This window comes from Platalea leucorodia (assembly GCF_965183815.1).
Source record: "Platalea leucorodia genome assembly, chromosome: 8".
In the NCBI taxonomy this organism is placed as follows: Eukaryota; Metazoa; Chordata; class Aves; order Pelecaniformes; family Threskiornithidae; genus Platalea; species Platalea leucorodia.
In genome coordinates, this window is record NC_138830.1 from 52,282,123 (window position 1) to 53,435,555 (window position 1,153,433).

The following is a 1,153,433-nucleotide window of genomic DNA, read 5'->3' on the forward strand; positions in this document are numbered from 1 at the left end:
TGAGAGCTGTTTATTTCAATTGGCCAATGTATCAAGAAATCAGATTTTGTTCAAAACCAAAAATCTACATAGAGTCGAAGTATCAGCAAATATCATACTAAACCCCAACTTCTGAAACAGTTGTTAGTCATTTAGCGCAGGCCTCAGAAACTAATGAAAAGTCCAAAAGAGTGATGAACTTGTTAATTTATTTCTCCTCCCCATATGGATGATAATGTTTAAAATCTCAGTGAAAACTCAGCTAGTGATGGGTCCGTAGGGATTTAGCTGAGCATTCCCTGGCCTGGATGAGATGAAGTAATGGCAGGGAAGAGCTGCGAGAGACTTGCTAGCACAGGGCCAGGCGGAGAGTGGTAAGTGATGCAGGGTGGGATTTTATAGCTGGTGTGATTTGTGATACGCGGCAAAGCCGTTGGAAAAGCGGGATTTGCCGGGATGCTTATCCTGCTGACAGCCTCACTCGCTCAGCCTTGCTCATCCAGAGGCACAGGGCCGCTTGGATCCTCAGCATGAAAGTGCTTTTCATTTTTTGTGATTTATGAGATCTCGTTAAAAACTCTACATTTGGTAAATTATTGTGCATCGTAATAAGAAAAACTCCTGTTGGATCTGATAAACAAATTTGAATGATTATGCTCAATTTAGAAAATGGCTGTGTTCTTGCTAGATATGCACCCAAAACATAGCTCTGCCATGGGGTCTCCTCCAGTAAGCGCTGTCGTGGGGCAGTAAGTTTTTCCACGGGATCCATCCGCCGTGATAATTGCTGCTGCCCAACAGTTTTAGTTTTCAGCACTGATTTAACTATTGCCTAACCCTATTCACATAGCGTGCAAAAAAGTAGGTCACTCGAGACAGCAGGTATTGCGCGGCTTGGAAATCCACTTCTGCGCGTTCACAGTTGAGCAGCTCCTCTAGAGGAGGGATCACATCCACCGCCACCGGGCTCCTCCTCGAGCCGCTTCTTCGAAAGAGCCGCGACCCGCGTTCTTCTCCCCGGTGCAACACGAGAGGGCTTTTCCTTTTCCAAGTGGACTGCTCTGAGGCAGGGAATGCCCCCTTCCATCTTCAGTGGCAATGATCTCCCGGTTTTAACTGAGAGCTAAGGATAAGCTCGCCTTGCTCTCTGAATTGGGGTCTGGACTTCCAGTCTCAAGCGTGGGAAACGACCTCCCTGCTGGAAGACGTCTCAAGCTGAACAGAGGATGAATTTCTCCTCCCATGCCTTGGTCTGCAGTTAGGCTGCGATGCCACGAAAGCCAGGCGCTGCCCGGGGCCAGGACAGGCCCTGCTCCCTGCGGCTGCCGAGGGCCAGCGGGGTGCACGGTGGTGTCCAGGGCCGAGGGACAACAGGGGAGTCCCCATGGAGATGGCCCAGGAGCTGGCTGCTCCGTGGAGCAGCGCTGCCCTGGAAGGCAGGAAAGTACGAACCGGCACCGGCAGGGTGGGCTTGTCCTGTGAGACTCTTCAGAGGAGTTCAGCTTTAGATTGACAACGCTGGATGTTTGTCCGCGACGAGCCGCTCTTTCCCACGGTGCTCAGGCATTCTCCTTTGCCTTGCTCAGAGGGATTAAGGCAGTTCACACGATCAGTTCTTGGCACCCAACCTACCGGCTCCGATATTTTGTGCCCCGAATCCTGCCTGCTGGGCTGGGGTTAACTGGCCCCAGCATCTGCAGGAAAGCAGACCCAGGCAGGAGCTTTCCACAGCTCCCTCGCAGCTGCGGTGCCACCCAGTCCCACACCCGCCCGGGCTTTCTCTCACCTTCTGCTCTTGCCTTATTTAAGCTCTCCAAGTGCGTGCCCGGCTGCTGGCCTGCATGGCAGACGGCAGACCCGTGATGGCACGTTTCTGTGCAATTGCAAACGGCGAAGCGTTTTTACTCCCTCAGCTAAAATACATCTACTTGCATCTTTATATGGATTGAAGAGCAGCGCTGGCATTAGGCCAGCGTCCATCACTGCTCTTCCTCGCTGGGTAGAGCAAGGGGCTCTCCCGCTGCACGTTTGTCAGAGCTTGGGGATCGATGTCATTTTAAAGCTGTGGTTAAGCAGTCATACAAAAATTACCTGTGTAAAAATACAGTGCAGGGAATGTTAGCTAAGCTTCGCTTAGATCACTGCAGATGTGTTATTTTGGGAGAGCATTCATACTGTGCAGTCCTTATTCAGACAAAACTGCAATTGACGTAATTTTTTCCATAATGTTGCTTTTATTTGAAATCATATCTATACATCTTGTACAAATCAAACTAATAATAAGCGTTTCCATGACAGACTCTACTTATGGATTAATTCTGGAATTTAGTATATAGGCATGATTTGACTTCAGTGGGATTTATGTCCCTAAAAGGACTGCAGCAACAGGGGACAAATGCTAGAAAGTGGCTTTTTGTCTATAATTCAACATATTTGTTTGTGGAACCCTGAACAATGTTCTAATCTTCCATCTGAAAACCGCCTTGTCACCTTTTGATTTACAGCGTTTTCCTTTGCCTTCCCTCTCTACGACTCGGTTGGTATTTCTCACAAGGCAGGTATTGTCAAATCTCTTTCTTCAAACATATAATAACCACCTTTTGTATTGAACAGGCATATAAATTACTCAGCTTATATGACAGAACAGAAAATAACGAGTTGAGTATCTGGCAGAGATGCCAAAGAGTGATGTTATTATAACCTGACTGTGAAAGATTTGCCAACAGAAGGTTACATATCAGTGATGTAACCGACGACAATATTTCCTTTATTACACCAAATATTAGAAAACATTACTGTACGATGTATTTCCAGAGAAACTGCACCTCTCTTATCAGGATGCTCAGTTGCCATCCTCGTGCATAACAGATGGGATTTATAGCTTAAATAGACCCCAGGCACCGAAAGACATACAATCGCAGGGTTTACGCCTGTCAGTATTACAGCCGTATTATTCAGACCTTCTTGGGAATTTTTCCAAGAGGTTTGTTTTTAAGTGGAAAATAGCGTTCCTGCAAAATTAAAATCTTGCAGGTTTTCAATTTTCCTTCAAGATAATTACACCAGGAATAGAATAGCTATTTCAAGGTGGAGTGCTCCAAACGGAACCAAATCACAGTGCTTGGCCTGGAGCAGTTTAAAACATCCACCCGTCCTTGCCTGTGCTGCCGTCAGACCTATGGGATTTATGTTCAGGTGCTTTGTCCCACCGGTTTCTGCAGACGGGCTCGGCTTCCCAAGGCACCTGCAGTCGTCTTCTGGGTGGAGCAGTGCAATCCTCCCCGGCAGCCAGCGCGCACGGTGCCCCTTGGGCCCAGAGGTGAAAGGAAGCACGCTGGAGCCTTGCCGGAAAAGCCAAAGTTTTCAGTTTATAGGGGAAAAGAAGATGACAGGGGCGAGGGGCAGCTTAGAGAAAAGCACCTGTAGCTGCCTCTCCACGCTGGGGTTTATCCACTGGAACCCGTACGGCCCTCTTTAAGCCTCGGAATAAAGTCGCCTTTCCGAGGGCAATCAGGACAGGACAACACAGCCGCTGAAACAGAAACCCCAAACCTTATCTCATCAGCTCGGTTCCCGGTAGCCGGCTGCATCCCGAGGCAACCCCGTTACCTAGTGACTGGTGGGAAGGGCTCACCCTCCCCTGAACAGCACCCACAGCACCCGATCAATAACGAGCAGCGTTATCAGCACCGCTTTCTGCTTGATTTATCGGGGCTTGTAAGCAATCAGCTGACTTGGATGGAGGCTTAGGATCAACCTGGCTGAACTGGGAAAAAAAAAAAGAGCTAAAAGGCCTTGGTAGCCGTTTATTCGCGGTTGGGATTTGGTGCTTTGGTGCACGGCTCCACCTCACGGCAACTGTACAAATGCGCAAGGAAGGAATTAGAGCTGTGGTTTGGTCTCGTGGGGGGATGAATGACACAGTTTCCTTCTTCGTAAAATAATCGCCGAGTGTCACCGAGTCAAACAGACTTAACTGAGACTGGAAATCAGGGTCAGGTGCAGCCCAAATCTTGGCGTTGAGCTTTTTCTACCCAAGGCGTGAAAGTCGCAGGCAGGCGTTGGCTGCTCTGTATCGTATCCCCTCTCTGTGTTACAGGTGGGTGAGTAGAGCTGCCCATCGTAAAGGCCACCCAATGCTTCCCATATCCTACTCTGTTTTCATGGATTTATAAATATTTGTTTACAAATTTTTGGAGGCTGAAAATTTGCAGGCTCAGTGTCTGCTTTGGAGAAACCTGCTGCTAAAGTAAACTAGCTGTTTGTGGACATGAGAGGGACGCGAACGTGTGTCTATTCTAAAACAGGCTTTCAAACTTTATTATTTTCCTTTTCGATCGCTTTTGTGCTAACATTTCAGCTTGGGAACGTGACATTTGCTGGCTTGAGGCAGAGCCGCGCTTTGTGCGTGCTTCTTGCCGTTCCCATCAGAACTAAATCAAAAACATTAAAAGTTTAAAATGTTGCGGCCTCAGCAGAGACGTATTTATCATCTTAGTCTCCGGACTCCGGCTCCGGCTGTGCATCCCATGAGATCATAGAATCGTTAAGGTTGGAAAGGACCTCTGAGATCGTCGAGTCCCACCGTTAACCTAACTGCCCGGTCCACCTCCAAGCCATGTCCCCAAGCACGGCACAGATCGCAGGAGTCCCTGCGGCTTGGCTTGTCCCCAGCGGCCAGGAAGGCAGCCAAGGCAGGAGGCAGGGTGGCCAGCGGCACCCTCCCGGCCAGGGCCACCCTCCTCCTGGCCAGGGCCACCCTCCTCCCGGCCAGGGCCACCCGGGCTCCCCGTTTCACAAGCTCTGCTGCCCTCGCATGGCACGTCTAGGAAAGAAAACGAACCCGTTTTGGGCAAATTCAAAGGCATGGTTTGAATACGACCTCTTTCATTTGTGAACGCTAATACAGGCTCGCAGGCAGTTTTGCAAGTGCTGCTGTAACCCCTTCCGCAGCAATAACACTGAAAATTGATCGTCGCTGGACTTCGGCACATTCAAAGCCGTGTTCAGTAATAAACCTGAGCTTCTGCAATCACAGGCTTTAAATAAATATATACCTAACAAACCAACCTATCGATCTGCGCTTCTCCAGGCAGGGAGTCCTTGTCTGCTCTTTGGTAAGCGGTTTTTTCCTTTATAATGTCATTTTGCTCTTCACTAATGCTCTCCATCCAAGGCTATCAGGAGGCCAATCAGCTAGGCCTCCCAAGAGCAAATCATTCCCTAGGAAAATATTACTCATCCTGAAGACCAAACACAGCCTCCAGACCTGCTTTGAATAGATATTAAAGAAGGGTGTTCCAACCTGATGGTAATAGTAAAAATTTTGTTTGCATTAAGGCCTTCCTGCTGTTACTAGTAAACATGTTTTTATTAAAAAAAAAAAAAATTATAGATCTAACTATCAAGAAAGTCTGAATTCCGTCTGCTTCTCAGCTATGAGAAACTCTGGTACTCTGACTGAGGTCAGTACAGTATCCCACATCCATTTCTGCTTATAACTTAGTAGACCTTTGCTTTCATTTTATTTAAGCCTAATTTTAGTACGAGGTTGTTCTTACTGTTCACCTCCCTGCTGTTAAATCCCGAGATAATATTTGCAATATGATGCACACTGTGTGTGTGCTCTTGTAGCCATTACTAAAACAAGCTCGTTGTACAACGGTGAGTAACATATAGCATGCAAAGCACTAAACCCGCCGGTCATGGGATATGTGCCATATTCAAATATAGGTCACATGTGCAAGAGCAGATTTGAGAAGATAAGCTGCTCAATTGGCCTGTCTCTGGGAGAAAGTCAAGCTGGCAGACTAAAACAGCTGAGCTAATAGCTAAGTTGATCTTTAATCCATCTTTGTTGTAAACTATCTAGAAAGAGATCACTAGGTGCTAAGTAGCCTGTGTGGATGAGTTAAATGCTAAAACCTGAGAAAAATCACTGAGAAAGTCAAGATTTCGAAGCCTAAATACTATTGTAATGGCATAATTGCATAAAGCGCAAGGCAGAAGAAAGGCAGCCCTCTTTTCTTGGTGCCAGGCAAACCAAACACAGCTGGTGCCACTCCGCATTAGCTCCTTGATCTGGTTTACCGCATGTCCGTGCAAACGCAGCACCCTTGGGAAGAGCAGATGTAACTGGTAAAGGTGGGGTGAAAGCGTTTGGTCGTGTTGTGCAATTTTATTTCCACGGATGAATGAAGGGCTGTGGCACAGACAGAAAGAGACCCTCTTTTCTGGTTGCTGTAAGGTTTTATAGCTGTCAGAGGGCTGGAGCAGACCTTGTGCTGTGGCTGTTGGGGTGTCTGGAGGTGACTTTGCTGATCCAGTTAGATTTAGCTGCTCAATCGTGTTTCCCCTTTGAAAGAAACCAGTCAAAAAGAACCAGTGGGTGCGCAGCATGAAGAAAGGCACTTTTAGGAGCCAAGCCAGAAACTTGTACGCTTCTGCTGAGGTAGCAACATCATTGCTGCTAAATGAATCCTGAGCAGAAAGTCTGCTAATACTGGATGTAGGCAGTGAGTGGCATCGTGGTATCACAGAAGAAGCGGCAGAGCAAAAAACCGAGATGATTAGACACAGCAGAGACAGGGATGAGAGGCTTAGGAGGGCTTATTCTCAGGATGGCGATCCTACCTGTATTTCAGTGTCCTGTTCACGTCCCCAAGCATGAAAAGCTGTATACACTGCAGCTTATGGCAATACAGTCACTGGCCAGTGGAGCCTGTGCTGCTCCTGCCTCTCTGCCCTGCAGTCTCCAGCGGTCAGAAAAGCACTCATGGCTCTCCTCTCCCCCTGGGAACCGATGTGCCTTATTCATGGCTCATAGACATGCACAGCATCAATAACAGATCGTGGTGATGGAATCCTCAGATGGGATGTTTGGACTCCATGAGCCATTACTAGTTTATCATTAAAAGGGAGGATGGCATAGACGGTACCAGAAGAAAGGGCGTGAATCTGGGATGTGTAACAAAACAAGTGTCAGAGTGCTCACAAATAGCATCGATGGTATTTAACCTCCTGGGAGAGGAGAACTTTAGGGATCTGAATAACGCAAAGATGCTCACTGGTGTTTCTGGGTCACTGGCTTGAAACCACGGCAGCCAGGAGCTCGTGGAAGGCTTGCGGATTTATCATAACTGAGACTGCTAGGCAGGAGGAGAGGAACTGGAGCTGGAGCAAGTTTGCTGACTGGGGCTTAGAGTCCACACGCCATAGTGTGCCAGCTTGAGGAAACGCAACAGCAGGGACACATAAATGTAATGTGACATATATGAATAGGAATATTACTTTGGCAGTCTCCTCCTGTGTTATATTCTCAGTGGCAGCACCTATAAATCTTCTGCTCTGTTATGTTTTACTATCTGTAAGTACATGCTAGGGCCAGTATTGTTTTAAAATTCAATTTATCACACTAATTTCAAATCTCAGAGCTGTAATATGGACTTTCTTTTTATTACATAATCCTTTGCCCTCAGGAAACCAGTATAGAAGACGTTAAAGTTGCCATAAACAACTGATGGTTTTAAATAGATTTCTTTTTTTTTCCAACATGATTCTATCATATGGTGGCTGAGAAAACAGAAATATAGAAATAGAGTTGGCATATTGGCCTCAGAATTACAGATTGTTTTTTCAGTGCTACACTCAAACAGATTTAGTTTCTAAATACAGCAATGTAATTTTTGTTAGCGTAGATTCCATTCCAGTAGTAAAAGAATAGTGATGATAATGCTAGCATTAGTGGTGTTATCTTGCTGATAAATACTGTATTCACAGATACTGCCTCCTGTTCCTGAAGCAAGAAGAGCTCAACAAAGAGAAGCATCCTCCATTTTACAGCTGGGGAAACTGAGGCACAGCATGACTTGCCCAAAGTCACCGAGGAGCAGTTGCAGAGCTGAGGAGAGAAGAGCGCAGCTGCGGCTGCGATCCCAGGAGGAAGCCTGCCCTGACATGCAAAACCCGCTCTGTGCGGACCACCTGCACCCACGCAGGGGCTCTGGCAAGGGGACGGGGAAGACCGCGTTGCAATAGAGATGTTTTGAGTCCCTTGAAAAAGGCTCACAGTCTTTTTGAGTGCTGCTGTTGTCTCCGGATGCCTATGCAGCGCTTCCTGCAGAAAGCCGGCCCTGTCTCCTTTGCTGTATCGCCCTCCATCGTATTTGCTGTCCAAACAGTTTGAGGCCACATGAGGAAAGAAAACGAAAGGCCAGCTGCTTTCCATAGAGTTCACTGGTTTTTCCTGGATGCTTTGCAAGAGCTTTGTTTAGCCTGACTCTGACCGCCGCCCGTAGCGGTAAGAACACGCAAATGAGCCACCACCATTCTTGTGTGCATATAAATGGCCCGACGGTGGTCACACAACGGCAGCACATCAGGTGGTGGTGTCGGAAATGTGACCCGATGCTACAAAACCACTGCACAGCCTCAGTTATGATGTCCTTCATTTTATTATTATGCTTTTTGTTCTCAAGGGCCTGTAGCAAACCCTACAGAAATAAAGAGTGACCGTGTTTGGGATTTTAGGGTATTTTTTTGAACAAGTTGTTGCAAATCAGCTGCTAAAAATGTGTCTGTAATTTCTTAAAAAAACACATTTCCTGTAAAATCAGCTAGGATCGTCACCCTGCCTGGCCTTTCTTCTCCTTCTGCAGTAACCCAGAACTTCTGCACATGAAGTACAGCCATTTTTTTCCTTGTCTTTTCTCAACTAAAACATATCCAGAAAGACTGCTGATCTTCTCCACTTCGAGGGAAGACTAATTAGAAAATACCTTCGTTATGCTGGAAGAACCAGCCTATCCCTAAAACATTCATCTTTCCTTTGAACAGTAAAAATGAAAAGCAAGTACAGTTAAACCAGCGAGATGTAGGAGCTCCACACACACTGAGGGGCAACCGCAGCTTGTTTTATCTTCAGCTGATCCTGATTTTTGATCGAATGATTAAACACCATTTTTGATCAGGCCTGGGAAGGCAGCAGATTTGTTCTCAGCACACACATAAATAAAGCCGTGATGTTCGAAGGTCTAAAAAAATTGTAAAAGGTATGTCAGCAAGTAATAGCATTTCCAAGGCAGCTCTACTCTCAACATTTCTGCTTTAATATTTCAATAGAAATTATTAGTGTGGATTTTTTTTTTTTTAATCACTATGGAGGTTTTCACACAACTTGGTGATTCTTTTTCTGTTTGCAAAATGCTCTTTTTTTAGGGTATCATTGACAAATTGCTCACTCTCTCTTTTTTTTTTTTTTTTTTGCAAATCAACTGTGCTACGTCTTAATGTATTTTAAGGTATTCATAGATGTCTTGGCACAATAGACTTTCTCTTTTCTCTTTGTCGTCACAAGAATCAGTCGTTCGCTGGCTGGGTGGATTTTTCATTAACAAATTTCAAAACACACAGTGCTTTGCTTAATTACAGAGTCACTTTTTTCAGCTTCCTCATCAGAAGCCAGATATAACTGACTGTGGAACATGCAGATCGAATTCCAGGTATTTCAGCCAACTATGCTGTTCAAGGACTATTGCTGTGAGCTTCTGAGTGGTTTCATTGCATTATTTTTTCATTAACATTATCAGCTACTTTACTGCTAATATGTAATGATCACGAAAGGCCAAATTAAAAGCTGTTTTGTAATTTAAAGAGACATACCTCCAGCTGATTCTCTCTTTTCCATTACTTGCAGTATTCACAATGCCAGTTTTGGATTTGTGTTTTCAGATGCCTTAGCCCTCTTCTTTCTTATCTACATGGGCCAAGTCGGGGTAGAGAGGAGGTCTGCAAGAAGCAGGCAAGGACCGCAGAAGCAGGAACTGCCTTTTTTCATTACAAGTGCTGGAAGAAGATGTACGTGAAACTTCAGCTTTAAACCGATTCTGCCTCAGCTCTTCGCCTGTGGGAACAGAGTTAATAATCTCGCATTGTTTTCCTGTCCTGTCTTCTGCTATTATCTGTGCTATGATCCAAAGGAGCACTGGTTTGAGCTATAATAATTGCATTTCTATAATAATTGTAGCTGCAGATGTATTCCACCTGTAGTGGCATTCTTCAGTGTGAAACACGACATCCATTGATAACTTAGCTAACTATATGTGAACTCAAACTTTGCATTTTTAGCTAAAAAAAAAAAAGTTTTCTTGTATGCTTTTGTTCTCTGAGAGAAGCATGAAGCAAAAATATCTGTCTTTTAAATACCCAGCCCCACACTTCCTGACTGACCCAGCGTGAACCACTGCTGCTCTGCACACATTATTTCCTCTCTTTGGAAAAAAAAAAAATTAAAAATTAGCCACAGCGTAGCAATATCTTGCTTTCCCATTGACCTTATCTCTCATCTTCTGGGGGCAGCGAGCTGCTCTTCACAAAGGTGCTAAGGTAAAGACAGAGCAGAGCAGATGCGTCACGCATGATGAGAAGGGTTTGAGACATCCGCTTCTCCGGCCCCGCTCTGTACCCATTCTGCCGGCTGGTCTCCTCCCTGACATCAAAGTACCTCGCTGATGTCTGCTGCAGGAGGAGGCTGAGCACCTTTTGGTTTTCTCTTTCTGTATGAGCAAGGATTTTCTTTTGCTGCTTTTTTAGTTTGGCTGCTTTCTTAGCAAAATACATGCTTTCTGCAACAATACAGCTATTGCAATGCCAAGTGCCACAGTCTGGCTATTGCCAGGCTACAGAGATCATCAAGAAGCAACTTCAGCTCCTGTCTTTGCTTTGTAACTGAGGCTTTCCTTCCACCGGAGCAGCCAAGGTCTCCTCTTCCCGCTGGAGGCTTCTGTCCTCAAGTCAGCAGCTCTGCGGGTTGCCTCCACCTGTGCTGCCAGCCCAGTGGAAGCTGGTGCCTCTCGCGCACAGGGAGCAGGTTTTTCTTACTTTTCTTTAGAGGTCCTATAAGGAACCACGTCTCCAGTTATATTTCTGCATGTTTGGTTTGGTTTTTTTTTTTTTTTAGTTTTTTGTGTTTTCTTTTCGGTCAAATGGTGTCATGTTTTGTTTTGTTTTCATAAAATACGTCAAAATATGAACTCTCTTTTGCCATATTTAAACACTGTTTTGATATAAATATTTGGATTTTGTTTTAATCTGTTAAAAATAATATTTATTTATAAATAGATTTATCTATAGGTCTATTATTTGCCTATAAATCAATAGAAAACTGATATTCTTCAGCTTCAGCATTTTCATTATTTTTAAAATAAAAAATAAAATTGGTGCAAATAATCAGTTGTTGACAAAGGGAACTTTCTTTTAATCTGTTTCTCTCTGGGATAATAAACCAGGAGTTGTCTTCTGGTCTAACTTTTAAACCCTTGGTTCCACGTGTAAGCCATTTGTGTCCTGACACCACATGGCTGAACACAGGCTGCATATACATATATATATATATATATATATATAAAAAATAAATGCATATTTTGAAACAGAAATGAGTGCTTTCAATTCTCTTTTTTTTTTTTTTTTTTTTAAGGATTAATGATATTAGATGTTTTCCTTAAAGCCCAGCTGCTGGAATCAGCAGAGTCCATGAGACTCCTAGTGTTTGTTAGAAAAGTAAATTGTGAACTCCCTTGGTTAGAGAGAAAATTTAAAAACAGGAAGAGAGGGCATCCCAAAGGTTTAGAAACCAGCAAGCAAAGAATTCAAAATTTGCCTAAGCCAAACCAGAAACTGTAACAATTGTTGCGTTGATCTCAGGTGGGGGCATTATTAATGCATTACTGCATTATTAATGCGTGATGCAAGTGACAGCATGAAAAGGGCTCAGCCCATGAAGACGGTAGGAGAGAGTCTTGCTGCTTGGAAGTGACATATTTCAGAATTAGTGTTCCACTTTCTTTCTTACGACTTCCTTTTTTTTTTTCCCCCTGTTAGCAACAGCCATAACAAAATCTGTCCTTGGGAGGAGAAGAGAGTGTCATCAAAGGTGACAGCTTTTTTTTAAATTTTAAATTAACTAAAAGGCCCAGGCTGCTGAAAACTTGATTAGAGATTTTGTATGCTTAAGGGGTCTTAACAGTGTGCTTTTACCCAGGTGGAATCAGAGTACAAAGAGGAAGAAACCTCCGTTTGACACTGACTCGCTAATCTCAGCGGTATATCATTCATTATTCTGCACAGGATTAAAGGTAAGCTCTGTCTTGCTGCCTTTGAGACTCAGCAGGGCAGCTATCCTTTGCAGAAATGGGGTTAAATAATTCCTGATGTGTGGCAAAAAGGTTCTGGAGAGAAGACAGTTGGGTTTAAATTACCTGGCAGAGCCTTCTGTGTTCTAGCTTTTGTCTTCTCTCCTGTAAAATGTTCTGTAGCTTAGCTCCAGAACAAAAGGACTTCTTAATCATAAAGCAAATGTAAAAACAATTTTCTTTGAAAGAGGGAACAGTACCTAAAAATTACTAGGCCAGTCTAAAAAAAAAAAGGTGGTGGAAACAATTTTTGTGTGTGTGAAATTTTTAATGTCATTAGGAACCACACAAATAAGGCATGGACGCTCCGCTGAAGATAACCGAGCTATTTTTAACTCATTCCAATTTGGAGATCAGGCTAAAGAAGCATTTGCAAATTCACATTGCTAGTTCTTTCTTCATTCTAGACATTGTCTCCTGTTAAATGAGAGAAATGTTAGAAATTTTCCTTTGAAAGAAAGTTGGTTGGTTTTTTAATGCCTTTCTCTCTGTTGGAAAAGTTCAGGTTTAATGTTTGTTTTTAAAACAGCTCATGCAGGGTATAAGTTCAGATTTTCAGTCAATTATTACTGATTGAGAAGGTGTTGGTAGCCGGTACTTACAAACATATTGCGAAGTTTCTGAATTTTGTAGCACAAATAAAATTTGTTGGGAGCTGCAAAAGACTTCTTATATATGTTTTTTAATATGATATGTGAAATAATATGAATCTACCTGCATATAACAACATATATTTGAGAAACAGAGCATGTCATGTGGTGGTTGGTATCTCCTTGAATTTCTGAAAAATGGTCCTTTGCCAACAGAGGTTCTTCTGAAGCTGCGAAGTTAAACTTGCTCTGCATGGTCCTCAGAAGACTGTGGGCCTCAGCGACTTTGCCCAGGTTGCAGTGTCACGTCTTCTCCGCCCACCAGCCCTGGAGCAGAGTACCCAGCAGACTCTAACGCAGCTACTCTGATTTAGTCTGCAAGCTGGAAGGCAGTTTGAAAGACTAGAAAACTTAAGCAGCCTATCCCAAATATCTAATTTATTCAGGATTTTAGCCATTAATAGATCTATTATCTAAATTTTCTCCCCCTTCATTTATGCCCTCTTTTAAATTGCTAACAAGTATGTTAATAAGATTGGGTCCCTATGCCAAGGTCTGTCGTACTTCACCCAATACCAACTCCTACCTCGATCTGTTGACGCACAGGGTCTCTAACACTGTATGTTAAAAAGATGCTTATCATAAAAAGTAGAACAGAAGGTTTTGACCCTTTTACGTGACTCATTCAGTTATGACTACAGTACATAAAGATAACAGCAGTTGCAATAACGATTTGCATTCTATACAAATATGCTGATCCTGGAGATACACCAGATGGACGCTCTTCCAAGGCACACGCATCTGCAATGCGTATCCCAGAAGAGTCTCTCTCATTCTATCCCTATTCAGAAAATATCAGGAAAAATAATTTTTCAATCATATTTTGATTTTAGTGAGATTTTTGACATGTGTTTTTACATGATTACATGCTTATCTGTACTGGGACCAGTGCGCTCTCTCCATCACCAGCTAATTCTAGTACTTTGATTTGCTAGAGGGCTTTTCTAAACTTTTCTGATGTAGCGTGTGACGGATTAAAGCTGATCTTTGCATGAGTGAGCACAGATGCAAGGAACTTCTCCTCCCTTCCTGTGCACCCTGAGGGGAGGCCTTAGACAATAATAAATCCCTGCAATCAGCCATGTATAACGTAGAGAAAGACTTGGGTGATGTCTGTTTAATGGTCCCAGAAGATCTTCCGCCAGCAGTACCAAAGTCAACGTTAAGAAGACTTCAGCAGAACGGGAGGAAAAGGGGAAATGACCAGCGAGCGAGCACGTCGCAGCAGCGCTCGGCGCGTGTTCCTCCTGCCCGTGCAGCGCGCCGTAAGATCCCACCATGGTCCCCCGTGACGTGTTCAGAGCAGTGGCTAAATGCTCCAGTTCAGCCCTGCTCATCGCTGCGCCCAGCCTGCCTTAGGTAATCCGTCTTTATGCCTCTCAGAGCTTACAGGGACAATGAGTGAGAGCGGGAGGCCAAAGCGGATGATAATAGAGCGCTTTTCTCTCCTAAACTCACCCGTGGTGCTACTCTGTAGTGGGACAGAAATCAAAGGCTGAAAGGTAGCTAGAAGGAAGATCTGGACTTTTTCTTGTTGAGTTGCAACTCACCTCACTCAAAACTATCGTCAAATGCCTCCTTTTTTTTCCCCAAGTGCTGCCCATCTGCAATCACATTGTTTCTATGAAAATTTTTCATTTTATTAGCTTAAAAAGCACAGGAGAAAGTTTACCTGGCTCCCTGCAGAGCCTCCTGTCCTTTTCCTGTTCTGCTGAGGCCTTGGTAACGTTGAATTTCTCACTGTTGATGGTACTGGTAACGAGCTGCTGGCATTTTATCGCTGCAGAGGTAGTATTTTACTTTTCATCTGAAGGTGTGATTGCAGGTGCAGGCCCTTTAAATATACTGGTGTTTGTGCAGCCACAAAAACCGGCCCAAGACACTGAGTAAACAGCTAGTTAGTTAGTGTGTGTATAAAAAACAACACTTCAGCACTTAGTTCAGATGTCCTCACGCGTATTTTTGGGTTTTTATTGATCATCCCAACTCACACAGCAGAGTTTCTGCTCAACCGAAACTTTAAAAAATGTGATTCTGACAAATGAAAAGTTTTCTTCTGGCATAGCTAGCTTTGCTGTGAGAAAACACCATTCCTAAGCCAGGACGCTAGTATAAGACCTGGAAGACCTGTTCTGCCCAAGGCATGCTACTGCTGTGAGATCTCTGGCAAACCTCTTCACTCTCTGGGCCTTGATTAATTTGAAAATGTGAAATAATGATTTCCATTCTTTTTTTTTAGATTGTTTTGACATCTACAAATGACAATTGTTACAGAAATGCTAAGGGATAGTATTGTATTGGGTGTATGAGGACAGAGGGCAGTAATCAGAAGTTTTTTTAAACATAGTGCTTGCAAATAACAAAGGACGGGCTGACTGAAATGAGTCACTTTGTAGTGAGTAGCTGAGTGTTTTAGGACTCAGACAAACATTGCAGCGGGCAACAGGCCAGCCACTTAGAAGTACAACCTCCCTTCCTTCATGTCAGCTTTTCCGCTAACGATATAAGTGGTTTACTTTAAATCAATATTTACTATAAATATTATGATTAAGTGACAATAATTTACCAAGATTAAAACGAAACTCTGATAAGAATGGAGCCAAGTATACACTAGAACACCTTTTTTCACGAAACGCCCTTTGCAAGGAGCCTGATCTCCGTTATGCTGAGAAGATGTGCTGAGGGCGTTGGACCCGTCACACAGCATGATTGTGTTGGAAGGTGGGTCCCCTGTGAAGTTCGTTCACTGAGTTGTGCTGCTCCAGCTGGGCAATATTCTCAAAGGTCAGCTTCATGCTACAAAGGCCCTTTGAGACACTAAAGGTGATCATTAAAACCCGATCAAAGCTTCCCAGCGTAGCTGAAGCTATTGCCATGAGGAGCTGGGATGGTACAGGACTGCTTTGCCAGTGACAACCGTCACTGGAAGGGACGTCCCTCCCCTCCCCGCTCCAGACTGCAGCAGTTGCTGCCATCTCACCTCTGGAATAGGGCAGCTGGGCAATGGCTGCTGGCCCACCACAAGCAACCTCAAGTCTAGGACTAGCCTTGATTACTACATCCTGTATATAAGCAATTTCATTGTCTTTGGCAAGGGAAAAACTTTGACAAAATAAATGACTTTTTGAATAAAAGCTATAAGAAAGCAACATGTCCTTTGCATTCACCGGCCCAGAGAATCCCAGCAGCCAGTTTGTGAGGACATGTGTGCGAGTGCCCGCTCATAAATCCATCCAAGAAGCAGTAAACAGTTCTGCAGAGGCAATACCACTCCACTTACAGGAACTGTCTTCAGCTAGTCCTGAATGATCACGGACTTCTCCCTCACGAACTGGCACTTGCTTGATAGGAAACTGGATTGACACCTAACCCTGAGATGGTGGTACGCACGTTCTCTTGACGATGAGTGTAAAACCTGCTTCAGAGTCCTGCAGATGAAAAGGTCATAAAAGAAAAGCTTGAAAATTAACTTTTCTCTACAAACCTTCTGCTTAAAGGTTTTGCAGCTCTAACCAGAAAATCTAGGTGAGCTAACGTACATGCTGCTAAGGAGTTGTTACTGGAGTGTTGATTGATTTTGGTTTACCCCTGTTTCTCATTCGTTTCTGTTGTGCGGTTTTGGTTGTTTTGTGCAATAAAGCTGTTTGAGTTTGTCTTTTGTTTCGGTTCGTTTTAGTGTACCTCCCTGACATTTATAACCGGCACAGCAAGCGGGGTGTCTGTCGATGGAGGGATTGTTACGGTTGTGACCCTTCTCCCTTAGGAACGGAATGGGCGAGGGAGAAGTGGCGTGAACGTGAGGCTGTTGTGGGGAGGACAGAGGAATGCCGTGGGAACAAGCGGGATGGCAGAGGCAAAGGGGCCGCGTGGGCCATACTGGGTGCCTGCTTGATGCAAGCGCAGGACCAGTACAAGTATTTTAGGCAAGTGGAAAAGGACCATTCTGAGAGTCAATTAGAGATCAAATGCTTAAAAGCAGAGTTACAACGAGAGAGAGCAGACGTGTTTACTAGAACGAAAGATCGAGATTATGTTAACCTAAGCGAAAAAGCCCCCCAGTGTTGTCCAAATTTGGAAGCTGATTGTGGGAACAGATCCTGAGGACATCTGGGGCGATTCTGATGAAGCCAGCGTTGTCGAAACCGAGGAGGCAGAGAAAAGGGATGTAAGACCTCCCATCAAAACAGAGAGGCATACAGGCCCACAGGGTGGGAACTCCCGAACTACCGTCTGTACCACCTCATGGACAGGACCTGAGCTTAGTGACTTGCATGTTAAATTTTCACTCAAACCAGGTGAGACGGAGATGGAATATGTGGTGTGTTTCGCTTACCGGAGGTGATTGGATGTTATTGAGTGATGATGAGGCTCGAGGGTTTTGGGGACGTGGTGTGTTTCTAAGTGATGGGTCAGCTGGCAACCAGTCTATAACTTCTCAGGTGGCTTACTGGGCTAGTGGTACAGACCCCAAAGAATGAGGAGAGCCTATTACCATTCGGATCACGGGATTGTCAGAATTGGCGGAAGGGGTACAAAAGGCTGCCTGTATACAGGCGATGTATGAGAGGGGGCAGCAAGGCATACCAATGGCTGTACTGGTAGATCCCGCCCACCTCAGGCCTCTCATTAGGGGCTTACCAGATGCTTTAAAAACACACGTGCAGTCCCTTAGAGAGAGAATTCAGACAGCCATAGAACACAATCAACAGAATGCCCCGAATCCGCCTGCACATGTGCCAACGTGGTCCGAGACACGGCGTAGCATAGTCACCCACGGGCGTGAAATGGGGTGGACACACCCAGGTGGTGGTGCAGATGGGAGCAGGAGGGCCCGGCAAGCCAGCCGCCAGCCTCGTTCCGGACGCCCGCCCCCCTCTCCGAGAGCCGGAACCCTTCCGAAGCAAGTCGGACCGAGCCGGCAGACTGGAGCAGAACGACTTGTGGTGGAAGGCATTAGCATTGGGGGTATCTTGAGCGCTGTTACATGGGCAGGCCACCAAACATATATGGAAGCTAGAGGAATTACTGGAGGGAAAGACTGGGAATGTAAAGGAGATGCCAGCAACCGCCCCTCCCCCCCAAGATGGAGGCGGAACCCTAACTCTTTCTCATCATTTTGAGGGAAATTAAGTGAACTAAAAAAACTAAAAATTGCGGTTCGGGGTCCAGGCCACCCAACCTGTTTGGTAAATTCCTGCCAATGGTCTGCCACTAAGGAATCCTGTTGGTCCGAAGCGGATAAGTTTAGAGTTTTTGATTGACACAGGAGCCCAAATTAGTGTTCTAAACAAGCAGCAAGGTGACGAGCTCAGAATCAAACCATCAAGAAAAGTCATCAATATAATAGGGTAACGGGTGCAGCAGAGAGGCGTCCTTTAGCCCGAACCCAGTTTTGGCTGCCTGGGGAGAAGCGGATGACAGCCGTGGAGGTCACTCTGAGCCCTTACAAGAGAAACATTGGGGTTTGACATTTTAGCAGGTAAGTGGTGGCGCCTGCCCGATGGCGGCGTGTGGCGTTTCGGAAGCCGTGGAGTGGGAGCCACCTGCATTAGGACCTTGCAGTCTGCTCCTGCACTGCCACCATCCAAAGTAACCTGTGTTTCCCAATATCCCTTGCCAAGTGCAGTAAAACGAGGTATCACAGAAGTCATCAGCCACACCCATTCTCTCTATAAGTTTATGGCCACAGTGGTTCGAGCCTGGGCTAGAGGGGAAGGTATAAAGTGGGTGTTCCATATGCCACATTATCCCCAGGCCAATGGGATCGTCGAGCAGACCAATGGTCTGATTAAAAAACATGCTGACGTCTCACAACCCAGTTGGTTGTGAGCCACATGGCTAACCCATGCAGTCCTTATCATCAATAACCATTGGGGGAGTTATGGAAGCCCCAAAAATCAAGACATTCTGCCCTGAGGAGCCACCAATGGGCAATGACCCTCTACCAGATGATAAAAAGGACCTGTTTCCACTAAGAACACATGTAGGCCAGCCTGTCCTGGTGAAACTACCTTCCATTGGCATCGTGCCCATGACCCTACCAAAGCCTAGAGGCCTGTACACTTGGGAGGCCCTAGGTGAAAATGGGAAGACCCACCATACCAGTACCCGGTGAATAGTCTCGGACTTCTAACCCGACAGCCCGGTCCCAAGGGACTGAGGCCACTTTTTTTGTGCTCTCTTACAGAACAATGGAGGGATGGACCAATCTGTTGCTACTATTGATAGCAGGACAACTCGGACCTGGATGGCAATGTGGTGGCAAAGATGATGGTGGGATTTGCGTGGATGATGAACCTAACATGGGTAACAGTCTGTTTACTCACCCCCAGGTCAGCGGAAGACCCCTTACCCATTTTTGTACAGGATATCAACATATCCCTAGCCCTTGAATTAACATGGAGTCAATATAACAATTATAGCTGGAAGTTCCGGGAAAGCCCAGGGGGCATAGGCTATACCCATATCGTTTATAGCTGGTCACCAGGCATGATAAATGCCAGTTCAGTATGGGATGCCAAATGCAATTACATTCTCCAGCGACCCATAAAGCCACAGGGTGGAGCATCAACGGCACACCCTGTCCCGAAGTTCCATGGGGAACCACTGAACGTGGCTCTCTATGGGATGTTGACAATCACTCGCTAGTGTATACCAAGCCACTGAATGCTTCTTGGTGTATCAAACATTCTGCTAGTGACAATAACGAATGCCCTAGCGCGTGTAATAACAACTCATGTGACTGCCCGCTGAATTGCACATGGGCCAGGTACACCTAGGCACTTAGCTGGTATGCGGGAAAAGATAAGGCACACCCGACAGGGGAATCTCCACTCTGGGACTGCCAAATGGAAATTGGGTGTCAGGACATAGATAAGATGCCCCTGTTGTGGCTATATCCACCAGCTCAAGAAGCCTTGGTACAAGGCTGCCTATGCAGCAATGCCAGCTATTCACGTCCCTCTGTCCTAAATTGCCAAAAAAGAGACTCTTGTCACCTCCTCACCACTATTCCAGGTTCGTGCCAAACATCTTTTGTCTCCGCACCTCCTAACTTAGTGTGGGCGTGCTTTGATGGCCGCCTATATTCCCGGCTGTACTCGACCATCCCAAAACTGGCCTGCACATTAGCTGTGTTTTCCCTCTGTCCTATCTGCCGGGAAGGGCCCATACCAAAGCAATGGAGGGATCGCGTGCCAAGGGATGTACAGAAGGGGTGGGAGAATGCTCCAGCGAGGACTGGGTGGTGGTTAGAGTCAGTCTTTGGAATGGGGATTGCTCCAGTACAAAACAGACACTCTATTCAAGAGCTGAGCCTACAGCTAGAGGCACTGATAAACTCTACACATGACAGCATAGGCTTTTCAAATCATCAATTACAAGAAAACAGCAAGATGACTATTCAAAACTGAGCCATGTTAGACTTAATCCTATTGAAGGAGAAAGGCGTATGTGGGAAGCTGAATCTGTCGGTAGACGACTGTTGTGTCCACATCCCAAACGCTTCAGTGCCACTACAAGACCAGATGAATAAGATGAAGGCAATAGCTAGAGACATGAGAGAAATCGCTACTGAGCTAAGGACTAATTGGTTGGGGAAAGATTTTAATGCATTTGGGTTTTCCTTGCCAGGGTGGCTGAGTAGCCTCCTTCCATCTTTGATAAGGATCATAATTGTGATTGTTGTAATTCATATTATTATAAGCTGTGTTAAGAGCACCATAACGAAATCTATGTCCACCGTGAAATAACACTCCTTTAAAACCCACTCTTGAAACTGATGCTCCCCTAAATCCCACCTGTGGCACTGACATGCCCCTAAAACCGACCCATGCCATTGACATTCCCCCCCAAACCCTATCCCTATGTTAGATGGCCCAGTACAACCCCAGGATGCTGCTCATATGTTCGCCCATTCCTACTGTTAATTGCTGCTATAACGTTGGATATTGTTACATGGTTGATAGTTTATTGTGGATTGAGCGTTGACTGGTTAAAGACGATCTTGAAGTATCAAGATGATCTTGAAGAATGATGATCCGCAGTGGGTGTTAAACTCACCAGCACTGTGCCCTTTTTAACTTTGGAGGCAAGGGCTGACTGTACTACCACTCCAAAGAAACTGGTGGGATCATGACTGTGGTCATGGGGTGGACTGTGTGACAGGTACGCTTCACCACCTGCCTATGAAGATCGGGGCTTTAACATGGCGATCACGGGCTTTTCATGTCTCATTTTGGCGCCTTTTGCGCTCTGCCGTGCCCCCAGGCCCGTGCACCTCTCGGCAGGGGGAGCAGGAGGAGCGGGGCCTCTCGGTTGCCAGGTGGGGCCCGCAGCCAGTGAGGCGCCTGGGCTCGGAGAAGCTTCTGGATCATGGCCAACGATGCCCACAGCGCAGATCCCACCCAGGGTATAAATGGGGAGCCGCCGGAGAGCCCCTTGGAGCGGTCTTCTCAGAGCAGCCGGGTCTGTGTTCGAAACCTCTCCCCCTGGGTCGGGACGCCACCTGAGGAAACTTCCCGGGATGGAGTGCCCTCACCTCCTGTGGGTGAGTGATTTTCTTCTGGGTATCCTTGAGTGAGCCCTCACCCCCCACCCCAGGGGTGAGCGATTGCATCCTCTGGGTACCCACGGGAGGCAGAGAGTTTCCCCCCTTTGTGAGTGCGTGAGTGCGTGAGTGTGTGCGCACATTGGATCATCATTGTCGTGTGTGTTGACGTGTAGTAACAACACCCCTCCCGACTGACACCTCGAACCTGTTACGTGTTAAATGTTCTCAGAGCGTTGATTGATTTCAGTTTACCCCTGTTTCTCATTGGTTTCTGTTGTGTGGTTTTGGTTGTTTTGTGCAATAAAGTTGTTTGAGTTTGTCCTCTGTTTCGGTTTGTTTTAGTGTACCTCCCTGACAGGAGTGCAAATGTTACGACTGTGTAGTAAATACTTAGGTTAGATAGACTGTCAGTGACAGTATCTAAAATATTTGTTTCACTTGCCTAATGACTCTTTACATTTCTTACAATCGAATGAATAAAGCTATTCAACTTCTACCTTCTACACAAAAGATACATTTTCTTTGTAGCTCCTGTGAGGAAGTGGCACCAGTTTTGTGACCATTATTTACCATAGCCTTGAGGCTGCCTCCTGTGATTCTCTTTCATGCCTTGCTTTATTCTTCAGGGGAAGTAATCAACACTTCACTACCAAATATGACAATAACACAGGGTTGAAGTTTCCAATGCTGTAATTGAGAAAGTGACAGTGTCAACACTATAAACTTCCTTTTTGAGGGATTTATGACTGAAACGTAAAAATGTACTCCCAGCTGAAAACCTCTCTTTTCAGATCTTATAGTATGAATTGTGATTATATTTTTTAACAATTCAAAGAGCCTTGTAAAATTATAAGAAAGTTAAACTGGAAAAAAAAAAGAAAGAAAGAAAAAAGAAAAAAGGAAGGAAGATTTTATCCTAGTGGCTAACCTTGTGTTTAAACACAGAGGCTTTGCTGGGGCCAGATACTTCAACTCCGAGAACTAATTTTCCCCACACCTTTCCTCAGCACATGTATACAGGCTTTTTTGCTGCAAAAAAGGACTGACCATGTCACCTGATAATTGTCTGTGGCTGTGAGGCCCATATTCTTTACAGGAAATTCTGCTGTCTGCCTGGAAGGTCCTGCTTTCGAGATTTGAAAGTTGGATGGCAGAATTGCCGATTCTGACAGTAACTTGAATCTTCTGTTGTGATTGTGAGAGTGTCTGAGTGAACTCTTATTTCTGGTGAAGTGGATGTGCTGAGTAACAGCTGGTGTTCCTAAAAGTTACTGTTTTATTGGTTTGTTTTTAAGGATTGCTTACTCCATCTATATGGCTGAGATTTTGTTACATCCAGCGATTTACAGAATTCAATGTTATGATCCCCACTGCAGCTATGATTTTCTTCCACATACATATTTTCTTTGACTATATGATGACTCTTCAGCTTTAAGAGAGAGAGTTTTATCAGGTAAGTCTAAGGTTGTGCAAGAGATGTTGGGAGTTGGTAGGTTTTAGCCTTCCTTCCAGGACAACCACTGAGGCACAACCACACTGGTGTACGTCTAGACCAAACTCCGGTCTACTTTGCAGCAGTGCTTAACTTCTGCAGCAAAGTCTCTGAGCATCACAAAGATGGTCAACTCCGTGCCTGTGCGGCTTGTGGGTTGTTCAAGGGTGGTTCCTGTGCTGAAGCTATGCCACGTGACTGGTGAGGAGACTGTTGGTACCTGGCCTAGCGAAGCAGAACCAGGAGGGGCTGCTGAAGCTATTTGCTGGAACTTAGATTCACTGTCGACATACCCAGATGAATCCTGGATCTGACAGCCACCATTCAGAGAATACTGTTATCCCCTGCTTGTAAAATGCCCAGGATCACCGTCACCCTTCAGCTCTCTGTGGTGTATGCCTTGTGGCTTCCACCAGATGACTGCTTTGGTGTTCAGCTTTTGTAGCTGGGGATGTTGGCCACTTGGAGCTAGTATTCTGTCACCATTCATATAATTTCAAAGGCAGCTTCAACATGAAACATTGAAGGTTTTAATGATGAAGAGCTAAAAATAAAGTATGGGAGAGACACTTTGGTGTGACTGATACACGTTCTGCTATTCTCATTCTTTTAGTATCATGTCTCCCATAGGATGTTGTTCTGTGAATCTGTAACTGCATCACACATGTTATGAAGAGGGAAACTTTTCCCAGGCTTGGCATCTGGAAAAACGTGTAGAGTCTTTAGCAAGATGGTTCATGAAACAGTAAACAATGATGAGATTGTAATGGTCATCTTTTTATTTTGCATTTAAAATGATCCACACCTTTCACAGGTATTGGGTTCTAAGCTTTTTTCCTTTTGTGGTGGTGTATTTTGGATGTGCTCTTCAGCTCTGTTCCTGATAAGTCATACTCATGTGAAATCTTCTGATGCTTTTAACTATGAAAAAGGCTCGCTGGTTTGCTTTTGGGAGGAGTCTCCCAAATTGCTCCTACAACTTTTGCTGGATACAATGGGTATTTTCTTCTCTTTCTGACCTAAGCATCTAGGCAATATTGCTGTCGGTGTTTGTTGCAGTACTTGTCGCTACCCCATTGCAGGTACTATTTTGTTTCAGTAGTTTCTGCATGTGTAGGGTGAAAGTATTAATCAAAAATAATCTTTGGCTCCTGTTCAACCATTTACAAAACTGGCTGAAATTATGGAAAACTTTTTTTCCGCTCAATAGATTAGACTAGATACTAGTCTGTTAAAAGACACGTCCTTTTCACTCCTTTGTGCCAGCTAGCTGTGTTGGAAGGAGGGGAGATGAAGAGCTATCTCTGCCAGATTTAACCTCAGTGTTTGGGAACCAGCATTTGGAACATGGGTTCTGCTGTTGTAACGTGGAGCGGCCCTTGCAAAAATGGCCAAGAGCTTCCTCTGCATGGGGAAATCTGTTCCTCGCGGACACCGTACCATCCCTAGCTTTGGTTTCTAGGCATTTGTTTTGTAGTCTTCTGAACTGGCATGACTTGTTCCCTGGGATGACTTTCATATTCTGCCTATGGATGTAGGAATTTTCCCCAGCTTTATCAAATAGGTCTGGGACAAGATCAATACCTCAAATTTCATGGCAGTATCTGGGCTTGACCTGAAAACAGCATATCATGTCCTGTCACTACTCTGCTAAATCCCAAACTGGGAAATATTTTTATATTGCCAATCTTAAGCTGAGGCGGTTGCGATATAACACGCTTCGTAGTGGACCCCATAAAGTGAGTCAATTTTAACTTGAAAATGTAACTCCAGTGACAGTAAAGTTTTAAAGCCTTTTTCTAAACTCTCTCAAGGTACTGTTCAATCATTTAGCAGCTGAACTAGTGAAATTTCACAGGCGAGCAGGAGAACGTATCAACCCCAAACGGCTGGGCAGCGGCCGAACCGCCCGCTCTGTCAAGAGGGGCGACACGGCGCCTCTCCCTCCCGCCTCAGGGGGTGGCTGAGGGGGACGGCGGGATGCGGCCGCGCCCGGGGCCCTGACGGGACAGTGGCAGCAGGGAGCTCGCCTCGAACCAGCCCCGGGGGGAGGAGGAGGGACGGGGGCGAGGAGTCCCGAAGAGCCCGGGCCCGGGGCCGGGCAGGGCGCCCGGGGCGAGCGGGCGAGCGGCCGCCGGCTGACGGGCGCCCGCGCCACCAACGGCCTCCGCGGCCCGTCCGGCCCCGCGCGCCAGTAGGTGGCCGCGGGGGGTCACGTGACCCCGCCCCTTCCCGGTTACGGCAGAAGCAGAAGTGGGAGCCCCGCAGAGGCGCGGCGGGACGCGGGCAGCCGAGGCACCGGCACCAGCAGCCGCCGGCACCAGCAGCCGCCGGCACGGCCCCGCCGCTGCGCAGGTGAGGGCGTCGCCGGGGCGAGCGGCGTGGCCCGGCGGCGGGACGCTCCCCGCGGCGGTGGGGGGCGGCCGCGGCCCCCGGCTGCGCTCCGTCCCCGCTCCGTCCCCGCTCCGTCCCCGGTGGGCAGCAGGTGCCGGGGCGGGGACGGGGCAGCGGTGTCCTGCGCGGTTTTGACCTGGCGGTGGGCGTGAGGGAGGGTCCTGCGAGGGCAGGCGAGGGCTGTCGGCGTGAGCGGGCTGGCTGCGAGGGCGGGGCTGCCGGCGAGGGGCTGCGGGGTGTGAGGGAGGGCCGTGCCGGGCGGTGGGGCCGGGCGGCGACTGGGAGTCCGGGGGCTCCCTGAGGGGACCCTGCCACCCGCACCTTGTGGCGGGCCGTTCTCCGCCGCAGGCCACCCCGCCGAAGAAGAAGGAAGGAAACCTCCGCAGTGCCGGCGTGTGCCTGACAGCAGCCCCGCGCCGCGCACGGCTCTGCCCCGGGGTGAGGGCCCCCGCCTGGGGCCAGGGCTCCGGGCCCCGCCAGGTCGTGGCAGGTGGGCAACCGTCTTGCTGCGGTTCCCCTCGCCTGCTTTTTGCCAGACCGCAGGGCTCCCAGGGCAGCAGCTGCACTGCAAAGCTCCGCGCAAAGAGCCATGCGTTGATTGTTATTTATTATTAGCGCTGTGGTGCTCAACTGGAGTTGCTGGTGGGTATCCATACTGGTGGTGCTGTGCTGAGGCAGTGCCTGCTCGGGTGAGGTGACGTCCTGAATGCGTCCCAAGGCAGAGCTAGGGGCGGAGGGTGCAACCACCCTTTTGCAGTGCCCAGAGCACATGGGAAAACTTAGCAATTGACTGGAGTCAAACTTTGAATCGCACTTCTTGGTTGACCTTGTGTGCCTGGAAGGCACCTGCCGTGTCATATGGGTGAAGTTATATCACTAATGATTCATCAGCGCTCATCTGAGATGTTCTTTACTAGCCTGTACATTTATAGCTTGCCTTTTCTACAGTTTTTCCTCTCTTTGTTTGTGTTATCACAAAAAGAGTTAAGAGTTGTGGACTGATCTTCAGATAAGAAGGATTTGTTTTTGAAACTCTGAAGTACTGTAACAAAGTAAAACTAAATATACAGGTTTTTGGATAGATTAAGTAGGGTTTTTTTTTCCATGTCCATGTTCACTTGGTTACTTGCAGTGAGCCTTTCTGACTTTTTAGTCCAAATCAGTCAGGCTTTTAAAAAAAAAAAAAAAACAGTATCAAAACTACTCTTACACAAACAGTAACAAATGGTCCCAATTCTGCATGTGATACAGGACACCATCAATTTTAGCTCCTATAGTACCTGCAATCAAAGGGAAAGAGTCATGTATTGGTGTCTGTGTCTAAACTAGAGCTTATGATATGTTTCTGTGATTATTAGCTCGCTTGTTGAATCGTGTAAGTGATGCTGGACCTTTCTACTCTTTCAATAACTCTTTGGTAGAAGAGCAGTAATGCTTCTGTTGCATGTAAGGGTGTCTTGTAGCTCATACCCCACTGGTTTAGAGGTATCCACATAATGGGGTGGTGAGGGTCATTACGGAGTTCTGCTGCATGAATGGGTAGAAATATTGTTGATTCAAATAGTTGTGCAGTGATGGGTGTAAGAAGGCTGAGGGGCACCTGTGGGTGAGTGTAAGAAGACTCTTAATATTTAAAAGGTTAAATCTAATATCAAGGGCTTCCATTAGTTCTTTTGGAAGGTCTAACGTTAGGAAGCTCTCTGTGGCATTATTCTTAAACTGGAGCAGGTAGCCAAAACACTCTAGAAGTGGTCAGTTAGATTGATCAAATATTATGATATACTTTCCACCGTTTCTGATGAAGTAGATATCCTCAGCTATGGTATTGTTTCATAATAAGTTAAAAACTTGGCTTATGACCTAGGATTTAAGTTAGACTAAAAACACCGTTCGCTCTGTTTTTGGAAGAAAGAGCTACTTTAAAAGGGGAAGTCCAGTATATTATATTCAGCGGAAACTGTTTAAGAAGCCACCTCTGAGAGGCAGTTCCTTTGTACTAAGGGACTAATCTCTCAAAAAACCTGCTGCATTGCCTTTTATTAAATACCTATATTTAGAAACTCTTTTTCTTTTCGTTCTAAGTCATGTTTCATTTTACAGCTACCCCTTGTACTGTAAAAGGCAGAGCAGATGTATTATTTTGTTGTAGTCTCCTCAAAAACTACTCATTTAAAAGTTGAGGTTTTTATTATTGCAGTGAAGTGTTACTAAAATGGTTAAACCTTGTTCCAAATCACAGCATATTCATTTTATTACAATTCTTAATGAAAAGAGCAAAGTGAGAAGACATGGTTTCTTTTTTTTTTGTCAGAAAACCACAAAGATTTTAATTTAATTTAATTTTTTATTTTCCCCCTCCTTTCATTTCTGTTATTACAAGTCATTGTAGCAAGACGAGACAATGATGGCTGTCTTGTCAGATGCAAGCCTGTGATAATTTAAATGATTATCTGATTAGTTCCAGGGAGTCCAAAAGGATCAGTTACATTCTGGCTAAAATCTGCTCTTGCTTACTACCCTTAAAAGTTGTCTGCTCCCTTTCAGTTGTAGGATTGGGGTATATATATATATTTTTTTTTTTTTTGGTCAGTATTATAAGGAAAGGGTACTCCATTTTCTTATTATAATAGCATGCCTATAGATATCAAATGCCAAATAACCTGTATAATGTTTTGCAAAACATGGAGTGAGACATGGTTCCTGCTGTAGAGCACTTCAGGTTCACTGTGGGCAATGCAGAAGAGGCCACCCTGCAGGTATGCAGGAACTGTTGTTTGCTTCTCTGTTAGCTTACAAAAAAAAAGTGTTTACTGAAGTCGTAGAATTTAAAAAGGGATTGGAAAGATTGCCCCGGACAGCTTCAAAGTCAGACAGATTGCACCGAAAGCAGCTAGTGACACAATGTTGAAAGACAGTTCTGTGGTATTAATGAGAGAGAGCAGAAAAGAGCGCTCTTTAGTGAAGAGCAGGTCAGGAGACTGCGACATGGGGTGAGGGGGAGGAGGGTTGGAAGAAGTTACGAAGGGGAAGCGAGAAGTGGCATGGTCGAATTAGCTATCAACACAGAAACTGAAACTGCTTGTGATGGAGAGTAGTGGACTGAGGAGAGAGGAAGAGAACCAGAGGAGATGCTGTGGCTGGTGGCTGCATGTGCACAGGGATTCTTCAAACCCGTCCTGCTCAGGGATGTGGTTAAGGGGGATGGTTGGGAACTGTGTGGCAGCAGCTCCTGCTATTTGTGTTAAGATGATGCACTTCCTTCTTTGTGCATGGATGAAAGAGCAGGTTCCAGGGCATCCTGCTTGTAAATAATCTTGCTGAGGAGTAATCAGGCTTGTAATTAGCTGTTTGATGCAATGATGTGTGGGAGACCAAAGCACAGAAATTTTCTAATATTTGTGAGAGCTGCTGCGTACGCATCTCTCTTTTGGCTGTTTTGCGCCAAGATGCGTCCCAAGTGTATGCCCACAAATACCTGCCACCTGACATGTGAGTAAGGAGAAGTAGACTGTGTAGGAGAAACGCAGCCATGAAGTTTTAAAAGTGCATAAACTGAGACTTTTTAGACATAGCCAACATTTGTTTCGGTATTTGTATTTACTCATATTTTCCTCATTTTTACCAAATTTACTCATTTTCTTTACAGCTCTCAGAAAGACAGTTAGCTGGCTTAAATTCTCGTATAGGTCTCATATGGGTTTAAATTCTCATATAGTGCAAGAGTTTACACAAACTGATGTCATTATTTCTTGTGTTATCTTGTCATTGGATTGCTAGGCTTCAATCCTGAGCGCTTCTTCGGCCCTCCTGATGTAATATCAAGAAGACAGCAACGCTGGCTGCAGAGCTGGTGATGCTTCTCAGATTTCAGAGGTCTCTTCAGGCAGCAAACTCATGCTTCTTTAGTAATACAGGGCAAGAAGAAGAACAAACCTACTGCAGTTCACCATGGGGACCGCATTTTGGTTATCTGAAAATAGTATTGGGAATATAAAAAAAAAAATCCTGGGAGAGAAGAAAGATCTTGAGTATGATTTAAATCTGTTGCAAATATCTCTTTTCTTGTGTTGATATCTAAATTGTCAATACTTACGACAAAATAGATTTCCAGATATTTCTTACAGTAGTGGAAATTAAATTATCCTCAGTTTTGGGAATGAAAAGTTTAACTTCCAGCTCACATAGAACTCATGAGGTTTTTATGGAACATAATTCTACAAATACCCTAAAACAATAAAGAAATTCCTATAGGAATGGTGATTTCTGATAAGAGCTACTTCTGTCTCTGTGGCAGTTAGAGAAAATCTCCGTGAGCAAAGGTATCTCACTCTGTATAAAATAAATAAAAGCAGATCTGATGCTTGAAAGGAATTTGGTAGGGTCAAAGTGCATGGTTTTTGATGTCTTAGGAGACTCTTGAAGTCATCAAATCAAGATACATATAGTCAGGGTGGGAACTTTGCGGAAGTCTGTCTTACTTTGGACCTACCAGTAACAGTTGCCATTTTCTGGGGAAAAACCAGTATTGCCATTTGAAGGCTTCAGAGGTGCACTCCTACTTCTTAGTGCGATGAGGTGCTGTTTTGGTAAAGGTGCATTTGGACAGAATACGTGGTGTGTTATGCTTACATTTTACATTTGATGTAGGTGTATAATTTGTAAGTGCTATACTTTACTACAGAAAACCTGCTAGAAATTACAGAAGAGGATTCTATAAATAATTGTACTAGGTACCATTTTTGGCTGTGTAATCAAGAGCTGCTTGTGTAACTGTCCCAGGAAGTAATCCTTCCTTGGCCACCAGTTATACTGGCAAAAAAGCTGGAGGCTTGGAAAGTCAAATAAACTGCCGTAGTCGGAGCAATTTGTGCAGTATAATTGCATTTACACTATTTTTTGGTTAGGAGAGAGTGTAGAAAATGTGGCAGAAAATGCTACAGAGATACCAAATATTGCCCCTTTAGAAGAGCTTTTTAACATAGTTCTGCTTTAGTTTGAACACTTTTTTTTTCATGTTTCTGATGTGTTCTTTAGTTTTATTTAGGCTTAAATGCTTTCTTTGTTATGACCTCGGTATTATTTTCTCTGGCATTTCAATGGTTTACATTCTTTGTGTTTTGTTCTTTTGTCCTTATTACTCAGGTATACTTACATTTGGTATTTGTTACAGGTCTTCTTTCTTGGTTTTTTTTTTTTTTTTTCTGTCATAATGCTGAGACTTTAGAGATGTAAATCTGTATTTGTAGCGATGGGGGTACACGCAGTTGAAGGTGTGCATGCATACGGGGCCCCTTAACGTGATTTTTATGTATTTGGACTAAACAGACCTTGGCTTACTTTATTTTGGTCTGGAACACTGCATACTTCCGTGTTGGAAGACTGAGGAAGCAGTTACTGGTACGGTGCAGCTAGAAGAGAGGCATTGGTCTTGCTGAGACATTTAGATCTCGCTTTATTGCATGTGGAGCTCCACCCAGCTCTTAGTTTTTAATAGATTTTGCAGCATCGAGTCTATCAAAGTGTCACTGGTACCGCCCTCTATGAAGACTGTTTGTACTTTCTTTCAGGATAAAACGGCAAGGATGCTGTTAATGGTAGCAATGTATCTGCCTTGTATTTGAATGGGCAGGAGTCTTTATTAGGTAGCTTTAACTTACACAAATGTGATTTTTAAAGAAATAAAACTGCTGTTGTAAATACTGAATTTTCTCCCTTTTCTTTCTTTTTTCTTTTCAGGACACTGAAAACCATAAAAGTTTGATTAAGAAAAAAAAAAAATGCCCAGAAAGAGTATAGACTATGGAGTGCTGCCGGAGTATGAGAAAAGCCAGATTAAAAGGACCTTGGAGTTGGGAACTGTTATGACAGTATTCAGTCTTAAGAAGAGTAGTCCAGAAAGGAGGACTATTCAAGTCATAATGGAAACCAGGCAGGTAGCATGGAGCAAGACAGCTGACAAGATTGAAGGTTTCTGTGAGTATTGGCAAAGTGTACCTGAACTTGGATTTACTAATAAATTGATGTAATTGTCAAATATTGATTTAATAAGCTTTTGTTAACACAATGAAGTTTTGGGCTGAAAAAGAGTTCAGTAATTTGCTGAGAATATTCTGAATAGTTGCAATGTAGGTGAAGAATCTTCTGCAGCTCGTTATTTAGGTACCTAACACTACTTAACTATGATTAATGTGCTTTTACCCTAAGCCCTGTTCTCAAAGTTTTCATCTTTGAATATGACGGTGCTTGTGTTCTCTATGAATTGAGTTACTGAGTGACAACTCTTTTCCATCATTAAGCATCAAGTTGTCTTATAAATTCAAGCAATTAGTACTTCTTTACCCCTTCTGTCTCCAAAAATAAAAAAAAAAAAAATCCAAATACAAGAAAACTGAATTAAAATTCCTGTTTTCTTAGGGAGTTTGCTGTTTCAGGATAGAAAGATTGAAGTCATTATTTAGGACCGTTATGGGAAAGTACCAATGACTTAGGAGGATGAAGCTGTGAGATGTAAGAGATGGTTTCAAGGTCCTGAGTTGATGCTGTTTCTTTAGCTGATATTTGAACTGGCTAAACCCACTATTTATAACAAGGTCGGGAAATAGAAGGGGCATGTAAAGCTACATAGGACTGCAAAAGCTATGGTAGAAGAATGAAGTGAGACTAATCTTCGGTTCTTACTGAACACGGCTGATGTCAGCCAAGCTCAGCCTGTGCTTTTTGGGATTTGTACAGCTCCTGTTAGTATAATGTAATTACAGTGCTTGCACATGACAATATGGTAACTTTTTTTATTACTGGCATGATTCTACTATGCAACTGCTAAATGGTGTTTGTCTTCAATAAAGGAATTTAATTGTTTGCCTGAATTGCCAGAATAATTTATTGGTCAGCCTCAGCTAATATGAGAAGGTTGGAGTTGAGGAACTGGAGCTATTTGGGAAGAGAATAATAAGTAGTTGGAGTTTGGAGTTGGAGAGCTGGGAAGGCTGAGCAGATACATGTGGTACTGTTTCAGTGCTGCCCCATACACAGAGCGACTGTGACTGGCACCAGTTACTCCAGTAGTGCAACAGACAGGGGCCGTGCTCCTGGTGTTCTCCCTGGATGTGAGTATGCGCTAATGTGAGAGAAACCGGGAAGGAGGAGAATGGAGTTTGTCTGTTGAGTTGTGGATTTTTAGAAGGTTTTTATTTTGGTTAATACACAGTAAGTTAAAAATGCATTGATCTGTGAGGTTGCAAAGACAGGCACTGAGAAGTTGCATGGTTTTTGGATTGTCTGTGCAGCTTCCCTATTTCCTACTGTTTCTATTGGTTCCCGTCTCATTCCTTAGTGCAGACTGGACCTGCAACTGGAAATATAATGTAATGAAATGAAAGACCAGGTGTCTGGAGGATGTTTTTATTATTGGTGGTGAAAATGTGGTCATATGCAGTGTTCTGGGAAAAAGCAAACAAGCCTGGACACCTTAATTAACAGGTACTCTGGATCGTAATCTTACAGTGCCCCAGTTTCTCATGTGGAAAATGAGGGTAATTACCCATCCTATAATGACACGTGTGAATGCAAGTACATTACTGGTTCTGATATGCTCAGATCCCAAAGTGAGGTGTGTCAAAAAAAAAAAAAAGTCCTGAGAGGAGTCAAATAATTCAGTTATGAGAGCATGGCTTGAATATGCTTAGCAAATAAAGCCTGGGGCTACCCACAGAGCAGTAGGATTAAAACAAAATAGCAAATGCCCACTTAGTGGGTGAGCGAGGCATTAGAGTCCTGGCAAAACTTATATGTGATCAAGTAGTTGAAGACTTATTGTAGCCATTTGCACAGAGGGGCCAAATTGAAAGCTGTGCAGACTGTGAATTCCAGATTTTGGGGTCAACTATTTTAGTGCTTGACTTGTCATCTTCTTTTATCAAAGCTTCCTGGGGGCGGTGTGTGTTTGTGGTGAAGCATCCTGATAATGAGTTTGCTCTATGCATAGATGTTAACACTTTTAAAAGAAAGCAAATATTGTAATTTGACTCTTACACCTGGATAATCCAGCAGAGTAATGACTTGCTTCCAGTTACACAGGCAGTCATTACTAGAACAGGGAATATAGCTATAGACCTGTGACTTACTAAAGGCCATCATCTGCCTCTCTCCCTGAAAATTGTAGTACTGTAGCAGTTTTTTTAATTGAGCAACATTTAAGTGACCTTTGTAATGATGGAAACTTTAGGTCTGAGAATATGTCATGCTCTAAAGCACGAATATGCAAAATATTGTTTTGTTGTCTTAAAAAGCAACGAATCTGACAAAAACCAAGGCGTATTTTGCAGGCATTGTTTCAGAATATGATGTGAACAGTTGTTACAATTTACCATGAACTGTATCAGATCTACTTGAAATAAAAGTTACTGCAGCTTTAACTTGCTGACAGTGTTTTTGCTGAAGAGGAAGGAAATATTTTATTTATTTATTTATTTAAATTTTGTTATTGCTTCTTTTAACCGAGACTCAGGCTTCCTTTTTGCTTGAAAAGTGGAAAAATTATGGATTTGAAGCTTTCATACTTGATAATTAAATGGACAGGCTTCTTGAATACCGATGACAGGGGAATTTAAAATTTATTTCTCTGGAGCTATACTGAGGAGATGGTGCCAACTTTGTAATGGGAGAAAAGTTGATTTCACTTGTATATATGAATGACTCCGAGTATTCACTGGTGAATTGTGTTGACTTTGTGAAAAATAAAAAGCACTTTGTTTTTTTTTTTTTTTTTTGAGTGGCTGAGGGCATGGAAGTATCATCTCAAGTATTGTTTAATATGCTTGTGCTGTACAAGAAATAATATTCATGATGCGATCTTAATGGCTGCTATTTGCATGTGCTACAATCACAGAATTAGTATTCAGCATGGGTGGGAAAGTTAAGATGGCTTCCTGTTGTGAGTGTGCCATTTTAACTCAAGTTTGACAACTGCTCTTTACAGAAGGCAGAAAGCTGCATGTTTGCATCTGCTATGGGGTTTGTGTTTCTAAATCAGAGAGTGAGGAGAGTTCTTAAGCTTTGGGATGCAAAAATAGGCTGCTAATAGATGGAGAAGATGGAGACCAACTTTTATACTTTATTTTAATACTCTTCCTTTGGAAATTAAGAAAAAAAGGGTTTTTTTTTCTCTCTCTAACCACCCTGTATAGTGTTGGGAATTTTGGATGTCATAGTGCTGATTTTCCTGCTGGTGGACTGTAAATGTGTGAAGGACACTCAAATTCTTCTAAGCCAGAGTTGCTCATAATTATTACAAGGACCTTTTTCAAGTTTGGTTAATATTATTTTGAAAGTGATTTAAGTTAAGCCTCACAATAACAAAAAGGCAGCTACTCTTATTCTGGAATAAATTGACCCATGCAAGGGAGATGTAGGATTAGCTATAATGATATAAATATTTAGACAACCCCATGGCCCCGAATATGGCAGTACTGTGTATAGTAAATTGCATTACTCTTGAAAAGGGTCCCTTTCATTAAAAACCTGTAGCACTTCTGTTTAGAATAGAGTGAAAGAGTTGCTAAAATTATGGCTGTTTCCTGCTCAGTGCAGATGTGTTTCTCTGGATGAGTAAGTAAAATGGAGATAGCTTTCTTTAGAAAACTCTTTCTAGACCCAGGCCTTTGGTGTGGTAACAAGTGAGGATATACAAAGGCTAGGAAATCTGGTTTAAACAGTCTCTGTCTTCATTGTGTGGCTCAGACCACACAATGTCTATGTACTGGAGATCTCACATTGACCTTCTGAAAGACTTGAGTTGCCATATACTCAGGTTGTTTGTGTCCTCTAGGGAAGGATACGCTATTTCAACCGTAGATCAAAAAGCCAAATTTTAAGCTGATACATATCAAGTAAGTCCCCTCACTTGAACAGAGCAACTGAGATTTTTGGTGACTTTTATTTTAGCTTGGGAGTTACTGCGGTGCTGAGAATGGTACTACACAATTTCTTAATTCTTCAAATACAGGATTTTAGTTTAGCTTCTGGTAAGTTCTAGCTTTACAAATCGGAGAGGGAGCATTACGTACCAGCTCTTCTGCTAGCGCTAGTCCTCCCTGCCCACCTGCAAGAGAGGGGAAGGAGCAACCCATCGGTGTCTGCTCACACCCTTCCTGAGTTGTTCTAGCGGTGTTAGTAACCTGTGCATGAGCAGTCTTTCTTTCCTGTAGCGCTGTGCAGCCAAAAGTTGTTCAAGTCAAGTGAGTTCTTGGGCGGTATTTCAGTTTTCATGAGGTCAAGCTAGCTGCTGAGCTTGTCCAAGCTAATCAGACTTGCTGAAGACCGTAGATTTTGCTGTTTGCAAGGAAATTCTGATCCTCTTGTACAATCTGCGTTTCTTGGGTTTACTGTGATTCTGCTGTTGTAAAATGTAATGCTTTGTAGGCCCAAACAAAGATTAAGTTAAGTGACTGTGGGGTGTCTTTCTTTTTAGCTTGTAAAGTTAGGAGAGACTGGTAAATGAGCACCTTTCAGGAAAAGAAAAGTTAAATAAATTTTGTCCATATTTTCCATTTTGTGGGGAGCTTCAAGTTTCCTTCTAGATGAAAGGACAAAGATTAGCAATGGAAAGAGAGGGGCTGCCCGTCCTGGAGTGTTTTTCAGGTTTAGTGGAGGCCAGGAAGCTTTTTAGTGCTGCTGCTCTTTTAGTCACCTGCTAAGACTGCAGAGTACCTTACGTATGCCTTTCCTACATCAGCGGGGTCCAACACAACCCATTCTTAAAACCAGAATGGATAGAAGGGAGCAATGCACCTTTGAGAAATGTTTTTATTGCGGATGTTTGGCATGCAGGGTTTCATTAGTGTATTAAAATGAATGCCAGCAACATGTGCTTCCTTATGTAGGCCTGCAGAGAGCTATGCAAATAGCTGAAGCAAGCAGGTCTGAGCTAGATGTGACTGTGTTCACTCATGCTTGGGCTTCTTTTAGTCAGCTTGCTATTCTATACATAGAGACATTTTAGATGCCCTAATAGCTCTAACATAGTCTGAGGGAAATACTTGCAGACGCTGGCTACAAAATGTCGGAGCTTTTTCTTCTGCCTCTTACTTATTAATGGCATTTCTTTGTATTCTGCATGACCTCATTTTAAACTGTTAAAGATAACCTAAAGTTTGCTAGGTGGGCTATGGGACTGCTCGTGGGGCTCAGAATCTCAGTGCTGTTGATCCTAAGTTACCTAGGTCATCAGTGCCAAAAGACTGGTTTAACTTCTGATGGCAAATGTTTTTCCCTTCAGGAGCTGTGTGGTTTGGTTTTGGGTTTTTTTTTTTTTTTGGTTGTTGTTGGTTGTTTTTGTTTGTTTGTTTTTTATTTGTTTGTTTTCCCGCCCTCTGTTGTGCTTTGTATGTTGCAGTGTGGTATTAATATTTCATCAGATCACCCATGCTTTGAAGCCACTGTGTTTTGTGTCCCCCCCCATTTCTATTTCTTGATATGCACACTAACCCTGGTTTCAGTGGAGCCCTTGTCATTCATTTCAGTAGGAGAAATTTGCTCCGTTTCTTGGATGAGAAGTAAGTTTTGGTGAGTGTTGCAATAGTACTGCCCCATGGATACACTGACCCGGCGAAAGGTTAGTGACTCTGACGCAGAGTGCATGGGGTCTTGGGGAGTGAGGATTATAAATAGGAATGGTATTTCTGACTCTGTGTGGGATGACTTTGCCGTGATATTCACAGCCTAATATTAAGCAGGTAGCTTACAAGGCTAGTCTCACCTGTCTGTCCAGATAGTCAATTGAGAGAATGAAAGGCCCCTCCAGTGCAAAGTTTAGCTCCTGCTCTGAATGTCTGTCTGCTGGAGTCTCTTGCTCTGGCCATTGAGTATATAAAAAGCATAATAACACCAGCCTCCTAACTCTGAGGTAGTGTGGATTTTTTGTGCTTTGTTTCTTCCATCTATACAGTTGGTTTAAATATGGGAGTTCTGTTGCAAAGCATTGTAAATGTAAACATGTAATTTGAGAGGAATTTGGCGTGCAAAAGACAGCACAGAAATAAAGGGGCTCTTTTTGCAGGGCCATGGGTCTAAAACCCATGGCACTAGATCTGCAGCTGGTAGCAGATACCATTGCTAGGAAAAATAAGCAAATCTGTTAGAAGTCTAGGGTGGACCACAGTCTTCCCCCCCCCCCCCCCCCCCCCCGCTTTTCCTCGCTGTAGCACAGGCTGGCTTAGAAGCTGCCTGGTGCTCTGGAAGCCATTTGGCAACTTTAATTATGTAGCAGGGGAAAGTGTGTGGTGGGGGAATGTGTTTTCCATCGAGTGATACCCTAGTGCAAGTGGCAGCCAGTATGACTTGGCTGTGGATCGTTTACCCATACAAACCTATTGTACATTCATGGGTTTGCAATTTAAGAACTATAGATCCTGGTGACTATAGTAGAGCTAAGCTAACTTTTGCTTTACCAACACATGAGAGAAGGAAGCTTCAGTTTCCTTGTACAGAGGGAAGTGATTTGCTTGTTTAATTTGTAATGGGCCCTTTTCTTGCAGAAACTAATTTATGCATACTAGATACAGGACTGTGAAGCTGTGACTTACCAGCATGATTTATTGCAGCGTGTTGCTCAGCGCGTCACTTCCTTATGGTTCTGCTGTGTATTTTTATTGTATGTTTACCCTTCACAACTGTGCGTGGGTCCGCGTGGTGGCCCTTGGGTCACACACCCCCCGTGTTGTTTGTCCCCACTCCAGACTGTCACAGGCTGGCCGCACGATGGATGTGTTGTACATCCTCATGGTATCTGGGGGTCACTTCTGCCTCCACGTCAGCTACTCTGCCGTGCTGTTTCTTTGCTAGGATACCAAATGGCCCACAAACGAGTGTACTGTCATAGCTGAGACAGCGGCGGAGGGAACTACTGGACAGCAGTGAAAGGCAGAGGGGAAGGAAGGGGTGGCCAGGAGCGAGAAGCGGTTGTCAGTACTCTGCTACGAGACATGTCTGTGCGACCGGCACCTGGGGTTTGCTGACTGAGAGTACATTTCAGTATTACCAAATAAGGCCTCCCAAATTTCCTTGTATTGTAGTATACACATTTATATGCATGTGAATAAATTAGGGCCCAAAGGGGTTATGGTATTTAAGCTTGTATAGCAAGTAGGTGGCAAGGTGTAAATCTCCAGGAAGCTGATCCATAATGGTTATTTCATTCTTTATCAGATGCAAAGTGCTTTAAGGACAATTATTAAGGGAAAGTTTGTGGTGACTAGAGTTTGATTAGTCACTGGAAAATATGTGAGTTTCTGCATACTCTTCCATGAATCCTTGTGTTAAGTGATGATTCACAGCCAGGAGAGTTTATGCTCCGAGAAATCCATGGTGCCTTCCTTGAATGTGCAAGTGTGTGTTTCTCTGGAATGGACGCATGCACGTTTCACGGAAGATTCTGTTGAGGACATAAGATGATTTCTCTTTTTTTGATTACCTAGGAGTTTTTTTTTTTTTTTTAATGTGAAGAGGTGACCTGCTTTTGTAAAATGATGTAAACCATATTTTAATCCCTTAATCTTTGGAAAAGAAAGATCACCTATCTTTTTTGATGTTCTTGATTTATTGCAAAATACTAAAAAAAAAAAATCTAGTGACCATTTAGTTGTGCAAGCACACAACAAGAAGTAGGTTTGAAGCATTGGAGGGCCATGTTTAGGAAAAGGTCATATAATATATCAGCTGTTAAAATGCTCTCTCTGTATGTAGACCAAGAAGTTAGGGTATAGGTAAGGTTGAAAGAGAAAAGGAATAGATGTGTTAGTATTAATGTATTCTGAAAACTTCTGTTTCTCAGAGGATGAAATACCTGTGTTTGGGAATGGCAGAGATGCAGACCTCTTGTCAATGTAATTGCAAAATTATGAAGCAGAGGAATAAAGGCTACTTAAATTGAGGCTTTTGATGCTAATGATATGCCTCAGTATAACACATAGTAACCATTTCTTTCTTCTTCAGTCCAGACTTTTATTAATGCAGTAGGACTATCCTATAGCTTTTTTCATTTTTAATAGAAAGGTATGACTGACAATGCACAGTATTTTATTTTAGGATTAACATGGACTGCTAATTTCACATTGTCTCTCTTCTGTTTTTTCTGTCATAATTTTCCAGAGTTTGTAGAACAAAATGACTGTGGCCCACTTTTTAAATGCATTTGTCATCTCAGATTCATTTAGTGTTACTGATCTTTCATCTAACCTATGAAAAAGAGTTATCAAAGATTGTTAAGTTCACTTGAGATTTTTTTCCTGCTGAAAAGAGGAGATTTTACAGAATATGTCCTCTGGAATATGATTTTTAAAAAAAACATAAAACCAAGTTGAATTTTCATGTTTCACAGGTATGTTAAGAAAGGGAGAGAATGGACAGAAAGAACTAATTTAGTACATTCACATTATATGTAGAATTAGAACCTGTGGGAGCTGCTCTGTTTTTCTCAATCTGCAAGATTGCACTGTGCTTGTGTTTTCAGACTGTGTTATATTGCCAAGCAGAAATTGCTAGTTTCTGCAAAATGTTGCACCTGGATATTTAATGATCAAAGCTCACTGGAGAAGCAGTGCATCTATAATATAGTCATGTAGATAACAGGACCAGATCAGGCTACATACAATTTACAGGGTGAGGTGAAATGCAGGGATGTATAATTTAGTGTAATGGTAATCTTATGTATGTTGGCACAGGTGGTGCTGTTCTAGCTAACAAGTTGGTTTTTTTTTTTAAATCTTAATTGTTGTATTTTGCAAATTTTATCCTGCAGTGTGTTTTCCCTGAAATTAAATTTTGCTAATTTTGCTTTTAAAATTTTTGCTAAAATGACCTGCCAAAGAGAGCAAATTTTGGGTCTATGCATCCTTTCTTAACTTAAAAAACTAACACCTAAGAGACTATTTATGCAAGTGTCTTACATTCTTAAACATAGATGAGGGATTTTTTTTCCCCCCCCCATAGGCTGAACAGCAAAGTCATTTAATTAGTAAAATTGTTAATGCCAATGTGAACTTCCTCTGTGGTAGAAAACTTATTTCTTTCCCTTTGGAGAAGGTGGTGTAAACATTTCCAGCATCTGTACCTTTCTGGGAGAAGTGATGAGTAGCCACATATTCTGTTGAGGAGTGTGAAATGAGTGCTTCTTTTGGCTTGAATGTTAGACTTGACCTTGCTAGTTTTCTGGTAGTGACTTTTTTTTTTTACTGCTATCAGATTTTCTTTCTGTCTGAATTTCCTTAGTGTTTCAGACATAAAGTAATAAATAAACTTAACTCACATTGGAAACCCCAAGTCCATATTCTGTCATTTTCTGTTTTGTATTCTGAATACTGTTAAAAAATAGTACGTCATTGTAAAAGTGAATCCGCTTCTTGCTCTTTGTGGAGTATCTTTCCAAAGGAACATTAAAATTCACCTTTTTTTCTGTTTTGAAATTGCTGTGTTTCAGCTGTTACCCAGGGGATCTTTGTGTAAGTCTTCAGCCGAGTATTTAGAGCTTGGTTTCTGTGGTCAAATGAAAAAATGAACGTGTGTAGCCTTTAGCTGTTTTCAAATCATTTCTTCCCTTTAGCAGCTCAGTTCTGCAATGTTTAGTGCTAACTTACAACGACCAGACTTCCTGTCACGGCCAGCCAGCGAAACAGGGATGGAGTGAACTTCATAGACCTGAGCACCCCGAGTGTGATTGAGCAAAGTGCGTGCAAGATGTAGGTGCTCCAGTACACTTTCCCCAAAGTCAAAGTTTTACATGGCAACATTTTTGTTTTGTTTTGTGGCATGGAGTAGAATGTAAACTTTTATGGGCACATATGTAAATTTTATCCTATTCTTACCTCATTTTGTGAAGGTGCCTTTTAATTTTTAATATGAAACCAATAGCCATTTGAGATGTGTGGCCCCTTGAATTCAGAGCTCAGACTGGGAAGGGCTGTAGTATGTTGTTGCTCTGCTGAGCAGTCCAGTGAGAAGTTATTAATTTAATGGTAATTTGTTGTTACTGTACACGACAGCTCTGTGTGACCTGATTACTTAAAAACCTGTGGGTTTACAAGGTGAACTTCTCTAAAGCTTCTGTCAGTCACACAGCTAAATCCCCAGAGGACCCCTTGGAAAGGTAGTCATGTGTGCTTTCTCAAGATGCACCGCACTGTTTCTCATGTTCCATCCTTGTAACTGTGTTTTCAGATAATTTTGTGGCTTACCTGTAACGAATTCCTTGTGCCACTGAATGTCTCACTAAATTTCACTGTTTGTATGAGCTTATTAATCTTTAATTACACAGAAGTGAGAACAAAACCATTGTCCTCACTAACCACCGTGAAGTACATTTGCAAAAGGATACTAAAGGCTTTCTTCATTCACTGGGCTCTCATTTGCACATAGCCTGTTGCATGGGGCAGTTTCTGCCTTTCTGAAAGGAAACCTTCTTTGGAATATTTTGTAATGCAAATTGTTGAAAAAAATGTGGATTCTGAAAACTGGTTGTTAAGTGCAGAATGTCGCTATATATATACATCCATGAAAATGTGAATATATTCGTATAGAGAATGCCTACCCCGTGTCTTGGTCCACAGCATTTAGGTGATCAGAGTCCCTTATTTTCCTCTCTGAAACATTGCCAGTAGTTTCCCTTTAGCCTTCTTGAGACTTATTGAAAATACCTGCTGAAGTAAATAATGCTCCTGGCCTGATTTCTGACTTTGTAAGCCTCCTTTGAATCTCTCTGTAGGCTTTTTCTTCTCCTCCATTAAGAACATAACTCTGAGCTCTGATCCAAGCATAGTTTGTGGCCACAGACACTGAAAGGCTCCTGAGGACTTGGAATCAGGAGCCTTATCTTACAAAACTCTGTAGTCCACCATGCCAGTCTCAGGTGAACTTTTACACTGTTTATCAAGACTTTTCTGTCAAGGATACCTTGCTAGGTCAACAGCCTCTAAGGTTTTCTGACTTATCCCATTCATATACAATCTGCCTGACTTTCCAGCTTTTCCAGGCAGAACTTCTCCCTTTGAAGAGCAGTGCTGGTTTGTTCTCCTCTTCTGGAATGAGGAGCACAGTGGTTTTGTGTACAACAATGTAATGTTTTTTGCAGTTCTCCTGTTTACGTCATTCTCTACCTGTGCTTACCTTATGTCTTGTCTTCTGCTCGGCTTGCACAGCACCTACTGTAGTGGAATCCAAGCTCTGGTTTTCCATCTGCCTCTACGTGTAACTGAAGGAAAGGTAACAACAATTCATACCTCTAAGTGTGTGACTAAATGTGATCACTACTGCCAGGTTATTTGAACAGAGATCAGTGGAGATGTAGAGGATTAAAAGTTTATTGTTAAGTTTATGGCAGTAAAGAGCTCTAGCAGGCGCTCTGGAAGGCACTGAGCAATTAATCTGTGCAGTCTTTGGAAAGTAGCTATGTAGTAGAGCAATGATCCATTGAATTAACTGATTTGCCGAACAACACACAACAGCAGGAGCTGAAGTTCAGCAGCTTCAGGCTCTGAACTGCCACGAACACTGCACGTCCAGATCAGAGCCTGAAAACAGGATGGTAATTGAAGGTGCCTTGGAGTCCGGTCTTGTTAAAGAGCCACTTGAGGGAGTTGTCAGAATCAATAGGTGACTGATGAGGCTGCCAAGGAGATCCTTTTAACCTGTGGAAATAACCACAGAAAAGAATGGATGAAATGTAAACTAGTATTGTAGGGTTTTTAGAGTGGCACTAGACTTCTAAACTGTTTGGCTGGGGACCGAAGGCGCTGGGAGTGTCCTTGTCTTGCTGGGTGTGAGTCGAGTTCTCTACAGGGCATACTTTGATTTATGTTTCCTGGGGAAACGCATTAATCTTCTTGCACTGTTTTATGGAAATCGCACCTGCAAGCATATTGGATTTGATCTGACACTGCAAGCTGTGTATGTCCAGGTCTGTGCTTTTTTCGGGTGTAGTGGGCCCCAGGAATAGCTGTCTGTGAAGCCAGGTCAGGATACGGCTCTGCAATTTGCACATGGGATTTAGGAGGAGGAAGGCTCCCGTACTTCAAGGCAGTGAGAAGACAGAGCGTCCGAGGCTCTGTGCTTGTAGTTCTGGCACAGGCATGAAGTTACATTTTAATTGTTCAGTGACAGATTGTGCTATATAAAGTTCACGGTAACTGCGTAACAGCTGGGTTGGAACAGTTGATTTACTAATCTGAGTCTGAAACACGTTGCAGCTTTTCCTGGCCTATTCCTTTCTCGGTTCAATTGGATCTGCCATTCTGGACTTACTGGGCATCATGTGGAGGGTGCAGCGTGACTCCAGACTACCTGGGGAGACAGCAGAGCTTAGCACGAGACCAAAACTTATGCTTGCTGTGCATGCCTCTCTTTTCCCCCTCTGATTTTCTGCCTTGGCTTTTATTTCAATTATGTAGGATAATACGTCGTAAATGACACTATAAAATGTCATTAAAATATATGCAGGTAGTTTCTATTCATTTTCTGAAACTATAAAATGTATTATGTCTGTCTTTCTGTAAAAATCTAAAGAATGTTTAATAAAACCTGTGTTTCGTACATCCGTTTCATATATTATTTAAGTAAACATAGTGATATCTTGCCAGAAGTTTGTAGGAAATATATAATATGTTGCCTGAAAAGTATAGGAATGTACAATTTGCAATTTGAGGGGTTTTTATAGAAATAGATTCTGTCTCTCTGCCCCCCCCCCCCCCCCATTTTGTTTTCTTCCTGAACCATTCCTCTGTTTACTGAATGTTTAGCAATTAGGGTATAGTAATCTCTTTTTCCAAAACCAGTCGGTGAAACAACAATATGGTTACCAGTGTGAACCCTGTGCATACAAAAATCCTCGTGCCTATATGTATAGACACGTATGTTCACACAGGAGAATGGGATGGTAGGGTTGAAAGGTTGTAATGCAAAGAAAAGAACTGTAGTGAGTATATGTAACTGAGGGGAGACATTGAGTAAGTTTGTGTGTTTGTTTCAGAGGTCAGTATGAGGTAAGAGCCACTTGAAATGGCAACAGCAGCGCAGGTTGTGAAATCTGTTTTATCGCTGCTTATAGTTTATACTTTGAGGGGGTCTTTGTGGTGTGGCGTTCATACGTGTGGATTTATAGGAGTCTCAAATGAAAGGTGTGCTTCACTTTGAAGTTAAAACTGTGTTTTTCAGCTGGGATTTGTTGGGTGAAGGGAAAGCAGAAGAGGTGACTGGGGTTGCTCTTGCCCATGATTAGAATGAGCCAGCATGGTGTGCAGTCCCATGCCGTTTATTGCAGCCATGTAACCTCCTTCCCTCTCCGTCTGGGTACTTTCTATCTCTGCATCCTGATTCTTCTCTGCTGATATTAACATCAATTGGTGGGCTTAGATCATCTTTTTCAGGTGGTGGCATTTTGGGATGGACATTTGGATACATCACTAGGAATCTAAGTGAGGCTCTGGATGGTAAGGGGATCAGAGTCACCAGTAGGAGCTTTTGGTTGCTGGTAATTTATAGTCATGTCATGAATTTATTTGAGAAGTTTGCATCTAAATTTAGGGGCCTTGGCCAATCAGATACACAGATCTTAGGAGATTTAGATCTTAGGACCTAAGATTAGGACCTAGATCTTAGGGGATCTTAGGTTTTCATGGTTTGAGAGGCTGGCTGAGACACAGAGGTTGAGACATTAAAAGCTGTATCTTGAAGGTAATTATACTTGGAAGAATTAGTTTAAGAAAGATGCTTGTGCCCTACGATTAGTTCAGATTAACCTTTGAGGTCCCATTTTCCTAAGGTAAGTTGTTTAATGACTGGGAGAAGGGATTTTCTGGTGAAACGTTTGGCCTGGGATACTTTGCAGAGAATAAGAAATTCCAAGATGAATTAATGTTTCATTATCAGGATTTTACTGATGAACTTACTTGCTTGTCTCTACCTCCTTTCCATGTTGGCATCATAGAAACCCAGCGTTACACAGGCCGAAGCTTTAATCAGTGTTCAGCTCCCCCTCCGTTGGCAGCAGAGTTGCTTTTTCATTATGTTATTAACTGTCTTCTGTTACTGATGAGGTGCTCATTTAAAACAGGGTTTTTATATTGTGGCATTCTTAAATGCATGGACAGAAACCCTCAGCTATTTTTCTTGGATCTTGCTAGGTCTGATAAACACATTTCAAGAGCAGCCATGAAATGTTTTTCTTCACTCTTCATCCTGTAGCTCGTAAGTCAAGACTGTCCAGAAGTGGGAAGAGCTGTTTGTCTGGTCCACAGGCAGAACAAAACCACTTCCTCAGTTTTCTAATAAGTATCTTATCTTGAGAGTGCACATATTTCTATTTCAGTGCTGTCTCGCTACAGTTATGCAGGCCATGTAGCAAGGGTTTGATAAAAAGGGAGCTGACTTGAGAATATGTGCGTCTGTGCAGTGTTCCCATTCTGCTATGCTCTAATACGTACCTGTGTCCTGCAGAAAGCAGCAAGTTGAAAGTGATACAGCAGGTTATGTTAAATGACAGATATCTCTTTGGAGTTGACCAGGAAAAAACCCACAAACATTTTAATTATAAGGCTGGATTTTCTCTTTATATTCCTACTTTAAATATTTTTCTTATAAGTGCCAGTGAGTATACTAGCTGACTAGCTGACAAGGTTAGCTGACTATCTAAGATCTGATGCATAATTTTTAGGTGGGTAAGTTAGAAGTTGTATCTTTTCTTTTTTGTCTCTGAACAGTTGTCATGGCAATTGGAAATTTCTTGCTTAGAGTAAATGCCATTTGTGAAATCATGTCTTCTGTAACCCAAAGGGGCTATGTGCATGCACTTTGTCCATGAATAATCAGTGACAGTGAAATGATAAAAATACGACAAGTTATTTTTCTTCTTCTTTTGGTCCTTCTCTACTGTTGTCTGTTAGTCAGTAATATATTTATTGCAAGCTGGTGCAATTTGCATTTGTTGCCCAATAAAGATCTGTAAGTTTATATATATAGATATTTTATGTATGTATGCATGCTTTGAGTTGTTCATCTTATTGTTTCAGGCTCTGCTGGAATGTAAGTGCAGTTGTACTGACTGAATGTTGTTTCCTTTCAGTGGATCTGATGGAAATAAAAGAAATTCGCCCAGGGAAGAATTCAAAGGACTTTGAGCGTTGCAAAGCAAAGCAAAGAGAAGAACACTGCTTTACTATTTTTTATGGTACCCAGTTTGTCCTCAACACCTTAAGCTTAGCAGGTACGCTTTCTTCTTTGTTTCTTCTTTAAAGCTACTGATTGAACGTATAAAATACATCGATGGAACAGTAATGCAAAGAATACCATGGTTTTGACTTCTGCAGTTCAGAAGTGCACCAGATGTTTAAAATCTGGAGATAGACCTTTTACTCAGCCCTTCATGTCTGTGAATTTCTGCGTTTGTAATGTTTTGCTTTCAGATAGTGTATCGTGTGAGTGTAGTTTCTGATTTGCTCAATCATTTCTAGCAAGGTAAACTTTTGCCGGTTAAATATCTCTAGTAAGGTTTTCAACACTGAAGAGCAGAGGCGACATTGTCCTCGTTAAAGTCAGCGAAGGATTTGCTGTTGTCTTCAGCGTGGCCAGAATATTGCCCTGGCATTTTTAGTCTGGCCAAAATGATTCTGGAAACAATAGCCATAAAGAGTTAGACTACAGCTGTATCACAGAAACTTTCCTATCACCTATGAGCAATTGCAGACTAATTTGGAAAAATGAAGTTCTAGTTTGGGTTATGTGTGTGCATGTCACCTGATAATACTAAACCTCTTCTAAAGAAGTACTAGGAGACCATAAATAAAATTGGAAGGTGATAAATTGAAAATGAAGAGAGCTGTGTGAAACAGAGGGAAGTTGTATCCTGTATCTGTGGAAAGGGTTGGGGCACTTCTTATTTCAGGTGAGATTATCCAGGGGCGCAAACCCAAAGATTTTGAAAAGAAAAGGGATATAAATTCTTACAGTGCAGGCTGAATACAGTTTCTAACTAGTGGAGTTTACAAAGAGATTTCTCTTCTAAAAAGTTTCTGATGGATCCTTGGTTTAGAATCCTACAGACGATTTACTTGGAGTGGTAGTTCTCACTGTCCTATGCAGGAACACGCTTCTCCATTTAAATCATTAAATTCATTGCAAAATCTTGATGGGAGAAAAGAGGAGTGCTTTGTAAGCATTTTAATGCTAACAGTAGCTTTATTTTTTAAATGGAATTGATTACTTATAGATTGTACTACTAGAAGACAGGTTTTTTTGCGTTCTGATGCACTGGAAATTAAAGGCCGCTTGTGACTAATCCATTGTTACAGGCTTTTAACTTTAAATAAGTTTTACCATTGTTGGCTGAAGTCTGTGAAAATTTTGAGTAAGCGGCTGTGCTTTAGTGCAGCTGTGCCAGGTACTTCAGATGGATTTCCTCTAACAACCCCCCGTCCCTCCTCTGTGGCAGTTCTCAAAACCAGGCCTCTGCCAATACTTTGAAAACACTCGGTACCATGAGATATGTTGCTGTAATGCTGAACTGCAGAACAACATGATATAACTTTCAGTTAAGGGGGAAATCCTTTTCCTTGTTAAAGTGCTTTGTCGTGGTTTCTTAAAACAATATAAAATAATTGTTACTTGAAGGGAATGGTAGCTGTCATAAAGGGCAGAATTGTCTTGGGAGAAGAATTGGTTTGGCAGTGGTAGTGGGTGTTCCTTCCGAAATTGTAACTAATTGAAAAACATTTCCATGGGGAGCTGAGGCTGGGCTCTAGCTTCATCCTTGGGGCATAAAGGATTGTTTGAAAGTGTGTTTAAATAAAATGTAATCTTAATCTTTTGAGAAACTGCTTTGCTTTGAAGGCAGTTAAAAAAATTTGCACAGATTACAACTCCTGTGTGAAAATAATTTTTCATAACTGGTTTAGTTGAAGAATGCCTTCATGAAATTTCAGAACCAGCATGCTAAAGCAAATGGACTTTGCCCAACTGAAGGCTGTAATGATAGCATCTCATCCAAGGCCCCCAAAATTGGTTTCAGCTTAACCAATATTCCCTAGGGAAGGCTATACCCAGCACGCAGTTCATCATCTTGCTTGTGTTGGGTCGAAGCGTTACCAAATGCAATCACGTTAAATGATGTGGAGGACTCTTCTGATTTGGGAAATGGAAAGGCAAACTACATTTAAAACAAAACAATACAGTGATAAACCAATTTGTAAGGCTGGGAGGAAGATGTACCTGGCTTCTAGCGTTAAGCTGTGTAAGGAATTTTAGACCTTTTTTTTAACTTGTATTAAAATGTGTTCTGTATAAGCTACACCAGTTTTGTACATTGCTTCCCTCCTGTTCCTCTTGCCTAACTCTAGTCTGGAAAAATCTATGTTTAGAGGCATGGTTAGGACAGACGGGAGGTGGTTATGTCCATCAAAAGCCGGTACTTCACAATTTTCTTGTAGGTTGCTTGGAATCCAATGAACTAGCTTTATGCTGTAACATATTGAGTTCTTTTGTCTGTGCACTTCAAGTTGCTCAAGATCTAGGGTCCTGGGCTTTTGCCACTTTGGAGATAGAAGATAAGAAAATGAATTTTGATTGTGTTACTACAAGAGCTCAACAGTAGTTTCATAGTCTTTCTGCTGAGATATTGAAACTTGCCTACCCTGATAAGCAGAATTCTAAAAGGTATTTTTTGACAGAGCTTCCAGAATTAACCCTCCCACCCCCAAATTTATACTTTTAAAAATTAGTTTTATTATTAGCAACATGAAGCTATGCAATGAGATTTATCAGAGAAAGGTTAATCAGCAGCTTTGTATACTAGGGTTTATCTAAACATCACAAGTTATGTCTTGGGTTTGTGTTGATTTTGTTCTGATGTTTCTCAAAGCATATTATTTTTTTCAGCTGACTCTAAAGATGATGCTGATAAATGGTTGTGTGGCTTGAATATCTTGTATCAAGAGGTCATGAGTGCTCCCACACCTGCAATCACAGAGAGGTATGTGGACATATTTTCGCTTTGTGAGACTTGACGTTTCTTTGGAATTGAAAGTGTAAAATCTGAAAGAAATATTTAAGGTGCAACAAGTGGTGCCTGCCAGTTACCTAAGAACAACTACTCTCCAGTTAGTAGATGATACAGAAAGCTCATATGGAAATTCTCCATGTCTGTTTTGCTATGTACATGTTCTGGAATTGCACTCTGCTCCATTCACCAATGTGGACTTGCAGTTTACCTTGTTCTGTATACCAAAATCAAAGCAAACCAAAAATCTCTTCATGAGATCACAAGAATGTGTGGTGTAAGTGTGTGTTTACTCCTTGGAAAATTCAAATGTCTTACGTGATCACAGTAGGCTTGCTCTAGTAGATGTCCGTGTGTCCTGTGTCCCAATAATTCTGAGGTGTGCTTTTGTGGTTTCTCCTTTTTATGAGACCCATTGCATTGTATGGCAATGTGATCAGCTGACTCAGAGCGCCAGGCTGAAAATGAACATTTTTAAGGATTACTTTTTAGCAGCTAGCCATGTGATGGTGAAACTGTGCCCTTAATGCTTCTGAGGTTGTTGCATATGAAACTACTCATGCTCAGAATGCCAGTTTTGTTGACAAGCTTTTAACGCTGTCTCCATACCTGATTGCTTTTCATCACTGCTGACGTTTTTGTTTGTGGTCACTGCTGTTACCTGTTGTGAGGATGTACCCTGTCCTCGCTTGCTACCTAAACCAAATCGTGGCTTTGACATTGATGTTGTCTTTACCTACTTGCTGTTCCTGGGGAGAAAGAATTCTTACCTATTGTTGTCTATTTTATGGTATTGCAGCGAGCTGCTATACAAAGTGCTACTGGATTCCAGGCTATGTTTGTGTAGCAGAGTGATTCCCATAGAGACTGAGCATAAGCTTAATAATGACGTGCTGTGTTCATCCTTTAGATCAAAATTGTGTGTGTGTATATTTACTATTAATGCTGCTAATAGTATTTGCTGTGCACCTAAAACTAACATTCACTCTAATGAGGATTTTCTTTAAAATTCTCTAAATCCCTCTCCCTCCCCTTTAATTTTTATGCATCTAACAGATCTTTGAGCCAGCAGCCTCAGCTGGCATAAATGATTGACTTGATGGAGTTACTCTAGTTTAGATAAGGTGAAGTTTTGGCTTGCTTTATCCACTTATATTTTTACAGCTTCTGGTTGCTTATTCTTTTCTGTCCTGCCCACCCTTCCCCTTCCTGTGTTGTTTATGTGACTTCGAAATGCAGTATTAAGCGGCAGAAAAGTATATATTTACAAATACGGCTATAAAACTGGCTGAATCCTTAGATGCTGCATTGGAAATGTTTTGACTTTATTAAAAGAGATGTATCTTATGACTTTTAAATATTTCTGTTGAACTTCATGTATGGATTTGGATATTTCATTGGCTGTGTTTTCTTTATAATTCTTAAATTAAACCTTCTTTTTTTTTCTCTTTTCCCCACTTTTCCACAAGCTGGCTGAGAAAGCAGATCTATTCTGTTGATCAAACTAGAAGAAATAGGTAAGAAGCTCTCTCTTTGTTCAGTTTGTTTTTAGTGAACTTTTGTTGCAGATTCTAACATGGAATGAAAAGAAATAAATACTACTTCCTCCAAGATATGAAATATGAGACCCCTGAAAATGGCATTTGCTCTTGCCTTAACTTGAGTTTGCCTTTTGCTGAACACAGTGTGTTCATAGCACTCGCTCATGTTCATGTACGCGGTATAATGAGGAAGCAAACGATGAAAAATAAGTAGTTTTGCTTTTAGCCTAGAATTACCCTGCCAGAATGAGGAAAGGGAGTTGTCTTCTCCTAGTTTTACCGTAGAGATTTGGCTCAGCTGTGCAGGTATGTTAGGTTGCTTGCTTTGCCCTTTCATAGCCAAGTTGGAGCCCAGCAGCTTGGACTGTGTAGCCTGCTGTGAGCTTTCCTGTGCAGCTATGCCACCGGTTCTTCGTTCATTGCTGAAGCGTGTTTGCATTGGAGTGACTACACTCTAATGTAGACAGACCAGAACCAGCTTTTAAAAGCTTGTTTGGGCACTAGTAGACAATGAAGCTGCATAAGCAGAGTTCAACATGGGCTGCTGAAGATCCAGGGCAGATGTTTAAGTGATTAGCCTTCCCTTGTTTCAGCCCTGATGGGGCCTGAACATGGCTAGTATGTGTGGTATCTAGTTTGAAACTAGGCATGACAGCAGTGTCAGATATATCCAGAGATAGGGTTGTCCCAGCAATAACATGAATTCTTCCCTGCAGGGGTCAGAGCTGTGAGGAGAACAGAACAGAATATTAAGAGGAAGAGGAGATAACAGAGATACCTGAGGATATTAGGGGAGAGGAGAAGGAAGACTACTGGTGTGACAGGGTAGTACCGTGTGAAAGAGTTACTTTAACAGTGGGAAACAGAAGATACTCTTGAGGGTAGATATAGCAGGAAGCCAAGTTAGTGGTTTGGAATAAGGGCAAAATCTGTCTTTTTTTTTCCTTTTTTTTTCTTTTTTTTTTCCCACCCCAACTGGCCTGGCTACGTGGGCTTGTCTCTGCCACATATTGAATAGACCAAAGCCATAGAGTTACCTCTGACATGGTGCTTCTCATGTGAAAGAAGTCCCATGGGTTGTAGCTCCCAGTGTGCTGTGTAGCTTTGTATGTTTGAGTTTTAGTAGTTCATTTCAGGTCTCTGTGTGATGTGGGTGTGTAGCTTTTGCACAACAAAGGTGACTTTTTTTTTTTTTTTTTTTTAATGAATTCAGTTGCATACCTCTCCTTAGAGTTGCCAGAAGTCATGCGACACTGAGAAGAATGTTAACCCCTCCTCCCCCGGGTCTATTGCTTTACCATGATTTTGCTCTTTGTCTGGAACATGCATTTTATTCTCAGCTGTAATTCGGTGTAGAAAAGTACATGCATTTCCTCTCATTTAAGCCTTTTCCTAAAAGCAAAATAAAGCGTTGTGTTTCATTGTGTGAATGAGACTGTGTTATTGCAGGAAATAACACCATTCTGCAGACAGCCTGTGGCGTTGTGCAGCTGGCTTCAGTGTGAGCTGAGATGCCATTTCAAAATGGGGTTTCCTAAGCTGGTCATAATGGTGAAGGGGAAAGTACCGTCCTTCGCTGGATATTGGCTTATACCTCCTGATGTATTTTGAAAAACTAGCCCTGCAATGGGGAGATGTTGGCGGGGATCATGAAGCGAAAGCAAATGTTAGGATAGAGAAGCTGTGGCTGACAGCGTATGTCTGCTGAAGAGGTTTCGTTTGCTGCTTTAGGGTTGTTTCATCACTACAAGGCAGTCTGGTTAGGATCAAGGGGACTTGCGCTGTGGAGAGGACAGTTTTTTGTTCTCTTGATAGATGATTCATGCTTTTAGAAAAATTCAGGAAAGGAGTTTGGACTGAGTTTCATTGTGTTTAGTGTTGCAGTTTCTAGGGAGGTTAATTGTAAAGGTTAGGCTTCCAGGCAAGTCCTGTTTCACAGGTTGAGTTTTTTCCAGTGGTAATGAAGTCCCAGCTCTTTGTTTTGGCTTGCACTTGTCTGGCCAGAGGAAATTGCTTGTGCTTGGTGTTTATGGTACAAACAGAGTGCTCATTCTTGCTCCTAAAAGAAGTGTTTTTTTCCAGAGGTCTGGCGACAAGGCGGAAAGCCAGGAATTTCCTGAGTTCTAATCTGGCTTTGGCATGGACTTTGGCGAAGTTCCTTCTTGCTTTGCCTCTTTCCCTCTCTACACAATGGAGATGAGAATATCTCACAGGGTAGTTGCTTGCATGGACACTGTAGAAAAGAAGTGTTACTTTTGTCTAGGTGCTAATTGTTTTTGTTGCTTTCAAGTGACTCTGTTCTGACCTTATGTTTGCAGAGAGTTAATGGCTTATGAATTGCACTGTAGGTCAAAACAGAGTACCTTAGCTTTGTTTTCTTGGGTACTGTTGGTATTGCATTAATGTTTTGTGGGCATTGGCAGTAGGACCCACGGACGTTGTGCCTGTGTTCTCTTGATTCTTCCCCGCTTCCTTTTGCTGCCCCTCATCTTCCACTCTAGGACATGTCCCTGTGCCCTTCACGTGTCCCGCTGTGATGCTGTGTCTTTCTCATTGAGACCTCACATCAGTGCCTACCCAGAGTACCCAGAGTTTGAGACTCTGTCCTAGAATATGTGCCCTAATTTCCATTCTTTGCTATCCAAAGACAAGTTGAATAGCGGGTGGCTGAAATGGGGCGACAGGAGATGGCTGAGTTGGTGTACCAGCTTGGTGCTGCTGAATGGATGAGGTCTCACTCTTTCCTTTTCCTCTGCAATCTCTATATGCTGCTAATCAGGCACTCCAGCCCCTTTTCTTATTCTGGCTATGATGCTGATCTGAGCATGAGGTGAGCTGGGTGACCTCATGAAGCCAGTGAAAAACTTGTTCTCTCTCTCTCTCAGCCACATAGTTTTCTGCTCACCTAGCAAGTTGAATCAGGTTAGCAGAAGGTTTGATGAGCATCACAGCTGGCCAATGGAAGCTGTGGGACCATAGCAACAGGAGAACGGGGTGGTGCACAAGGAGAGGAGTTGGGGTCGCTTCTTGTAACAGCAGTGAGCTGTTAGATTGGCTCACCTGTGCCTATGGCACATTTAAAGCATTTGGACACCCAGCTGCTTTAGAAATCACCCCTCTCTCTGTTCACACAGGAGTTATAGTAGCATTCCCCTACCTCCTATTTCCATTTTGATGATAAGTATAGTAAATATTGTGAGCTGCTCTGAGCTTGCAGTGAGGGATGCTATGGCAGTGGCACCTAGGACACTGGAATAAAATCTGAGGTTGATGTGAAAACTGGAAGATGTGAAGGAAATTGAGGTTTTAGAAATAAGCTATTTACAGGTTTGTTTCTAATACAAAGTCTTCCTTCAACAAAAGAAGTTTGATGTATACATCATACATGATCTGATGTATGGCCAGAAAGTATGTGTGGCCAGAAAGCGTTGCAGCAATTAATAAATTTAACTTTGTATGTAAGTATTGCTTAAGTACTTGGTGTATGTAAGCACTGTGTTGCTTAAAATCTGGAATAAGTGTGTCTTATTTGAAAGGTCTTGCTGTTTTATAGAAAACTTCCATTTTTGAGGTGTTGCTGGTATATCACTGGACATTCTGAAACTCTGTAAAAAGGGTCAGCAGGTCTGTGTAAATGGACCTGGAAGGCAGTCCTCTCTGGGAAGACTTGGTTGTGAGAGGAGGATGAGGTCGTGTTCAGATGTTGCAGAAGGGGAGAGTCTTGCTGCTGCAAATCAATTTTACCATCCAAGTGAATACCAGCTGGAGAAAAAGGTTATAATGGTAATGGAAACTGGAGCTTCTTCTTTTCTGTTTCTGCTTATCCGTTTGGTATATCCTTTGTATAATGTTTTCTGTGCCTGTATTCCAGTCCCAATGAAACTGGAATAATGGAAGAAAGGCTGCAGTTCATCTGACCATGTGTAAACATCTGCATTTGAGCTGATCATCTAGATCTGATTAATTGTGAATGGAGAGAATTGGGTGTCTCTGGAGCATAGTTCTTTTCATCCTAATATGGATGCCCAAATTAATTGAAATGCCGGTTTCTCCCCACTGACTAGGAAACATGTCTAGCTTGCTCATGTGTAGCTGTTATGTTTATAGAAGTTTACAATTAGATGAGATGAGCCCTACCCAAAATGTCTCAATAGTCACATTTTTGTGTTGATAGAAAATATACTAGTAGCTGACTAGAAACAGCAGAACTGTGGACTTTTTGCTATCTTTTTTTTTTTTTTTTAATCTTCTTTTTTTCCCAGTATCAGTCTTAGAGAGCTGAAAACTGTCCTTCCCCAAGTAAACTTCAAAGTGAGCAGCATGAAGTTCCTGAAGGATAGATTTGTGGTAATTACCTGATAACTTATATCTGTTTGGTATTATCTGATGGGTGTTGTTATTTCTTTTCAGGATACTGCCTGTATTTTTGCTTCTTACCATGTACGGTTAAATAAATTATATCGGTTAATTTCTCAGCTTGGCTTTGCCTATATCTAAGGCTGTAAGAAAAGACAGACATAAATGTTCCTTCTTTTCCTTGTACAGTTGACCAAAGACAACATTGGGTTTTGAGCTCCAGTGTTGATACTGTGCAAGTGCATATGAAACTGTTTTATGTTTAGGGTAAAATTCATATATGAGAAAAATAATTTTTTTGCAATATGATCAAGTAATAACCTCTTCACTCCAACTTGTGCTAATATTAATAACTTCTGAAGGTCCTTTCCATTCCTACAGGAATTTTAAATATCCCCACCTTTTCCTGCTTTCCAACTCTCCACCCTTAAAGCATACATTCTTGCTTCTGTTGCTCCAGCTAACAATGACTAAATGAGGCACTACTTCACTTCAGTAACAGTGGAAATGGAGTCAGAGTACAAAATGCAAGGCCAAAGATGTGGGCTGGGAGCACTATCTCCCAAACCAAGAATCTGTTTACTTGTTTGTATTCTTAAAAAAAATAAATAAACTAAAAAAATCCCAAGTGGTTAAAACAAATGAAATTGGAGTAGAACAGAATGTGTGAGAGGGTGGCAGCTGGGGTAAGAGTAACTTGTATGCTTTGCAAATGCAGTTCAGGGAATTCTAAATTCACTGTGTGCTACTTTCTATTGTAGGAAATAGGTGCTCACAAGGAAGAGCTTAGTTTTGAACAATTTCATTTGTTCTACAAGAAAATCATGTTTGAACAACAGAAATCGGTAAGCTTTTTCATAAGTAGTCTTCATACTGTTAAACTGCTTGATCAGAATAAAGAGTGAATGCTGGTTATTTTTTTTGTTTCTGTTTGTTAGTAATTTTCTTTTTTCCCCATTCTTGTAACAGAAAAAGGGTATACTACTGTACTTGATGTGTAGATAACAGTCAACATCAGCAATTGGCTTAAGAAGATTAATAAGTCATTCATGTTGCTTCTTGCGTGTTGGTAGTAGAGATACACACAGATATGATGGGGTTTCTAGGAGGAACTTTTCTCGTGAGTTTGTTCAGGATGTAGAATGTTTTTTCATTAGGCTTGCCTGATCTCTTCACTGATATGAGCAAGGTTTTTCCATACTTGTATTAATCTTTCATCACGAAGAACATTCTGTAAATCATGAGGATGTATCCTGAGCATCAAATAACAGCTTTTGTTCTCATCATCTCTCATGCTTTGAGGTTACCGCTGGTGAGCCTATTACAAGATGGGCATCAGACAGTCCTTGGGAGGCATGAGTGCAGTGGAATTACATTTTAACTAATTTAATATGAGCAACTGTCTGACTACTGTTTCCATGTTTTCATTGCATAGATTCGTGAAGTTGGTAGAAACTACTAACAATTAGTGACTCTGAATGTTAGGAACCCTTTAAAACGGTGTGAAAACACATAATTTGAAATTACTTGCATAAACATCTTTGTTGACGACGTGCTTATTGTTGATTCAACTTGCAGTTGCTAAAATAGAAGCTTCGATAGTGAAAGTCAGTGCTGTTTCTTTTGGCAATAGAGCTTTCTTGCGCTGTTTAAAAGTGATGCTGAAATCATTGTGAAGTAATAAAAAATCTCCATTTACTGACAGGGTTTTAGTTTTTTGGCCCTGAAAGTCGAGTTAATTAGCTTGAGCAGAAAGCTGAAGAGTAAAACACAGAATAAGGAGGCTATCTGACTTCCTTAAACTCTTGTTATCGCCCCTTGTGAATCATTTCAAAGAAACTCCTCAGTTTGCTCAACAACTGCTTTGGGTCAGTTGATAAGTTTCCTGTGATCTGTAACTATGCTGCTCCAAGCTGGAAGCAATTTAGGTTTTATATTCACATGAATAAATGTGATGGATGATATGTAATTCCAGTTTTTCTGGGTTATCAAACAATAAAACCTCTCCATAAACTTGACTGATTTTGCATATAAGGTGCCTTATCAATAGCAAATTTTTTACCTGAGAATTGTGTGTGTTCACACTGAAAGGCCTGAAGCGCAGTTGCCAGCCTTGGCAGTATGTTTTTTTCTTATGAGTTTAATTCAAAATGTGTCTAGCCAACTTGTATGCAGCTTCTCTAGAGCAGAAATATTGCCCCTTCCCAAACCAGTGGGCATTATTAGATGGAATTAGATACAAAATTGCATATTCTTTTATTATTTATGGGTTTTGTGTTTTTGTTTGTTTTTTTGTTTTAAGATTCTTGATGAATTCAAAAAGGATTCCTCTGTGTTCATTCTTGGGTGAGACTCTTCATTTGTATTATTTTTCCACATTTCCCTATGGCTGTAATGCTGCAGGATTGTTTTTTAATTACATCACTGTTTTGTTGTTGTTGTTGTTGTTGTTATTGTTCTTCTGATGCTTTAGTAAGTGAAAAGAAATTACACACCTTTTTGCATTCAGAATGGCGAATTTATCATGGAAATAACTCCTGAATATGATATGATAGATGTTTTTTACCTTCTGACTACAAAAATGGTGTGGATTTGAACATGCAAATTTGCTTATCCTCTGATTTTACTAAGAGCTGAACAGAACTATTGAAGGACAATTTGATGGAGAAATTTTAACTTCAGTCTGGAGAGTGGTGTGCTGCACAGGCTTTGCCTAGACTTGAGCAGAATGCTGGTAGTAACAGTTTCTGCATCTTTCACTTGGTGGACTTGAAAATTTAAGCAAGATGTGTACAGCATGAAAAGGGAGGTCACGGGCATTGCTAACATTATGACTGTCAATTAAACCAGTTTATCTTGGTTTTGAGTATTACATGAACGGATTAAGGAAGTTACTTAAAAAGTTTCCTCTGAGTGTATTGCGTATTTCCTTAGCCCTTGGCCACGTCATATGAATTAAACTTCGTGAGACTGCTTAAAAGCACAGATTTGTCAATGATGGATAGGTTATAAATACCTTATTGGTACCAGATGATGTGGCATTTGTGTCCTGCAAAAAAGAAGGCCGTTGTGCTGCTTTTTCTTGGTGCAGCTGCATCTTGCCTCCTTTTACAGGAGGTTCTGATCTATCACAGTAGATCATCTGAGTATTACATGGAAGGAGTTATTTGTGGAAGTGTGGCTCTATGATAATTTAAAAGAACAGTGTCTCCGTATGCCTCAACTAAGCTTAACAACACCCCTGTCAAGCAAATGCTGCTCATTTGCTACAAAGCAGTGAGCAGAGATTTGGTACTTTTCCCAGTGAATCATTATCAAAAATACATCAGGAATCCAGGAGGCTTTATTTAAAGGCTCAAAATACAGCAGTTAGATCATACACTATTACAAGCCTAATCTAAACTCCTTTGAAGTTATAAAAAGTTTCTTGGTGGCGGCAGCACATTTATACTGTAAATCCAAGATACAAATCCAAGTCACTTTCTGCTCTAACACTTGCTTTGTTAATTCTTTAGCTTCACTTTCCCTTTTTTTTTTTTTTTTTTTAAGAAATACTGACCGTCCAGATGCTTCAGCAGTTCATCTCCATGACTTTCAGAGATTCCTGCTACATGAGCAGCAGGTGGGAATGTTGCAGAAATTTTGAGTTCTTTTTCTTGAGGTTGTCTCACAGAATTCTATGCTCATTAAAAAGAAAGGTGATGTGTCATAGAATATGATTGATGTCAGCTGTGATACTAGGCTTTGGAAAGATTTCTCCTTATTTGTTGCCATTGAAGTTCACAAGAACTATTGTTTTTCATCTATATAAAGACTCTGAAGGTGCACCAGAGGATGAGAGGGTGGACAAAGTAAATAAGGTTTTAACAGCTCTCCATTTAGTCATATAGATAAACAGACAAGCTTAGAAATAAACACTGGATGTATGTCAAAGATGCTAGCCTGGCCTAGTTACAGCTGTTACAGCTAGGTGCATCTAGGGCAATGCCTTGGCCGTGGCCCCATTTTAGCAGCTCTTACATAAAAAGCTGAGCTGACTGCCTGCATTCGAGTCAAAGGTAATTTTGTATTGAATGGATCTAGTTTGATGTCCCATACCAGCAAGCGGATGAGGGTGGAGGCAGGGATTGGTATTGTGTCTTCATCACTTCTATAATATTATTTAGCACAGACACTATGGGAAAAAATTGTGCGATATTTGCTAGGCGCCGCTAAGCTCCAGGTTTGCAAATATGATTGAAAAGTGAGACCTACACTTCCTGTATAAGCTTGCTACTTTCTTTTTCTCCCTATTTCACTGTGTTAAAAGGATGTTCAGATTGCACTTAGAAATGAGAGGGATTATAGTTAAGGTATATCCTTCAAGGAGGCCAGCTTTTTTCCTGTGTGTGTGCATGCATATGTGTACATATGTAGTGTGTGTCTTGTGGGCCTCCAGTCTATATAAAGGTACTTAGATGGAGATCTTTTTCGCCCTTAGACATCATAGAGGAAACTCTTAAGATATGTGGGTGCAATAAAACACATTGGCAGTAAACTAGCCAGTTGAGAGAGAATTAAATCATATCTGTAGGTCTCTCTGTTCCTTATTTGATTGTATATAGCATAACACCACTTCTAAAGTTTTTTTTTTTTTTTTTACTGTATTATTGTTATCTGAAGGAATCTTGGGCGCAAGATCTGAGTAAAGTCCGAGAACGAATGACAAAGTTTATTGATGACACTATGAGAGAAACTGCTGAACCCTTCCTCTTTGTTGATGAGGTAAGATAATGATACTTTCTAATAGTTCCTCGTGGACTTTTTTTTTCTTTCACTGCTAGTTCCTAGTTTTTTAATTGGATGGCAGATCCTCTAGGCTTCTCTTGCTACATTGCTGGGTTTCTTTTAGTCTTGTACGGTAAAAACATTTAAATCCAGTCTCTCTCTTTGTATTGTAGTTCCTCACTTACCTTTTTGCAAAAGAAAACAGTATTTGGGATGAGAAATATGATTCAATAGATGCGCAGGACATGAATAATCCTTTGTCCCACTACTGGATTTCTTCCTCTCATAACACGTAAGTTACCAAAATGTCCCATTGTCTATCCCTGTTCAAACAGACCTAGCAAATGTTAGGAGAAGGTAATACTTGTAAATTATGCCAGAACTATACTGTGTGGATGTGTGAAACCTTCCTAAAGTTTGATGGAAATGTGCAAAGACAGTCTGTGGGACTCCTTTTCCCCCCTTCTCTTAAGATCTTAGAGGTTTTGAGATATAACCGAGCTCAGCTGCCAGAAAACCCAAACCTTGAATCCTGTTACAAAAATAAAAAGAAGTCTTGAGCTGAAACTGTTCCAGCCTCTTTGCTTTCAGAAATTAAAGTTCTTGAAGGAGCTTCCATTTTTTCCAAGCACCAACAGCCTCGTTCAGCTAGTGTCAGCACTAATTGTACCTGGACATAAAAATGCCATAAGGACCCCACTTGTCCTGTGGGAAAATCCCATACTGTTACTGTGATCTGAAGGGCAGTGGATTTGTTGCCTTGGGAAAGGAGGCAGTGAGGTGCGCTATTGATAGATACTCTGACAGTTTACAGTGTCACAAAGTGGAAAAGATTTGCTCCTGAGCAGGAAAGGAATACGGAGACCTTAAATTAGCTCATTTACTGCTCAGGACTTGGCTATTCATGGACTTTACCTGGATGACAAGGATTAGAGCAGACGGAGGTGCCTGAGGCAGAGGAAGAGTACAATTTGCTATCCATGCTCTTCTGTGTTATTTTGAGTTTATTTTACAGGCAGAACTTTGAAGGCCTGGGGACTGTATTTTTGTCGTTACTGTTTTTAGAATTTTATACTTAGTAACTTAGCTGCTGATTTCTGTAGTTTGTGTCTAAGGTATCCAGCCCTTTTCCGTGACAATCTGTGGTATGCAAACTCTTTAGCCCAAGTACAAACCTGTGTCATGATGAGTTTGAACTGTCTTCAGATGAAGGGGATTTGCTCACCTAGTATTGTAATGAAAAGAAAGAAGGTGTAAAGAGAGGGAGGAGACATGAACAAATGAAATATTGCAGGGCATGAAATAAAGTGGGTATGGATGTAGCTTATAGGTATATTTTGAAGTATAGGGTGTGGTATCACTAAATACCCTCCACATTCCTCCAACATGATTATGCCTCAGCGTGATGAGGTTTAGGTATGTTTCAAAGCGCATAATTTGCTCTCCGGAATCATGTCAGTTAGAGTTGGTTGATGTTTAGATTGATCCTTTAACCTCCTATAATTTGGTCCATTCAAAAATTTGATAGCATCATGTTCAGCAGAGTCCAGATCTTCCATCGCAAGTAAAAAAAATAATAAAAAAAAAATCAATATACATTCTCCATGACAGGAGAAAAAATGTCGCCCCGTGGGTGAGTGGGAAATGGTTGAAATTGGCTGCCTGTCTTTTACAATTTCCTTTTACTCCTTAGATACCTGACAGGAGACCAGCTTCGAAGTGAATCCTCCACAGAAGCTTACATCAGGTGCCTAAGAATGGGATGTCGATGTATTGAGTGTGAGTAAAGAGTTTGTGGAGTTGTTTGTAACATGCTGTCCATATAAGTAGAGTTTCCCCTGTTTACCAAGAAAGAAAAAAGAACTGAAATCAAGAACTAGTTTGTTTTCCGAAGTTGAAGTTAGTCATATAAAAAACACCGATTCCCTAAATTGTTTTTCTTTTGCTTCACTGTTGCCGTGTTCACTTGCTCTGATTCTTGTTCCCTTGGAATTTTAAGAAGGTCTTTCTAAATCTTATCTCACTGTACACCAAAAATTCTATCTTGGATCTACTGTATGAAAGCATAGGATTTAAACTGGAATTACTTGTGTAGCATAGACAGATAGTTTATTTGCCTTCATTGTAATACAGACGAGCCTAAGGCACATAGATTTTTGTAATTTGGTGCCATTTGTCATCCCATTTAACTTGCTTGTACATCAGTTGATGTCTTTGTGCATTTGTTCTCCACTAACTGTGTATGCACCTTCATCCCTGTGCTTGTGTACCTTATTGAAAAGTTTGACTTTAATTTCATGTTATTTCACCAGTTATTTCATAAAACTAGTTGTTACTGCCTGTTCAATTTGGCTAATGCAAAATGTATCTCAAATTAGAGTTCCAGGGTTAAAATCAACAAAATAGATAAGCTATCAACTTGCCACTTGCTGGAGTGTATTTATCCCTGGAAGATTAGTTTAAACTAGTAGACTGACAATATAGCTGCTGGAATCCCTTATTTCCGGATTTCCACATGATAATGCTTTGGGAAAATTTATATTGTATTTTATTTGTATTGCTCTTACTTAAGTGAACTTAAAATCCTCTGTGAGAGATATAAATTCATCTAATAGAATATTTTATTACAACATTAAAGTCTATGACGCAATATGTGGAACACTGAAGATTTGGATGTATTCTTTCTACTAGAGTTATTTAAGTAACTGCTTGGTCTCTTCCTTTTTCCACTGCTTGTCTTTCCTAGTGGATTGCTGGGATGGTCCTGATGGGAAACCCATCATTTACCACGGATGGACACGGACAACAAAGATCAAATTTGATGACGTAGTACAGGCAATCAAAGATCATGCTTTTGTTGCATCTGAGTAAGCTTTGATTTATTTTCATTAAGCCTGTTTTCCTATCCTTAGCCCTTCCTGAACTTCTTTTCTCTGCAACCTAGAGCAAAGAGTAATAGGGGAACAATGCCATTCTCGTAGTCTTCATTATTGCTGAATGTGGGCCATAGATCCAGTTTTGAGGAAAAGTCCCATTACATAACAATTTGCTGCTAAGGAAGATAGCGAGTACCCTAAAGTGATTCCCATCTCCTTGCTTGAGTCTTCTTTTATTAAATTGAAGTGTGAAACTGCAAATGCTGAATAGTATGTCTTAAATTAAAAAAAAAAAAAAAATACTACAAGTAACAAGCAACATATCTATCAGGTGATGTTCATGTTGTAGGGAAGGTCTTAGCTGAGAAGATGCAGAATTCATAGCATGCCTCCTGAACTGATAACACGGGTTTAAATCTGCGTCTCTGCTCTGCTCTTCTATAACTTGTGCTGAGATGTCCTTAACATGAAAAATATTGCCCCAAAACTGGGAAGGAGATAGGGCTGTCAGTGTCCTATTTTTCCACTTTACCAACTGGACATATAGGAGAAGTGTTATTTTTCTCATGTGGGACAGCGTCTGCACAGGCATGTTGTGTTAATAACAACCATAATACATGATGCATTTTGGTTTCAGACCATCAGAACTGTGAATGCAGTGTGGCGCTTTCCCTACTTGCATTAAGGGATGGGCTACCCAGAAGGAATATCGAAGTATTTCCTGCGTATGCAGGGACAAAATTAGAAAAGCCAAAGCTCATCCACAGATAAAATTGGTGAGGGATGTGAAGGACAGCAAGAGAGACTTCTACAGGTACAATTGCAACAAAAGAAAAATTAAGAAAAATGTGAGCCTGCTGCTGAATTGGACAAGAGCCGCAGTGACTGGAGAAGGCTGAAGTATTCAGTGCTTTCTCTGCCTCAGTTTTCAATATTGGGGCTGGAGCACATCATATCCAAGGGGAAGCTCACAGAACTAAGTTTGTTTAGCTTCAGGACAACATTAATGAGGGAGTCTGGTTGCTGTCTTCCACTACCTAGTGGATGATTATAGAGAAGATGGAGCCAGACTTTTCTCAGAGTGCGTGTGAAGGAAGACAGACAAAATTTTGAGGAGAAACAAATTTTCACGTAACGGTGCTTTAGCACTGAAGCTGCGCCCAAAGAGCTTGGACAGAATCTTTGTCCTTGCAGATATTCAAATCTTGGCTGGACAAAGCTCTGACCTTAATGATTCTATGATTGCGCATCTGCTATTATCTGTTGTGTGTCTGTCTATTTCTTTTGTCTTCCTGTTTGCTTTAAATATTTTATTTGATCTGGGGGGGGGGGTGGGGTGAGGGAGGGTGCTGTTTTCCTTGCCTTGCCAGTTGTAGGAAAAAGAAATTGTCTTCATTCACCTTTGTTTTCTCCATCAAAGGTACCCAGTCATTCTGTCAATTGAAGAGCACTGTAGTGTAGAGCAGCAGCGACACATGGCCAAAGTGTTCAAGGAGGTATTTGGGGATCAGCTTTTAATGAAGCCTATTGAAGCCAGCGCAGATCAGCTACCATCACCAACCCAGCTGAAAGAAAAAATAATCATCAAGGTAGGCTTGCTTTGTGTGCTGGTAGATAAAACAAAAACAAGAGCAGGAGCCCGAAATACTAATTCTGGCTTCACAGCCTGGCTGTTAGTTTCTGTTTGAGAGACAAGAAACCCCATGCTTGAAGTGTGTACTAGTAACATTTTGCAATATTGTATGGTGTTCTGTAACACTACATATTAAAGTGCTTGCTGTTGGTTTTATTTGCAATAAGTGTTGCTAGTTCAAGTGCCAGGTCTAATGTCAGCTCTTTTCTAAAGGTCTTCCAGCTCCTGAAATGTCACTGCTAAATTTCAGCAAGGGTTCACTGCTGCAGATGCTCATCATAGACTTCTTACGCAATGTGGCCTGCTTAAAAATGATAAAAGTACATTCTTGAATAGAAAGTTAGATTAGTGTAATTAACTTTTTTCCCCAAAAATGCCTCTCGTTCAAGTGAAACCCAAAGCACTTGCAGGCTGCACACTTGAGTTGTCAGGATTGCTTGCAAACTGCAAAAATTGATGGGTGTTTACTAACTCAGTGTGATTTACATACACAATTTAGTAAGCCGCTTGCGAAACATGGAGGTGCTCCTGTTAGAGGGCTGTCACTGTTAGAGTGCCTTACCTTCTGGGCAATACAGATGCTTTGCTCGGTGCTGTTGTGCAACAACACAGATAACCGAAAGAAGACTTCTCAGATTGAAACTGCAGTAGCACTTTTCAAAAGGCAAAATTAGGTGGAGAATCTGAGGGATGCTCATGATCTCTTTAGTAAAATAATAATTACTTTTGTCCATGCTTCAGTTTTCCAGCTCTTGTAACAGTACTGCATTCTATGTATTAAACTTCTGAACAGAAGAATTAAGGGCAGATAGATATAAGCATACAGCTCTTGAATGTAAGACTGGAAATAACAGCACCCCGCTATTAGGTGCAAAAGTTCTGTGCTTAAGTTTCAGGGTTTTTTTTCCCTCCAATCTGTCCGTTGTTACCTTGCAGAGCATAGAGGGGAGTTGCAAAGGCACATGAATAATAACGTGACAGATCAGATTTAAAGGGAATTACGGACTACTGTGAGCCTGCACAAGAGAACATCCATATCACTCTGTCCTGTCTAAAAGAGCCTTAAAGAGTCTTTAAATAGATCAGCACCTGCCAGCAAGCTAGTTGTGTTATTTGGCTTTTGTTTGGAAAATGTTGTCAGTAAACAGTCAGAGGCAACTCCTACTTTAGGGGCCTGTGGGATTTTTTCAGATAAGCCTGTCAAATTGAAATCTACCTACACTAGGCTATGCAGAACTGAATGTAGTTGAGAACTACTAGATATGAGATGATTAATCCCATCATTAACTGCAGTGAAGGATTTGATGTTACCCTTAGCTCCTTGAGCCACTGTTTTTTGTGAACACTCTCAAGAAAGTAGAACTTATCCCCTCTTTTCATAAAAGATTCCCCTTCTGCTCATTTTTCTTGTAGAAGAGCGAGTTCCCCGTTCCTTTTAATTCCTTATCTTTTTGTTTTGGTTTGGGTTTTTTTTGTTGCTTATGTCCTGCTCTCTGCAGAGGGATTTCTTGGTATGTGTTACTTTATGTTTTCTGTCCTCTAAAGAATGGTGAGCTCTTATCAAACTAGTTGTTTCTTCGTTGCTTGAATGATACCTCTACTAAATTTTTAACCTTTATTATGAGATTTAAATTTTAAAGAAAGAAATTCCAGCCCTGTTGCATAAGCCTTGTGGAACAGCTGTTGTTATGGTAATGACAGAAGAATACTGTGCAATGGAGGGAAATACTTCCAGTAATACTGAGTATGCTGAACTATTATGACCAATTTTGTACATGATTCTATGTGAGTGTGTGAATGTTGTGGGGTTTTTTTGTTTTTAGCACAAAAAACTGGGGCCAAAGGGAGACATTGATGTGAACTTGGAAGACAAGAAAGAAGAAAAAAAGCAACAAGGAGAACTTTACATGTGGGACACAATAGAACAGGTATCATTTATGTGGCATTTGCTACAGCTTGTTACTAGGTTGTGTAATACTGGAAATTCACATGAATTGTCTCAATATTTGTGTAAGTAATATTGTCACTTGAACAGATGTAAATGAGGGGAAGAAGGTATTTTGTTTATTGTTACACCTTGTTTTGAAATTGTGGTTAGTGAGTTTCCCTCTGTCTTGTTAATGGTTTTAATATCTCTCAACTTTTAGAAATGGACTCGGCACTACTGTGCTATTGCTGATGAAAAGCTTTCATTCAGCGATGATATAGAACAGAATGCTGATGAAGATTCGTCAAAGGTGATGGTTATGTTTTGTTGTTTAAGGATGGGGTTTTTTTATTCAGATTATTTCAGTGCCTACAGATGTGTATTTTTTTATGCTGATGTTGAAATTGTAGAGGATCTGTGTCAGATAACAAGTGTATCTGGAGACAGAAAATTTTAAAAAGGGTCTTTGCCAAGGTACTCCAGTTAACCGTATTTTTAATAAAATGACTTTTTCCCTTGGCTAATTGAGGACTTGCAAAGAGGAGTAGAAAGACAATGAAATATAATTTTAGTACTTAAATGCTAATGCTGATGCATGCGCTGACAATCAAAGTCTTTATATGCCTTTGGCTAAGTATTATTGCTATTCTCAAACTAGACAGTGTGATGAGCTAAGGTTTGTTGTGTTAGTAACAGCACACCTCTTACACAGTGCATGTTGTTCATTTCACATTTGCAAAGTGTTTGTCACAGGCAAGCAGGTATTCCTTGGCTGTTGTGCATGGTAAAGCAGAAACATGAGGCTCAGTAAGGGTTGCAGTAGCAGTGGTGTTCATCACGGTTTCTTGTTCTGACCTTTCGGGTTTCCATGCATGGTCTTTTGTTGCTAACATGTATGTGCATGCTTCAGAGATCTCTCTGCACATGCAGAACATTTTGCCCATTCACCTAGATGTTAATGTCAGTAAAATAGTTAATGTGTAAGGAATAACACAGATGAATCCTGGAAAAAGCTGATTAGAAACTCTGTGAATTAGCAGTAGGGTGTTTTGCCTTGAAAATATAAATCGGTGTTTGCATTGCTGCATTCTTTTACTTTCTGTTGATTACATATTTGAATAAGGCTGAAGTTGATCACTACTCCAAAGAAATGGCTTGACTGGGAAGGAGAATCAAGGGTGACTATAAAGGGGATTGGCTTGTTTGTGAAAGGATGGTTCAGGGCTTGGAAGAGCTGAAATCCTGAAATAGGAGATTGTTATATCAATAACAAGTACTTTGCTTCAAAATCATAAAATTAGAAATGCACTATAAAAATTCTTATTTTCTGGTCTAGGAGGTGAAACGTACTGAACTGCATTTAAAAGAGAAATGGTTCCATGGGAAAATGAAAGAGGGGAGAACAACTGCTGAGAAACTGCTCCAGGAATATTGTGCTGAAATGGGTGGCAAGGATGGGACATTCCTAGTTAGGGAAAGTGAGGCTTTCCCTAATGATTGCACCTTGTCATTCTGGTATGGTGATTGTCATAAACATTTTATGTGGGTTTTGTTTGTTTTATGGCATTGCACAAAAATATGTGTGTTTTTCAAGTATTCAGTTATAGCTGAGAGGAAATAGGAATAAGGAGTTGCTATAATTACTAGAATGTTATTGATGGGATTGTGAAAGACTACTTTCTAAATTAAAATTCAGTGTAGCATAGTGCATTTTGGCAGAGTAGGCTTTATTTGAAGTGTTACAGTTGTCAAGAGAGGACTGACTGGCTTGGTTTGATCCCCACCCCTCTTTTATAGCGCTCTGGCAGGATAGAGAATTTGTTATTTCCTCAATGAGTGGGCAAAAATTTGATCTTTTAATTTAGGGATAAATTACTGAATTTATTTACTGAATAGATTTACTGAAATCTATACTGAAAAGGTAGTCTCATGGGTGTACCTTTATTAGCAGAGATTCATCTTTTTAATGAAAGGATCCTCTAGAGGGAAAATAATAAAGAATTTTCAGGGGTGGTTTTGTTGGTTTTTTGGTAGTCTGTTTTCTCTTTTTTTTTTTTTTTTTTTTTTTCTTCTTCTTCTGGTTGGGGCATTATGAGGAATAGTGTATCAGATGGATTTCTGACCCAGAGAGCTGCCAGAGCAAATTTTGCAGGGAGTAAGTGTATGCCAGATTTTAAACCGTTGTGGGTTGAAAATTATTATTTTCGGTCCTGTAATCTTACTTCTCTGGATTTTTATTGCTGTTCTTACTTTGGTTGTTTTACGAGATGATACAGATTTCTTGTCTCTTCGCAAGCTCACCAAGTAGTTGACCAGGAACGGGAGAGGAAACGCTTCAAAAGAAGAAAACGTGTTATAAACCCTTTCTTTTCCTTGTGCCCCTCTTCATTTCTTCAGGAGGTCAGGTAGAGTCCAGCACTGCCGGATCCGTTCTTACAGTGATGGGGACACTGTGAAATACTACCTGACGGACAACCTCACTTTTGATAGCATCTATGATCTCATTCAACACTACAAGGAGGCTCACTTGCGATGTGCTGAATTTGAGCTGCGTCTGACTGATGCTGTGCCTAATCCCAGCCCTCATGAAACTAAAGAGTACGTACAGCAGAAGGCAAGCACCAGGGTTGTTATGTCAGTGTCCTTTGCATCGTTTTAGATGGTCTTAGATTTTTGCGTAGAAAATTCCCTGGATTCAGGAGCACACCTGAGTGTTGCTTTTCCCTGGATGTCATAGGAATAGGCTTCCCTGAAAGACGATAAGTAGGATCACTGACTTTTTGAGAACCTCGTGCAACAGAGAGCATTCACTGGGAAAGCGATTTACTAGCAGCAACTAGGAAAATCAGTGAGAACTGTAATGCTGTGGAAGCGTGCCAATTCCTTCTTTCTCTGCTCAGTGTTTTACTACACCCAGTGGGTTGGATTAGATATTTAGTAGTTGGCTGTGGTCTGGCAACTAAGCGGTCATGGTCTGTGCCATCTGGAAACTCTATTACTGGGGCAGTGAGCCCAAACAGTTACGTTTTCCTAATCCCGCCCTCCATCTCACCCCTGTCAGAGTTGGTTAGCCTGACTTCGCCCCATGCTGATAGAAGTAGTATAGCTTGGTGTTTATTTCCAGCTGGTATTTGCCTGATGTAGATCCTGGGCAGAGCTTGCTCTTGTTTGCTGGCAGAACACTGTAATCACCGGCCTTTGTTCTGTTTTCTTTGCAGTGAGAAAAAGTAAATCTCCTTTGCATGTGAAATATTGATCTGTAACTTTAAACATCTTTTTTTTTTTGCTCTCCCTGCCCTGGGATCTGGGAGTCACTGACCACCCATAGATAACTTTGGCAGCCAGTAAGAAGGGAGGGTAGAGTTTAAGGGTTAAGCTTTCCTGCCTTTCTGTATAAGGTGGAGATGTACTGCCAGTATAAGTGGCCACAGCTTCAGTGAAGGCATATTAGATCCAAGATAGGTCCATCCCTACAGTGAAAGAGAAAATCAAGCTCTGAATAAAAGAATTCAAATGCCTGGTGTTTTTCGTTTGTCTGCGTTTGGGCTTTTCCTTAAATCTACTATGTCAAAGCTGAATAAACTACTGAAAACTGAATGGCAGACTAAAAGCAGGATCCAGTGCCTTTGTTTCAGGAAGAAATGCAGATTAATGTTTTATAATTTCAGACAGACGAGGTGTTCTGATATATTCTTGTTGCTTTCATCCAAAATAAGATGCTGTGTTACAATGTTTTGTGATAAGCTGCTGTCATAGGTGGCAAGATGGGGAAAACCTAACGCATAATTTTTCTTGTAATGTTTGAAACTCTATTGTTAATAACGCTGCCTGTTATTCTTACTGAATGACATTTGACAAGCTTTTGTAATCCTTTTGTCCATTTTGATTTTTAACTGTTGTAGTTGGTACTATAGCAACTTGAGTCGGGGAGAGGCAGAAGACATGCTGATGCGAATTCCTCGAGATGGAGCCTTTCTGATTAGAAAGAGAGAGGAGCCTGATTCGTTTGCCATGACTTTCAGGTAAGAAAAGACAAAGACGACTACATTACCTAGTAGCCCAACAATGTTCTGTTTTTTCTTATTTAAAAAATACTGTGGTCTTTTTAGAGTCATATGCAATTAGCATGGTTGATTCGTGCAGCAGGTCCGTGTATGAGAATGTGTACCAGAGTTAATTTGTGACTGGAATAAACCTTTATGCTTTTATAAAGAATATTTGGGCACTGACTGTCCCTTTCTTCCCATACAGAGCCTTGCATGGCCCTTCTTCACTTCCTTGACACTCCTTACTACAGGGTGTTCTTTTGAAGTTTTCTTTGGTGCTGGTTCAGCAGTGATTCTAGGTCCTTATCACCTGGAAATCCTGCCCTGTCATATACCTGACCAAAATGAAATGTCAAAATGAAATGCTTGGCTTGTCTTGCCAGGGAAAATATTTTTGAAACTGTGGTTCTTGCAACGACATTAACAAAATCTATAGAATTGTGGTGTTCTCCATTGTGCCTTCAAATCAAATTGCGTTTCTCTGAAAATGCTTATTTCTGCAACATAGAAAATTGCTTTGGAAAAACAAATACTTGTTTTTCTCTTATTTACATGCCTTACTGTGTATTGAAGGTGTCCAGAATTCCCCAGTCTGCTGTGTACTTTGGTTTGAAGCTTTGTGCTGTTACCAAGGTGGATATTGAAGTAACCTGAGCTGCAGCATCTCAATAAAACCATTTCACAGTGGGGAAAACAAGAATTTCCAAAACTTCAGCGGCTTGAAAAGGATGCAGGGGTCTTCTGTGGGTGGGATGGTTGTCAGTGGATGGTTTTACTGCTATCAATGCAAGCACAAATCTTGTATTCAAGCACAAGGTATTTTTTTTTTTTTTCAAAATTGATTCCTGTAGTTATCAAAAATTATTGTAGGGAAGAGACACCTACTCATTTTGAGGGGAGTTTGTCTGTTGCTTAGGGACAGCGGGAGATCAGCAGCCGCGGATTCCAGAGGGACTCTGTCTGATAAGAGACATTTGTGTTAGTATGAAGATGACAGAGTACCTATCTGTAGGGGAGAAAAATAGGGAAATTTAATCTAAGCAAGACCATGGATTTGTCCCAAGGCCCTGCACATTGTAGAAAAGTGAGAATGTCTTTTTGTGAATTTAATCAGGCAACTGGAATTCAATTTGAATAGAAGAGGCTTTGGAAGAGGGAGAAATTATTTCACGTGGTTAAGATGCACAAAGCAGTTTTGATCCAGTTTACAGCACTGGTGCTCTCACTGCAAGTACCAATACCTTTTACAGCACCTGCACTTGTTTCACAGAGCGGAGGGGAAGGTGAAGCACTTCCGAATTCAGCAGGAAGGTCGCCATTTTGTGCTTGGAACCTCGGCCTATTTTGAGAGTTTAGTGGAGCTGGTAACGTACTATGAGAAGCATCCGCTGTACAGGAAAATGAAATTGCGTTACCCAGTGACTGAGGAGCTGCTGGAGCGCTACAGCACGGTAAGTGATGGTCTTTTGTACAAGTGCCAGTTGCTGTAGCGGACAGTCCCAGATCTAGCCCTGGGAGTGCTGGGTTTGATTCTGCCTGTGGTAGATGACTTTTGGGGAAGGTTAAGCAGGTAGCTTTCTCATCTGTGAAACTGAGGTGGTTATGCTGACTTCTCTCACAAAGGTTTCAAGATATGTGAAGGGAAGAGCTTCATCTTTGATTACAGGTCAACTCTTGCCTTCCTCATGACTTGATTAGAAAAGCTGCTCTGTGAAGTGGGGGATCATTGCTCTGCTGAAATGAGTTTTTGGTAATAGCCTTGCCTGCAGTTGGCCCGGTCTTGTATTGCTGGAGTGGGCAGACATCTTAAAATGATCATGCAGATGCCAATTGCTAAGCATTTCAGAAAAAATGAAATATTGTGCTGTGCCTCTCGCTCTGGATGGGCAGTGGCATTCACTTCACCGCACTGGAGCCATCTCAGGGACGGTGTCCAACTGCCTTCTGTGGTAAAAAGTGAGAAGTACCTGCGAAGCCGCACTCTTTGAGATAAGCATGAGGAAATCTCCCTAAGAGATACTTGTCCTTGTCCATTGACTAAACTAGGAGCCTGGATAACTAGCTTAGGATAGAGGCCTGCTTTCTGGATGGATGTTTCGTGACGGGAGAGTTTTGCTGAGGTAACTGGCTTTTGAAAAGCTTGAGATGCTGTCTTCTGTTTTCAAATATATGTGTGTTAGAAGCTGCAGGAAAAACACATCTTGCATGTTTGAGGAAATTAAAGTCTGGGTTTTTTGTTTCTTCTGGGGAGACTAAAAGAGACTGAAAAGACTTTAGCATCAGAATTTTTTATAATGTTGCCTGTAGCTAAGGTTCTGTATCCTAGGATCAGGTCCAAATGGGAACATGAGAAGAGAACAAAGTGAAAAATATGACTGTGTATATTGGTTTAGAATTTTTATCTACTAGTGAAACCAATACTGAAACTAAAGTACTGTAACACAGAAATCATAAGCGTAGGTATTGTCTTCTCTGGTTGCACATAGAAGGGTACTCACAATCTCAAAGCTATTTGACTGATTAAGAGATACCTCTGTGAGGTATTGCTGTTTCGCTGTGTTTTACTGTTCATTAAACTGAGGCATAGACAGGTTAAATAACAAATTCATGTTCAGCTGTGTTCAACTATGGAAATGAGCATAACATAGGTGTCAGGCTCCCCTCCTCTTCTGTTTGCCTATGTATTGTCAGAAAGGTGGTTTCAGCAATGAACGTTCTATTAACATTAAGTACTTTTATAATTTTTGATTCCTGTATCTTCATTATTTTTTTTCCTTCTTCCTGTTTTTAGGAAAAAGATATTAACTCCCTCTATGATGTCAAGATGTATGTGGAACCCAGCGAAATCACCCCTACAGTGGTATGCTTAAAGAGAGATATGCACGCTTAGTGCAGACTTATGAAAATTATGAGACTCGTTTGTTGATTTCCTGTTAGCAGTAATGAAAAGGATAATTGAAAGTGTTAGGCTGCTTGATTTATGAGGGACTGCACAGCAGCAATTTAAAGGGTGTGACTGTTTTCTAGCATCTCTTTAGAATTGTACCCACACGTTTTCTTGTGTGCAAATCCTGTATTGATTCATCCACACGGGGAATTTGAGCACTTTTTGCTATTGAGTCTGTGGATGTGATTCAATTCGGCATGCATGCTTATGCAGGTATGCCCCCAAATTAAATTACCTATGAGAAGATTCAATTTGAGAAGGCCAAATCTTCATGGAAAGAAAGTACAACATGTAAACCCGAGGTATGCGTGTCTGTGCATGCCTGTGGTGTCTGTGTGTTCATGAGCAGTGTTATTTGTGCACAAAATTGTCACAGTTCCTTTAGCAAACGTGGCCTGCACGCACAAACAGGTGCAGAGTTTATTTATGTGCTTTCTATCTAAAAATGGTGTCTTTGGTTTATTAATGAGTTATTAAAGTTTGTCTTCTTTTAAGATATATATCATGTTATGAAAACAAGAGGCACAGCAAACATCTATTTATCTCTAATTCTTATTAGGGCCTGCCTACTTGTGAATTCTCATAAAAGTTCACCTGCTTGTAAATTTTGTGGCTGTAATTCTTTTTAGTCTTTTTGGCCAATGAATTTGCATGGCTGCTGAAGAATTTGGGTAGTAGATAGAGAGAAAGACATTGCTTGTCCTGCTAAAACTGGATGTCTTCCTAAAGGAAACGTGACCAGCAGGATAGCTGATGTGGTTTTGAAGTGGAGGCTTTGTAGGCATCTAAGGCTACAAACTCCAACTGTGTATGAATACATGTAATGAAGATATTTCACTGTGTGGTTTTCTTTTCTTTTTTTTTTTTTTTTTCTTTTTTTTTTCCCCTACAGTAATTATGTTGCAGCACCCATTAAAGAAAGATTCTTTTTTTCTTTTTCTTTTTTTCCAAGCTGATACTTGAAGAATAGCAATTAAGTAGCATCACTTGCTTCCACCAATAGATGTCACTCTGGAACTTTAGTATTATGTTTTCTAGGCTTCATAATAAAAAATAATAAAAAAAAGGGATTCAATCTGCCCTTGTTTGTTGTTTTTTTTTTTTTTTTTTTTTAAGATTGCGTTATTGATTATTTTATGACCTGTCCCCCTAGATGACCCTGTTACTCTGTTTCTCTTAAAGCCTCAGAGAACAGTGAAAGCCTTGTATGACTACAGAGCCAAAAGAAGTGATGAACTGAGCTTCTGTCGAGGAGCTTTAATTCATAATGTCACAAAGGAAACTGGAGGCTGGTAAGGACAAAAATTCCTCGTAGGAGAACTTCTGGTGACTTACTAGGTGGAGGAAAAAATTGAGCTTTGGGTAGTAGTTTTTAAAAACTTTGCCTATTGTATGGTTGCTGCTTATTAACTGTGGCCTTATAAATCTTTAATGCCGGTGTATTTTTAAAAAAAAAACAAAAACAAAACAAACCCCCTTATCCTCAAGTCTCCTTTCATGTCTTTTCCATTTTTCTATCCTACAGCAATAACCTCAGCCTGCAGAACCTCCATAGCCCAGTGCCTCCAGTATTTTTCCTTTCCTACATTCATCTTTCCCAAACACTTGTGTATTCTGGGAAGCCACGCATCTATTACCATTGTTGTCATTGCTTTGTTTCTTTCCTTGCTCTGCTAAGTACTTCTCAGGAATCAAACCCACCTTTTTTAGTTATCTGTACGGTCTTTCATAAGAAGTTTTCTGTCTTAGCTGGCTTGTAAATTGCTTGGAAAGCTTGGGAATCTAATGTTCCCCTGTAGTTTCTGCAGGGTAATCAACCACATAATAGTATTTTTAGTACTGGAGGGGGAAAAAGCCTCTTAAGTCATTAATTGCAGTTTACAGTAACTGTAATCCCTCTGAAATCATCTGTTACTACAGTTAATGATCACTTTGTTAGAGCTTTTAGCTACTTCATCACTTATATTTTGGTGATAGCCAGCTAGACAAGCTAGTATGGGGTTTTAATGCCCAATTTCTTGAGGATTATTGCTTCATTAATGGCCTATTGAAGCTCTTTAACTATTTTTTTTTCTCTATATATACTTTCCTTTTTAAATTCAGGTGGAAGGGGGATTATGGCGAAAAAGTCCAACACTATTTTCCATCTAATTATGTTGAGGACCTGTCAACTGATAACTCTGCTGAGCTTGAAAGCCAGGTGAGGGTTAAGGTTTGTCTGCTATGTTTCCCTAGAAGATGCTACTACTGAAAGTGGAAGTCTGGTTTATAGAATTACAACTCTACATGCTGTGTTGGAGAGAACACAGAATAGAGAAAGGAAGGCATTCTTAGCTGTTCTCTGCTGCTGAAGGATTTTGTCAGGATACCCCTCATAGAAAACTACTTAAGGAGCTAGCTGATTTGATGGGGTTTTAGGAGATTATGATGATTTCCTGCTAATGAAAATCATACTAGTTTAGATTTTTGAGATAGTTTGGGTAAACAATAATGGGCCTGAAACTTTTAACCAGTTTGCCCGTATGATGACTGCCTTAATATTTGTAAATAAGAAAACTGCATCCGAACACATCTTACTAGCCATTTCACACTCCATTATTAAGCTTTTATGCATAACTAACCCTATACTGTTTGTCAAAGGTGTCTAAAAATCTAGTCCAGTGTCTTGGACAAAGAGCTCTTCAACATAAGAAAACAAAACTCCATAGTAAGCAGTTTTGACATTTTTGAGTTTTAAAAATAAAATGTTGAATTCTTTTGTTGTTCTGAAGCGCTTCCAATGATTTGCCCGGAGTCTTTGAAGGAAAACACGTGTATTAGATTTCCCACCCTGGTCATTGCAGCTTTAAGCAGACTTGAAAAATGAGCAGTTGTGTCAGGACAGAAGCTGCATTCCTCATTTTGACTACTCTCACTATAGAGATTCTCATGTGTTTCTCAAAATGAGAAATTCTTAATATGGAAACAGGCTTTTAAACATTATAGTGGGCATGCTTTCAGTGAAACTGACGTTAGATTTAATGGTGCATGTTTATTATTTGTTAATGTCCCATACATATTCACTCAAGAGAAGATTTAGGGTCAGATTTAACTCATGTTTTTCAGATTATCGAGGACAATCCATTAGGCTCTCTGTGTCGCGGCATACTGGTACTCAATACGTACAATGTTGGTATGTATTTTCTGATGCTTACGTGTGGACTCCTGAGCTTTCTGTGTTGAGCAGGCTTTTATGTTTAGCAGGAAAGATTTTTTTTTTTTTTCCCTTAAAAACAAAACAAAACACCTACTTATATTAATATAGCTGATACAATTAATATGATGAAACTTTATGATACTAACTGTTGCAATAAATCAACAATGACAGCCTTGAAGAACAATTGTTGGATTTTAGTATAAATTTCTTGCTGCTGTGTTGCCTAACAGTGAAAATGCCACAAGGGAAACACAAAAAGCCTTTTGTCTTCATTCTGGAACCTAAGAATCCAGAAGATCCATGTGTTGAGTTTGCAACTGATAAAGTAGAAGAACTCTTTGAATGGTACCAAAGTATCCGTGAAATCACTTGGAAAACTACAGAAGAGGTATTGATAGAAATCGATCCCTTTTTTTTTATAATGTACTGCTATAAATTTACAGTAGGATTTGTCTTTAGCTGCCATACACTGCTAAACCTTGCTAACACCTGCTCCTTCACTCTCTTGCATATTGCTCTCTATGTGTACATTTTACTGATGCTGTGAATCTTGTTCCCTAAACTCTTTTGGGAATGCTATGTAAATTAGCATTTTATGTAAATTTCTGTTAACAGGAGTTTTTCAGCAGAGTACTGTCTGTTTTGCACCCTGTATCTCAGTGGAGAAGTGTGCTTAGTAGTACAAAGTAGATACTGTTACCATTTGACATCTGGTTACACTGGTTCAATCCTAGTGTTAAGCAGAAGAAACTCAGATATCGGACTGTTCTGTTCAGAGTTGTGAATCCACTAATGAGTATATGTGAAATCTGAGCTGCCTTTGCCTAAACTCTTCTTAATCCTGTTTACTAACTCTGCTTTCCAGTAAATGCAGTGGCACTGATAGGGAATTGTTTCGCTAATACTTTATTTATTTGTAACTAATAGGCACATTCTGGATTTACCAGATATTCAATAGTAGTATTTCCAAATCCTTTGCTAAAGATTAAAGGGTTCTGCCTAAGTTTAGCTTCTATGTCCCTCAATGAGTACTGCCACTTAAAGACGTTCTTGAGGACATGCTTTTCCTGTTCTGATGTATTAATTTACCTCCCTGTCATCTTTTCTAGTATTTAAGAAGTCTTTGACATGACCAAAAAGCCCTTACAATGACTATACTTAAGTATACTCTTTCCTTTGTTGCTATTATTCACTTTTTGTTGTTAAGTTGGTGATATGAAGGATGGAAAATGTGTTTCAGTATCATGTTGGCTCATGCTGTTTATCTGTCATCCGGAGAGGTAACGCTCTGAGGGTCATCATAATCCTATTTATAGCAGGCAAGTTGGTGTCTCAAGCAGAGGACTGCAAATTCAGCAAGGGAAGAAGCAACAGGAGCTGTTGACCTGTTGTTGGGGGAGGAGAGATAGAGTTCTTATGCCAGGCTTTCATTTAGAAATAAAAACAAGAAAAAGAGAAACATGACCTAGAAGTGGTGTCTCTAAATGGAATGTTTTTTATGGCACATCAATGGCTCTTCAGGAGCTTGGCAGCTTTTTCTCTCTCTGTACAGTTAGAGGAGTATTAAACAGTCTGTGTTCAAAGATGCTTTAAAACTCGTTTCTGTCAATCAGGAGGCTTTTCTCACAGTGTGGCCTCCAGAAAGTTCACATGATAGACTGCTGTGTGGGGAGGGGAAAAAGATGAGGAAAGGTCCTTTTTGCCAGTACAGGTAACAGGCTGAATTTGGGGGAAGGAAAAAGCATAGAGAGTCAACACTATGCTACAATAGGATACAGGTGTTTTATGAGTTTATTTTGGGGCTTTGTCCATTATACACAAAAAGTAAAACTAAGCTTCACGTATTTTATCATCTCTGTTTAACACTGATACTGGCCATGCTCCTAGGAATGGTTGTTCATTGCTAGCTCTCCTGCTTGGTTATCACTAGAGGGTTATGTCTAAAAATGAGCTCATGGCATCTAGAAGTGGTCCTTTGCTATTTGGAGCTCTGATTACTGTTGAGCAATGTCTGGGAAACTGTGGTGGATCACCAAGTACCATGAGGTTTGTACAGCTTTTTCCTAAGGTTATTTCCAAGTCTAAACACCATATTCCTCTTTGCTTTTTGTAGACTTCAATGTATAATCTCTGGTTCAGTGAAATATTCTGGAAACCCATGGCTCCCAAGCTCCGATTTTCATTCCTATTGAGTTTGCCTTGTTGACAAATTCTTTTGGAAGACTTCCTAATTGCTGCTGCTTCATAACCTCTTGTACCAAAGCTAATCGCTGTTCAGTATGGGAATCTTCTAACATGTTTTATGCTGTAATTGCTTCTTATGTCTGAAAAGCCTCCAGCCCAAATGCCTCCACTCAGGACAAGTCTTGCTGATTTCAGTAGTTCCCAGTCTCTGGTTGCAGGGACCGTTGCTCAGCTTGCACAGAGGAGGTGCTTGCAAACAAGGAAGTGGATAGTGAGTTTATTACTGATGAGGACAACAAGATTGCACATGATTTTCCATACATAACATTATTGGTTTGGTGAGCAAATAGAAAACTACAGGAATGATGCTCATAGGGTTTGGATTTAGCTGTTTGGGAGTTACTAACAAAGACTGAAGTCCTGCTCAGGATTGTAAATAAATAGAGAGACACTTCACTACCCTTTTCATTTTTTTTCTGCATACATTTGCATTTATATGAGGTATAGAATTGAGAATGTAACTAAAATGGAGTAGAGCCATGTTAAAAAAAAAAAAAAAAAAAAAAAAAAAAAAATTGTTGCCAGGATTCTGAGTAGAACTGATCAGGGAAGCACTGAAACACTTGCTTAAAAAAAAACACCCAGCACAACAAACCCTCCAAAAAACGCACTCCCAGCTAAAGCCCAAAACCACTTGGTTAGCCTGTTCTCTGAATTGGGTCTTAAAGTACATTACATCTATGGAGGTGTCTACAGTATCAGAGAGGAATCTGGGCAACAAAGAATGCATCAACTTTGTCATTTTATTAGAGTATACCCTGGAGTTACTCTACCACAATACTCAGCGTATCCGTAATCTAAAACTTTGTTACATTTTACAGGAGAACAGGAGGAAATACTGGGAAAAGAATCAATTGATTGCTATTGAATTATCGGATCTGGTAATCTACTGCAAGCCAACAAGCAAAACCAAGGACAATTTAGGTATTGCCTTTAATATTACATCTGAATTTTACCCTTTCTACTGTCCTTAGAGATGCTCGTTGAAATTTTAGAACTGAAGACAAAATCTATTCTTTTCTCCACTGGAAAACAAAGTTCCGCCTCACCCGTGCAGTTTTCAGTGGCGCTTTGAAATTGTACACTGGGGAACTTGATGCTATTCAACTGTCACAAAAAAACTGTCACAAATTTCTAACTAGTTAACTAGAGACACCCTCTCGTAGGTGTCTTTTATGGGGAAGCTCACTAGTTATGTGTCAATTGACTTTTTTGAGATGAAAAACTCTGGCTGAACACTTGTGACTTGTTTGTAAAAACCTTCAAAATGGATTTGCTGTGCATTGTATAATTTTACTGTAAGAACCTGTTTGCCATTTATGTGAACTATTGGAATGGTATATGGTTTCATAATATAAATGAGAATTAGGGTCTGTGTAAGTGCGGGTGTGGAATCTGACACAGAAATATGTACTACTTATTCCAGTTTTTTGTCATTGCTGCTGGAGAAGCCAGCAAATGTGCCCTTTTTCTTTAAGTTTCTTTGCAAATGTTGTTTTTAATAAGCTGTCAGTGTGGTTAAGACATCATAATTATAGTAAATGTTTGAGGCATTGTTTAACCCTGGCTCACCCTTTCTTCTTCCCATTTAAACCCAGGAAAAGATGTCTCATTTAAATATGTGTTATAGTGGTCAGAAGTACATTATTAGCAATGATGAGATGAGAACATGACTATAGACTCTTATCTGCCCTGCTGCAAAGCATGTGGCAAGCAGGCAATTTTAACTTTCAAACTTGATGCCCAACCAATTTGCTGTGTCTGCATGAAAACTGTGCCAATTATTGCATTAAAGGACAAAGCAAAAGACAGTCAAAGAAAGTGTTAGTAGAAATGCAGTATAAATGTCGACTTCTTTCTTCCTTTAGTAACCACTCTTTTTCCTCCTTACCCTGTGTAGAAAATCCCGATTTCAAAGAAATCCGTTCCTTTGTGGAAACCAAGGCAGAGAGCATTGTTAAGCAAAAGCCAGTTGAGTTGTTGAAATACAACCTGAAGGGACTGACACGTGTCTATCCAAAAGGACAGAGGGTCGACTCATCCAACTATGACCCATTTCGCCTCTGGCTTTGTGGCTCCCAGATGGTGGCTCTTAACTTCCAAACTCCAGGTAATACTCTCTTTAAAAAAGGATCTAATCCACCTTCCATTTCACCATAAATGAGCTCCTTTCAGGCTCCTCTGCCATTATAGTCACTGTGGCTGTCCTATTTATTTGTACTTCTAAGGGATGTGCAAGAACTAAAGTTTGGTTTTGAATGTGTGGATCGCCTGATAGAGCTGGTCCCCAAAAATCAGTCTCCAAAAGCCCCGTCTCTGAGCCTAACTAGCGCCAAAGTCTAAAAGATTTATTTCACCTTGATCTCTTTGAGATAAGCAAGCAGAGATATTTACAGTAAGTTTCAGGTGGATGAACAGTTGTTCAGCCACAAGGAATGCTGTACTCCACTTTCTGGTAAGGGCCAACTAGCTTATAACACATTGATAGGAAACTAACTGTGAATGGAGACGGGTTTATTGGGATTAAAATTGGTGAGAAATGGCCTGTCAGGTTCAGTTGCTGAAGGGAAGCGAGTTTTCCAACTTAAATTTCCAGCTCTTTCTGATAAAGTGGTGACCAGAAAGAATTACAGAGAGGATCCATTAGTCTGGTACTTCCTTAACTTTATTCAAATGGGGATCTTCTGTTATGACTGTTTAACTCTCTCCCTAGATAAATACATGCAATTGAACCATGCCTTGTTTTCACTTAATGGACGCACTGGCTATGTTCTGCAGCCAGAAAGCATGCGAAATGAAGAATATGACCCAATGCCAAATGACTCGAAGAGGAAATTGCAGATGATTATGACAGTGAGGGTAAATCTCTTTTTGTAAATTATGTTTTTTACAAGTCATAAATATCTATAAAACTAAAAATAAAGCTATTATATTTCAGAGCAAGATCTGACAGGTTGTCAAAATACTGTTTTTAAATGTCCGTGTATTTGAGAATAAAACTAATTCCACTGGTTCCTGAAAAGAAATATATATCTTTATCATGCTAATGAAGCACGTGCTATAGGACTGAAAACACAATCCTGGGATAATTTTATAAAATTGCTAATCAAAATTCTAAATGAGCTAACTTGCATTTCCAATCTAATGACTTCTCAATAGAAGGGTCCTATTGTAGATTGGTTAGCAGCAGACTAACTAGTTCAGAGATTTCCAGCGTGGAAGAAAGATATTTGTAACGAAATATAGAAACTAAGCAGAAAAAAATAATAAGCTGACCCCCCCCTTCAGTGTAACTGAATCAGAGTGCCACTCTCATTTTTCATGAAGAGATGGGTTTATTATTTGAAAATTATGCCATGTTGTCTTCTGGTGCCAAACAGGAACTGAACTTGTTTCTGTTCTCAGTTGCTGTACAATAAGAGATGTCCTTTAAAAATATGTTGTCTGAGAAAGAAGAAACACATTAACTGCTTTTCACTGCAGTTTAGAGAAGAGGTAAACAGGGGCTGTGAATGTAAAGCAAGAATGTCTTAAAATAGATATGTAATAAAGACTGAGGAAAGATAACAAAACTTATGTTACAGGCCTGGTCTGGAACTGCGGACTGTGTGTAATGAATGGCAGCTACAGTATCTTACAATGAAAATCGTTGGGTTGCCCAAACAATGGAAGATATTATTATTGGTGGCACAGATAGTATGTTTAATACATGCAAACATATTCAAGAGAGGGAGTGTGTATTTTTGCATGTTCTGGATTGTTTTCCCCCTCTAGTTCTGTAGGCTTCCTTCTGTACAGAAATAATGATGCCAAGTTTCCTTTGGAGGTGGTTATAATTTACAGTTGCTTTTGCAGGTTTTAGGTGCTCGTCATCTCCCTAAACCTGGTAGAAGCATTGCTTGTCCCTTTGTAGAGGTAGAAATTTGTGGGGCTGAATATGATAACAACAAATTCAAGACAACAGTTGTGAGTGAGTATCTGCGGTTTTCTGTGTTGTAGGGATATGGTTATACTTCCAGTGCGCTTAAATAAAGCGAGGAGAAGATGATCATGAATTTGTGTTGTCTGTAATTGGCCAGCAACCTATATAGGGAGGAATAAGTTAACTGTTGCTCTGGACTGATGAGTCATACGATATTATTCTCTTGCTTGCCTCAGGATCAGTTAATCTGAGAAACTCCAATGTATATCAAATTTAGAAAAAAAAAAAAGGACTGTTGCAGTTTATTAAAAAAACCCAAAACCCCAAAAAAACCCCCAAAACTAACACAAACCAAAAACCCAAACCAAAACAAAAAAAAGTCGCAATTCTGTTATATTTTTGCCTATGCATAAGTTTGTGTATTTGCATATTTTAAAAAAATGCTGTCTTGAAAGTGCCTACAACAGTGCTAGTCAGTTCGCAAAAGTCTGGCCCAAATCGGGAGTTACTACTGTGAGATCCAGACTGGGTTTATTTAAACTCGGGTTCTAAGACTGGCATCCCCTTGCAGACAGCTTGGGTATATAGGGCTGTAAAGTAGTATAACTTGCAATGCAGTAGAAGTTTGATCAAAGCTCACTCCTCGTGAGTTCTGGATAAGGGATGTGTGTTTGTGTGCGCATGTGTTTGTGTGTACACAAGCTTCATTTAAGTGCGCTGAAATGGGGCAATATCTCAGCCACTTAATATTTCACCATTTAATATTTCTGGATGCAGCAGTGTTCCTGTAGTAGACAAGAGGCTTTGGTTCTAATTATCCAAACCACTGATACCAGTGGAAAATAAACACAGAATCAGGAGCAGAATGTGCATTTTGGCTTTTCGGTACTTCAGAGAAGAGGATTATGATTTTAAGTTTTTGTGGGAAGTGACCAAGACTTTAGAGAGCAAACTCCCTGGCTCTGTCACACATACCAAATTACTTGGTGTTCTGTACATGACTATAAGAATGGGGCCATTGTACATTAGTCTTCCCAGTGCTTTTCATGCTTTTACTCTGATACAGCGCATGAGGCTCATGAACATGAGCAATGAATTAGCTTTTTTTTTTTTTTTTTTTTTACAAATACATGTCCAAAGAGGTTTTATATGTTTAAATACAAATAATAGCCTTTCTTCAAGGATTTCCATCCCTGCCAAGTTTCCTCCTATCTCCCTTGCCCCCCCTCCAATAAACAAATACAAACCTTCTGAAGCAGGGTTACAACAGGAGACAGATGGTAAATAGGATTTTTGGGCCTTTGTATCCCCAGAAAATGTCCTAAGATACATACCCGTATGTGAATGAAGTGAAAATTATTGCTTTATACTGCAAATGTTTCCTTTTCCTTTACAGATGACAATGGCCTTAATCCAGTTTGGGCACCCTGTCCAGAGCAAGTGAAATTTGAAATTTATGATCCAAATCTAGCGTTTCTGCGCTTTGTTGTTTATGAGGAGGATATGTTCAGTGATCCCAATTTCTTAGCACATGCCACTTTTCCCATCAAAGGAATCAAATCGGGTAAGATCAGTGGGTATAATCAGGGGCTAAGTCAGAAAGATGCTGTTCAGCGTTGTTGTATTGTGGCTTTGCTCTCAGTAGCAGCTACAACCAAAGGACAAGTGCTCTTTTGATCTGAGTTCCTTTAATCCATTGTTTATTATGATACTGGGTGTGTAGCATATAAGTATTTAAAATAATCCTCTCATCCTCTTGAAATTCATTCTTATTAATTGAGATAGGAAAGCATTATGTAGAATAATTTGCACTGTCTTTACCACATACTCCATTTCAGCAACAGGGTGGTGTGCTCTGAGTAAAATCTGGGAAGATTCTTTTTCTGTTTTGGTGTCAGTGCATTTGTTTTATTAATTATCTTAGATGTGGACATACACAGAGTAAGCTTTCTGCTTTCTTCTGCTTCTGGCTTTAGTTTTCAAGAGCATGTGAAATCATGTGTTTCTCGGTTTTGCTATTCTTGCCTTTTGCTTCCCTGTAATTGTCATAGCAAAGCCCGCTCTCAGCAGCGGAGCATTTGAGCAATGAAGAATCTGTTAGCCCTCAGGACTGTATGCACCATTTTTGTGACTGCAGATAACCCTTTGCCTTGACTCTAACTGTCCTTTTTATATGTTCCGCCCCCCACCCCCAGGTTTTAGATCAGTTCCTCTCAAGAACGGCTATAGTGAAGATATAGAGCTGGCCTCACTTCTGGTTCACTGTGAAATGCAACAAGTTCTGGTGAGAACCACTGGGGGTTTTTTGTGCACTTAGATTGTATGTTATCAATTCTTTGTGGAAACCAGGAAATGAGGATTTAGTTTTCTGTTCTGTGTCTGATGTGCTGTTGTCAGGCATTTCTTCTGTAGGTACTGAGGAAGACCAATAACGCAAATTGAGTTACTCTCCCTCTGGGTGGACAGATTATATAGTTGTTAAAAGAAAGAATGCACTAACAAAGCCTCATTACCTCCACTAGTTTTTGCTGTAACGGCATGGTCATTGTCTTCCTCTGTTAACTGACTGATGCCATGCAAAGCTAGCTAAATTCAGCTTTGACTTCATAGAATAATCTTTTTTTAAAGGTCCTACATAAAGGGAAATCACTTTAGGAAGAGAAGATAGTAATTTCTCCCAGTATTTCATTAAAATAAACAACCCTTCAGGTGGAAGACATATTCTGGTTCCTACAGAAGTGCTAATCTGCTTCTTTTAAGCCTCTTTAAAATACCTAATTGAAGTACTAGTACTTTTAAACATAGATGGGAAAAAAATAATGATGCATCCTTGCTTATGAAGCCAGGCATTAAAGTGGCTGATCTGTGAACAGCATTTGTTGGTGTTCCAAATGTGCTATTGTGTGTGTTGATTTGAAGCAGGATTATTCTCAGACTCTCTCAATAATTTATGTAATTCAAATACACTCGTGTAGAGGCCACGTGATGGAAGTTTAAAGAGGCTTCTGGGAAGTGGGTATTTCAGGGTGCTTTCCAGTACCCTTCAGATTCAGAGGAAAAAAAAAAAAAAGGTCCAACGTCTTATTTGTAGTCTTTTACAACCATTCAGGCTTCCGCTGCAGTTCACACCAGTGTACATTATTTTTCCTGATTAAAACACCAACTTCTGCTAACTGTAAGTCATTATGTCTCTGGAGGGATTTGCGCCTGCAGTTGCGTACACTGAAATGGAAATTACTGAATTCAGTCACATTCTTCTTCACAAAGGAGTGGCAGCCTTTTTCAAACATCCTTTGTCAAGATTTTTACAAAGCCACCTTGTAACATGTGATATAAAATGACTGTCTGTAATGACAGTGTTTGGCAGCCATGGTAGGTTCCTTCTGTTGGCTAGCAAAGTCATGAGAGCAGGAGAGGGCTAGAAGCTGAGACCAAGTATGTGTGTGTCTGTGTGTGCGTAAACAAGAGAGACCTATGTCCTTTGAAGATAACATTTGAAATGTTATTTCATGGACACAAGTCTGATAGAGGAGGCCTAATAAACTGCTATTTTTTGGCTTGCTGCCTTTGAGAAAACTGGCAGCAACTCCCCATTGCCTAATATGTTGAGCATGGACATCACTTGCAGATATATTGCAAATTCCTCCTGCTGTGGTTTCTCTTCAGAAATTCAGATCATTATTTGCCTGGGGCAGGAGTAGCTCTTAAAGTGTTGTTCATAGCAGCAGTATGTCTCCCAATCTGTCAGCACCGAGTCCTTTGACAGTAGCACATTTCACACTCTTGAAGCCCCTTCTGCTTGTTAAGCCAAATGAAGATGCAGCACAGCTCTGTATTTTTACAGTGTCTGATGTCTCTGGGTGGTAATGCAGTGGCAGGAGAACTTTCAAAAATTTTCCCTTTTGTTTGGCAGTCTGCAACAAACAAGACTTGCCATAGTTAATCAACTTCTAGAACTTTTGCCAGATCATTCAAGAAGCATCAGAAAAGATCAAGGCTGTCTCCATCTGTTCTTCTGCCCTGGTTTGTTTTTTTTTTTTTTTTCTTTAAATGATGACCCTCCATGAAATGATATAATTTAATAACAGGCCTGTTTATATACAGAGCCCATCTGCATACTCTTGGAGATGAAATACAAAATTATAAAGGGGAATTACAGATGGCTGTGGAATTTCTCAGGAATAGAGAAGCAAGAATATTGTAGATGTAAGCATGCACATTTGTGAATTATTATGTGGGGCCTTATGCAGTTTTTGTTGAATTTAATCTGTTTTCTTGATACTGTAGAAATTGTACTATACTGAGGTTGTTGTTACATTCAGAAGCATGTCTTATTTGCTTGAAAATTGATTTACTTGCTTAATAAAGTGTGCGTATCTCTTCAGCATTTTCTGATTACAAACAGCCTCAATGGTGTATATGTTTTTAACATAAATCTTGAAGTGGACATTTTTAAATGGGGTTTTAGTCTAGCTTTGTGGATGCATTTATTTACAAGAACAAACAGTAGTACATATGCATCTTGATGATTACAGCTGCAAATTGTTAATCGGCAATCTGCTTTTCCCTTTGCTATTTGGGAATACAAAGTTTCCTTCCCCTTTAAAAAAAAAATTTAAATAATTACTTTTTAAATCTTAATCAGTAGCATAGCACTGAGGCTGTTTCAGTTGCTTCAACCCATACCTGGGTAGGAATGTGTTTCAGGAGGAAAAAGAAGGTTTAGGAAATGATCTTGTTGCCCTAACTGAAACCCCTTGGGTATGTTGCTAACCTATCAGTTTTCCTAGATCTGGACTGAGTACAGAAAGAGGCATTCTTATTAGTATGCTGCCTCTGAAAATGTTTGGATTTATTACATTTATTGATTGCATGTCATTTCTTGTAGGATGAGTATCTTGTTTTGCTGCTGATGTGAAAATTAAGACTTCAGTCCTGCCAGTGCTATTCCCCACTAGTAACTCTATAAAGGAGACAGCTTTTGCATCCAAAGTTTTGAAGTATTAAAATAATTTGAAGTCATAAAGGGAATCATGATGATTATTTTATGTTTATGGAGTATTTTGAGAGCTTCTACTGTGGGTTGCATATAACAACAGAAACTCAGACTGCTGCAAATTATTCTTCAAATACTTAAGTCAGTTCCTCTGCAAGTATTGAATTGCCGTAGCTACATAGAAACACAGGATCTGTCCTTCCTTCTCGATCATCTGAGTACTTGCTGGTATTAGGGGTCCTATTTACTAGTCGGTGTTTCGACCTTTAGTCTAGATTTCAGTAGGAAAGCACCAGGATTGGTAGTATGTCATGTAATACACAAATATGATGGAAGAGTCAAAAATTAAACTTTTTACGAAGTATTTTTAAAACTGTTATAGTCTGATAACCCATCATGATACACCATTTGCTCTCCTTTCCTCAGCAGACTTGCTTTATTAGGGAAAAATATTCCAATAGAGGTGTTTAGATATACACGTTTCATGACTCGTGCTGGAATGTCCCTGATGCCCCCATTAGAGGGTATGGCTGGTCATACTGTGGGGCTGAGGGGTTTTTTTAGTGCTTTCCTAGTTAGTTAGTGAGTTTGTTTCCATAAATATTCCAGAAACATCTTATGAAGCTAATTTTCTAAAACGTTCTATAAAGCTAATGGAATGTGTTTAGGAAAACAAAATAATCCTCCAAACTATGTTGATTCTGTGTCATTTTGGGTATGTGTCTTACAAGTTACATTGATTTCCAATATTCTTTTGAAGGAAAGTGAAGAAGAGCTTTATTCCTCATGTCGGCAACTTCGGAAGCGCCAGGAGGAGCTTAATAACCAGTTGTTCCTTTATGACACCCATATGAATTTAAGGAATCCTAACAGAGATGCTATATTAAAAGAATTCAATGTGAATGAGCACAAACTCCAGATATATCAAGAGACGTGCAACCGCAGGTGGGTTGATAATCATTCTCCTTTCCAAGGCAGCTCTATCTAGACGTGATTTATGGTAAGGAACTCTCAGATTTATTAAAATGAGCATCTAAAGAGTGGTGAGGGTAGAATGAGCGTGTCTGAAGCAAGGAAGGGCTGCAGTGAAGCAAGGAAGGGCTGCAGTGAAGCAAGGTTGGGCTGCAAGCCGCTAGAGGCCAGCAGATGCTGTGAAATGTCTGCTCAGTGAAATCTCAGTTTCAATGATCACAGTGAAACATGTAAGCTTGTGAGTTTATATTCCTCTCTTCTCCTGCTTTCCAGGAGGAAGTATACACAGCCAAATAAATAAACCGCCTCACTCCTTCTACACTATCAAAGTTCTGTCCCTGGAAATGCCAAATAAATAAACTGCCTCACTCCTTCTACACTATCAAAGTTCTGTCCCTGGAAATGTCATTAGCATATTAGATATGTGGGAACAGAAGATGCTTCCAGATACACAAACCACAAAAGATAAAAACAGTATTGAGTTGTAACAGCATAGAATTGTCAGTTAAGTGTCAGTACGTTATCCAAAGCTTAGGGGAAGGATCTTTCTCCTTTGCTGCCACCTTTGGGCTGGGTGTGAGGGCGACAGACAGAGGCTTCATGTACCAGGAGGAAGTCTTGAGTAGGTCTCAAGATTGGATGAGAGGAAGACTTTTCTTTAAATATTTTCCCCCTTTTTTATGTGTGCTGAACAGCTGTGTGAATCACTGGTTTACTCCCATTTGTTGAGGAAAAAAATTGCAATGCTTGTTGCTGATACATAATTCACCATTTCTATGTAAGTAAATTGAACTTGGTAGACTGTTTTCCTCTGAGAAATTCCTAGTAGACTTGACTTTTTCCTTTTCTTTTCCCTTTTAGATTAAAGGAGAAGAAAGTCAGTAACAGCAAATTCTACTCTTAAAGCAATCGTTCTTCGATGTGTGCTTTATGGTGCAGTTCAGGAAGAGATATTAATTTATCCTGGCCATCCTACTCAATGACGGTCTCATCAGACTGAATGACTGGAAGAAGAGCAGGAGGAGGAAAGATGGGTTTCCTTAATAATTTCTTGTTCTAAGAAAAACCGTTTTAATTCCTAATAATTTATATTCTGTACAAAGCATACCCGCTGTGCAGGCCAGACCTTCTGTGTATTCAAGATTTTTAAAATTTGAGGGCATGTAGTTGGATAGACCTCACTTCTCATTATCAATACCTGAAGTACAAGTATAAATCATCTACTATATTTGTGTACGCAGGCTCTAGATAAGACATTCACAACAATTTGCATGCATGGAATCACACCACTTTAGCAGCCTGGCTCCTTAAGATTAACTGGTAGTGAGTTATTAATTTATTAAATGCTGTAAAAGCACTTCTACACCAGCATTGTCACATCACGTATGTTACAGTGCCCAAGGCAGCAGATTGTACTTCTGATACTGTATAAAATATTTTGGGCAGCTGATAGATCATACTGTATTGTCTCTTGTTAAAAGTTTTCTGTTACATTTTTGAGAATTAGATAATATGTTAATTTTGTTGAAACCAAATATCCTCTGTGACTGTAGTTGCGTTTTGCCTGTTGAACACTTTGTAAGGGTTTAAGAAAAGAACAATGTGTGAACCTGTATTCATAGCCCCCGTGAACTGATGTTCACAACCTCAAGGCACTGGAAGGAAAAGTTTTAGGATATGCAGTAGGAAATATCTGTTTGTTTGCAGAAAGGAAGGATATTTCAAATTCTGAAAAGCATTTACTTTGGTATGTTATCATTTTGCAAATCCTTTCAGCTGCTAATGTGCTTAGAAATGAATTTTTTAATGAACTGTCCATGTTTAATCTTGCAATCCTGCTTAGACGATAGCATCAAATGATAGTGTTCTGTAAATGTAGACCATTTTCCCAAAATCTATCTAATCCAAGAATGATAGTATGCACAAATATAGAGGTACATCGTTCTTACGGCTGTAATCAAATGAAGAACATGGAGCTACAGATGAGAAAACTTGTTAGATTAATCAGTGTGTTTTCCTGCCGGAGCAGAACCAAAAGTCCTTCAATGGCATATTTAACACCGGTTGTCATAATTTGTATATGTGTTGGTTCTTTGTGCTAGCACTAAGTTCTTACTATCAAATTCCTAGTTGCTTTATCTCTACATGGGTGGAGGTTTGCTATCTGTATGCTTGACTTTAACTTTCAAATGTGTGCAGAGGAGTTAAGTTTTTCTGTCTAAGCGACTGCCTGAGGCATAAAATGCTGCATACATAGTGCTGTATTTCTGATCACAGAAAACTTGGATGGATTTGGGATTCACGGCCTGATGAAGCTGCCTCAGCAATTTTCCGTTTCTCTTGCTCCCCACGCTATGACTTCTGTCGTTTCAAGAGGCACTTAATTGATGCCATTGTGCATTCACAGATGGTGGTTTGAGGAACCCCCTTGAGGTTTTGGTTATTGTGTAAAGACAGTCTTGTCTTAGAAAGTGCTATAATAGTGTGTCCCATAATGGGGTGGCTTCTGTAATTTTTTTATTATAAAGAAATTAATTACTAATCACCCAGCTGAAAAGAGAAGAGGGCAAAGTTAAAGGCAATTCTCTGCTTTTCTTTATCCTGTCTGAAATCTCTCTAGTACCCAGTTGCGATTGACCTGTTCAGGGACTAGATGGGTGCAAACCCCCCTCAAACAAAGAAAAAAATCACATCGGCTGTGGATCTGGGAGCTGGAGCTGTAACCTAGACTGCTGCATAAAGCTGGGCTTACCTGCAGTGTCCAGGTGTAATGGGATGATCCAGTTGCTGTTCCTCGAGGAGGGGGACCTTTGGTGTGCATGCATTTTGTAGTGTGTTCCAGGACGTGGTTAGTTCGTCATATGATCAGTCCCTGTGCTATGTATTTCATTCAACAGCCTCCATGAGTCCCATTTAATGTTGTGAGAACGCTGCTGTCAGCGTTGATCAGACAAGGGTGGCCTAAAGCCTTGCCTGGAAGGTCCTGAGGTTGTTGCTACAGGTGGGACAGGATTTATAGGCAGCTGAGTACCAGCTAGGTTTGGACTGATCAGAAAAAAATAGGAGACTACAAGATGCTAGGGCTTAGGGAGATCAAACCCTAGAGCTCGGGGCTCTTGCTGTGGTGGGTTTTTGTTTCATTTTGTGGGGATTTTTTTTTTTTTTTTTTTTTTTTTTTAAGCTCAATTCCAGAGCAGTCATAACCAAATTGTCCATTTGTCCTGGCTTCTTTCATTGGTATGTATATTCCTGACCCAGGACAGCCATTGTGTGATGAACACAGGAGTTCCTTGTGCTGCTGCTGTGCAAATACTTAAGAATTAGCACATTGTGTAGTCCTTTGAAAAGTCCTGTGCACATTCTCCACGCATACATGATGTCAATAGTGACGAGGCATTCCCTCAGTATTTATGACAATGCATTTCATTTTACAGTAAGACTTTTCCCCAGAGTGTAATGTTACGCTGTATTCAGAAGGAAAATACTGCACTGGCTGTTTTGGTGACTTGCAAGTGATGGGCAAGGCTAGGAACTAACTCTTCTCTTGTTTCTTGCATTCTGTGTTTTAACTCCAAAACTTCACCCCTCGATTCTTTGTCAGGGCAGACTCTGTAGCAACTTTTTCACAGTTGCAACTGTTTTAATATGAAAGTAGGTTTGAATGTGTGTGCTAGTTTTATAATCTAGGAGGAAAAGTATCTATAAATTTTTTGAAGTTAACAATATCTGTTAAATTGTTATATTCTTATAGAAACTGTCTTAAATCCTTAAAATAACTTATTTTTAATAAATAATTTTTGATATCTCAGCAGTGATGTGAATGATGCCAGATGCTTCTTTCTTTAAGCGTTGCTCATTGAATTTCATTAATTTTGCCAGTCATTTCAGGCAGTATGAGTGAGTTCTTACTGAAAAGTGGTCTGCTGGTGTGTTACGGTGTGTTCTGCTGGAGGTTGAAGGAAGGGCATTCCTGTGTTTTTAAGATGAACTGACTTATTGATTGTTTCCATAGACATGGTTATTGTTGCACTTCATCTGGCTGCAAACAAGCGGGGCAGAAGGAAAAGGTCAAAGATCATGTTTAACTTGCAACTCCTAACCGACCTTTCCCAGTGATAGGTAGATATAAACTTCAGCCCTAGTGAGCATCAGATTTGTATCAACTCAAACAATAAAGTCTGAACAAGGCAAAGATTAAGTTTGTAGTAATTTGGAAGAACAGTAATCTTGATGTTCACCATAAAATTGTATCAGCCAATGTGCTTAGAAATGAATTTTTTAATGAACTGTCCATTTTCAATCTTGCAATCCTACTTAGACGAAAGCGCCAAATGATAGTGTTCTGTAAATGTAGACCGTTTTCCCAAAATGTCTCTAATCCAAGAATGATAGTATGCACAAATATAGAGGTACATCGTTCTTTTTGCCCATAAGGTGGCATGGGCAGAAGTGCTGCTGGGTGAATGCACGCTATCTTTATGTTGTGATTTTTTTTCATTGTTGGGAGTCTTGGGAACAAAATTTTTCTCAGTCTTCTGATAACAATTATTTGCGTATTGAACAGGAATCAGTATGGGGTATCTGCAGCCTAAGTCTTCCAGGAGGTCATTAGATGAGCCAAAGGGTCTTTTATCACCTTTGAATTTGTGAACATTGGTACACGTGAGTTCTGAAGTCCAAAAAATTTCTTCGTTCAGGTGTGTTGTTGCCTATATTCTCACTTTTTTCCATCTCAATGCATCTGTAAGTTTCTCTGTTGCAAGCATTTTTTTAGCTTTGCAGTTCTCAAACTAACCTTCTAGATGGTGAGATGGCATTAGCTGCGTACCAGGGATTATCTTTGAATTCTCCAAACTAGTTGTAAAAATCTGAATGCGGCGTGGAAACTGAAGTACAGTTGTTGAAGTCTGCTATAGTCGTGTGTCAGCATTTCAAAGTGCAGTCCAACTAGTTGACTTTGTTCCAGACTGAAATTCCATGTATATCATTAGAAACAGAAGTTAAATATATTGAAAATTAACCTGTGGAATCAGCTGGGAGCCAAATTTATCTTCTGATCCATAACAGTATTTATAAACATGCACAGTTATCAGTTTTAAAAGAATTTAAAGTGCAGTTTCATTCATTGCTAGCCTACATTCTTAGCTGTTACTCCAGCAAAACAGGGAATCATGAGCTTGACTAAAATAAAGCAGAAGTAGTTCCCTTAACACTTGTGTACTCCTGAATTGCAGTTTAATCCCCAGATCTTTTACAATATGTGTAAATTATCAGTGTTCAGGACACTTTTCTCTGAAGATCACATCATAAATTATTAAATATGCCACTATATTGTTGAAAGTATGTAGAAATTAGTAATAAATAGAAATGAAGGAAAATTTTGGTTGGGTCTCTTAGGAGAAGGCGCTATAAAAGTCTGGTCTACTTTAAGGATCATTGACATTTAAACTTCTACAATAAATATATTTAAATGTACATTAGAAGTATAAGTTGTTCATGTATATCTGGCAGAGTTTTACCTGGACATGCTGTGAATGTGAGGTTAAGCATCTGACCCAAGATCCTTAAACTATTCACTTACAACATCAGCATCATTCTTTATAGCGAGGCACTTATCAATTGTTAAATAATTTTGAGGACTAGGAAAAAATGAAGCTGTGCTACGTTTTCAGTTCTGCTTTTTCAGTTTTTAGATGCCTTTCTGGTAATTCACTTTCAGGTAATAGATTAGAATTTGGAAACAGACACAACACTTGAATTAATTAAGGTAATTTACTCAGCTATTCATGCAAGAGTAGTAATAACAAATAAAAAACAGGAAGAAGGAGAGAGAATTCTCACTGTAAAATACTTAAAATAGAGCAGATGTGACTGGCTTTATACATATGTAATTTTCAAGCAATTTTAAAGGATCTCCTTAAGCCACAGATTTCCTGTTTTCATTTTGGAAAGAGGAAAAGTATCCTTCACCTCTTCTGTAGTCAGGACTTTGCTTTTTTTTACTAGGTGGAGCTGCATGACAGGGAATTAACGAATATACCAGTACACTGTTGATGGGGTCTGGGGTAGCCATCCCCAAGCCGTGCCTTATTTCTCCTGACAAGCCCCTGATTTAGTACCCTGTGCTCGAGCAGAAGTCACGGGCTGTTGGGACAAAATAGTGCCTCCTGTTCTGTTATCAGTGAAAAGTTCTGTCCTTGACTCCAGACGAATGAGAAGGCTCATGTGTTGAGCTCAGCTTCTGCAGGAGTTCTGGTATTCGTGTTTTGTTTGGTTTTTTTTTTTTTTTTTTGGTTGTTGGTTTTGGTTTTTGGGGTTTTTTTTTTGTCTTCTTAGGAGCTTCCTCTTCTGTTGTACCTAAAAAGCTATCCAGGGCTTTAACCTCAGCCAGCATTAACAGTGTGAATTTAGGCTTCATGAGTTTAGGTCCCTTTCATAGATTTTTTCCACCAACCCCACCATTGAGATAATTATGAATGGCAGTAGCTGAGTTTTGCTAATAAAAAGATCACAAATAGCAGAAGAAATTCCTCTAGGGCACAGGAGTTTTGTTCCATACCTTAAAAGATCTTTTTACAAGACTTAGCGTGAAATACTGATAGTATGGTTCTGTGCAATAGGCTTGTGCAATTTCTTGTACGTGTTGTTTTTGTCCGTTGCTTCTGCTGGCATTAAAATTTCCTAATCTATTTCTGATAACATTGTGTCAAAACCAGAGAACTTAAAGGGGAGAACAACCAAGTGGTTTTCACGTGAAAAAAACAGGGCCTGTTGGAAAGAGAACAGCGGGCCAATGCTTTCGTGAGGTCACAACTGTATTTTTTTCTGGTTTATTACAAAGAAGGTTTCTTCTTCCTGCAGACTGTGGTGATGTGTATTAATGACTTCTGGAGAGCGGCCCTTCTGCCATCAGCACCCTGTTGGAGGCACATCAGCTCTTTATAAAGGAGCGCAACGCTCCTGCTACACAAACACCGCTGCCCCAGGCCCCCTCAATTTATTTGCAATTATAGGGAGGGAAAAAAAAAAGTTGAGTTCTCTCTTGAGCTGTCCCTCAAACTAAGTATTAAATTTAGTTTCTTTCATGGTGTACACACTGGTAGAGGAATGAAGGAGGAGGAAAGTCAGATTTCAAGCAAAACAAAATATGTCGTTATCAATAGTGATTTTTCTTTTTTAAAGGTAAACTTCTCAGGAAAAGAACTCAACATTCAAAAAATAATGCTATCTTCAGTCATCGTTAACTACAGAAATTTCCATCTTCTAAACACAGGTGGCAGTGGACTTTTAGCTGGGTTTCTCTATTTAGGCATTCTTGTTTTCTGAGAATCCTTTAACAACGCAGTAGAGCTACCGCCTGTCTCTGCCTCTTCACTTCCCCATTTAAATCCCAGTAGAGTTCAACAGAACTGAAGTAGTTGGACCTTACACAAAATTAATTTAAGATCAATGTAGTTCCAGCTATTAAAATGGAAAGACTGAAGTTTAAAGAGAACTGTGAGCTTCTTGAAGGACTGTCCTTTTATCAAGAAGTACTGAAACTGTAATGCAGATGGGTTAAGGGAAAACAACTTTGTGATTTAACATTTTGATGTGAAGTTTCTCAGTAGCTCTTCCTATATTAAACTGACAGAGATGAGGGAGTTGCTAGAGACAATAGTGACCTATACTTAACAAGGTCTTATTTTCTATTCTTAAAACTCCACAAAATTATGAGTTTCATTGCACCAAGGGTTTATCATCCTACTAGAAAGGTGATGTTCTATTCAAATGGTGTCAGGTGTTAAAGAAATATTATTAAAGGCTAAAAATGTTTTATAAACAGTGGAACATGAATGTAATCACTTACCAGATGTCTTTGATGGATTATTTGTTTAACCATTCAATAATGCTGGGAAAAAAATCATAGGTTTTATTTATGAATGCACTTTAGCTAGCTCATTAATTTTAAACAGGCATATTTTACTGTTAGAAAAATCTACAAATTTGTGCTGCTTCAAGCACTTTGCTATAACTTAGATTAACCATTGTGCATTTTCCAGAAATGTCATTAGATATCACAGAGTTAACTCAGAAAAGCATACCGGAATGTATTAATTAAAAAAAAAAAAAAAAAGGATTTATTTATTGTCTAGCAGTTTATCAGTTAATCTTGGTTAGACATATATACATCCAAGCTGGAAAGCAGAATTTGGTCTTGGAATGTGATCCAAGAATAAGTTTCTCCTCCTCTGGATCGTGTAGCACAAACTCTTTAAAGGGCAGGGACCAAGAGTACAATCCCATCACGGAGGAGGAAGGGTCAGTCTAAGGACATTTGTTCCATTCACTGTAGTGTGCTGTTGTACCTGAAAATAAAATGCTGTTGCAGTAATACTGAGCTTCATCTTGTTAGTGATCCGATCAATTTTACTTTGAAGAGGAACTATGTATAAAAATTACACCTTTTTACTCAGCGGTTCCATTCCTTGGGGATAAAACTGTTAGTGATATTTACCTGAATGACACAAATGTGTATTTCCTTGGGTTTTTTTATTACCTGTCTGTCAAAACCAAGAGTACTCAGAGAACATAACTAAATTCTGTCCTCCATACTCAGCGTTTCATCTTTCAGAGTGGAAATGTAACTGCAGATGGAAACCACGAGACCATCACAGCAATCAGCAGCAAGAGCAATCCTCCATCCCTAGCAAGGTGCATCATGGTGTACTTTCTCTGCTTTGGTCCACATCCCTGAGATCTAAACCACTCGACCACTTCCTTCAGGCTATATTGCTGAGGCTCATACCCCAGCTCCTTTCTGGCCTTCTCCATACTAAAATAATGCGTGACACCAGTTTTGTAAACCTCTGTGCGAGTGAGGAGAGGCTGAAAATTATAAACGCGACCTACAAGAAAATGAACTACTTCAGTAAGGAATGCAAAAAAATAGACAAGGGAGAGAGGAAGACGACGGGTTGGGAACTTGTAACCCAAACCTTCCACTAACGGTCGGAAAAATTCAAAGTTATTTACAGGCCTGCCGTCTGAAATAAAATAGGCTTGGCCTGCAGCTATGTGCTTTTTGTTGGCTTTGAGGGCCTCAGAGGCAAGGATATGAGCCTGAACTAGATTGTCTACATGTACAAATTCTACTAAACTAAGAGGATCTCCATATACAAATTTAAACAGTCCCCTTTCAATGTAACTAACTATTCTTGGAAGATGTCTTTGTTCTCCAGGCCCATAGATGCCTGCTGGTCGGAGAGCACAAGTCCTTAATACACCTTTCCCATTTCCAAGCTCAGCACCGTTTGCCTCCAGCACCTTCATTTCAGCTAAAGATTTGGTCCGGGAGTAGTGATCTGGATGAAGGTGAAGAGGTAGATAAGGCAGAGATTCGTCCCCATTTTCTATAATCTGACCTCCAAATATCACGTTATATGTACTTGTATAAACCAGACTCGACACTCCTGTGCTCTTGCAGGCTTGGATGACATTTTCTGTTCCTTTCACGTTAACATCTTCTATAAGTTTTCGGTTCAGCTGCTCCCTGCCAGACATCCCATAGGAAGCGATATGGAATACGCAGATTACATCTCTAAGAGCCTCTTCCACTTCAGACAGGCAACAGACATCCCCTTGCATGAACTTTATTCCCTCTGGCACGGTTTGAAGTGGCTTCACAACATCAAAGAGAATCACATCAACTCCCTTTTGGTATATGGCACAACCTAAACTAAACCATGATGGAAACCGTATGTTAGTATACATAGCATAACGATGCATGAAACATTTCATCTGGAGGTAAGAGAAGACTATTAACAATTTTAATACTGATTTTTTTTTTTTTTTTCCTTTTTTTTTTCTGATGGGAGTCTTAAATATTCAGCCATCTACTACGGAGAAGATTCAACTGTGATACTTCAGGTACTGAACTAATTTCTCATGCTCCATCAATACTTTGGAGGAAAAAAAAAGGAAAAAAGAGGCAGAACTGCTGTAAAGGAGAATTCAGAACACAAATAACTGAAGTGCTTTCAGCAGCCTTTTAGAAGAACCTAGCTATTTCTCTGCTTCTGTCACCTACAGATCAGCAATAGCAAACCTTTCAGATGTAAACCTGTAGCCAAGTATTTAAAAAAAAAAATTACTGGTTTTATCTTAATGCTTTTGTACCATCCCAATTCTGTCAGAACAATAGGTTGGTCTTCACCATTGCGTTTGAAAACTATGGAGAAGAGGAATGAGCGAGATGCTTCTAAGCTGGTATGAATACTTTGCCACATGTCTACATCTTACTCTAAGTCACAGGTAGAAACACAGGTATTGACACAAAGCATAAATCTGGTATTCCTCTCCCCCTTTCCTGCAACTGTCGTATTTCTATAGTGCTTAAAGGGGGAGACAGTGGAGGAAAAAGCCAAGCAGAAGTCGGATAGGTATCTTCTGAGATTTCCTCCCCCTCCCCACTTGAAATTTACTTTTTGGTCATGACTGTAGTCTCTCTCACCTATGTAAGCAGTTATAACTCTGACAGTACTCTAGAAGATAGTGTGGCGCTCAAAATAGGGTTTTTTCTTTACCTGGCCTGCTAGAGCCATCTACAGTAAGGGGAAATGGATTTCACTGAAATATGTACCTTATTAACAACTCTAATCCTAAAACATCACTGTCCATAAAAATAAATATATTCTTGAGAGTGGAGAGCAGCTGGATATTTAATCTATATGGCTAAGCACATGTGTAACTATTTGCAGGCCACGGCCTACTGTCCAAAAGAGGAAGATCTGCATACAAGTGTAGGCTTGCTCTTCAGAGTAGGCTGAAAGATGATGATCTAAATCCCCATTACAAAGGTGACCAGGCAAGTAAATGTCTGCAAGTCAGTTGATGCTTGACATTTGGAAGCAGAATAACATATTTACTTAAAACATGTGGAAACAGAATGACATGTTTGTTTAAAACTGAGGTCCAAGATGAATCGGATGGGGGTGAACTGGATCAGGCATCTCAGGCCCATGGTTTTCCCTTTTACAGATGGATTTTGTTGCCTCACCAGCAGTGATCTTTTACATTTATTCTTGTATGTAGTAACTATTTAATGCACTAACCGGAAGCCAAAATAACCGCCTCCTCCAGTAATGAGGACTGTTTCCTTGGCAGTATTCTCGGGTTCCATCCTCTTTCCTGTGGCACTATTTAAGGAAATTGACCTATAAAACACATTGTAAATACACACATTAAAATCAATCTGAGTTTTACTATCACTACACATTCAGTTATTCACGGATCTATTGAGGCCTTTCATTTCACCATCTGCTAGGGGAGGCAGAAACACATTCTGCCCTGGTGTTTCTCAAAAGAGAGGTTATACTTGGAGAAAAGATGACTGCTGTGGAAAAAAGCAAATACACAGCTGCCGTTACGAAGAGTTAGTTAAGTCTTCACCGTCCCTCCCCGGGCCTTGTTCTGTTCCGTGTACACCGGCTGCAGGCGGGGCGCCCTCAGCACGGCAACCCCGCACGGGGCACGGCCCTCTCGGAACCGACCGTCGGGGAGCGCAGAGCCGCGCTGAGGAGCCCCCGCGGGCGGGAAGGGGGCTCGGGGGAGCTGGGGGCTCGGGGGAGCTCCGCGCCCGAGGCTGGGCGGGCTCCCGCCCGTACCTGCTCTGCCGGCCGCCGCCTTCTCGGAGCGCCGCGCTGCTGCGGTGCCGGCGCCGCTGGGCTTCACGGGAAATGGAGTTTTGCGGGGGCGGTGGGCGGGTGCCGAGCGACAAGATGGCGGCGGGGCGCTTTGGGCGGGAAGCGCGGTCGGGCGGGTGTGGCAGTTTTGTCCCGGTAAACGTCGATGAGTTGGAGTTTGCCGTGTTGTGTCAATTTGCATGCCCGGAAGATGCTGCTTTTCCCGTTCCCTTCCCCAAGGACACTCGACCAGAGCTTGGCTCTCAGCATGAGGCACTTTAGAATGGAGAATCTCCTGTTGGCTTTGAAATCTGAGCCCTTTCCAGCTGTGTCACACCCCGATGTTTGTGCTCTTCCCTCAGTGCGTGCCTGCAAGTGTCATCCCAGGGGTGTGAGGCTCTAACCAAGTCTGGGACACTTAAGAGGGGCCTTGTGGCTAAAAAGCTCTTTAGTTTCAGGTGTTTTGGGCGGATGGGAGTTTCTGGCCTCGCTGCTGAACATGCTGGTATGAAGATACCTCAGCCGCCTTCGAGTACCCCACCATGTCCGGGAGAGCTGCGCCCTCGCAGCGTCTCGGGGCCATGAACGTGGCTGTCCTGCATCCTGGTGCATCCGTCGCAAGCCGCGTAACACGCTAACAGAAGTCCGCAGCGCCTCGTGCAGAGGCTGAAATGGTTTTGGGCCTGGGAAAACAGTGCACAGGGCTGACTGACTGCAGCAGAATTGCTCCCGAGTTAAGCATCAGCAGCTCGCTGCAAGCTGGCTGCGAGAGAGCGCCGTAACAGGAAAACAACAAAAAGAATTGCACTACCAAAGCCTGTTTTGTGGTATTTTCCCTTTTTCTTCTGCAGAAGTGTGAGTCACTTGGGGAATGTTAGAAAGAGCTCAAGAAGTGGATTCAGTGTCAAAACTACTTAAAACACTCAAGTTTCTGTTTTGCAAAACCTTGGCAGAAGTAGACACAGTATGTTGTGTTTTTATTTTGATCGATGGCTGGCAAGAATTAAAACTAAGCAGATTCTAAAAAGAATTCTGTGAGCATTAAAGATTTTTTTTAGCAATGATTTCTTACTGGTGAACCTCTGTGACTCTTCAATAGCAATTTCAGGCGTTGAGCTTGTGCTGTACAACCTGACTGTGCAGAGCTGCTGCATCTATGTAGATGTGTGGAGTGCCTGGTTTGGAGGGCATCCTTCAATCATAGCTGATTTCCCTGTCTGCTGTCTGTATGGGCAGAAGAGTGGGTTTGAGGCAGCCTTGGAGCATCCCTTAAAATGCCATGCAGACGTGTAATCAATGGTGTGTTCACAAAGGTATGAGAATTCTAGCTCAGAAGCAGAAAAATCGCTTATGTGTTCCCAAATACAAAATATAAGAATTCTGTAGCGCCGCATATGCCTTCTGGATTTATGCATAATACCTCAATCTACTTGATTAAGATTTTTAGAAAATTTTAATCACCTGGAAAGTACAAGAGAGTCCTGAATTTTCCCTGAGATCTGCTAACACAAAGTGTTTTATCTTTGAGGAATATCATAGTAGATGATGACAGTTGATGTCTGTGTTCTGATCAGACAGATTGCGTTTGAATGGAATATCGCAGAGCTGCAAAATGAGGTTGGAAGGAAATGCTCGATATTGCTCAGCTGAACCCCCTGCAGAAAGCAGGTTCAGCCAGAGAGGTTACTTGGGAGTGTGTTGGTGTTGAATATCTCCAAGACTGGAAACTTCACACGTTCAGCCACTTTCTCCTGATAGCTTATAGAGCTTTGTACTAACCTAACGGTGTCCCTGACCTTGCACTCCATGTTGTGTAGGTAAATCCTTGTATTTGAATAGGCAGCTGTTAACCTCAGGGTGGCGTCTTGTCCTCTGGGCTTTGTGATACGTCCATGCAGGACAGTTTGCAGGACTGAGACTTCTTTCTCCTTCCACATTCCGCTTTTTCTTACTTCTTGCCTTGTATGTTATCTACAGTAAGCGAAATGTTAGATTATCTCATAATTAGAGTAAATATTATGAATTATCTCATAATTAGAGTAAATATTATGAATATGAAAAAGCTGTCATTAAGATACTGTAAAGCTTCTGCTCTTAAACTACTATCAGTTTTATTTTTCATTATAGTAAATAGTCCTTTTTGGCTTCAAAGAATAGTAAGCAACATTCATTCCTTCAAAATGGTGACATCTGTGAAAGCTGTGGGTAAATGTTGTCCTCATTTTACATTGACAGATTTGATGTTAAGATTTGACACTCTCAAATCTCATCATTTTGCACAACCCATTTGTTCATGCTTTTTAATTTCCTATGAGACCCTACTTTACCTAAGACTTTATGGACTTTATTTATAAATTCTGTGTTCCCATCAAGTAAATGGACTTCCAGTTTTACTTTATATATAATGGAATGTTGGTCCTTGTTTCTTTTTTTTTTTTTCAAAAACATGTAAACCCGTTCTCCACTACCAATTTTCACTTTAAAGAACCAGGCATTTTGGAGCGTGCCTTGCATATATCCCAGCACGGAGAGAATCAGACTATGTTAGAGTCACTTGAAGAGAGTGCATTGATACGTGGAATGGAGGCTAGGGCAAGATGTGTCAGGATAGAATCGCTTGCAGTGTAAATGGGGTATTATCTGCCACAACCCGAGTTGCAATGAACCTGAAACAGGCTGCAAAGAAATCCTTAAATCAGCAACTAAACAGTGCTAAATAAGCAGCTGTAGTGAACAATGCAAGTTAGAAAGAATGAGCAATGAAATCATTAATTCTTCTTTCATAGTATGTCAGTTCATCTGGTTCCCTTTGCAATTTAAAATACTTAACTAGTAAAATTATTTTTGTCATAAAAATACAAAGTGTGCCGACAGTACTGCCTCAGGAAGCAGGGCAATATTTCATCTGGGGAAATAAACCTTATTCTACTGTTTTTGTATTATTTGATTGATTTCTTTTTGGTATTACTTAATTGTGCTTTGTTTTTCATTGAACAGTGGGATAAGAGAAGAGAACAAGACTTAAAACTAGGTCAGAACCAACCACATTAATGGTCTTACTAAAACTTATAAAGCTAATTGGTTAGAATAGTACTAAAAAGTTGAAAAATAATATCTACATTGTGAATGAAAGTAGAGAGAATTGTAATGTTCAAAATTAGAATCAAACATTCAATCTAGATTAGATTGGAATATCTTTAAAGGAGGATGGGGTTTGGGATAAAAATGCTAGTCTGAGTTTTATTCTTGGCTATGACAGAGGTTTCCTGAGTGACCTTCAGAAAATCAAATTTTGTTCTGTAACAAAGGTGGCATTGCACTTCTTCACTGCCCGAGGTTGTGGTGGTGCTTGTTTCATTTGTGTTTTTGAAGCTGATATCGGAGGTGCTGTACAAATATTAATAAAGCAGGAAATCAGTTGTATGGGGCTTAAAGACTTTAGGCAAGTATGCAAATTAGACCCTCTGAAAATGTTAACATTGACTTCTTCTTAGGACACTTGTTCACAGTACAGTATTGCTTGTGGAAAGTGTCATACATTTGGTGATGTGGAGATGACAAACCAAAGTACTTACAGTTTCTTTTTCTTGTGAATTCTAGTAATGGGAAGACTTACCCTGTCTCTTCCACACTGAGAAAAGAAAGGGATTTCAACATTAATGGTATTCACTGTTTAGTGAACACCATTCACTGAGGCTGATTAAAATTGTTCATCCAAACAGTTGCTTTATATCATTTGCCTAATCTAATTCTTCTGTGTTCTCTCATTTTAGGAGATAAGACTTCATAAACATTTCTAGTCCTGACTAGAAGGAGGTGCAGGGAGTAGTGGATTCCTTATCAAAATAGGAATTCACAAAATGGAAGGCGGTTTCTACTCAACCCCCCTTGCAAAGGGTCAAGCTGTTTGCAGAGTATTTTGAGACCTTTGGGTGAAGGAAGAGGTTAGGTTTATGTTGCACTGAAGATGTATGCCTTTGTTATATGAGCCTTCCTAATACTGTCAACCAATGGCTAAATTCCATCATCTTCTAGTTCTGGGATCCTCTTGAATGTGGATGCAGATTTTGGGATGAATGTTAACCTGTAGCTAGCAAGTTCCTTTTCAAACACGACCAGAAGGAAGATCCAACAGAGAACCCATAGAGGGACTCAGGTGTGATGTTGGCAGCAGCAGTGCAGGGACCTGCTCACAGGTTTCTGTCCCTCCTCGTTCGGTCAAGGCAGCTCTGCTCAAAGCTGTGCAGTCAGGAGCCGTTCGTAGCCTCCTTTCACCAGGGGATGGCAGCAGCTCTGCCCTGTGATGTTGGGTGTAGAGTGGTGCAGTCAGCTCTTCAGAAGGTGCAAACGGCTCAAACTTTGCATGTTTTCACCCCAAAGGATCAGGTTGGGTGGAAATATCGAGCAGTTGCCAGTTGAACCAGCTGCTTAAAGTGTCTGGATGATTCCTTTTGCAGTTATGTATTCTTCAGTGTGGCCTGAGTCCTATGGTGCTGTTGTAACATAGCGCTGATGTAGCACAGATAGTTGACATCGTTAATATCAGTGTTACATTTGATGTCATGGTTTCAGACCTTACAGCTTAGTTACCAACTAGGTATTTTGTGCAGCATATGTGCACTGTATCTTGTAAATAACAGGGTGACACAAGTCAACTTTCTTGCCAAATAGCTGTTCACAGATCGGAACAACCTAAGCTCGGTAGTCATGCCCTGACTCTCTTGAATTTTATGGCAGGGTTTCACTGTGGTCATCTTTAGTGCATTAGTTATGCAAAATTATTGCTATAAAAGACACTGAAAATACCTTGAATTATTTTCACAAGGATTCTTAAAGAACAAACTTGATTCTCAGGTGTCTGTTCAGCAATATGAAGTGATGCGTGCATTCTGTGAAGTCGTCAGAAATTAACTTCTTTTCCCTTCTGTAATGCTTCAGAAATGCAGATTATCATATTTGCAAGAGTAACATTTAGTTATTTATCCTAAAAGGAAGGGAAGAAAGAAAGTTTACATATTTTAGGATAAGTGAATGGTTAGAGCACAGGACTGAAAATAACCTGTGTTCTCCCTTTTTACGTTGGTAACAAATAGCTGTTTCTGGTCTGTGCCTCTCTAGGTACTCTGCAGGGCACATCGATAACCCAGTTTTCAGAACGAGTGGATGTTAATCTTCATAACCTCCGTGGAGTTAAACAGCGTCTCAAGGGACTCTTAACAGCCACTCCTAAGCATTTCAGACTTGGTGTCTGAAGTAAGTGGTTGCTCCAACAATAGTAATCTTAAGTCCCTTAAGCCTTGGGATTTTTTTTTAAATTGTAATTTGACCTGATGCGTTACCTGATGTTCTGGGGTGCTAATATCTGTTTACAAAATATGTTGCAAACTTATTAGTACTTAAAAAAGGCTGTTATCCAAGATAACTGTGGCACATTAGAGGCAAAAAGCCAAATTTTAGCCCGTCCTGTATCTTTACTTCATGAATAATTTCAGTAATGCAGAGGAGGTACACAGGACTGTAAGGGCTAAAGGATTGAGTCTCTTTGTACCTGAAAGGATTATATGCTTTAAAAGTTAGTACATTAAGAAACATCTTATGAAAAGAATAGCAAAATATTCTTGAAAAGACTTTCACAGATGTTTTTGCTCTCAGAGTGAGGGAGGACAGGTTTTGGAATGCAGTGCTGAATGTCTTTGATTCAGTTACTTAAAGTGAGTCTTGTAAGTCTTGGCAACTCTTTTAGAAGGTAATTATAGAATCATAGAATCATTTAAGACCTTTAAGATCATTGAGTCCAACCGTAAACCTAACACTGCCAAGTCCACCACTAAACCATGTCCCTAAGTGCCACATCTACATGTCTTTTAAATAGCTCCAGGTGTATATCATAGAATCATAGAATCATTAAGGTTGGAAAAGACCCTTACGATCATCAAGTCCAACCATTAATATATACTTATGGTTCAGTAATTGTCTGATTCAGTTTCATCCAGCTGCCCTTATTTACCACACTGATAATGAGGAATGGCTTCCCTGTCATAGTAATTTAAAATTTAATTCAATTATCCCTAGGTTTACAGAAATCTTACCGGCTTAGCTAGCAAAAACAAGATGAGGTTGGTCTGCTCTGCATCACTGACACTAATAATTGAACATCCAGTTGATGGTTGGAGATGTACTACTTAGATCTTTTGGAAGGATCTAAAAGATCTTTCGGCTTCACAGACAGCTAATCATGTGCTATACCATACGTAGAAAAAACTCAAGGCAAAATGTGTTCTTTAATCTGTATTTTCTACTGTGTTAATTTTCTGTCTGTGAATAAGAAGTCTGCAGGTACTGGTGGTGAGGATGAGAAGAGGTCTGTCAACAAGAGCACCAAAGCCTGAATTTGTTGTAGCATTTCTGTGGGTTTCTAGGTGGAAACTGTATTTGCTGAGGGAGAAAGGAAATATATTTGCTGAGGAAATATGTTATCCGTCTTCACGCTTACTTCTGGTGCTTTCATGTTCATGATACTGTGTTCAAGGTCTAGGCAGTGGTCTCCCATTTCCAGGCACTTAGAACAGCAAGAAAGCAGAACAGACACTGGCTTAAAAATGGTACTACCCATTTTAGTTCTGTAATTACCTTGAAAACATTGCAAAAATTACTTAAGTTTGCAAAGGAAGGATTAGGTAAGAGTTTGAGCATGTAAGTAAAGGAAAACAACTTCAATAAAAGGATGGAATCTCTTTCTTGCTTCGGCTGTGTTTAAATTAGATAATCTCTATAAGGCTTACTTAATGGCATCTTGGTATTTACAATAGCATAACATTCTTATGTATCCGTGTGCTGTTTATTCTGTTCCACAAAACTAATGATTGTAGAATTCAGAATTCATCAGCATTTTATCATGGCCTGATGTGTGATTTAATTCTGAGCTATTTCAAATCAAGTGGTTCTGGCACAAACCCGAGTTTTCCTTTGAAATAGATTTGTTCAGAACCAAACATTTTGAAGGCGGAAGGCACTTGGTCAAAACAAAATAAATCTCCTAACTCTACAATGGGGCAAAGTTACTAAAGTTACAAAGATGAGATAGATAGAACGTGCATTTATCTTCTGTTCAGAAGCCTTATTTGGACATGTTTTGTCCTGGAATGGTAACACAAAGAATATGTTCAAAGCGGGAGCTATTCAAATGGGAGTGTGAGAGTGCTGTAACTTAATTTACTGCAAGATATTCTTGCTCTTAATTGTCACTCCGCTTAACAGAAGTTGGTGGCACAGCATCAGGTTGGAACTAATTTTGAATTTTTGCTACTTTTGAGGGCGAAGCAAGATCTGAATAACCAGGGGATTCAAATATATGATTTTTTTTGTTTGATTCTTGCAGGGAAAGAATTCTGACTGAGCTTTGCATTTAAAGTGCTGCTTCTTTATCTTTCAGAGAGTATCCAGCCCACTGAAACAGAATTTATGCCAGTTGAAAATGCTGGTTTAATTCCAGGATGTACATCAGCTTAATTCTTCATTCATCCTAGGAACGCGGAAGAATCAAGCATCAAATGCATTATGGACAAGCTGTATAAACTGAAATGTTCTTCCAAATGACTTAGAAGTACAACATGTTCTAGTAACTGGATTTCTTGTATAATGAAAGTTTCTCAAGTCTAATACGTAATCTTCAAGTCACAAGAATGCCTGTTTTAGCAGTTGTCATTTTAGCACTTTCCAAGAAAAGGCATTATCTAGTACACTTCTTGGCCTGAGTCTGTCACTGACATTGCCTGAGCTCCTTTGCCCTTTTAAAAAATACTCAGGGAAAGCCTGGAAAAGCAGTTTGAGTGGCCAGTGAGAATCCCTTGAGTGCCATATTGTTAATAGTAAAGCCAAACAGACGTCACTATTTGAGTTTCTTGTGTAGTTTTGTTCCTGGCTCCTTTCCCTACCCCCATAAATAAAGGTAGCTGTCTCTGCTATGAACAGGCATCAACTAAAGCAGGCTGTTAATCACACTTAAGCAACATGCACATTATTAGCTTATCTGGCAGAATCATCCCACCTCCCATGATGTTTATCTGTTTATGAAGAAAATGCCTTCCATAATCGTAATTAAAACCCCCAAATGACTCACAGTTTGTAAGTGTTAATGAGCATATATTATGCAGCCAAACTCTCCTTGTGTGTTTTTTGCAAAGGGGTCACACTGCTTTTACCTTTTCAGTAAGCTTTTTGCCAGTGGTGGACTTCTCATCATGTCCTGAAGTTTATTAACATGAAGAGGATTTCAAAGTTGGAATGACCCTTGTGAGAATAGGCTACAAGGATTCCTCCCATTTAGGTAGGAAACCTATTCCCCTTATTATCTCTGGTAAGAAATGAAGCAGTCCAACCAGGACTGAATAAGGACGCAGGCCTCCAATTCCTGTAGATTATACTTTAAGAATGGGTCTCAGTAAACATCTGCTGCCACTGAATCCAGCTTTTATAGGTAATCTTGGTGCAATATTACATCATTAATGTGTTCCATAATTTAGACTTATTAAAATTAGAATTATTAGATTATTTGAGTTATTAAATTTCTTTAGCAAGTTGACCACTGGATGCTTCTGGCCATAATAGCTGACGTTAATATCATGGCATGGTATCTTGGGATGAAGGTGCTGTGGGTTGTGAACTTTTAATTTACTTTCTCCTTTTATGGAATAAAAAGAGGAATATTTAGTACAAAAATTAAGGCTAAACTAAACATATGTATGTAAATACTACAGAATATACTTCACGCATAGTGCCTATAGCTTGTTTAGTGCATCATGCTGGAGGGCTGCACAACAGCACACTAAGAAAGGTTGTCAGAGTAATTTTTTTTTCCTCTGCTGCATGTGTTCAGTAGCTGCATTTGCAGCCTTTGAGTTATGACTGTTGTATTTCAGTTGCACTTTCTGAAGTCTCTGGGTGATGGAGCTGTCCAATTTTGACTCTTTTAGTAGTTGAACTGTACTCTTGCAGGTGAGGTACCAAATGTAAACCTTTAATACCATTCAGCTAAGTCTTCATGTTCCTTTACTATAAGTACTGATTTTATAAAAGCTTTACATGTTCTCTGGCATTTTAGAGACTTTAGAGATTACAAAGAGACTTCTTTTTAATAACACAACATGCAAGTATGTAGTGGCATTCAAAAAAATGGATGAAAATAATTGTTGCCACTTCACACCTTTTCATTAAAAGTCTCTGTATTTTCCTCTTAATGTTCTGCTTGCATTACTGTAAACTTGAACTTTCATTTTACTGGATAATTTGTTGAGTGTATCCCCGTTTATGCAGGGCTGTGGTTTAGCCTCATGAGGTTGCAGTAGCTGTTTAACATGCTGACAAACTTTCAGAGAGTCTAAAGTTCTTGTTTTAAAGATTCCAGTATTACTAATTTCTGTCATGTATCTGATGATCTTAAGGGTCTTATCCAACCTGAATGATTCTATGATTTTATGATTCTTAGCCCTTAAAGATACTCATCTGCCTGAGCTGAGGCTCAGCTTTGTACTTTTTCCATTCTGTGAGATACCTCCTCTCTGACCTCTGTTGGTTAAATCCAAAGAGTTTTGCATGGAACATCCTTTCTCAAAAGGGACGCAGTGGGTGGCAAGAGTCCCACTCAGCTTCTTCTAACCGGATTTAGATTACAGGAAGATATATGAAAGATTAATAGAAAAGATAAGAGCGGGGTGCAAACAACTGCTGCCAGAATTGTGAAATTGAGGCAGTGCTCAGGACTGAACCTGTAGCACTTCTGCAAAACAGCATCCTGTAAAGAACCTCACTTGGCTTAGCATCTCACTGGTACTTTTCCCACAAATTCCAGCTGAACGTGGCTCTGATGCAATGTCGATACAGTTTGTGCCTGAGTGAAGATCTGGGATTTGAGACTTGTTCTAATAGCAAGTTGGTTCAAGTCCAAACACGCTGTGCCTTCAAAACAGAAAGAGTAAGTAGGAAGAGCCTCACATTTAGAATTTTTAGACTCCTGCCATTTTTTAAATTTAATTTATTTATTTTGGGTAATTATGCTTGCGTTTAGCAATACTGAAATTTAGTTTATGATAACAGATGTGAACCAAGTGGGGATGATAACATCAGAAAAAGTAAATAGCAGAAGAGGAATATCTTGTCTGGAGAAAACCCTTCTGTGAATCACACCAGTGAGGCCAGGTGTGTCATAGTTAGCAATTGCCCCTGGGCAATGTCTTCGTACAATAACATTTTTTAATGTCAACAATTCCCTTGGATTGCTAATATCTTTTTTCCTTGGCCTTCTTTGTAAAAGCATTTTTTTTTTCACTTGTGTCTGTCCATTTACATATGTATGTCTTTCCCTTCTACGCTTATCCCTGATTCAGCAGAGAGACGCTAATACCTTCTTCTGATGAGCCCACAATTCCAGTCTCCACTGCCCACTTCTTATTTTTTCAGCTAGGCATCTTCCTACTTTTTCTCATGTTTCATTCTCAAGAGGAATTCCGTACAAGCATCTACAGCATGATTCTCTGCTGACCTTTAAACTCTGTTACAATGTCTGTAAAACATTATTTGATGGACTTTAGGCTACTTGTACTCAAAGAGTACTTCCTGTCAAGTTGATCGCTGCCGACAGCATATTCAAGCAGCAGGGTCCAGGACTGAGTGCCATGATACGGGAGTTTTCATCTATGATTTTTTGACTAATTAGAAGATGACTTCTCTTTGCTTCAGTTCATTCATGTGTGCTGTGGGAACAGCATGAGAGCATTTATGACAGCTAAGTGCTTAAATATTCCTGAGGGAAAGGAGCACCATTTAAAGAGAGATCATGCCAGCATAGTTTTTCTTCAAAATAGCCCTTTCCTCTCTGTTTTCTGCTGTAGAGTCTGATATCTAGAGGTACTAAGGCTACTTAATTCTTGCCTACTTTTCCACGTATAGTTGGGTGCCTCATTTCTGTTTGCCATTTTGAATATATCTGTGGGGATAGAAGACTGATTGATGAACAACTTATCAGCAATTAAACATATGCAGGCAAAGTTACACAAACAGATTCCACGTTTTAGACTTCTGTAATTTTTTAAATTTCATTTGAATTTGACCTGTGAAGTTTGGCCAGTACCTGCTGATTTCCGTCAGTACTGCCTGTGGTCCAGTTTTCATGACTACTTTGAAAGCCCGCCGCCTGTCTCTTTTCTAGAGTCATTGAATAGCTTTCTCTGGGACAGTCTCTCCTTATTTTGCACAACTCATTTTCAAAAACTGCATTGTTTAATTTAAAGTAATAGTAGTCAACTCTTCTCTGTAGCAGTTATAAAGGTAAGGACTTTTAAACTTTTATATGACATTGAAATTCTAATTTTAACAGCACAAAGATATATTTGACATGAGCTTTTACTTTATTTAAAAATAAAATAAAAACCCAGTTTAAAGGAAGCAAAAATTGCTCCTAGGCTGGTACTTTTAAATCCTAGTTTCAGTCCATAAATTTGATTGTAGAGTTAAATTGAAAAACCAGAATATTTAACAAGTAACATAAAATTCTTAAGAATTGCAGATGCTCTCTGCTCTAAAATGTTAGAACTCAGAAAAAGGGAAATTAAAAACACATATGAGTTCATTATTAATAGTAGTCGAGATCTAAAAGCCACCTTGGATACTTGTGTATATCATTTTGAAGTTAATAAAAACCATACCATATATCTGAGAACTTTCCTAAAAACACGTGTCTGGAATAGTTGGTAGGCATGAACCATCTAATTAGATTCCAGCTTGTTAGAATATAACTCCTGTAACTTGGAACATCTTTAGGCTAATTCAGAACACTGTCGATGAGTTTACAAAAATTTTTGCCCTTCAGTTACTGGTAAAAATGTGTTTCAGCAGTGAGTCAAAGTAGCTGCCTTCTGGTGGCCATTTGCATCCCGTGTTTCAGTTCAGTTCCCAGAGACATTTGTTCACTGTGGAGGTGATACCCTGACTTGCATCCCTAACAGAGAGAGAAAAAATATACCTTATCAGAGAGCGTGGGTTCTCCTAATGCTGCTGTCATTGTGATGGGTTAAGAGCAGGGGCTATAGCTAGCTGTTAATTTTAATAATTGTGTCCCGAATCTGTCCATAGATATATATAAAAATAAATATAAAATTCCCAGAAATGCCAGGGACAAGACACAGAACCTGTATGCCATCTGACATTTTTGACAAGCTCTCCAGAATTAATCTGTCTAGGAGCTACTATGCTCAGCTTAATTATGGAAAGGCTGCATCTGTGTTCAAAGCTGTTGAGAGAGAAAGAAGAAAGTAAAAATGTCCACTAGGTTTGATTAACTGCTTTCAGCCTGATGAATAAAGACAGATGGTTACTAGTTATTTTTCCTTAATGGATTTTGGAGCTCCATTTGGTGGATGAATTAAAGTTATAGGTCCCAAATCTGCCTTTGAAGCTACGCCTGCATAGCCCTTAGTGACGCTAGCAAAGTTTGCATGCATCCAAGAGAGAGGTTTGCCCTAAGGCTGTCGTATAAGTTGTTAAAAAGCAGTTTTGAAATGAAAACCAAAAGTCAAGTGATAGTTTACAGTATTCATAAAACAAGTTACAAACTATGCACAGCTCAGGAAGGAATCCCCTGCAAGGGATGATTAGTGTGAAGTGCCTGTGCAGACTTATCCCCATAGAATCTGTGCGTGTTCAGGTATGACCTCCACCTGGGGCTTGACAATATTTTAATACTGACTTTAAAACTTGGAGAAGTTCATTAAAGTTGCACTTGGTAGTTTTGTCACCTGGAAAGCGGAATAAATAGTTTTATGGTGTAGGTTCATTTGCATGAATCTATTAGCATGTCTCAAATCCAGGTGGAGGAGGTCTTTAAGACAGGGTCTAATTCTGCAGGTGTGCACAGGTTTAAATACATGGGTATGCATATTTCTGTCCTTTTCTTGTGCATGAATATCTGTGTTTATTTTTAAGAATGTATGTAAGTGTCTGTGGGTTTGGGCTCTCAGGGAACATTTAGACCTAATGGGTATTGGGACCATCATTCAGCAACCTATTAAATCATCTGTCTAGTTTTATGTGAGGATAGTCATAGTGGTTTTAATGGGATTAGATATGCTTACATCTAAACAATTTTTGAGTCGAGGGTTAAGGTTACTGCATGTCTCAGATGGACAATATAATAAAGGGAAAGAAAACAACAAAAAATGACACTGAGTATACAGATTTTTCCATAGTTGGTGGATTGCCTAAAGAAAAAATACAATTTAACTAAAATGCTACCTGCCATAGAACCATCAAAACCCCCCACAGATCCTGAAAGGGACATTGAGAGGTCATCTAGTTTGTCCCCCTGCTCCACAGGAGGATCATCCATCACTAAGTCATTCCTGACAGAGAGCTGGTCTCGCTGACAACATTTGGACGTGATTGCGGCAGTTTACAAGCAGCACAAACATCGCTGAAAAGCGACGGGAATGCCCTTCAGATCAGCAGCATTAAAGGAGAAAGCGGTGACATTCAGTATGTAGCAAACACACATTCAGTCAAAATAATAACGTAAGTCATTGATTACACACAGAGTGAGGTCACGATTCCTCAACGGGAAAAATACATGGCTTCACCATTTGGAAGTGAGGGATTTGTCCTTCAAGTGGCAGAAAACAGAATGCGTTTAGGGCAGGTGACACTTTGTCATGGTTGATCACTTAATGCTTTTTGAATCATCGCTCATTTTTCATCTCATTTTGCTTCGGCTTTCATTTCAAAGACTAGCTGATGTAACTGTGAGGAAAATCTAAAAATAAGTGAATTCTGTTTGTGAGAGGCAGAGATGTTTTTAAGAGTTTGCAGATGGCAGGGGAGGCATGTCGCAGGTGTGCATAGTTAATAACCCAAGTGACGATGAGGAGATGCTACCACTCATTTTCTTTCATCTCCTTTGCAGAATCCGTGCTCAGAGCTCAGAGACATGTTGTGGGGCTCCAAGTTGTATGTGATTTATTTTTAATGTCACTATCTGCAACGGATGAACAGTTGTATTGGTGATGTAGCAAATCCCCCCACTTTGAAGGGACCCTTTTCTGGGGACAAAAGAGAGAAGTGCAGCTAGACTTGGAGTTGAGGATTTTTTTTTTTGTCAGAATCTTGCTTTGGACAGTTTTGGTCCATGTCTAGACTGCACTTAAAGGTCTGATTAAAAGTACATGGTTTCTGCTAGCTGCAAGGTAGCACTACTCGGTTAAATATTTATAAGGGTGCTATAGGGCCCACATTTCAATGGGAACTAATAATCTACTACGTGTACCTGGAGTCCCTGGTGAGCTGGGATTGCTGAAGTCTGCATCTCCGTCACTACTGTTACCTGTCTTAGCTACTCAGTTTGTCTACCCATGCTTTAATCAGACTTTTGATTACCACGGATGCCTAATTTTCTGTTTGCCTCCTTATTCACATTGCTATTTATGAATTTAACTACGATAAAAATTATGTGACTTTTGCATAGATAATACCTAAATATTTGAAAACACTTTGTGGTCTACTATTACATGTGGAAACGGTCAGATGTAAAACAGATGTTTCTCCAACCTGCCATTGTTCGGAGGCATGCAGGAGGAAAAGTTACAGAAAGAAGATGCAGAAGTGTATTTTTTTTTTCTGATGTAGATAGGGTCTATATGACTTATGGTTAGGAGAAACCATCTAGAAGTAAGGCAGGCAAAACTGCAGTTGCATTTCAGGAAGCACCTGCAAAGAAATGAGCAGACTGTGGGCTAGGAAAACGTGGAAATCCTGTGTGTTTTAGGGAATTAGAATTTTAGGGAAGAGTCTGTTGCTGTCACAGAAGTGGACTAAGATAAACCGGTATCTTTTCTTCTGATGGTTCTGTGAAAGCTGTTTCATGTTATCGGATGACAGAGGAAAGGCAGGCAAGTGTTATTTCTCATGAGGATAACCTAGAGATGATTCCTGGCTAACTTCCTAAAGAGTACCTAATTGCCTTTAGGTTTCTGATTCTATCCTCTTTTTGGAAAATGATGATAATTGGGCTGATAAAAAAATGACATTTTGGAAAGAGTGCAATCCACTTTTAGCTGTTCCTGAAAGTCTAGAGATCCATAGATGTCTGGAGAGTTAGAGAAGAAAACCTCCCTTGCACGGAAAACACAAAGGAGTGCTCATAATCTTAATGATTTCTCTGATTTAAGATGTTTTGTCTATTGCAGAAAATTTACAAAGGGTGATTAGAGTTCACGTAAATACCAAAGCAGAACTTACAGCCCATGACTTCATTTCATATGGCATGTTATTACAAGACCCGCTGCTTCAAACCAAAGATAGAGCTGCTGCAGGCATTGGATTCACATGGGAAATGCAGGTTGCAATAATTTGTTTTGAAGATTGTATAATGCTAAGGTGTGTGTTACATGGGTACCTGCCATTCAGTTGCACAGAATCTTTTTTTCCCCTTATTCAGTACATGCCTGTGAATTCAGAGATCTTAATTCACAATGGTACTTGGCTACTTTCTGGCTTTAGGCAGACTAATAGTTTTGTTGTCTTTACTGGGACAATTCATGTGCTTCAAGTTGAGTGCATGAATAGATAACTGGCTGAAGGCAGAGGATTATCTCAACCTTTGTATAGACAAGAGTTCAGTAGTATTTGTAAGAGCAAAGTCTGTTTGCCCAAATGAATTTTGTGTATGCAAGTTCAATAGCTTCTGCATCCAGGACTTATAGCCTGACAAGTGCTTGTGTAGCCATTAAGTCCACCAAAATCCAAATGTATGACGGTGTTTATGTACTCTCAGAAGCTGTAGTCAATCAAAGTAAATAATTTCATATTTTTTCTGCTCATGTATCTGTTTACTCATGAGAATCATTCTTCTGTCTTGGTTAATGACTCATTTGGTGAAACAGATTCCAATCTATTTTCTGCTGAAATCATTTTCCAAGAAAAGCCTTGTAGCCAAGAACCTCCCTACAGAACTTGAAATGCAGATCCCCTACCCAAGCCACAAAAGCACACAAAGCACACGGAGCGGGGGCTCTCAGGAGTGACAGTCATTGCGTTGCACAGCTGAAAAAGCCTGAATCAGCAAACAAAATAGAGCAAAATGGAAAACTGAAGAGTTCTGTGAGAAATTCTAGCCTGAACTGAAAAACAAATCTGGTCAAAAAGACCAGTTAGGGAGAGAAAGCAAAATTCTCCAAGGAAATCTTTAAGAAGATACCTTAACGGAGGGCAAGGTATAATTGACCTCGAGACCAGCATGTTACTAAAAGCAGAAGAAGCAAATGGCAAAGAGAAGTGAAAATAATTTATCCTTTATGCACTACTGGGAGGATGGATGAATGAGTGTTCACAATAGTAATGAATGACAAGCAGACCTCGAGGGTAATGTTCCTTTAAGAAAGTGACCTCATCGCTAATGTAAACTACCTGTAGAGGTATGTAAATGTTCTCGCTGACTGTAAAAATTTATATTCAACAGATTTGTCATCCCATAAAGCCCCAAAGGAATAATGGAATGGAAATGTGCTTATGTCTCATGTTAAGTTTGCACCCTGCACTTCAATCTTCTGGTATCTGTCTAAAATAAAATAGGTCAGCACTACATTTTCTTTCGGAAAACCAGCTACATCGTGTTAGCTGGTTGTGTGATAACTTAGGCTCACCTCTCAAACCAATTAGCAGGGATTTTTAAACAGGGTTAAGTATGCCTAAGTTGTATTTCAATCCTTTTAGCTGGATGGATTTTAAAGTTTTCTTATTGTTTAAATAACTTTCAGAGTACACCACAGTAGGTGTTAAATCTCTCAAATGTATTTAATTGATTACATTTTTTTTCCTGCAACTTGCTGTGGGTATTGAACCAGTGATTCCTGTCAAATCTAAGGTCAATGTCGTCACCGGAGGTGAACTGAAGACTCAGTCTCAGGTGTGTTACATGTGTTCACTGAATGATGTGCCCTTAATGGCAAACCAGCAATCACCCCTTCCCAGCCTCCCAGACCCCCTTGAATGTCAATTAACCGTAGGTATTCGCTGAATGTGGAGTAGGTAAATAGCCAAAGGTGTGCACTAAAGCAGGGAAGGTCATTTTGGGCTTTTTGTTGAAAGAGGAGGGTGGCCCATGTGTGATAAAGCCCACCGCTAACCACGTAGTTTGCACTACAGAGAGTAAATAACCCTGTCCTGACCCATTTTTTCCACTGCCCATCAAAAATCAGCTCCCCTGAAACTACACCCTAAGTTTTTAGGCAGGAAATTCCAACTATTTCCCATAAAGGAAACTGTTCTTTTTTCATTGTCTAGGAAAATGTAGTTTAAACATATAAAACATATAGCAGTTAATTTTTTCCTGAAGCCAGCACTTGCTACATCATGTCTATTCCCAGTGCTGTCAATCATTATCCAGCCAGCATACTGTTCAGAAGGTGGAGCTGTCAGGCAGAAGGAATAAAAGGTAAGAAAAGGAAGGCTTCTGCTTCTTGCTGATGCTAAGGGTAAGTGAGATTATGTCAAACCTTTAAACAGAGTCCTCTTTCTCTGCCCCACCCCCTGCTCCTATATAACACGTGCTGCATGTAGCAACACCTGCTTTTACCCAGCTGGTGGTGGGGTGTGTGTCCCTGCTTCTTGCCCCTGCTGATGGATGCTCTCACCGGCAGCTCCCTTGGATGGCTCTGTGCGGGCATCACCACGCTTTTTGGGGTGACCATGCTCCGCACAGCCAAGAGGAGCCCGGCGGAGAAAGCAGATGTGCTGGTCTGGAGCCTCCTGCCCGCCTTGCTGGGGCTGCTGTGCGTGGCCACGCTGGGCGCTGGCGGAGGGCTGGTGGTGTTTTGCACCGTGAGCCTCGTCTCCTCCGTGTACCTGGGTGGCAGGGCGCTGCTGCCCGTGGGCGACAAAGCCGTGCTCATCACAGGTAAGGTGCTGCAGATGTGCTCCGGGAAGCAAAAACTGGCTTTTCTCATAAGTGGGCTGGAAAACTTTGTGTCCTTGGGTTAGGTATCTATGGAACGCATGCTCATAAAGTTTCCTTTTATTCTTTTTACTCATTTTATTTGCTTTGCCAGAGATGCTTTTTCCAGGTAAATAAGTGTTCTGAAATTAAGTAGAAAAGCATCTTAATAGATGCTATTATTTTTTAGTGTCTCATTTAATCTTTACAAGTAGCTTTTTAGACATACTTGTGAAATTAACTGGTGCAAAAAGCATAAGACTACTTATGATGGTCTCGTTTTTTAGGAGAGACATTAATTTCTGGAAGCCCTCAGAACGCTACTTTCATACATTAGTTTTGTTTACTTGAATTTATTGCAGTGGTTACGGATGTACGGTTATCTTTTGGTGTGCGCGTTTACGCAGTGCACGCTTTGTATATCATGCATATATTTCAAGATGCTGGTTTGGTGCCACCTCTTTGAAACGATGTATGAAATCTTTCGGGAGCGAGTAATTTCCTTCACTAGCAGTGAAAGTTCAGAGCTAATGAATTCACTCTCTATTAACACTCTGATCTACTCAAAACCCCCTTTTAGTTTGCAGGGATGGCATTTTTGTAGTTTTATGGCTTTTCTCCTGTTTCTTCTAAAACTTTAAATGTTTTTTATTTGTGTTAATCAAACCTTTAAACTGGAGTGCCTGCCAATTGTGTCTTGCACTGTTAACTTGGGTTTTTTTGTTTTATTTTCTATTTTTCCCCTCTGGAAAGCTGAATTAAGTTGCTTTGGTTTGTATAGCTATTTCTTGCAGAATTTCATTTTGTTTGATAGGGACACCTGGAAATAATTTAGATTTGCCTAGCAAGCATTAATACAGGGATTAAATATAAAAGTTAAAGAGAGGACAAGAAAAGCAGCAGTTTTCCCCTTGCAGTTTATCTGCCAGCTGGGTTTCTCCCTGCAGGTGTATCTGATGAAGATGGGTATCAGGCAGGGGGGAACAGGGAGCACGCCTTTTCCACCCCTGCAGACACAGGGGTTGCACTTGCGCTTGGGCATCTTCTTGCTTTTGGAAGACTGCAGTTCTTCAGGAAAGAGCACTCTCTCTCAGTATAAGGGAGTGAAGAGCATTTGGGCATATTCCAGCAAGTGAATGTGTTTTCTTTGTACCTGTGCTGTAACTGCCCTGAAGAAATCCAGGTTTGGACGCTTCTGACAGCTGACGCATCTGAGGAGGCTCTTATTGCTCTTTATTTGAATCCAGACTGATATGCAATCAAAGTCTCCATCAACTGAAACGAAAGTTTTACACAGCACATTTCTTGGTTAAATTGCTCTGATTGTAGTACTCTTCCCTTTACCAACTATAGGATGTGTGTCTGCATGCATGTGCAGGTGCAAGGTGTCTTTAAATCAATTTTGGTGTCATTTTCTCCAATTTAGGCAAGACCTGAGGCAGGCATTTCATGGGAAATGGTGATTTATTTTCCTCTTTTCTCCCCCCTTTCAGCCCCACAGGGTTGAGGAATGCTGCTGTGCTCTGGGCAGCTGCCACTCGTGAGGCGGCTGCCTTTGGCCAGAGGATGGAGTAATCTCTGTGCTTCTCTCTCTGGGTCTTGTCAAATATTGTTCTGGTCCTCTTTGGGTGTCCCTTGTACGGATACTGCTGTGCGTTATTTATTTAAGCCGGCAGTTCATCAGAGTACCGTGATAAGGGAAAACTGTGCACAGTTGTCAAAATGCTTTTTCACGTGAATAACTGTGGGCATGTGAGCAGTCTTAAAGTCATTGGTGAAACATTTCTATTGATCCTCTTGCTAAGCGTGAATGCTTCAGTGTCCTTCAACAGAAGTTTCTGGGCGTGCGAACACTTTAGTGTAGTTTGGTAGACTCAATAGCCAGCTTCCCTAAAAATTAGATTACCATGAAGATTTGAAGTAGCAGGAATTGTAAAATTCTTGCCTTGGTTATTCTGTGTGCAGTGGCCTGAATTTCTCCAGTTAATCTTGGTCTTTTCATTCTTGGTGCGTGACTTGGTGTTTCTGATGCTCAGTGTGAGTGGATGATAAATTCTCGTTAACGATTCAGTTACAGTCAGTACTAACTGCTTTTCTTATAAGAAATCTTGTAATAGTTCACATGTTGTTATTTTTGACATAGAAGCAAGGGGGAGGTGGGAATTCTCTGTTTCTTCCCTATAGAGACCTAACTACTCTTTGAATTTGATGAGTTGAAGGGTAAAGTTTCTCTGGACTTCAATAACAGGTCTGAAACTCAAATCAGACTTGTTTTGTCAAAAGCTGGGGACAAACCCAGCGGCAGGCACAGATAAACACTGCTTTTTATTTCCTTCTCGGGGTTGCTATGCCCATCCTTAGCTGTTGAGCACTCTGCCCCTTCCCAAGTTACAGCTGCGTTGTAAAACTTAAGTAATATGTAACTCTCTGGCTGTGTACTTGCTGGGAAGGATGGAAGGGGAAGGATTTGATCCAGAAATAGGGTTTTTCACTTTAAAAAAAAAAAAAAAAAAAAAGAGAGAGAGGAAAGACACCCCACCCCCAAACCCAGAAATCTGTCATGTCTTTGGGATATTTGCAGGCCTCTTCATGTCTCTTTAGGGAATTCCAAGAATGCAGGTTTGTTCTCTTTCGGGTCAGGGCTGCAAGAAGCTAAATGTGATATATGTGGTGCTCTGGCGCACCTTCAACAAACTGCAGACTTCAAAAATGCCAAAAAGCGCCTTTTTTTTTTTTTTTTAAAGAATTAAGTAGAGCATGAGTAATTCTTTTCAACATTTTGCACTGATTGATCCAGGCATTTAGTACGTGTTTCTTTCAAGTCACCTGGAATTAATTTTTTTCACCTTTCAGGATAAAGCCCCAGTTAAAAGACAGAACCCAGAAATGAAGATCTAGCATGATTAAGATGAGTCTCTATGGCAGTCAAATTCTATTGACTATGGATTTTGAGTGCAGGAGCAGGCCTGTGAATAACTATGATATCTGCCTCAGTGTGTCAAAATCGCAGATTAACCCTAATAAGTTTCTGGTAGGGTTAAGCAGGGAGTATTGCAGCTCTTTCACAAATGAGGAAATAGTAAAAAAACTGGCAGGAGTCCCAGCCCTTTGTCCTGCATTCAGGTTTCCAGCCATGCAGGTGAGTTTGGAAGCTGAGCATTTATGTAATAAATTGCTATTGCAGGAGATAGCCAAACCCCGGGATAGCTCCACGGATCTCGATGCACATCAGCATCCAGGAGCTCTCTTTGCTGCAGTTACAGTGGAGGGTGTGGTGCAGTATTGTGGGACGTGCTGATGTATCTCTGTTTTACAGTGTAAAAACTGCATTAATTTCTTAAACTCCTCATTTTCCTCCTGATATTGTCCTTTGCAAAACTCCTGCAGCACAGTACCTATAAACTCTTTCCCTGTCTCTAGCAGAGCTCTGTGTTGCTTCATTGGGAGTCTTGGTGGGCAGATGGGTGAGATGTTTCCTCCTTCGCTAAGAAGTTTCTTTGCAGATGGGAAGAATGGAAACCAGAATTAAAAAAGGACACCAGGAGAGAAAACACTTGAAAGTATCTTAAGATAGCAGCAGCAAAATACTGTGCTCAAAGGGACAGACTTGTGAATCAATTGAATTATTTGTTAAATATTCATCATTGTTACCTGGTGGGAGGAATTGCACAATCACGATCGCAAAGATCATTTCTGTGTGTTTGCTTTAATAGCGCTTTCTGCATTTGGTAGTTCATTGCTCCATATGGACAAAGTCTGGGAATAAATTTGGAAGAGGATAGAGAGGATAAGAGAAATTCTGATGTGAGTTTGCATGAATTAAATAGCTGGTGCTATTTGGCTTAGCCTAAAAATGCCATTCTGAAGCTTTCTTAGGGTTTGAAAGCACTGAATTCCTTTGCAGGTAAAGAAACAGTTGCTTAGCTTTGGCTTGGTTGCAGCCTGTGACAAAAAAGTGTTTATCAGAAGGATCTGAATGGTAGATGTTTGAATAAAATAATGTTACTTCTTTGAATTAAGAAATAGAACCCAACAATTTGAATTCTAATGCCCTATAATTGCTTTGCCCATCTGAGATTTCGAATTAAAATATTTGTGTGGTTTTTCTTTTTTTTTTTTAGATACTTTTTTTTTTATCAGGTTTCAGTCTGAATATTTGTATAAACCTAATCTAGGGTTTTATTTCCTTCATATGTATGAAAGTCTTAGAATCTGTCAGTGGTAGAGCCTCAGCTGATACCATCAGCTCTGAGCCAAGAGGACATGGTCTATCAATCTCTGTGGAACATGCAAAGGTCCAGGTCCTCAAACCTTCAGGTCTGAACCTTTCTTCCTACTGTCATATGTATTTCCGTGACTTTATTTAATCATCCTTTTGGTTACATTTGCAAGTATTTCCAATGTGTGCCTTTTTTTTTTTTTTAATGATGGTTTAGGACAGACCCACTTTTCAAGTGTCTTTTTAATGCTTTCAGGAAGCGACACTGGGATTGGACATGCACTGGCCAAATACCTGGATAAATTGGGTTTTGTTGTGTTTGCTGGGGTTTTGAATAAGGATGGGCCTGGAGCTGAGGAACTGAGACGGACCTGTTCTCAGAGACTCTCTCTCCTGCAGCTGGATATAACCAATACCACCCAAGTCAAGGAAGCCTATCGGAAAGTCTCAGAGAAGGTGCAAAATACAGGTACAACTTTTTTCCATTATAATGGGAGTACTAATGTGGCTGCTTACAAGGTGCATCTCTTACCTGTTGGCTGCATTGTGGCTTATGTGTGTAGGTCATTTCCACACCACAGTCTGTGGACAGTCAGGGTATTTGTATTGATGACTCCTGCTTTCTGGGACATATGAAAAATGGCGATGACTGTTCACGGAGTGGGTATTGTGTATCTATCTGTAGCTGTAGATCATCTCTGCTTTGATCTGGAGGCACCATCCAGCTCATCAGTTTAACCTTCATGGAGTTGATTTTGTGCTGTATAGCAGCCCTGTGCTTTCTCCTCTTCCCAGGACTCTGGGGAGTCGTGAACAACGCGGGCATCCTGGGCTTCCCTGCCAACGGCGAGCTGCTCCCCATGAGCATGTACAGGCAGTGCATGGAGGTGAATTTCTTTGGGGCTGTGGAGGTGTCCAAGACCTTCTTACCATTACTTCGGAAATCCCAGGGGAGGCTGGTTAACATGTCCAGCATGGCAGGTGAGCTGAACTAAAGCACCAAATACATTTCTGGTGCAACAGAAAAAACAACTAACTTTCTTGGCAAAAATGCTGAGGAAGGTGTCAGTCGGTCTTGCTTGTCAATACACCTACGGAATTAATATCTAGGTAACGAGTGCAGGTTTTTCTTTTGTTTGGGAGACTATTTCCAGACTACAGCCCTTAAAGAAGAAGAGTTTAGTATGGCTAAAAATATGCTGTTATATACAAGAGAGTAAAATTCAGATCTTGTGTTATAGATGCTATGGGTGATAGCTTTGTGAGCTTCCAGAAGGATGGGTGGTAAATCACAGATGTTTCTATAACGTGTTCCAGCAGAAGTCTGTGACGACCTCAGTTTGTGTGTCATTGAGCTGCACCGTGAAGATGCCCAAAAGCTGTCTGCCTTTTGCAGAGACAGGCTTTCTTCCATTTGGGCTGCTTACACCTCAAGTTTCAACCTTTTTTTAATACTTTGCGTTAATATTGGAGCATAAATATCTTTGGGTGAGTTCATGACATTTGCCATTTGCAACAGTCTATAATAAATGTTAGATATTTCACTTAAGTAGCTCCACCTCTCCACATTTGTAGGGCTCAAGTACTATAGTTAGAGTGAGAAAGCACAATGATAAAACACCTGCTGAAGAGAAACATTTAATTCTTCAGGAGCAGGAGCCAGTTTTATTTTTTACAGCATTGTACAGTTGTTTCCAGAGTGCACAGTCCTAGAGCATGGTCTGCTAGTAACTTGGAATGTGAAGAGTGTGTGTCTTTATGTGTCTTTAAAAATATTTTGGATATCTTCTTAAAAATACTTTAGCCTAACTTATTAGCAAAGTAGTATTTTTTCATGAATAAAATAACTGTTTTAAAATTATTAACAGCATGTAATATGCTTTCCAGTTTTGTCCCATAAATTGGATCCTGTGCTTACTATATATATATATATGCCTTTATAACATGACCTTCTATTCTAGGAGGACAGCTGGGATGCTAAGATGTAGGAACCGAAGTAACACAGTATCTGGTAGCCAACAGCTGAGGAGCAAGAATGCTCCTTTGAAAATGAGACCTGCTAGAAGCAGGATGTCATGATGCCGGAAAGTATTTTGGCTTAAGACCTCTTAAAGGATTTACCACATCGTCTGCTTCCCAAACTTTCTTTTGCCCTGTCTCCTTGGACCCTTACTTTGCAGTTGGTGTCCACCCGGATGATGTGGTATTGCCGGGGTGGATTGTGAAGGTGTTACCTTGGGTTTGTGGCTTACGGTGAGGATGTGGCCTCAGCCTAGCTCCGACACTGGTGTGTTCTGTTTTCTTTTTATAATCCCAAGTATATTTTGTATCTGCATGCCTGTGTTTATGGTTCGTTGCTGATACTTAAAGAAATCGAGATGGAATTATCAGAAGGACCTTTCTGGTGCTGCTCTGGCCACCAGCCTTTGCAAGCACAGAGACAGAGGACAGACCTCTGTTTTCTCTGAGCACCCAAGTGAAGCTTGCATTCTTAGTGTTTTGGGGCAGATGTCTTAATTCTTGGCATGAATCCCCAGGCTGCCTTGCAGGGATAAATGAAGAGCTTCCCTGTGCTGAATAACTTGCCCTTACAGGAGTTGATAATGACCCTGCTTAAACTGTAGTTGTTCGCACAGATGTTCTTGCATGTGGGCCAGTTTGGGTAAATAGCTGCCTCTTAACTCGGGGTCTGAGGGTCCTTTGGTGAAACATTAGCAGAAAAGTTAGCAAGGTCTCATTGTGCCAAATGTATTCCTGTCTGTGTAGAGCTAATTTAGCTGGACTCAAGGTTAGCCTGACCTCAGAGGGGAAAAAGTATGTGATTCAATTGGCTCAAATCAATTGAAACTCAAACTTATTCAGATGCATACAGAAGAATAATTAACATATAATTGGCCTGACATCTTCAAAGCAATGATTCTGTGTATGAAGCTCCCGTGATGCCTTGGTCATTGCAGTACAAAACCGAATAAACGTCAGCAGTGGCTTACCTGAAAATTCCCCTCTATCAAAGTATTTTCTTCTAAAAGATTCAAATACATTGAGACAAATGTGTGATGCTTGAAATGGAGGCCGTACCAGAGGATGTGCCAAATTGCCCATGCAGGCAGGAGAAGGAGTGATGTGCCTCAAGGAGAAGGGTTGTCTGCTCTGTTCCCTCCTCCCTGCTGTGTCAACATGGCCCGTGGTGGCTGTGATGACCCCTCAATCTGGCAGTGATGCTCTGTGCGGTGATAATGCCAACCTTGTGGAGAAAATAGGGGGGCTGAAGAAGGGGAAGATGCTCAAATCAAAGCGTCTTTGGATTTTTCTAAAGCTGAAGAAGTTACAATCTGCCAGTTTTTGGAACAGAGGAAATCTCTGTATTTGGAAGATATTCTTTTCTGGAAGCTTTTGTAAACATATGGATTTATTTTAAATTCACCTGAAATATTGGCTGTTTTCTATCTTTTTCATGTGAACAAAAGCTGCTGGGATTGGAGAAGATGGGATATAACTGTAGGCATGGGATCTGCTTCCATGACGGGTCTTGGAGAGTCCTGTCACCCGGGAGATGTGATTCCAGCTTTGGTTTGTCCACAGGGGTTTTCCCCACTCTTGCACTGTTGTCTCTGGTCTTTCTGAAAGAACTGGAAGATAAGTTGGCTTTATAAAGCTAGAATTGAGATTACTTACCCTGTTGTAACTGTGGTTTATAGTAGGAGTTTGAAATTCGTGTTACGGTGACAAGAACAGCGGCATTAAACTATTGCTTCACTGTTTATATGAACTAAAACATTATCTGTGTTTCTGAAACCAACAGTCGTAATTTTCAGCAGTTTTTACCCTTAAATGCAATACAGTTCATTTTTTCTGCCATATAAGGTGTCTTATCAGGTGTTACTGAGCATAACTGCTATAAGCAACTGCTAATTTACAACTTTCACTTTTTTTTAACCTCCAGAAAGAAATTATTCCCTCACTGGCTTGTCTTTAACCTCAGTGAGAGCCGCATAATTTTGGTTGCGCTATAATCTTCCTTCTAAATCATGAAAATAAAGGCTGGAAAGAGCTGCCGTTGAGCTTTATCATGTTTATATTGCTCCTGCAGGAGGCATTCCACTACCAAGGTATGCTGCATATGGTGCATCAAAAGCAGCTCTGTCCATGTTTTCTGGAGTAATGAGACAAGAGCTTTCCAAATGGGGAATTAAAGTTGCTGCAATTCATCCGTCAGGCTTCCGAACAGGTTGGTATTTGACATTTTGGGTAGTTCTTTCTGCCTCGCCTCTTTCCCTGTAGTCCAGCATCCTCAAACAGAGCCCTGAATGATTCTCAGCAGTTGGACTTTTTTCCCATTCTTAATGTCGGTTATGGAAATTAAGATCTGCGTTTTTTTCAGAGAGCTGTTCCCTCCAGTTCTGCACACTGCCTGCCTCTGCCTTTCTCCTGGGCAGAGGGGAGAGCTCTCGTTGCTTTGAGACAGGGTGGTGTTCAGGCAATTGGTGCTTTCCCTCTGCTCTAGCCTTGTTGAAGTTAAAATAACGAGCATCACTGTGTGGTTGATTTGAATGTTACGGTTTGCTTGTCCTGCCTGAGAGCTTCAGGACTCACTGTCAGTCCTACCTTTCTCAGTATCAGAGCTCTCTTTATTGAGCTGCTCAGTCTTGCATTGAAGTACCTGCAGCAATACCTGTCAGCCTGCTTACTTGCTGTCAATATTACTCTATATAGTCCTGAGCTTCCCTCCCCACTCCTCTCTGCTGCGCTCCTGCTGCTTTCTATTCCAAATCCTCCCGACACTGCTCTGAGCACTTTCTGCAGAGCCCGTCTGGGTTACAGACTCATCTTCTGATGCACCCCATGCCCACCTGGGAGTAGGGTGGGCGTCACACAGGTCCCTGCTCTGTGGACATGCCTGGCAGCTACCTGAGGACAACATCAAGTCCTACTGCTGCCTACTCAGGAAGTCCTGGTGATTTCATGGAGACAATTGTTATGTTGATGAAAAGCAAAATGGTCTTTTTCATAAAAGCCCGCACCCTTGAATGCCTTCCCTCCTGGGGAAAAACCTGCCCAAGGTTTTTACCTCCAGGGCCCTACTTAGCCGTTGTCAGACTTCTGGATGAAAACTTCATGCATCAAAACAAGTCCTGGTATTTGAGATTTAAATATTTATTTAAAGATTTTTCTTTATTTGCAATGCTTAATTCATTATAGGCAATGAATGTGTTGGAAAAGCCATCGCTTCTCTTCTTACATGATGCAGATGGAGGAAACATAGAATTTTTTTTTTTTTTTAATCTGGCCTAATACAAGCCTTATCCTTCAAGAAACTAGTTATTGAAATATCAATGTCACTAGTGAAAGAGGAGCTTAGCACTTGGCCAAACCAAGTGAATCCTGTTCATCTTAGTTTGCCTGTCTTTCCTCAGTCACTCACATCTGTTAATAAATACTGATTAGAAATACCCACAAAATTAATAAGAACAGAATGGCAAGGGCCAAGGGGGGGAAGGAAAAAATGCCGGCTTGGCTATGAGAGAGCCTTTTTAGGTAGAGCTGGTAACCAAATGGTGTATGAATCCCATGCTTTTTGTGTAGTCTGTGCTTTGTGCTTTCCCTTCTCTTCCAGGTAAAAGCACTTGCAGATAACCACGTCTGTTCTTCACTGACCCGGTTTAGAACAACTGTGAAGCAGGGTGGTGGTGAAGAACAACTTACTGACTATTAATTATAGGCGATTTTTTTTTAATTCAACCCCAAACCCACTTGCTATCCTGTGATGTTGCTACTGCAGGTATACAAGGCACATCCGACCTGTGGGATAAGCAAGAAAAGGAGCTGATGGAGAACCTCCCAGCAGACACAAGGCAAGACTATGGTGAGGACTACCTCCTGGGGCTGAAGGACTACCTATTGCACATGCCCGCGTGCTGCGACGCCAACCTCTCCCCTGTGTTGAGTGCTATCCTGCATGCTTTGCTGGCCAAGAGACCACACGGCTTGTACACCCCTGGCAAAGGGGCTTATGTGCCTCTCTGCATCTTCTGCTATTTTCCTCTCTGGTTCTATGACTTTTTCATTAGTAAGATGCTGAGTACCGAGTCTGTCCCAAGGGCGCTGAGAACATCAGAAGCTGAAAGCAAGAATCTCTAAGGTATCCATCAACGTTTGTCTGTCTTGATGAGATAACTGGGAAAAACTCTATTGTAAGACATTGCTATTTATTGTAGTGTCTTTGTTAAATTGCATTTACACTGCCTTGCAAACAGAGGTAAATCTTTGTGTTGAGTAATGTTCAGGAAACGTGGTGGATAAACAGAAATGGAAAGCTATTCCCAGCTGGGGCCGTTGTGGAGGAATTTCGATGTTTTCCTGATGTCTTTGTATCCTGCCTTCTGTGTAAGGTATCTCATGAGGTTATATGGTTCCTGTCTGCTTCAAAAGGCACCACCAACATGCAGATGTATAACCTGTATTTTAAAACAAAACAAAAAAATCCTTGAGAGTCAACAACCTTCTTAAACATTATAAGGAGTTGCATATAGTGCTATCATTGGAGAGATTTAGAAATGTCTAATGCAAATCTTTCTTACTGCAGCTTCACCCTAATATGTGGGGTTTTTCGGTTGGTTTTTGTTGTGGTTTTTTTTTTTTTGTTCTGTTGCTGTTGGACCTAAGAAATGATTGACCTTTTTTCCCCCCAAGTTTTGTGAAGTATAGTTGTGATGTTTATAATGTGTCCTCTTTGCTAGACTAAGCAAAATAAATTGGTTGGGGGAAAAATTAACAAAGACAGATTAAGACCTTCACAAAGAAGCAAACAATGTCCTTCTTACAGTATTAGAAAAAGTAATAGTAAGTATATCAGCTGCTAATTTGATATGACTGTCTTGGTCATTCTGTGCATTGCCTGTATATGCCTGTGCTTCTTTAATTATTAGTAAACTCTGATCTCACTTCTGCTTTTTGTACAATTCCTTACTTGGTTCTGGGTTTATGAAGACCTCACGTATTTGCACCTTCCTGTGTCTCCCTCTGCTTTGGGAAGAATTTGTGCTCACTCCTCGAAGATCAGTCAGTCTTCAGGTTGGCTTTACTGGAGTCCAGTGTCCATCTTCTCATAGATTTTGGTCACTCCCACTGCCTAAATTCATTCTAGGAGCAACAGGTGCCTCCCTGCTTCTTGTTGTCCCTGCGCCCTACACCATAAAACCCTTGCCAATGCCAAGAGGTTGGGCAGCTCGCCTGTGTTTTCCCTACCCCACTCCCTTTTTGCATTGCCCTTCACATCCTCAGGCTTTGAAAGGCTGTGATAGTTTGAAAGAAAGCCTCATCCCCTTGAGTTCCCTGGTTTGGCCATCTGTCCTGTGCCTTGCTTTGACAAGATGCATTTGTTTTCTGATGACGAAAAAGTAAAAGTCATTACATTCTGGGCTTTAAATGTAGATACACTTTTTTTCCTTTCCTTTCTGAGCAACTTCCAGTCTTCTGTCATAATCCTATTTGTGTGATGTACTCTTGCAGTCAACTGAACAAAATCACAATTTAATTTGCATCTGTAGTATTTCTTCCATCTTTTTCCTGCATCTTTTACATCAATGCAAGACTCCTGTAAATGCACAGAGGATGCTCAGCAGACTTGGCCCACTGTTTTCATTTGTGCTCCAGTATGGAAATCCTCCTGTCCTGTACGTTTTGTCATGATTGCTGCTTTTGCTACGGAAGCTTAGCTCCTTGTGGGTTTATATCAGTCCCCTGATTAGACTTTTGCTTTCCTTTGAGAAAGTGTGACCTAAAATATTTTTCACTCAGAAAATCTGGGACTATTTCTATCTCTCTGCCCATTTCTTCCTTTATTTCCTGAATTTTTTATTTGTCAGCAAAAGTGCATAATAATTAAAAAAAAAAAATTAGTAACTGGATTGTTGTGGCTCTCTTTGTCTCGTCTGACCCTTTGTGCTTTTTGGGGACCAAGGGTACAGCCCCTCCCTTCCCGGGCTGCCTCGCTCCCGTAGTAGGAGAGCGCTGAGGAGGAAGGTGGTGGGGACCTTCTCCAGGGAAAAGGGACAAGGTGGCGCTTGGTGCCTTGTTTCAGGCAGGACGTGATCCCAAGTGGCTCAAAGGCAGCTTGTGAGCTGAAAGGAAAGGCGGGTGCCCTGGCGTGCAGAGCCAGGGGCGTGCTGGATGGCAACCTCTGAATTTTGGCTGCCTTCAGGGTGAGGGAACTTGCTGCCGTCAGCCTGTCTCCGTCTCCATCTTCGACAGAGGTGGTTGTTTTTCACATAACCAATTTAGGTGTAACTTAGATGGGCTGGAATTTTGCCCTTAGGTGCGTTTTACATTATACAACCAAAATTCCTCTTAGCAGCCACTTGGCTGTTTTGCATAGCAATCTTCATAACAATCTTTAACTGTTGCTTTGTTATTTGGCTGTGGTTATAAAATGTAATTTTTTTTTCTCCCCTTCGCTTTCTTAATAGGAATATTATCTTGCACATTGCAGACATATTAAACTAGGCATCTACATGGAAGATTTTACTTCCCAGGACGTTTGTGTTCTAAATAGTCATTTTACATCTCTTCACCTAACTACAAAGATATCTTAATAAGTCTCAAATAATTGTGATATCAAAGATTGTTATTGTTTTGTTCCTACAGGGATCTTACTTTGTGTTTTAAAGATAATTCTGTTGTAACACATTATTGAATTACGTGTCATTTAATGGGCTGTAGTATTAGAGGTAAATTTTGTTTGCTAATGGCTTGCATTGCAAATAATCCAAACTGAGGCTGGGAGAACTGCAGAATAAATCGTGGGTGCTTGTAGCCAACGCGCCCATGTGGATGTTAACGCTGATGCTAGCTCGTGCTCTCAAGTACCAGTGTCTGTGTTATGCTCCTTTGCTTGCTATAATGGTTGCTCTAATACAAAGCTATTTTAGGGGTGGGAAGAGAGGACGTTTAGTTCTAGCAGTGGAAAGTGATGTGTTAAAAACCCCAAACTAACCACCATGATTTGGGCCTACTTTCAAAGATAACAATTCTAACAAAATGCATATGGGATGAAGACAAGCATCTGAGAAATTGGCCCTAAAAAAGGGCTGTAATAAATAATACTCTAAAATGTCACTTAATGCCCCACACTAATCAAGTATGTATATATTAAAAACACACGTGTGTAGTTTAAAAGGGGTTACAAGCTGCAGAAATCATGACTAAAGAGTAGGTTTTATACACATCCCTCTGATCAGCCTCTGGAACGCAGGTTGTGACCAAGAAGTAAATGCTGTCGGATGCTTTTTGCCAAGCAAATCCCTGGCTGGTGTCCTGGGGCTCCCACTCTCCGACTCTGCATTTGTTAGTCTGGCTGACATCTGTTCTTACTTCATGTGAACAATTGGTTTTAAGATATGTAGCTTTGGTGAGACAAAAAGTGAATTAGAAAGCAATTTGTTTTTATAACTTTAGTCTGGATCCATTTGCCCTCTTTACGGGGCCCCCGATGACAACCATCTCTAATGCACGCTTCTAACGTTGCAAGTTGGGCAAGAGAGGTAAAATATCAGGCATTTTTGTGGTTATGTCACTGGCTGGCCATGGCAGAAAGCCGTGGTGGGGAAGATTTGGTGGCCACCTGCCAAAGGACCATCTTTGCATTTCAAGAAGTGTTAATGTGTGGGACTGTCCGTGTGGCTGGAGGTAAGGAAAAGGGCTGTGAAATTTCAAAGTGTGTTCAAATGAGAGCTCTGACAGTGAGTTTTGGGGTGGATAAAACCGGTGGTGTAGGAGAGTGGGGAGCTCTTTTTCCCTGAGGGTTGCGGACTCATGTGGGGACAGGGATTAATCCTAAAACTGCTTTCAACCTCTGTAGGAGGCTGAGCAGCCCCTCCGGCACCAGGCCATTTTATGCTGGCTGCCTTGGTAATGTTCATGCACAATTTTGTTGTTCAAGCCAGAGCCATCAATATAGCATCAAATACATACAGTAATCTTAAAGCCTGTTTTTCACTAGTAGAGGCCAAAAACAGGGTTGGGGAGAAAGGGAATAGTAACTTTTTCTAATTTAATGAGCATGAATGGAAGCTTAGTTATTTCTAAAGTATTTAAAATTTGATTGTGTGACTGTTAAAAATTACTTTTTATTGTTAAGATATACAGGAATATTAGAGAATGTCCAGATTTTGCCAGTTTGAGTCCCTGCTGTCCTGAGAAGAGAGGGAATAACTTCCATGTTCCTATGAGTGTGTCCCCTGGTGTGTACGAGGTTTTATTTTTTGTTTGTTTATAGTTGCATAAGAAAAGTTGTTATAATTTTTGTATGTATTCTTTGTATCAAAAGGATGGTTCCAGGGAACTTTCAGAGCTCAGTGATGTCAAAACACATTGGTTTTGCTGTAAATCAACTAGTCTGGGCACAGCATTGCACAGTTACAACTAAAATGGGTCACATTTCATTCGCTCGAATCAGGGAGTCCACATCTGGCCATCAGCACCCATCTGCGCACCAATCATATTTACAGCAAGTTTGGGACAAATACATGAGTTTGGTCATTTTTCCTAAAGACACTTGTTCTGGGATCCTTTCTGGGACAAAACATTGCCTGGTTTAGCCTTTTTATGCCTATGTTTTGGAAGTCAGCTGGATTCCCAAAATGATGCAACACCCAAGCGTATTGTGCATCATGGAGTCATTGTATTTCTAGGAACACACAGAGAAAATCCCTTTGAAATAATATTCATGCAGGCTTCAAAGGAAAAGCATTCAAACAAAAGATCTTGGCTCTTGCAAGGGAATTAACAGGAGGGTGGTGTTTTGTTTTTGGTTGGGTTTTTTGTTGTTTCTTAGAAGTGTTAGGATATGTAGATGGAAAGTATTGCTACTGCCAGGAAACACCCAGCACCTTGGATCCGGAGATGCCTGAGGCGCAATCGTTCCTGCTGAAACTTGTCAGCTGATGTAGTGCTCTCTGGTATGCAGACACCATCGTAGGCAGTATTTCAATAGCCAATGCTTTTGTTGTCCAAGCTGAAGATTAGAGCTGTTGCTGTTCAATTATAGATGTATTGTTGCACCTTGAGGCAGTGGGCTTTTACCATAGTAAGAGAGGTAATTGCTTTTATTTTTAAAGCGTGACCAAATCATAAATCAAGAATCACTGACAGCTCATGAAAGGAGGTGAGTTTTAAATCTCTTTAACAGGATAAATGGGTTTTAAGCATGTTGTATAGGTCATTGTAATCTAAGCTAATGAACCTGGCTTTAACAACCTGTATGAAGGTAATTACAGTGATACAGTCTCCACAGGTTTAATGCCTGGAATATGTAGGTTAACAATCCAAATTCATATCCCTGTTCATCTTGTTGCCTTTTGCTTTGGAAAGAGCACTGAATAAGATGGAAACTAATCCTGTGAGCTAAGAATTTGGATCTTGCCAGCTATCATGAGTGAGAAAATTAAGGATGACTCAGTGGTCAAAGGATGGCTTTCAAATCCTAGGGGAGCCAGCTCAGCCTTTGCTGCTACTCTGATAAATCAGGAGAGTTCTGTGAGGTGCAGAGTGTGTAGCTCTTTGTACAGAGCCTTTCAGAAGGGACCTCTTAATGAGACTATTTTTCTTCCGAGAGTTTCGCATTCCAGCCATGTTTCCACCCAGCCCATGTGGATTTGTGACTTTCCCCTTGTGGCATAAAAGGATGCATTTCAAACTTCAAAACAAGAGGTGAAAGACGAAGCAGGGATCAAGGGGTGTGAAAACAGAAGATCTGAAGAAAACAAAGCAACAGCAACTGGTATAAATGGCAGACAGTGAAGGAGGCGGAGGAGGGAAGGAAGCACGGTGATGCTCAGGAAATGGGTTTGAGGCGGTTCGGCTCCGTTGGCTTGTCACGCTCGTGTCACGTTAACCTACCTGCTGTCTTCCACACCTCCTCCACCACCCCCGTCAACACCTGACTTTAAAAAGTGCTATTTAAGAGACTGTGAACTGTGATAAAGTTATTTCCTTTGAAGCCTTACTTGTGTTACTCTGTTTTCTAGCATCCCATCCCACAAAACCCTGGGATGAAGGTGACCTGCTCTGATGTGAGGGGTTGCAGCAAGGACAGGGGTGGATGCTCCAAGCTTGACCTGCTCTCAGTGGCTTTGGGTGGTAATGGGAGAACCTGGTCTTTTATTTTCGCATCCCTGGGAGCGAGGAGTTGGCGGTGGGACGACGCACATCAGCGCTCCCACGCTAAGCCTGCGTAAGTCTGGCAGTGCTTACTTCTTTGCTCTCTTTCTTTGGGGGAAAGAATATCACACTGTGCTTTGTTTCATAATGGAAAAAAAAAAAACTTATTGCCCTTTGGCCATAGTGATTTCCATAGCAGCAATCTGTGAGAGTAGGCGGCGTGTCTGTCCCGGGTTTCCTGTGGGCACGCGCTGTCAGCAACAAGCGCTGACACCAATCCACCAGCGTACGTGGGAATCTGATGCGTGCATGACAAACAAAGCAAACAAGATGAAGAAGGTGATGTGCAGCTGAGAACGGCCCGAGGGTGATTTATTCCCCCTGCTGTGTGGACGGATCCTACCTTTTCAGAAAAAGGGTTAGAAATCACTGTTATGGCCTCTGCATATCTCAGAAAGTGTCTTAATGCCTTTAATTTCTCAAACTCAGTTCACTGCCTGAAGGACAAAATCCTAAAGGGCTAACTTAATTAAGAAGATGAATGGGGGAAAACAAAGCAAACGTGATATAATTATTGTGTTTTAATGTATATACAGCAATGTAATCATGTTGCATGCTTGGCATAGGTGAATTAAGGGAATAAGAGGCTTAAAAACTTAACATTGTTGGAAATGTTTTATTATGAAGTATCGTGTTAAAAGTTCATGTTGGGAGTTGGCTGTTTCGTAGTCTCATTTGCATTACCTCTTCATGCAATAATATAGTGCTGTTTATATCCCTTCACCCTAAATGTTGCCACTACGCTTGCAAACGTGTTGCCTTAGATGTTAGAGTGGGAAGCGCTATTCTTGAAAGGAAAAAAAAAAAAAAAAAGGGCACAAAAACATCCCCCAAAAGGCCACACTCACCAGCAGTGATCTGAAAACATGACTTTGGGCCATGCCATTGCTCCCTCTGCGTTTTTCAAGTGTTTTCAAGCATAGGAAAAGACTAATGGTAATAATAAAAAAGGATAGATGTTAGAAGAGAAATGATTCTGCTCAGCCTACTGGTTTAACATATGGTATGGAGAAGCAAATGGGACGTGGCGGCAGACCCACGTGCACTGTCATGGGTGGCCATGTCCAAGGGGCAGCAGCACAGCAGCCCGACTCCAGGGGTGTCAGCTGAATTTGAGCATCAGGCAGCAAAGGGTGCCTCAGCATCAAAGAGGGCAATGTGATGGATGTGCCACCTACCAGGTAGAGTTTAAAGCTAAAATCTAGCAAACTGGCTTCGTGCAATGGAGGTAAAGGGAGCTCGTGGTCACGGAGAGATTGTGTCCTTGCTGGTGCTGAGGCACAGCAGTGGCGAGCGCTGCATCGAGGGGCAGGGGGCTGCCTGGAGTGGATTTTTTGGTTTTGTTTGTTTTGAAGTCTCTTGAAAGCATTGCTAAGCATCAGAGATTTCCCCCATGAGGAAGGGAGATGTGAGCTTTCACCCTAAAGTTATCTGAGACTTTTGATCGCAGTATGCTGTGTCTGCACCCCACTCTCTGCCTTTTAGGGGACGAATGACTTAAGAGGTAAGCCTTTCTGTCTAGGAGGAAAACATTGTGGGGATATTTCCTGACTGTGTGAGCTGAGAGGCAGCTCTTATGACATTTGGTGTATCTTGCTGCAATAAAAATACCTAGTGCATGTAGAAAATACCCAGTCCCAACCGTTTTGAGGGAATTGGCTTAGAAGTGCCAGATTCCTCTGGAAGAGTTAATATTCCATGTAAACATTTGCACAACTTCCTGGTATCCACTGAAAGTAGGCATTGCTTTTGGTTTTCTCTTCTTACTCCACAGTGCTTGATCAGCTCAAGAGGACACTGTTCTGGCAGCGTGCGTATCTAGGTAAGGAGGGAAAACAGGGCTGATGAAATAGGGTTTGCCTGTGGTTGCCCCTCTATTGAGCTCTGATTGTCTCATATTCCTGGGGTCACATATGCCACCATGGAAACTGGTTCTCCAGAGCCTCTGCTTGGTCTTGATTTGGGCTGGTCTTGAAACGTCCTTGCTCGTTTGCTGTTTGGCGTGCATCTAGTGGAAGCAGTATTGCTAGGGCTGTCACGAAGGGACAGCCACTGTAAGACTGATCCTGGCTCTGCTACAGCTTGTGGCAGCTGTGAGGTACCTGGCAGGGTCCTGCCTGAACGTGTGACATACCTACACAGGCCTTTTTCCTTCCAGAGTGACATTACTACTGTTTGCTCAATCAGGACAATGCTGGCACGTCAGAGCCATGTTACAGCGGCCTCCATCTGACAGCTCCTGAGTGTATTTATCTCTAGGAGTGGAGTCACTGGGAGCGAAGATAAATGTTGGCTCTCCTGCGGGGAATGGGCAGTTAGATTGCGTCCGTCAGTATGTCACTGGCATGCGTGCAGCTGGGCAGGAACGCTGCCAGAGCACCAGCAACGTCTGCGGCGTCCCTGGGCATCTGCACCGGGACGGCCGAGGGCAGCATCCAATGCATGCCGCTATTGCAGGAGCCCCTAGAGAGAAAGCAAATACTTGCACAGAGAAATGAAAGCTCTTCAGGCTTGGTTTCTTTGACCTTTTGAAGCCCTGTTGTAATCTGGTTTGTTCCTGGTTCTTAATGGATGTTTCTACATGTAACAAATTCCTGGTGCCGTAATTAGGTTTTCAATACTGAAGCATTTAAGTCAAGTGTCTTAATTTTTACACTAATGAACTGGAATTCCCCATGGGTTGTCAGACAAGCTGTGTCAGCATCACAGAAATCTCTCCGTGCCAAATATCGCTGGTATCTTTTGGGAAGCAGTAGTGACAGCAGTTTCTTTCTCCTGTGACCCCTCCATGCCATCGAGCTGTTTGCTCTCCGCTTGTGTCAAGGGTGGCTTTGACGATCCAGTTCCCTCTAGGCAGTGGAGCTGGTTGCTAATTTTTCCCATGAGCAGCTTTCTACCCACTTCCAACCTAAACCAGCCGAAGCTCCTCTTTCTCCCCAATCTGATTTATTCAGAGACTGCGATATGACTTGGGACCAGTGGTAAAAGTGAAAAGTGGGTGTTGCTGGGGCACAACTCCTCTCTTGTGCGGACTATATGGAGGAACGTTGCTGGCACCTCCGTGCTGGTGCTCAGGGGTCCTGGGGGTAGGACCTTGCCGGCCAACACTCATCGGTAAAAATCCCCCTTCAGACAGCAAAACATGCTGCTGCCTGCTTGGCTGCAACCACTTAGATAGCTCTGTTTAGACAGCAATCAGAGCCAGTAGCTCTTTGCCAGCATATTAACTAGACAATTTACTACACTTTTTGCTAAATGTTTACAGCATATTTACACCTGAATTTTAGCAACAAATCCTCTCACATACCGAGATGCTTTGGGCTGTGAGGAAAGACTCAACATACCGAAAAAAAATCCCCAGAATCCCTAAAAGTCACATGAGTTTTACCCAACATAAGCATCTCCTCTGCATTTGAGCTATGGTCTCTTTAACTCCAATAATCTAATTGTTGTAAGACTAAACAGGGAGACAAGTAGGCGATTTAGCTCTTTTTTGATCGTAGTGGTAGATGAAGAGGAAAATCAGGCTGGTGTTGAGTGGAGGTAACCACTTGGAGAAGGTGAAGAAAAGCAGGGATTTCCATGGCTCAGCTGCATCGGGGCAGACTGGTGTTTTGGGGACATGTCACCTTGATGTGTGCTGCCAAGAGGGACAGGTGAAATGGTTCCCATCTCCAAATAATAGAGATGAAAATTATGAGAAGCAAGGGAACGCGTCCTGGCCTGTTGTAAGGAGCCGGCAGGAGCAAGCTAATGAGGCATCCCGAAAGCCAGGCGCAGTAAATTGAGCGGTAGCTGCAGGACATCTCCCATCAAAGCCTAACGCTGCCTTTCCAAGGCGCCAGGAGATGGCCTTGGCCCAGGGAGCACAACACACGTGGGCAGGGGGTACCAAAGGCTTGACTTGGTAAGAACTCAACTGCACCCAGCCCCCAGTTCTTACTGGTGTAATAATCTTATGGCTCTAGAAAGCAGAGGAAGGTCTCTGACTTGGCAGCTTCGAGGTCATGCACTTTGTAGAAAGATTTTGCTGTTTTTATAAAAACAGCGTTGTTGCCCTCATATGCATTTTTTGGGGCGGGATGTGTGTCCAGTTGCTGATATTACAGTGTCAGACCTGCAGCAGGTAATTCTCACTGTCTGCATGGGACTATAGGTAGCTGTTTGCAATGAGCAAGCCTGGGCTTCTTTTTCTTTTCAAAAAAAATGTATCTCTGTGCACTCCACGAACTTAAACCTGGTGGTAAAAACAGCGGGAGCCAATCTGAATGAACCACAGAGGTGGTTTGCAATCAAGTGTGCAGTACACGCTGTCCCAACTTAAAGCCTTAATTAGTTTGAACAGAAATTAACTCTGCAAATTTTCTTTCTTGGCTAAGGAAAGAGAGAAGTGCCAAGTATTCAGCCTCCTTGCAGTCACACAGCCTCCCCTCCCTTAGCTAAACTCACGGAGCTGAGGCGACTGATATTCTCATCCTGAGTAAATGCTTACTGCCAGAAGTACTCAGAATGGGAGTCACAGGATGTTCTGATTAAAATCTGCATCCTTGCAAACAACAAAGGCCAAGGGGAAAAAAAAAATAATATGGGGCTTGAATTTGCAAATGAAATCATATTTCATGCACAATTCAGAAGAAATTGTGAAATCTTCCCAGGCATGAAAACCACTGCAGTTTCATGCACATGCAGCTGGCTGTCCAGTCTTGCCAGGGCTCCTCGTTTATTTATTCCAAGCAAAAAGCATTTTAAGGAGAGGAAGCCGAGCCCCAAACACCAGCAGCCTCTTATCTTGTTCACCTGTGAAGCACGAAAGGTCTGAAGCCCATCAGCCCCTTGGCAGGACTTAACTCTTTGTTCATGTCTGAACAGATAACATAGGTATGAATTAAACAACACCAAAGCAAACAGGAAGAAATGAGAAAAACTGTCTCAGCTTACTGACGCTAAGGTTAAACTGGAGAGAGCTCTCTCCTCCTCCTCACCTAATCCTTTCCTGACAGCGGGCTCTTGGTTTCTTTCTTTGTGTCCATAATACCCCTCAGGCTGTATCTGGTGTAGAGACCCCCATCAGAGAGCATTAATTAAAGTGCATCTCTCTCTCCCCGGAGCCCTTACACCCCTCTCTTAAGTCCATCTAGGCAGATTCAATTCTTCACCTTGAAACTTCTTTTGCTGCTTCTTTACCTATGTGGCTGCCTGGCCGTGCTTCTTAATTAGATGACTGACTTTTATTCTTTCAAATCTTATCCAGAAATACAATTTTTAACAATTCTGCAGAGGTTCAGAGAAATATGAATGACAGCCTCTTACTATTCCATGATTTCGCAGCAGCTGCCACCGAGGGCTTGTACGATGATGGAGTTTATGCAGCCAGAAGGGCAAGTTGTTCAGCAGTTAAGCGGGAGATGCTGTAGTTGTGTCACAATCTGCCATCTGTCATGAAAAATACAGCTGAAAAGGCAGAAAGGGTGGAATTTACAGCATGATTGCATCCTTGCAGTGCCTGGTGTCCTCTTCGTCCTGCAGAAACACCACTCGGCTTCAATGAGGTAAAATTGTGGTTGGTCAAAAGTGATGGATGTCTGTGAAGGTGGCCATATGGTGGTCAGCGATGGATGGTTGGCCATCTGCGTGCTAATGAACGCTACGGGCTCTTCCCGAAGTTACTTCCCAGATGGCAGCAGGAGAGCCTCAGCCTTTCTGTGTCTGGAGGGACATGGTTTAGTGGTGGACTTGGCAGTGCTAGGTTAACGGTTGGACTTGACGATCTTAAAGGTCTTTTCCAACCTAAACGATTCTATGATTCTATGATCCTGTCATGGATTGAATGGCCAGGGTGCGAAGGGAAGGGAGAACTGAAGATAGCACCAAGATAATCTTAACAGACGTAGCAATTCCTGCAAAGCCAGCCTAGCCACTAGTTTGAGAAAGTGTCTTGCACTTTAGAGCAAAGTAATCTTTGCTTTATCTCATACAGAGACCCTCAGCTGGATCAGGAGAGTGAATTAGGTGTAAATTTTGGGTGCCAATAGACGCCGCTGAAACACCTACTTTGAAAAACCAGAAATAGGAAAGCTCCCAGAAGTCCTGGCAGAGCTAAGCTATGTCCCCTATCCTGGCTGTGAGATTCAGAAAAATGAATAGCAGCTCCAGCGTTTCCCCTGCAAGGTACTGACAGTGGGATTTCTTTTCCTTCTGGGACTTCAAATCCCAGGCAGCTGAAAGGATGATCTGACCATGCCACAGGCATTCAGGCTTCGTGCCGTGCACTGTTTGCACTGGGGCACACCGGGCTCTTTCTACCTGATCTTCTAAAGTGGTTTTCTAATTAAATTTAAGATCCAATTAATTTAAAAAGATCTCTGCATGCCAAAATTTTGAAATATGTTAATATGACTGGGGAGCCTGCAATTCAGCGCCTCAGAGCAGCAAATGGCCGGTTCCTTCCCACGGGGTGCTGATCTGCATCGTCAGGCTCCTGACTCTGGAAGCTGGGCTGTAGGAGGTGTACCTGAGCTCCCGCAAGGCACCTGTTTGGCGAGCTGGGACTGGGCGCACCTCTTCAAAGTCCTGCGTTAATGTCTCTCCCACCAGACTGTTCTCACCTTCAGGATAGCAATAACACTGTTCTTTTAGCAGTTGGGCTTGCCTGCATTTTCAAGCATGAAGCCAGAAGAAAGTCGGATAATGCAGTCAGTTTAAATGGACTGGTTCACTTAAAAAACCCTCTGTTAATTCCTGCTGTCTTCCAAGCTGCTAAAAAATTTAGAGAGACAATAATTTATGCTATTGTAGATAAGTAAAATAGCACAATTAATTGCATTTTACATTTTTTAACCTCTTTTGTCTTGCAAAATTGCAAGAAGTTTTAAAACTAGGTGAAAGGATGCGAAAGAGACTAATTAATAAGAGGTAGGATTTGCCTCAGAACACATTTATTGGTTTAGTGGGATGTATCAGGCATCTCCAGGTAGGAACATATATACCATTTTCTTTTTGCTTTTCCTGGATCTGTAGAAAGGGAAGGCCACTCGGTAAAGAGTGTGTAAGAAAACATAGTTATTCTCAGCTGTTCAATTCATTCTGCTGGGGCTGTTATAGCTTTTGCCAGCTGGGAATTGAATTTACCATCCCGGGAAGGCATGAGAAGTTCCTCGTGCTCCTGCAAACCATGGCGTGAGCTCCAGGAAATGAGATGGCACCTTCTGAGAGGAGCATGCTTGCCATCCCCCTCCCTTCGATAAGGTGTTCTTCAAATGAATAGCGTTGCTAGCTTTTGGCCAGGTGGGCTGCAGTGCCAGCAGAAAGCAACTGGAGAAGAGGGCTGTAACCCGTTTTCTGTGTTTACACTGTTTTTTACCTCCAGCGGTACAGTTGTTTGTATAAAATGCAAATGATCCTAGCTCAGAAGGACAGGGGTGCTTACAGAGAGCGAGCCAGCCTTGCACAACTGCATTTTGCTGCTGGGCTTGGGATCCCTGCGAGGTAGGGCAGCTGCTGGAGGTTTTGGGGACTGGATTTGTACAAGAGTGCATTCAGCCAAATGTCTCTCCAGTACACTCCAGTGCTGCATCTATACCAGACATGAACGAGTCACTTAAATTCTCTCACTTTTTGTAAATTTGTATAAATCCATAGATATTTAAGCTTGCTACAGATCACTAAGTAGTATAATGTGTCCTGCTGGCAGAGGCATTCATCAGTTCCTTTTTGTTGAGCCAAATGATTTGTGCGTGACTAAAACATATTCGCTGCTCCTGGTGTGAAGACGTCCAGAGAGGAAGGCTACGCTGCTGCAAGCCGCAGCCCAAGCTGTCCCCAGCCTGTGTCCCCACCCGAGCCTCCACCTCCAGGTACGGCACTGAGGCAGTGCCTGTGCTTTGTACAAGCCGTGATGTGCAGGGAAAAGGAAAATATTGTTTCATCTGGCCTTGGCCACCCCAGCAAATCTGTCTACGGGATGTAACTGGAAATTTGATGATGCACTTTAATTATTCAGCTAATTGGGAGATGAGTTAATTTTTGTGTCAAGCAAGCCATGCAAACTAGTCAATGGGTTTAGAATCATCCAAGCCTAATACCAGTCTGTTTGACATGGCTCTGATAGCCTTTTCCTTTTCATTTTTCCTCTACCCTAACAGAGAGGTTAATGTTATTTATTCTTTCCAGAAAGAAAAAACAATATCGAGTGCTCTAAAAGCTGTGACCTGAAGGCTTTCATTGTGTTGTGCAGTCAAGGGCAAGGCTTGTATTCAGAATTGCGGAGAGGTAGACAACAATGTGGATCAACATAATAAAAATTATTCATCTGAAAGAAAGAAAAAAAAAAAACCACACCAAAAACCCACAGACCAAATATTTGCTGGTAAATGCAGTGAAACAGGTATAAAGAGATGGTTGTGTTCCGAGTTCTAAAGACCAAATTACCTTCCCAGCAAAAGGGCCACTAAGTGAGGTTTCCATCCCACCAGCAGCTGCTTCTTGCTGACGTTGGTGGCTTTTCTGTGAAATAATGGGGCAATTACGCCTTGTTGACCTGGGGAGTGTTTGTAGGGAACAAGAGGAGCAGCTCAAGTCGGTCAGGGCACAGTGCCACGGCGGCATAGCATCGCCCGCTGGCAGGAGCTCCAGGGTGTCTCAGACAGGAAACCTGAATTTTATTTTTATTTTTCCCTTGCAAATAATGCCTCTGGCTGCTCTGACTCTGGCTGTTGAAACATGCTCAGTCCCACACGATAGCTTTGACCCGTGCGAGGTGTGTGAGTAGGTCCTCAGGCTGAACTGGGGTGGGTGGAGGCAGTTGTTGTCCTCTCCCTGCGCTGCGGAGCCGGGTGCTGCCAAATCGCCCTTTCCCGGCCGCGAAGGGCAGCGTAATGCAGGGACGCTGCAGCAGCGCAGATGGGCTGAGCTGCAGAAGGTAGCAGAGCACTTCCCCAGATTTTCTCTCCAGTGCCTTAGCTTCTGAGGCTAATGAAGCTTTGAGGGATAATGTGAATTGCTGCATAAATTGATATCCTTTGCTAATTGCATCAGCATTTTGCTTTGATGAAAGCCTAGTACAAGGTGCCAAGAAACTAATAACATACAGCATCAATAGCTACTTTACAAAAAACAAAAGTTGATGATTGATTGAACATCCGATGATTCATGGAGCGATGAGTCAGCTCACCAGGAGATGTTTTTTAAGGGTTCAGTGGAAGACTATTTCAACATGGTAAAGGATCATCCCTTAAAAAAAAAAAAAAGCAAATGTTGTCAGAACATCATTCAGGCTACTAAGATGAAGGTCACCTTGTTCTGCTCGCTGAGACGAGACTCACCACCACCCACAAGTTGCTTCAATCCTCTCTAGCTTTTCCCCCTCCTTGACCGCCAGCCAGTCGTCTTATCCTAGTCGCAGAAAATCAGGTGGCCAGGAACACTGTTGAAGGTCTTCAGAGCCAAATCGCTCGCAGGCCAGGGCTGCTGTGAATGCCTCACAAGCATTTTTGTGGCCAAATTGGATTGAGGCAGATCATCTCTTTTTAGTTTGGGGTCTAACAGAAGGAAAAGCCCTGGTATGCTTGTACAGCGCTGCCAAGCACCTCCGTGTCAGATGGTTGGTAGTAAACAAATTGTTATTACCTGGCAGTTGGTTGGAAATGGAAACTCATTCACCCAAGTTTTCTAAGGACATAAAAAAGCCCTGTAAAGTGGTGCCATTCACAGAGAGCCGGAGGCCGCATCCTGCATGGCTGCAACCATTCCTGCTGGCTGCAGTGTCCTCCTTTGCTGCTCGCTGCCAGCTTGTTACACCTATTTTGGACACTTTTATCTTGACCTCGTGGCAACCTCCTGTTACTGCTGCGGTGTTGACAAATGCATTTCATATCTACAACTTCTGTGCTCCAACGAGACCCCTCTCCATCACTGCTACGCAAACCAGAGATAATTGCACGGGCAGCAGGGTCACGCAGTGTTGCAACAGAGACATGAAAGCTAAAAGCTGATTTTGCTTCCCCACTGAGGGGAAGCTCAAAAAGGATTCAACACCCTTATTTTCTCAGGCATAATTTGTTATAAAAACTGTTTGTGATGGCCGTAAGGAAACAGTTGGTTCTCTGTCGGCGCGGGAGGCAGAGTGGGTGCTCGCTCAGCCAGCAGCGCAGGAGCAAAAACAAACACCTCGACAGATGCTGCAAATGCATAGCTCCCTGTTAACCACAGCCAAAATCACTGCTGCCTCGTGTAAATATTTAGTGACACCAATGAAGCATGAGAAAGTTTGAACGAGCAGAGAGTAGAAATGAGCCCAAAGGTGGAGCGCCGTGGGATGGCGTTTTGGGCACGTGCACGCACCCACCTGCCTGTTGGAGCCAAAGGTTGAAACACAGGTCAGCGCTCCAGAAAAATACACCCAAGGTGCAGAAAAGCATCGCTCATGTCTGAATGAAGCAAGAACTGAAGAACGCCATTGAAACCACACAGGGAACCACAGAGGGTTGTCCACCACAGTTTCTTCACCCTTCAGCTCCTGGCTCCACTAGTTCACCTGCATGACTTTTATTCCCATATATTCATTCTTTTTCTCTCATTGGTACCCAGCATGTTACTGGAAAGCCTTATTGAACAATACATAAATGTATACAGGAAAAAAGGTTACTAAACAGATTTCTGAGAACAAATAATTTCAAGCCAAACTAATTTATTTCTAAGATGGAGCTGCAGTACGTGTTGATCTGTCTTTATCTTTACAGGACTTTTGACGCTGTGCCTGTGACGTTCTTTTAAACCAGCAGAAGAAACACAGGCTAAAAAAATTTGCAACAAGGTGGCTGCATTAAAACTGAAAGACTGTTTACAAAGACCAGTGAGTAACGGTCCAAGCACTGCCGTGATTTAGAGGCAAAGATGTGTCCAGTTTTGTTGCACATCAGGAAGGAGGAGGTGCACTGAGGGGGAGAAAGGACCCCAGAGGAGAAACAACAAAAATAATTCAAGCTTTCTAAAAAAGAATCCCTTATCAGAAACTGCGGCTAGAACAGGGTCTGTTTAGTCCACGAGGGAGACAGCTGAGGAGGGATAACAAACTTTTTCATCTGAGATGACTGGAGGCGAGCGGTGAGCCGATGGGGAGCAGGGGGGAGCTGGCACGGCAGGAGCTGGGGCCGACGGGGTGGGAGGTACAGGGGTGAGGCAGCTCATGGGCTCCTCATGCCAAACCTGGGATTTGGCATTGCAATGTGAAGAATTTCTTTAATTCTTCTCCTGTACGGTTCAGGTGTGGTCTACTTGAACCTGCCCTAGTGCAGGGGGTGGGACCCCAGCAGCTCTTGCGGTCCCTTCACATCCTGCATCCCTGGGACTCTCATAATCTCAGATCTGAATCCCTAAAAACCACCCGAGGCAAACGTCTGGATGTTTTGTCCAGGTGCTCAGGCCATGATTGTACTGGAAGAAGTCAGTTCTCGGTTGCATAAAGTATAAGCTGATTTAAAAAAGTGTATTTGAAGTTTCTGTGATCCTGGGTAGTAGTGCCTAAATCACACTGAGAATTGCCTTTAAGTCCTGTCGACATGAAGAATCTGCTCTTGCTTAACCTGACTCCACTTTGCACATTAATTTAGTTAAATGAATGCAAGTCGCAGTGTATTGAAAGAATGGCTTATTTTAATTAATCTTAACCAGTTCCAGATCAAATGCAATAACTAGGAACAAGTCACCAAAACTGATATAAGTGTGTCTGTATAGGGATTTCCCTGTTTAACTAAATGGGGTTTAAGTCATGCTTTTATTTAAAATGATGCAACTTTTATGTGAAAAGGCTTGGATCATTTAAGCAATCTTAAAAATTTGACTCTAAAACCTTACAAATTAAAAAAAAAATAGTCATAGAAGCCACCAGAAAAAAGCATATGAGAGAGACCCAGGATGTTATTTTCATGATTCAGTTGGTTTAGTCATTGGGTTTCTCTGTCCCTGTCAGCCCTGCAAGCTGGGGCACTGCAGAATTGCACAAGGGAGGTGCAAAGGAGCTGAAATCTGGTCTTCAGCTTCTCTTTTCCTCCAAGTGTCTGAAACATCACGGGTTTCTTCTTGCTTTTTAAAACAGCATGATGAAAGCAGTGGCATTGCATGTACTTGTACAGTCTGAATTTGGTCCCACTGGGGCGGTGATGCTGATGTAAGCACATAACGTTGATGTACGATTTGCTGATACAGTGTGGGTGCTTTGTGCTGCATGGGTGCAATTCCCAAATGTGTGGATCCCAGCCCTTGTTCCCCCACAGCTAATTATACAGCTCTTATTGATTTTATGTGTTGTTTGTTTTTTTTTTTTTTAAATCCGATCCAAAGGAGGTGTGTATGTATGGATGATAATTGATAACAGCATCATTCATAACTCTTCTACAGCTTCCTTCATCTTCCAGTTTATGCTTCATCACTTGATGTTACCCATTATGCAGAGATCAATGTGTCAAAATGAGGTAGATTTATAGTGAAGACAATTCTGCTTCTGAGTTTGAAAAAAAAAAAGTAAGATATTTTCCCTGAGTTAATCAAAGGAATTCAAAGGGAGTTTAAATCTTTCAATTTTCTTTGGCTCATGGAGAAGATGAAAAGTGTTTGACCTCTAGTAAACAAACTGAATTCATACGGTGGCTCTGTAGATAAATAAAATGTCCACCCAGACAGAATATTGATTACTTAGGTACTATTTGCTGAATCACAAATAGGACCATCAAAAGCAACAGCAAGAAAGTATCATGAAATACATCAGGGCATCCAAAGTGTTGGGCTTAATGCAAATAGACAAGTTAAATAAGTGGTATTAAACTAAAAAGGCTGAGAAATAGCAAGATGTCATTGCCCCATTGCATTATTCATGTCAGCGGTAGGTCCTCTACACCAGCCACCTCCCCAGCATCCATCACTCACTTTGGCACTTGGTTTAGGGGGGGCAAACTGATAAAGGGACTAGGGCTCTCATGGAAAGTTTGGCCCCCCCATCTACCTGGCACGGAGACACTAGGCTTTTGACCAAGTGATTTACTAGAGAAGGAATCACCCATCTGTGGCCATTGCAGTTGTATTTTTTTGAAGTGTTGGTTGTGATTGCTGAGGTGACCATCTCCTGGGGCTTCTGATGATGCCAGCAGCATCATTACTTGAGGCAGAGGTTACCCCGGTGGTGGCTGCTCTCACCCAATGGTGTGATCAACATATAGGGAAGATCCATCACCTCTTGGTAGAGATCGGGAATAAAATGGTAGTTTTTTCCACCTCTTAAGAAACCATAGCCCTGGAAGAATATATCTACCTGGTAAAAAAAAGAAAAAAAAAAAAAAGGGCAAATCTCAGTGCCCAAATCTGTGGATTTTGAACAACATCTGATTTCTGAGCAGAGACCTTGTGACCCTCTTTCTGTGAGGGGTTATCACAGGGGGGAGTTGTGTCTCTGGGTGGGCCAGCATAGGGTATGGGATCACCTTCTCTGCCTGTCAGGTGGATCTTTTATATGTTGAGCAGGGTGGCATGGGAAGCAAGAAAAGAGAAGAGAGGATTATGGGAAATGTGGCATGAAAGACAGATATGCACTTCTTTTTGTCTTTCTTATGACAGCGAGATCTGGCCAGTCCTGCTGGGTATTATACACATTTTACTATCAGAGTGAATGGAAGATATTTTGTCAAAGAGGTAATTTGAAATGTAAATGAATTTCTTAATCCTAAAAGAGGGATACTTACTTCCTAATTCCTAAGGAAAACTGTGAAACGAAAGATAACCTACATCAACTCCGTAACCAGCAAGAGGCTTCAAAGTGACAAAGTTACAGATATACTTGCATGAAAGAAATTAAAATAAGCAAACTTTGCTCTTTTTATATTTGTGCAAGAAGTAGTGATAAAATGCATACTCTTTCACCTTCTTCTCTACAGAAAGTACACAAGCTGCAATTAATTCCAAGTGTAGCAGCACTGCTGGAAGAAGTGATCATAAACCAAACCTAAGACTAATAACCTGGGTAGTAATATTTCTAAGTTGAGATAATTTTGGACTTGTCATCTTTGGCTGAAGTTCTGAACCAGGCGTATTTTCTTTTGTATTAAATATATTATGTGTCATGAAGCAAAAATGAAAATAACCCCAGACTTAACTTAAAAAGCTGTCTTCAGACAGAGCCGTAAAGTCTGTTTTGTTTGACTTTTCTTGGAAGGCAGCGGACTTCAGATTGAAAGAATGTGTGCTGTAGGAGACCCAGAATGATGCTTTAAGCAGACATGGGCATCTCCAGTAGTTATTGCTGTGGGGTATATACCTTTACCTCTGAGCAGAGAAACGGGATGTAACTGGGGTCAACGGGGGGGATGGACACTTTCACCCTGCGAAGGGCTGACTATGGAAATCTTGAAGGAAAAGTATTCAGAAAGGGACCCCTATTTACAGTAATTTATACCATTCGGGGCTTATCCAAAGCCAAACAAATCTTACAGGGATCTGCTGAATTACTGCATGATTTAGGAAATGAGGTATCGACCTCAGCTCCTTTTGAAGGACTTTTATGTTGCTGGGCTTTTGTGTAAAAGTGAGGGGGATGAACTTGCGCAAACACCTTCTTGGACCCAAAGAAGCAGAACAACAACAGGACAAGGACGGTGTGATTAAAGAGATGAGCCAGATGGAGAATTTAACAGCTAAAGAGGAACAGGCAGGCATTAGGGCTTGTGCTAGTATTAGGCCAGTGGTGTAGGACTATGAAAGTACCTATGTTAAAAAAAACCCAACAGTTGGAGACCAGAGATTTTAAGAAAAAGCAAAGAATTCGGCTCAATTCAGTATCTAAATATCTTAAAAGCCAGACCTTAAGTTCAATGTCTAATGGCCAGACACATGAACTTGCATCAGTTCCTTAGTGTTAGAGAGAGAGAGAATCACCAAAAGCAAAGATCAAATTTTAGGCTTCAGCATGGCTATGGCATGGGCTGTGCCGCCCCCGCGGGAGGCTTCAGCACGTACCTGGTAGGATTTGCACGTACAATTTGCTTTGTACGTCATGTGTTTGAGCACATATCTAGGCAGGTTTCCTGCATTTTACGCTGACATGAGTGTAGAAGTTGGGAGATAGTGACCGGGCTCCAGCACTCACCGAGCCTGCGGTGCGCTGCCAAAATCCCACCTCTGCCTGGGACTGCTTTTTACATGACTTTGTGCCTGTGAGGTGAGAGATAAAGTGAAACCTCATGGGATTACGAACACAATTTCTAATCTTTATCCTCCAGATTATGAGTGGCATGGTTACAGGTTAATAATAAACCAGTGGAGGTTAATGAAAATGAATGTGTCAGCTGCACTGATGACTGGAGCCCTTTGTTTTCCTATGGCTTCACACATTTTGGAGACAGAGAGATTCCCAGAAATGGCTTTGCTGATTTGTTTGCATGTGGAGCCATTTGGTTCATCACATCCCCAAATCTTTGCTTGTCCACTTTACTGCCCAGGTGATGCTGCTCTTCGTTAGCTGCTTCTCTCCCGGCAGGATTACCAAGTTGGGGGGATAACTTTAAAGCTAGCAAGGTTGGAGAATTAAATGGGGTGTGATAAATGCATTAACAAAAGTAAGTTTTAGCCTGATGCCTAGCTGGAGAAACTTGATCATTACAATGTCAAACTATCCTCCTGCCATCAAGAAACAAGCTGAGACTTGTATCCATGCGTACAGGTGCTCTGTCTAAATACTCTCAGAGACGGCACAGACAAAAGCGGGAGTCTGGGTCACTTTTCTCCCTTCTCTGAGTTCATTGCAATAGGTCAATAATTTTTGATTATTAGTGATTAATTATTTTTTTCCTGTGTTCTTATGGTCCCCGGTTGGGTACGGACTAGAAAGCAAGTACAATCGTGGTGACATCTAGTGGCTGCTGGGAATTCGCAGTGATCCTAGAGGTGAGAATACCTTCGCTCTGGACGTGTAAGCATGCTGTGCACAAAACAGAGGGGGAAATATTGAGCCTTTCAAGACCAACAGACTTTTACACAACCTGAATGTAGAGACCTCCCCATCTTGCTCAAGGACAATATTGCTGGAATTTCATTGAATAGCGCAGCTGTCCAAGCAGTCCCATCACGCTCCCCTGCTGTCCCCTTGTTCCTGGTCATACCCAGCACCTGGAATGCTTTGGAGAGACCAAAAGTAGGTAACGTCACCAACGTGGCCTTTTGTCCCCCAAATCCTGCGTTCCTTTAGGACAGCCTCCCATGTCCCACCACCTGCTCTCCATGGGCGATGCACTCACCAGTACCCACAGACTGGCTGTTTGCTGGAATGTAACACGGGAAGATTAGTTTGCAGCTGGCTAGTGAGAGAAATTTAGGCCATATACAGACGTATTTTGAAAAGCCAATTGCAAGGAAAGTAATATGGCATCATGTGTTAATTAGCAAACACAAAAAGAACTATTCTATGAAGCTGGAAGTTTTGGGTTGGGGTGCTAGAATATGGACTGATTTCGTGCCAAGTAGAACTGGTACTTAGACAAGAAACACTGATGTGATTTGAGTTTAAATGCATAGGTTGTGCAGCCGGCAAGAACAGGCTACTGCCAATATATATCAGAGGTACATAGATAAGTATGGTTGAGGAAATGTTTGAAAAAAACAAATGCAGAAAGGAAGCAACATCTGTGTATTGGAGGGCTCTTGGCAGCTGGTTCCCCCAGGGCAGGCTCAGGGAAGGGCTGCCCACACTGGAAGGCTGCGTACAGATGCCAGGTTGGTCTTTTCCCATTGCTCTCCGCTCTGTGCCTTGAATGGGGAAACATACTTTGATTTTTGTAGCGATGAATGAGTGAAATTGTGTTTGGGTTCTGCTCAAATGAATCAGCAATAATTTCAGAGTGACTAATCTGGGGACAAGGCTGTTATGCATGGCAGCACTGTATTTCTGATGGTGTGCTCGCCGTATTTCAGCACGCAACCACAGTCTGTCGTTAACTGGGCACTGCCTCACCCAGCCAGTATTTCTCAGATTAAAACATAGAATAAGCACACGCACGAAGAAGAGCTAGCACCAATTAAATGTGGTGAAGTAAACAGATATCAGAGGTGTATCTACAGGCAGGTCGTTCCCCCCCATGCACCATCTGCCTCTGCAGTCACACGTCTCCACGCGCCCCCGTGGCCATCCAGCCGGCTTGGCTGCGGGTCGCTGGCAGCTGCTCAGCAGCTCGCGCGCATCCTGCGCTCATGATTTGCTGGAGCAGCTTGCAAGCGAGAACATTTGGGAAATTATAAGGGAAACTGAGGCTTGTGGCAATGTGCTTGGCAGGTTTCAGCATGGCCAGTCGATGCAACGTGTGATCCAGCTAGTAATGTGGGTGGCCCATTATGTATAGTTCATGAGGAAGTGAAAGTTGCATTTATTATGTGTTTGCACAGCAATATGCCTGTAATTAGTGGATATATTTACACTCATTACATCTCAATACAGAGAGAGATGTGAACTCTTTCCCCCTTTCTGGCTGGGGCACAGTGCTCACAGCTGCTGCACACATCCTCTGGCAAGTCAGGACTCAGCACCAGCACCTTTCTAGGAGGAAAAAGCAAGGCTGCTTCTTTTTAACAAGAGCCCCAGTTAAAAGTGATGATTAGGTACCATCCGGGTAGCAGCTGGGCTGCGTGGGAATACAAGGAGCCTACAAATCAAGAGGAGGGAAGAAAATCCCTGAAGGGAGGCAGGCCGCAGAGGTGGGAATGCAGCACATCCAAGGCAGCAGCAGAAGATGCGGCTGGAGAAGGCTGTCGCCTGCCTTCCCCCAGCTCCGCGCTGCGTGGCAGGGATGGCACCTCCTGATGGGAACTCGCCTCCTTTCTCTGCTGCAAAGCATGTGAAAATTGAAACTGCTGGAGGTGAGCAATATGCCCTCCCGCTCCCAAGCATTAGCCTAGTCTGTGCAAAACACTTTGATAAGTGAGATGCTGTTTATGGGGAGTATCATTTCATTCAGGGCTGCTTGCATAAAGTGCTAGTCCGAGTGAATTAAGGAGGCAAGATCTGACCATGAATAAAGGTTTTAAGACTGGGGATTCACTTTCATTTATAAGCACCTAATGTTATTTTTGCATTTAAGTCCAATTTTCAAACCAGAGTTGAGAGCAAGGAAGCCAGCAGCTCCCCGAAAGCCCTGACCTCAGGGCTTGTCTACTTGAGGAACTTTACCAGCATTTCTCCTGTAGTCAAAGTATAAGTGAATTAAAATAAATCCAATTATGGCCACATTTTCTCTGACAGAGCGCATCCACACAGGCTCACCATCTGCTTTGACTAATCTGTGCTATGAATTCATAGCCCTGTATTGTTCAAGTTAGTCTTCTGGGGTATTTCTGGGTAAACAAAGATTAAATCTGTTTAAAAATATGATTTACAGGATGTTCCACATAACTTTAGTCTTGTTTTGAACTGTTTTCCATGTAATATTAATCTGTTTTTCAACTGATGAAATGAAATGTGTGCTAACTCTTATGCAATCCCTCACTTTGGATTGACAATAGTTTATGTTGGGTTATGTTGAAAGGGTTCCTGATTGATCTGAATTATGTTGAAATAAGTCAATGACCTGGAGAGAGATTCTAGGTATAGGGTATTGCCCATGTTCAAACGGGGCTTAAAATTGTCACACCTGTAATTGAACTGTTTCAACACTTTTTATGTATGCACAGTCAGGCTCCTAGGTAATTTATAACCCCTCAAATAAGAAAATTCATGCAATTCCTCAAAAAGCATCTGCTATATATATGAAAATAGATCCAGGATGTCATTTTCATCAGTTAGTCGCTTCAGTCCTTTCGTTTCTCTGCCCCTCCTTACCTTTTTTACCAGTTATCTTGCTGAAAGACTTTTCACTGCTGGTCCCGGCAGAGGAACCCAACGGGAGAGCTGGCATAATTGCAAATGTCCATCACAGGCATCGGACCTTGGGCTCTGGGCTTGACAAGTGGGTGGGTGCAAAGCTGGGGTGCTGCACCCAACACACCCCAAACCCACTCCTCCTGCCCCAGGCAAAGCACCGGTGACTCTACATTAGCTTTAACCCGGGACTAAGGGGTCTCCAATTAACAAGGAGATACTTCTGTCTGCTGGCCTCTAATCTGACATAGATGTGGTTGTACTAACAAGGTTCCCAGCAATGTTTTAGGCTTAGCAGCATAGCCCTAACGTTTGTCTAAATTCAGTGGCAAAACTTTTAAAAGTCTCTTTACCTTCTGACTTGTGTGTTGCTGTTACTCATTAGGCAAAATGCGGTGTGTCCTGTTAGGCGAGATGTGGAGGAGATTTTCTAAACAGAGGACTGTGTCGCTTCAACTAATCAACAAAATTCAAAGGAAATTTAGGACTTTTTAGGCCATGGCTGGCACAGAAGATGAAAGACGTTTGACCTCATGGGAACCAACAAAGCTCCTCTGGTGGCTCCACAGAAAAAGAAAATGCTTGTCCAGAAGCATTATTGCTCATTTAGGCTCTTTTCAATGAATCCTGAATAGAAAGGCTCAGCAAAAGCAAGATGGTGTCGATACCAGAATGTAATGTATTAGAGCAGCTGAGATGTTGGGATTAATAGAGGTGGACAGGCTGTATAATTTGGGTGAAAGCAGCAAGCCAGAAGGTGTCTTTCATTTGTGGCATTACTCCCTGCCCGGACAGCCCACCTCTTGCTACCATTTGCAGGAGCAGCAGGCCCCCATGAGCCTTTAAAAACCTGCGGCCACCAGACTAGACCACTACAAAGTCAATGTGGACTAGTTCAAAGGGAAATATGTTGCTGCAGATATTGCAATTAGTTTCTACCCAGCGCACATCACCCCGGCATCCCTTGTACCGTTGTGGCTCTGTGTAACTGCTTCACAGCAGATCTTATTTTCCCTGCCTGCAACGCTCCCTCGGACACGGCCAGGTTCTGCCATCCATCCCTTGCCACTGCAGGGACATGGAGGCAGCTGTGGCCCTCGGTCCTTTCTCCTTGCTCACCAAAAGATGCCAGCAAAGAGCTTTGGTTCCTCGGGCTCAGCTGCCAGCGCTGTGTTAGGAGCCTCCGCGCTGCACACCCAATAACTGATTTTTCTTGAAAGGCCTGCTTTTGGCATATTCCCCAGTGGGACCCGGAGTACAGAATGAAGACATATTCTGCTGAGCAGGATAATGTTGTTGGATGGAGACAAATGATTTTTAACCGGGCCTTTCCACTAATTTCAGTCGTGAATTTTTTCCAATTAAAAAAAAAGAAATCCCATGTGTGCCTATGCAGGAGTGTGGTCTATAATATTTAAATTGTCATATCCCAAAGGCTGAGTACAACGGAGAAATCAACAGTGCAGGAAATAGGGAGTGTGGATTTGAGTTGGCCTTGAAGAAATATATTCTGTAAAATATTTCAAGGCAAGGGAAAGAGGCAAGATTCTTCTATAGAGATTTCTGAATCCTAAAATCTGTGTGATTAACTGAAGTTACAGTAGGAATGGGATGATTGGATGAAAAGGAAGGAGGTGGGAGCGCTCAGATGATGGTGAAGGAATTTGGGCTGTGTGTTTGGGAGAGAAGTGGGGGCATTATTAAAGAACAACAACAAAATTTTAAGGGCATTTGGTCATTAAAGCTACAGGGAAATCTGCAGTTGAACAGTGGCCTTATAGATGCACCAGCCCCGGTGAACCACACACAGCCCGGGGCGGTGCGTGTCTGCGCACACATTTTGCTGCATGCATGCACCAGAGGGATTTAATAACTCAGCATAAAATTAACAGGACTTTCATGTGTTGAGCAGAAACCTGTGTGTGCAGCCACGCATGATATGTACTCACACACGTGTGAGTTCTTGGCTCCAAAGTTGCATGGTTTTGCATTATTCACACTGCCACGGCCTAACAACTGCCCATAAAAACTCAGCCATAGCCCGGAGCGAGGGTGGTTCTGCCTTCCCACCCCAGGAAACCCTTAATCAGGACAGCGGCTGGGTATTTTTCTGATCACTAATAAATTCTTCAAAAGGATTTTAAAGCAAGCTTATTAGAGCCCAGGAATCCTGTCAGTTCATAGAGCTGGAGACAGAGTAAAATTACAGTGACATCTAGTGATCATAAATATTTCACAAAGTTGCTACCAGTTAAAAAATAAAACATTTATTGTTAGACAGCATTATACACACATAACACACAAAATCAGACCATTAATAGAGGCCAGGGAAAGAGGTGGGTTGCAAATGAGGGTAGATTGTGTGAATTAAAGTGCTGCAGGGATGACAGAGAGCCAAGTGCAGCGCTGGGGAAGGGCTGTGGGTGGGTTTCTGCAGGGATCTTTGCTAGGTCTGTGTTTCTCACGGTTTCAGTGGAGTTTGCTGAGTTTGCTGAGTTACTAAATTGCAGCGCATTCATATAAAAGAAGCTCGACATTTTGGAGACTGGGAATAGAACTAATAAAATGATGTGCAGCTTTGAAAAGTACGTGCTAGTCCCCAGGGAGAGGAAAGCAAAATGAACCCTATTTCATGGTAGGAATACGCGGTGCTGCAGCAGCTCTGCCTGCACGTCAGACCAACAATGAAGGAAAAAACAAATAAAGAGAGAATACCAATTGGGCATCAAAGCTACAATTCAGGTTTGCATCTTGAAACAAAACGGGATTTGGGTTTGATTTGGCAACAGTAGGAACTTACTGGTTTTGTGATGTTTAGATTGAGTACTTTCTATTCCAGGTCACTGATTGACTGATTATATAGTTTTTAAAAAAAAAAGCATTTTTCTTCTGGTTTTGAATATCAGATGGGCAGTCTGACCACAGTCATGCCCACTTGGTCAGGCTGGGCTTAAATTCTGCTGTCCTGCTGACGTACCCTGCTGTAGCTGAAGCCTTAGGTATGAGCAAATGGTTTGTTACTGAGCAAATGATTAAGAGAAACTCCTTCTCTGACGAGGATGGGGCCGAGCATTGCCTGTTCATGTCTTCATTGTGCAAAGCGATGGAAACCAAATCAGCCGGGTTAGCTGGAGTAACAACAGAGAGAGATTACTGATGCAGTTGGTGAATTGATTTTGTGGTTTTAAACCAGGTATCTTTGTGGCCATATAAATATGCAGTCAAATTTTCTTATGATGAAACATTCAAGAGCTGCTTCAATAAAAGTTGAGAAGGAAGCTCCCATCCAATTTCTGAGCCCTTCCCTTGACTCCCTAGCAGCCAGGTAGGCTTAGTCTCTCAATTACTAGCTGAAAGCAGAATGTACATTCCCACCCTATGATTTCAGATACTGCTGGAGAATATGCCTCGGATACATGCATAAGGGAGAGACAGATTCAGGCACATCAGATGCTACGGCTGCCTCTGACTGCTGTGAGCAATAACAACAGAACAGGTTTATTAAAAATGGTAGCCCAAATTAACTGCTGGGTTTCTATGATTAGGTAAGTGATTTTTCTAGATGGAAGAAATGTGTAATTGGACTTCAGGTGCTGCATTTCAGTACAGCTTTCAATACAACACTATTTGGAAAATTATTAGCTACGCTGGCATAGGCAGGAATTAGAAGAATAATTGCAAAGTGGGTAAGGACCTGGCAAAAGACAGCTGAGAGAGGACCGGCGATTGCTTTTGGTGAGGTCGCTTAGGGCTTTCATGGGTGATGAAGGGGATGGGGCTCGCTTTCTGAAGGGTTTACAGACCTGCTCACCCCATCTTCTCTGCAGGGCTGGGGAGCACCTGGTGCCTCTCAGGAAAGCTGGAAATCGGAGGAAAAAGGGCATTGCAGCTGCTTTGCTCACCCGGCCGGTTGCTGAGTCCTGCTACGTCTCAGAAATTTCCCAAAGGGTTTGCACAACTCTGATATTTTAGCAGAACGCTATCCTGAGTTGAAGGCACTTTCCTCCCTCACCTGCCCGGGTTCAGGGTCCCGCTCTCCAGCCCCAGTGACAACACTATAATTGTCAACATTACATTTGTCTCCGTTTGCTCTGGCCTGGGGGGATCGCAAGCTGCGCTGGGCAGGAGCTGCGATGGAACACGAGGCGCAGTGCCCAGCGCTAGGCAGGCTCTGAGCACAACTGCCGAGAAAGCAATTAAAAATAGCATTAGTGTGAATCGACAAATTTAGCATTGGGTTTGGTCTCAGTGGGACTTCGCGGTGTGTGGCTGAACTGTAGGCTTTTCTCCATGATAGGTCTATTTATTTTAAATAGGGGAGCAGCAGAGATGTGCCTCCAGCTGCTTAAAAAGCAGGTGGTTACTTTTCAAGGACTATTTCACCAGAAGTTCATACCACAGCTCCTATTAAATAAAGGTTTGGAAAGGCGGATGACAATCTTCCAGCATGACGGCATCCTCAGTGTCTGCCTGAGAAGAAACTCTGACCTGGATGTAGCATCAATTTGCAATGGTGTGACAAGGAAAAGAAAATACCATCGCTGTTGCATGGAAATTAGTTGCCTTTTACCTTATGGGATGAAAATGCATGGGGTCGGTGTCACTTTAATCAGGTTCATCATCCCACAGCAAAGGCCATTCACCAGTTCAGATGATCAAGGATCAAACTGGTCCTTGCTGGAAAAAAAAAAAAAAAATATTGTGAGTATCAGCCCTGGGGCAGCACAGCAGGAGTAGAGCTGGGTTTTGGGAAAGAGCTGCTGCTTGGCATAGCTGGATTCCTGGAAGACGATTAGATTCAGTAACTTGAAATTTTTTTTTACAAGATTCACTCAGTTCCCAACCAAGCAATGGAGAAGTAGATGTGATTTTAGATCCCACCAGCTACAGCAATTTACCTTGTCAATAGTGAATTTCTTTCTCCCCTCTGCTCTCCAGAATACAACTCCCTCCACTGACTGTATTTAAAATCTGCTTCCCAGCTTTCAGCCCCTCCCAAACCCCCGGAGGGCTGTGTTCCTCCTTCCATCCCTCCTCGGGTACAGCAGCGGGTAGGGTGCCAGCTGGCAAAACCACAGGTGATTTCTCCCAGCTCCATTTGCTCCCCTCCTGCTCCAGGTGTGAATATTTTGTCTCTCTTCTTTTCCATACACCTATATGTGGTGCACATTACTTTGTGGTGTATATACCAGCTGTGGGTGCATGGGGAGGCGGAAAAAACATGTGGAAAGGCCCTTTACGTGTCCGTGAATCCCTGCAGTGCCGCTTGGAAGTCACACCAGTGTCCCCAGTGAGTGTGTAGCAGCTGGGAAAGCCAAGAGCTCCAGAATCCGGGTTGCCACAGAAACCCTTGCTCTACCGCCTTTGGCTTTTACACCGGGAAAAACCTTTCACTCTGTAAACACCCAGCTCCATGGACATGCCTGACACCGATAATATTTGTGGTGGGGCTATTTATTGCCGAGAATCAATGAAGAGTCCCTCAGGACCATCATCTTGCTTCTGAATCTTCCCACATCTTCCAGCCTCTCCTCCCCACAGCCAAAAAAACCCCAATAAAGGTAAGCCTTGGGGAGCATTCTGAAACCACAGCATCTCTCCTTTCTTTTCCCCAGTTGCACTCCTGATTCAGCAGTGGGGTGGAGGGAGTACATTGTCATTGCAAACATATATATTATTTCTGTGATGCATGTTAGTCCGTTGTAATGAATATGTGTTTTCTGAAGGTGCAGTTGTTTTTTTTTTCCTTTGCTGTCGCTGTACTCTGTTTCTTTCTTACTCTTCACTGAGATAAAAGGTTTCCCTCCTACCTACCTCCAAAAAAAAAAAAAAAATCTGCGTAATGAGAATAACAGAACTCATGTAATTGTTCCTGCTTCCCATGTTTCCAGGCTGATTGCCTGCATTAGGGCTGATCCAAATTCCCACTGAAGTCAATGAGAGCTTTTTCACTGAAAAAACATCTTTCTTTTGGAGCAGCTTTTTGGAGGAGCCGGCTCAAAGCCAGGTGAAAGCAAGTAGCATTGCTCCATGGTGTCGGTAGAATAAGGACAATTTAACCCTGCTGAGGATGGGGCTTGGTAGGTTCATTGCAAGAATAACTGCATATAAATGGTGACTGCTGCTGCATTTAGGCATATGTAGAAAGATTGTTTTTTCAGAGCTAATATATGTGTGTGTGTGTGTATATATAAATATATAAATATATAAATATATAAATATATAAATATATAAATATATAAATCACCCAGTAATATAAATTAGATCCCTATATGGAGAACATATAAATTATAAAGCCAAGATATTTTCCATTTAGGAAAATAAAGGAATATTTCCCTTTGAGATGTTCTTTCTGTTGCTCCATATCGCAGTTGCAGAAATATTGCAAGTGTTTCACCAGTACCTCTCTGCTATCCCAAATGTCAGCTCACCAAAGGAATTTCAGAGGGCCGAGTGAGCTTTCATTTTTCCCCACTATATTCATACACATATATAACTCTCCTCTAGTCAGTGCACCTATTGATTAGCTGGGAATCTTTTCCTCTTAAAGTATCTTGCAACAATATTTTTTGCATATGCTACACAGGTTTCAATACCCAGGCATTTATGTGCCTGATGATGACAGAAACTGTTGGCTTGTGAATCCTCTTTGCGCATGCAGGTCATACCTAAATGGGTGGCATTATGTGTGCCCAGATCGTAGGCTGTTTTATGTATTTGTTTAGTGTCCTGGTTTTGGCTGGGATAGAGTTAATTTTCTTCCTAGCAGCTGGTATAGTGCTGTGTTTTGGACTTAGCATAAGCATAATGTGATAAAACACTGATTTAGTTGTCGCTAAGCAGTGTTTATACTAAGTCAAGGAATTTCCAGCTTCCCATGCTCTGCCTGGTGCCCAAGAAGCTGGAAGGGGGCACAGCCAGGACAGGTGACCCAGCCTGGCCAAAGGGCTACTCCATACCGTATGGTGTCATGCCCAATATAGAAACTGGGGAAGCTGGCTGGGGGGCAGTGATTGCTGCTCGGGGACGGGCTGGGGGTCTGTCGGCAGGTGGTGAGCGGTTGCATCACTTGTTTTTCCTGAGTTTTGCTCCCCTCTCTCTCAGGTTGTTTTCCTTTTCATTACACTTTTAAAATTATTATTATTATAATAATTATTATAATATTTTATATCAATTATTAAACTGTTATCTCAACCCACAAGCTTTCTCACTTTTACCCTTCCAATTCTCTCCTCCTTCCCACTGCGGGGGAGCGAGTGAGCAGCTGTGTGGTTGCTGGGGTTAAACCACAACAGTTTAGCAATGGTACAGAATTTTTACAAATGATCAGCTAATTAATTTTAACGGGATGTCTTATGTTGATTTTTGGACTAGATCAGCATAAAATCTTTGTTTTCAAATGAGGCCTTTCTGTCCCTGCATAGGAAAATTCATTGCCCTGCAATTACCGAGCAGCTACCGATAACGGTGAAAATGTGGTGAAATTAAAGAGAATTATAAACTGGTCCTTAGCAACTGAGTATTTCCCCATAGACCATCTGCTTTCTTTGTGGGCTCTGCCATGGATGCCCATTTTGCCTGGCTGCACCTCAGTAACATCACTTCAGCCCCAAATTTTTCCAAATTTCCAATTTTTCCCATTTGGAAAATGTCCAAAGGAGGCTTTTGACAGTGTGATGGACAGCTGTCGTTAGAAAGCATGAAGTGAAACTGTCTCAGGGTCCAGCCAGCAATGCCAATGCCCCATTACATACTACACTGTCATACTTCCCTTTGGCAATGACAGCATAACATGATGGCAATTATTAACTGGTTAATCATGGAAGCATTTATCTGCACAAAAAGCCAGTAACACAGAATATATCCAATTTCTAGATAGGACATTGAAATGAAGAGAGAAAGATTAATGTCCTGGGTCTCCAAAGGTGCTCTGGGTGCATATTACATACTGATTTGGGAAGCACTGGAATATTTTTGCGGCAGTGTGTGCAATGGTCAGATGCAGAGAGAGAGGGAGGGAGGTCATGCACTTCTTGCAAAGTTAAGTTGCAAAAGTAAAATCTCAGGCACAAGCAAATGCTGGATGTCTGAGCTCCCTGGGAGGCTGCCGAGCAACAATCCCTAGCTCCCTGATGATTTTGGGAGGGAGCCGAAGCCCTGTGCCCTGTGGTGGGACGGACCCGGTCTGCCAGGCATTGCAGGAAGCAGGGACGCTGTGTGATAACGCAGTGGTTTGAACTTTCAGGAAGGGGAAAAAAAACCACCAACACCATTTGCTGACATTCATGGTGGGGACGAATCACGCAGCCACCTCCTGCTTGCCAGGAGGGTGCCCTGGTTGGGGCAGCCCCACGGCTGCTGGGGGGCAGCTGCAGCCAGAGGTACCCTGGGCTGGGGAGGGAGCCGCTGGCTCTGCCCCTGGGCCCCAGGGAGGAGAGTTGGTTTCTGATCCTGTTCCTGCCACGCTGAATTTCTTGTTTGAAACCACTTACATGTGACCCTACTGGTGCTGTCTTAGCTCCGGTCTGGCAAGGAGCATTTTGGGTAGTGCTTGTTGGAGCTGAGGAAGGGGAAAATCAGACATGGCAGAAAGGAGTGCAAACTGCAGCTGTGTCTTGCGGATGTGCATGGCTCCAAACACTCAGCATGGAAAGGGCTGGGGTCTGCTGACCCTTTGCATGAGCTCCCTTCCCTGCCCAGGACAGGGGACTCCCCTCCTTGCCAACCCATACAAGTTGACCTCATGGTGCTGCCTTATCGGCACATCCAAGTGCCACATGAGAAAAATGTGTCCGAGTGTGGCAGAGTGAATTTTGGTTTGTTTTGCTTCCAGGATCAGTACCTGCACACCCCAGACCCCGGAGGACACCACTGCTAACTGCTGATCAGCTTGTCTTGAACCAGACCCTTCAGAAGGTAAAACCAGAGGAGTCTGTGGCCATGGAGATTGTCAACGTACCCAGTGGGCAACAGGAAAAGTATGTGAGCCCAGGTAGGACAGCATTTCTCTCATGAAGGGTCTAGTGGGGATGGGGTAAAGCTGACCAAAGAGCTGCTGTGAAAACCTGAGTTACCCAAAAGGTTTGGTAAAGAATTCACTGGCTGCAGCAGCCCTGGGCAAGGCACACAATCGGATACAGAAAGCTCCCAGGCTGTTAACCGGGCTGCTGGCTTCTGCTCCAGCCCTTTCTCCAGCTACCAGCTTTCATGTACACACACCATCTTGCTTTCCTTGTCTTCTTCATCCTCCTCTTCAGTGCTCTCCACCACTCCTTGTCACCAGATGCCAGCAAAGATGCTGCTACTGTGGCTTGGAACCTCCCTAGCCGCTCGCCAGCCCTCGCAGACCCCGCTATCAGAGGGTTCAGAGAAACCAGCACGACTCTCTGCTTTCAAATCTGCAGGACTTTCTCCTCAAAGTTTTCATAGTTTGACAACACTGCTGGCATCTCCAGGAGAAGTGGCCCACAAGATGGAGACAGTAATAGCATGTTGAGGGTGTGATCATTACTTGTGAAATGGAAGACAACTTCTCCTTCCTAATATGCACCCCGGAGCCTCACGCTGGGGTGGCAGAAGCAGCTATAGGGTGTTCCCGTGGTGCTGTGACCACACTTTGACAAGGATCCTGCCCCAATGTGTCCCACTGCAACTGTCATGATTCATGGGAAAATAATAGCCAGATGCACAGGCATGTTTTTCATCAAAATATTGACTTAAAATGTTTTTTTGCTTCAAACCCTCTATGAGATAAAGCCATTCATGTAGAAAAGCCGATTGTTCCCCTTGTAATGGAATTTAACTGAATTACCACCACTTACACATAAGAGATTTATGCTGAAACCCTCAGGACTGGAAGGCCGTACAGACCAAAGTGGTCTCCTCGGTCTGCATTAACACCCTTGGTGTTGGCTTGTGTGAAAAACCTCATATTGGCAGGGTAAAGATAAGCAGAGAAGATAATTTTTGACACTCACCATCCCTCAGAAAGGTGCCTTAGACAGTAGAAACACTAAAATTGAGATTTGATGTCTTCCTCACTGAAAAAAACCCAAGCAATATCTAGCACAGCTACTCCCTTCTGTAGCCTCATGGGCAAAAGTTGCTGCTGTAGTTGCAGGCTCATCCTTCGGCCGGTAGGGTGGACACCACCAAAACTGCATGTGATGGATGCTGTGGATACAAATCCAAAAAGATATGTAGCCACAGCTATTTGATATCTATAATTACATAAGGAAGGCAATGTATATAAAGCATGAGGGAGTTCTGCCATTATGAGTATGTTTATAGGCTGTGAATATTCCAAATTCCCTTTGGAAATGAAAGGCTAGAGACATCTGGGGTGTGCAACCAGGGTGAACATGGCTCAGGGTATGCAGCATTTCCTTTTCCAGTGACTCAGAGCTCAGCAGGATGGGAGTATCTGACCTTGTGTAAGAATTTAAGATTTTATACTGATTCCATTTAAAACACCTCAATTGTTTTATTACCTTAAAAGCGTCTCTTCTCTCCTCCCCACCAAGACCATCTAGTTAAGTAGACTACCATAGAGTTTGTATATTAAGCATAATATGCATAATATAATACAATATAATATATACCTTGATTGTTATACAGCCCGTCACAGAGGTCATTATAAAGAGGAGCTGTTTAACAGTGAGCAGACACTTGACTATTACCCCAAACAGGGCACCCTATGCTTTTATTTCCCTGGGCAAATATTGCAGCATATAGTACTCTCTTAAAGTGGGACGGGAGGGCTATTTGATGCAGCCTCTCAGCAGAGTTAGGATGAGAGAAGGATTTCAGTAATAAATTAAATGCTGTTGGCAGTTTAAATTTATAAATAAATAAAAGCGAGTGCAATTACATTGATGGTCTTCTGGAAAAAGCTCAGTCAGCTTCAGCTCCTGCCAAGGTTGGGAAACTGCGTCACCGTGCCCAGGTGGACAGCAATGCCCTTTCTAAGGACACTCCCGTTTGCACCTTCACCCTGCAGTCACGCTCCCCACAACCCAGCTGGCCCGAGCTGAGCTTTGCCCTTTGCTGCTTTTGGGGATGGGTGCAGGCACATTGCGGCCACATTACCCAGCAGCTGTGATTGCAGTTTATTGCCCCACTACGCCTGAAATTAGCCCCAATGATCTGGCACAGAGCTGAAATGCAAACAGACTCTGGCAAGGCTCCTAGGTCAAGATCAGCCTTTTCTTACCTTTAGCACTCATTGAGTGAGCTTTGCCTTCTGACGGCCTTGGGCACGCCCAAGAGAGAATGAGAGCTTGGGGAGAATGAGATCTCGTGGTTTTAATGGCTTGAGGAGCAAAATGTGCAAGATGGGAAGAAAAAGGAGAGTGGTGCAGGAATGATGGCATAGGATAGTGAGTTGGGATGAGAATTTGAAAGACTCGGGAAGAAAATATTCAATATCAGAGCTATGTTATAGGGAGAGGGGTTGACAAAAGCTGAGTATCAATTTACCAGGAGAAATGGGTTTTGCTCCTACTTGGTCAGAAAACACTTGTGTCTTAATGGGACCCCAAAGTTAGCTGGAACAGATTCCCAGCCAACATTTGACCAAGTGAGCCCAGCAAGTGTCCACTTCTGGCACCATCTGTGGTCCCAAATGACTCCAGGCAAGGAGCACAGCCAGGTCTCCTTGCACATCGCACAGTGACGGGTCCATGGGCTTCTTTTTGGTACAGTGCCCACCAGGACTGTGGGTCTGCCTGCTCAGATTTTGGCTTCTCTTTGTCAAAATGAGGGGCTCAGCCTGTGGGAAGAGAAGGGATTATTCCATGTACAGCAAGATCCACCCAGGCATATGAACTTTCTGTTTGTACCAAATTGGATCTGCCCAGAGGAGCCCGACGAGGGCAGGTAATCCATTCCCTTCATTGCTTCTCAGCCTGGGCATTGGTTCTTGCTTGTGGGGTCAAACACCGGCCACTGATGGGATGATAAAGAGCCACATTTTGATATGGGAGTGGAGCTGCGTAATGGGTTACCACAGACATCTCTGTTTGGTCTGATTTATTAGCTCTGCTAATTATTCCAATAAATCAGTGTTTGAATGAAGCTTGCCATTGATAGTAAATGGAAAGGACTGGAACTACTGTCGGGGAACTAACAGGAGAGAATCCAGCTGTATATATGAGAGAATTAATAAGACTTATCTTGGCAAAATACAAGCAAAATTTGCAGATACAAAAGCAGTATGAAACACACCGAAAGGATGGAGCTCCCTCTGTGTTAGCACTCTATAGTTGTCACTTTGCCAATAGCATCTTCACCACCACAACATCCTCAGGTGCTACTTGTGGGCAAAAACCAAAGACGACACACTGCTGTCCCAGTGCTTTCTTACATTCTATGAAATTTACTGTAATAAAAAAATGCGCGTAAATCATAGAGAGCAAATTAAGCAAAGGCTGTGCTGAAGTTCTTGTTTGTTCTGATTGGGGCAAGGGGGCTACAGGTGCCTGTTACTGTGCTGAAATCTTGCTGTTTTTCAGAAACAGTGCCAAAGCCTTCAGACTGAATGCATGCAAGATTTCTTCCCCACATTTCCAAACAAATAGTAATCTTATACCTGGGGAAAAAAAAATATATGTATTACCCGAGTGCATTCAGCTAGCTACTGAAACAAAAAAAATACCCTTTTTGTCACAGCCCAAGCTAGCCCCTGCAGAAAGCATGAAATGAATGAAAATGCGAGGCAGCCTCTGCTGTAATAAAAACCAGGTTTTGCATGCGTGTTGAATCAGTGCTGTTGGTTTTGCTTGCTCACTACAGATCTCATGCTCCACCCTTCTGTTTTTTTTCTTTCAGCTTTTGCAATCTGAAAGCAAGTTGAGGGAAAAGACCTTCCCCTGAAGAGAAGCTGAACAGTCCTCAAGCCCTGTCTGCGCTAGGTAAAGGACAGCCAGCCACACCACTTGCTTTAGCCTGAAACCATCCCCTCCACAGCCCGGAGATACATTGGCAGTTGAACTGATTTCCAGGTAAGCCTTATTTTTAAACCCCGAATCTTGGCAGCTGGGCGCTCCCTAACCAGGAAGTTAAATCTGTTTGAAGACAAAATACAGCAGAAAATGGTGTAAAGACAGAGAGGGGAACGCTCAGCTGCTTGGTGTAATAGATACGCTGTTAATCAGTTATCAGCCTCAAGCAGATCAGGCACTGGTGCCATCTGACTTATTTCAGATACCACAGTTGAAAGGGCCTTATAAGCACCCGCAAGAGATGGACAGACAGACAGAAAAAACCCCACAACAATGTTTTCCCTTTAAGTAAAAGTTACTACATGTGTTTTGCCTGCTGTGGCAAAGTGAAAGAAAGGGAGAAAGAAAGGGAAAAACAGCTCGCTGCTGGTGACGCTGGTTTAAAGTTCACACAGCAAGAACGAAGTTTCTGCCACGTTTTCATAAAGGAATAGAGTTGTAGTTCTGGGGCTTTGGGGAAAAGCTTGGGAATGAGCCCCAAGCTGAACAAAGAGAATCCCCTGAATAATAACCTGATGCTCTTAACCCGATGTGGGATCATTCACGCCTGCTTGTTGGATGTCGGAGACATGGTAGTGGCCATGAGGCAATAGTTCCAGATTTCTGTAGTTTCTATCCTAAAGGTTAGGAAACATGGGAAGCCAAATGGGGACACCCTCTCTTTCTGCCACGGAACTTTTTCATTTTCATTGCTTTGTTTATATACTGAAAGTATCTTTCCAAAATTCTTGTGCAATTTGGTGTGTGCCTTTTTTCATCAGATGATTGAGAATTTAATCCTGTTGGAACAGTTGGACCTTTTCTTATGATTTTTTCTTAAGAATCATACACAGGAACTTGAGAACATTTTGGGGCCTCTCGGGTCAATAATCTGAACATCATCGCTCTGTACTCAGAGATGTCTGAAATTTAACGGTGCCTGGGGAGGAAGTACAAAAGCATTTGGCTACATCAAAGTTCCTTTCTTGTTTCCTTACCGTCAAGGGCTGGGAGGGCTCGGGCTGCTTTCCGCCCCCGTGCTCATGAAACACAGCCTCTGGCTGAGCCCTTCTGCTGCGGCTGGGATGGGAGGGTGATGCCGGCTCCCTGTCACCCATGGGCAGCCACCCACCGCTGGCGAGACTACGAGTTGAAAGAGCAAATGCATCCCAAAAATGACGTCAGAAAATGGGAGGGCCCCTGAAAACACATAGTTTTGGGCCAAACCTTGGTTCCCTCCTGCTGCTGGTATAGGGCTGGGATTAGCCGAGCCGGGGGGCTAAGCTGTGCTGCGGGGAGGTGGGTCACAGCAGATGCAGCAAAAAACCTCCCACAGCCTTTTCTGCCCTGAAAAACCCCTTCTGCACTCGAGGTCACGTCTGCTACCGCCAGCACGGAGAGCAGGAGCAGGTGAGACCAGCTCGTGCCAGGCTGCCTAAATAATGAAGGAAATACCACAGCAGGGCAGATTTATTTCAGATTTGGTTGCAGAGGAGGCTCTGGATTGCTCTGCAAGAGTGGGAGGGTTTGTCTGCTGCTTTGGCTTTGCTGAGTCAAACCACGAGTAAAGCAGTTGAGGTCTGGAGAGTCTGAGTTCCTATAATTTCTAGCAGGGAAACAGTGCTTCTACCGTTTTTGTTCCTTCCTAGGGAGATTTGTAGCTTTGCTGGGCAGGAACTCTCTACTGAAATGTGCTTAGCACAGCTGGGGACTCTCGTCACAGCTGTAAAAGAAACAATTAAAAATAACATTTGTGCTCATCAGCAGTGTCCCATTGGCTTCCCTTGGCGCTAATACTCACACTCAGCTGCCTTTGACAGGGCCATTAGTCAAATCCCGCTCCTCTTCTGAGCAGGCTGCCCATACTGAGGAGCACCCTGTTAGAAGGCATGGGGAAGATCCTTCCGTCACTTCTGACACAACCTATTATTTTTTTTTCCACGCTTCTCTCAGAGGCAGCATGGACATCAAGGAGTATTTTGCCAGAATTTCTTACCAGGGCTCCTATGATAAGCTGGACCTGGCTATCTTGACGGATATATTCCAGCACCACATCCGAGCGGTGCCTTTTGAAAACCTCAGCATCCACTGCGGGGAAGGGATTGAGCTGGACCTGCAAGCGACGTACAACAAGATAGTGAGGAAGAAACGCGGGGGCTGGTGCATGGAAAACAACTACCTTTTATCCTGGGTCCTGAAAACCCTCGGCTACGACGTCACCCTTCTGGCATCAAGAGTGTATGTCCCGGAGTACGGCGCGTATGCAGAGGAAATCGATCACCTGCTGCTAAAAGTGGTGCTTGACGGCAAATCCTACATCGTGGACGGCGGGTTTGGGATGGTCTACCAGCTGTGGCAGCCCATGGAGCTGATTTCGGGGACAGACCAACTGCAGACTCCTGGGGTCTTTCGCTTCCTCGAGGAGAGCGGGACCTGGTACCTCGAGAAGGTCAAAAGGAAGCAGTGGGTTCCCAACCAAAGCGCCTCCACTTCCCATAACGTGGAAAAAGAAGTTTGCCGTCGCATTTATCTCTTTACCCTTCAGCCACGAGACATTGAAGAGTTCAGAGCCTGCAACACCCACCTGCAGACAGCGCCGAACTCGCTGTTTGTGACCAAGTCTTTCTGCAGCCTGCAGACCACCGACGGCGTCCGCGCTCTGGTGGGGTGGAAATTCACCGAGGTGAAGTACAATTACAAGGATAATATGGATCTGGTGGAAAGCAGAATCCTTGCAGATGAAGAAATTGAGAAAATACTGAAAGAGAAATTCAACGTAACACTAGACAAGAAACTTGTACCCGTCAACACAAGCAGGTTGTGTATGCTTTAACTCACCGCCTCAATTCTAACTCAATCCAGTGGCATTACATGCGATCCTTCCCCCTATTGCTGACAAGCAGCTAAAGATTAAGCTCTCTCTTGCCATCGACACCCGTGTAAGGCAGAACACATCATTAGCATGGATCTGGAAAAGAAATTGATTTTCACAACTGCTCCTGTGTCTCTTTTTGGTTTGGGTACGAATCATTTCTTCCTAGCTCAGTCAAATCACTCCCCTTCTGTTTGCGCTTAGCTGGAAGCAGGCTCTGCCCATTCCCTACTCCCTTCATCTCTTAAAAGCTTTTCCAAAGGCACCCAGAGTAGCAGGGCAGAGCGATGGAGCTGTAGGTCTCTTTCTTTATTACTTTGCTCTGTCACCTGGCGAAAATCATACCCACTTCTTAAATGAATACCGCATTCTTTTTGGAATTTAATAGCCAGAAAAACAAAGACATCCACTGCCGAGTTTGCTACAGTTAAGCTATAAGCCTGTTCTTGCTCTGGCATTCACAACACCCTCTCGCACAGCAGTCGGACAGTCCCACGCCTGTGCCGCACTGTGCGAACACTTACGGACGGGCTATTTACGGCCTAAAACCGATGATCAGAAATATTAGCGGCCAATTCGGCCTTGTTTCAGACTTTACACAACTCCCGGTCGCTCAGCGACGTAACCAAAAGGCGTTGTTTCTTTGAACTGAAAGGCTCTCCCGTGCATTTTGTTTGCTCCCACCCAGCAGCAGACTGCTGGGAACACAGGCTCCTCTCCCAAGAGTGCTCCTGCTGGCCAAGTGTTCTTGCACATTAATTACCATGGCCGAACTCAAACACACGTGCAGAATTATTCTTCTGAAACATATCTGTTCTACTGAGGATGTGTTTGCGGTGAGACTCGTTATATTGATATAAGGAGAAACGACGCATCTTAATCAGGTACCTAAAGGTTAAGATTTTTAGTATGAGAAATTACTCCAATGTAATCACTTTGCCCTTTGAGATGATGCTTGATGTTCCTTTATGTACAAATCATGGAAGCATTACAACTATGCACTTACAATTAAGTAAGTGATATGAGTGAATTACAATTAAATAAAAAAAAGCAAGAATTGTGAAGTAGAACTGTTCAGCTGTTTTTTCCCCAAGTTACAAGGTGTATCCCCAAAGTAAAAAATTCATTCATCGCTGCAGTTGTCCTGATTATTTGTATGTGCTGCTATTTTGCAGCTAAGGCTTTTAAAATACAATAACTCACCGATGCTTTTTTATTTGTTATGCGATATGTGCAGCTTTCTATAACTAGCAATTTATAGTCAAAAACCAGCTATTCTGCACGTTCACAAGGGATTTCATAGAGACAGAGTGAGGTCCCCGTCTTCCCACAGTCGTATGTATTTGGCTGCATGCGTGCAAGAGTCCCTTACGGCGCCATGAGGCTCCCTCATCCTATAGGCAAATGAAATGCTAACGGCTGACCCTGTAGGGGATTGCAGAAGGAAAAGGGGCTTCTTAGAGTGTGGACCAGCAGCTAGCAACACAGATGGTCAGAATAAACTGTCCCAGGATCTGGTTTGTTTGCAAGCTGTACCGGTCCCTGGTCCCCGCGTTAGTGGAAGACTGCACAGACCGGGTGGGTTTCTCCTTGCAGCAGCCTGGCAGCGGGGGCAGAGCAGCGGGACGGAGGCAGGAGCCTGGCCAGGTCTCGCAGAGGTGAAGGTCCATGGCAGAGCCAAGAAGCTCCATCATTTGAGGGCACACAGACATGGGAAACACCTAGACAGGGCTGTGCCGGTTCCTTTCCCTGGGCCTGGGTGTTTCTCACGCTTTGAGCTGTTCCGCAGGCGCAGGGGAAGGGGCAGGGCGTTACGTCCGTTGCCCCAGAGATTCAGCATGTGAAGGGCAAACAAGAAAAGGAGAAACCGCTTTCCTTTCAGCTGACTCATCTCCTCGAGCACGGGCCCCGTCGCTGCCTTGGCTGCTGCCCACTTCGTGGCACAGCTCAGTGCTTCTGGACCTCCTGCTCAGCACACCCACGGAAGCAGATTTTATTGCTGAGCAATCGAATGAAGCTCTCTGTTGGAAGGGGCAAAAAAAGAGGGTCTTCCTCTCAGATTGCACTAATGTGCTTTTTCCTTATCAGTAACTTTGGAGGCAAATCCCTAAAGGCAGAGCAGGCTCAGGGAGTGCAGCGCTCTCCAGGAGCAGCATCCTCGCTGCCGAAGGACACGGCTTCTCTTTGAACCCAAGGGGATTTAGACAGCTAAATGACTTTGCACATCTGACCTCGCTGCTTTGGAGGCCGAGTACCAGCCACGAAGCATAGCTCGGTGTGGTGTGCTTAATTCATAGAATTCTGGAATCATTAAGGTTGGAAAAGACCGCCGAGATCATCGAGTCCAACTGTTAACCTAACTGCCAGGTTCACCTCTAAACCATGTCCCTAAGCACCACATCTCCCCAGATTTAAATACCTCCGGGGATGGGGACTCAACCACTTCCCCGGGCAGCCTCTTCCAGTGCCGGACAACCCTTTCCGTGAAGAAGTTTTTCCTACTATCCAACCTAAACCTGCCATGGCACAACTTGAGGCCGTTTCCTCTTGTCCTGTCACTTTTTACTTGGGAGAAGCGACCGACCCCCCCACCTGGCTACAGCCTCCTTTCAGGTAGCTGTAGAGAGCGATAAGGTCTCCCGTCAGCCTCCTCTTCTCCAGGCTAAAGAACCCCAGCTCCCCCAGCCCCTCCTCACCAGCCTTGTGCTCCAGACCCTTCACCAGCTGCGTTGCCCCTCTCTGGCCACGCTCCAGCACCTCGATGCCCTTCTTGGAGTGAGGGACCCAAAACTGAACACAGGATTCGAGGCGCGGCCATTCCTGGCCAATATATCCGTGACTTCCTTGGCTTGGATTAGTAGCTCTCAATCCTACATAACCTCCTACGGGGATCCAGGCCACGTGACTGTCAACAATGTCAAATCCTTATCAAAATTTGAACCATTGCTTTTCTGCTTCAGCATGGGCACAGCCATCCAGTGCCCCAGAGACTGAAGCACCCGGGTGGCCTGCGCGGTTGGGGACGGGGTTATAACCACTTACAAAAGGTGCTTGCGATACCCACCCTGTATTTCTCCTTTGCGTTCCTGGAGGGCTTCTCTTCTCAAGCAGTAACGTGGGAGGTTTAAATCTACTCAGTATTGTAAGCAGTTGGGGGACTGGATCATTTTCAGCCTCCCTGTACAGCACCTAACCCAATGAATTGCATGACAAGGCTCTCTACGCACATGCCAATACAAATAAACCAATAAAACCGTCAGAATATAACTAAGTATAAAAGAGGAAACTCTCTCCCCTCTTTTCCTGCTCTGCTGGAGGCTAACGCTGTCCCTGCCAGGCAGTAAAGGCAGCCTGGACCTTTAAGAGCAGCAGTTCCCAGCACAACTCTTCCTGGGAGCTTTGGAGCAAAGCAGGGCGGAAAGCCTGAGCTCGCTGGCTGAGAGGTAAGCGCCGAGTGTCTGATCTTTACCTTCATCCTGCAGCTGTGGGGCAGCCTGTTTGGCAAAGCCCACCCCTCTGTGTCTGTATACCATGTGCTTAGCACCGTAGGCGTATTAGCAAAGTATAAACGACAGCAACCCCACGGCTGACAGCCTGCGTTGCATTGCAAGGACGTTGTCCAAGGACAAAGATCAAGCGCTCGAGACTTAAACTAACCCCTTTATGCTGAGCCAGAGCGTATGAAAACCCCAGCTCCTGACTCACAGTGTAGCTTAAAATCAAACAAATGGTATAGGCATGTGCAAGAGGATCCAACCTTGGAAGCTTCTCACCAATTTTAGCAGAGGAGAACTCTTCAGCCTAATTATGAAAGGACACAGCAACCCCCAGGGACGCTTGCAGACAGGCAGAACTAACGTCTGAATCTCGCTACCCACCACGCTGCTCCCGCAAACATGCACCAATGCTGAATGAAGCTTGGCCGCTGTGAGGGCAAAACTGAAGAAGGCGGAGATCTGGACTGAGGCTTCAGATAGTTGGCAGCCCGGTTTTGGAACGCAAGCTGTCCCCCGGGTGAGGGCTTGCTCGCTGCTGCAGCCCCGTTGCTAGCGCAGGGGGAAGCGTTGTGCCAAGAAGAAAAGCTGTGTCCGGAGAGGCGGGGGATAAACACTGATTTACGTGAATGCTCCCTAACGCCAATGCTTTTGTCCTGGAGCTTTATTATACTTGAGCCTCTTCTTAAGTATTCCTTGAGATCAGAGCCCATTTTGTCAGCCATGATGAGGCTGTCTCTACTCCACAGGCTTTAACTTGGTGAGGCCAGAGAAAGGGCAACTGGGGAAACTGAGCCACGGGCTGCGACTTTCCCCAAGTATGTTTTCCTGAAGCCTCACTGCCAGCCCCCCACGGAGGGTCTCAACGGGGAGGTTGGTCATGGCTGGAAGAGGGGAGCTGGTTATACGCTGCACTCTTGCCAGGGCGCTGGGGACACCCAGACCCAGGAGACAGGTTAGAGGGAGGGCCTCAGGTCTTCTGCTGCTGGCCCAGAGCAGGGGCTGATGAGTTTTTGCTTGAAAGCCAATTTTGAGCATATCAGACCCACCAGGCTAAGGGACCTGCTTGGGCCCCTCCCGGTCACAGAGGTTCAGCTCGCCAGCATGACAGGGAAAAGATGTTTCCAGCTGGCTACACAAAATGGCTAAAAGTGGGAATAGAAAGAAAAAGGAGGCAGAGGACCACAAGACGAACTTGCCAGCGTACACGTGCGCTGTCTGCTGCGGAGGGAATGGCTTTCTACAACCAGCGTTTCCAAGGAGATCCTGCCAGAGATGAGTGCCCTTGTCCTACAAAAGGGACGGAAAAAACCCATAAAATGCAGTATCAAAGGCCCATTACTGCTTTTTCACGTAGCCTCTTTGGGTCCTTTTGAAGTGAAAATGTTTATTTCTTCTTCCCTTCCTGGGATAGTCCTCTACTTTGTTACATTTTCCTGTGCTTTTGCATTAGCCAGTCTGAATCCTGGTGCCAGTGCAGATCCGGAGCGACACAACTAAGTCAAGTGAGTTGTGCTGCTGGCGTCAAAACTGGGGTTAAAGCCTAGAGATTAGGCCATCTGATGTGCTCACCTGCTGGGGCGGGGGTATTTCCACCTATGTATTTGAGGTGGGATTTTCAGAAGGTCCCAGCACTCGCTTGAGTGCTGGCACGGGCATTGGCTCAAGCTGCTGGTCACTCCGAGGGCAGCAGCTGGACCAAAGCTGAGAAGAGTCGCTGGAGGGTAACCTCTCCCATCTCATCTACATCAAAGGATTTTGGGAAAACCCTCCCAGGGAACGTGCGACCGATTTGAAGGAGCAAGAAACCCTCAGACCTTTTGGAAGTTAATACAGCCCTTAGCAGACTGTGAATTGTTCTGGAAAACAAATATCCTTGCATGGACAAAAGCCAAATGAAATCCCAATTAAAGGCAAAAGAAGTCCTTGCAGATACCAGATTAGTCAGTGGATTAGAAGTGTTATGGGGAACCTTTAGCACGTTGGCCACGCAGCCAGTACCAATGACAGTCTCTTTCTGCTAATGAAAGGAAAGGCGATCAGAGGCACAAAGACAAAATATTTCCAATAATTTGAGCTGAAACTAAGGCCTTTGGTTTGTAAAAGATGGTAAAAAAACCCAAAAGGCGATGAATACGCCTTGTATGTAATGTATTCTTAGTGATTATCAATTCCTCTGACCCTTAGGTTAGAAAAATTAACTCTTCCTTCCTTTCAACAGCCGGGGTCAAAGCTCTGTCTGAACTCCACAGGGAAAGCAAAGAGATTAAGAAAACAACAATCTACTTCACATGGAAGCCTGCCTAAAATGGTGACACACTGAGATGTTAATCCCAGTTAGCTGAAGCCATGAATGTAAAACCTTCCAGTTAAATTACCTGTGGGATAAATAAAGAATTGCTTACATGTTGTGGTAAAAGAAACAGTAAGAAATTGCTGTGACTTTTAGGCCAGCATGGTCTAGCAGCTTTTCTGCAAACCTGCTGTTTGTCAGTTTTATGAATTATCAATTTTCCCTTTAAGTAAAAGTTACTACATGTGTTTTGCCTGCTGTGGCAAAGTGAAAGAAAGGGAGAAAGAAAGGGAAAAACAGCTCGTTGCTGGTGACGCTGGTTTAAAGCTCACACGGCAAGAACGAAGTTTCTGCCACGTTTTCATAAAGGAATAGAGTTGTAGTTCTGGGGCTTTGGGGAAAAGCTTGGGAATGAGCCCCAAGCTGAACAAAGAGAATCCCCTGAATAATAACCTGATGCTCTTAACCCGATGTGGGATCATTCACGCCTGCTTGTTGGATGTTGGAGACATGGTAGTGGCCATGAGGCAATAGTTCCAGATTTCTGTAGTTTCTATCCTAAAGGTTAGGAAACATGGGAAGCCAAATGGGGACACCCTCTCTTTCTGCCAGGGTATTACACCAAATGGAACTTTTTCATTTTCATTGCTTTGTTTATATACTGAAAGTATCTTTCCAAAATTCTTGTGCAATTTGGTGTGTGCCTTTTTTCATCAGATGATTGAGAATTTAATCCTGTTGGAACAGCGGAACTTTTTCTTACGATTTTTCCTTGATTGCATCAAGCAGGCACCCGGTATGGCCCACGCGGCCCCTTTGCCTCTGCCATCCCGCTTGTTCCCACGGCATTCCTCTGTCCTCCCCACAACAGCCTCACGTTCACGCCACTTCTCCCTCGCCCACTCCGTTCCTAAGGGAGAAGGGTCACAACCGTAACAAACCCTCCATCGACAGACACCCCGCTCGCTGTGCCAGTTATAAATGTCAGGGAGGTACACTAAAACAAACCGAAACAGAGGACAAACTCAAACAACTTTATTGCACAAAACAACCAAAACCACACAACAGAAACCAATGAGAAACAGGGGTAAACTGAAATCAATCAACGCTCTGAGAACATTTAACACGTAACAGGTTCGAGGTGTCAGTCGGGAGGGGTGTTGTTACTACACGTCAACACACACGACAATGATGATCCAATGTGCGCACACACTCACGCACTCACGCACTCACAAAGGGGGGAAACTCTCTGCCTCCCGTGGGTACCCAGAGGATGCAATCGCTCACCCCTGGGGTGGGGGGTGAGGGCTCACTCAAGGATACCCAGAAGAAAATCACTCACCCACAGGAGGTGAGGGCACTCCATCCCGGGAAGTTTCCTCAGGCGGCGTCCCGACCCAGGGGGAGAGGTTTCGAACACAGACCCGCTGCTCTGAGAAGACCGCTCCAAGGGGCTCTCCGGCGGCTCCCCATTTATACCCTGGGTGGGATCTGCGCTGTGGGCATCGTTGGCCATGATCCAGAAGCTTCTCCGAGCCCAGGCGCCTCACTGGCTGCGGGCCCCACCTGGCGACCGAGAGGCCCCGCTCCTCCTGCTCCCCCTGCCGAGAGGTGCACGGGCCTGGGGGCACAGCAGAGCGCAAAAGGCGCCAAAATGAGACGTGAAAAGCCCGTGATCGCCATGTTAAAGCCCCGACCTTCGTGGGGGGTGGGAGGGTGGGGGCTGTGTTTGTACCTGTCACACAACATCAAAGTTCCTTTCTTGTTTCCTTACCATCAAGGGCTGGGAGGGCTCGGGCTGCTTTCCGCCCCCGTGCTCATGAAACACAGCCTCTGGCTGAGCCCTTCTGCTGCGGCTGGGATGGGAGGGTGATGCCGGCTCCCTGTCACCCATGGGCAGCCACCCACCGCTGGCGAGACTACGAGTTGAAAGAGCAAATGCATCCCAAAAATGACGTCAGAAAATGGGAGGGCCCCTGAAAACACATAGTTTTGGGCCAAACCTTGGTTCCCTCCTGCTGCTGGTATAGGGCTGGGATTAGCCGAGCCGGGGGGCTAAGCTGTGCTGCGGGGAGGTGGGTCACAGCAGATGCAGCAAAAAACCTCCCACAGCCTTTTCTGCCCTGAAAAACCCCTTCTGCACTTGAGGTCATGTCTGCTACCGCCAGCACGGAGAGCAGGAGCAGGTGAGACCAGCTCGTGCCAGGCTGCCTAAATAATGAAGGAAATACCACAGCAGGGCAGATTTATTTCAGATTTGGTTGCAGAGGAGGCTCTGGATTGCTCTGCAAGAGTGGGAGGGTTTGTCTGCTGCTTTGGCTTTGCTGAGTCAAACCACGAGTAAAGCAGTTGAGGTCTGGAGAGTCTGAGTTCCTATAATTTCTAGCAGGGAAACAGTGCTTCTACCGTTTTTGTTCCTTCCTAGGGAGATTTGTAGCTTTGCTGGGCAGGAACTCTCTACTGAAATGTGCTTAGCACAGCTGGGGACTCTCGTCACAGCTGTAAAAGAAACAATTAAAAATAACATTTGTGCTCATCAGCAGTGTCCCATTGGCTTCCCTTGGCGCTAATACTCACACTCAGCTGCCTTTGACAGGGCCATTAGTCAAATCCCGCTCCTCTTCTGAGCAGGCTGCCCATACTGAGGAGCACCCCGTTAGAAGGCATGGGGAAGATCCTTCCGACACTTCTGACACAACCTATTATTTTTTTTTCCACGCTTCTCTCAGAGGCAGCATGGACATCAAGGAGTATTTTGCCAGAATTTCTTACCAGGGCTCCTATGATAAGCTGGACCTGGCTATCTTGACGGATATATTCCAGCACCACATCCGAGCGGTGCCTTTTGAAAACCTCAGCATCCACTGCGGGGAAGGGATTGAGCTGGACCTGCAAGCGACGTACAACAAGATAGTGAGGAAGAAACGCGGGGGCTGGTGCATGGAAAACAACTACCTTTTATCCTGGGTCCTGAAAACCCTCGGCTACGACGTCACCCTTCTGGCATCAAGAGTGTATGTCCCGGAGTACGGCGCGTATGCAGAGGAAATCGATCACCTGCTGCTAAAAGTGGTGCTTGACGGCAAATCCTACATCGTGGACGGCGGGTTTGGGATGGTCTACCAGCTGTGGCAGCCCATGGAGCTGATTTCGGGGACAGACCAACTGCAGACTCCTGGGGTCTTTCGCTTCCTCGAGGAGAGCGGGACCTGGTACCTCGAGAAGGTCAAAAGGAAGCAGTGGGTTCCCAACCAAAGCGCCTCCACTTCCCATAGCGTGGAAAAAGAAGTTTGCCGTCGCATTTATCTCTTTACCCTTCAGCCACGAGACATTGAAGAGTTCAGAGCCTGCAACACCCACCTGCAGACAGCGCCGAACTCGCTGTTTGTGACCAAGTCTTTCTGCAGCCTGCAGACCACCGACGGCGTCCGCGCTCTGGTGGGGTGGAAATTCACCGAGGTGAAGTACAATTACAAGGATAATATGGATCTGGTGGAAAGCAGAATCCTTGCAGATGAAGAAATTGAGAAAATACTGAAAGAGAAATTCAACGTAACACTAGACAAGAAACTTGTACCCGTCAACACAAGCAGGTTGTGTATGCTTTAACTCACCGCCTCAATTCTAACTCAATCCAGTGGCATTACATGCGATCCTTCCCCCTATTGCTGACAAGCAGCTAAAGATTAAGCTCTCTCTTGCCATCGACACCCGTGTAAGGCAGAACACATCATTAGCATGGATCTGGAAAAGAAATTGATTTTCACGGCTGCTCCTGTGTCTCTTTTTGGTTTGGGTACGAATCATTTCTTCCTAGCTCAGTCAAATCACTCCCCTTCTGTTTGCGCTTAGCTGGAAGCAGGCTCTGCCCATTCCCTACTCCCTTCATCTCTTAAAAGCTTTTCCAAAGGCACCCAGAGTAGCAGGGCAGAGCGATGGAGCTGTAGGTCTCTTTCTTTATTACTTTGCTCTGTCACCTGGCGAAAATCATACCCACTTCTTAAATGAATACCGCATTCTTTTTGGAATTTAATAGCCAGAAAAACAAAGACATCCACTGCCGAGTTTGCTACAGTTAAGCTATAAGCCTGTTCTTGCTCTGGCATTCACAACACCCTCTCGCACAGCAGTCGGACAGTCCCACGCCTGTGCCGCACTGTGCGAACACTTACGGACGGGCTATTTACGGCCTAAAACCGATGATCAGAAATATTAGCGGCCAATTCGGCCTTGTTTCAGACTTTACACAACTCCCGGTCGCTCAGCGACGTAACCAAAAGGCGTTGTTTCTTTGAACTGAAAGGCTCTCCCGTGCATTTTGTTTGCTCCCACCCAGCAGCAGACTGCTGGGAACACAGGCTCCTCTCCCAAGAGTGCTCCTGCTGGCCAAGTGTTCTTGCACATTAATTACCATGGCCGAACTCAAACACACGTGCAGAATTATTCTTCTGAAACATATCTGTTCTACTGAGGATGTGTTTGCGGTGAGACTCGTTATATTGATATAAGGAGAAACGACGCATCTTAATCAGGTACCTAAAGGTTAAGATTTTTAGTATGAGAAATTACTCCAATGTAATCACTTTGCCCTTTGAGATGATGCTTGATGTTCCTTTATGTACAAATCATGGAAGCATTACAACTATGCACTTACAATTAAGTAAGTGATATGAGTGAATTACAATTAAATAAAAAAAAGCAAGAATTGTGAAGTAGAACTGTTCAGCTGTTTTTTCCCCAAGTTACAAGGTGTATCCCCAAAGTAAAAAATTCATTCATCGCTGCAGTTGTCCTGATTATTTGTATGTGCTGCTATTTTGCAGCTAAGGCTTTTAAAATACAATAACTCACCGACACTTTTTTATTTGTTATGCGATATGTGCAGCTTTCTATAACTAGCAATTTATAGTCAAAAACCAGCTATTCTGCACGTTCACAAGGTATTTCATAGAGACAGAGTGAGGTCCCCGTCTTCCCACAGTCGTATGTATTTGGCTGCATGCGTGCAAGAGTCCCTTACGGCGCATGAGGCTCCCTCATCCTATAGGCAAATGAAATGCTAACGGCTGACCCTGTAGGGGATTGCAGAAGGAAAAGGGGCTTCTTAGAGTGTGGACCAGCAGCTAGCAACACAGATGGTCAGAATAAACTGTCCCAGGATCGGGTTTGTTTGCAAGCTGTACCGGTCCCTGGTCCCCGCGTTAGTGGAAGACTGCACAGACCGGGTGGGTTTCTCCTTGCAGCAGCCTGGCAGCGGGGGCAGAGCAGCGGGACGGAGGCAGGAGCCTGGCCAGGTCTCGCAGAGGTGAAGGTCCATGGCAGAGCCAAGAAGCTCCATCATTTGAGGGCACACAGACATGGGAAACACCTAGACAGGGCTGTGCCGGTTCCTTTCCCTGGGCCTGGGTGTTTCTCACGCTTTGAGCTGTTCCGCAGGCGCAGGGGAAGGGGCAGGGCGTTACGTCCGTTGCCCCAGAGATTCAGCATGTGAAGGGCAAACAAGAAAAGGAGAAACCACTTTCCTTTCAGCTGACTCATCTCCTCGAGCACAGGCCCCGTTGCTGCCTTGGCTGCTGCCCACTTCGTGGCACAGCTCAGTGCTTCTGGACCTCCTGCTCAGCACACCCACGGAAGCAGATTTTATTGCTGAGCAATCGAATGAAGCTCTCTGTTGGAAGGCACAAAAAAAGAGGGTCTTCCTCTCAGATTGCACTAATGTGCTTTTTCCTTATCAGTAACTTTGGAGGCAAATCCCTAAAGGCAGAGCAGGCTCAGGGAGTGCAGCGCTCTCCAGGAGCAGCATCCTCGCTGCCGAAGGACACGGCTTCTCTTTGAACCCAAGGGGATTTAGACAGCTAAATGACTTTGCACATCTGACCTCGCTGCTTTGGAGGCCGAGTACCAGCCACGAAGCATAGCTCGGTGTGGTGTGCTTAATTCATAGAATTCTGGAATCATTAAGGTTGGAAAAGACCGCCGAGATCATTGAGTCCAACTGTTAACCTAACTGCCAGGTTCACCTCTAAACCATGTCCCTAAGCACCACATCTCCCCAGATTTAAATACCTCCGGGGATGGGGACTCAACCACTTCCCCGGGCAGCCTCTTCCAGTGCCGGACAACCCTTTCCGTGAAGAAGTTTTTCCTACTATCCAACCTAAACCTGCCATGGCACAACTTGAGGCCGTTTCCTCTTGTCCTGTCACTTTTTACTTGGGAGAAGCGACCGACCCCCCCACCTGGCTACAGCCTCCTTTCAGGTAGCTGTAGAGAGCGATAAGGTCTCCCGTCAGCCTCCTCTTCTCCAGGCTAAAGAACCCCAGCTCCCCCAGCCCCTCCTCACCAGCCTTGTGCTCCAGACCCTTCACCAGCTGCGTTGCCCCTCTCTGGCCACGCTCCAGCACCTCGATGCCCTTCTTGGAGTGAGGGGCCCAAAACTGAACACAGGATTCGAGGCGCGGCCATTCCTGGCCAATATATCCGTGACTTCCTTGGCTTGGATTAGCAGCTCTCAATCCTACATAACCTCCTACGGGGATCCAGGCCACGTGACTGTCAACAATGTCAAATCCTTATCAAAATTTGAACCATTGCTTTTCTGCTTCAGCATGGGCACAGCCATCCAGTGCCCCAGAGACTGAAGCACCCGGGTGGCCTGCGCGGTTGGGGACGGGGTTATAACCACTTACAAAAGGTGCTTGCGATACCCACCCTGTATTTCTCCTTTGCGTTCCTGGAGGGCTTCTCTTCTCAAGCAGTAACGTGGGAGGTTTAAATCTACTCAGTATTGTAAGCAGTTGGGGGACTGGATCATTTTCAGCCTCCCTGTACAGCACCTAACCCAATGAATTGCATGACAAGGCTCTCTACGCACATGCCAATACAAATAAACCAATAAAACCGTCAGAATATAACTAAGTATAAAAGAGGAAACTCTCTCCCCTCTTTTCCTGCTCTGCTGGAGGCTAACGCTGTCCCTGCCAGGCAGTAAAGGCAGCCTGGACCTTTAAGAGCAGCAGTTCCCAGCACAACTCTTCCTGGGAGCTTTGGAGCAAAGCAGGGCGGAAAGCCTGAGCTCGCTGGCTGAGAGGTAAGCGCCGAGTGTCTGATCTTTACCTTCATCCTGCAGCTGTGGGGCAGCCTGTTTGGCAAAGCCCACCCCTCTGTGTCTGTATACCATGTGCTTAGCACCGTAGGCGTATTAGCAAAGTATAAACGACAGCAACCCCACGGCTGACAGCCTGCGTTGCATTGCAAGGACGTTGTCCAAGGACAAAGATCAAGCGCTCGAGACTTAAACTAACCCCTTTATGCTGAGCCAGAGCGTATGAAAACCCCAGCTCCTGACTCACAGTGTAGCTTAAAATCAAACAAATGGTATAGGCATGTGCAAGAGGATCCAACCTTGGAAGCTTCTCACCAATTTTAGCAGAGGAGAACTCTTCAGCCTAATTATGAAAGGACACAGCAACCCCCAGGGACGCTTGCAGACAGGCAGAACTAACGTCTGAATCTCGCTACCCACCACGCTGCTCCCGCAAACATGCACCAATGCTGAATGAAGCTTGGCCGCTGTGAGGGCAAAACTGAAGAAGGCGGAGATCTGGACTGAGGCTTCAGATAGTTGGCAGCCCGGTTTTGGAACGCAAGCTGTCCCCCGGGTGAGGGCTTGCTCGCTGCTGCAGCCCCGTTGCTAGCGCAGGGGGAAGCGTTGTGCCAAGAAGAAAAGCTGTGTCCGGAGAGGCGGGGGATAAACACTGATTTACGTGAATGCTCCCTAACGCCAATGCTTTTGTCCTGGAGCTTTATTATACTTGAGCCTCTTCTTTAAGTATTCCTTGAGATCAGAGCCCATTTTGTCAGCCATGATGAGGCTGTCTCTACTCCACAGGCTTTAACTTGGTGAGGCCAGAGAAAGGGCAACTGGGGAAACTGAGCCACGGGCTGCGACTTTCCCCAAGTATGGTTTCCTGAAGCCTCACTGCCAGCCCCCCACGGAGGGTCTCAACGGGGAGGTTGGTCATGGCTGGAAGAGGGGAGCTGGTTATACGCTGCACTCTTGCCAGGGCGCTGGGGACACCCAGACCCAGGAGACAGGTTAGAGGGAGGGCCTCAGGTCTTCTGCTGCTGGCCCAGAGCAGGGGCTGATGAGTTTTTGCTTGAAAGCCAATTTTGAGCATATCAGACCCACCAGGCTAAGGGACCTGCTTGGGCCCCTCCCGGTCACAGAGGTTCAGCTCGCCAGCATGACAGGGAAAAGATGTTTCCAGCTGGCTACACAAAATGGCTAAAAGTGGGAATAGAAAGAAAAAGGAGGCAGAGGACCACAAGACGAACTTGCCAGCGTACACGTGCGCTGTCTGCTGCGGAGGGAATGGCTTTCTACAACCAGCGTTTCCAAGGAGATCCTGCCAGAGATGAGTGCCCTTGTCCTACAAAAGGGACGGAAAAAACCCATAAAATGCAGTATCAAAGGCCCATTACTGCTTTTTCACGTAGCCTCTTTGGGTCCTTTTGAAGTGAAAATGTTTATTTCTTCTTCCCTTCCTGGGATAGTCCTCTACTTTGTTACATTTTCCTGTGCTTTTGCATTAGCCAGTCTGAATCCTGGTGCCAGTGCAGATCCGGAGCGACACAACTAAGTCAAGTGAGTTGTGCTGCTGGCGTCAAAACTGGGGTTAAAGCCTAGAGATTAGGCCATCTGATGTGCTCACCTGCTGGGGCGGGGGTATTTCCACCTATGTATTTGAGGTGGGATTTTCAGAAGGTCCCAGCACTCGCTTGAGTGCTGGCACGGGCATTGGCTCAAGCTGCTGGTCACTCCGAGGGCAGCAGCTGGACCAAAGCTGAGAAGAGTCGCTGGAGGGTAACCTCTCCCATCTCATCTACATCAAAGGATTTTGGGAAAACCCTCCCAGGGAACGTGCGACCGATTTGAAGGAGCAAGAAACCCTCAGACCTTTTGGAAGTTAATACAGCCCTTAGCAGACTGTGAATTGTTCTGGAAAACAAATATCCTTGCATGGACAAAAGCCAAATGAAATCCCAATTAAAGGCAAAAGAAGTCCTTGCAGATACCAGATTAGTCAGTGGATTAGAAGTGTTATGGGGAACCTTTAGCACGTTGGCCACGCAGCCAGTACCAATGACAGTCTCTTTCTGCTAATGAAAGGAAAGGCGATCAGAGGCACAAAGACAAAATATTTCCAATAATTTGAGCTGAAACTAAGGCCTTTGGTTTGTAAAAGATGGTAAAAAAACCCAAAAGGCGATGAATACGCCTTGTATGTAATGTATTCTTAGTGATTATCAATTCCTCTGACCCTTAGGTTAGAAAAATTAACTCTTCCTTCCTTTCAACAGCCGGGGTCAAAGCTCTGTCTGAACTCCACAGGGAAAGCAAAGAGATTAAGAAAACAACAATCTACTTCACGTGGAAGCCTGCCTAAAATGGTGACACACTGAGATGTTAATCCCAGTTAGCTGAAGCCATGAATGTAAAACCTTCCAGTTAAATTACCTGTGGGATAAATAAAGAATTGCTTACATGTTGTGGTAAAAGAAACAGTAAGAAATTGCTGTGACTTTTAGGCCAGCATGGTCTAGCAGCTTTTCTGCAAACCTGCTGTTTGTCAGTTTTATGAATTTTTTGTCACGTGTGACCCTCATGTCAGCCCAGAGATTCTGTTCTGCCATGTGCCGTGTCTTCCCATAGGAAAGACATCCACCTGGGTTGAAGGCAACATCTGAGAGACAAAAAGCATTATTGTCACCTGCTCCTATCCTCATCTCTTTTTTAAGAAGTATAGATGACACAGGCAGGTCTAGCCTGCATTCATCTCCTGTCAAGGGCACAGATTTCTTTCAAATCCTCAATAAAACGGCCTAGGCTATATTTGCAGGCTGGTTAACCTGTGCTACAGAAATAGGAGTGAACCCCTTGACAGCTGCACAGCAGTAACTGGCTATTTTTCTGCTCACACAGGCAAAATGAACATTCAAGAGTATTTCGCAAGAATTTCTTATGACGAGTCCCATAAGGATGCAGACTTGCAAACTTTAACAGTCATCTTCCAGCATCACATCCAGGCAATTCCTTTTGAAAACCTCAGCATGCATTGTGGGGAGACCATTGAACTGGATTTACAATCCATTTACAATAAGATTGTGAGAAAGAAACGTGGTGGATGGTGCCTGGAAAGCAACTACCTTTTATTTTGGGCCTTGCAAGAATTAGGGTATGATGTCTGTATTCTTGGAGGAAATAGTTATGAACCAGCAGAGAGGGCATACACTGCTGAGATAAATCATATCCTACTGAAGGTGGTGATCAAGGGAAATTCCTACATAGTGGATGCCGGTTTTGGAGGTGCCTACCAGGCGTGGCAGCCATTGATGTTGATTTCTGGGAAGGATCAACCCCAGATCCCCGGCATCTTCCGCTTCATGGAAGACAATGGCACCTGGTACTTTGAGAAAGTCAAAAGGAAGCATTATATTCCTGAGCAAAGTGTCCCTTCCACTGATACTCCAGAACTGGGGAACATCAGAAAAATATATACCTTCACTCTCGAGCCACGACATATAAATGACTTTCAGGAGCTAAACACATACCTGCAAGTGTCTCCAGACACCATACTTCAGAAGAAGTCAATCTGCAGTCTCCAGACCACTGAAGGGCTTTATGCCTTAGTTGGATGGACCTTCACTGAGATGAAGTATAACTACATGGAGGACGTGGACTTGGTGCAGATCACAACTCTTACAGATGAAGAAGTTGAGAAGACACTGAAAGACAAATTCAATATAATGCTGGAGAACAAACTCGTACCAGTAAATGTTCGTGGCTTGCCACCCAATTTAGTGGATACAATTTAATTCTAATGCTGTGCTAGGTGGATCTTTAAATATCCAATATAAAAAGTTCTAAAATTAACATTAGTAACATTAATTTGATTCTAAAGTTGAGCTAGCCAGATGAACACAAAGCTTGGTAAATTCAGGTGCATTGTTAATTAACTGCATATACCAATTGCATATTTTTCTTAAGCTTCTCCTTCTTTAGAGACTAAGACTCTACTACCTCTCGTTTGCTCATATGGAAATTTCTTTTTGACTCCATAACATTTTGTTCCACCTCTCTGGATCTCATTTTATTTCAGACATATTTTGTGGCAAAGGAGACCAAAATGATACAGAAGGAGAAGCCGTGTTACCATTCTACACAAAAGACCTCTAACCTTTTTTGGTATTCCAATCTTCTTTTTTGGTATTTCCAATCTTCTCAGCAGAGTTTTACAAATTATTCACTTCCTTTAACAGTCTGAAATAGAAAGTTGAGCCAAATCTGGCTTTCAAAGACTTCATAAAAAAACCAAAGGTTAAGACTTTTTCAAAACAAGCTCCTATTAGGTGCTGATTAGCTTATGATGAAATAAGTTGAAAGACTTGAGTCCCATTCCTTTACCAGAAATTGACTTAAAGTGAGCTATTTATGCAAAGGCATTTAAAAAACCCCAAAAGCTCTCTAATATGAGTGTCCAGTTTTTCTGAGTCTGATTTTTCTGTGTCTTTGAAATCGAAACAAAATCAATAGAAGCTGAAACGATTGAACAGTTCTTAAAAATCAGGCTTTTGGTATCAAAAATGGAAACAATCAAAGTTAGATCAACCTTTACAAACTATAATCTAAATTTTTGGGGCCTAACCTTCTTGCGACGTCAAGCAGGCATGACAGTATTATAGATAAAACTCTTCATATTTATTATAAACAGTATTCTGCACAAAAGCTACCTTAAATAAGTAATACAGCAGATGCGAAAGAAAACACTGGGAAGCTAGGACATGCCACCAGTGTGGTTTCACAGCATGTTATATGTAACACAAAAGCCTTTTACCTTTATGATACCTGTGACAGGTACTGTATGGGATGTGTCATGAAAGAGGATGACAGAAGAGCATCAGTCCTCAGCCAAGGAAAAGACCTTGATGCTCCTATTAGTCAACCACACAGACTCACGGGGCACCTGATGCGCCTAAAACTCAGGTGCTCTCCCAGATGCAGTCCAATGTGCCCTTTGACTTCCCAAAAGGGACCTCTGACTTTCCACCTCCATCAAATGAAGAGGAGACATGCTTGACAGGGAGAGAATTAAATAAACAGCCCTGCAACACTTTAAGGATGCAGAAGGCCAAGTTTTAGAGAGGAAATGCATTTCTTTTTGCAAATAAATATTTGTCACGGTATTCGTTAGGTGTGGCAGCTCCAAAATAATTACCTGCTGCAGCGGCAGCTTTGAACAGATTGAAAAAGTTCCTTTGCAAGCAAAGAAGGATCATTTTGTGCATCTGCGGAGCCTGGAAAAATGCAGCCTGCAAGACCTTGGCAATTCAGTGCACCCACAAGGAAGCAGATGACCGTCCTCCACTGCAAACTGCTGGCTTGCAAAGTAACAATAATTTAATTTAAAAAAATTATGGAGCCTTTTGCAACTGTCTAGTGTAATTATTTTACATGGAAAACAAGTTCAGTCTGGTCTTAACCAGGGGAAAACATAAACATCTACTAATAGAGAAGAAACAAAGTTTAATTTGCTCATGGATCAGTGAAGTCCAAAAATGTGCATTCATTTTGGGTGGACTCTGCCCCTTCTCCACATTTAAGATTCAGGAGTGAGAGCCAGCGGAGCTTAAAGAGGAAGACAGCTCTCGCAATTTGTACCCATTCCTGACTTTACTGACTGCTGCTCCAGTAATAAACAACCCAGAAGCGGAACACATCAATAAATAAATAAGGCTATTTTAAGAGGTAAGTTTATTTTCTTAAAAAAGCTCCAAAAACCCAAACAACAAACTTGGTTTATTTATGATGGTAAAGGTCATGGGCAATAACATAAGCAGTATTCTCTTTAGGAAAAATGTTATAAAAATGTGTGGATATAGAGCTAAAATATTGCCTGCTAAACATAGGCTCTTAAAAGGGGCAAAAAAATGATACTGCGATATCAATTCTTCTGTCTTTCTGCTCCTCAGGAGGAGATTCTCTTGACTATGAGAGAGATGCTTTTGTTTAGATACAAGGGCTGATACAAATTTAGAACCACAACCTCTTCTTGGAAGTTACTCTTTTAGATTTTTAACTTTATTTAAAAATATTGCAAAGGCAAAGGAAGCAAAGAAGCAATCTAATAATCAATAGATTCTGCTTTATGGGAATAAAAATGTAGTCCTCTAAAAACAACTTAAAAAAATGAAATTAGACACTGTGATTTGCATACCCCAGAAAGTGCACGTGCTGACGTATTAGGATAAAAGTAAAGAGATAATGTATTTTAACAGTGGAATTGCTGATTGTGTCTATAGTCCTGCTAAGGAATATTTTTGCATGAGCACCTTCATTTGCACATTTAGAAATAGTTCTTTAAAGTTCTGCTGCTGATGTTTTTCTCCGCATAAATCATAGCCACATTTGTCGGATTACCTTTTCAGTATCTAGCTTTTCATCTGATCTGTGCACAATTCAAAAGAACTATAGCTTTCATCTCCTACAGTCAAGATCTAACGCTGATCAGTCATGTTATGGAGCTGCAGAGAGAAATTACAAACAATATAAACTCGAGAACCAGCTTTATACTGGTGTGATCTACTTAGCATTCACAATTTGAGTGGGTAGGATCGGATAGACTTGGATTCTTCAAATGAAAAGAAAAAAGTGCCAGAAGTCTTATGTTCTACTTAACAAATATTACATTGAGAATATCCCCCAACAATACACTTAAATATCACTGGCAGCTAAATTCCTTTCTGGGGAAGATAGCACACAGTTTTTGATGGGGCTCTCCATTCACTTTGGACAGCTGCTTCTATACCACGCATATGCACAACATGAATCTGTCACTGAAAATCATCTTGAGAAATTCCAGTTTGCAGTAAACATTCAGTGGTTCACTGCTGAATTTATCTGAATACAATAGTCTTCCTGAGTCGCTAATATTAAGTGTCTAAACCTCAGCTTACTGTATGTACAAAAGATTTCCAAGTAGCTTTGTGGGCTGTCAAGAAGCTAAATATTTGCAGTAACTCTAGACTGCTGAAATGTTTAGTGCTTTCTCTGCAAAGGTTCAAGCCTTCAAAGCATTTTGTGCCCATCTCCGTACCCAAGCAGATGATCTACAGTGTGTTTTACAAACAGTATCTATCAGATACTTACAAAGCATCCAGCTTGTAACGGTAGCCAGCAGACTGTGGTGGGCCGTTGCCGAAGCCAGATGACTGTGCGTGACTTTCCATGGTATTAGAAGGCAGAAAATAGTCGCATAGTTCCTCATCCAGCAATCTTGCTCATGAGGAGTCCTACCAAGGCAGGCCAGGAGGTTGGCGCTGCTGGAGGCAGGACAGACCGGGGATGCGCTGTACGAGGCTTCGGTAATTCGCAGGTACGCCTCCTCTGGAAGGAATAAAGTGAGTTTTGAGAAAGGCCCGGACTAGAGAGATGTAAAGCAGCCCCTGTCCATTTTCGGGGCACCCTGAGAGATGTGGGGCACAGCGGGGAATAGAGATGTGCTCTTTGTCTTTTAGGTCACTTGCTCCATTCAGATTCATTATTCCAACACCAAAATGAGTTTGTGCAACACTCAGAGCAGACAAGAGACTCAGTGGTCTGCTACTCTTGCAAAGGTCAGAGCGTTTTTTCAGTTATAATTATCTGAATAAAACTTGACACGTTACAAAATGTGCAGGGAGTATTATTTTAACTTTTTGTAAGTGGTGAAAAAGCAACGTGTACCGAACAAGCAATTCATTTACCGTCATGTAGATCAGTGGCAGACTCATGAAAAGAACATGTGAATCCTGGCTCAAATTATCCTCCCTCCAACTGGCAGATGACACTGCTTCCCCCCCGACACTCCTTTCACTGAACAGTGGATTTATACCGGTTTTCATGAAACCTCCTGAACACTCCCTAGCGTGATCTTACATGTCTTCTTAACCCCACTGTTACAATGCAAATACAGCATCCCCGTTCCGCAGCCACCGCATATCAAGCTGAAATTGCATCAGCTCTTTGCCATAGGGATGGCTCTCAGACAAAAAGCAAACCCTCACATACACTGCTCTTCTTTGCTCTGGGAACCACTTGATATGGATACTTGTTACCTTTAAAAACTGGTCTGATGAGGTTCGGTAGATTAAAGCATCTTTGCTGGCAGCAATCTGGGCAGTTTTTCACAGCATCATAAATCATTGATGTAAAGAAACAAAACCAAAAAGCAATTCCTTCCTTTACAGGTGACATGAACCTTGAAGAATATTTTGCGAGAACTGGCTATAAAGGTTCCCTTGAAAAACAAGATTTGGAAACCTTAACCGATATATTCCAGCACCACATCCGTGCTGTTCCCTTCGAAAACCTCAGCATCCATTGTGGGGAGAAAATTACTTTGGAGTTGGAGCACGTTTATAACAAAATCGTACGGAGGAAGCGGGGTGGCTGGTGCATGGAAAACAACCAGCTGTTGGGCTGGGTCCTGAAAAGCCTGGGGTACGACGCCAGCTTTCTGGGAGCGTATGTGTTCAATCCACATCAAAACACGTATGCCACCATCATGACCCATCTCCTTGTAAAGGTAGTTATTGATAGCAAAGCCTACATTGTTGACGGAGGCTTTGGTGTGTCCTATCAGATGTGGCAGCCGATGGAGCTTGTGTCGGGGAAAGACCAGCCTCAGGCTCCCGGCATCTTTCGCTTCATGGAAAAAAACGCCATCTGGTACCTTGAGAAAGTGAGACGGAAACAATATATCCCCAATCAAAATTTCTCTAATTCTGATCTTCTGGAGAAAAAAGACTGTCGGAAAGTTTATATGTTCAGCCTTGAGCCACGGACAGTGGAAGATTTCCATTTCCAGTGCACGTACCTTCAGACATCTCCAGACTCCCTCTTTACAAAGAAGTCCATCTGCACCCTCCAGACCACCGATGGCTTTCGAGCACTAATTGGGTGGACACTCACTGAGACCACGTACAACTACAAGGAAAATATGGATCTGGTGGAATTCATAACTCTTGAAGATGAAGAGGTGGAAAAAACACTCAAAGAGAAATTCAACATAACCCTAGACAGAAAACTCGCCCCAATTAACATCAAAGGATTTTACACAATCTAGATGACCAGAAAAACCCACAATAATGCTACGTATGTACAGTACCTTCCACTGTCTGTGCAGTCACTAGTGTAAGATTATGGGATTCTTTTGCAGGCGATTGAAGGAAAAATACATTAATACTAGATTAAAGTGAATTTCATTCTGGGAAAAATCAGGAATTTAAGACTCTTCTGTCAGGTAGATAGAATTATTTGCCGTGAGATGACTGCAGTTCGATTTTTGGCACCAATGTAGGATCTGATTTGAATCTGGTTATAAACTTGGGTAATAAATATGTCTGGGGAATTTTGGAGTGCCTATAGCACATAAATAGGAGTATGGATTATTAATTGTGATATGCTGCCAACACATTTTCTATGGTTATTATAGGGAGAAAAGTAATCTGTGAGCATTTAGACAATGAAGTACGTACTTAAAACTTCATTTTTCACAAGATCTAACCACTCACAGCTCATCCGATTTCTCTACATTTTGTGCTGGTTTTAGTTGGGATAGAGTTAATTTTCTTCACAGTAGCTAGTATGGGGCTGTGTTTTGGATTTGTGCTGGGAACAGTGTTGATAACACAGGGATGTTTTCGGTACTGCTGAGCAGGGCTTACACAGGGTCAGGGCCTTTTCTGCCTCTCCCCCCACCCCACCAGCGAGGAGGCTGCGGGGGGCACAAGGAGCTGGGAGGGGACACGGCTGGGACAGCTGACCCCGACTCACCAAAGGGCTGTCCCACACCGTATGGCATCATGCTCAGCACATAGAGCTGGGGGAAGAAGAAGGAAGGGGGGGACATTGGGCGTGATGGCGTTTGTCTTCCCAAGTCACCATTACGCGTGATGGAGCCCTGCTTTCCTGGAGATGGCTGAACACCTGCCTGCCGATGGGAAGCAGTGAATGAATCCCTTGTTTCGCTTTGCTTGCGCGTGCGGCTTTTGCTTTCCCTATTAAACTGTCTTTATCTCGACCCACGAGTTTTCTCACTTTTACCCTTCTGATTCTCTCCCCCATCCCACCGGGGGGGGAGTGAGTGAGCAGCTTTGTGGGGCTTAGTTGCCAGCTGGGGTTAAACCATGACACCTTTAATGTAAGTAAAACAATGTCATCTTTGAAAGGAGCATTAGGAGGCATAATTCTTTCACCGTCATCCTTAGACAAAACATAGTACAAAATGAAAATTATCATCATGTGTATCCCTTTTGTCATTGCTGCAGTAAACTGCCCAAAGTAATTTTTGGTATGTATCTAAGGAGATACCTACAAGCTTTGCTTCTGGTAAGTAATCATCCTATAAAGCATGAATGGTGCTTAAACATCACAACTGGCTTAGATTTACTTCTATCCCAAAAGGGGTGGAAATTTTCTATTTTTAGCATTGCAAATTATTTGCATAGCAAAGGCAGAACAATGAAGCTAACCCTGCTATGCTGTTAATGTTGCCCTCATTGTGTATAGCAAATACAGGAGTCCATACGGCTATCCTGAACAAGTACCGCTTAGCACAGGACCTTTAGTATCACAAGTGAGTTCACTCATCTGTGTCAAAGTGAAAAAAAATCAAGCAGCAAACCAAATCTAAAGCAATCTCTTTCTTTAGAATTATTTCACAATCACATTTCCCCATTTTTTTAATTTTTTTTTTTTTTTTCAAAAAGCCCAAACAAGGAAACCACTGAGAAAGGGGAAACATTCTCAAATGCATCAAAAAATAGCATTAACACTGAAAAACACCCTTTCTTTTAAGTGAATGAGGTCTGTTAATCATACTATTGATCTACTGGCCAACCCATCCCACCACAAACTTCTTGAATCAAACAGACCAATACTGAACAAATTTGACAGCAGTGTTGGAGATGGTAAGTTCCTACAAGTTCCTGGAAAAAGAGCTCATAGGCTGAGGAAGAAGACGATCACCAAAGAACAGGCCCAGTAGCTACCTCCTCTGCTGGGCTCAGCAGCCAACAGCTCTGGGCTGGCCACGGCACGTGCTGGCTCTTCCCCACTGACCGGCCGCGGTGGCAGCTGATGGCCTGGGTGCACGCGTTCTTGCACAGGGAGAAGGAAGCAAGGGCCAAGCAGGAGGTGACAGGGGACACTGACAGATCTTACTGAGGTGGGAACACAGCTTTTCTATAAATAATGGAACTAAGGACTTCGTTCTCTAATTTGTGTTCATATTATTCTCTCATACTAAGGTCCCGTTAAGGGTTTTTACCCCTTTCTAAATGATTGATCAAACCGAGGTGTCCCCCGAGACCCCATGGAACATTATGAGCTTCAAAACACTCACCGCTTCCATGCTAGCTGACAGAAATTCCCATCTGCATTCACCCAGGTCACCGAACCATATTTCCTTATGCAATGAATTACCGTTGTTTTCTGGTGCTGCTGCCTCTCGTCTTGAGGATAGCCATTAACAGACTGGTTATTTCGCCTCCGTACTTCTCTAGAGATGTTCCTGCTGTTGCTCCCAGGTAAGTGCTCAGGTTATGATGTTCTTGGGCAGAGGTCTATGGACTCGTATCAGCATTTTTAACTGTGCCTGCAATGATGGGACTCAACCCAGATACCCCCCTTCTACTATTCAGTTACTAAAAATCTACGGGGCTGCCAACGACTGAAGCTTCAACTGTCTCCATGACTCCATCTGTTGATAACCACTCTCTGAGCAGGATTTTTCCTCTTGATGTGACAATTATAACCAGGTCCTCACTGTGCAACATCAAATCACACAAAGAAAGGTCAACACGTACAGCTGAGGAACAGTTTCACAGTTTAACTAAAGCTCCCCAAAAGCTGACAAAAGCAGGTTATTGAGGCGTGGATGCCAGACCCAAAATGCCTCAAAGGTTTGAGAACGGTGTGAAAACAAACAAAACCAAAGAAACCCACAGGCCTCAAGCTGGGGTTCTGTTAGCAAGGCATTATCGTAGAAGGGAGATGCTCTCCCAGACTGAAAAAAAAAAAAGAAAGAATCAAGTCCTTAAAGCATCGGCTCTCAGAGAAACTTGTGTTCACATGCAGAAGGGAAACACGGGATGTTTGATCCTTTACCACCACTATGCTTTATTACTCTCTCTGAGAAAGGTTTAATGAGAGCCTAAGCTATTGTGCAGTTTTAGTTGCTGACTGTTGTTGAAATGAAGTAGAACAAATGCTTGTAACCCCCCACCCAGGACTTGTATAATTCCAAATACAATTTAAAAGTATGGTATTCCAATTAACAGAAATATGACAGAATTTCTTTTTAAGTCTGAATGTTGGATTAAGTCCCAGAATCCCAGCCCAGCTGCCCATTACACACACACGCAATGCCCAACGGCAGTGGCAGCCACCCGCGATTGTAGAATCGTGTAATGGAGTGTCTTATTACAAAACAAGACACACAACAGAAGAAACACGGTTCAAACTCCACGGCACCACTAAACATCCTCCCCTCGCCCCACAGAATTAAAGTTTAATCAGCTCATGCATTACCAAAGGGAGGATACAAGATGGCTTGCTTCAGCTGGACTCTAGCCCTGGACTTTTTAAGATCCAATACTAAGCAGAATAAAAGTAACAAAATGAGAAACATCAGCAAGAAAGATGAAGTTGTTCAATACTTCCATGTTTCCCACATCAGCAGTTATTACAGAAATAAACACTGTCAGCCTGTCAAAGGGAGGGGCAAAGCTTCCCCTGACAAGAGACACGCTTAAACTTCACACTGTGAGCTGTCAGTGAGCACGAACTACAACGCACGCTTCGCTTTGTTCGCTTTAGTAGGTACCTTAGTGTAACAGGCACAAATGCTTCTGCTGTCCGGTAACTTTTTACCCATTACATTTTGCAGGTAGCCATTTTCTTTAACAAAAATGCTTACTACCTATCCCAACTTGCCTTTGTTCTCAAAGCAGAAATGCTTTTCCTTTAGAAACCTGACCACGTGGGAAAGTTCTACAGCTTAGGAAGCTGCACATGGAAATAGATCTGCATGCGAGAGTCTGTCAGAGCCAAGAAAGCTTGAATTAATGTAGGTTCGCATTATGAATATTTCACCGCTACACTTACATCTCTGTCAAGAGTAGTTCAAGCACAGATTTTATACAGCAGCATGTTTCTACCCTGGCTAGGAAGCCAGAGCCAGACTTAAAACACATACACATATATATATATATACATATATATATATATATGTATTTATAAGGTTGGAAATATAGATGGTTATTTCAGAAGATCACATCATAAAATGCCTGCTTGTAACTTTGGGCACTTAAAGTACATTTAAAAAGTCACACAGGGCTGAATTTTAGTTTTCTCTTGCTCATAATAATGCACTATGAATGGTGCTTTTAAAGGTGCATTTTACAAACTCCCCATGAGTAAGAGATTGTGCTAAAAATTAGTAGTTGTTCTTACTGTAGCATTTCAATAGCTCAACTAGCCACCAGCTAAACGTCAACAGCAGAGCACCCAGATTTGAAGACAATAAACCAAAATCTATCATTTCTTCATAGTTGGTGTTGGGCACATTTAGGAAACAGAAGAACCACCTTCCCCCCCCCCCCCCCCCCCCCCAATTCCAAAATCATGGATTTTCTAGGAAGCTGTTTAGAGTTCACTCACCCTCTTACCCATGCACCATGCCGCTCACATTTCCAGCCATCCCTCAGGAAATGACATGAAATTAAGGACCAACGTATGGCAGAAGTTCCTTTAACTGCGCAAAATTACCTCCCACTGGACTGAACAGAACCCTGCAATGCAAGAGAGCTCTCTGCATAGAGCCTTGGCAAAGCAAGGCTTCACACGGAGTTCATCTGAGCCACTAATCGTTATCAAAATTACCCAAAAGCTCCTTTACACGAGACCACTGAAACCTTCTCCAATCTGCTGTCTCTCAGGACGTGCAATTAGAGTGACATCTCCTGGTTGCTGGTGGTTCACTAGAACACACTTTTCCTCCTCAACTATCCAGCGTAGCTATGCAGAAATTATCTCTCCATTGAAGAAATCTGCTCAGATAGAGGGGAATCATTTTCCTATTAATAAGCAAGAAAGAATAATGGGATATATTCTGAGTTTTTCTTGCGATGACCAACAATAAATCATTTCTTAGCTCAGGTCACATCTTCCATGCGAAGAAAAATGTCTTGCCATCATTAACTTCTTTTCAGCTAGCAATAATATATGATTGGGTTTTAAGTAATTGAACCAGTAGCATCTAATTAGCTCTGAAAAAACTATCTCAGATCATGAATCACAGACCTTCCACCTGTATAAGGACCCCTTACTAGCTTAAAAGTATATTTCTCTTTCCATGTGTGATCCATCTTGAATATCTAATGAGGTGCTCTTGATATATGGATTATAGTTCATATATCACATGCAAAATACAGCGGGGACACAGTCTCTTTCTTTATATAACTTGAGTGTCATGTCTTGCTTCACCGAGTTGTTAAAAAAAGAAAAAAAAAAAAAAAAAAGCCTCTTGTGTCCATGACAGAATGGCCACTACTCACTTCAATTTAACAAATTCCTCTTTCTCCAGAGAGTCAGCAGAGTAACTTAGACATATAGCTGGGGAAATGAAGTAGTGGAAAGAAATATTTCTTGTTAAAAGCCAGGATACAGAGAACTGCTATGATTTTAGACAAGCCCACACTGACATTTTTCAATGGGCCCAGAGCACTGACTGAACAAAGGGCATGATGTTTCCGTCCTAACGTTACTTCAGATGGTTTCATTGCACACTAAACAGAACAAGTCAGTGCAGTCAACTAATATTTGGGGACATTTGTGGCCAGCACAAGACAGGATCACTTCTGCTATCAGATTGTATTAAGCATAATTTTTTACATTAAATTAGGTAAACCACAATCATTAACCACAAAAAGATGAGTTTTTATTCAGTTTTCAAATATGTTTCTGAAGCTGTTATTATGCTTTTGACAAGACCTAGATAATTGTAAGATTGAGGGTTTTTTGCTGAAAAAGAGACAAGATTAGCAAACTTCTTTTGGAAGACAGAAATTAAGATTCACAATCTGCTCAAGTGTCAAACTGTAAACGTTGCCCAATATTTGGCTTGCTCTATAAAAAAAGTCAAACCCCTCTATTTTTAAATAAGGTTTATAAAAAATAAAATTCAACAAAATGGATTTTATCTCTGTGTTCTCTTCCCATCTTATTTTTAGCACAGTAAAAAAACCAAAACCTGTTTCTGCTGACTTTTTTCAATTTGAAGACAGCAAAGGTTTTCATTTTCATAATAAAAAACACAGTGAAAGCTGAACTGCCTTACTGGATTGGACAAAGCTCGTCTTTACTCCAAATGCTTCTTTCAGATGTTATCATAAATTGTAAATAATCATGCTCTCGATTGCATGTGACACTCAATCTAGTTATGCACAACAATTAAAAAGGCTGATGGGATTAGTGTGCCACATATTAAAAGCTGCTGAGAAAGGAAAGGATGTATGACATCCATTACATACACACCCACTTTGAAAAATGTTTGTCGTGTGGATGGTAGAAATTTCAATGACAACAGACTCAGATTTACAAATCTATCCTTTACATTAAATAGCAAAAACTCCAAACAATCTCCAGTTCGTGGTAGTATATTTGGTAGATAACATTTCTATTAACTCCAGTTGTGCAGCTGACATTAATCCTGAGGTTTTAAGAACTTTTTCTTAGCTTTTTTGCTAGGTCTTGTGTTACTATTCCCATCTTCATCTTCATCCTGGAGTACACGCTGGTCTCTTTTCCTCAAGAATTTCTTCCCTATTGTTCCCACTAATGTTTCATATCTGTAAAGATAATAAAAAATTTACAGCTTTTACTAAAATCAGAGAAAACTTCAATGGAGCAAATCATATATCTAATCAACAATTTAAGTGGTGTAAAAAAGCCGGTCATCAAGCTTAAGAAGCACAAGTACTACCAGATCACTTATTACACTATTATTCATTCTGATAGTTTGGGTTTGTTAGCAATCTGGAACAAGGAGGGAATTAGCACGGAATACCTGGATATCAAAGGGCAGAAAACCCCTACAAGACATTTCACCCCCAAAAGTGATGGAGATTCCACTGAACACACACCATAAGTCCTGGAAATCCAGTTCTGTAAAGTACCGTATTCTGTTCTGTTTTTTTTTTTTTTATTGTTTCATTTTGTTTGTTTGCTTTTTGGGTTTATTTTCTCACACAATGCAGTAACATATCATATTCCTAGCTAATATTGATTATGTCATAAAATATAACTTACCTTCTGGCCATTTCTTCATCTGACACATCAGCCTCCATTTTATCATCCACTTCAATTTCTTCTTCCTTGCACCTAGAGTTCATTTGGATCATTAACTTCTGAAAATGAAGTAAGAAATAGCTTAAACACATAACCCTGACACAATGGCAACCACACTGAAATTCACTGGTAGAAGAAATGCATAAAAGGTAAGAATCAAATTTAATAATTATTTGCTGTTCCTTGGTCAGGCTAGAGCATGCTGTAATGAAAACTCATGAAGAAAAGGCAACATGCCTGCCTGTTGCTAAGCTGAGCTTAGAGTTTGCCTTTGGGAAAAGAGGCAACACAGAGACAGGGTTTTCAGTGAATCGTACTATTCAAATATCCTCAAGAGCACGCCAGGCATCTTCAGGAGACCAGAGAATTAGATCATAATTCATTTTTCATTGTGATGTTAGCACATAGTCCTTGAAATGGTTTTGTTAAGAAGGAAAAATATCTGCAAGGATTTACAATAAACTACTAGTAAAAACCATGAAGCAATAATATGCCAAGTCACAGTGAGAGCAAGTTCAAAATAACTAAAAGAATGCCCTAGTAAGTCACCTTGCATAGCCTTTTGCATACCTCTTAGTCTTTACACCTTCATCCTCTTGCTTCAGTTCAGTGGTAACATTTTTATTACTATCGCATTGTAGTTCTATCAGCATGAATCATGCCAGAAAGAAATCAAAGACTCTCTTGCCTAGAATTTTTACTTTGGAACTTTAAGGCCTTACTTACACAATTAAGTGTTGAATAAATAGGGTTGAATGTTTGTAGGATTGGATTCTAAATTAAATGGCAGGAGGAAAAGTGAGCTATTGTTTTGGTGAGCGGCATGTGGGACAGTTTCCTCACTTCAGGGAGGGAAAACCTGCAGGAGTCATGCAATTACTGACCATCAGCACAAGGCCATAAAAAGCTTCTATTTACCAGATGCTGCATTGATCAACACTTTGGTTTGAATCAGGGATTTCCCGTACATGGGAGGATTTATGGAAGGTGCTGCAAAGGCCAAACAGCATGCAGTGTGAACACTCAAATCCTCACCCCCAGGGGCTTCAATCCTAATGCGAGACCACCTCAAAACAGAGTATTTAAACAGTACCTCAATTTCTGGATTGAATCCTTTGAAGGACATTCTGCCATAAAGTAGATCCTCACATGGCATAAAGCTCCTCTCTTCTATTATAAAGCTCCTGCATGAAACCCCAAACGCAGCATTTGTCAAACGGTGCGCTTTAAAATAATCAAATTAAACAAATGCAAAAAGCATTTGCTGTCTTCCCCCCGCAAAAATAAACAAAACCACAGTGTATTTTAAACCATCAACTACTTTCTGAAGCTTAATTGCTCTGATAAATCTTTCAATACAAGGAGCTTGGAGTGCAAAGGAATACTTTTTGCCAGTTAAGCTGTGCCAGTTCCACAAGCAAAATTAACTCTCCTGACAAAAAGCACTCTTTGCTGGTATCATTCCACCTACATTAATGCTTTTGCCAGAACAAAAATACCACATAAATATCACTCTCCAGGTGGCATTACTATACCAGCAAAAGCTTCTAATTAATTTTTCATTGTGATGTTAGACCTGGCATTAGTTGAGTCTGTCAGGATATAAAACACTGTGTAATTCTCTGTTCAGCAGAGAAAGATTTCCCCTTTCTCCCTCCTTTTTTCCTCTTTTAATGAGCATGGAGCGAGAAAAGAAACATGACCCTCAGGCATGCATAATACACGCGTTAGATAAAAGTACTTCCGTGAATTGTTCCATCCTTCTTTTCCTTGCACACACATGCACCTCTTCCCTCATCCTCTTCATCTCCCATGTACAACAACCTCCTACGATCGTACGAAGTTAGGCTGAAGAGATCAAGCTCATTCTCCCACCTCAAGGTAGGATCAGTTAAACATGCACCATGAACAACAGACGTCCACCTAACCTGTCCTCAAAAGACTGCCAATGATGAAGAATCCAGTGTCTCCTTAGGCAATCTATTCCAGTGCTTCAATAGCCTCATTGTTAGAAAAATTCTCCCAATGTCCAGCTTGAACCTTCCTTGCTGCAACTGAAGCTCAAATACCTTTTTGTCATATCCACCAACAGTAATGGAAAATAGTTTATCAATGACCTTATTCAACTACAGTTAATTCCCTGGATCCCAGCTTTTTAAAAATTATGTATGTTCTCCCTCAATGGAATTTTTGTCCTCTTTTGAAAGGACAAAAATCGAGCAATTTTAAAAGTAGTTCTCTTGCTATTTAAAGCACCTTTCTAAATAGCAGGAATGGACATTTTCTTCCTTATTAGCTAAGCCTTCTTTTATTTTTGCGATTATCTCTCTTATTTCAAAAACAGGATTTGAAGTGAGCTGGACTCAAGAAGACAGAACTGTCCTGAATGGACCTAACTGTGTGACTGGAGCTGAATTTACTAACACAAGGTTTCAAACTTCTTTTTTCAAATGAAGGGAAAAAGCAGCAGTGAATGAATTGGTCCCTGCCTGAAAGAAACTAATTACATGCATCTAGAAGAAACTGTGAGGGAAAGAAAACAACACACACAAGAAATTAAAGTAGGTCAAACTGCACTAGGCAACCTTGGGAACGTCCCTGAAAATAAATACTAAAAAAAGCTGTAATGCCAGTCTGTCGCTATTTTTGCTTCTGTTAATTGGTTATTAAAAATACTTCTTTTATAGGAAAAAATATGTATATTCTATTCCCGCTCCACAACAATGTAATGATGGTAAGAAGTACAAAAGGGTACAAGCTTACTCTTTCTCCTTTAGATCTGGTAAATCAAGATACCAGTGTTCTTCACTAATTATCTTCTTTTCCTCCTCTTCTAGTTGTTTTTTAGTTTGTGAATCCAAACCCCTTTGCATGAACTAAAAAGAAAGACACAGAAACACACAGCTTCAGTTTTTTGCATCACGAGTATGTTCTGAAAATGCAATAATTACATGATGAAAGTTACCTGTTACATAGTATTTAACAGTTGATAAAAAGTAAATGCTTTTTGTGATTTTTTTTGGGGGGGGTTTAGTTTAAGTTTGGGCAAACAGACAATGGAAAATTAAACGACTGCTGATCACAGCTATCTACCGAAGTCAACAGTCAGCCACATCTGTACTTACATACGAAGAAACAAAGGCTTCCTGGTTAGTTTTGATGGATCTGAGTTGTTACAACTCCATAACTTTGCTAAGATTTTTCTAACGTTTCAGCAGAGGCCGGAGAGAACGTAATGGTGCTAAAGTTATTGCTGCATATCAGAAACCAACAGCACCCATACAAACAGCACTGGAGCTCAGAGCTAGAGGTAGGTCATGCCAGGTTGGCCATTGTTTGTAACATCTATACTTTCAATCATCCTCTTCTTTTCTCAGATTTAATTTAATGAACTGGCTTGCTTTTGTAGCCCTGAAGGCTGGAACCTGCCTTTGGAAGTGGAAAAAAGTAACCTGAGGCTACGAAGTCTTTTGTATCCAGCTGTGCTAGAAGAAGATGTTACCAGCTCTTAACTTCTCATCGATGACCCACCACAGTACCAGTCAAGCCGTATGTGTAAGCACCTGTTAACTCACTGCAGGAACAGTCTGCCAAGTTAGCCTAGACTGATAATTCTGTTTAGGGCAAGGCTGCTAATTTTGCCTAATACAAGGACATTCCTGTAACTTGCTTCCTCGGTGATAACCTTTGGCAGAGGATGGGAACAGGCAGGTAGGAACAGTAACCTCTCTCACAGCTGGGAGTAAAAGAGGGCATATGTCATGGCCTATGAAAAATTGCTGAGAGTGCAAAACTACAAACCTGATGTATGTGAAACAGCCCTTTTATTTCCATTTGTCTCAAGTCAGGTGCCTGAATTGAGTGGCAATTTAAGTATCAACAACGTTAACCAAGCATGCTGGAAAAAACAGAAGTCTTTACAGCTTTACAGTGGTAATCTTTACATTTTTGCATCCCTAGGAGCTGCGACCTCCCTCACGGACTACAGAAAGTGTTTGAATAACTGTATCTGTCAGAGGTGTACATTTATACCAATGCAATTCCCAGCTAGAGACAAGTCTACCAGTACAGTTTATACACACTCCTGCACAAAAATTGCTTTGTGGCTATCAAAGCATACCTGTACGTGCAACACTGCAGAGGAATTTCATATCGACTAATTTTACCCCTCTCATTTAACGTAGCACCATTTTTGTGTTTAGATAAGCCTGCAGGCTGACAGATAACATGCCAGTTGGGGCACATCTGTCTCTTCAACACTAGCAGAGACTTGGACGTTGTTTAGGTCCCAGCTAAAATGGGCTTGGCTGGGGATAAAGCCCAAGGAGGCATCACAAAACACTTCCCTCCCAGAAAATTACTGAGCTTATTTAAGATATATAGGTAATACAGACGTGTAATATATGTATTATATACAAACCCCACACCTTTTCAGTCTTTACAAAATGCCCAAGCAAACTAAACCAAACTCTGAGGTAAAAGGCAATATAGTCCTAGTGTCTCATTTTCTATTTCTATTTGCATCCATTTGTACAAGATCTTTAATGAAAGAAAAATTGACTTTCCGAGTCGATCCAAATTATGTCAAAGCTTTCCAATTAAAATTACAGTATCTTCTTGAGGAAAATAAGGGAATCTATCATGTGGAAAACTATATTGCTCAAGGAAATTGGTTAGCCAGTCAGAAATCTCAACAGGAGAAATTCTGCTATGAGCACCCAATTAGACAATCATTTCACATTACATTTTAAAGATTATGTTCCTGAAGATTACTACAGGAATAACTAGGTAAAAAACATGTGATCACATTTATCTAAAATGTAAACATACATGGATGAATTAAAAATATACCCGTTGTGGTAGACACAGAGTATGTCAGTAACTGAGTGGTTATTTGGATTAGTTTCCCCACGCAATGGGACCTGGATCAAATGGTGCAAGATCTAAAAGCATGAGCCATCCCTTGACATCAAGAGGTGAGCACATGTGGGCCGGTACTTAGCGCAAAGGGTCTTCACAACGCTACCACTGACCACGTCGCCTTTGGGTGACGCTTCACCTGCCCGTTGAATTGTGATAATACATCTTATCAGTACCTGCGGAAGCAGCTGGTAAAGGATTAATTAAAACATTTGTAAACAAGATCTGCAGAAGGGAAGCGCTAAATACAAGATCTGTGTATGACCTTTTCAAAACCAACTCATCTCTTCAAAGCTGGTTACTACTGCCCAGACTGGAAACCTGCAAATGTCACAGCAGTACATTCACAGGCTGCTTCTCCACAGCCTTCCAAGGAAGAAAATCTAAAAGCCGGCTTTTGAAATCTCCCGGGCGTTAATAAACTGGCAAAAAACAGGAGCGGTAATTTCATTTTAAAAGAGAGTATTACATAAAAATAAGAAAAAATAACGATGTTGCAATCCAGGTTATGGGAATCTTACTCTGTCATACGCTGCTGGCTAACTAAGCTCAACATCAACTCCCTTTTGAGAGCAAGGCAAGATGTGTTCTATTTCCTCTGTGCACGAGTTTTACTCTTTCATTAGCAGCATTTGTTAATTGGGATAAATATTCCACCATCTTACTGTAGAAAAGTACACTTTACATGGTAGATTGAACTGAAGTCAGCTAAACTCCTTTCAGCCAGTGTCTGAAATATAGTCCCATATAAATATGCGGGGACAAAAATGGTTAAATAAAACATTACAAGCAAGAAGCCACAAAGGCCCCGTCATATTCAGTTATAAAAATGTAATGGATATTAAGATTTAAAAAAAAAATTAATGGCAACTCAACTTTTACTGGTTGTTGTCCAGCAATAAAGAACCATCAATCACAGCAGAATGTACTCTACTGAATTAGGTTTTGTAGTACACGACGTGAAGCAGAATCCATTAGCCAGTAAGTGGAGACTAATTTCACATTGGAGTTGACATGAGATTCACAATTCTAAGGGTAACAGGCACATCAGGATGTTACTAACAGCCCTTGCATTTATGAGTTGGGAAAGGCAGTTAGCACTGTCGTTCAGGCTCGGTATTTTATTAGCCATCAATGTAAACAGCCAAAAAAATGGACACAATAAAAAAAAAAAAGAAACTTTTTTTTTTTTCGAGATTAAAAGCCCCCCCCAAGTAAGGCAAGCAACATTAATATTTTAATTTCAACGCCGGTATGTGGTGGGGGAAGAAAAGACTATTCGTGATAAACAACCTAACTGCAAAGAAACCAGGTGGAACGAAGAGACTCTCAAATGGTGCCCAAAAGTTGGCTCTTGCTAGTGCAAGACTTTTGCTGCAATCATTAAGTTGCTTTGCTGGATCAAACTCTCCAGCACCCTCCAGTTCACAACCCCCGAGACCTCTCGCCAGCGTTTAGGCAGCCCGGTATTCGGTGACAGCTCTTTGAAACCGCCTCTTGCCAGTGAAGTTGGAAGGAAGCAGCTCAGACAGCTGCAGGCCTGAGTGAAAGCGCAAGCGATAAATATGCATTTTACAACGTGCATTACGGGAGGTAGGAGACACTCGTGCCCCTGTGTCAGACCAGGACAGACGCTGCGTGGCCAGGTGTGGACACGGAGGAATGCCCCAACCCAGGGAAGGGCCGCCCGCGACGGCCTGGTTCATCCAGGAGACCCCCGCCCCGCACAGCAGGGCTCGGCCCCTCACGGGCCGCTGCCGACGCCTCGGGGGCCGGCGCGGCCCGGGCAGACGCGGCCCCATCCTCCCGCCCCCGGGGCCGCCTCACGGCGCCGGGGCCGCGGCGGGCAGCTCCCCGGCAGCAGCGGGGCGCTGCTCCCAGCAACCCCGCAGCCGGAGGCGGCCGCTCTCTCCTCACCCCACCGCGGCCCAGGCCTCAGGCCTCCCCCTCCCCTCCTTCCCTGCCCCGCTCCCGGCGCCCCGCCGCCGCCCCCCGCTCACCTTCATGCGCAGCAGGTTCTTGGACAGCTTCGTCTTCACCTCCCCGGCCATGGTGGCCGGCGCTGCCCGCAGGCCGCACTGGATCCCCGCGCTTGCGTAGCGCCGCAGCCGCGCACGCCGGAGGAGGAGCGGGAGGAGGCGGCGGCGCGGCTCCACCCTCCGCGTCCGGGGCGCGGCTGCAGGGACAGGCCCCTGCCCACACCCCCGAGGAGCGGCGGGGTGTGCGGGGCCGGGGTGTGCGGGGCCGGGGTGTGCGCGCTTGGTGCAAAAAGAACGTTAAAAAAAGCAACTTTCCCGTATAGAGGCGGTTATGTGGGGTGAGGGAGATTGGGTGTGTGAGCAGGAGACAAATCTGACTCGGTATGAAATGGCAAATTAGTAGGGGAACCTCAGATTTTTTATCAATGCTTGTGCATTCTGTGGTGCTGCCGGCGTACGGTTTCATCCATGATTTTCTGATATTTCAAAGAGAAGAAGGAGAGAGATTTCAAAGAGAAGGAAAGAGAGTATAAAATCTATCTCATATTGGCTTTGGGAGACTGCTTGACTTGGCTAGCTTTTATTTTTTAAAATCAGCACCGACTTTTACTTGCAAAAAAAAAAAAAAATCACAAAATGGTCAAATGTGATTAAAACTGGGAAGCACATAAATTCAAAGATACTACAAAAAGCTTCAAAGCTCTGTTAGTCCTGAATCATGATCTTTGAATTCAATCTGGGCAGCGCTGTCTTTGGGCTGCCAGGCTGGGCCCTGGTAGCTGAGGAGGAAATCCTGATAGGAAATTGCCAGCTGACTCCCAGTCACAAGCAGCTACCACAATTTCTGTATATATCCTCATAAATCAGATTTCTGACGCCTGTTTTGACGTTCGGCACATAAACCAGGCGATAAAGCAATAAGAGTGAGGGTTCAGTGTTCAGAACTTTAATGAACTGGTGTGCTCCAAAAGACAATCTAGGGAGAAAAGTTCCCACATATGCAAGATGTAGGTCAAAGCTTGAAAAACTCTAAAGATTTATGCTCTAATAGAGTCCACAAAAACATATAATGAAGGGCAAAACCTGATTGCAGTGGGAAAGGAGGAGGAAGAATTACCCACATCCAGGCATCCTTATTACACAGTTAAGCTCAGTGGGTTAAAATGACCACAAGCGTGAATGAAAGACGGAGCCACAACCACGTCAAGGCAAAGTCATAACACCGCATGGAAATACTTAATTTTCTTATAGGCAAGGCACATTCTTTTCCAAGCTCCGTAAATGAGTGGAAGCTGCTCTGAAATTCAAGGCCCCAGTGAGAAAGTCTCTCTGAGTGTGGGAGCTATCCTGCTTTGTTTGGCCCCATCGTGTTTAGCTCCTTCTCTGTTTGCTTTCTCATTAACAGTTATCAACCCTTCCCGACAAAGGAAGGCTGGGAAGAAATTTGCAGTTTTATGAATATGAATGTGCATCAAAGAATGAATATGTTTGAATCTTAGTGAACAAACCAATAGGGGGAAGCTGTTAAATAATATAATACAGCCATAATCTCACCATTTTTGGTGTTACTTTCTATTTGCCATGCATTCTAATAATGTATTCGTTTTTTGTTGATTATTGCAAATCAGAGCCCTGCATTTAATTGCATGGCCTTCAATGTCACTGAGGGCTTTTTCTGAGCACTTTCAGTTAATTTACAGTCCAGGAACGTGCTTTGAATGATTCCTTCTAAATACATTACCGCGCACCCATCAGCATTTCTCCAGCCGCTGAGCTGTGGCAGAGCCCGGCTTTGCTTGGTGCCCTTTGCGAGAGCTGTTCCCGTCCCCTCCGTCCTGCCTGTGGAGCAACCCGGCCCATCGATTCCTGCAGCCCCCTTCTGCAGCAGACTCTGCTTGCAGCCATTTTTGGATGCAGCCACTGCACATACCAGCTGCCCGACACCTTTGATGTAAAGGAGCATGATGCCACCAACCCTTTAATCTTTGGGAGCCGAGTCTAATAATTTACACCACCATGCGGTGCCTAACTGGGAGGGGGACAGTGCAAGGGGTTTTCAACTCATCTAACCACGAGGATTAGCCCCGCTGCTCCCTGGTGAGTGAGAGCTCGGGATCCACAGCCTGAGCCCCATTGCACCCCGCGTCTTGGTGCCGCACCACAGGCTTGCACAGAGATGCTGCCGCTGTTTGTCTCGTGTGTTGGCACATCAGCTAACAACCCGCCTCAATACGGGCAGGGAGAAGTGTTTTGCAGTAAAGGCAGTACAGGCTGTGTGATGTTTATTTAGAAAAGTGGAGATTGTAAAAAGGCTGCCACAGAATTTGATCTATTTTGGCAGTAAAAAAGTCCGAAGGAAATTTTTGGATTACATCTCCCATCGCTTGAATTGGATGGGGAGGTTATAGATAACAATCAGCTGTCTCGTGGACCAGATTATACTGTCTGGTAAATCTGAAGACACTCCATTGATTATAGGAGAAATTTTTATGATTTACTGGTGGTGGTGGAGGTAGCTCAGAGAAGAATCCAGCCCTGTAAATACGCCCGCTTGTGAGGTGGAGCGAGGGTGAGGAGGCGAGGTAGGAGAGGTGCTCTATTTAGAGAAGAATCAAGGGTCATTGTAAATGACAATTAGACACCTCTCCCACAGCCCTGACAGCTGCACGGCAGCTCTGCTTTCAACCTGGAAATCCATTTCTTTCTCAAAACAAAAATGCTCAGGGAAATGACTCAGGGGAAAGGAGCACCATCTCATCAAAGATTGTGCATTAAACAAGCAGATAAAAGATTTTTCTTCCTAGGATATGCAGTCCCTTCTCCCTCTAGTAATTACAGAAGTCAAATCAAAGTTGTCATTAACATTATTTAAGAAGTAATCTCTCTTGGAGCAACACAAGTGACAGCTGTGAACTAATTTCATGCCAATGGGATCTAATTTGAGGGAACTCGTGGGTTACTTTTTCCATAACCTTTTATTTATTCATATTCTTGCAGTATTGTGATTTTAGTGCAAAATGGGTATCTCAAACCTTACAGCAACCTATCAGTTGACTTGATTTTTTATGAGCTGTCTTTGAATTCTGAAGCAGCTTTTTACATCTCTCAAAATACTTGAAGCCTTTTTTTTTCCCCTGCAAATATCAAAATTCTTATAGTATGACAGGTGAGTCATTAATTTGTGTCAAACTCCTCCACTATGTTTTAAGCAAGGATATTATGTGTTTTTCTCTATGAATGAGGAAAAGAAAATGAGAAGTAGAGCTGCCGGAGGTCTGTTTGCAAACCTGAAAGGAAGGTGTGAAGTGCTGTGTATGACTGGGTGGGATCAGAGAGGCAGTTTTGTACCCTATGCTCCGTACAGAAATAGTGTGAGATTCTCCAAGTGGCAGAGATGCGCGTTTTTGAAGTGAAGGACTCAGTTTTTATCTCTCTTGCTCCCACCAAGCTCTGAGCCGCTAATACATGCAGCATATTGACAACTGCTAAGGTCCGAGGTGACCGGGGATTTGTTACAGTATTCATTACCCTTTGACGCACGCGTGTATAACCCGCTGGCCCGCGTGCGTTGCTCAGCCCGCTTTGTACCTAATCCACGGAGGATATGGGTTAGCTACAGCTCTCGGCTTCAGCGTGCGGCATGTCAGCTCAGACTGCACTGACTCATCCTCTTAGCTTTTGAAGTCCCCTTTTCTGGCGTTGGCATCGGTTTAGGTGGCAGCTGACACATGCAGAGTGTTTTAAATCCCTGCCCCGTGTTCCTCGGTTGACCCCAAGGCTTCCTGTGGTTGGGGAATGATATGGGAAGAATGAAGCAGAAGCTAAACTCCTATGGTTTGGGTAACACAGATCCATAAGCACCATTTACGTTGCTGATGCTTTCCTTTTAATAGCCTTATGTGGTTCACAATTTATGCAGCATGAAAAGGTGCACCTTAAAAATGTGCATGTAGCAAAATAGAGTTACAAAATCTCCCGAAGACCCAAGACGTGTCTTTGTCTGCAGAAAGTGCCTGTTGTCAGTTTGGGAGAAGACAATTCGTTCTGAGTGCTTCTGGCTGTCCCGGTGGCAGGGTGACCTTTATGTGAATAAATATAGTAATTCCTTTTTGATTACAGAAAGCAGCAGCTTCATAATGGTAGCTCCCTATCTTCTGCCATCACCTAAAGCGGATGGGAACACACACCGGTCTGTCATTCTGCTGGCATGCGGATAAGCCTAAAAATTTGATCCTGTGTTGCAATGGTTTGATATATCCCAGTGCTAGGAGTCAGAGCAGAGAGAATGACTGAGGAACGGTGTGGAGCGTCCTTCTCTTTGCTTTCCTTTAAAAATCGAGAGGCTTTTAACTTTTGGGGTTTGATGGAATCACAATTAAAAGAGAAAAGGAAAATATCACCTTCCGTTTGTTAACTATAAAAATGCAATCCAGCAGTGCTGCTGGTGCTTTGCTATTTCCCAGGTCAATAAATGGCTCCCCTGACTTTAATAAACATTGATGCTGCAGGCTTGTTCTACAGTGATTGAACCTTTTTATAGTTTCAACCACTCACATTGCATGAAAGCTTGAAGATTTTTTTTTTTTCTTTTTTTCTTTTTCAGGAGGGTTGGTTCTGATTGATTAAATTGTCATTTTCTGAGTTAGTTGCTGAATTATAACTTGGCATTTTTAACCGTGTGATTTGTTTAAAGAGACAGCTTTTTGATATAGCAAACCAGCTGAGAATTTTGAAGCAGTAAAAGGAAATTTTACTCACTTTGTTCTCAGCCTTTCATCACTGCCTGACAAAAATGCTCCTGAAAACAATGTAGAGGGTATGATATGAGGAGAAGGTACTTAGATTCGCGCTCACTTCTTCTTTATTCCATCCTGGAGCTGATCTGTGCAGTATCATATTGCTTTTGATTAGTAGTCAGACACCTCGTTGTTGTTAATGTGTTTATCTTTTCAAGGGGAAGGGAAGGGAGGGGGAATTAGAGACATAAATGTGAGTGCTACCCAAGGTGTTGCTAAGAGTAAGTAGCAGAACTGTACTTTGGACCAACTGATTTACCCCTTAATATGCACAATGGATGTCTTTGCACCAAAATGGTGGGCTCTGAACACACCTAAGTCAAATAACTGCAAGGTTTTCACCTAAATCCAGACTGGGCCTGGTTCAAAGGGACAAAGACCTTGTAATTCTTTAGAAATGGAGAAAATCACATCCATGTGATGATGCATTCATTTTTTTATTTAACCAGCTGCCACATTCCTTCTCTGTGGATAGCTGCTTGGTTTCAAGGTCTGATATTTTTTTTTTTCTTTCCTTCTCTCCCCCCTGTTTAAATCTGTATTTGAGACAGTAAAGCTGAAGTTGAATGAGACTCACATAAAAACCATGTGTGTTCAGAATGTGTTTGGGAAGAAAGGCCAACAAAACTGTCTTGTAGCACATAACAGGGTGTCTTTTGCTTTTGATTTACAGTGCCTGCAGGGGAAATGGAATAATCTAACGATCTGAATATGGGAGATCTTACATTTGTTCGTGGCAGTGTTACCCTGGTCAGACTCTGAAACAGTGCTTAGCAGTGGAAGTCTCAGGGTATCAATATGAAATACTGAAGTCCAATTATACTTCTGCTTGTACACTTTCCCCTCTCTGGCCATTTCAGCTTCTGCTCTGAAATAATAACTTATGACAGCACAAAGCTGAATTTCAGCAGTGAATTATATCCCTGGCCTCTAAATTTAATTGCATGATACTGCAACTAACCCACTATCCATCTTGGTCCCTTGAATTCTTTTTGCCTCTGTTCCTCTGTTTCTATACCATTCATTCAAGACCCTTACAAAGTGCAAAATAGGTGCCCAGGAAGAAGGCGAATTGTGAAATGAACATTTAAACTTCTTACCTGCCGCCAGTTCCTGAAGGTTTTTCACTAAAAAGACAGGGGTAGAGTTTGCCAACACTGGGGGCAGGATGAAGTGCTGCAGGCTCTGGCTGTTTTCTTGCAGTGCTGCTAGTGCTGGTTACCTGAAAGGGGAGTCAGGAGGACCCTTTGCAAGCACCAGTTTGGATACGATCCAGCCGGCCAGGTGCTTTACAGGATGCCCATTTTCTCCCCGTAGTGCCAAATGAAAGGTGACTGCTGGAAACGGAGCCAGGGTAGATGACAGATTAGTGCTCTGATTCAGCATGGCAAATCTGGTGTTTCTAACACCTCTGTTTTAATCAGCTGAAGATTTCACAGCAAGATGTTGATGCATGAGCAAACTTTTAATGACAAAAGCAAAAAGTAAGGTATTCTTCTGCAATTATGATAAATTCAATATGATAACATTTTTAGGAGAGTTGCTCATGTTCACTTCAAAATCATCTTGAGGCCATTTCGTAGGGTGGGAAATAAGCTGTAACATGGAAAAGAGTAAAATATTCATTAAAGCTGTAATGATTTATATCATAACATTATGACGTAGCACACTTTACCTCAGTACAATTCCTCAATGAATGTTTTTCTAATTTCCATAAGTAATTGACCTCTCATTAGCAACTCATTAGAAAAATTGAGGTGTGTGACAAACGCGAACCACTGCGACAGAAACTCTCTGCATATGAATAAATTACTGAAAACTCTAATGGATTCAAAATGAAGGACCAGAAGAACCTTGCTTGCTCTGACTGGAAAAGTATTTCATTTACACCTGTAAACTGAAACACTTTTCTCTGAATATAAATAGCTGCACACTCAACAGTCCTTAAATCTGTGCTTTGACTCATGGCTCATTTTCAAACACAGTGAACATTTCTTCTTATTCTTGCAAAGAACTGCATGGAGAAAGAATTAGCCAAATAATTCAGACACATATGTAAGACCCTGGTATGAGTAGAGACACCAAAGTTGGAAAACTGAGTACAAATTTTGGAATGTTGACTAAGTACACGGCTTAATTTTTGAAGGAACTAAACATCAACTGACGCTTCACAGTGGCTCCGGCCGAGGTGGGGATACTTACCAGGAATGGCATAGTGCTGAATTCTTGTCCATGAGCAGTTGTTTCGCAAGGGAGGTGTCTGCCTTGGCCTTTTTATAGCAACTGTTAACCAACACATGAATGGTAACAAGCCCAAATAATAGACTTTGCACATATTGAAGTGTTAGCTTTAATAACCTTATATATCTGTCTTTTTAGGGATCAATAAATCAATTTCGAGCTAGTTCTTCATCACTGCAATGTTGTGAAAAGCGAGGCTGATATTTAACATAAAGTTTTATGAGTCCTGGATGCTCCTGAATAAACCCAGAAAAAAAAAAAATTCTTTTTTAATATGTCCCTTAAAGTCCTGATGCTTATCTGAAACTTATTTGAAAGTAACTGGATTTATGGGTTCCAAGTTAGCGTTGCATTACAAAGCTACATGAGGATGAGAAAGGAAAAACCGTGTCTGAAAATCTTGTACAACAGAGATGAACTGATGAACCTCCCTGACCTAAAAAACCTGCTAAAAACCTGCAGGGTCTAAAAGGAGGATAAAAGCAATGGAGTAGTAACGTAAAACAATGGGAAACGCGACTGGCTTAGGGCTGCCCTGGCAAAAAAGGCCAGTGAGAATCTCACTTTTCCGCATTTGGGAAGTGTATCTGTTATCTGGTTACCCTTCTCACAAGTTGTTTTTTTTTAAACTTTCTTCTCGAATTCTCTTGCAATAGGCCGTTGCGTAGCGCTGTTTTAACGTAGGTGAATATCTGTTTTGTTCTGCCAGCTAAACTGTAGAAGAAACGAAGCACAGAAGTCATCATGAGGAATATCCTGTTATGGAAGAAAAAAGTATTTTTAAAAGCTCGCTCAGAAAAATCGGACTGCTTAGCTTTCCATGACATTTAAAAAGAAAAGATTGAAAAGAGACGGTAGATAAACAGTGAGGTTTCATGGTGTATTGATTGCATCATGCCATGGGACTATACCAAGTGATTTGTTTTGTGACATTGCTCCTGTGTCTTTTTTACTGCATGGTTGCAGAATCCATGGTTGCATGGCTAAGCCCTGATGGCTTCAGTCCACATTTAGAGTAAAATCTGCTCTTTAATAGCTTTTAGCACCAGAGAGCACCTCTTCCTAGAGCCATGACTGAACCGAGTTGCAGGGCTAGTTAGGAAGCCAAACACAGTACAAAACCAGAAAGCTGAGACTATGTTACCCAAACATCTGTCTTATGTTCAACGTCTCCTCTAGGATTTTCAGGACTGCTATAGAAATGAAGCTTTTAAAGTCCTGGACAACCATTAGATTGGTGTAAACTATCATAATCAAGTTTATTCCCAAGTCTGTCTGCATAGCGCTCTACGCTCTTCATTAGAGCCCACCCTTTCCCACACAGTTACACACTCCTACACTGCACTACCAGAAGCACTCGCAGGCAAAATTTCTTTAGGATTTAGGAATACATTTGGATTTCAGCCAGTTGTGGAAAATATACATACTTCCTCTTATACCCACGCACATACTCAATATATTTCTTTACATATGGGATCTGAATCAGTAATACTAAAAGCCCAAAGCTGAAGGAAGAACAAAATGCATTCATAACCATGTTCCTTGATAACGGCTTTTTTTTTTTTTAAATCATTTATTCGACCATTTTGTGAGAGTGAAATACCTGATACGTTGCAAGGTGGAAAAGAGATAAAAAGAGATAATTCTCCTTATATAGGTTGACTTTAAAAAAGTCATAGTGCTAAGCATAAAATTAATAATTTAACTGAAGAAATTAAAGACACTTCCCCTCCTTTCCTCCAAATGGAAGGAAAAAGCTCACCTGTGGCAAATGTGTATTTTTGCAAGACTTTAGGGGTACACCTGTACTGCCCTTAGGTTACCCTAAGACTAGCTACGTCTTGCTTCTTTATGCTGAAAGCTGCTAATGGGAAAATCAGTGTGTTATGATTGTGGGTCCAAACACAATTTCCAAACCTGCAATATCGTATCAGTATCCCATGGGGCTAGCAAAACTGTAGATATTCAGGAACCCACCAAAATAGCTAGGAAGGGCATCGTTAATGACACCAAGAAAAGAAAACAGCTAGTTTTTTGTTGCAGCATGCTTTTAGTTGTTGTATGCAAAATGGTTTAACATCACCTTAATCCCAGCTTGCCATGTGAAAAATGACCCTGTCAGTTTGATACAGAAGTAGAATATTGAGAAGTGGAACATTTTGTCTAATAGGGAAGAGCTGACAAAGACAGACTGAATAATGCTTAATTGGATAAAACTGACCTGATTGTGAATTCCAAATGAAATTAAAAATATTGCACTAAGATTTATAGGGTTCGTTTTCTGTCTTTTTTTCTGTCTGTGTGTGCTGGGCTTTGCTTGTGTCATCAATATTTCAGTTTAGCAGCAGCATTATTTTCTTTATTGATAAAAGCCAAAGGCTAAATATTGCGAGACATTTGGCAATGCCAATATAAATGGGAACTCTCAGTTGTATGTGGTCCAGTTATTGATGTTTTTATTAGCAATCCTTATAAGGGCACATTCTGTCTTCCTTCTCACTGCCATAATGTGGAAATGAGGAAAATGGTAAAATGCCTGTGCAGTTAGCTAACTGTAAGGCAGTTTTGACTGAACACCTCTCTGTCCTGCAACTAGCCACAAGCATAATGTAAATATGTTTGAGCACAGCGGCAGGGTGTCTCAGCAATGTGGATTTTTGCATCTTTGCCCATCGATGCCCCTTCTCCTGTCCTGGCTATGGGGAAGGAGCAGACTAATCTTCATTGAAGCAGCCTTAATGAACAAAATTTGATGTAGGAACTACCATCCCTTATTTCTCCACCTGCTTAAAATAGCTCTCTAGTTCTCCAAGTATGTGAACCACAACCCCGTCGAGTTCCTGCAGTATGTATTATCATATCTATTCAGGGCAAGGCTTGTGCGTGAGGACACTATAGGGAAATTATTTGAGAAAATTATTTTCTTAGAATTTTCAGTAGCCACTATAAAAAGTCTGAACTTTTATCTGTGTTATTTTTTTCTCCTGCTCTGCTTTATAAACAAACATGACACTTTATTCTACAAAGTGATTTCTTTCTGAGTTATAGAACCACAGAAAAAGCGTATAAAACCCACAAACCTTATTATTTTTGGATTCTTGAAACTCAAAATTGATTTAAACCAAGTTCAGCCAGCAATATTTCCTCCCCGTCTGAGAAACTATATCCTGGGTTTCAGACTAAAGTAAATTTTTATAGGCATGTTGTAATTATAAACCCTTGAGAAACGGATTTTGTAACGGGGATGCTGGCACAAAGCTTCGCTGTAGTTACTCTGCCGAGCGCTGATGCGAAGAGGCTGAAAATCCATTCTCCCAAGAAGGAGCTTATTAAAAGACTGCAGTAGTTTTAATGACATTTCTTGTGACATCAAAATTATTTCATTTGGAATCTCAGAGCATCTCTGCTTCTGCATTTTTGAAGGTCCAAGGAGAAAATACTGCTGCAGCCTCATAGCGATGAGCGGTGACTGAGGGAAGCAATCCAGCGAGATAAATCTGCACTGGTACTCATATCCTCTCATGATGGGAGATGTAAATTAATCTGTTTAATTAGAGCAGCATATAATAATCATCTCCAGGAAGGCAGGAGAAATGTTTGGAAATACCATACAGGTTTTGCAAATGATCTGGGTTCAGCTTTTCCTCCTAAATTGATGAATAATAGCTGAAATGTCAGTGATAACTGAACTCAGGATGAGGAGGTTTGGCTCACATCAGATGTGTTTGGTGACTTATGTTCTTATTCAGTTCTGTAGAGGTCCTGGATTGATTTTATTGCAATATTTCAAGCCAAATGGGTATTTTCAAGCAATATCCATTTCTGATTGGACTGATCTTTGTACTATTTATCTCATGTCATTTGTACACATGAATTCAAATTAAATGATGGCAAGGTGCTTGGCCCAGATATATTGCACCATAAGAGATTAAGTCCTGCTCATTTGATCAACCTTAAATTACACTTCTCAGCTATACAGGTATGCAGATACTTCACAAAGATGGATAAATAGCTTTATCCTCATTTTAGAGGTGTTCGAAGACAACTGTTAGCCCCAAAGCATATACAAGCTCAGAGGCAGAGGTCTAAACTGCAGCCTTCCTCCACTGTAATGCGTAGCCTCTTCCTACATACACCGAAGCCAACAGCAAAATTTTCACCTACATCAATGCAGAATATCCAGCTTCTGGCAGCGAGTTTGCCTGGCTTTCTTCTGATCTCCCTGGGTTTACTCACAGGAGGAGGGGGCTAAAATCTTACATGGTCTCAAATGGGACGTGTAAAACAACAAGTGGTGGCAACAGCATACAGGGAAGGGAGGAGGGTTTGGTAAAGCACACAGACTGTTGCAGGCTGTTGAATGTGAAGTGGCACAGTTTGTATTACAGCCCTCTGTTTTTTTAGGGATTTTTGGCATTGGTTATTTAATCAGTCAGACAATGAAGTGGGGAATGGAAAACCACAGAAAACTCAAGCTCTCCCCCAGGGCATGTGGGTAGCCAAAAATAGCTGCATGAATTGAATAGTGGGGCTGGGGAAGTTTTCCAAAGTTTTTCAGAATCTCTGAGGAATTTTTGGCCCATATTCCGAGAGAAAAATCATGTTGGTCTCCCTTTCTCTAAGCCAGTTCACTCATACATGCACAGCTAACGCAGGCACCTGGGGCTGAACCCAGCTCCTTCTGAAGTCAATGGCAAAGCTCCTACTGGCTTCAGTGGAGGCAGGATTCGTCCCTTTGTGAGATGATCATATTTATATTCAATACCCTGCAACTTAAAGTGAGGATTAGCAGAATTAAATTCTCCTAATTTGTATATCTCAGACTGCCAAACCGCAATTAACTTTTGTGCATTTGAATTAACAGTGAAAATTATTAACCACCCTTTCCTCATGCAATTATCATTTTACACTTCTGGAAAATTTCTCCTAAATATGAAAAGTAGCCCACACCCCTGTGAACCTATTCCTCTTAATATCCTTTAGTTATTAGAGCAGGAAACAATTTTTCACCCCATTGCTTCCGTATGCAAGTGATGCTTGCCCAGCACCCCTGCCGTGCTGTGCACTCCGCCGATTCGCTTTGCTTTGCGTTGGCCTAAGGCTGCACAGGCCACGCAGGTCACTTTTCCCAGGGGGACGGGACCTAAAGCTTTGAATTCACCCAAGAATAACACCTGCGTGCATCGCCCTTGGCAAATATTACAACCAGGTGCTATTTTGTGCTGTTTTTAACCATGCAACGCGCAGGCTCAAAATTCTCCCCTTTTCTTCTCCTGTGCAAATCAAAGGAGGACATTTTGGTTTTCCCTGAGTGCTTGGCACAGAGCTACAGGTTGGCATGGCAGAATAAAGGCAGCATAAAGCAACCAGACTGTTCTGCCGTATTTTCTGCTCGCTCTTTCTTGCGTGTGCCCGGCCAGACTCTGCCCTTGCACGCACTAGGGCTAGCGAGGGTTCAGCCAGTGCTGAAAGCTTGCAGAGCACCCATTTTCCAACCTCAGTTTTCCTTGCGCCGTAGCACACCCTCTCCGCTATATGAAGAGTAATGGTAATTTTTTCCTCAAAACTTTAGTTTCCTGGGAAAAGTAGAATGTTGGGTGATATATGTAAGAACAGATAGCTTTCACCCTTTTGCAATAAATGCATTTGTAACAACATAATGAAATTACTGAACAAAAGTTCTTTTCCAGAAGAATAATCTTTAACTGGTGCGAATGCCTCACTGGAATTTTGTCAGGTTTTAATTTCAGTTTGAATAAATAGTGTGAGACACCAGGCTGGGGAAGATAAAGGTGAATTTCATCTGCTTCCAGCTTGTCATAATGGAAATAATAACTACTTTAGCAAAAAACAAGTTTCCAATTAGTTTCTCTAAAATAATATTATCCCCCTTTTTTATAGATACTGTAACTCATTTTGGAACCTAATTTTGATAATATATAAACATTTCTAAAACAGCTATTCACACTAAAGGAATGACAAGTACAGACTTTGGCAGCACATGTTGGGAGCCTGTACTGAAAAGCAGTCTTTGCTTTTCTTGAACTGAATCTTAAACAATAAAAAAAAAAAAATAGAAAAATCAATTTAAAAATAATCTTTGTGATGAAGATGCCTTTCCTGAAAGACTTTATTTTAAACAGCTGAATAATGATCATTAAACAAGACATTCTGAAATTATAAAATGCATTTCTTCTGGAAAACAGATAAACTATTTTTTTTTTATTTTAAGAAAGATTAGTGTGCTTTATGGGGGGCTTCAAGACACAGGAAAAGTGAAATAGTGCTGGCTCTTAAATGCAGCTAAAATTGGCTGATTTATATATCACATTAAATTCAGAAACCAACACTAATGTAGCTCAGAAAAAAATAATCTCAAGACTAGGTTAATGTGGTCAAAAGGATCCTTTGAAGGGATGTAACAGGACTATATTCTGTTCAGCCCCACCCAGTGATCTCTTCTATGACAACTGTTATCTAATATGCCTGTACAGTATAAAAAAAATAGACTTTTACTATTTAGGAAGATGCTTTTTTTACACAAGAAGAAAAAGCCAAGCTCCAGTATCCTATGCAATAACTATACTCACTGAAATAATGTTCATGCAGTGGCACAACTTGTTTCAGGTCTCTCCAAGCCCCTCTTGGAGCCTCCATCTAGGAGGTTAGCTGGTCAGACATGTCCCTGCACAGGCCAAGTTGGTGCTGAGCAAAGCTCCAGGCTTTATCCTGGGTCTTACCTCGTTGCACATTTTCCCACAAGCATCCCATAGCCTCCAAGCTGGTAGCCTCTGCACCACAACCACATTTTATAGGAGCAAAGCTCACCACTAAGACAAGTTTTTAAAAGCCCTGAAAAGAAGAGCAGTTTGGTCAAAAGCACAGCAGCTGTGGGGTCACCAAGGGCCTTCAGCTGCTTAAAGCCATGGGGCCTGAGGCACATGCCATAGCATTAGCTATTTAAATGAGCATAGCATCGCAGCACAGCATTACTTTGTTAGCTGTTCTGACTAACGCAATGTCAGTGGTTGTTTCTGCCCCCACAGTGGTTAATAATAGCAACAGCACTTACAGTATCGCGAGCATGGCTTGAGCTCTGACCCTATGTCAAGGAAGCCGAGATGTGTGGCCCTGTTGCTTTATCCATCCCTGCCTAAGCAAAGAAAAAAGGGATAATATTATACAGAATTTCAAAGACTCAGTGCAACAAGACAGCATGAAGTAAAACAGATGTGTTAAACCCCCCACATTTAATTTAAAAGCTATATTTCATAATATATAAACCTCTCATCATCACACGTACACGTGTGTGCAAAACTATGAGGAAACAGATCTCGTGGGAGGCACTGATAGTTCCAGTGATGTTTTTCTAAATTTTGACATTTTACAGTGTACTCTAGCTGTAATTATGGAGGTACATGTAGAGAATAATGGAAAATTATCTCGTTGTGGAAGACTGGACAAATAGCTGGTATCTTTTTTTTTATGAATGTGGATCATGTTGGCTGTCACACTGGCTTGGATGTGGGGTCCTTCTAATCCAGTATGTCGTCTCTGCCAGCAGCCAACGTGAAATACTGCAGATGAAAGTGTAAAGATCATGCAGGAAGCAATTGTAAAATAATTCCCTCTTCACAGTAGGTCTCAGCCTTCCTTTTTTTTGTAAATTCTTGTTACCCAAGTTTTATACGAGTAAATGATTACAGCAAGTGAACCTCAGGCTTCTGGTGTGACATGGTGTTAACAAGAGACTCTTTCAACTTTTGTGATGATACAAAAAAAGTCTGTCATAAACTGCCATAAAAGAGCTGCTTGTCAACAACCGGGCTGGTGTTTGCCCGTAAAGCAGTTCAAACAACTCTGAAATAAAACATTTGCAAATATCATGTGCTGTTTGCAGATCTAGATCTCTGAAAAAACCCTCAGCACCACACAAATTACAATAAATAATTAGACCAGCACAGGTAGTTTTTCATGAAAAGGGAATAAGAAAGCAATAGCAAAGCAGGGCAGAAATTGGAAGCAGCAGTTGCTCTTTGTATAGCATGCAAAGTGTACCAGTTAACCTAGAGCAAAAACCCACATTTGCATTTGCTTCATCCTTGGTTGTAAAAGGAAAAGATATTATATGTGTGATTTACAGAAGTATGGTTTTACACAAAGGAAAATATGGCATTAATTTGGCAAACCTAAGCGTGGTAATTTTTGCAATAAAGAAGAAAAGGTGGAGAAGACCAGACTTACAGTGCATAGGATTTTGTGAAACCTCCTCTGCGATGCCCAATCATTCATAGTTAAGCCAGACGTCGACCTTATTGTAGCTTTTTGATTTGTACTACCTGAGTAAATGGACATTATAGGGGAATTTTATATAATGCAGTTAGCAGAAGCTGATCTAAAGTGGTGTTGCAAGGGACATGCAGGAGGACTGTATGGAGGCTTTTGACACCTAATCAGCTCTTTAATCGTAGACCTGAACTTCTCCCCTGGAAATGCAATGGGACCACACTCAGCAAGAGCAGCAGCATTCCCCAGATGGGATTAGCTCCTGGGCGTGGTATGTTGAAATCTCACTTTGCCTGGCAGATAAAGAAGGTATTTTTTTACAGACCTGTGTATTGTTCAGTGGAAGGTAAAAGGAATCCCTTACTGGAGAGCTGGAATATGAAGTTTATATTCCATGAAAACTGTCTTATGAAACTGCATTAAATGGGTGCTTAGAAATGTGCAGCCCAATAAATAAAACTGGTAATTCAATCCATACAATAAGGATGCAAGTCAGCGACGGTGTGAAAAAATAAAGGAATGATAGGGCTGCTTCATCATGGGTATGCTGAGGGTCTTCCCCCCTTTGGGCAGGGAAGGGGACCTGCCATCTTGTCAAGCTTGCAAGTAGAAATCATTGGCTGGAGAAACAGTAAAACTTATGCTTGATGAAATGGAAACTTAAAACCAGCATAAACAGAGCCACTCAAAAATAATGAAATGAAGCTTTAAAAGGCTTTATCGCACTTCAGGTTCAGCACCAGCAGCTGAATTTACATACTGCAGAAAAGCAGCCACAGAGGTGGAAACTAAGAAAATGCTGTTAGAGATGGGAGTGCAGAGCCAAAAGGATCCCAGGAGAGTGATAGCAAATTCAGAGTTGCTGAATGTTTCAGGGTAATCCTTGAGGACTTTGAGTTTCTCTCAGTCCCTTCCATGCAGAAAGAAAAGAGTTAATAAATATTGTTAGCACCTAGGGAATTGTTCACAAGGGATCTTTTGGAAGAGTAATCTTCATATTTAGAAGTATTTTCTCATTATGGGTAATAGGATGATGGACTGAGAAATGATCTCAGCCACTTACGATTCTAAAAGCCCCTAGCCTGAATAATCTATGCTGATTTAGAGATAATAGCATCAAAGACATAACTCATTTAGCACAATGTCCATTTACTTACTCTGAAGACTTTTACAATCCTGCACCTATGTTACAGACACTTATAAAAAGTTGATAATGATATAAAAAGAATAATGTAATTAAAAGAAAATGACAAGTGTGCAGCGGGAACTACTCTGTCCAGGACTGTACTACAGACATACCAGGCTTGCTCCTAATGAAGTGCAATACAAATGCTAAGAGAGAGAAAAAATAGAGAGCACTCCCATTCTGCACTCATTAAAGTAAAACAAACTGACAGAGAGGATGGTTTTGTGTGCAAGACGCTGCAGCAGCAGTTAGAAGATGAGAGTTGCACGCGCCCTGTGCCAACGGGAGCGCTTGCTGCTTCACTGCTGGGTTTCTCTTTGGTAAGGAAGCGATACTAAGCCTTGATTTCACTGCTGCACCTGCTTAGGCTCTACAGTTTTGGAGGCAGAAGTCATCTTTTATCACATCTCTGTGCAGGGTCCAGAAGAACCGCATCTCTGCTGTGGGCTCTATGTTCTCCTACGCCACACGTGCTAGAGAGGCACTAGAGAGGCAGACGACACTAGCAGAGGCAGCTGTCCCTAATTGCTCAGGATCACAGCCAACAGTTTCCCCATTTTGCTTCCAAATCCTCATGACTGTAACATCTTATTTTCAGCGAAAGTGTTTTCTCACACATGGGACAACAAATGTCGGGCTGACCTGAGGAGCACTCTTTTCCTACATTTCCCTTGGGTTCTCTCCTCTTCAAAAGGTGACGATGAGCTCTTTCAAATGCCAATTAAATCATCATAAATCATCTTTCACTTTTTTTTTTCCATATCATAGAGGTTGTGCTTCCATGTGTCCCATTGGTTTTAGGCAGTTTTTGTATCTTCTGAGATGATCACTGCAGGGGTTACTCATAAACTGCGTCATCCTGGGTAACTTGGGTTCAGGCCTATGGACAATGGAGTCAACACTTGTGGCATTGCAGTAACACAGGACAAGTGTTTGACTTAAGACAGGAGGGTTATTAAGAAAGGAGACTGTGATTTATGTGTCTCTGCATTTTTAGGACAGAGCTGATGATACAGCTGAGCCAATACAATGATGGTTGTCTCTCAAAAGGGGCAGGCCTCATCCCTTCTCTCCTCTGCTCCCAAATGCACACTCCCAGTGGAAATATTAAATTTCAATATCACGCTTGAAAAATGTTGGTTTCCCTTCTAACTGATTCTTTCAATGTGAATTTTTGACATATTTCTTTCCTCTAACCAACTCTTCTGTCTTATGAACACAGCTTTACCCTCGCAGATGAGAGGTGAAGAGCAGGCTGGTGGTGCGATGCGTGTACGAGCAGCTGTCGATCTCCCCCTCACTTAATACCCTGAGGTTTTGCATTCTTCCACTTCATTTTTTCCTGTGCTGTTTCCTCCTGTGCTGAGGCCTTTTGCAGTTAGATTCCTGTTTGATTATGTAATAAACCCATGAATTATTAACGGTTATAAAATATTGACTAACTGTTCTCTGATATAGAACAGCTTTAAAGTATTGATTATGAATCCAGAGAATTATAATTAGTTTCTGCATAAGAGATAATTAAGTTGTTATTGTTTCTCTTCTAATATAGTGATGGATAGAAGGTATTTATACCAAACTCTATGAAATCTTATTAAAATTAAGGCAATAGGTTTATGAGCACTCAAGATAATGGGAAAATAAAGCATGGTGGGGAATTGCTTGCATTTTCAAAGAGCTCAGGTGGCAACATCCCCTTGTTGTGGAAAGAAATCATTTCAGGTTTGCTCTGAGGAAACTCCTGGGCACAGAGACGTGATCGACTTTAGCAGAGTCAGAATCTCTTTTCAGTTTGGTTTTACCAGAAATCAAACTGACACCACTGTGCTTTGTGTACACGTGCACATTTTGAACCTAGGGGTCAACATCAGTCAAATTTGGCTGGGGGGGACAGTCTTAGAGATATGTAGTTTCTACAGGTTTCATACAAGCTTGCTGGCAAAACCATTGCAGTTTTAGTTTATTTCTCATTAGGCACCAGAAAATTCACGCCAGGGCTCAATTTCAAGACCACATGACACTGGTAAACTAGTTTTTATAGGTTCTGCTGCTCCAAAGTGATTTGTGCATCCTTGTAGTTAGATGTTTTTGCCATGAGGCTATGCCTTATAAGAACTTAATTTTATTCAGTGGAACTTATTGTATGGGCAGAGTGTTCCCAGGCAGAACTGGGCAGTGAGGACTCACCCTGCCTGACTTAGTGTGTCTTCCAGTGCTCTGCCATAGAGCCCTTGGCTATACTCCCTCCACAGTAAACAGGGAGAAGGGTTTTCTTCTAAGGTATAATTCATCTGAGCGACTTTGGATTGACAAAAATCACTGTAGGCATTTAAAGTTAGGCAAGGTGAATCCCATCCTCGGAGTGCGGTGTTGCAGTGGAGCTAATATAAACGTTGGATATGAGAAGCAGCAGGCTCTGCCGGAGGAGTGTGCGCCTCTCGACTGATCCAGTTCCGCTCACCCGCCTGCTGCTACTCTCTCTGCCTTTTCCTCTGCTGTTTGTAAGGAAAGAACAAGCTCCAATGATGTGCAGTAGGTCAAATCCAAGAACTGGATGAGAACAAATATAGCAGTTCCTGGGACATATTCTCTTTGCTGAGGATCTCCTGGTGCTCTTTAAATACATATTACCTATTCCTGGGAAGTGCCCTCTCAGGCTGGTGCATGGTTGGCCACTGAGAGAAAATAGGGTAGAAAGAGAATTCAAGATGATGACTCCTCCACCCCTGTGCACCAGGGCAGGATCAGTGATGCCAAAAACCTTCCTCATTAGACCATTTGTTCCTGAGATACTTGGAGATGGAGGTTCCCCAGCCTCCCCTAAATCATGAATTTCATGAGTTATCCTTATGATTACATTTCCTAATGTATAACCTTTTACAGCCAGGAACCTGAATCAAAGAGAAATTGAGGACAAGTTAAATTCACAGGGTGAATTAGTGCTACAATTTATCTTGTCAGGAAGCACGGAGGATCGTATAACATACCGGGATATCTGCCGCTTCACTTTGGACCACACTTGCAAATTCTGGAACTTTTGTACAGTTTCACTTGCTTTTCATCATTCGATGCTATGAGCTACTTGGCATTTCTATATTCTTGCATAACACAGCTGAACCATTCCCATCACCCAAGAAGGCCTACAGGCAGAGCTGAAGTGACTTCCTTCAAGGAACAGCTTTTTCTCCAGAAGAAAGAAAGAAATCTCAGACAGCATCTCAGACAGCAACAGGCAGACAGCGCTGTCCTGACCCTGGCATGGCGCTGGGTGCAGAGGCTGGAACCGGGGCTTGGTTTCACCGAATGGCCACTTTCCAGTGCCTCTCACCCCACCAGCTCTTCCAGCTCCCTCCAGCAGCTGCCTGACCTTCTGCCCTGCTGGGCTGGACCTCTGAACCATGCCCAGATAGCTGCTTTTAACAGCTCCTCATCTTCAAACCTTTCCTCGTGGCATCCCGTGGGGGTAAATTGCCTTATTTGACTTTTGTGATCCAGAAGGAGATGCACTGCCAAAGTGATGTGAGTGACAAAGCCCATAGTATATCCCAACAAACTGTTCAACCACAGCATCCATGGACATCCCGTGGTGGATATTTAATCCAAAAAAATACTGTATTAAAGAAACTGTGTATAGAAGCGCATAAGGAATACATTTGCAGATCTCAAGAGCTGCCTTCAACAACTCAAAAAATACATGAAATCTATAAGGGAACATGCTATTATGATTTCCACCAGGGTTGTAAGAACAGACTCTTAAATCCTAACTTCTAGGCCAAATCCACTCTAAATCTCTGAAAACTACCTGCTAATAGCAAACAAGCCTCGGATCCAGGTCGTGCTAATGTAAGAGGAGTCCGGGGGAACGGCTGAGCCATGCACGCGATGAACATCTCCCGTGTTGTGAAACAAAGTTGAAAATGCAGCTGTCTGTCAGTAAAGCGGATGCGACGGTGCTCTGTCAGCCGTTAATAGGCATGTGTGGCTGCTTTCATTATTTAACATTTGTTTGAAAGTACCTCTCTCTCTTGCTTTCGTGTGGAGATATAAGCATCCTTGCAGAGGGCACTGGTCCTGCGCAATCACCGTCTGCCTACAAAATAGGTTAGATTAAAATGTCTCCCCACCCCTGTGAACAAAATAGGGCACCTAATTGAAAGTCACACTACGAGCGCTTCTCCATCCCCTCCCTCCCCAGCACTACATCTTCATCACGTCTTTTGTCGGCTCTACATCAGATGTGCCTTTCTGTCTTGCTCTGAATAAAAACAATCCCTGCTTCCCCACAGCGAGCATGAAAACCTCTTCACAGAGCATGAGCACTAGAGAGCCGTGCTCACTCTGTGTACTTTGGAAGGCAGGAATATTTCGAGGGACTAAATTAATCCCTCACATTTTCAAAGTGCATGGCACGGATTTGAACTTCAGCTCCCACAGCGGTTAAAGCAAGGGAGAGGAGATGTGGTCCCCTGGGTTTAATTCCCACCAAGCCCCGGTGCGATGTGCGGCACAACTCGGCTCTGCCGTGTTCAGCGCCGCGGGCAGGGGGTGGCAGACGGCCATCCTGCGGGATCCGTCCTCCCGCTAGCGCTTTGGGGAAAGCTTTTTCCAATCCCCCAACTGAAAACATCCGAGCTGTTGGGAAAAAAGGTTACAAGGGAAAAAAAAAATTGTGCAATATGACATTTTGGGAGTACACACTGCCTCTCGCTCCTCCAAAATGTGTCGTGTGGGCAAAGAGTGCAGCTGTGCTGGGTTGAAAATTGCCTCTCAGTGCTCTTGCCTTTGAGCCAGCGGCGTTTATGGGCTCAAATGACCGAAGAGGCAGGGTCTGCCGTGGTTCTGGGAGAGTGGCGGCCAAGAGATAGAGACATGACTGCAAAAAGCAGCTGCGTCCTGGCTTTGCCAGGCGGTAGGTGCCCTTGCGGAGGATGGGAGCAAGCTGGAAAGCCACCGATTCAGCAGAGCAGGGCTTGCCAGGCTGCCTCTTACGCAGGCGGCGTTTGCAGGTGTGCCAGCCTGGCTCCCACCCTCCTGGCCACGAGCAGAGCCAGCAGCCCTCGCCCACGGTTCAGTGCCATCTGAGTCTGTGTGGCAACGATTGCGGTGCCCAGCTCGAACATGCAGCCCCAAGGAGAACCCGTGTTTAGAGTCTCTCCTTGGCTTTGCTTTCTCTGGCAACTATTTCTTAAATGATATTCCCTGCCCCTTCTTTCGCAGCAGAGAAACGTCAAACCTCTGGCCACGTAATTAGACTGAGAAATTCCAGCTCCCCACTCCCGAACAGGTTGAGGGTAATAAATCCATTGAAAATCAATGCCCCCTATCAGCAGCAAAATTGTTGTTGCAGGAAGAGACTCACTGGCAGCTGCTGGGTTTGATGAGTCCCTCTTCCCTGGCTGTTCACCTGCGGGGTTCAGCCTCTCACTAAGGGGGAATGGTTTTATCCAAAATGAAGGTGAGAGCACAAAGTGACAGTTCAGAGAAGGTTACCTTGAAAAGGAGAGGGAGAACCTTCTTCTCCAAAGACAAAGAGGGAGTTTTTGATCTGATGCAGGCTTCTCCCTGGGCTGTCACAACAAGCTGCTTCTAATCGAGGTTGCCCTCATAGAGCGCAATGTCTCTCAATAGCAAAAAGGCAGAGATGCGCTGCTTCAGAACAGCTGTTATTTGAAGGCAACAAGTAACTACATGTCTTGCTGTACTTTTTCCCAGTTTGGATACAAGTGAAGTATCTTCTGCATCTACAGGCAGAGAACACACTTGAACAGAAAACCTTGCATCCCACAGTCCTGCACGATACACTTTACATCATTATTAAGCCTCCCAGCTCTCGTACTAATTGCAATTGTCTGTCTGGGTGTTAATGATGAAGATGAGATCAGCAAATGTATACGTCAATAGTATTTTCAGAAGACTACAGTGGGGGATACATGTACTCACTTTAATTTCAGAATTGAAATTCCAGTGTGCCACTCGCACTTCGGACCAGAAGAAAAATTGTCCCTATTGTGGAGGGGGTGGACTTTGCTACATTGGTATAAACAAGGTTTTGGCCACACTTCTTTCAGACACATTATGGAAATTAATTTCTTCCTATCTTCCCCTTGCTTCTCGAAGATACACAGATGCATTTGTCTTGATGCTGTAAAGCCAAAGCTCGGTTAATCATTGTACCTAATTTATCATGCATTTTTGATGGGCTGATTTTTATTAGATTACTCACCTTCTAGAGCTTCACCATGTGTAAATTATTAAAAAATCCCTCCTGTACTCCTCCTTAGAGCAGGATTCAACAGCAACAGTTGCCACCTGTTTTCTACCACGCGGTCTTTTTTCTCCTTTTCAAATGCTTGACACAACTGGGCAAAATCAACTTTCCATTTTCTCCATGTGTGACATTGCTCAGTGGCAGCTGCTAAAAGAAAAGCCCCATCATAATCAGTGTGTTTTGCCTGTAGCATAAGGCATTTCAGAAACATTGAAAAGCTGAAAGGAAATACAAGATAAGTTGGAAATCATGAGCTGAAATGTGCACTTCCATTTTAGAGATTAAATTAGAAAAATAAATTATCGTGAATTTAAACCAGTATCATCAGCCAGCTTGACAGCTCATCTGGGCTCACGCTGGGCTGTTATTGAGGGAACTTGGGCTAGCGTCCAGCCTTAGGATCCTCATATCTCTGATATTCAACGGCTGGATCAAGCTTCGGGGCAGCGCTTCTTGGCGGGCAGCAGAAGAGGTTTCTGCTGGAGCAACCTGCTGACTGCAGCACTTTGTAAACTCGGTGACAGGCCACCATTACCATGTTAAAGTGCTGCTGACCCATCAAGAGTGAGGAGGAAAAGGAACATAATGGTGAAAAATTTGCACAGCTGGAAAAACTGAGATCAAATAAAACAGTCCCATGGAGAACATAACAGGGAGGTAGGTGTCAACGAGCAACCATTTCCTGGTGATCAGGAGCAGTTCAGTCCCATTGCACAGGTGACACAGCTGCAGTTTCATGGTTTTAGATGACATTTAGATAATCCCCAAGTGACAGCATACAGGAAGAAAACTGGAGGGTATCTTTGATATCTCAGCTGATGTACCCTCAGAATTAAACTAGGGAGCAAACCCAAGACTCCCTGGGGAACACGCACACCCCTGCAGTGGGTTTGGACCTCTCTCTGTGATCTGTGGCTCCTAGCTTTTTTCCTTCAGTGAGCCCATGGGAGACGGACTCTCAAAACACCTTTGCAGAAAAGGCAATAAAATTTGGGAAACTTTTTGTGTTCCCTCATGCTAGTGATAAAGATGAGGAGTGAATCTGTTTCTTGTTGTCACCATAGGCTATTCCACTGCCCGTGCCCATATCATCTCTTTCATGAGCTAAATTAGGAAGTTGTCTTCATTTCATCATCTCTAAAATGTGGAAGAGGGCCTGGCCTTGACTGATAGGGCATCTCATCTATGCATAGCTGTTTCACTGGAGCTTTCAAGATGCCCGGTGTTCATGTGGAGAGCTGAAAGTCCTCAGGAAAAGTTCACTTATACATTGAGGAAACAGTCAAGCTGCAAGGCTGCACAAAGAAGGAAGACTGCACCTTCAAAGGCAGTTGAAGCACCAGATTGAGAGGTTAGAAACACAATTAATTTACCATGGCAGAACAGGTTGCTGCTGTGCACCAGCAGAAAGAGCTGGGCCAACCATACTCTTTGGCTACTATATGTGTAAGCTAAAATATGTAAGCTTAAACATCTTCATTTCTCAGAGTCTTTTCCTCCAGGTAGAGAATTAGTGCATGCAGGATATGAAAATAACTTCTAGAAGTTAAGCCAGACCAAGGAAGTGTTACCCAGGGAAGAGGCTGCTTCACAGCTTTCTTGGAACGAGACAGATGCTGTTCAAGATGGTTTAACACAGAGAAAAAAAGAGAGGAGATGTCATATAGAATAGGGTTAGTTGTCTTGAGAAAAATTAAAAATAGGTAGCTTATTGTGCCAAATTTTCCTGGCTTCTACCATAAATGGTCTTAATATCTAGCTAGGAAACCGCTGGGAAGATACACCAACCGGAGGAGCAAAGCAGCACAAAATGTACAAACAGAATCATTGAGTAAAGGCTATATTGAAGATCTGAACCTCCGGCTACTGGTGGGGACCAGAGCCTGGCCAGGGCTCAGACTTTACTTCTTTTTTCAAATGTAGCTGAAGGAAATCCTCTTCCTCCTTTAGCAGTTGCAGTAGTGTGACTTTCGGCACTGGCTCCATGGTACAAAACCATGAGAGAGATGTTGTCCCCATCCCAGCAGGACTGCAGGGGTGGTGGTACCCAGGGTCAGCATTCTTGGGGACAGTGACTTGTCGTGGGGAGCTTGGCATCTGCACATTGCACAATGCTGAAACAGGTGCCAATGCTGAAGTGGGGTGTCTGCATGCAGGATGCGGGCTCAGATACCAGCTCCCGGATAATAAATTGAGGTTCAGCTCTCACAGAAGAAGCAAGTGAGAATGTGAGATTCATGTGTTGTGTGAAGAAAGAGATGCTTCTGCCTGAATGGCCAGCTGCAGTGCTATAAGGTCATTGCCATAGCCAGAGAGAGGAATGCATTCCTACAGACTTACCCTTCAGCAATTCATTCTATTTTTATTTTTATTGAGCCCACCAAAAACAGCATCAAGGCTTTCTATGATGACAGTTGCAAAAGAAGTTCTGATGCCATATTAGCACAAACAACTGAATTTTGGCTTTTCACAACCAGTAGGAAAAGTCACTGAAGGCCTTTCCTCATCAAGAAAAAACATGGAAAGTCCATTCAATCAGTAGCAAGACCCACAGAAAGAAATCCCTAGGAGAAGACCCTGAGCTTGCCAGCCCTTCAGTTGAGAGCCTGTATTGACTGGCTCCGTCACTAAACGTGATGACAGACTGCTGGGGATCATGAGTTTACATCTGGAAAATATCACCGATTCTTGCCTGTTTGTACTCTGTCCGGGACACATGCTTTTGGGCACAGTTAGAATCAAAGTGATGGGGGAGGTGGAGCTTAGATGAACTTTCCTCCTATGTCAGAATAAAGACACAGTTTGCATTAATATGTGCTGATCTCTGCATGTCTCCATTATATGGTTGTATATATCTGTAATTATTTCTATATAAACTAATGAAGGGACATTTATTTCAGAATTGCATATTGCTTGCGATCAGGATGAGCTTGGCTGGAACCCCCCTACAGAGCCCAGAAACGAAGCATTTTCTCCTGTCAGCTGCCTCTTAACTAAAACCAAAACAACGTCTTTGGATGTGCTGATCCAAGTTGGGGGTCTGTCATTCAAAAGAGAGAAGATTAAAGCAAGGGATTGGCTATAGGCTTGATTTCACCAATTCTATTCCTCTAGAACAAGGAGGCCGGTCCCTGTGGTCCTCTCTGATGGGCTGCGGAGCAAGGCAGCGCGGGGAGAGGGCGCAGAGCTGGCACCAGCTCAGTACTAAATACACCGAGAGTACAGCACGGTCCTTCTTGCAAGGAGCTCACACGGACTAATTACAGCTTTCATCTGATTGATTTTTTCTTTGTCCATATCATATTTTTCCAGTAGTGCTTTTAATATTATAAAGCCCCCTGGCTCTTCGACTTTCCCATTTCGGATGCATCCTGGGCTCCATTCAAAATTATGATACAATCCCCAAACCTTGAATGTAAGCCAGGCTCTCTCTTTCCCAAACTGGCAGGCAGCACGGGAAGCAATGAACATATTTTTCACAGTTATGCATCTTGCATCTGACTCAGGTTGTTGTTATTATGCAGTAAGTGTTTCAGTCTGAACATTAAAGAAAAGAAAAAATGTTCAGGTCCTAAGGGGGGAATAAAATCCACTAATCCAACATAGGCTTTATTTGCTTGTTGACTACCAACCAGTGTTGAGAACGGTGGGACTCCCAGAGCTTCAAACAAGATTAGAGAGTAGGAAATAGGACATTTATTTCAACTCAGTTTCTTATTTAAGTCTTCATTCTAGCTACATAGCTAGGTATTTAGACATCTGGTGGAAACTCTTGGCCGTACACAAGCTCTGAAAATGTTGTTAATCTTGAAAATCAATATTGCATTTAGAAAATTGCTCATCTACCTGTATGTTTGTGACTGCTAATTCATCCATATACCATTTTATGAGTCATTAACTACGTAGGAAAAGGCATTACTTTCTCTTTATCACTCTTGGACAACTTAAACCACCCCTATATTCATTAATGTGTAAAATACATTATTACTATTTACTCAGATCAACTGAAAGGTTTAAAAAAAGTTTTGTAAGTTTTTCCATAACTGGGACTCAAGTGCTGGTTAAAAAGTACTTAGACACACCTAACATTATATGAGAGTATGCTGGGCATTGACAAGTTGCAGTGTACTCCCTCTAGCCTCAAAAGACCAGTTGTCCCATCTGTAATTGATGCTCTGAATCTCATACTGTTAAAATACTAAGCTGAATCTTGCTTTGCTTAAGAATCGGAAGGCTTGAAATAGAGACTGTGGAAGTCAAACAATGGGGAGGTTGCTGTAATTTCCTAAAGCTGCTGTATTTGATTTGCCTTTAACTCAGTTAAGTATCTTGGCAAACCTTTAATTTGAAATCTGTAGAGGCTGAGCATCACACCCTGCTAGGCCTATCAACAGATGGAGGAACTACTAGAGGCAAAATGTATATCTTTGTTACTTTTTTTCCCCATCATTATACTAATTATACATTGAAATTATTAGTAACCTCGGAGACTGACAGATTTATTTGCAGCAGAGGGTGCCCCTGCAAAAGCGTGGGCCTAACAGACACAGGTGGTAGGGGTTTTCCCAGCATGGGCTGACTTGTGTTGTGGGAAACTTAAAAGCTGATGGTAAACAAGGAAATCAGGTTTGCATCCCGGAGAGCAGAGAGTTTGCAAAATATGAAGGTGTTTGGACTGCAAATAAGCAGTTGTGCACGCAGCATGAGATGTGACCTGAGTTCTCCCCTGTCCCTTGAGTTCAGACGAGAGCAGTCAGCCCCACGTGCTGGGTGTGGAGGACTGGGCATGGAAGCTGTAGGGTTGTCATGCACAGTCTGTGCCCTTTCCAGAGGAGATGAAGCCTGTCATTATCCTTGTGATGCTCTGACATTGAGCCCTCCAAGCCTGGACCACTGTGGCAGCCCTTCTCCTTCACACTATTGCACTTAGTTCTTAAAGGAGATCCTGAACACACCAGGTTCAATTCAAGGTCTGGCAAAGACAAAGGAAAAAAACCCTTAAATTCACTCTGCTTGTCTCCAGTGTGCATATACTGCCCAAATGAACTGGAAGGAACTTAAATAAAGAAGTCTATGCATTTTCTCTTTACTTAGCTTGCTAAGCTTTTCTTCATTACTCATTAATCTTGGAGCTAACTAAGTTGCTATGGGAGTGAGCTAGTATTATTTATTTCCCCCCAAATAATGCTGTTTTATGCAGGTGCCCACACATTGCTGGAGTATCCAGCGATGACACTAGCTGAGGTTCGCTCCTGTGCCCTCAGGTAAGCCGTCAGGATTGCAGACCGCTTCCATCCCGCAGCAAACTTCTCTGGCTTCCCTCTCACACGGCGCATTTCATCCATCCTCCCCAAAAGGACAATTCTCTTTACAAGCAAAGCTCTTTAACAGGAAGCATGTCCAGAGAACTATTTACTCCAGTTACCCTCTGTACTGATACTGTTTTATTTTTAAAAAAATTTTCCAAAATTGTCTGTGGACTAAAAAAAAAAAAAAAATACAAGTGCAGGTGAACCTTAATATACAACATAGATGTGAAATGAAATTCAATCATGCAGAAAGCACTGACTTATTATAGATGAATGGGATGGGAAGTACACTTTGTCTAATCCCAAGGCATTTTAAAATAACTATTCAGCATCTCCTCACCTGAAATGTATCATCTTATTGATTTTGAGCTGACTTTTGCAGATTGACTCCGTCTGCCTATTTGGCTGTCATGCTTTGGAGTCCTCAACTGCCCAGAAAATGGTGCCACTGCCATTCTCAAAGATGTTTTTAGTGTAACTGGTTTAAGGTGAACTAGAACAATAGCCTGGAATGGGAACAGCCGAATAATAACGGCAGCCAGCTGGGAATAATGAGTGCATAGCTACAGCTGAGCAGTTCTGCTGTGGGATGGAAAATCTGGGTCTTTTTAAGGATTAACCAGCTACACAACCAGGAGAAAATATTTTCAATTGGAACAGGATTTTGTCAATTTTCACTGTGCAACATGGTCAAACATGAAAGAAATGTCAGGTCACTTATTACAACGATTTATCTGCCAGCTAAATTGTTCCTCCTCAGGCCTTCTGGCAACATTCAAGACTTCCTAAAATATCTCTCACACTGCCCCCAGATTTTCTTTTGTCAAGTATATAATTATTTGCAATGAAGAACAAGCCCCATCAGGGCAAAACACCAAGGCAGAAAAAGAAAAAAAAAAAAAAGAAGTGAAACTCTGCAGATATGGAAGTAAAATGAGAGCATCTCTCACTTTCAGGACCAGAATTGCATATCAGGGTTGGTTCACTGAGTCATGAACTTGGGCTGAAAGAGTTCCTTGTCTCTGCACTTAGCAAGTCTGTTCGAGCGTGCATGGGGAGGGAAGGCTGGCTGCGTGATTTCCCTGTGCAAGTTTATGTTTAATATAATCTTTAGTCATGACAAATTTATGCAGAGTGAGAACATTTCAAACATAGCAAACTCGAATGCTATCCAAATACCTCGCTGTTCAACAAACACCATGGACAGAGTTCAAATATATCTTGGAGAAACATATTTAAGCATCACAGACACCTGAGCTCGTACGGCAGGTCCCTGGTGCACGCCTACACCGGCGTGGGAAGCTTCTGCGACTGCTTGAAGTGTCCATGTACCATGAAAATGTGGTTGAAGAGCAGGATGCAAAAGCTCACGCTCCTTCCAGCACCCCCCCTTTGCTGAGGCACTTACTGAGGTACCTGCGTGCCCGAGGGAAAGCGCTCTCAGCAAAAGGCCAGGTTTCACTTTCAGTCTGAAAGGTGCAAATTGACCCCAAATGCGTGCTGATCTGGAAATATCCGGAGCAGGATTTAACGCTCATAAAGCTAGGTTAGAGCAAGGTCTCTACAAAATTTGGTGTATCTGGGATTTGAATTGATATTCCAGCCTTATTGGCCAAATATGCAAGGGGTTCAGATTTATGACTCCAATATGCTGCAAATGCTTGGGCATGAAGACACAAGAAATGGCAGTTCAGATTTGCAAAAAGGTGCTGACAAACCCCTGACTGTTTTTTAAGCCTTTTTTTTCTAATTAGGCACAGAAACATCCAAAGATCTTTACAATTTTTCCTCTACTTGGTAAACAATTTCTGAATTTCCAGGGGGGCATTACAAACCGCAGGTACGTGGGCTGGAAGGAGGACACTTCTCAGCATAGCTGATTGGAGGGGTGTCAAAGCTGAATGAAGGACTCAACATCCAGCTACTATGGTTTGGGGTGGTTTTAGTTATTTCTTCTATTCTTATTCTAGAATTCATTACACCAGTGGAAATTCACATCTCCCCATCCAGCACAAGGATGCCTTCCTCATGCTGTTGTGCTATTGCGCTCATCTGTTTCTGTGGCGTGTGCTCGTGATCCACGCAGAGGGTGGGGATGGAGCCCCTTGCTCTGAGCACAGACCTGTGTCAGCCTTCAGCCACCATCCTGCTCAACGGCTTGACGGGGAGAGGGAAAAATGGGTTCAGCAGCTTGTTAGGACAGATCAGGGCTTGGAGTGACCGTGCGGGTAGACTGATTTTGGCTGACCTGGCCATTCCCTCTCATCTGTAAGTTCTCAGCAAATACCTTCACAATAGAGAACAACGCAGAAATTATTCTAGCGCCTGGTGAAATGCGGCAGGTGACTCTGCGAGCTTTAGTGTTGAAATCTCAAGCACAGATTCCCCAATTCTAGCTCACCCGATACTTCCTTTCATCTCTCTTGGAGACGATCCAGTACTGCCCAGCAGCTCCTGTAGCTCAGCAAAATGAGCAGAACAGCATGCCAGTAATTCTGACATAACAAGAATGACACATTAATCTCACAGCTGGGCATAACTAGCGATGGCCAAAATGCTGTGCAGACAGAAATCAAAGGAGCGTTGCACCGATTATAGGTCACGCTGTTCAAGGGAACCCGGGGTACCAGTCCCCCAAAGGTGACTGGTGGTTTTGAACACAATGTGGTTCATGAGATAAAAAACGGAGCATTTTTTTAGGCTAAATTGTAGCTTTGGTTTTTGAAAATTAATCACAGCAGGTTAGAGGGCCCAATGCATTTTTAGAAAGATACAAAAGCATGGTAATCTTTCTAAAAAGAGAAAGAAAATAGCGTGTGGTAACAGTAACACTGCCAGCATTACATCTAATGTAGAACAACAGGGGCTCTGCTAAGCAGGCATCACTTCACCTTAAGTATGAAGCTAATTCCCCTGTACCATCAGGAGACAGCTTTCCTGTCAATCACGTCTGGGTGCATGACAGCTTATGGCTTAACTGCTCCTATCTTGTATCATTTAACCAGATAGTATCTGTTTTGACGTTCATGACTGAGATACTTGGCTTGTAATTGGGAATGAGTACAACAGAGCAGAACAGAGTGATTTCCTTTCCCAAGGATGGTTGTTAGGCTGACGTGGCACTCGGGTGCTTAACTCACTGCACGACAGAAACCCTCCTACTGATGCTGCAGAATAGGGCAAGCGAAGACTCATGCGTGATTGTAAACTCCGTGGAAAAAAGGGACATGGCCTGGAGGTACACAAGCAAGGTAACACTGACCGGGTGCCAGTGGCCTCATCCGTACTCGTGCGTTGGGCTCTGCATCAGGAGGATCCAGAAATTCGCACAAAGCTGGGGAACAGGTGGCTGCTGTGGGGCAGGCCGAGTGCCCCGCTGCGGAGATAGAGCCCTAAGCAGCAACACACCGTAGCCCTGAGCTGCATTCTCTGCTTGAGCAGTGTGTTATTTGATTTTGTTTTATAACATTTAGGAGAATTTCTGGCTTATGAAAGTATGTTATCTTCTGCCTTGGTTGTTACTTGACGTCCTCCATTTACTTAATGGAGGGTAACGTGCAGACAACATGATGAAATCTGCTGCGGTGGTTTCTGCTCTCATATGAAGGGGAAAAGTGGCTGGTGTCTGAACAAGGTGAGCCACCACTGCCCTATTTCACACCAACCAGAGCTCTGGATTTTTCCATAATTTAAATGAGCCAACACGAAAACTGATGCTGACTATTTGATTATCACTTAGATCAGAACCAAGATGGAGAAAGAAATGATTTTATACTTGCATGTCAGAACAACACTATTATTCTTCCTGAATATGTATGATGTAAGAAAACTGATAAAGCTATTGACAGCACAAACCAGAAAGAATTATGAGACCAGAGGAGGAGATTGAGTTCCTTGAGCTGTTTGATGTAACCATTACTGTCAGGTGAGCATCCTAATTAATTCAGGTATCTCATTCAAATTGCATTGATCAGGTCGCTTTGTCTTTTCAATAATCCGTAGAGCTGTACCTGGCATTAATCTTATTAATGGAACTATTACACTGCTTACAAATTAATTTCCAGCATGAGATTATCTACTGGATGTGCTTGTGTGCAGAGGGATTTCTTTCCTCTGAACTGTAAGAATGGGAATCCCCCCAAAGTTCTCCAGATTTGAAGATTTACACTTTCAAAGTTGACCCCTGATGTTGAGACTTTGAATGTAGATTTTGAATGTCCAGATACAGGAATTGTAGTCTTTCATTTCTGCTCCTTAAAACAGTGCTGCTGCTTGTATCACACAGTGTGTTTTATTGGGAGCAATCCTGTTGATTACAGTGTGATTATTTCAGATTAAATGAAATAGTGCTGCTTGATGGAAAGGTTTTGTAGTCTGGTGTCTCTGAGAAGGGGAAAACAGCCTGTGGACCATCCATTGAAGCCAAAAAAGAGTTTTGATTTTCAGTCCAAGAAAAGGGAGTCCAAATGGGAGTGAAAAGTTATGCTTCCAACCCTGGTTTAGTCACCTCTGTAAATGGGTGGCTCTGTAGGTCTGCATGAAGTCCCCAGTTGTCAAAACTGTTGCCCTTGATGAAGTTTCCACCCTTCTCAAAAGAAGACTCTTGCAGTGCAGGTTGTAAGTGACTCTACCAAGGTGCCAGGAAGGAGAAGGAGAAGCAGCTCTGGAGTTGAGTGTCACAGCTGGGAAGAAAAGGACACATGAAAATAAAATGAAGACTATGAAGGAAAACTCAGTAAATGACTGATGATGCCTCCTTAGCATGTTTGGATGCATGCACCCAGTTAATCTTATTTTAAAAAATGAAGGTAAAAAGAGTAAATTGAGTTCTACTATGCACTTATTATTGAAAAAGAAAAAAAAAACCCTGCAGCTGTCATGTACATTCCTGTATTTTTGTAAGTATGTGTTTAGATAGGCCATATCTTTTTTAAGGATTTATGAAAAATTTTCCATATGAATGTCATATGGAAGAAATTATTTTTCTGGAGGTGATTACACTTCAGGTGCTGGTTTCCTCTGTAGATACATGTGTGTCTTGCACACTTGGTGGCACCCTGTTCCCGCAGGAGTGAAGCAGCCCCGGGCAGCTGCAAGGTTCTCACATCCATCTCCCCACTGCCTGGAAATAAAGACTGCAATGGGCTCTCCTCGATGTAACTTGAGGAGTTAAGTTTAAGAAGCCCCTTTTCTTATAGGTTCTGTACTCACAAGCCTGCAAGATGAATAATAAAGCAGGCATTAGGATGTAAACTCACTCAGAGGCATGCTTACAGCTTAGCCTTGCCGACAGCAGTGGTCTTGGCTGGGATGCGCAAGGGCACACAGCTACAGAGCTGCCACAAGCTGAGTATTCACCCCTGAACGAACTAATAATCCATCCTTCCCTCTCTGGAGATAATCTGCCCAGTGAATGGGAGGCCCCTCTCACCTAGGGAGAAACAAATAAAGTCGTATAACCCAACCGTTGAAAGAAAATCCCCTCTCAAAACCCGCCATTTCCAGAGTGCTAGACCTTAATATAGCCAGTTGTATTTTTTTCTGCCTCACATTGATGGAGCATGAAAGTTAAACACCTAATCATTTAGATTTCTATTAGAAACACCAGCAAAAATTGAAGTGACAATAATATAATAGTACTATGTTTCAGCCACCGTTGCCACCAATGTCTGAAGCTCGGAGCTGTCAGGAAGTCTAATAAAATGAAATTGAAGTGACAAAAAGAAACAATTCCTTGTTTAAAGCTTTAATTTCTGCACACCTCCTTGGCTGTAGCTGCTGTATGTCAAAACGAGCAGAGACGGGAAATACGCCATCCCAGCGGTGCTGAGACCCTCGCGCTTGGGGCAACTCGTGCCTCTACTTGACCGAAAGATGTTGAGCCTGGCTGCAGTACAACCCTCCGAGCAAAGCCGTATGGCTCCATGCCACAAAGCGGAGGTGGACACAACCTGAATAAGTGAAGGCACTTAATTTCAGCCTGAAAGTCACTGTGCGTTTAAGACGTGTATTGATTTCCGTACTGTGCTAGTACTTTATGAGTGATTTCTTATGTAACTGTCAGGTAAGAGACATGAATGGAGACCTAATTAAAGCTTATACAAAGTACACGCAGTAAATCTCTTTGGCAATGTCAGCCTGCTTTAGAGCAGCCCAGGAGAGCAAACAAGATGGCATAAATGAAAGATAAAGAAATACTAATAGTCTGCGACATTCCCAGAACAGCAGCTTAGCTTGTGAGACACTAACATGAAGCAGCTGGGGATACTGAAGGAGAAAAAGTGCTATTTCTGGGACATGTTCCACAGCCCTAAAACACAAAACAATGGGAATTTTGCTCTTAACTTAAAAAACAGCCCTGTGTTTCTCCCCTCATAGCCATTATTCCATCACTGTTTTAAATTAATGCCATCTCTCCATCTGCGATCCATCCCAGCAGATTTTTATACCCGCAAGAACATCGCAGAGACAAAAAGAGTGCAGAAAATACTAGGGAAGTGAAAAAATAATTATTATTTTAGTATTAGAGATCCATCAGTATTAGGACAATGAGCTATTGTTTATTTTATTTATTATTTATTGTTTGTCCCCAGCAAAGCCAGTGCTACCGTCCGTCGAGGAGGAGCGGACTCTGCTCACAATGAGCTGGGTAAGATACCAGGATCCTCACATTCAGCATTTGGATGGGTTGAAAGGCTCATGGCTACAATGAATTAACAGCTTTATGGCAACATTTTCAAAAGCAAAATGATTTTGGATGTGTCTGTCAGGATGGATGAAAACAGATGCAAGTTTTCTCTGCCTTCAGTCCCGGCTAGTTGGAAATTCTGGTGTGGAAGTTATACACAGCTGCTCTCTGCTTTTGGGAAATACCACGGCCAAGGTAATAAATACTAGTGGAAATAAATACCACAGTATATTGGCTTGGGCATAGCACTGCTCTAACTTATCTCTACAGCTTTTTGGACTGGAGCTGGCTTGTGTTTCTGCACAAAGGAGCTAAGGTCCAGGCCAAGGTATTAAACACCTGACTCCCCCAGATGACTATCCAGAGCTGAATTACAGCAGGTTTTGGGTTGCTGTTTTCCTCAGCTTCTCCTGAAGATGGGACTCAGGAGTTTTTCAAAATGGTACCACTTCTCTCTTATAAAAGACTGGTCCAGAATCTGCACTGTATTCCCTCTGAACTCCTGCAGTGGTCCTTGGACAAGGAGAAAGCTATTCCCAACCTTTTATCTTGGCTGTGTGGCCTGGGACCTATTTAAATTTTACTCATCCATTCTCTTCATTAAGTCTGCATTCTGGTGAAAGTCTTCTCTTTTAACCTCTGGGTTTCCTTACATTGTGCCTGCTCCCCTCCTGGATAATGTGATGGAGCAGTGCACACTAAGAAAATCTGCTCATTTGTAAAGCCAGTCATTAATAAGAAGCAAGATGGCTTTACCACAGGGATGCCAGCATTACTTGGCTGACAATGTCCCTTACGATCCTGGAGAGATTTTAATGGATTGAACAGGTTGATGTTGTCATTTTCAATTTGCCGAACCATCTGACAGCGTTCCCAACAATTAGCACGTACGAAATATGGAAATATGTTACCTTTTACATTAAAAAGAGAATATGGGAAGCTGCCTGGTCTCTGGAGTTGTATAACAACTTGTTATTCTGAAGTGCTTGCTTTGACTTTAAATAGATTTCAGTACAGCAGAGTCACCCTAACCTTGGGATAAATTTAGCTGTCGCCTGAATCAGTAGAGGGGTTTGGGATCATTAAAAGCCGATCAGGAATTAGCATGTGCCTCCTGCGGTCGGGGCTGCGGGATGTGGCGCTTGCGATCATGCCACCCCATGGTGGGCAGTGCTGACACGAGGAGATGGGCAACATGGGGGGATCGCTGCCGAGACCCCCGTGCACAGTGGCCATCGCTTTGCCTCCTCCACCTCTGCGGCTCCCACCCCGCTGTTACACAGCAAAGCGTGGGAGGGAGCAAAGTGACTCACCCAGGGTCACGCAGAGGGACTGACCCAAACTCCCATCACCTTGTCCCCAGGCTCCTGCAGTGCAGCTGAGAGAGAAAAAGAAAACCAGCACAAATTAAATCTCAAGAATGAGGAGGTGCTGAGAGAGAGGTCACTCACCCTGGCTTACTGGGAAGAAAAGGTTGCTTTTGTTTCTGGAGTGGACATGAGATCATGAAATGCAGCTGTCAGCTAAGGAGAGACTGAAAGGAACACCTAATGTCAAAAACCTGAAGGCAGCAGACACATATTTTTTAATGCAATGGCAGCTGCAGTCATTTTAGACCCTCCACATCTTATATTAAAAAGAAGTACATCTTCTGGCTCCTGACAGCGGGGCTGTTGCTTGCACTGCCTGTGACATGGGGTGACCTTCTCTGAGAGCGGGACCGGTTGAAGAGGCATCTCAGTTCTCTGAGAAGCCAAGGGTTTCACAGTGAATTTCTAGTGCAAAGAGGCAGGAGGATCCACTTATGCGAAGCAGGGTTCAGGCCCAGGTTTTTCCTTCCTGACCCTCAGCGAGCATCTCACAGAGCCGTGTGTTGTGGGGCCCACCTGTGGTTTTGGGCACATCCTCTCCTTCCACTCTGCTTTTTTCTTCGCCACACCAGCTGAGGAGAAGGGATTTGGGGAGCAACAGAAGGCTCATTTAGAGTGTATGTGGCTTTTGTGGGGAAAGCAGACTGAAATCTTCCTTTAAATAAAGCAGCCAGGCCGGGCTCGGTGATGCGTCCCCACCTAGGATGAGGGCAGGAGTAAGACCTTCTCTCGCAAACCCCTGTCAGCAGGGAAGTGACCTTTATTTTTCACCGTATAGCAACAGATGATGAATAACGGCTCAGGTTTTGCTACCTGTGGTAAGGCAGGTCCTGTAACCTGTGAGGTCGAAGCTGTACTTGGCAGGCTGCATCCGTCTTGGTGCTGAGAGCGACACTCAGAAACCGCCAGTCAAACACCTCTTCCCCTGGCTGTGCGTAGCCAGCCTGGCTTGCAACCAGGAGAGGGGGGCAGAAAGGGCAGAGGGGAGCCCCAAAACTGGTCTCTGACCTCCATGGGCAGATTCAGAGGTGCTCTGGTGGCTGCAGCTTTCCATGCTTCAGACTGATGTATTTTTTAACCTCCGGGGACTCCTCCAGGACTTTGGTGCAACCACCCGTTGCTCGTAGGAAAAGACAGGCGTAGCCAGAAGGGCTGCGTTGTGGCAGCCAGACGTTTGAGCCTTCGAGCATCAGCCTCGTGTGCGTGTAGGAAATAAGTCTCCTCCTCAAGCATCCAAACCCCGAGCCAGAAGTGTAGGAAGCTTTTTGTTTCTTTGCAGGTTTTCATGCTGCTTTTCCTAGAGACAGTTTTGAGAAAGACTGTCAGAATATCTTCAACAAAATACTAAAGAAACACACGGGGAACTGTGAAAACTCAGATTTGAATATAAATATGAACTGACAAGCTGCTTCATGTGGTATCATTAAACTTCACAGTTAGACTTTTTTTGAAAACCAAATTATCGTGTAAAAATATGCCTGTAATGTTAAACTTGAGATGAAAACTGCTTATTTTTGTGTTTAGTGTAATAACTAGCAGAAAGAAAAGTTTCTGTGATCTAATGTTTTATAGGGTTTTGATTTATTTTTATGTTTATAGCAGCTTAATTATGAATAACATTCATGATGCTGCAAATGCATGGGGGTTATAAAATTGAGGAAAACCAGGGTGATTTTAAGATTATTTTATACTCTGAGGTTTAAAACAGAAGTTGAAGGCACGCTCTAACGTAGCTGTCGGTCAGGAGGCAGCTGAGCTTGCGTTAGGGCATCCCGAGCAAGAGGGACCCGCCGGCACCCAGGTCAGCTACTCCTGATGCACAAATATCCCTGCACTTCACTAAGAAAAGGGCTTTTGCGAGTTTTCCCGGGCAGGCCGATGGCAGAGGGACCTCGGTGACCGCTGGATGTCACTGTTAAGTCACACAAGCGGCCCGGGCAGCCCCGGGCAGTGCCCCTGTGCCCCGGCTCTCCGCTCCCCTCGCCCCCCAGGCTGCCGGGGGCTCAGCACCAGCAAGGGCTGCTCCTCGTTTGGGCACAAGAAAACTGCTCTTTGTTGTTGTTGTTTTCTCATTATTCTTAAGAGTTATGCAAAGTTCAAAGTGCTGAGGCAAAGCTATTCAAAGGCAGGGTGAAATTTAGGACAGCAGCAAAACAAAGCCAGATTTGGCTTTATCCTTTCTTTCAAAGAAATCTCCGTACCCGAGTCACCATAGGAGAGCAATGCCTAGGACGCGGGGTTTGTTTGGATATACAAGGTGTGAGGATTTGTAGGCGACTTGATTTTGCTGCTCTTAATGCCGCAGGAGTGAAAAAGAAAAGCACCGTAATTCATTGGCACAAACTAATGAGCTTGATACTAAATCAGAGCAATGAATCCTGCTGTGACCTGGGTGTAGTCCTCAGGACTTTTCTTCCCCACTGCATGGATATGTGGGTAAGTTCCTTCTGTATCTTAAACACACACTCAATATTAAGCAGATGTTTAGGTAGTATTCTCCTAAAGGAGGATGTAAATGCCTTTCTCCAGGTGTCTCCTATTTCTCTTCATTCACAGCTTTGACAACATGTCTGTTTTCTGTGCAAACTTTGGACAGTGTGCACTTCTCTGTATTTTTAATGCCAAAGCCATGGAAAATGGGCTCATATTATCAAAGCCTCACTCCGGAGCAGGCCTGCTTGCCTGGCCATTTTTACTAGAAAGTGGCCTGTTTTTTCTTAATATGCCATCACAAAAATTTCCTTTGAAAGAAGGCCTGTTCTTGAATTCACAATGGGCTGTGACAAACTGTGAATTTCAAACAGTTCCACGTTTCATTGCAAAAATTTCTCGCTTCTCTTCACATGAGCAAGTCAGTGTAGATGTTTGCTCCAGCCCCGTTGTAACTCCCCATCGGTGCTGCGGGGCCGGTTCCCCTGCCGTTCCCACCGACGCCGACCCAGGGGAGCTCCCCTGATGGCAGGGGCTTTGCTGCCGTATGGCCAAGTTCAGCCTCCAACCCATCGTGCTTTAAAATTCCCCTGCCTGGTGACACCTTGGTGGCTGAGGGCTGGTGTGTCATGACCCCGTTCTGGCTATCCATTGAGGTCAATAACTGATGCCTTGTAAGGTTTTCCTCTTGCTTAATGCTCCACCAGGATATTCAGAGGTAATTTAGAGCAGTAGGGGCTGGGATCAGAGCCGCTGAAAGGACAGGGCTTTCTTTTACCTTTGGATAGCATCTTTGTGACAGGGCTCTATCCTTGCATGCTAGTTAGTACAGGGGGCTAATGACTCGCTGTGGACCATAGGTGCTACCTCAGAACAAACATACAATAATTTAATCCTTTTGGGACCAGACTCATAAGTGCTCAGTCTTTTATGATGGACAAGGTCACGGTTTCTTTTTCTTTTTTTCCTCCCTAACACTGGTTTCCCATGACCTTGGCTGCATCATGAAATCCCAGGAGCAGAGATGGTACCAAGCACTCATCCTGCTCCAACAGCTCTGCAGAGGCTGCCGAATCCCGTGTAAAACAGCCCATTCCTCCCAAAGCACAAGGTGTGGATAAGATAAACCTTTTCCTGGGACTTACTTACCCCTTCCTTTGAACTGTGAGTACAAATTCGCTTCACTCATTTCCTTCGTTTCATGGATCCCAAATCAAAATTCTCACTTTTGTCTATTTGCCTTGATTGGTGTCAGCTGTAATAAAACATCGCTGTGCTTCAAACTAAGGAGAACTTAGCAAGGTGTTTGAGGCTAACCAAAGTGTTTCATTCTCCCCAATGGCTGTCAGCTAAAGTAATGACAAAATAGATCTCCAGAAAGGAGAAAACACTCTCAAGCCCTGAAATATGTTTTGAGTGTATGTATAAAAACGGAAGGTATGAGGAGGGCTTAGATCGCAGCTCATCTTGCTGTCATCTCACCAATTTCTTTTATCACCAAGCCTCCTTTCCACTGCCCTGGTTCTGCTCCCCTGGTCATTTCAGCCTTCTCCTTCTCCCTTTGATCTCTGACATTGCCATGAATAGTTCAGTCCATCATGCTGAGGAAAAAAAAAATAAAATCATCTCATGCTATTCAGGCATTGAAAGCAGCAGAGTTACTAACACACTGAGAAACGGCTCATTTTAAGTGTAGGGTACGAGTATCTGATCCGGTACGTTTTTCAGATTTGTGTGAGAAACTGGGGAGACATCATCTGGAGTAATTGTTTCTGACTTCATCTGAATTTCACTCCATTAAACCAAACTGCATGTGAGATGAACTGGGGAGCGAGCTGAGTTAATTGCATTGGCTGGGCTGCCTTGAAAACCGGGACGAGGTGGGAAAGCAGGGCGGTTTGCTTGGGAGATACCAGGCAGGGAGCAGGCAAAGCCCCGTGCTCCGTGGGGTCGGAGGAGCGGGCAGTCACGCCAGGAGAGCCAAGTGGGAGGAGTGGTTTCCTGGTAAAAGAGCAGGCGTACATGGTAAGCAAGGGTGTCAAAGCTTCCCAACAGATGAAGAGTAGACGGAGAACAGAAATAGCACTGTGATTATAAATGACTGAAAGCTGCATCATGATGAGAAAGGAGAAGACATAGGCAGTCATGGTCACTAGCAGGAGATATTCAAGGGGAAGGCCGGGTCCCCCCATATAGAGAAAATAATGTAAGAACAGAAAAGCACCATTAATGGGAACCAGGCACAGAACAAAAGATAATCAGAATAGCCCGGTGATGGTGAAACATAAGCAAATCAAACTGAGAAAGGGTAAAAACACAAGAGCAGGAGAGATCAGAGCAATCATCAGTCCAGTTTGCCACCACTGCAGATGATTGTAAGCGTGATGTTTGATTCAGAGGAGTCCACTTGCAGCCTTGCAGTGAAAGATGAAAAGATCGAACTGTAAAGTACCACAGAAAGGGCAGAAAAGATCACTTGTCTGGATGCTAAGACCATGGAACATCAGAAAGAGATTGCACTGTTTTCTTAAGGAGTAGGCAAGAAAATAAAGCAGAACAAAATCCTGCCACCCTGGTCTGGGGGGCAACTTTCCTCTTGGCTCCAAATCTGGTACTCAGCTTGCTCCTGAGTGCCCAAAGACACAGCAGCCAGGGATCAGCTCGCCCATCACCTGTACTGAGAGCAAACACGAAGAAAGATAAAGATATCCTTCAAGGGAGGATTTCATAGACTGGTATAATTCAAAGTAAAGGGGCTACAGAGCTGACTCTGGGGTGCCAAGATGAAAGTTGCTGAGGGTGTTAGAAGCATTCAGCATGGGAATAACATAGTGAAAGACAACCTAAGAGTAATTCTTATGAAGATCACAGACTAACAGCGGAGAGGAAATCAGATGTGGGGGTCTGCGTAGATGGGAGACTATTCAGAGGTCATGCTGCTGCTGTAAAGGTTTGGGGAGGGACCTGCTGCGGGGTAGGTTTATGTGTATTACTCCTGGGGAGTGGGGAGGAAAGCTGTGGATCCTTTAAGCACTCGAATGCTTTCAGCCATAGAATGTTTGGATTAGGATCCACTTGAAGGTGCAGAGTGCACACTTGCTGAGTTCAAAACCAGCAGAGATTTGCTGGTGCTTATTATAAGGTAAGAAGGAAAGAGGGAATGTCCTTATCACTCAATCAGTTACGCACGGGTAGAAGATAAGAGGAGATTCTGAATGGGGAAATGAAAATTATTATTATCTGGACAAAACCATTCCTCCCAAAATGATAGTAATGGGGATAAGATATGTAGGGCTGCCAGCAGGAGGAAAGCAGACCTTGATTTTGCATTAGGAGGTGGCAGGGGGGCAGCATATGGAAAACACGACACCCTGGGGTCGGGCGTTAAGGATCCCTCCTGGCACGACGCTGCGTCACCCACGAGGCTCCCGGCATTCGGTCCCGCTTGTTAGCGGCACACGGACTGGAGGGGGCTCCCAGCAGAGCTGCTGCACTGCACTGATTAGGGGGCAGGAGCGATTGATTTATGATGAATGAATAAATAGGTAAGATTAAAGCGTGGCTAAATGGCAAGGAAGGCAGAAGAGTCTAGAAGTATTTGAAGGGTGTTAACAGAGAGAAGGTATAAATTAAGGCGGAACAAGAGGTTTTAGCTATGAGCAACAGGATGAAATTAAAACAGAATATTCAGATTTTATATACATGGGCTTACCTAAATAAGGGGGCAGCCCAGAATAGCTGCTCCTCACTCGCTCCCCGGAGGATACCTTGTGCTGCACAAAGACTGCTTTGAGCACTCTGGATGTGACGCTAGCCATGTGAAATAAGAGGCATTTCTACAGAATCGACAGTGCCCTTCACACTCACTTCAGCTTATTCCTCACCCGCCTCCCCGTGTAGACAACAAGAATTTATCAGTGTAACTTTCTTTTTTAGCAGTGAGACTTAAGCCTGTGAAATAATCTCCTCATTGGACATGCAGAAGGAGCCGCAATACTTGGCAGATGTGAAAACAAGTCGGATGACAGAGAAAGGGATTTGAGGAGGAGATCCTAAAGGAGGTCAGCTCCTGGGGTGGCAGCCCCTGATTTACCACCCTGGAGCAGACCACCCCCCAAAGCAGCCTTGTGCGGGCATGCGTGTGGCCACTGCCTGCACAACTGCCCTCCAGGCTGGGAAGCTGCCCCAGGAGAAGTTTGAGGCATTTCCCCTTGGCATTCTTCCACCCCGGTGAGATCTTCCCATGAGAGGACACATGAGAGAATACACTTTTACAGGAGTCGCAGAGAACAATCTTGTTATGAATACATGGACTTAACTCCAACTCATCCATCTTAATAGGACTTATATCATTTTCCTTGATGGTTCTGATTTTCTATCCCATTAATAATAAAAAAGCTTCTCTGCTTATATATAATGCAATTCAACAGTAAGTCTCAAAGGAGGATCAAGATCACTTCGGCTTTCCATCAATTTGATACTGATGCCTCTCCAGTTAAATAACTCGAGTGCGAGAACAGTGAAAGGGACCGGAGATTCATCCCGGCACACACAGCTTTGAACCTGAATTTCTCTGAAAACAACAGGAATCTTCCGACCGATGTTGGTAGACTGCATCACCTCCCGAAGGGCATATCAGGAAGATTAAAGCCTCTGTTTTCACCTGATGTAAATCAGTTTGCCACACTGACTTTGGTGGAGTGAGGCTGTTCTTGACTACCTGAGAATTGAGCCCAGAAGATGCCACATAAAGGGTCTGCGATCATTTTTCTGATGCACACGTTTCAAATTGGTGTCTGGAAAAGGGCTTGTTAGTCAGTGTTTGCTGAACGAAATACTTCATGACAGCGCTAATTAAAATAAATGAAACTTGACTTTTCAAGATGACGGTTTTTTATAGCAAAGTACAGTAGTTTGGAAACATCTTTAATTTAATTGCAAAATACTTTCTCTGGTTATTTACTTAAAATTGTCTCCCATTGCAGAGCTGCAACCAGTATTTCTGGATGCACACTCTTGATTTCGACATTTTACATTACATTATAAAGTTAATCTACCCAAATCATTAACCCCCAGCAGGAAAGATTTTTAATTATGTAGATTCACCAAGTGTTTTTCAGGAACTGTTTTATTTCTATGAGTTCAACCATAACGTACTGTGGGGAGAGGGAGGGCACTGTCCTACACTTGATTTCATGAACCAGCATCTTGTAAGAGGCTTCCAAACGTGCAGCAAGTTTCAGCAAAGATATCTTATCCACAACAGAAAACAGCTACTGCCCTGGAGAAGCCCTGCCCTCCTGGAAAGAAGTACTGATGGGTGCTTCAGCAAGCAGGAGGGCAATTTAGACCAAACTGAGCCTGGTTTTTCCCTCTAACATAAGCCAGTTTTATTTCAGTGTATCTCAGTTCTGATTTACATCTCAGGATGTGGTATCTGAATCAGGCTGAAGTTAACAAAAAAGTGGTCGTGAGCTTATAGTCGTGGTTAGTCCTGCTTTTACGTAGGTTAGAAACCACATCAAAATTGAAAGCAACATCAAATCCCATTTCTTAACATCATGGGGAAACCAATGCTTTGGGAAGAGGATGGAGGGAGGACACTGCATTAGCTTTTAATAATTAGCACTATTGATAAGTGTTGGTTTGAGCCCTTACCCTGTGCCTTACCTCTCTCGTACGGCCCCCCATGGTGGGCACGGTGGGTGGGGAGCCTTGCTCAGAGTGTCAGCAGGGACTCAGCTGCTTTCTCCGGGGTTGGAGTGATGCTGGGAAAGGCTTCTCACTGGGGGACAAAAACATCGGTATCGTAAGTGCTGGAAAAATCAGTGAGTCACAACTGGCAGAACTCCATAAAATTGTGCTGATTTACTCATCCGAATCACTATGAAAAGCTGAGCAGCAGTTGAGAGGAAACAATTGCACAGAAGTGTGGTGTTCTCTCTATTAATGTCATTGGTGGGGTCAGGAGCAAGGATTCATACCATCAAACGTACTGCATATACAGGATGATGAATGATGACAATAATCCTACAGGAAGGGAAACATTTGAAGTGCCAGGGTTTGTCCTCCAAAAAAGATAATACCAAATTCTTGTGACTTGTGCAGCCAAGCCCCAAACACAAAACAGAAATGAAGCGCTTCAGAAAGCGGAGTGCATTTTAATTGAATCTGGGAGACATGTCCTGTTCCCGGAGGCTCAGAATGATGAAGGCATCAAAGCACAACTAGGAGGAATGAAGCATTTTGTGGGCAGCTGACTTTACAACTCTGAGAGTGCCAGAGTACTGAAGTGATTCCTTCTATGGGAGATCATTATGTGGAAGTCCCAGAAACGTATTGGCAGGCGTCTTAGTATTTTATACAGTGTAATATGTAATGGAAGCTTATACAAACACTCCTCTAGTTTTCTGGTACCTGCCTCACCATGTCTCTCCTCCTTCTGTCCTGGCAGAGGGGCATTCCTTGGGAAGGGAGATGTGGAAGGACTGAATAACTGATAGTTCAGAACTGAATTAACAAGTCTCACTCTTTTTCTAGATATGTATGGCCAGTATGGTACAATATAGATCATAACTTATGTCTCTGAATGCAGTGAGTCAGTGCAAAACCAACAATTAGGCATTTTGTCCTGGAAAAGCTTGCATGCTCTATATTCTGTAGTGCTCCAGATCCATAAAAAAACAAGTTTATCAAAAGTTTATAGAAGAACTACAGCCCCGTTGCTACAGCTCAGTTGCTACAGTTCATATTTCTACAATGAAGTACTGGGTGCAGTCACCAGTAGGAACCACATGGTGGTTTTACAGGTGTTTGGAAGCCTTTTCCATGGCTACTTTTATCAAAGAAAGTTCATTTCAAGTTTTATTTTCTTTATTCTTGTACCTGAAGCCTATGAAATCTCTAATCTGTCAGCCTGTGTGATGTTTCACCCACTGTTTCACATTGCTATATCAAAGTTAGTAACAGCATCTCTATCTACTGCTACAGACATCATTATTTATTTGCCCTGTGCTGCACTCAGAAGTCCCAGGTGCAATCAGAGTTATCGTCGAGTCTGTACCTAATTTAAACGTCAGTCTAATATCAGACAAGCCACAGTACTGCCAGTATAAATATGTACTCTCTGATCACGGGAATGGACTTGCAACCAGCAGCCCTTCAACACATTTCTTTCTTGGTTCACATCTTTCTTGCCTTTCAACTTGACGAGGTTCTTACCAAAGACAAATTTGACACCACCAAGAAGAAACATGCTGACTCTGTCCTCTTCACTTTCGTTACCTGCCTGTTGCTATTCCCAGAGCTGTGGATACCAGCAGACATATGACTATTGAACACAGGAGTGAAAGAAGGGAGAGAGAAGAACAAAACGCAACTACTTCATTGCAGGACCTCCTAAGTGCAATGGCTGAGGACATGTTGTCTCTGTTGGGTTGTGGCAGAGCTGTGCTGAAGCATCCATAAGCTTTCCTCCTGGGAGATGTCCGGAGACAGCATAGTCTGGCCATAGCAATATAGAATCATAGAACTGCTTAGGTTGGAAAAGACCTTTAAGATCATCAAGTCCAACCGCGTTATGTCATTGTATGTCTGCATACGGGAAGACAACATCTAATTTAGAGAACACAAAAAAATGCAATGTATGTAGTGGTATAAGGCAACTTTCCCTGATAGTTTGGCCTGATCCTCCTGAGGGCCTTTAGGGAGATCGGTGGATGTTTTCAGGAGCTGCTGGGTGTGTGAGCTTTATAACAGGGTCAGCAGGAACAGAGAGGGATCAAGACCTCAGGAAAAAAGCAGTTGCTTGGATGTACTTTGTGTATGGCTTGATGTAAATGGGGTAAAGACTGTGGATTTAATGGCAAAAAAAAAAAAAAAGAAAAAAGAAAAAAAGCTTGAACCCATTATCCTTTTGCACTGGCATAAATCAGGAATGGCTTGGAAATCAGCAGCCCAAATCTTCAGCTATTACCAATCTTCCTGGGGTTTAAATGAAGTCAAAAGAGTTCTGCCAGTTTACAGGAGCTGAGGATACGGCCTGATGGAATTACACAAGCATGAATATACTGTAAGCCAAATGAGAATTAGACCCATTATTTTTAAAAAAGCAAAGCTTGATTAAGGATGTTCAGTATAGGTTTAGAAAAAAGAGCACTGTCACACCTCACTAACTTCGCTGTTCTGTTGGAACATGATTACATATTACACTGCACTGGGATTTTCTAAAAAAACAATCAAAGAAGCAGTTTTGGGGAGTGGGGGGAATGGCACTTTTGTCAGTGCTAATTACAGGCGTTAATAGGAGCCCTAGCACAGCTAACTGTCTGGTACTCTGCGGAAGTTGGAAGCACAAGTGCACTTCACTTTATGGGTGCAGACATACAGAGATAATTTCACTTGCAGAATGGAGAGACAGGATCTGAGCTCGAGAGGAGATGTGCTGATCGCTCCCGACATGATCAGTCAGAGGTTCAAGAGCTGCAATGAATCGAGGGGGGAATTCAGAAAGCATTTCTTAAGATTTAAACATAATGAATGCGGATGCCTCCGAGGCATGGTTCCAATATTTGTGAAATACAGAGCAAGAGCTTTATTATTTTTAAATGTATTGTATAAAACACAAAGACTAAGTTCTCAGCAGAGCTGCATCAGCAGATATTTAACAGTAAAACCCAATTTTGGCATTGCAAAGTGGGCATGTGTTGGGAAAAATGTTGGGTCTGGCCCCATAAAAAAACATGTTAAAAACTGTGGAAGATGGCAGCCTGTGGAGACTTGGGTCTGGACCTGACAGCAGCCACCACGACCACGTACATGCAGGGACTCTTACAGGAGAGCTGCTGGGATGGGCTGGGTCAGATAAATTCAGTGAAGGTTCACTGTTAGCGCTTTTGTCACTATCAGAGAGGAGGTACGAAACATGTCCCACACCAGCCCTTTACTTCAAAAGTCTTTGAGTTATTTTCTTAGTCATATCCCACATCAGAGTGCTTCACAGATCAACTTCACACCATCCAAAGTACCGTTGTGTTATCAGAGACTGTGTTGAGCAGTTGAAGTTGATTCCTTTTTTTTGTTTGTTTCTTTGGTTTTTTTTTTTCTTTTTGTCTGAGTGAAAGTTTCCACATAAAATATTGGACAAATGAGACCAATGTAGAATTTGACCGCTGACATTACCAGGACCTCTATTTCAATTCCCTTTTTTTAGCAGTATAATGCAAACAGATCAAACAGTCTTTTAGATATGGTATTTTACGTTAGTTACCACATCTCCTCTTATTCTTGTTTCTATCAAATCATCTTTAATGTTGAAAGATTCGCCTGCGATTGAAAAGTTTATTAGAGGCCAATGCCTCATTGCACCCTTGCATCCACCTTCCCCTCCGCTGACGCAGTTCCTCCGGGTACTACGTGCTCTGTCTCTCTTCATCATTTCTAGATACAGAAAGCACAGTCAGAATATCACAGGTCCCCATCTCGGGGAAGCCAAGCACTGCAGCTGCCAGGGATTTCAGCTAACACCACAGAGCTCCTGAAAAGTCAAGTGTCTTCAGTAGGGGCAGATATCTTCTGCCATCCCTACTGCAACGCACCCATATTTTTTCCCCCTGTTCAGATTAACTGTCTCTGTCCCTCTGCACAACTTGCTTGCTAGAAAGCAAGCCAAGACTTAAAGGTGTTTATACTTGCCCTACTCTTTCAAAGGGGGGAAAAAAAAAAAGGCTTAATATAGCCTGAGAAACAAAGGCAACAGCATGGGTAAGTAAGAAAGCACAGGTGTAATTTCTGGGCACAGTAAGAAGTCTTTTAAAAGCTCTTAAATGAGTAGTGTGTACATGTTTACCACTACTGCAGCTGACATATAACCACAGGAGCACTGCACTACAGGGATAAAATGAGAACTTGTGGAGGACTATTGAATGCTGAGAATTTTCACAGTGAGGCAGAACAAAATTATTTAGCGCTAGGGGGTTCTCTAATTTTGATACACTGGGAAAATAAAGCAGTGCCTTTGTCCAGGACTAATATTTGCTCCCCAATGGCCAAACCCATCTGCTGCCTCTCTCAGATGTGACCTGGGATATGAAGGCTAGCACTTGTCACTTGGGCAGTTCAAGAAAATATGCAGAGATATTCACCCAAGACTTACTAAAGGCCTTTTTTTTATTCTATTTGTGTTGCTTTGCCTACCTAACTTCCGTTAATTGTCCCAGAGCTTACACTTTAGCATATATTTAAAAATGTAAACAGATTTTCAAGGCTAGCGTTGAGCCACAGGGAGTCTCCAGTATTATAAACAACTGAGCTGGTGAAACACTTGAAACGTTTGCTGTGAGAGCAGGTGAAAACCCTCCTGAGATGCGAGCAGCTTCAGCCATGAGCGCAAGCCCAGGTTTCACTACGCTTGCTTATAACTTTCACTACTTTGCTTATAACTTTTCACTACTTTGCGGGCAAGCACAGATTTCACGGAGGACAAAGCCCCAGTCGCTAATCCAAGTGGTCCATCTGACTAAAAGTTATGGACCCACCATGTGCATTTCGCAGCGGGTTAGGACTTTTGCCCAACGCCTTGTAGGGCTTCACCCTGCAACCGCTGAGGCTGCTGCCTGCGGTCCTATTGATTTGAAAGGCCGCAGCACAGTGCCTCACAGGATGATCCCATTTTTATGGCTGAAATTACACTATCTATAGCCATTAAGTACCTTTTTCTCCTCATTAAATTTTGATCATTTTCTCTGATAAAATATGGCTTTGGAAGATTGCTGTTCCAGGTTCCAGCTTTTGCCTTGCTCCTGAGGCTAAGGTTTTAGAGGTGCGATCCTGCAAATTACTCCCTGAGTAAGGATTTTTATGCAAATAGTCCTGTTAACTTTACACAAGAAAGAGTTTGCTGGATCACCGCCATTATCCGTAGACTTACAATGGAAACACAACTGACCTTTAGCTGTAATGAGCACCGGTAAAAAAATAAGTGTGACAAAATTGCCTGGATCTTTGCAAGCTGATACAAGCTGTGCGGTGTGCTGGTAGGGGACAGATCTCCAAACAGGCTGAAGGAGTTAAGTCATTTCACGGTGTTAGATAACAGCTAATTGACAGCAGATATAATGCATGTTGATAACCAAATGTAATTCGGCAGCTAAGAATGAAAGAGCCCAAATATCTGCTAAACCAAGCTGTATGGGAGTTATTATAGGAATGTTCCCAAAGCTTTTGCAGCTGCAGAAAAAAAAAAAAAAAAAGAAAAAGCGACGCTGCGATGTAATACAAAAGAAAGAGGAATCAAAACAGATGGTGCGGTTGGTATGTAAGGCGCCAGCGCGATTGCACCTAGAATGTGGCATGTTGAATGCTGCGATCGCTGCGCAATGTAAATATGCAGCAGGCTATGAGAAATGCAGCTGAGCACAAGCGCTATGACACTGTGCTTATGAGATTATAGGCAGGACGAACTACCTGGGTGAACTTGTGTATGAAAACAGGGTACAAAGATCTCTGATATTTATATTAAATTCAGCTATCTGGAGGTGAAGGGCAGTAAGCCAAATGTCCTCTGGCAGGTGGGCAGGTTACCAGCACCGAAGGAAAAAGTGCAATCTATAGGTGGGTTGTCAGACCAATGGGTCTTAGCCCAAACCTTGTCATCATTTACCTCTTAGTGCTTTCCCTCCCCTTTTAGTCCAAAGAAGCTGTGAAAAAGGCTCAGCATAGCTCAGCCCATAGCATCAACCAAACGGCGTCCCTGACACCAGCTAGCCACGGCTCCCTCTCCTCTCGGGTAACCAAGCATTAGCATTATTAACGCAAACGCTTGCCATCGTTTTGCAGCTGAAAAAAAAAAAACAGGTCGGGTGCATCACTGCCACTCCACACTTCCCTTTGCTTCATTTCCACTCCATTTCTCCTCCCCGCTTGTGCCTGCCCGTGACCCTGCTCCATCATTCACCAAGTGCCTCTTCTTCATTTTTCTTGCACTGCTGTTGCTCTGCCTTCCCTTCATCTCCTCTTTGTCCTTTGCTACCCCACTATACAAGTGGCTTTTTTTCTTTATTTCCTTGCTTTTACCTTTTCTCTCTGTCTTCTTTCTTTTCTTCCACTCTCTTATGGTATTTTTGATGCCTTCCTCTTGCCTCTCTTTTTATTGCCCAGCTGCATTGTCTATTGTATTACTAGCCATTATCTCCAAATATATTTTGATATATTTTCCCCCTTTTTCCAGTCCAGCGTTTTGTTCCCTTTAAGGCAGCAGAAAGTACTAAAGGTTAGAGAGGGAAACTGAAAAGCATTCCAGTAGTTTTCCATCAGCCTGTGTATAAAGCACTTCTTTTTCCACTTGATGAGAAAGCAGTAATCAGTTTCCCCCTGCATCAAGCTCTTTTACACAAAGAGGTTGCTGCAAAAAGAAACCAAATAGATTTCTAACTGGCCTCCCCCTTATCTCTGCCTCGGAGCTCAGTGAACCCGCAGCCTTTTCGTTTGCTGCGGCTGCTGATGCCATGTGAAGCAGACACAAGGTCGAGGGGGATGAGCAGCATCACGGCTCGTCGGTGCGGGTGCCCGACTGATCTTGGCAGGGCTCATGGCTTGGGTACTGTGATTTATTTCCCATCTGGAAAACTTAAAGCCTTGGTGCGATAGCAGGGAAAGGAGACCTCTAACTTTGCAACACATGAAATGGTGGCAAAATGGAAGGAAAAGGAGGAAATGCTTCAGTACTAAAATTAAGCTTTGATCTTCAGACTAAACATCACCCCATGCCTTAGGTTCCCACCCTGTAACCATGGAAGTCCAAAAATGGCAATATGTGTGCAGAGAATGGGTCCACTTTAAGGCAGTATGGACTGAAATGGGGTTTTCAATCTGTTAAATACAATGTGCTCCCCTCCTCAGTGTTGCCTTTACCAGAAGAAATTAGAGCACCATCTGGAGATCACTTGCTGCTCCTAATGTGCGTGCTATCAGCTCCCTTACCCTTCTGCATCAGCAGCCACAGACCCATCTGGGCCAAATTTCCCCCAGCAGAGCCCTTCCCTGCTCCACGGAGCCCCTGATTTGTGGGGCTGGGTCTGTCAGAACCCACCAGATTTGCTCCAGACCAGCATGTCCCACAGCTGAGGGGCCAGGACCAGAGACTGCCCTGGTACGGGTCTTCCTAGCCCCTACAATGAATGGGTCAGAGCCCCAGGGCTGGCCAGCCGCATGTTTCCCCTTCACCACAAGCCATCCTGCGCGGTGAGGAGGCCCCCAGCGAGCCGGGCACTGCATCAGTGCCGTAAGCATTTCTGCAAGTTCAGGAGGAGATGAAACAAAACGTAGTCCTGAAATTATGCTTAATAAGACAAAGGGAAAATGAGAGCATACAGCCAGAAGGTGAAAGCCCCATTATGAAAAATTTGGTTTCCTGTTTTTCTTTAAAAGATAATTTCAGTCAAATGGATCTTATTTGCACAGTTGCATTTGTCATTCTGTCTCTTTTCTACAACCACACAATCCTTTTATCTCTGATGAGGAAATATTGTAACTGCTTTTGCCTTGTTCTCTACCTTTGCTACAGTTCTCTGCTTTCTTCCCCATCACCAAAAAAAAAAAAAAAAAAAAAAAAAAAAGTCTCTCATCTAAGGCACAGTACCAGAGGTTTAATGTTGACAGTGTGCTTTGTCACTTTGGCTCTAGAAAAGGCTTACAAAAGCTTTATTAACAGGCTCATTAGCACGGCCTGATTTACTTCTGCAGACTTTACTCTTTTACTAGTTTCCAGGAGCATCAGCATCAGTTGCAGAGCTAATGAATTCACTCAGATTTGCATGCTAATGAAGCTCCCATGACTCTCTGTGCTCTCTACTTCAAATCGATCTTTGCTGTTGCTTGAGGAATATTAATAGAAATAAAAGTAAAGGGGAGCACCAGGCATTTCAGTTGGACTTGCTGTAATCCAAGGCTGCTGTGCAATTCATATTTCATACATTACACTGTTTCAGATCTTATTTCTTTCATGCCTTATTGACTCTAACTGTACAGGAGACATCACCTTTAGGAAATTCCTAGTATAACGGTTGGCCAGAGACTCAAGGGACTACTTACCTAAAATCGTACTTGAGCTCTCAATAAATAGGTCAGTTACCTAAAAGTGCTTCCATGCAGCAAGGCAGTTCCAGGTATTTTTCCCCAAACATATGAATTTCATTTCCCTTTGACAGAAAGAGAAAATCTTTTGACTTTAGTTGCCTATGCTGCCTGTGCAGCACATCACACAAAAATGAGGTAAGGAAGCTCCCCTTACCTAGACCTTGAACTCAGCTGGGGTGAGGGACCCGATCCGGGGGGGGCTCTCTGGCTCTGGACGGGAGCTGCAGCCATGCAGCGAGCAGAGACATCTCCAGGGACGTGACGACAGGCCACTCTGCTTGAAGCAACCAGGGTGCCAGTACCAAGCTTATTCCTCAGCTTCTGGAAACCATTGGGAACCATCTTCCTTGAGCTATCGATTCATTGTACTGCAGCTACCAATACATAAATGAATATATTTTTATCAGCGTGAAGCATAACGATTGCCGTTTCATAGGCTGAAAAGTCAGTTTGTGCCTTAATGCCTTTTTAACAGAGTCTGCTTTGTTTTGGGCTGTTGTGAGAAAAACAAAAGGAATTTGGAAGTGCAAGGAAGGATTCAGAGCCCCAAATCCTCTGCTCTGGTAGCTCTGTAGGCCACCTGCCCCATAGGATCAAACTAACAGACCCAACCAAAACAAACAGATAAGTGATAGTGCCTCTGTTAACTGGAGATGTTACTCTTTCAGCCCCTCTTTAATTTTAGCAATGATAATGCTGGTAGATGACTGAAGCCCTAGAAAGAAATCCCATTGTGCAATCTTGTTTTTACAAGAATATTTTTGGCTTCTGAAAGTGCACTTAACACATCCAAATTAATGGAAAAGAGGATTCTTCACTGAGCAGCCTCCCGTGCCTGCTCTTCTTAATTTGATACAATAGCAGAGCATACATTGAGATTAAAATGCTCTTTTGGATGCTCAATTGCAAGAAATCATTCAGCAAAAAACAGGGCACCATTTTCACGATATCTCTTGCGAGTGAGGATAAATCAAACAGCTCCATTTTGCTTGCTGCAAAAATAACACAATCCCTACATTTTGTTTTTTCTTTTTTTTTTTTTTTTTCCAAACAGAAGTAAAGAAAATTAAATAAAATGAAAAGCAAGCTGTGGACTAATTATCCTTTTCTAAATGACTTCATATTGTAAAATAGCCTATTGAATGCATAATGAACATCATTACCACCAACTGCTTGCAAGTGGAGGAAAGCAGAGCGGTCATCCCGTCATTATCAGCACTTGTTTTGTAAGTGATGCAGAGTGCCAAGGTGAAGCGGATGCTTCGTGCCCCGACCGCTGAAAAAGCAAGCCAAGCTGACAGCCTCAAACTTTGGTTTACATTCAGTAGCACCTCACCCTGCCTCCAACTCCAATTCCTCGCTGTCCTCTAATGAGCTTTGAGGGCCTCAGATGCTGGTTGCGGCATGGACGGGCGTTTTGGGGATTGGCAGCTCTTCCACCAGCTTCCCGGCAGTTAGAAGGAAATGAAGGGCTGGGCTGTATCTTCTGCTGTGGGAGGTTTGAAGGGGAAATGTGTGTTAGGGCACTCACCAGGGTGGAGGTGAGGATTCCCACCCATGACCGGGTGAGCATTTTTTAGTATTTATAGCCGCTGTTCCCTGCAAAGTGGAACGATTTCCTGGGAGAGGCTGGAGGAACCCAGCCTAAAGCCCCTTTCTCCTCCCAAGCCCCATACCAGTCAGCTCCTACAGGCTGTGAGTGACCTCCCCAGCTTTCAGCGAGACCCTCCCTCTGCCCCTGACCTTGCTGCAGACCTGGAGGGTGCTGCAGACAAAATTCCCATTTCTCTGCCCTTCCCTTCCCATCTTTCCAGCCAAACAGAAATGAATGCCAAGCATGAAGCACGTGGATTACACTTTCACAGAGAGGAAAATACTCAGAAAGATTAAAATACTCCTCCTAAGTTAGGAATGTTCCTAAATCACATGCGCTGGGTAGTTTCCCTGCTTTCAAGCGTTTGCAAGTCCTGGTTGCACTGCCCTCACAGGTGCTGTGCAGGAGGGGTGCATGGCCATGAGAGACGGGTGCTCCTGGTGTCTTCCTTCCAGTCTCACACTTGATTTAGCAAATCTGCTTTATGCTCTAAGGCTAAGAGGTCATTTGTAACAGTTTGGCCTGGATCACCCCGAATGAAAACATCCAATCAAGCTCTAATTGTGACAAATTATATTAGTCTGTATTTGTGCAACTTGCATTGCAGCAACTTAATTCAGGCTGTGCTTAGGTCGTTGAAACCAGGCGAGGCTAAAGAGGTCCCTTCCACACGCAGGGAGGTGCGCGTAGGAGACGTGAGCTTCCCCGCTGGCTCCATCCCGCTCCACCTCCCTGGCTTGATCGTGAGCATGCTCTCATCCCAAAGCGCTTATGTACTGTCATCTACACACTGCCTAAGGTTTTTGAGAAATTAAGCAGGTTAGTCCCACTCCATGTTCAACGCTGGCTGAAAGTCCTGAGAAGCAAGAACGTCTGGCCTGTAATACAGAAAAATGCTAAAAGGAGGTGCAAGAAAGAGGAGGGTGATGCGATTACCTGTCATTGCCCCACTATTCCCTGTTCCTATGAGGAAGGTTCACTGGACCTTCAAATGCTTCTCTCTAGCCCAAGATGTGACAGTGAAGCTAAAAAAAAAAAAAAAAAAAAAAAAAAGGAAAGAAATCCTAAAATTAATTTTCCTACATGACATATTTTAAAGGGCACTGTCAATTGGCTTTATAATTACATTTCTAAATCACTGGAAGATTACACTGAAGGGTGAACTTTACAAAACCTGAATATTTTTATTTTTTTAAAATTGAAAACCTTTTTGGGGATTTAAATACAATCCTTTGGTGCTGTAACCCCATGTAACAGCAACAGCAAGGAAATGGCTAGACCATGCTACACTTGTTCCTGCTCATTTGTACCTCTGATTTCCCACTGAGGCCACTAAACCTGTTGGGATTCAGCAGCTCCTTCTCCAGGGATGAGCAGCATGGTTAATCACAAGTGCTCAGGTCTCCCCAAAATTATGACACTGCTCTCATTCCTCAGGATAGTGAGAAAAGGCTTGAAGCGCTAATGTTTGAGGCAAGAGGTTTATTTTGCTATCCGGCTTTTGAGCCTCCCAGATATCCCCACTTCATGCCTTCAGGCTTTTCTCTGCAATGAGGAAAGCTCGAAGTATCTTAACTGAGAGCTGAGCTTCTCACCTTATCAAATTGCTCCAGGTCTGAGAGAGAAACTGGGTGTCAAGAGACTCAGCAGAGATGTATCCGGGTCTGCCTTTGGGGAAAAATTTGTTCTGGAAACATTGAAATGAGCCAAAGGGATGAGATCCTGCATGGGTGGGCACCTTCCTGGTGCCCCTGCACTGAATTCCACTTTGTTTCTCATGCCTTGTGAAAATACAGCAAATCTTGGCTAAATTTGTGCCCTAGCTATTCAGGGGACACTCAAGAAAGGTATCTGGGCTAAACAGAGATGTGATTTAAAAGCACCCTGGCTAAACCACATTAAATTCTAACATCACTGCTTTGCATTGAAATCAGGCTGCTTTCACTTGAGCTCCCTTCGCTGCGAGATGAAATCCGGTTTAACTAGTTAACTTTTCCATGTGAGCAAACTCACTGCCTGGTCTTGACAAGGCAGAAAAAGAAAAGCACTAAGCAGCTTGACTTTGTAGTTGTTGGGCTTGCCAAATGCACGTAGGAAATGATGGAGCTCCCCATGCTCACCCACTACAGGAATCTATATTAGGTTTTTCAAAGTCTTACAAGCACAATAAGCTAATGCAGTCTCTCAGTACAGGTAAGATTTATTTCTCTTTCTCTAATATATATGGACCCAGATTCTCTGCTTGTATAATCCACTGGCTTACGTGGATTTACACCAGATATTGGCATTTGATCTATGACTGGTCTTGGTCTTTTGGCTCTAGTTTGAGTGAAAGAATAAAGTTCAGCAGACAATTAATAGAGAAAAACTAGTCTTACATGTATTGAAGACAACAAAATTGCAGTCTGATATCAAATAGTTGTCTAAATAAATAACCTTGAGAAAACCAATTACTTACGTTTGAGGAAGCTATTGGCAGAGGTGTGAGTATGCTCCTGCTGCATCAGACCCAAAAGCCAATATTTATGTATAAAATGGATATCTGGTTACTGAAACAGCATAGCAATTCACTGATTGTAATTAAAAAAACAGCAATCAAAACTCAGCATAATCCTTGAGGTAATCAAAACCTGTATCAGTAGCGAGTGCTAGTAACGAGCCATGCCTTTGCTGGATGGCTACCAAAGGTAGCGCAAAGCTCTGACCGTGGAAGATGGAGGTGACAGTTTGATGACTGACGGGGTACCTTAGCCTAAAGGAGCATGAGGTAATAACCTGGAGAATTTGGGGATAAAAAAAATGCAACCCTCTGCCTACAACAGAGCGCCTCACATAAACTATGCAAATATATACTTGTATACAGCACATTAAAATTAACTTATAGGTAACATTGAAAATTTAGGTTTCATGGCTCTGAACAGACAAAGAGCATCAAATGGTTTTGCTTCTAATGTGAGCACGTTGGTGATTTTAACAGCATTTGGTCTACTGAAACAAGATACAGCCTAGAATAATAAGCAGCAGTTCAAAGATTTATCTAAATACGTTTGGCAGTTCCCCCGCCCTTTGCCTCGCAATATGTACATACCCCAATTGAGACTATCCCCTGTAAATTACCACCCTCCGTGGGGTTCTCGTGTTAAATTATTTCAAATAAGCAAGGCCAAATGCTCTCAACTTAGCCAGAGATAATCAACTAATGTAAAGCAATTTCCAACAGTTATATTTTTCTGCTTCAGGCTCTTAAAAAAAAAACAAACCACACAGAAAATTGGGGTGGAAAGAAATAAGAAATGTCATCTATTGCTTGTCGGTGCTGGACCTGCTATCATGTGTGTTCCTAAGTATTAAAGTTAGCAGTGCTGGATACCAAGCCCAAGCCATCCTCTGTAAGTCAACAGCAGCAAGATGGGGCTCAAAGCCCTCTGTGCTTGACATCGCTATGGAGACTATGTGGATGAGATCTTTCTCATTAGTCGGGCGATCCATCTCCTAGTATAAAGCTGCAGGAATTAGTTTCACTTCCAGGGCTTTTTAATTACGCTCACATATAAGTGCACCAGTCAGACAAAGAAGTTGCATTAACTCTGAAATTTCAGATCATGACAGTCTCTCCTTAAGGCATTGTTTGCTGTTTGCATCGACTTTCAATTTACAGTAGCCATTTCTTGTAGCGTAACACAACAAATTTCACTGTACATTCAGAAACTCAGTGCAATAGAGATGAAATTTCATAATTTACATAATCATGTTCTGAGCTGAAAGTTCTGATTTCAGACATATCCCTGAAATAGAACGGGGTTTTCTTTTTCCTTGTGTTTTGTAAGATATGACCCATCGTTTTTTAAATAATTGTGTAATTCTGCCTTGCTATTTCCAGTATGCCCCATTATCAGTCAAACTAATAGGCCTGGAGAATGAAACCCCCAAAAGAAATCCTCCAAATTAGTGAAATAAATACAGTTAATGATGATAATTAAGTCACTGGGGATAATTGAGAGATTATCCAATTACTATCTATAATTCTGTGGCTTGCAAATAAGATAAGAGTATGTAGAGCTAATCCATTCTAATAATAATAATAATAATTAAAAAAAAATAGGGGAAAAAAGCACAAAAAGCCCCCAACCCAGGAATTATTAGATTTCTTCACGACTGGAAGTATTTTGCCAGTTTAATTGCCTAATTTGAGGGTTTTCTAGCCTGGAATAATTTTTTAGGCAGCTATTGCAACACTGGGCTCTTGAGGAGGTAGAGATATTCTGGCTCAGGATTGAATTCTCCGCTGTAGGTCCTGAGGAAACCCTGCTGTCCCCTGGACCCAGACTAAGATGGGTGCATGTACTCCTAGCAAAGGTCTTATAGCGACTACACATGAACTACTTAAAAATAAGAAGAGATGGGTTCAATCTAGAGTTCCTGGATTCTGATAATAAATTTAGGGCAAGATTTGAACAGGCATACCATACAGAAGCATTACGCCAGCAGGCTCTGCTGTACAAAAAGACCCCCAAGTCCCTCCAAATCTCCCGGTGACACTTTTTTTGTGGTTGATTTTGCAGACATTCACTGTCATGCGGTCATGTTGTCACTGTGCTAAGGAGAGGTGGTTGACCTCCCGTGACCAGGTCAGGTGCTAATGGGAGGTTTTGGTCCCAAATATTTCTCAGTCTGAGATAGCCTATGTCACGGTGGCTAGAGTTTTCTAATTTAGCAAGTGGATTAGGGACATGGGCCAAAACCCAGGAAGACACAACAGCGCATTGGGTAGGTTTATATGTTCAGGGATAGGCACCATTTTTGGGGTGATCGCTACATTTTTGCTCTCACTTTTGTATACAAGTATTTGTAGGGCCCTGTTTGGCACAGGTGATTTAAGGAGATCTAAATATGGGCTCCAGCAAGTCAATTAAGGATGTGTTTAATTTTAACATGTGCATAGTTCCTTTGGATCTCATCCATGGAAATCAATGGCAAGGCTGCTGATGGTTTGATTGGCTTCGGATCAGAGCCAGCAATTTTGATTGTAGAGATCAAATGCTTAAAATTAAGCATATGACTAATGCTTCACTGGATTAGGGAATCAATTAATGGAAGTGGGGTTCTTGTTACAAGATTTCCATTAACTTTCATGCAGATTTTTTTTCCTAAACACAAACTGCATATTCATTGCCCTTGAATGCATCTAGGTAACTTGGGAAAAAAAAGAAGGTTAATATAACCAGAATCTTCTAATGAAGCTATTGCAAGGAGTATGCGATTCTGTAGAGAAAATTAAATCCTTGCATTGAAAGACCTCATGCCAAGACCTTATACCAAAAAGGTAAGTACCAGAAAGCTGTTCCAACCCTATTTATACCAAAAGCTCTTCAAAGCAATCTGGGTTTGACAGAGCTGGAAGGCGACTGCTTCACAAGCAAATCAAAAGGATCAGAAATGATGTAGCAAAGTGCAATCCCTTCTCTGCACATCTTTTCTCATCTTTGAGTAGCTGCTGGAGAGGAAAGCATCCTTCAGCAGTTCAACTCCTCCTTAACACAGGCCTTAACAAGGGCATCTCTGTTCCCACCCCCATTCAGTCCTACCAGCCCAGTAAAACTTCATTGCAGGCTTGAGGCTCCCTATGCGCTCAGAAAAACAAGCCCCTAAATCAGGTGCTGGCAGGGGTAAACATGTTCTGCCAAGGCCCAAAAGCTGCTGTAGGAAGGGATGGCTCCTAGGGAAGGATTCAGCCTACCCAGCTAGCTCAGGCCTTGATGGGCCGCACTTTATAGCAGTATGTTTTTATTTCCTTGGCCACAAAGGGAGCCTTGGGCAGCCAGCTCAGCTCTGGGGAAATTCTACTTGTAATGGTCCCCAGACACCAGCCTGGAGCTGTGGATGGGGAGCTGCCTTTGGCCAACAGAACCCGTGTGCGTGTCCGTACGCGTGCAGGCGGCTGTAACGTCAGAGCAGCATATTAAGCCACAAAATGTTTCTGTAAATATTGTTTCACACTTGGGTGAACAAAGCATGCTTTTATCTGAGAGAGAGCGCAGGGTGTAAATTACATTTTAATTGAGAAATTGCAAATGCCAGCTTTTGCTTTTTTTTGTTTTTATTTTGTTACTAAAAAGGCCTGATTGTTAGTGGGATAGCTCTGAGCAAAGCTCCCTGCAATGAGCCTACTCTCGTTTTTGCAGACTTTTCCTTCTTCCTTCTAGCTTTGTCCACCTGGATTCTCCTTCTCCTTCCTAATAAAGATGTCTCCAGGCCCGCGAGCATTCCTGAGCCTTGCTTGCTCGCAACTTGGCAATCTTCCCCTGCAACATTTGCCAGCTGAGAGCGGGTGGTCTGGCTCTCCCTTTGCCCTGGTGCCCCTTCCCTTCGTGCCATTAGGTAGGTGCAAGCGAGGCTGACAGTCTGCTGACACCCAACCTTGTCGCCTGGGGGTGGAAATCAGAAAAAAAATCTCTGTTGAGAGCCTCAGCATGAAGTGTTTTTTTGCTGTGCAATCTGTGAGCGTGATTTCCCCCTCCCCAGAGCAGCTGGCGGCATTGCATCCATCGAGGGGCTCAGGAGCATTTCTCAGGTTCGACACACAACCACTGCCATCCATTTGGGCCATGGTGTGATGCGGATATTCTTTCTCCCCCACTCTAAAATACCATTCCTGGAAAGTTGCAGTTGCAGCTGGGAGCACAAGGAACTTATTAAGACTTTGTGCATCTTCGCAGGTCTTTGCATTGCCCTCATTTCTTACATGTCACCGTTGTACCCCAAAGGACCACCATTCATCTAAGACTTGGCAGGAGTGTGAGATCCTGTAGGATCTCTCTTTTTGCTGCTGATGGAAAAAACCAATAGTTTGTATCCCAAGCAGAAAGCATCCTGATTTCTGGAGTCTCGGACGTCCCTGCTTGCTGGGAAGCTTCCCTTTAGGAAGGGGAGTGGAGCACAACCTCATTCCTCAGGGCAGTCGATGAGCCTCAAGCACAGGAGTTGGATGTGGCCAGACAGGAGGTGAGAGCAGGAAAGGGAGAGGAGGATGGAGCCAGCTGTACTAAATCACTGCTTCTCATGGGCAGCTTTTGCTGGCAGGGCTCCGAGAGAGCCCAGGCTGGAGGCGCAGCGCTGCGCCCCCCCACTGGGAGATGCAATGGGAGCATGAAGCACTTCCAGCTGGGAGCTCAAAACCGCAATTGCAAATTGCACCCTCGGTGCTCAGGGGGGTGAGTCAAGCCCATTAGCCAGCTAATCCTCACAACAGGCTTTTGTGAGGCTACTATTTTGTTCTGGGGAAATGTATGATCTACTGATTACACAGTATCCCAACATGCCAAATATATGCTTGAAACCAGTAAACAATAAATATTTAATTAGCCGGTCATTTTGACAATAACAACAGGCAACAATTAAACTGGCTTTTCATTTCCCGTTCATTTAGTTGTCAGTCTTGTATAGTTACAGTTAAAAGTCAGCTCCTGCCTTGACCACAACCTTTATTAAGATTGTGAAGAGAATATTTAGGTTTGATCTGAGCTTTTGATCTACGTCTCTGATTTCTCCTGCTGTTGCGCAGATTGTGGGCATGACTCAAATAACCATTAATATAATGTGGGTTGAATTTGAAACTTAGAAGCTTATTCTTTTTAGTCTAACAGCACCAACCAAGATTTCAGAGAGCTGTCACACTTGGCAATACAGTTATGATTCAGCCTGAAACTGCTGGATCTGCTCCATTCCCATCAGGGCTTTGCTCACCTCACCTGTCCTTGTACGCTCTCCTTTTCCACACTGAGCCCTTCTTCCATCCTCACTGCTCTGTGTATTCCTCTTCACTCCTCCACTCCTGTTTGTCCGCAGCCCTTCTGCTGAATGCCAAAGACGCTTGCCAGAGGGGGGTCAAATTTCTAAATAGAAAAGGGAAGAAAGCCATTTTCAAGCACCAAATTGAATTTCCATGCCACCTATGTTTGCATCTACAGCCTCCATACCCCAACTCATCTCTCCATTCTTTGTCTTTGCGTGGATCACCAAACTTTGCAGGTGGACTGCCTTCTTGGCAGGTTTACTGGAGAAGCCTAGGGCTGGAAACCAAACTATTCTTATGTATCAAACCTACCTCCTCCCATGTTAAACACCTAGCTCCAGAGCAGACGCTTAGTGGTGTGGGAGCAGGATTAGGTGGGACCTTCTCCCACTGCAGATGAAGCCCCTCCTGCCACTGAAAATGATGCATCTACTCTTACAAATTCAGCAGGGCTTCTCTTACACGGCTGTCAGCCAGGGCACGCAGGTATGATAAGGAAAAGAATGGGGATTCCGGCTGGTTGAATTCAGAGCACCAGGCTGTAAATGAGGAGACTTGGTTGTAATCACAGTTCTCCTGCTGAATGGCTGTCTGACTGCAGACAAATCGTTTCGCATCTGTTTCCCTTTCTGTCCTTTTCTGTGTTGTCTATATGACTGTGAGATCTTTACAGCACATTAAAATCTCCCTCATGTACCCAAATGGCATTTAACATTGTGCAGCCATGACACTGTTTGAGACATGTAAGCACTGATGTAATGGATGCCATATACACTAGACACTTATAAATATTGCCCCTTTTTACATATTTTCGTTTCACTACCACAATGCCACATCCTTCCAAAAGTCTTTATATAATGGCAAACTTTTAATTCAACAGTTTTACCAAGTCGTTTTAGATTACAGTGAATGTCAAAGTTGGTTCCAATTTGATTTTGCCTTTGATGAGAAATGAAAATGGAGCCCAGAGTCCCCCCATACAATAAAGGTAACGTCCTGCAAAATAAATGGATTTAATTGTAGAAGTCAGCTTTGAATCAAGTCTGCTGTGTTTAGACCTACTAATCAGAAAGCATTTACAGAGTCACAAGGAGCTGATAAAACGTGTACACAGTTTTAAATATCCCATTGTAATGCATTGTAAACCTTAATTTAAAACAAGACAGCTTAAAAGCTTTATGGATTTGATTGATGATATACCCTGTATATTGATGGCTGAACCCAGCATACTGTTATTTCTGCTTTGTCTTGCTAACAACAAAGTTCAGAATGATAATATATTTTATAAAAAGCTTTACTATTACACTACTGAAAAAGTGACATTAAATAATGATAATAGGCCTGAGCCACAACTTCACGTAGAAACAGTTCTGGAGACGACAAATTTACATCCCACAGGCACAGAGGCTGCTGGCAGCACAGGGATAATGCTCCAGCTCTCCAAAACATTAGCATGAGAACATCCCACAAAGCAAAGGATGAAAGAAGGGCAAATTTTGGAAGCTGAGCCATTCAAACCTTCCTGCTCCAGCAGTGCTGGTGGGGAGCTCGGCAGTCCGTGGCTCTCCAGCCGGGCTGGCAGAGGTCACATCCCAAGAGACCTAACAGTCCACAGGGCACCTCCGAAAACCCTGCTAGAAATGCTGAGCCTTCTCCCTGTGAAGAATTCCAGTTCTACAGGAGGAAGAGCAAACCCAGCAGTTTGCTTTAATAACACAGCATTAGTACTTCATTTTCCTACGCTGATCCCGGCTTTGTACCATGGATATGACAGAGCCAACACCCAGCAGAGTAGAGCAGCAGCTTATCCACAGGAGCTGCACGAGATGCTGCATTGCCCATCCATGCGGAGGGAGCAGGAGCCTGATAAAGCACCTTTAGAGCCTTTTTTTCCTTCTTCTCTCAGACTGATACCCATGACATCAGACAAGTGTGATTTGGCTGAACTTGGACTTGATGACAGCAGTGCCTGCGTGGGGAGGAGGAGCTGCACTTTGCCACCATGGTGCATTAATTCCTGCATACTTGAAGGCACCCAAACTGCTTTGAGATCACCTGAAGAAAGGCTATCTAAAATAGGAAATCTTTAGTTTCTAGCAACAAACTCCGGCCGACTCCCACAAATATATGAAATATGCACAAAGAAGAGCAGGGAACTCGCAGCTTTGAGAGGCAACAGCTTTCCCAGCTCTAAGGGATGGGCTCACGGGTCTCACTCCAGCAGTGGCGAAGACCAGGTGGGACAGTCATCTTCACACATCTGAGCGGGATCACATTTGTGTTGCCGCATGATTCAGGGGTGCACAAAGCCTCACGCCTCTGTTGCACTGATATGTCAAATGCAGCCTCATCGTACAGATCACCAATGAAAAATTTAAAAGTCGTACTGATGGGCAGCCGCTCCTGTGCAAAACAAAGTGGCAGCAAAGCACATTCAATTAGAAATAATTAGGGCAGGAGAAAAAATCCACCCTGAGAAATAACCAGGTTAAACAAGAAATTGCAATGGAGCATTGGCAGCAAAAAGCATTTCTACATTTAAAAAACTGTATGATTTATTCAAGCAGAGCTGAATAGTGAATTGCAAATTTGGAAATGACACAGGTTTACAGTTCGTATAAATTAATATTATGATTCCACAAGGCAATATAGTTCAAAAGTCGACAATGATTCTTGAAATACTGTTCAAAGACTTAAATTAAACAAAAAAAGCATCTACATTCAAAAAGACTTGTTTTAAGCTTTACGTGAAATACTGTCCAACAATAAAATATCGTGTGCAGCCTCCTGAACAGCCAACAATTTTAAATTCTCTCTTCAGTCTTCCATTTACAGTGGATCAAATTTATGCCTATTATGTTATCACCAGAAAATACAATATCTAGCAAAACATACATTATGTCAATAGCAGCTCAAATTCTTAGGCAGCCTCAAAAGTGGGACTTTCCAAATCTGCCGCTTGAGTTTGTAAGTTAAGAAATTAATTGGCTGTCTTTAAAGACCATATAATTAACATTTACATGTCTTTACATTTAAAATGTAAGCAAGCATTTATGTTCAAATTTACCTTACAAAACCCATAATTATAATACTTGCATGTGTGAAGGGAGTAGTTGATAGTTTCACTGCCTGGCACAATTTTAGAAGTCAGATTTTATGATCTCATGAACTTCCACATCTTAGTGCAGATTCCCTGCTTGAAATGAAGTCAAAAGTATTCAGCACTGTAAAATTATGCAGTTTTACGTATGCTACTAGGGGTGTATTTTGTGGAACTTATAACAAGATTGAGAGTTGAAAGGAATCTACGTTTCCTATTTCATATGCACACAGATACAAAGAAATGCAGATTTTTTTTCGGTAGATATACACATATATACGCATGCATAAACAGCTGGAAGACTACCAATACCAAAAATGTATTTGCATGCAATGGTGTAGAATGCTTCCATTGCGTGGAAACAGGGCTGACGGAGACCTCGCTGTTCCCTGGAAAACAGAAGATTTGGGCTTCAGACAGAGGGGAGTTAAAACCTTACCTCTTTCATACAGGAGAGGTGCTGTATTATAGAAAAGTGTGTAGAAATGCAGTGAAGGGAAGCAATAACAGGTGCTGGGGTTTATTTGGACCCAAAAGTGGAGGCTCTGAGAACATTTATGGGGTTGCGTCTCAGCAGCGAAATGCCAAATTTCTGGCTCCCGATGTGGGTTTGGTGTTGGAAAAGTATTGAGTATTTCCAGCACCTTTAAGGTTGAAAATTACCCCCCTGGGCTTCTTGTAGGGTCTTCAAGATCGAAAGTGTGGATTGAAGCAGCTAAGACCTACTTTAGGCACCAAAGTAATTTTATGCCTGGAGAACACATTTCAGAAGTGTGGTTATTATCATTACTGTGCTAAAAATGTGCTAGGCAGTTCATGGAACAGAAGACATGCCTCCTGTCCCGACAAGCTTGCAATCAAAGGTGCCAATCTTGCAATTTTGTGTACGCAGGCAGACCACGATGGGAATACAGCAGTGCTGTCAGAGGGTGCAGTGGGCTGTGAGACCCCAGAAAAATGTAAAATCCAAGTGTGGGGAGAAAACCATAGGGATGGGAAAGGCACAGCAGGAGCCTCTTATGGAAATAAGCTCCCTTCAGACCCTGCTCCAAGTCAGAAAAAATGATCATAATAGTCTCTTCTTGTATTAAAATTTATGAATTTGGAAGAGAGGAAAGGTGAGGGAGATAAGAATTTACGATTCAGGGTTTTGATTTTACACATGCATGCAGGCTCCAGGAAAGCTGTATTGCTGCTTTTTAACTCTTCCTCAAATGGACACTAAATATTTCAGTCCCAGTAGTTCATCATTATTTTCCATCTTAAGAGAAATGCTATTACCACCTTTTGCATAAATGTTCCTTACTGAGCCATACAATTTGGGGAAGATTTTCCTTTTTTTCTTCCTCCCCTCTGGGGTTCTTTCATTTATGAATCCTGACAGTTTTGGGTTTTGCTCCATTCACCCAAGTGTCCCTTCAGTTCATGCGCATCTGTTGTCCCAGGACACACCGCATTTACAAAACTGATCATTAGCAAGTGTTTTTTCCTCCCCTTCCTTATGAAGAATGGAAAGTCATTTTTCAGGTGGCAGCTGACAGATCTGTAGGCACCTCTGGATCACTCCATTTTGCTAGATTCAATGAACCACTTGACAAAAGTTAATTAGAGTATTGCTGTCTGGGATGGGAAGGCCCACTGAGAGATGGTGGAAGCATCCCGTTTCTCACAGCAGTTCAGCCAGAAAGCTACCCACCATGACTTTTATTATTAATAAACGCACCATACAATAATTACACCTTTTACAAGCAGCATGGATTTGAATCCCATCTTGTTAAGCCTCCTGCATCGCTCTGAAAGCAAGTTGCAGGGTGCCCCAAATGCTCAGCCAGGAGGTGGTGTATACATAAAATTACTACCGGTGTCAATAATAATGCCAGCAATAAATAGAGATGTGAGCCCACCGCAAAAACTCCCACATGCTGGGACAACCTAGTGTGCTCCTACATGCACGGCTTCATAACACATCATTTGCTTAATTTGGTAAGTGAAGAGGACTGTGAGAAGAAGTAGGACTGGTTCCTCATCTCAAACATTTTGTGGATTTTCTGATATTTACTCCTTTCCTACCCACAGTTCAAATTGGCCTGTGAGCCAATTCATCAGAAGAACAGGAAAATAAACTTCAGCCTAAAAATCTTGATAAAATTGATATATAAACAATTCAGAACTGCCCAAATAAATAAAACAGTAATTGTGGTGTATGTTGGGGGGTCATTTTCCCTGGGGAGCTGCTTTCAGGTAATGGGAGATGGCTCCATCTCCCAGGCTGGCCCAGCGTGTTGTTAAACAAAACAAAAGCAATCCTGACACCAAGTGCCTGGTAAACAACTCATACAGATGCATCTTATTAAGTGTGCTTGGTAATTCACTTGGATGAGGAACCGCAGGCTGGATTACAGTGTCTCCTGATGACAGGTGAGTTTTTATGAATATCACTGCTCTGACTTTACTAAAGCCAGGTTTCTGCCCTGACCTTTAACAGATGGTCACTAGACAACCTGATTTTTCCCATGCTGCAGAAATCCATTTGCAGCTCCCACATGCTACCAAAGGCTTGATCAAGATTTGCAGTCTCGGGGCTTTGCCATGCATGGGGGAAGGATGGTGTAGACCTGCACAGTCACAATGTCCTTGGTGTAAATGATCTTCACCCTTATTCTGCCCTGGCTCCAGCTTTCTGCTTCTAGACCATGCAAGAGGCACAGCATGTTGCCTGCTGTGCATTTTTAACAATGCCAAGGAAGCCTGTCTTGTTATTGTCTTGCAGAGGTAAAATCTGGGCCCTTCACTGAGCCCTTTCTTTCAGAGGAACAGTATTTAGCTCCTCAAGCCAGCAATCTGCTTAGCTGTAGAGTTCAACAGGAACAGATATGGGGCCTCAGTCCAGAGGAGAATATTTTGCAGAGGCAGCTAAAATTAGGATCTGGCCCTGGGAGTGCGTTTGCAGACATCTGGATATGATGCACAGCAGCAGTGCTTCTGTGGATCAGCAGCGTAATTGCAATAAATAATTCAAGAAACAGCAAATGATGCTAAAAGTGAACCCTCCAGCTTTGCGAAACAGCTGATCATGCTCTCTCCTGCGGTGGGGATGCCTGCCAGGGTGGGCAGCAGGTGCCGGGGAGCGCTGTAGGTCCCCATGGGACTGAGAGTGATCAAATGGGGCTGCAGACAGACAGACAGTCCCTCTGACAGCCTAGCTCTAGCCCATAAATATGATGTGACTGCACTCTTTGGGTCCCAGATGAGCTCTCCAACTCCCTTTAAACCTACAATTTTCCCCAAACTGAGGAACATCTAGAAATTCAGAGTTGCTCCTGCACCACTTCTACTTCCAGCCCCTTCCTGATAAGGCCCCTGATATGTGGTCCCTGAAATACCACCCATCGTAACTCCCAGCAGTGCCCCAGGCCAGTGAAGATGAGGTGTGAGATCAGATGATGTTAAACATAATTTAGCAGGATGGAAGGATGTTGCTGCCCTTCCGTTTGCTTTTCAGATTCCTCCCAACCAGTTCTGGCTCTGCTCCACTGATGCTTCACAGCAAACAGCACCTTGCAGGTGCATATAACCAGCTCTCATCCGCCTTCTCACATTTTACACAATTAGGCATTTGCTATTATGCAATATTATGTGAAAATACAACACTATTACGTAAACCAGCAGTGCAGGTGCTACACTGGCTGTCAGCAGGTTTCAAGTTTTGCTGCTACAGAGTCGTGGGACCTTGGCGAATCACCTCACCTTTCCCTTTATGCTAGACCTGCCTTATTTATAGAATTCTTTAGGGCATGAACTGCCCATAACCGGTGTCTGTGGTATGGAGCACCCGATCTCAGGAGGGGCTGTTAGGTCTGACAGTGACACAAGTGACAGCAGTGGTGACTTCACTGGGGAGAGGGTCGGAAAGAGTAAGGTGGCTTCACGGCTTGAAATAGCCACCTTCCAGATTCCAGGATGAAGCCAGATAGAAATTTTCCCTTGTGCCCAATTAATCTTTTCTCAGACAATCAAGACCTTGGCCAAGAAAATATGCAATAACTCACAGATACAAGGTATAAATACAGAGGGAGTGGGGAGGAGAATTTCTCTCTGTACAGGTGACACTCTGCTATACATCACAAAACCCAACACTTCAGCACCGGCAGCCTCTGATCTAGCAGAGGAACTCGGCTTCGCTTCTAGTTATAGAATAAGTCTGAACACAAGGCTGTGAGGAAGAGACTCCTTCCTCTGGGAATGCAAGACCTTCAGTCATGTAAGTAGAGCAGCAAGAGCTCTTGCTTGCTTAGAATTCAAACAAGCAGAAAGTTCTTTTTTAAATTTATTTAATCAACTAAGAAAAAAAAAAATATAAGCAGGTCAGATGGCACTACCTCCAACCATGGCAGGTGGAGAGTAAACACCCACCAAACCCCGTCTGACCTCCCCCCTACCCAAGAGAGCCACCTTCCATCTGAGAGGGCTTTGAAAAAATGGGGTCTTGGAGACACCCCCTTTTCCGTCTCCTTACCTGTGGCAGAGCAAAGCATGCATTTTTACCAAGGTGTGAGCTGAATCTACCACCCCAAACTCTGGTCTTTTTGAATGATTAACAGATTAGCATAAAGTCATTTGTCCCACTGATGCATTACCATCTTAGTTTCATAAAAGTCTGTAATTGTGGTTCATTCCTTGGAGCTCTCAAAGTTCTGACTCACATTTGAATTACAGTTTTGCAAAGACTCCTGATACATGTCATGGGCAAAACCAAATCTGTCTCCTTCCTCCCCCACCTCACAACCTAGATGATTAAAAGTCTATATACAAAATGTGGCAGGTGAAGCACATTTGCAGAGAAGTGTAATTATATCCAGAATAATGAACATATGCAAAAGGTTCCTTCTTGATCTAGTGCCTACCTTTTGTGAATCTCTGAGTCATGCTTGCCTCACTTTCTTCATAGCGTATTTTTTTTTAATTATTACTATTGCTGTTAGGCAAGATAACTGTGGAAAGAAGGTTAGGTTTTACTTTGCATCCCCTGTTATCATCAGCGATGTCATCAGCTAATCTGCTCTTGGCAGTGACCTACTTCAAGAAGTGGAAGAAACGCTAGGCGTTCTCAGATCTCGAGTTGAATTTGTTACGATTTGCTCTTGGAAACATCATATTTGCCTTGTACAAGGGTATAACTCCTTCCACAAACCACTGAGAGACACTAGAAATGGGAGCTCAGAGTTTATAGAATTCCTTCTTCATGCCTCGAAGAGAAAGGCAGTGGAGACAGCTCAAAAGACCAGAAATTGGGATTAAATGTAATTTTTTTCCCTATGTAGAAAAAATACTACAGCACAAATATGTAAAACATCCAATAAATTTACTGTTATTGGTCCTCACCTTTCTCCTCAAACTCTTTGCTCATTCCAACAACTGTGACCTTCTCCTGAAGCGCTACCCATGTTATGACACTTCCTCCACAAAAACATAGCAGTGATGTAGTGGCAATTTCAGCAAAGGAATCACAGAGAAGCAGCAGACAGGAATATTACTGATCAATGGCAAAAAAGATTAAAGGTAGTAGCATCCTTATGGCACTCTGCCGAGCAATGAGTGAAGAAGATCAAAGGGATTATCAAGCGCAAAGAGAGAGCTTGTGGCTATTAAGCTGACAAAAAAAAAATATCCTATGGGAAATAGGAACAAAACTCTTTGCAAAAGATAAGAATCAGATTTTCTTGTTTCACAAAAGTGGATATATTGGAGGAACAGGTATCAGGAGCCGTAGCCTTCTAACAGTGCTTTAAGGGCAGGGAGCTGGTCCTTAAACAGCAAAGAGAAAGATGTAAATCATGGACGAGACATCACAGGGAATGGACAGAAGAACTTCTGCAGACACCATAACACAAAGGCCTCCACGAGGCACACAGCTCAGGTCCGGCAAAGGAGGAGGAGAACAACCAAGATGCAGACAGGTTTTAATGCTGAAATCGTATTTTCTGCATTTAGACCTGACCTGGCTAAGAATGGGCATAACAGCATCTACCTAAGTTTAAAGTCTTTTTGCTGAAGAGGATTTAGCAGGTTTAAAGTTCAACATATTTTAAGTGTTTTTGTGGATAACTTGAAGCAGGAAGAATGGGTGAGCTGGATTATGAATCTTCTTATACGCTTTTACAACATTTATAATTAACTCTAAGTCTATTTTTTTTGCTACTGGGAAGCAGTCTTGCTGTAATCTTCTAATTAATAAATGGCTCGATAAATCACGAGATCTTTTGTCCATGGAGAAACTTACACATACTGTCAGAAATATTACACTCTAAAATTGGTAGTAGACAACCAACCATTTTTTTCCTCCTTCTTCACCTTTTTTTTTTTTTTTAAATTTATACTTAATTTGAAAATGTTAAATGACTAAATTAGTCAAAGAAATTACCCAGTGAGGGCTGGATATAGTGCCAGCTAAAATCTGTGTGAAAACTCTCATTGGCAACAAAGGGCTTTGGTAGTCCAAAGTCCTAAGTACAGTTCAGCAGCTGGGATGATGCAGTAGCACAGCAGTGTCCGTGGCAGATCCCCTCCCTGGTAGCTGGTGGAGCAGGAGGCTGCAGGAGGGCATTCCCACAGCACACACCTGTGCAAGTGCTGCTTGGGCTGCATTCCCACCAGAAATCCAAGAAAAAATCCTTAGATAAGAATCCAAGTCTTACAGTAGGGTTTTGCTACACTCCATCGCATGTAGTTGTCCATTTTATGCATCACCCTCAATGCATTGACAAGGACCGTCCCACCCCACGTGTCTCTGGCCATCACTTCATGTGCACAGTGTGTTTTAGGGGAAGAGTCTGGTCCAATGCACAGAGCAGTGGAGAAAAGTGGAGGAGATGTGGGTTTTGCCCCTTGCCTTGTTCTGCAGGCATCCTGCTCCACCTGGGACTGCCTCTGCCTTCTTTTTCTCCTTGGCTTTTTCATCTCTTGCTCAGTTAAACTGAAAGCTCTTTCAGGCATGGGCCGTCTCTTACTCTGCACTTGCAACGCTCAGGTTACTGGAACATGAAATAAAAGAGCAATAAAACTTGCCAAGGAGCAGCAGTGACTGACAGGGACCTGGACTTTGTCATTCATTAGCTAGACTTTCCTCTTGTCCCCACCTCAAGTCTGCTACCTTCCTCTGGAGCAACATTAAAATAAACATTTACTGTTCTATGTTTCCTGGTACTCGACACACATAAATAAACGCCTTTCACTGTTCTCTCAGGAGGGAACCCAGGATCCTTATCTTCATTTGCTTTTACATCCCCACTCAGAAAAGACAGACAGGGCAAGACTTTTCTGCTAAAAACATGCATCCCATATTTATCTAGGCAACGGCTGTGATTTGGCAGCCCAGGGATACATCAGTGCATGTAAAGTAGTCCAGCATTTAGTAGCTGGCATGGAGGCTAACCTGCTCATGGCACAAGGCATGGGGAACCACAGTGTGACACAAGGCTCGTGGTTTGAACCAGCTGAAAAGGATCGTAACTGTAGTAAGACCCTGAGAACGACAGGAAAGAGCAACTTCTTGGAGGAGACGTGCTACAGAAGCTCACATCTGGGGGGCACTTAGCTTCATCTGGTGATGGCCACTGACAGAGCAGATTTGATGGACCCCTGAGCTGTCTTTATGTTTTACCATCCACAAAAAGAGAAATCTTTATTATGGACTGTGTAGGTGGGGTACTCTCTCACAGCTGTGCCTAAGAGCTGCAGCCGGCTGTTACTGCTGGGGGAAGGTGGGTACAGTGCCTGTGGAGATGGCAGGGTGCACAAGGCACAGGAAAAAAACATCTTTGTTGTGTAAAATAAAAAGTCTCTCTGAAAAGTTGCTATATTGAGAAACTGACAGCACTGCATTTAAGACAGCCTCTAAATGTCCAGGGAACATCAATCCCTCTATTTACACTGGTAAAAGACATAGCCTCCTATATATGTGTTGATAAAAAAAAGCATATGTGCAACTATTTTTGTTTGAATTCTTAATTATTCCAGAAATCTTTCAAATACAGCTCATCAGCTGGATATAAACACTACCCTAGCTGCAAGCAAGGTGTGAAAAGGGAAGAATTCCCATTATCAAAGTAATCTGCAGCTCTGAAGAGTACAGTTTCCCGCACTAGCAAATTTCTAACTGTTCCGAGTGACTGATGCTGGCAATAGTTTAGGAAAGTGAATGAGTTCCTAATGCAGGATGGAAGGTATTCATTAAAGACCAGGTAGAAGAACATTCATTTACCTTCTAAAATATATCAGGAGACAAATAAGACAATGAAATAATTAGTATGCATGCATTGCCTCTGCTGGATCAAGTCAGACAAGCTCAGCTGTGCCTCCTAATGCTTGCACTGCAAAGCACTGCTTGATAGTCTCAACATTTTAATAACAATAATAGTAATAATATTTACTGATAGGCAAAAGCAGGATGTGATTTACTGTAAGCGGAATTCTTGGGTTTTCTATCTAGTTTGCACACGGGTTCATACTGCCTCTATGAATAAAGCACTTAACTCTTTTTCCTTACTCTAGCCAGCAGCAAAACAGATAAACCAACAACAACCTGCCTAAAACCAGCCTAAAACCAGCCCAGGGAGTCTTAACAAGTCAATATTGCAAATATCCTGCACTATCCAGGAAAGCAGCAGAATAGAGATGAATAAAAAAAACGGGACAAACTCTTTTGTTTGGTATACACAAGAAGGAAATAAACTCTATTCTGCCCCAAATAAAAATGAGTACACTTGCTATCTTTTATATTTTACCGCAATCCTCCCTTCTAAGCTTCAGCCCCTTCAGCTGAGACTCCTGTTGGGAGACCCTTCCCTTAGCCACGCAGTCACCCATGGACAGTGAAAAATCACTGCTTCAAATGCTGAATTCTGCTCTGGTTTTGGGTCTCCAAACATGGGGCGAGATCTTTCTTCACATGTTGGCCCAATGCAGCGTTAGTGCAAAAGATAAAACAATACTTGAGTACCCTTTGATCTGAGTATTGTCATGCAGGAAGCTGTGTCCTATGTCAGAAAAGCTGCTGTGGGAAGGGCTGGGTAGTCATTACCTGAAGATACTTTAAAGTGAAGTTGCCTGCTGAGATTAAGCAAGGCAATGCAACAATATCTGCATATATTTATTTTGAAAAGAATAATCAGGAGACGCAAGGAGTTTAAGTGTGATCCTAGTCCACTGAGCCTAAGCACACAGAATATGAGTTTTCAAAGAAGCTACTTCAAAGGTAAAATTCTGGGGAACAGAAGGTAGAGGCATTGGTGTGAACCAGACAATATAGGGGAATCGGGCTTTAACAGCTAATTAATTAAGTCCATTTCTTCACAATATTTCCAGTATAGCAGCTCACAACGACACAGAGTAGCCCGCTGCAAGACAGAAGATGGAGCTGTCTCTGTGGCTGGCCGCTCTCAAGCCTCTCCCCAGTCCAGCAGCCACTCTTACACATCATTAAGAGCCAAGCTCCCCACAGGGAACACCACTGGTCTCATCAACATGGATAGCAGCCCTCTTGCTTTGCATCACTGAAGTCTTGAATATTCCCAGATAGCCTCTATCTGAAACACCACAGGTTTTTAAGGCAGCTCTGGGATTTTCATGACCGAAATAATACATCCAGAGAGGGTCAGATCAAGGAGATTCCTGATGTTCAGGGCAGCCTGGAAGCCAGGTGAAAGCACAGTCTGGTCCATTCAGCGCTGGTTTATCAAGGATTTGTCATAAATGGTTGCAGTGTGCTCAGAGGGAACCCGATAGATATGAGTTTTAATTGAAAAGGGATTGCAGGGGATATAAACCAACATAAATGTCAGGGCACTGTTGCTTCCCCTAAAGGTCAGAGCAAGCATGTTGAAACCATGCCTCAAAATGATACCTCTGACAGTGCTGTTCCAGCCATCAGCAGTACATAGTGATGCTCATCTATTCCGGCCTGGAAACTGGCAGAGAAGGATGGGAAAACAGCCTCACCGAGAACAGTATCAGAGGGCTGGGACTGGAAAGACCTTTTTGGATACAGCAGCAATAAAAGAGTATCCTGATGCCTTCCAAAGGCACAACCCCAGTTATTACAGCAGCATTAATTTGCTATTGAGGCTTGCTGGAATCAGAGGGGAAGATTTTGATTTTTAAAAACAAAGGAAAGCATAAGTGAAAAAAATATATTCAGTCCTTTTAAAGTCTGACCTAAAAAACCTTGCCGTGTAAAATATGCACTAAAATATTTATGTCAGGTTTCTATGGTTATGTGTGTGTATGTATGGGATATAGAGCAAACTCAACCTTGCTCCTACTGGCCTTACATGCCATGAAACTCAAAGAGCTCTTCCCAGTGGAAGGGTAAAGCCTGACTGTGGTCAGCAGAGACGGCAGTGTTAGCTGCGTGGACGAGCTGAACGCGACAGTGCAGCTACCAGATCATTGCCCCCTGCCTCAGCACGATTTCGCTAGCATGGAGAAGAGAGCTCAGGGCATTTCTTCTGTTCTCCAGCACACTCTGGGGATGTTGGGAAGCTCTACCACAGGGTGCCTCAGCACCTGAGCTGCAGAGGCATTACACAGCCAGCACCTCTTGGGATGGGGTGGTTCAGTGCATTCCCTTCCCTTCAACAGCCCACGTTTCTAGAGGCCCGTGCTAACTTCATGAACTTGGTGATATGGGCTTAACTCCAAAACAGACACACAGGTTACTGGTTCAGTGTTAACTCATCTCCCCCAGGTCCTAACGAAAGTAGTCCCATGGACCTCCATAAGCAGCCCCTTATTCTTGCGTGCGAAGGGCACAGCATGTCAGACCAGAACAGTGTCAGCATGGAAAGGATGGATCTATTGGGTGAAACTTTAACCGAGGCATGAAAGTTTCTTTGCTTTATACCAGGAGAAAATACACACCTCCCAGTCCCGGAGAGAGGATTCAAGTTTCCAGAAAAACAACAAATGCTTAGCTCTACATAGAAACAAAGGGCCAGATTCAGGCATCATCCATGAAAAAAAAAGTTGGAGTAAAGCTTCAATGTTAATGAGGCGATTCACATTTCAAGCAGCGTAACGGAGCTGAGCCTCTATATGAGTGTGCCTCTTGGTTTCTAAGGAGCCGGCTGTTATTTATGCAGTCTATTTACACATTCTCTTGGCTCTTTACGCAGAGGAAAAATTTTATAGTGTAGGCTCCCTTTCTTTTTTTTCCCCTTACATGTACACACACGCATGCACTACAAACAGAGAAGGTAGGACAAAGATGTTTAAAAGAATCACACGTAGGTATGTTATAAAGAAAGAAGATATGTCAGGTTGTCAGTATGAAATTGTCATAGAACGTAAATTATTATCGTCTGTGCATTTCTCCCTCCTAAGAGGATTGTGCTAATTAAACAAGAAGAGATTATCAAACTTTGTCTACAGCTGATAAAATCCAACTACAAATTAAAATGCATGTTAAAGCTAATCCATCACAAACTGTAAAATTAAGCTAGTGCATTTGTAATGTTTTTAACATCCTTTGTCCTTCAGACAGTGCCCAAATACTAGAATTTGGTTAAGTTTAATGTATTGCACTTCTGTAGGGATTTAGAATTGTACATTCCATACAGTTTCTAAAAGCTCATCTTCTTTGCATGTTTAAGATTATGTCAGTAATTTGCATTCCCTTTTACAAATAGAATTGTAAAAGAGAGGGGAAAATGTAAGCAAGCTGGATTAAAATAAACATTTGCCTCCTTCCAGCGCCAATAAATTTTGAAAAGTTTCCTCTCATTGTTACATACCTCTCAATGACTCACAGCAGCAGAAATGCCAAAATGCCACCAAAGAAAGGCTTTGCCTTTTTTATTATTGGAAGAAGCAAGAACAAGAAGTTCTAGAAATTCAGAGGGAGACACATACTCCTTGGGTCCCAGCCCTGCTTGCGTGTATGCGCCTGAGTCATTTTAGCCGTGATTAACCAAATCAAAATGATGAGGGAGTTGGTCCAAAGTGGCACACCCAAACCCAAGCACTGCTGAAATATGAATTTAAAGCTTGGGGGTGCTAAACCAAAGCACCCAGTCTTCAGATATCTATCTGACGCTTGATAACTAAAGGGCAATTTCCTCCTGGCACAAGTCCACTGCAGTCCAAAACGGTGCTGGGTTTGAGCATGACAATAGCTAAAGGGTGAAGAAACAGATCCGAGCAGAAAAGATAACTGAGAAGCCATGTAATCTGGAAGAAAAATCACAGCTATCAGCCACAGGACCCGAGGTCTCTTCCTCAGTCTGCTGCCTGCTTGCTGTGTAACCCTGGGACAAGTCACGTCACCTTTTTCCTTCTAATTCTTTTCTCATTCTCATCACTTGACATTTCAGGCCCCTTTTGAGCAGCGTCTTTGTTTCACTAGAGTTTGGTGATACTGAATACTAATCTTGCTCGTGGCCTTTAGGACTTAGGATGATTCAAATAATAATAGTACAGTGAAGAAAAAATAAGATATATGTGGTGTCTTTCAACATAACAATCTCTTTAAAGTAAAATCTTTTAAAGTAACTGTTTAAATGGCTTACTCATTGCTAAAGTATTTATTTATGTTAGTTTTTGTTCTGGCTTTGAAGGATATCATGACTCTCATGCAGTCAAAATTATGAAAAACACAGGCTCCTCCTTCTAAGCAGAGGACACACAAAGCAAACTCCTTGCAAAATCCAAGTTTGAGAGAAAAAGGAGAACATGGGTGAAATATTTTTGCCCACAAGTCACCCTCTTCATCTGCCAGATGACATTTGAGCACTGCTTTTATATTTGCCCACCTCTCACCTCCTTGACCGAACACACGTGCTGCGATCACATCCTCCCCAGCAGGCGAGAAACCAGCCCGAGAGGTGCCTTCATTCTGCAGCTCAGCTCCTGGAGTCCTCTCACCTCTACCTCCAAGACTTCGTACACTCCTGAAGCTTCCCAAAAGCACCAGCAAATCCATACATCTAACAAACCTGCCTATGCCCTGAGAGCTCGGGCTGGGTTTGAGCTACTCTTACACAGAAACCTTTATAAACCACCACTGTTCATCCGACATCATGAGGAATTATCCAGTTAGCTGTACAAAGGGAGCTAACCTCTCCACGCTGGTTGTGAGTTCACCGGGACCCCGTGGTCACCCAGCACGGCCAAGATATGGGTTAGCACTTATAAGATATGCTAGATATCTTCTCTCAAAAACTCATGTCTTCAGGCCAGTTATTTTGTTAAGACCTGCTCCAGCTTCGCATGCCATGTCCCTGCAGGCAGAAATTAAGATCCTGCTCTATGTGGAAAAGAACCGTTGCAGGTCTCTGGCTTTTCTCCAGTTTAAAGCGGAGTTAATTCCTCATAGTTCTAGGAATCAGAATAACAAATTCCACGTGTCCCTGCAATTGCTTTGACCTTGCACTATGATTTGTGCTAGAGTAAGGTCCATTTAGACTACAAAACACAAGGGTAGTATTTATTTAACTGATTATGCTGCATTCTTGTCTTATGAATCACTCTCCACAGATGGTACTTATGCCATGTCCTACTTTCTCGTTTGACAAACGACTGCTCTAAGATTCTCTTATATTGGCTCTCACACGAATGTAACTGCATTGAATGCAACAGATTTCTTTTTTATTTCTATTGGTGTCAACGAAGTTGGACACAGAGCCTGTAAAATTAAAAAAGTGCCCCAAATACCTGAGGAATTCAACATGACACATTCATTATTTATAAAATGATTGTTTCTATTGCAGAACATTATTGATATTGTTATTTTGTGAGCTTTCCACATGTACAACTGGTACATACAACTGTACATAGTCGATACTGCTTGAGATTAATAAGACCAGTAGAAGGTTTTTCAATCAATATATTCTCTCCAAAGAATATGCAACAGTGTGTATGGGGGAATTGATTCTGTTTTCACAGAGGTGTAAATAAAAAACAATTCTTAGAAGTGAAAGGAATTGTAAAAGCAGGAAACAAGAAGGCCATATGCGATGTAAAGATTAACATACATTTTAAATACAACTTTGTGGCACTTTAGAGACCATTTCGGGATTACAGTAGTTTTATATTCAATAAAAAGCAGCTTTCAAATATAGAGCCACAAATTACTTCTAGTGAGGGGAAAAAAGAAAAAAAGATTTTTTTTTTTTTTCCCCCTGTGAAAAGGTTTGTCAACTTACTCTTACAAGCCCTTACCCTTTTAAAGAGAGTCTTCTTACATGAATAGTACCACCAGAACGAGAAATCAGTGAGAACGAGCTGTCTAAAGACTACGTGCATGAAAACTAGCCTACAAAGTTCAAGAAATAACTTCTTATTGCAGAAACCCTTCCATTCTCTAAGGGAGAAAAGGAGGCACAACCGCCCTATCATCCAGGGAGAGATGAGAAGGGCTTTGGACCTACTGTAGGTTATACCCCTGCAGGTTCTGTATGATGAAAGGAATGTGCAATGGCTGTAAAAACCTGAAATCTACTACCTTCCCCCCACCCCCTTGGTTATTTCCTTCACTCATCCTGCTCTGATTACGGTTCATGGCTTCAGGACTGGTTCTTCGACTAAAGCAAGATCCCCTAACAAATGTCCAAAGAGATGAGTTCCTCTGTCCCAGCATGGCCAGGGGGGAGAGGAAAGCCTAGGTGCCACCCATAAGGCACTTCTTAAAATGAACGCATGCACATCTCTACCACTCACCTCTTCTGCCTAATCCATCCAAGGAGCATGTTTCCATCCCACAGAACAAGTGAGGATTCAAAACCCATATGTGTTACACGGGTTTAAAAATGTCACCGATCCCCACAGCCACACTTTTGCGAAGCTAATAGGTTTGGGTTTAGACAGCTTCGGAGAAGGAGGCTGTTAGGCAAAACAGAAAGTATTGCACAAAATGGGCTAAGCAATTGAGTTGATTATACTTGTCCTTCGATGGAGAATTAGCCATGCTGGGGGAGGTGCCATCTCTGCAGTTGCTGTTACATACACGTCCTGGACACTGAAAGGAATTGACAACCTGGTGGCATTTTATACTAGATATTTTTGGTGTCCTGGCCAAACTACAATTTGAGTAATTACATCCTGCCCACCTCTGCTGCTGTTATACTTTCAATCAGATGTAATATTCTTCGTATCCTGTCCAAAACAACTGTGTGCTGTAAAAATAACTATTTTATCTTTTCACAGAAGTGACTGTTTTTCAGCTGTGGTTTAGGGCTCTTGCAGATGTGAAAAATAAATAAATAGGACTTCTGGATAGAAATATTCTGTGCAGGCTGTATTCTCTTTTCACATCAACTGTGATGCCTGATCTTCATGCATTAATCCCAGACCTTATTAGTTATTTTCTACCCAGTGCTCAGAAACGCAGAGTCACTCAGGACCTTTTCTACTTGGCACCGTGTGAATCCACAGTGACAATCCCAGCTGGGAAGAGCTTGCAGCCTGAATACCTAAGACAGTCCAGGTAAAACATCAGCCCAGCAAAAGCAAAGAGACTTGGCCAAGGTCATCCACATCTCTGCGGCAGCCTGGGGACCTCGCCTGCTGTTCAGATTCCTGCAACTTTTGAACTAAGTCTCTCTTCTGGGTCTCTATTCAGTCAGTCACCTGTCCCCCTCGATTGGTTTATATCTTTATAAGTTGAATTTGTTTTTGCCTTTTAATGATTTTTAATTCCCTCTCACCTTCCTCAAACAAAAGCGTGAAGTTGCTGAATTCTATTTTTTACCTATTTGATGCATTTTAAAAGTATGCATTACTTGACCTGATGCACAGAGTGGCTGCTTTAATAGCATTGCCATTTAAAGCTGGATTGCCCTGAGTCTTCTCCTGGCACCTGTCTGGAACAAGCCCCTTTGCCAGGGGTTAAGGCTGCAGCTAGTTTAGCAACAAACCGAAAGGCCATGGAAGTCCCTCCGGAGGCAGGTTGCCATCTGGAATTTGCATTGCTCCTTGCTGCGAGGGTGCCCGGTGGGATGGACTGGGGAGGGAGACCGAATCCCTACCCAAAGCGCCTTCAGCGCAAGGAGTCAAACATCACAAACCAGAGGCAAAACGCCCCAGGGCTCCCAAAGATGATTTGATATATAGGCTCTGCCTTGTTTCCTTTCACTTTTCTCTCTTTTTTTCCCCTCAATCTGAAGGGGTGGGTTAAAGCTGGTGGGCTTCCCGGCAGCAGTGTGAGCTGAGAAGGGATTGTGAAGATGGGGTGGATGGTGAGCACACCAGGACGGTGCGTTACAGTGGGCAGATGAGACACAGAGAAAAGAAAAATCCTTATGAGCAAGATCCTGAAGTTTTGACAAAGCACCAGCAGAGTTCAGGGAGAGCTTTGCCTGACTCAAGACTAGATAGGAAACTCAAGATCTGACTCATTAAAAGCTCTAAACAGTTAAGATTAAGCTTATGGCTCCATTAAAGCCTTTTGCTATATGCCTCAGACACCAGCATTCAGGTTGGGATCAGCTATGGCAATAAAGCATAAGCTTCACTTTTAGGCCTGAAAGTAGGTTTTTAAATTTTATTATTATTATTATTCTATTTCAGCGGAAATAGTCACGTGGTTGAATTCACATATATATGCTAATATCTTGCTGAATCAGGACCTGTACAAACAAAGGAGAGAAACCTGAAGGACAGTCGGGATTAATAATTTAACACTGAACTGGTTCCAGTTAGCAAATGGGAGAACACAGCTTGTGTATCTCATAGCTCCAGATGGGAACACTAACGGATTGGAGAGAAGGTATTACAGCCTTGAGGACCTGTCCCAGAAACTATCCCAAGACCATTTTTTGGTAGAGATGCATTTCAAAAACCTACAGACGATCCCTAGGCAGGCAGAGAGGCAAAATTGCCATTCTAAAACTCGCTGGCTGAAGCACAGCTGTGGACCAGCCCTAACTCTGCTATAACCGTGCTGCAATGACTGGTGTTCAAAATAAATTGTCATCTCCTTTCTCCAGCCGCTATTACCATTTCTGTGCATTAAAAGTAAATGGATGTTTCATTTCATCTGCTACTCGTGGAAGTGAAGTGCTCTTGTACATGCCATACTCCCAGTCTGAGGAGTAACGGTAAAATACAACTTTCATTCTTAAGCTTGGTCTATATTTGAATTTTTGCTAGCCCAGCTCTGACGCATGGGAGTGTGAAAGGAAAAAAAAAAAAAAAAAATCACACCTTCTAACTGGTGTAACAGCAATGTACAAAAATCCTCATATCTCTTTTGCCAAAATCACTTCGAAATCTGGTTTAATTTATCAGTAAAGAACTGTTTTTTTTTTTTTTTTTTTTTTTTTTTTTTTTGTACAATCTATTTCTTGCTAGGGAAGATTGCTAGGTCAGCACTGGCTCCATCAATATGGCTCTGAAGACAAACTTAAATTCTGAATTCATCAGCAGCTCTTAGAGTTTTCGGACCCAACATCTGCTAAATGCTGGACTGGCTTTCATCTGCGTTCAGCCTGCACAGGCCAATGTCACACAACAACGGTTGCCACCGAAGTGAGGTGGGGACGCAGCATTTCAGCAGAGCTGACACCCACGTTTTCTTGCTAGAGAGACAAAGGTGGAAGCAGAGGCATCAGCTTCTGTTAGACCAGCTGCTAGAGCAGGAAGAAATGGATCCTGCATGGACACCCACTCTTCAATGTTTTTTGTTTTTCTCACAAGAGGCTTATCAGTTTGCTGACTATTGTGCTGATGAGCATTACAGAAATCCATGAACCATACTACTAGCTTTGCTACATCCTTTTTGCTATTGCTTTCCCAAAATCCCAACTTGCCTTTCCTAGCTGCATCCCGGGTACAGAACCCAAAATGATGGTTTATACCATTTATATATGGACCCCTGAATACAACCTGAGCTAGGCACGTGTGGAGGTGCTGCGCCCCGTCGTGCTGTCTGTGCCTTGGGAAAAATTCAAGTTGTTCCATCTGGACTGTGCTGAGAGAAGTGTCACGTCACCCTTCGTGTCACTGTCCCTGGGGCAGGCCCGGGCCGGCGCCTGGCACCGCTGCTGGGGACTGCTGGGATAAGCACCAGGTCACAAAACAACGCAAATGGAAAAATTAGCATGATCGCTAGACAGGATAACATTCCCATATGTTTTCTCCAGAAAGTCCACGATTTCTTTAACGCCATAGATGATTTGTAAGCAGAATGGAGCTGCTCATTGCTCCCTGACTCCAGCTGCAGAGGCTTTGGCTGAGCGTGGAGGTTCAGCAAGGACACATTCATCTGCACTTACAGCGAAAAGGGCTTTCCAAAGTACACAGTCAATTCACTAGTGCACCACTGTGCTGCTAAAGTTTGCATTTTCTGGGTAAAACTTCTAAAAATATCCTCTTTAATATTAAGCTCAGAGCATGGATAGTGCTTTTGGCAATTTGTTTGCTGTGTTACAGCTGGAAGAATATTACCAAGAAAAAGTTTCCCACGGTCTGCTCTTCTGATTCGCTTTACACATAACACAATGGTAACAATATAACACTCTAAAACAAGTGACAGGAAAACATTTAAGTTCTGCAGCTCTTTTCTTAACTGATCCTATTGTGCTTAGATATTACACTTCACGTGGTACCACATGTGAGAGAGACTTTTCTTAGAATGGATCATAACAGCCACAATCGCTACCAGGAAGGAGAGGGGGAAGGTTGCAATGAACGGTATGGCTGTACGTTATACCCAGAGGCTAAGTATTGAAGCTAGAAGTAGGGTTTGCCTTGAGTTCTTGTTTCAGGCTGGACTGTATCACGTGGACATCAATGCCAGAAAGTCTCAGATGCAGAAACAATGATTCTAAGTGGGACAATTATAGGAAAAGCTGGAAGAATCTGCTTTTATTTTAAAAAACTGCAGCTCTCCAAGGCTACACAACATGAATCTTGGATGCAATACGTCATATCCAATAGAAGACATCAATGATGGATGAGTTTCTGCAGGTGGACGTGGATATGCTACAATTATCCTTCCTCATGAGAAGAGAAACAAACACTTTTAGTCATTCATTTATTGCTGCATCAAATGAAACAGCATGGACCATAGATCTGGTGTACCCTTGAAGCTTCACCATCCCCAGTGTCCATCCACTTCCACCCATTGCAGACACTCACTCCTTCCCAGAGGTGTTCTCCACAGTGCATCAACTGGCTTGCACCAGGCAGGGTGACACACGCAGAAGCAAGGCTGGAGAGGGCAAGAATTGGTGCCCACCTCTAGCTCACACAGAAGAAACAGAAAGAAGCCTGTTTCTTTCTGTAATTTCATTTAAGTTTAACTAAAGTTCAGTTGTCTAGAGGGGATATCTCCTGCTCTTTCTTTCTCTGGACCAATTATCTTGATAAGTAAATTCTCTGGCACAGGTTCATAAAAATAAATAGATAAAACAATTTGTTTGGTGAGCAGATAAAATCACAAAGTAAGGAAACAACAACAAGAGAGCCACACAAGAGGAACACAAACATTATCAGGGAGAAAATGATCAAACAAGGTTCCCAAGGGATTTTAAATGCCATGCTCTGCTTTGAATGCACACGTTTCACCAATAAAATGCTAACACAGTCCTTTTTCACAGCATGAAGAAGCCAAAGGTCTAGTTCAATCTCTACTCAAATAGGAATTTTAAAGATAAAGACCTACTCCTATTAAATACCCACATAAATACACACCTGCATGCAAACACCGAATACTCTCCAGCCTTCCTAGAGCTTTCCATTATTTTTAGGATAACAAAACACTAATTGAAGACTTGACTTATAACTAGACTTTGATGAATTTTGGTCCCCTCACCAACAAATACGTGACTTCAAGTCAGAAAAATCTGTCTCTGCAAATAGTTTCTAGCGTTTTATATGTAAAAAAAGATGAGCTTATTTGAACTGCTGTCTTTCACAACACATTTTATTTAAAGGTGCTTTTAAGATCTTGAGAAATTTTCCTCATGGATAGGGGAAGAATTCTTTTGTCGCTTTTTTTGAGTTGAAATGAATTGTTTTTTAACCTTTCTGTTCACAAAACAAAAAAATATTGGAATTTTTGCTTGGCCTATTTACAAATACACAACTGCCAGAAAATTGATAAGAAATGGGTTTTTATTTTATTAATGACGTGTCATCTTTAAGATCACTTCTGAGCAAGATACTAGGTATTCCTCCCTGCCAAGTTTCCTTTCCACCCTTTCCCTCCAGCATGTAAATAAAGAAACTGGCTTTTCCCACTGCTCTGATGAATTATTCCTCTGTCCTACCCAAAGTGTGATCAGATACAGGACGGTACCAGTAAGGACATTAATTACAGGTGTCAGATTTATTATTATCAGTGGTATTTGCTGGTGGACTGCGATGCACAACATGCAATTACCTTCAAGAGGAAGAACACAAAGGCAAAACTTGAACATTATAACATCCAGGTTTCAGTGTAGTCAACAATAAAATTAAATTTTCCACTTTGGCAAACCATCCTAGTCCTACCTCATTTACTGGAAATGTTCTGGGTGGTGATGTCACAAGCCTCAGAAGTATCACAGACATTGATGCCATCACCTCACTGAGGGAGGTATTTTGGGATGTCACCCATGAAGCATAAAGGATGAGGGTTGGGAGAAGAGAGTAGAAAGACGGTATAAACTCCAGCTAACTAGGATTTATTTTTTCTACTAAATACTTTCAAACCCAAGGCACAATGCAAGGCATTTGCCCAGGACTGGTTTTCCACACCTTTCCCAATACAGGACAGGGCAAAGCCACAACTTTCTCTGGAGCATCTTCTGCTATCCTGGCTTTGGCCAGCCGCTAAAGGCAGCACCATCATTCCTTGTTACTTCCTTCTGCTCATTTTTGTGCCAGACCACTCATTTCAGCCTGAAAAAAATCAAGGCAATCATAACTTCCCTTAGCTCCTGATCTGCCAGGCTGTGGGAGTGAGCCAAGGAGGCTCATGAAGACTTTCTTGGTGAGAAAGACACCCCCTTCCCCTGCTGCCTGGTATTTCCTTACACAGAGAACTGCAGAGCTGAAGGCAGAGGGAACCTTTGCTACGATTAATTAAGGTTGAGAGATTCCCTTTTTTTGGTGCTGTCAAAGATGAAATGACCACTGGTCTGTCCTGGTTTTGCAGACTGGCGTGCATCACACCAAGCAGTGGGGTAACCTCTGGCATCTGCACGCTTGGCTCGACACAGCTTGGTCATCTTAAAACATTGTAAAGGCAAGGGATGCTTTGCAGTAATGAGCTTTTGTAGAAGCTGGATAGAAAGAGAAATATTATAGTCACTGAGAAACTGTCAGTCCTGATGAAGTTACAATATACGTGCAAGTTGGAGAGGGTCTATTTAACTTCATGTATGTGGGAGGGGACTGGACGTACAGTCCTAACATTGCCTGTTCATCCAGAACAGGTCCAGTGTGGGCAGTGGGGGTGCCCTGCTTTGAGTATTCAAACATTCAACAAGAATGGCTTTTTTGGTCAAAAAAACCCATTTCAACCGAAGAGTTTTGTACATGCATTGCTGGAGGTTCAAAGGTGTTAGCCCAAAGCCGAGCACCTGGAGAAGGCAGGAAATTTGCTGCCTCCACCGCTGACAGCTGGCAGGTCCAGCCGTGCCTGCAGGCTGAGAAGGGGTGCCTCCGGTGGGGACCGGGCCAGGTTACCCCTGCCTAAAGGCTGCTATGGGAGCCTTCACTCATCCTCACCTTCCTCCACAAGCTACTTTTCTGGAGCATCTGAAGTGGTGTGGAAAGAAGTGCAGAAAAAATGCTAAATGCTAGTTCATGGTGCCACTGACGGCAGGGTAACACTCCATGCCTCACCAGCTGCCCAGCTTCAGATCCCAGCACACAGTCGTGTGTCTGCTTTTTTGCTTATGTTAAGGGTACAACCAATCCAGCACACACACATTCCAGATTCCTCCCAATTTCCAATGCATTAAGCACTTGTGTTGTCTTTAAGTATATTTTAAAAGACACAAATTACATGGACATTGATAGTAAAAACTGCTATGTGTGTTTTAAATCTAGACTAAGTGCTTAGAACAATTTTTTTCCCCCAATAAAATACCTGGTCAGTTGATAGTCCATGAGTGTGTATCAAATGTAGGAACTGTTTAAAAACAATAAAACCCCAAACCAACCCTATCAAAAAAAGAAAAAAATCTTTAAAAAAAATTTTCAATGATACTTATTAAAAATGAAATGGTGTTTCTAATTATATCTACCTTTATACTTTTTTTGAAGCTCAAAAATTATAAAAACAGCCAAAGCCTGAACAAATAGAACAATTTTTGTTTTCAGGTTAGTGAAAAACTGTATGTTCTCCAAACTGAATTTTGATCACTCCTTTTGGTGGAAAAATGTATATTCTTTGCCTGTGTAGCATGACACCCCCTCCCCCTGCAAGCTTTAGTCTCCTTCCCATTTTTCAGGTGAACCTACAAATCAAAATAAGGAAGAAAAAAAAAAATCAATTACCCAATTTTTTGCACTTCTCTAACAAGGACCAGTCTTACCTGATGAAATACCTACAAAGCGTAACTGTAAATTTTATGGTGTACCACACACACTTGGTCGATTGAGTAACAGCTATGAGCTCTTAAAAATCAATCTATATTTATCACGTAACCTAACCATTCTGAACAAAAAGTGGGACACATTTTCTAAACGTGTTACGATCTGGGATATGTGTGTGTTAGTGTGTGTATGCCGGAGAACATTTTGACCACAAATGGAGCTGATTATTGATATAATTATGCTGCAATCACACTAGAGGGGATTATCCAGTAAATCAAATCCAACTGTCCGCCCACTTGCAGTGAAGAGACTAAAACCTGTCAAATCAGGGAAGGAGGAACAGGTGGCCTCATTTGCAAAAAAAAGGCTGCTCCTCACACCACCGAGTGCCATACATCAATACTCACACGCACACACATTTATTAAATACAGAATATCACCGCTTTGTGTGCAGCACATTAAATATGCTTCTGGTGCACGCACCAATATAAAATCTGACACACAGGTCTCCTAATACACCGAGCAAGTAACCTGAGACTTACTAAGCGCTGCCATAAGTTTTCACCTTTTTAATTTTTTTAATCGCTACTGACAGCAGTGGGCAGGCTTTTGTGGCAGCTCTGCCCAGGCCGTGTCTCTTCGACTGCAGCAGGTCCATCAGCGGCTTGGAGGAGGCTCCAGCTACGCTGACATAGGACATCCTCTCTTCCCACCGTGGGAAATAACTCCCATTTTTGGATCTAGCTGGGGCTCACACGTGCTGGATTTCAAGAAATTCCTGGTGTCCCACCTGAGTGGTAATTGCTGCTTCTCTGGATTTTTTGAAATTTTGAATACTGACAGCAGAAGTTTCCTTCATCCTCTCTAATATTCTGACATGGTGGATATCAGTGACCACGATGTGAGTGAGAAGAAATACAAGACTTCTTTGAGCAGGGTGTTAAGGAGAAAAGTTAGAGGATGTATTTTTGTACAGCGCAGTGGCTCGCTCTATGGACAGATCTGGAAGGGCAGTGTGGTCTAACCATGGTTCGCTATTTACTCATGGCCATAGTACAGCCGACATCCAAGGGAAGACCAAAAGACCAGCCAGTGTCACAAAATGCATGGCGCTAAGAAAATCAAAATCTTACGAAGGTTATACTGAATTCAGTCCCTACATTGGAAGGAAGAGGCATATAGGGCACATGTCAATCAACCTATTTTGGCAGCCAGTGGCAACAGATACAGGAAAATACTGCCTTGAATTCGGATGCAAGCAGCTGCGTTCACCCGCTCACACAAGACTGATCTCTAAGCTGTGGATATTGTAATGACCAGACTATGAATCTTCAAACTCAAGGTTAATTCCCATTTTCAGTAATGGATGGGAAAAGCTGAAAATCCATCAAAACTACACATGGGAGGAAAATGCCTCTGAAAGCAAATGTCTCAAGAAAGTACGAGGAATTAAATGAAATGCAGGCATGACAAATGCTGTGGGCACTCAAGATTCAAGTATGGTCTCTTTCCAGAGTTACCCAAAGGAATAGATGAAAATAGCTGAGATGTGTTAGAAGTGAGGTTACGGCAGCTGCCCTCTAACAGGAACTTCTAAAAGGCTCCAGTCTCAGGGATGCCTCTATCGCATAATATCTAAAAGGAGAAAACTTACAGGATTTAACAGTACAGAACATACAAGACTGTCTGGGATAGACAGGAATTGCAGTTATGAGCCCAAGTACTAAATAATAAGACAGAATGGTGATCTGTGAAGTCATTAACTCCTTATTTTCCTAGGTGCAGTTGATCTTGTCTTACGATTCCTTTCACAAGCATAAACCAGCTGTGTTTAAGTCTTAGTACTGAGGTTGTAACCCCAGAGATCTATAGAAACATGATGAATCCAGTATGCATGTATATTCCTTATGCCCAGGGCTAAAAGAATACTTTTCCTCTGAAGGTGGAAAACTCAAGGAGAAAAAAGCTCTATAAAGAGGTTTAAAGACCCATCTGAAGGGGAAAGAAGGCATTTGCCTTGACAATGATCTGTTTTTAATTGTTTTGTGTGATTTCAGTGGACAAACTGATTTAGGAGAGAGACAATTTGCAAAGCACTTCTGGTTAGTAGCAGTGTATGCTTTACAATTTAATCTGTAAACTGCTTCTCGTAATATCCTGTAATGGTTTTCCGCTCTCAGTAGCATAGCGGGCAGTTGCCCACGTAAATCCCACACGAGATAGGTGACCCCTTTATGACCCAGCACATACAGTAGATGAGAGAGATCCTGCTTCGCTCATAAAACCAATCATTCTCCCCTAATAGTCTACAATTTGCAGCTATCATAAAAACACCCTAACCATATTTAGCAGGCAGGGGCGCAGTTGTGAGCTTGAAGGTTAAAGACCTGCACATGTCCATCCCCATGGCTGGACTGCTAACAGAAGTCAGTAATTCACAGCAAACTACCACCAAATTGCACCGAAAAATAAGAAGCCCTAGTAGTATAAGAGCAAGGGACCCCCTGGAAGTGGCAGTTATGTGCCACTGGCCTGTACAGCACTGGGGGATGTTGATAAACTTTGCAGCCAATACACCCAGGAGTACCAGTGGGAACGTTTTCTTTCCACAATAGCTACTGAAGTCTTTAATGCAGAATATAACGTTTTCAGCCAACTCAATGTCTCACCACCTTCCTCTCCAAGGCAAGCCATACTGATGACATCTTCCTTATCATCAATAAAAATGATGTACAGCAGACTGTGGAGTTATTCAACAAACAATTTCCAAAGATCACCTTTACTACAGCGTATAAAACAGATCTAGGACTCCCTTTCCAGGATGTCAGAATTTTATGAAGCATCAACTCTACACTTGCAGCTACCTGGTATGAAAAGAACGGCACTTTGGGTAGATATACAGTGTTTTGCTTGCCTCAGCACATTCCCATGACTGCGCAAAAAGGTTGCCTGTGATAAGGCTTGTTATCGAAAGCACCACTGAGATACAGAAGAGATAGAAAACCATTTGCATAACGCACCTAAAAAGAGCTGAGCAGATGTTGCTGTCTACCTGCTCATCCTGCCTGAAGCCTAAAGACCACCCTCTATGTGAATGGCCCCGCCAAGCACCATGAATGCAGATAAGCTCTGCTATTGATGTGCTTTTTCCTAATTAATGTTGTTAAAACTGAAAAGATGGCCCTAGGAATTGATTATGTAAATCCCCCAGATGGGTAGAAGTTTTTTTCCAACAAAACTGAGCATCACAGAATTATTTTTTTTTGCCATCAGTCAAAACAGTCAAGAAGGTGGCTTGCCATGATCCCAGCAGCAGCAAGGGCAAGCTTGGAGCTAAGCACAGGCTGTTAAAGGCGTTTCTGAATCAAGGACTGAATCTCTTCTCGAGGATGCAGTGTTTATTTCTAATTGTAGAGATTAGTCATGAAGAGTCAACAGACAGACCAGATATACATTTGTTACTCTGCTGGTCTGAAGAAGAAATATTTCTCCCACCTCGGTATTTCATACCTATCTTTGCTTTTTCCTATCAGCACCTCTTCTCCTGTAGCTATGTTTTCAGATCCAGGGACATCACCATTATTCAGGAATAGGCCCTCTAGCAAAGATGAAATGAAAGTAAAATAACCAGCACAGCCCTGACCAAGCATGTTAAATCCTGCTCTACCTGGAACAAACAACCGCCTTCAGGTGATTTCTGTATCCTGCAATTTGCATCTTATTTGGAAACAGTAAATATAAGAAAGTTAGTGCAAAAGAGTCAACATTGGATTAAAAAATAGGGTGCCATAACAGTTATCTTCTGCATTTCAGAGTGCAGATAGTAGAATATACTGCATGGAAAAAAAGGTAAATGGATTTGCATTTAAGTTTCATCACTTTTAAGGTCCCCAGTATCCAAGCCTCCCTTTAAAAGAGCCCTAGTGGACAATAAACTCTTTTAGAAAATATACAGCAAAGCAGCAGTGCCTGATAAACAGACATAAAATTAGACTGCTGTAATGTTTCAGCTGTTCGCTTCCTTTGATACAGGCAGCTGGCAGCAAGACATTTGAAAAGACAGAAGAACAAGTAACTTCTAATGGATAAATATATATTTTTTCCATACCATATGTATTTTAAACATACATAAATGCACACACTCACACACATGTACTAATAGGATAAATTTACAGGGCAAACAGAAGTGAATAGTCACCAATATAGACACTGAGCTACCATTAAGCATTTAAAATAATTACAGCTTTTAAACCATGGAAACAAGAATTTTAAAAGGATATTTTTGGTATCTTTTCCTCTAGATTGAAAATTTCTCAGCCATTTCTGAGTGAAACCAGAATTTCACCAGTACCATTATTTTATAAAAGCAAAAGCTTTCTACTGAAGATGTGACAAGTGTCCCCAAAGTAACCCCCCAGAAATGGCCCAAGAAAGTGATTTCTGCTAAAATCTCAGTACACAATTAGACTTTTTATTTTTTTATTAATAAATGGATGCTTTTCCCCATACTGCTTTCACATGAAGCCCTGGCAAGGCATTCTCCTTTGCAGACTGACAATTTTGACTCGCGGGAGGGGGGAGATGGCAGCTGCCCCCTCTCTGCACATCCTATTTCTTATGCAGAAATGTGCTTCCAGTCCCCATAAAAATTCACTCACTTTAAAGGGAAACAACTGGATGTACGGCTCTACACAATGAATTTCTCAATAAGATACTCGCACAGGAATCAAAGGACATTCATTCTCCAGGAAAGCCAATTTCCCATTGTAAGCATCTCATTCAGCAGACTAAACTGACCTGTCTTTATGCAATAGTGCTCAACCAGTGAAGTGCTAAAGAATAAAAAAAAACTACCAAAAAATAAATTGAAAAAGAAATCATTGACTTACTTGCGTAACGCCCCCGCCCCAGTATTCACCATGAGAAGCCAAGAACCCATTATGCTTTATACAATAAGTCTTTGGCCTTGCTTTCCTCCTCCTCCCCCCTGCAGCCCTGGCGCATCGCTCAAGAGCCCTGGGAGGTCCATGCAGCCTGGACCACCCCAGCTTGCATCACCAACACAACCGGGTGCTGCAGGACAGAAGAGTTTTTGGATAGTCCCCAGGAGCCCATCTCCTCCGGGCCTTCCTACAGCAGCAGGGGAAGGCTTTTTTGTTTGCAATTTGTTACTCAGCCATGATGCACTCTACTTTCCTTCTGGATCTTATGTGTTTATGTTCATAAGTATTTGCAGCACCTCTCCACTTTGCAGCAGCCTGCCTCGTGTGCCAGCCAGAAACGTTAATATGTTATCAGGTACCACGTGCGTCGGTATTTATCCTATATCTGGCTGCAAGCCCATCGTAGATCAACTGAAATAGATAACCTTTTCTAGAAGAAAAAAACCCCATCATCTATATTTGGCTTGAAGGCACAGTCAAATGGTTTCTGTGGTTCTTTTGGCACCTGGACATATAGAATAGGAAAAATCTCATGGATATGATTTCTTCCCCCCTCTGAAACACTGAATATATTTTTATCAGATGTATGCCATAAAGGTACGAGTCCTTGAGGTCTTTCCTCATTTACAGCATGCATTCAGCTCTCATTTTTGTACTTGTGCAATGAAAATAAAAATAAACAGAAAATGTATTTTTGCACCTTTAATATGAACGGGTATATATTGAAAGGGATGGGAAGGCACTAATCAACATATGCTGCTGTCCCACTGCAGCTCTGCAGGGCAGGAGTTCTTAACCTTTTTCCATTGATTTCTATTTGAAAAAAATATTCCCTTTACAGTGTCCAGTAACTTATGGCTTTGTATTAACACGAACTATGGTTCGGAAGAACGAAACACTGAGGGGACCACGTTGCCCTGGAGGAGATCAACACCTCTATTGGTTCTGATGATGAAATGAGAGACCAGGCAGCAATATGGGGGGTGGGAGAGGACTTGCCATGTGTGACCCACAGTACCATGGAGAAGAGACTTTAGGACATTTTAGGTGGACCTGGGAGTTAGCCAAGACAGCAGATGCTTTCACATGTTTTGAAAAGGCGCAGGGCAGCATTGCTGCTTCCCACAAGGAATCTGCAACACTCTGTACGTTCCTCAGATGCTGCTGTAATTATTACTGCTCTCTTAATCTTGTTATGCAAATAGGCTGAGAGGGAAGGAGGGAGAGGAGGCAGACAGAAAAACTGAGGAGTGAAGGGTAATACTTTTGGATGGTTACAACTTCGCTCCCTGATTGAAATTCCTGGAATTCTCAATTGTTTCTTATCAAAAGGCTTAAAAAGAAAGATTTTTCTTTTAATAAAAATAAATGAAGAAAAATGGATCTCTCATTTCCAAGGGATACAATGGAGATCACCTTGTAGTCTGGCAGCAGAATTGATATGATTTGCATTACCAAGGATGACTAAATGGAGTGTTAAATTATCTCAAAAAAAAAAAAAAGATGTAAATTGATATTCATGACATCAACAAGGTTAGAAAGGAAGGGAAAAAAAAAAAAAAAGATAGTGAGCCTTTACATGTATTCTTGTCCTATACAAGCATTAATCTTACATTCCATGGACACCACACTATTCCAAAGAGGCATCTTCTGCTTTTGCGTGACACCTCTAGGAAATGATTTGCAATTATATACAGTGCTGAAATGTGATGCCACAGCAATCAGCGTTGGCTATAAAAACATTAATTATTTCTGATAAATTCATTCTCTGGGTGCATTCTGAACACACAAAAAAAGTTTAGCAAGCTGTAAATTTGATTTTGGAATAAATGTATTGCATTTTAAGAGTTGCTGGCGGGAAATGGGTAGGGGAGGAGGCGGGGGTATTGCCTCTCGTACATCAGCACTGGAATCACTCAAAAATAATTTTTGAGAAATATCTAAACTGTTTTATTGTTTTAAAATGTTTCACTGACTGTTCATATAGATTCCACCATCATTCATGCATTTATCTATACATACATGTACATACATGGAATATTGCAGGAATATATAGTGGAGTTCTGCTTTGACCACACAGCACATAAGACATCTCCTATACAAGATATATGCAATTCCGCAAGTATAAATCCATACATATTTGGCCCCCACATGGTTATTATTAGCTTGCGTTGGCCCTAGCCTAGTGTTATCTCCTAACTTGTCGTTGGCTCAGAGCATGGAGAATGGAGCCTCCGTGCACCAAAGAATCTTGCCACTGCTCACAAATTTACTTGGGATCGATCACACTTTAGAAAACTTAGGGCTAATTGAAAAGAAAAGATTATTACCTCTAACCAGTGTTGCCCAACTTCTTTCAACTTTTGGGACTTTACTTCAAGCCTTGTGATCATCGAAGCTGTTCTATGAAGTCTTTACTCTTGGAGTCATGGGACTGTAGCTTAATCTTGCCAGTTTATGATTTTATGACTGCACAGAAATGCATGATTTTTCATAGTTCAGAAAAAACTGTTTAGAATTATATTAATTTTAAAAGTTATAATTTTAAAATCTACTCTATATTATGTTTAACTAGTTTCCAAATGCTTAGGACTTATAATAAAGTGTAACTTTTGCACATACAAGTCAATGCTAAACATTCCTCAAAGACTGCAAAGAATGGAAATCTATTGTGGTATTTAGACACCAATTCTTACCAAAAGCAGCATGTATTGCTATAGCACTGTGCCAAAAGGCTTGTAAAACCATTGTGCATTTGTCATTTACCTTTTAGACCGACGCGCAGTGGTGACACAGCGTTGGCACTGTAGCTCTATTCCTCTGTGGCCCAGACTCAGTAAGGATTTCACCCAGAGCGCATAAATCCCTCCCTTCCCAAAGAGCACAAACCGGTCCCTGTGTCAAGTATCTTCATGACCTGTGGTCTGCCCCTGCCCTTTCTTTCATGGTTTGCGAACGATTTTTACCTAGTTGCAATTTTCACATCCTCCTATCAGTCTTCCATTTTGTCAGCTTTCTAGCAATTGCATACATCTGACAATATCTGAGACACTCTCTGGTGTCCAATACTGAAAAAAATTAGGAAAACACATCAGAATTAGGAAAGGATATCAGCATTTGATTAATATCACAGAAAGATGATAGGTAGTGTTGAATGTAACCCTGAAGTGTCAGAACCCGTTAGGTAAATAACATTGTCTGCTTCTTTTTATTGTTTTTTTAAAAGAGATAAGTTGCTTTTTTTTTTTTTTTTTTAAGAGCGGAATCAAAATCTTTAAGTGCTTGAGTATGGCAATACTGAATCTTAGTCAGATGCCCCTTTCCTCATACCCAAACTTGCTGCACCTCCACTGAAATACACCAAGCCCATTAAATCTGTTGCTCACCTCACTGTCAAGATATTTATTTATAAGAACTGATTGAAATTTTTTTTTAATTCATAATATCAGTGAAAAAAATTTATTCCACCTCTTTATCGTCCAATATTTTTGTATAGCTGTTTATTATTATATTTTATGTAGACGCTACCTTTAGATTTGCAGATACACATTTATGAATAAAATATTTTGCAGACGAGATCATAGATTAAGGCTAACAAATGCAGTAGTGATTTTTTCATTTGTAGTAACACAGTGACCTTTTTTGCATTGCAAATTTCACTATATTTGGGTTGGGGTGAGGATATGAAATATGAAACATCAAATAAGGATATATAATAAACCAAAAGTAGGTATCTGAGGAACAAGACATCTGAAATTCCCCTTGACTTGGATTTAACAATTTTCAATGTCTCAGTATCATACCACCCTAGTTTGGTTCTTAACGAAACCCAGGAATTTACTCTCTGATGTCCTCAGATAACCTCTTCATGACGGGTTTGAGGGAAGCAACATCTGACATAGTTTTACACCATTTGTCTCATGTCAGGAAGAGCATCATTTTTCTGTTGCTTGCTGAAGAGCCCTTTCATACCGGTGGGCATTAATGACAATCAGCCCTGAAAAGTTTTCAGCAGCATGGTGCGCCATGAAATGTAAAATGCCATATTTAACAATGTGTCCATTAGCAGACCCCAGATGAAAGCTAAATTAAACACCTGCATTCAGATTCTCCTAAACAGTGTTTCCAGCTGTACTGACAAACCATACCTAGTTATTTTCCATGAGGGATATTACCTCTTTAGAGGAAATCCATCAGAGAGAGATCAGTCCCAAATTCTCCATCTGCGCACAGTAACACGGAGCTAACAACTGCGGTGTCTTTGCACGTTCCTGTCCCCAAATGTCATCACTTCATAAAAGAAACTGGCCCTCTAACGTCTTCTTAAACCCCTATCGTAGCAGAATAACAGCAAGGATTTAGAGAAGTGTAAACACTCAGAAAGATGCAAGAAAAAGTGAAATTATTGCTTTGTATCTGGGATGAGACGTTTGGTGTCAGTCAACCAAACTACATTCTAACTCCTGTTCACAAATATATATACAATTAATTTCCATGGAGTAATCGAGACCAGAAAAGAAAGAGTCCACTTAGACACTGCTATATTATAGTCTCATGTGTTGTGTTCACTGTATTTTAAAACCTAGCACTTCTTTTTGAAGAATAAGTCCTCAGCTGACCTTCATCCTGGGAAAGGAATCTGAATTTCAACCTTTATTTTGCTTAGTTGTTTTTCACTCCAGATGCTCCCTCGCTTAGACCTTCCTGATCCGTGTATAGCACTGCAGTTTTTGGTACTACCCACAGATAACCAATGCTTAAGCAATTATCTAGCCAAACAGCCGTGCAGCCAATGTGTAGTCAATTATTTTAATATTGTCTTTTAAATGAATCACTCTAATCATTCTGGCTGCCTACCTCTGAGGCCAAATTAACTTGTCAGCGTCTTTTGTGTTTTATGGGTCAATTTTAGAAAGGTCTTAGCAATGGCCCAAATCTACTCCCATTGAAATCAATGGCAAAACTCCCGGGATCCTCACTGGAAGCAGGTTTTGGCAAGTACAGAGCATTTATGAAAATTCCAGCCTTCAGGACAAAATGTCCTCAATATTTTAACGGTGCCCTGCTCTGTGGCATTAAAGAGACATCTATCTGTGACACACAGAGCGCTAACCCGCGGTGCCTTTCCTGTGCTCCTGCTCTGCATGGCAACATCATACTCATTCTGCTTTCCACAACTGCCTGAAGTTGTTACTGCTTCCTAAATTCCTTTTCCTCCTCCAACCAATTACCTACCTCTTAGATTATTTCTTCTGCAGTTGTTTTAACTGCATATTATGACAACCTGAATTTTACTGTTTGCCAGTCTTCTCCCTCCTTCCTTTTTTTGTTTTGCTCCATTTATTCTTTTTTTCCAAAGTGATGCAACCCTTCACAACTTAGAAAAACCTTGCATTAATCTGCTGTTTACCCCATCTTTCAGTTCATTAAATAAAATGAGGTTTAACACCAATCCCCAAAATACCCCTAATGACTATTTCTCTCCAAATCGGTACATCGCTGTTTGTCCTTCAGCCAGTATGGACTCCATGTGATCATGCTCACAGCCAGCTTCCTTTGCACTTCTTTTCCAAGTAGGATTTTGTGAGGCTCTGGAGTCGGCCTGTTATAAAACGCAGATGAATTATAAGTACTGCTTTCCTCTAATGACCAGTTTTGTAATTTTAATAAAGAGGCAATCAAGCTAACAATGGTTTGGCAAACCTCTTCTCTGAGGGATCAAAATTTCAACCTTGGGTGCACAAGGCTAGAAGAACAGATCTACATGCAGAAAGCAAAGTGTTCATTTCAGCCCCCTATTACCTATTGTACATATCGTAGAAGCACTTAGGATCCCCAGACTGGAATATTGTGCTATGTGCTAGGACCAAGAAGGGAGATCTTTCCCAATGGTAATTTTAATAAATTACTTAAAAGTCTAAATTAAAACACAAGGATACGCAAACTAAAGGCAAGATCAGGTTTTATCTATAAAGGAAAAATAACTTGGAATACTTATCACACAATATTACTTAATATTGAAACTCTTATGGAGAAGCAGTGCTTGTTTACATGGGACAGTAAATCCAGATTATGGACAGATGTGAAGTCAAAGCAGAAAAGCTGTTCCTGAGAAAATCCTCAGCTGTGGATGTTCCAAGTTTTGATTTAATTTTTTTTCTGAATTAAACTTCTGAGTTTTAGTTCACTCTGGAAACAGATCAATTTGAATGAGAAGATGCTCAGCACAGAACTGTCCACACAGAAAGTTACTGCAGAACATTAGAAAGTCAGCTGGTACCTCTGGAGTTGGTATCATGAGTTATTTTGCAGTCACCCTACCAGGTAGCCAAGCCAAAAGGCAGCAAAAATTAGAAATTCAGGCTCTGAACCTGAGACTTGTGAAAGCTATCCTAGATATAAGAGTTTAGGTCTTCTACCCTTTATATGAGTTTCAAGGTACTTCGAGATTTCTATCATCTCAGTATTTCTTGTGTTACTTCCTCAGAGACTGAAGGCTCAGGATTACTGGTTACTGTTATCTACTTGTTCAAAACATTATTACCTCATTTGCTTTCATATTTCCCCATTCTTCATGAACTGATAGCCAGGGGTGGGCAAAGTCAGACTTTAGGGAGCTGTTGGAGCAGCTGCCACCTTGAGCTGCACATGCTGCTCTGTGTGTATGGGATCAGCATCATCCTCACTACATCCCACCATTTCTGATGGGGCCATCTGAGGCGGCAAATGCTGCCCAAGGCAGCCCCATGCCCTATGCCATGGTCATCTCTGTTACAGAAGGCAAAGGTAGCGGCTGACTTTTCCCTGGCCTTGGCTCTGAAGCAAGGAAGCTGCACCTTGTGGTTCTCCACCAGCTCTTTGCTGAGGTTAAAGCTCTGGAAGATCTGGATATGGATTTGGTTCTCACCCAGTCAGCACCTTCAGGATGGCTTCTTGGTTTTCCTGATAAGAAATTACCATTCATAACCTGTGGGCAACTGCACTCATCTCCTGGCAGCTCTCTCAGCTGGGAAATCGCCCTCCTACCCTCCAGAGTACAGTGTCCCCTGGTTTCCAGTTTCTCCATAGTGGCTCCATGAATCTCTAACCCTCACATTGCCGTAAATACTAGGAAACCTATGGAGCTGTGCTGCAAAATGCAGCTGACAACATTTAAATCAATATGTCGAGCAATCCAGAAGCAGTTTGCCTTCACCAGAGCTGGAAAAGCCAGGAAACAAAGACTAGAAATATCACATTGATTAAAAATAAATAGATAAAATTTCCCATCACTGTTCATTTTCATTATATTTAATCCAGATACAGTAATCATCCATTTAATTTCTTTTTCTTTATAAAAAAAGACCACCCACCACCACCACACGCAGAGAGAAAAGGCAGGCGATTTATTCTTTAACATATTTTTCCTGAACTGACCATGGCCTCACTAGGTGTATATTTCTCTCCACTTGACATTATCACAGAGTGAAAGAGTAGCTTTACCTTGCACATAAGACTTAAAAAGAGTAAGTCATTGATCTTGGTTTTCATTTCTGCCACAAAGGAATGCACAGGCATTTTTTCTTCCACAAATGCGGATTTGGGTAAAAGCCAGCTTTACTTCCCTGGTAATATACACCACCAGTTTGTGTGTGACTGGCAACTGATGCTCTTGCCTATGAAACAGGAGAGCAGTGGCATTTGTCATGGCATGCCTTTGACATTTTCCACAGCAAGGGGCAGATAATATCAAACTCTTGCTCATCCATTCAACTTCCTGGGGAGAAACAGACTTCAAAAAATAAACCCAACGAAAAATAGACTGTTACACACTTGTCCTAAATGCTGCAAGAAAAGAAAAAAAGTGTTTATAAATGTATCAAACTGCAGGAACAGAGTTTATCTTTGATTTGCCCTTGTCGGTTCTTGTCTGTGCAATTACACACCACCCGCTGCTAGGGCAAGGCTTGGCCCCAGGGTCCTGGTGGAGCAACAGGAGGTTTGGGTTTGGTCCTCCAACAGACACCCCCAACAAAATCTCCACACTGAGAATGAGATACAATATTTGAAAGCTTTAATGTGTCACCTATTGGCAATAAAAAGAAGCATCAGCAAAAGCAAGGCTGAGCATCCCATGGGGTCCATGTATTCCTAACTCCCCATGTACAAAATCCCCTGGGCAACTGGAAAAACCAGATGCTTCACCATAACTTTTTTAAGCATCCCCAAATCCATGGGGCAGCCCAACGACTGCAAGCTGTGCTACAGAGAGCCCCTGCTGGGAAGCACCTGGAAATAGTACTGAAATTTGACTCCTAAAAATGCTTCGATTCCCCACAAGACTGACCTTTCAGCCTGTGTAATACCCTGTACACAGGATGTTCAGGTGGACAAGCAGCATTTTGTGTTAAACATTTGCAATGTTGGGCCGTTTAACTAAGCAGGGGCTGGACTGCAAATTCATCCTAGAGCTGCAGCTCCTGCTGCTGAGGGAAGCGAGCCAAAGGCCAGGGATGCCAGCAGCAGTGCTTGGCGTGCCTTGGGTCAGGTCCACCCACCCAGCAGGATCTGTCTGGTTCTCTCTTGATCATTCAAATAGTAGTTCTTTCCTTTCCAAAAACATGACACTTAAAAGCAATTATATAGTACCAATAAGCAACAGAGAAGTCTTTTATAGCTAAGGCACCATTATTTTTATTAAATCTCCTACAGTTCATTTTCTAATAAAGTACATTTTACTCTGGGTTGTTTCAGTGAATTTGTATGCTTACTTGACAATTCACAACAGTTGCAACCTGAAGCCATAATTCAGCCATATAAACTCATATTAAAATGATAAATCCAGAGTCTCTTAATCTTTGCCCTAACCCTCTGTAAGTTCAGGATGTATTTTTTTATTCTTTCATTACGATCACCTCCTTCTTTCATTTAGTGCATTTAGTCTCTAGGCTGCAGACCCATAAAGGTTTATACCCATGCTAACCTTCACATGCTGGAAGCAGTTTCACTGAAGTCTACAGTGTGCAAAGCTAAACATGCGTGTAGCTTTAGTTTGTAAACTCTTTGAACAGAAATTGTTTTTCTGTGTGTTTGGACACTGTGTTGTATATGTGGCTGTTGATGTCTATGAGCATGTAAAATCATTAAAAATACAATTATCAAATAGTATATAATCCCGCATAATCTGCATGTGTGGTGCATGTTCAAATATAGAATATGCATGCATAATTTAGCTGCAGTTTCTAACGTAGAGAATCCAAGATTTAAACAGGAATCTAACACAAAAGTTAGCTGTCAAGAAAAGGGAGAAGCAGAAAATGACCCAGAGCTGACCCTCAATGACCTTCCATCTGTCAATCTGAATATTAGAAGACCCAATGCCAGAATTTCTGCATAACAAGCACAACAAAATGCCACAATAACAGGAAAATAATAAAGTGCTAACCTATGGTAAATCAAATTAAGTCTTCACCACCTGAATGTTTTTGAATGAATGTGTGTTTTGCAGGTAGTTACTTTACTTAGCATTACAAATTTGTTAGAGTATGTTGCATATAAGCACATCCATATTTCATGAACCTCTATGTAGCTTCATAGTATTATCATATAAGTGCTATAGATTCCTTTCCTGGCAGTAATGGCAGAATGTTTTCGTTTTAATGATCCTTATGCAGGCTATAGGAATTCACAAGATCACTAGGACTTGTACCTTAGAAATTTTCTCACTGTATTTTTTTCCTCACTGGATGTTCTGTGTGGTTTTGCCTTCATTTTTCACATGGGGCCATATTCCCCAGCTAAACTCTAACTCTGATATGGGCCAGCTCTGTAGCACCTCTGTACCACTGAAGGATCATGAATTGTAGGTAGGTGGGATGTCCTGGAGCAGAGTGCTAGGTTTCAGCTAGTCTATAGCTCGTGGCCTTCAGATAGTCAGTATTGTGTGATTTACCCCATCTGGTTTTCAGATGTCTGAGTTTTCTGAGAGAATAAAAGGAACCTTGATTGAATGTAAATGATGTTTTCATATGGTAATATATTACTTGGCTTGGACTGAGCATACAGTGGCATGAGGTGCATTTGAGACATAAAAGAAAACAAAAATCCTTGCACTGAAGAATTTATAGCCTAAAAGAACGAACCCTGGATTCTCTCCAAGGAAAAATACCTCTTGGGAATATATCCCAAGATATACTTGTGAGAAAGATTTTCAGGATATTGTATCTCATAACTCTAACATCTAGGAAACCTGAGCTTCTACCACATCGTCTGGGTGCAGAGCAGTGCAGGGTGTAGGGGGGAAATGTACAGCTTACTTTAAAACACTGTTCAAACTTAGAAAGTCTTGTACGTGGAAGCCAGTGCTAAAGTTTTTTTGGCTTTCTTCTCTATATCTTCCCAGTGGGAGATGGGTCAGAGACAGGGGGACCCTGAAACATGCCACACATTGAGTCACACTCATTACTCAGTATGGATGCTTAAAATGCTCCTAAAAGAGGAAAAAAAAAAAACCCAAACCAACCAAAAAACCTACTCTCCTTTGTTTGTAGGTCCTCTAAATCAGTGCACAATTTGGCCTTTGTACTTCAGTCTCCTGGGTGCAAACCTGTCTGCATCCATGTTCCTGAAGTAATTTGCTTCATGCTGGGCATTTGTTTTGCTCAAACATGAAAAGCAGTTTTGCTTGGAGCCTTTACCATGCTACTATTTTATATGTGGCATTGCTGGGTCAAACGACCTACAGCAGGGTGGCTGCTCCAGGGTTCACACATCAGCGCATTGCCATGTCTTCATGTCCCACTTCCACATACGGGATCCAGCAGAGTCCATCTCTGTGTTAAAATGGTAGGATCAGGGAAGAATTTGGCCACAATATCTATAGCACTGTATATAACCTGTGTGGAAAATGAATCCAGCTCAGTGGAGCATGCATTATTAGCTAATGGGATATTACATCCCATCTATTTGCTTTTACCATCTTTTAAAACAACATGATTATGCCTAATGCATAGTTAGGGTGGGATTTACAGGAACCTTCAGCCTAATGTCTTCCTGCGAGCAAAATCCTTACCTGCAAGATGTCAGTAGAAACAGCAATACAAAAAAAAATAAGGATTACTGAAGAGGACAAGCTGTTGAAAGGATGCCCTCTATTACCAGTATGTTGAGCATGTGCTGTCAGTGTTTTATATGTGACTATATTGGTTTAAACAAACAAGAGTCTGGTGTAGAGCAAAAAAGCTGACAGAAAGAATGATTTAAGATGAACCATCCTTCAGCAACCACTTAAGGGCTGTTCGGAGACAAGGCCTGGGTAATTGGATCGCAGACTGCACCTCAAGCCCCTGCCGAGCGGCAGAACAAGCTCTGGCCAAGCTCGCAGCCAGGGAACTCAAAGACAAAAAAAACATCAGCAAGGCTTAACAGGAGGCAGGTGGCCCTGGTATTAGGTGAGCTGGATCTGAATGCAAGTGACTTATCTGAGACAGAGAGAAGGTTTTAGGTGAGACCGATGCATATAGACTGTGGGCTGTTTTAAAAGCACTTTCTAAGCTTTGTTCCTGCTGCAAAATATAGAGGGTGTCTCTGTGTTAGTGTTTTATTGCAGATCAGCAGTGCAGTGTTGAACTACACCTCTCGATCATCCCCTTCTGATTTGATTCACATCACAGAGCAGTCCCTGAGCACGTAAACATTAGGATGAAACAACCCTCAAAGATGTGCTCCAGAGGCATGCAGTGGGCTCCCAGCACTAATAGACATGCAGTCAACAGGGCCAGATTGGAGCTATCCAGGAGCAAAGTCCCTTGAAATTAGTACTGTGTGGATGGTCCTCAGCAGCAACTGCTTTACTCTGTAAGTCTGCTCTATTTATGCTGCACTGCTTCCTGATGTAACCAAGCCATACTGATGTTACAAGAGTCCATCTGGTAGTCGCAAATGTCCCCAGCATGGACTTCTAAAGGGAAACAGCTCACTTGCCCAGTGCCAGTTAGACATGACATAAAACTAGTGCATTTGGAGTAATATAGACGCCTCTCTAGTCTTAACCAGAGGTGAATGATCAGAGAGAGGATACAAGTGTCATCTCTAATCTTCTTAGGTATAGTTTCCCCAACAACAGGATTACCCCTGCTTACCTTCTTTTGGAAGAAACTCATTCCCACAAAATCTAGCTCTATTTAACACAAGAGCAACAGTGATGGAAACCATGGTGCGGGCCCAGCCGTAGCTTCCTAGAAGGGCTACTGGGAGGCTACAGAGCCCTTTGAAGCCCAGGATCTTTTCAGTGGCCTAAAGTTATATGTCTCCACTATGATAGTTACTTGGATTTCAAAGTAAGAGTACCCTTCTGATATAAACAAGCATATTGTTGGGTCAACAGTGAAATTGTTTGGTGGAAAGCAACCAACTCCAGGAAATGAATGCTGCCAACTCTGCCTGCCTCTGTAGCACAGAAGCCAAAAAAAAAAAAAGTTATCTAGTGCAAGGAAGGAACTTTAAAGGTGAAAATAATAATATATAACTATATCTCTTGTGAGCAAAAGAATTATAAAAAGGAAGTACTCATAAATAACTAAAAATTGTTCTCATGCACTTTCTGGTAAGTCTGCACTGATTTCTCACTCATTAGATTTAATTAATAATAATGCTACATTAACTGATCCTACTATCCAGCGGACAGACTCAGGGGTGTACCTCTAAAAGAGGTAAAAATTCTATTAAATACATTGCAGGACATTTGTTCTTGAATAAAGCTACCTTAATTAAGCAGCTGCCCTTTAATAATAAACCAGAGCCAAACATGTAGCATTACAGGTGTAAAAACCATTAAGAAGATCCAAAACTCCACTCTGGATCCAAGATGACTCTCAACACCACCAATAATGTCTTCGTTTAAACAAACAAACAAAAAAAGAGAGACCTTTCCAATGGCCAAGCCAGTAATTTGTCATCTTTATTAATTTTAATCTTCCCTTTATTCTCCTAAGAGCTGAGTCATATGGCACACGGCATTAAAACAGGAATCGCTGAGTTGCTGAAGCACCATGAGTTGACTCCATTCCCCCTTGGCCCAAGGGCAAAGGCCCACCTCTGGGGACACCTTTCACAGCCCGTTACAGCCACCTGAGCCCAAAGCAGCAATGAACATGCGGCCCAGTCTGCTATAAATCTTCCCCAAAGCCACCAGACATCATAAAGAGGAACAAATACCAAATGATAAAACCTCTCATGACACACACACGTACTACCAAGTTTAACCACGGCATCAGGAAGACAATATTTGAAGTTTACAGAAAGCAAATTCAAGGAAGCTCTAAGTCAATCAGAAGTGACTGAAAACTGCTTTGGTCCAAATAGGTGTTCAAAAAGGTCACAGCTGGTGTAATTATCCTTGCTAGACTTAGCATGCGTTCAGCTGTACGCTTAAGACTGCCAAGAGCTGAAGTACACTCAGAATGCCTAAGTAACTGCCACCTTATTAAAAAAAAAAAAACAAACAAAAAAAACAAAACCAGAGGGTCATTAAAAAAAAAATATCATAATTTAATGGTACTTCAAGTTAGTGTACAGGAAATAATTTCTTCGGGAAAGTAGCTCAAAGATTTTTCAAAACCAAGCTCTCTCTTTCCCCCATAGAAGTTCCTGTCTGCAGAGACAACCCTGGTCAGAAATATAAACAAGAATTCACATTGAAAGGGATCACGTGTGACCGACAATATGATGGAAAGGGAGTAAGAAAACAAAGCCTCCAAAAAGTTAATCATATCTCAAAGGGAGAGTAAAATCAATAAATGCTATTTCTAAAAAAAATACCAAAAACATAGTATCCAGCAGCAAAGATATGTGATATAAAATAAATGCGCAAAAATACTGTGTTATAAGAATGGTAATTTCAGAGTAGTTTTGCTACTGTTATGAGAACGGGTTCCTTTTATTTATTGTCATCGCCGTGGTAGTCTTTACCTATCTCTTTGCAAATAATACGCATTATGATAGTCTCCCTCAGTTACACCCTGCGCTAAGGACAGGCAGTACCAGCAAACCGCAGTGACATGACAGTGCACGGCTCTAACGGCAAAATCATAAAGATTTTAATGGCGACCTCCAGTACTCCTAAAACAGGCGGTAATGAACTCAGAATCTATAGGGGTAGAAATTACTTTGGACAGAGTAAAAGGCAAGGGGAGAGGTTAGTCTGAAATGTCAGAAATATTAGCTGCAGAGAAATATAGTAAGTGAATCAATGAGAATAGAGCTACTGGGTAAAAGGATTAAATGGCTAATAAAAGGGATACACTACTGACCTCCAACATAGGAATGAGTTAATAATGAGATAAGTAAAGCTTATGAAGATAATAAGGGTGTAATTATGGTCGGGTTCAAACTACTAAGTGTATATTAGGAAATCCCTGAGATATATAGATATAAAATTCTGGATAGCCAGTAGTAAACGATTACCTTTTAGTCCAAAGTGTAAGAGGCTCAAATGATACAAAAAATATGGCTGGATTTGAGTTTAACCTATAACCCAACAGGGGGACTACACAAAACATTTCACACTTCATTTTTAAGAAACACACAAGAAGGCACAGAGATTACGTAGCAATTTATCCATTGCCATTTCTGTCACCATCTGGCTGCACCAAAATGAGGACCATAAATGTGCAGAGACATAATGGGAGACAGCCTTTGCCTGAGGAACAGGTACTCCAGAGAACCAAACATGCTAAGAAAAGGAAGGGGAATGGGACAGGGTGAGTTTCTTGCCGAGTTCTTGTCCCAGGACCTCTGAGCTAACTCTCATGACAGCTGCTGTAGGGCAAAAGCATACACAGGGCTGAATGCTATAAAATCACCCCTTAGCTTCCTGCATGCAACTTCTCTGCATGCTCACAGCCTTATGTTTTGTTTCCCCATTTTTTAATTTAATTTTTTTAAAGATGAAGCAAGGGATACCATCCACTGTTGAAGATGCCAAATCAGACAGATTAGCCAACAGTGCATGCCAAATCCCGTGTTTATTGGAAAAGCACAAGTAAGCTTCAAGGGTCACATTTTTAGATGGACTTCATCTCAAGCTCCTACATCAATCCTGCAATCAACTGGCACTATAAATAGTAGGACTTGATTTCTTATCGTCTAATTTGTGGGTGCAAACAACAGCCTTACACCGAGAAGCTCTGAGCACTTACAGTTCCCATCAACTTCATTTATACTTGCTATTTGTGCTTAAAAATCAGGGAGATGCTTGATCTTTAAGTTCTATAATTTCCTCCTGCAATTGGTTGTACTCACAAAACTGGAGCAGATTTAAGGGCTGGTTGTGAAGATGCAGTCTATGATTTCAGAAAAGCTAACTTTCAAGGGATGTTGGAAGAAAGAGAAAAAACAGCCCACATAAAAATGGGAGTCATGTTTTAGCAAAAGTGACAGGTACATGATTGAATAAAATGAAAGTGACAGACAACACAAGGTCTTAATAGATACAGTATATACTTCTACCTGGAAAATACAAACAAACATAGCCCAGAGAAACACTTTTCTGAATAGCTGTCAATCAGAAAGCAGCAATAAAAAAAAAAAAGTAGAAGAAATAAATGCAGTTCTCAAATATTAACATCTAAACTCTATTTGTCCTAGCCAGAGCATAAACAACTATGTATAATATCTCACATGTGCCACTATGCATGCAAGTAAGGAACTTGTATGGACAAATGACTACTTAATTGCATAAGCTGTAATTGTGTCATTTGCTTGCAGTCTCCAACATTCCACGATCAAATTAGGTATGTCACCAAATGCATGATTCTGCATTTATACTGCTAAAAAATATCCATCCTTCCATTGTTGGCTATAAAACACTGGGACACGTGTAACTAAAAGATTAAGCAAGATTTTTTTTCCAAAGGACTTCTTAGGTCACAAAAAATACAGAAAAAGTAGCAGAGAGAGTTGGTGGTAAAATAACTTAACAAATGTAATGTCACTTATTAATACCGTACAAGTGTGTCTGAGAGGTGGGAGCTTACTGGGAACACAGGGCAGTGAATTATTTAAGTGAAGTGTATTTTAGGACCATGAAAACCACAGCTGAAAAAGGCTATTAGGCCACTTTGTGCATACTCTGCCTCTAACCCCACAAAAACCCTTAGTGCTGAGCCAGATCATTCATTTTTAATGCTTTCTTCACTGTTCTTAAATGTTCCAAATGATGGAGCTTTTCCCACTTTGGGAGGCAATTCTACTCTCCAGGAGGAGAAAAAAAAAAAAAAAAAAAAAATTGCCCACAGAAGGAACTTAGACGAACCAAATCTCTTCTCCTGCCAGCATCCTCTGGCTGCTCTTCCATTCCTTTTGAAATGTCACACTGCAGAGATGCCTTCAAAGGGGCACAGTGAGGACCTACAACAAACTGTAAAAAAAAAAAAACCAAACCCACAACCTTATACCTAAAACAATCCTTCATCTTATCTTCCACATAACTTATTTTTCCAGGTAGCGATAAGACAAGAAATGAAAGCTTGAAGGGAAAAAAACTTCAGTGAAGGTGAACTCCAGCTTCGTACAAAACACGAAGACAGAAGTGACACACAGGAGACCAGTATTAATTCTCTCAAACCTCAACATCAGATGTCCCCTGTTTCCAACTCAAAAGCATCTCATGCTCATGCCACCACATCCAACTGGGGAGTAAGTCAGGCCAACCAGAGCGGCGATGGGTGTTCCTTAGCTGTCTCCCAAGATGTGTACCAGAGGAGCAACCACCTCAAGTGTGTATGTATAAAAATGCACACAGTCTGGGAAACAAACAGGAGGAACTGGAGCTCCATGCCCAGTCAGAAGGTTATGATATCATAGGAGTAACTGAGACACGGTGGGACAACTCACATGACTGGGGAATTGCGACGGATGGTTACAGGCTCTTTCGCAAAGACGGGCAGGGAAAAAGAGGTGGGGGAGTCGCACTCTATGTTAAGGAAAACCTCGAATGTATTGAACTCAACTATGGTGATTGTGAGTGCTCTATTGAATGCCTCTGGGTTAAAATCAGAGGGGTTGTCTCCAAGCAGGACCTTACAGTGGGCATCTGCTACTGACCGCCAAACCATGATGATAAAGCCAACGAAGCAATATTTGGGACACTAAGGCAAGCTTCTGGTCAACAGAACCTGGTTCTCGTGGGTGACTTCAACTACCCAGACATTTGCTGGAAGAACAACACAGCAGCTCGCATGTCATCCATCAAGTTCCTGGAATGCGTAGAGGATTGTTTCCTCTTACAAATGTTAGATGTGCCACCCAGGAAGGAGGCACTGCTGGACCTGCTATTCACAAACCAAGAAAACCTGCTTTGTAATATCTCGGTCAGTAACAACCTTGGCTGCAGTGATCACAATATTGTGGAGTTCGGGATCTGACTGAGTACGCTGAAGGTCAGCACCAAGACAAGGGTTCTAAATTTTAGAAGAGCAAACTTCAGCTCGCTCAGAGCTCAGTTGGGAGGGATTCCGTGGGAAGCTTCCATGGAGGATAAAGGAGCCAGCAAGTGCTGGGAGTTCTTCAAGAACGCTCTCTTGGAAGCACAAAACCAGTTTATCCCCTATAAAAGAAAAGGAAGTAAGAGGAGCAAGAGGCCTCCTTGGCTCAACCATGAGCTCCTGGGTCTGCTTAAAACCAAGAGATGCGTACCAGAGATGGAGAAGTGGAAGATTGTCCACTGAGAACTACAAGGGCTTTGCCAGAGTGTGCAGAGATGCAGTTAGAAAGGCAAAAGCTCAACTTGACTTGGAACTGGCCAGAGACATCAAAAATAACAAGAAAGGGTTCTTCCGGTATATAAGTTGCAAGCAGAAATGGAAAACATAGACCCACTGTTCAACAGTAGAGGTGAATCAGTCACCAACAATGCTGAAAAGGCAGAGGTTCTCAACATCTTCTTCACCTCTGTCTTTACCAACACTGTTGGATCACAGGTGCTGGGAACAAAAATCCAGGAGGATCCAAACATAGACCCACCATCAGTGATGAAGGAGTTAGTATGTGAATTATTACAGAAGCTTGACCCCTACAAATCAATGGGCCCTGACGCCATCCACCCGAGGGTGTTGAGAGACCTGGCTGATGTCATTGCGGGGCCGCTCTCTATAATCTTCGAGAAGTCGTGGAGATCGGGGGATGTCCCAGAGGACTGGAGGAAGGCAAACGTTACCCCTATCTACAAGAAGGGCTCAAGGGAGGATCTGGGTAATTATAGGCCCATCAGTCTTACTTCAATCCTTGGGAAAGTCATGGAACTGATCCTCCTGGGGGCCGTCATGAAGCAAATGAAGCACGTGATTGGGAAAAGCCAACACGGCTTCACAAAATGCGGATCGTGCCTGATAAATCTGGTGGCCTTCTATGATAAAGTGACCTGCTTGGTTGACATGGGGCAAGTGGTCGATGTTGTCTACTTGGACTTCTCCAAGGCCTTTGATAACGGTTCCCCACAGCCTCCTCCTAAAGAAACTGATGCGTTATGGCCTGGACAAGTGGTCTGTGCAGTGGGTGAGGAATTGGCTGATGGGCTGCACCCAAAGGATGGTGGTAAACGGCTCTTTTTCAAACTGGCAACCCATCACAAGTGGGGTCCCCCAGGGATCGATACTGGGCCCAACGCTATTCAATATCTTCATAAGCAATCTGGATAACAAGATCAAGTGTACCCTGATGAAGTTTGCAGATGACACCAAACTGAGTGGGGAAGTGGATACTTCAGAAGGGAGAGCCACCCTGCAGGAAGACCTGGATAGGCTGGAAGAGTGGGCTAACAAGAACCTTATGAAGTTTAACAAGGACAAGTGTAAGGTCTTGCACCTGGGAAAACATAATCCAGGAGTGCAGCACAGGCTGGGATCTACCTGGCTGGGGAGCAGCTCTGTGGAAAGGGAGCTGGGGGTCCTGGCGGACAGGAAGCTCAAGATGAGTGAACAGTGTGCTGCTGCGGCCAAGGCGGCCAATAGGATGTTGGGTTGCATCAACAAGGGCATCAGCAGCAGAGATAAAGAAGTCATTATCCCACTCAGCGCTTGTCAGGCCACACCTGGAATACTGTGTGGAATACACCTGGAATACAGTTCTGGTCCCCGTTATACAAAAAAAGCTGTGGACAGGCTGGAGGGGGTCCAGACAAGGGCCACCAAGATGATCAAGGGTCTGGGCAGCCTGCCGTAGGAGGATAGGCTGAGAGAGCTGGGTTTGTTCAGCCTTGAGAAAAGGCGGCTTAGAAGTGATCTCATCACCACGTACCAGTACTTAAAGGGGAGCTACAAAGAAGATGGAGACTCCCTTCTTACAAAGGGTCCCATGGTGAGGACAAGGGGTAACGGGTACAAGTTACTCCCAGGGAGATTCCGATTGGACACGAGAAGTAAATTTTTCACAATGAGAACAGTCAATCATTGGAATAATCTCCCCAGGGAAGTAGTTGCCTCTGCTATGCTTAGCATGTTTAAGACTCAGCTGGACATGGTGCTGGGCCATCTCTTCTAGATTGTGCTAGAAAGGTTGGACCAGATGATCCTTGAGGTCCCTTCCAACCTGGTATTCTATGATTCTATGATATTTGTGTGCCAGATCTGCAGACTCCACTTTGGATCTGAAGCTCACATTGCTTTCTTCTCCTATTTGCTCTCTTTTCACACTTACTCACATATAGTAAAGGAATTTTAAGTCAAGTTGGGCTCCCAGATCACCGATTCACCATTTTTAACAGACTCCTACAAACATAACTCATTTGAGCTCATGTGTACAAGAAAGAGACAGCATGCACACTAAAGCTAAGGTCCAGCACTTACCCTGTACTCATGCTTGGTTTCCATCACTGATTGAGCAATAAGAAGGGAAAATATATTTTGTTTCTGACATGGATGGACAGAGCCCAGAGCGCAAAGAGAGGCTGACCTTTTGCCAAGAAGAGTTTGACTTTTCAGAGGAAGACTGCGCCTTAAATAAGAATAGCAATGAGAAAAAAAATTTTCACCATGCAATGGCCTTTTGGGTCAGTAAACAAGAATGGGCTGAACTTCTAAAGGCTATGGCATATGGGAATTCAGAAAAGTTGATTCAGTGGTCCATTTGGTTTTAGAAATCTAATGAATTGCTTTGGCCCAGATTTTATCTTTGTGCACAAGGCACTATCTTGTTTCCCTGCCGAGATCACCTCTCTTAGGGACCTCATTACCTCCTTGTTCAGATGCATGTGGGACAAATTTTGCAAGCTGGCCCCCAACTAGATTCAGTTAGGAAACTGAATATTCTTTTTTGGGGAAAAAAAAGTCCGTGAAAAGAGACTAAACATCAAAATTATCCTAGAACATTTTTATGTTTGTGATTTCAAGAAACGATTAATTAAAAGTAGCTGGAAGAACTCAGATGAAAACTATGTTTTTATTTTATTTTTTAAATCAGCTCCAATGCTGAGGTAGCTCATCAAATAACACCAGGGAGAGGAGCACAGCCAAGGCTTTTCTGGGCCTTCATGCCATTTACACAGTTTAGCCTGCTTATTTCAAGAGGGAAGCGAGCCATTGAGCAAAGCTCATGACCCTGTAAGTGCTTAGCCCTGAGGGTGAGAGCAAGTTGGGTTCTTAACCACCTGGTTACAAGCAGCTGGGTTCAAAGTCTGAACTTAAATAGTCAGGCTTAGAAGCTCTTTATTTGACTGTATCAATTAAAAAAATCTAAACAATAGAACAGGGATGTGGATTATTCACGAGACTTAAAAATGCTGTTCTTTGCATATCTTCATGGGCACAAAAGGAGAAACAAGCTTCTTAGTATTTACTTGTCTCCATATTTTGCCTTGCACTTTTGAACACTGTGCAGTAAACCCCCAGGGTTGAATTTTCTTTGCTCTGCATGATGGATCATCAGACTTACAATTCCCATTATTGTTAATGGCAGTTGTGTGTCAAATTACTACATGTGGCATTTAGATGCTAGTCCTCTGAGCTACCTACTTTCCTCTTGCAGTACAAGCACATAGAAAAATACACCGCGATATTGTTACTTTTGAAGGTTGTTAGTTGTGAAAGTTTGTGAAATAAAAAATTTCCTGAAAGTTGTCATTACCTTAATACCAAAAAACTACACACAATTTTCACTTTTTACTGCAGAGCCACCAGTACTTTATACTGTGAAGAAGTCCAGAAAATGCCAGGAAACAAAATTTAACGTTGATCCATAGGCAACCATCAATGATAATTCTGGGGAACTCTGCTAGAGGTTAACACCAGTATACGAGACATAAAATGCTACTGAGAAAGACTTCAGATTTTTTTTTTATTTTTATTCTAGTAATATCTTCCAAAGAAACAGCCTGGCCTTGGAACTGCTGAGTAAATGAAACAGCAAGAGTCACAGAAAGGGCAATCACTGTTAGAGGCATACATGTTACTGTTGCCTTTGACGTGGTGGAATCAAAGCCGCTTGTTTGTGTATTGTAAACAGCACATGAGGACAGCTCTTCTCCAGCATCACACCAGCAGTGCATCAGGCGTGAGGCATGGGCAGCAGATGAGGTTTGTTATCAGTTTTTTGATTACGTGCTTTTCTCTTTTGAGAGGAGTATGAGAAAATTACAGTTAAACCCTTGGGGTGTCTTTTCCTCCCTTCTTCCTCTACACTGTACAGTATCTTCACACTCTGCCCATGCAATTTCAGTCAACTTACTGATGTACAAAGGAAAATTTAAACAAATGTACAACTGCTTATAGCTACACTCTGTGTTTTATTTCAAGCATAAGTAGGCACCTGTAAGAGGAACAGACAGGTTACTGCTCTAAGCTATGAAATATTCATAAAAACACCAGTGCAATGCCTCACCTTTGCTCTTTCAAATAGACAATACTTTGACTGCCTCCCCAGAGCCAAGTTCCAGTGTCAGGGAAGATAGTAAGTAGCTTATTGTGTTGTTAATATATGATTATGTCATCTCGTTTAGCTCTCTCCCATTAAAGAGACCAAAACCTACATGTCTGAAAATCCCTAACTTGAAATGAAGCCGGGGGATTTCTTTTCCCGTTTGCAAAGTAGCTCAATTGTAAGATGAGCTGAATGGAGATTCACAGGGAAAAGGTTCTGTGGCTCTTTTGCAGGAATCCTATTTAAAGGGCTTCAGAACAGGAATTCTTCAGCATGTAATTTATCTTCACACAGAAGGAGGGAAGAGACCGCATTGCCATTGGTGCTCTCCTCTTGGTCTGCAGAAAGACAGTGGTTTAGACAATATTTGTTTCTAAACTCATCACTTCCTTCACTGGAGTTTCACTGAGAATTTTATCTGAATTAGCCTGGAAGCCTACCATGTTGCAACCCCAAACCCACAAACCTTATGGCCTCTTCCCTCTTAAAATGGAAAAGAAACAGATAATTTTCTTCCACAACATGCTAATAAAACCTTTGCAGAATCTGTCTGCTGGTCCCGAGTCAACTCCTGTTACTACCACGCCAAATTCCTGTTTGCAAGAGTTGCATCAGATGCAAATCCCCTCCCCACCTGGTTGCACGGCTAGAAATTACAGGTAGTAAGAATCCAGGCCAATCTCCAGTCAGTGCTTGAGATCTGTACATTATCAAACACACAGGTCTTGAAAGATCTTCCTGCAGCAATAAACAGTGAGGTACAGAGCCTCCAGAGACTGTAGATCATGCCTGCTTCTCAAGAGGATGGTTGAACCCATTGTTCACAGTTCAAAAGTCCTTGGCAGGTTACAGTTCTACAATAAAATCTAAATCTTTTCATTTGAAGAGATACTTCATGATGGATAGTGTAAATTAGTTTAAAGTAACTTTTTGTCAGCCAGAATTCATGATACAGATAAATTTAAGGAATGCCTTTTTAAGTGCCTCTATGAATTAACATTTTCATAGTTCCCCCCTGGAACCTGGGGGAAATAAAAGTCTATTAGTGATTATTTTCCTACTTTCCATTGTCTCAAGTGGGCTTTTTTTATTATTATTATTATTAAGATCCAGGGTAGGAGACATCTGATTTATCTAGCTGACGTTAATGGCCACTAACCTGAGACCATTTTTCTTCCTTATTTTACAAAATAGATGTTCTGAAACCTGTCAACTCTTGTTTTAGGAACAGACCAAAAAAATCTTTCTGAAAGCTTTTTCAAATTTAAAGAACTGTGGATTTGAGGAAGAAAAGAGCAGAGAGACTTCTGTTCCAAAATTTTGGCCTAAAAATGGCTCTTGCATGAAACCATTAAGCCTCTGCCTCTTAGGTGCTTCACACAGGTTTTCTTGGGTCATATTTTTCATAAGAATATCCAACATCAAACATTAGCAAAGCAGTAGTCAAATTATTGTCCACTGTTAATCTCCTCTATTTCAGATGAGTCACTTTTGACTTTTATTAGGAGGTGGGAAAATCTCTTTCATCTAATTCCCAGCATCTTCATTCATGCATGACAACTTGTCTCCATTCTCCGCCTCTGCAGTGTGTGTGAAACAAGATGTCTCACAGTCTAATTCTAGAATTTAAGTACTGAGCTGAAAAAATTGCTGAAGTTTCTCATATTTTTGTAGCACAGGCTAGAATTATTAATAGTCATAAAACACAGGGCCCTTTGCCCACAGCTGCTCTGCAGGTGGAGATGCAGTGAACTTCACAAGAAATTGGCTTCCAACTATTCTATTTGAAGTGCTAGAGAAGAATAAGGGGTCTAATCCTTCAAGGACATACATAACTTAAGCCTTGTGCCTGCCAGCAGACCTCAATAGGACGAGTTAGGATGATAGATTTAATTGTATCCGTGGGATGTTGCAGAATCAAGGCCTAGACTCCAGTGGTTGATAGATGATCTAAATTGCAAGAGTTCATGGAACTGGCTAAATAGCTCTTCCTAAATGCAGCCTGACTTCTGCCTTGTGAGATGATAATGGCAGTGTCGGTTAGCATTCATGTGTCTGCAAAAGAGAATTGGAAAGGAAAAGGAACGCAGGGCTGAGTAGAAAAGAAAATTCACTGTATTGCAAAGAGGCTGAGAATACGTTTCTCTACCAGGACTGGCTGCCCAGGTCAAACTGAGATGTCTGCCTAGGCGAGTCCTTGCAGTTTCCAGGAAGAAAGGACAGTGCTTAAGGGCAGACCAAAGGTGCTCTGGAAGTTTAAGGATGTAGATCAGTTCCATTAAGTGCTCACTAAAGCTGGCTGAGGATTTTTGATGGAGCATGTTTCTGTTCAGAAACATTAGTATGCCAGAAAAGAAAACACGTTTTACAGCAAATTCATCAAAATATTTGTTGGGAAAGGTTTCTAACCTCCAAGATTAAGTATCTTGAGAGAAAGAGGTAAACAGCTAATTGGACCGCTCACCTGAGAAGTGGGAAATACACAGTCCTATGATCCTGGAAACCGAAAGCTGTTCTCCCACATCCCAGAGGCATTTTCTTGCCACTGCCCCGGAGCAGAGCTTCTCCAGGCTCTCTGTTGGAACTGCTCCATGTGGAGAGGCAGCTGGATGAGCACACAGTAGCTCAGCCCAAGCCTGGCTTCAACTCTGATCTCCCACATCCTGGAGGAGTGCCTACCATCACAGAAATGCTCCTTCTACAGTCACATTCTTTCAGCTCTTATTTTGGGGAAAAACTCAGGAATATGCTACAGTAGTTCCACTAATGAATTAATCCATAAGCCCTTGATGGACCAGAGAAATTATTTCTCACCATGTCCATTGCACACACAGCTATTATCTGAACACCTGCCCTTGAACTTATGTTCAACGACTCCTGCAGAGGCCATTTTTCCTCTGCAGAGGTCTGCCCCCTGTATTCAAATTATGATCTTCTCAAAGAAGTTTCCTCTTACTGCCTGTCCTGCCTGTACAGGGTGTCACCCAGCTCTGGATGCACTACAGCCTCACCAGTCACTGCTGGATCTACTGCGCAGTCCAACCTACACATGTGCTCAAGCCATTTGTTTGGCAAGCAGTTATTTCAAAACCTTCTCTTATTGCAGAGAAGGTAAACCAGAACAGGGTAAAAAAATATCCCATCCTCATTTTTGCTTTCAAATACTTTTGTCTGGAGGAAGAGGGACATGCTAAAAGGCTGGCTTAGTTGTGCGGCTGAAAAATAAGCAAGCCAAAATTCCTTTTTGTGTGTTTAATTGATTTCAGTGAAGCCGCATATCAGAAATGAATCTGGCTTCACTTTCTCTCTCACATACATGTGGTCTTACTTAGAAAATTTGCTTAAGTTCTGGAAAACCTCTGCAGTTTTGGTAAACCCCTAATTGTTCTCCTGAGGGAAGTTTCTGTTAAACGACGTATCTTTATTCACCTCAGTTAGAGTTTCTAAGAATAGGATTAATTAGTTTTAGACATCCCACTATCAAAAAGGTTAAGTTCTTCTTCATTAGGAACGACCTCATCTTGTCTCCAATCTCACACTGCTATCATCTGTAACGACGCACCAGAGAGGCATCAGTCGTACCATGACTGAAAAGGCTGTTGGATGACTTGTTTATAACCAAAGCTTTAATTCATTAAATAATGGAGAAAACAACTTTTTAATGTTAGTTGTGTTACTGCTTTGCAGACTGAGTGCTTGTCTCATTGCTGCTGTCACATTTGGGGCTAATTTAATGAATAATTAAATAATTTAGCTTTTAACTAAATTAATCATTTAGTTAATTCATTAATAATAATCCATTGCACTTCTATGGTGCCTTCCAGGCTAAGATATCAAAGTGTTTCGTGCGCATTATGGGGAAGTTCACCCTTCTTCCTCCCGCATATAGCCTGAGTAAATGGGTTTTATATGATAAACTACATTAGTCAGCTTCAAAGAGAGAAGGAATCCAGTTCTGATTACGTGGGTGGGGGCAAGGAATGGCTCAAACAGCCAGCTTGCCATTTTCAGCAGATGCAGACTTTCCTCCCCAAAACCCTTTTCCCTTGCTAAAACAGCACACATGATGGGAGGCAGGACAGTATAACACTGGGACATGTTGTGATGCAGGTTTGGTTCCTTGCTCTGCTAAAAACTTTTTGGGTGATCCACAGTCCCCAAATGCCTTAGCTGTCCACCAACACAACAAGGTAGGTGCAAACAGCTCCTCATTTCAAGAAAAAACATGCTTAAAGCTGTGAGGTTTTTGCACACCATGGTAAAGCAACCAAGCTGCAAATTTGCAAATGCCATCTCAAATTGATTAAGCATCATCCCCATGAACCCAGGATTCTGCATCTCATCTCCTTGCACCAGGGAAAAATGAAGCAAAGGTCTGCTAAACTCAGAGAGCAAGTTGGTGGCAGAAGTTGGCACAAACCCATCACTTCTAGCCCTTTGTGTGTCCAGCCGATCCATGCTCAACTCACATCTGAGCCAGGTATCAACACTTCCCTACTTCAAGCCAAGCTCTACCTGGGGACCGTTAAATTTTCAAGCCATTAGTAATAATTTCCTCATCAATACTCCATTGGTCCTCTTATTTTTCTCTCCTTAATTCCTGAATAGCCTGTGAAGGTGGTTTCCATACATTTAATATCATCTTTCCATTTATAATAATTTTACTGTCTCAATCTGGTTCAACAAGGTGCTATTTTTAAGACAGAATGGAAATTAATTTTTTCGTACATATTGAAAGAGGCTGATTACGTAGAACATTGTGGCCCATTGTGCAGCAGCACAATCATGAATCACTTTGCTCTTATTTTTATTTATTTTTTAGGCTTAAGCAATGCCGAAATTCTTAATGACGCTCCATAGCGACTATCTGTCTAAAGGAAGGGGAAAAAAAAAAAAAAAATCAGTATTCAGGAAGAGTAAACTGACAAGAAGCCAAATGGATTTAACTGTGTAATTCTGAAGGAGAGAGAAACCGAACAGCTTAAAAGACCTATTATGTTCTTAAGTGAAGACGTGGTGATGCAGTGTTTAACGAGGGAAGAGCGGAGGCTGAGCTGATATGAAAAAGAGGAGGTAATGTGATGCCCCAGAAGACCTCGTGAGAGATGCACAGAATAAGAAGCCTGTTCCCACCTTCCCAAGCAGTGTGATGGTCAAGTACACAATTCAAGATCTCTAAGGGGATGATGCTGCAGCCAAACACAACAAAGCACTTTCGGCACCTCCTTGGGAAGACGATGAAGGAGGAGAACGCCTCTGAGAAGTGGGCAGTGGCAGTGCTTTTCAACAGCCATAGAGCTTACGAAGATAAGAGTAGCACAAACACTTCTGACACTGCGAAAACTAACTTTGAGAGCATTTGAAATGCCCCAAGGGTTTCAGTAACTGAAATTTTCATATGCATACTGAAAATATTCATCTGGGGATGCTTGAGGGTGGATGGAAGTGTTATACAAAGAACTGGAGAAACAAGAAAAATACCCCAAAGTGTCCTGAGCATCAGCCTGATTAAGGAGGAAACAGCTCAGAGGTAGATTGTGTTGATCCAGTGTGAACCGTTACGTACTGCTTCAGGACTGGTAAAACTGCAAGTAGTAAACACGCACTGGAAACAGAAGCCTTTTTCCTCACATCTGCACAATCCTCATGTTCAACTCTAGACCCACGTGGGGAGCCACCTCTAGACTATTTTTTCAAGGAAATCTCATGGGAAGGACAGGAATGGTATAAATCTTCAAGGATCTTGCAAAAACGTTGAAACAATACTGGTCCTGCTTGCAAGGGAAGTGCAGGAGGAGTTGGGTCATCTACTACTAGTTCTTTGTCTTCTTTCCTTAGCTACAATATTGGCCGGTCTCTTTAAAGACAAGCATCTCCTTAATACAAGGCTGCTGTTACCCTGAAATTTAAGCATTTGCTTAAGTTCTTTGCTGGACAGGAATGTCATTATCCTCAGGCTTAAAGCTGAGCATATGTTGAAGTGCTTTTGCTGAACAGAAGCAGTGCTTATAGAAAACTTCAACCTTAGCAAGCATCCAATCTACTTACACAGGAGCCACAACATATCAAACTAGGTGTTTCCTTAAGCTAAAACTGTCAATCATAAAAGCTTATATAAATATCTAGATTTTAAAAAAAGATGATGCAGGAGCACTCACTGCATGCTCAGTCCGCGTAACCAGTGGGCAAATCCATTGCTGGTATAAGTTTCCATGGGCCAAGAAGGCCAGCGGTCCTATGAAAACTTGTAGCAGATGAAAGTCTATTTCCTAGACATTCACTTAGGATTCTCACCATTCTGTTGTATTTTTGCTGGCTGTTGCAAACACCAATAATATTTACTAATTTGACAGCTAATGCTATTCACCTAGCTGCAGTCAGTGGATTGCTTCTTCCCTGATAATAATTATAGGAGAATGAGAAACACAGTGAAAAGAAAAGGAAGTTAAAATAACCTTTTTGAAGATATGCCACTGTATTGTCTTGCCCAAAAGATGACTTTTCTTTCCCCTGGCCTAATTAAGGACAAACTCTTCTATGGCATATTAGCATGCTTTTATCACTGCACTCAGAGTAACAAATAATTAACAAAGTGAACCTCATGGAAGTCTGGCTGGTCCTGTGAAACGTCCCTTGTTAGTTGTCTCCAACAACTGCCACAAGGGCCTGTCAAATTTTTGCTAATGTGCATATTAATGGATTTTTAGTAACACCATTTGCTACTTCAAAGATCATGTATGTTGTCTATTTAACCTTGAAAAGCCCACTGGCTAAGTATTTAGGAATATGAGGTGCTTTTCTGCCTAATTTGTTCTGTAAGTATCAAATGGAAGATGTGTCATTTGGAAATGCAATTTGGCATGACAACCAGTGTGACAGTCCAGCATAGGACTTTTCTAACAATTCTTTACTTGTCAGCCATCTTATTTATTGACCGTCCAATCCAGAAATTAAAAAGAAAGTAAATGCAGTTCTTTATTTTGCAATACTTTAAGGCTTTATATTACTGCAATACCTTTTAAACTTGGAGTTTCAAAAGTTAAATTAATGCACAAGCTTTTTTAGCTGCTCAATTAATTTTACACCAACATTATTTGGAAAAAAATCCTTAGTCATGGAAGCCAAATCAAAATATAAAGTGAGGCTTGTATTTGCGCTATTTACACTTTAATATACATCACTTACTAAATTATTAAGCAACTAATGTTTGTTAAGCTCTTTGAAGATTAAAAGCACTCAGTGTTAAATACTATTCTTCTCACTATCATGTATTCTAATTTTCAATGTTTTAGCACACAAAGTACATTTCTCTCAGATGTAGAGGATGCTTAAAATTAGCTTGTTTATACATTTTGAGGATGCAGTTAATTTACGTAGGTTAATGATTCCTGTGGCATCTTGAGGATGCTACATGGCGAATAAATAAGAGTTTGCAAGCTGACTCACATCAAGTAAATTGAGACTTTAGGATTCCGTCAATTCTCAGTGACAGTAAAAATCCTACGCCCAGGGAGAAACTATAGAAAACCTCCCTTGGTTGCATGAGCACCAGAATTCCACCCCTTTTGAGGTTGGACATCTGTGCATTTCTCAACGGAACCAGCATTCCCAAAACAAAGCACTCCAACGTGGAAGCCCTCTCCCAGCAAGGGGGAGTAACGAGACCTCCTGACCTCTTCTCCTGTCCCACTCCAACAGGATTAATCACACCCAATACTCGTGTTCTGAAGGTGGTCCAGAGAACACTTCCACCCACCCCAACCAAGGTTTACTTGGATGAGATGATGTGAAGAGGGGAAATGCACAGGACCCTATTTGATAATTTCTGTGGAGGAGGGGAAAAAACAAATCATGATTAAAGAAAGACATTACCCTCCTCCCCAAAGGTTAAGAACAAGTGGGAGTCTCCTTGAAAAGGTGGTAAAAAGATACTTGTAAGGACAACAAATTGCTTCAATTCCCTTTGATGGAGAAGAATCAATGCTTAAGTAGATTTACCAAGATCAACACAGACATTTCCATTGTTCATGCACAAAGGTGAAACAACATGCTCAAGTTTAGAACACATAAATAAACATCCTTAACTTAGAGCTCAGTGAAAATGTGACCTTTTTGGGTCAGGAAGGACAAGCAGCCACTCAGCTGCTGAAAGCAGGGTAGCAGCTGCCCTTTGCCCAGCCTAGCTCATAGCCTGCTGTACTGGGAGCTTTCTTTGGAGACGAGGACGGGAAATTCTCCAAGGCTGAGGAAGATAGAAAAGTGGGGTTTTCATTGCCTTCCTAGTACTCAAATATTTAGATTACTACTAGCTGGGGTAAATCCATTATGTTGGTTAAATTTGTAAGTTTGTTAGTAAATTTGCAACTATGCTTGTGCTAAATAATATATTTTCTACATCAAGAAAGGACTACAGTAGTCCCTATCCCCACCCCACCCCTCCAGATGCCAATGGATATTAGTGAGGAAAGACTGGTCTTTAATTAGACTATTATTTTGATAACTCAGATTTGCTGCAGAGTGGTTGATCTTTCGCATGTACCATGTTTCTCCTCAAGAACGTCCCAGATAAAATATTACCTTCTCTAGCCCTACTTTTTCACACTTCCATAATACTTCCTTAAGCTTCAGCCATGCGTAACATGCTGACAAACTTAATTAAAAGTACAATTCATTTCCAGTATGCACTCTACACAGCTTAAAGTTAAATCTTGTTTCTCCTTCACTTTTTGTAGCAACTGAAACCTCTAATTTTCTCACTTCTTTTCTACCTTGGCTAACTGAAAGATAAACTCTTGTTAACATAAGTGCATGTGCATCTGTGTTTCCATATCTTTAAAAGGCATGTTCCTGGCAGCAGGGAAAATATTACCAGGTTGCGTGAAGGATGTATATAGCAGTTAGAAAAGTTTTTTTAAGCTGGTTAAAAGAAGAATGGAGAAATAATCCTTTTAAAGCCATGTTTGGAAAAGACTGTGAATACAATTAACCTCTGAAATTCTATGCTTGTCGGCTTGCCTAGTTCAGCACTTCCCAGAGACCATTTATCTCAACAGCAGAGCATAAATACTGTGTAGCACTGACTTTATCAGTGCAACTTTAACTGAACAGGGTCCCTAGAGTCACTTAAGGGTTAATCCTTTGCATCTCATGCAAGGTAATGGATTTTGATTAAAGAGAGCACATTAGCAGCGTGCAAGCCTAAAGCAGATGCACACATCCCAGCTCTATATTTAATTTAAAACCAGCACCCTCAAAGAGGAACATAAGCCATTTGTACCACCAGCAGCTAATCCTAAAAACGTAACGCAACTGACCTCAGTAAAATGGAAATTACGACCATGGCTTAGCTATAATAATTATTTGCATAAGGTTTTAGTGGCAAGTACATTTAGAGAACAGCGCATGGATTCTTAATGAAAACGAGCCCAACTTTTGGGCGAAGAACTCAGTGCGCCTTTTCCAGGTGTGTTTTGAGATGACAGACCCTCCCCAACAACCAGAAGTTTGCCTGCATGCCTGGACTGAGCAGGCAGGCAGCCAAGCCAGCTTTCCACGGTAACAAAGCAGGTAGTGGAGCCACAACAATTTTGATATCAACTTTGTCTACTGCCTTGCACTGGCCTTGGATCTAAAGCCAGTTCAAACTGTAACTAAATTAGTCTTTACTCACTAGCTGGTTGGTGGGAACAGGATTCTTCACCTTCAGCTTTTCTGCCCAGTGACTGTCCACATCACAGGAAAGAAATTCAGGTTATTCCCAAGCAATAGCTGACTCCTGGCTTGTGCAAAATGACTCAATAGCTCAATTAGGGGACAGATGTGCACAAGATACAGAGACCTCCTGCACAACTGATGGTTGCTCATAGCTACAGGAGATCAGCCAAAGAGGCATGAGATAAACGTGTCAGGATCACCTTACTGGAACATGGCTGGTTTTAGATCGAGCGACAAGAAAGTTCATGCAGCTTTTCACACCAGGGTACTCGTGGGGGAATTCCTGTATATAAAAGGCTCAATTACACATGATATCAACTTGTATTGTAGTGGCCTTAAAAACAAGAGTGGATTGTCTTCATGTGGACAGAGGATTTTCATCCACAGCTCATCGGGCCCTTTCATTGAAGTTCTTCCAAAGTTCAGACAAATCATTGAAGGTCGTCCATTGATAATAGCTTGGGGAGGAAGAAACCCCCTCCAAAACCCAACCCCAGACTATGTCCAGAACAAAAGCCAACCACAAGAGAAGAAAATAAAGCAGATGCAAAGTAAGTGGTCGGCAAGCGAAAAGGCCACCCTTGTTTTAGATTTTAATTATGAAAATTTTTCTCTTCTGACAAGTGAAATGAATTTAGTCACTCATGCATGGTGTGAAAGTTGATTTGTCAAAATTCAATCAAAATAAATGAAAACTACAAACGGGGCTTTCACTGCTACCAACAAGGGAGCCATCCTTTAGAGGTGACATTTCACAGCAGTCCCTGAGAAATGCGATTGTTCATAGCATTAAGTAAATTATGGTCCCTGAACAGTGTGAAAATAATTGAAAATGTTTGCTGTTTTTAAGTAAATGCTATAAATCCCAGAAGGCTGTTTGAGTCTTGAAGCAGAAGACAATAAAATGTTTCAAGCAGGAAAGCATATGGGTAAAACGCCTGATGGTTTGGCTGACAATTGTAAAACTTCACCCTAAATATCAGCTGGTAGTAGTTTTCCTTTTACTGCTAACAGGCTTACTTTTAGAAAGTTTTCCTTTTCGCCCTCCTCTACAGCCAACGCTCACATGCGAAATGGCAATACTTAACTAGATGTGCCTTTCGCAGTAACAAAAATGTCAGTGCATAAGCCCAAATGCAACACAAATAAAGGCCATGCACCATGTAATGCCACTCGTGTCAAAGAGGCAGAAAATATGATTCCCTGATTGCTGCCCGGTGGCCTCCAGTGCTTCTCTCTGTCACTCCAGGAGCAAGGGCTGCATTAGGTTTCCTGATGCTTTGTTTGTAAAGAGCTTACACCTTTGGCAGCAGGATTCTGCTGCAATCCTGAGGCAGCTTTTTCTGTCTGTGCATAACCTGCCACATTTCGTTGCTAATCAGTATCTTCTGATATTCCTCTTGAAATGCTTTTTCACCCTCATTATACTATATCTGCCATTTCTTCTTCTAACTCTGATTATTGTGAATAAAAAAAAGCTTTTACATTTTTGTTGAAAATATGCAAGATTGTTGCTTAGAGTACACTTGTCATTTTGTCTTATCACAACAGCGTAAGACTCCAGCCCCAACACAGATATATTTAATACATCCAGACCGTGACACATTCTTTCAGTAAGAAGTCTCTAACACATCCACCCAGCACTTTTCCTGACAGAGCCAAGCTGGCTAGTACACATCTACCATGCTCTACAAGCATCTATTTAATGAACCATTCTTAGAAACCTGGGCTCGTATTCCCTGGTGCCAAACGCAGGTGTGCTCCAGCAAACATGCTTGTAATGCACTTTTGGACTTTATCCAAGCAGCAGCAACAGAAGAAGGAGAATTAGCTCACTTGGCTCAACACCAGCCATGACCCCACCTGCATAGAGCAGCTGCAAGACGCAGCATTAGCTCCTGACAAGTGGATGACTCACAGCAAGAAGACAATTCTATTTCTCAGAGGAAGGAACAAAATATGTCACTGAAAGGTTTAAGGGCCATGGAGCAAACATATAAACATTGTTTAGGCACCTATTTATGCATATATGAGCCTAGTGGGATTTACAAAAGCACCTGCATAAGTTAGTCACCTAATTTGCACCAGTTGTAAAGGTACTCAGAGCCTGATTGCTTAAGTGTTTTTGAAACTCCCAGTAGACATCAAAAGACCTTTGTAAATCTGCTCCCCTGTGCAACCAGATTTTTTATGGACACAGCCTATAAACACCAATGTACAAATACCTATTCACGCAGTCACAAAATTTTGATCAGTTTTTTAAGGACTATTAGCGTTGTTAGAGGTTTATGTTGTCCTTGCCACATGTGGGTTCAAGCGAGTTCAGTCCAGTTACAAATTCGTTACTAACCTGCATGTAAAACTTGTCTGTGTGTTGTATTATTGCATGCACAGTTATGGTTTAAACAGAACTTTCCCAGAATAGAAATATTACTCCATCTTTCAACTACAAACACGGAGGCTTTCACTAAGACAGTGTGACTGCTCCCTGTGTACTTATATTTAAGTTTTGATTTAAAAAGCAGGCTTTCCTCTTCACTGGTTACAGCTTTTTATCCCTTACGTGAACTAAATTCCTTCACAAACAACATACATCTTGTACGCAACTCGCTGAAAAAAAGAATCTCTCCTTTTTTGTTGCAAAGATTTGTGTGGATAGCCTGACTCCATTAATTTCAACTGGATTGACTCTGCACCATCTGTTTTCTGTGCAGCTGCTTTATTGTGGGGAGAGAGGAAGACAAAAAAGCACCCTTCTAAGCTCTACCGATGACATCCAGAAATAAGACTGTAATTGGTGGAAAACCTTCTGAAGTCTGCTGTAATCATAACAGTCAAAGGGATTAGAGTGGGATCTAAAAGAAGAGATGCAGATTAGGTTTTTTTTAAAAGGGTTTGAAACCTGCCTACCAGACCCTTTCCAGACCCTCATCCCTCAGAAATAAAATAAAATAAGCCCACCAGCCTGAGAAGCAATTAAACTTAAATTTATACCAACTTGTGTTTCTCACTGTTTTGCAGCATATAGTAGACAAGTAATAGCCCATCAAACAGCGATCACAGCGCATGTAACAGGAAGGCAATATACTAGCATATGCACGCTACATACAGTCATTAGAAGGGCAGTACATTAATTTTAAAAGAACACAATCCTGGTTTTGAGTAATCTTAATCTCCACTCTTGTACTGATGATCTTAATGATATACCTGCACAGAAGCAAAACAGACTTAGTTCAGTGTAACCATCTACAGAAAGGAATACAAACTCCCAATTATCAAGACGGTGAATCATTTCCAAACAGGAACTGGGAAAACAATCCCACAAAGCAGGCAAACGGTTGTACAACGGCAGTGCAAAGGATCTGTTCAACTCATTACATGTAATATGTCACTACCAAGCAACATATGCTTTGCTCTGGTTTTCATTCGTGCCATTGTGTTAAATCCGTGCCACGCTACTTCTGTTAAGCATACTTAGCCCTAATAATAATAGTACCTATTTCAGGAATACCCTCAGTATCACTCGTTTAATGATCTAAACTCCACTGCATCTTCATCTTAATACTGCCAGTAGCCTCAGTCACATTTGTAAATGTGTTCTTGGTCCCAGAAACAATTTATTTGTGCTTGAACTTTTTGTGATAAGAACACTGCCTTTGCAGGATTAACTGATGTTACCCACGTATTTATGACTTAGGTAACTTGTTTTTCCCAGCTTTAATAAATAATGAAGCCTGGATGGTTTTGCAATTGGGTTCTCGCCCTCCTGGAGCCACGACGTGAGCCGGAACAAAGCACTGATACCAGTCGGAGGCAGAAGCTCGTCCCTCTGCCAAAGTAATTCTCAGCAGAATGCAACAACCACATAATACAGACGGCTGCTATAAATACAGCAGCAGCCTTGTAAGGAGCAGTATGGGAAATGTGGGCTCTAGTTCAGCATCTCCCACCATACTGAGTGCCTCTTTGGAGGTTAGTGCCGAGCACCCTCTGTTCCTGCCTACGTCAAACCCCACCTAAAAGGCAAGCTGGGGCCCTTAAGTGAAATGAAGCTTGACATATAGATAATACCTTAATAATCCAGACAGCAACAATTAACTAAGGACACACCCCTCCCGTACAAGACTTTCAGATGTGCTGCATGTGGCAAAGCTGAGGATGAATTTTGCTGTTGTTAGGGAGCAATGATTACAATCTTTATCAAATACACGTTCTGAGGGAAGCAATCCTTTTCTTCTGAACAAGACGGTCATTGTGACTTACATCAACAGATCGATAGAGAGGTGGGAAACATCCTCCGAGAACCTACGTGTTCACAAAGACACTTTCCAAAGGTTTTTCAGTTTCACGCTTACATTTTCTGTGCTTATTGTCTACACAACTTTGTGGTCAATAAGCTTACACTGGTGATGGTCTAACAACCATCCTGCTCCCCCAAGACAGTAATCTGTATGGCACTGTTGGAGCTCTTTAAACAATTTTGTTTGAATTTCAGCTGCAGAGACTGTTGATAAAAACCTGAAACTCTTTTCTGAAACTTCGTCCCTGAGGTGCATGAAGTCCTTCGTGACCCTATCACGCTCGTTCAGCATAAAGCCTCCCTCCTCTCTGCAGACTTCAGCAGCAAATGATTAGCAGAACAGAATACACCTCTGCCGACACAGCCCTGCTACCTCCTATTTCAGACTTTCACAGTTTTCAGTACATTTATCTCAACTTTCATCAGGAACGGTGAAGTCCTTTTGGCTGAATGGAGGCACACAGAGAATTAAAGCAGATTGTAGCAGAGCAAAGAATTCAATCCGAGTCTCCTGAGCCTCTTGTTCACACCATACCCAGCAAATACCCACCGCAGCTAAGCAGTATGGCACCTGAACACAACCCACCCGGGCATAAATGCAATCTGGACAGACTTAAGCTGTTGCCTTGGGAGAAGGGAATTTTTATTTCCCTGTGTTCATTTACACATCCATTTTATGTTTAATCCTAATCTACCTGTATCGAAAGCAGCACATATTTGGGGGAATGGGACTTCAGCTCCAAGTACTTTAAAATGCTTATACCATAGATATTTACATGTTGTACATGGCAGAGTAATACTATATTTACCACAAACATTAAAACCCCAAAGTGTTTCAGATACTTCAATATCTGCCTTAAAGCAAATGCTGTAAACACCTTGTAAAAGCAAAATTCCCAAGTGTTGGCAAATAAACAAGCTGCAGGGAGAAAACAAAGAAAACACAAAAAAGAATCATTGCAAGATAACAGCAAATGAATAAAACACAGCTGAAATTGCACAGTAGAAATTCAGGGGCCTCTTCTAACGGGTCATGTCTTCCTAGCCTGCTTACCACAGCAGACCATGTACCGTTCTTAATTACACCAGTATAAATCCAGAGAAGCTCTATCGAAAGCCTGAGGTCACAAAACCACATCTGAGAGCCAGCATAACTGCTCTTCCCATCTATCTCCTCCTTTTTCTGGTTACATATAGCATGAATATTGATAGTTCAGACTCAAGCTTTCAAAACCTTTGGGACTGCATTACTCCAGAAGGAATATAAAATTAAAACAGCAGCATAAGGAATGCAAGGGCTATGTATTTATTGCAGAAAATGGACCAAAGCACAGTCACCACCATCAAGAAAAGATAAAAGCCAGACCCTTGTGCCACCCCCCATCCCAGCACCCCTGCATGGCCATCATTACCTCTGAACTGCTTTGCCAACATCAGACTGGGCATTGCAAATTTTGCTCCGATATGAAGATGTGACTATTCAGAGAGACGAAGGCTGCACATCCCACCTTGGGCAGAGGAAGGAAAACTGCTTCCTTGTGAGAGCAACAATATGTGCTGGGGCAGGGGAAGCTGTGGGTATGGGAGGTGGCCAGGGCAAACGAGGGGCTGAGGTACAGCTGGGGACAAAGCTGGGGACGTCGCTGAGAGCAGCCACACAGGCTGCAGCAATCACACACCTGCAGAGCCTTTTCCTAAGTGTAAGATCTGACCCAGCCCCAATAGTACCAAAACTGACTGCAGTGAGAGAAACCTGGAGGATAGGTCCCACTTTTGGAGGATGCAGTGGACAGAGAGGAGATGAGTTTACAAACGTCTCTCAATTCCATGCTGGATCCTGCTGAAATTTTTGCTCCAATAGTTGAGGATCTTTTGGTGTCTGCAGCATGCTTATGAGCAGGCAGATACCCTCAAACTTGTGACCAGTTTAGGGAGCCCCTCACAGCTTATAAATGTGAATGATTTACATTGAATACTAACCAAAATACATGTATGTGTGTATATATATGTATTTATATATGTAAACATATACATACATGCATCATATGCCTATGTAGGCTAATAATTTCTTATATTTGCCCTAAAGCCTTGATCTAACAGAGCAGCCAAGCAAAGGGAAAAAATCACGTAGCCCTGTGCTGTGTATATACACATCCTGACAGTTTGCAAACCACCATTTTAAGTTAGAGAAAAATACTTGTTGCAACATGGATAGGAACGACACCACAGAAGCATTTTCCCAGGGTTACAAGGCTCCTCTGTGCCACACAACATGGCAGCATTTACATCTAATTTCCTAACTCCTGGGAGATCCTGCAGGAGAGAGCTTTCCATTCGGAATCATCAGTGTCTGTTTTATGCCAAACTGACTTGATCCAAAACGTTTGCTTAATACATACAGCTTTGGAGATCTTACTGTGCATATTAAAAAGCTAGCTTTATTATTACAGTGGCAATAAAAGCAATGAAGAGACTTTACAAGCAAAAGAAATACATAAAGACTGGGTGCGTCTGGACTTTGAATAATGTATGAAATCCAAATTTTAAGGCTGGCTTGTAAGATAAATGAAGTCCCCAAAAGCAACCGGAATTGTCCGATCACTCTGGCTCATTGATCTTCAAGGGTTTTAGTGCAAATTCTCTGGTCCAAGATACTGCCTTTCTCCATCAAACCTACTCTGAAAGAGTCAATATTTAGATGAATTTCAAGCTACAGTGAGAATCTCACAGGCTACTCAGGCAGCTCTAAATCCTTCTACACAGCTTTCAGGGAGTGCTTATGTTTCACTATAAGCAAAAGTGAGAAGCCACTTTTGGTCATGCAGCTAAGGACCAAACCCACGATGGTCTCCCTCTCCTTCAGGCTGCCAGACTCCTGTTCCTGCCTCAGAGGTAGCTCCTTATTTCAGCTGATTGCACATGAAATGTAGAAATATTCTCAGACTAGGACATCTCACCCTCTTATTTACCTTGAGTCTTGAATGCTGGTGGGGGAGGAAAACAGATCCCTGGTTTCCAGCAGGGTGCTCCAGCTCAAGGCTATTGCACAGAAAGGGGCGATGCTGCCTTTCATCCCCTGGTTGCTTTTCTGGGGGCAGCAGGGGTCCCTTCTTTTACCATTTGGCTGTGTGTAGCTCTGGCAATCCTGGAGCAGACCAAGGCAGAGCTGCAGCATGGAGTTGGGGCTCCACAAATAACTGTGGCTTTCCCTTCCTTACCAGCTATGCTGTTTTGACCACTATGTTGGGGTTTAAAACCAAATCCTCTCCCAGTTGATAAATGGATGCACCTCTGCATCAGTGGTGAAAGACTAGAAGAAAACATGGGTATAGCAAGAGGCAAACAGCTAAAAGTCAGTGCTTGGGGTCTTCCCTGCAGCTGCCATTACACCTGAAATGAACGGTATGGTCTGTGCTGTGAGCTTACCCTTTTCACAAGGCATTGGCAAACCTTTGAAATCCTGAGCCTTTCCATACTGCCGAAGCCTCTGTGCCAGCTTTTTGGATCTGTGACTCTACAATTTGCTTACCACCATGCCTGGAGGGTACAACGGCAGCATTTTTCTGGCACAGGTACTAAGAGTCCGCCTAACTTACATTTGCTGATACAACTCCTATGCTGCGAATTGCATGTGTACTAGGATTAGTCATCCATTCATATTCATTTCTTGGGCTTTCATAAGTGATATTCTAAATGTTTAGATCCACATCTAAAAACGAAAAATAGTAATTAATGGAAAAAATCTGTAGAACTCTTATTCGCAGTGGCAAAAGAATGAAGATTATAAATTTACTTTAGAATCAAGTATTTAACACGGAAAAACTTCGCAACTAGTAAATGCCAAAAGGATATCCTCTAACCTGTGCTGCTCACTGAATACAAAGAACTAAGTTATTGCCTCAGTAATGGACAATTAAGCCATGGTCAGGCACTAAAAACAAACCAGCAATGGACTTTAAATGGTTGGGTCATAAATATAAAAATCAGAGCCCCATGGATCACCAGGGATGTAAATGGAGTTGATGTACTGGAGGGTTTTAACTCCTAGAAGTTTTTGCTTCTAATAAGAGAGTAAAGCGAGCGTAGTAAAGCAGGGCATGTGATGGACAATACTGCTTCACTCACTTTTTCCAGATCACCTGGATGAAAAGAGTCATCAATTATCTTGCCCTTCCCGTTACCAGCCTGTTACCAGCTGGAAGTTGCACATCTCAGGCAGCACCTGATGTCTTTCTGGCAGATACACGGGTTAATCTGTGTGCTCCATGGACCTGATATGGAGCTCCTCCCAGACATCAGGAGAAGCATCTGTGAAAAGATGTTTGCAATTCCAGCTCCTGAGCAAAGGGCTGTCATCGTACTCCAGCTGCTGATGGGAGGTGACTGTTGAGAGATGAAGGGTAGTCAGAGGGCAGCCCATGGCCAGTGGGCTGCTATAGGGCTGGTGGGATAAAGAAAGGACAGACATTAGTGGGGTGCACAGAGAACCCACTCAGTGGAGCCTAATTTCTGGAGGCTTCCTGGATGCTCTATTTGCTTACATGGTGTCCTCAGGGTGTTTCTAATCATCCCCATGGTGCTCTGAGTGGGCACGGCACAGCCTGAGAGGCACTGAGGACCGCACCAAGGTGCCGCTTGCTGTGATGCCAACATCTGGGCTCTTGGGGAGAAAGGGGTGGAGAGGTACAGAAGTGGTGAGATTGCTTTATAAATTATTGCCTGTGTTCAGCTGACACATTTCAAGCTTCAAAAGAGGCATAAGCACAACTCATGGGTTTAAACAGTAAATCCTTAAAAAAAAAAAAATCCTTGAAAAACAGAGAAAGACAACACCAAAACCAAAACTTCCCCCACTTCATTTATATTTTACAATAGTTCAGCTTGTCAGTAGGATGTAATTTGTGATCCCTGCTCAGAAGATGCTCAGAACTGCCACAAAACTGCCAAAAGACACCAACTTTTGTTTTATTTTGTCCTTGCTGCTCTATACCTTTAGAACGGGCCAACAATAAACTATATTTAATGTAAAGTATTAAAAGTAAAGTTCTCCCCAGGCTGAAACCCAGTGCATGGACTTTCAGGTCTTCATGATCATGTTATAAATCAACTGTGAATTAAAACTCTTTCAAAACGTAGGATAAAATGGCTCTTCTGGTTGCTGCTGTTGTTATAGATTGTATAATATACTGTGACTGGTTTCAGAATTGAATTTCCTGCATTGCTAACAAGTGTGTTTTCCATCTGAGAATGATACCCATTAACAGAGAGAGTTTTATATAACAGCTCACGCTGCTGCCCAGTGCGGAGTTTTCTGTTGTTTGCAGTTTAATAGAATTACACATTTTAGGTTCATTAGATCATTGTAGCTGATTTCCTCTGTACTACACATCTTAGAGTCACTTTACAGAATAGCTTCTTTGTAGTTGTGCAGTTGTGAATGCTCTCTAACATTTATGTCTATTACATTTACCAAAAAAAAAAAATTGGCTATGGGTTCAAAAGAAAATGTCAGGGGAACATCACACTTTATCTGTTGCTAAGTGTTAAATCCTCAGTACTGTGAGACCACTAGATGTGTGATAATTTGCCATGTGTCTTCACATACACACTTAAAAGATGTGTTTGCTACTAGCCACTGGTTGCTTATGCTTTCGCTGAAAATATCTGGGGTCAAATTTCCATTAAAAAATTTCAAAAGTCCAAGTGAAAACTTTGAGGAAAACTGCATTTTGATATGGAAATAATGTTTACTTTAATAACTGCTGCTATCTCCTCTATACTTCAAAGGTTACATTTTGCAAGATGGATGCTTAACTTCTACCTGAAAAATATGCATATGCAGATAAGTACAAATAGATTTAATTACCCAGCTGCAAATATTCTCTATTCACAAGCCAAAATGCTGAGCAAAATGCAGGTGGCCAGATTTGGCTCAGGAACTGCATATGAAAACAGCAGTCCAGTGTATCGCTCTCTACCTGGGTTCTGTACTTCTCCCATTGCTGTTTCTCGACATGCTGTGATGTGCTTCAGAAGGCAGGACATCCAGGACATCAAAATTAAACCCTAGGGAAGGAAAACAGCTTTTTGATATGTTTGCTTTCTATGAAGCTGAGTGCGTAATCTCAGCTCACATTGGTGAGTACTCAGCCAGTGAGTACTTCCACTGGTATCAACAGAGAAATCATCAAAACTGCCCATAGCATGGACATGATAAACTGAATTACAGCTGTAATTTATTAGTATTTTGGAGAATTTTACTCAGATTTCTTGCATGTGAATAGTTACGGCTTGCATATGGATATCAAAGACCATGCACAGACGTTTGCTCATGCAGACAGAGAGGAAAATTAAGCTCCCCTCTTTGACAACTGCCCCGTTAGTACAATAAAATTCTTCCAGATCACACGTGCACACAGCTTACTAAAGTTAGCTAGGGAGGACTGAGATGTCCGAGTCCTGGGTTTGCAATAAACTCATTCTCTACTCTTTGATGTTTTGAGCTCAAAAATTCATCAAATTTGGCTCATTATCTTTTCATGGCACAAGAAAATGCAGTTCAATAATTGTCATGGTCTGGAGACAGTGAGGAGCAGCATCCCATATCACCACATCCTTTCTCACATTCCTGTTTTCTGCTGCCTTGGACAGAATAGAATAAAATAGTACAAGCGAAGATTTTGGTTGGAAATTAATTGGACCTTTTTTTTTTCCATCAGAAAATGTCCATTTGCCAAAATGAACCAGGTTTCATATAAATGTATGGGTTTTTTTTCCTTTCTGCCAGATTTTGGCTAACTGCTGAGGTGCTGACGTGCCCAGTTTGACAATGTGGGAGCAGCTCCCTATCTGCAGAAAGCCCTGTCCAGGCATCCCGGCTCAGAGGCCTCGTCTCCAGAAGGATACCTGTAACACAGGTCCTGCAGGAGCCTGAAATTTCAAGCCTCCAAATCCTGGGTGCCTTGACTCAGTCCAGATGGCTTCCTACAGCTGGGCAGCTGGCTGCTCCCTGTTGCGCTGGATCATCAAGCTAACACCGTTTGATTTATCCAAATTAATTTCTCCAGGATTTCCCTTCTGATGGGAATTCTCATATGCGCATTGGTTTTGTTCTGATTTTAAACAAAACTTTTTTGAACTACCAAATGGCCAGAGGAAGGGCTTTTCCAAGTTTACACCATCTCTGCCTTTGATTTTTAAAATAAGTTGTTCATGTCTCTTCACATTTAGCCTGGTCAGTCTTTTGTTTTGTTGTATTCTCATTGTCTGCTTTTCCCCATTGCTTCCAATTATAATTTAAATTAAGCTCAAAACTCTATCTCAAACACAAAGACTTTTCTTGCCCACTACACTGCTCTCATTTCCCTCCACCCCTTTTCCTTCCCTCCACCCCCAGCTTTTCTTTTGTTTCTTCAGCTGCAAAAGAGGAGCCTCAGAAATCAGTCTGCAGCTGAAATTCAGTTCTTTTGGATATCTCCTCTTCTGATCTGGGGATTTTTGGATCCCCTACTTCCCTCTTGCTCCTAGTGTCAAATCTCCAAACTTTCTTGTCAGCGTTTATTTCTTATGTTGGGAAAGAAAAGAAATTCAAGCAAAGGAACATGCTTTTGAATAGGTCATTCTGTTAGCACAAACTGATGGCAAGAATAAAAATAAATCACATAGTTCTGACAGTTACGCATTTTAAAAGGACTGATGGGAGACAACCATAAAAAACAAAAGCCCAAAAGCAGATTTGAACATGAGGGCGAGCAGCATAGATCTAAAAACCTAATAAAGCCCAGCGAAAACAATTTTAGAAAGGAGAGATTTCCAGCAGAAGGGAACATATGCTTGACTCAGCCTGATTAGAAGAAATAAATAGAGGTGCAGTCATCCTGTGAAAGGAAAACTTCCTGAGTCAGCATACGCAGACCAACCCAGGGGCGAGACTGTAAAAGAGAAGTACAAGACTCCCAGTAACCTTGTGTATGCCATGTGCATAATTTGGGCATTCTTGTTTCAAAAATAGAAACTGCAAAAAATAGACAGAATCCAGGGAAAGGCCAAAAAAAGGAAGAAGATGAAAACAGGTGGAGCTTCAGTAAAAGGAGGCATTCAAGATTTATGCATTTTTATAACAGGAAAAGAAAAACAATAGGAGGTTATCTTATCAAATAAAAGATGCTACAGTGTAGGCCAGTCAGATGATCCTATTCACCATTTCCCATGACAAGAACAAGATGATACTGAAAATAATGAAAAATAATAGAATCCTTTGTATAATGTGTAATTAAAGTATGTAACATATTCTAACTGGATTTAAGAGGAAATGCACGTTGGTATGAACCAGCACCATTACCAGCCGTTACATGCACACATCGATTTCAGTCTTACAAAATGAGCATTCTTGGAAGTTTTCGGGCTTTTTTTTCCTTGTTTGCAAACAAGACCTGGATGACCATTAAGATGTTAATGAATTGCAAAGTAAAACAATGAATTAGTCCAGAGGGAAGGTTACTAAAATACAATCCTTCCAGTGCATGCTCAATACACTATCAAAAGCAGAGTTTGAAGCAGGCACAACTCCAAGAGCTGAAACGACGTTCATTGAGGCTGGGAGAATGATTTCCATTGACTTAATGGATATTGGATCAGGCCTTCAGGAGGAAACATAATGATCACATTTAATGTCAAGCAGCAACCATCAAGCAAGTACCAAGTGCGGGAGAGCACTCTGTTCAGGTAAGCCTGCCAAGTTCAGCGTGCCTCCGTGTGCCCGCTTCTCTGGGATCCCAAAGTGCTTACCAGAGCTGTACATTTTCACCGCATTTAAGTCCATCAGAAGCCGCCAGGCCCTAGGACAAGCTGATATTATTTCACTATAAAAAGAAATAAAAGACGAATGAGTGGTTTTGCAGGGGGCTTTTTTTGTGCACATGAACAATGGCTTGAGGATATCCAGTAATGGCTCTATACAGAGTAAAACTAATTTTTGCCCCTGTGAATGTTTTGGGCTTTCCAGCTATATACTCAGAGCATCCCTAATTTCTGACTTAAATCCATGTAAAACAGAATCGATTGATGTGAGCATCAATTTACACTGATGTAAAATTGATATAAGCAGAAGGGCAGATTATTCATAACAAATTGGATAGGAGAAGCAGAGAATGATGAGTTCAACACCAGTTCTGCCTCAAGTCTTATATAGTTGACCTGCACAGTTTAGATGTGCCTCCAGAAATTATAAATCATATAGATGAACAATTATAAATCATACATCTCTCTCTCTTTTTCCATAGTATTGTGTTGGGATTTTTTTCTGGATTTTTGCGGCGGTTTAGTTAAAAATTAATTTTTGGTAGCATATGAATTTTTACATGTATATATGTATATGAATATGTGATATTTAAACAAAAAAATAAGTCATTCAAAATAAAAATCACCCCAAAAGAAATCTATAGAGAGTAAATCCAAGTATACAATTGGATAAACACACTATCTAAAAACTGTAGGAGACACATCTGCAGCTAAAGCACCACCTAAAGATGTAATTCTCTATTCTTCTTAAAGTCAGCTTCAGCTAGCCCTTAAAGTTTCTATAAAGCACAATTCACAATTCAGAGTTTTGCTGAGATGTTAAATTATACTTTCAAAATATTTAAGATTCATTTCCCACTAAGTGCCAAACTACATTTCAGGAAAAAAGATGTAAATTCATAGTGAGAATTTAAGTAATGTATTCTGTGAGAGAACAGCAGAGTGCCACATTTCTTTTATAGTGACACATTAACCTCCTCATATCAGTATGTTGAAAGGAAAAAAATCCCTTCACTCAAGAAGACCAAAAAGCTTTATTTTTCCCCATTACTGTTTGTTTGCATTTTTAAGATTCCTTTAAGGAAAAAAGCTTAATGCATCCACGGGGGGGGGACTAGATAATTTCCATCCCAGACTTCTGAGGGAACTGGCAAAACAAACTGCAGGTCCGGCAATAAACTGCTCAAACCGGTACGAGACCTGTGTGACTGGAGAATAGCAAATAAAATACCACGGAGGCAACAGTAGGTGTTTTTATTTAACCCAAGATGGCAAATCATTGGTCGTTCAGTCAAGTTTGGCATGCAGAGTGATTTGGGATGCCACCAGGGAGAAAGGATTACTATGCTTAAAAAATACATGTATTTGTCACAGCATACCAAAAAGGTTCCCCAGTGCTGGTACAGCCTCTGCGTGAGGTTCGGGGCTAATCATGGTGGGAAAAAACATTTTGGTGAGTAGAAAACAGAAAATGCAACTAAGATTTACTAAAAATATCTCACACCAAACTATCCTGATATCTTGTTTGAAAACAAAGCCCCAAAAGCAATAGATTAAGTAAGGAGAGGAAATGCAGCTGATCTTATTTATCTCAGTGTCTATAAAGCAGTCAGTATAAGGTGTTCTGGATGCTGGAGAAAGTGGGGAGCTTTGAAGTGGCGCTGATGTGTCTGACTAAAGGCAGTTACGAGAGGAGGTAGGAAACTAAAAATCATGCCTGCCATCGGTCCTGCTAAATTTTCCCATTAATGATACAGACACAAGGAGGAGAAGTGTGTGGATTATATTCCCTAAAGACACATGTTGGGAAACGCTGCCAACACAGAATATAGGGAGAGGGCTGGAGGACGCTGGGGCTGAAGGAGACAAATAGAAAGAAATTCAACCTTCTGCAAGGGCACATACATGGAAATTAATAAAATCTTCAGCTAATAGCTAGAGGCTGCTGTTTCAAGTGTTTCATCTAAAGGCTTTCCTAGTGCAAGATGAGAGCTTGGTAACGACAGCACATTCACGGTGCCTGCAGCTGCCATGTCTGGCTCCTCTCCACCACCTTCTCCCTCTCGCCCCATAGCCTCTCTCCTCTCATGTGACCTGAAATAAATTTTCTTCATGATCAAAGCACAGTTTCCTCTTACCGTTAGACCTGCTGTAGCTGTTTACATGACAGAGGTGAGTGAAGCATAAAGCTACGTGTCCTTACAAGCAGCTAAGGCTCCTCACTTTGCAGGTCACTGAAGGAGGGATCACCACGCCCATTTCTATTTGCCACCCCTCGCCTTGTTTCGCTTCTCTATCTCTGGCCCCACGAATCTTTGCTGTACTCTTTCTGCAAAAGAAGAAAGGGAAAGTGGCCTCTGAGGTTAATGTTTACCCTCCTGGAAAGGGAAAGATGTGGTTTTGCTTCTTCAAATCTGAGAAGGAACTCAGACACAGGTTTCCAGCTTCCCAGGCATGTGTTTTAGCTACTAAGCTACTATAAAAAGTGGCTGCAGTTACTGCCTCCACTTCCCACTCCATCTGGCTTCTGACCTTGGCATCAACAGCAAGCACGTCTTTTACTCAAAGTTACAAATTAATTCTGGAGAGGGGTTATGGGCTCTGAATCCCATTTTCACAGCATCTCCTATCTCATGGATGTGGGTCAATGCTAAACCCAGGATATATGGAGGATTTCAAATACACCCCTCTCTTTAGTATTTCCTAAGGCAGGCTTAAGTGTTCCCTGCTTTACTCGCTGCCTGCTTTGAATCTCATTCTGAGGCACTTAATCCTCCCCATTCACCCCAGAGGGAATTCAGGCATCTCGCTCAGCTCTGCGAACTCTGCTCCTGGAACAAGGCCTGCAACCGCCAGGCATCGCTCCACTCCGAAATGCCTATTTCTATTTATGAGGCCGAGTTTTGGGTTCTAACAGCAGTAATCATCCGAGGGGGCATGCACCAACTGCTTGCGTGAGAGAGCTCAACCATTGCCTTGGAACCTCATATTCAGCTCTTGATGCAAAACTGTGGGATAAGTACTTTTCTCTGTCAGAAGCTGCTCATCAAACCATTTAACCCAAGAGAGGTTCCTAAAAGGAGCAACAGCCTTAGAGGCAGAGGAGGAACAGGAGAGTTTATCTGTGCTAGAAATAGGTTTCGCAGCGCTGAAATGATGTGGGCTTTTTTCCCCTGAGGAGAATTTCAAGTCTAAATACTGTGTAAACAAGGGATCCCTTGTATATAAATTTAAGGAGTGGGTAGTGATTCTGCCAACGTCTGAGAGAGAATTGTCCCTAAGCAGGAAAAGGAGGTTATTCCCCTTCAGATCATTTGGATCCTGGCATGGTTTCTGAATTCAGGCAGTCAAACCACAGCAACATGCAATGCAGTCGGACAAGACAGCAGTCTTAGCAATACTTAAACCAGTTCCTTCCCCACAGGAAGGCAAGCATGTACTTTTCAAAGAGCATAAAATTTAAAGTGGAAACCCATCATCAGCCTTGGAGAGGAGTCTCAGATGAGCCCACAGCATCACCCCCTATCCAACTGAAATACTGTTCAACATATATGGATCACTATAGCCAGAAGATGATGTTTTCCATGTCTGAGACCTGGTAGCAAGGCTACCAAATGCCCTTGCCTGCTCCCCCATCTTCCCCACAGTAGGTCTCAGGACAAAACAGGGAACTCTGAATGGCAGTCAAGTCAAGCAGATAGGAAATATTGCAGTCATTTAATATAAATAATCATCAGTAACACTACCGTTCTTTTAAAGTCAGCATAAAGTGCCCAGCCACAATAAATAGCTATTGCCTTTGCCCTTTCTCTGCTTCAGATATTCCCACACTTGCACTTGTTTTGTCTCACAGGCATCTGCCATCCTCTCCTGCCCAGGGAATGACATGTAAACTGAGCAGCTTCAGACTCAGGAGTGTTTCCCACTTTCATAAGACAGACACAAAATCTCATCAAGATCTGAAATGTTTTAGCTTTTCATCATAATAAAGACTACAAACAGACTAAATTAGACCTGCTTAGCATCATGGATGGGACTGTACAAAGTCAAATCTGCGTGGCTGGGTGTTCTCGGGTTCTCAACATTTTCACTCCTAGTAAGGAAGCCTTCCTCTTCACATCCCTTATACTGGGGTTTTTCAAAGATTTATTTTTTTAATTACTATTTTCTCTTCTGGTATCTTCCACCTGTCATGAAGGTTTAACTGCTTAAACTTTTCCAGAGCTGCTACTCAACAAGTACCTGTATTCATCTGGCACCGGTGCTCTGCCAAGTGAGAAGTGGGAGCATCGCCCTTCCCTGGCGCTCCCTTCCCACTGCACTGGCTTTGGGTCACAGCTGCACACCAGTGGTTTTCTGGCAGTGCACTTGATTGTATCTGTCATCTCATGAGCCCTAAGAATCATCTCATTTTTGTGGCTTCTGAATGCTTTTATAATTAGTTCTCCACCTTTCGTAACATCTCCTTGTCCCTTAGTTAAATGGGCTAAGTGTAAGTGTCCAGAACCCAGCTGGGTGAATAGAGCAGGACTGAGATTGAATGGAGAAAATCCTGGGAGCTATCGATCCAATTGATTTCCCAACATATATCACCATGCAGCCCAGCCTCTTAACACCACCCAGGAACACGAGGCCTGAGTCTGACTGCCACTGAAATTCAGCACTGAAGTTTTGAAAGGGTTTATTTAAATGAATTTTCCTTGGCATTTTCTTTACAAGTTATAAAAAGCCTCTCTCTTGCTTCAGCAGTTATAATGCATATATTCTCTTGGACCTACAAACTCATTCTGTCTTGTTTGAATGCCAAACAAATTTATCTCCAGCTTTCATCTACTTCAAAAAGGGTTTTTTGTTTGCTACTGTTATGTCTGCTGTACATAGCACACTGTAAAGGCTTATCAAGTGTTAACAGTGTTTATCTCTAAATTTTGCAATTGTTTTCAGATACATTGTAATGTGTTTTTCTCATGTTCAGCTATATTTCATTAAGAGAATGTTATGGCTGTTATAATCTTTGAGTGCTAGTTTTAAGATAGATGTATGCGAATATCTGTCACATTTAATTATCTCCTCCATCAAATTCAGTAAGTGGCCTATTAAGAGCGAAATGACTGGTTCATATACTCATTAGAAAAGGGAGATTTCATGGTACAACAAAGAGGAAATGAATTTTTTATTTCTGATTCTACAAGAAACAAAGAAGAAATCACAATGCTTAAAGAGGAATGTTTAATCTCTTCTATGAGCTAAAACAATCCAGAATATTTGCTTTACGCTATTGGTATGAGTTATAGATCCTTTGATCACTGGTTCAAATCCGGCACTGTACATGGAGAGTGAAAGCTATTATAATTAAATAGCTAATTGGTGGCCTATATAAATGAGCTTTTTTCAGTTTATTTTTCAATGGATAGGCCCCAAAAATCCACTTGGGCTCACTCCTCATTACACAAACCAGGCATGATTTTACACTATGATTACTTATTGGAAATGGCTGAACTCCGTGACAAGGCACCAAAGTAATTTTTCCTTTGCAGTATAGTCAAGGACAGCGTTATATTCCCTATCTGGACTTGACCTTGAGCAGCTGAGAAAGTTAGTTGGCTTTCTCTCCACTAAGAAGTTATTCTATGATGGATATCTTTGCATCAGAAACATAGCTCACTCTTGCCACAGAGGCAGAGAGTCACGGGTCATGTTGCCGTTGATCCTGACATCCCTTCAGTTCACAGATGCTGAACTTCCCTGTCTGTGCTGAGACTGTCCCTGGAGCCCATGGCAGCGGCTGCGTGCACCGCCGCCTCCTCTCCTCTGCCTCTCCTTGCTGTGCCGTTCCTCTGGTTGCCACATTGCCTGCCTCCTCTGCAATTTAAGGTCTGTACCATATTATAGCTCAGGGGCTGGGTCTTTTTTCCTTCTTGCACTTGCTCTGCCTCACTTCAGAATCTGTCCGTGCAGTATGAAAAAAGAGGAGTTGTTAACATCCTGGTTGATTTTATAGAAGCCATAACTGAAGTTATTAGTATTTGCCACTCCAGGTAATCTCATCTTCAGCCCACAGCTTCTCATGACTCACTCCAAAGAAGAACAGTTGGTTTATCACTTTATTATTTTTATAATCTGATACTTTTCCAGGATGCTAAGTTCTATTGTTTTCCTACACTACACTTCCTCTTCTGCTTTCCTTCCCTCTGGTATACTTCTGGGAATACCCTGGGTTTCTCTGAACTCCTCTCTTGCCCCTGCCAAATGGGATTCAGTTGAAGGACAGATCAGGGACCAGCAGGCCCTGGAGATGGCTGGAGAAGAGAGGCATGGTGAGAAATGCAGTTCTGGGGTTTGTGGGGGGAAATTAGCCATCTTTAGATTTATTTATTGCAATGATGCTCCTCCGTCCTACCTTTTTCTTTAAGACCTCTGAACGTGTAGATGTAAAACTTCCATTATGGTCTGTCTTTTACCCCAAACCCCCAAATATTCCTTTCTTGTGAGAATGGCTTTGTGCACTACATGGTGATGCCTTCCCATCATTTATCCCCATGCCATGAACTGTCACAGCTAAAGAAGCCCATTTGCACCCATATCCTACTTTTATACTCCAGTTTTCTTCTGTTCATCCTGATCTCCACGGCCCAGTAACCCCCATCTGTTCTTCTTTTCAGTCCCTCGGCATTGTACTGCAGGTATATCTGCAGGCAAATAAACTCACTTTACAATTTAGGCATCTAGGTAAAGTGGATCAAGCAGCAGTTGTGCTGCTGAAACCAGTGAATACTATTTTTCTTCATCATCAACAGTAAAGTGGGTTTTCAAGTACTAGATTTGCTGCTGTGCTTTGGAGTATTGGATTTATAACCTTAGAAAATCAGGATCTGAGGATGTACATATATTATCTACAAAGAGCATAGCTATCGGTAGTAATAGGGAGATTTTTCTACAGATAGCTCATAGTGTGAGACTAATAAAGGTTTCATATAACAAAGCTATGCAAGGCTTTAGAGTCAGATTTCAATACAAGTCCTAATTTATATTTCACATTTAAATAAATGGCCAGATTTTCAGAAGTGTTAACGAAAAAATTTGCCTCTTTTGGGCTCATAAGCCAGGTTCAGAAGTGGGAATACGAAAGAGATGCAGGTTTCCTCAGATGGAGAGCTTGCTTGCCGGAGCAGCCCCACAGGGGCCTGCAACAGGCAAGATTACCCCAGCTCCTTCCCATTTCCCTTTGCTGCTCCTGTGTATACAAAAACCCCGATGCTTGGTTGATGCACAAATAAAGAAGGTGGAAAGGTTTTAAGAAATCTGTTCCAGTGTCTCCCCTATCATTTTTATGAGAAAAAAAAAAAAAAAAAAAAATTGCAAGCTGTCTGATGTCTGTATTTTTTTCTAAATCCAATTCTAACTGTTTAAAAGAAATTAGACATAATGCTTTATATAGAAAAACTACCTGCTGCTTACCCTGATAAAACAATACCTATGTGCTTGCAGGTGTTTCACAATCTGCTTGGAAAATCTGTAAAACAAGCATCACGTGCTATATTTAGCTAATAAGAGAGGGAGAAACTGCTACATTCTTTCATTTCTTTATTGTTTGATCATTTGATTGTTTTGCAAGCCTTACACCATATGTTGCTAATTGACATACAAAGGATGTGTGCTCTGTTGTCCTCATTAATTTGTAGAAACTAAATATTTTGTCTTCCACTTAAACTCGCTAAGATCCAGTCTGAAAAAAATCTATAATTAGGCTCTTACTGTTTGTGAAGTGCAGCGAGGGTGTCCTGGCTCTGTCAGCTGGGGAGGAGGAGGAGAAGGAAGAATGAAACCGTGTGAATGAAATCTGCAGGCAAAAGAGATATTGGCATGAGCAATTACGTTTTGCAGTGTCCCTCAGCTAACAGTGTGTTGGAAAAGGGAAAATCTAATAAACTGTTAATATACCTTCCTGTAATGAAGATGTTGGTGAAAACCAATCAGCCCAGCTCAGAGGAATGCAAAGGACTGGAGCTCTCAGGAGGGCTGGGACCTGCAGCCTGTAATGACTGCTCACCTTTTGGCATTGCTTTTGCACTAGAAGGACCTCGCACAGCCTCACCCCAACCAGCCCAGCACTTGTTTCCTCTACACGTTAATTCTGGTAACTGTCACGGATGGTGCTGACCACTCCTGATCTACCACGGAGCACAGGCTCTAAAACAGGTACAGCCGCAACTTCTGAGCCCCTCCAGGAGATTAATTACAGTGAAGCTAAGCAGACGTGGTCCCTTCCCCACTTTGGCTAATTTTGCATAATCCTCGCTGCAGAGGGGAGGCTGGCATGCACAGCAATGCGATAGAGCCTCAGGAAGCTGCTCTTTTTCTTCCCTTAAATCAAGATGATTTAACGGCTAGTTTAAAAGACCACAACTCTGGACTGCCAAACTGTTACCCAAGCTCCACTTTTGCCCTCAGCACTATGACTTCATGCCACCCATCTCTGGAAAGCCGGAATTCATCCTCCATAAGAAATTCAATATCACTATTATGTTACAAGGCCTCATTAACATGAGTAAAATCCTCTCGTGAAAGGCACCATAGAGCGACAGAATTTTATCTTTTCCCTTTCTTGCAGTGATTACTTTTCCATTCCTGTCATTCAGTGGAATGAACTTCATATTTATTTAGAACCTGCAAATTCAGATTTGCTATGCAGAAAACTCTGCAGAGTTGGCAGCCTGCTTTTCTTCTAGGTGAGCTCAAATGGATGCATGGAGGCACTCCACCATCTTCTCCAGTACAAATTCTGGATAGTGTCCAATGTCCTTGCACATTATCATCACCTTTTTATGCCTTAAGAGCAGGAAGTAATCAGTGGTCTAAAAAAGAGGGAAAATTGACCACCTATTTCACTGGCTATATATATCCAGAAAAAGAACTGAACGCAGCAAAGCAATAGCTGAAGTTGATCAATCTTATATGCTGTGGCACTCACAGATGTATCCTCCCAAAGATGAATTTTCTGTCACAGGTCCAAACCACTAAAGCATGAGGAATAGCAGTAGCAGATACCACTGATTATAAGAAGCAGGAGTCTCTGATAGTTATCTAAATATCTCGTAAAAAATGATTATTTTCTGTCTCTAGGCTTGCCTTCCAGGTAGGAATAGAATATTGCCTCTAAACTTTATTAAGGAACAGATGGGTGTCTACTCCAGATCAGTTTTCCTTCCAATAGCAGCAATGCTCTTCATCATTGAAACACTGAACATTTGCCTGAAACTCATGAATTACTAACCAGTGCTCTGCTCAGGAAATAGCTTTGTCAGTAGATCTGCAAGAAATAAAACAAAAAACCCCAAATAATGGCCCTGCAAAGCCACCCAGCCAAATTTTTGGATAGTAGCATGAAAATGCAGTTAGAGAGTTTACTTATTTCCCTAAAGGAGAGCCAAAGCAGCTCAAGTTTTTGACAGCTAAAGGACACTGACTTAGTCAGCAGCAGTAACATAGAAACAAGAGCAACACCTGTTGTAGTTGGCACTTTTGCAGAAGTTTCAGCTGTGGCTCCGCACGCAGCACGACTGGCATGTCTCTCAGATGTGCTTGCCCTGGCAGAGAAGGCAAAGGCTGGTTTTGCTTTGCATTGCCTACACCTGGTTATATGTGGCACGCTGAAGGAGGAAAGCATGTAGCCAGGCATCCTAGACAGTGGCTGTTGTGCTGATGCAGCATAACTTAAAGCAGTGCTGAGGCTACCATAAGCTGTGTTGCATCATCACTAACCAATACTAACATCGGAGAAAAGGTGCAGGCTCTCTGAATTCTCCTAGATATTGGTCATCAAAAAAAAATCTTTTGGCTTCAAAAATGACTAAAGTCTTTGCAATGAAATATGGCAAATGATATCCTTTGAGACAGATGGCTTTATACCTGCATCAGAGAGGACTATGTAGAAGCACACTTAGCTCCTGATCCAAAGCTTGTAGAGATTAATGGAGAAACTCCAGCTGGAATAAGTAGGTGTGACTCAATGAGGAACACTTTTTCCTCATTTTATGATCTTTCCATTAGTCCATTCTAAATCTGTAAATTGCTGAATCAGGTTTTTATCCATTTATGTAATGACTGTAGCTCCTCTGTCATTAGACATATAAGGTCAGTTCTCAGACACTTCTCTCAGATGATGAAGAAAACAGAATTTGGTCCATTGCAGCAATGTGTTGCATCTTTGGATGTTGTCCCCACCTGTATTTTAACCTGTATTTCATGACAACTTCTCTCACTGTCTTTTCCATTCTCTGTATAGGCATCGGTTTCCTTTCTTTGAAGTTGTGTGTAGTAGAATATATAAAATTTACGTTTTCTGGCAGGAAAGACTCTTGCTGCTCAGTGCTAGCAGTGCACCCCAGTTTTGTTCAGAAGGAATCCCTACTAGATCTGTCATTGGGTGGGCAGTTTTTGGTCTCTCAAGATGTCTATTAATTTTGAAGTGGTGCATTTAGAAAAAATATTCATATAATTCTTTTCCCCCTCTTTATAAATATCAGTGAAGTCAAAAGGTTACATTATCCCACATACTTTGAAATTTGATTTTGAAGTGAATGGGACAATTGATTTAAAGGTCAAATTGAAAGCAAAGTCTTGAAACTACTCAAAAGCCTGGCAATATTTCAGCCCGAGCCATGATGTTTTAAGGGTCTCATTCATCCCATGGACATTTTGTGCTGGACAATCGATTAAGATTTTTGCTGTTCTGTTCGTCTCATAAAACCATCAGGTCTCCCTCCTTCCTTCTATCTTAAAAAAAGAAAAAAAAAAATCCAATTCCTCCAGTTAAGTCATTCTTTGGCACTGGGAACACAGGAAGTAATTTCTCACTGCCAGCTGGGAAACCATAAAGTTTGACTAGGTCAAGCCCTTAATCCCTCTTCAGCATCACCGATCACATTACCACCATTATAGCAGCACTATATATAGGAAGAGGACAGGAAAGATGGTGCTAACACAGTCTTTCTCTCCTGACAAGTGGCCTTAGACAACTTTGCTTTCGTCTCTTAGAGCTGACGGCAAGAATACACCTTTTTGTCCCTACACAGTTAAGAAATACCTGGTAAGAAGAGCTTGGGAGAAAAAATACAATTTTACAGTCCTAAGACCAAATGTTGTTCACTGAAGTACAGTGTCAGGTAAATAAATGAGCTGTACAGCCTGCAGCATAGACAAATAATGTTGAAAAGTTGCAAAAAATAAACATTTTGACTTGTAGGGTCCATTTCAGATCCAGTAATTTCTGTAGTTCCTTCTCCAGTAACTCAGATCCCACCTGCTGAGACTGACAGTCAGTGTTTTACACACCACAGATTTTAAATATCAAAATGACAGTTTCTCACATGTTGTTGTCCATCAGTAGGAGCCATGATTGCTGTTTGGAGAAGATGTGATTGCCAACCTGTGGCTGGCGTGATTGCTCTTTGCAATCTGCTGTTCCTGAATGCTTTTTTTGGGGAGTGTGGGGGAGGTCAGTGGCTGGGCTGGAGCGCACTTCCCATATTAATGTTTCTGTCCTGATTTCTCCCTGTAATGCTTATGCAATTACGCTCTGTGTGCATTTTGATCTATTGGTCTCTTCTAAATATTTTTATATCCATTTTATACCCATTAGCTAATATGATAGGTGTTAAGGTCCTGTAAGTTTTCTATAGGTAAACAGGGAGAATAGAATAATATTACCATTTTTATAATATAGAATAATATATATATATATAATATAGAATAATATATACCAATATTACCATTGAGATAAAGGTTACTGTGTGTGACCAGTGCCCAAGAATATTTTTCCTGGCATGTTTAGCTTTTCAGAGGAACAGAAGGAAAAAATCCTTTTGTACTTGATGAGAAAAGTGGTATTAAAAGAGAATTCACGCAGCAGCTCTGATTTAAGACAGTTGTACGAAGCTTCATTGGTTCCACTGTGCACAGAGCTATTTGTTTCCAGACATTGTCTTGTATATTGAGTATATATGCAAACTTTGTTCCACCCTCCAACATAACTATATATCTACACTGAAAAGCATAGCTGTAATTGCTGGAAGAACACAGGAGTTATTGGCCCTTTAGTCTGCCTAGTCCAGAGGAAAATGATCCTAGGGAAAATTCTTCTACACCTTATTAGTGGCAGTTGACTTATGACCTATATCACAGTAATTTTTACCTGATATGAATAAAATCAATTGTGTTTCTCTGTAGTGTAACTATCCACTTTCACATTATTTGCATATCTAATCTGGTTTTGGATTGAATTTCATTTTTGTCCTCAATGATATTTCATTTTGGTTAGTGCTGCTATGGATCATGCCGTGTTTTCTTTTATTTTTTATCAGCTTTTAATTTGTTGCCCTTCAGATCAATTGATTGTGACTTCATTAAGTGAGAGGGTAAATATAAGTAACAGATGTGCTTTTTCCTATCCCACTGAATTTACTTTTCTCCCTTTGTCCCTTCCATGGGTTTTCTCTTGCCTCCAGATTAAATGGTCTATTCTTTTTCTGTCTCCCTTTAAATGGAAGCCTCTCCAGACTGCTAATCACTTTTATTGCCTATATCTGCACATTGTGTCTTCTCTGAGATAGGGTGGTCGAGTTCATAAAATTTTGCAGAGGAGAGCAGGAAAGGATGTTGTTGAACTGACATTAATGAAGAATCTCATAGGCCAGTGGTTCCAATTCAGGCTACAATGTCACAGCTGAAACAATGTCAGGACCCATTTCACAACCTATTACAAAAGAAAAACCACACAACAACAGAAGCTCATAACCCTTTGGATGTTGCCCTGAGACCCATTCACACAGACAGGTTCTGCAGGATATTGGATGTTCTCATCTCACTGAGCAGAAATCATTTGGTGTTTTGCAGGGAGGGCTGGGCTTCTTGGAAGTTTGAGCCCCTTTCTGCTGCTGTAAAAACAATTTGAAGAGAAGGTCCAGAGTCTTGGGTAAATGCCAGGTAAATAGAATAGAAAAAGCAGAAGGAAATATAAAACTTACTGCATCCAAGAAGCGGATTTGAGCCCATGCCAGGAAAAGAATGTCAGTACACATATATGGAAAGCAACGTATGCTATGTTTTATAGCAATTTAGAGTAATCATTTATCAGATGCTTTGTTTTACCACTGAAAAATAAGATATGTGAATAGCAAAGACCTTCCTCTTTCAAGAGAGTGAAAAAGATTCTTAATTGTATTGAACTTATGACAGTTTTCGTCCATTTGGTGGCAGATCACTTGTCCAAGAAGCTAACAGGCAGGGCTGTAGTGCCACCAGTTGCTTTTCTGTGCACATTCACATATTGATTAATGTCCATCTTGATTTATTTTCAGAGGGCATAGGCAATGTCCTATTACACACACTTGCGCTAAGTTACTGTTGATTCATTTTGGACATGTGATCAAAACTGTTCAGAAGCTTCAAAGCACTTTCTCTTACACTTCTACACTTTTTTTTCCCTCATTTCATCCTTGGGGGGAAAAAAAAGTCAGCAAAGGCATGCAAATGCAATCACACTAGCCTCAGATGATGAATATTAAAAGTTTGATAGTTGCAGCTTTTTTTCTGCTTTATGTTGATGTATATTTGTTGCCATGGGTGCGTGGGCAATGTGTAGGTGGCCTTTTTAATGCTTTGCAGCTCATCAAAAAGTTTATCTGTTTGAAGCCAGCAATGATTATTGTGCTTGTCCATGTGATATTTACTCTTACGTCTTACATTGTACACTAATTAAACTGATGTAAGAGTGAATAGGTTGACACCGTAAAAGTTAATGGCCCACTACTTTAGAACTCCAGACATTTTTAGGGTCATATTTATAGTATTAATTTTGAATGTCAGGCTGTTTGAACTCTGCTGAGTGCACTATTCAGGGATATGTCAAAGCAGCATCTTAACTGTGAATTTAGTACTAGAATATTTCCCTCTTGCCTACAGAGAAAATCCACCATATAAGGCAGGGTAAGTTAGGACAGAGTTAATTCTTTAGATGCTCCCTATGACTCTGGCGTTCTGAATTGAAATCAGTATCTGTACAATGTTAATGCTGTAATTAAATTTCATTAGATTTAAAGCTCAACCTTTTCATGGTGAGTTAAAGAACACTCCTATATTGTTTTACTGATCATCGTAGTAAATTGCTTGAGAAACTAAGGCTTGAAGGCCAAGATCCTCAAAAGGATATTGAGACCTAAAAGGGACTCTAGCAGAATTCAGGTGTTTGGGTTCAAGAGTGCAGCTCCCCAGCCTCCTACCTCTCTCCTTAGGTGCACTAGATGCATAGGAGGAGAGGACAGAGCGAGCTGTATCTCCCCCTCAACATTACCCCATGAGTGTGACCTGGGGTTACTCTGACTCTGCAGTCCCCCTCCTCAAAAAGGGTCTTGTGTGGTTGGGCTTATGGCATGGTCTCTTGAGGGCCTGGAGTGCAGTTCAGGACCCCACCACCACCTCTAGGATGATAGGAAATATTGTTGCATTAGTACAGAGCTGCACACAGGCTAACCTGTTCTTATTACTGGCAGCCTCTGACCTAATACAAGGCTGTGTGGATTCCTGAGGGTCCCCAAAAGCCAGGTTTTGTGTTAGCGTTGCAATGCCTATATCCTTTTGTGTCTCTTGTACTTAGTTAACTGCTATTTAGGCCCTCACTGAAGAAGCTTTCTGTTGACACTGATTGTCTCACCAGCTATTAGCCTGTCTCTAACCTTTGTGTTTATTGGAAAAATTATTGAGACAAAGGTAGCAAGGCAATTTGGGCGTCATGTGACAGGTTCTGATTTCCATCAGCTCTTCTGGGCAGAGCTGGCATAACCCAAGCGGCGAGCAGAGGTGAGGAGTCCATGGTGATTCAATTACTATGACTATCTGTAGTGCCCTCAAAGGTTTGAGGTAACTTGCAGATCAGAAAGAAAGATGAGCTCGTAACCAGCCAATTCCAAAGGCTTCTGAAGTCAAGAGAAATTTTTTCACTGAATTCAGTGAGTTGTGGATCAGGGCCATTAAGAGAGCTTTGACAAGTGGGCATACAGAGACATTAGAGATTTCCAGCCTCCCGCCCCCGTATTAAATAGAGATGGAAGGGGGGAACTGAACACAGAATCATCTCATCAGTATAGCACATGCTGTATTTCTGCCTACAGAAAACAAGTATATATTCTGTATATATTTTGCTGGCCTCATAAACTAAATCCTGCAGCTCTTTCCCTTGCACTCTCTAATACCCTACTGTACTTTGTAGGTGAATTCTCAGAAAGAAAATATTGTAATTGCAATTAATCAATCGCACTGTGTTGTAATTAAATGACTATATCAAAGAGGAAGAAATTAAAACTGGATCCCTTAAAACAACTATTCAGTGATATAATTACAGCATACCCCATGAGCAAATTAGCTTCTGCCTATGTGAGATCTGACAAACTAATAAACACCTTGCTGTGTAAATTGAGACCAGGTATATTTTCAGACTCTTAATCACTGAAGCTTACAAAAGAGTGAAATGGCAAATCATTATTTTTTTTTCTCCTTTGTGAGTGAAACACTCATTCAGTGTTAGTCTTACTTCTTCATGTATCTTTGGCTAGCTTTTTCCATATGTCTTCCTAATATTATCCGTTCTTTCTTTTTGTCATCAGGATATTTGCCCCCAGAAGAAAACATCTAGTTCACTTATTCACTGCTTCTTGGTGAGCAGAATTCATCAATATAAAAAATAGCATTTGGCAATGGTAAGGGTTATGAACCTCTTGGCCTGTATAATCACCTTATCAGTGGTGTTTAGAAAAGAAACACATTCAGCTTTCCGTGAATTCATCAAAAATCTTGTTAATGATCAACAATATGCACAAAGCAAAGAATGTTCAGCAGGTAACCCTACATTTTTTTCTTAATAAATATAATTTCAAAGGTCTTAATATATGTGAGTCATCCTACTACAGAAAAAAGTCAATAAAATGTTGGAAAGTAATTATGTTAGGGAGTGAATGCAAAAAGAGAAAATCAGAGTTCAACTGATCATTTTAATTTACTGTCACACTAGACATAAAGCTAACAAATGAGATGATACCATATTCATGTTGAAATGTGCAGTAAATATGACAGTGCATCGTAAGAAATGTTCTGATATAATTCACTTAAACCTTGTTCAAATTAATATACTACTTGTTGAAAATGTGTAGGAGCTGTTAAGTTTATTTTAAGGAAATATATTGGCTTTAAGGAAGGAACAGTCACTGTGACAGACATTAAAACACTTGAGTGAATTAAGGAACATTATACTGAATGTATAGCAAATGAAGGCATGATATCTCTGGAAGGGTTTTACAGTTTGAGAAATCTTTAATGAGGCATTTGAACTGCATGGGAGAACAGCTCTCATAGCCTTTGGAATGTGACTACAAAGAAGATATTGATCTGTAGATGTTATCCGATCGCATTCCAGATTAAAAGATGACAAAATCTTCAGGAGGTAACTGAGAAGATTAACCTGTCAAGGAGATACCCTGTAATGAGATTACCCCAAAGTGAGACTTTTCACAAAGGGGAGAGATTATTAAGAGGGAGAACCAGTGTTTAAAGGGATTTTTGGTGTGAGCTGTTTTTTGTGTGTGTGTGTGTGTGCACATCGGTGCATGTGTATGTGCTTCAGTTTGACAGCTAGGGTTGAAACGCATAGAGGGAAAACACTGATCTGTGTGTCAGGACGTACAAAGATGAAGCTCTAAGAACTTTTCTGGTTTTAAGGTTCATTACAAAGCCCACTATTCACTCTCCCCATGACCTCATGCTCCACCATCACTGTATTAAGCAAAATACATTTTACAACCCTGGAGAGCATTTCTGAGAAATAATCAGCTTTGTGCTTTTGTGACTAGCTGCAGGGACCACAGGTCAGTAGACTACAATTACCCCTCGTACTTGACTACTCTTCCAGATTTATAGGAACTAAATTGTACATTTAATGCATTCTTATATATATAGCTATATAGCTATACAGCTATACACATATCAGTTCTTATATAAGGGTGATTGGTAAGCCTGTCCCCTTGTCTACTAATCTATCAGATTATTTATGTCATTTGTGATTTGTATTTACTGCACATGCAGATTTTGCTCTGATCTTGCAGACTTCTGTGCAGGTGTTTACCTTGTATCAGCGTTTAGAGATTTTTCGGACTGCTATTAGATATGACAGAATAGCTCCTATCCTGCCTCCCCTGTTGTGCCAGGCAGGAACAACTACACCTAGCTAGTTGCCCTTTAATGGTTGCCATAAAAAAGTTATCAGTCACTAAGTGCAGACCAAATGTTACCTTCTGTGTTATGGCCTAGCACCATATCAGGTTATTAATAAAGGGCAGTGAACTGATTAGGTAAGTGCATTTTCCTAGTCTGTCAGGACATTTTGTCATCTTGACTCATCGCTTTCTAAGGATAAGCTTATAATATAGATCACTTGGCTTTCCTGATGTCTGTGTGCTGTGGTAGCTGTTCAAATGTTTGTTGTTGAAAATAGCATGAAGGTGCTAGAGAAAGACAGTATGTTTTAACAACCAGGGCATGTCAAGGAAGTTATATCAAGGATTAATATCAGATCTCTTTGCTGATTTGCTGCATTGTAACGAAGCGATATAGTACTGAGTTAACTTTGAAGTTGGAATGATTACCACTCTGCATCTGCCCTCTTGTTCCTGACCATCATATATACTCTCAAGGCTGAAGTTTATAATTCACATGCTGAATGATCTTGTGCTGTCTGGGGAGTCCTGACTGTTCATAGATGGCAGTGCTTCCAAAGACACTACCGCAAAGCTAGACCTGGAGCAAATCCAGGAGAGTTTATTAATTGATTCTCTCTTTTCGAAAGATTACCACCTATCTTTGTTCCAGTTTCCCCCTGTGAAAACTCTGTATTTCCGCTGGAAGAAGCTCAGAAGGCCAGACCTGATAGCACCAAAGAATAAAGATGCTCCCGCTTAATTATATGGATGCAGAAAAGGCTTGTCAATCTCAAGAGCTACCTGAGATATCTGATGAGCTCATGAGATATCAGGCCCTTCTGGGTCAGATCTCTTAGGCAGCATGGGAAGGTCAACCTGCTGTGGCATCTTGACAAATGTGCAGCTAGTGCAATGATGAAATTCCTCTCAAATTATCTTTAAAGTACTCCATTCGAAAGTCTGCTTAGCTTTGAAGCATGGTTTGTGCCATGTTTTGCTTTCTTTCATTTAATCCATCACAGCACTGTTAATCCTCCCTTTTCCTCTCCCTCTGAAAAAAAAGGAAAGCAAACCCTTCCCTAAATATTTGGTACCCCTATTCTGTTTTTTTTTTTCCTTTCTCTAGTAACAAGGTGCAGTGATGTTCTTACCATTTGCTATCTCCAGGTAGAATTAAGGGTTGCCCCACAGGACAATCATGGGGATGTGCAGCTGAACTCAGTGCACACAGCAGTTCTCCCCCCACGCTCCCGTGAGGGGTGTGTGTGACATTGCTGAGTACGTTAGCGAATTAGCAGACAGAGGTGAAACAGATGATATAAATTATGCAAATTCAAAAGCCACACCACACAAAAGGTTAATCTACAAAGTCAGTGTACCCGGTAAGTGGGGAAAACTCTATTCATTTGGCTCCAAAAAAGACTGCTGAGTGACAAGAAATAAGTCATAGGCAATGTTTCAAAAGGGTGGGTGAGGCAATAGGATTGGTCCCATCAAGAATGATTTAGGGACTAGTTTTTATATTACATATGTAAACTTGGCAGCAGGTGTATTTTGAAAAGAGAATAAATTTATTGGTATCAGGGAAGAAGGGCAACAAATGTGATGGAACAAAGCCAACAAATTAAAAATAATTTGCCAAAATTAATTAGGCTTATGTGCAAGCAAATATGTGGTACACTTTCCAGTAGGGAAGTATAAGGTAATGCAGCAGGGGACAGAAAATAATTACAAGGCTATGCTCTTAGGAGACATTGATCATGGTGGGGGCTTAAAGATGATTGTAGATGATATAGTGAAAAACTGTGTTATTTATAAGAGTAGAGAAAGTCCAGCAATAATTTCAAGAGCATATTGACTGAAACATGTGAAATGTAAAAGGTGAAAAGGAAAGTAGGTTGATGCTCATTTATTAATATTGATTTGCATTATAGTAGCAACTTTATATACCAGCCAAGTTCAGGAGCCCATTCTGCTAGGCACTGTATCAACAGACAGTAAGAGGCATTTTATAATCTAAATAGACAGGAGAAACAAAAAGATAGAAAAGAATTATAATCCCAAATGACAGACAGAGAACTGAGGCAGAGAGATGGTAAAGCTTGAGCTGTTTGGAAAATGTGACCTTTTAATTAAAAATACATCTGGAAATGAAAAATATTTAAATTTTGTCACAATTCTCATGGGAAATTTTGAGTTGCAGCTAAAAACCTCAGTGTTTTGGGTAGCAACAAAAAACAATGAAAATATTCCTGCATGTCTTTCCTTTACCGCCCTCCTAAGACAAGCTTTTTCAAAGAAAGCAGAAGCATAAATTCATTGCTATGCACATTAGTTCTCTGCAAACCAAGCTTCCAATTTAAAGAAACACTAATTTGAAAGAAAATTTTCAATCATTTTATATTAAGTTATTTGGTGTCTACCCAACAAGAGGTGCATGGAGTACTTGGACACAAATCTCTTCCATGCTACTACAACCACAAGAAAATTCTTCTTAGAGACAGAGAAGAAGCTGCTTAAGAATATAGGACTTCTCTACTACATGGGGGAGAGAGCTGTTATGGATTTTCTCTGCCCTAGTTACTACTTTGTAAAGCCCCATGCACATTTAAGTTCGCGGTAGCTTACTCCAGATTTAATAGTGGAAGAAGTCATCCGCTACTCAGTGTGTCCTTAAAATGTCTATGTGAGAAGTGAGGAGCTATAAATTCAAACCTTGCTTTACTGTGCACTAGTTTCTTGGGGTAGACAAGCCCACAGAACATTACAGTTATTTTAGCATTATGGGGAAATAAGATAGACACCATTAACATTTTATGACCAATTTTGGTCTTTGAAATATAAGACACTCAGCAGAGATTGAAATGGTAGTGCTGTAGCAACAACAAAAAAATAAGGGTTCAAAGGTTCGTGGAACGTGAGTCAAAAGGAAAGATTAGCTGGTCATGGGGGATTATCATAGAAAAGAGGCAGATAGATAAACTCTTGACAAAGGTGACAGATTCATGCCAATAAGTTATCTGCACTACTAAATAATTCAAGAGAAAGAGGGCAGGGATTGAAGCTAGGGGAAATGCTCATACAAATGTAGTTTCAGAACAGTCTCATACAAAACTTTAGCTGCCCAAAGTCATCAGCAGAACTGAGAGTTAGAAAATGATGCTACACAAAGGAAAAAGAGAGACCAAATTTTTTACTTAATAGCTTTTCATGAGTAAGAAACAATTTAAAAACAGCTAGGGATTTCCTCAAGTATCAACTCACAAATTTTCCTGTTTATATGAGGAAAGTAACCCGTGTCATGGCACTGGGTATTTTAGGCAGAGCCCATCCATTATCTCGGACCTATTGTGTCTTAAGTATTAATTATTTTATTGCATCCCAGTGCAGTAACTTTTTCCTTCTTGCATGCTCTTCATCAATGAGAAAATACTGCAGGAAATATTTTGCTTCTCTTTTTCAGATACAGCACTCTATTATGGAAAAAATCCATCAAAGGGATATTATTTTTATGAGGGGATATATCAGAAAGCAAAATCGGTGGAACTGTTGGCGGAATTATTCCTTTGCCTTTCAAAGATGTTTTAGTAATATCTATCAGTGTCCGTCAAATGCTAATAATACTTTAGAGGAAACAACTTTAAATTGCAGCTACCCTTCAATAAACTTTTGACTTTCAGTGAATGGCTTATAAGCCTGAGAAACTCAGTGCGTGATATGTTTCTATCTCTGGCCACACTGAAACCCTCATTTTTAAGGGTTAGGACATGACAAGAAAACTATATCAAGAATAAATTGATCTCTGCTTCTTCACATTTTTTCTGTTCTTTAAAAAACACCTAGCAAAAATGATTTTCAATTTGAAGACTGCAAAGCTAAAATGAGCTGGAACATATATTAATTGAGGGCCCTGTTTTTAATTGTAACAGGCTGAATTCCTAAACAGTCCTCTCCCCATGCAAGCAGCAATTTCCTTAACTCCCAACCTAGTTACTACGTGCAGAAAATAGGATAAAAAGAAAGAACATCTGAAAAGCAGGTCTGAATTGATGAGAAGAATTATACTGAAACATTAAAAACTGCTCCGGAGTGAAGTGATTATAGAAGTATAAGGGGTTACATTAGCACTCACTGCAAGATGCAGTAGATGTTAACACCTTCCATGAATCATCAGAACAAAGCATTGACATGCCTGTGCACATTCGAGGGCACTGCGCAGCCCATGCAGCAGAGCAGCTACATGTCGATGCAGGAGCTTATTAGAGTTCTCCATACGGCGTCCTACCAGGTACAGCTTTCTGTCCTGATGTTCAAAGCAGTAATACCTGTGAGGTTGCTTCTCCTTCCAATCATAAGCATGGTTACGATTTTTGAGGACATCAATGTGCTACTTAAAAATGACAGAAAATACAATGAGGCTCACAAGCGGAGGGAACAGAGCTCTCTTGGAAATGGTATCCTGTGACTATTTAAATATTTAAGTATCTAAAGATGCAAGCTGATTCAGGAGAGGATTTTCAAAAGACTTCTAACAGAAGAAAGACAAAAATGGTGGCAGAAATAACCACTGCAGCACTGCCAGGCCAATCTTGTACTCTGTATGTGAGGAGCAGTAATTTGCTGGCTGTGCACCTCTGTTCCGACATCCCAACACTCTGGGTGCTACTGTGACACCGTGAATGTGTCTTGGGGGAGGTAGGCAATACGAGGGGCTGGTGCTTTCTATTCATAAGTACTTGTTGTACTTGCTCCTAAAATCTTACCATTTGTTAAAGGGAACTAAATAATTCTTATTCTGTCATTGCATGCATTCCCTATAGTAAGATGTGGGAAGTGCTGCAAATCATCTATGTGTCAGACCTCACTCTCAGCTTAACAAATAAATAATACATATTTACACCTACATACTTATTCCCTTGTGTATTTAGCAAAGGAACATGAGGGATAGGAGCACACATGGGACCAGAAAAAAGTGGTAACCAGAATGTATTCCTCTGCTTGTGCCGATTGTTTTGATGCAATAAATCATCCTGAAATGGCTCTCTGTATTCAAAATGATGTTCCATGGATCCCAGACAAGAAGTCAAGAGCTCACCAGAGGATGACATTACGGAACAAAAACAAAGTTCTGTCTCCTTGAAGAAATCTTCTCCATCTGCACAAGCATTTTCTGTCTGCCTTTCTCTGCAAAAGAGGGAACTGGCACGGCCCAAAAGATTTGGATGGCTCAAACCCTCAGAGGATGTAATGATGTGCAAAGCTTCTTTCACACATACACACACATCCCTCACTCTAATCACATGCAGCCTCCATTCACAGCAGAAAACTGGGTTTGGGGTAATGCAGTGTTTACAAAATTCAGCTCATAGATTGGGCTAGGCCAGCAAGGAAATAAATGAAACTAAAGAATTTGGAAGACTTGGACACATTGAGGATATCTTTCCTGGTGATGCTCAGAAGGAAATAGTTCCGTAATTATTTCACCAGTATTTATGATTCCGTCATTGTCTCTCAGAGACCCCACAAAACAGTGTTCACAGATCTGCCCCTTCCACCCAGAGACTGCAGATTCATCTACAGGAAACAATCGTCAGCCCAAATAAGTTACAATAAAAGCACAAACATGATCCAATTAATTTGAATTGCACAGGTGCAGAATACTCGGTCATTAAATACTAGCCATGTTTTTCTTGGAGCTTGGGTCGATTTTTGAATATTTTGTTAAATGTTGGAATCTGCTAGAATAGCAATGGAAAATCACACAGTATTTAACTAAAAATAGGCTCCCCAAATCCTTTACGAACCACCTCCTTTGCTGGTACCACTTGATGCAATATGAAAATTGCACACACATGGAGGTGACTGGCTCTTTAACTTAAAATAATTTCTTACTGAACCCTGCTCCTTTTTTACGAATATGTATATTCTTATTTTTCTTTCTTTTTGTAATGGATCCTGTCTTTGGGAATTGGGGGCAACAGTAAGATTACTGGGAGTCACCAGATGGTGCTATTGTACATTGTCTGTCTGGTTCTGTTCATCTGGATATCAAGGGAATCTCCTCTCCTGAAACGCAAAGCGTCGGCTGTGGTGCAGTTCCTACCAGAATCACCAGTAAAGCTTGTCTCTTGCCTGAACTTCCCTGATGAAGAATTATGTTCATAGGTATGAAATCCATGAGCCCTTTTAGTTTCCGTGTAAAAGTAAACAAAATATTCTGTGCAACCAGGTCATCTGCATTACTCACACGGGTAATGGTCAATGCTATGAATTGACCATTTATGCTGAAGTTATGAATTGCCTAAAGCAAATTCAGAAAGTAAGAAAGAACTTCTGTAGAAGACGTAACTTTAGACAAATAGCACCTGCTCAAGTTCTCTGGTGGAGAATAAAAATATTTTTGCCTGCTAGTCCAGGATGGAGATAAAGATGCAATGTTTAGATGCTTTATAATACTTGGATAGTTCTGTCAACTGAAGCAGCTGCGTACATATTGTAAAAGGCCTGAAAAATGTATAAGTCTAAATGTGTTTTCATGCTGCTTGTTTCGTAGCAAAGAGTAAGGAACGAGGCAACCTGTCGTCTCTGACAGCATCTTACTTGCTGACTAAGGTTAATGTATTTCTTGGCGTGGAAGAAATGGTTTAGGGATAAATTTCCTACAAACTGGAAGAGCGAGGAGCTAAGCTTGACTGAACTCACTGCCGCTAAAATCCATGAAACCACATGAACTCAGGCAAAATTCATGTTCAGCAGTGGGTATTCAAAACAGCAATGTCTCACCAGGCTTTCACGAAACCACAGAATCATAAAATAAGAGGTATGCCAAGAAACAAAATCTGACATAAATATGTGACAGCATTGATTTCTTTAATCAATGCCCTCAGGATGTATTAGCGCTCTGCCTCCTTACTCCTCTGTGGTTAATCAATAGAAACACAGTTTCCAGTTAGGGCAAGTGTCACCAGCAGGCACAGTTAGACCTCCAGGGCTTTTTCCTCAGTGTACAAGTCGGTTTCATCTGTTCTTGCTATGAGGTTTATGGTCTGCAAGTGTTTTGCATAAAAGCAGCAGCAGGCAGTCAGAAGCCAGTTTGCTTTCTGCTGCAGGTTTGGATTACGCTGGGAGAGATGGCTGAAGGGGGCGATGGTTCTGGACACCGTCACATCAGTTTACACAGAGTTGGCTGCTTACTCCAATACTCCACTGGAAAATTGACTCCCCAAGCCCCAGTATTTTAAATCTGTCCAATACACCAGCAATATTAGGTCAGAACTGAATGCTGTGGTTTAAATATTACACATTTTCCTGCTTCTTTTTTTGCATCATCATCCAAGTAATGACACTGTGTGGAAGAGTTCACAGTGAGGCAGAGTTTGTAGGGAGAAATTATACTTTTTTTTTTTTTTTTAACTAGTTGGAAAAAGAGTCTCTAAGGAGCCTGAGTTCAGTTCTACTTTCACTACAGACTTGGTCAGTACATAGCTTTCTCTCTTCCACTTCAGCTCAAAGCTACAAAAAACCTGGATCAACTCCCATGTTAACTGGTTGCATACCTGCACAAAGATGTTTATCTAAAGTTGCTTGAAAGTTACTGATCAACAAATGCCCCACTATTCACTCCTGTTTATTAAGCAGAAAATTTTACTAGTATTTACTTTTTCTGTATTAGTGATCCAATATCCTGTCATGGTAGAATAGGGTTTCTAATTTATCTGCTGACATCTTTTGAATAAAGTATAAAGCTGAAACATTGTCTGCAGCTATTCTTTGCAAATGTTTTTAAAACCAGCACCCTGTCTACATTGGAATTCTCTTTCGTTATTTTCTTCCTTCTTAACTTGGTCTATGATTAAACCTATCTTTTGTCAGCTTTCCAGGTTTTTCAAGCTGTTTTTCAGGAAACTCTTCAACAACTATTGTTTTCTACTTTAAGTCTGATGGTGCCCTGGCAACCTTATAACTACATGCTTTGAAATGGTGTTATATAGATCTATAACGACATTTCCCAAAGAGCATACAATCGGATTGCTTACTTCAGAGACCAGCGTTCATCGCTTTTTAGTCAACTTGCTTATTTAGTAAACTCCATTAGATCTTGACATAAGTAGATATCCTGAAGTTTTTTTCTGCTTAGTTTACTAGCTCCTTTTGCATCTGTTTTGACTGTTTTGACTTGGATCTAATCATAAGTAAATTTTATTTCTTATTATTGGAGCTTGATTGTATATGATTATCTGTTAAGACACTTGGCATGTTTAATAACATTTGATTGCTATTACTTTATATCTCTGGCTTTCAGGGTTCAATAGAATGAAAGAGTTAATTACCTTAATTGCTTCCATTGAACTGCCTTTCTTACCCCAGGTGCACCTCCTACCCACTGGCTAACAAACTCATCTGTGCCCCCTCATTTCAGTGTATCTATCTCACTTAACTGCTTAAATTCTGGTCTCAAAGCAAGGGAAATCAGGGAAGTGCTGATTCCAATAGCTGAGTCAGCATTTCCACAATCTCTGTTCCAAAAATAAAGCAGTATTTTAGTTTGTACATTCTGGTCTGGAGTTTTATTTTAATCCCTCTTTACTTAAAGGGAAGAAATACAAATAAGATATAAAAAGATGCAAAAAGCTTGAAAAAACAATTTGTCCTTTGCCATGGTGCAAAATCTTAGCATCTCTCTTGAGTAGGCTTGGTTTCAGGCATGGAGCCAATACCATAAGCTATACGCTTTATCATGAAATGTCCTTCTTGCAGCACCCTGCATGTGCTGGGCTCCCAGGAAGGGTGGGACAGACTTGACAAACAGCTCACTCCCTTTGCTCCCAGCGTAGTTTAGACCTCAGGAAGAGACCCAGAGACTGTCCCCATGCTGTGCCACCTGCCCAGGCCACTCCAGGAGGTGTACCCAAGACACTTTCACCTGAGCTTTCTAATAAGAGCTCTTGTTGCCTTGATGCTATTGAATCTTTTTGAGACCTGCTGAACAGTGTAAAACTGGCACCTCTCAGCATCTTAATACCTTTGCTGTATCCCCAAACCGTGATGCATACAAGCTGCTTTCCCTAGGGCTGAAGCTGGACAGTCTTGCTACACAGGATGTGGTACATGGGTTTTAGGAGCTCACGTTGGCCATTTTTTGGAACCAGGCATTGATCGCTGTGAGGAATCTCTCAGAAAATGGTTTTGGTTTCACGAGATTTACACTGCTGTCAGAAAAATGTTTCTTTTATTCTCTGAGGAAAAAAAATTGCTTCTTAGAAAATACCTCTATTTCTATAGAATACTTCTAGTATTGCATAATAATTCTTATTTCTTGGTTTTTTTTGTTTTTTTTTTTTTTTTCCTTACTAAGATCTGTTCAGTACCTAACACAAGAACAGCTGTACTGGCTGTACTCCATCTCACCTGCATTACTTGGGCTAACGGCATCCTGACAGGAACATGGCTTCTGTTGGCAAGGCACAGTCCCTGCCCTGCAGCCACACACACCCTTTCATTTCCCCCCTGTGCAGCAAACTGCCTGTGTTAGCGGCACTGATGGGAGGGGACAAAAGGACCCTTTCCCCTGATTAAAAAAAAAGGAAAAGAGCAAAATGATGACCACCAGCAGAGTGAGAAGAGTCAGCCTACCTACCTCCTGCTCTTCCATGGGGAGGGACTCCTGCCTGCAAGAGCTGATCCTGCCTTTTTATCTGAGACGACAACGTCTGCCACCATCATCATTGCTATACAGGTACCACTACACCAATATCTCCACAACCTCACTTCCTTTTCCTGTGCCCCCTCACCTTCTTAGGCATTCTTTTAAAGTTTTTTAGGAATATATTTATACTTGTGTCTCAGAGGAGACCAACAGCAATGGTGGCTATAAACAGATGCCTAAGAAAGAGCAAGAACAAGCCACATATGATCTTTCCCCTGAGTGCTTTTCCAGCTTCCAACTATTTGCAGCTCAGGGAATTTCCTGATCTGATGTTAACCGCAGCGTAAGGAAAAAAGGTATTGTGGAGCTGACTGTGGCTTCTTTGATCTACTGGCTTGTCTGTGCTGGGTTCAGTTTAAAGTAGAACATGCCCAAAGCTGCTCTAATATATGCCAGTTGATTGCAGCTCCCAGGAGACTGATGACCTGCTGATACTGGCTGTATGGCATGCACAAGAATATGCAACACTAGTTTTTGTCAAGCACGGCCAGGAGAATTTCTTAGATTTACCAAAATCCTATTTTGATTTAAAACACAGGAAAAAGTAGGGAATTAAATACCCGGATGTGGGTCATTCTCACAGCATTCCATTCCTCCAAGTTAAGTGCTTTCTTCCTGCATCAACGAAAGCAAATTTCCAACACATGCTCTATCACATGAGCAGCTGACAAGGGACCTCAGTACAAGAACTATGTGATGCCTCAGAGCCCCAGAATGACCCACTGCAATCTGTTTTTACCTCCTCTGAGAGGCCCACTCAGCAAAAAGCAGGTAATTTTATGGTCACAACCTGACCAAGGCAAGATAATATGAGAATATTTTGTTCTAGTGCTAGAGGATCCAATTCCATCAATTCAAAAGAAATTGTTTCACTTCGAGGCTGAGCCTAGTAAAACACCCTAGACTGCCTCTTTCTTGGAGTACTGCATGCATTAAAAACTAAGCCCAAGAGAGATATTATGGCTGAGCGTGAGGCAAGGTAACCTTCTAGAATCCCAAGGGATAAAGCAAAAGAACAGGTTTTTTCCTCATATTTACAAAGGCTTAATGAATTTTACATAAGAAAAGATACAAAATTGAAGACAAACAACGAAATACAAAGAGATCTCAAGATACATGATGAACCAAGAATTCATGCATAATATACAATATTTCAAAGGCATGTAAAGAAGCAGTGTAAGAATCAGATGTTTTTGGTGTATACAGAGTAGTTTTTTTGAGAGGTATTCCTCCTTAAGGAGCCGAAACTTGAAGATGCATCAGGCACAATGCACCTTCTGGATGCAGGAGGGCAGAAAGGATCTCGTGGTTTAGGTTGAGTTCTGTATGGACGTACATTTAGGAGGATTATTTCAATATACTCACTAATAATTGTCTCCAGAAATACTTGCATTCATTGTTACAACGGAATACTCAGCTGATTCAAAGGTAATTAATGACCTATTAAAACTGAACCTAGCTGGTTTTAGCTGCTCTCTGAGATGCCACTAGCTTAGGTCTAAAGTAATTGCATAGTAGCATAGTGCTACTTTTTATCCAACCTGATCATCAGGCCTATTTAGGTTGATCAAAGTACCAGGTTATTTTCAGACTTAAAAATCCAAACAAAACAGCTTTCTGGTTATTTAAAGAACATTCAGTTTTCAAAGGTTAATTTTTTTCCCCTGCATCACAAGGACTCTTTTTTTTAAGTCATTTCTAGATCTGCAGAGACAAATTTCCTCTAAGGCTACATAACGTCAGACAGCTTTGTCACAAACAGTTTGGTAGGTACAGAAAATTCCCTGAGAAAGGGAAATCCAGAAAAATTCCCAATGTAATTCCTACTTTTCCACACTGAGAAAACTTATCATTGAAGAGGATACCATTATTTTGAGTTGGAAAATCTGCCAATGATAAGGAGATGTATCCTAAAATCAGTTTTTGAAGCCAAACATGTAAGACTAATCACTTTATTTCCATACTTAACAGGTGCTGATACCAGAGGGAAAATACTAAATAGCGTATGACACCCTTGAGAAGCATGTAAGATATTTATCTGCCTAAAAGCCATGACAGTTGCATAGAGAAAAGGTTGTGAATATAAATGGGGAAGAAAGAGTTTAAGGATGGAGGGTGAAATCTTGATGCAGCTGAAATCTATGGCGTTTTGAGCTCAGTGGGACAGGGATATCCCTTAGCTCACCCTAAGCTTGCCCCCCATTACAGAGCTCAGGCTGCCCAGCCTGTTCTTCCAGGTCAGGTTGTAAATGTGCCTTTTAATTTTATAAAGGAGGTTTTGCTCAGGTTTCTTTTCCTACAACCAGTCTTCCTGCTGGAGCAGCTGTTAGGACACAGCTCCCTAGTATCTGACCCCATTTTTAACCCAAGACAGGTTGGTTGCTGCCATGCCCAGGGCAGATATAATTGTGATTCTGATGGAGGGGCTTTGCAACCGCATCTTTATGATAACAGCATGTGAAATACAGAGGTGCACTGGCCAGTGCAAACACAGCAGCTGAAAATAACACGAAACAGAGCCATGTGCCACTCTCTTAACACATCCAGTGCAAGCGGCTATACCCAAAGTCAGGAGGTTTAACAGCTCTGGGCCTATGTGTCAGCTGAAGTCCTGTGCACAGATATATTCAAACACTGACACATTCTCCCTCTCTCTCTCTCTCAACTATTTTATTCCCTCTAAAATATACTTATGCATCTGCTGTTTCGCTGTGAAAAGATGAAAGATTAAGCTGGCTTCTGGCTGGATAAGAATGGTGAAATGTGCTACCCATAAGTAAGCTGTATATTCATGGTAGAATATTTTAAATGACCCTTATATCATAAGAAGGGATTTTAAAAAAAATCCATAACTGTGGGAATTAAGAGCATATCTCTCACATTTGAATTTCCTGGCTGATATTCGGTTGGGCTTTAGAAACTGTCACACAATGAAGCCATTAAAATTCTGTGGTTAATTTATTCCTGCAGTACTAACTTTCCCATAACTCATGATGAATATCTTGAGTTTGGATATGTCTTAGAAGAACCTCTGACAGTGATAACTTGTTTTTTCTCCTGTTTCATGTGGAAATGTTATTTTTTTAATGTATAAAAGAGTGACTTTTCTAATAAACTTGCAGAGTGAATTTTTAAATAATGACTTTGACTTCGTACAGTTGCTACCAAAATAGGGAATGATAAGCTCTTTTGTACATTTCTTTGGTTAATTATTCCGATTTGTATTTCTGGGCAGAATTCAGTATAACAGAGCCTTGGAAAATACAGATGCCATTGCCAAAACAAATTTTCTCACTCCTAGATCCATTCATTTCCTAGACAATAGGTGAGGTCAGAAGGGAAACAAGGAGTCATTCCCTTAATATGGGCAAACCACTAATGAGCTACCATGCATCATATTCTGCTCCAATGGAGCTGTAATTGCTTCCAGAACACCTGTATTTAGGCCAGATACAATCATATGTATGGGGGCAGGGCAAAGGAATAGTGGTGTTAAAAAAGGAGGGAGAGGCATATGTGGGGAATGGAAACAGATAGCCCAGTCAATGAAGACTTTTGAAATTAAAACTGCGTTTCAGCTTTGGTTTTGCACAATAACAGAGGAAGCATCCAGGTCCCCCAGGAAGGACGAGGGGTTCTTTCAATAGACGGAAGGGCCAGTGCCTAAGGCAATTTAGCAAGCAGTCCAATTTTTAGCTCTGTGTTTGACCACCTTTATGATCTTAATCAGGTCCCCACATTTTTATTGTCTTAATCAGGTCCCTTTGTGTCCTGTGCATCAGTTTTCTTTCTTCTGTATTGATGCAGGAATATTTTGCTATATCCCTGTGCTTTGGGGAGGACAAATATGCTAATGCACGTGAGGTAACTTTGTATTACTGAAAAGTGGGTAAATAGAGGGCCAGAATTCAACTCCTACCCATGGGTATGGGTGTAGGATTGCAAGTTGATTGAATTACTGCAGACTAGCGCTAAACCAAAGTGCCTGGGAGCTTCATAGTAGGGACAAGCTCACAGTGCAAGCTCAGTTGCTATGATTCAGCTGATAAGCACAAGTCCATAATAGATACGGGAAAATACCTGCCACCACTCCAGAAAACAGTTAGATGCTGGAGGTCAGCTGAGGAGCAGGAGCTCCTTCCACACAGGGGCCCACTGGTAGAAGGGGATCGAAACAAACATGTTTCCATGAAGCAGATGCTGTGGAGCACCCCACCCACCACATACTTAAGGCTCTTCTCACTCCTTCCCCAGCTTAGTTAAGATGAAGGGTGAATTAAGGAACAGCTTGCTTCTGGTTCAAGAAAGGACTAGAAGATTAGATGTACAGCATTGCAAATTGTCACTCTAGAATGCTTTACAATAGCTCAATTTTAGAGTTGAACATACATTTTGTTTATGCTTAAAGGGCTCAGGGATGCATAACCAAAAAGCAATAGGGTTTTTTGCTTTAAAAATTGAAGAAATCGCTCCTGTGGTCATGATAAACAGGGATTATTATTATTTGGAAAGAAAAGGGTGTGGTGGTCTCTCAAGGGTTTTTCTAAAAAGGGTTTTTCTAAAACCCTTGAGAGATTCCTAAGATTCCTGTTTGACTCACCAACTGGTTTTTGTCCTCTTCTGACGATGAAACACACCCTATTTCTTCTCACTGAAGTACCAGTTTGTTCTAGTTGCCTGTGACCTGCCTGTTAGCAAGTAAGATAACAAAACCCATTTACTATCCTAGAGCTTGTGCTGGGATGTAGAAACAGTAGACAAAGCATTCAGCAGTCCCACAGGTTTTAGAGAAAGCTGCACTAATGCCAAACTTTCTGTTGCCAGTAAGCCCATAGTGTAAGAAATACTGGTAGGAGTTTGAGGTATTATGGAGGTACTGTGTTGGGTACATAATGAAAAGCTGTGGGCTCACTTTCAAACTGCAAAACTCTTCCTTTGGTGTTTTCTTCTGATAGATTCAAGGCAGCTAATCCTCAGCTTTTACAAAATAGAGTCAGGGCAAATCTTCCAAAGGTCAAAAGGCATTTCTGGCAGCATGCAGTCACTCCCTCGTCCGCTAATGGGTCTATCTCTGACAACACCTTACGTGTTGCAGGCAATTAATACTGTTCATATTAGCCTCAGCTCAGCATTGGCCTCTATTGTCAGAGTATGTCATGGAGAGAGAGTGAGCTGAGGTGTCAAGTTGCCCAAGATTTTATATGTGAAAATGATGGTATCTTGCATCTAAAGACTGCAGAGCATGTTACATCCATAAATTAATGTAGGCTTGGATCTAGAAAAGGTCTCAGCAGGAGCTTTCTTTGCTCACAAACCAAACCCCTCCTCAGTCATTGCCTAAACTTACTACGCATTTTCCATCAGCAGGCAGTGGGTAAGAGCAGCACAGCTTGCCCTAAAAGGGAAGGCTTGAACCCTGGAGCCTCTCCTCTGACCATAGCCTAAACCTGAGGCTGTTATTTCTGTTACTGTCACTCCATAGCCCCAAAACTTCATGTTTCATTTCTGCAGTAAAATTGCTTCAAGGGGAGGATTAGAAAGCAACCATCCTCCATTACCTGGAGCCTTGCCTCCCAGCCTGCTCCTCAGATATGTTTTACAGAGTTTGAACCTTCTCCTGTCACCTAAGGCTGAGAAAGACTGAGGAACCAACTCTTAATTTCTAATTAATACCATACCAGCTTTTCATTAATAATCTAATTAGCGGAGAAGACTCTGCTCCTGACTCCAGAAGATACAGCCCCGCTGGGAGCCCACCTGCAAGGGGCCAAACACTTGTCCTGGGCCTCAGGGGCTGATTTGCAGCAGCTGCCCACCTCCAGCTCCTGGAGGCCCCAGTTAAACCCAGTTAACTCCCCCTCAGCACCCAGGGCTGCTGTGCACTGGGTTTTACCTCACGTGAGCAGTGCCAAAAAGGCCATTTCCCAGAGGCGGCCAGGCCCTGGGTGGGTGAGCGCTGGGGAAGGACATGGCTGCCTCACACTGGTGTGCCATGCTAGGCCTGGGCTTGGCAGCAGCTTGTGAAGGGTTAAACCCTGGGAGCTGTTAATTGCCACTCCAGGAGCAGTTAATTACCCCTTCAGGGGACAAATAGGAGCAGCTGTGAGCAGGGGGCCAAGGCAAGAGGGACAGGCTGTAGCAGGAGGGACAGGCTGTGTGGGACTGGAGGGAAAAGGTTAGTGAATTAGTGTGTTGTTTTTTTTTTTTAAACAATGCTCTTTTTCATTGTTATTAGAGGGTAGTTGCTGTTTTGGGAGGCAAAGGGCGGTGGTACATGGTTGCTTTTGGCTCTGAAGGGCTGGAGGCCTGGATGGGGCCCCTCAGGGAGGCTGGCCCTTCTGTGGTGAGGAGGGAGGCCATGGCCGCAGGCCCAGCCCTGCTCCTTGTGGCTGTGGGAACTAGGAAAGACCTCAAACTCCTCCTTCCCCTCTCTGCTCCCTTTGTGGGGTGGCCCCGTAGCCATGCCGTGTCTTGTGCAGAAATTAACTGCTCATGTTGGCTCAAGTCTCATGTTACTGCAAGAATTATTTTGGAGTGAATCATCTACCCCATGACTTGATTTTTTTTTTTTTTTGAGTGCCTTTCCTGTGAAACAGGATGCAGATATGCCTTTGTTTCTTTCAGCCACCACCTACTTCTGGTTGGTCTGGTAACTTGCTCAGCTCTTTGGCCTCTGTGGGGTTTAAGAGACTGTCCAAATCCCAGCGCTCCCATACAAAGGCTGTGCACACTGTGGTACAGCTGGCGCAGGCTATGCCCTATGGAAACCCCACAGCCTTGTTTATAAAGTTCCGAGGTGCTTCTCTTGAGGCTGGGACTTACACGTGGTGGAACGCTGGGACCCTGAAGGAGCAAGGGGAGATGGTCACTCACTTATTTTTAATCATAAAGAGCTCTAAGATTTTTTGCTAAGCTAGCTTTCTGCCTGAAAAAAAAAAGATGAAAAAGAAAGCAACCTACCTGCTTTTTTTATGCATAAGTAGTGAACATTTTGCAGTTACATAGAGCATTATAATTGCTACTGGTAGTTCCTGCTGGGTTTGGTTTGAATCCTGATCCATCTTGTGTACTAATTTATACTCGTGTGACGAAGGTACTGGAGCAGAGTTGTTGCTGCATGTGAGAGCTTAGACTTGGAAGGATAGTGTTTTCCCTCAGTTTTGCTCCAGTGTGTAAATAAAGGAAGATGTGAGCAGTAGAATAGCAGTGGTTGGGGACACTATCAAATATTATTCACAGCAGGAAGCTGATGCTGAGGAACTCAAAGTGGTTGGCAGCTCCTTTGAATGCGTATCCCTTCCCATCTGCCTGCCAGCCTTCCCCTCCTCATGTCTCTGCTCATCTCCACTGGTGCAGCAGCCACCTGTGGTGGGGCAGAGCAGAAAGTGGTGGCAGCTGGCTCTGCTGGATGAGCAAGCAAGGGAAAAGTATCAGTCACAAGAGCTGAGGAGACTTTTGACCCTACAGAAAATGGGGGATGGGTACTGCTAAATAACCCTGGTGACTGCAAGAAGACAAGTCAAAAAAGGACTGGACTGTTGTGATAATGGGGAGTGGCAAGAGAGGTGGAGCTGGAAATACGGATGGGGGAATTCGTTCATAATCTTTGGTCCATCTGCCTGGTATTACTTGCTGGGTTGCAATGTAACCAATTCCAGAGAAAGCAGGTTCTTGAAACATCAAGTCTCCTCTTCCAAACAGGGAAAGTTTTTGTAATTGAAGGGCATGCACCTTTGAAACTTTGTCCTAGATTCAAGTTCATTGAATCAAAAGCCAGTTCTGCCATTACCTGAGCAGTTAATAAAATCTATTGCCTTATGATGGATTATTTTCTGCAGGCTAGAATTGATCTGTCTTCATTTTGATTTGTGAGATTGAGGGGAAAACACAAAATATTATCTGTATTTCTGCTGCACTGAAAAATTTCACTGTGTTCTTCTAAGGCTGGAAAGTAACTAAAACTGCAGTGGTCATTTTTTTGATTTATTGAAAATAAAGCATACCTTATTAACATTTTAATAAAGAGCATCTCTTTGCAGCGGTGTTCAGATTTGCTCTTATTTCTCTCTGTGCAATTCCATTCTCTAAAAGGGAAATAATATTGAGATCTGTAAGGCATGATTTGTTAGACTGAAACTAAACACACAAATACACCAAACCAAAATGCTTTCTAAAGGTGCTGTGTTTGTGAGAGGTGCTTGCCCAATATGTGTGATGCAAAATGGGGATGCTTTGTGAAGAAATCATCCTTGTAAAGCCATTGGTTCTGGTCATCAGACTCTATCCAATGCTTTAGTGATGATGCTGCTGATCTATTTGGGAAGTTGGCTGGCTCTCAAGGCAGAGTCTCTTCTCAAAGGCTGTTTCACAGTGAAAATATGCTCAGTGCAGCCGAGTGCATGAATGAAAAAGCCTCTGGTACCTTCTAGTCTGGCAAAATGCAGCACAAAACTCAACTTACTCTGTCCTTTCTGCTGTCCCAGGTAAGAAATGTGTGTTTTTTTCCTTGTTTTCTTTCATCTTCCTTTTCTTGTGCATTTGGGTTTGAAAGTATTTGTAATTCAGGTCTGATTTCTGAGTAATTATACACTGCTTGAATTACTGTTGAAAGATGAAGATCTCTGCTATAAGCCAGTTGCTAGGAATGTAGAATCTCATAGTTCCTTGATTTACAATTACAACAAATTTGCTGTGTGATATATAGCATTTTTTGTTTCCCTTCAGGAAGGGTGGTGGGGGAATCTTTCAAGTGTCTCGGTAGCAGCTGCAGCAGCAGTATTTTCTGTCATATCAAATGCTGCAACTTTGATTTGCCTCTTTTCTCTGTGGCTTTTGCCGGGTAGTAGGCTTATAGGCAGCTCACATTATTTATTGCTTTTTTTTTAAAAAAAAAAAAAAAAAAAAGGAGGAGGAATATGGAGGAAAAATAAAATCAGACCTTGCAAAAGGTTCCCTTCCCCGTGCTCTCTTGATAGATGTGTAATACTCTGTTAGTGACTTGCTATGTAGCCTTTCTCTTATTAAACGTAATTGATCCCCCTCTGCCAGAAAGCAGAGGAAAAAACACCCAGCCTTAAAAACACGGAGCTGCTAAAGCTGCTGCTGCTGCTGTCTGTCAAAGCAAGGGGACTCGCTGGGCTTTGACTTCTCAATACCTTCTGGTTGCTCTCTTTGCCTCTTGCTGCTGTTACAGGGCTCACTTTTTGAAAGCTCTGGGGAGGTTTGGAAATCCTTTGTTGTTGATCAGCTTAAATGCATCCTTCCTTCTTTTGTCTTAGGAGCTCTGTAAACTCTTGCATTTAGTGACAGTGGCACTGGTGTCCTGTGCTCTGAGTAGAGATAAAAGTTAATTCCTTTTTGACTTGCGATTGAGTGGTTTTGTTAACCCTTAGGGGGTTGGTAGGTTTTAGAGTGTCAAACTAGTGCTTGGGACGCTGAGTCTGTGCACTTGTGTTTGTGTAATTGCAATCCCCAGCTGGCATTTAGTCTGCTTTTTCAAAATAGGATGATAAGGAGCAAAATGGTGAGGGATCACTGTTGGGAGAGCTTTATTGCTGAGAGGAGATACGTCAAGAGTGTGTAAGTAGGAAGCAGTAGGGTGAACTGAATGCATATATGCTCTGGATCAAGGCTAGGATATTTGGGTCCTGGCTTACCCTGATAAGGAGTAAAAGCATTAACGTGGGCGGCTGAAGTTATGGGACAGCAGGAGGCTCTGGGGACTCGTGAGCAAGCACACAGGCATTTGGGTGGGTTCAGGATAACAATCCTTCAGGGAGCGTAACAAATGAAAGCAGCTGCTTTGGGCCATAGGTATGGTGTCTGAATGCACCGGTGAAGGATGAGTTTGAGGAGCCAGAGCAGCATGTGCTGGGGATATACGCAGAGTTTCTTGCAGGGCCTCCCTAACAGCTTGGGCTGAGGCTCTGTGGACTGTGTAGGAGGGCTGGCCAGCGGGCAGCTCGCCAGCTCTGCTGAGGCTGGCTGCAGCAAGTGGGCAAGCTGCTGCTCCTGGGGAGGGCTGAACAGCTCTCCGGTGGGCTGGGGATGCCCAGAGGGCTCCTGGGGAGGAGAAGTTGTCAAAGGGGGCTGAGATCCAGCCTGGGCAGGCAGCTGGGCTGGCAAAGCTGCCAGTGGGAGGCAATGCTCAGGGAGCAGAGGGGCTGGGGGGAGAGGGCACAGACGATGTAAAGGTAACCTGTGGATGTACTGAGTGGGTGCTCCCTTGCCTTGGGCTTGAGACCTGCCATCTGGACTGCAGTTTGCTTGGCTTTCTCTGTGTTTTCAGTCCTTATTTGTCCATCTTTAACACACTACTGAATTAATCAGTTTGAGTCTGGATTTTCTTTAGCGGTCCCTTGTAGGAAAAGCAGTGTGTATATGATAGAGGAGGACAGACTTCTAAGGCCTATTAAACCACATAGCTGACTTTTTTTTTTTTTAACATCAGTAACTACTAAAAATCTGACAAGGTGCAGAACACCTGATTCTGAAAACAACTGTGCACTTTATTGATAACTTTCAACAATACTTCAGAGTTTTTTCTCTTGCTGAGCTGAGCTGAGTTCAAGTACACTGCAGGGCTGAGCTTGTGGTGCTTTAGAATTGCTTTGTATTTAAGTGTTTAAACTGCACCCCACCTTCTTTATTAGCACATGTAGCTTTATCTGCAATGTCTCTACCTGGTGATTTAACACATCTCCAAGTTTACTTTGTAGACATGTCTAAGAGTTAATGAATTAGGGAATGAATTAGACTATAATAAGGAAGTGTACATAAATCTGTCTTCAGGTACAAGGGTGTTGAGTATTGGCAGGTTAAAGTATGAACTGAAGGTGATAGCATGCTAGGGAAGGAAAAGGGAATTACTGAAATGCTGTTTGGCTTTTCTCTTTGACACACCACATGCACAACTTTCATATGACAGGAAAAGTAAACAGAAGAATGTGAGAAACAACATATTGAACAAAAGCAGCCATCTGGCTGTGTAGTGGTTGTAACACATTTTGAGATTTTTTTCATAAGTTTTCTTTTTTTCCTCCCTTAGCAATAGCAATAATGCCTCATATAATACAATGCTAGTGGAACGTGCTAAGCTCAATTTTGATAAAATGATTTCTAAGCAATACCAATCTAGTAATGTAATACTTTCTGTGGAATTAGAAGGTAGGGATAACTTCACCTCAAAGTAATGATAGCAAAGTTTACAGTGTAGAAAAAAGCTTGAGGAAATTCTTATTCATAACAACATGAACTGAAAAAGGTTTATTTTTAACTAAAAGATCATTTCTAAAACTAGTAACTTCGGTTTTGTGTTTTCTTGGTCTGCATCTAATTCAACTGCATTTGTTAAATATAAAAAAAATTGCCTTTTTGAGGCATTAAAAGGATGAGGATGGGGAATTGCTTTTTCAGCCCATTAAGTATGTTTGTAAAAGTGGTGGTAAACAGGTGGGTGATAAATGTATTTTTTCTTTTGCAAAGATTTGGTCTACAGTACTACCAACTGTTTGTCCTGTTTTCACCAAAAGGAAAACTGAACATTAGCTGAAATAGCTGAGGAAGATATGCTTCAAGTAATTCTTTAATTCAGGATCACCTTTAAAACTACAAAGCATATCTATACTATACAACTTTATCGATCTGAAGATGGCAATAAAAACTAAGTGTACTCTGGTACCTTGTGTAGTTCACTGTACAGTGTACAGTAAGCAGTAAATACATACAGATTTTGAAATCTATCAGAGAGGTTTTTACATTTTTCCCAAAGGATATTTTCTAAGGCCTATACACAAAATATTTGTTTTAAAACAAAAGTTGTTCACAGGCTTGTTTTGGCATGTTATGCATGCAGACAGATGTATTAACATTAAATTTGTAAGTAAAGCTTGCAAGATGAGGAAAAATTTTTTTTTTGATAGCTTTAACAAGAACTGTCACGTTCCACTGAACTGTAGCTAGGTCAATTGGAAAGAAGTTTAGAATTCACAAGCTTGTCATTATAGTGAAGAGAGAAAATTAGTCCTAAAACTCTTTTCCCAAATGCATAGCTCACACTGCTGCATTCTTAAGCTTTTATTTTTTCAAATTTCTCCAGAAGAGGGCTCCATGCACAGCTTGAAAGTCAGCACCCATGTATTAAAAGAAATTTATCAGCTTCAGGAAAAAAGAAAAATCTTGCTCACACAAAGTCTGTTGGTATAATATTATAAGATTATGCTCAAATTCTGACCAAGCATTTCCATGTTATATCATGTTGCTGTAGGTATTATTTTGTTTAAGACTGCTTATTATTTGAGAATTCTAGAGGATAACATCTTATATCTCTTGTGCTATATCTGAGTTGTAAAAGTGCCTTAAAAATCTTAGAGAAACTCAATTGCCCGTTATTGCCTATAATTATTTGTACTGATGTGCATTTTGTGAGCAGGCTGACGCTCCTGACAGTTTCAGGCCATCTTTTTTTGGTTATGTAGTCAAAAAGATCTTCCACTTGCATATCTCATTCAAAAGATGGTGTCTCCCAAAACACAGAGCCATTCCAGCAGTTGTGCTGTGCTATTTGTCAAATGTTGCCTTGGAGGGAAGGTTGGCCCCTGGTGAATTAGTATGACTTTAGGCAACAGCTCTAACCTTTTAAAGATATTCTTACACCGGACCTGACCAGACTCCTTACTGCTAAGCAAGGGGGTTTTGTTGCAATAGATGAGTGGAAACTGGTCATGAAAATGCTGCTAGAGTTATGGCATTACAATTAAACCCACTTTGTTGTGTACCACTTGAGGCTCTGTCTTTCAATTTAAGATGTAGCTCAGACAACATATTAGGACCTGGTTTCTGTTTCTGATGATCAAAAATGAAAAAAGGTTATTCTAGCATATGTAATATCTTTGTGCTGTGATCCACTGGGGATTATTGACTTCATTTTTAGTGACTTGTCAGCTAGGAAATGAGTATTTCTAAAAGGTATCTCAGTGCAACAGGAACTGTTAGAACTATGTAGATAGCAACAGTGGTGCCCGTTCAAGAAGACGTGAAGTTCTGCCTTTCACTTTCTTGTTGTTAGATAAATAGGCTCTTCCCATTCTATTAACATGTAAGGGCAGGCTAGATAACAGAGCTGTTACTGTTAGACTCTTCCTGCATCACTGCTGGAGTCAAGTCTCTTATCTTCAGCTGCTGGCTTGTACCCATGTGCTGTGGGGCAGGATTGTGGCCTCAGATTTCAAAGTTCCTATGCCAGCATAAGCCTTTCAGGAGGAGGGGGGCTTCATTTGAGGCTTGAGGCAGAAATGTGAAGTTAATGGGTTTTTAATTGTTTCATGGAAATAATTTCTTCATTCTGTCTTTGACAGATGCAAGCACCAAATTCACTTTTTTGTGTATCACTAGGATTCTAACCAGCAAAGCTTCATCTGTGCAGGCAAAAAGACAAATCTACCATGTCCACTGGGGAGGAGAGACAGAATGAGAGGGATTTATCATCCTTAGGAGACTAAGTGGGCTATAGCTCTTCCCAGTTAACTCTGGATGATATTAGTGGGTTCTTGATCATGGCCATATGGTTGCACTGTGCCCTGCCCTAATCACCAGGTGGATGGGACCAGCCCAGATGGGAGACTGTTCTTCTGTTGCTTCATGTGTCCTGCAGCTAGCACAATGTTAGTGTATACAAATCAGTAGGATATTAAATGCCAAAGAGGAGTGAAAAATAAAACTTGCTTTATCAACCACTGTTTCATTATTCAAAGGTCTTGGAAACTTGCCTGCTGCTTTTTTTTTTTTTAAGTGTTGTGATGTGGACTGTATTCTCTGTCAAACAGAAGACTCTAATTCTTTGAAAGCCTTGCTATTTTGTATGAAGGGAACTCATTCCACTACTAATTTATCCAATATTCTACTGTTAGGCACCATTCATTTTCTTGGCTAAAGTAAAAAGGAGGAATTAAAGATTTGGTTTGATGGAGCTGGTTAAAACAGTTCTAAGAACAGACTAAAATAAATAAGCTGTTGAGAGGGGTGGGGTGAATCTTTTCAGCACACAGCAGTTTATCAGTATCTCTCACCACTTGGAAAAGCTGATTAAGGTGTTTAAATAACTTCTGGTATCTATGAATATCCATGTATGGATGTCTAATTCGGTATCTTTATGGACCTTGTTTTTAGGGAGCTGAACATCCACCTTCAAGCTTTTTGAAGTGTCTCAAAAATGGGCACCCATATGCAACTCTAGAATGAATAAGTTTTTATTGCCTAAGGTTCCTCAGACTCCATTTCATAAAGGTTCTACTCCCAAAACTATCATGTTTTAAAAAAAAACACCTTAATAACAGCTATCTCTTTCAGTCTAAACTCTTTTTTGTTCTCTTGCTGTGAACAACAAATGTTTAATTCCTTATTAGTAATGGCAGTGTATGTATTTCTAAAAGCTAATATTTAATTCCCAAGGACTTTGCAGTCTGGTATGTAATGAAGAGCAAATAATTCTTGTGTGTACGAAGGCTGTGTTAATAGGAGTACAGACAGAAAGTGGGTTTCTAAAAGTCTGAAGAAGTTTTTGGTGAATGAGTAATCATGGCAGATGGACCTCGTGGTACTTGTGTGGAACAAGGACTGTTAATATGGCTGTATGCAAAGAAATATGTATACATACTACTGGAATTTAGGATATGAGAGATGCTCACTTGCAAATATCTATACCTGTAAGCTTTTCTCAGCTTTTACTACTTGCGTGCTGAAGACTACTGTTGAAGGTTACCCCCTTTTCCTCTCCTGAGCTATGTTAAATGTGAGTGCTCATTATCTGATCCAGGGCAAAGTTGGCAAGCTTGGCTGGAAACACAGCCGGGGGAGTACTGATTCTATACATTAATGGCTATCTGCCACATAGACAGTAACACATCTGTGGCAGAGGTAGAAAGAGGATGAATAACTTGTCATATTGCTTCAAATCAATCCATAAAACTGTAGCACATTGAGTTTTGTTTGAATTGCTATGGAGCAAAAAAGCATGTTACAACATACTTATCACGCTGATAATCGGCTCATCTACTTTATAGACACTTAATCCATTTCTTTTCATTGTCTTGGTATAACTTGGTATTGCAAGAAGGGTTTCTGTGCAAACTGTCTTTAAAGAAGAATCTCAGAGTCAAACATAGGGGATTTTGAAACCATAAGAGTAAAAGAAAAGCTGGCAGCTGTCCATGGAGTCACTGTATAAAAGCAGAAATTCCATGCTGCTGTAAATTCTTCTGGATCCACTGGGGAGCTATCCCTGTATGCATGAATTAGGAGTATGATCCATAGCTCGTATAGACAGCATACGAGGAAAAGGGGGGAAATCATGTAAAGTTGCCCCTTCCCCAGCCTATTATAGTTTTCTTGATGTAAGGTGGTCTTTGAAGTGTGTCTATTACATTTTAACTTTGAGCCAACTGTTGGTAACCGCTTGGGAATAGAGAAAATGCTCAGAACAGTGTTCCCAAGATCTTGCATTTTCCCGTAGACAAACTTGCTGGCTTTGAGTTCCCCTACTGCCAAATAAGGTGCACTTGTACATTTCTCTAGAGACAGCCCTCTGTTTTCCCTGGGGAGCCACGTTTTATCAGACAACAAACAGCTATATCAAAACGTGAGAGCTGAACGTAGCACTGCTCTATAGTTGACAAAGCAGGAAATCCAGAGCATCTGGTACTTGGCTCCCTAAGTGAAAGGAGATGGAATTAACCTTTAGAATCGGATGGGCATTTCCCTCCCCATTAAACCCATTGTTTCAGAGCTCTGTCAGAGGAAGCTGAGCAACTCCAGCTGTGCTACACAGCAGGAATGGCAATCTCGGCTGCAGGTTTGAGCTGTTCAGTACAGTTAGATAACTGGCCAAACTGAAAGGTGTTCGGTTTGACCTTCTGCCAAGATAAGATAACTGGTCTTGCAAGTGCCAGGAAGTCATAAGTTCCAGGAAGTCATGGATATTATCTACCATCCTTATTCAGGTGAAATGCAAAATGAGAAACCTGTGGGTAAAGATAAATGAGAATTAAATTAAAATAGGACAATGCATAAAAATCACTTTTAATTTCTGGGCATTTGTATTAGCCTGCTACCTGGAGGTTGTATTGTGTGTCAGGCTAAGTGGTCTTATTCTTTTCCAAAATGTCTTTTGTTTTCATAATTCATGATCTGATTGAACTAACTGGACTCTGAACTCTATAAATCTTAATTTATGAATATTGATAATCCTATTAATTTACTGATGTACAGCTCTGACCTGAACACTAAAGTAGTTAGGCCCATATTTGATCACCTTTGCTTAATATGTGGCAATATCGTTGCAGGAGACATTATTCAGTGGGACAAAGATGTGAGGGTGGTCATTAAAACCTAGCAGTAATGGGAAGTACACCTTTTTGCACCCAGTTACGCTACTGTTCAGAAATAGATAAGGATCTGACATTTGCATCTATTTTTGGATTCATTATTTTCTTCTAATGCTTTTAATTGAAAGATCTCATTTAAAAATTATAAAGAAGAATACAATCTCCAGTTTTTAATGTCACCAATAGTTTTCCCTAATTGTTGGATCTACACAGTTTAGTTATCAACGCAGAAGTGTGGCATTCTGTGCAGTGAGGATATTGATTGTTGGCATCTGACAAAACAGCAGCTCTTTAGATGATAATTTTGGATACAGTGTGTTACCAGGAAATAAGGTAAGGATGCTGGGAATAAATCATGAAACTTTTGCACCTTGTGGAAATGACTTCTGGTCTTGCACATCTCTCAACTTCAGTTTTCTGAGTTTGCAATAGCAAAACACTGTTGCTCGCACTAATATGGGAGCAGGTCTCCAGTGGACATGGATTGATTGCATTGCCCTGCTTTGCGTTATCTAGGTGAAGGATGGTTAGTATCAGTGCCATGTGCATTTCTGCTGTGTACATATTGGGAGGCTTACATGGCTTCTATGACTGCTCTATCTGAGCACCCTGCAAATGATAATGAATTTATCCTTGCTTCCCTAAAATAAATGCTGAGTTACGACAGGAACATTATTCTGAAATGGGAGACAGCCTCCAACATCTGCCTGTTTCAATGACTTTAGTTCTATTATCTTAGTTGAGTAATGATGTAGGCTGCTGTCACTTTCGCTGCTGGTGTTGATTCAGTAGTGACAGTTCATTGTACTATAGAAAGATTAATTCTGATTGGAGGGAGCCCAGAATAAATTCAGTCTTCAGGCCAATCAGAAGCTGGTGTATGTAGTACTATTTAAATAATGCTGCTCAACTTTCAATAACACAATTAGTTATGATTTGCCAAAGAACTGCCTATCTCTATGCAGCTAGTATTTTGCATATAGAGGAAACTAAGAAGAGAAAATGTTTAGCTAATCATAACTGCATAGAGTTTTTTTAGGTGTAAAGAAAATGGAGTGTACTTGCTTATAACTGGTGTTTGTGATGGCTGCTGGCAAAATGATCAGTTGGAGCAGATGAGGAGGAGGAGGCTGGCAGTGATATATATACTCACAGCATTTGAGACCAAAACAGTTTGGGGTAGGAGACAGAGGCAAATAATATACAACCAACTATGCTTCCAGTGCTTGAGTAGGGGAGAGGTGCTGGATATTTCCACTGCAATGTAAGATGTAGTCTCAATGGCAGAATATTTCCCCCGCTGTCTGTTCACTGATAAAGGTTCCCATCTTCCTTGCTTTCCTCAGACTGGAGGAGGCAGGGCTACCACAAGCTTGGGCTCCTCTGGTACGAGATGAGCTGCCTGGTCGTGGCTGTTCCCCTCCTATGTCTAGCTTCTGGAAGTCTGATGTTGCTGTCCTAAAGTGTCATTGTTAGTGAGATGCACCTAAATGTTTGAATTCCTGGGGGGATGATGGCGTGCGGACAGACCATTTGTTACAAGCCCAAAACATGAGAATCTGTAGGCTTGTATGGACTATTGAAAGTTAATCTCTGACTCTGTGGAACAGCTGCCTCTTCCTGTCTGGTTATGTCCCTCTGAAATGACGATTCAATCTTCTTACGCTTGCTTCGCAAGCATACAATTTTCAAAGCTTTTGTTCCTTCATGAGTCAAAGGCACACAAGCACAGAATCTGTTTCTTGCTGTGCATGGGAACTAAACATTGATTATGGGTGGCTGAAGGAGTTTGGCTAAAATAGAAAATGACTTGGTTGTCTGCTATAGCTCATGTTGAACCTGAACAAAATCATTTTTCCAACTTGTTCTTGACTTCTGATTTCTGTGTGCTCTGTGTTTGTGGAGTCTAGCTGGGATATGAAGGAAGAAAAAGCAATCATGCACAGCACGAGTGGTTCTCCCTGCCTTACCTCCAGGCTGACTGGAAGCATCAGCATTCCTGTAATTTCCTTGTTCAAATTACTTTTTCTTTGTTCCACTTCATCTACTGAAAAAAATTCAGAAAGTCTGAGTGCTTTTAGTTTGGTTTTTTTTTTTTTTTTATTCAAACTTTCTTCCAGAACTTCTAGTGTTGGGGGAAAGGATGAATACTTTTTACTCCTATGTTTTAGCTTTTGTTAGATGGGCTTCAACAGGCCCTTTTGGAAAGTCCATCCCTGTTCTTGGTGCTTATAGATGCTTTTCTTTTGGTGATAGATGAGAAGATGATGGGGATTTTCCTGCAGCATGAGGAAAACCAGACACACTTAAGGAGTCATGTTCCTTTAGCATTTTACATAGGTCCTAGTTACTTTCACTGGGTAAGCTGCAGATTGCCTGGAGTTAGTGCAGTGTTAAACTGTAACCTTTAGCTAATGTGGTAAGCAACTCTAAGCGTTGTACTGTTAGTACTTGTGCATCTGGCCCAAATCTTGTGTGTTTCTTGGTATGTTCATATTATTCTACTCCTTTTTCCCCCTCAGTCCCCCGAGGCAGTCTAGTTCTATCTGCACATGTGGAAAAGAGAATTTAATTTGGCTGCCCCATTAATGGTTTTAAATTGGTGATTTCTTAGAGCCAGAAGTGCTGGGATAGTTATTTAGTAATAAACATGCAGACATAGCTGCTGAATTTCTTGTCCCTTTCCTTAGCTGACTGAGGAATACAAGAAAGAAGACCAAACCTTAACACACAAAGATGGAACGGAAAACAAAACCAAGGGAAAAAGAAAAACCAAATGATATTCAATGTCCTGTAACTTTTTGTAGCTGTTAGGATTTGGAAAGCAGCCTTTTATATTTGTGATACAGTTAACAGGTGTATACAGGAATGAAGTGCAGCATCTAGTCTGATTCTGCTTGATTTCCACATCTTCATTTACATGCAGTCTCACCTGATAGTTTAGGCTGATGCCCATATGCAGAGCTCTTGCTCATGTCTGGATCTGAAGTTGTTGGCATCAGGAAACAGCACTACTTTACTCTGCTTTATGCACGTTTGTGTGTGTGTCAGCCTGCTGGTTTACGAGAGGCAGGAAATTTAATCCTTTGTAAAACTCTGTGTCTGTTTCAAGTATTCATTAGCTGCCCAGCCACAGAACTCTCTTCTCTTCTACATTTTATGTTTTGGTGGGACTTTTTTATTATCATTTGCTGTATGTCTTAATGGACAATATTTATCTCTGTCTGCTGCTTTGACATTGTTGTGTTCATGATCATTAAATTCATTCTACTGATGCTTTGGGAAACTTGTTACCGCGCAGATGAAATAAAACTTAGAAGGTACCTTCCCCTAATTGACTAGTTGGCTGGGGAGGGAATGGGAAAGGAGAGAGCAGAGGACAAACTGGGTGTAAGGTGTGAGGCCAAACCAGCCTTCATTGCAGGAGAACATATTGCAGTTTCTTTTGAAACTCTTTGTGTGTCACTTCTTTAACTGTCTGAAATGATTTTATGTATATTGGAAAGGTTGTTTCCCATTCAGCCTCTGTGTGAACACAAGCATACTTTTTAACTGCGTGCCGGTGGACGTCAGTATGTCCCAGAGAAAATGGAAAGGTAGGAAGGGGCCAGAGAACTTGGGAGAGGAAGGACAGTTATGTTGTGGTTTTCCAGCAATAAATATGAAGCAAGCCAGATACCAGGAAAAGCTAGGCAATGTCTTGCTGAAATGAGTATTATGGGCCAGCTTTTACGAGATAAATGCTCCAAAGTTTTGTCAGATACTATGTGATTTCCCTCCCCCTACCACTTTTGCTAATATATAATTTCACAGACTTATCCTCTTTCTCTTGTTTTCTGACATCTCTTGGAGGCCAGCTGAACAGCAAAGATTAAAGGGAAGAGAACCTGGCTTCAGGCACATTTGCAAACTAGCTGTTAGTTTTCTGCAGGTTCTTCTGTACTTTAAACAGAAACAACCCTCCCCTGACAACTGAGCATACAATTCATATACGATGGATCTGCTTCTGACACTGTATTTCTGGGGTGTTTGCATGACTCGTGATTTCATCTGGCAGTGCGTGAGTTTAAGCAGTGATAAAGAGAACACCGCAGAGTGCAAATACATTTGACCTTTCAAAACATTGAAAAGAAAACAAAAATAGAAAAATAGTTTCTTTGCAGTTTTTCCTTGTACGTGTGTAATGACTGCAAGCAAACTAGCATTCTCATTTCTGCCTTGGGAGCCTGGGTAGCACAGAGGCTTCTAGGCCTGAGACCTACTGTTTTATACCTGCTGTTCCCAGGACAGTGTGTGTGAGTTGGCCTGATATTGGAGTAGAGGTTCAAGTCAGCTCTGATTTCTTTAGTTCAGGGATTGGCCCGTAGTTCAGGTCTGCTGCATCCCAAAATCTTTACCGTTTGATAAGCTATGCTTGTATAATTGGCATGCTGGTCTTGGTTCACTTGCCTGATGGGCAGGAGTCTGTATTTCAAGTGTGAAGTACCACTGAAACTGTCACTCTAAATCGGTAGTACCAATACAGAAGTAAGGTTCAGGTACCCGTGGAAAGTTTCTGCTGAAATCCTAAGCTAGCTGCAGCATTAGTTATCTTGGATGCAGCCACCTCTTAAAGCTGCTGTGAGCAACTTTAAAAAGCAAGTAATTCCATGGGTGCTATGTAGTGTGAATACCCTGTTCAGTTAGCACAGCAGTGGGCTCGCTGCAGGGTTCAGCCTTGCCCTGAGTTAACCCCTCCTAGAAGGGCTGGGGTTTTTAAATAGCAGCGTGGCTGAGTCAGGGGCATGCCAGGCCTGTTACACTGCCACTCCCCATGTCATGACTGCTGCTGGGGAATACGTGTGGTTCTGAATATGGCTACAAATATGATGGGAACTGAAGATCCTCCCTCCTTTTCCTCATAAAACTGTTGTTGATTTGTGAGCACATTCCTTTGCTTTAAAAGCAGAGGAAGTACACATAGTACATCTCTCCCAGCCTGCAAGCTAGAGATGTACACAGTGTGCAGAATTTTGTGCCAAGCTCTGAGAGTAGGGATAGGTTTTGAATGAAGTGATCAGGGTAAATTTTTTTCTTGAGCCTCTTTGGGGAAGGGAGGGAAGGCTATGCAGCATCTGGGGTAGGGCTCTGATCTGGTATTGCTACAAGTATTTTTGGTATTTCTAAAACTACTTTGCAGTTGGTGCACTGGAATTTGGTTGTTTTTTGGGTCTGAAGCTGCTTAACTGTAAACAATAGTCCTTCCTTGATTTATTTGTACTGCCCTGATGCCTGTCATATGCTGGCCAAGTCTGGTGCAGCAGGGAGAAACATTTTTCCCTTCTCATCCCACTTTCTTATTTCCTGGTTCACTGTGTAGTCACCTCCTGTGGCTGTGGTTACATGAATTTCATTAATAGCAAATCTTGAGCAATCCGCTTAAATAATAATCAATGTGTCTTTTTAAATTGCCCTTCTTCCATACATTTGTTGTGAATCGGTGAACTATCTGATCAACTAGCTACCTTAGCACCTGTAAACAAATCTCTCTGTTTTTGTTCAGTGCTATTGACAAGGCTTCTTGCTGAAGCAGGGCTGCTAGACTGGAAGGCGTGTAGTACTCGTGGAGCCTAAAAAGAGAGGGAGACCAAAAAGTGTGACTGCAGTTTAATGGGTAGAGACCATCCTTGAAGGGAGGGATTCCTTGGTATTCTGTCTTTAGTAACTCTTTGCTGGAAAATATGTAACTAGTCCCTGGATAAGCAGCACTAGTACATCAAACTTGCCATCTTTTTCCAGACAAAGTTTCAACTGTTCTCTTCAAAGTTATGCTCCTTTTTGCTTGGTCGTCTTCTGGCCCAAGGCATCTTAGTTGTGTATTACAGCCTAGATTTGGCTGGACAAAAGTAGGGCAAGGAGCTTTCTTAAGCAATAGCTGTGGCTTTAAGTCTCCTTAGGTTGAGGAGGGTTTTGAGCTTTGGCCTTTCCCTTGCCCAGCAAACTCTTTGTGGACTTTGAGAACTTTTTTTTTTAACTTCTCTTTTTAGACTGTGCTTCTTCGTTAAGAATCTGAACTGTAAAGCAGTGCCTTTTCCCACCAGCCATGTGCGTAAGGCTGACCTTTGGCTTGAACACAAAGTTTGGTGTCAGCCTTGTCCCATTACCAAATATAGCATAAATCTTACTGACAAGGTTTCCAGGCAGCTGTGGCTGGGGGGGATGTAGACAGTGAATGTCTCTGAATGACAGAAGTAACTTCTGATCTCTGGACTTAGCACTGAAGTACATGCACCAGCAGGGCCAGGAGAAGATGGTTGTTTCTTGCTCTGTCCCTTGCCCTGTTTCCATGTAGACACCCTCCCTTGAGTTGTGGGTTGCCTTGCTGTGCTTGGTTAGTGTGCCGGGGGGTCAGTGTGCCCACCCCTGGCACCAGGGAATGGCTGCTGGCCTTGGTAGGGATAACTGCTCTCACAGCACTTGGTGCTTTGCTTTTTTCTTACAGCCTCATCCTTCTTGAGCATCTTGATTTCAAGTGTCTGTTGAAGCACTGTAAACAGATTTCCTTCGGTTCTGCAGCACTACATGCTGTGTTGCAATACATTTTGTCTACTTTAAAGCTGTTAGTGATTCATTAGTTTACAGTTCCAAAAACCAATTCCAAAGGGATCAGTCATCTCCCTAGAGCAGTGAAGATATTTTCAAGCTGGCTACACAGTGCTATGGCAAAGTTTTTGAGACTTGCCTGGTTCAAATCATGTGGCAGTGATACTGCCAAAGGCTGCCAATTCAATGGAGGATTGCACACAGATTCCATGGGTGGGAACTTGCAATATTATTAGACACAGCTAATAATAGTTCCTCTTGACTTCTGAAATGTCAGAATGGTCTTGTGAGTAAGTGCACTTTGGAAAGAATTAACCTTTTGTTGGCTACCAAGAGTAGTCCTTGACATGTTCAATGCTGTATTATGCGTGTAATACATAAAGGAAATATGTTGGAAATGAGGAGCCTTAATACATCTGTCTGTGAATTGACTACTGTCAAGATCTCATAGTTGCAGCATCAGTCTGGGGACCCATGGCTGTCCCCTCTGTGTGTACAATGACTCGAAAGATGAGCTGCTTCTATCCAGACATTCTTGAGATCTAATGAGCCTGCCTCTGCCTCATTTTCTCCATCTGCAAAGGGCTTTGAAACATAATGGTGAGAAATCTCTAGTGTACTATTAAAAAAAAAAAAAAAGTATGCTAACATAAAGAAGCAACTCTATTTTCTTTGAGAGGAGTCAGTTACTGTCTGACAGACTGTTCTGGAGTGAGGTCTCCAGGGCTTCTGGAGTTTCTGAGTATATCTCCCAGACCAATTGCTCTAGAGCTGGGTCTTCTGGCAGGGAACAATAACTCTGCTTTGCAGAGAACTTAAAAAGTTTTCAATTGCTTTATGAACCAAGTGAAACCAAAAGTAAAAAAAAAAAAATCTCTAAATGCTCTGTGGAACTCAGTTAATACTTTTTCTTACACTAGCCATTTATTTATTTTTGCTGTCTAGTGCATCCAGCAAAGTACCAGCAGTATTTCTCCAGCTGCAGGATTTACTGTAAGATTTTTATGGGCTGCTGGAGGCCAATCAGTAATGGATTTTGATATGTTGTCTTCAGAGCGGGAGAAACTGATAAATGGAAAAAAAAAAAAAAACAAAAAACCAAGCCACAGAAACAAGTTCTTAGTCAAAAGATGCTAGCATTTAGAAGACTGAGAAATTAAGCCATGAGCTCTTTTGTCCTTTTGAGGGTATAACTAAAAGCATAGCTCTGAGCAGATGAGCTGTGTTTCAAGAGATGCTGGACACTTGTCTCTTCTTGTGATTTGGCTAAAGTTGGGGCACTTGCATCTTGCGAATACAGAGCTGCATGGGAATTGCATGAAGCCAAGCCCTTAGCTGGAGAGCAATGCAAATACAGGGGAAAGACAGATGACCTGTATTCAGAGTGCCTCTTCTCAATTGCCTTTTAGAGCTATGTATTATAGGTAAGAACACCTGCTGGATGTATCTTTCAAGGCAGAATTGCATCACTGCGGGCTACAAATAACCTTACATAATGAGGAACCTCACTTTCTGTATGTCACTATACCTCTATTTTTTTTTATTTTCCTGACTTCTGTGAGGAGTTAGATGATAATATCACTTAAGACCAGGAAAAACTAAAGTACAAAGCAAGAAAACATCTTGTGCAAAGTCCTATAGGAAGTCTTTAATAAATAGGATGCATTCACACCTCAGGAGCCCCAAATCATCCATCAGTACACGTTGTCCCTGGTGCAGACAACCCAGAGCAACATGCCTTGTTGAGGGGGAGTCTTGGAAAAAGTCTTGCACTCTTTCTGTTTATTAGAACTAAAACTTTAATTACAGTAACTAGTTAGTATCTTAATGAAAAATCCATCCCTCTATTTCTGCAGTGCATCTAACTGCCAGCATTTAATCCTTGTCTTAAAGATATGTTGCAGTCTTTTTGTGACAATGAAGATGTATTTTTAGTGTGCTTGGGGAATTGCAGTTAACAGAATGACTTCACCCGAAGGGGAAGCTTGACTGTTGTCATTTTTTTCATGTTCAATAATCTAAAATACATTGTTGACATCAATGCTTTACTAAAAGTAAAATAAGATTAGGATCAATGGGTTTTTAAGAATATTTTCCTTTTTCCCATCTGGGTTTTGTTTCTTTTTTTTTTTTTTTTCTTCAGTACTTCTCTGTCATTTTCTTTGCTTGGCAACTTAAATCTTGCTTGTGAGCATGTAAAGCAAGTTGTGTGCTTATAAATCTGAAAATAAAAGCAGAAAAGATTTCTCTTGTAATAAATTCTCTTATTCCACCTATATTTACTATAACTCATCCCCTCTGCCCTCTACATCATGATAATCATACACCGAAAAGCATATTTTATTTGAGGATCCGTGCGAGTCCTGGCAGATGGACAACGGAGTCCTCTCACTGCTCTTCACCATTGCTGGATAGACCCTACCTTGCACAGACTCACAGAAGTTGTCAGGCTGTCCTTCATTTCAAGTTCATCCTCCTTTGTCATCCTGATAGACGTTAATGTGCAAAGGCATTCAGGGAATTATGAAATGAAATTGTAGGTATTCTTAGAGATGCAATGTCAAACAACTCAGTAGCACATGTGGCAATTGCTGGATCCATGTTTCTGTCATGCTTTAAACTTGTTGAAAGAATTAGGTTCCTATTCTTTCAGTGTGCTGTCTGCAGTTAGCCGTGATCAAAGAAAAGAGTGGAGGTGGTCTACTAGGAATGCTTCTCTCCTTCTGCATGAAAGAACAAATTACTACAGTTTTCTCCTTCACTGGAATAATGTGATCATCTACCTACTTCTGAGCTCAGTCAACAACTCTTTTAACGAAGTATTGGTGCAGACACTAAATTCTTCTCAGACAGCTCAAACTGTCACAAAGTCACTCTTTCCCATTGTTTGCAGTCTTAATCTAAGATGGTCTGAGGAAGGAAATGGTGAGAAGTGTTATCTGCACAGACTTCCCCACACGACCAAGTTGGTGGTCTCCCTTCTCTGTGTAGTACCCTGTGCAGCCCAGAAATATCATATAACAATCTTGGTGTCCTCAGTGAAATGTTAGCTAGAAGTCTTCTATCAAGTAATTTGCAGCTGACTACTGCAAATGGATTTTTCTTGTTTCTTTATAGGATGATTCAAACTAGAGGTTAAACCTAATAGCTAAGAATTAGTTATTTGAATAATATTTCATCAGACTCCTGTGTGTGAAACACTTGGTAAGAAACAAACTAATATTGGCCAATATGAGTGATACAATTTAAATATGAATTTTCATTTATGGCAGCCATATGCGTATATTAGTCCAATACTAGCACTTTTTTCTTAGACTTCTATGTTTCAGGTGGCATGGAGCATTTGAATTGCAAGACCTTGAAAAGAAATGCTTGATTTTTAGGCTTTGTCATCATTTTGGCATTATACCTGAGAACAATGATTGTGATGTGGTTTCTAAACATACAAGATGTCTGTCTGTTAAGTATCAGTAACAGTTAAGTATGTTGTTTATTTTCTGCTTTTAATATTTATGGTATTAACAGAAGATAAAAATCAGATTTTCTTTCTCTGAGGAGTCCTTACAATTCAAATAAGCTACCATTTTGTAAACAAAGCTATGATTTGAAATAGGGTAAACCTCCCTGAGCTTTTAGGGAACATGCATGTGTCTGAATGTCCTTGCTATTCTCATAACTCTAATCATTGTAAGCTGTGAGCCCATTCAAAATGTTATCTAAGCACTGACAACATCCTCAGTGTTAGTACAATGTATTGAAAAAAAAAAAAAATCTTTTGTGCAATCTGTGCTCTCAAGGACAAACCACCTAATTAGCTGACCTATGTGAAACACACACTGTGGTGTTTCTGTTTATTAAGGCACAACAAATTGCAGAATTCAAGTTTGTTTTTTGGAATCTGAAAGATCTAGGGAGAGAAACATTTCATGGTGGAGAGGGGAGATGAAATGTGAAGGCATTAAGTACTGCAATCAAGAGAATACTACGTGTATGCATGTACATGTTGTGTGTATATATGCATATGTGAAGGTACGTATGAATATATGTAGGATCATACACACAACGTAGGTCAGGCAAAAGCAAAGGTCAGCTTTGTGGGTTTTGTCATGCTACAACGGCTTTTTTACCCCCAAAGGTAATACTTGGATTGTAACTTATTATTCTCTTATATTCATGCCTTAAGATTGAAGCTTCTGAACTTAAAAAAAAAAATAAAATTTGGCTCCATTTGGGCTTCACTTCAAGTTCCTCTAAACTGAGTTTCAGATATGCATACAAAATCCAGTCAGAACACAGACATGACTTTTGCTCTGTGTGTATTTTTGAACACACTCAAACTCACATAACTGGTATGAAAGGAAGTGTTCAAATAAGCTGTTTTGAAGAGCAAGGATTGAGTGTCTTTATATCTTCAAAGTAACCTAGTCCAGCTGCATAGTAGACTTGTGGGTTTATGCTTGCTAAATTCTTACAATGAAAGCAGCGATAAAGAAGCGGCAACTGTGAGCCAGAAATGTGCATGGAGTAGTTTGAAAGTCTGGCCTATTAGAAGTACAAATAAAGACTTGCTAGGTTTGGCAGCCTTTAAAGTGTCTGGTTGTTATCCTAAAGAGCATCGTTCAGGACTGTGCGGATTCTTTCCTTCCTGTACAGTTTTAGCAGGCTGCATCTCATAACTTTTAACCACAAGTGCTCCCTGCCTAAACATGCAGCTTCATCGAGGATTTCTTATTTGGACAAGCATAAATCGTGCGAATTATAACCAAAAGGATTTGGGCCCATATAAGCCATAGGAGTTGTCACTTAAAGATTCTGTAAATACTTGTTCCCATGAGGATACTGATGTGATGTTTAAAAAGAGCCTGAAAGCAAAGTGTTAAAATATGTACAGACCTTAGAGATGCATCAGGCATAACTATATGCAGAGCAACTTAGAGCAGACTACAAAATGGTGTTTTTATTTTCCCCTGTGGTGCGATGTTATAGCAGAGAATTGTGTATAAAGGGGGAAATGGAATGTGTTTTCTTTTTTCTCCTTCTTTTAAATACAGTGACAGGTCCTAATTTAGACCTAATTTTCATTCCTGTAACATTACTTGTAATAACGTCTAAAGTCCTCAGAATTAATTTGACTGGAAAAATTCCAGAAGGACTTTCAATTTTTCTCATTAAAAACATTATAGATGTCTTAATTAGGCACTGTTATTAATGGTAATATTACTCAATTTAGAACTACACACTTAAGATGTGGTTACCTCTAGCGTGATTAGTCAGAGAAGCTCTGCCACGCAAGAATGCACACTAGAATTTTGAACAGTTAAATATTTAGAGCCAGATGCTCAGCTGTGTAAATTGTGTGGCTACTGTGACCTCAGTGGAGCTAGACTAGTATATATTAACTGAGGGTTTGATATCTAAAGTCATAAACAATCATTTCTTGCTGATCTCCTTCACTATTTCTCCTTTTCCTTTCTGGTGTTTGCTCATTTTTTTTTTTTCTCTAAATTATATACTTATGGTAGAATAAGTTTATGAAGAAGAATATATATATATATTCTTGTCTCCAGTATAAGCTGTTTAACTGATGAAATCAGGCTGGAGCCTCTCTGCACTTGTATTTCCCCCCCCCCCCCGTTACTCCAGGGGGATTTCACTGACTTAAGTGAACTTGCTCCTGCTTTAGAACACAGTTTGAGGACTTTCTCACAGTGCCTTCGACTCTAATGGGCTCTGTTACAAGCTTGAAGTTGTGGTAATTTGCTTTACTTTGGTGAGGACCTTCTGCTGCTACATGTGAGGGTAGAATTAGGGGGAATATTTTTATTTGCTTGCCTAGACACCGATTTATGCAAACTTTTAAAGTACTCTGTGGACCAGTTAATGTGTGTATTTTCCTGTTAGAAGACTGAAAGGAGCTATTTAGATTTACTATATTTGTGCCTGGCTTCATTAGTACGTAAGAATCCGCGACAGTTTTCAGTTCTATAATTACTGGCTGTCACTCCTGTTTGATGTTACTTATGTTTATTGTGATTGTGGATGGGAAAGGCTGTTAGCTACATTGGCTATTGCATGCTGCTCTGTGACTTTAATTGGGGAGCTTGTACAAAATAAAGCCTGTACTTTGATTATCATCAGGGTATAAGACTTCATTTAAAAAAAAAACCACCCCCCACAAAATTCCACAACAAATGTTCCAGCTTTTTAAATTGTTTGGAATGTGAGGTGTCTAAATGAAGTTGAATGCAACATAGCAAATTTTTGTATGTTCTGTTACTCAATAATCCCAGTGTTTTAGATTCCAAGTGTTTTCAATATGTAAAATGTCGCTTTAGCTGAGTACAGGCTCATTTGTGTGGCAGAAGAAGATGATCTTTACGTGAACTGTGTGAAACCCAGACTTGTGTCATCTTGCAGGTAGTTTAACCATGAAATGAACAGTCATGATGCATTCAGGTTAAGATGGACAGATGTGCATAAGGCTGTTAAAGCAAACGGCATCTGGATATATAATTGGTATATGGGATAGTACTGAAATCTCAAAATGGTACAGACATTTGCATCTGTTCACTGATGTATATAATGACGAGTTATTTGGGGTAGTAGGGTGTGAAGCTTAAAAGGAACTTAATGGCTTTTCCTTTAATAAATCATTTGACTACAGCAGTGTCATCTTTTATTAGCTTGTAATTTTGTAAAAGTTGAAATTGAGCATAATGTTGCATATAATTCTAGAACATCTGGTAGCAATATCTAGTAGCAGCTGTTTAGTACCTGAAATATAAACAAAACATGATTTTACCCATCGCTGTCACAGTTAATTTTCCTGGAAGTACTAGTTTTGGAGTAGGTGCACTAGGAAATAGGCCTAGTCAGAAGAAAGAATGGATGGAAAACAAGATATTGTTAAAAACTTAAGCAAATATAACAGAGGTGTGCATAAAATTTGGAGTAGGAATAGTGGTGTGTTTATAAAAAGATCACCCCCCATGCCCCCCCGAAAGAAAAAACTTTAGAAGAAATCCTAAAATGAATTATAGGCCTTAAATACACTGTGCTTTGGTACTTAAGTGCATCCTATTAACACAATTTTAACAGATCACAAACTCTTCATATTGTTTTTTTCCTTCCCTACTCCTATAGGGGAAATTATCCAGTGCTTTGACTGTGTTGATAGACATAAAATTGCATTACTGTCCTTTGAGCATTAGAAGGAAAAAAAAAAAAAAAAACCGACCACAAACAAAACTGAAAACAAAGTAAAAATGAGGTGACAGCAGTGTTTTTTCCCTTCTGCAGTTCACTCACTGCTTTTACTGTCTTGTTCTAATTTGGGATTCAAAGGAATTGCGTAGGCTGCATTGTCACGTGGACAGGAGAGCAGAGAGAGAAAATGTGCCTTTGGCCCGCTGCAATTTGTATTGCAACCTGTAAAACCACCCCAATGCCCATTCTGAAGTTTCATGATTCAGGCTTTCTCTTTCTGTCCCAGGGCCTCAGATATATTTGTTCACTGAGGGAGAGAGGATGATGTAGCATCAGTTGCACCTGCTGAGACTTCCCTTGACATGGGGAATTTCCCTTTTTTTTTTTTTTTTTTTTTTTGACATGGGTATTGCTTGTCCAGTGTATTTCAGACACCCCTGGCAATAAAATCGTGGCGTGTGGTAGAACTGAATGTGCACAATCAAGTAGCTGTTCATGTGGCATGTCTCCTATAAGCTGTTCCTTTTGAATCTTGCCACTCTAAGAAGCAGAGATGCTAGACAAATAATCTGACTTTAATGTCACTTGTAGCAGATTCTGATAATTGCAGAGTCAATGGTGTCAGAAGCAGGTTAAGATCTTGGAATATTGCAGAGCACCAAAGAAAGGACATGTGGCACTATCATCTTTTCCTTCTCTTTGATGCCCCTTTCCTGATTCCTCTGGGGTGTGAATTCTGTTTAGGGCACCAATATTCTAGCAATCCATTTATCCAGTCATGTTTAAACTGCCTATATAGAATAATATCACTGCAAAGATAGAATAAGGTTGATATTTGACACATGAATGCATTTTTTCACTCTGTATTTATGATAAGGATCCCTGATGAGGGTAAACGGCTAACTGATACTGGCTGGCTGTTTTTCCTTTTCACTTCCTAGTAAGGACACAAGAGGACTCTTTAAGAACATGAGCACAATGAAGTTTATTTCTGTCTGGGGTATTGGTTTTCTTTTGATGTTTGTTTATTTCCAGCAGTGATTAAAAGTAACCCTTCTGGCATCTTGATCGGTGCCTACCATGAGTCTGAATACATTTGTTGCAGATCTGTGGCTGTGTAGGCACAATTTTTGATTCATTTTAGGCATATTTAACTAGAAAAAAATTCCTTATTATTTTCTGTTACAGTGAAGTGACACTTTTAATGGATGATTGAGACGCTTTACCTATAAGTTGATTTTAAAAACATTATGCAGTATTGATGTTCAAGTGCAAATAATTTGTAATCATAGCCTTATGCTGGAGGATGCTAAATTATCAGTAATTTTGTATTATAATTCATTATGGATGACATTCTAGTAATGTCAGGATTACACCATAAGTGTGTTACCTAGAAAATAAAATGATGACATTTCAATTCTTACTTAATCTAATCAATTGCATAATCATTTTGTATGTCATCTTATTCTAAAGGCTTGGAAGTGCACCACAAACTTTGACCTAAATTTTGCAGTTTTTAACTCATCTATGTAATATAAGTTCCTGTATGTGCTTACATAGGGTACTTGTATTCATTGCAAAGTGCTTACAGGATCTTAGAATAGAATCATAGAATCGTTAAGGTTGGAAAAGACCCTTAAGATTGAGTCCAACCGTTAACCTATCACTGCCAAGTCCACCACTAAACCATGTCCTCGAGCACCACGTCTACCCGTCTTTTAAATACCTCCAGGGATGGGGACTCAACCACTTCCCTGGGCAGCCTGTTCCAATGCCTCACAGCCCTTTCGGTGAAGAAGTTTTTCCTAATATCCAACCTAAACTTCCCCTGGTGCAGCTTGAGGCCGGGTTGTGTGCACAGTGTATTTCCTTGCAACTAAACTTTAGCTGTTGTCTGGAATATGATGATCTTTCAAACAGCAAATGCAACAAATCATCAGCAGGTTACAGCTACTGCAGCTTGAACAGAAGAGTTTTCAGTCTGTATTAACAAATTAGGCTCTTCTGGGAAAGAGGAAAGTGTGGATTTGAGTCGTCTTTGGATGGAGGATGAAACAGTGGAATGCTCTTGGCATTAGACAAGAAAATAAAGAGGATACGAAACAATTACCTTGTCATCTTCCTCTGTCACTTGAAAAGACTGATCCCCTGAATGAGGAGTAGGTTACAATGAAAGAACAAAATTAAGTCTTCAGTATCTCAACTATAGAAGGAGCTTCATCCTACAGCCCTTGGGGTGATGTTAGTGGTTCTCATACATGCTTAGGACTGATCTAGCACTAGCCAACTATCTTGCTGTTGTCTGTGTCTATACTATTAAATTATCTTTCTCTGCTTGCAGAATACCTGTTAGAAATGGTTTCTGCCCTGTGTTAGTTCCCAGAAGGTGCCAGGGTACCGTTAGTGGGAGCTTGCTGGGATAGCCCAACAGTTTTTGCATAGCACCAGCTGCCTCTAAACATTTGCGCACTGTGCAGACTTTTTATTTCCCCTTCTTTGTGCTGGGTCTTCTGTACTACAGTTGTGTCTGACCCTCCCTGTGTAGGGAATAGAGACCACAGACATCTCTGGTGCTCCTGGGTTCTGGCGTTGTGAACCTGAAAGCTAATGGGACTCTGACCTTTTCAGTTCCTTGTAGCCAATAAGCCCATAAAAGACAACAGTTGCTTCACCTTGGGTTATTTAATCTCAAACCTGCAAGAGAAGCTGGTTAAGATGGCAAAGATTTGTTTTGTGTAGAGCACACATGCCCAAGTATAATCATGCCAAGAACTTTTTTGTGTCTGCTCTTTCTAATCTATTTTAGCCAAAGCAAGCAAAACTCTTCTAAGATTTTAATTTACTTCATTCAGGAGAGCTTTGGTGAAAGTATTACAGTACTTTTCTGTTAGAGAGAGGGAGATTTTTTTTTTTTTTTTTTTTGGAGACTTTAAAACTCAACTGGAGGAGGCCCTGAGCAATGTGGTCTGACTTTGAAGCTCTGAGCAGGAGGTTGGACTAGCTGACCTTCAGAGGCCTCTTCCAACCTCGAGTATTCTGTGACTCGGTGGTGATCTCGTTATTTGTAGTACTCTTCTTGAAAAATGCTCTCCTTTCTCCTTGTGGACATATTTATCTTACAAACTGAAATTGGCTTGTGGTCTTCTTGTACCTTTTAAAAATGGGAAGAATAAAACTTATATATTGCAAGGGAAATGACTCCCTGGTATGACCGCAAACTGAAAGTAGGTTTTTGATATCTGATAAACAGGAGGAAAAACTTCTAATACTGTCAGCATTTCTGCTTATGTCGTTCATTCCCTGTAATTCATTCTGGCTTTTTGATGACAAATTATATCAACTGCAACTTCAACAATTCCCCAAGTGCTGTTGGTAGCTTCTGTCATGATGTAATAGCAACTTACTGTTGATAGGCTTTGAATTTGACTTTCTGTTCCTAGCAAGCTAATACAGGCTTTCTGTTTTGCTGCATCTGTGCTCCAGTAAGTGGGTTGGTATTGTGGAGGACATTCTGCTGTGCTGATACTTGTCACGATGGTTACTTTCTGAAAGAAAAGAGTAAGTTCTTTCAGTGTTTAACAGGGAAGGGGACCTGTTTGATCTCATCATTAAACAAATTCTAGACTTCTTGAAGTTGGCTGAAGCAAGTGAGTTGGGCTTGGATTGTGCCTGTCTGTGTTCTGAAGAGGTTCAATGGCTTTGTTAAATAAAATTTTTAATATCACTAAGTCAGGTGTGCAGATATTTGTAATTCCAGCATTTGGTTATATTTTTTTTTTTTCTTGTGTTGCAGCAGAATCTAGAGATTCTGTATCAGAGACCCAGTATATTGCTTATCTTTTTAAAACAGTTCTTGTATTTCTCATTGAAAAAGACAAGATATTGATGGGGAGAGCACAATGCAAGTACTGTTATGGGTGTAACACAGCCTTTTTGGCTTCTTAGCAGCCCTTGATAATTGCCTGTTGCTGCAAGAATAAGTGAATTTTGAAGAGATTTTGATTGAATAACATAGTGACTTTGTACACTTATTTTCAGATTTTTTTTTTTAAGAGAGGCAGCATCAATCCTCATTGAATATGGGCACTTTTATGGCCCTTTACAATCTCTGCTCCTATTTATTGAAATGTCAGCTATCTCTTCTACTGGTGATGCAAACAGTGATGCGACTACTTTCTCCCATGTTGCTACTCTGACCTGGGAGGAGCTATCTGCACACACTTGTAAGACCACTTTATAGTCCTCATTCAACTGTTCTTTAAAATTCTCCTCTCTTGTAATGAATCAGTAACTGCTCTGTGGAGTCATTGGCAAGTAACACTAATCAGTACTATCTTATACTTCTCTCTGAATTATTTGTTTTATCCTAGGCTGGATGCCTGGGGCATGTGAATTTTTTGCTTCTGAATTTGTGTGTGGACAGGCCCTGACCCAGGGAACCCTACCACTATATGCATAAATAACAAACATTAATGCAAATCCCAGAGAGCTTGTTGAGGCGTTAGATAAACCGGAGCAAGCTTAGTATGAAACATTCATGATATTGACTCTGCACATGAATCTCTCGAACATGCTCGTGACACTTGTGTTAATTCACAGGCAGACTTGCTAATGGTGTTTCCTGTTTTGCTCCCTTCTGGCACTTACCAATTAGTGAGTAAAAGGCAGCTTTCAGAGCAAGATAGGAGAAGGAGATGTATTCATACCAACCAGATTTAAGAGCCTGAGCTAGATACCTAGGCTTTCTGATGGTAATTGAGCCTTTAGTAGGCAAATGAAAGCATCTAAATTAGGAGCCTGCTTCTTCCTTCTGACAGTATTATGAAGCTGTGTGCCTAATTTTGACAAGTACTGTAGTGTGAATAATCTAAGCTACAGTCTCATTTATTTTTTTTCAAGGCCCTACGAGCATGAAAAGGGGAGATGGAGCTGTGGAGACAGACCTCTGAACTCCTTCACTGGGGGCTTTAGAGTGCCCCCCATCTGCATGCAAGTTGTGAAAGAGAGGGGATTGGTGTCGAGTGCAAGACCCAAGAGACTGGTTATGCTGGATGAGAATGTTGCTAGAAGCTCTCCACACTGTTTGTTTTGTTTTTCTTTTTGTGAGAACTAGGCAAATACCTAACTGGAATGATACAGTTAATGAATAGAAGAGTCTAGCTAATTGGTTTACAATGTTTTGTAGGCATCGGAACTGTCTGAGGAGAAACCAAGCGAATGTAATTAAATTTTCTTCTCCTTGTTGTAATCATTACAAAAATGTCCTATGCATTTTCATGATATCACTACGTATACTTTTCCAACGTTTTCTTGTTGGACCTTGTGCTGTCTCTTATGGCTCAGATAAACAGGCTTTTGTTATAACATTTTAAATCTGGTGTAAAAATGTGGTATGTGAAGGTTTTTTTCCATTTGCATGTGATACTGTGGCACTTAAAGACATGACCCTTTATTCTGTTGTATGACATGGGATGCATCTCTGGCCGATACACTGGAGGTCAGACTGCTTTAGTGCTGTCAGCCTCCATTAGCTTGTAACTTCAATGAATACAGGCCAAGTGGAGACATCATGTAAATAACTCTCAAGTGGCAAAATGACATAGAATTCCACAGCTTGTCTACCACAAGCTGCAGCTATCTATTAACAATTACGTCCAAATATGTTATTCAGAAGCAACAATATGCACTGTGAACAAGGAAGGTGGAGACAACTACTGTTTATTCTTTGCTGGAAAGATTTTCTTAAAAATAAAAAATTTGTGCCTCTGTAAGGATAATTCTATGGGAACTCCCATGAAATCTTTGAGAGTGTTCAGATGGTTCTCCCTGGGAAAGAACTGCTGAAATACACAAGTGAAATGCAATCTGTGGGTGAGCTTGTAGAGGTCTGACTTTGTGGCAGCAGCCTTGTTGCCATGTTTGGCTTGGGTCATCAGCTTAAATGTTTTTCATCAGCACCATGATCAGGCAGCTTCTAGCTCTTAGTGAGTTGCTGTATCGATGCAGAAAGCTGTTAAGCAAAACGTGATCACCGCCATCCTTAGTGCAGTTATGCGTCCAACATCCTTTCCTCAGTGAAAGAAGGGGCAATGATATGCTTTAGAACCTAGTTTATGAAGGTTTTCTCAGAATAATCTTAATTTAGACTAATTAAATTTTCATATTCAAATGTCTGTTTCTCACCATACAAAGTGTAAGATTTCACTGTTAGTCCAAAAGGCCTCTTCCATCTTAAGCCTTTATTGGTCTGTATTCCTCTAGTGAGATGTCTGTTATAGCAACAGGAATAAAACTAATGCTGGCACCTGGAAAATAACGGGCTGGGTCAAGGTCACAGGCCTCTTGGATGTTGGTAGATGCTGTAGGGAGCTTTGATCTCAGATGCAAACCTATATCAGAGGGTGTATGCAAGAAGAGGGAAAACAAAGCATTTAAGTAATAGTGTAATGTACCATAGTACCCAACTGGTCGTTACAGGTGCTGTATTGCTCTTGTGAGAGTGCTAAGAGGGTCCTAAGTTGATTCAATATACATGAATGAATGTGACCACTTAGCATGATTTGGCATGTGATCTACTCCTTGTTTTCTCATTGTTAACTGAGATTTTTTTTTTTTTTTTTTTTCTTCTCCCAAAAGGCAAAGGTTTACTATGTGGCTGCTTTGGTACAGTGGGAATGTCACAGCTTTTGCCTGTTTAATGCAATAGCAAGGCAAGCATTGTAAGCTGCAATGCAGTTTGCTCTTATAGAGGACAATAAAAACAACATATTCAGGCATGCGCACAATAATGGTGAGATGTAGCCAGAAACAGCACCTGTAGCTAAGCAAACACTAAAATTGCCAAGTAAAAAGGTGGTTCCAGTCATCCTGTGACTGTTCTAGTCACTTCATGCTTGTGAAAACAGCTGAATATGCCATGCATACATGATCTGCAGAAACAAATTGGACTGGACTTCAGAATTTAGCAGTGGTGATGGTGGTGTCTCTACTGCACAGCTAGCTGCTAGACGAAAAAAACAGTGATTATACAATCTGTAGACTAATTTATTTTATTGAACCTTTAGAGCATTCTGCAGTGCTGGGAGACCTACATAGCCCTATTACCTACAGGCTTTAGCTCACCTGACTCTTCGAGTACTCAGGGTGTTACAATCTTTGGCCCATCTTCTCTCGATTACTTGGTTAGAAGAGTTTCTTGAGGAAAGGTGCTTCTCAAAACTTGTCCCACTATAAAGTGCATACTCTTTCCCTTGTAATTCCTAGTGCCAAGCTAGAGGTGCATTTGGACAAAAGTTGTCTGAATGCTCAGGAATTGGTGTGAAAGAGGAGTAGGGGGAGGAAGGCATGTATGCAATAAAAATATCATTGATATTTGTGAAAAAGAAAAACTATACAACAAAAAGGAGCTAGTGCTATAATGAATAAAGATTCAGAGGCAGCTCTCAGTTAAGGGTTTCTTCCAATGCTTCATTACAATGCAGAGATTAATACCATGCAGCTGATCTCTTCCATATCTACTTGGTTTGCTAGCTGGCACACTGCGGATAGAGGCAAGAGCCCTCTCTGCTTTTACATCACCCACTCACTCCAGCAGAAGTGGTGACTGCTGTCCCCCAGGACAAGCTCTGGGCATCTGAGGTACAGGTGAATTCTTGTACTGAGTGCAGGGCGTAACCTCCTCGCAGCATAGCTGCGAACGTGTGCCTCTGCGTGTGGCTTGCCTAGCTCTAGTGGTAACAGTATGGCATCTATTAACAAATGTTGACAAACCACATGCTTTGCAAATCCTTTTACAGGCTTGCTTCTGATGCTCACACTAGGAATACTCAGCTCTGCTGTGCTCTCACCAGCAAGAACTTTAATAGGCTTTTTTTTTTTCCTCTGTCTAACTGCTCATTTGACAATTTATCTCAATGGTTTCTTGGCATCTTTGCTCAGTATTTGTTCACATGCCAAATCAACTAATACCTGCTCAAACTTGGCTTTTGACCTTGCTGCCACAAATTCAGCATCTATGAATGACTAATTGAATGCTGGGTACCAGGTGTGAATGTCAGTGTATGCTACAGTGAGTCTATGGCAGTCAAGCTCGGTATAATTTTGCTTGTCATGGATGGAAAAGTAAGGGGTATGGCAGCTGGGGAGGATAGGTTGCTGTTTTCCGTTTTGCTTGCTTGGCTGAGATGGAGCAAGATGTTGCTGATATGAGCATCAGCTGGTTTAAAAACTGAAGTTTGAATAAAAAAAAAAAATAGGTGGTGTTCCCTGTTGTTAGGGTTTTGAGATATTTTCTTTAAAAGCTTTAAATGGAAATGGCATTCTTGTACTTGCTTTTAATTAGCAGTTTCATTAAACTATCTTTAGAAGTTGATATAACCTGGTATAGGGTTTGCCCTAGGGGTTAGGGGTGACTGCCTCTGGTGTTTGCTTGCAGGCTGTTACCTCGTGCTCTGCTCTCAAGATGTGGAAAATGATACCGAGATATCTTGTAAATCACATTAAGCTCTATCAATGCACTACTGAAGCTCTATATAAGAGCTAGCTATTACCGTTTTATAACCTTAACTGTAAAAACAAAAAACCTGGGATGTTGCTGTTACTAGGTTGGGTGACAGGGTAATAGTTGCTCTTGAATTAGTTAACTATTTACAGTGTTTTATAGTAAAAGGCTTCTGCAAATGGAGCTACCTGGAAACATCCAGCTATGACAATTCTAAATATGAAAACTACAAATCCATTAGCTTCAGGGCTTGGATATGATAGAGAAGTAGAAATTATTCCAACCTTCCACATGATTCCAAAATGCTTCCACTTTAGTGGGTACATCCACAGGAATTTGAGTATCTGTTCTTTTTCCTGGGTTTTACATGTAGTGTTACACATGAATGATTAATTTTGATATAAGTTCTAACAGATGTGACCAGCTGGAATCAGCATAGTGTAAGATTAATCCTTGTTTTTGTCATTTAATTTTGTAAAATCTGTCATTGTAACAAGTTTACTTTTCTGTTTCTTTATTGCCTCTGTTCATGACACTGATAACTTACTGCATGTTTTCTGCAGTTTTACCCTCTGAAAAATGTTTCTTTATAGCTAAGAATTCTTTTAATGAGAGAAAGGGAGTCTGAAGGACAGAGGAAGATCAGTAGTCATTCTCAGACTAACATGACTGTTGAAAGCGTTGACAGAAGCACTCTTTGATCCAGTTATATGAGAAGTTTTCTTCTTCAGTGATGAGCATGTTAGTCTGACTTGTCTGTTCCTGATTCAAGCAGCTCATAGTCCATCCCATTATCTAATATTACTTCTTTAATAACTTCATGTTTTATGGAAACTTTAATTCATTTCTTCTTAAAACTTTATATACGTATTGCCAAACTTTTCTACAGCTTGGAAAGATGTCTGTCAGGTTTTGTTAACTTTTAGTCTTAAATCTGTGCAATTCATTTGAAGACACTGTTAGATTTCTTCTTGCTGTAATCATTTGTAGTTTTAAGTTGTAAACCTTTCTCCAGGAATCCATAAATATAAGTGTGCCATGTTAAATCTGGAAATGTAAAATTTTAAGCCTGTAGGGAGAAGGGGACAGCAAGAGATGTTGAGCTCCTCTGCCTTTGCAGTGACCTCTAGGAGCCAACTCTCAGTGGTAACATTGGGAATAGAGCGTGGGAGGACCCGAGACACTCTTTTCATCTAGCTGCCTACTCTGGGAAGGTCAGGACTTTGCTATTTGCTGACTTCCTATATCCTCATAGTGAAATGTTGGGCAAATTGACCCTTCCCTGTCATGGGCATACTGGTGGTGTTTTGGGAAAGCTGGGAGTAAGAATGGGAGACTGTTGTCTTCCTTGCTGCTTGTAGTAGCTGTGGTGCCAGTCCCAGCAGTTTATGGTAGTTTATATTAACTGATCAGGAAAGTTTTGACTGTCAGTTTTCATAATACGGCATACAAATTTAGATGAGAGGATGAAGAAATTGATCTGGATTTGATGTTTCATGTAGGAAGAGTGTGTAAAGCCAGAGATGAGTGTACACAACTTTCCCTAAACCACGATCCTCTCCCATGGGCAGCTTCAGGTAATGATGCTCAAGAATCAGCGAAAACAGGGAAACGTATATGTGCAGTATCATTCCTCTGGTCTTCATGATGCTACAGCTACTGGAAAAACAAAACAAAACAAAAACCCCAAACACACAGAGTTATCCAGGAGGTGTTTGAATTTTGTGTGCCTGACAGATGTCCTGTTTTAATTTTTTTTTTTTTTTTTTTAAGCACGTGGTAGGAAGCTCTCTGTATATTCACAAGAGGTTTATCCTATCCCAGAATCCAGTATGATATGTTTCACAAATGTCTTACTAGCAGTAGGCTAATATTTTGCTCGGCATATTGAAAGGAGATGGTCAGAATGTGCTTGGATAAACTAAGCAAGTAATGAAAATTATATGGAACGCGATAAAGGATTATTTGACAAATAATTAAGAAGCTAAACATGAGCCAAGTAAAGAAACTTTCTAACAAAGATAATTCCTTACCAAACAGTCCATAAGAGATCTTACCAACAGAAAAATCAAATTCCCTTACTCTGTGCAAGCAGATGGGAGAGACAGCTGGGGAATTCTGAAATAGCAATTCAAGGAGAAGAATTCTAGGATTTTAGGTCTGTCCTAATTAGTTAAGAGTTTAGGGAATATTGGACCACGTTCTTTCTTTCCATAAGTCACTAGTTCCACTTATGCTGGTGGGACTTGCCGATTTTTATGTGAGTTGAGGTAAAATGGATAGTTTATGGTATTTGGAAACCTTTTGATTAAGGCTGCCCAATTTTAGCTGCTCTAAGAATTTAGTAGGACCTGTGAAGAGTAAGCTCAAAGCAGTTGAGCCTGATCTTTTAAAAAAAAAAAAAAAATCAGGATGAAGAAAGTGGGAAGCCTATAATATGCTCTTGTTGAAAGACAATCAAAAGTTGAAAGCTGTCTCTTTGCTTCTTTTTTTTCTATTCTAATCTTCTGTTTTCAGAGAGGATAAGTCTGGTTTTGCCCTTTTTTTGTTCTCCTTCCTTACTCTCTTGACACCATTATTTCTATCCTACTCTGCTATATGCATGTCACCTGGTTGTATACTGAAAAAAGGCTTCCCCTTTGGCACAAAAATGAAATTTCAACTTCTACTATAAAATGCAAGTATCGTTCCTACATCTGAATTCAATACCAACGTAACTGAAGTGAAAAAGCACCATTGGTATGAAATGACAGGAAGTTTTTCAGTTGCAATTTACTTGGACTATTGAATGGAATTAATTAAAGTAATAGTTTCCTCTGTACTCCCCAAAAGAATTTTGTATCAGCTCTGGAGTGCTTTTGTATTTCTCATAGAATTGAAGCATGATGAGATAGTTATGTAGCAATTTAAAAATAAGATACTTTAACATCTTTGAAGAGTTCAGCAATACTATGAAATGTAGTTTTTCCAGAATAAGCAAGTAAATACTCAGCATCTTCCACAGCAGGGACTGACAGACCATGTCAAACCTTGCTCTGTGACAGTTTCTGACTCTAAGCAATGGAATCACTCAGGATACGCACAGTGTGAGTCAATTTGGTATAGAGTTTATAAAAAGACTAACTGAATTGCTTATACTCTTTCTGTTGTCTTCAGTGTGGTGTGCATGATATTCTGTGCATAGTGGTTATATTTGCGCTGGGTAGTTATGAAAGAGTTGAGGTTACACTGGACCACACCAACTGTGAAATCTTTGTTTTAACTGCAATCCCATAAATCATCAACCACGGTAAACTAATACCTATGTTTGTTATTTTAAAAAAAAGTTTCAAAAGGAAAACTTGTCATATAACAACTTTGAAATAATTGAAAGTACTAGAGATGATATGGAAAGGCTTTTCTGTTTGTTTAATTAAAGCCCACCTTCCTAATGGAAGAAGACTTTAATATAGCAAGCTTGATTTAGCAAAGTATAACTCCTGGGTAATACCACTTACAACTTTTGAAGTGGCATGATTTGTATCCTTTAATAGGTTGGGTAATACATTTGTATGTATATACACAAAAACTGCCAGGATTAGCCTTTGTAATACTTGCTTATAACTGAAGTAGTTAACTGGTTCCTTGACTGCTGTAGTGGATGACTGCAACTGAAATGTTTTGTCTAACTGCTTGTAAAACGTGACAGATTTCACAACTCACAAGTTAGGAGCAGCAGTGTTTCAGCTATGGGTAGGTCTTATGGATGCCATTCTGAAGCTCCAGGAAAATGAAGTAGACTTGGAATAGTTGAATGCTGAGTGGGCTACAAGATGAGTAAAAGTACAGGATTGTCGGGACACTAGAGCACAAATCATACAGCCATATGTCATGCTTTATTGTAGTCTATGCAAAGAAAAGTTTGAGAGATTTATTATGCAAATAAATGTCATAAGTGTTGGCACTTCAAAGGCCTGTGCGTGCATTTGCCATATAATTGCCTGAAGATATAGGCTGGTTTGGATGTTGAGCCTTTATTTGCATTTGGAGGATTAGCAGACTGTTTATTTTACTACCCTTAGCCTTTAAGTGCACTTAAGCTGTTTTTCCAACAGAGCTGAATTTATTCAGTGCTAACTTCTTGATTGACATAGTGAGAAGAGCACATCAACAAAAATGTACAGGAGCTTGCAGCAAACGGCCTGTTTCATTTGTGACCTTGTAATGCGTAATGGGAACCAGTGGATTTGAATTAAAAAAAAAAAAAAATACAGATTGTAACTAGCAGTAGAGATTTCACAAGGAAAAAATGTGCATAGATGAGAATAAAGATTAGAGCTGACAGAATAACATTTTTTCTGTTAACTTTATCATATCTTAAAAATATTCAGTGCACATAATTTATTTTCCCTTTCATTATCCTTTCAGCTTAGGTGGCAGGCCTGGTTTCCAGAGAAGTTAATGGAAATCTCTGTATTGACTTTAGACAAATTTAGATCAGGCTCTAAATGGCAAAGAATGAGCCCCAAATATTTATGCATATTTATGAACTGAATGAAAATTTGTTAATGAAATGTTCATACACGATTCATTCCAGGCTGGCTGTGCATTCGTCTAAAAAACCCATAAGTGCCTTTCTTCTAGTGTTCTGTTAAATGCTGACCAAAAAGTCAATGGGATTTTTGCTGGAATGAGGCATTTGGGATTTGGTCAATATTCATGTACATTAAAGATTTAATATTTATTGCTAAGGATTAGTGTGTACATGGTGAACAGGCACTTTATGCGTGGGGAAAAAAATACGTAACTTACAGCTTGATCAAAGCAATGTTGTTTCCAATGTCACAAACCTTGACCAGCCCTGACTTTGTCCCTTGACAGGAACTTGAGGATGTCCTTATTTTGCTTCCAACCTGCCAGTATTTCCTATGACAATTAAGTAAAACAGAGGCACTTGACTCTGTCAGTTTAACAACAGGTTGGCTTATTTACACTAATTCAAGCTCTAGCATATGAGAATGAAGCATGTGGCAGCTGGTAGGAAAGCTAAATCCTTGCACTCTAGGAAGCCAGATCTTCCAGGTGAGCAGCTGCTGTCAGGATATATCAATCATTGTGCCAAAATACCTTGACAGTGCCCTCTTGGCTGTCTCTTTGAAGCAAAAATTGGATTAGATATGATAAATGGATATTTTGTGTGGAAAGACTAGTGTGCTTTAGCCCGTGCAAGTACAGTTTCTTTGTCTGGATGATACTTAGTCTGGTGACAATGCATTAGGAATTTTTCCCCTTCACCTAACATGGAAACAAATGAGCTTTTTCCATTTCTTGTCCTTCTAGAAGGACTCACCGAACATTTAATTGAGCTACTTATATTTGAGTCTTTCCACTTTTCTGACTTTCAGGGTCTGTTTTGAATTGTTCCTTGGCACCAGGACTTGATTCCACCCTCTCCTCTGGTTTTATAGTGAACACTGCAAAAATGAATGTATCCTTATTTTGGCAGATGAGAAGGCATCTTCACGCAATGCCTAATTGGGGTTGACTGGGATGGAGGAGGTCACTTCTCAGCCTTGCTATTGCCTGAGGTAGATTATGTCCAAATTATCAGTACCTAGCTGTGGAATTCACTATAGCATTAGCAAATTACTTTTAAAAATAGAGATAAGGAATTGCTCTCAGACACTGTAGGTTAGTTCCCTTTGTGCGCATATTTCATCATACCTGGACCACATACTGATGCTATGCTAATTTGGACCCTGTTTAAAAGCTAGGAAGCATGATCTGTGCAATTTTGCTGAGGATTGAAGTGCTGTGGTAAGGTTAAGAGTTAAAGCAATTTTGGCTTCATAGCAGAACACTCACCTGAGAGATGGTGACTATTAATTTTTGTCTTTTTCAATATGAATTTTTATTATAGTAACTTAGTTAATTGGTTGCACATGATTCTTTATCCTGGAGACTTCTCTCTGCCAGTCTTCAATTAAATACGTTCTTGTTAAAATTTACGATGTTCCTTACTGTTGACCTGAACGAAAAGCCCCTTGGATTCAGTTGGCGAGACAGAACCATTCTGTTTGAACTGCCACTACTGAAATTTGGCCAACCCTGTTCCATTCATAACCTCTTCTGATGTTTCTCGTGTGCGAACATTGGTGGTACTGTTAGCTTGTACTTGTAGTATTGTGCTTTCAGCATAAGGATTGGCGGGGCAGATGACTTCTCTGATAGCTATTGAGCTAATTCAATGAGTTCCAGATAGGTGAAGCAGCTGCTTGTTTATGCATCACATATGTATTTTTACCAGTCATTAAGTGTGCAATTAAGGACATGATTTTGGAAAGGCTGGTGATGTATAGTTGCTTGTGCCTTTGGTAGACCCTGAACACTTCAGAGCAGATGTCTGTTGCCTAACAGGAGTGGATGTTTCATTTAAATATAAACTGAAGGTGTTGCAAGTGGAACAGACTTGAGTAATGGAAAAAAGTATCCCTAGCTCTCAAACAAGCCTTTTATTATCCTGTGGTCAAGGAGGAAAGAGCTCTTGAGAAAGATGACAGGTTTTATAACCTGATATCTTCCCATGTGCTGTTGCACTGGGCAGATTCCCTCAACACAGAAAGCAAGTTGTTTCTTTGATCTTAGGCAGCCACGTGCCTGTAGGAATTGCATTTTATGCATGCAGAATACTGGACCTTTTCCCATTAGCAGGTACAGTCTTCTGGAAATCCCACTGAGATCCTGCATAAAGATGTGGTGCAAAGCCAGAGGGAATATGTCAAAAGAGAGAATACTAAAGCTATTTCTGTTATGGTTAGAGTATAGCCAGTGCATGTGAAGTTTTTCTTTCTAGCATTGGGAAATGAACCTTGAGTAGGTTTCTTCTCAAAGCATGAGTATCTCACTTGAACTGAAATACCAGAGTCTAGTAGCAACTGCAACAGCCATATCATCAAATTCTAAATGGGATCGACCTCTCTCTGGAAGGTGATAGAACTTCTTGATTGCCATTCCCAAGGGCTGATACTTTCATATTTTCAACAAGCTAGGAATTGCTTTTGTTCTTGCCACTGTTAGCATCTATGGGCTTTGGGCACTTTATTAAAATGTATATTCAGCAGTTATCATGCCGTGACCAACAGTACATAGAGCAAAATGTTTGTCACTTTGGCAGTCTACTAAATCTCTTACAAACAGAGGCATAGTCATCCTCAGAAGGTTATCCCTGCCACTACAACAGGCAAAGCAGGACACAAGGGCATGTTCTGTGAAATGATTAATAGATATGTGAATAGCACCATATGATTTATTATGACATCTACATTATCTTGCTTGAAAATTGCCGTTTGCTGATGTAGAAGGGTAATGTTTTCCCCATGTAGTTATAGCTATTATAAACAACTTCTGCCAGCATCTTTGCTATCATGTCCTGTCTCTCACCTTCTATTCATCCCCGTTTGTAATAAGTAATGTGAAACTGTTCCTGTAAAGCCTCAGTATGGACTAACTTGCAAAATCCCAGGGCTCTGCAGTGAAAGTATAGATCTTCTGCTGAGTCATCAGTAATGACAGATACTGGAGTTTTACAGACACACAGAGTCACTTTTGCTGACTTATTCTAATTTTAATTTAGCTGAGTTTTACTTGTTCTGGTCACTGTTATTCAAGGTGCTAATATTTCTTGTGTGTGAAGAGAAATAAGAACAGATCTCCAGGCTTGGCCTTATTAAAAATAACAAAGGTGAACTTCAGAGAAATGTAGAGCTTTGATCTGCCTGTGCCTGTACTCAGTTTAGTGCAATCAAGAATTTTACATGCTTGTGGTACTCGGTAATTTAAAATGTAATGCAGTTTGTGCACATATCATTGTGGTGCTTTTGAAAATCAAAACATCCATCCACAGTCCATCCTTTCTGGAATATGAATAGATTGGAAGTGTTTAGGTGCCTCTCAAAAAAGGTAACATAGTGCTGTTTTTTCTCTTGGGCTACATTTTCATTGATTCTCATGTTTGTAGTTACCCAGCCTATTTCAAAGCTTGTCAAACAGTTGAGTAAGAAAAAGTAGTTAAGATGTTACATGCTGACATGATATTTCTGTTTACACCCCTTTTGTTCTCATTATCTGCTTTTGTTCAGCAGATGCTTTTGGAGTTGAGACAGGCTTTGAGTTTTCTCACTGTTATCTCTGCCTCAAGTTTTATTTCTGTTCTCCACTTCATAGGGTCTACTTGCCTGCCAGAGTCAGGGGATGACTTGTACTAATGCTAATGGGAGTTGGAATGTGTAAATTCAATTAGTGCTAATGGGAGTTAGTCCTATGAATTTCCTATGCATCAGTACACTTTTTAGACCCCTACGCATTGTGGCTTCCCTTTAGCTAGATTTCCTAATTTCCCTTTTCATGGTGCGTTGCTAGTTTCTCTGTTCTTTGTACTCCTTCAGCAGTGAAGCAAAAATCTCAAGTTTACTATGACTGGAAGAGCACATCCTGACAAAGGAAAACTTGTTTTATTAAATTTATTTGATCACTTGAAGCTAGCAATATGTGCCTTTGGTCACACATGAACTATGTGCTATATGACACAAAATGCTCTGAGCTTTTGGGCGAAGGACAGGAATGTGATAGGTTAATTTTATATTATAGTAAACTTTCCTAGGATTGCAACTGACTAAAAACTGTAACTACTTGGAATGTGTTCTTTCCCTATAATTCCAGAAATTTTTTATCAGTTTCATTATTTTCAGTCAGAAGTGGTCGAACTTAATTTTATTTTAAAAGTGTGTAGTATTCTTCGTGTCATGTATTCTTAGCATAGCTGCTGTTTTGTCTATTCTCATTTTCGCAACACTTTCTACAGTATGTCTCAATGCCAATTAAAGGCTCATTTTTTGAGTTTCCTTTTACAATACAGGTAACCATATTCATTCCGAAGAGCTTTTTATATACTATTGTACAAATCAATCTGTGGGGGACAGAGAAATCTTGTTTTATAGAGCTGCAAAAATTGATGACCGTTGCTGCTCTAAGTTAAAAGACACATCACTGAATACAAAATAACTCTGAAGTGAGAAACACCTTTCATGAAAAGGATGAACAAATATATTTTCCAAACACTTTGTCTCTGGTTTGGATAATTTCTTTGCAGTCCTTCCTGCATAGGCTGTGACCCTTCTCCCTTAGGACTGGAATTGGAGCTACCTTTAAGAATAAGTAGGCAATTGCCTGTAATGTTAGAGGACTGGTTGTGACAAAAAGACTACAGAAAGGGATGACTCTGACTCTGCTCCTGCTTTGTCCGAGCTAGGTCAGATGATAACAGGGTTCCTGAGCTCTCTGGAGAGCCCCATCTGCTTTCTGCAGAGCTGCTGGTGGCTCTCACAGCTACTGCCCCCGAGAGGCAGGCAGGGACATGGTCAGTGCCACCTCATTTTGTAGGGACTGGTCTCTTCCTCCTTTTGCCCTTTTCCCCTGCCTGAAGCAGGGTTTGCAACTACAGCTCTGCAGAGCTCTTCTCCAGGTTTATTATTCTAGGTAGGTGGCTACTCCATCTCTGGGATGCCAAGATTCAGATCAACCTGTACTGCTCAGAAGCTTTGAAGCAGCTCTGTGTGAAATAGAGGGGAAAAAAATGTTATGAACGCTTCATTTCATTCCCAGTTTGCCCCTGGTCCTGTGGAAATAGCATTTGCTTTGGTTTGTAGGCTAGCTGAGTTGCCTTAGGTTTGGGTGGTGAGAATGGGAGAGGGGAAAAAACTTGCTGAAATCGACTGACTTGGACTCATGTTAAAAGCTGTCTGCTATTTTTAGTGATCAACAGGCAAAACATAATCAGGCCTTTCTAGATAGGAAACTGAGGCTTCCTTACTTAAATTAGAAGAATCTGAAATGCCCAGAAGGTATTGGAAATGTGGAAACTGTGGACAACAGACCTCACTTCTTTCTATGAGAAGACACAGTAGCACCATTGCATAATTGCGTGGCATAGTCCTAACCTGGTGTTCTACTGCGGTTTAGTCTGTGTCTGTCTTCCCAGAAAATACTGTATATTTGCAGAGCACTAAAATAAAAGGACAATGAAAACCACACTAAAAAGAAAATCATTCTCTCTCACCAAATGGAAGAGCAAAGGTGGTTTGCATCACAGAAGATGAACGAAGAACTTTTACACTTTTTTCCTGTTTCAGGTACATACTGGGATAAGTAAATAAGCCTCTCTGACTCTGGTGGTAATGAAAAACCAGTCTAGCAACTTTTCTTTACCTCTTAAAACTCTTCCATAACCTTCTGAATGCACATTCTTCCCTGCTCCAGTGTTATCTTCATCCATGTCTCTGTTTTTTCCAAAAGAGATTGTGGATATAAAACAACTGCGAAATGACATTAAAGCTTGAGAACAGTAGAACATAGGTGAATGACATTTCACCTATGGTTTCAAGAGAAAATGTTCCTCAGATCATTCAGACTAGCCATCTGGAATTAAAGAGTTCTCTTACAATATCTCTACTGTAGCAAAATAGAAGTAATAATTCTAATGGACAATTAGAACAAAGCTTGTTCTTGACTGACCACCAGCACTTCAAAGTCAGATTCCAGCTTTGGGAAAATCATAGGTCCTTTGGTAACCAAAATATTTATCGGGGTGGAAGGGTGGAAATTGAGTCTTCTGAATGGCACTCTGAATACAACTTCTGTTGTATTGCCTGAATTCCTTTTTAAATTTTTGTAGATGTTCATCCTGTACAATCTTAATGCATAATCCATGCTTGATATAGCAATAAACAGAGCTGTGACAGTACAACATATTTTGTAAAACCTTACATATTTTTATCTGAATGGGAACATACTTATAACTAAGACAGCAATGAATATTTTATTTACTATGTAGAAGTGATGGCAGGTTTAAATGGAGTTCTAATCTTCGGTTTGTGTTTGTGATGCACGTTTAACCTTATGGTTTAAATAAAACAAGCATATTTTAAGATCTTCTCATAATGGCTAGCAATGGGAAATGTAACTTCTCACAAGGTTCAAGAAAGAGCATTTGATCATAAATTGTAAAGCTGAGGTCAAAATACTTTTAACATGGGTTTTCATGAGAAATAATTTTCTCATGAAAATGTTCGAGATTGTAATGGTTTTCCTTTGGCTTACCGTTATGACCCAAGTTCTTCTAAAAGCTTTTTGGATTTGTTTCTTAAACAATCAATATAGGCCCTCTTGAATAGCCGGTAGGAAGAGAAAACTAGAAGAGCTTTAAATGCTCTGCTCTAACCATTGATTTGTTGGCAGCCTTGGAGAGTGCCTATCAGTATCTGCCTCAGGTGTACAGCTAAGGAATGTTTTTCTGACAAAGCCTTAATAAAATCAGCATATTCCCACAGAAAGGTTGAGTTTTAATAGCTGTAAATCATTCAAAAGGAAATGAAAACCTTCTAGCAATTCTAATCGCATGTTATGTGCTAGATGTGGATGGTTGCTCAGATGGGTATAACGTAGCATCCCCATGACCTTGCCTGTGGGTTCACTCAAAATGTGTACTCCAAAATTTTTTTCCCTGAATTTAGATGCCATAGAAAAATGCTAATATTGCTTGGTTCACTGAGGAATCGGAGCCATCTTGAGCCAAACTTGGTCCATCATTTTTCATGTTGTGACCTAATCATTAAGCATCAGTAGAAATACTAATATACTTTTATTCCAGAAACCTAGCTAATTATCTCCTGTAGAAAGTTTTAAATGCAAGAAACAAAGCTTAATGCTTGTACACCAGTTATGTATTTTAACCCTCAGACTGTTAGGTTCTGTATAGATTTCAGTGCTTTACTATGTTATACTGGATGTTGAATACATGCAAATATTATGCCAGCAAATGACAGAATGAAGTATTAAAATGTGTCATGGGAATGGATTAAAACCTAACTAAATGTATTCCTATACTCTGCCCAGTTAATATCAGTGTGATGGCATTAACACATAATACCTACTATTAATTCAATTTCAATTTTATCCTACTGCTCTTCCTTGAAGAGAGGAACAGAGTGACTGCCTGTAGTGAAAAATCAAGTTGAGAATCTGTTTGAATAGTTCAACTTCTGTCTTTTGTTAACATCAGCTTCAAATGGAGACAATAGCTCCAGGATTCATTCAACTATTACAAAATCTAGGTCCCGATTCAAAGGACATTGAAATTAGTATTGTGTTTAAACTGGTTTTGCTGAAGCTTTCATGTTAGTCAATAGGAAACTGTTCAAGTGGAATTTGAGTCCAGGTGATGTACAACATCTCATTGTCACAAAGCCTCAGGTCAAGGCTGAGGCTGTGCGACAGGAATTCTAATATTTTTAGACAAGGACTCTTTTTTTTCCTTTTTTTTTTTTTTTTTTTGGTCATATGGCTGCTTAATCTGGTTCTCTGCCATGGCTATTACATGGGAGAAATTTGTGGCTCGTTCCCATTTTCCTATGAACCCGACTGCAGTAGAGTGTCCAGAAGAGTGGGGGGGAAGTTCATTAAAATTTCAAGACTCCCTTTTCATGCATATTGTTTTGAAGTTACAGGTTGTATTTTTGGCATAGATTGTATCTAACTTAAAATAACATGAAAAAAAGAATGTGGCATCAGTGGTGAACAATCTTAAACAAGAAGATAAAGTATCTTTCTGTGTTTCCTGATTTATGAAACTTTGATTAATATGTCTTTGTAACAGCAAAGCAAATTGTCTGTATTTTACAGAAGGGTGAGAGTGGCTGTGGAAACGCAAGCAATTAGTTTTCTTCTACAGGAGTTACTTTAGTTGCCCTTCAAAACTGTTATATCAAAAGGCACAGTGCCACTCACAAAGCTTAGAAGATTTGCTTGCAGTGAGGAAATCCTGACAGTGAATTGCGGATGTGATTTGAATGAATTAGGGTGATAGTGTCCTGTACATGTCTCATGAAAGAGCGATCTTCATCTGCTCCTTTCTATGGATCCATGGAGGGATCATAATCTTAACGCTTCCTTTGATCTCCTGAATGTATGCTTGTGGGAATAGAACAGCTGATGGCTGCCCTGTGATATAATCTGTTCTATGTGCCAGCACTGTCAAAGGCTTTTTTGTCATATCTCTTGTAATAAGATGGTTAGGAACACTTCAGAATATGTGAGAGACAGTAAAAGGGGAGAAAAAGGAATATTAGACTCCTATACAGTTTATAATTAAAATCCTAGAGAGCAATAGCTGTGAAGTGAGTAAAGAAACATACAATAAAAGCAAGCAAGCAAAAAACTCCACTTGATCCTAGAAAGCACAAAGGCAGGCTGCTTCATTTGCAAGGCTTTCTATCTATTTCAAGTTACCTTATCATTGAGACAGCTTTCACTTTAAGCTTACAAACAAAAAGCCCAAAGGAATTCTTTCCCTATTCTGGGGGAGAGACAAACCTTCTGTGCAGATGCTTGGCACGTTTGAGCTCTGTCCCATACTGAGCAGTTCTACAGTTTTATACCTCGCTGCTATTTTATGATACTTCCAAGGGATTAACTTGACAGGGTGAAAAACAGCAAGATGTATATTTGAATAGAGATTAAAAATACAACACAGAGCATTCAATTATCCTGTCAATAATTTCAAGGTGAAAAGCCCAACAACATATCAAGTAATAAGAAACACTTTGCAGATGTTAGCATAATGTAATAAAAAAAAAAACCACACACACACAAAACCAACCCAAAAACCAACCAAAAAAAACCCCAACAAAAAACCAAAAGGAGATAATGAGGAAAAGAGTGAAACATCTTTGGTATGCTTCAAGCATTAGAGCACTTAGCCGTGGTCTGAAGATCAATAAGGCAGAACATTCTTTTCATTAGATATTAATACTGTATGATCAGAAAACATAGTAACTACTAGGATCATGTGACTGTCACATATACGTATTTTTCCACTTTGTCAAGATGCGTACGGTGAAAATTCACTTCATCAGTTTGCACATAGTTAAAACTTTCAGGTCAATGATGAGATTTATAAACCTTTTTTTACAGCAGCCTAGAAAGAAATAGAAGAGCTTTTTGCATCTTTCTGTTGTCCCAGCAACCAGCTGAAACACTTTCTAATGTACACTTGTGCGAGACTGATGGTGAGGTGTTAGAGATGTGTATGTAAAGGATTTTCTGAGAACAATTGCGTGGAGAAAAACTTCCGAAGTTAAATGACCCTGAGAGTTTCATATTTTCATCTCGGTGTCAAGTTACTGTCTTGTCTAGATTTTTTTTCTTTATAAAGACATTGAACCTTCATTTAAAGACCTCAAGGGATGAGGTAGAATGTATCACATCTGCCCGTACTCACCAGCTGACTGAGGGTGCTTGAAAACTCATTGGGATCTGTTTTCCTTTAGAACTGTGTTGTGCTGCAAGCTTAAAGTAGATTAGAACATGCTATTAAATTTGTATGCTTCTCTCCTTTTCAAATGTGCCTTTTCTGCTTATTATATAAAGTGAGGTTTAACACCTCCTTATTATTCATTATCAATAACAAAAACAATTAAGATACATATTTTCAGCAGAAATTAGAAACGACTTTTTTAAAAAGTATAAATTCATGCTTTAGTGCAGAAATTCAAAAGTAGTTTAGTAATAAGAATACACCAATAAGAATATTATCTGTGGGGTTATCAAAAGCTAATATTGCAAAGATAATTTTTTTTTAATATTCTCTTAACAGCAGTTTAATATTGCTATGCCGGCTAAGTAGATCACATCTGTAACTCAGATTGTGCAATTTTGTATCACTAACTGTGATTATTTGAATTACGCTTCAAGACGGTGTCTGGGCTTGACAGGTGCATTGAAGCCAAAACTTGTTTGCTAAGGTTACACAGCAAAAAATTACATTATGCTACTTACATTAGAGCTGTGAAACTAAGAATTCAGCACATAGTTAAGTAGATCACTTGGTCTGCTGAAATTAGTTTAAAGCTATACTGTTGTCTGGGTATTTTGACACGATAGCAAAACTAGTGACCAGACAATGAGAATTTCCATACAGCATTTTATGATAAACTTGAGCAAAAGACTGAGAGCGATGTTGCAGAAAGCATGCGTTACTGCTCTTCCTGTGCAGCCGTGTAAGCCTTTAATAAAGCTCCTAAATGTTTCTCTTGTAGCAGAATTAGGCTGATCATAAATACAAGATGTGGGCTAATGCAGAATGACCTCTTAAATGGCATCCTTTAATATGTTGTTCCTTAATTTTTTTTTGTAGACTATCACAAAGCTCTTCTATTCAAACATAGGATAATATAGTGTCATATTAGCTACTTATGACTTCCACAGCACAAGCAGTCATAACTCTTTTGTTTCCCCTGTCTGTAAGACAGTCAAAGCCATCTTTTTGTGCTCAGAGTGATTTAAGAACTGGTTAATTCATGTTTGCAATGCACTTGAAGATTATCAAAGGGAAGGTGCCACAGAAGAAACAATTTAATTTTTATTTTAGACTGTTGGCATAGCTTCTAAGATATTACTGTGATGGAGCTTTGGTGCTGTTTGTTTTAAGCATAACACTTCAGATGTTATCCTGCGTGCATACTACTAGTACCTGCCCACTGGTTTCATGTAGTTCTTCCCCTTGCAAATGAGAGAGTCATCTGTGCTCCCTTGTCACTGTTCACAGGAACAGTTACAACACCAAACACCTAATGACAATGCTCATTTGATTTCTCTTCCCCCCCGCCTTCTATTCCTGTAAAGAGCTAAGAAGTTCAATCAACATTATTTTAGTTCTGGCCTCAAAGGGTTTTCAGAGTAGAATGAGCCGTTGCAGTTGGGGACATCAGCGGTGTGTGTTTAGATCTGAATGGCAATTTCTGCCTCAAAAACCTTGTGACTGAAATACAGCTTATCTTTAAATCAATATTCAATGTTTTTCTAAAGACTGCACTGATGGTCTAGCCACTATATATCTTGGAAAGCTGGGGAGCATCTCACTTAAACTGTGATCCCATTTCCAGTCAGGCATTTCTAGCTTGAAATTCTAGCCTGTAGATCTTGTTAAGATTACAGATTAAGGGCCTGCACCCAAGCATAGTGGAGTTCAGGGGAGTATTTCTATTGAGTTTGACAGGCATAAAATCAGACCTGTTCAGAACATGACAAATCACACTTGTAAGTCTCTGTAGACCAGTATCAATCATTCCTTATCTCTTGTGAGTGTCTCCTCATTATTTCCATTGTCAAAACTTGAAGTTTTTTCAATTTCAACCCTCTTCTCTTGGGTTGTATCTTGATGAGCATATGTAAATTTGTTAAATCCATGTTGTCTTCCTATTTCAGATAGTGAAAATAAGGACAAAGGGAAACAATGTGCTATGCAGTATGTAGTGTCAGGATGAAGGATCCCTGTAAACTCTTGTTTTTTGAATATTGTATTTTTGTTTGCAAGTATAGTAAACTCTCAGTATGATAGATCTCAACCCTTTATATTTGTGGGATAAAAGATGCATGTATTCTGAAGAATGATGTGTCTTAAAGACGAAAAGCTGTACATGATCTGTTAGTGCCACTAATGCATTTGAAAAGCTGCCATTGCACTGATCATATCCAAAGAAAATTTTTGTTACTCTCCAGTGTCATCTGTTACTGGTTCGAAGCTGTCATGTGGAACTGTGTAAGTATATCGTGGAAGTATACAAGTATACCAGGCAGGCTTATGGCAGGTTCTGCTTTTTAGCTGGAAGTGAATGCAAGAAACTTCTAAATGTTAGTGCATCAGCTCAGAAGTAAACTGCTCTCATGATGGGCTAAGTGCATACGCATCTCAGACTTCTTGGAATGCACAGTCCCAAGTGTTATTCCAGCATGTCTGTGATTACGCTTTCTGAGTGTGTTAAACCAAAATTCTTGTCTAGAATTAACAGGTACTCCTCAATTTTATGGACTAATATCCTCTTTTTATCACCCCTCTTCACCTCTTTCAAATTCAGATCTGATGTTTCACTACTAAATCATTTTCGACTCCCTCCCTTTCTCTTGAAATGTCAGCAGATCTAGCCTAGCAACAAAACATGAGCAGAAGCCTGGCCTCTGGGAGGGCTCCTCCTCGTTCCGTCCCTCCTCACTTTCTCTGGATTTCTGGATGCTTCCTATCCCATTTGGCCTATTTTTGTAATCTCCAAAGTTCCCTGTTTTAACAGATGATGAAGTAGAAACAGTGGATAAAGTTGATTAAATACATTCTAATGCCACTGGGGGTTATGTGGCAGATTACGTTGTGGCTGGTTGAGTCCTTGATAATTGGATTCCACTCATGGTACTGTCCAGTCAACCTATGTGAGCAAGGGCGATGTTAAAGTCCTCTGTTTGAGTCAAAAAATCACAAACACGTCTGTCATCTGGCAGCCTGATAGAGCTCATCTGATGTACGGGTTTAACTTTTTAATACTGTTGCTGACCTGAACATTTGGATTTAGTCCCATAGAAACAGCAAGTATGTTATTCACTGTAAATGCCCAAAAGTCCTGCGGAGACAACTCATGCTGAAGTAAAATGATTGCTTTGCCAGAGTGGCAGTTAGACCTCTTCATAGGACAGCATAGGCAACCTTCACACTGGCTGGTAGTATTCAAACGAGAATACGGAGTTATGTATGGAATGAATATTCCATAATGTTATTCCATTATGTAAACCTTTCTGAGAAGGAAAAATGGTCTGTTCTCTCACTTCCAAAATAATAACGATGGAGCTGGTTAAAATCTTGGTTTCTCTGTTGTGTGAATTATTTTAGATGACTTTCAGCCTGTGTTGGAATGAAAGTAAATATATCTATTAATATGTATCTTAAACTACGTATATGAAGTTAGAGGGTTTTGCAAAATGTTTCTACTGGTGTTATAGCTAACTTCTTAGCTTTTTTTCTATTCATTTTGAAAATTAATGATGGAGACGATGAAATGCTTGAGACACTCATGAATTGATGCAGAAATGACTAAAAAAACTAAAAGAGAGTATTCCCTCCCATTTGACAAAGTTCTTTAACAAATTTTTGTGTAAATTTTCTTAGCGATACTTTCTTAAAACACTGACAAATATGTGGATTATCTTCTTAAAATCAGAAAGCCCTCAACAATATTGATGAAACTGGTAAAAGTTCAATCACTGTTTGACTTGCAATAGAAGATACCTTAGATCTTGAACCCAAATATTTTAACCTTTCATAGCTACCACATTTCTAAGCTTCTGGTTAAATGAAGGCAAAAAGTTAGTTTATTCTAACAAAATGTCTTTCAAAAGATGAAACGCTAACAGGCCCTAACTGTAGCTAAGTGGCTGCTCGTAATTTGTGATGTATTTGAGGGATAAGCAGCTGCTATATGGAATGTGTGCAGTCTGCCAGACTCCAGCGTGACTTCCAGTCCTTAGGTGTATTTGTACCGAGAAGCGTTGCCAGGGCTGTCCTGACACCCCAGAGCGCCAAAGAGACCGATTTATCAAACAGCGCTGCTTAGTCTCTGTACGAGTGTCACTACGGGGGGGTTGCTAGGTGGTACTGCTGCGGCTGGGGGATGCTATCACTGGATCAAGCTCTGTTTTAGTTTCTGACATTGCCACGGACAGAGCACTTCACTTGATGTCAAGTGTGACCATTTAGGATGTGCAGAAACTCCCAAGACCTGTACTGTTGTGGCTTGTTTCATAGTTTACTACCGCAACTAATTTCTACTGAGCTAACGTAGCGAGCTGAGCCAAATAGATTATTTTAAATTCTGTCTTTATATTTTAAGTCATATTTTTAACAAGGCAAGTATAGAATTCATTGTGCTTTCCTTAGCTCCTTGTTAATAACCCTAGATACCTCTGTGTCTTAAGCTTAATTCTCTCATTTCAAATATGCAACCCTACTTAACCTCAAGCTCTTTTCACAGTATATATGTCAGGTTCACAGCTGGTGTAAATTGATATAGCTGTCCTACTGATACTGTAGCCATGTTTATTTACAACAGCTTTTCATTCTATCTCACAATTTCTCATATTGCAGAATAGAGTTGAAACAGGAAAAAAAATATCTGGCTTTAATAGGCATCCTCCTATGTAACTATGTTTTTAAGAACTTAAAACATCTGAGGGAAAGGTGTGGAAGGCTCTTGGGTTTAAGAGTATATAAAAGAGGATGGAATGGGGTTTTGGAGGTTTATTTTGAGGAGGAGGGAAGGTAGCTACTTGATCTTTCATTGTTCAACACATGAAAATATGTCTAGCGCATAGCCTCTACCTCTTCAGAAATTCAAAACTAATTACATCTTAATTTGCATATCAAAGCAAATTACAACCTAATGAAACATTTGCCTGCCAAACATTTCTTTATCTTAATGAACAGAATAAGAATACCTATTACATCCTGATTAAAATGTCTTTGTACTCGTCCAACAGGTTACACTCTGTATATATAAAAATATTGTTTCACTGTCTTACTGGCAATGGGAACAAAACAGATTCTAATTTACAGCATAACTTTTTATTGTTTGTATCCATAGATACAATAACTGAGGGGGAGGAAATGCTTTGGATTTACATTGGAAGCAGAAGAGAGAAACAGTTTAATTCTGAACAGATATTAATTATGCTATTTGGAGTCCTATATAATAACATGATAGTGCCTAGAATCTGAGCAACTTGGCACTCTTAATTCATATACTAATACATGCATAAGCTTCGCCCCCACCCCCCCAAAACTCAGCTTGTGAAACTCTCCTCAGTGAAACTTGGGAGAATTCAGACATAAAGCAAACTAATAGTAAAAGCTAAGCCTTTAGGGAAAAATTTCTTTAACCTATGTTACAATTAATTATGTAATACACAAAGGTTACTATAACTTTGCCTTTAAATACAATGCCATAAATCTGTTTTACTGTGAGTACATGTATTGGGCGAAATATGTTTTATTTACTTAATTAAAAAGTCTACATACTGTAGCTGTTTTGGGTTATTCTCACTACTCTCTAGTAATTAACCAAAAGCTAAAATAAATTTGCTGAACAGGGCTGCTCTTAATACAAATGTTAAATCATTTTCACCCAATGTAACTGTAGCTGAATGGATGTAACTGTAGCTGAATGGATGCAACTGTAACATGAGCCATAAAAGGAGATAAAGCAGCAACATAATGTACAATTTCCTACTGCATAATGGTAACTCTGAATAACACATGCTCCAGGAAGAAAAGTAATTTAAACTATATTACAACAAATGTCATATTTTAAAATGGAAGCTATCCATCATATGTTGAAAGAAAGTGTTGGTGAACTACAATAAGTCTAAGGAATGTACTTAAAAATTCTTTTAGGAGTCCATTAAAAATAAATTGATTGACTTAATTTCAGGACATTGTAATAAATTATAAGTGACAGTTACATGCATGTCCCCTTCCCATCATGTGTAAAGGTAATAATTGCAAACTTAGTGGACAGCAATTGTACAGAGTAATCAAAAGTGGCTCCTATTCTATACAGGATAAAACCTTCCTTTTAGGAAATGATTAGTGCATTTATAAATCATGTTGGTAAAAATGCCTAATATTTAATTTAGATTTTTATTCCTGTGGGTGTCAGATTTATAGCAGCACAGTAAGTTTTAACAGTGAAATCCAAAGTGTGGAAAGTGGTAGTAAGAAACTTATATGTACCTAGGCTTTGTAGTGGTTTTCTAAAAATAGAAATCAGAAAGTACACTTGTTAAATCCTTTTTCACTCATAGATAATTCAAAGATATATATGTATATTTTATGGCTTTAAATGAAGACCTCCTGAAGGGTAGAAAAACTTTTTTTTTTTGTAGTGCTTATTTTATATAAAATTGTGAGATCACAGAGGAAGGGTGGTTGGTATCCTGCTGACATTAACTTGGACTGATGCACATCACCAGAGGAGGTGAGTGTTTTGGAGATCCGCAGGGTGCACTGCGGGGATCTCTCACTGCGGAAGCATGGAAACTCAAGGAAATAAAGAGGCTGTCCCCATCTAAATGCTGTTTCTCAACTGGAGGGCCCTTTTGTTTCCTAGTGCAATTCTTTGGAATAGTTGAAGATTTGCAGAGGTCTCTGCATCTTGTGGGAGGGAGTATTGGGCAAATGAATAGTGGCATCCTGGAGTTTACAGGAGCTTTAGATCTGTGACTGATACAATTGAGATACTTTGGGTTTTGGTTAGATTATTATTTTTCTCACCCATTTGCCATTCCCCATGATTGAGGAAGAATTCAGTCTGGTACTGCTGGATTCTTCTCCTTATTCATAAATGGTAGTTAGTTGTCTTCCCTTTATCTATAGATATGCTTGAATATAAAAATGTGGGAAATTTTGTGTATGGGGTGCCTCACCCCCACAGTAGTAGGCTGCAATATGGCAAGCAGTGTTTTCAGTGAGCTCACTTTGACTGTTTTATGAAGAACCCTTGCTCCCTTACTCCTTGTCTGCATGGATATCTAAAATGTAGCCTATAATTTTGAACTAAGATTTCTATATTTAAAAAGAAACAATCTTGAGCCAAACTCTCAGCTGGTTTCCATCAACATTGTGCTCCTAATTTCAGTGACTTTGAGTTTTGCTGTTTTTCTGGAAGCTGTCTATTTTGTTGCACTGCTTGAGATATTTTTAATAGGGCCTTCTTAATACTGCTTAAGAAACATACTTTTGATACAGCCTACTTCTACATAAGTCCATTCAAACACTTGGAAGAAAGGGGGCAAAAGGTTATGAAAACTGTGCTAGTAATGAAGCAGGTTTTTTTTTCTGTGTTCCCTTCTTTTTCTTAGCTTCTAGAGCTTGTTAAGTGAGTAAATGGTTAAATGTTTTGTGGTTTGGGGTTGTTTTTTTTTTTTTTGGGGGGGTGGGGTGGGTGATCTGCTTCTGCCTTTGCTAAGCTAGGATGTTGTCTTATCAGCACAAAATTTCTGAATAGGCAGTGGCAATGTTGGTTGAGGGCATAACACTAGAAGGCTTATGATTATGACTGCTTCTACATGATATATAAACAAGGAATGTTTGGAGTAACTGATGCTCATGAAACTAAGAAATGGTATTATGGGGAAGATGAGGGGGCAAAAAAAGGTAAAAATAGTGTGGTGATTCCTGCTCTTGTACTCTCATTAACAAAGAACATTTATAAAAACTGTGAGAAGTGCTGCAGAACTGCATGCTTTGGTCCAGAGAAGAATTTAAGGACAAATTATTTCACCTTAAACTGTCCGCAATATTTTGGCTGAAAGAATGCAGGCTGTAATATTTCAGTGGGGTGCGAAATATTTCTTTAATCTCCAATCCATGAAAAGAGGGAAACTTAAACCTACTGTCCCTCAAAGTTTGTGTCTTAAAAACTCCAGGGGTGTGCCTTGTGTTAATGCAGACTTTTTGTTCTTGAAAGTTGGAAGGCAATGGAAGAGGTTTTTGTCTATAGGTTTTTAGCCATGACACAAGAAGTTTACTAAGCTTCCTGGAACTGCAGCTGACTTAAGTATTTTTATTCAAAAAGCTGGAAAGCATAGCTGTAACCTTTAGAGATATGTGCCCAACCTTGAAACTTGCTGTATCCCTACTTGGCCTTAGCTTTACCAAATGGTAGAGAGGGTTATTTGTTCAGGTGGTTATTAGTAACACTAATGAAATTCATCAATGTACTATGACTCAATAGGAAAAAACTTGCATTTAAAACAAGGCTAAACAAAACCCGAGAAATGCAAGAGATGGAAAGAAACCACAGTTTGGATGAGATGATTGCAAGTGTATGGAATCTTGGTTGAATTTTTTTTCCTATGGGAAGTTTTGAGTAAGAAACATTTTTTTGTTTAAAACTGAATACTGGGTCTTTGGCTGAGTATCCTGTGTTTTTTGGCAGATGACAGCCAGAGCCTGAAACTTTGTTCTTCAACTACCTGTGTGTAATACATAAGGAATAAAGATAGAATTATGTCTCACATCAGAACTAGACTATATGGCTCTATAAAATGGTTATTTTAAAATTCATATACTGTGTAATATCTTTATACTTGCTTATATCTGTCAGTGTCTATTAATTGCTTATAGAGTGTAGAAGGAACTGGAAAGTGTAGTTTATGTCCAATGGTATTGAGGAAAACAAAGTTTCATCCTTCTTTCCTTAATGTGTTGACAATTTGCATTACTAGGTGTGAATTAGCAATTATAGCCTTCACATATCTGACCTCAATAGCTTATCAATTACCACCTATTATCTGCCTCTCCTATTCTTCTGGAAAGTGTATGCAGAAGGGAGTGCAGGTTTGCTATTATAATTATGGTGGTAAGCAGCATTAATGTACTGTAAATGATTCAGGGGAGATGTAAGCAAGTGAGAGCTAAGGGTAGTTCTGTGAAGATAGTCTTTTTATCATTTGCCACAGACTGAAGAGCTTTTTCTCAGGGAATAGCCTGGTTTGAGGTTATTGGGTTGACAACCTGAGTTTATTCAGACTGTTACTTGTGACGGAAAAGAAATGTATCACATCTGATACGGACTTCTCTGTCTGAACAGGCCACGAAGATTTGTGTTCCTGCTTTCCTTTTTTTCCTTCTCTTTTAGGCAAAGTGTCAAATTTACTTCCCAGCTGCAATGAAGTATTATGAGAATAAATTCATAAATTGAGAAGACTTCCAGAGTCCGCAGTAATTTAGCCTATGTGGAAAAAGAAAGATCTGAATAAAAAACTAGATGATGTTCATAATTTCAGACATTATTAACAACTTGTTACAGAGACAGATGCTCTGGTGGAACTAACTTCAGAATGTTACTCTTGTTTCCAGCATTGTTTCTTGCCCTACCTGTACTGATACTTGAAATGTATTTTTTCTAAATAAATTCGATCTGTTTTTTGGAAAGTAATTTATTTTTGCAGATGAGTAAAAAAAATAATCTGATCCCAAATGTAGGGATGGAAGCTAAAAATGCATAGAGACAATTTGGGGATGAAAATATCTACATGGAGAGCCACATAGTCCAGGAAGTCCAGGAAATTCAGTACTCTCACTCCCAGTATGGTGGAAGTCATCATTTAGTGCTGCATCAGGCAGTATTTTTTTTTTTTTTTTTTAAGTGACATGACAAAAGTAGAGCCCTTTGTACACAGGGCTCTGTGAATCTGATGTAAAGCAGAGGTGCAGTGCATGGAGATGGACAAGAGTATCTGCTCCCTACCTCTGATAATGAAGCTACCTTTGCATAAAATGGCTCTGCTGCTGTAATCATTCTGCTTTGACAAGGTGGGGAAGTGTCGTCTTCACTACAAGCTCCTAAGGCTGAACATCATCTTATGCTGATAGCTTTTCTCTATATTTACCTTTCAATAAATAGTAAACAGGAAGGCTTACTTTTTTCTAAGCAGGGAAGATGACTGTTTCATGAAAAAGAAAGTGTGACTTTGTTGAATATAGGGCGGTGTAATCTCCAGGGTGCTTCTGTCTAGTCACATTTTTGTATTTGAAGAAATAGACCTCATCAGCCTCATCACATAGTATAGATGAATGCAAGATGAACTGTGGAGAATGAGAATTTGGGGCAGGTTTACAAAGCTGTTGAGATGCTTGACAGATAGTGCTTTTAAACGAGCCCCATCAAATAAACCAATTTATCTCTCTCACACAAAAGTCTTTCAAATACTCAAAATGTGACTACTTGGGTGTTTGTGCAATTGATGTTGGGTATATTAATGGAATACAGGAATATCTTACAGTACGTAAGGGAAGAAGACTGAAGATTACTATGACATGTGGTTACTACCTCAAATCTGTGTTTAGGTAACTATAGGTTTTTTCCCCAACAAATTTGACTAATTCTCATGTACAACGTGCCAAAAGCCATATTTGTATTTTCTGTTCTCGGGTATATATATGACTTAGTCATGGATGACTTGATAAACAGAAGCTTTGTTATTTATTATTACCTGCAGTTCTTGGTGGGGTGAAGAACCTCCAAAACAAACTCTCTAAATCTTGCATGACTGTAAGGTGGTCCCTGATTATTGCTTTAAGGTTTCTTTCCAGCTATTGACATAAGAATTAATCACTGGAGTGTATTTGTTAATCTAGTCTGGAATACTGATCAGTAGTTTTTCATTTACTTTTTCTTTTCCTATTCCTTTGCAAATGATAATTGAATAATTAGCAACCATAGTAATTTCTTGACATTTGAGTTGTTTAGCCAATGGAATAGCTTTTTTCCATTGTAAAGACCAGATCATATGCCTGATTTTTTTTTTTTCTTTTTTTTTTTTTAATCCCTTCTGGCCATTTCTGTTCGCCTGTGCAGGAAACATTTTTGAATTCCAATATTTCCTATTCCAGGTGCAGTATACCTTAGAGCTAATTTTGCTAGATGTATCCTGATATTATGCCTTTTAACAGGTGGTCTTAAGGGTGCTTTAGCTCATTGAGTCTGCACGTTACTGGCACAGCCTCAAAGTGCGAAGCTTAAGACTATTCATATCTTTCTCTTGAGTTGCAAACTTCTTTGCTGAAGTGGGAGACCCAGCTCTGTTTGTCTTAGTCTTCAGCATAATTGAGATCCTTCAAAACAGAAAATTTTAGCAAACGAGTAACTTCACTTCCATGGTATTCCTGGGTGCTTCCTCATTGCTTTGACCGCTAGTATTTGTTTTAGTTGGAGATCAGTGGATGAAACTTCATAGAACTGCAAAGGAATAAACATACTTATTTTCTTTATCAATGAATATTCAGCATCCAGGGTGGCTGCAAGTGATACGTGGTAGAGGTCTACCTCTACCTACTGTGACAAGTGACTTGCTTTGCAGTTCTAGCCATTTTGCATTACTCTATTTTCCAATACTTAACTATGCTTACATAAGGTTGGGAGAAGCTTCTTCAGTACCAAATTCAGGATATATCTACTGTTGCAAGTGTCAGCAGAAATGGCCTCGAGTACTCTGACTGATTAGGAAGGACTGAAAACCAGTGCAAAGTGCTTTGTTTATCAAATGAGTCTTTTTCTGCTCATATTTGCATGCACATAACTGTAAAATGTCATAATTCAAGTAGCAATTAAGGCAACACGTGCAGATTGGGTGATTCTGCATGCAGCTGGCCAGTTGTGCATGCACAATTACCCAAATTACAAATGCAATCACGGTTTTTCCATGCACAAATAAGGCATATAAATGTGCCCCAGCAGTGTAAAAATCGTCTCTGTTTTGCATCACAGGACAGTTTCTGGATAAAGCTGTAATAAACCTGAGGTTGTGGATCTTTTGTCATGGTCAGGAAGTTACTTGGTAGCAAGAATGTAATTTAAAATTGTAAGGTACAGGTTTGTCTTGTGGGTTTTTGAACAGGCTGAGATATGGTTATAGATCAGAACTTTCCAGTGTATTTTATCTGTTATCTTCACATGCAGTAATCCGTTTTCTTCAAATATTGATGGTGAAGGTGGGATATGTATTAAGCGAGTGATTTACAGAATTAATCTTTAACCTATTCTGTACTGATTCTGAATAGTTATGTATGTCATTTTCTTTGCCTTCTGTTATTAACCTGGGAAAGGCCATACTCTCTGTAAGCATCTTGTGTGTCTTGTTGAATTGCTACCTGGAAGTATCTGAGTAGTTGCATTAAGCTTGAGATGAGGACTGGAGTTGAACAAGGCTCTGGAACAGGGCTTTTACAACAGCCACAATATTAACAAACAACAAAAAAAAAAGCTCTTTTTTTTTTTTTTTCCTCTTATATTTCAGAGGCAGGATAGATAGTTGTAATCATTTTGGCTACCATTTCATAAGTCAATATAGCATTTCTGTTTTTCCATATCAGTCTTAGAAATAAAAAATAAATGTATCCTCAAATGCTCCAAGTCAGTGATAAAAGAAGATTGGGAAAGGGTCTGTGGGAGGTGAGATACTTTCTATAGCAGCATGCAAAGAAATCTTGGCAAAGCTGGAGATTCTCCAAGGCAAAAAGGTGGCCAGAGGGAGCCTTATAGAACTGGTGTTTGTAGTAAGAAGCGTAACTTACAGCTAAACAACATTGTCAGAAAGTACTTGCTATAGAAACAGTTGCTTAGCTTGCTCTTCCAACAAAGAATAATTGGATTGAGCTTTGTAGTATTGGAAGGTGTGTTTCCTTCTGGTAGTGAACTGGCCACAATTCAGCAATTTTCAGTTATGTAGATATGAAGTTTATATGCAACTTTAATGTTACAAATTACTTATTTCTATCCCTAGTTCCCTTACAGGAACAATGGAAAAATACATAGAATAGTAACATATACAGCTCTCCGTGAATAAGAACCATGTCTTCCTCTTCCATCAAAACTCAATTTGATGATTGAAATGTTTCACATGGATAAGAAAAACACAAAATAATGAATGAAGCTTTAAATTATCCCATCTAAGCAGGCTGATCTTGAGCTGAAAAAAACCCCCATAATCCTTGTTGATGCAGAATGGCTGCAGGCATGCTGTTGATACCTTTGGTAAGGAGATGGGAGTAGCTGCATTACAAGGGACTAACCACGAGATGATAACTTAACTGTGGGTCTAGGGATGGATGACACGATACCTTAATGCCCTAAGACTCTTATCAGCACTAGTGGAGGGGGGAACAAACTAATGGGGGTTTACTCTTTGGGGCAAGCCTTCTCAGAATAAATGAATCTCTGCTGGGGAAGCACATCCCGATTCACAGATACACAACTTTAGAAATTGTTGGCTTGAACATCTCAGCTAAAATTAATTAGCTAAAATGATCATTGCTGTGTGCGCTAACATAGTCCCCTCTGACTATCTGGAGAGGATCACATTGCTAATGAAGAGAGAATGCCTTGCAGTTTGTAGTCAGTAGTGCATGCCTTCGTGAGCTATTCTGGAGCGCTAAATGTAATCTCAAAGATCTGGGACAGAGGCAAAACGTCCCTCAAGGATATGGTACCCACTTTGCTGGACACATTTGTATATAGGTCATCTTAACTTTCAGGAAAAGGAAATCAAGCTGACTAAAGACATTTCTTCTTGCAGTTATTATAATTGATTCGCATTTAGAGAAATTCTCCTTCAGCTCTACCTCAGATGTCAGTCTTAATTCTTCTCTGTTCCTGGGCACAGTCTAACACCAAGTTGGTACTTCACAGTATTTATAATCCAAATAGTCCTGACTGACTTGAATAGTAGATTTATTTTTAAAATAAATGAATAAAAAAAATTTCTATGTGGGAGACTGAAGGATGGGAAGATGGGATATCTTGGCCTTAGGCTATGTAAGTAACTATAGAGACACTGGCCATCAACTCTCCCTCCTTTCAAATTTCTTTCTCTAGTACTCCTGCTGCATACATTATCCTTCTTTTCTAAGTGTTCAACTCTCGATTACCCAAAGACCCCTTTGTATATATTATTCTGCCATTTTTAAGTATTTTGGACAAAGCCCAGGTCATTAGGGTAAACAAAAGTAGGACAACAAACAGCTTCTGGGGACAAAGTTCTCATAAGAAAGTCAGGAAAATGACCTCCGATTACCTTTAAGTCCAAACAGTGGAATGAACATCAATTAAAAAATCTGGTATCTGAAGAGATTGGTTTGTTCGTCAGAAGACCTGTTTGAACCTATCCGCCTGATGTGCAGAAGGACACTTCCTATCCCAACCACAGTTACTTGAGCAAGATTTTTGAGGGCTCAGTAGAGTTAAATTGCCTCTGAATGTTATCTACTGTTCATAAAAGGGAAATTGCTCTTTCTCCTTTTTTTTTGGCACCAGATCTAACCTTGTGTTGCCTAAAATATGATTCCTTAATGCATGCCATTTTTAAGTAGTTAGGCTAACTATGAAGGCTAAAAATGTATATCAGTGGTAAATGTGATTATAAAAGGTTCTTTAATAGACTCCAAATGATACTTCGTAATGGCTTCAAACTGATTCCAGCTCAGGAGTTTGGGGCTGGGACTGTGCAGCTCTCGCTCCTGACTGCTGCAGTGGTGCCATGCCCTGATTCGTAAGCCCCCCCGGTAACTCTGCTGTCTCTGCAGGTTACAGAACCTGCCCGTGCTTATTTCATCCACCCAGTTAATCTCTTCCAGGCTTACTGAAATGGTGATAGTGCAGGCAGTGGCCTGGATCCTAGTAAAACAGTTCACCTGGCTCTACCCCTTCCACAGTTGGAAATAGGTGATATGAGAGGGATGTAGTGTTACTGATAAAGCAACCAGTCTGACTCATACAATATTGCTATGTTCACTGTAGACCTTCTCGATTAATTTGTCAGGTTAAACAGCAAGTGGAGATGTTCTCTCTTCTTAGTGGTTTATCACTGTAACACAGGTGGTGTTTCAACTGACAGCAGGTTCCTCTAAGACCAGCATACTGTTCTTTCTCCCTTAGTAGGTTGTTCACTTTACAGCAATTTAAACGTGATCTAAAAAGTAATATGACTTTATTTCTTAGACTAGAACTTTTTGGCAATTTCACTGAGCTGAGCAATTCTCTCAGTAGAATAGTAACTTTAAAAAGGCCACCTGTAGCACAATGGCTTGCAAAATTATCACATCTCTGGCAATGCCTTTGCCATTCGCTAATATTAACACTGCTTCATGCACACCATTTCGTCACCCTTCTATGTTAAATGTTAATGGTTCCTGTGTAGCTATGAACTTGTCCGTGCTCTGCCATGCCTTCAGTTCTATCTAGTGGCTGATATTTCTGTGACTTGTCTGGGTACATGTCCCTGAGCAAGTTATTATGATGGCAAAATGTTAGCTGTTTTCCTCTTACTCACCTCTGGCTAATATTTTTGTTAAAAATGGTGACGGTTGATTATCAAAATCCTGAAACACTCCCCAAAATGACTATAGTTGTAGGAAATCTGAAAGGAATATTTGGTCTATGGAAGTGATTAGGAAAAAACTGAATTTTCACAAATAACTAATAGTGGAGAAAGGTTTGAGGTTGATTTAAACTCTCATCATGGAATCACTGACTGCAGCATCAGCTGCGAGTCTCAGTTCTGTTCTGGTGAGATGTTTTCCCTGTTCTTGAGAGTAAGCAGCTGTGCAGCAGAAGCTGTTTGCTAGGTTGATGCCTGCTACCTGTCATGGGCTGTGTGTGTTTATTGAATAGGCTAAACCCATTGTGCTCAAATGGGATGAGATGATCTTTCAGAAAGCAGCTTTTAGTGTAACCATAAGCTAAGGAATGCAGAGATGGAAAATAAAAAGGAATTAAATTCAGTAATTATGGTAGGCAATAGTTCCAGTGTGCTGGTCATTTATGTGTGTTGGGTTTTTTGTTGTTATGGGTTTCCTTTTGGTTTTTTAGCATTGTGATGGCAGAGGGGTATGGCTATAAAGAGAGAAGTGAAGTTGAATGGCAAGGCTCGATTTTAGCCTTGTTGGACTAAATGCATTGATATTTGAAAGCTAACCTGTGAGTGACCCATTTAATACTTGAAGGAGATGACTGCCTGTTTGCTGCAGATGGAAGTCTGCAAGTACCAAATAAATGCTGTAACATGCAACAAAGCGAATTAATTATGGTTGAGCCTCTGTCCTATGGCACGTACAGCCACCCGGCGCTGCCCTGCCGCTGTGCTCCCAGGGGGTGCCTGGCTTCATCCTGCCCCCTGCTTCCCTCTGGGTTTGGGATTCCTCCGTAAGGATATTTGGGCACATGAGTTGAATGGGAGCTGTTGTGCACTCCAGGACACCTGATAAGGACACTGAGGAGAACAGGACTGCGGGACATAGCACAGTGCATTCCTACTCTGTACTGAAGGTATATATGGCCCAGGCAATATACTGGCCTCACACTTGTTGCTAAATCAACATAACTATCATGGGGAAAGGGATAGCATAGGTTTATGGGGAGTTGCTTTCTAGTGTCTGAAGCAGCACATTTAACAAGCATGGGTAAGAACCTGATGCTCTGAATTAGTCAGAGGCTAACATCAATCTTGTGAGAGTGCAGAAAATAAAGGTTCCTTCTAGATGTCAAAAAATAAATGATGTTAGTGAAACTATTATGTTTCTGTAATTTTAAGTAACTGTTACGAACACAGTTTCAATGATAATTTTGGGTGGCTTATTGGATTTGCTTCTGAAGCAAAGTGTGTCATTACAAAAACAAAACAAAAGTCCCAACAACATTATAGCTACTTTAATTGCCTCTTAATGTGTGGTGTTACCAAAAGTAGAAACATGATTAAAAAGAATCTGGTTCATTCTCAATAGTATCTTTTTTCATTAGTGTTATAATGTTCACTTGAATGATTTGATTCTTGTGTTCAGACAAAAATGTAACTGGCGGCTGATCTAATCTTGTTAGGATTCAAGTGACCTGTCTTTTCACAATGAACATTGTTGGGTTTTTTTTGTGTTTTTTTTGGGTTTTTTTTGTTTTTTTTTTTTCCTGATTTAGTTGGCTTCTGAAGTAACCTTGAATTCACTTATGTTTGAAATTATCTTGCAGTCTACAAACTGGAGTGTTGCTAGCTAGAAGAGTCAGAAATATTTTTGATATAAATTCCTATATAATATTAATTGTATTAATGGCACGCAAATGAGGTTATGCAAAAAGACCCAGACAGATGGTTTCTTTTTACCTGTGCCATTGAGGTAGGAAATGTGACAGGAAAGAATGATTTAAAGTGCTCTTTAGACTGCACCAGCTTTGAAAACAACTTAGGCAATGTCTGAGCTGTCGCAGGTGTTTGAACACTGATGGAGTTAGTGACCAATATGGATCTATGAAGAAGTTTCAGGTGTGATATAGCTGTGTCCTGGTTTTATTATGAGCTTATTTAAATTGCAGTTTTGTGTTTACTTTTTTCCTTAATATAAAATTACTTAAACCTTCTGAACTTTTATAGATTTGCAAAGATGTGTGGAGGGGGAACAGCTCTTAGTTGTGATCCTGCCATTCTTCTGTCCCTTGTCTCTTCTGTCTCTCAGGACTTTAAGCTCCTGAGGGCAAGGAGCATGTCTCCTTGGATGTTTATTCTGCTTAAAACAAAAGAGCACTCGTGTCTATTGGTGGCACAGAGGCGTTACTGCCGAGCTGGTAATTGAGCAAATGACTGCACTGCAGGAACAAATTCTGCATCTAATTTCACCTTTGCACCCACACTTTAGTTGCCTGGGAAAAGTTTTGGGGCAGAATTTAACCCTTCGTGATGATCTCTCTAAAGAGAAGTACAGGCTGTATTTTTGCTTAATGTTAGTGTGGCCTTAAAGGAAGGTTCTTTCTTCACTGACTATTAATTTTTTTGGTGTTTAATTACCCAGAGTGATACCACAGGGCTTATGCTATTTCTTATTCCTGGTATAGCTTCAAAGGTATTCCAGTAACCTTTTTTTAATATCTCATAGTTTGATTAAAATGTTATTAGACTTTTATATAGCTGAATTTCATTTTTACTACTGATAATTACAGAAGTGCAATATGTGTATATTTCATACTAAATATCAGGATCCTCTTGTATTTATGTACATTTGTATTGCTTTGATTTCTTTCATCACTTTTGCAGTACAGCCACTAATATGTAATTTTTCATCAAAGTTAATCTCTAGAGAACACACACACTTACACACATTGCTTGCGCCCACCCCGCCCTGTTGGTTAGGAGTTTACTGTTTCCTTATAGAAACTGATTAAGTTTCCTTATCAGTAAATCTGTGCCTTCAGTCTTGTCAAATCAATACTTACAGCTGTAGAGTGATCTATTTAGTGTTAATTCAGACTCTAAGGAAAGGCTTTAATTTTTTATTTTTCCTAACAACAGGATAATACTAGTTTTCAAAAGTCTCTAAAATGGGAGACAGGAAAAAACAAACCTTATCACTTGCACTTTTTTCATGAACCAGCCAGGTAAGTAGGAAAAAAGGCCAGATTTTGTCATGCAAATCATATGCATACTGTGCAAGAACAGTCTTGCTGGTCAAAGTGCAACCACAAGACTGCATATGCAGGTTCAGTTACTCAGATTATGCGCCTTTGTAGCTTGGAAATATATGATTTTCTTTTTTTTTTTATTTATTTATTTTTTTTATTTGGGGGAGAGTCATCTAGATCTTGCATTTTGAACCAGAAAGGTATGGTGCATGCCTTCGTTTGAAAACTGTATTGTCTTTAATTCACAGACCCACCTTTTCCTTTTGCCTTTTCTCAACCTTGTAGTATTCCTGCTTGTAACTAGGTAATCAATTGAATGGGAAGGTAGCAACTGGAAAAAAACGTAATAGATTTTTAGCTTTTTGTTAAAGTATTTAGCAGCAGGAATTTGGGAAAGCGATGTAGCAACATGGGACTAGCCAATGAATAAACTTCCATCAAGTTTTATGCATGTGGCTCATAGGCAGCTCTTCAGCTTGCTGTGCTGCCCATTCGTTGGGAATTTACTCAGTGAAGGCATTTTTGTGCTTCTCAATTCTACCTGTTGAACTACAAGAAAATTCCATTTTCATCTGTTTTCTCATTAGCTCTGTGCTATGGGACATCTCTGACAGTCTTTTGCTTCCCTTTTTGTAGTGGGGATTTGTTTTGGTAGAAGGTGGCCTTTTTCTGAAGTAAGATGGATGAAGGCTCTTGAGCTTTTAAAATAATTATTTAATTACACTGTGGTTGTGTCTTAATCTTTCCCTGAGACCCCATCACGCTAAATGTGATGCTGAGCAATGAGAACACCTCCTCAGAGGGTTTTCCAAGTTAATTGCTCATAGCCAGCTGTATTGGGAGTTTTCTCATGGGGTCCTTTCAGAGACTGATGATAAGGATCTCCACTGATTTTGTTGCTGTGGTATGGATATAGGAATTTTGGAGCTGGGGTCCACTGTTAATATGTTAAAAGGTCCTCCTAGAATTTCTCTGAAAGAAACCACCACATGGTGCTCAATAAGGGTTTTTTGTTGTTGTTTCCCCCCCCACACCCCAATAAAAATGAACACACACACACCCCCCCACACACACACTGCCCAACTAGAACTTTCTTTTGTTCCCCAAAAGACAGAGCTATGCTACAAGCTCTCTGGCAGAGACCCTCTCACATGTCTTTATTTTAGATTTGAGTTAGAGTGAATGCAAAAGTATAAATAACTGGATATTTTTTGCAAAAGCATAAGTAACTCTGCATCCCTATGGAAGATGGAGCACTTAAACAAAGTAATGAGGATATTTTGATGAAAATATTCTCCTCTCCTTTGAAACCAGCCTGCAGTAACGAGGAATGGATCCCACTATTAATGTTGAATGTTGGCTTCATTGTCTCCTATTGCAACTTCAGCATTATTAAAATTCAACAGGGAAAGGTTCTCATTTACTGTTTCTGAGTGCCAAAACACAAATCAAGTGGTTAGACAAGTCTGGAGAAAAGCGCATCTAATTCTGGAGACAAATAGGAACTCTGTGGATGCTGAGCAGTGCTGTGTAGGCACTTTGTTATGATGTCTTCTGACATCACTTCTGTGTTGCCACTTACATGCCAGGCTCTACGTTGAGGCAGATAAAACAATTTGTTCATATGAAAGTAGTTTGGCTCAGTCCTTCAACGATGCTAACACTGAAATGTTCAGTTTTCAGTTAGGTGGAATTATGCCCAGTTACAGAATTATTCAAAACTTTTTTTTTTTAATGAACTGTTTAGCAATCAGCAGTGCAAGAGAAGTGTCACCTGTTTCTTATGCTCTGGAGAAGCAGAAAGATTAGATGGGCAGGGCCTCTTCTTCCCAAACACAAATTAATTCTGTATCTATGTTAGGCAGGATGCTTGTGACAGGAAAAAGGCTGTAGGTAATGGGCAGCTGTATATAAATATTGTCCTGTTACCCCTGGATTGAAATTCTTGCAGTCTTTTGGACTTCTCTCTTTGCCTTCTGCCTCTTCAACACCCTGTCACACTTTGGCCCCTTCTCAACCCAGTGGGAACAAACTATGAGGGAGCCGAGCCTCTGCTGCTGGCGGCTCTGCTGCCTGCTGATGTGACAGTAATGAGATAAGTGCACAAAGACGCTCACGGGGGCTAAGAGAACGTCATTTGCCACTGCGTTACTGCTGGTGCTCTGCTGTGGGTGCCGAGTTGCTGCCTATGGCTGCCCCAACTCTACCTATATCTGGAGTAGGCACCTTCACAGCAAAAAATACTCTAGTTCTCCCCATCTGCTCTGCTGCTTTCTTCCCCTTCTTTTCCCGGTTCAGATGGTCACTTTGGATTTGTCAGGGCTTTTCTTTCCCATGTTAAATGGGCATCCCCAAGTGGAAACCTCCCAGTGAGGTCTGAACATGAACAGCAACAGTTCATTTGTATACATCATGAAGGAATAAACAAAAATCTGTCTTGAATCAACCCTTTACTAATTCTGATCAATCCTCATTTCAAATGACACTCGCTAAGTACAATTCTAATTCTGTTTTACATGCATGACAGTTATTTCTGTAGCTCCTGCAATTGTGTGGCATAAAGTTGTTTCTCTTTTATCTTGAACTTCAACATATGGAAATTTGATCTGATAATCAGAGCAACAAAATTCCATATGCTTGCAGCACATGATTCGGGAGCAATGATGTTTGAAGTCACAGGTCACAGTGTAACTGGGTACAGATGTCTATCATAAGAGGAATGGTGGCTTTTAGCCTCTGAATATACTGAAAGTATGCACTACTTATTTTAGGCAAGGCTCCACCCTTTCAAGAGGAGTCACTGTCACTTTTGCCCAGCCCCAGCATACTGGCAGAATTAGTTGCATTGTCTGGAATGGTAGGGGAAACATTTTCAGATTTTAAAGGATAAATGATTACGTGCAGCAGTAATCGGTTGTTGCAAACATTATTCTAAATCAGGCTGATTAATGATTACGTTATGGTGGGTTCTATTTGGACACAAATCTGGATGTTATGGTTTTGGCAGCTTAGCAAAGACCATGTGTTTTGACTGCTTAGTTTGGTTCAGAAATCAATGTTGTCTTTTGATCAGTTCATGTAAAGATCTGACTTTGCTTTCTAACTGCCTGAACTAGTGCAAAAGATGCAAAGCAACCTTATTACTTCATATGGCCCAGATATGAAAATTGACCAAATCTGAGGGTTTTTTTTATATTTAGGAGAGTAGGTCTCTTTGGACATACTGACAGTTTTGCAGGGAGGTGTTAATCTTAGAGATGTTTATGCTGCTTTATCTGAATATTCTGCTCTTGAATGGGCTTATCCAGGCACCAGTCAAAAATGGTTGGAAGAATATGTAGTGTAGACATTGCAGGGTGGCTAACTCATTTTCCACACTCATACAATTCAGGCTGAGTCCCCTGAAGGCTGGGAAGTTGATGAAGCAAAAATGAAATGTAAAACAACCTTCCGAACATCTTTACTATTAAGCAAGAAAAAATTTTGTGTTCTTTTGGTTAATGAGTCAGAATGATGCATGTTTGTAAATCCAGCAGAATGAAGTGTAGGTGTTCTGAGTCTAATGGGTTGATTTTTTTTTTTTAATTTTTGTTTACCTTTTGGTGTTTCTCTGCTCCAGCACTGGTGTGATGGAAAAAGGCTAGTTTTTATTTATTTTCATTTATTATTTTTATTAATCTTTATTTAATCTTTTCAACTGTATCTTCTGCATTGCAGCTTGCTACCTTTAACTACCAGATGTTTGTCAAAATGTCGTGTTACTCTTTCTTATCTTTCCCCTTTTATTGACCAGATGAATGACAACAGATGAGCATCCAAACATAAGAAACTACAGCTTATTGTTGACATAGAAGAGAGATATAAAGTCAGATTAAGTGATGGTTTGAAGCCGTAAAATCAATGACTTCTGCAGAGCTTTTCCAGCTGGGAAACTACACTTCTGTGTGTTGGAAGTGCTAGCACTTGTGTTACGCAAGCCTAGCACCTGCCAGTATTGTCCTGAGCAGAGTGGTCCTTGCTGTGAACCATTGTAATACCTCCTAGTTAGGCCAGCCTAAGCTTAGACAGCTGGGTAGCATGTGCAAGAAACACAATCTCTGAGCATTCAAGTTTGGTGGGGTTCCCCCAGTCTAGTTGTGTGATTTCATGTGATCTCAGGAGATTCTGGAGAAGTAGATATATGTAATTCACCATGATTCATTTGTGCAAATAAATAACCACTGCATATTCCACACCTGTGTGGAATGAGCCTTCTCTGTCATCGGGTGAAGCAAAGTGCTGCATGGAGAATAAAGAAAACTTTCCCCCTGCCTGTCTTCATGGATGCTTGGGATTCCTTACTTTTTTAAAGCTTCTGGGGGCCTAGGCAAGAGCCACTGGCACATCGCTAAGAGGAGAGCAGAATGCAGGCAGCTCTGTGGATCCTGCCAGCTCTGCACGCGCGTCAGCAGCGAGCGTGCTCATTGAAGCAGAACTTCTTCTTGGGTTTCTGCTGCAAGGAAGAACTTTCAGCTACTGAAGATGCGGCACATGAACCTTTTTCATGTTGTTTACTGCTGCTTAATAACCAGTAACTTAGTAAATTCTAAGATTTCCACAAACGATGGACACGTTTTCAGTTTGATTTAAAAACAGTGCAGGAAAAAAACCCAAGCAGGCTCTTGCAGTAAATGGCTTTCTGCTTTAGTTATAAAATGAACTACTTCTCTACCACTTATAAGGGAAAAACATAGCAATAAGGTAGTCAAGATTCTGGAAGTTTTGTTGTCTTATTTGGGATAGATAGGTAGCCAGTGCCTCTGTTAGTCCCACTTGGGCTGAAGCTGTTGGCCAGAGTATTCAAGTGTATTCTTACACCAAACCTTTATCAGCAAAATGCACTGAGGAAGTGCTTGTATGTTTTGCCAAGCCAGTATGTGTGACTATTGCGGGTTGAAAAACATCTGATGAAAATACCTTGTGAAAACAAAGGTGCAGAACTCTGTAGGTAGGTGATTGTGTTTATCCTCTGGTTCCTTACTTTTCTGTGGTGTATAGCAACAGTCTTGAGTTTGAGTATATCTGTAGATATTAGTTTCTTTGGCTGGAATCTTAGGAACTATGAAATTCTGGAGAATTTTAGTAAATCTTGAAAACAGTGTTTAATGCACAGCTCAAGAATAAGTTTAATATGTAAAGCAGAGTAATACACCTGATATCCACAGCAGGCATTTGCAATGCCAGTGGAGGCGGGGGTAGGATAAATCACTCGGAGTAAGTGCCTAATTAATTGTAATTGAATTCCAATAACAGATTGTCTTTATGTGGTGAATAACATATCCTTAATTTCACATTCAGTTCTAGACTTTGGATAATAAGCAAACCTCCCATTGCCTGTGGATTAACTTAAAAAAAAAGTTTTAATCTTATTAGAGAACATTTGATTACAGACTGATTTACTATGTATCTCTTACAGAATTTAGATCGATTCTGAGGAATGTGGGCAACTGTAAATTACCTCTTTCTCAACCAAAATACAGACTTGCAACTCCTATGCACTTACGCACTAGTGATTAACGAACACTTTCATTCCATGAGCTTTCCAGCAGTGACTTTATCTCGACTATGTTGCTGTTGGTAATAAAGCATTTAAGAAACTAGTTGAGTTTCATTATGACTGTTTTCAGTAAATAAGGAAGGATAAAAATATATACCTTTTAAAAGGAGTTGAAGATAGTTTTGTGTCTGTAATAGGATCTGAGGAATCAGATTTCCCTGCAATAAAAGAAGGTGGCTTTTTATCAACTACAGGAACAGCTGGATCAGACTAAGTATATTTGTGTATGTAGAAAGAAAGATAACCAGATTCTCATATATGACCCTTCTTTGGGTGCTCCATTACATACATCTCATCTCATTTTAGGCTTTGACTGTATATCTCTGTATCTGACCTAGTTCTGCTGGCTATTTGAATAGTTGATGAAGAAGATTAGGTATTTTTTTGTAGTGTAGTTAATCTTTACCTGATGTACGGTCCTAAAATAGGTCTGAATAGTCACATTAAAGAAACATCTCTCTCTCCGTGGATCAGAAGACTAACAATGGGTGAATCACAATCTTGGATGTGAACTTCTGGACAACTGATGGATAATGGGATATCAAACTGATGCTTGACATTAGTTCAATACTGAGATTTAGCACATACAAAGATTAATTACTGGAAAACAGTGGTACTTTACAGGAAGTATCCACACCATTTCATACAGGATCTCTTCAGAGTTTTACCACAATGGACAGTTGCATCACTTTACCACTGTGCGAGACTGATCTCTATTTCAGGAACACAGCTTCTACCGAACATTGAACACAGCTTGAATATCAAAATTACACCAAACCAAAGACCTTTCTGAAGAAGTTCAGGCTGTATTTCTATGAAAATCTTTGTTTTTGAAGATAGCAAATTATTTTTTTCTGTGGAGAATTAGCTCTTGGATGCTACCACTTAAGTCTTTACTCATTAAGAATAGGATGCTTATAAATCAGATGAGGAATTTTCACTAGCAGTTTTTTCTATATTGATTCAAGAAACAAACTCTCTCTTTAGCCCCTCCTTGAAGAAAAAAATTGTAAGTAAAAGTCTGCTTCGTTTGTTTTAACAGGTGACTGCTGACTATGTTTATCTCATTACAGTTCTCTCTCAAATATATTTCATTCTTCTTTAGACATATTGTAGTTAGGTTAAATTCTCTAATGAACTATTCAGCTGTGCATGAGAGCACAGCTGTTAATCCAGAAATTTTCAGTAATTAATCAGGATTATTTCTGTTACGTAAACGTGACTAAGGTGTATCCAGCTCAATGAATCGATGACCTGTACAAACATACTCTTCAGCATTTGGAAATATGGGCAAATATATAAATATAACTTCCACTCACCTTGTACACATGGGTACTTTCACCTTCAAAAGCAATCTCTAAATGGGCTTTTTAAACATTTCTCTGAGGAAAATTAGGTGGTGTGTGTTTGAAACAATCTAGCCCTCAAGTTATGCCTACCTGCATTAGGAAATGTATTTTTTTCCCCCCTCACCCTCCCTCTCTTTTTAAAAACATATACCATTATCTACTACACCAGGGAGTAAAAATAAGTTAAGTAAAAGGAAATCATGGTTAAAATCAGAACTTAACAATTAGCTTTCACTTTGGGGGGGAAATTATTGAGCACAATGCAAAATACACTTTAGCGAACGAAATAATGAGACTTACTTATGAAAAATACAATGATTTTAGAAAACCTTATATACAGTGAGTAATAATCAGTTCTCCATAATATTAACCAGAAGGAGCACTTAAATTTTTTGACATCCCTAATCATGGAGCCTGGGGAGCACTACAGAACATTTGCATTAAATTACTCCTCATTTTCCCAGCCCTGTCTGCCCATTCCATAGGCTTTGCTGCCAGTATTTGTGAATTTGGCAGAAGCTTACAGATTTCATAGCTAATATTGCTGTCTCCTGCCAGGAATATCAGAGTAAGGTGCATTATATGCTGCATGACAATTAAGGGTTGAGGGAAATCATGCTGATTTTCAGATGTGGCACCCAGGTGTCATCGTTTGTATCAAATTAGTGAAATGGTGTCAAAGAAGATACTCACATGTATCACTTCTGATGTCCTGTGTATTTCTATTAAGAGTTCAGGTGAACTCTTGTAGGAAGGAGGTGAGCCTACAATTTCCACAATGGCAGTAGCAGGAGGGATGGAGTAGTTCTCCTGCCTTTAAGATGTGTGTGATTGCATGCGCATTGTGTTGCTTTTCATTTGATTATATGCTTCCCTGTGTACCGCAATGAAGGCTGGGTGACGTGTGCCACCACTTTCTATTGTTGCCTTGTATTAACTGTCCGAGTGCTATTGTTTGGCCTCTCACCTTAAGAGTGATAAGTGAACTTTTTCAGAAGTGTTCATTCTTGGCCTAATTCTGCTTTCATTTAGTGCTTTGCCGATACAACAAAAGTTGTGCCAATTTAGCTATATCAGCAGAACATTTATCTCCTGGGGCAGATACAGCCCTGTAGGATTAAACTGTACCCGTGCATGCTAGCATTGCCTATTAAAAACAGGCTGATCTGCATCTAGCTTTTTTAGCTGTGTAACCACATTGAGTAGAAACCAAGGTAGTCAGTGTTGAAACCCCTAGTTTTATTTTGGGGAGTAAGTTATAGTCATATAACTGTGTTTAAATGATGCGAGCATTTATCAGCATGCCTCATTTACAAATTAGTTTAAAAAAGAAAAACAAACCACACAACCACATACAACAAAAACCTTAATAAAACATACTCACAACACCCTAATCTAGATGTAAAGTATATTTACTAAGCTGGTTATAAATGTCCCATTATTTTTAGAGGAATGGGGTGACTGCTTTTGAAAATCAGAAGTAAATATGCCCGAGAACTGTGTAATCAATGTGAAAAGCAATTCAGGTACAGGTGTGTGCATTTAGAAAGTATCTGTGAGGCTTATAACCAAGGTTTGTTTTGCTGGCCACGATGCTACAAGCTGCGGAACCTTCCCCTGCTTATTGAATGAACAGAGGTAATGCATGTTTCTTCTCAGGGTTACAATTAGAGACGACACCCCTAGGAGACAGTCAAGTTTAGAGCCATCTGTGTTGGGTTTTCTGAGACAGAGTGAAACAAAATTTCAATTAAGTGGATTGGATTAGCACTGGCTGGGAAGCAGAACTGATAATCTGAAGGAAAGGAAAACACTTCAAGAAAAATGCGTTCTGAATTTTTCCCAAGTAAAAATTATTGTGGAACTTCAATGCTAAAACAAACAAAAATCCTCTGGCATCATCTAAATGCTGTATTTTCTTATTACTGAAACACTGTATTTTGATTTTAAATATGAAATACTTTGGCATTATGCAACTCAATATTATGCAAGTCAAAACATCATTAATTTATTTTGGCGTCACTGAAATCAGGTTTAAACAGAAATATATGCCCTTTAAATGTTTTATTCTTGGTAAAACTGCCTTTTCTGATAAAAAGCTACTATGTTGAAAACTAACTGGTCAGCTCTGTATTTCAACAAGAATTATCCCACTTGTGTATTACTGGCTCCCTTCCAAGCAGATTCTTGGAAATTGTTTTGTATTGGATTGGATTCTTGGATTTTTACCAGACCCTCGATTTCTATTTTCTGATCTGCAGAGTGGGTAAAAGGTAGTTTTTGGCCTGCATATGTTCATGCATGCTGTGTAAGAAGAAAGAATAATAAATATCATCCCCTATGGGCCCTGTTTGTTACTTCCTCTGTGGGTATAGTCATATCAGCAACTTAATCCAGTATAGGTTTATTGTTAAAATATGCCGCATGATGAAATTATCATATGCGCTACTTTTGAGTTATTGTGGGCCATTACCTGAAGGCCCACACCATGGAAAGCCCCTCTGGGCTGAGGCAGGTAAGTGTCATCTTTCAGTGAGTAGGAAGACAGTGTTAATATTTGAGCAGTTGCTGGGGGTTTCACTACTCTGGGACACTGGCTTTGCTCCGTGTTTAGGCTTTCCGTCACATGAGGATTCTGATCTAATACTTTTACATCCCTTGCTGAAATTAAGTCCTGTAGTAGGCTATTTCAATAAAAAAAAAACATCATCTCATCTTTGGCACCCCGCTCAAGTCATTGAAATAGAAGGAGGAATTACTGAGGAAAAATATTTGACATTTGTTATGTAGTAGTTTGGACCTGGATGATCATTGTGTTCCTCTTTGACTTTAAAATCTATATCATCTTAAGAACTGTAGAATTATAAGAAGATTTATAATTGCTTCTTTGGAAATATTCCCAGTGATAGTATCACTATAACATTAAGAGGGGTCCAAAGTAGTCTCGGAAGCCACGAGCCTTATACGTCATGTAGGACTTCAGTCTATTGAAGAGCTCCCTACGTAGCAATTTTCTGAATCTGAATTCTCTCAGCGCCAGGAGGCACGCAAGGCGCTAACATCGTTCTTCCACTTCGATCGGGCTGCGGCTGCGTGCTCTGGAGTCCCAAGGGCCACAGCGCAGTCTTCTGTTGGTTTTTTCCTCAAGACATGACCGATCCAGTTCCATCTCCTCCTCCTCACTTCATTACTGATTTTCTCCATCTCCACCATTTCAGGTTTTCTTTGATAGTTGATGCTCGTCGTTTCTGCAACTTTTTATTTTTTTTTTTTTTTTTTTCCCGGGAGGAGGTAGTTGGCCTCCTGCCCAACATAGCAATTTTGGGGGAGGAAAATTAAAAATGCAATCTGAAACTTTGGTTTTCAGCTCTAATACTCTGGTGATTTGCTACAGAGTTCGCAAAAGCAACAGGACTTCGAAGTATACCTTCTTTTGCTATATGTTTCTCATTTATCACAGCCCTTCAAGGGGTTCCTCTTTAGTGCTATCCAGTTCCCACCTAGCTATTAAGTCTCCTTATTGTGATCATGAATCCAAAGTACAGAATAAGTGCTGCTGGATGGGATTCTTTTTTGAAAGGCGGGGGAAGCTGCCTCGGGAGTGAAGTTACCAGTCTGATAAATTTTTTCATCCACGTTTCCTAGCTTCTTTTCCAAAAGACACAGGTAGCGCAATGGGATCACTGCAGCACTCAATGTGTGGGACTGAAATCTCTGCTCGCAAAGTTAGCTCTTCCCTTTGACAGATGACTTTTGTTTGCCAGGCAGTTAGTCTTTATATTGAAATGGGCTTATGAAAGTGAGCTAGGAAAACAAACTCCCTTACTGCATAGCAGGTGGGCAACAGGAGGAGAAGTGGATTAGTGAAGAAGCCTGGGTAAGGTATCTTGGTAACAAGTCTAGTAGTATAAAAAGGGATGGATCTATTTGATGGTCACTGTTTAATGTGTGTGCTCACTCTGTTTCAGCTCAGCAGATTGTTATTTCTGGTAGTGGATACACGGGTAGGTATGCTCTAAGTGAAAAAGAAAGGTTTGGGCAACAGGATGTCTTCCTAATGTGATTGCTGTGTCTATCCAGGGAACATTTTTAAGGCAGTGAGGAAATGAAGGAAGCTGTCGTCAAATTACATTGATATAGAACATTTTCATAACAGGGAGTGTTGAAAGGAGTTAGCAGAAAGGTAGGGTGGGTGAGAAGAAAATATTTAGAGCCTAAGTAAAGAAGGCATGTATTGCTGGTGGCTGTGTATGTTTGGGTTTTATGTTGTGTGGTTTTTTTTTTTTTTTTTAGCCCTCTAAATGAAAAACTTCTATAACTTTGTTCTTTATAGAAATGAAAAATACTGCCTGTGGAGCTGCTGGTGTTTCATTATGCAATTGAGTACAGTACCTTGTTTCAAAAACTGTTCTTGCAAATGATTATTCTCTACTTCTGTCAGCCTGGCCTCACACTTGGGGGACCCTTACTGAGCCATGTCATTTAAAAGTCAAAAACCCAGTAAGTGTGTTGGGTTTTTTTTTTAATGCTGAATATAGTAGCAAACACATCTTTGGCATCATTGCTTTATTCCTTAAATGTTATGGTTTCTTTTTGTGTAGACTACTATCGTGCTGCTAGTGCATGGAAAAAGTAGACACTTTCTCTAAAATCCTGTTTTTAAGGCCATGAAAAGAAACTGAGGAGTCTGGGACAGAAGAGAGCTTAAGGGACTCTTAAGGAAATTGTTGGATGTGAATGTGCTGGCAATGGAAAGAATACCCAGGGTTCTTATCTGTGCCTGGGAAACTAGTGATCTGATCCAAGGAGAGACTTCCATTAATTTTACTAGACTGTGGATCAAGACAGATATGGTTAATGTTGCTTTGGCATAAGTGCTCTGAAAAAGAAGCTAATTTCAAGGATGAATATGGCCTGGATCATTGGTGTGCCTAAGCATCACCAGTGTGCAAATATATTCTAGATATAAAAAGATCAATTTAGGTCATCTGGTTCTCATAATTTCCAGCCTTCCTGTCTCTTGTAAAATTGTACCAACAATATTAAAACCTGTTCCACGATGAAGTAGGCATTTTGAAGCATCTATTGTTGATTTAAGGAGTAGATAAGTAAACCAACAGCAAAGAGGAAAAGGAAGGACACAAACCAGTGTCACTTACTCGATGAAGTTTTCAAAGTCTCAGAGAAATAAGATAATAAAATTTTATTTTTTTTGCCATAGGCTCTGACTTGCTGGGATGAAACATAAGCTAGCAAGGAATATTTTCTACAGGAAATAAATGTTCACATGAGCATAAAAAATTAATGACTATATTAAACAGTCTTTTTAACATATCATCTATGACTCATTTTAAGATACTTTGCCTTTGTTTCTGTTTATATTAGTCTTCTACTGTCAGGTCCTAAAATCTCTTATCCTTTTCTATCCATTTATTCTTTCTGTGGTTTTTTTTGTTTGTTTTTTTCTCCTGTGTGTAGGAGGTGTCATGCAAAGCCTCACTTCAGCTGTGCATTGGTGTAAAACTGAGTAGCCTATGTTATGTATGTACCGTTATCCCCTGGCAAGCACTATGACAGGTGTTAGGATACTTATTACTCTCACTTCATGATCTTATTAATCTGATCTTTTTTTTGTTATGAAGAAATATTTAATTGTTTGTCTGATCCAAAATAGTTTCTGGACAGATTCCCATAAGTTTTGGAACAGTTCTTAGGAGCTTTCAGTTCAAAAGCAGTTTGTGTTAATGTAGAAGGAGGAAGACTGTAGGGACCTTGGTGGTTTTCTCCCCATATCTCCCTGTCTAGATTCAAGTCACAGTCGTCTTTGCTACTTTTGCCATCCAGAAGTGCTTTCCTATAGCTCTCTGCCTCATTGATTCTCCATCTGTTTTAATCTGACCATCTTTCTGGTGACCTGTGTTCACATCTGGTGTAAATATGCTACTATTCAAGGTGTTTTTACTCTGTCAGTTACCATTTCAGGGAATGATTTATTATAACAGGAGCTGTGTGCTCTGTGCTGTGGAAAAGGGAGAAAACCTAGACATGGCTTCAAGGAATGTTGATCTTGACTGAGAATGGGAAGCATGAGGCTATGTGCTGCCAAGAGACATAACTGATAATCTGTCCCCCCAAATTACCGGGTAAATAAAGGAGATGGGGATCAGGCAGGCAGAGAAGGCAGCTGTTATCCACATTTCCTCGAAGTTGTGAAGGGCCTGAGCCAGACCTCATGGATGTCAGTCAGAAGTCTGCCAGCTACTCTGAAAGACATTTGAGAACACAAAGGAGTCTGCTGGAAACTTGACCTGCTTTTCTAACTTAGAATACAGTGCCTTAATTACAAGCCAATCCTTCTATCCTTTTGCAGTTAGAAAAACGATATACTTCATATAGATGGAGCACCACGTTACCGTCTAATAACAATTTATATTCTAAGGTTGTACAGATTTTTCTCTTCTTTCAACACTAGATTAACATGGGAAGGAATTGCAAGAGAACTGATGTTTGAAAAGGAATTTGAATATAGACCAGGTGGTTAATTTGCTCACATTAGTTAGTATGTTTAACAAGGGAGGGTGCAGTCTGCAGTCAAGTCTCTGGAAGAACATCTCTATTGCTATTTAGTGCCACTGCACAGCTTTGCATTTTTGCCCTCTTTCCTTTGTGCTATAGCCTTTTTTCCAAAACACTAGGCAAAGAAAATAGCATATGGATGAGAAGTGGCATATCTGAATGGCTATGTATGTCTATTACATGAATTGCTACAGAAGGAAAGGATGCATCATCATGCTTTGATAACAAGCAAATCAGAAGCAATTACTTTTTTCTTTCAGAGAAAAGGGGATCACTTACAGTACTTCAAAATAAGATTTTTTTGTAATGGCCTAGAGAATAATAATCTTTATGTAAGTTGAGACACTACCATTTCTTTCCATCTCACTGAGTGTGAGCCATTTGTGGTGTATGAATGCATCTCTGTACTTAAGAAATAGATTGCTGCTGTTGAATTGGATAAGCTGTGGTGACGCCACTTCTTAAGTATCATTGACTCCTGATCCAGTTGGATCAGATTTTGATCTTTATAACACATCCTATATTCTGAAGGAGAAAATGAGTAGAACAGATTGTTTTCCACAAGGTTTTGGCAACTTGAAAACATATTTGTGAGGTTGTTATGTAGTGATTGCTCATATGTCTGAGTAATTGTATGTAGAATGAAATTCTGGATTGTCACGCTCAGTAACTGTTTTATCCATGTAGCAAGTGTCTTGACTCACAGTTGCTCTGGGCAAAGCAGTGTGCTTGGCATGGGCGGTAGGCTTCTTCTGGGGCAGTGCCTGCTCTCCAATCTGTGTGTAAGCACAGGAGTCGTAGCCATGGAAAATTACCGAGCACCTACAGCCTCTCTTGACTTCAAAGAGAATTACAAATGCTCGGCAGTCCTGTGGAGCGGCCTATTGGTTACATTACACATTATAAAGAAAGCACTTCATTTCCTAGCAGAAGCTCATGGTTAAAAAAAGCCTAATATCTAGATAAATACTGTTTATACATCACAAATCATAGGTAGTGGGAAGAAAACATGTTGCTATTGGACAATAAACAGCATGTCAAATAATGTAAATTGATATTAAGAAGCAAAGACAAATGTAAATATCAGTCTGTTAAAGGAACAAGAGCCTACATGTAGAAATGCTTTTACTATTCTTTCTGCATGGCTTTATTTGCATTTATTTGCTATTTTCCAATAGGATTAAAACAAACTTCAACAGTTTCATGACAAGGCTTATTTCTTTAATACTTGTAGAAGCTGGATGAAAAAAACGTGTTATGCTGATTAGAAACACTGATACATTATTAGTGAAATAAAACCAGCTTATTGGTTAACCAATGTTACTATATGCAACAGGAAAATCTGTAATATTCATCCTGGCTTGCCTGTTCTAGCTCCTTGTCTTTCTCGGTGCCCTGGTGTTCCTGCAGGTTTGCGCTATCTCCAATCAGTGTAAGTATAGCTAATCTGTGACACCGCAATTTGAGGTTTGTGTCCTGGAAGTACAAACAGTTTACAACTTTCTTCAACCTTGATTCATTGAATCAGTCTTTTTATTCATCTTTTAAACAGTCCTTCAATAGCTCAGGAGTAACTTAAGTTTGCCACCTTGCTCGGTACAATTGCCCTCTTTCTGTTGCTATTATGACAGACCTATAGAAGGATAGCATTACACTGGCTTCTACTGTGCCTATCAGAATTACAGGAATCAAGAAGGAAGCTGTAAACCCTGTGGTAAGAGGAAGCTAACGATGGAAAAAATACTCATAATACCTGTCCTTTGGTGTCAGTCCTATAGCAGTTGTTGTCTGCAAGGCACAATGGAACATCTGGAAGCAAGAGCCCTTCTATTCAGGTAGCTGAAATTGCATTAGCTGCTCTCGCATAAAGAACAGGATTAGAATGACAGGGCTCCCCACTGAAATATTTGCTTTTGAATAAACTTGTCAAATGCAACAAGGAGTGTCATGGCAAAACTTTCCTGCTTCTGCTATGTTTAATTGAGTTGCATTTTGGTGCAGTCTGCTGTAGGTAGATACAATGAAAGGGGGCAAAGGGCAAGTTCGAGTCATTGCTATCAAGCTTCCTTTCTTCTAGTAGCAGGTAGCAGCAAAATAATTACTGCACATTTAAAACGGGTGTGTTGTAGAAAGAATTTGTAGGGGAAGCAAGAAACTGCTGCAATAGCTTCACGTTAATTTATGCTCAAGATAGATTCACCATTCTTTATGGCACAACAGGGGACCCTAAATATAATGGGGAATAAAAACTAAGGAGGATAATACAGAAGGAAGGCATCCTGCAATACCTTTGGAGCTCATGTGTTATTCCTGCTTGCCAGAATCCACTTTGGTGAGCGTTCACTTAAGCATAATGAAAGAGCAGCTTACAATATAGCTTTGTAGAAACTAGGTCAGGTAAATTGGAGATGCTATTGTAGCTTTACTCACTCTTCACCTATAGATTTAAAGTTCAAATCAAAAATTTAAAAGGGGTAGTTTTCATTAGTAGCCATTGCAAAACTATTATGCGATTCAGTACATTGAAACTAGGCAAAGGTGACAAATCTGGTTTTCAATACTTTAGAAAGTTATATGTAGGCAGCTTCGTTGATACTTGAACTACTTCAAAACATGATTTTGATTTGAAAATGCCTGTCTTTACTCCTTAATGTTGCCATTTCTTCTCCCAACATGTATTTATTTGGTTTGTTTTAGATTATGCTGCAGGAAAAAATATTACCAGTTTCACAGTCTTGGCTGGGGGTTGGAAAAGTGTCTCCACAGCTAGACAGAGCTTGACTTTGCCTATGTCACTCAGAAGGGTGTAGTTTAGTCACTAGGAACAAATCAGTTATGTTCATGCAATTTTCCTTGAGGGATGAAGTTTCATTCTCCTTCCTAACAGAGTTGTTCAGTTTGTGTTGGGACGCCTGGTTGTGCCAGCTTGGTAAGTCTATAGAATGCTATGTTGAACTAATGAACATGTTAATTGGCACTATAATGGCATACTGAAATGATTTTAAACAATGACAAAAATAGGTAAGAACTAGTGGTTCAGGGAGTCAGAGGAATCAAGCTATACAGGCAACTCAAAATATTTTATCTTCTAAAGAATTTTGCCTTTTTTTTCTCCTCCATTTGGAAATCAGAAATGGAATATACTTTAGATTGTGTCTTATCTAGTTGATACACTTCAGTTTTGAAAGATTAGTAAACAGGAACTCTTTCTTCTATGCCAGTTTAATAGTGATTTGTGTTTTCTTTGTGAGGTATGTGGCCTCTTAAGGCTACTGCTTGGGTGCCTCATTTGTGGATCCAGTTCTCCTGTATGGCTGAATGGCAGAAACGTGTCCAGAGTTGTCATTCAGATGGAGACCCTCTCACACAGGACAAGAGAGACAAAATTACTGCCTTCCAGACCATACAGCAGCAGTTGAAGTATAATGTTGAGCTAACATGAATGAAATCATACAATTTGGCTCCTAAACCAAAAATGAAACGCTCTGATTTGGGAGACTTTTAACTGCTCATTTTGTTCAAAAATGGTAAAACAAAATGATTCAACACTTCCAGAACATGTGTTTTCCCACACACTTCTAAATTTAAAAAAATGTTTTGTTGGATTTTTTTTTTTTTTACTGTTCCAGTGTAATCCCCCCCCCACCCCAAGCAGTAATATTGCCCAGGGGAAGGGGAAAAAAAAACACATTTCAATTATTTTTATAGAATATTTTATCTAAGCTATGCATAACAGATGACAACAAATGTCATTAATATTAACAGAATTGGATAGTTTTATTTCTGCTTTGTGAAGTCTTATTCATCTCCATGCTTGGCTCTGGGGGGAAAAAACCAGTTTAATATAATTTCTGGTCCTAATTTAATCTTTGCTAGTCTCAGATGGTCTTCTGCTCTCCCATTGCAGTGCTTTAATATTGACCTACCTTAAAGATATTGAGTTTATTGTTTGTTCCCTAGGCTTTTCACAGGCAGAAAGATGGATATCAATTATTCAGTAGAAATTTTCTCCCTGACAAAGTTTTCCCTTGGTATCTTAACTGAAGACAGACCTTGTAACATGCTGATTTCTTGCTGCCTTTATACTTCAACTTAGAGATGGGCGTCTACTAACGAGTTAACTAAGCTAGTAATTTCTAGCTCTTCAAGTCTTAATGTGTTACTGAACTAAGTTTTAGAAGAGCTACTATTGCTGTGGAGGTAAAGGTTATAAAGTATATTAGTCTTGTTGTAATCTGTCAGCTGTAGTGCAATTTCCAGTGGGAATTTGAGTTATAAATACGGTTATGTATGTATTTGTATAAAATCCTGAAGCCATGTACTATAAGCACAGAGACCACCTGCATTTTTATAGCTGGCAACTGAACACTACTTAGAGTGAAATGGATGCTTTTGTCTTTGTCATAGCTGTGAAGGGAATTCATGCACATGTGCCCCTTTGAACTGTCCAATAATCCTGGCAGCCTCTGGGATGTAGGATAAGGGAGCAGAAATGAAAGCCAAAAAAGAGAGAAACCAAATCTAGGACATAGAAGCTAGCTAATGACAAGAAGTAAATTGCCAAGTGAAAAGGCATGGAGTTTAAATAAAAATAAGTGGGATGGGATTCTGGCTCTGTCACAAATGAGACTTTCATGAGGGGTTAGGATTTTGCCCTTGTCAGTTGGCAGGAGAATGCTCCATCCTCTAAGCTGACTAGAGCAAGCTATGAAAAAAGAGCTATTATTCCTTCTTCCATACCCTCTTTTAACAGTTTTTTGTGAGCGTGGAAACAATATGAACTATGTTAGTGAAACAAATTACATGCCAAGAAACACTGATGTGTTTATGGTAGATAGACAGCATCTTAGACTACATGCTTTTCTATGAGCTACTTGGGGGTGCTGAATATAGAACCACTGTGCACACAACACTAGTGCGTAACATCTCCTGTGAGCTTTCAGAGCAAGCATGAGATTTTTGTCCTTTCACCTGCACCACCTTAAACTCTCCTTTCTCCTGCAAGTCCTCTCCATTGTGGGAAGCTTTCCCCTTGGGCTGATCGATTTTCACCAAGTTCTTCCTCTAGTTCTTTACCAGTTGATTAAAAAACAAAACAACCCGGAAAGTACCTTCTTGTCTCACTACATGGGAATAAATTATAGCAGCAACCTCTTCCTTTTCAGGAGCTTTTCTACTAGTAGATACCTGTTGCCAAATCTACTGTGCCTATTTTTCTGAATTTCAGTCATTTTTTTGAATAAAAGTAATGAAATGAGTGGTTTCCCTGACATCTGATCAAACACTTTCTCGTTCTCCATCTGCTCCATATAATATTTGTTCCTGTTGTTACTTGGCATTTGTTTCTGTGGCCAATGGATACAATAAGGGATTGTAATTTTACTGTTGGCAGAAGCTAACATAACTGTCTCATTTGTATTATGGCTCTGTTTTTCACAATTTCTTTTGTCTCTTACAATGTAGATCACTACCTTTAAATTAGAATTTTTAAATTATGTCCTGTGTGGATTTGAAAGCTAGCATCACATTGAGCATAAACCTCTTGCAAGAGTTTTATTCTTCAACTTTGTATATTACTATTGATTTTGTTAGTTACTAATGAAGCCTTTGCTGTTGTCAAGGCACTAACGAGTGCAAAAGGGAAAAGGTAACATCGTAGTATGTGTGAACTTACTGGAATGACTCTTCTAATTGAGGAGTTCCATTTCATCACGTTTAAAAGACAATTCTTCTGGAAACTGTGGACAGTATGCTTGGTTGGCTTGTTGCTTCTTCAGTAATAAATAAAGAACCTTCTATCGGTGCTGGAAATTACAGACCTAAAAGTTGGGCTTGGTTATAATTTTCAATGGTGCTGTGAAGATCATAAGGCTGAATGTTTGCCTTGAATATATCTATTATTATCTATTATCTCTAATTAGAGAACAAAATACAGTTTGGAGTTTCAAATTTTGAAATCTTGCATTTTGTAGATATTTCTTCTTTCTGTCCTCTGAAGAAAGCACCTCTCCTTTAGGGGTGAATACATGTAAGAGCAATATATAAGGAAGTTACTGGTGTATTATAGATATAGCAAATAGACTTTAAAATTGAGAATTCATCAACAGCTCAGGTAGCAATCTGTGATTTAACATGTCATTTAAAAAAATAATTCTTCTGGACAGCAGTGGAAAACTGTACTACTAATAGAGTTTATTGCTTCATCAGAATTTATGTAAAATAACTCAGAAGTGGAAAGAGCAGATATTTGATTTATACTTGTTTTCTTATAAGTCATTGCAATAGAGATTCCTCCACCAAATAAATTTGTGGTCTTGCACTGTATTGTTGTGTATCTGTATTTAATAGGGTAACTTAGAAAAAATTTTTTACTAAAACATAGCAGTATCTTACATTAAACCCCTGACACTTCTTCCTGTTAGATTCTAGTCTATTAAGTCTCTCTTTTCCCACGCAGAGAAATAGACTTGAAAGGAGGAAAGCTCCAAAACTGATGTTAGCAAAGGAGACTTGCTATGAGACTGCTATCATTAGTTTTTAAGTGACACACAGGGAGAGGGTGCAACAAGAAAATAAGACATAAAATATTTGTCAGCCTTTATACTGTACTTCTTAGTCAAGATTTCAAATCTCTTAAAAACACTTAAGTAAATCACAGAGCCTCCCTGCTATGTGTGTTAATTGTATTGTTTTCATTTACAGATGGGGCAACGTAGGGAGGTTAAGTGGTTTGCCCGTGGTGTGCAGTCTGAGTTTGTCTCGGCTTGGATTAGAATTGAGGAAGGGAAATCCTTATCACAGTGATTGGGAACGTTAGGACTAACCAACAGATACAGGATCACAGCCTGGAGCCTGCTTACACCTTCTCCACTAAAATGGAAATACAGACTAAGTAAAATACAGGTGAAAGCATTCATAAGTTAAAATGAGGCACCAAATGACCCAATTTTCTCTGCCTTCTGGTTTGCTTTTGGCTCAGTTCCTAATCTTGTTTCTCACAAGAGAAACTCCTACTGTGAATAGCTGCTTCTTAATAATAGAACATTACTTTACTGATTAATATTTGGTTGGACACTTAGTCTAATTATGGTTTCTCACAGCTTCTTTAATTACTATAATATGAGGTTTAAGTTAAGCAAAATATTTCAGATGAGTTTAGCGATGCTTTGCAACTTAATTCTGTACATGGAGCACAGCAGCTGACTATTGGGAGAGAGGAAAACACAGTCCTTCCTGAACCCAGGGCACGTGTTTTTGAATGATAAGATATGTTAGTATTTTTGTTTCTGAATCAAAACATGTAATACAGGGGATTTACAGAAGCTAGGAACTCTGAAACCTCAGCCTAGGGAATAGCTGCAGTGAACATGATTAACTGGATATAGGGGAGCTCTGTGTAGAGCAATTGAGGATGTCAGTGTTCACTTACTAATTGAAATTGGAGAGGCAGAATTAAAAGCCTATGATTAGTAAGGCATGCCAATATTTTTAAGGACTAGCTACTATCTTTTCAAATGAATGTGCAGAGGAATACTGGGTTGTTTTTCTTGGTGAGAAATTATCCTGTTTCTTCTACGTCACTTGTGTTAAAAAGCAAAAGGTGAAATACGAAGACAAGCCTTCTGAAATTAGTTACTAATTTTTTCTTTCCAGGATGTCACATTTTAAAACGGAGGTTAGATCGCGTTCATATTTGTTGAATATCTCAGTGGAAAGTACAAAAATACTTGCATTAGATTTTTGTTTGGTAGTAAACGTAAGCACGTTGGCAGAGTGTTCATGAAGGATAGCAGGTAAGAATGAAGTGGAGGATTCACTAATAACGTGACCTGTGTAGCTGGATTTCTCAGTTCTCCGTTTGTACATCTCCAGTGCTATTTTCAAATGTCACACCTTAATTTCCTCTCCTTTCATAGGGAAATTCTTAAGAGCAGAGCATGTTCTTGATTATTGAGAAGGATAACCCCATTAATCAAACTTAAAACAACAACAAAAAAAACCAAACCAAAAAACCCCAAAACAACAGGTTTCTGTGTGTCAATCCTGCTAAATCAAGAATGATGTCCCTGAAGTCCAACCTGAATTTCCTACTTGATATGCTTAGTATTTACAATAAACTTGAACCAGAAGCTGTTGAGCACACTGTATGTATGCTACAGAGGACTTGAATGCTTGCTTGATGTGAAGTTTGATAAGTCGAATGCTGTGGGAATAAATCCTCATTTTTCATGGACTTGGAAAACTTCTTTTAGACTTTGTTCTCCTCCTTTGAAATTATTTATTTCAGTTTAGCAAAGTAGAAGTATGTAGCTTCTGAAATGCTCATGCTTCATAGTATGTCGTAAGACATGGGAATTTGATTATGGGAAAAGAGTCTCTTACAATATTTAAAAAAGAAAAATTAGGTTTCTGATTTTGCATAACACTGATTTATTTTGAAGTGTAATGCTTTATGCTTTCACCCTTGCAAACTGATTCTTATTTAGGAGATGAAAGATTGTGTAAAGTATAAAAGTCTTGTATAATTTAAACTGCCTGATAATGTACTATAGCCTCCCAGAATTCAGTCCCAAACGTGAAGCATTGATTAAAATAGGTATTTAAATAATTTAAAATTGTTCAATGCTGAGCATGATTGGAAACCCAATTGCTTTCAAATAAAAGTACCTATAAAAAATTGAAGCAGTTGAATATTTTTAAATTGCTTTATACTGTGCAAGCACAGAACCCCAATCACTTCCAGGCTCAAGCACTTAAAAAAAAAAAAAAAAAAAAAAAAAAAAAAAAAAAAGAGGTGCTCCAGTAAATTTAAATTGCTATGTACAAGGAAAAAGGCCTTTAAATTATTGGATACTTGATTTTTTTTTCTTTAAGATTTCTTATTTTTATGTACAACTCAAACAGCTTTACGTTGTCAAAATGAACCAAAAAATCTGATTGTATAAGCTTGAAAAAAATTAAATTAACCCCTGTTACAAATAGTAATGGTAGGACATCCCATGATCAAATGCATATATCCTGGTGTAGGAATTCTCAGTACTTTTATATGTAGCTCAGACAAAAAAAATAGAATATAACCCTATAAAGAAAGTAGCTTAAACACTAGAATTCTTCTTTAGCCTGTCTCTCTGATAAAAAATAGACCTCTTCAGATCCCCCAAATCTGAATTATGTTAGACCTTTTTACCTGGTCAGTCTAGACAGATACAAAAGCATGTCCTTACATAGTTTCTGTCCAGGAATTTTAAACAAAGATGTGACTCTGACCTCTCTCAACTACTTTAGTGATAATATTCATGTTTAAATGTAGATATACGTTGTAAAAGCAAGATCCAAGGCAGAGATTCACATTTTTCACAACCTTTCATGTGTTCTATGTTTATTGCTTGTGTTTGTTCCCTGTTGAATCTCATGTGGAACAGATGATGGGCTTGGCAAATACAGATAATTATAGAACTAATAAATGTACTGAAAGTTCTGTCTACGATGTTAAGTGGGGGCAGGGGGGAGGCTACAATAACAAATTAAGTTTCCTAACCACTGCAGAAACCTATGTTGATTTAAACTATGGATTTCAAAAGCAAATATTAGTTTACTGTAGAGGTTTCATGATGGAGTTTGTGGGATACAACCATATGTATGTCCTTATGCCTTAGGACTGACGGCTGTCCCTTTGTGTAAGAAAGAAAAAAACAAAACCAAAACCATTATGTTCTCGTGGGTACAGATAATTTTCAGTGATGATTGTTTCTATAATCAACCAAAAAAACCCCTGAAATATTTAACAACTAACTTGCAGTATTTCCCAGCAGCATCATTCCTTGATGGTTGAAAGAAAGTTCTACTGCAAAGAAATAAGAAATAGGTATTCAATACTGAGGCATTCTCCAGTACTCATGAGATCTCATTCTCAATGTGTCAGGATTTTCTTTGACTTCCTAATACATGTGGGGTCAATGGCTGTATCTCTTCCATGAAAGATTTCATTCAGCTTTTAAATGGCAAGCAATTATAAGAGAGAGGGTTATAGACCAAGGTCTTGGTTTCATATTATTTATGTTCTAATTAATTTACCAGACTGATTTCCCCACCACCACCACCCTACCACCCTTCCTTGGCTACTAAGTGTTGATCTTTAATAGGTATCGTGTTCCTAGCATTAATGGGTTTTATTTCTTTGGAAAGGTCATTCTTGATTTAATGTCACTGTTAACACAAGGGAGCCTGTAAGCTTTAGAGATTTTGCTTTATTGTGATGTGCTCAAAAATGTTCAACTACTTGCTGTCTTTCCCCTGGGGCATGCTTTCTCTAAACTCAGAAGAGTTAGTACAAGTTCTTTTAAATTTTTGACTGCGTTCTTGCAATTCATTAAAAACACTCCTCAAGTAGCAGCTAGCACTGCCAAAAAGACCTAGGTCTCTTTTTTTTTTTTTTTTTATCCTTTTCTATTTCTGGATGACTCTAGGAGCTCAAAAATTATTGCCTATTGTACATAAATGCACAAGCCCTTGACTGGTAAAATGAGCAGCAATACAACAACTTGGGTCATATCAGTTAAATGAATTAAAAATATGTATGGCAACTAGCCTACTAATAATAAGGTACAGTTAATGCTCTTTAGTAAAAGAAAGTAAAATCACTTGAAAATAAGCATTGAAAAAGAAAATACAAAAGTGTGTAAATAACTTTAATAATCAGTTTTGGAATTGAATTCTAGGCTGAAATAATGTTAAATTATACTATAAACTCTCTGCATCTATCAAACAGTCCCTGTTAAAACAATTTAAAGATATACATATATTTAAATATATATGTGCAATACAGGAATACATGTATATTACATATATTTTTCTCCATTTCATTCAAGTATCTTTCTTCCCCTGTTGTAGTTACTTCAAAGTTGATCAGTTATTGTTTTTCTATTTAAACTCTGATGATAACCTCTTGCAGTAGTTGATCAGCCATCAAGGTTAACTGGGGATAGTGGTGCTTTATTTTGACAAGCATACATGGGGGGGGCAGGGAGGAGCACAAAAGGACTTCAGTGAATTTACTGCAGTGTAATTATGTAGCTCAGCTTAACAGGTTGATCTTCTATGATCTATAGAAGTGTGTCCCTTCAGAAGGTTGACCAGGCAGGTAGCAGCTAAGCTACTTCCATTTTCCTTCCTGGAATTTCTGTTTTATGGGTTGTGAGATAAAGGTAAAATAGGTAGTATGTCTAAGTGTGGTGTACTGTCCAGGATAACTGACTGCAATTCCAGTGACCTCAGTCTGTACATCTAATAAAGGCTTAAATTACCTCTTTTATTTCTTTTTGGTTTCTTTTTTTTTTTTTTTCTTTTCTTTTCTTTCTGTGAACTGTTTATTCACTACACTATGTTTTAAGGCTTTCCTCTATCCTGTGGGCAAAACGTAGCATATAGGTGAGCAGTTTCTGGTTTGTATTTTGTTTCATATTTTGCTGATTTCTAAGCTCAGTTCCCTCTCCTATAGGTATATATTATGTGCATGATGTAACAATATTTTGTCCTCTTAGCTAAAAAGAGATTTCTTAGACTTATTGTACATCCTGAAATTATTTATGTCCCTAAACTTTGCCAACTGGAATAAAAACTGGCATACACCTCTTTATTTCCTGGAACTAGCAAATAAGACAAGCAGTAGTACTGTATGCCACCATGTATCGCTTACATGGTTTTTGGTTTGGTTTTCTGAGATTGTATAAGTCTTATTCTCCTATTGCTTAACCATGTTTTTAATGATTCCCTCTTATAACACTTGAAACCACTGGGCAGTTCCAGTTATAGTTGGTAGGCTGAGCTGTAGGTGTCAAGTTAATAGGAGTTTCATAAAAATAGGAAGCTGATGAGAAGATAGAGAATGTGTTAACATACCCACTGAAAGAAAGATTGAGGTGATTAATAGGCCCTGTCCTTACTAAAAGAGAATCCACCTATGAGCTTGGTTTTTTTTTAAACAGAAATCAATAGGAAACTAGTCTTCAGAACTATGTATTTTAATACCATCATACTAGTGTTGCTTAGTATGATTTGTAGTAAAAAAAACAAAAAAAACAACAAAAAAAACAACCAAACAAAAAACCCCATGTGATGTGCAGATAACTTTGGGCAAAAAAATTGTCTACAGCTTGTTATACAGAGTATATTGTCCTCTTCTTGTTGAAGTCAAATAAAAACATGTCAAAATCAGTGGACAAGTTTGCGTTGGGCTTCTTGCCTTGTAGCAATTTCTCAATTTTTATTATGAGTCTTTGGATGTTAGGCTTGTTTGTTCTTTGTTTTTTGTTTTTTGTTTTTTTTCCCCCCAATACCCTTGCTGGATTCAAGGGATTTACTTGAAAGTATTTATTTTTTAAAAATCTTGCATCCGTGACTGTTTAGAATAAGGTTAGAAAACGTTCAACAAATGTTTTCCTGAAGTTGAAAAACACAGATACTTTCACTTGTCCCTATACTTCTATGAGTTCTGGGGGTTGGTTCCTGTGTTTGTAATGTTTCAAGGTGATAGCGCTGTGTACGTGTTTAATACTCAAACATATTATTCTTTGAAAGATTGTTTTCAGCAAGCTCATTTTCAGTTTTAGCTTACTAGTGCAAAAGACAGATGTTCAGTGTTACACTAAGTTCAGTTTTGTGGTGCAGTAATAATTGCTGTACGCTATAACTTTGTGGAATATAAAGAAAACGATAGGTGGAAGGTTACACTTTTTTTTGATAATGATCACACTTTTGGGAAATTAAACATGTGTCATATTCCTTATAGTTTCCAGCCATCCTATCCAAAACCCACTATCTGCTCTAAGAAATACGATTTTAATTTTTTTCTGTAATGGCTTTTGCCACATCAGTGTTTTCCTGTGTGGAATAATGACTTTGCCCCATGCAACTGCATGTGAAGGCTTATAAATATGTTTAAACAATTCTTAATTTATTTCCTTTTTTTTAAAACCAGAAATCCATATTTTCATTCATCTAAGTGTTTCATGAAGTCATTACTGCTGGAAAATAGGATCAACCTGTTTATTTCATTAGGTGATAAATAACTAAAATGGTTGGTATAAGCAGATCTTTGAACAGGTTGTTGTTGTAATGCAGTTTAGGTTTCGGTAATTCCATACCTTACAGCATAACCAGATCAGAACCCTGACTTCCAATGTTTCTTCTTTATGCCTCTTTCACTGGTACAGGAGTGCTATTGAATGGCTCATTTGCATTATTCTGTGCCCTGTAAAATGAATTTATTATGCAGCTTCTCTAAATAGGCCAACCAGTTGTAATCTCATTCCAGTGGTGTATGAGTTTCAGCAAAATATAATTACTTTTTTCATAATGCCTAAAAATAAACAAACAAACAAAAAATAACCTTGGAGCTCAACCCATTCTTTTGTCTGAGGAGTCTTATTTGCTAAATGGTGTTATTAATCATGATGGGTAGGTATTTACTTGTTAAATAGTTGAGTAATTTAAAATATTACTTATTTGAGCACAAGTAACACATTTTGGCCTCTGTTATTAATCATTAAAATACTTAATGAACCAGGATGATAGTTGTTGCCTGGATTGCAAAAATCTGAACGATGTTCAGATACTACTACGTAGATGAGACAGTAAGCTGATCCTGCACTCTGAGCCATATGGGTACAAGCCATCTTGAACCTGGAAGCCATCACCTAGCAGCAAATCCAGAGTCTCAGCTAATAAGCTCTGTTGAGAGGGAAGGTTAAGCTTGGGCTCTGCGCTGTAAGATGTCTGCCACTTGTGAGCAGAGTTGGTTCCCATCAGGTCAGAAAGGGCATACATTTAGCAATGCACGAGGGTTTGCATCTGTGTTTGTATTTCATAAAGATTAATCTTGATTCTGTTTGCAAAAGCTGCTTAACGTTGTTGTAGCTAAACGGAGGCAGTATCTGTCGATGTCAAATTTTTCAGCTTTGTGTGCTAGTTAATTTTTGAGTGATTGTGATCCATCAGTATGACGAGACTTTAAAAAGGAAAAGTGGAATTTTAGGAAGCATTAGGCAACATATTTCAGGCTTAAGGAAATATTAATATCACTTACCAGACCCTGGAGAATGCTTATCTGGAATTCTTTGTGTATTTTGCACATGTGCAAACTTAAGCAGGCACAATGAAAGGTTACGGAGATGATCAAAGGAAGGTATCCTTATAGGAGGAGATTGAAAGAGCTTCGTTTGTCTAGCCTAATAAATTGAAGACTTAGAAAGGAGAAAGGTTAATTAAGTTACGAGACAAGGCTTGTACGAGAATAAATGGCTGTAAATTGAATGTGAACGAATTTATTCTGGAAGCTACGAAATGACCATCAGAATAAGGGTCCAGAATTGTGGAATGCAGGAAGAATTATTTATGACGAGGATCAAGTGATCTGGCCAGGAGACTGTATGTTGTGCCTGTTGTGACACCAGAGGTGGTTCCTTCCAGGCCTATATAAGCTTTTTCTGGGTTCCCAAGGCCAGGGGACTCTAAGCTAGCTGAAGTTCTGATGTTTGGAAGATGTGTTAGTAAGAGTTCATTAAAAAACTTAATTTTAGGGTGCAGTTTCATGGCGGCTTAACCAGATTAAGCGCCGACTGTGATGGTCTCGCACCTGACCGTGTTTTTCCAGCTACACTATTCTGAGGGCATTGGCTTTTGCAGTGACTTGATTCAGGGAGCCGATGTGAATGGAAGAAGAGCAGAAAAAGTGATTGGTTTCCAGGCAGGTCAGCGCCTGGGGAGAGAAGAATCATCACAACTCTGGCTTCAAACGGGGGTGCCATGGAAGTGCTCCCATATTTTCTAGTACACTTTTCGTATTATCCTTCTTCACCCGAAGCGGTGTGGACTCCAGAGTCACTTTGGGCTCTGAACAAACCCTGGGGTCATACCTTAACAAACAGATAGTGCCTCTTCCAGGGATCTTGAATTTCAGAGGGGAAAGTAGCTGGCTGTTCAGACACTAGCGCTGGCAAATTGCTTCTTGCATAACTTAACAAGATTTCCACTGTCATGGAAGATGCACGCTTTTACTGAATATGTGATAAAATTCTTATAATAAACATACATTCACAAGGAAAGTGCTCATAAAAAGAAAGTTCCTGTGCTAGATAGTCTCACAAAAGAGTTTGTAATATTTTTTTTCCAGTTAATGGATGCCTACCGCAGTCACACCGCTTAGTGACAGGAGAACTGAATTCATTTGAGCCAATAAAGTCATTCTAATTTGCATTTTCATAGCCCACTCTTCAGTACTCCGAGTGTGACTTTCACTTTTAGGACAGAGCTATTCAGTAAATGGATAGGTAGGCCCTTTAAAAGAATATTTATCATCCTTGAAGAATCTTAGTGCCAAATCTTAATAGCATTTCTTACAAAAATGACTGGAATTTGCTATCAGATTTAGAGGTAGAGCTGTAGAGACTGTGAATACTCTTTTTCTGAACCTCTTTCCTGATAAAAAGAAGAGAGGTTAAAGCCTAAAACAGTGAAAACTTTCCCTCTAAAATGAAAATATTGAATAAAAAATTCCCAAAATCGTAGTGCTCTAGAAGTCAAATTAATGCAAAAGAACTGTGTGTTTTATTTAATTTAGTCACTTTCAGGTATAAATAATTCAACATACCTTTATGTAATGTTAAAATACCTTTGTTAATTATGCCAATCAGAGGATAAGTTATTCAGGCTTTTGAGTTTTGTTTTTTTTTTCCTGTTCCAACTTATGTTAAAAAATACAGAAGACAAGGAGATCTTCATGTCCAGCCTGTGTGTGATTTGATGAAACAATTGCCTTAGGACCTGCTGACACTCTAATTGGAGTCTGCATAATGCAGAATCAGAACCTTACTTAAAGCAGTGCTCTCTTTGTTCCGTTTAAGTATCCCTCTGTTAATTTCATTTAAATAACTCCCTCATTTAAATCTTGAGTAAAAACCTAAAATCAATGAATAGTTCTTACTGACATCAGTGAAGGCAAGATTTCATCATCTCTCTGCAAATCGTTGTGACTGTGTGCTGCTTATTACTTGTTTTTCTTTTCTGTTGGCTTCTTCTCTATCCATTTTTGTGGGTCTAGTGTTGCAGCACCTGAAGATAGAAAGGGTTTTAAGATTCAAAGATCTTGATCTGCATGATAAAAATATTTTTTCCTGTGCAATTTAATTCAGTGTTGGCAGTTCTCATTATTCTGATTACTTTTTTCCTCTCAGTTATCAGCTTGTAGGATCACCGTATTTTATATGAAAATCTGAAGTTTTCATATGCAAAAAGCAAATTTCTAGTTCTCATGTTTCCAGAGAAAAGCTTGGAAGCATAAATTTTCAATACTCACTTCCAAGTAAATGAGTCAAATGAATAAAAGAGAAACCCTGAAACCATATCGCCCCCCCCCCCCCCCCCCCCAAATCACCAAAAACTCCAAACAACAAACAAACCCAACCAAAAACCTAATTTCTCAGGAAGTGACTCAGAATTTTTGAACTTTTGAGATTATTACTATTATTAAAAGTGAACGTCATTTCTGTTTTAGCTCTTTTTTTGTGGGGTTTTATGTTGGTTTGCATTTCAAATTGCTCTCCTGGAGTCAAAGGTAGAATGTGGTCCTACAGAACACCACCCTATGAAATGAGATTTGTTTGTATTTATTGTGTGTAAAGTTCATGTCTGGGCAGATGATTTTCACAGGTGTCTGCATTTGTCTCTATTTCAATAAAACCTTGCACAAGGATGAATTTCACTCTACAAGAATGTGTGCAAAATGCAATTAATATTCTGAAGTCTGCATTTTTGTGATAGAAAGTTGATCTCATACAGGTAGGGCTAATGAAGATAGGAGAGCGTTTATAGTAAAAGGTGAGAAAATTAATTTCCAGAGTGACGATGTGGCCAATCAAACCTGAATGGAGTTGCTTCATGTGCTGAAACTGAGTCAGTCAAAAAGGACATAGAGATTTTGAAATTTTGTAGAAGGTCATTTCAGAGACTAACTTTCAGTCACCAGCGGAGGATGTAGAGGAAGCCTGGGTTTTGAGGTGTGGTAATACCCAGAGGTACTTTAACATCAGAGGTTTTATTAATTTCCTCTGCAGTGTGGTATGAAATTGCTGTCCTCTTCTGCTTTCCAATCTGTGTTCTATGTGAGTAGCTTTCAGCGCAAATGCTGAGGTCAGTCAAGGTCACCAGCATGTGTGTGTTGTTTTATTAACCAAAAAAAAAGGAATTTCATAGGCTTGATACCTCATCAGAAATATAGTTCTAGCCCAGTGACCAAACTTGCACAGGAGTTATCTGAACTAGTGACACTTCCTTATAGTGACTGCTAATAAATTCAGAAAGACAAATTGTCAGGATATTAAAAATGAGTCTTCACTCTGTACATTTCTGAAAAGCAGTAGGTTATGAAAAACTTTGATTCTGCTTGTCAGTGAATATAGGATCTCTAGGTCTGAGTAGTCACAACTCCCTGGTTTTACTTTTCAGACTTCTACCCCTTCAGATTTTCATGAGCAAATGATGTTTGCTGCATAATTGCCATATTCTTTGAAGACTGTGGCTTTTTTCTTAGTAGTGCATGAAGGATCCTTTTGTCCTAATTGCCCAGTACTTGACTAGATGTGTGAATAATATTTATATATTCTGAATTCTGCATATATGACATTTAAACATTATTTTCAGTGTATTTAGCTGAAGTCTTTCTTTTAGACAGATATCAGCCCATAAACCATTTTATTATATCCAAAAATATGAAATCTGCATGGTGCTTAAATTCAGAGTGTGTTCTACTTTGAACAATATTCTCTTTGCCTTCAACATGTATCTCCTTGGCTTATTTTTTCAAGGTATTTTTAAAGACTTTTTTCCCCAAAGTGAAGAACCTCAACAGAAATTATTTTAATGAGATAGACATTTAGTTCAACAGAAGAAGTTTCTTCATGAGGAAAAGAAATTAAAAGAATAATTGTGCTTTTAAAAGATAATTAATTAAAAACTCTCTGTGTGGTGACAAATTTAACATCTTGTCTGACATGTTGAGAAGAAGAAAGTGCCTGGAGTTGCACAAGTAGAATAAAATGTTCCATTTCACAGCAAGGCCAAGCCTGAGTCTTGTAATTATTTCAAAGGGAGTAAAGGTCATTTTCTATTTGCTCCATCTGTATTATGTGAGGCTTCTGTACCAGGCTTACAGAAGTTAACTCATGACCTATTTAGATTGCCCAGATTTCAAAGTCCACTTACACTGTCACAAATCTGATAAAGTAGGCATATTCCCTTCTCTAAGTACTGACATAGATGATGTCCAAAGCAGGCTTTTTATTTATAGCTCTGTAAGACAAGAGTTTCAAATTTAAGATGCCAGTAGCTGGGAGATCAGAACATGATTTGCCTCTTACTTGCTGTGTTAATCCTTTAGGAGAAGAGCTGTTTCTAGTTGTATTTCAGCATATATTGCTTGGGCTATTTTTCTGGTGTGGATTTGTTATATAGCTTCGCTTCAGTTGTTGCTTGCGTCTTGAGATCGGAAGAATTTTCCTTCTGCTGTGATTGCACTTCTATGCATATTCATTCAGTAACACCATGAGTCAGAAAGATAGGTACTTTAAAAATGCACCTGTGCACACAGAAAATGTGTGCAGAAAATGCATGTGTGTTTTTCTGTGCTTGTGACCATTTGAATGCATATGGGGCTTTTTTTGTTTTTGTTTTTTTAGAATCAGTAATCAAGTTTTATGCACAATTTTGAGGGCAGGCTCTGAATGTGTCAGTTCATGTTTGCAGATGTCTCATACTGGAAGACCGAAGGGGACATGTCCAATTCTCAACCCCTATAGAGTCCAGAATCTCCAATAGAATCAATATATCAATGTCAATAATTGAATAAGGGATTAGGCACTGTGTTTTTAAGCCTTTGTAAGAAAGGCAGCAGTTATGTGGATATATAGAAGTGAATAGTAGTCAAGTGTATTGCACCTTGCTTGGTGTATTACTTCAAGTCTTTCTCTTCTTTCTTGGTTAATCCTTCAAAGGGACAAACCTAGAGCGGGCCAGGATGGAAGGCAAAGGCATCCATCTGCTGCATTTGACTACCACCAGCTTAATTGTCATGAAATATTCTGGCTGTTTCTCACAGTCTGCTAGCACTTCTAGCCAAGCTTTTATAGCAAATGTCAGTGACATGAAACAAATGATCCAGCAGTTGGTTTCAGTAAGAAGAACTAGTGCAGACCAGGTGGGGTATTGCTGCCTTTGGTTTTTATAAACGGGATCACAGAAAACTTACAGTGAGCATGAAGTGAAGGGAAAAAGCAGATAACGTATTGCTCTGATTTAGGAGATGGACTATGAGTGGTGGTTAACAGGGAAACATGCAGATGTTAAAATTTTGCAGGACATCTCTCTAGGATCAGGATCAGGACACCTAGATGATAATGTGGTGGAGGTAGAACTGAGAAATGTGTGAGATGCTGCTATTGCATTGGGAAGAGTGAGAGTGCAGTTTGTCACCTGAACTGGTGAAGGAGAAAGGAGGCTTCAGCATTCACCTGTGTGGTATAGGGGAGAAATTGTCCTCACTGTAGAGCTGAAGAGCTTTATTTGCAAAATTGGAATCGTGTTCCAGGATGCCTTGAGTAAATAGACCTATTTGTGTAGGGCCACTTGAATTTTAGAGTGAATATCATTCAGAACTACTGTGTTTGCTTGAGCATTTTCCTCTTGGTCACTACATGCGCCCTCTCTCCTTGATTTTTCTTCAGCTGTCCAACAAGCAGCAGATTGGCTATAGTAACTTTGAGATCGGAGTACTCTACACCAGCTGAAAGTCAGGTTTTGAAAAACACCTTTGGAGGTTCTGAAGCAGAAAGTACTTTTGAAAATGCGGTTACACATGCGTATGTTGAAAAATACAGATTTGGCTCTTCCTACTCTTGAACTTGCCTCCTTTTGCCTCTCTCTTTAACCTTTTAAACTTTTTAGTAGCTTATTTTTCTTGCTGCTTCTTTCTTGGACATTCTTACACCCATGCTCTCATTTAAAAGCTGCCAAGAAAAATAGCCTTTCAGGTTGTTGTCTCTATTCAGGGATAGAACACAAACCTTCAGAGACCGAGATTAGCATCGTACCTATTTCCAACCAATTTTATTTTGCTTTTAAGCTTCCTCCTTTGCTAAGGCGTTCCTGCGGTGACATGGAACTTTGACCACGTACTAACATTAACACAAACTGTATTCAACTTTAACCTTTAGATCCACCTCTGCTATGATGCACACATTTCATTTTCAGTCTTCCCTTGGTGTAAACAAGCTTATGGTCACAGGGAAAATGGACAAACTATGTCTCAGAGAGGAGAGGAAAGAGAGAAAAAAAAAAAAAAAAAGGCAACATTTTAGATTTGTTAGCAAAGAAGTTCTTTTATAAAGGAAACTTCTGTGATGTGAAACTTAACCCTTGAATAAAGAATTCCTTCTGAAACTTGGTGATCAACTTTCTGAAACTAGGTTTGCAGACCCTAATTTATCAATTATTTAAATCAACTTAAAAGTGCTTACTTTAAGCATATATTGAAGCCTAGCTGTTTTCACCTGTAATTTTAGAAGCAACACTACATCCTATGTTTTCACGAAGACCAATAATATCCTTTATTGATAATCTGAACTGAACTTAACCTTGAAAGCTACTATTTTGTAACTTCCATGCCAGCCCACATATATAAAAGCAAAAACCTTACATAGAAAATTGTTTAGCAAGATTTGAAGGGGAAGTGTGATGTGATGGATATTTTGTTTTATGAGCATGGAGCCCAATGTTTTGTTTTATGAGCACTGAGCCTAAACCCAGTATCATTCCCAGAAGCAAACATGATGGATGAATGAGTGGATGTTAAAAGTCCATTTTTTTTTTTTTTTTTCCCCCCTCAGGTTCTGCTGCTTGCATGTGCAGAAGATTTAAAATGTGTCCCTGGATTCCAGCAAAAGGTTTTTTATATTGAACAGCCATTTGAATTCACAGAGGACCAGCCAGTCCTGAACCGTATGTTATTTTCATATATTACTATTGTGCAAAATTCAGAATTGCTTATGTATTCGTATCACTCCTGCCATCTATCAGAAAGTGGGTTTTTTTATATATAGGATTTTGAATATTGCCATGATTCTGTCTGGGTTCCCCTGCATTAATCCTATATCTCTACAGACTTAACTCTGTTCCATGTATTAGAGATGGCAAAGTACTATATATAATCATTTAGGACAATATGAATATTGTAATATTGTGAGAACTTAGAATCATCCACTTTTTAAAAGTAAATTTACTCTGAATTTTTTATAGTCTTTCCTATAATCAACATTTCACTATTAATTCATCTCTGTAACTCAGATTTAGAAGCTTCATTCAAAGCCGGTGCAAGTCCAAGTCTTTACATGAAATTCAGAGGAGGCTGGGTGAAGCTTGTGATTATCAGTGACAGCAAATTGTTACTACACGTGTCATACAACTGGGATATTCAGTAATATTTCCAATGACCAGGTGTCCCTTTATAAAATCCAATCTGGCACTGTATATTCAGAGCATTAAACTGAAGGAGATTTAACTGTCTGTCAGTCCTGGTGTTAGTTCATTCAAATATTTAGCGAGCAAGTGTTACAACTTGTTCATTCAGTTTTGTGGCTTTGGGACTTGGAGACTGTCAAACTAAGATAGCACTTTATCCAATGGTCAATGATTTTGAAGACTTAAAGATACTACGTGCTGCCATTTTCGTAACTTCCAAACACACCAGCATTTTTACATGTGATACACATTGCTAATAGGTTTTTTGTCATGCCTGGTTGCTTGTTGTTGAGCCAGGAATTCTTCTAGGTAAGCAGCATGAGACAGTAATGCTTGGCATCTAAACCCTACAATGTGATACATAGTGATAGTTTGGTGAAACCAAGCAATGCAAAGCAATGTTACTCATTAAATGCACGCGTTTCCCATCTCTGTTCCCTCCAGATATTATTACTACATAGTGATATATTTTCAATGTTATGCATGTTTGGATGAAGGTGTAATATCTGTGCACACTTGTTTTAAAATCGCACTAACTTCTCAAAATGAAATGTCGGAATTAGCTGCCAGAGTCTATTGAAATTACTCTCTTAAGTGTAAGTCTTTCAGCCTTTAACAGATGCTAAAGCAAACCTTTAGGATAACATTTTTAGTCTAAGCATTTTGGTCAGTTACTTAGTCTGAGTTGCATTTTCAGAGGAAATTTAGATCATAAATAGTAGTGCTACTCACAGAGATGTGAGATTATGATTCAGTTTAGAAGAGAGATTTCAAACTTCTAATTTCTTCAGGCAATTTTGTTTTCTTTTAAATTCTTATTTTAAAGAGTTGGTGAACACATCATTACTACATGGTTAAAAGTAGAAATTCATAAATATAGGAAGTATAATAGATTTAATAAGGATGCAAAGTTGAAGACCTATGTAAAGAAAAGCCATATTAACAAGTTAGTGTTAAGTTGAATAAAAATAATCTTTATTGTATACTTTGGCCGCTTCTGAACTTTGAGGCTGTAGTGTGTCTCGCCAGATCTCCTGCTGTCCTCCCAACCACCTAAAGGATGAGTTGGTTAAGCTGAAGTTGACTGGGCTGCTCTATGGTGACCCAGCAAATTACACTGGTGTGAAACTAGCACAATAATTAAGATGCCATCATTAATGTGAGGAGGAGGGAAGAGCAGGAGATTTAGAAATGCCTGGAAACAATCTTCGGAATTAAATTATTTTAATAAGCAGACACTAAATTGGCCTAATATGTAATGTCTGACAAAGGCAGACTGTCGATGCATGATTCTAGTTAATTCAATCACTCATAAATAGTATGTCCTTCATGCAGCAGCATTAAACCTCTGCACAGCTTCTTCATTTTAGCTGTCAACAGAATTGATATTTTTAATTGTCTGTTTGAATACTCTTTGCATGTTCTTGCATCTTTTTATACCCATTACCCAAGAGCAGTGTAATTTAGCAGTTGCATTGCAATGTGAGGCTTACCAGGGCTATGTAAATTAATAGAGTGAATATGCAAAGCAGGCCTATAGCAGTGATTGCTTTTGTAGTCCTTAATAAGCCAAGGAGCTCCTTAATTCTTTTCTGAAGTGCAATATAACAGTCTTTTTTTTTTATTTTTCAATTTAAACAAGGACCTACTGTACATTTCATTGCTAGTATCTGCCTTGTAATTAAACATAGGTTATGGCTGGTTCTTACGTATTTATTACTTCTAAATATGGCAATGTTAATTATATTTTACATTTACTGATGGAAAGCCCAAACTGAGGGTACAGAATTTTATCTTATTTCTTATTCTGATTTACCAGTTCTTATTGAAGTCCGCTTATAAGCTGTCCATACATTACATTAGTCCAGTTGTGTATGCATAACCGCATAACCTCCTTCCCATTAGTTTTACTGGAATTCTCTTGCTATTTCTTAGCTTTTATCTCATTGTGCTCAGGCTGAAATGCCTTTTTTTTTTTTTTTTTTTTTTAATTTACCATTGCATCTCACTTAACAGCAACTTCCAGACTTGGACCATTTTATTTTCCTAATTTTGTCATTTATTTTTCCTAATTTTGACTTTTTTCTCATCAGACCCCTTTATCTCCTTATAACTTGTGTTTTCTGTGACGACAAACAAAATCAGGCATTGCTCTCCTACTTGTGGTCTACCCAGTTCTTCTCCCTGAGCGCAATTTTCTTAAACCAGGTGTTCTCTTGATGTAGTGGGAGAGGATTCATAGAATCACTTTCTGGAAATACTAGAGGGTCTGTCCACATAATTGCTGCTTTAACAAGCAATGACGTTACTGGATTTTTCTTCCTTATAGCGTTTTTTAGTGTAGACCTAGGACTATCTTCTGCAGTCAAATAGAGACGATCATAAAGATTGCTACATTCTTGATAAGGTGATAATTGACAGCATTTAATTACAGGTTTTACACCTTTCTGAAACATTTGTGGCCATGAAACGCTTCCCCATCAGCAAGCTTGTCTTTGGCAAGGCTGACAGGTCACTGGTAGTGATAATGCTCCGTCATGCCAGGATGATAGGAAGTTGCTAATCAGACTCATCAAATGTGGAAATGTAATTGTGTTACATTAATCATGTTTATACTTAACATACATGGGTCTTGGCTTTTGGGGGTATTTTTAATTGACAATGAATCAAATAGTGCACTTGAAAAATTGAGGCAATTAACATAAAGGCGTTGGGTGATGTGTTGTGCATACTAAACTAGGGAATACATTGCCAGTGATTTAAATGTCAAAACAAAGGAAGTTTTGACCCTTACTTGAAAAGCTTTAATTTGAATGTTAATTAATGGCTGACCTCTTCTGTCTCTTACGTGATAGATTGCATGTTTCAGAGCTTGGGCTGCTTCAAGATCAGAACTTTGTCTGTCTGCATTTGGGTACTTTTTTATTCTGTGGATTTTAACAAAGACTTTTCTATTCAACCATATTGAAAATCTTTGTTTACTCATATGATGGGAAATATATTAGTCTGCTTATCATTAATGCTTAAAGGCACTTCTTCTGTTGTCTAGCAAAGCTGTAGCCTCCAACAAGATTTCCTTTGTTCAAACTGAATAATGCCTGTGGAAAGATTGGAGAAGACCATTCCTACTATAACAATATTGTGTGTGTACATGGATCACAGCTCCAATCATTCTCGCATCAAAACATTTCCTGTTGGTTCTCAGATGATGCTATGTGAGACTCGTGATTTATCACGTTGACTCTTCCCACTGATTACCATGGCATTTTGACTGTACCGGTGGCCTCTTTCCGTGACACTTTCATGCTATCAATATTACTGCTGTTACTCTCTTGTTTACTCTGATCCATACAGTGTGTACACACACTTGATTCATCTCCTCCTGCTTCATTTTTTCTGCAGCTTGTGTAGAGCCAATGTGGCAGCCTAATTCAATATACTGTAATATGCCAAGCCCTCTACAGAGTTTTAATGTGAGGTTTATACGCCAGTGTTAACTCTTCATGCCTGAACACTGTGGGTTTTGGGTAATAGGAACTACAAGTGGTAGGTGTAGCTTGCAAAAGAACGTGTTCAAGTGAGGTAAGATTTTTTGGCTTAGTAATTGCTCGCAGGAAAAACTGTTTAGGCTTTTAGGTAATAGCTAGATAACTATGGATTTTTCATCTGTTCAGGTGTACATATCTGTAGCGCATCCATGTTGAAACGTAGTCGTGGCCTTTCAAAATAAAGAAATCTTTAATGCATTTTGAATTCTACAAACATCTTAAAATTACTTTCATTTCACATAAATCACTATGTTAAGAAATGTTCTTTAGAAAATGTTGAAAAATGACTTGATTCCTGTGTTGGGCATGTGGTAGCAGGTTCTACAGAAATGTGTCTATCAACTTTTCTACCCAGGTAACAGAATGCTTTTTATACTCTAAAATATATCTTAATGTGCACATTCCAATGTATAGAACTTGAATACCAGAGCTTCAGTTCTGACACATGGATACGTGATTAAGACCAGGCTTATGGGACTCTGTTATGCCATGTGAACAGAAATATTAGTCAGGATTTGAAGCCAGACATTAGGGATATCTTTTAATCACACTATCCCCATTTAAATTGCTGCAGGAAGCCAAACTCCTGTTACAAAAATTTCAGGAAATATCTGGTGGTATGCAAAATGGTTGCAAAATTGTGGAAGTAATTTTTAAAGTGAGAGACTAGGAACTTCACAAAGTGTTCGTGGAGGCGAAGTGAGGAGGATCTTCAAAGGGAAGATCCTTTTGCACTTAAATACCTAAGGCATTGATTTTTAATTGAATTTTGATGCCTAACTCTTACACAGAGGAAGAAAGTTGTCCATGTATGTATTGCAGATATGTATTTTGTGGCTAAGTAACATAGAACATCTCAGATGTGTCTCTGAATAGATGTATGCAGATTGATGTTGTAACATTACACAATATCATCATATCATCTGTTAAACTGCTTTCACATATGATTAAAGCAAAACAAAACAGGAAAAAATTGTTGTTACGTGCCAGGCGGTCAGATAGTTGCCTTCCAAACAGCGCATGTCAGCTTATTAACAGGATCTGAGGGGGGAAAATAGAAGTTTAAAATAGACTGTTTGATTTTTATGCATATACATTTAATTAAACTAGTTTTTGAAAAGGTAGGATAGTAGACTGAACAATGTGAAAATTATTTAGCCTCTGAAAAATATCTTCAGGGCTAAGTCAAAATCTCTCAGGGATGTAGTCAGCTCTGTAGAGTGATGGAAGGAAAGCCATGTGTGTTGGTGAAACCTCCTCTTGACATTACAATTCCAAGGTGGAGGAAATGAAGATCTAAAGTCAGAAAGTATCTTGTCTGTTTTGTTGAGAAAAGCCATGCAATCCTGGTTTGAAGGAAAAAAAAAAAAAAGGGGGGGGGGGGGAGGGAGGATCTTTGCAGTGACAGTAAATGCTCTGTTAATGGGCTGGTCTGGATTTAGGAAAGTACAAGTAGCAGATTACTTGGTTTAAGATTTTATTTGTTTCTGGAGACTTTCCGAGAGCCCTAATGTTTTGTAGATATTACTTTTTTGAAATACGTGTAGGCTTTGGTTGGCTGAAGCATGCCAGCTGTTCTTCTAATAGTCTAAATCAATGACCAACTGCTCAGTATTAGCAGGATGGGTCTCTTGCTCAGTGCAGTGCCAGCCTTGTATTAATAATGTCCCCAGGTGCTTCAATGGAAGACTCCTCCGTTTGTTTACAGTTGCCAATTCCAAAACAAAAATCAGATTAACTAAGCTATTCCTCCCGAACTGAATAACAACGGAGCCTCTTTCTCTGCAGTTGTATAAGCATGTTGGAAGACGAAAATCTGTCTTTTAGGAAAATGTAGGTAGCTTAGCATTGGACAAACTCAGCAAGCGAATAGTCTGACGCTAATTGCTTGTGGTTGACAAAATTTAACAGGGTCATCTTCCTGAGGAAATGAGGGGTAGGGGCATATGACTTCTGGTTACAGTTTAGAGCTGGGGTCATGCTGAAGAGGCTACAGCATCAGTCCAGCTTTGTCAGGAGGAAGCTGCTGTTCATCTCTGACAAACAGATGCAACACAAATTACTACATGCTGAGATGTTAATGCATTTCTGTAGTACATAGCTTTGTACTTTCACAGACAGCATTTCTGACAGAACTTTTAATTTGAGGATCTTAGGAAAGCACCATTCAAAAAATCATGGCTAGCTCACCTTTTCCATTACGTTTCAAAGTGCAATGTGGACACTTAGCAAGAATTAATGGGAGTATGTGAGGTTAAATCTTCCTTTAAACATAGAATCTCATTTAAGTTAATGATATCTTAAAGCATGCAAGTATTCTTGAAAATAATTGTAGATGTTCACAATTAATTCTTAGCTGTTAGGATTTCTCTCTGCTAATCCAAATCAAATTATAACTTTCCTAATGTAATTATGCTCATGCTTCAACTTGCAGTTTTTCTTTCCCTTTGCTGATTTAAAGCAGTCTTTCCTGGGCAGACCAATCTGTCTGTATGCATCAGCTATTGCCAGCTTTAATGGGTGCATCTCCTTTTTACATAGCTTTCTTGTGGCATGTGATCTCTAAGTCTCTCTTTGAGAATAAGCAACACTGGCAGTAAACTCATGAAGTCTTTCAGAAATTTATTAGATTGAGTGCTTTTTTTCTAGCTGGAGGCTAGTGTTCCTGATTTTTGTCCTATGTCTCTGTTTAGTTTATCCAGATGAACTCTTTCCTCTAGACAAGGGAAAGAAAAAGTAAGTTTTTATGGATTGATTCTGAAAACCCTGGTCATTTTGGAGTGACTTTGTGCATATTTGTATGCCTTGTACTTACTGCTTCTTGGGCAGGCAAGTGAAGCTGTAGATAGTGAAATGCGTGTCAAACTGTTTGTGTTGTGTTTGTTTTTTTTGTTTGTTTGTTTGTTTGTTTTTTTCTTTAATCCCTGAAAAAATATCAACCCTGGTGAGTGGTAGGATTTGCTCAAATAAGAAATTGGCTAAAGAAAGCCTGCTTGAAAGGAATTATCTTTAACAAAAATCTGAAAATTCCTTTACCAAAGAATGTTTCTTTTTAAACAAGGTGAAAATAAAATTGGGAGCCCTGGGAAGGCCTAAAAGATGATTCCTATAGCGATCTGGGATATTGCTTTTTAGACAGGAGCTCCACTTTCAATACTAGCTTTGATTTGTTTCTTTTCTTTAAAAAAACCAACAACAACAAAAAAAAACAACCAGTGCAACCTTCTCTGTGTCTCAGCTGTGGAGAGAACTGAAGCAGAACTGAGGGGCCTTTTAAGGCGGCAGCAAAGCGGAGGCAATACTGGAGCAGCTTACAGGTAGCTGATAGCAAAAGAGAAATTTGACACTGAAGTTGTAGCCAGCATTGGTATATCTTTGACACTGGTGAAAAACTTGCTACCAAGTACCAGTACTTAAATGCAGGTTAGACTGAAGTCATCGATAACCTCATTGATGCATGGGACCGTTCTGCAGCCAGGGATTCAGGTTTATTTTACTGAAGGGCAAATTGCAAATCTCTTATACCCCTTATCAACAGTGGTGGGAACATTTTGGCTAGACCTAGGTTTATGTACAGACTGAGTTGTCTTGTCTTGCAATTTTTGCCCAAATTCTGAAAAGCAGGTTGCAGAAAATGGTTGAATTTTTAATTTAAATTTTATTTATATTACATTCTATAACTAGAATATATTTATATTCTCTACTAACCATACTGTTAAGAAACATTTTGTAAATGCATTCAGGCACGTGGGCTTTGTTTACCTTCTTTTATGTGGCAGTGAACTAGTGGCAACAGAAAATGTGCTCTGGTTTGCTAGAAAACCAAATTGCCTGGTTACAAGTAGGACTCCTGCAGACTTTATTTAGCTGGAATTTTAATTACAGTGCCAGCTCTCAACTGCTACAATAAAACAGTAGGGAGACCACTATAATTTGACCTTTATAAAACATTAACACCAACCTATACAAAAATATAACTTCAACTTTAAAGAATAAATACAGTGGGAGGCAGAATTCAACGAATTATGAAAATAAAGTGTGCATTTATTATTTTTACTTTTGGAAAAAAATTAAAAATACCCTAGTGTGGACACCAAAGTGATATTGATGTGTTTGGTTCCCTGTATCCATCTTCTGGTCCTCATACAAAAATGCTACACAGTTGGCAGAAGAATCTTGTCATGGTTTTATCATGCCTTGGGGAAAGCAGTCCTGTTGTGAGGCTTAGAATAAAGGACACTATACAAACCATATGGGAAATGTTCATGTATAAAACACCAGAGCCTGTTTCTTTTCCTGGAAGAATGAATTCAGGAAACCTGAGGTGGCCGCTCGCTCCCTCTGAATCTCTTGTTGCCACTCTTCTGTCTCCTCTCCCTCGGTGTGTTCCCTGGAGGGGGAGGTCTTCACCACAGTCAGCCGTTGCGAATTGCACCCTGGGCCCAGTGCTCCTTTCTCCTGCCAGAGTCACAAAAGAACGAGGTGGGGCTCAAAAGGAGGAAAGGAGTAGGACAGCCTATGCTGGAATTGCATGGGAATGTCAATGCAACAGCACTGTTGGAACATGAAATGGGTAACAGTACTGGCTCCCAGCTGTATACAGCACCATAAATGGTCACAAATACAAATGCATTTTGGGTTAATTCTGGCTAAAATAGTCTCTGAGTCATGGGGTGGCAGCTGACAGTGTTTTGTAGTTTTGTCATCATGGAAAGGTGATTAAGAGTGTGCTCCAGCCCTTCCACTGTCTTTAATATCATTCAAAGCACAGTGTAATCAATTTTACCCTTTTTTTTTTGTGAAACTGAATTGAAGCTATAAACGTAAGGATACTTTAAATGAATTGTTTTTTATGTCCCATAATAAAAATCAAATTTGAAGATGTTTGAATGCCAAGGTTATAAGTTGCTTTTATGTGACCTAAACCACTTTTGTTTTCATTGCCTATGTCACTTTTATTTTGTTGGTTGTTTGACAGGTGAAGCATTAACTGCCCAAATCTATCATTCTTTAATTGTACTCCTGATGTTATGTTTCACAACACATTATATTACGGATAGCTGCTGTTAGTAAGATGCACCTATTTCTGTGATGCATAATGCTATATGCCAGATATACTGGGGAAGAGAAAGAAAGAGTGTATATCAGTTTCTGGGAACGGAACACTTCAGAACTCCAACTTTCACCAACCTAATGGTTCGCAGGCCTATTTAAGGTTAAAAGTTGTCTTGAAGAGCTGTCACACATGGAGTGGTATGTCTGTATTGCTGTGGGGAACAGCACGATTCGAATAATTGCTCTGTTTGCATTCAAGGAGAGGTTTCCTCTGCTCTGTTGGAGCTTGAGGAAGGGGAGCATGAAGTATTTGCAGCAGATTGTAGACCTAAAGAGAGGAGCCAATGCTCAGCCGCAGCCTTGTTGACCAAAGAATTTCCGTAGATCTGAAGGCCAAGCAGGCCTGACGGAAGCATAAGGGGGTTTCTTTAATTCCGCTGTATGGGTGTTTGTCCAAGCATGATGCTAGATACAAAGAAGTGATATGGAGGGTAGGAAGGCAGCTATTAAGTATTGTGGTCAGGGAGCTTCCCAGGGATTCATTGTGGCTGAAAGAAAGGCCGTGAACTCAGTTGCCTAAGAACCTGTGTTTGGTTGTCTAGTTACTATTGCTTTGGGGTTTTTTTTTTTTTTGGTGTTTGTTTTTAATCTTGGCTCTTCTAGACAAAAGCGATATTCAGCCTGGCTTGTATTTGCGGAGAAACAACTCAAGCGTGACACAGAAGAAAATAGGAAATAGTGATTTTACAATATTTTTCTAGGTAAGTGTAAGCAGTATTGTGGGAGTTATACAGTGTAATTTGCAATGAAAGAGCTCGCTTCATTTAAATTTTTAAAAGTTAGGTTTGTGACACAGGAAATAGTCTAACGTTATGTTTAATAATGGAGCCGATCAGTTCACTCTTCTGATTAATAAGAAAATGCAATGCTCCAAATCTTCTGTAAGATTTGGTGTGTCTTCTGAGAAATGTCAGATCTTATGCAGGTAGGTAGAAGCTTTTTGGCATAATAGAATAGCAGCTTTTGTCGGCTGTAAATCAAAATAAGAAACTTTATTAAAAATGATATTATTAGTTCTGGCACTTTTATTCTTTAAGACACTGTCTTTAATAGCTTCTCCAATAAAGCTAGAAGAAACTGAAATATAGAAGCTTTAACACTTACATAATAAATCTATTAATCTTAATGCTTCTGGAAATATTAGGCATTGACTACTTACTACTGTTTTTATAAGTCAGCATCATTTCCCAGAATTGTACGATACTAACTACAGTTAGCACTGATAATTAATTGAAATGAAATTACTTGTACGATGAATGAGTGCTGGACACATTTGACTTAACTCTTTCTGGGACCATAGCTATGCTTTAGATCCTAATTTAGCAGGGTATTTAAGCAGCACCTTTAATTTAAGTTCCCTCCACACTCTCTATAGAAATTTGACTTTACTTCAGTGTACTATATGCCTAAATTCTATTAGCGTCAGCACAAGTTTTTGCTTATTCAAAATGGTTGGCCTTTGGGAAAGGCTTGACAATGGCAGAACTGTAAGGTGACTGTTACCTATGCAGCCATGTAAAAGAAAAGGCATACAAGTTTCCTAGCACGCGTGTTTTCTGTGCTGAAAGATGATTTGGAGTGATTATGCTTGGAATCATAAATACAGCAAGAAGTTCAGCTTCCACAGATGAGTGCTGTTTCTGCTGAAGTTTGGTTTTCTTGCATAAGTCTCTGCCAAAACTCGCATTCTTCCTAGCTGCAAGTGGTACTTGGGTGGATTTTAGGTAACTGAGCAAACAAATCCAGACTGGCCTTTTTTATGTTCTCTTAATGACCTCTTAAATATCATGAAGCTGTGGATATAGGGATGAGCACTGAAAATAGTTGGAGAAGGCTGGTGCCGCATCCCCGCTGCCTGTGGTACGTGGGCGAGAGCCTTGGGAGGTCGGGCTGCTGGCAGGGCTCCTGCCCAGGAAGGCGGTGGGGAATGAGCAGCAGCCGCCTTGGGCTGGGGGAGGAACAGCCCTTGCTAGAACAGCTGGCACTGCCCCCGTGAGAACTGACAGATTTAAAAGTTTAATAAAGATATAAATATTTGTTAAGTAAGGTTAAAGGCCAGGCTTAATGCGACTGGATTGGAAATGGTAGGTTACAGGTAAAGGTCATAAAATTGGTCTCTGTCTAGCTTTGCTATTTATACTGGTCTCTAATATAATATACAGGTCTAGTATAACATACAGGTCTATGATACAGTCTTCCTGCTACAGCTGGAGGTTTAGAAAACCCAATAGCAGCCCCTGCTTTCAGTTTGTCCTCTGTGAAATTATCTGCATGAGTTTTTAATAGAGTATTGCCAGTTTAGTAATGGTGGGAGAGCGCCAAGATGAAATCTTGAGTGCTTATGTCCATCAAGACAACAGAAATACATAGTGCCCACAAAGATCAATTAAAGACCCTATTTAGACCGAAAGAACATTAGAAGGTACCCCGGCGTTGCACGCTTTGCATGGCTGGCACGCAGCAGCCTACGGGAGTTGGGTATATGTGAGATGCAGCGAGTGTGATGGCTCACACGGAGCCAGCTGCAGGTGGGACTTGACTGGGTAGCTGGGTAGTGCTGTGCAGAAGCAAGAATGGCACCTCCTGCCTTTCTGGGTTGTTAAAAAAAAAAAAAATCAACCAAAACCCCACCAAAACAAACAAAAAACCCAACAAAAACTTAATAGAGTCCTCAAACCAAGATTCAAGCAAATACAGCATACTAGACAGCAAACCTCTGCTGCTCTTCTTCCTGTCCTCTCATCTCACCGTGGTAGTCTTCGAGAGTCTTTGTGGCGGTCTTTGAGATCTTATGTGTCACGTAGTGTTTTCTTACCTAGGCTTTCCTGAGCAGAGCTTTTACTTGGATCTACATGTGCTATATACCCAGGAGAGTGAAATCTTTTAATTATGCACATATGCCCCTGCTTTACCCTTCTGTTGCCTCTTCCTTCTGTTGAAAGTGTTATACTTTAAAGGGATTAATTATGCATGGATTAAGTAAGTGACTCCATAGCCTGGTAGTTTGCCTGTTTCCACATGAGCGAAGATTGTTGTTTCAGTCCCTGCTCACCTGAGTGCTTATGCTTTTTTTTTAATGCTTTAAAAAAAAAAAGAATTAAAACCATGAGAAGCATTAGTGATTTTAAAGTAAGTATTTTTATAGGTATTTTAATAAGTATTCAGGGAGCTGGAACTGGAACCTGCTTGTGATGTGTGTAGGAGAATATTTGGATATAATGATTTCAAAGTATATAGAACCATTTTAAACATCAATTTCAGCAGGAAGCAAAGGAAAAAGTGCCGTGTTCTCTGGATTTTCAAGCCACATGCTAGAGTATCGTTCCCGTGATTTGTTTTTTTCTTTTTTTCCTGCAATGATTAATTGGATTAAACTGAAATGGCCCCAACAAAAGGGGCTGACACAGCTTGCTGGTTAGGAGAGCTTTCTAAAAAGTAGAGGGGATAGTACAGGTTCCAGCAGCTTTGAGCAAGCAGAGCAGCTGAACCGGAGTCTTCCAGATTCTGGTGAAATATTGGAGCTACTGGGTACATGAAGAACACCACGGCTCTTCCTCCTCTACCTCATATTTTTTTTAATTCTGGAACCTTACTTATATTTCCTACATTTGTCAGAAATCCAACCTTTGTTTGTCAAGAGGAATGCTTTCTGTTGCATTGAACAATTTTTTTTTTTTTTCTTCATTTTGGCAAGAAAATAATTTTTCTTTTGAATTTGATTCTGGTGGAACCCTTTCCCTCAACACCTTCTGCTTGGTAGCTGAACCAAAAATAAATTATTTGCACAGCTCTAATGGTGTCAGTAAATTGATTTCCATAGAACACAAGACTGCATTTCCTCTCTGGAATGCCCTGAAGTGATCATTATTAATGATAAATGACAATAGAAATTTTGCAGAGAAATTAATAACTGAGATGTTGCTATGAAATGAGAAAAGCAACATGGATGCCCTTGAAGGATCCTGAACATCTCTTCCTTTGCACATCATCTGCTCCTTGTTCATTAATAGATTATAGGAAAGCCACACTGATTTATTTGCCATCTGGCTTACTCTATTAACAGTAGCGTTATCAAAAGCAAAGGACATTATGTAGCTGTGTTACCTGGACCTGCCATCTTGCATGCCAGCAGGAGGCATGAATGGTTGCTATTTCACTTGATTTTTCTGGAACAAAGTTTAAGACCTCAACTTCAAGTGATCAAGGTTGATTTCCATGAGATCAGTGGATTTAGCAAGAATGTACTTCCTCAGCTGTATTTATTTTGGAGACTTCAGATGGGAAAACAATGGAGAAATCTCCCCTTGAAAGAAGGGAATGAAACAAGGATGAACAAATTAAAGCAGAATTTTTGAATAGCAGTATCTCATTTGCTTCTAATAAATTAACCTGATCTTAAAGCTCCTTTTATGCCATGCTGAAACCAGCAATGGCATTTGCCAGTTCTACTGTCAAAACTGAACTCTGCAAAGTCTGATGTTCAGTAATGAATGCAAATACCGTTCTGTGTATTTCCCTCCCAATTTTGTGCTAAAAAAATCTAATTAGAAGGATCACAGGAACTGAAACAAAATGGGGGGAAATATATATTAATTTTTTGCCCTGAAGAAAGATAGAAATAAAATTGATTATTTTGATCTAAAACTTCCAAGGGTTTAGTAGAAAACTCCTGTGGTATACTCGGAGATCTTACAGAAATTATAAAAAGTGCTGAACGCTGATCCGTGAATGCCATTTGTAGCTGACTTCATGCAGTTCTGTTTTACCTTTGGAAAGTAAAATCAATTTCAGATTAACTTTGACAGGGAGGTGTTGAGGTGTGTGAGTCAGCACTTAGATATTTCTGCCAGCCTGTTGGGAAGACAAAGGATTGTGCTGGATATCATCAACAGCAGTGCTAGCCCGAAAGTAAAATTGACAAATTAAGTTAAGAAACATTTTCTTGCCTTGCCCTGGCATACTTCATGAAAAACTAAATTTTATGTTAATATCAGTGTACAAACCCAAAATTTATCTTGATATTTAGGAGCTTTTTCCCCCGCTACTCCTCTTTTGCAAAATAATGCTGTTACTGCTTTTACTGCGTTAGAGGTTTCATTTTGAAATCTGGAACAGGTATTTTGTAGTCTGAAACAGCGTGTTTGGTATAAGTCAGTACAGCATGATTGAAGCAATGAGGGATTTCATTCTTTTTGTCCACAATCTTTGAGCTATATTTAATAACCCTTTGTAATAATCTTTCCACTATACTGAATTATGTATTGATTCTTTTTTTATAGTAGCTTCATTGCAGAATTCCAGAAGGAAAATAGGCTTTTAGATGTCAACTCGAAACTCTCTACAATTTTGAATATACTATTACATATAATTCTGTGAGGACCTAATCATACATCGTTTGATTTCAATGAAACAACTCTCATTGACTTTACTGAGAGCTGGCTGAGACTCGCGTTGAACTATCACCATGTTATTGAAAGTATAATAAGCATTTTGATTCAATTCTCAATCTCTTTCATGGTCTTATATTTTAGCTCTGCTATGCATGTGGTCCTGCTACATCTAGCAATATGTAGGGTGCTGCAATCCCTGACTGTAACTTTCAGGGAGACGTTTGTAGAGTTGACTTTAAAAAATTAGTTACCTTTTTGTTTTAATTGTAAATTTTGTTGATGGAGCTGTTGCAGATGCTGTGTGTTAGAGGAGGAATGTGGGAGACAGGTTTGTGGCTCTGGTTGCACAGGCTCCTTTGGCTGAAGTTCCAGAGGTTAACAGCTCTGTTGCATGCAGAGGTCTCTGATCATTGATTTTTAGTGGCTGCTGTTACAGAAAGTAAGAGTGGCATTTAAGAGAGACAAAGCACCTTATTAAAGTTAATGCCTTTGATTTGCTTCAAATCATCTGTAATCCATGTGGACCTGTCATAATTTATACCTTGCTTGGTCACAGCAATAAGTCTAAAACTGTCGTGTAATCTGCATCAACGCTTGTGCACAAGAGACATTACACATACTGCTTACTAAAGTTGGTGTCGTGGCGTTTATCTCTCATTGCTTAGAAGGTTACCCTCAGTTTAATTGGTGTGTCTCATTATTTATATTTCTAAAAAAAAAAAAAAAAAGGATTAAACACCAGGAGAGAAAGATAACAGAGGTTTTGCTTCATAAGATAAATAAAAATGAAACTCTGTTTCTAAACGTGATAAATGTGCCTAGGTTTTTCAGTCTTCCCTGCCGCCCCCAAAGTCTTGAGCCTCCTGAGGATAATCTTAATAGGATAAAGTGGCCTTTGAAAGGCAATTAGCAAGATGCCTATGAACTGGTCCATGCATGTGCTATGCTCAAAACCCTCCTGATTAATGGTCATCTTAATTCTATTTCTTGGGATTTATTTACTGATTTCACGTACAATGTATTTAGTTCCTTTCACCTTGCTCTGCGATTTGAAAGCATATTGCTGCGTTTCAACTTCATGTATAGCTGCATTTCTACCTGCTGCTTTTGCAAGCAGACTCTGGGTGCAGGCTGGTCACTTGTGCACCTCTGCTGGCCTGGGGCAGGGGGGTTGAGTCCCAAGGTGGATTAACTAATGACCTGGATTGCTGCAGTTTTGGGGTAGTTTGGAGTAGGTTTCTTAAGTAGACACATATATATTTTTTTTCAGCATAGGGGAGAGAGAGTTATATAGCACTCTGAATACTATGTGTATCTGAAGATACTTTTAACTGGGATCCCTAGTAATCAAAATACCAAATTCATTAGTTGATATTAGATTTTTCATAAGAATATGATGTAGCAGCTACATATGGGCTACATAGCAATGAGAAGTGAGCTTAGATCACTATCAATACAATGTCTGATCAATACCAATAATTAATATTGTAATGATGTTTATGAAAAATGGGATCAGCAAGGAAGACACTGGGCTTTTTAGGAGGAAATTCAGCACCTTATGTCAGCTCTCTTGATTTTATTCTGGAGGAGTCATGTTTTCCCGAAGGTGTACAACTCCCACTGTAACCTAAAGCTCATCGGAAAGCTCTTCTTTTTTAACATATACCTTGTGTGTCACATCCATGAAAACGATTTTTTTTTTTTTTTTTTTTTTTTTTTTTAAATCTTTCCAATGAAAGAAATTCCAGGATTTGTCACTCCTTACCCATGGAGTGGATCCATCCATGGCCACATTTTGAGAATTCCAGGAAAAGCCAGGTTTCTGTTAAGTGTCTTCCAGCAGATACTATTAAGATATATTTAATTAATATTGCTCCTTTTAGTACTGTAGCTTCTCTGTTCAGGAAGACTCTACCTCCAGGAGACTCTTGAACTCTTTTTATGTGCTTGAGCACCTTTTGTGAGCTGCACTTCTTTCTTTTATGTTTATTTTGGTCTTTGGAAATTAGTACAGCAGTGAGAGTGAGGTCCCTGCTACCCACCTGCTTCCTCGAGCTCGAACGCTCCAAGCACCGGCCCACCTACAGACCAGAAATAAGCAAACAAACAGATCTGACAAGAAGGTTTCAGCAAACAGCATGTCCCTCTTGTTCTAAAATTAAATGAGATGCAGAACCTATCTCAAAACAGCCTGTTTGGGGGGAATAGAGAGGGGAGGTCCATTACTGAAATTGCATCCTATTTACATCACCTACAGAAGCATCCTGTAGCTGGTAAATAATTCCAACCACTAGAAGTTGGAAGTAATATGACCTCTGAGGCAGGGAATATCTTCCTACATCTGTTTTCAGTTAGTGAGAATCTTAGTAGATCACTGCTGGAAATAAATGGAGATTAGTACATTTTCTAGGCTTTACAGTACTTTATAAAATGTTGAAAATATTAAAATAATTCAATATGTTTTTGAAAGATAAACATGAATTGGGCATTCGAGGCTTGGGAGTTTTGAAGTGGGATGTTTCTCAGGGTTGTTCGGGGGCACTTTGTCCTGTGCACAGGCTGCTGCTGTCAAGCTGGGAACCTAATGCTGAAGGGATCTTTACGCCCAGATGGTCACTTTGAGCCCGTCATACTAAAATAGTTATGGGCAAGACCTGAACTGGATGGAGTTGCTGTCAGCACCTGTTGTCTTCCTCCTTTATGGGCTCCCTCAAGATCTTTGTAATGTTTTCCACTCGGACTTGCTTTTATTTGGCTGGTTTCTCTGTGCATTGTTCTTCAGCTGTCAGCTAATTTATGGGCAGCATTCATGCAGCACAGTGTGTACGTTGTGAGGATGGGAGATAGGAATTCACAAAGTCTTGTCCGTGTTGCTCATTAATGCACTACAGCTACATCTGTAGTAGTAAATTGAACGTGCCTGGGACTGCTCGATGGCACTAGGGCTAGTTGGCACTGAACTGCCTGCATCTATACCATTACATTCTCTTGCAGGGTGGCTGCATGCAAACTGTCTACTGTGCATGATCCTTGACCCATGCATACTCTCAAACTAGGTCTGAGAATATAGGCAATTAGGCTGCAGCAGGGAAGCACAAACAGAAAATAGAAGGAGCTGTACTACATGGCATTGTGAGTTTGGGTGTAGCCCTTAACAGCATTTGCCAGATGTAGTGGTTTTCTGTTGAGGATTCAATATAGAGAGAAAACTTCAGAGCAGTAAGAGCAGGAAAAAAAGGCATAGGACTGTTGGAAATGCATATGATTATGAAGTTAAGACCCTAGAAAAATCACTGCTTTTCCTTGACCTTGCTTATTGCACGATGTACATAAGTACTTTCAGTTAAGTCACTGAGACTGCCGGCAAACTTATGCAAGCACTTATGAGGAAAACATATGCTTATGTGGAATGCTGACTGGAAGTTTAGTTAATGATCTATTCAGCTCTGGGTGCCATACACAGATCATGAAACATTTACTTCCAATAATTAACTGTTTTGTAGTTTGGGTTTTGGTTTTTGTTTTGGTTTTTTTTTTGTTCTTTTTTAATCCTACTCAGGCATATTGACAAACATGTCTTTTTGCTCTGCTCTTAGAGAAAGTTGCAGCTGCAAAGGTTCCTTGAGTCAATCATTTGCAGATGTTCTAAAAGCAAAATTTAAATAGACTTTCTTGATGCCAATAAATTAGAGAAAAATGTTAGATACAGTCTTATCTTGAAAAAACGTGTGCTGTGGTCACAATGCATCAAATACTGCTAATATAATGATGACCTTTTAAAAGAAACATATTATGCTGTAGCTGTCTTCATATTATAACTGTGCAATGCTGGTATACAAAAGTCAAGCTATTAAACAGTGGGAGAAATGGAGTGAAAATAATGTGTTTTGCCTTTGTCTGATATTGCTGTTCTGATAGGTACATTCTTCTCTTTTTTTTTTTTTTTTTTTTTCTTCCCCCCATATTGAGTCATGCTCTTCTTGAAATCATAAAACATAGAGATAGATCAAATACAAGGTAACATTTTGGAAAGTCAAATCCTACTGAGTTTTGATGAGTTGGATCAAAATCCCAATGACCAAAAGCTATTGTTCAATAGCAAAAATGAGCAGAACTGCAGAGGAAGATAAGCAGGGTCCTTGCCCAGACTCCCCATGGTCAGAGCATTAGGAAATGAGGAACAAATATCAGTCTGGAGACCAGGCACTTGCTCAGAACTAAGGAGACTTCTATTTATTCCCCAGCAGCCGCAGATTTTATGTGGGTAGGTCATATGAGCCAAGGCCCTCAAAAGGTGTTAAAGTACTTTTGATGATCTGTGCCTCGGTATTCATCTCTCTGTCCATCATGTAAAAGTGGAATCAGAACTCTTTCTTTCTTTGCAAGTGTGTTATGTGATTGATTAAGCTCATATTTGCAAGTTATTCGGGTGCTGTGATGGGAAGGTTAAAGAAGAATATTAAATACCTGCAGGTGCTGAGTAGATTCTAGTCATGTTCCAGATACTTGCTGGAGAAGTAGGACTTAATTCCTGGGGCCGTCATTCTGATCCCTTTCCTACAGTTTATTCACTTGGAAAAGCCTTTTTTTTTAATTTGCTTATTTCTACAGAATAAAAGAAGAAACTTCTTTGTATTTTGCTATCTGTCTCCTATTAGAGTGGGTGCAGAGAAACAGACCTAGTCTAAAAACATTTGTGAGCTTTAAGAAGCTATATTTAAGAGAAGGCGGCTATGCTACCTGGCATGGCAATGATATAACTGTGAAGTATTTTAATGTACTTTGGGGGTGGGGAGGAAGACCTTAGGTGTTTGATATGTCTGCTTCTCCAAACATTAATTACAAGGTTTGATCCCAGTGAATCTTAGTGCCAGGTTGGACTCTGTGTGGTGATTACAATGAGGAGCAGATGCATATGATTTTTGCACTTGTGGAGGCTGACAGTAATTTCCCGTGCAAGAAGGCGGCCTTGCTGGCTGCAAGCAGCATGGCTTTCACTGCCGTACCGTTTGCAAGGTGGCTCTGAGGCAGTGTAGGTAATGCAAGATTGTGTTGTGTTTGCCTAGGCAGTTAAATAAACATCTCATGCTGTTATAATTTTCCTGGTTTTCCCACTGTATAAACAGCTTGCTGGTAGCCTGTCAATCAGCTGCTACTTTTGTGTTACTAATTACACAGACAATCATTAAAAACTAACTAAAAAAAGTTTCAAGGCTGATATCAGAGAAGTCAAAAGGTTCCAAAACGTTGTGTTTGTCTCCTTGCAAGATGAAGGCTTTTCAGAAGGCCTTTCAACCTGGAGGATCAAAGAGAGCATTTTGTTTGTAACGTGTACCCGTCACTGCATACTTTTGTTTCACTTTAATTGCCGTTCTTGTTGGCTGTCTATTAATGAAACCCACTAGACTCTGCAGAGGATAACATTAATTTATGAGTAATGGACAATGTTGTGTGAAATATTTTGCTGAACATAACTCATTCCGTTTTTGAAGACTTAGACCAAAGTCATGCTTAGAATGTTATGTGTTCCCCCCTCCCAACGCACACTAATTAACAGTGTGTGTGCTTTGCCACTGTAGTCAGCAGGAGATGTTGAATCGGCTCCTTTGAGAATGGGCCCCCTTTCTCGGGCTGCTCCCTTACAAAGGCTCCCAGTCTCTCTTCCAGCTCCGTTTGCCTGGAGGAGACCTCATCTGAAACAACTCTGTTCTCCAGAGCCCTTTTCAAATCAGCAGCCCTCAAACCTCCCAAGACTCCCGAGTGAACTCTTAATTTTAAAATACAAAATAAACATCTCGGCATCATTTAGATCTCATCGGCCTGGTAGTTCTGTGGACTCCATGGTAGCCGGTAGCGAGACCAAATTTACCAGTTTTATTAGCAAGATTTCATGTCATGGCTATTGTTTGCGTGCCTGGCCGTTGATGTGGGCATGTTCGGCAATGCCAGCACGTGCCAGGCGTATCTGGCAGGTTTCTAATGTGAGGATCAACAATACTCACCCTCTCAGCAGTCAGAGCTACTGTAGGTGTGCAAGGCTGCCTGGCAAGAATATTTTTACATGTGAGTAGCCTTATTGAAGAAGTGGTTAACTTAACTTGCTTGGGCTACAGTGCATGCACAGCAGGTCCTTACCTGTGTAATGAATAAGTTTAAATGCTTGTAGCAGTGTTTTTAAACTGATCTGTATTTGCAAGGTTAAGGCTACTCAATTTGAATTATCTACAGTATAGAGCCAATGTAACGAACACAGTTAAGCACTGTGTAATTCTTGGTCTGTCAATAAGCTGAATATGCTGACAAAAACTACTTGTTTAATAATTACTAATGGACAAAGTTTAAGTGTTCTTTCCCCTTTCACAAGTCTCTTCTGCAGTTCTCAAAAGTCAATGGTTTCCTGGAGAATTCTTCATCATTATATTGTATGAATTCAGCAGTATCAGTCTCTAAGCTAGTGTTTAATTTGCAATCCTTGTAAATGAAAGTCATATTCTGTGGATGCCTGCAATGTTTGTACCTGTGCATTCTTCGTTATTTCAGAGTGTACAATGGTCTTCTGATAACTTACTTTTAGAAATCTTAATACAAGGTAAACCACTATTGCTGTTTTAACTGTGGGGTTTTTTGTTGGTGGTGTTTGTTGTTATTTTTGTTTTTTTTTTTTTTTTTTTTTTTTATCAAAAAGCCTATTTAGTACACGTTTGCAAATTGACTAGTGAAACCTTCAGTATTTTTTTTTTAATCTTCATTTGAAGCTTAGAAGAACTAAATCAAGTTTCAAAATGTCCATTTGTTTTATGACTTCTGCTAGAGGTTTGCCATCTGTGGTAATGCTGGGCATCTGTGAATGTGAAGATACAGACTCGAGGTCAGCAAAACTGAAGATGAAATTTTTATAAGACTTTTCTGTCTAAATTGGCACTTTTTTCCAAATACATAAGGAAGAACTACTGACACCGTTGGAAGTCAGGGAACATGTTATAACATTTCAAAGTCTCCAAGAATGTTTTTATCCATTTTTCTTTTATTTTGAAGAAAGAATCATGGTTATCTGTCAGGTGAAAGCTGAGTTCTCTTCTAAAGCCTAATGTTGAGAGTGCTGGCCATTTCAAGGGAGAAATATTAGCCTAAGCAGTTAGCTCATAGATGTGTTTTTAGTCCAGTTTTTTTTTTTATCAATACTGTCTCACTTGAGCACCTACTTAGTTATTTAATCATTTATTCTCATTCAAAATACTCAGTTGGTTACAGAAGTTATTACTGTATATTAGGAAATTTTATTGTTATGTATACTGTAAACCTGACAAGAATTACTTTCCTCTCTAGAAGAGTAAATTACTTTCCTCTGTTTTCCTCATGTACCAGGATGTTGATTACACTTATGAGAATCCTGAATTGTACATTTCTAAATTTCAGATCACGATACCTTCCCCACCCCTCCCCACTCCCCTGGAGTTTGTGAATAGCATTGGGTTAAAAAACAAACAAACAAACAAACAAAAAACTAAGAACCCCCCAAAAAACGCCAAACCAAACATCAACATTTGAAGTTTTGTTGGCAAACAATTCTGTAAAGTATTCCTAAACTATTTATGATTATAGCCTGTAATTATTAAAGTTAATGTACCTTAATGGACTTGGTATAGGCGGAAAAATAAGTGTAGGTATAGTTAAGGTTGCCTAAGCATTTGTGTTCAACTTACTAGTTCTCTTAACTTTTCACATCTGAGACATTTTTCCTCAGTTGTTGTCTGTGTTTTTATTGAGTTTATTTTTATTGAGTTTGCGTTTTATCTTAAAAAACAAACCCCAAAACAAAAAGAGCAAAACACTCTTTAACTCAAAAGGGAAACCAGGTATTTTTATATGCAGCAGAAACAAAAATGCCCTTTCTGTAAAAACAAATCTTCTGCAGCATACAGTTCAACTAGCGTAGGAGGACAGCTGAAATTCAGTAACGCAGTATTACTCATTGTTAAGAAACGGTTTTATTTGGGTGAAAGCTGGTTTTGATTTGGCAGGGGTAGAGGACTTTATTTAAACAAATAAAATAGTATATAGTGTGTGTTTGTGACTTGCTTTATTGGGCAATGTGGATGTAGCCTTCTAGAGGCTTCGGTATTTTATAAGATCCAGGCTGAGATGAAAACAGCTTATGTCATGTCTGCTCCAAAAGTGAGGGTTGTTACATTCTTCTCTTTCAATAAAGCATGATTCCAAAATGCTAGAAAATTCTGTATATTAAATGCAGAGTAAATTCTTCCAACAAAGGTGCAAAATGCCAAAGGTAAGTTTAAATGAAAACTCAGGGGGTTTTTTAGCCTGTAAAAATATTCTGTAATTGCATAGTTACATCCTATTTGTCAGTGGAACTTAGTTATGTTTTATTTTGAGAGCACAGTGAAATTAGTGTCCATGAAATTAATTTATATCTTAGATGCCTTTTAGAAGGTTGTAGAAAAAATGTTGCCTTCATATTGCTGTGAAATCATTCTAAATAATTGTGCTAAATTGTATTAAAAAGCTCCAGGATAGAGAAGACTGAGCATAGGGATAAAGGTCACATATAATTTCTCCTCTGCAATTCAAGTGAGGCAATTTGACATTGCACAGTCAACTGAAAGGCATCTTTTGCAATGGAATAGTTGGAGGGTGAACAACATCATTTTGACTGCTTATTCCAAGTCATGCTTCAAATGGTAGTTTCTCTAGAGAGGCGGTCTGTCCCTCCTTCTCCTGATTTACCTGGAGAGTGGAGCAGAAAATAATAAAAGGAAACACTGCAATATGTACTAATTGAGCGATGTAGTATATCTATGAAATTGCTTTTGAAACAGATGCTGAATGATTTGCTCCTGACTGGACCAGTAAGACGCCTACTGCTCTCATACAGTTAGCTTTCTTGGAGCGTCATTTCTCTATTTGTACTTTTTCCAGCTCATGTTGAAATTTGTTGTGATGAGTGGTTTAGACTTTCACCTGCGTTACTGGGAAAGGTGTATGCATACCAGTGGAGCAACCTGCATGGGACTACAGAAGGACAACAGGCAATGCAAGACTATGAAAGCACCAAGAAATCAGGCTGCAATGCGATGCCTCTTTGACTAATTTTCTCGATAAATCATTCTGCGTTAGAAACATGGAGCCTTCTGCCCATGCAGCATGTCAAGCATAGTGGCAGGAATCAATCCAGCACAATCCACTGCCAAGAAGGGATGGGTTGAACGTGCAAATAAAACAATATCTAGAAGCAAAACAAGCTGTGTACTGACTTACGGATCTTTGAGGTTATTGGATTGCAAGATAACTGACAAACGGCAAAAGCAGTGGAACTACTCCTGGATCAAGCACTCATCTAGATCTGGAAAGGAAAGAGGTGATGTAAATAACATGCTCTTTCCCTTTGTCTCTGGAGTGAAAGGAGTCATCAAAGAAACAATATTGCCTGGAATATCTCAAGTCATTAGAATAGCTAACAGATTCTGTGGTCTTGTCTCAGCAATTTGGGGAACAGATAAAACAGTGATGGCTAATTATTATAGAGAAACTCTATAGGACGACGTTAGAGAGACAAACATGACAGAGACATGGGAATCCAGGCAGCACAGCACAGGACATAGTGAAATGCCCAGTTCTGAGTGACCTTGTCAGGGGTCAGAATCCTATTTTGCCGTAGAAGGAAGAAAAGCAGCTGTAACATGCAGTAATTGAAAGAGGTTTCTGGTGGAAGAGGAGGAAGAGAGTAAATGTTTTGTCATATCCCAAACATTCAAATAACCATGTACCGCAAAAGGATGCCAAAGTTCCAGCTGTCATATCTGCAACCAGGCCACTGGTTCAAATACCGACCCGCTGCCAGCTGGCCTCTGGGCTGCGATTGCAGAGGCAGCCCAGCACCACTTGTATGCAGAATTATTAGGCTTGAGAAACATGATCTCTTAGGAATGCATGGCAAAATCATTCCAAGCCCAGTGCATAGATAAAGCATAGTTACTAAAAAAGCCCAAGTGATTCTCCAGGGTAAGCAAAGTTGGAAAACTTCTGAGACTTAAATGGGAAATGTCCTCTATTTCAGAGTAACAGAGGGGAGTCGTAGTCAGCTTTCTGGAGCAAAGAGCCTGCAATGATACAGAAAGAATCTGAAGGCTCATTAGACAGTATGTGGTGCATACAGACCTTTGCAAGATAGGTTATTTATAAAACATTTAGTGGAGGGAGGGGGGAGCCGCAGAACTGATCTGGGGAAATTGTAAAACTGCAAACCACGTTCATGACTTTCAGACTGGTGTGTCTTTGTTTTAACAGTGATTCCTACCTTGTCGTTCTTATCCTTAATCATTGTTTCCTGTGTATACTTAAGGCAATTATATTCACAGGTTTACTCTTTATTTGCAAAAAGGTTTTGGATATACACTGTGCACATTAAGCAGTCACCACAGGGCATTTTTTGTCAAAACAGATGATTATGAACACAGTACAACATGTTTTTCAGCTCACTTGTGTTGGATTAGGATCTTAATATTTTTTTCTCTTTATGTTTATTTTAAGATTCATTCTTTAATCCCATTTTCATGGAGTTAAGGATTTTTTTTTTTCAGCTTTTTCTGGTTTGCCCACCTTTACTGGATATCTGAACCACACATTTAATATTTCTGCTTATACTGACTCTTATTAGTTCAAAGCAAAGCTACATATTTTAAATTGATCAAGGTTTCTGAAGCAATTAGAACAACTGCTTTTGGAAGACACAGTTGCAGTTTTCATTTCGATACTATATGAAAGTGTAAGTTTCTTCAAAGCTGCAAATGTAAGCCAGTAAAAGGCAGCTGCTAATTATTCTCTAATAAACAGAGTAGGAAGTACATGAAAAACCTTAGGGGACACATTTATTGCCTGCAGAGCGATTAATAAAAATATCAGAACACTTAAAAGAAAATTCAGCCTGAAAATAAATGTGTATTTATCTATGTATTTGAGTCCATTCCAAATGAACAGGTCTGTTGTGATCAAATTTGCTATTTGTTTACTAACTCTCCTTTGCTTGTTATCTTTCAACAGAGTATTGCACTTTAGGGGAATATTGTTGTTCTTTATCAACCCTTAATTTCATTTATAAAATACTTTAAGCTTCAAGTATCTGCTTTTTCTCAATCCCAGATAATTAAAGTTTTAATATCTTAATTCTCTCTCTTTTTATTTTAATTTGTTTTGCTTGTAAACATTTGAGCATACGTAAAACTTAATGAATCTCCAGGCATAACCAAACTGCTCACAAACAACTGGCCAAAATTCTGTCCTCATGAATGATTTGTACAGCATTATGCCTCTTAGTTTTTCTGGTATGTTATTATCTTCTCTGAATGCATTTTGCTAAATCAAAGGTGTTTATTGAAAGATGCAAGCAGAAGAGAGCAAAGCATGACAGCTGGAATCCTTGAGAAAAGAGCAGAGAAAGAATTTATTGTAGAAGAGCCATATTCATGGTTGCACTCAGACTACAAGTGGTTTGCTTTTTGCAAGGCTAAGGCCTGGTTTAAAAGAGAACAGTAAACCAAAACTGGACCCTGAGGGATAAAAAAGGAGAGGGAGTTTACGTGAGCAAAGGAGTTTTGTTCAGGAGCAGTAGAAACGTGACAAGCATGCGAGGTTACAACGTCAAAGGAGCATGTATACTGTGGTTAGCAGTCTTGTAAGTCAGAGATGGAGGTAATTGGATTAGGAGAAATGCATTCCAAATGCAGGAAAAGACTGAGTGAAAGGAGGAAAAATATAAACTCAAACTTCTGTAAATTTTAGTTTTCTGTTTGGGTGGAAGAGTAGCAAGTTTGCTTTGAAGAATTTATTTCTGTGACATCTGTTCATGACGAACATATGCTGTCATGACTTTCTGAATAGAAAATTGTTATGAATCCCCAGATCAGTTGGTCATCTCGTTACTGCCCAACTACCAGACTCTGGAGTACTTGCTTAAAAGTAGCAAAAGACATTAAAAATGCAGTTTACATTCAGCCTCTGATGAAACCGAGAGTTGTGTTTTTGTCATTAGAAATGTGTTGTGTATTTGTCATTTAAATCCAACTCCTTCATGTTGCAGCTTGCCGTAGTTTCATATTAATGCTTTTATGATCAGCCTCAGTGTTTGTGGTAGGCTACCTTGCCAGAGACTGTCTATATTGTATCCTTTTGTAAGATATTACAACACAGTCACTAAAATTGTGATAAATCATGAGAGGTTATATTGTTTGGAAGGATGCTAAATGTCTTCTAGTTGAGATATAAGCTTCCCAGGTGCTGCTAGTCCTATCTGCTTAATTTCTGCACCTGAAAGCATGGCTAGACTTTAGCCATTGGTACTGGGGAAATAATGAGCAAATAAAATAAGTGTACAGATGCATAGATTTATCCCACCTTTCTCCAGCACTTACTTGAGATACCAAAGCGAGATGTACCAGGACTCTAGTAAGTGATTCTATTATCAGTGGAGAGAAAACGGGTACCATCAGAGAGTGATTTTAACCTTCCTCAGATCCACATAGTTGTTATCTCTGGAGGTGACCCATCCATCCACTGACTGTGGAGGGACCTTAAGCTGACTCAGGCCCTGTTGGAGGTGTTTTATAAGCCTGAATTAAGTGGAAGAAGTCTACATTTCTGTGCATTTACTTGGGTTGCTTACTTGAGTCTCATTAGGAGGCTGGATTCCCTCAGTGTTTCAAGCTGGATTGCATCAGTTTCTTATGGGTATGAACACAGTAATCCCCTGCTGACTGCACCACTGGCTTGTGGGTGCTTTCTTCTTGGCAAAAGGGACAGTTAAGGTTATTAAACACAGCTGGTAGAGCTAGATATAAACCGGTGTCTGCTAGTGTACCATAAATCATGCTGCCCCCAAGACAGTAAAAATTGCATGCCATGGCCTACACCCAGCAAGCCTCTGTTGTTTTCCCTTTTTAATGCAAACCATCCCATTATGAAATACATTGTAGTTTATCATGTACTGATGCTCTTGCACCATGCCAAGTATGCTGGCATGAAAATCAATGCAACAGGCGCACCTCGACCTTTAATACTCTGGTTTCTGTAGTTGCTCTGTGAGCTAGATAACCAGTTGAAAATTGCTGCACACTCTATTTAGTTTTTGTGATTTTTTTATTTTATTTTTACAAATAACTAGCATTTTAAAATAAACTGATAAAAAGCCTGCTCCTTGCTGATACAGTAGTCCCATTTGTTATTGCATTGTGCGTTAGGTGGAGGAGAGTGTTCTGTTACTAATGGTTTAAGTCATGACTAATGCTATGTGCCAACAACAGAGATACAGATTCAAATTTAAATAAACTACCCAGGCAGTGTTTTACAGGATGTGTTTCTTGTTGGCAATTTGTTGTTTCTGACAGCCTAGGATCCTCAGGCCGTTGTTATGCCAGCCACTGGGATTAGAACACACACAGGCTGAGTTTATAAATGTTTCAAAAGTGCTATGATGGAACAGCAGAATTTTAAAACATGGGATATTTTTTTTAATGTAATCCGGTATTCTTTTGGAAGTGGTTAATGTGAAAGAAGCCAGATTTGGTGGGGTTTGATTTTATTTTTGATGCAGCATCAGTGTTAATACTTCAGTATCCAGAGTTCTAATGATAGATGCTGGGACAAAGTGAGCTTTGGTGTAATGAGGCACAACATCATGCTGTGAAGCCAGGTTTCTGTGTTAAATTTGAAACGTTTTATTAATCCATGTAAACAAACCTGGTTTGTGCAACTATCTCCATTAGTGGAGAGTATTCTCAAAGTACAGAGCACTTTTGGCCACTTTCTGGTCACAAAAGCTGTGACTGTTGTCAGTTCAAAATAGTTCAGAAAGGTATGTGGATACTTAAGCCAGATCTCACAGAAATAGTTGCTTTTACATACAAATGTTCTAATTTAATCCAAGTCCTTCTTCAGTTAAGTCATATTGTCTACATATCTTTCAGAAGTTTTATGGCAAATATTATTTTATAGCCATGGTGCTCTTGGATTATTAGTAGGATGAAATTTTCAGGTGGAAGCATATTATAATAGTTGATATAAACAGATAAACTTCTGGCTTCACAAGATAGTCTTCAGCTCTGAAGCAGAGGGGGAAAGATTCCTGCTCAAGTAGATCTAGGAACAGCTCTTTTCAGTTCAGATCAGCTTCGTTACCTATGTGAAGGGCTGACTAAGCACAAATGTTTTTATCCATCTCTTATACCATCTGTATTTATAACAGCCTAGTGACCTAGATTATGATTTGGTGTGGTATATGGTAACACACAGAAACAGGCTAAAGCTTCTGTGTGCTGGATATGCAATGCAAGGATAAATATAAAGGCGGCTCCTGATTCAACTGTTTACAGCTGCCAGATAACATGTTGTTTTTCTTATGCTGCTCCCTACACTCTATCAACTTCTCTTGTCCACCAGAAACGAGAAAGCAGGCAAACCTGGAAAGCTCCAGGAAGAAAAGCTTTTGATGCTAGAAGACCATTGTACTTCAGATTCATAAAGCAGTAGATTTTGTGGGACTGATCTCAGAGACAGACGTGCTTGCAACGCTGCTTCACAGCATCATTTCATTATTGAGGGCTTTCTTCTTGAATACGCTGCAGAAGCATTCAGTATTTCTCATGCTTCCTTGTCATTACATAAGGTCCAATGTTTTGAACGTTAGAATGCTGGGGTTTGTCAGTCTGGCTTTTTTTTTTTTTTTTTTATTAGAGCAATTCTTTATAATAAGATTAGCATATGGAATGTGGCTGTTTGATATGTACTCCAGTGGGGCCTTCACCTTTATCACACCAGTGCCTCTGAAGTTCCCCCGACAGCTTCTCACAAACTCATTTGTAATGTGTACCCTATTTCCTTATCTCTTGCTGGTAACGCTTCGCAAGTGTCTGTCCACAGACATTCAATTCCAGATCTCCAAATTAAAAACCGTTCTAAAGAAATACATGATAGACTGGTGCTTTTTTGTCTCCAGTATCAGTTCATGAAGTCGGATTAGGTAAAAGGTGATTTTATACAAAATGGGGTCTCCATTTTTTATCTCTGCATTTATCTAAAATGTCAAAGTTAAATTTATCAGACACGAATGCTTTGTGGTAGCGTAACAAACAGTTTATCAATCTGGTTATGATTTCATTAAATCCTTTGATACTCCTGATGCTGTTGCTTACTTTAATGCCTAATATCATTGATACAAAGGTGTTTTTTTTCATTTAGGAGTCAAATGTATGTTAGACTTGGTGGTTTGGAATAATAACATGGCATATATTTGTTTCATAATTATAGCTTTTGTTTACCCATGTGTTTTAAACTATATAATTATAGAATTAAGTTAATAGTCCAACATGTCATGGAATTAATACATTGTTAGCTTGACTATTGCGGAAGACCACAAACTTGCGATATTTACCACCCTATTCCAGTCCATTTGTTTATAGAGAAGCTGTACACTCCAGTTGGTAGAAAAAATAAAAAACAAAACAAACAAACAAAACCCCCCGAACAACCAAAAAAAAACCCCAAACAACAAAAAACCCCTCATCTTGTTCAGGTGGTATAAGTGAAACATATTGCTCTGGGATGCAAACTCTACCAGTATTTATGAAGTTACACTCTTATGTTAATTTGTGCTAACAAGTTATTCAGAATCATGATGTTTTATAATTATTGAAATTTTTTTTGTCAGTGCTGCAGAAATACTGTTTTGAGGCTATATGTCTCAATAGAATCAGGATTAGAATGTTTTCTTATAATATTTTTTTGCTTTTTATTGAGTACTTTTGTTTCTGCCCATACAAAGGTTCAGGACAGAATTAGTCACTGCTTTAATGATTGTTTCCTTTTTATAGTGATGAACTCATTTCATGGCCCCCCCTTTCTGAACACCTACCAAAACACGTGTTTTCTAAGGCATATCCCTAGCTGTTACGAAGTGGTGGCATTGCACTGACTTATAACAACTGGGGTGCTTGTCCTCTCATTTTAGAGGTCTTGGATAATTCTTACACAGGCTTTCCTTGGTAATTGTGTTTCTAAGACTCTAATCCTTTTCCCCTGGAAAAAATGGCAAAAGTCCAGTTAAATTCTGTAAAGTCAAGAATAAGGTGACAGCTCAGAATTGGGTAACAAGGATCCGCTGGTTCTTTGTGTCATGGTTCCCTTAACGTGATGTCTTGCACACAGTCATCTCTGAAAAGATGGACTAAAAACGTGCAAGTTATTGTTTTCATAGTTATTACTTCAGATTTGATCTGTCCCAAAACTTGTTTGGAAGATCCCTAAATGAAAAGGGATTTCCTGTAGCTGTCAGTGTTAGAATTTGGTAGAAATTTCTTACTGTAATTTGGCAGCAAGTCTAACCTCGCTGACTGGGGGCCGTGTCCCACGTGGCTCAGTGTCCGAGCGGCCCTCACGAAGCCAGAGGGTACAGCTGGCCTTTTGGAGAGAGCATTCCCGTGCGCGCTGAGCTCAGAATTAACTTCCAATAAACCCAGCTTGTGAGGGATGTATTCTTAGCTTTGGTTGAGTGTGAAAGGTTTAGCTCTTCTTAAGCAGAATTAACCACTCAAAATCTCTATTATGGGATGGAGCAGGTGTTTTTAAATGAAGGCGTGAAGAAAGAGCAAATTCCACACCATGAAACAAGTACCCCGGCTACGTGCAGCTCTGCAGCCTGCAGTCTTCCGACTCCTGGAAACTTGGATGTAAATATCTAGGGCATTGGAATCGTGATGAAGTGTGACTTAGCCCTTAGGCCTAGAAGGGAGCAATTCATTACCTAACCATGATTTAATTCATTACTATCATTAGACCAGAGGACAATATGCTTATTGGATCGCACAGAAGCACTGACAGTCCTCACCTTTTTTCCCAATATGAGTGGTGAGCCTGTTAAAGTATTACTCTTTATCTTAGTATACAGTATCTAACTCCTGCTGCTACATAAGATATCTTTCTCTGTAGCTTTCAGTGATGAATGGAGGATTGCTGTACAACATGCAGACCAGGGCTCTTTTTCACACATGGTTTTGAAATCCTCATGCGCTCATGAATTTTGTTTTATCTGGAAACAAAGTGTCAGTCATTCAATTATATGGCTTAACAATAATAAGATAAAGCCAAAGTTAGGTTAGCTTCCACATGGAGCTACCCGAAATACTTACTGTCTTTGCGTCTCAATGCAGAGTTATGTTTTTGTGCATGCTGAGCCCTAGCTGGAATAGTCACATTAATTAATTGCTCATAACAGAGGAGTATATTAGTCGATAAACATCTTTTGTGGGTAATTAAACTGTAAAATGAAGTTGAGGAACTTAATAATCCCTAGATATAGGAATATTTGTGAATATATTGCAAATCATTGTGTTTCTTTCCTACTGGATGACAAAAAAAAGGGGACATTCTGTGTACCACAAGGTAAAAATAATGGGGAAAAGCTCATTTTCTGTTGCTCTGGAGTACTTGCTTCTTGCTCAGTTATTCCACTGCTACAAATGAGATTGGTCTCCAAAGACCTTTATACTTAAGAAAAGAAAACAATTCTCCCCCCCCCCCAACCCAACCAAAAAAAAAAACCCCAAAACAAACCAACAACTCCCCAAGACTTTCTTACATCTCGAAAGGGAGGTAGGAACATTTCTGTGAATTTCTTGAACATGTTTTCTTAATGCTCTGGGGTTGTTAACCAGAGTTAACCAGATATGAATTTGAGGCATTTAAACAAATACAACAGGAGGCTGAGAAAAATCTCTTTCACCAAAGCTGTTTTCCATATATTTCAAACTGCTTGTGTTTAAAAGCTCTTCTATAATGCCTACATTTAATGCAATATTCAGGAAAAAGGCATAATCTGTAACAGATTACAAAAAAAACCCAAACCCAACATAACAGCTGTATGGTAATTTATTTTCCTGCAGGTAGTACCTCACTGTTTAGATGTGATTCTGAGAAAATTTATGAATTCATGTAAGGGAAAAAAAAAAAAAGTATTTTCCCCCATCATTAGGCTCTCCTCTAAGAATGCCTTATTATAACTTTAGCAGCACAGCAGGATTTATAATACTGAATACATTGTGTCAGCTTTCTTGTTTGCAGGAGGATAAAGTTCCATTATTCAGAGCTTTGCTTCAAATCCTTCCATTGTTGTACAATTAAACACAGTCCTTTTTTAGTACTAAACCTTATACTTCAAGAAAATAAGCTTTCAAGATGAAGTACATAGGGTTGATGTATTACAGGTGATATACTGAGCTCATACTATGAAACACACTGAGCCTATGAGAATAGGACGTGGCTGAGGTGTCAAGGTTGGACACAATTTCTGTTCATTTGGGCCCTTTATTCTTTGCCTTGGCTGAAGACCACATTCAGGTTGCAGAAAGCACATTGACTGTCTGGATTGGAAGGATTTTATTTTTTCCCTCTTTCTGTATTTAATCATCACACTGAAAACATAACATGAGCTGGATTTTATGATGTAAATAAGTGAGGTGAATTATGCCAGTGTACTCAAGCTATTTACTTAGGCCTTGTGGAAATATATGGCTAATTTTGAGGGGATACAGAGGATTTATAGGTCTTAGTGTTTTCTATTTTTCTCTTTTCCTTATTGAGGGGACAAATAAATATGGTATATGCCTGGAGGGCTTTTGAGTAAGGTCATGTGTCCCAGGAGGCCTACAAGGATTTACGTAATGTATGAAGGAGGTATAGGATTATTATTTGTATTGTTTTAAATCAGGATTAGTCACCTCAAAGGCAAAAATCTGTATATTCACTGAAGTTTCTGCTTTGGTCTGATTTTTTTTTTTTTTTTTTTTACATCAGCAAATTAAACAAGAGGATGAATCTCAAACAGGAATGGTCCATGTCTCACCTGGAGCTGGAACATTTGGTTTTCTTTGTTCTCAGTCACTCAAACTCAACTCAGACTGAAAACTCACAATTCCTTTTTTGATCTATTTGAAATTATTCTCTATGGACAATGGGCATTATACATGGATGATGTTTTCTTGTCCATGTGAAATTTGCAATCTTAATACTTTGGTTTGGTTTTGGTTTTTTTTAAGTGGATCTATGACTTGGTCCTGTTACATCCAGAGGACCAAATTTTTGTAAAATTCAAGGAATTTGAATTTTTGTAAATACATTTTTTAAATACTTTTTCTGCCCTAAGCCGCAGGAGCTCTTTGATCATACTTTATTTCTTCTTATGATTTGAAAATAAACAAGACTTGAAATATTTCAGAAACTAGAAAAAGTATAAATATTCCATCTGACAAATTCTTTGCCTAATGTAAGTCCCAGAACTCAGGTCTAAAGCCCATCTGTCACCATATATAGCTAAAAACAAGCTTAGAAATAAGTGGATATTCACAGCACCATAATGAAGTTTTGGAGTGCAATGGGAAAGCAGCAGTTTTCTGTGTTGTAATTCTGGTGTTATTTATTGTATTAGCATTGCTTATATTCAGTTCATATAACCTTTTTGTAGTAACTTCAAATATACTTTAGATATTGTATGAAGTGATATGAATGAACACTGGAGAATTTACTTCATACTATTTAATATTGCCATGATTTCATACCTTAAATTCCACTCAGTTTCAAAATACAAAGAAACATGTTAGTTTTCTTGAAGGAGGCTATTTGGTGAACTTTTTGTTGTTGCTTTGCTTCCACTAATGTTCTTGCTGCAAGGGAATTTGCACAATTGGAGGGTTTACAGATTGCTGGTACAGTAATAAAACAGATGCTCGTATAGATTTCAAAAAGTCTCCAAATTAGACTTTCTCAATTCTAGATCCCTAATGTTACAGCTCTGCTGTGTTGGAGTTTGCACTTATATACAGCCAAAACTCCACTGCAGTTACACTCTTCCAGCCTAAAGCTTTCTAACAAGTCTGTTGTTAACTCGCTTAGTGCATTATTTATAACCGGAACATCAGTTAAGATAAAGACTCCACTATGCTGTGCCTGCCTAGAAGAGTTTTCAGCCTAATTACAAAGTCAAGCTGTTTTTGCAAACAAGGAGAAAGCCATAGGGCAGCTCTGTGCATGGCCCAGTTGGTTCTGAGCCAGTTATTTGTTAGCTACCACCGAGGTTCCCCCTGCCTTCTCTGTGCACAAACTTCTGCTCGTCAAAGAGGAGTAGATTTGTTTTTGAAAGGAATGAGGCGAGGGTGCCACCCTCCCTTTTTTTCTCATTACTGCTGCTGATTCTTCTATGAAAGACACTACAGAATTCCTTTCTCTTTCTGAAAGCTGCCCTTTTCATGTGTTTGTGCAGAGTTATCAGATCCCACCTTTTGTTTTCTCTTAGCCGAGCTTGATATGTTTGGCTCTCTCAATCATTACCTTAGATCAATATTTCTAGCCCCTTGATTATTTGTATTTCTATTCAGTGACTTGCCAATATTTTTGTGCAGGGGAGTGCAATATTCCAGATGCAATCGCATCAGAGCTATAAAAAGCATGATTGCTGCCTTCCTGCGTCAAGAGTGAGATACTGCTGTAACTATTGCCTAAATACGTATAATCTCTCCCTTTGCCATGTACTGACGTGTGTTTTGGCCCTGTGTTGGCTGAATTCAGGACACTATTCCCTGTGCCCCTGAACACACTGAGCAGCTGTACTAGGAGAGTATTTTATTTGTATTTATTGTTCATCCTTACAAGTGATGCCTAAACAGGATTCTTTGGTAAACAAAGCAAAGACTAGGCCAAATTCTGCTTGGAATAATGGAGGAAATTCCCTTTGACTTCAGAGGGTTTTCAGTCAGGGCCTTACTGTAACATTTCAGATACTGTTGTCAAGTAATTGTTTTGTAAATTGTTGTCTTTCTCTTGGTAGCAATTGGTCTTTCATCTTGGATTAAGATGCATATTTTGGGTCTTACATGTTAAACTTTCAAAAATGACATGTACAGACGTTACATCTATTTTTGGCTTTTATTTGTGTTATTGAATATAATATAGTCAGAAAAATAAATTTACATTTTATCCTTGGAGAAGAAGTATTTCTAGACAAAACAATTATTTCAGGGCTCTTCAAAGATCAAAGGCATGGAAAACTTTGAGGAAGAGTGAAGGCAAGATTTTTTTATCAAAATGTAGATTTTATTTTCAAAGACAGGAGAGGGAAAAAGAATTTCTAAAAGCTGATCTTAGGATATATCGTTAAGAGACAGTTCCTCAGTGACCTCCACACATAGGATTGGTATTATTTTGACTTGTGTCAGGTGTTTGTTTGATATAGCATCCCCCCTTTTTTGCCAAAGTCTTTCTTGAAATAATTTGGTAGCCAACTGTAGTGATCCGAAAGAATGCAGGATTTTAATTAAAGGAGTATATAATGATGACCTAGTTAATATTGTTTATTATTGTGAATAGATGATGAAATCCAATAGAAAATTGCAAAGTAGGGTTTGTAATTGAATAAGTAAAACTGAGCAATATCTCCAACGTGGAATCATCATGTGCCAGAAGTACTACTTTTTAAATAAGAGAAAACATAATATTGTTTGGAAAGTCAACTAATGATGACAGTATGCCCAACAAGCCAAACTAAGCATAAATTTACTCTGTTTTCATAAATTAGTCTCTGTAAAAGATTGGGACAATAACATCGGAAGGCCAGACACTTGGCTTAACACAAGTGATTAACCCATCGTTCAATTTACCCAAATAACCACGCTAATGACTAGTTCTTTTTAGATTCTATAAGGACCCATGCATTTAACGTTAAATATGTGCTCACTTGACGTTAAATATTCAGTGCATGGATAGATGCTTTGACTTCAGAAGGATTGTTAGGGTCAGTTAGGATTGTTAGTTATATAACACATGGAGTTGAACATTCTATTAAGTTGGGCAAATAATGCTTGATAGCCTCTGAGAGGATCAGGTCCAAATCAGCACTTCACTTGCTAAATGTCATTTTTGCAAGTAGCACATGATACTTCAGAGACCCTAAGACATTTCCCTCATTGCTTTCTGGACAGGTTTATATTCTGACAACTTTTTAGTTGCACCAATAGAGCTAGTTCACTTTATGCTGGAGGACAATTTGGTTAAAATGCTTTGTTATAATTTTTCCCAGCTCCATTTATGAGGAATTTTCTAATAAAAAAGAGGGCTTTTTGTTTTCTAATTTGGTTAAATGAATATTTGATGATTATATTTGTCACATAGGCAGAAATAAGGTGCAAGAGTTTAGTATTTACTTGCAGTATTCTCAGACAGTAAGAAAGTACTGAACAAATTGGCTATCATGAGGGGACCATGGTCTGAGAGAGGAAATCAGCTTTTTACTTTAGGATGAGATGTTCCTTTTCCTCTCTAAAAAAAAAAAAAAAAAATATATATATATATATGCAAATTTGAAGATAGGTTTAAAATTGCATAGCCTTTTCCTAAGGGAAGGGTACTACCATTTGTAGCTTTTGCCCATGTCTCCTCCTCAACACCACCTCAAAACCAGGTGGCTTTTGGTCCTTGTGCTCAGCTCTGGAAATTGGGTTTTGTTATACCAAGCACAGAAGGAATGAGAGGGGGCATCTAGCTACCAGCATCACTTGTACTTCGCTCTAGTGGAAAGAACACTTGCATGCGATTGGGTTTGGTGCTATAATTGTTGTCCTCAATAAATAAAGTAATTTTAGGGCGTCTAAGGGAGGCATGCTGGGCATCAGATATGCCATGAATGTGCAGGAGATAATTACCTCATCTTAAATTGTGTTATCCTTTATCTATTTAGCTAGATGAATGGCAAGGGATCATGGTTTTAGTGGAAGGGTTCAAGAACAACATTATCATTTTCATTTAACTGTGTGTGCATTTGTGTTTCTGGGGCCTCTCTTCAGACAATCAATGCTTATTATTTACATGACAATAATGTAGACATACCCGAGCAAAGACCACAGTTTGTTTATGTTCCAAATAAAAGTAGAAGCAGATTTGATCCCTTCCCAGATTAATTTAAAGTCAAAGTCCCCACTCACCAGTTGCTGGGACTTTTTGTCGATATGTTTTAAATTATGCATGTGGGTAAATACTCTGTTAAAGTGGTCTAGATGCTGGATGCAGCAAAGTCATGGTAACAGACTGACAAAATCAAATAAAATAGCAAAAACATGAATCTGGTTAATTGCATTTTTCCTTTTGATTTTTATCTCTCCGATTCAGAAGCTCAGAAAAATCTGTTATCTCAATAGAGATCTGAATCCTCTCTTTGAATAAGAATATAAAAGAAGCAGGGATATGCTGCTGTCGAACACTTTTAACAGAACATTATATTGACTAGTTATTTTTAATTAAAATCTATTTTTGCATCTGAGATATGAGATTATGTAGTGCTGATAACCTTGTTCAAGGGTGAAATTTAACATTACAATAAGAAACGGAGATGTGAAATCTCCCAATGGTGAATCAATAATCAATCAGTAACACTCCCTAATTAAGTGCCAATCAGTTCTAATTGTTGTATAATGTACTGTAAAACCATTTAGCTGAGAAAAGACTCTACTATCACTTTCAAACTGTGACTTGTAATATCACAGAATGCATTTAAAAAATGGTCTAAAAAGCTGCTGGGACAGTTGTGATTTTTTTCTGGAGAAGCAGAAAATAAATTCTAATATTTTCTAATATAATTATTTAGAAAATTAATTGTAATATTAATTCTAAATTCAATTTTCATTTCACATATATTGACCACCTTTAAAAACAAAAGAAAAAACTCCTGCCCATTTACTTTAGTAACCTGGTTTTCCATTTGCACCCAAGTTCCTTTCTCAGGTGGGTATGAAGTCATCTGCTGGAACTGAGTTGGTTGTGACGTTAAAAACTAACGTGGGTTAGGCACTTACTTTGGTTATATCTCACTTTCTGTAAGATGTCTATCTCTTCAATCTGGAAATTTTCTTGGAGACTAATCAGTCTGTGGCAGAATTGTTATTGTCCTTGTCTAATTCAACAGTATATGAGAAGGTATCTTACATGTTTTTGGACAGCATGGATTGTGTTAACTAAGTATGTACCCTTATTTTACTTATTGAGACAGTTAATGCTAAGTCAAAGTGTAGCATAACTTAATACATTTGGAAAATGCACTTTTAGAAGATGAATGTAAGTATATCAAGTATTTCAAAACTGCTATAGATAATAAACACTTATTTCTTTTATTTTCTCTGTATCTTAGCTTTAATATACAGAATCTTCTGACTTAAAGTGAATTATGATACAAGCTTTTACTAAGAGTGTTGTTACAATTTTGAAAATACCATGACGTTGTTTTACCCTTATTGAAATTAGTTGTTTCTGCCACTGCCTTCACTCCAAAGCAAAGGTGAGCCCTTGACAAGAAGCTTACCCTGTACCCTCTCTTACAACTGACCTGAAAATTCCATTAAACTGTGAAATCAGAACACTCACTAGGTAGTTTAATAGCAGGTATTTAATTCCAGTGAGATTCACGTCTTTGCTCTGGCAGTAAACTTACAACCGGTCTTGTGCTTCACCCTCTGTCTTTTGAGATGCCCTGAACTTCTGTGAGTTGCTGAAGATGGGTGTCTGTTGTACCACCCCTGCAATGTAAAATAAAAAAAAAAGACAGCTATTGCTGAAGGTCATAAAAACAGGCGAGCTTGACTACCAGAATTGTGCAAGGAATTAGATACCTGATTAGAGATTAAAGCTTTTGTCTTGATCAATCTCTCAAAGTCGTCTTCACTTCAAAGAAGAAACCACCCATTTTCCAAGACCATGGTCCACATCTGTTCAGTTTATCAAACCCTGCTAAGAAATAACGTTCATTCTTGTTGCGGTGAAGTGGTAGGGAGTTATGGAGAGTGAACGGTGATCAGAGAATAAGTATCTGGCTATTATATTTGAAATTTCAGTGAAGACTCAGTGAAATATTGTTGGGGGGGAAGATTGCCATGAACTGTGGAACACGACGCTAGGAAATTTTTGTGAAAGTTCATTTTAAAGTGCTCTTTCACATGAGAGAGTTCTTACCAAACTTACGTCAAATGGACCAACGTTACTGTTACAGCTCTTGATGAACCATTTAATTCCTATTTTACATTTTGCTTGGGGAGGCCACATTCTCTTGTTACATCAACATACTCCTTGGAAAGTAGGATAAAGTTATGTTAAAGTGGAAATTTCAGGTTTGGGTTAATCTTAAACTTCATGTTTTGGTCTCAATTGTCTTTTAAAATAAGATGTATATTAATAATAACACTTTTGCCTTTGTTTCAATAAGTGTTAAGTTGGAGGAAGTAGATTTGTTTGGAATTCTGCTTACCTCTCTTTTATGTTTTAATGAGATTTGTATTTCTAATTTGTAATTAGAAATTAATGTCTTTCATTATATTGTGAGGTCAACAAACATGTTTCTGTGTTCACTAATTAACATCTTACTTTGGAGGAAACTCAAGAATAATACAACCAGAGAGAACCCCTAAGATCACTTAATTTTACCACCAGTATTTGCAGTCCAGGTGATTTCCCTGAACTGGTTGGTCCTTGTTTGACCCTGAGCATTTCTGTTAGGAGAGGGGAAAAAAAAAAAAAATTATCAGTATTGGAGACCTGCGAAGCAATTCAACCTTTGCACAGAGTGTCTTACTCCATTTTGTCTTCTAAAGCACAGTGGAATGTCCGTCGTACTCCCTGTATTGCTTGCTTACAGCTTGTGATCAAGTTAACCTGTAAGCATTTCTTTGGCACACTCTATAAGCTAAACTGATCGCTCTTCTTGAGCCTGTCGCTACAAGGCATGCCTTGCAAGCCTTTAGTCATTCTTTTGCTCCTCACTGACTACCTCATTTTATCAATATCCTCCTGGAAGTTAAAGTGGTCGTAGAAGCAGAAAGCTAAAGCGGAGTCTGTGTGGGACAGAACCTCTTCAGAATGAACTGAACGTAATGGGAAGATATCCACGGCAGGGTTTAACGACAAGGTGTGACACATGCGGCATAGTCACATCCTTGATTGTTTGTCGTTTCCATTATTTTCCTTCAATGCGCATTTTCTTTTGCATTGAGAGCAAACAAAGCACTTGAGTAACATGCAGATATATTCTGATAATAAATATTTTTCTTACTGAAGGAGATATAAATTAAGCCTAGTTTACTCTGCTGCAGTTAAATTCTGTTAAAGGTACTTGAATCATATTTTTTTTTTATCACTGTATTAGCAACAGATAAAGTTGAAACATAGGAAACTGAGCATATGTTCCTCTGCTGTTCTGATCACAGACTTGTAAAATCATGTCAGATAAAATCAACACGTAAGCAAGCAATCACAGTGATAGCTTTATGTAAAGTTTTTTGAAAAGGCAACTTTCATTTGTTGTAATTTAGCTTAGAAGCAAATTCTCTTCTACAGCAGTGGCTTACCTGCTGACATTTGAATAATGCAACCTCAGACTTTGTTTCTGTTCTATATCATACTCCTGTAGCACATACAAATTACTTCCATCAGCTTTTAAAAGCCAAATTTTCAGCTGAAGTAAATCAGGATATGTCTATTATAATCAGTGTTGTTCTGATTTACATCAGCTGGCCCTAAATATAGCAGGCATGCTGTAGCCTTTTATTTTCAAGTAGAACTCCTCTCTTGAATTAAATGGAGACTTCTGCTAAAAAAATTAATGGCACAGCAGAACTCACAGACATTATTTTAAAGCACAAATGATTTTTAGTTCTAAATCTGTATACCAGAATAGATTTCCTTTGCATTTTTTCCCACTTTCTCATAGAATTAGTGATGCTGTATTTACAGAAAGGTATTGGAGTGCATCTCTAACTCCATTTGCAAGAATTAAACTTGAGCTTTTGTAGTATGTTTTTGTTGCTTTTTGGTTGCTTAATAGCAGGACATGGTAAAAACACAGTGTTGATTAGAATTGTTAAAGGCTTTTTAGGTATGCTGCAATGTATTAACATATATTCAAATACAAGTTGTATACCTACATACACTGCACTTATTTTGAAAATTCAAAATTCATGCAGGTGTGATGTAGTCTGTATGGGACAGAAGATGATTTATCCTTTGCAAAATTGTTTTAGGTAAAAATGTAAATTAAGAAACAAATTTTTTTCAGTTAATTGGCCTTAAATATGGTATTCAGTGGACCACTGATAAAATCCTAGCTTTTTAGAGGTGATCACTGTGTCCCTCTTAAGAAAAACATTTTGGAAAATGTCCATTGACATAATTCTTCTCATGTGGAACTGCATTGAGCCCATTGAATTTACAGCTCAGAACCTATTCCAGGTATTGAATTAGATGAAATATCGCAGCTGGTGATGGTTTTCTTTTGCATGCATTGGTTTGATTAAGTTAATTTAAAATAAATGGGATCAACTAATATTATAGGCTATTTATTAGGAAAAACCAGGTAGGATTTCATCTTTCGAGGACAGTTCTGAAATCCTGTGTAAACTTCCTCATATGCCAATAAGGAGAATTCAGGTAAATTTATACCTATTTATTCGAGCTGTATATTCTAAAGGATCTTTCAGACTTTTCAGTGGGAGTTTCTTGTACTTAATATCATGCAGAAACATGGAGATTTTAAGAATTTAATAGAATGAAGACCTTGATCCTCAGTGTTGAGTGTTTAGCTGAGGTCCAGTAAGGCTGAGTTTCTTACTGGTCAAATACAGTTTTCACTTGAATGTACTTGAGGCTTGCATCGAACTTCTGAGGGCTTCTGAAGAAATACTCAGGCATATGGGAACAACACAAACATGAACAATTTAATTTCTTCTTGAAAATGTGTATTTCTCTAGAAAGATATATCATCTGTTTTTCATCTGCTGCAAATCCTAGGTGATTTTGATTCTTTGAGTTTCCCCTGCTGCGCACATTTTGACAAATAAAAACTGCAAATAAAGACTGCAGAGCAGAGTTGCACACAAAACCTGCCAATTTTTCATTTTCAGTCAGGTTACACTTACATGAAAGTTAATATATTACAAGTTGATGTCATCAGTTCTCTCGCATTCTGATAATTCAGTTCTTTTGAATTGAGAAGAAACTGTATTTAAGAGCATAAGAAGAGCCAGGGCTTTCTGTCAATCGTAGACCAATTAGGAGACTTTTAAACAGATAATTCAGTTTCTGAACCTGTCTTTTCCCCATTTAAAAATGAGCCCTACAATAGCTTAAAGCACAAAACAGGCATTTAAAAAAAAAAAAAAAAATTTTGCTAGGGTTACACGAAGCCAGTGAGAGAAAAACACTTAAAACAGGCAGAACTTGTACATGACATTAAGGCTAATTTAATTTCCACTCCCTGTGAAATGGTGGATTTCCAGTATCATAACAAAATCAGGAAAAGATGTCATGTTTTGCAAACTTATTCTAGTTTCTAAAATACCTAAAATGACATTTATGCAGTGATAATATTTCATTGGCTTATGTATATTTAAAAAGATCGTGTTCATGTACTTATCTTTTGGCTAGTATCCTATTAGTTGAAGAAGGCAATACTGCAATATCCATTAACTATATCTCATGTATACGTATTCCAGTGTAAACACAGAATTCCAAACGATATATTTGCTATTTGCTGTTCCTAGTTTCACTTACCTAATGCATTGTCCGTATCCCAGAACGCCTTCTGGAATTAAGCGGTGCAAGGGAAACGCAGCACAATAGAAATTACAGGTTATTGTAATTTAAAAATATTCAGTGGTGAATGCATTTTAAAAGTCTGTCATTTGGCTAGTAGCAGCAGGAGAGAAAACTTTAAAAGGAGCTGAGAAAAGGAATTTTTTTAAAAAGATTTGGGGTAGAGGGAAAGGGTGCCTAATGCAAGAGAGAGGAAAAGTGGTACAGGATGAGAGTAGCTCCAGCTGTGGGGAAAGAAGGCTTTGGAACAACCATCTTTGGAAGAGGTCAGAGAGATATAACAGGAGACTGTCAGGAGAAAGCTAGAAAAGAACAAAGGCTATGTCCACAGGATGAGATTTATATCCATTACAATATGCAGAGGCACAAGAAAAATCTGCATGAATCCTGAATTTGATGAGGCGAGAATATCATTGCATTATGCCCAAAGGTACTTATGGAGTTTAAAGACTACTGTGGTTTTTCACCTCCTCCTGGCTGTTCTGTCATCTGGACAGTCTTTGCTAGAGCACAAGAACGAATTAGGAAAATGGGATCAACCAGAAGAAACAATAGACTAGAGTGTATTTTTTTTTTTTTTCCCCCCACTTCAAAATAAACCAGAACAATATATTGTGCTAAATAATACCAAAGTAATATTCTCCCTCTATACAGAATGCCCTACTATTATGGTTATGTTACTAGTTGTGGGAGATACAACAAAAAAATAGTTACACAAAATTGGAGCTACCCAAGCCAACAGTTTTGTGAGGTTTTCAGTATTTGAGATGCATTTTTAACATCTGCCAAATAGGAGACAGTGATTGAAAGCACCTTGTGAGCTGATGTTTGCTTTGCCACTTCTTAATTCTCAGAATCACGAATTAATAGTTCCTAGACGAGGGAGCTCTCTTGGGAAATTCAGCTGGGACAATTGGGTGAAAAAGGATCAAGTGCTGGTTGAAGCTCCATTTACTAGTGGTGAATGCCTGAAGATATTGTTTTAGTTTCAGAAAATAGTATTTATTATAGTCTCAGAACAAGGCTTCAAAGCCTTATGTTTGTATCACACAACTGCCCAGTGTTAAAAAGCAGCTCGGTAACTGGCTGTTATGGCTGCTACAAAATACAGCCTTAACAGAGCCGAGACCTACACTGTACTCAGTATCCTCTTGTGTGTCTTTGTATATGTATTTTCATTCTGCTTTAATCATGGAGCCTGAGAGAGGAATTGTTAGTCTAATCAGCTCTCTATGCTTGTATAAGTCTGATTAATGCCTACCAGGACAGGTTGGTTGTGTTATAGTAAAGATCTTCATGCTCTGGTCTCAGCTGTGGTGGTTTTAGTGTTCCCTGGCTAGTGATAAAAGGGCCAACTGCTGAACAGCTGCATCAACCGTTGCTCCTTATTAATGCTGCTTCAGCTTGCTGTGATGGAGTTGCAGCAAGCTCTTGCTGTGTCTGGGTCTTCCTTCAGGGCTGCAGGAAGGTCTGGAAGTTATGATGGGCTCTCGGCTATGGAGAGGCTATGTTAGACATAGGTTATGTGTGCTGAAGATACAACATTACTATAGGCAACGATTTTCTTTATATGTTTGGTCTTGATTGGATTGCAGTAATGTGTTCCTCTTGATCATCTTTTGATGTTGTAACCACTTCCATGCTTTTTGTTTGTTTTCTTCTGCATTTATGCAGATCGGGGAAAGCCCTGTTTGGTTGTACAAAGCATTAAGGAAATTGAAGTTCTTGATGAAATCTGTAACTCAACCAACTGACCAGTAGTGGTGAAACATAGCACTCTGTTCCATGCTGGCTGTCAGAAGGGGTTTGGCTAGTGAAAGCAGTAGTCATTCCACTTGTCCCACCAGAAGGTGTTCTCTTGCCCCAGCTCCCGTTAGCCCTATGGAGCTCCAAAGAACACGGCCCCACAGTGCTCTGCTCCCAGCTTGTGGGTCATCCTGTACCCTGCTACCCTCACCGAGGAACTTTCTGACTTTGGATAGGTAACACGAGTCCCCAGAGAATAGCAGTGAGAGTAAAGTAAGAGCTGCTCCTTGGTGAATGCTGCTCGATGGAAGGTTAGCAAGGATATTCCACAGTTACCTTGGAAGCTATACCTGAGGTATACCTCTTTTTGTGGGAAGGTACAAATAAAGGCCATGGTAACATCAAACGGTTTTGAAAGTAGGACCAGAAAATGAGCAAAGCCTTTCAAGCTTTTGTATTGCTTTTGCTTTCCTTGTTTCAAACCTGTATGGTTAAATAGTACAGCTGCTATGTAAAATTTATGGGAAAAGTATGTCAGGCATCATAGAATCCATGCTAATAGACTGCTTTTTAAGGGAATCCCTGTCAACGACAATGCTCGTATCACTGGGTAGATCAGGTGTTTGTCAGGCTTGAAGCAAGAAGTAATAATGTTTCCTGACATATAGCGTACCTTTTGTCATTTGATTCCTAACCTAACTGTGGATGTAAAATCGTTTCTTCACTGAAAAAGCTATTAATTTAGGCTGTTTTATACTATGTCCATTATTTAGGACCTTATAGGGTAGAGCAGGGCAGAGAACTGGCTTAATGGATCTTTGTGAATCATTTTGTTGTCATCTTGGAGGGTGGGTCTGTATAGAATTTCTTGTACTTATATTTTGCCTTCAGTTGTAAAAGGTCCTCAAGTATCTGGCAAACGTATAAGCAATTACCAGGATTTCAAAGATTAACTGCCTCGATACACTGACTTGTAGAAGAAATATTTTGCCTCAGCAAGTGTTGTAGTTCAGCCATGTCCTGGTTTAAATTTAAATATCTCTAAAACATTGACTTAGCTGTATTTTGTCTAATACAAAAGTGGGAAGCTCTAAAGACTGGCCGCTGGAGCAATATCATTTTAACAGAATGCCTTCAATTCTCTTTCTGCTCAGCACTGTCTGTTTTAGGATTGTAGCCCTGGGAACTGTATTTAGCAAAGTATTGAATGGGGTAATGGCTGCTTTCAAGTACTACCATATCAATTCCAGCAATTTTTTTTTTTTTTTTGAGCTACAGAGTGGGATTTGTTTGGGGTTCTCAAGTATTTCAAGTCACTTACGTGTTCACTTTTGCAGATATTGTCCTGATTTGTGGACTTGGTTGCAGAGCTGATGCTGTACCTCAATGTAGCTGTGCTACCTGTGTAACTATTCTTATGGGATCTAGTCCTGTACTTCTAAATCCTGGTTATTGGAGATCTTTCTTCAGAAGACTACAGATGCTACAGTTATGTCTAACTTGAAGGTGTTGGGCTTCTATATGAAAGAGAGAGGGTTAAATCAGTCTTTTTCTTTTCAATTACTTGAATTGTTTTCTTTTAATTTGGTTCTACTCCAGAGATTTTATAGACCTGAATGGCATGTGCTTACACTTTCTGTGCCAGAATCTAAGGAGTTTTAATGAGTTTGTTTGGAATAGTTGTTCTGGAAACCAAAATGAAAGATGGTTCAAGGCTGAGAAGTACCTCAAAACTTTGTCCTTGGCACTGTCTAGTAGCCAAGAGTAGAAAACCATCTACAATATTGTACATCTACATGTAACTCCTTAAAACACTAATTGTTCTGCTCCTTAACACCAAGACTTACTGTAAATGGTGTTTTTTTCCCCTTCTGGATGTTCATATGTTTATAAATCTGCTTTCTAACTTATTTATATTAAAGTTGTTCTTGAAATTTAAAAAAAAAAAAAAACAAACAAAAAAAACCAAAAAACCAAAACCAAAACCAAAAACCACACACACACAAAAAACCCAACCAACAAAAACCAAATCAAAGTATTTTGAAAGGAAATCTACCTTGGAATTAAATTGAGTTGTTTGTGTTAACAGTTTCTTAAATAAGAAGTTAAAGTTGAGAAGATATTCCTTCATGAAGAGATATAGCTTTGTATCAGTTCTTCAGACTAAGCTAGAGAAATAAGATTTTTTTGTTGCTGTAAACCTTGTGGTTGATCATACAAGCAGACTGGCCTTTTTATTGTTACAGTTTCTTGCACTGAGAAAATGACCTATTTTTTTTATATTGTGATGTAAAATAATTCCAAGGCTTGAAAAAAGAAAGTCTGGGCTGACAGAGTCAATTTTTCTTGATACAATAAGGCATTCGTGGAGAGAAACAGTGATGGGAGTCACAGGGGGTTTTTGTTGGGATTTTGTTTGTGTGGGGTTTTTGTTTGTTTGTTTCTGTTTTTAATCTGACATATGTATAAAGACCTTAAGTTAATGGGAAATGCTAGGTAGGAAGCTGGGGGGAGTACAGTTCCTCCAGCTGTTCCCTTGCTGTTGCACCTCTGTCTCCAGGCTGAATCAAGAAGACCCACCATATCCTTGCTTCCAATCCCTCTGTTAAGATGGTTCAACTGTGTTGTCCCATAGACTTAAAACAAACAAACGAACCCCCACTCTCTTCTATTTCAAGTCACTCTATATATTTACTGTGAATGATGAGGGCCTTGGTAGAAGGTAGCAGAATTATGAGGTAATATAAATGATGGGGGGGAGGGATGAGGAGGAATCTTTTAAATGTGTGTCTTGCTGCCTGTTTCACAAAAGAAGTATGTCTTAGTGTGTGTGATAGTGACTAACTCAAAGCTGACAACGAAATTTTCAGAGAGAAAACCATGCTTTCAGCCCCATGTTACAGTACCTTCAAGATGCACAGTTAGAGGCTCTCTCACCTTTTCTTGTTCAGGTCTAGGGAAATACTGACTCTTGCCAAACTTTTAGGGGACTCATCCAAGTACAAGATAGCCTTACACTAATATGTTAACAGATAGTTAAAAAGCTACTGAGCAAAAGTTCATTTGGTCAAGTGTATCTAGTAGATGAAAGCACGGGATGGTGAAAAGTCTTTGATCTGCTTGTGCAGGTACAACTAGGTAGTTGTGTGCAGAAGTGAATATACCAGGAACTGGCAAATTAAATCACTTAAATTATGCGATGCTACAGTTGATTAAGGTTTTGAGCTCTTCCTGTACGCGTATGCTGATTACTGCACTAAAGGGATACGCTTTTGTTAGCGAATCCAATGTGGAGCCCGCTAACAAAGCCAATGGGAAGAGTCCAGCTGATGAAATGGCACAGAAATGGGCCATTATACGTTTATAGTTCTCTTTCAAAGATGAGTTAGTCACCAAGGCGACTGTTTTCTAAACCTAATAAGCAGCTTTTCCCTACCAAAAATGCACAAACCAGTACATTTATGATCTTCCTCACTACCCGCTCCTTTCATTTGGCAGCATCTTCTAATCAGTACACTTTAAACTTAAATATCTAGAGCAAAAGTAATAATGCTAATAAAGGGACCTGTTAGTAGTTACGTGCTTATTTATGGACATTTTTTACTATTCTTTTGCAGAACATCATTGACATTTTATGTTGTTCTGTAGCAATATATTTTATGGAATAATTGCTTGGGGTGGAATGACATTAACTATTCATATATTAGACTTTGTTTTCTTGCTCTACTTTGTAACGCACAGCCTTGCATTCTTTCCCATCAAGAATTCCTAAAAGACAGAATTGTTCTTCCTCCAAGATTATAAAAGTTGGATGGAGGGATTTATTTTCCTAGTTGTATCATTTTGTAGGCTAGAGGAAGAGAGGAGCTGAGAATCCTAACCTTCATGTCCTTGATGTTAAGAGAAGGATTTGCCATACAAAGGGCAGGAGGGTTTGACCCTAAGGTTATTTCTCAAGGGATAAAAGTTTATTTTATTTCCTATTCTTTCTCCTAATAGCTGCTATTACTTCAAAACTATTCTGCTATTTTGTAGTCTATAAAAAAAAGCCCAAAAAGGCCCCTTTTCTGCAAATTGTGTTAATTTGAATCTAGCAGGGAAATAGAAGTTCTCAAAACTCTCTGTTCCCACAGTGTGGTAGTGATTCATGCAAATACATGCAAATAAGAGCCAGAGGCAACCCCTCAATATGCGAGGAGAGCCTTGAAACCATTGCCACGCTTTGTAAAGCGAGGCTTAATTTTTTTTTTTTTCCACTATGTTTGCAAAGTGGCCGAGTTAATAAAACAATGGAATGATATAGAATATTGTGAAAGCTGGAGGTCCCCTCCTGTTTTCATCTCTGGCCAACTCCTGTCTCTGTGGGTGTGGTGCAATACTAGGTATGTATTTTCAGGGATTTCTGTTCCTTGCTGGAGCTGTCCAAGCCTGAGAGAGAAGCTAACAGTGCCGCTAGGTGAACGGTTTCCAGTTAAAGTTGAAAGTGGAGAAATAGGAGTGTGAAGTCTTTGAATATGCATTGAGACCTAAGGGAATTAAACCTTGAGAGACCGTGCCAAAAATTGTTCAGGGTCCCTAGTTGGCTCTTGGTATTGAGGAGGGTTTGTGAGTGCTCAAGCCTGATATTATGATTCATTATGAGCTTCTGGTCTTATTCCTTATTCCTATGTCTTCATAATCCTTAGGTTTCTCTCTTCTCCCTCTGTTTTGCCTAAAGTGACTCCCAAAATTCTGTTTTGTTCTCCCATGTCTTTAAACCATTTTTCACAGCGTATAAGGAACAGAAGGAAAGTTATAATGTCTTTTTAGACATTTTTGAAAACTCTACATTGAATAATTTATTGTTCAGTTGTGATAATACTTCAAGGGAAAAGTGGTCTTGGTGTTACTCAGAAATTTCACATACGTGTGACCTTGATAGTAGCAGAATCAATGAAATGATGCTATAACATACATCATGTGTTGTTAACACACACAGTGTCTTGTTTCTGAGCTTGTACTTTTTCTCTTTGTTTGTGATGAACTCAGGATATAGTGTGCAATGCTGTATGAAACTTTGTGTGCCCTGTGCCTCACTGGGTAATAATTATACCTCAGAAGTCTCCTTTGTTTTCCATTCATTGGTATTTGCCAAAACATCCCTCTCCTTTACGCAAAAATTTTCCATCGGAATAAAACCAAGCATGGCAGATAGCAGTTTCCACGGCAGCCTTCAGTAGCCTTCCTGTCATGTCTCAGAGGGCTGGAGGAGTGGAAGAGCCTGTGAACTCACTTGCAGCCATTCCCTGAAGGACAGTCAGTGGAAAAGCTTGCTGAGCACGCTGATCCATTTTTGTATGTATTGAAGTGCTGCTGCCTCAGTCCCACTGGAGGTATTTTGATGAGGGCGTTCCTTTTCTCTCCTCCTTTGCAAGGATTGCCTCTTTCTGGAAGAATGATGCTGTGGATGGGTGACTTGCTGACTGTATGGAGCTTTAGGAGTGTTTTGTTGAGTGCTCTGTGACAAATCTCACACTTTTCAGCACAGTTATTGAGTGTTGTGGTTTAACCCCAGTCGGCATCACCACATAGCTGCTTGTTCACCCTCCCCACCCAGTGGGATGGGGGACAGAATGAGAAAAAAAAGTAGAACCCATGGGTTGAGATAAAGACAGTTTAAATAGGAGAGCAGAAGAAGAGAAAATAATGATGATAAAAGAATATACAAAACGAGTGATGAACAATGCAGTTGCTCACCAGCTGCTGACCGATGCCCATCCCATCCCTGAGCAGCAATCGCTGTCCCCTGGCTAACTCCCCCAGTTTGTATACTGGGCATGATGCCATATGGTATGGAGTAGCCCCTTGGCCAGGCTGGGTCAGCTGTCCTGGCTGTGCCCCCTCCCAGCTTCTTGGGCACCTGGCAGAGCATGGGAAGCTGAAAAGTCCTTGACTGGTGTAAGCACTGCTCAGCAACAATTAAAGCATCAGTGTGTTATCACATTATTCTCATATTAATCCAAACACAGCACTATAGTAGCTACTAGGAAGAAAATTAATTCTATCCCAGCTGAAACCAGGACATTGAGATACTTACCTCTATTCCATGTGTGGCAAGCTGGTTTTGAATTCTGCTGTAATAATGCACACTTCCACTGCTGAGACCTAAATCACTTTGCTTTTGGGGAGTATTTTCTACAGCCACCAACCACGATTCTTCACCCAGCTTACTGGGTATCAGGAACACGCAGCAAAGCAAGTATTAGCTGATAAAGCCTAACTACCAGTGAAGAACAGTCACCAAGGAAAGAAAGGTGTTAAACAAAGATGGATTATAATGTGCTGCTCACAATAATATAGAAAGGAGACTTTATTAAATGCAAGTTCAAGTTAACAACACTGTATTGAAAGCAGCTGTCAAGTTTATAGAAAATATAGTCATGAAGCTATCATTTACACTTTCTTAATGCATAACTTAGAGAAAAGCTCACATGGAAGAGCACAGTAACTAATCGACAGCTCAGAGGTTGGGATTTTTTGTTTTGCTTCAGTTTTGCAGAATCTGTGATAAAAGTCCATAAGTGTTCAGTGTTTCTTTTTTTAACACAAAGTATTTGTTTCTTTAGTTATTGATTAGGTGGATTTGTATGAATATCTTTACCTGGTCCTTAATCTCCAAATTGGATCTGTTTCCTAGGTTTTAATAACACTTGATCAACTGCTGAAAGTTTACATAAATATAACAAGCTGGTGTGTTTTTAACTCCCCAAATTAACACTTACAGAAGCATTCTTGGAAAATAAATATCTTTTAGCCTTACCTGAAGTCCTAGTTGCTTGCATGCAACACTACCATTAAACTAAGGAAAAGAAGGTCTCTTTTTGTTAAAAACAAAAAGGCCAAGGTTTACAGAAGTACACACACTCCCACGTGCATGCAATTCTCAAAAGTACACAAGTAATTATGGTAAGTAAATACACAGATGATCTATTAGGTACGCAAATATACATCTGTACCCATGACTGAGGGGATTGCATGCATAACTGTTTCAGTATTACTTGAATATATTAGGACTTTACACAAGATCTTATCAGTTGGCTCAAGTTTTTCCAGTGAGTGCCGGAGGAAACGTGGAGGAAGTATTTTGTAAAAGTGTTCAGGCTGGGGAAAGATAGCTATAACTTTTCGCAGTTGGTAATCAGAGTGCATAACGTGGCTAATGTTTATGCATGCAGACAGTGGTCACTGGGTTGGAATCATGGAGGACTAAGCAAGAAAGACGTGACTGCCAGTCTTTCTGAGCGCAGATTCATGGGAACATCACAAACTCTTCACTCAAAATTTATTAAATATTTAATAAGCATGGGGAAAAGTTCCAAGCGGAGCCTACATTGTTAATATTTATTATAAAGGAGATATTTGCAGAAATGCTCCACATTTGGCATCATCTCTGTTGAATATTTTTTTCCGCAAAATTATATGAGATCACATAACTATTTAGTGGCAGAACATAGAATAACTAGTGTAAGCTAGCTTTAAAAATTGTACAACTGAATGTTTATGCAGAAGAGATTTCAAAGTGATCCAAACGCAGGAAGATGGAAAAATGTTTCAGAAACTTCTTGTGATTATTGATATTCATAATTTGTTAAGTGGTGTACGCATTATTTTAGAATGCTTAATGCTCCACCAATGGGAGCTCAACCTACAATTTCCAACAAACTTTTATAAAAGTGTAGTTCAAAATCATACTCTTAATATTGACAAAGTCTTTTCAAAAAGACTACTCAGCTAAATAAAGTGAGCAGAATCTGACCTCTAAAGCACATATTAATAACATGTTCCTTAAGTGTTCTCCACAGATGCAGATCCCGATGTTATACAAAGCCTTGCTGCAATCAAATGCGCCATGTAGGTGGGATGTATTGTCAAGTTGGGATGGCTGCTGACAGCTCTGTGTTTGTATCAATTTTTCATCTTTAAATCACAAAGCATTTTTAAGGAAACACCAAATGGAGTTCCTTCATGTGAAGGAAGTATTTATGTGTAATTGTAAGCACCTGTTAATGGGAAAAATATGCTTACTGGAGGTAGGACTGCAACTGCTTCGATAGCAGCCACTTGTTTCGAATGAGCAAGCTGCAATAATGGGGGAAAAAATCCCAGTTTCAGTAATTCACTAGATTAATCTGAGAGAATTTCACTTCTGATGCCATAATCTGGGTCTCCAGAACTAGTGAGTGATATTGAAAATCTGGAATGAGGTAGCTTCCCTGTAGTCTCTGCATGAAAGGTTAGATGTTAAACCTGAATCTAACGTCTTTGTAGATGTTCCTGTGAACCTGGCTACAGTTCCTGGGACCTTACTTTCACTAATTCATATAATACTCCCTGTAATATTGCAGAAAGTGTAATACATAATTTAGAAACAGTAGATCAGGTCCCATTAAACCGAATGTGTGAAACGGCAAAACCAAATATGATAAACTCTGATTTTGAGCTTCCCCATTTTTATTGCTAATGCCTTTAATATCACATCAAATACTTAAATGGACACAGCTGAAGTGCCTCTCATTTTTTTTAGGGAATCCAGTAGTTGTACTATTTAGTGAATAAATTTGTTAATGGCCACAAGAATGTATGTCTGTACCTCAGTATTAGCAAAATAACCATTTGTTTTCTTTACCTAAGATGTCAACCTAAGTTGTATCACTAAGTTAGCTTTTATAATGTTGTCGGTGCTATTATGGATGTCAGATTTAAAGGCTAAGAAACTGCTTTGTTGTGTAACATTCATTTTTGTCGCTTTTTCTGTACGCATCGGTGCTTATTCTTCATATTGCACCCTGTTATAGCCTTGCAGTGCTCTAAGAAGCCACAATACAAGCTGAATCTGGTCTTGGAAAAATCTTTGTCCAAGAGAAATTTGCACATTTTGTAAAAACAACAACAACAAAAACACCCAAAGCAACAACAAACTGATTTCTTTTACATCTGGACAAAAATTCAAAGCTGTGAAATAATAATGGAACAATGTTGAAGTAGAAACATTACTGTAAACATAGCAAAACATTTAATAGTTCTAATGGCAAAACATTTTCTCTGCATATTTATCAGATTCTGAATAACATCAGTATTGGGTAAGTTTATGAAAGCTGTATCTAGGACCCCAAAGAGCTTGTTGAAATGAATTGGAGTGAAGAGGAGATTGAAATGAAGCTGTGCAATCAAAAAAGAGGGAAACAGAACACTTCTATTCTGAATTTTCAAAGTAAACAACATGCATCTGTAAAATGTTTGTAGTTTGATATTGAAAGAAAATAAAATTCCTGGATTTTATTTTAGTTTTTTTATTATTATTATTATTATTATTATTATTATTATTATTATTATTATTTTAATTTATTTTATTCTATTACAGAGCTTTAGGTAAGGTAGGTCAGGAAGCATTGTCTTATTAGTTTTGCAGAAACACGAATATTTTCTTTACCCTGTTGAGTCCAAATGTAAGATCTAAACGTGTTGATGCAAGAAAATCAATTCATTTAGTGAAAAAAAGTATTATTTTCTATTACCTTGCTAGATTCTTTATTTCTGATGGAAATAATTTGTTTTCCCCAATAAGTGTCAGGAGTCATCAGTGTATTTGGAATGGAGTTTATTCTAGGACTAAAATGAACAGTGCTCTCAAATGAGAGATAGTTGAGAGATGTGAGAAAAACAAGTCATTTTAATGCCATTCAGAACAGGGCCTGACTAATCAGCGTGTTGTTCATGGCTCCTTGCTGTTTGGAGGACAGAATAGTATAATTTAGTGAAATATTCGCACTACAATGCTTGCAAATTTGGGGAAATGGAATTTGGATTAAGCCAGGATTATTTTTGATCTTATCCCTCTCTGCTTTTATTTTTTTTGTGAATGTGAGCAGTGCTGATGTACGTGCATAAAGAAAATGGCTTATTTTCTTTGAAGTGTCAATAACATTGTCGGGCATTTATCTACGTAAACACACAGCAGAATGATTAAGTTGGGGTGAAGCTGAATGCATGAGATACAAATTAATTTTAGCATTGTTTATAATCTGTGCACTACACAGAATACGGAATGCTTAGCACAGGGGAAAAGTACCGAGCTATGTAAAAATGTCAAAATGAGATATGAGAAATTAGTTGTTATGTAATGAGTTTTGGAAAGAAGCCCTGGTTTGAATCAGTAAAATCATTAGCAAAGACATTTCTTTACACCGGGATGATGTAGTCTAAGTTTGAAGAAAGGCATTTCCACCGCTTCGCAAAGCTCTGAAGGATCTATGTGACATTGTGGCCAAGGGGGAAATATTGTCTACTATATGTGTCTCTCGCACCTGCCACTGAAAAGCTCTCCATTTTCTCTTGGCACTACCAATATATAATTATGAAAATGAAGAAAGGTGAGAAGGAAAAATATTTCTGTATGTTGGTTACAGTTACATATCAATACAACAGAATATTTTCTAATTACAACCTAATCAAAACCTTCTGAGACTAATGCAGAAATCCCTTTGACATTAGAGATCTGAGCTCAAGTCTGTTAATCAGTTCTGTCAGTGGGTACGAAAGAACTTACAGCAGGCAAGAATTAGTATCCTCTTCATATGAGGAAGTAAAAGCTGAAATATTCAGGTTAACAGGTAAAGCCAAACAAAGAACCAAATGTCCTGAATCTCCCCTCTGAAGCAAACAACTAAACAAAAAAGCCAGGCTGTGTTTATGACAGCAAAGAAAAGGTTTCCTAGAAAGGACATGGAGAAGCTAAACTTCAGACTCTACTTATAAAACCTCTTATGTCATCTGATTAAATGACACAATAATTTTGTTTTATTGGATAACTAGTTAATGTTGTATTAAACTTCAGCACATGTCGTATGGTTAATATCCAAGTCATGTTTGTACATAGGATGGTTACAGCTATTTTGATACTGCTTATTATTAAAAAGAAAATCTATATCTAAAATGTAATGTAGGGATCTATTTTTAGTTTTATGTTTACACTATTTATTTAAAAACAAACAGCAAAAACAATTTACAGAAATAGAGGAGAAAAGTTAAATTACTTCTTCAAGGAGGCATCATCCTATATTTATAGTTTGGTAAACATAACATTAATCAGCTGGAAAATGTTCAGCAAAATATAAAACCGTTATGGGCTCTAGTTCAGAGAAATATATGTAGCAAAATATATCTAACTTCTGTACTTCAAAAGGCAGTGCAAAGCTGAAGAACCTGTGGGAAAATCAATTTTCTGCAGCATCAGTGGCTTGCACAGAATTTTGCAGTGCACCATCTAGATTCCTTTTTTTTTCTTTTTTTTTTTTTAATTTAACTGATTTCCTTCTGCTCCTCTACCTAGTATCCAGGCTGCAAAAGCATTCAGGTTGATCCTTCAAGTACTGTTGAACTACTTGTTTGAAAATAAAAAAGAAAAGCTTGGTGCTGCTGAAAGAAGTTACAGGAAATGCACGTTTTGTCCTCTGTTTTGCCTTCATACATTACGGCTCAAGCCTGCTTTCTCCTAAAAATCCGGATGCGGTCATTTGAGAATCTCCACCTACTCCAAATGGTCCCAGTAAGATGGCTCAGTGGGTAATTCTCTGAGCAACATACCATGTTCCTGTGTGTGCTTCTGAAGAGAGATGACTAATTCCCCAGCTCAGTATCATGTATGCCGTTCTTTGTACCAAAAGGTAATTATCAGACAGCTGCGATTTGATCAAATCTCCTTTGAAGGCAATAGACAGAACCTGCCTACGCACATTTGTTCTGCTGAGAGGAGTGACAAAATGTGTCCCCAATATGGTTTTTATGGGTCCCTGTTCTGTGGCAGGATGATTTTTTAAGACTCATCCCTAGAGAATAAGCATGCTATATTCCCTTCTTTGAGGTGCTGCCCAGGGACTTCAAAGAAAAACTTATACAAAATACATCCTCTTAAAAAATGCTTTGTTTATAAATCCCAGTTACAATTACTAATGTAATTTTAGGTTGACTTTTTAGATTACATTAGATTTAATTTTAGATTATATTACTATTTCTTTGACCGTTTTTTGTCTGTACCATTATAAAGGTGCATTTCTTATGTAAGCTTCACTCCTGAAATAAGCAGCCTGACTATAGTACATAATCTATCCTTATTTCACATGACGATACTTTCTTATTTGGATCTTTTCAATTGAGTGCCTTCTCCATCACTGCTGGAGCTTACTGTTTTGAGGAAAGCGGAATGTATTACAGTAAGCAGTGTGGCTTTACTGGCTTGCAAACATTGTTCAACCTTGTGAAGCAAGATCAGGCTCTCTAATGTAAAATGCATTACTGCTAACACTGGGAGATTCAATTAAAATTTTTCTCTTCCAAGACATATCTTCTGAAAAAGTGATAGGAAAAAGTAAACTGTTGAAAGTCTGAAAGAATGACGAATTACTATTTTGCAACTTGCAATATTTTCTGTAGCTCTGTGTTTTTTCTGCCTGTCCCTCCTTCTGATCTGTGTTTAACCACATGGTAGTCAGGTTATTTGACTGTCGACATGTGCATGAGACACACTGGGTAGAAAACAATGTTTCAATAATAAAGGTGCAAATGTAGAGTCATAGGTAGCTTTAAGGGGAACTGAAGAACACGAACCACTAGGACTCACCTTACATTAGGTGAGTTTGATTTGGTAGTGAACTGTCTCTGTCCTTAAGTTTCACCACCTCTTTTTTGGCAGAGAAGATTTGTAGGGGCAGTAGTGAGGGCTTCCCGCTGTGCGCATGCATAAGCTCCAGGTGCTGGAGAAGAATAGGGACTTCTGGCCGGGGGTGGCCTGATGGGGTGCCAGGATCTTTACCTAAAGTGATTAACAGCTCCGTATGGCAGAGTACTCCCTCCTGGGTGGAGGGAATCAACTGATGAGCCAAGGTCCAAACGTACTGTTTAGAAGGACTGTTGCTTGCCGTCCTCTTACCTCTCTTTTGGACTCTTGGGATGCGATCTGTGGTGTTACCCCCTCAAGTGCTGGGTGTACGGTTTAAGGACAGCTTGAGCAGCAACCAGCTGGGATTGTTAGCAAGAGCCCTACTGACTCAGGCACAGGCAGCACCTTTATAAATAGTAGAAAACACAGAGGCAGTTAATGTCAAAGAACTCTTCTGTCTGTCTTATGTATTTTGGTAATGGCTTTGGCGCTGAAAATAACTGAAATAATGCCACTGAAACATCCATTGAAGCAAGATATAGCTGTGTCTACACTAGAGCTTTTGTCAGTATGGAAATGTCAGAAAACATTATATTCAGAGCACAAATTGCAAGTATAGACCTGACAAAGTAAATTTTGAACTGTGTACTCAAGTGTAATGCTTGAAACATATTCCAAATTGGCAAGTTGCAACCAATCATGGAACAGAACCAGTGCTCCAAAAAACTGACAGAGCCAATGTTGAAATCTGAATAATTGCAACTACATTTTCATAGTAATTTAAATGGAAGAAGCATTGGCAGAAGTTCATGAATAATTTACATATAAGAATTTAGCAATCTGTGGTGAATAGAAAAATAAATGGCAAGTCCAATAAATAAATGGTTATTCTGAATTATTTGCTCTGCTCTGATGTTTGCTAAGAAGTGTCTTTGGGGGGGCTTTCTTAAAATGCTGCATTTGATCTCCTGCTTCTCAGGTAAATGCTGTCTTAAAGGAATAGCAGAAATGTACATATCTGCCGGGGAAAAAAAACCCCAATAAACCACAAACAAAACAATAAGAATCTAAAACATAGGTTGTTTTATGAGGGGTGCATATAAAAAGACCTTATTTGCCACACAGCAGCTGCAATTGCAAACTCTGTAGCCTTAATGAGAAATGTTAGCTGATATATATATAATGATGAGTTATACACTGCATCAGTTTTTAATTAATTACGTACAAAGTTTTAAGATTTATGGAGGAGGTAACATCTGAAAAGAGAAATCCCTAATTCCCTTTTGTGCCTTTGGGAATGTGATATTATTTTAATAAGCAAGAAATTAATTTACACAGCACCAGTATTTGTTTCCACATAGAATGGATATTGGCTCTGTGTAAAAAAGGTAACAGAAAAATCATTTATCTGGTTTGCTTCACCCAATACTCCAAACAAGATAAAAAACACTAAATAGTTTTACTGGTTGGAAGGTGGTGTTTTTTAATGGGGCGCTGATGTTTCTGTATTTTTTTGTAAATCTATTTAATCTCATTATTTATTTAAAAATACTGAAATTATGTTTCTGATGTAACTCTTAAGTAGTATTGCACATTAATTTATTGGGGTAATGCCTCATAATGCACCTTACAGACCTGTGAGAACAATTGCTTTTTGGCCCAGAAATCCTTTTGAATTTGAAAATCTGTTTTTTTGGGTTTGGGGCTTTTTTGTGGTGTTTTTTGGTGTTGTTCTCCCCCTACCCCCCCCTTGCTTAAATTAAAAATAAAAATCATCTTAATATTAAGAGATTATTTTGTTTGACATAGAGTGAAAAATCATGTTTGGAATAGTTGGTGGAGGCACAATTAAAAAAAAAAAAAAAAAGGTTGCTTTTACCAAAAGTGTAACGCAAGTGTTATCTTTCTCCGGGAGCTCAGCAATAGAGGCACTCATTTTGGATGCAGTTTTTCTGTCATGTAGAATCAAACACTCTCACCATTAATGAAACCTCCACGTGTCCTGTGGCCTAGGAATTAAAGAATTCACTCAAAAGAACAGTAACACTGTCCTTTTGAATATGTGAATTCCTTCCCCGTTTGTCTCGTAACCATAATGTTATATAACATTATGGAATTTAATTGTCGGTTCTTGATTTTTCCTACTGATGTTATTCTATGTTGTACCATTTGTAATAACTGGAGAAGAACTGGTGTCTGCCTGATAAAAGGTTGGTCCATGTTGTATAAATAAGGCCTAGCTGTGAATGGGAATAGATCTATGGTATTTGAAGCTTCTGAGGTGCATTTAATTCCATTCCTAATAACAATTAAATGCACTAGGTTGAGTTTCCAAGTATTAGTGTCTAGTTATTGTCCATATTCAACATTTGGATGCTCATGTTGGTACTACTGAATTTTAAATATCCTTTTTAATCCTAAATACCAATTTGAGCATCCCTGTCTAACATTTTCAACACTTTCTATATGTGCTTGCCCTTGAGATGAACTTTCTCAGGTAGTTTCTGTGGCTGTGCCTGATTTCTGTAGGTCTTAGTATGTATTTTGAATAAATGAATTTTCAATACTAGTAGCCAAAACCCATTTCAGTGCAAATAAAAAACTGATGGCTTCTGTACAAGGAGACAATTAAGTAAATTTAACATGCCTCTGCCTACGAAAAGCTCTGCTGTTTCTGAGAGTGACAGTCTTTGTAACACTGTCTATTGTTAAATGGTGCTTTCAGGTGGTAGTTAACTTTCTGAGTGTATTTTACATGCGCCAATCAATTATCCTTGCAGTTCTGGATTTCTTCCCAAGCAAACGTTGATGCTTGTGTCAAAATGCCTGCTGTTCTTCTGGGGTGCGTGCAACTTCACGTAGTGTGCCGATTCAGACCATTATATGTGAGTGGTGCCCTACAGACCCGTGGCCGGTTGGCAGGTCCCTGCAGTGGAGAGAGCCAGCCTGAGCTCTTGCACTGGCTCTGGAACTGACTGGTTGTGTGACCTCAAATGAGCAATTTACAGCTAGAGAACCTAGCACTCCCAATGTGTTAAGTCGGGATAAAAGTTGATTTATTTTCCACAACTATAAAGGAAGGTATTCTACATACTTTAAAAGAGAAAGAGAGAGAAATGCAGAGTCTCTTTCTGGAACAGCACGTGAATGCAAGACTGAAATAACGTTTACTTCTCTGGTGTTTTGGAAAGCTGGAGCAGGATTGTAGAATTGGGAAACAATTCTAAAAAGGTAACTAAGTTGAGCAGTATAATTTATTGTCAGTTACTGTATAGGAGCCTTCTATGGAAAGATAGTGTCAGCAGCAGAGCTGATGGAAGGCAGGCACGTAAATGGTAAATCGCTAAGAGAAACACTTCCTTGAAGAGCTGAGCACGTTCATCCTTGATGCTTGTTCAGTCACATGCTGTCAAGGTGCGAGCCATGCGGAGCAGCCTGGAGACTGAGTACACAAACAGTATAACGGCTTGGTCTGCAAAGACAGGGAAAGATGTGGGTGAATGTAAAGAGTCTATATTTTATTTCTTGATTGCTTGTCATGATTGGCCAGGTAACCAAATTTACTAAGCCAGGGCTGCTGGCTCTGATTCCTTCTGCAAGGAAATGTTGTCATGTGCCAGGATTGGGGTACATCTAAGATAACTGTTCTGTGAGTAGGAAATGGATAGTTGGGCTGTGTTGTTTATACCAGTTCAAGATCCAGCTCTCTGTCTGTAATTTAGTCTTCTCTGAAAGCTTCCATGGTGAAGAATGTACTCAATTGTAGACTTGTCTCTGGCAGAAGTTCAAAACATTAATGGACGTCTGTCAGAGTTCGTAATGAAATCTGCTTTTGTTTAGCCTTCAGCTTTGCAAGGAAATTTTAATAAAGAGGTTTTCAAAACAAAGGTCTCAGAGGTGATGATTAAGAATTTGCATTCCTAAAATAATAAGAGAGAAACAACTTTAAATTATGATGGTAACACTGCACCTATATCACTCTACATTGAAATACAATAGCAGGCATTGCCTATACAATAATATCTCTCATCAGTTTCAAGACAGCGGGAGTTTATAATAATAGAGTATTTATGCAAAACAGTGAGGGGAGAGAGCAGAGGAGGGAGGGAATGAAAGTTGTCTAGCAGGCTGAATGCAGAAAGCCTTTGGTACTTGAAAACTAATTTTATTTTTAGTTAATATTCATTGATGCAGGTTGTAGTCTATTGTTAAATGATTCCAGCGAATAATTACATCCATCACTTTGAAATGTTTAAGTCAAGTGTGGAGTTGTAAAACCAATCTTTTGTACTGGAATCACCACCAAAGTTGCATTGCGGAAACCATGTTGACACTACGGTTTGATCGTATTCTCGGAGTCTGCAGGGCTCTCGGCCTGTTCTCAGAATTGCTTCTGTGCGTTGTATTTACATGCATTATGTAACCATTCTCGTTTTCTTGGGAACCGTAAGAAAGTGTATGGCATTTCTGTATTCTCATTTCCTCGGAATCTGTCAGCTTTTGAATGTGACCCATCTGTTGATGAGTGAATGGCAACTGTTTATTCCAGAATAAAGCATGTGCTAAAATGCAAACATACAGCCTACAGAAGCGCTGAGCTAAGTTTAATTAGCTGTAGAGTTCATTTAAACTTCAGACTACCAAGTTAACTCACTAGTCAGTGGAGTTTATAACATATTACTTGCTAGATGCTTGCTAGACATGGGAGCTGATGATATTATTTGTTGCTAGGTGATGAATTCCGATAACCTTTCTGTTCCTAAATCTATAAATGTCCCATATGCACTCTCTGATATAGCATACTTCTTTATTTACACCTCAATTCCTGGATAGAACTACTACAAAGTTGCTAAGCAGCCATGTGTATAAATATATAACATTGTGTCACTTGAAAACTTTTGGCAAATCACATTTACGGACTGAATTCTCAGTTTGTCATGATTGTAGCCATTAGCAAAGTGCAACACAAATGAGGGATATCAGTGTACAGAAGGATGGTGCTTTATTTGTCACAGGAGACTAATGCTTTGGAAGGGGACATGAGCTGACAAAATGCACAGATTTAGTGTTTTGTTGTTGTTTTTTTTTTTTTTTTTTTTAATGGGTTTATAACCAGAAGCAAAGTAAAGATTGACTGATTATTATCTTATTTCTTTAAACTTCATAAGCATTGTAATCATTACAGTTATTCTAACACGAAAGAAGAAAGACAGTTATTCAAAAGATACGCTAAGGTTTCTGCACTCTAATACTGGAAAGCCGGGTGATAGTGTAGGAAATCCATATCACCAATTCTCAGTGCAGTCATCAGAGCATTTGCAATGCATGGTACCTATACCAAGTCTAAGGCAAGAGAAGGGAAGATGAGAAATCATGCTTTTTTCATCTATTTGACTTGGAAAAAATGAAAGTAAGTAAATATTAGATTTTAAAAAATAAATGAAATGAGTGGATGCAGATCTGCCACTGAATGACCGGCAAACTTTGTTGTGTTGGCAACTATGAAGGTACATGGAATTCCTGTAGTTTTAGGAATAACTGTAGTTTATTAAATCTAAGAGAGTACTTGGAAATAACATTTTAGTTATATATTGATTACCAAGTCAGTATTGTATTGACTGTGTTGGTAGGCCAGCATCTTGTCTGATCTGTCTCCAGTGTGATCACCATATAAAAACAAATGATGCTAATAAGAAATGATATAAAACTGTATTACTATATTATGGTGTCCTTAATTTCCACACTAGAGATGTTCTGTTTTCATTTTTCATGTAATGCTTTTTTTCTACAAACAGTCCCCGTTGTGGGTGTGCATATCTGGGATGTTGGCTCAGATAGCTTTTCATTGCACCCTTTTGTTGACTATGGAGTTTAATATAAGGAAAAATTCTATTGATTGGTCATAGCTTTCTGCAGAAACTGTCAGTTATCAGCCTGATCCATATTCCTGAAGCTGACAAAAAGGCTTGGAATCACTGTGTTGACCTCAGCCTTAGTTTGTGGTTGCATTGATGCAAGCTATAAGCTGGTACTATTATGTACACAGTGCTAAATGAAAGTTGATATCCACCTTTGGAAACAGCAAGCAGCCAAATGGCACTACCAACCATAGTGTCTATTTGAAATGTAGATTATGTTAAGTGATTGAGATAACTTTTCATGGTCATTTGCTTCATACACAATGCTACTTGTTTAAATGTGATCATGTGTAGCAATGCCACCCATTTAAGCAGCAAATGTGAATGGCAGTGTCACCTGGCTCATCAAATAATCACTGTTGGGTTGTACATGTTACCTGTGGGTTTTTTTTTTGTTGTTTCTTAGTTATTAAAAAGAGACAGAAACTTCAGTAGCCTGATGTTCTTTCCTTGGTTTATCTATGTAAACAAATTTCAGGTTGCTTATAAATGATCCTGACTGACAGAATATACTTTCCCTCAGGTCAGTTCTTTTGTGGAAGATGCCAAAGCCTGTCTTTCTTTGAAGTATAAAAGCCTGTGTTTGATGTGAATAGAAACTGTTCTGGGAATGACTGTGCAGAGCAAGATTATATGGTGCAATTTTAATTACATTGTTCTCAGCAGTGCTACTTGTCTGATCTTAGTGTGAGAGTCAAAATCTAAACCAAGGTTATTTGGTTCTGTAACTGTTAGTCAAGCACTGATATTGTTTGAAAGAGATGATGGTAAGTTGAGGAAGTTTAAAATCTAGCAGAGTTTTGAGAGGTGGCTTTCTTTGTTAATCTCAGAAGTTCTGTACTTTAGCAGGCTGCAATTAAGTGGTTGATTTTCCATGGTTTATAGAATGATTTGTGTGTTGGAATTGGCTTGATACTTCAGTAAAACAAAAGCTTAACTACCAACTAATTTCACAAATTTAAATACAATTTAGATTTTTGAAGGCTTTCTGAAAAGCTATTCATAAACTGCGTCCAAGGGCTGTATTTTAATAATCCAATTTTTAGACTGAGGACTGAAAAGGATTGTAGGTCTGTTATTTGTGCATTTATCGGATGTGTACGAAAAAGTCAGCTTCCTACTGGTGACTCTTAAATAAAGATTGAGGGAACTCACTTGAGAGAACTTGGTAAAAAGCATGAAGAGAAATTGTTATTTCTCCATCAGGTTCATTGATGGAGAAGATAAGAAGGCAAAAGATTTCTCCTGGAAACAGGAGGAACTTTGTTTCAGTTTTTCACTGGGAAAGTTGAACAACCCACTGAATAAATGGTTTGAGCAGATTTTCAGGCATGACATTACTCATTCAGCAGCTGGGAAAACAGGCCAGCAACCTACAGTATCCATTTTGAAAGGAAAATATTACAGAATGGATTTATTACTCACTCTCATTTCCTTTTATGTATTGTAAATGATGCGTCATTCTCTATTTCTGAAACAGACTCCTACCACTGAGTGCTATTTGGAAATTAGTTGCACATGGCACAAGCTGAAAGCTTTATTCCTGGGGATGCCTTTTAAGAAAACATTATTGTACATCAAGAAAGACTTTTATAATGATTATGATTCCAGAAGAAGGGCAGCTGTATGTAGATGGATTTGGTTGGGGTTTTTTTGTTTTTTGTTTTTTTTGGTTTTTTTTTTTTTTTGGTGTGTTTTTTTTTTTTTTTTTGTTTTTGTTTTTTTTTTTTTAACATTTCCTGGCATGTATTGACCAACATTTTTGCTTCTGATCAGTGTGTTGATATTAGGAAGCAGTCTATGCAACTCACTGTGGAATTACAGATTAGTTGTAATTTCACACAGAAGGTGAAACCAAGACCCAAAAATGAAAAGATGGAGGCAATATCGCCTCCGCACAGTATCTGTGGGAAATGTGTAAAAAGCATTTTGTATTGATAGCTTATTTAATGAAAAGCTCCTGCACTTTGACTTCTTGTCTCAGTGTACTGCTAGAGCAAGAGAGGTATACCAAGCAATAGTTTTTTCTCCCATCTCTGAAAAAAGCAAGTGTATAAAGGTGCAAGTGGTTACCATGGGTTTGGTATAGGACAAAAGATATTTTTTTTGAATAGTAATTTCTTCTTCCATCCTCAAATCACTGAGTTATTTGTACTTCCCACTGAAGGAGTGGACAAAGCATTCATTCCTCCAGTGAGGCCCAGTATTTAATTTCTGTCATTTAGTAAGCTTTCTTACTAATGGCCCAAACTTCAGGCAAATGTAAGTGTGTGAATAATTTAGTGACTCTTCTGTTCATCTAGTAGTATATCATAATTTCGATTAAATTAACATAAGACTTGCAGAAAACTGGTCTTAGTTGAGCGTTGACAGAAGCTTGTGCCATTAAAAAAAAAAAAAAGAAAGAAAAAAAATTTAAAAAAAAGGAAACAAGAAGTTATGACAGATCACATTAAGAAATGACAGATCACTGTAATTATAACAAACCGACCTTGAAGACAAACAGTTTTAATTGTGAACTTGAGGGAAAAAGTCCCCATGACCTGTGGCTAATTGTCTAGTTAACTGAAAACCCTTACTAAATAAATTTGTGGCTTTGGAGACATTTTAAAAACATACTGGCATAAATAAGGTACTTTCTGTGCTGGTTGCACTGTAGTGTTATTTCCTGTGAGTGATTGCTTGTTGTTACTTTTTGACATCTGCTGGCAGCAATTTATTTACGTAGTTAAATCTCCTGTGACACCGTTTCTTCTGCTGAATACAACCTCAACTGATTAGTTTTCAATAAATTACATATATCAAGAAATTTGGTTTTGGAAGCGCTTAGGGTGACTGCTCAAAGATCAGATGTGTGCTTGTGCAGAAGCCAGGAAAATTCATGGTCAGTAGTGCCTCTTGATGCTTTATTCAGCCAGCATTCAAAGGAAATTATCCATTATATTCCGCTGGGAATTTTTGTACAAACTCTGACTTCCGTCTCATCTTCCTCCCCTATAGGATAAAATTAATCTCATATCGATAAACTTCTTACAGCAACTTGCAGAGCGACAACATATTGAATACATTTGAATGTCTTTGATTCTGTCTGTCTGTGTCTCGGACTCAGCCAGTAAAGGTTTTGTAAGAATCTAAAGTTAATTTCGTCTCATGTTCTCCTGGGGGTCTTAGCAAAATGTTATGTAAATCTGCTAAAATGGAATAATATTGATCATTTGCATTGCAATGGGAAACTCTTTCATTGAAACTAACAAAGTTAAAAAGAGTCTTTTCTACATATTGCTTCTGGGTTTGGGGTCATTTGGACTGTTCAGAATCAATGCAGTGTTAACAGTGAAATGTCATATTCCCCCACAGATGTGACAGTTCCCTTGAGACTGTAGCTCCACAAATGTATTATCAGTTTAAGTGTCCTCTGCATTTACAAAGAGGCAACAGCTCCATTTAAACTGAACTATGTGTTGTGCTCAGAAGATCAATGACTGTGATATAACATCTAAAGTTTGATTTTTATATTTTTCTTCAGACACACTCACTGACATATTTTTGTTGAAATAGTAATTTTTCTCTAGGGCTTAGAGCAGAAGCTATAGTATTACTATGCCTTATAATGCAGCCACTGACCCAGGAGATCAGTCAATAACGTGTCTATATTGTAATGAATGAGTCGAGATAACTTCCAGCTGAGAACAACTCATTACAACTCCTTCCACTTGATTAGATTTTTGCCCTAAACGAGACAACAGGCAGCAAAAGGATGTGTGAAGGTATCATGTAATGTGAGCTGGTGAATTCTGCTGGGCGGAGGAGGGAATGCCTTAAGTTTTGATTGTAGTGTTTGTATTTTCCCATAACTTCAAGCAGCCGGAGACTGCTGGTGGAGCCCTGTTGGTAGAATAAATTTGCTGAAGAATACAAGATGCCATTGGGGGATCTTTCTTTCTAGGAGAAAGGAAAGAGGGAGCACAGTGGAAAAAGGCAAGAAGGAGCAGCAACGTATCTGTGCCGAGAAAGGTGGGAATCCTTGAGTTTGGTGCCGAGGGAGCTATTTTGCTCACGTAGCGCTCTGTGAAAATACTCGCTGGAATCCCAAACAGCAACCCCAGCGCTGCAGGGCTAATACATTTTGCTTCAGTGCTGGGCTGATACAAGTTGCGATGCTTCTGGTTGTAGGGCAGGGTTGTTCAGCTCTAGCTCAGGCTACCTGATGCCATACTTGTATCTAGCCAAGTGGTGCTGTGATGTGCTAGGAGAGGAGAGGCAGAGAGCTTGGTGAGGTGTGAAAAGGTGCCAGAGTACAGTGTTGGGTATAGCAGAAGGCGAGGAGAGAGAGCAGAGCATCACTAATGTGGGTCTTCAGTGGGGAGGGAGTCGCTCGTTCTGGAATCACACATCATACCAGTTGCATGAAGGCAGAGGGAGCCTTCAGTCTAGTAGCTCTTATGGCTCAGGTGAACTGCACTAGAGTTTCAAATTGTTAGCAATTTTTCAGCTCTGCTAGGACTATTGGTGGTAGCCAGGTAATGCAGGAGAGGGACCAACGTGATTCTTCCAGTGAAAATGTTGCACCTTTTATTGGCTATGGCTGGTTTTCTGGGTGAAATCCCTTGTCTGTCTTGATCTATGGGAAGCTTATCTCCTGTCTGTGTTATATTCTTGCTCTGCATTTTGACAGCACAGGAAAAACCTGTGACTATTAATAGGTAGCATTTATTCCGTGGAAAGGGTGTTCTCTGAAGGGCAGATATGTACGCCCTAGTGCCTGCTGGATGAACTGTTGGCCTAATTTTTGCATTTTAACAGGGCTATGCACAAATCTGGCCATCACACACAAATTGCATGGAGATGTTTGCCAGTTTAGGTAATCAGTTTGTTTTTGTAGACATTATAAGTGTGTGCAAGGATAAAGTCTGTTGTTTAGTACTTATTCTTCCAAAGAAGTCAAATATAGATGTGTATTTGTATTAAGCAATTCTTGTTATAGTTTGAGGAACACTGTACTGTTGCTCATGTTTCCTCAGTTTTTGACTATCTGGATGCTAAATAAGTCGTCATTATAATTTACTTCAGGGGCACATAAAAAATTATATAGATACAAGAGAATCATAAACATGCAGTGGGAGATAATAACCTACTATTGCTTGTTGGATAAAAAAAAAAATCATTCTGTAGCAATTCTGCTGCAGAGCTAGAATTTAGCATTAAACTGTTTAAAAAACCTGCAAAAAAGATTTTCATAAAATTCATTTTGTTCATTTTCTTAAATGTTCAATAAGTTTTTTTTTTTTGTGTGTGTGTAAAGAAGTATTTTAGTCATGCTTGTAGCTTTTGTAAGCCCCAAATCCATTATTTCTAGAGCACTTTTGGATATGAAATAATGATAACCTCATATCTTAAGGAACAACCTGTCTGACCCAACTGTTGACAGTGTCTTGTCAGGACTTCAGTCTGCCCCAAAAGTGTCATGGGGCAGCGTTGTTCTCTTTCTATTCTTTTTCCTTCTGCTGTTCAGGTACTCTTGCAGAAAAACAGCAGAAATAAACACGCTGTGGGCTCCCTGCCAGAACCCATGTTCCAGAGATGATTTTGAAGGCATCTCAAAGGAAGGGAGAGAAACTGTTTCTCCTAATTGACAATATTGTTGACTTGAAAAGCAGGATTTCTTTTGTTTCTTGGCTGCCTTTGTCATTAGTTGTTGTAACAGTTTCCTCTTTTGTTCTTGGATGGATTTAGGTTGTCCAGATGCGTTGGTTCCAGGTAGATTTTATCCTCTCCACATTGACAGGATAGTTAATCTCTTGAAGACTTGTAATGCTTTGCATTTCTATTAGTTTGTGTTGGGCTGCTGTGTGACACCCTGCACCAGTCAGGCGTTCAAAAGTGCGACGACGAAGGCTGTCGCGTGGTGGCCTGTTACCATCTCCTTAGTTACTTGCCTGCTGTTTTCCGTCAGCGTTAATGTTTATTGCTAACAAGAGCTTTGCTAGGTCATGGTACTTTATGAATTTTTATATACAACAGCAGCACTCGGAAGCATTTCCATTTGCTTCAACCATCACTTTTCTCTTTGTAGTTAATGAAGCTCAGCTTTGCCAGTTTCTGTCTAACTTCTGTGTTTTGCTAATATCGTTGAGCAGGGAGGACTTTTTAGCAGAGCTAAAAGGGGATCCCTGCTAGGCTGGAAAGTTAAGTTGCCTTTGCGCAGCTGTAATGTTCTTTTCTTGCATCTGTAGACCTCTCACAGGTACAGCATTTGACTTGCAGTTTCAATATGATTTAAAGTTACTTGCTAAAAAGGATAAGAAAAAGTACATGGGATAATATTTGCTTGATACTGTAATTCCCACTGATTTGAACAAGGCTGGGTTGTATTTACAAAAAGGATCCTAACCTTCATTGATAGCTAATTAAGTCTGTGTGTGTGTTTGCTGTGTATTTTCAATGTGAAATTTCCTCACTGAGGAGCCATTTTATGGCTAGCTATCATTACCTAACATGAAAATACCAATACCTATATATAGAGACATACAGAGTAAGCTTTTGTGTGTTTATAGATAAATATGTATATTTAATTATTCAGAATACCTCCGTAGAGATTTCTTCAGAGAGAAAATTATCGATTCCGTATTTCTGTTCAAAACAAATTAAACTTCTAAGAATTAAACTCAGAAAAAAAATACTTTCGAAGAGGAATATATCAGCCTAATGTATGCTTTTGAATATAAGAAAACTATTTCAGCTTGTTTTCTTTTTATATAGTTTACAAGAAATCCAACTGCTAACCTTTCAATGTTTTAAAATGGTATTCTTTAAAACATCTGTGGTTCATTATCATAAATATCACAGTTGTGTAGAAACCTCACATATGTGGCATATCATAACAGTGAGAATGGGATGCACTGAAGTGATGAATCCCAGAACTTGAGATTTCTTGCTGAGATTTATAAAATGTAATATTTCCAATCGCAACTTCAGTTTCCCATCGTTACAGTAATGGACTTGAGATCTTGCACAAGAATCCTTTTTCCAACAGATCCTTTGATGATAATAAGCTCAAAGTCAGTGATTAAAGCCTTGGGATGTATGCAGGTATTGCTAATAATGAATATTGCTTGGTGGACAAAAATATTCTGTACAATTCACATGTGAATGAGCTTTCTTACAGGAAGGAGTAAAAGTCTAATATAGGAGGCTGAGAAATGAACAGAGGGCAATGAGTGACACGCGTGTTGTTTTTCATTGGGAGATGCTTGGCAGTATTTCCATTTTGCTTGCATGGAGTTTTGGAGCCTGTCTCATACCATATGGCATATTAAGCACAATAAAGATGTTCATTTGGCAGCTGGAGCATGACTAGGAACATCAAGAGTCATATATGCATCAATAAATGAAGAACTCTGCCTTCATGTAAATAAATATTAGATCATTGTTTTAATTGCCCATTGAGTTCTTGACAATGAGACACAATCACTAGTCACGTCTGGTGTAGCATTATCAAAATTTTAGTTTAGGGCTCTAGCTGAACAGTTACTATTATCAACTTTTTGCACTTCTGTAACACCTTGAGCATCAAACATGAATCGTTTTGTTGCAAGCGCTGTACAGAGTGAACAAGCGGTCTTTGATCTGAAGAGCTTACGATCTAGTTAAACTCCTTAAGCTCTAACACAAAGTGAGCGTGCAGGAGGCCATGGGAGGTTTTAGTCTGTGTGGCCACTCTCATCTGGCTGCCATTCATCCAGTCTTGTTATAATGCAGCTGGGCGGTATGAATTATGTCAGTTATCCGTCCCATGGCTTTCCTCACACCGCATCTCTGTGACAAATGCATGGACATCATAAACATTGTCATACATCATAAGGATCATTCGTCATCGTTGTTGCCAGGCAGAAAAGCGTTATATATTGGGAGAACACCTTTTCATTTTAGGCAGTGCCAGACGGTTTGGTCTCTTCTCTCCATGAACCTTGGCAGACTCCTTAGAGCATGCACTATCCATCCAAGTGACATAATTTTGGTAACTACTTTTATTTTTTTCGTATCTGGGGATTGTTTAACTACTAATCTGAAATGATCTTATTGGAAGAACTCTTTTTAACGGGATGTTTTATTTTGGAAAAGACATCCGTACCTTCTTCTTGAAACCTAGCACTTTTAATCATTTAGATAGCTTCTCAGTTGGAACAGTCTGAGCTGTTTTCTGGTTTCTTGCGTGTGCTTCTTTATCTTGTATTCAGAAGTTCTCAGTCCCATGCCCAAATTCCCTTCAGTCTTGGGAGAGAGTTCAGTGTCCAGGACTCAGTAAGATGAATAAGCTGTGTAGTAAGACACAGTGATTAGTGCACTGCATTTTTGTAGGTTTTTTTTTCTTGATGGAACCCCACATATATAGGCCTAATGTAGACCTGAAAGGACAGGGAAATTAATTGAATCTAGAACTTTTATGTGTGGGAAAAGACTTTAAGGTGCTATCTAGTCCAACCTCTTGGTTTGAAGCAGGATCAGGTACTGAGATTGGTCTTGAGTGATTTTGGATTACGCTAGTATTTGACTAACCTCGTGTTAAAATCCTGCAATGGTAGGTATTTAGCATGTCTGCAGCACTCTCTTTTAATGGTTAGCTGGAAAGCTTTCTTCAATATCCATCTGAACCTTCCCACAACTGATATCCACAAAACCCTGTTTGGTTTCTTGTTATGCTGCTTAGTACTTGGAGGACATGAGGAGTAATTAATTAGTCACTCTTTATAGTTTTTACATAGAGATTTGTACACAGGCTTTGTGTACAAAACAAGTTTTGCTCACCAGAGAATAAGAACTAAAAATCTTATTTGCCCATTATTTAACAGGCTATGCTTTTTTAGAGCATCAGCAACATGTAGGTTTGTTTCAGAGATATGTGTAGTGCCACAGGTGGGAAAGCTGAGTAAGCTGATGAAGTTGAAACTCCTCGGATCTCTCCTGAGTGCCTGGCAGGGCAGGAAAGTGTGGTCAGGGCCAGGGCCAGCTCCTTAGCTGGTACAAGCAGCTCAAGTACTGTAAATTTTGGGTATCTGCATTGGCTTTTCCCTAGAAGCCACATGAATTTAAGGAAGCAAACGTTCCTAGTGAGGGGCATCGTGAAATTACTGGGTATGCAATGCAATCTCGTGCGATGTTCCCTGGTCATCCCAGTCCAGGAGACATTGTAATTCTGATGAAGTTCACATTTGCCCCTAACTTCAGACTAGGGATTTTATCTAAGGCTACAGTTCTCTTCAACTCTCTTAACAATTGGCTTTCATTTCATCTCTGTTGGCCCGAATAATCTTCAATGTTCTCCATCCTTATGATCACTTCATCTTCCACCCACTTCTAATTTCTCTCCTACATATCAGTACTTCTCAGAGCCTTTTCATTTTCTTTCCCTCTCCTTGCTATTAACCTTGTCAAATACTCTTGTTTCTGTGGTACAATTGGGAATTGAAAGCATCAGTGCTTTTGGATGAGATATGGTAAGGAAACAGTTTCCCACTTTCCAACAATTCTGTTTCTGCCCTTGTTGGAAAAAGTTGCAGGGTTTCATAAAGCAAGGTCAATAGATGACCAAAATATAAAAGATCTAAAAGTGTCAAATTCATAACTCCAAGGAATACAGAATATAGATCCAAGTACTTCTCCTGATTCCATGCGTCAAATCTGCATGTCGTCTTTGAATTTCTGCAGTGCATGCAGACGGCAGCAATGCAGGAATCTCAAGGTTTGTGAATGCTGAGCAGCAAGGTGGAAGAAATGTACTTCTCCCCTCTTTTTGAAGCACAACACAGCATGTCCTCTTTTTGGATGTGACCTGTAGTGTTTGGTTGAGTGATGCTAGAGCTCAGAACTATGACATTTGTTTTTATGTGATTACTTTATCATAGTTTTGTTAGGCTTTTCTTTTATTTTTTTTTTTTTACTTTTTACTCCTGACATAATTAATTTCTCAAAGAATGACAACAATTTTTTCCAGTTGTAAGCTATTAATAGACAGTAGATCAGCAGCAGTTTTTGACTATGAGAAGCACATATTTATCCAATATAACAAGGTACCTAACTAAGACCCTGTTTCATTGTTGGTTTGGGTTTTTTTGGTAGTGTTTTTTGTTTTGTTTTGTTTTAAGGGAGGAAAAGAATAAGTTAAGAGAATCTACTCATAATTCATCAAGGCTGCAATCTATACAGTGATTAGTATAGAGAATTTCAACTTTCCACATTTGTGGTGACAGGAAAATTTTGTCTTTTTTGTGGGTTGATAGCTTTGGGAGATTGCAGTGAATCTGTTAAAACACTTGTCGTATCACCAACATAAATTGCAACGGGTGGGTTTATGCCAGGGAGGCCTTGCCAACAGAGAGCCTTCTGTCAAAATCCTACCATGGGCACAAGAGCCTTTCTGCGAGCGGTTCCTGGCCTCAGAGAGCAGCATGGACACCAGCAGAGTCTGAGCACTGTGAAATTGTTTTAAACTGCTACTGCTTCTAAATTCTACATTTTTCTCCCCCCCTACCCCACTTCTACTGCAATGTCAGACTTTGCAAGCAAGGGTCTGCGACATGACAGACCGAGATAGGTTTGTCTGGAGGGAATGAAGTATCTGAGGGGAAAGAGCTTTTTGTTTCTTTTTTATTTATAATCCCTCTTGCTTTCAGCAAAATTCAATGAAATGGCAAATGAGCTGATGAAATTTTGGTTTGTTATCCCACTGTGAATCCAAGGATAGTTCTCTTGCCCTCAAGTAAAGCGGAGGAAATGGGAGCAACTTTTAGTTAAAAATACTTGAGCAAGCCTAAAACTTGTGCAGAAGCAGATCCTTCAGGTGCTGGGATAACTTTTATGTAAGAGACTGTGGCGAGTATAGAGTTTGGACTCTTCTCAGTAAGAGGGTAGTCAGGCACAAATTCACAGGATCACAACTTTGTTCTTTTAAAATCCCACCTCAGGTTCCTAATGCCTTTGTCGATGTACAGGGTGTGCGGCTGCAGGGCCTCTGTGAGGCGAGGCTAGGCTGCCCCGTGCTGGGCAGAGCCGGTTCCGGGCGGTTCCAGCCGGTTCCGGGCGGTTCCAGCCGGTTCCGGGCGGTTCCAGGGGGTTCCGGGCGGTTCCGCAGCTGCCCCACCACAGGGCACGGCTGAGCCCCTCAGCGAGGCTGGCGGTGCCGCTGTGGAAGCCTGTTGAAGAAAAGGGGCAAAACGCTGCCTGGGAGTGAGGGGTGAGGGAAAAAGGTGTGAGAGCGAGCAGCGTGAGCCCCGGGCGCGGAGGAGGAGGAGGAGGAGGAGGAAGGGCTCCAGGTGCCAGAGCAGGGGTTCCCTGCAGCCCCTGGAGGAGCCCACACAGGAGCAGGCGGGTATGTCCTGAAGGAGGCTGCAGCCTCTGGAGGGGACTCACGCTGGAGCAGGGGAAAAGTGTGAGGGAGAAGGAGCCACAGAGAGGATCTTCCAAGTAAAGTGAAACAGGATTATTGATGGCGGCTGTTTAATTAAAAGTTCTCATAATTGTTAGCTATACTGATAGTGCAGCTCATGTGCTATATCACAATCCTGGTAGTTAGTAAGAAATGTTATAATTTGACTTTTCTGTTATGTAACACTTTTGCAGTAGGCAAAGTTGAATATTCTGTAAACAACTAATTCCAAGCATAAAGATTTACAGGCTATCTCAAACCACTTTGCCAGCAGAAGAGCCTTTAGAGATCCCAGGTTACAATGAGGAGGATAACAAGGTCTCTACTGCTACTGCCCAATTTGTAGAACTAGGTGTGCATTTTTTGCATTTGATTTGAGTGTTCACAGAATGTTCATGTCCAAAATGCTTAGCTTATCTCCTACCTCCCTAATTAGCATGGTCAAAATCTCCTCATCCTTCTGAAAGTGCATATTCGTAAGATTTGTCTATGAATTATAGTCACAAAAATACAAAGCTGCTTTGAAAATTTTTCCCTTTAGGTTGGGAGACATTTCTTCCTGAGATCTGTAGACAAGCCAATAAAATAAAAATGTTTGAAGTCTATGTTCCAAAGTGGATACTTATAATTGTGTTTTTTCTTTTTTCTTTTTTTTTTTTCCGCAGTGGAATTTGATGACTGCAAGGGGAATAACAAATTGAAATTTGAAGTTTCTAACTCAGACTTTAAGGTGGAACCTGACGGGTCTTTAGTTGCGCTAAAGAATGTATCAGAAGCTGGCAGAGCCTTGTTTGTCCACGCGAGGTCTGAGCATGCTGAGGATATGGCAGAAATTTTGATTGTTGGAGCAAATGAAAAACATGATCCATTCAAGGTAAGATATATACAAAGGACTAAAAGAAAGCGCCATGGAGATGCTGCTAGATATTTACATGTTCCATCTAGGACTGTAAGCTGTTTTAATCTGTTAGCAGAGATACCAAAATCAGTCTTCAATCCAGATATTGCTGTAATGTTTTAGCCTTTAGTTTAACTTAAAATACAAATTTTCCAGGGTTTGAATGATATATTGCATCTTTAGGTATAAATGCTAACCGTTCATAAAGAATTTATTCAGATGAAAGAGCCTGAATATCAAAATAGGCTGGTTCTTCTGGTGTACATTATGCTGGATAACCGTGCTTTGGCTATAACTGAAAACAGAAAATCATGGTCTAAACATGTAATTTAGAATTTATAGAACCTTCACATTTGCTCCAGGTCTAAGAACACGAGAATGAATTCTATGCTGTGGAATTTAATTTTTTCATATAGGTCTGCTTATCTGGTGGAACTATTATATGTTAAACTACATAAACATCTTCACACAAATAGGAACACATATTTACACTTTGTCTCTGTGCACTAGTGATTTTTGTTCCACTCTGTCCACTGAATGCTGTGTCCTTTCTTTTCCACTTCTGAATTTCAGTGTAACACTAACCTCATACTATGGGGAAAAAGCATGTCGCAAATTGATTGAATTGTTTACTTCGCACCCATGAAAGCAACAAAAGGCAATGGGAGATAGCCTTCATTTCTGTGTCATGGCATATAGAAGAGAGGCAGGCAAGACAGTGGCTTACTAGACAATTAAGCCTGGTACCTTTACAGACCTATAGTTTCAAGAAAGTATAAAGAAACCATGATAAAAATGACTGATCTATTGTCTTATTTTGGTATTTAGACTTCCAGCTGCCAGCGTTCTCATTATATTTCCAACAGTACCTTTGTATAACTTAAGTCTTCCTTACAAAAAAAAAAAAAAAAAAAAAAAAAAAAAAAATTAGCTGTAGGGGAAAGGTTGAACAAACTTCTGAAAGTCCATGGCTGAGGAAAGGTTTTGATCTGCACTTTAAGCAGCATGCGACGTGAATATAGATTGCCGACAGGAGAGAAAGTACCAGAATGTGTAACTGCAGAGAGCTGATCAGAAAATTTAAAAGGAATTTAATTTTATTTAAATACACTGTTTCTTCACAAAGTTAAATTTTAACAAGATCATATTTGAGAGAGTTTCTTACGTGGTGGAGCTGTGGATTTAGGACCACGCACTGCCAAATTCAGAGTAGGAAAACTACACTTGCAGGAGCTGGACATTTGGCTATCTTGTGTCTCAAACTAGTAAGGCACGCTCCTTCTGGTGCATTCACAGGAACGTTTAAACAATTTTATTTACACTCCAGGTTTTGAAATCTTCGGAGCAGTTTCAAAACGGCCATTCTCATTCTCCAGTTAGAAGTTACTCAAACCACAGAGGAGTTTGAGACTCTGACAGGAGGTCTGCAGTTAAACTTCACGGGATTGGTTTATGTGTGAAGATCTGACTCTCCGAGAATCATATTCTGAAGTTTTATTCTGGTTTTCTTAGAGAAGCAGCCCTTCAATGTCTTTGAGGGGAAATATTCTATGGAAGTTAAAATTTGGGGAAATCTTGTCTCAGTAGGAATTAACAGATGTGTATTTGCACTAACTATGATGTAGCTTTGTCAGTGACCTTCTCTCTTTGTCCTAGTTGGGTTCTGGGTAGTATTCTCTCAAAATGTTCCAGCAATATTAATTAATGTCTAGTGTTGAAATCTATCACCAGACTACATTCAAAAGCCAAGACTAATTTGGCGCCCACTCGTGGATTCTGTTCCAACTGCTTTGTGTTGCTTCAGAGACAGAAAACCAGTCTAAATCTTCTAAATCTTCTGCCACTTGCCAGTCTTCTCTCATAGGTGACTCCTCAAAGCATCATCTCTACCTGCAGTCATCCCTTCTTTATGGATTTTGATATTCAGCTCATAACTAGAAGATTACCCTTTTAGTATGATGATCCTTGGTGTCTGCAGTGCCATTGGGAGTTACGCGGTGCATTAATGCGTTCCTGGGAAATCCATCTAGTGAGGACCATCCACTTCTTCACGGGAATATAAAGATCTTTGGGGCTGGTTGTCCTACTCTGGCCTCAGCCAGCATTCTGTAGCTGTTAAATCAATGGTTTTTTACCAACCATTTCAGCTATTGTTTGCCTATTTTAAACACAACACAGACAGTCTTGTCTTTCTGTTTGTCAGACTTGAGAAGGATATAAAGATTACAGCATCCTGTCTAAAGTGATTTTATGATAAATTTGAACTTAATCCTGTACTTTCACAGTCTGACTGTGTCAGCATGGAAACAGCAGAACTGCTCCATCTGTTTATTCAAGGAATCTTGGCTAAGAAATGCTCAGATGGAGCCTTAGTAATTCAGCATAATTCTGTAGGGTTAAGATGAGCACATGCTAGAGCACTGCTTAGCATTCAATACTTAGAGTGCAGTACCTTGTTTAATTAGGGGATAAGTAGTTCTTAAGTATTTCCCCACTGCCAGCAACTGCCATTTCTTTTCTGAAAGCATGTAACCTACATCTGTGAAATCCCATTGTTAATGTTTCTAATTGCAGATTCCAAACATGTTTGGAAATGACTGACAACAGCGATCTCTAATGTGCTGACTGGCAGTCTGAGCCTGGGAAGAGACCGCATAATTCCTAAAACTTTGTGATTGCTACCAACCATGCTTTAGACGAATACTGAAAATATTTAGAGTTGAAATCTGGAGTGCACAGAAAAGCTTCTGGTTTTCTAGTGGTGGAGGGGTGTGGTTCTTTCCTGCTGAAGATGTGGGAGGATTCCATCTGGCCTCACTGATCAGTCCGAAGTGATTAACTTAAACTAACTTCATGGCCATAGTATGTCAGTGGCTGTTGGAATACCACTTACTATTTAACTCTGCTTTTTGAGTCCGAAGGGCATGTTTTCTCACTCTTCTGCCAGAAGCATATTAGACCTGCAGAGCCCGCAGCTTTCTATCAAAGGGTGGCCGTGACTACAATATGAGAAGATAGATGGTTCCTCAACATCATCAGCCAACTTGGCTGCTGCTCTCTCATCACAGAATCTTTTGCATGGTCTACTGACAGAAGAGCAGATTCAGCACTGTTGCTTTTCCAGATGTCTGGATGTTTCTGCAAAATTACCCTAAAACCCATGAATGTCTATACCTACAACATACATGCTATCAAGAGCAAAGGTCTGTACATCAGATTACAGTTAGATTGTTTTCTACAGCCTGCTGTTAGGGCCCCTTTCCTCCTATGGTTTTGGCTAGATATACTGATTTCTGTCTGTCTTGACAGAGGGGAGTATTCACAAAAAAGCTACTGTCATTTTTGGGAGGTATGTGGAATATACGTGCACAGAGGAGTTGCCGTGGGCCTATGGAAGGTGTAACATTACAGTGTGTTATCTTTTTAATAGTTACCTGTGTGTATACACTTGTACCCTCAGGCAGTCAGGGTGCTCAATGAAAGACATGAAGTTCACTTGCATTCGCCATGGGGTAGTGCTGGTGAAGCATGCGCATCTGTGCTTGTGCTCTGCTTTGCCCAATGTTTGCTTAATACCCTGTCACACAGTCAGGACTTGAGTGCTTGGTGATATTAAAAAAAGACATAGAAATGCTACGATTCACCCAGGATTCTCAAAATGAACTTTGGGTTCATTCTGAATAATTCATAGAATTGCTAAGGTTCAGAACCCTAATGGAAAAATAAATCGCTTGCAAACCCTAGTTGGGAACAAACTGACTGAGACAGTGAGTGGCAATAATTATTTTTTTAACTTATGTCTTATCCAATGCTTGGTCCTTGCTTTGTTTTATGGAAATAATAGGGCAACCCAAGTTGGAAATTTCATCACATCTGAGCATTTGAGCAGACGTTAGTGGATTTATTTATTTATTTAGAAGGCCTGGTTTTGTGGAAGACAAAGTGTAGCCAATCTTTTGCAGAGTCTCATGAAAGATTGCGAGTTGCAAAATGCAGCAAGGTGGGAATTGAACTGTGTCCTCAAAAGCTAAATGAAATGGTTGTCTGCTAGTCCTTCTCCTCCTCTGTAATCTAATCCTGATTTTAATGAATATACCCTTAATACACTGGGAGCTAAAACAAAACCTTAGGGAACAATCTTTCTCTGACTTTTTTTGTGTGTTGGCAAAATGCAGCGGGTTTTTTTGGTGGTGTTTTTTTTTTGTTTTTCCCTCCCCCCGCCCCTTTCCTCCAGCAAAGGGGGTTATTTAGAACTTTTATTTGTTACAGCATCACAGACGTGGGGTGAGGGGTGGGGGGGAGTGAGATATCAAGAGTCTGGCACCAAAGCAGATAAGAGGGCAGGCAGATATTCAGAAATTCCAGGCTGGTAGTAACTTCACTGTATGGTGCTCAGCAGTCTTCTATACAGAAGGATGAAATGATTAAATAGAAACTGTCAAACCCTCAGGACACTTTTCAGGCAATAGATGGAAAAGGAATAGGAGAAAGAAAAGAAGAGATAAGAGGGAGGAGCACACCCTGAGACAGCATGTTGTAGACAAAGAAAGTTTAAAATCATCTCCAGCCATAGCTCAGACTGAAGGAAATGAAGTTGCTCTAGTCCTGCTACTCTGTCCAGTCCGCTTTGTAACAGCTAGGGGATAGTCAGATACGCTGCTTCCCTTTTTACTTTGACAAACCATTGCTTTTCCCAGCATCAGGACCCTGCTATGTTTATTATAGCAGGGACAGGAGAGGCAGCCTGGCCGAAAACTTCCCCAGCTGCTTTGCAGACCTGAATTCTGTTTCCTACTAAGTCACTGCCTGGAGGTATATGTCTGTGCAAGTTGGTTTACGCCTGTGCCTCTCTTTCCTATAGTATCAAACAGAAATAATGAAACTAAGCTCCTTGGATTTAAACGTTAGCATTTCTTGTTTGTGTCTTACTCTCTGCTTTATCCCTGCAGGGTAGAGATTGCAAATTTTATTGATATGCGATAAAAAGTGCCTAGAGCCTTAAATCCTACGTGTATGGCTTTCTGCCTTAGAACGGATGATAAAGGATCAATAATCTTATTATGAATCAGGATTCTCTCACAGAAAAAATATTCACGCAAGGAAGAGAATAGTTGAGTTTAGTCATCTGGCAGTTCAATAATTTATTTGGAAAATAAGATCAAGAATCAGCCTCTCTGATATAGCAAGCAATCGTTCCCATTAACGTATATTAGCATTTTTTCAGTTTAGAATAGAATTCCAAATAGGCTGAAAATGACTGTGCAAAAGTATGAAGATGGACTCTCATACGAGATATTGACAAACAGACTAGAAGAGTTTCTTATTATTAGATTTTGCATATAGCAGTTGCTGCAAAAAGTAATGCACTGCATAAATAAAATACCATGTTTTGCATTTAATTTTAAGGCACAAAATAGAGTAAGTCACATTAATATCTACGATACACTTATGAGTTGTTATACTGATCAAAACAGTATATAGAATACCATTTCTTTCAGAAAAGCTGTGGCGGTATTTTGCCTTTGGATAGGAAGGTGTCCTTCAGGCACATAAAGATGGGTTTTCTTAAAGACCAAACAAAAAAAAATTCATCTTCTCACTTTTGCGTTCAGTTTGGCAGAAAGCTTAGCGTAGTAACATTCTCTTACTAGCCATTAAATGATTAACTTGTTATTACTTCTTTTACTTCTGTTCATTATCGCACTGCAAACACCTATTGACTTGGAATTCATACATAAAAAGTTGCAGTATAAGTGATTTTAGAATTCAATACCTGTGTGTTGATGGTGTTTTGGTAAATGACTTTTCCCTGCTTTAATCACCAATGAAAGGATGCTTTTTTTTTTTTTTTTTTTTTTTTTTTTAAGTCTGCAATGCTACATCGCAGGTTTCACAGAATACATCTTAATTAATGTCAATGAAAGCAAGAGCTTGTTCTCATCAATGGGTCATTCTGTAGTATCATTTAGCTGCCTGTCTGGCTATATTTTTATAAAAATCCTCTGTGCAGACCACTCACTGTTGGGGAAACAACAAAGAGCTCCTTTTATATAAGAAATCTCCTTAACCACTGAAATAAGCTATTTTCTGTAGAAATTCCAGTCACCTACTTTCCCTTTTTATCCTTCAGCTTAATCCAGAACCTGCTGAAATAATCAGATTCCAGCAGACTTTAGATCAAACCCTCGAAGCGGGAGTTTTGTCTGACAGTGCTGTAGGACGTGACTCCCGTACCTCTTTGCTGGGCTGTTTCTGAGTGACCCTGCAAGTCCCATGGCAGTGCGCAGCGGTTATGATTTTTCATATATAGCCACACTCCCCCTTTTACTCAGCTCTGCAGCACACCGTCACCTCTGTTGATAGGCTTGTGCTTTCCCTCAGGCCTGGACTGAATTTATACTTCCAACTTAACTCTGCAGATTCTCACTACCAAAGAAATGCAGGTTTCATATACACTGGCTTTGGAGTTTGCTCTGACAAAGATCCATTTATCTGAGAATTATTATGGTGCCAAGAGATGTGGCAGTTGCCATAGCAACAATTACATATTGTGTTGAATACCAGAGTAAATACTATAAAAAACATGAGCCACTGGTGGTTTTCATTAATTTAACGTTCCTTTTTTGGGCAAAGTGTGTCTTATAAGTTTATTCTCTGTAAGTATAAATGCTTAGATCAAATGTGTGGGCTGGCTTTCCTTCTATTTCCCTCAGTGCGCAACTTCAGCATGTAAATGAGAAGTACTTGGTTATTTAAGGAGAGAAAAATGGTCTTATAGACTGGAAACATGAATAATTGACTGTGAAACAAGAAGGTGTTAGCTTCTGTGAATGTTCAGTGCTTTTCTCTATGAGTAATCTACATTCAGATTTTATGTGAACTAGGGATGTATTTATCCAGGCAAAGGGACTCTGTGCTTTTCAGTAGCAAGCAGAGCTAAGACAAGTATAGAATATGTTTAACAGTGATTCGAAGGTGAAATTAGATGATTTTTGAAACAAATGCAAACCTTGTGAATTATTCCAAATTATTAACAGACTAATGAAAAATGACAGGCAAAAATACTCTAAATGAATGCATTTTATTAAAACCATCTAAAATCATAATTCCTTTCAGCCCTGAACTGCATTTAGACTTCTCAGTTAGCTCTCCCTGCAGTAACAGGTATCATCCACGGGACATTTTTGCTATTGCCTGCTGTGCTTCTAGTGTAAACTTAAGGTTTTACTGGAAGTTCAGAACAAAATGCGGTTCTGGAATGCAACCAATTTTATTCTATTTTCTTTTAAAGCATACGTAGGTCTTATCCTTCATCCATAAGACTTAATGGCAAAGCTCCCATAAATCTCAGTGAGAGAGATTATTCAAAGATTGCTGAAGTCTTTTACCTGAACTAAAATTCACCCTGGTGCAGAGTGCCAAGAAAATACCTATTTATCTCTTGCCCCTAAAACATTTTTATGAGAGTTTGAATGGTAGATGAGTTGTGTGAAGACATTTTGAATTGAATTAGCTTCTTTTTATGATCTAAGTTGCTAACTGTCCTTTATCCATTAAAAAAGAAATCCGCTAAATTTTGTGGATGAGTGATAAACCATCATGAATTGGCATATAACTTTTTTGTCAAGTTGTTATTGTTCTGAGTCCAGCCTGGAAGTATTCTGATGATATAGAGAAAATGATGCCAATCCTATGTGTTAATCTCCAGAGACTGATGGAGTTGTGTGGAAGTTTGTGCCAGAGGTGTGAGGAACATTTAAAGGAACCTTTTGGAAAAGGTTTAGATTTAAAATTCATTGTAGTAAATGAGGGTATAACTGGGAAAGCAACAGGCTAAGCATGATTTAGTAGAACATTAAGCAAGATCATAAAGGATAAGTAGAAGTCTCTTAGGATATGTAATATCTTTCATTTTTAAAGTGGCTTTCATCCTGTAGGATCCTTAAAGTTGTAACTATTAAGTACACAGAGAAAGAATATGTGTGTGTGCATGTCTATATACATGTATCTGTAAAAAGATGTATTTGCATAGATATCTTTATTGTTGATAATACTTTTTCACATCAGGACAGGAACAGAGTCATTTTTAAATAAGAGGCTTGGGAAAAGGACATGGTGATTTCTGTACGATATTAAAATTGCGGCGACATCCTTAATGTCCTCAAATCCATAATGAATAAGAGATGTTACAGCAACCAGAAGAACCTGTGAGACTTCTGGTACAGAATTTCTTCCGTGGTTGGTCTCTCATCCAGCATGCAGGAATGATGCAGTCAATGTATGACAGCTACCCCAGTTTCACCAGTGATACCTCAGATTTATTAAGGAACAGAGACAATTCCAAGAGGAGATCAAACTAAGTTGTGTTCAAAACTAAATCCAAGGTTCTTTTTTGTGTCAGAGACACAAAATATTGCTGGTGTTTTCCCACTATAAGCTTTTCCGTCAGCTTCCAGAAACAGGGTAGATTTGAGAGAGAGATAATAGGAGAAATTATTCACATGAAAAGATGATTTCCCGAGTAAGAATTCAGTCATTTCTCTCCATCAGAGACATCAATAATCATCCCTAATGATTGCCCCAATAGTTCTATGCTGGTTTTCAGAAACCTGAAGGAACATTTATTGTGGTTATTATAGTAATACCTGTCTCAGCACACATCTTAAGCATTTAATGGAGCATCACAGGATAAAAATCTACATTTGCCCTCCCCCAAGAATTGATTCTGCCACTGCAAGGACAGATGGCTCCTTCTGGACCTAAAATTCCTAAAATTTGTTGATCACCACACTTCTGTTGCTTTTAAGAGCATTCCTTTGCATCTTATTTTACAGCTAGTTTTCTTAAGTACCTAGAATAACTTGGCAAGTTGAAGAAATATTCAGCATAAGAATGACAGAGTTAAAGATTAATATAATATGGTATCTCCATAACAAACAACTCTACTAATATCTTGGAGTTATTAATCATCCATCTCCTCACTTCTTATTTCACCACCAAATCAAACTGAATAACCTTTGCATTAAGCAGTTGATCCATCTTAGAAAAAATAGGTTTACTAGTTGTTTATATATCTCCCTCTCTTACTGAGAGGGCACCTAGGGACAGCGATTACACAGGCAGAGAGTGGAGGGGCAGCAGGTCAATTTGAACTGGCCGGTAGTCCTGCTACGTACAGTAATTGGCTGCTGCTAATACTCTTGGTACGACTACAATTTCTCAGTGTCCTTCATTATTATGGCAAAGATAGATTCTTGTTTAAGGTAACTGGCAAACAGATGTAATAGTAGGGACTGCATTTTGTAGGGATTAGAGAGACTGCATTTTGCCTCTAGTTTCTTAACAACCTCACTATGACTGTAGTTTGTACATAGCAGTAAACAAGAAGTTTCCTGGTGAGTAGGAATAGATTTGTTAAAATATTTTTAGTAATTGTTCTGGTAACTGGTTTGATTCAAGTTCTAGCAACAGAAAGTCACTTAGTCAGCAACTGTTCAAACTACTATGAACAGATACACTTCAATTTACCTGCAAGTCAGCAAACACCCTTGCGGTTGATTGTATTCAATACTTGTTGAACCATTTGGCATATGTTTGAACTCAGCAGGAAATTATTTTGAAATCATTTTGTCTTTCGTTTCTTTTCTATATCTAGAATTACCTTGTGGTTTTGAGATAAATGAATCGTGGATCTAGTATAACATAGAATCATATATGCAGCTTTTTAAGATAAGGAATAGATTGTAATCCTTTTAAAATGAGAGCCCTTGGTGTACTGGCTTTCTTATGGACTAAATTGTATGATCTTAGTACAATACTGTCGCTTCTACTGCTTAAGAGGGTCCTTTTTTGCATCATCAATCAGAAATGGGTTAAATGCTTAACTTTAAATAAAGTCCATTTTTCTCTATAATGGTACTAATGCACTGGAGAACTACTGAATATTTTATGTGGTCAAGTACCCTGTTCTACAGTTAATTTCAAGGCAGTATCGATGAACTGGAGGTTTTTTGTTGGTGGTGTTTTTTGGGTTTTTTGTTTGGTTTGGTTTTGTTTTGTTTTTTAATGTTCTCTGTCAAACATGTTGTGACATGACCTGTGTATTCACAAATGGAAATTTGGAGTCTCTGTGTGTGTGTGTGAACTTTTTCTTCAGATTGCTCATATGTTGTATGAGTATAAATGTATAAATGACAAGATTTTCTGGAGCTTTAAGGACTTTGCTAATAAAAAACAACACAGAGTTAACCATTTTCATGTCCTCCTGATGTTGGCCCAATGTCTTTCAGAGTTACTAGAACAAGCATGCAAAATATATCCATCAGATGAAGATTTATACACTTTGCAGACTTAATGATGATAATCTATGAACTGTTAAAAATAATTTAAAAATTCAATTTCTTTTTTTAAATTCTTCTAGATCCCATTTGATTCTGTATGTTAACATGTTGAATGTGGATATTTTTTTGCTCTTTGATTTTTTTTTTTTTTTTACAGTATTAAACACTGTTGTGCTATATAAAGATTTATTCTCTAATCACCTGGCAGAAATGTGACAGTACAAGTTTTTTAAAATCTGGATGACTGTACCAAACTTTCATTCTCAGATATTGACTAGAAATTTTTTATATAGGGATTTCAAGGGTATGATCCTGTGAAGTACTGGACTATCCTAGGAGATGCTGAAGACTTTATACATGCACTGACATTAGTACACATTAGTATCACCTGACTTTTTTGACCTCCCCAAAAAAAGAAATGCTAGTAAGAAATCTGTTCATGTTTGCACTATTGATAGTTCAAAAGGCTGCATCAAAATGCAGAGGGTTTCCTTCAAGCACAGCAGTGTGGTGATGAAATAGCATGTCAGCCCCTATGAAATAGGGCACTTGAGTGCTCTCATGAGGCATATCATTTTGATTTGGATATTGTTGAACTCACTAACAAAAATTCCAGTAAATTCAAAATTTGTGATTGGGTGACAAATACTACATTTTGCAGTTTCTTCTCTGCGCAGGAAGAATATTCTCATACCTGTGACATTTTCTTTTCCCTGAAGATGAAATAAAGTCAGCCACTTCTGTTTGATAGGAAATTCATGACTGCTGAAAGACTATGTTGGTAGACAAAACCCCTGGTGGGACCAGGTGTACTCAGTCATTGTGCTCCAGCATGGCAACATCTGGCAACAAGAATATTAAGACTAGATCTTCTGTTCTTATTGCTGTTCTTCCTGCAAGCTATAAACTCATGCCTTAGATTAAGATGATTATTACACTAGTATTCTGTATTTGATTTGGCATGCATTTATCCTACCAGCCCTTTGCAGCAGAATTGCCTGCTAGGAATAAAAACACTTAGACTGAATTCTTGATTTAGGAAATGGGGATTTCATTATTTGTTTTGGTACTGGCTCAGTCAACAGGCATCTTATCAGTTATAGACTCATTCATTTGCTATCATTAATTATATCAAAAACTGAACCTCCATACTGAGAGGTTTATTGGAACTGTTCACATGTATTAAGTTTCCAGCTCTGTCTGTAGAAACGTTACTGATGGGTTACTGTGGGATATCTTGCAAGAGAGACTTTAGAATATGTTCTTTTCAATGCATGCATTGTAGTTTTGTGTTGAGAAACATAATATAGGAATATGTATAAATTGGGGTTTTTTTAATAAAAAGGGTAACTATATGTGACAATGTTGCAACAGTCATGTTCCTGCTACTTAATTAAAATTATAATCTTAAAATCGATACAATTGGCTGCTCTAGCCACTCTGTTTCAATAATGCCTGCAATTTGATGCTGAGCAATTTTTATTTGTTTGCCCCTCTTTTCATTTTCAGCAGAGATGAATTGTTTCAGTAGCAGGTCAAGGGAAAAATTGTCAACTCTTCTGTGTGATCAGCTTAACATGATGCAAAGTTCTACCCATTTCCTGTTCTTTTTGTTTATTCTATTGCCATGGGAATTAGTGAAGGGGGAAGATTTCTCCTATCTATGTCAAAAGAACTATGGATAATTCAAACTATGTGTCCTTAAACGCTTATGTAGCTGTGTAGGGCAGTTAAGTAACTTTCTGATGTTATCTGCAGACAGTTTTATTTTCTCTGTGCTGCTGTATTTGTGTTGACCTTATGTTCTTCACTCTCTTCCCCCCACTCCCAACAACCGTCTTTTTGAAGTTGATAAGGTCATTAAAGTCAGAAAAGTCTGTCATGCTTCATATTGACCCTCAACTCTGGAATAAGATGGAGGTAAGGGGAGGGAATGTTAAAACTTCTGTTTAAAGATTAAAAGTCAAAGTTGGGGAAGATTTGACTCTGAAGTTGGCTCACATCTATAACACTCAAACTCATTTCTGGCAAAGTTACATGTATACGTGAGGTAAGGCTTTGAAGCTTTAAGTTACAGGGTTGATTTTAGGCATGATTATTCACAAAACCGTGTAATTAATCTGTCATAGGAAAACAGAGAAAGCAGTGCACCAAATGCAATCTCCATTAAGTCAACAGGAGTCGTTCCACTGACTTTAATGAGCTTTGAATCTACTCATAAATCTGCTATGAGGAGTGTCCAAATCAAAATTTATTTGAGGGTGACCTTGATGTTAATTCTTAGTGCTTCCATGTTGTTTAATTGCCAGGAAAATGGAATGTATTAGTGGGACTATCATATGGTATAGTCCTTTCTATTGGATACTATTAGCGTCAAGTTGATATATATAATATTAATTGTGCATAATGTTAGTGGGCAGTCACAGTATGCCAGTTATATTTTGTGTCTATGAAACAGAAAAAAAAAAATTGTTATTTTAAATGTCGTTTGTGCCTTCAGCTGAATCCCTACAAAATTAATACTTTTTTGATTAAGTAGCTCTTTAGAGGATCTCAGAAGTTTCACACTTATTCAGTGGCTTTTAATTACAGATTTTGTGTATTGACTATAATTACTTTAAAATTATATCTCAAGTTTGTAAATACCATAAGGCAGATTCTGTCCTGTGATGTTTAATAAATTTAACGTCTGCCAAAAAAGTTCAATCATCTGTATCCCAAATGGAAATGTTTCCTGCTTTAACATGTCATATTTAATTCAATTAGAGGAAAAATATGGGAAATATATTAGAAGTATAAAAGAGAAAGAGTTTCTTTAATATTTGTCTTCTAAACAGAAAAGTAGCTGGTTTCCTTGAGGGACATAATTACTGTATCTAGTGGTACAAAGATATGGGATACTTAGAGACTTTGGGGGAAGAAATTATTTTGGTTTTGTTTAATGGCTTTCCCAATTCGTTGTCACTGCTGGTAATTATTATGTCTTTTCTTTTAGTTGGTGCTCAGTGCATTAGGCTGTATTTAGGATCATTTTATTAATTGAAAATGTGTTTCAGAACAATTGTGAATTAGATAAGTGACGATTAAGACTCAGTCTTTAAAACTATAAAAAGAGAAAATAAGGTGAGGGAAATTAATCTTGACTTTTGACAATAGGAAGATAAGACTGGTTTCCAGTGTAAGGGTATGTGTTTAGGAGAATCAAGGGAGAGAGCAAAAACATTTTGCATTTGCATTATTTCACCTTCATTTTACTGTAGTAGTATAGAAGCATTGACAAAGATTGTGGCTTTTGAGACCTTGTTCATACATGTAGTAAAAGATAACATCTGCCCAAAGAGCCTCCAGACAAAACAGAGGTTGGACAAAAGGAAAAAGTATTATAATACTGACAATCTTTACTTTTATACCTCTCTGCCTCAGATTTCTGTGTATAAAATGGAGCTACTCTATAGGTATATTAAAGGTAATGTATTCAGATACAGGGTAATAGGGACCTTTTACCTTTTGCTGGCAGAGACCTAGCAATTTTGAAATTAAGGTTGTTACACTTGGTTGTTTGATTTAACTCTATTCCAAGCCATCTACTTGGTGAGTTACATCTGAGCTCAACTTCAGGGGCTTCTTGGAGGACTTCATGTGGCTTGCAGTTTACCAGGTAGAGCTTGCTGACTTTCTCCCTAGAAAGGTAATAAGCAATTCAGTATATACAAACATATCTTTACCTTATGCTTATCTCCAAGAAATTTCCTCTGGCCTTTGACAGCCCGTTATTATCATTTCACATGTCCATGAAGACTAATTTGTAGTCCCTTCTGATAATAGTGTGATTTACACGTGCAAAATATATTCTCAAAAATATGTCTGTGGACTTGTGGTGTAATACTGAGTTATGTGGAAGTCCTTTTAGGAGATGTCTCTGTCTCTCTAGATATGTATGGATGTGCTACACAGCTTTTGTGCCAACTAATGAGCATGTGTCCTGGTTTTGGCTGGGGTAGAGTTAATTTTCTTCCTAGCAGCTGGTATAGTGCTGTGTTTTGGACTTAGCATAAGAATAATGTGATAAAACGCTGATTTAGTTGTCGCTAAGCAGTGTTTATACTAAGTCAAGGAATTTCCAGCTTTTTATGCTCTGCCTGGTGCCCAAGAAGCTGGGAGGTGGCACAGCCAGGACAGGTGACCCAGCCTGGCCAAAGGGCTATTCCATACTGTATGGTGTCATGCCCAGTACAGAAACTGGGGGGAGCTGGCCAGGGGGCAGTGATTGCTGCTCAGGGACGGGCTGGGCATCAGTCAGCGGGTAGTGAGCAATTGCATTGTGCATCACTTGCTTTGTATGTTGTTGTTTTTATTATTATTATTATTATTACTACTACTACTGCTACTACTACTACTACTACTATTTTACTATATTTCAATTATTAAACTGTTCTTATCTCAACCCATGAGTTTTCTTGCTTTTACCCTTCCGATTCTCTCCCCAGTCCCACCAGGGCAGGGGGAGTGAGTGAGCAGCTGTGTGATGCTTAGTTGCTGGTTGGGGTCAAACCACTACAGCATGAATTATATATTTTTAAAATGCTTCTCCCATTTATTAAGCTTCATGTCATTTTTAAAAAAATACCTGAAAATAAAAATAGGGTTTAGAAGATCTTAACTTTTAACATGCTGTAACTTTTATCATGGGACAACAACTAGCTTAATTCACTATAGTAATTCTCTTATTAAAAAAATGGCATACTAAGCATGTTTTTCCACCAGAAAGTTTCTTTTTAATTCTCAATATTTCATATCTGACAGTGTGCTAAATGAGAACATGACTTAACAGTTCATATTGATTTGCACGTCATTTTTTCATTTCACTTTCCTATTCAAAAGGAATCAGTGCTGACAAGTTAATGAACTCCAGCTACAAATACATAGATAAGCCAAGGGATAGGTTTAGTACCTGCCTTGTTCTAATTACGAAAGGTTTTCCTTAGGTGACTGTTTCATGTTCACTACAGGGAAACTGGAATGCTCTGTTCTTATAGTAACTGTCAACAAAGCAGACTACCTGGAGAAGTGATGACATAATAGGGGGCTATTTATAGAAACCTTTTAGCAAGTCTAAATTCATTTATCCCAGTATATTTAAGTCTTTAATATTTACATGTGGAATACAATTACTTAAAATGATAGTACACTGAGCCTTAGGGCTCTACATTTAGTAAGTGTTCATAAAGCTATGCTGCATTATATCTTCTGTTTTTAAATTAACTTCTTGTATAAATTAATAGCTTTGGACATTAGTAATGGAGATCAGAACTGTAAAACTACTTCTCAGCAGATTTTTCACTAAACTTTTTTGTAAATATTTTGCCCCTGATATACTGTCAACATATCTGGTATCTAAGAAGTTTTTCCTTTGTGTTTTGGATGGGTTTTTTTATATATATTATTCCAATTTCTGTTTTGCTGTTGTTTAACATGGATAAATTGGTGAATCTGATGCAACTGATCTTTTGGCTGGTGTCTTCTGCTGCTGGGAGATATGATCTGGTCAAATCTTGTTCGGCATCAGAAAAAGCTGAAAATCCTATCATCTATTTCTTAGTCTTATGGGTAGGTTTTTTGTCCATACAACTTGAAGCTGCTTCCAGAAAGGAAGAACTGTAAAACGGGGTAAAATTGAGCTCTGCATTAACCGATGCCAGTCTGTACTGTGTGCAACCCTGATGTACTTGTTGTGCTTGTAGAGGATGAAGAGACCATGGTACTCTTCTGTGGTGTAGATTTACTAGAAGGTAATTCTCCACCACCTGGGAATTTTCCACTAGGCACTTTCTGCATTACCAGCAGTGATGCAGATAGTTAATCTGATCGGGGAATTTGGCCACCAAAGTCACTTGTGGACTTTTGGAATTAAAGACTTGCTTTCCAAATGTTTGCATGGGTTACAGGACTATGAAGAAGTGGAGCAATGGAAGAAAGAGAAGCTGTGTATGTTAGTTAGCTTGTGAAGTAAATTTCTGTGGTGACCTTAAAAGGCAGGGAACAGTATGTTTCATACTTAGCATCATAATTTCCCTTTTCAGAAGAACAGGGTGGAGATGGTTGTGGCATGCTGCCCTGAATTCCATATACACGCCTTGCCAGCCGTTGCTCTGGCAATGGGAATAAACTGTTGCCTCTGAGGAATACACTAATGGTATTTGGCCAACCACACAAGTGGCATAAACAAAAGTTTAAAACTATTTTCGAAGTTATGCCTGCACAGTGTTTAGAAGCCTGTTCTGCTTCCCTGTCTTGTTTCCCTGATGGTGATGACAGGCAAAGTCAAGGTGCACTGGTTTATTGACTGTAGAGGGAGCTCTGATTTTTCGGGAGGAGGGAGCTAGGTGTGCAGCAGAAGAAAATAACTTTTTCTGCCTCCTATTCCAAACCAAACAGAACTCAAAACACAACTAAGGAGCACCAGTAGCAATAATATTATTTATCGAGGATGCCAGGAGGAGAGGTTGAAAAGAGTATTTTTAAAAAAAAATTTTCCCCAAATTATTATCCCAGTCTCACAACTGGATATGCGTGGGGATAAGTCTGACGCAGGATTCAGTTCTTTGTCATTTTAGTACTGTTCATGTTTTCCTAACATGAGAAAAAGGTGAAATAGCAGAAAGATTGATCTTTATTTCAAGATTAAAGTTTCAACAGCTTAAGATTTGAACTTTACTTAAATCTTTTGGAGAGGTTTGAAAAGCTATTATGCAATCATATCTTTCATTTCAGCTGTAGTTGGAAACAATACTATCAACATAGCATGAAAATATTGTTTTTATCATGTTTCTATTTGTATTGCAAGAGTAAATATCTCTCAGGACTTCTAACCTAAATTTGCAGGCTCAAAAAGTTTGTGATTATTCAAGGTAAGCTTCAGACAAGCCTATAAAAACCCTGCTATTTGTTTTGTGCAAATGCAGACCTCCTTATGTTTTTGAAGTGTAGCCATATCTGACATGAGCAGTGGGGTCACTTAAAGTCTTTGTTGTTTTTAAAGGTAATGCTAGTTTCAGTGTATTTCTTGTATTTTCTTTGGAAGTTTAAATGTATTTGTGGCGTAAGTACACAGATTTAGTAACACAGAACTAACCTATATCCCTTCATGATTTAATATAAAACAGATTCAGAGAAAAAGAAAGGGGGGGGAGAGACCTGTCTGAGAGTGATCTGGTTGTAATCCCTGTATCTGTGTAGTAAACAAAATAGTCTGAAACTGCAGACTTCAACTGAAGTCTCATGTGGACCCAATGCCCGAAGAGAGACATGGCTCCCTGAGACTTTGGTGAGATGCCACCGAGATGCCTGCCTGCTGGTTCTGCTTCCTTACCCAGATGTTCAGATCAGCAGCTTTAATCTGAGCTCTTCTCTGTACTTAACTGCTGTAAATATTCTTAATAGCGTTGATAAACTGTGTTTTCATGCTGTCCTCTGGACATCTTGATTTAGAAGGACATGCCAAAGTTTCAAGGTCTACCTTAGTGGCTCTTCACACTGGTTTTGCAGAGTCAGCTACGGCGGCGTGGCTTAGAATAATTTCCCTGCCAGGGAATGCCTATCACCTCAAGGAGGTAGAAATAAATGGAAACAATGTTGCCAGAATTAAAAAAGAATAACAGGAAGGAATCCCGTTTTTACAAATTCTCTAGGACAGAAAGTGGGAAGAGAAGAGGAGAGCTGGAGAATAATAATGAGCTAAAAGTTGTGGCAGACAGAAGAGGTCATGAAGAGCACTAAAATTTAAAAAAAAAAAAAAAAAAGTAGATAGATGGGAAATCAGAGCTCAGAAAAATATAAAGGAAAAGAATGTTAAAAAAAAAAAAGAAAGCTATATGTATTCTTACAGGTTTCCTCAAATTGCTTATGCCCCTTCCCTCTGTTTTAGTTTCTCTTTGCAGCCTGTAGCATGAGTCTCATAAAACTTTACTAAGATTATAATGCAATACCTTGGCACCAATCTCTCTTGTTTATGTGTCCATTAGTTCAAAGCCACAGACAGGCAATTTATTGGATATGAAAAATGTCACCTATGGCACCCTCATTTGCATCTGAAAATTGATTTTTGTCACACTGGGATTTTAGGACAACCTTTTTTGGCAGCCAACATTGCCACAAAACATAATAAAAATAATTATGTGACCACAAAAGCAGGTAAGGTTCACTGTAAATTTTAAGTCTCTACAGAATTGTAGTTGGCAAGGCATTATTGATGGGACTGTGAAAGACTTACCTGTGGTAATCCTTCTTGATGATTTAGTATTGACACCTAAACTTAAAACATAACTTGTGATTGCTAGCAAAGTGTATAACAACATAATGGTACTTGATTATGTTTAGTCAAATATTCCAGCATGATAGCAGAATATTAGAAATGTCAGTTGAACAATTGATGAAGTATTAATTAAGATTTTTAAAGTGATAATTACTGAGCTTTGGAATGTTCTTTAAGAAAGTACTATAAAACACCTTTTGATGATCAGTTAAAACATGTCACCTACTTAGCATTTTTGCAAGTGCTAAGTTAATTCATTTTCCACTTTCCAATGTATTTGGCTCTTGGAGTCTCTGCCAAGTTTTTGTCTCTTCACGGGTGAGATGGTTAATGTATGTGGGAAGATGTCATTGTCCATTGTGATACTGAAAAATCCTATTAATTATCAGTGTTAAGTTGCTCAAACACTTTCATTAGTTATTTTGGCAAAACAGTTCCCCAGGGCAAGATATATTTATATAACAAATTCCTCTAAAGCTGAATCAACCATAAATGGATTATGCAAACTTGTTTCCTTTCTTCCAGATAAATTGTTTTACAGCAGTGTTCATTATGAGAAAGTTCTTTGCGCACTGTAGTACTTTATCAGCACAGAATAATCTACAGCTTCAGTTTCAATGGTAAAAAGACACCATTCTTTAATATGAATGCAGCTTTTAATCTTAGCTCAGGATGTTGGTTCTTTTCTTTTTTTTTTTTTTTTTTTTTTTCTGCCTTATTTAAAAGACAGGCAAAGGATGGCAATTTATAAGCTCATATTCCTTAAACCAAGTTTCTGTATGCAGCTATGAAGGGAGCAACGTACTATTGAAAACGGATGAGCGTGATCTGACTGAGATGCATGTTAGAGAAAGGAGGGAGGAAAAAAAAAGTGATTCTTTGGTATTTAAGAAATGTGTAAGTTTTTATACAAATGTTGAAAGTACGCAGTGGAGAAATTTGGGTTTATTGAAGACTTTGCTTTTGCTAAAATAAAAATGTATACCTTTGTTTTCTAATAAAATTCATATTTAGTGTTTTAATACTTCATTAATAACACTTTGGCATTTGACTGAATATTAAGAGAAGTGCTCAGAGTGTGACACTACTTCTGGCTGGTTTTGTGGAATGCCTTTACTAGGATTTATGAGATAGGCCGTTAAACAGTAAGCAAGGACTGGGCATACATATTTCATATTCACTCAGTGCCATTTCTGCTAGCAGAAGGATTTGATCTTAATCATGGGTTAGTCATAGTCCACCCAAAACTAAGCCTGTTTTCTATCACGGGTGGCACAAATATTTTGCACTGATGTCAGGCTTCAGCTGCTAGGCACACTTGCTGTCATTTGAGACCCACTGGCATTAGCTTCTAGCAAAGCTGCTGGCTTGAAAGGGAGTACCAGGAAAGTTAGTCAGAGACTTTACCTAATTAGTAGCAGGATGCGATGTATCTCTGTTGGCTATCACAAGTGTCACTAAGAATCATACCCAATATGTTTATATTCCAATGTGGCGCTACAATTCAGCAAAACCTCAGATACGTTTTCTTCTTTGCAAATGGTTTTACTGATGTCTTTGCAGCCTGGGTTTAAATATTTACTGGAAAAAAAACCCAAACTGTTGTTTTCTAAGTTTCTCTCCAAAATTTTAGCAATATTTCCTCCTTCAGGGTTTGTTTGGTTTCATCTTCGTGACTTTGGCTATATTTTGAATGTAGGCTTTATAATCTGTAGAAGTAGCCTGGATCACAATCTGAGTGTGTGCTCAGTAACATAGTTTTACCATATTTGGTTCTCTTCAATTGAAAGAAGCAGCCTCTGCTAGTAAAATTCTATATTTAGTTTTGAACCAATGATTTTGCTGTTATAAATCGTTGCATCCAATAGAGAAGAAAAATCATTACTATCAGTGGAGAACCACTTAGGCAAATACAAGTGGTTCTTTTACAAAGTTAAAAGAAGCAAAAAGGTGTGAGTTTCAATGTTTCTCATACTGATAGCATCAGCAGAAAAAAAGATTCTGCTGTATTTCTATATAATCTACAATGAAATACTAGTGGATACTTTTTTCAACATTATTGAATGAGACCTGGCTTTTACTATCAATATGAAGACTACTTGCTTCTCTTTCTTTGCTTGCTCAAAACTCTGAAAAAAAGCAAATAATCATGTACTTGAATCTCCATGATTTTTTTTCTGACCTGAATACCTATGCTTTAATCCAGGAAAGTACTAATCCCTGGAAAGTACTAATCAATAGAAGAGAAACTCATAATTTCTATGTAGATAACTAGTAAAATGAATTATTACACAGGTTCCATTTCATTCCATAGCAAGACTATTCCAAACTTCCATCCTGTTCTTTATCATCTTCATGGTTCTTTAAATTATCTTTTCACCAAATAAGCTCCCTAGGCCACACTGTCCACTGATTCCATGCAATTCCTTTTTTTTTTTTTTTAAAAATGTTTTTTTTTTTTGCTTATTTTTGCAATTTATGCCACTAGTTTTCCAAGTGGCACAGGCATTACTTCCCTGTCAAGTCATTCAGATCACAAAGATAACCTTTTTGTTTTTGTCTTGTGCTGTAAATGTAATAAATCAAATCCTTGCTGAAAGCAAGTTTTGAATTTTATATCATGAAATTTACATTTCATGCTCTGTTGCTTATTCACAGAAGCCATCCAATCTGAAAAGAAAAATAATACCACATGACTTCTGTAACTAATACAGACAAATGTTTCTAAGCAACTGCCTGAGCAATCCAAAGATCAAAAATTACTCATCTGAGAAACTTGCGTATAATGGTAGATAATGTATTTGTTCACAGATTTCAAGGTCTGTTAATGGACAGTTTCTAAACTGAAACAGGGCCAAAAATGTATGAAATTATGAATGCTGCAATTTATTAACCTGTCTCTATTAGATAAGTTCAGCAAAATAAAGCTTTTTTAAGCTAAGAAACTGATACTGTGCTTCACTCCACTCTGAAATGGTCAGGCAATAGCAACCAGAACCTTAAGCACTAAGCTGATAGTTTGATTTTGTTGCAGTGCTACATTCAGATACCAAAGACTATGGTGTAAAGAAAGTTGAATAATACAGAATAGAATTAATTTTCTTACATTCCTTGGAAATTCTGCACTTCATAGATGCAACATGCTGTGCATAATCTGATATACACAATGGGTCTTTGGTCACATTTTGAAGCAGAACATTTGTACTTGGTATGTGCGACGAGAACTGAAGAATTCATCTTATGAATTCATAATGCCATTTAAATACAGTCCAGTCGAGATTCTTCTGGGGCTAGCTGCATGATGGATAATTATGAGGTGTAGAGAGGTTTTGCTGATTTAGCTCAAGCTGTGAGAACCCAGGATTTTAATTCCAGAATTCTCCTGTTTAAATTCCAATGTGTCAGTAAAGGCAGCAGATATCACAGGTCTGACTTTAATGACTTCAGTGACTTTGGGAGCAAGACAATACATATAGATAAAAATAAAACTTATCCAACAGAACTGAACAAATATGAAATATGAACAAAAAAGTAAAGTGGAAACTAAGGGGTGGATAATATTCTGTTTTGGTTGGAGCTCAGCTTTTTGAATGCATTTGAATGCATCACTTCTTTCTCAGAAAGACACTTGATTAGAAATCAGGAGATCCAAGTTAAGTTTTTAGATCTGTGGGGTGTAAGTGCTAAAATAATGTGATTCACTGGAAAGTCTCTGGAAGCAAGTATTAGAACAATACTGAATCTGTATCTTCTCTATCCCCTGCGGGTGCTTTGACTGCTGAACTATCTGTCCCTATTCAGTCACTCCATTGTAGTCAATAAGGAGCTATGGAGTGCTCCAACCCTGCTCTGACAGTTTTGAGAGTATTATTTCTTTTTAATAGTCTTGGATGCTGCTACCCACTGACCAAAAACCCAGAGTAAGTAGCCCATGGCCAATGCTACAAAAACAAGGCTGTAGGAATAGCAGTGGAGTTGCTGAACAGATGGCATGCAGGCTAGGAGTAAGGTTGGATCTGTCTTCTCTTGGCCAGGAAACTTGAATAAAACCTCTTTACTTGGTGTTTGTGTAGGTGGTGACTGTTCTCATCCCATGGAGGCACTCAGTTAAAAGTCAACAGGTGTGAAGGAGGGAATATAAATATTTCTATGCTACTATGGCTGCAGGTTGTTAGGGCAAAATGCTCAGATCCGAACATATGAATTTTAATGATATACAGTATTGAACTATCAATGTCACATTTCATGTATTGTAAAGCTGTACTTGGCTTTAGTTGCAGCAGTTATAATCCAGGAAAAAAAACCTTCAAACCATTGTAAACTATAACTCCTGCCATTTTAGGCTCTTTTTCCTGAAGTATGTGGCAATTAATATTGTTAGCAGCTTGATGTTACAGCTTATGAATCATTGATCTGTTCCAGTATGGCAATTAATTTGCTCCTGATTCCTGACAGGTACACTCTTTGAATTTCCTAATTAGACCTAATTGCCAGCATGTGATTAAGGAGAAATGTGAGAATCCACTGAGGTCTCCAAGTCTATGTCTGGGTCTCCATCTTGCATGTCTCACTTTTCTTTTGGAAATGTTCTGCAAAAAAGCTGAGCTTTGATTTCTCACCCCAAAATAGATACGGCAAAAACAAAACAATGTTGCTATTTCTAACTGGCATATTTTACAATTTCTATAGAAGTTGGATCTAGATGTAAAATTTGAGTGAATGATTGGTTTTGGTTTGTTTTTGTTTAGTTTTTTTTTTTTTTTAAAGTGTCTTGGTAGTCATACTTTTTAAAAAGTTGGTTTATTGCATGTGAATTTTTGGATACCTCTCATCTAAGTCAGAACTTCACCTGCGTACTCTCTTCTTCAGTAATACTATGTGGGTCTTTGAGACTGTCCAGACTAATGAAAGGTTTAGACCTAAGGGGCATTGTCCTGTGAATTTACTTGGGTCACTATGGTGACACAGGGCACGTTCAGGTCTTATATTTTCATCTTTGAAAAATGCAGTCAAAGTCCAGTACCACTCAGGTAGTAATAAGAAGCTGTCCACAAGACACTACAACGCTGTCTCTTTATTTGTATCACAGAATAGAATGAAACTTCTGGTATCAGACAGTTACTGTCTGTTAATTTGTTTGTATTGAAGAGTAAAAATAGAGCCCAACTTGTGGAGTGGATTAATACACTACAATTTCAGCCCTTTGGATTCAGTTAATGCTTGTTAATTAATTTGTTCTGAGTAGCTGGACCAAGCAGTGAAGTGGATTAATGCACTAACATTTCAGCTCTTTTGACCAAATTTCAAATCTAGCTTGGTGAATGAGGAGTTTTGCTGTAGCCTAGATCTAAGTGGGCATTTTGTCTTCATCACAGACTACCACTTCATTTGTCAGTCTGGCAGGTCCTGTATAGGTAAGCACAAGAATGCCAGCTCTGTAGAGCACCGTGCATGCATAGTCAAGTCTAATAGAATATATCCAGACTTTTTTGTTGTGCAGATCTATGATCTAAACATAATGCATTGCTGCTTTGCAATCTTATGTAAGGTATTATTTTTGCCAGGAGTCAATACAGCTCTGATCTAATGGAAAGGAGGAAAGAAGTGGTGCAGGCACATGACTGCAACATTACATTACATGCAAGGGTGTACCAATACTAATGGAAAGAAAAGTCTTGAAACTCTCTCCTAGTTAAACTGTCCTTGATTACTGCAACAAGAAACAGACTTCTCAGACTCTTAATAAAAGGTGCCTTGTTTTTCAGCATCAGGTAACTGGCAATTTTTTTTTTCTAATATCCACGACCAGGTCTCCTATATGTAATCTGTGCTGTGCACAGTATGATTCATCTGGGTGGGCCCAACTGACTGTGTATGCACAGTTCAGGTTGCCAGAATGTACAGGATAGGGTTGTAGGATGTACAGTCAGTGTCTGCATTGTGAATTTTTTTCTGGGCTTTGTGAGATCTCAGGCCAAAGACTGAATTCCTCATTTTCCCCCCCCTGAGAATTTTATGGGATGGGAAAATAAGATGTTTTTCTGGGCAGTCAGGATTAGTAGTGATATATTGTGAGAGAAGGAAGAGACAATGTTTAATGTGTGTATCTGTCCAACATGACATGAATTAATTCTTATTTTAAATAAAGACCTGCTGTTAATTAAAGTGAGAAACAATGACCTGGAAGCTTTGGAACCCATGGGTCTGCCAGTAGCTTAATAAGGGGCTTCTGTTTCTGCTGTTCTGCTTCTTGAACTGCTGCTTACACCACGCACACAGAGTTTAAAATGCCAGTGTTGTGATTTGACAGAATTTATAAATTCTTTGAATTGGCTTGGGTGGCTGTGCATTGGGAAAACGGCAGGGGAGGGTAGAACAGGGTCCTGGATGTGTTATGGTGGTATTTCTCCAGCTCTAGACTGATCTATGGCATATACAAATCTATTTGCTGCAGTACTTCATGCATGTCATGTCAGCTTCCAATAAGAAAGTCAGGGGTTAAAATATGGTATTATGAAGAATTGCTGTTACTTTTCTTATCTTGAATGAGTTGAAGGACCTCTACCAGAAGGGTTCCCAAATCTACTAGGATTTCAGAAATTTTAACACTGGCTGTGATTTTGGTGGGGGAACGGAACTGGTTATCTGATAAAGATGGGTGAAATTGGGAAGCTTTGGAGTTGTAATGCCAAGATGGATGTTGCTCAAAAAAACCCCTAAGAACAGGAGAAAAAAATAAGTATTTCTGGAAACAAAAAATGGAAATTTGAGATTACTTCAGTTTAGGTAGAGTTATATCATCAGTGTTCAAGAGAAATTCAAAATCAATGTTAAGGAATTAATGTTTTCCAAAGAAAAACAAGACTTGGAGAATTACACTGAGACCTGGAGCAAGAGAAAGTGAGGTGTTATTTGGGAATGCAGGATGTGCACAGAAAGAACAGAAGGATCTGCAGAGTTAGAAAAGAGTAGCAAGGTAAATAATCAATGCTTAGAATTAGATGAAGCGTTGTTTTGTTGAGGAAATGGAGATGATGAAGAAATTGAGGGATAACAAGGAACATGTAGCAATAGAGCATTAAAAAAATTGTTGGGGAGCAGGACTGAGAAGGTTTTAATTGTAATCACAGCTTGGAGCCTTGTAGGGCGTAGGAAAAAGCATGTTTTATGCATCCATTCAGATATGGGACTGGGACTGCAGCCACTAGATCTATTAAACAATATACATTACTTTAACATACAGTATTATTGCTTTAGGGTATCATGAAATTGCTTTTGTGCAGTACTGTTATAATGCAATGAATTCCATAGCACTTGAGCAATCCAGAACATTGGTATAAAATGTGTTAGTTTTCTTCCATATACTTGTAGCTGGCTGCCCTGCAGCAAGATATAGAAAGCTGTTTTTCCAAGGTAGGACAACTTCTGTGACGAATAGGATTTATTTTACATGACAAATAAATTTTCTTTATTAGAAATTGTCCTTATGTCCCAGAAGTGAAACATGGAACTGCTTGTTCATGGCTGCTTGTGTTATTCCACATTTGAAGTTGTCAATTGTCTGCTATTGATCCACAGATTTTGTGGCTTTATATAAGTTACTGCCCCACCAAAAGGGTTCATCTTTGATTCATTTATCTTGCCCAAGAATTGAGATATGTGTTCTGTGTGTTCTTTCTCCTTCTCACTCTGGAAATCAGGGTGTTTTCAACGTGTGAGGCTTGCTGGGGGTTAAAGGGAAGCTCTCACCCCACAGTTCCTCCAATATAAGTGAAGAAAGGAGTCCACTGAGTGGACTCCATAGGAATATTAAGAGTAAGAAGTTAAGGCTTTGTGTACATGCCGTGCAATGAATTTTCCATGTGGCTTTGGTTAAGTCTCAAAAGGATCAGATTTGTGAAAGGTTCTAATTGCTACAGAACTCCACTACGTATCCATTACTGTTTTCAGTAGCAGTTTAGTATCTAACCCAATGGGAGATGCTTCATTAAAAGAAAAAAGAAAAACAAAGCCACAAAACCCCTGTTTTCAAGGTAAATTTTTATTACAGGACTTTTCTTAAGGCTTGTATACCTTGGCAATTGCATCAGCAAGTGCTTTCCTTATTTACACTACATTTACTTAAGGTGCTAAAGGTTTTGGGATGTCTAAAAATTTTGAATGTTTTCTGGCATGCTGTAAGAGCAGTCTGGTTTTGTTTGCTTTGCAACTAGTGTAAGCACAGTAGAGATGGGGAGAAGGGCATTTTTAATGGTGATAAGTGATGTGTTGTTAGTGCACCCTGGCGAAGACAGGCATAAGGTCAGCCGCTGCCTTTTTCCTTAAGCCCATATTTGCAATGCTGTTTGACAGATGCAGTCAGTCAGAGCATATTTGGTTGTTTGTGTATAAGGGATACCTCATTATATTTAATGAGCAGTGTGGAACCAATACGAGATTTCCTGAAAGAGGGAGTGATTCACATACGGTTCAAAACGAAAATAATGCTCACTAAATGATGACAAGAAAAGTCTGAAATGTTAATTTAAAAAAAGAAAAGACACTTGGCTGTCATTTCTGTATTATTCTCAGAACAGGTAAATCCCATGGTTAATATGTACAAAAGGAAAGTTAATGGCATTTAGTCCATTATCATAGTAGAAAAACTTTTCCCTGACACAGAATGAGGTAGGTGTGAAGAGAAATGAAACTTACACTTGCATAGAAACAGGACTTTTCCATCACAAAAGATACTTCAGAGGTTCAGGGCAATAATGGAATGTATCATTTCACAAAGCAAAATTTCAGATTTGTCTCCACGATAGTTGACATTTTGTGACATACGCATTACAAAAATACTTTAGAATAAATTAGAATTAAAATAGTTATGATTTACATATGACTGAATGATTTGAACAAGCATAAAATTTTTCCTAACACGTTCTTGACTCCTTTAAAGATAAAAGGAACCTCTATCATATAACAATACATATAGTACAGCTAGCTGAATGACACAGTAGCAAAGCTGTAGTCTGAGATTACCAAGTGTCTATGAAGTCAACAGGTATATCGGTTAGGCAGTGTAAGGATCTGCCTCTCTATTTATGTAACAATTATAATGGGAGAAACACCCAGTGTAATTAAATCAAATTTCACCAGCAATTTCGATTACCCAGGTGTTATGTCCGACCATGCTTCACAAGCTTGGAGGCTTATATGCTCAGACATACCCGATTCCTTTTAGCATGCTAGATTTTAGCTGGATTTGTTCTTCTAAAGTATACAATGTGATTTTTAGGGTGACATTAACAGGCAGGACATTAGCAGACATTAAGGACAGTCTACTTTCGAGCAGATGTTTGTGTGTATGCCATTGACCTTTACAATTCTTAACCTTATTCATTGAGTTAATTATTTCTTTAAACAGTTGTTCTTTAACTTACAAGTAAAGTTCCAGCACAATTCTTAGATTTTCATATTATTAACAACATGAGAACATATTTTTCTGTTTTGGCACATGTTTTAGAAATCATTAACTATTAATACTGCTGATGATAACAATATTCTGATGATAGAAATAACATACATAAAGCAACTAATTATTACAGCATAATTGTGAAATTTCAGCTGAGAATGATAGAAAAACTATTTCTTCTTAAGTTGATCTGCATGCAGTTTTAGTTTTCAGTCTTATGTAGTGATGTTATTTTGTGGGAAGACTGATAGACCACTGAATTTCACATCCCATTTGCTATTTCAGAGGAATTTTGTTTGCAACAAGCATCCAATTAATTTTGTTTATTTTTTTTTGTATTTGGGACTGACCCCATTTTATGCCTTCAAGCTTAGTATATAAAAACAACTAAATGGCAAGAAACTTAACCACTTTTCTGGTCACCATAGAGGATTACAGATTGCCACTCCAGTGATGTTTCCAACCCTTATTGTGACAAATCTATATCAGTATTCAGCCACCTTATTCCCATGACAAGTTCTAATGAAATTTTCTTTGCCAAGAGTAATGGTGCCTGCTACTGGGGAGCGACTAGGCCATTCATTCAAATATTCAAGTACTGCAATGCTCCCAAGAACCCCTGGTAAAAAAAGAAAAACAAAACAGAGCGGAGAGTTCTCAAGGGATCTAGGGAAAATGCAGCTTGTGTAGCATCATAGTTTGGGCAGACTGGCATCTTTCAATAAAAGCCTAACCTAAATGCTGGAAAAATGAGGAGGCTGTGTTTTGTTGCTTGCTTAATGTGAATAGGGAATCAAGCTTTGTTGCCAGTGAATCAGCATATTGGGTGCTGAACTATTGCTGTACCGATTCCATGTCTACAAATGGAATTTAATGAAGTAAAAAATAAGGGTGTGAAAGCTCGTTATGAAATGGTGGACAGTGAAATGATAGTTGGATTCTGATCAGATTCACTGTCCATGAAAATAGCAGCTGAAAGATAGCGATCATGGGTGTGATACTGCAGTTAAATAGTGAAAATAAAGAACCTGGTAGGATTGATCTCCTACTGCTTTGGTTTAAAAAAATTCAATCAGAAAACCAGAGTTTTTATTTTTGGTGCACTTTTCTTAGGAAGGCGTATATTTACTATATATACTTTTTTTTTTTTTTCTTTCTTCTGGGTGATCGTTTCTGGTGTTTCTGGTCACACACCTTAGGTTTCTGGTTGTTGTACAAAGCAGCAGGCGTGGGAGAAGCAGATGGTAATCATAGCCATTGGCTTTCTGGGTGCTGGTTAAACACCCCCCATCTGGGACATGCCATTCTAGGCTCTCTGGACTACCAGCTTCAGACTCCTGGCACATAAATACTTGTCTGGAGTTATGGCTGCTACAAAGACATCGTAGGTACTATAGTTTTTGATCAGCTGGTTCTAGCAAAGATGACGGAAAACTCCTTTGTGGGTTTCACTTGTGTCAAGGGGCAAAAGAAGACTCCTGTTATAATGCTAGCCTGATATTGTAACAAAATTTGAAGCAAAATTACCAACTCTATGTGGAGTAATTTCATATCCCTTGTGAGTTCCTTCTTCAAGAAATTAAATAGGTGAATTCAGTAAAAATTATTATACATGCAATATATCCACCCATGAATGGGAATCTTTTCAGTGTTTTGACTGTTGAATCAGATGCTAAGTGCACATGTAATTTCAGATTCTTTGGCTTCTGTCTTATGTAATGGTTGAGGATCAAACCATCAGTTGCAGCTGCTTGGCATTAAGCAAAATGTTCTTTCTTTTTCCCCGTTCTTTACAAATGGGGAAGTCGTTATGATAACCACAAACAGCACTGAATTATTAAATGTGTTGGTGAAGTACTCTTGACCTTTTCTTCCTTTCTGTTTACCTGCATTCCATAGTGATGCTTTTGGCTACTCATTTAATCAGTCGTGTTGCTGTTAGACACCAGGGGATGATGAGAAAGAGAGAAATCATCATGAAGAAATCAGTATTTAAGAAACAGCAGTGAGATTTGAAGGATAAACAGTGTGAAACATGCTCAGAGAAGTATTTACATTTCTGTGCCCAATATGCTGAAGCTTTCTTCTCCATGCAACAGAGCAATTGTGTTTAAAAACAAACAAATTATGCTATTTTTCCTTTTTTGTTCCGCAGTCCTGCTTGGAAATCTGGACTTGAAGGCTTTAAGTCTTACCACCCTTCTGCTTTCCTTTAGAACTTTGCTGCTTTGTATTAATGACTGCAGTGTTGACTCGCTGAATATAATTTGGCTTTTTCTTCCATTTGTGGACCTCCTGGGAAAGTGTAAGGATAACCTGTCATGAGAATGTGATGAATTAATTGCTTATGGGTCTATAACTACCAAAATTGGGAGATCTAGATATCGATCAACCTGAAAATTTCTTTTACTCCTCAAACTAGCATAGAAAGAAACATGAAACATTCAAGGTCAGGCTGGACAGGGCTCTGAGCAACCTAATCTAGTTGAAGTTGTCCCTGCTCATTGCAGGGGGGTTGGACTAGATGACCTTTAAAGGTGTCACTTCCAACCCAAACCGTTCTATGATACAAGAAGATGTAAATCTGAATAAATGCCTTACTCATTTCCAAAGAGCGTGCATCTGCGAGTTCTTCCTTACGTTTTCATGAGCTGAAGGGCAACCATGAAGGTAGGAGTTAGCACGAGTGAGAATTGTGATCAGTTGGGCACTGCTGCTGCTGAGCTAAAGAACTGATATTTCCTTTTAGACATACTGGTAGTCACTTTTACTCTCCTTAGAAATATCACAGGCACATGCCAGCCAAGCTGTCTGCTGTGTTTACAGTGTAAGTGGTTTTGAAAGCTTACCGCTCTGTGCATTTGCCTTTGGACAGAATTCAGCTCGTTCCTTTTTATTTGACACTTCAAATGTTTTTATCTTGAACTTTCTCATGAATTTTTATTAGGGAAAATTCTTTTGGGAGAGGAATTGAAACACAAAAATAGGGACCCAAGTGGCCTGCAGACTGAAAGATTAGAGAGAAGTGGCAAAGCTTTTGGGAGAGAAGGGAACTCTGTATCAGGGTGAGTCTCAAAAAGTTATGAAAATTGGCAAAATTTTGAGAAGGGATTTTCTGCATGGTTTCCACTGCTCTTTGACTTTATCATGTCTAAAGCTGACTGTTGAAGGCTTGAGTTTCCCTTGCTGCTGTTTGTTGTCAAATTTGAAAAGTGATGCTAAAGCTAGTAGAGGTAGAGCAGTGTTTCGCTGATGATAGACTCATTATATGGGAGGCACCTATACACATGGCAGCAGGAGCAGCCTGTGGAGTTTTTGACTGATGGATGTCCAGATCATGCCACCAAGAAAACTCATTCAGCTTTGAAGTTTTATAAAAATACAGGCTAGGGATGGAGCTCTCCTTATAAAATAGCAGCTATTCAAACAACAACATGGTTTCCAGAACTCACTGAGAAACTTAGGTTTCTGGAGCTTCTGCATTAAGAGAGCAGAGAAAGTGTTATGTGTAGGGTGTAACTACCTTATTGGAACTAGACATTTAATTCAACCTATAATTTCTTTTGTAAAACCGTCACAACAACCTGAATGAATAGTGGTGATCTAAATCTTTTTCAGTTTCACAATTCCCAACACAGTACAAATTTTTGTGTTGGGTTTTTTTTGTTTGGTTTTGTGTGTTTTGTTTTGTTTCTTTTTTCTTCCAGAAAGGGGCCTGGATCAAGGGGAGAGCTTTGGGAGATGGAGAGAAGCTGGCTTTGACCTTGGTAGTAATTGTGCTTGGAGAAGAGAGTTGCAGAGGCTGTAGGAGGAAGCAAAAGGACGGGGGTGGTCTCTGGGAAACTGCAGCTCTTGGAGAGAGCACTGAGAGGATCAGAGAGCAGAAGGGGGGGAAGGCAAAGGTGTGATGGACAGAGTTTTCTAGGGGCCAGAGGCCACTGTGAAGAGTTTGCTGTAGCTCATGAAGTGCTGAATTGCCTGAAGCTCAGCTAGAACTAAATACTCCAGAAAATCCAGCAGCAATAGGAAGGCTTGTGTACAAAGCACTTCTATTTTTGTTCTTTCTGATATAGTAGCGTGAAGTTTTCTCTAAGAAAAAACAAACAAACAAACAAAAAACCAAAAAAAAAAAAACCCCAAAAAAGCAAAAAACCAACAACCCAAAACACCCAACACAAAAAAACCCCTACTAGCTGATATACTGAGTTACACCTGGGTTTTGGTGTCTATTTTTATTTTTAAGTTACAAGCTTTTGATGCTTATTGAGAGTTCATTAGCTGGGGACAGTATCAGCAAATTCACTTGTAAGTTCTGTTTGATTAAAAACCTGGACTGTAAAGTGACCGAGTATAGATGTGACTTGAGATGTGAAACTTATGTAAGACATTTAAAGTGTGGCTTTTTATAGGTCTCATGCAAGTATTTGAGGTAAACCAGACCTTGTTTAAGATTTATGATTTAAGCAGTCATTAAGTTAGGATGGTAGACACTTGCTTAGGTTTAAAACTAGTGTACAGGAATACAAAATGAATATAGCCTGTCCACTGTCACTGTAATAAGTGGAGTAACCTGACAGATTTAAATAAATAGTTTGATATGTTATCACTTATTGCTGGAAAACATATAATACAAAACCTAGAATCTGGTAGTTCATGTTAATTTTGCCTAAAGATGCAGGGAATGGAAATAACAACTGAATATTATTTTGAAAGTCTTCATAATTGGTCTTTTTCTTTTTTAGGAAATCTTTAAGATAGAAGGCAACCTTGGAATTCCAAGACAAAAAAGGGCTATTTTGGCAACTCCAATATTAATTCCTGAAAATCAAAGACCACCATTCCCCAGATCTGTTGGCAAGGTAAGTCAACAAAGAACTGGATCAAATTTTGATAGTAAGTAATTGATCTGTTTCTCTTAAAATTTTGTAATGCCTATCATGTTGGTAGTAACATCCCAGACAAAATTAAGAAACATAAAACTGAACAGAGAAGATTGTTTTACTGTCTATATTGCATAGACAGATGAAAATGGCTTTGTATTCATGGCAGACTTTAACGGCATACATTCTGGTAAAAAGCATTAATCAGGGACGTGTGTTTTCATGCAGCTGCTGTCTTCAGTAGAGGTTGCTGCCTACCTTTGTGTTAGACTGGGGCTGAAATCTAGGCTAGGAACGTTATGAAGAATATCCTACTGCATAGTGTGGATTATCTTGTTTCTGTTCTCAAGAGCTAGAAGGAATTCATAAGGCATTACATGCAAAACCATCTCTTGTTCATTCCTTGGTTAATTTCTAGTGTCCAAAGAAAAAAATAAGGCTTTGCAGATGTTTTCCATTTTATTTTTTTGTTGTTTGCAAAGGTCTGACAAAGAAGTGGAAAGTTTTTCTCGTGTCTGCAGGCAACTAGATAGATGAGAGTTCTAACAGACACTTTTCCAGAACTTCAGATATACAGCTTATATATACAAAATCATTAAAATTAAAATACCAATAATTGTTCAAATGGCCATGTAGGCATCAGAAGTTGTAATTATATGAATATGTTTTTCATGTTGGCAGTTTTGAAACAGGGACTGTTATGCATTGCTCTGACTTTAGTAGGTGTGTTAGTGACATGATGGCCTATACAGCTGTGGAGTCTATTCCTAATTTGCACCGATACAATCACTGGAGCTAAATGCACAGCTCGGGGGCAGAATTTTACTCTACAATCAATGTGTAATTTAGCCAGCTGGCACCTAATCAGTTCCTTTAATAATTAGGAAAGGTTGTTTTCCTACCAGTAAAAAGAAAGAATAATCTATGAAGATTTAATTTTCCCCCCATTCCCCATCAATAATTTATACTGATCTCATAAATTTTCGTAAGTTTTTCTATCTTTCTGAAGTATTTTTTAATGTGTCCTAAACTTTCTAAAGCCATTTCTGAACTTTTCCCTTCACGTTTCAGTGTTTGACAATTAATGATCAATAGCTAAAGTAAATATTGTTTGTTAATATGTTAGTGATAAATAGTTAATCTTTAAGACTTCTGTTGTGCAATTTTAAAGCAGTGAGAGAATTAAAACGGTTACTTATACACAGACCTATAGTCTTTTTTTTGTTACTGATTTATTTCTCCCTCCTCCCTTCCACCCCTACTGCTCCTGAACACTGAATTTTTAGAGCTCAGGTAGTCTGAGTTGCTCTCTAGAAGTGCCTTCATTAAGTATTTTTATTGGTAGTTAGAATTGTAGTCCTGGTAACTGAGGCTCCTTAAGCAGAATGAGATGAATCGGGTCCTACTTGTACTTAAACATTTTCCTAGTGTCTTGTCATCGTGATTTGTTATTGTTCCTGAAATGCTAGTCAGGCATCACAAGTGCATTAGATGATGTACAAACACAGAAGTGTAAAAGCATCTGTCAGTCTGTTTTTCAAAGGCCCTAAGATACCTATTCTCAACTAATGTTTAAATTATAGGAACTGCAAGTGATCAGCACCTTGAAATCCTTTCAGCTGTCATCAGTTTTAAAGTCTTTAAATATAATTTTTTCTCAGTATATTTCTAATTAAGGTATCTAGACATGAGTATTTTGGCTATTGCAAGTAGTAACATAGAGTCTATATGTGTCAAGTGAGACAAAAATTTTAGAGATAGTTAAAATAATGGAATGAAGTATTCTAGGTCAGCTGGAGTAATTTGCAACTGAATGCTTAATAAAGCATAAATAAAAAGGTTTGGAGCCTCAGACATACTGATGGTAGGGAAGAGAGTCTATTGTTCCCTAACTAAAAAATTCAGTAGGAGTCAATGCTGAAAATAAAAGCAGTTCTTTTAGGTCTTTTTGACATGTCACAAATCTTCATAAGATAGGCCATGAAGTCTTCAGAAATAGAATAGTCTGGACTAATCTAGAGAGCCTTAGACACCCAGTTCATGTACTTGTTTCAGATCTTGCACAAACTGTAGAAAAAGTTGATCATCTGTCTCATTTAACTTTAGATGATTATTGTGAACTGTGCGTAGCTCTGTGAATTTGTAAAGATTCATTTAGTTGCCCACTAAATGTGGGGCATAAGAAACACATTTATTTCCTCTTCCATAATATTTTGGGGCTTATCTTCAGAAGCCCCAACACGGCAGTACATGGACTGATGAACTACAGCTTCTCATGTGTATGAATTTCTCTTGAACTTAAACTTTGCCATCTCTGGTCGGTTGTAGTCACTGTGAAGGGACATTGCAGATGTATTTAGTAGCTGTGGTTTCTGTAGTGTTTTGGGGAAGAGAGATAATTTGCATGCTATAATAGAATTTAAAAAATGAGAAGGAAGAAGAAAGGAAAGCAGATTAAGATCAGACTTTTGTCATGTAACTGCCAGCAGTCAGGGCTGAAGACTCATGTAGATCTGCTGTGATGGCAACAGCAGAGTTTGTCTCATAGCACAGGGGCTCACAAGGGCTCACCTGGTCTGCCCAACACTGTTGGCAGTGTCGTTCTGAGCTCCTCTGTAACGGGCGTTCCTGGTCAAATCTCCATGAGATTGCATAGTGAGGCAGTTCATTATATTTTATTCAGGCATAGAAATAAACCTATCAATAAAAATGTTTAGAAACAAGGAATTCCAATACAATAATTTGGCTGTCGGGGGGAATGACCACACATTTTCCTGTGTGAAAAATAATTCCAACTTTTGTTTTGCTTTCGTCTTTGTTACTGCAATGTTACGTTTTCTGCTCATCACGAATGTGAAGCTTTCCTGACTGAATGAAATATAGGATCATGATAATTTTGGATATGAGTAGTTCTGTTTGATACCATCACGTGGTCCGGTTTGGAGGTCCACATAAAAGTTAGGTTTCCAGTTGCACCCTGAGTATGTTATTTTCCCTTTCTTTCGCCTGCTTTAGCAAATTACCAGTGTAGTTTATTTGTCTGCCCTGACTGCCTCTTGCTTTCTAACCCATGCTATGTTGCCTGGAAGTGCAGAGAGTTGTTTGGAAGTGATTGCAGCAGCCACCAACAGTTGAGCTGCTTATTAGCACTTAGTTGGGAGCAGGGCAGGTGTGCAAAAATAGGAGAGCAGGGGGAGAACAATTAATTACATTTTATTTCACAATTAGGAAAAAATAGCATAAACAAAAAAACATGGGGATTTTAGAGGACTTTATTCATTAAGGTTTGATAATATAAGTCAGGAAGGACAAGTGAAAAAATTGGTTTGTTTTAATTAATAACAAATATTCACATTAGTATTTACTTAACAAGGAAATACATGTATAGAGGCTGTTCTCTGTGCTGTTACTGGCTTTCCAGCATACCCACTTAGGAATGAGATTATTGCGTTGCCATTTGCACAGCCCTCATTAGGGTATCTCTTAATTAAATAACTGTCATAGATGTGCTGTGCTTGTAGGTAGAGGAATCTCACCTTTAGCAGAATTTAAGCTTTTGCATATTATCCTTCATTCCTGGGGGAAACTAGTAAGATTAAAATATTTTAATGCAGTCTTGGTAATATGGGCCTTTGTGACCAGATGGCCCAGGCTACAACTGTTGACTGTTATTGATGTGTTTTGTTTAGCTCTTGCTGATATAGCACAGGGATATGATATTCAATTTTTAGTCTCTCTCCATATGTTACTTTTCTGGTTTATTTGTCCACATCAAATCAAATGAAGTACAAAACAGTGGGATGCAGGATTATCTTGTAATTATGGTGATAGGTTATTCACTCCTAAGCTACGCAAATGTTTTCCAAAACTAAAGAGTGGTGGTTCTATGCAGCTATTTGATGACAGCCTCCAGACACACTTTAACGTGGTCATGAATTGCATCATGGTACTTTTTGAAATGTAATCCTTACACTAATGCACGGCTCAAAGTGCAGGAAGGTAATTGTGGAGACGTTCAACAAGTTCCAACTCTTCTTCCAGACATTAGGAGAGAAGGACATCTGCAAAGTGAGAGTGTTTTAATATAGGCTGAAAGGATTTGCTATGGATTTTATTGATGGACATACGATGAATCCGTGATTCTATTCTTTAATTTAAAGGAATTGCCCTTCATAAGAATGAATATTTTAATTGTTGACACATAAGATCTGGAAGCCATGAGTGGCCTGGTAAAAATTGGCAGGACTTTTTATGCTCAGTGAAGTCCAGAAGACAGAGAGGTACACAGGAGACTTTGTAGAAGATTGCTGAATGAAGAAAAAGCCAAACCTTAGTTTTTGCCAGTAAGAGAATTTGTTTCTTTTTTACTTGGCTGTTTTGTCCTTTTGGAAGGAGAGGGTGTTTATTCAGATATTTTGAATAAGATAGTGTATATATACTACCTGCCTTTGATCTGGGCTGATGAACAGTTAGCTGCCAAACAACAATTAGATGGTAGGACTGACCTAAACAAAAGCTCAAGAGAAGAAGTGGCACAGGCTAGCAAACAGGATAGACATCTTTAAGATCTATGAGGAGGTGTTGGTGTTTTGTTGTTTTTTTTTTTTTTTTTTTCCTCCTCTGAGCTGTGAATTTAAGTCAAAGATAAAACACAGCTTGTCTGTTAATGCAGCAATAGAAAAAAACCTGAAGAGGGGAGGAAACTGAAGATAACTGGATGGAAAAGCTGCTGGAAGCTTATTATTTTTGAGTGGCTATCTGATTGAGGCTATTTATATATGATAAATTATATGCTTCACAGAAGAGAAGTGTTAAGTACTAAAGATGCAGCTGGAAAAAATGCCAAACTTCAGGCAAAAGTTTGAAAAGAAGGTGACAGAAGTGTAGAGAGAAATGATTGTGATCCACTGACCTTTGAAGAGAGCCTAGAGAGAAGGATTATATATTAGAGGAGGACATGTGAAGGACAACAGAAGAAGAACAGTCGTGAAATAGAAACTGAATTAAGAAGTGCATTTGTTCTACTGGAAAATTAGGCAGAAAATGAGGGGGTGGGGAGAGAAAGTCTGAAGAGAAATGGAGGAGGGAAAAGACCTAAGTAGGATGGTTGTCCAAGTCTGGAAGATAATGGTGTGTGCTGACAGAGAACAGAATGATGTGCAGAACAGAGGAGATATACCTATAAGCCTTTCCAACACCAAGAGAGAGATCAGTGTGACTCCTTACCAACTTCCCTATTGGAAAAGGTCTGAATCTCAGTTCTTGGTCTGAATCTTCATGTCAGTTATTAGAAATAATGCAGAAGCAAGAGAATGTATTTCTTACTATGGAACTAGAAGTGGATCTGAGGTCTACAGGAAAAATCCAGTGGATTTTTTAAAATTATTTTTTAATATCCATTTGGTTGTTTTCAAATCATCATCACATCAGACGTAATGGTCAGGCTGTGCCAAAGAGTATGCTCAGAAAAGGGGAGGTGGTCATCAGCAAGAATTCTGACGTGTCCAGAAGGCAAGAATATTTCAGTGACAGCCAAAAAAGTGGTGCCATCAGGGAGACGTTGGACTGATTGGCTCCTGGGAAGCATTGCAGGGTGAGGACCTTTTCCAGAGAGTAGATGGAATTACTCAGGTACAAGCAGTTCTAGTTTCCTGCATCAAGGTCTGATGGCATATAAGGAGAGCACTCAGCTAAAGTATGCAGAAGTGTGGCTATCATTCTATGTGGTAAAAGACACACCCACAGAGGAGGATCCATAAACAAGCAGCAAACAAAGAGTGATAGAAAGATGCACAGAAAGGGAGGGGAAGGTGTTATTGCTGAATAGCACTTAGGCAATAAAGACAGTGTTAACAAATAAAGCTCTTTCTAATCCAGCAAGAAAAAAAAAATGGGATTAGAGAAAAATCAAGTTATAGTACTAGTACAGTAAGACTGGGCAGAAATCTATATGTCTAAGCTCAATTTGTTCAGCCTAGCACAGTAAGCGTTTTCTGTAAATTCAGAGTGAGTGTAATGATTTAAGCAAAAGGAAAATACTGGTGTAATAACTAATAGATATAAATTTTGGCAGAAGATTAGAAGAAAAGTTTCTAGTCCCCAGAGAAGAGGAATTAATTTCCAACAGAAGTACTGAGGAGGGAATACGAAGTTTGATAAATATATGATCACAGCTGCATAATACGGCTGCTTCTGATCATGAAAGAACCGACACCTAGAGGTTTCCTGCTATTCTAGTGTTCTTGAAAATGTGTAATACCCTGCTGAGCTGGACCTGAATGGACCATTGGAGATGTCAGGGTTTAACATCTGATCAAATTCATGGCTTGCATGAAGGAATGGCACACTTCTGACCTTCATGGAAAAATACCAACCTACCTCAGCAATGAATGTAATGAAATGAACAGCACTCCATTAAATTAAAGAGCTTTCGATGCAAGTACATGAATTATTAAACTACAGCATATTAATTTTCATTAAAGGATATGTATTTGATGTCCTAACAAACCATTAAGTGAAAACAGCACTTCAAATTTATCTCTTTTTCTGAAAGGTCTCTCTTCAAACTTCCCTTTTTTAAAAATATTGGTAGTCGCATAAACAATTCCAACAGAATACATTTGTTCTCTTTAAGCGAACAGAATTTTAATGGAAAGCCTTGTTAAAATACTTCTGTTTACTTAAGATCTTTCAGAAGAATCACACTTGAGCAACAGATGCCTTGGAAAACTGGAAAATAATCAGAATTTAGCATTATTTTTCAGTATTTGGTGTCATTATTAAGAATAAAGGAATTTTTAAACATGTGAGGAATACCTTCTAATCTAGTTGCTGTGGTTTAACCCCAGCCAGCAACTAAGCACCACTGAGCTGCTCACTCACTGACCCCCGGTGGGATGGGGGAGAGAATTGGAAGGGTAAAAGTGAGAAAACTCGTGGGTTGAGATAAAGACAGTTTAACAGGCAAAGCAAAAGCCACACGCGCAAGCAAAGCAAAACAAGGAATTCATTCACTCCTTCCCATCGGCAGGCAGGTGTTCAGCCATCTCCAGGAAAACAGGGCTCCATCATGCATAACAGTTACTTGGGAAGACAAATGCCATCACTCCAAATGTCCCCCCTTTCCTCCTTCTTCCCCCAGCTTTATATACTGAGCATGATGTCATATCGTATGGAATAACCCTTTTGGTGAGTTGGGGTCATCTGTCCCGGCTGTGCCCCTCCCAGCTTCTTGTGCACCCCCAGCCTCCTTGCTGGTGGGTTGGGGTGAGAGGCAGAAAAGGCCCTGACTCTGTGTAAGTCCTACTCAACAGTAACTAAAACATCCCTGTGTTATCAACACTGTTTCCAGCACAAATCCAAAACACAGCCCCACACTAGCTACTGTGAAGAAAATTAACCCTGTCCCAGTCAAAACCAGCACGTTACTATGGTTACAAGTTTATTGGAGATAAAGCAGTTCTGTGACAATGATGGAATTAAATTTTCTGCCCAATATTGAAATATCCAGTACCTAATTTCCTGCTTCATAATAAATCATACTAATGACCTTAAGGAGAGCACCAAACAGAAGAGATTTTATGCTCTGAGGCAGTTCAGCAAAGTATACTACAGTTTGACTGTCACACTGTTTGTGTTAACTTTGATCTCAGAAGTTGATATCTTAAACTCTGTTGCAGATGAAGGTAGAGGGGAAAAAAGTCTGTCCCTGCCAGTAAATTACGTATGTAAAGTAACTGAGATGAAATAAAACCCTGGTAACTAATTTTTCATTGACACACTAATTGAATTTTAGACTCAAGTTTAAGGGAAATGTTTGGATTATTTTCAGATGCAACAGCTATTTCATCTACTGATGCCTGATGTTAGATACCTTTCCATAATGTTTTTTTTCTTAAATGGTTAATCTTTGCAAAAACAAACCCAGAGAATCTCCCCAAAACGCCAGGCCTGTACCAGCTTCCTCTCCCCAAATAAACCCCCAGGCTCGTGTTTTAAGAATCACATGTAGGATGTGATTCTGTACCTGGTCTTACTGAGCATACTATGAATGGAGAGTGCCATCAACAGCAGCAGCCAGAAAGCCCCCTTGAGGGATGCAGAACAACAGTAATTAAATTTCCATTCCCTAACTCAGTTACAGAATTATAGAATACCAGGTTGGAAGGGACCTTGAGGATGATCTGGTCCAGCCTTTCTTGGCAAAGGCACAGTCTAGACAAGATGGCCCAGCACCCTGTCCAGCTGAATCTTAAGTGTCCAGTGTTGGGGAATCCACCACTTCCCTGGGGAAGATTATTCCAGTGGCTGATTGGTTTCATTGTGAAAAATTTTTCTCTTGTGTATAATCGGAATGTCCCCAGGAGTAACTTGTACCCATTACCCCTTGTCTTTTCCATGTGACTCCTTGTAAAAAGGGAGTCTCCATCTTCTTTGTAGCCACCCTTTAGGTACTGGAACATGGTAATAAGGTCTCCCCTAAGCCTTCTTTTCTCAAGGCTGAACAAACCCAGTTCTCTCAGCCTTTCCTCATATGACAGGCTTCCCAGTCCTTTGATCATCTTTGTGGCCCTTGTCTGGACCCCCTCCAGCCTGTCCACGTCTTTTTTGTATAGCGTGAACTAAAACTGAACACAGTATTGCAGGTGTGGCCTGACAAGCACTGAGTAGAGTGGTGTAACGACTTCTTTATCTCTGCTGGTGATGCCCTTGTTGGTGCAACCCAGCATCCTGTTGGCTTGCTTTGCCACAGCAGCACACTGTTCACTCATACTGAGCTTGTCCACCAGGACCCCCAGGTCCCTTTCCACAGAGCTGCTCCCCAGCCAGGTAGATCCCAGCCTGTGCTGCACTCCTGGATTATGTTTTCCCAGGTGCAAGACCTTACACTTGTCCTTGCTGAACTTCATAAGGTTCTTGTTAGCCCACTCTTCCAGCCTATCCAGGTCTTCCTGCAGGGTGGCTCTCCCTTCTGAAGTATCCACTTCCCCACTCAGTTTGGTATCATCAGCAAACTTCATCAGGGTACACTTGATCCCGTCATCCAGGTCAGTTATGAAGATATTGAACAGCATTGGGCCCAGCTGGGTTCTCTGTGGTTGTCATGAAATTATACTGATTTTTTGTTAACTTTCATCTTAACAATTTTCCAAGATGATTCTATATCCTGAGTTGACTAATGGAAAGTTTTTTGGTATCCACCTTGACTTTTCTCTGTCTTGGTTTAATTCAGTTGTTTGAAATAACCACTCAATCTGTCCTTCTTGAAAAGCTATTTTCTTGTTGAATGTATACTTTTGAGCAAAACCTTGATCTCTGCATTTTCAGTAGGGCCAAATTTTAACCTTAACAGGATGTAGGGCCTAATTCTGTAGTCTCAGATTGCTAAAGCAGGATATTTGGATCCAGGATTTCTGTTTGCTTGGTACCTTTAACTTGAAAAATTTCTTCCTACAAATCTACTTACAGTAACAGTTTCTTTTAAGTAGAGTGACAAATGCAACCAACTTATCCAGCATCACTTAGCAGTGTGCTGTATTAATATATTACTAGACAGAAGATGAGATGCGCAGAATATAGAAGTCAGTGGAGAGAATGTGACCATAGACCTTCCTTTAATCAATTAAGATATTTATTTGATAGCTGTGAATGGATTCATACTGCTTTGGATGTGATCTGTTTTTTTATCTGAATACTGTACCTCCTTCATCCAATCATTTTTCTGTTTCATTCCAAATTATTCCTTTGGTTTCCTATTATGCAAAGTCAGTTGTTAGCAAGTGTATAGTGTAATATAAAGCGATATCCAAATGAATGACATTTTAGGAAGAAAAATAACTTATCCCTGCCAATTTAAAAACTAAATACTGTCATACTGTCAACCTTGGTACTTACATTAATGAAAGACTTTAATAAAGGCATTTTGTGGACTGGACTGGCGACAAAATATTACTAGCTGTGCCTTGTTAAAGTGGGATTAAGAAAAGACGGTTGGCAGAGTATTTGCAGAATGAAAAATGATATGTATTATATATGATTCATCTGCAAGGTGGAGTAAATAGCTGTCACTCAGGGAGCAATAGTCATTTTCTTTCTTCTGACTAGCTGCTGGATCTCATCAATAATTACTAACTGATTTTAACCTTTTTGTGTTTTCTCTTGGTTTTATCATACACAGATGATTCTCCTTTTGAATTTTTTCTCTTTCATTTTAGTGGTGTGTAGTAGCAGATCGATAGGGTCAGTGAAGGAGTATGAAGCTAATATCTATAATGGCAGCCGTGTTTTAATTCAATAAATATTTTTCCTTCTCCTTTCCAAAACATCTGTGGCTCTTTTCCAGCTGCCCTCTAAAGGCAACTTTCTTTTTTTTTAACCTTTCTGGTTAATCATCTTTACCACTTAGTTTGCAACACTTGTTGTGAAATTCAGAAGTGGACTAAGTCATTTGCAGTCTATAGGGCAGAACCACAGAATGGTTAAGCTTGGAAGGCATCTCTGGAGGTCTTCTTGTCCAACCCCACTGATCAAGCAGGGCCAGCTAGAGCCGTTTTCCCAGGACTGTGTCCAGACGGCTTTTCAATATCTCCAAGGTAGGAGACTCCACAGCCTCTCTGGGCAACCTGTTCCAGTGCTCAGTCACCCTCACACTAAAAAAGGGGTTCCTGATGTTCAGACAGAACCTTCTACGTTTCAGTTTGTGTCCATTGCCTTTTGTCCCATCACTGGGCACCAGTGAAAACAGCCTGATTCAGTGGTCTTTGCTCCCTCCCTTCGGGTATTTATGTACATTCATGAGATCCACCTTGACCTATCTCTTCTCTAGGCTAAATAATCCCAGCTCTTTCAGCCTTTCCTCATAGAAGAGATGCTTCAGTCCCTTAATCATCTTGTGGCCCTTTGTTGGACTCAAGAATGTCATGCCTCTCTTGTATAAAGAGGCCAGAACTGGACATAGTACTCCAGGTGTGGCCTCATCAAAGCCAAGTAGAGGGAAAGGATCGCCTCCCTTGACCTGCTGGCAATACTTTGCCTAATGCAGCGCAGGATACCGTTAGCCTTCTTTGCAGCAAGGGCACACTGCTAGCTCATGTTCAACTTGGTGTCCACCAGGATTGACAGGTTCTTTTCCACAAAGCTGCTTTCCAGCTAGGTAGCCCCCAGCATATGCTGGTGCATGGGGTTGTTCTTCTCCAGGTGCAGGACTTTGTAGTTCCCCTTGTTGAACTTCATGAGGTTCCATGGAGCCCATTTCTCTAGCCTGTTGAGGCCCCTCTGGCAGTATGACCACCTCCTCTGTGGTATGACCCTCTGGTGTATCAGCCACTCCTCCCAGTTTTGTTTCATCAGTAAACTCGCTGAGGGTACATGCTGCCTCATCATCCAGGTCATTAATGAAAGTGTTAAACAGGAGTGGACCCAGTATTGAGCCCTGGAGTACACTGCTAGTTACTGGCCTCCTACTTGATTTTGTGCCACTGATCACCAACCTCTGGGTCCAGCTGTTCAGCCAGATTTCAATCTACTTCACTGTCTGCTCATCCAGTCCATACATGAACAGATTCTCTATGAGGATCTTACGGGACATAGTGTCAAAGGCTTTGCTGAAGTCTAGGTAGACAATATCCACTGCTCTCCCTTCATCTACCAGGCCAGTCATTTCATCATGGAAGTTTATCAAGTTGGTCAAGCATGACTTCCCATTGGTAAATCCATGCTGACTACTCCTGGTGATTTTCTTGTTAGTGTGCCCGGAATTGGTTTCCAAGGTTAGCTGCTCCATAACCTTCCCAGGGATTGAGGTGAGGCTGACTGACCTGTAGTTCCCTGGGTCCTCCTCCTTGCCCTTCTTGAAGATAGGAGTGATGTCTGCTTTCCTCCAGTCTTTGGACGCTTCTCCCATTTGCCATGATCTATCAAAAATTATCGAATGTGGCCTTGCAATGACATCTGCCAGCTCCCTCAGCACTTATGGGTGCATCCCATCAGGGCCCATGGACTTATGTATGTCCAGTTTACTAAAGCATTCCCCAACATGATCCTCTTCCGTTAAGCGTACATCTTCCTTGCTCTAGATTTTTCCTTCTGGTCTCTGGGATTCCTGAAAGCCGGTCTTGCTAGTAAAGACTGTGGCAAAGGTGGCATTCAGTAGCTCAGCCTTTTCCGTGTCCTGCGCAATCCAGGCCCCCAACTCCTTCTGCAATGGGTCCACATTTTCCCTAGTCTTCTTTTTGTCAGCTACGTACTTATGGAAGTCCTTCTTCTTGTCTTTGAGATCCCTAGCCAGATTCAATTCCATTTGGCCTTTAGCTTTCCTTTCTTCATCCCTGGATGCTTGGACAATATCTCTGTAGTCCTCCCAGGTTACCCATCCTTACTTATACCTTCTGTATGTTTCCTTTTTGTGTTTGAGTTTGGCTAGCAGCTCCTTGTTCGTCCACACAGGCCTGTTGGCTTTTTTGTCTGACTTCCTATTTGTTGGGATGGAGCACTCTTGAGCTTGGAGGAGGTGATCCTTGAATATTAACCAGCTTTTTTGGGCCACTTTTCCCACGGGACCCACAGATATCTTTAAAGTGGCAACAGTCTGCTCTCCTTTAGTCTAGGGTGTAGTGAGCTTGCTTTTTACTTTCCTCCCTCCCCTCAGGATCCTGAAGTTCATAATCTCATGGTCATTGCACCCAAGGCTGCCTTTGACCTTCACATTCCTAACAAGTCCCTTGCTGTTTTCAAGTTTGAGGTCCAGCAGAGCACCTCTTCCTCGCTGGTTCCTCTATCACTTGGAGAAGGAACATACCATCGATGCACTCCAGGAACCTTCTGGCTTGCTTATGTCCCCCTGTTTTGTCCTTTCAGCAGGTATTGGGGTGGTTGAAGCCTCCTGTGAGGACCAGGGCCTGTGAACCTGAGGCCGCTCCTATCTGTCTGTAGAGGGCCTCATCCGCTTGATGAAATGACTTAGGTATCTTTGCACTGTTAAGTGCATAATGAGGACATCTTCTTTTTGCCTTACCTTATTTAAAGACGAGCTGATGTCTTTTGTCATAGTTAATAATATGTCATTTTGAAGTAAATGTTACTCTATTAACCTATTTTTCTTTCAGGGTCAAATATATAAAAATATGAATTATTTCATTGCAATCAATGATCCATTGTTGAACTAAAATTTTCAAGTACAAGGAAATCTCCAATTTCCTTTTGCTTATCTTTTGAAAAGAACATTCTAGTTTGACCACTCTACTTTCTTTTAAAATCACTCAAAAAGAGAAAAATCACTTTCTGCCTTTGAAACATTGCTTAAGCAAAGGCAAATGAAAATTCAGACAACTGTACTTTTGGATTAACCTCTGCTTTCCAATGTTCTGTAATTAAATTAGCAAGAGCATTGATTTGTGGTTTGGCCATCATGTTCTTTACATTTTCTGAGGTTGTTTACGAAGTCATGCCAATTATTGGAATTTATATATTTGGAATTTAAATACGGGAATCATGCCCTCCATACTGTTTATATACACATACGTACTCAGAGATGCATAACAATAAATGAGTACAGGCTTGTACACACATATCCAGACTTTCACGTACTCTCTTGTTGGTTAATGCTATTGACTTTGAATGTGCTTTTTCTCCCATTTTAATCTGTAAGATGCTGCTGTGAGTACATATTGCTTCTATTGGAAAGCCTCCCAATTTCATCTGCTCTTATGTCAACAAGTACCAGTTGCATTGTTGTTCTTCCATATCTTATTTTCCTGCCATGTTACTATCTGTCTCATATTTCTGACGAACAGGTGAGTAACAAGGAATAAATATTTATACAAATTCTATCTAAGAATTGAAATGACTGTTAAAATATTTGCACTATTTTGCCAGCACATTATTCTAGCAATTTTATTTAGCTTGAGTTGTGGTTTAAGCTGAGATGTAACCCCCTTTATAAGCTTGTCCTCATCACTCAGCACTTCCATGGAGGGGGCAGTCTGTTTGTTAAGAACATACTGAAGCATTTTTCTGTGTCATTGTACAATGGTGTCTGACCTTAAGCACGTTGAAGCTAACAGAAAGCCTCCCATCAAGTGGGAAAGGATTTTTTGATCAGGCCAACCATCTTGGGAGATTGCAGAGGGGAAAAGGGGGCACTTGAAGGAACCATGAACTAAGCTATCAGGTTATACTTTATTTCACTATGTTTATAGGGAAAATTATTAAAGTACATTTGGAAAATAGGATTTTCATCAAGGTTCAAATTTATCTCTTTTTTCGATACCATAAGTATTTTTGCACTGCTTCAGAAGTTTTTCATTTCTACAACGCATGGATGAAACTATTAAGCTTACATTTTCAATTGAGCTTGCTGGAGATGAGAATGGATTTTGATAATAGAAATCTGTACAACAATGAAGTCCAGAAATTGAAAATAGTAGTGATCCCTATAATCCAATAACATGTGTCTTAATATATTTTTTACTTATTAGCATTGCAAAAAAAAAAATTAGGAAGTGTGGATGTAGCTGAGTGTGGCTACAACTTGAATTCAGGGGCTATATTAATTTAACAGAAATTCATGTTCAAACCTGAATTATAATATATTACAAGCATTTTCATGAGCGATTGAAATGATGAAGGCTGGTTTCCTACAAATATTCATTTCCTGCAACAAACCCAGGTCCTCTTATCTGTGATAACACCTCAAGCACAATGACCCTAAATCATCCCACAGTCCCCTCAGCATCACTGGTGTTATTTTCTACTTTCTGGCATTTCCACCTGAGCTAAGAGAGAGCACATCCTGGACCTACAGCTAGCCTGACTGGGCAGTGAATATACATCTGCAAATCAGAAACTCTTCCTACCTTTCTGTCTCTGCAGGTGTTAATAGGTCTTTTTGCTTTACATGCCTATAATTGTCATGGAACTTTGTATCTCGGACTTTTTTTGTCAAATTTGGTTGAACCTAGACAATAGACTTAAAATGAATCAGACAACATAATCACTTAAATGCTATTTTTTTTTTTTAGGGGACCAGATTAAAGAAGCAGGTGTTTAGCATAACAGCCTTTCCTCAGCAGATTCTTTTCTGTTTGACAAACAAGCCCTTAAATGTTACTGAAGAAGCTATTGTTCCTTGTAGGGTTTGAATAATGTTTAAATCGGGCATATTTAAAGAGCAATGTCTGCAATGGGGAACTCACTAATTATGTAAGGGAAAAACTATAAGGATCTATATGAATTTTATCACCAATAAAAATTAATGAGCAATACAGAGCATGCTGAAATTGTGTAAATAGGAAAACATAATAAATCATCTTCATCCATTATTACTGTGCTGTTGGGCTTTCTAATCTGAATTTGCTAAGGGTCACTGGAACATGAAAATTAATTTGAATTAATAGAATCTATTATATGTGGATTTTTTTTTTTTAAAAGTCAAGTCATCTAGTACTATTACTGAATTTTATTAATTTATTTTCTTGTAAGAATCTTAGAATAATTATTATTTAATAAATTATCTCCTTTTTTAAAAAGAAAAAAGTGAACACAATCATGATACAGTCAATAATGCTTTGGAAAAAAAGTGTAATTATCAGTTAATGAGAAATCCTAAAAACCAGGCATATTGTTTCCTTTAGGGGAAGACTGATGAAGGACACTCTTTGTAAGGAGTAAAAAATTGATTGTATTTTTTGTTCGCAAGATTCCACAAAGATTGGTGATTTCAAAGTCTTCAGATAAAAAGATACAGATGTAGTTCAGTCACCTGCTATGAGCTCTGAACATGCTAGCTGCTGAATGTATCCTTCAGTTCTTTTTCTTGTTTACAAGAAAATAAGTTTTGACCACATTTTGTTATGTTGAAAACTTTCCCATCCTGAACAGCTTTTTAATTCTGGCAACAAATTAAGCACGTGTTCACTGCTCATAACTTATGTGTACACATATATGTATATAATTTATAGCAGACAAAGACAGGTACAATGCATTCTAGTGCAATATTTACTTACTGCAGAGGTAAGAGCAAAAAATAAATTTTCTTCACAAGCTTTTCATAAGAACAATTTTCTAAAATTCTTATTAGACTGTCAGAGTTAATTATATTTTTAGAATTAGACTGAAATTTTCCCATCAGCTTTTTAAATCAAGGACTAGAGGCAAAATACAGCTAGGTTGCCATTTTTTGTTGTTCATTTTCTGAAGGAGGGACTCCCTGCTGCTTGTGTAATGAACCATGTGGACCCTCATGCAGAAGCTTTCAAAGTAAGAAATTATTGTGTTGAAGAGCTAGGGAAATTATCTCATTGCAAATAATTTAGTAGCAGGATCTGCCATTGGTTTCAGTTGTGAATTTACTGTCAGGAGATTTTGGTTTTTTATAAGTCTGTGTGACAAGCAAACAGCTGACAAACAGTTGACATGAACACTTTTACTTTCACTGGAGGTTCAGAAAGACTGTAAGAGGGTTCTTCAAAATCCTCAGCCTCCCTTAAAAAGTTGAAAGTCCTGTCAAAATGGAAGAGTAAACTATAAACTACCAGTAGAAGTTTTTCAAGAGTTTTGGAAACTAGTGTGTTGCCTGCAAGGGAGGCTGTGTCACACTGCAGATGTTCTCAATGAAGGAGGGGACAGTAGTCTGAAGGAGCATCTCAAACTGAAATGTCAAAAGAAATGGGTGCAGAGCAAACCAGAAAAATGAATATTATAAAATAGGAAAGACTAAACTTGATGAGAGCTCAAACAGGGAATTGCTGAATTCCTAACTGTGGCGTGTAACTACTCACAAGCATTGGCTTCACTTGCACTGGAATGTGGGTGTCATATACTGCCCATCCTTTTTAAAAAGATCCCTAGGAAGCCTTGAAATGCATTAGGAACTATAGCTCACTGAATCCTGCTTCCACACGTGGTGAATCAGTCAAAGCCAAGCTGTAACAGTCACTAGAATAGATGAAGTTTTGGATGATCATGAAGTGAATAGTCAACATGGCTCTTTTGAAGGCAAGTCATATTTCATAAATGTATTAAGATCTATGGAGGAGTCAAAGGTGTAGATAAATCTGATCAATAAACCATACTTGGATTTCTCTACTAAGAGGGAATGCCTTCTTTTGGCTAAAAAAGATTGAAACATCAGTATAGAAATAGATTTTCATCGTGAAGGGTTCACCAATGGATGTTTTCAAGGATCTATACAGTGATTTGTGATGTTTAACATAGTAAAAAATTATCTGAAAAAGGAGACAGCAAGGAGGCAGAGTTTGCAGATCATCCAAAATGATTCAAGATAGTGACAAGTAATGAAAAGATTATAGTGTTGCAGAAGGATTTAACAGTACTGAATGATTGAGTTTGTTGATAACTGCAGATTAATCATATATAAAATTCAGGAGCGGTTCTGGAACCATTGTGAATTGGTCTCTGAAAAAGTCAACTCAATCCTTAACAATTACCAGATGTCAAACAAAGTTGAATTTTGTGTTCTTATCATGCCATCTTAAAAAGGATGCAGTAGACTTAGAGAAGCTTCAGAGAAGGGCAATGTAGATAATTAGAGGTAAGAAATCGAGAGTTTAAACAGAACAGGGCTTATCGTGTTGGAAAAGAAACAACGATGGATATGATAGTACTCTAGAAAATTGTTGATCGCATGGAGGAAACACAGGGAGCAATTATCCAGTCTTTTTCCTACTGAAGAACTAAGGAACTTCCATTGACTACCAGGTGGTGGATTGAAAGAAAAGAAATGTTTTTGTCAAGCATTGTGATACTCTACACATTGTCACAAGATGTTGTAGAGGCCAAAAGTAAAGGGTATACTTGTTGCTATTATGCCTGATGGTTTGGGCTCTGCTGTTGGTACAGGACAATATTGGTCACCGTTACAGGCAGAATACAGGGGCAGGTATACCCTGGGGCTGACCCACAACCATCCTTACGTAATTTGCTGTGCGTGGTTCATCTTTGAATTGCACGTTATTTTTATGGCTCTTTGCGAAGATAACAAACTGCAAAAAGATCTCAGGGTGGCTGCACAAATACTTCCTTTGCAGTTCTGTATTCCCACAAACCATCTCACGTTTAAACTTTCGGTCTTTTAAATACAATTTATATCATGCAAACATATCTGGAAAGCAGAGAGAAAGGGTGAGGAATGTCTGACTCATTATTTGTATTCAGATATTGCTTTATTATTTATGGAATCATTCCGCATTTCAAAAGCATGTAGGCAATGTTAGAAATAAAAAGCTATTTCTGAAAGCAGTGAGATTTAAGTTACTAAGGCCCACATTTTCAGGGGAATTTAGGTGCCTCATTTCCTTCAGCATGACAGTGTGTAATCCACAGTTAGAAAGGGGCTTTAAACAGTTATTTCTTCTGACATTTATGAGCATTTGGGCACCTCGAGCTTTCCTGTAATGCAAAAGGAAATATTATAATGTCTGATTATTGAAATAGGTAGGAAAATACAGTGGTCAATAGGAGCCACTCTGTCTTGCACTGAGTACCACTCCCTGCCTAGGCCCTAAAAAGCCCCTGCAGAAGTTCTGGATGCTCCTGAACATTGTGTAGTTCCTAGAGTTGCTCAGAAAGAAGTCCCTTGTCTTTAGTGTAACTTCTTTTGGAGAAAAATGCTATCTTGTTTTTTAAAGGCTATCGTAATTTACTTTGGTTCCTTACTGCTATTCACACCTGTGATGCTGGGCTGACATGTACACTGTTTTCAGTTAAAATTGTGTGTTAACCATGCAGAAGTTGTCCCTGGAGGTTAGGGCAGTTTCAAGTTGGGCTTTTTAACTGGGTGATTTAAGGCTTCAGTTCTACTTCCTCTTCCACAAGGCACTGGAGAAGGGCTAAATTTAACAACTAAATTTTCTAATAATTATTTTCTAGATATATGTATTTCCTATTACCCAAGGAAGTGAGAGGCAAGGAGATGCTGCGTGTTATGAGTAAGAAAACTGTAATATCTAGATTTCAGTAAAATATAGTGGTGCGATAGGTAACAGAATTTAAGTGTACAGAACATGTCTGACATCCACTAAATATCGTTGTACAGTAGTAATGTTTTTGTTAGCGTATGTTAGACAGAAATGTTAAAGGTTGTGCTATAAAATGCTTATGGTGTCTTTGTTTTGGAGGGAAGTATCAAAACTGTAAAAAGACAATAGAGCAATCGAATGACAGATCACTCCTCAGACCTGTGGTTGTAATGGGAATGTATCCCTAGTCTTAACTGTATAAATGGAGGGTTTTGTAGGTTTAAATTTTTGAACGTAGTGTCATGTTTAAATTGTTGTACTGCTGTGTAAATTTAGTTTAAGGCTGATATATTGTGTTGTCAATTGAAAATTTCTAAGATATGCCAAAGTGATAGAACTAGAGACGTAGTCCAAGTTGACAAGACATCTGTTTTCTTGCCTATTGATTTCTTCAGCTGAAATTGAAATGAATGATTTGTAATTGAAAAGACTTGACTGTTCTTTCTAAATATAAATTTCAAAACCATCGCTGGACTTCATATTAGCTGGCAATTCTGGGACTGTTTTAAGATCTTTCTGTATTCTAGACACAATAAGTGTAGCCATAGAAACATACATATTAAGGTGATTTTCATTATTAATAAAATTAGTAGACCTTGTTAAATTATTTTTCTAACTCCGTGATGTGCTGATGACTAATTTCCAAAAAATAGTTACCGATACCATTAAATAATTCTTTATTTTTATTTGAGAATTGTGATCATATGCCCGCAGCCTTAATTTTCAGTAAAAATTAAACAACAAAGTCTGATCCTGGGGAAACTTAACTTGCTTCATTAATCTAAAGGTTTGTTTTACCTCATTACTTATCCCTACAGTTTCAGACCTGCATTTCCCTTAAATTAGAAGAGAAAAACACATATATACTGCTGAATTCTTTGTGAAGATGGGTGTGCTCTCCTGCCTTCATCATTATATGTGTCAGTGCATTATCCAGAGGATCTCCAAGTATTTCAATTCTATTTTCATATGAGACTCACTAATATTCTAATAAGCCCAGTCCTTTTTGCCTGAAAGTGCAATATGAATGTTACAATATCAGTATACAGTAAGAATAAAACAGGTGCACTATTAAAAGTAACACGTTTTATATATGTTATCATTAGATGTTTTAGTCATTCTATAACTACAGTTAGAGGGAGACAGCAATTAATTACATAAGAAATAGTGGTTAACCCTTTCACTAGTTCTAAATCATATACCTACAGTAATGATCTGAACCCATATAAGGTGATGAAGTACAGATATTTGTTAACACTAAGTTGAAGAAATGTCTATGAAAACTAGGTATATTTTGGATTTACACCTATGTAATTGAAGTCAAATATGGCCATAGGTGATTATAGATTATCACTTAATGTCAGTTAGTATCAGTAAGAAATGGTTGATATGAAGCGGAAACGGCTGTGAAATTAAATTATTTTTTCCTTTTAGGTGTGGATTCTCTTTTCTCTGTATTAGCAGTGAGCCAGTGCCTTGCTATGGCTGTAAATCCAAGGCTTCAGTATTGGCTATGTTTTGAACAAGGTATAAAACTAAGGTCCTGTGGTGGGTTGACCCTGGCTGGACACCAGGTGTCACCAAACTGCTCTATCACTCCCCTCCTCAGCAGGATGGGGGGCATAAAATGAGATGGGGAAAAAAACCCCACCCTCTTGGGTCAGGATAAAGGCAGTTTAATAAAAGCAAAGGCTGTGTGCAGAAGCAAATGGAAAACAAAGATTTTATTCTCTACTTCCCATCAGCAGGTGATGTCCAGCCACTTCCCAGGAAGCAGGGCTTCAGTACGGGTAGTGGTTGCTCTGGAAGACAAATATCGTAAATAATGAAAGTCCCCCCTTCCTCCTCCTTTCTCTTAGCTTTTATTGCTGAGCGGATGTCATATGGTATGGAATATCCCTTTGGTCAGTTTGGGTCAGCTGTCCTGCCTATGTCCCCTCCCAAGATCTTGCTCACCCCCAGCCTTACTGGTCAGTGGCGGGGAAATGTTGGAGAGACACTGGTCAGCAGTAGCCAAGGCACTGGTGTGTTATCAACGCCTTTCTAGCTACCAGTACAAAGCACAGCACTATGAGGGCTGCTATGGGGAAAATTAACTCCATCTCAGCCAGACCCAATGCAGACCCTGAACAGTTGTGGCTGCTTACAGTAATTGCACAATATTGCTGAATCCTCTCTCTGCACAGTACAGGTGGAGCAGGTCCTGGTTGGATATTTAGATTTTGCCAGTTAAAAATGGCACTGGAGACCTATGTTTCTATTTGATTTTTATTTTAATTCCATCGTTATAGGATCAATTACATGTTTGTTAAGCACAATGGGATAAAACCCTGATATCAGTGAATTAAGGGAACTACCAAACCCCAGTTTACTCAGAGCAGACCATCTTCCATACTGTAACATCAGCCTCGTGTTTCTGACCATGAAACACGGGAAACGGAAAGCCACACCTGCGGATTGGAGACACTCAAAGGCTGCTCTGGCATCCATATAACTCCTGGTATGAATCAGTCTCTGAGGTCCCATTGTGCCAGATGTTAGCAGAGCACAGCTGAATTTAGCTTTTTCTGTTGGATCCTGATGTGTCTCTTAGAGTAGCAGGGCCAGGCTATATCAGGTTCATCCCTGCTAAACAGGTTTGGACAGCTTTTTTTAAGACAGGTTTTAAATTGTTTTCGCTTGTTCTGGTGGATGCAATGGAACCTCCTTGACTCCTAAGCTCATCTAGAAGCATGACCTTGTTGCTACGAGAGAGTGAATTTCTTTCTAACATTTAGAATACTTTATACAAATATCCCACTTTTCTTTTTTTTGCTCTGCTTTATTCAGTGTGAAGACTTGTGCTTCTTGAAAGTCTTTCTCTATTCTTTTTTTTCTTACGTCTCAACTAAAGTGTTAAACTGATTTTTTTCCACACTAATAGCTACATTTACATCCTGCAAGATACAGAATGCATAGCCATTATCCACCAAACTTATGTATGTAACAGTTTAATAATTTAACAGCTTAAACTTTCACAAAATCTTACTGTTATCTTTAAATTGTATTTCTTGACTTTGAACAATGTTATGGTAAGCAACTGTATATGACTGGAAGTCATCTAATTTTTCAGAGTTAGAAAAGATAATGCTGCTACAGGTAGGGAAAAAAATCTTGTATTTAGTCACAAGTGGATTAGAAAGCCTGGAAATGATTTGTTTGTTTCTTTTGGAAAAAAAGTGATATTTTAGTTGTATAATAACTATAACTGAGATTTATGTCTTGATAATTGATACATTCACAGGCTGATACTTACTAACAAGTTTATAAAATGTACTGCTGCTTTTTAAAAAAAAAAAATCAATCTATTTCTATTGCCTACAATTTTTTCTTGGTTTCAGGAAACCATTGGGCAAAATCAAACCTTTTATTATAGGATCTTGTGTGTATTTACCCTCCAGTTCATTCCTCTAAAAAGTACATTTCGTTCAACTGCAGGAACAGACTTTCTGTTCTTTGTATTATATGGGTTCTTGAATGCTAAAAATTTAATTGTTAATAGCTGGTGATGCGAGCCTGAAAGTGTAATTGTTATCTTAATGGATTATGATATAGAATATTTTTTTTCCTGCAGGCTTAGATGTCATGAAATATTGGGTTTTTTGAAAGTATATTTGTTATGAAATGACATAAGCTATGTATTGATGGACTAGGTTTTACAGAAAATTGAAAAGCTCAGTTGTATATGGGATAAAAACAGAGATAAGTGAGAAAGCAAAATGTTTTTGAAGCTGAATCTTTCTTTTCTTTTCTTTTTTTTTCTTAATGGTGATGTACATGATAACAATAACACCTGTTAGGTACCTTAGAAAGTTATTTTCTAAAAAGAATACAGTATAGATAGTATATTACTGGGTTCAAGCTAGAGCTTCCTACAAAGGTCGTCTTAAACTTTGGGAATGTTTCATATCTAGACAGAGCATTTACAGTTTAAGCCCATCTCTAATAATTATTGGTTAAAACATCCAAAGGTTACCATGTGTAATCTTCAAGGAAAGGAAGCTGTTACTCAAGCTTTTACTAAATAGTGAGTTTGTAGATCTAATTTTTTGTTGTTGTTCGAGTCTTTTGCAAAAGTAGGCAATGCTGATTGTGAGAATTATAGCTTCATATTATTATATAGTAGTTTTATTTGTTACATAGTGGCAGTTGAGGGAAAGATCTTTATTTATCAATGCACTTTGAAAACTGGGAAAATATTTTGAAGTATCCGTGTCTTCTGACTTAAAGGCATTTTTTGCTTGTGATGGTCAACAAGATACTGATTAGGCTGAATTCTTGCATAAGGCTTCTTAATCAAAGAGACTACATAAAACTTCAAATACAATGTAATTAATCACTCAACAAAGTTAACATTTTATGTTTGCTTCTGTGGATTATTTGTTATTTATTCTCAAAGAGATATCAATAAATCTTCTTTATAATCTTACAATCATCTGTTGGAACTAAAAGCAAGCAGTTGTGCAGTTCTTTCCAATATCCTTGAAATCCCCTCGATGTTATAGATGATTTCTGTAGGAGATTTTTGGAAATGTATGGAGTTCTTTTTCTAAATGAGTCATTAGATTAAATCAGGTTAATGTTTGCTTGCCAGTAGAGAGAATTAGTAGCAATTGGAATACTTAAGATAATACTTGGTAAGTACTGTCATTGTAATAGATCTCACTATGTTAAAAGGATAGCTAATAGCACCCGTATTTTCTGTTACAAATTTGGCCTTTTTCCACAGCACAAAAACTCTGGTAACCTGAGGTATACGTTATTACTCCTTTGTGCTTTGCTTTGCTTAGTAAAGCATGTGTTCCAGTGGTACTGCAAGTTTTGATGTGCAGTTTGGTTTAGTGCAGTGAACTGAAGTAGGGATTCACATCAATAACTGAATGGCAAGCATGTGTTTGACTTGTTACCTGCAAGCCTTTACGTGTCTGTTATTTCTCTTGCTGACTAGTGTAGACTGAAGTGAAACTTCTGAAAGCACATTAATGTTTGCATGCACATACATTACACTCTATCTTAATATATAGATGCCAATTTTTGTACACACATGCGTATGTTTATGCGTACTTATTTATATAAATATCTGTGTAAATAGGAGAAAAGACTAAAATAAAGACACCTTCACTTGGAATGAAGACAACTTTTGGCTTGCTGAGTCAGAAAACGTAGATGTTATGCATAGTTAAATTTTATGTCTCAGGTTCTAGCTTTTTCGAGGAAGGAAATTATAAAATTTGGATGAATTATCACACTAACCTAAAGTGACTATTTTCTACGTAAATTAAGTTTGGGTAATTGGTGGTGTTGCAAATTTGAATTAAATAATTTTGCAAGGTCAGTATTAGGTATACTGATACATCTTGATGCAAATAAACTTGAATAATATTTTATTGTCTATGATTTTGTTGGGGAGAGCCCTTATAAAAGCTACAAACAGGTGAAGACCTTTTTACAGTATATACATGAAGATAAAGTAAGTTCTTGCTGGGCACCAGTAAAAAGAACTGTATTGATCTCGTGATAGGTACCAGCAATTTGTGATTACACTTCATTCGTTTGTGGGTTTTTAGAAATTTAGCAGTAGGTTTTAAAAGTACACTCTATAGACCCGCTGAATTTTTGTCAAGTACCTTGGAAAGAACAGACGTTCCATTTTCTGGGGCTCTACAAACACTTCAAATTACTGTATGTTTAGCATTTTGTATCTTGAGATACAGCATACTTGTATTAAAAAATGTTAGGTAGAAATAAAACTACCATGGAATAAATGGCAAAACCTCCAGTGAAAATGTTAGTATCTGAGATTCACCCTTCAATTTTTCTATCTACTTGAGTAATGATTCTACTTTATGAACTAATTACTGGCTTTACACAAACGAAGCAAAAGTCAGTCTGGTAGATACTCCATTTGTGGGTTTTAAATATATAGAGCTCTTTTCAATGTTAGTATGAATAGTTTTTGTACTAATATAATAGCTTAATGTAATATTTTTAAAAGTACCTATTTTTAGGTTTTTAAAAAGTCATTAATTCTATCATTTATTCATGATAAACTGCTTTTGTTTCAAATTAGAAGCAGTCAAATTTGTCAAGGTGTAGTTATAACTTTCTTTTGAGTATATAACATTATCACTTAGCTACTGCCACGTTGTCTTTGCGTTAGATCTCCAAACACAGCCTAAGCAACGAGGGCCTGAATAAACAGAAGCTACGGGAGATTTTCTATTGACTCTAATAGACTTGGGGTTGAGGATGTCACAGTGTGTCCTGTGATGTCAAATTGTAACTGTTTGCTGAAACTAACTTCAAGATGTACTGCAGTAATACAAAGATAAGGGAAAAGAGAGAGGTGGGAAAATAACCTTAAAGAGTGTTCATGGGTATTTGTTTTTTGAATTTCGATATTCCTTTCATAGGTTTAGGACTTACTGTTTTCTTGTATGTCTATAAATGCAGCAAAATAGCTCCTGTTATGTCTGACTGTTAAAACATGTATTTTCTAACCATTGACAAAATTACTTAAGAGATGTTTGATAAAACTGAGTGGTGTGTACTAATGGCTTTGTGTCCTATGATAGCTCAAAATTCTCAGCTAGGCAGTAGAAGGTTCAGCACTGAAGAATTTGAACGGGATATTGGACTCAGCTATACAAGAGTGCAGGCTTATAAACAGTGGTTATTTTTCACTGTTATTTCAGAGCTGTCATTTTTTCAATATCATTCAATCTTATTAGCATTTTTGTTTCAATCTTAAAAGATTGGGGAAGGTCTTTTGTGCAGACTTGTAGTGGCAGGACAGGTTACTTAGATACAGTAGGTTTTTCTGGGTATCTGATTCCCAGGCTAGAGTCGCCTTTCCAGCTTCCTGTTTGGCAGCTTTTCACAATGTATAGCTTCCCTTCCCTTCCCTTCCCTTCCCTTCCCTTCCCTTCCCTTCCCTTCCCTTCCCTTCCCTTCCCTTCCCTTCCCTTCCCTTCCCTTCCCTTCCCTTCCCTTCCCTTCCCTTCCCTTCCCTTCCCTTCCCTTCCCTTCCCTTCCCTTCCCTTCCCTTCCCTTCCCTTCCCTTCCCTTCCCTTCCCTTCCCTTCCCTTCCCTTCCCTTCCCTTCCCTTCCCTTCCCTTCCCTTCCCTTCCCTTCCCTTCCCTTCCCTTCCCTTCCCTTCCCTTCCCTTCCCTTCCCTTCCCTTCCCTTCCCTTCCCTTCCCTTCCCTTCCCTTCCCGCCTTATACTTTCACTTTTATTAAGTTTAAGAGTTCCTCTTAGTCCAGGTTTGTCAAATACAGGTCTGGTCTTGGAAGGCTGTTTCAGGTGTTGCTATTAATTGAAAATGTAAGTGTACAGCTTTGTAGCACAGTGAATGAATATTAAATTTAAATAACTTTTAATTCTGACTTCTTGAAGACAGTAATAATATACCTAGAAGACAATAACTGACATGCTGGACAACAGTGTACCGTATGTATTATTGAAGCTTAATTGTTCCATTATTCCAGACATCATCTAGCTTTTAGAAGTTTAAATCCAAGTTTTAAGTTCTGCATTTTGACAATGACTAGTTTGGAAACTGTGTGTTCTTTTCAGCTAATTTCATCTTGATTGATTCCATAATTTCCCAGCATGATTCCATGAAGTGATATACGTATAAGACTGTGTTGCAATTAGATAGTTATCTGAAAGCTTCTTAAGAGACTAATGTAACTCTGTCACTAATTGCAACTCTATCGAGATGTTTGTGCATTGGAACCTGTATTTTGATACCTTACATTTCTAATTCTAGCAAGAGTCAAGCATTCAGTAAGGTTAAAAACTGACCTCTTTAATTTGGGAAAGTGAATCCAAGTTAGTGGTAGCTTTTTAACTGTAAGGTGATAACATTTGTGAAATGTACTGTGGATTTTGAACCTTTATCTTCAGGGAAAATGGGGGAGAAGAAGGAAGAAGAGAAAAAGACCCAGCTATTTATTGAAAAGATCATAATAGAAGACTGACAGCATGGTTCACTATGCTTTGTTGGTGACACTGTCACTGACAAAACCAAATTATTTCAGAACTCCAAGTCTGGATAAACTTGGAATCTGAAGCTTTGTTAAGGGAGGCAAAGTCACTGATGGAATTGCTAACAAAACCACTTCCGATTAATGCTTTTGCTATTATAAATAGGCTAATCAAGGAATGGTGGTGTTAAAATGCTTATCCGCCCCATCTGGAAATTAACAACTAAAGAAAGCTAGTATGTCCTTTGGAAACAGAAGAGAGCATGAAGGGGAGAAGTTCCCAGAAAAGCGGAACAAATGTTGCCTGGGGCTGCCTGAGCCTTGGTGAGTGAGGTAACTGCTACGCTGTTACGAAAACTTGCACTTTCTGGTTTTTGAGTGAACGTGATGTGTGTGGAGATCCCAGATTCCTATGTGTTCCCTGGCTAGGTAATCATGTCTGTGGCACTCTGTGCAATAAACTGGGTAACACCTCACTCAGCAAAGAAATACCAATTCAAAACTGGGAGTCATTAAGGGATTTGAAATGCTCTCTAGTGGTAGCAATTTCACCAGCCATGTGGATTTTTTTTCACCTCTAGCTAATGAGAATTCAGTCTATTAGGGCTACAGAAAAAAAGGCAATGTAGCACAATTGGTAGCATCTGAAAAAGATGGAAGAAAGGAAGAAAGGAAGAGGGATTTTTTTTTTTTTTTTTTTTTAAAAAGCATGTGGGAAAAGAATGTAAATTTAAGAGCACGAAGTAGGGAGCCAAAAATATTTCTGAGAATCAAGTATTTTTGCATCCATTTATGTACCCATCCAGTGATCTAGGGAGGAAGGGAGTCCAGGTTTGTGGTGTTAGTTGTGGGCTGGGTCTAGGTGGTTGCCTTTACACAAAGAAAAGCGGAACAAAGCTTGGTGTCAAGACTTGGGGTAGGGCTTGGGGGTCAGTCATCATGAGTTGCTGCACGTTACTTGAGATGTGCTGACAATGTAGGCTTCCTTCTCACTTCCCATAGATTAAAGACACCCTGACTTAGCTTAAATGCTTTATTTTATCTTAAGTCAGGCTGAATATTATACTAAGTGAGTAGCATTGTTGCCTAATTGCATACCTTTTAAGCTGTCATTGTAGATGGGTCAGGATAGGGCTGAATTGTGTTTTTGTGTTATAAATGAGGAGGACAAATCTGACAAAGCTTCCCTCTGCCACCCTTGAATTCGTTCTAATTCACCTCTGTTCAAGTTATGTATTCATATGTATTCACATGTATCTGAGTTTCCAAGGAATTATATCTTGTTTATTTTTTCAGCAATGAAATAGAATGAAATCAGGAGTAACAATTATTATACCTTGTTTTCCTAAAGCTATTGCCATTACATGAATGTAGGTAAAGTTGTTGATCTGATTTGTGATGACATTGTTAACTTACTTTAAGGGCCAATATCAGAAAATGCAAATTATATTTACCGTTCATGACTTTAAGTTAAATTTCTTCCTATCATTTCTAATAAGTTGTAGCTACTTACAGCTGTTTTGAATTGACCTCTGGTGGTTAATCATTTAAGATGAAAAGTGAGGTGGACCCATTTTTAAAAAACTGAACTGATTTTAGAGAATGAAGATTAAAATCCTTTATTTACAGCATAAGGCATCATAGAGCATTCTAACTAATAGAAGTATTAAGTGCTTCATCAGATTAAAATGTTTAAAGTTTTAAATATCTGAGATAGCTGTCAAATATAGCTGCCATCTGTCCTTGACAGAAGCGCCAACATCTGCTGAGATGCAGACCTGTGACCTCTAGATAAGTTTCTATACACAGAAAAATATTTATCTTCCTACCATGACCTTCCATGCACAAGACATGAGCCATGGATTTGTTTCCTAGGGAACTAGTGACTGAGGAAAATCTATAATTAGATCTGTGGGTTGTTTGCTACAAATGGGAATTGGGTGCTAAGCAGGTTCTTAAAGTATCCAGAAGTGTTACATTGATTTCATGTAATGGAACCAAATTTAAAAAAATGCCCTTCATCATGATATTTCTTTTCATGATATCTTCAATTAAAATTTTTAAATGCTTTTGATAGAGTACTTATTCCTCTAAGTTCATTTTAACTGCAAAATATTTTCAAAAGTCAAGACTCAGCAGGTTGCTAGTTAAAGCAAAAATAAAATTAGACACATTCTTCCAACAAATTTATTGAAATTAAACTGAGTCTTAATTTTCAAGAGTGGTTTTAGGTGAATCATTCTTACCATCTCCATTTTTCTCACTTTACTACTCCTGTTCAGTTCCTCATGTTGGCTCTGCAGCTTCAATGTCTTATTCTGCAATTCTAGTTGCTCTGCCTGGCTGGAAGTTCCCACTTAATCCAGATGTTGATCTCTTTCTTTGCAGCATGCATGGATCTAAAGATAACATTTGTAGCTAAGTCCCATGGGCAGTAATTGTAGCTGCAGGGAGAGGAAGCAACTAGGTTTTTTATATTCCCCAGACAACCCGGAGCAGAGTTCTCTAGACCTTATCAGCAGATTACTTTAGCCTGGGCACAGCACAGCTGAGATGCTGCTGTGTTCCTTCCAGTCTGGTGCTAGATCAGAGTGCATTATGCTTTCTTGGATGCTGCAAAAGTGGCCTTGAGTGATAAATTAAGACTTTGATCTTATTCAGAATAGATAGTACTGTGAAATACCTGGAAAAAAAGTACTGTAAATTGGCTCTGTTCTCCTCCTCTGTCCCACTTTTTGTAGACTTAGCTACGTGTGTGGTGATTACACGTTATGTATTCTGTCCTATGTCCTGAATTACTGCAATTAGAAACCATTAAATGTAATGTCTCTGCATTTCTGCCCTTTTAGACCAGTGCTAAGTTTGCAATAAAGCACCTCTATAAATCCAAATAATCCTCTTTTTTTTTTTTTTTTTTTTTTTTTTTTTTTTTTAAGGGCATCTTTTGAGTTCTTCATTAATATTGCCAATCACAGTCAGATTTTTCCTAACAACTAACCATAGCTTTTGAGCTACTCCATCTGGCTGTCACTCAAAAGACAGTGGTCCTCGTATTCCTTCGACTAACAGGGTTTGTTGCAAGCTAGTAACTTAAGCAGCAATTAAAATATAGTGATTAAATGGCTACTGAAAGGCCAAATCAGCCAGTGGAACATCCAGGCCTTCTGTGACAAGTGATATTTCTAGGTCATTTTCCTTTGAGATTGGAAAAAACTGTGTTTATAAATTCTGTGCTATCAGTAGGAGGAAACTGTTGTCTACTGAATCCAGAGTTTGCAGATATGTATCTGAAATAGACTATTGCTTAGGAAAAGGGGAAGTGAAAATTATTTGTAATGAATCTTCTTGCTCTTTATAAATTGTGAGTCAATGGAATCTGAAGGATTACCTGCTACAAAAGATATTGCACATCTTGATGTGTTCATTGAATTACTTCCATCTATGAGCAAATGCTCACTGTTAGCTATTTATATTGGTTAAAACCTCAAATTTGGTGCAATTGTAGATGAAGCCTGCGGGCCTCAGTGCTGCAACTGATTCTTCAAGGGGACTTGTTTATTCTGTGTACAGCTACAATAATGAACCTCAAACTGAACGGATCTACCAGTGCACAGGGCTTCCACATGCATGAATTCATTTTGTTTCATTTGGACACCTGTACATCCTACTACAACATTGATCTAAATTTTGCAAACATTTATCCATAATTATGATAAAAAGCCATTATGTTGAGAATATATTTTTGGTTGAATATCAAGTATCCTATTTGTGCTGATTTTTCTAAAAAGACCTCAAAAAATGAGTGCTGGTGGTGAAACGACTTCATTGGTTTTTAATATATTGTGTCATTTTCATACATTAGGATACTTTATTAAAATATTTGTCTATGGAATTTATTAACCTTGGCAAATTTTGGATTTAGAGTTGTTTTTATTATAGTTACTAAACCATTGTATTTGCACCGGTATAACGAAATAATAGTAGGTATAGTGACTTCTATAGGAAGCAGAGCCCCAGTCCAACAAAATACTTAAATATACCATCTGCATTTTGAGCAATATGAGTTTTGTTCCCTTCATGTACGTGAAGTTCTGAATATGATACCTGCTAAGAGTATTCATGCAGTTTTGTTTAGATTGCTTCAGGCAAGGAACATTTGTGCCATTTGCAGCCCCCAGTCAGTCTGGCAAACGTTCATCAAAAATATACTAAAACTATGTACTTTAATTCTCACAATGTTGTTCCTAAATTTGACACTTCCTGAAATGTTTTCCATGACAAAGTTCATAGTTAAGATGCTAAAAAAACCCTCTTGAGAATATTGGTGTATATGATTTTTCATTTTCATAATTCATTTAATTTCAACTCCTTATTTTTGTTTTATTCCCATGTTACACCTCTGACAGTTGGTGTAAAAGTTTCCACATTCAAGATATTAGTTCACCCAGTGCTCAATACTTCAAAAATTTTATACAGCTATTAAAAAGGCTTCGGTTTACAGATGCACTATTGTAATAATACATGTGCTCCTGTTTGAGCAACTTTTTTCTGTAATTCATAAGAGTCTTAAGAGAATCAATGCAAAAGAATGCAAGTAAGAAGTAATGACTAATCTTGTAATAGTAGTTTTGCCCAGTGGCCACTGAGTTTTTAATGTGTATGTTAAAGTGAGAAATTCAGGCACTTTTCAGTCATTTTTGTTTTGCCCAGTTAAAACTGAGTCTTGGGGATCTGACATAGAAAATAGATTTTAAAAGTTTAAAATAACCGAGTTACGGCTTTCTTTGCTGAGTTAAATCTGTTAAGTCTGTTGTCTATATACATTCTTCCTTCTCTGGGAAATATATATATACGTGTATTCTTATTAGGACTGTCAATACCATCAAGCAAAATATTTGTACTTGATGACACAGAAGCAACATCTGCTGTACTAAATGTAGTTTTCCCCAGCTTTGGTTCCCCCAGATACCAAACACTTCACCTTGACTTTGACTGTGATCCTTTACCTCGGCTGTCATAGGGAGGTTGGGTCAGTGTTGCGTATTCCTATTTCCCTTTCCATTCTGTGCTTGTGGTTTCTGAAGTGCTGTTCCAGGGCAAGCACAAATATGAGAATTTGAGTGATTGACTGGCTGGTTTAAGCTTTGCAGTGAAAGCACATGGTCTAGGAGATTTATACAGCTTTGAAAATCTTGCCTCATACATAGGCTGGAGGTTGAGAGCTGATATGGAATTATTTTGAAATTTAAGACTGTGATATTGCCTGCATTATTATATTGCATAAGTATCTTTAATTGCTGGAGGGTTTTTTTTCTGTTTACTTTTGTAAATATTGTTCATACTTACCTATATTAACTTAGCTTGTGTTTTGAATAACATACTGAATGGGCATTTGTCCTGATATGTTTTGGTTGATAATTATTTTTCAAGTTTGGTGATCATGAAAGGAAGTTATAATGAAGCTAACAGCAAAACTTACTATGTTTGTGAACAAGAAAAAAGTGTTACCTAAAATATATACTGTCATATATAGTGTGTTGGTTTTATCCCTAATTATCACGAACAGAGGGCATAGTCACTTAGAGAAGCTTTATAATTTCTGTTACCATTGCTTATGTGAATAAATCACCTGGATGTTCTTGGCTATTACCCGTATCTTGAATGAATTCTGAGGAAAGTCTTAGAGAGAAAGCAAAGGTCAGATTTGGCCAACGTCTCCCTTTGTCAAAGAGCAGAATTTGGTTCCCACACTTAACTAGTTTATCTAGTATTTAATTAATGAAGATAGAGGTATTGAGAACCAATAGATTTAATAAATTATTAAACTCAGCAAATTATATAAATTGCTTTCTTACCACAGTTTTTGTATGTTTAACTTATAGTAATGAAGCAGTTTCTGTTGGTTAGTGCTTTTGAATAATGATGGGAATATTTTGCATTTGTTTTGCTTGAAAGATTGAGTCAGTACAGAGCAGATGGAGCCTCTGACTGTAAAGAGTGATTTTTAGTATGGCAGGACAGGAAGTGTCTGTTCAAATATTTATCCGATATCTAAACAATGGGTCTAAACCATTGGTTTGCTCTTGTGGAGCATAGTGATTAAAGGGAAAAATAGTTCACCTCTAAATATTCCATGGATAAATTTGCTCACTAGGAGGCTAGGGGAGGGAGGAAACAACAAAACCAAACACACACACACCCCCACACCCGCCCACCGCAAAGTAAAAAACACGAGAGAGACAGTGTAACGCTCTGAAATGAAAAGCACGAGGGTTTGAACCAAATATTCCTGTCTGAGGGCTGGATTTGCTGTCTAATTAAAAAGTTAAACTAATATGATGCATCTCTAATTCAGGTGGTGTCAAGAACTAGGAAATTATGGACGTGGTTGAGGCAAACACTTCTTAAAGAATGAAACCGGTGAATGAGGATGGTGCTATTAAGGACAGATTTGCTGGGGCTGCAGAACTGTAAAGTCTCTCTCTGGGGGTATTGTGGTTTTTGTGCTTCTATTTCTCTTCTTCTCTTGAGAACATTCTGATTTACTTTTGCGATAAACTCGTAACAACAGGGGGATCACATTGCTGAAATGAGTTTAGCTGGAAGGGATACATAATGTCAGCTGAAAAATAGCACTTGGTAAATATGTTTTGGCCATGGTTCAGCAAAAAGCAGATCCTGTCAGCTAAGTAACATTCTGTTTTCTTGAAAGTGTCTTTTAGTTGAGCAGAATCGTACAGTCTCTGCCTTTTCGAAAAGAAAAAGAAAAAAAAAATACTGGTTTGTCTTTCGTGCTAGATATGTGGTCCTGACAAGGCTAACATGGATCACTTCAGTTTTCAATACATTTATTCCCTGATGCACCCTTGACATGGGAAAGTGTTATCAGGTGTGGGGTAGTGAGTAATGTCTAATACTGTTGTTTGGCTCCTGGGTGAGGAAATAGCCTTCAAGAGTCTCTATTACTGTGGGATGCTCAGCTGGCATCTATTCTGTCTATACCATCTGCCCATGCAATGTCAAGGCCCTTCTGAATTGTGAGATCAGAACAAAGGAAAATGAAATAGGTAGAAATTGGGAGGCCAGATAAAGTATGCCTGCCTTATCTGTATTCTCAGTAGGTGGGTGTTGGGTCTCTGCTACCTTAACTGGACCATTTCCTAAGAATGAAGAGTCTTTATCTGCAACACATAGCCACTGTCATATGGTGCAGACATTTTCAATATTAGAACCTGCACTGAAGTTCCTAAAGCCATGAACAAATTATGGAAATAAGTGTTTCTGTCTGAGCTTCAGGTAGTAGTAACAGTGGGAAAGTCATTTACGTATTTTAGAAATGTAAAAATGACATCCCAAAGTAAACATTCCAGCAGAAGTAATCTGGCCTTGTTTTTTGTCAGCCAGTGAATTGGGAAAGCATCATTGTGTAAATACATTGTAAGCTAGGAAATTTTCATGTGAACAGTGCTGTGTTTATGACAGTATTCAGAATAGCAGTCTTGCCAGAGGAGATGTCAGACAATCCTCCTGTTCTTTCTTCCTTCCTCTTGTTGAAGCACCAAACCATATGGCAAATTAAGCCTGATTTTTATTAAACTTTTCATTGTACTGAGCTTAGTGTGAACTGGGAAATGCACTTTCTTTGAACTATGCAGCCATTATATAAGCATCTTAATTAGGAGATGTTCATGTTCTTCCTTACATTCCTGGGAGTATGTAGCTCCCTCTTGTGGCTAATTAAACATTTTAAAGAATCATACTTCTGCAAATTACTCTTTGTGAGACCACCATTGCACTTGAACAAATGATGCAGTGGTACATGGAGCATCTCTAACCTTGGCTTCTTATTACTATATCAAGCATAAGTCACTGTGCAATAACTAGATATATAGATGGGTGAACAGATAGGAGAGAAAAGTCTGCACATACTTGCATCGTGAATGTGACTGCTTCCTGAAGGTTTAATAAAGGTGAATGGACACATCCAGACATTTAGAAAAAAATCTGCTGTCTGGTAACTCTGTTGCTCCTATACATTATATGCTGAAGAATGGTTTACAGCTAAAGTGGGGATGAGATATGGGATGTATCATAGCTCCAAGGAGTACAGATCTTTCAGGTACTGCATTGGGATGTCTTGCCATCAAACTCAAAGTTAAGATCTTTGCCAGATTTGGAGTTGAGAGGAAATTTTCCCTCCAGTCAGGTTTGCAGGGACCCTTATTGCTATTATTATTATTATTATTATTATTATTATTATTATTATTATTATTACACTCCTTCCTTTCTATCTAGTGTGGAGAAAGATCTGCATACGATTATCTGGAATTTTTCTCATAAATTCCCTTGCACATCCCATGATTTTTTTGCTTTCTTTCTGTGGCTTGTTATGACTGGGGCATCATGCCTATACTACATCTTAAATTTGTCATAAACAGTTAGGTAATGTTTGATGGCTATGGTGGAAATGGCTGCTGTGTAGACATCTCTGAATTAGATTTTTGTGCTGGCCTATGCCTGACTTCAGGCCTTTCAAACCACTGTTCTTATATTGGATGGGAAGGTGCACTTGTCTTGTAATAAGTCTCAGAAATCAAGGCAGAAGATGATCAGTTCATCTTTTCCCTACAAAAGTGAGCAATGGTCATGACATTGCAAAATTGTAAGCATAGCTTTATGTTAAGAAAAACACATATTTTTAGGCTTGATGTAAAAAATACCGGAGATTGGTCAAAAAATGAGTTGAACAGCAGGTAACCCTTCAGTAGGAACCATGAAGTTTCAGTTTCATCACAAAATCTGAAGTTACAAAGTTACTTTGCCCTTTTGACACCTGCAGTGTTGTCTGCCTCTGTGTTTTGGCAAGACATACTCAAAAATACATGAGAAGAAAACTTCATCCATTAGTGTTTCTGACTTGGAAGGAGGAAGAAAAAAAAGGTGAAACAGGTTTTTACTTTGAAATTTCTCCCTTCCCCAAAGGGTTTGAGAATTGAAACTTTATCTCAGAAAATGCTGATTTCCTATTTCATAACTTGTGGCAATTTTTTCTCAGTTAAAATAAAGGAATAATGATTATGGAGTTTAGTCAAAATCTGACTGCCCAGTAATCGGCAAACCAGCGTTGCTGAACCCACAGCAATAGAGTAACAAACATGTATTTCCTCAGGGACGTTGTTAAACACCCTGCATATTTATTACCTTAAAATGGGAGCAGGTCCAGCTTTCTAAGGCCACTCTTTCCCTTCCTCTTCCTGAGCTGTAATCCAGACCAGCATATAAATATTTCACCTAATGTTTCTGCGGAAATATTAACAATATAAAGTTGCTAGAAACAAAAGAACATGAAACAGCAGAGGGAAGGAATGGTTTGGCAAGATTGTCAGCCTTAAAGGGCAAGATTAATTTATAATCCTTCTAGATTCTGGTGTACAAATACAAATTTGCAAAGCATGTAGCTTATAACAAACATTGTGTAGCTCTGCAAGTTTACATATGCTACTGTCTCTAATGTGAGACAGCCTTGAAATTGGATTTTTAGGGATTTTTTTTTTTTTTTTTCTTATGGGGAAATAAGGTAGTGATAGTAACAAGGAGTTTCCGTACACACATGTGTGTATATATATAAATATATATATAAATTTGGAAAGTGGAGGAATTCCAACTGTGTGACTAAGCAGAGTTCTGGGCAGGATACCCAGATATTTTCATGAGGAGTTTTTTCCCTTGGTTTAAAATCCTGGGAAAGGAGGAGCGTAGAAGGGAATGGGGGGAAAAAAAACAACCTGAAAGTAGTCTATTTTGTAATGACTTTACAACGGCTAATAAAAAGGAGTGACTAATTGGAAAATAATGTGTGATGGCTATTTGGTATTGTAAGGGTTGTTGTGAAATAAGTATGCTTTATGCCACTCAATGGAATATGTCTTTTTTCTTTCTTTTTTTGTAAGTTTGTAGCTGTTTTATCAATTTACCTGAAAAAAAAAAAAATAGAATTAAATAAAATGTCAAATTCTAGACACAGAGTGAATACAGTAGCAATGGAATAATAGAAACTTTAAGTAGTGAAATAGAACACAGTAAAGATAAGACAGGAACTGACTAAAGACATGAGTAGCTTTTCCAGGGTTTAACACAAGAATTGCACAGTGTTTTCTGAATGATTGAAATCATATATTATAGTTATATATTACCATGAACCATATTTTATCATCATATATTACTGGCAGGGAATATACCTTGACATTAAGTAAAAGATCAAAATGGCTTATGGGGTTTTAGAATGATTTAAAAAGCTTTTATAACACGGCCTGTAACTTCTTGTTTTCTGCCATGCAGGTCATCAGCAGTGAAGGGACAGAGGGAGCAAAGTTTCGACTCTCTGGTAAAGGAGTAGATGAAGACCCAAAAGGAATTTTTAGAATCAATGAGATCAGTGGGGATGTCTCCGTGACCCGAACCCTTGATAGAGAAGCAATTGCCAATTATGAGGTGAGTACTCATACCAATAGGATCTCTGCCTCTATGTTGATAATATATATTTTTTGAATGTGTGTTAGTTGAAAGTGCTGCAGTTATTGAAGACTAAATTGTGGCTACTGTCCTATAAAATTTCCAGAAGAACTGTTTGTCCTTTGGAAATGGTAAATGTGTTTATTTTTACATGCAATCAAAACTCTACTCTGCTTTCTGCATGTAATTTCTGTCATTTGTCTTTAGTAGAAATACTGCCTGAACGTTGTGTGTGCATTTGATTTGTGAATACAAAATTATGTTTGGACAAAAGGAGATCTTTTCAGGAAGTTGCCCCTAAGGTACTACATGGTCATACTGCTTCTTTATTGCCAAGCTGTCAATGGAATATACTATTCAATTCCATTTTTAGTAATGGATATCTTTTAATAGAGATAAAGAAGATCCTGTTAATATAAAAATGTTAGCAGATACATCTCTGTCAGATGTATATCTCCTACAAAGATTTTACTAAAGATTCCTTTCCTCGTCAATAAATGCTATGTTTCTCCCTGCTGAAATTCTAACAAATGAGTTCTGAAATCTGTAAAACACCTGCACCACAGTGTCCTGAAATGCACAGTATAAATGGAGGATCTGTCAATTCATGTTTTCTATCTAGCTCTTGAAACGTGCAGTCAGATAAATTGTGTCTGGCTGCTTCGATATAGATGAGCAGCAGAATTCAAAATGCAAAATGCTTAGTACATTTGCATGTTGCCACTTCTGCCACAGCAGGGGGGACTGCCCTCCATGTCCTCATGCAGCAGGGAGCGTGCGGTACCCCAGCCCATGTGGGGTACAGGCTCTGGTGACGGTTCTGACTGCCATCCCTGACCTCTTTGTTTTGTCTTCTGCTGTGTAGTAATCAATACTCATACTTTCAATGCTGTTTCTCTCCTCCTCTGGAAGAGTTTGCCAGTTAGATGACTAGTCATATTTGTTCAAACAGCACTGCTAAAATTTACCATATGTTGGTTTTCAACACTTAAACATCTACCTCTCATGTGGGTCTACAGTGAAATGTATGTTAACCACTCGCTATATGATTTATGGTAGTTACTGATGTCCTCCTTAAAAGAAAAACATTGCAGTTTCTTTTTTTAACACTGTTCCTCATCTTCATTTACCAGCTGTTTCTTATTTAATCAGTGGCTTTCCACCTTAATGTGTTCAGAATAAACCTTGAATATTTTTTTACTGGAAAATGATAGTAGTCTTTTCAACCTGATGCATCAAACCACAAATGGCCCTCCTATCTGATCTGGCAAAGTATACACTTAAATTAAGACAAAAACATTTCTCTAGAGGAGCCTTTTTGAAGCGATGCAAATTATATACAAATAGTGCAGTGTAGTAGATTACCCAGAGCAATGTGAATGTATACCCTAATAGGCTGTAGTGCTTTCTAACCTGTTATATAGCACTCTGCTCAGCATGCCCACTGGCATCCTGTTGTGCAAAATGTAGTTGAAAAGTTCTGTAGGAGAACCCTCAACTCAATCAGTCTGTCTTTGAATCCAGCCCATTCTTTTCCAATAAAGATGCATCCTGGTGTCAGGAAGGCAGCAGGATTTTCTCCCTGATTTCCTTGGTACACCAAAAGATGCATTACCTGAAAGACCCTTAAATTTCTCTCAAAAGTGTTTTTGCTTTCTGTTTTTGTTTGAGCTCCCCCCTGCCCAGTATTGATGCCCTGAAAGAAAAAGTTCAAAGCAAAGGGGCAAGCAAGGAAAGAATAGATCTCCATGAAAAAATACAAGTTCTTTGCAAGCCATCATACCATCAAGTGTATAATCAGTGGTGGGGCAAGGATAAAAAGATGAAATCTGTTTGAATCCTTCCAGCTACGCAGAGGGCTGCTGTGCATGAGCACTGATTTTTTTTTTCCTATGCTTAGTGTGTATATACTAAAGGGATGAGAAATAAAAAAATGTTAATAAGGCACAAAATAGAGCTTTGGTGATGACAGTATTTCATAGAACATTGCAGTGTACCTCAAAATGTTTTAAATTAGTCAAGAGTATTTAATCTGTTATGAAAATTTGTTGCCGTTTCTTTCATTGAATGTTTGAAATTCTGCTTTTTGCTGCCCTCTTTCTCCTGGAGGAATACTGAAAAACCTGTAGCAGTTTTTCCATATATTCGTTACAAGAGAAACGATTAAATTACAAGAGTACTGAATTCTACTTAGACAACTGTTGATTGTCTGAGTTAATCCCCTCTTCAACTGTTTATTTTTAAATATTTTATTTTTAGTAAAACGTAGATAATATTTTAAAATAGAGTGAAAAAATCTGTCTGCGGGTCAGGGCCTGCCAGTCTATTTGGTGCAGACCAGTTGCACAGCAGTTGTGTTTTCAGATGAGTTTAGATTCTGTTTGTTAGCAAAAGAAACTCAAGCTGGCAAGAGGAATGTAAGGCAGCTACGTTAATGACACCCACCCCTTCTGCCCCCTCAAAACAGACTTGTTTATCCAATTGATCTATGAGTTTATTTTTTATTAAATCAGTTGAAGTGTTCCAAAATGGACAACTATATGAAATTCTACCAAAATATTGTCAGGGTGATTAATTGCCGTAGTAATTCTGACCTAGTCACCTGGACATTTGAAAATGTGATGGTTTCTATTGATAAAATGAAACTGTGCCAGAGGCGGCTGGGTGCGACAGCAAAAGTCCAAAAGCCACTACATTGAAATTAGCCATTAGTAATTTTTTTTTTTTTTTTTCCCCATGTATATGGAACTATCCTAATGAAATTGTGTTTGCCAATGGAAAAAGGCAGATGCTTCTGGTGTGTTTTTCCCTGTAACTTTGGGGGGTGCCTCCTTAAAGGTCAGAGAATGCCGGTCAGCTTCAGTTTTAAGTGAAAGCTGTTTATGAAGAAGAGCAAGAGGATGTAAGGATGTTATGCCCAGCAAAGACAGACTGTCCTAGAAAAGTGTGTAGTAATTCCTCTTTTCTTCTAAAGAGATCTGATAGAGAGCTTCCTATTAGGAATTCTCTGGATCAGACTAAACCAGTGGATTTACATCGAATGGTTTTATTTTGGGGCTTGCTACAGCCTGTTGATGAAACTACTAAATGATGCTCTGAAGAAGGGGCTTAAGCAGAATATGGGCATATTATTGAATTGTTTCTGGGTTGGTGAGATAAGCGGGTAGCCTAGAGCCCCTATTTAGTGGGAGCAAAAGGTGTTCAGTTGTACAAATATGCTCTCAAAAATAATGTCTTTGGGCTTCTGACAAGATTTGAATAAATACGACTAGATGGAAATTTTAGACAATGGCAAATCATTTATTTATTTAGTATTGAAAAATGCAGATGTGTAAAAACAGGTAAGGAACTTGGTAGGGAGACTTAAGATGGATTTTCTAGTCCAAATCAGTGAGGTACACACCATCCAAAAATTGCCGATAATCTACGGAATTCTGAGTTCACTTCAGATCCATAGTCTTTTCTGATTCCCGCAGAGCAGAAATATTAGTGACATTTCAGTTGCATCTTTTAGCAAAAAAATCAAAAGAATCAAGTGCCTCTAAAAAGAGCTGCAATAACAGAACTAAAAGATTCAAATGAATGTGGAAGTCTAATTGTGCTAAGTGTTGATAAAAGACTAGTGAATTGGGAAACAGAGGTTCAACTAGAGGGTCAGTGAATACTGGCCGAAAAACAGTGGTTATGGGGTAATCTTTCAACTAAAAACATTGAGCTCATTTTCAAAACCTCCTGTTTACATAGATAATGCATGTTTACATAGGCAGAATGCTTTCATGCACGTAAAAGCAGGAAGAGTTGCATATATTGATTACCATGACCAAGATGACAAAAATTGCGAAGTTAAAGAATTATGCTTTGTTCTTTACTCAAAGTTAGGTAGGCTCAGAAGAAATGAGAACAATATTCCATTAACTTTTTACAGTTAATGCATAAGATTTTGGTTAGGCATTCCCTGGGTACAGGACGAAGCCTGAAGTAGTATAAACTTGTTTCCCATCCCTTGTCACTGCATGTAATCCCTGCAGCAGTAAAATCCAGTTCTGTAACCTCTTAAGCATCAGTGGTAAAGTGCCAACCAGTCAGTGGGGGACTTTCAGGTGGGTCTCAAGATCTTAAAGGATGTGGCCATCGTTGAGGGACTTTTTCATAACTGCTTGCCAAGTGTAAGTATGCATGGAAGAGAAATAATCAGAAAGTGATCCTTTGCAAGCATGAAATGAAGCAGTTTGCTAAAACTATTCAGTGAGAGTGTGCAAATTAGAGCTGTGACCAAATTTACCTAGGCAATTTGAACTGTTAATGAAGAGTTAGTTTTAATTATTTTTTAAGTAAAGAGCTTTATTTGCTTTAGAAAATACTTAACAAGCAGAGGTGTGAAATCAGCTTTCAGCTTTTTTTATAATGACAGATTACACTTCTGTGAAAGGATGCCTTGCAACTGGTAGTGACAGACTGAGATATTTAGAAAACTTATGTTAACAAGACTGAAAAGCAAATTAGGACTATTCGCTCTATGTAGTATTGTTTCTATATGCTGGATAACAAGTAGACTGAGAACAGGCTAAAGAATTCAGACCAATCAACAGCAACCAAATCTCTAGTGTGAACTGCTTCAGTTTAGGTTACGTGAGACTGTTGTTTCTGTGACCGAGCCAAACTTTTAGGGTGATGCTGCACTCCTAATGGACTCTATTTCTGTGTTTAATATGGAACAAATAATGGAAATGCTTCACAATTATGAGGAAAACTAGCTTGGCCAGGTGCCAAGGAGTATTTTGTGAGAAAGATTTTTAAGTACTTGAATGCATTTTTGCAGATACTGAAAGTATTACTGTAGCAAAAAAACTATCAGTGAACAGCTGTAATTTATCCTGTATAGAAGAAGGAATTTGTCTTCTATGTAAGTCCATTTTAGTTCAGCCACATCCTTTTCAGAATGATTTATCATGCCCTGATACTGAATCTCCGCAATATGGAGTGTGGAGATATATAGACAGCACATAGAACCATACTTCTCTTTGAGAAGGAAAACCACAAACTTGCTTCTAACTTCAAGTCTGATCTAAACTGTATTTTAATCTTGGTTATCTGCACTGGCAGAATTGTCTGAAGTGTGAGCGAGCTGCTCTGTCTTGAGCTGAAACCAGTTGAATGGGGAATGTCAGACCTCAGTCATCTCCCACTAATGTCCTAAAAAAAAAGGCGGCTCTCAGCCTTCCATGGGAGGAGGGGTTTGGTCTTGTAGAGATCTAAATTTTGGTAAAATGTGCTTGATTTAATTAAAAGATCAGTAATACACATAGAAAACCTGTTAAAATACTGGTATTGCCAAACTGCATCTGTTACATCAAAAAAGCTTGGAATAATTGCAGAGTAAAAACTTTCAGGGAGGAATCCTGATTTTTTAGCAAGGAGAAAAGAAAGAAAATTTCACTAAAAAAAAAAAAATTAGTTCTTGTGCAGCTATTGGATATGATTATTAATAAGCTAGAAATTTATATAAATGAACTGTAGTTAGATCAACAGACATACAGCTGAAAATTCTCGCAGTGAAAAAGATCTCTGTAGCTTGTGTTACACAGGTATATGTAGAGAGTGCCTGAGGCATTTTATATGGTTTTTTTCTTTATATTGATATGTTTACATATATATTCATTAATGTGTTCAGGTGTTGGGACACCAGATAAATTCAGAGAGGACTGTTTTGAATTAATTTCATATTTCAACTACAGAGAGAAAAATGAACACTGAGAAAGTGCCGGTAGGTTGTTGCCTGGCAGCGTTACTTGAAATTTAGCTATCCCTACATGGACTTTTGAGTAAGCAAGCTGATGATAATGCCTATGCAAAAGAAGAAAATTCATCACTGTGAATGCTAAAAATAATAAATTTTGGGCAGCCTCTTGAAAAAACATTGAATTCCCTCTGTCACGGCTGCACATGAAGGAACTGCAGGCTGCTCTGTATCTTGAGGTAGGCGTAATAATCTTAATGTAGCACAGAGACTGATGTCTCGGCAGTTGCACTCCTGTTTGTATAATAGTCACAGACTATAATTTCTATAAACCGATGTTAGCACAGCATCAGGCTTAGCGTCAGAAATTGGTCAATTCACAGTTGAAACTCCGTTATACTGGTATTATTCCAATATAGGTATTTGCATATAGGAAGAGGAAATCAGCTCTACTTTTATATCAGAATCCCTTCTACTTCAACAAGTCTTGAAGATGCAAAATGCAGGAAGTTCAGAGAGTCTGCTCCGGGGGTCGCGTTACTCTGTCATTACACTGCTTTCTGAAACTTTCACTGCGGCCAAAAGTTTCGGAGCAGCAAGTTTCACTGCTGTCGATGGTGTGTTAGGTTGATGTAGCATGCATGTGACCACGGAAGTTCTGTTACTGACAGAGCGCTCCATCTCTTGCACAAATCTTATCCCTCAGCAACACCTTTATTCCAGTGCAGCTTCTCAGCGTAGCCTGGCTGAGATGCCTTGAATGGATTTAAGGTGCTTGGTATGAGGCTCTGTATGTCTCTTCGTCTCTCATTAGCAAGCGACTGTTGGTGTCTGTAACCTCCAATAAAGCATTCTGTCCATAAAATAGCGTTATGCTATGGAAGACTCTATGAATCTTATGGAAACTTGTTCTTTGTTCTAACAATACTGGCTTGGTACTGAACTTTGTTTGTGACATGATTGTTCATGACTTAGCACTGCTTTTACTCATATGGGGAAAGGGTGAAGTAAATAAATCTGTCAACATAAAAACCCCACTTTTTATCTAAAAACTAAGAGCGATGGATTTGTCAAAAAAATTGTTGCTTCTTATTCTTTCATAACAAATGGATTTAGACATAGAAGGCGTTTTTTTAGGATGCCATAAATTGGAGAAAAACAAGTACTGTTTGTTAAAAGATAATTAGTATTTATTTAGTATTTTTTGTTCCATTGAGATTATGAAATGGCAAGATGAAGTATTAACAGATATTTCATCAGTCCTGGAAGCAGAAATGCAACAACAGGAACAAACCCAGGAGAGGCAAAGGTCTGGATCCTTCGCCGAGATCTGTATGGGCAGACTCCTGAATTCATGGGGAACTTTTTGGCATTGATTGTTTACCAAGGTCAAAAACAAGGTTGTCACCATAACTGTGTGTGTGTAAATCAAATATTTGAGCATATAAATTTTACATAGATTCACATTTCTTAAATGTACGATTTAAATAATTGCTTGCATAGCTGGGATATAAATGGGATTTCCAGCTACTTGAAATATCTCTCTCTCTCTTCCAAGGTTGGTTTATGGGATAAAAGGAAAACCTGACAGGAAATGAAGTTAAAATTCATGTTATTTTTATGTATATTCTCCCATTTTGTCTTGGGGGAACAAGATACCTATTTTATATAAAACTTTCTAATTTACCATATCTTGTTCATTTTTACTGTAAATAGTCTATGCAATACATACTATAGATCTTAATGTTATGAGATATCAGCAGGGTACTGTGATTCATTTCAGAAGCCACTAGCATCCTCATATCATTTATGTGGAAAGCATACAAAAGTCAACAGTTAGTTTTGTTGGAGGGCATATGCTTTATTCTTAGATCTAACTGCTTGCATGGCTTTGACATTCCTGCTGTTCAACAGCACTGTTGTGTCATTTGTAGGAGGAACAGAGAGAAGTTTCATTAAAAGGAAAAATCAGCAAAGGTTTGTTTATAACCTATAACTGTCAAGACAAGGTAGTGGGTTTGGATTTCCATGCTAAGAATAACCCAAACTCCAAACACCAGGCAAAATTAGTATTTTCTCGTTGAAGAGTGGGAGGTGGAAATGCACAGCAGTAAGAAATGAAGAAAAATTGGCGTTTACTGAGACAGTAACAAATGATACAAAATTTGGTTTCATGGTTGTTTTGTTTGTTTGGTTTTTATTATTATTATTATTTTCTAATAGAACACCACTCCTGGAAAGAATAATGATGTGTTCAGTAAAACAAGAGGAGACTAATAACATTTTTGTCATATTATGTTAATAGTCTGTGAAACTACTTTTGCTATTACATATTAATTGCATTTTAAGGCATTTAAATGTCATCATGATACTTCTTTAGTCTTCAGCACGATCTGTTTCTTTGGTTTTTTTTCCTTGACTATTTGTATTACAGCAACCCTTGAAATACCTTGCTGAAGGCTCACTGTTCTAGGTACAGCATAAATACCTAGGAAGACACTTTGCCCTTTCCCCAGACCTTACGTTTTCCTACAGCGAAAGGAAGCAGTCTTGCCTTGCAAACATTGGTAACTGTTCCCAGCCTTATGCAGTGATGGACAGGACAGCAGTTTCACAGAGACTGCTGATGTGTTGTGCCTCTCTAACAAGGGCAGGGCAGGTCTGAATGGAGCGGAGGGAGAGACTGGGTGAGCTCCTACAGCTTAGGTCTGTACTACCTGCTACTTTGTGTATCCCAGTTCTGTACAATTTGTCACATTTTTTGTTTGCTGTGTGCTCAGATGTGCCTGATTACAGTCACGTATGCAAAGGTGCAGCTTAGAATTTTAGAGGAAAGATGGTAACGTCTTTTTTTTTTTTGTTGGTGTGAGTCACACAGCTTGGTTAGGAAATCTTTTTCTGCTCAAAAACTTTTCTTGAACCTGTTTTGATACATTGGCATTTTGCCAACTAACCATAGATTAACTAGAAACTGTTAATCTTGTCTCTATGAATGCCAAGGAGGGTCCTATTTCATCTCTTATTAGGTATATATTTTTTGTTCGGTTTAGTTTGTTTTTTTCTGGAAAAAGTGCACAAGTTCTGAACTTCTTCGTCCTTTGCTAAGCATGTAAAAACGTTGCAGTGTGTGTTTTGAAATAGAGTACCTTTCCTGTGGCTCAAGTCAAAGTCTTGAAGGTCTGGCTTTACTTGTTATTTTGCAACACTGCTCTAAGCTTTTCCTAGTCCATTAGTAACATTCAGAATATAATACAAAAATTTTTGAAGTTTAGTTGCTCAAATCTCCATATCTCTTGTTCCTCCCAGTAAAGAATGAAGTCTGTCTTTGGTCAAAATTCAGAATTTTAATGGTCTAACTACTGGAAAGACCACGATTTCCATGGCTATTTCTTCATCTTGGAAATGTGGGTCCATAACAATCTATAGCTGCTTTTTTTTTTTGCTTTTTTTTTTTGTTTTATTAAATGAAAACTGAGGTATGGTCTGTAATAACTATTTCTGGGGGTTGTTTGGTTTGGTTTTTTTGTTGTGGTTTTGTTTTTGGTTTTGTTTTTTTTTTTTTTTTTTTTTTTAAGAACTAAGGCAATGAATTAATCATATTTTTTTTGTCAATAATTTCCTGTCTGCAGCTAGAGGACCTGCTGTCTCCTTTCTGACCTCTTGTTCTTTATGTACCTGAAGAAAATCATATTACCTATCTTATCCTTTCCTGCAATCTTCTTTTCATTTTCCACCTTCTCGCATCTTTTTTCCCCTTGCACTTTTAACTTCATCCCATAAGCTTTCTACTCTCCCTGTCTTTTTGATGCTTTATGTCATTCACTTACACTTTTCCTACCCTCTCCGCATTTCCTTATTCAGACATACTGCCCTTTTTTCATGCTCTTTATATAAATAGTGTTGCTAGGGGTATGCATAACCATCATCTAAGCATAAGTTTGTTTTGTTGTATAGAACCTTTCCACTGTCTTTGCAAAAGCTGTACTGCTTTATCCATTCCAGTCTGCTGTATTCATAAGTAAATCCCTTTAGAAACCTGTGTTCTGGAAACCCTTGACTTTGGATAACTTCCTACATGACCCTATCTTTTCTTCAATTTTGGTGAAACAGCCTGGGTAGTTAATATGTCATGCTAAGAAATTTTGGTGGAAAAATGAGCTTCGTTTCCATTTTAATGCTTTTTAGACTGTGTATCTCTTCTGTCAAATTATGCATATTAATTTAAGAAGTATATGTTTGCTGGAAATTCCTAGCATTTAGTTTAATAAAAATAATTCTAATGCTTAATTCTGTCAACACTGGAATTGTGGTCTGCTCAAAAGTGGTCAGCTTCAAAAAGGGAGCTGTATAATAGAACACCTGATAGAATAGTTAATTCTGTGACTTCAGAACTGTGGTTTTAATACTTGATCTCTGTAAAATTATTGCAGGATAATGGGTCATAATATTAAAGCTGTGTATGCATGTGCTTGTGGCAAAACACTAAACAGGTTTGCAATTTTTATGCAGAAGTAAGTTTTAATTAATGTGGAATGGCACGATATTTTTGCAAAATGTGTGAAAAGAATTTGTGTAAAGTTAAGAAACAAGCATGCTTCAATGATTCAGTTTGTGGATTCTGTGTTCCATTGTGCATGTCCCTCTAACATCGTTAGAGGGAATTAGGCTACAACAAATCTCATCATTTGAATATCATGGCCCAATTGAATGTGCAGTTAAGTTATCTCTAAAATCCAATCTTTCTGCATCTGCTCTTTCTTGAACTGAGGTTTAGGAGCCCTAATATGATGCAATTGTTTCACAGGGGCCCTACTATGGCATGTTTGTTGTTATGTAATTTTTCTATGTCTGTAAGAGATTTTGGGGAAAAATGCCAGACTGGACTGTGAACTCTCCATTACTGAAATAACACAAAAATTACTGTGCGCTGTAAAAAGAAACAAAAAAACAAACGAACAAAAAAAGGTGATTGAGGTTCAGGATCTGCTTACCAGTGTCATCTTCAAAGCTTTTTGACTGCTATATTTGAAGTCCACTATAGGATTCATCTGTTTCTCAGGCCCACAGATGAGGCAGATGACCGGTTGTGGGTGGGTGATAGTAAAATTTTATATTTTGATCTGTGGAAGTAAAATTAGAACTGTTTGAGTTGTCTCCTCCCCCCGCCCCCATCAGCTGTCTCTCTGTTACCACATTAATGGCAATTAACTATTCTTGAGTAGCGTGCCATGGATGTAGCTAGCAGCATAATTTGCCCCTGCAGCCGGACTTAAGTTAAAAAATTGACTGATGCTGCATGAGTATAAATAGAATCCATTTTCCTCTTACATCACAGGTGAACTCTGTAGTGTTTACAAGAAATAAAATGTAAGAAAATGCATGTTTTGTGACTATAGTTCTGACTGATAACATTTACCAATCAAACGATAAAAGACTAATTCATATACCAATCCACTTCGGAAAAAATACAGCTGCACTTCAGGTGTAGGGGACTACAGTTATAAATATTTAGAGAGCATTGTGTGAAGAGACTTCTAATATCATGGAAATTTTACTTGGCATCATTTTGTTAACATGTAAATGATAGAAGTCTTGCTGTATTTTTCCTGGTTTACTCAGGTCATTACTAATTATTTCTTAATTAGACATATTCCTTAAAATGAGGCTATATTTATGTGAATGTCTTGATTTATTTTTTATTTTCTAGTAGCTCATTAACAAGAGATGTGACTTTAGTTTAGGATTTTTCAAACAGATAACTTGTTTATATCAGTTCATGTAAAACACCATATGTTTAGACTCACATGATGGATCTTTTTGTTTTGAGGGCCTTTGCTTGTAATTTTTCTTTAGAGGATAGAACAGGTCTCAGTAGCTGCTGGCAAAACTCACTGTGCAGGTGTGTGACTAAAAGTTTGCGAGGGCAGATGCATTAACTGTAATCCTGATCCTTTTGAAGTTACATCATAAGGACATTTTTTTCTCTGAGAGCATTTCTACCATATTCGAAACATTTTGTCTAAACTTGTTAGGCTGCTGGCAGCAGGAGCAAGGGCTGGTAAATGTTCTGCTTCGATCTCTTCTGAAGTCCAGCACTAAAATGTAGAGGATCATAAAACAGTCCGGTTGGGACTGAAGGCTTCTGAGTGGGAAAGCACGTGGGTAAAATATTGGAGAAGGTGGTATGGAGCCAGAAAACCTTTATCTGAAACAGTTATATCCATGAGAGGCTTGAGAAATATTAATTATAATTTCTTCTAGTTTTTGTCATTAGCACATATCTTATATAGTGTGCCCTGCTATGCAGTTGTATTTGCAGTTTAAATTTGCAAAATAGAGATAGTTCATCTTTGCAGAGTTCTTCCCAACCTCTGCTCTGACATTATTCTTAGTATTTCTTTTACATAATGGTAATTCATATATCTGAATGCAATGCATTGAAAATACCTATTATCTATTTAAAGCTCTGTTATTATATATATTTCTTAAATGTATTATTTATACCTAATACACAGGTGATATGAATACAGATTACAGAATGAGAACAAACAAAGCAATGTATCGCTGTTCGATTTCTGTTAGTTTTACAAGATTTAATACAGTTAAATAACAGGATTATGATTTACTACTAAGAAATTACTAAGGAGGAGGAAAATCATGACAGTTTTAAACTACCAATTTTTTTTTTGTTTTCTAAAACAATTTGTAAAAAACTTTCATTTTTTCCTTGCTGCTAGGGAAACCTAGTGGAGAGGACAAAAAGGAGTAAAGAAATTGTTCTAAAAATAACATATATTCCCTAAATGCTATACAACTTCACTGTATTTTACATTTTCCCCTGTAAAGAAGAAAGAAAACATTTGATATGGAAGAATACACTACTGGCTAACCATTTTATATGAGCTTCTACTTTCCCCATGATCAGTGCGACAGCTATTCTCCACTGTGTACTGAGAGACTGGGTTTCATTCACCAGTCTTGGGATTCACAGGTCTGAAGGTCTTATTCCCAGCAACTGGAGTTTTTCCTCAGAGAGGGCTGCAATCTTTGTCTCAGTCAGAAATCTAGAGCTTCCAATAGAGACTGGGAGAAAAAGCAGCAATTTTGGTACGTGTCAGGCCTAAAGTGTTTCTAAGTTCATATCTTGGGACGTGAAAATTTGTGCTGTGTATTTGCTGTGCTCTGCAGGGTATATCTAATGACACTGACCTTATTGAGTCGTGGATCTGCTGTACACGAAACCAGTAAATTAAAGCACAGTCTGCTATGTTTATGAGCTTTAAGAGCCAGCAAACTGATTCTCCAAACATGTAATTCACTTGTCATTCAGCTTTGCAGAACACAGATGTGGCAGTAGAGAAGCAGGAGACTGTAACTGCATTTGTAACCTTTAATATATTAACAATACATCAATTTGAAAAGCACATTGCATTTTGTCAAGTTTTAAATTGCAAAATTAACATTCACTATTAATTTTAAGGTACTAAGTCGTCTAATGATACCGATATTCACTTCCCGTTAAACCTATTTGCAATTGATATTTGCAATGTATTTATTAAAGAAAATGCTTTAAAGGAATTGAGGTGTTTCAGGATACGCATTTAATTTCACTCCATTTATTTATTGGTAGCTTTGATCAATACTGTGCTTACTACCTCTACCACATGCTTTGAACTTTTAGATGCAAGCATATAAATAATTTCCCATGTCAGTTCTTGCCTGATCTATCCAGGCTGAAACATAAAAAGCAAGTTGTCTCCTAAATTCTAGTGAGTGGGATTAGTGAATTGATTAGTTGAATTCTGAATTCAAATTGCAATTAAAGGCAAAATTGTATCTCTTAGAAAGGCTTCAAGTCATTTCCCCAAAGTACAGCAGCCAGATTACAGGCTTTTGACAAATGTTTGTATTGTGAATAAAAGCTGTTTTCAATAACCTTTTTTTTTTTCCTGTTTGTAAATCAAACTCCTAGAATAGTAGCAATTAGTAAGCAAAAAAGATATTTTTTGCAGTTTTCCAGCTTACAGAGGAAATTCTATTGATTTTTGAAAATACTGAAGATGTGATTCAGTGAAAATAATTACAAATAAATGCCATCAGTAGCATATAATGATTTTTTCCCAATAGATTCTGCTCAAAATACTTAAAATGACAGTGTGGGCATTGTATATTCAATTGCAATTAGTATTTACATTGTGTTGATATATGCTTTGCTGTAGCAGTCTCAGGGCATACTTTGGGCATATGCATTTGCATTTGAGACCGAACCAGAAACTTCCTCGATGACAGATAAAATGCCAAGAATTTTATGAACGTGTTTATTCCTAATTGTGGTGGGTTGACCCTGGCTGGACTCCAGGTGCCCACCAAAGCCGCTCTATCACTCGCCCTCCTCAGCTGGACAGGGGAGAGAAAATATAACGAAAGGCTCCTGGGTTGAGATAAGGGCAGGGAGAGATCATTCACCAATTACCATCACGGGCAAAACAGACTTAACTTGGGGAAATCAGTTTAATTTATCACCAATCAAATCAGAGTAAGGTAATGAGAAAATAAAAACTAAATCTTAAAACACCTTCCCCTCACCCCTCCCTTCTTCCTGGGCTTAACTTTACTCCCGATTTCTCTACCTCCTCCCTGCCAGTGGCACAGGGGGACTGGGAATGGGGGTTGCGGTCAGTTCATCACACCTTGTCTCTGCTGCTCCTTCCTCCTCAGGGGGAGGACTCCTCACACAGACAGTCCTCCATGAACTGCTCCCTTCCACAGGCTGCAGTTCTTCAGAACTGCTCCAGCGTGGGTCCCTTCCATGGGGTGCAGTCCTTCAGGAACAGACTGCTTCAGCGTAGGTCCCCCACGGGGTCACAAGTCCTGCCAGCAAACCTCCTCCAGCACGGGCTCCTCTCTCCATGAGTCCATAGGTCCTGCCAGGAGCCTGCTCCAGCATGGGCTTCCCATGGGGTCACAGCCTCCTTCAGGTATCCACCCGCTCCGATGTGGGGTCCTCCACAGGCTGCAGGTGGATATCTGCTCCCGTTAACCTCCATGGGCTGCAGGGGGACAGCCTGCCTCACCATGGTCTTCCCCACAGGCTGCAGGGGAATCTCTGCTCTGGTGCCTGGAGCACCTCCTCCTCCTCCTTCCTCACTGCCCTTGGTGTCTGCAGAGCTGTTCCTCTCATATATTCTCACTCCTCTCTTTGACTGTGGTTGCCCAGGATTCTTTTCCCCCCTTCTTAAATATGTTATCCCAGAGGCGCTACCACCATCGCCGATGGGCTCGGCCATGGCCAGCAGCAGGTACGTATCGGAGCCGGCTGGCATTGGCTCTGTCAGACGTAGGGGAAGCTTCTGGCATCTTCTCAGAGTAGCCATCCCTGTAGCCCCGCCGCTATCAAAACCTTGCCATGCAAACCCAATACACTAATAATGGCAGTATTTTGCTACCTTGTTATGAGGTTTCCCCCTTTTTCCTTCCTTATGTTTTGTTCTGGGCTTTGTTAGAATATTCATTAATGTCTTTGAACACATTTCCATCACTTATTTTATCTCCATCATCATTATTTATCCTGTTCAGTCTGTATATTGTGGTTGTCTGATGTTATTGGAAATGGCCACAGAACCTGACCTTTTGATCTCAGCAGTTCTTGTAAAATACGCACGTTTTAATCACCTTACCCTGCAGGCATTGAGAGCGCGTTCTAATCCCCAAAGAAGTAGTTTTAGTGATTTAGTAGATGCTACCCCTCATATAGCATCACTAGTGACTCTAAGCTGCACGTATGTTGAAGGATCCTTTTCTCCTGCTGATATCCTCATTCGGATCATGTGAGAAGCTAATGTGCTGATATTAGCTACTCAATTTTAATTTCTGCTATTCAGCACCATAAATTATGGTATTTTATGTCAAAGGTAAAAGGTATGGTTTGAACCAATTAGGTATTCTTCCTCCGAATACCAAAACTTTTGAGAAGCATATAGTTATGGTAAGTCATATCCACCAGGTCAATTTTCTTTTATCTTTTCACAAAGAACACTAGGACATATATATGAAGCTTATAGGCACCATTGGAAGCTAGACTTATTAAAGCTGCTTATTAATGAGAATGTTTTCCTTTTCATAACACAAAAATTGTCCTGTGTGAGTAGCATGCCAAATTTACCAGCTTCTGCAGAGGCTATTTGCTTCACCCTAAACAGGAATGAAATGGAGGGATTAGGACAGTAGGAAAGCAAGCCAGAGGTCCTTTACAAATTGCAGCTGAAATGTATCATTTTCAAAATACAAAACCCTTAAAGCACTTAGTATGTAACTCACTCTACTGCCCATTGATTTCACTTAGTGTTAGATTTTTAGATGCTAAGAATCTCTTAAAACAAGATTTAGTTCTGTAAAAGATGTGGTAGGTTATCTTCCAATTTTCTATATTTTATATGACTTTGTGTATTTTTTTTTTTCCTACAGCTTTTTTAGGGTTAAATATGCAGGGAAGTAAATGTTCATTTTTTTTTCCCTTGTGAAGCCAGTATTTCAGTTTCACTTGTCTGTTGTGTGAGATTTGGTTGTAACTTTTTTCTAACAGTTTTTAGGGAATTCAGAGGATTTAAATAACCATTTTCTTAAAGGTGTTAGGATCAGTTTTCTTTCTTTACTTATGCTAACGGTCACCTTAATCTCACAGATTTGCTGCTTAAAGTTTGATACTAGTGCACTTACTAGTAGTAAATGCTGACTTATTCTATGACTAATGCCAAGTGGTTTAACTCGTGCACACATTGCTCAGCAGTGGTGAGGTTGGCAATGAAGTGATAGGTGTTGTCATCATATTATCTGTCTTTGGGGTAGCATAATTGCATCAACAGTCTAATACTGAACTAAGACTAATCGTTGTCTAAGTGCTTCCTGTTGAGACTGTAATATATTAAGCCAAAACCCAACAATTTCAGTAGGACTGTTCATGAGATAGGAGTGATCTTCTAATATGAAAAAGGACAGAAGAAATAGATCATTCAAAATAAACTCTGCTAACAAGCAATGTTTTATTGCATTAAATGTGGTGCTTACTAATAGACATGATTTCTTGTTCTACATATGTTATGGTATTTTTTGCTGTATAATAATTGTCATTGTTGATGAGCAAGTGAGTACAAAAGTGAATGTAAAATTTGGGGTGTAAAAAATGGTACGTTTAAATTTTTGAGAGCTTTTCTGTATAGGAATGATTACAGAATGTGCAGTGCAGTAAAGAATTTGGCTAGCTGCATTTGAAATCTGTGTAGCTCTGACAAACACAGTTGTTCAGGAAACTAAGTTCTGCTGTTATGTCTCAGATACATACAACACATGAGGTGCCAGGTCCAATTAACAGTGTGATGGTGGTAAATCCATTATCCTTGGAAAGACAGTCCACCATCAGGAGACATTAATTCAATGTGACACCAACGGGGGTGTTTATATACAGCTAATTGCAGTGTCAGACATTCTGCTCTAATTGAGTTTAATTGTGGCAAAATTGGAGTTAATTAAAAGTTAATGGTATAGAGCACATCATGTTGTTATAAACTATGGGTACATGTTTCATATCCATATTACTGTTACTTAAATGGTTCTTTCAATTACTATGCCTCATATTGGCACTTTGGATATACACTGTAATTGTTTTCACATCACTGAAAGTTTTTGTTTTGAGTAGGCATGTAGAAATGTGTTTATTTTTAAAAGGCTTGACAAAGTTTAGGTTGATTCATTATATCACAATGTGTCACATGTGATGTTTCCAACCACCTTGCTAAGGAAAGGGTTGACTTTACAAGAGTGCCAGTAAAATAGGGGATGAAAATTCTAGTTCACTGTAAAAGAAGGATGCCATTTTTGACATTGTCCATCATACTTTGATAAGGAAATCTCAGTTTCCTCATCTTTTGATGAATCCATCTTTTTCTAATTGTGTCTTATCTCTGGCTGTTCTGTCAGCATCTCTTCTGATGAATCTCCTTTCTGTGGGATTTTCCCTGGGCTCTCTTCACCTTCTTCTGTCTCTGTACTCCTTGTCTGCTCCTGTGGCTTCCGATTACATATACACTGACAGCTCCATCTCTATCCTGACCTCTCTCTTGATGAAGTTTTATATATCAAAAGCTGTCTGTTTGACATCCTCCTGGATGTCTTGCTGCTGATTCAGAAATAATCATTGCACCTTCCCCTTTTTCTGTCAATATAGGCAATCTAACCATCCTCCTACCAATCAACCCAATAGACTGTCGTCTTTTCTGCTTGCTCTACATACACTTGCCATGCCCAAACCTTTCAGATCTTCCTCCATTATAACTACAAACTGATTTGCTCCTTGCATACTATATCCCTCATACGAGTCCTAGTCTGCTCAGTCTTAACATCTCTTCCAGCTTCTCTGCAGCACAAATACCTTGTACCTCCCGTTCATTGCAAATGAAGATGCTATTATCTCTACTACCAGGTACTTGTACCATGCTACCACAGTGTCCTATCCACTGTATTTCTTCCCATTGGATTAAATTCAGGCTATTCCTATATTGAAACTTTCGAGAAGTTGGTCTTTCCCAGTTAATGCTCTTCCCGTGGTCAACACTTATTTATCTTCAGCTCTTACGAGTTGTTTAGCCATCACTCACCTTTTCTTCTCATTCGAGCACTTTTTGGAAACACACTAGACCTGCTCCTTACGTCATGGCTTACACTAGCATTGTGTTCTATCTGTGTGAGTGATGTGAGGTGCAAAACACCATTACTGTTTCTTTAATACATGCAGGAGATAAAAATATATATTGGAGTCCACTGTTCTAAGTCCTATCTCCTAATACATTTTTCAGTAGTTATTACGATGAATTCTCAAATGAAATGGATAGTTTTTAGTTCAGAGGAAAACTTATATAGAATGACTTAATACAGGTTTGTGTCATATTGCTTTTAAAATCTTTTTGTAAGATGTTAGAAATTACTAGTGAGCTTCGTGAGGAAGCCCAGCAAAGTATTTGTTTTCAAAGAAGCCAGATGTAAATTTTGTTATTTGGAGGAAAGATAATCTAAATTTTGAGCTTTCCCAGCTGATGTATTGGATCAATACAAGCATTTTATCCTGTTGGATAACAAAGATTATTTCAGGATTGTTTCAAGGACAAGCTCTGTGACTTTAGAATTCTAGCACTGTCAATGGGACATTACAGGAAGCTTCAACTAAGTGAGAGGATAGCCACTCTGCTCATGAGTTATCCTTACGGCAGAAAGGATGGGGTCAGTCTGGTACCGGATGGTCACCAAACATCAATTGTTTGGGCTCTCCACCGCTCCCACTGCTGAACTTGTTTTCAAATTCTAGTTTTGCTCTTTATTGCTTAGTGGATTTCTATGAAATATGAAACACTTGGAGCATGTAATGTCACACGGTCAGCTTCTAATTCAATTAATCTTCCTGTGTTTTTCTATCTCTTGCACTCAGTTTTTCAGTGCTACTCTATTCTAATACAAGACCTTTAAAGCTGATTGACTACAGGAGATACCCTGGTGTGATACCTGAACTCAGGTCTCTCTTAAATCTGGTTTTGTGGTTACTTACTAGCAGCTATCACGCTATCATCTTCTGCCTGATCATGCCCAAACTCTCTCTGACATTAACAGGACTGATGTGTATCTAGGGAAAGATGAATGGTGCTGAGCAGCTGATGTTAGCTAACATATCAGGAGGCATATATATGTGATCTAGTACCCTTTAAAAATGAAATATTTCTCTTTATTATGTTTGGAAATTAGTCTAAACTTCCCCTTATCCATACAGTCTGTTACAGAGTTTCCGAAGTTTTGGTGTTTGACTGACATGAAGGGTAACAACTCCCTTATTTTACCCTTTGATCCAGAATGCATTTAAATCTGATCAATGACTAGTTTGAAATTTAGCGTCCACACTTTGAGAAACATATGGAGCCATGAACATGTATTTGTGATTAAAAGATGGTATCTTCACATTAAGTGGGAAAGCAATGAGTTACTTTGTCAAGCAATAAAGTGGCAAGTTGTCTAGCTTACTTTGTGGGTAAAAGAGTTTATATCTTTAGAGAGACGAAAGATCTGACATATTACTCGAATACTAAAAATATATTATTTCACCTTAAAACCATAAGGAACTTTGCATTAAAGATAATAAAAATTGTCCTGTCCCAGAAGTTTTCTAGATGGTTCTTTTCTACAATGTAGTGAAGTGGTTGCATATATATGGGTGTATAAATGGGCTGGTTAGGATTGTCTTTATTTCCTCATGTATTTTTTCCTTCACATCTTGTTTAGAACTGTTCAAATACAACAAATACAATTCAACTGTACAACAACTTGTACAGTTGTTGTACAAAATTTGTACAACAAATACAATTCAATTGTACAACAAATACAATTCAACTGTTCAAATACAACAAATGCAATGATACGAAATGCTTGTTTCCAAGAACTATGGTTCCATGTACAAATCAGGAATAATGCAAGACCAGGTAAATGCAAAACAGGTGAATGTTATTCTAAATATATAGATGCACAAATAATTCTGTATTTGAAAAGGCTCCTTATGCTGAGAAATTGATGCAGTAAAATTACTGCTTTTCATCAGTTTTATGTAGGCTAACACTTTCTTCCATTATCTTTATCTATTGTGGGCCAGCAGTTTCCTCAATCCTTTATTTTGTAAAGCTAAACAGCCTGAAAAAGGCAGAATGTTTCAGTAGCAGACAGCATAGTCATTTAAAACAATTCCAATGAGAGGAAATTTGGCATTGCACTTGCCTAACAGAATTTTGTCTTCTGCGATATTTTTCATTAATCTTTTTGCTAAAGTAAACTGTTTTCCCTGTGGAAATTAATTAGCATGGTATCAGGAATTTTAATTTTCAGAAAAGATCAGTGAGATATACTACTGTTTCTTTAGACAGTATCACACAGCAGGGCAATAATCTGATATAAGTAACAGAAAATAAAACTGGTAACAAATATACTTGTAGATTTCCCTAAAGCTGAGAAGTCATTTCATTGTATGGTTTTGCTTAACACCAAAAACTGACCCAAAGAAGTGAGTAAAGACCAAGGTGAAAAAGCTGTCATAGTGCAAAAAGTACAATGAGGAGGTTCTCCTTCTCTGAGTACTAAAAGTGGACGTGGTGGGTGGGGAGTAGATTTGTACTCAAGTGTTTTTGTTTAACATATCACAACCAGCAGATCTGGGTTTTTCTGGGTTTTGGTTGGTTATTTTTGTTTGGTTGGTTGTTTTTTTTTTTTTTTCTTTATTTAAAGAGATACGTTTTACTGGGTCATAGGTGCATCTAAGAAAAGATAGCTTTTATCCTTGTCAGGCTCCAAGTATTTTCTGAGTGCTCAATTCAAAGAAAAAGTAGGGCAGTTTTACTTCAGATCTCTGGATGGTGCTGGGTCCAACATGTGGGGTAATGAAACAACTGACCTTCTCTGTAGAGTAAGTTGATGTCTATATGGTAATAGATACCTTTTTAAAAAACGCATTTGAAGGCGAGAGGCTCAGTTTCTTTCCACGCGCATTAGGCTTTGATTAAAGCCTATTCTAATTATACTCTGTCTCTCTCCATGTATTTAAAATTGTGCTTTGGGTGTGTGTAGAATGACTAACTTCCATAGGCCCAACCATGCAATCCATCTCCTGGGAATGACACAGGCTTTCTTCTGGATTGTAATCTCATCTGAGCGGGCAGCCAGTGAAAACTGTGTCTTTTTTTAATATACTTCTTGTAAACAAATAAAGCACATGTGGGTTGATTAGGACCAGTATATACAAGCAGCCAAGCTGCAGTAGAAACAAATCAGCTACTATGGAAGAGGAGAAATGGAACTTTCCACTAAGTATTTGTAAGCATCTCTAATATTGGCAAAAAAATCTCAATTATAAGAGGTTCACTTCTTATTTCTTAGACTATATGGATACAATGTGTGGGATAACTTTTAGTTAAAGCCCAATAAACAATTGAAGCTGAAATATTTTGTGATCATTGGGGGTTTGAGGGATTGTATTTCAGGAATTTAAGTAAGGAGATCAGTAGTTAGAATCTATAGCAAAAAAAGCACCTAAGAAAACAGAAATTTCTGTCAGCGGCAGTAAAATTAATGCTGCAAATATCTTGTGTTAGGAGCAGCGGTGGTGGAACTCGGTAGAGACCGCTGAAATGAAAATTTTATCATCACATTATGAAGCTTGTAGGAGACCTAAGGAAACTGATACCGATAACAGAAGAATTCTGGTGATGCTTCAAAGTCTGCAGATTTGAAATTATACTGAGACTGAAAATACTGTGCAACTTAACATCCATTTTTGCAGGGAGGAATTAATTATTAATGCTTTTATTTATATACATGTAAGGGGAAAAAATACCTAAGATATTAAAGGCACAAAAGGCTGATCCAATTTTATGCCAAAGTAGGACAGTTACAGTATAGTGTACGTTGTAGAATTTCTTTCTCTACTCTAAAATTTAGTTCAGCTTTGACTTAAATAATGTAATGAATCATTATAGAAAATGCATGTCTTGTTAAAGACATTTCCACGAAAATATCAAGAAGCCTGATTAGGAAGAAAGGCATGTCCAGAGGTTCTTAGTGCTGTTGAAAATAGAAGATCTCTTGTTAGATAAAGGAAAGTGTTTGCTACTTTTTAATTCATTACAACATTGTAGAATATTAACAAGACTTTGTACAACACTATAAATGGAAGTAGCTGTCAAAAAGACGGTATAATGGACCACCAAAAAAAATAACATCATGAGATAGGTCATTCTGTTTTTATTAATGAAAAAGTAGAAATACTTGATAATTATCAAAGTGGAATTCTGTTATTCCACGCTAGCTGTATTAACTGGTATTTGTTTTTTCTCTTTCTTTCCTCACCCTCAGAACTACTTGATCAAGTATTTTTTTATTTTTTAGGGTTATAAAACAATTCCATAATATTTTTGTAGACGTATTTTCTACAAGTGTAATTCTCTTGGGCTTTTGCAGTGAAATAGATACGACGATGCTCCTCATTTCTGTATTTTCCAGAATATTCATTCATTGCATTTCCCAGCTTCAACTTCCACCCAAGTGTGATTGTTACCAGAATAGGTTCTTGTGAGGAGGAAACAAGAATGAAAGCAGATGGGATGTGAAATATACTTAGCTGCTATGGGCTCAGAAAAAACTTTAAAAAGTTTCATAAATTAAATCCCAAGCTCTTCGATGTTAAGATTAAACCAGGTGGTTTACAACAAGCTTGAAGTAATATCCAAGCTGCCAATAAACCTCATATGGGAAGATCTTCAGTGAACTTCAAGAGAATGAGCCAATTTCTTGACTCACATCTGATGAAGCAGTGTGGTATAAGAAGCAGTTGCTAAGAAGTTCCCATGGTTTGCCATCTGCTTCCGCCAAGCCGTAAAAGTTTCCCTTTCGCCACACTTTGGGACTCCATGAAGTCTTGATGCTTTTCAGCTCCCCTAGCTCTACCTTTTTTTCTCAGAAACTTTAACAGAAAAAGTTTGACATGATTAATTTGGACTTTGGTTTGGGTTTGTTTCTCTGTTGTAGTAACTTGGTTTTTTTAATTGGGTAGAAAGGCAATGAATTCTCTTATGGATCATTTATGTCTCGGATTGTGAGAGAGACTAATAGTCTCAGTAACGCGGAGTGGCTCCTGCTGTGACAGCCAACCATCAGGATCCTGTGGCTTGGGAAATAGTCTTTTTGCTCTTATTTGTCTGCTTTTTGCGTTCTTATGTAGTCGTAGTCTCAGCCACAGCAAACCTCTCCTTGCAATCTTGTGTACTATTATTCACTCAGAAGAAATATACAGAAGCATGAAAAAAATTATCTTTTTGAAATTAATTTGGATTGTTCTTTTTCTGTCCAACCCATTCCAAGTCCTTTATAAGCCTATTTAGTAATACAAATATTAATACTTGAGCTGAACTTAGCTGCTTTATTTGTCCATGGTCTCAAAGGAGAAGCAATAAAGGAGAGATGAAAGAGGTTTTTAGAGTATATGTTATCTTGGTTTTGCATAATCATGTCAAACCTGACAATGATTACCATTGGTTTTCTTCTGAATTCCACTGGAATGGTGTAATTTATGGATTTGGTGAGGTGCACTTTAAAATAAATCTTCCCCTTAAAAGTTCTTTTTAGTATGGAAAGACTTGTATAAAGTAAGAGTGTGTTTGCATTGTTTTGCATTTAGGTGGAGAACGGTTTTTCTCCTTGTTTCTATAATTGCCAGAAGAAAATTATAATCCTCAGTTCTTAGACACCTCTACCACTTAGATGCTTCTGCCACTAGCAAAAAGTCTTTGCAGCAGTCACCTGCTATGCAAATCGATGGAGTAAACCCAGGTGATGGCAACATTGTTTCCTAGTGCTGACAAGTTTAAAATATTGCTGTCTTCTGCTACTACTCTTATGTGTGGGAATTTATTCAAAGAATGAAATACTTTCTGGGATCAAAGAGCCTTAGTTTTGATCCAAACAGGCTAAGAAAAAATGGTCCTCAGGGAGTCTTGAAGTAGCAATAGGCAGTAACTTACCTGAAGAGTCCTTCCTCTTGTTGGTTAAATATTTACAAAAACAAAAAAACCCCATGCCCTACCCTGCCCAATAAAACCCCCAAAACCAAACACACAGCTTTTCTTAAGGGCCAGTTTTTCACCCTTGGGGAACTAAATTTTAATGTCATTGATAGACTGAAGTGCATTTACCTCTTGAAAGTAGGAGGTAGTTCTGTAGTTGTTTTCCGAGTGTCCTAATCAACAACTTTACCACTGAATTAATATTGTAGCATTAATAGAATGCTAGGGAAGCTCCAAGGGAAACTGAACTGGGACATTTGTCCCCCACACACTGCAGAACTAATTTATTGCTGACAATTAACGTTAATTTAGCAGCATTGTCTGCGGAACATCAGATATTCTTTGTAGAGAAGATATTCTTTCGTCAGAGAAGATGTATTTGTGCCTTCTTAAGGGCAAGTTTAAATGAAACCCCAAACTTTTAAAATTCTCTGTGGATCACTGTCTGAAAAGTGATCTTGTTCAGAAAATTCACATAGGTTGTTGATTTCAGAATTAAGTTCATCCTGATTGATGTATCAGAGCCAAGAGTCGAAAGGCTCTGAAGAATCCAGTTCAGCTCCTTCTTCCAGACTTAAAAAAAAGATTTTTTTGTATCTTAAAGCAAACCTAAGTAATTTCCTTAATAATTTCTTTTAATTATCTTTCATAGAATTGAAATTCAGTTTTGGTTTTCCTTTCCAGTCAAAAAACAAATTTCAAAATTCCCAAATCTTCTCCTCTTCTATCTCTGCACTGTTTTGTTTTTATCACCTACATCTAATGCAACTGCATATTTATCTTTTATCTTTGTAGCAGAATATTATGATGGCAAGTCTCATACTAAGGCATCACATGTTTGTTTTGCCTACAGCCTGTAAGGTGGTTGGGGACTGAAATCCTAACGTTTCAACCACTGTTGAAATCCCAGGTTGTAACTTTGTAGCTTGTAAGAACATAGTCTTTGACAGTAATCAGCTTATTTTTTCAGCTTGGGGATTTTTTTTTTTTATTGTGTTCTTTTTTGGAAGTCCTAGTGAGCTCCCTTTCTGTCTTAATGTATACATTTTTTTTTCATCTTGAAAATAAACCATACTGTGATATGAAATCACTTATTTAGTACATGTGCTGAGATACATCTCAGCTAGTCTTATCCTTTGTACCAAAGCTAACAGTTTTAAGCTCATTAAGTAACCTCATTAACATGCTGAGCCTTCGTTGAAGCTGCACACTGGATAGCTTTTATTGGAAGGGAATTTCGTTCAAATGTAGAGAGTGATTAAAGAAACTTTGACATATTTTTGGAAGGGTAGTTGTACCTTAGGAGAATGGAATCAAAGTTTAAAGTGTGGATTAAGTCATTGGCATAAGAAAACTGTGTATCCTTATAAAATGGATAGAGATAAGAAGCTGAGACAAGTAATTTATAGTATTCCTCTGAGATTGTAAGTTTCTTAATGACAACAGTTTAAAATGTGTATTACACCATTCGTATATTTTTATGTATGATGGGCTATAGAGGGATGAAAATTTATTTTGTGGTTATGATAAACTATAAGGCTATATGTTTTATGTTCTTAGTTCTGTTTCTACTTTCTTATTAGATTTTTGGCAAGCAACCTCATCTTTTTGTCTCTGGTATCACACCTCTGCGTTGGGAATGATCTTGAGGGTAGAAGAGTTTGAATGAGCTGTTAGCACTGTGGGAAGTCAATTCCAGTGGTGTTAGAAACCGCGTAGATAGGTAGATGGACAGCAGAGTCATAAAAAAATATGAAGAACAGAATGGTTCCTGTTAAGTGCAAAATTGTCCCAAGAAATACTGTGTATTTCCTTACTTTTTTTTCTTTATCCCTTAAGTCATTGTGTCCAGACTTCTTTAGCGAAGGCCATGGGATAGATTTGGTATCGCTCTCTTTTCTGTGTATTCATGCCCTGCTTAAAATCCATCCCATTACACTGCTGTTGCCTCAGTGCCGTGTCATTGCTTTCCTTGAGGTTTGCACTTGTTCTGTTAAAACAGAGGAGGCTTTGTCATTGAAAAGGAGAATCCGGTCCCCAGGGAGCGGCTTGGAGTAAGCAATGACCTGAACTAAAACCTTAATTCTAATATGCCCAAAGGTTGATGAAATTTCAACTTTATGATCTGTCCTACCTAATGAAAAAAACATATGCTACCATTTAAGACCATTTCACCTCTGTTTATTGATTTATTGATTTAAAGTCATTTTATGCTTACTGAAAAGAATCTCTAGGTTTAAAACTGTAAACTTTTCATCCCTTCTCAGTAAATATCATCTGTATCAAAAAAAAAAACCCAGAAAAAAAGGCAGTGAGCCAATGGGTTTTTGTTGTTATTGTTGTTGTGCTTACCCATAAGGGTTAGGTTTTGTTTTGAGGTTTTCCAACGTCTCACAAGCTAAAGTGATTTAGAAGACTTCATGTATTTCTTTACATTATTTTTTACTATATTGAGGAGTAAATGGCTAGAACTATATACACACTTTGTATGGTGAAGAAATTGATAGTTCCAGTCACATGATGTACTGTTAATGGGTGAAGCAGGAGAATTTGATGAAATATATAGTAGTGGGTGTATGTGAAGAGAAGAGAAGGGACGTTAAAGGAGAGTTAGCCCAACGGACAGTAAAAGATTTTTCTCTTTCCAACTCAACATAACTATTTCTGCTCTCAATGTTTGATTAACTTAAATATTTAAAATAAAGGTTTAACCTTGAATCAGATACTCCTTGTCTAACAGCACCAAATTATTTGTAATCTAGTTCAATGATTTTTATTGTTTGGATTATTTTTGTGGTTCTAGATTGAATCAATTGAAGTTGATTCTTTCATGACATGAGTCATCCCACTCTGCTTGAGTTATCAGCAACTACTTGAGAGAGCATTTATGTCATGTTCAAGATTGACAATATTAATAACATTTACTTATCAACTGCTTCCCCAGAAATGCCTATTTATGTCTTATCTAGTGGTTGAGGAAAAGCTCAGACAAGATCAGGAGTTAGTATTTGGATATTTTATGAGACTGGTATCCAAAATATAAATTTTCTATGGAAAATGGTATTTTTACTTTTTTCAGGAGTGTGATTTTGAAATTCAAACACTTTATTTGACAGTACGCATTTCAAGAGAAGTATTTCTTTGAAATTTATTTTTAAAGCTTAAAATTATATTTTATTTTTAGAGGAATAGTTTCATTTCAAATTTTGTCTACCTGAAAAATATAAAAACTGTATTTACAGGTTCTGGACTCAATTCTGCTATTAGGACTCCATTCATGTCCTAATATTTTTTGAAGTTTTGAGCAGAAAATAACCTGGGAATTTTCTGTAGGTTCTGCTTTTTCACTTTGTGTAATCTTATTTGACTAAATAAAAATTTATACAACAATGATCAAATTTTGAAATAACAAATAATTCAGATTTTAGTCAGTGGCATCAACTAATTTGAAAGCGTTTGAATTCTTTGCCTTTTTGTTTGAGTGGTTTTTACTTAATTTACTTTTGAACAGTTATTTTGTTTATGATCACCTTTACATCCTTACATCAAAAAAACCCAACATTAAATATACCTACATATGTATATATTTGTATGAACACACACATATTTTAGAATGGAAGTATGTGAGGTTTTTGTTAAATAAGAATTTGCAGAACAGTTTTTCGTGGCCTTGTATCATATCAGCAAGGAACTGGATGTACACCATAACTTAAAATGAAACCACTTCACATGACAGGGTAATGTTAAGTATTCCTAAATTAAGTCTAAATTATTTTCATGGCCACTTTTATTTCACATCTTATTTCACATTGTAAAACTGCTCTAAAGGGTCATTGATGCAAGACAGAATCAGAACCAGAGTTTCGTGAGAAAAGACTACGGAAGTTAGAATGATTCTTTGCATCAATCAAAAATTTGTTTGTTTATTTCTGTTAAAATTTGCTTACGTCAGCAAATCCTAACTCAATTCTCTGCTGCCATTATTGTTCTTCAGAATATTAATTTGTTCAAACTCTTATATTTGAAGTAAGAGGATCACTGAAGATGTTATGTTATACAGTGCCAATGAATGTTCCTGATTTAAACAAGTAAATATATGCAACTCTTTGACAGACCTTATTGCACTGTTACTATATAATATGAAGCAGCCTTCCTATGAACTAAAATTGAATTGAGTATGTTGGGTGTACAACTACTGAAGTAACACTAAGCATAATAGGATCTTGCAGTTATCCTATCTTCTGAATTACCAAAGTCATCACTAGCTCACGAGGGTGACAATTCAGCCCTAATTAATTAAAGAGGTAACATGCTGAATAACTTTCCATTGGAAAAGGCTTCTTATAAATGCTAATACCATAGGAGCAACCCCAATATAGTAAATTATGATTGTTGAACCCCTAACTTTTGTTATAACCAAGGGACAAGAGATTTGATAATCTGTAAGAATAGTCTTGCCAGAAATATTTAGAGGCATTAAATGCAACTGAAAAGGTGTAGTCTTATTTTTCAACTGTATTTCAATGAGTGGTAATTTAATGCATTCTTAAAAAGAGATTCATCTTATGTGTCTTTTTAAGATTAATTAACCCTTCCTAATGTGTGTGTTTTATGACTACTATTAATGTGCTGGCAACAAGTAATCTTATTAAAGCAGGAAATGCAAAATAGTCTTAAAATCTTAGGGTCAAGAGAAGCACTTTAAGATATTATGAATTTATGTATTCATATATTTGCTTATTTATACCTAGGAGAAAATAATGTCTTTCAACAAACAGTGCTTTTACTTTTTCCTCTAATAGTCGTCCGGAGTTACGCGTACTTCATTTGCTGACAAAGGTTAAAGGGGTCTGCTTGCGTGGAGGAAGGTGTGAACATACCATTTAAATTCTTTGTCTCTAGGAGCAATAGCATGGTCCGGTTGAAATAATTTTAAGTGAGGACAGCATCATGGGTACAAGTCTGCTACAGAACAGCAGTAGCACATCTTATTACTATCACATATATGTATGTATGTGTACACACACATACAGACACAGAGATGAGGTATGCATACATTTGTATATCATATGCATGTATCAATTCCATGTTTTCTCAGATAATGAGGATTCTGAGTTTCAGTGTCTAGCTTAATGTGAATAAATATCTTTTATAATAAAGGCTGAATCTAATTGGCACAATACACTTCGCTGTCTTAGCATACTGACAACAGCTGAACAGGCATTTCACATTTTTAAATGCATTAATCAGGTAGCATCGTTGGCTATATTGCGAAACACTGAAAGAAACAATACATAGCGCTCAGCCTGTTTCCATGGCTGTCAATCTGGCAACATATTCATTTCACAAAGAAAAGCAGCACCTTTTCATAATATATATTTCAAATATAACCAAGTACTGTTTCTTAGCAACAAGAGCTCAGTCGGTGGTGATCCTGAGATGAGCCATTCAACAGGGGTAAAACATGCACATGTGCTTGTGAACCATAGTGCTTCAATTAGCAGGTAACTCGCAGAGGAAACAAAGGTATTCTGATACCAAATTTCTCTCAGTGATTTTTGTTACTTTTACTAGCAGAGTAAAGGAGCGCTCATCTGACCCCAGCAAAATACTGGTCTTCACTGCGGGGAAAAAAATACTTTTCCCTCTTAGTGAATAGAATAAATGAACTTGAATTGCACACAAAAACGTATGTGGAATAAATGTGACCTGACTATAAAACAGATGTTTTTTATGAATAGAACCTCAAGAAGTAATTACTCACAGCTTGTTTTAGAGAGACCTACTTTCTTTCACCCTCAAAAGAAAATGTGTGCATGTGTCACGTAGTAACAATAGCTTTGAGTGCTACTGATACTAAAGAACTTTAAAGACAGTTGAGCACTTTCTGACAAGTGGCATTTTCATGGACTCCTATTTTTACTCTGTGGCTAGTAAAGGAAAGGCAGTGTGGGGGAAAAAACACTGAAAAAGATAAAAGAGCCCAGTCTTATAGCTCTCCCCATGTACAAATTTCCATCCTGGATCCAGATTTTACTACTTTGCTATTTCTGAAGTGTTCCTTACTGCTTGAATATACACTTTTGAAATCAATGTCATTCATCACAGATCAGAATATACCAAGCCTATGTAAAGAGCTTTAGGAAATGAAACATAAGTCATATAAAGTGTCCTTCCATGTGGATTTTCTGTAGAACAGAAGGATATATGAAATAGTGTGAAATGGCTGTTTAGGTCAATTGACTTTTGCAAGTCCAAATGGCAATGGCAGAAATGATAAAAATCTCCAATTCTTAGCTGAGAACCCTGTCTGGTTCCTGTAGTTACTTGTTCCTGTGGTAAGACTATAAAACAAATTCAGCATATTACTAGGCATATTCCCGTGTTTTCAATACAATTTAGATTAGCAGATGCTGTAGTGAAATAATACAAAAGGAATAAGGGAGACTTCCCTTGGCTTTTATGGTCTTTGGATTATATTCTAAACATGTAATTCATAGCTGAGTGATGAACCCATAGATAATTAATGTTAAAAGATATGAATGTGGTTCTTCATCTTGAGTTTCATTTCTTCAATTCATGTCAAAACCTTAAAAATACAGAAAAAACAGCTTTTGATTGGAAAATTTTTTAATTTCTTTCAAGTCAGCTGAAAGGGAGAAGTTACCAGAATCAGTAAGTGATTTAGTATTTTACTGTCCTATTACTTGTGACTATTTGGATACACCTTTAGCTTTGCTTAAGCTTAGTTTGCTGAACATACATATATGCCTTAAATATTTATCTTGTTCATTGCAAATGTTATCTAATAATTTTTTGTAAATAATTGCTCTTCACTAATTGGATCACAGAATCCATTTGTGATTAAATAACCCTAGTGAAGTGAGCGCACTAAACAATCAAAGGGGTCAACCACCAAGTGTTAACAAGTAGTACATTAGACATTATAGTTATTACAGTAGTAATTATCATTCAGTGATACATTTATAATGTTAAAAACATATTCACCAATTTCATTTTTTTATTGAAAAGTCACAGAATTTATGCAGACTGTAAATGTCTGTTGTATATTCTCTAAAAAAAAAAAATCTTTTCTGTTCTGTCTACTAAACTCGTATTAAATGCTACCATTGATTTGATTTATTGCAAGATGCAAAGTGCTGTGTAATGTGTGTTTTGTTTATTTGTGCAAAACCTGTAATTATGAGGGGCAACGCCATGAAATATTAAGAGACTTGCCATCTGTTTGTGCAAAGATGTTAGGTGTGGCTGTAGTCAAGGCTGATTGCTCTGGAGTGGGAGCGAAGATTTTATATTTACATTCCATATGGTACAAGCAAAGTATGGCAAACTGAGTATTTTCAGATTGCATACACAAGGTGAAATCCTGGCTTTACTGCAGTCCAAGCCATATTCGTTACTGCTTTCAGTGAGTACAATTGTCAGTTTGTTGTCTTAGCTATTAATTTTCCTTAATTTTGAAAAAACTTAAGATATTTTCATTTTAGCTACCATTATCACTTTTAACAAGTTCTTTGCATTTGCAAAATCCAGCGGTTCACAGCAATAGAGCAGAAATTCACAAAGACCGACAGTGGAAAAAAGAGCAGCAGAGGTGTCTAGAGCAAAGACTGCAGAAAGAGTCATAGTCATTGGCCACAGTGGCCAGAATGTGTTGAAAAATTGTGAGTGGGTTTTTTCTTCAAATGTAACATGAATAAAACCATCACATTTTTATTAATGAAAAGGAAGATGATCTCACTTTGTGTTTCCCTGTGTTTTAACACCTCTCTGCCAAAGGGAAGGGAAAGTACAGAAAGAATGAGAACACCACCAGAGCGATCATAAGTCTTAGAAAAGGAACTGAAAGAGGTGTTGTACATGATGATCTATGTCATTACAACTATTGCATAAACTGATCCAGCTCCATCTTTAATCTGATTTTTGTACACTCAAATTCCCATTGAAAAACTCATCCACACTCTCATTGCTCTGATTGGAAATTTCCCTGTATGTCCATCCTAAATGTACTTGTGTTGAATTATTTGTTCTTGTGCTGCTGTCATCCTATGTCTTTAATTCTTTTGCTTTCCTGATGTCTGGCCACAGGTGGATTTACAGCTAATGTCACAGACATTTTTCTAGTTGAAGTAATCACTAGATTTTGAGCGTTGTGCTAGCTTTGACTTTCTGAAGCCATGGTAGAGTGATGCTACTTCCAAGTTCTCTTCAGCTCTTTCAATAACTGATTACCTATAAGACTGTCTCTCTTACTATGTGGATGGTTCACTTTTGGCTAACTTGCTTTTAGTGCTTCCTGCACGGGTGATGAAATACCTAAGTAAGGATCTGTCAAGATCTAGGAAGATCCATGAGTTTTACAAAGGACTTAGTTGATAGTATTGAGACTTTAACATTAATTCTTCCCAGCTTAGATCATGGCACAGTGTCCAGGCAGTATAGCACAGGTTGCTTCTGAGAGATTACTACAAAATTAGGCACAGAGATTGTATTTTAATTTGAAATAATAGTACTGTGGTGTCTTCCTTGCAGTCACAAGGGTATCTTTAAATTTAGATTTTGAGTTTATTGGAGCAGGGCCTGTCTCTAATCATGTAGTTTAGTTTATATGCTGCTCATCCCAGTAAGGATCCCGATTTATTCCCACTATTACCATAATAGAAATAATAAGCAGCAATAAGGTGAAATAATGAGAAAATAGAGAGCATAGATTTTAGTCAGCAGTCTTTAGAAATGTTGTTTTCCACATTTTTAAATTCTGTGCTGAGTTTACTGAAGGAATGAGGGCAATTTACATTTTAAAGCTTAGTTTACAAAATTGGCTTGGCTCATTAGAAAGTCGTGGTTGGGTTTTTACAAATCTGTCCCTTCTCCCTGGTTATCCCATCCTCTGCCTTATTCATGTTTGATCTCTGCATATATGCATAGCATTCCCATCTTCCAATAAAAGAGAAAACTGTTCTTAAACTCTTCATTACATAGGTATCTTGAAACAGCCTTATCCTGCAACCTGTGGAAGAGATTTCACTGGTTTTTAGGCTTATTTGTCAATGTGCATTATCAAGCAACTTACAGGAGTGCAACTGCAGACATATCAAATTTACACCCACTTCATTTGCAAACAGCATAATTGAGAATTCCATTTAATCTAGGTATATTCCATGCTGGCTTTTACATCTTCCTGAAGCTTCGATTCTCATCAAAGATTTACATGGTTGTGTTACCTGCTTTTCCTCTCTTTTTTTTTTTGGTCAGTTAATGGCCATTCATAATGCACATTTTATATGAAAAAGTGTTCAATTACTTTTTTTCTCCTGGAAAATTTGAAAAACAGGAAAGCAAAATGAACATTAAAAGCTTCAATTCTGACTTGTACGCAGATAAAGCTCAACATTCAGATTCTTCTGTGGGCTGCTTTCATGCCAGCTCATATAGGGAGGCATAAATTAAGCCCTCTCTGCATAACGGCCTATTTTCGATTGAGTTTCATCTCCATAAAGGACAAATAACTTTATGTATGAGGTTTCCTGCATACCTGCTGTTCAGACAGGATGCAAACATTTCATATCACAAGCCTGTCTTTTAAAATGTTTAAGCAAGGTCACCAATAAGCATCATTCAGAACTGAATCTGAGTAGGAAGGTACATCTGCTGACAAGTTGCATGAGACTTTGAAGCGCACAGGTTACAGAGTGGCCAAGTAGGTGAGACTGATCTGAGGGTGCCTCTTCATTAGCTTTTAATTTAGACCAGGAGGGAGCTTTTGAAATGAATCCTCCAGTTGTCCCCTCTTACTGTGTTTTGCTTTGGATTGTGCAGTAGGCTTGGAGATTGTGATCTGGACTCCTTCTGAATGAAAGCAAGCTGAAAGTTATGCTCAGGAGCACACCTTTCATTACTCGAGCTCGTCATCAGAGGGGAGCTAGCGCAAGAGGTGCGGAGTGCGAGTGTCAGGTCCTCTTCACTGACTTTTGGCTCCATGGGTCTCCTGTTGGCCCATCCGGGTCTCTGTGCTCCTGTTGCTTGGATACTAACACTATGTATCACACCACTGTGAATGATTATTTGTTCTCTTATTAAAGATACATACTAGTTTGCAAACATGGATTCCTTTCATATTATTGAAGAGTTCCATAAAATGCAATAACACCCCCTTAGGTCTGCAAAACTGTGTGTGAGGTTTTTCTACAATTATGCGAGAACTTCTAAGATGATGACCACCCATGCAGTAATTCAGCTTTTTTTTCCAAGTATTAAATAGGACATTCATCTCTTCTGAGTTTCAGAAGCAGCCTATTTTTCATACTTCATCCAAACCAGAAATTAAACACTTAATGTATTGCTGTTTACATTCTTTTATGTGTGTGTGTGTGTGAATATTTTTGTCGTTCTCCCTAATAGGAAGTGAATAAAGTTGTTTGGGCATATGGGTTTCCTGTCAAATATACAAGACAAGCGATCATCAGAAAATAGGCCACAACAGAGTATAAAAATGAACAAATAGCAAAATATGGGCTTTTTTGTTACTCATAGAAACCTTGCAACATATGAAAGTGATTTCACTGAAATCCAGGAGTCCTCCTTTCCTTCCGCTTGTCAATTTTTCATTTCTTTGTTACAGACATTGATCTAGAGTAACTTAGGTGAAGATACTGGATGGAAGTTAAGGACTGAGAAGTTATAATGTAAAGCTTTAAGAATGTGTTTGGTTTGACAATTTGGTTAGTTTCTCCACTTGCTGTTGAAAACAGTGAATGACAGTCAGGATTCTCCAGCTGTCAATAACTCTTTCAGCAATAGAAGTATTGCTGATTACAATGTAGTTTGCCAATCTTGTAATAATGGTGGCAAAGTATAATACACGGTCCAGGTCATCTCTGATCTTTGCTGCTGTATTATAAACTGGTAGGAGCATACACTACAACAGAGTGGAAAGCTTGTTCTCTGTACTGAGTTCTTTGACACTAGCAAGTCTTCAGAATCGTTTTAGATTCAGATCCTCAAACAAAATGCAAATGTTCAGCTGGCAAAAATCAATGCATGATGTCATTGAATTCTAGGAATCACAAGCAGTAAGATGAGATAATTTTATTACCAATTTTACAGTCTGGTGTGATTTCCCTGACTTCTAACACCTGCATACAGGGTCCATATCATTTCTTGAAGGATCATTCCTTGTGTACACTAACATCTGTGATCTTCATAAAAAAATCATAGCTTTCCAAAAGTTAGAAGGTTAAAAATTAAGAAACTGAGTTACTTCTATTATTTGTGAGTGAAGAAGTAGGCATTGGTTTTTATAGTAAGTTCTTACTGTATTGTTAAAAATTGTAATAGCTGAGTTGCTAATGCTGGGTATGCTCATGGGCTGGATTAAGCTTGAAGTGGTTCCATATGATGATCAATTGTTTAAGTACCATGCATTTCAACAGCACTTAAAACTTGTACTCACATGATTGACACTAATGATTCTGAAGGAGACACTGTAGTCTGTCAAGTGGGTAATTTGTTTTTTTTAAAAATTGCTTGAATACCTGTTTACACAGTAGATTATAACAGCGGGGGAGACATTGTGACGATACAGCCAATAAATAAGATGGTTGCCATTTTTTTAAGTATCTGCAATACATGCCAACAAAAGCTGGCATGATGGCTGTGAGGAAATGGATATTCATATACCTGTAAAATTCTGTAAAGAGAAAACCATATTTTTTGGTCTAGCTGCCTCTAATTTTTAATTATCGAAATTATTAGTAGGTTGAGTATTCCAGTGGGATAAGCTTCAGTAAGCAGGGGATCATAGTATTATTGCTTATATCTTCTATAATGCATTTATATAAGATATTTGTTTTGTTTCATGAGCAATTACTTCTTCACAAATTGTTGGCCTGATCTGAATGCATGTGGAACTTGTGGGAGTTTCAGCCAGGTAGCATTTGTCAATATGGTTGGTAAGAGTTTGGTCTTATGTCTGTTACTCCACTTCGGAGCTGGATTAATCTAAAGAACAGATAGTTGTCATTAGTGGGGAATAAGTCACATGTGGAGTGATATGAGGAAGTAGTGTAGCGTCCTCTACCTTTACCTCCCGTTCCTAATCCACAGTAGCTTTCCATGGTAGAAAGCACAAGCACCGAGAGATGGATCCCCATAGCATTTGGTACCCCACCTCCCTCCAGAGGGCCAAATCCAGTCACCCAGGGCAGTTACCCATCCTCAGCAGCCTCCAGACTTTTCTTTTTCCTGAAGGCCCCCTGTGAGTGTGTCGTGGACCCACTGACTGTAATCATTGTATGGCAGTCTGTTCTGCATGGTTAATTTTGCAAGGTGTCTACGTAGTAAAATCTCTGATGCTAGTAAGGGCTTTATATCCTGTAGAGCTGGTAGGATTTGTATTGCTGCTACATGTTAACAGTGGAAGTCTGCTGCCAGCATGAAGTAAAGATAGCTAAGTCTGTAAGAGGTTGTAGGGTAATACAGAAATATTAGCCTGACCTGCTTTCTTAGTAGAGCCTCCCTGGGTTTACAGCACAAGGGTCTACTCTTTGTAAAGTTACCTTTCAGAAGGTCTCTTCATTCTTTGGACACAAAAGGAAAAGTAGAAGAAGGAGGGTGGAAGAGGACCTCAGCTTTTACCTTGTACTTTCTTGACTTCTCTGCTTTTAAGTACAGACCACAGGATTTCTGTTCCACCTCAAACCTGTGCTAACCTTAATGAGAACCGTGCACATTCATCGGTAAATGCTTATGCCCTTTTGGAGTGTTCATGCAGAGAGCTGTGTTTCACCCATGTGTTATGAAGTGCAGATGATCACACAAAAAGGGCATAACTGGTTCTTTACACAGTTTTTCTCTCTCTTCCCCTTGCTGTTAACTGGTCCCATTATTTAGTTAATGAATGGAATAAAGGAGGAGAACTTACACATGGCCCTTACTAGTACTTTGGATTAAGAATTTTATATACCTCTTTCTCAGATGTAAACTGCAGGCTCTGCTCAACCTTTGATGCGTTAGACAACCAGATTTAAAAAGATTATAACTTCAAGCATCTGATACTGGTTCAAGTTTTTCAATTTCTGAATAGTAATCTTTTGTTTAATATTCTTAGTGGATTAAATCTCCTTGAATTCCAGAAGCCTTTAATCTGTACATGTAATAATAAGAAACACTGCTGCTGAAGTGCTGAATGCTTTGTTCACACATTTCTAAGTTTCAGGGATCTGCGTTGAGAATGCCAGAATATCTTTTGTAGAAGATTATTTAGATCATAGGCTTTATTGACTGGTGAAATGGTGTTTATCTTCATAATAAGAAAATGCAGGAGCTTTAAAGCAGAATAAAGAAAAGCACTGAAAAGAAGTCTCCTTCCACTCCTAACTCATTTGTTGAAAGAAAATGCATATTAATTAAAAATTTAGACACTTCATTTCTGTTGCAAGGCTCCTTGCAAAAGACAAATTATTTTATACATCTAGTATGTGTTAGAACTGACAGATGAGATTAATATGCTTCTTAAATTACCATTACCAAGGGTCAATTAATAAGTGAACTAACCTTGTGAAAGTCATTCTGAAAGACTAGTTACGGATCTGTAATGGTCCCTGTCAAATTACGTAGAATTGAGAAAATGAGAAAGCTGTCAAATAAATACGATACCTACTAATTACATTCTGCATAAGGTAAAAGAGCTTTTGTGGTTGTTGGTTGAAGGAACAAGAAATAAGTCCAAGAAATGTTACCAATAATTATACATAGATTGGAGTAAAATCTACTTGAGGGAACATGTATGTACAGAAACCTGTCTTGGTAAGAGAAAAATGAAATTTCTTGGAAGTCACAGAATAGGTGATGTGAAGGTTGAATGACAATTAGAGAAATATTTCTCTAGGCTATTGTATCGATTATCATCTTGGTAAACACAGAATTCCCCTATTTTTTTTCATTCTTTGATTATGATATGCTTTTTAGTTGGCCACTTGATCTTTAGACGTTAACTTACTTATACAAATAAAGGTTTCATTATGACAAGAAAGCAAGGACTGTGTATCTGTCTGACTTGACAAAAATGAACACTGATACTAGGCTTCTCTCTGTGGGAAGGACTTTAAAAATACTTAGCTCCATACCTGCAGGCAGACCAAGTGTCATATTATTCACTAATCTTATTTCTTATGATCAGGTTACAAAACTACAGCAGATATAAAAGCAAGATCACAGAAAAACAGTTTGCGTTCTTCAAAAAAATACTGAAGATTTAAGATGCTTCCAGCAACAAGATGACCAATAAAACGATTTTCGGGTAAAAATTGGGCCTTCACAGCTGTTGGCAACTGCAAATAGGTTTTTGCACTATAGGTTTCAATGTGAGCCCATTTCTAGGTTACCGCGTTTTGTCTGTTAAATTATCTAACTACACCTATTACTTACTAAATATTATTATACAAATATTAGGTACTATAAAAAAGCCCAAACTAGCTGTTTGATGTGAATCTCGAAAAACGGCAAGTCAAACACTTTTTGGTACAGCAAACACCAAGTTTGCTGTGATGGCAGTAGTGGCTGTTCATGCATCTGTTTTCTAATAATATGAATTTAAGAAATTTGGTATTGATATGAATATTTACGGATTAAAATAATAGTCATGCTATTGGATAGTGTAATCACAGTACTATATGCTGCCATGAAGCTTTGAGCTGGAAATCACTTATTCCAGTCCTATAAATGTTTATAAGGGAGGTCGAGTCAGAGCGTACCAGCAATGCCACGTGACTGAAGTGATCAGTCAGCACAGCTATTCAATGCTGTATTCAAAATCTAAATGCTGAAACGTCCTCAATTACAGTGTTTGATGGACAAATTTAAATGATAAATGTGGTTCTGAAAATGAACCTGTTCAGACAAAAGGCAAAAAGGTTAAAAAAAAAATGCATCCACGCATTTATTCAGTCCTGCTCTCTATGATCTTCTGCTAGGTAAAGCAGCACATAAAGCAGAAAAATAAACTTAATGTCACTTTTCTTGTCTGTTGTTTCATTAGTAATAGAACATCTTTCTAACATTAAAAATCCTGTGTAGATCAATATATTTTTGGTGAGCAACTTCATTTTAGTTAAACTCTTACATGATATAATTTACTTGCTGTCAAACCCAGCTGAAGTGACATAGTTTGGTACTAGCATATTCCAGAACATGTCAGGATTTGATGAGCTATGAATATTGTGTTTAGCAGTCTGCATTTTTATAAGATTTTTCCCAACATTCTACTAAACAGACAGTGCATCCTTCTCTGAATGTCCTTTTTTTCCGCAGGAAAATGTTGCTGTTGTACAATTTAGGTTCCTTGCTGAAGAGGCAATCCACAGACGTGCTTATTTTTTTGACCTTTTAGTGAGAAAGATGAAGGTCTGATTACTTAAAATACATTTCTGTCAGGCATGTTTTCTGTGGTTAAAACTTCACTTTCTTTGGATTGCTTAGTATGAAGCTCATTTATGTTCTGATAAAGAGTAATTCTTTTTAAGTGGTGTCTGTAGTAGAACTAGGGCAGGTGACTAAACTCAGTCCACTCATCTTTCTCTCTCAGCTGTCTCCATTTAATGGTATGTATAAGCTATTTGTAGAAGAACATAGAGTGCCATCTATTGAACAGTTATGTGATCCTGCAGCCCTGGTACTGAAAGAAGGTGAGACACAACCATACTTGTAAAACATTTAACATACAGAAAAATTAACAGCCTACTAGAGATTTTAGTATGTTTCCTTTCATTTTCATTTCCTGCTTTGACATAAAGTGAAACAAACACAGAGCCTCTAAAATAATTATTCTTGGCCTACTTTACATTTGAGAAAATATTTGGAGATCTTTCGGCTTTCATAAGTAGACCTAATAATGTTGTTTTTTGCAGCTGATTCTGCATTCCTTGTGAAGGGGTTTCTCCCAAACAATAAATAAACTTAGCTCGATGATATCGGTTCATGCAACTTTTTTTTTTCATTTCTGTCTTTAGTGTCTGTGTTCACTGAACAATTTTTATGTGGCAAGTGATCATATTACAGTGATCTATTGTTTGCTACTTCCATATTTCTTATGCTACTGTACTATACCACATATTTCTTAAGATACGGTGCCTATACAGTTTTAGGTGCTTTTTGTTATTCAGATGCCGTAGAATTTATTTAGTGTCATAGTAACAAACCTTTAATTCTGCAAGACACCTCAGTTACAAACAGAATAGTTTTACTCTCTTTGATAGGCTCTGTATGGCTGATGGATTGCTACTGATTTGAGCTCAAAAATCAAACACTTGGTATTGATTGGACTGAGTTTCTGTATGTGTTTTGCATTGAGCTAGCAAGTTACTTAATAGTGATGGATTTATAAATAGGTTACTCCAAATAAAAGAAATTATCTTATATTTGAACCAGCAATATATTGATGAAAAGTGACCTTGACAAGTCGAAGGAGAAGAACGCTTTTTGGTGATGTAGCAGAACTGAGCGAAGAAGAACTTTTATGCAATTTGCAACTAATTGTTATTTTATTGAACAGAAAAGTCCGATCATTATGTGCGCTGCATATATCAACTTAAAAACTAGAAGGAGACAGGACTAGACCTAGTCACAGGCGACACCAGAATTTGGTGAAGAATAAATACTAGGTGCAGTCTTGTTTTTCTCTTTTTAGATGGGAACTTGTGCAAGAAGATACTATTTTTACTCACTGGGGCTACTAGCAATTACATCGGTAACAATGGTGACACTTCAAGATATAATTAAATACATTTCATGAAAATCATACTGTATTGTTAAAATACCTCCCTATTTTTAAAAAAAAAGTTCAGATTTTAATATACACAGGCCTATTATTTTTAGAAAATCTCTGTACTGTCATGTTAAGTCCCTTAATTGACATAGCTAGTCTCAAGGGGAGTATAGTGGAGTAAAATACCACAGGATGAATTTCCATTACTTTGTGAGTGCAATGCCACTTTGGGACTAAATACATGAAGGCTCAATAGTCTAGTCTATGCAAGAAGTCACTGTGATGCTTCGGAGCACAAATTTCAGAGGGTCTGTTCAAGGACTTCCAGTTCCAGGTCATTTAAGGTTTGGAAAAAAAAATGCTACGCCTCAGTAGATTTTAATAGGTCAAATTGATGCAAGATTTCTCCTGCTTTGCATGTTTGTTTCTACTGTATGTTTAATTTTCCAGTCTTATCATGATAAACCTGTTTGTTTGAAATTACAGTTGCCTTTATTTAATTGCTGTTAGTTTGTAACAGGGCATGCTTTTATTTCTGTTATGACTTTAATTCACTCCTGGTGTTCTGGTAGTGATTATCTCTGTGGTTACAAAGATACTTTTCTTGTTTTTTTCAGTTAAAGCTTTGTGATAGGAGAAGCAAATTTTACTGCAACAGCTTGCTGTGATGAGTTCTGGAAGTTTATTCCTTTTATGATAATTTATTTTGCAGGTACATGAAGAAGAGTCTTACTGATCGGTGTAATTCAAAAAGGCCTTTTTCGTTTGCAATTTTTGGTGCAAATGGCATTTAATGAATTTTGTGACTGACTATATCCAGACTTTATTTTTGTTGCAATAACTTTGCCTTTTCAATTCTTCCTTTGTTGCCAAATATGTGAAGTTTTCTATGCATTTTTTTTCCCAGTTGCATCGAGCAGTGAAAAAGTAGAGATCTGCAACATAATAATTTTCCTTGCAAAAAATGTTTTAGTTGTATTTTTGGGCTCAAAATAATTTCTGTTAAGACTTGTAAGTTATCAAAGGGTTTGAAAAGCGTAAAAAAAGACAAAAGATGACAGTTACATTGTGAGTCTTGGAATTGAGGAAATTGCTCACATGAGGTTGTCATAATTTGCAGTTTAGGAGAAGCACAAGGGAGAGAAAAAGAGAGGTCTACTTTATCTCCAGAAACAAAATAGGCGTAGAAATGTAGCATGGATAAAGTCCTAAAAGTGAAAAAATCTGTAAGTCAGAAGTCTGTAGATTTGGTTTGAGATCTCACTTTATGAAAATGCAGCACAGGAATTGCCGCTTTTGTATGTTGTAAAACATCAAGTGAGATTTCAGCATTAAGGGAAAGTGGTGATGGAGCATAGAGTTTACTGAGGAGATGCCTTTACTAATATGCTCAATGTGGTAATTTAGTGTTGACTGAGATCTCAAAAAAAAAAAAAAGAAAAAAAAATCTAGTGAGACACACTAGAACTGCTAATTATACCTTAAGATTAATAGTTTTAACAGGTAATGCTGTCATCAGTGCTGAAGACCAGAGAAGCATTTCAGAAAGTTCCTGGGCTAAATGTAAGCAATAAAAATAAAAGAACAGGAAATAAATTCTGTCTTTTCATGTGTCACTATGTAGCAGACCCTTGTTGATCCTTTGGGAGCTACATTAGAACTGTTTGACTACTCAGAAGAGACTATTACTGTGTTAATTTAGCTAATTTGAGGCTCATTGACTAAATCTTTCTTTATTGACAATTAATGTAGAGAGATGGTCCAACATGTTAAAAGTTACAAAGATTAGTTTTAGAGAGCAAAAATAGGTAATTAGAAACAACATTTTACTTCAGATCAGGCTGCCTTTGGCATATCTTTCCATTATATATATGTCTGCAAACTATTTTTCCACTAAAATAATGTGGAAACCATTCAGATATTTCCTTTTTTCTATATATGAAATATATACCTTGCCATTGTTGGCAAAGTAGAAAAAACGACGACGCTTTTACACTGAAACAGAGAAGCTGCTAAATGTTTGTGATCTGGGATGTGCTAATCTGTTTAGATGTTGTTACCAGGAAGATCAGCTGTCTGAATTATAAAAGTATCTGCCACAGACATCCTCTTGGAAAAAAAACAACCGTGCGTAATGCGAAATTCAATAAAGCTGACTGTAGACAAAATCAGCAAAACCTCATTTGGTTCAGAATAACAGGGAAAGATAAACAATGCTTTGTTACCTTCCGTGCTCGTGTATCATTGTAACTGCTAAGGCCGGGCAAAGAATACAGGAAGGAAATGAAAGCAAAGTGCTAACTGTGAATAATTCTGTGATATGTTTAGCCAATCAGATATCAAAATTCAACCTTCATAATCTAACAGTTCACAACCTCTTATGATGATTTTGAGGAAGATTGATAAACTCACTTTTACTGACATATATAACCAAACATACAGTAGGCAGCAAATCATGTAGATGGCATTTCCAGCACCCAAACCTTTTATCATCAACATTGAAATATGTTATCTTTGGCTTAGCAAACAGAGTCAACAAAGCGTAAAATGTTTACTAGAGAAGAATATGTTGAGGGAGGAGAGGTGTGCTCCATGGAAGGTAGTTCAGCTCTGTGGTCAAACAGGCAGGTTCCGGTTGGTAATGCAGGTGCATTGGGTATGAGAGGCTGCCAGAGATTGAGAGAGAAGTTGGAATTAGATTTAGTAGCAGAATAAAAATAAATAAATAAATAAATCTGAAAGTGACTGTATAGGTACAGAAACAAGACACTTAACAGTTTATCATCATGGCATGCCATGTGCTGGAAAAAGGGAATGACAGACGTTTTGTGCCATAACACAACTCTTCACAGCAAAGACTCTCGGCAATGGGGGTTTTGCAGCTCTGCAGTTTGAATGGGTTTCATAACACGTGGCCATTATGATTTGCAGTACAGTCTTCTAAATCCTGTAAAGCAGACACAAATAAATCTCATCTAGTTCTCTTTATCTGACTTCTACAGACTAACCTTTAAAAAGGTGAAATTTAAAAAGACAATAGAATTCTGTCTTATGAGGGTGTGGCAACTACAGTATACAAAATATGCTGATATTGTTTCAAATTTTGAAGAGGAGAGCAATTTATTTACAGAATAAGCAAATTTCTCAGAAAGTCCACTAAGAGAAACTGGCTTACAAATTATCAGATTTTTCTCTTCATAGACACTTAGATCCCAAGCACTCTTACTTCCTTGGATGGGGCTTTGAAGGACTCCTGGCTGCAGCTCGTCACTCGAAAACTGATGGTGTAAAGAGGATGAGATGTCATCCCAGGAATGCTGACAGAGCCAGAAAATTGGGCAGAAAGGCAGCAGTATGCTGCATGACCTCCAGTCCAGCTTGTAAAGTCCTCTATACAAGTTCTCTTGTAATTCCTTGTTTTGTTGCTTTAAAATAGAGAAACCTGGTTCGTTACATCTGTACTAGACTTGTATAAGCTTGGGTGATCCTTGACTTCTAAGACCTTTTCCGGTTCATTTGTAGGAACAGATATGTTAAGCAATAATAGCACAGAAAAATATATGTGTGTGTGATATATACCTGACATTTACACTGACCTTTATTTCTTATGCCTAAATAAGTCAGTTTTCTTGTCACCGATGCATTTTAGATCTTGTTTTTTTGGTTTTGGTCTGATTAGTTATGGGCGCTCTCTGACCCTCTTGCTTCTTGAATCCTTCTGTGAGATGAAATTTGTTAAACTCTTGCCACTTCCTAAATGCTGTTTGGAGTTATTTTCAAGCAGTAAGAACTGTGAGCAGTGCTTGAATGCTGCTAGGAGCTACTTAAAAGTGCAAAGCCATTTTTCATCTTTTCTTATGTAAGTGTCTTTGTTGGTTTTGTGGTGCAGCATAGAGCCTAAAAATTCTGGCACGGCTTATGTCTTAATCCTTTTTTTCAGTCTTACTTCCTCTCTTTTTTATTTTCTTTAATTTAATATTTTTGTGGTGATTAGACTTGATTGCTTTGGTGAATCCTGATATCTTCTCTCTCTCCCCCACCCTCCCTCTCTTTTTGAGTGGCTCAACATGTGTTCTCTTGTGATATGGGAAGATTTTAATTAGTATTTATATGATCATCCGTAATACTTTTGGTCTCTGTGAAGTACACATGGCTTCATTTGAAGAGCTGTATTGCTCCATAGATTTGAGGGATGTCCTTTACTTCTCATTTGTTCACTGAGGTTATTTTTGGAGTGGGCATTCTAATTTCAAAACTCATAGATAATATTTATCAGGAAGTATGCTTCAGAAGTAATTTTAATTCAATTTTTGTAGCTATATGAGAGACCCTTAGAAAAATGCAGCTTTCTGTTGTGAGGATGCAGAAAATTATTTTCTGTTGTGGTTTTGTGTCTATGCAGCTGTAGAATAGTGCTTAATGGGGGGAAAAATGGGACACTGAGAGGACAATCAGGTTTTCAAAGCTCTTTCAAAGGTGTTTTGATTTTAATAGGATATATTACCCAGTCTTGCAAGGCACTTTGAAAAATCACACTGTGTGCATGTTGGTAGCTTAATAACCTTTGTAAATCTAATTTTATATCACTTGCTCAGCAAGAGATAGAATTTAGTTATCAGTCTTGTATTCAGAGATCAAAAAACCTAGATTCAAGCTTGATTTAAATTTTGTCTGGTGTATGGCTTTGGTGAAGTCATTTCATCTCTGTTTCTCCTCCCATCTTTTGCCTATCTTATGTAATTGATTTTCTTTTGAAACACTGCTATACTGTGTCAGTTGGTTCCATCAGTTCTATCATAATTAATCGGGATGGTTATGATCAGCTTGAGTACCTCATACCCCCTTATGTCCACCTCTAAAATGGGGATGGTGATGTTGAGCCTTTTTGAAAGTTCTTATAGAGCTTGCATTTCAATAGTCCACAGGTGCAGCAGGGTTTGCACATGCACCCAGAGCCCATGGGGAAGCTCTGCCATGCTGGCAGGACCTTGGAGCAGCTACCGGCTACCCTGACGTGCCCTGCTGCGCAGTGTTGTTGAGGTTTCCTGCACGGCAGAAGAGAGAGTTTTGTGATAATGCCAGTGTCTTCCATTCTCTGCTCCCAGTTCCTTTGTTCACCGTGACCTTTGCATAACTAGGCAGTTAAACCCAGTTTTCCCCTGTGTAGCCTGACTGTTCAGAGTGTAGTGTCCCTAGACAGTGACATTTATCAGAGGGACTGGATTTTATGAGGGGTGGATCTAGGGCATAACATGGGCTGAAGCTTTGAGAAATTGATAGTTACTAGTGTTTGATCTTATATATAAAACTAAATATTCTGTGAGTATCAGAAGGAATCTTCCATGTGCAAAGAATTACTTCTTACAACTATTGAAATATTAAAAATATGAAATCTTAAAATAATAGTCACAAGAACTCACAAGAGTAAATCTTGTCTGCTCCAAACTGACACAAATAACTGAAAATCTGAAAATACCATTACTGCTTCATGACCACCTTTGATTTTCATGTTTAAAAACTATCCTTTAGAATAAGTGGTAAAAAAATATGAGATTAAGTTACCCACTTTGTGGGTTTATTTTTTTCTATTGACACACAAGAAAACTTCTACAAAATCCCAAATTATTTATTTTATTTTTTAACAAGCTGAAAACCTGAAAATAATTTTTGAAGTTGGGTTTAGTGTTGTCCTGCAGGAAAGGCAGTGTTCATTTTGTTATAAGCTTTCTATGAGTATGTATTTAATGTATTATTTTCTCTGAGGTTTATGCCATCATTCTCTGTATTTTTTCCTGTTTTCCTGCTCTGTGATCTTTTTTCACAGGAAAGGGGCTATTTTATACTCACAGCAGAGAAAAAATTTTCAGGACTTAAGTTCTACAAGAAAACAGCGCCTTTTTAGCAATATTGTGATTCAGAGACACAGAGCTGTGGAAGAAAATACATTTACTTTGACACTAATAGCATTACACTATATACATTCAATTAGATAGTGAATTCATTATTGCTTAGTTTAGTGCTATGGAGAAATTTAATATATTAAAATAAAAAATATTAAATGTATAGCATTTTAGCTTCATTTTGCAGCAATGAGCGTATTTCACTGATGTCATCTTCTAGGCATATTCTGTAAAGTGAACTGCAAATCAAGAGACATGCTGGTGCTAGAAGACACTGTAGTACTGCCAGTACAGGATAAAGAACCTGGAAAACTTGAAGTACTGTTGTCACTAGTTTAACCATTCAAGATTTGTTTTCTTACTCACACTGAGGAAGATCCTTCCCCCAACGTGTAGGGGCTTTTCTGTATTGCCAGTGCCAGATTTTTCAGAGAGAGAGACAATTTCTGATGTTATCTCAAGCCAACAGGAGGTGCAGGTGCAATGTGCTTTTGGAGGTTGGCCTTTACTGAATGTAAACTGGCAAAGACAGTGTTCTTGCACTTCCCACTTCAAGGGATGGATGAACAGTAAGATATTCACAATAGAAAGATTTACTGCGCAAAAATTAATGTGGGAAATATAAAGAAAATTATTATTTAATTAAGGCAACTTTCTTGACTTGGGCTGGTTATGTTTAAAGAAAAAGCATTAGAAATAACATGGGAATCTTGTTATGACTTATAGCCACATATAGATAAACCCCTCTGTTGACAGGTTCAAATGCAACTTTAGCTTTGGAAAGGTAAAGGTTCTTATTAGTAAAAAGTCTATAAACTATGAAAATGCAGTTTGTACTTCTATTTCTCCTCCTTTATCCCTTCTACCTCTCAAAAAGAAAGAAAAAAGTTGTTAGATTTGACAGGTCTGTTTAGGAATGATCTCATGGCAGCTGCAGCTGGAAAGGACACAGTTGCAGGGACCAGTCAGAATTGCATTAGGTGGGCATGAGACAGGTCCTGCCACCAGTGTGCTACCAGCCAGCCTCCTGTTAGACCGTAGAACAAGAGTCAGGTCAGTTCTGTAGAGTATTCCTGAATTTGACTCAGCTTAGACAAGGCCTTCTAGGAAAGGTTAACGGTATTCATCGTCATTTCCTCTTTCCTCTACGTTATCTTTTTCTAATACTTCACTCTTATGGCTTATCTCTCCACTCCTCGACACCCTCCCATTCCCCACAAAAACCCAGTTTTGCTGTCCAATGACATTTAGTTTCAAACATAAATTACAGCACAGTTAATTTCATTAAACACATCTTATCTTGCTCTTCTATTGATGTATGGTCTTGTTATCAAGCATCAGACCAGTCACGCCAGATTGTTTTGCTCTTACTTCCCCAATGAAGAGTTCTGTACCAGTGTGAGTGCGTAAATTAAATCCTTCTTTCTTCCAAGTCTAGCAAGGTAAGTAACTATACATTCAAACTGTCACCTTTTTTTTTTTTTTTTTTTTTTTTTTTCTTCTTAAGTAGGCTTAAGTTCCAGGAAATTTCAAAAAGTTAAATCATACAAGGAGTACCAGTTAAATATTTATTCCTTAGTACTTGCTCGGAAGTACTTGCTATGTTACACTTCACAGACCAGAATATTATGACATTGACATTGACCTTTCAGTATACTTATGTGACTAATGATTAAAAATATTAAGAACACTACCTTTAAAACTAGTGAGGAAAGAACATCTTTGACTGTTTATGTTAAATTCCTCTTCCTCTTCACAAACCTTCTATTAATGTGTCTACAACTCCTTGAATCTGATGTGATCAAAGAAGATGAAATGCCTCTTACCTAATGAAGAATTCATCCTTTGTCATTCTTTTGGGAGATAGAAGTCTTGGGTTTTTTGAAATTTTTGTTTAATTAATGCACACAGTTAGGAGGTAGTTGTGCTGAGAAAACAGGAACTATGAAATAACTGCAGGGTAATTCTAGGATGTAAGATAGGTCAGTGCAAACTTTTATTTTAGTGAAGTCTTTGCTAAAGCTCTTCAGTCTTTCACCTGATTCGGAGCTGCAGAACAGTTTATGGTTCGATGGGTCATTGCAAGGTATATGGTGCTATCTAGGAGATTGCTACTTAAAGGTAGCTTGGGGAATGTCCTACTCACGAGCCTTATCTTTTAATTTAGCTTTCCCTTCTTACTTTAGATTTTAGTGGTTCAGACTTGCTGAGTAGAATTGGATAACAATGCCACCATAGAAATCATCTGATACTGTAAAACCTAATGCTTAATTTGGAGCATCCACTAAAGTGAGCAGTATTTAAGTCATATATTATATATGCAGAAAGACTCCTACACTTGTTCTGAAAGAAAATGCTTTTTTGTATGTTGGTTTTGATCTTTAATCTTCTTTTGTTAACTGAGGTTAAAAAAAATGGTAAAAAGAATGAAATTATTTGAATGATTGGAATCTTTTCCCACTGTTAATTCCTACAGTATTGCTTACTTCAATTTGTAGACCATATACTGTTACGCTCTATATATTGCCCAACTTACTGTGGTTTACGGAGAAAAATTTAAGCATTCACAGAAGGTTCAGTTGCTGTTTTAATTAGTTTTCTTACTGAAATCTACAGAGTCTTGAAATTCTTTAAAGGCTTTATAGAGATTAATGTTTTAAAATGAAATCTGTATTTTCTGTGATAGGAATATCAGTGTTTTTGTGTAGTAGGGCAGGCGTATATATATATTTATGCTAGGACTAGCCATTTGTGCTATAATAATGGTATGAAACTTTCTGGTTATTTTAATGAACTACATTTTGGTTATTTTAACTAGCAGTATTGCCTAAAAAATTGCATTGTTTTACACAAGCCCATAGCAAGACTGGATAACTATGTTGTGCTTTTCTTTGAATTACGTCACTTTTCAAATTTTTTCTTTCTGAACAAAGGCATGAGACAACTAGCATTTGAAGGCTGATTAAAAAATAAGATTATGTGTTGCAAATGTCCAAGAAAAGAAATAGGATAGAGTTTAGGAATGCTTGAAGTAAGGACTTCTTTGTGACAAGCTGATGATTACAAAGATCTAGTAGGAATTCAGAACAATCTTTGCATTTCTAAATCTAAAGGCATTTCAGACATTGTATAGATCCTTTTAGGTAGAAGAATGAATCAGAAGACCTATAGCAGTTGTAGAGTATGTAAAATGTTTTACAGCTTAGGGTAAAAGAAAGTTTGAATTCAGGAAGCTCTCTAATGCTCTACATTTTCTTCCAATACTGGTTTTCCAACAAAATATGTTAGAGATAAAGCATGTCTAATAAAGACAGACACCTATCTTAAAAGCCGAGACACTGCTTCTTCACCTCTAGGCTTCATGAGTATGAAATGTGAAGAAGAATACAATGATACTTATAATCACCAAGGTAGTGCTTTAGGCTTTCAAAAGTCCATGTACTGAACATTAACTGAAAGGAGAAGTTCAGTGCCTTCATACTGCAACGATCCTTTCAGACTGGAACTGCTTATATTTCACTTGCGAAGGTATTGCGAAATGGCACGTTAATAAAAGGTTACGTGACTATTGCTAGAAAAGAAACCAATAAAATTAGAGTAATAAATTGTATGGGTTTTTTTAAGGAATCAGAATGTAATTTTTTTAAGTGGATGCATTAGCAAGATAAAGCCTCTGTAAGATGCTCATAGGAGTACTCTAGAATGGCTAATTAATCCCTTCCCACCTAGGCTCTAACTCTGAATGTGAAGCTAAATTCTCCCATTGCAGGTAATGGTGCCATTTTTTGCCATCATCTGTACAACCTTGCTGAGGTAATCAATACCCTGTCATCAAGTAGTTTGAGATAAAATTATCCATACCTGTTAGAAGCAGTGTATTGTGGTTTTATATCCTCTCTCTCCATCTCTTCTTGTGCCATATAAAAATTTGCTAATAATTTATTCATATTCTTAGTAGCAGGAAAATTTAATTGTAATTAATTTCTGTATGTCTGAATTATTGTCTTCTCTGAGTTGTTTTAGGTAATTGCATCAAAGTTTTAGTAAAACTTGATTACAAGGAGAATTTCTTTACTACTTTCTGTGACCCAGAGATGGCCAAATGTGTTTTTCTTACCAGGAAATTGCCTACATGAAAGGTCCCTAAGTTTGTCACCTTTCTTTACTGTCAATCCACACTGAGGAATTGATGATAAATAAGCCTAACAAGTATTCTCAATAATAATTGTAATCAAGCTAGGAATAAATAAAGCCAGCAGCGCTCTGTACCTATAGATACCTCAAAATAACTGAGAACGGGGCAGGTACTGGCATAGCAGTCTTGTGTAATGGTGCAGCGCTCCTTCCAGGTTTCTGAGTGCGGCCCAGGTCCAGGATGACGCACCTTTCCTCCGCTGGGCCACGTTTTGCTCCTCTGCTTTCCCTGCTGTGGTGGGTTGACCCTGGGGGGAGGCAGAGCAACGGGATGAAAAGCTCATGGGTTGAGATGAAGACAAAACACCCGTGCAGCGTTTCTTACACACGCTTTCCCAGAGGCGCCAGCCTCCTCGCTGAGGGGCTCAGCCGTGCCCTGTGGTGGGGCCGCCACGGAACCGGCTGGAACCGGCTGGAACCGGCTGTGTCCGGCATGGGGCAGCCCAGCCTCGCCTCACGGAGGCCCCCGCTGCCGGCAGCGGGTGCGGGCACCCAGTGCCCCTGCGCGCTCTTGACCACAGGGACCTTGCACTTCTGGAAACCTGCTGGTTTCACAGGCAGAAATGACTGATTTTATTCTTTTTTTTTTTTTTGCTGGGTGAAGCTGGGTATGAGGAACATGTAGAAAAAACATCTGTTGGAACAACTGGAAGAATTCTGAGAGAACTTTATCATCAGCAACAAATTGGAAATTAAAATTAGAAGGCAGTTGATGACTAAAGAACCTGTATTAGACTTTGAAGATAATTAAGTACTAAAAGGTATTCCAGGTTTACTTATGAAAAACTTTAAATTTATGATGTAATTTTGTGTGGACCATTGGCTGGCTGGCTGCAAAGTAAACGTAGACATCTATATGCAGAGAAGGAAGGTTGCTATCCAGAATCGTTTCACCAAAAGCAATAAATGAATAGAAACAACCGTTCCGTGAAGAGAAACCTTTGAAATTACTTTAAGTAATGGTAAGAATGAGACTGGTTATCTTTTCCTGTAAATGTTGTTGCTGACTGCAGAGTGGAAGGGAATCAAGACTACACAAAATAAAGCAGAGTGCTTAAAAGAGGTTTGCGCAGCTTTGAATAAGCTTAGTAAACTTCTGGTAAAATCATTATATTTGGGGTGATGAGAAAGATCTTCACTTCAGATACAGCGAGGGAAATTGGATGGGAAGTCAAGAAGTCCCTTTTGAGAAAGGAGGGTATCGAATAAGAGTTTGCCTAGACAAACAGGCTAAAATCTATTACTGACTGCAGTTTTCAGTTTTATATTGCTTCTCCCTGTTTTACTGGGGTGCTTAATTATATCAGTGTTTCTCAGCTATATTAAAAGCAGTAGCCAAAGTCTGCTTTGTATCCTATCATGGAGACTTGTGAGGTGTAACAGTTCTCATAAACCCTTGATTATCCTTTGTAGTTTGCATCTATGCTTTTGTCAAAAATGAAATTGGGATTTAGCCTCAAGTGCTCCTGAAAATATGCTTGGTTAGATAATGATGAACATAACTTCATCATTATGAACATATTTCCAGAACTTTTAAGTTGGAACACCGAAAGCAGAGTCAATCTTATCAGGTTTTCACATAATAAATAGCTACAGAGCTCTGCAGATTTTTTTTTTTTTGTCAATTTGCCCAAATCTGTCTTTATGCTTACCACTTTTCCTTAGAGTTATGTTGTTATAATCAGGTAGGAACTTAGATATTTTCTGAGTGTTCAATTACAGTCTCTTGCTATCAAAAGAATGAATGCAGTATCTTTCATACATAAGTCAAGTTTTACATTAAAATTAGGTAGGCTTTCCTGCCTTTCTTTTTTTATTGAAAGACTGAAATCTCACTCTTCTGATAGTTAGGCACAATCTAATTTTCCACCTGGTTTTATTTACAGCCTGTTCAAAGTAATTTGGGTTTTGTGCCAAAATTGCCTTTTACTTGTGTGCTTCTTTCTCTTGCATATGTTGGCTTTTTTTAAAATAACAGTATACTTTTGTTGCTGTTTTGTTGCTTCTTTGCTTTGTTGGTTTTTTGTTTTGTGGGTGGTGGGGCTTTATGGATTTTTTTGTGGGTTTTTTTTGGTTGGGCAAGGTAAGATATAAGGCAGCTTCTTTCACAAACTAGTCATGCAAAGATAGGTCATAATTTTGGCCCTGCAGGTTTTTATTTTGAAAACATTGTAGGAAGAGTGGGTTTAAAAGGAGCTGGTGAGTTAACCCATGATGCTTAGGACAAGCCTGGAAATTATTGTACAAAGACTAATAAAATAAAGTCCTCCATCATCTTAATAAAATGAAGCAGAGATCGTGTAATTGTTCCTACGGACCTGTCATGCCAGCTTTTTGGGGCAGTTGTTCTCAGATGCGGTGGACTTGGCAATGATAAAGTAAATCTATTTCGGTCATTAATAACAATCTTCTATTCTCTTCCTTAATCTGTGCAAGTCTGGGAAAAAAAAAAAAACCTAGTGTTAGATCAGCCTTTGCTTTAGATGACTTACAATTTTGATAAAGCAGCTGAAGTAGTTTTTTAAATTTAGCAAAGCCTTTGTTCTTTCCAGCGAGCAGTATAGTCACTTAATATTGAGAGATAGATTAAGAGCAAATTATCTTGAATTTGGAAATGAATTTGCTGGAATTTCACAGAGAAATATTGCTATTCTTCCATTTCCCAAAGCAATTAACATAGTTTTGGTGAGTCAACATTTACTAAGATAAATCTTTTTGTCAGCAGTTTCCAACTGTATCTAGCTTTAATGTAGTTCAGTAATAAGGCTGCATTTTCTTTCCTAGTCCCCATCACATCATATGCAATCCTAAAATTATTACGTTGACTTTAGATTACAGAGTTGAACAAGCCCTGGAAATTGAAGGGGCGTGTGCCCCCATAAAGCTTCAGCTGTTCCAATGTCACATGAATCAATTGCCTTCACGTCAGAGTATTTGTTTGCTTTTAAGCTGTTAAGCTGTATGTCTAGTAAAAAGCAAGACTTGGGAAAGACTTGCAAGAACAATTGCTCGAGAAGTGAGGATAAGCAGTGGGTAGATGTTAAAATGGACTGTGGCACTATTTACAACTAGTGTATGCGAGTAGATAGTTTACTCATAACAAACACTCCTACTTACACCCAGTGCACTGAACAATAAAAGTGGAGTGTATTTATAAGCATAACAAAATACAGAGACATGTGATAATAAGCCATCCATTTTAATAAGGAATTAGAATTCTGACCTAATTCTTTCCCAGTAGGATATATCACTAGCTTATAAATAACTTACAGGTATAAGACATGGCAATGAAGAAAAACTTAACCGAATAAACAAAACACTCAGAGACTTCCAGCCCCTGCTGCTACCACTTTCTCAGGGAAAGACTGGAAGCGAGTGATATTAACGTCTGTGCTCAGGTTCATTTTCTGGCTGGTTTAACTCCATTAAAGAGTTGAGTCGAGGGATGGGTAGGGTAGGTGAAAGTGATAGCTGTGTCTCTGGTATGTTTATTGCTGTGTTTTACTGACGTCTTGGTGAGGAGAGAGACCTGCAGTCATAGATGCAGTTGCAATCTAAATTGACCTTTTCTGTTATCTAAGAAGTTTTGTCATGGTTTGCCCTAATGACCGCTTAAGTTTTGGTAACACGTTGTGACTTTCCATTGCAAGTGGGTTGGAGGGTTGAGATATACAGTATTTCTTTCTTTCCAGTTTTTGGAAGTAAAGGAAGTCTAAACAAATCTGCATATGTCGGCTTCATGTTCAACAGGTGCTTTCATACATTGGGATGTGAGTGTGCGTGTACATATATACCTGCTTATATAAGACTGCATATGTTGTTCTGTCCTTCCATGCCGTATTAGAGAAGCTGAAAAACTGTCAAAATTACCTACCATAATACTTCATGCCATCATCATTGAGAAAATATAGTCAACGTCTAATACATTCTTGCTTTTTCTTTTTTTTTTAAAAAAGGGCTTTTAACTGAGCATTGGGAGATATGTCAATTATACTGTGATAGTTCTATATGTGTCCACTCTAAGTGTGCTTGAAAAAAATAAACAAACAGATTCTAACCAAATCTTCACATGATTAGTAACAAATTTACAGGAGGTATTTTTGTCTTATACTCGTCATTTCGTTCTTCAGGGAATATGGCATTTTCAAGCTGCCAAGAGGTATCTTGATTTGAATGTACATCTGTCTTTCTCTTTTGCTTAGATTGAAAATCTGCTCGGAGCCTAGTCCAAAAGAATGGGCTGCAAGTGGTATCCTTGGCAGGGTCTGGTTACAGCAGCACTGATCTGAGCTATTTTTTCCTACTCTTTGCACACTGTGATAGTGAACTAATGAATTTACTCCTCTCTTTTTGTTCATATAGCTTGAAGTTGAGGTCGTAGATGTAACTGGGAAAACCATTGATGGTCCAGTCCGCCTAGATATTTCTGTTATTGATCAAAATGATAACAGGCCAATGTTCAAAGAAGGACCCTATGTTGGTCATGTCATGGAGGGATCTCCTACAGGTAAGTCCATGCCACTCATATCTCTATAAATAATGCCTGAACAAATTCTGTGTTGATAAGTGCATTATTATCATATTGTACAACTTTTCTTGCTGATTTTGTGGCTCACTGAATCTTTTCCCCGCATAAGGAGGTGGGAGCAGCCCTTTAGGACAGCAGGTAATGATTTTTGAAAAACGGTCAAGTCTCTGCAGTAAAAAAGGAAAAAAAAAAAAAACCCAACATATTTTGGAATGAAAGCTTTGATTTAGGTTTATGCTTTTTTATTCATATCTGGAATCCACGAAGAAAACTCCTAGGGTATGATTAAGATTCAGACCAAATAACATGTACAATTTCTGTTCAGAGTGGGAATTCCACCTTTTTCTTTGCAAGGTTAGCTGCTGGAAGTGTCATTTTTATTTGCTTATATAGTATAAGGCTAGGTAAATAATAGGAACAAATGGAAAGCATGTTATGAAAATGCTAATATTGTAGGGCAGATTGAAATACTGAATGATGTTGCTTGTATAAAGATACAACGGTTGCAACAAAATAAAAACTTGCTTTGAGAATTAAAGTTAGTAATGAAAATGTTGGGATTAAATTCACTGTTGATTTTAGATGGTGATGAAATTCTGTAGGAATAAGATATTGTTCCAAATTTCAATTTGGGTACAACCAACCATCCTAGCTAAACCCTTCATGCACATGAAGGCTGAATTAGTTTTCTTTAACTATTGTCCTCAGCTGTTGTGCAATTTTCTTGTGAGTTATTAAACAGCTGTTGCATTCCACTTGAGAGAGATCTCCGCTGCATTTATAAGCAGTAATTGTATGATCAGATTATGTTATGGAGTTAACCTGGATCTTGGTGAAAGAAATCTAAAACAGTAGAAGCCTCCATTAAAATCAGTGCAGTGATAGTGATTTAATTGAGATCAGAGTTGTGGGTTATATATTTGTATGTCTTTCTATGCATCATTGAACACGAGGCCTTATCCTCCTTATGCAGTTGGACCTGGGAGTATAGACATAAGATTTTGGCTGTACAGGCATACTGAAATATTTTGAAGTGAAAGCTGGAATCAAGTATATTATATTTTTATGAATATTTAATATTCATTGAAGCTTAGTGTGGTGACATGTTTACTCTGAACAAGGATAGACATTACCTTTCACTTCCTTGTATTACATATTGATAGGAATAGAAGTTATTCTTTGTCCTTATGTTATTATTTATGTAGTTTCTAGAAATCACGTAACCTTTTTAGTGAGTTTTGCATTTTCACATATAGTTGCCATTGTTTGAAAAGCTGTAGGTATGAAACGCATTATGAGCTGCTCCTTCAACAGATTAAAAGGAGTGTTCAGGTAAATGTTCATTTACCCTACTTGTGACAAACACGTAAAGAACCAATTGACGATCTTTTCATTCAAACATGAAATGTGTTTCATGTTTGAGAGTATGGCTGACGAGTGGAACACTAACTCTTTTCTGTTGTAGGTCTCTTAGTACATTCTTAATTTATTTCAGGTATTAATCACTTTTTCAGAGTTCAAAAGAAACTTCCTTAGACTGTCCCACTTCCCATTCACCCTGTGTTGTAACAAGAGTTTCATAATTAACTGAGAATATATTGCTAACAAATCTCAGAGATTCCTTTGCACAGTCAATAGTATGTAGCAGAGTGTGACTATCTAATTGGCCCAAGGGGCCAACTTTATTATGTTTTCGTTTAAACTACAGCATCTTCTTGTCATGCCCATTTAGATACACATTCCTAGACCACTGAGGAGGATGGTGTAGTTTTAGTAGATTCACAGCCCCTAAATCCAGTATTTCAGTAAAAGAAAGTGGTGCCAAACAGCTCAGACTCTACAGTGTTTAAGCTTTAATCCTGCTGGTAGTATATGAGCTCTGGATATGAGCTGTGAGTCTTTCAGTCGTCTCATCTCTCTCCATCAAAGCAGAAGCTTACACCTCTTATGTACCACATGCCCTTTCAAAACATTTAATGTTTAGCTTTGACTGTTAATTCCAGGCTATGGGACAATATTTCACTGTTATCTTCTATATGTTCTTTCTTTACTCAAACTCTGTACCAAGTTTCTTTTTTCTGCCAAGGATTTTTTTTCTTTTAACCGGCAGTTCCCTATTTTACTCATCTATAAACTATTCTTGCTTTTCCTTTTTTTCACTCCTTGCATTGAAGTTCATGCTTCTGATTCAGTAGATATGTTTCTCAGTCCAACTTCCAGTGAATTCTTCTGTAATTGTTTTCATCCATTTTCTCTTGCTGCGCCTCGTTATTTATCCATGTAGCCTTTGTGATGTCGATTGTCTTACCTGTTAGTCAAAGTCTGAATAATTTTTCTGAACTTCATCTTTTTCTTATCGTCTCCCTCTTTTACCCAGGTATTCATCCCACTAAACTTCATAACCTCATTTTCCTGGTGTCAAGAACACCAATACTTGCAAAATTATTTTGTGCAAAAGTGAACCTGTAGAATCAGCGTCAGCTAGAATCTGTCATAGTTCTCTATGCAGATGGCATCCCGTCAACCAAGATTTCATGTTGTTTACACCTGTTTTCCATAGTTCTTCAAATTTTATGGCATATATCTTAAAATTATTCATCAAGTTCTGCTGTCTTGCTGCTCCCAATCAATAGTTGCACTGCACAGCTTGATAGAAATCGTTATGTGCGTGTGTTTGCATGTACGATTCCTGATTCTTTCTTATTGTATTAAAATTGTATTGTTGTATTTCTTTTTTGAAGTTCCAAAAGAAAGGCTTTGCATTATGTGCATAACCATATTTCCTGTCACAGCCACCTTCATCCTTATGCAAGCTCTGAATCAAACCCATTCACTGAAACAGTCTTCTGCTGAAAAATAAATAATGCTCACATAGGTATATTGAATCAGTCTTCGTGATCACTGGGTAAAAGTGTAAATGTCCATGGATTCCAATAATTCAATGATGAGAGATGTATAATTATGTAGAAAAAGCTATAGATACACTGGACTGTGAAACTTGCCTGAAGGATTCTGAGGCCTTGTTAAGGGACTCAGATGATATTATTATCTTGCTTTAAGTTATTCATTGCTAGGTTCCTGTGTGTTTTCCTGTGGGGCCATGATTTTAGCAGTCTCAAACCCCCTGGAATTTTCTAGTGGCTTTCCACTTATTTATTTACTCTAAAATTGCACTTACATGTTGTCTATTTTTCATTGGAAATATTAGAGATTTACTAATAAATAAATCTTGGAGAGAGTTAGCATCACAAATTTAAATGTATAAATCTTAATATTCAAGTGACTGTTTATATTGGGATTCTTTGGTGTTGCTGTAAGACACATGTTCCAACTTTTTATTGTTTTCCAAAATGACTTTTTTTCTTAATGACTTGAAGGTTTAGTTTCTTAAGTAGGAAAAGACACAAAACTCACAAGGTTACAGTGAAATGTTGTGTGAAGCCCTTTTTAAGGACCCTCCTTTCTCTGCCGTTGGAGATAGTTACAAGTCAAAGAAAACAAAAGAAAACACGGAGATAGTGTGTAATTTTTGTATTTATTTAATCTGTCTATGGGTAATTAAAGAATCTTTTGTGCATAGTCCCAGCGAGGATGTTTTTTTCGTGGTGTTTTAATACTTTTTCTGTGTTACTAAGGCCATTCACCTTTTTTTTGTGTGTGATTTTTGAACTCTCAGTCACCACTGGTTATTTGGACATCTACAATTTGTGTGCCATCGCTTTACTAGAGAGGCAAATACCTGAGCATAACTACTGAGAATTTAAACTTGTATATGCATTACATGAACAAATATTCATCTGAATTTCAAGCTAGGACTTGCCGCAGCTTATAATTAATGATAAAAATATGTGAATGGTAGGTGATATAGTAATGTATTTCTTTCCTGATATATCTTTCCTGGAGAGAATTCATGATATAATTAGTTACAGTTAATTAGCTGTTTTCATGGAAAATTGTCGTATTCCTGGAAATAGCCTAGAGTCAAATTCTAACAAAAGCACGCTCAAATGTATGCTTAAAGTAACCATAGACATTTTCAAATTTCTATTAGGAGGTCTTTTCCTGGACAAACTGCAAACTTGGAGGCTATTTATTTAAAAAAAAAAAAAAAAAAAAAAAAAAGGCAGTAGAGAAATAGTTTGTATTTTTTTATTTATAAAGTCTCTAATTTCTGTATGAGGCTGAAGCCAGCATATATATACCAGGAAAATAATAGCTGAGCCTGATTCAGTGAGACCTGTGGCAATTTTTGTACTGATTGTGATGGGGTTTGTGTTAACTGCACTCCTGATTTCTCATGTTTTTGTTTTCTAAGTTATGACCCACTTTATTTCCTATAGATCTCTGGTCTATCCAGCTGCCAGCTGTAGGATCTGTATCCTGCTGCAGACTTACCTCAGTACACTAATGAGGGTGACTGTAATCTTATGGATTACATAGGCAGGCAGAAATGTTCGGACATCTCACTCTTTACAGGCTGGAAAGTGAAGGCTGGTTAAATGAACTTGGCAGCCATCTCATTTCACTTGCTGGAGGCATTTAACAGAAATTATTTTAAACACATTTGACATTATGTGACTTGTAACAATATGCTGCAAGCCCAGTAGGGTAAAATCTTTACTTCAGTAGTTAGGAGAATTACTCGAGAATTGCATGTAAAAAAAGTAACTTGTTTTCCATGGTGCACAATAGCCTGAATACACTGCATTCCAGCTGAGGAGCCCCAAACCAGGACTGATAGATGTCTATAAATAATTGCTAGAAATAAAGGGACACTTGAGGATCTTTAGAGAGGAAACAGAAGGAATTAAGAAGAGTAGCCTAGAGGGTTGTTCAGTATCATAAAACAATAATTTGTAAAAATGGATAAAGCGTGAGGAAGGGTCTGAAGCACTAAATATTATTGATAGCTATACATTGTATAATAGTGCATGGCTATGATTCAGATAAATGAATACTGTTTCTAAAGATGGCGGCTTCTTCTCAAGAACAACCTGCCAGGACAGGGGGATTTATACTTAACCTAAAAACAACAAGAAGGTTAGTACATGAATGAATACAAATGAGATTGTATATGATAGATGAGAATCAAAAGATACCAGGAAAGGCAAACTATGGGCAAGGTGGCCTAGCAAAGTGGCAAGGATATATAAAGCATCTTTGTCTGATATGCACCTGTTGTCATCTTTGATACATTTCAAATATTAAGGTAGTATTTTCTGGACTGTGTTTTTTTTGTTCCTTGTATTCCCTGCTGGTTTATGGAATTAGAAGGTTACCAAAGCTGTAAAAAAGAATAAAATTGCATTGAATTTGGTGAACTCTCTAGGCCTACTTCTTCCTTTTGACCTATAAATCTAATAACATGGAGGAAACTACAAGGGTGCTTTTAAGAGTTTTCTTTTAACCAAAAGATTAAAATTAAAAATAAAATAAAAAGAAAGAATTTTCACAAAGAGCCATCAGAAGAGAATAGTAAAGGGTATAGTTTCTTTTTATCTAGGTAAAAGCAGCATCTGAAATTTCCTGGTGGCTTCTGATTCTGCCTGCATCAGTGTTAAGATGATACATCTCCTTCAATCTTTTTTGTCATAAAAGTTCCATTCTGCGTATACATACAGTTGTTCTCTTTTTTTTTTTTTTTTTTTTTTTTTTTAATGCATTGCACATATTTTAAAAATAAGAATACACTTCCTGGAAGATTAAATTGGGGGGGTAATTCAGGATAGCACATCCTAAATAGCATGAAAATCAAAATGGTGTCAACATCAACACCCCTGTAGAGCAAGCACTAAGCATCAGTTGATGGTTCAGGTCTAAGGCAGGATGTGGGTTTGCATATATTTATTGTACTGATGATTCTTACTGTGCTGAATTTTACTCAAAGTATGATGGGGAGATTTACAAAGTTTTTGAGAGTTCCACACAGAAAATCCACAATAGGTTTAATGGAATGCAACCATTGTGTAAAACTATTTCACCAAGCAAAATGCTTCCTAAGCGAAGTAGTCTGGGGCAAATAGTTGAAAAACAGTTTGAGTGTAGATAGAGTTCATGACCATAATGAGAATAAAATATGGAATGTTTGAACAAGAATTGCAGAAAAATGTAATCAAAGCAAAGGGGTACATTTTGATGGGTCTCAAAGTGTACTTTTAAGTAAAGGCACATGCTTGAAATACTGCTGACACTAATGATGGTCTTAAAACAATGAAAAAAATGAGTTCAAGGCAGTAGCAGAAATGGTTTTCTGCTTACATTGTATAAGGAGAACCAAATACTTATGAATGCTTTTTGACATTTGTTGTAATAAGAGAATTATGATGAACCCTTTGGGGTATTCAGCTTAAAAAAATTAGTATTACCACCGGGTTTACCAAGGAAAATAAGAAACGAAGATTTAATTTTCATATGATAGAAGCTTGCATATATGCATTGTAGAAATGCTTTGTATGATATGGGAATATTGATGCACTTTAATACTAGAAAGTAAAATATAGCACTTTGTTGTGAATTTTAATTATAGGAGTCTCACCACATCATAAATTAAATCCTTAATAGCCTGCCTGCTAGACCCTGTCTTGGTCCCAGTTGGGTGGGCATGATCTGCTAACCCTGAGGAATGTATTTCCCCATCTTGTATTTATTATACTGGTATGATCCAAATTACTTTCTTTTTCCTGCCAAGCTAAGCAAAAGAAGTTTTCATCCTGATTTTTTTTTATTTGTTCTTTTTGTTTAAAAACAAACAAACAAACAAAAACAACTTGCAAAGATACGGTTTAGCTTTATATCCTGTGTGTAAACCAGAGCTCTGACTAAAAGAATTGTTGAAAATGTAAGTGCTCATTACAACCTCTCTTATGGATGGTGCTTTAGCAGTTTTTGAAGACCTATTGATTCATTTTCAGTTTCTGCCTGTTGGCTGCTAAAGGTATGTAATGAGTGAGCTCATTATTTCATGTTAAAATATTCATAATTTTTAAAAAATCAGCAGTAGAAAACTTAGGATTATATATAGAACTGAGCTGCAAAGCTGAAATATCTCAGTAAATCCCCCTGAAAACTATCTCAAAATTAAATGTTTGAACCTGATCTTTTCTGATTCAGAGCAATGTCTCTTGCAGCAATACTTTGATTTTAGAGGAGGTTTGAAATGTCAAATGTCACACATTTAATTATGAAACTTATTGCTATGAGCTGTTGTGGAAAACAAAAGTATAAATTCATTCAAGAAATTTCATAAATCCAAGTACAAAAATTCATAAGCGATTTGGTTATTCAGCATAATAGTACTTAATGAGACTGTGGCCTAGGAAGCCTCTGAGTTAAAGGAAACAAAAGAATACAGAAAAGTCTGTCCTTGGAAATACAAGCCTTTTTCACATACCTTTTCCCTAGTCCTACACTACTGGAGATGCGTTGTTAAGCTTGGGGTATAACCCAGCGTAGCAGTTTTTATGTTCTTCTATGTACGAATGTGTGTAGTTTTATGCATACTTTAAAAATTGTTGATGGGAAACTTTCAGCAAGCTTTTCTTAGGATTAATCATCTGCATTTCAGCAAAAATGTACTTGCTGCCTTGAAGTTTTTTGTAATCTAGCCTGTAAATGTAATGGATGTCAACTAGGTAGAAACATTTGTAATGTCAATATTTTAATTTCAAAACAGAAGCCAAGCAGAAGCCAGTTGGTTAATTATGCACAGCTGCTTTGTATATCCCAGTAGGAATTTGTCCTCAAATCTGTGCGGGATATAGCTGTATATGAATATGGGTATTGTATGTATGTATATTGAGGGGAGACCTTATTGCTCTCTACAACTACCTGAAAGGAGGCTGCAGCAAGGTGGGGGTCAGTCTCTTCTCCCCAGTAACAAGTGATAGGATGAGAGGAAACGGCCTCAAGCTGCACCAGGGGAGGTTTAGGTTGGATATTAGGAAAAACTTCTTCACCAAAAGGGTGGTCAGGCACTGGAACAGGCTGCCCAGGGAAGTGTATACGTGGTGCTCGAGGACATGGTTTAGCGGTGGACTTGGCAGTGATAGGTTAACAGTTGGACTCGATGATCTTAAGGGTCTTTTCCAACCTTAACAATTCTATGATTCTATAAATGTATATTTTTATACATATATATTACATACACATATGATATGTATATGTTACAGAGATGAACATATACAGACACACAAATACTTACCTGATCCTTTAGTAGGGCCTAGGGATCCTGGTATGTTCTAGTTACTGTGTATGTACATGATGAAAAGAAAAGATATGTATTTATTAATAAAGTACTGTGTTATGGCAGACAAAGATGCACATCCAGTCTAACATGCCTGTGTTTTTTGGAAGAAGTTGACAGGAATAACCCGTTAAAGAATTATTCAGTAATTAACAGGTGCCCAGCCATGCAAGTGTGGTTAAACCAGTACATTTTGAGCAAATTAAAATAATCTCATGTGTAGCAATTAGCAGTTCACTCAAACTGAGTATGTGATATGAGCGTCTGGAAGCAGGAGTCTGCAGTTCACTCCAGGGTTCAATTATTCTTGATTTTCAGCAGAAATAGGTTAGACTCAGAAAAGGCTCCAGATCAGCTTAGGTACACAGGTCAGAATTCCTGACATGTTTGTGAGGACTAGAAATGATGAGCCACCCTCTTCTTCAGCCCCAGACACAACACTCCCTTTGACTTTCTTCTTTTTACTGCACAACTGATTTGTTTGCTTGCTGTCCCTTTTGCTAAAATGAGCTTTCATCTGCTTTTTTGTAGTTACGCACAATGATATACCAAAAATTAGTCTTATGGCCAGATCAGCATTAATGCCTAATGCTAAAGGTTATAAAAGCATTATGGTCTCTCTGCCTTGGATGTTTCATGTAGCAAAGTATTCGTAATTCCATGCACAGAACAGTGAAAGCAATGATGGTTAGCTGTTTTGGCTCTTTTTACATTACAGCCCAGGTTCATTAAATAAAAATAAGCATGTTTCTTAATTAAAGAACAAATGATTTTTTTAAAAAATGCTGGAGTCCTTGCTGGGTACTGAAAAACAAGGTCTCAAGTGAGCTTGTGTAATTCAGGATGTAATTCTTTGCAAAGGGAAATTTATGCATTAAATTACCAGTGGCTTTTGCACCTGGGCTTTTGCACCTGTTTTGTGCATCTGATTCTGTCCTCTCAGAAAAGGTGGGCTTTAAAGGTTCTGAGCAGTTTAGACACGTGAGACAACCTCATCCATATAATCAATTAATTGAAATATAGTAGTGCCAGGAAAATGTTATCTGAAAAAACGCATACTGTGTGGCATACTGCAGAGGAGGAGGATGCCGCAGCCCTCTTCATAAGCTTTATTAGTGGTATAAAACCTCAGTTTGTGCTGATATACTTCTAAATCACCATTTCTGGATATTGTCTTCCCATCACCTGTTTGCAGGCCAGCAGCCCTGCAGGCTATATGGCGAGTTGTGCTTTAAGTCAGTGGACTGTCAACATCCACACCGCTATATTTCATTCAAGCCCTTTAAAGTGCGTGAAAAGGGTGATAAATCCTCACAACTTGCAATCGTGTGCCATAAATTTATTATATGATTTGGAGACTGATAGCAGTAGAGACAGTAGTTGAAGCCCTACACCCCCTTGAGTGTCCTCTCACTCAACTGGACGTAAATCCTGGAGTTGTGTTACCAGGTATTATAACAATGGGACATCATTTCCTTTGACAGTAATGCTATGGTGTGGCCACTACTCCAAGTGCTAAACAGAAAAAAGCCTATAAATTGTTGGTGAAGGTAGAATTTTTTTGCCTTAGTATGCAATGCCAGGATCAGTCAATAGACAGATCTATACTGCCTCTATTGTGAAAGGGATACGTAGCTGAATAAAAAACTCATCACTGCAGAATGTCGGGATTATTTATTTCCTTGCAGGTTAATCTGATTATTTTTCCCAATATTATTTGAAGGATATTGTCAGAGAGATAGTGTCTTTAAAAAAAAGAAAGGAACAAAAGAGACGTTATGTTTAAACTGTGGGTTCTTGGTTTTCTTTGCTTTTTTCTCCCATTTCTCCCTTTATTTCATGCCCTCAGTGTCTTTCTTTTCCCACCATTAAATATAGTGCTTGGGGTTTAAATTGCAGTCCGTAGTCCCATGAAGTCAAAGGACAGTTGTACATTACATTTGGAAGACTGAAAGCAATTGCGATGGGAAAGGAAACCTCAGTGCGAATGACTGAACAGTAAAAAGTAAACAGAAGAAATAAGGATAAGTAATCTATTTTTTATAGTATGATAAGGGTTTTTTTCCTTTGCAGAAGTATTCAATGTAGTTCACTTGGCTTACATATGTTGAGCAAAACTTCTAGAAAATATAACTCCTTGATTTCTTCATTCAGATTACATCTTTTAAAAGATGTATGTCTACCTTTGCATGCAGCTATTCATTTGCGCACATAGTTGCACTAAGTGCAAGCATATTTCTGTGTAGCAGCTTTCCATAGCTGTCCACCAAAAATAGATGGGAAATTACATTTATTTGCAGAAATCAAGTCCTGTTAGTGAGTACCACTAACATGCTTGAAAGTAAGCAAGAAATTTTTTAAAAAATGCCATGTTTGTACCCCAAGAATATTCTGGTAAAGTTGAAAAGCTTATTATTTGGTTTCTTGAAGGGGAAAAAAAAAGTTGCTGTCAGCTGGTATATAAGATATGCAAAGAACGCATGACTGAGTTAGAATCACACATAAGAATTGTGATAGACAGGTTGAAGGTGAAATCTCACAGTGGTGCATATTTCTTACTTTCCATCCATCATTTGCTGGTATAAGTTGGAAACTCCCAGTAGAAATGTCTTTTAACTATGGATCTGAGAAAATATTAACAGATACGTATTCAAGACAGTGATTTTTGGAATACAAATCATCAGTATTATGATTTAAGCATACAGCAGTAAAACATGGTTATCATTATTGCAATTGTTATCAAAAGGATATCCTACAATTTTTACGTCGTTCTAAAACTATTTTATAAAACTCTAAACCTGGAAGGGGAAAACAAACAAACAAACAAAATCAATAACAACAAAAAAAACCCCTTTAAGGGTCACTTACCAGTCAAGAACTTGAGTTTTAATTCCCTTTGCTGTTTTAAGAAGCACTGTAATTTCTCCAGGGTTTAATACATGATGACTACTGTGTTGGCCAAAACACAGGAGATTACTCTGAAGGTGCCACATGGCTAAAAACCATAATTTTATTCACTTGAAGTAGCTGAGAACCAGTTGAATGGGAGGGACGCATTCTAATTCTGAATACATTCACCAGTGGTTTACAGAGGTTTTTTGGGAATACTTATTCTTAAAAAAAAAAAAAGGAAAAATATGCAAAATATAGTGTGGTAGAGGTTAGAAACCATTCACTTGTAGCAACTGCTGCTGCAAAGGGGATTCTATTGAACATCAAATATATATATTAAACAGATGCCAAAATTAAACATATTAAACAGATGCCAGAAAGAAAGCATTTGAAGCCCCTGCATATATATATTTGTGTCTGTTTTCTAATTATGAATGACTGGGATAACAGATAATGAAGGTCAATTTGAAAAATATTTTAACAATTTGAGATTTGGCTCTGGTTTTCTATCACAGAAAAAGCAAAATTGTCCTTGAAGAAAATTGCATCCATGAGTTTAAGTTAGTTAAACTTTAAAGTAATTTCAAAGCAATTGATAAGAAAAAAATCAAAGTGAAATAGTTTTCTGTGGTTGACTTTTAACACTATGAATTGTTTTTCTGATTTTCTCTATATTAAAATTCTGGAGAAATTCACCTAATCTTTCAAAATGTTTTAGTAGTAACAGAAGTGCAACAGAACTACATATTTTGGTACCATAATAGCTCTAAGTTTTCTTTACATTTTTCTGCTAAAAGTATTTTTTTATTCTTACTATCTTTATGTCTCTAAAACACTGTAATTCAAGTCACAGTGTAAGAAAAGTTAGAGTTAGGGAATGGTTAATACAGTCTTCCAATGTATTAATTTACCTGACAATGCTGTGATGTAACTGTTCCTTCTTTAAGAATTCCAGCTCTTGTTTTGGGTGATGTGCTGCCACGATTGTGTCTGAATCCGATTCCAGAATTGTTGATTCCTTCCTTAATATTGACCAAAAGTATAAGTGCCTTTATTACCTGGAATTGTGTATCCTATCATAGTAAATAAGTCAAACGACAATGTATGATATACATTGATGTGTAACTGTCGCTACAATATTCTCTCACTTTGCAATTTTTCAACTAACTGGCCACGTCAGCAGATCAGGGTTTAGCACCTACTTTCCAAATAGCTTTCAGAAATAGGTATCAGCTCCCTTTTAGTTCATAACACTAAGTCAACTTCCAAATTCTTTTTGGCAGTGATTGTTTGTAGCTAATAAGAGTGAAAAAATTAATGGCTGATAATCTCACTTTTCTCATGTAGCTAATGAAATATTTGAAATGTAGATGTTTCCCTATCATTAACTTTCCTGGCTGTTTATCAAACAAAGCCATTGTTGTTGTTGTTGTTGTTGTTGTTGTTGTTGTTGTTATTATTATTATTATTATTATTATTATTATTATTATTATTATTATTATTATTATTGTCGTCATCTTAATCTAGTATCAGTACAAATGAACGGCCTGCCTTCTTTTAGAGGCGAATAGTTGAGAACAAAAAATGGGGAGCCAGGATCTTATGTTTTCTGACAGGAACAAGAATATTGTTTTCATTTACTTGCAGTGCATACATTCTCCGTGTAGAAAACGGGAATGCTGCCGTTCAGAGACAACATGATTTCTCACTGTGTGTGGCCTGGGAGATTATACAAGCATCTCAGTTCTCACAGCATTAGTCTATGCACCTCTGACTTGCATCAAACTGCAACATCAGGGTCTCGGAACTAGATTTTATGTAGTTCAAGTTTGAAAAAAATTCCTTTAACTACACTGTGTTGGAAGTAGCTGCACTGCCTCTTTGTCTCCCAGCAATGTAGACAAAAGTGAATGGAAAAGATTTTTTTCATGGTTTTCCAGAAAAAGGAAAACCAAAAATTAAGGGATATTTCAGTTTTCAGATGGAAACTATATGACTTCAGGTTCTCAGTTTTGTACAACAAATCAGCACTATGAAGGCAAAATAGATTTTGCTTCTAAAATAAAAGTAGAAAATAATTTGGTTAAAACATTTTAAATTATTTTTCCACAATCCTTACTTATTATATTTACAAAGTACTTTAAAAATGGATAGTACTATGTTTGTGCTAAGCATTATATCGGTGACGATAATGTATGTTTTCTTGGACAGCTCTGTCCCAGCGCCAAATCTGCTCTTTAACAGTATGCTTATACAGAATGTTCTGTTGGTAAAATATGATCTTAAGAGCAGTGGAAGTATTTAATTATTGTTTTAAGAAAGAGGAATGTTATAAAAAAATGCAGTTTTGAATAAAATAAGCTTCTGTAGCAATATTTGCCATGCAAACTTTATGACGGTGTATGTCGTACCACAAAGAAATGAGATGGGCTTTACTGGGTGAAATTTATCAGTTAGGTTCCTCTGTGGAAGCTCTAAGAGGAAAGCAGAATATGATGTTTACTTTAAAAGTAAAGAGCACGTTCTACTTTTAATATCTCTTCATTTTAATCATCAAAAGCATTGTTAGGAACCTTGGCAGGGAAATTTATTTTTAACATGGTTTTGAAATTCAGAGACACTCCTTAAGAATAAGCTACTTTAATTAATGAAACAATTTGTGGTACACTGCAGGGTTTGTCCATGGGGTCATATGATTACTCCTTCAATGAATATACATTATGTATTTTTTTCCAGCCTACTCGAGGGTGTAATTTTAGTAAGTACACAGGCAAACAGTATTTCTTGTACTCACTGCTCTAGGCTTTAAAAGGGCAGATTATACTTGATCTTGCAGAGGGAGGTAAGGTATGTGATTTTCCCAGATTAGGCAAGGGCAAAAATAAACCCAAACCAACAAAACAAACCAACAACCCCAAAAAACAACCAAAAACCCCCACTTGTACAAATTCAGTTCATCAAACCTTTTTTACTTTTCTCAAATGAAGATATGTTGATTTATTGCTCCAAGCTGTAGTCTCTCATCTGTAGTGCCATATAGCTCCTTTGGGTTTTGAAAACATTGCCAGTGTCTCAGTATGATTTTACAATCTGAATTCCATGATGCTCGATTAAAAAAATTCTGTTGAACAATCATTCTCCTTTTCCATTGGCAATTATAAATATGGTATCTTTCTTTAAAGCAGTTTCTAATTTTTAAAGAGGTGGTTGTTTAAAAGTTTTTCATCTGTCATTTCTTGCCATCAACCCTGTGCTCCTGTGGAGTATCTGAGAAGTTTGGGAGGCATCTGAAACACTTAAGGTAAAAGCAGTGTTAATGAAAGATCTCTTTGTATGTTCCTGCTAAATGACAATTCTTTATGTCAGCTGAGATTGGCATATTGTGAAATCAAAGGGTGTAGGAATGTCAGTGAAATTCATGCAGGCTTGTTATTGCTAAAAACCCACGTACTACAAATCTGAGTCTTTGGAGACAAAATTTACAACCATTACTATTTAGCATAGCAAAAACTATTCTTGCTACATCACCACAGCTTTGATTCAGAATATGGAGATAATGTAGGTCTGTACTAGTAGAGTACACACAAATTTCAGAAGGGCATCAGCATCTCAGCTGGATTCTGTCCAGGACTTTTCTTTCAAAATTTAATTCACTACCTTAATTTTCTTTTATATTGTGTTGCATGAACCATTAATTAATGTCATTGATCTTGTAGTTTGAATTTTTTAGCACCTGCAACACCTTTGCTGGGAAGCTTCATAGCTAAGTACTGCTACCCAAAGTGCTCTCAGTAAATTCTCTGATTCAGCACCTAGGTAGCATTTTTTACTCTTCAAAACGTTCTCCTCTGGGGTAGAGCACCAATTATAAAAATGCAATCACAGCAGTTGCATGATATTAAAATAAAACTTACGCAGTAGCGTATAATAGCAAATCAAACTATTAAACAATATAGAGTTCCTTTGTATATGCAAGAATAAGTTCTTACTCCCACAGGCTATATAAGTGCTACAGTCAGAAGAATTGTAAATGTTTGCAGGATTGGGCTGGTTTTGAGCATGCCCCGGAATGAAGCCAGCGTGAATGTAAGACGAGGAAGCATCCCGCTGATCTGTTTCAATTGAACTTGTTTTGGATTCTTGCACTAAGAGACATCAGTTTATTGTTTTAAGCCAGAAAAATGGTATCGAAGTACTTGGTATCCAGGATCTACATTATACTCAGATATAACAACACTAGTACCAGCAGCAACTAAATAAGTGGTTTAAGGTTTTCATCTGACAAATTCTGCAATAGTTATATGAATAAGTTTGAGGACTACTCGGACAAATCCTACTGGAGAGAAAGCTCATACCCTAAAACCACTATGAGAATTTCTGGTAATTAGAGTGGCCAAACATTGAATGAGTAGTCATAGAAACCAAAAAATAGAAATAACACTAAAAGAACATAATTGCATTAAAGGAGGTATACCGAGATACTGAAATGTCTATGGTGTAGCTATGAATAAATGGATTTTGTACTGCCTATCACCACTGCTGTGTAGGAGCAACCTATACAATGTTAGTAAAGCAAATGTTAATTTAGCAAGTAAAGTTTATGATAGATTTAACAAAGATACAATGGGTGATGCTGTTCTTGTTATGTCAACTTTCTGTGCAGATGGGATAAGTGCTCCCCAAATCTGGTCGGCCAGAACTTGGCACAGGAGCTCAGTTCCCAACCGTAGCAGAGAAGGGCCATAGCTGTGGAAAACAAAAGCAATAGAGGCGCATCAGCACTTTTTAACAGACAATGTAATGGATCATGAAATTGCATACATTACTGTTTGGACACACTTGCAAGCATCGTTTTGCAAACTTCCTGTTTTTTAATTTAAACAGTTTTGCCTTCTTGATTTTAAGCTGAACTCTATCATAGTTTCTGTTAACAAAAACCTACAGTACTCAAAATAATTATAAGACAAAAAGATAGACATGCCTCTTGGGCTTGTTGTAATCTTGCTTATTTGGCAGTTTAATTTTGGGAGGTTACACTTTCAGCAGGCTTGGTATATGCTCCAGGCTTACTAAATACGAACTAAAGAATTGAAAATTTGATCATATTTTCTTAGCCGGGAAAAAAGTTAATAGTATAGCTTTTCCTTTCCAATTTCATATTTTGAAGGTTTGCCTTTGCTAGTTAAGATAATATAGTTTATCCATCCTTTGGGCTCTTATTTTCTCATTGCTACAGCTGTATCCAAGAAGGTTGAAATTATCAGCTTCAGGCTTCATTGCTATTGAATAAAGTTTTAACTCATTTCTCTTTTTTATCTTTTTTTTCTTTTTTTCTTCAAACTGAGGAATCCTTTTGGAAGCAAGCAGATCTTTTAGTTTACCCCTCTTCCTCGTTTCTAGATTACACTTTGTCTGTCAGTTCCTTTACAAGTAGTTACTCATAAGTAGGAAGCGTAGGGGATGGACATCAAAATTCAGAATGTTTTCCTCAATCACTATATAGATCAAAACAGCAGTTACAGTATTATTAGCATACACTTCAAACCAGTGTGAACAGATAAGTCCATGCTCAGAGAAGCCCCTGCACAGAGGCATTCAGCGCTGCCATGCACTACAATTTGGGAACCACTTACCAAAGAACCTTTGTTCTGTATGGTTTGCTGCTGAATGCAGATACCTCTTTCCTAAATGAAACCGCATTTTCTGATAAAGGCAAGGAATGTTTTCTCAGACCTCATCCAGGGAGAGATGCTGTACTGCACAGGCTGTAACAGGGAGTTTGTTCATTCCCACCATGGCTTTATATTAAATATACTGTTGCATAAAAAGTGTTGTTATATTTTCTCATGACTGGTACATCTTTGTATTACTTTGGCCTGTCCTGAGAGTTTTAAACAATGTGTGATTGAGTAGAGGAAAAATATCTTCCTTAACTTACGTATTTTAGCATTTTCATAAGCATGTCTGTGAGGGTGGGTAGTGCTGAGGCTGCTTTAATACTACTGCATTTGCTTGGACTGCAGCAGCCAAAGAAGTGGAAAACATAAAAAAAGCGTTAATTAGGAGAAACCAAATGAGGTAAAGATTTCTTTGTTATTGTAGCTGATTTCAATGCTTAAATTATGTTTTCTCTTGCAAATCTGGTATACCTTAGCTGTAGGCTAGTCCCTGACATGGTCCAGGAATTACAACCTGTTGAATGCTAAGTAGATGGTGTGGACCAATATTAATGAGGGTCTGTAGCGCAGTCTCCTTATTACTGCTAGCCAAAGGGAAAAAAGAAGGGTATTTCACGGTTTGCTACTCTGCCTAGGGATACCAGATTTACATATGGCCTAAAACTGCTGATCAGAGCTAATCTCCATGATCATTATAGCTTGAAGAAAGGTTTAATACTCAGGATTTTCTGAAGTTTTTCCTAAACAAAAATAGGCTGCATGAAAGTGGGCCATTGGCAAGCCAGGAGTGTGTGCTGCTGCCAAGAATTTTAATGGCTTAATGCTAAGAAGCAAGGACTTGTGCTCCAGTAAAACTTTTTGCAGTTTTGTTCACAGATATTTGCTCAGTTTATTTTGTTTTCTTAAGCCTGCGCTAAAGCACGCTTTTTCCCCAGACCTACCTGACAGGTCTTCAGAGTACAAGAGACAGCGGAACATGGCTGCTTGATGGAGTCTTGGCAGCAGACATAGTTATTGTGATTGCCATTGGATGTCCTTAAAGTCTCCTCGCCTCCACAGTTTTCCTGGTGGGATATGTCAGTTTGCAGTTGAGACTGTCATCTTCATTTTTATTAGTGCATGGAAGCAAGGGTACAAAGCTTTTTGGGGATGGGGAATCCTTGTTTCTCCTCACTTTTGTTTTAAAGGTGTGCAAATTAATTACTAGCTTTTGTGTTTCATTCTTTATGATCCTGGGCCAAAGACAGCTGTAAGCTGAAGGTAATGTGCCAGCTGTGAGAATTGTGCTTGCTTTCCAACTCTGCATGCTGTATCCCCAAAATTCTAATTTATGTCAAATTTCTGAGAAAACCAGAACCAGTTGGTTTACTTCTAAGTGACGTTGGGGCAAATGGCAGGATTTATTCTGTGGATCCATTTAGGATTCATCTATACGTGCATTTACAGATCCCCTGCAGTCTTGGTACAACTTCTGCCATTTAGTTGGCATTTGCTCTTATCCCATAGCTAAAAAACTAACATCTTTCTTAAGCATGTGATTGCTTTATAGTGCAAAGGTAGAGATATTTTAAGAAATGAGAGTCCTGGTCAAAAATTACAACTGAAAAATTTTGCGAGTTGAAAATAGCAGCTTAAGGAAAGAAAGCTGGAAAAAAAGTCATGATATTTTTGCTGATATTTTTTTCCTGGGGGCAATAAAAAACAAAGGCTGAAAAAATAAACACTGCCTTCTGCTGTCCACTCACCACAGCTGCAGAGAGACTATTAGTTAAACGCTTGTAATGACTGATAGCTGTGAGGAGAAGTTGATGGGGCCTCTTATGGTTGCTATGTTTGTACCATTCCAAGCCAACTTTGTTTTGTGGCTTCTTTCTGATCTCTGTGTGGTATCTTTTCTTCCCTTAGCTGTAACAAATCTGGGATGCCTTATACCTACCAGAGCAGAGTGTTTTCTCATCTGACCCTGCGTTGCTTCTGTCATGGTCCTCATTGAGGAATAGTTGCAAAGTGCTTCTGAGCTACGAGGGCACAGGCTTAAATGTGTATGTCAGGCATCGAAACAATTTTGCCTTACAGTGCTGTTGATCTCTTTTGCATTGCATATGCTGTGTATTTTCTTCTGTGTTAAACTGCAAAACCCAGATGTATTTTTTAACTTTAGTTTTGTTTAATTTATTTCGTGAAGGATACAAAGTTGGGCATTTTTTAAAATATCTGTAAGGAATTTTTTCAAGTGAGCATCTTGGGTATATTAAGTGGGTCTGAAAGTCTCAGCTTTGATGTGAATTGTAACCTTGTCAGTAATATCTGTGACGTGGTAAGAATTTTATTGCCCATAAGCTGCCAAGCAATGCATATTTCTGTGTGTTGGTAGATGGCACTTTTTGAAATGCATTCTTACTCATGTATACACTATGCAGTTCCTTTTGTTACAAATCACCATTGGGAATGGGTCCCATGAAAGCTGGTCTGAGATACTGGTTCCTAATTTTTCTGAAGTATGCTGAGCACCTATAGCTTTATATTTTTACTTTTAAGCATATCACTTGAGCTTTTCAGACCAATCTGGGAGACCACTGGCATAGGATACAGAAGTTGTTACTCCTACTTTTGACTTTTCAAGTTAATTTTCAAGAACATAAATTCTTGCTTGCTAATTAATTTTTTTGCATGGTTGGAAATGACTGCCACTGTTGGCAACTGCAAGTTGCTATGGAGATATTTTCTGTAGGCTATAAAAGGTGAATGATGATGTTTAGATGTACTCATCATGTACCTGGAGTGTGTATATTTATTTACATCTTAATCCATAAATTCCCACTGTGTGGTTGAGATTTAATATTTATTATAGTTAAATAAAATATCTTGTATTCCAAATTTTAAAGATTCCTTTCAGAGTTGGACAAATAACTCTGCATTATCTGCATCAGTTTTTAAAATTATTATGAAGCATGAAAGTTACCTCTTTATAGGTCACACAAGTTAATTTACTATTTGGGATGTTAGCAGAGATGGTTGACAAAAAGATCATCAGCTGTGTGTAGGTTTAATAGAAAGCAGTAGGGAAATTTGGCCCCGCTAGAGTTTGGAGTATATTTTCTGTTAATGAGAAAATATTGACTACTTTACATGTACATTATTTAGTGAAGTACTACATATTTGAGAACAAGCACTTGCTGGTGTAGATTGGAAAAGAACTTAAGGAAGAGTTCGTAAGTGAGGTCAAGCTGTGATGTGTCATTTGGAATGAAGATGGTTTACTCCATATAGAGTCACAGAACAACAAAGGATGAAGGACCTCTGGAGGTTGTCTGGTCCAGCCCCTCTCTCAAAGCAGGGCCAGCTTTATAGTTAGATCATTGTAAAGACTGTCATGGAAAACTTCTTCAGGATATAGAAACAGTTTAAACCAGATTCCCTGAATAGTATCTAAAAGGCAGACTTGTTTTTAGATAGAGTACAGCTTATTTAGACGGAATAAAGGCCACACAAATGCTAGAAGGATCTTTACTATTATTATTGAAATTCCAAATGAATGTTTTATTTCACCATATTCATGGCTCCTTCGCTCATAGAAGTTAACAGTTTGCTCCAGCTAATGGAATTGGGAGGCAGATGCTTATCATTGATGAAACCTGTCCTTCTGCCACAGGTAAGCAAAGAACCTATGCACTATTTAAACTTCTGGAGCAGTTTCCTTTTAAAAGATTAAATGAGCTCTGGAGTTTCTATGTTCCAGTGAGATGAAGCAACCATAACCTCCTCCCTTATGTTTTAAGACAATTGTTATTCAGATGTTATTCGTTACTTCCTATTTAGTCATCTTGGGAGTTCAGTGCACTGTCGGGAAATGCAAATATTGCCAAAATTTATGATATGAGAGTTGCAAGTTAATCCATATTTTTCTTATAAGTTTAGTTCTATAAGCAAGAGAATACATCAGAATAAAAGCTTTCCATGCTTCTAAATTGCAGGAAAAAGCTTAAAAACACAACCCTGATTCACCCAAGAGACTAAAGAATTAAATTGATTTTAATACTCCTGTTTGATTATTCATTTTAATCTCCTGGTTTTGAGGTCAAACTCTGGATATACAAAGTTAAGAGTGATAAGTAACACTGCCTGATAATTTCCCATACTAGGCAAACCATAAAGTTAACAGCGTGTAAGGCTCAGTCATGAAATTTCTTGGGTATATTCTTTATATTCATTAGGGAAGTGCAAGCAAACCAGTGTGAAACTTTTTCGATGCTGCAGTTTCTCTTGGTGCCTAAGAGTTCACCCATCATGTGCAACTGTGTGGCAGGACGGTCAGCTGTGTTTGAAGCAAGGGTTCACACAGGGACAGAAAAGCTGCCGCAGGGCCATGCTAGGAATGGAAAATGCCAGTAAGATGATGAGAGCTAATGAGATTGACACTAAAACCTCATTTTCTTTTTTGACTCCCATGCACATATACTGATTTTTTTTGGAAAATTGTCTATTTCAAAGCTGAAAGAAGTCAGTGTGTTATATTGGCTTCAAATACAGTTTTCTGTTATGAATAACTTTATGAAACCAACAGTGAAAAAGAAATATTTAACACTGCAGTCTTCAAGAGAATACTTCCATATTAAACTCATACTTTACCATTCCTATTTATGTCTAAAAAAGCAGTGCTCAGTATAGGGGGGGAAAAAAAGTTTCATTGTTTCTCTGCTATCAATCATGTTACCCTATGGACAGAAGTCATAAACCCTTGAGATTTATAAACCAAAATGCATTTGGGAGAGCTCCAGTGAAGAATAGTCCCAAATCTTTTAACAATGGAAATAAAGGTCTGTAGAAAAGAGATCACTGAGGGATACCTAAGTAGTTCTAGAAGAACGTTCTGAGTTTTAAAAACTTCATGTTATATTTTATTAATACATATCAACCCCTCCAAGAATCTCCCTAGTGTCGTACAATAAGTAACTAGCTGCAATATTAGAAGTAATGAAATGCATAGCGTTCAGAATTCCTTAGTCCTAAAATGCTAAAGGCTACATGAATATTTACATTATGTAAATTGTTTGTTAAATGCTGAATAATATTGAACCTAGTATTATCTTTATAACTTTTAATAGATAATTTTGCAAAAGGATACAGGGAATTCATAATTCCCTTTAATTATTGGTGAAAGATGTAATACTTTATATGTGATATTATATGAGTTACTAATGCTTTTTGCTTTTTTAAAACAGTCGACAAAACCCAAATGATCATGTTGGCACACATTATTGTTAGAATAGAAGCAATATTGAGTTATAATGGCTGCTCAGAGAAGTTTGGGGGTTATTTTCCTTTAAAAATTTCTTTTACTCCAAAATGAAATACTGCTTCTGGTGAATACATTGGGAGCTTTGCCATAAAACTCTATACTCTAAAGTTCAATCTTAAAAATGTTTTAAAAATTGTGTCAAGCTTCCAAGTGCAGTCAATATCCACAAAAAAAAAAAAAAAAAAAGGCACAAGAATTTAAAATGTGGAAGATCCTGGGTCACGCATCAACATACCTCTGCAGCCATCTTCAACATAAGGCAGAAAAATAGACATAGCTGTTAAGTGGGAGGATTTACCTAATGAATGAGTGTGTATTATAGCTTGGTCCTCTACTTCCCTCTAGAGTCAGTGGGAAGAAATAGGTGTCTCTAAAGGGTGATTAATCCTCTAGTCAGCTAGTGTGATCCGTGAAAGCTACGTTAAATGTCTAGTTATCAGTAAACTAAATGTGACCCTAGATAACTAAATGTCTTTAAGCTGGATGTGATCGGGCTAAAAGCAGGCAACTCCTTAAGTCAATGTTTGTCATGAAATTGGTTTTCACTGTATAGATGTCTCTCATATGTTCAGTAAGGGTAAACATTCAGTTGTTTATGCAGACTTTTAAATAACGTGCTACTTTGTCATAGATACCTAATTCTAGTAATAATCATGTTGTGCTACAGAAAAGTAAAGTGAAACAAGGAAATGGAAAATAAAAGTTCAAATTCTCTCTATTTGCTTTTGATTCATCTTTGGTTTGCTCATTTATTTGCTTGTTTCACTGTTATTACTGGAAGCTGTGATCAATCATGATGCACTATCTGTGTACACAGCAGGCAGGATCTCAAATCTGCAGTTTTGGTACACTGAAACGGCACATTTTTTTATCAAATTTGAGGACTAATTTTAACTTAAAACAAGAAAAAAAAAAGAAACAAATATTTTCCTTCCTATTTTGAATGACAGGTTTAAGTTCAGAACATTAAATTTATAAAATATTTTTTTTAAATTAAAAGGGAAAGAAGTCAGTTGGTTCAACTGTGAGAAACATTTCTATTCATCTATAAATTTCTTTTAATTCCTTCATTTCATTCAGATAATTAATTCTTGATAATTGAATAGGAAGTAATGAATAATAAGTAATAACTAACAAGTTTTGAATACTACTTTTTTGTTTCACCAATGAAAAAACATTCTGTGGTCGCATGCACTTGACAGTCTAAGTCTTACTTTAAGCAGATTAGATTTGGTTTTGACTTGATCTTTTTTCAGTTACTGTAAGCTTGTGTATGCTTTCAGTTTCAGTTTGTTTTTAACAGATATTCTTCTTTTTCTTTAAATACAAAACTATGTTAAAAGGTGTGAATGTTCATACCATTAAAAATCACCCAATTCTGCAATGAAAAGTCAAAATGAAGTTTTTCTTTCTGTAAAAATACCTTTATATAGGTATCCCAATATGTCAAATGCAGTACACCTAAACAGGTGAGTTTACTCCTTTTTTTGATACAGTTTTTGACATTATACCCACCTGTTATGGAGGGCAAAGGAAGGTGGAAGAAAATTAAAAAAAAAAGGTAAACAGTAAGAAAGTAGGCAGAATATATAACATAGCATAGAGATCGAGTTTCCAGATGAGCATGTAGCTCCTATTTTTCCGATTTTGGTGTTGTAACCTTCCATATGTATGTGTCTAGTAGAAATATTGCAGGATTACTAACAGTTTTGGAGAACAGGTCTTGAGTTTCTTCCTGTAAGATAATCATCTGTATTACTTCTGTTTTATACACCGTGAAATTAGCAAGGTTAGAGTCTATTCTATTTCTTTTGCATATATTAATTAATCTCACAAAGACTTTCTGAATTGGATATCAAAGGTTTTTATTATCACAGTTCAAAAGAAAAGCTAGGAAATAACACAATGAAGGTTGGCTGTTCAGTGTTAGCTGTCTTCACTCTGTCTACGCGTTACTTCATTTCCTTTTCTGTTTACATGGTTGCAAATTGTCTCCTGTAGGACGCATCTCATTTATTGCAAAAGGCAGGTGATGTGAAGGGAAACAAGGTGTACAGTGAATTAGACCAGGGATTGAGGTAGATTTAAAAAAAAAAAAAAAAGAACTTTTCTTTTACTGCTTAACATTAGTTAGGTTTACTGCTTAGCAACTATAGCCCTACTAGAGCTAGAGGCACACGTTATTCATTTGCTTTAAGTCAAGCACATAGGTCTTGCTTTTACAAACTTTTTTCTATGTTATTTTCCACAGATGAGTTTAATAGCAGACTGGAAATGTAACTCAAGTACTGACTCAAGTTGTCTTGTCTATCTACGATATCTTTTTATAAATAACAATTCTCTAGAGGTGGCAATATAAAAACACTCAATAAGAACCGAGTTGATAAAGTAATTAATTTATATTGAGTAACAGGCTTCTCCTTGTATACTTGGTTATTTGGGAGTTCTATGGACAACAAGGCAAACTATTCTGTAAAATTAGCTGTCCCCATTTCTTCCAACAAGAAAGCTCAAGTGACTGTTAACATGATACCTGTTATTTAACTCGTCTTCCCCCAGAACTGTAACCCAGTAGAATATTGAAAGCACTGCAGTATAATAGCTTCTTAACTCACAGTGTAATTTGTTGGTCCAGGACTCTCGAGTTTCCATTTTGTATAGCTCTAGAAAGATAAGCAAAGATCTAAAGCTAGGGGGAGCAGAGGGGCGTGAAGAAGGAGCCAGAGTATGGATTTGATGGATACTGAATATTTGGGAAAGATTCAGATGGTAGAAATTGGAAAGTGGACAGAGATAAAGTGGCATGGATTTGCATATGCTGCATGCTGGTGTACTGTCTTGGAATAGAGATAATTTTGGTTTGGATGTTGGTGGCTAGCTAGCTTAAATTCAGAAGTTCTTTGATAACTTTGCATGATCGTTGCCAGTGTGACAAAATTTAATTGGTAATCTGAGGGCAGATTGGTAATGTTTCTGGATCTGCTGCTTCTTAAAAAATTATGTTGCTAATGCTGTCCTTTACACTCATATAAAATTCAAACCAAGATTCTTAAAGTTCTCTAACTTAACAGTTGTAACTTAATCAGCTCTGCCTGCCCTCTTAAATTAGCTTTCCAAAAGCTCTTCACTTTCAGATGCTACAGAAGTCTAGGTCTGGAATAAAGGAGGGTAGATGTGGTTGGATAAACTATTAAATGAAAAAACCAAAGAAGTTATAGGGGATGGAAGAAATACCTGATCTTGTGCACGAGACATGAGATTGCCCTGGCAAAGCCTTATTCTAACTCTACGCAGCACTGCTGCAGCAGAGTCCTCTGGTGACACTCGGCCAGGGAAGTTCATTTTCAGGAAGATAAGATGAAAGAGCTTTCCAGAAGGGCAGGCTCATCTGGATTCTCCCAATAGAAGGACTATCAGGTCCAAGAGAGTTAAAAAGAAACATATTTTCTTTCTTATAACTTTCCAGCTCTACTAGTTTTGGAGGCAGTCTTGGTAGTCTTCAATGCTAATCCGGCACTGAATAATGGGAAATGGAATGAAAGGAAATTTAAAGGATATTTCTTCCCTGAAGAGCCCTCACTATGAGCTTTTCTGTGTGAGGTTACAATCTTTGTCTCAAAATGGAATTTTAAACACAGATTTGCAATGCTTGTAGGATTTGATACTTTAATTCTGATTGTTATCCTAAGTGCGTTTATTATAGTGCTAGCAAAAGTTGGCAGGGAAAAACTACGTAGTCTAACTAGCATAGATTATTTTTTACCCCTTGCTATTCAAGAGAAAGTGCACTTGTCGGAGTCGTCCTTGTTGTGTTCTGTGTTGTCCCAGGTGTTGTCACAACTGTTGTTCTCTCCTACCCTGGAGGGTCTTCCCAACTTTATTAGACACTGGGCTGTGACACTTTGTACCAGTTGGGAAGGTGGGTCTTTATGCAGTCTTCTTTGATGAGATTGCTCAGTTTTGAGTTAGTGAATTTAACAGGAGATAATAACAAATCTTCTTACAAGTCCATTATATGATATTATTGTTTTGTTGATACTGCTGTAATTTATAATCTGTCAGTCACAATCAAGAGCCATGGAGTACAAGCAAATCTAAACACACAACTTTCTTTCATTAATGTGTATGTCAGACTTAAAAGCAAGGCTAACTGCTAAATAGCCATCAGCCATCAAACTCCTTTAGCTCCTTCTAATGAGAGGGAAAAAAAAAATGGTATATTTGTTGGGTTTTTGTTTCAAAAGAGCGTGAGTAAGGAAGCGGTCCTCTCCCAGTCCTGCTAATCTCGGTTCATTCAGATGACATGATTAGTGACGATTTTTACCATACACTAATTTGAGTGTCAAGTAAAAGGAAAAACACAACTGTATGTCTCCATACAGTAGCATGCCATATTAATCATATCTTATGAGTACTTAGCTTTCTCTTAGAAGTAATTGCAAATATGTTTACATTTTGCATAAAAAGAAATGGCCAATCTAATCTTAAAATCCACAAGTACTGGAATGAATCTGTTTCACAGCCTGTCTCCCTTGTTAATCTTCCCTGCAGACAGTTAGCTTGGCAAAACAAGTCAGCAAATGTATCTCTGTAGTTGATTCAACCTAAAGTTAAAATGCATAATAGAATGAATATTTGAATTTAATTATGCATTATGCCATGGAAATAATATTGCAGGTATCTATTAAAAAAGAAACCTGGTCCTTCATTTAGCCCATAAAGTCTGTCTATTATGAATACTGGAACATAAGCATAAGCTAATATATTTCCTCAGCTGCCTCCCTAAACATTAAAGTGACATAAAATGCCCAATGATCTGGAACTCCTTTTTCTTTGAGGTCTGTTAACAAGACTTTCAGCTATGGCATTGGATAAGAGGAGTTATTCGGAGCTCTATTTTATGGAGTGGAATTACCAAATGGATGATTATAATTGACTATTTCTCATTTCTTGGTTTTAATATACTAGCTCATCCTAGAATTCTTTTTAAAATCAAAATACCAGGGGTCGAAGTTCTTTCACTGTGGCACAGACAAAGCTCTTGTTAAAGATCGAATTAAAACCTGATGCTGCTAAATATCAGTGGGGATTGATTTGGCCTGTTAATGTAAATAAGAGCGCCAGGTACTGAGAAAACCGAATTCAGGCTTCCTCTTAGGACTTCCTAAGTGAGAATTTTTTTTGTCTTGGTAGCTTAACCATTGACTTGAACAGAAACTGGATTAAGCTAGCAAGCCGGTTTGATGTTGGCTTTGAATAAGTATGTACTTTGAAAAACTACATTGCAGCAGCCAATCCGTAAAACATTGAGAGTCTTGAAGAAATCTTTCATTTAACTGAGTTTTTAGGAGCTAGGAAAAAAATTACTTTATCACTCTCTCTGTATCCTCTTTTTACAACACTTTTACAAAAATGGTACCTTTTCTGATCACACAGGCTCAATACATGAACTTGAGAACTCCTACAAAGGGAATTTTTTCTCATTGGTTTCTCATTGCTTTGATGTGCTAATTTCTGTTAAGAACAGTTTAGGAATAATTAAAGTATCTTGTGAAATAGACCTCTAGAGAGGCCGCGAGACACCTACTAATGATATTCAAGAACTACTGAAGGTGACATCATTCCAGTATATTAAATACACTGAAAAGCCCTAGTGTTAAAACTTTATATGTTTTTTAATGTCTTTCTTAAACATAAGTGAGAAATGAAAAAAGAATATCAAAAAAGAGGAACACCTGTACATTTATGGTTATAGGGTTTGCCTATACAAGCATACCCTTTTCTTAATTCCTATGTCTCGTTAACCCTTTTTTCTTGATGGCAGCTGTGAATTGCAGACAACTAAAGCTTTCTATAAGCTTTTTAGCTGTTGGGATTTTTTACATGTATATTTATATCTAGTACATTCTCTGTTTTTATTTTCTGCAGAGGATCTTGGATGCCAAATGCATTTATTAATCTAATACAGACTTTGAGTTGTTAAGGTGTCTCATAAAGTAGAAATGCTTTACCTTCTGGACTGCTGACATAGCACTGTGTATTGCCAGTGGAGTTTGGTACATTGCTTCTTTGACAGTACATGATTTCCATGCTCATAGGAATTGACCCAGCCTTGCTAGTTTGTTTTGGTTTTTTTCCCTCCTTGGAAAGCATGTATTCAAGAGGAAATGCTAGTCTTTTTCCAGTACTCTTGCAACATTTTCATCGTAGTCAACAAGCTTAAAAGGTTCATTATTTTTCTTGTTTTTCCTTAATTTCTTGACTTTTTAGAATTACGTTCCAACTGTATAAATGACAAAGGAAATCTTTTGCTAAATGTATACAACAAATCCCCTACTTCACTTGCAAATGACCATCCTTTTAAAAAAAAAATATGTTGCACAGCTTGTAGCTAATAGAAGCCCCAAAAGATAATGAGTTCTCTATTGCAGAACAGATGTATACTGCTTCTTTTATCATAAGGAATAGATTTACAAGAGGAAAAAAATTGCAGTAACCCTTGAAAATTCACAGCTTTTCTGTCATTCCTTGCTGTCTGTTATTACATGAAAAAGGGCACTGTGGTAACTGGGAGTCAAAAAGCAATTAAATAAAAGTTAAAAAGATGCATACCAAGTTAAACGTATAACAAAGATGTATATAAAATTTGTTGGAGAGTATAAAAAAAAAATAGAAAAGGACTAAGAGGAGAAACTATTTAATGACAGAAAATATTGGCTGGTAGTTCCATGCAAACGCATTAATTGGGGAGTAATTAAAACAATTAGGCAATTGCCAAATGCTAGGAGAGAACTTACAGAAAATTTATGATCATAACAAGTTCTTTTTCGAAGCAATATCACTCACTCTCTTCTGTGGCTACAGTGTCACAAGTGCTTGGAAACCACAGGATCACATTGCGGTCATTAGAGCTAGTAGAGTGCTCCAAGTCCATGTTTTGAGTCCACGTTGTCCCCAACAGCAGGCAGGATCCGTTATTTTGCCATTTTTGATAGAAACAAGAGACAGAGCTATGATTCGTTCCCTGTTTGGACATAGCTCTCAGTTCAGCTCAGAGCAGCAGGTATTGCAAGTCCTCTTTCCCCCAACACCATCGGCAGACCAACCATGGAGTGCCTGCCACTTGGATTCCTCCAGCACAGGAACAGTCTGTATTTTTTCTGCAAACTACCGCTGTAATACCCTGATTGCCAAGTTACAATATGAGTTACCATTTATGACAGGGAGAGTGCATAGATGCTATTTGAAGGAAACATAGCTCCTAAAATATTTTGCCCTTATTTCAGATCCTATAGAAATACTCTTTGTTCAGTGCTAGTGGCAGGTAAAAACAGTGAATCATCGTGCAGCTCTCTGTCACAGCATCACACTGTACTTGCCTTCTAAGGCTTTGTAAATCAGGATACAACCACAACCACTAGGTCTGGTGCTCTAATGTGCCATTTTGGTGCTAAATTAGCAGTTATCTGAAGGACAGAGAAATTCAAGGAAGCAGTGGGGTGTAATCATTTCTTATTTACTTAATATTTTGGCATGAAATTGTAGGTTGGACTTGGAACTACAGTAGGAAAATAAAGACAAATCACAAAATCATCTAGACTCATGAGAAACACCCTTAATAACAAGTAATGTCAAAGCTTTTTATGGCTTTTCAGATTTAAGGATATCGTTTCAGGATGTATGTTTATTTTGAAAGCTGCATTTCATCCCTAGTGCTCAAATAATTTTGGAGCATGTTTTATTTTTAATAGTACAATGATAATTTTCCATGGTCTGCTTAGGATGCATGATTTGAGATGCTGAAATTACTGCTAAACTATTTCAGTTTTACTGTAACAGCATTCTTCCCCAGTCATGCATTTAATGTACCCTAAATTAGTGTGGTCAAATAATAAAAATTATTTTAATAGATCTTTCTCTGTTTTGCATTCTATGTTAGTTTAGTAAGAGAAAAAACACATCTGCTACAACACTGATGTTTCAGTTCTCATTTGAAGTCAACTGGTTAAATCCTGCACGTGTAGATTTTGGTGGTCCTTTGGGTGATCTAGGCTGTTTTGCCCCAGATTTCATTAGCCTGTTGATCGCGAGAATATCTGCGATTGACTTAGTAAACTATTTGGACAATGTTAGTGTCTCTTGAAGCAGCCACCTTGTCTAAACAACTTATGCTTTCTTTAGGGAATTGGTTGCATAGTATAACTATTGGAAAGACATCTCAAAGAGATGGCAAACTTCCCCTTTGCTTATGTTTTTAATCAAGCTCACAACAGCTTGCGGTGTGCAAACTAGTTAAAACTCTGCTGAAACTTTTGTAGCAGCTATGGTGTTGAAACTTGCTAGGCTTCATTATACATGCTTATGGGCTCTGGCTTACTGATGATGAATTGCTTTCAGATTTCTTCTTCAGGGAGAGCTGTCACCCTCTGAACCATTTTTAATAAATTCAGAACTTGATGCTAATGATGTCCTAACAAACAAGTAAATAAATATGAATTGAGTGTAGTAGTAAAATATGGGCAATATACAAATGTCTGCACTGTTTTCTGGCATGTATCTCTTACTGATTTTAGGGAATCTTGTGCCTTTATCTTGTTTGGGTAAGGTTACTAGGCAGGGATATGAACGCCTTACATACAATAGGAGCTATTTTACTATGTGAGCTTAGGGCAAACCCTTCATGCATTGTGCTTCCAGTAGAGGTACAACTCACCTTCTGAGGCAGAACTTTCAAGAACAAAGCCACAGCTAGCTCATGTTACAAGAAGTAGTTGCAGACATCAGTTAGTGACAGTGCCCTTCTCCAGTTAAGAATGGGAGTGAAAACTTCTAGCAATCACAGTGGACGACTGTGGAAAGATCATGTCGTTTTGGAGTTGAAGTTGCATATGTGGCTTTATGTAATACATAATGTATGCTAAGATAAATTTTAAGTGCAGAATGACTGTTGATATAAAAAGGAGTCATTGCTTTTTGTCTCCCTTGTATTAAGATTGTTAGCTTCTGGTGCTTTTTTTTCACCCAGGATACCATTTGCCAAACAGTTTGAATCTCATCTTCATTATTTGAATAGAGACTAAATGTCATCTCATTTCTTTACTTCAGTATTCCTGCAGAACCCAGTGCTGGCTGTTTTTTGTAAAGGTTTTGTGACCTGTCTCATACTGTGCTTTCTTTCTACGTGTACTGGAGGTTCGTGTGGCCTTTGGCATATCACTTTCATGACTTACTGTACAGATGTTATTTTGTTTTTGGCACAGCCTCTGCTATCTTTCTAAGTAGTTGTGATACATCAAAACAATAAGACAGACACAGCTGAAGGACACTGCAGGGCAGGAAGAGATCTTTTATTCTGTTTAGAAGATCTAGCTATGGGCCACACCTTCATTAAGACACAGGTTCCTTAATAAATCAATTCTTTGGTGCTGTATATGCAGATCTTATTAAGAAGCAGTCTGATTTCAGGGTTTAAATTTTGCTCACAATTTCAGGCGTTTTGTCCTTAGGTTGGGGGGGTGTGCGTGTCCCTTTTTCTTTTCCCCCTGTTTGTTTTGTTTTGTTTTTTCTCAATTGAAACTAAACCTCAAGCCGCCAGATTGCTAATGGAATTTAGTGTCTGTTTCTTTCAGGATTTGTAAACAGACAAAGTTCACAGATATCTAAATTATCAGCAAAGTCTAAAGCCTTGTCCTGCTGTTGAGTGACATCTTTTCATTGCTTTTGCCACTGAGGAGGCTTTGTAGTCTCAAATCCCAACAATTTATTTTCCTGCAATTTTCTCATTTTCCCTGGAAGGCTCAGATCCTTCAAGATGCTGAAGTGCATCCATTTTACTCTGTGGAAGAAAAGGAGCTCAGCTTTTTGCTGAGGTTGCCTTGCAGCTCACAAGATTGACTTCACTGTTGAGTGAGAGAGAAATAGAGGTGATCTAGCGAGCAATTAGAGGGAAGCAGGATGGTTGGTCTAGGCATGGGGATCAAATTAAGTGAGGGCAGGTGGTGTGAAGGTCAGGCTAGCCTGGCATTGTGGATGGTGGAAATCTGACTCAGAACAGAATTATTACAACACTAACGTCCCTGAATTCCAGCTGAATAAAAGATCAGTTACTATCTGCTCTTAAGGACCACTTATTTCATCCTCAAAGAGGCTGTAGGGCAGCAGATGAACTAAACTACAAAAGGGACTCTTTCTCTCCTTGACTTTAACAGGAGAATGGGTTATTATGTTAGATTGTATGTTTAACTTTTCTATGGCTACAATTTGATTAGATTAATTTGGTCGTTACTAAGCTGGGCTGTAGCCACCATGCAAAACTAGAGACATGGATCTCAAACAAAGCGTTCATATCCAGATCTTACTCTGGCATTTCAAGGCGACTGTTAGGATAATGTTGAGTTTAGATTAGATGCTTTGCCAAGAGACATTCCTTCTTGACATTTTCCTGTGATCTTTAATCATTTTTAGAGTATTCATCAAATGAGTTAAGAGCTCTGCTTCTACAGCACCCCAACAGCAGAACTTTGTGGATGTGTGTTTGGGCACTGATACTATATTCTTTAGGTCCCTCTCTGATTCAGCAGCTGTTATCCGGTGCAATACAGAATCAGCACTGATATATATGGATTTCATTGGATATAATCATTGTCTTGACACTGATGTTTCACTTCGTGCTTTCCTAGGGCTTTCTTAGTGTCACTTCAACAGCAATTTTAAGATTGGATAACCTGTTTAAGGATAAATGTGGTTGCTGCCTCTAGTCCTTAGGAAAAAAAATAATTCCCTCTTATTGGATATATTTTTTTTATTTTTAACAATATAATTTTAGGTTGATATTTTGACAGCTGAGTTGCAGAAAGAATGAATAAATTACAGCCATTCACACCTGCCATTTAGTAAATTTCTTTTTTAATGACATATAGCCAATTGATATGCCAATAACATAAATGATTACATGCATGCAACACATTCAAGAATAAATTCTCCATCACATTTTGCTAGCTGACAATCACATGGATTATATAGAGTGTAATGGGGAACTGTCATTTTGAGAATAATGTGCTAATTGCTGATGGAAAGAGGCCATGGATAATGGTGGCAAATTGGAAATTTTTACTGTGTGTTGACCATTTGATAACTGTTTTAAAGAGAAAACAGGAGAGCCTATTATAGTAGAGTGAAAGGCTGCAAAAAGGCCATGAGAACTGTTACTGATTTGAGCTCCCTAACTATTCACATCTTAATTAGCAACCTTGAACTCTAGGACAGGTTTCACAACGAATACTTGCAACCTTTGAGAGGAAAATACAGATAGTATGTAGTGGGAAGAAAAAGGCTTTTTCTCCATTTCTTAGTATACTAGGATAAATGAAACATCACTTCCTGATGTTGTGATCTTCTGCGACAATCAATAAATCAAAAGAATTAGGAAAGTTTCATTCCCAAATGTAGATTGTGTCTAGCAATGTAAGTTCGGCAATCAATTCAAAATTCAGCAATACCCTGAATAAACTTGCAGTCGTATCATAGAATCATAGAATACCAGGTTAGAAGGGACCTCAAGGATCATCTGGTCCAACCTTATTAGCACAATCTAGACGAGATGGCCCAGCACCATGTCCAGCTGAGTCTTAAACATGCTAAGCATAGCAGAGGCAACTACTTCCCTGGGGAGATTATTCCAATGATTGACTGTTCTCATTGTGAAAAATTTACCTCTCGTGTCCAATCGGAATCTCCCTGGGAGTAACTTGTACCCGTTACCCCTTGTCCTCACCATGGGACCCTTTGTAAGAAGGGAGTCTCCATCTTCTTTGTAGCTCCCCTTTAAGTACTGGTACGTGGTGATGAGATCACTTCTAAGCCGCCTTTCCTCAAGGCTGAACAAACCCAGCTCTCTCAGCCTATCCTCCTACGGCAGGCTGCCCAGACCCTTGATCATCTTGGTGGCCCTTGTCTGGACGCCCTCCAGCCTGTCCACAGCTTTTTTGTATAACGCGGACCAGAACTGTACACAGTATTCCAGGTGTGGCCTGATGAGCACTGAGTAGAGTGGGATAATGACTTCTTTATCTCTGCTGGTGATGCCCTTGTTGATGCAAGTACGAAATACTGAAATACTGAAAAAGCTGCCACAAAATGTTTACTCCCATAAAAATAAAAGAAACATGAAACTATATGTTCAAGTGTTGGTCAGTATGTAAGAGTGTGCAAACCGTTAAGAACAAAGATGAAGTCAATGCTTTCCCATTACTAGCTTTTCTGTACAAATTTGTAACTGGAACCTCCTAGCAGTAACAAGATTTTCTACACCTCTTACAAGGTTAGCTTTCAGTGTGTTTGCATGTAGTTTTGGCAGTTAGGAAGTTTTAATAGGTGATTTTTTTTATGCAGTTATAACTTGTTTGTCAAGGATTTTATTATGAGAAAATTATTTTTCTCATTACTTTATATTTTAAAAAGCTTTTTCAGCATCTCTATAGTTCTTTGGTAAATATGTAAGGTAGGAAGATACTCACCTCAATTCTAAATAATTGGGATTTTATATTGTAATTCCATTTGTTTCTGCAAATATTTTAAAATTATGATTCACTGGGGATGAATTTCTACTAACCTGTTTTTTATTATCTCATTTTATACTACACCTTTTTTAATATAACACCTGCTGTGCTATTAGTCATTCCAATAACTCTATCTCATTTTTCCCCATTGGCTTCTCAAGCTGCTTTAATACAAAATGATTTTCCTTTCTGTGGGTTCCTTTTCTGATAGTTGGGGATAATCTTGGGGGATTTGTGCCCAGGAGGAGAGCACCAGAAGCAAAGCATTCACCATGGAGGTTTAGAGATAACAGATCAACATGAGTGACAGTTTTCCAGTAGTGGACTCTAATTAAAGCTGAGAAAGGATATGGACTTTCTATCAGTGTTGTGTTCACTTAGCTGTTCTTTGATCAGGTGAGAGACACAAAGGACAAGAGGTGAACAGGCACAAACTAAGTGATTTGAACAGAGTTCTTGAGACTTGCGTTGTGTGTTTTATTACACGGGATATCATCCCTGTATTATCAGCACTGTTTTCAGCACAAATCCAAAACATAGCCCCGCACTGGCTACTATGAAGAAAATTAACTCTATCCCAGCCAAAACCAGCACACGGGTCTTGGTTTCTGACAGTTAATATAGGGTCTCCCTCATGTTAGGTCATCTTCATCTACCTCTGTATCCTCATAGTATAGACAGGTGGGTTTTTTTGGTATACAATAAATAGAAATATATTGATAGAATTTCTAAGTGGTATTTTAAAAGCTTAAAGGAAGAACTTGTAGAATTCATGTGGTTATTGAAGTATACTACCTTAGAAAAATCAGAAGAACCTCAAAATAAAATATGACATTAAAGGAAAACATATTCCCAACTGTTTTCTTCCTTAATAGGTTTTGTAACCAAAGCCTCATTCATATTAACACACCATCCTGGGAACCTCATTTGATGTCAGTGAAAATTCTTCCTGTAGGGTCTTACTGTAAAGAGCTAGTCCCACTGAGCACCTTTAGAACTCGGCATGCTTTCAAAAGCAGCAAAGTTGGGAGACCCAATCGGAGGTTCTTTAGAGTTTGCCTTTCTAAGGGAAGGTTTCAGTATGGTGTGAAAATCCAGCTCTTTGCAATTATTTCAGATGGGCCAATTTGCAGGTCAAGGTATCGTTACTTCCTCTTTCAGATTTGTTACTATTTCATTTGGACAAATCTTTGAAATAAATAATTCAACCAATTATACTGGATACTATGTAACTGTGTACATTTTTTGCCGTATTATTCAAAGTGCAGATCTGTAGTAATTTTTAGTTTATTTACCTTTTGAGTTGACTATTGACAAGTATTTAAAAAAATTACTTAATTGGGTCTACACATTGCTTTACAGCCCACCATCTGTATTGTCCTCATATGTGTTGCCCATATTTTACAAATGGTATGGGTAGCCATAACAATAATGAAAAAGATTATATGGGTTTTTTGAGGTCACACTGAATGTTTAGCGGAGTTGTAAAGATCACCTTGTTCCCATTTCAATGCTATATTTAGCTCAAGACTACTTTTATCCTGTCTTTATTTGTCAGATAAGAGCTGCTCTGATCATACTCGCTGTGCAGAGAACTTCATAGAAGTGTACCTCTGTGGAGAAAAAAAATTTGGCCAAATATATTTAAATCTTGTGTTATCTGTTTTTAAGATTGAAATCCTTATTTTCTTTAGCTTCTTCCCTTAGGCAGTCAACACAGTGGTGTGATAAATATTGTATAGTTTTTAATGCTAATCGTTGTTGATTGATGGTAGATATGAGCAAGCTGTAAAAGGATATCCCTGATGATAATAAACAAAAAGTATTAAAAAGCATCATAAACAAATAAATACTTAAGCAGCTGCTTTTCAATGCTCCACTAAAGCTATTATAAATTAAGAATATGTTTATATGTTTTGCCAAGTTTACACTGTATTCAAAGAAGCTAGCTTCTGTTGAATCCTCATGAGAAATACAAAGAGATAATCTTACATGGATGAATCCAGTAAGTCTATCCCTCATTCTGTATCTGTCTAATTTCTGTGATAGATCAAAAGCAGAATTTTGGATAGTTCAGTAAATTGATAATTTATTTGACATTTCACTTTTGTGATGAAATTTCTTTGCTTTTTATTGTGTGTTTTAGCTAACACATTTTAAAGTTACATGTCTTTCGTTAAAGTTCCGTTCCCAATGTAGTAAATGCAGGATTGCCCTGCTCTGACCTTATATTGATGCTGTTGTAAGCTGTTGATTATATTACTTGAATATTTGGCTTTTATTTTGTACTGATCAAAAGTTACACAGAAAACATAGACTTCTCTTAGAGCGTATAAGCTTACCACAAGAAAAATTCACTCCACTTTTTTTGTGGTTTTTGCCTTTCTAATGGAATACTTAAGGAAAAAGAATAGGGGCCATCCATGTGCTGTAGATGTCAAATGGCTAACAAAGAGGAATGTTTCCCATGCAGAATTATGGATGGAGGACTTCCAATTATCACTTCTTAAATCTTTACATGTAGTGCTCTGGAGCTTGGTTCTTACAGTCTGACTTCACTCTTGTTGTAATTCCTTTGAAAACAGTGGAGCTGGGCTATAGTCCAAGGCTTTGAGAATATGTGACTGCATTTTGCCTGCTGATGTTGGTATTCAGTGTTCTCTAGGGTCCCTCTTTTCTGAATTTAGAGGAATTTAAAAGATACCATTGTAACATTTTTAATCACAGACAGTCCTCTTGATGGAACACTTTTTTTGCTCTGCTTATTACAGTCCGTTTTCAAAGAAATGCTGTTGATTGACAATCTGTATTCTTTTTGACAGAATGATTTCACTTTCTTTCAAGCACAGTCTATTATACTGCATTGAAATTATAGCACTTATATTTTAGATATTAACTTCTTGCTGGATACTTTCAAGTTTGTATAGTTTCTTTATCCCATAAGATACTGAGGGCAAAATATTAGCTTTTTGTGTTAGAAGTAAACTGAAATGCCCTCTGGCTGTGCTAGCAAGTCCTAGAGACAACCCACAACAAAGTATATGGCATTTAAATTGAGACAAACCTTTTATTTACAATCTACCTCCCACTGAGTCACCTTTGAGTGATTGCTGGATTACCTGCATCAGGGACATCTATCATGGGTGAATATGCCTCCCTCACCAGGAATTTGTGAATATTAATTACAAATGCATGACACAGGGGATGCAATACTCTAATATCACTGCTTCCTATGGACCCAGCTAGATCTCATTGATCTCAGTGGAATTAGTTCCATGAGTTTTGGTTAGGGTTGGATCAAAGCATGAAGGAAATGGCATCCCTGCTGGGGAGAGCTGAAGTCTTTGCAGTACAGTGACTGGGTGTCTTTGCTTAAATGTTGGTGTTCATATCAGTGTTGTATCATGTAAAGGATTATTCTTGTAAGAGGTGTGCACATTTTCTAATCTATTTTAGTGTATTTACCCATCATAAGCTGCCAAGAGCAGTTGAACGTGTACCAATGGAAATGTTTTTGGCCCTACAAGAGAAACCGGTGTCTGGCACTGGTGTGAAGATAACAATCTGCACAAATATTAAAAATGCGCTTTTTACCAGTTTAGAGGGAAGCCAAGAGTGAGATTGTCTACTCATGAGAATAGCACTTGTTTGCAAGGGGATGTATGCAGTTCCTCTTAAAAGTAATAGCTTCCTATTTCTACTTTCTCTCTCTCTTTGCTTTTTCTTCCTTACTTTATTGATCTGATGTGCTTTTGCCCAAATTGATCCCTGAGGTTATAGATCAGGCCTTTAAAAAAATCTCCTTGATAAATGTGGAAACTGGGAATACCTTTTACAGCAAGTATTTCATGAATTTGTCTACTTACAATGTGTGCAAAAGCTGTAGAGGTAGAATTTGAATGTGATCTTCAAAATATCTCATTACATCATGGGAGTGAACTGGTTTAAAGAAGCCAGTGCAAGACCTGCTCACCTGATGCTGGGCAACTCAGATAACAAGGCAGAACAGTTGCCTTTATACCTGGAATTTAACATTTCAAAGCTTCATGTAGTAAATATTTATTATAGAACAGTGTATTAATTAGAGAAACGTCTGATGTTTTCTCAGTACTAGAAGATTCTTAAAATCCTTCTTTTTTTTCAAAGACAGAATTAAATCAGACATTTCCAAAACATGATTTAGCAAGAAAGATAATTAAAGAAATTAAAAAATCTTTAGGCTGCTCAAGTGCTATTAGCACATTAACATGCAATTTCTCTGCTGTTTTCCCTTAAATTATGGCTATTTTATGCATGTTTTAGATGAAGCCGTTGCACCTACCAGAGATCCATTCTTATTACAAAGTGCACTGGACAGTTAGCTTTACGCTGACTGAAATATCTTTTTGCCTTCAACCAGCCTTTTCATAAATCTATTGATTCATTCACAAGTAAGAGTTAGTGTGATTCATTAGTTTAACTCGCTAATGAATATTTATAGAATCATAGAATCGTTAAGGTTGGAAAAGACCCTTAAGATCATCGAGTCCAACTGTTAACCTATCACTGCCAAGTCCACCACTAAACCATGTCCTCGAGCACCACGTCTACCCGTCTTTTAAATACCTCCAGGGATGGAGACTCAACCACTTCCCTGGGCAGCCTGTTCCAATGCCTGAATACTCTTCCAGTGAAGAAGTTTTTCCTAATAGCCAACCTAAACTTCCCCTGGCGCAGCTTGAGGCTGTTTCCTCTTGTCCTATCACTTGTTACTAGGGAGGAGAGATCGACCCCCACCTGGCTACAACCTACTTTCAGGTAGTTGTGGAGAGCAATAAGGTCTCCCCTCAGCCTCCTCTTCTCCAGGCTTAACAACCCCAGCTCCCTCAGCCGCTCCTCCTAAGACTTGTTCTCTAGACCCTTCACCAACTTTGTTGTCCTTCTCTGGACACGCTCAAGCACCTCGATGTCCTTCTTGTAGTGAGGAGCCCAAAACTGAACACAGTACTCGAGGTGCGGCCTCACCAGTGCTGAGTACAGGGGCACTATCACCTCCCTGGTCCTGCTGGCCACACTGTTCCTGATACAAGCCAGGATGCTGTTGGCCCCCTTGACCACCTGGGCACACTGCTGGCTCATGTTCAGCTGGCTGTCAACCAACACCCCCAGGTCCTTTTCCGCCAGGCAGCTCTCCAGCCACTCCTCCCCCAGCCTGTAGCATTGCATGGGGTTGTTGTGACGCAAGTGCAGGACCTGGCACTGAGCCTTGTTGAATTTCATAGAGTTGGCCCTGGCCCAACGATCCAGCCTGTCAAGGTCCCTCTGCAGGGCCTTCCTACCCTCCAGCAGATCAACACTTCCACCCAACTTGGTGTCATCTGCAAACTTACTGAGAGTGCACTCAATCCCCTCGTCCAGATCATCAATGAAGATGTTGAACAGGACTGGCCCCAACACTGAGCCCTGGGGAACACCACTCGTGACCGGCCGCCAACTGGATTTGACTCCATTCACCACCACTCTCTGGGCTCAGCTGTCCAGCCAGTTTTTAACCCAGCACAGAGTGCACTTATCCAAGCCGTGAGCAGCCAGCTTCTCCAGGAGAATGCTGTGGGAGACAGTGTCAAAGGCCTTGCTAAAGTCCAAGTAGACAACATCCACAGCCTTCCCCTCATCCACTAAGCGGGCCACCTTGTCATAGAAGGAGACCAGGTTAGTGAAGCAGGACCTCCCTTTCATAAACCCATGCTGGCTGAGCCTGATCCCCCGGTTGTCCCACACGTGCCACGTAATGGCACTCAAGATGATCTGCTCCATGACCTTTCCCGACACCGAGGTCAGGCTGACAGGCCTGTAGTTCCCTGGATCCTCCTTCCGACCCTTCTTGTAGAGGGGTGTCACAAGTTGAGATTTAGTTGCATTTAACCTCTTGATGCCACAGAGGGGTGCGTAGGTTGTGAGTGATTTGTGCCCCAGACTTTCATATTATTGCTCCATCCTTGCCAGAGAAGAGCATTTTGCCAGTGAGCTGTGCTTAGTTTTTTGCCACAGGCGATTTCTTCCTTCAAAATGGTACATAAATAAAATATTTGTTCACGCTTCTCTCTGAGCGAAGCATACAGAGGAAAATGTTTACTCACTTATGCAGAAAGTGATATCTGTTGCAAAGCGTAAATCCTCATTTTCATATTTAATGAAGCCATAATCAATGGTAATGGATGAAGATTGCATTAAAGAAGTCTTAATGTTCCTCTCAAGGGAAAGTCATTTTACCGGAAACAAGCTAGTTAATCAGCCTCAGAAAAAATATATATGTTTTATTATACAGGCAGGTTTTCCAAGGACAAAGTAGGAAATGTAACAAAAACATTAGTCAATTTTCATCTTCAGAAATTTATCAGATACGGCATTATGTAGATTTCCTCTCTGAAACACACAGGCCTAGTCTTCTTGTTTAAGTTTACAAACAAAAAAGGCTGACATTAGTAAAATATTTATTTCTGCCCTATACTCTGTGTGATTTTCCTGCAGATGCAGTTAAATTTCCCCATTAAATGAGTCTTGATAAAAGAGCTAAACAGGAAGGGTACAAAGAGCGGTAGCCAGTCAAATATTTCCCTCAGTTGTGTTACATGTTTACATCATAATTTAACTTCAGTGGTTTTATTCACAGAAACTCCACAGAGATCTATGCAGTGTGATGCTCATGTGCATACCAAAATCTTCACTGCACAGGGGAAATGAAGATCAATAATTTGGTATGATCTGGTTGGCAGAGCATTAGCTGCTCCCTTCATGCTGCTGCATGACTGGAGGACTCATGCTGAGAGAGAACTGCCTGGATCACAAGCTGGGTAGGAAGAGTCTTGCAGTCAAACACTCTTTCTTCTTTTGGATTTGGGCTGCCAAAATCCCATCCTCCCTCCGGCACAAGCAAGCAATTATTTAATGTGAACCAGAAACATTCAGAAATTATTTTACTACTGAGATTCCACTGTAGGACTGAATGACCACAGATGATATATTGTGCCTGCCTTAGAGTTGAAGGACAGGACATGTTTGGCTAAAGACTTCAGTATTAACCTCTTTTGTACAGTAGTAGTCTGTGGTTGTGATGGTCTAAGAGTGTGAGTAGCGTATGTTTGTAAGGGAAAATAATATTTTTTATTTGTCCAAGAGAACTGGAAACAGAAGACTACCTTTGGGGCACCAAGCCCTTTTGAAAGGTACCCTTGAAGCAAGAGATGTGTGTGTAAAAGCTTCTCTGTTTTCTTCGAGTTATTTATATAAATATCAACAATAGAAATTATTTAATATATTTAATATATAATTTAATATATAATTATTTATATGCATATAAACAATAGAAAACAATACTGGTTTTCTGCAAAGGAAGTTGGTTTATTTACTTTGGAATTCAATGGGAATTTCAGTTCCTACACATGCTATGGGGGACCTCTTAAGGTAGAGGAGTTACCTGGTCTTGGGTTCAGAGTTGTTCAGTGAATTTAACAGCCAAAGACTCCTCTCTGGAATAGCTATCACCGTTACTATTGGTACAAGGAGTGTTTTAATGGTATAAGCAGGCAACACAGAGGTTGTGGAATGCCACAAGAGCGACCAATGGGCCACCCGGCTGCCTGGAGGTTGCTTTTGGTAAGCTAAGTTTGCTTGTTCCTTTGACTGGGGAAATGCAAAGACACATTTCATCTTCGTCCCCTCCCTCATCTCTGGAAGACCTTTAGTATTAGTTTGATATAGCTGAGAATCAAGTCCATTTCTTCTGTGTTTGGAAGAAAAGCTGAATCAGCCTTTTCAGTTGATATGTTCAGAATGAGCCTCATTTCTTATACATGTTTCTTGGAGCAGTTTGTATTATGTATACATAAGGAGAATAGATTGTTTTACAGTTTTGTAATTAAAATGCAGCTGAAAATCATTGATCTGAAAAAGAACAGTACAGAGAAAAGAAACATTGCTTATGGTTTCAAGCAGAAGCTGAGAACAAAGCACAACCTATAGTGTGCTGTGGGCGTGCCGCGTTTCTAGTGAGTCTCAGACTATTTATAAATGCACTACCTGTTGGTCACTGCTGCATGCCGTAGAGGGGCAGGAGGAAAGAAAGGAAACTCTGGACTTAAAGTCAGCCAAGAAAGTATATTGGAAATGCCTTTAAAAGGAAATGTTAATGTTCCCACATACGTAACCTGGAGAGAATAAGAAAGTAATAGCATAATGACATAGACTTGAACTTGATGATCTAATTGGTTTTCTGATGCTTTCATTTCTGTGATTCATTTTAAGAAGTCTTTTCAAGCTTGTGTAGTTGTGAAATAAATAGAACAAATTGGAAATGTGGAAACTAAATAAATAATGATCTGCTCATCATGTTAATATTATTGCTGTCAACAGTAATAACATTTATTTAACAATTCTTCTGCATTAATATGAACGTATGTATAATAAAATATAGTACATCTTTCACAAAACTTGATCCTATGTCAGCACCTCTCCTAAGTCATCCTCTGTTCGGAGAAAGACTTATATGTAGCAGGAGAAGTGTCACTATCCTGGAAATATTTATGTGGGCAGCACTGGAGAACCAGCTTGCTTGCTAATGTGGATTTAAATTCAGGGTCTTAAAATTCTATGGTTACTTAATATTTGAAGAAGGTTGAAACCTGCCAAAGCAATACCCCTTTAGTATATCCAAGGGCAGGAAAGATGATGACAGTTTTATTTTATGTTAGTCTTGTGCTGATATATTTCAAGAGGTCTGTATTTCCTTCTAAAACCTCTGGCCTACCCTCTCTGCATAGGTTGTATATAGCAAAATAAACATTTTTCATTTTGTGTAACTCTCCAGCAGTACAATAAGAGAGCACTAACTAGTTGCGCAGTACGTTAAATTGCAGTGATTCATAAAGCAGTATGACTCTGCACACCCCTTGAATTGATCACCAACAGCTTCTCATTCACTCCTTTTTTATGTGATGAAACAGCCTCTGAAAATTATGCTAGGATAAATAATTTTGGCTTTCAGAATCAACAGTAATAGATTTCCTAGATTGTCTTTTCAAGTTTCCCTGCTCTTATTTCCATTTAGTTTCATCTGTATTTCCATTTAGTTTCATCTGTCTTGAGCACATTTCTGTCGTACCCTCTGACTCTAACGTAGGAGGGCTTGGGCATAAGTATGAGAGCTCTTCTTGCTGCTAGCTTAGCACTGACTGTACTTGCTTTACCCCCAGTCTTTCTTTAAGGACAGTGCTGCAGCTGTTAGAGTACTGAATAGGAATGGCATCTCCATGTCAGCATCTTTTCCTGCGATATTGCTGTCACAAGGATTCTTGATGGACTCAGAGGGCACTCACTTCTACCATAACTCTAGGGCCCTTCAAATAGCCCTTTTCCACATGATTCCCTCCATTGTCAGCCAGTAAATAATATCTAATATGGATGAAGGAAGGATAATGGGCAAACCTTAAGTTGTCTTCTAGCAGCAGGTGTGATGCTGTGCCCCCTTATGAATTGCCCAAGCCTGAACATCACAACACTGTGCAAGTCTACCACTGGAGCCAGATGGGTAATAGTTTTTGTTAGCAGCACAAGTTAGTGAAGTAGTTGTTAGGGTTGCGTTTCGCATACACTGCTGCTCAGGATGAAACTAATTGGCCGCCTTTGTCTTTTCTTTGATTCCTGTTCAAAGTCCTTTTGTCTGTTCCATTAAGGACAGGAAGCACAGAGACTGCAAACGAGTCACTTTCACGGTTTCTGCCAGTCTAAACGACATCTTAAGGTGGTTAGTTGTAAGCACACGTATCGCCCCCCTCATGAAAACTCTCACTTGCTCTATTACAAAAGCATAAATCTGCTACTGATTATACGGATTCTGTTTAAGGGAAGGAATTAAATAGTTTTATCTTATGGCAGGATGCCAGGGATATTTGTACTGCAAGTCCTCATTTGGTGGTTTAAGAAAGTGTTTCATTACTGAGTGTAGAACTTTTTATATTGCTACAGGGAATTCATTGATCAGGAAAACATTCCAAAATATCATAAAGTGAAATTAGACTTGTAGGAGATTATGCAAATGAAGCTGTTTTCTTACAGAGGGAGAGGGATCTTTAAATCATCTTTTGTTTAGGTTTTGTACGTTTGCCCACACGAAACAAATTAGGGAAATCAGAATTTTTTAATCTCTTTCTAAATTCTAGTGCTGGTTAGTGTTCTGTAGTTACTTCTCTGTTACTGTGTTTAGGAATTGAAACATCAAATGGAAATTTTACTTATGACACTTTCTAAGGTGCCTCTGAACATAAAAGTCAGTATCTTACATTTTGTAGTTATTTATGGCTGTTTGCCTTATACATTTGTATATTTTTCAAATATTCTAATTCAATAAACCTTGTAAAAAATCAATATAACTGGTTTTGTGAAGTAGAGTTGCAAAAATACAGCCTTTTTGAATAACAGGTATATTTATTGTAATATCACATTTCAGTTTCCAGAGATTTTAATGAAAGTATTTTCAGAGCAGGGGAAGAAATGATGTTTTGTTCAACTTATGTACAAATTTGTGTAAAAATTGTGCTGTATTTCTCAACATATATCACTTTTCATTAATTCTAATTGCTTTTGGTGCATGCAGCAAAACATGAACAATAAGAATGCTATATCTCCACTGATTACTTTTAAAAAGCATATGTATTTTTAATTACCATAGTTGGCTGATCAGGTAAGAGTTCAGGTCTTGAGCAGTGCTTTCAGGTGAAGATAATATTATTTCTACTTCAGAAAACAAAATCATAAGGACCTGAATTTCTCAGAAATTGGATGGACTGTGTAATCTTCCATCTTGAAGCTCACTGGTGCAAAACCGTATCAATAGGTCAATGTGTCAACAGTGAAAAACTTTGATGCCTTACTGGTAACCTGTGTGAAACTAATTTGAGGTCCCAGTCTTATTCCCAAAGTCTGCACCAGAAGGAATAAAAACCAAAAATTAATTTGCGGCTGACATTCAGCAGTGTAGTTGAGGATTGTTTATGCCATGGGTGATATCATTACTCCAACCTGTCCAGAGCATTATTAGCATGCATCAAAAGAGCATGAAAGGAGAGCTTGCAGTGTTACCTTCAAGTTCTGTAACTGTTTTTTTCATCACTGGACAGTTATATTTTCTGTTATTGACAACAGAGTACTAAAAAAATAAGTGCCTGAAATATGAAAACAGAAAAGGAAACATATTACACTTTGTAGGAAGAATGAGCACCAGGGTAGGTACATTCTTCTGTAGGGCTGGAGGACTTTATGGGATCAGTTAGCTGTTGAGCATCTTGGAGATGCACAGGAAGCAGGGCATATGGGAAGGACATTGGCTACAGCAGCAAAGAGGTGATGCTAAGCTTCGTATTTCATGAGGGGTTCTTTTGGTATTATTTGAGTCAAGCCAAATCAATGAGGATAATTCGGCAGATTAAAATGTCAATGAGAAGAACCCGAGTTTGAAACTCATTTGCACTGATATAAACTAAAAGTAACTTCATTAAAATGTATTTATTTATTACCTTTTCCTATATCTGTGCATCTATTATGTATATGTTCTACCAAGTATATATGTGTATAAGATATATAAAATTAGCTACATTACATGTTTAAATAGTACTATTTAAAATGAAATCACATCAAAGAAAAGCACACAGGCAGTTATAATTGTACATATATTAAAATATATGTCTTTGCTTCAGAGCGGTACATTTAAATAGATTCCAGTTTTAAGAATGTATGTACTGTCAGTTCTTAAAGCATTCATTTGCTTTTATGAGCCTGCAATGCTCCTGTACTATTATTCATAGTGTCATTCCAATATCTAGAAGTCAAAACTAGCAAGAAATTACCACATATCCAGTATCACAGCGTCTCCACATGCAGTAACTAGGACAGAAGATAAAATGAAAGTACTTATAAAGTTTGCCTGGAAAATTGAAAGTCATCATTTATACTCTGTTTCTATATAAACGCCTTATAAATGGTTAACCAGTTTTGAATAAATCTTTCATAAATGTTTAATTGAGGGTTACTGGGTTGATTTTAATTATGGCTTATAAACATCTGTAGCATGCTTAATTTATAATCTAATTTGTAGATATGTACATAGATCTCACTGCTTTAGAAATACGCACACAACTAGAGAATGAAAAATTTTCGTAACTACTTTTTGCTAATTGCTTTCCAACTACTGTTCACTGGTGCCACTTTGTAGCATTTCCATTCAAATCCTGATGAAGCAATGCCTTCATGCTGCCCTACATAGAACAGCTCAGAGACATTTTTATCCAGTGCCCAGGCCTTGGCACAGCGGTGAACAAAGCATTAGTTTAAAAAGAAGCTTTTTGAAACAAACTGTAAGAGTACATTCAATTACATCGAATTACTCATGATATAACTTTTTTCCTGTATGCAGGAATGTTATTGTTTGAAGCAGCAGGAGGTGTCTCTATGTGGAGCTCAAGTAGTATACACGGTAGATTCCATAACTGGTATGCCAACAGAACATTTATCAATATATTTTCTACTTGTAAATGTGATAAAACCCCTCTGAAATTAGCATAAGTCATTTTGCAAGTGGGATGCAGCTGAATGATATTATGAACTACTGCTCAGAGTGCTAAATGGGAATAAAAACTTCAGTAGTGCTTTTCTGCAGCCTCTACTACCTGCTAATTTTGCAAAAGAAAGAACTGATTTATGGACAAAGTTTAAGCAGAAAATGACAGCTCTTTTCATTGTATTTACTACAGAACCCTGTGAATGTTGCTTCTAGCAAACCCGTCTTATTTCCTGCTCCAGCACCAGCAGCAGATTCCCAGCCAAGGGCAGGGGGGGAAAGAGAATTTTGGCTCAGACCGTGTTTCAGGCACCAGGATGAACCTATTCCAGTCAGATATAGGCGGCTTAGTTATTCAGCTAACAACTGCTTTATGTGATCTTTCTATGCAAAATGTCAGTGTAAAGGATAGAAATGCTCTAGCATTATCACTCTCCATCAAAATAGCCATTTTGTAGTTGTCATTTTTCATGAACAAAAGCAGCTTTCTTCATGAAATGAAAGTCTGAAGCACACTTAACAATTCTTGAGAAAGTTGGAACTAAGTGGAAGGAACTCAGCCTACAGCGCAGTTTGCATAGGGCCCGTTTCTGGGAACCTCCATTTTCACTGAAGGAAGTTTATAAACTCTCCCATTTTGTTTTTTGCTGTTGTGTTTGATTCCAGCAAATAAAATACTGGCTAGTAGACTACAATATTTCATGGTACATGAAACAGAGAGAATGGCATGCTACGAAGGCAGTAATGTAATGCACAAGTTGTTTATTTGTTAAATGCAAAAACTGTATGGAACATTAGAGGAGATTTTTCATTCTGGGATTTTTTACAAGAGATCTGAATGCATCTAGAAGTTTCGAGTGAAACTTAGTCTCAAACAATGATCACTTCAAGGACAGAAAATATCCCTGGTATGCAATATAGAGAAATAAGTGTTTCTCTATAAAGTCTTAATATGTATTATTAAATATATTCTATTTGGGGCAAGTATTTATGTATATTTTAATATAGATGGAGTTTTGTTAACCAGGGAAAGTCTGAAGAATTCAGAAAATATATACAGAAGAAATCACATGCCTGATATCTTTAGAGCTTAATTTCTTTGAGAACATTACACTCTTAGCACCATGCCAAAAGGTGGGGTATTAGCACCTGCATTTCTGTGCTTTTGACAACATAACCATATTGTCACCAGTTGTTGTAGTTTTAAAAGTCAATGCTTGCATAAGTATACATGACTGGTTTATTTGTTTTTTAAACTTTATTGGTATTCTGTGTCATTACAATGTAACTGGGAAACTTGTAAAATAACCTACCTTTTATTTGCTTTAACAAATTATCTATTTGGTTTAATTCTTAGTTGCACTATGTCAACAGATATATTCAGTGCAAAGAAGATCATTATCAGATCTGGTTGTTCTAAGCATAGAAAGTACAATATGCTTAACAGAACGCTGCTGGGATTAGTATCAATGGGTTATTTCATAAGTGGCATGCAAGTGAATGAAATTACAAACTGTTCTCTCTTTAAAGCAGTACATTTGAATAAAAAGGTAAGGGAATTCCCTGAACTAAAGAGTTTGCAGCTATCTAATGCATGTTTCTGGTAATGTAATAAAAATACAGAAGAACTTCATTTGACATTGGTACATTACATTGGAATACCTATCTCCTCTTAGACTCTCAAGATCTGTCATGAATGTATGATTTAAGCTACAATTTTTCAAATTTGACACATAATCCATAGGTAGAAATCATTGTGGCTCACCTATAACTGTCACAGGTATTTTGCTGTAGATAAACAGGTATAAAATAATTATAATTTAAAGATATCAAAGTAGATAAGTTTTTGGGGTTGTTGTCATGTTTTCTTTAGCAGGTGTTAAGTTTGGGGGGTTTTAGGAAGTCACTGGTCTTGTCAAAAGTCAAGGAATTTACAATATAGCTGTAGCAGGGATTCTGTGGCCCTTGAGTTTATATAAATTTCATGTGTAATAATATACTGATGATCTCATCCAATTGTGAAGTGTATGGTAGTGTCAGGGAAAGATATTAGCAGACATCTCAGAGACAAAACCTATGACTCAGTACTGACCTTGGCTTCGTTGACTAGCAGGGAGATTTACAGCTTGCATCCATAGAAAGCAGGATTTCATATAAGTTAGTGGAAAAACAAATGAATAAATCACAGAAGCACAAGGGGTATAAAGTAAAACATTTCTTACTTGATTTTTCTAACTGAAGTTTTGCATGGAAGAAATCCATTCAAACTCTTTGAGATTGTATCCTGAAGGTTGATATGTTTTGAAATTGTCATTCTTCCATATACCTTGCACCAGGGTTCCACTCAAAATTATAAAAGAGCTGAGGTGGGGGGGAAGCTTTATGCATGTATTTGACAAATTATGTTTACAGATTGCCTTTAAACTTGGTGGTATATTGCTATTGACATTTTCAACGCTGGAAATCGTAAGGGCAAAAGTCAGCAGGGAACCCAAGACAGGGCCACTTCAGTCTGCTCCCAAGTCCCATTTGCTTTTCCATTTACTTCTAATAGGGAAAGAAGATGGGTGGAATAGGTCTTCACCTGTTATGGCTCCATTCAGTGCATCCTTTACACAGCCAGACCCATCTTCTCCCCAAGAGACAGTATTTCATTGAAGTCCTAAATTTGAAAAGTAAAAATGAAATTAAAAGCTCATTTGTTATTCTTTATAGGCCTGATATATGCCATTGAATACAATGGGACTGAACTACTAGTATGTATTTGGTGTCCTTGCCTACAAAACTTGTCCTAGCTGAAATCAGTTGTTTGTTTTGGGACAGAGAATGATCTTCTACTTTGTGCAAGAACGGGTACAGAGGTGACTGAACTAGTTCACTGTATAACACTATGCCCCTTTCTGGTGACCTTCAGCCCAGAAAGCAGTCTATAAGTCTGCCTTCCTACAGTTAAGGACTCAGCCAGATATGTATAGCACCACAATATGGGTAAATAAGAAAAAAGTAGTCAAAATGGATGCCCAAAGACAGATACAGCTCCATCCGTTTGCACTCCAAGCTGCCCCACACTTGAGCCAACTCCTCACCAAAGACCATGTTGCCAGGTTCCTATGAAGTTTTCTGTAAGATGAGAAGCTCAGCTTCAAAACCAGGGAGCAATGAAAGTCATGGCAGAAGGAGAGCTTATCAGGACTCTTCAGATATGGTTTACAGCTTCTGGGCTTTATTTAGATCCGTGCCAGCCGGCCTGGAGAGTGAAGGAACAAACCCACTTTTGTTCTCAGCTAGCCAAGATGTGATGGAGAGACATTAAGGAAAAAAGGCTTGGTGAATTAGGAGGTTTTAGCAGTTGAATTTGGTTCACTGCAAGCCATGTGAACTACTTGAATTTTAAGTGTGTTCAAGTTGAGGGCTGTGTACTTGGTGTACTTCTGCCTTTCGTAGAAATATGTCACCATTTAAAATCTGTTCCTGGGTCTTCCTTCTTGACACAACATAGCACTGACTGATGCTTGTTTTCTTTGGGCCTGAGAAAGAATATGTGTGTATGTATAAATATACTTGAACAAGCCTGTGACTTAAGGACACTATATTTGCACACAGCTTCACAAATCTTTATGATCTCTAAGTATCCAATTGCTGACAGTGATATATTGTGAGCTGTTCTGTGCTTAATTATTAATTTTACATTAAGGAGTTCCACAGTCAATATTTAGATGTTTTATGACATACAGAGCCTTTTCCATACCCATATTTTCTCTGCAGGGACATAATGTAGCCCTTTCAATACTAAATCAATTACACACAAAGTTAAAATAACTTGATTTGTTGCTTAAGGTCCTTTCCTAACATGATGCATCAAGTTTAAGGTAGTAAGAACAGTGATATCATGGCCTGCTGTTAATCCTTGCAGACCTCCACTTTTCAAGGGTCAAGTGCCAGTGCAGACTGTAAAGCTGTCCAGCACAGAGCTGGGGCAGGCCTCTAACAAGCATGTTTTCCCTTCAGCTATAAATAGTCATGAAGTGGGAAAGAGAATGTCTTTTGGAGTGTGTGATAATAGAACGAAAGTATGGGAGAATCATTTTATTCTGTTTTCCACATCTGTAGTGATGGGCAGAATTAATAGGAGTGGTATCACCTATTTTAAGCACCTGAGAGTTTGATACCTTTTCTGAGTTAGATTTCCTCCAGAATTAATCACTTCTAAAGATGCTTCATCACACCTTTCTTAAATATTTAGCTTAGAATGGGATGAACTTCATCCAAAATTGCCGGTCCCTCTCCAGTGACTATTAAGAAACTTAAAAGACTGTATATCTGAGCTTAAAATGATTGTAACTGAGTGAAATTAATCACACTGTCTAACCCCAAACTTGATGAACTTAGTGACTTAATTAATGACTTAATTCAGGAAAGAATATCAAGGCCCCTACTGAAAACATATACCACACACCCCAAAGTATATTCTTGTTACATATATAGAGAGAGTTTTTGAAACCTGTGATTTATAAGATAGTTTCAAAGACCTGATTTAAAATCATAGAGCATACTCTTTCAGCATCTGAATCATTTATTAAATTCGGCTATCAGTGGCTTTAAAATACAATTTAACCAATAAAAGAGAATTTTGAGTAGGGCTGCAAAGATTTCTATATGCAGATATTTCAATCTCAAGATGGGTAATGGCTTAAAAACATTCCATCTTCTATTATTCTAGAATGCTATTAGGGAATGAGTTGTTGCTATGGACTTGATTTAAAGGCTGACCAATTTAAAGCGTAAGTTTCCCAGAATAACTGATTGTTTTTATCCTTCCTCATTGTGGACTCCTTTACTGTGGGAAGCTGTTGAACTTGGTTCAGAAGAATGTATGGGGGAAGAACGAATCCTTTTTAAGGGAAAGGATATCTTTCCAAGACATGCCTTATAAGCCTCTGTACGGATTTGTTCAATACTAAGTTTGAAACCGTACAATCAAATATTCCACTTCTGTTTGTAGTTTTAACAGGAATTACTGCATCTTTGGTATGATTTATCTAGAAAAGTGCAATGGACTTAATGCAGTTCTGTGGATGAAGAATACGGAGTAGCTGCCGAATTCATTTATCGGGTCTAACAGTGAAGAAGTTCATTACGAAATATTGTCTGGGCAGGATGTATTTTAATAACTTAACAGAGCAGGCACTGGGAGACCAACCAAATAATGTATCCAATAATTCATCTGCGGAAGGGGGGAAAGAAAAACAAAACTCACCTGAAAAGATCCTGTATTAAGGCGGAAACACTTATCTCTCAGATAAAAACTTTCAGATGTTTAATAGACCAAATGGCTAGGGCTTGACTATGAAATCAATACAAAGATGAAATGATACATTAGAATAAGTGTGTGATCTGGTTCCTACAGATGAAGCTAGAAACTATGTAAGAAGATTTACCTCCTCATTACGAGGTCTGATTCTTCTTTCATTCGTGCTACTTTTATAATATTGAAACACCCTTGGTTTATATGGATTAATTTTGGATTGATGTAGATGATGAGAGTCACAGTGGTAGAATCGTGGATAACAAGGATGGGCGTTTCAATTGTATCCACACTTTGTAATGTGAGATTAATGCACAACCGGTTCATATTAGTTAAAGAGGCAAAGGATAAAGACGAGGACTTCTAAGGTGCAGCTACTGATGAAGTATATGTTGGTGTATTGTCATTATCTTATATGCATGTGAAAAAACTGATACTTGTATAAGTTGCTGGTAGCAAGAAGGAAAAGGGTCCTATATAGAAGAGGCACAAAAAAGGCACAGATCATCCTTTTGCTTTTCTCTTTCATTTCGCATATACTGAAATGAGAAATTAGGAAGATAAAAAGCGAATAAAGGCAATGTAATGCTGTGTATACCTAATATAGACCTTCAAGGTCATTCCTGTATTCCATAGCATCACCTAATATAAATCTTTGCTTTAGTAGTGCTGGGCTGATTTAGATCAACAGAAATTCTGGCCCACTGTCTCAAAAAGCATTTCCAATCAGGGAAGATTGACCTTGCACTAAGAGATCTTATTAAAACATAATATTATTACCTTTTAATCAGGAAGGATGCCAGTGTACCTTACTTGGACATAGAAGAATAGTCTAAAGTGGTTTCTGTAAAGTAATGACATGTTTTTGATTAAAGCCCACTGAGACAGGGGAGTATAATTGCTGCCTTTCTTATAAGATATTTTTAAGAAGCCAGTCAATTCCTTTACAAAAGTAGGTAATTTAAAGAATGAGATCTTCCATCTATGAAGCGTGGCCCTGATCAAAAGACTATTGAAATCTGTGAAAATATTACCTTAGAAAAATCTCTCCATTTTGTTGTTGTTCTTGAATAAGTCCTAATGCAGTGTATGCACACAGAGTATGTAGCTTGGGTTTCTTATTACCCATTCCACACAGACTGTATTTTTTGCAGTGTGTTAAAAAAATAGACACTTACTGTCAATACATTACATTGCTTTTTTTTTTTTTCATTTTGAAATAATTTGTTGTTGCAATGAAAGGAAAAATATTCTCCTCATTTCCTTTTCATTTTCAAAGTGCTATTAGATTTTAATATACTACTGATTTAAAACCTACATTTGCTACTAATCTCTTTCATTTCCATGAATTTTATTTAACTAGTTTCGCTCCTGCCTTACAGACAGTCCTAGCTTAAAAAGAAAATATGACTGACAAATATCTCTATGTTGGAGCCATTATTTGCATGGGATTTCTCCATTAAAAAAAAAAAAAATAGTCCGAAGTGTTACCTTGATCCTTTCTCAGCGAAGGTATGCCCTCACAGTCCAGGGTCTCCAGTAGTCCATACTGGTGGACCTATTAAAACACACTGCTGCTTCCCCTCTACCAGTGCACCCAAGTTTCCTTTCCAAAGGACACTGGTGCTGTGAAAGGGTTGTGGGCTAGAATATGGCTAGGATATTTACCTGGCTCCAAGAGCTGGTAAGTGCTGCTAGGTCTGCAAATTCAGAGGCTTTCATGGCTTGATGGACGGCTGAATGTGAACTAGGTTCCCAGTTATTAGCTATGTTTTGCTTAATAAGGGCTAAGAGAAGAGCCTATACTTGTTCTTGTTGCCGTTCCTGTAAATATTCAGAATACTAACTCTCCTTGACAGGGCTGGATGGGGACAAGGTGAAAGTGGCTTTGAAGTGAAAGATGGCTGGTTCTCTCCCAGCAGTTCAGAATGTCAATAATTGACAATCCTTTTTTACTAACCTAAGTGAAGTCTCTGAAACATCTATTTTCTTTTCTTCGTTTATCTTGATTAAGAATGCCTCTGTGCTTAGAGGCTAGAAGAAAGTAGATATTAACTTCTTTTTTTGGGAGAAAGTTAAATGATTAATCTAATTTTGTCTGGTTTATTTTCTGTCTTGAGGGTTAGGGGAAGCTTTCTACCACATTTAAAAGGTAATTTCTCATGAGTATTTCTGGATATGAAATTTACATCAGGCTTTATATATTTGTATTACTTTAAAAATTGCTGTCTATTAGCAATTTGCATTGCTCTGGCCAGAACTATACCACCCAGATAAACAGGGAAGAGTTAGAAGAATGGGAAACTATTAAAGAAAAGGTAGAGAAAAGCTAAAAGAAAACATTTGGATTATAAAACAGAGATAAGTGCAGAATATGTTTTTAGTAAGCTCTCTGCTTAGCTGTTCTTGACTATAAAGTTTGCATCTGCATTTAAACAGCTTGTATACATCTGAAATTAAATTTGAATGATTGCAGGCAATTCCAATTTTACATGGGAACTGGGAAAACAGCATGGTGAATCATGTGAGTTGTAAGCATCTCTGACAAAATATTTCAGCTGTCAAACAGTTCAGATCAAAGGGCTGAGTGAATGAGCAAGTCACTCTAGGCAAGAGGTGTTGAGTCTCAGACTTTTTACCTCTGGTAGTTTTATAAAAGGTGAGAAAAGAGATCAGCAGCCTCCATCCCCACCGGTGCAGTGATCATCTAGAGTTTATCTGGCTATTTTAGGCATTGACCTCTCTCCTCTTAGGATTTGAGCTATCTTTCTGGCAGGTGTTTGCCAAATGCACTTGTCATGGTGATAAGTTACATAGGGATTGTGGAAATATGTCCGTCTGATGTTTTCAGAAAAGAAGCCAGTATTCTTCTGTATCTTTTCAAGAATGGTCCTGCATTGTTTTTAGGGGGTTGAAGTTAATGATGTTTTAATGTCTCATCTAGTCTTTATTTCCTGTGATTTTTCTGATTGACTTCTAGTGCTAGCCAAACTCCAGAGAGAATGTGGATCCTCTGTGTTTTCTGACTGCGCCTAGGGCTGAATCTTACTCTTTATATGTTGAATAGCTATTCTTTCACACATAAATCACTGTTCTGTCATATTTGCCTGCTGTGAGATGTTCAATGCATATCATCATTTACATTAAACCATTTACTTCAAGAGAATGTGTTATATTGCTTTATGAATTATGTTATCTGACATATAATATTATGTTATGAATTGGCAGTTAGAATATTAGAACAGTGGGACTTTTTATAGCTTATGGTCATGATCCAAGATGTAATTTATGCCTTTTCTTAATAGACTTCACTGGTCAAAAGGGAAGCAGACATGAGTGTGAGACATTTTTCTACGGATCCAGAAGTTAGGCAGAATCTTAGTTAAGTAAAAATCTCCAGCAGTCTGCTTATATCTGCAGCCTGTTCATAACTGGAGGAAGGACATTGTTTTTTTCATCTCCAGCTCTATTGTTCTAGGTCCTCTTTCACTAAATTTGTAATTCCCAGTCCGTCTGAAGAGGCTGTAAGTGAACAAGTGTGATGACTTCCCCATGTCTGAGCGAGGAAGGCTTCCTTCCTGAAGGGGTAACAATGATGTTGAGTAGAACTGGGGGAAACGTTCAGGGGAAGACGGAGTTGTAGTAGGTATAATTTGGTGAGGAGCTTCTAACAGCAGCAGAGCAATCACTATTCCTCTCCTCTCCTATTTCCCTTGTTCCTGTTATCTGGAGGTTTAGATTCACATTTAAGAAAGGATAAACTTGATTCAGGAGCACATCACAGCACTTTCTTTCTCAGGAACCCTGTGTGTTAAAATATTAAACCCTTTTATTTTTTAAATGTGAAAAGTTAATATTTTTTTAAAAGTCGAGGAGTTTGATATGTACTCTGAAATAGAGGAGAGCATTTCCACCAACCAGCCCTGTTCCTCTTACATAAAAGCCTTTGATATATGCAGTGACATAGCTATTAAGGTTTCTGTTGTTACTTCTATACCTGTGTATGTTCAGATGAGGGGGAATCTTAATAAGCAGCACACTTGGCATAGAGAAAAAAACAGCCCGTTGCTTTCCCCTGATGGACTGACTGCTTGGGAATAGTTTTTATTTTTGAGATTGAATATAGGTACATGATGAAAAGAAACTGGCACATACAAATAAGAAGCCATCTGAGTAAGTTAACTTTTAGCATGTCTGTCTGGCAGTCAGTCCCTCAAAACATTTTAACTCATCACTCAGTTTCCACTAATTTTCTCATGGGATTAAATTTGTCTGAAGGAGTACCTTAAATTCATATAAGTCTCATGAAAATAAAAGAGGAGAAAATGATCATATTAATGGTCTTGCTAAAGGAATGACTGACTTTAGCCCCTCTAAGACATCATCTTATCCATCCAGGAGATGAGCCTTTGGACAATACCAGATAGGAAATGAAACTTCATTGATTTTACTCCTTATGGAACTGCCTATTTCATGCTATCCGTAGTCTATCAATCAGACATGCAAAGGCTACATGCAAATTTATTTTTTTTTTTTTTTTTTTTTTTTTTTGTGAGGGAAGACTGCACAGTGTCTAAAATGTAAGTTATCCCAATCGGGGACCATGAGTTTCATATTTTGTACAACACAAGATCTGTGATGAGGATCTTAGTATTATGAAAGGATAAATAATGCTCTCTTTGTTTGCGTCATAATTTCTTCTACCTGCACACAGTAAAGCATAAGTTTCAGTATACATATGTTGCCACAAAATCTCGTAACCTGGTATTTACTGATAATATATGCATGATTTGGGAATCTGGTGGGGCTAACAATTTTCAGTGTTTTCACCCAACAATTTTACCCTAAAGAAAGAAACATTCATAGCACTAGAGACAGAGCAAAATATACCAAAGTAGCATCCATGTCACATAACTTCAACTAATGCACGTTCATTTACTGACATTTCATATATTGTCTCGCCTGGAGCAGCAGGTACCTGAAAGCGCTTAACATCGTTTTCAGTCACATGACACTCTACCCTACAGTATGGCTAGGGACAGCGCTGTATAGAACTCGTTCTCAAAAAATCCCAGCAGAGAATAATTTATTCTACCAAAACAGCTGTGTTACTCATGAGAGAGAAGGTTAATACTAGTATTGCTAAAGGTTGACTTGCCCATACATCTTTACTGTTTTGTCATAATGTTCAACTAGGAATGTCCCATTATTTCTTACTCAATTTATATGCTTTCCGACTGCATTAACTCTTTATAGATAGTAGCAACCCTTCACAGATCTTCACCTCTACTTAACATTGCTGAAGTTTCTTTTGTATATCAACAGAAGTTTGTTTATTATTCATTCCATAACGGATGGTCCACCAGTGCATCTCTCCACTGCTGCTGACTGCAATATGTTGGCATGCCCAGTGTACTGATCAGTGATGCCATCTAAACTCTAGTTTAAAAAGTATACACATATCCTGAATTTGCCAGACATCTAAACAGGCAAAAAGAAAAAGTCCTGCAGGGTAGAAAATTATTGCCCTATACAAATGTAAGATATGCTAAAGGACCGAACTCATTAATTCTTACTAAATGTCTTTATTGAGCAAGGCCTTCAAGTTTTTAATAACACGCATAAGTTAATAACTGTAGTTGCAATTCAAATGCACTTGATTGGAACCATAATAGACCTTTCTTCTTATATTTGTTTTGCTTCCCTAGTGCTTGTTGTCTTTAAAGTACAAAATGATAGTCAAACATGTAATTAGTTATAATGAGCATAGTAGTCGGAGGGTATCCTCCTTTGCTCTGTTTTCTGAAAGTTGGTGTCTTTTCTTTCATAGCAATAACTGTAATGTGCTCTAGAGATATAGGTAACCCACTTGATTTCTTCCTTTTTGATCCCATTTTTCATTCTTTATTTTCCTTCTTGGGTTAAAATAGCTTTACTTGGAAGTATACAATTGTGCAACTGATTATTATCAGTGTACGGATGTACATCTGAACTTGTGAAGAAGGTGGAAATAAAACTCGGCAATCCTGTCACATTAATTAGGAAAGTAGACCCTTCTCTTTCTGTAGCACATGTAGAAAACATTTAATGTACTGGATATACAGCGGAAATTCACAAAAAGAGTGAAAATAAGAGAAAACTCCAGTGTGAAGTTTTTGAGCACTGTAGCTCTCAAAGATAAAACTGTTCAGTCCTTAAACTGGATAATATTTTAATGTTAGTATTCAAATTCAGAGTCTTCTTTTAATGCTGTAGTCTTAAGACACTTGTTCCCATTTAATCAAGCTAGAAATAAGCCTCACTTCCACTACATTCCAGTCCTTTTTGTAAACCTGGGAGCTGAATATAATAAATAAATAAATAAAAGGGGGCAGGGGGTTAGTAGTAATCTCATCCATCAGCTGAACTGTTCCTGATACTCTCTTGGCATCCTGACCGAAAAAAAAGCACCACAAAAAAAAAAAAAAAAAAAAAAGAAAGAAAGAAAGAAAAAAGGAAATAGAAAGGTTATTGAGAGGTAAATAACAAAATGCCAAAGAGCTTTTTCCCAAGAAACCATCTGCTCCAATCACCACAAAATTGTGCAAGTGTTGTGTTTTACTTCTTAATGCCTGAGGGGAGTTTTTTGCCAATATTTCCAAGCCAACTTACAGGCCAAATGAGCAATCAACAGATTGATAGCTGCAGCCTCTGGAGCAATGACTTGGCTAGTGGGATATATGCCTGATCAATGAGGAACTCTGGGAGGTGCAAGTAGAGGTTTTGAGTGATTATGGTAATAGTGAAACTGCCCAGAAGGTGTGACAAATAAACCATGAATATTGAAATACACCAAGGCCTAACTATACCTTTACTGAGAGAGGCTGCCTCAATGAGTATCTGCGCATCGTCGGCAGAACTATAAACTTGCTGATTTTGCAGACATTTCTTCCTCAGCTTGATAAGTTAATATATATTGTTTAACATGATAATGTAGCAAGCTGTTGTTTTGTGGTTTGAAAGCCAGCTGCATTTGATTGATGCCAGGAATGGAAGTATTTATAAAATGACACTGAATTAGAAGTAGTCAGTTTATGGGTCTGGGGAAATGAATCTTTTATGAAGAATAAAACTTTATGATGAAGGAGTAATACTGAGGAAGCGTGCATCTTGAATTAAACTCTTTTGGACCAGATGCATGCTGTAGAGCCTTTTAAAATAAAAATTTGTGTCACTGTATTTTTAGGAAAGAGATCTCTGTAAATATTATCTTTTGTGGTCGTCCAATCCCAAATGTATGGTCATGTGTGTTCTCTCTGTGAACACATCAACTAGGATAGGAAAGTTCTTCCCTGGAAATATAGATAGCAGACTTCTCCAAAAGATCCCTGGAATATATTTTAGCTGCTGCTTTAAAGCTGTTGTGATTTTTGAGGCATCAACCACAAATACTAGCCCATTCTTGCTTTTTGTATATGTGGGGTTTTTTGTTTGTTTTGTTTTAATGGAATAGAATATAGAGTGAGTACCAGTGTGCTTTGAAATGAATGGACAGCCTTGAACTCTGGTTAGTTTGCAAACCTGCTTGTGAGCACAAGTGCATAAAGGATATGTTTCTGAGGATAAGCCATTCTCAGCACGGCTGCAGAAGCCTAGCACCAACTTTCAACTCAGTGCAAGGGCTTCCTTTTTGTTTTCAGCTGCAGTATTCAGCAGCTCCTCTGGTTGTTGTAGTGATGCAAGCATAGAGGTGATGTTTAAAGAGGTGTAGTTTTCTGTATTGATGTTCATGAACAGAAAACAGGTACAACCTTATATAGACTGTACTAATGCATAATGACATCTAAAGACAACCCCAAATTTTATGTGCATTTTTACATCTGTTATATGAACTTGTGAGAACAGAATAACTTTTACTTAAATGTAAATGTGGCTTTGATGGTAGCTAGAAACCAATGTCTCAAAACTTTTGACAAAAGCAACATAGAAACAAATGGATCCAGTTCTCTACAGCTCTCCTCTTGGAGCTAGCATCTCTATGCAAAATGAATGTAAAATTCTGCTCTTCTGAGTTGCTGGAATTTCTTATCTGTATGCACCAGAGGAATGATTGCACAGAACAAGATAATGTCCAGTGAGTTGAAAGGTTAAAGAACTGCAGCTGGCAAATCAGAATCAGATTCAGCCATTGTATTAAGCCAGTTTTATGCCAGAGTAACTTGAGATTGGGGATATACATCAGATCTTAAAATCTACATGTGGCTTCCACAGTCTTATAATCAGAAATATTTCAGGAGAACTGTCTAAGACAACTGTATAAACAGGATTTCTACCTGATTATATGTTTTAATCAGTTCAGCTCATCTAATAGATTAATAATGGTAACAACTGTATATTCATTTAAAATATAGTCTAATGTGCTTGAGTATAGCATCTTATTAAATTGCATTTTTCAGCAAAGAGTTGCGTACTGAAACCCATTGAATTTCGCTTGTACTTGGGCACTCTTTAGGATCCGTTGAAGATTTGTCTTAATTCTTATTTATTTCACTGAAGTCTTGTGACTTAGATCTTCGTGAAACATATTGTCTAATATAAATGATCTTCTTGGAATGCGATAAATATCTAAAAATAGCACAGTGTGTTGTACTTGTGAAAAGAGGGTGAATCTTCATTCTTCAAAACACAAAGCTGCTCTTTTTTCTTTTTTCTTCTGAAGAAGTCTCAAACAAAGTAGGTGAAAATATCAGGGCTAGGATCATCTTGTAATATTGGAAAACATGGCATGGTATCCAGTGGTAAGCTTCTTTTTGAGTTGTCTGACCTTTAATCACTGGTGAATAAAACCAACATGCTGTCAGATCTCTGTTATTTTTCTCAAGGGGGTAACTCTGCCTGAAGTAGCAATGAAGCAAAACCTTTGAGAGCTTATATTCAAGGTCACTACAACCAGAAGCAATGCTTTGTACTCTGGGAAGTACAGCAAAAGAATAAAAGAAGAAACATATCTAACCAAGCCAGTTGGGTTTTTTTAACAGTGAACCAGGCAGTTGTTATGTCAGCCTATAAATGAAGCTGGGTTTGTTTTTACTTTTACCACAATATTTCATTTTCATTTGATTTTTAAGTGGTCTGTGCTTCCAGAACTTCACAAAGAATATAAACTCACTGTTTATCATTGTACATGAATGACATATATTCCTGTTCTGCAGGCACTTCCAATGTAATGTCTTAGGCCTTGTCTGTACCAGAAGGTTTTAATCACTTGTAGTTATTTTGCCACAAAAAGCTATGTGGATACTGAGAACAGAACATATGGTCTTACAGACCCGTTAAGAAATGAAAATGTTGTATTTGAAATGTTTTTATCATGATATTTTAAAATAATACTTGCCCACTGAAAGTCTATGAGGGAAAAGAAACAGTTATCCACCACATAAGAATTAGTCTCTAACAAGGAATTATAGCTAACTTTGACATTGTCGTTCATGCAACAGAAAATATGGTTTCAGTGCTAAGCTACTTAAATGTTAATTTTATAGTTGATGTTAATTGGATAGTTGATGGAATTTGATAAATTGTTTTAGTTGGGATTTGAGGCAAAAGAATGGATACCTTCCTAGATTCCTTGTTTATACGTATAAAGTTTGCTAGTACCTTTTGCATTAATTTGTTACTTAACTTTGATTCACCATTGAAACTAGTTTGTTGATTTGATCACTACTTTTTTATTTGGTAGGATTTTATTCTTTCTTCAGGTCAGTATTACCAGAAATACTTTAGTTTTGGTGTGATGATATATTACTTTTAGTTAGATTTTTTTTTAAAATAATGCTTACATTTATACCTATAAATGAACTGATTAAGAAATTATAATGGTCTAGGGGTGAATATCTCACGGTTCAGCCCAGGTGGCTAATTACTTCCTTTCTTTTGTTCTCGATGTACTGCACAAAGCAAATAAAAGAATGCTATGACAGAATTTTGTAGGCTATGTCAGTCTCTGGTGTGCCTGTCTAAGGGAGAGGAAAAGACTTGATCCTGTGATGCAGGAGCATGTGTTCCACTAGCTAAGTAGAGAATTGGCACCATCTCAGTCCTCCCTGTATTAACTGTGATGTAGAAGAAGAGTGAGGTTTTTCCTCTGTACATCATTTAGGAATCTGTGCAGTCAACGGTGTTTACCTTATTACACTCTATAGCAGAACTCTATGCTGTAGGATTTGCATGCTAAAAAAACCTTCATCACTCAAAGGATAGCCTGGCAACAGAGGTGGGGCTTGAGGCTGATACATTAAGCCCATAAATGTGTACAAATTGAAATCACAATAACATAGGCTTTAATCATTACAAAAATTTTTATCGACAGAAATTATAATGTCCAATCAATTCTGAAACTGTGCAAGATTTTGAAATGAAAACAGAGACATTTCTCTTATTTCAGCATTTTCATCTTCATCATAAATATCCTGTAGACTTTCTACCTGTAGAATTTAAAGAGAAAAAGATACATCTGTAGTTCATTTAGTGAAATGCACTTAATATGGATGGCAACAAAGCATAAAAATATGGGGAACTTATGTTAGAGTCCTATGTCTGTTGCAAACCATAAATGCCAGTCTTTTGTTGTTGGCTCAGTAGCAAGTAAAAATAATACAAACACAAGTACAGACTAAATATCAGGTGAAACTACTTTGTGGTCTTGATGAGATAATTATGGATTGCACTCACCTGGTCCTCACATGTGAAGGCAGTATAATTTTACATGTTCTTGCTAACTGCATTCTGTTGTCTGTCTACCTTTCCCTTAGGAACGACTGTGATGCGTATGACAGCGTTTGATGCTGATGACTCTAGCACAGACAATGCTCTCCTGCGATATAATATCCTCAAACAGACACCTACCAAACCATCTCCAAATATGTTCTATATTGACCCAGAAAAGGGAGATATCGTTACAGTGGTGTCACCTGTGCTGTTGGATCGTGAGGTAAGTGAACATTTTCCTATCACCAGTCTGACATTTTAATGTTTGTGCCTATAATCTTCTGTGATGTGAAAAGAGGTTCAGAGTATTGTGGGGGTAGGGATTCAGATGTTCAACTTTGAGGAGTTTGTTAAGAGTTTTGTTTATTTCTTATTTGGGCATAAGAAGTTATACGCTCTGATCAATAAACAAACAAAACCCTAATTGTGCATGTAGCTTGCTAGGAGATTGTTACAGTTTGGTGCTTTAAATCCTTTTCTAGAATTTTCTTTTTATTGAGTGGACTTAATGGACTAATTAATTTGGTACCCCATAGGCAAAAAGTGGAAATACAAAAAGGAATAATAAAGGGACAGGTAGTCTGCATGTGGTTTTAAGGTGAATTACCATAGTGGCAAAATCTATGTTTGTTATACATGATTAACATTGTGAGAGCATAAATTGATAGCAAAGAAAGCTTAGGTATGATCATTTCATGTTCAGAAGATAATAAACTAGAGCCAATCTGTTAAAACAAAGGCTTCATTATCAGAATATATGAGATCTGGGCACCAATACAATGATGACCTAAACAGTTACGGTATAAATCACCATTTCCTTCGATTACATAGCCCTGTGTGCTCTTAGGTTTCTGGAGATGACCAAGTTCTTTTCTTGCAAGCTGTTTCAGGTATGTGCTGATTTACTGAACTTGTCTTCTAAGTTGGTTAGATTCAGGACTGTCCAATGTTCTCAATATTCAGCACGTTATTTCTCATTTTAACCAGATGAAAATGATGCCCATACCACTTCCCATTTTAGGTGAGTAGTTTTTCTGCAGGCTTTTCCAACAGCAGATATTTAATGGGTAAACCGGACACATAATCCAGACACATAGTGCAGTAAAACTAAGGTCTGGGCCTGTAGATCTGTCTTTTAAGTTTAGAGAGATTCCAATTCTTTCATACTTGTGTGGCTGGCCCCAGAATCATGACCAAGTTAAGATTTATATAAAGACTACCTTTTTGCCTCAAGTTTCCCTTCTAAATTCATTGTTTCAGTTCAAAAGCTTTATACTGTTTTCTAAAGTCAGTTTAGGTATTTTTATTCCTAATAGATAACCGTTCCCCAGATTAAACCAATTTACTCAAAATTAGAAAATCAATGGAAGGGAATGAACATGCCTGCTTTTCCTAGTATCTTCCAAAGGTCACTGGTGATTCATGAAATAATGATGTTGTCTCCATACAAGAAGGCCGGCCTCAATCGAACGGGTATTACAGCTGGGTAGTATATCCTGAAAGCAAGATCTGAATTCCTCATGATTTTTAATAATTGTCAATTCAATACCTTTACTTTGAAGGTGACATGGCAAGCTGCAGTCTTGTTGAAACCGCAAAGTAATTTTTGTTGTTGCTGCAAATGCTATATGTTTTATGAGCCAAAACGTAGGGCTGTGTAAAATTTTAACACTAAAAGCAAGCATTATCTACAGTTAAAGTCCAGTCTAATATTGTCTTGGCAGGTGAGATGCTTGGGAAAAAGTATGTTTTCCATTTCTTCACAAAATGCTCTGTGTTGTACTCTCCGTCATCTTTGTGCGTTCAGCCTCTTCTTCCCCCTTCCAGCTTACGTATGTCTTGTGTAGAAACTGGTAGTCATGCCTCCTTTTTTAGATATGTGGAGCTAGCCATTCATGGTCAAAGATGTATAACTTCTATTTTTAACCATAATAGCAGCTTTTGGGGACAAGCAGCCTAATGATCCTATTCTGAAAAATTCTGGGTACGAACATAATCTTGATACTATATAAATAACTCTTATGTATTTCTATGTAGCTCATGAGATTGAATTATTGTAAAAGAATTGTCTGCCTCAGGTAGAGAGGGACAGGAGTAACATCTGGAGGTGGAAATGTCTGTCTAGCTGCTGCTTAGGGAATAAGGTATCTGCATATCACCAGGCTTGAAGAAGTGACTTTCAGGATGCTGCAAAGTTGGTGGGCAGGAGGGAGTACTATTTGCCACTCCTCTGTAGGATATCAGCTGATATTTGTGCTTTATTATGATATTTTCTCTGGTGAACCTTTGTAGATCTTAAATGTTTTGGTTATTTATCACAATCTTCTATAAAGTGCATTGTAGAAACATGGAACAAAGAAACAATCTTTCCCCTGAAAGCCTTGCTAGTAGGTGTGTAACATCAGAGGACAAAAAAATGTATATAGAGGCATTTGAGCGATGGTTGGACAAAGACCGCATGAAACAGTATTTGTGAACAGGAGAGAGGAACGCTTTTACCTTCTCAGTTCTTACCTTTCTTTTGTTGGCATCCCAGTGGAGAATGTATTATAGTAGACACGCATAGGGAACAGCAAGGATTTTTGTCAATGTTTTCCATTGCTTGGAATAGAGAATCGATGTTGAACAACTCAGTTGATCCTTTTTGATGGGTCAGCAGTATTTGCAGGTAACTGGGTGTAGCTCATGAAGGTGCACACGGTATTTGTGTGGCAGGGAGGGGGTGTGGGTGCGTTCCACAGCTCCAGAAACTGCAAAAATTGGTCCTGGTGAATCTGATTATTCATGACTGCCAATTCAAACGAGCAGCTTCTCCTAGATTTTACTTAAACTTTAAATTGGGTCAATTGCCTGTGATTTTTCTGTCTTTTGCTAGCTCTATTTTCTATTTGAATATTAAAAGTGAGTACCAGTCAAAAGTGGGTTATTCTTAGTTGTTCCTTGTAGGTGTACTGTTTAAAACTGTATTAGCCCTAGACACCAATTAAGAAGCTGAATTAAAGTAAAAATTTCTGTAGGATGGACATGGAGAAGGGAGAAAACTATTTCTCATTAATAATATGTATATGCACCAGAGGTTGATATGAACTCTCTTAAAGCATATTAAAGCACTGATTAAAATTACTCATATTTGCCACCTCTTTTAGTAAGTTTGGATCTTGATGCTTTTGGGAAACTTTCCATTTCATTTAAGAAAAACTAAAGGAATATAAATTGTTTGGGGTTTAGTTTTCGTCTTTTTTTTTTTTTTTAATTTTAAGTATCATTTATTTCATGTTTGTGCATCAGAGGGCACAGGAGACTGGGTGTATTGCCCAGTGGGATGTGGAGAAACAAAGCATCTGGCAGGTTTTGCACATACTGTATAGTCCATATTACTTTTCCATGCTTCAACATTTTCAGAAAAGTTGCTTTGGCATAGCCTCAGAAATTCTTATTTCAGTGCAAAGAATCAAAATACAGGTATTTACCCTAAAGTAAAATAACGTTTGGCCATCTAGAGAGCTCATTTTTCATATTCAATTGAATATATGTGGGAGAATCTTAGTGTGCATAAGTAAACATCCAGGTTAATAATTTTAAGGAGATGAAAATAAAATGAAACATTTTTTTCTTTTAGAATTAAAAGTAAATTCTAAATTGGCACTTTTAAAATAAAACAAAATTTAAAAGAAAGGAAGAAGGGAAAGAATTAACGTTTTTCTGGTGAACCTCAACTGTGCATCTGCATGTTCTTTTAGCTACATGGATTGTCTCAAAATGAATACAATTTTGTTAAATTCCTACAAGCCTTCAAAATTTCTGTGACTGGCATTTATTAGGTCTCTTGCTAAATTGAGAGTATGGAGAAGAGAGTGCTCCCTGGTGTGTTAGGTGACCTCTCTTTCAAAGGCTATTCCCAACCTCTTCTGTGCATAAGGCAGCAGAAGGAATATGTAATGTGAAAGGCATCGCTCTCTCTTTAGGGTTGTTTTCTTTCTCGCGCTATCTTGAAACAGAAAGGTCGTCTTGGGTCTTTTCTTTGGGTTGCCTGTCTGCTTTCAGATCCCCAACCTAGATTTTTTTTTTTTTTTTTTTAACTTTGATACTAATTGAATGGGTGTTTGATTTAGCATGGATGGGTGACAGTGTGTGCTTTGGAGCTATTTCTGTGGTATAGTATCACCTACAAAAGCATTAAGCAAAAAAGTCATTCTTTCCAGTATGCAGAAAAAGCATATGTATGAATCCCACAGATTACATCCCGCAAACTGCTGAGTGCTTTTGATTTCTATTGACATCTGCTGAGGGAAGCTGAGTGCTTCATGCCTCCAAGGAAAGACTTAGCACCATGCAGGATTTGTACAGCCTGAATCTACCAGCATATTTTTATTTATAAATTTTTCAGATTCAAAATTGTTTCCAAGAGTGCATGATCCTCAGGGTTTGCAGCAAAACTCAGATAATTTCTCAAAGAACATCCATTTTCATTTTCAGAAGCAGGTAAGGACATATTTTTGAAGATTAATGTGTTTTTTTTTCTTGTGGGAGTTAGGCATCCTTGAATGTGTCAGCAATAAAGATTGAAGAGTGTTAGGGGGCAAATTATACCTCCAGATATCCATTGGAGAATACATTTTGATTCATAAATTCAGAGAAGAAGGATGTCCTCCATTAAAGTGTATGGTCTAAATGACCTGAAATAGAGCACAAAAGGAAAAAAAAAGGGGGTGGGGGGAGAAGAAGAAGAAAAAAAGAGGAAAGAAACCTTGAGGAAATGTCCTGAATTTTGTATTTCAGGGATGGAGAGTCCATTTCAAAGTGACACTTCCCTGCAGTGAAAGAAAAATGATGCTCCTCATGTGCATAGGAGGAGAAAACGCTTGTAGTCTTGTAGAATCAACTCCTAAATTTCCTTTATGGATCAGTAATCAGTTTTTCTGCTTACTCATAATGCTATTTTGCCAGTGTTACAGACCCCCCTGCTCTGCAGGGAAGTAGCTGTGTGATTTGTATAAATCTTATATGACTAAAGTACTATAAGAAAGCTGCCACCACAGTTGCTTAAGTGAAATATTTACTTCTCGCAGTTTGAGGAGTAATATGCTTTTGCTTTTGATAGGAACTGCTGTGCTTAATTTGAATTAACGTTAACAAATAGTTTGAGATATCTGCTACATGCTGGACTATGTGCTGTCCCATATGTTTTTAAAAACCCCTTCTCAAGAAAACCAATGCAAGTATTCTGTGATTCTGAGAAACCCTAGGCTAGATTCAGTTAAATGAAATGTATGTTCTCCAGCGAGACTGACACTCGGTGTGCCTGCGCGAGCCACGCCACCATTTCAGTAACCAAGTGCTATATTCTGTAACCATTTGAACCAATCTTGGTGCATCAATCTACCATTATTTGTATCATATATACCTTTCCCTCCCTTTATTACTTGAAAACATAGAGCTGACAGCCTTATGTCATAAACAATGAGAAACCTGGAGTTACATTAGCCCATCCTGCTCATGTTTATGTGGACTGCTTGTAATAACATAGTAGCTGGCTGAGCCTCCCGCTTAACTGGATGGCTCTAAGCTTTAAACTGCAACAAAAAGCAGTGAGTCACTAGCAAATACCCATTTCTGTCCATACATTGATGAATGACTGTACAGTGTCTAGCAATTTTTCAAGTCAACTGCAGCCCACTGATACATATTCACCAATACACTGCTCGCGTGAAGGAATGAATGCTTGCATAAATGTTCTTTACAGTATTCAGTTCTGCTGTGATAAGTAAATCACAGCGTTCTTGTTGATAGAGCATAAGTTCTCTGGAGGGGTAGCAGTAGGAAATAGAAAAAGCTTGTCCACTTCTGCAGATGGACACTACCCTCTTTATCCATATCTTCCATTTTGGAGATATGTGTCTTAAGCAGTCAATATACTTATTACTTACTCGATCTAAATGCAAATGCTGAACCAACAGTGCACTCTCATTTTTAATGAAAAGATATCAATCTTTTCAGAGAATGCATTCCACATTTGATCTTCATATTAACCTCTAAAATATTCATATTTACAGTGATTGTGGGAAAACATATACCTTGGAGCATATCAGCTCTGAGTTGGAATAATTGTATCATTTTGTCTTGTCTTCTCAGACAGAATTCCCGCTTGCACACCTTTAACTTGTTTTGCAATATAATAAATTCCATAGCTGGACCTCAGTTTCTATGGGATTTTTTTTTTGCTTGTTTGTTTGTTTGTTTGTTTTGTTTTGTTTTGGGTTTTTTTAGTGTCAGATTTGGCAATATCTCATATTTCTTTTCTGTTTAAAATACAAAATAAACAAGAGATTCATCCTTTCCCTTGATTAATGCATTTCTTATACTATGGTTTCTGATGCCTGTACGTGTGAGGAACAGTGGGTCTTCAGTCAGAGAAAAAGTGGTGCGTCTTTGGTCTCTTTTCAGAGATTATTCCATAGTCCATTGTATCTCAAATATTAGAAAAGTAGAAAAATGGGGAGAAGAAAGCTTCCAGTTATAACGCTAGCTTATGAACAAATGGACAGAGAGATGGAAAGTGCTTGTTGGTGAGATGTAAACTCATATTTAAAGTTAAGTTTATGATGAACTTTCCAGCATTGGGACTTAAATGTCTGCAGTGAGAAAGAATCTTATTTTACTAGATGTACCAGTAATTCTTAGTTTGATTCTTATTATGTTTTTGATGAGAAAGCTCATTAACCCATTCTTAAATCTTGTGAGGCTGTGCAAAAGAGGTAAATAAAAGTAAAAAATGATATGTTAAAATATAAGCAGTGTGATTCAGATTAGGAATAGTAAAGATTCCCATTGCCAGAACATTAGAAAAAATGTTCATTTAAGAAAAAAAAAAAAAAAAAAAAAAGATTGGATCTGCATAAAGCTGTAGTGGCAGAATTTCTGCAAATCCTTCATTACGTTATTATTACCTGTTTCTACTTTCATTTAATTCAACACATAGTTTGATAGTCAGATTTTGTTAAAAAAAAAAGAAAATTTTCTGACAATAATACGGACCAGATTTTCTTTTCTATAAAAATCTGTGAGGGATGAACACAATGCATCAGGAACCTCACAGGCAGCCATTTCAGCACAATGTTACTGACTCTTCTGTGCAGTGAATATAATATCAAGATCACAAGGCAGATAAATCACAGAATCGCTTTTCTTCAAAACACTGAGCACAACATGTAAGAATTCTACCTCTGGAAAAAATAAAACCCTTGGGTGAACAAACACATTTGCCTTCTTTGTAAATGGAAGGCTCACTGACTAAGCTACTGCTTATACTCTATGTCTTGCATTTACCTTTCGCACTCTGAACTGAGCGTGACTAGCTGCAAAACCCTAGTGACCTCTGGAGCTCCTTTCAGATTCTTGCATTGGCTCCTCTGTGTGGATGGTTGAGGCCACAGCAGGTTTTCCTTTGCGGTCCTAAACTCTGGTTTGTTGACAACAACGTTGTAGGTAGAAACCCCTAGCTATTACAGACTCCAGATTAAACCAATTTCATCCTGCCAGATCTGCTGGCCGGCATCCATGTGTAGGTGCTCCTTTAACAATTTCATCCAATATAAACTGGGATAATTGCTATATATACTTCTTAAGCTTTTTAAACTGTAGATTGCAAGTGGGATAAATAATAACAACTTAAGAGGCAGAACTTCTGCAAGGACATGTTTCCCGCCTTTGTGTAGATGAACCACATGAAATCCCAAGCCATGTCTCAAAGGCATCTTTTTTCTGCTTGCTTTCTCTGTGTTTCCCTCTGGTACTGAGGGAAGAAAAAAGAGCATTCCCAGCTCTTCATGAGGATCTTGGATTTATTTCTTAGATAGGCTACTGGCTCTTCATTCCTCTAGTATGTTATCCACCATAGTATGATAACCAGGTGATTCTCAACTATTGATGACTCCAAGCATCATTTTAAAATACATACTCCTATAATAGCTTACTTTCTGGAAAAGCTTCATATTTTCCACAAGAAGATGTGAATGTGATTTTTCAAACTTTCAGTTCTCTGTAGCTGCACCGAGAAATATTTATATTCTCCCTCTCATGTTTTGGGTTAGGAGTTTTGGTATCACTAGCTCCTGTGGCAGACAGTTTGCTGATCCTCTAGACATGTCACTCATCTAAACATCACGAGTTTCTCTGACACTGATGTATGGCAGAGAGATTTAAAAAATATGTTCAAGACACTTACTAAGAGTGACACCAAGGATGATATCAGCTGACCATATACTTTGAATAGAGGCTGATAACTGAAATGTTATCTTTTATGGCTAGAGTTTCCTTATTTAAAAAATTGAAAGGCATATTAGCTATTTGGATTTTTAGATGTTAAAACCCCATTGTGACAAATGACTATCTAAGAGCGGGAAAAGAAGTGGTGTACTTATAACAACAAAAAAAAAAACCTTCAAGTGGCAGATTTTGCAGAGAGAGATGATAAATTACCAAATACTGGCACATATTCTGCTAGTACGAAAGGCCCAATGGTCACTGAAATTCAGCTACAATGGAAGATAGTAAAACTTAGAAATTCCAGATTAGAGACATACCATGCGTTTTGTAGATGTCTGGGGCAATGGTTTCAGTTCAGGAGAGAGAGGATTGGAAGGGCCAAAAGGTAAGAAAAATCTGAAAGATTCTCACTGCCCATGTTTTTCAATCCTTTCTTAGGGCCAAGGAATATGACTACATAAGATAAAAGTAAGTCTCTATTGATTAATCCCAATATACCCTCTTTTTATTGCAGATATCCCTAGTTTCCAAACAGGTTTTGCTGTCTGGATAAGATGAACTCCTCCTTGTTATAGAAGTAGTAAGGATGTATTGCAGTTAATGCTTGAAAAAAAACTTTTTGAGTTTTCTATCTTAAAAGTTTGTTTTTTAAATCAAGTATCAATACTTTCAGAATGCTCAGTGGTTAAGAGAGCAAAAAGGAAAACATCTGGAAGCAGTCAGTTTACAACCAGCATGACTCAAGTAGTTAGTACCGAAAAGTAAATGCAATTACTTCAAAGTCACTATAAGGCATAATTGCCTGGCTATATCAGAGCTGCAGCTCAGAGTGCTTGGGACTCTACAAGAGTTACCCCAGAGATGCTTCAGGAGAGAAAGTTTTATGTGCTTTAATATGAAAATCAATCACTATTCTTTCTTTTCTCAAAATGCAATAAAGCTTTGGAAACCGAATGATTAACAACTCTACCTTTAGTAAAGAGCAGTATCAAATACATACTTACATACTTGTGACGGTAAGGAACACTTAATCCTAATATTGTTGGAAATTCACCAGACATATATGCGTATGGATGCTGTGTTAGCACCTTGGCAAGGGAGAGAATTAGCCAGTGTCAGAAATCAGGATTACATACTGGTCATCTTCCCAAGACAAAACGAAGAAAAGAAACCCCTTAGATTAAGGTTTAATACCAAAAAGGAAAAAAGAATCTAGCTATAAAACTGTGGTTTGAGTCCAGATTCCTTAACCTATTTTTTTTAACATAAAAAAGGTATTGTCAAATACATGTATGGTTATTTTTAGTGTTCCACTAGCATAATTCAGATTTCCCAGTGCCATTATTGTGGGATAATTCCTCTGGCATCAATGGAACGTTGCTTTTGATTCTCCAAATGCCAATCAGATAACAATTGTCTTTCTCATTTTATTTTCACTTTCTTTTATCTTTGTTCTTTTCTTATGAATTTCTATTTTTAGAGCGTATGTAGCAAAAATTATTTAAAATACGCTGTTTTGTAGGAGATTTTATCTTTATACCATCAATGAGAAAATTCTTTGTCTCCAAATTCTGCCTAATTGTACCTATTCTTTGCACTGGAGTATGTAATTACAATAACATGAATTAAAATGTGGGAGGTTTGTTTTTTTTTTTCAGCTCTTACTCTCGATGTAATTGTATTCTTTTGGCTTCTGTGAAGCATTAGGTAGCATTTCGCTATTTAGTTGTGTCAACATCCCATAGTCCTCAGTCTGTACTATTGAGTTACATAGAACTCTATTGAAGGTTAAAAAAAAATGTTCTTAGACTACATGAATAACATCAGTTTTTAGTTTTCTGTTTATATACTCAGTAAGTCAATTAAAAGGTAATCTGAGAAGGCAGAATGTGGATAATGTTGGTATATGTGATTGAATTATACATTTTAGTTCTTGGAACAGATAAATACACAGAAATATCCTGAAGAAACATCCCTTTGAAGAGATGTGGAGATGGATAAATTGTTGAATTAAGCACATATAAATAGTCATGTTAATCAAATTCTGCTCTGGTTCTCTTTTGGACTGGAGAATCTACTAATGTTTCACTTGTAATACATTCATGTAACTTTTTGACTATTTGTTTTTAATTTTTATATATTAAGCAAAGTGTAAAATTTGAAATCTTAATTAAAATATAGCTGGAACATCCCAGAGAGACTAGTGACAGCCTTTGAATAACTAGTGACAGCCTTTGAATATGTTTTTAGTTGTAAACATTGGACATTACATCCATATTATGTATGTACAAACATTTCAGAAGCTCAAAATTTAAAGCATAAAAGAAGTCATTCAATCATGTTGTTGGTTATTGTAGAATTAAAGAAATTCCATTTACTACAGAAGGGCTAGCCTTTTCTTTATACACATTTTATACTTTTTTGATATGGCTATGGAAGTTCCCTAAATGATAGATTTTTTCCTTGCTGGAAAATCACTGACTTCTCTGACAGTGATTAAAATGCTGCCCTTTATGCATATAATTCAGTTTTGCTGATTACTTTTTGCAGTTTGCTTTTGACATCTTTAATTTGATCTGTCTTGTGTCATGCTTTTTTTTTTTTTTTTTTTTTTTTTGTTAAGGCAAACTCAATCTCTTTGAGAGGAAATCCATAAAGCATCCTTCTCCCTGCAGAACAAGTATAAGCAGACTCCTTCAAGACCATATATAAATCACTCTTAAGGGAAGCTATTGCTCACTGAGAAAAGTGATTTGTAAACACTTTAAGTTTGTGCCATATTATACTACCATCTTCAAATAGATACCTCCATCTAAAATATGAATTCTGCCTTGTAGGTTGATGGTACCATGGAGCAGTATTTATGAATGTTGACTTTTCTTTTTTGACATACCACATATGGTGTCCTCAGACTATGTTGCCTGACACTGCTCATTTAATGATTTTTAGAATACTGGACCACAACCTGCCCTAGATGAGATGTTATTTTCGACATAAGAATTGAATATCCTTGCCACCTTAATTTTTCTTTATACTATTTATACTAGGATGTTGCCTTGCATAAAGTTTGAAAGTACACTTAGATGGACCGGGCAACATATACGCTACAGATGAAATGCATGGTAGCACTGACAGGGGAGGCGAGTTACAATCTTTGAAATGGGAGATAATTCCACTGACAATGATGAAAATATTTCAGCTTTAAGGGACTGCAACAGAAAAGAGGCCCTAGAATCTGGGCTTTGCTTCTGCAGTGAAGAGGAGGGAAAGTAAATTTTATTCCAAATGTATTTCAGTTTAATAAACATCTGTCATGTATATTTAAAACTGCCATTTCAGGATTGTAATTATATCATCTGAAAATAAGTCCTCCTCAAAAGAGAACTGAAGTGACAGGCTGAAGAAAATGAAACATGACGTTGCTCGTTCTCCTTTCGTCCTAGAGCTAAAATTTAAATTAATTTTCTTCTTCTTGTCAGAAAGTATTTTAATTGGAAATTATTTTTGATTGCAGTTTTCAGAGAGGAATGGGATTCTTCCCATTGTGTGTGTACAGAAGTTGTTCAGTGTCTCCATAATATTTTACTAAATTAATCATTTGCAGATATTTTAAGTAGTTGACAGCTGTACTGGTGATTCTAAAGAAGGTTAGAAAATTTAAAAAACTGAGATAAACATAAAGATTTTCACCTTTTTTTTTTTTTTCTGTTGTTCCTTAGCGCCTTTGCATACAGCCATGTTGTGTTTGTTGCTATAGTTACCTGCTTGTTGGGAGAAATGAATATTTGATATTAGCAGTAACTAGACTGTAAAAATTAGATATGCTGCTTTGGTTCAATTTAGGTTTATCACAATTTTTTTACAGCTGAATTTCCTTTAAAAATGTTGAGGGAGAGTTATAGAGCCATATTCTTATGGGAGGTACAAGTCTCTGTAGCCCTGTAAGTTCATTCACACTCATTCCACAGTCCTCTGATGAACTAAAAGATCCTAATTAAATTTTCTTCCAATATACTTTCATTTTCAGCTTTCAGACCTCCTATAATAGGATTTTCTCCTATTAATATCTTAATCTAAATATCACAGAGGATGATGGTAATGATGCCATGGCCATCACAGATGGTGGCTTTCTGTGCTGAAACAGAGTGACCCAGCCTACAAGGGATCAAATATAGGTGTTTGGCCTAATATCTCACTTCTGAATTATTTCTGATTCAGCCGTCACCAGACGGTGAAACACCAGAAGGTACAGGAATGCAGCTCTAAATAACTATCCAGGTAACAATTCAGTGGAAGTCGCACATTAGAGAGGAAAAAGGTCTGTATAATAATAAAAAGAGTATGTGGGTTTATTAGAAAAATTACAAAATTGAAGCAGTTGCTACTTTGACGTTTACCTTAGCATTGCCACTTTACAGCATGCATGAAAATCTTTGGCAGAAAGAGTGACTTAAGGAAAAATGTTGCTGTGAGACATGTTTTTGTGCAATGCTATCTCACCCATGGGAAGTGACAGAAATCCTGTTGACTGCATTATCTTTCATTACCCTAATTTGTGTTGTCTTAAAATTTCTGAATTGTCTCTGTGTACTTTGGTTAATGTACCCTTGGTAGAATACAAAACTTACAGAAGAGACAAACTGAAGGGAGATCACAGTTTCCCTAGAGGATTTCTGCCTTTCAAATGAACCATGAGTGATAGATGGTAAGTGCTGAAAGGAGAGAGCGAGCTTTTCAGGGGAATTTGTCAAAAGTGTGCCTCTAATATCTGGAAGTCCAGAGATTTCCACTAATGTGATTAAATGTTTGAGAATACAAGAGAAAGACAATAAAATCTGTGCTGATGGTAATAAAGGTCTGATTTAAGCTTTCTTGAGGTAACTGGAAAGTTGTCTGCATTGATTCTTGTGGCAGACTTTGCAGCAGGTCCAAGGCAGCTGTGCAGGTGAACAGGGGGATTAGAGATAGCAGGGCTTTTTGCTGGACTCTTGACTTCTCACCATAGCCTAATTATAACATTAAGGCATCATGTTCCTGCCTTAAAGGAAAAATAATCACCAGGTTCTGTACACTGTCGTCGCTCCACTTTTAAAGGTAGCACTTTCAGATAACAATAGGTAAAAGCATTGCTTTTAGCAATGTGGCTAAAGAGATGGTTTTAAGAGGTTTAGAGAAGCAAGCTGTGTGGTTCAGCTAGAAAATTCCAGCACTTCAAAATAGATTGCTTTTTTCAAGGCTGTTTTTTCTATGAGAACTGAAAAGGTCTAAGTCCAATCAGAAAGTTTTAGAAACTGTTATGAGTTTGGTTTTGGCTGTGCTTGCAGCAAGAGCTAGTGGTGAGGCAGGGTCCCTCTTACAAAAGCGTAACGTGACTTTCCCCCAGCCAGTTGTCTGATGCATTCTTATGCTTCACGATGGATGCTTTCCCACCCCCATCTTTCATGCTAGATCTCTCCATACATGTCTAGTTTACTGACCTAGCAAGAAGCTAACCCAGCAAGAGAAGCTTGCTGGGTTGTGGGGTTGAATAGACTCATAGAAATGCCTGGTGCATCCCAAAACTGTCACTGAGATGGAACCATGTGGCTCAGCAGAGGGACAGGAAATAAAGCCTTTCTTTTTCCGCAGTGGTGAGCCATTCCTTAGCTCAGCTGCTTTGGGTAATCCCCTCTCCTAGGTCCACGACTTACTGTCACTTATGTACGTAGTTTTATTGATATAAATTGTTCCTTCTTTCAAGCATGTGTAACGCCTGGAAGCTTATTTAGAAACCCCATATAGAGATGGCATTTAACAGTGCCGCACCAAAATTCTCAACAACCCCCCAAAACAAACAAACAAACAAACAAACAAACCTGAACAAAGCTTCAAGAGTTACACTCCATTTCATCCAGCAACAGAACAGCAGATAAGGCTGGCAAAACATTTTTACCTTGCTGGCTAGCAGTTGTAACGTATCTCAGATTGTACTGCCACTCTGAATTCACTGTACACGGCTGTGGCTCTGTAAAGTGCATTGATTTCCTCCCGAGTAGAGAATGACACAGTTGAAGGCACTTTCCACCTTGTAAAAAATGCCCTCAGCACTATGTCACCACCGACAATATGGCCCTTCTTCTCCAGAGAATAAGAAAACGAATTTGTTTCTTACATAGTAGAAAATTCCACTAGCAATAGCCTCAAGCCTGCAGTGGATTTTCCATCTGGCCTAATTTGTTCTAGGAGTGGGTGTGTTTTTCCCAAGAACTGTCTTCAGGTAACAGGAACTCTTTAACATTCAGTTCTTTGTTTATACTGGAATAGGGAGGACTTGAAATTTCTTGGCTAACAGGGATCCTTGAACTGGTAATTGTGAACTGCTTAAGTACATATTAATTTATATATATGTAAATCTATATATGTACATATATGCATACATAGATTTTTCTTATTTTGCATTGAGAGTTCTTTGAAAGACATTTTATAACTGGCTTGCCTTTAATTGGAAAATGGGACACAGAATTTCATATGATTGTGTTCTGGCTGCCGTATCTTAGCATGAAAGGCCAATCACATCACATGGAAAGGTGTAGATACAATTAAATCAAGCTTTTACTAAAGCAGCTACAAAAATGGAGGCTCACAACTTGATTTGAGGGAGGAAGTAATCTTTAAAAAACAAAATCAAGATTTAACTCTGTGTAAATGAGCAGAATTTCTTTTCAGCAGTAAAGCAGGTCTTGTCTCCTTCCAGGTGGAAGGAGCAGAATACTGAATACCTGGGTTCAAAAAGTTTTAATAGAAACTCCTGTCTTGTTAGGCACTTTTCACTAGCATCAATGTATCATCTTGTTATTTTTTCCCTGTAGTTCATATATCATATTTAGTTTATCAGCCTCTATACGAGGCAAAGAGGATTTGATTACATGATCTGACATGTCACAGTTATTTTTGGGAGGGAAAGGGGTTTGATGATTTGATTTTAGTGACTTGTTAAGTTACTCCTACTTGAAGAGATGGGATTTAAATTAAACTGAGGATATTAGTTTCCAATAGATAAAGCAAGATCTGTTTTTCTTTTTTCATCCCTGAAATGATAGAAAGAAGTATGTAATTTTTGTTTCATGAAGATGGAAGACAGAAAACTGACACAGATTTTGGAATATAAATTAAGAATTTAGATGACATTTTGAGGAAATGGATAAGCAGAAGATGCCTTGTGATTTAGTTGGAGCAAAGCCTTTCTTTTCCAATCCTATTCAGGGAAGATAAATTATATAGTATAATTCAGACTATTACTGATAAGTGTAATGGATCAAACAGAATATTCTAAGTTTCAATAAATAGCAGTGAGAAAGGTAACTTTCTAAACACTTTTCTATTTTCTGTACAGCCCATCTCAGAAAATAATAGACAGTATCTTTAAAACAACTCATACAGTGCACTGTGGACAACATACTAGAATATTTTATATCATTTTAAACATACTTTTCACTCAGTTATAAATATTGGAGAAAACTGGAAAAGTGTGTTATAGCATTTTGCATATAAATATATTTCCTATTCATACAGGGCCATAACGGTAACCACTCAAAGATATAGCTGATTTAAGACTTGTAGGCAAAAAGGAATCTGTTGCCAATGGAAGGCGAAGGCTAAGAAATGAATAGTTGCTCTTGTAAGAATTCTAGGAGAAAGTAATGAGTGGAAAAGAAAATGAGTAGCAAATACAAGTTGTTCAAGAATTTGTGAAGGGATTCACAGGACCTAATTTAGGGTTTTGAGCAAGATGCGGTCCTGTATATTCAATGAGGAAAGGGCAGTTTGGATCTTAGGCGTGTTGCGTAGTCCATTACAAATGCCTGTTTCTCTCCACTGATATGGCGAGCCAGACTATGCCTAAAAATGTTAGATGGTATGAGCCCTCTCTTTGCAGACATGAGGGGTGAGTGACTACTCTCATCAACTACTGCAAAAAAGCGGCATGGGAAAAGTTGGGGAAAAAAAGACCCCGGGACAAATTCTGTTTTGCATGATCATTTCCTCTCTCTGGAATACTGCTGTGTGGCTTTTTTACTGTTGTGCAAGCATCTGGTGAAGTACAATTATGTGTATTCAAAATCTCAGTCACATGAATTCAGTTGAAAATAATTCTAGGATTGTCTTCCTTTCGGCTTTTAGCTCAGTGTACATCTGAAACTCTGAAGAGCACAAAGATTTAATTTCTGTGGTACATGGATTATATTATCTAATAGCAATCTCTGCCATAGCAGAAAAGAGTAACAACATCCTTACCAGATAAAAAACAACGCTTCATCTCCAAAGAGCCTCAACCAGTCACATAATTCATGGCTTTGTTTTTTGTCTACTTGTAAAAGATTCACGAACGCTTCTGCTACTGTCTGCATCCATCTGGTTCTTAAGTAACAGGAATTAAGAAGAGCAGTTGTTCTAGTTGCTGTTCCTATTCCATTTTTTTGTTGTTGTTGTTGAATACTCTTCTCAAGTTGCTAGGCTGGGACCTGGCTAATGTAGAACCATCCATTTCTGCTTTTCCAAAATTCTACAGTAAGTTGTGTGCTATTGTTGGCAGAGACTGAACAAGAAAAGCACAACTAAGATTTATCTCTTTGTTCAGTCCTTTCCCACAGTAGGGAAAACCCCAAATGACCTGTCTAGATACCTACCCTTTCCTGGGTAATCCATCTCTGGAAACAATCTTTCATATGTATAATTGTCTCCCTGGGAGGACCAGAGACTCCTGTGCAGGTGGCACACTGATTTATTCCTCTGCTAATCCTTGTATGTTTGTCAACAGAATATTGTGGGAGCCAGTATATTAGAAATTTATGTCTTGCAATAATGACTGGATGGATGATGACGGAATAAAAAAGATTGTCTTTGAACTATTTATCTTAAAGATATTTTCTCATCTTCTTCTATTTAATTTCGTTTTTCTTCTAAAGTTCTAGTCTGATAAATAGTATCTTTTCAGTGGCTTTCACCTTCTGATTAATTTCTCTTTTTCAATGAACAACATATATTTATGTTAACAAATAATATATTTTTTTAAAGTTTTCAACATCAGTGAGGTTAAAGAAAAAATATAAAGGAATGAAGAGGAGTTAGAAATGTATTACTGCAATAATAAAACATAGGTCAACTTACCACCCTGGAATATATCAGAGCAAAACTATGGGAAAAAGAGTCAGAGAAGAGAAACAGAGATCAGGAAATTTGTAGAAGACAATGAAGCACAGAAAATAATCCATTGAGTTAGAATTTTGGCTAGTTGACTTGTGTGTATTGTATTTATGAGTAATGGAATGAAACTGGATAAAGAAAAATATCCAGAAACATTTTTTTATCAATGATTAAACTATGAAATTACATTCTAAATGAATGTTCACAGGTATACTTTAAAGCAGAACAGAAAAAGAACCAACAACTTCCATTTGTGTGCTTTAACAAAAAAAGCCATTCATGAACAATGTACCAGTCAGAAAAAATAATTTTCAGGGTTCAAAATCTTTTATTTCCTACATTTAGAGGTGTTTCTAAAAGATGTATTTTGAAATAAATGGACAATTTTTACAGCGTGGAATTTAAAATACTTAGTTTTGAATCTTCATGCATAACTTTGTGTTTAAGGTTTCAAAAACATAGAACAAGTGATCAAAAAGGAATATATATTTTAAAAGACCTATTAAAATAAGTCATTTAAGGAATGTACAGTATAAATCAATCAGTAGATATCAGTGTCCTCAGATGTCTGGGGAATATCAGTGGATGTAATGGAAAAGTAAACAGGTGAAAAGCATCCGTGCTATTTCTGAAGAACCCTGATGACTTTTGTGAAGAACAGTTCATTTCTGAATATCCAGATGTTCATATAATAAGGTGCTATTTAAAGTTAGCACTAACTTCCCTCTCTCTCTCTAGATAGCATCAAACTTTTGAAGTCTTTTAAAAGATATAAATTGAGTGCTTCAGAAAAAAATGCAAATCAACACATGTAAGCATGGCAAAAGAATAGAAACAAGAAAGGGTTTCAAATGTTATTTTATCCACATTGTTTTAGATTTTGTGAGTCATCCAAGCTTCATCTCTACTGCAGAAAATTGCTTCAGAAATTCCTCCAGGCACTTAGCTCAAAAATCATGTTTCCTGATTTGTTCATAGACTTACTACACTTATTCACATCTGCTCACTCTAAATGGACACTAACAAATACTTTGGTTTTAGTCCCAGACTTTGAACTTAACCAAGACACAGGGTTTTCTGAAGTCTAAGCATAATTTTTTAATATAAATATTTGTGAGGTTTGTATTAAGGAATTCTTTCCATACCTCCTTTTGTTACCAGCAAACCAGCTCCCAGTATGGTGAAAAAAGTGATGGTGATATTACTGGAAAGTAAAAACCTGGTAGGGTTAGTGCAAGAAATCAGTACTTGCCTGAGTCACATAAACAAAACCAGCAGTTAAATAATATTTCAAGCTTCTAAAAATGTATGGGACATAATGAGGGATTCAGTGGAAACAGAAGCCTTTTGTCAAGTGCTTTGCTGCATGCTGACCCTATTCATTGATGGAGGGAATATTGCTGAACGTTGAAGGTAATTTTTTTATCCTCAAAGAGGTTCTAGTTCCAAGGCACCCTGTGAAGATTTGCATTGACATTCACAGTTTAAGCTTCAAGGGAAGATAGTCCGGGTAGGAAGTCTCTGATGTTTTTATTGAAGAAAAAAAAAAAAATTTAAATTCTTCATTTTTTGTGTTAAAATGTACTTAATTTATTTAATAGCATTGAGTATTCCTTTGGTTATTGTTGTTGTAAGAGTGGGCTGGTAGTTTGTTCACCACAGCGGGCATGTCCAAGCCCGACGGTGAGCCAAAGACACATTCCTCCAGAAGCTACACAAGATCTCTGGCCAATGTAAAGCCCTTGCTTAGTTGTCATTTTTCCCACCCTAGCAAATATGAAGTTAACTCAATCGAAGTGAAATTTGATGGATATAGTGAATATATACCTCACATGGGTGTGAGACCATGTGACAAGAGGATGCTGAACATTATAGACTGGAGGCAAGATTTCCAATCCAGATGGGTAAAATTAGATGTTTTGCTCCATCTTTAATCATTTAAATAAATGGGGTCAAAGATTCAAAAGTACTGACTTTGCCAAGAGGTGGGACTGCTCAACACCTTTGAAATTAGACTGTTTTCCACATAGTTGGTGAAAGAAGGATGTAAGAACCTCATTTTAGACAACAGGAATGTCAGATTCAATTGCATTGGCTTAATCTTAGCTATGTCTTGAAAAGGAAATGGCAATAGAGTGATCATATCAATATTCCAGGTATCAGCAGAGAGGAAGTAATATTTTTAAAATATAATTTAAATGAAAATGTTCCTCAAAGACATGCATTACAATCCAAAGGATACGAAGGATGTGAAATGAGCTAATAGAAGGAGGAAGACAGCAATGCATTTTATTACATTCCCTTTAATCACAGGAAAATCCATTTTCAGCTAATCAGCTATTGATATGCAGAATAATAGGTTCTTGCAAGTTCAAATAGGTGTTTCATCCAAAGATGCCCCACTCCGTAGCCTGTAGTTTGCTTGACCTGTTCCTTTTACACACATATTAGCAAATAAGGAAATAATAGACAAGATTTGAAAAATGTTTACCTAGAAAAAACATACTGAACACTTAGATCACAGGCTTAAAGACAACTTTCAGGAGTAAAGCGTGTTTATTTTACTACCAGCTGAAGTCTTTTGAATCTTTGCTTCATCAACAAAATGGAAATTTGTTATATAGCACATAGTTTTAAATCAAATGGATCCAGGCCCTGGCAGATCAGAACCTTCTTTTTTGTTACTATTTCTTTGTATACAATTTCTTTCTAAACAACATATATGGAGGCCATGACTATATTATGTTACAGCCTTAAACATACAGGTAAGAGTACTCTTGACCTGTGTCCCCTTATAGAGATCCCACCTCTGTAGGAGCAGTTTGTGAGTCCCTTTATTATACATTAATGAACAATTCTGTATCCTCAGTTATTGTGAAGAGCTATTTGAGTGGATGAAGAGTTGTTCTTATATGGACAATAGTAATGCCATTTTCTATGTATATACAAAAGGACTGTTCTGCACAGGGAAAGTTATTTTGGACTCGGGTTTTGAACTGCGAATCTCAGATTGAGATGTAATTTGGCTGTAAAAATGGGGTTTTCTCCTCCCTAGGATCGGGGTTTATATTCTTCCTAGACTTGAGCCATTGTGGTTGTGTGATCTTAAATTAAAACACAGTATGCACAATGATAGTGATCCTATTATTTGACAGCATGCACAGATCTTAGATCATGTTTTATATAATTATACATTTGTATTATGTTTGTTTATGCTGTCTATATTCTGCTCATCATACTTGCTGCTGAAGTTCAAAAAGCCCTGTTATTTACAAAAGGAATGGTTTTGATCATTGCAAATGTGTTTTTGAATGTTGCAAATACTGGAAATCAGGTGTGCTCATGCAGTAGTTACATAGGAGTTTTCCTTCAAATTTACTAAATTGGTAGGATTAAGTTAATATGTAAAACACATCAGAGTGGTTTAAGGTAAAACAAGAAAATGTATTCAAGACAACTAACCCTTAAGCCAGTTATAGTGAAATCCCAAATACAATATGTGTTTATCTGGCTGCATAGGGCTGTACAAGCCCTGACTCAAGATGATGGTAGTTATGCAAACAAATGCATAGGGTAAGATTGGTGTTATTACAGTATAAAATACACTTATGTGTACCTCAAATTTTATTCATATTCCAGATTTGTGAAACAAGACTGAAACAAAGGAGTGAAATGTGTAAATATTGGACAATATAGTCTGAATAATTCTTACACTGAACAAAGAACTCATTATATAAAGAATAGACGTAGTTTTCCAGGACATTAGTGGAGGAAAAGCTGGTGTGTTATTATCCCCATGTAGGTAATACAAGAGAAGAATTTAGTAAGTTTTGCAGAAGTTCAAGTTTTGAGCATACCTAGTTAAAGATTGTGGCAGTGCCTGTTCTTACACGTCTGACCTAGCTGAAAAACACAAAATGCCTGTCATGAGTAAAATTTTGCCCCATTTCAAAAAAACATTTTTCCCTCTCTAGTGAAGCCAAGGCTTAGGTTACAGCTTTCCAGAGGAATAAGGATGTTGGCATTCAGCAGAGATTATCTGCATTATATTTATAGTAGACTTGTAATCAGTTGGTCCATTTGCTGACTCAGAGCCTGGGGTGCCGGCAGCGTGACACTGAGTGAGTGCAGGTGATAGGATTTCCATGCACGTGGTCGCTGAAGTTAATGGGTCTTGGGCAGAGGAAAGCAGATGAAGATTTTAGGTGTTAGTCCAAGGCTCTTAGCGTTCACAACTAGGGCATGTGTAGGTGGGTTCTTACGTATAATGGTTTTCTCATATCCAGTGTTCTGCTGATCCATATTTGCTACTGTACTTCTTTCCAGGTTACTGTATATCTTTTATTTCAGAAATAAATATTCTGCCCCGTGGAAACTGCTGCTTTTCTTATTTCATTCTGTTAATTAGGGTATCAGAAATGCTCATTCCCTGAACTGAAATGTTGGAAAACAGTTCCCATTTCATGAAAATACTCAGCTACTATTTTTAATCCCTACCTTTTGCCATCTGAGACTGTATGCTGTATTTATAGTATTTTAAAAAAACAAAACAAAAAAACAAAACAGAGGCAAGTTGAGAAGAAATGCTTTACAAGCTTGTAAATTCTCATGAGGCTTTTCATATAAACCTTCTCCTTCTTAGAGAATGTTAGATGGGTATGCTTATGAAGGGATTTTATTTAACTGCATTAGAAGAGAGAATTCTTGATCTGTCCCAGATACTTCTTACCTTCCAAAAACTTTTCTGCCTGGCCTGATTTTAACTGGGCCATTTGATTTCTTTTTAACTTTGGTCTGTACAACAAACAAAACACAGGAGACAAAATCATTTTTAGAAGTCATTTTAAGCATGGGAGTTTTAGTTAAAGGGTGAGGTATCACTAATTTTATCAGACCATATAAAGGAAAGGAAAAATAAGTCTAAATAATAGAAAGGTCAAAATCATGGGTACCGACAGTTATTAGCAGAGCTTTATGGGGCATTAAGAATTGATATTCCCCAGTGACTCCTAAACCTATTTTATAATTGACAAATAAATCTAATTGCTTGACTTACAGCCATGATTGTTTGTTTGTTTGTTTGTTTCCCTAGAGCTAAGCACTACAGATGTTGAAAATGATATTCTGTCCTCAGAACTTTTAAATGTTATAACTGAAAGTGATACCTGGGCCTCTGTTTGAACCTTCATTCATCTGGGACTTTTGATGTAGTAAAAGAGCATTTGGAAAGCTAACACCATGCTTTCTTGTAGCTGTATTAGGCTCTACAGTGCTAAGAAGAGGGAAAAAAACATATTGGTGTGGAGCTTATTTTAGGCAAAGATTGTAGACCTGTTGAGTAAGAAGAATCTGTATCCCATTTCCAGCACAGAGACGTACTGAGGATTTTTCTAGATGACCATCACTGAATATGATCAGTCATGTGCTTAAGGACTGCAAAATGATTGCCCTTCATTAAAATTTGGTTCTGAAATAATCGTTTGTGAAGCTGAGTGTGGCAGCACAGTTGAATGCCCATGCCTGCATATGCATGGCCCTTGCTAACTTGCTCCATCTAGGGGATACTTTACATAATTCATGTTTTCACATACACTTTAAGCCTTTTAAGTCTTTTAACACCATTTAAATTGGATTTGCACTAGTGTAATGAAATAAAAATCTAGCATGTGAACAGCAAAAATCTACTTTATTCATACAACAATGATCGTAGTGCTTGTTTTACTTACTGGTACTGGTTTTACCTACCAGTATTTAGTAAATATATAAAACCAGTTTATTGTTTGAGGGTCTGACTTCCAATATTACTTCAACATAACCTCAATTTAAGCTGCTCTGTAAAATATTTATAAAATGTATGTTTGGCCCATGTAGTGACTTTTATGGACCACATCTTTCATCTGTTGTTAATCCTGTTTTGTAAAATTTTTAACACAAGAATGAAATTTGAAATATTTCACAGCCTATGAAAATAAGTTAAAGGTAGATTTTTATGCTGAACATAGAGTTTTCCAAAGGGTGTTTTGACTCTCTCGTACAGTATTCTAGAAATAGTTTTAATGTCTTTGAAACAATTTGCATGACCTAGAACCACAAATGCTAGTAATAAAATGCTGCTCACCTTTCTTGCATGACCATTCTCTGTGCTGACCCTACATTATAGAGGTATTTCAAGTGAAAGACAGTCAGTCATTAGCTGTAAGAAGCACACATTTCATCACATTAGACACTGCTAATTTGCTTTAAACTGATGCCTGGGCCTCAATCAGAACATTTGACTTTCATCTAGACACATTATTTCTTATTCATTGATGCTGATTTTTAATGTATTAACAATGTAAAAATACTTTAATTGAGCTAAAGTTGTGCATATTCTTTTCATCAGTAATACTTGTGTCATTAGCTGTATATTTTAAAGGTATTTAGTTGCAACAGGCAAAATTTTATGCAAAATTAAAATAACTATCATATCATTAGTTATAACCATGCCAAAACATATGGTTTGTCAAGTAGCTCATTCCTAGATGTGAGCTCAACAAAAAGCACAGCTTCATTCTGCTGCTGTTTTTAAAAACCCAAGGATAGAGGTTAATGATCAGAAGAGTAGAGTCAGTAACACCAGAATTATGTTTGGGCTACTGTTCTTGAGCTGAAATATGAGAAATAACACACTTGCAGGTATTTGACCACTAATGGGGGTGGGGGAAAGGAGAGGAAAAAAACTTCTAAACAGGGACCCCACAGCGGTATAAACTCTGGATGGTTGAGGATGATAATGCTAACAAATATTGCATTCAGGTATGCTTTCTGGTTTGAGGTCTCGATTATGTTCCCAATCCAGTTGATTCTTTCCCCTGAAAGCCATACGGTGCTTCCATTGGTGTGAGCTGTAACCATCTTGGTGTTCAAAGGAGTGCTTATCCCGTGCTGTCCTGGTGGGTGTTGTGCTTTCTGAGTGTCACTGGGTCAGCCAGGGATGCCAGCCCGTAAGTTTGCCTTTTGCTGGTAACTGAACTGACGGGGATGTGGCAGCTGAAACGCAACCTAAATTTACACAGGTTAAAAACACGTGTTGGAACCAGATTCGGATCTGATTGAGAAAGGAAATCTGACTTTTTGATTACTGTGAGGGAGGCAGAACAGTGACACTTTCATCAACTTCCAGTGCTCTGCAATAGCACTTAATTCAAAATAGTCTGTGTTGTTTAGACCCTCACTGGGGATTTACTCAACCTTGTTAGCCTTGCATGTACAGTCATTCTCCCCTCTGCTCCAGCCATGACTTCCTTAGTGCCCTCGCCCTGCAGTTGCATAGCCTGGAGTCATGCTTTCCCCTGCCTTCACCCTCACAAGGTTTTCAACTTTGCTGCCTGTGTCTTTTTGAATGAGTGAGCTACTTGCAGTCTTGGCATTTTCCTTTAACCTTCCCTTGGATTCGCTTATGGCCAGATCTCTGTGTGTGCTCTCCCTGCAATGCTCTCTGTTAGACACTGAAAATATAACTTGTATTGTCTTGCAATGAAAACAGCAAATTACTCTTATTACTCATTTCCAGTTCTTTGCTGCAGCAATCCATTATGAAAGAAATAACCACTAAAACTAACAGAAAAGGACAAAAAGAGCAGCTAAGCTGAAACCGCAACTACCTGTCTGCTTCCAAATTATTCTGCTGTTTGTGGCCCTTCTCATTCAAGATGTCCCAGGTGCTTGCCCCATAGTGAGAATACCTTTCACGGCCTCTGAGGTCAAAAGTAATTATTATTACACCAGTTTCATAGATGGGGAAGATGAAGGATGAAGGATGAAGCATGGAAATATTGAATGTCTAGGCCAAAATCAGCGAGGAAATTTAAATTCATAAAATTTACTTAAATCACTATTAAAATAAAGGAAAAATATACAAGTAAAACTGAACCTAACTATACTTACATAGTTTTCTAAATTAGACGCCGTGAGTTAATTTTCTTTTTTTAAATGCCTTACAGATATTTAATGTGATTAATACGCAAAGAAATTAGTCATTTCTTGCATTATTTTATGCTTTTACAGTTCAGCTTTGTACTTAGGCAATGCAATGTCAACTGCAATGAAGAGCTCAATACTTTGGAGTATATTTTCCATTTGTCTGACAGTAAAAATTGCACCTGCACAAGTTAGGCCACTATTTTGAAAATGAGTTTCCATAACTAGAAAATTGGGCTTGAAAACTCACAAGAAAAAGCTTTTTGTGCAATTTTAGACTGCTCCTGCCTTAGCTGGGTTAGAAATCCCACGCAAGTAGTTCCTTGTGCAGTAGGCATCAACAGTTGTGGTTGCTTTAGATGTGGGTTAGGAAGGGTAATAAATATTAAACCTAATCTTCTGTATCATTGATACAGATGTAGATTAAGTTGTCTGCTTAAACAGATGATGGTATTGCTGTAAAAGGCAGGTAATAAGTTTCAGTGCGTGTGGTACAAGGCATTTGATTCTAGGCATAGCTACATATTTTATAGACTTGATTTAGAAATCAAAAGTGAAAAGTCTGAGTACATGTCTGTATGTCTCAAATATTTATTTGTCATCCCAACTACTGCTTAGTTGAAACATTTGGAGCTTCTCTGTCTGATCCCATGAGATGTCCCATAAAAGAGTTTTGCCTGTGGGTATCAATATCTATATGCAACACAGCTGTTAGACTCAGCAGCGTGATAGATTCAGCTTTTATGAACATAATGAAATGGAATTTTTAAATGCAGTAAAAACAGACATAAGACGGCACATCAAACGGAATAGAGTCCGTCTGTGTTCTCCCTTTCAGGAGCGCTGTACACTTCTGTCGCTTTCAAAAATAAGAACTGCTCGGGAGATTCTGCATCCTACTTTCAGCATGCTGAAACAAGGGCTGCTCTGCTATGCACAAATCAAATCAGGCTGAATTGCATATTAATCAGAGCCCCTTTAGCAATGCTTGCCACTCAGCAGCGAGACTGTGACACTTTCATCCTTGCACAGAATGTGCTGTCATAATTGGTTTGCGTTAGGTGTTAGAAACATCTTGTGACTGAATGACCTGTAACTAATAAGAAGCAATGCTCAAATGAAATGAAGGTCCTTGTCTTCCAAGCACTATACAAATGGGTTCCATCTGGTAGTATAGTGACTTAATGTGTGATTAATGTTGGACTCTGATGTGTTATAGGGAGTGAGATTTAAAGAACCTTATCAGAATGCCAGGGGTTCCTACTACAGATTTTAAGCTTTTGAACCTTACTGGAAGCTTTAAAGACAGACGTTTAATTAGGAAAAAAAGAAGAAATTTTACATTAGAAATTTTGAGAAAAGTTTAATTAGACTAGGCCAGAGCACACCTTTCCTGTCCTGTTTAGTTTTCAACAATTATCTGAATCGGCATAAAGATGAAGTAGAGACTGTTAAACAATGAAAGCCAACAGTGACATGGTGAAAATATTCATCTGGAAAGTTCTCTCTGTGCCTTCCGTATAAGGACTTGAACATCAGTCCGTTTTTAATGAGACCGTATTGGTGTTGAAAATTTTTCTTGATACATATTTCATTGAAGCTGGTGCTTTCCAATTAAAAATGATGGTCTTGAAAGATCAATGTTTTCTGATTAAAAGTCTGTTTAATAATAAACCTACAAACTGGTTATAATGAGAACAAAGATTGTGTCTTATACTTTGGAGGTCCTGGTAGTTTCCTACAGTAAAAACGGAAAAATGTTTCTTGAAATTAATGGAATACTTATTTCTTGCCATCATATGTTCAAAATAAATGTGATCAGCACATTAAGTTGTACTTGAAAAGAATTCAGAAAGATCGTTGGTGGCTTCACGACTGCTGATCAGCTTTAACGCACTTTGCTTTTCACCCTGACACTGACTTTTTTTCTCTTTTCTCTCGTTCTTAGTTCCTTGTTCCAGCATTCTTAAGGTTCTTCATAGTAGCCCCTTGGGACAGGAGGTATTTCTGCTGTATTTGCTTATTCTTGGGTGGGAACAGTGTGATTTGTTAATGCGGTAGGTTGGCAGCTGAAAGGGATGCTGTCTGATTGCCTTGTCTTGTTTCCTGCACATTGTGACCCAGGGAATGTGGGGTGGAGAAATGTGGGGAGAGAGCAGTGACAGGAGGCTTTTTCTTTCTCTGGGGAGAGCAACAAAGCGTGTTCATTTGGGAACAGAGGTATCGGGAGTGCAGGCACAAGAGAAAGACAGCAAGCTGAGAGCTTCTCACGCAGGAAACAACAGGAGACACCCAAAAAGAGCAGGGAGCAGATATCCAGCCAAGGCTCAGTGATTATGGAGAAAAAGAGAATTCCTAGGAGGTCTGTGTGAGTTTGTTACAGATTGAGAAGGCAGTGAAAGTTGCTGGAAAGAGAGCAAAATTGATCTCCACCAAGAGTGCACAGTGCTCAGGGGGAGAACTTTTTCTTTTTTTCAAGCATTTTTAAAAGCCGTTTCACCCACTAAAGCTGAATTTTCTCTTTTAAAAATGAAAAGCTTCTATCTACCCACCCACCACACATCCCAAGCCTTACTCTAGCTACTACAGTTAGTATTCTAATATAATACAGTTCAGAGTTTGATGATTTTGTCTCTACCTCGATACCTGGCTGACTTGGGAGCCTGTCACATCCTTGGGTAAAGACAGTGTGCAAAGAGAACCTGCTTCTCTGAACCATGTCCATCCCTTATCCAAATTCATTTTGATGGGTTCGGTTTGATTTCCAGATTAGAATCCTGGATTTTTTTTGGCAATTTTCCCCTTCAGGGTCCAGTGAAAACTCTCTCTGAAATGGCATACTTTTCCTCTTTTGCTTTTTTTTTTGCTTCCCACCCAGAAGGTCTTGGTATTTTAATTCTATCCTTAAAAGAGAGTGGAGGAACTAGGACTAGGATTTTCAAAGAAATATTGAAATAGCCTTATTTTCTTATCCTGTCTCCATCCCTGACCTATAAAAAGTAAAATGCCATATTTGTTCATTTTTTCCTGCTTACCATCTGCCTCACTTTTCTGTTTAGTATAAAACTTGCAGATTAAAAGACTGGGTTTGTAACTGTCTGTTGAAGATATAGCATACTATTGACCTGTAATATTGCTGTTATCACATCTACAATTGAGACAGTTCTTTATATGTCCTTCTATGTCTTTACTGAGAAATGGGTTACTTGCCCTTTCTGGCGCATGTGGGGGAATAGCTTTGATTACATAAAAGATCCATGCAGCTTTTCTTGTATTGCACTACTATAGCATTTCAGGCAAAAAACATTCTAGTACTTTTGTGATGAGGCTTTATATAAAAATGAATAAATTAAGTTAGAGCAATGTAAGATTTAATTCATCTCAGTTCACCATTATTAAACTAAGAAACCTTTCCAGACATATTACTGCAGGGAGCTTAGCTGCTCTATCCTAGCCAGCTGCACTGTATTCAAGTGCATGTTCTTAAAGGGCTCAGAAACAGCAGCAGAGCTTTGTTAGTCAAGCTAATATATCCAGCTGAGCAATAGGAGACACCTTCAGAAGCACTCTCCTTTAACTGACGACTAACAAAGGCAAATCACGTTGTCCAGTCTCAATCTCCATTATGGCTTAGAGGCATATCTGAATGGTGCTTTTATTGCAGTTCTTATTGCCATGTCTTACCTGAACCTTGTCATAGGTCACTCTTCCATGTTTGGGACTGTTTTACTGTTCCTGCTACTAGTGTATAGGAATCTCAGTCTTGGACCAGGCCCCCAACATATCACATAACTGTATGAATACGATATAAAAACTCCTTAATCCTCCCTGTAAGAAATTATGGTAAGTATAGAGGAAAAGCAAAGCCAATGGGAAATACACATACAGGTGAAACCCTGGACTTTCTCAGCGTGGTGGACAGCAGTTGTAGCATCCTGGAAGACCAGATTTTAGGGGAAACTGAAGAAGATGTTGAAAGAGGATACCGAAACACCTTCCCAGATACACTGAGTATTGCCTCATGTGGCCAGGGGCTGCAGAAAGCATAGGATTCTGCTCTCGATACTAAATGAGAGTTAATAAATTGGATTAAAACAGACAGTAATATACCCTGATACAGAAGAAGCTTCTGCTTGTTTCTTAACTAGAGTTATCTTGTATTTCCTAGTTTCCTGGCTTAGCTTTATCAAATATGTTCAATCTGGTGCCAAACAGTGAATTCCAGTCTGTCCTTTAGATACTGAGATCCTCATTTCAGACTCAGAAGGTGCTATGTGAGCTGTTATACTCTCAGCATTTTTTCAGGATTACTTTATAGATATACAACTGTGTTGTCCTGGAGGCATTTTGTCATGTATGTCATCCTGTAGTAATTGGTGCTCTTCTACTTTTTTATTACTTTGAAACTCATACTTTCTTCTTTATGTGCTATAACAACCACCTCTTGCTGGTGGGTGGTTAGTCATGTCATAGGGATGCCCCTGAAGATTTTAAGTTATTCTAGAAAAGGGACTGTAACTAACAGCACTACTTTCTGAAAACCAAGAAAAATAGCATGGTGTAATTCTCATTCCCTGGAGGCCTGTTTTTATAATAGATTTTCACTCACCCACCTGCCTTCTGTGCATAGCAGGGGATATACTTTGTATGATTTGAAGTGATAATTAGAAATGATGATTGGTGGCCACAGGAGGGACTGCAGATCCTAAGCAATAAATGTGTCTCAACAGAGTGACACATCATGTTCTTATAAGACGGTTTAACACAATTCCTTAGAATTAAACCTATGAGTTCCCAACCAAAGACCTCTAGAAGTAAAATAGTAGAGTATTTATAATTTACTGCTAGCAAATGGTAGCATCATAAATGCATACAGAAATATTCCAAAAGAACCTTAACACTACTGTGAGAATATAAATTTTTTTTAGAGAATGCTTTTTTTTTTGTTTATGCCATAAAAGGTATTTAAGCAAGAGGCCATTTTTATTATGATATATATTTGAAGGGATCCAATTTAAGTAGGGGATCTAATTTTGGGAATGTGTGGCTTTTTATTTGGTGACACAGCTATTCCTTGATATCCCATGGAGAAAACTGCTTTTACCGTGTAATGGGAAAAGCCTACTGGGATATAATGCAGGCAGTCTAAAGCATCCATCCAGGCTTTTGCAGCGGTAGTCTTGTGCAGAGCTTACTTAAATCTATTTGGATGAACCTGTGATACCTTTCTGCCTTTAACACTGGAGAATGTTATTCCAAGGTGTAACGAATGTAATTCAAATGACACCTGTTTGAATACTGCCTTGACTGGAATTTAATTTTGCTTTCCAAATTAGCATGTTTCATTACTGTCCTTTTCCCAGTGATAAACAAGATAATCCATTTTGGGTATTTCTGCACCACAGAAACATAAAAATTTGTCAACTGTAAATTGCTGTAGGTGTCATTAAAATTCTCCCTAAACAACCTAATACATTCCACATATTTTTTTCAGAGACACTTGCAGCTATTTTTAAACCACCTGCTGTGTCTATACATATTCAGATCATAATGGGGAGGCACTGCTGAGCAATTCAATAGAAAATCATTTAAATAGAGAGGGACATAAGAGTAAGTGATAGAAAGTTCAGTAAGTTAATGCACTAGTTTTAAGTCTCTGTCCCCCCTGTGATCTCCCACACGCACTCTTTTCTGCATGTCAAGTTTCAGATTTGGCTTGTGTTCCGCTAAAATAATTTATGTGTAATTGCCTTCCAGTCTTACAGAATTTTCTATGTTAGGAAGCCAGCAACTTGTAGCACCAAGGGAAAGCTTATAGTTTGTCTTTAGAGAGATGTTAGCGATGATGTGCAGAATGGCTGCTTGTAAGCACAGAATTATAGCAGCTAAACTGCATGGAAGATTGCACAGCATTTGTTTTGTGCTTTTGGTAAGAACTTTTGTATATTTGCACAAGTGCTTGAACCCCTCTGTAATGTCTGCTTTATGATTTATTTTTTTTTTTTTACCCATTTTACCCCTGTGGCTCTTTGCACTTAGTCCCAAGTCTTGCTCTTAAAAGAGGACTCTTATAAAACAAAGGATTAGCTTTTTCTTACCAACTTCTTTCAGCTGATAGGAGGAGAAACCAGTAAGGGAGAAAAGGTACTTCTTGCTTTCATCACTCTTCTCTTCCTGGAGGTGTTATAGTTTCTCACAAGTTCTGAATGCCCTGGGTATATACGGGCATTCACATCAGTCAGTCTTCTAATCCTGGTAGCAGGCAGTTTTTCCATCCGTACTTTATATTAAAGGGATTTTGCCCCCCCCCCCCATTTAAGTAGCAAAGTGATAACAAATAACAGTCAAGACTGGAGGTTAATCTGACCATGGTAGATTGGTATCTGCTGGTAAGGTGGAAAAATATCAACTTATTCCCTATTTTTCCACCTCTTTTTCCTGTTTCTTAGTTCAAGCATATTTTTATTTGTTTGGAGTATATTATATTGCAGTAGATGACTTTTACGAACAAAAAATTCTGACTCCATGAAGCAATAAGGTAGTGACTGACAGTCTCTGATGTTCGATACTGCCCAGCACAGCTGCAGCTAATTTGGAGAGCCACTAAGACACCAGTAATGCTAAGTTGCACTTCCTAATTGAGTCACAGATGTACAGCAGGAGCAGTGGCAGAGGGGGAATTGTGTTGGATAAATGATCTAAAGTAGTAACCTGAAGTTGACTTCTACTGGCAAGTTTAGTAAGTCAGGACAGCCTGAGATAAGATTGCATTATACAGTAGCCTCAGGAGATGAACTCCTTGTCTGTGGTTGTATGTGGGTTTTGAAAAGCTATTATTTTAGGTGCTGCTTTTATTTTCTTCTTGACTACATTTTTGTCCACTTAAAATCAACTTGTTCAGTTACCTTTTGTAAAGCCTCACTAGACCAAAATATTTAGAAGGGCCAGAGAGAGAAAAGAAAAAAAAAAGAGTTTAATTTCTGTGAGTTGACAATTATATTCTAGTTGAATAGCCAACATAGGAGGAACACAGAGTACTGGAAGTTCAGCTGAAGCATCATACAGCTTTGAGCTAGCAATGAACAAGTTAATGCTGAGACTGGAAACAACACAGCTACATCAACATATTGGTGAACTGCCACTAATTAGCTCTGCTGACAGGCAGGGTTGATTAGGTCCAATAGAGGACTATATTAACAGCCCTAGGCCTTGTAGGACAGCAACCAACACCTCTTCCTCTGCTGCCCTTTGCTGTGTAATAGCACGCTCTGGGATCACTTTTTGTGCTGGGCTCCATTGTTATTAGATGTGCCTCAGGGTGCTTTGGTGAATCAGACTCATTGGTAGGTCTTAGAGCAGAAAAGCAGTTCTTTCCAAAAATAGCAACAGTGCCAGCAGAGACAGGAACAATATTCAGGCTAGGGTCAATAATCAGTGTCAGGTTCTGCCTTGAAGGCTGCGTAAGCCAATGCAGTTTAGTGGTAGTTTGATGTCCAGTTCTTCTGCAAAGTGTTTATAACTGAGGTGGTGTATAAAAAAGCCCATCATTTTGTAGTGGTGCAAAAGGTGCTGCTGTGGAAGCCACTGGCTGTACTGTACTGTCAACCAAGCACTGGTGTTACTGAAACTGAACCTGTCTTTCTTTCCCATGAAGTTAATGATAAATATGGAATAATCTCGTGAGTGCAGGTTTAAGATTTGTGTTTGCAGAGTGAGGAGTGTATGGTTATATATAACATCAAGGAATTCCTGACAGCATAGATCATGAAATGTTTAATTTATTTCTCACATAACCTAAACTAAATGATAGACCAAATGACCTAAATGAGGCAGGCGTTATATTTATTTAATCTTAACTTTAACTCCTAACAAGAGGTTAAACAGTCTTTCATCATTAAGTCAGTGATAGACTGCAGTTTCTGCTCCTGGTGACTGACTTTTCATTATCCTCGGTTTTGGTCTTTAGATGGCCATTATTGTTTATTGTGCCCGTTTTAAAAGTGAATAAATTAAGAGAAAGTAAATCAGAGGAATTTGTTCTCAGAGCAGACAGTGACAGATACTACTGAGTTCAGGTAGAAGGCGAGAAAATAGGGGAAGGAGATTGATGGAATGAGGTGGCGGTGTTTTGAAATTCAGATGCACAAATATGAAAGGGAATACTATTTTTAAAGCATAAAGGACTTAAGTTTTATATTTTCAGTTATAATTCAGTCTATTTTGTGAATCTCTTTAACTCTTAATGCTTGACTTTTATAGAAATGTGGGGTTTTTTTCCTCCCAAGAAGAAAACAGAGTGCCTGCTATTCATTGTGTAATGATGGCTGACAGAATCAGTCTCAGAACTTTAAAACCAAATACAATCCAAAGCACTCAGCTTTGCATGAACTAGGGAACATCATCTGGTGTGTCACAGAAGTCAGGGTAGACAGACTTTTCAATCAGTTCCACTCTCAAAAATTGTTAATATACCTGGAACTGCCCTTTTGCTTATTGCTAGTGCCTTAAAGTATGACGTCACTTGTCAAAAAGATTTATTAGTCTAAGCCAAATATATCCCCTCATTACACAAGTGTTCCTGAAGGAGGAATAAAAAGGAAATGGAAAAAAAAAAAAAAGTGTCTACTATACTTTGATGGCAATGGACAGGTCTGCCCAGGTATGTGCACAAGCAGTCCATGAGAGAGGCAATCCTGTTTGATTTACTTACTTTCCTGTGTTAAAATCGTAAAGGTACAGACATATATCAAGAGATCTTCAGCCTTGACATCTATGCATCATGCCAGTCTTCCCTGCTGAATCCTACCTGTTACCTACATGGTAATCTTGTGTTTCCAAGCACAACGCTCAACAGCAGTTGAAAATGTGCCCGTTGCTGAAAGAGAAATTTCCTTCTTTTTGTTTGTAGTCTCAAGTTAATATCTGAACTGTGTGCTCGCTAAAGTAAATACATGACAATACCTTAAAAAAACTCTTTTCCTCCTCATCCTCCTATTCCCAAATATAAACCTAGGCTGCCAATATCTATGCCTCATTTTAATTTCTGTATAGGGTAGAGTAAAGGACTGAATATCTTTGCTAAATAAAAAGCTGTTTTGTATTAGGAATCGGAAGCTATTCCAATATGCATAGATTTGCAATTATAGCTTTGTCCTGGGAGTGAGGATACTAGAATCATCTGCTGACACAAATTTGCTCTGTGACCTGAGGAAACATTTAAATACTTTGTGCTTCATTTTTCTCCTGCTGCTACATAAATTTTTCAGTGTTGCATCTTACACCAATTGATTTGTGTTTTCTGTTTAATCTGGCAATATAAAATTCTAGCCTTTTAGCTACATAATGCGACTGAATGACTTTGGAATTGGTACATCAGATATTGGCCTGATATATTTGGAATTTTTTAATTAATTTCTATCTTGTCATGACATGCCTGTTGCTTTAGAATAAATTGAAACAGTTGGAAAATATTGTTCCACTACTAATTTATATTCTGAGTGTTACTTAATGTCGGAATTAGTGGCATACAGTTGTCTTGATGGAGGTGAATCAAAGTTTGCAGTGTCAAGTCCAATTCTGCTTCTATTTAAGATGATAATAAATCACCCACTGAGCTCTGCTGTGCACGTTGTGGCCTATACTTCGTGTTGTTACAGCTTGTTTAAATTTCTAATGAAGACACAGAATAATGTATGCTCATATTATGGTTTCATTATGCAGTGTAAAATGTCTGTAGGAAAACACATCCCTAGTCAATCATCGGTTTGAGAAGTTTTCTCTTTTACTGACTAATACTCCATCACTTTGATACCTTGCAGTCAGGTTTTATATTCACCTCATGTCCTCGGTGTCTACAAAACAGCACAGAAAAATAAGCTGGTGCCCAATACCATTACAGCGTACGCTGTTAGAGCCCATATGGTGTTAGTTTCTCAAAAATAAATCACACTGAGAACTGTTGGATACATACAGGGGCCTTTTCCAGTCCCTCTTGGAGGAAATGTCACACAAAAATATTTTAGAAGAGCAGTAATGCGTTGCTTTATAAGAATTATATAAAACAAATGAACCTGAGATGGATTAATATTCACAGCATTAATAAAAATTAAATTTTAATTACTGTTTAGTAAACCACATATTATAATTTAATAGCTAATTTAAAATCAGAATTACAGTACTTAGAGCAAGTTTCTAGACCAAGAAATTGTACTGCATAGTCAGCGCATTTGTGCTAATGCTTTAACGTATGTATTAGATAAACCCGACTGTCACCTCTGTTACACTTTTGTATGCACTATATAGACAAGTTTCTTATAAACAAATTTTTCATCTTTTGGGAAGCAGAATCCTTACCTACAGCTCTAGAAAAACAAGTGGACGTTCAATACCTTAACAGGGTTGTGTTATCTTTCATCAATTCTTAAAGCTTCCCCTGGGCACACAAGGGTCATCCAAGCAGTTGGAAGGCAAAAATGCTTTTAAAGCTGCATGCTCTTTCACAAAATGAAAACAAGGTATCTTTTCAGTGGCAAATAAAATAATATTCTCTTTGCAATATCAAAGCTATTGTCTAGGCAGTATTTTCAAGCTTCTCTGGGCTGATTCACCTAAGGACATTTGTTATCTTTGAGGTGACATGCACCTACAACTCACGGATACCCTGTCGTGACTTATATGATAGGTTCATCTACAGGAATCTGTATTTACACTTTGTGTCAGATTCGGCTGATTTTATTTTTACTTAAATCTCAGTGTTTGGTGTTTCCTTTTGGCGTAGCAAAACCTTCAGAAACAACTATCAAACAGGAAACGGTGACAGGACTTAGGTGAAACAAGCAGCTTGTTTTCATATGTCACCTTTGAACTTAAGTGCCAAGAATTTTCATGATTATAAATTTCACCAGGATTTTGCAAAAGGATCCGGAGTTGTTAAACCTCTTGCTAGAACAGATTAAAAAGGAACTGCTGGAAAGGAAGAAACTAAGACAAAAAGCAGCTTCCTCAAGATGAGAAGGCAATGTTCCTGTACAGCTGGGATAGTTTTTTTGTCTGATCTTGTGTTTTTACAGAGTAATTTGAAAAATCAGTGGTTTGTTGTATGGCACTAGAACAAAAGACTAAACTAATACGAGGCAAATATTCTATATGATACAAAATCTATCTACATTTCAGCAGCTGTCAAAGTGAAAAATGAAACCACAAGTTTGGCCTTTAAAAATATTAATTTATTTTAAAGATGAAATGTAAAAGTGCTGGGAAAGAAGTAATGTTATCTTCAGGAAGAAGCAAGTAAGACTAAATCCCTGTCGCTCTTCCTAGATCTCTGATAGCACTTTCTTGTCACCCTTAAATCTAAAAAAGGATGTAATCATTGGTTCTCGCCACCATAAACCCCTGAAGAATTTTTGCTGTATTATTAATGAGGCAGTCGTCAAATGTACTAACTAGGGTTTAAGGTATTATAATTTCAATTGACTTATATATCAGTTTTACAGAGTGATGCAGATTCAGTTCAATGTTGGCCGGCGGTATTTCTGAATTACAACCATGTCTTAATGACAGAAGAAAGCACTAGCCATTGGGATGTAAAAAAAGTAATTGGTGAATAATTGACTAATAAACTGTCAATATCCAGCTATATCTAATGTGCGGTTTTCACATGCATTCATTAAAAAACTGTATTTAACTATTTAGTTAAGCATAATTTAAAATTTTTGGGGATCATTCTGCCTGTTTGAGACTATTGATTCCACACAGCAAACTATAATCAACTGATGAATCTATGATCTTTATTCGCAATAAAATAATACCATAAATGAATATTTCTGTACTGTTTTAAATGATATCTTGATATTATTTTTATCAAAATATATTGCAGACATTTCTCAAAAAATATGTATCTTTATTTCCTATATTTGAGGTTTAGGCTTGGCTTTGTTACCTAATCTACATAGTACAGGTGAAAAAAGAAAACCTCCACTAACATAGAAAGACTGAAGGAGGTAATAAAACAGATGTGCAAGTTTGCTGCCACAGTGGACTAGTTTTTAAAGAGTTCGTTTACCACGGTTGTCATAAATAAACCCCAGTGCTTGAAATGGATATAAACAACTTGCTGCCAAGTGCCTGCTCTTGTCCTCACAGAGAGTAGTGTGATTATTGCATCTGGAGCTGCTGTTCTGCTTCCTGAAGGAACAGCAGCTCCTGAAGATGGGGACAGGAGGGCTGGATCCTCCTCAGGTGTAGTGCGGTCTCGTTGCTTCCCGTTAGGCTGTGCAAGATCGTGCTGGCTGAGATTCTGAAACTAAATTCTTGCTGGTTGATGATCATTGCACAACCTGTCCTTGCAGAGCAAGGGTGTTCAAAAAGCAGTAATAAGTCGACTATGTCAGGATGTGGACTTCTCACATGGTTTTTGCTCATTGTCAGTCCAGCATCAGGGCTGACTGCTGCCCAGAATCTGCTCTAGTTTCATTTTGCTCAGTGACAGTTGGTTGATTCTTCCTAGCTATATGAAAGCCTGCCCCATTTTCAAGTCTACAAGTGGCTGATTAGTTTTGAATAAAGGTCTTGCAGGCCATGAGAAAGGCATATGTGTTGCTCTTCAGAGATCTCTCTTTTCTCATTTTGAGAGCTTCAAACACTGCTGACTTTGTTTAACACACTTCTTTTTGACTTGTAGGGGAGTTTATTCTTTCACCTTCTTCATTTTGAATAGGAAGCAGTGGTATCTAAGACTGCGACTGTTTGTAATCCTTTTATAGGTGGATGAGATGCAGCTTTACGCTGATTGTTACTGGAACAAGATAAAGTTAAGTGCCTAGACAAATTGCAGATATCGATAAAAATTACTGTGTTTATCACTTTGAGGCCTGAGTAGGTGATAGCAGCATTTTTGGTAACATAACAGTGCAGGTGACAGGTTTCCACAGTGAAGTGTACCATGCTTTTGTCTTTAAAATTTGCTTCCTATTTTAAAGGATTAGAACCTCAATTCTATTGATCTCAGGAGATAAAACAAAACCAGTGCTGTCCCGGCTTTTGTCTGTGTTTTTAAGAAAGCAAAGCTCATCACACCTGTAAGAAGGCTCTAACCAGTTAATGAAATTACCTCATTTCAAATATGTGACTGTATTGAACTGAAGAACGTAGAGAGATAAAGAAGCCTTTTGCACCAATTTTATAATGATACCATTTAGAAACTTATTGCAAAATGGTGTTGGGACTGCACTATTTTTGACTTGGAGTTGCAAATGTGAGCACAGCAGTAAGGCTTCTTCTATGGTTTTGTTTCTTGTTTTGTTTTTGGGGTTTTTTTGTTTTTTTTTTTTCTCCACCAGATCTTTGTCCACACATCTAAAACACACAACATTTTACCCCCTCATAGGGGCAGATGTGTGTGGCACAGAGGTGACTGCCCTGCTTAGCAGCTTGTCATTGGTTGACAGTCAGAGTGCAGAACTTGGCACGATTTGCTACTGGGATAAACCAGTAGCAAAAAGTGGGAAATTGTTATACTTCCATCAGCCTTAGCCAAAAGGAAAGAGTAATTATGTCTCTCTGGCTGTGGTTGGCATATACAGTTGTACAAAATGTAAAAGGCTAGGTGTTCCCCTTACCCCCAAACAACCTAGTCTATCTGCTTTCTGAAGATCCTGTGAATATCATAGGAAGAAATCCTTCAGAGATATTGTTTCAAGTGTCTCCAAATCAAGGCTTGCCATTGAATTTTGCCCTTAAGTTGTCATTCACAATCTATGCTAACTGCCAAAGAGATTAAAGATAAATTTTCAACATAATAGGCCCAAGACACAGCTTTTATTCCATTAATATTTTTTCTGAGATTACTCTTTAGTCAGTGTGTATTGAATTTTCTAATTATTAATGCCTTCAAATTTGCCAACACAAAGTGCTGGACAGAAGTTAACCTAATCATTAACTGGTAATTTTAGTAGTAAAGCATATATTGTAATCCTGCAATTACACATGAAAAAAAATGTAATATGCAACTCAGTATCATTCTTCTTGAAATACTGACTTTCTTCTTGAAATATTGGCTATGACAATGAGTCTCTTTCTTATTTTTTCCAGTCATTTGGTGTTTTTTTTTCTTTTTTTTTAATCTCACCTCCCACATGCCCCCAGTTTCTGTTATTAGGCTGCGACCTAGTAATGGAAGTGAATGAAAAGCTGTTGGGTAGATAGAGGAGTAAGCTGATAGTGAAGAGCGCTTACAGTATAACCACTGCAAACCAAGAAAAACAGACACTTTAGTTTGTCTTTCAGATTCATAAATACACCTGCCATTTCTTTCTGAGGTTTAATTTTCCTTGCAGCTTGTTTTAATACTTCAACCAAGTGGAAGTTCAATATAGGAGAGCACTATAATGAATATTTCCCATTGTTTTATTTCTTAGCACCATAACCAATGAGGCAAATAATCCATGGCCATTAAGCTTTCTGTATAAAGAATTGGAAGGTATGCAGAGCTTACAATAGCATGAATAACAGAGATCTTTCCTTAGGCCTTCAAAGGTTGACACACACACAATAATTTTCAAGTACGTGTGATGATCTATTTAATATTAGAATATTTTTATTACTTCTTCAGAAAATAGTCATGCATTACTTGACCATTGAGAAATTTAGGGCAAGTTGCTTAAGAATTTCAATTTTCTTTTTCTTTTTTTTTTTTTTTCCAAGTACAGTGAAGCTCAGGCGTTGTCCTCCAGGTAAAAACAGCAGATCAAAAAAAGTGTTCCATCCATCTGAGCACTTACATGTCAAACTTTATGTGATCATCAGAGAGCCCTGTCACATCAAATAAAAGATAGCAATTAAATGGTAGAAACAAACTACTTCCTAGAGGCTTAGAGGATTTAAAGTTAGTCCCAGGAAAATAAGCATATGAATGTTAATTCCTTAGAAGATCTAATAAGCAAGGATATACCTAAACCAAGCTAGCTATGCAAATATCCCCAAAGCTTATTGCCTTTAAAATTCTGAGGCAAATATTCCAATTAGAGTCACTCAGTAACGACTAGTCAGCAACTGACCTGACCTGAAACTCTGCCATTTTTGCTGCCTCCTAGAGCAATTAAACTTTTGATTTTACTGTAATGCTCAGTAAAGATTATAATATTCAAAAAAGAAAACCACTGAATCACAGAAACCATGACCAGCAGAAACTAGGAGGATACATTGCTGTTTTCTTTTACCATAATGTTATATTTGTGGGGGGCACAAACTTCCAGACTGCAGATTTTCAGCCAGACAGGCAAGCTGGTCATTAAGTAAGGCAAGGGAGTAACACGAGGGATGTGTACATCAGCTGTCTGAAGCAAGGAAATTGTGCAAGTCATTATAAAAATAGGGAGGGACTCTTAATCTTTTTCATTTATAACTGAGAGAGGAAGTGGTTAGAGTTACGGACTAGGAACTGGAACTCTCTCAGTCTACTTCTAAGTCTACGAGTGATTCTCAGCACGACCTCGATCATGTCATTTATCACCGTTTCAATTAACCCGTCTATGGGGTGTTGCTGTATCCAGTTAATGGATGTTTGTGGTGGACATCGGGATCGTCATGTAAAGACACATTTCATTACTTCTGGTTATTATGCTGCATACTAAATAGATGTCTATGCACAGTAAGAGTAGCATATTGCTCTGCCGTAGATTTAAATAGTATGTTGTTTAATAGCTGAATCCTTAATTTAGTGCAAGGCTTGGATAAAAAATTCCTGTTAAAAAAGGCGCTTGTAAGGATGAAACCCTTGCTCTTCTTGAAGTTGCTTAACTAATGCTGGTTATTTCCTGAATATGTTCATTGACATGAACCCATACAACTGCCTATATGGGAGTTAATGAAGTATGGTTCACTGTAAGTGTGGATTTCTTTATAGGCTTTCTCCTCTTCCTTTTTAGCCTGTAATCAAGAAATCTCATTTTATAATCATGAGGAAATTGCATTTCCTGGTAACTTGCCTACATGGGGAAATGAGTGAATGGAACAGCAGCATGTGAATTTACAAGGCGCTGGATACCTTACCCTAGCAGCCCGTGTGCAGTTCCTACCAACAGTGCGTACGTGAGAAGGGAGAAGTAGGCACCTGCTGGGTTTAGCTTCCCAAGTGGAACTGAAGCCATCCTGGCTGAGTCCTCACTGCGCATTGCAGTAGTTTTCCTTGAAGAGAGCATTATATTCGGAGGTGCTTTTATTAGTAGCCAATTGTTTCTGGGATTGCTGGCAAAAATGCTACCAGTTACATTAAAGTCAAAGATATAGTAGTATTTCTTTTGATACCTGCCGGTGGAGAGATGCATTTCTCTTCACAATAATTGTCCAGTGCTACTCTGGACACTGTCAGGACCAAATATGTTGTCCTTAGGTAAATGGGGCATCTGTAAATAAACTTTAAGGGCAGAATTTGATGCCCTTTTAATGTAGGGCTGTTTTTGGAGAAGTTATATTCCATCTAACAGATATGATCAACTGTCTAGTTTGAATATTGATGGAGGAATGTCTCAGCTGTATAAAATTCTGGTTAAAATGCTTAGATTCTGTGGAACCGTATCTCAAAAATATTGATTAAACTCAACATAACCCTTCACTTTTCCAGGACTGATCAAAAAATACTTTGCAATTTGCTATTATTTGGAAAGCACCTTAAAAACTGTGTATTTTTCTTTCTTTGTACTGTAGTATTTTCCTTTAAAGTGTTCCTCTCCTAGTTATTGTGAGGGAAAATTTTCTTTGTAATTATGCACTATAGACCAAATAACAACGTGTTAGTTATCTCTGTGTGGGTACGGTTCAGTGGTCTACTCAGGATGATGAATGATCTGAATGTCTACTAAAATGGGTGCTATTTGGTGCTGTTCTTCACTACCTGGAATGAGAATACACCGCAAAAGAGAATATGTCTGATAAACTCTGAGGATATTATAAATCCATTTTCCTACTCTGTCCTAAAACCAGAGAAGAACCTTAGGCCCGGGGAAATCAGTGGAGTCCAAACTCATTATCCTTTGACACCCTCTTGTAGGTCCTCCTTCACAAAAGAAGTTTTTAAGCAAATAATGACACTTTTCCTAGGCAAAGCTCCACTTGCACCATATACGTTTTAGTACGCCTCCAGACTAGACTCAGCTGGAGCAATCTTCAGGCAGCAGTGCGAGTGAGTTCCTAGGGCACTGTTCTCGTGGTCCCCATCCTAGGGAACTGGGATTGTGCAAACTGCCAGCTTAGCTGTTTATTAAGGGAAGATTTTCTTTTTCTTGATCTTAATAGCTGAGTTTATTGCATTTCTAAGTCCCAAGAAAGTGTAACACATCCATCCTGGGACACACTATGCTCCAGGGCACAATCAGACCTTGCAGACAGTTTTTAACATGTTGCATATATCATTATGAGTTGAGAATCATGCATTTCATCCAGCAGTTCCTCGTCAAGCCTGGAGAACTGTAGACAGTTTCACTCCCATGGAGAGACAACCTTGCTCGATTTTGTCTCCCATTGTGATATCGCTCCTGACAGGAAGCACAGCTGAATGAGTGAGTTTCTCATTCAGTGCCTTTGAAATACTTTTGAAGCAGGGATAGATGCAGAGAAGGCAAAGCTCGGGGAGGAGGAGAATACTGGAAAATAACTGAATACTGCCTTGATAATCTGTTGCCAGCCTTTGAATTCCCAGAGAGAGAAACATAGATGCTGATTTTTTTATTCTGCTTTACTTTCATTTGTCTACCATAGTTCTGCTTTAATAAATTAATGTGTATCTAATATAAATTTTATTTTACATTTGCACCAGTAACTGCATTCCTGCTTCAATAAACAGGATCTTACCAGGCTTAAGATGCTGAACATTCGACAAAGGCAGTAATTTTAAAAGTGTCTTCTCCATCTGTTTATTAAGCTAATTGTTTTATTTGTAGCCTCCCTTCCAATCAGTTCTGTTTATTGTAATGTTAACTCAGCATTTTCTACCTCTAGAAATCTGTTTAACTTAAAGTGACCTAGATAGGCTCTTAAGGCAGCAGAAAATTCAATTCTATTTTGCAGTTTTCTTGTGAATTTGAAATTTCTCTGTTCCCTTTATTCCTCTCTCAATAAAGTTTATGCAAATAATATTAAAATTTATAATGAGGTTAATATTTGTTAATCTCAGTTCAAATAGTGGATTTCTATTAAATCATAGTTTCAAACACTTGCTTTGAGAGAGAAAGGGTGTTGCTTTTAATACTTTCATTACTGTGCTACTCTTGTTAAGCTCGAGTTGTCATTATGATTATGCACCCTAATTTTTAGTATGCAATATTAATTATATTTAAATCCCATTAGGTTTAGAGTTGCCATGCCCACTTTGATTTCCTTTTTACAAATATGTTTTGAAGTAGTTCCAGGACATGAACCTGATCCTTTAACTCTCACTTATTTGTTGGTTTCAGTAGGAGATTTGTGCATATAAATTAATTATGTGGATAAAAGTTTATTAGATTCAGTAAAGGTTGCAGGACATTCCAAAATGGCATATAATGTCTGACCCTCAGAAGTGTCAGGAATTAGGTCTTGATCTGATTGAGGTCAGTATCAAATGTACTGTTGGTCCAACAGCTGTTGAAGGACATCCTTAAATATGAATTGCAGGTTTCATACATTCCACTGGTATACATTCTAGACACAGAAAATGCTAATCTGTAGAGAACTGAAAAGGTGCCTCAGTCATTTATTTGGCGTAATCACAAATTTTTATGAGGTGTCAGACAGTAATACAAAATCACATTTATCTACATGTGTCTAAGATGCACTGCACTGAAAGGATTTTGACCCAGTTTGTTTCACGCTATTAAAAGCTCTTGCCTTGCTTGTGGGCAAACTTGCTTATCAAAACATTTGGACTACGGCCAGAATTTATCTGTGGTATAGTTCTGTATCTGTCTTCTGCCATATGAGCTACGCTAAAATGCCATGCTGGGGAATACAAGGATGTATGGATCCCTTCAGACATCCATGCTAGTTGGATCAGGCCTTCAGGCGTACAGGAGTAAGCAGGCACTGCACACATACCTCTCCAGAACAGATGGATGGGGATTTGGCAGAGCTGAGACAACCAAAACGAACAGTTTAAGAGTTTGCCATAGACACATGGAGCACAATATGCTGCTGGACGAGTAGCAAACTACTAATCCTTCACCTTCATAGCAAGAAACGAGGGGAGCAGGACAGGATTGTGATTTTGAAAACTGCCCCTGTGGCACAGTGCTTCCCATGGCTAATCTAAGTATAGTAGTGCTGCTTAGATCCACAGATACAGCACAAACTTTGCACTTTCTAGCTATGAAAAGTTCTTTTAATAATGTTATGGATGTCTCTTCTCAGTTCTTCAAGGGAGTCAAGTATTCTTTCCTCCCACTTCTTTTCCTGCTAGCAGTGCCTCCCATACTATTCTCTCCTTTGTTGATTTTATTGCTTTTAGTCTACAAGAACTGCCTGGAAATGGGACTTCAAGTTTGCAAAACTCTTTACAGACTCATTCTATCGTAGTTCCTTGACCTCTGCTCACCCCCACATCCTCTCGTATCCTACCTCATATATTCACCTCCCCTATGTCTCTCCATGATGGTAAATGTTATTCACTTAATTGCAGTTTGTTCTTCCTTAGCACAAAACAGTGGATTTCTCTCAGTCATTTTCTTGTCTTTATTCCTTTCATAATTCTGCAAATTAGCAATGATTTTTTTTTTTCTTTACAGTGCGCTTTGGGAATTCTCCTGAAGGAAAGTTGTATATAAAACCCACTTTGTAGAGCAACAGGCCTCCAGAAATTTCTGACATTGAGTAGCATGAATGAAGGATATTTTGGTACAATACTCAGTACAAAATATGCTGTGCAGTCTTAGCTCACCATAACTTTATTTTTACCAGTTCTATACATTTTACTAAGTTACTTTATATGTGATATAAACCAGTTAAAACAAGGCAATATTATAAAAGGTTAACTAATGTCTCATTATTAAAGCAGAGCACGTAAGATTTCTTAGGGCCTCTGCTAGTGCAATGTCCTGATTAAAATGATCAAATTATTAAAATGAAGACTGCATCACTGAGTGTTTCTACCTGAGGAGACAGTTGTACAGCCTGTTTCCCATAAGAATGTGCCACCCAAACCTGTTGAAGCTGAGGGGAACTTTCCCATTAACTTTGCTGATCTCTTGGTGAGGATGATCATAAGCCTCCCTGATCTGTCACATCTCAGACCTCCTGGCAGAATATTTCCTTGAACAGGAAGATCAGGATAACGGGTCCTCAGGAACCTGACGCAAATATTTTATGGCAATACTTCGTTGGGGAAAGCAGACAAAATTAGCCAAATATTTACTTTTTGACAATGCTATTAATTCAGGCAATTTTTTTTAACAAATACCATGGCCTTGCAATGAATAAAAATATAATGTACTTCCTATAAAGCAAAATTTATTTCATTGAGACAAAGTCTTGAGCAAGATTTCGGGCCAGAAAGCTATGCTGCTAAACATCTAAAAGAACATACAGCTGCTGGATTGTACAGAAGGGAAGTCAAGTTTATACCTCAGTATTATTTCTTATTATTTGAGCAATGTGTCCTATATTTTATGTCAAGTACCTGCTAGGGTTTCCAAAATCCTTGAAAGGAAAATTCTTCTGCATGCATGGTCTTCCCACACTTACTTTTTTATGTTTATTTTCTATTGGTTTTCCTCTAGGTCACCATACTAAATTCATACTATAAGTAGACTGTGTCTTGGTATTCCTAATAAAACAAGTGAATCAGAAGTCTATTCTTTCTTTTATAGTGCATGTGAAAAGCTTTTGAAGATTGATTTACAGAAGGAAACTGTGTACAGTTCTAGTGCACAGCCATAAACTTATAAAAGGAGCAACCTGTAGCAGGTTAACATCCCTTATTGTTCACCAAAGGCAACTGTACTGTAGTGCAAAAGCTGCACAAGGCAGTGACAGACTAGTCTGAAAGTGAGAATAACCTAGAAATCTTGGTTTGGTTGCAAGAAAACAAAGCCTGACTTTAGGGGGGCGAGGGGAAGCTGTTTTGTTGGCGGATGCTCTTAGAAGGTATAAGTAGGATTATGAAAGTTTAGCAAAAATAGAACTTACTAACCAAAGCAGATAGTATAGGAATTCCAAATAAGGCATTTAATTACTTTTTATCATGAAAGGAAGCTGATAAAAAGATACGTAGGATTAAGTAACAAAAGAATGAAATTGACTGGAGAAATTTTAAATGGAAAATTCCATTGTTATGTCTTTCATCAGAAAGTAAATCCTATGCAGAGGTTGATTTTTCACCCCATAGTGTGATAAGCTTTTTTGTAAAACAGCAATAGTTGAATGGAAATCCATTTTACATCATTTTCCCTTGGATGATTTAGAATTAGATCAATTTATATTCTCTGGGTATAACCCAACGAGAGTATAAATGTAGCCACTAGAATTGTTTTTGTCCATGGGCAAAGCTAGTATCATTTACTGATTCATTACACTCTCAGCAGGGTCCTTTATTTCAAAAGCTACCTGGAATTATTACTGGCAATAGAACACTAAACTCTCAAATAAGATTTGCATAAAAAATTAAAGTTAAAGGAAAAATGATAATAGTGATTAAAAGTAACATTTGATGACTATTTTGATTAGAATACCACATTTAAATGGTAAATTACTCAAATGGACATGGAGGGTTTTTTTCCCTTCCAACTCCAACTTAGAATGAGCCTATTTAACTAGAATATTATGTTCCTGATAATATGCCTGAAATAATAGACAGTGCTTCCATTAATATTTAACAATCTAAACATCAGGCAAAGGTTGTACATCTGGAATCATACAATGTGCTTTTTGCATTAGGGTACTAATTTTAGAAATAACCTCTGTCTGCCTAGGCCTGCTGATGTATGGTTGTCATAGCAAGTCAGTAATTGAGTTTTCTGGGCATTTTGACCACTGGTACAAATTTGCAAAGCAGATTACACAGCAGAAACACAATTTCCATCCTGACCTTTATAACATTGCTTTCTGTTGTGGGAATTGGAATGTTTATGGAGGGAAATATAATCTAAGTGCACCTAATTTGTGAGAATGTGATTTCTGACGGTAACCCAGTAAGCTTCATTTTGATTCATTTGATAACAGATTATGTAAAGACTTGGCATTAGGGAGGTATCATAAAACTTATTATCTTTTATTGCCTAGGCAGAGAATACTGGTTTAGATGATTATAAATTGAAACTCAAGGAAAACTTTCATTTTCAGCTGCTGTGCAGAGATCCTGAAGAAACCCGTTTCCCACTAATCAGTCACAGACCTTAGTGAACAAATGGCCTTGTTCACATTCTTCAGTATAAACTGGGCACATGAATAATTCTAAGCTTCTGTAGATCTAGAGATGCTGTTTGGGGGTAAGGATGAAGCACCTACTTGAAAAGCCTCTGCATCAGGTACTGTCAGATGTTTTATCAGTTGGTTCATCCTTGTCTTGTGACTGCCATGCTCTTGGTGTGTCACGGCCTTTGGAACGTCAGGGGATCTATCAGTTCTTGTCCCTGTTGCTGTCTCCTTGCCTGGTCTGGGGTAAGAGGTTGCTGTCACTAGTTAGATACTGTAAACTCCATAGTTGACTACTTTATTGTGGATTGTAAGGCTATTTCCGATGAAAAGGTGAAGAAAGGCACTGTATTGACCTGTGGTGTCTTGGAATGATGAGGTAGATTAGTACAAGCGTTGCACTGGCATTCAGGCAGATCTCGGTCGTATAAACTTGATTAATCTAAATTCAGTTCTGATAGATAGAATGATAGATTGCTTTATGGTGGCAGATAATAAAATAATCAGCATTAGGTTTCACTTAGTTTCCTGCAATGCGTTCCTTCAAAAATGTGTGCTAATAAGTGCAGACCAGGAGTACAGAGGCCTATAGTGTCCAGGATTTAAGCTATGTTATTGGTTTGTTGCTTGGTTCAGAGCTGATTTTGTGAGGATTATTTTTAATCATTTTTGTGAGGTTAATTTATTCCCAGTGCCTCTCTTTAGAGGTGTTCAGAATAAATTTAGGTTAAACTACTTCAAGTTTTACCTCTGCCTTGCTCAGACCCATTTCTTGGCACCTTAAGAAGATAAAATTCCAGCTCTTTTTTTTTCCCCTGCTTTGGAGATGCTTTTCTGGGACACGCTTTCGTGAAAGGCAGTATTTACCTTTTGGAACTGTTCAGTATCCTCCTCTGAAGCCTGCAGGAAACACTTCAGGGCTTCTTGAACCTGATTCAGACTCAAGGAGGAGCAAATTGAAGCACTGATAAGCATGCTTGACAGAGCCTTTTGTTTCTTTGCTCAGTCAAGAATTCCCATGTTTCAGGGCTGCAGGTATAATGGGTGTTTATCAATGAGATCACTGATAACTGACATTGGCTGCTGTCCACACAATTTAGGCAAACCATTTGTTTCCAGTAAACAGAGGGGAGTACTGACCAGCTGCATGTTATTGCTGTTCTATGAAATATTTATACCATGGATTGATCCCCCCGCCATGGGTTAAATGCCTAGAACTTATTAGTTTCCAGAGTCTGTGTTGAGCAAACACGGGTGCAGACACCCTCTTGCGATTACTGATGAACCAGATTTCCCTAATTCTAATATGATTATACTTGCAACAAGGCAGGAAATATTACCTTCATTCTCCTGTTTTGAAGAATTTGGGGACTTTTTTTCAAAGTTTGTGTTTTGGGACCTTTGGCTCATGCTCTTGATGCCATGATGATTTGGAGGCAGCCTCTTGCACTTAACTCTGCTTTGTTTTAAATGCAAATCTGTGGGAACCTGCCAGTTTTACAAGAGACACAAGCATCTTATATTGTGGCATGAAAGCATATATGCATGTTCATTCATAAACATGGTAAGTTATAGTTTAATAAATGTGTAAATAAACTTGGGTAGCCCATTTAAAGTCAGTGGAGCTGTGCTGATTTATGCCAGGCTGAGGATCTTTTCAGGTTTGAATACTTTGGAGGTTGCTCCTGATTTTTTCTCTCTTAAAGATACAGCAGAACTTCACTCATCTCTGTGTACCGATTCTTATTATGTGACCTTTACACCCTTCCTATACTTAGAGAATTCTCTTGGCAGAGGTATTTTAATAGAGAGATATTTGAAAAGCTGTCTCTGCTGATAACCATTGTAGGTTACTGTGTTGGAGAAACTTGTCTCTCCTTTTATGTTTTTGGATTTAAATAGACTCATTTCTACCTACGGCAGGGACTAAGAATGATTCAATAACTTGCAACTAATAATTTATTAGAGCAGCTTTGCCTTTCTTTCTCTTTACAAATTGTCTGCAAACAGATTGTACAACTCTAATATGTTAATGGCTGGAAATTATTTGAACATTTTTTTCCGCAAATATCTTTTGGTCGGCAGATTATTTGAATTGCAAATTATGACTGTTAAAATGAAATATATAATTAACACTGCAAATAGAGCTGATTGGGTATTGCAGGAGAACAGTTTTTATGGAAATATATTGATTTGTCAAAATGAACATTTGTTACAGAAACATAGTGATTTGAAAAAAAAAAAGCATTGTTGAAATAAATATCTGTAATCTAGAAGGGAATTCTTATCTTGAGTGCTCCTGACAGCTAGCTTGAGGTTTAGTGCTTTCTAAAGTAGTAGAGACAACCAGGTTGAACGTCCTGTTCGGACAGGAGAACTGAATCTTACCTTCCCGCATCCAGCGGGGTGTACCGGTGCAGACATTTATTTATTCTGAGACAAACCTCTTTTGATATGCTCTGTTCAAACTGTTACCTTTGTAAAAACAATAAAGTATAAATTGGCAGAATGTATAGTAGTTTCAATATTTCCTTAGAATTGTATTAATCAGGACTGGGGAGAACGGTGGCTCCTACATCCGTCAGTCAGACTGTTAACATTTCTGATCATATGTTCCAATTTTAATGAAAAAGTCGTTGGAAGGTTTGGCTCATTAGCATTGTTACAGTGTTCAATATGTTAAGGCTTGGAAGATGTTAAGCATCAGGTAAACTATTTGTGACCCACTCCATCAATAGTCTTTATCTGGGTGCAATTAATTAATGTGAATAACATAGAGTGTTTTCTATCCAGCATCAGCAATTGGAGTATTAACACCGGTAGGTATATAGGCAATAAGGAATAGAAGTAATGCCATCGTTTCAGCAATGTTTTGGTGCTATGTTAAAGGACCAGGCTAGCAGAATACTAAGCGCTTCATGTACAAGAAGGGTTGAGGGTTCTTTTTTGGTGCAAGCACTCTGAAAGGGGAAATGCTAACATTAGGAATATGCAGCACAAGGGAAGGTGTTAGGGCAGCATGTCACTTTGTGAAAAGTCAGAGCTGTGGAGAATTATGGATAATGGAAAGGATGCTCCAACCTGGGCAGGCTTCATGGCCAAATTATGTTTGTGTGTAGCAACTCTAAAAGAAGCATACAGCTGCCTTAGCCTCCAAACCCACCTCCCTCTGAATTACGTTCTTCGTCTCCTAAAGGGTATGTCTGTGCCTGCAGGAGGGGTATGCAAACTCCAGCAAGCTTTGAGGTAGGGAGTTGGACTACCATATAACACAGAGCTTGGAGGAACTCAGATCTAGCAAGCACAGTTATACATGTTCTTTAAACTCAGGACAATCTTTGGAAGGGCATAGCAGTAATGACAGTCTTAGTGACATGTAAACACAAAGGGAATGTTTGCATATATCAGGGCCTATAGTTGCATATAGACTCTAATGTAGTTCTCTTTATTCAGACCTCATACTGGGGAGTAGACACTCACTATAGCTATTGTCTGCTGTCGACAATAGGTGAGATGAGTGCAATAGTTGTATTCCTGACACCTCTGAGTATGTAATAATAGTAGAGTGATTAAATGGTCTAAAATCAGCAAAAGAAGTTACATAACAATTGGTGCTTTCACACTCGAATGAAAGGTTTCTGCAGTACTGCTTAATTATGAGGAACAGCTGAATTTTTTTCCAGGAAAAAAAAAAAAAAGGAAATTACATACATTGGTCCAGAAGGAAGGCTGAAACATAGCTTGTGTTTAAAAAAAAAAAAAAAAAAAAAAAAAAGTGTTACTTAATGGCGTTTGACAGCAAGCATTTTCCTTGGGACATTGTGATTCTTATTCTCTGTTGCTATTCAAAGTTATTACAGTACTTTATACTGCTTGCACAGTGGACATGGAAAATGTTTCTTCTCCCAAGCCACGAGTACCTAGTGAGTAGCTGTTGCAGATCAACATGCCATTCTGTTCTGAACAGATTATACTCAGGGAAATATGTTTGGCTGGTAAAAATCAGTGTAGGGGTACTAACGTCAATGGTGTTGTATCTTTTATGATAATTAAGCATTTTGTTTAGAATACTGAATATTTGCTCTCTTCCCAGGGCTTATTTCTAGTAGTAGCCTAACTAACAATAATTTAAATGGAAATATGTCAGACTAAATGGAGCTTCAATCACTGTTCTGTCCTAGAAATTGGTGATCTCTACCCAAGGAGAAATTCCTTATTAGTAACATTCTCAATGTAAGGATGGTCCCTTAAGTGAAGTTAACGTCTGGACAAATACTGCGGTGCTTGTATATAAGAGCTGAAATGCACGTTTGTACAGTGAGTGAGTGAGCAGTAAACAGTTTTTCTCTGCAGATGTCTAATATTTCTCAAAGGAAAGCTTGTCACCCCATCATGGCTGGCAGCTTTCTCCAAAGTGATACGAATTCAATGGCAACTCTAAGTCCTAATCTGCATATCAGTCAAAACTGATAATTTTACACAAAATACTGGAAACATGCAAATACGGTTCCTGTATTTCCATGTAAAATATAACAAACATATCCAGGTATATCAGCCCTATAGTTATGTCAGCATTATGAAGAATTAAAGTCTTGATCCTATAGATCCTATATATTAAACAGCTACAGATTTCCTCTTGATGGGAAACAAATACCTCTGGCCAGGAAACCTATTTGTATCAAGCACTTTGGAGCAATTTCTCTCCTTTTTTAACAGTAACTGCTGAAGGAGAAAATTTAGTCTTCCCTTTGCTTCCAGATATACCTATGAACTATATGTCTTCTGTGGGTAGTAAATAGATATTGATTTTCTTCATAACAGAAGTACATTATTACAGTGATTAAACTGTAGACCTTCCTTTATGATATAAAAAATTGGAAATTGGTGAGCTAAAGAGGATTTACATTACAAAATTGTTTGGGTTTTTGTATTCATCAAACTGTAATTCAAGCTCCGAATGCAAAGCCTCTGTGTATATTGCCCTTTTTACACAGCAGCAATTGGCATTTAAAATAAATGCTGATATTATAATTATAAAAGCATTATGCCTGTTAGAGCTGTTAATAGTTACATTGCTTCATTTTTTTTATTCTACATTTGTCAAAATCCTGACAGCATACTCTGGAACAATGTTAGATTCAATGTTGATATTGTTTCTCAACAAGAACATTATGTCTTAACAGGACATATTCAGTACATACTATATGCAATTATCATCTTAAATGAACACAAGCATTTATTTAGCATGAACAGAAATTATTTAAATCCTAAGAATTTTTCTTTCTGGTTAGCATTATATTATAAAGGCATTAGTAACAACTGTGATATGGTAGCATATAGTATACTCATGAATACATAGTTTATAAACAGAATTACAAATAGAAGTGTTGAGGCATTGTTATAGAAGATACTAATATCCACGAAATAGTAAAAACTCTCAATTGGTAATAAGTGTTAAGATAGCCTGAAAGGATATTTAAAACCCTTACAAGAGTTTTGAACATTCTGTACGGTGTTTGCTTCCCAAACAGTGTTTGTTTTGATCTTAGCAACTGAGTACGTTATGTGAATTCAGGCATTTCTATTCTCCCCAGTTTTATTTAGATGAAGCACTGAAGCTGCAAATGAAGGCTTGGGTGTTGTGATACTAAGTGTGCCCTTTTCTGGACATGCAATTCATAGGTGTCTTTCAATGACTGGAGAGCACTGGATGAAGACCTAGCTAAAGACGCTTCATGGGGGACACCCAGCCAGGAGGAAACACTGAAGAGATGGCTGCTAGAGTCCTGTTGTTTTCCTGACTTTGGTGCCTATCTGCAGCTTTTAGCTGGGTGCTGATGTGAGGCAGGGATTCACAGCCTGAAATCCTTAGCAGGATCCTAAAATTCACTAAAAGAGAAACTACAAAATATACTAAGTTGGGTAGCAGGCTGATGATGTGAATAAATACAAAAGGGAAAAATTATGTTTGCCAAAACCGATTAATTTTCAACCCCCCTACATATAGTTTAAATACTGGTAGTAAAACAATGTTGTGAAGATCTACAAGAAAATATGTTGAACTCCAGTTTAAATATATTTGAATTACAGATTAAATAAAAGACTAAAATAGCCTAAAATTCTGAATCCAGTCCATCTTCACGTTACAAAGAAGATTAAGTCTTGATCCAAATTCTTCTTAGTGTAGCTTCAGCGTCACAAATGGATTTACAAATACCCCATAGTGTGTCCTTCCAGAAGATATATTACCTCCTGAAAATAACTAGATAGTTATACTGGAAAAACAGAAAGCGTTATTTTAGTAAATAGGCTTCCCAATGTACATTGTATTTGACTGACTCTAACAGTGACCAGGATTTCAATTTTCAGCCAGAATGAAGTGCTTTTTATACATATGCGATCTATATGCCAACTTTATAGATTAGATTTATTCATAACTCCTTCAGGTGTCAACAGCAAAAAGAGGTCTTTGTTACAGGAGTTTTCTCATGCTCTTCTTTCTGGTGAATCTGCATTGCTTATTCTGCTTTTCTTTATATTCAAATAAAAATTCTGACTGAAATTTTTGAACTTCAGAAGTTAGGCAAGCTAGATTTTCTCCTACCTCCTTCCACAACCAAAGGTAAAGTTACCAGGGCCGTTGAATCTAGATAAACAATTAATCATTCGCTGCTAGCATATGCTTCTTTAATACAGTGCCAGAATGTGATTTCTGTTCCTCACTTTGGTGCTCCTTTTTGTGATCTTTATCAAGTCACTAAGATCTTCGTCTTTAGTCATGCACCAAGGTACATGCACTAGGGAGCACTGAGCTCCTGAGATCATCAGTGCAGACAAATACAGAAATGGCTTCTCTCCTTTGACTCTGACAGTGATGCTCCAATAAAGTAGACGCTTAATTTGAACGTCTAAAGATAGATGGAAAAAAGCCAGGCCTCAGTGAAAATACCAACTTCCTGAGTGACTGCACTTCCTTACCAGATAAATAAACAAGGAGAGATATATTGGTCACACTTCTAAAAGCTTTGGACATCTGAAGTTGCCGAGAGGGGATTTGTTGTTGTTCTAGCAATGCCAAGGCTCTGAGAGTCCACGTAGATAACTGGAAATTCAGGACTTGGACATGTTTGAAAATACCAGTGGTCACCTAAGGGTCCTAACCCTTCTTGTAATCAGGCAAGTAGTTCCACTTGTTTCCATCTTACATTTTGAGTCCTACTGTACTGAAGATGCTGTCAATTCCAGCTGAATTTAAATGGCACATGAATGCTGTACAGCCTGCAAGTGATAGCCCATACCAAGACTTGGACTCTTACTGCAGGTGGTGTGAAATACTAGCCATGGTTTGATTCTTTTAAGTTTTTTATTGTGTCTGCAGGAGATATTAAAAGATTAAGACTCAGCAGAAAACCATCATTATCTGGTTTCATTCAGCACTACCTAAAAGTAATCACTTGGTTTGTTCCACCTGTGTGTATCTGCACTGAACTGTTTATTTCCCTCTGTTGTGATTAGATCCTGCTGGCTTTGTCAGGAATCTGAAATCTGAAAAAGTGCCTTTCCGGCCTCTCGTTGCTTACCAGTGCTGAACCAGTTATGTCCAGGCGGCAGGGGAGTAAAATCTGATAGGAATGTTAACACTGGTGAGAATGGCAGTGGGTGGACTCAAAGAAAAACACTCAAGACACAGCTCACCTCCTTGGCAATCCAAACAATTTGCCAGTGTCACCCCTGCCGTGGCTAAATGACTAGAGTGAAAATTTATGGGGAAATGAATGGTTCTCCTGCTGTAATTATACAAACCCTCTCAACAGTGGTACACCTCACAAAGTCACAGTTGATAAATAATAAGCCACACAAACAGCAGCTTAATGTTCATTTATTAAAATAATCTATTATCCTTTTTAGCTGTAGATCCACTTTGTTGAGAGTTGCTACACATTTATATTGCTAACCTCTTACTATCCAAAGGGTATTAATTGGTTTTTGCAAGAGTGTGCTTCAGGGGCTAGGTCACTGCTTCGAGAAGTAGGGGGCCTGGCTTTAGTCACGGGCAATGTCATGGTGGGACAACACTCTGAGCGACTGTGGGGTCCCAAAACGCTACCAATAGTGGGTGCTGCTTTTAGCCCTAACCTGCACAGTGTAGCAGGGAAGGAGAAGCTGAAGGAAGGCTGCTTTTCTCCTCCACTGCCTTCCTCCAGGAGCACTCACTTCTCACGAGATGGGAGCAAGCGCAGGGAGACTGCACTGGCGTAAAAAGCCTCAGCCCTGTGAAGAGGGAAAAGACGAGGAGTTGCCATGACAGCTTGCACTGCAGCCCCTGCCCTGGGGGATGCCCCCCGCACAGACCCTGGCCCTCCGCAGTGTCATCAGCTGGGGAACGGGGTTAGTAAGAGGACAGGGACCCATGCTCTGACCACAGATCCTGTCTCCCGTGTCCCAGGATTTACCAGTAGTGTGATAAATCACACAGATCCTAATAATTGCTACTAGTGCATAAATTAACTGGGCTAGAAGTATAAGAAATGCTAAAAAGTCCTCCACATGCAATCTCCTAGTGTAAAGAGAGTATCTGATGGGAACATGCCTCTGCTCTTGGGTTTGGATTTGTTAGGAGTTGCTTCCTCTAACAAAGCAAATATTTGGTGACAGAACTAGATGTAGAAAGTGCTGCATAGCAGGAAAGTGTGAAGTATTCATAATGATATGAAATACTACTCAAAATTCAATGTTTTTCCCATTCCGTTGCGAGCTTAAACATTGGACTCCTGTCACAGAAATTTCTGCTGCAGTAGACACAATTTCTAGCATAAATGGGCTTGCTTTCAATAGAAAATGGGACAGTTTTCAAAGGAAAAAAGGCCAATTTGTGAGTAAAAATGGGCCTCTTTCTGAGCAAAGAGGCTTATAAACATGAAGTGATAAATGGCTTTGCAAGTTTTCCATACAATAATAACAACTTCCTAATCAAAATAATGAAAAAGTTGCATCTAGGAGAGGGGAGAGAAGCTCCATTCAGGTTTTAATACATTGAAAACATTTTAGAAAATAAATATATGAAAACTGTAAATTTTGTTCCACTCTGTAATCTGAATTTGTGTTGGAGACTTGTCAGTAATATTTCTTCACGTATATTTATATGATGTTATAAATCAAAATCCTGTTCTGGGTTTGCTGCCTTCTGAGATGAGTTTCATGCAATAATGTGTAAGACTTAAGGAAATACATTTCTTAGGATCCCCTAAGTGGCAGTGGCATCTGATTTTCTAGTAGTCCATATGTTTTTAGAACTAAATATATCTTCTGGCTTGACTCATTGATTTTACATGCAAATATATTGCTTCATAATAGCTGATCTGATGCGCAACTGATATGGTTGCTTTTATCATGGCCTAAAAATGCTTCAAGATCTAACTACTAAGGAATTGGGATCTCTTTCTTACACATGCTCCAAGAAAGGTGTTGTGATGTACCCAGGAAAATGCATAATGCAAAATGCACTATTTAGTGAATGCTTTCAAGTCCCTTAGCTACAGAGGAGATTGTGTGGCCCAAGAGGTTGATTTGCTAAGCGAGAGATGAGAAATAAGTCTTTTAAAATTTTAAATGAGGTGGTACAGACTGGGGGATGAAAGGATTGGGAGCAGCCCTGCAGAGAAGCACTTGGGGGTACTGGTGGATGAAAAGCTGGATGTGAGCTGGCAATGCACGCTCGCAGCCCAGAAAGCCAACTGTATCCTGGGCTGCATCAAAAGCAGCATGGCCAGCAGGTCAAGGGAGGTGATTCTGGCCTTCCACTCCTCTCTGGTGAGACCCCACCTAGAGTACTGCATCCAGCTCTGGGGTCCTCAGCACAAAACAGAGATGGACCTGTTGGAGCGGGTCCAGAGGAGGGCCACAAAAATGGTCAGAGGGCTGGAACACCTCTCCTATGAGGAAAGGCTGAGAGAGTTGGGGTTATTCAGCCTGGAGAAGAGAAAGCTCCAGGGAGATCTTATTGCGGCCTTTCAGTACTTAAAGGTGGCTTATAAGAAAGATGGGGACAGACTTTTTAGCAGGGCCAATAGCAATAGGACAAGGGGTAATGGTTTTAAACTAAAAGAGGGTAGATTCAGACTAGATATAAGGAAGAAATTTTTTACAATGAGGGTAGTAAAACACTGGAACAGGTTTCCCAGAGAGGTGGTGGTAGATGCCCCATCCCTGGAAACGTTCAAGGTCAGGTTGGATGGGGCTCTGAGCAACCTGATCCAGTTGAAGATGTCCCTGCTCATTGTAGGGGGTTGGACTAGACGGCCTTTAAAGGTCCCTTCCAGCCCAAACCATTCTGTGATTCTATGTTCTCTGCTATGGGATAAGCCCTACTTTCAGCTTCCTTGATTCTGCTTTATAAGGCAGTGTATGGGTGGTAGACAGAGATCACTGTGGTGCTATACGGAGTTTCACACCAGTTGTCTCCCTGCGTGTTAATTCTCTGGAAAAGTGTTAGATGAAGGACATAAGATGAGTAACGTCAAAGATGTGTAGCCTTGGTTCTCGTAAACATGGTTGGCTGATAGAGCTGGTCTGAGGTTAAAAAAGCCCTCTAACAGTGGTGCCCTAGGCGCCCTTTCAGGCATCATTATGTTGCTTTGCCCCTTGAGATCCAGATGTATTTTTCAAGGAAGGTTTGAAAAAACATTCCTGTGCACATGTGATATTATTGCCATATAGTTTTAAAGGTGACCGCAGCACTTTCCCATCTGTGTCCTCCATTGGTGATACAGCACATATGGTCTTTGGGCAGATGGTTCCATATAAGGCAGCCATACAAATGGGGAAAATATTCATTTTAATTATGTGCCCAGTCTTGTCTCCAGTGAAATCCATGTCAAAATTCTCTACGAGTTCCATGGGAGCGCTTTCTGATGCTGATAATAGCTCCCTTTGATGGGATGTATTACTACCCCGTTGTCCAGCTTACAAACAGAAGTGCTTTCATGCCTGATGCAAGAGAGGTGAATTAGAAATGCTGTAACATTCCCATTGCAGAGCAGTGGCCACAAACTTTTTTTTCCTGTTATGGCTGTCTTTTGGGGGAGGGAAATTAAGGTTGGCTTTTGCTATGGACCTATGCTATCTGTTTCTCCAACAGGTAGGCAGTCAGATAAGTAACCATGACATAGAAATTGGATATTATAGGTGTAAATCATTACTGTTACCATACACATTTGCTTTGTACAATAACTGGCAGTCGTTGCCCGTTTTAGAAACTGCTTTCTTGTTTCTTACAGTAAAGCAAACTTAGATTACCATTCTCAACCTTAATGCACAGAATGAATGTGATTTAATAAAATAAAGTTAATTTATATGTAGATTGTGACATTAGTATTTAATTATGTACCTATCATAACACTGATGAAGCAAGCTGCTAAATATCGGTGCAATGAAGTGAGAGCTTACTCTTAAGGAGCAGGTATATTGTAATTTCTTTCCTCTTTCCTAATCTCCTTAAATAACAGGATAGATTTTGTACTGTTTACCAATATTCACCCATATTCCTTCATACTGTATTCCAAATAAGGTTTCTGTTGTAGCAGCTGAAGCTTGTAGAAAACTGTGCTGTTTTGGTAAAACACTGTGATAACAGAGCTGTTTCTATGTTATGTTTTATCAGGCCAAATTAAGTTTTAGATTTTTTTATTTATTATTTTAATGTGAATTAAAAGTAGCATGTAATCTGTTGGTTTTTTTTTTTTTTTTTTAACCTTTCCTTTTCTGTTATTTTTTCAGACTATGGAAACCCCGAAATATGAGCTAGTTATAGAAGCTAAGGACATGGGTGGTCTTGATGTGGGACTAACTGACACAGCAACTGCCACTATTCTTATTGATGACAAAAATGACCATCCACCAGAATTTACCAAGAAGGAGGTAAGAGTTTGCAATTTGCGTTCTACAAAATGGTGCATGTAATTGTAATTAGCTTGTTTCTAAATATAAAAATGTTCCTTAATGGAAGAAAATACTTAAGGACATCTTTCTATCTCAATGTGACAGACTTTTCTGGAGCTGGTCTTTTCTTCTTTTACATTAATAAATTTGTATGTGTCATTTCTAAAAGAAGATGCAACCACAAGGTAAAAATTTATGTCAAGAGATAACATTCAGCAGTTGGCTAGCAGGACAAAAACCTGTAAAATAAGTTTGCTAGTGGTAATTTTCTCCTTTTGCTCCTATGGACGTAAACAGAGAATTCCCTCCTGCCTATGTTCTAGCTTACGGCTCTTGACGGTCAGGAACATGGATGAAAGCAACGTGTTTTGCCCTGGCTTCTGTACTTCACCTGTGCGACAGCTAGTGTTGACAGTTCTGTAATGAAAGCTCTAGTCCTAAAAGCTTTACATTTCACCTACAGGTGGAATTTGCAAGGAAAGTTTTTTTCCCTGCAAGTTGAATTTCATTGAAGAGTGCTGAAAAATCTGAAAAAAACCCAAATCAAAACAAAAGATATTCACCGCCTGCAGGAGAGTGTAATAGTGCTACAGCAAAGTTTCTGGTTTCAGGCAAAGCATCTACCAAATTCCCTGCCCTTCCCACACTGCTCCCTTCCCTCCCTTGCATTTATTATTAGTCTGATTTTTTTTTTTTTTTTTTTTTTGCCTCTGGTATCTGGAGAGAATTAGAGAGTGTCAAAAGTTTTACCTAATAACAGCTGGTTTGGATTTTGCTGTAGAAGATTCCTGAAGCTCTGTAGATTTTAAGGAATATTCCCAAAAGATGAGAAGTAAGCATGAGAGATGCTGATTTTAAGGCACTTTGAGAATAAGAAAAGGAAAGCTTATTGCTAGAAAAGTCTTGGTTTTCTCCTTAAGGTATATTTTTACCTTTTTTTAATTTTTGTTTTCTGGCCTAATTTTAGTGGTTTGACAACAGATTATTTTGAAACAAATTACTGCAACGTTACTTGATTAATTATTTCTTTTATAAATGCAAACTGGATAACCAGATTAAAAAAGGATGGAGAAGGTTTTAAAAAAAAAAAAGGGGAAGAAGAAATAAGAAACAATGACAATTTTGCCAACAGGAATATTATTTTTCAGTGGCAATAGCTATAATTACTTAAGTAAAATGCTTTGGCAAGAGCATTTCAGTCACCTAAAAAGTGTCATGGAGAGCCTGATCCAGACCTTTCCACGTACATAGGCAATAACTAAGCAGCTTTGATCAAACTATTAATTCCCTTAGAATTACCCTTTAGATCAGGCTTTTAATGCTCTGAAAGCTGTTTCCTGGCAATCAGTAGTTAAAATATATTTAAAATATTGTATTTTTTTAGCCGTCTGGAATATAACTATGTAAAAGGTCAACTCGGTGTATTTAGAAATAGGAAGTAATTGTATTAGTCAATATTGATAGCAATTCATGTCATTCAGAGTCCTACCTACTAGAATTTCCAAACTTTGAGATTCCTTCTTTTTCTTCTTATTTTATAAAAAGAAATCTTTTTATAATTATATTTCCTGTTTGACTTAAAAGTTTTCCCTGGTAATTTGGGCAAGCATGTTAAAAATCTTTGTGGCCTGCTTAGCCCCAAATGTACTGTTAGACAGTGTCTATTTCTGTGGAAATTCAGAAATGTTTATAAATTCAGTTCAGTCAGTGGTAGTAAAAAATACTCTGTACCCTTGAAAGTCTGATGGTTTCAGGATAGAAATAATATAGCAAGTGTGAAGAGACAGCATTATGTAGCTTTCTTTAAAAAGTCTGGTCTTATATGTTTTTCTTGCACTTTATATGACATATAAATTTTCCTATAAAGACATCTCTTTCTTTGTAGTACATTGTGACATGGTTTTGAACCTTTCACTATTTAGAGATCTTAATGACCTCAGAAATCTTCCCTCTGCCTTGCTAAGTGATATTTTTACTCCATGAAAAAGGCAGGAAAAATCAGTCTTTAGTCTTTTTTTATGGTGTCAGGCCCCTATAGAAACATATGCTCTGTTTAAAATAAGTAGTGTAAGAGGAGGGAGAGTGTCTATTAAGAGAGCTAATACCACTTTATGTGGCTTACTGCTTAAAGTACTTTGTTACTATATTTTAATACCAGTTGCATACCACATGCTGCAATACTATTGATTTGAAGAAGACTTGAAAGAAAAAGACATATTCTACAAGATAACTTTTGAAGTATAAAGCTCAAATTCAGTAAATCTGAAGGTTCGATTTCAGAGTGCATCTTCTTTTATTTACTTTGAGACTGGCTTTAGGATTAGGTTCTTATGGTATCGACATCTTTTCCCAGCCATCTTCCTTCTCTTTAAAGATACTTTCTCTCAATGCCTTATTCCCTTTGGTAAAACAAATGCTTATTTACTGGCGTGTGTTTTCTTCTGATTGTATAATTTCTACCTAAAATAGCTCTGCCTTTATTTGTCATATGCTGTTGATGTAGCTCGATTAAGCCAAGTTTTCAATGTGTTCTCTTCATCTTTAAACACAGAGGCCAAATTCATTCCTGATCTGACACAGTGAAAGCCAATGAAGTTATGAGAGCTGAATTTGTTCAGAAGTCTGGACACTGTATAAGTACAACACTGGGTACCCCAGACTGTGCACTAAATGGTGTTTTGTAGAATGTAGAATGCATTGTTGTATATATCTTAATAAAGATGTATATGATTTCAATAATATTAATGCCAAGACAGAAGTTTAGTGGTTTTTTCATAGTTTTTTCCAAAGTTGAAAATTTCTATATTTCTATATATTTCTATTTCCAAGAAGTCTTATATGTGTTAACAGATATTTCTTTGAGTCCTCAGTGCAAGGCAATCTCAGCCATGCGTGAACATATCTCTGCCCAGTGAAGATGAGTTTTATCTTTTGACAGTTGACCAATTTCTTCCTCTTTTTTCCTCCAGAAACAAGTTTGTGGATCTACCCCTAAGCAATGATACACTTCTGTGTACTCCTATTTACTATATTTATTCCTTGGAGGTCAGGTCCTTACACAACTATTCAAAATGCTCATTAACGGGCTTTATTTGATGTTTTCAGAAAGGTCTAAATGCTCCTTTGTTGATGTACGCAGTTTTGCAGTAGCCTCTACTGAGTTTATGTAGATCTTGCTGGAAAAGGGGTTATTTGTCTAGTGAATCTGTTCTTCCATCTGCTATTTTTTCCCCTGCATACCACACCTGTGCCATTCTGATGCAGTTGTGGCCTTTGTGCTTAGGGAAAAAAATTGTTGATGGTGTGTCGGGATATAATCACAGAAGAAGCTGAGCAAACCTGGCTGTGATCCAACGCAGAACTTCCGTTAACTTCAGAGGAATAGTTGAAGCCCTGGAGGTTATAAGTATGTGTCAGGTAGTACTTTGATGGGTTAATGTATGAGACACTGCTTTGTGGGATTCAGCCCCGTTAATTATTTTGTTACTGCCCCATCACTCTACTCACCTCCAAAATATCTGCCTTGTTCTATTTCACATATATACTTAGCCTTACTGTTCATAATAGGCTCTGAGCAGTGCAAAAATCCATTTAGATGTGCAAACAGTACCCTGTTCCCTCCAGGGGTTTAAATGATTTAATCTTTAGTGCCTAAAAGAGCAATGTTTTAAGAGCTCCTCCAAAAATCCCAGGTGAGGTAACAAGGTCTACCTTTTAAAAGGTCACAGTGTCCGGGATATTGTGCCAGATTTAAATTATAGCTAATGAAAATAGAGATACTTGTAAAGTTAGTGGCCTCTTTTTCAGGAAGTTTTGAAAATTTACAACCCTATTTCTATAATATGAGAGAGTTTTTAAATTATTTCTGTGAATTATTACTGAATACAACATGTACTTTATATCACAAAGAGCAATTTGGCATTTCTTTTCCAGCAAGTTAAGGGCTTAGGCTCAACTTTTGTTCAGCAGCAAGGGATTACTTACGTGAAAGTAAGGAAAGAAGCAAAGCAAGGAGCAGGAATTGATCATTCTGGAAAATCTGATACCTGGTTTGTGTACTGCAGGATATTCAAACTGTGTGGGAATGAGTTAGACTGAGTGAATGCTAATGGTGCTGAGTATTGTTTTTATACATAACACATTAAGAAAAATGAGAATTATTTTCTTGTGTCACTTTAACAGTTGTTGACAGACCACTGCATTGTTGTATGCCTGCAAAACAGTGATTTTAGTCCACAGTTAATGTCACTGTGGTTGAAGTGTGATGAAAAACTAGCAATGTAGCATTTGCTGGAAGCCACAAGCTGGCAAATACTTCCCTTGCATGTGTTCCTGTAGGCGTGGTTCTGCCCAGATCTTCCCTAAGACCCAGCAAAAAATATTGTTTCACCATGACAAAAATATGGATTTGTCCCCTTCCTGTCTGTTCTTCCTCCTCCAAAAAAATACTACAACAAATCCTACTTCTGGTCTTATACGATTCCTGAATGCAGAGTATATGCTCAAAAATGAGATTTCACTGAGTATATTTGCCTCCCTCTTCTGGCTTCTATGCTGATATTTTAAAGTGTCTGTTCCCAGGGAAGAAGATTCCATTGCTGCTCTTAGGTAATACTTTATAGAAAAAACTTCTTCACCGAAAGGGCTGTCAGGCATTGGAACAGGCTGCCCAGGGAAGTGGTTGAGTCTCCATCCCCGGAGGTATTTAAAAGACGGGTAGACATGGTGCTTGAGGACAGGGTTTAGTGGTGGACTTGGCAGTGATAAGTTAACAGTTGGACTCAATAATCTTAAGGGTCTTTTCCAACCTTAACGATTCTATGATTCTATGATTTTTCCTTAATATCAGATATATTGTCTTTCCTTGGTAAATGCAATCAGGCACTTGAGAGAAGAATGCAGTGATGTGCCTTAAGGGGATTATTTTTCTGCAGTCCACCTAGTTCTCACATCTGTCCTTCACCGCAGATTTGGGACAGCAGCACATCCCTAGTCATACATTGAAAAGTAGTGGGACTTGTCAGAGTGCTCTCACCTGCTCATAAGAAAGAGAAACTTCATTTGGCCAGCAAACAGTCTTGTTCTCGAGACAATTCCTCTTTCTGCCAATTCCATCCTCACCTTCAACTTGATCCATTTCTGGGACAAAGCAATGCAAAACAGAAAGAATTGTGTCACATCAGGAGAGTAAGATTTGGGAAAATATTTTTCCTAGTTTAGATTTTAGGAATATATGATCTTAGAAATGAATTTTCCAGTTAAATAAAGAAGCTTGCCTCCTGTGAACAGAATAAAATTTGTGTAATTTGACAAAACATCACCACAGTGAAATTTGAGATATAATAGTGCTGCGAGTCTTAAGTGAAAAATATTATTTGCTCACATTTTGAATACCTACTGATAAATGGTTTATAAAAGAGTAATAAATGACTAATGTGTGCTTTAATAAATGATTCATCAATTCCTATAGAGACCTGTAAGTGAATAGGTTGCTTGTCACCATGATTTATGATGACTTCCAGCACTGTCTTCTGATTCAGTTGTGCTACCCACTGGGGTAAAACAGCCCCTGGAGTACAATATGTATCTCCGTCTGCTCATGGTTCAAAGAGGATATGAGACTTTCGGAGCACCATCTGGAGAGATTTATTTTTCAGCTCAGGCTGTTGAGAAACACGCTTGTAGCTTTGAGAATCCCTGTCTTGATTCTTGGTATTGGCTAAATCATATTAAGGACCAAATACTGAGCTAAAAGCACTCCTCCTGGCTCTCTTTTCCATACTTTTACAAACATTTCTCTCTTAGACATGATACTGTTACTTTCCATGGTAGACATACCTTACCGACAGACCAGATCTGTCCATTCAGTTTGCACTTTTAAAAGCAACAACTAATCTCACCTCCTCTTCTTCTGTGATCTGAAAGTCAACCCTGGTCCTTCTTACCTTGTCTTACAGGGAAAATGGGGCCCTTTGGGACTCCTAATTAATCTTAGTCCTTTCTCTGTGGGTCTTGCCAGTGAGCTGGACCCCACCTTTGGACACTAACAATTCTGCTAATGGTAGATGATTCCCCTGCAACTCCCTCCTCCAGACTCTTAGATCTGATTTGGAGAAATCACTAGTGAGGACCATAGTTGTGTGCAAAACTGAGCAAAAGAGTGCTGTCCTTTGACTAACACACAGTTCAGGAGCATGGCCAGGTTATCAGTCGTCTTTCACTTTTCTGTTGAGAGGGAAGTCAGTGTGTAAACCAGACTGAACAGAGGCAAAAGACCAGCAGGAGCTGCCAGCGTGGCTCAGCAAGGTGGTGAGAACAAGCTGAGTTGGCTTTTTCCCATTTCACATACCATTCTCTCATGCTGGATGTTGGAAGGCCAGACGACTGAGCTGAGGTACTTGAGCAGCAATAAGCAGATCTGAACAGATGAGAAGAAGCTGTTGCCAGGCTAATAGTTAAGAAATAGAGCTGTACTATGGCCTAAACGTTGTGGGAACCAGTCTTAAATTCTAGCAGCCTGTTCAAATTGGAGGAAACTGTCTCCAGTACTGCTTTGTGATGAGAAATAGTTTTGTGGAATGGATAAAACCATTTTAGGAAAATCACACGAACAAAACGCATATTGGAATTTCCATTTGGCTCCCATTTTTGGACTATGAGACAATTTACATGCAGAGATAGCAGAATTCATACAGAAACTCAACAGAGCAGGACAAATCCTCTACAGCTGTTAGTAAACTTTGGCATAAAGAACAGCTTCATGATGGCTAGGGTTCATCAGAGATGAGCTCTTTGGCCATCCTGTTTTTTTCTAGAGCTGTAAATACAGCTAGCAAGGCTCCTGAAGCATATCTTACCCTTCAGAAACCCCCTACACTAGATAAATATTCGCACTGGCCTTTTCATTCAGCTTTACTTCTACTTCATACTCTTGTAGCAGTTCACTAACAGAGTTGACGTATCTGAAGCTCCAGGTGCCCAAAAGCCTCCTTGAAAACAAATGAAAGACATTACCTGGTATATTTTTCACATGTGAAAGGCAGAATTCAAAAATAATTTCTCTGGTCATGGAAAATAGAGGAAATGGGATCAAGGCAGGATTGCTATTCCTATGTCATCCTTGTAAGACATCTGTTTCACCTGTTCTTAAAACATCCAGAGACCAAAAATCAAAAGGCTCCTAAGTCTGTTCCTGCACCAATCTTAACAATGAAAATTTCTGCATAGCCTGATCTAAATTTCCTTTGCTAGAACTTAAAATCATTACATCTTCTGTTATCCTCATAGATATGGAGGACAGATTATGCCCTTAATATCTTTTTTATTCTTGTATAATCAGGACCATGCATGAAGAAGACAACTGTGCAACTCAGGATATATTGTCTGTTTCTTAAAATAAGTAAATAACTCTTGTGTTAAATCTGTGATACGTTTTTTCCCACAAATATTGACCTAGCAGTTTTGGTGAAAACAGAAGAGATCAAGTTGCCCCATAACTGACTCATGTTCTTTCATGTTTAAGATGAGGCAAAGATGTAGATGTATATGTGTTTCTACTAGAGTCCATTTGCAAAATATCTATTAATTTAGAGAGTATCTATTAGTCAAATGAAAAGCTATTTATTAAACCCATGTGAAAGGAAACAAGCGTCTAAGTAGTGGCAAATATTTTATTTTCTAAATGAAGACTATAAGCATTCTGTTCACACTGTAAAAATAACACAATATTTGAAATTTTCAGTAAAGTTCTATTAACTGTACCATTTCTTCATGGTTAATAATTGGTCACTACTCTCAGTTGTGTTAAAGTCCAAGGCATTCAGAATTTTCTTAGTTGTCATGAGCTGCAGAACAGATTTTCAAAGTCACATAAGCAGTTTGGGAATCTAAGTATCTAAATAACGTAGGCATTTAGACCTCTTTTTTTTTTTCCCCGAAATAATTTTAGATGTCAAAGATAAAAAAGAAGAGCTTATTGGACTTAAAAAATAGGTGTAAAGACATCTAATTCCCACTAGAGTTTAAAAAGCTGTTTTTTAGGAGCATAGATTGCTTTGACTCTCAGTGCAATTAAGATCCCAAATGTCTGTCTATCTTCTAAACCTAATCACTTTCAAATAACTTGGAAAAATGCCTGTGATCAAGAGGAATGTTTGTTAATATTTGTGAGTTGTGTTGTGGTGGTACCAAACTAAGAACATCTGGAAGGCTTATTTAAACAATCTGGCTATCTGGATAATGAAATTACCTTTTTGTTATTTTTTTCTTCTTCTTCAATATTGTATGTCAGTTCTTATCAGAATTAGCTGGTTTGAGGTTTCTCATGTGATGAGAAATGCTCAGCACCACTCAGGACTGGATTACCAATGACCTTAAAAACAAATACTCTGCTGTAGCATTACAAGTAAGAATAGAATCATTTTAGAGAGAGAAAGAAAAACAAATATACCTGTGCTGTGCATTGACTGAAATAGAGGACTGTTCAGCAAAAAACAGGGTTTGGAAGACCACTGTTTCCTGTACTCATCCAGATTCATACTGTGTGCATGATAATTTGTATTCATGTGGCTTTGAGCAAGCTATCTGCATAACCAGTGTAAGCACTTTGTTCAAGAACTTCTGCAAAATATGTTTAACACCGAGTCCATCCACTTATCACATAATTAGAGCTGGATACACTGCATAGCAGTAGGCAGCAGACTTCTACATTTATCTTTGCTTGTGAGGAGTGAGTTCATTGCTTTGTTTCTCTCCACCAAGGTCATGAAATACATGAAGTTGTCTATTTAATCTCCAGATAAACACATTTCAGTGGTACATAAAACAACAGAGTGCCTGCTTTATAATCTGAAAGCAGCTGAGAAACACTTGTGTAAGTACAGGAAAGATTCTATGAATAGAAATGATCATTCAAACAGTGTGAAATTGGGGAGGAACACAAAGGCACTTCACTGCTTCTCCAGATCTGATTTTTTCCCAGCATTCTTGCTCTCCAAGTCAGCTCACATAGTAAACTTGTATTTTTGCCAGTCCTCTTCTTTTCTCTTTTCTCATTTTCTGTGTTGCTTTCCTGCCCTTTGTTTAGTTTCCTTGATTTGTTATGATCAGCTGATCTGAGCAGTCCTGATGCAAACTTCTGTGGGAGTCTTTGCCTTTTGCAACCCTTTGGTTATGCTTGGAAGGTCAGCAGCAACTCAGTGGTAATAACAGCAATTCTCACTACAGCTGGTAAATTCTCACCACAAAACCATTCCAATGCTGACTATCCTCTGAAGACTTCTTCCATCTGCTTCTGCTAACAGCAAATATCCAAACACTGCGAGCAACAAAAAAGCCATAAACCCACAATTTATTGCTCTCTTCTACAAGAAGTGAAGGTTAATATGCTTCCTCAATGTGGTCTATGAAGTGTGAACTTTACCATAGATATTAAGGTCTGAATTACAAAGCAAACAGTAGCAGTAAGAGTTTTGACTACATCTAGCACAAATACGTTTGGGTAAGTAACCGCATAGTACAAATTAAAGAAGGAAGGCTCAAACAGAGGCTCTTGAGAGAAGCACAAGCTAAACAAAGATAATGTAACGTCTCCAGACCTAATCTTGGACCACTTATTCAGAGAAGCTGTATAAACATAATTATTAGCAGTCATTGCTAAGAATGGCTATGTGATTTTCCAGTTAAACTTTTTCTCTCCAGCTGGAATTTTGCAATTGCCTTCAAATCAAATTAGGACTGCCTTCTAGAGATTTCAATTTTAATGTAAATTTTAAAATTGGAGTGTTTTGCCTGAGAAATTTTATTTTTTTTTTTTTTTTTTCCTCTGAATGTGCTGCTGGAGCACTCCATGGCAATTTCCTTTAATTTCACTCTTCTCCAAGAGTGGTTTATAGCATGTTGCCCCTCATTATCTGTCCAAGGAGTTCCAGCTTCAACATTGAGTGCAGGCAGGTGACACCCAGATTTCAAAGAAACTTCACACAATTATTTTCAGATCAAGTTGTGAAAGAATGTATCAGTCTCCTCAAACTAACTCTTGGGTTCTGTATTGGAGACCTCATTTGCCTATGTAACATTCAATTGACTGAAATCCTAAGTTCTGTGTGGAAACACTGGTTTCCATACCTGGTAGTCATTGCAGAGTGGTTCCTGAATCATCACTATCTCATTGAGCCTAGACACTATGTAAATTGGTGGACAGGTAGCCGGGAATAGATGACCAGGTATGACCTCTGTGGTGCAGCCAGCAAAAATTTTCTGTGGCCTGAAGGGACTTTTATTTTATGTACAGTTACAGTTCCTCACATGTGGAATCTTAACAGAAATACCAAGAACTCTAAATCTCCTTGTCTGACACAGCACAGCTGATTTGAGGAGTAATAAATAGAGGAATTGTTAGATGTGTAGCAAAATATCACTCTAATCCCATGAGTTAAGAAACCCACACTGTTAATATGCCTCTAGCATCTGTAGGAGTTCTATTTTGAAAGTAGAATTAAACAAGATAACACACTATAGATCTTAACATATTCAATTTGCACCAGACAAAACCCTATTTAATAGCAATTACATAATATGTATGAGCTGGTATCATAGTTGCAGTTTATATGAGCAGAAGTGATTTATAAAGCTGAAGTATATTCATACAAAAATAATAGTTATATGACTGCTTAGGTCATTCCACTAGAGTGGAATGAGTTTTGTGATCAGTTTATCAATTTCTTCAATGACAAGTGAGATTTTAAGAATTTTGTCAGCAACACTAAATCTGATTTGGCTACTACAAAATTTGCTAACCATCTGTGCATACGAATCAAAATGTCAGGATTATTTAGACAAAATATCTTTTTTCCTTCTGCTCTGAAACATTAAAATAGTGAACCGATAAAAATCAACATGCTAAAAGGAGCTGTACGTTTATTCAAGTAAAATTGTTAGTAAGTGTCTATGAAAGAGACTCATTTGGAAAGCAATAAAATTCTACAGGGCTGATCATCTCTTGAACTCACTGGAATGAAAATGGTGTTGATACATTTAAGAAAAGAACAGATTAGGGGATTCATGCAGAATTCTTTGCAGTTATAGTCTCTGTTGAGGAAAATGGTTCAAGAGTGTAATTTATTCATATCCTTGTACTTTCTACTTTGGCTTATTTCCAGGACTTGTTTGCCTTAGAGTCCCAGATGCTTATTTGCTTAAAGGGTAGCCCTTTCTCTACCCGGCTGTCTAACAGTCACTTAATATTTATTTGTTTTTACAAATGTTTTCCCCTGTGTTCCTAGTCCATATGTCACAAGAAAAAGTATAATCCCAACACTACACAGAGTATTGATGTTATCCTCGCTTTCCCATTCTAGGCTTTGACCCCATTATGAAAATCCGTGAATCCCAGTTGGTAACCTGACCCTATGTTGTCCTCTGACACTTTTGCTCTATGGCCAGTCCTTTTGAGTTTGTGTTCTAACTTCTATTCTCCTCTTCTACTTAGCTTGATGCAGCTTTTATAGAAATGTTTTTGTTCGCTTCTCTGCATATTGTGGAAGATTTCTTCCAGCTACTTACTTGTCTAGTCTTCTTGATATTGAATTTGCCCAGTGCTGAAATTTATTGTTGTCTTTTTGCATCATCCTTCAAAATCCCCTCTGCCTGCTTCATCATTCATGACTTTTTAAAAAACAAAACAAAACTCCCCGAATCAACCAAACAGAAAACTCTTAGTCTTTCTCCCTTTCAAGCCTGCTATTTAGTCAGCAGCCTGTGAGGAACCTTCTCTGAATTTTATTAATTAATTTTTCCTTCCTCTCCAAACTCCCTGAGCCTGTCATTTGACTCTCAGAGCCTGAACATCTAGCATCCCCTAAATGCCTCTCTGCTCCTGTTTCTAGATCCTGCTTCAGATCTACCAAGACTAATTTCAGTGACGTATCCATTGACTCCTTTTTGCCGAGTGTGACGTCCCTTTTCTCTCTGTTCTTATTTTCATCACTTTCTCCACTCTTTTTATATGAAAAACTCTTTTTCTAGTATTTCATAAAAAGACATGTTTCTGACCTTTGTCATCTCACGATGGGACCTACAAGAAAGATGGGGATAGTCTTTTTAGCAAGGCCTGCTGCGACAGGACAAGGGGTAATGGTTTTAAACTAAAGGAGGGTAGATTTAGACTGAACACAGGGAAAAAAGTTTTCGCGTTGAGGGTGGTGAAACACTGGAACGGGATGCCCCATCCTTGGAAACATTCAAGGTCAGGTTGGATGGGGCTCTGAGCAACCTGATCTAGTTGAAGATGTCCCTGCTCATTGCAGGGGTGTGGGACTAGATGGCCTTTAAAGGTCCCTTCCATCCCAACGCATTCTATGATTCTATGATCCTCTTTCTGTCCCCATGATTTTGCTCCTTTAGTATTATTTCTGGAAGATCTTCCTCTTTCCATTCCATGATGCTGTTCCCCAGTGAACTCTTCTTCATGCCTTCACTGCCTGCTTCCCTTGGGAACCACCTTTCTGTTTTCATGACTTAAACTGACTGTTTGCTTATGACTCGCAAAAGTCCATGTGCACTCTTTGCCTGCCTTCTATAAATCGAGTACCATCACTGTCTGCTTTCACACATCATCTCATTTTTTTCTTTTATGCTTTATTTCCTCCTCCTCCGCTCATTTGTTTTGACCGCCTTCCGTCACTGAGGCCAACAGTGCCCATACGTTATGTAGTACTGTCAGATGTTCTTAGATCAATGATTTTTCTTCATTTGGAAGACTGATGGTAAGGAGAGTGCTGCTGTCCTCAACAAGTTTAAAGGGTTGAAAGCAATCTTTTAGTTCAAAAAAAGTTTGAGAAATCTAAGGAGTGATGTGAGAAACTTTCAAAAGATACATAAGAAAAATCAATCCTGCTAAATACGCTTAAAGCTAAACCAACAGTTGTCTTTTGCTGAAATAATATCAAGGAAAAAGATTTATCTATAGTATTGATATTCTTAGCTGCCTGTATCCAAGCTATGGCTCCCATCCAAACGGAGTGCTCCATGGAGATGTGAATGCAGGATTAGACTATAATGTAAATCTGGATTTTATACATACGCATATCTGTGTACATAGAAACACAGGCCCACAGATGTTTACCTACCTAAACTGAGGACCAGATGTTTTATTGTCCTAAAATTTCATTTTCTAATATGGATTAAAACAAAAATGAAATTTGGTTTGGTTTTACTTGTCTACTTGAAAATAACACAACTAGCATTTGAAAACAGAACACTGTACCTGATTAATTGATTCAGTGTTGAACTAAGCTAAGAAAAAAGTGTATGTTTGAAGACAAATGAAGGGCATGCTTTCTAAGTTAGCAGCTCTGACCTTTTCACGTTTTCCGTCTTAAATAATAATTGAAGCCATGAGTAAATAAATTCAACTTTGCCTGCAGATGTTGAACTCTTTAATGTCCTTTTACTCTAACATAGCCACTGCCTGATATTAATGGCAGAAACAGTTTTATCATGCCCCATGCTGGGGCTGACTGGCAGTCTCTAGGAACTGTTTTCTTTCCTCCAGCCATATGATTAAAATGCAGTTCCAATCAATAAATCTGTACGGTTTCTGTCAATGGTAAGTGGTCGCCTAGGGGTCTTCTGTGTCCCAGAGGTATTTCTTTTCTTCAGTTCTTCTGTATTCACGAGAGAACCAAATTACAATAAGTCTTGTTTACCTAGACTGCCTGTTGAGATTGTTTTTGGACTGCCTGCTGGAACTGGAGTGAGCAATAAGGAGCACATGAACACACTCACATGCTGGGAGATATAGATAGAGATGTTAGCAGTAAGGTACCTCTTTAGGCAATATTGGGTTCCAGCATAGCCTCTGTGAAGTCTTTGCTTTAGGAAGATTAAATATTTAAGCATGCATTCTTGTCTCATTTGGCATGTTAGTGGGAAACAGTGTAGGGTGGATTACAAAAAGAGGTCTCTGATTCTGACATCTGATTTCAGCTGAACTTCAGCACTTTTCAAGGATGTCAGGGTTGCCTATTTTCCCTTTTCTGGAATGAGGATTATCTCAGTTGATCAATGAGGCAATATGTGAGCAACTAATCAGTTTGAGATTCTCTTTACTCTAGTAGCAATTGCTTTAATGCAATCGATTAAAAGGGAATTTTAATGATATTACTAATTGTGCTTTTAAAGGAAACATGAAAGCTGTTATTGAACGCTTAATTTATTATTTCCCATGGTGATCAGTTTGGAAAATCAAAATATAAGCTTTTAAAATGTGACATCCCCTGCAGTCTCTCTTGTTTATTTCTTAAATTTGTATGTCAGCTTTGTAAATACTGGTAAAATAGAAACAATGAAGCAATTGTATTCAGCTCATAACTTTTTCCATTTCTCATTTTTATATTAAGGGAGATGTAAGAGAAAGGTAATATTCCTGCCTGAATTCAGCAGACAGTAGTACATGTTTCCATGCATACATACAGCCAAGGAAAACACTAGTTTGTTTCTTTAAAAGACTACTTTCAAAGGGAAGTACTAGACTGTAGCTGCCTATAAATGCAAACATTAGGTACTAGTCAACAGAAATAAATGCGTTTGGCTACATGTTGCACATCTGAATTATTTATTCAGAACTAATAAGCATGGTTTGTCAACACTTACACAGAGGGTTATCTGTGTTACGTAGTAAAGCTGTTGTAATGTCTTTCCTGGACTAATTTGTAAGTATTCAGGAAGCACCTTATTCACTTTAAAATGCCCAGCATCCAGGCTATAGGTTGAAGCTCACTTATTCCATAAATTTATTTTTCTTAAATTCGTAAAGTATGGGCAGCATTACAAATGTTAATGCTACTATTATAGGATCATAATTTAAAAATACCAGCATTCTCAAAGGTCTCCAGCAATGTGTCATTTCCTTGCTTTATTAAAATGAATGAACAGATGTACAATTTATTTCTGCTGAACTATCGTCTGAATTCATAAGCTATTTCTCATGTGTCTGAAACCCGTGTTGGTTTCCCATTTTCTTTGCCTTAAAAAAAAAAAAAATTACACTCTCACATTTATCACTCTGGGGATATAAACGAGAAGTATACTCTCCACTTCATTCACTTTAGACTAATATCCTCAATACAATTTAAATCCCATCTCTTCAAGGCTATTCAGCAAAACCTAGGCACTGGAACACCCAGGATCTGATTGGAAAACTCCCTTGCCATCTACATTGAAGATTGGCAGGTGGACTCTGAGGACAATATCTGTTCTTTCTGACAGAATGAGGTGGCACACGGCTGCATTTAATCTCTTTGGCTGGCATTTACGATGCTAGTGGAGGCTATGCAATTTCTTAGCAACAAGTTGGGAAAAACCAAGGAAGGGACAAATAATGACTGGTAAGTGGGAGAGGTGAGAAGGTTGGGTGTAATTGTACTGAAATTCGCAGCTAAGGAACAGACACCTGCTGGCCCCAACCACTCATGAAGATGTGTTCTATTTGTCTTGTGGCAGCCTAGAAGCATGGCAGGTGCTCCCTGGAAGTGATAAACAAACAAAACAAGACAATGCAGAGATTAGATGGAATAAAATTATGGAGGCTTAAAAGTGCATGAAACAGACACGTTGCCATGGAAAAAAATGAGTATAAATATCCCAGACAGTGTGCGCTCAGCCTATTGTCATTCTTATTTGTTGGCAAGGTTTGTGGGCAATGTAAGGGTGATATTTTGCACTAATTCCATGTGAGGAATGAGTGGATAATATACCCTAGGGGTTCTGGCAGCATTTCTTCTGTAAACCCTATTTCTAAGGGTTTATATTGTAAGTAAGCTGTAAAAATTTTTGATGGTTTTAAGTTGACAGCAGAATTCTCAGGCTCAGATTGTGGTTTTTTAGTTGTGTTTTTTTTTTTTCTCTCTGATAAAAATCACTTTGGCAAAGAGACTAGTGGAACAGAATGTGAATCAATCTGCTTTCTTCATTTCATAGCTTCTCTGGAATTTAAATGCAGGCCTTTAAATACCTCTTTGCCAGACAATTCAGGAAAATGATGAAGTAATGGTTGAGATTTGTAAAAAAGCATGGTTTTCTTCAGAAACCTTTTCTGCAGTGGCAGGAGCAGTTTGTCCCTGTGGAACTGCTAGGAAAGAGTTGTTAATTCACTAGTAAGAATGGAGGAGTTGTAACTGGAGCAGGTATTTTTTTATAGTGGCCACATTGCAGACAGTCTCAAAACAATTAAATTTGGGTATCTAGTTCTGCCATTCTTGTTCCCTTTTAATCCTTCCCCAAGCTGAGATCATAATTATTTTTCTCTCCCCTTTCCTTAAATTTTGTTACCAAAAGAGAATATGACCAGCTAGGAAAGCAAATGCTAGAGGCATAATTTTCATCTTTTATCTGCAGTAGGGAGGGCAAATATGATTTTGCAGTTACACCCTGTATCTCTAGCTGCCAGCACCAAATCCACTGTAATGAAAAGCCTTTTATGATGGGGAGTTTGAGACTGGAATCACAGTTGGGGGACTCCTTCCTATCACTTGTTTTTGGGCCGAGAAAAAAAATTTTTTTGGCAATCCAGTGAGCTTCATGGAAGTTAATGAGCACCATGGACCTTAAAAATGTTAAAAAACTATGCAAAAGTGTTAGTTCCCCTTTCTGTTCTGTATAGATTCTTGGATTTGGGCTTATCATGAAATCTGCAGGGGAAAGGTTCTCAAGATATCCTCAAGTCCCTCCCTTCTGTTTGTATAATTTCCAGTATTTGCTTATTTTCCCTTCAAGAACTTTGAAGATACAGTCTCTGTGATCTGCCAGAAATCTACTACAGTACTTCGGGTACCCTGCTAGTAGCAAGTTTTGCCTCATCTCTGATGAGAATTTTCCTTGCCTCCACTGAAGCCCATTGCTTCTTGGCCTTGTCCGCTAGGAAGGTGATACATAGACAATCCTTTCATCTACAACAGCCCTGTGTGCATTCGCTAGGCAGATTTGTTCAAGACCATGAGCTTTAGACATCTGCCTCTCCAATTGCTCTTTGCTTTCCATGCTGTGGGCAGGAATCGGGTGCTATAATACAGCCGGGGCTGCCCAGTGCTGAGCAGATGGAAGAATTCCTGCTTCTGTCTTGCATGCGGTACTACTTCTTACACATCTCAACACAGTTTTGCTGTTTTCACAACATTAAACTGCCTTTATTGTCCACGATTCTTTTCCAGTAGCAGAGTAAGTGACAAAACTAACATCTGCTATATGTGGTTTCTTCTTCTTTCATCCTCACCACAGGAGGAGAAGAGTGTATATATTTTGAGCATTTTGATGTGATGGGGTTTTGCTGCTGTTTGTTTTCTTCCATGCATGTGATTTTGTGTTTAAGATGGAGAATTCGATTGTATTATTTGCGTGTGTTATTTTTATTTGCTTTGGGTTTTGTTATGGAACAGGCTGAGGATATTTCATACACAAATGAGAGTCTATAAGCACTGGATAGGGAGCTTTATGTCCCATTTAGGCACACTTGTGATCTTCTCCACATCTTTCTGCTAATATACCTAACTTCTGACCTGCAATTATCCTGCAGTTCCTATTTTGGGTTTCTCTTAAGGCAAGGGACTCTGACAGCTGTGTCAGATTTTGTGCTGTGGGCAAATGTACACAGGGGCTTAGGAGGAGATTCATCAATTCCAGAGTTAGTTCAGAGCGAGTTTCATTAAGAGAATGTTTTATAACCATATAGCATTTTTCATTCCAAAGAACCCCAAAGGAACATAAAGAAAATGGATCCTCTCCATAGGCAAGCAGAAGATTAAATTGCAACTTTCTGCTGCTTGCAGGGAAAATGGAGGCGTAAGACTTCATTTCCTTTAATAAAGAATCATACTCAGGAAAGTTGCTTTAATTTCTAAAGAAGCATTGCAAATAATGGCTAACGCTGGTGTTGTATTGTTACACTCAAAATCTTGTTGATGGGCAAAGGGGAACCCCGCCTTATATATAAAGCTAAGAATTTATTGTTAGTAAAATTGAAAATTTGTCCAAGTCCATCCTAATCCAAGATTTAATCCAGACTGAATTACTGTAGAAAAAAATATAATTCTTCTATTCAGAATAATTTTCAATAGTGGTAATATGACAGTTATAAAATTGTTGTACGCATCCTTCTTGGCTTCTACCCCTTTTCCTGCTGTTGCTCTCACCATTTCCTGGTTCCTCTGGGTCGTAAAGTTGGTGGTTTCATTCCAGTGTTCGTGGTAAGGGTGTTATGGCAAGTTGTCAGCACCTGGAGTCTTATGTCAGGACAAGCGTGCTGCTCATGTTGATCACTTCTTCTTCCTCCCTTTAGGATCATTTGGGGTCATTTTTATGTATTTGCTAACATGCTTTTACATGTTGCTTTATCTTCATTGGTCTGAAGCTCCGTGTTACATCCATTTACTATACATGATGTCTTTTATATTTGTTAGACCCTTTTTCTTTATTGCCCCTAAAATCAGTTTTGTCCAGCTCCAGGTCTGCATTTCTTTAACTCAACATTGGTGAGTTGTTTATAGCCATAGGGTCTCCAGTGTCAAGTCTGTGCCTCGTGTCTTGTTATCCCGTGACTGTACTTCTCTGTACGGCATCCTGTGTCACCACTTCCCAAGGCCTCTTTTGTCATACAAGACCTGTATTTCTCTGTACTACGTCATTGTGTGACAGTTATGAAACTTCGGTGGTACTGTACAAAGATAAACAAGTAAAAGTAAAGTAGCCAAATACTGTTACAGCGAAACCAAGTAAACCAAAGCTGCGGGCAGGTCAAGAAAAGTTCAGGCAGAGCAAGCCTGACAAACTTCCATCAAGTTTGAGGCCTTGCAAACTGAAAACATGGCCTGTTACTAGCAGTAGCAATACCATATTACAGAGCTACACAGTTAATATATCATTCTGTGTTTTCTAGGCTGTAGGCAGCACTTAACGATTGGGACAGCACTTGGGTCCCATTCGTAGCAGAAAGAAGTTTAAGTATCGTGGCTGGTGCAGGCTTTGTGCAACTGTGGCCCCGTGTCTTGATTGATGTGTAAGTGGGTGAGTGATGTGCACTGACTCATTTTGAAGTATAATAAAAGCTCTCAATCATCGTTAATCCACTGAAGCTGTGATAACCAACCCATCTCTGGGTCAGAAGGCAAAGTCCGTGGCTGTGGCAGTAGCCTCAGGTCTCAGAGTAAAGACTATCTGTGTATCAGCAGACTCGGGATTGTCATATAGGATGCAAAACTAACTAGCAGGACTCAAACTGAGCTGCTGGGCATTTGTATTCATGTGAGAAGTGCCTTGAGGCTTTCAGGGAGTAGTAAGAGGTCCCTTTTTATATTTCATCCCAGACATAGTACTTGCTGCTTCAGGTGACTGACGTACAGTGCCGGCATCTTTAATGAGCTCCCCCAAAATCCATCTGAGCACACACAAGGGTGCTGGGCTGTCTGAATGTAGGACTGTGGCGTATCACAAGTGATCAAAGTCTCTCTGCTTATAAGACAAATGAAGCGGTACTCAGCTAAACAATATTAAAAATCTGCCAAAAGTAAAAGAAGAGCTAAAATCTGGCAGTGGCAAGAGGGACAAATGGAGAGAACCAAGAGGACTTTTCTGAGCCGCTTTTCTGAGTGTGTAACCAGGAAAACCACAACTGATCTACGGAAACGTGTGCATGTGTCTGTGAGAAAGGTTATTATACAGGTTAATACAGGCAGCTCTTCTTCCTCTGGTTTTTCTTTCCCCCTCCGAGCTCAATGCCCCTGACTTTATGAGTGAAAATATCACAAGTAATTGAAGTTGCAAACCCCAGCAGAATATTAAATTAGAAATTAAGCAAAAATGCTCATCAATTGGAGCACAGAAATCCTGGGCAAATTTTCTAATGCAGTGGTACAGCAATTGGAATAATTTTTTTTCCCAACTGCTTCACTAACTGAATTGAATGAATTAAATGCATTCTGTGGTGCTAGCTAACCTCTGACCCCAGTTGCTCAGGATAATCAGGGGGGTAATCAGCCGGCCGTGATCTGGGCTCCAAAGGAACAAGAATATTGTAAGGTTCAGGGAGCCTATGCTGGCATTAATGAGATGTCATCAGGGTTTGATTATAAATCCTAAAGACCACCAAATTGATACAACATCATTTAATTCACTAAAAATTAGGTATCTACATATTAATCACCAAGCTGAATATCTGAAAGTGATTGCTTTTCTAGTAAGTGAAGTCAGGTGTCAACACTTTGGAATGTCCCACAGTTTAGTAATAAATATAATGATCAGCATCAGCACAAAAGTAGCATTAGCCAGATTAAAAAAGATTTTGTTCTAACCTCAAATAGATTTTTTTCTTCCTGTTGGAGTTTGCAGCTCCACTGAAATTGTTCCTCATGTTTATACTCTAATTATGAGCTTACTCAGAAGCAAGAAATAGTATATGTTTCAAGCTACCTGCAAGCACAGCATTTTTCTCCCTTCCGAGGGGAGAAAGAGTGGCTGCTTACAGTGTATCATACTGCTGTGTACAGAAATAAAGCGATATTTATTGTCCCTTAAAATGATTTCCCCTAGAACTGGCAAGCTCAGTTGAAAAATCTGAATCTAGAAATATGTGTTAGGATCCAATTAATTGCTAGTGTACTTGCTTGCTCTCCTTGGGAAGAGTTCAGTGTGGCAATTTTGATGCAGATGTATTGGCATATTATGTAGAGATTTGCTACAGAAGAAGGGGAAGCAGTCTTAAGAGAGAGGAATAGCACAGTTCCTTAATAAACTAATTTTCTTCATACATGTCCTGATTTAATGAGCATTGAACCCTGTGGAAAAGCCCTTTTGATATATACCAATGATAATACCGAATGCTTATTTATCTTATTGGTGTCACCTGTATTTCCTGGGAATTGCCTTTATTTGCATTAGAAATTTGGTCTCCTTGGAATTAGAGAACTTAAGCTGCTGCTCAGGGATTTCCAAGCATACCACAGCATTAGCTGTGAGCAAGATGAAGGAATTGTATGAATTCTGGACATCCCAGCAAGAGTCAGCCCTAGTGATTGCTTGCTGCGTAGGTGCATTGGACTTTCTGCTCCTAGCCAGACTGACCATGGAGTACATTTGTGCTAGATGTGATGCTTCTCACCTTCCATCAACGTATAACAATGATGGCCTTCACAGGCACAATAACCATGGTGTGCCACTGGGACAGGCCACATTTGATGTTCATGTTCAGGTAATCTCTGCAGCCCATACAGGGTAGGTCTGACAGGCTTGATTCACTGTATATAGACTTCATGGTGTGCATGCACATCTTTCTGTCCAAAGCACAGGTGTAGTGCCTTGGTCTGTCTTGACCTCCCTCCTAATTCTTGGTGCTCAGGCACATAAACCGAGGAGCACTGCCATCAAACTCGTAGTCAATCACATTCTCTAAGTAGCTTAGAAAGATTCAGTATCAGGATATATAAAAATCCTTAGTTCATTCTTTATCCTCCTTATTAATAAAAAGGACCAAATGGTTACTTCTCTGTTTACATCAAAACATATCCAGCTGAGGCTGCAACAGTGTTTGTGTGCAAGAAGGCTGTCTGTACAGTGAATGTATGGTTAGGAAAACATAAATTACAAGTGAGAAAATGAAAGGGCCCTGAATGTTCCCTCTGTGACATTCTAGACTGGAAATAAGCACACAATGGGCACTTACAAAAGGAAGGTTTCATTTTCCTTTATTACAAATATTTTCTTTTCAAGAAAAGATGAAATGAGCATTGGCAAAAGGAGCTGGGCAGTGGGAGACGGAGACCATGGGTATCCTTAAAGCAGAAAGCAATAAATCCATTTAGCCTACCTTTGCTTTTCTTCTGACCTTCTCCACATCTGTGCAATGCCAAACCATACATCTGTTGCTCCGTGCTTCAGTCATTGTTCAGCACTGTATGTCTCAATATACGCTTAAATCTTGTGTGTTTTCAAAGCAGGCTACCCCAGCTTCAAGTGAACTCCTCTCAAACTGCCTTTTGAAACCTCCCATCACAGTGCTATATGGGGAGGCTCAGATCACTCCATAGTCATTAGTCAAATAGGTTGCATTAATTTCTGTTATTCTTTCTTCTTGACTTCGGGAAAACAATTTTTCTGTGCTAATAGGGTTGGAGACCCCAGGACCTCGTTGTTCTCTATCAGGGTAATGAGAGCACTGTGCTTACCTGGATGTTCAGGATACGATAAAGATTTTTCTGCTATGGGAGGAAAACAGAAAAGGAAAGACACCATTAATCATGAAAGTTCACTTATGTCTATGATCTCTAAATGATTCTTCTTGTATCATAGCTTTTTGATACAGCAGTAATATTTATGTTCAATGAATGTTGTGCAAACGGGATGTAGGCTAGATAATTTGAGAAAAAAATAATGTATATCCAGTAGAAGAAACTACGTGCAGTAGACTTCATTCATCACTTTGTCAGCAGACTTAGAAGACTTATTGTGTTCAGGTAGATTGAAATATGGAGTGTTCAGCCCAAATTCTCCTTTCCCCACCCAGTTTTCCACAGAAAACAGAAAGCTGACTAGAGATTCCATTTTTTAAATTCAGACAAATTCTGTGTCAGTGCATATAATACTGCCTGTAAACTTCCATCTGTACCTCCTGCCTCCACTGGAACAGTGTGAAACCTTGCAGAGTTCTTATCTGCTTCCAAAAAAGAGTTTTCAAACTGGGCTAACTTCAGACAGCTCTCAGCTGGAGGGGCTTGTAAATCTAGGGCATCTCATCCCCATCAGTTGGCACAACCTAAAATGCCAGAAGTTTGGGGAATTGATGAAATTCATTGCTAAAATATTCTAGACATACAAGTTGCTTTGAATGCTTTGAGTGGTGCTGCTAGGCACTGCTCACCAAAGACCATGTGAAGAAGTTTAACCACTGTCAAAACATCTGTTGTTGGCAGCATGGGTCGTGATCAGCTGTAAACTGGCACAGTGAATAACTATCTTCCTTGGAAGCAATGTCCTCTCAGGGCAGAAAAAGCAAGATTTCTCATTGGATGCAGATGCTTCTTTTTATCAAAGAGCCCAAAGATTCTGCCATTGAGAAAGTCTCATCTGCATTGTAATTTCCACCTCTCTGCAAATACATGTTGGCTTCTTAACCTGGTAAGAGTATGGTTCTGTCTTGCAATATTAAGGTGCCAAAATAGAGTGTTTTCATGGCGTTCTGAAAAGTGTATAAAGGATTTGAAAAGCTCCATGTTAATCTGTGATTTCCTTGGACAGTGCAGTGTTATTTGGAAATACTGCTAAATTGTGACTCAGTTCCATCTACAATTCAATAATCAAATTATATTTAACCTACATTTTAAACCTGATCTTGAACTAACTGGGTTCCAAAACATTGTGACAGTCACTGTGAAGTTGGTGTCTCTATATAAAAGCTTCTTAGACTAATTTATTATTTCCTTATTTATACACAGTTGAGAGGTAATCATCATCATAATTTTAAACAGAGAACAAATAACCATTGGAGCTGATTGCCAAAGAATTTAATAAGCTTATCACTTAGGTTCTTTAAATCTAGAATTGGTTCTTTTTGAGAAAATTGTGATCAACTTCAAGTTGTCAATATTGATGCTGAGTCACTGGAGATGACTATTCAAAATGTGTGTGGCCAAATATTTAAAACAGCCAACAGCATTACAGAATTAGCTTAAATTAGACTATGTGCATTCAAAAAACTGTGAATGCATTTTCTATTTGGTGTTCATGTGAGGCAGGAGAAATACGCAGAAAAAAATCACTCCCAGAACAATTTACACCATTTTAGGTAATAATTTCCTGACTAATAACAGCATCATCTTACAGGGCTTTTTATTTTTATTTTTCCCCATCAAGACATGTATAAACCCTTGCTTGTCAGAATGGATTTCTTGGCATTTTATTTTTTCATCAAATGTGTGCATAGTTGTAGCTCATGTCAGTTCTAAGGGCATGTTTGGTAAAGTATGCAGGAATATCTTATTCATTGCTAAGTCGTCAAATAATAGAACAGGGGAATAACAGATTTGTGTTAAAAGATAAAAATGTAATAAATCATGAAATTAAGATTTCACAGAACATTCATTCGTAACTGTAGTAGTAGTTATATAAACGAACAAGATCCCTCTAGAATTTTATCTAGGAAATTTTTGTTGTTTGACCTATTTAGAATGAAGCATTCTTTTTTTTAACTTCTTCCATTAGTCTGCTTTTGTATAGCACTAAAAGACAGTTTTCATACATGTATGAAAAGAAATCCTGGAAGTTACCTTCCTAAAGAGAAGTCGCACAATGCCCTTTTCTACTTCCTAAATGTAAACAGGACAATAATTTAGAAATCATCAGTAGCTTTCATCTACTGAAACTGTTGTCACTGCCCAGCTCCCTCCCCATCACTACAGAGGCCACGTTGCATTTATTTATACCTGAGAGAAGACTAAAGCCACTAGAGTAGTTTCTCCTTCATTCCTCTAAATCTCCCAGACTTTCTAGCAAATTGGCTGGTCTCTGCATATGCATGTTAAAGTTAATGCTATCAAAACAATCTTTCTGTTGTGATAAAATTCCCCTTTTATCTACCACTTTGATGTTCAGAGAGGAGTGAATTCATCTGTCCTGCTGTTAAGGAGGATAAATTCCTTGTAATATGAGCAGGTGGCTTCCACACTTTTTTCTATTAGTAAGGCAGTATCAGTAAGCTCAACCATATATGTTCAGATGTTAATCTTCAGCATCAGAAAAGTTGGTTTGGGTATGAAAAAGTCTCTGCTAAAAATGAAAGAGGAACATTTCACAAGGCCTTCTTCCCTTCCCTTGTGACTGTCATTAGCATCAGTGAGAACCGTGTGGACTGATGAGGGGAAAAGCCTGTAAAGCCTTTCTGCTCCTAAAATGCAGCAGATGAAAGAGAAAGAAAAGCCCAGCTAAGTCTATTCTATTTAAAGTTCATTCTATTTAAAGACGACATCCAGCATCTTAGAAAGAAGATAGGCTTAACACTGGTCTTGATGGGAAGTGCACCGATGAAGAAATAATACGTAGCTGGGTTGGCTGAATACAGCGCAAGTGGCCTCATAAATGTGAAAAGCAGGTGTCTCCCTGGTCCCTAGGCAACGCTGGTGCTGTAACAGGTGAATAGGTGTAGTTTGCTCTTTCAAGCTTGGTCAGATCATCATTTTCTATGATGCTGTTGTTTTAAACATAAGGTTTGTTCTACCTGGGGGGAAAGAATCTTTTATAAATAAGAAAATAACATCATTTGTTCTTTGAGTTTTTCTCAAAAGTACCTTAAGTGTAGTAAATATTATAGTGACCTTTCATTGTCCTCTGTCCACCTGGAGAAAGAGTATTTGTTTTTCTATGATATGACCATCATTCTAGAAGTGTCCATTGTATTCGTGGGTACTTGATTTATTCTAGAAATAATTGAATGCGCCTTGCGTTTATAGGTGGAAAAGTGAAAAAAAAAGAATGAATCCTTTCTAAATTATTTATATAGTCTGAAAAAAAGAGAGAGATGTTTGTCTTCCTTCTGAATCTTCAGACAACTGTACTACATTTGATGTATACCCTGGAGGTAACAGGCTTTGAAGCAGGCATTCAACATATGATTAATACATGTTAGAATTATCTTTTTGCCTTCACTCAGTGAGGCTATGAGCTGGGCTGAGAAAGAGTCAAAGTCTAGTGTAAACAAAAGTCTTCGAAACGATTCAGAAAAAGTGACTGTTTTCAAGTATTCTTCACCATCACTAATTTACAGTCCCTGAATGGCTTTTTAGTCTTCTGCAGGCACATAAATGTGAGGATAGGAATACAACATCAGCTCTGGATGGGGTTTCAGCACTGCTGTGGGAGAGAAGCAGTAAGAAAAGTTCTTTAAATTCATTTGTGAATCTTATGAGGATCTTACTCTGTAGATCTCCCAAAGTTTTCTAAGATTTATGGTGTCTGCAAGAGGGATAGGAGGACTCTTTGCGTTGCCACTCTGGCAACTTTAGAGGCAACTCTTGCAGCACCCAGCAGGTTATGCGTCCATCCATTTTAGCCTGTTATTTATGCATTTTGTCCCTCCCCTACTCAATCATGAATCCTAATACCTAAAGAGTTCTTGAAGTGGTCCAACTAAATCCCAGAGATAGCTTGGCTTCATCACAAGAAAATCACAATGGAAAACTGCTCGCAGAGGGACTTGTACCTGGAGCATGGGGAAACAGCCCGATTAATGCTTTCTTGTTTCTTTCTTTGTAGTATTACTAGTACTCCTTAGCAGTACTTTTCCAAGCAGACTGATGAGCAGCAAAATGAGATAAAGTCATGGTGAAACACCCCTTGCCTTTTTTGATCATTTGTATTAATAACAGTGATATTAAGCATCTTTGTGTTTTTCAATAAAAAGGCACAAATTTATAGAGCCTGCAGAAATTGTAGCCGCGTTATAGAGAGCAGAATTTAATCTTTGGCCTTCCATTTAGCTAATTAATCATTTGCATTTGTTGCTGTTGTTGCAGGCTGCAGCATATAGTGGACAAAAATATTCATTCAGTCTTTTGTTATTGAGCAGTACTTCTATTTTGTAAAGTAAGTGGTGTGTGCCTTGAAAGATCACAAGGCATTTACAATACATAGCCTGTGAAATTCATTCAAAAGTAAAAAGTGAAAATGCATCCAAAATTATTATGGTCAATTTCATATATTCAGAAAGATTTTTTCTAAGCTACAATTGAATTCTTTCTGTAATTTCACTAGGGAGATGGAAGAACATTATGTACTTAGAAAAAATATAGGATAAGCTGACAGCAACACTTTATATTAAGAAATAATATAGTGCCTACGAGCCAGCATTATGGCAGTAAGACAATGACAATTACTAAAGACTGTTTAGGTAACTCATAGTTTTAATTTGTGTTTTGCATCTATTTTACACCATCAAATCCTTGTCATGTTATGATAATGCTTTGTATTTACATAGTGTCTTTCATCGAAATGGCTTCCAAAGTGCTTCATATGTTGCTTTGTGTATAGCTTACATCAACTTAATCCATTACATTAATACAGCTATCTCTGTAGTGAAATACAGCAGCTATTTGTATCCATATAGTAAAGGCTATGCAGAGTTTTAAGAGGGAAAATACCTTCAAAATCTGTAGAAGAGATTAGGGAGAATATAAGTTACAATTTGCCCTGACCACAAAATTGGCAATTAAATTGCTCATGTGGAGAGTTCAGTATAAACTGCAGTTGGTCAGGTCTGCTGCTTTTCAGCCCGCCAGGGGCCACCGATAGCAGGCCAGCACATTTGGTCATTGTGCTGAGATGAAAGGTGATTGAAGAATCATCAGTATTGCTTTGTTCAATGCATAAATGTTATGTTAAATATTTCCACCTAGTATTTCACCTGCCCAGTTTGTGAAGTCTGGTGAGCTCTGTGCGCCAGATTACTTGGTTTATTGTTAGCCAGCAAGCCGGGCTTTGTGTTCCAGTGAATTCCACAAGAAATGTCCGTTACTGACATTTATGAGATTCTCATTCCTGATTGCTTGAGAATGCAAACCTTTGTGATCACTTTGACAATTCATTTGTCCTTGGAAATATTCCAGATACAGAGCTATGGAAATACCTTGTTTCCTTAACAAATAAATATTGGCCACTCAGGTACACACATACTGAATGACAGTGTGCAAAGTAAAAGACACAGACAAAGAGTAAGCAGATTGCAAGAGATCATATAAGCTTGTCTTCATATTTTCAAGAAAGTAGAAAAAATATGGTTGCAAAAGCAGCGGACTTCAGTGAAGGAGGATAAATACAATAAAACAATTTCCCTAGGGAATTTCTAATAGTGACATGTGAATTAATATATGCCATTATTGTTCATCTTTTATGATATATAGGTGTAGAAACAAACACATAATAGTAGCACAGAATACCTTCAACTGGAATGTCGCCCTGAAAAATGCAAACTGACATGTAGTTTTAATTTGTTTGTTCTTGACTGGGAATCACAACATGCAGAATCTTAATGAGCCATGGGGTAGCGATCACCAATCCTAGACACGTTTATCTTGCATAGTGTTTGCTGCTTGCGGCAGCTTTTTAATTTGGGTATATCGGTACCCCACTCTGAGACGGTTTTTTGGTGGCTTCATAAAGGTATTAAGGTTATTACTGCATGCTCATGCTGTGGCTGGACAGTGGGCATTCAGGTGATTCTGATGCAGTTAAGTTCATTTGTTCCTCTGTGCTCTGAGAAGCCAGTAAATAAAACCTCACTTACTACAGAAGCTTTAAATAAGGCTGTCAGATAAGAAACCAGTTTTCATACAGGTTAGGTAGCATTTCCAGTTTTGTTTGAGGCTGAGATGGAGTTAGTGCCTGGATTCTCAGGTGATAACGTTTTACAAAGTGATCTTTTCATGTATCTGCCCCATGGTGGAAATCTGACAAGACTGGTTTTTCCTGAGACCCTACTGAGCCATTTTGCTGTCCCACCAATTTGCCATAGAGCTCAGTGTGGAGGAGGATTTGGCTCAGTATTATGTTATATTATATCCTGCTTCTGCCAGGAAATAGCTACTAAAGTTAAGCTATGGTTCAATTTGTTTGTTTCCCCACTTGACTTCTCCCTTTAGCTAGCCTTTGATGCAGGCCTAAATATTCTCAGTAGACACTTGCCGTCTTGAATTTCCTATACTCAGTAAGATAAAGTTCCTGCCAGCTTGGAACCATAATTTTTCATTTTATCTTTTCAAGCTTCGCACATAGTTTGGAGCAGGCTTGTTAGATCCAAGGAAGGGAGGAGTAGAGTTTGACTGCTGAACTGAGATTCTCTCTTCTGCTCAGGGCTATCCTGGGTGCAGTTACATAGGCTGTATTCTAACACAGTTGTTTTGAATGTTACTTTTCTCCTTGCCATCCCTTTACCGACTCCTTTCTTGTAAGAAACATAAGCTGCTTGTTTTCACTCTTAGGGACCTCCATGCCTAGTGGAACCACCTTTGTGATCTCTCACAAGAATGTCCAGTGGTTGATATCTACTTCCCATCAGTCCATCATGACAGCAAACATTGCTCACTCATTGCATTTTCAAGTCTATTTGTGCTTCCTTGCAAGCTACCCTCACGCCCTTGGAGGGACTCTTCATCTACATCCATCTCTATATTTCCTTGATGCCTTTCAGGTCCCTGTTAAAAGTCTCATTTACAAAAAACTGATGGTTAAACGTAAACTGCTGGCTGCTATTCACTCATTGTTTCCTTCTAAGTTGCTACCGGTCTGTTGTCTGTCTTTCTGTATTTTTTCATAAGCTTTTGGGTGCAGAAAAAGAGGAATCAGGTCTCTTTTTTCCTATGTTTATAAAACTCTAAATATGACAGAATTACGAGAATTTCTAGGCTGTGTGCATGACAAGCACAATAAATGACAATATGGCATATCACTCCACAGAAGAAGTTAACCTTACATATTCAAATGCTCAGTTGTCGTAAATGAACATACCTCCCTCCAGCCAAACGCAACTCTGGCCCAGGGTATTTGCCTTCTAAGTTATTATTTTTAATACGGGTCCAGATGATAGCAGTTTAAATAAAGTACTGAACTCATCTATTTTATTCTTAATTTATAGTGGTGCTTAGGGGATATGCAGATATTTAAAAAGAGTAAAATCAATTAACTTGTGATCCAATTATTTGTGTTAGCCACTGTGGGGTTTTATTTTAGAGCACTGGATCAGACTTTCCCAGTTAAGCACCGTGCTTTGAGAATGTAAACCTTTCATTTTGAAATATGATGAACCTGTGGTTATCTTTTCTCTGTTTGCAAATTAATTCCTATTTTTGTCCTTTCATAGTTCTTAAATTCCCTTCTTTACTTTTGTTTTTGAAAGGGGCACAGTATAAATATAACACATTTTTCTGAATACTAGGAAGTCTATTCCTTGTATAAAGGCGGCCGAACAGGCAAAAGAGTTCACCTTCTAGATAATATACGCTATATTTTTCTGGGCCTCTCTATTTCACAGTAGATACTCGTCTTTTGCAATCACAAATCTGTAATTTATTCACTTTTTACGTTATATATTTAGAGTAGACCCACGCGACAACTTCTGTGATTTGATCATTCTGCTTTTTCATCCATCTTGAACAGATTTTAGTCTAATGTTCCAGACAGCTTCAAAAACACTCAATGTTTATATGGTCATTTCTAAAATGCAAAGAATGCTAGGGGTGAGTGTATCGCTACGCTTGGAATTATTTGGCTGGGCACAGCCTGTGCCTGTAGACGTCATCATTTCCTTGATCTGCAGGTGCCAGAAGCTCTGCAGTTTTATGCCCCCAGCAAGTCTATGTGCCCTTTCTGACACTACTAACTCACTGCAATTGAAGCTACTGAGAGCCCTTCCTAAATAAGGAGAGAATAGGAACACAGAAGACAGCCCAGCCTAGCTGAGATATCCTTGAATTAGATATTCTTAAACTGACATTCAATAGTTTTTGAACTAGTTGCACATCGTGGCAATCTTTTCCATCATAGTCTGGCACTGGTGGGGCAAGCATAATAAATTTATCTCACTGGCTTCACAATTACGTATCTGAATAAAATAGCTAGATCTTGAAATATTTGACCCTAACAGCTCTTATCGTTCCCAAGGTGATCCAGGGAGTATTGAACACTTAATTGAATCAGACTAGTGGATTAAGGAAAAGATTTTTCAGAAGCAGCAATATGAATTAGGAGCAGATGCCCAGTCAAATCTAAGGGTTAGATTCTTTAGGATTAGGTTCCTTGAAGTCTAGTCACCTTTTTACAGAGCTAAATAGGAATTGTTCGGTACTGAACACTTGTTGGGAACAATTCTGGCCCTTATGGTTCTGATGTCTCCTTTTATACATGCTCAAGCTGAGACAATATGAAATAATACAAAAGTATCCATTGGGCTAATCTCTTATTTTCAATTAGCATAAGAGGTGTCCAAGGGTGCTTTCCAGTGACAGCATTTTGCTGAGCAGGAAGGAATATAATCTTGGTAATCAGTCCTCTGTTATTTCCAAGATTCTTAATAGAACTTTTCTTTTGATTTGTTTCAAAGCAAGCAAAAATATTGTTATATTATCGTTTAAAGTTAATTAAACTGCAAATGAGCTTAATGATCTGTCTGAAACAAAGCTCAATCACAACCTGTTACATATTAACTATCAAAATCAAAAGAATCTTTATATTCTTTGTTAAACATACCAAAGAAGACAGAAATAGCCAACCATTAATGTCATCCTTTTATAAAATCAAGTTTGAGGCTGGAAAGCTTGAACTGAATGCATACACTCAAATTATACAGCTAAATTGAAAAACGGTTTGAAATCATAAGTCAAATCTATTGGAAGAAATGAAAAAAAAAAGATAACTGAACACAGGAAAAGACATAGTTGTCTCCTCTGTATTTTACTATGAGGAAATCCATTTTACCTACTATTTGTCCAGCTTGTGAAATCTATATATTAATAAAATGCCATTTCCTGGATTCAACATTCTCACAAAATCTTCTGTAGTGTTATGACTTCATGTGGTCTATAAGACAGAACAAAAGACATTTAGTCTATTCAGGTTTTGAATCCACTGGGGTGATTTTTTCCCTGGAGTGATACAATGTCACCGACAATGTAACTTTTAAGCAGCGCACGTACAGCAAAGCCTATTTGTGTCATTGAAGTTTGTAATTTTGGACTTTTGAAGGCTTAATCCCTAGAAATGCTAAGATTTCCTAATGATCTATAATGGTACTGCTGATGTTCAGCACTTCTCAGGATTAGGTATGTTATCATTCTGGTTTATCCACCTATAAAGCAGGTATTATCTTATCACTCTTATATACAGTGCTTTTAGCACGTCAGCCTCAAGTACTTGAAAGGTGAGGAGTATTATTAAGTCTGACCCTTACAAGCTTTTCCAATGATTTGCTTAATATTTTTCCTACATAAATAAGAATGATGTTATACACTTTTTGTCTGGATAGTAAATTAGCGAGAATTTTCTCATAGGGCTTGGCTAGCTGAATAGTCCAGCAGTGCAATAAACTTCAGAAGGTCATAAAAAATTCTTCCACTGAAAAAAGAAAGTAACACTGACTTATAGTTATGCCGACAAAGTGGTAGCATGAGGTCCAATTATTTTTGAGTCTCTTAGAGCAACCCCTCCAAAAAATGGTATGGGAACACTTTTTGTGAAAAATGTTTTATGTATTGATAACAGTGTAGTGAAAAATTAATAAGGGTGGGGTAATTTATGAAAATAAGAGTCTGAAATGCAAAACTGGATTATTTGTAAATAATAGTACATTCGAGGGCAAGAATGGGCTATATATTAGTCAGCTTCCTCTTCTGCTCAGCTAGGAGTATAGTTCCCTTTCTGAGAGCATATGCAGCTGTGGAACACTATATATTTTCAGGATTCACTTTTCCAGTAATATGAAATGAACTGTCATCTTGTGATCAGAATCTTCCAAAGCTTGATTCCCATCGCATTGCTACTTATCTGCCATCTATTTAACGGAGAACAGCTGTAATGTGCTACCTTATATTTCATGAGTGAGAATGTATGATTTAGAGCCTATAACAATCAGTTTCAGTCAAGGATTACATCTTTCTCCTGTTGTGGTAAATAATTAATGCTGGCTTGGATATTTTGTGTGTGTGTGTGTGGTCATTAAGTGAAAATAGTAACAATTTCCTCTATGTTTTTTTTTTTTTCTAGTTTCAAGCCACAGTAAAGGAGGGAGTCACGGGCGTAATAGTAAACTTAACCGTTGGTGACCGAGATGACCCAGCAACTGGAGCATGGAGAGCTGTCTACACCATTATTAATGGAAATCCAGGGCAGAGTTTTGAGATCCATACCAATCCCCAGACTAATGAGGGAATGCTCTCTGTTGTCAAAGTAAGAACAATTTGCTGTTGTTCTATATGGTTACTGTAAGGTCCACCCGCTGGATTTACTGCATAAAAGGCGGCGCAGCAAGGATATGTTACTCAAAAATATATAGTTGGCTACCAGCCCTTGTCCCAACAATATGTATAATCCCTTCTTCTGTCACAGTAACCTTACTTCTTTAGTCATAAGGACCTGTCTGTTGTTAACTATAGTGTCATTGTGCTTAAATAACAGCTAGTTTTGTAGTAAGCATCACAATTCATAGTGAGACTTCACAACACGGTTCTGTTTGTGACTGAAGGTACAATTAGAATTCAAGGGCCACATTTTGTTCTCAGAGAACACAGATGCAAATACCAGGGAAGTGAGGGATGTGGCTTCAGACTGAACTGGAGAGCCGCCTTTGGTCCCACATTTCTAAAGTCTCACGGAAAAAATTATTACCTGTCTATGTATGAAGATAATCCTGTATCCTGCACTTTTAAAAAAGAAAATAGTTCGGGTTGCTGCCTGTACCAGAATTTTCTCTGTTTGACTTCAGAGGAGGTATTTTCAATTCTAAAGACAAATGGAATGTTTTTCCATGGTGGTGCTTTTGATTTCAAGGTAGGAGTTGAGAAAATAGCCTTATCTTACTCATCATAAGTAGCTACTAAGTATGACTCTGATTTGTTTGCTAAATGCATGTTACATCATAAATAAGCATCTATACATGAGAATTAAATTATATCTATGAGGTATGGCAAAAAAGTACATGCTCTTGGATAGAGGGACATCTCCATCTTTCATTAAGTTCATTATCTTCAATGCACTTTATAACTACCATTGCATCTAATGCTAAACTCTGACCCAGTATCAGATGAGATGAATGCTGCTGTCCCATTCTGGCTAGTCCCGTCTTCTGCTGGTTTGCAATGGGGTACAAGGAAAAAGTGTTAAGTACTGTCTTTGCACCTTACACTCTGATTTTATAATGTGTTTTACAGCCTTTAGACTATGAGATTTCGGCATTTCACACGTTGCTGATCAAAGTAGAAAATGAAGACCCGCTGATTCCAGACACAGCCTATGGCCCCAGTTCCACGGCAACAGTTCAGATCACTGTTGAGGATGTGAATGAAGGCCCAGTTTTCCACCCAAACCCAATGACAGTGACAAAACAAGAAAACATCCCTATAGGCAGTGTTGTGTTAACGGTAAATGCCACTGATCCAGATACTTTGCAACATCAGACTATCAGGTGAGTGCAGTACCCTCTAATTTTCATCCATCAGAAAGCGAGTATGTCTCTTGTGCCTAAGAATTTGCCTGCCAGTACAGAATTAAATTAAAGTTGTTTGGGCTCTACATAATAAGTGGCATTTTGTTTTCCTACAATGAAGAGATTCAGTATGATGAAAACAAAGAACTGCATTAGACAGGGGGCAATAGTTTTCCAGGCTATGAGATTACTGCAGTAGAACAATTGAGTGTCATGAGCAACAGACATAGCTTTGCATAGTGTTTCAAAATGACTTTTCACCAGCTTGTTTATTTCTCTTCCTTCATGAGAGACAGAGAAAACATGTAAAAATTGAAAATGTGTATAGAAATAATTTATGTTTTATATATGGATTAAGTTAATTTGTGATCATTTACAATGTCCCTCAGTGAAATAATTACCATCCATCCACATTCAAAGGAAATCCTTCCCAGTGAAACACTGAAGCTACAGTAAACTAAGACTTGGCCTTGCCCAGATAGATGAAAGTAAACTATTATTTCTGTACTATGATAACGTAATCCCACACGTGTGCCATGTCGCAAGGAGCAAACCTAAGTGTTAAGTGGTGCCATCATCTTACATTTTTGATCTACCTGGTCTGGTCTTTTGTTTTTAGATTTATGGAAAAATGAAAGATCAACTACTTTCTTCTCTAATACTAAATTGACTTTCCAGACAGCTTTTCTCAGCATTTGAGAACTGCAGGTTAGGCACTAAAACTAAAAGCTATATCTGTGGCTTTTTTCATTCTTACCTGTGAGTCTAATTTCCCCTAAATACCAATGTATATAAAAGGGCATAAACATCTTTGTGAGAATGACTTCAAAGCTTTACCTGAACAATGTGCAGTCAATCTATACCATGGAGGTATAGATTTCTCTACTATCACAGGATTATTTAGCAGTGATTGTGCACTTCTTAAAGAAGGTTTGACATATGTACTGTTCTACAAAAAAAGAAAGCTACTGATCTTGAAGATGTTCTCTATCAGTAACAAACGTTAGAAAGCATGCCATTGCGAAGGACCTCACTGACAGCCTTGGATTCAAATGATGGGAAGGTGAATTTAAGCAGGTGAGTGTGCTTATCTCCAAGGAAGAAGGAAAAAGGGAAGGCAGATAATTCAAAGTTTCAATTCTCTGCATCACCTCAAAAATACCTAGTTAATGGAGTATGAATCGTTCAGTTTTTCTCTATCAAAAATGCCTTTGAGTTCTGCCATTGAAATACCAGCTTATCTGAAGGATGATTCTTAGCATATGTCATTCCCCTTGTTTTCTAAATTTGTTTATTTACAGAATGCATTTTTATTCTTAATTTTAGTTTTTACTCCAAGGATTCCTTATTTCATTCACTGTGGTCACACAGATTTGTCTATGGATGGAAAAACTATGGCATTTCTATTGCTTGTCAGATACAGCAATATGACCCTCAGCAGCATTACTCAGAACCTGGTTTGTGTAGGGAAAAGATATTTGTTCCATTTGGGGTTGGGACTGAGGTTAAGAAACATAATTATTGCAGTTCTCCATAACTTCATGTATTTTCATGGGAGATAAGAAAAGTCATATTAATTATTGTAACAGTTGATTTTGGAGGGCTAAAAGAGAAAAACCAAGAAAAATACAAGGATTTGGTTATCAAAATCAACAATCCAGAAACTATTATCTGAATTTTTCCCTTTGACCTACTGATTTTGCTGAATTTCTCCTAACTACATTGGCACTGAAATCATAGGACATACCAATGAGTCATTGAAAACTCAAAGTTAGCTTTGGGTATTGTGTGTAACCAGCTGAGTAACATAAACACTTTCTGCAGTCCACCACATCTCACACCGGGCTGCAAAAGAACTCTAGAAACCTTGACTATGACTAGCTCATTATCTGTAAGTTAGAAGAAAATAAAGCAAGCGTAATGGAAATCTGGGAAATAGCAGAATGATTCAGCAAAGGTTAATTCAACTACCTCTACCTCCTTCTGTTGCTAAAATAACAGGAAAGCATACAACAGCATTTTTTAAAAGATGCTTTTAACACTGACAGGTATTTTTGAAACACATAGCTACTAGCAGTGAAAAAGGCAGACTGTAGTATACGAGAACAGTTTCTGCAATTAAGGATAGTGTAAAGTTGCATGTATAAAGGCCAAAGCTACTCACTAGTTTGGGTCTTCCAGAAATGTTTTCTTATAAGTTCCTAGAGGCAGGTGTGTGTTTAGAGTCTGGACCTAGGTCCAGGCCTTTTGTAAAGAATGCATACCAAACTACGTGGTTCTCGGACTACGCTGTTATCAATTATATCATCAGAATCCTTACTATGATTATACTGGTAAAATAAAGGCCAAGCAGGCACGACACAGACTTTTAAACGAGATATTAGACTAAATATTGATAACCACGAGCAAGCAATGTTTTGCGTCTGCAAGAATCAATGAATACCAGATTTGTATTTTGTGTGCTGTGTGAAAAATGTACATTACCCCCAACAAAGTATATATCTGTTCAAAATGTACAGATGGATACAAACAAAAGAAAAACAGAGAATTAGTAATGTTACTTTTTTCTATTTTCAACCTGTAACAACTGAGATATGTCTAACCGCAGGGATATTTTTAGTTAGTTTTCTATATAAAACTTGTAGGAGGGGCTGATGATTATTTGTAATCAGAAAATTTAGTTACTCTACTAGATTCAACATCATAAATGCATTTCAAGAACCATGAATAGTGTATAGAAACCATTTGTGCCATTGTCCACATCGAGATTGTATTTATTCTTTGAACACTGCATATCTGAATCAGATTCAAATTACTTATCTCTTCAAAAAACGTGGCTTACTTTGTAAAAATTCCTAAAGACAGCTGTACTTTTGAAGCAATTTTCTTTCTTATTCTTCAGCTTGAAGTGTTTTTGCAGACTGAGAAGGAATTTCATTTAAAAGTTCAAACAAGCTGGCAAAAATCTATTACACTGAAAAACACATGACTCCAAGTATTTGTAAGACTCAAAAGCACGTACCTTGAGCTCTAGCTATTTGTCTGCACATGATTAGCAGTGAACTTTTATGGTGTCAGCTCTTCTCTGATCTACTGACGTTAACATTTCAAAGAAACTCAAGGTAGAGGTAGAAACATCATCCTGGAAACAAGAACCGCATGCTCATATTGACTAGCTAAATAATGTAGGCATCAAGTTTAATCTTAGTCTAAATTATACCTGTTTAAAATTAGGTTAACACTGACTTTCACAACTATACCCAGATCTGTGATTTCCTTTGAAAAGTCTGCAATAAGTATAGTGAGCTTTGGACTCCGGATGTTGTAGAAAGGAAAGAGCAGATGGAAGCAGTGGTGTTTCCTGAACACATACCTTTGAGTGGAAAGTAATGTTGGTTCTGCTCTGATCACTCCCAGAAAGAAAAGGAACCTGTTCAAGTTGGATCACGTTTCTTAGATTCATTAACCTATTTTTTTTTAAGCGTTTAATTCCCTCTACGGTTTCCAACTTTTTTAGAATTAAAAAATTAAAGAAATCCAGCAGGCCCCATTTTAATTATAACCCATCAATTTATTAATAGAACAGTAATGAAGCTTCTGAAATTTGATTTCTTAATCAGGGATCATTGTTATTTTTGTGCCAGATTTAAGAGTTTAATTTTGGGTGCTTCTTCCCAACCTCTGAAATTTTAATCAGAAGTTTCAAGTGTACATGTCAATGAGAAGTTAAAGGCCAAATTTAATAACATTTTCTACCTTGGGAAATTAAAAGAAGAGTCTCACTCTCTGAAATCCATTATTAACAGTAGATCTTAATTAAACACCGTTACGGTCCTCAATATTTTGTCTGTGTGAAGAGATTGGTTTCAGTATTTTTTCCTTTTTTGGATTCAACAAGTCTAGGATATTCAGTAGTTAGACTTTTAACTATGTGTAAATAAGTTGTTTACTGCAGTGTATTTGTAATTTTTAATTAAAGCAACGTTGTTCTCTGGTTTCGTGGTTTATCATGGCAATGTATTTTTATTACCTACTGTGCTCTTGGATTTTAAATTATTTATGTAAATATATTATTGCAGTATTTATTCTCAGTAAGCAATATGTGACTCAATGCTTCAGAAATATCTTCACAAGAAAAGTTTATTATAGCTCTAAAGCATATCTAATTCATTAAGTAGAGCTAAAACGCAGTGTTTGAAGCCAGAGAACTTAGAAACGGAACCCAAACTGCAGTGAGTTTCATGGGAATATGAAAGACTACCAAAAATATCTGAATCAATATATGTAAATAAGATATATGTTCGTGTGTGTATGTGTCTGTGTGTGTGTATTTTTTTTTTTTTTATCTGCACCTTAATCCAGCTGATTCCACATAGGATAAATGGCTTCTGGAAGCACAGGTACCTTGTCTTAGTGGTGAAGTCTCAACTGTTGTAATTTGAAAGCCAATTTTTTGCTTGGAAGTTGACATCCTTTTATTTGATTCTGGTATCCTTATATCACCATATCATTAATTTAGTGGAATTGCACAGATATGAAACCAGTAAATCTCCATTAGTTTGAGACTAATGAATTCAGGTTAGAATAGCCTGTGACGAATCCAGCTACCCAGCTGCCTGTTAACCTGCAGCCTGGACATTCGACTGCTGTGGCACTGCCATTATACTGGCAGTGTGTTTGATAGCTCTGCTAGTCTGTAAATGGGGGTAAAGTCGTGTATTTTTTTCATCATTTCCAAATAACAGCTACTGGTCTGTCTGGAAGTTGGATAGACTCTGTTTCTCTTTACATAAAGTGCATTTTTCTATACGGCGAACTAAGTGTATATATTAATGAAGCTTCATCCTTGAACATCAGACCATGGGGATGATAAGGCTGAACCTAACAGATACTGAGTTAAAAGTGATCACGTTTGTTTATTTGTCATTTGACCAAGAGCCACTGGACAATGGGCTGGCCATTGATTGACTTTGGGAACAGGAGCTTTTGCTACTGGGCCACATTTTGCTTTAGATTACATCATCCTAACTTTGAGGTCAGTGCCTATGGAGTTGGTGGAAGTCAGTGGAAATGTTCCAAACTCTTATTGGTGGCAACCATGATCTGCATACTCTGTCAAAAAAATGATTGCCTAAAATTCTGTAAAACAGTGCTGAGACTACACTGAAGTGGGATTTCTTGTTCAGTGAGTTTCTTCCCCATCTCAAATACTTGAGAAAACTAAGGAGAATTCACTGGAAAAAGCAAATTTACTTCTATTACTTCTCTTTGCTGCCCATCACCACCCTTACATGTAGTGAATATATAAGCCATGAATTGCAAAGACAATTCAAAAAGACTTTTTCATGTCCCTTGCCAGGATTTTTTCCGAGATCCTGAACCCTCTGAACAAGGATGAGGCTTCAAATCACATTCCTCACAAACACTTAAGGGATCAATTTTGCATACTTTGTTGCACATCAAACCTTTTTAAAGCCCTTTTGTTGCAGGTGGAGGTCAATAAACTTGCTTTTTGGGATACGCTACAATCACTTACAGCAGTACTATATAATGAGAGAGGGGTAGAAAGTCTTAAAGAGTGAATGCTTATGAAGTAACACACTTAGTCATTGTTAAATATGTCTCCTAGAGTCTGAAGGACTTGTCTTTGATTCCTAACAACAGGAGATTTGTTTTCCTTGTGCAGACAGAGGAATAGTTCTATTGTTATAAATGAATGTCTGAGCCATGCTCTCAGCATGCAGCACCAGAGTTTCTCACTGTAAGTTACACCCAAGAGCATCTCAAGTTGGCTCTGCAGTTTTATTTATGGCCTGCCTGAACCCAGCCATTGGGAATTTGTAGCACATCTCTAGATCTGAAGTTGCTGTATATTGGACAGTGCAAATTGTTTTTCTTTTCCTTTCTCTTTTTTAAGTTAGAAAGAAAGCCAGGTAGAGAGGGAATCTGCTTGCAGCAAAAAGTTTTTCCTCTTCAGTCTTTCCTGCAAAATTTTGAAACACAGAGACACTAACTCTAGAGAGCTGCATGTATTGGGGTATCCAGCAAGCAATGCTGGAAAAGGAGACACTTAATCACTTCTGAAAGAAAGAACTTGGCCAATTGCCTCATGCTACACAACTACCACCTATAATTGCAGGTACTCACTAGTCAACTGTTAGCTCAACAGTATTCTACACAACAGTCTTTCTACTGAAACTGTTTCTTGAACATATTAATACTATCTGTGTAGGTAATCACTGTGATATGTATATGTTACTATCATAATATTAATATCTAAAGGGAAAAATTAATGAAAAAATACATTGCCTTTCTTTTTTCTTTTGTCGTTGCTTGACCAAACTGACTTCCACTTTTTGTTTACTGAACAAAGTAAACAATCCGCTCTTTCCCCATACAGCAAACTCTTTAAGCCTACAGCAAGATGGGAAAGAAGCAAAATTGTTTCTGGAGTGGTACTGTACCTCCTTTATTCTCCTCTCAGACCCATGACCACACTGATGTAACTTTGGAGAGGTGATAATGGCTTAAGAGTAAAATCAGGCCCCATTTTTCCTGTTCAGAAGATGACTTGTAGCTGGCTAGCACTGTGTGGCTATATCACTGAGTCTGAATTAACGTGGAGGAAGCAGCTGGTAAAAAAAAAAAAAAAAAAAGTCTCTGGTGGGAACTACTGAGATGAGACTGAAGAGAATAAATGACTGGAGTAAAACCCCAGTGCTGAGAGAATTAAAACATCTGCCAAATCTGGAAACCATGTCCTATAAAAGCTGTGGACGGCATCTAATGCTGGCCGTTCAGGAAAGCCACTTTCAACTCCGTCAGCTTCAATATCGGAGCTATACTATTACAGGACCTTGTTTTCCTCAGAGTAGCGAACAGATGTTGATGGTCTGCTTCCCAAAGTCTGTTTTTCAGTCCTTTTATTACTCATAGGCATTCCCTGGCTTGCTTAATTTACAGCCAGCCTGTCAACACCTCCCTTTTAGCACCTTGGAGAGCCCCGAGGAGTCCTTGATTTCTCGGTTGCTTCTAGTGTTTCTCCTAGTGGTGAACACCTCTAAGTCTCCCCCGTTGCTGCTTTTTGCCCTCTTCTTACTGATGTTATCTGTCTCTGTGTTTGGGCAGATGTTAGGCCTCTTCTTTCCTTGTCTGTTTTTATATATCTTAATTTTTAGTGCATAAGGACAATCCCATCTAACCAGTTGGTGCTAAGCTTTGGTATGCCGGCTTTTGCCTTGCAGGGAGGTGGGGAAACTCCCATGCTTGCTTTGTCTTATCTATGCTAACAGCTAGCCTTACTGCTTGGTTCTTCCTAGCAGTTGCCAAGGGTTGGGGGGAAAGATTAATGTACATAAACAGGTTGCTATAGCACCTATTTTTATTTTACCTTCTTATAGTAGGAAAGGAGGGAGAGCGGAAAGCAAATTTTCACCCAGACTGAATGAGGCAGTTCTCCTGAAGAACAGGGTCCCTTTCCTGAGAAAAAAGGTTAATCCCTCTCTCTCTGATTAGTCCCTGAAATAGCAGAAGTGTCTGAATTAAATTATTAAAAACTACCTAAAGTGAGGGTCCCAGGAATTCTCAATCCAGTGATTCGTAGTTTTGCGGTAACCCAGCTACCTGAGGCCAGACTTTATCATTCCTAACAATACTTGTCAGAAGAGCATATTCCTAAAATTTTCCACCTGCTCTACTCTGTTGGAATAAATCATACTTAATATGTTGATATTAAAGCTATAGATGACAGAATTGAGAATCTGTGTTTCCATGTAATCAAATAAGCCATAGAAACCAATTTTAACTTCCCTTGATATTACCTTAAGAATCCCAAATTCTTGATTAATAAGGATGAATGTAACATTTACGGGGAGTTTAATTAGACCCTCTGTCTTTATCCTGCATAACAATATTATGCCACATTATGATTGCAACCATGTCAGCACTCAGAATGAAAGGCTGTGAACTGTGAAATTATAGGACACATTTTTCATGTCACTGACTAAACAATATTGCAGATCTTCTTGAGAAATATAACAATAGGATATATCAGTCACAAGTTATGCTTGCAGTCGATCAGATCTTGACAATAACTCACTATGCCATTACTGTTCTCTTCTGGTTTCAGAAAAGGCAGGATTTTGCCTCTGGAAGAGGTAAAGAGTATCTTGATTATAATAAGTTGGCTATCAAGTTTGAGGACGCTGTGTGAGGAGGCAAGTTGACAGGGAGAGGGATGGTATGAATTTCTGTTAATAGTTTAAAGCCATCGAATTCTTGAGTCCCACTCAGCCAAGTTAGATCACGCGTGCACGTCTGTATGTAGTTACAACTCTCAGTGGTGCTTTGACAGAAATTTGTTTGGACTGGTAATATGTAAGATTGTAGCTCCAGCGACCATCATTATTTTATACAAAGGCAAAAGTTAGAAAACCAAGCACTCAAATAAAAGTTTTCCAGGAAGACTGGTAATGCATCTAGGCTAGAATCCTGTCATCAAGTGGAAGTATATAGTTAAGCCATTCTTGTTCTTCTTGTGGAGTTCAGCACTTCTGTCTTTAAAGCAGGTATAGATCTTAGATGACACCAGAGCAGGTGTTGTCTGGCATTCGTGTCCTGATTGGAAAAGGGAAATGATGTAATTCTTTCATAGCTATTTCCCCTGCTGTGAAGATATGGCGTGCCAATGTTATGGCGATATTTCATTTATTTGCCATCTCCAGAATAAGGACAGAATAAACCATGGACACGCTCCGTTCAGTGGCAAAATTCCCACTGAATCTGGGTGTAGGATTTCATCTCAGAGCAGAAGCTTTCCCAAATACACAGAAGTTCTGTTGTATATTTACAGCCACTGCTCAACCACAAGCCATCCCTAGTCTGGGCATTTCAAGGCATAAAGAACCCCATCTTCTTTCAGCCTCACGGACGGTTTTTCTTGGAGTGGAATTTAAGTTCAGTGAGCAAATTGTCAGAAGGTTTAAGCACTCATTTTTACTAAATGGAGCTCTGCAATGTTACTGTAATAGGAAAAAAAGTCTTATAGAGTTCAATTGGAATTTTTCTATTAACTTAGTAATAAGGATGCCAATTTCTGTAAAATAGTTTCTGAGTAAGAGTGAAATTATGCACTTTGTTAAGCAGCAGTAAGCCTGCAGATTCGTTCTTGGTTCAAATGTGAATTGCTAGGGACTGGCTTCTTCCTAATTTTATGACCATTATGCTCTAGGTAAATATGCCTACAGAGACATGCATGCCTACTCTACATATAGCTAGATAATTATTATCCATGTGATCCCTTGGGGCAGCTCCATTGGGTAGTACTTAGCATAGCATTGCCTTGGAGATACTAACCTGTCTCACACAGATTTCATTGAATAGTCCAAACCCTGGAGAATTTTTACACATTTACCTATTTTAATGGGCCTGTCAGAATAATGTGTCCTCTTTTTCCTTTCAAATGGGAAATTTCCAATTGAATTCTACCTGCCTAAGGCCCAGCCTCTCTGGAGATTCAGCTCTGGGTCATTGGTAGCATTTTATACATAAAAAACAAATGCAGCCACAGAGTTTATCTGATAATGCTTCAGGGCTAAAACAAGAAATTTTTGTATTAGTAGGGCACAAGGTTTGCAGCTTCAAAATGAAGCACTCAAAAGATACTTCTGGCCCTGGAAGCTTCTAAGTTATTAACTAGTGTTTAAAACACATTTTAGTAGAGAAAGAAAACAACACTGTCTCAGTTTTGCATATCTCCATGTCAATTGTGTTAAGTTAGTTTGACTCATAGAAACTGTTACAGAGTTTAGGTTTTCAAGTACAAGGAAAAAAGAAGAAAAAGCCCATAATAGCTTTAATCATTGTATAACTGTAACCCTTTGAATGAGTCCTTCTTTGTGCAGTTAGATGAGTTTTTTCATTTCAGCTTTTGTCATTTCAGGAAAAAAATAGTAGATACTTTTAGTTTTAAAGGTCTTGAAACCCCCATTTTTGGTCTGTTAAATTGAAGCATTAAAATTCATCCCACAGTGATACTATGGACATGCATTGAAGGTGGCTGGCAAAACATTCGGATTCCTAATGACAAGGGAAAAGTGCATGACAAGTTTAACTCTTGGGCATCCAATCCAGGGTTAAATAGCATAGAGTAACTAAGACATAATAGTTAATAAGAAGCTTAGGAGAGGATTAAATACCTTCAATTTACAGAGCACAATATATTGTGTGCACTGAGTGCAATAGATATCAAGCAGAAAATAAAACTGTATATGACCAAATAGTGGAAGACTGTTGGTAAAGCATTTGCCTCATTGGTACCGCACTGCAATCAAGCAAGGCCTAGATAAAAAGTTTATCAGCAACTGTCAGTGTGGCAAATTAAGGTTAAACAAGCAACTGTAATTCTTCCATTTTCTCTCTTTTCAGTACTCAATGCCGTACCATCTAATGAAAGCTCTTTTGTGTCATAAATGAATACTTAAGTGGAGCTTTTTCCTCTAACTTGTTCACATTTTCTATCATTGGCCAGCAGATTTCTTAAATTACACACATTTGTCTTGTTGCTTAATGTACATCTGAAAGGGGCTTGGCTATTATGATGATGAACATGATATAAAAATTGTGCTGTATAGAGTAGATTTGTTTCAGGCAGTATATCAGAGCAAGCATTCCGATGCGCACAGGATACTTACCCTAACAAAAAAGATGCTTTCTAACTCTGAAGGAATATTACTGAGAAGCGTTCAGCACAAACTCACCTTTTAGCAAATAAAGGATAATTTTCCCAGTTATAAATAATAAAAAGAATATCCTTTAATTTTCTATTTCTTTGAAAAACACAGGGTTTTTTCATAGGTCATATATTATATGTTGAAGTATACGTAAAAGGGCTGTTTTCTCTATTCAGCTATACCTTGTGACATGCTTTTCAGAATATCTAGCAGAATTTTAATTTCTGTCAGTATTCTCTATTAACATTTACATGTACAGGACCAAATTTGTTTTGCAGTAACATCAGTTAGACAAGGGATGTTACAATGAATATCCCCTGAGTGAATATAACTGAGCGTGGAATCTGGCTTTTAATGTTTCTGTTCAACAAGTGAAAAGCAGTATTTCACTCTTCTAACATCCCTTGAAGGCACAGGCAGAAAGGCGGGGGGGAAATTCAGCACAGCAACCTATAACAAATGTAACAACCTAGACTTGATGACATTATAAATAAAACAACTAAGACATGGTTATACACAATCTTGAAAAGTGATAAGGGCCAGACGGGTAGGAGGGAAGTCCATGGATTTTAAAGTGCATTTGGACAGCTTGAATGCCTGAGAATCTGATTCATAGAGATTAGAAAAGGTAAATCACACTTCCCTTTTCATTTGTCATGGTCATTAAAGATAGTGAGTTAGGCAAACAAAAGAAACTGGCCTAAAATAAAGGAAAAGATGTGACATGATATTGCACATTGCTCCAACATTTAGGACAGAAAGTGGTTGCATGTTTTTTGTATAGTTCAGTGTACTCACTCAAATAAACCTCAGATAGGAGTTTGCCTATTATCACAAAAAGAATGAAAGAAAATTAATTAAGTTTCTTCTGTAAGAACTGCACCCATGAAGTGCATAGCACACTCAGCTGGAAAAAGTGAAAACTTAATTTGCGTTATTATTAGCCAGGAATAAATGTGCCTTTTTCTTTATATTATCAGATCGGACAGTGATGTGAATTTTTCTTGAATGTTTTATACTCACATTATCACACATGCTACTGAATTTCTCCCCTACCCTTTCCTTCTTTGTTATTGAATGCTACAAGGTTGGAAACTATTTTTACTTGGTGGGTATTAATTCCTCTGGGCTACATAACTATACAAATGCATCGAGACAGTCTATTTTCCTACTATGAATACAGTTATTTTTAAACAAAGCTAAACTAAACAACTAAAAGGAAAAACATCTTAATTGCTGCAATTATAATACCAGAGTGACATATTTTATGGAATTAGTTGAGTTCTATTTCTATGGAAACAAAGTTATTAATTTGTTGGCTCTTCACTGATTTATAAAACCCTTTGAGAATTTCCAGTTCTTCTGGATAAGGTCAGGCCATTAATCAAACATTAGACAGCCTTGCATATATTTTTCACGTAGACATTGGCATGAAATTACCATTATCACGTTCGTGTGTTGTAGTACGCAACTGAAGACATAATCTGGTGCTGAGCAATGGTAAGGATATGGTTTTTTACTAGGACATCAATTTAGCACAAGTTTTTACGTATGTGCTTCTATAATTTTCCAGAAGTAATGCCTACACAGAGCAATTCCATATCTGTGTGAATAACTCATACAATTTCCCTGAGACATCCTTCTTGGACAAATTTATTTGCATGCGCTTGTGTGTGCATAAAATATTTTTCATGAAGAAACACTAGGAGTTTAGAGGAAATATAGGAAAATGTAGGGTACTAAAAAAAAAGTTTATAAAAGCCTAACTCTTTTCTTTAAAAAAGCCCACATCCTTATTTCCTGCTCTTGCACTGACCTTTAGAGAATTCAGCCTTCGTAATAATGCTTAGTAGATTAAATAGGGAACAAGGAGTTAACTAACTGCTAACTCACTCATCGGTTGGCACCCAGCTGTGACCAAAATCATCCTGATTTGATTCTGTTTAATTCTAAAATATTTTGACTGCATTTGGAACTTCCCATGTCTCCTCCCTAGAAGTAGCATTTAGGAAGTCCACAGGAAGGGCTTGAGCCAGGATAAGCCTTTCATTCCCCACCTCCTCCTCCCAGTGCCAGGCACCTGCAGGAACTTGAATTTCCAGCACACTGATATTACTTCTGTCAAGCTCCCAGCTTCAGGGATCTGGTGGTGGGCAAGGGATGGACATAGTGGCATTTTGTTGGTTTAAAGCTGGCATCAATGTCATGGTGGTTAGTGAAACCATCCGGCCTTGCTGATAAAGCTCTACCCACAGGCACCCATCCCAGAGGGACAGAAACACAAATGTGATAGGAAATGTTTCAAAATTTTTCACGATGAGGGTGGTGAAACGCTGGCACAGGTTGCCCAGAGAGGTGGTAGATGCCCCATCCTTGGAAACATTCAAGGCCAGGCTGGATGGGGCTCTGAGCAACCTGATCTAGTTGAAGATGGCCCTGCTCATTGCAGGTGGGTTGGACAAGATGGCCTTTAAAGGTCCCTTGCATCCCAAACCATTCTGTGATTCTATGATTCGAATGTGTAAAAGTGTCTGCTTGGGTCCGTGTGATGGGGCGCGCCCGGGGATTGGCGGGTTGATGGGAGCCTGCAGGCTGTGGCAGCAATGGCAGCGCGTGGCTCTGCAGGATGACAGGAGAGGCTGAGGGGTGATGCTGCAGACTGCTGCGGGTTCGCGCAGCTCTCCCTGTTGAACAAATCCTCTCTAAGAGATGTCAGTTATTAATTCAGTTGTTATTGTGAACTGGTAACATGAAACATACTTCTGGGGATCAGCTCCACATGCAGCAAAGACTACAAATAACAGCTCAGGCAGTGCTCTAATATGAGAAAAAACAGGATTCAAGCCAAGTTTTTTGCCTGGATCAGGTTCAGCTCAGCTCCCGGGATCAGTGTTTTCCTTTTACTCGGGGAAGTCTGGAGTCCAATGTGGATCTTTGCCACTCAAGATTATGCCTGTCAAATATGTGAAAACGCACTCTTATAATCATCGGATTAGCAACCAATATCTCACCAAAATGAGTTTCTGGAGAGGGAAACCTGCACCAGCTGCATATTTTATACTAGCTGTCACATACATGCAGTTTAAACAGATCTGGGGGGACGGTGCTGTGCACTTGACGGGGAGAGGAGAGGGAACGAGCAGGAATGGGGCTGTTTTTTCCTGCCAGGCCCCTAACTGCAACCTGCCAAGAAACTCAGAGGCTTTTCTAAGTCAGCAGAACATTATTGCTCTCCTATCATCTCTTGCGTTAGAGCGCTTGCCTTAGAAATAGCTGAATCTTAGAAATAAGTCCTGTGCAAGTTCAGCCAACTCAGGAATGCCCCAGCTCTGTCAGCACAGGAAACTACTTCGATTACTTTTCTGGCAGTATCAGCTTCTTCACAGATTTTCTTTCTGAATTGCTACTTATTGCACAGTCAATTTATTGTGTGTTAAATTTTGTCCTTTCTTATGCTAGTCCCTTTTTTCTTTGTCTTTTGTTGCTAAGCTAAAAAAAAGGTAGTGAAAATATTTATGATGGTTCATCACAGTAAATATACTTTTATGTAAATTTTTTGGCTGAAATACCTGATACAGCCAGGGAGCCCGAATTTACTTTTTTTTCTTGAAGAAAAATCTCATGGAATTAGGTCTCAAGTAACTTTGTTTGAAGTATTTGGCCTTTATAATGAAATTTTTATTTCACGGAGTTACATAGGAATAAGAAAATTGCCACATAATTGATGTGATAGCTTTTCTGTGAATCGCTGGGTCTGTCCTTTACTGTAGTTACGTGTTCTTCATAGCAGATACTTCACATTCCTGTTTAAGAGATGAGTATTTGCCACTTTATCCAAGACAGAGACTCAGCCTCTTGTTCTTCATTGCTTAGAACCTGTCACTTTATCTTTTCTGACCTTGGCTTGACAGACTCAGCAGACATTTCCTTCGTGGCATCGCTTTTACAGCTTTAACTAATGTTGTCTGGTGATTTCAAGGTTGCGGTTTGTGAGTCTGGAACTTATTTTCTAGCAAAATGTCTATCTTGTTAATACTTTTGGGTTTTGTGGCTATGATCCAGATTTCTGTGGTAGAATAGATTTCACCAAGCCTACGACATTTTCAAGGTCTCATTAACTTTTAAGTAACTGTCCATTCAACAATGGTTACAGTCTCTTTCAATTCTTTTAACAATTTATAAGTTTCCTTTATGTGGAATTGCACTGTTTTGGCTAACACTTACTTCCTGACTTCTGTTGTAGTTAATATTTTTTTTTCCTCCCCTTATTTTTTCCAGGTATTAATTGGAAAAAAAAAAAAAAAAAAAAAGCGAGCTATAGTTCATAAATACTGGGCATACTTTTCCCTAGTAAAAATTGCAGTCTTTAAAAAAAAAGAAAAACACTGACAAAAGCATCATCTCTCACCTTGAGGATCATAATTTAATCTTCTGCTAATTATTTTCTTTACTAGCAAGCATGACAAAAATACCTCACATTTTTTCCTCTTTCAAATTCCAGCGTAGGTTTCCCCACATAAATCAAGGAAGTGTTTGAGTTTTAATTCATATGAAATTCATAGTTTCAGCACTCTTTCCTAGCATTTTCTCTAGCACTGAAGAGAGACAATTTCCTACACGTAGTAAGGGATAAGATAGAGGAAAGTCATGCTATTAATAATTCTGAATGCCTTGAGGACAGCCAGAAGCTGTGGTCCCAGAGATCCCACAAGTGTATGTTCAGATTTAGACACCGTTCTTTCCATTTGTGTCATTTGTGAACATTCTTGGCTTCCCAGTGAACGTCTGTAATTAATGGGAAAAGTTGCGCATGTTTAGTATAGAAGGAAGTCATTCTGCTAAATCTGCAGGAACCAGTTCAAAAAATGGTCTCCTTGGTATTGCTTGCTCCTCCGGCAAGAGGGAGAATGGCCTATGATAATTCTAGACTTTATTTTTAACTGTTTTCAGAGTAACAGAGTTGTTCCCCATCTCTAAGATAACCTAGTCCCAATGTCTTCTAGATTTATACTGCAATTTTTTGAAAAGTTTTGATGAAAAAAAGGCAACAAGAGGGAAACAAAAGAGGCAAGTGAGTGTGAAAGAAACAGATGAAGTGGTGTGCAGGGGATGCCTGCTGCACTAATCTCTGCTCTGAAAGGCATCAATATTGCAAAGACCTTAGGTTGGCATGGGACATAAACTGTGCTAAAATGATTATTCAGCATATTCACCAATTCGTTACACTTTCCTTTTGGAAATTAATTTGCAGAAACATTAATTCCTTTCCTTCCTTATGAGACGAGTCCCAGAGTTAATAGATGTTAACAGGGGCCAGGACTGGATTTTGTGAATACGTCCGTATCGCACAGGCTCACGTTGCAAACCTGCGCTGGAGCCGAGACTCGCGGCTCCCCTGCCCTGCCTTTTCGGGGGAGTGCTTCCAGGCGAGGGTGTCTTCTTTGCGACTTTAGTGTTAGCCAGGGCAAAACCGAGGTTTTATGGCAGCTGGCAGAAGTAATCCCTTGGTGGGACGAGCCGGTTCCTGGCAGTAGGATCCGCAGTCCAACAGGAGTTGTACTGATCCGGATAGACCAATGCTTCACAGTAGAGAATCATAGAGTCATTAAAGTTGGAAAGGATCTCCGAGTAGTGAGCCCTACTACTTTCTGCCCATCCCTTAGACAAAAATAACTCACACTGAATCTGTAGAAATGTGCTATTTCACAGCTGTGTTCAATACTGATATTTTAGTAGTGAATCTGCTGGGCTCTTATAAAAAATTTCTTATCTTTTCAAGAGCTACCGGGACCCCCGCTTGAGAGAGAAAGCAGCAAATGGATTTGCAGTGGGAGAAGCCACTTTTGCTGGAAGCACAGTTGCAAAGAACTGGCATGTGCAGAAACTTGATAGAGTTTTACTGCCAAAACCTTCTCTAGGTAGTTTATAAAAGAACCTCCAGCTCATCTCACTTTGATTAGCTTTTGAGGCACAACTGCTGCAATGAAACAACTTTTACTGATTTGCATGTGTCGACAATTATTCTAACAGTAACGGCCTGATTATACTAGTGTGTTAGTCCCAGATACGGTGTATTATTCCCTAGCTTTAGGAATAATTCAGATAGTTATAGCCTCTGGGTTCATTTAACCATAGCCCTAATCACTCCTGATTAAAAAATACATAAATGAGTTTGTGGATTTTTTTTGTTACACCTCAGCTTCTAGGTTTTTTTTGCCCTGAAGGAAAAAAAAATGAAAATTAGGTCTCGGTATAGAGAAATGTTTGAAAGACTGTACAATAATAACAAAAAATATTTTCCTTTTCATAACATTTTATTTAACTGCCTCATTATTGCAATTTTAGTATTTTCATTTGATTAATTGCTGTAGGTTTTGTGTTGGCTTTTTTTTAATTATTCTAGTTGCAGTTATTCTCCTGTTACTTTCTTTGTGTTTACCAAGGGTTTTACTCCTATTGTTTCTCCACACAAATCACTAATTAGTCAACCATTTTCTCATCTGATATTTCTCAGTGGCGGGGGACTAGAAACTGAATTTCATCTAATTTTTCATTCTGTTTTGATCATATCATTGTAGATAGAGAATTGCCATGAAAGCCAGCCTGCTAAATCATTGATGTGAGATGGAAAATAAGGCTGAAATGATGAATCTTTTGCTCGGATGGTGAGGTGGGGTGCATAATTTAACAAGTGCCCTGCAGATGGAAACAGAAGCAAATACTGTCTGTAATGTGGCTGCAGCCCTGCAAACTGTTCCCTGTGGGCACAGGAACCAGTTCCAGTGCTAAAATCTGTGAGATTAGAGCCCCAGCCTGCAAAATGCTTGGTCACTAGTGTCTGAGCAAAGGAGCTGATTGCCTTCTAAGTCTGGTGCAGAATAGCACCAACATTTCTTCTTATAACACTGACTCTAATTTCCACCATGCTCCCTCTGATTCAGAGAGTAGCAGGAGACAGTATTGGGTATATATCGATCTGTCATTAGCAGTAAGGATGAGCAACTGAAACGCTCTCGTTTGACCTTTTATGCTGTCCCATATGCTCCAATTTGCCTGTATTGGCAATACTTCATTTCTACTTGAATGAGACAAAACCGTTTGTGTGAGAGGTATGCTACTTAATTCTGTCTGCTGGGTCTGCGCTTGGCTCTGGGTGAAGCCAAGAGAAAATTCCACAGATAGAGAGATCTCAGCATTATAATCTCCTCCCACCCATATAAAACAATATTTATATTGCAGCCCAGTTAACTGCAAAAAAGATTGAAGTAAGCGAGTTTTTGATCTTTTTGTTTGTTTGCTTTGTTTTTAAGCAAAATCATTGCTGCCAAGATTTGTTGCTTGTAGAAAATATACTTTGGAGGGAGGCGGATTTAATTTTTATTATTTCTAACTGAATTTTTTTTTAATTATAATTTTAAATTGGAATTTTACTTTTGTAAACTGGAAATAGAATGTTACAGTGGTTCTAAGTATAATGGCGTGTTCGTATAGACCAACTAGTGTCTAGAGTTTCCACTTTATTATTTTGTCTGCCTTTTTAAATATGTTGTAGCAAAAAAAGTACACTTTCAATTGTACAGATTAAAAAAAAAAAAAACAACTGAAATATTTTTGAAAAGATCTGTTTTAGGTTTTCAGCAGACTTTCCTGTGACTTACTGACATAAACCAGATACCAGCCAGGAAAGGCTGTAGCAGAGAGAAGTTGTCCTCCAAAGCACTGGGCAGACTCCTTTTCATATTACATATTATTCATCAACCGAAAGGGTGACTGAAAGAAGAAGGCTCAAATGGAAGCTTGTTCTAGAGAATATTCTGCGTTTATGCAGCACAGAGGAGTCTTAGAAAAAAATTGCTGAGCTGCTTCAGTCGTATGCTCAGCCCTGTTGTACCACAGCATTCTTGCCCTGCTTCTCTGTAAAATACACATTGCTCTTTAGAACAAGCTGAAATGAGTTTTTCTTGAGACTGAATCGCTGGAAAACTGATGTTAACAACAAATGTCTGACCAAAACATGAATGTGTACGAACCTTAAGCCTTAAAAAGCAACATATATCAGTCTTGTGCAGCATCACTGAATATAGTAATGTATATATCCTGTCCACTGTACACCCTAACAGATATGCATGCACTTGGGAGGGGATTATTATGTTATTTCATGTGCCAGATTGGCACTGAAGCCAGAGAAGTATGATGCCTATTCAGATAGGGTTAGCATAAAGTATGTGCATGCTTATGTTTGTACATAAACTCCTAGAAACTTGAGAGACACTTCAGGATTGCCCAGGAAAAAACTGCTGCAGTGAGTTACTACAAAGATTGTCACGCCTGACCTGCAGAGCTAAGCTATGCACCAGTGCGTAGCTAATGAATTCACCCTGGAATATGTCCAGTTTATCAAAGAGAAACATGAGTTTTCAGTGACCAAAAATGCACAAAGTGGCTTGTGGCAGAACACTGATGGGGATTTTAATTTATTTTTTTAAATTGTACTCTAAGTTGACATTTCCAGCCTGTGAAAAAACAGACAGTCTGCAAGACCATAAATCTGTTCCATGAAGCTGAAAAATGGCTATTGCATAAATCCTCTGTCTTCAGTAGGTTTAAAAATGCATCTGACCTAACACCTTTCTCAACAATGTTGTCAGAAAATGGGATTTATTTCAGGTTTTAGATTTTGTTAATGATATGTTTATTCTGATTAATAATAGCATATGTCAGTTAAATTTGCTTTGTATGTTTTAAATTTTTTTATTCTAAAGAATGTAGCCAAAGTAATTTGAGCATGTCCAAATCTCTGCAGGAGAGCGCTGCAGGAGATATTTTACAGCCTACTGCACATTTAGCATATAGCTACACTTTTAGCAACAGCATTTCAATCCAAATTCAAAACCATGCATTTTGTATGATCATATATTTAATGGGGAAAGATGGCTAACTACGCTTAGTTTGCCAACTGTAGTGTAGAAGTCAAATATGGGGACTGCAAAGTACAAACAGCTGACAGTTTAGGTTTCCTTTCTGACTTTTTAATAGCATCTTTTGAAGATTGTTGGGGGCTTCTTAACTCTGTGTTAATACAGCGCGTTTACAGGGGATATGTGTACGTCAAGGTTTTGGCCAGACACAGTTAGGTTTAAGATTCAAAACGGGTCTTAAAAACTGTCAGTGATAATTTTGTGGAATCACAAAGTTAGGCATATAGGAGACAGTTTCTGAAAGCCTTGAGGATCAGTAATCAACAGGTACATTTACACAATTGACCAGAAAAGATCTGAAAAAGCCCTTTAATGGGCTATCGGTACTGTTGCCTTTATAATTTCTCTTATAACCTGTATCACCTGGCCCGTAGCTTTTGAGGTGAAAAAACGCTTACATTGTGTCTCGATAATATTCTGTGATGAAGCACTTATGCTTCTGTTTCCCCTGTGATATGAAATCCTCTGGTTGCTTTTTAGTCCTTATCTGCAATGGAAATGCTTTCTTAGGTTGTGTCCACAGCATGGTGGATAGATATCTGGGCTAACTTTAAGTTAGCTAGTACTAGTAACAGGCTGTTATTGATAGCACTGAGCTTAATGCAGGATTTTTTTTCTGTTGATTCATATCACAGGGGTGAAAAGAAAAATGCTACAACGCACAAACCAGTTCAGCTGGCTGACTTGGTAGGGCTGCATGTGTTGTTACACCATCCTATGGGTGTCCTATACACTGGATGACAAACCTATCGCCATTATTCAACAGGGATCTTCATTAACTCTGTAATGAATATTTAATGTTCCCAGTTCCCCAAAACTGCCAAACTGTTACTCTGGATGCTCGAATGTCACACATATACCCAAACTGCCTAGTAGCCAAGTCTCCTGCGTTCAGACCATAGACCTATTGCAAACAGCACACTGAGCAGTCCGTACATCTATACATAGAGTGAAACCGCCTGATGCATTCCCTCAGGACGCACAAGGCCCATAGGCACAGAGCAGTGTCTTGGAACAGGGAACAGGGGATTTAGCAAGTGCCAGGGTAGCATCGCACGTCCGCTTGCCAAGAGCAGTGTAGCTTGTGCATGCATGGAAAACAGTACCCATCAGGTTTTGCCCCTCTCTCCTAACACGCAACCTGTTGACATGCTTTTGTTATTTCAGGCAGTGTTATTTGAATTGCTAATAAGTTGTCAAAAAAAGGCTAAGCTTTGAATTATTACTCAGATATGCCCGCATAACAGAACACTCTAAGTGACAGCAGAGTTATGTTGAAATTGTCATGATCTTGTGCCCAAAATAGTAATTTTATAGTTCTGACAACACTGCCACGCTAACTGCGTGCACTCCCTTAAAAGGAGTGGCAAAAGAAGGCACAAAACTGTTAGGGCAGACCAATGCCAACTGCACCGGAGATGAGTGGTTGCCATTGGCACTTGGTCGGACTACAGAGCATCGCTGACTGTTGAAAGAGATGTGACACAGCGTAATGCTCCCAGGCGGGCTCAGATCCAAATGGAACAGCAAGCCACCGGCCTCTGAGTTTACCTCATACAGAAGGATGTGAAGACATCTTGTCATACGGATCAGTAGAAACTGTAGAGCTCTTCAAGGGTCATAAAGGAAGAAAAACGTATTTGGGTATCTAAATGGGAAAGCACATGAGGAAGTAGCGTTGAAAGGAGGTATGAAAAGCGCTTTTGAATAACTGATTTCCCACAGAACTGCTTACCGGTAGCATACTTTAAGCTAATGTGATAAGGTAAATAGGAGTCTTACTGGCAATCTCTCTATTTCATTGACAGAATTTTTTGTTAATATGGTGAATTCAGTTATCCCTCCTTTCTATTGTTAGGACATGCTTTGTCACACTAAACACCAGGACCACAGATCATGCGTTACTGACCTGTACAACCTAGTGTTCAGGGGCTGCAGCAGCAGATTTTAGGCAGTAGCTTTATATCTGGGTATAAAATAGAAAGCAAACCTGTATATTCATTTACACCTTGAAATGAATATATTTTATTCATCAACATGTTTTTTCAATATCTGAAAAAACTGACAACCCGCAACTGCTCCAAATACATTCTTCCAATGGCTTTACTGACACAAACATTTTAAAATAAAAAACTAAGCCTGGAAGTTGCATAAAAAAATATCTTTACAAAATCAAATGTTAAAATAGTTAGAGAATGTTAGATGTGATATATGTTAGAGAATTACTATTATTGTTTTCATTCAGCATGGATTAGCAGTTAGAGACCCTGCTATGCACGACTGTAAATATACATATATGAAATGTAAGTTGCTCTCCCAAAGCTTATAGCCTAAAACAGTAGGGGAGCTGGAATACCTTTGTTATCATATAGTCAAATAGCAGAAAAATTGCAGTGTGTCATCATTAATGAGTCTGGAATATATTTCAGCTGGAGAATTACTGCATTACAAGATTTCCTTTCCACTCTTTCTGGTGCCATATGCTGCCATTAATTAGTGCAGGCAAAAGGTAATGATAGCGCAGTGGAAAAGATGGAGCATGATGGGAAGCAGGCTGATCTCTAAAGCTCTACCTTATGTCATCCATACATAAAGCATATGAAGCACAACGCAGTTTTAATCCAGATTTTTAATGTTACACTTATATTTTGGGAAGTAGTTTTGTCTTTCTCTTAGAACCACCATTGTTTACATAGGCGCATGTATTTATGCTGTAATTACTACACCAGTCTCTCCAAAATACCTGTGAATCTTTCTCCAGAGGTAGTCACTCTTGATTTTTCAGGTGGAATTGATATAATGAGATGAAATTCATACTGGCTTGATTTAAAGATCACATAATGTCTGTATTTAGAGATTTTTTCATTCAGAGCCAACAGGGAGTTCTCATGCTGAGCTCTTAGGCACAGACAATACGAAGTTGCCTTCCCCACTGATCATTTGACTTGAATAGTTATTGAGGAGCTCATAGAAAAATTTCAGAGACCGCCATTATAAGGTAGAGTCCCAGCAGGAGCAAGACAGACATGGTAACTTCAATATGTTACCTAATTGTAGGTGAACTGCTATGGATTCGGAAATGTGGATAATGTGAATGCTTTTCATTCAAAATACAAATGTGTGTCTATACTTCTTAGGTGAAATATTGGGTCTATTCAACTGATATTTTTTCACCTATGTCAGTGGGACTAGGATCCATAAAAGCAGCAAATATGTTTTGGAAATCTAATGTATGAATAAGCTTTGTTATATTTCTGATACTGACTCCTGCCAGTCAGATTGAAACACTCTGAAAATGGTTACTATCAGTATTTTGAAACTTTCAGATTCACCCAAGACCAGTAAGTATACACACACATATATATATGCATGTATCGCAGAGAATATGAATTTTTACTCATCTGGGTTTAACTCTATTTTAAACGTAGTTAAAAAAAATTAAGGGGATGAGCAACTATACAATTTGAAAATGACAGTAAATATCTTTCTGCACCTTTAGAAAACTATCCAAATTATTCTTTTCTATTCTGTCTATCTCAGTACTTTTGCTGTCCCTCATTGCTATATGTTCTCAGTCCTTTTGCAACGATTTAGAGATTTTATCCTTTTAACAGCTTTTCAAGGCAGAAATACATCCTCACCATTTTAAAGCTGAGTTGAGGGCATAGCATGAATTAAAGGGCTTCCCTAATTGCACTGGGACAGAGCCGGGACTCAAAGTCCAATTCTCCAAGTCCTACTTCAGCCAGACCAGCCTGCTCACTAGTCCACCGCAGGGTCAACTTGCTGCCTACAGTCTCTCAGCCTGTTACACAAATCCTAATTGCAGAATCAGATATTTCATGGGGCCAATGCAACTGTACCATTACTTTTCTGTTGCATCTTTCTGCTCGTACGGTCTCTGTACAACGTGACTTGAGCCATCTCCAGATGCGCAAGGCTGAAAACCACCACCCTGACACGCCTGTCTAGATTGCTCACCTTAACTGCTGTCGATGCCGCACATCAAAGGGGCGCAGGTGTGTCATTCAGCACAGATTTGGCACTGATTTATTTTGCCTTCCTTCTCTTTCTGTTAAAGCATAAGAGCCAAGACCCCTTGACTCCACGTGGGAAAAGTCTGGCAGCTACCAAGCTCTGGAAGTCCTTGCCAAGAGCAGCATCTGACTGTGTGCCTAGATGCCTGGCTGCTCTCCTATGACACCCTGGGCTATTGCGCTGTCGGCTGAGAAATTCTTTTTGTGGCTAGTGCAAGGTTGCGGCTCTGATTAGATTTCTGTGTCCCTGATATCACCACCGTTCTGTGTAATGATCTCCTGTGCTAATTAAGCTGCCAGCCACCGGCACCGTACACGTCTGCTAGCAACCCCAGGAGGTGTTCTCTGAATTATTTTCCTGTGTTACAGGAAGGGGAAGATGCCCTTTATAAATTTTAAATTATTTCCATAGATTTGCTACTTTATTTTAGTTCTGCACCACATAGGCCAAGTGCATATTTTGATTTGCGTTCTCTTGTTCTGCATCTCTAGTCTCTCTGCATCTGTTTGTAGGTCTATATTTAAGCTGTATATTTAAACTTTGCAGCAGACAATTTCCACTCTAAGGGAATCGTTGTTTCTACTTCCTTTGCAATACTTGGCTTATAGATAGTGCAAGAATAGGAACCTAGTTCAAGGAGGTCACAGTCAAAATAGGCTGCACCCACTTGCCGATGCCCTGTTGTCATATAACATATGGTATATGCCCTTGGGAACTGTAGCCTGTTGGCATGGTGTAAAATGTAAAAAAAAAAAAAAAAACAACGAAATAAAGAACCCCCCCAAAGCAGCACTAAATTTCACTAGCGCAATGTAGAATAAGTCCAGAATAAACAGTAATTGGCACACCAGAGAACATAGTTCTGTATACATCCATACAGATGTATCAATCTGCTTGTGATTTTCAAAACTGAGTAGGTACATGCAGGCACATAAGTTCATGTTTAACCACCTAAAAAAATGGTCTGCTTTTCCAAAGTGCTGTGCAATCAGCAGATCCCACTAAAGTCAAAAGTAGGAAGTGAACCTTTGTATTCTGTACTTCTATTTTTTTATAGTGCTTTTCCTAATGAGTCTATTCTAAACCTTTTGCTAGCAGAGCCCTCAAAAAAATGAACAAAGAACAATCATCTTAACTGTACTGCAATATACTCTTACAATAACTAAAAAATGTGGTGGGAAAGACAAAGTACTACTTTTACAATATCCTGTGCCAAATCACAGGTTATACAATTCAGTTTTTTTATTTGCACAGCTAACAGTGCTTTGCAGAGCAATCAGGGAAGACAATACAATCCATTTTAAATTCTCATTACTTTAGAAGTGTTGAATCTTCTTAAATTGTTTCAGGGTTAATTGAGAATTTGCAGTTTTACAATAGACTAGGAATTGTTTAGCCTGCCCTTGTTTCATATTTTTGTGCATACCTTTGTTGCAAAGTTATAAAGACAACAATAAAAAAAGAAACAAAGAAGTGAAATGAAATAATGATCTGCATTGTTACTATTCTAGTAACTCATTTTTATGGGAGATAAAGCTTACATATTGATTAATGTTTAAATGGTTATTAAGTGGAAGGACACGTTGGATTGATGGAATATCTCACTATGTGCTAGCGTTTGCCTTTGATTCTTTTCCAAATATTTCCTAAGGGATAGTTTCTGCTCCTGGGGAAGCCAGTGGTGAAACTCGGAGTGACTTTTGTGTGAGCATGAATAAGCCAAGTGTTTTCAGTATTTGTCTCTCTTTCTCATAAATTCCAAAAGCTTCTGGTTTCCAAATTTGTCCTTTAATGTATTTTAACATAGCAATAGCTCATAAAAATGTGGAATTTTTCATGGCTGTATATATTGAATTTTTGATCTTGAAACTGGCTGCCTGAACACCACTGTGCTCCTACGTAGCATGGAAACATCAATCTGGCTCAGCAGCCCTGAGGAGATCGCATATTTCAAGCCTGGAGCAAAGTCTTGGTAAAGAACAGCAGTCACGTGGGCAATGTTGCCTGTCAGCACCTCTGAAATTAGCCATGTTCATCTTCTGTAGGATAATATCACTTCCCCTGGAGGTACACCAAAGAAATTTTGAGGCAACTGATGACTTTTTTGGTAAGAGAGGTATTTCTCTGATGAACTAAGAGAAGGCTTTCTGCTAAAAGCAATTTTGTTTTTCAAAGGCAAAACTCAGTATTTTTTGTTTGGACTCTCATGTTTTTGAAATAAGAGTACTTTATCAATCTTTGAAGTATAATGTCAATCTATAGAATAGTTTATTTAAATGGACCTGTGGGTCACGTGGCAAATTCGTAGGGATTCTGGAGACCTGTGCTTTCTAAGGCACAAATTCAAGTCCTGCTCTGCCTCCAGCTAATCCAGTTGTAATGGACACCTGATCTGTGGGCTGGGAAAATATTTCTATGTTTCTGTCCTGTATTTCTCAGGCCTGAGTACCTGTGTGTGCACTGCCTCATTTATGCATGAGGAAACCAATTTGCCCAGAACTTTTCCCTTTTTAACAATTACGTTTTCTTCCTGCTGAATAGTATGGTGTCCGTGCCCAAAATTTATTATTCAAAGGCTATTATAAGTGAAATCCGTTCTAATCTTTCCTAACTTATATGGGAAGAAAAAAAAACATCTTTGCTTAATGACACCTTCCCATGGCATTATTTCAAATGTTGGAGGGGAAGTTCCTGGGATGAAGGACAGAAGGGATCCATTCTTCAGTTCAGTCAACAGTCTTTTACAGTGCCGTCTTAACGACAGAATTTAAGTTTGAGCCATGCACCAAGTCATTTGCTTTTGGTTTTCATCTACCTTTGGACAATGATCAGACCTACTGCTCAAACACAGTAAAATTTGCTGCATGATAATAAATGATGCTAATGGCCATCTCGGGCATCTGACAGCTCAGAGCTGTGGCTCTGCATACGTTTTCTGATATCCCAGCAAAAATCCAAACTTTTCAAACTCTGACTGATCAAAATAACTGGACAGTGTAAAAGCTCAAGCTCTACAGGACTGAGAGGTCTGAAACGAGGACTGGGGGGTCGGGGCAGCTGGATAGGACAGCCACACATTGCCCCCTCGTTGTTAGCTATGGTGATGGACATCCCTTAACAGTCTGCTGGAGGGATCTAGCAACTAATCACAACTTATTTTTCCGCTTTCCAGAGGGCACAAGAGACCAAAGCAAGCCTCTGAAATAGGCATTCAATGAGACCTTATCTTTCTTTGTTGGCCTGCAATTTATTCTTTCCTCTTCTAGCAACTGCCATTTTATTTTGTTTTACCTACTTCCTCCCACCCCCCACCCCCCAATCTGTTATTTTTGATTATTCCCTCAGGAAATAGTTTCACTGATAAATTATTTTTGGCAGCATTATCGCATAGGACACCTTGCAGATGAATGCCACTGTGAGGCACTGGCTAGGCACATACTCATTAAACAATAGCAGGTTTCATGTCAATTACTTACAATTTAAAATGTCTATAGAAGATTGTATGGCTGTTTATGACCTATAACAATTCACTACAAAAGAAGATAAACAGGTTATTATGCTAAGTATTGATTATATGATTGGAGTTTTGATTTAAAATATTAACACATTTCATTGGAGATGGAATTGGTACCAGTTAATTCAGCTCTGTGTTGTTATATTACTTAATATATTTAACTGATACAGAATTAGGCCCTAATCATGAACATTCTTATGTTCATTACTTCAGTCAAGCAGGGCAGTTCTTAGTACATAAACTCCACAATCTGTCTAAATATTTTCAGTATCAGGGTCTAAATATTTGTGCCGATTAATGCAAAGAAAGCACAGCAGTGAATTTTGTATTGAGGGATCTTGACAGACAGTATTTTCAAACCCTTCTTTAGACAACAGGTATGTGGTTGAATTGTTCCAAGGTTCTGAGCATCTATTTGAAACCATCAGAAGCAGAAAACTACAGACCACAGACTGCAGAACAAATGTATCCAAACTGAGTCTGCCTATGACCAGGTCCAACATGTTAGACCTAATGAATCCATAGTCTAACTCTCTTTTTGCTACCATACCCCACAGTTTATTCCATTTCCAGTCTCACCCAAATTAACTAATTGTAAAAAAAAATGAAAACCACTCAAAAAATAAATTAAAAATATAACTCCTAGTCCAGCCAGAATTTTGAGCCTGGAAAAAAGAGGACTGTGAGAGCATTCATGAAGTCTGAAATACCGGTGTTGATGCAGAGGTCCATTGAAAGTGTTCAGGGACTCTGGCTGTGTAACAGGGCAGTAGGAAACAGGCCCTACATAATGTTTTAAATATTGATTCCTGTACTAGTCTTTGGGACATATGTATCCAAAGAAATTGACTCAAACCTCTCTCTATATCTCCATATGTCAGATAAGCCTAAGAATAATGAATTGTCTCAAAGGCAAGGCACAAGGTTTAAATTGTAGTTTTTAAGTGTTAAGAGATCCACCCCATGAAAGCCAGTTAGGGCAAAGACATCTTCTTTTGTAGTAACGTAATTTTTTATGTCTAGATATATAATTTATTAACAACTTCTATATTTTTGTTTAGGTATTCGGTTTACAAGGATCCAGCAGGCTGGCTAGAAATTAACCCTACCAACGGTACCATTGGCACCACTGCTATCCTGGATCGGGAATCTCCTCATGTTCAGAATAACATATACACCGCTCTCTTTCTGGCAATAGACAGCGGTGAGTAACTGTTCTGGATCATATTCATTTAAGTATATGACTTTTTTTCCTGCTTGAAATTTTCTGTTCAGAAAGCTGCACATGTAAAGTTAAGCATACTCTTTAGCACTTTGCTAGGTGGCCACCAAAAGGTATTAGAGATCATCGTGGCAAACAGAAAATAGGAATTAACTTGAAACTTCAAACTTAGAACAGCTTTGATTTAAGGTTACGTCTCACACATTTATTCCTACACTGAGATCTTAATGCTAGATGCAAATAGTCTATGAACATTCTTGGAAAGTAATAAATCATCTTTATCAGAGTTAATTTCTTCATAATATTTGAGCAGTTAGTAAGCCTAAGGCACCTAAATACCAATAACAACTCATGCCTGGTATGCTGAATTCTATTCTATTCAATACAATGACAATAAAAACATAAGTAAAACCCCTTGTTAAAATGCAATATTTTTTACATATTGTGTGGATTAAAGTTCCTTCTGTCAAATATAATCAAAATTAAACTATCTAGTGAAAATTCAGTGAGTGACTTTGGAGCAGAGAAAGAAAGAGAAAATCCTGAACATTCCAAATCTCCAGAGCTAAAGGCACAAAATAAATAAAAGATTTGTCTGTAATATAACAGCTAATATGCTAACGCTTTTTCGCAGCTGCAGCTGGTTTAGTCCTGGTGATGAATTGTAAAATGTTCTTTTTAGGAGGGTAATTCTGCATTTTTGTAACCACATGACTCAGGGAACATTTGCAGGGCCTGACAGGAAAAAGAGATATCGCCTTAAGTATAAAAGAAAAAAAAATCTGCTGAGATGATGATTTGCTTATATATTCATATACATATTTTTCTTAGGAAATTTCCATGGAAAAATGTAGCACTAAACTTATTTCTGTCTTTTACTTGCTATTGGATAAAGATTTTTAAAATGCATCTTAAAATCTGGTACGCTGGGAAATGTCATCTTACAATGAAAGTAAAAAGTCAGGATAATATTATTGAGGGATTATCGAAAGGACAAAGTTGCGTATGTTTTAAAGGTAGAGCCAAATATCCTCAAAGAGAATAGATGAAACAAGAAGCTGAATATTTCCAACTGTAGAAACCAGTCTGAATGAAAGTGGATTTTTGGGTATACCTTTATGTTGCGCTTAGGGCAGTAACAGACATTGCTCATCTATTCAAAGCCAAGACCCTCACTGCTAGGTGACCCCTCTTAATTCCCAGAATTTTTTCCATTCTGGAAAAACGAGAGAAGGGAAAGGTGTCTGTGCACTGAACAGCAGAGCAAGAGAAGATATTTAACACGGGTTAGAGAAAAGGAATCCTGTTCAGTTGAGGTACTGAGTCAGCACCTAATTCAAGCGGCTGTTCTTGTGTTTATTTGTAATTCTGCGGTACCGTTAGCACAGGAGCTGATCTACTCCAACATTATTGACTTCTTTGAATGAAGTAATTAGAAGCCACATGTGTGCATTTAGTACTGGCATGCTAAGGTGTTAATAATGATCATTCAGGAGTATTGTACCACTTCACTGTATGTGGCTCAGCCACATGTGGAAGTGTCAATAAATAGCAGAACCTAAATAGCTGATATTAACCTTGTGGTCTGTATCACACCTGGATTAATTACCAAGCAGCTTCTGAAACACATTAAACTTAGAGGCAGGTTGGTAACTGGAAAAATTATCTGCTGGTCTGTATAAATTTGTAAGAGTGGAATTTGTGGGAGTTGAGAGGAGCGGTGCTGGGGAGCCGCGCTTTGCTTTGGGCAGGCCTGCGACAAGACAGAGGAGCTTCAGTTGCCACACTGCCCGCTTGCGGTTTGATTGCTTCCGTTCGCAGAGCGATCAGTGCCGCCTTTGCACATGCGTGCTGCCAGTCTAGGCTCTGTGGCGAAAGCAGCCAAGGGAGTTTTATAATTGATTTCAACAGGTAGGTCTAGGAGTCTGCCTTGTCCCCTGTGGTTATGATGGGGACCGATAATGTCCCTGGAAGATGTTCCCAAACTTATTTCCAGAGCACTGATAATGCTAACTAACAAAGCTGTGAAACCCACTTCATTTTTCTAGCCCTCATTGCTAATGTCCATCTTGAAAAGGGATATTACATTAGATGACAAGCCAAATGGTAATAGGGTAATAGGGTAATATGAAATGAATACAGACTTCTTTTAGACCTTTAAAAGAAGGTTAACTTAAAAGGAAAAAAAAAAACCAGATTGAACATAACTGTATGCATTCTCTTTAAAACAGCATTGTCCACAAACTGCCAAGTAAAAGCCATCCTTTTCTTCAGGTTAGTAAGTGTAGCCTGTCTAATACCAGTGAATATGGTTAGGACTTTTATGTGAGAGGGCAGCCAGAGGCAGGATTAAGAATTGCCAAATGAGATAGGGTGGGAAACTGAAAATTCACAGGCATTTCCATTAGAGTAAGTCATTTGCTTGGGCTAACAGACTTGGGGCGAAAAGGGAGGAGAGAAAAAAACCCCATACTTAATCAGAGATACTTTTTTCAAAAGCATTCAGCGTAGGCTGTTATTTCCTTTGGCCTATCATCTTATCTCTAAGTCAAATCCGAGATGTTTTGGCACATGCACTGAGGAAATCTGAGCTGCCATAGACTTCCCTTTTCTTAACGGGGGAATACAGCAGAGCGCAGGTGATGCCCACTGCACAGTCCAGCAGTGTGAACTGGTACCCAGCGCGGCGCCAAGCGTAACACAGAGCACCTCGGTCCAGGCCCGGCACCACGCTGGTTCCTAGACAAGCCAGCTCAGTTAGAGGTCTGCACGTCCGTGTGGCCACATGGCCAACACCTAATCCATCTGCCCCCAAGTTCAGTTTCTGGCAGCACTACCAGGAGTTTCAGCAGTGTTAACATTGTTAATTGTCAGTATAAGGGATTGCGAACATGATGCTTACTGTGAAAGGCTGTTTGCGAGTTGTGTGCTAATTTTTAACAGTATTTATAATAAGGCGAGGTTCTAAAATGAAATAAAACCTTGGTCCTTAGACCACGCTAAAGGACCTTAGTCGTACACTAGAACAGTAAATAAACATATTAGTTTCTATAAGTATTCATAGCATATAGAGTTTATATAATTACAAAAAAGTTACTGCTGTCCCATCATATTCCATGACCACTTCTTTTTAAAATGACCTTACATTTGTGTGCTATCTTGGGGGAAGAGTGGAAACAGCTGAAAACAAACCTCAGTGATACTTTTTTCGTACCCTTTCACTGATGTCAATAGAGAATCTGTCATTGGATTCAGCAGGCACTGGCTTCTTGTTATTACGCTTCAGTGCAGGGGACAAGTGTCAGGGCATTTTTCTTATTTGTAAAATGGTGAAGATTTCTGTCAGAAGTAAAACCAGGAGCTTCATGCTTGGTGGTTCTTTATATAAATCCATCACATCTTTATCTTTTTTCAGTAAATCACAAGACTATTCTTTGCCAGTAGGACAGTAATCATGAATGGACCATAGAAAATTGAGTCATTCCACTGCAGGAAATAATTTAGTTATTTATGATATTCTTTTTTAACTTTATGATATTATTTTTCAGCATTATCAAATTAGCTGTAGAGAAAGGTAGTTAAGTATGAATTATGTTATTTCCGATCTAAACAGTTCCTGTACCTTCCCAAACGTAATTGAAACAATGTGTAAGAGCAAATTTTATGGACACAGTATTAATTTTATAGATAATAAAGTCTGACCTTCTATTGGGGGAAATTTCACTTTAAAAAGGACTTTTTGGAATGAATATCCTAATTTTCTCTGTACTTTTGATTTCGGTAAAGGTCAAGGTAGTGTCTTTAGAATTTGAAAACTCTTTTTATTAAAGATTTGTGTGGACATGGAGTCTCTGGTCTATTAAAGAAGAAATTAAACACTGGTAGGAAATATGATGAAGCAGAGTTAACACATTAAAGTGTCATGAACTGTGTTTAATCTGAGAATGAGCTCATAATGGGACAACGTCAGGTTTATGCAAACTTGGAAAACATCAGAGGTTTCGTTCAGTTAACAAAAGTGCCAATAATGGCGATCATTTCCTGAATTTAGCATTCTAATCGCTAAAACCAATGCAATATCACAAGCATACAGTGCAATTATTGGGAGTGTATCTGTAAAGCACACATATGTTAAATACAGACAAGAAATCATTTGAGTTTGAGAAATCTGCTTGGAACAGACCTTCCAGGAGATTTGCTGGGTGACCATGTTGTAGTGTCATCCTACAGATTCTGTTATACACTGGAGCATTTGGGATGGCTATCATAAATCAGAATACCTGTATGTTTTCCTCGTAAGATCAGTCATGCTAAAAACTCTCCAGGAATGGTCTTTTTTCCCCTGTATTCTGAGAGTTTGAGTCGCAATTTAGAAAAAGTGAGGGAGGAGAGAAACATGAAAATTTTGGAGGTGAAGCTAAAAAATATATGGAAAATGTGTGAAATCTAAAAAAGCTAAAATTGGTTTCTCCCTTTCCTTTAAGAGGGATGAATAATAAAATATATCCAGATTTACCTTAGTTCTGCAATAATCACTGATGTTATCGTGGAGGGGCATGATGCCCTAGTTAATGTCCCCATTGTGTGACTTTTTCTGTCTCTTTAGAGGAAAAACTTTGGTTGCCTTTGTTTGCCTGATACATGGAAAAAACACCTATGCTGTTCAAGTATGTCAGCTGCTGGTGACAAATGATGAAACACTAATACCCAGCCTTGCTGGTTCGGTTAAACACAGTTATCAACTTCACGTTTCTCATGCCACTCTGGTGGAGTACCACCCACACAAAGCCAGGCAGCAACGCTCTCCCACTGAGACGGGTACTCTCACCTAGTGCAAGTGGGCCAGCTTCCTCCCCTGCTGTTCTCATCACCAGGGAAGTACGGAGACAAAAATTGGGAATATAAGTACTTCTACTACATTAAACATAGAGGACGATAAATGTCATTAAAAATGTGGCATCTCTTCCAGATGTTAAAGATACTCAGAGATGGAGTTTGGGTTCAAAATTTTAACTGTTGTAGCTTTAAATGCGCTAAATCTCAGTAAGCACCATTTCTTACAGCAATGCTGCATGAGTGAAAACAACCTTTTTCTTTTCGGAAAGCGGTTTGCTCCCTACATGACATCGCCATCCCCAGTGTCTGACGTTGTAAGCACGTGCATGGCAGCCATCCCCAGTCCCGGGCAGGACGTCCAGCAGGAGGGCTGAGCTGCAGGAAACAAGCTTCAGGAGCAGTAACCTTTCTTTAATGGGGTATACGTATTTGAGCAAGGTAAAGGTTAAGAGATATGGAGGGCTATAAAAGGATCTCTCTAGATTGGTGTGATTTCAGTGTTTGCCTCGAGCTACACTGGCCAGTTTAAAACAAAAAACAAAACAACTTGGCTATTGCTTCTATGACTGTGGCCAGTTGCGTATGTATAAATCAGCTAGCCGAGTGGCACTATTTCCATTTCCCTGCTGCACATGCAAAGCAAAATGAGGAAGAAGTGAGTCAGGGTCTAGTTTTCACTGTATTCCTTGTTTCCAAGGACCGGCTGAACTACACCCAAGCAATTCTGAATCTCATTTATCGTGCAAGTCTTGATACTCCTGATCACTAAAAAGAAAAATTATCATTCTGTACTATGTGTAATGAACAGTAACTGGCAACATCTAGAAAAAACTGGAGTAACAGAGAGACGTGCAACAATTTGCAATTAGAACTTTTCCTTACATGTATCTAACCTGTCTTCTTGCTTCATGATGTACATAATTAAATTACCACAGATTGATTCCACCTAAAACATGCTATTTTTGAAGAAATCGGGCAATTAGTTGCTATGGCAACCCAATTAAGCCAGTTTTATACCCCTTATCTTAATTGCTGTATTAATTGAGAAGAGAAAATAAATTGAATACTCATCCATTTCTTGCCATTTTAAATTTCAGTAAAATATGAATTGCACACAAAATATTGTTTTAATTTGTCATCATGGACTCATAATTAGAAAAAGAAATTAGAATGCTGAAAACAGTATTTAAGACGGATGGCATATGTCAGTAGCAATTTGATATGCTGAAAGAGCTGTGCTCTTTGGAAATGTAATTACTCGAAAATAGGATCTGCATATATTATTTGAGTGAACAAATGAAGGATTGTAACTTTTAAAGACTTTGTTTTATAAATTTTGAAAAACATCTATACGCCAATACATACAGAAAATGCATAGGAAATTTAAACTCATGGCAAATTTGGGACCTCTTTCATACAAAATGTCAGCATATGGCATTTATGAGACCAGTTTTCAAATATGTCAGATTCTGAGCAGCACACCCAAATTTTGGTATCTTCCCACTCTACCCGTTCCATTTACTTTGGTTGAACCATTAATAGAGTTCAGCTTGAACATAAAATGTAATGGAATATGCCTGTCTGAATGGGATTTATGCCTGCAGTGAGGGTACCTGCTGCCAAATCACCTAGTATGCACACATTTTCTGATTAGAAAAACAGCATATGGAGAGGGGAAAAAAAAAAAAAAAACATGAGGGAGAAGACAGAAATTTGTGTTTAGATTTTCACAGCAGTATCATTAGAAAGCATGAAGCATTATTTCTCACAGTCCATATTTGAAGTATAGTAATTTAAAGAGAGAACGTGCTACTTAGCCTAACCACGCACTGCACAGTCTGGCTGCAAAGCTCCTCCAAACAATTTGCGAAATTCGGCAACGCTCTTTTCATTCTTTATTCTCCTCCTTTCTTGCTGTATTCTCCTTCAGGCAAATATGAAGGTAGGAAAACAGAGAAATTGGTGAAAAATCCATATCCAAGGAGAGATCCTAGGCAGTCCTACATTTTACAGTTGGTTTCATGGGAGTAAAATGAAGGAAATTCTGTAGGCATCATTGCAGTTCCAAACTGACCTCGCGATGACTATGATTCAAATGTAGCTTATAGAAGTTTTAAGAGATAAGGCTTTATTCATGATGGTTCAGAGGAAAGGTAATTGTGCCAGAAATTAGCAAACTCACATACTCAAAGGCTTTTTTTCCTGCTCAAATATGAAGAAAAATTGTTCTTACTATAATCACTCACTCATTTTGTATCTCTGTAACTTTGTTAGCCAGCAAAAAAGTAGAAGCGGGTAAAAAAGTTGGAATTGAGCTCTCTGGGTTACTTAAGTGATAGTGCAAGTGGATTAAAAACTGCTACTAAATGGTAAGCCATAAATATTCTACTAAAATATAGAATAAAGGAATTTCCAGCGTCAGCTTGAGAGGAAATCTATATGGCAATGGATACCTTATTGCTTGCTCTAGGAATTAAATGGCCTTGTAATTTCTGCATCATGGCATAGAAGGGCACAGATAATATGTATTAATTTGATGGTGCTGGAAGCTTAATTTAATAAGAAGAAATGAGTACAGAAGCCTTTTTGCCATTCATAATGAGCATGTGAAAAGGGACAGTTCACGCTCCATTCTTCCTAAAAACTGTTCTGGCTTCCAGAAATACTGTGGCTTAGATCTGTGGGGCAGCTGGATTCTCTAGAATGGTTGGTTTTTCTTCTCTGGAAATTTTATAAATATTGCCAGAATCCAAGGTTTCTGATGCTCTTAAAAAAAAAAAAAAAAAAAAAAATTCAAATTTAATTCCTTTTTTTCATATTTGCTTCTAAATAGATTTTGTTATATAAAGGCATTTCCATAAATATCCCTTTGCTGTAATGACCAAGATACAAACCATTAGAGTTCTAAATAGAGAAGATTTCCTGTGTTTAGCTTTTGATACCATTAGGTGAACTTTCTAAACATAGGTGAAAACATGCAGTCTCATTGTCTCCCAGTATTAACACCTTTTGATTTGTGTGTCTGGCATTTTTCTCGTCAGTTGATTATCAATGCTTTGTTCCTTAGCTGTGCCACTAGACAAATTATATTATTTACAAGTTAACTGACTTTCACCTGATTTATTCAAAGCCCATTTTCTCATAGCACATGGAAATGTACTTTTTTGTGTTAGGTAATCCTTGTTCTATTTTAGATCAAGTCAAGTTTGGTATCAAGCTAAAAAAAAGAATCAAACTAGAAGGGAAAATATATCTTGAGGATTCTCCTGTTGGTTTTCACAAATCAAATGAAATTGTATTTACCTGAACAAATATTCTTATTATATCCAATTTGTTTAGTTTATAATAGCCTTTAAATATTAAAATAAGAATATTTGAAATACCCAATTCTAAAAGAAAAAAAAATACACCTCAGTTATTCCAAAGAGGGATTTAAAAATTTCAGAACTCAGAAAGCTGAAGGTAGGATGGACAACATCAGTTTAATTCTTTGATTTTGGGTGGTCTGTTGACCAAAGAATGTGATTTTATGTTTTAAGCAGCAATGTTCAAGCAATTGTTTTACTTGGATATGTTCTGAAGAACATTTCCACTGCTTTAAGGAATATGCATCTTTATTTTCAAGGACAATCTAAATTCATGTAATCTCAAATGTCCAAATCTGTTCATTTTCTAAGTTCTGAACATGTTTTTGAATGCTTGGAAAATGTAATCAGGGTCATTTAGGCTAATCTTGAGATCTGCTGCAAATTGGAAAGGGAAAGCTGGAAGAAAAGGATTAAATCTTCATGACTTTCTTTCTCTTTGAGATGCATTTAAACAACTCTTCCATCCTGAAAATGTTCTACCAGTTTAGAACAACGTTTCTGATCAGCTTCTGTAAGTACACACTGACAATTTAGTGTAGATGGATGGCTACCTTTAACTATCCTCATGCTCAATTGTACTCCTAGAAGAGAATATAGTGTCTAAACATGATAAATGTTGTGATTCCAACAGTGAAGCACCTAAATTGTTTCTTCCACTGTTGCTGTTGTTGATAGAGCTCAGTTAGTGAAGAAAAGCACTACTGAATGTGAAAGTAGCAGGTTGACACGGCCCAGATACCAGTGTAGCCGGTGGTGTGTTCCCCAAGGCTTCCTTAGCATTAAGTGAAAAAAATGCATGAACTCAAAATATGCCATGAAAGTCACACTTTGAGTTAAAACATATAAAACCAACTTTCATATTAATGATTTGAGGTTACGTAGTTATTAGCATCTGCATTGACTATTTTAAAGCTTCTCTAGCTATGCCTGCGCAAGACGTGGTGAGACATTAAGACACGGGTGGGGACTTGTTCATGCAGTGTGGGTCCTTCTATCAGTCTCTTATGATTCTAACAGTAGGAAGACAAGATAGAAGTGCAGGTGTGTTTGCATCGTGCAAAGAAATAGGATGCTGCATAGGCAACCCTCAGTCACACTATGAGTTTTTCTTTGGGTACCCCCAAAAATTAAGTCCTCAACTTTCACTGGCTTTTTCGGGGTGTTTGGCTTCTTATTATGCGAGACATATCAGAAAATCCCAGCTGCTGTGTGGCGATTCCTAACTCTGTATTTTTGCTGTCATTTCAAGTAAATGAAAGCTGTTGATATTTGAATGTACACTGATTAGGAATGTCTTAATTCAGTTTCAAAGCAGTCCAGCTACTGTCTTTAATTTCACGGAGCACAGCTCAGCCATATTTATTAGAAATCTGTACACAACAGCATCACATTTCTGTAGAAAAACTAGAAAATGGAACATGAAATGGCTCTTCATGTCCATAAAAGTGTTATGCTCAGATTAAATGCATCAGCCATTCAGCCATATGATTGCTTGTTAGACATGCCATTTTATGCAAGTCTTGATACTTAAGAGAAATGTCGTCTTAGTCCATGGCCATCATTGTGCGTAATTGGTATCTTTTAAGAAACTAACTACCTGAATGGCAGTCTTATTTGTGTAGTTAGATGTCTAAATGCCATCATGGTTCCTAGGGGGACTTTTTGGACCAAAACTGAATGCCAGTTTTCAAATTTCTTGGCCGTGTGTTTCTACAGAGGGCCTATAATTTAAGACTTTACACTAATAAGACTAATATGATCCTGCATGGCTTTTCATTAAAAATCAAGTACACAGAAGTATACAAAGTATCCGTTTCTATAATATTTCTTTTGAAACTATTTTTTTTAATAAAGGTGGCGACATGGTCATTTATGCTAATAGCACTAAAATCCAATTTAACATCTACATCTTCTGGTAACAGTCCCTTGCATTGCGGATTCTAGTTCCCAGACAATAGACACTGTCATATTCTCTCTAACTCATGAAACAGAATTGCTTTTGTTAGTCTATTTTTCACTTGTTGCATCTTACAACAGCAGTAGCTATTGCCTAGCTGAAGACTGCTATTAGAAGCTTTGTATGCAGTCTAATGCCAGGATACGAAGGCATTACCACTCCTCATCCAATTCAGATAGGTGTATCATACATTTCCAATTGTAGCATGTTCTAAGATGAATCTGTACTTTTTTTAGTGTTGCTGATCAAAGTTCCAGTCCCACAGACCTTAACTAACTTGGAAGATCTTACTTACATTTTGGTCTTATTGAAGATTGCTTGTTAAGGTTCCCAGTCTTGCCCTAGATTATTAAAATCAGGATTCAATACCAAGATTTCACTTTCTTTCAGTATGAAATTAGCCATCCTTCAGTCTCTGTTTTAGTAGCTTTTACACATGTGAGTAATGCTGTTTCATTCATATGTTTGTCATAGTATATTCACAGCTATGCCACTTGTGGGAGCCTTAGCAGGAATTTGAAATTCTCTCTATCCCAAATGGCTCTAAAGGCACCTAAAGGTTTAAAGTGTTCAGCCTCAGGAGGAATGGCCAATTCCATTCAGTGACAAAAATGGGAGCTGAGCTCTTTTGAAAAGCTGCTCCCAAGGGTTGTTGGACAGAGCCCTTTATGCCTTGGTTTATGCATTAATTCTGCTTTCAGCTGCAAGGTTTTACAATACAAATTAAGAGAAGTTTTATTTCAGAATTAAAATATGCTACAGGACTCTCTCATTTCAAAACCAAAGCTGTCTGGAGATCATGGGATTTTTGGATTATTTCAAAGGCATAACACTGTCAAATTTATAAAAGTCATATATTCCCAATGGATATGCTGTGACCATTTTTCCTTGATTCATTTTTTCTTGTATTTTTTATGACGTGTGTTAACAAGCTTCAGTTTATGACCTTGACATTTGCTTATTTTTCTTTTGGAGGTCTTCATAAATCACCGAAAGATTTTGTTTAAATCATTATAAATAAACCAACCAGAGAATAAGTCATTGAAATGGACAGAAGCAATTTCCTTTCTCTCTAGTTGTGTGTGATAGCTGACTGGCCCATAAGCCATACAAAGATAGTGAAACATTAGCATGGCAGAGAAAATGCAGCCATATCTGCGTTTGACAAAATAACAGTACATTCATAATGCTGTTGGCTTCTTAATTTCAAAAGGCAGATTTTAATATTACTGACTTCAGAGAAAGATAAGAAGGGCAGTGCAAAAGACATTATCAGTCCAGTGTGGAAATAATGCATTCAAAATTAAAGACAGCAGTTTAATTAAGTGCATGAAAGGCTGGCTTTTATGATCATATTTCAAATACTCGAATGTCTTTTCATCCATTCTGCCGTATGACTTTACTTAATAATATATCAAGAACAAAAAATGTATTGGAGTCTTTCTGCAAATTCAATTAGTCCAATAAAAAGTGAAAAATAATTTCTTTTTCATTAAAAAGAACTCAACCCTAACCTTTCTGATGACAAAGTGCAAGATGAGGAGGGGGGGAAAGCTAAAGAACTATGAAAATTCTGCCTTTGTTATGCATTTATGTGTGCATGAAACAGATGAAGTGTCACCATTAGTAACATTTGTTATTGAAAGGACTAATTGCATTCTGCTACAGTTAGTAGTTTATCAGATCCAGACCACAGGGTATTTACTTCTCCCTTAGGAAGCACTCACAGTGCAGCAATAATTCCATAGTTTATTGGGCTGCTCTAGGCAGGGTAATTATGCTAAAGCATACCTCTTTCAGTGCTGAACTTAAAGCTACCATGACACATTGCACTAGTGCTTTACAGGTTAAGTGCAACCTCTTGAATCCTTTCTACCTGCTAAGGGTTTGTAGTTAAGGGAAGTGCAGAGATCATAGATCTCGTGTATTAAACAAAAAAAACGAGTAACACAACCCAGAAATGCAGCATTTCAAATGAGAAATTATTAAGTACGGTATACAACAGAGGAAGTAAAGTGCTTTTAGAAAACTTTGATATCAGTTAAACTGGGATGGCAAAGGGATCTGTAATAAGATATTGAGCTTTAGCCTGAAAGCAGCAGGTTACTGGCTCCACCATGGCACACATCCGTAGTGACTGAAAGTTATTACCACTTGTCAGCTCCTCTCTGACCTCCGTGAAATGAGGTGCGAGTCTCCGTCCGGCTCCCAGTGGGCAGACATCGCCGTTACAAACACTTCCAGCGCCACGGCTGGTTTGTCAGTCACAGCCTTGGCGCAAAGGCTTGTAGCAGTACCTCGGTGAATAAACAACATCCTCACCTCTGAAGCTGGTTCTTTCAGGTCAGGGCTGAGGCAGGCTGGCAAATAATTTGAGAAAGCTTGAAACTCTGCTGCTAACACAGGGTGGCTCTGGGTAAATAAAAGATCTCATTTTCCAGAGTTGCATGTTGACAGGTTTCACTTCTGCTGACATAACTAAATGTGGCCCAAGGTTTGGGGAATGATCTGGTCCTGTTCTGTTTATGGGCACCCACCACACAAATTGATTCCTCTCTGCTGTCATTTTTCTTCTTACTTGTCTTGTTCTTGATTCTTTAAATACCATGCTGTCTATCTAGGGGATGTTTCCTACTATGTTTCTCTCAGTATGTGTTTATGAACAGATTCTTTTCCAGATATCTATTCATGTCCTAATCTCATTTTAACTTCAAAATATTCCTCTCCCAGAGGTTTCCTTAGAATAATTATCCATACTGTAGAGAATCAGACAGGCTGCATTCTGAAAATACAGCAATGAATTTACAATAGCGGCTCATCAGTTTATAAAGCAATAATTTTCATATAACAGAGGTAAGAACTATAAAAATTCTTTCCCTTTGCAAGCATGCAGGTACCAAATAAGAGCAAGTGCTTATGGAAGTATGATTTAAGAAACATATGTTTGTTTTTTCATATAGGTAACCCTCCTGCTACAGGTACAGGAACTTTACACATCACCTTGGAGGATGTCAATGACAATGTCCCATCCCTTTATCCAACACTGGCAAAAGTTTGTGACGATGCAAAAGATCTCAGGGTAGTGGTACTAGGAGCATCAGACAAAGACCTTCATCCCAACACAGATCCATTCAAATTTGAACTGAGTAAGCAATCTGGCCCAGAAAAATTGTGGAGAATCACCAAGCTTAATAGTAAGTCTATTACTTTTCTTTCTTATGCATTTAGTCCTCCCACCTCTGCCTCCCAGTATACTCACCCTGAGGCGGCCCACTATGTGGATTCAGGAGCAGTTGTGCATGAAAGTCTTGCAGGATGGACCCATTGCTGCTGCTTTACACTGTGCTGGTTCTGCTTGGACCAGCGGCCTGGTGGGACATACTAATGTCTGTCTGCATTTTGTCTGAAATCTGAACTTTTTTCCTCTTCTTCTTATGTTGACCAAACTTTTCTCTTTTAGCTTTGCATTAAAGAAAGGCTACTAATGGCTTATAGTTTTGTAAAGATTACCATATTTCATGGCATTGAATTTGTTTGCATGAGGTGCACAAGGCTTTGCTATAGGACAGCATGAAGCTTTTGCATGGGCTTTAGCAATGTACTTGACAAACTTTCTGATTTTAAGTATTTGAACTCTTGTCAAATAAAATACCCAAATGCACTCGGACCATACGCTATTGGGAAGAGGATCAAAGCACATGCTATGCAATTGCAGAAGGTTTGTATGGCAAATTGCGGGCACAAAGTACTACGTTTCGTTTTAATGTAGATTATTTCTATTTGTTTTCTAGCATATGTTATTTATCTCTGTCACTATTGAATCTTTTAGCAGTTCATTTCATATGCTTCTTAGAAAAAACTAAAGATGGATGTGATGTCTGTACCTGCCTGCAGGACAAAGTGGAGGAGTTATTTTCTTTGCTGTTCTCCAAACGTCAAACCACCACTCTGTTAAACCCCCTAAAGGAGTTAGCACACTCACCTGGGTACCAATAGCTGTTATGACCCGCCGTTGCTCAGGTGGAGCAGATCTGTGGATTTGAAGGGGCATTACTTCCCTTCGCTGCCTTCTCAGTCAAACCGGGGAAGCAATTAAGCAGCTTTGCCTGTACTTTCTTGCAAGAAGGGTTTTTTTCTTTGGCAAATAGATATATTCTTCCCTCTTGTGTTGCTTTGGGGATGACGTGCCTTAGCATTTCATTAGTATATTAATTTCCACAGACAAATTCTGTCAATAATTTGCAGACCAAATAATGTATTTAAACAAAAGGGGCTCTTAAAAGTCTTTTGGTGGGGTTTGGAATAAGTTTGCAATTAGCTCTCAGCCCATGAAAGAATTTCTGTACTGCCTCTTCTTACCTTCAATCTTTTCCTTCTAGTGTTCTCATTTTCTTCTTAATTTCCATGAGTAACTGTGGCATATCTGATATTGTTTGCAGATCCCTCTTGCCTTCCAAACAACCGCTATTTGGTTAATTCTCACCTTATCCTTTGCAGATACTCATGCCCAGGTCATCCTGCTTCAAAACCTGAAAAAGGCTAATTACAACATCCCAATCTCAGTGACAGATTCTGGAAAACCGCCTCTGACTAACAACACAGAACTGAAATTACAAGTGTGTTCCTGCAAGAAATCCAAAATGGACTGCAGTGCAACTGATGCCCTTCATATCAGCATGACCCTTATCCTTCTTTCACTCTTCAGTTTATTTTGTAAGTCTTTTCCTGAACTGTAAGTAATGAAGTATTATTTAGCTGCTCGTTTGTATGCTGCGTAAGAAAACCTACCAAAGGAGAAGTTAAATTCTTACGCTGATATCATAATGCAGTAAGTTTGAGGTTTTTTTCCTGAGGAAGTAGCTATAAGAAAGAGGGAGGGGAGGGATTTTTCATGGTCAAAAAATAGCAACGAATGCCTGGTTGTCAAATTAAGAAATAGAAGCAATAATTTTAAGAAGAATCAAAGAGAATTAGAGCTAGCATATGATAAACTGAGAAGTACCAGCTGTAGTAGCAGATTTGTGAGACGCTTTCTTTCATCTCTCCCCACTTGAATTCAATTCAAAAACAGAAACAGGAGATTAAAGGTGTTCTTGTAACAATAGCTGTTCTGGGTCACCATGAAAATGAGTACTGTCTGCTTCAATCTATTCCTCTGTATAAAGTGTGCAAGCAACTGGAACAGGAAGAACTTATTCAAGATTCTGGGCTTAGAGCCACCCAGTGTTGATAATCAAATTGCAAGTCTGGGTTAGAGGATAGATAAAAGAGAGAACTGATATATCGTAAGCTTCTGCTGCTTCTGAGAAAGCTTTCTAAAAGAGACTTAGAAAATTCCTAAGTTGAATTGGAAAGAGTAAAAAAAAATCCCAGAATGACTGCAGAGTAGGAACTCAAAGCCATGGAATCCCAACATCTAACCTAGATGTGTTCCTGGCTTGTCCTGTGACAGCTTCCAGCAAATTTTTTGACGCAGTATTGAGTTCCTTATCTGTTAAAAAAGAATAGCTGTATCCTATAACTATGATAGTAAATCTCTTAGTCAAGGATTATTATCATCATCTTATGTTAGTAAAATACATTGTATGGTGAATTAATACCTGAGCCATGGTGAAAGGCCTTGTATTCTTGATGAGATAAAATCTACCATGAGGCAGAGATAGAGGTCAAGGCAGAGAGAGTTTACACATCTGAGGCTTGGTGTATGCTTGATTACACATCTTGTCAGTTTTTTTCTTATAGTATATTAGTTTTATCCCAAAAGGTTAGCGTGAAGGTCATTGTGAGAGAATTAGAACTAGCTAATGTTTGTGATGCTCTTTGAAGATGAAAAGGACTATATAAATGCTAAGTGCAAGTTCACGTTCTTTGTTCCAATCATCTGAAGTATTTCCATTGGCTTTGGTTCGGTTATTCTGGGTTTAGTCTGCTGGAACCAAACGCAGACTTCAGCTGTTAGAAGTAATATGTTAAAAATATTTGACAGTACATGACACTATCGCATCAGTGATATAAATATGCAGCCCATCATTGATTCAAATATATTCTTGTTACCACTTCATAAATGTTGCTGGTGCTATACTAGGCATGCCTTTCACCACTGGAATTACTTCCTTATCTGACATGATTTGCACTTGAACTTTATTTACATCAATGCATCTTCTCAGAATACAATGAGGTAGAGAAAAGCTTTTTGCTTTTGAAAGTAATCATGTTGCTTTTTTCTAGCCCCCAAAGAAGTCTGATCATTTTCCTTACATTGAGTTATAAAAAGCAGTTCTAGGTGTTGGAAAGCTTTTCTTGAGTTGCCCTTCTTGACTACAGATCTTCTCCAGCTCGGTTGTGGGCAGAGCACAGGCGCCTGGCATCTGCATGACGCATGGTGCTTTGAATGGCAGAGGGATTCCCTCTCCGACTGTAAAAGAATAAGTAGCACTGAGGAGTCTTCATGCCGCGAAACAATACGGAAATGCCTAGCGCCGTTCTGCAACCTCACATTCGTTCAGAGTACTGTAACAAGTATGGCCAGAGGTGTAATTTTAAACAAAGAGTGGAGTAAGATTACGCACATAATCTGCCAGCAGTGTGGTGTTCCAGTCTGTTGTCTGAGCAATAAAACCAAAACCAAGGAAATAGTGGGTGAGTTGAAGGGAAGGAAAGATCTCCTTCTTGGGACAGAGGCTGGTTTATACATGGTTGTTGTGAGTGAGTACATGAATTCCACAAATAGACTTCAGCATAGAGAGACCTAATCCTCAACACAGGACCACATTTTTTTGCTAAAATTTGCTACTATTCAGTTGTGCGGTTTGGGTTCACCCAGTCACACAGCGCGAGGGTGGTATTCCTTGTCTGGTACAGCTACCTAATCATGCTTGTGCAAAGCCAGCAAGCATAACAACGTTCATAACCATTTTCCTCAGGTGTAAATGACTATATGGAGACATAAAAGAATGAGGCTGAGAGCCAGTTAAAATAATGTGGTTCTGTATTTGAACTTCTCTAAAATGTGCTGGTATCATTGCATTCCCAATACGTTTTCGTACATAGTTTTTTTTATAACTGCGATTAGTTCCGTTGCAATGTTTTGTATAGTCCAAATATTTATCAGGGTAATCAAAGATTACGATGCCATAGAAACAAAGAGAACTTTAGTGCTTATTGAACAGATGAAATATCCCATTTCTAGTGGCAAGTTATGGGTTTAATTTCTGCAAAAGCCCTTACATAGCTCACTTTGCTCCCAGTGTTTATGTTTTATGAGGCTCTTGTTCCTAGGAGGTAAATCCTTCAGTCAAACGAACTTCATTATTCATGCCAAAGTATTTCTTTTTGTATTTGACATCTGGTGCAAGGATAGATAGCCCTATGAAAGAGCTGTTCATGGTAAAAATGCCCTGCATGCATCTCCTCCCCATACAAAACATCTTGGTATTATCATTTAAATGGTGCAATTATTATCTATACTTAGAATATGTGCCTCCTTTGTAAATCATGGAAGAAGTCATATGTGGTAGATTTCTGAAGTATCTGAGCATAGAACTGAAGAGCCTGATTAAAACTGTAATGCATGCAAAAAGCAGCAGTTTCGCCTATTCTGTAGCTGCCCTACTGTGTTCAGTATATTGAGGGATAATGGGATACAGACTGCAGACTTGCCCAGAAGCCCTTGGAAAGGTAGATATACTTGGAACAAGAAAAAATTTAGGAGTTCTTGTCAGCCAGAAATAGAAAATATAAGATGCTAAAGTATACGGGCAGATTGCTGGTTTTCCACAACAAAACAGTAAGGTGTTTGGTGGAATTAAAAGACAGTGAATACAGAGCTGATTGAAAAAAGGAACATCTTTGCATATTTGGTACTTAACCTAGCTTATTACCACTGGGAATCACTGAAGTCAAGCTGGAAAGCAGTATAGTGGACAGGTAGAGGGCTTTCCAAAGTTATAACAGTTAATGTTAACAAATACTGGAAAGAATATTAAATCTCATCTGTCATTAATGCAGACACCATGTTTAAGATGGCACCTAGTGTAGTGGCATCTTGTCCTTTGTCACCTTTTACTAGCCAGTACTGGAGACAAGATAGGACCAACATTTTCAGATATAATTTAGAATTTAGTAATTCAGATTGAGGAAAAAGAACAGATCAAAAAAAGAGATCTGGGTTCCTAGTCAGGGAGGACTACTTGAGGAAGAGAAAAAAGTGGGAGAAAGAGAAAGCGTGTGATGCAGCACGGCTGGTGCTGGGTCTGAGATTGTCCATGTTGTCCCTTACTCCTGTATTGTCTCACTCATCTCATGTTTTCAACTGACACAGCTAAAATAGCTCTGTTTGGAATGAACGTAACCAAAGTGATGCGCTCAACAACACTAAAACTATAAACAAGTTCCCTCTGGAAGTGCCCCTTATTGCAACCTACAAATTGGTGGCTGGTATTTCATTTAGGTATTGGTTGAACAATACCTAAAAGGGAGAATAGCTGTCCTTGAAAATTTTGCTTAAGTATCATCAATTTCACAACAAATAACTGTAAGTATAGGTTTAACACACATTTATCAGTAATCTCTTCTCAAGACATATTGAGGTCGGTAAAGCTGGTTTTCGTCCACTGGCAATGGCATGGCAGAGTAAGTTTCCATAAGGAACTTGGTCAGCACAAGCCAAATCAAAGGCATACATCAAAGAACTTTTGGGACTTAAATTACATACAGGTGACTGAGAAAACAAAACAAACAAGTAAAAGATCAAGATAAAACCAAATTTGTGTATATTGTCATAATGAACTCAGCAACAAAAATGCCACAGTCCCTATGGGAGACTGATAAAGAACTACTCTAGCCGGCAGAACTAGACTTTATATCAATCAGTTACAAATTACTTACATTATTATTACTTAAAGGAGTATTTGAATTCTGCACTTTTGATTTGACAATAATTATTTCACTTAATTGCATAATCATAGAATGATGATTGCATTTCATATTTCCTTTTATATTCTACCAACATAAAAGACCAAGTTAGATTCAAATGTGTTGAATTAAGGGACTAAAATAAGAACCAAAGGCACAATAGTCATGTCCTGAACAAGCAGAGTTCAGAGCAATTCCATTAGTAGGTCAGTCACACTAGCAATAATATTTTATTTAAATTTCCATGTTAGAAAAAGACTGGACTTTAAACGCTTCGTCTTGAGCAAAAAAAAAAAAAAAATTTGATATCTTAGTTGACTGTCAGCCATTGATAAGAAACTTTTTTTTGTTAATGTAGCAAGTGGGCTACAAAGTTGTACGCTGACTTGAGCTTAAACAAGTAAAGTATTCCATTATTATGAACAGCAAGTAAGGTGAGAGACTGGGGGGGAAATACTGCTATGAAGAAATTAAATAAGCTGGAGGTCTCTGCATTGAAATTAATTTGTTAAACTGAGGGTGAAAGGCCTCAGGTGTGTTGAAAAACAGAGACTCGCACAGATGTCTGGGCTGCGATTGCGAAGAAGCCTTAGAGATACCCTTGAATTGAACTTCCTATTAATTGCCACTAACTTTTCCTGGTTTAATGCCTGCTGTCCCCCACCGTAATGTTTTTCTGATTTGAGGAATGCAGCTACAGGGTCAATAGACAAAATGTTTTCTTTTTTTTTTTTTTCCTTCAAAATTATGTATTTGGTATTAAACCATTACAAAAATTCAAATTATATTAAACTGGTGGATTTGAATTTACCTAAACATAGACAGCCAGGGTTAAAATTGCAGTGTTATCTTTCACCTAGTTCATTTTTCAAGGCGTCTGTATCTCTCGTATATCCTATGATGTTGTTTGTGCAGGAACATCAAATGTCTGAAGACTGAAGCAATGCATTCTTGAATGGCGTAAGACTAAGACAAGTCATAGCAGGTTTCAAATGGAAAAGACCTTTAAGGTCATTGCTCTTTCCATTACAAGCGCAGATTTGTTATCTATCTGCAGATTCACAGTTTTCAGCCTTTATTGTGAGTTACTTGGCTTAGCTTTAGACAATCAGGTATTATATTTTTTTTCAGGGCTCAACTACTATTTAGTTTTTACAGCAGGATTTTTGTTTTTCCGAAGAAAAAAAAGTTCATCCCTGTTCTGTATGGTTCCAAAGAGGAAGTTTCAGAGGAACCACTCCCAAGAGGTGAATTTGTTAAAAACGTTGTGGGTTTTGTTTTGGGGTTTTTTTACCTATTAGGTTGTTTTAGCATATTTTAATCTTCTATAGCAATTTTCTACTTTTCAGAGCAGTGGCATTTCATTTAAAAAAATCAGTTTAATTAGCAAGACTAGGAATTTTTGCAAGATAAATTTTCCCATTTCTGAGAAGCACAATATCCCTACATTGGCTAGAATTTCAAAATCTACCAAGATGGGGAGATTTTTGCTGTGAAAGCTGTTTTGTTGGGGGCTTTTGTTGCACTATTCTAATTTAAGTTACGTTCTTGCATTAGAGCACACACCATGTGGGTACTTAAAGCAGCAGCTAAATGATGCTACCCAAGTAATTGGAAATTACTGACACTTAGTGAGTTCCAGTGATATAAGTCTCGCTTCCTAAACCCAGTAATAACAGCAGCAATATCCACTATTACTCTAATACTTATCTTTGTTACAGATGGTTTTGTCTTTATTAACATTATTATTGTTATGGCTAAAATACCAGGGAATATAGATGCGTTCTCAAATGCGTGTATGAGAAAAATATATTGTTATTTGTCTCCTTAAAGATTTTGGTTGATTAGACTCTAGTAAGGAAAGGATGGTTTGGGGGTTAAGGGATTGCATTCAAGTAGAGACAGTCTTGATTTGCATCTCACTTTTAACACAGACCTCTGTGTCCAGTCTTCTGATTTCTCTGCAGGTGTATTCTGTCCTGCAATTTGTTGTGCAGTTGGCTTTGGGAGCCCACCTAAAGTTAATGGGGCCTGAAATGGCACAGAAATCCATATGTATGTACATAAGTGGAGCCAGGATGTTTATATACCTAGTCATATAGACATGACAAATAGAAATACCCTCCAATTGTACATCAGCATATTTAAAATGTACTAAATGACATTACATTTTATTGAGTCAGTTAGGTGGGAAATGGCATTTTACACACATTTTTAAACCATCCAAACATGTTCCAAAAGCATAGACATGAAAAAATACGACAGTTTAGAAGATGCGTGTTTGGAATGCAAAAGAGAAAAATGTTACTAGCAAATACAGCTCCTTCCCTAAGAGCTGTAATATTGCTCCTGATGGTCATTCTGTAGACATGAAATGAACATTTAAAGAGATTGGTTTGATAGACCATTCAGTGTTGTGAATTCAAATGAACATTTTATGTTTTCATTTTCTCAACAGTTCTCAACAGTAACTGTTGATATATAATATTTTTTATTTCTTTTCTGAACAACCTCTTAAAGTCACAGAAATATATAACTTCAGATAGTTATCATCTGAATTTTTCTGGAGTGGACTATGCCTAAAAACTAGAACTGAATAAATGACCAGTTCAAATATGTTTTCTGTCATTAACGGCCACTATACACAGTGGGATTTTTGTTTCTTTTAACTGTCTCTATCCTTGGATATTTCCCCACTCTATAACATCCAAACACCTCAAAATGTGCTCTCCATGCGGACAGCTTGCTATTCAGTAGCAACTTGTGCAATGCTACTATTTCAAAACCGTACTTAGTCATTTCACGTGCTCAATATTCTCAACTGTTCAGCTAAATTTATCAGATTAGAGCATGAGAAAATATACTTCCAGACTGTGGGCAGTCACCTCTGCAATTGTTTTGTTTTGAAAGAACTGGAGAAGAAAAGAAGCTTTTATTTCATATTGGTCAAATGAAGGTGATGTTGCTTTGACAAAGTATCCAGCTAAAATTCATACCAATTAAAAAAAAATAATAATCTAGGACACCCTAGAAACCACCATGACCACCCCCAGTAAGACACTTCGTATCCCTAGCGAACAGGAAATTTATTAGAAGAGGCTTTATTAGATAAACTTAGCACGGCACTGGACCGGGTAGTGCATGTTTCTGAATTTCTAAGCAAACATAGCTTGTCTTTTAGTTGATCTGAGGAACTTTTCTCTCAGACGGTGCTTCTTATGTGCACATACATTTTGCACTTCATAAGGACAGCCCATTACCTAGTGAGTGTATGTGGGTACACGACAAGGAAGAGGTGAAGCAGAAACAAGGATTCAACAGCGAGCAAGGCCCTTGCCAGAAGGCAGAAGAGTAAGAGCACTTTGGCGTAAGTCAGCATTGTTTCAGATCTGCCAGTATAGTCCTATAATAAACAAGTTAGCAATGTGAGAGACGCTCTTGGAAACATCATCTGCTGGCGTCAGACAGATACCCTTTGAAAATGACTTCAACCTGAGCAACTTATTCCCCTGTGCAAGCTGATTAGTTTAGACTGGCATCTTTCTCCACTGTCTTGCCAATTTTGGCCAATTGCATAGCACATGCTGGCATTTTAGCTCCTGAAGTTAAATATTGATATTGGTATACAAGCGCCTGCAGGAGCTTTGAGTAGAATTATGAGACGCTCATTGAACAAACGCAGTACTAATGCATACTGTGTTTTTCCTGTCATTAAGAACTTTGAAATAATTTCCTCACATAAATGGGAAACAAATTATATATGATGTTATAAGATTCAAATTTTCAGAATAAACTCACTTACTTCTCTCTTCCTTATAAACTTTCCCACAATGAGAAAGCGAGATTCAGTGAGATCACTAATTTGCTCTAGTCACAAGCATACCTACTGCTATTCCTGATGCTAAAATGGAATTTCTTAATTGCAGGAATAAGGACACACGGTATCTGTCTGGGGGATAGCTGTTTTCATCTTTCAAATTCAGTGAGATTTGGGGTGAAAAGATTCCATTCTTTTTTTGAGAATGGAATATCAGGGTGGTCAAAAACCAGTGACCACAAGATTTTGGCACCTGCAGCAAAGTCTAGACAGACCACTGATGAGGTTGCAGGAGACCATAGCTGTTAAATGATTATTTTACACAAAAATGCAAAATATTATAATTTATAGGCACATGGTGAAACACTGTGACACTTTCAGTGTTGAAAACTACCCACGACAAATCAATCACTGAGGTACATGAAAACCATTTATGTTTTTCTAAGTTCTACGCGAAGGCTAAACTAATAACTATTAATTAATGTCCTTTTATAGATGGTAAATCCAGGAAACAAGTACCTGGATGTTGATTAGCTGCCTAATCAGAAACATGGTTCTGATCTCTTCTACATTACCTCTTTAACGTTACTGAGGTTTTGATAAAGTCCATGATGTAATGTAGACTTTTAATTATGCAAAGATTAATGTACTATTTCTGATGAGAGGGCAATTGAAAGTAAATCTGAAAGAAACAGAGCATGCATGAGTTGAACTCCAAACGCCAGCTGTGTTAACTCTGTTCTCTGTGTTAAATGGGAATTAGAAGATGAATGCATCCCAGGTAAAGTTCATTCCTGTACAGAGGGTCAGCATGAAACTTAAATGCCTTTAATTTTTATGAGGTTTTAACTGCAACGTAGGAAGCATAGTCTGTGTAATGGGGGGTGAGTTTGGTCTCATAAGGAACACATCTTTCAAAGGCTTTGAATTACTCAGTTTAGACCTGTTTCTTTAAAATAAGCAGGGAATTGAGTCACTAACATGTAAATATGTTCAGAGAAAGCTAAGGCTGCAACAGGGAAAGCTAGGGAAATGCCAAAGCATTTTCTGAGATCAGAAGAAGTCGTTTTGTAAACAAGATTGTGTATTGGCTGATTAGAAGGGTTCTGCTGGAACACGAGCTCTTGGCAACCTAAACCATAGTGAATGAGGTTACATGCTACCAGTTGCCTTCTTCTTAGGATGAGGCACTATGAAATCTTTGTCTTAAAGAGTTATATGCATTTTTTCTCCATTTTCTTCTACCCTGTAGATCAGCATAAGGAATAAACCTTAAATTAGCCCACTGTGGAACAGACAGGTAGCTCTAGTCATTGAGGAAGTCTATATTAGAAACACTTAGTCTGTATTAGGTGGCTTGCTCCTTTTCTGAACAAACTCAGCGTCCAAGCCCCCATGACTAGATGAGAATTCAGATCTACCCTGTGCAGTTTGCCACCAACATCAACAATTCTTGACCTTCCAAATACAGTCAACATCGATAGACTTCAGTGGGAGTAGAAAGGGGGTTCTGTTCCACTTAAGTTCCTCCATCGTGAATCTCCCTAACCTAAACTGCATACTTAGACCTATATTCCTATAGCATTATTACACTCCATAATATTAGTACATTAGATCCAGATAAACATGTACAATGTTTGTCAGTTTTCTTGACCAGCAAAAGCAAACATCATCCTCCAACACCAAAATACTAATGCCAACAGACATCATGTGCTTATGATAACAAGCTGTGCTTTCTTATCTGAGACCCATTAACCATAATGGTAATAATTCAGACAGCAAACACATAAAAATAACCCTGCCAATTTCACTGTTATCCCACTATTTGACTGTTATCTTAAAAGGAATGTGGCTCAACGTTTCTCTCGGGTGTTGAAGAGGTAGAGCAGAGGAGAACTGTGAGATAAAAATGGTGAAGATCACATTAGAGACTTCAGTGAGAGTGATTTCTGGAGAAAAATGTTATATATAGCTATGCTAGCTTTATGCTGCTCGTGCATTCCCCGGATACCTTAAGGGAAAGGTGGGGGGTGACGAGGTAAGAACGACGATGCACACAGCGCGTTTGTGGCTTTCATGCCTGCGGCCGTATGCAGCAAATTACTTCTTGTAGGTAGACAGAAATCACGTTTACAACAACACATGGTGTGTAATAATTGTGGAGTACTGAGACCAGCTATAGAGACAGTGTTGTTCTTAACAGCCAATACAAAGAAAATAAAATAATTACTAGGCATAATGATAATTAGTGTACAGATCTAAACCTGCCAGGCACAGGCTTACCGGGCATTAAGTTCCTAAAAGAGATAGTTAGCATGGATCAGCAAATGTGCTCCCTGCACACGTTATTTGCATATTTTATACTCACAGTGTCCCTTAAATACTAATATCTTTTATGTGCTGTTGCCAGCTGCAAACTTTAAATCGTGCATGCTATAAAATACATAGAATGGGTCCAAACATCAACACAACCCCATTGAAGTCAGTGGATAAACACTAGAAGTCAGTAGTTTTTAGGTTAGCTCCTTAGGGGTGGGACTCAAATAAGAAGTAGACCCTAATAATTTGACAGTGTGTGTGTATTTCTGGAACTGTCATTTGGTCCTTCTTTATGGGGAGAATAAAGTACAAAAAAAAAAAAAAAAAAAAAAAGAGGCAAAGAAAGAAAATGATTGATATGATTCCTATACAGAAAACTATAATGAATATTGGAAATCCAGCCAGCAGAACAGAGAGATTTTAAATATGGACCAGATGCTTATCAGACCCCAGAAGAATTTATAATAGAGCAATTCTGTTGATTTAAGTAGATCTCCTTACATTCATCATTGAGTTTTCTGCACAATACTTTGGCTTTTCTTGCTTTCTGTAGATTTTGTATTAAGGGAGTTACTGGCCAGAATGCTTGTTCAATAACACCTTATATGACTATATCAGAATATTTTTATAAAGTAAATTTGTAACTGATAAACTTTTATATTAACCACAGAAACTGGAAGTTAGACTAACTTCTCTATTGGACATAAGCAATTTTGTACCAACTTTGTGTGCAATAGAAAGACGACAGATTTGATCTTGAATATTCTTACTGGAACTACCAAAGATGATTATCTACTGAAATTTTACAGTCTATAATTTTGAATGTTGAATCTGATTTTAAAAGTCAAAAACTACTCCTTTAGCAATCCAGCTTTATAAAAGGGTCAAGTCATCATTAATTATCAGAGGAGCATATACTATCCTTCCAAATGATGTTTGGAATAAGATAATTTTTTTAACACAACTTCAGTTAAGACTGGTGAGAGGGCTGAGCTGAATTCGTAGTAGTCTTGGCACCCTTTGCCAATGCCAAGATTTTTGTAGATGTGTCAGCAAAAGCAGATGTTAAGGAGACAGCATTTTATGAATGCTTGTAGGGAGCTCCTCCTGTTACATGGGAAAGCCTGGGAAAAAGCCCAAACAGGTTTCTTTGAAAACACGTCAATGAAATGCCATCATGGGCTACGAATGAGAAGGAAAACAGGTCATGTAGGGATAAGTCAAGAAAATATGTGCAGTAGGGAAGGGGCCATGAAGGAGTCAGAGTTAACAGAGGTTTTGTCAAAGTGGCAGACTAGGAAAATGCTCTGTACAGCACAAGACTGGCAGGGTATGAGCACAGTAGCTTGAATTTGTCGAGGGCTGTGAAGAGATGTTGCAAAACTGCTAACTGAGCAGAGCCTGGGTAGGAGAGTTAGCTGTTTGAATGGCTAGAATAAGCCCTTTGGGATGATGTGTGAAAAAGAATCTTCTAGATTAAGACATAACCCAATATACAGACCTAGAAAGGAGATTCAGTGCCAAAAACCTTCTCCAGTTTGTTTCTGGTTTTAGGCTTGAATAAGAGGCAGGATGATAGTGCTGTCCTGAGCAATCAAATGAAGAACTGGAAGGGAGTGCTTGAGGGGAAAGATTTAAGAGCTCAGTTTTAGCGGTGCAGAGCTGTCAGCTAAACATCGAAAAGGTATCAGAGCTAGAGGTCGACGTTTTAGTCTAAATAGAAAAGCAGGTAAAGAGAGTAAGATCTCTGAACTGTCAGCACTGAAGTGATTGCTGAACGTGCATGAAAGGCGTCACAGAGAAGGGGAAGAAATTAAAGTGGGGGGAAAGAAGGTTTCCCCCAGAAACCTGGGATGGAGGGACTGAGACAGAAGGACATGCTGGAAGCGTGATTAGCGAAATCATAGTAAAATAACAGGAGGAGTCACAGGAGTCAAGGGAAGCATCAGACTTCCAGGCATGTGATTAAGTGGGTTGAAGGCAGCTGATAGGTAAGAAAAGATGAAGTTGAGAAGCAATTTCAGTAGAAAGAAGGTCTAGGCAGGGACTGCAGAGCTTTGAGATGAAAGGGAGAAGAGCTGGGGTGGTGCTTGAAGAGGCAGGTGGGGTAACAGGGAGAATCGACATATATTGCTCTTTGTTTACAAGCTGTTGGTGAAGCAGTCACTAGCTGCTTGAATTTGTGTGATATTTATAAATTTTGTGCTGACAGATTCCTCTGGTGAAGTTTCAGCCTATAGATCGTACAGAAATTCAGTGCTACAGCTGCTGTTCATTCATCATATATAAGAGCCTGTCCTGAGCAGCAAGACCTTCAGGGATCTCCTAAAGATTCAGAGTAGCTTTGCCAATTCAAAAGCTAGTGTTATTTCCTTTGAGTCAGGATTGAACAAATGCCCTTTAATGATACTAAGCTTCATTGCAATCTGGAAATGCCATTTTTCAGATGTTCTGTGGGATCAGAGTCTTGAACTCTTGCTTTTCACTACCTCAGGAGAACAAGTTGTTTATGAGAATTTAGTCCTAGCTGGAATCCCTAATCCAAATATATCCAAACTTTGACAGTCATGATCATGAATTTCCTATATGTAAGTCTGGATCCTAATGTTGTGGCCAGACCTTTTCTTTAAATAGCATGCTAAAAATTGCATGCCGAGCAATTCCAGATTTTATCTTATTTGGAAATCTCAGTGATACGTCTCACTTCAGTGAGTCCCATCCATCAGGCCCTCTATGGATTTGCTTTACTTACCTTTGTTTAACAGAGCTGAGGTCGTGCTGCAGGGGAAAGGACAGGCTGTTGCATGCTATCCAGGTGCCTGCCTCGCTGCATAGCCCATCTGGACAGGGCCCTAGCGGGAAGAATTTAATATTGAAGTCAATTCAAATAATACCAAAATAATAACAAGAAACAAACAGATAAATTAAAATGGCCTTATCAATAATTAAATTAAACTCAATTTGCCCAAAAAGAAAAGCAGATAATTAAAAATGAGTAAAGAGCACAAGTCAACATCTAATAATGACCATTATGTTGCTGTTTATGCTGCATGTGTCTGCGGTTGTGACAAAACTATTGATATTGCATCATTTAAATGTACAAATGCAATATATAGTAGACAAACATCTCCTGAGTGTTTGTGAGTTTTGATGTGTATGTTTGACTTTCATTTTTGTGTTTTGATATAGCAGTTGTCTCCTCCCAGGGTGGAGAGCATGAATCCTTCAAGGCACTGTTGTGGTTTAACCCTGGTAGGCAGCTGAGCACCACACAGCTGCTCACTCGCTCACTCCCCGCCGGTGGGACAGGGGAGAGAATCGGAAGGGTAAAAGTGAGAAAACTCGTGGGTTGAGATAAAGACAGTTTAACAGGCAAAGCAAAAGCTGCACATGCAAGCAAAGCAAAACAAGGGATTCATTCACTCTTTCCCATGGGCAGGCAGGTGTTCAGCCGTCTCCAGGAAAGCAGGGCTCCATCACGTGTAATGGTGACTTTGGAAGACAAACCCCATCACTCCAAATGTTCTTCCGCTTCCTCCTTCTTTCCCCTAGCTTTTATTACTGGGCATGACGCCATACAGTATGGAACAGCCCTTTGGCCAGTTGGGGTCAGCTGTCCCAGCCGTGTCCCCTCCCAGCTCCTTGTGCCCCCCAGCCTCCTCACTGGTGGGGTGGGGGGAGAGGCAGAAAAGGCCCTGACTCTGTGTAAGCCCTGCTCAGCAGTACCGAAAACATCCCTGTGTTATCAACACTGTTTTGGTCACAAATCCAAAACGCAGCCTCATACTAGCTACTGTGAAGAACATTAACTCCATCCCAACCAAAACCAGTACGACCAGTGAACCAACACTGTAAGGTCAGAAGTTGTTTTTGTTTGAGAGGATCCAGATCAAACTTAGCTATGTGTTTTGCTAATATTATTCTTACTATTCTTATGTGTTTTTATTGCGAAGCCCAATATTTGCAATTTACTGGTGTCCAAGTGAAAGTGGAGGAAAGTGACCCATTAGCTACAGCTAATGTTGCATTTGCTCCTGATCTCTGTTTTTTTCTGAATTTCTTTAACACCTTTGTATTATCAGGGTGCCCACCCAGAATGGGTAAAATTATTCAAGTTGTGCCACCTTCACTTTATTGAAAAAAAAGTTCGTCCGCATAAGATTTATATCGTGTCATTTTTAAAAAGATAGTGTTTGTCTGCTCTTTGCTTGTCAGTGTGTGTGCATGCAAGGGAGTGACTCACTGGCATTTTACTTGCACTCTTGCGCTAACATAAATGATCAAGGTATCAAATGAGGAGAATCAGGTCCTGGCTCGAGATCCGTGCTCAGCCCTCCGCACTACCTCTTCCTGAATTGCACTACAAAGGTCTCTGAATGCCCCAGGTGACATTTTGGGGTTTCCTCGTGGAGACTTCTGTGTTCACAAATAATTGCTTCTGAACCTGGATAATTTATATTTAATTACGGACAAATATGCATGCACTCAATCAGTAATTGGACTGGGGAAAAAACCAAAAAGTTAAAAGATACTGTGATCTGCGTAGTAATAATCACACACATTTCTCATCATTTAGGTCTGTAAGAACTCCTGACATCTGAAGCTGTCCTACCGCGTTGCCATGGCAACGAGAAAAAAGAAAACGTCAGATCTGAAGATTGCAGTTTACAGTTACTGTTCTTCACTACTAGGCCTCAGTTGCTCCAGATTCAGTTTAATTTGCAACCTCACTTAATCTGTCCGACTATACATTGGTGTTTGACAGCCTCTACCCTAACTTCTGTTTATTAATGGATTCCTCTTGCAAGACGCAAGGTTTATGCGAATTTTCTCTGAATGTTAAAAGACCATGACATCTAAACTGGACCTTGGGGGAGCAGAAAACAGATTGACTCCTTTTTTTTCTATCTGTTGACTTGTTGCTATTCAACTGTTCAGAAAATATTTTGTCTGTGGGTTAGTATTTGTATATGTATGAGTGTATGTATATATATATATTTATATAGAGAGAAGAGTTATACAACAGGTTTAGCTTTTATAAAATATTCATCTGGAGCGTGCAAGGGACAAAGCAGAATCATACAGCCACAGATGAATTGTAACAACTGTTCTACCACAGCTAAACCTACTGTATTTGCTGTTTATGGTGTGGCCAGGAGGAGAGAGCCTATTGCAATCATACCGCTACCACGGCCACTTTGTGACACCAAATAAAGCAGGCCCAGGGCTCTGCAGTGTCACTTCTTGTACCTCAGGTTCAGCAAACAAGAAATGCAAGTCCCCCTGGCTTGTTTCTGATCCAAACGCCTTTCCTTATGCCCCAAATGGAATTTACGATCCAGTGGGACAGAGCGCTTCGCTCCCCATTTCAGTGGGAGCAGGGCTGGGAGGTTCTGCGAAGCTCTGATTTGTGAGCAAGTGGGAAGCAGCCAGCTGCGACCGGCGCTGCATGGGTCACGGTTCACAGCCATGGGAGCCCTGGGCCTGATTTTAAGGGGGCTAAAGTCAGCTTCCATTGTGCTCGCTCCTGCAGGTAATTATTTGCTGGTGCAGTTTACAAAATTTAAGTCTTTCATCAGCTCTGCAGACAGAGTTAAGTAGGGAGGTGTCTGCATAGGAGAAGCTGATTAGAACAGCAAAAGCAACACTGGTCTCTCTCTCAGCCTCTATGCAGCTGTCATTACATACGTAAGCGCAAGGAGGAACACAGATGCCCTATTCTATAAATATATTCACACACACATATATATAGTTTTGAATATATATATACATACATACACATGTACACACGGTTTCCAGTTAAGAGTAACAAGAGCATTTCTTTGTGTGTGTAAACTTACCACACTTGTTTGCAGACATGGGAAAAAAGGGTGTTCGTTATATATGAATATGAATCCTTTTTTATTCTGTGAGCATGTAAGGTTAAAAAAACTTCTAACTGTATCAAGATGATCATCTTGTTAATAAATTGTAAATGATCCATCAAAGCTCACACCAAATTTTTATAAAATTAACACAAAAAGTATACTAGTGACAGACTGTGGCTTTTATTAGAGCTTGCCAGTAACTAGGGTAAGGTAAGTGTCTTAGAATATTTTAATAAACTTGCTTATTTAAAGTTTAAACAAGAAAGCTTCCTTATGCAATAGAACTTTGCAGCTGCATTCTTTAGTTAGCATTTTTACAGTACTTATGAGTCATACTGTATGTTGTCTTTACTACAGTGAGATTATGAGCATATCTTCCACACCACGTATATGTTTCAATAGTAAAGCTTTTTTGGAAGCATTAAAAAGTCCAAACATACATTTAGTTTTTCCATAATGCTACACTAGATATTAAATGTGTGTTGGTGGTTAAAAATTGCTGTACAATAGCTTTTCTCTGACTTCCTGTATTGTACCAAATATGAAACAGGTCTTTTTTTTTTTTTTTTTAATCAAAAGGAGTACTAACAACAGCGACAGAGGAAAAATTAGCTTGTGTTGTGAACTTTCCTAACGTTGTAGGTTTCTCGATAAGATACAAGCTGCCTTCAGACAGGAACCGATTTTTCTCTTCCAGCTTAACTCCTGCAGTCCTGACCAAGTCAAACCTCCCACTGCCCTTGCTTCTCTCGCGGCACGCTCTAGGTGTTTCAATTACCAAAGTGGTACTTGGAGGTTAGTGGGAGTTTCTGTCGAGCAAGGGCTTCAGGAGTGGGCTCTTAGGCAGCCGCAGGCATTTAAGCGGGAAAGTACCTGATCTCAAACGTTAACATGGGCATGCTTCTAGTTCTCTTTCTCTGCCCATGCCTTGTAATAATCATATACTGCTGCTTTATCATCAACAATCAAGTCTTTTAAAAAAAATATAGTTTTCAGGCAAATTTTTCAAAATTAAAAAATCAACAAATGCATAATGCCACTGGATTTTCAACATGTATATTTAATGAATGCATCCAAATGCGCCCAAAGATAACTTTGATCTACAAAACCTCTATCTTGAATAAAAGAAATTATAATATCCTCCCCCACAAATACTCTTTTTCTACGTGCTTTCTCCCTCTCTCTATCCAGCAAATCCCACCTCTGGAAAGACATCCATTGATATTAGTGTCATTTCTATCAACTACCAGATAAAGCTACCCTTTTCTCATTTAAACCAAGGCTCACGTAGCATCTGGTGGATCGTTCCAAGGGCATCCAAAATGAGGAAAAAAGAAAAATCTCTTCTGCCTGGAACTACACTAGCAATGGGAAGACTCTTTCTACCACTTTGTGCCCGAAGACAAGAGATTGTTCTTCTTGGATAATACTGCAACCTTTCGACATGTAGAGAGGTCAGTATCATGGCTTAAACTCTGACTCAAGATACATCAAAGCCTTCATTCACCATTATCACTTTATTTTTGCACCTAGATTAAAGCCTCCCAGCCTTTATGTGTGTCTCTAGACAGAGCTAATCACTGGACTACCTAAGCATGCAAAGAGAAGATGAAGCTGCCATGTTAATGTTTCTCCCTCTCTGTACCTGAACAAACCCCATTTAACAAGAGATTGTGGCACTTTCTGTAGTGTTATACAAGTGAGGAACCATATTAGAATCTGAGTTTTCCTACCTGAATAAGATTGTTGGCTCTGGCTCAAAAAATGATGCCCATTTCCTGAAACAAAGGAGCGACAATAATTTCTTAGTTTTTCCATAATATCGTGAAAAAGTAGAGAAGTTACAAAATTGGTTGTCATTTTTTTATAGTTAATTATGTTTAACATTTGTTCAGCCAAGCTTGCTGTTTTTATAACATAGCACTTTTTTCTACCTAGCTATTTGGGTCACTACAATGTTTATTTCAGTCTGTTTGTAGACATACAATGCTGTCTAGAGTCAGAAAGGCAGTAAACTTGTTGATTTTCATTCTGTAACATGCATAAAACTTCTCGTGGAAAAATCATTTCAAAGAGTATCTGCTGTTAAAACGCAAACTGGGTATATCAGTTAATCAGTGAGAGGAGTTTATTAGCAAGACAAAGGTCTCATTTGGGGTGTATTTGCTAATTGAACCCTTGTCTGTACACCTCGTGTATGCTTTTACAATATGCCTATGTGCATTTATTAATGTACATTTTGTTCAGTAACTGTAGGTCTGAAGATGAAAACATAGGGAAACGAGCTGAATTTTCTACTGGGTATCAAGGAAAATTAGGTAGGAGCGGAACACTGGCTAATACACTTTCTGAGCCCTGTTCTCATCACATTTACACTGGTGTGAATCAAAGAGCAACTCCATTACTAGAATTGTTTAAGATTCAGTTAATCATATTTAGGTGAAATTTTTCATCTAAACCTCCCCACATATTGCTTTTACTGGTCTGCCCTGAACAGTAAAGCAGCAATATTTGTCATGGGATCGTTGAGTGCTTATATATTATCGAAGGTCTGTCTTTTGTGACATGCAGAAAAACCTACAGCTTCGATGCCTCCTGCAGATGACTCACTTCCTTCACCAACCATTTTAACGTCTCGAAGGCACCCAGCATAATTTGGTTTAGCCTTTATTTGAAATGGCTGTGGCCTGTAGTCAAATAATTCGTCATGGTCTCTTGCGTAGTCATGCAAGTTAGGGATCACTGTAATGCAAACCTCATTTATTAAATTATGGACTTACAATCAGTTTGTGGGGCACTAGCTAAATGTTTTATCACTACAAGAAGAAGGACATATGTTATATTAATGGCTTTTACATCATTGGTCTTTCCTTTGCAAAGACCTCCTGTCTGAAATACCGAGAAAGCTGCCACTTTTCTTCTCAATTGCTACTAATACACTCAACCACTTGAAACATAGCAGAATTTTGTACACAAATTATTTTACATCACTGTTTGTCTAAAGGCTAAGTTTCTTTCTGAATGCATTTAATAATGTCTTATTTAATTAAAAAACCCCCACAAGATAAATTATATTAAAGTCATATCAACTTGAGAACACCAAGTCTAAGGCAAAACTCTGATCCTATCTTCCCTTTAATGCATCTCTAGAAACTCTGTTGTCTGAGAGATACACTGTCCAACGCTAACACAAAGATAAATAAATAAAATAGCAATTATTTTCTTTCAATTAACTCTGTGATCTATAATCTTTAGAATTAACATGCAAACTACATTAGTAATTATCATTATAACTATTCTATTTAAGGCAGATATAGCTGACTATTTTACTATGTAAAACACATAACCCATTGACTACACTGTTCTCTTGCCTCACTTCAAGATATGCTAGTTGATTTATATTTGTCCAAATGAAATGGATACACTCGCACACTCTCAGTGGAAAGTTACTAGTTGCACAATTGCTATGTGTGTGTATATATGTAGATATATAGAGATATACACATACATATATAAATATATATATATATTAAAAATATATGCAGATGGAGGGAGACGAATACAACATGGGGACTTGGAATAAGCAGTTTAATTCCATGAATTATGGATGAATACATGAGTTAAGGGACAGCATGGGTTATGTGTGCCAAACCAGTCTGATTTAAAGAAAAGAAAAAAGGCAAAAAAAACCCCCCACACTAAACCCCAGGCTTATCCCAACTCTCATGTTGTATTTATGCTACCTTTAGCTGTCCCCTCTTAACACAACGATATCATTTGAAGATATGTATAATTGTTTACTGACTCATTTTTAGTTGTCTATGTATCAGCAGGTCACCAGTAGTGGAAAGGGAAGGGTTTATAGCCAGAATTCTGCATTACTGTGCTTTCAGTGGGACAGCTTTTGGGGAAAGTTTCGTCCACCCTTTGAACATTGCGCTCCTCCTCTGCATCGGCCAATGCCTGTATTCGATGACTTGGGGTTAAAATGAACGTAGCCTAAAGACAGACTCTGTGTACGCACGTGCGTGCACACCCTGCCTGGGACTGTAGGATAAGAGCGTGTCTGGTGGACTGCGATGGTGAATTCGGTACAAACAAGCTGCGTTGTTACTACCATTTCAGACAGAACTCACCTGTAAAATCATATTTGCCCCATAACAAACTCTCTCTCTTTAAGTTACCACCAAGATTTTTTTTTATGATTTTCTTTCTTTTTTTAAAGTTCAAGCAAGGAGGAAAATATTTTGTTTGATTTTAAAGATACTTAATTCAGCTACTTTTCCGGTTAATCGTTCCTTTAGGCCCTAGTTGCTGAATTGCTTGCTGTTTCTGAGGTGTAAATAAACGTTTTGATTTATGATGTGGTTGCAAAAAAACTTGTAATTTATTTGTGAAATGCTCAAATAAAGGATGTATGGGCTTTTACCTTTTGTCTGGGCGTAGACCTTCCTGATGCGATACAGCAGGAATGGAGGACTACAAAATGACCTTGAGACTGCCAAAGGGCTGGAATAGCCTGAGCTAAATAAACTCCCACATTGCTCTACGTAAAAAGAGATAAATGGCAGCCTTCATCATCACCATGCCATGGTTATAGAATGAGAATCTGGAGGTTAGAGAGGTAAATAAGGTTTGACCAGACAAGAAAGCAGGAGATTATTTGTCATCCATTCAGATAACAGCAATGATTTGCCTTCTGAAGCCCCGCTTTCATTACAGAGAGTTGCACTGAGCCAAATCTGGGTCAGATGTCCCCGGGCTGGACCCTGTGCAGGAGCTTTAACGGATTTTTGTGGCGCTTCCTTTCTGCTTCACCTGGCCACCGTCCCCACCTACCACCATCAGTTCAGACAGACACAAAAAGTGAACATTGTAAACAATGCAGAAACAGGCTGAACAAATGTCAATCAATCAGCAAGGACCACCGTGGATGCTACAGGACTGCATTTCTGTCGCTGCTGTCACGGCTGATTACCAGATGGCTTTCAGCAGCTAGGACTGCCATAGTCGGCAGTCACATCTGATGTGCTCCCTCCCTGTGCTTAACTTTGCCTTAAGATGTGTATGCAGTTGTGGTCAAGTTGTTGCCCTGATTCAGAAAAAAAAAAAACAAACAAACAAAAAAAACAACTTACTCCAAAATTATAGAGCCCTTATCACCTTCAATCCCAAACTGCTCTGGGCCAGGTTGCCCCAAAAAGCTTGCGCTGCTTTAATGCCCCTCTGTACCAGGAACTGCAGCCTTCTTTGACAAGGCTTACCGCTTTAGCGTGCTGCGTTCCCAGTAGCAGGACTTAAGGTTTGTAAGGTACTAGTTTCTTTTTTTCACTGAGCTCTCCTAACCTGCGATTATGAGGGGAAACGAAGTGGGGTGCGCTTTCCTGTGCTGCCCGCTGCTCCCAGACATTGCGGGAAGGCCCAGTAGGTGAAATAAATAAATACTCATTCTGGCCCAGAATGCAGTGCAGAAAAAAATAATAGAAGGCTAGGTAGAATGAAAATCCTGCAGGAAATTTGCACCATGGCACTATGGCATTATTGCCTCTTTGCCAGGGAATTCTTTTTCCAGCACAAAGCTAGAGCCTTTTGGCTGTCTGAAATTCCTGTGAGTTGTTTTTTAAGATCTTCTAAGAAGTTATCTAAAGTGACAGAGACACATAAAGATAGAATATGCCTGAAAAATAGCCTTTTACTACATCTGAGAATAGAGGAAGCTGGGGGAGGGCGGGCAGCACTTGAAGGAAACATTTGAGGACAAGCCACAGCAGCTTGCTTTCACCAAGACCCACCTCCAGCTTTTGCCTATTGCCTATGCTTTGTCAGACTTTGAATCTAAAGGGGACTTTTTAATGCGGTCCGTAATAAGTAGAGGATGAAAGAACGTACGTGAAACTTGTGGTGTAATTGAGCAAAAGGGCATTACTGAAAGCCACAACAAAAAAGCGTCACCTCCTTTGGTCTCAGTTGAGATCATTGTCCTAAACTAACGCTGTGCCTTGTACCTTAAAAGAGGTGTTTGAAACAGTACAAAGTTAAATCATAAGCAAGGAAATGTTAACAGAGAGAGAAAATGCTGAATGGTTTTTAGCCAGGTAGTTTTCTGTTGCCCTTTCAACCTTCTTCTGTCTCATCTACGACCACACATTCTGGATTGCAGTCTACTGTTACTCGGTAACTTTGCACAGTTCAATCCGGTTACGTTTTTTCTCCAGCAATAGTAAATCAGAACAGTCCCTTTGGCTTCAGTACAACCTTCTCACCTGCAGAAACAAAGCAAGGGTCATTGCTCCTGCTGTAAAACTGTTGGGATGCTCTTCCTCAACCGCCACGCCTCTGGCTGGACTCTATTCATCCACCTCCCGGTGCCTGGTGACCTTCGCTGCTCCTGTGGTTACAGCAGTAAGTAAGTTACTCTAGTCCAGTGCACTTCAACGTTATATGAAAGTACATTTTATTACTTATGACTCATTTTGCAACTTACTGTTTCCACATGCAATTGTGGGCTACCCACCATCGTTGCTGTGGCTGGATGTACTTTTCATGACTAACCGTCCAAAACAAGAAAAGCAAAAGCGTTTACACTACTTGTTTACTGCAAGGCATGCAGAAAAATCAGAATGTAAAATATAGCTAGACACTTACTTATAATTAATGAATTGCTTGCAAAAGGCGTCCTGCAACACAGTTAGTTACAATACTGGAGTAATTGATTTGGGAGGGGGGATGTTCATAAACAGCTTTTTGTGGTGCGTTTAAGGAAAAACACAAAACAAAACTCTCAACTGTTGTTTTTTCAAACTGACCATATATATTTTTAAAAGAAGGATAATGAAACATAAGTAGACAGTGCTTATGGACTGCGTTAAATCGTCATGTCACTAACAGGTTTTTAAAATTTTAGCTTTTATAAACGTGCCCATTGTTGTTTACACCTGTTATCTTGCTTCATGCCAGCAGCCACGTGGGAACAAATTTTATACTGGGCTAATTTTGCCATTCCAGTTATCTTGCCAACTTCGCCCTTGCTGTAACTGATCTGCTGGGGACAGTGGTAAGATAATGAGTCTAGCCTGCACTTGGAAATGACAACAAATCAAATAGTGCCTCTTTGTGCACAAATAAATAAAGAATCACATCAGCTGTGTCTCATTCTTTGTGCTATTTGATCAGCTGCAGTAAAGCAACAGTTCTGTAAGACACCTTCCAAGTAGCCATAAAACAGGGATTATAACCTGCCTTGGGGTTACAGCAGGTATTATTGACTTGGCTAGTACCAAGGGAGTTAGCCTTTGGTGGGATTTGAACACCTAGTTCCCACTGACATCACTAAAAAGCCAGGAGCCTAAGTGCTAAAACTCTCCCCCCCAACTGATAAAATAATTATGTAACTATACATTATTTCTTTTTTTTTTTTTTTAAAGTCATCATGAGCTAATATACACCGAAATGTTTCCTGTATCTCCAAGGTAACTTAATTGTCATCATCTTCCATATTGAGCAAAACCAGCAAAACCTCTAGAGAACAGGTGCCCCAATTACCAGATACTCAGCCTTTCACATATCAGATTGCTGAAAAGAACGAGATCAGGGATATTTAACTCGCATGGGGATCTTAGAGAACGTGACAGAGTCCACAGGTAAAACAAAGTAGAAACGATATATTGTAGTAATTAGGATAACCCTCACTATGAGACAATAAGTTTAAAGGAAAGATTTAGGCTTTTTGGTGCAATATTATTCACATGTGCAAGCTGTGACTACTGGCTACAGCATGCAAGACCTAGACCAGTGCTGGAAAGCCCCGTCATGGTGCCTGGCAAGATTTGCCATTGTTTCTAATGGCAAAAAACTGCTTTAATCCATATGAAAATGGCTTGCTCTTGGCTCCTGCACAGAAAAGTCAAAACAATAATGGCTCTAGAGAGAAATCCTCTGAGCTGGGCAAAAAAACCCAATATCCTCAGCCTATATCCTAAGCCAAGGGCTTAGTTCAGCTGCTTGCCATCTCACTGGCAGACCTAACTGCGGGATTTTGACCTACGTGTAACCATTAAGCTGTGTTCTCTTACGTCTTTACTCCCATCAGACCACAAAGCACCCTCTTCTCACCCTGTTTCAGTGATAGGGACAGAACTGCAATATAAAGATAGCAATACCGAAACAGTCAGAGGGCACAGTTCAAACTCTCCCGGCAGCAGAGCCAGACTTACCCTCCTGGCAAGCGCAGCCACCTCAGCACGATGACCAAAGAGCCAGGGTGCAGAGCCACCTCACGCCAGCACCTCAGGCAGGCACCAGCCACGAGCGCTGAACCCTTCCCAGAGGAGGGACTCCCGCCTCGGCCACCCAGGCAGAGGGCCGGGGAGGTTGGGTAGCCCCGTGCTCGTGTGCAGCTGAGCAATTGTCAGGCTCTGCCCCCGACTCCTGCCAGACATTGCACCTTCTCTCAGCCCCGCTGGGCACGTCGGGCCCCACGTGCTGCTGCGCTGCCTGGCAGCACTTGTACAAGATGAGTAGACCCCCCACCCCACCCCCCCAGCAAATGAAACAACAGCGTTACGCAGAAGGGGGTTTTTGGTTTGGTTGGTTCCCCCCACCCCGCTTTCTCGCTCAATGAAGACAGTTCTCATCTGGTTTCTGTGCCATGGACATCCAGGCATCATTCTTCCACTGATGCTCTAGCTTGGCACCTTATTAAAGAGCCATCAGGGCTTAGCCTTTTATCAGTTCCGTGATAAATCTACTTTTAATTGTAGTTGTCCGTCGTCATTTACACAACTTGTGGGCTGCAGTACTTTCTCTGCTCTTAATTTCTATTCCTTTGCACTGTGTACTTTGTTCTTTAGCAAATGAGCACCGAGTACCTGAAGCTAATGAAAATGTCTACTGTACACAACTCTGTCTTCTGGGGTGGAGTGGATGCAATCCAAGGCTCGCTTTCTTCAGTTCTTTCTTTCTTCAATTTTAAACAAAAGTCCTCTTGCTACTTTTCCTCATCTCTTGTCCTGCTTAGGCTAAATAAGAGAGGGAGGCATTTAAATGCCATTATTTAGTGAAGGTATAACTCACTTATAACAAAGATAGCTACATAGATATAATAGATTTATTGTTCAAAGTATTAAAATATACATTATTGTGTGCATATATACACACAGTGTATGTATTTTTTAAAATTGGTTATTAAACAGTGAATGCTCATTAAAAGTTCAGTTCATTGGGAAAAAATAGTACGATGCAATTAAACTGTACTACAGACTAATTAATATGGGAATTGGGGCAATTCAAATACCTTTTAAGAGATGGAAGTGGGGCCAGTAGGCAGCACGGATTCTACCAGTCATCTTCATTAGCCTAGCAGATGGATTTTCTGCGACTTCAGGGTTTTTGGTTTTAGTTTCAAAGGAAATTGGAGGGGGGGGGGGGATGTTTCCTAATGTGGGTCTTCACAAAGTCTGGAAAAACACTCTTTTAAAAAAAACAAACAAACAAAAAAAAAAACCAACCCCAAAAAAACAGAATAGAGTCATATATTTCTTACCCTTACAACACAGTCAACTCTCGCTTTGTTTCTGTAGATACCTGCTCTTGGCACTCTGCATCTTTCCTTTACGGAAATAAATTTGAAATACCCTAAGAGGACTTAATACAAAATTCTCAGCCTGCTTAGCTCCTCAGTCATGTAGCATCTTTTCCCTATGGGAGATCCCTGTTAGTTTGTTCTTACCAAAGGCCGCTGCGTTAAGAACCATTCTTATAAGCTGTCCAGTTTCTTGTGAGTCAGAAGACGTTTACCAGTTATAAACCTGACTTTTATGAAAAGTATTTTGCTGCCTTTCTTATAATTGAGATGAAAGAAGGATGCCAAATCTCTAAGGAAACACCACTGAAGGAGCTTGCTAGCTTCTTTTTTTTTTTTTTTTTAAGCACTCAATCCAAAAGTTAACCTGTTTAGAAGTAGGATGTCACATGAGTCACGGCTCTGAAAATTTGCCACTCACTTTTGATAGTTCTAGCATCCTACAAACAGTTAAGTCGACAAGGGCCCTGTTGCAGAAATTTGCTAAAAGTAGTTGTTTACACCCAAACCCAGGCTGGGCTTCAGACTAAAAGCCAAACTAAAGTTTGATGATGCGGTTGGTGCTTATGAGCTGTTTCCCTAGAAGTCTGGGTCTTATTACACACCTTGGTGGGAACTTCACAAGCCAGCCTACTCTGACTTCTGCCCTTTGGAAGTCAGTCTTTCATTACACAGCACAACTTTACTATTCCAACCAGAAGTAAAGCATAGGTGTAAGACGTTCTTTGGATCTGATGTTTGACTGACCTAAGATTTTGGAAGTCCAATTGGCTGACTCTCTATTGCTTTACGCTGTGTATGTATTTATACAACTGGTGCATTTACACCAAAGCATAAGACTATAAATCAGATCAGCTTTGATCACTAGTATTTTCCTCCCAGTTTGTAGAACTGTAAATTACCCTGCAGGATGACAAACACTGATCTGACTGTTAGATCATTGTGTTATATAGCTGTGTTATGAAGCAAAACCCATTCACTGATACTCATTCATTTGCGAGAGATGTCACTGGCCTAACACAATGGGCTTCTTTCAAGCCCTCCCTTGTATTTCATTCTGTTATTTCTCTGTTAATAAATAAATAAAATTCCCATTGGTTTATGGCTGTAAGAGATGAAAGAACTCTTTTTTTCATGTCAACGCTGTGTAGTGCTGATGGAGTCTGGCAACAGTCAAAACCTGGCTCAGACTTCTGTTCTGTTTTCCTTATTAACATTTTGCTTGGCTGTCCCTGCCGAAGTCTCCTGGACATTTCTGAACTCTGAACTGTTGCAAATATTGTAACGTCCAAGTGCGAAACGAACTGCATGGAAACTCCTGGGAACCTGTTAACAGTGTATTAACAATAACCTCAAGCTCACAGGCACCTGTTCAATGGGGAACATGTTCTTAAACTGACACTCAATTATCACTGCATATTTTAGCATCATTTTTTCACCTTATCTAAGACCTACCATGAGCCTTGAAAGCCTGTTTACTAATTTAAAACCAGTCTTCACATACCAAGACAAAAATGAGAATAAGAAGAACGGGAGTATATCAATAACTTAGCATTTTAAAAGGACTCTAGAAAAACCTCTCTTATTTGTTGCAATTCTGGTTTACTTGAATGGGAATTGAGATTACAATTTATATAAGCCACGTGCTTAGTCTTAATAATTACCTCTAAGGTATTATAATCATGTCGGAAAAATTTGCTTTTTAAAAAAAAATAAGAAATTAAGCTGAACAAAGAAAATGGCAAATACTACTCCAAAAAACCTGTCTTGTAAGAGTAGGATACCTTAAACATTTAATAATTATAGACAGCATTTTTAGACTGGGAAGCTAAATCTTAATGTCTAAAAGTATTTAAATAAGCGTTACGTGTTTTAAACCATTACCTGCATTATAAATAAATTTGTATTATCAATAGCCTACTATACAATTAAAACACATCTATATTCATTTAGTGGCCCAGGAATGATGCGCAGTCCTAAAAAAACAACAGCTCTTACTCGTATATACAATACGGGGCCTCTGAAGGAACACATCTTCTGGACTGCATTAACGCAGAACAACTCTCTCTCCCACTCTGGAGAAGTTTCACGCCCTCATCAGGAGCTGACGCAAGGTCTGTGATTTGACCGCTTTTACGTATACCTTCACAACATCGCGCAGCCCCTGCAATCACCCGGTAAGGCAGCATATTCTCCCTGTAAGAAGCCGTTCAAGAAGGCATTCTTGAACAGAAGAAGGAATTACGCTGAAATACAGTGGCCTCTCCAGCCTGCCACCACACGGACAGACCAAAATCCATCAATGAATGACTCCCAGGAGACCAGTGGTGTACTGCGACTGTGGACAAGTCTAGATAGCAAACTGTTTATTAACATCCAAATAAATCAATCAACCAGAGAGTTGTTCATTCATTAGAGTCCATGGGTCTGCCTGTCACTTGTGCAACTCTTATCTACCTACAGATTAGTTTTTTCTTCCTGTCCACTTGATAGCTTTGTCACCCAGACTCAGCTGGCTTTTTCAGAGCTCATTTATACTTTTTATAATTCCTCCAGCCTGATCCAAACTGTCTCTGAATAATGGGTAATGATTAATGTCTTATTAACCATGGTCATACTCCTGAATATTTAACTACTTTGACAGTAGGATGGTGTATTTCCATTTTATGATAATACTAGACAAATTTAACTTCTGAATTGAATCTAGAAACCTCAAGATTGACATGTCTTTCTAGTCACAAACAGCTGTACTTAATCTTAAATCCTAGCCTTCACATCCTTCAGGACTGGGACACAAAATTATTTCAAGTAATGAACATTCCTAAGGATGGGGAGGTGAGAGAGATAATTTGCCACTACATGACTGAGTGAATAATATTGAATACTTGATAGCTGAATTATCGTCTCTTTATGCTACACAGAATCATCTGTGTCTCAAAATATTTTCCACTTACAGAGATTGCTCAAGTAACAGTTGAGAGGTATGCACACACACAATATATAAATGTATATATACCATATACGTAAGGTTTATTTCAAATTAAGCTTCTAAGAAACAAGCAGAAAAGCCAGATAATGGATCCACGTAATTTGCCTCATAAACAGGCAGGTTACATTATAAATATATGTTATTCTTTATCATGCCCTAAAACATTATTGAAGAATAACATCTGAGCTATTACTCAGGATGTTTTCTCCTACTCCAGCAAAAAACTATACCATTGTATTAGCAATGCAAGAAATGCTGAAACTGCACTTAAGTAAAGTCTGTCTTCCATGACAGCTAGGAACAGTTTTTAGCAGGGAGCTGTTAAAGCTATCAAACATCAGGATAATCTAGAAGAGTTCTCCTCTGCTGATGTTAGGCCTTAGGTACAGCAGTTGCATGTACAGGCATACATGTTCATATGTGAGAGAGAAGAAATCTTTTTTCCTTTGCTTCTGAGAGGGAGACTTTTTAATAAATACTGCTTCATCTCTGTCAACTTACACTTACCCACACTTAACAGTGACTGTTTGCAGATACCACATTCTGTACAACACGAAAAGAAATTCTGGCTGACACATATAATAAACCAGGAATAGTTTTAAGGACATGATTTACATCTTGTAAGAGATGTAAAGGACTGTATTTGGGAGTGCAATTAGTCCCACGACAAAGGCATCTCTCCTTCAGTAATGACTATCAATGTGTAATTTGGAACCTACAGGCTAAAAACGTATAGCTTGATCTCTAGTTATGTTCATAAGGGACTTTTATTCTGCTGGGCACAGGAAAGATCTAGAAACGCATATCCCGATCGACTGCACATTTTTCCTGATACATTCCTCTCTGATTTTTCTTCCCCTAATCTTCTTGGAGTTCCCCTCCTCCCCCAAGTCATGCTCTGATAATTCTTTCTTCCTTTCTTGTTAGTGTTTCGGAGCCATGTTCTCTCTTGACTCTGCATTCAGGCAAGTCACACTGACACCAACATCAGATTTATGAGGGGAAAATATGTTTGCTTTACTGCTAATTACCATTAGTTGCTATTCTTTCCCATGTTAAATAACTTGTATTATCGTCCCTGCCTTGCTGCGTGCTTGATCTCTTACCTCTGTTATTCATCTTCTGTTAACTTCTATCTCCACCTCATTTCTGGGTTATGTCTTTGATGGACCAAGTGATTATTTTTCAGCCAATGATCTAATTTATGCATAAAATAAAATAGCCTCAAAATCATTCACGATTGCCTTCTTTTCAAATAGCTTAATCTGTCACTTCCGGATGGTGTTTTCTAATGGAGCATCTCATTTTCTCCTTTCTTCTCACTTCTTTGCAGTCACACCAGTTGAAATTTAACAATGAATGGGGTAGATTGATTAAATGGTTGAGTTACGCATGAAACAGTCCCAACTGGAAAAACATTTAATGGTGGCTAAATATTATACTGTTGTATATACTACCTGAAAAATGAGCATGACTAACACAGCAGTCAGAGTCCTTTGAAAATGCCTCTCTGGGCAGAATTGTGCAGGTTTACTGATACATATTTTGTCATGCCAGCTCTAATTAAGCCTGTCTAATTACTTCTCTTACAAGGGTTTCAGGTTGAGCATATAAATTCTTGAGGACGTTATCTGCTGTAAGTGTATAAATGTCCTGTAGAATAGTAGGGAGGAAAGGTCTGTAGGAAAAGGTAATACTTTTTATTAGACCATATGACATAACTGGGAAAACGGACAAGCTTTTGGATGCATAGGACCTTTGCTAACTATCAATGAAGAATGATTTTACTGTACGTCCAAAAGAATGTCCATTTTTTTTCTTACTCACCTGTCTCAACTCGTCAGATAAAAGTATTATAAACCTTTCCTGTCTCGTATCCTTCTATTTTTGAAACCATTGCCACATCTAAAGCATATCCAATGAAGAAAAGTAGCTATCTGATGAACAGACTTCTCTTTAGTTGGGTCTGTTTGCAGCAAACTAAAAAGGACCTAAAGGAAATTAAACAGCTTTTATTCCCATATCATCTTGCCCTGGGAAATCTTTAATTCTTTTCTGCAGAATGAAAGAGCTCTGGCAAGCAATGTCTCCCCCAAAATTGCCATAAATTGGTGATGAAGGCACACTGCTGTGAAATGCTAGGCATTAGGTGCTAGATGCTTCTGTACTCCCAGGGAAAGAAAGAAATGCAGTGCTTATTTTCTCACTTTGAAGGACCCTCTCCTTCATCCACTGGGTATCTTTTATACTGTTTGATGTAGCGGTAGGCTCTGAGGACACCTGCAATTCAGCTCTTACTCAGCCCTGCCAAGAATGAAGGCCTTCCAGGCATGTCTTAAAACAAACAAACAAAAAACCCTGTCAGTACTTGAGAAATTTTAACCTAGAAAGAGGTGGCAGCCCTTGAGCAGCCGTTGAGAAGTATCTGTCTTTACTGCAAGCTGGGACACGGGTATATAATTGCCATGAAAATATGACATCACTTTCCATGGATCTGCACAAGATTATGGAGAATTATCCTCTATGGAACTCTACTTTTAAGTGCAAGTGGTATTGAATTTGAGGTAATAATTATCAAGAATAAGCTTATTATCTTTTACTTGCTATTGTTCACAGTAATGCTGCCACCATGCTTCCGTGTGCATCTCATGAAGTCTAGAATTTTGATTTGCATTTATTTGACCAGTTGAAGTGGTCAAACTGGGCTTAAAAGTACAGTACTTAATGTAAGAAATATGGGGAGGAGGAACCAGGATCCAAAATAAATTCCACTTTTCAAATTCACATGCTAATTTAAATTGGGGAAAAAGGCCATAACCCTATTCTCAGGGGTTCAATTGGGAACAGGATTGGGCTGCAGGTAGAATTTAATTACCACATGGCTTTAAATGGTTATTGCTTGAAAGGCTGGTGCCAGAATCACAGTTATGTTCCTACTTTATACTAAAAAACAAAACAACAAAAAAAAAAAAAACACAAAAAAACAGCCAACAAACAAACAAAAAAACCAGAACACACACACACAAAAACCCACCAAAACCCACACACAAAGGACTACAGTAATGTCTGTAAAGTGCATACATTTAGTAGCAAAAGGCTTTTGTTGTACATAGTAACTATAATTTAGTCTGTGTCGTTACTTGAATGTAACCATTGTAGCTGTTTTGCTGTGGCCTTGGTTTTTCTAATTTAAATACCTTTCTTGGAACTTTAATTCGTTTGGGAAAAAAAGAATATTTGCAAAATACGCAGTATTCTGATCACCTGATAACAAAGCCAAAGCTTTCCAAGTTCTAATCATATTCAGCAGTTGTGTTCTTTTGTTTTAAGTGTAGAAACATAATGAAATAATTCCATAACATAAAGCTTGATGAAAGTGGCAATTAAAAAGGAATCGATCTGATACATCCTGTTCTTCACATTACCATGCTCTGTAAAATGTAAATCTCTATCTCCATCGCTAAAGCTTTCGTTTCCCATCTTGATTAGGCAAATATTGAAAACAATAATCATTTTTCACTAAAGTGAGCCTTTAATATGGAGTAGAAAGTGTGCACTATGGATATTACATTTTCCACAGAAGACTGGCTTTCACATTAGTGTTTGCTATTAGCGTATTTCATGTCACTCCATCATACTGTCTTTCACTCAAATCCTACATTTGCTGGAGCAGATGGAAAGTTAGTTTAAATTAATTGAAAGCATGCTGTGCACAGCTTGTGGTACCAAGAAGACACAAAGAAGAAAGGAAGATACATCAATTTCCTTTCTAACATACCTATAACTGTGAGAAGAGCTCTCTTAAGAAACCATCAAGATATTATGCTGCTTTTTTTCTTTTTTTTTTTTTTTTTTTTGAGAAAGCTATATTGCTTTGATTTTAACAAGAGGAGGTGGTAGTGAAATTGGCTGGATACACATCATTTGAAAAATAAGTTCTGCCTAGGATGGATCATAATAAAATGACACAGAGAAAGCTAGTACTTATTGTTTTGTTTCTGGAGTCTTATCTACAGTTCTTAGAAATATTGACAAGTCTGAAGGCTAATTACCTCCTCACCTATTTTAGTTAATACTTCCTGTATCTGGATCCTCAGCTTTTCTTCTGTCATCACTGAAAATCCACTTGTCTTCTCCGTTCTCTGAACCAACAGCCAAATATGTCATTAATGCCTGCATCATTTCTTTACCTGAAACTGAGATGGACAAACTCATCTGCTTCTTTAGACTGATCAGTACGTGGCCATTCTTCAGTACCTTTACAGTTAAAGCCAGCTTGAAAAGGATCACAGGATAAATTGTTTAATGAACAGTGGCTTTTTGACCAAGCAATAATGGAAAGTTTTATTGATTTATTTATTTGGTCCTTTCTTTTTTAACAAAATATTCCAAGTATTTGTTTCATAATGGTGTAAAAAGTGAGGGCAGGAGGGAGCAGGTATTGGGAGGGGAAATGTTTCTAAGATGGATGGCATCTGTTTGGTTTGTATGCTGTGTTCTGCTAAAAAGGCTGCAGTGGGGCAGATGGGAAGAAAGCTCTGTGGCCCAGGCCAAGGTGAGACCCTCTGGCACAAACAGGAGTTGTTACACCTTGTAAAGCAACTGAAAGTGCAGAAATCAATGAGGAAAAGCAGATTCTGGAGTACAAGGTGGGAAAACCAGGCAGAAAACAAGAAACCTGCAACACAAGTCTGTTCATCTTGCTAGGGAGCAGATGCAGAGTCAAGCTTTAGAAGTGATAGAAAGAAGAAAGCACCATGTCCCAGAGGGACTTAAAGTAGAACTTGCTGCAAACAAGAAATGCACTGAAATTTGTTGGACTGAGAAAGACCTCAAGGGTCCTGCACGAAAATAGCAGAAAGGTGAGAGATCTGTCATTTTAATCTGTCTTGCTGAGTTTTCTCTGTTTCAAATGTTGCTCTGTTCTGGTTTGCATTCAGATAAAAGCTGGCTTTTGAGTTTTAGATCCCTTTTGCTAACCTTGGTGTCTCTTTCTTACACACATCATTTCTTTGGTGTCTCAACACTGGCCACAGTTTCCTTTTCTTCTCCGAAAAGGTCAAAAGGGAAGAAGAGGGGGGGAAACATTTGTTACATTTGCTCTTTCAGTTTTGAAGAACTCCAAGATTGAAGTGGAACAAAATTAAAATAACATATTTTGGTTTTAGAAAAGTCAAAAATTTCTCTGGAAAACTTCAAAGAAACCAAATACATCCCACATTTTTGCCCAAATTAGTAAGGTTATTTTACGTTTACCTTTGGGGGAAAGGTTATTTTATTATCAAGGCATTTCTCCCCTCCCCATTCTGACAGTAAATATTGAATCTGAGTTGTGGGGGCCTTATTTGTGCTAGTCACTGAACACATTTGACCATCTCTGCTCCTTGCAGATCAAATACCACTCTAGCAACTGCAAATGGAAAAGATTAAATAATGCAAAGCTTTCCCAATCCTACCTGTCTAGCTTCATCTTCCCTCTTTGCAGAGAACCTTCAGACATTGCGGCTGAGCCTGTCTTCCTTTTTTCGTGATCTGGTGCCATCACTTATCCTCCACAAATATCTACTTCTTGTATTAGATATCTCGGAAATTCAATTGTACTCTTGTAAGACTTTACAAATTTTTTTCCTCATTTACTTTATTTCTTCCACAACTATCCCTATACCTCCTTGCTCTTCCCAAGACTTTTATTTAACTTCTTTCTTTATTGTTTTTATCCACTTTCAGTTGTCTCCTTTAAACCATGGTGCCTGCAGAATTTTCTTTTCACTTTTTTGCTACATTGAACAGATTCTTTATTACCACCCAAGCCAGCATTTCTTCCTCTGTTCTTAAAAGGCCTTATCCCAACTTGTACCACAAATCTTTCCTTATTCTATTTAATTCACAGCAAAATTATGCTGCTTCCTGCATGCCAAACTCCTTGATGCATAAGCAAGTTGTATAAGCGTAATGCAAGGGAAAATTTGGCTCCGATATCGTAACTTCTCTTGAGCACAACAGGTGTCTTAGTTCATATTAACACAGGTCTTTGGAAATTCAGAGGATTGTACAGGTAATCATTGTTTGATTAATAATTTACAATACCAACAGGACAGAAATGAAAATTGGAGAATGACAATCTCAAAGCAGCTGTACGCCTGTCAAATATGTAAATTTTTTACCCTTCTTCCTCTGTTGGGGCACTGCTTAACCCCATTCTGAGTTGCCTTTCTAGAACATAACCCCTACAACATTCATGGATAATTAGATAGTCATAAAGAAACAAGGAATGAGTGATAATTAACTTCCCACCTCCTAATGTCACTTGAAGATTAATTTGCCCAAAAACTAATTAGCTGGCATACCACAAGCACAGAACCCCAAATGAAATGAAAAAAAGAAAAAAAAGGGAAAAAAAATCTCAAACCTTAAAATAGAATTTTCCATCTCTGAATCTATACACAAGCAAGCTTAGTGTTTCTGGAAAAACCTACTAGATTAAATCCCCAAAGTGTATTTTTTTTCTAAAGAGTAAGTGAAACCATGATGCAGCTGGGATAAAATCTTTCAGCCCTTTCACTGACATCTGCAAGAAAAGTAAACGTCATTACATGAAACTTCTTTCTGAAGATAAAAGTATAATCTAGTTTTAAGATTACAAGGGTTTAGATAGCTGGGGGCATGTGGAGCCATTTCACTGAGCTTGCCACTTAATGTCAGCCAGAGCTTAATAGCAGCCAAGTCATTAGTTAGTGCTAGTTATTAAGAAGAGTAAGTGAAGTCAGCAGCTGTATCACAGAGCCAATGATGTAATTAGCACCTTAGTTTGGAGGCGATTCTTTCCCCATCAGGGGGAGAAAATTAGGCAGTAGGGAAGTTCCCTGCGTAGAAGGATTTATACCTAAGGCTATGAAGCAGTGCTGGGCACAAATGCCAAATTTACTAAAAGTTGAAGGGAAAAGAGGATGAGTAGAATCCAAAACACTAATTAGGAGAATAGGAGTTTTATGGCTGGCTGAATTTTTAATAGTTATAGGAGGGTAAGCCAAGAGTAAAAATCTGAGATAGACTCTAGTTAAGTGGTGGTGAATGATTCTGACATTTCTCAAATCTCACCCAGGATACTCAGAGGTTAGCTGAAGTTTAAGAAACTGCTTCCCAATACAGGAACCACTTCAAGGAAGCAAAGAGAGCACAGGCCCTTTTCAAGCTCCAGGATATGCAAAAAATGTCAACATTCCAATTTTTTTCGGTGAACTCTTCCATATCAACCTCATAAAATTATACAAAACACTCTAAAGTATGCCAATCAACTGTATAAAAAAATATTATGGTGATGTTGAGTATTAACTGGGAATATTTTCTTTTTTTAAACAGAGGAAGAGTGCAGTACATTTTCATACTAAGGTTTTGAATATAAATTAATCTTGTCAGATCTTTTTATAAGAAAACCCCTGCAATATCATTCCTGTATTGACTCAAATAAGTAATGTCAACCACCCACAAAAAAGGAAATTCAGTCTTTCCTTTAACAGTTCAAAAAGACAGGGCATCTAGAGCTTCCCTATGCACAGTGTTTGTCTTATGGTCAAAAATTTTTATTTTACTCCTAATTTCTCTGTGTTTAACTAGCAGTTAGTTCCTGTTATCTCTTTTCTTAGCAAAAGCACCTTTTTGTACCTGCTGTGCTTTTCCCCAACTAAATTATTTCTACATGGTAATTGAATTTGTTGTCGGTCATCTTTACATGCTACTCATCACCTTTATTTCTCTCCAGTCCTCAAAGATCATTTTAGGGCCTTTTTTTCTGCTGTCTCTAAACTTGCCATAAACCAAAAGAAACAATAAAGACACCAGAACTAAATTGGGTTCTTTGGTATTAATCTCAGCAGTACTGAACTCCAGAGAGAATCCAGCTCCATCCAAGGTAGAATTCCCCACTTTCAATTTTACAACAAAAATATGCAGCTATGCAAAGATTACTTGATTGTGGTCAAGTGCAGCCAAGCCTCCAAATTCAACAAAATTGAGAGTATGTGACCACAATGAAAGAGAGGATGGGGAAGAAAGAACCCATGAGAGAACAAGCTTAGTATTAGCAGTTTAGATGTTTGCTATTGATGTTATTTTTCTCTGGAGCTATTAGGAGAACATATAATGTGTTTAGCTGCCTTTTGGCGAAATATTAACAGCTGGAAACACAGGGAGTGAACCGCCATCTTGCAGCCAGTTGGCACTCGACAGTTCACCAGTGGTCCATGGAGTGAAATTTTGGAACCTCTATTCTGTACAATTGCTGTTATATATTAGCTCTGTAGTCATATGAGGTGTTTTCAGCAGAGAAGAGGCTATCTGATGCAATTCAATATCACAACTATAGTAAGGTGAATGAGGAAAATTTATAAATGCTGCTACGTTATCCAAAGAGATCAGAGGTTTCAAGTCCTGTCAAATTTTACAGTTGCCAGGGTAACAGGTTTGCATTTCTAATTGCCCCTGAGAGCCTGGGAGATTGTACAATATGCAATCATCTTCCACTATCTGCCTAAACCATCTAGTTCTGGATACACGCAAGTGGTTCATCTGTGAAATCAGTGGGACTTCCTGCCAAATATGGTAAGAATTTTCATGTTAAATGTCCCTGAGTAAAGTTAAGAACAAATGTTCAATTAAATTGTGCATTAAGTCCTTCTCTTTCGATATCAGCCCTGCACAAAGGATTTGTCTTTCTGTTTATTAAAAAAATGCCAGAAGTTTTAGCATGCATCCTCTGTGTGTGTGGGGCTCAAACATTATGAGCTTTGTCTGCATATTATGTTAATTGAATCTACCTCATCTTTATGAAATATACCACACACATCCAAAGACAGGTGGAATTAGCAATTTTAAATTTGCTTTTTTAAAAAAAGAAAAAAGAGAACAACATAAAGGAGGAAAGACTGCTGTGAAACTGCCACTAATGAAACAAAGGTGAGACTACTAGAATGGGAAGATATCATGAAAATATATTTACCTACTTCTTTGAAGACATTTACCTTCCTGTTTTTCCTCAAGAAAATTACAGCAACTTGCTCTCAATGAGGTTGTCACATCTGAACAAGCTCAACAAAATCATGAGCAGAGATAAACATCTCCCTTTTCACAGATGAAGTTCTTTTCTTTCTCTCTCTTTTTCATTTTTTAGTTATTTTTTCCTCAAAAATAAATTTGGAGAATCTAAAACATTTCCAGAGAATCAAACTCTGGAAAGGGAATGTGTTGCTTTGCAGGTTCAATGCCACCCAGATCAGCCTGTACCCAAGCATGAGAGATCTGGCTGAACAGTCAGTCCACAGCTGTCACTCACCAGGACACCACCAAGCCTCAAGTGACCACATCATCATTAATGGTAAAATGGCATAATGAAAAGATAAAGAAAAGACTTACCATAAAAACAGGAATGTTACAGACTACTCCTACATATCATTGAATTTCTGCAAATGTAGCGCATTCTTGAGGACTTTAACAAATATTCTCCATAGACATTTTCTCTCTTTGAACCTCTTGTCTTTATCTTCCTGTAAACAGGTAGCTGAGTGTTACCCGGATCATCATAAACAAAGGGTCATATTCTGAAAAAAATCCACCTCTTGCCCATTTTGTGTTTTGTTTCTGTCAGCTTTAAAAAGTACAAAAAATAAAAAGGGAATGGCTGCCAGAGCAATGAGCACTTCAGCTTGTTGGTATAAACTAAATTTCATCCTCAAGGTGAAAAGTAAAGGGTAGAAAACATGAGATCTTATGAATCACCTTTAGCTGTTTTGGGAGGAAAAATAACAACAGGTGATTGAGCATCCAGTCAAAAGAGCTTGAAATTGGAGTGCCAGGTGCCTATAACAGCTCACTCATAAATGACCTGCAAATCAAAACTTACCAGCAAAGAATAGTAGCTAATAGTTTGAGTATTTAAAGTATCTAACCAGACTAAAGTCTGTCTTTGGATCTGCCACCTGTAACTAACTTATATATTCAACATTATTCTAGTTGCAGTATTAAAATACTTCCTTTTTTCTTAAAAAAAAAAAAAAAAATCAAACAATTCATGCACAGAGAGAGGGAGAGGGGAAGTAAAATTGTTTAATACATTATTAATTAGAAATTACTCTAACAGCTTTATACTCAGCCTAGTAATACCTTTGCTTCAGGCAGAGATAACCTTCACCAAGTCTTTCCAAATTAGGTGTGATATAATACCTTCTCTGATATTGTCGATACAGTCCTGTACAGTACATGCAAATGAAAATGGTGCAGTGCTACACAAGGCACTATATAAAAATCCAACATAAGGAAACAAGGCTAGAGCACTTATCTTCCAGGAACAGAGACTAATCTTTGGGGGAATTAGCTCAGGCCATTGCTGTCAGGGTGCTCTGCTGCTGAGTTACATCAGTAACAATAATTCATTTTTTAATGGCTGGAGACCTACACTGTAATTCCGCACTAAAGTCTATCCTAAAATTTATTAAGGAAGTTTCAGTGTGTTGCAGCTATATATCTAGATGAGATCTAATCTTCATTAACTCTCAGGAGGTACAGCTGTAGGAGAGCATGGATGCTAAACCCTCAAAGCACTGGGTAAACTCACTACACATGTTCACCTACCTTGCCCAGGGTCCTGATCCTGCCACATATGTTGGTGTTTAACTTCAGACAATTGAGGAGAGACTTCAGATGCTCAGTGGACATACTCAGACCTTTCAGGGACAAGCTCTATCCCACTGCTATCAGAAGACAGCTCATGGTTACAAATGAACATTTAAAAAAGACAAAAATAAAACCTCTCTTTAATGAGGTGCTCAGAAAAGCCTCATAAACCCTAACTACTTCTAGGTGAGATTGTGCAAGCTTATCAAAAAGAGATGGTACATTTGCAGTAGCAGGAGACTTTAAAGAAGGACTCATGAAGGCTCTTCTAGTTGTTATATTAAAAAACTTACTATGGGCAAAATAGAAAACCACCTCATACTAGGATGCAAGAATGCAAGAATTTATTGCTACTCCAGTTAAAATCAAGCAAAAGACATTACTAGCCCAGTTAAAATGTCACCTGCACAACAATACAAGTTGTTCAATTAAAGGAGAAAGAATTAATAATGCAATTAAAACTGTAACATATAGAGTATGCTACCTAATATCTGTCCCTGTTACTTGAGGTTTCTGTCCCCTCCAGGGGTCACCACCCATGGTTTCCTGGTGCTGCTAGTCATGCGTGCCTTGGGGAAGAATTTGGGGTTGAGGTGTGGTGTTAGCACCCCACCCTCCTGCCAGGAGATCTGGGTCAATGGTGCTGCTTTGGGGTTGGCTGATGGTAATTTTGATTTTGTTTCCTGTCAACGTTTTTCTCTCCTGATGATCAGCAATTTCATGTTATACTACAATTTTTTGCACACTGGAGGCTCTTTGCTAGGCTTTTGCCATGTACGTATCGCTCAGCATTACCAGATATGCCGTAGGTAGGCATTAGATCACAAAATTCAATGAAACAAGTCCCAATAACTGCAAGGATGAAGGTTAGTGCACAAGACCCATCATTAAGCAATAACCACATAACCTTTTATTTTTGCTACTAGGCTTTAGCTACCCAACTGCTCTGCAGCTAAGGCAAGCAAAAGGAGTCAAGAAAATTCCTTGGGCTGAAATGAAGCAATGCAGTATATGATCTGTCACTGCCAATGATAACACCATATATAACAGGCTACAAGGATACACAGTACGGTGCTACCAGCCTCTTTGGTTCATTTTGCCTGTCTAGATCTCAGACTACCAGGCCTAGCGTCACCCTCCCTGGCAGTGCTATACACGGATTTGGCCTCAGCAACAGGTCTGCAAGAGGCTGAAAGTCAGGGGTGTCTGCCACTACAGTCTCTGACAAATCCAACCCGCAGCTTGCAGACAGCCTAGCCCACCTAATTTTATGTACAGTCTCTTATCCTAGGCATGCTAATGACAAAACAGTCTTTCCAATTTTAATAATGGCATTTTGACATTCTTACCTGACTCAGATAGAGGAAGTCTGAGGATAACTTTATCACAAAGTAGCAGATGGTAGTTAATGATGGGGATCAGACTCTGGGTTCAGGGTGAATAAAATGTGGTATTTCCTAGCAGTGATTAATGAGGTAAAATGTATCTAATTTGGAGATACTCAGAGTGGCTAAAATTCTAGCCAGACAGAGGGTAAGCACCACTGCAAGCAGTCTGGTCTCTACCTCCAAAATTCTGTAAGGCCTTGAAAAAGGACCAACTGTTGTATCTGGAGGGACCAAGAGGAATAGTTACGGATTTCTACATTTAGCCCCATAACTTGCTATGCATGCTACTATCCCCTGCAGTTACACAGTTTACACATGTTGATGCACGCATTAGTCTGTTTTGATTTATTGAAGGATGTGTAGTTGCAGAAATGGTATTTTCAGCATTTACTTGCCAGCACTCAAACATTTAAGCTACAGAATCTCACAACTTGCTCAACATGTTAGCACTGTTTTCCAGTGAATGTGGATAATCAGCGGAGAGCTGTTGTTACGAGCTGTGGTTAGAAGCTTTTCTGTGCCTCTGTTCCCTTTCAGAAAGGTATCTGAGAGGCGTTCAGCCCAGCTTAACTTCAGACAACTAAAAACCAAGAGTTGAATCTAAGCTAATTATCTAGCCTTCCTCTGCAGTCAGTGTGAGTCACTTCATCTAATTTATTTTAGGATAGGACAAACTGCCCTTTGGAGTGGCCAATTTCTTACTGTTGACTATATTAGACTAGCTGCCCAGGTTATTGATGGCTACAGCAAGAATATTTCCAGAAGAAATACATCCTACCACTGCAAAATGTTAGATCATTGCTCTCTGCATCCATTACCGCCTCCTGCAACATGGGAAATCTCTTTAGTGTTGTCTGTATACTTTGTGGAGAGACTTCAATGTACCATCTAACCTCTTGTGTTAATGTTGGCAACCAAATGCTCTACCCTTAATGATACTAATTGAAATATTATCTACCTAGCTGGGAATCACAAGTGAATCAGACCCTAATTCTGCTGCTGTAGATAATGGCTGCCCTGCTGATCAGCAGCGGGAAGATAGAAGGGCAGGAAAACCTAAGCATTAGCACAGCCAAACTAGACACAATTATGTACCGAGTACCAAAATAATCATAGGTAAGCTACAATTCAAGGGATGAAACAAACCAACGTCAGTGCTGTAAAACTAGATTGAAAAACATCTGAAATATTTGTAGCTCTTGAATTCCTCGAATATCTTGAAAGGCCTCATGCCAGTTATGTCACCTAATCTCATCTGTCCAATTATATGCTTGCCATCACACCTCCTCACTGTTCTGTTTATCTCCTTCATTAAAAAAAAAAAAAAAAAAAAAAATCGCTAAATTTTTCTGCCTTTTTGTCAGAGAGTAGCCCAAAGTCTTGCATTTGGGCAAGATTACCAGACAGATAATGCTTTTCAAAAGACACTGATTTTTCAGAATCATGCTCTGGGGTAAAGGAAAGCTCCTCTGGTGTCTCCCAAAAGTAGCAAGGGTTACCTCATGCTTCTGCGGGGCTGACCCCAGAGTTTATCGCAGCCCACTGAATAACCTTGTTGGGCCCTGCACTAACAGCAATTTAGATAGTCCACACCAATACCTCACACGTGGAAAGCTCTGCCCCCCTCCATGTTTCTTTTTATTACATCACTGTGCACAGTTTTGATGGGAAAACATCCTCTTTCCGTTATTAAGCATTTATGCATATTTACAGATGTATGTTTTTTAAAAGATAACAGCTACGGTCTGTGTTTAGTTTCTAGAAAACTTCAAGACAAAATTCTCTGTTCCTGTCTCTTTGGCTTTGAAACTGGAGATGCCCAGCAAAAAAACCCATCTGCTTCAAAGCCTTGCTTGGTGTCTCAGTACCAGCGCCTGCAGCTGGTGATGGTATGTAGCTAACATGCCCCAATTTCTTCAGAACTTGCAATTATTTTCCTATCAGAGGGTTCCAAAGCTGGAGAACTGATGTCTTCATTCATCTATTTTTGAGAGATGGATACTGCTTTTGCGCCTCTTAATGTCATATGATGCAACTGTCAAGTACATTTTAAAACCAAGCAATGTTTCTTTGAATCCTCTTGCAGAAGCAGTATTTTCTGCATGTTTATTCCAATTTCTTTATAGAATACTTGTTATGCATGACTGATTAATAGGCCCCAAGCTATAGTCAACCTGCTACCCACAGTAAATTGTTCTTTCTGTTGTCTGTGTCATTTTCTTTAAAATATCAAGCCGTTTTATAATTAAAGAGTCCCTTGAAGGTCTTGTTTCAATAAACAATCATTTCTTCCACTGTGTGAAGTTCTTGTGCTAATAAACAATTTAACAGCATGTATTATTTTTCTTGTCTCCAGAACTAACCTTTTATGGAAGACCCACTAAGGCAAAACTTGAAATGTGATCCCGACTACACGTACAGATTCAAAACTTCAGCATGTGTTGTGTAGCTCAGTACTAGATCTGTTCTTAATCTGCATATTCTGTGAGTTATAGAAGATTAATTGCTCACAGTAGTGTTCAGATGCTTTCATATGTCACCCAGAAGATGGCTGAAGAGTTACTTATCTCCAGCAGCTTTATCCTTAATTACCTTTCTCTCTGATAATTCCAAATCTGGGATTCAATGCACAGTGAAAATCTCCTGTATTAATTAGAGACTGTAACTTTTTTATACAATGTGTTTTCTATGATAAACGGCTTTTCCTTGAATACTGCATGTTTTGTGCAAATGGCAACATCTTTGATAGTTTTGCAATGCTGCCGGCAACTTTTTTCCAGATTTTTAACATTGCAGAATATAGTACAGTGACACTGGGACTTATGCGTGAGTATATGTGTATTTTTTCAGTCACTGATAACATTGATTATAATTTCATTTTTCTGGAAAAAATGGGCAATTAAAGGTTTTTTTTTTTCCACTTTTAATTCAATTTAATAAAAGTATTTGCTTAAAGTGATAAAAATTTGTGTAAAATTAGGAAATCAGATCAATTTTACATTCTACAACAGTGTCTATGAAACAGTTTTTTAATCACTGTTTTAATGAGCTATACTTTGACAGCAAGTTTAAATCTCTAAATATTTGATCATAACAGTTCTTTGATTTGGGTGTGTTTGAATACCAGGATGTCTTATTTTTCTTTTCAGATCATAGTTTCAGTACAATTTTAGACAGATTCTTTAGCTGATATAAGATGTCATAGTTCTTCTGAAACATTGGAGGTATAGCAATTTATGTTAGATATGAATTTGCCATAAAGACATCAGTTTTTTCGCATTTAAGAGCTTTGTCTAGGAAAAACATATTGGATATTACAATCCTCACATCAATATTTTTTCAAATTACTTTGGATAATACCTGTCTTCACCTACAAATGCCACACACTTCCTATTTTCTACTAGTAACTATACTCTTCATTGATGTAATTCTCTGTTATAAAATTCTGCACTTACTACATTTTCACTTTCTTCTATTACATTAAGTAACCTACAAATCTGTGGCCTACTTCAATATAAATATACATGTGACAAATTGTTGAGTTCCATGTGTATGCTTTCCAGATGCATCAAAGAGACAACATGGAACTATGTTTATATTACTCACTGTTAAAAAAATATCCTTCAAAAGGCCACACATGAATGCTCCATCACCAGCAAGATTATTTTGTTCATTTCATCCTCCTCTGCTTTCAGAACTCTGATTTCTACAGTGACATGTTGGCTCTTCGTTTGTCCAGCATCCTTCAGTTTGGTATAGTTAGGTAGACGGATGGTTTTTTTAAACTGTTGATTCCACTTCAGAGTTGCCTTTTAGCAATTCCTGTGGAGAATCCTCATTCCTCATATTGAGATTCACTACTTCAGAGAATCCTGCCACCCCTGGTTCAAGTTCCTAATAAAGTAAAAATGTTCTCACAAACAGCCTGAAGGCTTTCCGCCATGTCTTTGAGATGAGAATTAAGAGGGTGATGAGAATTAACTTGCCCGAAGCCCCATGATAATGTTGCCTAGTGACACAGGTACTGTCAGAGCATAACCACGTAAAACAGCAGACCATGTCTTGATGCTGGCAAATCCTCCCTCTGCTCCAGATTTCGGTTACTTTTTTTTATTCTGCCCTCATTCTAAACTTATTACACAGATATGCTGATAAATTTGCACCTAATTTCCTTAAAAGCTTATCCACTCAGTTCTCCGGCCTTTTTTATTATAGCCTCTTTTTGTTAGTAGTAGAGCAGCCTTTTCTTAAATTCCCTAGTCTATAACCAGCATCTGAAAGCATATGCAATACTATACTATACTTATCTCTGATCATCCGGTATATATTTTAGCAGCTGTTGAACACATCCAATAGGATAATAGGTTTTTGTTTTTTCCCCTCCCAGGAGTTGCATAATGATATTCCTCCTCTCCTTACCTTCAATGACACTCAGTTTTCACTGTATTTCTGTGTTATGTGCAACTTTTATCTTTCTTGTGTGAACCAGATCACATTAGAATTTTTACCCATTTTCTGTCTCCACCCAGGAGACACTATAGCACTTACCCCAAGGGTAAGAGTTGCTCCATATACGGGAAAATCTTTGGCATTACCCCATTATTCAATAACCAGACCTCATTCCTTCAGGTGTTTTTGTCTTTACGGCCATAATCTCATAATTCATATCTGTGCCCATAGTGTGACATTCTGTCATCAATCCTTTATCTTTTCCTTTTTGATTTGCAGGTTGGTTCCCTGCCTTGTTTTTCACCTGAGGGATTTAGCAGAATTAGACATGTACAAAGAGCAGCACCTAGTAGAGAGGCATGGATCATCTTCTGTACTGACAACGGTTAAATAAGGTAGGGCTCTTCAGTTTAGTAATAAAGGATGCGTGAGAGGAGTATGCAGAAATGCAGATGGTTCAGGAAAGTTGAGTGGAAAACAATTGCTCTTTCTGGGACCCCAAGAAGCAGGGGGAACCCAAGCAAACACGCTGCTCAGGCCGCAAACGTCGCCCTGCCCTGGGCAGCGGGCCCCCACCACTGGGGAAGGGCCACGCACCGCATGGCTGCGCGGGCAGAGCACAGCTTGGACGAGGCATCATTTTCCTCCAATTCAGCCCAGCAGTGTCTCCAGCCTCTCCCTTTGGTCTGGACAGGTGACACATTTCCACCTTTGCATTTTTTACTTTACAGCCCTGCTCTACTTAGACAGGAACCGCCCTTCTTGCAAACTCTAGCACACATCCCCAGTGGAAAGCTGCTGTTTGAGGCTTCATTTCTGTGACTTGTGACCTGCATTCAACTCTCCCTGGTGCCCTACTCCATCCACCAGATAACTTATTCCTAAAGACATAGACTTTTGGCATGACATCTTTCCTTCCCGTGCTCATCTCAGATTAGCCCTTTCCTAAAAACTCCCCATAACCACTCCTGATCTTTCAGAGGGGTTCATCCCTGCCAACCACAAAAGGGCATGTTGTTAGCGTGATAAAAATGTCTCTGCAAATAAGCCAGAAGCATCATGCAAATGCATGAGCAGAGTTCAGGCAACGTGGGTCTCCAAAGCTGCTTGAGCGTCTCTTGTTAGAAGTCGTACGATACTTATTTCAAAAGCAAATTTGGGATGGTGCTCTTAGATGGTCCTCTATATTGCTTACAGTAAAACCACATGTGATGTCATTAAGAACAGAAACACTTGGCATAACTAAACTAACCCCGTCTGTATTCAAAGAAAAAAAATCAATAGGAAACTATAGATGAGAGAATAAGTGGATAATTTATACACGATACTCTCCTCTTCCAAAATCCTTCTGAAGGTTACCCTTTTTTTTTTTTTAATAGGGATTTTGGAAGATATACAGCATATTCCCTCTAAACCATAGTGAACAAGTGGCCTTCAACTGATAAATGCAGTGTACTGTAAGTGGAAAAAAAAGAGAATAGCAAAGGTCTTAGAATTCTAACCACCGCTAAAAAAAAAAAAAAAAAAATCTATTATTTTAGAAGAACGAGTCTTTACTGCACCTACATGAAACAGGCTGGAAAACAGAAAGCAACTATTCACTTCACCTTGTCTACAAAATGGGTCATTAAACAAAAAAGAAAAATCAAAACAAAACCCACCCAAATCAGCAGTTAAGTGTTCTTAATGTAAGAACAAAGTACAATTTCAGTGGTGAATCCACTAGAATGTATTTGGGTTACAAATACACCAGTTACAGAATAATTTTCTTCCTCTGAAGCACAGAGAGCCAAATCACTTCTCACAGAGTGTTATATTACATAAGAGATGAGGACTTAAAAACCTAGCTTTTTCTGGCCTCTGGTCTGATGCCGAATACATTGGCAGCCATCTTCCAACCAGAACATTAGAGGAGATTTGTAGCAACATACTGCCAAAGAAGGGTTGTACCAGCTGTCCAGTGCTAAGCTGTAATGAATTTTTCTTTCAGCGACTAAACTACAATTCAGGAACACTGGGATCCCATGTGCAGTCGCTGCCATGAGCTACAGCCAGTATCCCAAGTCTATTTCTACATAGGTTGGAGGCTTAGCACTATCATAAGCACCTCTAAATTTTGGTGAATGTGTATATATACATATTTATTTATTTATTTAGAAAATACACATATATACAGGCATATGCAACATACCTTGATGTCCTGGCACAAGGAAATCCCAATGTTAGGATTTTTTTTTTAGTAACTTCATGCAATAAAACAACCTTTTTCTGTTTAAGACAAAAAAGGAGGAGAGATAGTAAGACTTCAAGCTAAAAATGACCTAAAAACATATTGGTGATTTAAATCAAGAGATCCACTTCTTATTATTCTTTGACACTTTATGTCTGTCTTTTTTTTTTTTTTTTTTTTCTTTCTCACCCCTCCCTTTTATTTTTCACCTTTGTTCTCAGTTTCGTTGTTCTTTTTTAATTATAATCCTGCTAAGCCTGGACATCTCTGTCTATTCCTTGCATACTAACTAGGAAAAGAGAGCAAGCAGTTTCTTCTGTATGCTCTCAAATGCTAATATCAGAGAAGTGCTGAATCAAATGCCAGTCATGCCACAGCAGTAACTCTAAGCCAAAATGGGATGATTAACTTGATTCCCATAAGTAGGCTTGCTTTCAAAGAAGAGGGGAGGCCCCAGAAGAAGGGCAAATATCATACCTAACTTCAGAGAGAGGTGAAAAGGAAGATACAGACAACTGGAGACGAGCTAGTTTAATGTCAGTGCCCAGAAAAATACTAGAACAAATGATTAGAGAATTAATTTGTCAGTGCCTGGGGAATAAATAAGTGACAAGAAATGGCTGACATTTTTCAAGAATCTATCATGTCAAACTTGTCTGGTTTCCATCTCTGGCAAGGTAACTTGCCTAATGGATAGAGCAGTAGTTGTCATACATCTTAAATTTAGTAAAGCTTCTGATCAATAATTCCTACACAGCAGCATAGGTTATTGAAGCTGTTGTTGAAGGGTTTACGCTGCAGATACTGCTTGATGTGCACCCGGACATGCCACTGTCTGGCATCCAGGGCCTGCCTTCACCAGGCTAATCTTCACCAGGTGCCCGCAAGTAGAGCTCCTCAGGGAAGAGTGCTTTAGGGGAACACATAGAGCACCGAACTCTTCTGGTGGGCCCTGGACAGCTCATGTGCGTTTTCCCTTCCAGCATTCAGTTACCGTAAGGAGGGAGGACACTGGCTGAATAAACCCACTCCAAGAGCAGTCATATGTTAAGTGGGCCATAGATGGCTTCTTTGGGAATCAACTGTAAAAATGATGCAAAGTTAGACAGGTAACTAACAAGCACTTTGGAAAAAAGGGTTGTCAGTGAGCTAATAAAATAGAAAAATACTCCCAAAGTTTATCAAATTTGTTAAAAAGACAAACGCACACGGCTTCATTCTGGAAGGAAAATTCAAACACACAAATACAACATGAGGAGAAGTTGAGTCGGCAGGAGAAATTCAGGACAGGATGACAGAGGGGGGCACAAACAGAACAAATTCATGTTGTGCTGTGATTTTCACTTCTCGGGTCAATGCTCTGACAGGACCTGGAACTAGGCCCTTTTCCTACATACACCTAGTCCTCCAGCTCAGGATGACAACTTTTACTTATGGATCATTTACTGATGAAAACAGAATTGCTGGCTGCCACGATTCGATCATGGATGAACAGTAATTTTGAGAATCTGGAGTTCTGGACTTTCTTTCCTGCAGGGGTAACAATGAGGAATTTGGCACCTTAGCCCTCAATTGCTCCTATTTAATGAAACACTTCTCCTGTAATCCCAGGAAAAAGGGTTTTCCCTTCTGCGATAATTAGAACATTTATTATAGAGGCTTTGGGGGAGTTGATTCAAAATTAATAAATAGATTAATTAGTTCACTTAGTTAGGTATACCATGTTGAATGTTATGCCATAAGTACCACCTCAGTACTCTATCATAAGGTTTCCTACTGTTGTTTTATAGTAGATTATAAACTACTTGAGGCAGGGCCCATCTCATGATCCTATGTTGCTATGTCTATCACTGCAGAACACTGTCCATGACTAGCACATTAAGTTGGTACTCCAATTCAAACAATAAACTAACTATAATAATTTGTCTACCAAAATGCTCTCAGCCATTACAGAGAAGAGCTGATACAACACAACACTGATGAAACTAAATGAGGCATTTTTGTAAGCACCTTGCTTCTATAACTCTTACAGATTTAGCTCAGTACTGCCGTATTTAATTCCAAACATTGAAAGGAAAAACTAAAATCCCAAATATTGCTGTCATTGTAACAAAACAAATCACTCAATGAATCTTATTAAAGTTCTTCAAACTATTCTTGAAGTTAAACTGAGTAGGGCTGTTGTGCTGAGAGAGGAATTTGACCCACAGCACGGTATGATGCCGGCATATTTATACATTCATTTCCAGAGTACAGCAGGTTTTGTGATTTGTAAGCTTTTTATTCCCCATAAAGATGCAACTTAATGTGCTTCTGTAATGCTTTTCACTTAACTTATACTGAGATAGCTCAGAGTGTATCTAAAATGTTACATAATCGTTTCCAAGTTCTCATTCTATTCCCTACTCTTGGCATTTAGCAAATGGTATTTTTGTTCATGTAAGTCACATTCTTCCCAACTACGGAGTCTTTTCACAAAAATCAAATTAATCTTATACAAAAATCAGATTCTTAGTATGAATATGTCTGATTTCATTGAAATTTTTTTATAGCTGGCAAGCCAGTGAAATATAACTGAAATGTCAAATGAAATGTATGGCAAAGCGATTAGGAAGAAACTTTTAGCATTTGTTACAGATTAATATGTTAATTACAGCACGTATTGTGGAAAAAGATTAAGTATCACCAAAGTAAATTTATTTTTAACCAGCTTTATTCCTCACACTTCATAAATTAACCAATAGAATACGTAATGGAGAAGAATTCAGACACTGAGATTGCTAGAAATTATGCAAAACTCCAAAGCATACAAGGTTGCAATACAGATAATGTCTTTGCTTTAAAATAAGCACTTCATCAAAGAGAATTATGCTTCCTCTGAAATACCTATTTTCATAGACTACTTGCAGGTATCCTTAAAATACCGTGCCACAATGACTGCCAAAACTGATCGATATTTTAAACTCTATTTTTGTCATGTACCATATTAAGAAAGACTAAATGTTGGTTCTAAGCATAACAATGTGAACGCCCATCTGACATTAAAAAATTGCTGAGAGAAATAGCTTCACTTGTAAAAATAACAAAAAACTACAATGTAATGCAACACTGAATCTTTAAACAGAACAGCACGTGCCATGAGATGTTGATGACTGCATGAACTTCTCATTCATTCTTGAATTTGCAAACTGAAAAAAGCCTTCAAAAACAAAGTCTAAAACAATAGCCATAATGAAGACTTCAGGAGGTTTGCCATGGATTTCAGAAAAAGTAGGGGTTTGGGCTATTTTGAGAAAATTATATGGATTCAATGGCCACTAAAGTCAGCAGAAGTTTTTCCTTTAATTTCCGCGGGTTTGGAGATAGGCTCCTGCAGAACATGGGATGGGAACCATTTGCAGCCCAAAGTCTGATCCTGTATATCTCTGTAAAGCTAGTCTACCACATCGTAAAAACAATCTTCGTGCTGACATGCTCCTTGGGATAAACCAATAGAGATACGGGAAATACAACCACTGCGTAATTTAATGAGCAACTAATGTAATTTACATTAAAACTAATGTATGGTGTTTGGTTAACTCATGTTCTTGGAAACTTTCCCAATATTTTGACACATTGACTATGACAAATAATTTCCTCCTGGAAATACTAGGCCATCCTTGTCTCTCAGTAAGGCCATGTCAAGGCCTAGGTACGTCAAGGGGGCATATTGTCACTAATTTTGTTAATTCTGTTTAGTGTTTGTTAGATCTCTGGGCTGAATCAGGATCCCTTTGCTCTCTGTGCTGTTTTAGCACATATAACAACACATCACAAATTTTAATAAAACAAAAGAATTTTTCCCCATTTTACAAAATAAGTAGCCCAGAAAGCCCAAGAGAAATTCTGCCTCACCTTGGCTGTTCCCGTGAAAGATGCAGAAAGAGTCAGCCATTGGCGATAAGTTAATGTTATTGCAATCGCAATTCAAGAGGTGCAATTACAGTTTGTTAAAGCACTGTTAGACCATCATGAGAGAGAGAGGACATCTGGTGTAATATTCATTAAGTTAACAGGAAAGAGTCTCAAAAACTTCAAAAAACTTCACAAAACTTTGGTTCAGGCTCACAGAAGTCCTGCCAATGGCACTCCCTTTGGTACATCTTCTCCCTACTGCCTTGCTTCTCTTCAAATAGCCCATTTGTAACGCGCTACTCTCACAAATGATCTATATCCTCATTGGACCTCTGCAAGGCTGACAATCAAATCTGTTCTTGGCTGCTTCAGCTGCAGCCTCTGGAGTTTAGAATTGCTGAATAACTCTCAACATATCTGGAAAACCATTAAAGATCCATCCCCTTAGCTTATTGCAAGCATATCAGGAGTTATTCATTCTTAAAGTCTATAAACCTAATGGTTTCCTCAGACACACAGCTAGTCTCTACTGTGCCTGTAGGAATTGAGACATATGTTGGTCATTCTCTACAGTTGGCCCTTTCATAAAGGTTATGAGAAAATCCAAGTCACTCTGTGTGAAATGTAAGTGAGGCCAGGCAGGTTGTTAAGAAGTAGGACTGCCAAATGCAGTTGGAAGAGAAACTGTTATATCTTCATTAAAACATATTTTCAGCTTTCATTTCTAACTCAGTCATGTGTTTAAGGAGCCTTTGACTGATTCTCCCTTACACTGAAAGCAAGCAAAACTAACAAACAACTTTCATAAGTTGCTTATATCCTCATAGCTTTTTAATTGAAATGCAACTCCCACAGCACCTCATTAGTTCATTGAATGTTGTATTAGTTTAATTTACTGAAGGATTTTTTTTGCACCTGCCTTACATATTTACCCCATTAACCATGTGCAGATTATCAGATAACCGCTCAATTAAACTAAACTATTGTTCAAATTGAATATTTCATTACATTAACAAGGTAAAAAGCTACTGTGACACTCAGACACTTCAGCCTGCTAAAGTCAATGGAAAAACCTCCAATCAACTCCAATGGCCTTTGGACAAACTTTTAAATTAGGTGATGTTTCTTTAAGATTACTTCTCTAAGGGAAGCTTATTAAAGAATGGATTCGTATTAATCTGGTAACCTTTGTCTTTGCCTGGTTTCCTACACCTAAAGCTCTATAGGTGCACCCAAAATTCAAAGCAGAACTCATCAAAACTGAGGAGTTTTGCCCTGTTTCATTCCTTGGGTTTTGTTTGAAACTCAGCACCACTTTGTAGGCTTTAATGAACCTTTTGGTTCAAAGGCAAACTCGGGCTGACTCATACATTACGCGCTTCAGCTGGAATATCGCAGACGGAGCTATTCTTGGCAACAAGGGAAGCTCATTTTCCTGCAGAAAAGTGGGAAAGTAGTAGGGAGTACAATTTAAATTGTGGTAGATTTTTTTGTTCTGTGATGGTTAAATTCTGTCATCCTCATTCACACTGAACAGTGGCTTAATTTGAACTTAGTCAAGTGATTCAACTGGGAAGCATTTGCAAGTAAAATATTATTCTATACAATTACTGTATTGCAGCAAGGTCAGGAAGCCTCAGCATAAACAGCTTCCTAGTACACTAATTCCGGTCCTAGAGAGTTTTAAAAAAGACAATTGCTGCACAAAGAGATTAGAGGTACGCACACAGTCGTTGCGCAACATGCAGCCTCGCTCCGCTCCTCTTCCGTGCCAAACTAAGCTCGCCCAGCCGACAACGATTCAATCAGACATCATGTAGTTATCTGACAGCTGAGTCAGAGCAAAAGCAGACAGTGCCGTTCAGCATGATGGGCAGCCATCTCGGCACACTGGATGCTGACTTTCAGTAGAGACTGGGAAGAAATCTGTCCTTGTGAGCATTGTTTTCTCAGTGCTGCCTCACTCCTGGTTGGGCTACAAGGCTGGATTATATTTAATCACCATCTAATAGTACATCCTAAACCTTGGACCCTCATTATGCACTCTCACTTAAGCTGACATGGTTTAATCAGCTGTCTTATTTTAAAAGGTACTTCACTAAATCAGTGCAAAATCCTGTGTTGCCTATTACAGTTTCATGAAGTGCCATACAGCAATTATGAAACAGGTACATCCTCTTCACCAATTATCCCACATAACTTAGCACTTGCAGGGGCTGTAAGATACAAGGAAATATAGCAACCCACCTCACTGTAGCTTCATTTAATTTCTCAACAAGGCAAACCTGCACCCCAGCCTTCTACTTTTCAAATACTCTTATTTGACCCAGCACAAATCATAGTAGTGTAGACGCAGAGATACGCTGGCTAATGAGTCCACTCTAGCGAGAAAAAGGGAAAAGAAAAAAAGATCTTTGTTTTGATAAAGTAAACAAAAAAAAATCAGTATCTCAATTAAATATTTTGCCAAATCTGACATAAAATATACATAAACCCTTCACCTAATGTCATGCACCAAATCTGACTGGTTCTTAGGAAAAACAAAAGAGAATTCAGCAGTCTGTAGAAAGGACCCTTCTCCAGCTGCCACTACCACTGGCGCAGTGCTTTCTCTCACGTTATTTGTTCTTGTTGCCAGGTGACTAGCATTACCAGCTAGCTTGCAGCAACAGATTTAAGATCCTCTTGATTCAACAGTTTTGCTGGATTGCTGAAAATTCATTACTAGAATTACCATGTAAATTAAATACATCAAAACAGAAGTTTGCCAGTAAAATGAAAGAGAAGCTGTAATGTACTGTACTATTGTAGTTAACTAAATGGAATAAGGTCTGAATTGCTGTTGCTATCTTTCTCTTTGTGAAACAAAAAAAATTCCAGATTATTATCAACAGAAATTGTCCCGTTAAAGATAAGGAGGCTATCAGCATGGACAAAATTAGCAGGATTTGTCTCCCAAATGACAGGCTGATTAAATAGCTTTCCCTTGAGGGACAGGAGTATAGAATTTTATCTACCTATCAGCAGACCTATGAATGGGCATCACTAGTTAGTGAGTTGATATAATTGAACATGGTGATGTGCTAGTTATGAAAAAGCCTCTCCTCTGCACTAACAGAACAAAACCTGCAAAACCTGCTTCGTTCAAGGATCATGACTAGAGCCTCCCCTTGACTAAATTCTTATGCAGGCACATATCTGTTCTTGTTCATAGATCTGCAACAATTTGAGTGCCGTTGAGGTTACAGACACATGTGGCAGCTTGGGGAGCTGTCCCCAAGGTAACTGCTTCAGCAAACTTCGGTGGCTGAATACATTTGTTAAATGTACTGCCAGTCCAAAATTATTACACAATCACTGCAGATTTTCCTTAGCCTCTGATGATCCATGAGCATACCTGAAGGCAGGTAATTAAGAATCTAAATTAGAATTTTTATTTCTGGCAGTTAATTTCGGTCCCAGTTGATAGAGAATGTGTTGCAGAGCTAAAAATAAAAAATAATATAAACAGTCCTTGTGAGTGAGCTAGCAGAAAATCCTTAACTGAATTTTTGAGAATGGCGTTGTTGTAACTTCTACAGAAATCCCTGTTACAACTGCTAAAAAAAAAAAAAAGGAAAAAAAAAATTGACGTTAGCAATGCTAAAAATGCAATTATTACTCAGAAGTATGTGCCCATTCATGTTACCATTCTTCACCTTAGCCTTCCTCTTTATTAATCTGCCTCTTCTTATCACTTTTGCACTGCAAAATCTTCAATTCACTTATCATGTCCTTGTCCAGAACATAACAGAGTGGAGACCAGATCTGTTTGTCATCTTCCAGTAACGCAATGCAGACAATAGAAGTAATAAGGAATAAAGTTCCATCAGGAGTGGCTGCGGTACACAATTAGAGATATAGCAACATACCCCTATGCACAAAAGTTACTTAAAGTAACACAGATAACATGGAAATCACTGGTGAACATTATTGCTGGAGATATTTTTGTATATAAAGAGAATAACCCTGAGGTTTTCCCTTGCCATTCAAATAAAGATGATGCTTTAACCCTGATAATATTAAGCATTAATTCAGCCAAAGCTCTGAAGCAAGCATATGACTTCTAAAAAAAAAGTGCTTCTTTTTAAAAATGCAATATATCATTGCAGATCACCAAAGAGAATAACATATTGGAATTCATGTACCCCAAATACATTCAAATAGTGATAGAAAAGCATTAACATGAAATCCTCCTACCTAAGTCATTCTTTTATACTCAGAAACAGCATTTTGTCTTTGAACCCTGACTATTCCCAGTGACTTAATCAGTGGGTCTTGTGTGAAACAAAGGATGAAGCTGTGGCCAAGGGCCCTTCAGATTTAGAAAGAATAAAAACAGAAGAAATAGAATTTATCATTTTAAAGCTAAAGATGCTTGACAGTCTTACAGTCTTTTCTTTGCAAAAAGAAACTGAAAATTTTAAACTGATGACAACCAAGGAGAGCTTGCAAACTTACACCCCTTGCTGCAGTTCAGCTAGCATTACAAAAACAACATATAGGGAACCGGACCCTAATTTCTACAGCTCAGAGAAAGAAGAACCTTGACTTCGCTGAAGTCAAACCTAGACGTGAATGTGCAAGCAGTTTCTTTCTGGAGTAAGGACTGATACAATGGAAATATGAAAGTAACCATAATACACAGCTTTTGATGAAAACTAGGAGTTTGTCCATTGAGTGCTTCCTTCAGAGTTCACTCACATAGCTTCTGTACTGTTTTTGTGGTCTGACATCCATTACATTTTAGGGATTTGGGTCTCAAAATGCATTTTTCAGCCTACAGTGCAAAGGCTGCCTCTAGAATCAGGTCCGTGACAAGCAAGACCAGAGAAACTCTCAAATGCAAAACCACCTCAGTTTCATACTTGCATATAAGTAATTTCTTTCTCAGATCTAGGCTTGTTTGGAGTTTCACCACATGTAATATAATCTGTTAACTGCTGACATTTTTTTTTTTTAATTAAAATATTTGAGCTTTAACATGAAGTTTTTAATGTTAATGGATCCTGGCAATTTTTTTCAAACCATTTAAAAGAGAATGGATGTCAGCATCCCAAACTCCCTATTTACATGCATTTGTTTTAAAAGAACACTGTCGCCACCTGTGCATCTGCAACTCAAATCTTGTGGAGCTTTCAGAAATGGTGAACAAAGGTCTGTTCCTATTCAGAGCGGGCAAATCTGGGTGAATCTTTCAGTTTCACACTGTAATACCAAAATTCCCCAGGGAGTTTGGTTATCAACTTCAGGAAGAGCAGCATGAGGCATTTAGATAGGTCTTTCTTACATCCAAGTCGTACAGCAGAAGGCCAGGACTTACTGTGGTAGCCTTACAGCTATAAAATACATTACTACACACGTGATGTGCTACATGCAAGATCAAGATAATCCAGTCATCAGAACTGTTTCATAAAGCACAGAGATGCAGTGTGAAAGACAGTAAGGATAACCCACTGTTTTCCTTTTTTAAGTATCTAGCTTCACCAAGCTGGGAATCCTAATAACAAATTTAACTAAAGAAAAAGTATTTTTGAATTCAGTGAACAGAAAAGCCTTGAAAGATAAATGTTACTTTCAAATGTTGGCAATTTCTTTGGAGAATACTTTCTCCCTCCCACTGTCTTGAGAATATGTGTCTGTCCGACTCCCACAGGCAAATACTGCATGAAGTTCAGAATCTTCATGATGAGATAAGGATATTTTTGTGTACTTTCTTAAAAGGATGTTCCTTTCTAACACCTAGACTTCTACTACTTCATCAGTTCCTCTATAAGCTACCAGGGAAAAGAAAACAGTACACAGAGAAAAAGGGTGGTGGCAAACAGCAAAAAGGCAGGATCAACACAAAAAAAAGTCAGCTACATGGGACTAGGAATCTCATGAAGATGACCAGAGTCAAGGGAAGAAACAGAGAGCAATTAAATTAACACCACATATTTATATTACAGTATTTTGTAAGAATGATAGCCAGGATCTGTGTTTTTTCCCACCTAAAATTATAGACATGGCAGGAGGAGATCACGTTCTTTGCTCTGGTCTGCATGAGAGATATAACCAGCCCAGAAAGATGAAGTGTCTTGCAACCAGAAGGAAGAGCGAACATTTTATTGCTGTTACTGAGATCTAAGAGGCAACACCTGTTCCTCCTTTCTACATACTTTTCTATCATCTCTTCCCAGGCGGAATCAGAAAATGAAGGGACACATTCCTTGGAGACTGAATGCCTCTGTCCATTTTAGTGCTTTCTAGTGTGCCACTCATCTTTACTACTGAGGCCTTTCCAGAGACATATCTGGCCCAAAGCAGGTAGTAGCAAAAATCTCATAAGAAAGCTGGGAGCTTCTCACAAGTTTTCCAACCCAGTCTGGCAGATGCCAGAGCTTCCGATAATCATCAAAACAGTTGGATGCTTTCTGAAGCTTATCTGAGCCAAACAGAACCCCAGGCCCTTCTGAGGTTTGTCCTGCATTGGTTTGAATAGGCTTCAGACAGTCATTGTATTGTATTTTGAAAGTGATTTTCTTTGTTGTGCTCAGAGCAGTAGCCAACAGAGTAAGGAGACGGCACTTCTGTGCCATATCACCCATGCTCATATGTTTGCTTTTTCAGCCTCTGCTGTTTGATCCTCCGCAATGGATTCTATACAGATACAAAAATTAGATGGGACACCAGGGAATATATTCAAATGAAACAGAGGCTACTAGAAAAATTATTAGAAGAGTACCAGTGATGGGATTTCTCTGCTGAAGGCTAAATAATGTTAATTTCCTAGAAACTGATCCAACCTTTATACTCGGTGGCTCAGCACTGCAGGCAGCACATCTGTTTGCTGCGTGAAGGTCCTGGGTTTGGGAAGGACTTGGCATTCTTCCTTGTGTGGTCAGCAGGGTGTCTAGAAACTGATGCTTCGCTTGATGTGGCAAACTACAGGGTTCCAAGAATAATGATGTCTGAAACATTATCCAGAGAATAAACAAATAAATTTATCTGTTCTTCCCCTTTGTGAAAAAGCCTAACTTGTAAAATTTAGGGTGGCTCTGTTATGATTTATAGATTTTAGCCTGGTATCTTATCAGGGAGTAAGATATATCAGTGTGTGTACAACTTCGTCTTTCTTCCACCAAACAGCTTTTAAGCCTGTCCATCAAGTTTCAATCAAATTTGATGGGGGAAAGGACTCAAAGATACAAAATTCCTGCAAACTTTATGAAAAGAGAAAGCACATAGAGAACAGAGAGGCTACATAGGTTATCTGCTGAGAAAAAGGCTGCACTGTGAGCCAGACCTTTACTGGATGCTGGGTCATCCACTCTTAAGGCTTCTCTCACCTCCAATGAGAGGGAAACCTTGACAGTACCATTTAAAGCACCCCACGGACTTTCTCCAAGTGGGCTCTGATGTCTGATCAGGGGTGTGGCCACAACGAACCTTTTAAAAAAAAGTCTCCTAGATCAATGAGCCATAAACCCAAATACATGGGAAAGCAGGCTTCATTAACTCCTCTGCCCATAGGGCTACCTATTAAGGTTATTTGGACCAAACTTTTGCAAACAGCAATTTGAGCAACAAAGTGTGAAATGCTGGCTCTCAGCATCTGCCAACACATCACTTCCCAGAGTTTCTCTTTCTCTCTTCCTGTCTGTTCACTAAAATGAGCATTGAAGTGACTGCTCCAACAGTTTGAGTAGTGGATGAATTCCCATTTCTCAAATGGATGGTATCTTGGATAAAGTTTTGATTTTATGCAACTTCACTAGACACATGAAAGCCATGAATCCCTCATAAGCTCTCTTAGACACTTAGATGCTGCCCAGTGATCTTTCATTATGTCAGTTCTGTCCTACAGCTATACTCTTGCTTCATCTCAAGGTATAAATATTTAAAAAGTTATACAAAAGCATCAGTTCAACAAAAAAAGGATGAGTTTCACTGCAAAAGCTAATAGTATGCAGCTGGCAGCAGCCAACAGTAACAAGCAGCATGTAGCATAACTAGTTGTTGCTCATAGCCCCAGACCTTGGGCGTTCTGGCTATATGTTGTAGCTCACACTATAGGGACAGGTAAGGCTGATAGAATTCAGCCTAACTGGAAACCTTGCCCTCTTCTCTCTTTCCTGTATTCCTGTGTGAACCCAGTCCTTTTTATTCCCTGCCTTGTACAAAGCAGCCTGTTAGCCACACTAAGGAAATACTTGATATTTCTTGGAGCAAGCTACTGTGTGCCACATAGCCAGAAAGCAGCAGAGCAGCATCAAACCTGCTGATTTTAGCTAGCAAGCTAAAAAATGCCTTTTTGGCATGCCTATCCTCATTCTTAAATCAGCCCTTCTGAAGGAGCAATTGGAATGTGGCCTTAGAGTCTGAGAAGCAGGGCACAGACCCATGCAAAGGCTGGCAGGCTATTTTGAAATCCCTCTGAGCAGGGCAGACCAGCTGCCTTTAGCACAGAAATCTCAATCAACTAGGTTTGTCTTGAAACTGAGCCAAATAATAACACAGTGATACAGCAGCCTCTCCTCAGTTTTTATCAATGCCAAAATAAATGAGAGGGAGAAAGAAGTTACATAATGGCGAATAAAAATGGATATTTTTTTAATCCATGTTCTCCATTAACGTGGGAGGCTGTAACCAAAGTTCAGAGGGCAAAGCTACAATTCCTTGTGCCTCTTTAGTGAATGCAGTTGGAAGAACAAATATATCAGGGAAAACGTATTCTCAGTCTGAAGCACGGGTATATCCTGCTCTCTCTGCTCGGCAGGATGGCTGCTAATGCTTGGTTAGAAGCCCTGATCGGCTAAAGGAAGCCAACTGTTGCAATCACTGACCCTCACTCACTTAAGAGAGAGCACAAAATCCAGCCCTCACTCCATTCAAGGTCTGTCCTCCTCCAGTTGAAAGATGGGTTGTCAGCATAAAAGGGAAGGTGTGTGCATCTTGAAAGAAAACAAATTTCTGTTATTGCAAGAGCCTAGAAGGCTGAGAAGTGGAAGGCTAGATGCAGCTCAGACAGCACCCAGCCAGCATCGCTATTGCTATCCACCACCCCATTACAGAGTTACACTGGATCAGATGGAAGAACTGGAGATTGAGAGTTTGAGATGGGGCACGATAGCAGAGAGACTGAGTAGCGCTATCCTTGAGAAGTCTGACTGTATGGTTATATATAGCATACTATATATACTGGCATCCCTAGCATCTTCTATTGATAAGTGGTTACGAGGACAGTATCTTTTTTTTACAGATACCTTTTACCGTATCTGTAAAAGGCAGAGGACTCATCAACTCTCAGTGTAGTAAGTGCTACTATTCCTCCTCATACCAGGTATCAAGCAGCCAGCAGGCAACTATTTGACTGGGGTTACCATTTACACTAGAAGTGTATGAAATGGAGGCCAGGATGTAACAGGCTTTTTGGTTCACTATCCCTTCCCAAAGCCCAGCCAATGAAAAACAATTTTATTTTTACACTACCCTGACATCCAGTTCTCTAGCATGGCACATGCATTACTCTGGCAAGAAGCTGATAGGAAATTTGTACACCGGTGCGTGAAATGAAAATGAAACAAGGCTGAAATTCATCCAGCAAAACAGGAGTCAAGTCAAGGGCTCGTTGGATACATGTGAAGATGGATTTAGCACCTTGACTCACAGAGGAACACAGATCACATGTAATTAAAACCTGCACAAGTGAGTTTAAGCCTGTCAACCCCAAAGTATCACCATCACTAGATTCTCCACCTCTTTGAAGAGAACAAAAGGTTCACTTTGACTACAACTTGCCTGGAGCAGCGGCTGTTGTGTTGAAAGCTTGTGTAACACTAGCTGCTATGAAGCACATCATTGGTTTTAAAGGTGTTAAGTTTGGGTATTTTTATATGACAGCTAAAGCAAAGCCATACTCAGTGTCTCTTTGGTGATTATTGCTCGTCACTGAAAGCACTAGGATTAGAAATCATGAGTAGATGAAAGAAAATTGTAAAGTCTTGGCGGAAGCTTTTGAAACCCTGCAAGGACTTGCTAGGTAACTGCTGCTGGCTGCACAGGGGACAAAAACTGCTCTTCCGAACTGAAATGGGCCCCGTCAGCAGAGAGGCACTGAGGGTACTACAAGTACTCCTAGCAACAATTAACATCAGGTACTATATATGAACGGAGCTTGCAGAAGAGTTTGTTGGCACAAAAGAAAAGTTCATTTCAGACTGACAATCATTTATTTGTTGCACTTTTTAAATTCCATCACACTGATTTTCATAATGCATTAAGTGTGTTTTGACTTTTCACTTCTACTTAATTTGTTCTGTTTGTGGGCATCTGAACAGCCAGGGTTATCAACAGCAGTTTTAGGAAGGGTCATGTTCAGAAATAAAATTACAAAAAGTTTTGGAGAATGATAGGCTTTACCACCTCTGCGCCATCACCCCACAGCAATTTATCCATCTTCCTGTCTTATCCTAGCTCCTGAAATACATGAAGCACAGCCTAGAATTGCATTTTAGCAGCAGGTTGGAGTAATAGATGCTACAAGGAATAGTGACATTCCTGATGCGTGATGTGCTGTGCACCACGGGGAGTTGAAATCTCACTTTGTATGCCTTATGGCAAGCCATAAATTCCTGATTTTATGTGCTGATGTAAAAACCTGTTTAACAAATCCATTGGAGCAGACTGCCTGGATCAATGTTATGACAGGCACATAGAATCCCAATGGCTTTCCTATGAGAAAATATCTGAACATCTTGATTCAGAGGTATATTTTAATTTAATACGTTCATGAGAACACGTGTTAGAATGAAGGAATTTCCGTTTCCATCTGCAGTGACTCAGTATTGTTGTAGCCATACAGAAGCTGAACTTCACCTCTAAAAGGCCATATACTGCTCCCACCACAGCTGCCCTGAACACAGTTTGTGGGCAGCTAGTGACATGGAACAGCACTCGCCTCAAACTCATAATGTTCTATATAGTTAATGTTATTTTTTGTGTTTGTGTTGCCAGATGACAGCATATTTTTAAGAGTGTAATTCATCATTGTTCTTGGATGCTCAGAGAGACAAGGAAGAAATACAGATGAAATATATTGGTAGTTTTGAGAGACAACTAAACAGGAATCATCCTGAATCATAACTAAGTAGTGCACTAGAATTTTACCATCAAATGTACAAAGAAATACTAGGAAAATCATTTCACTATGGTGAATTTAAACATATGCATCGCTGCATGCGCCAAAGAGGGTTTTTGACATAACGGCCCTTAAAAAGATAAGGAAAACACGAGGAACGGACACGCAATGACAATTACACATACTGAATATGTATATTATGGTAACACTTGGTGGAGGATATCATTAAAATGTAGTTATCTACAGCCCAAGTATTCAGGCCTCATACCATAAATTTTACAATTGCTTTGGGTGCACAAACTTTAACTGACAGTTAATAATCTAAAGCACTCAAAGATATTGCAAAAATCATCAGCTTTGAGATATTCAGAGGAAATGTACACAGTATTAATTATTAACCACTCAACAACCAGCCCACAGAAACATGTAGCTTACATAAGAGGAACAGAAACTACCAAAATTAGCTCCTTATTACAATGATTGTAGAAAAGTGATGGGAATTGCAGGACAGTCCCAAACGTACGCAGAGTGTCTGTGAATTAAATACATATGCCTTTTTGCAGTTGCTGCGATGAAAAAAAGTATGATCTTTACCTGAGTGCTCAACATTTCTCAGCTTAGAAAAATCTTGAAAGCCCTGGTATTATGGTGGATTTAGCTCTTAGGAAAGAGGCTTGGAGAGAACTTTCATCTTTGTCACAAATCCTACAAAGATGTGACCTTGCCATTTATAAAGCCACAGAGCACGTTAGAAGGAGAAGTACCCTTCCTGTAGAAGAGGCTATGAACGTGTAATGGAACAAGCTTCGCAAAGGTTAGAGTGCATGAGGTAAGAGTATTTCCTCAGAATAAATCATCTTGACCAAAAGCAATGCAAAGTTAAAAGGCATGACTTTTCTCAACCATATGAAAGTCGGGTAGGTTTTTCTGCCTAAGAGAACAGGTACATTATTCAAACAACTTTCGGATGTATTGCGTTTACTGCCAGGAGATTATCCATCTAAGCAAGCAGTTCCTTGTTTCAGATGTCATTTGGTTCAGCACATAAAACATTAAGTGAGGCCAAGACTCAACACAGAAATTAATGTACAATCCAGGGATAATCGCATGCTGATGGCTTGTAATGAAATCTGTTGGTAATAGAGAATATTGGTATTGTCAATGAAACAAAATGCTCTCCCCAACACCATTTAGCCATTCTCACCAATGTCAGCCAAGCTTGTCTTTTGCCTGACAAGAATTAAAGTCTTAAATTAATTATCACAACATTAATCCAACTCTTTGCCCAATTACACTGTTGCTTGAATCATTAGGGTTCTGATGAACTGGAAAACTGCACTGTGGAAGCCCAAAATTTCCCAACTGCAGGTTCTCAAACGCTCCAACAGGAGAGGGGAAAAAAAGAACATAAGCCAATTATGTACTGCAGTAATACGGCACATTGCAGTCGGGAAGGTTTTAGCCAGCAGATCTTTTTCAGAAACAAGGGCAGCTAGCTGCAATACACCACTTTCTCTCCTGCTTTGCTGTCTTCAGGTACAGAAGAATCCACATGTACAACTTGCTTAACCATATCTGCCAATCTACCAAACAGAAGAGCCAACTTCTGTTGCTTTTATTTTGTGCTAATGTATTCCCGTTTCCTTTGCAAAGCATTTTATTGAGCATGAACAATTTGTAATAATATACAGTATGTGTTCTGTGCTACACAAGCCTTTTCATATGTAATTAATATTTTATTAAATTTTTAACATTAAATTACTTTTCTTATGAAATAAAAGATTGTATTTTCCAGTTCATGGATGCAAATCTACATATAAATAATGTAAGCAATATTAAAATATCAACAGATATCGGTTTACTACAAAATAAATTACTTACTTCCCTAGAGAATGTTTAATCTCAATTATTGCTCATGGAAAGCACACACCACTAACAAGCAAGCCAAGAACAATCTCCTTTCCAAACAGCCAAACTACTGCAAACATATTTTGATAATTAAACCGCACTCTATACTCAATAACTTCACCCCAATCCTGCTCCTAGGAATAGGGAATTCTCAAAGCTGTTCAGCTCCTTCATTTAAACTATTTCTACATTGCCGAAGAGGAAAACAGGTACCTCAGTAAGTATTCAAGCGGATGCTGCAAATCTTGTATTTATAGTCATAGTCAGAGCTTACAAATATCGCAGTGTGTTTGGCACCTGACTTCTCAATTGCAAGATTTCATCGGCTCCTATAACATGAGTGGAGATGCTTCAAAACTCAAATACGGGCAGGATAAGGTCACGCTGAGCTGACAGCTATTGCATTCACTTCTCCACATAGCGCGGTAGAAGCAGCAGATAATTTTTGGACAACTACCTTACAGATAAATCACTCGCCAACTCTCAAAAAAGGGAAACAGGGTTCTAGGTCTTCCTTATCCAAAATGGGATTGACTCCACCAGACCTACAGCCCAGAAGAGTTCTGTAACCATTTAACTAATAGGCTGCTTTCATCTTTTTTTGATATGCTAGAAATGGAAGAAGTGGTGCAAAATCTGACTGGTATATTGGTGGAGTGTCTCACACACTCAAAGCTAAGCAAATGCTCTGACACTGTAGAGTTATTTCCAGCTTGGTCAACCAAGTTTGAGGCCAACACCAGCACAGCCCAGGTCTCCTGGTAGAATAGGTGGTGTCATTGGCTTTGCCAGTGCTCCACAGCTTATCATAAAAGTGATGACATCACTTCAGGTTTGCAGTGCAACGAATGTAGTCTGACAGTATCTGATAGCATTGGTTGCTTTATTCTACATGTTCAATGGGATAGAAAAAGAGAGCATTGCCTGTCACCACAAGAGAAAATTAGTACCGACTCAGAACAAGCGCCAGGTCTGTAATGACTGTACACAGATGTTACTAGAGTAAACTTGAGGAAAATATGATAAAGGCTGAACAATCAGCCATCCCCCATTGGGTGAAAATATTCAGAGTAGCTGGTTGAGTGGGAACATGTGCAAAATGAATGAATCGTGCATGGACCCCAGATGCATGGGAACATCTGTGATGATGATGCTGGCATTGAGAACTACTTGCATATTCATGCCATCATTATCACTCCTGCTTCTCTGCATCTCCTTATTGCACAAAAGAGCTACAACTCTCATATCTACAGTCAACAGCTCCGAGATCATTGGGCTATCCAGCTAACAGCAGCATCCTCGGTTTTGGTCAGAGTATAACAAATTACAACACAAGTAGGCAACATACTTAGCAATTCCAGCATTGCATCTATACAAACCTCTTGGTGGCCATCTTGGCCGCCATTTGTAATCATCTTTCACTCACACTACAGTAGAAAATGTTGGCCTTTAGAAGCTTCACAAGCTGTCATTAGCTATATTTCTCCAAGGGTAAAAGAGTTGGCATATTGGTGTAGTGTGTTGTACAAGGCCATTTATACTCATGTTCAAGGCTCCTCTGTGCTTCCATAGTGTTAAAGGTGTCTATGCATAAACAAATCAAGCTTTTCATCTTTGCAGTTGTAGCAAGTGACTGAATTGGACTGAGTGTAAGTATCTACATGAGACTGAACGTGTTCAGTGCTACACAAGGTCAGGTCCCTTGACTATGAGCTCCAGGGGTGGGCATCTTGGCCTAATGGCCCTTTAAGCCTGCACCACAAGAAAGTGCAAACAATTAGAAAAAGAATAATAAACCTCCGTGCGACATGGAGAGATAGCAGATCATGAAAGCAGTTGTAGAGTTTGCCTGGAAATAAACTCGTCATCTCTCATATTCTAGAGGTAACTATTGCTTCCCCAATGTTTCTTGCCTTCCGCTGCTTATTAATAGTTGTGCAAGCTGTTTAGACCCATGTTATTTGTATGAGACAAACAACAGAATGAACTCCATTCCCACTGTTTGTGTCTCTGCTACCATTTGCACCTTCTACTGTAAGCCGACTCACGGTAATGAAGGTGGGGAGGGTTTCCATCTCCACCATGTCAAAAAAATGCCATATCACCAGCTTTTGTATGATACGTATGTCCTACAGGTATTCCCCAGCCGTTGCTATCCTGTGCTGTCTCTGACCAGCATCATAGTTAACTGCTTTATCTTTCACACACTCCTATGCTCTGAAAATTGTATTAGGAACTTTTGACCAGCAAGCTCAACGCTGTGACAGTTACTGTGCCTCCTAAATTAAGCTTTATTTGCTCTGGCCATAACATTTTGACGTATGTAACATGAAAAGGCAGCCAAGGGGACATGCTAAAAAACTGGAAAGGAAATTAAGAACTAAACGTAACCTTTTAGTAAATAAATAATCTATAAAAAAGCAGTGGTATGATCCTGTCTGATAAAGAAGAGTGAGTTGCTAAACAAAGTCTGTGATGAAGGACAGAAGGCAGATTGACTAATTTTTATTAAATAATCTTCTGTTCCCCAAAACTCAAGAAACAAAAACATGTATTACACAATTGTTTCCTTTTCCTTGAAACTAACCTGTGAGACTATATAGTCAGTGCATATATAAGAATGTGCATTTAAATTTGGATTTGTTACACTGGGGTATAAACGGGAGTATAAGCAGAGCCATATCAGATAGTTAATACAGACATTAATGGAACTTTAAGCTGATCTACATGGTTCAGACTTTTCTGTATTTGACATCACTTCTGGAAGCCAGATCAACCCTGATCAAAACAAAAGTGTAGCATTGCCACCCTTTCTCTGGAGTTTCCTTTCTGTAATGCCTCAGACAGTTTGAGAGTAGCGGAGCAGCCGCGTGCCAACACCACCGTCCATCAGGCTAACCAACGCTGGGGCCTTGTCTCCTTTTCCCCACCATTTGCCTATACTGATGTGTTGTTTCTTCTCCTATGTGCAGGCTACAAGCTTTTGAGGCCGGAGGTCTTTGCACACACACCCCACCCACCCCAGCCACTGCATGAGTGAGGTTCCTAGCACACTCACAAAACAAATAAGTATATTGTGGTGCTAGTAGCTTAAGGAGCACTAATTTTAAAAGCTTCATTTAAACATGGGACTCCTTCACAGTAATTGCTGCGATATAACCTAGACCTTATTAAATTACACCTTAAAATAGTTCTCCGAATATTTTAGATCCATTACTAATATTGCGAATTGCTAAATACTAACGGTTTTGCTGCCTAAAAAAGCAATACTCTAATATTTGTTTACCTTTGGGTTTCTGCAGGAAGTTTTTCCTGTCCTTCCATAAAGCTTGTTCTTCTATTATTTGCCATCAGGAACTTAGTGAATGAAGATGTTATATACCTAAACACAGAAGGCATCCAACCTCAAAATGGTAAAACTGCAGTGCACAAGGAGCAGCACTGAAGGACCCCATCCTACACTGACTGTCAGCTTTATCAGTACCTATGTTGTACAGCTGAATTTTGCCAGGCGCTATGTCATAATTCACGGGATGTATTGCCATCCAGGTAAAAATTCACATTATGTCAAGTCTGCCTGCAGCTGACGAATTGGATGGTCCAAAGCTTCCCCCTTCCCCCCACACTTTTTCAATCACCTTGATTCTGCAGCTTAATACAGAGAGCACGCCAAGCTGCCCTCATTAGCACGAGCAAACAATATTGTCCAGGGGCTAAGACACTAACTGGTGCGGTCTGGGCTGATCCTCAGGCCAGGCACCATTCTCTTAAGGCACTTTTTCATGTCAGTGGGTTATATATGGGGAAACAGCATAGCTTAGTAAACATTACAGTGGGTTGGGATTCAAGGTAAACAGACCCTGTATGTAACACTGCCACCTCTCTCCAAGTGGCTTTGGGCAAGTCACTTGGCTTCTTAACATTTCCTCTTGAGTAATGAGGGTGGGGGCAGATCTACTTCACTGAGATCTACTGATGGAAAAATGCTAAGAATTAGTTGGTTGAGCACCAAATTCTAATGTCTGTATTCTGTTGGACTAATCTCACCTGTGCATGGACTGCACAGAAGGGAGAAAGAGAAAAGCAGCAAGGTGACAACATTCAATGCCTGATCAAACTAAGCTGCTCCTAATATGTTTCAATACATCTCTCAAGCTACAGCTTGTCAGAGTCACCTGAATAATCCTGGTATGATTCCAATCCATATTTCTACCTAAAAAATTGAAAATCTTTAGCATGCAATTAATATAGCTGGCAATGACACAGCACATCCATCTGCCCTCTTGCACCAGATGAGGTTTAATAACCAATATGCCCGATGGGCTCAAATAATTTAGAGCCCATATTTATTCTCAGGAGTGGCTCTTACTGGCTAAAGGTTTCACCGCTTCCTCATAAATTTAAGGACTGAATCTGTAGGGAGGGAGGGGGTGCACAGATGAAGAGGTTTGTGGGAGAAATTCTGTGTACATGGGTGACAGTTTATAAAGACAGCTTCTCATAAGGAGAAGTAGCTTTTGTGCAGTCATTTTGAAGTATTAAATTTTGATAACTCTTTAATCACTGCAGTTTAATGAGATAGAGGCAGCAGGTGAAGGGGGAATCCATCATGTCAGTTCAAGTACCTGGCTCTCTTCCTGCTGTGAAGATTTAACATGACACAGTAGTCTGAAGCCCTCCTTTTGCAGCTGCAGTTCATAGAATGGATTTTGTAGTCTTCCAAGAATGTTTGACTTCCCTAAAGAAACCTCTTTATGCGATCATAAGCCATCCTTCACTTCCCAAGCAAAAAAAAAAAAAAAAGTGCTGTTCAAAAAGTGCAAAGTGTCCAGATTTAAACCTAAGATTTTTAATTTTAAAATTGGCCAAGACAGATTATTTTATCCTGTAAAAGCGTTTGTTGCACGTGTCACTGCAGACCTTTGTTTGATGCAGTGCTTAGTTTTTAATTCACGCTTAATAAACGTTAGCTAATAAAATCAAAGTCCCCAGCGATACTTGTAGCCTCTCAGGTATTATTATCTTTGTTATCAAGTTCTTATATTTTATCCCACAGAATCTCCAAACATAAAAATAAACAAATTGCTTCCTGCAGATGAGAGAGAGGTGGATAAGCAGCCAGCATTCACAGATCCCATGATCCGATCTTAAAGCATAGGCACACTGTTACTCATGTAGGTAAAGCACATTGTTCAAAAGTTTGAGGCATTGAGTCCCACAGTGAAGAAGGGAATAACAAGACGCTTTATTTTACAATAGCTAGTAGAAATTACTTGGGCTGTTTCAGCAGATATACTTGCATAAGCCAAAAGCGCTAGCACATTCCGGGTGTAACCACAGTGAAAGCTGCTGCTTTCCCTTACAGCAGGATATTGCTTGGCTGTTTCTGTTCACGTTGAAGTTCAGCAAGTTTATTCCATGTGGAAAGCTTCCTGTCAAGGCAATATTGGAGCAGCTATAGCTTGTACCTTTCTCCAGTACCAATTTGCTTCTTGGGGGGCACGGATCTGGACACAGTCTTTGGCGTTGGGAAAGTATGTTCTTTGAGATTGTGTCCACACAGATGAAAATCTCCAGCCAGTTCTCACCACCGCCCCTTCCGTCAGTGCCTCAATTCTTCATTTATTAATTTGATATTAGATTGTCCCAAGAATCATTTGCTATGATCTAAGATACAGAAAAGGTATCATAAAATTTTTAAAATTGAATAATTGCCTTCCTCTTTGTCCTGTCAGATAGGATGTTAGCAGTCTGTCAAACATAAATCACAACATGACCAGATCTTCCCACCATTTAAGGAAATATAATTAAATTTAAGGTTTCACAGTTTTCCTGTCTAATAATTCTTAACCTGTTCTGTTACTAATAATCTTTGAAAAACCAGCATATATTTACAAGAACAGGGAGACAAATATTATGACGGCTGAACCATAATTTTAGGACCACTGCTATTGAAGTGGTCCTATTATGAAGCCAGATTACTTTCTAAATGACTGTTCTGATGTGCCAATCAAAAAAATCACTCTGAAGCAACTAAATGGTGATTGTCCCATAACACGTCCTCTCAAACTGCTTTCATCCGCTACCACAGCAGGGATGGTTAGTACCAGTTCAAACATGCATACTCCAGAGTGAATTCAACCAATTATTCTTCCTCCTTTATCCATTTCCTGCAGGAATTGGGGCAAAGCGCCTTACAGCTCTCAGCATTTGATGCTGAAGAGGGAAAGCAGTCACAAGGAGACCCAGGCAGCACACCAAGGGGCTCAGGTACAGAAGAGCTGGGATGGGAGACTTTCCCTTTAAAATCCTCAGCTCTACAGCTGGTAGATAGACCCTACATTTCAAAAAATGAGGTTTTCAAGACCAAAGTCTAAGCCAGTTGTTACCATGAGTGACAAAGTTAGTGTAAACATTCCTCCTTCTCTGACACAGCAGACTCATTTGTTTCCATCTTCTGCACCAGCCCACCGTTGCTGCCTTCCTCCTTAAGCCTTATTACAAAATGTAAAAGTTTCTGAAAAATAAATCCCTTTAAGAATGAAGTTCTGCAAACCAAAAATTGGAGAAATGGTACACCAATTTCTTTTTACATCTTGAAAATACAAGAATCTGTCTGCATGTTTTTCGTTTCTTCTTCCCCAGCTCTCTCTTTCTCCTTCCAACTGCCTATAAACTCCCAGTATCTGCCACTGGTCGAGTGGATACAATTCAGCTTAAGAAGTCATGAGAAGTGTAATTTTAACTATCTGACCATCAGCCTTCCCTCACTTGGAACAAACATTTTGATTTCTCAAAGGCAAAACCTTTTTATTGTTTTTCTCAAGCATTCAAAAGAAAACATTCCTTCATTTAAAGTCAAATTTCCAAAGCCACTCTAAGTGCAGAAACGATCACACTTTTCTTGTCTTTTATCTGTATCAGTTCTCATTTTTTCTCTTTTGGCACCACGAGAAAAATTCAGCTTCCTTCCCTTTATATGCAAAACTTTGCAAACAATATCTCTAAAACCAATTAGAAGTCAGGCTTGTCATTTTCAATCCACTAACAGAAAAAGAAAGAAAGCAAGCAACACCACAGAGTAATGACGCCTATTTTAACACTGATGACTTTTTTTGGAGAGAGGTTGAAGTGCCATTTAGAATACATATGCTCGCTTGCCTTTATTTTGCACAGAATTGGTTTTAAAATGGATAAAGCCTCTTGGGTTCTCAGAAAAAAATTATTCTTTTTCTTCCCCCCTTCTCACAAATAGCAGTCAGTTCAGTATTGTTTTTCTGTGAAGTAAGTTCTGCTTAACAACAACAATCCTTTCTCTCTTGCCTGCTCTTAAGGCCACCCTTCTCCTCCTTTTATGTATTTCTCAAAATTATTGGTCCCTCACACAGTCTTTCACCTTTATACCCCTTCACAAATTGATTCCAGGCTTTCTAAAAACGTCTCCAGCTCCCACTTCAAAGATTCAGATCTACAGAAAGGTACTGAGATAGGATATACCTTTATTCAACTTTCCACCATTGTGAATTATGGCAGAAATAGAAGCACCTCTAATTCCCTTCTCCTCTACATAAACTCCAGTCTTCATCAGTGCCTGAATTCATACCCGTATTTTGGTCATTCTTCTCCATCTTACCCCAAAGACTTTCAAGAGAACCTGTAAGGCAGCACTATTTTCAAAACAAACTATAACCACCCCTATGATCTGGCTGCCTGCCAGGAATAATTACAGTCAAAACCAGTCCCCAGTGAGAAATAAGAATGCCACCTTAGCTCAGATCCTTCATTCTCTAATGGTTTTATGGAAGATGACTCTATCCTAGGTAACATTTAGTACTAAACTTCTCCAACAGCCATGCTCTCTTGATGTCAGTGCTGGATGGACACCAATGCAGCGCTTACCAGGAGCAATATGAGTAGGCCGTGAAGACTAGAGGGTCTTACACTGTTTAAAACACCTGTACAAACGAGGTGATGACATTTCCTTCCAACTTCTACTTTCCCTCATTTTGTTCGCTTGGAGATATCAGGACTTAAAAGTTCTTGGCTTCTGGCTCTTATCAGAAGGATACATTTGCCATTGATAGCTTTTAGTAAAAGTTATTATTAGGCAACTTTTCACTTTTATCGCTTTCCACTCCAGAAAACCTTATCACTCCTTTCACTAAGTGTATAATAATTGGAGCTTTGCAATTACAGGTACAACACACACAGATTTAATGGACCAATTTGACAAGCTAAAAGAATTCTAGTTCCCTTATCTATTTAGCATTTTAATAGTGCTCCTTCCTAATTAGTCTGTAGTTATAGTTACCAAAGTAATTGTCAATGACTATAACCATAAATAAAGCAGATCTGTCAGAGCTGGCCTGATCTTACAGTGGATCAGGACCTTTCCCAAGGAATGAGTAAATACACTACAAGGTTTTGGTCAGAGCCAAATGTCTCCCGAGGTTTGAGAATAAAGGTTGGATTAATAAACAACCCGCAAGAATGACCAGTACAAAAAAATCAGACACCTATTTCCAGTGCCTTTCAGGTAGTAGTTAGAACAGAAAGGTACTGCAAAGACTGAGTTATAGTGATGTACTAAACCAAGACCACTTCCGTGAGCATTCCCCTGCTAGGCTGTGCGTCCTAGCTTAGTTACCATATGTGCAGGCTGCATTGCACCAACCTGAACACCACAGGGCTTCACTGCATATGTCCTCCCATTCCTCCTTCAGCTGCTGCTCCCTTTGTACTCCAACAGAAGCAATGACTGAATGTCCTTTTTCCTGCTGCACAGGCACATACACCTTGCAATGACTGAATACAGGGGAATCTTGCAAGAAATTTATACCCTGTTAAGTATTTTGCTGACCAACCTGGAGACATAGGATCTTTTGAGAATGTATAACAGACCCTGACTTATTCCAAATGAAAATGCATAAAATATTAAAATACAGGTTAAGTGGCTGTGACTTTGTGTGCTGCACCAAGTAGTTCTGTCCTAAGCAACACTGAAGATATTTGAAAGAAATCCGTTTTCTCTCCGTACCATTTTACATGCACATTTGTGCCTGAAGCCCTATGCCACGGTTTAAATCTCTACATGCAAGCTCTCATGAGCGCCTAGGAAATGTCATTTTGTTTTGTGACAGAGGTAGCTGTTGTCCCCACAAAAGGCTTACCAAAGATTAGAAAGGTAATGTAAGAAAGAATGGGAAAAGAAACCACACAGAAACATTAAGTTTTTATCCTCACCTTTGAAGTTTGACCTAGTAGTAAAAAACTAAAAATATTTCCATCTTGGTAGATAAGAAACATTTGTTCTGTTGTCCTTAAAGATCTAAACCTACAATCAAAAACAAACACAGGATATTCCTCCCCCCCCCCCCCCCCCTTCACAGGATACTTTTGTTCTCAGAGGGGATGAATCACTAGGATTAGGCTGTAAAATATTATTAAAAACTGCAAACTCAGGACAGGTGAACAAACGAGCAGTTCTCTCTCTCTCTCTCTCTCTCTAGTTTGTGGTTTTAATTTTTTAAATTTCTACTTTTTTTTATGCCTGTGAAAACATCTATTTCAAGAAAGGAAAAACAATGCAATGAACAAGAGTTAACAACCAAGGGGAAAAAAAAGAATCTAGGAGATAGCAAACTTAACAGTATAGGTACATGTGTACGTCTCCTAATCTAACAGTTTCTGGAAGCTTGATTTAATAAACCAGGGACTGACAGGCAGTGTTTCTGCTTCCATGGGGCAGAATAGCAATTAGCTCTAATTGGTTCAAGTCCCAGTTCACAGCCCTCTGGAAAAAACCACCAGTTGCTGATTCAATACTAAGTGAACTAACATGTTCCCTTGGAGCAGACAATACCTCAGGTAAGGTAAGTGATGGGGCACCTCACAAATTTGTGGGAATAGAAGTGTTCTTCACAAGTGCTGTCACAAAAGCAGAAACATGTTTTGTTAGCAATGCAGAATCCAGATGCCAGAGCCACAGATTTGTTTGACCAACACTTATTACTCAAGGGCAGCCAGACACGTATACTCAGCCTGATCAGATACTTTCTTCCCTTGCCCCATCCTTAGGTTCATTTCTCTGAAGCGAATGCTGGAAGAGGATCACGCATCTCATAGATAAACCTTTATTCCTCATCCTTTGCAAATTACCCAATTCTAATCACGACCTTACTGAATATGTTCAATTATACAAAATTATTTGGATATCGCTTATGTGAATAATTTCCAAATCATTTCAATTGCAAATGCTACAGGATGTGCAACTCGTTCCATAGCTCAGGCAGTGAACTTTAACCAGACCACCACAGACTTTGATATCATTTGTTACTGCTTCTTCTGTACCATCAAAGGCAATATCCAAATCAGAAACCAGAAACGGTATCATCTCATTCAAACCCAGCAGTTCATCTCAAGTCCTGAATGCACACCCTGCCATCCTATAGCAAATTCACTGAGAGGGAAGATTTGAAAAATCAGTCTAAAAAATGTCATCTCCCTCATATAAGCAAAACTTTCCTATTTGTATACAGATTATCAAAAATATTCCCCTCCATCACTACGGAAAGTGGAAACAGTGAATCTTTATCATTTTCTCCTCAGCATTTTCAGAAAATAAGGCCACCTGTATATTGGGGGTGGGGAATGAAGCTATGCTAAAATACAGAAAATTCAGGTTTTTTAATATTCTAGCTTTGAAAAGATATTTTCCAAATACTTTTTCCCCAGCCTTATATAAGAATGCAAAGGAAAGCTTGTCAACTAGCTTCGCTTAGATATTCATGGCGGGGAACTTGAGCACTTGGCTTGCAGTCCCTATGAGGCTGAATATTTAGCAAGATTTGCCACTGCTTTGCGCTTCCTGTATGAAGACCAGCGTGAACTTTCCAACAACATACAACATACTGCTCCAGCTCTGCAGTCTGGTTTAGCTTCCTATTAAGATTTCGTTGCCTTTATACCTACGCAGAATCTTGCCCACTGTTTTTCTGTATCTGCTTTACTGCCTCCTATCAGAGGAGTTTTCTGGCAAAACTAGGAAGTCGTATACTTTCAAGCATTTTTTTTTTCTGAAGACACGAAGTCTAATGGTCAGCAGCAGTAGCCAGGTATTAATTCTTTCTGCCTCACTGCTCTGGAAAAGCACAGTTTTGTCCTTATTTACCTCATAAAAGTTGGGCAGATCTGGGTGTTTGAAACACAGAGGTTAAAAAAAGTTAAGTGTTGGATATACACCTAAACCATACAAAACTAAACAAGCAAATCAATGCACACTCACAGACTAAATTTGTAATTCTAAGCAATAAAAATCTCTCTTCAACTTTAATGAAAATTTGCTTGTATAAGGCTAGCAGGATCATGCATGGAAGAGTATAATTAAGGCCTACTGAGAATCTATACAGTGATTGAATTCCTAACTAAATATTCAATCACCCATTTTTCCCTCTGCTGCAGAAACTCTTCTCTTCAATAAAATCCTTTTCCATCTAGGATTGCAGGACTTGGAAAAGTCCTTGATTTTGCATATGGAAATTAAACTTTTTTTTTTTCTCTCTCCCCCCCCACCCCCCCTTAAAGCTTTAGACTTCGGTAAAAACACAGAAATTTTCTGTGAAGCTGTATATTATTTTAAGTACATGTATATCTTCAGAGTAGAAAAGAGGGAGTGAAGTCTTATACAAGCTCAGAAGATGAAGGAAGACCAGAACAATCATCTATACTAACTTCCAGTGAGGCTCAGAGGTCTCAAAAATACATCCCATGTTTTCTCAGAGGACAGACGTAGCTGTGAAGCCTGAAGAATTAGAAAACAGAGGGGGAAAACTAATAGTGATCTTTAAATACATAAAAGCTGGGGAGGGAAGAGTTCTATCCACGTCTATGAAAAATAAAGTGATAGATTTAAACTGAAAAAAGCAAAAGTCACACTAGGTAATAAGAAATACCTTCTCAGACTAAGCAATGGACTGAAACAGTCTGCCTCTGGAAGCTGCAGCGTCTGACAGATCTTGAAAGTATTCTTGACCCTGACGGGGAAAGAGTATGGACAGGATGACTTTTTAAGACCTAATCTAGGTCTGCAGTTACATAGGGGCATCCTAATTTCCCTTTCCGTTGCAGTAGTCTCAGGTCTGACAGGCACTGGTTTTGTATCAGATTTGTACAACTGCCCAGAAGTGTTCCACTATGATCAGAGGGAAGGTTCTTCTTACATCTCCTAATGAAGACCAAACATCTTTTCTTGTACTTCCATTAGCCTCCAAACTTACAGCATTTGGTTCTGAACTCACACCATTCCATTTGAAATGTGAATTGATTTTGTTTTCCAGTTGTTGCACTTGCATTGAAAAAAAATGTATTGCAGGAGCTGTCATTCAAAAGAATAAAAATTTTAAAGTGTCAAAATAAACCTTTTCTTAAATTTTCAGAATTGTTCTCAACATTTTTCTTATCAAGACTGAGACACTTACAGACTCAATATTAATTTATGACTTGTTTTGGATGACCTACTTATGCAACCAAAATTAAAAAAAAAAAAATAAAAAAAACACAACACAACTTCTCCCATAAAAAAAGGCTACAATTACATCTGTTCAAACATTCTTTCTTTTCACCTTCTCAAGCTCCCACAAATGTTGTTGCTAGTCTGTTAAAATGGTTTCCCATTTGAGATTAACCCAGTCCTGCTCATATAACCTTTTTGGTTTAAGTATCAAAACTCATACTGTACTGAGCATCTTCTTAGGCCATGACCATACACATATATAAACTCTGGAAATATGGCTCTTTCTCAAGTAACTGTGCTCTGCCAAAGAGACAGAAGTGACAATCAAATGCTAAGATGGACGTTCCTAGCTAGTTTCCATTGTGGGAACACCGCAATGGGGAATATACCATCTAGTTCATAACCCCACTATTTTTGTTCATTGTACCTCTGCTGTTTCCATTTTCTCTAATTTTAAGCATTCTGGTTTGCAGCTGCAATCTACAACAGCTGTAATCCAAGGGCTGGCTGGTGCTGAGAGATAGCTAGCCCCTGCCTTCTGGCTGGTGCTCTGCTTCCACCCCGTCCCTGTGCCTGCACCAGAGTCGCACGACCTCCTGGCAAGTTACAGCACAGAGCTTACATGGCCATTGCTCATTTGAGTTGCTAATTTTTGTTGTTGCTGTTGGGTCAGTGTTCAGCCAGATCATTTCCATTATTTGTGTGCAACCACATGGCCGGTGACGGCACAAGGAAGGAGGTAGCTTTTCTCACCCCTGTATTTGTCTAACAGTTTGTCTGCCTCTATACGCCCTGAAAATAAACAAAGCAAAACCAAGAAAAGCTGCTCAAATTTAATTGTTTTATACTGGTGTTTTCAAATGGAGCTAAAAGAAATTAAGTACTTGAAACAGTGAAATTCAGCATCTCTCTATAAGAAACATGAGAAATTTCATACTGCAAAGAACATCCTTACCTTCTAATGGAACCTAAGCTTAAGGATATCATGAAGAAGAGAAACCTTGCTGTTCGTATTATATGCATACATTATTTGCATTTCTGTATAGCCTAGGGCCAGTTGGAGTCTATAGAGACACAAAAGAAAAAGATGGCCCATGCCAAGAATCTAACACATGAGAAAACAGATGAATTTAGAGAGATAAAGGAACAGAAATAAACGGCAAGCCAGTAGCAAATCCACATCATATGCCAATGGGCTGGCTCAGCAGCAGCAGCAGCTAACCACTCAGGAGTTTTGACAGCATTGTAACAAAGTAGAGTTTTAGAAGAGAAATTTGTTTTAAGAGAGGAATTTGAAAGACAACCAAAGTGTGACTTTGCTGTGAGCATGGGAATCTTTTCCCAAGGATGAGGGAGATGAGGGAGAAGCACAAAGTTGTTTGCTCATAATATTTAACTGCTGGCATATAGGGGCTGGCATCAGAGGCTGATCAGATCTGGGAGCTGACTTCTGATACCAGCCTTGAGATAATGGTTAAGGCAAAGAGAAGCTGCAAATAGCCTTAAAAGCAAACCCAAGAGATTTGATTTGATGTGATAAAGAAAGAGGCAAAGAAGGAATGTAAAGAACAGTGACATGGTCTAAGGGGCAGATGAGGAAAAAGATCTTTGCAAAAGAATGGATTCAAGTGTGAGCACCAAGGGAAAGGAAAGGGACAGTGCTGCAGCTTATATATGAACCTTGAGAGCATTAGCTGCAAGGATGATTAGGAAATGCTGTATATTCCAGAGACATTATGGAGACAGAATCTGAGCATTCAAGCTAAGTATGAATATAAGAACTTAGGAAAAATATGAAAAAAAAAAGTTATAAAACATCAATTTTTTCAGCCAGCACTATAAATTTCTCTTACAACCTACAGCCTCTTTCTCTCCCTTTTCCGTTAAGTCATAGTTAAATCTGAATCTGTAACTGTTGCCTTGGGATGGAGAATTGTGTTCACACAAAGAAAACTTCCTAAATAAAGTTGGTTTTTCATTCCAGTTTGAAGAATAATTATGCGTACAACATATGGCACAACAAACTCTACAGAAAGGACAACACAAGCAAATAAAAATAGCTTTTGTTGTCTAATGAGTATTTCTTTACTGCATCTTCCTTCGTCAAGGAAGAAAGAAGCTGGTAGCTATGCTTTCATTTATCTCCAAAGGAAATTCCTATTTGACAATGAGAGATTCCTTATTAGGTGTTAAAGAGGCAGTAAGCAATGTTCCCACACACAAAATAGTAGCACATGTGCACCAGAGAGAAGGGAGAAGACTTTATTAACACAATGCCGACAACCCAGCCAAGTCACCTGCTGGGCACCGGGCCGCTGACAGCACAGCAAGGACAACACTGTGTGCTCCCTGGGCTTAAGCTTTCCAGCCGCCCCGTGCTCCCTCTCACAGCTGCAAAAGAAACAGCACCAGCAAGGCATGTCAGGGATTATTCTGACATTGAAGTGCTGCATCACCCCGTTGCAGAATAAAGCGAGGACAAGACAGCAGCAACTTACAGATATTGCTGTATGTAGTACTTCAGGTACTACCATGTCCCCCTGCAGCCACTAATTATTTCCCCGGTGAGAATGCAAAGAGGGTTTTTCAGGGGAAGTGTTAAAGTCAGTAATGTGGTTTATCCACATGAAGCCATATATAGTAAATACATATGCTTAGAATAAAGAAAGACTTTCTCCAATGGCCACCTCTCCAGGGACAGAATTTCCATAGCCTTAACCCAAACCATCTTTGTCATGCAAGGGGCAGTTTTTATAAAACAAGCATCAGCAAAACACAGACAAAGCACTCCAGGGCCTCTGCTGCTGTTGGCATCTCAATGAAGCCAAAACTAAAGCATAAACCAATGCATAAAAAATAAATAAATAAAAAGCCAGAATTCTGCTCAAAAAAAGGGTAGGAATGTTTTTATATTTCAAGCCCCCAGAAAAACTATATTCTCCATATCATCTGCTAAAACGCTGGTTATACAAATTCATACTTAAAGGAACACTAAGTAATTTTTCACAATTCTTTTCAGACATGGTAGAGTTTAAAAGGAGTTTTAAAAACCTGTTAAAAACTCAAAAATTAATTTTTCCTCCATGCTAGAATTTCCTTTTGAAAATGGATTTGTACTTTTTCTCCCCATGATCTAAAAATCAAAAATTTTGAGTTCTATCTTAAAAATTGTTTAAACTTCAATGATAGTTTCTTGAAAAGTAAAAATTAAATAGGAACAGTAAATTGGAAATTAAAAATTATTTAAAAAGCAAAAGCATTGTATTATGAAAATCCTGCAAAAGAATACTTATAGTTTATTGAAATTCCTAATTTATATTTCTAAATGAGATGTTTAAAATTAGTATATGCTTACAGGAATCTCTAGTGTAAAAACCAGCTATTGGCTTCATTAGACTAAAGTTAATCTCTATTAATTTTTCTGATGCTCAAACATGGACTTTAACATTGTGAGCACTGCTGCCAAGACAAGATTTGCTAAAAAGCTAAGCTACAATTTATGCATCCAAAAAAATAAACAAAGTTTTAGAAACTTCAGATGTTTTCACAGATACTCTGTGTCCAAAGCATCCTTGTTGTGTTGATATATTCTGAAAATTGGGCAACTTTGGTTCTCAAATAAGAGATAAGATCTTTTGACAACACAGCCTGAAGGAGATTTCTGCTGTAACATCTCTGAGGTGGAAAGGAGGAATTTGACCCTGCTATGTATAAGAAATATTGCCATCAGCTTTACCGCGAACAAACAAAACCATCACAGAAGCGATGCTTTTCATTTAATTTCCTTAAGGAAACAATTCATGTCGTCAGTTTGGAAGCCATGGCCAATCGAAATACAAAAGTTAACAGGAGTTCTTCAGGAAGACATTAGCTTTATGTACCAACAATCTGTCAGAATGACATTTAGCATAATAATAAACTGCTTTTAAAAATAAAACGTAAAAGGTGTCGAACAGTAGGTCTTCAGGCCAAAGCCTCAGCGTTGCTTGCTCTATTTCAGTAGGGAAAGTAGAACTAAGCCCATCTGAAAGGCTAATCGTCACAGCAGCAAAATACAGATATTGTGGTCTGTACTTGGTAATGCCAGGACTGAATCGTACTAATCTCCTGAAGAAACAGTATGACCAGAAGCAGACCTGAAAGAGAAGAGCAACTACTTATGAACACCAGCAAATCTGCTGCTGAAGACAAGATATGGCAGATATCTCTGGAGCAGAGGGATTCTGTGGCAGCTCATGTGCACCAGAAGAAAACAGAGGAAAGCAAGGGCAGAACAAAGGTTTATTTCTTTCTTCCTCTTCAGTTCTATACAACGGAAACAAAAGGATGCAACTCACTGGATTTTAATATCAGACCAGAGCAAAGGCTCGTAGGGTCGTTGCTGCAATCCATCACACAGGTCCACGTGTGAGCACCACTGACATCCATCAAGCCAGCTGATGCTCTACTGAGGGGCAGACATTCAATACTGAATGTCTATTCAATGTCAAAACTACAACTTGCTTTATTTTTTCCCCACTGACCTTTATAAGTCACTAGGGCATTTAAAAAAAAAAATGGTTGGACATGCAAAAACCATCACTGCAAAAAGCAACTGTCTGTAGCTAAAGTAATTTAATTGCATATTGCTTAAATGGGTAACAGGAGGAAAAACAGTTTGGGGAGATGTCTCTTGGCTTTTACTGTACTATTTTTATTCCAGGGCTGCACAAATCCCAGATAGCTTCATCAGAATGATTTGGCATAAACGTGACATTATGACTAAGTGCAGCAAAGCGTAGTCTGGATACCAGGCCAGAACGCTATCTGCAGGCAGTACTAAAAGCAGCGTATGCTCGGCATCGGGTGACCAGGCCGCAATGTTTTCTTGATGCGCGACACAAGTTATTTTCACCACTCTTCTGGTCTGTTCCTGGTAACATTACCCATCCTTCCAGCGGCCCTTTTGTGTTCCTTTGTGTTGGCAAGGATGACGGTAGCGTTAACCTTTTACAAGAAGTAAAGAAATTGTTTCCCTAAGAAATGGCTTAGCTGTTTTGGTCTCCCTTCTGCCCTTTCTTCATGATTTATGATTTAAGATGTGGTTCATGCTGTGAGGGTTGAAGAGCCTGTGCACGTAGTATTCTTTTCAGCTGCTCCATTCTACTTGCTCAAATCTTCCTTTAACATGAAGTGAAATTTGAAGATTATATTTAAGTAAACTTGTAGTGTGCCTGACAAGGCCTGACAGAACTTTGAAAAGGCTTGCAAAACACTATAGTTATTTCTGGAAGGGACTAATTTTTTCTTTGTATTCATCTGTTGTTATTATTTTCAGAAAGCCAAGGGCTCACAGGAAGCCTATAGACATTTTCAGCACTACCAAAATTCAAAGAAGAGGAAAAAAAAAAAAAAACACACAAAAAAAAAAAACCACAAATGCTTGTTACCTTGAAATAAAGAAGGAAATGTGATTAAAGATTTTCATTACAATTGGCATTTCTGATTCTGGTGCTGTAGGAGGCCATCTTGCCAAAATTGGTAAAGTGAGACTCCCTGTAGAGAGAATCTGAATTACATTTCAGACCGCTTTATTAATCATTTCATCATCTTCATAAGAGCTCTATTTAAACTCAGTACTTAGTGATTAAATGTTACACATTAAGGGTTGAATATTCAAAAAGATCTGGTTCAGGCTTTACTTGTGCATGTGCAACGGTCTACATGCACATTTCACTTCCAGTTGGGTTGCACTGAGTGCATGGAATGGCTTGTATGCATTCATGTTTGAATATTAAGGCTGAGATGAATCACTGCAGAAGACAAGATTTCAGCCCTTTTTCTGCACATTGGAAAGCCCATTTGTGCTTTATTTGCAAAATTACACATCAGTTCGTCTGATGTGGAACCTGACGTTTATGTGCACAAAAATCATCACACACATCTACAGAGAACCCATTTTCAAACTTCATTTCAGGCTCTTACTAGCCAACTTTTTTATTATTACTGAAAAGACTGAAACATGATTTACATTTTCTTCCTTTGGGGGTATGACACTGACAGAGAATAAGTGACTTCTTTTTCAGAGAGTACTAGAGTCAGAATGGATAAAAGACCGAGGAAACTACTGTGCTATACAACCAGGCTTTGTAAAGAATGAAGCTTAGATGTTACTGATGCCAGGAATAAGTACGTGTGTCATGAGGTCTTGTGCCTATGTGTATCTATCTATCACTCTCAGGTACTTAGACACTATCACAATAGAAGCTGTGTAAGTACTTCCCAACCTTTACTGTAGTTAACTTCACATCTCCATCCACTCTCTGTTATCCAGGCCAGTGGCAGAGGGAAGGGTTAGGACAAAGGGTTAGACAGAGGGAAAACACCAACAATGCAAAAATCTGAGCAGAAAGACATGTAGGGAGGACATAGCGAGGAAAAGGGAGAAGATAAAGATTGGCATCACTGCCGAGTCTGGCAAAGTGCAATTCCCACATCACCACTGATTTGAGCATCTAAGTTTATATGGCAAATAACACACTGCACAGAGGAGGCTGTATTACTTCCCAAGGAAAACCGGCTCCTAAAGAGTCAGCATTGGCATTTCTGTATCCAACCTCTGCAGTTAATCCACAGCCTAACATCGAAGAGATGATGCCATGCTCAGTTTACAGAGAAAGGTCTGAAGTGCAGCACAACGGGGAATCTGTCCAACATCACACAGAAGGTCTGTAGCAAAATAGGAACTGAATGCAGGAGCCCAGAGCCTTGGACTGCTCCACTGCAGAACCACAGCTATTACTCCTCAAAACACTGAATTGATTTACTTCAAGCTTTCTTCACTGATCCTAAGACTATAGGAGGAACTCTTTCAGCCATCTACCTAGACTCCGCTCAAGAACCTTCAGACAACTTCTGCATCATGCACTTCACTTCTTCTGGAGCTTTAACACTCCCTTTAGAAAGTCATCCTTCCTGAAATGTGTCTAATTTTATCTACTTCCAGCTCCAGTCACCACCGGATCTCATCATACCTTTTCCAGCAAAGTTTAATGAACTGTCTACTGTCAGATGTCTCTTCCCCAGATCTCTCTTCCTAAATGAAAGACTGAACATTAGGCCTAAATCCCAGAGTCCAAGTCATTCACAGAGCTCTTTTCTGAACCTTTAATTTTTCCATGCAGTTAATTCTTGAAAAGCAGTACTTCTTGCTATAATCTACGTCTACTCTTTGACTAACAACGTCCCAGTTCTTGATGGGAGCAAGACATGTTGTTTTGCAAAGCTTTGCATAGCAGCAAAATTCGGTGCAGACTTCTCACATGGCCAAAACATGTTTATTTGCTGGTGCCAATTAGTATTTAACGAATGTCGCCTGCATAATGCAATATGTTGTTTTCAGTGGTAACTTCTACAGGGGGACAGGTTGTGATTTGTAGATCAGGACAGTTTTTACTAAAGATATATTGCTAATGTGAGCAAGAAACATTCCTACTGGAACCTAATAAAATGTGTGTGGACAGTACCAGTTCACAAAGCAGATGTTATATGGCTTTTTGATATTTGACACATGACAAAGCAGGCATCTTTACATAGCAGGTTCTTATTTGTGCTGCTTTTTGCCTTTCAGTTCAAGTGCAGTTCATTTATTATGAAAAACTGCCTGTAATTTTTTTTTTCTTGGTGGAAACGTAGTAATGTGAGTTGCTTTAATTTTGGCTTAATATTGAGTTTTGAGAGTTTAAAACAAAACAACAACAAAAAATCCAACCAGAAAAAAAACCAACATAAAAAAACCCCACAAGCTTATTTCATTTTCTTTTCTGCCTATCGTTCTCCTAAATAAGCTTCTACTGCTGCTAACAAATGAATCGGATGAGAAATGCAAAGCACTTGGGAGTTCTGTCCCCCCAGAGAACTTGTGACAAGTAAACAACACATCACAAAAGGCTGCTGACAGCAAATGAAGCAGTACCATGATTTAACATAGTAGAATTAATCACAGTGAATGGCATACAAAATTTTACAAAGAGGGAGACAGATCCTTTAAGGCTGAAAACCCCAATTCTTAAGTCAATAGGAGTTGTTAGCAGCCATTTTTGTGCAGGTACTCCATGTGATGACAAAAGAAAGTTTACGATCATGTTAAAAGAGCCAGTGAGCGATCAGTAAAAAAGCCATCAGTCCTCAATTCATCTCAGTTCCTCTCCAACTGTTTCCTCCTATTTCTGCATCTTATGCCAACTACTCCTCCATAACTGGCAAGAACATTTCCATCCTAAAGAAGTACGCTTTGTTGCACTTTAGCTTATCACATTGGTTTCCTGTGTAACCAATATTTCATTAACCCTGGAATATGGAATTTGAACACAGAGCCCAAACATTATTATTTGAACACAAATTTCCAGGAACTTTGAGCAGATAGTGAGCTCACGTCTATTAAACTCCTAGACTATATGTAAAATTCATCATGGTCAGAGCCTATCTAACTTCCCTAGGTAAAACTTTGGTGGGTTCTAAGGTGCACATTAAGAACAACAGCTCTGCATTCATCTTTTCCCAAACTAGCACAAAAAAATAGCAAAAGATCAAGCAAATCTTCAAAGCTTGTGTGAGACAACCTTACACAGACACAGTGGCAAAATCACCTAACCGAATGGTCAGTGATCATATGAAGAAATGTGTTACCCTACACTTCATCTAAAAGATATTCTAATGTTCAGGTAAAAAAGAATTCTGAAAAGTCTGCTAGCATTTGTTTGGAACTGATCTAGACCAAGTTATCTCAATAGTACCTTTGAGTTTAGCAGTCTAGGAAAACAGTATCTCCTTAGGTCTTAACTGACATCTGGTGGCAAACTTGACATTTTCTCATAAATAAGGCTTTGAAAATTTGAGAAGGTTCAAAAATGAAATGAAGGATTTATTATGAGCTTTACATGGGGTTTTTTGGTATTAGAAGAGGAAGTATATACATTTCATCCATTTTCCGGTAGTTCCACAGCAAGACCTGCTCATCAGGCACAATTCCAGTTATGAAGGCTTACTAATAGTGCTAAGTACTCATGAGCTATCATATATCAAAATAAATAGAGGAACAGTTTAATTTATAATAGTAAAATTTTTAATGCAACTAACCAATTGAGCTTTCCCAATCCATTCATTTGCACCAAATCTGTAATTCGTGTGTTTTATGATAGCTACACATCCATAGCTGATAGATTGGCCACTTTTTTTTTTTTTTTTATGACTGCAACAGTATTACAGGCATGCAAATAATTTGAAGTGACTTTTTCAAGGCTAGCACAGTGTTTAAATATGCTTCAGTGTGTCAACTACCTGCCAAAACTTTAGCTGAATCAAGCAGTTCCAGATCATTGGAACTCTAATTATTATAAGCACAAGTGGCTCTTGGAACAGCAGTGAGCTCTACATGACAGCGTTGGCAAGCACTCTACAGGCGAATGAATTAAACTCCACTTGCTGATTCTGATTACTAGATCATTCACTATTTTCTGATCATTTGGTTTCACAGGAAATTAGTGTCAGTGCTGAATGTTTCCAACGTGACAGAAGGTGTTTTAAAAAAAAAAAAAAAGCCAAAAAGCCAACATATTCAAAGCATGTAAAGGCATAAGGCTTTTCTCCATTTATGCCCATGTGATAATGAGAAACTAAGTTGATGCACTTAAAGAAGCTGTATTTCGTCATGATGCAATAAGCAATTTTTATAGCATATTCCTTGCCTATTACAAATGCAAAGTAGGACACATTAACTGAAAACACCTTTGGTAGTTACGGTCCCCTCTCTATTAACACCATTCACACTGTGTGACAGGAAAGCAACTGTAACATAAACAGTTCATTTTTCACCTCCCCACTGTGATTAAATCTTTATTCTAATGTCAGGTGTTTTCAGGCCATGACGGTATGTTGGGCCGTGACTTATCTTGCCTGCTAAACAAGAGGCAATTCCCAACACATCAGCAAGACAGAAGACAATTTTCAAAGGATCCCAGGATGAAGATGATTTAGAATTATTATTCCTGAGACATTTTCAACAATTATTTGCAATTTCATTTGAGATGGCATTAGAAGTGATATATATGCCTGTTACCCAATATATCCAAAGATTTTTCAACTTGATATGTTATTACAGTAAGAGATTTGTGCTCAGATTTTTAGTTATGTTTCAGAGGCCATAACTTCATTTAACAAGGATCACTACAAAATGATACAAGTCTACGTATAATGAAAAATAAATAGCAGATCAAGTTCAGGATAAAGTCCACCAAACTAGACTGTCTTCTTCCATTGCAATTAGCCAGTCAACACCATGGAATCATAGAATATCTCAAGTTGGAAGGGACCCATAAGGATCCAGTCCAACTCCCTGCTCCTTGCAGGGCCCATTAATGTGGGAATTTAAATCCTATGTTTCTTCTAGCAGGCAAAGAACGTTACTCTTACACAGTACTGTTAGTGCTCTGTACTGACAGTGGTCACACAGCTACAATCAAAATTGTAAATCTTACTGGAGTTTTGTTTCACTGCTAAATTAAAATGCTGCACACCAAGTATTGTCTTGCTCTGGGTTTATTCTTCACAAAACTAGTAACCAATTTTCCTCTCCCCTAGAATTCTGCTGCTATCACAAACCTCTCAGTAACTTCCAGTCCACAGACTGTTATATAGTGAAGGTCATTGAAGATGAAATCAAGTCCATTCTTAAAATAGTTCTGTACTGCAAATTAAGTCTCAGAAATAACACCTTTCGTGGCTCATGCAGCATTCTGGCACAATATGCAAAGCATAGGTTTTAAGTAGTTTCTCATTTTGGGCACCCAATTTTAGAGCACGAAGATGTCATAGGGCAGACAGTAAAATTACAAAATATTTTCCTTTATATCACAGTATGATTAAATAATCAGACTAAGGGCTCAGCATTTCCCAGGAGACTTAAATCCTATGTGCTGTGTAGTAACAAGTGATGCAATTCCACATTCAGGCTTACAGAAAAAGCAATGCACTATTTTATAATCCATGTGCAGGACAGACTCAAATAAAAAGCAAATGAACAGCAGAATTAAGAAGCTATCAACTTGTTCTTCCAGCTGATGCAAGGAACTGGCATTCTGACCAACCAGCAGAGCATATTTGTAGGCTACAGAATACATGCCAATTCTTGAATTTCTCTTTGCTAAATTTTCCATCTTCTTTTCCTTTCTCTTTCGCAAGTTTTATTTGCTTCTTAGTATATTATCTAACACAATTCAAACTTCATGCTGAGGATCCAACTATAGGCAAACTACAACTGCTGAAAATGCACAAACACCCTCTAATTTACCACATCAGATGTCAAGGGCCTTTCCTTTTATTAGGAAAGCTCCAGTTTCTTGGTATGAATTTGAAAATAATTATTTTTATTTGTAAACACCAAGGATCAACACACATTAAAAGGTACCACTGGAAGAGCAGGACAGTCAGTGGAAAAATGCCAAGCTATGTCTACACAGCAGAAGTAAGAGAAACACCCAGGATACTACTCGGGGTACAGATGATGAAAAGTCACTTTTCCCAAGTGGCTCAGGTACGCTGGTCTATAGCTCACTGTATCAACAAATTCCCAGGGATGTCAGCAGGAACTGGCCAGAGAGGCCGCCAATGTTTCCCAAGCTATCTTTAACTTTGCTTGCTCAGTGGAAAGCAATACAAGCACAATGACCCAGCCTTCTGATTGAGGTTGCTTTTTTGGGCTACGTATCCAAAAGCCACACTGCTATGAAACACCACTTTTGTTGCTCAGCAGGCTAGATGACAGATAGTTGTTCCTCCTATACAATCACTCCTCTGACTGCAATACAGACATCGCTTTAGTCATTCCCAAGTGTTCCTCAAACAGTTTTGAAGTAGGACAGGAGTGAGAAAAATCTCTATCCAGTTTTGAAGCAGAGAGGATGGCACAAACCACATTTCATCTGCACAAACATGCTTTATTCATGCATCTTTCATTCTGTGCTTTGTGTCTTCTGTGACAAAATAGTCTGACATCTGTCTGGTGAGAGATAGCTGGGTACAGTTTCACTACACTATAATAAAGTTCCACCGTGCTAATCCCCCAGAAATGCAGCAATTATCTCCTACCAGACAGGTATTAAATGCTGCCTTCCAAGAGATTATCCCATCCTCTCTCATTCCCTCCTGCCCTAGCCGTACAAGGGGCAAGAGTAAATAGAATATGCCACTATCTCAATAGGTAGCGTCATTAGCTCCTGACCCCATGACAGGAATTCTGAGTAAAGCAAGGATGAGCCAACTTCATACCAGCTCCGTCCCTTACAGCAAGATGAAAAACATATATTTTCCATGGAAAGCTTTTGAAGTGTTTCATTTTTCAAGGCTTGCATTATTTCCCTTGTCCTTTATTTCTCCTCCCATGTATCAAAATGGAAAAGGGGAAATGAGGATAGAATGAACCCACACACCCAAAAGAAGGAAAAAGTTCCAGAAAAATAACTTGTTTCCAATTTTATGAGATGGGTCTTCTCCTGTATAGCTGCTTAGAAGATTCATATAACCCAAGAACTTCTTTCCATTACCAGCAAATCATAGATGCTTTGGAAAAGTGGATAAGAAAATAAGTTGAATCATCCTTCCTCCTCTAGCATCCAAACTTTTACCAATCAGTGTTTTAAGTGTCAGTTAGCTGAAGCCTGTATTTCTTGCCAAAGCCAGGACCACTTCAAGTTAATAATTTAAATATAATTTAACTAAAGTGCTAGATTTTTTTCTTTTTTTCAAAAAAAAAAAAAAATCTGAAGAACACAAGTTCTTTCTCTTTGTCCTTATCTTTTGTGCATTACCAATATGTTCAGTCTCATACAAGTACTCCTCAGTCATCCATCAAGCTAGGAGACTGAAAAGCCTTTCTATGTGTAATCTCCCATTCAGAAATCTATCAAAATTATCAAATTCACACTCAGTATTCTTATCAATGCTCCCTGCAATGGGAGACAGATTTGAAATATTGTTCTCTGTCCTCCCCTTCCCACAGCTGAGCCTAAGCAAACATCTCTACAGCAGAGCTTATAGAGTCCTGAAAACAAGCAACGAACCAACCCCCCCCTTTAACAGCACTTGCTCTATATCCTATTGCAGACCTGCGCCCTAGGGCCCGACCAGTTCGTATTGCGATTCTGAATTTTAAAAGAAGAATTCTCTTATGTGCTGTTTGACCTCATCATTTTTCAAGAACAGAATATACCTGCATTAGCCTGCATTACATGCACAGGAATCCACACAAAAATTCAGCTACTGTTTAACCCAAGAGCAACAGCATAGCAGTTGTAAACTTTGTATAAAAGAAAGAGCAACAGTAAAATCAAATGAGAAAACAGCCTTGATAAGACAGTCTTAACTTCAGGTAGTAACACAGCCAAGCTATCTTGTTAGCCCTCAGATTATTTTTGAAGAAAAGCAGTCCACACATATGGAAATCTGTGTGGAAATACTGGTCTTTTTCCACAAATTTATTTTGGGGATTTTTAAGACTATAACCTAAGGTAATAGAAAAAATAAGGTAGAGATTTTCAGTGCAGGTGTCTTAGATGCACTTTTCTGTTTATATTCTCAGGTCTTTTTCTTTTCTTTGTTTTCTTTTGTTTGTTTTTGTTATTTTTGTTTGGGGGCGGGGTTTTGTGTTTTGGTGGTTTTTTGTTTGTTTGTTTTTTAAAGAAATAAAGTCTGGGATTATATTTCTTTCTGATTACTCCTAAAAGCTTTTTTTTTTTTTTTTTTTTTTTTTTTTTTTTTTTGAGAATACTATTTGTATTGTCAGGCACCAAAGTTCTGTTTTTCTTGAGTGGAAAGTTGTAATGTGATATTACAATACTAACAATGCATAAACATTCATATTAAAAGACCATGTTCTATTAATTCACTGTTCAACAAAATACCCATGTCCTCCTTTACCACTCAGCTTCTTAAGGCAGATATGAAAGAATTGCTTATTCAGCTGTCATTATAAGTTTTCAAATTACAAGTCCTTTCCTTAATTAAAGGCTCTTAGCTCCCTTCTTTTCACATCAGTGACTTCAGTCCAATTCAGATGCTTTTGCTCATCTCCCTGGCTCTTCTTCCCAGAGCCCAAACTTCCCACCAAGCAAGAACTTAAAGGAACTTCAAGAAGAATTTATCCTGAAATGCCTTTACTCCGTTGTAGTTACCAATGTTAAAAAAGGAACAAGTGAAAGTGAAAAACCAAAGTTAACCTCAGTTAATAGGCAGCCCCTGCTTTAGCTTGTGTTTGCCACACAGTGCCAAAAAGGCTATGAGATATTCAGCCTCCAAAGCGCAGCAGAACGTCCTAGCAGTATGACTATTAATCTCAGTCCCTTGTGGCCGAGTCTCTTAACAGAGTGGCTGTTAGTCCATCCCCAGCACTCAATAATGATAAAGGAAAGGATTAAGGTAGTAATCTGGAATCTGAGCATGTGTCAGAAAAAGAATCCTTGATGTTAAAAAAGGCTTCATGAGAAACAAGATATCAAAATGAATGCGTGAGTGCTGCCATGCAGTCACTTGTCATTAGAGCGAGAAAAAAAGTTAATATCAGGGCAATGGTATAGTTCCAACAAATGTGCATTTGTAATATTCTTAAGACGTTAACGTTGACTTCACCTACTGCGTACAGCAGCCTAAGCTAGGGAGTAAGAATGCTGATGCTGCCAATTTGCTGCGCTCTAGCTCGGGCACAGTATCATATCACTACCAAACTGCTGTTTTAGTGCTCAGGAAGCCTGAAGCAATCTAGCGGGAAAAATAAACATGTAAGGAGAGGAGAAACAGTACAAATAGACCTAATCAGTTACAAACAACATTAACAGCTCCTTTGGTGGATTGCTGGTAAACCCACCTTTCAATTAATTAGCTTCCCTCCAAGAAGTCCCTCAGAATAAGGAAGTCCTCCCCCCAGAAAACCTGCAAGAGCCAACATTGCTTTCTGCTGAACAGCCCTGAGGCTGTTCATGTGTTGCAGGGCCTTGTGCACAGCTACAAGGCTCTCAAGATGCTCTTTTATCTTCATCCTGCCCTCTCCTCCCACAGAGCAAAGCAGTCCTCCACCCTCCCCACTCTTGTTGCTTCAGTTTTACTGTCCAGAAAGGCTCTGACATAAAGAAACCGTTTCAGAAGGTTCCTTACCAACCCTAGCTACTCCATCCCCTTGACTGAAAACGGGATAAAAAGAGAACAATTATCTACCCGTGTCCTTCACGGCTACCACATGCAGCCTCCAAGCCACCAGGGGATACTGCCGAGGGGTTGGACCAGCTGTGACCGTGACAGAGCAGGGAACTCAACGAGGGGCAGACAATGCAGAGGTGTCTCCAGAGCATCTTTCCTGCCAGCCCCAGAAGACTACTACAGTGGACTTTAAAGCTCCTCTGGCCCTGTCAAGATGAAGTTGTCTTACCTGCCATCTGGACCTGTCAAAAACAGCACAGGTTATTGAGTAGCAGTTGTTCCAAACATTAAAAATTACCACCTGAGGGAAGTTAGAGAACAGAAAACAGACAGGAAAGACAGAGAGGAGTACTGGTGGATCTACTCTCTCTTTCACCTACGCATACTAAACTGAAGTCATTGGGATTTACAGGGAAGCAAGAGTAAGTTTTCATTCAGGCCTCACCAAAACTTAAAGAAAGAGAGCAAAGGAGAGATAGTTTGGGTTTATGATTCAGGAAAAAAAGGCTTCCTTGTGTTCAAAACACATTCTTTCCCTCTAAGGAAGCAGCTGTTTACAGGCCAGGTGCATAATCACAAGCTATGTCTCCTGCAATTCTTGCTCCCTTTGCACAGCCCTTACCTGCAGACTGTAACAAGGATTTGTGTGTAAGCAAGATGCAACGTAAGACTGTCAAATACCCAGCAGTTATCCCGCTGCGTGTCATTTCCCCATGTGGTGTCTATGAAACATGTAAAATAAGAGCATCAGCATCATATTGGTACCCAGGTATATTTAGTAATATCTTCTTTTCTACTAGCTCAGCATCACAATTTCCTTACATACCTTACATCCTCTTCCAGTATTTATCTGCAATTCATATGCTTTCCAAACCACATCTTCCCTGGGGATGTACATTCAATCATAAGTTTGTGTTTACTTCTTTTTGATCAGAACCTACTTTTGAATTTGTTGTGGCTATTTTTCCTGGCCCTACTTCCTTCTTGGAAGGATTCCCCAACAGAAATATCCTACTTATCTCTGCTTTGCCTCCTGGTGACAGGTAATTTTATGTCCCTTACCTACTCAAACTTTTTCTTCCTTTTATGAAGCCAGTTCTTTTAAAATTAAAATGTCTTTCCTACAATGAAAAGAGAAGATTGAATTATCACCAATTTCACCCCACCCCACCCCCCGCATGGTGACCTTCTGTCACCATGAGCACAACATTAAGAAGGATACTGAAGTATTCCTTTTTTACCTATAGCTTTCATCTTTTAGTGATCTGGAATAAATAAATAACAGTTTTCATGAGAAAAAGATGAGCACGCAATCAGAGCTTGGACTGGGGGAAAGGACTGAAGCAAGGGAGTATAGCTGACCTTTAAGATGAGACCTGTGGCTATGCAAGGCATCGACATGAAAGCATAATCACACTAAATTCTCAGATGTTCAATGAAAGATGGTGCATGGTACATAAGACCCCATGAACACTTGAACTTTTTCCATCAGGTGAGTGGGACTGAACAATGCCATGAGACTTGGAAAATCTCTTTCTTTGGAGAAACAGCAGACTAAAGAAAGGGCAAACATATACCAAAATGAGGCTGTATTCATAGTAAAACTGTAAAGTTCTGCGATTCCTCGTGTTTTCTTAAAATTCAGAAATTTCAGGTAACTACAAAGATGACTCAGTATGATTTTCTGTAAAGACTAAAAAAAAGTTAAAACCAGGAGAAAGTTGACTATTACCTGATATTTTCACCAAAACACACAAAGCCATTCATACTTGTTAGACTTTCCGAAATATCTCAGTTTTGCTCACATCGTTTTCTAAAATTCTCCTTACAACCATAGCAGCAAGGGATTTACTGCTATTTTTAACAACAAACCAAAACTCTAAGAATAACTCTCAAGAGACATCAATGTGTTCTTTCAATTGAAACTGAATCAGTGGCCAAATACCGGTTGAGGGCAAATTCTTTTTAAACAAAGATTTTCTTCTCTGCGTCCCTCACTCACAACTCTCATGCCTCATTTTAGGATATGCTGTAAAGCCACAGCTTTGGGTTTCCGCCTTTACCAGCCTGGTGTGACACTTGCTGAATCTGTTTTTGCCACCACTATGACTGAGCCTTTGATAGGCACCTTTGAACTTTTGACATTTATCTTCACCTGCTGTAGGACACACAATTAAATACATAGACTAACGTTTTTTTACTTCATTACTAAACGCTGGAGATCCTGTAAGCAAGTAAGACATTTCTGCGAGTAGCTGGAGGAGAATCAATACAAACTGCTAGAGGGTGGTCAGAAAAAAAAGACTGCTATGCAGAATTACAAAGCCAGTGGACATCTTGCCATGTCCAGCTATAATCCTTTTCTTCAGATCCTCTGATGTTTGTGAATTTGAGGCATGCTGCTTCTCCCCTGCGCAACTTCATCTGAATCAACTCTTCTGTCACCTCCACAAATTACCTCTTGCCTCCCAATTGCCCAGGAACAAGTGGCTTCTATTCTTTTTTTCAATACAATAACAAACAAAAATAGCTCAGCGGCTTCATTTTTATGCAAGTAACTCAATAACAACTTTTCAGAATGCTTATTACTGTATGGATTTTTCTCTCCAAGCCAGCAACTACCCCTACAGCAAGGCAATATACTCTTTTCCTTGCCAGAGGCTTCTGTGACCTGAGCTAGCCCTTTGCACATGTTTTAATAATGCTCATACTGAGATTCACTATCCAAGCCACTAGCATCCAGATTTTGCTGTTCTTATTCCCATTGAAGTAAGAAAAACAAGTGGTTAGGTACAAATAATTTTGGCTGGACTGCTTGTGGGGAAACATGCACTGACTGTAACGTAGTGACAGAAACGGACAACAGCATGGACAGTGAAGCGACCACAAATGATCCAGAAAAACCTCTGGCTGCTTAGGAAGAGGAAATAGCATTTGAATAATGGGACAGCATATACTCTTCTCTCTCACCTTATGGATTAGTTGCATTTATTAGAGTGTTTAATCTCTCCCCTGCTCTAAAGGGCTGCCCCGCTAATGAAAGATAGCACAGCACACGATGCCACTGCTGCTCAGCAAGATGAAATCAGGCGCCCAGCACCTTTGATCCTGTCAGAGGCTCCTCGCTTTGCCTTCACCACAGAAAGCAAGGGCAGAGGAACATTTACCCATCAACAATATATGCATACAGTTACATGCCATCAGGCACATTAGTTGGCATCAGCACACATTTGTTTTTACTACATTTGGATTTAGTGGATCGTTTTTCTTGAGCTTGCCATCTACAGTTTAAATAAGCGTACTGCTCAAGGTTAACTGCTGACGGCTTCCCAAGAGGCACGTCTTTGGTAGACATTTTGGAGCACAGGAAATGCTATTCACAGCCAGTGTTTCAGCAACAGAACTTAAAATTAAGTAGCACCATTAAAATTACATCACACAAAACAACAGCAACTTCTGCTTTTGACAGAAGCACATGTAATTTTAGTATCAAAAGTAGCCTACAGTCTGCTTAGGAGAAAAAAAGCTCACAGGCTTTTGATCATAGCTTTGTTCAATTTTTCCATAATTTCAGTATGATTATATGAAGACTGGCTGGTATTAAACCATTTTGAGGAAAACTGCGGGGGGGGAGAGGGTGGCGGGGGGCGAAGACGAGAGGGAAGGGTGAGAAGAGCAATTAAACCTCAAGAATGTTGTCAGTGATAAACTGTCCTGTGGCATATCCCTGACTCAGTATTACGTCACCTTCTGCTGCTTCTCTCTTAGGAAGACTGAATCCTATGAAAGTCACCTTCTTCAGTTCAATACAACCAGAAAAGACACTCGCCAGAGACTAAAAGTATAAAGGTCTACTTACAACTTACTGTCAAATACCATATTAGAAATTTAGTAACAATATCCCTAGATTAGTTATTTCAGTCCACAAATATTGGATGACATATTGTGTTATAAAATATTTGGCTAGAATTGATTTTTTTAGAAGCTATCATTCTCTCTGTCCTGCCCGTGACAAAGGTATATCATATGTACTCTGAATACTTTTCAAATCATTACTGGAAACCAAAGGAGAACTGGATACAGTTTGTGTTCTGACTATTATGTAGTATTTAATGACTCACTAATCAAACATGAAACCTAATGAGGTAACCAGTTCAGAACAGAGCTTGATAAAGCACATGCTGTAGCATCAAAGCACTCGGGAAACGCAGGCAGAAAGACAAAGCAGCCACTCCAGACTACACAGAAATATTTACCTATATTAACTTTCATAATGGGCTCTTGCTTTTAGTTTCCTCATTTCTAGGGTTTGAAATAAGGTTGATCATGGAAGCTCAGTTGCATTTCCATCCCAGACCATGGAAGGGAGTTGCAGTCATCTTATGCAAGAAACTGTGCTTGCTAGTCCAGGATTGCTGGTCAAGCAGGGGAAGTTTGGAGAAACACCCTCCAGATAATCCAGTAGTCCTAGACCACCTTTCTCAGTGTCAGACACTAGTCCTGGAACTAAGGTGAGGAGCTTTACAGATTTCTAAATGAATAAATGCAGTTTCCTACTCTCAAGGATTTGCCTTTTAAAACCTTGGTCCAAAGTAGAAGTAGCTAACACAGATCCTTTCAGAAACTCTGGCGTGTATTCTGCAAGTACAGACTCCTATGCAGGATCAAGGAGAAACTGCGGAAATAAGGCATTAAGTTTAAGCAATGACTTATTCAAGGATGGGTAGAAGGAACACGATGCTTTGTGTATGCCATATGCACAGCATATTAAGAGGGATTTTCAAAATTGGTATTCCTATTAAAGACTTCAAACATCTATGACAAGAACTTTTCAAAAATCCCATACTGTGGATGAAATCCTGGCCTCAGCAAAAGGAAAGCTTTGCATTTGTCCTCAACTGATCAAAGATTGCATGCTGTCTGCTTATGACAGAGAAATCCTTCTTTATAAGTCACTTTGAATTTCTTTGTCAGACCTTTAGAGCTTTTAACAACCTGTATTAGAATACCGCTGAAGTGCAGTCGAAGAATTAATTTTACGGCAACTAACTTTACTGGATGAGTTGAACCAAGATCATCCCTACAGTTTTGTGATCTTTGGAGTAGCAACGAGTGTCAGCCATTTAAGTCAATGAGATTTGGAAACAGCTATTGAGAATGACCATAGGCCAACTATGGTCACTCAATATTTGACAGATGCAAGTGAAAGAATACAGTGAGGTCCGCTGTTTGAACTACAGAGAAATTACTATGTCATTCAAGAGACAGTAATATACGTTAAATACAGGTACTAAGATCTGCCAAGAACAAATACATATGTATGTGTATACACACACACACGTATGTGGGTGCTGCCCTCTCTCTAGTAATTCTTTAATACTAATACCTTCAATAGGAAATACAGGTACTAAAGAAGTCTGAAACAGGATAAGAAAAAACCTTCCTATATTCCCAGATGTCATTTTAACAACAGGTGATATATGACAATTGTATGCACTTTTTAACTGCAAGTAAAATAGCCATTACACTTGTAACATTTTATGTGCAATGTTATTGGAGAGAAAACGGCTTTGACAATATATATTTGAAAAATTGTTGCTCTTATTCACAATTCATGAATGCAGCCTTCCTGCAATATATCAAATCTATAACCAGGCTTCCATCACATTACCTTTTAGGCAACAGCTAAACTGATAGTCTGTGGTTTATAGAACAGAAAACCAAAAAAATACCCTACAGGGGGGAGATTATTTTGTCTGGTGGCAAAAAGAGGGATTTCATTAAAATTTTCTAGCTGTTTTTCTTGAAGCCCTGAGATCTAGGGATATTGTGACTAGCCTGAAAACAGTCATTATCACAAGTAAAGCATGAAATCCAGAGAATGTTAATGCATTAACTGCAAAGGATGAAAAATGTGACTGCCTGATTTCCATTTTGTTCAGTTGTTATTACTCTTTGTCTGGTCAAAAAAAAAAAAAAATTCACAGGTATTTAATAGAGACCAATAACCAGGGAATACAAACCCACACCCAGATGCACTATGATAATGCAACTAACTTAAAATGCAAGAAACCCTTCTGCAAAAGGGTTAATTAGATAATTGTTAACTACATAATTTTTTTAAAGGCAAAATTAAGGTTGAGAAGTGGAAAACAGAGGTACTGTTAAATAATTTTAGGTCCTCCAAACCATTATCTTGGGAGAGTGAAGGGGCCTAATAATGGACTGGTTTTCCAGTTCATTTCTGTCTTACTCTTTGAAATCTAGCCCACATTGATTCTTTTTTGTGTTTGTTCAGCAGTAAACATGAAATGAGTTGGTAGTTGGGACTCCTGCCCCTGAGCAAATAGGCTCCTCTGATTTACCGGAAGACTACAGTCAAGCCTTATCTGTCCTGAAAAGTTGTTACAGCAAATAACTAGTTATCTAATCTTTCTGTACACAATACATGCTTTAATTTTCATCTTACATTGGCAAACCATCACAGAAAGCAGCTGAGCAGACAGACAGAATGATAGGTTTTACTGCTTGGTGTGTGACAGCTATTAAAGATGGACTCCAAAGCATCTTCGACCCACAAAAGAGGAAGAGTTCCCATAAAGACAAACTGGTAGATGATTCCAGCTTGATCCCTACTCACATACTTTGGCATCAGTGACACTATTGAGAAAGTACAGCTAGGTAATATAAGTGAGACAAAATTTAAAGTATTTTCCCTCTTTTCTTCAAAGTGTCATTCTGCTACTTGACTGTACAGTCTACGTCATTTGGCTTCTATATTAAAATTCCCTGGTTTTCCCATTGCCTGTACATAGTTAACCAGGGATTTTTGTGCTAGACATTAAAAAAATGCATTATCTCATCCCCTTGCCCATTAGAGTAACTACATTATCTTTTTCCTGTGATATTGCACCTGTAACTCAAAAAGAGCACTGTAAACCTGGATACCTCCAGTGTCTACCCAAAGCATATCTCTGTTTGCACATATACACACACACACAAAATGCACATGGAGGATTTGGAAGTAGCGCTTCCCATTTTAGTGATCATTTAATGTATATATAGTAAATATAACATCAAGCATAACCTGTAAGTGTCAGCACATCACAGAAAGTGCTGGAGCATTTGAATAGAGATGCTGATCTCAGCTCCAGAGGAAAGGGACATTCAGATCTGTGACCTTGGTTTAAATGTACCTCTATACCATCGATTGCAGTTACCCATAGAAAGCTCACTGGAGTTTTCCAGATATATCCAAAACATAATTCTCACATACCAAAGACTTTATTCCATTCTGCTGGCCATGATATGTGTTCATGACAATAGCGCTGCCAGGGGAGGCTGAAGGAGAAATTAAGTTAAATGAAATTCAAATTGACAGATTTACATGTACTGTTACCTCTAACTACACGCAACGAAAGGTGCACATGTACCCAAAGACACAGCCCGTTATCACTAGCAGTGTTGTCCCACTTTGAAAAGAAAGCAAAATAAATTCTGGCTAGCCTAAATCAAAGCAGGTAGTGGCAGTAACTCTTTAAAAACAACAGGGAAAAAAGTTTCAAAATATGTGCTCCATAAATAAAATATACAAGTGGAAGCTGCAAGTGCAGTATTGATCCCAGTTGTAAGTTGAGATGTAGAGAACTGCAGAGTTGGCACTCACAGTCTTCTGAATTGACAATAAATCCTTGGTTTGCCAGTATCCAAATTACTATTCTGCACCTCTCCAGTTGGAGGGAAGTCATTAATTAGGTTGGCTTCCTTGCTCAGGAGGTAAAGGTAGAATTATCCCACAATGCCCTATGGCCTGCTCTTTATTTACAACTTGTGTGGGACCTTCTGCAAACTGATGGGTAAAAATCATCTCTCAGTAACTACAATGTGGTAATGCAAAACAGAGCCAAAGAAAGAGAAAGGTAAAACAGTCCAAAAAATTTGTGGTGCAACTGACTACTGATACTGAAAAAATGAATGCTGCAAAGCTTTGTGGTGAGGGCTTTTGAAACCTACAATAAATTTGAGATTGTCTTCCACTGTAGTCAAGAAGAGTTATTCAAATGTTGCACTGAGGGAACACAGTTACAGGTATTTTCCCGTGTATTTTCTAGTATGCTTTCCTATTAGGGGATTGTGAGGATGTCTGCCTGCCTCATGAATTCAGCTAGGAGAGGGGCAACTCTAACATTAGATCTTTCAGATATTCTTGAAAACAGTGACTTGGCTGATGCATGTGTGATGTAGTGACAGAGTACCAACTTTTTTTTTTTTTTTCTTCAGGAAAACATTTTTCTTAATTTCTATGTGGAATACATATTTATTTCTACTCTGTTACTGCATCACAGTCAAAGAACCACCTTATGTAGCTCTGTTGTGCATTTATAGTTTGCCATCTCTCTTTGAAACCATTCTTAGATACAGGAGGTGCTGACTTGTAGGACATATTTTGGAGTTCTATCATTTTGAAAGTAAAGAAATCAACATTCAAAAGAAGACTTTATAATCAGACTCAGTATAAAACAAAGTTTTGCAACTTTTCATGGCAGAATTTGTTTTGTTTTGATGCAACTTCATTTTTGACATGTTCCTGATGCCCCAACAAAACACCTACAGATAAGTAGGCAGACGAAGGAACCTAAACTGGAAAAAAAAAAATAGACAGGCAGAACAGTTCACTAGTTAGACCGCTAGATTTGCATTGTAAATTCTGGCATAGCTGACACCTCCCACAGTAACATTTATTTCCATTCTGTCAAAATTTCCACTGAGTCCCACCAAAACATCACCTACCCCTCATGGTGGAGAGGTAGCTCTTAAAGGCAGTCACCACCGAACCAAATTAGCTATCCCTCTAATCAGATATTAGATGCAACTATAGTACAAGTCAAGGTCACACAAAGATGCAAGCCCTAGTATTTTCTGAGGGAAGGAAGTATTCACTTTCTTGGACCTAAATTAGCAACCGACTGGATCCAAACATTACCAGAAATATGACAGACACCAGAAAATGCATCAGCTTGCCTTGATCCAACTCTGATGTTCTTGTACAGAAAGCAAATTCATATCTTCTTTAGCCCAAGCCCTAGTGAAAGAATGAATTATCCATCAGACTGATTCTTGATGTTCTATGGCATTACAGAGGTAGATTTATAGCACAGAAATTTTTTAAGCACTGCAGTGAATATTAACAGCTCACTGATGGGTAGCTTTTGCACACAAAGTCATGATTAGAAGGTGTTATGGGGGTTGTTTTGGGTTTTTTGTTTAGTTTTTTTGGTTTTTGACTGCTGTATTACTACAATCACTTGTTAACTGGCCCAAGCTGACTACTCTAAGCTAAAGGTCAAAGCATTTGTATTACACTTTTTTTAAAAAATGTTTAATATTAAGCATCTCTGATTTTATTCTTAGACAAGCTTCAACTTTAAAGGTCTCATAGAAGGTCAGAGTCAGAATCAGGGTGAGTCTTTTCTCAAAACAATGGTGCTGACCACTCCTTCAGAAGGGTCACCAAAGGTTAAGGACTTACATATGAATGAGCATGTTTTTCTCTATGTCCGTTATATATGTCTCTTTTCCATCCCTCTCTCTACTACTTCTTGTTCCTCTTTATTAGAGCCAAAACCATACTTTAAATGCATTTGTCCGAGGCTTCAGATTATTTTTGGAGAGAGATGTGAGCAGAAGCAGGAGAGTGAAGGGAGGGGAAACAGCAATTCATGTGGTCAAGTGCCAAGACGGGGAGCAGAAGGACTAGCAGTAGATAAAAATCTACACTCACTTCACAGAAGTTGGAAAGAAAGCCAAGATAATATTATACTACATTCTTAAATTTAATAGAGGTTAGATGGGTTGGACTGCAAATACGCTATGAACTGTTTTACAAACCTGAGGGGACAGGAGGCCTTAAAAAAAAAAAATCCTCTTTAACCAATTCTGTTTAACACATCAAAGAATATCATGAGGCTAATGCAAAGCCAACTGAAGCCACCATAAATTTTTTGTCAAACCCAATGACTTCATGTCAGGCTTCATTTGATAAATGTACAGAATAAATAAAGTGTGTGCTTTTCCAAGGCATCACAGGAACTGAGGTTAACACACAAAATAGAAATACCACAAATCAGTTGGGCAAAAGTAAATGACTGTCTGGTTAGCTTGTAGGAAGTGCAGTATGTAATACAGGGAGGAGAAAGAAAGTCAATCTGAGAAATATTTTAAAGGAATTTAAAAAAAAAAAAAAAAAAACAACTGAAATATTAAAAAAAATACTGTGTTTTACTGATTTCCTATAACAGTACCACTGAATCCTTACCAGTCATGAACATATTTTTATAAAAGCCTAAAAATAAGTCATATGTGAACAATTTACTGAAGCAGCCCTCACCTGAAAGTCTGCATTCTTGCTGATAGTCAATAACTTAATTCACCTGCAGGACAGAAAGCTCATCTTGACCACACACATTAAGTTTTCTTTCAAAGACCTAGCCCACAGGATCCAGAACAAAAAAAGGGACATCACCAGGCCTGGGCTTTTGCAAATTAAGATGAAAGCTTACTTAACAGCTGAAGCTTCTTAATGTAGAACACCACCTTTCCTCCCCTTCAGGCAAAACCAGTAGTGAACCAATGCAAGTCTCTCTACCTATTGCAATGCTTGCAATACAATACAAGAAGAGAGAAATTTCTAGTAGTGCAGTCTCAACCCATACAGGACTTTATATTTCAAAAGCAGCAATTTCAATTTAATCTGACAAACAATTTGTAGTCAGTAAAGATGAAGAAGGTACATCTGAAACGCACTGCTTTGGACCAGCCAACACATTCAACGCTGGCTTCAGTTCCTGCCTCAGGCAGAGGATTCCCTCATGAACCAAAATGCAGTACCCTCCTCCAAACACAGAAACAGCCAAGAAAACCTGTTCTCTGGACTAAATCTCCACTTGCTTAAGAGAAGTTTAAATCGTTGCACAGGTTTTAATTTATATTAAAACAAAAAGATATATTATTATGGAGAGGAAAAACAACTAAGCAAATAAGTGATAATAGCACAAAAGAAAGGGGAACCACATGCAGGGGAACCATTTATCAAATGTCATATTTCATTATTAAAGTCTTGGAAAAGCCACCAGCCCCTTATTTTCTAAAGTGACAAGTTACTTTGCTTTAGCGACAACAGGACAGATCAGGTCACTGCCTGGCTCAGATTTCCTTGCATGACAATCTTTAAGCATCAATTAGTATTGCTGAGTTGGATATTCAACACCACCTCCTTGTGCTAGCTGTGTTAGCATAATTTTTTCTGAATAGATATTCTTTCACAACTTCGAAAGTATTTTCAAATGGATAATACTGACTTCAATCCACACACCTGTTCAGAAGCTTTTTGATACTGTCAACTCTTGCACCGAGTCAGGAAAGCACTCGTTCCGGAGATCACAAGGGAAAACGTGACTCTGTTGCTAAGCTAGGATCCAGAGCCTTCTTCAGCAATGAATGCAAAAGAAAAATGCTCCACTTTTTACTGCCTAAGTCAAACTTAGTGACTTTATTCCACCTTTTCCTAATAGAAATATTCTACAAACATAACTAATCAAGATAACCTACTTCAGCAGATTCTAAGGACTTGCAGTATATTTACAGCTCCACTGAAGCTGCGGAGCCACATTCTTAACCAGCATAAGCAAGCAGAGCTCTAGTGATCAGTGGAGGTGTATCCATTCATGTCACTTTAAAAACTGTCCTGGAGACTGCTGTTAGATACCAGGGCAGCTCTTATTCCCAACTTCTCAATCACTCAATGATTGGAAAATTAAAAAGAATAAAGCTTACAGGAATAGAAAGCAAACGAAAATTAGAACTTAACTTTTAAATATGCATACTGAGGAAATTTCTGTAAGAAGCTTCAGTTCTGCCATGTTTCCAAGGAAAGATGAAGCTTAACTTTCTAATACTTGTTCAGGCACACCAAAATGCATAAGCACTAATGGAAAATAAATACAGATAATCCTATTGCAGACCATTAATGGAACAATGAGATGCCATTAACATGTAAAAAAAAGATTAAGATGCTAACATAGTTTGAGAATGATTGACATGTGGAAGAAAAATACCTATATATTATTTGCTCATTTCATTAAATTGTTTAGAAAAATCTTAAACCTTTAATCCAAATATTCAGTCTCTAGTTCATGAATTATCCATAAGTAACTTCATCTTCTGTAGTCCCAAGGAAAAAAAAAAAAAAAAAATTCAGAAAAAGCTGAGGGAAATGAAAAACAATGCAGACAGTTAAAGGGCTAATCGGTATTTTGCTCCTCACTCTCAACTTCAGCTTTCTGATTTTGGTGACCAACCACAGACCTGGCAATAGGTAAAGGTTATGAGTTAGCACCTCACTCACCTCTGATGGAGAGCTAGGTAAGAAATCCATACCCCAAACACCTGCTTTTTCTTCTGAGACCTCCAGTAGCAGGATACAGAAGTGTTGACTCCAAGAATAGCACAGACACTTCTTAGAGAAAGCATGTCTTTCTGAGAAGAATTGCTAGCTAAGCATTTCACTCTAGGTTTGTAGCACTTCCATCCTGCTACAACACTCATAACCTTATACCACATATGCAGCCTATTAACTACACCAGAAGCATTACCCTCCAGAAAATAGTAATAGATTTCAGGTGGCTGATCCATGTCTTTTCTCTTTTTCATTAGGGGAAAACACTTCTTAACAGGCCTTGATTAAGGTCTGGAAAGCACTTATACAGATGGGCTGTGCTGAAAACCCTTCTGGAAGTACTGAAACCATGAGTCAGCTGAGCTGTTGCATGTGGGTAGTAATCCATGTGGAAAAAGAATATTTTAGACAAAATAATGCTCTTATTTTCCTCAGAGGAGGCCTGTTTTCTATTTACATATGAAATAGCTAAATGCAAAGCATTTATGAATAAAACCATCCTGATGGACTTACAATAAGAATGAGCTTAAGAAGGCAGTTAGAGTGTAACTAATATCAATAGAAAAAAAAACATGGAGGAAACTAGTTATATGAGACACATGCACTTATTAAATTCATGTTCCCTTTTTCAAAAATGCAGAACTTAGCAGTTTTGCATCATTAAGTTATGCTTTCTTGAACATACTCATGAGTTCTGACGTGTTGACTCAACACACCAGAGACCTTGCCTGAAGATCTTGCTGTGCTTTAGGGACTGCAGCTGAGATGCAGTACAGAATAGCTCCCTGCACTTACAGCGAGAAATGATCCTAGCCTGAGTTTCTAGGCTGTCTCCAGGGGAGTGTTTTTTTCTATCCCAGATACTGCTTAAATTAAAGAAACCATTTCTACGCACCTCACTAGATTCTCAGCTGGTGCAAGTTAGCACAGCTGCTTTCATTTCAGTGTAATGACTACAGCTTACCTCCACCTGAGCTCTTGCTTAGGGTCTGCAGTTGATGGACTCATTTAATCTGGTTGGGGGATGATGTTATTTTAGGGAGTAAAGGGCCTGAAAAGAATTTTAAAAGTCTATGTGTCTGCAAGCATTCTTTTAAGAGGCCTGTTCTATTATTAAACCTATTGGGACCTGAAATGAACAAACTGAAAAGGAGACTTGCATAAAAGTTAGCGACAGTAAATATTTATTCCTAGAAACTTCCTCTGCCTTTGCTACAGATCTTGCCCATTAATATAAAAATGCCAACAAAATTTGTTTATTGTTAGCTCAAAGCCCTTTGGGTTCTGTGCAGTGTAACGGAATGGCACTACTCAGAATTCACAGTTTAAGCTATAGGGAGAAACCACCTTTTGCTGTAAGGCAATTCTACCGGAGCAGTCAGTGGGTGTGCTTGCACAAAGTAAACTAACCTCCATCTGTGCAGCCCCCAACAGAGGAGCTCCTTTCTCTGCTGCTGGCTGGGTGTTCTTGTTTTCCTCCTTTTGCTGGCACTAGCACTTATAAAACCACCACCACAACAGACGAGGGTTGGTTTTCAACTAAATGGCCTCGCCACATAAACGGCCAAGATCTAATGGGCAGAAGAGGGGCACCAGGAACTCTTAACGGGACTGTGTCCTTTAGTGGCTGCTGAGTTCAGTGACTGGCTTCAGCCTATGGCATTGACTATACTCTCTGCTTGCCTGTCCCAAAGTCTGTGCTACTGCAGCCCAGCAGGCAGAACACCCTCTTTTCTGTGGTCTCCCCATCAATGTAGCAACCAGATGGTTTTTCTCCCTCAGGAATCACCCTTGCGCTTCAGTGAAGCGGATTCTCAGGAGGAGCTCACTGTGTTTTCAAGACAGATTTCCTTTCCATTTTCATTATTCTACCATCTCTCTGGGAGGATGGTGTAGGAAGCATTTAAGTAAATAACTAAACCATGATAGGGGGTGGAACAAGTGACATTTCTGGCTTCTCTTTGCAGTCATCTGTCAAGACTTAGGTTGCAGAGAATTAGAAATCTTGAAGTAATAGTGGTTCTGTGTCCCTGTAAGACAGAACTTCTCACTGTGACTGGCTCACTGTCAATTTATAACCTGGAGCATGAAGTCTTTTAAATCCCCTGTAATTTTTCAGCTGCAAAGGATTTGGGGATCTTATCAGTGAAGAAATAATACTGTTAAGGTTTCTTTCTTGCAAGTGTTTCAGGCTTCATATTATATCTGTGAGCTCCTTGTGTTAGTTGGATTTGTCTAATATTTTTAACATTTCAAAAGTTGCAGAATAGAAGTTGTGAAGTTTGTGGGCTGTCAGCACTAGGCACCTCCGAGTCACCTGGGTTACAGCTGGATGTACAGTTATGCATAGACATTCCTACTATGTGACATTAATCAGCATGCTTTAGTAAAGGATAACAACACTGTTTAGCCAGAATATCTAATAAAGGAAATCGTCTGTTGTGCAATAGTATATTCCAAGTAATGGCCTTGCTGCCCTGTCATTCCGGTAAGAGCCTGTCACATCTAATGTTCCAGCTCCAAAAATGGCCTCCGATTCATGACTCAGAGGTGGAAAGTCTCTCCGCCTTGGCCCTGCATTGAGACAACACTTGCTCACCTCTGTAATCCACTGTACTTGCAGGTTCCCTGCTTAAATTATGATACATAAAATGTTATCATTTTTACTATACAGAAGTTCTCATATAACAACCTAATTTTCTGTTTAAATCCATCCAATCACAGATGATTTCCCGTGCCAACGAGTTCCCTCAGCCAGCTACATACCATCTATAAGGTACATACAGACCGCGAGCTTTCCTCTCTTGGTTGCCTTAGTTTGAAGTCATAATACTAAGCATTTCAGCTAGAAAGCAAGCTCAGATGAGCTGTAGTGCTGATACAAGCCATGCAAGTTAGATTAGTTGCTGTGAAATGCTACATTTTATTTTTGCAGGGAGTCTTTAATGTCTCCAAGATAACTGCATTGACAAAAAGGATTACTGCATAGTAACGTATAGTCATGTTTACCACATCACCACCTGACCATGTGAACAATAACCTGTGTTGCTGCTATAACCTTTCTAGTACAGCTGCAAATACATTTTCCTATAGCTCATCAACTAAAATAACATCCAAATCTGTGTAGGTTGAGAAATGCAGCGTTCAAGACCTAACCTCAGAAATCAAACCAGAAGCCCCCAAAGAGATGAGAATAAAATGCTAAACACATCATCTTAGCCAGAAAAAGGTTATTATTAAATGTTTTCATATATATATATATATTTAATCTAGGAATGGGTTCAAAGTATTAATCAAAGCTATATTCTGGCTAGTCTCCCAGCATTGCTCGCTGCAGTAATTTTATTCTGTATACATGTGCAGAGAAAACATAAAAGGTCTTGGCATTTGAAAGACTGATAAAATTTAATTTGTAAGTTTGTCTGATAAACACTTCAAACATATCAAAATGTAGGAAAAAATATTAAGCTTGACAAACAATATGGTTAAGGTGCAGTAAATGCAACTCTCACATGCAAATCTAGCCTGCCTGCTCACCAGAGGTGGCACATTCCAGAAAATTCAGGTCTGACCCAGAGCACACAACGGCATTGGGAAGACTCCAATTCCTTTTAATAGGCTGGGGAGCTCATTTTCAGGCAGCAGCCTAAGATGCTGTTCAAATTATCCTCCTGTACCAGAATCCTTGTTTCTTTTATGGTTACTGCTTTATCCAAAGGAGGAAGGGGTGGGGGGAGAGAGACGTAACTGTCTTTTAAAAAGCAGTTTCAAACAAGTGAGTAGCGGGTGTTGCTGCTGTGTTGGTGTTAAATCCTGTAATAAATTGGGGATGATTTGATTTGACTTTCATGATATCTAAGGCAAATGAAAATGAAGTCTGCAGGAAATGTGTCAATTCCTCATACAAATCAAAACAGAGTGATTGTTTCTGTAACAATAATATAGCTTGCCATAAACATTTCTACTGGGAAAGCATTATTGTAGTATGATCACTGCAGCAAATAGCATTAGAAGATATACATATAGCAGTAGAAATTAATTTTATGAACTATGCAGTTAAGGATATAGAAATGGTACCTGGGAGGAGGGGTGGGATTTGTCTGTGTGTGAACACAGTACATGAAGCTGTGTACAGACATATACTCCAGGTTTAAAAAAAAAAATATATTAAAAAACATCAATGAACAGATTTCTCAGTGGAATCAGAAGGGAAACAGAGGAACAGTGAGAAAAATAAGATATTAACAAAATGCAATCTTTAAGGTGTTCTTTCTTCATCTGTTTGGTTGTTTGTTTTTTTTTGTTTTGTTTTTTTGTTTGTTTTTTTTTTTTTTTTTTTTTTTACAGAAGAAAGAGAACTAGCATTTCTCTTCGTTGGTGATTTAGGCTTCTAGCCATTTTCCCTGGTTTATTCTGCATGTCTATATAATGTGAAACCTAATGAAATATATTAAAAAGAGAGAAAATAAACAAAACTGTTCAGGCCCTATAGTTATGGTGTAATTCTGTCAGCCTTCAGATTTTCCAGGAGCAAAAGCTGGCAAATGCTTTTATATTGCACATTACACACTGATTAGCAAAGCCTTCTGGTCTGTAAAGTATTTTTTGCTTGTTTTAGAACTATGCAGGTATTGTATGCAGAAAACCAATTATTTCCCACTGAATTATGAAAAAAGGGACCCTGCACAGACAAGACGCCACTTTTCTTAATGGAAAAATGGATCAGCTGTATTTCACCTGCTGCTCGCAACGCCCAGAAATCTGAGGAGCCATTTCTATAGTCTGGAATACCCAGGAAGCAGAGGACAGCCTGGACAGGATACTGTGCGAACGGCTAAAGTCTGCCCTCAAAAAAGATCATTAGGGCTTTCTGCATGACCCATCTCTAATATAAAAATGATTTTTGAAAAGAAGTATTTTCAAGAGAAGAACAAGGAAATTCAGAGACACTCAGGCACAGGGGTAGTAGTTAGAAGGATGTGGTCTTCTGGAGATCTCTTGGTGTTTGGGAAAAAGGCATAACCAATACAAGTGAGAAAGCAAAAATGCATCTTCAATTGAAGATAGACATGACTATTCTTTACTTTTCTATTTTGGCATCAATGCGCCAGCCAACAAACCAGCTGTCCTAAAATGTACTAAGTCCTTTCCAAGGAAAACCAGAAAACCATCATTATTCCAATCTACAACAAAATATCCTTTTTAACTCAAGCATTTCAGCTAGGCCTTCTAAACAAAACACATCTGGATGTAATAAAACTAAGTAGGACTGCTAAATATTCCCATTTGTGGGACGTATCCAGCACATCACAACTTAGAACAACCTATAAATCCATAGCTCTTAAGAAACAAGGAGTTCCTCAGCAGCATGGCAGCACAAAGCTCAGTGTACTGGGTAGCTCAGCATTCTCTAAATCACTCCTCCATTTTCTTCAGTTGGAAGTTGATCTCTATTTGGATGTGTCTGTAGTGGTAACACAGATTCACATCATGGTATTAATGGTCAAAGTTTATACATGGCAAACAGTTTTCAAATAGATTTCAAAAAAGGCAGATAACTGGTTCACAGGAAAAATCTTCCAAGAGTAAAAAAATTCAGGTAACACTTTTTTGCAAAAAGAAAGGATTCCCTTTGGGGAAATTTCTGAACAACCTTGTCTCCAGTATATGTTATTTCATTTTTTAACCCCCTTTTTGGTTTTCTAAGTTAATTTTTTGCATGTGTCATGTTCTTTTCTCTTTCCCATGATACATAACTGTCATTCACTTCAGTCTGCAGATTTTGCAATTAGCCTCATAGTACATGCATTGCCTAATGTGCAATATAACCAGCGGCTCTGGAGAACGGAGATATTTGGGTCTGACATACTTGCGAGATGTTCACTGGTGTTTAAATTGAAGGCAACAGGCTTTCCGCATCTCTAGGCTAGATAGTTAGTTCAGGATACCTTAGATAAAATTCCCATGGCCTTTCAGTGAGCATAATCCCCAAAGGCTTCCCTTAAAGTAGGATTTCATAATAGGACAGTAAGGAAAAACAGTATGATTTTATGATATACTCTAATTACTGAAACCAATTAAAAATAAGACATAGCACTTTACCACCACCCCCCAAAACAAACCCCAAAAACAGTGGGTTATGCATCAAGAAAAATATAAAAATCATAAACAGCAGTCTATTGGGTGTCCTTTTGTTCCTCTGATGTGATGAAAGGTACAGAAAATGTCTTCATGAAAATTGGGAATAACTTTCCCAATCAAATACAAATCTGTCTGTCAAGATGTGATCCAGACACACAGTCAAAAGTGCTAATACAGTTCTAACTGAATGGACATAAAATACGCTTTTATTGTACTAGAAGTATTTTAGAATGACAGCTGTTTATTATTCAGCCTGGGCTTCAAGCCTTACAAAACACAAATGTAATGTTCTTTCTTTTTTCTTAACAAATATTTAGGTACCTTCAGCTTTTCATGTACCAATCAGGTAAATTTCACGGTGTGGACACATGTGGTTTATTGCCTAATTGCGGTATTTTTCCTACAACTGAAATAGATGATACTTATCAGATTAGATCCTTTACTTTCACAATGTGTCCAGGTTATTTTGCTAAAGGAAACATGAAGCAATTTTTAAGTGCAACTTATTCTTCGTCTAATTTATCAGCACATTGTTGGCCAGTTTAGTCACACAGAAAAGCATGATTCCAAACTGAAAGTTGCCTTTGGTATTTTTGCTACTTCAAGAATTTTGTTCATGCTCAAGTGAGTAAAAAATCATCAATCCTGTTTTACTGGGCATCTCAGCAGGATTCAGCCATGCTGAGACACACAATTATCCTTACCCTTCCCTTCATAAACCTCTCAGTATGGGTTGCTGAGAACTGACCAGCTCATAACACGCTTGCTCTGCCCCTGCAATTCCTTTGCTTGCCCACAGATACATAGCTGGTGCAAATTCACAGAAGCCACTGAATCCATGACAACTTCAGCCAGCCGAGAACTTTCATTTCTGTGGTTTAGTGGTGCCTAGCTGGTGACTTTTGCAGCTATGGGATTCACTAAAGCATTACAAAAGTTGCATTTAAAGAAGAGAAGACAGACACAATAAGTCTGTAATACCACAGAGCACCAGCTGTGGCTGTAACTGCTAACAGTAACCCACCTCACACACTCCAGCCCTACTGACCAGGGTTTAGAGGTTTGTGTTACTTCCCCTGCGTCACGAAAGTACCAAATCAACGCAGCATTGTACACCTGAGGCTGCTCTACCAAAGTCTAGGGAGGAAATGCAAAGTTCACTCATTTAAAGGGAGAGCATGGGAATCCAAGGTTTCTAAAGGTGCTGGAACAGTCAGCTAAAACACAGTCCTAAGGCCCCCTGGGTTTCAGAGCCTTGCCTTGCCAAATTGCTGGCTCTGTAACTATGTTTAAATATAGATATCTCTCCTGTTTCCAAATTTACTTTTAATAATATCACATAATAATTCCATTCATCTCTCCCCCAAAAAATTTACTTCCATAGACATCTATTCTATTTTTAAAGCAATCTGCATTACAGCATTTCAGGCTGAAAAAGTCACTTTTTCTTTTCTGAGGAGAAAAGAGCCATTATTAGGCTGAGACACAAAATTCATCCAAAAGAAGAAACAAACAAAAATGTGCCTGTTCCCTCATTTTAACTTCAAAACAATCAATTCCATTGTATCAATATTTCTTTAAAAATAAAAAGCTTACCCAAATTATGACCTTCTGCTGCCACACTCTTAGCTATTTCATGGCTGACTTACAGCCTTGAGGAAAAAAAAAAAACAGCTCATTACAGAAAAATCGGTATAGCCTCAATTCCAGCAGCACAATCAGTTACTCCAGCTATTATTGTGACTAATAATCATGTTATTATGAATGAACAGGGGCAAAAGACGGGTGGTGAGAAATGCAAAGAAAACTGTGTACATAAATATCCATTACTATCAGCGGATGACAAAAATACAAGAAAAAAAGGTATCTAATGGGAGACAGATTTCTATTTTAAAGGCCCCTATTAATTCCTTTTTAGTTCAGATAGACAAATATTGATTAATACTTATGGCTAACACAGTTAGATAGGTAACTTCAACAGTGGTTGCTCTCATGAAACGCAGGGGAGAGGAAACCATTAGTGCCATCTTGGGTTGGTCATTTGAGATTTTCCTTTCCTTCTTTTCCTTTGAAATGCAACAGAAAATAGTGTACAGCTGGGAAGGATTCTCAGTGACAAATGTTACATTTAGAGCCGTCATAAGCATATACTTTCCAACATCACTCTCCAGCGTGTGCGAAATCTCCTGAAGGCCTCCTTTGTATGCATTAGGTACTGGAGAAAGTTGACCTAGGATGAAAATATTCTGCCTTGAATCTTTTCACACTTCCAGACATCAAGATATACAGCCAGATTGGGTCAAAGAGTTGAGACTATAAAGAAAAAGCCTGATCCTTTTATCGTCTTATAGTGCCTAGAAAATGAATGTATCCACAAATAGTGGAATGTTTAAAAGCTGCCTAGTAACTTGCTATAAAATTCAAAATTCTGTCTACTGGATGCCATGCATACACGTTTGCTACTTTCAAACAATTCCCATATTCACAATGCATATATATGCAAAGAGGTCGTGTATTTTAACACATTGTGTTTCCGTTCCTATGACATCAACAGACAAGCAGTAAACTCCATCAACTCCCCTTCCAGAAAACAAACCATATATCAACGAAAGGAGATTAGGCAGTCCTCTTCCTTATAGCAGTTTTTCCAGGATGCTGACTTTCAGACTTACCTACTCATCAGTACCTTCAGCTGACTTCTGAAAACTCAACTTTTCTGAAAATGGGACAAACTAAAGGGCATCCCCTTGATTTCAAAAGGCTTGTTATAACCACAAAAGATGTATGGGTTCTACTTAAGACCTTTGTAAGGATATCAAGATACGGTGTTACTATTTGTTGTAAAGGCACTCTGCCTATTTGATAAAGGCCTTAAAAGAAGTGAGGAGGTTAAGCTCAATATTTCACAGAATTCTTGGTGCAAGTGAAATCAGATTGCCTGAATCATTCCACAGTGGCTCTTCATTTTGAAGTCTCTGGGCTTTTCCCTATTTCAAGTTTAGAAACAGATCACATTTCATCTTCTTTTACTATTAAAAGAAATTCTGCAGTTGGGTACAAATTGGCAAAAAGACATCCAGCAACCATTTTTTTTGCTAATTTTTCTTGAATAAATCTCAACCATTCCACTCTGAATGCTAAAAAATATACACGTTTAGTGGCTACATTTCCCAGAAAATAGGCTCTATTTTTCAATTCAAAATGATTTTTCAGTTACAAATGTCGATTAGTTAAGATTTCTATAATTACTTAAAGGTAACCTAATTCACAGAAGATAAACCACAATGACTTCAAATGATATTTTTTTCAGTTTACCAAGGAAACATCAAATTTCTTTTGACAACAGGGCCCTCTTAGAGGACAGTCAAATTCATTTCTTTTTCAACTTTTCCAATATCAAACTGTATATTTAGAAATTTATTATTTGCATATTTGAATTTGATTCAATTTTTTCTTTAATAAGAAAAAAAAAGCAGAACACCTGGGAAGAAATATAGCTCTCTTCAGATTTAAAGAATTTTGGCACATAAGAACTGTATTTGAAAAAGAATAACATACAAGTTTCATATGTACTGGAGTTCAGACCTGATCCAAAACCTGTTTAAGTAAATGGCTAACTTTAATGCATAAAAGAGGTTATGAAACTTATTCTTTATTATTGTTTTGCTCTCCAGCTGCCTTGTGTCTCACACTGGTAAAAACAGAATTTCAATGGCTTCTTCCTTCCTTGCAAGTGCTGACTATTCCCACAACACTGGTTCAGGATCATCAGTGCATGAGGTGCAGAAGCTCTTGTACTTCTTAATTTGGTAAAAACAGAATCTAAATTGTATGGATACATTTATCCTGTCCCTGTTCCCTTGCCCTCACTTTCCTCTCCGTGCGATATTGCTGTGATTTCATTCCATTTTTGAAAACAGAAAAACCTAGACTAAATAAAGGGAAAAACATGAACCCTGAAGAGAAAACACCTGTGGTCTTTATTTGTAAGTCATAACCATCACCGGAGAGGTGGGGAAGCATTTCTCTGCAATACAGTCCCAAACAACGCAGCTTTCCTCAGTTTTCAGATACCATATGTTATCACAGGACAATCTCATCTGACGCTCTCCAGTTCTTCCATGCTTTTTCTTTTCTCTTATAGGACTCTGCTTAACCGGCATTTAACAGCATCAGGTTCAGAAACATTACTCATAAGGAGAGAAATCCTGGCTTTTGCTTAGCCTCCTCTGAGTAAAAAAAAAAAAGCAGTGACCCTCTGTTTCCAACCTGCTGATAACAGTGTTCGAAGTAAAACACAGCTAGAGCTCCAGAGAACTGCTGGCCTTTGGCACATTGCACCCTCTGGTCGAGCCACAGCCAGGTCTCTACATGTCTGTGTTCTCACCATGGAGATTTTTCAGCAAACAATCCAATTCAGCTAAAAGCAGACTAAATCCTGCCCCTTTTTTTCCACTCAAATACCACTCACGTCACTGCTCTTCCAAAGTAATTGTCAGTGTCAGTCACTACATACAATCAGAATGAAAAGCATACTGAAGAATCAATAACAACAGGATCTATGTCGAGTCACAAATTAAAAGTCTCTTACTTCAGAAAAATCAAGGACCTACTCTCTCATGCTCCTTCTTTCAACTCAGCCAAAGGGAATAATTCAAGGCCCAGGTGTGCAGTGCTAGGGAAGGGAAAGGAAATGTGCTTGTTATATGAAGCAGGTGTTGAACATTGTCGTAACTGAGGCCAAGTTAATAATATTCTAATGAGCAGTAATAAAGAGTCAAAAGCAATAAAAAAGGAGAAAAGAACCTCTAGAGTAATCATGCTGTATGCAATATACCCAGAGAGCGAAGGGCAGTATTGAATGGGGGAGGAGGGGGCGTGCAGCAGAGGGAAAGGTGTGAGCAAAGAGTATTGGATCTCAGGACAATTTTTCTCTGGAAAATGGGGAAAACTGACACCCTCAAGAAGACTGTAAACTCAAAATTTTGGTAAAGTAGTGAATTTCCTAATACCAGCATACAACGTATTTGTGATCCCAAAAGCCTCTGGTGTTAGCTGGCATAAACAAAAATAATTCAGTATCCACCGTTTGTCTCCTTTGATGTTTTTTTCACAACCAAACAACTATCTGAGCCCAAACAAGTGTTAACGCACATCTTCACAACTGTGTGTCTGAAATATCTCCTGATAATGACAGCGACGAGGAACAAGGTATGTGCGCAGTGGCTTCGTATTGTTACTATTCATGTACAATCTGAAGTAGGGGTTATTTGGGTAAAACATCTTTTACATTAATTCATTTTTATTCACAGTAAAAATAAGTCACTTCTGTCTGTATGCAGGTTTTAAGAGGGAAAATAAATAAAATAGGAAAGGAAGGCGTTATTTGCCTAAGTTGTCTAAGTCCTATTCTGAAGTATACACACAACTCAAAACTACAGGCATTCTCACAAAGGATTATGGTGTTTCAGGATTTAAAAATATACAGAATCTCAATATATCTCAGAATTAAACATTTTCGTAAATCTGAAGATTTTCAAAGGCCTCTCCACTTGAGAAATGTTTGCATTTCTGGGTGAAAATGTGCACAGAGGATTCTGAATGGGATTTTCCAACGCTAGCCTTTGCCTAGTGATGACACACAGGCTGGGCCAGCTCTACATCATTTGTGTTTCCACGCCTCACATACTTGCCCTGTCTCACTGTTCTGTCACAGGCACATTATGGTCCACGTGCCTGTAATTCTGGATGGAAACCCAGACTGTGGTGCGCAATATATTCATCCACAAGACAAACACCAAAACACATGTTTATCCAAAGAAACTCCAATTTATAACTGCAGTGTGCTTGGAAACTAGGTTGTAAAGATTGGTCTCTGGACTTTGGTGACAGGTTTTAATCCGATATTGCTATAGTCCACAAGGTAAATTCTGTAGCTTGTCTCCCTCTTATGCACTTCATGAACAAAAGTTCAATTTGTCATTAAAGCAAATGCAAATGGAACCCGTCCACACAGGTCCCCTGTGGGGTCAGAGAATTATCTACTCTTGTGGAGTAGGCAGTCATTTTCAAAGAGAGCCTCATCCAAAGGCTATGGAAATCACTGATGGTATTTCATGGATTTGAGCTGGTTTTAGATTATGACCTATAAGAAAATATGTCTATTCTAAAAGTGGAAGGGAGGGAGGAGCAGAGAGGCTGTTGTCTGCCTTTGCTCATTTTGTAACTCTCATATTTATACTACCATGAACAAATATTCTGACGTCTCAAGCTGGCAGTGAAAAAGAACCATTTTCCCCTGTAAATAAAAACTGGTCCTTCTTTCTTGCTGTAGGAAATTAATTTGATTTGTATGTTGTCTGCACAATTTGAACAGTGTTAAAAAAAAACTACAGCAGACTGCTTCACTAAACCTGGCATCCATATACCACCTGTTATAAAAGTTACATACTTTTGCAGTAATTAATGTACTTAATATTTAGCATGTATATGTTTCAAACCTTCCTTTCAGCTCTGATTTCTCCAGAAATTCCTCAGTGTATTGCTGGTAATAACAACAAAGAAACTACTGCACTGATTTAATGCTCCGACTCCTGGCTACCATATAATATAATGACAGCTTTCTTTCTGTGCTATTTTAGATTTTTTCATATCAACCGTCTGCAAAATCTCTAAGCTTTCTCCAATCAGAGTTTTGAGGTCTTGAGTATATGTCTTTCTCAGAAACTTCAGGGAGAAGTCAAGGTGCTCAGAACTTCTGGAAATCAAGATAGTGTATTTATCTTTGACTTTTCAGTCTAATTCATTAGGTAAGCAACTGGAACCAGACTCTGCACCTAATTGCATCCCCATCCCTGCACAAAGCCAGCAGTGCAATAAAAGCCTGATCTGCCACTCCTGGACCTGTCAGTACGCCAACTCTAAAGCCTTGGTTGCATGTTTAATGTTTATTTCCCCATGGAAATGCCCAAATCCCATATGCTATATGAGTTAGAGGGGCGGTTTCAAGTCCTTGTTCCAAATCCTTTTGCCTTATTACTTGATTTTAGCTGGCAGGATCTGAAAAGAAACTTAAATAAGGATTCTGAGTTCAGTCAACAACTGTTTGGACAGCGGAGGCATGAAATTGCATGCACCATTTTCTTAACGCTTAGGTCTTTGCCTCTACTCTGCTCAGTGAACTTTACTCTGACGATTCATTATATTGCCATTATCACTAAAGCAGAATACTTTTTCATAACTGAAGAATGATTTAGGAACTAAATTACTTGACATGGTGTCATATTTTATCCTAACACCTTCTAAAGATGCAAATGTACTCCATATACTCATTTTCCAAGAAACTAGACAAAAAGTGACAGCAAAAATATTTAAAGAGAAATGAATCCACTGGAAAAAGCATTAAAATACAGTAAAGGTAAATGTAATTGTTTTTAAACCCAATGTTTTTGTAAGATAAATTCAACATTGGACAGGCTCTTTAAAAATCAATTTGCATTTGCTTCCTCTATAAAGATTTATCCCAGAGAAAAAAAAAATCCATTAGTATTAAAGTGCTTAAAAACTTGGCAGACTATCTCCAAAGGCATCAATTTCTAGTGCTAATTACCACTAATTATTCACTCAGCAGTGGTAAGTTGCATTCAGTCCCTGAGGGTGGAAGGGAGATTTGTCTCTCTTCAGCGTAGCATGTTTTGTATATTTGTTTCAAGAGATTTTTACATTCAGACATCAAAATAGCATGGACTTAGAGGTTTGCAGAACTTTCCTGTCTGTAACCAGGAGTGGATCAAGACTTCCTTGTGTAGTATAAAGGGTCTATATTGCCCCTCAACATCCTGCGCCTGCCATGAGGTGTTTTATCTATCCCGTTTCCCTGTTATGTGGTAGAGATTGGACCCCACACATTTTTTCAGTGTCTAAGTGGATTTAATTTAGCAGTTTTCTGATTGCTCAGGCTTGAAGGTCTAGCGTCCAACCTGGCTGTTCAACAACTATGCATAACAGACTCAGAGCTTATTGTTCATGACCACAGTTACTGGTGCGGCCATCACATCCTAGATCTTCAATGCTTAGATTTGGACTCATACCAGACCCCCCCCATCCCTTGAAACTCACTCCTTCAAGCACTATGAGCAGCTAATAGACTTGGACACTGGTACTGCTCTGCAACGCCTAGGCATGATTCAACTCTTTCCCCAAGGTGAGTCAAGACGAAAATTGGAGAAGAAAAACTTTTCAGGGAATTAAATGTTTCTAGGAATGTTTATTTAGAAACAGCAGATTATTTCGTTCTCATAATTTCAACTCAGACCAATTAAATTAGTGTTCCCTAATTTAAATGTTTGTCTTTCTGATGCAAAATTAAACTGAAATGGACCTTTTATTCCCGCCCCCCCTAAAAAAAATAGTGATAGTAAATGAATCACTGTGTTCTGGGAAAAAATGGGTGTTTTAAATGTCAGAATTTCCCAGCTTACCTTTTTAAATACCTTTGATATCCCTGTATTTTGTTACATAGCCAAGCAAGCGGGGGGGGGGGGGGGGGGGGGGCGCAGATAGAGGAGATACAAGTTTCCTCATGCAAGAAGGAAAGAAAATGGGCCTGACTAGAAAAGCTGCTGAGAAGAATATTAATGCAGCATGACACCCCTCTGCCCAAGAAAGAAAGATAGATGTATGTGAGAGAGAGAAGCAATAAAGGGTCAGTAATAAAAGAAATATATCACTTGTAGAATTGACTAGGCTTTACTTGAGATTTATAATGCATTCTAACTGTAGTAATTTGTGACTCCTGGAGACAGACTGCCTATTAGACATGATATTTTTGTAGGGCACCACCCAGGAATAAAATACATGAAATGCGTGAGCTAACTTGCTCTTCCCTTGTGTTATTTTAAATAATATTCTTTGTACCAGAATTTTTTATTGAATGCCATTAACTGCCAGTCAAGGGATGACAAAAGCAGACAGAAGGGGTTAAGTGACTTCCCCCAAAATTACACTGCGAGTCAGCAAGAGAATTTGCCTGATTCCTTAAGTCTCCTAATTTCTACACTCAGCCTAGCACATCACAGCTTCTAGGTGTCTCTATAGCCTTCTTGGCTCTACAGCTCTGTGCAGTCCTACCTTGTATATCACAGAACACTGAGGCACTCAGAAGAGTTAGATGCTTTTCAAAATCTTGGTATTAAGTTTCAATAATTGATCCAGCACAGCCCATCATAGCTAGTATGGCAAGATCACAGCACACGCTGGTACTGCACTATAAACTCTGAAGAGGCTAATGGTAGCATGGCATGAGTTTCATTATCCATGGGATGGACGGGACTATGTTTGGAGGTCTCCAGGCTTCAAGCAGAAAAGGGTACTTTGCAAGAACTCTTACACAGCCCTCTGTTGTCAATATTGTGATTTCCTGATGCAATGAATCAAAGCCTCAGCTGATATAAATTTCCAGAGTACCAGTGACTGCCTTGAAGCTGTGCTGATTTACAACTGCAGAAATTAGATCCACTGGCTATAGGGAAAGTATTTGCAGAGTATGGAACCCTTTGACATGACTAAAGGCCCATTTAAAACTTGAGCACGTGGCAGGTTTATTAGCTTGGACTCAGTGCTATGTTAATACAGTAACAACTTCTGGTAAGCTCAGGCCAAGGCAGAGTAAGCTTATGTCTTCTTAGAACTTCTAGAGGTCAAACTTTTGGCTCTACAATATGGTAGGTAAATGTTCTCTAAGTTTGTCAGAACATCATTTTAAAGCTCAAATTCACTGCTTATTCATAGGTTTAAGTAGTCATATAGTCTGACTTTAATAAGAAAATGAACAAACAAAATGGAGGTGAAGGAGCAGGGAAATTTCACAATTTGCAGTAAATGCTAAAATTTAATTCCTCAGTATAATTCGTATCATCCTGTAGAAATAGAATTGGTTGCATGAACCATTGCCTTCATGTGGGGTTTTCAAAAGAAGAGTTTAAAGGATCCAATACCTGAGTTTAATGCAATTTGTTGTGGTTTTTTTTAATCTTCCTCTCTTTACCTCTCAGTTGTTTGACCAAATTTTTTAGAATAATCCTTGTTTTGCTCTTCCCCTTGGCTCAGAGGGAAGCATGTCTTGCCTTGTTAGAGAGTAATTAGGATGTTCTATTAATAATTTCATTACTAGGGAACGACCATAAGTGACTCTTGAGGGTTTTGAAAGTCCTTATTGAAAGAAGGAAAGGTGGAATAATAATCCCCTATGGATATCACTTTTTTTTCCTGCATTCTGTGGGACTATTATTTAATTAAAGAACCCTGTACTTCTGCTTCTGGTCAATGTGAATAAATTAAGGTGATTAAATTCAAAGTATTACACTAGTTGAACTGACAGTTCCACTCTTGCAAACTGAAAGTAGAAATCTGTTAAAAATAGAAATCAGTCATAGGAAGTTGTTCTTCTATTGTGTTTGCACCTTCCCTTAGCAAAATTTTATTTTTCTACAGGACCTTAGTTTGTTTTCTTTGAAAGCTAGACTTCTGCACATTTTGCCTGCCCAACAAATACAGCTTGCAAGGAGTTAATTATTTTAAAAGAACAATTTTTTTAAAAATAGCTGTTTCTTACACAATCCTGTCTCCCACTCCACTGAGCAATCTAAAGGATTTCATAAAGAACCAGACTTATAAAAGTAGTGGAATTGCATACAACCTCTAAGGACCTGGACGACAAAGATACAATTTAACTTGGTGTTTAGGGCTATGGGGAATTTCTCCAAAAAGAGCAGAACTGTAGAACATAATTTGAAAGCACCACAACAAATGCAATTTAGCTGATACAGACATGACGTCCAATTATATAAAGCTTCTCCAGGACCCAATTAAAATCTACCTTAATTTCTCACAGGAGTTGTGGCAGATCATATATTTGGGATCTACAGATTCCTGGCTATTTCTATACTAGAGGATTAAGAATAGGCTCAAGAAAAGACTTAGGCACAGGAAACTGTGGCCTCCAGCAATTTGGCTTTGTGGCAGCCTATTAGCCTGGCTGCAGCTTAGTCATAAAGTGCATGCACTATGCTAGTCTGTATTGCATGCAAACAATATGGCTGCCAGATGAGTCTGGACTTGAAAATAGGTTCAGAATTGGCCTATTTGAAACAAATAATGTTGATACACACAGATGAATGTAATGATGATTTTTATGGCAGCTGAGAAAACAACCATGTGTATTCTACTTGTATGTTAATTTTTGCCAGAAAAATTACCATTGGAAATGCCTAAATTCCCCCAAAATAAGCATTTTGCTGACTCTCATGAAGCTTTCTCTAGATGGCCAAGTATTTAATGAAGCATGCAAGAGTGTTTAAAAAAAAGACAAGAAATTCAAGGCACTGAATTCATGCTTTTGCATGAAATCCAGAATAAGTCTACAGAAAGAATTTGATTAATCTGGATCTGTGTAAAAAAGATCAATTCATCCAAATGGAAACAGGTCTCATTCTCAGAGCCTACTGAAATAGATTTAAAGACATCAATTGACTTTACCAGGCTTTGACGTTTGTCCCTAAATCCACAAATAATCCAGAGTTACAAAACAGTTGGGTGGCAAAGTCAAGAATGGACACCCCAAAACCTGTTTCATGTTCCATTGTGCTAATCAGTAGATAGCCTTGCTTCATATCAACAACAGCGGACTTTTGGGAGCATTTCTGTTGAAATTTGTATGAAGAGATAGGTTCACACTTTCAGTGAACACAGTTCAGACTATACCCAGAAATAGTCATCAGAGTCCCCAGAAATATCTTCTCACGGTATAACTAGAAGGATCAATGTGCATCATAAAATACGAGGGAGTTCTGCTTATGGTCCATTTAGTCCTTTTCTCTTGGAAACTCATAATGACCAGTGATAGCTGATTAAAGATTTTTAAATTCCACTGCATTTATGGATGAAAATGAAACTCTGCAATTCCTTCAGAACACCTGTGTTTATACCAAATCTTCAAAGAGCTGTCAAAACAACTACTGTCATGTCATTATATGGAATTAAACTCCTCTGTGAGACTCATAAAATTTTAGCAGTGGCCTGAGTTTGGGAAAAAAAAAGAAAAAAAAAATCAAAACCAGAACAGGACTCATCAGGCCAGAGACAGTGGGGAAATACTAAACCATGGAAGAGGTATGCACTTCAAGAGACGGCCCAAATGCCAATATGAGCAGCATTTCATCTGGGATCAATGATGAACTCTAATGTGTGAGAAAAGGTGTTAGTAAGGGCCAGCAAAAGGTAAAAACTGATCTTTAAAATATCTTTTAGTAAAGCTGACTCCAAACTCTTCTTGTCCCCTTTCCTTCTTCATTTTTATTACATTTTATGAACAAATAGCAACAAATGGATTATTTTAGCTCTGTGGCAAGTGAAAGAAATTAACCTTTTTTTTCCTTGGCTATAAAATACTTCAGGGGTGTATATATGGACAGGAAAACAGTATATCCCCAGGAAGAAAAGCATTTTCATAAAGATTACTGTAAAGAAGACATCAAACATGAATCCAAGGTAAACATGTCTTTATCCGTTATAGGGTCTCGCTCATGCCATCAGCCTGAAAGAGGACACCATTTGCCATTGCCAATCTCCTGCTCATTAGAGATCAAGCAGCTGCTGGTGCTGGCAGCAAACATATGAGAATGAGAATTGGCTATTTGGCTTATCTGAGCTCATCCATATTAATACCTTGTTTCCACAGAGCAAAATTTAGGTGCTTCTTGAAAATGCCCTTGGTGTCATCACCTCCTAAACCTTGCCAGGTAGCTCGCTCCAAACATTTATTACTTTCAGACTGAAAAGATGCTCCCCTGTGTCTTTATTTCAATTTAAATTCCATTTGTGCTCTTTTGTCAAATTTTCTGCATTGAGTTATGAATAATGCTGACATTAGCTCTACCATTATAGAGTTTGAGCTCTTTAATTAGATTCCCTTATTCAACTTTTTTTCTGAGGTTAAGGTTTTAAACTAGTCCTCATAACTTATTCTTTTAAAGCTGAAGGCAACAATGTCAATCCTTTACTCTCACATTCCTCTTTTTTCAAGTGCCATAATATTCTTTCCAATGCATTGACTGGAATTGACTGCTTTGACTGAGGGCTGCCCACCCATTGTGCAATGACAGTCACGCACACTACAGGATTTCCCCCATGATTCAGCCAAGTATTTGATTTGCTCTTTTATTTGTCTCACTTTGGATATGCACACTACAATATATATCCTCATTTCTGCATGCCTAAAAGCCAGCTCTGATTTCAGGGCATCCTTTTCTATTGCTTTCCCAGTCCACAATGATTTTACATCATGTAGAATTTGAACTCTTGGTTTGTTTTGTTCCTTTTGCTTTCCCCATCACTTCTCTCTCTTCTACACATAAACAGTCACCTTAAAAATCCTCACCTATGTTGCAAGGAAAGAGAAGCGCCAGGAACTATCACAGTGTTTCTGGGTCTTTTAAAATAGTTAGAACCAGCTGCACTTTGAGAAGTACCAATAAAGACGCTCCTTATGTACATATTGTCAAGTACTCTTAAGGAGTCTTGTGAAGGACTCAATTACAAGTTCACCTTTAAAATATGCAAGCACTGTTGCTGCCATCTGGCAGAGAAACTGAGGCTAGGCATTGAAGTACTAAGGGCTAAGAAAGAAAGAATTATATCTGAAAGGGCAACTCTCCATTTCTGAGTTCTCAGCTTTACCTACTTGAAAATACTGCATCTGTGAAAATACAAGTCTCATTTGCTGTATCTGCTGTCTCAATACCAAGTATGTATTCGTTATTGCCATTGCTTCTGTCTTTTTTCCTGGATGTGAAATTTTGAAGCTCATAGAGCAAATCATTCCTGTCATAGGAAATTTTCTCAAGGACACCTTAAGATGTAGACAGTAAGACACATTCATGTCTCAGTGTGCTGGGAGTAATGCATGAAAATCTCTTTTTATGTAGAATATAACTGAGTCATTTAACTAGTCTGTCCATAAGCTCTGGTAGGCAAGACATTCCTTTACACTATTAACCCCCCAGTGGTTTATATCTTGGTCAGTGATGCTAAGACAAGACAACGTCCAGCCTGTAAAAGATTTGATGATAATGATTCTAAATGATGGGTATGAAGAATAAAATCCTTAGGCTATTTTCTAAGTTTTAAAAAGATTTGGGAAGGGGAGAGGGAGATGGATAAACTATACTATCCATTGTTTTTTATAATAATGAAATCACTGAAGAGATATGGATTCAATAGGTAGGAAAGATGCTATACTAAAAATCAAATTGCAGTATATTGTCTATTTCAAAGCAACTTCTGATGCAGAAATTAATTTTCCATTTCTATTAAGAGGATCTCTGACAGTTTGAGAGAAGGGACAAAAGACAGTGTAAAATGATATCCTAAATCCCCCCAAACAGGCATTAACAATAACGATAAGGGACAAGCCACAGTTCTCTGGCAGAACCAAGGCAGCTGGAAGTGTGGCATCACCCGTTCAATGACTGCTGCCTCCAGGATGGATGTTCAAAGTGGTGACACAAACCAGAAACGGCATGTGCGGTCCCTTTGGCAGCTTGAAAAGCCAGGTGGAAAAGCACAGTCTGTCTGTGTCCAGCAGCCTCAATATGTAAACCCATTTGTATTCATTATAACCTAATCCTGCTTCTTACCTGCCAGGACACATGGCAGGAAAGGAAATAAATCCATCAAGGAGGAACAAAAGCCAGGATGTGATTTCTCTGTAAGGAAAGAGATAATGGGCTAAATTTCCTTTTTGTGACGGTGAATGGAACTGTAGCAACATCTCCAGAATTGTAGCCACTTGCAAAACAGCTGAATTTGGCCCTTCACAAATAGAGAGCCAAATAATCAGGTGTTACCTGTCTTCAATGCAAGCCACAGGATGTATTTATTTGGAGGAACATTCTGAGTAGCAATTATGAAAAGACTCAATGGAGACAGCCTGAGCTGTAAGAGTGGTGTTAAATAGCTAAATTACTGTGGAGGAGCTGGGTGTTTAGCTCCCCTCAGCATCCAATAAACTCTGTCCCTATGTGTTGATTAGTTTGGACTGAAGTACATGGGTCTGCTCCTTGCAATGCATCCTGGAATACATGTAAAAGAAGAGGAAGACACTTTTAATGTGAGAGTGTGTATTCCAGTTTCACATTCTCACGAAGCTTAAGAGGGATGTATCCTGTGATATTTAGCCAGGATTTACACACTTTTTTAAGAACAAAGTATGAAGTAGGCCTGGCATTGAAATTGCACCCATGAGAAAAGAAATCTATGCCGTGATTGCATGATGGAGAAAAGGAAAGCAAGTGCAGCTCCCCATCAGTGAAGGGAAGGAGAGAGAAGGCCTCAGAATAGGTGGAAGGGTAGACAGAAACCATCCCCACACTGTACCTTTTTCCAGCTACTCCTAAGCAAGGCCACTTCTTAAGCTGTACTTTACTGTGTCACCTTTTCTGGAGCTTTACTAGAAAAACAGCTTTCTCCTTTCCTCCTTTCCTCCTTTCCTCTTTTCCTCTTTTCCTCCTTTCCTCCTTCTCTTCCTGGTAAACTGCATCTCAAAATATTGGTGACCACTCAGCCGAATTTCAATTGCTGTGCTGGAAGTCCTCTAAACCCCATAATTTCCTTTTGATTTTGTAACATGCACACTGTTGATTTGACATTGAAGATTGCTTGCAGTAGACTGTGTAATGATTTAATGCATCTGCTCACAGCAACTGCTTATACTGTGTGCAATTTTCTTTTAAAGGGTTTGTGGTTGGACCACAGAAAAGAAGGCCTTCTTTTTTACTCTGTGATGGCTACTGCACACAGCATGGGGAGACCACTGCATCTTCTTTGAGAGGGAACCATAATGCCCAGGGAAATAATATACAGCAGTGCGGGATGATGTGGGCAGGGAAAAAGAGATACAGCCAGCAGGGACCTTGCAATGTATGCAGAAGGAGATGTCTAAGAAAAGGAGACAGGAGACTCAAAACAAGCTTTGGATGCAGTGGAAAGGAAAAAATTCTCAAGGTATGAAAGAAGAGTGTATTGAGATTGTGGCAGCCTAGGAAACTACTTGAGATTGCTGGGCTGAGAGCAAACCTGAAAAGAAGGGCAGCTGCTGCAAAGCCACAAGGCATGTATGTAGGGGGATGAGTTGTTTATATTGCTACTCTGTCTCACTTATTTAGAAATTTTGTCTGTTTTTAAAAACTCATGATTCTAGGCTCTCTTCTAATCAGACCTAGCTCTAGAATTTGTAAAGCCCTTTTGGTGTTCTTGGTATGCTTGCTTGAAGGACACGAGGCAGAGATTCAAGGCAGAGCCCATCCCCTCATGACAAGTCATGACATAAAATAAAAAAAAAATTGTCTCAAGATGTACAACTGGTTTACTACCAGCAAGAACTTCCTTCCTGTCACAAGCCCCTTAGTATAAGCTAATAAAAATACAAGCAAATCTGTCAGAGCTGACTTGCCCCCGGAGGCACATAACTCTACCCTCAGCCCTGGGTACGTGCTGGGCGAACCCCAGCCTGGGGCCGTTCTGGAGCCTTCTGTCTGTCTCAAATTAGCACAGCACAGGTAGCTCATTCACAGCTTCTCTCATCAATCAGTTATGCACATAGTCCTTGCGTATCCAGGCACATCATATTTGAAAGTATAATTGCCACAGCAAGACAACACAAACTAGAAACATTAACAAATCTTATTTTTTCACATCCCCCTTTCAGTCAAGAATCTGAATAATTTAGTATGGGTTGGCAGCTCTTGATTACATTTTTGCACCTTTTTAAACTGTCTAAATGAAATTTTAAGTAATCTAAGCAGCAAGTGAAAATGACACATCTTTGTGTTCTGCTTGCGTAGGAAAGGATACTGAAAGTCTCAGGTTTTAGCAGCCACAAGTCAGGTTCTCCAGCATTTTTCTGCTAGGACAGTGAAATGCCGGACACTGCTCCTGGGTACAAGGAGGAAGGCTACTGATGTGAGTGAGGACTGTAGGGCTCAGTCAACACAGAAAGAGAGTAATAATAATTTAAAAATCATGGCAAGCTGGCCGTGTATCAGTTTACTTGGTTGCTGGGTATAACAACAGCTTGCAGCCTAATGAAGGATGAATTTCATGGAAAGACAGGATTCAGTCTGCAGGAGCATCTATATGTTATGGGTTATTCAGACCTGAATCTATCCAGGGGACTGAGGGAAGTGTAACTCCTGTAACTGCTGTAGCCTTAAAAAGGTGCATGCAAAATGTCATGCAATGGGAGAAACTGCTGCTACTCCTCATCAACAAGCTGCATCCAACCTTAGCTGCTCATTTGGGCAGTAAGTTTATTAGCAAGAGGGTCTTGTCTTCTATCTCTGCAAAGTGATATGGGAGTATATGTTATTATATAAATGAAATCTTTATAATTACTGTTTATAAAAGTTTAGACTGGGTATAAATTAGGGAGACATCTTGGGGATACTCAGCTTGTCTGGAAAGCTCATAAAAAGATTTTTAAATTGTAGCTTTCTCCCTTAATACCAAGAAGCAGATTTCCTTGTGGTATTTCTAATACACATTACTGAGAAGTTAATCTGACACCTTTTTTTTTTACTTTTTTTTTTCCTATATAGGAGAGGCATTAAATAGGATGAAAAAAGTGCTCACTTTCAGTGTACAGGTGAATTTCACCTTTCAGCTTCAAAACCCAGGGAATACAGAGAAGGTTGCAAGGGCGAAGCAGCTCCCCAAAATAGGTCTATTGCCCTTCACAGAAGGAGGAAATAGAGGATTGTAAGGGAGTGAATACTTGCAAGATCTCTCAGCAGTTTTAAACCTGTTCTTCCAGATTCATCTCACATTCCAGGAAGAGTCTGGTTCATATTTTATCTTCTTCACCAGGTCGCACCTCCATAATACACAGTCTTGAGGATTTCTGTAATCTAAATTGTCCTTCTACTTAAAAGGGAAATGCATAATGTGATCGATATTTTTCACCGTTAGAAATGGAACCGTCCAACTACAAATAAATCATTTGTATGTGACAGGCCCAGGGCAAATGAGAAAAATATTCTCTTCTACCCATTATGTCTAAAATTTACAGTTTTTAAATGAATTAATGAAAATGGAGGGCAGAATCACTTAAGACTACTAAAGGAACTTGAGGAATACCTAGCATGCTTTGTCCTTGCTATTACCTATTGATTAACAATGGGAGAATTTTGAGTACAGGCTGAAAAAAAAAAAAAAACCTTCTTATGTAAATCACATAGAATCAATGCCTCCTACCACTGCAGCATGAAACTAAATTGTCGACAGAAGAGAGCCTGGATAATTTCTGATAGCAAAAGAATGATACTGGCAATTCACTCCAAGACTTGCATAAGATGCTATTGAAAAATAAATGCTAGAATCTGGACATAAGTAAAAAAGTACAAAGAAACTTAAAAGGACTGGCTTACATCTTGTTTTACTGAGGTCCCAACTCTTCACACAGTGAATTAATACTTGGTGTCAATATGGCCTTGCAAATTGCAGCTTCTTTATAATTTGCCATCTTAGAGCACCTTTCATTGAATGGTTTTAAGGACCATTATTGAAATGAGACTGCATAGCTCTGCCTATGCTGTAAGGCAGTTAAGAATTTCTTTTTAAAAAATGACTTCTTGTTTCTCATTATTCTAACTACTTTTGGGGCTCCTTTTAAAAAAGGGGAATGTGTTTTATTAACAGAAAATTGAAAATATTCAGTAAAAATTAGTATATTTTGCTAACATGCTTTTTTTAAAACAGAATAAGTAATTGCCAAAGAAATCCCAACAACAACCAAAGAAAACAATCATAAAAAGTTGTATGAGAGAACTTTTTCGAACAGCCCAAATAGTTATTCCCATTTAGCACTATGTAAGGTCCTTCAAAATATAAATTACACACAAGATGTTAACCCTGGAAATCTAATGTAGTTATTACCTTTTTCTTATATAGAACAAATGAAAAGAAACACAGACAAGCACAGAAGAAATGAATCCATCAGAAACTGAAGCGTGTCAGCATGAAGAACTAACATTTCAACTCAATTTTGCAAATAAAAAGAATGTTTAGGGAGGGAAAGAATTTAGGAGTGAGTGATGAAGGAAAAGAGGCATTCATTACAAACACCATCATGCAATGCCAGATCTGGTTAAGCACAGTATGCCACTCTCTCTATAGTTAGGTGTTATTCAGTTTAAATTGAGCTGAGTTATGAAAGCCATGAGTGGAATTTTTACATAGTGCCACAGAAATATAATCAGGCTCCAGAAAACTCTCACTCATCTACCTACAAAGCAGCACAGTAGACTAATACATGCAGAGGCTGGGCAAGGCCATGATGATCTAAAGAACCATCCTTCACAGTTCCTGCAGCATAGCTAACACATCTTGTTGAACTGTAACAGAATTTGGTGGACAAAGTTGTTCCCTGACTCTGAATTTCAAAATGAACATTCTTTTTTTCCCAAAGCACAATCATTCCAGCCTAATGAACTATCTTCAGAGTTCCTGGACCAATGCAAGTGGAAGATTTGATGCAAGTACCTTGGCACCATGAGGGACCCGCACACTGAGATCTTGTCTTGCTCCCATTCCTGCTGTGCACATAGTGGTTGTGTCTACCCCAGGCTCTGGTTTTTAAAACGAAACCTTGCAGCTGGGTTCATAAAGCACTGACATGTCAGAAAAATGGGACAGAGATCACATCAGGCTGATGAATTAGTAATTGCAATGGCTGTGTCCCTCTCCTCCCAAATACGTAAATTGTAGAGAGTCGCTGTATGCAGAATATGATTACAAACTAGAGAAGAATTCTGAGCCCACATGGATGATGCTCACTCCCTACAAGAAAAAAAAGCAATGGCTGGTAAAAATGATGGTCCTGTGTGTTTTGTTTGCTTGGCTTTGACAGAGTGTTCCTGTATGCATTGCCTTTTGCCTGCAGTCCATTTTCTGAGATGTATTGCAGAATGACATCATTATGAATATAGGTATTATTGCTGCCGAATTTCAGGTGATTCATTCCCACAAAACAGTGAGCATCATTAAACTAACTTTCAAAGTATTCCACAGCTCCTCAAAGAGACCAGCACATCATATAGACCTTCTTCAAAGGACTCCCCCAGGCGCTACTCAGGAGTCTCCCCCGTGACAGATATTGCTGCAAACAGCAGCTGCTTTGCCTGTCCCTGTATTATCTTGGAGTGAGAAAAAGTGAAAGCTATGAATCAGTCTGCTATCATGAATCCAGGGATAATGAAACAAGGACTAATTAAGGTGCCAGAAGTACCATTTGGCACATATAAATTATAAGTAATTTTTGAACACTGGCATTCCCAGCTCCATAAAACTTCTATTCTTCCCCAGTGAAATTAGGCCAGTATCGCAGCACAGAAACTGTGGAACAAGTTCTCAAAACAATTATATTCTACCCATGTTTCTGTTTTGACTTGGGAACAGCAAGGTTTCTGATGGAAGAATGAAGTTGCTTATATGTGTTTACAGACGGCTGTCTATTTGAGTGACAGACATATGTGCTGGAGCAGTGTTAAGTGCTGTCACTTCGGTTTATGGAGCGGTTGCTTTGGAAAGATTTCATTTTAATGCTAAATAAATGAGATCAAGCTAAAAATAAGTAGGGCAATTAGAAAGTAAACATTGTTTTCCTTTCAATTCTAGACCAATATTAAAGCTTGGAAAAATTGTCATGTAAACTGAGGTGTAAAGAAGACTTTAATAACAAGAGCATATTCAAGTTTAGGAAGAAACGCACCCTGTTATCAGGGGAACTGTGACTATTTGCTTATCAATTTGCTCAAATGAGATGACTATTGCACCTGGCAAGTCCATCTTCTGCCACATCTTGTCACCTGAAGGGCAACCATCCAATGTGGGGCATTTTTTGACCCAGTGGTGCAAGTCCTGCTGGTGATGGAGGTAACATGATGTATGAAATGAGTGTATGTCCAGAAATATGAAAAAATACTGTGCCAGGAAATACAGATAATATATGAATATTTTTGTTTGCACGGGGGAGGGCTGTGATCCTTTGTCTTTTTGCCAGTGAAAAGTGATTCACAACTGTCCTCAAATCCAGAAAAAGATCTGCAAATTTTAATGTTTTGCAGAGGGGTATACAGTAACAAAAGGAATTAGGTGTCACTGCAAGAATCTTTTTCCTCTTATTAAATGTATCCAGGGAAATCCAGGAAAAGAACTCTCTAATTTTCAAAGGGGATTTTTTTCTCCTTCCCAAACTGTTTTGTTCCTTTGGCTTCTCTTTTAAATTCCCAGTGCCCAGCTGAGTTCAGCTCAAACAGTACATATATACTGAATTTACTGAAATTAGCATACCCAAAAATTCTTTCTAAACCAAGTATTGCGGAATTTTAGAAGCGGGAAGAAAGCCTGAGAGACAGAAGGGTTCTTTCAGCAAAACAAATTCTTATATTTGCATTTTAGTTCATCAGGAAAAAGAAGGAAAATAAAACCCAAGTGCAAGGAGGGTTCAAGAGCAAGTGACTGACTTTTCACCTAAATTCTGTTTGTATAAGTTTTTTACGCTGTAGTGAAAGGAACATGGAAGTGCTTTGTAGTCATAAGGATTATTAAATACTTTCCAGGAGCATGTTCAATAGAGTCTATCAGAAAATCAAAGATCAGAAAGAATGGATATCTCTCAAGAGTTCAATGAGAGCAGGCTTAGGAGATACCTAGGCTACTCAAGTAAATCACTGAAAAATTTTGGAAATGTGTAAGAGCGCGTATGTCGAGACAGTATTCAGGAAGACCAAGTGAAATGGCTCAGCAAAGGCTTGTTAGCTTATCATCAAAAATCTTTAAAGGAACTCATCTGATAAAGAATTAAAGGGGACTGTGAGTCACCATGGTTCTGTGGAAGAAAGCTTTGCCAGACTAACTTGATTTCCTATCCTGGTAAAATTACAAGTGCAGTTTATGGAGGTAACACACTTAAATTCCTATAAACGTAATGTTAGAGTATTGTAATACACAATATTCTGTTTAAATTTAGTATTGTACCTTCTTAAGATAAACATTAAGTGGACTAAAAACCAGCCTTCTGGCAGATTTTACAAACCTGTTTTCAAGGAAAGTTGTCATGGAAAAATGGAATTTTAGTGCATCACTGCCTACTAGAATTCAATCAGTGATCCAGAATTAAATATAAAGTCATTATTGAGAAAATTGGTGGCTGCTGTAGCTATTGCTGGAGAGAAAAATTGGTAAGAAACCTGAACAGAACTGCTTGGTAAATTGGGGGAATTCAAGCAAAGGACACTTATACACAGCCAAATGCAACTGGACATAGCTAAACACAAGGAATGCTGGCCATGCCTATCAGACAAAGGATTTATAGCCTGGAAAGAAATTACTCCAAAAAGACTTGCTGCTCAGAGTGGATATGGAGCTGAATGGATGAGTTTCCAGGATGATGCTGTACCCTAATGAAATCTTTATGTAAACAGAGGCAATGTGAGTAGAAACAGAAATGTGATTTTTATCTCCTCACCAAACACTGAAGAGTCTGATAGGGAAATTCTTGCATTCAAATAGATGCTTTACAATAAGGTGCTTAAAAGCTCACTCCATTTAGCTTATCATAAAAAAGAAAAAAGGTGTCTTGAGGATGAAGAAGAAGATAAAAATGCCATGTCCTGTAGTTTTTTAATCTGGTGGAATAAAAAAACAGGAAGATAAGAGAATGGAATAGAGGCCCAAAAAATTAAAATAATTTTTTCCAGATTCAGTCTGGATGTGTCTTTATATAAGGTGTTTTAGTAAAACACTCCTCAGCAAAAACAGCGTGGGAGAAATTCATGATCTTTCATACTAGAGATGGAAAATTTAGATCAGTATAGGTCAGGTGCAGTCATAGGTCAGGTCTAAACCAAAAGATACTTCCATCCAGCCTACCATCTTTTTTCCAAGGTTGTAAACATAGGCTCCTTTAGGTAGTGGACACTGCTCTAGCAGTCAAAAACTCTTGGGTTATACCTGAGTATTTGGGGTGCCTCTTCTGCTTCCATAGGTCACTTAAGAAGAAGAAGGCAGTCACCCTACACTGGGATTGACACCTGTGTTCTCGATATTACACTGCATCCTCTGCAAATGCTCTGCAAATGAGTCAAAACCAGGCACTTTTCTTTTCCTCATGACTTCTTGTGGTATGCCAGTGTCCAAGGTTATGTTAACTTCCATGTACTTTTAAAATATCTGCCATATCTATACTTGAAAGTGGAGTATGTAGCAAGTGTGATGGTTTAGTGCCATCATGCCATATTGTTCCAAGAATAAAATTTTCAACCAAAGGAAACACCTATTTTGACATAAACGTCAAATGCTGTATCTTTTTCTTTGCCATTAGACCCTATAGAAGGTCTTCTGCAACCTTCCCCTCTCAGAAAAGTCTTGCTTTCCTATTAAAGGTTTTCTTGTCTGCTATAATAAGCTAGCTTCCACTCCTTCTGCTGTGTTAAATGTTAACTGCTCTCAGATGCTTTCTTTTTGGCAGGGCTAAAGTTTGGGGCCACAAGAATCCTTCTCCCTGCAGAGGCTATTCAAATCTTGCTCTTAGGCACTTGAATCCAAGAGGAGACTATCATAGGTCCCATTCATTTCTTTCTTTCAGCTTGGTTCCTTCAAAAGGGAGACAACACAATAGCTTTTCTCCACTCACAGTTGATCTGCTTTTCTGTTTGTGCTAATGAATAGGGGAAGTAGAACATCCAAAAATTAGATCAGGGCTGAATGACATCTGTCTTTACCCTTTGGGGAAAAGCAGAGTATTTAAAAATTGATTTATGCGTACTTTTTATAGAAATTTAAGAAAATATGTAGGTTTGCTTGTACCTTGGTGTGATTAATCCACTCAAGATTGACCTTACCCTGCAGCTTGGAATAAAGCCACTAGATTCCATGTTGCATTTGACACCAGTTTATTTTATGGTCCTTATTGACACAGTTCTTCTTTTAGAAGACTTGAGCATTTAAGGTGAATACTATCTACTGACAAGGAGATGGGCCTTTTTAAATTAGGGCCATTGGATGAACAGATGTGAATAGACTGTAGCTACTGCTGCACAAAAAAAGAAAGAAAAGGTGTTCAACAATTCTACTGGAAAGGAATGCTCACTGTAAGAAGTACAGTCTATTTCTATAAGGCTGAAAATTTAATTCTGGAGTGCTGCCATCCAGATAATGAGGTCAGGGAAATGGATGTAGGTGCATGAGGACTGCAGTGTATAGGACTGCATTGTACTGCATCCAGTACAACAGAATATGTTGGAAGACTGTTTTCGTGTTGAATGGCATTACAGGAAGGAAATGCATTTTATATCTACAACATTTTAACCCATCTTAGAAATGCATTTTTTCCTATTTATGTAACTATTGTATGAGTTTATTCCTGAAAACAATTGTGGCAGTGCATTTGGATTAGATCCACAGTGCCACGCCACAGAGCAGATGAATAGATGAGTGCTGTTAGGTCTTGTGTGGGTGCTGCCAACCAAGAATGAGGATGGCCTTTATTTCAAGGACTGCTTTGGGAACCGAGGGCAATCAATTTGCATCAAAATGTCTCTTGTTGAAAGTAACTTCTGAAGAAACGTGATCCTCAGCTGTTGCTGAGAAAAACACACTGCAGCACAGGAGGTGGTGAGTAAAGGCGGTTTTATGTTGTGTTTTAAATTCCTGAACTTTGGCTGGTTTTAAGTCTGCCAGCACCACGCTGACTGCACACTACCTGGAGCTTATCTGGGCAGCTGGCCTGAAGGAGAGGTTTGACCACAGCCTATTCCTCTAAACTGCAGTCCTATTTCTTTAAACCACAGTTGGTGCTGAAAATGAAGTGGCAAACATTCACTGAAGTATCTCCCTGGAGGAAGCCCTTTCTGAGTTGGATTTCCCCTCTCATCATAATCTAACTCATCTCTAGAGGGAGAAGGTGAAAATGAGCTATTTTACACCAGACAGACAACCCAAAATGGTTGCAACACTAAGGAATCAGATCTAAGGAGTCAGCTTGGTTTCTTATTAGTAATGTCTCAGCATATTATCACACATATTCAGCACCCTGGCATTGAGAAAATCTCTCCAGAAAGGATTCATCCTTTTGCTGCTGGGGGGGGGGGGGGGGGGGGGGGGGGGGGCGCTGGGAGGAAGAGACGGAGCAAAACAGAATGTCTTGGTACAGAAAATTCAAGCTACAGTTGTAAATTATTTCACCTCTTTCTTTCTGCTGTATTGTACATGAACAGCTCATAAGTTTCTGACATTATTTCAGTGCCAATAAATTTACTTGAATAGTTATTGGCTGGGTGCTCATTTACAAATATTCACTATTAGGAATATAAATTGTTTCAGCTGCATACATAGAATTTGTTGTATATTTGTGTTTCCCAAAATTTAACATTTAGATCAAGGTTTCTGGAATGAACACTGACAGTTACAAATGTGCCTTCTGTTAAAATTGCTCTTAGGTTGGCTATTTTGATTAAAATTTCTTGGTGGAAGATTCACAAGAAATGAAGTCTGAAAAAGGACTGAACTCAATTTTGATGAAAGTTCTTACATACTTAAATAAGTATTCAAGAGGGATGGTGGGAGTGGAAAATGAAAAGTATTCTACCAGCCTTCAGTCCAGTACGCAGAATAGTCAGGCATCAAAATCATGCCATTTTCCTCAATGTTCTTGATCCAAACCCCAGAACACGCACTGAAAGGATACATATTTTGCAGTGTAGCTGCACTTCACTAATGAATTCTAATTAACATCCTGAAATGCATTTACTGGGAAGAGGCAGTCATTCTGTGCTCATCACATTTCATAGATGGCTACAATTACTGGTATGAGAGTACAGCTCTGGGAGGAAATGCTGACCTGGAATCTACGGATATCTACCACTTTTTTTTTTTTTTTTTTTTTTTTTTTTTTTTACCTAAACATTGGAAAAACAAGATTCTCACTTGTGCTTACAGGGAGAACTACTACAGGCTGCTCATCCCAACTCCAAGCTCTTTCTGCTATTCACCTTTTTGCAGCAAGTCCTTCTAATGTTTCAAAGTCCTTTAGAAGGGTATGTTCAGAAAAGGGGTCCTTAATTACCCAGTCATTCAACAGATGATTCACTTTACATCTTTAATTCCTGATCGTCCTTACTCCAGTGGCTGCTATTAAAAAGTCAATGATACCATGGTTACTACAAAGGCTTTCCCACAACTAAAGCTGGTACCTGACTTACAACCTGTGAGATCTTTTATTAGAATAACATGGGTCACTTGTGTGCTGAAAATTGTCTGAATATTTCATTCCCTCCCTGAATCAAAGCTTAAGAATGCCACAGTTCTTCCCCTGCATTAAATAGTAAATCATTGTATTTTATAATCTGTCATAAATGTAACCTACCAACCAAAATAATTTCTCATTCCAATCACTGTCTCTCTCCTACAAACTAACGCTAAATCTATGTATCCATTGATGAAGTAATCAGTTCATTCTGTTTGATTTCTCTTCCTGACTAGAAAAAATATGAAAATATCTTTTCCAATTTTAATCTTCATTCTAGTCCAATAAATAGAAATATGTAATGTATCAGAAAAGTGAGAATATCCTAAGCAGCACTGCAAGCCATTTAATACATATTTTTGGTATCTCGGTTCATACATGATAGGTGATGAAGAAAAAGGAGAATTAATAGAACGTGTATAATTTATTTGTATGCATGATCTCACATGAAGACTCTCATCTAAGCAGCCATAATGTAAAGTCCATATAATATATATATAGCAGTGAACATATGTCTTTAGTGAAAGAACAGTGAAATATTGTATGGATTATAAATGGACTAGAACTAGAAAATAAGCTCCTGCTGAGGTTGATTGCTCAAGTCATTCTGATTTTGCAGGGAGCTTTGTCATCTCTCCAAAGAATCAAAGTAGGATATTTCTGGCTTCTAATAACCTGCTCATTACAGTCTCACAGATGAACATTCTTTCACAAAAAGTGAATGAAGCATCACTGAGAACCATAACAAAGGTAATCTGGAGGGCACTCCTGGAAAGTGGGTAATACATTTTTGTTTTACTTTTTGGGGTGCAACTGTTGGCCCTACTGGCAGCCAAATCTCCAGAAACTACCAATTAAAATGAAGGTGGATGTTCCCACAATGCATCTGCCATTGCTGGGGTTGCAAATTTAGATGAGCTGGAATTTAGATGGCATTGGATTGCATCCATGACAAGGACTGACTAGCGGGAGAAGGAGATCCAAGATTCAGGCTGATAACAAAGTAAGTTTCAAATTTCATATTTTCATTATTTTTTTGCCCTTCAGTGAATAAAAATAATAGGAAAAGCCCCAGAGACACAGCTGGGTTCGAAGTAACTGTGTTCCTTAGCAATTCACACAGAGGTGAATTGCTGTCTTCTCTGAATGGTGGACTAATGATGATTTTATGGTTCCTGTTGATACAGTTATTTGTTAAAGAGTATGCAACACAAAAAGCATACAGACAAATGGTTTAAAGAGACATAACCATATTTCTGGAATATTCTTGAGATACCTATAAAAGTCAAAGCAAAAAGGAGGAAACAAAAGAGATTACTTAAAAAAGCCAAACTCTTACAAAGCTAGGCTAAAAGCCCTTGAAGGGAACATCTAAGAGACCTGAACATCTCAGGCCTAGAGAAAAAGGAGGACACAATCACATGCACCATATAAAGAGGCATTATAAAAAGACCTTGAATACTGTGCATAGGACTGGTTCTCTCATCTCAAAAGGAATATATTAGAAGTGGAAAAATTTCAGAAAGTGGAAACTAGGCTGTGCAATAACTCTCCATAAAAGCAATAATAGAGTAAATTGGGACTATTCAACCTAGGAAAAGAATCATTTGGTGGGATATGATAGAAGCATACAAAATTCTGAAAGGATTGAGAGGGAGTAGCTTTTTACTAACTGTTCACTATCTCATTCATGCAAGACTGGGGGCATCAAGTGAAGTGAGGGGGGGACATGTTCAAAACTACTGAAAGGAGGTAATTCCTACCACTACAGGCAGCAGATCTGGGAAACTCTTTGTGAAAGGATGCTCCAGATGCCAGAAATTTACATGGACTCAAGGAGAAACTGGACATATACTTGGAAGATAAATTAATTGTGTATGAAGGATTAAGAACCAAATTCAGCTCTCACTATGTATGGCCATACTAGCAACACTGAGACTAAGTAGATAATGGATTTATTTCTTTACTCAGCATAATGCAGCATAATGTACAGCTCCAGGCAGTGGAAACTGAGTAATTCTGACACTAGGAAACTGCTAGCAAGGTATTTCACTCAAGCACAGTGAATAGGCAGGATTAGGTATTAACACAGGGATTGCACCACAAGCATGGGTCAACAGTGCTTTTTCAAGACCTAATCTACCATATCCACTTGGTGCTATGCTCTGCTGAGCGAACGTACAACTCAGGGTACCACTCTTTGTGCTGTACTAGCAGTATAAAAATAAGATAATTACTAATTCTAGTTTTATTCTTGAGCTAGTAACAGAGTGCCCATGATAGTGACTTGTGGGCAGATGTTTGACTTCACCTACAGAAGTTTGCAAAATCATGTGCGTGGAGTTAGTTTTGTCAGTTAATTGACAGCCAGATTGAGACCCCAGTGATGATCCTGATGTCTCATAACCATCCCAAGGATCTTGGGCAGCTTAACCTGATCACACTTCTTCAGGCTAAACTTGTAACAGCAATGCAAGATTTGTTATTAAATCTACTACGCAAAAGCACATGAACTTAGTCAGTACTTTAAAACACTGTTTGCTTCATGCAAATGGGGATGCCACTCAGGGCTGCAAGCAATTCTGGGAGCTCCCAAGAGCCTATTGCTTGAAATGTTGACCTAATATAACCATTTTGTATATGAACTTAATTAGAAGTCTATTAATTAGACAGCTTCTTTGTAAAGTAAACATGCATGGATTATCATATGAGGTTTAGAGAAAAATTAAAATCAAGTTTATTTTTTAAATGGAATGCAAAAAAACAGAGCAATGGAGATGGCGACTTGACATGTTCATGATGTGTCAATATTTGCTCTGCACAATTGTTTCTCCGAAGATTAGAAGGGCTGAATCTATGGACAAGGTAGATAATTTGGGTTGAATCACGCTCCAGAACATATTTTTTGTTAGGAGGAGCTGCAGTAATAGATTTTGATTAGCCATTCAATTAGTAGCCAGTACATGAATGCCAATTAATCATCCAGTATTCAGGGAGTATATTTTCAATGAAAACTTTTAGACCAAGAGTGAGTAAAGCCATCCAATAGTTTAAGTTTAATCACTTCAATTATTTTGGGGGTCTGTTAAATTAACGTGAGTCTGCAAAGTAGATTTCCACCCACACCACTCAATTTATTTCTTTTTCTTTCCCCAGAGGCAGCCCTATTTTCCCCCTCCTTCTGCACCCTTATCCACTTCTCACAGAAAGACCTTCTAGCAAAGGGAAGATTCTACGACTGAATTTCCCTTTAGCCTGCAAAAATATTAAGCTGTTACCAGAGGTGCTTCATGTACAATGCAATAATATTTGCACGTGTTCATAAATACTTATTTTCATACTGAACATTTTCTCTACATATAGTGTTCCCCTGCTATCCCTCAAGTCTCTCTTTAGTTGCTTATTTCATCCTAACTATTTTTGTTCCACCTGGTGCAAACAACATTAAAACTCCTTTTTAAGGGATAGGTTTAAAGCACCATTGGACTCTAATGAGGCAGAAGCACATGCTTAACTGTTTTGCTGAATTGGGGCCAAGAAAATGAAGTAACTTGCCTACATGTCTCCATAAGCCAATTGAGTTTGGATCTTATATCATCGTAGGTTAACACTGGGTTGAGAATAGCTCAAGGCATCCTCAGTGGGAAGGCTCTGCTTAGGGAAATGCTGTCTTGAAGGCAGTGAACAGTCACTCTGAAAATCCTTTTCTGAGTCATTTTCTTGATGACTATTCAACTCCCTCTGCTCCCAAGGTCTGATATTTAGAAGATCTGCAGCTAAGCCTTAAGAACCACATTTCCTGTTATTAATTGTTGGATATTACTTTAACAGGTCACTTTGTAAATTGGCTGAACAAGGAAAAGGTATTTCCAGCAACAGCCATCTGCAGCTACAACGCTTTATCTGCTAGATGTTGTATCAGTATACTGAGAAGCTGTCCTAGCAAAACAATCTTGGGTGTGCCTGTGTTACAGCCTGCAGAACAGAGAAGCTAGCTGTAAACAAGCTACAAGATACTGGAAGGAGAATAGCAATGGCAATAGAGAGCTCACAGCAGGTTAGTTTACTCCATTCCTCAGATGCACAAACCAACAAGTTCTGTGACGCACACAGGTATCTCATTAAAAGAGAATTCAAGATAAAAATAAAAGTGGTGATATTTGTGTAGTAGATTAAAGTGGTAGTACTTATAACCACGATAAAAATACTACTAATTATTAAGTCTGCTCAACTGGTATGCAAATCAGTGCTGCAACCCATGGAAATTTTATGTAATATAAAACCAATCCATTTGATTTAATGTAATTTTGAGTGGCAGGAATAGGAAGGGAGAAGAGAAACAAACAAAATATGTATTTGGTGAACACTGTTGCGGTAACATACTGAGATCAATTCAGGGTAAATTCCAGGGAGCCATAGACACTGAAGAAATATTCTTATATTCCTCATTAAGTAATTACTATGCTTTACCACTTAGAAAACTCCAGTGAAATACAGACAAGAGTCTTTTTATGACCAAACTGCATCCAAATTGCTTCATGCAAATAAGCCCGGTAAAAGCAGATTCATTCAGTGCATGCAAATCCAAACTGCTAGATCCAGAACTAGGCTCATCTTGTGTAAAATTAGGTCATTCTCTCCAATAGATGAAGGAATCTACAATGGCCAACACTTTTCAGAACAAATGACATCCTTCTCAAATTGGCTTCATTAGCCTTGCCTGCATACAAGTAAAACGCAATTTAGTTTCTTAAAGGGACTTCTCTGAACTGTAAAATTCATAGGACTTGGCTTATGGAACAATATTTTCTTCTGAGTTCTGATTAAAAAGTATAAACTTAATAATCCGTAAGGCTATGAACAACCTTTGTATTCAGTACAGAAAGCTTTTCAGTTAGCTGGAGTGAGCGTTTGGGTTTAGACACTTCCAGTCCATTAAACTAATTGAATAAGTGAGAATCCATTCTTCCAGAATAACCAGTTGCTCCAGGAAGTGATGCTGGCAATTAAGTAAGCGACACTCTTTCTTCTGAAGCATAACCAGCAAGCGTCCCAGCAAGGAGCTCTGTTGAACTACACGTATCTTCTTAGAACAAATCATTAAATGGAGGCTCAGGCAACTTCACAGAAGTACCATGTTTGCCCCCATTCTTTAATCACTTCCCAGACGCATGTGTCCTATGAACTTCTCTCTAACCAAAGGATGTAATTCTGCACATTTCGACGTTACTGAGCAAGGATGACAGATGAGCTGCCATCCATCTCCCCACATAGCAATGGCTGATGCTGTTTATCTGCCAGTGTTTCTCATTTCAAGAAAGGCAGCTGAGGATATTTAAACTAGGGATATGAGAAAGCTAAAGTGATTTAGCTGGATGAGCTTGAATTTAACAGGATTACTTCTTATTTTTATTAGAAAGCTATAATGTGATTCTGCTCTCTTTTTTCCCAAGAAAGGTCATCATGGTAACAGCAGAATTATCTGCATTCTATAGAATTCCTGCAGCAATATTATTGCACAGACTCACAGCAGTGTGGCATATTTAACTGGTTTCACCATCCATCATGTAGAACTGTCTACTACACGCTTGAGCCTCTGGAAGATTTCAAAAAACTGAACTACATTTCTCAGCTCCTTGCAAATTAAGAGCACACAGAGTTCAAGCAAATCCTAAAACCAGCTACCACACACAAAAGAGGTTTAGATGAAGAAGAAATATCTGAGACGAGTGATTAAAAATATAATAGAAATAAAACTGCTGCAATTTCCACTTTTCCCCCCACAGAGAAGGAGGCTGGGTTTCAAAGCACAGTATTACAATTATCATTAGTAGAGCTGAATTGCTGTAGCATTGCTTCCTAATGAGAGATTACCAGTCAAGGATGTCCACCTACATAAAAAAAAACCTGACTTGGTAACACAACTCCTAGATGACAGAGAAATGGGCAGTCACAAATCATGATATACTCAAGGACCACCAGTTGACACTGGAGAAGGAAGACCGTGCAGTCCATGGGTAACTGGCAGAATGCGCGAGAGAGAGAGAGTCGGTGACTCTTACCAAAAATAGCCACTACCTTTCTGAGTAATCCAAGAAAAAAATGGTTTTGTTCTATGCAGGAGACAGAAAGATAATAAGATGCTTTGTATTGAACAGAAGCATACATTTCTGAATATCAGAGTACCTTTCTACACAGCATGTGTGAGATGGAGTGATGAGTTTCCTCTTACTCTATGGGTAACAGCCACAAGTTTCATTTTGCAGGCTGTTCATGGATCACTAACGGTGAAGGCTGTGCACCAACAGGGGTTGGTAACACCAGCTGGTTAGTGCCATTCAGCCTCCTTAAACGCCTCTTCTGCATCCTGCCCTTTGAACCAGGTTTTCCGAGTATTGCTCCACTTCTCTAAGTACAACTTTTTGTAACTGTTGTTCTCAGTAAGATGCCTGTGGTTATAGAACCAGACAGAAAAATATAAAAAGCCTTCTGGTTACTCAGTGACTTTTAGTTTTTAGGGGAGTCATGCTGAGCTCAAACTTTGGAATACTTTGGAATACATGCTGCTGGATGGAGCATGCTGAATAGATATCAGTGTTTGTTAGACTACATTCCTTCAAATACCACAATAAATCCAACTCGAAGCTAGCAGCACAGCTTTCCTTTCTAGTTCAGGGCAACCAAACAAGATGTTTGGGCATAAGCTTTGAAAGGCATGACTTTCCCAAAAGAAAGCTCAGACCCTTGTCAGATCCTCCAAGCCATGTGAAAAGCAGCTACGCTAGCTCTTTTACAGCCTGCTTGGTGCAGTAGTAACTTAATTTGGCTGATTCTATAATTAAGAAGATACTTAGACTTGTCAGCAACAACACAGCCGGTTTGTTCTAAGTTTAAGCTGCATGACAAGGAAGATAGCAATCTTCAGGCTTCTGAGCATAATACATTAATATAATTGTTAATGCCCTGCTGTAATTTTTTTTCTCAATTTTCTTTTCTTTCCCCCTCCTCCTTTCTTCTCTTCCATTTTTTTACTATCAAGACAAAACTGCATTAGAAACAGCTCTTATCATTTTAATAGTCTTTAAATTAGGCTGGCACAGCCTTAAATAAAGAGATATTTTATGGGAGAAAAAAAAGGAAAATAGAGAAACTGTTTGTAAAACATAACTCTTGTGCCCAAAGGGACATATCATTTTCATATTTTAAATCTGAATGCATTTTAGTTATTTTGTGTTTTTGCAGCAATCAGTTCACATTATGAGAATAGGGCACTATAATTATGGAAATTAAGTACAGATTTCAGTTGAATGAACTCATCAGATGGAATTACAGCCTTTCTAGATTGGTCGTCTGGCTTTATGTCAGATGATTTGCATAAAACATTTAGCTTAATGAGAAGTAAACAACAAGACTGCGGAATGTATTAACCCAAGGGGGTCTAAGCTGACATGTAAGAAATATTAAGGTTGTAGCTTTTTTTTTATTTTAAAGACAAAAAGGAAGCCTTGAGAGCAGATTAGGGACATAAAGGTAATTCTGGCTTGGATCATAATTCTTCATGAGTGGTATTTTTCACCACCTACAGTCATACACTGTAAAGTAATTTTTCAGGTTTATTTACTTTCAGTTGCCTGTAAGCAAAATCTGACATAATCTAGTTACCCTGTCAGATAGCATTCATGGCTGCAAACATGTCTTTGTGTTCAGTAGTTGAATTTTCTTCTGGTCAGTGGTCTGGAACTTGCTCAAATTACGTTCTAGGATATCTAGTCATTTATCTCTAATCTCTGGAGGATTTAATTTTCATTAGGAAGTACAAAACTAAACCATACTTTTGCATCTTTAATCATTAAACTCAGAAATGTTACCATCCTAAAAGCATATTGATAGCAAGTCTACTTAATGCACAGAATATTAAAGGGCTCTTTCTTTCTGTTCCCATGGCAGCATCTGCTTCTGGGAGGGGATTCTCCAGGAGGGCTAAGCAAAGTACATGAGAGGTGTTTTGAAATCACTATTCTTCCTGTTAAAATTTTCAGGCTCTGCCTGTGGGCTGCCTCCTAGCCTGGTACAGCTTGGCATTTCCACAATACTATTAATTCTATGCTTCATCCCATTGTAGAAAACCTCTTGACGTGTCTCCCTCTTATGCTACAATTTGAATGTGGCCATTTACCATAACCCGATGTTGTACATGCACTAAGGGCGCCTTGTTCTCTGTCTACAGCACTGAGGGCTGTGAAGTAGAAAGACTGTAGAAGGAAGCAGAATTCCTTCCCTAATGTTTAAAAGACTTGGGACTTAATTAAGCCTTCAACACTGTACCTCCAACAAGTGTAAGAATGTGGACAGATGATCACAAGAGACCAAGTTAGTGCATCTTAAGACATAACCACTCATTAGCTGAAAATTACCACCCTCAGCAGATGGGCAGCATTGCTTGTGAATGCGATTGCTTCTGATCATCTGGCCATACCTGTAGAGCCTCTTCAAACTCCAGTCTCTCTGATTGCAAATAAGGCGCTTGATTACTTGAAAGAAATGTCTCCAATTACAAATGTACCATTCACCATCCTCACACAGGGAAAAATAAAAGTCTGCAAAGGCAAATTAAGCCCTGTTGCTCTATCTTTCATTTAACCTACACGTGAACATTTCAGGGAGCAACCCAGATTAGCCAGTAAAGTGGTAGTTAGAAATTCTATGGCAAGTATTTTGATTAATGCAGTTCTGACTTAGAGGTATGGAATAAACTGCAGTGTTTAGACAGGATCCTGATGGTGCAAATTATAACTTTTTTTTTTTGTATTCTCCAAAGAAAACCACCATATGAGACTGTCTGAGTAGAAGGGTATGAATAATCTTTCATCTAGAAGGCAAGGCTTCTATTACCCTTGCCTAGGAAGGAACAGTACTGGGAGAGATTGCCTTTCCCCAGTTCATGATTGCTAGTGACAACATACAGAGAAGCAAGTTACCAATTCATTGAGTTGAAGAACAGCATGCCACATGTTGTGCTTAGATTTCAAAATAAAAAATCGTATGGCAGTAGGAAATGGAAAAAGCCACTCTGCTTTTGCTGCCACGTGTTCTTTCTACTGCTGAGCTCTCCTTAATGAAAAATTGGTCCAGGCTCGAAGAAGCAGAGCAAGAGATGAGAAAGAAATGGTGGTGGGAAAACTACTGACCCTTGTGTCTAGTTGAATACAGAAGCAGCATAGGTAGGGGGTTCCTTAAAAGAGTATGTCTGAATCTATAAGTTTATGACTGGCTGCATTCAGGGAAACAAAGTAAAATGAGAAAACTTCAGTGTGCTGGATGAATGTGCAGATCTGACGAGAAAAGATGAGCTATAGCAAATTAAAGGTTGACGGTTCAGTGGCCACACAGCCAGCGTGAGGAGAACAGGATTGCTGCTCATTTCAGAAACATGTTGTATAAAAAGCCTTTGGGACCTGTCCTGTAGCAATTCAAATCAGTGGGAATTTTGCTTGCTATATAGCTGATTTGGTGCTCCATTTTGAAGTCAGACCATGTGCCATCACCACGAACACCCTGGAGTCTCTCATCCTTCTAGCTGGTCTAGGTGAATATCACCCAGAAAGAAATCAGTATCAAATCTGCGATTGTCTCTTTAGAGAAGACTGAAGAACTCCCTAACTGTTCCTTTTGTAAAATGGGCCCAGTTTCACCCTTGGGTAACTCTGAGATTTAGGGCCATCCCACCTGCCTCAGGCGCTCCAGAATGGCCCTGCTGACCATGAGCAATTACCACCTTCAGTCCTATGGGGAATTTCCTCTCACGAAAATGATTCCCCTACACAGTCTCAATACAGAAAGCACTTTGGGATGGTTGGGGTGAAGAAGGCTACAGGACATTCTGGGACTGGTATATTTTAAAGATGTGGAGAAAGCAAGTGTCCTTCCTCTGTTGCCAGAGATAATGAAAATTATGTGCATTTCATACAGCTAGAGTAAATCAGCAGCAAAGCCATGCCTCTTTTTATTTGTAATTCAACTGAATGATTGTTTCTTTCTCTTTGCCTTGGTTTATGCTCTGCTATAAACCTGTACGAGGCCCTCAGCTCAGTCATCAACTAAATAAAGTGATACTTCGTGCTTAATAAACACATTCTACCCATTGATCACAAAATCCTTTCCAAAGGTAAATGAGCATTCAAGACATGGAGAAAAACTATATCTAATTATTGAAGATTATAAAATGAGGCTGAATCAGAATATAGGTACCTAAGTACAAAGTATGCTCATGCTCCCTCCTCCTGTCTTTTAGAACCATCCTTCCCAGAGGTAATACAGCTTTTACTCAAAATTTCCTTGAGTACCTAAAAATTACATTTCATAGCACATGGTGCAGAATCATCTTTTTTTAAGAGGAATTGATTTCTTGCTCCTAGTTCAGGCTGAACAACTTACGCACATGATTACAAACACAGCATTCAGCAAAATTTTTAACTCTGTGAAACCCGGCAACAAGACAGCCTCTGCCTTGCAGAGAGGGTGGTGATACTGCTCATCACTTGATTGGTAGTAGCTTATCCCTTTGAGATACATTATGTCCCAGCTCCCTGTAAGTTTCTGACACCATCCTTACCTATAATTTGGGAAAAATAAAAAAATACAGTCTTGCATGTTACCATGAAAGATTTCCAGTCCCTGCCCTAGGAACAGCTCCCGCTAGCAACTGAGTGGGATCAGATGCAGAAATTAGATGTCCACCAATGATGGCTTTGATTGTATTGGTGTGGTCTCCCCTAGCCATTTCTCACAGAGATTTAGTCCAATGAATTTTCCCAGAACACCTGTGTCCTAGGGACTGGGAAAGGATCTGAAAGAGGAGATTTCAGAGGAGGAAAGACTGTCACAAAATGAATACTACCCTCCAACTGTCCTCTTAAAGCTGGCCCCTGGGCAGAGAGGAATTCAAGATTCATTAAGCCAGACATGGGAGCACTAGAAAACGTAGCCTAGTGATTACAGTATGCAGCTGGAATAGTTTGGGGATGTAATTTAAAGATTGTGAACAATGCTCAAGTTATTTACTGCATGTGGCCCCAAGTCACTTGTCCCATAAATCAGTGTTAGAGCTCCTGATGCCTCTACTAGTGCCTTATCCATCTATGTTCCATAGACCCCTCTTTTATTAGCTACAACTTTTTATCAATTCTGCAGCAAATGAAGCTGTAGAGGGGAGGAAAATTCCCTGTTCTTTTTGGAACCAAGAAAGCACTAAGGAAGTTACAAACCTTCAGAACTATGGGAAGGAAAACTGTAACAAAACCTGAATCCCTCCAGATCATTCCCTCCCGGTCTGCTCAGGGTCACCAAGACTTCTTACGTCTTTCACCTTCTCCTCATAATGAGGGATCTGAGACTTCTCACTCTCCATGAGAGATCAGCTCACAGTGCTGACAGACAATGCTATGACATCCTATTCTTAAGGCAGGAAAACAGAATGGCATTACAGGATACATGACTGCTTTATATTTGGAGCATTAAGTGATAACTACGTTGATATTGTGAGGGGCATTTTCATACCATGTCCTCTGTTTGAAGTATATACAGTCAATTAGTGCAATGCTTTGAGCTAATTCACAGCTGTTCATTCCAGAACTTCCTCCATGTTTTAGATTATGCCTCTTGTGACATAAACTGCTACACCACTTGGAAAAACAAACAACATGTCTTGTAATCACAATTTCTTGTTTGACGCTGTCTGAGGGTGCAGAAGGAAAACTGCCGGTGGAACTCTAAGTGTTAGTTGTGTTTCAACAGCTGTTAAAATGTATGAAAATAATATTGAGGTTTGAATAGGCATTGCCACTCCCACACATCAAGCAAATGTGGCATTTCTGAATGACGTCTTTACACCAAGAGGAAGAAGAAGGAAACCTGCTTTTGCATGTATGTTCTTCCTCAACACTTTCTTCCCCTGGGTGCTTTGACTACAGAGCAGCTCAGCCACAGGCACTGCTTCTGACTTGCCACCTTTGCATCATAGAGTAACTACATCCTCCCTAAAGGCAACGACTGTGCTGCAGTTTACACATCGCAATGGGAAGTGACGGGGACTGAGAATCCAGGCCCAGTCTGTTTTAAAAGTTGACATTTGGGGCATAATTGAAATCATGCTGAATTTTTAATTCTCTCCTTATATAAATCCTTCTTGCCCACACATTTCTGTTTCTCTATTTATTTATTTATTTGGGGGTGAGGTGTGCTAAAAGCACACGCATTCGAGCAGAGAGTGTGTGGTGTGGGCGTACTTTTGAATTAACTCCTGTTTGAGGTTTCTTAACAGTTCGATGAGGTTTGTAAAAATGTTGAAAAAGACCTGTTGATTGCATCTGTTTGTAATTACTGGTTGTGGAATGTGAATATGCAGTATGTATTTATTGAATTATGCTCTGAATGTGAATAGTATACTGCTGATTCTTAATTGCCTGCTCCGATAGGTGTCTGACAATGGGGCTTTTAATCTCATCCCACTTCTTCAGGAAAAAATAAATACATTTGCTTTTTCTTTTTTTTTTTTAACAGTATGCTGACATTTTGTCAGCTAGAGCACATATTTTAGGAAATATTACTTCGATACCAGTGTTGCTTAGTAAAGTTTAAGTGGAGCGGGGAAAGAACCAGCAATAACAGAGACAAAACTACTCAAAAGCAGATATTATGAATAATTTTAGTGCTTCATGCAGTGCCCATGGAGGTCATTGAGACTTTCTGAGAACTTAAAGGAATTTTGCATCAGGTTCTTACATGTTTTGCTTTGTTTTGTTTTCTCCAAAACAAGGTCAAATTTTCTGCCAATGCTAACTGATGAAGCTTCACTGAAATCTCTGGAAATGCACCAGCTTATGCCAGAAGCATATGTCGTCTATAATATTTCTAGAGAAAGACCAAACTCAAGCAAAATGTGTCTATATGAAGGTTCCTTACCCACGTCACAAAAGAAATTTTATAGTGATCATACTCAATCATCCATCTATGCACACAAACACTGCTCACAAGTCTTAAAGTGGCAAAATTCTTCTTCGTCTTATGGCATACCCTTGGTTCCATTCCATAATAAATATCTTAAATATAGATAAAGAAGTATTTATTATAACTGCAGTCATTTGCACTAGTTTAAAAGGAGCTTCAGCAAAGGGCACCTTAGGACACGATTTAGAGATATTGACAAATCTCCTGATCTAATGCATTACCACATCTCATATGTGACTGTAGCAGTTTTATATCTTTGACAACAAAGGAGACATGCAGCCTAATTGAGTTCAATTTAGAAGGGCTGTAGAACAAGCCAGATACAGTGGAGATTCTGTATTTTATAGTAGTATTGTAGCAATTTTTTAACAGTAGCTGAAACTCATTTCCACACCCCTGACTTAACAAAAGAAAACATAGCCAGGGCTCCCAAGTATAATTAAATTGGTATTCATCATTCAGCAATAAAGAGTACCATAGCACCGTGAAACAAATTTCTTACAGGGGGTCTTAGCCCTTCTGTTTCAATTTCCTGAAGGCCAAGACAGTTGAAAGAAGATAAGCAAACATCCCTCCAGAAATGGGAAATAAGAATGTATTTCTGCGAAAGACTGGCCAAGCGGTAGCATAGCAATGAAAATATTGAAGTGTTTGCAAATACTTCAGAGGGATGCTGTGAATTTTGGGAAATGGGGGCTCCGCATACAAATGGATAAACTCCGTTTCTCTTGAGGAGCTAATCCAAAGGCCGCTGAAATACATGCAAAGAACCATAGTTCTGGGTACATGGATTTGATAACATCCCATGTGATCTGTTCCCACCTGTGTCATCCAAACTATAGGACCATGAGGCCACAATAATCATTACAATATTTCCATATCATATATGGGAAAGTTTAAGTTACAGACATCTCTGTGGGCCAGGAGCACAACAGTCATTTCCCTTACACATTTAAATCACTGAAATAACCACAGAATTGTTCTTCCAAAACAATTGTTGCAAGTAACTAAACCCTAGCAGTCTTAGAGCCCAGAAACAGATACAGCTGACAAGGGGGTTGTCTTGTTTTCACAATCACTGTCATCCCTGAAAGGAAAAAAACCCACTGCATTTCTTTGAGTAGAACTCTCTCATTGCAGGCAAGAGTTCTTACTTAATGGCTCCGTATTGCCTCAGTTTCTTGAGCACTATCTCTGAACTTTAGTAATGCCGAAGACAGTGCTAATAAATGCCGTGTGTGCGGCATTGTTATCTGCACTGCACCAAGTTTGCATGCATTAGCAAAGCAGAAGTTTTAATCATTTATGTAAATGTATGATGTAGCACTTTATGGCTTATTAGTGAAGTATTGATTGCTGTTTGAGACTTGGGTTTATGCGTTCAGTGCTAATGAAATTTGTACCAAAGACCAAATTGGACAGTGATGTCAATATACATACATATAAACAAGGGTTATTTCGCAATGGTTCAGTCTCCACAATTATTTTAAGTACTTTTATGGGAATAAAAGCAGTATGCAGTAAGCTAGTTAAACTATTCTCTAATGACCAATGAAAACAATCCAGATTTTCTGTTTTAAATGCTCGCTTCACAACATAAGCACCAGCCAAGCAGCCTTTCCCAAATCTTTTGCATTGTCAAAGTGTTTTGGCTCAAAATGAATGCACAAAGAGTGGCTCCTGAGACACAGGCAAAGGCATCTGTTATGCAGCATGTTGCATCCAAAAGCCACCTGTGTGTTCGTAGATAATGCGAGGCATTCACATGTCAGAATGGATCCTTTGTGGGATTTTCTGAAGTTATATCTAAATAAATTTCTTCTGCCAAGTACATTTGATGGGGTTTCCAACCAAATGATAACATGATTTTTCCGAGTCCCTATTAACTCGACTGCCTCAATGTGTGTTTTTCACCTGCCTATCTGCTTTGATTTGCATTGCTGTTATTTTTTCCCTCTTGCTTCAGCCAGGATTTCTTATTTTGCTGACTCCCTTGCTGTTGCGCAGCCTTTACTTTCCAGTTCTCTCACGCTCACCTCTGAACTGGACCAGAATTCAGGTGGAGGGGATTCTCAGCTGATGCTGCTTTTGCAGTCTGTATTGGTTCTTCAGTGTTGCTCAGAAGCCAATAATAAGACTAAAATAGCCAATACTTTGACATGGCAGCTGAAATTATGGTCACCTTTCACCAGATTTAATAACAGTATTAGAAGAGTTAAGAGAATAAAACTTCTAAAAATCTGGCTTTCAGAGCTGAATTCAGTAACTACCCTTAGGTTTCAAAAAAAATAATAACAGTAGTAAAAAAGTCCAAGACTTTCGGGGTGGGGCAGAGGACAGGAATTACAAAGTAGTGCTGAGGGGAACAGTTTCATTGCCCTTTGAAAATGTTTCAAATTTTGAAAATGTATAGATTCTTGGATAAAACAAAAGGGAGACAAGGCAGGTTGTTTTGGTATGTGAATATGCTTAAGAATTAAGCACATATGAATAAAGCTTTGTGTTCTGTTAACATGATAACCTCCTGCACTCACAATCAGAGGAATCCTGACTGATGCATGAAGCAGGCAAAGGAGTGCCCTGATCACTGCCTTGTTTCCTTTTGTGACTAGGCTAATACACTAATGAAATTCTACCTTAGATTTGAGACATCCTTCCTGCCAAAACTAGCAAGTATATTCGTATGAAATGTTTTTGTTTCAACAGCACTACATTTTTGCCACAGCAAAATTCCAACGGGTTGTGCTGACTAGATATAAGGAAGACTTTTTTTTATGATGAGAGTGGTGAAACACTGGCACAGGTTTCCCAGAGAGGTGGTGGTAGATGCCCCATCCCTGGAAACATTCAAGGCCAGGTTGGACAGGACTCTGAGCAACCTGATCTCATTGAAGATGTCCCTGCTCATTGCAGGGGGGTTGGACTAGATGACCTTTAAAGGTCCCTTCCAGCCCAAATTATTCTATGATTCTATGATTCTAAGAAAATGTGGGTCACAATGCTATCAGAGACAAGATGGGTGAGGATAGAGGAAGTCTGGTCTACCTTGCAATTTTAAGCTCTGTATCCTTTTTAAAAAGGACTTCAAGACCTTGTTTAAAGGTCTTTGCATTCAATAAAGAGACCACAGCAATTTAATGAACTTTGAATCATATTCTGGGTGCCAATGTTGGACTACAAACATTAAGAACTGAAATCCTGTTTCCTTGCTAACGAGGTACAGCCTGGTGACAAAGCTCATCCATACTGCCAGCCAGCATGCCCCAGTTCAGTGTAAAGGGCAATTTCCAAACAGAGCCATTTGGTTTCTGTGCTGACACTATTAACAGTGATGCCAATGGCAATAACACTTTTCATACAGTGGACACCTGTATGCTTGGAATAGGATAGAGAACATCAGCTCATTTCATTTTGGCTTGCAAACGGCTGCAGGTGGCAAAGCTATTTGCTTGCTTACAGCACAGAATGGACTTCAAGTACGAAGGAAAAGGCTCTATTATTTCATGGCCCCCTCCTGGCCCTTCCATATATGCTCATTTAGGATTTAGTAAGACCCAGATGTAAAATGAAATATGTTCCTCAGGAAAAAAAAATCCGAAGTGACTTTATACAATTCTGTAAATATTCTCAGGCCACCGAAATCAGAGCACACTGCATTGTGTGGCATGACTACAATTTGTCACAGCACAGTTATCAAAGGCACTGCACTAAATTTAATACAGCCATCTTTACAGAAGCAGGAATGCTCCATAGTGAAATCAAAAGCTAAAAGCATGGATAGGATCTGAGTCCTGGTTCAGACTCATACGTGAGTCCACAAAGATCAGCTAAACCCCTTTCTGTGACGGATTTGTTTGGTTATCAGGTTGTGTTATGTTTCTTTTAAAAACAACTCAGGTGAAGTATGGGGGGTGGGAGGGAATGGACATAGCTGGGTTCTGATGGGCAGCTGAGAATGCTTTGGGGGTTTCAAGGATGGTGGGCAGGAGATTTGCAGCACAGCCAAGAACCTGTGGCTCATGATAAGAATGTGAAGAGCAGATAATCAGGCCACAGAAAAAAAGGAGAAACATCTCTGGGGCCATAGGGAACCGTGTTTGCAACTCAGAAACTCATTGAATGAACCAAAACCAAGCTTGGAGGCAAAAACTCACCTGCTTGGACACAGTGGACAAAGGAGGCATCCTATTTTCCCTCCATTTTTAAAAAGGAGACAAACTACGTCTAACTACATACGAGTTTGAGAAAACAGTAATTTGTGAAGCACTTTCAGATGTACAGAACAGAAAAGCTGTGTCCTAGAGAGGAAGAAAAAAAAGCAATTGAGTGGTAGGAATAAAAAGATGACACAACATCCCTATACAGTTATTTTCTATGAATGGCCTCAGACAATATTCAAAACACGCTTAGCGATAATCAAAATGCTTTTCTCAGCCCAGGTCATTTACCCATGCTTAATCTCAACCAACATTTTTGCAGCCACAACCAAATAGGCCTTTTAGTTTACGATGCACGGAGCAGAACAAGACAAGCAGACTAAATGTAACAGAAACTCATTTTTGTCAATAAAGGAAACAACTATGAATGGCAAGACTTCCACTAGGACAGACACAGCTCTACCTATCAACAATTACCTAACCTTGCCTTTGAAGCCCCCATGGTCAAAGAACGTTGGCTCCCCACTGTACTGTGCGGGCGGCTGCAAACGGAAGAAAAAGGTTTTGGAGAGGTCTCTGCAGTAAGACCTGGGAAAGAAGATCCTTGAGGGAAGCACGTTTTCCAGTCCTGCAGTAAGACCTGGGAAAGTGCAGATGCCACTCTGCAGACAGGTAATGTACCTGCACTGAACTGTAGCCAATTTCTCAGAAGAGTTCTTCCTCCTTGATTTGCATATGCCAAATAATATGCTCTTTTTTTGCTGTAAAGCTGCATGTCTTTAAAAATATCCTAATTTTTAAATAGGAGGCATGACTTTTCTTTTCATTTCTGTCATATAATGAAGCCAAATTTTCCTAGAAATCTGCCCTTAATCAATAGAAAAATAAATCATTTTCTATAGAAGCTGCTATGAAATATGAAAAAATCATTATTTTTACCCCTATTATTATGTAATCTTAATTAATTACATTTTTAAAATTACTTTTCTCTTGCCTTATAAAATTCAGAATTCTACTGTTTATCTTGTTATATCTAAATTAGCAGCATCCTCACGCAGGTGTTACATTTGGAAGACAACATATTGTAAGCAATTAGAGAATTGTATGTAAATACATAATTTGTCTGAGGAAAAGAAAGCTCTTTGGTGTGATTAAGTATCATTTAAAAATTTGTGTTAAAAAAGGTAAACAACTTCCAAACTGGATGATGCAGGATTGGAAAACATGCTTCCCTCAAGGATCAGCCCAAGGAGCACATTACGTGTCTGTCTGTGATCAGCCGGTGAAAGTTCAGGCCTGAGCATGCTGTCTCATTTCACAATCTTTGTTCCCAAGGGACTTTGCTCTGTGAGGAACTGATGAACTAGAACATGATTACTTTCCCACTAGCTGCTCCTTAATACAAGTATGTATTTGTGGCACACACACACACATGCTCTTGGGATATCCTCACTGGCTCGGGATGAAGAAGCCTGAGATAGGAAGCATAAGCAGACAGGGAATACACAAGCAAAGGTGGACAGACACGTTCTGCTTTTTGGCTGAAATTCTACAGATGTTAAAACTGAACCCATGTAGAAATATTTTTTCCAGTAGATTTTACCTAGAGTTTGTCCTCTCATAGGATTAAAAACACCCTCAACTTCATAATACCCAGAAGGGGAAGAGAGCCATAGCCTTTCAGACAGTTGCAAACACATAAAACCCACCCAAGGATTTATCTCTTGGCTTATAGACCCAGTGTAAAACTCTGCAGGAAATTTGTGAAGGACCTGGGAAAACTCCTGCATTCCACAGCACTCCTGTGAGATTGTAAGTGGAATTATCCTTATTTTACTACTGGATAAACCATTGTGAAAGAGAAAAAAGGAGCAAGCATTCTCTCTGCCTAATTTTGGGTGTCTGCTGCTTTCCAAATGAAGGAAAACACCCACCCTGATGGATCTCTTCTGTCAAATGAACACATTTTAACCTGAAGCACAATGAAAAAAGAGTGATTTTATTCCTTTTTCTGCCACTAAGTATTGTAACTTCACAGGCGCTGTGGAGACTTGCCACTTAAATTAGACCCTCGAGGCCCCAGGTGGTTGAAATCACTTATCAAGAATCCTACACCAAATAAGTAGTAAAAGCAGAATATTTTATTTTTTCCACCCCAGTGTTTATTGGCATTGTCTAGAAGGCACAATGGTGTACTTGTAGCAATCTTCTTAATAGGATAACTAGAGACTTCCATCAGGGCTGAGGTTTCCCTCTCTCTCAAGTCAGAAATCTGTTATCCTAGTGATTGCTACAGCTAGCAATAGTGACCACAGCATAACCACAATAAAGCGTGACTACAGCATGACCATAACCAGAGCAGCAGAATGTAGCTTTGCATTAAAAGACTGCCTACCCAACCAATACAGCCTGCTCAACCTAGAAGAAAATCCTCCAAATCAATTTTATTTATTTTCAGGGCATGTGAAATACATCAATTTTCCCCTCTGCTTACCTGTCTTAGATACAGATTGCCTCTCTCATAGGACAAGGAGGAGCTGAAGTCCAAGAATTGACGTTTTCCTAGTGGAGAAGCATGAGATATAATGTTAGATCCATTTTAAATACAACATTTCAGGATTCAAAGTTAAATACTTGGGTTTTTTCCTTACAGTCTATGAGACAGAGTAAATTAGTTGGGGTTGTTGTATACTACTGCAGCTGAAGTGCCTTTAGTATCTGACCTCATTCATTTGAACTTAGCTTGGGTGTCTTTACCATACTGCACTTTGCAATGCAAATATACCCTGATTTGATTACACAGAAGTTGTTCTGCAAAGATATTCACTGACCCCACTAACAACAGGAACTGCACTTCTGTGCTAAGGGCAAAAATAAACCCATGAGTATTTCTTTGGCCACTTCACAAGGAAATAAAAGTAATGCTGCAGTAATTTAGGAGCAAACTGGTAAACTTGTAAAAGTCTCAAGACATTCACACCTTCTCCCTACCAACCATGACATCAAGCTGGTTTCTGCAACTAAGCTACAGCAGCGCTTTGAAGAGTAGGTAGTGATGTCACGTCAGTATTTGTACTTGCCATGAAAACAGCCACGGGAAGCTATGTATGTCATACGCATGTCTGTCAAGAAGTGGGGGAGATGCAAGTCTGAAGAATGGGCAACTCTGAACCTTGACTGAAAAAGCTGCTCTCTCCTTTTAATTTGGAGCCTTGATTTTGCCTTGCCTTCACAGATTACAGTGTTGCACATGATGAATAACATATAGCAAATTAATATTTAAGAATTCAGCACTGAGAAGTAATTACTCAGCTAGCACAAGCTCACATTATTGATGCTTGGCTCCTTCAGAGGTTTTTTTTGGAGTGCCTGTAAACTAAATTAAGACATTTAAAACATTATAGTATTAAACATCATTAGTTTTCCTGATCTACATATTTTAGCAATTGTTTATGTTATGTAGCATGAAGAGCTGTTTCTTGAAAGTTATTTCTGAGAAAAGCTTGGACTCAATTATCTGTTTGTAATGTCTGATAAGAGAGAAAGTATCTTCCATGTTGCTGCAACAGGTTGCAGGTAAATGTAAAAAGTATCTATCATCTCCTTCGTGTCTTCTAAAGATGTTCACTGAAGCACAAATCTCCAAAGCTCTGGTTTTCCTATGACCACAGTGCCCAACTCCACCTCTCTCCAACTCTTTAGAAGGCATCAGAGAAACTCTGTGGGATCCGTTACATACACCAAAGTACAGGACACGTTCCTGAATCAGGGGACTGTTAGCCTCAGTTTTAGTCAAAGACTGATTTGTCAAATTGCACCATCTGAGGGGTCCAGAGTTAATCTTGCTAGGACAGGAACAGAAGGAACCCGTTACCAAACTTCAGTTGGTACAGAAAGCTGTACCACTCAACTCAGTAGTATGGTCTAGAATAAGACATCAGATTTGTTTTCCACTCAATTTTTAGAGACATAAAAGTATGGATAAGGGTCTGAGGATTCCAGGAAGCAAGAATGGAGTCTTGTTAGACTGGAGGTATCACATTCAACAGCCTGTGTCCAACATGAGGATGTGAGAATGAGCACCACAGTTAAACAACATTTCTTCTCTGGCATAAAGAAAATTTTTATAACACCCATCTTTGTAGAAAAATGAACTGTCCTATGAGCCAAACCTAGATTTTGTCTCTCTTCCTCCTCCCTCCCAAAGATCTAAACAGCATCACAAATTCCAAGTCCTTCTAATCCAAGAAGGTTTGTTTTGGATTTCTTCATCCAAAACTTACAGAAAAATACATTAGGTACCCCTTCCTTATGAGGTGAAGGGAAAAAAACAACCCAGGAGAGTTGTTGGTCATGAAATTGTGGAGAAATTCTATGTAAGGGACCTCAGGAGGTCATCTAATCCAAGCTCCTGCTCCCAGCAGGGTTGGGTGTGGAGTTGCATAAGGTTGCCAAGGGCTTTGTCCAGTCAAATTCTGAAAATGTCCAAAATGGAAATATTGAGCCCTCTCTTTTTACTCTTTCGGCCCCTGTCCCAGTGCTTAAATATCCTCACTGTGAAGAGTTTTTTCCTCATATCCAGCTGGAATTTTTCTTGTTAAAATTTGTAACTGTTGTGTCTTGCCGTTCTGTAGCGCCCTTCTGAGAAGAATCATCTCTGGCTTGTTTATAACCCTTCTTTGTGTATTGGAAGGCTGGAATTCCCTCAGCCTTCTCCTCTCCAGGCTAAACAAACCCAGTTCTCCCACCCTCTGCTTATATGTCATATGCTCCATCTCCCTTCTGAATTATGTGCTACTCAAAATGGATTTGGTACCCCAGTTAATAAAGGTGTTTTGGGAACCTACTTTATTTGCATTCATGGCTGCTTGTGTGTAATGCAACAGATGTGTCAGGAGTTTAAAATCAGAATGATATAATGGCTCCAAAAGTATCAGGGGCCAAAGTGAAGAAATAGTGTCACATAAAGACATTCAGGGATATGGAACGTAAAAGTGTATCAAAGGAGAAATCTATGAAGAACTTGCATTCTACAAGAGATTTGGACCAATTTTTGCAGAGGGCCACTGACAACTCGAACAATGTTTGGATTTCCCTGCACAGACCATTGTATGTTGAACCACAACCACACAGACAGTGGTCATAGCTAGTTGAATGAGAGAATTAGGATCCTGAGGGACTTATGTGGAGTGGTCTTGGGTTAGAGCCAGGTAGAGCTGGAATCACATTTGGATCAATGCCACAGGGCAAGAGGACTGCACAAAAATAATTATACCAACAATATTTTGCACTGTTAAGCAACAAAGGCATGATTTTGAGTGCATAATGTCTATTCACTTGTAATTGATCCAAATGGGATCTCATTCTTCATAAAAAGGGCTTGGAGATGGGCCTGACAAATTGTCAGCTTTGTGCTGTACCTACATATGTTCCACAGCATACAGGGGTATAATCTTAAATTAATGCATTTTATAACTCGAGCAAAACTCATCTAGTTCTGTGGTGTAGAACTGAATGGCTGCACTTGGCAGGCATTTGTAAGCATTTAAGACCTCTCTTTATAGGCAAAATAACAAGACTCATCAATCCCATATTGTGCTCTTTGCAAAAAACAAAACAACAAAAATTCTGAAAGTGGAAATACCATTTGTGAAGTAATCTTGCATTAAACAAAAGGCTTTAATTGACCTTGTTAAATTTTATCTGAATAGATGTACGACCAATAATTCAGTAGAACTCTCTACATCAGCTATTAGTTGTCAGTCAGCCTATCAGCTTACCAGGTGCTGGTTTATTCCATGTCCTGGGGTTTAACTGTGAAAGTTTCTGTTGTCACGGTAGTTTCATAATTACATATTATGATCGGGGGGAAACTAGTAATAATAAAAAAGACACCTACGCTTGACACTGGTGCCCAAACGAAAAGGCAAAGATCTGTGCATCTGGTTTGTGTCAAAAGGTTTTCTTGAGACAAAACGCAGGCTCGCTGGGGAGAGGTGCAGGAGCTGCAGGACAGTCTGGTGTATAATAGAGCCATCTACCGGAAAGCTGCTGCTGTGTGCTCCTCTTCACCTCACTCACCTGCTTTCAGCCTCCTCAAAATTCACCCCACAACATTTACATCCATCTCTTATTTGCTGTCCTTCCTTGTGCTGCAAGGTACAGGTGAATACTAAATCTCTGTTGTTAGTTGCGCCTATCTAGTGCGGGAAAAAGTAAGCAGTCTCTGTGTTCAAGCTGGGTTTACGTGGAAGAAAGTCCCCTGTCTTTTGTGAGCCGGTAGTTTGCTCAGGTATACGTCCTGCCGCCAGCCACACTCCAGTTAAATTTAAGAAAAGGAAGTCAAAGCAGGAGAAATTTGTTGTGTTGCAAGACTGTCGCTTGTTGCTACAGGGAAATGGAAAAGTTTATCTTGCTTTTACAGTGCACTAGAACTTCTTTTAAGATGGTTTGATTCAACAGTGCTGAGAACCATTCTTCCTGTTTTGTTGTAAGAAATATTGCGTAATCTCAGCTCCTACTGCGCTGGGGTTTTTTTCTTATTCTTCCTTTTTTGTGCTTTTTTTTTTCTGGGTTTCTCCTCCTTTTCCTTTTGAAAGCTGTTTGTCTACCCAGACAGGTGCTTTGTCTGGGTAGCACACGCTACTTTTTCCCCAGCAACTATTACATTTCCTGTAGTAATTTTAAATGAGGTCTTTAAAAGAGTTATGATCAGCCACCAGTTTAAAGACAGCCAGAGTAGCATTTGCATCTGTCTTAATCAAGATGCTTGGTAAGTGAAACAGCACTCCTAAAATGAAGCTGATCGATTGATTGCTTTTCATGTCCTGCAGAATGACTTGGGTAGACAACAACTGAACAAACACTCTCTAATGTTTTGATAATATTTTTAATTTATATTTGAGCTTACCATTGCATTGGTGTTTCCATGCAATAAGCCATTATCCTATGGAAAGGAGTAGTTGAAGAGGTCAAATGATGCAGCAGTGAATCAGTGTAAACACGCATTATTAATGTTGCAGAAGGACTCTGTTCTTCAGATAACTGAGGAAAGAGCAAAACTGTAATTTAAACACAGTTCCACATAGCTCATCAAATTTTACTTTTATTAAATATTATATATAATATACATATGTGTTTATAATAAATATATTAACTATTATGTTTAGTATTACAAGTTATTCTTTTTTAAGAGCTTTACAGAGCCCAGTGGGACAAAGTCCTTCTCTGTGCTCAACCTAAACTCTTACAGACGGTAAGGGCGGCTGTGCCAGAATAAGGGCAAAGAACTGCAGGGTTTGGATCAATACAAACAGAAAAAATGTGGAAGTTTCTCTAGCTGCAACATTAATAATTATGTTCACTAGGAAGCTGCTTTTTTGGACCACACAACCAATCATAAGGACTTTGTGGGAGTGCACAAATCCAAAAGCCAAACTAACTGGCACAAACCCAGAGATTGAACTGATAATCCTGCTTTAGAGCTCAAATGGCAGGTACATCAAAATAAAGGAACACACACTATCAGTAAAAAGTTAATTAGTTGTTCTTTTTTTGAAGGTGCATCTTTAGAAATGTGTCAATAGTGCATTAGAATTGTACATACAAATCTCCTGGCAGCTACTGATTGCCTACTGCAGGCAGTCTTCAATTTGCTCTGTTTAATTTGCTTATTTACTCTTGAATTGACCCTTTAGAGTCGGCAGAGAAGCAGTATCTGTCTGACCAAACCTATGTATGTGATCTTCTGCCTGAAGAGTGTAGGCACGACAGCCCTGCTACCAAATGTGGTCTTATGTCTTTGCCTCTGAGCATCCATGAGAGCGTAGCAGTCAAATGGGTTACAACCAAGGACAACTAGGAAGAAATCTAAATTGCAGGAATGAAGCAAGGTTCTCTATGACGGGAGCTTGTGATGTGAGAATTGATAGGTGTGCTCTCAGAGCATTTGGAAATGGGAGTTTCCAAATCAAATTTGGGTGTTGACTATCAAATTTAAACAAACAGTAACTATAGGTTACTGTCTTTTCTCCCCTCCACTGAAGCAATGTGCCTCCCCTCTCCCCATCTTTTTTCCTTCCTAAGCTTGGTCCTCCACAGGTGACATAGTTAGAGGAAAGCTGTCCAACTACCCTTCTAAAAGAAAAATTGTTTCTTTCCACCAAATCATTTCATCTTCAAAAAAGCATCCTTACTTTCACTTAATGGAAGATTTTTCTTAGAACCATTTTACAGCCATTAAAAAAAGTATTTTAGCTTTTTTTTTCTTCCCTTAAATCCTGAAACCATGACGAGCTTGTAATTAACCACAGTTTGTAGGGGATTTATGCTGTGCTATAAGGACATACAACTTATCAAGGCTTGAGCATCGTCTAATTAATAGAGATCGCATGCAGCCCATTAATTAACTCAACATGGTAATCAAACATCCAGAAATACTGCTTAACTAACCCCTGGTGTACCCAAGGGCAATGCATTCACTGAAGATGTGGTGTGTCATATTGCTACAAGTAATACAACAGTGAGGGCGGGGTACTCGGGGGTTAATTTGACAGAAACCATACAATAGCAAAGAATGTATTTTTTATGTGAATTCAAGTACCCATGAAAAATACTGAATTAGCCTTAATGGAAAGTTAAGGATCACCATCTTCATTTAATCACAGCTACAGATCTTAGTCCCTGTCCTATGCTGCCCATGTCGATCTAGACAGACTACATCAAATGCTGAGAAGTTTTCCAACTGCAAATCCCCTTATTTATATTTGGTCCATTGTGAGCACCTAAGTATGGTTATCTCCCTGCTTTAGCTGCTCAAGGAAACAACTGCACAAAGATTGCCTGGGCAGCAACCCCCCCCTACTCGTCTTCTTGCTCTCTTCCCCACCATCTCACCATCCTTCATGCCCTTGCAGCAGGGAGTAGGACAGTTCCGCAGTGATTCATGTCACAGCTCCACAAATAGCTCCACAAACAGCTGGCGCTGCTAAATGGGCAGCATGGAATGAGAAACCATAGGTAGAGAGACAGGGCTTTTCAAGCCAGCACTGAACATTTTTTCTGTTGGACTCTGAAAGTCAGGCACCTGTTTAGAATACCTCTAATGGTATGTAGTAATACAGATATTTCCAGAAGTTATGTTAGCCAGCCTGTCTCAGGAACTCATCTTATGATGGGATGATCATCTTTGGAGAGGCGAAATTCTTTCCATTGGACTGTAGAGAGACCCTATATTCCTAAATTAGACCAGATTTACCTTATACATGGGAAAATTAAATGGTATAAATTCCCACTTGAGTACATAAACGTGACTCAACAGGGGCCACCTAGTAATCAACAGTAGCTATTATCATACTCATGGAAATTACAAAAATAATCCATTCTATGTTAATATTTAGGTCATCAGTTTGTTGCCAAGTGCCTTGAATCTCCTTTGTCCCCTTGGCAGATTGCTGTTTCACTAGTGCTGTATTTGGGTGAGTCACAACTTAAAGAAAACCATCACATCCCTGTTCTATAGGATCCCTTACACTCCGATGAAGGTCACCAGAAAGACAGAACAAAACAAAAATAACTGAGATAACGAAAAAAATAATTCTAAAACAGTTTCCCCTGCTCTGATTCAATGTACTTATATTACTAAGTAAATCAAACAGTAATAAAGCGTTGTCCTCTGACATGAAATCACCATGCTATAATTCTGCTTCTAATCATTTGTGGCGCTAGGAGACAGTGAACACTATCATTGCAGGCTGTGATCTCATTCAGCTTCATGGAATTTTTATACCAAAAGGGAATACTACGTTTATCTATTTGACTTCCAGTATAATCCAGGTCAAAATATGTCACTTGGTAACTCCTGCATCCTGATCGTATTTTGTGGCAGGAGTTAGAACAGATTTTTAGAAAGATAATAAAATGAAATAATGAAAACTCTTCTATAGCTCTCTGCAAATCATCCCAATGTTTGGTTACTTTCTCTGTGAAATTTTAGCACCTGAAGTCTGACCTGAATTTCTGCTGGCTCCAGTTGTCTGCCACTGGGTCTCATCCTGCTTTCAGTTGCTAAGTTACTGTATTTTGGCTCAAAGTCAACACAGGTCAGTTATTTTTCCACTGACTTATAGGGCCAGATCTTCAATTTGGATAAGTCACTATAGTTTAAGCAAAGTTAACTGGATCTTATCCTGACTTTGCTTGTCAAATTAAGGAAATGTCTGCTGTGCCTCATACAAGCTGTTCCCTCACATAGGCTTTAATCAAAGCACATCAAAACCTTCATTTCAACCAGATCAATACATTGATCACCTTGAGTTTTCCACATCAGATTCTCATATGTGTATTCTGAACCTTTCCACAAAGGAAGTAGTGGTGGGTTGACCTTGGGCTGCACCCAGACACCCACCCAGCCGCTCTCTTACTCCCTCACCTCAACAGGACGGGGGGAGAAAATAAGTTGAAGAAGCTCGTGGGTCAAGATAAAGTCAGGGAGATCACTTACCAATTACTGTCACAGGCAAGGCAGGTTTGATGTGGGGAAAATTAATTTATTGTCAATTAAAATAGATTTGGATGGTGGGAAAAAGGCAAAATTAAAACCACGCTGTCCTGCCTCGCTGCCCCCCTGCCCTTTTCCCCAGACTCAGCTTCACTCCTTCATTCCCAGCTGCTCTGCCTCCTCTCCCAGAGCGCCACAGGGGGATGGGGAACAGGGGGTTACGGTCAGTACCTGATGGCTCCTCTCTGCGGCTCCTTCCCCCTCACACTTTTCCCCTGCTCCAGCGTGAGTCCCCTCCACAGGCTGCAGCCTCCTTCAGGACATACCCGCCTGCTCCTGTGTGGGCTCCTCCAGGGGCTGCAGGGAACCCCTGCTCTGGCACCTGGAGCCCTTCCTCCTCCTCCTCCTCCTCCTCCTCCTCCGCCCCCGGGGCTCACGCTGCTCGCTCTCACACCTTTTTCCCTCACCCCTCACTCCCAGGCAGCGTTTTGCCCCTTTTCTTCAACAGGCTTCCACAGCGGCACCGCCAGCCTCGCTGAGGGGCTCAGCCGTGCCCTGTGGTGGGGCAGCTGCGGAACCGCCCGGAACCCCCTGGAACCGCCCGGAATCAGCTGGAACCGCCCGGAACCCCCTGGAACTGCCCGGAACCGGCTCTGCCCAGCACGGGGCAGCCCAGCCTCACCTCACAGAGGCCCTGCAGCCCCCGCTGCCAGCAGCCGCACACCAACACCCTGTACGGAAGCTTTAAAAAAAAGAGGTGCAGTTTCCAAAAGCTGACACGGTGTTCCTCCGCCAGAACATTGGTTCTGCCATTAGTAAAGCAGGACAACCGGCCTTATCGTACTTGTCTATATAGTCACGCATCAGCCGCCTCAGTTACCACGTTACTCTGAGCGGTCACAAGCAGCTGGGTACGTGCAATATCCTCCACACTTTTCCAGATGATTAATTCATTTCTACTATGCAGCACTTACTGGAGAAATGTAGCCTAAATTATGAGACTGGGTCTTGTTATATTGAAAGCAGACGATGGACGACTTCCACCCACCACAGAACCCCGACTCGCTACTGAAATCAGCCCCTTGCCTTGTTTACACCAGCAGACCTTCCTTGGAGTTTCTGTGCCGAACCTGTGGCGAGACCCCAGAGGAACTGGAAACTTCTCCCGAGTGCCGATTCCCGATTTAGAGCTCTCTTCCGCAAGCTATCGTCGAGACAGTTCGGGAGCCGTTTAATATGTACAACACCGATTTTGTATAGCGATAATTGTTTTTAATCAGAATGTTGTGCAGTACTAAGTCAAACACATTACAGAAGTCTAAATATATTATGTCAACACAGCTACTTTAAATTAAGCAGATCTAGGCCCAGCTCAAGAGCTCCATGGAAAACTGCAATTCATTAGGAAGTAATGTTGATTTAGTAGTAACTATCTTGCCCCAGAAGAACCATTATCCTAATAATGTCTCTTCGATGGATCTATTGGGAGGGAAAGAGAAGAGGTTAAGGGACTGTGGCCCCTCTATTCACTATGTGATGTAGGGTACAGTCTTTCTGACAGAGGATATAACAGGATTTTATGTGCATCATAGGTACATTCAGTCCTGACAATGCTATCACTGTTATCTTTTCAACAGCATAGATAACAGACATCATCCCAGTTGTATGCAGTAATTAAACATCAAGGCATCTTTTCTAAGTGTAACTGTGTTACTGGGGGAGAGGGACAGTCTTAAAAGCTGTCCAGGGGTTAATTTTGTAGACATATTGCTTTTTAAAAAATGGTTCCTAGAAACATTTCGTATAGACAATAATGGACTCATTTGTCAAAGGTGCTGATCAATGGAGGTAGCGTCAGAGCCGCAGAGACTATACAAGCTTAAAAGAAGGGGTCACCAAGCAACCGTCTCTGCTGTTCCCCGGCCACGAAGCAGAGTTCACTGGTTATGCATTCCTGTGCCACTTATTTGAAATCAATTTAAATTGAGTATTAAATGTTGTAGATACTGTTCAGCATGCAGAAAACAGACACGGGATAATGAAAAGGGGACATGGCATGAGTAAACAGGCTCCTGTCTCCAGCCATTCCCTCTTCACAATGCCTTTTGTGGTCTCAGCAGGTAAAAAGGGAGGAAAAGACAAGAAAACCATTTACTTCAGCTGGCAGGGGGGAATCAGGAACAAATTGTCCTTAAGCACCACTCTAAGTGAATTAAAGTAACTAACTAACCTTAATGATCGCTTTGGAAGAGGCAGAATCCTTCAGTATTTTACTGCTGCTTTAATTCTAAATGGAGGAACAAGCAACACCTGCTTTTCCTCAGTTTCATCCTGTTCACTCTTTAGACCACAAACCCAACAATGCTGTATTTTAGCCCCCGCCTCCATGCCTGCATGAGTCTGAAGCATGCATAGGCCATCACAATCTGTTCATATTAAAGATACCATTTTGATTCCTAAGCATTTTACGAGCTTTGTATTTTCCCATTTACAAAACCAAGCCAAACCCTCCCCCAGCAAAATATATAGCATCTTCTTCAACAAAAGAGAGCAAATATGGACATTTTCAGACCATATAAACAAAGAAAGTGAACAAAGGAAACACGAAAAAATGGCAGCTTAAAAGCAATTTCCACGTATTATTATGTTATGCACTCGTAAAATAAAACTTTCTTAGGTTGTGAAGCCTGAGCCTAATGATATAGGTGTCTGAAAGAAACAGACCTACTAGAATGGAAAATTGTGCAGCTTGGCTCTAGAACAGAATTTTCACCTGTCATTATCACTAATCTACCAGAGCCAGCATCTCCAGGGGCAAGAACTCTCCTTAGCCTTCCTCATCCTTCCTACAGAGAACCTGATGATCCAAAAAGCCTAATGCATGGCATCCTTCACATAATTCTCTCTTTTTCACATGCCACGTGCCCACGCTGTCACTGCCGCTAGCATGGCAGCATCGGGCAGCAAAGGACAAGAGTATACTTTAGCAAAACTTGCACGCACCGAGAAACAATCAGGGACTGCTACATAAAGGTAACCACATTACAGAAATGAACTTCCTTTAAGCCCAAGAGCATGTCTCCTTGCATAGTAATTTGCAACAAAACCATTCAACAACATTATGGTTACGGTACATTTTCGTTGAACTAACTGTATTTTTTCAGGAAAAAGACAGAGACTCCAAACAGTATGGAAGGAGCCGACTCTCGGGCACCTTTACCGTGTGCAGAGAGAATCTGCATGACTGGGAGACGAGAGAGTGTGTATCCAGCAGAGCTGTTCTCCCAGACCGCTCCTGGGTAGCGACAGGTTCAGTCTGAAGAAGCCAGCAGGTCCCTGCTGGCTGTACCACAGTTACCCTTTCACAGAGAGGACAGTGGTTCACCGGGCAGGGAGTGCCGTGAGCCCAGCATCCCTCTGCGGTCTCCTGCACAGAGCTGTGACATCCTGCACACAAACCACGTCTTTCTCTGCGTCAGGCCTTCCAGATCAGCAAGCGAAAGAGGAGACTAGATTTGCCTGTTGTGTGACAACTGTTCAACATGCAAAGCGCAGGCTTTAGCTGGAACCGTTAAAGGCAACTCACCGTCGCGTTCTCCCCATCCTCTGATCTTTTACAGCCTCTTTCTCTCATAGGCTCATGTTTTTGGACACAATCCAAGGTGCACCATGTGTGTTGAGGCTTGTGCTATTTTGAACGGTGAAGTAGAACCACCCACCACCCTGGCTAAAATTCAGATTAATTAGGACCCCTCCAGTCTCTGCTTTCTGATGATGAAAGGCTAGAGATAGATAGCCTGTAGAGATGACACCTGTCAGCAGGAGTTATCGAAATACATTAACCACACATTTAGTGGGGGTTGGTTTGTTTTTTAACTAAAGGAACCATTCTGTTTAATTCAAGCAGTTTTAAGTAGCACCAGCATACTTCTTCAGCATCCGAAGTTATTACAAAGCTATAACCCATTTTGAAAAGGGAAGACAGCAAGGCCAAATTAAACTGGCAGGTTTGGAAATTTAAATTCAGTGGCAGTTCAGGTTATACACTACACTTAGGTAAAAAAACCCTAATTCTATTTTAAAGGCTCATTTTCCGCAAACGGCTGAGCTGTTTAAGTTAAAGTGAATAAATACCTAATGAGCCATTAAAGTCTATAAGACTGTATGGCCTCCAGGCACTGGTACCTGGATTCAGCCAATTATAGTTCCATAAGATAAGATGAAGACATCAGGTTGTTATTGGAATATATAAAGGTTGAAGACACTGTTAATAAGTCACTACAGGATGTGATAAAATTGTTTAAACTGTTTAAAAACTCTCAATGTGTTTTGCTAGACACATTTTTACTGCTAGTTTTTTTCCCCCGTAAAGTCTAATCCTTTCTTTGCACAGCCTTGAGAACTACACTCTGCAATATTGCATTAATACAAAAAGGTGATTTGTTTCTACATTTCCATGTTTTTAGCACGTACTCTGGAGGTTATGAAATATTAATGGTGGCAATTCCTCAACCATGGCATAGAGAGAATAGGAAGGAAAAGAAAGAAATTAAGGAAATACCAATTTAAAAAACAAAAACAAAACCAAACCAAAGCACCCATCCAAGAGAAGAGTCATAAATAGTGAAAGCTGTATTTGCCTTTAAGCAATACCAATCTTATGGAAATTATTCACACATAGCTTCTATATATCTCTTCTTACATTTTTCCAAGCTGAAGAACTCAGCCTATTCGTAATTAGAATTTTCTTGTGCTGAATCTGTTTATTAATCTTCAATTATTTTCCCCCACAGAGCTAAGCATATACGATTTGACTATACAATCCAAATACATAACGAGAAACATGTGAAAAATCACCACCCTGAACACATAGGCACCAGTCCTGCAAAGATTTGTGGATATGCAGAATTTTCACCCCACTGCTTTAAGTTTTCCAGGGGGAGCTTTCATTTGTCCTCTGACTGGTTCACCCCTATGGCATGTACTCTTCAAGTACCTCTGAAACAACTTATTTGTCTTCTTTTAAGCCTGCCAACAGTCAGGCCTGGCTAGACTTTTGACTTTCAGACTGACCATAACGTTTTGGCACTTTCTATACTCTCTCTGAACCTGCTTCTCTGTATCCATCTGTTTTCTCTTGGCTTTACCTGGAAGACTTTTGGGGCAGAGACTGTCTTCTTTGTCATTTTGTGTCTGTACAGCACTTAGTGCAATAGCATCCTGATCTCTCTCCAGGGTTCCTTGCTGTTACCCAGCTTAACTAACTGATATTAGCGCAGGGCATCAGGGGGGCCGTTAATGGGACAATTCACAGAGCCCAAGGTTAAGCGTATGAATAAATATGTACAGAATAAGAGGCTGCCTGATGGAGGCTGAAACATTTCATTTGTTAAAGTCACAAAACCTTTTAACAGGAGAAAAATATCTCCATACAATTTTCTTTATGACTTGCTCTCCTATGACTTAAGTATCAGTTATTTAAAAAACTGTGATTCCGTCCTAAGAACTACCATATAAAAGCCATAGACCATAGTATATTTTTTACAAGCATATTATAAACCTCCCAGACTGATCAAGGCTTCTGACAGGCATATTTACACATTTTCATTCCCCCTGCTTTCTCACATAAATGTACTGAAGGTTAAAAGCACACAACATCGCTAGCACGGCTTTATTTCCCAGCAGCATAACTTGCATAAAGACTTATGTTCATGCCCTGAACTAGGGAGCATCTCGCTTTATCCCCTCTTGTGCCCTGAGCAGAGCTTCAGGCCAGTGCTCCTGAATTATCACCGATGACTAATTCCGTTTCCCACTGTCACAGTTCTATTCTGGTTTGGCTCAAAGTCACCAAAGGGGAATAATCTTTCCACTAACTTACAGGATCAGATCCTCAGCTTGAGTAAGCCATCGTAATTCAAGTGACATCAACAGAAATAAGGCGCATTATGTCACTTCAGGGGCCAGCCCGTGGATCCTCAGGACAAACTAGCACAGTTGTTGCACCAAATCATATAAGTCTGCCTCAGTGTTGCAGCATGAAATCTTATACTTTATTTCCCATGCCTGCATTCCTTAACAGTTCTACAAAAGGTGCCTAACTCCAAATTTACTCAAGCTTGTAAAATCTGGAATATCGTAGTACAATAGAAATTCCAGGTCCCCGTGAGAATGTTTTGCTCTTCAGAGCTGCATCTTGCCAATGAATATGTGTATATTGATGCCACAGGTGGGCATTTAATGAAGCACTTCAGTAAGCATGAGCTCTTCATGGCTGTGCAAATGAAGGGCTTGATAACACATCCTTGGAAAATACAGTACCAATATTCATCCTATAAGATGGCTTCATTGATTTGAATCTCCTGATTTTGTAGCTACCCCTCTCATTAATATCTTGTGACCGAGTCCCTGACTTGACAGTGGTTTTCTTTATGACACTGCAGTCGTTCCCTTAATGGCAACTCACCAGCCCTGAATTTGTTATAGACCCAAAAAAAAGGAGGGGGAAAGAAGACATAGTTCAAGTTACACAACAAAACAAATAAGGAATCTGGCAGTGTGAAAAATATATTCTAAAGTACAGCAATCATATCTCAGACAACAAAGAGAGGCTGAAAGTTGGGGCATTTGACTACTTCCAAATTACTTTTGCATGAGCCCTGCCTTTTTGTGTGTTAAAGATTGCTCATAGCTGCAAATTAAATATTTCAGGTATTACAGATAATGGAGACCCAACACCCTAATGGCACTTGCAGTCATGACTATGTAATGCAATCTGCTTTTTATTAAGGGAGATTATTTTCTTCTTTCTTGATTATATTTCCTGGTTATTTCTTTGCCCTTTATTTACTGTTACTATTGTATATTACAAGCATACTCTTAGCTACAGGCCAAGAACATAATTTAAAACCTGCTTTGAGCAGCTGTGTGCTTGTTGGCCTAAGACATAGTGTATAAATCCCAAAGTATATTAAATATGTATAGGTGACATGAAAAAAGTGTAGCTTGGGTTTGGAAGAGAATACTGGTGGGATGTGTAATTCTTTTAAAGATTATTGCAAATATTTTTTGTAATGTAAAGGATAGATTACCCATAGGTTGGATGCAAGGGTAGGTTAGATTTTATTATTATTTTTAAAAGGGTCCATTCTTTGCTTAGTAAAAATGGAATAACATGAGTGGCATTTCATAACAATACAGTAAAATGCATGTTTAATTTTCCCCAAGAAAAAAAGAAAAGTCTTTTTTTGGTTTGCAGCTATGAGAAGAAATTTAGAAATTAAAAGATTGCAAAGTATAATAGTAATCTTACATAGTGTAAACTACAATTGCACTACAATTTACTGCCATCAAAAGAATGTAATGCGAGAACTACCTGGAAAGCCAAACTGAGCTGGCTAGGCAAAACTTTCCCATCTGGAAAGGAAGCCAAAGAAAAAGAAATCAATTAGTATCTATACTAAACACTATGCTGCAGGTGAAGACCTCAAATTCTCCTGCTTAAACTGTTGTCCTGCTTTATTGGGGATTTGCTTGGATGAGGCGCTGGAATATTGTCAGTTTTGGAACAATCTGCTAGGGCCCTAACAAGTCATCCAGATCTAGAATACCAGAGCAAAACTCCCTTGTATTTTTTCAGTCTCCGGCTTCAGTAGCTGAATCCATACTTCATGATGCTGCTTCACTTATAGCTTAACGACAATGTTTTGAAGCTATGTAGCAGCTTTCCTTTCAGGATCTCAGTGTACCATCAAACAGCATTTATGTAAGAACAGAATGCTACCCATTTTGCGAAGGAGCCAAAGAGATTAAATTATTTCTGAAAAATCACTCAGCAAATATTAGCCAGAAAGAACTGAAGAAACAAACACCCTCAACCTGCCAACCTGCGCCTGTAAGCCAAACAACTCGGCAGTCATCATTCCCGTGCTTATGCTCCTAAGACTACATTTCACTGCTTAATATGTCCGTGACATGGGAGCTCCTCTTTGCTGGATGAAACGCCCAAGCAGTGATTCTGTATTTATAGTGATTCTGTAACACTGAATCTTTAAGAATACCATGGGAAGAAAAGAAAGGTCTTCAGCTATTTGCAGCACAATCAAGAACGCCTGTCCTCAAATCCATTACCTCTGTTGAGCAAGCGGCTGTATATTTTCAAAAACCCAAAGGAACAGAAAAGAAAATGATAACAGATATATTCTCTTCAGATCTAAAGAGATACTGAAAAGACTTTTTAAACCAACATTTTAATGTGTTATTTACCATTTTTTTTTCCCTTTAAGAGCTCTGAGAGAGCTCTCAAAGGATAATTTGTATTCCTGCAAACCCTGTTTTCTTTAACATACATAAAAAATCTCCTCTGTGTTTTGGAGTTTACTAGGCTGGGCAGCAGGTAAGCCTCGATCTCAGCAGCACGGTGGAATGGTTTGGGTGGCTAGCAGGAGATTACGGCCAGGGAGGTGTTGCTATTGACACAGAGCACAAAGATCAGTCTCGCGCCCGAGTGCCCCTTCAGCCTCGAATGCGGACGAACTGCGTGCTGTGCCCGCATCACTCGGCTGGAGCCGCTGCCAGGGCACTTTTAGAAGGATGGGGCAGTCTGCCTTGTCACTCTGTCCCTCCAGCCTTCTGTCCAGGTGGATACAGACTCTCTGCACCGACTGGGTCCTAGCAAGTCTGACCCAGACAGTGCAGACTTATGATTCCCTAATCTCCATTTTCCTGCCCTTAATTAATGAGACTCCTCACTTGTCAAAATAAGTTGGACCTACAGACCAAAAAATGAGCACTAGGATATTATTCATACCATACACACTTAGAAATGTCTCTTCTAACTAATGAAGAAAACAGGGTCACAAAGATGTAACTGAGGAAATTTTTTTGTCCTTGGATTTGCTAAATTTGCTCAGATACGACAAAAGAATCTGCCCATCCAGCCATTTTTTCCAAATCTGTTTTAAGCGGAACCATCTCACAATGACAGAAAATACCATCATTTAACTTAGCACCCATCAAATGCAATCCACTTAGAGCTGTGCAATGTCTCATGAGCTTTAAATAGACTGAACATGCCTCCTTTGTGAATTATATATTACAAGCATCTTACAAAAAGGTAAATTGAGACATACAGGGATGAAGACTAACAGACACTGATTTCTGTGGCTCAGCTTGTCTGCTTTTTGGGGGCACCAAGAAAACACCTCTGTTCTTATGCCAGTTTAAGTTGTAGCCTCTGATTTTGCTTTACAGTCTGTTTATTAAGCTAGACATCTACAACTGGTGATTGCTCAAAAAAACATGGGAGCTGCTGAAGTTAATCCAGGAAGGAAGCGGGGGACTTGAGACCTGAATCTTTGTTTCCACACCTAACTACAAAACTGATCTGGCTCCTAAAATAATATTACAAAAAGGTTTGGAAGGCCCTCTGAATTTACGATAAAATAGATAAGCCAAGGAGAAAAATTAATACACTTAAATTAAATATGGCAACAACAAATAGAAGAACAGACAATTTATTACATACTATGGATTCTGAAGGAAAGTATTACACCCATTATTTCTTATTATTGCTCCAGGAAAGAAATTCACAGTGAAGGCAAAGAATGAAGTTAGCAATGATTTTTCACTCACGAACCTTTCTCCAGGGATGAGTTATAAAGGAAAAAAACGTTGCCTGGAAGAAGAGAGAAAGCAAGGATTATCTATGTTTATGTATTTAGTGAGACGCTTGCACCCACTCTTACACCACCATAGGAAAATCATTAAACAGCACTTTTACATTTTTTAAAATTTTGTCCTAATATATGAAAGAACCGTTTAGTCAAGAAGCAGTAAATTAATGTAAATATTACAGCTAAAACTGCAGCGGGCAACAAGAGAGTATCCAGTATGAGGTAAACTCTTTCCAGAGTTAGGCTGAACTTTTGTCGTGTGGGAGCCAGGTATGCGTATCTGGGCTAATTACGGGAGTGATTGCGCGCGCTCTGTGTGTGATTTGTTCCTATGCACAGACCAAGTAAAATATCCATATAACCTTATTTCATGTTGCTTATATCTTATCTGAGGAAAGCTCAACACCAAGACTCTCTAAATAGCTGCTGGTTCACAGAGGACCAATAACACTAACACAGATTATCTGTATAAAAATGCGTATGGAATAGGCTGAGGTCTCAAAGAAAAGCGAGCAGATGGGAAGACAGGCAGCGATGAAGAGGTGTGCCGTAATAAGAATATGAGAAGTTTTCAAACACAGAGCGATAGGGGAGGGAGTGCAATTAGAAAAGGTTACAAAGGGTTGATTTTAAAAGTAGTTCAGAAATATCTTAGAGTGGGAAGTCAAAAATGATGACAGCATTTGGGGCGATAGCAGGCATTAGATCAAAGGTAATATTACATGAAGCAAAGCATCAAACATCATACAAAACAGTAGGTACCGAAATGCAAATAATAAATAAATAGAAGAAAGGGTAGTGGAAATACAGAAAAGAAAGAACATGTAGAGAGAGCACACTACGCAGAGAGCGGAATAACTAGAAACCCAACAGAAGCCAGTGCAAAATGAGGTTGCCATTTAATAAGTTTGCACCAGCTGTTCAGTGGAGGATGGAGGGATTATGTTTGTTATTTTATAGGCTCAATTGCCAAATCAAACCTTAGAATCTTTGGGTATGTTTGTCTACTGCAAAAAAGGACAAAGTAAATCTTTTGCAGAGGCATTGAAATGAAGCAAAAATGTATTTTCTGCCTCTGCAGGTGGTTTAAGAAGGCATGGATCAGAAGCCTTAGCACCTACCAGTCTAGAACCCTCCCAGTTTGCCAGCAGCCTAATGCTCTACTGGGGTGACCAGCGTCAGCATGTGCCCAGGTTTTGCAAAGGATGTGACACACAAACTCGAGCTCTTGGCCCAGTGGTACTGGCTGAGGAGGAGACCTAGCAGAGCCCTGGGTAAGGCACTCATCCGCACACATTGACTCTGGCTTCATTTCTTGCCCCATTTGATCACCTCCCCTTTGCAGAGGTAAGTGACTGGCAAACACGGATTGCCCGTGTTATAACTGGTAGGATGCCAGCTTGCTCTGATCTCAAACCGTTTAAACACATGGATCCAGGTTTGGACCCAAGTTAGCTCATCAACAAAACTGACGAGTCCCAACCAATCATTTCATTAATATGCCTGTCCAGTTTCCAAAATGGAGCTAACTCACATCTGCCTGGCTTGGAGCATAGATAATGGAGGCTGGGTTTGTCTGATATAATTTGATACAGTGTTGATACAACCTGCAGTCCTAATGCGTCAGGGTGCATCAGTCATTAAGTCAAAGAAATGGGACCACTCATAGGGCTAAGACTCAGCACGCACTTACGTAGCTTTTGCACTGGAGCTGATAAAATGAAGACTCTGAAAGATCCCTCCATGGTGCGTTTAGTCTCACCTAGGCCTCTTTCAGGGCTTTTTTTGGGAAATATCTCCTGTTGAATTATTAATCATATAAATAGACAGAGATGGAGAGAACTGATATACTTCCAAAGTGAAAACAAAGAATGGAAAGGAAGGAAAAAGTAAAGCATAGAAAAGCTGAGGTACGAAGCATAGACATTACCTATATTAAAGGATATTCATGTTATTCTATGACAGAGTAACAACATTATGCCTTCTGGCTCATGTTAATACTTTGGTTAAATCCCTTAAGTAGATTAGAAAGAATTACAGACGCTACTGGACAAAAAAAAAACCTACAAACAGGTAGTGTGCATGTTTTAGTATATATAGCAATGCAGAAATAAGTGGAGAAGCAGACTTACTTGGATTCATCAGGGGGAAGTTAGTAAGAAAAACAAATGGTTGGAATTTTAAGCTTTACGTGTTCCCTTCTGATGATTTCCATGCTCGGCTGCTCCCCGTCCCTTTGGACAAATTTCAAGATAAATTCCTTCTCTTATAAAAGAGTAACCCCAAGCCACTTAAGGAAGGATTGCAAAAACAATCTTCATGCTGCTTTATTTCCTATCTTCATGTGTCTTAATGTGTTTTTTACACTTATTGAGTTATATCCTAGCCAGGGTAAGCTGGAAAAGTCCCACTGAATCAAAAAGGTAGTGCTAATTCCTCCAAAGGTTCCTCTGATTTTCACTCTACAGCTGCTATTTTTAGAAACTAAACATATTACATTCTTCCACACTTCTCTATTCATAAGAAAGGCTTTAAAATGTAACACAGATCACTCCTATAATAATCTGCAATACACATACAAAACCTGCACATGTACTCATGTCCTCTCCAGAATCTGAGAGATGTGTACGGGCTTACCATAAAGCATTAAATGTTTTTTTGTTAGCATTCAAAAGATAGGTTTTGTTGGTGCCTCTGGCCATTTTTCATTTCCCACTTCAAGCACTATTTATCAGACCTCTAATTGGATTGTTTGCCCATTCGAAATGCACAGCAACATTCTGCTCCGAGAACAATACATCCAGACAAAACAACACCTTGTTTAAAAATACATAAGCACATTTCTTGTTTGAGCATAGAAAAAACAACATTTCAAATTCCTCAAGAAAAACTTCAAGGACATCAGAAGATCCAGGGCAGACTGATACTGACCCAGCAGAAGTGGGACCTGGGATAAGTTTCACTTTAATTCACTTTTCTCCTACAATCACCTTTTGCTTACTCTCCTTCATTGATAACTTTGTTCTTATTTCGAAATGTTCCTAAGACCTCTTTGCTATATCCTGAAGCTTCTGCACTCTCCAAGAAGCAGAAAAACACCTGAAGCCCAAGGCACCAAACACAACTGAAAATACAGAAACCACAGTCTCATTATTCAGGGAGGCACCTACATCCCATAAAACTGATTAAATATAGTCAATTATTTCCCAGAAGATGACACTGCATTACTATTACACAGAAAAGACTTACTGTCTGAAGTATTGTATAAAACGATTACTAAAGCTAGGTGCAAGACTAGCAAAGCGGTATTTTACGGTGCGCAGCAAAAAACTGCACGTATGAGAGAATTGTAAAGGCTACCACAGAGACTGCAAACTCTGTAACAATCTCTAGACATCTTTTGAGGACTTTAACTAAGACAGCCTCTTTGAGATTTGGGGTAGGACCATAGAGAACTGCCATGGAAAGGCGAGTATCGGTGTGAATGGAGAACAAATGGGAATATCTGGCTGTGGAGGCACCACAGGGAGCACAGAGCCGGGCTCAGAACCGCCTGTGTTCATGGCATCCAGACCAGCAGCTCCTCAGGGCTCCAGAAGGGTTAAAAAAAGGCATGGTCAAAACCTGCACATGGCCACCAGTCCCAGAAGACCCCAGGAGACATGAGGGGGACTTGACAGCTGGTACCACCACATACATTTAAAATAATAGTTTTTTAAAAATAACTAAAATGTTATTATTATTATTATTATTAATTATTCATCTGCTCCTGTATTCTGGCATGGGTATTTGCTACACTGTTGATACAATGTTGCAACAGTATTTCCTACAGAAATTAGGAAAGAAGATCTGGATCAGGGCTTTAATCCTGTTACTGATTATGACTATTTTCTGATTTACTTGGATTAGTTATTCTGCAGATTTTCCCCTCAAAATGTCTTGATGCCTCCTATTGCTGGAACATGCGTGACCACTCCAGGATAGTCTGTCACTCACAGAACAAGCTTAGGAAATACCATTTTTCCTTTTTTTTTCCTTAAAAAGGGCAATTCCCTGGAAGTTTGCAGTAATATGCCATAGTTTCATGTGAAGAGCTCAGCTAAGACTGTAATATAAGTGTCAGTCACTTGATTGACGGCATGTGAGGAAGCGTGATTTTTTTCTTCCTCATCCCAATAAAATTCTGATGACAAATTTGTGCTTATAATGCTAGACACCGGTAGCTAGTCCTAAAAAAGAAAACATTTTGAGGACAAATATTGACCCCTCCTATAAAGAAAACTAACAGAATCTAAACTGGAGATATATCCCTGTAAACCCCAGTAACTTTACAGGCTATTTTTCGTGTGATGATTAGCGTGGAGCTGCCATTAAGTGCATTACTCACCGGTTAACAAAAGTACAAAACTCTCACTCATGGTTTATCTGAGAAAGAAGATCTCTCTTTAAAAATAAACTGGTTTGTTTTGGGGTTTTTTAAGGGTATCTTTTAGAATTCTGGATTTTTGAGAGCTGGGACTCACCAAAGACATTTTAGAAGTAAATATCTGCCTGAAAAGCACGGCTCTGGCACTGAAGCATAGTTGTGAAAAATGGCCCTTTGGTACTGGTTCCTGAGGACCTTTGGACCATACTTACTCAATATACCAGCTGCCCAGCCTGTGAGACGGTGCTGGGATCTAGAAATCAAGCTTGACTCTTTTTGCATCTGTTCAGATGCTCCCGAGAGTGAACGGACCTGTAGATGTGTGAGTACCTAGGCCGTGTATTGGTAATTCCTCACTGTCTGAGGAGCTGGATGAATATAGACTTCAGAAATCCAGGTGGTAAATCAGCTGGAGGGGAGTAGCAAGGACTTGGGGCCAAACAGCAATACAACTACACCAGGAGGGATCGGTCAGGCAAGGCAAACTTGAATTTGACTCTATGTACGTGACGCTCAGCTGAATTTCAAAAGGGTCTTTTGAGACACAGACCACCTCTTCTGCTCTGTGTGAAGTCAGGATTTGATCCATGGGGTCTGGATTTTCAAGGGATAATAATAAGGGCTTGTTCACACGTTGTCCCGTTCCAGCTGTGCTGGCTGAAGAGTTTATTATCTGAACCCCTAGCTGCATGCTGGTATGTGCGTGCTGGAGGTTGGCAACCCTTCTGACATGCCATCTGGGGAATGTTTTTCTCACAATGAACTGGTTTGGCTCAAATAGTTTAAATGCCAGGGAGGTCTTCAGAGCCCTGAAATAAATTGGTGAATAATCTTGGCAGCCATTGAGCTGGAAGGTCTTAGGGGGAAGAAACTGCCTGAAGTGATGAGGAGTAGGTGGGTGGATAGCACCTCGAGGAAAGAGAGTGGGCAGGCAAGTTGTTAGGGAATGTGGCATCCAGCTCCCACGAAACCTCATTAAGGTTTAAGGTAACATTTTTAGGCCCAGCTGAAAATGCCATTCTAACATGACATTCCAGCGTTTCCATTTTCAGTTTTACTGCTCATCTATATGATCCTGAGAGCGTGTGAGAAGCAACATACAAATAGGAATAATAGGAATTAATCACTCTGTTCTAATAAGTGCATAAAATCCAAGCCCTATTGAAATTAATATCAAAGCACTTTCACCAAGGGCAGGACTTCACTTACGGGATGTACTCTGGCACAAAGCCAGCGGCAGTAGATCAGTGTCAGGGTAGCTCCAAATGACTCCTCTGGCAGTGATGGAGCACAGGCACTTTCTATTTTTTAGTTTCCTTATTCCCATTAACACATGCAAATGATGTGCCTTTCTGTGTCTTTTTTGCTTTAGCAACCTCAGTTAATTCCCTGTTAACATAGATTCTTTCAGTCATCCTCAGCAGACATTTATTTCATCTTTTTTTTTCTCTTGAGGTAGAGGGAAGAGAGAGCAACAAGCAGTGATGGAGAGAGATTAAGAATGGCAGAGTAACAAAGCACAGGAATGAATACTGAAGCTACCTTATTCTTGTATTACGAATCTAATCAGAAGTAATGCACTAAAATGTACAGTACGGAAACATTCCAATAGCAGAGGTGTTTGTAAACTCTTGAAGACATTTGCCAGGTAATTCTCTACCATGTTGCACTGGTAGATGTATCCTTGTCACTGTTTCAGAACAATGGCCTTTACATATGCCACGACTATGTTTTGAACATATTTTTCAGACATATGCCATTCAGTGGTGGTTGTTAAATGCTCCATCCATAAACCATTACGCTCTTTTATATTGAGGTTTCACTGCAACAGGCAGCTGTTTGACAGAGAATAAACTCCTGGGGACAGCAGCAAATCAAATTAAATATATCTCCACAGAGCTATCATAGGGGGTTGCATGGCTTGATAGGCTGCAGCAAGAGCAATAAGCACACAAAGGAAGATCAAACCTGAGATAAATCAAGACAGACCAAATGAGCAAGCAGACAGACAAATCACTATTGGCTCCATGAAAGTCATTAGGAGTTCGATGTTGATTTCAATAGAACCAGTATTTCAGCTGTCTATCTGTGGGCAGGAAGTTTTTAATCCCATAAAAGTCAGAGAGATTATCCAATTATTGTTCTTTTCTCACCCACTTTTATAAGCTCGGTTATGGGAAATGATACTCACTGATATGCCAATAAATAAGCTCACTGAGGAAACAAAAGTGGAACATGCTAATAGTTAAGACTTGGTTCACTCTTTTCTAATATTTATTTTCCTCACATAAACCTGTAACCACCATAGAGTTTAGTAGGGGCTAAAGAAAGAAAATGGCTTGATTACTTCAGGGAACAGATCAAAACATGTATTTGTCTCAAACATCAGGTTATTCTCATTAAGAGCTTTCCTACAAACAAGACAATATGAGTGCTTTCTTTCCTCCTATTTTTTTCTATTATGTATGCATCAAAGCCTATCAAATACATACTGGTAGCATATGCATACTCTACATTAGGGAAGGAGGAGAAACAGCAAGAGAAGTGCCGACACAGTAAATAAATTCCTCTTAATAAATCCCATGACATTAACAATGGCCTAAGCCTGGAAGTGTGCACTTCAGGGAAGCGCAAAGTGCTCAGATGGTATCTTACTTCAATATATTTTATATCAAACACCTGCTCTTTCAATACTCCCTTTCTCAGCCACTTCTTTCAGCCTGAATATACTCAAATCCTCAGAATCATTTCCTTCTGGAAAATAAATGATAAATCTATGTAGAAGTGAAAACAACCTTGTTCTAAGAGCATTCACTCCTACATCATTCGTTTTGTTAACGCTGTTTCTCACCTAACATTCCACAGGCTTCTGATCAAACTGTGTAACTGGGGTCTACAACAGCCCTTTTTGTTTTTATGCTTTTCCTGAGTGATCTTATCTTAATCAGATGCATAATGAAAAACAGAGGAATACACCTATGCTGCTCTGGCTCACAGCGTAATTTCTTACCATCATATTAAATGTAACCTTTGTTTTTCCACCATGGATCTGTCACACATCCCTCTACAGGCTGACTGGGAAAAGGTGGGATGGGAACCGTGGACAGATGTCCCTAATTAGGCTAGCCCAGTATTATTTTAAAATATTGTACATTCATTTGCTTGTGTCCATGCTGAACTAGTCCATGCAGCTTGAAAATTCCTGTGCAACCCTCACACCATTTTAACTGTTTGTTGGTAAAAATTGTCAGCAAGGAGAAAAGCCCTAGATATTTCTTTCAGAACAAAGTTATGAGGAACTGGTATCATTTTGCTCAAGTGTATATTACTGCTATTTCACAGAGATGTTTTAGAGATGTCCCCCCCTGCCCAGTGCTCTGGTGATGAAACTGGGAGATCACCTTGTTCCTGTGAAAGAACAAATCTGTTCTGATTTCAAGCCTCTGAAAATCTTTGCTTGCATAGGCTCAGGGGAAAAATAATCAGACAGCTAAATTCTCTGAAACATTTAGCTGTACCCAGCATGCTCCATGTCGGGATTGCAGGGTCTGCGCAAGAATTTCCCTTGCAGCTGTCTCCCTGGCACCCAAAGCAGGGTGCAGCACCGGGCACTTCAGCTGCATGCAAGCAAATCGCCTCCTGCGACATCAGTTCTGCTGCCGGTCACTAGAAGAAAAAAGCGGGGGGAGCCTAACCGCAGCAAGCAGGAAGGCGAGCGATGCTGTACGGGGGTCAATGGGTGGCTGAGAAGCAGAGAGCTGACGTCCATCTACAGAGCTGAATTTTACTGGAGCCTCTTCCCGTATTTGCTCCAAGATTCCGAAGAACTAGCCCCAATCCAGGCTCTCACAGCCACAGTAGGGTTTTTTTTTTTCCCCATTGTTTTTGAGTCTCAAGCAAGAGGCAGCCGAGTCCCAATTCATAAAGTTGTCGAGCAGTGTAGACTACAGTCAACAAACAGAAACTCCATTTTGCACAAATAACATGCTACAAAAGCACTAGCTAGAATCAAGTTGCAGCCATCTCATGTTGGGCTCTCAGAATTAGTGGGATACTTCTGTCAGGCACAGCTCCTACCGCAGCAGAGCTAACAACCCCGTCAAGCACCGCAGCGGCACGCAGCTCATGACAAAATCTGCTACTGTCATGTTAAAGAAAGGCTTGGCTAGTGTGCCATAAAGCACGGAGCTTCACATTTTGAGTATGAGATTAAAGATCTATGGTGTCATATGTATTTCGAACACAGAACTATCGGAAATTTGGTTAGAACTCAAAAGATGATTATTCAAAAATCCAATTAAAACTTTATCCTTTCCCTGAAGCCATCCTCTTAACTTTAACATAACTCGTTACGAGAGCTTTACTTGCAGCGAGTATATGAACTTTCAAGGCCGTCTTGTCAGGAGAATATTCTTTGGGAAAAATCACAACAATGTTTATTTAAAAAATGTAAGCAAACATATCTGAAATATTTAAATTGCATTTTAAATACCGTTCTGGACCATAAAGTCTATCTAAGTATATTCTTAGATACAGACTGTAGTAACTTAATGATTTTTTCACTATTTAAAGTTCTTGCATCATTTCCTTTTTTTGTAATTACGCAGAAACAACCTAGGTCATTTTGATTCTCATTCTTTCCCTTTCTCCACCTCTCCCCCAACAGTCCCAAATTCTGACTCTGGTTAAGATTCAGTAAGTGAATCCAGCCTAATCCCCAGTAATTACGTTCATGAGTTGGCTGGTTTAAAAATCACAGTTGGGGGAGAACTTCGCATATCTGTTTCAGCAAATTAGTTACCTTAATTTTCCTTTGTACTTCCCATTCTTTCAAAAAAAAGAGGGTCTATTAGTTTGAACAACTGTAGTAAAAATTGCTTTTTTGATTGCCATTTCTTAAAAATATCTTTTATTTCCTCACAATCCTACCGACCCAATGCCTGCCTAGTTTATCTCTTTCAGCTACTACTTGCAGGTGCTGCCTTTCAGAGATTATAATTGGTAATTCGACCCGCAATTAAGAAATGATAAAGAGGAAGAGATGGATAGATATTATACACAATACAAAAATGCAATACAACCTTCTGTTTTTCAATAGGTGAGCCATTGCACTGAGCTAATGCATCCTGCAGGGAGTTGCTGCATCTCCAGAAATAGCCACATGAGAAATGAATACAACTCCTTTAAAAAAAAAAAAAAATCTCTAGTTTCAGCTGTTCATTATAGCCTTGGCAGCATATAGATCTTGAGTTTGCATTTGTAAAGACTTCACTGTGACAAAACGATCAATACAACCCAAATCCCACACTTTTTAAGAAGACAAATCTGTTGACTTCAACAACGGTAGCACTTAAAGAAGATCAGCAGATTCCAACACTTAGCAAACCAAATTGAAAGGGAACTTCTCAGCCTCACCGTCAGCAGTCTGCATAGACAGCTAGCATCTGGATACCAGACTTGTTGATAACCCTTGTTGATAACAAGAGAAAAGCTGGCTAAAATGCCAGAAGCTGTTCTTCCAGCCCTGCACCACTGAGGGAATTAAGAGAACCTCAGGAAACTAGCCCAAGCTCTTTCCAGGAGTAGTAGCCAATGAGTAGCCTGGCACTGAATCCAAAGAAGGCAATGAACCGTGACAACTTTAGCAGGGTTTGACACACAGTGGGTGAACCACCCTCTACTGCGAAGCTTATCGGGTCGGTAATGGCTTCCAGACACCGCCACAACATACCACTCTTGAACACAGTTACTGGAAGACAGAATCCCACGTTGAGCTGTCCTCGGGCTTTCAGCTACAATCCAAGTATAAGGTGTAATTACTTATCCAGCATGTCAGATTACATATTGCTGTATCTCAGCATTCTCCAAGTGCTTATCGGTCCTACTACAGATTTCTTTTAAGAGGAATGGGTTATGTGTTCATTTATTAGATACAATGTGGCAATAAGTGATTTTTTTTTCTGAACAGTTTCAGGTGTCCTCAATCAAAACCAAAACTTAAGTCTGACTACACAACGCCTTGAATCTAACCCACTTACACGCTGCTTAGTTCCCCCGCTATAAGCATCTAGCTTGGATGTGACACATCAAGGCCATTCAACTTGCCTTCGTACCCCATGTACCATGTAGTCAATGCCTTGATGGAAGATTTATGGCAGCTGCATGTGGAAAAATATCAATCAACAGGCAGTTACTTGAATAAGTGCAGGAACACCTCTGAACAGGCTTATGACATAGGACTTCCCTTTAGGTCCATTCATGAGTCCTCTTCTGAAGACAGGTACTAAATGGCGACGACCGTCTATACAACATCCTAGTGGTCAGCACACTTGCTCGAGAAACGTTTGGGGCTTTCACCTCTGAGTGACATTAATGTGGTCTTTTTCTTCTACCCCATCTTTGTTGTGTTTGGAAATGGGTGCCTTCAAGATATCTGCTGTTCTGTCAAATTTGTTGAAAAGTTCAAATGCTTTTGAAAGGATTAAAAAAAGACAACGAATGTGATTGCTTATTCCTTATTTTCTAGAGAGACCTATGCTAAAAATATGTAAACTGCTCCTGGCATGCTGACCATAACCCTGATCTCTCCCTTCCTTAGGGGAGTATCCTTATCAAGAGGCTGAAGAATCGGGAGAATGAAGAATCATCGCCTTACTCTATCGGGTTTAATAAACCTTTGTACTCATTTCCACATGGAGACCACAGGAGGCATGTCTTGTAGGTTATGACAGTCAATAACTAAAATAAACTACAGTGAAATACATGGAAAGTTTGTCCGATTCAAGAAGCACTTACTCCTTTCTTTGAACAGGACTTTGCAATGGCTCAGTATCTGCAAATAAACTAAATATCCCCCATTCAAGCAATATTTTGGCCTCTCGTTACCCATCCAGGGCACATGTCAGAACACAGGTCCTACAGCTTGTACAGAGAGAGGCCCTACGCCTGTGACAAAAAAAATGGTGTAAGTTGATCATAAAACAAGCATAAGTGACAAAGTAACATCATTTCTATTGATTTGCTTTCAAGAGCGGGATGCAGCTGTGAAACTGCAATGTTTTTACATGCTGCACCTAACAGCACAGCAGCTACCATTGCTTACTGAGGAAGCGAGCCTCTGAAACCAGCCGCCGCTTTTTCCTTCTAGACACAGGGTAGCGGAAGCTGACAGAAGGTGTCCTGAAAAAGTCACGGATGCAGGCTGAAGGGCCAGGGTTGTTGGCAAAGTCTACTTGCAAAACCTGTGCTCCTAACAAGGCAATCATATCACTTTGTCATGGAGGGATTTCCAGCAGGAGCTGCAGTCAGGTGTGTTTCTACGAGGAATGAACGGCACTGTAACTTATGAATATTTTGCTTGCTACGGACTGCGCTGATTAGAGCAGCCGAGAAAAATAAATGACGGCAGAACACAAAGCAGTCCCTGACCTAAGCATGTTGGTATGCCTCCTCCCAGTGATGTAAGGGCTGAAACAAACTCTGACTCGAAAGTCAAGTCCTACGGGCAGCACTATATAATGGTCCAGATACTTGCCGTTTTGTGCTGCTGTTCACTGCCTCAGTGTTACCTCATGACCTACTGCCACGTTCATTTCAGCCGTACCGGCTAAAAACCTGCGCTCAGAACCACTGCCCCCTACCCAGTGCAAAAACTTGCACGTCACCCTGTTCCAATACTAGACTAAAATTAGAACTGTGCAGGCTGCTGAAAAGTAGATGTAAGGCAATAGTAGAAAGCTGTAACTTTACCAAATAATTCTGGTTTTCCTATGCTGCATTTTAGAACCAAACAATGGAAGAAGTGATAAGATTTTAAGCCATTGGCTTTTTATTAATGCCAGTTTTCTGCCCATAAGACATTCCTTTGGGTATTATTCTACAGCTAACAAAACCAATGCTTCTAACAGCTTAAGCCTCGGTAACTACAGGGATACCGGTATTCTTTCATTTTGCTAATATAACAGTTGCAAAACAGTTGACTCCCAAGAGGTTTAAGAAGCCTCTAATATTCAGGCTAGGAAGGGGAAGGGCTGGGGCATGCATCTGATGCACACAAGCTGTGCCAGCTGCCGCTGTAACGCACGGCGGCAGCTTTCACGCAGGGCAGTTCAGAGCTCGCAATGCAGCGCGGCCAGCGTTGCAACACGACACATACGTGGCCGCAGGACTGCTCAGTGGTTAGCAATAAAACAGTACTCACCATCATCTGAAACCCCCTGAGAAGCCACTCAGAAATATCAGGAAAAGGGGAAGGTATTTGTTCGCTTTTTATCCAAAGAACAATTTACAGAAAGGAAAATGTGCTCATGATTTCAGCCTTGCCACTTCAAACTGAAACACAGTGCAATGTTACGTACCCTAAATTAATCTTAAAATACATTGTTTGAAACACATTACTATAGTAATAGGAAGCAATGACTTCGAGAACTTTTAGTATTTCAGCTTCCTTAACGGGCAGGCAGTTACCTCTTTAAGATTACAGGCATGCTCTTCAGAAACAGCCTAACAAGTTTTACACAGAGAGGGAGAACAAGAAACTGGTCTTCTCTCCTCTGAGTTGTGAAGAGTCACTTTGATAGAGTAAGATCCCTCTCTAGTGACACAGTTATTGTCCTAGTAAGTAGTACAGATGGTCAATATTTATTTTTTTCTCTTCAGCGTTGTTCATGCTAAAATCACTCTTTAGTAGCGAGCTGGAAAAGCCAAGCACTGCTAGACACTTCAGAGTCAACGACCAATGAAAGAAAACTAATAGCACTTAACAGCTGATAGCTTTTATGAGCAAAGACTGTCCCACCTTCATCTTCAAATGATCCTTTTGCACTTAAGTTTGTACCGTGATTGTGATACAGAACTCGCTGTCGGAATTTTTGGCCTCACGCTGCTAACTTACCAATGTAACAGATGAAGCGACCTCAGAAAGCCAAACACAACCAATAACCAAACCCAGAACAACTGCTGAAAAGGAAATAACTCTGCAGGTGCTAGGGTTCTGATGGAGAACAGATGTCATGGAACAAAGGTTCCCATCCGTAATAGCTCCAGTAAGATCCCGCTACATCTTTGTCTATAATCTGCTTCTCAGCCCCACATCTCCAACACCTTAGAACAGCTCCTGTGAATTTGACTTAAATTAAATTGACTGCTACTGCAGGAGTGACTGGTAATTCAATGTCTAGAGAAATGTGGCATATGTGTGACTTGAGGTAGAAGGGGTAGACCTGTTCGTGACGTTGGTAGGCAGCTGAGCAGTCAGTCCTGGCACCACAGGGTACATACAAGTTTGAATTTGAGAGAAACTCCTATGGCTGGTTTGACACGCCTGAATGCCAATATTTATCTTCCTGATTTTAAGATTGGTAGGAAGAAAAAAAAAAAAAAAGATATGCCTGCGGCCCTTAAGCTGAGGGCAGATCTATGCATCTGTAGTGTCTGTATTAGATAGAAGAAGCCAGAGGTCTAGGGAAATAACTGAAGTGTTAACAAAGCATTAGCAGTTTTGCTTTTTTCTTCCTTACAAGCTACTATCACTTCATGTCACTGAAACAATTCTCATACATTTGTTTGGGGCACTAAGTGGGAAAAACTCATTATCCTTCAAGTTCAGCTGTTAAGAATACAGGATTATGTTTTATTTCCACCTGGAATAAAGCAGGAGCATTAGCTCTTTTTGAACTATGGCCAGGTGGATGCACATTTAATTGCCCTCATAGCTCCTCCTGTTTCAAAATAAAAACATCTTTCAAAATCATTGCATTTTCAGAACTCTTTCATTTAAGTAAGTGACCTGGTTTCCTTAAACTTGAAGAGCTTAATGTAACAAAGAGAGAGGGTTCTCTTTCTCTATTCCTCTCAGCCAAGAATGGCTTGTACATATTTATATAAGCAGCTAAACTTCACCTTGAAACCTACATTCTAAAGGAGTTCAGAAAGCTTAGAAAACGTAACAGAATGAAGCCATCTTCTGACCACTGTTGAAAACAGAAGTACTGTGTCCTGTAGTAATTTGTATGCTGAAAATTTCTGTACCAATGCAGTTATGCGCATGTTCACCCTAAGGCTCTGTACAAAAACCTGACTAGCAAAATGCACATGCTACATAGGAAAAAAAAAAAAAAAAGCAATGTGCGAGTAGTTTGTTCAGCCTGATACTCTGACACAGGTCTGATATTCTAAACTGTAGATAGCTAGTTTTTACTAAGCTTTTCACACAGAGTGCTAAATATATATACACACGCACACACTGTGTACTCCCCAACGTTCACGTTCCAGGTCTAAAACTTGCACGGCAAACTTCAGATGGAACTTCAACAAAATTATCATCATGCCTTAAAAATGTGGGGTTTGGAACATAAGTGGCAATCAGGTTCTTCATGTAGTAATGCCGTGCCAGGAGAAGACATATCTTAATTAATCCAAGATTATATACATTTGACTCCAATCATCCAGCTGCCTTCAACCCCTGTCTCTTTTCCAGCCTGAAGTCTCCTCTGGACATGCACTTGTTCAATACCTGTGATCAACTTTCAGCATTTCTTCAGGGTGAACCACAGACTTTAATGTTAAAACCTTCCACATGAAGTACTATAAAGACTACACGTACATGTGGTTGTGCAGACTACTTACCGTAACTACTGATCCAAAAGCAAAAACTGACTATCAGGTTGGCCAGGATAGAGTTGCGTGTTCAAAGTCTCTCACTAGAAGTTTCCAATGCTTTGAGTGTTCAATCCTTAGTCCTTAGCTCCCCAGTTGAGAATAAAGAAAGTATAATCAAATAATCTTCCGATTTCTTTATACTTTTACAGTGTTCCCTCGTGCACATTCAGCAAGCTATTCAGAGAAGGTGCAAAAAGAAAAAAAAAAAAAAAAAAGGCAAAAAACAAAACCCCAACTTATATTTTGGCTTATACCGTATCGCCCCTGGTATAGGCACCAGAACGCCACCATCACAATTCAAGGGGAACTCAACTTTTCTTTAGTGGCTTTGGCAACTGGAAAATTGCTGGACACATCTTCCTTGCAAGGGGATGATAGGATTTTTTTTTTTTTTTTTTAAATCATATCTGATCAAAATCAATAAATTAATTTAACCCATTGATGTATGAGAAAGCTGTTGACTTTTTTGGAACTATTCTTAAAAACATAATGAAAAAGAAAACTCTGCCATCACTGAACGTCTGGGCAACTGCTAATGTGGCATCACCGCCACTAATGACCAGCTGCTGTATAAAAATGTCTTTGCTCTCAAGGGAGTCACAGGCAGTGAACATACGCTCTCCTTTAACGATCAGTGTTGCAAAACCTACCATGAATAGAAGTTAAGTCAAGCTCTTCTCTGCTTGGAAGAGAGGTATAATGGTTTCCCATAACAGGTTACCAGCTTGGAGGATGCGATTTTTTTCTAATAATGAATATGAAAAAAGTGTATCCAATCATGTAATTTCATTCTAAGAGAAAGGCTAACTGGACACTTACAGCTTTCTTCACTTCTGTTTTCATACATGAGCAGGAACTCTATCACTTTCAATTCCTCTGTATAATTCTTTTCTTGAAAACTGAAATTTGACCAGACACGGAATAAACTGGAAATTACAAAACAGTATGAAATTCTGTTAAGATGGTCCTTCCGCTGTGGTGCTACTGTTATCAAGGAGGGCTGTTAAGTGAAGGCAGGTACATGCTGAAATACACAAGACATGATTTATTGAGAAAGTTTATTGGTTTACAGGTCACACCTACCTCTTTATTAAAAAAGCTCTTTATCAACTTAAAAAATTACCAGAGCCAAAGTATAAGATACGTATTTGGAAACTTCTCAACTGATCCCTAAGTACCAGTCTCTCTTATTCCCCTCTCCTATTTGAACACTTCCTTCTTGCTCATTATATTTTAGTAGACAAAAGTGCAAATACAATACTACATACCTGCTGCACTGAGAGATCCTGATTTTTCAACAATATTAATGCAAGGCTTTTCCATGCTCCAGCAAAGCAAGGATTCAGTGAGATTTTTAGTGGGTTTGAAAAAGGAAAATGCCAAGAGGTTTTACATGAGAGTTTTTGAGGGAGAAAAAGACAGATATTATTGAAATAAAATTATTGGTTACTGTTTTGCTAATATATTTCACCAAAAATTTACCTTCATTCAGTATGTCTTTCCAGGTACTTTGGTACTGAACTCTCTATGGTAGTATTACGACAAGTAAGTGCAGCTCCTTTCAAAGATGTGGTTTATACAGGTTTATTATCAACAGAATAATGGTACGGATCAAGTATTTTCCATTTAGATTACCACTGAGTTGTAACTGATGGAGAGAATTTTACTCACCCTTTAATACACACCTCCAACCCGTTTGTACGTAACAGATGTCTAGAACTTACAGTGACTCAATCACAGCAAATCAGGTTTTGAATATATGGCAATGTAAGCAAGACAACTGATAATCCAGATAACTTGGCAGCCTGCTGTGCTGAGTAAATTTGTTTTATAACAGACATTCCCATTTAAATATAGACACTGCAAAATATTACAGCTCTTTATAGGTGAGGAACACTTGTTCTTAGTTTTAATAATATTTAATTAAAGCTTGCTATTTTGCTGGAACTGAGACACCAAGGAAAGAACCTGCTCTGAGGCTTTAATTTGTTTAGTCCCCAGGTATGCTGCACTATTACTGGCTGTGTCCTCTAGGAAATATCGGTAGTTTACCATCATGCCACAAGACGCAGCAATGCCCCGAGGGCTTGTGTCCGCCATCCAGTTTATCCGCCACATCACAGAGCCATTCTGAAGATGAAAATTTGCTACTGGATTAAGAGCGTAGCCACGATGTTTCTCTCCATACAAATACCAGGCACAGAGTCTCATAAATGGTGAATGGAGCACTTTAACTAATTTTTCTGATCTCACCCACTCATTGTTATTTAAGAGTTTCTTTAGTGTTTCAATAGTAGGGTCTCCTGTGATCTCAGAGATTTCTTGCCATTCTGATTCTGTAAAAAGTTCATTTCTTTCCAGTTCCTTTGTTTGTGAGGAGAGGAGACCAATAAGCCATTTTGTGAATCCTGGGATAGGTGAAAGAGTAGAAAAAGCTTTTATCTGAGGAAGTTCTTTCTGCAGACAAAAGAAGAGAAGAAAAATTCATGAGTTTTGTCATGATTGACAATAAGAAGTTTGAGTGAAAGAACAGCTGATAGCCTTCACTTGATGTCAAGCAAAGACTAGGGATTCTGAGAATTAACTGATACACAGAGAAAAAAAAAAAAAAAAAAAAAAAATCACCCTGCCAGTAACAGGTTAGTGACTAGAAAGCACTTGGAGAGTGACAAAAATTTTAACAGTGACTAAATTACAGTCCACACACACAATCTATATAAAAGTACTTATGCAGTACTTACCAACACTACGTTCTGGTATATCATTTTATAGGCAGAAATAAACAAATACAGTCACATGCCATAAAGAAGTTAATCAGATGAATAAGATTTAAAAAAAAATAAACATACGAGTTTTCAAAACCTTTTAAATATCATTTATTTTTCATATGTAACTGCCTTTTTTAAAATTAAGGGCAGTTTATTATTTCAGTCTATTGTAAAATCAGGAGAGGTGCGATTTCTAGATTTTAATGGAAAGAAGTATTTCCTGAAGTTTTGAAAGAGGTTCTTTATACAGGCCAGCTAATTTTCATGCTATTCCCAAACTATAAGCTACATTGATAAAATAGCAAGATAAGAAATATATACTTGCAGTAAAAAAATTAATCACACTGTTTAATACCTGTTTTAATAAAATAAAACTTCTTTTCCTACTAATTTATGAGTAAAAACTGTTAACTGTGTAATCACGTAAAGCAAAATATACGTAAGGAAAACTGTGTGTTAGTTTTGGGGCACAGCAATGTGAAGGATAGAGAAGGCTGTTAAACTCACTGTCACTTGGAATTAACAATAATTACATCAGCCAACCCTGCTGAAGGAGTAGGAGGGGCAAGGAACAGAGGGAAGACGGAGCTGAACTGAAACAACCACAGCGTTGTTTTAATTATTGTTCATATAGGAAGAAGTGGTAAGAACCAAGACATTTATCAACATTACAGAAGCATCTTAATGACAACAGAAAATTGTCTTTAAATGACTACAAAATGCATTTTTTCTACTTTGAGTATTACTGAGATAACCATTAAAAAGTCATCATCACTCAGATACTACCTTACACTAGCACACGTTTATGGAACGCATGCTGCTCGGTTGTTTGCGTGGCACCTGCGCTGTTGCATCCTCAGGTACCGCTGTGCTCCACACAACGCTGCCATCTGCGTTCTGTTTCACGAGGATGCAGAAGTCGGGGAACCTGGCATACCTCCGTTACAGACTGGAGCCAAGCGCCGCTCCTAATAGCTTCAGTAACCGGAATACTGTTCAGCTGGTTATTTACAACATCTTCTTCCTTCCCACACAGAGCTTCCCAAATAGTTTACTGCTGTTCTGCTGGCTTCTGGCACTACGATACACCAGTCAGCTCAGATCTACCACCTCTTCAGTTTTGTGACTTATAACTGCATAAACTGAATAACCTCACTTGCTCCTCTTATTGGAAGTTATTTAACTATTACGCAGATACACAAGTCAAAGATGACTTCTTTTGGGACCAGACAGGAACAAGAAAGGCAGACCAAGTTACAAAGAAACACCCCATTTCATCTCCTTGGAAAACTGGATAAAGCAAAAAGCAAATTATTTCATAAACACACTCATTTCTGTAGCTTACTGAACAAAACAACCATTTATGTAATCAGAGAGAGCAGGAGATCCTGACTGTGTCATATTCTCAACTGCTCTAGCTGCCATGGTCAGATAATGCAATACTAGTAAAGCGCTGATCTCCTGTGACTTTTTCAAGTCTCCATTAAAGGACATGATGATATTTTATTTTTAAGAGTAATTCTGAAGCATAAGTCTGTAACAAGATCTGTGAAATAAAACTATCGGGTTTCATCACATATGCATTTTATAAAAGAAAAAAAACATTATTTGGAAATTGATGTAAAGAGATGTCTGTGGAAGGCAATTTCTGCTGATAGGTCTTTGTACCATTTTAGAGAATACAGCATTTATAAAACAAAATAGCTTATTAGGGTTCTGCTCTTACTGCGGACCATGGCTACAAGAGGCATGGATACAGAAAATACATTTTAAGTAAAGGAGTGTGTCTTGGAGTAGATAGTTCAGCCTTTTTAGAAAAGTATCCCCTCTGCTTTTGAAAAAGATAGCAATGACAACAGTAAAATATATATATATGTCTGGGAGCAGAAAAAGGGAAAAAATGAGAACAGAACAAAGCAACTGCCTACAGTTCAAAAATCTTTCCCTTCCCAACCCCACACTAAATACTTCCCCATGGGTATAAAGACTATCTATCCACAAATCAATTCAAAATAACTTTATAAAATTTGAATACAGAATCAAATGCACTCACTAAATCTTCCTCTGATCACCTTTCATCCACCTCCTTGTACAGTTTCTGAATCAAGCAGTATCCCTAACCATCACATCTGGAATCCACTTTTCTTTAAAGCAGCAGGATCTTAATTAGTATGGTAGAGCAGAGCTAAGCTGCAGTGCCCCCTTGTCAGCTACACTCTCCTGGATTGAACACCAGCTCCCACCAAAGACAACACTGCTAGCACAAAGGTGCAGACCTCCTGGAGAAGGAGGAGGGAGAAAGATGGCACAAAAGTTAATTTTTAAAGGCTACTGGAAAAATAACTTAAAGCTATTTGTTCCTGGAGAAAAAGCTGAAAGCTTTCAGTTCTGTCAAGATGGTAACGAGCAGCATCACTTGCTACCTTCATTTCTCCATCGGCGCGCTGAAAGCTGACCAGTGGTGACTCTACTGTGACCAGCCGTAGCTTAGCTGCTGAGACAGTCCGCTGTCAAGTAATTTGACCTTTAGCATGTCAGCTCTTACTGCAGCTAGATGCATTTCTGCCCAGAAGAGAGGGCCACAACTCCCTTCTCAAGACTCAATGACCCAGGACCCTTCTGCCTGTCCACACAATAATGATGGATGACAACTCAGCAACTGTCTCGGATGTGATAGACCTGCAAATGAACCTTAAGGTACAGAAACACAAACCTGTAATCTATAATGAGAAGTACCTTTTTCCTGTCAGCATCCTTAAGCAGCAGCAAGCCCCCCCCCAAAAGACACTGGATTTCAAAATGGGGTTTCATTCTTCTATGTCTTCATTCCCTGTCGTGCTTTAAAGTTCATCTTTAGTCCATATCACAGAGAACACAAGAGACAGGGATAAATCGGTAAAAGTTTTCAAATTAATGACCTATCAATGAGAAATCCTAGATGTGCTGCTAGAGGGAGTACAGATGTTACTATTGTGCAGTTGGGCTGAAAAAGAAGAAAAAAAAAAAGAATAAGAAAAAGGTTGTTAGAGGTTATTTTCCTCTAGGTAGAGATTCAAGGAATACCAGATGTGTTTCTTTTTGACCCGAAGATGGGATTACATTCCTTAAAGGTTTTCCTTTTTTTCTAACTCTATTACTCATCCTACAAAAGATAGTGCCTTTGAGAATGTATTGCTTAGGTCTCTTTCATGAATTCTCCACAGATGTTTGGGGTTAAAACCTGAGAGGGGAAGAAGGAAGGTAACACTGAAATTTGAGAAGCAGAAACTCTTCTTTCAGGTAAAAGGAAAAACTGATTGGACCAAGAGAAATGGCTGCTTACCACAAAGCCAAGCCTGGAAGTCTTCTGCACCACCTCTGTTAAGAAAGCACAGTGTTTGAAAATACTATTTTGCTACTGAACAGAGCTAACAAACAGGGCTTTTCACACAGGAGCTGAGCCATGCCCATTGCTTCCACAGGGCAACAATTCCAATCTCATCTCCCAGCTTGCAAAGCCGAGAGGGTACCTATGCCCTATCCACAAGGGCAATGGTGAGAATGGACGATTTCTTCCCAAATTTGTGTGTTAATAATAGCCACTGCGAAGTTCCTAATGAAGTAACTGACATTTTGCTTCCTTGTGATGTTGGCTGCTCTTTGTTTATCCTTCACTTTCAGGAGTGACCCGTTTACCAAGCCCAACCCAAAATATTTATCAGGAAGTTAGTAGCTCCTACTCTACTAATAAATACAAAATGGGAAATTGTGCATATTTTTTACTTCTTAGGACAGATAAGACATAGGAAAGTGACCCCATTTTGAAGCTACAGTACAGATTACTACACATCTGATAAATGCTTGAGTTTAGGAGCTTATCTGAGGCAGCCATTTCTTGTAGAAAAATAAATAGATGCAGCGAAGCATGTACATTTATGTTGTGGCTAAATTGATGTGCTAGTTTCTAAGGCTATTGGTGGAGATCCATTAATGTTTATTTTCTTGTCAGAAACCCACACATCATTAAGAAACAGCTGCTCGTTTTGTTTTGGGGTAGATTTCTGGTTTTGGTTGTCTTTTAGGTTTTTTTCTTTTTTCATTGCAGAAGAGCGCAGATTTCTCCCGTTATCCATATCTCATCTGAAACTATCTTGCACTCTGAAAGCTGTAGTCCAAGGTCACATTTTTCATCAATGAAAGCAAAGCCTGTTTTGGAAATTATGATCTCCCCAGGTCACCTAGATCAAATTAAGGTAGCAATTATCAACAGTCCAACCAGAAAGCTAAAATCTGCCGACAATTGTTAAGCATTCTATTGAGTCACATAGTAGCTATCAGTTTTCTCCCCCAAATGCCACAGGCTATAAAATTCTAAGCAGTTTTCTCAAAGGCTTCACCACAGTTATCTGTGTCTGTCATCTGCAGACTGAATTGCTATGATGTACCTTCTGCGGAGCTACAGACCATTTAGAGTGGCTATAAACGCATTCTGAATTAAATGTCTGTCTAATGAGAAATCTGTCTACGCGTTCACCAGCACCTATCAGCTTGCTAGAAATGCATCTGCCTGCTTGTTTTCCAGCACCCAATTTGGGGTTTGTTTTCTTACTAGTTGTCTGAAATTGTTTCAAAATCCAATTCGTTTCTGGGAACAATACAGGCTTAAATTTAAGAAATACAGGAGATTATTTCTGTTGTCTGCTCCCTGCTTTATATACATTAATATAACCAAGACACTGCACAGAACGCATAGGTAGCCTATTCTCAGATTTGTACAGGGAGAACTGGGACGAAAGTGGTATCAGTGGACTAATGAATTCATCCCACTGCTTGTCCAAAAACAATCCAAACAGGAGATGCTCAGATAACAATAGAAGCCTGTTTATAAAACCCTTCTAAATTATTTGTGTAGCAAACTTCTGTCAAGCAACCACCAAAAAAAAAGAAAAATCTCCTATTTAGAGCAGCATATTTTCTCCCAGGATGCCCTTCGCATGCGACACAAGCTACATTCCTAAGGTGCTACTCTGATCTCCGTTATATCCCTCCCCTTTACCCAATTATATTACAATACCTGTGGCAAATGCCAAATCATGTCTAGGCAGATATTAAGGATTCAAGCTGCTAACTGTGCACATATAAAGAGATGAAACTGAGGACCCATTTCTGTGACTCAACTTCATATGTCCTCCATCTGCTTAAATTAGGGAAAGACTCAAAAGCAGGGGCCATTAACTTCTATGCAGTGCCTCAAACTAACAGTGCTTAACATTGAGGGTTGTAATCTTCGACAGAGCCTCTACTGCTGCAGTTTTCCTAACGGTCCTAATAAAAACCCATTTGCAAGAAATACTTTCATGAGGGAATCTGTACTTGACATTCTTTGAAGGTGAGAAGTGCTACCCTACCCATGTTCATGTTTAGCAGTGTATGTGACCAGTTCAGGTGAATTAGCAGAAAGATTTCTGAAAAATTAAGCTCTATCTTAATTGTCCATTAATGAGATTTTCTTTTAAGGAATCTGGTACCAACTGAATTTATAGACATAACTTTACGGTGTAGATACCTGCTAGATCAATGTTTCAGTACAGTTTTTAAAAATCTTGCCAAATAAAGGCTTCAATGGTGGAAAAAAAGAGTGGCTATTAGCATATTTCTAACTTAGTGCATGTCTTTTTCTGATCTAATGATACACACTCATGACAGGTCCAATTTGGAGCTTTCCTTATGAAGAATGACAGCTGAGAATTCAGTTTTGAGGTTACAATGGCACTTACAAGTAGAAGTGTCAGAGCAGGTTAAGTTAAGGCAAAGTCAGATAAAACTTTTTTTATCTTCTAGTAAAAAATCCCTTAAGAGTTAGCAGTGCCTTCGGAAAATATGAATCAAATAACATTCTGCAGATCAAACAGATGTCCACAAAAGTTAACTCAAACAAATGGCAAGTTATAATCATCAATGATTCAAATATAATGAAAAACAAAATCCTCAACCTCTTCAAACAGTCTCCTCTTCCCAAAGCATTTTATTATCAGTTAAATTAAGAGAGTCTCAATTTATGGAACCTGGAACACCTGGCGATCTAGCAGCACTTTAAATAAAGATTTGTTTATTGCAAAGCCATGCAAAGGTTATATAAAAAATCCTCTTCCTATCAGAGACCTCAACTATCTATTTTTACAAAGGCTGCTGGAAGCTTGCTTAATGAGATGTAATTTTTGACCCAAGATTTTTTTTCTGAGGCTATATTGTTTCAGCTGCTGTCACCAAGTCAACTCAACACTACTGCTACACCATTTGTCCCTTTTAAAGTAAGTGACTATAACGCTGCTCCAAAGAATTATGTCCAACCTGAACACAGACAACCTTGGAAAGTCCTTTGCTTACACCTGACCAGAGAGAAAGAGAGCACGTGTGTGCAATTAATGCACTGAAGTAGGACTTGCAGAATTTTGGGAGACAGGTGAAACAGGCTGCAAAGAGTATTACTCCTCATATGCCCTGCCTTTACCCTGAACAATCTAACTTTGCAGAAATTTCACAGTGTAAGTGTTTTGAAGCTGAAATACACAGGGCTTCTCTCCACTGAAAGGTGAAGTCCACTGGGATGGGAGTCACAACATTTACAACGAAAGCCGAATGACTAGGCGTTACAGAAGTGCATCAAATAATTCTGATAACAACAGTATGATGATTTAGGGTCACTTCACAGATGTAAAACATGTAATGGGAGATGGTTCTCGCAGAATTCAAGACAAGTTCAAGAACAATACGTTGGAATGAAGAGGAAGAAAGCATGAAGGAGTGAGAAGAAAGTGGGAAGAAGAGAAAAGAAAAAAATATTAACATCATCAAAGAGTGGACAAAAAACTATTAGAGAACCACAACCATGAAGGATAAACACTCCTGGATTATCCTTCATCTGTTTTTTAGCCCTACAGTGGTACCCCAACAAGGTTTATAATCAAGAAAAGGAGTGGCGCAGAGACAATACATGGAGGTTGTTGTATAAATAGAAATAGGCAGGTGAAGTTTTACTACAACTGCATAGTCAACAAAGTACATGGCCCATTTGCCATATAAAACCTTACTAATAACAGCACATTTTTCATAAAATCTTAAAGCAGTGTATGAAATTTAAGTACGGAGAAAAGTTGGCATTGTATGGAAAGCACTTAGCTTTCAATATGAATTAAGTTATTTAAGCTTGAGGCAATAATTTTATGATTAGAATGTATTTAAAGGCATCTCAGCCAAAGAGTTTCCCATTCATCATGTATTTGATGAACACTGAAGAAGGGCTGGATTTCACAACATTGACATGTAGAAACTTTGCCATAAGTATAAAAAAGAAACACATTCTTCTGTTGGACACATCAAATTTTAGAACTTGCACATAGCTTATCTAAGTATGGTATGGCTATTTTCCTTTATAACTCACTCATAACTTTTCTAGTGTTGTAAGCAATTTAGTGATGGGCAAGTATGTTGTCAATAGGGTTATTTTATGAGAGCAACTCAATTATCCAGAAATTATTTTTCAGAGGTGAAAGCAGCTAACTGCATGAATTTATTGCAATTTCCCCTCAGTCAAGATCAGACAGATGGCACAACATAATTATACCTGGACTACTGCACTTTAGACAATTAATCTAAAAGCCATTCTAAAAGCAAGAAGCAACAAAATTCAGCCAAAATGCCAATTAAAAATAAAATAAAATAAAAAACTTCAGGACAGCCAGCTCTGATTCAGTAGTTGACTAATCAATCATCTTGTAGTAGTAGAAATTTGCTGCATCCAATTCCAAGTTATTTCAAGTAGAAATGAAGTTCTAAATCACAGACAATTTTCCAGACATCATTACTAATCCAGATGTTGGAACAATGAATATAAACACAAGTAGTGATCATTACTTTTGAGTGGTAGCTTTGTTAATAATTTAAGTAGTAAAGACTATTAAATAAAATAATGTACTCAACACAGAAATGTGACTGTCTCTTTCACACCACTCTGTATATAAATTAATGAATTTTCATTCCTTTCTCCAGTTGTTTGGAAGAAGGTTCTACAAGAAGAAGTCCTAAAACTATTAACAATAATCCCATAGCATGCAATGATATTATACAAATTCATAGAACTGACTTGCATAAAGTAACTGATTCCTGTGACTTTCAAATGTTAAAGACATCTTCTTTACTATATTGCAAGAAATGCCTGGGCAAAGAAATCTCTCTTCTTTTCTTTTTTTTTAATAGGCATATTCAAGGCAAGCATGCAAACTGCATATATCACCAGTGGCAATTCAATATAACAAACAAGAAAACAAATTAATTAATGTACAAGAACTATTTTTGTTACTGGATCAGGCGTAAGATTTTGAAAAAGGAAGAGTCAGGTACACTGAAGAGAGAAAATGTTGATCAGGCGCCTGGAAGGGAGCCTCTTAGCATGTACTAGCAATGCCCCAGCCACTCAGCTGAGAGACCATAGCGAATCACAGAATACACTACATTGCAAAATACAGCTGTATGAAAGCTACCTTCAATAGAAATGTACTAATTTGACTTTTAAGTAACCTATGCACATGATTAGGCAAACACAAGTAATTCATGCAGTACATGTCAACTACGTAACAGTGTCTACACCTGGCAGACATTAACCAACAGCAGAAAATGTTCTTCCAACTCTTTACACATCTTCAAAGGTTGATCTGGTAAGAAGCTCCAAGCAAAGGGGAACACCTAGCAGCTCCTTGTCTTTAGCAATGATACAAAACGGAAACTAAACCAGCAACGTAAGGGGAGCACGTTGGCCAAACAGCATCTTAAGTACAGGCTGCCACACCTACCTGCAGCTCTTTTACAACCCGTTTGATGAGGTAAGTCCCAAGTTCCACACCTTGCAGTCCCTGCTGAGTCAAACTGATTGAGTAGAAAATTGCTGTTGTAATTTTGTCTGTATCTTCTGTTTCTAAAGGCAGAACTTCTTTCACTATGGCCTGGGAAAATAGGAATAAAATAAAAAAAAAGTTAAGAGCAGTTGTTATTATCATCATTATGGGGGAGGGGGCCTTTCTTTTTAACTTTCAAATGTGTTAACACTTTTCCCCACTGTTTTATTCATTACCCTCTGTGAGAAACAACAAAAATCTAATCAAAAAGTAGAAAGAAGAGCTGCTTATCCATTAGCACGTGCAGGAAGTAATTGTAATGTGGTTTAAAATTTTCAGAAGTAATCATAACCATTTTGAAGTTTTAATCTCATTTGCTATCTTTTCTTATATATTTCTTATCTCTTCTTATTCTTCTTGCACTTGGGACTTGCACTGGGAGCAAAACCCCAAAATTTCAACTTACATAATACAGGAGATGCACAGAATACCTCTGTACTTAAGTGCCAGTTCTCTCATCTCTTCAAAAAATGAAACAAAACCAAATATTCCCAAATTATAAGGAATTACAGATTTTAAAAGAAGTACATTGCAATTTGAGCACCTTGCTGTGTACTAAATGCATCAGTGACTGTACCTGGATGCTGCTGGAGATATCACTGGTTAGTGCAACGTGCAAGACTATCAATGGTTCTCCTGGGATTGCACAGTGAGAAAAAAAGTAGCATCTTCTATATGACCCAACTCGACGCTTCATATCAACCCAGTTTCTAACAGGATGCACAGCTTCAGAACTCAATGAGAAAATAAAAAAAAAGTAAAATTATATTTTTCATTTAAAAACAGAGGTCAGCTGCCAACCCTACAAGCTAGTTTTCCCATTGATGTCAGTGACAAAACTCTCCAATCAAAAAAGGAGAATCAGGCTGTAAGTGAAAAAAGTAAAATTCATCAGCAAACTGTGACAAAGTAGATTGTAAAGCCATATTGCATACCCACCCACTCTCTCTAGTTTTCTTTGGGATATGCTTATTACACATCCGAGATTTCACTTGCACTTTCTGTTCAGTATAGGATATCTGATTGAGACGACTAAGTCACTGAAGGAGTCTGAACACGCCTCTAAGGAATTAGTTTTCTAAGCCTCTAAGGAATTAGTTTTCCTAAGCTACAAAGTAGTCTGTTAGCACTCCCACAGCCATGTCTTCAACCAATCATTCAAAACATTCTTTTCTCTATTACATATTGAAAGTCGAGTGTGTTTGCCAAAATACCTTGAAGATTAAGTAAAATATTACTAATTATTTTTATTTTGAAAATTTAACTTGTATAAGATCTCTTTTCTTTGCTTCATCAACATTTAAGTCACGTACTTTCAGAACTCTTCAGAGATTCATTTTTCTTCAAGCTTTTTATATGACAAAATGCCACACCACGTAACTTTGATTCAGCCATCTTCAACTTCATCACTACAACTTTCAATATTTGACAGAAATTCAGAAATAAATGTTGTAGATTTTAAGGAATGTTCACAAAAAACAAGGTGCTCTCTTCAGATACAGTTTACAAGTAATTCTGTGCACCTCACCAGTTCCAGCCAGGAAGGGGAGCCTTACTACATTAGAAGTAAAACGTGCTCTTGAGCGTTGGGCACCCAATGCTGTATCAGATTTAAACACTGATTCTCCACCAACGCTGCTGGTGTAGACTGAGGGGAGAAGAAGGTGGCAGTGGTGATGGAGGTGGCAGCGGCAGCAGCACCTGTGGGGGGAAGGGAGCACGAGAAGGCCGTGCTGCAAGCAGCTAGGTTTGCAGGAAATGTAACAGCAGCACCTCTGGGAATGTGGGAAGAATAACTGAGAAAGCTGGGAGAAAAGACAGCAGTCTAAAAGTGCAGTATGTGAGCTAAAGGATCAAATTATGGGACAAATGATCCCCTTTACCATTTACTTAATTCCGTTTTTAAAGTGTGCTCTCTAGTGTGTTAAATGCAACTACTCCTTAATTATACTTTGCCTATGGTTCATTATTGAAAAGCAGTATCTTGAAAATAGTGGATCTGTGCAGTCACAAGCATTTCATCGCCTTTTCATCAACGAGCGTTAGCAACTTTTAGCACTTACTCGCTAATTTTCTGAAGTACTTCACAAGGTGATTGCCAAGTGACGCGTTCCAAGTTTAGGAATCCTGTCGAGAACCACTCTGAAAGCATGTTCTTTAGAACTCCATTCATTTCCTGCAAATAGAAGACAGATGAACTTATCTGCTAAATATGCTAGGTAGAACATATAAATGTGAGTAAAGCTAACCTTGATTATTTCAAACTACAACACTGGGACGTTCAAGGAAACTAATGCATCTGTTTGAGAAGATTAACCACATAATAGTTCAGCTTTCCTCACACAGGACTAAAACAATGAAAATGTTTACAGACACTGTCTATAGTGAACTGCAGACAGGGAAATGGAAGATAATGCAAAACAATGTAGATGAAAAGCAGACAACAACTAGAAGTATTTGAGCAGTCGTGACACTAAGGCCGCAGTTGCACAGGTGCTCAGGTTTAAATACCATGAAAAAAAAAATGGGAAATTTGATGAAAATAAGGACTTGAATTTCACTGTAATTTTCTACATCCAGATCTCTTCTGCGTATTGAGCAGTTCGTGCCTTAGGAAGACCATTACTACTAGCTTATTAATATAAGAAAGTAACTCGCCAAATTAAAATTTTCCAGTCCCTTATGATATTTTATTAGTCATGTCTACTTTATAACATTTTTTCCATTGCTCTTTATGAGAAAGATACAGAATAGCTATTTACTCCTGCACATTCTGCACCATGTTTAACACATGGAACTTACTTTTGACAGATCTCCAAGGCACATAACATATCTACTGGGGGTGACTGGAACATGTACAGGCAAAATAGGCATCAGTAAACTACAAAAATGCTTCTGTTTGGACTTTAGCATGGACTGTACAACTCAACACAGGAGCTGCACATGCCCACTCACGATGATAAATTAGAAAACAAGTGTCGTTGAACAGGATGCAGATAAAACCATAGGTTTTACAGAATTTTTCTTCCCTATAAGTATGAACATTTTTGAGCAAGAACAACAGAAGCAGCAGCATAAGACTACAGAACTCAAAAATCACAACAGATTTGGAACAGTATGATACAGAATTAAAGCCAACTGTAATATCAAATACTTTCAGAAACATTCATCATAATAATGAATTTTATATTCCCTACTAATTTCCTGCTGCCTATATTATTAAAGATTTTCCTGTCTAAAATTCTTTGAGTTTAGAAAGTATTCTTGAACTCAGCACAACATGAATATCCCTTAAAGAGATTCTAGAACTTATTTTTCTTTCTTATATTTGCTTTGTGTACAGGACACAGTGTGATACCAACACCAACTTACCAACAGCCTGATCAGAAACGTAGGCTTACCTGAAACTAACTTAATAATGATTTATTCAAAAACAAAAACTCTACACCTTCTATTCAGACCTTTATTAAATAGCCACTGCTGTACATAAACCAGACAAACATTATGCTCCAATGTACTTTACCTTGCTACATTTAAGCAAAACAACAGAAAAAAAAATATAAATCTATCCGGAAAACACTTACTACTTAAAACATCTTTCCAAAGCTGAGATGTAGTCTCAGGACTTTGATAAAAAAGCAAAAATATTTCCTATTGTAACCTAACAATGATGAAAGTTGCAGAGGCACTTGTCAAGAGGCACACATCGAAGAAGGTTCCTGTTGGCCAAAGTAACTGCTGCAAGTATTCCAAGACTGAAAAAAGGACAGTTTTATTCTTTAATTCAACATACTGGAAAAATTATAATATTCAAACCCTGACTATGCTTGCAGCCAACTGTTACCAGATATGTCAATCTACACCAATCCACCCAAACTTATAATTAAATTAACTCCTCCCATAAAACCTCCTAGAGCAAAGTTGATGGTAATGACCACAGTCATGGAGTTTGCAAGTTAAATTCCTAACAAATCCTGACTCTTTTCCATATCTGCAGTGCAGAGTCAAATTTTCCTTCAGTTTCCCTTTTTCCTACCTACTCCTACACTTACTAAGTTCTGACAGTGAAATACATAGGCTTTTGTTTGGCATCTATCTTTGTTTACGCAGAAATGGCTACTATATCAACCATCTCAACAAGGCTTGCATCAGCAACAGTTTTATGGGGAAAAGCTGAATTACTCTCTCATACACAGATTTGTCTTTCTTTTTTTTTTTTTTTTTTCTCAATACATTCTTCCTCTCAAACTGTAGCGGTGTAAGTGTCCTAAACAAGTATATTCTGATTATTTTGTTTATTCTGGCTTTAAGGTACTTCCCTTGCGAATCCTTGCTTCTGCACAGCTCTGAAGTTTTTAGAAAACAACCATAAATCATTTTGGTCAAGTATCCCTTGGTATAGTGAAAGTGTCCAGGTACTTCAGGATTGTTTGTTTTGTTTTCTTTTGTAAGGGCACCTTGTAAGCCAGAAAAACAAGCTAGAGTTGTCAGATCTGGGGTCAAGCTAACAGATTCCTATGGCTCTCTTGTCATCCATCTGCTTTCTGGAACACCATTTCAAGCTGCAGTCTAGCAGCTAGGAGGCAAAACTGCTGATGGCTGCACTCCGGCTAGTCATTATTTTGAACACACTGCTCTGCATCTATTGGCAGTAACATGGCTCAGATGGCAACGAGTGACTTGGGAGAAAGCCAGTTATGCTATATGGAAACTGGTAAAAACGGAAAACATAGAATCAGATGCATTTCGCTTCTTTGAAGCACCTACAGGTTTAGCAAACGTGCTCCATACAATGGGCCATAATGATGCCCAACTGAACTGAAGGCTACTTTTCAAGATGCAGATTGCATTATAGAGCTACTTCAGGTCCAAGACACAGCTGTATAAAAGCAATGCAATTGTAACCAAAGAAGAAAGTGAAGTAGATCTGATTTTGGAAGAAAGGAATATTGTTTATGGGGAATTACAATGCAATTCAAATAATCCGTCAGTTGTAAATAGTAATGCTTTATAAAACGACAGGGCAGCATGCAGGCCAAAGAATGAATAGTTCCAGTTGGAAGGGACCTACAACAATCGCCTAGTCCAACTGCAACTGTGTATGTTGACAAAATTTCTTAGTGTAGAAAGACATAAAACACTTTATACTATCCAAAACTGTGTTTAATTCAAGTCACCTTAGCAAAATTCTGAGTTGTGTTTAATACCATAGTATACGCTAAGTTTCTGAAAGGCTTGACTCCAACAATGACAGTCTCAAGTTAGGTTCTCTTATTTTGTAAATTTAGTGGTAAGTAAATTCTTATTTTCATTTCAGAGGCCTTTCTAGTCATAAAATGACATTTCCAAAATTTCATTAAAAAGAAAAAAAAAGCACGCATTCATTATTCAGCATCCCAGTTTTAAATTTGAGCAACAAGACATCCAGAGATTAGTATTTAAAATTACCAGCTATACTTCAGTTTCTATTAGTTGAGTATAATAAACTGTGATTTTTTTTTTTTCATTCCGCATTCTTGCTACAAGACAGCAAATTACAGGCTTTTTGATCTTCACATCGGGTCCCTATTTGTTGGGCAACAAATGGGAACACTTATGAAAAACTTAAATTAATTTTTTTATTAAGAAAAACTGCCTCTCTGATGAGGGAACTATTTCCATTTCCCTCTCAAACTACTAAAAAATAAAATACCCCTTACAATGAAAATTCATATGCAGATATTTACAGATAAACATAACATGAAACAGCAGTAACTAACACTCCATGTGTATCAAACAGCTGGCTCAGTTATTGTTAGCTGCTGGTTAGATATCTGACAGGGCTACAAGAGAAGTATTCTGCCAGCCTCACAAGAGTCAAGTTTTTCCATGGCTTTGGAATGTTTGAAGTTTTTAACCTGATATGCTTCATTTGGGCATACCGACTTACAGACCTACTCTGATATTGCCAAGTGTTTAAAGGTGTCTTTGGGTTTTTTTACAAATTAGCTTCAAAATATACACACAGAATACCCCTGGTGAGATACTGAAAAATATACGCATCAGCAAAACTGGATTCAATAGTGTGACACAAATAAAAGGGGACTGATCTGCTTTTTTATTGCTGACAGTAATTACTGCAGTGGTAACGGTAGTGCTGAAAACTTCCCTGGCTCTTGTGTTTTATACTGTTTGATGTCTTGTTCGTAAAAAAAAAAAAAATTCCCTTTTTTCCCCCCATTTTTCTCATTTAGACAATGAGTAAAGTGTGCACGAGCATTCTGAAGTTACTTAATCACCTGTATATGTTATTTTACTGTAATCTATTGAACAAACACAAAATAGAAATGCTTCATCAACCAATATCTAACAGTCCAAGCTGCTTCTGTGTTGAGACGTTTTGAGGAAATAGAAAAACACTTTATATTTACAACACAGCAGTGGATAATCCTTGTTTTAATAGGTCTTTCAAACTGCAAAGTAAAAACTAAGGACTGTCTAAAATTTTAGACAGTTTGGGCAAAAACAAAATCCCAGTATGCCATATAATGCATTCCGTAATTTTCCTCCAGCATCAAGAAGATCCATTTAATTTTATTTCCACATTTCGTTGTCAGTGCAGAAAACAAATACACAGAAGATATAAAATTCTTGTTGCACATTTGTCTTTATGTATGTTAGAATTTAAATCAAATCTGCAATAATGAAATGGCTATACAGGACTTTTGATAGGTAAATACCAAACACTTTTTTACAGAAAAACTTTTAACTTTCATTTGTTTCTCTAGTTAAGGGCTTCTTAGATCTCTAAAGCAAACTGTTTCAATATTCAGATTCTCCAGATAGCCACTGTTTCACCTGAGTGAACACTTACTCTAATCCATTGATGAATCCTCATCAATGAGAGCACAGTTCTTTCAAGGCAGTGCAACTGGGTGAAATAAATACATCCTTCTGTGGATGTATGTAGGTAAGACATCTATCACCACAAATATTTCCCCTCGCCAAAAAGCCATGTACAGCCTACACACAAAATATTCTCCCTTAAAGCCTGTTCTACCATTTCCAGTTCCTCTACTAAAATTTAAAACTGTTTTCCCCGATTATACGAACTTCAGGTCCTTGCTGTGTTTAGGAGCAGTTGCTATGAGGGGAAAAATACCCAAAACAATTATGGTATTTCTTTTTTTCTAGCAGACCAAAACAAGAACAAGATTACAGATACACTCCAACTACTGCTTAATTATGGAAGCAGGTTTATTTATAAATCAATTTGACAAAAATGCTATCTTTTTCATTATCCTTTGCCAGCAACTTGAACCTTCCACTGACTTTTTCTAAATCACATGGAAAGATGAGGAATATTGTAAAAGCAATAGCTGAATGATTTGCTACCTGAAATAATAACGTTGTGAATTTTTCACCAGAGTCCATATTTCAAATGCTGAAACTGAGTAAGCAAGGAAAATATAAAAAAATCTCGAGAGGAAAATGCTGGCACAGAAAAAGAAGTGCTGCAGGTGAGAGGGTCCTGAACAGTAAGAGGAAGAACTACACTCAGGAAACAGGTTTTCAGCAAATTTCACTCTGTGCATTGCAAGGGCTCATCAGAAAATCAACTCATTTATAAAGACAGGGGAAAACATGCGTGTCCTTTGGTGGAAGGAAGAAACAGAACACATGAAAAGAACATAAGAGAGAGAGGGAAAAAAATTCAAACAGCACCATGAAAAAGAGTTAGGTCCAGCTTTACTGTAATTTAACTTTTCAAGCCACGTATTACGTGCCAGTACTGTTTTTCTGAAATGCTCATCTTCACATTACGCATGAGGCTTACGGCACTAATAATTGATTCATATATTTAACAGAAAAGAAAAGCCCCCTCTGGAACAGATTACGAAGAAAAATTTCTCTTCACCATATGTCCTGTATGTATTTTTGGTGGACTCTGGAAAAAAAGGCTGTATAGCTTTGAAAATACAGTTTACCACTAAATTTTTGCCATCTGATTATCAAGAAACCTGTGTCAAGAGTATTCATCATCTTTTACACAACCATAGAAAGACATTTACTATGTCATAACAGCTTGTCACTCAGGATACCTATAATTTTTCTGTCATGCTCTACGTGATGATTCTGCCTTCTAACTACTAACTTAAATATAAACTAAACCTTATTTACAGCACGTTCCTTCTCTTTGCACAATCCATCATTTTATGTATGTCCAGTGCATTGTTCAGGGTTTATGTTCAAGATCTATGCAATTTTTCCAGTAAGGTAGTTACCATTCTTCTCAATTTCTTATAAGTCAGCTTTTTCAACCCAATGTGCCTTACATCCTGACAGCTAGGGCACTATGACTCCTGATTTAATGGACACTACTAAAATAGTTCAGTGACTTCAGTGCTCAGAATCTTTACAAGTCTAATAGTGAGACACATTTTGGAGCACAGTGCAGCTAGGCACGTGTCACACAGTACATAAAATCAGAGTAAGTTAGGCAATTGCATTTCTTCATTTACCTTAAATATCAATTCAACTCAAGAGGGGATTTACAAAAGACAACTGAGGGCGTTATGAAGACGTGTATACTTGGGAGTAACTGAAGACAATACTGCACCAGTTTGCAGTGCATCATCTATTTTGTTAATGATTCAGGAACAGCGAAACCAATGGAGAAACAATCATCAGGTAATTTGCATCTTCTTGTTTTAAAATAATACCTTAAGAAATTCAGGTAGACAAGAACTCATCATATGTAATAGTGAATCCTGACATCCACCCCAAGTTCCAGAGCTTTTCTCTACTTTTTTTTGTCTCTTTCCTGCAATTGGGGAAACCAGCAAAGAACCACTCTGAAATTGTCACCTACAAGATCCCCAAATACATGTTGTATGACGAGAACAGTTCTCTGCTCAAGACTCAAATTCTTTAATAAAAAGAAAAAACCTCTAACAATCCCCCCCCCCCCAATCCATAGCCTCAATATTCTGCCACATAGTTTTGTCTGTTCTTGACATTTAGCCTCAGAACAGGTAATACAGTATCTCACACCTACGGCTTAAGGTATCAAATTAAATACACGTGCCCTCACACCACTTCCTCGCAAACCGCTTGCACCAGCTAGTAATCAGCTCCATTGCAGAGATTATCAAGACTTCCTGCGGGTTGGGTGCTCCCTTGGGTGCTCACAGTTATTCTGATGCTTACTTGCAATACAAGCAAATAGATTTGAAAGGCCGAGCAAGAGGCAAGACGTAACACCTCTCCCAGGCACGCTAGCAACAACACTGAAATAGCACATAGTTCTAGGTCTTGGTTGCTGTGGAAAACAGATGAGAATGACCCAAATGAAACTCCAAACTGAAAAGAAACAGTATCCACGATAAGTTTTTACAGCCCATACAGTCACAAACAAAAACCAATGCAAACCAGTTCTAGCTTAATCTTTCCTGGCTTATGTGCTATTTATCACCAACTCTCATTTTTAGAATATATCACATTTGAAAAACAAAACTCATCAACAAGCACAAAAAAGACTACAAGAACAGATATGCAGAACTAAGCCCAGTTATACGATGAACCCAAACATTTCAAAAAATATTTTAGGAAGACATAACAGAACGCTTATGACAGCCCTTTTATTGAAGCTTTAGCTTTGTAGACAATATTTTCCTACTTTCAAATGGCTTTAGTATGTTTCTGAACATACTGTATTATTTGACACATGTACATTCAGCTGTTTTACACACTTCTATCCTACTAATTTTGCAAATTCAGTCTGTTTTTACTCAAGATGATCCAACTGGATGTGGAATCTTACCAATGCTGTTGCTACTTCAGTTATGACTGTGGTTAACTGACAGGACTGACATAAAAAAATGTCCTCTTCTTGTCAAACTTAATTTGTATCTGAATATCGACAAACAAGTTATGGTCAGTGCATCAGACCAACTTGCTGTCTTTCTTCTTTGCCTTCCAGGAAGTCCTGTCACCTCCTGCCGCTCCCATCTGCTACATCATTCCTTTCTCCACACCCATGTCACCTCACTCCACCATGTAACCAGTGGGGATGTTCCACCCCACCTATTTTCTATATGGTACTGAGCTAAGTCATGACAACTCCTTTCTCTTGTTGATATTCTTCATCAGCAGCACAACAGGGCTGCTGTATCACTTTTGGCCCTATATCGGACTCAGGAGTCATGCCACTACACATCACTCCTGCAGTGAGCTCCTGACGCAGCTTGGCAGCCCCAGCATCAGCTGCATTATGTCATGATCCCTCACTGCCCTAACGCCAGCCCTTCACAGCCCGCAGAGCCTCCCACTGCCACTGCACTTCGGACAGCCTGCTGCTTCCCGCCATGGGCCGCTCCCTTCCTGAGCCATGTCAGCAGAATCATCTCCCCCTGGCGCCACAGCCTGTGGGAAGGGGCTTTGCTCATGTCACACCATGGAGACCCCAACTGGGAACCGGGTTCACGGCACGCTCTTCAGCCCAACGTGGAGGCTCCACGAGTAGCACCATGAGTAGGAAGCCCCAAACCACATCTCCCCTGACTCCCTTTCACAGCCACCCACCCCCAGCCCAGCCCTCACCTTGACATGAGGCCCATCCACCGCCTTGGTCGCCAGCCCCTCCACCAGGTCGCCCCTCAGCTCCACTAGGAAGCGCAGACCACCCTCGAGGCGGCCCAGGTGCTGGAAGAGACCCCGGTACTGGGGGTTGAGGTAATAGCGGAGCCGGTCCTCGGCCTGCAGCAGGGACCCCAGCTCCCTCTGCTGCTCCCGGGCCTGCAGCACCTTGGCGCTGAACTCTGCCACCCGGCCGTGGTCCACGCCGAAGTCGCGGGCCAAGCGGGTGAGGAGCTCGGCGCGGGGCGGCCCGGCCTGCAGGGCGCGGTAGTACCGCACGAACTCCGCGCTGCGCAGCTCCGCCGGAGGCGGCGCCTTCTCCTTGGTCTCGTAGGGCGGCAGCGGCGGGACCGAGCGACTCAGCAGCTCCTCCATGCCCGCCACAGAGGCGGTGCTGGAGCCCGCCGGGCCCCGGCGCAGACCGGCCGCCACCGAGACGCGACGCAGCCCCCGCGGCGCCGCCCAGGGCCCACGCAGGAGGGGCCGCGGGCGCAGGCAGGGGCCCAGGCGGCTCATTCCGCGCCTCGCCTCTTGCGACAGCCGGACAACACCCTCCACCAGGGCCAGGCCGCGGCGCCGCCTCCGGGGCCGCAGCGGGCGGGCTGATTGGCTGGCACCACAGACTGCCAGCCCTCCTCGCCAATCGAAAGCGAGAAGAGTGTGGCGGGTTGGGGTGCTGTCAGCCGACATCTTGAGCGTGGAGCGCAGCTGAACGGGTCACCGGGCCGCCTCAGGGCGGCCGCGCCCACGGGCGCTACCGCCCCTTCGTCACCGCTCGGAGTTTTTTTTCCCTGAGTGCACTTTCCGTTAGGCTTTACTGTACAACCCGTGGGCTCCTGTGTTTATCTCACCTGTCGCTCCCATTTTTCCCCTGCCCACTGCTCTTCCTCGCAGCCTGCCTGCGCCCGAGGGAGGGGCCTGAGGTGAACGTGCGCTAGGCCAGGCGTCAGGATGAGCCCGAGGCCCTGACAAGAGTTCAGGTGGCATCAGCGATAGTGCTGTTTTAAGACCGGTGGCATCCAAAAAGGTTTGTCCCCATGATCTTAGGAGGTCAGCAGGTTTGGGCTCCTGGGAGCCTGCTGGCTGTCAGCTTGAGCAGCTGAGCGGTGAGGGTGCGGAGGTTACTTCACAGTTCCAGGAAGCCCAGGCCAGGCCTGCTGGTATCTGCTCTGAAGTAAGTGCAGGAAACCGCACAAATTTGATTGTGTAATTTGAGGGGACAGCCCTGAAAGTAGTGTGCCCTTTGGGACCTGTAGCAAAAAAACCCAGTCATGAGCCCAAAGTCCTCTGAAGTGCACCAGGACTATTCATGAACGAAGCTAAACATACATACTGCTCGTGGTTCAGTCTTACAAAGATGTATTTTCCTCCTTTTGACATCCCATGTGCTTTGTCGTTACTGTTCTTACATACCCATTAAACCAAGCAAAACACATAGGTCGGATCGATGTCAGTGAGATTAGAATTGAGCACCAATTGTCCTGACCTTCAGAAGCACATGAAATTCTTGATTCTCAACATTGAAAGTAAGAATTGAGGAGGGAATCAAGCCCTCTCTGTCAGTGAAGACAAACATAAAAACAGAGCACTACCTAATTACAAATTTCTAGAACAGCATGTAAGACCTTCCCAAGGAAGGAGGGGGGGGGGGGGGGGAAACTATGTGAGCAGTATAGCCCTGGGAACGGAGGGTCAGAAATTATGTGGTTTAACCCCACTTGGCAACTAAGCACCGCACAGCCGCTTGCTCACCCTCCCCGCCCAGTGGGATGGGGGAGAGAATTGGAAAAAAAAAAAGTAAAGCCTGTGGGTTGAGATAAAGACAGTTTAAGTAGAACAGCAGCAGAAGAGAAAATAATAATGATAAAGAAATATATAAAACAAGTGATGCACAATGCAGTTGCTCACTGATCGATGCCCAGCCCGTCCCCGAGCAGCAATCGCTGCCCCCCAGCCAACTTCCCCCAGTTTATATACTGGGCATGATGCCATACGGTATGGAGTAGCCCTTTGGCCAGGCTGGGTCAGCTGTCCTGGCTGTGCCCCCTCCCAGCTTCTTGTGCACCAGGCAGAACATGGGAAGCTGAAAAGTCCTTGACTGGTGTAAGCACTGCTTAGCAACAACTAAAACATCAGTGTGTTGTCAACATTATTCTCACACTAAATCCAAAACGCAGCACTATACCAGCTACTAGGAAGAAAATTAACCCTATCCCAGCCGAAACCAGGACAATAAGATAAGCTAAGATACCCTTAAGAGAGTGAAAGCATGACTCAGAAGCATTACAATACATGAAAAATACTTTTTTAAAACATTTGAAACCCACAGGCAATGAATTAAGTTTCAGAAATTCCCTTAACAACTTTATAACTTCATTTTCAGCGAAAGTGAAAGCCCTCGAAAGTTGGCTGATTAGTCCTGCTCCACCTCTAAAGGAAACAGGCTGTCAAAGAAAGCTTCTGTCTATGTCAGATTCCCAAGCTAATATTTTCAGAGACAGGGGAATGGGTAAGTAAGAACTTTCACCAAATAACATGATGATATTTGTATGTGCACAGTTTATAGACAGCAATGCTGCAGTTTTAAATGGGTATCCATTAGCCAAGTACAACTTTTTCCATTTGGAAACCAAAATAAAACATTTTTTAGCAATGCTTCATAACAAGAGGTGGACAAACTTGTTTTTTTCAATAAAGGGTAGCTAGAAATTGAACTTTTCCTTCTATATGTTTAATAACAAACTTTAATCTGCTGTATTTGTCATATACATGATTATATAATAAACTTCTTTAGAACCCATGATGCAGATTTGGTTAACATAAGCCTAAAAATTGTGCTAAAAGTCTCCATAAGCTTAGTTAGTCTTTATGGCAGTTTTGGTTAATGCACATCAGCTTCTAAAATCACGAGGACAAAACAGTTGCTTTCAACTCATGGGCCAGAAAACCTAGATACCCTTACACACCTACATATCCACAGGAGGACACAGCTATGTCCCAGTGTCTTAAGACACTCCTGTAACTCTGTGTAAATTAATTAAATCCAAGCATTAAGGCATTTACAAAAATATTAGTAGAAAGCCTTATGCACCAGTTCAGTTTCTGTATGATTCAGAGATTCCTGGAAACTTCAAGAAGCCCAAGATGGAGATGTTAGTACAGGGAGAGTGGTGATGGAAGTTGAAGGCTTACAACCTCCCAGGAAACGGTCAGCATTTCTCAGGATCAAGTCCAACATTTCTAGCTTTTAAAAATGCTGCATAGAAATCACTTCTATTTTCATTTTTACAATCCTCTCAGATTGGCCTTGGTTCCTAGAACAACATAGTTCTCTTGCGTAACCCCCAGGCCATAAAAACTAGCTACCTGTATTGCTCATTGACAAAAAACATCACAGTAAGTTATAAGGCTTTGTAAAGTAAGACATTTCTTTTGAATTCTTCTACTGCTTCTTTTTTTCCCCTCAGGAAAACTATTATCTGCTTCAGCTGCTGCTTGAAAAATTAAAACACATCCTTTCTGTCAGGACCTGAGGGCACTAATAGACTTTAACAGCCCTGACCAGCTGCACCTGGGGTCTTCTCTCACACCCTTCCGTGGGCCCAGGAGCCCCATTTCAGCTCAGCCTGGAGGGTTTCAGTCCCTTCCTGAGTTGTGCTCTAGGAGCATGGGTTTCCAGTTCAGCCATGGCTGCGCCTGTGCCTGGCTGTGGGGGTCTCTGATCCCAAACTGCAGACTCGCTTCTTGGCCTGACTTTGGATCTGCCAGGCCACTGTGGACATGCCTAGCAATTACTGGGCTGTGTCTGACTCTGGTTTCTATCGTTGGGCCTGAGCCTGGCTCCTGTTCCTGGCTTGACCTTACGCTATAGAGCTGCTTGTTGGTCTGGACTCTTGGTTGAACCTGGCTGCTACCTGGGCCTGCTCTGCTCACCTTGCTCAGGTATGGTAGGGCTATGTCATCAACTTCGGCTCCCTGTCCCATAGGGAGCAGTCAGCCCTTGCCAGTCCCTGATACTTCCTACACAAATGAGACTACCGATCCAAAGGTAGGTAAGCAAGTCGTTTGGGTCCAAGAACTTACTTTCCTTGAAATAACAAAGACCTTGCTAAACTTTGGAAATTAATTTATTATATTCTTATAAAGTGAATTTGTTTTGGCTTTGCTGAAAACTGAATGTTATAATCAGAAAACTGGAGATTGAAAGAGACTAATTACACTTCAGTAATTGTAACTTTTGTCTCCAAGCAAAAACAGAAGTGTGTAAAAGATGGAAAGTCAATGAGATTTTTTTTTTTTTCTCTTCAGTCTGTTTAAATATTAAGTAAAAATAAAATACATGTCCTGGGTTCTCTGCTCAATAATTCCACTTTAATGAAGATAGACTGATTTATGGTAGATGTGAATTTAGTTCTATGGCGTGGGGTTTGGGGTTTTTTTCTTAGTATTGGCACTTATGTGTAGAGTGCCATGTAAGTGTATGTAGGACAAGAGTCTTAAATGAGGCACAGACTGTGCTACTATTAAAAAGAATAGCAGAACTTCAATTAACTTCAAAGGAAGCAAGATGGAGCCGTGCATCTCCAATAAAGTCTGTGTTTGTGCCTGCATAGTGTTCATCCTAGGGAGATTTATAAGAAAGCATTACTCCCCACCTATCATAAAGGTATCATGACTAAGATTTGATTCTTGTGTGTAATTATGGGGTGTATACACGAATTTTCTTTTTCTAAGCATTGTTCTCACACTGAGGATTTTTTTTTTTTAATATCTCTGTGAAAATATTAAAAAGACGTATTGGTTTAATTGAAAAAACAGCCCTTTTCAGGTTGATATTAGGAAAAATGCTGAGAGATGATAAAAGGCCTTTTCACCTGTTTTTCTTTCAAGGCTGGTGAATGAGCAGCGCTTACAGTGTCATAGCACAGTGGTAAGCTGTGTTGCAAGCTCTAAATGCGGTTTGTAATAGCTTGGAAAAGAGTTCGTAAAATGACTTTAAATGAGAGAGTAACCCATTTTGGAGATTTCATAAATCTCATAAGGTATTGGAAAAAGAAAATCTGCTGTACTTACTTAGTAAAAAGCGGGATCTTTTCAGCTTTCACAGTAGCTCTTCAATTATTTAGACCCTCCAGATAGGCAATTTTATATGACAATGCTGAAGCTTGTTTTGTTACAACTCCCAAAGCTGTCTGTTTAAAATTAGATAGCAATATTCGATTGTCAGAGCCATAGCCAGTGTTTAGCTTTAATCTTAATTTTAGATAAATATGATATTGTTTTATAGAATTATCTGGCTTTAAGCACATGAGGCTTGTACACAGAGGCTATAGAATAAATTCTATGCTCTCAACTGAACAGTTTTGTTAGAGTTCTGTTTTAAGGCTTGCTGGGTTCAGTGTTTCATTCCTGATTCTTCAGATCTTCAAGTGTTTGTTTAATTTGCCTGCAGTGAGTTGTTCATGAGGTAATGAAGTACTGAACAGGATAGGTGTCTGTGAGATCAGATCATGGTAATATTGTTTCAACTGATTAATCTTTCTGTATTGAGTAGTTCTCTGAAATAATGGGTATGAAGCTAAGGATTTTTATTTAGGTGTCTGTAGAATCAGAACTTTTATGATGAAACCCTGGTTTATATGTCGTCTTCTACCAACTGTAAGAATATTTATAACTGACAGTGGACTGAGTCTATTTCTTAGACTTAAATGTTTTATCTTTTTTTAAAAAAGGAAAACAAATGCTCTTGAAGATTTTAAGAAATGTCTTTAAAGTTTTGGTGTATAGTTAAAATGAATGTGATACTTTTTTATTTTCAGACATGGGTCCTAAGTACGATATTGGAAGTTGCCAATGTTCTTATGAACATTGACTTGATTTGCTTTATCGTCTGATGCTTGATTTTGTTCTTACAGTGTTTGATAGTAAATAAAAGTGGAACACAGTAATGCGGGTTTATATGTGAACATACTTCACCCTTGGAACCCCAGAATCCTTATAATTAGCATGGAGATTGGCAGCATACAGGCTTCAAGCTGCTCTTTTTCTCCTGTTTATGTTGGGGCTCATAAGAAACAGCAACAAAACTCTAACTTCTGTTTTAGTATGAAAAATAAAAGGTGAATGTTAGCCAAAGTTGTTCCCCCACCCCTTTACAAATAGCCCTTTCCTTTTTTCTTTGTCTTCTCTTCACTTTTGAGAAGTCTTAGTTGATGATTCAGTTCCTAGATAATACTTCTATTGGTATTTACCCAGTTCATTCAGTTCCTCGATATTAATTCTTGTTAAGGCTCAGATGGCACATTAAAGGAAAATGAGGCCAGAGATTTAACCAGATACTTTTAATTACGGCTGGCTGTAATGTAAGGTAGACAGAATCCTACAGGACAGCATACAAAGCTAATCTTTCCTGCATGAAGCTTTTATGCTTATAGCACAGATCATACAGGACAGCAGCAAATTCTTCCTTATAATAGTTATTTCTAAACTAATGTTTGTAATTTTTCTCCTTGATTGCTGAGCCAGATTTTTACACTTGCGTGAATTTGGATGTCAAAGCAGTAAGTTCTTAATTAAATTACCTCCTAGCCTGCAGAAATAGGGCTGGATGTAAGAGTAAGAAGCTATCTCCCTGTTTTCCTGTTTGCAGTAAAAATTACTAGATTTTTAAACATAATGGAACAGAGCAAGGAGGAAGAGAAACAGAGGTTGTCAGGAAGGGGAAGCTGCATGACTCAAATATGGAGGGAATACGAAAAGTAATTTGTATTTTATTTATGTGTTTAGTCACAGAAGTTGAATGAGAAATTTAAGGAAATATTTGTGATTCTTTGGGGGAGGACATAGAACTTCTCATCTGTCATGATGGGGTTATAGATGTTGGGCTGAACTCACCTGTGCTCTAACTTAGATTGCAAACAGTATGGAATACTATGTGAACTTTCTAGTTTTCATTGCTTTCTCTTTTTTTCTTCTCCATCATAAAAGATTAGATGAATAGCTCAATACAGCCCAATGAGTCTGAGCTCTGCAGTGCTCAGGGGAATAAACGACCTGAAGCACCAACAATCCAAGTTTTTTATTGAAGTAGAGGCCTGATTTCTTGTAACTGGATTATGTGTAAAGTGTTATGTTGTCCACGAGTGACCTTGGCATTGCCCTGGATGACCAGTCTCTCTCCCTCTCTGATTAGAGTGTTTTTTTCCAGCCCACTCCAATTCAGTTTCAGGCATTTGCCGAGTTAAAGGATTTACGAGGTCATACAAGGAGCAGTTCAGGATGCAGCATAGTTATTTACTGTGTAAATGTTAACAGTTAGTATTTAAGTTTACAGGGATGACTGTAGGCTGGCTGTTATAATCCTATGCAAATTTACTTAGTCTCTTGTATGCTAAAAACATTCATTAGCTTTAGTAAAATAACATAAGGATTGGGAAAGTGAAAGATGTGATAAATGCTTTGCACAGCATGGAACTTTGAATATTTGGGAAACAAAGTATTTTAAAATCTTTTCCTTTTATACTAGTGACAATGAAAATATTGCTTTTATATTGTGGTCTTCAACAGACCTGATTTTTAACGTTGCTCGAATTTCCTTGAGGAAATTGTTTTTGAAAATTATCTGTTGGAATAGTTGTGGTGCTTGGACTCGGTTCTCTTGTTGCACCCTGGCTTGCTCTGTGACATGGAAGTACGCATGTGGTCTTATTTCATAAAGTTACCAGTGGTCTAATCACATGTGTAATGCTGCAGCTGATGCACTGAACTGTTTACAGTGTTTAGTTTGTTTGTGTATAAAACCAAGAATACCAAAATTGCAAGGATGTCAAAACTTACGATACCAACCTATTAATCCGTCACCAACTCTAAAGGCCTCTAAAAGCTCCATTAATATTGAGGTGTCTCCATGTTATTCCCAGTTATGCATGTATGAATCACCAGTGAGGTAAAGGTGAGGCTTATTTTGGTCATTTCTATTGTTTCTGTGTGTTTACTACATACTATTTGTTTAGCTTCTTAAAGTTGCTCCAACTGTGGAATGAATAAATCAATGCTTTGTCAGCCAGTTAATCTAGCCTTTTTAAGTGTTGTTTGCAAAGGAGCTATTACTGATGAGTGGGAAATACATATAGATTAGCTTCTGTTCTTATGCTCACTAGGTTTACTCCCATAGTTGATGGGAGGAGAGAGGTTCTTCCAGAAGGTAACTTAGTGTGTTCATCTCTCCACTGCCTGCAGAGCGATCCTGGTGTCTGTAGTCAATGCTACCCAAGCAAACTAGCTAGCATTTATTCCCCTTATGCCTTCAGATCACAGGGTAGGGACTTCATATAACATTCACAATTATTATGAATAGGCCACAGTCAGGCCTCGAGGACAGTGGGAAGAGCTTTCCCTAAGCTCCAGAGGAGGCTGTGTCACGAAGCCAGTGAAAGCTGCTGAACTTGAGCAGCACTGGAGATATGGGCCCATCGGCCAGGGCCCAGCAGGCATTGAAGTAATTGTTACTAAACCTTTGAATCTTTCTAGTTTAGTAGATTTGTTTTCCTTGCCAAAAATGCATCTTGTTGTAGTTTATGTACTAATAAAATGCATCTTGGAGATTAAAAGTGCTTTGGTGTGCTTACTTCCAAGACTTGCAAATAATTTTATTACCAGACTTGAGCCAATTTTTCCCCTGTCACAGAAGCTCACCACAGTAGTTCGGAATGGCAGATGGCAGTGGCTTGTCCCTAGGACCCTCTTTGCTGCATAGTTGCCAGAACAATGTTTACCTTAAGGTCTGCAGTCTCTGCTTTACAGTGAACACTATTTAGGAGCTGTCTTGCATTCAGTAACACTGTGATGTAGGGCAAGGAGGTCGTTTTGAAACATGTGAGGAAGCCTTTGTGTAAATGATGAACACATTTAATAATGAAATAATAGCATATCTGTAAGCCTGAGCAAGTACCTTACACCAGCAAACACTTGAATTTCAAATGAAACTGCTCATTGTGTTGTCATTAAAATAACGGTGAAAACCAGATGTTTCAGTGTCACTCGGTCCAAGGGCTAAGGCTCAAATGTAATATGTACTCAATGCAGGAAGCTCCTTCAGAATTAAGTTTTGGCTGTGATATAGCCCTTATTCCTAGGCCTGAATTTTTAAGCCTCACTGCATGCAGCTGATGCAGTTAATGTATATCCATGAGGCTTGTGAGCAGAAATTGAAATGTGTCTGTGTCCAGTTTTAGAAGGGGAGGGGGGGAGGCATATATTCTGAGTTTTATACTAACATGTATGAAAGTGCTGTTATGCCATTACTTAGAGATCTAAATGCAGCTGGAGTATAGTTCATAGTTTTCATTTAAACTTTTATTGGTTACTGACCCCAAAGATATTACCCACAAACTGGAACATGAAAACTTCTCCTGTGCAGAGGTGTATTTCATTTAACCTGATAACAAATACAGTTACACAAGAGGGAGAAGAATATTAGGAAGACTTCTCTGATGCTGCAGATGGCTTTTTGCTAATACTGTACTGGTGGCTGGTGAAATCTCCAAAGGATAGGGAAAAAAAAAAGTCAAGGCCACAACCTCAATTTACAGCATAACAAAATTAGAAATTGAAAGGATTTGGGGGGAATGTACCTCTTGGGAAGAAACCGTGACTTTGTGTCTCTTGGTGTGCTGCTGTATCTCTGCCCTTGTAATTGAGTGTGGTACTGAGGATGTACAGTGTTTCTGGTGTTCCTTTTTACAACGGTTAGAGACTGGGGCTAATGACTCTTCTGAGTTTTACACTGCACTTAAGGTGCAGGATTTTAAATGTAGATGGGCACAGTCACGTGCTTGTAATTCATCATAAGGTAATGCTGAATGTGTACTTAATGAATTCATGGTAATACGGTGTGTTCAAAGGACTTGGCTGTGTGCTAGGTATTTGCATTGATAACCGAGTGATCTTTGTTTCTTCGTACGTAGTATTTACATCTACCTGGAATTGCCTAGCTTTGATGTGCATGGATCAATGTGCTCCTATGCTCTGGTTATGAGTGATGAATAATATAGGAACCAGATGCTGAACCAATGAAATAATCTTATTTTACATACTAATTGCTGTACTATTTGATGTTTTCTTCAAAGCAGAAGCTTTTATCACCAGTTTAAGTTGAATTTGTATGTATTAACAAAGATTAGTATAGGAGTTTTAAAAAAAAAAAAACCTGTAATACTTTGTATAATAGTCATTCAGGACAAGAAAACACTTAAAGACTAAGTTGCAGGATAACAATTAATTGTATGATATTTTTATAATCAATAGAATTGTACTTTTTATCTTGAAAATACTTAATAAGCCAATGTCTACCCTGTAGATGGGTTGTAGGTAGAACAGCTGAATCTGTTACCTACATGATATTCTGGCTGGGATCAGCACATGGAAATTTAAGATCCTTGATAGGAAGCAGTGTATCTCTGGAATTGCTAAAGATCTTTGGAAGTGGCATTCAAGGTGTGTAACTGTTTGTGTGAAACAGAAGAAGAAAGAAGGCTGAGTGTTGTGATTCTTTCATGGATGTTTTGTTGCTGCTTATTGGAAGTGTTTGTTATATTCTTCTTCTGTTTTCCTTTCTTTGAGTGAATTCATCACCTGCAACTTGAAGTGCAATTTATTCCATGGTTACTGTATTTCCTCATGGATGCTAAGGAAGACGTGTAGGAGCAGTCAAATTCGCTTAATGTTGGCTGGTTGGGTCATCTGTGTCACTGAACAAAGACAATGTAGGTAGTAATGCCTTTTTTTCTAACTGTAGGACTTGCTCTGTATACAAACTTCCTACCTTGTCTACTGTTGTGCTTTCCTTAATGAAGTATTTACTTGAAACCCTTTTCCCATTTGATTTTTTTTTTTTACTTGCATCCTAACAAGATGTGACAGGGGTAGCAGACAAGTAAAGCATGAAGACCTGTAAATGAAGGAGCTATTCCATCTTATTCAATTTGTGCCAAAAAAAATAAAATTGAGAGAACTGTTTCATATGCTATTAGATTATTTCCTTGCAGTCGCAGGTATGTTGATGACTCTTTCAGGTTTATGTTTTATGTATCAAACATAATTCTCTCCCTATAGCTTTGTCAGTTACTCTTTCTTAAATGAAATAAAGGTTTCTCCTTTGCTTTTTAATTATTCCACAGATTAATATATTGTAAATGGACTCATTTCTATGCCTCAAATTAAGCTAGTTCTGTTTCATCTTTTTCTCAATTACTCCTGTAATTAAGACCCATAAACCCATAGCAGAGAATGAAATAAGAAAGTAAAAAAAAAAAAAAAAAAAAGGGGACGAGCATCTATTTGGCTTCCTTAATAATAAATTGCTTAGAACTCTTTCTGAAACAGCCACTACAAAGGAAATGATTAAGGAACTTGACAGCCTATATGTAGTTTTGAAAAGAACATAAAGTTTTCAGACAATAGTCTCATCAGGGATCCCAGTTGTAAACAGTCTGGAGTGTACCCACTTAATTATACGAAAACCTGGCATGGTGCTCTGGGGAAGAATTAAAAAATGCTAAACCTGCATCCCACACTGAAGTGGAATATTTAATCAAGTCAAAAGCTTCATTGCACCCTATAGCAAGCCAAGTTAAATCTAGGCTGTTAAATATTTTATTAGCGTTGATGTTCATTCTAGCCATATGTCAGATCATGGTAACAACAACAGAAGTATTTCTTTCACTTAGAGAGTGTAGGACTATGATATGTAATTTTCCTTGACACTTATGATGGTTACTATGGAAAGTGGCCTCAAGGAGAGCTGTGCTTGAGATATGAAGTGGCCCAGGCTGAAATGTGTTCAGATGGTCTGGATGCCATACAGGAAAGAACAATTCATAAATGCGTACCATTCTTTATTCTTTTTACAATGGTAGGCACCATTAAATACATTAATATAAAAAAATGAGGGTATTGTAGTAACTCACTGACACACAGACTATTTTTACTCGAGCTCAAGGGCGCATCTAAAGAACAAAAAAAATACAATAAGAACATGTTCTTTTCTTCAAAGCAAGCTCACATAACTCAAAAATATAGGTTTCCTTGTATGATATTTGTGAAGCCAGTCATATTAAAATTATTTGTTTTTGTTTTTTTAACCACTTTTAGCACTCTAGTTTGGCAAGCAAACTTGGACAAAAAGTAAGTTTGTGCTGCAGTTTGGGTGAACGTGTACCTTTATTAGCTATAAATTATTTGTTAGGTATTCAGTGGTTTACGATGCTTGCACTGGAGGGCCATCGTAAAAGCAGTTACACACATAGTATGTCAGAAATACATCTTTCATACTTTTGAGATCTTCTAGGACATTGCTTAGGGATTAATGCATGACTGTGTGCCATAAAGTTAAAAGATAGCTGTCTTCTTCCTAAAATGTTTATTTCAAAATGTGCTAAATTCAAGTCAAAATTTTTCTGGGCACTTACAGTCACTACAAACCCATCATTGTCTTTAGCAGCTTAATACAGATAAGCTTTAAGTGGAAAATTAATAGCTGCTTTGTAAAAATAAAGCTTAGTTTAAGCAGCTTGCAAGAGGCCACAGGTACTGATAGCATACATAGATTTCTAGTGACTTTCACGGTTTTCATGCCATTGACCCCAAGTAAACAGAAATGCTTTAGAAATGCCAGTTAATTGAAAGTACAATTAACCTATAGGTAGCTGAAAACAAGGCAGACCTAAATCCCTGTTTGGCATTTTACTGTATTGTCTGATTCCTGTTCCCACATGAGCCCGACATTGGGTTAGGGCCAAGAATTAACGCAGGACTTACTCTTCTGTCCACAAGCATTTAATTTACTAAAACAGAGTTCAGCTTACCTTCTGAAGAAGCAAATCTATTATCATCCTGTTATTTGATGCCTTTTGAAACCACCTTGTTGTTCCAATGTTCTGCAATAACGAAGCCTCCAATGTTGCTCCTTTATACATGTTTGTAACCTTTCTGAACTTAAAATGACCTCTTGTTTATCATGCTCTACAGAATAAGAGCAAATACAGAGGGAGGGAAAAAGACTAATTATTTTATCTTGATAATTGTGAATACTGCCCTAAATATCCCTCTGACTTTTCTCCTTTCAGAGGTGAATTGTTATTGCAGCCCCTGAGGCATGTCCGCATGAAAAGTGTAGCTGAGTTTCCTGACTCCAAAATTGCTGGAATTTGCAGTCCAGGTGATATCTAAATACAGCGCTAGTATATATCCCAGCCCCAAAACTTTAAAGTGTAGCCCCTTAATTGTGTAACTATTGGCCCTTCTGTAATTTTATATTTGTTAATACCATAATTTTAAGTCTGTTGTACTTCTAGCCTTCTTTATGTTGCCTTTGACATTTAATTGATTTCTTTGGGTTTTTTCTTGTGTACAGTTTAAATGACTGCATAAAACAAAACTATTGTGGCGAATACATGTAGTGACAGCCCCAACATTTGTATTAGTGTAGGCTGACTCTACTTTATCAGATGTTGCATGAGTTACTCTAATTGTATTTAAGTGATATACTTAATTTACTCCTTTGTAGTCTGAAAAATTATTTCTCTTTGTAGACAGGTTATATTGTTAAAAAGGATGTACAGTGTTTAAGCCAACTAAGTACTTGTGTATGCTTCTGAATGGTATTGTGTAATACATGTTTGTTTATAAATGTAATGTGTTTCTGGAAGCTTTAAGTTAGATGAACAACTAAAACTTGCCTTTTGCATACCATGCATTTTGTTTCCTGTTGTGTATCTTCATTGAAAAGCAAACACCTTTTCACCCAAATCCTTTCTTTACACACAGCTAATTCTGTGTGCGTGACCTGCTGAAGAATATGTATAAATTGACAAGAAACAACCTTTTCCTGATTATACAATCAAATATATAGGGCCTTGTAGTAAGCAGGTCATGATAAGCATAGTTAAGTCGATTTTTTTTTTTTTAACAATAGTATGTTGTGGTAGGACAGAAATAAACTTAGTTCTGAAAGTAGATCTGTTTCTGACTGCAAGTATATACTTACCCTCATGTAGGTATCCTGTGAATCTATGGTGTGATGCCCTCACATGTGTTTATTTTGACCTCTTTTGTTTGTGATTGAATTTGCATCTTTCCCATGTTTTTTTGGTTTGTGTAGGCATTAGGTAATTTGTCAGGCTGACAGAATGTACTCTGACATCTTTCAGTGCTGTTCCTCTCAGTCACTGACGGAAGTGCGGTACTGTTTGGCTTTACTGGGGAATAAATGCATATTTACTGCTATAAGCCTGACCTTTTTCTACTACTCATAGGAAACTAGCACTGGGATGCAGGCAAGCTAGTCTCTCTGCTGATGGATAGCTGTGCTATGAAAGTTTTAATTTAAAGCATACGTTCTTCTAGAATGGACGTACAGGTGGGGAAGGCCACTGAACTGGTGAGCAGAAACTGATGGAAATATGTTATTTTCCTGTTTCTACAGTTTGAAGGTAGCAAAAGCTTGTACAACATGTGCAGGATGAATAGCTTGAATAATGTAATTTCTACTGCTTTATATGTGTATGGGGAGACAGTGCCTGTCTTGAATATCTTGCAATTAAGTACTAAGACCGATAGCGTTTAACGAGAGAAGGAAGGAAGGCTGCATTAAACATATCACCCCAAGACTTCCCCTTAGATTTAGGGCCATATTTTGACAGAATAGAGAGTGCCAGCAATACACAAAGCAGTTTGTGAAAGGCTTGCATGCAATGGTCAATAATATGGAGTTATTTTTGTCCAACTCCCATAGACAAACTCATACAGTTCTTGGGCGAGAGCTTTGCTTTTCTTGTATTTATTTTGCCTTCAATCTGCCATGCTTCACTTCGTCTGTTGGTTTCATTCCTGCTGAATGTCCGCCTCCTAAAAATTACTTGCTCAGCAGAAGACTGATTTGATCCTTGTTGTTATTGTTCTAGTTCCTTTTTTCTTAGGCATGTGAATATTTAAAGAGAAGCCATGGAATGCTTTTTAGGATTTTGTGGCTTTCAAAAAGTCTTTCTATTTCGACTAACTGTTGTCCACTCTTAATAGCAAGTCCTTTAAAAAAAAAAAAAAGAACAAAAAAAGCAGGGTCACTTGACATGACTAGGATAGAAAACAATTACACAAGCACTTCTATCGGCAGATGTGAGAGGACAGTAACACTTGGCAGGAAGGGAGTGGGTGAGTGCTGCTGAGGTCAGTAAACTTGTAACTCAGCTCAGTGGCAGCCTGAAGAGCGATCCTGATGATGGATTCTGTTCCCTTGAGACGCTGTTGTGTGAGGTTTTAGAATACTTTGAAGAAGCATGCGAAGCTGCATGAGATTTCAATGTTGTGTTCAATAAGTCCCAAGGACTTGTACAGAAAAGATCAGATTAAGAAACTTTTAAATAAACAATACATTAATTTAGGGACTGAGGAGATCTTGGTAACTTATCTGGGAACATCACTGAGTTAGTCTTAAGTCCTTTTGATGCAATTATTATGGTGCCTGATTATTGAGGTTCTTCACCTTACAAATGTTTTCTTTCATCTTCTTCAGAAAACTATTATAGGTGTACCCCCTGACTGTCTTAAGAGTGTCCTGCCATGGATACGCTATCAGTGTGTTAAGAGAATAGATATTAAAATGCAGTCAAACAATGAGCATGAAGTCTTGCTAAGAGAGGATTTTTAATGGAATGACAGTTCCTTGATTATTGGAATTGGAATCTCTAGCACATGAGCAGTTCTGCATGCTGAGATGTGAGAAGTAAACTCTGCTTCAAACTATATAATCCACAGGTGTAGGAAATTCGGGTTTGGTTTTTCTGGTATACATTGCAACTACTTTCTTAATTAGAAACAAACAAATAGCTCAGGCAGAAGACTATTATCTTAAAGTTGTGAAAAGGTGTATTCTCGCAAACATCTATGCAGGCATGGACGTTATTATCCCGGGTAAGTACTTGAAGGATAAGGCCCTGTAATCCTTTGGAACAGTTTTTCTCTGGCCATGCAAATGATTAACTCTTAACAGTTTCACTGCTGTATGTTACTGTGATTCTTGTGTGTTCATTTAGGCAGAGAAAGTAAGTTCCTGATAAGCAGGTTTGTATCTTTTATGAGCAAACACGGTGTTGGCTGAATTGGGAGTTTCCTGCAAAAGTGTCATTTTGATCTATGAATCCTCACTGTAATGAGAGCAGAGAATAAAGCCACCACAAGAAAGCAAATAATGAAAACAAAATCCAGCTGTAATAAGATACCAGTAAGAAGAACAGTCTTTAGATAACTCTGGCTTCAAAAAGCTGACAGTTTAATTAAAATTCTTATTGGGAACACTGGGTAATATAGCTTTGCATTTAATAGGAATATTTTGCAAAACAAGTGTGTGACTATATTTCAAAATATAAATTAATTGGTTACTGGCTAGAAAAATGACTGAGATTAGTAGGCGTTTGTGCCGTCATTCTGCACGGTTTGGTGTCTTGCCATGTTGCAGGTGCAATGAGATGGTGGTCTGATTTTGCATGACCAGTCTTGCAAAATTGAGCTATTTCAATGTTTTGTTAAGGTTTTTGGATGCTACTGAAACAAGGCTGAAGCAATGCATACTTCTAGTTAAGTCTAGAGCCTTATGTCGTGAAAGGAAGAAGAAGGAAAAAAAAAAAAGGAAAAAGAGGTAACTAGGGTTTTTTACTCCTGTTGACACAAATCAAAGATGTGCTTATTGTCTTGAATGTTTTTAATGAAAATGGGCCGAGTTTCAGGTAGGATTCATTTGGGATGTAAAATGAAAACCTTTTTGAATAAGAATATTGATAGTTTCCCTTCAAACCTCAGAGGCAGTTGTTTCTAAGCTTATCTTTGCCAAGTTCATGCAAAGCCTAGTGTATGTCTTGCTTATCTCTTGCATGTTGTAGTGCTTCAGAATACTGCATGACAATCATTTATTTTACACCACTATGAGTGGGTAAGAATTAATCCAGCTTTACAGCTAGGCTGAAAGAACAGGGGCGAAGCGATTTGCTCAAGGTCATCCAGAAGATTATTGGCAGAGCCAGGATTAAAATTTACTTTTTAAATCCTAAAAGATGAGAATTTGTAACAGGGCCTGAAAGGGGGAGGGGGAGAATCTCTTATGAATTTTAGCAAATTGAAGCACTTTCTTGTAAGCTTGCTGCTGTCCACAGTAAACCACGTAGGCATACCAGAAAAGAAAGGTAATTTTTCTTCTCTTTTGGGTTTCCTCTTTAATTCATGGTATTTAAGATTAACTGTTAGGGCCAGATTCTTCAAAGCTTCCTTTCTTATACCCCTGGTAGGCAGGACCCCTTGGAATTCATGTTTCCATAAATGGGGAAAGCAAAACTTGAGTCTGACGCAAAAGACATTTATGTATGCTTTATTTTTATCCTTCATATAAATTGCTACTGTAAGAAGATTAGAGTCAATGTGGAAATTTGAGGTTTTTAAGAAATGTCTGTCTATATGTCTGTTTTGATACTTGTAGTTGGCTCTCTGTCAGATATAAGTTGATTCTTCTAGTGAACTGTTCCTAGACAAAATCTGACTAGCCCTAAAAAAAAAAATCCAAAGCCCTGACAGGGATACATATCACTACTAAGGTGATTGTTGTTGTTGTGCTGCAGGGGTTAAATGCCAATGATTCTTTGGGTGGTTACTACAGTGTGTTGGTTTCTATTTATACTGTAAAGCATGTTAAAGGATCAGGAAGCTAAAAGAGGGGAGAGCCTTAATTAGCACCCGTTACCCCTGTTTTACCCCTGTTTTTCTGTGCAGGCATGTTGGGGTTTAACCCAGCAGGCAGCTAAACACCGCACAGCCGCTCACTCACCCTCCCTGTCCCGGTGGGATGGGGGAGAGAATCAGAAGGGTAAAAGTGAGAAAACTCACGGGTTGAGATAAGAACAGTTTAATAATGGAAATAAAATAAAATAATAATAATGATAATAATAGTGAAAAGGAAAACAGCAACAACAAAAACAGAACAAAAACCCAGGAAAAACAAGTGATGCAGCTGCTCACCACCCACTGACCGATGCCCAGCCCATCCTCAAGCTGTGATCGCTGCCCCCCAGCCAACTCCCCCAGCTTATGTACGGAGTGTGACGCCACGTGGTATGGAGTAGCCCCTTGGCCAGGCTGGGTCAGCTGCCCTGGCTGTGCCCCCTCCCAGCTTCTTGGGCACTGGGCAGAGCATGGGAAGCTGAAAAGTCCTTGACTGGTGTAAGCACTGCTCAGCAACAACTAAACCCTCAGTGTGTTGTCAACATTATTCTCATACTAAATCCAAAACACAGCACTGTACCAGCTACTAGGAAGAAAATTAACCCTATCCCAGCCGAAACCAGGACAATGCACAAAACAATCTGTTGGCTGGTTCAGAGATCAAGCAGCAGTCCTCCTGATAAAAAAGGAAATATAAAAGCTAAGAGTGTTGAGATGATTGTTATGCAGTTGAGCATGCCAAATATCACATGGTCTATAGAATACTTATATCTGTGGAAGCATTGACAAAACAACAGTACTTGCACTATTTTGTTTTAAAATTTTATTGCACTTATTTCATGCTAAAAACACGTTAAGGTTCCAACTTCAAAACTTTTTGTAATAAATACTTCTTGAGCAAACCTTTAGAACAGATTTCTTGATATGTCCATTTAAAAGCTTGTAAACAGACTCCTTTTCAACCTCCAGTGTTTATTCTAATTAACTGCTTCATAATGCATTTTTGCCCTTTCTTGCAAAAAGAGCCCTGGAGCACAGATCCTTCATCGTGATTCTGAAAGTAAAGTTCCAGTTTGGGTATGCTGTGTGACTAAGGGAATTCCTTGGTTGTTTTCCTCCTGTGCCATGCCACAGGATTTCCCTTCTTAGGTAGACCAGAGGCAACATAAATATCACCCAGAAATCAAATAACCAGCTGACAACACTTGTTGTTCAGAAACACTATCACTGTGAACATTTTTGACAATATACAGTAGCCCTCTTATGAAGTAGCTTGAGATTATTATTGCATGTTGGAGCCAGAGTTCAACCCAGACATCAAAACATCCATTTATTCATGGAGCTTGTAGATCACAGCTGCCCTAAGGTTATGCAATAATTCAGGAACCAATCCTGAAAGAATAAGTATTTCTGGGCGAGGAAAGAAAGAGCTGCGTGGAATGTCTCTCTGTCAATTGCTTGAATTTACTGTGATAGAATACTTAAGACTTTTGATAAAGTGGACCCCAGGAGAAACTGTTCATCTTTAGACTGATCTTTTGGTTATAATTTTGTGTGTATAAAAACTCTATTAGTTCACAAGTATAATAGGATCAGCAAAGCTTGATGATGCCAATAACTTCCCAGGGATTCCACAACAACAATCTAATTAAAGGGGAGGTGATTTGAGGATTTGGCATGAAAATACTGGAATGCAGAGTGAGCTGAATCTGTAAGTTTTTGAATAATGTGTTATTGCAAGTTGCTGGACGTGAGCAAAGTGTTCATAACAGCACATCTGCCATTGCATGCCTCTTCAGATGAGAGCTTGTCTTCTTCCTGGTAACTCACTAAAACAGCAACGTGAGGCAGAGCTGTGTTGCCTGATTGGGCCGGGATGATGGCAGAACAGTGTTTCTGTGATTTTGGGTGGGATATTCTGGCTGTGTTCTTAAAGTACTTCATGAACCACAACAAATTGGGAAGCGTCTCTCAAAAATCACCAAGTCTCTCAAAAATATTTATTGCATTTGTGATATTTAACCATGGGTGATAATGAGTGCGTATTTGTTGAACTTTGAAAGTTCAAGCCCCAGTAAAAATCAATCTGGATCACGCCTCCTTGTGCTGGAGCTAACGCATCCTGCTGAGACTTGCTTGCACTTAACACGGCAGAACTTTGCACCCCTAGAGCTTGAATGAACCATGCTGTAACTTTTCAGCTGCCCATGATCTGTTGAAATGGTTTCATAGTAGAGGGGTTGTTTCCTGAGTTCTGGAAACAAAATCAAATTGAGGAGCCAACAATAAAACTTAAATCTTAACAATTCTTTAAATGTATCAGAAGTTGTCAAATTCCTACTTGGAACAGAAACACTTGTTAGGCTTAGAAAAAATTTGGACAAAAAGTAAGAAAACAAGTCTGCTAAAACACTTATCTGCGTTGAGACCTGCATTTACTGGCCAGTATGCTTCTGTAATATTTACTTAATTTATGTACTTCTTTATAAGCCGCCTTTTCCCCACCCTTTTAAGAGAAACATAGGCTCCCTGTCCTTGTAAGTCTGTGACATATAGTTGCAACTTTTACTGTTTTCTTCCAAAATGTGATGGAGATCTTGACAAAAGAGAAACGAAGAAAAGGTGGAAAAAATGACTGAAAAGGCAAAGGGTTCTTAAATTAGGGACCTGTCAATAGCATCATGCAAACTAAATTTAACAGCTAATTTACTGGTGACAAAAATATAATCCATATAATTTATGCATCTAATATAATCTGTCATTTGTGTTTAAGGAGGAGAGCAAGGTAGCATCTAATAAAATGTAGAAGAGAAAGAGTTTGTAAGGTGAGTGACAGAAATGATCATTACCTCAATTCTTTCCTGTGGTGTTCCTCCCTTTTTCAGGCAGGAATCTGAAGAGTTTCATCCTTATGAAGTACAGAGTTATTACTTAAAGGACATTGTGCTGGTTTTGGCTGGGGTAAAGTCAATTTTCTTCATAGTAGCTAGTGTGGGGCTGTGTTTTGGATTTGTGCTGGAAACAGTGTTGATAACACAGGGATGTTTTCGGTACTGCTGAGCAGGGCTTACACAGGGTCAGAGCCTTTTCTGCCTCTCCCCCCACCCCACCAGCAAGGAGGCTGGGGCGCACAAGAAGCTGGGAGGGGACACAGCCGGGACAGCTGACCCCAACTGGCCAAAGGGATATCCCACACCGTATGGCATCATGCTCAGCACATAGAGCTGGGGGAAGAAGAAGGAAGGGGGGGACGCTTGGAGTGATGGGGTTTGTCTTCCCAAGTCACCGTTATGCGTGATGGAGCCCTGCTTTCCTGGAGATGGCTGAACACCTGCCTGCCGATGGGAAAGAGTGAATAAATTCCTTGTTTTGCTTTGCTTGCACGCATGGCTTTTGCTTTCCCTATTAAACCGTTTTTATCTCAACCCACGAGTTTTCTCACTTTTACCCTTCTGATTCTCTCCCCCATCCCACTGGGGGGGAGTGACAAGTGGTTGTGTGGTGCTTAGTTGCTGGCTGGGGTTAAACCATGACAGACTTCCCCCCCCCCCCCCCCCCCCCCCCCCCCCCGTGTCAAAACTTAAAATTGTTCCAGTTCAAAACCAATCAAAGAAGAAACAGAAGATTCTGACTACTTCTCTGTCCAAAGAGAAGAGAGGCCAAGGGCTGTTTGAGATGAAAGACATGTAAGCTGATCTGAAATCACCATCAACCTTTCCAGATCATGTCCAGACTCTGTATTAGATACACATAGGTGAGTAAAAGGGTTAGTCTGTTCTGCAGTCTGTGCCAGATGAGAGGAAATCCAAATGCTATGAAAGACAACTGTAAATGTCTGATACTATAAAATAAATTAATTTTAGGATAGTATTATCCTAAATACAAACCAGCAGTGAAGAACTGTGGGGCACTGAAAAATTACTTGAAGCAAAACCGAAGAGAGATTCTGAACTTAAGTTCCTAGTGTATTTTTCTGTTGCTTTTGTAAATGGCGTATGGTGATTAGCGATGCCAAAGTCCTGAAGAAGCCCTGGTACAGAGCAACATCCCATCTGTTGTAGTAGCACAAGCTCCGATAGGCTTATCGCACTAATCCCAGCATAGGTCAGAGGTCTTGATAATCAAGACATTGACTTCAGGGCATTGACTGTAGCCAAGAAGTAAGACAGCTCCAAAGCATCCGCTGTAACTCTTATTTTGACTAACATGTTTCCTATTGCTCTCTGTAGGATTTTGGAGGAGCGGGAGAAGGCAGCATGCAACAGCCTTACAAAGCTGGTTTTTGTAGTTAGAGAAGAATTTTGAGATTGTTAATATCATGGCTGAGGGAAGACATGACTCCTTCAGTTAAGTGCATCTTAATAACAATATAAAATAAGAATCTTCTCTACACAATTGCAGGAAAGGAACTTTCTGAAAAGTATAAATCTAGTGTAAAATCCTTCTTCCTGTGACAGGCATTATTTCCTGTAAAAAATGGTTTCTATTTATTACATGTTGGCATTTGAGAGTTCAGATACTATAGTACATTGCAGACAAGGTGATATTTATGTGATGTGATAAATGCATTTATCCACAGGCGTTTTTCTATTAGATTAAGAGATACTGTTGATCTAAGAATGGAAAAGTACTGTGTTTGCAGAATAGACAGTGGAGCAAACAACCTATTACTTCTGGCTTTTTGTTTTTGTATTGTAATCCTATGATGATATTCTTTGAAAGCAAAAGGCTAGCTCCCTTGCTAATTATATCTATGGTGTTTATCAACAACGTATAATGAAAACAGCATATTGTCTATAAGCTATTCTTATAGAGACATGGAAACTCAAACTTGCTTAGCAGTTTCTAAAACTGAGACTTCTAGTTAAGTACTTTAAATTTTAAGTACTTCAAACACTCAAATATTTAAGCTTGAATAAGCAGTTCCAACTTTAATCACTTTTATTTGAAATACAAGGATGAAACTGGAGACAGTGTGTTTCAGCAAAATTATGTACGTATGTATTCCTTCATGCAGTTTTATTTCAGATGTTACTTTGGGGAAAGAACTTACCGCTCTAGATTTGCCCAATACCCGTTTGTCTACCACCATAGTCTGGTTTTGTGTAGGCTCTTTTAATACACGTTCCTGTAAAAACATCACTCTTGAACTGGTTTCATACACATCTCATTGGCCATTAATTTTATATTATTATTAAATGGTCACTTATTTATCAGCATGATATTTAGGATCCTTAGTGAGGTTTGGGGCTATTCAGTTACAAAAGCAAGCAATAGCTGCTTCAGAGCTGGGAATCCAAATAGGTAGTTTAAGGAGCAGGGGAAAAAAGTGGCATGTACAGTGCAATTATCACTACTTGAAACCTTTCCAACAGCACGTTTTCTCACAAGAAAACAGTTTTGCCAGAATGGAAACTTTCCACAAGCCCATACCAACTTCAGTAAAATGTAGTTGTGAAAGAGAACTCAAAATGAGTAATTTCAATAAATGTCAAAACATTTCTGAAAGATAACTGCTAGGGTTTTTCCAAGTGTGTTAATTTTTATACTATGTATTTTAAAATATAATACTGAAATCAAATGTTTCTCTTGACTCAAAATGCCTAACGTGTTAGCTTTATAGGAAACTAGAAGTGACAAATTTAGAGGAGAATTGGAATGAAAATTGGTTTCACAATGGAAGTTTTTGGTGCTTTTAACCAGAGCTAAAAACCAGAACATCTTACACTCTCTCATACAGGCTCCTCGGGTGTTTGTGCTGGTTTTGGGTGAAATTCACATCTTGGATGTATGCAAGGGCAAAGGTATTAAAAAAAAAAAAGTCAAGCAGGAAGAAATCAAGTGACATATTGCTAAACGAAATCAGGTTGAAAGGATAAAGCAAAGCATGCGGGACAACTAGAGTAAGGCTAGAGTGAAAAGATGCAAAGGGTGGCTGTAGCAACCAGTGATGGGAGATAAAGAACACTTAGCAAATCCGTCTGACGTGAGTGTCAGAAAGCCATTGCTTTTTCTGTCTTTAGTCTTTTATCTCCATTTTGGAAGCTTTTACACTTCTAAACCTCGAGTCTGAACATTTTATCATGGTGTTTAATACCATGTACTTAAGTACTTAATATTTTAAAATCACTGAACCCAAAACTAATATTAAACCGTATATTTTGATTTTTAAAGTCTCTGCAAAATGTCTTGTTCTTGACCTAATAAAAAGGATGAGCTCATATCTTGCTATGCCATCAGGTTAAACCTTTAAACATAGATTGCCAGGTTTGTCACAGTTGTTGCCAGTGAACATTTGGTATGTCTGGAGTGAATTAAGTGCATGTAACTATAAGATATTAAGCATTGTGAAGGAAAGCCAGGCTAGGTGAAGTCAGAACTCCCCTGTGCCCTTTTCACATATGACTGCCAAAGCTTCTCTGTCTGTACTTGCTGTAATCCTTGCCATTAATGCAGTTCTAATCACACCAGCAAGGGAATAGCTCTTACGTGGCCAAGTATGTTAGGCACCAAAATGGCCGTAATGCTTTCAGGTTTACTTTAAATCTGAGGTTGGTTATAGATCGTAGAGAAGAATGTGCATTGAGACTGTTTCATGAAGATGACTTCTTCAGATTAGGCTTCCTCAGATTTGATGAAGCTAAATATAGTATAGAAAATGTTAGTAAAAAAATCTTTTTTATTTTACATATCTTCTGTGAAGCTCTTTGTTTTGCAAATTATTTTGCATATAATAAAAGAAGACAGGGAAGATCAGGTGAAAATGCCACCAATCTGCACCGTGAAGTTAGTAGCTACTGTATTCATCCGTTGAATTTCCAATTCTTTAAGTTTCTCATGTGTACTTTGGATAAAAAAAATATATATGTATTTTCCTAGTGTTCAGCTGAAATGAGATCACACTGAAGTAGAATCACTTCTGACTGGAAAAGCACACTCTGCTAATGGAAGTGATGGGGAAATGTGAACTGGTGTATACAGTTTTATCATTGACTGTTGATTCAGCTTAAATATGGCTGCACAAAAAAACCAATCTCCAGTTCAAGACTTTCAGGAGAAAAGCACAGCTGAGTGAACCTCTTTAAACAAAATCATCATGAAGGAAAAAAAACAAGGATTTTTTTCTATTCTTTTTGTTTTCAAATAACCGATATCAAAGTTGACTGATGATTTGTTTTTGAGTCAAAGGATGGTCATATATCCAGAATTGTCACTTGAGTCTGTTTAAACTTTCATGAGCTGTTTATTCTTCAGTTCTTAGGTTTAGTTCCTTATACTTCTCTGAAAAAAACTACATCATCAGGGAATGATGAAGTGGCAGCAAAGGTCTGCTAGGACTCAGGTCAGGAACTGCTGCTGATTGGGGCAGGGGGGAAGAATAACATGGAAAGTCCATGTGAGTAAATAATAACATTTTCCAGGTGAAGCTTAGCTGACCTCTCCTGGGAAAAGTGAAATTTTCTTAAGACAGATCTGATTCAGTCATAAAATCATGTTTCCACTGCCAGCTTAAATCCCACTAGGCTTTAAAATTCAAAAGGAGCCGACACTGGAAGTGCAGATACAGTTAAGTTTCTCGTGGAGGTTCGGAATTGGAGGGAATAAACTATCCCTTGATTTAGCATAATTTGCAATGTTCACAAGACCTTTCTCCAAAAGAGATGGTTACTAAGAGTTTTGGAGAGCAGTTGCTTCGATGATCATAATATTCAGGAGATTAAAAAACAAATAAAAATAATAATATCCCTGAGAGCGCTAGGGAAGTGAAGCCAAGTGAGTTATAAAAGGCTTGCCTTATGATTGCTCTAATTTTGTAGAAAGTGCTATACCTAATACAAAAGCTGTCTCGTATTCAATTTACGTAAAGTCTTTTAGTGCCAGACCAAAAGAGTTATAATTTCTCCCCCCAGAGGATGATAGTAATCTTGCAACAAAAGAAGATATAATGGGTAGAAATAGTGGTACTAAGCTAGCAAAAAAAAAAAAAAAAAAAAAAAACAAACACACTAAATAATCCACTTTGTCACCTAAGCATAAAAAGAGGAGAAACAACTATTACAGTAATTGTATTCATATGAAAAATATAGCTACCAGTCTCACAGATTTCCTTGCTTTCCAATCAATGGGAAGTCCAAGAGCCATATTGCGTTGGCTACAGTTTGTTTCCCCTGAACAAATATTCAGGACTCTTCAAAAAGAAAGTTACTCCTTTTACTCAAAAGTTGAAAGAGATGCTCTTTGTGATCAATATTCATCAATCACTCTTATTCTTTGCAGTCAGTCTCTGACTCTTATTAAAGAGATTATATCCTCGCTTTCTTATGATCATCTCTAAAAAGCAACAGTAAGTTGTGATTGTGCGCTTCTGCTTTTTGCAAACATGTCTGAACAGTCTGACTTACTAGAATGGGTCTTCCAAGCTAAGAATATGCGTTTGCTGTCTGTCGAATCTAAACTGTACATCAGTGCCAGCCTGGGAAATGTCTCTGACTGTCCCAGGTGAGACTTGGAGACTAGGCAACTTCTTAATTTCTGGTATGCCTCTTTAGGAAAGTACGCTGTCACAAAAGCTGCCCAGAAATCTTAAAAGTGAACACACGTATCCCCTGTACTGGTGTGGTGTCCATGAACAATTTGCAGAAGTTTATGCAGAAATAAACATTTTTCTTCTGATGATTATGCTTCTTGGAACCAATAGCATCTGCATTTAATCATTAGAAATGCAGTCATTCATTAGCTTGTAAACTCCTGGCAGTTTATCACTATTGTTTAATTAAATTTCTCTTGAGAAACTGTAGGACTACTAAGCAAAACCACACAATGCTAGGTGAATTCTCAAGAATTAGTATGGTTTAGTGCATTAAACCTGACTTTTCTGAATTCTAAAACAGTGAGAGATAAACATTAAGGCCAAATTATAATGCAAGTCTCTGTTCCTAGTCTAACTTAATTAGGTAAATGTGTGTAGGTTATTCTCTATTTTGTACTTTTCCTTGTACCATGTGACTGATGATTTGTGACTGTGGTGTTACACTACCCATCAGTAGATTAAGACATTCTCTGCTCATTCTTTTTTATACTTTCGGTTAACTGTGCTTTCATTTGATTTTAGTTCGTAGTATAGATTTGAGAAAGGTTACTTAACTGACTTCAAGGTAACTTGCACTTCCTGAGTAAGAGACAATCCCTAACAATTCTCAGAGCAGATAGGAATACTTTTACTTGGTAGGAAAACATGTATGCATGGAAGCCAGTGATTTACTTGGAATGGAAACCTCCTGTCATAACTGAGGTGGAGGCAGGCAAGCCTTTCTTCCTAACAAAATAGCCAGAAGGAAGAGAAACAGTTTTGAACTTCTGCTCAGCTTGATGAGGAATTTGTACTTTTTCTTAGTCTGTCTAAAAGTCAGCCTATTCCTGACCTGCTGCTTAAGGAGATGTAGGAGCAGTTCCTAAGGGCAAGCATCCTGCAGTTGCACTGGCTGAATAGGTTGCTGCCTCCAAATCTCCCTCCTCCCTGAAGCAGCCACTCTTAAATTAGTGATAAAAGGTGCTCCTGATCTGGCAATAGGCCATTTTATGGCTCTTGGGTAGCTATAAGAGCCTGAGTGATTGCAGTTGGGTGCAAGAACCTCAGTGCAATTGCAAATTCCGGGTCTGCAACCTGAAATCCTAGTGTCTGGGTTGAGGAACTCAGAATTTCAGTGTAGCGCTGTGTATGAGCGTTTTAACTTCTGTGATAACAGAGGCCCAGGCTCTCGTTTTGAAAAGATTTTTGTGTCTTGGTGCAGAGACAAGGTGATCATTCTTGGTTTTGATTTGTTCCTCTACTTTTCAGAGAGTTAAGGCCCTTTCCCTGTTTTACACACCAAACATTTCATGTTTGAGAATTCAGTAATAAAGCAGTATCTTTAAATTTGTCTTGATGTATCAAGGCTGCAAAGAGAACGAGGTAGCAAAGATTCCACTTTTTTCTAGCTCCTGGTTTTTCTTCACTGTTGCTTTGTAAAGCAAAGCTGCATTTATTACCTTTTAGAGCAATACATTTTATGGTTGTTATGTGATAGGTGACTTCAGGCAGCACAATACATTTTCGTTTCCTGAGGTTCTTATGTGTGTATGTACGTCTGTACTTAAAGGGAGAGTGGAATTATCTAAAACAGTAAAAAAGGAAGCTGAGGGATGGATAGAGAATGGTTCTGTCTTGAAATTAAAGTGAGAGGAAGAGCAACAAAAGAAATGGTAAGTACATATTAGAATTTACATTCTGGTTTAACAGTAAAGCACCCAAATGAGGAAAATCTAGTCTCAGATTCTTCAGCACTCTAGGTAAACATATGCAAACTGCCATTTAAAAGATTCAGTTGTCTTTTGTTGACAATATAATCTCTTCTTTAATTGACAATCACAGTTACACTAAAAACCCCATTTGAGTATGCTTACCTCTCTTCAAATTTATCACTGTGATAAAAGCTATCAAAACAATAACAGAAATAGCTATATTTAGTACTTCATGTCTAATTATTTCTACAGATTTAAATTGCTTTGTCTAACTGGAAGTAGCAGTGTTTTCTGGGTTGGTTTTTATTGTTGTGTTTTTTTTTTTTTTCCTAAGCAGTCCCCAATGTCCCCATAACAGTAGATTTCTACCAGTTTGCTTTCTAAGCAGAATCAAAACGTGGTAACACAGAATCCTGAAAGTTTGGTAACAAAGTGAGATGTCTTGTTCTTCTGATGCTCTCTCTTTTCACATATTTATCATTTCTTGTAAGGAGAATGTTCCAATGCACTTTTACTACACTGTGTGGATTAATGTTTTCTAGCTAGGAAAACATAAACAGAAGTGTCAAAACTCTAGACCAGACTGATCTTAGGCCTGAAGAATACCAAAATCGTTAGAGATTTATAATTTCATTTATAATGCTGTATGGGTTTATAGATGTCACTTTTTAGCTCTGCTTGTAACTAGACAACTAGAGCTAAAGGCTTAAATATATAGTAGAGAATACTAAATTTTTATTTGTTAAGGGAGGAAGGTTCAAAAGTAATCTTGACTCAGAATTAAAGTTGATGTTCTTTATGTGTTAAAGGATAAGCAAATGGAACTGTTGCGCTCAAATCAGAGTGAGTATTGATCCAGATGCGTAATGAAATCTAAATGATTGCTTAAAAAAAATAAAACCACATAAACATACTTTTTTTATAAGTCAGACATTGTTAATTCATTGGTTTTACGTTCTTGAAAAAACTGTCCCGTCAGTGATGGATAATGTTTGACAATACTGAAGAACCCATTGACTATTCACCTGAAAAAAATATTTTTCTACTTTTGTACTAATTGTGCAGCTCGGATTAGTGATTGCTTGTTTTCACTGTCCTGATTGTTAATTTACAGATAAATGGTTCGCTTCTTATATTGGTAAGTCAAGACTGAAAAAGTAATAACAATAAGAAAATTGCGAGGTAGCTTTAATGGCTAATGTATAGGAACAAATTTTTTGTGACTCTCATAAAAATCAAAAGATTGAGCCAAATGAATTCTTTTACTTCTGAATTTGCAGTTGCAAGTTCACTGCTTAGTGCATAGTCTTTTGCTGAGATGATAGTCTTTTACATGTAATGGTGTTTCATTAGCTTCCCTATTTATTCAAATTATGCTTTTACTGTTATAGAACTGTTATGTTTATATTTACATTTTATAGTCTTATGTTTACTTAAGAGAATAACTTGAAAACATTCCACAGATGTAGCAGCACTGAAAACCTGCCACAATCCAGTGAGAAAGTGCTTAGTTAGTAAAAGTCATTTAATCAAAACCATTCAGACTGTTAGGGGAAAAAAAACACTTTTATGGTAATTGCATGGGAATAAAGGATATGCTGCTGTTTCTTGACTGGTATGGAATTGGAAAGTCAGTGTTCATCCTTTCAGTAGCCTTAATGAGTGGGTCAATGTCAGCAAATGGCTAAGGCCTCTGAAAGAATATTTTAGTTAATATAACCATAAAACCTCTCCCAGCAGCTGTGACAGCAGAAAACTGACTTGGTGAAGTATTCCACCTAGTCCCTGGAGAAGTACTTTGGCACCATCATCAATAGGCTTCAGGATGGAGAGAAAAAAATAAATCAATGTGCCATCCTTCTGTAGAGTAAAAGCAAATGCCAAAATGAGGAACACAAGACAGGAAAACCTTGTCTCCTAGTATTAACCAGTCGCTTATCAGCATTTGTAAATAAAATGCCTAAAAGATGTATTATTTTTCTCTGGGTAGTCTGTTACTTACCATTTCAGAAAGCTGAATGTTTTTCAGCACTAACTTAGCATGAATGCTAGCCGCCTTGCTACGGTACTTTTTACTGAGTACTCAATTTCCTGTTCTTGTCTAACGTTCCAAGAGTTGCATGTGCTGTTCTAGTCACTTTAAATAGAAATTCTTGAAACATAGAAACATAAATACTTTGGGTTGGAAGGGACCTTTAAAGGGCGTCTAGTGCAACCCCCAAGACACGACACAGATTCATCTCTCCAGTGTGCAGAGTTTGAACTGACTCTTCGGCCTAATGAAGTGTTAGAGGATTCTGAGATTGCCAAATCAAGATTACTGAAGTTAAAATGTGCTACTTTTAAACCACACAGCATAGCCTTAATGCATAGGCACAAGGTCAATTATTGTATTTTTCTACCAACATGAGGAAGTCTGTGCGCTCCTGAAATCCAGCGGGATTTCAGGCCAGCGGTTTGGATATAAAGCAGAAGCTCGGACACAGTACACTTAGACCGTCTGTACTTGAGTTACTGGGTCAAGGTTTGCAAACTTTTTCTGTTCAGGACACCCAAATCTCCAGTTTTCTTCCTAGCAGAGCTTCTGAGGTCTGGTGGTCTGAACCCCTCTGCATGAGGGGTTTGACCAAGATTTTAATGCTGGTTTATGCAGGAGGGAAATGAGCTTTGGGAACCTTACTACCTGGCTTTAGAATTATGTTTGCAGTTCGTGGGAGCAGTGTGTCCATGGTCATTTCAGGTCAAGCTGCTGTGATTCCGTAAGTGGTCTCCTCAGCCCTGTTCTTGCTGCTCAAAGGTGTCTCTCTTCAATCCGTGAGATGGTTAAAGCAATGTATCCTCTATAAGGACTTTTAAGGATTTTTACCTGTCTTAGAGCAAGACAAGTAAAGGTCATGTTGCATAATAAAATAAGTATGAATTTAGTCACTTATCTTGCAAGCCTTCCATGTTCTTATTTATAAGGAGGGGGAAATCTGGAAGTATTAATTGATACTCCTAATTAATTGACAACATTTGCAGATAAATTCCAAACTATGAATTCTGGCCAAACTGCGTGTTTGGGGTGTCAGACTTTTCTGTGTGATTTGTTACTGAGTTCAAAAGGTCTTTGTTTTACGTTTTGGCTTGCTGAGTCTCTTTTAAGAAAAGTGAAAGTTGAAAAGCGCATTTCTAAAATGTATTTCAAATGAAATATCATTCTTGCAGCTTCAGGGTTCATAAATGTTTTCAGACAAACCAATATCCATTACAAAATATTTAAACAGACATTACAAATGTAAGTATAGAAAGAATTAATTTGCAATACTTTATCATAAAGGCATTTGCAAATCGCTTCCTGCATTACTCCGCTACTTGTAGTTATTTGTTCTTTTTCCGCTGGAGCAGACTAAAATTCTTCTTTCCAGCTACTTGCTGCTGTTATCTCTTGAAATTAATTGTGTTCCCCTTACAGCACCCACGATCGATGCAAATATGCTTTGATTTTTTCACAAAGCAATTACCCATAAATACCAGAGTTCATTGCCAGGTTAGTACATATTGTACAACTGATTTAAAATTGGAGGACTCACTTGTAAACACTTTATTTTTGCATTATCATTTAGTAGTTGAATGATGTCATGCTCTACTATCAGTTTATTTCCAAACACAATTAAATGCTTGACTCCACCACCTGAATGTAAGAATCCCCTTTCCCAGTTCTTCATGCATACAGCACTTCTTTTGATGTGTTTTGGGTTGTGAGGGTCTCTGAGAAAGAATGGAAAGTTGTCCCACTTTTGATGAGCTTGACTTAAATTCAGAAATCCTGGTAAGGATGTTATAAAAATCAAATAGCACCGGGGTGTATTTTGGGCTAAACTCTAAAGTCACTGCAAAAGGTGACTTTGAGAAAAGCTAACTGTGATTCAACTGTAATATGCCTAATCTGTATTTGAGACATACTAGTTGTCCTTTTGGAGGTACAGTTTTAAACAAACAAACAAAAAACAAAATAAGGAAGTGTGCCTAGGGAAAACAAGGTCTTGCTTGTCAACCTACGGGCCTTCCATCAAGGATAAAAATAGGTATTTCAAAGTACAAGTGGCTGCTATTTTCTGGTTTTCCAAAGAAATTTTTGAGAGAGTTTTTAAAAGAAATTTGCACAGTGTCAGTGTTTGGGGAGATAAACTGCAGCGCTCTGAACTCCAAGCACTACACTTCAGAGACATCATTCAATGCATAGTAAGGGGAATAAGAAAGCCATTTTCTTACCTCAGTGGAGGATCTTGGGATTTTTGAAGTGAAAAGTTGCCCATTTCCCAAATGAGGACTTGTTTCTACCGGCCTCCAGCTTCACTGAGGCACAATAAGGTACTCTGAAGGCTGCTCTTCATCACACACTTGCTACTCACATATTTGCATCTGTTTCATAATGTTTCCTGATCCGTGCTATTTGCAATTAATATCTGGGTTGATCCCCAGATTTATAAATACTTTAAATTCTTATGCTGTATATAACATTCCACCTGTATTTATTTGTTTTGGATTTCTTCCCTAGAGCAAGGTAGTATTTGGCAGGTAATCAATCCCAAGTTATTTTCACAGACAAGAAGCAAAGTAGAGGCTTTTCTTTGATATCCTTTATTTATTGTTTCAGAGTTGTAAAGGGACTGGTTCTGCCACTTCTTTGCATGAAATGCAGGTTATTCTACCCAATCAATATCAAATCCGATGGACGTGAGGCAAATGAGTTCCTGGAAACTCAATACGGATGAAGTTCTGACTTAGCAATTTTTGGACTTTTCACCCCGGAATTATAATGAGGAAGACAAAGGGATGGTTTTATTCCTGGTTCGGCTTCATATTAATGACTTCTTTAAAGCTGTTTACTTATAGCAAATCTCCTGACTCATGACAACAGCTAAAAAACACAGTTATTAATGCTTTATTCTGGATTCCAGCAGGGTCAGCACATGGTGCTTAACCATCTTGTATTTATTTGGAAAGACTTGGAAATGTGACATACTAGATCATTCCTACAGACTCAGTGAGGCTAGGAAGTGGCCATTTACTCACTTTTATTTACCCCTAAACTTGTCTGTTTGGTGTTGCAGGCCTGGCAGTGAACATAGGTAAAAGCTATATTGGCCAGATAAGAAGCAAACTTGGTTTAACATTTACCCCTGACTCCTCTGCTGCAAGTAACTCCACCAGTTCTAAGGAAAAGAGTTTCTCTCCTTGATCAAACTCCAGTTACACTTTGGAGGCCTTTTCTGAGGAATATACCTCCCAGGATGCAGGTGTCACTTAGATTCTGATGAAAGCTTTTCCTGTGATTCAGATTTATATGAAACCTTGTAATTGAGGTTTGGTCCCAAATGCTTTAGCATTCCTAATGCTTGACACTGGAAGTAGTTTGGCTTTCTCCTTCTTTTTAGAAATGCTATTTCCTTCGTATATAGACTTTCTTTCCCTCCTCCCTTCCAAATCTTGGGGCCTTGTTGAGAGGAGGTTTGATTATAAAGAACCGGAGAGCCGAGTACTGGGTGACTTCCTTCAATGGTGGAAGAAACACCAGGAGACACAACTGACCCAACAAATTGAAGCCTCCTAATTCTGTGGTAGTGTCCCCACACATGTATAGAAGAAAGGCAGCTCTTTACAAGATGGCTGGCCTAGGAGAGCTCCAAATAAGCAAATAAAAACTAGCTTGCTTATTTAAGCTGTGTGGTTTTTTTTTCCTGTCTAGCTGTTAAACTTTTCCAGCTTTAAGAGGGAAGCAGTTTTCATTGTTTTGTCCCACCTCCCCTCAAATATGATGGAATTTTCCATCTGCCCTCACCTCATTGTGCCAGTGCCTTATTTATGCTAACAATAATTTTTGAACTGTACTGAAGCACCACTTTACACTTATTGCCTCAAGGAACGGGAAAACCTTTGAAATTGCTTAGTCCCTGTGGATTATCAAGCCTTAATGTATCCATATCCCTACTGTCTGATACTAAGGAGCATCCTATTGCACTGTACAGATGTTTAGAGCTTCACATTGTAGTAATGATGAGATTTTTCATTTGGCTGCATAGTACTACTCTGCCAGTTTAAATCTGCTTTTTTGTGCATGTTTTGCGTGTGTACTGCACACTGTTCTGCATACGGGGGAAAATGAGGAAATTAAACCCCACTCTGTATCTGTAAACTTCTGCCTTCTCATTCAAAGGCCTCAAATCATGTTTCAGTTTAAATGTTGCATGCAAGGGGATGTGTGTAAATAAATCTATGGTTACTTCGTTGTCTTTTATCATGTAAAATAAAAGCTGAACTTTCTGAAGTTAGCTTATGGATGATGGTCATATAAATGAATTGTAACTTCCAAACTCAATTCCGTATTTTTTGAAATTAGGTTATTACTTGAAATGTTAGATTACTGTTGGAATTAGATTTGCTTGGTACATATGGCTGACTCTCATAGCTGTTTATAAATCAATATCAGCACTCCACATCCATGATAGCTCAGGCAGAATGGCCAGTCCAGCCTAAGGGCTTTTCCTCTCCTTACCACAGTAGATCATCCTTGTAGGATGATTGGGGTATTTTATCCTGAATGAGTTCAGGATCAAAACGCTGCCTCCTGAATACTGCTGCTGCCTCCTTCTACTTTGGGCAGTCAGAGCTACAGATTATTTACAGGCAGAGGGGGTTCCCAGTGTGGCCCCAAGTCAGTGGCGCAGTCAGACTGAAGGAGCTATACTTGTAATATAGTGCTGAAACTGGACGGATCTTTTCTGAAGAAAATATGCCATGCTAATAGGGTGACCTGTGTCTAGAGTACTTTTCTTCTCTCTCTGTGATTATGAAAAGTTCAAAGGTAATTTCACAAACTTGCATCCAAATGATTCAACATTTTTAAATGTTCAGCCACCCACTGTGAGTTAGCATAACAATCAGTTTAAGCACATTCTATATTGAAGAATGATTAAACTTTTCCTGTATTCAGCTCTCCAGGGTTTTCCAGAGCTTTTACACTTACACAAGAATAAAGCTTTAATAAAAAACCTCAGTGTTTTATTAAAAAAAACCCAACAACCCAACCTACAAATTTGTGCTATTGTCCTAATAATTGCTTTACATTTTAAGTAGGCATTTTTCTTTAACCTTCTGCTATGCACATTATAATAAATTTCAGAGGAAAACTTCTTTAGTGATGATGGCATCATAGTGCTCTCAGCATTAATTTGCTGCATGGCCTGAAGGAGCAATACTTACTTACAGGGCATGTTTCTCACGGGACATTTTTCTGCATAGTATCGTATCATTTGCCTGTTAGAGCAACAGCTGCAAGAGAGTCACGTCAGTGCCAAATCACAGACACGTTATTAATGAGATGCTACTGAATTAGATTACATTAATTCCATATTTTTTCACTTTTCATGACAGTAGTGACTAATAAATGTTCTGTAAAAGGAAGATACTTTCTCAATACCCACTTTACTGAGAGCTAATATTTGGGCTTTTAAAGGTGAAAAGCTTATCAAGTTTTTGACCAAGCATTGCATAAAAAACTTTGAAAGCTGAATTTGACAGCGTGATAGTGAAGTGTGGTGTGTGCCAGAAGTGATTGCTTTTATTTTGTGGTAGAGGTTAGACAGTTCTGAAATCAAGCAGCAGAGACAAAACCTGTGATGACCTTATGCTTCATTTCAATAATAATAAAGTCTAGGAGAAATAATTATTAATTTCATATGTTATATGAATAATTTCCTTTGATATTAAAGTTAGCCTGGGTAATAGGTTAATGTGACAAATGTGTCTCTAGCTGTTTCTTTATCTATGGTGTAGATAAAAGAATACTCAGAAACAGCCAGGATGGCATTTGACTTTTCCTGTTCTGAGGGGTTGTCTTTCGGGGAGTTAGGATCATATCACATCCTTGCCAGAGGTAATAAGGTGTAAAAAAAGCTCTTTTATTTAGGCCCGAGAGGTGTACTTGTCTTGTTCATGGCTCCCAGGAGGCGTCTGTAGAAAGTTTACCTTCTCTATTATGAATTGTAGGTGGGAGGAGAAGAAGAAATATGATGGTATCAAATAGAAGTTTCTAGACAACCGGGGTCTGTTGTTCGCCCCAGCCTCTGGCTGGCTGCCTGGAGATATGAAGCTTTTTTATGATGGTAATCACCTACTTGACGAGATTATTGATCAATGGGCCTTAATGTCTTGTGTAATGAGCTTGCAAGTGCTAATTGTTTCAGTATGGGTTTTTATTTGGTACCAGGGTAGCAAGTGAAACAAGTTTAGTAGTTTATATAATTGATATTTTCCAAGAGATCCTGCTGCTGAATCAACTAATGGTAGTGTATTAAAAAAAATAATTTAATGCCTTAACTCTGCCAAGCAAGTTGTTTTCTGCTATAGAGTAATCATTAATAAAAGAACTGACTGTGATCAGCAGTAGGAAAATACCTTATTTCAAAGGTTCTTGAAACCATCTTTTGACTGTCTTCCCTTCATGCCTTCCTCTAAAAAAAGAATAGTGCTCATTCATAAATCCTGTAATAAAAGTGTTTTCTGGCATGAATGTGCATATGCAATTCTGATCTAAAGCCTATCAAAATAATTGAAATATATCTACTATCTTAGTTGGCTTTAGATTGGGCCCGTGTAATAGCGGTGGTAGTTTGCGCGGAGAGAAGTGAGTAGGGGTGGGAAGGTGGAATCCCGGAGCTTTTCATTAGAGTAACCCCTGTTTATAATGATGTGGCAGGTACGTCCTCATACAGATGGACAAATAAATGAATGCATGAGGTTTGATCTACGATGTCAGAACTTTGTCAGAATAAGTTCTGAACATGTACTAGAGCATTTTTGGTTGGCTTTTGATGTGTAAAATATAAATGTATTGTTTATGGGGGTGTTGTTATACAGAACAGTTTCCAATTTGCTGATTTTTCCCACATGTAATAAGCTTGGAGCATTTTTCAGATCAGATAGTGTAATTGCATATCCCTCGAGTTTTGCATGAACTTAGCAATTCATTCAAAGTTAAACAAAAGGTGATGCATGTGGAGAGAAGAAATTAAAATTTTATTAGGTTCAGCAGCATCAATCCTGATATATTTTCTACTTTATCTTTCTTTCAACCTGAATTAAAAAATGCTGCTGTTCTTGACTGATTTTATTATTTTATAACTTGCTTCAAAAATTTATATAAACTTCAGATGCTCAGCATTTTTTGCAAATGTTGACCCATGACTGGTCAATTTAAATTGCAACAAGGTCAGATCTACCACCCATAATTCATATAATGAAATGCCTCATAAAATCTGAAAAATAAGACACTAGAAGGTGTAGAAGGAACAAGACCTTCTTCAGCTGTTGAAAAAGCAATAAAATGTTACAGTATTCCTCTGCATAAGAGCAATAACAAAAACCTTTCCAGCCAATAATCTGACTTGATTTTAAAGAACATTCAACTTGCTTTATAGTGAAGATATTTTCTGAATGTCTTATATACATAACACAGAACTAGGTGCCAATCTGGATAAATAATGTGGTGCCTGTTCTGATTTTTCTGTAAAAATCTCTGCTAGGCTTGTATTTCCATGTCTGAGTGCCAATGACAGTAAATAGTGACTGGGACTAAAACCAAAAATATGTTGTGGGAAAACAAAGGCTCCCAAAACTACTTTGTGGTGTTTCCAGAATAACAGTAGCATTTGTTTTATTAATACTATTACACTTGAGTGGCTTTTCAGAACATGTCGGAATCATCTTAAACTGTTGATTTTCTAGCTCCAACTAAAACTGTGTTTTAAGAACAAATATGTTTTAAAACAACTTTTTTTTTTTTTTTTTGTCAAAAACTGTTCTGGAATTTTATTAAATTATGAACTTAAGAGAGAATGTTGCAAATTTTATTAATGCGTTCCCTGTGTCAAAATGACTAAATGCCATCTCCACTTACACCCTGGATTCATTGGGGTTCTTCTAAATTGATACTAGTTTAATTGAGATCAGTTGGGGCTTCTGGTGCTCCCCAAGGATAATGGCAGCTAGCTGTAAGCACGTTTGTTGCTATGTGATGAAATAAATGACTTTGCCCTGCAGTTGCTACAGCATAACACAAAGACCAATCCGCAAAATACTGGCTCATGTGAATGATTTCATAGAAATGTATGTATATATGTTCTACGGTTGTCTGTGTGCTAGTTATCTGTATGCTTGTCTGTGGATTGGAATTACAGATTTTTTTTTTTTTAATGTGAAGCATAGGGAGGTATCAATAACTTTTTTGTATTTGCATAGATCTTGATCTGACAAAGCATGTAAATCCCATATTGATCAGCAGGATTTAAATGTGTGTTATCCATTCTGCTGAGCTGCAGCCAGAATTTTTAGACTTCAGTGGCAGTGGGACAGAACTCTCTTTTGTAAGCTATTAAATAGGAAATCTGTATGAAGAAATTTCTTTCACATTTCTCCAACACTTCGAATTATTTACATTTCAAAGTAAAATGGGTTGCTCCTGTGTAAGTGAAATGGGATTATTTTGCTTTGCTCTAAGATTGAACAGACTATCTTGTAGCTTTGGAGTCTTGGACAAAGGCTGAAACTCAAGTGGGAAGAGTATAAATGACAGATTAAAGTGGTGTATCATAAAACCTATGATAGGTTTAAAAATGGATCCATGTTAAGACAAAAAAAAAAAATGAAAGGGCAATTGACAAAATGACATTACTGTAATAGCAGTCACCATATAGCTGAATAAGGAAAGCTAGTGGAATAATTCCATAGTTTCAGCAGAAAATACTCCCTAAGTTAACATACTGGTTAAAATATATATACTTTTTACAGCTTCAAAGTTTTAGGATTAAGAAAAATCAAATGCTGCTAATATTGTCTAGAACCCAACTTGCAAACAGATCCGATATCACCATGAACGGAAAATCCTTTTATAAGTACCAAAGTTGCAGTAATTCCCTTGCCATACATGAAACGTGTGACGTACTGTTATATGACCAGCCTCCCACGTTGCTCTTGCACCTTCCCTCACCAATTTTTTATATGACGTGTACCAGTGATATATAGTTGTGCTTTGCCTGTGTAAACCCTGGCCAGGGGTGGAAGAAATGCAGATATAACTGGAATCCTTGATCCTTGGAATCGCTAATTTATAATTTATAGATGAATGCATTGGAAGAGCTGTGAAATTGCCATTAACCTCTGATGACACCATCTGAAATGAGTTTGTTGGTCTTGATTCAGTTGCCTGAGGGTCGTGTCCACCCACCACCACGTTTGGTACTAGTTGACGTGGTCTGCACCCAGCATAGCTATGAACAGGCAAGCTAGCTGTAAATATTTGCACGAACACCAGCCTCTGGCAGCTGCTTTTCTTCTTGGGCAGGAAGCGGCTTTCTTCTCTTGCAAAAAAAAACCAAAAACTTTTTTAAAAATAACTGTTCTGCTCTGACCAAAATGAGGTGTCTTGTCTTTTTTTGAGAAAGACAGAAATCTGAATGCTCTGTGGCTCCGTAGTCTGGACCCTCCATTGCTATATGGAAGCTAGAGGTTCTGGGTTCAATCTGGTCCAACAGGGAGTTGAATTTGTCTCCTTAACTGGGGCGTTATTGGATGTTTTGGCCAGATACTCCATTGCGGTGTTGAAGTGCTCAAGAAATTGGTATGGATTTTTGAAAAGAAAAGTTGTTGCTCTTCATGAATTTAAGTTCTAATGGAAGAAAAGGAAAGAATGGAAAGCTCTGACAGCTTTGGTGTTAAACCCCTGTTTAATGTGGACTGAGAAGGGACAGGCAACCCAGGAGAAATACGAGTTGCTTTCAGTATTGTATTTGTTAGCAAAAACAGAGAAATGGTTTCTGCAGTTGCCAGAGCAGCACCTTTCCATGGCCTCGGTTCACATGAGTTAAAAAATGGTCATTTCATTTATAGTGGTGCATACACAATATCACATTAAACCCCGGAGCTGGAAAACACAAATTGCAAACAATAAATCTGCTATACTCTGTGCATTTAATGGTTATGGTAGTATATGAATTGTCTTTGAGGAGTTAAAACCATTTTGAATTCACCTTTGTTTTCCAATAAATAATCTCTCCGGACTCAGAATGCAGTTGTTTATTGTTGGAAACTTTATTTAAATATCACATTGGCTCCTGTAGTTAGGAGAGCAAAACAGAGCTACCAGATATTTCTCAGTAGTAGCTTCTGCATCTGTGTTCATCAAACCCTTTACTGGATAATTTGAAGACACAAAGTAAACCACTCGCCCAGCTATCCTTTAATAGGTATCAGCTTCCTAAGGTTTTGTTCTGAATTTGTCTTTTAAAGCGCTGCAGATATTAGTGCTATTTGCCAAGTTGGTAAACTCTGTCCGTGTGTGAAATAATTGCAAGGGACAATGCATGCTTCACGTATAACTGGATCAGCGTGTGCCGAAAAGGGCATGGCAAAGCGTTAGTATCTCAAAAGTCTGAGGAGGGTGTCAGCAATTTAAAGCCTTTGACATAAATAGCTTGTTCTAATTCTGTCACTTTGACTTTTAGTCCAATTGGAAAGGTATAGTCCATTGTAACTATGGTAGATACGTAATGTTAGTTTGATTATCATAGAGTATATAAGTAATAAGAGAAACAGCAAAGAAAATATTGGCCTGCTACAAAAAAACCCACTAACCAACCAACCAACCAAACAAAAGTAGGCTTATAAACTGATACAAATAAACTTTCTTGTTTATGCATTTTTATATTGCATCATCCTTCACAAAGAAGGTGACTTACAAGATTGTTAATCCAGTTAATGCCAGAATTCCTCTACCTAAAGCAGGCAAAGAACAGGCTATGGAATATTTATATCATTTAGAAATCCTGAAGACAGGCATGCTAGAGCTCTTATTTGAGAGATGGCTTTAGTCAGTGCTAGTGATTGCCTGAGAACTGATTGTTTGGAATGGATGAGGTGCTAGAAACACTAGAAAAGGGGACGTTACTCAGAGGGCTCCGGGAAATAAAGGGAAACTCGGCCTAGCTTCAGTTCCCACAAAAGTTCTGAAAAAGTTACCAAACAATTGCAAAAGTAGAAAAAAAAGAGATGAGTAAGAACCAACATTGTTTCGAAATTTGATCCTGACAGATCTATCTAGTTTATTTCTTTGACAGAGAAAACACTTGTGGCTACAGGAGAAACAGCAGATATCCTGTCTTGACATCAGCAAGATTTTTGAAGCTCTCTTAAGTGACCTTTTCAAACAAAGTGGAAGAAATATGCCTTCTTTTGATTCAAGGGTTTTGATCCTCTCCTGCAGCTTTTTTTCCCTTCTCCAGTAGTCTTGCAAGTGGGAATCAGTGTTCTAATCCACATCAGCAGTGAAACACTTTTTTTCTTAGCGATGCGTAAGGTACACTTTTTCTGTCGTATATTTCTGTGGTATATTTCTCTGTCGTCGTTGCAGCAGAATCATGGGAATATTCAGACAGAAATCTGGCCACAACAGGAATATCCATCTTGGAAAAATACAAACTTGAACAGTCAAACAGTTAGTGGAAGAGGTGGAAACATGTCCGACAGGCTGTGACAGCTGAAAATTCAAGAATCTAATCCAGAATCTCACTACAAGAGCACTTCAATGGTACCTGTCACTGTTCGAGTAGTTTTAAAAGGGTTTGAATTGTTAAGTTTTATAACTTGCTGCAAGAATAAAATGAGAGGTAAATTTTTTCTTAGTTAAATCCATGGACTTGCTCACAGTTTGTTTGGTGTTTTTTGGTTTTGTTTTTTTGTTTGGTTGGTTGGTTTTGGTTTGTTGTTTTTTGGGGTTTTTTTGTTTGTTTGTTTTTTTAACTGTGTACCCAGCAGCTCCTGGGTCCGACTGAAGAAGACAATGTGTTTTGTAATAGATTTCTGAAAGCTAGATGTTGAACTGTGACTTCAAAGCTGGGTGGTACGAGTGCAGTTAATAGCTGTTCATGTACAAATAGTGTGTATTTGAGGAATCTTACCCATCTAAAGACTTGTCATCTTGTAGTGTTAGTGTTATCCTGCGGGAATGGGGGGACTGCAGGACAAAACAGCTGTAAATGAACTGGTTCACATACTGGTAATAGGGCCTGGAGAGCGGTGGGGTTTCTGCAGCACAGAAGGACACCGAAGCTGGCTGTCTCAGTGCTTAGCCAGAATGGCGGGCGGGTTTTGCAGTCTGTGTTGCCTCTGAACTTTGTCATGGCTATGCTGTTGTCAATCCATGCAACCTGTTTGCAGCTTAATACATTTAAGGGTTATGAGCTGAATAATACAGTGATCAGTCAACTCATTCCCTGTCGAATTTCTTTCCTTTGTGTCAGATGTCTCCATCCCCTGCTGTCTTTCATCTAGGCCTCTCTTCTCAGGCACATGCAGCAGTGGTGAGTACTGATAGCAGGACTAGACTAAAGCTGAGGACTTCTTCAAAGCCTTATTTAGCTTGGCAGCTTTATTATTCCAGCCAATCTGTCTGTTCCACTCGGGCTGAAATGCCACCCCACTTCTCAGCTTTTCTGCCAGCCATCATCTGGTATGCCAACAACCAAACATTTGGTGCAGTTCAGAGGAGAGAGAGAAAGGGCATCATTGATAAAAGCAGCTAGGATTTTTTTACCTGTAGAGCCTTAAAACTTGAAAGTGGATGTCAAGAACCTTAAGATAAACTTAATTCCCCTTATTGTCTGTATACAAAAATAGATCTAACCACCTGATTGTGAGAAACAGGGATGGCTTCCTGGGCTTTTTATGTAGAGCTTGAGTGCAAACTAATTGTTTTTTGATGGACATAATTTTCATCAATAAATCATTGAATTTCTTTGACCCAGTTCTGATGCATTTTTAAAGGCACTGAATTTCTCAGCAAACATTTACCTTAAGTTTATGAAATCTACAATTTGAATATATTGCAATGAAGTCTTTAAGGTTAAAAGCTTATGGGAATTTTTCTGGTATATCACTTTTCAACTAGATCCACATATGAAGAATAATTTTGTAGGAAAGACATAAGCGTTGGTGGTTCTTCCCAACCTTATTTCTTTGCTAGTAATATTCACCGGTTGTATGTTTCAAACATTTAATTTAATTTATTGCCTTTAGTCTTCTGTTACTTGCCAGGAAATAGGTCTCCCATATTTGGTCCAAGCACTGCCTGAATAGTTTGATCTTTGGCTTCCTATTTTACTACTTTGTGCCTTGATGCATCTCTCTGAGAAATGAGTCTTAAAAGAGATACTATCTTGAGAGTAGGAGAACAACTGCCTTGTGTTGTACAATTCTAGAGCTTGTTGAGGGTGCTTAGATGAGAGCAATCAGATGCTATAATGCCTCCTGGCACACCCTCCTCGTTGAAATGTAGTTGCTTTTGTTGGTTATTTTCATTTTACGCTAAAAAGGTTTCAGTAAAAGCAGAAAAGTGGTGTGCTGTAACTCTTAAAAATACAGATAGTCTGTATACATCTTCCTGTTCCCATCCAAAGGATATTATTCACAATGGGATTTCAATTCATGATGATATTTTCGGGCTCTTAAGTGAGGCTTATCAACTGCTGATATCATCTGTCGTGAGGCCTCTATGGAGAACATAGGATGCCTCATGGAAAAGGCCTTCTAAAATAGTATTCCATTATGCTAGTCTGGTTTTGAGTAACTGTCTGTAAGAACTGTCATCTCTTCTAGGAAGCTGCTACTACAAGACTTTGGCATTGCCATATAAAGCGACTGCTAGCTTCCCAGCTGCTTTCTCATCAGTCCATTCATTCTGCAGATGGCAATAGCTCAAAGTCTGCCAGGCATTCGCAGCTTTCAGGCTAATCCTTGTGACAGCACAGTCCTCCTCAACCAAGAATGCTTTTGCCGATCTTGAGGTCGCTGCCTTCCAGCCCTGTGAAGTGCTTTTTTGGGAAATGTAACGGTTTACTGCAGCGCACGCAAAACCATTTGAACATAGGCAGCCCGACCTCAGCTCTATTCTACCCCCAGTCATAGCTGACAACGTAACGTTACATTTCTGTGACATTTTATAAAAAGATAAAGATATAGCATTACCTCTTGATAGCAGTGGTCTCTGGTGCTCGTGTCAGTGTCCTCGGTCAGAATGTGGAAAGCTGTGTGTGACAGGGACTCGGTTACCTAGAAACAGAATTGTAGGGGAGAGCTGGCCTTCGAGAGCTTGAGCTGAAATGTGACATCTGACATATCCTGCTTCAGACTCTGTTTGGCGTGTGCTGATGTTACTAGCCTGAGTGAGAAGCACAGATTCCTTCTGCCCCTTCCCAAATATTCCTGTTTGCTCAGCTACTTACATTTTTTTATTATCCTTAAATATGCAGCAATTTCCAACACAGATTTTTCCATTAAATACCACTGAAGTAATACAATGAAGGTGAGGGAAAAGCCTGTATTTTTTGTAATTGACAGAGGAGTGTCTAACTCTTAGTTTATTAGGACCTGAGTTCAAGGATTTTCGCTATTTTTCTTAAATGCTAATTCTATTTAAGAAGGGTTTCATCTCCTTCATATACTATGGTAAGGTGCCCCGTAGAAAAATGTGTTTTCTTTCAAGCCCCAGTTAGATCAGTACAAATTTAAGAACTGGAATTACAGTACACGGTTTTTTAGACTGAAGTCTGTGTTCCTTCTAGGTGAGTGCATGCATTTTCCTTCTAGTTTTCTCCCACCTGAGAGCTGTGTTTTCTTTTCAGGCCATTAAAGGGTACAAGAGAGAGCAAGAGTACTTATTCTACCAAAGGTGTCAGACAGACTGGCACCTACTTCTTGGTTGAATAGCACTTTCTTTTTGAAAAGAAAAAAAAAAGGGCATCAGCTGCTGTGTGAAATCGATTTTCCAATCTGTTGTAGAACAGAGTTTGCTTTGTAAAGAGGAAGGAAAAAAGCTCTCATAAAAGATGCATGCTTCATTTGTGTGTTTGCTCATTGGCTTCAGTGTCCTTCTTTGCACGGTTCTTTCAACACTGCATCAGATACTTAATAGACTACAAAATATTAGATGTAATTAGGACCTGCGGCTACCAGGGTACTAATGATGGAGTTATTGCTAAGTTAGTCATTCCCACGTTGAGGAGTGATTCCAGCTTGATACTTCTCTTATTATCCAATCTGTTTCCTGACAATTGCAGGCTCATACTCATTTTCAGAGAATGATACTTGAGAGGTGGAAGGTGTGTTTCTAGCTTGCTGGAACACAAGAAATCCTCTACAGGGTGTCCATTTCCATTTATTACCCTTATTAAGCTCTGTTGAAGAATATAGTATCTTCTTCATCAATAACATAAGGAATCTCAAGGAACAAGGCTAATCTATGTTCAGCACTTCTGAGCTAGGTTCTAAATATGAGTAAATTGAAGTCCTCCCAGGTTAGCTTGAGCTTCAGAAGTCTGCCTGTATCCTGGAGCGTAGTCTCATTAATACAGCTACTTAAAATAATTAGGCATCTCTTTTTCTGTCAGTTATGCTAGGGCACTTTTCACTAGGATGAGACCCTCTTTCTTGTCTGTAATCCATGAGGCTTAAGTAATAGGAGACCTTAGCAGGAAAAAGTTGGGAGAATGGGGAAAGGCAGAGAGATTAGTACTGCCTAATTTTAGCAATATATATTAGAAGCTTAGAGAAACTAATCTCCTAATATGATAAATAGAGAGCAGGACTCTGAAGTTAAGCTCATGCTCTGAAATGCCTAATATAGGAACCTACCTCTCTTCCAGAGAGCTGGAATCCAGACTTGGGTACTTGGGGTAGATGGTTGGGGTCTCTCCATTTTGCACCCTTTAAAAGAGCGACTTACTGATTTGCTCAGGATTTTGAAGAAAAGAGCAATAACGTTGAACTGGCTGTTGAACAAGGCAGGTTTGACTGTCATGGGACGGATGCTTCTTTATTTCTCCCCTGTAGCACTGAGTGCTGCATCTGCCTACGGCTGTGGCTGATCCTAACCTCCCAAAGAGCACGCCTGCAAGGTTTAGTATTGCTTGGCCTATTTCAGGAAGAGGTGGGCTTAGCTGTCCACAAGCAATTAAAAAATCAGTCTAAACTGCACAATGCCATACACAGTTTTGATGGTCAGAAGACACCTGAGTCAATCCTTATCTGGTATAAGTTTACCGTGGTGCTTTTGGCATCTCTGGATCAAATTATCTTTAGTTTGGATCCCAGCTTTCTTAGAATGCTGGTGACACAGCTAGATGGGAAAACGGATGTTAGTAGTATGATTTTCCTTGTAGCCATTATATATGTAGTAAAATATAGCATATCAAACATGGCAGCATCTAGGAGAATTGCATTTTCAATCTCAATATTTGTAAAAATAAGGTAGCCGGATCACTTGAGATCCCATGGGTGGTATTTGTTTATAATTTCATCTAGCTTCCTTCCTGACATTTTTCTATTTACCTATTCTTTTGCTTAAATAGATAAGCTTGATTTTGGCTATTCATTTCTGAAAAGAAGAAATTCTATAGGGCTGGAAATTGCATGTCTGTGCTGGACAGTTCTTTTAAAGAAGATCAGAACAAAAGTGCAAACACCTCATCCCTCTCCCACTTCTGCCCAGCTAGCTTTAAATTTTTCCTTTAAAAAAGCATCCATCTTGCAACCCTCAGTTCACATTTTTCAAGCCGCTGTAAAATTTCCAGCCTTTCAATAATCTTTGTATTAATTTCCTAATACTGAAAATAAGTAATTACTCACATTTTTCAAAATGTGCTCCAAATTAAGAGGCTACAGTGCATCTTCTTTTACTAATTATTTCAGGAGAGCTAATCTACAATGTGTGTGACCTTTTCTGAATTTGGACCCATCTGGCATTTTCAAATGGAATTGAGTATTGATCTCCACACTGTTAATTTATTGTTTAATTAAAAAATCATAGTGCCGTGATGTGGTTTGATTGCACATCCTTTTCCACATCAACCAATTAATGTGGAGAGCCATCACAAAACTATCACCTTTTTTTATTATTATTTTTTATAATGGAGCTTCCCAGAAATGTAGGTCTCCTCTCATATACCATACTAATGGTTTGGAACGCATTTTAGCATAAATGACCTGCAGGAACTGCTGTAGAAAGTAAATTCTCGGTTTATATCATTTTGGTATGACCAAGGTGCTGCGCTTCCTGGACTTGATTGAATGGTTCTGGAACTTGACTGTGCATCTTAGGTCACCAATGCCTAGCATAAAATGTAGAGAAGTGGTTGTTAAAGACCAGTCATCTTAGTCAATGGTGGGTTTGCTGTACTGACCTTGCTTATTAGGGAGAAGAAACCATATTTCTTGAGTGAGGCAATACCGTCAAACTTTATCCTGTCAAGTTCCCTTCCTATGGGTGACAAATGTTTAAAGCAAGCTCGTGTTGTTGCCAAACTACCTATACTTTGTGTATCTAAAAATGTGCCTAGGCAAGACTGAGTGTGGTGTGTGTTCTGCAGAACACTTGTTTCCCAACTGTCTTAAAAGACACCTCTTAGACATGAAGTCCGTATTGTTCCTGCCTTGTATTTTTATGACTGAATAGTTGTTTAAACTGAGGTCTTATTGAAGTGTAATGTCTTCTGCCTCCTCAACCCTTACTTAATGCTTCATCTAGAATCTCCTGTGAATGAACATTTAAATCTAGAAATCCTGGTAGGGATATTTTAGCCAAGGAATTCTCTTACAGTCAGATCTTTGGAATATATTAAAGTTCTTCTAAAATATTCTAGTTTGACCTTCAGCACATCTGTGTATGAAATATCAAAACCAGATACATACTAGGTGTGTTCAAGTAGCAAATCTGATAATGGGAACTTAAATTATACGCTAACAACTTTAAAGCAAGCATTTAAAGCAAGTCGGTCTCTTCTCCCTAGTAACAAGTGACAGGACGAGAGGAAACGGCCTCAAGCTGCGCCAGGGGAAGTATAGGTTAGATATTAGGAAAAACTTCTTCACCGAAAGGGTGGTCAAGCACTGGCACAGGCTGCCCAGGGAAGTGGTTGAGTCTCCATCCCTGGAGGTATTAAAAGGACGGATAGACGTGGTGCTCGAGGACATGGTTTAGTGATGGACTTGACAGTGATAGGTTAACGGTTGGACTCGATGCTCTTAAGGGTCTTTTCCAACCTTAATGATTCTATGATTCTATGATTTACTTCTAAAAGGCTGTAGAAGTGATGCAGGACTGGAGTAGCGTGTCACGCAGCAAAGCCTCACTTCGGCTGGGTCACTTTTAACTTGTCTGATGTGGGGATTCCAGAAAAAATCAAAGGGAATTGTGAGGATGGCAAAACTGAAAGTCTTGCTTTGCACACCGGTTAGCCAGGCAGCGTTTCTGTGGAGATCTTAGGAAGCTGATTACATCATGGTTCACAACGTATTGTCAGGAGTCACGATACGTGGGCCAAAAATCTCAACCTCTTGAGCAGTTTAACAAGAAGGTAGGTAAAACGTGTGTATCCAGCCAGGCTTGGGGAAAGGGTGGGAGGGATTTTTTTCTTCTCTTCCTCCTCTTTGAAGTTTTGCATCAAAGAGTCGATATTTTTCCTATGTAACTTTTTTATTTTCACAATTACGAAAGCAGTAACCCCTTTGAAGCCTCCATTTCTTTTTCAATAGTCAGTTTTGAGGCAAAAATTAAGAATGTTTAAATTATATATATCAAGTGATTTCTGACCAGAATGAAAAGTTGCCAATGATAGTTTGATTTATTAAAAATAGATATATTTTTCATTACCAAATAATTTTTGACAGAAATAATATGATCACATTGAGCACAAAGGCATCCAGAAATAAATCAAGTGGTGTTAAAATTAATTTGGCCTAAACCTTCAAACAAAAATCATTATCAGATAATAACTTCGGCTTGGTTATCCAAGTCATCTTTGCTTTTCCAAGTCCACTCCAAAAGAAACAGCATGTCAAAACAACACATGGTTAACAGATCATCCTTCAAGAAATTACAAGACCAGGAGCTCCCAAATTATGGCGGTTTTGAAATGAAGAACAAACTACATCATTTCAAGGAATCTTATTAGAAAGCCATGCATCACTCTGGTGTAGAAATGAAACCTCAACGTTCTTTGCGGATAAAGGTATGTGTAAACATTAGCACAGTTTTTGTATTCAACCAGTCAGAATCCAATGAAATCAATTTTTCTTTGATCTTCTGAGAAGAGCCTGCAGTTGGGTGTTATTTAATATCTTAACTGTGATTGGAAATAAAAAAGGAAGGGAACATGAAATAATCTCTTTTGATTGTATTACTCTTGGAGATTCAACTCTTAAGAAAAGTCAACAAATTTTTACTTCCGATTTTGATAATGTTCTTTCTTCACAGTGCAAGTCCCTCAGTTATGCAGAATGTGACAAAAGTACACATGGAAAGGATTAAAACCCTATTGGTAAACCAAAGTTGTGATCTAAAGCCCACTGAAATGGACAAATGGAAGTCTTTCTATTGACAGCTCTGGCCCTTAGATCAGGCCCTTGGTTTATTATCAGCAGAAAGTTCTTAAAACTCATTTTCAGATGCAGTGTCAGAAGGAGGTTTTCTTTTAATACACCATAAAGGACGGAGTGTTAGAAAGCTGCAGAATGACCTGGTAAAGTAGAAAACCAAATGCTTTCTTAGCAGGTCAAAAGAAGGTCACTTGTTTTACAGTTAGAAATAAGCCCTCAATTGAGAGTGACAGTAAGACTTTCACTACTTCAGTTCAAGGAAAGTAATGGGTATCAGTGTAAACTGTATTCTGAAGTGCTTTCACTGCTCTTATGGCTATGACATAAATTAAAGGGAGGGGAGAAATCGGACAGGTAACAGTGAGAAGAGCTGGTTTTAAGACAGATAGAAGGCCAGAAGCAGCCGTTGTGGAGGTGCCTGGAAATAGCCAGGCTGTGTGCAGGCTTGGTTAGCCAGGATTTTTAGCAGATGCTGGGACGAGATTGCAAATTCCCTGCTTCCTCATGCACATGGAAAAAATAATAGAAAAGAAACCTGTGGGGGAGAGTTCCTGGTTTCCTTTTGCAAATGTTATCCATACAAGTTGCCTGCTCCCCTAGACACAGTTAGATCTGTTTTTAGCAGGGCCAATTGAAATAAGTGATGTTAGGAGTTGCCAAATGCAGTTGCCTAATAGGGGCTATGTGTCCCCAGGTCCAGCCAGGAGAGACGCTGAGCCTGTTTTCCCACTAAATGTGCAAGCAAACAATGCACATGCCTGTGGCTGGCTGCCCCGATCAACACCAACGGCACCACTGACGAGGATGAAAGCCTGTTAGTGGAAAATACATACCTCGGTATGATATAGATCCCTTCAGCAGCTGGTCTTAGTCTATCCAGTAGCTAGCCCCTGGATCCCCTGATCTCCCCATCGCCCCATGCAGAGACAGAAACACACGCAGATGCGCAGATGCGCGTCACTGATCACTCTTAGATCACCTCTTTTCTCCAGTATCCAGCCCAGACTTACGGCCACTCCAACACTTGGCTCTCAAGCCTCTTGGCCCACTTGCCGGCTTATCTAGCTTGATGCTCACTAGCCAACGCACACACCACATGCACACCCACACAATGTGTATGTACTCCAGTCTCTCCAGTTGCTGGTTGTGTTTTACACACAACTTCCTATTACAGTAAATGACATCATTAAGGTGGGCTTCTAGATAAAGCTGTTCCAAAAGGCAGGTTAGCATAGAGTTCAACATAAAGAGTTTCACAGCAGCCTCACAGTTATTATACCAGGTGCTTAGATATTATTGTAAATATTGCTTGATTTACTGCATGTGGACTTGAATTATATAGATGTATCACAATGTGCATTTAGAAAGCATTTGGATCATAAAAACTTTTTGTAACCATCTGACTATGATTAATTGTAACAATACAACTTATTAATTAAACTTGGGAAGCAGCATAATTGAAACTAGCATTCTCAATTCACTTGAATGAATTTCAGCATTTATTCTGCAGCTATTTTAATGAAATGCTGAAATCATCTGCATATCAGTCTATTTATTACCAAATGAGATGAATGCAAAAATCCTAAGTATTCATGGAAATATCTTCATTAGAAAAATCATGTAATTAACCTGGAGTGTTCTGTAAATGAAGCACCTAAAACGTTACATACTTTCTTTCATAATTGCAATTTGAGAATATTAGTTTATCATTCTCCCTGATTATATTTAAAGTAAAAATAGCATTCAGCATGATTTAAGCATTTTGCACAAAAGAATAAACTTTAGGAAAATGCTAGCAAAGGGTGCATTAACCTTTTGTGTTGTGTTTATTTTATTTGCTGTGAATAGTCATTATCAAAGATTGCGCTTTAGCAAGAATTGTTCTGGTTGTGGGTCTTTGTTCTGAAATCTGTCTGCAGCTCTGCTGAGGCTACTGTTACTTGAAGGATTTATCAGCAAGGACACTTCATTGCCTTCCCCCGTCCCCAAATACTTCAGCTAAAAGGTAAAAATTATCTCTATTCTGAAATTTGCCACGAAATGTCACACACTGAACCAAAGTGTATGTCATCTGTCTGTTTTTAAGAGCCTTATTTTTAAGGAAACATCTTTTCTTCTCTTTGAAAAATGTGAATGGTTCACATTGAAATAGAATTGCTACTTTATCTAAAGTAATGGGTTTTGCATAGCACGTACTTGCCTCTCTTTTCCTTTCCAGTCAGCAGTGACGTGACAGAAAGTCCCTGCAGAGGCAATGGTGTGAAGCATTTCTTGTGCTTTAAGACTGAAGCAGTTCTTACAAGGTGGAATACAGATGCAAACCATTCATGGATTGTCTAGCGAAAAAGAGTTTCCCAGAAATACTTGTAGGGACCCTAAAGCTCTTGCATCGTGTTGTTTTCTCCTCCTTCAAGCATGTTATATCTTTCTGTAGTGTGTCCACTTCCCCCCTCCTCTTCATGTTTTTCCTCTGATATGGCAGGCTCCTTGGGGCTAAGGATTCTCTCATGAGGTTTTGTTAACATGATGTGACTTGATTCCAACGGGGTCTCGTATGCACTAGAACACATAGAACAGCCAGGTATGGACCGTCTTCAGTTGCATTAAAGATGCCCCTTTTTTTTCTTTAAGGAAATGAAGGAAGCAAATGAAAAAACAGTGCAGGATTTTGTCCTGGATCATTATCAAGAAATGGTTGGTAACTTCAACATAGAATGTTCCTGGCTTATTTTGAGGACACGGGGATAACCCTAAATAAATGACGCTAAAAAAACCAACCAAACAAAAAAACGCAACAAAAACACAAAAAAAACCCCCAAACCTAACAAACTGCCTGAAGATATTTTCATCAGCTACTGCGAGTCGATGCTAATGTTCCAAGGACACCTGATCCAACAGAGAAGAAAAGTTTGTGCGAGTGGTATATGAATTCTGTTTATTTTTACCTTGAGATATGAGGATAAAAGGGAATGGTATAGTTTAAGATAGAGAAACATGACAAGAACACTGTACAAAACCTGACAACTTTTAGGTAGTCTGACAGTTAAGCAACACTATCGATGTTACTGTGAGTTTCATTCATCGAAGGGTGGGTGTGGATTTGGCTAGCAAAATTTCTAGTAATGCAGTACCACTGTAGATCTCATTTTAAGAGCTCTGAATACTTTGCAAATGATAACTCTCTGGCTTTCGCCCCCCCCTTAATATAGTATTATTTAATTGACTCTTCAATTAAGGATTAGGGTATGAATTAATGATATGCTTGTTGCTAGAAGTCTTCAGAGTTTTTATTATAAGGATACAGTTTAAAACATCAATCTCTGCTTATGTATAAGGGTGCAGCACACAAGGAGTTAATAGCAGGAACATTCTCGTATCCTAGAAGGAGCTATGCAACATGACTTCAAATAAATATGTGCCCGGCTTTAATGAGTGCCTGAATATTGCTACTGTACCTGTTAGACGATTGTGATCTCTGTTTAAACAAAAGATTTCTTCATTTTGATCCACCTATTTACCCTCATTTCAATGAAAGATTCTTAGCTCATTAAGTTAGAAGCTGCTCTCTGAGAGATTATTGGGATGCCACAGCTTAACCTTATAACTTTAAGCAACGAGAATCCACCTCCTCAAGGAAATTGACTGAAGAGCACGTCTTAAAATACATATTATCATCAATCATTATCATCAACAGGTGAAATATTCCATTTCTAGTACAGGAATTTTTATTTAATACAGCATGTTATCTCTTTTATTTTGATTTCTTAAAGAAACAAGATTTATGAATTCCCTGTCTCTTCTTTGTTCCTCTAATAACTTTTGATCCTATTTTAGCTATTTGCAATGAAACTTGATATAGTGGCAACAGTGATATTTTCTGTGAACACTTCTGTGACAATAGGCAGCTGGGCAGGCAGAAGAAAGCCAAGTGGATGGCCTTATGCTGGAAAAGGTTGCGACGTAAGTTCAGCCACGTTGTCAGACATCAGTGAATCTACACAAGGCAGTATAGGTAACCTAGATTTATGAAGTCTCGTGAAGAAACAATTACTGTTGATAACAAGATAAAGAGTATTTTTATGCAGATGCAACAGGTATCTGCTACTCCTTTTACTTCTACAGACTTTCTATACTGTCTTACCAAAATAGATATTTGCTGTTGCACTACATTTTGAACTTACCTCTGAAATATTTCAGATTCCTTGGGCTGGTCATTTTTGCCTTTCTCTGAATTTAAAGATGTCCCTAGTATTACTTTTCCATGAAGTCAGGGGAATTTTGCTTCTGACTTTGGTGGGAAAAGATACATGACGGCAGTGAGACTTTATAGAAGTCTCACTTTGTCGTGCATCAGGCCTGTGTGGAGCCCTAGCCCACCAAGGGGAATGTAGAAAGACAAAGCAAGAGACGACTGAAGAGCAGGTCCCGTTGAGGTGTTGCAACTCCGTAGGAAAATGGAGTTGATCTGGAAGCAGGATTTAAGTTTGAATTTTCTACCAGGTAATTAAATCTCAGCCTTGTGAAATCAAAATATACTTACAGAAAGTTACTGATCGTCTTGATACAAAGATTTTGTGGAAACTGCAAAAGGCGAAGACTTCTTGGGAAAATTCCTGTTTTAAAGATCTGAAATCCTTGGAGATCCTTGCATCTGAAAACCCAGAGTTCTTGAGCTTTACAGGGTGCAAGCTTTTCAAGCTGAGAAATCCAGAAGCAGTTCAGAAGCTTATTTTACCCTGAGGAGGTGAGGAAAATTTAAGGTTTTAAAGCTGCAATTCATTTTTTTGGGCGTAGATCAGTTGTTTCCCAGAAACACAGTCTCAGTCAGAGCAACCCAGTTGTCTTTTTCCGCCTCATGTCCAGAGGCTGAAAGTCTGTTACTGTGCCCGTACACAGGCAGAGACCGCACTTCCCACCTCTTCTTGATAGAGGAGACAGCGTTTTGTCACCTTGCTGGCTCTAAAGGGATTTCTCTGCTGGCCACAGAGAAATGACTTTCCAAACGGTGGTTTTATCTCCGCCCCGCTGCCTCTCATTTTCCTTGGCTCCAGGATTCCTCCCGCATTGATTCTGCAAGGTTTTTCTGTCCCTTTCATACCATGCTCTGTTGGCTTGGACAGTTTCCCCACTACAAATACTGAGCCTGAGAAAAAGCTGCAAGCTACTGATTTGACATTGTGAAATTTGTTGTGTTTAATGGGTTTTCTGCAAGGGGGATTGTTGAAGACTTTTTGTCACTTGTTTTTCCTGCAACGTTGTTGAGTTAAAATGCTGCTGGAGCAACATTTTCAAGCAGCAAGAAGCTTTTTATTTTCTGGGCTATAGATGGAGCATTCCGAGTAGCCTTAATCACATACATAAAGGTTTTAGTATTTCTTTTGTATGGCGTTTTCTGTTGTCAACTGCTGTAGTCAGAACCATTTCTGAGATTCGAGATCTATCACATCATTGGGCTGAGATGAGTAACTTAGAAAAGCAAGGCTTTATGGAAGATGTAAAGAGACCTGGAAGATAAGAAAATGGGGCATTTTATTAAATGATGCATTAATGAGGCTTTACATTTTCAGTATAGCACCTGTTTATACTGACAGTTAGCACCGGAGTTCAGGGATGTAACTTTCCATATTGAATATATGGCTTGTTCCTTCCCTTGTTACAGCCTGATTATTCTGGTGTAAATGCATCACTGCAGGTAGATTCTTTTTTATTGTAGAACAGCCATCTGTGTTTTTAAAAACTTGATGAGGCTTTGAAAAGCCAAGCAGCATCAGCTACTTACAATAGCCAATTTTGATAACTTTAGAATCAGAGCATTCAAAAATAATCTTCAGCAATAAGTGAAACTAGATTGTATGGTGCAATGGGAGGCTTATGTGCTGGTTGTCTGTGTGTTCTCCTTAAGCACCTTTTCCCTCCACTTGCCAAATTTAGGTATTAGATAAAAGATTTTTAAATGGTGCCCTAGGCTCCAGTTTGGTGGTCTTAATTATTTACTGCCTCCTTGCACACAGTCTTGCCTACTTAAGTAATTGCACTAACAAATTACAGTATTAAAATGTCTGCCTAAACAATTTGTAGGCACAGTCTGATATTTAGATGCTTAAAGTGCTTCTCTGAAATCCACAGTTTATTGTGCATGCAAAATTACACCTGAAAAAGAGGAGTGTTTCTGAAAAATCAGGGTCATTTATGTGAATATATCCAGTGGTTGTAACGAGAGTAATTTACATAATTATAGAAAAGTACTGTGCTGGAACCCACGGTAACTTAATCTGAATCTGTGATACCTGTCAAATGGAATAAGATGCATTATAGTCTTTGCCTCTTTAAAAATATCCATGTAAGTGATGCCTTGTCTTGATCTTGCCTCTTTCATGGGAGGATTGAATGTTCTCTGTAGACATTAATTTTACACTGGGCACTGCTATTGTGAGGCACTCTTATTATTTTCACTTATATGAAATACTGGAGAAACTAACTTAGCTAAGAGAAATAAAGTGACTTGCCAAGAGTGACATACATAATCAGTGGCACAAGCCGGGCAAAGAACACAGATTTTTATTTTACCTCAATTACTCCCTTGGAAAACCAGATCTTTATACTGTGTCAGTGTACAGTATCTTCTGTATTCAGTACGGCAGAAAGGTGTGAACTATATATAGGATGCTCGATGAAAGTGAAGTTAAGGGTGAAGTCATTCAGCTAACTATAGTTGTCCTCAGGTAGGTGTTGTCTTTAAGCTCCCTCTCTGTAGGCGAAAGGGAAGATGGGCATGCCCAGAAGGTGATTATTCCGTGCTAAGGGCGTGTAGGACTTGCTCCCTGGAGGCCCCTCTGTAGCTCTTGCTGTGAGGGAGCGCAGATGACTAGCGTAGGCTCGACACCCAACTCAGGTGAGTGGAGCAGATGAGTTGAATCTCACCCTAAGGAGGCACTGAAGGTCTTCATGCTCTTTGTGAAGTCAGTGGTGAAAAAGGGTTCCCAGTAGGTTAAGCAAGCCAGCATTTAATGTAGAATTCAGTTGCACTGAGCTTTCAAATATTTCAGTCTCGTGCCCGGTTCTGGCATCCCTTCTGGGAATGCTTAAAAGCCTCCTTGGAGGAGGTGTACACTGCAGGAAAAGCAGATATCTTAGTACCTCTCTTTTTTTATAAGCAAGTAAGACTGTATGAATGCAGGCTCACAAGCATGTAGTGACTAAAAGTGCTGGAAGTTGATGCCTTGGCTGAGAGTAGGAGGATGTATATGAGCTTTTCTTGTGAGCATAAACAGAGGAGAATGTTTTGACAAGTCTGTGCCCCATGTGACTGAAAAATAGCAGCTCGCAGCTCCACCTCTCTGCAAAGTCTGATCCCTGACATGGCTCTGTACGGAGCATCCATCACTGCCTGCAGGGGCAGGGGTCGGAAGGTTTGCTTACCGAAGGCCATGGGTTCGGGTTCAAGCATGCAAGTTGATACACTTGAAGTTAATTATCTGCAGTTAGATGGTATGAGTAACTCAGCAAGGTTGATAATAGTCAGCAGAAAAAAAATGTCCTGCATTCCTGTTGAAAAGATACGGTCCTTCTGTGAAAAAGGCCTTTCAGTCTACCTGTATCGTGACTGCAGATGCGATGTAAGGCTGAAATGTAGGCGTCTCTTTGTCCATACCAAAACCAGGCCTGTTTGAAAGACCTCAATGGCAGATATTTCCAGCACTCTGAAAATGAGCAGCAATACAGCTTGAAGTAACGAGAACTTGTATTTTTTGGGAAGGGGGGGATAATTATAGCAGAAATTGTGGAGGTTTATCTTTAAATAGAACTATCTTGCTACAGATCTGTGAGCAGGTGGGGGGATAGTATAGAAAAGGGGTGGTAAAAATCTAGCAAGATCTGGTTTTTCATCTGATTTAGTATTCTTAACAGTGACAGCGGATGTTTGAAAGCATTTGTATTGAGTCTGTCACTAATGTTTGTGATATTACATGAGATAATAGATGCAGAAGGATCTGAGCAAAGTGCACCCATGTGACTCCCATTCTGAATGCAGTAAAATATTCCAGAAAAAGTAGGGAAAGTTCAGGCAGAAGTATACAAGAAAATTCACCGTAGATAATGTGACGACTCATAAGAAATGGTGCAGAAGTGAGATGAAAGAGGTGAAAAGGAGAAATATGGTTTTCAGCTTTCTAGTCAGGTTGTATGGCAGACACTTTCTATCTTTTCATGTAGTTAAGTACAACATGGGTAGTGTTTGTCCATCTCTTGCAGGTGAGAGATGCCCATAAACAAATCAGCAGGGGGAAAGAGAGAGAGATGTTCCTGCTTTTAGAGTAGAATATCACCAATAAGGACTGTGTATGTTTACAGTCCTTTAGGCAAGGAAAGATGATGGACCAGTGATAGTGATCTGTGATTCCTCTGTCCATCAAGCTGCTTTTGTACTTCTGTACAACTTCTCCAAGGATTTCTATCTATAGAAATGGAGAAAAGACCAGTTTGGTTCCAAATTCATATACTAAGAATCTAAATTATATTAATTTTTAATAGATATGATTTTTTTTTTTCTGGATATTTCCTATATGGTCTGTTTTTTTTAGCAGAAATACCAAGTTACCTAGTAAAGCTTATAGCTGTAGCAATTTCATGTTTTGTCATCATGAGTTTGACAACAACATATTTAACCTGTTTCACAACAATGCTGTGAAGAAAAGAGAAAATCCAAAGAATAATGGTTAATAATGGTCTCTGTGGTTTAAGATTCCTGACATCATTTGGGAAGAAAGAAACTAAAACTTACTTCTGAGGCAAGTGTTCTTGTTAAAAAGCAAAAACTTGCTTTGTCCGTGACAGTGACTCATGCTTCCTGAGCTTGTCACTGCTGTAGGAGCTGCAGGGCTGAATGAAAGAAGATGACGCCATCCAAGGCACTTAAATGTTGTCTTTCCAGGCTGTTGAAGCTAATGTCTGAGAAAGATAAGAGTGATCCCAAGAATAAAGTACTGAATGAAGAGCCAAGGGGCATCACTTCATTTCCCAGCCTGATACAGTTTTCCTCAACTGTCTCAGGCAAATCACTTAATGTCTGTGTCTATTTCCCTCTCTGTGGATTTGCAACAGTACTTTTCCACTTTATTTGGGTGGTGGTGGTTTGATTTCTGAAGATCTTAACAGTAGCAAGATAAAGCATACAATAGAGGAAAAATATTTTATTAAATGATACTTCACCACTAAGGGACATGATGCAACATGATGGCCTTAAGGGATTGTCTGGGGGAAGAACTGCACTTTATTGTTCAAAACTTTAAGAATATGTTGACAAGTTTGAAACTGAAAGGTATAACACAACTGAAATCAAGGGAGCTATACCAGGAATGATTTATTCAAATCGTTTGAAAAATGAGATACTTCTGGAGTAGTGCCTGAAAGATTAGGCAATTCTGCGAAACTCGGAGCCAAGGCACATAGCACAGGAACCCTGAAATAATGTTTGAGCTTGCTGAAAGTGGGTAGTGAGATCTTCACCTGATTGCCTGATAGGTGAAAGACTAAATTAGGTGGGTGATAATGATGTGAATTCGTGTTGAAAGGATATATGCCTTGTGGGGAGTGTAGGATTGTCCTGTGGTTAAAAAACCAGCCTGTTTCAACCTTCATGTGCTTTTAGATGTCTGGAAGTCTGTGGTGTTAACGTGAGCCGCTGAAGTAGAAAACACTAAATGATATTTGCTTTATTTTTCTACCTTTTGCTTCTGTTTGAAGATTCCCGAATTCATGGCCTTTAAGAATGCCTCTTTGGGGGGCAGGGGAAACAACTTCGATTTCCAAATATCCCGCTACTGTTTCTACCTTATCTCTTGAAATTTTTTCAGCATCTTTTCTTTCTCTTCTGTGGCCTCTCTGCTCTTGCCATGTGGGGAGCTTCTGGGCAGAGACTGAATAGTGTGCCCGTGTTAAGCTGCAGGCAGAATACCTTTTGACAAAACTGTGTCCAGCAAACTTCACAGGCAGTTTTAACAAGCTTTCTGGAACTGATAGGACTGTGAAGTTAGCCACTGTGACAGCAATTTATAAGCTGTGAATAGAACACCGTGCTGATTATATTGATTTTGAAACCTACCACCAAGGCTGCTATTCATTGACATTCTTGTTGGCAGTGTGTCATGGAAGCTTCATCTATGTTAAAAGTGAGATGTATTAATACTAGACTTGTCAGATTTGTCTGGACTCAAATCCAGACAGTGCCGGCTTCAAAGGTATCATCAAGAAGATACCCTATGTCCTGGGCAGTTTGGACTTTTCTGAGTTTGTTTTTACTGTAATCTGCATGCCTCATCTAAAATATTTTCTCTCCAAGTCTTATCTGGAGTCTGCTAAATGCAGTTAGTAGAGCAGTCATAGAATCTAATTAGCCATTTTCTTGGCTGTGAATATCCATTTTCTCAAGCTGAAGTTGTGTAGACTCTAGGATTGTTCTTTGCCCATGGAGGGCGTTCTTAAAATGTAATGGGGACAACATTTGGGTTGAAGTCAGCTGTAAGCATCTGCCCTGTCTTAGCACAAGTGATGGCAGCTGCACTTGGGTTTGCAAAGTAGGGCACTCTGCAAGGCTCTGGCCCCATGGCTCAAGTACTTCCCACAGCCCAGCAGAAACTGTCAGCAAAGACACAAAACCGAAATGAATTCAAAAGTCTTGACGAAAACCTTGGGGGCCTGGCACACTCCCTCATCTCCCTGCAATAAGGAAAGTCTTTAACTTTTTTAATTGCTTCCATTTTTTTTCTCCTTGATGGTGACATTTTTTTCCCCAAGTGACTACAATGGTAGTTCATTTATCATTTTTCCTTTCCCAAGCCCATGTGACTTTGTTTTCCTTAATTTTATTTAATTGATTATAACTAATTGACTCTCAGTTTAGGGAATTGAGGTTTCTGAGCCTGCTGGTCTGGTCGTAATTTATTTTTGGTGAAGTCTTTTTCTTCCAGCCCAGGACTGAGGTACAAGGTTATTCTTTTTTTTTTTTTTTTTAAAAAAAAAAAAAACAAAAAACAAAAAACAAAAAAACCCAAAACCCAACACCACACACACAAAAAAAAACCAACCAACCAACCAACCAAAAAAAAAAAAACCACAACAAAAAAACCCAAACAAAAAACCAAAAAAACCCAAAACACGAGAAATAAAAAGACAAGAGTTATCAACTTCTTTTTAGATTAATAGAGAAACTGTCTTCGGCATCTCACTGGGTGGCCCAGTTCTAGCAAAAAGGCAGCCTGGGCTTCGCTGCATGCCCACGATAAGGCTGGCTGAAGTGGTTGCCTGTTCGGAAACAAGGGGCTTAAAGAAGGTGGCAGCGAGGGTTCAGCTGAATGCAAGAGGTGCCCTGCCCTTGGCGCTACTACAGATTCAGTCTCCAGCCTTGGAAGTCACTTGAAGCTTACCTTAATATCCATTAAGTCTTCTGTCTGCTTTTGATTTCACTACACCTCGGATGCAAGCACAACTACATCTCCCACGACTCAAGCTTTTAGATATCTATCTACATAAACATATATTTTCTTTTCTTTCTGGAGTTGAAATCTAGGAACAACACACAGTAGCGTACTCCAGTGCATCGTCTCCACAGTATAATGGTTGTTTTGCTCTTTTAAAAGGGAAGGAAAACAGATTTCCTTGGCAGTGAAAATAATTCCATTTCAATCTCTGTTATGTAGATAATTATATTTATTTTCTTATGTAAAATACTTGGAGATCCTTGAGAGAAAATGGTGTTTATTTGATAGTTGCATTTAAAAATGAAACACTGGCTAAATAATACTGATTCATGAGGCTTCCTAATGCAGCTGCATCTTTTCCTGGTTCCTTGGGAGTAACCCCTCCTCCTCTGTGGAGCACAGCAGAGGTGGTGCTCTCTGCACACCACAGCCCCTGAGGAGCATCCCAGGAAAGCTTACGTGGTGACTGAGGGAATTGCTGGACATGGTCTTCATGTTTTATCTGTTTCTCTTCCCCACTCTGGGTTTTAGAGGACGACTCCAAGTAGTCCCTTGATCCTGAATAGATCTTGATCAAACTGCTGGAAAAATTGTTTATTTTGCTATTTTATGGTTTGTGTGTATATACCTGGAAGGGGTGAGGGGCATTTCTCAATGGCACAGTGCTGTTTCCATTAATCTGCCAAGTCTGCCTCCTTACGCCTTCCTTTCTGCTGCTTGGTGATTATTGCACGGGCTTCCTCTGTGAATTAAGAACAAAATGTGCAGGAATCCTTGCTATACCATGAAAGCCAAGGGAATCTTAAACTTTTTTTTTTTTGTCCAGAAGTTGTGCTTTACCCAAGAGCACCATCTTCTGGATGTCATGTCTCTCCATTTCTGGGAGTACTGTGGTTGAGTTAAATTCTGCTTGAAGGGGAAGATCGCTATGGAGAAGGGAAAGCTTGTAGACCGTGCCTGGTGGGGGACTCGCTGTCATTTTCTATTTAGCAAATGCAAAACTCTTTCTGGACTATTTTCACTTGCTTTGGCAGGCATGGCCTTCTGACCTGTTCATTAGTGGCAGAGCTGGGGAGGGTCTTCAGAATTCCTTGAATTTCTCGGCTGGCTTTGGGTACTTCTCTGCATGGTCCTGCTACTCATTGTATTCTTGCAATGAGTTCCCTCTTCTGGGCTCTTATTTAGTTGCTCTGCCCTTAATTTCATTCTTCTGGGCTGCTTTCTGACCATTAAAATCTGTGTATCTTGACCAAATGGCAAGTCTCTCTGAAGCACTCTGAACATCCAAAGAAGAAATTGTCTTGAGGACCTCGTTTTGGTCCAATATGAGATTACATTACTTGAGATTTGGGAGAGATTTGTGGATGGAACTGATGCTGATTCAGGTCAAGGGAAACCTTATGAAAAGCCTGTCTTTAAAAACTGAATGCATATAAGCATGATTGCCAAAAGAATCTCTTTTGAATCAATGCTCTGTTCTGCCTCTGTCACAGCAAAAACAGGTGGAAACATAATGAAGTCTTTAAATGTGAAAAGGGCCCAATTAACAATCAGGTTAAAATAAAATTTAAATTCATTTCAGTTCATAGATGCACGCTTTTTACAGGCACTACTTCAAACTTTTTTCTATGGTCCCATGACAATCTGAAAGATAAAAT

General features: G+C 39.4%; 10 protein-coding genes across 13 annotated transcripts; 7 read left to right on the forward strand and 3 right to left on the reverse strand.

Moving 5' to 3' along the window:
- The first annotated feature begins 25,134 nt into the window (after positions 1–25,134).
- Positions 25,135–91,849, forward strand: PLCG2 (phospholipase C gamma 2). Of its 2 annotated transcripts, XM_082320791.1 has the most exons (33): positions 25,135–25,215; positions 30,991–31,227; positions 46,358–46,498; positions 49,165–49,258; positions 50,755–50,802; positions 55,089–55,173; positions 55,944–56,027; positions 57,485–57,528; positions 58,732–58,804; positions 59,845–59,946; positions 60,123–60,241; positions 61,643–61,728; positions 62,696–62,816; positions 64,246–64,414; positions 66,282–66,386; positions 66,606–66,695; positions 67,722–67,900; positions 68,783–68,983; positions 70,288–70,407; positions 71,702–71,882; positions 73,223–73,291; positions 74,561–74,670; positions 75,482–75,578; positions 76,484–76,550; positions 76,805–76,962; positions 79,640–79,742; positions 80,719–80,928; positions 81,532–81,677; positions 82,674–82,788; positions 84,137–84,304; positions 84,936–85,024; positions 88,497–88,681; positions 89,570–91,849. In XM_082320791.1, the coding sequence occupies exons 2-33, from the start codon at positions 31,032–31,034 to the stop codon at positions 89,610–89,612; spliced, it is 3,798 nt and encodes a 1,265-aa protein (XP_082176917.1). In that variant the 5' UTR covers positions 25,135–25,215; positions 30,991–31,031; the 3' UTR covers positions 89,613–91,849. The 2 variants fall into 2 exon arrangements, 1 of the variants encoding a protein (XP_082176917.1); XR_014229102.1 differs by lacking the exons at positions 84,137–84,304; positions 84,936–85,024; positions 88,497–88,681; positions 89,570–91,849 and having other exon boundaries at positions 81,597–81,677; positions 82,674–82,760.
- Positions 91,850–97,318: 5,469 nt separating this feature from the next.
- Positions 97,319–99,869, reverse strand: SDR42E1 (short chain dehydrogenase/reductase family 42E, member 1; the record flags this gene model as incomplete). The annotated part of the gene is made up of 2 exons (XM_082320925.1): positions 97,319–98,426; positions 99,802–99,869. The coding sequence occupies 2 exons, from the start codon at positions 99,867–99,869 to the stop codon at positions 97,319–97,321; spliced, it is 1,176 nt and encodes a 391-aa protein (XP_082177051.1).
- An 18,160-nt stretch (positions 99,870–118,029) lies between these two features.
- Positions 118,030–128,699, forward strand: HSD17B2 (hydroxysteroid 17-beta dehydrogenase 2; the record flags this gene model as incomplete). The annotated part of the gene is made up of 5 exons (XM_082319193.1): positions 118,030–118,306; positions 122,818–123,030; positions 123,357–123,542; positions 126,652–126,789; positions 128,341–128,699. 5 exons carry the CDS (start codon positions 118,030–118,032, stop codon positions 128,697–128,699), a joined length of 1,173 nt encoding a protein of 390 aa, XP_082175319.1.
- A 37,822-nt stretch (positions 128,700–166,521) lies between these two features.
- Positions 166,522–170,378, forward strand: LOC309594613 (arylamine N-acetyltransferase, pineal gland isozyme NAT-3-like). Its single transcript, XM_082320785.1, has 2 exons — positions 166,522–166,661; positions 168,594–170,378. The coding sequence occupies exon 2, from the start codon at positions 168,601–168,603 to the stop codon at positions 169,471–169,473; it is 873 nt and encodes a 290-aa protein (XP_082176911.1). The 5' UTR covers positions 166,522–166,661; positions 168,594–168,600; the 3' UTR covers positions 169,474–170,378.
- A 7,586-nt stretch (positions 170,379–177,964) lies between these two features.
- Positions 177,965–179,050, forward strand: LOC309594610 (arylamine N-acetyltransferase, pineal gland isozyme NAT-3-like; the record flags this gene model as incomplete). Its single annotated transcript, XM_082320781.1, is given in 2 exon segments — positions 177,965–178,006; positions 178,009–179,050. Coding segments are annotated over 2 exon segments (942 nt in total). The 3' UTR covers positions 178,909–179,050.
- Positions 179,051–185,289: 6,239 nt separating this feature from the next.
- Positions 185,290–186,177, forward strand: LOC309594611 (arylamine N-acetyltransferase, liver isozyme; the record flags this gene model as incomplete). The annotated part of the gene is made up of 1 exon (XM_082320782.1): positions 185,290–186,177. The coding sequence occupies one exon, from the start codon at positions 185,290–185,292 to the stop codon at positions 186,175–186,177; it is 888 nt and encodes a 295-aa protein (XP_082176908.1).
- Positions 186,178–190,592: 4,415 nt separating this feature from the next.
- On the forward strand, positions 190,593–191,465 carry LOC309594614 (arylamine N-acetyltransferase, pineal gland isozyme NAT-10; the record flags this gene model as incomplete). The annotated part of the gene is made up of 1 exon (XM_082320786.1): positions 190,593–191,465. One exon carries the CDS (start codon positions 190,593–190,595, stop codon positions 191,463–191,465), a length of 873 nt encoding a protein of 290 aa, XP_082176912.1.
- A 5,930-nt stretch (positions 191,466–197,395) lies between these two features.
- On the reverse strand, positions 197,396–205,814 carry MPHOSPH6 (M-phase phosphoprotein 6). The gene is made up of 5 exons (XM_082319157.1): positions 205,672–205,814; positions 201,515–201,627; positions 199,845–199,935; positions 198,713–198,810; positions 197,396–198,252 (listed from the first exon to the last, which is right to left on the reverse strand). Exons 1-5 carry the CDS (start codon positions 205,720–205,722, stop codon positions 198,108–198,110), a joined length of 498 nt encoding a protein of 165 aa, XP_082175283.1. The 5' UTR covers positions 205,723–205,814; the 3' UTR covers positions 197,396–198,107.
- Positions 205,815–378,363: 172,549 nt separating this feature from the next.
- Positions 378,364–899,543, forward strand: CDH13 (cadherin 13; the record flags this gene model as incomplete). Of its 2 annotated transcripts, XM_082320962.1 has the most annotated exons (14): positions 378,364–378,440; positions 475,928–476,039; positions 551,734–551,942; positions 584,814–584,930; positions 622,353–622,505; positions 678,138–678,282; positions 741,656–741,834; positions 801,171–801,311; positions 834,114–834,296; positions 835,277–835,530; positions 863,873–864,015; positions 877,155–877,388; positions 878,692–878,907; positions 893,820–899,543. In XM_082320962.1, exons 1-14 carry the CDS (start codon positions 378,396–378,398, stop codon positions 893,825–893,827), a joined length of 2,139 nt encoding a protein of 712 aa, XP_082177088.1. In that variant the 5' UTR covers positions 378,364–378,395. The 2 variants fall into 2 exon arrangements, with proteins under 2 accessions (XP_082177088.1, XP_082177087.1); XM_082320961.1 differs by lacking the exon at positions 893,820–899,543 and having other exon boundaries at positions 878,692–878,930.
- A 169,895-nt stretch (positions 899,544–1,069,438) lies between these two features.
- Positions 1,069,439–1,091,308, reverse strand: MLYCD (malonyl-CoA decarboxylase; the record flags this gene model as incomplete). Of its 2 annotated transcripts, XM_082319302.1 has the most annotated exons (6): positions 1,069,439–1,069,501; positions 1,070,530–1,070,934; positions 1,080,074–1,080,223; positions 1,080,753–1,080,909; positions 1,082,239–1,082,351; positions 1,090,757–1,091,243. In XM_082319302.1, 6 exons carry the CDS (start codon positions 1,091,165–1,091,167, stop codon positions 1,069,481–1,069,483), a joined length of 1,257 nt encoding a protein of 418 aa, XP_082175428.1. In that variant the 3' UTR covers positions 1,069,439–1,069,480. The 2 variants fall into 2 exon arrangements, with proteins under 2 accessions (XP_082175428.1, XP_082175427.1); XM_082319301.1 differs by lacking the exon at positions 1,069,439–1,069,501 and having other exon boundaries at positions 1,069,519–1,070,934; positions 1,090,757–1,091,308.
- Between the last annotated feature and the right edge of the window lie 62,125 nt (positions 1,091,309–1,153,433).

What these genes read in the sequence shown, in the direction of transcription:
- MPHOSPH6 (XM_082319157.1), bottom strand. Translation starts at nt 205,722, where the DNA reads ATGGCCGGGGAGGTGAAGACGAAGCTGTCCAAGAACCTGCTGCGCATG. An exon ending in AGAACCTGCTGCGCATGAAG is followed by an intron (nt 201,628 to 205,671) that starts GTGAGCGGGGGG and finishes CTTTCTTTTTAG; the next exon opens with TTCATGCAAAGGGGTTTGGA. An exon ending in GATGAAGAAATGGCCAGAAG is followed by an intron (nt 198,253 to 198,712) that starts GTAAGTTATATT and finishes TTATCTTTACAG; the next exon opens with ATATGAAACATTAGTGGGAA.
- PLCG2 (XM_082320791.1), top strand. Translation starts at nt 31,032, where the DNA reads ATGCCCAGAAAGAGTATAGACTATGGAGTGCTGCCGGAGTATGAGAAA. An exon ending in CTTGGAAAACTACAGAAGAG is followed by an intron (nt 76,963 to 79,639) that starts GTATTGATAGAA and finishes TACATTTTACAG; the next exon opens with GAGAACAGGAGGAAATACTG. An exon ending in TCTTAACTTCCAAACTCCAG is followed by an intron (nt 80,929 to 81,531) that starts GTAATACTCTCT and finishes CTCTCTCCCTAG; the next exon opens with ATAAATACATGCAATTGAAC.
- LOC309594613 (XM_082320785.1), top strand. Translation starts at nt 168,601, where the DNA reads ATGGACATCAAGGAGTATTTTGCCAGAATTTCTTACCAGGGCTCCTAT.